General features: G+C 41.6%; 5 protein-coding genes, 1 long non-coding RNA gene, 1 other non-coding gene and 2 pseudogenes across 14 annotated transcripts in view; 3 read left to right on the top strand and 6 right to left on the bottom strand.

The window, feature by feature from the left end:
• Nucleotides 1–87,986: 87,986 nt before the first annotated feature.
• Nucleotides 87,987–88,104, bottom strand: LOC124724547 (annotated as a pseudogene).
• Nucleotides 88,105–99,597: 11,493 nt separating this feature from the next.
• On the top strand, nt 99,598–155,631 carry LOC124796226. 2 transcript variants are annotated; one of them, XR_007016731.1, is made up of 6 exons: nt 99,598–99,997; nt 102,085–102,276; nt 103,763–103,830; nt 126,125–126,262; nt 134,724–134,934; nt 152,589–155,631. It is a non-coding gene; the product is annotated as an uncharacterized LOC124796226 (long non-coding RNA). The 2 variants fall into 2 exon arrangements; XR_007016730.1 differs by lacking the exons at nt 134,724–134,934; nt 152,589–155,631 and having other exon boundaries at nt 126,125–126,729.
• Nucleotides 155,632–195,502: 39,871 nt separating this feature from the next.
• LOC124741945 (THAP domain-containing protein 1-like) lies at nt 195,503–196,511 on the top strand. Its single transcript, XM_047248743.1, has 3 exons — nt 195,503–195,573; nt 195,696–195,979; nt 196,096–196,511. The coding sequence occupies exons 1-3, from the start codon at nt 195,503–195,505 to the stop codon at nt 196,509–196,511; spliced, it is 771 nt and encodes a 256-aa protein (XP_047104699.1).
• A 53,442-nt stretch (nt 196,512–249,953) lies between these two features.
• Nucleotides 249,954–265,350, top strand: LOC124796186. The gene is made up of 3 exons (XM_047260279.1): nt 249,954–250,093; nt 250,179–253,338; nt 264,895–265,350. The coding sequence occupies exon 2, from the start codon at nt 250,203–250,205 to the stop codon at nt 251,706–251,708; it is 1,506 nt and encodes a 501-aa protein (XP_047116235.1). The 5' UTR covers nt 249,954–250,093; nt 250,179–250,202; the 3' UTR covers nt 251,709–253,338; nt 264,895–265,350.
• Nucleotides 265,351–314,050: 48,700 nt separating this feature from the next.
• Nucleotides 314,051–796,645, bottom strand: LOC124796088 (AF4/FMR2 family member lilli-like). Of its 7 annotated transcripts, none has more exons than XM_047260200.1 (12): nt 688,276–688,403; nt 672,271–672,300; nt 390,075–390,194; nt 333,741–333,843; nt 332,640–332,767; nt 331,116–331,355; nt 327,274–327,586; nt 324,399–324,767; nt 321,812–322,062; nt 320,339–320,384; nt 320,103–320,233; nt 314,051–317,164 (listed from the first exon to the last, which is right to left on the bottom strand). In XM_047260200.1, exons 1-12 carry the CDS (start codon nt 688,390–688,392, stop codon nt 316,718–316,720), a joined length of 2,295 nt encoding a protein of 764 aa, XP_047116156.1. In that variant the 5' UTR covers nt 688,393–688,403; the 3' UTR covers nt 314,051–316,717. The 7 variants fall into 7 exon arrangements, with proteins under 7 accessions (XP_047116156.1, XP_047116163.1, XP_047116149.1 ...); XM_047260207.1 differs by having other exon boundaries at nt 320,339–320,381; XM_047260193.1 differs by lacking the exon at nt 688,276–688,403 and adding an exon at nt 796,380–796,645 and having other exon boundaries at nt 320,103–320,384.
• On the bottom strand, nt 345,598–345,671 carry Trnat-ugu. Its single transcript has one exon. It is a non-coding gene; the product is annotated as a tRNA-Thr (tRNA).
• Nucleotides 682,830–682,947, bottom strand: LOC124729129 (annotated as a pseudogene).
• A 25,632-nt stretch (nt 796,646–822,277) lies between the features above and the next one.
• On the bottom strand, nt 822,278–850,593 carry LOC124789088 (eukaryotic translation initiation factor 3 subunit I). The gene is made up of 6 exons (XM_047256380.1): nt 850,433–850,593; nt 850,066–850,312; nt 829,730–829,882; nt 829,361–829,488; nt 823,066–823,266; nt 822,278–822,577 (listed from the first exon to the last, which is right to left on the bottom strand). The coding sequence occupies exons 1-6, from the start codon at nt 850,433–850,435 to the stop codon at nt 822,329–822,331; spliced, it is 981 nt and encodes a 326-aa protein (XP_047112336.1). The 5' UTR covers nt 850,436–850,593; the 3' UTR covers nt 822,278–822,328.
• Nucleotides 850,594–941,786: 91,193 nt separating this feature from the next.
• The window catches only part of LOC124796008 (protein BANP-like), a 186,362-nt gene continuing 118,878 nt past the window's right edge, over nt 941,787–1,009,270 (bottom strand). Inside the window, exons 7-8 of the mRNA XM_047260094.1 lie at nt 978,205–978,318; nt 941,787–942,527 (exon numbers count right to left, since the gene is read on the bottom strand). Coding sequence (XP_047116050.1) covers nt 942,270–942,527; nt 978,205–978,318 — 372 coding nt within the window. The 3' untranslated portion in view covers nt 941,787–942,269. The remainder of the gene's footprint in view (nt 942,528–978,204; nt 978,319–1,009,270) is intronic.

Here is a 1,009,270-nt window from a genome sequence, read left to right as displayed (position 1 = left end):
GTGTCAATGTTACCGCCAGCCGTTCATGAGGAGAAATTGCCCTTCTTATACAAGTATTTTTTCTCATAATATGAAGGGTTACAAGCTTTAAGAGATAATTATAAGTTTCGACATCCATCCGCAAATAATTTCGACAGTCGTTAGGTTCGTCCTGCAACTCTCTCAGTAAATTTACGTGAGAAAACTGCTTTCGCTTTAGCAGCCACTGTCTACACCATTTTGCCCGCTTTCTCTGTTTCCTGCGGTTGGTCTGAATGTTTTTTGCAACACAAGTTGCGAACACAGACCACAACAGAACTTCCTCCATTTCTATATTTCAAAATAACTGAATTAAATGTTTGACGTTTACGGGGAGCGTAGTCGCTTGCCACTGATATTTCTTTTCTACACCGACAGATGGCGGGCGAGTAGTAGATTGGGGTTTGTGTCGTGTGAACACACCACATTTGCAGCGATCTTTTGCATGTACAGACATCTGCACCGATGTCTGCGCAGACAGATCGTTGCGTGTGGTCCGGGCTTTAGATCAGAAATTGAATTCTTGTTTAGAACACCGTTGTATTGTGTAGCACTAAGCTTGGATCCACCAAAGGAGGTACAGTGTTGATGTAAGATATCAAGAAATACGTTTGGAAATCAGCTGTCGAAACGATTACCACACTCCGAATGCAGAGATTAATCGTATATCGAAGAAACAGAGCATTTATTATTGAAAATGTCCTGTTATGAAGAAGGAGGAAAGTAAGCAGAAAAAGAAACAATTTCCGAATTTCTTCCCACACAAAATAGATTTTTGCTGGAAATCATATGGAGCCAGTATGATGACAAAACGGAATAAAAAAACTGATAAAGTTACTGCCGCCAACAAGAAAAGGCGTATGGATAACTGCTTTGTAGAAAATACACTTTTCACAAATCCTGCACTCATTGCATTGTAAGTCTTGTTAGCTTCATTTTCTGTTGGTTCTGAGCTTTCTTTGTAGAAAGATCTCATCCCGAAGTAACGTACGATGCCTTTACACATTTTAATATGCTCTGATTGAGCTTAGCGCCTGAAATTGGTTGTACGTTTAAAGAAACCCATCAGTGACGATTCCTAAACATCTCTGCATTTTTGCCACCAGGAGATATGATGAGGATGTGGGTACAGTCCACAGCACCTAAAATACGAGGAAAACGTGACATTTGATAATAACCACACTGCGTTTGCGTCATGTTATTTTCTTCCACATATATTCTGATGAACTCTTTCGTTGGTCAGGCATTGCAGGCCAATACCTTGAGAACAGCTCTGCAGACTGATGCTACATCTGTTTGAACAAATCGCCAACCATCATCTGAAAGCTTCCTGTAGCGCACAATAGTAATCTTAAAAGTAGTGTGCACATTGTAGTTAGGGGCTGGTCTTTTTTTGTAGATTCAGCAGATTTGTATTCCCTCAGCCTTAATTTCTAACAGCTGCTCAGTATTTTTTTCTTTTTTGTAAGCTTAAATGATTGATCAATTAACTTAGAGAATGAGTTTGCCCCTTATCGTCCTCAGCAGACACATCGGAATACTAAGACATCTCCAAAGTAAACAGAAGGAGACAATATAACGTAATTCACATCGTGTAAGTTTCTTGAATGCAGAATGATGCCTACCACAGTTGCTCAGAACGCGCAGAAAATGGAAAGAGTGATATCGTTTCAGAACGTAGCGTTGTTATAATTATCTTTATGATCAATACAGCAGAAAAAGTAACATCAAATCGAAACATTCCTAGAACTGTCCTGGAAATAAACTTGAGATTCTTCATACGAGAGCCCAAAATGTAAGCTTTGAACTACCGAATCCCTTGTGCAAATTATGCTTGATAAATAAGTACTTGCTAAATAACTTATATGTACATGCTTATTTCTCCTTTGTTCATCAGTGCTCATGCAGTTTGTCACACCAGTTTAGTCACGTGTGCGATAGTTCGAAAATTAATACGTGTTGTATAGTTACTGCCAACAGCCGAGAGAGCACATTTATAAGAGACGTTCAAGCATTATTGTCTGTTGTCAATATCAACATATGTAATTGTTCATGACAAATATTTCGAATTTTCCTTTCTTGCTATGTTGTTGAGTGTCCATAAAATGCCTCAAAATTAATCACAGAAATTGTGGGACGTCTCCTTGAGTTGTTATGAGATAAATTATTATCTGCACAGATTATGTACATAGCTGGTAACTCCCTTAACCTAATCTTATAGATAAAAAAATATTTCGAACTTTAGCAGTCTGGGAGAGGCACAGTTACATATTTACGTCTTAATAATAACTTCGTTGTAATTTCAATTTTTATTTCTGCTAAACAGAAGTGTTATTTGGTAAGGTCGCTTCATGATACACTAACGATTACATTTGAACCTGTCTTTCATCCGCGAATATCCGCCAGTCAAAGTTGATCCTACTTCAACACGATATAATCTGGAATTAACGTTTATACAATGCAGAATTTCGAAATAAGATTGGTCCATGATCATTTCCTGTGTTACTCTAAGGTCGAATGCTTTCTACTATCGGCACTACGTGAGTCTTGCCAGAGACTGGCTGTATATAGCTGATCCATGGGAGCGCCTCGCTGCTTGGCATAATTGTGGCTTAATCATGATGTACTTGTGGTGTATGTAGCATAATAGTGGCGTATGTGACATATGTGGCGTATGTACACCATCATCCCACCAATTTACCAACTGTACAGCCAGTTTACCAGTTTCCAGATTTGACATCCTACTAAACTGTCAAGTTTACCTTTTTCCAGAATTCACATCCTACCAATTTACCAACTGTACAGTCATTTCTGGATTTGGCATCCTACCCAACTGCCTTTTATCACCAATTTTATAAATGTCCGATTTGGTGTCCTACCAATCTGCCAGTTGTACAAACAATATTACTGACTTCCTTCCAATTTAAAAAATGTGATAAGGCTCACAATTACAAGACTGTTTGTGCAAGGCCTGCTGCTAGCTCTTTATAAAGTGTGAGTGTGATTATTAGTTAATGTGCACTGCACTGAATATATGAATATGAAAAGTTTATTTAAAAAAGATTTTTACAAGTTAATGAATAATTAAATTATCTGGAAAATCATGAAAATGTTGTAAACCATTGCATTATTTATTTAGTCAATTGTGGGGTGGACGTTGTAGCAAAAAAAAATTAATCAACAGGTCGAATTTTAAATGGACCACAAGCTACGTCAAAGGATTTGCAGCTATTGAAATGATGAAGGTTTCTGTACAGTATACGAAACCTGTTTATGTAGAAGACCCAAAGTTACTGAATATGAACACAAAAAGCTTTATCTTTTGACTAAAGGCTGATGATCAACATGAAGTCACATGGTGCCACCATGTATCAATTGACACATCTGAATATGCACCTAATAACTCTTAGGCTATAAAGCCGGTAAATAAGATGTTTATTGGTTGGATGAAACATGAGGTGAATGGATCGCTGATTGTGGGGTTTGTTGGTCTCCCCTAAAAAAATGTACTCATATTGTGCACAGGCAGGTGCCACCCTGAGATAGGCTAAGGGTGTGCAGTATAGCCTCAATGAATCTCAAGGTTGAAGATTACTTGAAGGGCCTTGGTGTTGTTTATGGGGCAGATGATGCTCTTTCTCTTTCTCCACGTACGTTGCATCAAGTTACATGTGGTACATGTGGTACACAGAGTGTCACAGCTGATAATCAGCCTATTGCAACATGATGAATCATCTGTGAGGATGATATTGGAACTCTGTCATCGCATATATGTGGGATAAAATTATCCATTTACTGTCCATTTACTGCACACACACACACACACACACACACACACACACACACACACACACACACACACACACACACACACACACACACACACATGACAGAAGAAATGACAGCACCAAAAAATAAATAATGTAGAGTTATGAAATTTCAGGAATATATTTGTGTAGGTAACATATCTAAGAGATGAATGTTGCAAGATCACAGGTTAGTGTAAGGGCAAGATGAACCACCAGAATATTGTATGCAAGCATGCAAACGTGCATGTATTCTGTTCCACAGGTGCTGGATATCAGTGTGTGGGATAGAGGTCCATGACTGTTGCATTTGGTCAATCAGTAGAGAGAGAGCTAAAGCTGTTTGTGGATGACACTAGAGATGTCATCCGATGATGGCCCATATGTGCTCGACTGGATACAGATCTGGTGATTGAGCAGGCCAGAGTAACATTTTGACACTTTAAAGCAACAATACATGGGTGAGAGTTATCCTGTTGGAAAATGCCACTGGAATGCTGTTCGTGAATGGCAGCACAACAGATTAAATCACCAGACTAACAAACAAATTTGCAGTCAGGGTGTCTGAGATAACCAAGGGAGTGCTCCTGCTGTCATATGAAATCTCACCCCAGATCATAACTCCAGGTTAGTTACAATGTGTCTAGTACACAGACAGATTAGCTGCAAGCCTTCAACTGGCCTTCTTCTAACCAATACATGGTCATCACTAGCACTGAAGCAGAAACAGCTTTCATCATAAAACACAACAGACCACCACCCTACCCTCCAATGACACCACCGAAGTTACAAATCGAATGCACACTATAGGGTGTCTGGCTTGGAGCTGTCCACGAAGTAACCGATCTTTAACAGTTTATTGTGTCACTGTGGTCCTAATGGCTGCTTAAATTGCTGCCACAGATGCAGTACAGTGGACCAAAGCTGTAGGCCAAACATAATAGTGTTCTCTCTTGGTAGTGCCACATGGCCATCTCGAGCACAGTCTTGTTGCGACTGTGCATTCTCGTGACCACTGTTGCCATCAGTCATGAACAGCGGCTACAATCCTGTCAAGTCTTCCTGCAGTATCACAGAAGAAACATCTAGCTTCTTGTAGCCCTATCACACGACTTGATTCAAACTTGGAGAGGTGATGGTAATGCCATTTCTGTTGCCATAAAGACATTCTTGACTAACATCAACTTACCATGTCCCATCTCTAAGATAACTAACACCCACGATCGTTGCAACGTGCATTTAAACCAAACCTGATCTTCATGTTCACAGTGGCGCAACTAGTGCCACTCTTACGCGACTGGCGCAAAATTGGAGTAGTCATCATCTTTCAGAAGTAGAAACATATCTGTCAACTTTCGTTTACGTCACACAACTCCCTTTTGGTGCTGCGATTTCCTTCAGTCAGTGTGTGTGTGTGTGTGTGTGTGTGCATGTTCGATGCTAGTTAAACCGATTTCAGATCCATTGGTTACTGTGTATGCAAGTCTGACTGAATACATACGAAATATGTGTGTTAGTGAAATTTTTCCAGCTTCTGGCCATACAAAGTGGAGTCTTTGTTTCAGAATTTTATCTCTAGCAGACGAACTGTTAAACTGCGGTACAACAGGGCAGAAAAATATCATATGACGTGTTACAACTTCAATTGTTGGACCTATTTTGAAAACATATTACACTTTAATACTGTGCTACAGCATTGTAAACTGTGGCTAAAGAGTACTACAGCTATTCCATATGCATATGGCTTAACTATGCCACAATTTATTATACCATGTCTGCACCATACATATGCCATGTATACACCATTCACATATGGCATATCCACCATACTACATTGTACATACACCATAGTAAGATTCTATGACAGCATAAAATAATAACATCGTACCATAGTTTGTATGAGTGGCGCCAAATCTGGAAATTAGAAAACTGATAATTTGGTAGGACTCAAAATCTTGGAATTGGTAAACCTGACTGTGAAACTGTGAAATTGGTAGGACATCAAATACAGCATTTGGTAAAATTGGTAGGATACGCCAAAACAAAATCAACACTTTGTGTGGGTGTGTATCCACCCTCTGTGCAAATCCATCTATTCTAGTAGAAAAAAGGGTGCAATGTAAATAAATAGTTGCCTGACATAAAGTGTAGGTCTCCGCACAACAGTCCTCAAGCAAGAGCCAATCACAATGCTTGGTTCAAATGGCTCTGAGCACTATGGGACTTAACATCTGAGGTCATCAGTCCCCTAACTTCCAGACTCCTCGGCCACTCCGGCTGGCAATCACAATGCAGCCTTTACTCAAAAGTATCTGAACAATGTCAATTATTTATCGAACAATCACTGTTGATCTCAGCGAATAGCTGTAGTGGTACTCTGCTCTTAGACAATTTATTTTGCTCTCCATCCCAGATCTGTGCTTTGTAGTGAGAGGGATAGGATGTATTTGTTATAAGTAATTAATTTGGTTTTGTTATCCCAGCTGCATGAACTTTTTTCAGTTGCTGTGGCGAGAAGCAGAGACTTTCAGACTGTGGTGTTTGTGACATCATAGCATATTCTACAAAATTCTGGCAAATATTAATATGAGATATTTCAGCGTTGTAGAGTGTCTGAGTTCTAGAAAAATGTTAATCCTCTAAATAAATGATGTGCATGTGACCTAAGATGGTAGCACATTTTACCATAATTAATGGCTTTCACATCTAGCAGCTAAGTATTGGGCTTTTTTGTAAGCAGGCCACAAATACTGAGAGTGTGTAACACATTTAGATTAAATATTTCGAGGCTGTGAATAAGTGTTAACAATTGCACATGTTAGAGTATTTGTTCTATATATGTCGTTTATGCATTTCGCTATTTTGCTGTCCCTACACATATGAATTTTTACCGAGTTGGAGATTTCTGAAAGTACTGACTAGGTAGTTTTGCAAGCCACAGCATGTCAGATAAACATTCTCTCTACTGCCATGTGTAAACCAAGAGCCATGCGATGAAACAAGTGCTATATTAACATAGCATGAGAAAAATATTCATTTTAGCACAATACAGTCAAGCAATTTTGTTTTGCAGGTCTTAAGAAAAAAGAACCAATGTATCAAACATAAATTATTACCTTTTTCTCTACAGTTTTAATTATTTAACGAGGAAATCGAAACACTATTGTAACACTTCTTCTACCACATGCAAGATCTACTGTTTTGTGTTAAGCTCCGATTTAAAACTACAGTATATACCATTTACATGTGAGGAAGAAGATATTTTAATACTGCAATATAGCTGCACTGAAAGTGATGTTAGCATGTTCACACATTGCTCTTATCAAATGTGATCATCTGCTAAAATTGGTGGAATAAGTCAAAATACAAGACAGCTCCATCTGCGTAATTTTATGGCTGCCCTTAGCACGATTAGAGGCACTGCCTTCATTATAAAGAAAGACAAACTGTTGCTACCCACAAAAGAGTCGTTGTATTCTGTGAAAGCATTTCATAACATGACCATTTCCATTTTTTTACGTCGTTGCACAGTAAAGTGATACCTAAAGCAAAAATAAGTTCCATGTAATCGCGATGTCGTTCACTGTGCAAAGTGAACCCCGCGCCAAACGCATAGGGCCCAGCTGCCAAAATTGCCTCCTGAGCTACCCACTATAGACGACCCTCCAGATGGGTAAGAAAAACGTCGTTTTGCTGCCCTCCTCCCTGAATTCTGGAACAACGAACGTCCTACATCCATGTACGTATAAGAACCACATCTTTATGCAACTGACGTAGAGAGAGACTGTACACTACCAGGATATCACGCAGCCGGCGAGCTCTATACTGACTGCATATTGCTAGACACTGCATCCCCTCACCATTCCAGCCTGCCTCTCAACTCGCTAGCCACGCTAGAGGCACACAGAGATGCCACTGACCTTGACGAGACGTGTCACATACCATGCATGGGCGGCATGCATGTTGACGCAGTGTGCCCTCATTTCAGTTTAGTGATACGCAAATCATGTAAGTTTACAGTATACGAGAAATAAATCCATCGCTCTAATAGGAAAGCCTTGGATACGCTTGCAGAGTACATGATATTAGTTTTTAGAATGCTGTTTATGGTGTCACTGCACCACAGTCGAAATAAAACAAAATGAATCTCCAATACTTTTTCAGAATTAGTTATCGTTTCAATCTGATAGTAATTTGGACATATGTATGTCTGAACACTGAACTGGTTACTCTCCCCCACAGTAAAACAAACTCCCATGATATTTTATTGTGATAATTATACTCCACATCCAAACTGGCAGGTGTCCCAGGCTGATGAACAAATCCCATATTTTGCACATAACACACGACAAAAATCCAAAACGTGTTATGCAGGAGTTAAATAGTTATAGACTGGCTCGAACAAGATGGGTAATCAGAAGTAATTTTGCGAATGCATGTTGATATTAGTGTTGCATTATGGAACTGTTGAACATTTTCATATATAATATTATCTGTTGTAGCATTAGAGCACTAATGTACCAGATGGAAAAGCGATGCCATGGTCATGTGATCAGCTTATAAGCTCTTCACAGGTGACTGTAAAATCTGCTCAGCACATTGATTCCTTTAGGTATCTATATCTTTACCAGCAAGACAGTTGGGGCTCAAGAGATGTACAGCTATTCTTTGCATTCTCAAGGTTATGTCATGGAGACAACGACTCTTACCAGAGTTTGTCCGTATTCTCAACATTAACAAAGAAAACTGCTGGCTTTTTCCGGCCATAGAGAGCGAAAACAACAACACACTGGAACTGTGGTCGAAAATGCCAGAATCTAGACTGTTTACTACTTCAAAAGACAAACTAAACATGTGTTTATAAAACTGCTTTCACATCTGGGTATGCTTTAAAAAAAGAGATGCTTGCACTGCATCTAAATGTGGAGGACTGAGTGTTGTACATCTAGTCTTGTGCATAGAAGTGGCAGTTTACCAAGGAAATGAATATCACTTAAGGCCAAAATAAAGTCTTATAGCGGGATATGGACCCCCATGAACCATGGAGCTTGCTATGATGGAGAGGCTTGCGTGTCCTAGCGACACAGATAGCTGTACCATAGATGCAACCACAAAAGTGGGGTATCTGTTGAGAGGCCAGACAAACGTGTGGTTCCTAAAGAGGGGCAGCAACCTTTTCAGTAGTTGCAGGGGCAGCAGTCTGGATGATTGACTTTGTAACATCAACCAAACCAGCATTGCTGTGCTGGTACTGTGAATGGCTGAAAGCAAGGGGAAACTACAGCTGTAATTTTTCCCAAGGGCATGCAGCTTTAATGTGTGGTTAAATGATGATGGCGTTCTTTTGGGTAATATATTCTGGAAGTAAAATAGCCCCCTGTTTGGATCTTCAGATGGGACTACTCATGAGCATGTCGTTATCAGGAGAAACAAAACTGGCATTCTACAGATCGGAGCATGGAATGTCAGATCCCTTAATTTGGCAGGTAGGTCAGAAAATTATAAAGGGAAATGGATGGGTTAAAATTAGATATAGTGGGAATTAGTGAAGTTCTGTGGCAGGAGGAACAAGAATTCTGGTCAGGTGAATACAGGGTTATAAATACAAAATCAAATAGGGTTAACGCAGGAGTAGGTTTAATAACGAATTAAAAAATAGAACCACAGATAAGCTACTATGAACAGCATAGTGAATGCATTACTGTAGCCAAGATAGACATGAAGCCCATGCCTGCCACAGTACTACAAGTTTATATGCCAACTAGCTCCGCAGATGATGAGCAGATTGAAGAGATGTATGATGCAATAAAATAATAGGAAGTCGCCTGGTAGAATTTTGCGCAGAGCATAACTTAACCATAGCTAACACTTGGTTTAAGAATCATGAAAGTAAGTTGTATATGTGGAAGAGGCCTGGAGACACTGGAAGATTTCAGATAGATTATATAATAGTAAGACAGAGATCTAGGAACCAAGTTTTAAACTGTAAGAAATTTCCAGGGGACGATTCATTGGCTATGAACTGTAGATTAAAACTGAAGAAACTGCAAAAAGGTAAGAGTTTAAGAGATGGGACCTGGACGAACTGAAGAAACCAGAGGCTGTAGAGCGACTCAGAGAGAGCATTAGGGAGCGATTGACAATTACAGGGGAAAGAAATACAGTAGAAGAAGAATGGGTAGCTAGACAGATGGAATAGTGAAGGTAGCAGAGGATCAAGTAGGTGAAAAGATGAGGGATAGTAGAAGTCCTTGGATAACAGAAGAGATAGTGAATTTAACTGATGAAAGGAGAAAATATGAAAGTGCAGTAAATGAAGCAGGTGAAGAGGAATACAAACATCTCAAAAAAGAGATCGACAGGAAGTGCAAAATGCCTAAGCAGAGCTGGCTCGGGGACAAAATTAAGGATGTAGAGGCTTATCTCACTAGGGGTAAGATAGATACTGCCTACAGGAAAATTAAAGAGATGTTTGGATAAGAAAGAGCCACCTGTATGAATATCAAGAGCTTAGATGGAAAATCAGATCTAAGCCAAGAAGGAAAAGCAGAAAGTTGGAAGGAGTATATAAGGGGTCTATAAAAGGGCGATGTGCTTGAGGGCAGTATTGTGGCAATGGAGATGGGAGATATGATACTGCGAGATATGAGACGGAAGATATGAAACTGCGTGAAGAATTTGACAGAGCACTGAAAGACCTAAGTTGAAACCAGTCCCTGGGAGTAGACAACATTCCATTAGAACTACTGACAGCATTGGAAGAGCCAGCCATAACAAAACTCTTCCATCTGGTGAACAAGTGTATGAGACAGGAAAAATACCCTCAGACTTCAAGAAGAATGTAATAATTCCAATCCCAAAGAAAGCAGGTGCTGACAGGTGTGAAAACTACCGAACTATCAGTTTAACAAGACACAACTGCAAAATACTAAGTCGAATTCTTACAGACAAATGGAAAAACTGGTAGAAGCCGTCGTTGGGGAATTTCAGTTTGGATTCCATAGAAATGTTGCAACATGTAAGGTAATACTGACCCTATGGCTTATCTTAGAAGGCAGGGAAAGCTTTTGACAATGTTGACTGGAATACTCTCTTTCAAATTCTGAAGGTGGCAGGAGTAAAATACAGTGAGCGAAAGGCTATATACAATTTATACAGAAACCAGATGGCAGTTATAAGAGTCGAGGAGCATGAAAGGGAAGCAGTGTCTGAGAAGGGAGTAAAAAGGGGTTGTAGCCTATCCCTGATGTTATTCAATCTGTATATTGGCCAAGCAGTAAAGGAAAGAAAAGAAAAATTTGGAGTAGGAATTAAAATCCACAGAGAAGAAATAAAAACTTTGGAATTTTCCGACTATATTGCAATTATTTCAGAGACAGCAAAGGAGTTGTAAGAGCAGTTGAACGGAATGGACAGTATCTTGAAAGGAGGATATAAGATGAAAATCAACAAAAGTAAAACAAGGGTAATGGAATGCAGTCTAATGCAGTCAGGTGGTGCTGAGGGAATTACTTTAGGAAATGTCACTTCAAGTAGTAGGTGAGTTTTGCTATTTGAAGTTCAAGATAATTGATGATGGTCGCAGTAGAGAGGATATAAAATGTAGACTGGCAATGGCAAGGAAAGTATTTCTGAAGAAGAAAAATTTGTTAAAATCAAGTATAGATTTTTTAGGAAGTCTTTACTGAAAGTATTTGTATGGAGTATAGTTATGTATGGAAGTGAAACATGGACAATAAGAAGTTTAGACAAGAAGAGAATAGACGCTTTCGAAATATGCAGCATCAGAAGAATGCTGAAGATTAGATGGGTAGATCACACAACTAATGAGGAGGTACTGAATAGAATTAGGAAGAAGAGGAATTTGTGGCACAACGTGACTAAAAGAAGGGATCAGTTGGTAGGACACATTCTGAGGCATCAAGGGATCACCAATTTAGTATTGGAGGGCAGCGGGGAGGGTAAAAATCGTAGAGGGAGACCAAGAGATGACTAAACTAAGCAGATTCAGAAGGATGTAGGTTGCCTTAGTTACTTGGGGATGAAGAAGCTTGCACAGGATAGAGTAGCATGGAGAGCTGCATCAAACCAGACTCTGGACTGAAGACGACAACAACAACAACAGCTGGGTACGGAATGGATCGTCTTTTTGCCTCTGTGCAATGACCAGAAAACAGTATTTCCAAATGCTCCGCAGTACTCTGTGACAATCGCTTCCATGTATTACCTTTTAATGAATAACTTACAGAACAGTTGCTGCATGGTGTTTAACTGTGCTCTGCAGTTTGTCTACTGGGGTATAAGTCCTTAAGTATCGTTATGTGTTATGTGTAACCATTCATTGGAGTACTGATGGAAAATGTCGAAATCGAAACCATTTACTGCACTGAGGGACACACAAAGAAATCTACTTATAAAGCTCCATTCACATCTGGAGCTACTTAAAAAGCATGCCTACTTTGCGTCTAAATGTGGTACACTAGATATAGTACAGTTAGCAACATAAAAACTGTTTGCCGGCCGGAGTGGCCGAGCGGTTAAAGGCGCTACGGTCTGGAACCGCACGACCGCTACGGTCGCAGGTTCGAATCCTGCCTCGGGCATGGATGTGTGTGATGTCCTTAGGTTAGTTCGGTTTAAGTAGTTCTAAGTTCTAGGGGACTTATGACAACAGCAGTTGAGTCCCATAGTGCTCAGAACCATAAAAACCGTTTGCAAAATTTAAAACCTATGAAATAACGGCTTTAATTCGTCAGCAGAAAATTTGTTAATTTAAGGTTCTACATGGCCATATAGTGTTGGAAATGGGAGCAGTCCACAACAGCCGGTTTTAGTATGTGGTTTGATGTACACACCTGAATTCGAAAGTGTACTTTTTTTCCTAGTCTCCATGCTCTGTGCTAGCAGATGCGAGCACATGCCACGTGTTTAACATGTGAGGTAATGGGCGAATTGTGGCGCCCTAAAAGTATTCTAAGTTCAGAGTTTGCATGGTCGCACGGCTGCCCGGCGGCCGCGGGCCGCTCGGCAGGCGGACCACTTGCTGCCGGACGTTGGCCGAGGCAAGAGGGGCCCAGCTCGATCGCGTGGCTGGGAATTCTACGTTGACGCTGTGACGAGGACGGTGCTTTGTGTCGATGAAGGAGATGTCTATGCCGGGAGTGCCAAAGATGGCGGACTTGTGAAACCATAATAGCAAACATTTCACAGTTTGTATAGAAATTAATGGTAGCCAGATGAATGATGATACCTCAAAAAGAAACATGAACATTACCTTTATTTGCACGACGATTCTGTAGGTGTAATAAGATTTTCAGTATCTTTATTAATTTAAAGTTTAATATCCGACTGTAAATTATACAAGTAACACGGAGCAACGAATTTCCAAAATCTAAACGCTTGATCCGATTTCGTCGATCGATGTGTCTTTAGAAAGCTATTAGTGTACACCAAATTAGGTATGAATTACAGGCATGTAACTTCAATAGTACATGAGTTATCGGATGTCAAATTGGATGATTACTATCGATCGCGTCAGGCCATAAGTACTCCACAGCTACACGAAAAAGCGGTAGCAGCATGCTTATAAGTATATATACAGGATGTTACAAAAAGGTACGGCCAGACTTTCAGGAAACATTCCTCACACACAAATAAAGAAAAGATGTTATGTGGACATGTGTCCAGAAACGCTCAATTTCCATGTTAGAGCTCATTTTAGTTTCGTCAGTATGTACTGTACTTCCTTGATTCACCGCCAGTTGGCCCAATTGAAGGAAGGCAATGTTGACTTCGGTGCTTGTGTTGACATGCGACTCATTGCTCTACAGTACTAGCATCAAGCACATTAGTACGTAGCATCACGAACGTGGTTTTGCAGTCAGTGCAATGTTTACAAATGCGGAGTTGGCAGATGCCCATTTGAAGTATGGATTAGCACGGGGCAATAGCCGTAGCGCGTTACGTTTGTATCGAGACAGATTTCCAGAACGAAGGTGTCCCGACAGGAAGACGTTCGAAGCAATTGATCGGCGTCTTAGGGAGCACGGAACATTCCAGCCTATGACCCGCGACTGGGGAAGACCTAGAACGACGAGGACACCTGCAATGGACGAGGCAATTCTTCGTGCAGTTGACGATAACCCTAATGTCAGCGTCAGAGAAGTTGCTGCTGTACAAGGTAACGTTGACCACGTCACTGTATGGAGAGTGCTACGGGAGAACCAGTTGTTTCTGTACCATGTACAGCGTGTGCAAGCACTATCAGCAGCTGATTGGCCTCCACAGGTACACTTCTGCGAATGGTTCATCCAACAATGTGTCAATCCTCATTTCAATGCAAATGTTCTCTTTACGGATGAGGCTTCATTCCAACGTGATCAAACTGTAAATTTTCACAATCAACATGTGTGGGCTGACGAGAATCCGCACGCAATTGTGCAATCACGTCATCAACACAGATTTTCTGTGAACGTTTGGGCAGGCATTGTTGGTAATGTCTTGATTGGGCCCCATGTTCTTCCACCTACGCTCAATGGAGCACGTTATCATGATTTCATACGGAATACTCTACCTGTGCTGCTAGAACATGTGCCTTTACAAGTACGACACAACATGTGGTTGATGGTCGATGGAGCTCCTGCACATTTCAGTTGAAGTGTTCGTACGCCTCTCAACAACAGATTCGGTGACCGATGGATTGGTAGAGGCGGACCAATTCCATGGCTTCCACACTCTCCTGACCTCAACCCTCTTGACTTTCATTTATGGGGGCGTTAAGATAGTACCTGCAGATTTTATTCATTTATAAATTTATATGTTACTTTCATAACTCGCAATTGCCGAGTGATAGAAACTTTCGACCATTCGATTCATGTGTGTATTCTTATCGTATACTGTAGACTCAGCAGTATTTGGCCTGTAATGCAGCAACTACACATCCCAGCCCCTAGACAACAAAACCTGCCAAAACTTTTAATATTTGCAACTCTGAGTCGGAGGGTAGGTAGTTGGGGCCACCATCATTTCATTCTATTATTGAAAGCCCGCAAGCATGAATGCTGATGACCGACTATGCCCAGGCCAACTTTTGCACAATAATGTATATATTGTGAGAAGGCACATGCTAATGTTGTGGTGTGATTGAGTTCTGAAATTATATGTATGCACGCTAGTGGCTGACTAGGTCCTGCAAAAAATACAACTGCATGATGGTGTTTCACAGAGTGGAAGCAGCCAGCCTGCCAGTAGAGCATATACACGTAATTTTGGGAACATGATCACGCCACAGTGTTCACACAAGCACTCTCACAATATATGAACAATGTATATTGTGCAAAAGTGGGCCAGGGGATAGTCAACGATCGCCATTTGTGCTTAACACATTGCTTGTGCTTGCATTGCCAGTGCAGAACATGGAGGCTAGAAAAAAGGAGCATTCATTTCAGATGAGGTGTGCACATCAAATCACATCTCAAAATTTACAGCTGTGGACAGCTCCTTCTTCCAATGTTGTATGGTTGCATAGAATTTCAACTTAACAATTTTTCGTTAAACGAATTATCGATGAGAGCTGTTACTCTATACAGGCAGCGTGGTTCAGTTTTAAACTCTGAAAAGGGCCCTTACGTTGCCAAGAGTACAACATCTAGTCCGCCACATTTAAATGCAATGTAGGTGCGCTTTTTAAGCAGATTCAGATGTGAATGGAGCTTTATAAAAACGTTTTCATCAGCTTCTTCGTAACACATTAATTGTGCTTAGGGATTATTACCCCAGCAGGCAAACTGCAGAACACTGTTACACAGCTCTCAGCAGCTGTTCCAAATACCAGTTATTAACTGATACTGGATGGACTGATTGTCCTAATGTACATTGTTTGTCTTTGCACAAGAACAAACACACGATCCAGTTTGTTCCCAGCTACAAGATTTTATTTTGGGATAAACTGGTAGACCTCTATTCCCTTTCAAAACTGCTGCTACCATCCATAGGACTAGATATCCAGCACCTAGTCCGCCACATTTAGATGGAATCTAGCCATCCTTTTGAAGCTGATCCAGTTGCGAATGCACTTCATAAACGGACTTTTCGTGTGCCGCTTAACGCAGTAAACTGTCTCCTTTCTGACATTTTCGACCACTATTCCAATAAATTGGTATTTGCACCTACACGTGAGGTGACTAAACTCATGGTACAGCGATATGCAGATGTACAGATGGAAATAGTATCACGTGCACATGGTACAAAAGGGCAATGCATTTGCGGAGCTGTCATTTGTACTCAGGTGATTCATGTGAGAAGGTTTTCGACTTGATTTTGGCCACATGACAAGATTTAACAGACTATGAACATGGAACGGTAGTTAGCTCTAGATGCATGGGAATTCCATTTCGGAAATAACTGGGGAATTCAGCATTCCGAGATCCACAGTGCCAAGAGTGTGCGGAGAATACCAGGTTTTGGGCATTACCTCTCACTGTGAACAACACACTGACTTCACTTAATGACCGAGAACATCAGCGTTTGCATAGAGTTGTCAGTGCTAACAGACAAGCAGAACTACTTGAAATAATTGCAGAAATCTATATGGAATGTGCGACGAACGTATCCCTTAGGACAAAGCGGCGACATTTGGTTTTAATAAGCTATGGCAGCAGACTACTGACGCCAGTGCCTCCGCTAACAGCGCAACATGGCCCGCAGCGTCTCACCTGGGCTTGTGAGCATATCAGTGATCCCCTAGACGAGTGGAAAACCATGGCCCGGTCGGACGAGTCCAGATTTCAGTTGTTAAGAGCCGATGGTAGGCTTTCAGTGTGGCGCAGACCCCAAGAAGCGACAATCCCAAGTAGTCGACAAGGCACTGTACAGGCTGGCGGTGGTCTACAATGGTATGGCCTGTATTTCCATGAATGGACTGGGTCTTCTGGTCCAAGTGAACCGATCGTTGACTGGAAATGGCTATGTTCGGCTACTTGATCATTTGCACCCATTTCGTGGACTTCATGTTTGCACGATGATGGGCCATGTCTCTGGACCACAATTGTTCACAATTAGTTTGAAGAACACTGTATAGTTTGAGCGAATGGTTTTGGCACCCAAATAGCCAGACATGAATCCCATCGAACATTCGTGGTACATAACCGAGAGGCCAGTTCGTGTACAAAATCGCGCACTGGCAACACTTTCGCAATTATGTATCGCTATACAAGCAACGTGTACAATGTTTCTACAGGGGACTTACAACGACGTGTTGAGTCCATTTCATGTCTAGTTGGGGCACTACTCCGGGAAAAAGAAGGTCTGGTGTGATATTAGGAGGTGACCTGTGACTTTTGTCACCTCAGTTTATTATGGTTGGCAAAAACACCGGCTTCGCAGTGCTTTCCTTAGCTCGTATTAAGAAGGACAAACTATAGAAAAAATCATTATCTCCATGACAGTAACTATGGGAATGAAAAGAAGAGCTTTACATCTCTAGAAATCTGACTGTCTTGCTAGCGAAGGTATATATACCTAAAGACTCAATGCGTTGCACAGAGTTTACACATTACCTATTAAGAGCTTATGAACTGATCACATCAGCATGACATAGCTTTTCCGTGTGTTACGTTGGTGCCCCTAACACTGCAACAGATAACACACTGAAGAGCCAAAGAAAGTGGTACACGTGCCTAATATCGTGTAGGGCCCCCGCAAGCATGTAGAAGTGCCGCAGCACGAAGTAGCACGGACTCGACTAATGCCTGAAGTAGTGCTGGAGGGAACTGACACCATGAATTCTGCTGGGCTGCCCGTAAATCCGTAAGAGTACGACGGGGTGTAGATCTCTTCTGAGCAGCGCGTTGCAAGGTATCCCAGATATGCTCAATAATGTTCATGTCTGGGGAGTTTGGTGCGCAGCAGCAGTGTTTTACTCAGAAGATTGTTTTTGAAGCCACTCTGTGGCAATTCTGGATGTTTCGGGTGTCGCATTGTCCCACTGTAATTGCCAAAGTTTGTCGGAATTGGACATGAATGGATGCAGGTGATCAGACAGGATTCTTAAGTACGTGTCACTTGTCAGAGCCATACCTAAGAGTATCAGGGGTCCCATATCACTCCAACTGCACCATCATAGGGCCTCACCAGATTGAACAGTCTCCTGCTGACATTCAAGGTCCACGGATTCATGAGGTTGTCTCCATGCCCGTACTCGTCAATCCACTCGATACAATTTGAAACGAGACTCGTCCGACTAGGCAACATGTTTCCAGTCATCAACAGTCCAATGTCGGTGTTGACGGGCCCAGGCGAGATGTAAAGCTTTGTGTCGTGCAGTTATCAAGGGTTCGCCTCCAAAAGCCCATATTGATGTTTTTTCGCTGAATTGTTCACACGCTGACACTTGTTAGTGGCCAAGCATTGAAATCTGCTGCAATTTGCGGAAGGGTTAGACTTCTGCCACGTTGAATGATTCTCTTCAGTCTTCATTGGTCTTGTTCTTGCAGGATCTTTTTCTGGCCGCAGCGGTGTCAGAGATTTGATGTTTTACTAGATTTCTGATATTTACAGTACACACGTGAAATGGTCGTACGCGAAATTCCCCTCTTCATCGCTTGCTCGGAGACGCTGTGCCCCATCGCTCGTGCGCCGACTATAACACCACTTTCACACTCACTTAAACCTTGATAAACTGCCATTGCAGGAGCAGTAACCGATCTAACAATGGCGCCCGACACTTGTTGTCTTATATAGGTGCTGCCGACCGCAACACCGAATTCTGCCTGTTTCCATATCTCCTTATTTGAATACGCTGATGATGATGTTTGGTTTGTGGGGCGCTCAATTGCGCGGTCATCAATGTCCGTATGAAGACCCAACTTTTACACAATCCAAGCTTGAAACAGTCCAATCTAGCCACTGTCATGAATGATGATGATGATGATGACAACACAAATACCCAGCCTCAAGCAGAGAAAATCCCCAACCCGGCCAGTAATCGAACCTGGCACCCCGTGATCCAGAGGCAGCAACACTAGTATTTGAATATGCTTGCCTATACCAGTTTCTTTGGCGCTTCAGTGTATTATATGTGTAAATCTCCTACAGGTCAAAGATGCTACATTACTATCAATACTCTCTCGTAAAAGTACCCATAATTACCCATCAAGTTCGATCTGATCTATAGTTAATAATCATCGGCAGTATAGATTTCACATGTTGTGGAGTGTTAGTTGCAAAATACAGGATTTCATCTTCAGCCTGGGACAATTATCAGGTTGTACTAATTGATGTGAAGAGTAATTACCACAACAAAATATCATGAAAGCTCATTTTATGGTGGAGATGGTTACCAGTCAAGTCGTTTACAATGCATCTGTCCAAGTAGCTATCAGACTGAAACGCTAGCTAATTCTCCACACATACTGCAGATTCTTTGTGTTTTATTTGGATTGTGATGCAGCACCATCAGAATAGAAAACTGTGAACTACTATTCTGCACTTTGTGTGTATTTCAAACGCTTTCTGAGTCGAGCAATAGATTTAGTTCTGATATACTGCAGATGTCTTGATACTTATAATTTATGTGATTTACTTATATCTAAACTGGAATGAGAGTGCACTGCATCAAGGCACAAGCCAGCCATGCACGTTACCTGATGCACTTCATCAAAGGTAGTGACGTTTCTGTGTGCATGTGGTGCAGATGGTGAGCTGAGAAACAGGCTGGAGGGGTGGGGGGGGGAGGGGATGTAACAACTCACGAAATGCATTCAGTGTAGAGCTGGCCTGCTGTGTGACACCCTGAGTATTGGAACAAAGCAAGCACGAGCCCAAACTACCGTTATCCAAGATGGCGGCGATGACGTCATCCAAAATGGAGCCGATAACGTCAATCAAGATGGCGGATTTTGGTGGGAAGTGCCACGCCCACTCGCCCAGAAAAATGTGGCGAAGTTCAAATTCCAACAAGATAATGCATCACACCACGCTTATCTCTACTAAGCAAAGAAAATGCCGGAAAAAAGTACTTGTCTTTATTATTTAACCAATTTCAAGCACATGTATTCTCCACTGGATCTGGACTCTAACTGGCTTAGTTCATATCGTCACCACCAGAGGACGCCGCCATGATGTCAGGTGATGATGCAAGTAGCATTATTCAAGATTGCCATACCCAGTGTGTTCACCATGAGCTCCAGAGCCCAACTGGCTTAGTTCATATCAATGCCACCAGAGGGTGCTCTCCTGACGTCAGATCATGACGCAAGAACTGGTATTCATGATGATGGCACCCAGTGTGTTCACCGCAAGCTCCAGATCCCAACTGACTTAGTTCACATTGTGGCCACCAGAGGGCGCTACCGTGAAGCCGGGTGATGACAAGATCGTCTGCTCTTTCTCTTGCGCGAATTATAACTGGACACGAGGCCCGTCAGTGGTCTGTGAGCGACCACTTCCATCACAGCCTGAAGCCCACACCTTTATACTCACACCTGACGTAGTCTTCTGTAAATATGATAACGAATTTAACTGAAGACAAGTGACACCAACATCGCTCATCTAACCTAACAATTACCAAAGTACTTAATTTCATTTCAATTTTAATCATATTCAATAAGCCAATTTACAATTTCAATATTCAATGATCAAATGATAACTTCCACATTTTCCCACTATCAGCACGGTGTTCATTCATGACCTAGCACCCCCCCACCCCACCCCCAGGTTGCTGCACTCCTATTGGCTACTGCATTAGTCATGTGATTCGACTTCACAGAACCTAGGATTTGGAACCAATTTTCACCAATGCCGCACCCACTTCGACTTGGAATCGAATAGTTAAAGTCTCCACCACGATCCTCAACCCTGCAACACGACCTCTTATCGACCCATGTTGGCTAACATGTACTAACGTGCACTAACGTGCACTAATCTGTACTAACATGTACCAATGTGCACAGCACATGATGTCATCCAAGATGGTGGGGTGAAATGGGAAAACAGATCTGAACACAAGTCTTTATTTTGCAGGCAGTGTCTTCACCACAAGATTTAGTGTCCAACTGACCTAGTACACATTACTGCCATCAGGTTGTACTGTCAGCCCTCCTATGACCTAATCCCAAATGGTGGTCTGTAGGGGCGAGAGTGGTGCCAAAAGGACAGGTTGCGCTGGGCTGCTGGGGAGAGTAAAGAAGGAGTGCACTCTATTTATTTTGGAACATCTTATTTAGGGATCGAATATATTTATCACACTGAGGCATAACACTCACCGACCGGTGTGGCCGAGCGGTTATAGGCGCTGCAGTCTGGAACCACGTGACCGCAACGGTCGCAGGTTCGAGTCCTGCCTCGGGCTTGGATGTATGTGACGTCCTTAGGTTAGTTAGGTTTACGTAGTTCTAAGTTCTAGGGGACTGATGACCTCAGATGTTAAGTCCCATAGTGCTCAGAGCCATTTGAACCATTTGAAACAAAACACTCGCCATCTTATGTTTGCGCTCACAATACACAGTCATCAGACACCCAAACAACATCTAATTTACGTAAATAATTTAATTACAGACATTTAGACTCCTCCTAAAAAATGCTGCACAGTCAGGTGTAGATACGCTCAGTACTCATAAACTGTCCAAATAACGCATAGCACAGCCTACAGACCTCCTCGCACAATAATTCAATCAACTCACGCAAGCACAGTCCGCTGCCCCCTGTCCAGTAGAGTATTCAGTAGAGTATACAGGAGGTAGTGATGAGTGACGCATCCGTCGGATGTCAAACCGCGCACAGGCCCGCGCTCGTGTCCCGCAAGCGACCACATTCCTTTCACACTTCACACGTGAGAAATTGCTATCGCCTAGTCGCAGATGATGACGCGATCAAACGGGAGCGCAGCCGCGAGCTGCAGCCGAACACAGGCGAAAGTTGTATGTAGGCACCGTTGATGACGCGATCGGACAGGGGGCTTATTTACAGAGCGCGCCCTCCAAGCAGAGCCGCCCGCATGGGGTGTTCCTCGCTACCCTCACTCTAACTGCGGTCTGACGAAGACGCTGCAGAATTCCATTCCACAATAGCATAACCTGCTTTCTCCCTAGCGATTCTAACGGACCATACGTCACGTTTGACTGAAGCTGCACCATGCATAGCTACATACCATCGCAAACGCATCTAGCAATGTTATCAATCTTATACTTAATTCACATTGCTATCAAAAACATGAACCAAGTCTAACTTTAGTAAATTCCATACCCCCAGAAATACTTAACGTGCGATTTTGTACTAGTTTTCGTCTTCTCTCAGCTTTTATGCACCGAAATTCATGCCCTAACAGAACCTCGGTACGAAAATAACGGACAATAACGTTCAATGCAGTCTTCCTTGCGGGCCTAACACGGTACCCACCCCATCCTGTGATACACATCCCGCTCTCAACATAAGCAAATGTTCGCACAGCTATGTAGAGGCACCGATATCCCAGCACAAAGCATGTTAATGAATCCAACATTGTCATTTGCTCTAATCCAATTTACTCGCCGAATTACTGATCCCACTGGTATCAAAGCACCATCCACCTATTCTTTCTCGGACTTCCAGTGGTTATTTTACACAGATCGCAAAATTGCATTGACAACTATACCCACAAAATTCTCTCCACATTATCAAATACATACCAGACTCACAAGAATATTGGAAGCCAGGAATATATTTCCCAGTGTAACTACAATTAAATATTACGATTGCTGCTACACTCTGACACCAATCAATGTACAGGTAAACTCTCCTCTTGACGACTGTGCTTCAGTATCTATAGGGCATATAATTTTCCACTTAAAAACTCTATCTCATACCCTCGTCATTATCAATCTGCTCAATCTATACGTCCCTCACGATAGGACACACAGTCATTCTCTATAGTCATGCCATAAGATAAACCATACTATCTTTACAATGCAATACATACAGAGTTTACTCAGTGTAAGCCACAGTAACTTTACAATACAATATATACACATTTTAGACAAACAGTGCAGTTATCTTTGAAAGGGTACAGTACCGCCCGACATTGAAAATAGGTACAACATTCTTCGTTATTCCTGTCATAACAACACATTTTTTTCTAATAATAACACAATTTCAATTAATACAGCGAAGCCGAATACCAGTGTAGGAAAGAATGACAATTTATTTATTTAACTGATTACATGTGCACTCACACAAAATAAATCCCTACATCCAATTTGGTGAGCTCTGCGAAATGAATGAATGTATGGTCGTCTGCTAACCACAGATAGTGAATGTGCAATATATGATCATCTTTGAGGCGGTCCTTTGGTCACCTTTGGTGGAACCAAAGAGATGAAATCTACCTGAGCTTTGAGCGCCTGAAATGTGGCTGATCAATACAGTAGCATGGTGCTCCCCCACCTTGACAGAGGTGCGAGATGACCTGAAGAACGGCCATGTTTCCGCACTCTGCCGCTGGATCTAGTGTTGGTAAGACCTGTCTTAGGTGTGCTCCATAAAGACAAAAGAGTGGAGACATGGTATGCATGTGAAATACTTAAGAGTAGTTTGAAATCATAATTTCTCTATTTCAGGAACTTTTGTGTGGAGAATTAAATGTCAGGCAGGTAATATTAAGGGAATCGTAGTAATCTTTGGAAGTGACCAACGGTCACAACGAAACCACGTGTAGCAATAAGTTGAAAAGCGCTTAAGTTAAGTTGAATTACTAGAGTGTGTACTATAAGCTGAAATATTTACGAAATGGCGTGTGCAGGACTTGAAATTAGAGACGAGTACTTCCACGTGGTGAGTACTGTGTGAGTCTCAATCTGTGTATGAGACAAAGGATAAAGAGAAGTACTCGTCCATGGGATCAGTTGAGGACTCGTGTGTGTGATGAATATGTTCTTAATATTACTTTGCGTGTTATGTTTCCGTGTGACGCTTGATTCAAACTATAATACTCTGATACAGAAGCAAGGTGAGTCAGCCGTCTATCCAACAACGCCACTTGGCTTGCATTGCACAGGAAGACGTGCATATATCCTCCAGAGTTCATAGTAGGAAAGAAAGGTTACGAAGTGGGGCAGTGTCGTGTGAAACTGGGATAAATACTAATTGAAGTGGGAAGGTTGAAAGTGATGTGATTATAACGTTGTGACTATTCTTTGTATTGTATGTTGCCAGTGTGATGTATTTCATGAAATTTAAGTATGTGTGGTTGGCATGGTAGAGTAACAAGATAGTTTCAGAGTTCAGAGGTTATGCATGTTCCTTTTTGTACCACTCGGTCTGGAGGAAATTTTCGTGATGATGGGTGTGAGAGTCGAAGTGTGAGATATAGCAAAAGATCCACCATCCTATCCAGAAAGTGTACTGTAGCGTTAAATAATTACGAGACCATAAGATAGAGAATCACCAATGTAAAGCCATGCCCACTGGGCGGAATATCTCATGTGTTATTGCTGTAGATTATAGAATTTGTGTGTTTAGGTTATAGAATTTATCGGAATAAATAAGATAGTGAAAAGTAAAAGACTGGTGGCCTTTTCCTTCGAATAGAACGTTGTCATGATACCCAGAATTTATGTGTGCGCCATTCATATTCAGTGCGACGGCCACGTGTTGATCAAAGCCGTTACACAGTCAGAGTTGTGTAAATTACTAATAGTCAGATATGCGTTTCCGTTTCCTTTGCGTAATATTCAAACAGGAGAATAACTTGTAACTTAATTGTGAGTACTAGAGCTCATGTTACTCGATAATTAAAAATGAATCCACTCGCTTGGCAGACCAGTAATCTTGCAGGCCTGACTGCTTGTTGCCACAGTATGAGCAAGGCATGTGGGTGCCTCTCACAATTTCGACCCGCCAGGATTGTGCTGTTAGGGTTTTCTGTTAAGATTTTTTTTTTGATGGGATTTGTCAAGATTTTTACGTATATTGTGATAGCGCTAAGAAGTAAAATTTTTTGTTTGCAATTTCTTTCTGGATTGGTGAGGATCTTTTATTTTTTTTTTGTAATTGATTGCTACGTCGTCCAAGGCTGGAAGATCGTTGTATAAATTTTTTTTGCGTAATGTCTGTAGTAACTAGGTCGCAGTCGAAAAGTGTAGTCACCATGGAGATTAGTGATTCTGGGGTGAACATAGCAGTGCAGCAGGAAGTAGGTGTCGACCTTGGGTTAATGAGCGAGAACGGCAAACACTCGGAAGGGGCTCAATTGGTCAGCAGACCGTGGCTAGGTGATCGTTTAGGCGGCGGGCTTTGTCCACAATCAGGGGCTTTTTCCGACGACGCAGGCGAGACCGGACTAGGTCAAGTATGCGGTGAAAGTCTAACTACCCTTAGCGAAGCTACGGTTTCTCAGGCAAACGAGGTGAGCACACTGAAAGTCGCAGATGACAATGTGCTATTGCATTTTTTACAGAGGATGGATAGAGATAATAAGGAGAGAGATAGGGAGAATAAGGAAAGATTGGAAACGATGGATAGGGATAATAAGGAAAGATTGGAAGCGATGGATAAAGATAATCAGGAAAGATGGGAAGCGTATGAGGAAAGATTGGAAGCGATGGATAAAGATAATAAGGAAAGATTGGAAGCGATGGATAAAGATAATAAGGAAATATTGGAAGCGATGGATAAAGATAGTAAGGAAAGATTGGAGGCAATGGATAAGGGAAATAAAGAGGCAATGAGGAAGCTACTCTCAGTTATCGATGAGCGTCTGTCCGCAGTTAATAATCGGTTAGACGAGGGGGAGAAGAATATGGGTGCGTTGAAGCAAGTATGTGACACCGTGAAACAAAAAGCCAATAATTTGGAGGTACGAATAATTGCAATAGAGAGGGATATAACAGAACGTAGGGACGTGTTGCCGATGAGCAAATGAGTGAGGTAGTGGAGGACTTACTTGCAGATAAACAAGGGGCATTAGACAGCGTGGAGGCTCAAGTCACCCGGCAGGAAGTGGCGCTAAATATACACAGGGATGAAATTGCGGAGGTAATGGTCAGAATGAATACGATTAGCGCAGATGTAGAAAAGATCGGTATAAGAGGCGAAACAGGCTCTGACAGTACGCAGCGAGAGGTTTATGCCGACCAGGAGGAGATACAATCACTATTACACTTTAAAGAGGCACAATTAGAAATAAATAGGAAACGCAGGGAAGAACTAGCACAGTTGCAATTAGCGTGCAGTAGCGAAGGTGAAACAGCATCAATTAGGTTGCAGAGGGAGAGTGAGATAAATTCAAAAAAAAGAAAATAGGCAGAAAGAGGAAGACGAACTCAGAGAGTTGGAAGAACGGTTGTCTCGGATAAAACAGGTGGCAAACCCAACTAGGTATAGTCCAATGTCAGAAAACATAAATGGGGAAGAAGAATATAGGAGGCACTTCGTGTCGGTACAAACGTACACTTGTTTTCCGGATCCTGATAACTACCAACATCCATGGCTGTGGCTGTCTCAGTTTCAAGATTCATTACCTTCATCGTGTGTAACCATTTGAGGGACAAGGCTAGAGCGACAATGCAGGAAATTATTAAACACTGTAGTAGCTACAAGAAATTTTGTGACAAGTTTTTAAATGAATTCTGGTCGAAAAGTAAGCAGGACCAGGTTAAGCAAAGCATATTGATGATGCCAAATTGTAACGAAGGTGGTGTAAGAGATCCAGTGGCGGGCTATCAGGAAATGCTGAGCCAAAATAGGTATTTGGATGTGACATACGAACCCTGGGAGCTCATTAGGATCTGTATAACGAAGTTGCCAGTGAAATTGGGCAGAGATATAGCGATAGCAGGCAGACGCTTACACGATTCTTCGTCATTTCAGCACTTGTTACAGGAACTTAATAATGAGAGCAACATCGTAAACGGAGACTCGACTCAAAGGCCAGACAGAGTCGAGGATAGGAACGGCAGAAACTATCAGAATGACAGGAGAGCATGGAATCCTGGTATTTCATTCTTGTCATAATGTATTGATGGATAGGAGAAACTAATCCAACATATCAGCCCTTAGCATGTTGCCTTAAAACACATACCGTGGCACTGAAAATTGTCTATGTAGCAGACATACTCTACTGATATGTAGGAATGCAAATACCATACTTCTGGTCACAGAATAAAACACCAGTAATGGAATCTGTTAGGCTGGTCTCTCAGAACAAAAATTTGCAAATTTTGATTTGGAACACTAAAGTACAAGGACTGTTTCCTCAAAAAAAAAAAACCAGTTGCTAAAAATGTTATGTAATAATGCCAACGAGTCCAGTTTAATTAGGGCGATTTGACTATTGCAGGTACTTAACACGTAATGTAAAAAGTCAACATTGTGATCTGTATGGCATGGGGTACATTTACACTGCTGTTACAGGTAACACCAGCAATGTGATCGAAGTTTTTAGATTAGCTGCCATCTGATCTATAGTATGACGTTGTCGTGCTGACAGTTATAATGAAGTGCTGGGTGTGGTTGTTCGGAATCTGGTGTTAGGGAAAGAGGCCACTAGCACCAAAGTTTCTAACACTTGTGCTGTACCTTTCTCCCCGCTTGTATATTCTCTGCACACATTTAATTTTCGTGTAAGCACAGATTCCTAACTAGCAAATTCTTCACTGTGTCCAGTGGACTGTTCAGAGTGAGGCGGATTGTCCATGAAAATGCTGTACTGATTGAGACGATCAAGGGAAAACAATCACCTAGGCTTCATCACATTTATAACGTCAAATTATGGAAAAGTTAAGGGTAGATCGAAAGTAGGCAAGCTATGGTAGATAGTCAGTGTATTTGTTTGTGGAGTGTAACGTTGTGCAGGGTCAAATCGAACATAAGAATTTTCAGGTGGGATGTCAGGAAGTATGACGGAATAGACTGGTCGAATGAGTCATGAACAGGAGTCGACAGAGTGGTGTATGTACGTATTTTTTGTCATGTGAATAAGGATCAATCAGAAACGATGTGATGGTTAATAAGTGGATAAATATGGTAGATAGAGAGAGAAGCGACGTGATAAATAGTAGTGGATAAAGGTGATATTTAAGCAGAGAAGCGACGTGAAGCAGTGTGATTAATAAAGAGAGATTCGACGTGATGAAACAGTGGTAAATGGAGGTGAGTAGAATTAATAATGTGGAGATGTCTTAGATGTATGTTACAGAGAGGCCTGGGTATGCTGCAGTCGAGATTGATGCGAATGGCGAAGGAAGACGAGGAAATGATGGAGTAATGGACGAAAGGAGAGCCGAAATACGAATGAAAAGATGAGGACAACTGCACAACGTGAAGGGACATAAAGGGAGTATGAGATCCAGATGGTGAACGTTGTGGAATACTGACGTAAGATGTAATATAAGTGTAACTCTAATTCTTACCATAACATTTGCAATATGACAAAATAATTTTTGTTGTTGTTGTTGAAGCCTGGTACCAGTACAACTAATCAAAACGGTACCAAGAACGTGTACAGTTATTTTGCAGGATGAATAATTTGTGTATTTTTTGTTCTTAGATGAAATGTCGCGATTCTAAGTTAATATTTAGCAGGATGAATAATCGGTAAAGTGAATGCATAGGTAAGCCGATGGAGAGAGGTACCAGAGTGAAAGGACGAATTCGGAGACTGGAATGCTATCTCCGAAACAACTTCATGTGTTATGTGGTTGAGTATAAGGGAGCAAAGGTATGGTATGTTGTGGTGAGTGTGGTGGTGTTAAGGTTAGCTGACTTCTAGACCTATTCTGTTGGTGTATTAATGGATTGAATGAGAAGGAAAATGTGATGTCTGGTGAGTGAGAGTTGTAGAGTAGTGTGATCAATGCGCACACTCCTGTAAAGGGGATGCTACCGATTCATAACTAAAACATTATTGTGTTTTATCGTTTGATTTGGATGAACCTCGATGGCAGGTCAGGATATGACGTCATTTGGATGGTACATACATGTCCTAGAAATGTTGTAATACATAATAAAAGGTAAAATATATAAAGAGATACTAATTTCTGTCTGTCACAAGCACAAAGGTGCATTGTATGTTGTAGATTTAGAGTCATCAGTTTCTAAAATGTTTATTGTGTTAGGATGTTAAAGTAGTTTACTATTTAACATTATGTGGTAGGTAATCGTGAGCTGTATAGATTGTTTCTTATTTTTTGTTAGAACACTTTCAAGGGGTATTAATTTCAGTCTGTCACAAGCACAAAGGTGCGTAGTATATTGTAGTTTTAGAATCAACAGTTTATAATATGTTCACTGTGATAGGGTATTAAAGTAGTTTACTATTTGATATTGTAATTATAAGCTGTATAGATTGTTTCTTATTCCTTTTTTTTAACACTTTCATGTTTTGTGTGAGGGACGGCAGGTACAATCAATAGTACAAGTGTGGGCTGTATATAGAAAAGGGATAAATGTTGATGTTTATGTGTAGAAAACTAGGGTGTATGATTTTATGTTTTTTAGAGCAAAGATTCTTTTATTACCAATGTATCTAATAGATCATACATGTAATCAATGAGTATTTAAATACTGTAAGAATATCCTTTTGTCTGTAATGTTGCAAGATGCACGGAAGGGTCTGACTGATTGGATGTTGTAGCACTGAGGTGCCTACGCAGAACGCACCCGTACCTACATAAAAATGGGGGAGGCCAAGCTGACATCGCCATGGGAGAGGCGACAGAGCCGCTGCGCTCCCCACTCCACTGCCGGTCAGGGTACACTCCACGTACCCACTACAACAGGTCAACGGTCTGGGGCGACACGCACTTACCACCGGCCATTCATAAGTTGCACCATGCTTATGACTGGAGACAGTATCCCACAGAGGCAACAGCGGGTGGTTTTCTGCTCAAAGGCTCACGTGGCGGCGGCAGAATGAACGACGCACGGTAGAGTCCGGTGGGCATTTTTTAACAGCAACTATTAACTAGTACTGGGCTGTGGAACCGTGAAACAAGATGACTGCTCGTACGTCTCAATAAGCTGAAGGACTGGTGTTTCCACATTGTGGAAAAGATTTTGTCTTTAGCAGACAGGACGATTGTTTTGTTTTGTCTTGACCACTGAACGGTGGGATCCATAAACTTTTGGCAGTGACTTGTTAAGTGTGCTTTGTAAATTGCATGTGGGATGCTTGTTATACTTAAAGAGGACAGTTGTCGTATGGTGACTAATTATTGTATGAATGCAAGAAACTAAAATGGGACATTGACATTTGCATTTGTAGTAGGAGACATTTCTTTAATTGGTGGCCATGAACTGAACGGGCAGGACCGTGGATAATAGTAGTTGCAGGGCCATTTCTGGATGACCAGATTCGTGTGGATGGTACTCTGAAAGTGACTATGACATTTGTGTTTAATGTGAGATACACTTTACTGTTCAGTGCATGTTCAAAATGCCGATTTGAGTGACTTAAAGACTTTCGTCTGGGTAACTATGGGAGAGCTTTGACACCGAGACAGTGTTTCTAGGAAAACTATCAGCAACTTTTTGACCCCAAGAAAATCACAGAATGAAATGATTCCGTGTGACTCACAAGACAGGGAATAATGTATTTGTATTTGTAACCGTGTACATTTTTTTATATGTTTTATTCCCAAAGGGACAGCAAGTGTAATTGTGTTTCATTAACGTATGTGTTTAGAATAGTTAGTGTGTTTTTTTTTGTTCTGGGTTATCAAGTTCACGTAGAATGTCTATTAGAATATTTGGTACAAGGATGCTTTAATTATTAGCCAGTGGCATAATACTACCGTAGCGGCTCTTGTTGCATTGGTCAGTAAGGTTGTCACAGGGGACAAGAGTTTGCAATACACAACAAATATCGGAATTAACCGAGGCATTTTGATGTCGTGGACAGTAATAATCTTGTTGGTGTGTTGACTGAAGCCACTTATTTTCATTATCACAGTGGTGATATTTCACATTAAAGTGTAACGGAGGCTAGTTGAAATGCAAGTTCTTGTCGTCTAAATATGTAACAACAGAGAAATGAGCAGTAGAGTAAAATACGAGAGCTACTGGTGGATTCAAGCACTTATTGCTAACTACTTACTGTGTGTATTGATCAAAGTTGATGGACTGACTAGCTCAGCAGCAGGTATTTGTACTGGTGGACAAGGATAAGGTTAAACTCACAGTCGAGTAGTGGTGGTAATTGCTTAAGTGATGATAGTTAATAAGGTATGACATGATGTCTTAGACAGACTATATTACGTAACCAGTATGTAACTTGCGGTATATTTAATTGTTTTTTTCCTCAGTTTAATTTCTCAGTAGGTTTGACGTACATTTTAGAGTAATGATATGGAGCCTGACGTTCTACATGTAACTAGTGTACGCAATTTTTTTTCTTTTGTTGATTTTGTTTTGTATTCAGACATTGCCTTGTAAAGATTATTACAACGCAATTTATGAATGTCAGATTACTTGCTCTGTGTTTGGACGGTGAGCTATTTAAAATTTTATGAGTACAATTAGTATTTTTTTATTTTGTTATAGAATTATTGAACTTTGGATTACTCCTAAAAATAACGGAGATCCCGGTAACTAAGCAAATTTTTATCTCACCATTATTTTGTATTTGTATGATGTAATGTTTTATTTGTCATTTGGACTGTCGTAAATTTGTATGTGTACGTTACTCCGGATTGTGGAGAGTACAATAATACAACAACGGTGTGAATAGTTTGGTAAAGTAACAGCATTTGGTCGTCTATTTGAGGTCACCAGGGGATAAGGTCTCCTCCTGGTTATTATAATGACTTGCTATGTTTGCTCGAATACAGTTTTCTTAAAAAAATGTTCGGAACTACCCTCGCATTGCAAGGATAGTACCATGCCGTTTTTTCTGCATGGGTAGCTGGTGGTGAAAGGGTACAGTACCGCACGACGTTGAAAAGGGGTACAACATTCTTCGTTATTCCTCTCATAACAACATATTTTTTCTAATAGTAACTCAATTTCAATTAATACAGTGAAGCCGGATACCAGTGTAGGAAAGAATGACAATTTATTTATTTAACTGATTACATGTGCACTCACACAAAATAAATCCCTACATCCAATTTGGTGAGATCTGCGAAATGAATGAATGTATGGTCGTCTGCTAACCACAGATAGTGAATGTGCAATTTATGATCATCTTTGAGACGGTCCTTTGGTCAGTGTGCGATTTGCAGGGGGGAATGGGGGGGATTTCCCCCCCTCTGCATCAGACCATCCCCTCCTCTGGTTTTAGTTTATGCATCCCAACCTGCGATGTTTATTTCCCAAGCACTGGAGTAAAATTTTACATATAATTTAAATTTGTGGAGCCGAACACTGAAAGTTTTTAATAAGTTTTACTATTAATATTATTAATATGTTTCAGTTTTCTATCATCAGAATAAGTACAACTTTTCACAAATGTGCCTCTACATTTTTAATTCCCCTCGTATATCTGTACCTGTATGTAGATGATTTTGTAAATAAGCTTTACCTATAATGTACTTTTAAAGATATAACAAGGGATGGCTTTTCTGATAGTGCATACGCGCCAATAGTGAGTTTCGGCATTAACATCTATTTATAAATAGCTGTTTAACCATGTGTAACGCCACAGTCCAAACTAGTAACATATTTAATTCTACTAACCGCTTAAGACATCCCCCTCCCCCCCACTGGTAAATGCACAAATCGCACCCTGCCTTTGGTGGAACCAAAGAGATGAAATCTAGCTGAACTTAGAGCTCCTGAAATGTGGCTGACCAATACAGTAACATGGTGCTCCCCCACCTCGACAGAGGTGCGAGATGACCTGAAGAACGGCCATGTTTCGGCACTCTGCCACTGGATCTAGTGCTGGTAAGACCTGTCTTAGGTGTGCTCCATAAAGACAAAAGAGTGGAGACATGGTATGCATGTGAAATACTTAAGAGTAGTTTGAAATCATAATTTCTCTATTTCAGGAACTTTTGTGTGGAGAATTAAATGTCAGGCAGGTAATATTAAGGGGATCGTAGTAATCTTCGGAAGTGACCAACGGTCACAATGAAACCACGTGTAGCAATAAGTTGAAATACTTCCGAGTGCTTAAGTTAAGCTGAATTACTAGCGTGTGTACTATAAGTTGAAATATTTAAGAAATGGCGTGTGCAGGACTTGAAATTAGAGACGAGTACTTCCATGTGGTGAGTACTGTGTGAGTCTCAATCTGTGTATGAGACAAAGGATAAAGAGAAGTACTCGTCCATGGGATCAGTTGAGGACTCGTGTGTGTGATGAATATGTTCTTAATATTACTTTGCGTGTTATGTTTCCATGTGACGCTTGATTCAAACTATAATACTCTGAGAGAGAAGCAAGGTGAGTCAGCCGTCTATCCAACAACGCCACTTGGCTTGCATTGCACAGGAAGACGTGCGTATATCCTCCAGAGTTCATAGTAGGAAAGAAAGGTTACGAAGTGGGGCAGTGTCGTGTGAAACTGGGATAAATACTAATTGAAGTGGGAAGGTTGAAAGTGATGTGATTATAACGTTGTGACTATTCTTTGTATTGTATGTTGCCAGTGTGATGTATTTCATGAAATTTAAGTATGTGTGGTTGGCATGGGAGAGTAACAAGATAGTTTCAGAGTTCAGAGGTTATGCATGTTCCTTTTTGTACCACTCGGTCTGGAGGAAATTTTCGTGATGATGGGTGTGAGAGTCGAAGTGTGAGATATAGCAAAAGATCCACCATCCTATCCAGAAAGTGTACTGTAGCGTTAAATAATTACGAGACCATAAGATAGAGAATCACCAATGTAAAGCCATGCCCACTGGGCGGAATTTCTCATGTGTTATTGTTGTAGGTTATAGAATTTGTGTGTTTAGGTTATAGAATTTATCGGAATAAATAAGATAGTGAAAAGTAAAAGACTGGTGGCCTTTTCCTTCGAATAGAACGTTGTCATGATACCCAGAATTTATAATGTGTGCGCCATTCATATTCAGTGCGATGGCCACGTGTTGATCAAAGCCGTTACACAGTCAGAGTTGTGTAAATTACTAATAGTCAGATGTGCGTTTCCGTTTCCTTTGCGTAATATTCAAACAGGAGAATAACTTGTAACTTAATTGTGAGTACTAGAGCTCATATTACTCGATGAATACGAATGAATCCACTCGCTTGGCAGACCAGTAATCTTGCAGGCCTGACTGCTTGATGCCACAGTATGAGCAAGGCATGTGAGTGCCTCTCATCTTTTATAACTATACAGAACCCGAAAAAATTATCGTACGCCTACACTCACACCGTCTATATGTTACGACCCCCCCCCCCCCCCCCAGTCCTAGGGAAGCACCGTCAGCCTTTTCTTTCTTTCTACAGACGCGACATTCAGCGGTAATAAGCTACTTTACACTGATCACCTCACAAAAATTGTCTACAGATCATCAAATACATACCAGGCTCGCAAGAATATTGGAGCGTGAAACCGATCACCATCCCAGCAGTATATCACCGAGTAACGTGTCGATCTAGTAAACGTACAGTTCACATCCCCCACCATACAAAATCACCCCTTTTACATCAGCAATCCGAAGTCACTCTCAGAACTGCTCTACAAATTCGCGATCGTTTCCTCTCGACACAACGCGTTACTGTCTCTGCTTCCTTGCCTGCTCGCTTTTCTATGCACATCTCCAGACTTGGGGATTACAAGAACACACGTATTTTCGCCATAATATTATACCATTTTCGCTATACTTCTCGATATCAAATACACAGCAGTAGCCTCCCGATCGCTAACGCAACATAATTCGCGACATATAGACCCGAAATCATTTCTCTACAAACACGAAACTTTAGCTACGTGGAACGTCCTCTAGACCACTGAGTAACCAGAAACAAACACATGAAAAATCATATTTCCACCCGCGAATACCGATCTCGCTGATCTAACATACTCCAAATCATCCCTATAATTTACAAGCCAACTAAGATCTTTCCCATGTCTGGAGAAAAGCCAAACGTATCTTCCACACACAACATTCGATCTTCTCTCAACTAAATAAAGACCCGAAATGTGCACAAACAGTCAACTGAACAATGTACATGGGAGTGAATAAAACTCCACCGAAATCATACCATCTTCTCAAAGTTCCACTTGATCACGAAAGCGCTCAACACATACTAAGTATTAGTTCGCTATCTTGCCGTATAGACAAGGGCCAAGTTAACTCATATACACTACTGGCCATAAAAACTTCAACACCATGGAGATGATGTGCTACAGACGCGAAATTCAACCGACAGGAAGAAGATACTGTGATATGTAAATGATTAGATTTTCAGAGCATTCACACAATGTTTGGCGCCGGTGGCGACACCTACAACGTGCTGACATGAGGAAAGTTTCCAACCGATTTCTCATACACCAACAGCAGTTGACCGGCGTTGCCTAGTGAAACGTTGTTGTGATGCCTCGTGTAAGGATGGGAAATGCGTACCATCACGTTTCCGACCTTGATAAAGGTCGGATTGTAGCCTATCGCGATTGCGGTTTATCGTATCGCGACACTGCTGCTCGCGTTAGTCGGGATCCAATGACTGTTAGCACAATATGGAATTGGTGGGTTCAGGAGGCTAATACGGAACGCCGTGCTGGATCCCAACGGCCTCGTATCACTAGCAGTCGAGATGACAGGCATCTTATCTGCATGGCTGTAACGGGTCGTGCAGCCACGTATCGATCCCTGAGTCAACAGATGGGGACGTTTGCAAGACAACAACCATCTGCACGAACAGTTCGACGACGTTTGCAGCAGCATGGACTATCAGCTCGGAGACCAAGGGTGCGGTTACCCTTGACGCTGCATCAGAGACAGGAGCGCCTGCGATGGTGTACTCAACGACGAACCTGGGTTCACGAATGGCAAACGTCATTTTTTGCTGTGAATCCAGGTTCTGTTTACAGCATCACGATGGTCGCATCCGTGTTTGGCGACATTGCGGTAAACGCACATTGGAAGCGTGTATTCGTCATCGCCGTACTGGCGTATTGCCCAGCGTGATGGTATGGGGTGCCATTGGTTACACGTCTCGATCACCTTTTGTTCGTATTGACGGCTCTTTGAACAGTGGACGTTACATTTCAGATGTGTTACGACCCGTGGCTCTACCCTTCATTCGATCCCTGCGAAACCCTACATTTCAGCAGGATAATGCACTACCGCATGTTGCAGGTCCTGTACGGGCCTTTCTGGATACAGAAAATGTTCGACTGCTGCCCTGGCCAGCACATTTTCCAGGTCTCTCACCAATTGAAAATTCTGGTTAATGGTGGCCGAGCAACTGGCTCGTCACAATACGCCAGTCACTACTCTTGATGAACTGTGGTATCGTGCTGAAGCTGCATGGCCAGCTGTATCTGTACATGCCATCCAAGCTCTGTTTGACTCAATGCCCAGGCGTATCAAGGCCGTTATTACGGCCAGAGGTGGTTGTTCGGGGTACCGATTTCTCAGGATCTTTGCACACAAATTGCGTGAAAATGTAATCAAATGTCAGTTCTAGTATAATATATTTGTCCAATGAATACCCGTTCATCATCTGCATTTCTTCTTGGTGTAGCAATTTTAATGGCCAGTAGCGTACATTCATACAATCCAACAGGCCTCCGCATTCGCATGGATGCTGCTGTTAACAGGGGACGTGCATCATTACCACCATGGACTTTGCATACACGGTATCATTCCGGAAAACCGGTCGCATATATGTTTATCATTAGACTTACAATTAAATGTTACGATAGATCTCTCAATTGAACAGCATTCGAGAATGAGCGAAGTATCGGAAATACACGCTCTTGTGGGCTTTGGCTCTGGAAATAGCTGTACCTTCCTTACAACTGAACAAACTCCCCCCATTGCTATCACAGTACTCCAAGTCATACCCTTATGTTCCCTGCAACATGGCGTAGTCATCTCCTTTCCACAAACACACATACTGTATAAACCTGATGCTCAAATGCGAACATATCACGCACCCACCAATGCTACTAAGTATATTACTTCGTCAATAACTCATTGCCTACCATACCAAATGATACTGATCGAAAATCAGCGTTGGGCATGCATGTCTCTTAAGTTCTTCTTTCGAGTCCTACCACTGTGTCGTAGATAGAGACACGTAATCGGTGAGATGTTAAAGAAAAAAACCGATGCCAGCAACTACCGCATGTTATTGTCACTGTCAGTCTTGGTTCTACAGGTGCACACAAGTATCCATGTTAAAACCTATACCGGCATTACGAATCAAGGTACGACATTACTTCTGAATGAGGTAGTTTTTTCTGGACAAATACCGTGACAGTGATCGTAGGAATACGTATTATCAGCCAATGATGCAGCCTAGGGATAAAATCACTGAACTTTGAAAGTGATTCGGATACGGAACGTGGTATGTACGCGGTATTTGCGACTCCCTCACACTCCCCCCCCCCCCCCCCCCCGCCTGCCACCAACTAGATAATTCTTTAGTATTTGTGACGCACTCTGTCTCGACATCATAACAGAGGTTCCGCGATGTATCCACCAAGTTATAGGCGATGACTGATTGAGAAGGAACACAAACAGTAGTAGTAGATGATGTGCTGACTGAGGTCGTAAGAAGAAAAATGTACACTAGCTTCTCAGATCTCTAGCGTTACGCTATATGTTCGAAATGATGTCAATTATTTGGAATCACCTCTCTCCATTCAAACACATACCTCCATCGGATTACAACCACTACTCAATCATATTTGTGGCACTCTCATATCTCGAAACGAGCCACCTTTCCCGAACCTAGCTCCTACAGTTGTCTTGTGACAGCCAGAGCGAGAGCACCAGCAGCAGCGAGTACTGTTTGTATAAAGCGTTTTTGTACTTATTTGCTGCGCTTAGCTTTTAAATAGTTTTTCTGGGAAAACCTAGCGTAGTTTTCGCGTCTCGTATTTCAGTAAGTGTTTCTTGGTTATCAGAGTAGCTCATCAGAAGATTATCTTGGGAATTTGTCACCGTATAGAGTAGGGTAAACATAGTCATGTGTAGGGACTGTGGTTGTTGTGAGCGGACGCAAGGAGAATTGGCCACTCTTCGGGGGCGGGTGGAGGCTTTGTCTGTTAGGCTCATCGAGCTCGAGGCGCAGGCTTCGGCTCGTAGTGGCGTTGGGGCAACTGTGGTGAGACCTATGCCTACTTCGGTGACCTTGGAATCACATGGAACCCCTGATGTCGCTGCGTCTTCCGGCAGTGAGCATCTTACCGGTCAGCCATCACTCCAGGGTGAATGGCGGACAGTGGTGGGCTCGCGCGTGCCTGGCCGAAAGGCGAAGGTGGGATCTGGCCGCGTGGCAGCTGCCTTACCCCTTTCCAACAGGTACGGGGTGCTTCCTAGTGGTGATGACATCGTTTCCGAGCCACCACAGGATGCCTCGCCTGTTGGGCCCAGTGGCCGATTCTCCGGCAAGGTCCCGACAGTCACAGAGGGCGGGCCTATTAGTTATAGGGAGCTCCAACGTTAGGCGGGTTATGGAGCCCCTCAGGAAAATAGCGGGTAGGTCGGGGAAGAATGCCAGTGTGCACTCGGTGTGCTTGCCGGGGGGTCTCGTCCGTAATGTGGAGGAGGCCCTTCCGGCAGCTATTGAACGCACTGGGTGTGACCGGCTGCAGATAGTAGCACATGTCGGAACGAATGACGCCTGCCGCTTGGGTTCTGAGGCCATCCTTGGTTCCTTCCGGCGGCTGGCTGATTTGGCGAAGACAACCAGCATCGCACGCGGAGTGCAAGCTGAGCTTAATATCTGCAGCATAGTGCCCAGAGTCGATCGCGGTCCTCTGGTTTGGAGCCGTGTGGAGGGTCTAAACCAGAGGCTCAGACGACTCTGCGACTATAATGGTTGCAAATTCATCGACCTCCGTTATTGGGTGGAGAACTGTAGGGCCCCCCTAGACAGGTCAGGCGTGCACTACACACCGGAAGCAGCTACTAGGGTAGCAGAGTACGTGTGGCGTGCACACGGGGGTTTTTTAGGTTAGAGAGACCCCCCCTTGGGCGAAACGATAAAATACCTGACGGCTTACCAGAGAGGACATTATCATCGTTGATAAAGAACGTCCGTCTTCAGAGACCAAAAACAGGAAAAGTTAACGTAATATTGGTAAACTGCAGGAGTATCCAGGGCAAGGTTCCTGAATTAGTATCTCTTATTGAAGGAAATAGTGCGCATATAGTACTAGGAACGGAAAGTTGGTTAAAACCGGAAGTGAACAGTAACGAAATCCTAGACACAGAATGGAATATATACCGCAAGGATAGGATAAACGCCAATGGTGGAGGAGTATTTATAGCAGTAAAGAATTCAATAATATCCAGTGAAGTTATTAGCGAATGCGAATGTGAAATAATCTGGGTTAAGTTAAGTATCAAAGGTGGGTCAGATATGATAGTCGGATGCTTCTATAGACCACCTGCATCAGCAACCGTAGTAGTTGAGCGCCTCAGAGAGAACCTGCAGAACGTCGTGAAGAAGTTTCGTGATCATACTATTGTAATAGGGGGAGACTTCAATCTACCAGGTATAGAATGGGATAGTCACACAATCAGAACTGGAGCCAGGGACAGAGACTCTTGTGACATTATCCTGACTGCCTTGTCCGAGAATTACTTCGAGCAGATAGTTAGAGAACCAACTCGTGAAGCTAACGTTTTAGACCTCATAGCAACAAATAGACCGGAACTTTTCGACTCCGTGAATGTAGAAGAGGGTATCAGTGATCATAAGTCAGTGGTTGCATCAATGACTACAAGTGTAATAAGAAATGCCAAGAAAGGAAGGAAAATATACTTGCTTAACAAGAGTGATAGGGCACAAATCACAGAATATCTGAGTGACCACCATCAAACGTTCATTTCTGAGGAAGAGGATGTGGAACAAAAATGGAAAAAATTCAGAAACATCGTCCAGTACGCCTTAGATAAGTTCGTACCGACTAAGGTCCAAAGCGAGGGGAAAGATCCACCGTGGTATAACAATCATGTACGAAAGGTACTACGGAAACAAAGAAAGCTTCATCATAGGTTTAAGAGTAGTCGAATCATAGCTGATAAGGAAAAGCTGAACGAAGCGAAAAAGAGCGTAAAGAGAGCAATGAGAGAAGCATTCAACGAATTCGAACATAAAACATTGGCAAACAATCTAAACAAGAACCCTAAAAAGTTTTGGTCATATGTAAAATCGGTAAGCGGATCTAAATCCCCTATTCAGTCACTCGTTGACCACGATGGCACCGAAACAGAGGACGACCGAAGAAAGGCAGAAATACTGAATTCAGTGTTCCGAAACTGTTTCACTGCGGAAAATCGTAACACGGTCCCTGACTTCAGCCGTCGCACGGACGCCAAAATGGAAAATATTGAAATAAACGATATCGGAATTGAAAAACAACTGCTATCACTTAGTAGCGGAAAAGCATCCGGACCAGACGAGATACCCTTAAGATTCTACAGTGATTATGCTAAAGAACTTGCCCCCTTTCTATCAGCAATTTATCGTAGATCGCTGGAAGAACGTAAAGTACCTAGCGACTGGAAGAAAGCGCAGGTCGTTCCCATTTTCAGGAAGGGTCATAAATCAGATGCGAATAATTATAGGCCTATTTCGCTTACGTCAATCTGTTGTAGAATAATGGAACATGTTTTGTGTTCTCGTATTATGACGTTCTTAGATAATACAAATCTCCTTCATCATAACCAACATGGATTCCGCAAACAGAGATCATGTGAAACTCAGCTCGCCCTATTTGCCCAAGAAATTCACAGTGCCGTAGACACTGGCGAGCAGATTGATGCCGTATTCCTGGACTTCAGGAAGGCATTTGATACGGTTCCGCACTTACGTTTAGTGAAAAAAATACGAGCTTACGGAATATCGGACCAGGTTTGTGATTGGATTCAGGATTTCCTAGAAGAAAGAACACAACATGTCATTCTTAAAGGTTCAAAATCTGCAGATGTAGAGGTAATTTCGGGAGTACCGCAGGGAAGCGTGATAGGACCTTTATTGTTTACAATATACATAAATGACTTAGTTGACAACATCGGTAGCTCCGTGAGGCTATTTGCAGATGACACGGTTGTCTACAAGAAAGTAGCAACATCAGAAGACTCGTACGTACTCCAGGAGGACCTGCAGAGGATTAATGCATGGTGCGACAGCTGGCAGCTTTCCCTAAACGTAGATAAATGTAATATAATGCGCATACATAGAGGCAGAAATCCATTCCAGTACGATTATGCCATAGGTGGTAAACCATTGGAAGCGGTAACGACCGTAAAATACTTAGGAGTTACTATCCGGAGCGATCTGAAGTGGAATGATCACATAAAACAAATAGTGGGAAAAGCAGGCGCCAGGTTGAGATTCATAGGAAGAATTCTAAGAAAATGTGACTCATCGACGAAAGAAGTAGCTTACAAAACGCTTGTTCGTCCGATTCTTGAGTATTGCTCATCAGTATGGGACCCTTACCAGGTTGGATTAATAGAAGAGATAGACATGATCCAGCGAAAAGCAGCGCGATTCGTCATGGGGACATTTAGTCAGCGCGAGAGCGTTACGGAGATGCTGAACAAGCTCCAGTGGCGGACACTTCAAGAAAGGCGTTACGCAATACGGAGAGGTTTATTATCGAAATTACGAGAGAGCACATTCCGGGAAGAGATGGGCAACATATTACTACCGCCCACATATATCTCGCGTAATGATCACAACGAAAAGATCCGAGAAATTAGAGCAAATACGGAGACTTACAAGCAGTCGTTCTTCCCACGCACAATTCGTGAATGGAACAGGGAAGGGGGGATCAGATAGTGGTACAATAAGTACCCTCCGCCACACCCCGTAAGGTGGCTCGCGGAGTATAGATGTAGATGTAGATGTAGATGTACAGTAAAATTCCAACGTTGTTTTAGTCACCCCGTACACATCGTGCAACTGATCCCATTTCTACAGCTTCGCGCATGTGGTCGGTCTAATTTAAGTCTGAACTGAGCAGCAGTCGGAGAAAAACATATCTACAACCTTCAACAATCTCTATAGAAACAGAACGACCTGAACTACGGCAACAGGACCGTGTTTTGACCATTCGGTGGAAATGCGCGCAATGTGATACATCCCCAAACTAGATAAAGTACTAAAGATCCACGTACATTCAAATCAATCAGCCCAAAAGATAAAACTTAAGAACTATTAAAAGCTCATACGAATTAGAAGTCACCAAGGTACCGATGCAGGCGCAATGACGCATAGCTGCGGTCGGCCTCCAGCGCGGGAAAACAGATTTCACAATACTTCCCACAATAGTGTAGCGTGCAGCCATCCAAGCATTCCTAGCCATATAACCCCTTCCTCACCGTCTCTCATCTCCATCTCCAACTGCTACTGCTACTGCTACTGCAGCTATATGTATGACACGATTCTATTAAATATACAGACACCGCCAAGGCCACTTTAAAGTTTGGTCACCTATACTCTAGTCGAATTATCGTATGACACGCTCCCTCTGGTCCTGTCTAGTTGTCTCAAACACTGTTTTCTAACATGCTTTTGTACAACGCCAAACATTTCGTTTTTCTGCCACGAGTTCGATGCCTGCCTCATGTTCTAAACTAACATTAAGACGCCTGGATATATAGCCTCTCACAGAAAGCTATACATCGCACCGTGTAAATCATTTTGTTATTGCAACTACCATAACACGCCACACATCTGCTTATTTTAAATAAAAACCCACTTACAACATAACCAAAGTAGAAGACTTTTACGGCCTTGGTGTAGGTCTACAAACTGATGTTCGAAAGCGCATGACGACCTATACATTTAGACTCGTCTCTCACACTGACGGAATAGCTGACGACTATGGGTTCCTCATACTGCACTCATGTACGCGATCACTGTTTCGCTGCTAGCAACCCCCAGAAGTTGCAATCCATCCACGAAAACTTTTCACCCAACTCAAAAAAGCCATATCAGTCAATCATTATCTGCTAACCAATGCAGGGATGGGATGGAAAAGACACTATCCATGTACTCTAATAATAAACATGAAACTTGATAGCGCAAACAATTTTACACTAACTCCAACACTGGCCAATGATGTGACAACATGTTTCCCCAATTTCAGTATCACAGCTAAACCATGCCCTTTCCACATTGCGAGTATCATTGGGAACATGGATAGATGACTGAGGAGTACGTCCATTCAGTCTTAATTTCCGAACACATAAATCATCAAAGTATACCAGACAGCGCTACACATATTTCTACCACCTCGAGCATAGTGTTTAATTTACCATCTATCTCTCTGTGTATGGGAGTCACAGAGCATTCTCGCTGTCTTAGGGTAAAATTAGAGAGTGAAAGACCGTCATCAAAATGTCACTGACCAACCAGCCCTGCAGCACAGGTAGCGAATTAATCTGCAACCGTCCAGAAGAAGACTACTACACTCCACGTCTCGTGAATAAATTGAGCTTTCCGAGTCCTAACACGTCCAAGTGCACGAGATTTCTCGACATGTGGCCATGTCGAGGAGCTTAGGATCCTTCTTCACGGTTTCTCTACGCTGAACTATCTCATCGAATCGCAAAACGAAAAAACTACTTCCATAAAACATTTTCTTTGCATGATGCAAGCACAATGTAGCTTTGCGGCGTTGTATAGTGTACACTGTTCACATCCAATCATGATTCAGAAATTATACGATGCTCGCGTCAGGTCTATATAAAATGATAGTTAGTAGTGGGGGATACCTCCTACAAGGAAACAAATAAACGTATAGCAGCAATGTGCGACATGTGAAAATTACAAGTCATTCCGTCACTAACTTTGTAAACAACACATCTGTCGGGCAAATGTGTACAAGGGGTTGCAGCGCCTCACAAGCTCCTACCGCTAACTTAGTTATTACGCTGAAGTTTCGATTTTATACCCAAGATGCGACATGGGGCGGGGAATCACATAAATCAAAGTTCGTTATAGGAATGTGTCAAGCTTCATTACACATTAGATGGAAGTCCTCTGATGATAGACATGTTACACATGCCCCATGTTATTGGACTCTCATTCGGGAGGACGACGGTTCAATCCCGCGTCCGGCCATCCTGATTTAGGTTTTCCGTGATTTCCCTAAATCGCTCCAGGCAAATGCCGGGATGGTTCCTTTCAAAGGGCACGGCCGACTTCCTTCCCCGTCCTTCCCTAATCCGACGAGACCGATGACCTCGCTGTCTGGTCTCCTTCCCCAAACCAACCAACCAACCAACCATGCCTCATGTTTCATTGAGGTTTCCTGACAGGGATATATCAATGAAATATCAATAACACCTATGTGGTGTCGAGCAGTCGAAAAAAAGTTTATTAATTCAACCTGAGTAGGTCATAAAAATGTCACAAAATACATTAAAATACAATATACTTTATACACATAATCATCAAAACAAGACATAAGCATCAATATTCAATCCTTTTGTAACACATCGTCTAAGTTTTCTTGACTATATACTTCTCATTTAACAACTTTATTCAGACTTCGTGCCTCCATCACAACTCGTATGCCTCCATCCTTCTTATTCACAATAATTAGAGGGGTATTATATTCACTAGTACTCCTTTCTATAACCCCCCATTCGATCATTTTATCTATTTCGGCCTGCCCAGCTTCTCTCTTAGCTAGTGGTGCTGGGTAAAGTCTCACGAAAAATGATTCATGTTCTACTGCATCAATATATTTATCAGTGTAACTACAATCAAATATTAGGATTGCTGCCACAGTCTGACACTGATCAGTGTACTGGAAAGGCCTCCTTTTGATGGCTACGGTTCTGAAACGAATCTCAGTATCTATAGCACACTTAATTTTCCATGTAAAAAAAAAAAAAAAAATCTTTCATCCCCCTTACAGCTATCGATGTGCTGAATCTATACCTCCCTTACGATAGGACACACAGTAACGACTACCAGACACTCATACATATACCGCAAAGGCTGTTGTACAAAGGCTGCATCGGTTCCCCTCAGCACAAAGGTATTACCGTTTCTGGTCCCAACCTACTTGCTTGCTTTCTACACCAATAACCAGACTCTGGGATTGCAAGAACAGATGTATTTTCGTACGGTTTGCCAGAAAATTATACCATTTACGCGATACTTCTCGATATCAAGCGCATAACAATATCGCTTACATAGCAGTATTGCTCTCGCAACATAGTTCCAAAGATATAGACTGGAAATTATTTATCTAGAAATCCGAAACTTTAGCGCGGTGGAGCGTGCTGTAAACCCCTCAGTAACTAGAAACTTATCCCGTCTGTGAAGACCTTTAGATGAAAACTCGAAAAAATAGAGGATACTGACATTTCTACTCGCGAATACCGATGTCGGTGATGTAACCGATCCCAAATCTTATCTATAATTTACAAAGTCGACTAAGGTGTTTCTCATGTCTAGAGAACCATCAAAAATGTCTTCCACCTATTTTTCAACTGCTAGATGCACACACCCCATGTTCCCTCAACTAAATAAAGATGTGAAATGTGCAGAAGCAGTCAAACATGGTAAGGAATACTGGTCCAGCGCAAACACATGTCAATATTGAATCTTCTCAAATTTCCATGCGATCACGAAAGATGTCCAACACATACTAGGTATTAGTTCGCTATTCGGCCGTCTAGAGGACGATATGGTTAAGTCATATACATTCCTGCATCCCAACAGAACTCTCCATTTGGACAGCTGCTACCATTAGCCAGAAACATGAATCATTCTGGCCACAGGTCACTGCCGGCCCGCCATGCACGCATAGGCAGTGTCATCATTCTAGGAAACCGGCCACATATATATATTTTATCATTTTAGCTACAGTTAAATATTACGATCGCGGTCTCAATTGGACGACATTGGACAATGAGCAAACTATCGGAAATACACCCTACTGACGGCTCTGGCTCTGGAAGTAGAAACATCTGTACCGTTCTAATTACTTGACATACTTTCCCCTTTGCTATCACAGTATTCCACGTCAAATCCATACCTTCCTTACGAGTCGGCATAGTCATTTCTTTTGTACATGTCAGCCTGCTACTAAAAATAATACTCTGCCAATAACTGATTGCTGGCGTTACGAAATAATACTGAGCCAAAATCAGCGATGGGTGGACATGCCACATATGTTATCCAGCGAGTGTCTTAGAAAGAGAGGCCTAATCGTCTTACAAACCGCTATATGTTAAAAAAAAACATGACAATATTACTATCCCAATCGGTCTTGGTTCTACAGGTGCACACAAGTATACATGTTAAAATCTGTATCCGCTTTATAAATCGACTCATGGCATTACCTCCGAATTAATTGGTTTATGTAGACAAATACCACGACACTGAATATAGATGGTGATCACAGGAGTGTATATTATCAGACCAGGAGTGCCGTTACACGTAGCCCATGGTGCAACCTCGTGATAAAATCACTGAATTTTGAAAGGGATTCGGCTAAGGAACATGGTATGAAACTGGTATTTGCAACTCCCTCTTGCTGCCGCTAGATATTTCTCCAGTGTTTCTAATGAATTCTGTCTCGATGCCATGTCAGAGGTTCTGTAACATACAGGGTGGTCCATTGATAGTGACTGGGCCAAATATCTCACGAAATAAGCATCAAACAAAAAACTACAAAGAATGAAACTCGTCTAGCTTGAAGGGGGAAACCAGATGGCGCTATGGTTGGCCCGCTAGATGGCGCTGCCATAGGTCAAACGGATATCAACTGCGTTTTTTTTAAACAGGAACCCCCATTTTTATTACATAATCGTGTAGTACGGATAGAAATATGAATGTTTTAGTTGGACCACTTTTTTCGGTTTGTGATCTTTGTGATAGATGGCGCTGTAATAGTCACAAACGTATAAGAACGTGGTATCACGTAACATTCCGCCAGTGCGGACCGTATTTGCTTGGTGATACATTACCCGTGTTAAAATGGACCGTTTACCAATTGCGGGAAAGGTCGATATCGTGCTGATGTATGGCTACTGTGATCAAAATGCCCAACAGGTGTGTGCTGTGTATGCTGCTCGGTATCCTGGACGAAATCATCCAAGTGTCCGGACCGTTCGCCGGATAGTTACGTTATTTAGGGAAACAGGAAGTGTTCAGCCACATGTGAAACCTCAACCACGACCTGAAACAAATGAAGATGCCCAAGTAGGTGTTTTAGCTGCTAATCCGCACATCAGTAGCAGACAAATTACGCGAGAATCGGGAATCTCAAAAACGTCGGTGTTGAGAATAGTACATCAACATCTATTGCACCCGTACCATATTTCTATGCACCAGGAATTGCATGGCGACGACTTTGAACGTCGTGTACAGGTCTGCCACTGGGCACAAGAGAAATTACGGGACGATGACAGATTTTTTTGCACGCGTTCTACTTAGCGACGAAGCGTCATTCACCAACAGCGGTAACGTAAACCGGCATAATATGCACTATTGGGCAACGGAAAACCCACGATGGTTGCGACAAGTGGAACATCGGCGACCTTGGCGGGTTTATGGTTCAAATGGCTCTGAGCACTATGGGACTTAACTTCTGAGGTCATCCGTCTCCTAGAACTTAGAACTACTTAAACCTAACTAACCTAAGGACATCACACACATCAATGCCCGATGCAGGATTCAAACCTGCGACCGTAGCGGTCCCGCGGTTCCAGACTGTAGCGCCTAGAACCGCTCGGGCACCCCGCTGGCTTGGCGGGTTAATGTATGGTGCGGCATTAAGCCAGGAAGGATAATTGGTCCCTATTTTATCGATGGGAATCTGAATGGTGCAATGTATGCTGATTTCCTACGTAATGTTCTGCCGTTGTTACTACAAGATGTTTCACTGCATGACAGAATGGCGATGTACTTCCAACATGATGGATGTCCGGCACATAGCTCGCGTGCGGTGAAGCGCTACTGAATAGCATATTTCATGACAGGTGGATTGTTCGTCAAAGCACCATACCATGGCCCGCACGTTCACCGGATCTGACGTCCCCGGTTTCTTTCTGTGGGGAAAGTTGAAGGATATTTGCTATCGTGATCCACCAACAACGCCTGACAACATGCGTCAGCGCATTGTCAATGCATGTGCGAACATTACGGAAGGCGAACTACTCGCTGTTGAGAGGAATGTCGTTACACGTATCGCCAAATGCATTGAGGTTGACGGACATCATTTTGAGCATTTATTGCATTAATGTGGCATTTACAGATAATCACACTGTAACAGCATGCGTTCTCAGAAATGATAAGTTCAAAAAAGGGACACGTATCACATTGGAACAACCGAAATAAAACGTTCAAACATACCTATGTTCTGTATTTTAATTTAAAAAACCTACCTGTTACCAACTGTTCGTCTAAAATTGTGCCATATGTTTGTGACTATCACAAACCGAAAAAAGTGGTCCAACTAAAACATTCATATTTCTTTACGTACTACACGAATATGTAATAAAAATGGGGGTTCCTATTTAAAAAAAAACGCACTTAATATCCGTTTGACCTATGGCAGCGCCATCTAGCGGGCCAACCATAGCGCCATCTGGTTTCCCCCTTCAAGCTAGACAAGTTTCGTTCTTTGTAGTTTTTTCGTGAGATATTTGGCCCAGTCACGATCAATGGACCACCCTGTATACACTGGGTTATAGGTGAAGGTTGATTGAGAAGGATCACAACAGAAGATGGTGTGCTGATTGAGGTCTTAAGAAACTTACACTAGGTTTTCAGATCTCTAGTGTTACGCTCTCTGGTAGAAAGATGTCTGGGATCTGGAATCAAGTCTTTCCATTCAACTACATACCTGCGTTGGATCATATGGAGAAGATCCTTAATGGTTACAGCCCCTAGTGAATCATGTTTCTGGCACTAGCATATCTCGAAACGAGTCAACTTTTTCGGACCTACCAACTACAGAAAAAATTTAGATAGTCCCTTTGCCTTCTGAAACTGCTCCTATTTATGCAGCTTTGTGCATGTGATCGTTCAAATTTAAGTAGGAACTGAGCAGAAGTCGGGGAGAGCTGTATCTACCACCTTCTGCAACCAGTGTAGAAACAGAGTGACCTGAGTTAGTGCGACGGATCGTGTTTTGACCATTCGGTAGAAATGTGAACATGTCGTAGCTCCGCCAACTGTGCACATTGTGTGAGATCAGCGCCAAGCGAAGCCTGCTCCCGCACCACGACGTAGTATAAAAGACAGTATGGGAACTGGAGGAAGGACAAGGATTTTGCTACTGCACTGTGGTGCGCCCCCAAACTACATACAAGCATTGTTGTCCGAAGCAGATCCGCATCCCTCAGGGCCCATTCATGTCTATCAGCCCAACATGCTATCTTCGTTATTCTGTACCATCCATCAGAGAAAAATTACGAACTATAAAAGCTCCACTAACTTCATCCAATAGAGAACTCAGTAATATTTTTACCGCATCTCTCTCCTCTCATATATCGGAAACAAATACCGTCTGTGTGCTGGCATCGAGCACATGTGACGATTCTATTAAATTTAAAGCTATTGATCCAATCCGCGGACCAGTGTAAAGTCGCATCACTTGTACTGTAGGATATCCCACAAACTATACTATAAGTCGAAGAGTTGCTCCCTGTGACCCTGTGTCGTTGTTTGAAACATTGTTTTCTTTCTGCTGTAAAACACTTCGTACACTGCCATACATTTTGTTTTTTCCGCCATGACTTCGAGGTCTGTGTCAGGTTCTAAACTGACATTAACACGTTGTGATCCATTGCTTCGCACAGAAAACTAGACGTTGCACGGTATAAGTCACGTTGTTACTGCTACCATAACACACCACACACACACTGTATGATTTTAAATAAAAGATAGTTACAACATAAGGAAACTGGAAGGGTTTGGTGGCGTTGTGGAGAGTTTCCAAACTGCTGTCCAGAGGTGACTGACGACCTCTACATTTAAACTCATCTGTCACAGTGACGAATAGCTCTGCGTTCCATTTCGTCTGATTCCCGATATTGTCACCATGTACGCGATCACTGTTTCGGCGCTAGCCATCCCCAGGAGCTGTTGCCCCTCCACGAAAACTTTTTCTCCATCTCGAACATGCAATGTCAGTCAATCACTATGTGGTAACCAACAGCGTACCAGTGGATGTATGAGATAGAAAAGACACCATGGATGTACTGTAGTAATAAGCATCACAGTTGATAGTGCGAACAATTTTAGCAATTTTACAGTAATTTCAACACCGACCAATGATGCTATAGCATGCTTACCAATTACAGTATCATTACTAAACCACCCCTCTTCTACTTTGCTAGTGCCATTGCGGATGTGGATAGATGTCTGTGTAGTACGTCCATTCGTTGTTAATTCTCGAACACATACATCATCAAAGTATACCAGACAGTGCTCTACATATTTCTAGCACCTCGAGCATAGTGCTTAATTTACGATCCATCTCTATGTAGATGGGAGCCACAGATCATTCTCGCAGTCTTAGGATAAAATTAGAGACTGGAAGACGCCCTCGCGCTCTCTTTGACCGACCTGCCCTGCAGCACCGTTACCTATTTCATCTGCAGCCAACCAGAAGTAGATTGCTACATTCCACGTCTCGTGAATGAATGGAGCTTGCTGAGTCCTCGCCCATTCAAGTGAACAAGATTTCTCTAGATATGCCCATGTCGAGGAGGTTATCACCCCTTATCGATGTATAGTAACAGATTTGAAAGTGTTGTGATGTAATAGCAGACGGTTAAGAAGACCAAGAAACGGACGATTTTTACGCATGATGGAGCTCCACGCAGATGGAGTTCGAAGCATTTTACGTGAATCAACTTTGCTATCAATTTTAAAGTATTGTTCTAGTGTCTGTGATCAGTACCAGGAGGGCATTGGCAAGAGAGAACATAAACACACGCACTCCTAAGGCTACACGGTTCTGTATTAAAACAGTCTGTAATGTTAGATCCCTTGAGTTTCCAACCAATCAATCGTGTGGAATGCAGCGCTGTTAATATTCCAATGTAAGAAATATATTTCCAGCGCATGACATACATCCTTCTTGCAAGTTTCTCTACGATAAACTATGGTAACAGACTATAAAACGTAAAAGCTATTTCCTTAAAAAAAACTGCTCTGTGTGATACACGCGCAATATAGCTTTCCAGAGATGTACAAAGTCCACTGCTCACATCCGAACATGGTTCAGAAATTATAAAATGATAGTTAGTAACGGAGAATAGCTCTTACAAGGAAACAGATAAGCGTATAGCAGCAGTGTCTGACACGTGAAATTATAAATGGTGCAAATGGCTCTGAGCACTATGGGACTTAACTGCTGAGGTCATCAGTCCCCTAGAACTTAGAACTACTTAAACCTAAATAACCTAAGGACATCACACACATCCATGCCCGAGGCAGGATTCGAACCTGCGACCGTAGCGGCCGCGCGGTTCCAGACTGTAGCGCCTAGAACCACTCGGCCACCTTGGCCGGCTGAAATTACAAGTCATGCCATCACAGCACATCTGTCAAGCATATGTACACACAGGGATTGCAGTGTCTCACAAACACCTATCGCTGACTAGTTATGAAACTGAAGTATCGATTTTACACCCAAGATACGACAGGGAAATAGAGTACATCGCATAAATCTTCATTCATTTAGAGGAATGTGTCACGTTTGATCACACATGAGACGGAAGTCCTCTGATGACCGAGAGGATTACTGTTAACGATCGCAAATAGACAATGCTCTAAGAACCACACAGAACATGTGGTTTTATAAGAGTCGAACACAGGCTATGTCACACAACTGATGCATCCTGACAGAACATGAGGGAAAAATTGTCTAATTGCCTGCAGCAACTTCTTTCTCTCTCTCTCTCTCTCTCTAGAATGCATCATCAGTCTACCATTAAATCGTACCTCATTACAGCTCTATCACAACCAACCACTACATCCACTCTATGTCATCCTTTAACGCAGCTGCAAGTAAGTTTATACGAAGATGGTTCTTTGTCTTCCTGAAAAGCATCAAGTACAGTAATCAACTCGCATGTATCACTGTTACCTTAACAGACATACAGTAGAATGCTGCCATGATGGAATAAAATGCCTCTTTCCCTGGTTCCCTTCGCTTCCATGTCGACGTTTTCTCGGATTCCTCTTGCTGCCGCATACCTATTCCTATGTACAAATTGTTCTCTGCCGACCAAAAGACACGCAAGTACTTTCTCAATTTCCCCAAATTACGGTGTATATTCCCTCAATTTATACGTATTTTTCACAATTCTATCGCTTTTATGTCCATTTTAATCATGCGATCATGACATAAGCTCTTGTTCCGTGTTCTAAAATTGCTTGTAAATGTAGTACAGCTACCAACACCTAGCCCAAATGCACTGATCGGGAGGTATAGTATAGCACTGTACTTGATTGTATCAAGTAACATTCGAAGAACTCTAACTGTAGACATGACTTTCACCTACTGGTTGCCGTCAGGAGCGGTGCAGGAGCAATGGCTTGCTCCCAGTGTGTTTGTTTATTCGGCAGGGGCTCGCAGTGGCATCTATGCGTGCGCATGTTGGAACACTTCACTGTACGTCGCGGTTGACGATAGCTCGAAAGCGTTTTCACATGCAGTGAGAGTTTGTGCACTGCATTATTTTCGACTGTTTAAGCTTTGTGAGAGTGTTTGCGTAGCGTTACACATACATTATCTTGTGACAGTTTACGAGTTGTTTTCATGTCTGTTGCGTTATTTTGTGAACAGGTGTGTAGGATGTGCAATGCAGGAATTCGACAGTTGACGATTAGCAAAGCCTTTTACATGCATTGTTTTGACAATTTACGAGTTGTTTGCGTCTCTGCACATCAGTGTATTGTATTATTTCTGTGATTTACGAGTAGTTTGCAGGTCTGTAAACTATTTACTGCGGCCTCAAGCAAGCAAGGGTGAGTGTTTTGTATCAGTGTAATAAATAAACTACGTGAAATCCGTCCTTAAATAAATTGTGTGCATTATTTCGAAAGTTTATAACTGATGAGTGTGTCTGCACATCAGTGAACTGCATTATTTCACTGATTTACCAGTAGTTTCAGTGTCTGTATGCTGTGTACTGCATTATTTCGGTAATTTACGAGTTGTTTGCATGTCTGTACATCAGTGTACTGCATTATTTCGACAGTTTATGAGTAGTTTGCAGGTCTTCAGACTCTTTACTGCGACCCCAAGCACATCAGGGCGAGTGTTTTGTAACAGTGTTATAAATAAACTACATGAAGTTCCTCCTTAAATAAATTGTTCCAAAAATAAATAAAGTACACTCCTTCCTCTCTCTAGCAGCCTAGCACTGGCTGTGTCCTTTTCCCGCCATTACCCCCCCCTCCCAGACCGCCATCTTGGATTACATCATGGGAGGGACGATGGCGCCTGTGCTGACGGTACTGTGTATGAGGTTAGTTGGACTCCGGACATTGTGGTGAACACACTGGATGGAGGCACTGCCTCTAATCGTTTAAATAAAGAATGCCTGCAAAATAAAGACTTACATCCATCTTATCCAGCACAGGCTGAGTCCTTCTCCTGCAATTCGTATGAAGAGGTAGTGGTCAGATGACTTAGGTTAGTGGAGGCAGCCCAAGTGACCTATTTTCCCGCCAGTTCCTTAGGTTATTGGAGGTAGCCACAGTGTGTTGCATTGTCCTTTTGGTATTTGAACTTCCTATCATTTTCTGGGGGAGGGGAGGGGAATGGGGAGGAGGGTGGGGAGGGTGCTAGGTTAGTGGAGGTGGCCCATTTGACCTATTTTCCCGTTAAAATTTGGTCTTCCACCCATGACATCATTGCGACGTTGCCATATCTATCGCCGCCATCTTGGATCCTCCATCTTAAAGACGTTTATTTGGCAACAATGGAGAGTGGGATCGCGCTGCCCTTGTTCTACTACTGTCAGAGGCCTATCCGCACTCTGGTTTCTCAGTTATGAACAGTTTTCTCCGCCTCTCCATTTCTCATCAGTAATATAATGCCTTGGAGTGGCGGAACTCGAAAATTGCATATTATTAATCCGTATTTTAGAGTTTTCAGAATGACATTCTACATACTGTCATACTACACTGTTTGTGCTCCTAGTGATGTCTCTGCTCGCTCTGCTCACCCTAGAAACTTCATATACATGGCTTATATTTGGATATGTTTACATTTAGCAATTATTGTTTGACAACTCACGAGAGGGGGTTTTACTGCTCATTACCACTCTGCTCCTTAAAATGGAGCTTTAATCCCTAGTTGCCATAGCCCGATAAGAAGTATTACGATAACCAAGTCTAGTTCTTATTGTTTATAAATGGTGTCAAGCTGTTCTATGGAGGTCTGATGTGATGGTTAATCGATGGACTGGCAGCTTAACACATCATGGGTAGGTAAAGCATAGCATTTGCTATGAGAAACACAGCTTTGCTAGCAGTAGAAATGTGTGGTAGTAACATTCTGATGTTGTTCTCGAAAATTTTGAATATGGCTGAACATCAGTTCTGTTGTAATACGTCCATTTTCTTCTGTGATTAGCTCATCGATGGAATGTAGGTGTACTGGATTCAAGGTGTCATTAAGAAATGTTAGAGTCCGGGTACATAGGATACTCAAAGGTTTGTCAACTGTTGACAACTTAATGAAGGTCGTACTAGTAATGGTTGCAGCTAAACGATAGTTATGCCCTGCTATATAATTTATCGTATCATTGATCAAGACCGCATTGTTCTGTAGTTCCATCCTTTCCATGCCACTAGGTTTCCTATCCTCACAAAAGTTGATTATTACAATTTCAGGTGAATGGCGTGCTAGGCGGCTTCCTATTTTCTGAAAATGTAGTTTAGGTTACAACACTTCTCTGTGATACTGTTGTAAGTAGACTGTTTAGGTTTTTTTATTGGTAACGCCACCTCTGTGTGAAAATCACTGGCTGTGCTGTGTGCAGTCTGTGTCTGCTTTACATTGTTGTAATACTCGCCATTGTAGCGTTAGGCAGCTGGATGTTAACAGCGCGTAGCATTGCGCAGTTGGAGGTGAGCCGCCAGCAGTGGTGGATGTGGGGAGAGAGATGGTGGAGATTTGTAATTTGTCATGAACTGCTATATTTATATATGATGATATCAAGGTAAATACATTGTTTGTTCTCTATTAATATCTTTCATTTGCTAACTATCCCTATCAGTAGTTAGTGCCTTCAGTAGTTTGAATCTTTTATTTAGCTGGCAGTAGTGGCGCTCGCTGTATTGCAGTAGCTTGAGTAGCGAAGATTTTTATGAGGTAAGTGATTTCTGGAAGGTATAGTTTAATGTTAGTCAGGGCCATTCTTTTGTAGGGAATTTTGAAAGTCAGATTGCGTTGTGCTAACAAAATATTGTGTGTCAGTTTAAGCACAGTCATGTATAATTGTTTAAAAGGGGACGTTTCATATGTCGACCCTTAGCCGAGGATACCTCACTGGAATCTTCTGATTTTTTCTTGTAGTTTGTGTAATTAGTGTAGATTTTGTTTATTGCTAGCGCGTAATTATAGAGAGAATTTCCTTTGTAGTTGTAGTTTTTCATTGTTGTACAGTAAAACAGTTGTGGCATGCATGTAGATTTGCAGCAAGTTTTTCGCAGCTGCGCTTGCAATTAACGAAATATTATTTTCAGTGCTATGTTAATGTGTTCTCTTATTTTTGCTCTTCAAATTGTGCTTTTCTGTGTTGTCGTGTGAAATATTGTGAGAATAATGAAGTGTGAAAAACGTAATACTAGGCTCCAAAGTAAACTGAGAAATGGCAGTGAAAATGAAAGCAGTGTGTTAGCGCCACCGAGTAATGAATTAACTGATGTTCAAAGTAGTAATTTGGTAATTGTGCAGAGGGAAATGGAGCGGGTGGCAAACAATGGCGCGGACAGTGAAACAATTAGTGAAGAGGGACGCATTATCGATCGATCGGTCGGCAACAGCTTGCCTCAGGAATCGGGAATGACAGGACACAATTTTGCAAATACTGTAGACTCAGGTTTTGGGTTCTCACCGTTTTCTCAAATGAGTCAAGAAACATTTTCTGCTTGTCAAAATGTGAATGTTGCCGGTGCAACTTCACTGCCGAAAAGCACTGAGGAACATGTTTCAGACACCAGTGCATTGTTATTACAATTAATGCAACAAATGGGACAAAAGCTTGAAAAGTTAGACACAATGGAACAACACCAGAGACAAGCACAGCAACAGTTAGACACAGTGGAACAAAATCTCAAAAAGTTAGACACAGTGGAACAAAATCTCAAAAAGTTAGACACTACACTTGAACAAACACGTGAAGATTTAACCACTGAGTTACATAACATCGAATCGAAATGTCAAAAGGTCTGTAATGACGTAAAAACACAAATTTGTGAACATTTCCAACCTATTTTTTCACGTCATGAAAATGTATTACAGAATCACGAAGCAGCCATAAAAGAACTGCAAACTATTGTTCATGAAAATCATGAGACCTTGCAAGCTAAAATTGACTCAGTTGCATCTACCGATTCGGTTACGCAACTTGCAAGAACTCAGGAAAACTTAAAGGACACAGTAGATACCCTGAAAATTGGTTCAGAAAGACACATGGAGGAAATAAGTACACTATCGGAGAAAGTAGCCGAACTTTCGGATCAGGCCACTAACTTATCTACAAAGGTAGATGATGATCTGAATGACACAAGACCCATAGCCTTCACTGACACAGAAGAGTATGAACAAATAAGAAAATTCAAACAAAATCAAAACCAAATCAATACACAGTACAAAAGAGAAATCCGGGAAGTACAAGATCAGTTGACGCAGGTAATACAAGAATTACGTATTTCAGAGGACACTCGCGCTCCAATACGGGAAGAGGGACATAGAAATACGGAACAAACACAAAATAATAACACAGGACACTTCGGAAATTATGAAAGAAATTGGCAAGGCGCATTGGGTTTTGAGATGAAACCGCCGAAACGAAGTAACAATGACCGACATGCGACTCGCCGACATGACGATTTTGACTATAAGCTGTTCATTACTACACGTAAATTCAAAACATTTAAGAATTCTGGCAACGACATTCATCCACAAGCATGGCTCCATCAATTCTCTCATTGTTTTCCTCCCAACTGGTCGTTAGAACACAGATTAGAATTTATGTGTGGCTACTTAGAGAATGAACCAGCTGTAAGAATGCGATCGGTCATTCACGATTGCCACAGTGAAGGAGAATTTTACCATGCCTTCCTCTCAGCATATTGGTCTCAAGCCACACAAGACCGAGTAAAACATGGCATCATAATGATGAAACATTTCGAACAATCTGAATTCTCCAGTCTTGTGAAATATTTTGAAGACATGTTGCACAAGAATCAGTACCTGTCAAACCCATACAGCCCCTCAGAACTCATCCGCATTTGCTTACTCAAATTGCCTGAACATTTACGACATATTATTTTAGCAGGACGTTGCAAAGACGACATTGAAGCATTTCAGGGACTGTTACAAGAACTGGAAATTGACACAGACCGTCGCGGGATGCGAAAACAGGAAAACAATCACTACAGGTCACATCCGTCACAATTCCGTGACGACAGAAGCAATAACTGGACACGACAAGTCTACTCTCACAACACAAATCGTGATCAAAACAGACACCACCCTTATGACAACCGTTGGCAGAATAATAGTTACAGAGAAAGATCACATTTCCGTAGTAATGAATATGACAGAGATAACCATAGAAACAAACAATACGGGTACCAAAACAATTATTATCAAGTTAGGCAGAATAACTTCAGACGCAACAGTTCGACGCACAGTTACGATTCAGGGAGAAATTCTCCACCACGTGATGGACAAGGAAGAAACTACGGAAACTACCGACAAAACGACAGACGTGAATTTCATCAGAACTGGCGGGATTCTAACAGAGCTGGGCCCTCTCGGCAAGGCGAATTTGTAGAAGTTAGGTCTCCTAATCCCAATAACAACGCGCGCCAACAAAGAGACAGACAATGACTCGCGCCGCAGGCACCCACGTGCGCCGGCTGGCTCAGGAAAAAATAGCATACACGCTAACCTTGACAAAAATTTTAGCATTCCTCACCGACGTATACCACATGATAATTGCGTAGAAGTTGAAACTCTGCGTACTAGGAAGAGTAAAGGTTTACACCACATTTCACATGTAAAACCGTTTATTGAAAGATATCTGCTTTTTAACTTTGTCTTTGCCATAAAACTTTTCACTTTACATTGCTAGTATGCTTTGTCAGACTTAAGAAACTGCTAACATGCAACAATGTTTGAAGTTAAATATCCAGTCTAGAACCTAGGGAACATTTTTAAACAGAAATTACGAATGCATTGTTATAGTGAACAGACGACACAGTGTTGTATTTGTACATTCTTGCTTGTTAGTTGCACGATTACCTAACGACTATCAGGCTTACATACTTAGGACACATACTGGTACTGCTAATGAGATTTTAATGCAACATTTTGGTTTACTTGAAAATACATTCTGGGTTTAAAGTACTTTCTGTGAGATACCAGACGACACAGTGGTTAGTTTATGTGACAACTACACGGTTTTATCACGACGCTACTAATGAGTGACAATTTACAATGTTGCTTTTGCGGTGTATCTGTTTTATATCTGCACAGTTTTTCTGTTTTATTCTGGAAAGTTTTAGTAGTAACTTTTGTAGTATAGCTACAGTGAGACAGGGTTTTCCGTAGCACAACAATACGTTACAGCACAGTACGTTCTTCACCACAACAATAAGCGTAATAACTAAGATATCATGAGGTAAGTACATTGACTTCTGCAGAACTTAGCTTTCGGAGGACAATAACTACGACACTTCCACAGAGATTATGTTGCAACAAGACGCACATTTAGCGCTACAGGACACGTATTTGAGTGATTGATTTTGTACTTAAAATATTTATTTTTCAAGATATTTGGAGTACAATGATACAAAGGTTTTCCGTGATACATTTCATTCCATTGCTGTAATCTGTAACACCTGAGGGTATAATTACATTAATCCTCAGGGGGGTACACGCTTACTTTGTGTATCATGTGTTTGGCAAGCACAAGGAGCCCTAGCTAATATGGTATTTGCTTATACAACTTTACACATCGGTACCATATTTCTCTAACACACAAATTACACAGTTATCTGATCATGTAACTGAGAGATAAACTTTTTTTTATTACATCAGTGACAGATGTTTACGTAATTACACCGTTGTATAACTTCACACTTACGAAATTGTATTTTGTCTGTACTTTGTGAACTGTTCATATTTTTTTGGGCCCATTGTGATATTATGAGAGCTTTGAATGATGTATTTGGTATGAGATCATGATTTTTAAAGTACGTTTGAGGCAGATGACACTTTTGACATGAGCAGAGAATTTTTTTAGGTTTTGACATTAATGCAGAAAGCTACGACGTTTTTGAGATTTGACTGAGGTGTAATGATGTTATTTTTACGACGGCGATGTGTATTATGCTGTTGAGGTATGTTTATGATCAATAAGCTGATGTTATATGAGGAATCTGATTATGCTATGTAGTTATTATGTGTTGATGAATACGAATATGTATATGTGTAATAAGGTAAGGAATAATGAATAGTGGGTAGGGACTCTTGATTTGTGAAAAAGGATGTTGGAAACCAAGAATCGTACTTTAAGAGTTATGAAATGTGCGTAAATGCGTGACTGTATCACAATGCTGACGAATATTTTATTTTGACACTTATATTTATAGAATTTTCTTTCTACAGATTTGCAACGCTAATTCTTGACCTGTGAAATATTTTTATGTGAGACTGTCACTGTAGCGGAAACTGCTGTCGTAAATATTTCCGTAAGAAAGTTAAGTGACCACCTGCACGTAATGCGTCGTGGGCACCCGCCTGGGCGACAGCCGCCCGAAAAAAAGCCATTAGCCTTTCAGCGGCACAGGTAGAAAAAAAAGGGGAGGCCATTATACTCGCTATTGACATTTCCTTGTTGAAAGCATACTGTGGAGCTCGTAATTTATGATATTTACTGAAATGCCTAATGAAATGACGAGAAATATTTTTACATCTGCACACCTGATTGCGACAAGCGTCTTTCTACGAGAGTTGAGAGAATTTCTACTAACTTATGAAATGTTACATGACTATTGAATGATATTTTTATGCTTTGGTTTGCGTAATTGCTTATTTCATTTGATACCTGTTTTCCAGCTGTGTTACAGCATTAGTTTTATAAAATAAACTTAGATGCATTTGCTAATGTGAACACTTTCTGTCAACAGATCTATTAAATGATAATTTTGTAATCCACATTCTTTAAAAAAAAGAAGCACTTGGAAAGGAAAGAACAATAAGAAGGGACTAGTAACAGTAACTGGACACATAATTTTCTTTCAAAGTACATGGTAATATTTTTTTTACAATAAGTTGTTGTGGTGCACCACTTTAATTTACATAGACATTAAGATGTGAATATACACTTCCCTTATCTGCATTGTTGTTTTTACTGTAATATCTTTTCTGCTTGAGCTTTGTCATGTTTAGATATAAGTTTTATATTTTTTATATTTGCTGCTGCTGTTTGCCAGGCATAGTGCTACTGAATTTTAAATTGTGTTACTCTGTTAAGCTAGTTTTACTACTGACTTATTTTTCTTGTTACTGTACATTGGCTCATATTAGTTGTAATGTTGCATTGCTTGGTAATTTATATTTACTGTAGCTTGCTTTGCAATTTTCCATTTTTTTTGCATTGCTGTTTGTGTTAATTTGTTATGTGCTGCTGCATTGCCTCGTCACTTAGTTTAGTATCTGAGCTCAGTAGATTTAAGTTAGCTTAAGAGGAGACTATATAAGAAACTAACTATTATAAATTTATAAGAAATGCATTGAGAAGCTATCAGAAAATGGTCTGGCAAAATAAAAAGGATACTGTACAGTGGAGAAAAACTATTTTTGACAGAGGATGTGAACAGAATACAGAAAGCAGAGAGAAAAACTATTTTTGACAGAGGATGTGAACAAAATACAGAAGGCAGGCTTAGATAGGACTTTTGGGAATAATGATGAATGAAGGGAGATCTCCAAGAAGCAAAGAAAGTTTTGTTTGCAAAATACTGCAATGAAACAAACCCTGTCCTTTCCTTTTGTGTTATCCCACTATATGTTTGTGTACCCTTGTGTATTTGTTTTCTTCCTGTCTCTTTGTACTGTTTCATAGAACTTTTTTCTCTTCTAATACTAAGTTACATTCACTATGGTGAGGAATACTGTTATCCTCAAATACAATTGGCATTAATAATGTGTTATTTACTTTGTAAAGATGTTTAGACATTATTTATTCTGTTTTGTTTTAATGCTCATGTGTAAAGTTGATGTTTCAAACTTATTCTGATCTTTTATGTATTTACTTATGTCATAATTCCTGTAACACTGATGTATATGTTTATTTCTATTCTTTTGTAAAGCCCCTATTACTACAAATGTTATCTGTATTATTATGTTTTTAATGATGTGTTTTGTACCTTTGTTATTGTATTCTTATGTTATAAAATTGTATAGACACCAGTTCTTCAAATTAAGTTACATTTCACTGCACACGTTTCTGTTGGTCATAGTATATAGACAATATGTGAGAAGTAGGGACTGATAGTGTTTGCACGTGTGTTAATGATTCAGTAAGGGACTGGATAACAGCATTGCTGGTTCTAAGGACAATTTCAAAAACTTTGTGAGTGCACAAGTGGTGGTTTATGGACTTGCTATATTGTCCGCAAGACTCTTCAGTGGTGATTGTGCACCTGCACAGTCACAACAGATGGCTGCTGGCCATCTCTTCAAGGACTACAGTGGGTCTACATCTTTGATGATCCGTCAATACCATTATTTCTACAAGGACTGCAGTGGGTCTGCACCTCTGGTGGCCCACCAATACCATACTCTCTACCAGGACTACAGTGGGTCTGCTCTGTGATGACCTACCTACCAATATTCTTCAAAACTTCGAATGACTCTGGTGTGGGTTTGCACCATTGTGGCCCATTACCTGTCTGCATGTCAAGAGTCAGCACTGTCTTTTCGTTGGAAGAACAACACTACTTCTTCAAGACTGCATGGAAATCCACTACTTCCATGTGCATTGTGTTTTACTGCTCAGACTTTGAGAAAAACACTGCTATTCTACTGTTATGTACGATTAGGACTGTCTTTATGGACTGTGAGAAAATTTGAGCTTTTGACCAACATAATGTCAATAAGTGTGTGCATTTGATTTCTTTGTTATTGTAATTATGAAAAATTTTTTCAAATCTGTATTGGCCAGTGCCCAATCCCATTTGTAAAATTTTTTGTGGGGAGCATGGGGGCTATGTAAGTAGGCTGTTTAGGTTTTTTTATTGGTAACGCCACCTCTGTGTGAAAATCACTGGCTGTGCTGTGTGCAGTCTGTGTCTGCTTTGCATTGTTGTAATACTCGCCATTGTAGCGTTAGGCAGCTGGATGTTAACAGCGCGTAGCGTTGCGCAGTTGGAGGTGAGCCGCCAGCAGTGGTGGATGTGGGGAGAGAGATGGCGGAGATTTGTAATTTGTCATGAACTGCTATATTTATATATGATGATATCAAGGTAAATACATTGTTTGTTCTCTATTAATATCTTTCATTTGCTAACTATCCCTATCAGTAGTTAGTGCCTTCAGTAGTTTGAATCTTTTATTTAGCTGGCAGTAGTGGCGCTCGCTGTATTGCAGTAGCTTGAGTAGCGAAGATTTTTATGAGGTAAGTGATTTCTGGAAGGTATAGTTTAATGTTAGTCAGGGCCATTCTTTTGTAGGGAATTTTGAAAGTCAGATTGCGTTGTGCTAACAAAATATTGTGTGTCAGTTTAAGCACAGTCATGTATAATTGTTTAAAAGGGGACGTTTCACTGTGTGGCGTTATGTTCCCCTCTGAACAATTGTACCTCGCGAGAACGTGTGTCCATCCATACCACGCTATAAAGACACATAGTGACACACCTTGTTTTAGTCTCCTGCAAATCATATCTTGTCATGAGAGTATGTGCATCACCTCCTCATTCTGTTGTTATTAATACTTCTTTTGTCTATAGCTGCACCCATTTACTGATGGTTTCCCGCTTTAGCAGGTAAGGATGAATGGTGTGTCATTGAGAATGTGAATTTCGGTTTACTGTCGTAAATAGGATCGGTATGAGCAATCTCGCCTTATCTGTTGTAGCCTCGATGGTGGCTGTGCTAAAGAATAATCCTAAATTCCTTTGAATCAATTCGATTTCATGTTGAAGTTCTGCCGGATAAACTCTCTGCACTTGACGTAACCCTTCCAAAATTGTTGCAGTGGTATCAACGCCGATGTACTGCATGATGTATGGCTTCTTGCATTCCTTCAACTTGCGTCGTTATTCTATCTACTAGAACCTGTAACAGTCTATAAATTGTCATATTCTCGTATAAGGTACTTAATCGTTTCTGAATGACTGCCAGGTTATTATTACCTGTTGCTACTTATTGCGCACACATTCCGCGAGTCCTGCCGTATTGTTCAGTCCATTACGTTCCAATTCGCTGGTTGAGTGATACATCACTCTACCATGGTTTGCACACTTTTTGCTGCATCCTGCACCTGACTTATCGTCATAGAAAGTTATTGTACATCTTCTTCGTTTACTGCCTCAAATAAATTAAATAAGGTTATTAACAAGGTCCCAGTTGCGTTGATCCATCTCCTCTCTCTACCTATAGCTGCCTGCGGTACCGTATCTGTCACTTGCGTCATACTACAGATCAAAGAGGAAAAAAATGACATGGAAAAGAACACTGTAAACTAGTTCCTCGAACTAAGTTCATACGGTGTCCTATGTGTCGCACAAGTATCTGATGGCACATTCTTCTTAACCTTCCTCATTTTTTTGCTTCACTGTGGTACTGTTACCGAAATTTGCGGTAAACCTTTTTTAGCTAGTTACATGTTCCGTACCTCATTTGAACGAATCTTTTATCGAAATGATGGGGAAAGTGTCAATTAACAGGATATGTATACATCAGTAGTGTTGATATTAATGAACTATTATTATTTTTAGCCCAATTCATGCAACTATTCTTAATTTCAATTTTTCTTACTGGCTACCAGTTTTTAACTAGAAATTTGTCAGTGGAATAGAAGGAGTTGTCCAGGAGAAATGATTTTAAATTGGATTTAAAACTTCCTTCACTACCTGTCAGACGTTTAATGATCACAAATTTTTGTTGCTGCATATTGAACTCCTTTCTGAGCCACTGACAGCTTCAACAATCGGTAATGAAGGTCGTTTTACCCTCTTGTGTTGTAAGTATGGATATCACTGTTATTTTCAACCTGTGATTGATTATTTATGATGAATTTCATTAGTGAATATGTGTGTTGTGATGGTGCAGTTAAAATGCCTTGCCCCTTGAAGATGTATCTACACAATGACTGTGGCGAGCACCATTACATGCTTTTGTGCAATCAATACTTTCTTTCTAACAGTAATGAGGCTACCTCAGAAAATTATTCCATAACCCATTATTGAGTAGAAACATGAAAATTATGTCAGGATGTTGATACGTTAGTTTCCAAGATTAGCAATTATACCAAGAGTAGAAGTAGCTGAACTCAGTTGTTTGAGGAGCTAGGTAACATGCTTCTTCCAATTCAGGTTTTCATCAGCATGTACTTCCAAACATTTGGTGCATCCTAACCTAATCCCTGACACCTGTTCATGTGCTAGATCGGTTGCTGGCATGACTATTTGTTGACCAGAACTGCATGTAGTGTGTGTTCAAACTTTTGGAGGATCCCATGTTCAGAATTCTCAGGAAAATACCATTTGCCAACTCTTTTGTTGCTTTCTCGGCAATGGGGTTTATTATAACACTAGTATCACCTGCAAAAAGCACCAATATTGCTTGTTGAATGTTAAGTGGAGGGTTGTCCACATATATAAGGAATAAGATTGCTCTTAAAATTGAACCCTGTGGGACCCTATTTGTATTTTTAACCCAGTTACTAAAATGTTCTATATTTTTTGACTTTATCTGTATTTTTCAGCACAGACTTTTGCATCCTGTTTGTTAAGTATGATTCAAACCAGCTGTTGTAAAACCATTGTTTCCACAAAACTTGAGTTTTTCTAAGAGAGTGATATGATGTACACACTCAAACACCTTGGATAAATCACAAAAATACCAATAGTGATATATTATTATTTAAGGCTTTTACTATGTGATGAGTGAAAGTATAAATAGCATTCTCAGTCAAGCTACCCTTCTCAAATTCAAACTGTCATATGCTAAGTGAATTGTTTCTGCTTAAGTGTGCAACCACTCTTGAATGCATTACTTTTGCAAATATTCTGCAAAAAGACATCAGTAAGGAAACTGGATGATAGCTGGTTAAGTCTGTCTTGTCACCTTTCTTATGAAGTGATTTAGTAATAACAAATTTTAATCTGTCTGGAAAAATTCCTTGTGCCTATGATGCATTGTATATATCACTAATGACATTATTTAATACATTGGCACAACTCTTAAAAATCTGTTTCAAATTTCATCATCTCTGCAAGCGCTTTTATTTTTTGGAATTTTTATAGTTGTGTTAATTTCTTTCAAGGACGCTGATATTACTTTCAGTTGCTTAAAGTTTTGTGGAATGACGTTTTTAATATATTTTCTTGCTTCTTCCACTGAACCATTTAGTCCTACATTTGCTGCTATGTTTGGAAAATGATTGATGAAAGTACTTGCAGCTTGTGAATTATTAGCAACAACATTGTCCTTTAGTTTAATTGTTTTGAAATATCGTACACTGTCCTGTCTCTCTTTTCACAATGTTTAGTATAGTTTTAATCTTATTACCTGCTTTATTTCTGTCAGTACATGCATACTTCTGGACATTTTTAATAACTTTCCTTAAAATACTGCATAATTTTTTGTAGTATGCAAGCAATGTCAAACCTTGACTTACTCTGGCCTTCACATAAGTTTTCCTCTTCCTGTGACATCTTAATTATCCACAGTTTCTTTATTTTTTAAATAGATCTTCTGGATAATTTTTTCTAGGGATGCAGATTTCAAGTAATTACAGAAATTTACTATGGAATAATTTGAATCTGACATTAGCATCTCTTCCTACATGTACCTTATCCCATATCACCCCTTTAACTTAGTCTTAAAACGTGGTATCCTGTTTTCATTAACAAAACTCATGGCTTTGTATGAACCTGTCTCATGGTTGGCAACTGTTTATTTCCACTAACTGTGCACCATAACCAGGTAGTCCATTACCAATTGGGTACACATTAACTGTTTCAGCCTGACCAGTGTCTATATAAATTTGTGAATCAGCATCCTACTATTTTGCTGCACAAGAGTTGGAAAATTGAATACCAAAAGTAGATATAAACACCCAAATAATAGGTCTAGTTCATTTTCTCTGTGTGTACATTTTAAGAAATCTACATTGAAATCCCCACAAACTACTATTTCTTCTTGTGTGACAGGCAACTAAATAATACACCTAGATTTCGAATAAATAGCTGAAAATTTGGTAGAGGATATCTGTAGACTGTTAAAATTATCACAGAAGTATTCTGCAGTAACAGTTCACAAGCACATTCTTCTATGTTCTTATCAACAAAAAAACTATTCCATAAAATGTCGGGTGTGCAGCCGTATAAATTCAGCTTCTTCTTCTAATATTTCGGCTGAATATCGTCCAGCCATCTTCAGAGTGATCCGAGGTGACATGCTCCAACACTTTCTCCGTCCTTTTTAAATTCGAGCACCGAACCACTGCATATGTGGCCAAAGATATACAAGGCGCCAGAGACGTTGATAGGCGGCAAAGAGGTGTAAAATATGCATGGGAATTAATTCTGTGGCTGCACTGTCGATCCACAAGGTTATATTGTATCGATGTGTCATGGAGAGTTGCACCATCACGACGTCTTTGTGATTTAATTACAGATATTGCCAGATTCCATGTTGTGTCCAAGCTGAAGCCGCTGTCTCTATTGATTATATTCATCGCCAACCGAATATCAATTGCTTCTTTCACTACTGTCCCAGAAAGATGAATTTGAGGCTAAAATTTCGACATTATCAAACACGATAGAGTGCCCAGTGTCAACACAGTGCTCCGCCATCACAGGTTTATTAGGTTGTAAGACATGGGTGTACCTGTGGAGGTACATAAAAAGGATGGAGCAAGGGTTGGAGCGTTAGTCACCTAGGCTCACTCTGAAGATGGCTGGAACTATTAGAAGAAGAAGCTGAATTTATGCGGCTGCATGCCCGAAATCTTGTGGAACAGTCTTTACGCCTCGAAAATATGAAGAAACACAAAAACTATTTGTTTCGATATTTTTGACTTTTTGTACAACTTCTACATATGTGACAGCTCCTGCTTCTTCCATGTTAACTCTACACAAAAATTATGCATGTCTATAATCCCTGCGGTTATGTGCTGCTCAGAGAGGCACAGAACTTCTGTCACTTCACAATTTTCCAAATCTTCTAGGCATACAGTAAGCTCATCTGTCTTGTTTTTCAATCTTCTGATGAAACAAATTAATTTTATTTTCCTGAAAACTGTTACATGTATAATGAACTTGTACTGCTCTAATTTCTTTCAATACTCTGTGTTTGTAACGCAACTCTAACCTAAAAAATATACCCCTTTGATTCCAGTAATCGCAGGGATTTTATCATGTGTGCTTGTGGTCCCCTTACACATTTTATAAAATGCTCAGCTAAGCTTTCCTTCCCCCTCCTATGCAGGTTCAGACCATGATTAGTGTATCCCCATCTACCAATTGCAGCGACAGGCACAGCACAGATATGAGACTTTGTTTCAATCAAATGCTATGCCCTCAGCTCTTTCTTAATATGGGTGACAGCCATGTTAACCCAGGGATGCTCATGTTGCTAAACCTCAACAAACTCCACACAGGTTTGTGATGTTGATGCTTCCATTTCCTACAGGTTACTTTTAATGTTATATTATAAGTTGCTAGATAGACTGCTTCCTGCTCCTCCTACTGTGAGTACCTTATCCTCACCATCAAAATCACTGCACAAGACCCCTACATTCTCTATTGCCTGGCTTAGCTTGGCGCTATGATTCCTGATGCATGTGAGCTGGTATTCTACACCTATCGTTTCCTGTAGCAATTGGCTTACATATCGCCTGTCACTGCTCTCTAGCAGCAAAACTCTTTTCTTCCTAGCCTTAAAGTAATTTCTACGAGTCTGCTACACCCTTTAAGCTCAAAAATTGGTTGAGACAATTCTCCTACATCATATAAAAAGTCAGACTGATTGCTAACCGGAATTTGAAATGCGATCTCTAACGTTTCTCCTTTTGGCTATAACTTGTCACCTTCTCCCACCTCCCATTGTCCAGTTCCTCCTTCAACCCATAAGTTCAAAATGTGCCATTTCTAATATTCTGCCTAGAGGGCAAAAATCTTTCTTCCCTGTTCCACTATTTTCTTGTCTCGACTACATGAACTATAACTCCATGGAAGAGTCTCATATGACACTTGTTTTATCTTCCCCACTGCATTCTCCACTGTGAAACACCAATCCACAGTCCTGAAATATTACTTCTATACCAGTTAACCCATGGCAACATTCACATTTGTCACACGTAATGCTACTATACACTAAATCAAAAGCACTACAACGTTCTTAAACTGTAATAAAGTAACAATCACTAAAACTCATCTTCAGGTGAGATGTGCAGCTAATTTCCAGTATCGAGCAGCTGTAGAATAACATGACTGAAGTTGGTTGAATGTAAGTAGTACAAGATATGATGTGAATGAAAACTGTAAAGGCATGATATTTTCGATCAACAGTCTAAAAGTATCGCTATGAGGAAATTATGTAAGACGCTGTAATGGATCCAAAATAACATGTAACGATTAGACAGGGTAACACTAGCCTGTAAACATACCACCGATTTTCAGTTAATGTAGATTTTAAATCACAGAAGGCATGAAACGAATGTAAACCCTAAAGAGCGCAATATATATGACAACAGTACTAAAGAGACACAATCTAGAAATTGTGGAGACCACTGCACTATACTGAGAACAACTCGTAAAACTATGCCGCTGCTGTTGTTTATATACAAGCACTTCACTGCTTATGTCCACCACGGATGCCAACTGCCAACTCTGTCATACTATTGAACGGCTGTACTCTACTGATATATACAGTGGAAGTTTTGGTAGGTAATTGAATCTTGAAATTGAAGAGGGAGACCATCTCTACAACCTGATATGCACCTTCATACATCGTTAAAAATTCCTTGGTTTGCCCCTTTGGCCTGTACTGATTAGTAACCACCACTCGCTGGTCAACTCTGAAATGAGTAAGCTTATTTACGCACTGTCCCACACGTTCTTACCTTTCCAGTCACTCTGTATTGGCTCTTTGAACTTCTTGTAATACCTCATGTATTCTTTCAGTAAATTTTATTTGCTTCAATTTTAGCACATCACAGGAACATTGCATTCTTCATCTGTAGACTACCTCATAGGGCCAGAGACTAGTGTTAGTATGGACTTTAAAATTTTATGCACTGATGACATACCCAAGATATGTTTCCCAATCTGCATGTTGTCTATTCGATATCATTTGGTGAATGCACTCCATACACCTACTTGCTTGCAGCTGAAATGGACTCATTCATAGCTTATGTACATGCAGTACACACCATAATGTTTCATTAAATCAGATGAGAAGTTAGTACTGTGATTATTTAGTAATATTTCTGAACCTCTAATTTAAGAATCCGAGTATTCACTAATGCCCTGGTAAGTGTAGCAGCTTGCTGGTTAGGAATAGCTGTCATATATATAAACATTGAATAATGGTCAATTATTGTTAACATGTATTTATTTACCCGCCAGACTTCTGTTTAATGGAAAAAAATCAAGCCATATTATTTCAAAGGGTTTGGATGGCTCTGGCAACCTTTAAAGAGGAATTTTTATGCCTTAGATCTACCTGCTGTGCACTTGTACACATGTTGATCCATATAACATTTCCTTGTACACTGTCATAAGTTTTGGCTACACTCCTCTCAGTCACTTTTCGGCCCCCATTACCTAAAAAAACATTGTCATATGCCTGTTGTAACACTTTGTTCCTCTGTGAGAACAGAACCAATATGCACAGTCTGTATTTCACAGATCTGCAAAGTAAGCCTCCGTGGGTTCTGAATTGCAGCTGCGACCTGAAGTCTTGACAGTCCACATCAGCTGCCTATTCTCTTTGCCAGTAACTCACACTTTTCTCAAGCATTTGCAAACATTACACTCTTGTGGCTCAAAGCATCCCCTTCTTTAACAAACGAGTTATTTGTTGAGAAATTTGTGTAAAGTTGTTGTGTACATAGTTCCGCATAGTCAGCGTGTACACAACTTTCCCACTAGAGCGCGCCCCACTAAGCACAACAGTGCAGCCGCAGCGCTCGTCTGTCTCCGCACTACGAGATGGCGCGGTCTTAGAGACGGACCAAATTCTGCTTCCGCCTATCCGCGTATCAATATATCACGCAGCCAATGAGATTGCTGCTAATGTAGAACCTTTTCTCCTTGCGGATCACACTCATGCAGTGATACCTGAACGCTCGAGGTACTATAACGAGTGTACAGACCTCCGATCTGTTAGTCTGCATTAGTCTGTAGTCAAGTTTCAGTCTGCGCCTAATAAGATTATCATATTCCTGTACATAGCCATGAAGAGAAATGTATAGACACTTTTGTCAAGTATCAGAGATATGTGAGAATAAGATTAACATGCCAAGACCAAAGGAACTTCAGATTGTCAGTTGTAAACAGCATCCAGAATCAAGTTACATAATGTCTATCCTTTTTATTACTTTAATAAATGTGTGTGAAAATTAATCAAGTTCTGTTTAAAGTTGGTCACCGTCAATCTGCTACTCTAAGTGTGCAAGTGCCATTTCTATCGCCTGACCTAACGGCAGAAGATAAAGACGCCACGATAAGACCACGAGACATATTGCTGACACTCGCCTACTTCGCTAGAGCGACAAGTCAAATAATCTGATGGTGTGTGTACCAAAGGTCTTACAGTACGCACACCACAAAAGTCTTTAATAAATTTTCCGTAATACACACAGACACCCAAAAAATATTATCAATGTTTTGTTATTTGTGGTGCTGCAAATTCAGAAACTACTGATACTAAGTAGGAATCACTTTGTACATCCTCCTCACTAATGAAATGGCCTAAGTACTTGACTTGAGGCTGTGCAAAATTACATTTGCCAATAATTAGTTTAAGGAACACTTCTCTTGGTCTACCATATACCTTTTCCAACTGTTTCACATGTTCGTTCACATCGTCTAAAAAACTGTAATATCACTGAGATATACCATGCACTTCCTATGTTTCAGACCAGGCAGAACTCCATCTAGCAATCTCTGAAATATGGCTGGTGCAGAATGATGTCTGGCAATATTGAAAATGCCCCCATCAGACCATAAATGCCATTTTAGGTCTATCTTCTAAGGGTCCTCTGACTTCTGGTACTTTCATCTGATAGTACCTACTAAGCACATCCCACTGTAAAAAAGCACTTACATCTGGCTAAATTGTCGAGCGGCTCTGTGATATTTGGTGTAGGATAGGTGTCAATGATGGTTCGGACTTTCAGATATCTGTAGCCGTAAAAATTGCGATATTTCTTGGTGGCCATCCATCGACCTTGCCGGAACGAGGGCCACAGGTGCTCCCACAGACTATCTGTTGTTTCTTCAGCCCTTCTGCGAGTTATTGGTGGATAAATTCTTCCATGAATGGTTGTAAACAGTTGGGTATGCAATGTAGCTTCTGACAAACTGGACAATTACTCCTTGTGGGTGGACGATATTGGGTAATAGTAGCCACAATTAATGGACACTGTGTATTAAACAAATCCTTAAGCTGTAACAATAGTGCTTCCATAGATTGCTGGGCAATGCCTTGCAGACAACTCTGCTTTGTAACACAGGATCACTTATGGTATGCTTGTGTTTGTGGTTGTATATGACCTATCTATATCCTCTTCCTCCAAAATATCTAATGTGGCGATCATTAAGCCCTTTGGTAGCTCCAGTTGTCAGTAACGAACTTACACAGCATAATTGTGACAATATGTTCTGCATTAATGTTACTTGAGTGCACTACACTTCTACATACAAAACAGGGCACTGTATCTAAATGTTCATTATTCTCCAGTGGTTCAACGATTCATAACATTTGCTTTCATAAGTCCGTACCCATGGATACCCAAACTAATTTCCTAGTGCTTGATGGCACATTATCATGTAAAACCATGTTCAACATGTGTGTATGCAATGTTGTTGGCAACATTTCCATGAGTGGTGTGCCTTGCGACATTGCCTCGCTTATTGTGGTATTATGTGGTGGAAACACAATTCCTCTATGCTCAACTGTCTGCTATGAAAGACTGATTTTGGCATGATGTTTTAGTAAGGGAATTAAAAATCACAGAATACTCTTGCTGCACTTCATGCTCGCTCAGAAGCAGTATGCATGTTGTAATTGTCCCAGATTCTTGTCGGAAGCAGTGCTACTAAAGATGTGGACCAACAGAATTTTTGAAAATGCAAATGGCACATTGTAATCTGATAACTGATTCATGCCATGTGATTATTGAAAATTCTCGGACCTCTTCCTTGAATGACTGCAGTTTCAGGTTGTACAATCTTTCGTATTTCCTATGGCTTTTTGTATTTATGGTTTCTCTGTATGAATCATTTTATCTACTAATTTTTTTAATGAGTCACAAATTTTTACAGATTTCACTCTGCCTGTTATCAGTCTTTGAAATACGCTGCAGAATCTGGGTACAGCATTCGTATATTATGAAGTAAATATTGCATTTACTTATATACATATAAAAGTCAGACCAGAGAAAAATCACTACAACACACCACCATCTACAGTATGTGAGTGCAAAATAGAAAATTACCTATTGTCAGAAAAGATTCAAGTACAAAACAAACAGACACTCACCAAAAAAGAGCAGAGGAAAAACCTCCAGCTACAAGTTTCATGTCAGCAGTACACTACCATTGATGTTGCTTAGTAGTATTTTGTGTGAGTGCACCACTGATGTTTACTTTATGAACAGACAAGTGCATTATGTCTTTGGATGTGACTGTGATGTATTCAGATAGTACATAGCACATGGTACAGTGCATCTGTATGAAACTTTTCACTTATTCACAGGTCATCATGCTGTGGCACTTTACTACCGTTTTATAGGTTTATAACCATCTTTTACTCTCTTCACAAAATAAATGTCGTAGTGCTATAATGCATTAAGAATAGCGGATATTCAGAAATGTGTAAGATTGAGTGCACCTCTGCCCTCAGAAAAAACCTTATACCTATACAGGTGGAAATACTTAGCATTATAATAACTTGGAGAAAACATAGATAAAACTGAGTCAGTACTGTAGTACATCTTCCTCAAATTAATAGTTTTGTGTACATATACAAATAGATAAATATAATTTCAGTTAGTGTGGCTCCTGAATCACTGATATGAGTCCATAAAGATGTTGCAAATATAATGCTCACCCCAAAACGAAGTCAGGATACATGAAGTTTCATGTGTTTTAGTTCATTTGGGTCGATCAGTATGTGGAATATTCTCTTACATTTCATAATGTTCATTTACTGGTTTTCTGTACGTTCAAACTTCTTCAGATCTTCGTGTGGGTACAATCCTTGAATTTTATAGGTTCTAGTATTTGTGAGCAAATAATAACCTGGATGTGGAATGCGTGTGTTTATATATGACGCTTCACCAAGTAACGCCCACTTGCTGTTTCTTCATGAGCTCTTAGTAAAACATAGTTTCTTACTTAATAATTTTGCATGTTTTTGAGATTCTTTTCATGTTGCACTTGTGTGTTTATATATGACGCTTCACCAAGTAACGCCCACTTGCTGTTTCTTCATGAGCTCTTAGTAAAACATAGTTTCCTACTTAATAATTTTGCATGTTTTTGAGATTCTTTTCATGTCGCACTTGATGAGTGACTGCGGTTAACAAAGATCTTATCTTTTCTTCATGGGATTCTGCTTGTCTTGGAAATTTCAGAAGAGGATCACCTACTCGTTTCTTTCTTTGAAACTTAAAATCAAATCTGCAGGAATGTACTGTGTGTCATAAATACGAAAATGGTTAAATATTGGCTCAAACAAATCAAGATACTGCGCCCAGAATGTGTGTTGAATAGGAGTATAAGTGTGTATGAATCTGTTTAATTCGTGAAACACTCGTTTACACAGATTGACTTGCAGGTAGAAGTGTACTATTAGAATTATTTGTATACCATTTTGGCGCAAAAACTCTCTCCATTTGTACCCAGCGAAGTAAGACACATTGCCTGCTAGCAACGTAATGAGTTTTCCTACTGTGGGAATATAATCATTTGAATTTTGTTATAATTACTCCATCCATAGTGGATTTAGAGCCATATACCTTTACAGACTGGAAAACGTATAATATAACGCAATAAAATATTTGATATCGCCTTGGACTGTCAACAGCTACGATTCCAGATCGTTCGCTAGGAAAAATAGAATGCAATTCAGTCTTACTTGGTTTGTGATGGATTTTGCTTTCTGGCGTATGGCACTAGTGCTTAGTAATCGATGTACTTTTCGTTGCATATTGGGTAGTAACAGAATAAGTTAAGTTTTCTTACACACTCTGTGGTACCATAGTGCTCCTAGGCGTGATGTGTGTACCAAATAAATTTATCTGTGCTTTCAGACAGCATTCATACACACCAAGAGTTTGTGTTGGGACACCATCTATAAAACAATACGTTATTGTGTACAGTGTAACATAGTTCCAGACTGCTTGCATTATCCAGTTACAGCTGTGTTCTCACTTTGTGCCATTGTGGATCTGCTTCTCATAATGTCCTTCCTGCACATATCATCATAGTATTGTTGGTAGTGTTTGTTTTCCATGAGAAAAATGCAGTAGTCTGTTACTTGTTTTAGCGTTCCTGCATTTTCAGTTAAGCCTTGTGGCAGTCTAGACAATACATCAACTACAATGTTTTGTTTTCCTGTTGTATGAATTATTTCATTTGAATATTCCTGCAAGAACAATACCCATCACAATAGGCATGGGTGTAATAATCTACATAGCATCAGAATACTCAAAGTTTGGTGATTAGTGTATACCTTTATGTTTCTAGCAAAAATGTAGTAACTGAATTTTTTGAATGTCCATACAACTGCTAATGTTTCCACCTCTGTCATTGAATAAGAATGCTCGTTTTCAGTGAGCATTCTATATGTAAAGCTAATAACTTTTACTTCATACTTACCGTGTTCTTGATCAGTTTGGAACAGACACGAGCCCAAAAGTATGTATGAGGCGTCTGTAGCGACACAAAAATCTTTGCGCATCTCACGATTATATAAGATATCTGAATTAACTAATGCTTCTTTGATTGCGATAAAATGATTGGTGTGTTCCTATCCTCAAAGCTATAATGCGTCCTTCTGAAGTAAACCTAGTAATACTGTGCTATTTAGTAATTGGTTTCGTACACAACTGCCAAAAGTAAGAGCAGAGACCGAAAAATGCTTTTGACTGCTTCTTAGTTTTTGGATATGGGTTATTCTTGATTGCGCCAAGTTTATCAGGATCTGGTCATATTTTTTGTGAGGATATTATATGACCTAAAAATATTATCTCCTCTCTCGTAAACCTAGATTTTTGTGCATTTGCCGTTACTCCTGCTTGTAGAAACTTCTCTAGTTTTTTTTCTCGCATGTGTAGGTATTCTTCCCAAATATTTGTTGCCATCAAAATTTCCTCAGTGTGCAGTGTTATACTTTCTAGGAGTCCTAGGTAAAGTACAGTGTCTAAAACTGTTCTGAAAACTGCAGAACTAATATTACGCCACAAAGGTAGGATGCAAAACTGATAAATCCTACCACCAAAAAAAAAGACTGCATATTTTCTAGATTATGGAGTTAATTATACTTGCAATTGGAACTTTTTTATTCAGTTCTTGTAAGGTATTTGACGCCATGAATTTTCTGTAGTGGCTCATCGAGGTTTCCAGGTCTTGTGCATACAGCTATAATTATTTTATTTATGGCTTGTGCATCTAACACGAATTGAATACTTCCATTACTGTATACTGGGTAGCAACAGATTTTGGGTTTTTGTTCTTTCTTTCCTTATCAGGCAAATTCGGTCCATAGTTCTGAGGAGGCGGATTCGTGTTTGGCAGCTGATTTACCAATACTACTTAGTGCTACTTAACATAGCTGCGCGAGTTAGGTTGGCTATACACCTGCGACTGTGTGTTGTGGGCTGTCTGTCCATTGTTATTTCCTGGATTAAGTTCAGTGATTTGATTACAGACATAAAGAATTCTATATCTATCTCTGGAACATGTACAAGTTGTCACACGAGTCAAATGGTAATTTTGCTTTTAGAAGCTGCAACACATCACGTCTGGAGACATGATCATCCCAGTAGTACGTCATATTTAGATACTTTTCAAAATAGCGTCGCTACTTTGACGTGGATTAAAGAATTCTTGTTCGAAAATCTATTTTCTCAGCCTCTCTGAACCGAGCCAGACTAAAATTTGTTTAGAAATGCATGTTACAACTGTTTGCTGTCGGTACAGTTGAGCACAGTTTCTGTTGTCCATACAGTGACCTACCTCTGTATATAACTTACTATATAATTAATCTTTTGATAGTCAGTCGAGTCCTAGTCAAAGCCATTTTGAATGATTTAAGAAAAACGACAAAGTGTACACTCATTTTCTCTCGAATGTATACCTGGAATTGGCGATGTTTTAGTAAATTCTGCTCCAATAATACGGTTGACAAGTTAGATACTGCCCCAGATTATACAATAGATCTTTAGTGGGGAGCTGAGCACTGTACACATTTTCATTACCAAAACTTTGTGCAGTTTGTATGTGACTGAAATTTTCATGGATGGATGTAACTGTGGATGAGGACTGTGTTACAGTCTCCCATACTTGTTTTAGTTCCTTTTACAAATTAGGCAACTGTGTAAACACATTTTGTTTCTAAACCGGCACATCTTTGTGAAAAATTCAAATTCAGATGTGTGTGAATTCCTAAGGATCAAACTGCTGAGGTCATCAGTCTCTAGTGTCATGCACTACTTAAACTAGCTTATACTGTAACCTCCCCGCAGAAATAATAATGAAAATGAGTAAATGGAGCCAAATGTAAACTCCCCACAAAATATTGTTAAATAGAAATGTGCCAAGCGTAGCCTCGCCACAAAAATAATTATTAAATGAATTTTTCTTAATATTGTAACCTCTGAACAAAATTGGCTCCGATTTATAGTCTGTGTGCAGGAATGCATTCACATTTAATGTTACCACAAAATTCTTTTCTCATTTAATGTCAAGTTCGAAATAGAAAAATTCCTAAACACCAAAATAATAAAACAAAAGTTTTATAACCTGATAAATTTATAAGGACAGCGGCGCTGACCTTCGGCCCTGTATTCTGAATAAAAAAAAAACAAAAATTCTTACCTCAATAAAATTGCAATTATATCTGCCGTTAATTAGTCATTTTTCGACACAGCTTCGTGCAATGCTGGCATATATTTTTTTTTATTCTTGGAAGCAATGGTAATGCACTGGAAAAATTCTTTAAATTGAAATGAATGCTTTTCTTTAAAAGAGTTGCTTTATATTATAAAAATTATTATTGGGGCATTTTTGAACAAATTAAATTACAATTAACATACACTATTAAATATGCGCAAGGCTGCTTCTTTACCTTCTGCAACAATACTCATCCTCCAGAGTCCTGACCAGAGTCACGAACAGAGCACACAGCCGACGCATGCCGACTCCCGCCGACTCACGCAGACTACTACCAACTCGCTACTAAAGCCGACCGACTACAACTGTCGACTCGCACAGACAAGCGCAGACTAGCGACAGGCAACAACTAACGATAAACTACTCTCGGGTCAGAGATTCTGTCATGCCTCGCTCATCGCCGGCAAAGCAGACGTCTTACAATACTAAGAACAACACACACACCCATGCCTGAGGAAGGACTCGAACCTCTGGCGGGAGGGGCTGCCTTGTGAAAAGCTTAAGTTATTTAAACTTATGGATCTGGTTAAATTTTGAAATCTTATTGCTTGCAAAATATTCATTGAGTGACAGTTGCACCGCTTGTGGTAACTCTTCACTAATACATTTGTCAGTGTGCTTATTTTTGTTATCTATGTTACTGCTGAAGGTATGCCCGTTCATCGAACTGTACCTCTAAATTATTTTTTCTGTTCAATAGCGAAATGTTCTACTTTAGACTCAAATGTTTGTGTACTAACACTTATACTATGAACATATTTTCACCGCTGAGCATATCTGTATTAGCAGACCAAGTCTGACAAACCTTTGATAGTTTTGTTACGCAGCTAGATAACGTCTCTTGCTCTGTTCTCTTGGGACATCTAAAGAAATGTTACTAAACTGTGACTGCAAATAAGATACAGTCGATGAAAGTCCTGAAATTTTTATTGTAACATCAAACTTCAAGGTCGTTTTATCTAATATCATTGTAGCAAATTCTTTTTTAAATGTGGTCAGTCCAGCTTTAATGGTCATATTAGTTAACATCTTTTGCAACTTTTGTTGTATATAGTGTTCACTAGAAGCTTGTACACATGAGAACACAATATCAGCTGAAGGTCAAATCAGTACATTCACAAACTGTTGATCGAATATCTGACTGAAATGCGCCGCTTTCAGACTACATATTGGCTTCACCTGCAGCAGCATTAACATTGTCCTTGTCTGTATTAATTTCTATTTAATTATTTTCTTCTTCTGCAGATACAGTACCAGGATTTATTTGTCTCATTTTTTTGTTTCTTACCAATTTGGATCAAAATATATACGATTAATAAATCGCAATAAACCCTTTTTATAATAAATAACAACAACTGATAATGAAAATATTAACACAGTTGCTAAATGACCACAATACTGATTGTATTTACTTTTATAATGGAGTATGCCATTATGCACAACATCCCACAAGATCATCCATCTTGGACCAGCTAAACTAGATACTGCTAGAATTGTTACTATCAACTGTATTGTACTGTATGAAAATATGTGGTTAACTAAGATAGAAAAGTAATGTACTGCAGAGATATTTAAATAAATAGCAAAATGTCACAGTGTTGCTCTCACTACTTCAAATGATAAAGTGGAATAATGAATTCCATCTTACATTAAATATTTTCTTTCTGATCTTCAGCTTGATAATTTTAGCATTACAGATTTCTTTCCTTATCGTATTTCATATTAATTCTTTCACACAGTTTTGGTATCCATTTACTTTGTATGTCCATACAATAACGCTTTTAGAAATTGCTCTATCATGAAATAAAAACAGAAAATTAGAACAATCAACATAATTACAAATTTATACAGAGGACATTACTTAACAATCAACTGGTGCAGTCGCTAGTGTGAGTTTGCTTCCATCTCCACTCACTTTTTGAACTCTGAAGCAATTTAAGTATGCATGTTGTAATTGTCTCTGGTTGGTATTGGGAGCAGTGCAACTAAATATTGCAACTATGGAATTTTTGTAAACAAAAATTGCATATCATGATCTAATAACAGCTCTTTGCGATGTGATGAGTGAAAATTCTTGGACTTCTTCTTTGAGTGATTGCTGGTTGGTGTTGTATGGTAAGAGAAAAAGATATCGAAAATTAGTAACAAAGTTGTGCCAATGGCAGATCAGTGCATACTGAAGCATCACATCCTTTCCACAAAAAAAAGCTGAAATTCAAACTAGTAACACAATGCTTCTTAATATCTGAATCTGAATACATTTTGAATGAAAATACGCTTAATATATTAGAAATTATTCACAATTACAGACAATGATGCTTACATGACAAGATCAGGATTGTAAAAGACAAAATCGAACAGCAATTCATACCCAAAATGCCCTTGGAGAAAAAATTGAAAGCCACACTATCGCTTCTTTGTAGAGATAATATAGATATTACCATATTGATCCTTCGATCCCTAATCGATGTATGAATCATACCTTAGCTTGCACAAGCATAAACAAAATTTTACAAACAAAAAATGATTTACCGGAAAGGTCTCTTACAAATTACCAAAAGATGTGTCCCTGCAGCAGTTATTAATCTATGTTCCTCGTCATTAACAAAAACCCATAACCAGCATACCATCTTTGTATCTATCTGTGCAGTGTCGCGTTTTATTGGGAACCTCTTCCAACAGCAGATATATTAAACTGGAAATAGGTGGAAATTTAAAGAGATGGGACCTGGATAAACTGAATGAACTAGAGGTTGTAGAGAGTTTCAGAGAGAGCATTAAGACACAATTGACAAATATGAGGGAAAGAAATACAGTAGAAGAAGAATGGGTAGCTTTGAGAGATGAAATAGTGATGACAGCAGAGGATCAAGTAGGTAAAAAGGCGAGGTCTAATAGAAATCCTTGGGTAACAGAAGAGATATTGAATTTAATTGATGAAAGGAGAAAATATAAAAATACGGTAAATGAAACTAGGCTAGAGGACAAATGTAAGGATGTAGATGCATATATCACTAGGGGTAAGGTAGATACTGCCTACAGGAAAATGAAAGAGAGGTTTGGAGAAAAGAGAACCACCTGTATGGATAACGAGAGCTCATATGGAAAACCAGTCGAATCAAAGAAGGGGAAGTAGAAAGGTGGAAGAAATATATAGAGGGTCTGTACAAGGACGACATTCTTGAGGTCAGTATTATGGAAATGGAAGAGAATGTAAATGAAGATGAAATGGGATATTTGATATTGCTTAAAGAGTCTTACAGAGCACTGAAAGACATTAAGGCCCCAAGAGTAGACAAGATTCCGTTAGAGCTACTGATAGCATTGGGAGAGCCAGCCCTGACAAAACTCTTCCATCTGAAGAGCAAGATGTATGAGACAGGTGAAATACCCTCAGACTTCAAGAAGAATATAATAATTCCAATCCCAAAGAAAGCAGGTGCCGACAGATGTGAAAATTACCGAACAATCAGTTTCATAATTCACGGATGCAAAATACTACCACGAATTCTTAACAAACGATCGGAAAACTAGAAGAAGCCGACTTTGGGGAAGGTCAGTTTGGATTCCATATAAATGTTGGAACACGCGAGGCAATACTGACCATATGACTTATCTTAGAAGATAGATTAAGGAAAGGTAAGTCTATGTTTCTAGCTTTTGTAGACTTTTGACAATATTGGCAGGAATACTCTCTTTCATATTCTGAAAGTGGCAGGAGTGAAACACAGGGAGCGAAAAGCTATTTACGATTTGTACAGAAACTAGATGGCAGTTATACATGTCGAGGAGCACGAAAGAGAAGCAGTGGTTGGGAAGGGAGTGAGACTGGGTTGTACCCTATCTCTGATGTTATTCAGTCTGTATGTTGAGCAAGCAGTAAACGAAACAAAAGAAAAATTTGGAGTAGGAACTAAGGTCCAGGGAGAAGAAATAAAAACTTTGAGGTTTGCCGATGACATGGTATTTCTGTCAGAGACAGCAAGGGACCTGGAAGAGCAGTTGAACAGAATGGATGGTGTCTTGAAAGAAGGATATAAGACGAACATCTACAAAAGCAAAACAAGGATACTGGAACGTAGACGAATTAAATCAGGTGATGCTGTGGGAATTAGATTAGGAAATGAGACACTTATAGTACTAGATGAGTTTTACTATTTGGAGAGCAAAATAACTGAAGATGGTGGAAGTAGAGAGGATATAAAATGTAGACTGGCAAATGAAAGGAAAGCGCTTTTGAAGAAGAGAAGTTTGTTGACATTCGAGTGTAGATTTAACTGTCAGGAAGTCTTCTCTGAAAGTTACTTGTATGGAGTGTAGCTCTGTATGGAAATGAAACATGTACGATAAATAGTTTAGACAAGAAGAAAATAGAAGCTTTCGAAATGTGGTGCTACAGAAGAATGCTGAAGTTTAGATGGATAAATCACGTAACTAATGAGGGGGTACTGAGTAGAGTTGGGAAGAAGAGAAATTCGTGGCACAATTTGACTAGCAGAAGAGATCGGTTGATAGAACATGTTCTGAGGCATCAATGGATCACCAGTTTAGTACTGGCGAGGAGCGTGGAGGGTAAAAATCTCAGAGGGAGACCAGGAGATGAATCCACTATGCAGATTCAAAAGGATGTAAGTTGCAGTAGGTACTTGGAGATGAAGAAGCTTGCACAGGATTTAGTAGCATGAAGAGCTCCATCAAACCAGTCTCTGGACTGAAGACCACAGCAGCGACAAAGTTGCTATACAAACAATATAAATTGTTTTGCTCGCTGATAGCTTCAGAGTTGCAAAGAGTGGGTTCCATTAAAAACCCAGACCTTTTAAATCTACAAAAGCTGTAAATGTGACTTTCTCTTTCTTAAGTCTGTCTTCTTAGGTCAGCTATAGGACCAATATTGTCTCATGTCTTCCTTGATTTCTCTGGAACTTACATTGATCTTCCTGCAGGTGAGCCTCTATCAGCCATTTCATTCTTCTATTCATTATGTGTGTTAATATACCTTAACACTGACTTATTAAACCGATTGCTTGGTAATATTCACAGCTGTCAGCAATTACTTTCTTAGGAATTGTATTTATTTTGTTATTCTTCAGGTCGAAATTTCACTTCTCTCATATATTCTGCATACCAGATGGAACAGTTTTGTCATGTTTGGTTCTTCAAAGGACATTAATAATTCTGATAGGAATGTTGTCTACTCCAGATGCCTTGTTTCAACTTAATCATTTCAGTGGTTTATGAAATTTTTCTCACAATTTAACATGTCCTGTCTAAACCTCATCCAATTTTTCTTCCCTTCTCATACTGTGATCCTCAACTTACTTTATTTTATAGAGCTCTGCAATATCTTCCTTTCATCTATCACTTTCAGCCTTTCTTTCTTTGCTTAGTACTGGATTTCCACCTGATCTCACGGTTTTCTCGCAGCCAGTTACCTTTTTCTCCAAAAGCTTCTTTATGTTGACTATATGGAACATCCATTTTTTATAGTTGTTACAGTTCTTCAACTTTGAATTGTCCTCTGCTCATCCCTGATATGCAACTTTGCAACTTCTATGAATCTCAGTTTCTCTTATACCACTTCGTTAGCTACATTTTATATCTTCTCCTTTCAGTTAAATTTAGTGTCTTGTGTGCTATCCAAATATTCCTAATTGGCCTTGTCTCTGTAGCCTTTAACACAAATTATCTCTTCGTTTTCTTTCTTTTCATTGCTCATGGAGGTACTAAACACCTCCACTTATTGTCTATGATGGCTAAAAGAATGTATTTACTTTGTTGTTCATAGCAATTGCCCACATTCCTGTTTATTATTAGACCTACTTCTGTATTACACACACTTAATTTTGTGTTCATAACCATGTGTTGATCTGATCACAAATCTTGTTGACTCTACTGACACTACTTTCGATTTGTCTAATTTACCCACCAGGTTAAGGTATCTAAAATTCCACATTCCAGCTCACAGGATACCAAATTTGTTTTTCTGGCAATATTGTTCCCAGCTGTAAATACAAATGCAAGACTATTGTATCTCTGAGATATTTCATCCAGAAAGATACCGTCCTCGTTAAACCACACAGTAGAGCTTCATGTCCCCAGCAGATATATTGGGTGTAGTTTCACCTTGCTCCCAGTTGTCAGCAATACTACACTGACTAATGTTGTTCTTGATTTTCAGGAACCATATGTTGGTTTAGCTACACTTCATGAATTGCGTTGTCTCTGAAGTAATGTACAGGCAAGCGATCTGAGCAACCCTAGAAAATTATCTTTGGTCTATTTCTATAAAAATATACTCACAAATATAAGATTTGAAAAAAATAATAAATTCTTTTAGGTTCTCTGTTGCGAGTTGTATTGTGTAGGTGATACAATGGAAATACTATATGCTTTTCAAATATTGGATTGCTACATCGCATTACAAACTAATACTTTGTTAGTGCAAATTGTCAGTATATTTCGTTTAGTTATTATTCTGATAATCGCATCCTTACATCTCACCATTATTTTTTCAATCAGGTCATCACTTAAATAGTACCTTTTAAAAGAGAACATTGTCATCTTTAACAACGACAGTGTGTCACAGAGACACTGTGTCATAGAGAATCCATGAAACATAATTTCATTTTTTTTTATTTTGTTCTCAGCAAGTGAAGTTTGATCATGACATTGTTTTATAAAAAGAGTGTGTCGATTATCTGCAGAAAATTGAACAAGATGTCACTGAAGTGATATTAAATGCTTCTGTATGACAATGTTGAAATTTCTGGATACAGATGGAAATATGTGACATGCAAACATTAATGTTGGTATTTATTGCCTTGGTGATATTATGGTTAAAAGTAGTGGTGATGCATTCAAGTTGTAAGGTTTGTCTATCATGCTGTAATGTACCAGTAACAATATGCAGAATGGTAAAGGCAGAGAGTAGCAATGTTTAAGGTACAGACAGCACTGGCTAGCAAGCTCACTTTCAGATCTGTAAGGTGTATGTACACCTTCGCATTCGGCACATGTATCAGTTGTATTTTGAGCAGTGCATGGTCTTGTGGTAGCATTCTCGCTTCCCTCGCACGGGGTCCTGTGTTCAATTCCCGGTGGGGCCAGGGATTTTTCCTGGCTCAAGACGACTAGGTGTTGTTGTGTCATCATCATCATCATCATCATTATTCATCCCCGTTTCGTCGCAAACCACCTCCACTAGGACGTTGCCTAGTACAGCGGTGTGGGTCTCCCGCATCATCCCCCATGCTCCTCAGAGAATGGGACCTCATCATCATTATCATCATCAGTTATATTAAAATCAAAATGCCACAGTCTGTTACAATAATTGCACAAAGTGTATTTCACCTGCTCCACGAGATTCTGTGATTCTAAAAGTTGTTGTTGCGGTCTTCAGTCCGAATATTGGTTTGATGCAGTTCTCCTTGCTACTCTACCCTGTGCAAGCCTCTACATCTCCAAATAACTAGTATAACCTATATCCTTCTCAATCTGCATACTGTATTTATCTCTTGGCCTCCCTCTACGACTTTAACCCCCCACACTTCCTTCCAGTACTGAATTTGTGATTCCTTTGTGTCTAAGAATGTGTCCCATCAACTGATCACTTCTTCTACCCAAGTTGTGCCACAAGTTTCTTTTCTACCTTATTCTATTCATTACCTCCTCATTAGTTATTTGATCTCCCATCTAATCTCCAGTATTCTCCCATAGCACCCCATTTCAAAATCTTCTATTCTCTTCTTGGATCAACTTTTATCCTCCATTTTTCACTTCCATACATGGCTACACTTCATACAAATACTTTCTACATAAAAATGTTTTAATAGAGAACATGCTAACAGTGGTCACTGTATCTGATAGTGACAAATGCCCATCCTCTAACCTGATGACTAGGCTCCTTTTTGACTTGGAACATATTACATTAACTAAAGATAAATGAGTTTATGTATGTGACTGTAAGGATAGAACGATAAGATAGCAGTGGGAGATTACCAAGTTTTGTGTTGTATAGTTTGTGTACTCTGCATGGTTTCTAGGAAAGTGATTTGCTGAAGTCTCAGTGTGAGTAAACTGAACAGTTTATTGAAACTGATTCCAAGAGCAATACTTTTTCTCAAAGTGAAAGTAGATCTGAAGTTTATCAGCTACATAACGAATAGGAAGTGGTAAAAATGAAATAAATCACGATGGAAAAACAATTTTATTGTAATCCAGCAAATGAAGTAATGAGACATGAAAGTTACAAGTTTTAAGAGAAACATAACTTTAAAATGAAAACAAGATGCACTTAGTGCATGAAATTATGAAAAAGAACAACAAATCAAATGAACAGCTTATGCATAATGCAGAGCATTTACAATTGTGAAACAAATAAACTTATTTTACAAAAAGTTTATGTTAGCTGAGACCTCCAATGGCTGAGAGGGATAAAGATGGATTCATACTTGACTGGCTGTCAAAACATCCTACATTTCATTCCCACATAGACTCAAAGAGGACTTGGATAGTTTTCCTATGAATCTCCTTCCACAAAAAGGCCAATACCTGAAAGTTAAAAATTATTGAGGCTTCACAGTATGTGTATGAAGAAAAGGTCTCAATTGTGTATAAACAACAACAGACTGAGAAAGTTTCTCCTTGACAATTCCTTCCTTTCCAAAGAAGAATTTCTGTCACCATAATGTGTAAAAAATGGTGGGTAGGACTCATTAACTCACAATGTCAGTATAAGTTTTTTTCTTTTTGAAAAAAAAAACATTAGAAATGTTCAGAATGTAATCCCAATATACAAATTAATTTGCAATGTGAAAGTAAAATGAGTCATTACATTTCATTACGATCGATGATGCAAGATGATCCATTGAACATGAAACTAACTAACAGCTAACACATATTGATGAAACAATTTTCATTAAATAACATTTTTAACAGTCATGAAGTCGATGTTATTGAAGGAGTCAAAACGAGTAGTTAATGACGTTAAGTGGTGCATAGAAATAAAACGAAATGGCCTTGGATAAGGTAAAAAGTTTTATGTAGTGCCCTCTAAATTTTATTCCATGTTTTGAAATGCTGGACGACCCTTTCCCCATCATTTCATTTCACAGCAATTTATCACATAAATTTTATGAAGTACCGTTCTGAATTCTACTATGGCCATTAATGATTGTTATCTTTGGTAGTTTCTTAAATTATGATAGTATATTGCTACTTTGTATAACACTTTCGACATTGGGTATTGGGCTAAGCATAATGACACTGTGATAACGTTCAAGCTATTCCAAGTTAGCCCCATGGGGCATGGGAGCCCGCAGGTGCTCACGGTCTCACCAAGATAGCGGGCACTAAAGGGTAGGCCACCAGGAAGAGTTGGGTTGTTGGGGGTTGTTTGGGGGAGGAGACAAAACAGTGAGGTCATCGGTCACATAGGATTAGGGAAGGATGGGAAAGGAAGTCGACCGTGCCCTTTCAATGGAACCATCCCGGCATTTGCCTGGAGCTATTTAGGGAAATCATGGAAAACCTAAATCAGGATGGCCGGATGTGGGATTGAGCCGTCGGCCTCCCGAATGCAAGTCCAGTGTGCTAACCACTGCACCACCTCGCTCAGTCAGCAAGAGTCCATTGCAATGTACATCAACAGTGGTGAGTTACGTGCCTGTCGCTTAGTTATGTCTTGTGCATTGTAGTGGACGTAGTGACGACAATGAGTTCTAGAAAGAGTCTGTTGGCGTTTTCGCAAAGTTGAGAAGAACAGTTTTCGTTTGTTGAGAAAGATGGGTTGCCTCAGTTTATTGCGTGTCATAAAGTTCTGAATAAGACAAAGAAGGGTCATATGCAGCATCTCGATGTGTCTCTTCATGCGACGGAGTACGATGAGCTGAACGGCAATGCAATAAATCAACTCATTGTCGCACTGAAGGGCGAAGTTCAGCAACAGGTAAATCCAACTCAAAATAAATAAATAAATATGACAAACGAATATGTGCTTCTTCTACATGCTCTGTATACATATTAAACTAAAACTAAACTCCGTCCGAACAGGCCTTGGAAGGTCCAATTGTTCTGACAGGCCGCCATGTCATCCTCAGCCCACAGGCCTCACTGCATGTGGCTATGGAGGGGCATGTGGTCAGCACACTGCTCTCGCGACCATACGTTAGTTCATGAGACCGGAGTCACTACTTCTCAATCAAACAGGTCCTCAGTTTGCCTCACAAGGACTAAGTGCACCCCGCTTGCCAACAGTGCTTGGCAGACTGGATGGTCACCCATCCAAGTGCTAGCCCAGCCCGACAGTGCTTAACTTCAGTGATCTGATGGGAACCGGTGTTACCACTGTGGCAAGGCCGTTGGCTCTGTACATATATTGATTTCGTTTATTACTTACGTTTTATGCAACTATTGTAGATTGCTGACGTCAACAAAGATTCAACTGATGCGGCACTTCGAGCACGCTAAAGCGGTACACACACCACTACAACAACTGGAGCACAGTTCTCATGGGATCCCATGGTGAAATCATTCCAGCTCGCTGTTGTCGAAGGAGCTTGCCTCTCCAACCAAATGGTATCTCGTTGGATCTGCCATATGGGCACAGATTTCGAAAATCAACTGAAGCAAAAGTGCCAGACTTTTGTAGCTTTTTCGTTAGACCTTCATGAAATCACAGATGTCACAGACGTTTCTCAGCATGCTATGTTTATGAGGGGCGTTAATTTGGAACTACAGGTTTTTAATGAGCTGCTAGACGTGATACTGATGGAGTACACAACTACATGTCACGTCATATTTGAGGTTATCTGTGAATCTGTAGAAAACATGTGCTTGCCATGGGCGGCCTTTGTTCTGTGGCAACAAACGGTGCACTGCAAATGGTTGGGAGCCAGGAAGGTTTTGTGAGTCGTTTGAACGAAAAAATCAAGACGGAATTTCGGAAAGAAATATGAAGAATACACTGTTTGGATGACTGGGAAACACTTTGTGCTAAGAGTGTGCAATGCACCGCCATCATGAAGGTCGTGGTGAAGTGTGTAAATTTTGTAAGGCGCCATGCTGCCAATCACCACCAGTTCAAATGCGTTTTGCACTATTAGGAAGCAACCTAAAGTGATATTCCATATCACTGTATAGCGCGGTGGCTTAGCAGAGGCAAGGTTCTCGATGTATTTTTCGCTGTTCAGGAAGAAATTGCACTGTTGGCGGAAATGAAAGGAGAGAGGCAACTATCACTCAGTGACGAGACATGGGTAGCAGACCTGGCCTTCCTAACTGACATTGCAAGACATTTAAACATCTTAAATACGTCAGTTCCAGGAAAGGATCTATTAATTGTTGATGTTGTACGATAAAAATAATATATATATTGACAAACTTCATCTATTGGAAAGGCAACTTGGTAGCAGAAACTTAACTTTTTCGTGTTTTTTATCCCTTTGATTGCCTGAAGAAACAAGTTTTAGTGATAATCAGCAAATTATCATGCTTTATCAAAGTTTTGAGGCGAGCTTGCAGAGTATGTGATGCCAACAAAACGAGTCAAAACATTAGTTGCACCAGATACTGTTCCTTCAGAACTGGACCTAGAACTAACAGATTTGTTAAACAGCCCACTGCTCAAGGCCAGGTATTACAACACCACGAATTTGTCAAGATGGTGTTGCGATCTTCACGCAGAAGACTTTTTACACAGGAACACAGCTGACATCATATCTATGTTTGGCTCAGCATATGGTTGTGAACATTTGTTTTACGTAATGAAGAGAGTGAACTCGGCAGAAAGGTACCAGCTACATGACCCAACACTTAAGAGTATTCTCCATCCTGTGGCAGCTCGAGGACAGACACCCAATATTTCATTACTCGAGAATAAACGGAAATGTATTTCTCAGACTACATAAAATGTTCGTATGAGTGGCTTATGTTAATGTTTTTTGTTAATTGTGAACAGGCACCGTGTTCTGTGCACAGTGCTGCATGTAAGCTGCTTGCCCAGCACTGTCCACCTGTGACATTGCGCACAAGCTGTTCACTCACACCTGCCCGTCTTTGCGCACCTGGTTGTCCACAGCTGAGCTCTCGAGCTAGAATAGCCTGTATGTGAGTGCTGTTATGTGGTGTCAGGTACATAATACGAAAAGAACTGCCTGATTGTAGAGAAAAGACGTCTCATCCGCAACAGCAAACCAACAAACCAAAAACCTGACTCTGAATGCTTCTGTACAACGAAAAATGCTTTATAAAACTGAATTTCAGAAACCTGCAGAGAAAGAAAGACCAATATCCCAAGCAGCTGACATCGTATCAGTCATAAATTCAGGTGCCAGTGACAGAAAAAAAAGTGATAATCGGCACTAGTGATGATCAATGAATGTTATATGGATAGAAAAGGGCGTGGTTCCATTTAGGAAAAGTGAAAAATGCCACTACTGAAAATGTAATCAAAATCCTCAAGAAAATCTTTCCAAATTCAGAAACTAGAAAATAAGGGTGTAAAAAACAGCTTCAAGATTGTGTCAACTTTCTTCTAAAGGACAAGCTATTAGATACTGTGCCATATGGCCCAAGAATATAGTAATAAGGTGTTTTATGTTCTGGAGATAGAGCAATGGCCCAATAAAATAGAGTTTGAAAATATAAAATAGGACCACAAATTATCATACAGAAAGAACAATAGTGGTTACAGTGGTGTGCCTATTGTTATAGGAATTGTTAATATCCAGTTTTTAAGAACCAAGGTGGACCTTTTGCCATTTATTTCTAGAAGAAGTGAGACTGATGTTTATGTATCAGTGAGTCAGGTTGGCTGAAGCAGACGGTGACTATTACAGATCTATTGAGTATTTGGGTATGGTAAATGCATGATATCGAGCTACTACAATTCCTGGTCGTGTATCTGTGTATGCAAACAAAAATCTCACTGCAAGGGAACCACTGTTATCAGTGTGTGCAATTCACCAGATGGTAACTTTGAGAACTTTATTGTACAGATGGAAAACTGGTTCCTTACCTTACATGCCTTAAATCTAAAATTGCATTGTGTTATTGCATTGTGATAGTAGTAATAAAGAGAGAGTCTTCATGAGCTTAATAAACAGCTATTGACTGTCTGTAGCAAACAAATTCCCAATAAGGGGTAATGCCTGTCTAGACACAATTATCACCAACCTCAGTATATGGGATTGTAATATCAGTATAATTGAACCACTGATTGCAGACCACAGTGCATTAGTAATGGAACTCAGCGTGAAGAGTAAGAGTAATTGCAATGAAGCAAATGGCTTGCAAGCTGTACCTTCAGTAGAAGGGTTATTAAAAAAAGAGAGATTAACTGACCTTAAAGCAGCTCTAGCTGGTGTGAATTAGCTGCATAAAATTGCAAAATGTGGGCCAGTGCCTCATTTGAATGTCTGTTTCAAACCCTGAACAGAAAATTTGATGACATATTCCCAAAAGTCCTGAAGAAATATCCTGCATGCAAATCACAAGGAAGGGAAAACCTATTAAGGGGAATATGTTGTATACAACAGAACTAGATAAATTAAAATTCGTTGTATTAATGTTTAGGGACTGTATGATGGCAGCTTTTGATCTTCCAACTAAAACCCTGCTTCATTGTAACGACTTAAGAGCCAAGAGGATCTATAGAAAGGGAGTGGAAGATGCAAAGAAGAAATACAGTGACCAGTTAATTAAAGAGTCTCATAATCCATGTAAAACGGCTTGGAATCTGGTAAGTGAGCACAGGAGGAAGCCCATCTCTGCCTTAAATTCATGTAGTCCTGATGCCTTCAGCCAATATTTCGGAAGTATAGTGGGAAATACTGTAAATTAAATTCCAGGCTCAGACTTAGATCCCACAGCTAGCATAGTAAATGTAAGCTGCCTCACTTTTAAATACTGGAAGGAAGTTTACCCTAAGGATATTATAAAAATAGTGAATACATATTAACATTCAGAGAGTGCAAATATCTATGGCATATGTTGCCCAGCCTTGAAGAAGAGTATTTCAGGGCTTGCTCAACCAGTAGCCATCGTAATCAACAAATGTGTATCCTTTTGTGTCTTCCCAGAATCCCTAAACTCACACAGACAGTACCAGTCTACAAAACAGGTGATCCATTAGAATTGTCCAGTTTCAGACCAGTTTCTATAATCCCCATCCTAACTAAAATTATGGAGTTTGTAATGAAATACCAGTTACAAAATTACTTCAAAGACAATAAAATCTTTCAGGACACACAGCATGATTTTCACAAGGGAAAGTCAATTATTACAGCAGCAATGGACTTAATTAGGGAGATAAGGGTAGGTTTTGAAGACAGGAAGAGTGTGGCACAGCCACTCTGTGACCTCAGCAAGGCATTTGACAGCATCTTGCATAAAATATTGCTTTGTTAATTAAAGTGTTATGGTATTTGAGATATTATGATGGCTACTCTTCAAACCTGTCTTGAAAACCGAAAGCAGGTAGTATCAGTTCATGGTACAATCTGCCAAGGACAGAAACTGGAGTATGACTTATTCCAGGGTCTGTCATAGGACCTCTCCTGTTCCTTATTTACATCAACGATCTGGGTTGTAGAGACCACATGAAACAGTTTGCTAATGACACCACTCTTTTGCGAAAGGAAAAGCTGCTGCACAAGCTCTGCAAGCAGCAGATGTGCTCTTTGAAAACGTCAAAGAATGGTTTATCGACAATCAAATGGAAATGAATGAAGAAAGAACGCAACATCTGAGATGCAACCTTAGCAACGTTGGATACCACGATAAACTGCTAGGATTCATGACTGACAGCAATCTATCAATGAATGAACACACAGTATATGTGTGCTCCAAAGTCTCCCACGTTGAACACCTTCTGAGAAAATTAAAAAGGGTATTAACTGACCCATACCTTAAAATATTGTATTATGTACTATTTCTCAGCCACATAAATTATAGCCCATTGTTATGGGAAGACTTTGCAGGTTGCATTGGTTTATTAATTCTATAGAAGAAAGCAGTCAGAGTCATTGCATCAAGTGAAAGACTAGAGCAGTGCAAGCCTATATTCAACTGGTTAGAAATAATGACAATCTTCAGAAAGTATATCCTTTTATATTTTTATTTACTTATTCATTCATTCATCCACAGACAAATTTCTGTGTATTGATGTCGTCGTTACACACACACACACACACACACACACACACACACACACACACACACACACACACACCCACACCCACACACCCACACACACCCACACACCCACACACACACACACACACACACACACACACACACACACATATACTGTGTATATATATATATATATACTAGAGATACATAAATTAATGGAAAAACACAGTGTGCATAAGAAAATCATTATATATATATATATATATATATATATATATATATATATATATATATACAATTTATCACTGCATTATGTAAGGCAGAAAATCCGGCTTCAAACAAGAGTAATGAATCATAAGACTCATCCTATAATACACCTTGGGTTTGTACTGTGTGGAATAAATTACAAACTACTATGTATCGTGTTGCTTACAAGTATACTCCATTCTCTTTATCTAATTTGTTATTGGTCAACCTGCCTATTTATTTCTAATAATTTTGTCTTGCATGAACTATTTAATGAGTAAAATCTATTGTTTCACAAATATTCTTCAAGATATGCTTTAAATTTATAAATTTCCTTTATGTTTTTGTTCTATGTTGGCAGTTCATTACATATTTTACTCCTTTGGAAACCATAGTGGTTCGGGCCTTTGCTCTATTCATTCTATCCAGATTCAAGTAATCACTGTATCTGGTTTGATGATCACATTTGGAACCTGTTTGCTTTATATTGCTCAATGTTTTTTTTTTGTATGAAAACTGCAGTTTGGAATATGTTTTCCCTTGGAACTGTCAGAATATTCCTTTTTTAAATAGCTCAATACAATGGGCCCTTTTGTGACTTTTGGTCATTATTCTGATAGCTCGTTTTTGCAGTTCGAAAACATTTTCAACATTCTCACATTTGCAACCCAGAATACTATGCCATAACTTAAAACTTCAGAAAGCATTCTGTAATTAGAGCAATGCAGCGATCGGTATAAAATGCTAAAAATCAAATGAAAATACACTCCTGGAAATTGAAATAAGAACACCGTGAATTCATTGTCCCAGGAAGGGGAAACTTTATTGACACATTCCTGGGGTCAGATACATCACATGATCACACTGACAGAACCACAGGCACATAGACACAGGCAACAGAGCATGCACAATGTCGGCACTAGTACAGTGTATATCCACCTTTCGCAGCAATGCCGGCTGCTATTCTCCCATGGAGACGATCGTAGAGATGCTGGATGTAGTCCTGTGGAACGGCTTGCCATGCCATTTCCACCTGGCGCCTCAGTTGGACCAGCGTTCGTGCTGGACGTGCAGACCGCGTGAGACGACGCTTCATCCAGTCCCAAACATGCTCAATGGGGGACAGATCCGGAGATCTTGCTGGCCAGGGTAGTTGACTTACACCTTCTAGAGCACGTTGGGTGGCACGGGATACATGCGGACGTGCATTGTCCTGTTGGAACAGCAAGTTCCCTTGCCGGTCTAGGAATGGTAGAACGATGGGTTTGATGACGGTTTGGATGTACCGTGCACTATTCAGTGTCCCCTCGACGATCACCAGTGGTGTACGGCCAGTGTAGGAGATCGCTCCCCACACCATGATGCCGGGTGTTGGCCCTGTGTGCCTCGGTCATATGCAGTCCTGATTGTGGCGCTCACCTGCACGGCGCCAAACACGCATACGACCATCATTGGCACCAAGGCAGAAGCGACTCTCATCGCTGAAGACGACACGTCTCCATTCGTCTCTCCATTCACGCCTGTCGCGACACCACTGGAGGCGTGCTGCACGAAGTTGGGGCGTGAGCAGAAGACGGCCTAACGGTGTGCGGGACCGTAGCCCAGCTTCATGGAGACGGTTGCGAATGGTCCTCGCCGATACCCCAGGAGCAACAATGTCCCTCATTTGCTGGGAAGTGGCGGTGCGGTCCCCTACGGCACTGCGTAGGATCCTACGGTCTTGGCGTTCATCCGTGCGTCGCTGCGGTCCGGTCCCAGGTCGACGGGCACGTGCACCTTCCGCCGACCACTGGCGACAACATCGATGTACTGTGGAGACCTCACGCCCCACGTGTTGAGCAATTCGACGGTACGTCCACCCGGCCTCCCGCATGCCCACTATACGCCCTCGCTCAAAGTCCGTCAACTGCACATACGGTTCACGTCCACGCTGTCGCGGCATGCTACCAGTGTTAAAGACTGCGATGGAGCTCCGTATGCCACGGCAAACTGGCTGACACTGACGGCGGCGGTGCACAAATGCTGCGCAGCTAGCGCCATTCGACGGCCAACACCGCGGTTCCTGGTGTGTCCGCTGTGCCGTGCGTGTGATCATTGCTTGTACAGCCCTCTCGCAGTGTCCAGAGCAAGTATGGTGGGTCTGACACACCGGTGTCAATGTGTTCTTTTTTCCATTTCCAGGAGTGTAGTACCGATCCCATTTTCAGATTTTTATTCATTAGCAACCGGCTTCAGCCCTTTCATCAGACCACCTACAGGCTTTTCCTCGCCATTGTGGCTGCTGATGGCGGCTGACAGAGAGAGATCTGTAGAAGTAAGGACGTCACTTCTCATGTGATTGAGAATGTTTTTATTTGATTTATATGCCATAACTGCTGTTAGAATGTATGTGTGCATAGTATATTGATTTTAGGCATGAGCTATTACACGCTGTGCTTAATATTCATAAGGAATAGCATGCTGTTTTCGTTTTTCATGTACCCTGATATGTCATTCCCATTTTAATCGTTGTCAACAAATGTATGTAAAAATTTTGTGCTAGCCACATCGTCTATGGTTTCATTAAGTACTTTATATTTAGTTATATTAGGTTTTCTGTTTATTTAGAAGTTCATGTTATTAGGCTTTTCTACATTTACAGTTACTTTATTGTTATTTGACCAATAGTAGACTGCCATAAGTGCCTTTTCAACTCTTACTACTAACATTTCTGGTGTCCTGTGCATAATTATTATATTGCTGTCGTCAGCAAATAACACAATTTCTGTGACCCACAGTGGAAAGTCATTAATGTAAATGAGAAACAGGATTGGGCTTAACACACTCCCTTGAGGGATTCCAATGTTCAAATATTCTCGGTCTGTAACATGTTTCGTCATATAATTATAGCCACCTGAAATTTGGAACATCTGTACTCTCTGTGCTCTGTCTGTTAGGTAAGACCTAAACCACATATTTACCACCCCCTTATTCCTGATCTACAAGTTTACCTAAAAGTGCTCCTAAAATCAGCTGTCAGCTGCGTTACTGAGGTGTCGGAAAATTCCTGTTACTTGTTCTCCTTTACATATAGCTTGTGAAACTACTTTGTAAATTTTGCTGTAACAGCTTCTGTTCCCTTTCCAGACATGAAGGCAAATTGTTCTCTGTGCAGAAGCTGGTATCTATTTAAATAATCCATAAGCCCGTTTTTCATAATAGTTTCTATTATTTTTGAAAAGCAAGACAGTAATGACACTGGTCTATAATTCTCTATATTTTCTTTATCACCTTGTTATGTGTGGCAGAATTTTAGCCTGCTTTAGGTAATCAGAGAAGCAACCTGATGAGAATGACTTATTTATAATGTTTGTAGGGGCACTTTTATGTTTCTTGTGCACTGTTTTAGTAGCCACATTGGAACTTTATCTAGACCTATGTCCATTTTACTCTTAAATGTGTGGAAAATGGTTCTGATTTCCTCCCCTGTGATGGGTAGTAGCAACATTGTGAAAGGTACATAGTTAACTGCAGCTGTATCTTGTATTATTGGATGCTTTTTTTTGGAGTTTGGTAACTGCATTACTAAAGTTGCTGTTTACAAACTTTGCCAGGTCCTTAGAATTATTCATTAAACGACTTTCCTTTCTAATTTTCATAATCATCTGCTTTGGCCTTGCATTACCAGTTTCTTGTTTCAGTATGTTCCAAATGGCTTTGCTTTTACTGTCCCAGTGCTGCATGGTCACATCATTTTGGATTCTTTTTACTTCCTACAGCAGTTTTCTCTACGTTCTTTTGTATCTGAGAAAGAACTGTAAGAAGGCTGGATCACTCTTCTTTTCTTCAATGGAACTGAGATATTTGAGAGTTTCAGAAGATTTTCTGATCGATTTTATTACCCAGTTTTTGCTGCTAAATTCTCTAACAGAATTTACTATCTTACAAAATGCCTCCTCAAATTTTAATTTGAATATGTTTGTGAATTTGTTAAATTTTTTATTTGCATGTGTTCCTGAATATACTTCTGATCATGTCTGGCTATTCATCTGCATTGCAAATTCACACCCATTTGATTTCGGAAACACCCTTCTGTAGGTAACCACTTTTGCTTTTTTTTGCAGGTGTTTTCAGTTCTGCAATTTGCCTAAGATGGTATGATATCCCAAAGTTTTTGACAGCTATATTACAATATTTGTGGTTATATCTGTTAGAATATGGTCAATAACTGAGGGTGAATGATTTGTTATTGTTGTGACGTTTGTTCCCCATTGTGAGATGCAGTAGCTGTGCATGAGATTCAAGAATCTGTTGCTGACTTCATTCACTTTCTCATCACATTGATATTTAAATCTCTACAAATAACAATCTGTCCTTTAGGATTACATAATTTGTCCAAGACTTGTATTAATTTAGTGAAAAATTTCGACATCACCATCAGGAGACGTATAGAAGCACAGTAGAAAGAGTTTTTAAGTTTTTATGCTCTTTTAACTCTATCACTGCAAGATCAAAATGTTTTTCTTCACTTAAAGGAATCATATCACTTCTAACTGTGAATTAGAGTCCTCTTTTTACTTAAATACATGAGCCTCTGCCCCTCTTCAATGTTATGCTATAGTAAGAAGCTAATTCAAAAGAAGGTAAAACTATGTATTCAATTTCAGATCCTTTACGCCAGTGTTCAGTAATACAGACAACCAAGCTGTCTATGACTTCCAGTTCACTTTATAATTATTGCATTTTGTTTCTTATTGACTGCCCGTTGTAGTGAAATACTGTTAAATAATTAAATTTACTCATCTTGGGAGCTTCTCCTTCCTTCCTACTCTTAAAAAGTCTTTGAGATGAGAGGGAGTCATTGTCCTCCTTTTACTTGAACTGTTACATGTTGGTTCTACAGCTGCTGCTACTGCTACTGTTGATCCCTACCCTGCTTGTAGTAATGATGCTCCTCCCATTGTAATTGTTCTTCTCCTTTTGTCTGCTTCACTGTATCCTAGATTTTCTGTTACTAGATGTTTTATATTCCTTGTTGTTACTGTTGTTGTTGAAACTGTAGATGCTGACACTAATTCCTCCTCTGCCAATGTTATTACAGCCGCTTCAGTTGCAACTGTTGTTTCTGTGTCATCTGCGTGTACGAGGGAAGCCTGTTGCTGGCTCCATTCTTGAGTGGAGCCGCTTCTGTCTGAGTATTGCTTTGTCTCCAATGGAACTGGTCCACATATCTCACTATTTATGTAAATAGTTTTCAGTACCTCGCTAAGTTTTTTACCTAAATAGTATTTTCCTTTCATGTTTTGTGAATCCATGCCTTCAAAATCAATTGTATCAAGAAAGAAAACGTTATCCATCGATCTGCAGATTTTATGAAGGTCCTGTTGGTTTTCTGGATTTCCTCGTATACACAAGATCATTCCGTTAGATCATGCCTAGGAGTTATGCGTATTACAATATATTTTTGATCTTTTATTCTCCCTCATTAGTGTAAAAGAGAACCAATAGTTTTCAGCATGAGGCAAGACTACATAATCATGAACCCACAATAAGAGGAACATTGATCTACCAAACTGTCGACTGTCTGGAACACAAAATAGTTTCCCAATGGTCGCTTTAGAAACGCTCATCTTTGTCCCGAGAAAAGCAATCCCTACTACCGTGACCATTCAAAAGGAATATTGCACAGGACCTGAAATGAAATTTTGTAAAGAACTGGTATGTATGTACATAAACTTGGCGCAGTCTGTCCAGTCAAGACTGGTAAGTGCCTCAGATCTAGCAATAAAGTAATACAGTACTATTTGGTCATTGACGGCGCCTTCAATTCTTTTCCAGCCCTTTGATGTCCATTGGAATCGACTTTTAACAGTTATCTGTCTGCCATTTTGTTTTAATCCTATCTGGCTCTGCATATAGAAGGCCACGCGTTGTTCTCCGAATTTCTCTGCATGACGTGGTTGTGACGTCAGAGTGTCGTAAAGTTCGTGTGACTGTGTGGTGTTGCAGCAAGTGGTGTGGAAAACTTGGGTTTAAATTGCAGATATGGGGGTTTCACTGCAATTTAGGGACGTCGGATTAAAGAAGCTGCAGACAGAGGAACTTGTCGAGTGGATAAGTAAAGTCCGCTCTAAGAAATCTACAATGAAGAGAAAGCGTAGGAGGGATCTAAGAGTGGAGGCGATTTTGTCAAGCGCATTGCTTAGGGCGGAAAACGAACTTAAAAGCAAGCAGCAAGAACGCTACAGACGTTGGCAGCGAGTGAAAGTGGAGCTTTGCAAGAATTTGGAAACTTCTAGACAAAAGGTCACCAATTCAGATTGGGATTATCAGGCATGCGATGATATCAACAGCTTTAATAGTTTTATGTCTATGTTGAAAGAAGTGAAGATATCGCCACAGAGATGATCATAGGTAAGGTTTGCAATATTTGAATGTTTTAATAGGGGAGACATTTCATGGTCACGGGTTCATGAAGCCATTTCCGTGTTGCAGGAGATTTCATCATGGCGTCTCGTGTGACAGACGGTCCTGTGGTCTGTCGTGGCGGTAGATCGCAACTTTAAGCAAATGGCGTTGCGGTTTGTAATGACGGGACTACTGTAATTTCATTGGTTGAAATACTATTGTAATTCATATTGAATTGTACATGCATTCTACGAATGTCTGTAACATCGGTTGCATATTGAGTTTTTGTTAACTCTTAAATGAATGTTCCTTCAAAATAAAATTTGTAAAAATTTTAATTTTTGTGTATGTAAATTATTCTTATTTATTAAAAAATGGTTCTTTTGTCAGATTACACAGGCCAACATGGTAAATGAAATGCGGGCAGTTCAGCTACTTATTGGCGGAAATGGTCGTGGAGTGTTTTTGCCGACGAAGTTTCAGCATAAATGGTTGGTTAATACGTTTAAACTTTAGAGTGAGTTTTATATTATTAACCAAATGTTAATGAATTAGTATTTTGATGACGAGTGATACGTTGTCGGGGGGAAGTGGCAGCTAGTGGTACTCGCATTCGAATTTTTTATGCTCTTTCGTTGAGCAGAATTTGATATGCACAGTTCAGATGAGTTAAAGCTGCGTTTTGGGTGGTCTTCTGTGTAAAGTACTCTTCTACATAAATTGTATTAGTAGTGTACGTATCCATTTTCGTTTTGAAGAAATTTTCGTAATATATCATTAAATGTACTTTTTCATGGTGTTAACATAGAACCAGAAATTTTAGTTCAGTTACGTGTAACTGATTTATTTTTAGTGTACAATAACCTGTTAGTTTCCAGGGTTGCTGTAATGTTCTGTTGTCAGAACTCATGAACAGTGGAGCCATTAAAAAATCCCTTTGTCTGCCAGATATGGCTCTTAGATGAAAACACCATTTGAATTTAATTCCAGTGTTCAGCGATTAGGATTAATTTTTATAGATTTCTGTTATGGGTGGTTGATAATTTACTGACAACATTCTGGTTTCTATAAATTTTGTGGAAGTATTTTCTGTGTATTAACTAATAATTGAATTCACGGCACTCTCATCGCCTTAAAGTGCAATGAGATGTAGAATTTCAAGAAGATTGTCCCATGGAATGAGGTTATGTGTGTTTGACTGTGTGCAAATTGAAATTGTTTAGGTTGAATTCCTGATATCTACTAGGATTCTATATTTTATCCAGCAAACAGCCACTTTGTTTTTATGTATATCAATATGTGTTTTGTTACGCCAACTGAAGAAAAGCAAAAGCCCAAAACATGTATTGTTATAATAATTAAGAATACATTTCTCAAGGTAATACAGTCCACAGCCATGGAGCTAAACCATTAGTAAAATGGTGCAACGTAATATTCTGTGTTTATTTCTGAGGGCTGTTCTTGTAAATGATTTGGTGTTTGTTGTATAGTCTAGTCTTCAGCATTGCTGTCCATTGTAAACGTTAATAAATTGTGTGGCTTGATCACAATGCGACTGCAGTTCTGTGGGTGATCCTAATTGCAGTTTTAAGTGGTAGAAAGTTTCAGAATTGGCAGGGTTGTGTAGTTTGTCCATATGTAAAGTTTAATTTACAGGTTAATTGATAAATGAAAGTATAAACTTTCTAACTTTTCGGCCCGGCTATCATTGAAAATTTCTCTGACCATTCTACTCTACAGTGACATACTCTTTGCTCATTTGCAGATGTGTGACTAACCTGCATTTTAGTTTGCTCCACAAGTGGCATCAAACTATGTGGCTTACTCCACCATTTCAAGGTTTTGAGTTCCTTATCTGAAACTGTTTAGATGTGATGGTGTGTCATTAGGTGTGGAAAAATGTTGCTTGTAGGGAGCAGGAAGGTGTGCCTGGTTATTGAAAACCAATTAAAAGTGGTTTTCCACATGCTTAAGTTACTGTTGGAACGGTAGCAGCTAAAAAGGCTGTCACTTGCATGATGATGAAAACTGTTCTGCACTCCATAGAAATGAGTTAAAAGAATAACATTTTTGTACACACACACACACACACACACACACACACACAGTAATATATTTTGCTACCCTAAGGACAGGAACGTTGTATAGCCTGCTATTCAATTCTGACAAATAGTGCTATTGCAATTTGGTTGTGAAATATTGTTAAAGAAATTTAAGTACTTTGCCAATCTGTTGCAGCTGTTAATTTTTGGTGGGTTTTCACGGTACACATGTCATTACTGATTGCTTGAAGACAAGCAACTGGACATTATCTTCTAAAGTTATTAACTAGTTGGTTGTTGGTAATGTAATTTTATTTCATGTTGTGTTGTGAAAATGTTGACAAGATATTTCGAAAATGACAGATGTACTGTGGAATTTTGTTGCATCTTTTCTTTGTAACTTGATGCGTAAACTTTAAACTTGATAACAAAGTTACATAATACCTTTTTCAATTGGCAAATAGTTGTTTATCCTGTGGATTCATGTAAAATGGAATGTTTGAATGTGTAGTCTAATTCCTGTTTATGGTTGACAGTTAATCAGAGTTAAATGGCATCTTGACATCTTCTGTATGATGAAGACGTGCTCTATGGCCATTGTTCCTTAATGGGTATATATGACTTCTGGCAGTACTGGCTCACTGAAAGCAACGTTATTGGTGCCTTGTGGATGAAGTAAGGTGGAGTGTGAAACTGCACCAGCATCATGTACATCTACAAGCACAAATGTAAGATGATTTTTGAGTATTGTGCAAGTGTGTTGCTTGCAGAATCATTTAAAAATATAGGTTACTTAAGTTTTTATTTAAACATGCAGGAACAACCAATGTATGTTAACAAATGAGCTACTGATCATATTTGCCGCAATGGCTGCCATAATGTATTTAAATGTCAATATGGGATTTAAATTACTTCTGTCCCAACTCAAGTGCTGTTGGCAGTATTGGGTGAATCCGTGTGAGAGTAGTTGTAGCAACAATGATACTTAATTTATACTGGTGGGAATTTGTGCTTTATTTCCTCAGTTTAAAACTTTAAAAAGGTAGTCTTTAAGAAGAGTTAATTTATCAGGACAGCTATATTGGTGTAAGAGAATAATATTGCATATTGCAAGAAATGTCAAATCATTAACTATAGGAATTTTTCCCAGGCAAAGTATGTTTGAAGTACATCAAACAAGAATGAAGTACGTTAGTAGTGTCTTACGTGAAAAGTTGCATAACTTGTGTAACTGATGTCATTAGTGTGCCATATGCTTGATACATGTAACGGTGTAAAACCCCTTACACATCAGAATTAAAGCATAAAAATTGAGAATAACAGGAATTTGATAGTTTATAAAATTAGGGAAGTGGAAAAGACATTCCATATTTGTCTTACAGCTAAAATCTTTGCTAGTTTTAGTAAACATTGATTTGAAAGTATTAATTTCATAACTCATTACTGTTCAAAAGATATCAGAGGGTGTAAACTTTTTTTAGAGGTAACTCATAAGTTACTTTGTTTGATGTGCAATCATAGATACTCATGTCCATTACAGATTTAATATACAGTAGTTTCTTCTGCCCACCTGCTTTCCAGCATTTTTTTCCACATAGTTTGAGGGATTGTCCAAACATCTGAATAAATTATTTATTCCCATTTTCCTACATGGTGGTGTGGCTTTTAGTGATATTAAACATTATTGACAAAGGTTGTGTATAACATGATTATCAAAAGTTTCCATGCTAAAGCTGTGAGTGAAAACATTTGAGTTGTTATTTAATAGCCAGATACAATTCATCAGTCTGATAATTTATAGTTGACATAAAGGCAGTGGGCAATTGTTCAACTGCAGGTGAACTTTGTATTCCAGTCAGACAAAATTTAGTATTTGCTTTCTGTAAGCATATGTAACATACTTTTATGGCTTTGTGTGAGATTGATCAGAGTAATTCGTTTAAAAATTACTTGAGCAAATGATAATTAGTGTAATTGCTGTAACTTTGGTTTGTTTAGGGTATACATGCAGTATGTAACTGCTTAAATTCAGCAGTAGTTGAGATATAATTACCTCAATTCAGACTTACAGAAAACTGATTTTGTTGTTGGCAAATGGTCACTTGAAATAAATATTCAACATGGTTTTGGAAAGATGTAAAAAAGTTCTTGATTGTGTAATTATTGTGTTAATGGTTAGGCAATAGTTGTAACATTTGTGTTAATGCATTCCAGATTCTCCAGTTTGTGGATCGTTTATTGATGGCTATAGGATTTTTGTCACATTTTTTCCAGTGAATCGTGTAAGTATTATAGTTAACTTCAATGACTTATGATTAGTTTTCAGTTGGTTTTTGAGAAAGTTTTGCTTATTTCTTTTGTGGGCCACTGAAGAAAACCCAGGTATGAGTTGGTAGTTAAAATACTTCCTGGTACTGCTTATGTGAATTGCTGCAGATTAAGCCTTATATGGCAGTGAAAAGTGAAACTGACTGAAAGAGAATAGAAATTTTTGAAATATGTTTCACATGCTGATATAGTATTTAAGAGACATTGAACAGTTGTTGAGCAGAGCTTTGTGCCACAAAGATGCAATTATTTGGTAATGGAGAGAAGTGAGGTGAGGGTAGGGAATTGTAAGACACAAAAATAATAAGGTTCAGATAAGGGTTGCAGTAGTTAAACATGAAGACATTTTCACAAGAGGTTAGTGGGAAGAGTTGCAGCAAACAAATCTTCAGGCTGGTGATCACAACTACTTTGGTAGAAATATTTTTAAAAAGATTACATGCATACTGCTTAAAGTTAGCTGAATAGTTAACACTTGTTTCTTTTTTTCCCCTACATGTAGCAGCTGAAAAGGAAAGGAGGTCTTGAAATAGTTTTGCATAAATGCTGAACTTACAACTTGCTTTAATCAAAAATGTTAATAAAAAGATGTGTTTATAAAAATTGGTATATTTAACTGATATTTAAAAACAGCTGATCAGATCTGTAAGTTTGCTGAGAAATATTAATATTGGTGAATTGAACTGATAAGATTCAAATTGGGATTGTTGAGAGTTGATAAAAATCCCAGTTGGTGTACCTGTTCATTTTCTACTCAAGAGGGTGTGAAATGTCCAGAAAATTTAATGTATCATTTTCTGGTTTCTATGAATACATTGAGATGAAATTGCCTTAGATGTTTTGATTATGGAATTTGCTAAAAGTCACTGGAAGGTATTTCCAGCCATGTTTTAAAGTACAGTCCACACTTGATTTTCAAAAAGTCTGGCAAATCATGCATACAGTGTTGTCTGATATAGCCTCATTTAAAGGAAGTTTCATTTGCAAAGCCTCTGCATAAGGTGAAATTCCTCTTTTCCATGATAAATTTTTGCGGACTGATTCTTCGCATTCACTGATCCCAACTTGCAGTCATCATATTGTTAGCTACATCTGTTCATTGCTAGGACCATATGTTAGTGGAGTGCAGGAGCCATCAACTTATTAAATAACCATTGGCTGGTGCAGACAATTTTAAAGAGATATTTGGACCACAAAATTGAAAATCACCTTCGTTCATTTATGGGCTTAGCTGGCAATACAGGATGTACCATACTTGGGCATTCACAGAGAAAAAGGAGCTGGAAGTACTTTCAGTAGTCATTAGGTAGTGCCACCGAGGGCACTGCTTTCCTCAGTCTGCATGTATAAATGGCAGGAAGAAAGTTTCCAAATAGTATGTAAAGTGTGCACCTTTTCCTTATTATGAATCATTTATCTGATCTCCTGTGCCGAATTTAGAAAAATGTGGACAGCCTGCAGTCCATGGAGACAAAATTGCTCAAGTAAAAAAGTAATTTTAATGCTAAGTGTCACAGCTGTAAACCCCAAACAAATCAGCCAGCCAAGAGCTATCTGAACTCCAGACACAAAGTACATTTTGCTGAGAAATCAGTATACCCATCGTTTGTTGGACCTGCCGCACTTGTCGAGGAAAAGTTCACAAAGAGTTTTGCACGATTTGAAGCTTATGCCATACCATCCATAGTGTATTCACACGTTGAATGAGGAAGACTTCGACAGATGACTCAAGTTTGCAGAGGTGAAGCTGGAAGGTTCTGACCTCATACGGAATATTGTGTGGTGATGGTCAAATTCAACCCAAGTATTATGAACGCACAACTTTTTATTTGGGGTCCATAACATCCCCAGTGTCACCATTAAGATTAAGTCTCCAGGAGTGATGATTTGGGGTGTCGTGATGCACAGAGGACTGATTGGCACTTTCTTCCTGGAAGGTTGCAAGATGGGGACTCTGACCATGTTAGGTCAGAACTTCAAAATAGATTAACTTTGAACTGTAGTGTCAGTGAGACGATGCTTTGCTACACTTTGCAAATAACTGTTCGGGCGTTGTTACATGAAGTGCTTCCTGAGCATTGGACTGGCTGTTGAGGACTTGTGAAGTGGCCAGCCTGATCTCTAGACTTCTCCTCTCCACCCCAACTGCTGCCCCCCCCCCCCCCCCCCCATTTCCTAGAACTTGAGGATAAGGTGTTTTCTAATCCCGTTACCCAAGAGCAATGTCTGTGTGAGGTGATTATCCAGGAGTTCAACGACGTTCCAGGGGTCATGTGCAGAGAGGAGTGAAAATGTTAATTTATAGACCTGTGTTGACACAGAGGGTGGCTAGTTGACTGTCCTAACGATTACTAACATGTATGTTATCCACGTTTTTGTAATCCTGGCTAGCATGTAGCAATAAAAATATTAAAAATTTAGTCTCTCCAGCCCTGATTATTAATTTTCAACATATTTGTAAAGTTAGTGACCAGTGTTGTCATTTTTACAGTAAGTAATATTTAACATTACCAAACAAGTGTTTTGCTTAATTGCTAGCCTCCCACTAAGGGGTAACTGACAGTTTATTCGGGATTTTCACTAACTGAAAGAATGTTCATATGTACAAAAACTTCTAATACTACAATGTTACTGCAGTTGTTAGATGTCTACTTATCCAGGTTTAACTAGTTTTTGCATAGGTTTTGTAATCACCACTTTCTGCCTACGTATGAGTCATATAGCTAGACTTAAATGTTGTATTGTTCATATTTCATGTAGCACATACAGGTGTTGCAGTTATTTTTACAAAAGTCTTTCTTCTCACAGTAAAGTTGCAAATTTTAAGCAAGTTTTTAAAATTAGACCATATTTAAAAAATTGTCCAATTTTTGGAATATGGCCATTCTTTATGAACTTTGTAAGGCACTTGATTTACCTTCCATTTAACTATTGATAAATTTGGGTTAGATGCTGCTACAGTGCTTAAAATTGGGAGGAATGAGTTGGGACTCAGTGTCTAAAAAACAGCTTCTGTTAAGTGCAATATTGCCTTGGAGTGGGCCATGTTGGGTTTTTCTTTGTTCAACTGATCTTATGTGTAGATCATTCTGTTGGCAGGTCATTAAATTTGAAACTCCATTCCTTCTGGATCTGCATTTTATTTCTCAAGTGGCTTCATCTGATTTCTGATAATCCAATTCTTAAGCAGTATCACTCGTGGAAATAAACTTCATACAAATGTGCTTAACATTTACAATGTTGCTACAAAACTAAATTATGATCTATGTGTTTTGTCATCTTGAGATCTTAGTGCTGAAATGAGTGGAAGGTAGATTTGCTCATGCAGCTGATATCAGTCCAAATGTGCAGTGTAACTCATGGTACTGGATGGGCAGGTTATTTTAGTATCTCATAAACTAGTAACAATATGTATGTTACATTAGACACTCTTTGATATCAAGCCAATAGTGTGTTGATTAAAACACCAAACTTATATTGGGAACACTTTTGCCCTTGTAAATTACAGTGGAAAGTATTTTGAACATCATAAGAGGGAAAATGTACTACTGAATAATACCTGTTTTGCTAATGATTTGATGTTTTCATCAGCCAAAATGTGGAATTACAGGTACCATACATGGGGTAATGCTGCGTCTCATAATGTTATGCTTCCGGACATGTTGTGGCAATAAATTGGCGTTACGGAAGCACCTGATTCCACATGCTTGCTTTGACCCATGACATCAATATGGCAGAAACAGCCAGTTCTAGCAAATACCATAGGTGACAATGATGCCACTACATACATAAGCCAACAAACGCAAGCAAAAATAAGTGGCAGTAGCGTTTCATTCCAAAAATAAAAGAAAACTAATGGAGCAGCTACAGAAAATTGGATGTTTACAGTTGGGCAAGCAAAATATAAAACAATGAAGAAACACTACACCATCCTAAAACAAATAATATCTAAAACAATCTAAATTACAACAAAACAGCAGGTATCTGACATTTCTCTTGACCTATATAGCTCAACCACAACTATCGATACCAAAAAGCCAGTACCAATAAGCCCGTAAAGTGGTATTGGACATTTCCTTTTACTTGTGTAGCTCAACTGCAGCTATTGATGTACGAAAACAAACACCTACAACTCCAAAAAGGGAAACCAAAACAAAGATACCACGTATTCACTATGGCATACCATAAATATACAACAGACAAATATCACAATTACTGTAGAATAAAACCAAAACAAAAATTACTTGCCAATAAAAGCCTCCAGCAATACCAACTGGGTTTGGTTCATTCTTGTCTTCACTGCCCTCATGTTCCTCTCCCATTTGTTTCTGCAACACTTCATCAGTTGTCATGGACTGACAACAGGGCAACACCTTCATCACAGTCAACATGTTTATTGAAGCTGCAGTAATCAAGGGTTTCTTCTTGCTCTGTTTTTTTTCCTCCTGTCATTATTCAGCTGCAGTTACTTCATTTCCTGCCAGGTTGTCTTCTGTAGGTACCAGGTATCCGATGGAAACAAGCTGCCTTGGAGCAGTTTGAGATTTTGCTTTTGTGCACAGAATCCAGGCACTTCTTACAAAATGCGTAGCATCCAAGATGTAATCTTTCTCATTGTAGAATGAAGATGAGCCAGACTCCTCTATACAAGAATCGGGGGAATTATTTTTCTATTTCTAACGCCTAGTCTTGCATCCCAGGCATGCATGAATTTTATTCATAGTTGTTGCTACCCATGCACTTGCGTTACACATATAAAACATGCATGAATGATGCTGTATGGCACATTTTGCAGTTTTCTGGAAATCAGTAAAAACTGTTAATTCCATAGAACTATTGCAAAATAATAATTTAATCGGATATGTATTGTTTGCGCATATAGACATTTGAAAATATTTAGTTTTGCTTTTTAAAATTAAGCTAAGCATTCTTTTTAAAAAAGTATTAAAATGGAAAAAATGCAATGTAGCTATGGATATGCAGCATTATTCTAGATCACTCTGTACTCTGCTGTAATAATAAGGTTGTCTAGAATCCAAAAGTTGTAAGGAAATTAAAACAAGATACAAAAGTAATATTTATTGTAAACTGATTACTTTGTTCGTGAAATAATACAGCAAGAGTTTACAAAGTTGATTCATAAATTTGGTACATTGAACTCAGTTGTTACGCTGCAAGTTTTTGTAAAAATGCCTGTATTTTGGCTTAATATACTTAAATGTCCAATAGAACAGTTTTGTTCTCGTGAAGTGTGTGCTTTGTTGTAGAGCTGAAGGCAACAGAAAATGTTTTACTTGATGTTCATATCCATATTTTAAAATACATTCTTTACTGTGGGTGAAGCAAATCATGACCACGACACACGCTTATGCCCTGAGGATCATCACTGTGCAGTTTCAATCCGAGTACATCAGTAATTTTCAAAGCAGGTGGCTTTCTGAAAACCAACTCAATGGCTCTTTTGTCCTTGAAATCTTCCATCATCTCATGAATGGTCAGTTTTGAGGAATCTACAAAGTCCTTACCAATGACATGCTTTCATTTTGAAGGAACCATAAGTTACACTTCTTTCTCAATCAGTGCAGAGTCACTATCACAAGATAGATAACTTCAACCTGAACATAAAAAAAATTGATATAGTTCTGTAAGTACTTGGAGCTGACCAGATGTAAGTTAATGTGCTACAACTCTTAAAAGTTACTGTTCTACCTGACAATGTTAAGACCATACAATCAGTTTGCATTCCATGCCTTCAGGTGTATTGTAATTGTTTGTCACCTGTGTATTGTAATTGTTTGTCACAAATTTAAACAGACAGGAAACTACTTTGGCTGAACCTCTACTTGTGATTGTTTCATCACACAAATTTACTGTTATGTTCCCAGTACTAACATGAAGGCTGTCTGGTAGAAAACAATGGAATGCACCAAGGAAGGACAAAATAAAACCTGTTGTAGATCAACACACACGTCTTGTTTCTTTGAGCCATTTCTGTATTGCTATTTAGTGCTTTGTATGCTTGGTCTGCTTTCGCACGATGCAACTGACTCTAAAGTTCGATATTGTGCAGTTAATATTTCATCTGAAGCTGCATTCATTTTGTTAAACCAACAAATCCCACTGTTTGCAAGTATCTGACGTAGGTATTCGGAAACAAATTAAAATCTGTCTGAAGCATACTTTGATAGTATGACCTGCATATTAATTTAGTGGTTAACTTTTCAGTAAGCAATAGATACATTCTGCAGAGGTTGAGGCTGGTGAGCACACATTCTTGTGGGGGTTTGTCCCTGCTGTAATAGCTCATCTGCTTTGGGAAATTCATTTTCCTTGACTGTCTTTAGGAGTGGTCACTGCACCTTTTAGTTTACTTTGAAGGGTCTGTATTTGTCACTGGGTGATACAAAGTATGTCAATCAATGTCTTTTGGTGAACTTCTTTTGACAGGACGTTGTATTGTAAAGTAGCTTGTTTCTGTGAAGTGTCTCTTACCTTTCTTTTGTCTGTCCAGCACACCCGTTTCCATGGATTTTTCAAGTAAATGGACTGCTCATTGTACAGTAAGGCATGAAATTCTTTGTACAGCTTTAAATTAATTTCTGGGTTTATGTCCTTGCAGCATTCTTTTGAGCACGCTTCTCCATTGCATACATGATCCTGTATCAAACTGTGAGTGTTACTGTCTTACGTTCAGCTGGGTTATAATACTTCATTCTCTTTGAGTTGTATAAGTGTTCAGATTGTGTTTGTTGATACTGACAGAACTGTAGTTAGTTGTATTCATGTTACATTTTTACTGTAATGTTTTGAGGAAATGCACATAACATATGTTAGTGCCATGTACTATACGGGGCACATAGGCCTCTGTACAGGGCACATTTGATACTTTCTAGCTGTACTCCTTTTTACAAAACACATACAGCATTATTCTGCTCACTATGTGTTGGAGGTTGTATGGCAGAACTACCTTCCCTTCTCTTGATTTATGTTCTACATCTACATTTATACTCTGCAAGCCACCCAACGGTGTGTGGCAGAGGGCACTTTACGTGCCACTGTCATTACCTCCCTTTCCTGTTCCAGTCGCGTATGGTTCGCGGGAAGAACAACTGTCTGAAAGCCTCCGTGCGCGCTCTAATCTCTGTAATTTTACATTCATGATCTCCTCTGGAGGTATAAGTAGGGGGAAGCAATATTTTCGGTACCTCATCCAGAAACGCACCCTCTCGAAACCTGGCGAGCAAGCTACACCGCGATGCAGAGCGCCTCTCTTGCAGAGTCTGCCACTCGAGTTTATTAAACATCTCCGTAACGCTATCACGGTTACCAAATAACTCTGTGACGAAACGCGCCGCTCTTCTTTGGATCTTCTCTGTCTCCTCCGTCAAACCGATCTGGTACGGATCCCACACTGATGAGCAATACTCAGGTATAGGTCGAACGAGTGTTTTGTAAGCCACCTCCTTTGTTGATGGACTACATTTTCTAAGCACTCTCCCAATGAATCTCAACCTGGTACCCGCCTTACCAACAATTAATTTTATATGATCATTCCACTTCAAATCGTTCCGTTCGCATACTCCCAGATATTTTACAGAAGTAACTGCTACCGGTGTTTGTTCCGCTATCATATAATCATACAATAAAGGATCCTTCTTTCTATGTATTCGCAATATATTACATTTGTCTATGTTACGGGTCAGTTGCCACTCCCTGCACCAAGTGCCTATCCGCTGCAGATCTTCCTGCTTTTCGCTGCAATTTTCTAATGCTGCAACTTCTCTGTATACTACAGCATCATCCGCGAAAAGCCGCATGGAACTTCCGACACTATCTACACTATCTTCCAGTCCAGCTTCACAAAGCCTTTTCCTTGTAATATCTTCCCAGTTACAGATGTTAATTTTCCTTTTCTGTGCATTATTTGCCTGTTTCAAGCCACTTATGGTAAGCAGTACCTCACTACAATCTGCCATTCTTACAACATACAGCAGAGGTGCAATAACTGTGTAAGTCTCCTTGCTGTTTATTGCTGCCCTCGGAAGGTAAACAGGTTAACTATTACAGCAGGTGATACAGACTGCCATATACAACATTATTCCACTCAATTCTACAAAAAGTCAAAATATGCCATACAGTATTGCTTGTGCACTTGCTTCATATAGTGACACGGTAGGAAGTGCCCACATATATTTGAAGCATTGTGGGCTCTTCATGCTTTAAGTAATAGTGGCACCAACTTTCCTGTTCTGATTTCATTACAACATAATAAAAAAAGTTGCCCTCTACTAAATTTTCTACTGTAGTATTCTTCTCCACTGAACTAGTTTTGTCAGGCAGAAGGTGGAAAAAAAAGTGCATTTCGTCTGCCTTAAAAATATCATTGGGACTATACTTTCTGAAGATTGATTGGAAGAGTGTTTTTTCCAGACTGTACAGTGTCAATGTTCACGCCTGCAGCCTTGCCTCTAACATATTTATATACTCAATTCAGTTCTTGAATCTTTTGTTCTAACTATTGGATGCCTTGTAATCTGCAAGTCCCAACTTTGGTGCCAAATAGCTTGGTTTAGCACAAACAATACCATCAGTTGGTGTGTTCAAAGCATGAACTTGATTAATCCACTTTTGTAGCATGTTTTCCATTTCTGGACACTTACGCGTTCATTTATTTTGCCATTTCCTCCTTTCCAAACATGATGTTTCAATTATTTTTTTGTTTCTTTGCCAATGTTGACTGAGGAATGTTTAGTTTTTCTGCGCTATTAGCATGCATCGTGTGTGGAAAGTATCTTGTTGTTGTTTGTAGACTATCTCAATGTCTTATGTATTACAAACCAGTACACTGTTTAACCTACAAAACACCATGGGCTGCGTGTCAGTCGAATGTCAAATGCTAACAAAAACCAATGACTGAATAACATGCTACTCAGTTTGTTTGGCTGTTGCAGAAGTTATTGGAGGTGCTATCAGCCTAATTGACTTACTTCCGTGCATCTTTTCTGTCATAACAAATGATCTGTAGGATTTGGAAGAGTTGCTGACACTGAATAGCACTGTCTCCTTGAATATTTCCACAGCACTCTCACAACTTGAGGCAGCAAGAATTGCAGCTGATAAACAGTCTGAATACTTAAAAGTTTGAACACACAAATGAGTTGATTTAACATGTTTAATGCAGGAACATGTGCTTCAAAAAATGTACTGTGTGGGGAAAATGTGGTTAATGAGATTCCACTGTACAGCATGTCTGTTCACATTGAACATGAGTTATTTATGGAGTAATGTAACTCTTACATGGCAGCAAATTTTAATAGTGAAGCATGTTTTTGATACAATAATGCAAGTTTCATAATGGTCTGAAACTCTGTAAAGTTTGTGGAAATTGCTAAGTGCTATCATTCTTAAGGATGAATATATTGTGTGTGGAAAGTTTTGCTGCCTTAAGACATACCACAGTTTCTAACTTTAATACTTGGCTTACTGTGTGAAAGCTTTAACATATTGTGCCTCTTAATGAGTAGATTGACATCTCAAATATTTGTTGCCCCCCTCCCCACAGAAGTTAAAAGGCCTGCAATTGTACCTGGCACTGTGAACTATAAACTGAGATAGCTGTTCAGTAACATAGATTGCTATAGTCTTAAATGTAATTCACAGTATTTGAAACATAAGGCAAAAACATGTGCATGGTTAGTACAGTGGATGCAGTATTGAAAAAATAGCTACACTAGTAAGCGTATATTAAAATTTATTAGGAAACTCGTGGATCACACCTTGAAAACTTACCACCTTTACTAGTGCATTAAACTGGTTAATGCTGATAATGGGTTCAAATTTGACACTGGATTTGCTGTTGATGCACTCAGAAATGACAGTTTTGCATCTGCAGTAAAAGTAATAAAATGTTTTAGTTTTAAGAAAAGTCAGATATGAGGCACAATTTAATTGCTGCAGTTTTGACAAGTGCTTTGACAAACCTTAATGTGTTCAGTCCTGTTCAGTCTGATTCTGTGAAGTGATTTACTCTGCAACTTGGTTCAGTCGTTGGTGGAATACAGGGGTGGTAGCGAGTGGGGGGCGGGCTATAGACTCTCCCCCCCCCCCCCCGCCCCCCCTTTCATGGAGTATCATGTTGTTGTTGTTGTTGTGGTCTTCAGTCCTGAGACTGGTTTTATGCAGCTCTCCATGCTACCATATCCTGTGCAAGCTTCATCACCCAGTACTTACTGCAACCCACATCCTTCGGAATCTGCTTAGTGTATTCATCCCTTGGTCTCCCTCTATGATTTTTACCCTCCACGATGCCCTCCATAGCTAAATTAGTGATCCCTTGATGCCTCAGATTATGTCCTACTAACCGGTCCCTTCTTTTTGTCAAGTTGTGCCTCAAACTCCTCTTCTCCCCAATTCTATTCAATACTTCCACATTAGTTATGTGGTCTACCCATGTAATCTTCAGCATTCTTCTTTAGCACCACACTTCGAAAGCTTCTATTCTCTTCTTGTCCAAACTAGTTATCGTCCATGTTTCACTTCCATACATGGCTACACTCCATACAAATACTTTCAGAGAAGACTTCCTGACACTTAAATATATACTTGATGTTAACAAATTTCTCTTCTTCAGAAACGCGTTCCTTGCCATTGCCAGTCTACATTTTATATCCTCTCTACTTCAACCATCATCAGTTATTTTGCTCCCCAAATAGCAAAAGTCCTTTACTACTTTAAGTGTCTCATTTCCTAATCTAATACCCTCAGCATCACCTGACTTAATTAGACTACATTCCATTATCCTTGTTTTGCTTTTGTTGATCATCTTATACCCTCCTTTCAAGACACTGCCCATTCCGTTCAACTGCTCTTCCAAGTCCTTTGCTGTCTCTGACAGAATTGCAATGTCATCGGCGAACCTCAAAGTTTTTATTTCGTCTCCATGGATTTTAATTCCCATGCCGATTTTTTTTGTTTCCTTTACTGCTTGCTCAATATACAGATTAAATAACATCGGGGACAGGCTACAACCCTGTCTCACTCCCTTCCCAACCACTGCTTCCCTTTCATGCCCCTCGACTCTTGTAACTGCCATCTGGTTTCTGTACAAATTGTAAATAGCCTTTTGCTCCCTGTATTTTAACCCTGCCACCTTTAGAATTTGAAGAGAGTATTCCAGTCAACATTGTCAAAAGCTTTCTCTAAGTCCACAAATGCTAGAAACATAGGTTTGCCTTTCCTTAATCTTTCTTCTAAGATAAGTCGTAAGGTTGGTATTGCCTCACGTGTTCCAACATTTCTACAGAATCCAAACTGATCTTCCCCGAGGTCGGCTTCTACCAGTTTTTCAATTCGTCTGTAAAGAATTCGCGTTAGTATTTGGCAGCTATGACTTATTAAACTGATAGTTCGGTAATTTTCACATCTGTCAACACCAGCTTTCTTTGGGATTGGAATTATTATATTCTTCTTGAAGTCTGATGGTATTTCGCCTGTTTCATACATCTTGCTCACCAGATGGTAGTTTTGTCAGGACTGGCTCTCCCAAGGCCGTCAGTAGTTCCAATGGAATGTTGTCTACTGCGGGGGCCTTGTTTCGACTCAGGTCTTTCAGTGCTCTGTCAAACTCTTCACACAGTATCGTATCTCCCATTTCATCTTCATCTACATCCTCTTCTATTTCTATAACATTGCCCTCAAGTACATCACCCTTGTATAGACCCTCTATATACTTCCACTTTTCTGCTTTCCCTTCTTTGCTTACAAGGGAACCTCCCCATCGCACCCCCCTCAGATTTAGTTATAAGTTGGCACAGTGGATAGGCCTTGAAAAACTGAACACAGATCAATTGATAAAACAGGAAGAAGTTGGGTGGAACTGTGAAAAAATAAGCAAAATATACAAACTGATTAGTTCATGGGTAGATAGGAAACATGAAGGACACAAGGACAGCACTAGCGCCGTGGTCTCGTGGTAACGTGCGCAGCTGAGGAACCAAAGGTCCTTGGTTCAAATCTTCCAACGAGTAAAAACATTAATTTTTTATTTTCAGTTTATGTGGCACTCTTATGTTTTCATCACTTTTTTGGGACTGATTATCACATCCACAAGAAAACCTAAATCAGATCACATCCACAAGAAAACCTAAATCGGGCAAGGTAGAAGAATCTTGTTACCCATTCGCCAAGTGTACAAGTTAGGTAGGTCGACAACATATTCCTGTCATGTGACGCACATGCCGTCACCAGTGTCGTATAGAATATATCAGATGTGTTTTCCTGTGGAGGAATCGGTTGACCTATGACCTTGCGATCAAATGTTTTCGGTTCCGTTTGAAGAGGCACGTCCTTTCGTCTACTAATCGCACGGTTTTGCGATGCGGTCGCAAAACACAGACACTAAACTTATTACAGTGAACAGAGACTTTAATGAACGAGCAGACAGATAATAACTATGCAAAAATAAAGAAAGTAAAATTTTCACTCGTAGGAAGACTTGAACCAAGGACCTCTCCTTCTGCATCTGCTAACGCTACCACGCGACCACGGCACTTCTGACCTCACATTTTCCTTTATGTTGCCTATGTAGCCCATGGACTACTCAGTTTGCCAAGTTATAACTAAATCTGAGGGGGGTGCGATGGGGAGGTTCCCTTGTTAGAACTGGCTTTCTATCTGAGGTCTTGATATTCATACAAGTGGCTCTTTTCTCCAAAGGTCTCTTTAATTTTCCTGTAGGCAGGATCTATCTTACCCTTAGTGAGATAAGCCTCTACATCCTTACATTTGTCCTCTAGCCACCCCTGCTTAGCCATTTTGCATTTCCTGTCGATCTCATTTTTGAGATGTTTATATTCCTTTTTGCCTGCTTCATTTACTGCATTTTTATATTTTCTCCTTTCATCAATTCAATTCAATATTTCTTCTGTTACCCAAGGGTTTCTACTAGCCCTAATCTTTTTACCTACTTGATCCTCTGCTGCCTTCACTATTTCATTCCTCAAAGCTACACATTCTTCTACTGTATTTCTTTCCCCAATTCCTGTCAATTGTTCCCTTATGCTTTCCCTGAAACTCTGTACAACCTCTGGTTTAGTCAGTTTATCCAGGTCCCATCCCCTTAAATTCCCACCTTTCTACAGTTTCTTCCGTTTTAATCTACAGTTCATAACCAATAGATTGTGGTCAGTCCACATCTGCCCCTGGAAATGTCTTACAATTTAAAACCTGGTTCCTAAATCTGTCTTACCATTATATAATCTACTGTATTTACTCGAATCCAAGCTGCACTTTTTTTCCGGTTTTTGTAATCCAAAAAACTGCCTGCGGCTTAGAATCGAGTGCAAAGTAAGCGGAAGTTCTGAAAAATGTTGGTAGGTGCTGCCACAACTAACTTCTGCTGTCGAATATATGTAGCACTACACAGGCATGCTTTACAGGCACAAAGATAAATACTGGCGCCAAAACCTCCGCGTCAGTAAATAAATTTAAAAAAAAGTGGAAGACGAGCTTTTTTTCTCCGCCCCGAGTTTCGACCACTGCATTTTCATACATTATCCAACAAAGTAAATACATATTCCGTATTGTTCATCTTCGAATATAGCAGCATTTCAATGTACTACGAAAATCTGACTGGCAAGACTGTTTGGGATGTTTGTCAATATGGCCAACTCTACGTTCTGAATTTTTTCCTACCTGCGAGAAGAGATGGTTGCTAATAGGAACTTTTATGAATTGTTAATCACATGCAGTATTCTCTTCACCATAAGAATAATACGAATATAAACATTTTGCCATGTATTCTTTGCTGTTGCTATCTCATTTAAATCCTGTCTGCCTAATAAACTACGAAACTAGAGTGAGACAACAGCAAACGCGGAAGAATATACATATCGTGTCATGTTTATATTCGTCTTATTCTTATGCCTAATAGTAATACAGTCAGAAATGAAGCACGGCAATTGAGTAGATTTTTAAATCTAAGATGTCTCTAATTTCTGTGCAGAATGTAACGTACTAAAGAGGCGGCTGCAAAGATTTTCAAACGGAGAAATTTTTTCGCTAAACTCTCGTTCAGAACATCTTCTATCATACGCAGTCTATTATTTGGTGCTTGTTGATCATTATCAAAGAAAGCATCAGTGCAAGTAACAACAAATAGTAGTCTCTTGCCATTGTTTCGCTAATGAGACGATTCCTCTTTTTTTTTTTTATTGTAAGCAGCGGTAGCGCGCACAAAAACAAGCCATGCCGCGAGCGGCGACAGGTCATAAACACTCATTATCAGAATGCAACAAACAATGCATGACACAGTACAGTAATGCATTTTCAGCTTAGAATAACTCAAACACCTATAACAAAGAGAACGGCACTTACCAGATCAAAGAAAAATAAGCAATCAATTCAAACCAGACGAAGCTCGTGAAAAAGGAAGGGTACGCCTGACACATAGCAATGGCTACCTGGTAAAGCTTAACTGCTAAGCTTACGACTCGAACCAAACTACTGTAGCTGTATCGTCATTCATTCGACCTAAATTGTCTCATATTACAACGAACCAACTTTGTTTCGATTTGGAGGTGCGCCCGAAAACTTTTCTCTCCCTTTGAATTTCGAGCCTCAAATTTCAGGTGCGGCTTAGATTCGGGAAATTTTTTTTCCCTTGATTTCAAGTCTCATTTTTCAGGTGTGGCTTAGATTTGAGTGCGGCTTAGATTCGAGTAAATACGGTATCTGATAACTTCTAGTATCTCCAGGATTCTTTCATGTATACAACCTTCTGTCATGATTCTTAAACCAAGTGTTAGTTATGATTGTTATGCTCTATGCAAAATTCTACCAGGCGGCTTCCTCTTTCATTTCTTAGCCCCAATCCATATTCACCTACTATGTTTCCTTCTCTCCCTTTTCCTACACTCGAATTCCAGTCACCCATGACTATTAAATTTTCGTCTCCCTTCACAATCTGAATAATTTCTTTTATTTCATCATAAATTTCTTCGTCATCTGCAGAGCTAGTTGGCATATAAACTTGTACTACTGTAGTAGGCATGGGCTTCGTGTCTATCTTGGCCACAATAATGGGTTCACAATGCTGTTTGTAGTAGCTTACCGGCACTCCTATTTTTTTACTCATTATTAAATCTACTCCTGCATTACCCCTATTTGATTTTGTATTTATAACCCTGTATTCACCTGACCAGAAGTCTTGTTCCTCCTGCCACCGAACTTCACTAATTCCCACTATATCTAACTTTAACCTATCCATTTCCCTTTTTAAATTTTCTAACCTACCTGCCCGATTAAGGGATCTGACATTCCACACTCCGGTCCGTAGAACGCGTTTTCTTTTTCCTGATAAAGACGTCCTCTTGAGTAGTCCCCGCCCAGAGATCCGAATGGGGGACTATTTTACATCCGGAATATTTTACCCAAGAGGACACCATCATTTATCCATACAGTAAAGCTGCATGCCCTTGCTTTCAGCCATTCGCAGTACCAGCACAGCAAGGCCTTTTTGGTTAATGTTGCAAGGTCAGGTCAGTCAATCATCCCGACTGTTACGCCTGCAACTACCGAAAATGCTGCTGCCCCTCTTCAGGAACCAAACGTTTGTCTGGCCTGTCAACAGATGCCCCTCCGTTGTGGTTGCACCTACGGTACGGCCATCTGTACCGCTGAGGCACGCAAGCCTCCCCACCAACGGCAAAGTCCATAGTTCATGGGGAAGGTAAGGAGTATCATATTACAAGTAGGTAAAATGACTTCAGAAATCAGTGAATATATTACTCCAACAGATTCAATCTCTTTTTTTTATAATTATGTAGCAACATGGGTTGCAATGTATTCCAAACACATTTTAACAAAAGAATAAGAGGGGCAAATAAGCTTACTACCTAAACCAATAAATATCGTTTAACTTGATAAGTAGGTATCTTATTTATTAATACAAATTTTTTACCCCGAACTCCAAAACAATTACCAAAAACTACTTTAAGCGACACCAAATTTAACAATTTGTCGGTAGAGGACCCCAACTCTCCTTTCGTTAAGCCATATTCCATTGCCCTAATCCCCCTCCCCTTGACTGACTTCTAGAATTGCCCTGGGAGGAAATATAAACAGTGTAGGTTTGCTTTATAAAAGGTGTTTTATAAATGGAAGAGAAGTAGAAATAGCTCTGTGTTCTATAATTTGAAGCAAAATTAGGCAGAAGCTGGAAAGTCTCCTTTTTTCCCCCAGGACATTGCTTGCTGTTAATGGAAATATATTTAGAATGTTAGACTGTAAATAAATATTCATTATTTTTGGAAGGGATATTGCATTATAATTACAATATTGTCAATGCATTTAATGCTCTATAGGACAACATGTGTAAATATTTTTTGTCTTGTTGTATGTAATGTTTTAGCTTTTCTTTTAGTTCACTGCACAACTGGGACATTATCTGTAGAGAATTTAGTTTGTTAGGAACATCAGTTAATGTTTCATCTTGTCATGGGCAACAGAATGCTGATTGCTGTCAGACTTTTCACCAGATTAGTACTCCTGTGAAATTCGTACTGGTAAATGAAGTGAATGACAATAGCGTGCGTTTGTGCTAAGTTTGAGTCACTGTAGGCATTATTATTGAGACAGTTGTTACCTTTTGCATAGTAATTGCACCAAATTGTGCTGTCTGTAATTTGCCAGACAAACTTTACTACCTTCACAAACAGATACAATCATGCACACAGCCTACAGAGAATACTCCTTCACACAGGTGATTCTTTATACCGAATAACTTGTCATAAGCTTGTGACAGTGGCAACAGATAAATTGTGTACACTTGCAACATTGTTAGTGTTCTGATATTGTGTGCATTGTACTGATGGTAAGCGAGAAGTTCTGAGTGCTTTACTCGTGAAGCATAAAATAAACTTGCTTATGTCATGACATGGTGCACAAAATATTTTGCTATTCTCTAGCGGAGTTGGCATAAGAAGGTGTTAGATAGTAGCATTGGGCTGGGGCTGAAAGCTTCACGCACTTGCGTCAACCAGTCACGTAATGTGATTTTGTACACATCTTTGACAATGTCTGTGTTGTAATTCTACAGACAGCTATTGGTTTTTGCCTGCAGTTGAAGTGATGAATGGCAACAGTGATGCCAGTTGACAGGGACCCATGTAACCTTCACTCAGTGTAGCCATTGGATCACAGACTCCTGTGTTGTCGCATACTCTTTTATATTATGATCACATGGGTTGATGGCATGGATCCAAAATGTTTCACACAACCATCTCCACAGACTGCCAACAGCCAGTGGAATTCTCCTGGGCCTAGAGGAAGCTTGGCAGTATGACAGGTTTTTGTGCCACCCTTCTGTGCCCTTAGGTGTATCTACTTTCTTTTTCATTCTTACCATTTTGAGCTGAATGAACTGCCTTCCGCTCTCCTGTAATGTGTGTGCTTGCAGATCTGTAATACCGTACACTGCACAAAAAAGAAATCATGTCACGTGGTTCCTTCCTAGACTGAAATTAGGAAAATTCTATACTGAATAGATAGTGCTTTATAGGTTTGTCCATTGTCATTTGTTGCTAATGCTTCTGGGTGTTACGCTAAGTAGTTTTGGTGTTTAGTAGTTCTTTCCCTTTTGGGTATAAAATGGGGAAAAAACCCTGCTGAACACCTAAAAGAATACCATTAATCACACTGAAAAAACCTGAGATATCTAAGGTTAGATTCCCAGTGACTGTCTTAAATTTTCTGGCATGAGATAAATCTGGAGTGGGATATCTACATCTAATACATATTTGATGTCTACTAAGAGAAAATTGCAGGCCTGGAAGCATGTTTCATGAAAGGAACTACAGTGTTTCAGCTAACAATCATTTATTCAAGCTTTAAATATTAATCTTCACATTATTAATTGCATTTGTGTGTAAACTGTGCCCTGCTAGTTACTTTATCAAGTACAATAGAGACTTGATTAACTTGACTAATTGTTGTAACAAGTCATTTGGATAACTGAAAATCTAGATAATTGCCTGTATGAAGAAAAGAGATTTTTGTAGAATTACTTCTAGAAAGATAACGTATGCTGCGTGCATATGATTATTTTCAGGTACATTGCTCTGATTCTTTCTAGGATTAGAACATATTTGTTGTTTATTGAAAACAACAAAAACAAATTAAACTTGTTAAAATAAACCAAAAAGAGAATTTATTAGGAGATTTAGACTCACACTTCTGTACATACATACATACATACATATTTTCTTAAAATTACTAATTTACAGCAACCTTTCTTATGAAATGCCCAAAAAGTCACATAGGACAGTCGCCGTAGTTCAATTTAGTTTAATTTATTTGGAAATGTCATTTGACGTATACATTTTTTCTCTACATTGCTGCTGCATCATCAGTTCATTTTAATTGTAGTAAACTCACTTATCACACTGTTTGTCAAACAATCTGAAAGTGATTTCCAGGGTTTAAAATGCTTCAAAATGACTTGGCCCTGTATCGTTTTCTGCACCTACATTTTCTTCTGTTTCATTGTCTTGCATTTATTGCTGGTCCTTTGCTGCAATATGCCTTCAACAATGCCATCATTTCACATGTTTCAAAAACCTTGGTCTCAAGTTAGCCACTCTTTCATATCATTGGCATCACATTTCTGGCATATTTGTATGTTTGTCATTAATTCATCTATATCCTCAAAAACAAATCATCCATATTGGTTATTGAATTTATGTTTTGAGCATTGTTTGGTCTTATTTTTAATCAAATACCTGCATCTACAACCATGTAACAACACTCCTTTAAATCATTTGACTCAAAAATGATAAAACGACTTCTTAATTTTCTTAAACAGATACCATATTTACTCGAACCAAAGCTGCACATTTTTTCTGGTTTTTGTAATCCAAAAAACCGCTTGCGGCTTATAATCGAGTGCAAAGTAAACAGAAGTTCTGAAAAATGTTGGTAGGTGCTGCCAAAACTAACTTCTGCCGTCGAATGTATGTAGCGCTACACAGGCATCACAAAGATAAATACTGGCGCCAAAACCTCTGCGTCAGTAAATAAATTTAAAAAAAAAGTGGAAGAAGAGATTTTTTCTCCGCTCCGAATTTCGACCACTGCATTTTCATAAATTATCCAACGAAGTAAATATGAATTCCATATTGTTCATCTTCGAATGTAGCAGCATTTCAGTGTACTACGAAAATGTGACTGGCAAGACTGTTTGGCGTGTTTGTCAATATGGCCAACTCTACTTTCTGAATTTCTTCCTACCTATGAGAAGAGATGGTTGCTAATAGGAACTTTTATGAATTGTGAATCACATGCAGTATTCTCGTCACCATAAGAATAATACGAATATAAACATTCTGCCATGTATTCTTTCGTGTTTGCTGCTATCTCATTTAAATCCTGCCTGCCTAATAAACTACGGAACTAGTGAGACAACAGCAAATGTGGACGAATGTCATGTCATGTTTATATTTGTATTATTCTTATGCGTAATAGTGATAGTCAGAAATGAAGCACGGCAATTGACTAGATTTTTAAATCTAAGATGACTAATTTCTGTGCAGAATGTAATGTACTAAAGAGATGTCTGCAAAGATTTTCAAACGGAGAAAAATTTTCGCTAAACTCTTGTTCAGAACATCTTCTATCATACGCAGTCTATTATTTGGTTCTTGTTGATCATTATCAAAGAAAGCAGCAATGTAAGTAACAACAAATAGCAGTCTTTTGCCATTGTTTCGCTAATAAGACGATTCCCCTCTCACAAAAGCAAGCCATGCCGCGAGCGGCGACAGGCCGTAAACACTCATTGTCAGAATGTGACAATGCATGACACAGTACAGTAATGCATTTTCAGCTTAGAGTGACGTAAACACCTATAACAAAGAGAACGGCATTTATCAGATCAAGAAAAATAAGCAATCGATTCAAACCGGACGGAGTGCCTGACGCATAGCAATGGCTACCTGGTAAAGCTTAACTGCTAAGCTTAAGACTTGAACCAAACTACCGTAGCTGTATCGTCATTCATTCGACCTACATTGTCTCATATTACAACGGACCAACTTTATTTCGATTTGGAAGTGCGGCCTAAAACTTTTATCTCTCCTTGAAATTAGTCTCAAATTTCAGGTGCGGCTTAGATTCGGGAAAATTTTTTTCCCTTGATTTAGTCTCATTTTTCAGGTGTGGCTAAGATTTGAGTGCGGCTTAGATTCGAGTAAATACAGTAATAATCAACATAAAAACTGTTTTCTATAGTCATTTTAATGTTTAAAAATGTTTGATCCATTGGTTGTAGCAAGGATATGAGGTAATATTTTACTGTAAATAATCAATCTTATCTATAACAGTTAAGCTGAAGAATGGATTGATGCATTATCTAGTAAAATTAGGACCTTCTCTTGTTTCATTTTAAAAATTTTCGTGCTTCAGGGATAAGTTTTCATACCAATGAATGAATAAGCCAATGAATATTTTGGACTTCATCCATGTCTGTTTTTTTCTTTTTATAAATTAAGTGCATTGTTGTGATTTGTGTATCTCAGGTTTTTGGATTTGCTGATGAGGAGCAAAGGGATTTAATGGGTCCCTCTTGCATTTGTGCAAACTAATATTGTCACTTGCTCTCTGCTTTATATCCTTTCTTGCTAAGAAGCTAAGGATTTTCACAGTAATGATTTACAATGTACTCAAACCTTATTAGTACTTCTTTTCTAAAACCATCTTTAGAACAACTTACTGCCTCTACGTCAGCTGACATGTTCTTCACCAAGTAATTCCAGTTTGCGAATTCCATGACAAGGTTTAAATCTCTAAAACTATTTAAGTTGCAACAAAAGATTCATTGCCACCAATTTTTTTAACTGTAATGCCTTTTCACAGAGCAAAGGACCAGATATTGGTTGTTCTGGTGATCGTTTTTGTAAAAAACAATAGAAAACTTCTATCAAAAGTTGGTTTCTCAATTTCTTCACCACTTTTCAATGGTTATTCCCATGTTCACCATAAAGTTTGCAGGCACACTTCAAAATGAATTGGTATTCTTAATATTGTTGATTGTAGAAGTACTTACACCATACTTATTGGCTAACTTATGAGCAGATTCTCCATTTTTGGCAGCCGTCTAACTCTTAAAATAATTAAATGCACGCTATCTAACTCAATCAAAAATGTGGAGCACAGATTGTTGGTGGATAATGCCAGTGAGATGTCTGTGCATGAATGGACTAGACTACTTATTTACTCGTGGTTGACAATGTAAATAATTGTGGATCTGTATCACTGAGATATGGATAACAATCTCCACTCTAGTTATAATTGAAAACGCAGGGGTTAAAGGAAGATGAAAGTCAAAGAATTAAAAGGGAAAACTCATCACAACTACACTCAGTAAAAGTAATGCCTACTGCTTTTCCTGGTATTGAATATATTTTCTTGATTTTTTTTTAATACAGGCATTTCTATTTATATTGGTTTAAGTGAAAGCAATTGTTTTGTGTGGGTGATAGTAAAGAAATGGAAAAATAGACATTTGAAATGATCTGATTGCTACACTCACTAGGCAGTATTACTAACTACTGTCTACTGGTTGATTTGATTTGAATATTTTCTCAAAGAGAGCAGCATTATTTACTTGCTACAATGTTTCGAAAATTTTGGTTTTTTCTCAAGCAAGAAAAATTTCCACCTCGAAAAATTGTGAAAAGATGTTACCTCTAAGTAGTAAGTATTTTGCCTGATCCTTCATCTTTCGACTTTCTTGTTCTGAACTGTTAGAATTGGGAATATTTCAGATCAATGATTTTTATACGGAGCTGATAATTATAACCATTTTGGAACTTCATATAGCACTTCAGGAGCCATTAACATATAGATGTAGTGTATTACGGTCCATTTTTTTTAAATGAGTACTCACGCAATTGAGTACTACCTCCAACTCATTGTAACAGCAGGTTATACTTCGTCCCTGTGCATGTGGGTTTTCATCCTTATCCAGCTGAACTAGTGCTGTACCCCAAAAGACCTCATTATTATGTTATGCCCCTTTTTTATGTCTTGGACAGAGACTTCTGCGTGTTACTGCCGGTGAGATATAATTTGGTGTCATTAAGTCATTGAGTTGTACTAAAGAACTTACATACATCACCTGACATTTATTGATTCTGTTCCAGATATATTAAATAACTTTGTGGTGCACTTTTCTATTTGAACTCAAAATTCTAGGTGAGAGGCAGGGTTTTGTAATGATCCCATGGATTCTAATGCAGGAAGCCATAATTTCTGTGAAAACTGGTGGATGCTCATTGAATTCTATAAGGAAACACACATGGTCCTGTTGATTGGCTATTTCAGAAGAATGAGGTAATGAAAGCAGCAGCTTGTAGCTCAGATAAAATTTACTCTGTGATTGAATGTTCGTTGCAAGGGCAATGTTGCTGGCTGGTACACAGCATGCCATGTGTCAATGCATTTAATGTAAACCTGTTTGACTCCTTATTCTCTGCACTTTGTAATGTGTTTTGCCTGACAAGGTTCTAAGGTTCTTCATGTCTCTAAAATGGTAACACAGTGAGTGCACAAAGCACAAGAAAAAACTGAAATTGGCAGATGAGTGGTCCCTTCCATTCAACTTGCTGAAACATCAACCACAGTTATTTTAATCGGCGCATAGAAGTTATACTTCTTTAAAGCCGGAGTATTTGTTAATGTAACAACAATAAATATTTATTTCGATAATTTCCTCGACAAGTTTTTATTGTCTTTATTTCTAATTTTCCCGCTGTATTTGAAAAATTTTGAATGGACTTTCATACTTGTGAACTGACTTTTATTGCATAGTTTTTGTGAATCACTCATTCATTGTCGGGACACTGTTATTACAAAGTAATCCTTAAAATTTGTGATTTGTAACACTGTTTAGTTGCTAGTGTTAAATTATTGGTGAAATTCTTTGATAACTGAATGACATCAAAATATAATAGCAAATACTTTTTTGCTGTTACCAAATGAAATAAAGAAACTTCATTTAATGTAGTGTCTGTTGGAAAGTTACGTTTAAGGAAACAAGCCATGATTTTTGTACTCTACACTACCCTTAGTAAAACCTTAGATCTTGAACAAGACTTTATTTTGTAGTTTGATAAAAACATATGGTGACAGATATGTTGAAAGCATCAAGATGCTGCTTGTGTTGGTTGTAAAAATTGGAGATGTAATGCATTCGTGGATGCAGCATCTTGTTAGGTAAGTACTTAAAATTGTAATACTGACACTAGTTGGTGAGAGAATTTCAATTGAATAAAGCTTCTTGCAGCATCCAATTTTAAATGTAGCAGATCAGCAAAAAAATTCTCATTTGTGTTGAATAACTTGCACAAAATTTGCTGGGGAAAGTGAGAGATGGTACAACACAGGAGAGCATGCTATATATTAAAAACGTGAGTGGATGAAATGAGGTAATATCTCAAAGCAATTGATGCTGTTCACTATTATGTGCAAAGATACCATCAGTGTCACTAAGGGGGAATGATTTCCGTATATTGCTTATGTCTCCATATGCCTGCCTGAGTGCAACCTCATGCTTTTACCGGTAACGTACCATTTGATAAAACATTGGTCTGTTTCTCCATAAACCGATCACTGATGGCATTTGCACCATTAAGAAAGTTTAACACATTTTTGTAATAAGTGGCTTCTGGAGAGTTTGGCAGCTGTAAAAGTTTGATCACCTCTTGACAGTTACCAGGGCAGCTAGGGAAATACATTAGGTTTGGCTGAGTCATCAGTAGGTTCTGAGTTCAGCAGCCCCTATTATTTAATTTCTTAGGCATACTGCAGTAATCATTGTTTAGTACCGGTGGAGCATTGGACACGTGCATTTGACAGCATAATAAAAATTATAAAAAAAGTTTAGTGAAATGATTTGTCTAAAATCAATAAATAAAACACATGAAACATTTTATGTGAATTTGAATGATGCTTGAAATCATGTAGAGCAATTCAAACACTGAACCAAAGATGTGGTTGATATTGCTTTGGAAAATCGTGTATTTAAATATTTAAAATCATAAACAAAGAACTGTAGCAGCTGGAATGTTCATACATTAGATCTTGTCACATGTGTTCTTTTCTGATATTTGAAAAATTTTCTGTTGAAAAATCTGAGACACTGAAAAGTTGGTGAACTTCATTATTCCTTGGATAGTGATAGAAAAGTCAGGGCCAGTTGGTGAACTTCATTATTCCTTGGATAGTGATAGAAAAGTCAGGGCCACTGAAGACCAGACTGCATAGTCTACATAATCCACCTGAAAATTATCGTTTAGTTCTCTTCAGAATTCTTTGATTTTACGTTAAACTTGAAAGCTTAAGTTCTCAATCGGCACCTAATTCGCTGTTAAAGCTTCGTTTAAAGGTCTGATGTGTTTCTAATCTGTTTTATTTCTTACATTTTTGCAAATTATTTCACAGAACATACTTTTCAATTTTTTGCAATTTTTATGTTTTGTTCAGAAAGCATGAAAAATAAAAAAAATTCAATATCGATCAGTTTTGTATTATTAAAGAGTTTGTAGGTCAAGAGAAGGCAAATGAGGTATTAACCGAAATGTAAAGTTCAATTTTAAGCTTAGTTTTAAAGAGTACTGGAGGATTTTTGTCTGATGGATTTTTGTTAATTCCCCTGTTTACTGTCACCTAATTAAATCTTCTCCAGAATTAATTTTCTTTCTGCAGTGGAGTGTGCACTGATTGAAACTTTCTGGCAAATTAAAACTTTTTGCCATATTGGATATCAAGCCTTTTGTGGGCAAATTCTCATTTGCAGAGCTACTGATGCACAACTCCCACTCACAGCTTTACTTCCACGAATACCTTATCTGCTACCTTTCAAACTAACTCTTATGGAATTTAAGGTAGGATATGGAAGTTCTTGTGGAAGTAAAGCTCTGAGAGAGGATCATGAATTGTGCTTGGATAGCTCAGTCCGTATGCTACTTGTCGACAAAAGGCAAAGTTTTGAGTCCATCTGCCACGCACTATGACAGGCAGTTAGAATTTATTTGTTTGGCCAAACTGGATCTCGTGCTGGTCAATTTGATTAGCTATGAAAATTGTAGTGTACAATTTGTAGGGAGTCCACTCCTTTGCTCAAGGATTGAATTGCACAAAAAACTGCGCACTGCATCATGTAGCATTGGAAATCTGATAAAGGCAACTGATTTTGCTGTGTGAAGTTAAGAGTGGTAAAAGTATCTACATATTGGCACATCTGCGGCATAGTTGGTCTAATAGGCAACAGCCTGGGGACAAGCTTTGGTTTGTATCTAGTTAGCACAATTTTTTGTTATTCTATTAATTGGTTTAATCTGTAGAAATCACAAAGCTTATAGAACAGTTCAGTTATTAAGGTATTTTAGGCCCTCTAATAGGCACAGCATGTGACTTGTTTACCACTTGTGGGTCCAGAGGTGTTAAACATTGATGACAATCTGCAAGGAAGAGTATCTGGAGAGGTGGGGGTGCTAAATGTTGCTGCCACCTCCTCCCAGATAACTGGTGATATTCCTAGGCTCATCATGAGTTTTTGGCCCAGAATCAGGCCAGTTTCTCACATGGTCTACGTAGATTTGGTCCATGCATTTTCAGTATAGTTAAGGTGTGGTGCAGGAGAAGGCAAATCGAAGAGAAATCACATTTTGTTCTGCAAACCACTCCTGCACTGTAGCTGAGTAGTATTGGAGACTATACCTGCTGGAAACAGTTCACACACTCCTGGCACCATTCTATTACTCCCAAAATGGGAATACTGGGCTGTACAAAGTTGACCATCTATCCTGTGGAGCATTCAAAGCCCACACAACACATCTTGCCCGAAGCTACCAGACTCACGGACACTGCAAGATGTCCTATGGATTTATTAGGGGTCTGAATGGGAACCTTGGGCTCTTTTACTGGGCCATCATTCTCTTAGAGTGTAGATTCACAATACACTGTCCTCATTAAACACTAATTGATAGTAAATTTTCATCACAGAACCTCATCTTAATGGCCATGCATTTGCTAACAACTCTGGTCTCCCAAATTTGGAGCTGAACTGTGACCACAGACCCAGTAGTATGTTTCAACTGCCCTGTGTTTAAAAAAGGATTTTGCTGTGAGTTGTTGACAAGTTCATTATCCTTGACAGGGTTGTTACATCCAAGTCAAGTTCCCACACACCCACTGGATTCCCCATTGTCTTGATAAAGACACAGTGCACTTAGGAACACTATACCATGCCTGAGCCTCTGGCACCATTGAAGTCCTTTCTTTCACAAGAGCAATGACATGGTCACGAATAGCCTATGGATGAGGAGGCATGGTTCATTAATAATTTGACTTGACTGAAAGCAATGTGGTGTAGATATTTGACCTTTGTTGTATACTAAAATAGTATACTAAAATTGTCTACTATAGGACGAATGGTACTCTTGCTGACATAACTCTCAACACTGTCAGTCAGTTACCATATATCAGTGAAACCATTTGAATAGAGGTAGCAAATTTAAGTTTTTGTTTCTAGGGACGTCATTCTCCACCAGAAGATACTCTTATTTATAGCCAAAATTCTGTTGCACCTTGTGTGAAAATTAGGTGCACATCATCAAAGTGTTTCATATAATGCAGCAAATAGTTGAATCATAATAATTTGTCATATGGCAAAGAAAATAAATTCGCAAGGACTTGTACACAAGACTTCACACGTAAAACCTACCTTTCTTTCATAAAACTACAGTAACCGTTTATGAAGCTAATGGTAAGAGTTTTGTAAAGGATCATTATTCATTATCAACTTCATTTCCTTCAGAGTAATTTTCCTCAGATAACACACCCTTATGCCAGCACTTTTCTAATCTTGGAATTACTTCTGTAATTTGTTTTTCATTATGGTATTCAGCTCATGAGTGATTCTGTTTCTATCCCATCAATGGTGACAAAACAGATGTCCAACAATAGTTCTCCCCAGCCTCAGGAATAGAAAGAAATCGCAAGGGACCACACACGGCAAAAATGGTGGCTGAGGTGTGAGTGGGAGCATTATCTTGATGCAGTTTCCATGAATGGTTTTGCCACAATCCTGATCTTTTTTTATTGCTATCCAAGAAAACATTGAGAAGAACCTTCACATTTGACTGAACTACCTGATTTTTTTTTTCAGGCAGTTTCCATTGAGAAAGTTGGGTCTTGGTTTCAATGCCATACCCTTATACCCACAGTTACCTGTTGTAACCTTTAGAATTCCTGGATTGTTGTTCACTTCATTCAGCAATACCTGAGTGATGTCTGCAGGGGGGATGTTTCTGGTCGACATATAAAAATTTTGGAACAAACTTTTCCTGCTGCATGTCCAGAACATCTGAAAACATAGCTTTGCATGAGCTGAAGCATATGCTGACATTTTCAGCAGCCTCTCTGATGGTCATTTGATGATTTTCCAGAACCATTATCTTTACTTCTTGCCCATTGTAGTCAGTAATTGATTTGCTTCTCAATCACCTTTGAAACACTTGTACCACTGGAAAGCTTTTGTCTTGTAGTACATTCATTGAAAGCCAGTGAACATTTCAACTGTGATGCTTAACTTCATTCTATTTTTCAAGCAAAATTTAATACAAATTCTTTGCTCATTTTTCGAAAGTAAAAATTCAATGGGCACTCAAACACACACAACCTTTTTGGCTATCTACAATTAACTAAATATTCAAAGCAGCTGATAATGCAGATATACATCAAGAACAGGTGCACCAACAAAATATTTTTAAAAAATCAGATGTATAAAGCCCGCAGAATTAAATTCCTGTCTCTTTGATCACACCTTGTTTATCTTTTCAGTTAACATGGCAATATATCTATAGATGGCAGTATATCTATAGATAAATCATGATATTCTCATCTTGAGGTTGAAGCTCTTTTGTCTGTGTTCGCTTTAACAAAGGCGCTAAAGGTGGACCCCACACAAAAAGGTGTCACCATATTCTGTTTGCAGAAAAAAATTGTGCCTTCTTGGAACAGATCTGGTATACTGACAGTTTCCTGTAGTTTATGAAATTTTTGTGCTGTCAAGTGTACTACATGTCATTGTCGGGAATTGATACAAACCTTTTGTGTACCTTTTTGGATTGTCAGATTCTAAGATATTCCAATAATAGAACGTTAAAAGTAGGAGGCAGATAAATCAATGGCATGTGTTATCAAGTGCCAGAGCAATGATGAAAACTTTCATGCGTTCTTTCTGGCTGTATATAAATATGTGAAAGAACACATGACAGAAAATTAAGCACATGTGAGAGGAGCAGGCAACAAAGAAACTTCACAGGTTGACAGGTTATTTGATGTTGTTTCAGTGATTACAAAATCTTGGCAAAGAACTAAGTAGTATGAGCCCACTTATTAGTATGACATTGCACCTCTTCTGGTCTGGGCACATGTGTTGATTTGGTTAGGAAAGGTGTCAGAAACAATTGTAACCTCTCCTGAGGTGAACTGATCATTTAATCTCAGATGCTGGCACTGGAAAGATTGATGTATGAGCTAGTCCTAACATAATGCAGACCATTCATAGAATCATGCTGTTGAGCACTGGTACCTCTTTACTGTGGCGTGAGAGTCAGTAACACAGAAGACAGAAGATGGCAGTGATGTACTCTTGTACTGAGAGTTACCTCAGTCACTACCAAGGATGACCTGATGTCATACATAATGTGATGCCAGGAATAACACTGCTGTGCCTTTCCAAAACATTGGAAGAATAGGACTTCTCCACATGTCACCACCATGCTCCCAGATGGTCATCTGGGGTAGTGCAGAACCTTGAATCATCACAGAATACAGAACCCAGTGTACTGATGTTCATCAGCTGTCCAAACTTTCTGGTCATGACACCACTCCAAACACAGCCGTTTGTAATGTGGTGTTAATGGTGGTATGTGCACGGGGTGAAAAATCTGTCCGACTGCTGCTGGTTTCCAACCAATGACACAAGATGACACAGAATATTGCAAGGAGTCTATTACTTGTTCTTTGATGGCAGGTGCAAATGTGAAAAGTCAGGATTTGCTTGGTGCGCAATACGGCAATCCTCCCGTGTAATGGCCAGACATAATCAACTGGGTACTTGATAAGTACAGCTGATCACACTTTCCTATGTGGTCAGATATCAGGTCTCTATCACATCCAAATGCCCCAAAAATCTAGATATTGGAAGACTCAACCAGTCAGCCAAATGGAGATCCTTAATAATGACCACTTCACTGTCGAGTGCTGATAATGCTTGCCCACCAAAGTGTGCAGCATCTGTGTAGTTGTATTGATATCAGACCACATCGTGCAAATGCTTCAGTTTTTGTAATGCAGTGTATAATAAAGAGGGAATCTTAGAAGAAACAACAGGTAACTAATCGAAGTTATACTTAGAAAATGTGTTCAAAAATTTAAGTGTGCATATGTATCGCCTATCATTGTTGTAAAAGGGGATATTGTTGTAAAGAAGTGAAAAGTAATTTATTGAAGCAATGTCATCTAGCCTGCTTGTGGTGATGCTTAAGAGGCATAGTTATGGTGTAGTTATATACATTTTCTGAAATATCATTACAACTTTCTTGAAAGTTTAATGAAATGCTTTTGAGTTCTAACACTAGATTTCTTCTTTTTCCTGCACACACCACATTGGCGTTTGCGTTTTGATAGGAATGTATGCCTCTTTCATCTCTAATTGCAAACTTTGTATTAACAAGTGTTTATGTCTCAACATTTACACAAAGCTCAGTAGAACATTCATAGCAAAAGTAACAATTCCCTTTATGCTCTGCTGTCTTGATGCATGGTTGTGGCGAGACTTGTCAAGGCACCCAAGTAAAATACTGGTAAGTTACTGTGTCTTTTATAATCAAATTGCCAATAAAAACACCCTACTACTGATGCCTGGAAGCATTTCTGTATACCTCAATAGTGCACGATAGGAAGGGCTTAAGCATTAACAATCAAGACCAAAGGCAGTCTCAGGAATTGAATTTTAATTAGTGTCTTCATATTGCTGAACTTTAAGAAAGTATTGGATGGTACTTACATGAACCTAAAGTACTCTTAATACTTCCCCCATCCTTACATAATGTACGGTTTTGGAAATCATCTTTAAAGGTAAAGTGATTTGTTCATGGCCTGGGGACTGACGAGTTGCATAAAATCAAAGTAATTATTAGCTTTTCACTATAAATGTTTGTTTGTTAAAGGCTGCGGTAACTGATGTGATTTGTTACTTTCACAGTATCTTCTTTACAATAAAACGTCTTATAGTGAATAAATTATAAACCAAACTTTGTTCTGAGCATGTGTTGAATAGTGGGCAGAGATGTTTAAGAGGCAATAGTGGGATGAAAGGTGGTTAGGCTTCATAGAGCCATAAATTACTGTTTCCATTGAAATCTGGGCAAGACTCATTATAAGACTGTACTCTGTACTGTTCATTGCTGGAAATTTCCTGGCGGTTGATAGCACAGCTTGGTGATTAAACATTTAAAAAGCCTGATTTGCTTGGCATAATGACTTCAAGGATGGTCGTAAATGGACAGGAAATAAAATCTATGAAAGTCTTCCAAAGACAATTGCTAACACCATTCATTATCTCATTAATGGAAATACTTACATTTTTGAATTTTTTTCTCGTCGCTGATTTGAAGTTGTAGGAACTCAAATGGAGTGGCATTTTTGTATATAAATTTCTTTTCTTGAATGTCACTCTGTATAATTGTGATCTTTGGGTAAGGTTAAGAATTCCTTGTTGCAGTAATTGGTGCAGCCAACTAATACAAGAAATCACCATTGAGAGCAATACCACCTCAGTATTGCAGTTCTCATTTGTCTGAAACGGGAAGAATGAAATGGCTTCTATTTGGCCATCTTCCATCTTATCATACTTATTTCTCAGTGATTTTCATCTCTTTGGATGTGAAGAGTTACCAGCTGTGGAAGAATTTGCACAATTTGTTGCTTTAATGGTAAGGGTAAGAGCTTCAAAAAGCCATTAAAGTTTTAAGTGCATTTTGAAAGCTATTACATAAAAAAGTGATGCTCAATTGCTTATGTTGTAATATCAAATGTCATGTTCAAATTATTAACAATGAGATGATGTCCACTTTGCCTCTCACCAAGTCCTGAAGCAGGGAAGAGAATTTAAGAACTTTCAGAAAAAAATGTGGTCTGCGAACCAACAGTACCACAAACACAGTGTATCACAACACAGTAACTATCTACTGCATTGTAGTTAAGCAGTGTTGTAGTTTTGTCCTGAATTTAGAGTATTTTGGAAAATATAAGTCCCATGTTCATCATAGCCATCATACAATACATGGGGAGCTTGTCATGTAAAACAAGCACTAAAAGAACAAGTCAGCAATGCTTTGGCACAGGTTTCGTAAACTTTTAGTTAAATACTATTGAACTAATTAATGTTTCCAGTTATCTTCATAAAGCTTTTGTATGCTGTGATGTGCTTTGGGAGCCACAATTTGGAATAGTTGTTGAATGTTGTTTTAAAGAATAGGGATCTAAACTGCATATTTTGATGAGTGTAAGAAACTAATAAAAAATAAGCTTCACTCCCCAGGTCAGTTGTGTATTGAAGTAGTTGCTGACACGTCACTGTCAGACAACCCTGGAGCTCCTTACCTACTACTGTGTTAATTGTCCGTGGGTTCATAGAGTTGTGTGTGATAAAGGGTTTAAGCCTAGTGGCTTGAGATGGTGCTTCAGGGAACAGTAACAACTAAAAGGGCAAAATAAAGCTGCTGCTCCTGAATGTGTAAACAGTCAGAAGCATAATGAGACAATCTTGTATCAGGCAATACTTTATAGTACAGTAAAGATGTTATTATGTGTTAAGATGTGATTATACAACTGCTGGAAAAAGGCATGCATGTAGGCTTCAGTGTTAAAAACTATAGTGGAGGTAAAATGATAAAGTGCAAATAGCTGCCTTTAGTGGAACATTGAACTCTAAATGTATTAGGATACTGTAAGATAGGTTTGTCAAACAATGTCATTACTTGTTCTGAATACAATTGGTGCTATAAACACAGGAATAGTCGTTATGTAGCACTTCTTCTGTCTCCTTAACAAAAGTTAAAGTTGGTTGTGTAACAATACATTTTACATCTGGAATAATGTTCTATTATCTTTACCACCTCCCCCCCCCCCCCCCCTTTCGCTTTCACAAACGCAGTCCAACTCCCACTTTGCCACCACCTCCTACAGGCAGGTGACAGGAAGTAACTGGATGTGTGTGTTGCCCACACTAAAGTTAAACAAAACTTAATCAGAAAGCATATTTTGGATGCAGGTAAAACAAGACTTTGTTAGAGGTGCACAAAATAGTTTAAATGATGATCCTTAACAAAGGTTGGCACTATTTATTCTGGTCCCTCTAGAGACCTTAACTTACTACAATACAAAGTGAATTTTGCTACAAACTGGATCATTTTTTAAATATTTGTCGTGCACAGCACAATTATTCAAATATATACCATTAGCTTTAAAAGGACAAGTGGACACTATTGTATTCCTGAATGTGCCCTCTAGATCCAATTATCAAATAAAATCTCTGTTGATGACAAAGAACTATGAGAACACTGAAACAGATGTGATATTGTATCACAAAAGTTTCAAATATGATCAGTGTGTAAATGGCCTGACAGCTGTTTTTCACTTGCAGCCACCACAGAACTGGATCTGGGATTTCCATGTCAGTATGCCAAGGTTTCATCTCTATGATATGTACACATGGCATTTGTGGTGAACACCCTGCTGTCCCCATCGATGTTCTGTGGGAGGAAGAGTGTTACCTATGATCTGGTGAAGTGTAGAATAATTTTAATGCATCTCCAAATTTGACTAAGCTGTTTTAACACTGGTTATAGCCTCATTTACATCTCAATGTGATTTGCAGTTGTCTGATTGAATGGGTTGTGAAAATGCCAGCAAGCATACATGAGACTAAACTTGACAAAACGATGGGGGTATTGCTCATCCTTGTGTGCAAGTCTCATACTTTTGTATCTGGGCTTTGGACCTAACTAGCACTGGCCAAGTTAGAAATACATATTTGTGTTCATAAGTTTGAACTTTTTGCTACTACTACTACTATTACATTTCACAGGAAATATAAAATTTATATATAAAAACGAAGATGAGGTGACTTACCGAACGAAAGCGTTGGCAGGTCGATAGACACACAAACATACACACAAAATTCAAGCTTTCGCAACAAACTGTTGCCTCATCAGGAAAGAGGGAAGGAGAGGGGAAGATGAAAGGAAGTGGGTTTTAAGGGAGAGGGTAAGGAGTCATTCCAATCCCGGGAGCGGAAAGACTTACCTTAGGGGGAAAAAAGGACAGGTATACACTCGCACACACGCACATATCCATCCACACATACAGACACAAGCAGACGTATTTCAGAAAGAGGAAAATAAGACGACAGAAAAGATTTCGAAGTGAAACAGTGACAATAACAAACGTAATTGTTGGATTCAAATTAATGATATCATTATAATAGAAGGAAACATTCCACGTGGGAAAAATTATATATAAAAACAAAGATGAGGACAGGTATACACTCGCACACACGCACATATCCATCCACACATACAGACACAAGCAGACATATGTCTGCTTGTGTCTGTATGTGTGGATGGATATGTGCGTGTGTGCGAGTGTATACCTGTCCTTTTTTCCCCCTAAGGTAAGTCTTTCCGCTCCCGGGATTGGAATGACTCCTTACCCTCTCCCTTAAAACCCACTTCCTTTCGTCTTCCCCTCTCCTTCCCTCTTTCCTGATGAGGCAACAGTTTGTTGCGAAAGCTTGAATTTTGTGTGTATGTTTGTGTTTGTTTGTGTGTCTATCGACCTGCCAACGCTTTCGTTCGGTAAGTCACCTCATCTTTGTTTTTATATATAATTTTTCCCACGTGGAATGTTTCCTTCTATTATAATGATATAGAAATATAAAATTTTACTTACTAAAGGCAAATACATGTTACTAAATCTCCAATCTGAAAATGAATATCCAGTGATGCTCAACAGTGGGCGCCTGATTGGTATTCATTTTTATTTTATATCTGTCATTACTTTATTGAAAGATCTGTACTTTCGTCATAAAGTGCCAGTCTAGAAAGTCAACATTTGACTGCAATTGATCGTGGCAATAAATGTGTGTTTATGTATGACTTCACTCAAAACACGTTGTCGAAAATGAAAGAATGGAAATTGATTAGTTGAGTAAGATTTTGTAATCCAGCATTTATAAGACTGAAAAGCTTACAAATTGTGGTATATTTTGGAGGGGAGCTCAGTGCACAATCCTGCATCTTACTTTTTCCCATGGAAAGTAATATCTTTCCTAATTATTTAGTTTTGTACACACAGTGCATCTTCAATATCGTATTCACCCTGTTTCTGTATTGAAAAATTTGGGAATTTTACATACCAAATGTTTTAGATCTCTATCACTCCATCTCAGAATACACTAAACATCCTGATTAATTTTGTTGTGTATATTTGTCCCTGCTGATTCTATGGACAACTTCCTCATTTCATGTCTAATCAGTCTATATAATTTTCAGCATCATTTTATAGCACATCTCACACTTTCATATCTCTTCTAGTTGTTCCACAGTCCAAGATTCATACCCGTGCAATGCTGTGCTCTAGATGTGCATTCTCGTAAATTGCTTCCTCAAATTAATGCCAGCATTTGATTTCTTTTGGTCAGGAATTCTCTCTTCGCCTATGGTAACTGCTTATGTCTACCTCATTTCTGGAGTTTGGCTTGCTTCCGAGCTAGCAGAACAGCTTTGCTTTATGGTCCCTAGTTTTAATGTTGAGTTTATCACTGATCTCATTTCTCCTACTCCTTGTTACTTTCCGCTTTCTTCAGTTTACTCTCAATCCATAATGTGTGCTCATTAGACTGTTCCAACAGATCCTGCAATTTTTCCCCACTTTCACTGAGATTGCAGTGTCAGTGAATTTTATCATTGAATTCCTTTCACCCTGAATTTTAATGCCACTCTTGAGCTTCCCTTTTATTTTCGTATTTGCTTATTTGATGTACAGGTATGTTGATATATTGCAGTTATTGGGAGGAAACCATTGCAGATGGTAGTGTTGGAACTGAAAGGAGCCACACAGCTTAGAGGAGTGAAAATTAACAAACCAGAAACTAAATATATGAAATTACTTGGATAATTGGTCAGCAGCAGGTTTTAATTTAGGGCATGTAGCACATTTTGAATACCTAGGAGCTAATGTTAAAAAAGTGAATTCCATGTCAATTGAAATAAAAACTTGCATTTTGGTGTAAAAGGGCAGTGCAATGGCAAAGCTGCCATTTGTACTCAGGTGATTCATGTGAAAAGGTTTCTGACATGACTGTGACTGCACAATGGGAATTAAGACTGGACACAGTATGGTAGTGGGAGCTAGACTCTTGGGACATACATTTTGGAAATAGTTTTAGGGAATTCAGTATTCAATGATCCACAGTGTCAAGAGTGTGCTGAGAATACCAAATTTCAGGTATTACCTCTCATCACAACTGAACGCAGTGGCAAACAGCCTTCACTAAACAACCAATAGCAGTGGCATTTGCATAGAAATGTCAGTGCTATCAGACAAGCAACACTTCGTGAAATAACTGCAGAAATCAGTGTGGGATATATGACGAACGTATCTGTTAGGACAGTGGTGTGAAATTTGGTGTGTATGGGCTATGGCAGCAGATGAGTGATGTGAATGCCTTTGCTAAAGCATGAAACAATCTACAGTGCCTCTTCTGGGCTCAAGACCATGTTGGTTGACCCTAGACAACTGGAAAACCAGGCCTGGTCAGACGAATCCAGATTTCAGCTGGTAAGAGCTGATGATGGGGTTCAAGTGTAGCATGGATCCAAGTAATCAATAAGGCACTGTGCGAGCTGGCAGTGGTTCCATAATGGTGTGGTCTGTGTTTACATTTAATGAACTGACCATTGATTGGAAATAGTTATGTTTGCCAACTTGGTCATTTGCAGCTATTCGTGGACTTTGTGTTTGCAAACAATGAAGGAATTGTGGATGCCAGTGCACCACGTCACCACAGACTATAGTAGTTCACGATTGGTTTGGAGATCACTGGACAATTTGAGCAAATGATTTGGACACATTGCCTGACACGAATCTCATCAAACATTTATGAGACATAAGAGGTGTCAGTTCATGCACAAAGTACTTCACTGGTGACACTTTCGCAGTTATAGGCAACTGTAAAGGCAGCATGGCTCAGTATTTCTTCAAGGGACTTCAAACGATTTGTCCATGCCATGTTTAATTACTACACTACACTACACCAGGGATAAGGAGGACCGACACGATATTAGGAAGTATCCCATGGCTTCTGTCACCTCAGTGTATGAGGTTATGATTAGGCCACTTGTTACCCGTAGATGTGAAGCACAGATGCTAATTGGCACTGACGAACAACTACTCAAAACATTTGAATGGAGAATATTACAGAAATTTTTGGAGGGATCTGAAATAATGATGGTACCTGGAGAGCAGGGACCAGTTATGAGTTGGTTGTCTCGTACAGGGAGCTGGTTTTGTAAAACTACTTAAAAGTAAAAGAATAGCCTGGCTGGGGCATTTCCTAATGATTGAGGACACAAGAGCTACAAAGATTTCCCAGTGGAAACTAACAGGAAAAATATTAAAAGGAAGACCACAGAATGATGGCTGGATGACATGGGAGAAAACATCTGTCAAATAAGAAAAAACAAGAAAAAGGGTATAGATAACAGGAGCATTGATCTTGCATAAGGTTGAGGTGTCCAAAGTTCTTTAGGAAGCATGAAAAAGTTTTTTACACTGTTACCTTAGGATTATACCTTTAACTGCTCTGGACATGTTAACGCGTACCTGTACCTGTGTGCTCTGAACGTGTTTACGCGCGTCACCAGTCCTTCCACCTGGTACTCTGAACGTGTATACGTAGTGCCCGGTGGCGCATGTAAACACGTTCAGAGCACACAGGGGCAGGTACAAAGAGGTGCGTGTTAACATGTCCAGAGCAGTTTAAGGGTTATGTCAGATTTGTCCATTGCCCATGTTCATTCTATGTAGAATATTGGCAGGATCCAAATTTCTCTCTTCATCGCACCAGTAGGCTGATAGCAAATACAAGACAACCCAAATTGTATGTCTCCTTTCTTCAGCTGTGTTTCGTTGCTGGTTGTCACAGCTGTTGTTGCAGACAGTGCCACACACATTTATGGCTTCCATGCCGCCTCATAATGTTCTATTGAAGTACTAATTGACCACAGGTCAAAGAGAGTAAGTGATCAGGAGGCAGAAAAACTGCAGAATGATCACTGCCCTAAGTGATCATTTAATCAGTATTATTATGACATTTCTGAAATGGGATGCCTTTGGCATGAGCTAGAATGTCAACTTTGTTCCAGGCCCTGAGCATATAACATTATTACCTCCTCTGGTTTCTGATATTGATGAAGAAAGGACCGCCATTCCTCTAGACACCTCATTGAAAGTGTACCCAGCAGAGTTCAGCCATCATAAAGGCAAAAGAATGGAAATGCTGCGTATTGAAGTCCACTGATGTGTCCAGATAGTTCTGATCACATAGTGTACGTAAACCAAACCTGCTGGAGGCTTAAAGATTTATATATGAACCCATATTATTGCCTTGCCACAAACATTTGTCTGCTGTACGTGAATCAGCTGTTACCCATCTACATGCATTCCTTCAGATGGAATTTTCTAGAGTTGTAACAGTAGTGTTCAGTTTTATAACATCCAGTCAACAAGCGATCATATACTTGAAGCCCAGAGAAACCCACTTCAAAATTTGGTGGAAATGCAATGAAGCTAAAGCAAAATGGCTGCAGGAAAAATCAAAAGGGAATGGTATTTGCAAAATGGAGGCTCCAGAGCTTTGCTAGGCTTTTCAGACAAGTCAGGTAGCAGATAAATGGGAGGATCTGTTAGGTGACAATCAGTTTAGTACTAAGAAAGGCGAAGGCATGAGGAAGACAGTTCTGACACTGCAGTTTATAGTATAGGCAAAATGTAAGAAAAATAGACTTCTATAACATTTGCTGTCCGAATTTAAGCACTGACAATATAGTGTGGTGCAAGATATTTGAAATTTTCAAGAACGTAGTTACATGATATAGTATTAGCTTGTACTATTTTGGCCGCGTAATATCCCGTCTAAAGGCCTTCAAATTTAGTAATCGTGCATGGAAGGCAGCCTGTGAGGCGAGCAATAGACCATTGTGCTAAATCATCCTATTCTGCCCCCTAGAAGGCTTACAGTTCTTTCATGAGTTCACACAGGGCCCTGAGTTATTGCAGCCAATTCTTCCTTGGCTGGTTGCACGTCCTTCACCCTACCCTCCCTCCCTATCCTCGCTCCTTTCCCGTTGCCCCTCCATCCCCTCTCTCGGTGTTCTGATTTATGTTGACCTGGCTAGCCATCTGGTTCCCTGTATTGGTTGCAATTTTGTTCCTTTTGCCTGTTCTTTCATCCTTTTTGGCATTTAGGTCCCCATTTGAGGTTTGATCTCCACTTCAAAATTTCCTGTTTTTTGTGTGAGCCATTTGGGGAAGAACTTCCCTAACATCTACAGTGTGTATTGCTCTCTCCCTTTCCTTCTCCTCTCTCCCTGTCCTCTTCTGCCCCTTTCCTTCTCCTCTCTCCCTGTCCTCTTCTGCCCCTTTCCTTCTCCTCTCTCCCTGTCCTCTTCTGCCCCTTTCCTTCTCCTCTCTCCCTGTCCTCTTCTGCCCCTTTCCTTCTCCTCTCTCCCTGTCCTCTTCTGCCCCTTCCACCTTGCTAGGTCACCAGCACATGTAGCCAGTCTGTGTGGTGGTACCCATATGGCTGAGCCCTCTGACAACACAGGGGTCACACTACTGATATCTGAGCTGTTCCCTCCCCTTGTATGCCAAGGAGTGGTTGCTTGTCTTGGGGCATCTGAGCTCCTTGCAACGGCCGCAGTGCCAGATGGCCCTAGGTGTGGCTGGGTAGTGCCCATGGGGAGAGCCACTGGGTGGTATCAGAACGGATACTTGGTGCAAGAAGTGTAACAAGCTGCAAAAATCACTGTTCTCAAACGTTTCTCTTTTTTAATGGTGAAGGATCATTGAATGCTGCTTCACCTGACCTGGCAACTTTCCTTTCCCTGGCTACACCATGGGCCAGGGTTGCTAGGCTCACCATCTTGGGATTAAACTTTCCCTGTTACCTCATCTGTACTTGGACAGACAGGGACACATTCACCACCACAAACCCACTGTTCTTTGTGGAAAATATTGAGGACAAGTTTGGTGAAGTGGAGTCTCAGTAAGATGTGGTCGGGCTCCCTGTTGATGAAAGCTGCTGCTGCTACCCAATTCGCTGCTCTTCATGCCTGTGAATGTCTTGGCAGCGTCCCAGTTTCTATTACTCCTCATCAACCTCTGAATATGGTCCAGGGAGTGATTTTTTAGAGATATCTCATCGTGTAAACTGGTGAGTAATTCTAGGGTATTTTGGAGCAGTGTGGCGTTCATTTTGTTCGATGTGTGCAGAAGGGTTGCAAAGACAACCGCACCGATACTTGTCTTCATTCTGGCTTTCAAGGGGATACCCTCTCAAGATGAGGTCAAGGTTATGTGCTACAGATGTGTCATGAAGCCATATGTCCCTCCACCTATGCGGTGCTTTCAGTGCTTGCTTTTTGGGCCATATGTCTTTCCACTATACTGCGGAGCCTCAGTGTGGTGACTGTGGACACCCACTCCATGAGGGAAGCCCCTGTGTTGTCACCTATGTGTTTCAATTGTGCTGATCACCACTCCCCTTGCTCGTCCGGCTTCCAAGAGAGGAAAGGAGATCCAAGAATACAAGTCCCAAGATCACCTGTCTTATGCTGTGGCTTGCCAGAAGTGAGAGACTCCATCCAGTGTCACTATCTTCAACTTTTGCCTCCGTTATTTCATTTTCTCCTCCTTCCTCTTCCTTAGCCCAGCTCCATCCCCCTCTCCCCTCCCCCTCCTCCTCTGCAGTTTCCACGACCTTCATTTGGGAGCTGCTCCCTGGCTGAAGTAGTGCCCCCCATCTTCGGCAATTGTCAGTGATTGTGCTCTCACCGGGACCCCTCTCCCAAGCATCTCTGAGGCCGGAAGACTCCTACCACCACTCGGCCACGAGACACACCGTCTGTGCGCCCCAAGGTTGCCTGCTCTTCTGGTTCCCTTGTTGCCCTGCCCTCTTCCACCTCTGAAAGGGGAGGGGGAGGATGAGGAGAAGAAACATAAATCCCAAGACAAGGCGCCCCCCTGAGGTGCCATCTCTCCTTTCGCAACATGAACCTGACATTTTAGTTATAGATGTCACCCCGTCCTTGTCGGTGACGACTTCTGAGTGACATGAAATCGTCTTGGCTTCTGTATGTCTAACTTGGACTGTCGCCATACAGTCATCCAGTGGAATTGCAACAGATACTGTCTTCACCTACCGGAAATGCAATGTCTTGTCTCCTCCTATTCTGCGTTCTTTCTTGCTCTTTAAGAAATGCGTTTTTGTTATAAACACTCGACAACATTTCATCGTTATCGGACATTCTGTTGGAACTGTGCGAGACCCGGTAGCATCTGGTGGGGTGTGCACTTTGGTTCGCTCCAATGTCATTAGTGACTGGATCCCCCTACGTACCAACTTGGAAGTAATAGTGGTTCAAGAGCAAACGACTCCAGCAATCATCATTTGCAATGTCTACCTCCCTCCAGGTAGGCTACTTCCTTACATTGAATGTCAACCTTAATCCAGCAACTCTCGCCTCTGTTTCTCCTCCTTGGGGACTTCAGAGCCCACCATCCACTGTGCTTGAAATGTCACTTAAATGGGGAGGGGTCTCCTAACTGACCAACTTATCACGGACTCCGATTTGTGTCTCCTCAATGATTAAGTTCCCCCTGAACCATGGACCTTGCTGTTGGTGGGGAGGCTTGCGTGCCTCAACGATGCAGATAGCCGTACTGTAGGTGCAACCACAACGGAGGGGTATCTGTTGAGGCCAGACAAACGTGTGGTTCCTGAAGAGGGGCAGCAGTCTTTTCAGTAGTTGCAGGGGCAACAGTCTGGATGATTGACTGATCTGGCCTTGTAACACTAACTAAAACGGCCTTGCTGTTGTTGTACTGCGAACGGCTGAAATCAAGGGGAAACTACAGCCGTAATTTTTCCCAAGGGCATGCAGCTTTGCTGTATGGTTAAATGATGATGGCGTCCTCTTGGGTAAAATATTCCAGAGGTAAAATAGTCCCCCATTTGGATCTCCGGGCGGGGACTACTCAAGAGGACATCGTTACAGGAGAAAGAAAACTGACATTCTACGGATCGGAGTGTGGAATGTCAGAGCCCTTAATCGGGCAGGTAAGTTAGAAAATTTAAAAAGGGAAATGGATAGGTTAAGGTTGGATATAGTGGGAATTAGTGAAGTTCGGTGGCAGGAGGAACAAGACTTCTGGTCAGGTGAATACAGGGTTATAAATACAAAATCAAATAGGGGTAATGCAGGAGTAGGTTTAATAATGAATAAAAAAATAGGAGTGTAGGTAAGCTACTACAAACAGCATAGTGAACGCATTATTGTGGCCAAGATAGACACGAAGCCCACGCCTACTACAGTAGTACAAGTTTATATGCCAACTAGCTCTGCAGATGACGAAGAAATTGAAGAAATGTATGATGAGATAAAAGAAATTATTCAGGTAGTGAAGGGAGACGAAAATTTAATAGTCATGGGTGACTGGAATTCGAGAGTAGGAAAAGGGAGAGAAGGAAACATAGTAGGTGAATATGGATTGGGGCTAAGAAATGAAAGAGGAAACTGTCTGATAGAATTTTGCACAGAGCATAACTTAATCATAGCTAACACTTGGTTCAAGAATCATAAAAGAAGGTTGTATACATGGAAGAATCCTGGAGATACTAAAAGGTATCAGATAGATTATATAATGGTAAGACAGAGATTTAAGAACCAGGTTTTAAATTGTAGGACATTTCCAGGGGCAGATGTGGACTCTGACCACAATATATTGGTTATGAACTGTAGATTAAAACTGAAGAAATTGCAAAAAGGTGGGAATGTAAGGAGATGTGACTTGATTAAACTGACTAAACCAGAGGTTGTACAGTGTTTCAGCGGCAGCATAAGGGAACAATTGACAGGAATGGGGGAAAGAAATACTGTAGAAGACGAATGGGTAGCTCTGAGGGATGAAGTAGTGAAGGCTGCAGAGGACCAAGTAGGTAAAAAGACGAAGATGGATACAGCCTACAGGAAAATTAGAGACCTTTGGAGAAGAGAGAGCCACTTGTATGAATATCAAGAGCTCAGATGGAAACCCAGTTCTAAGCAAAGAGGGGAAAGCAGAAAGGTGGAAGGAGTATATAGTGTGTCTATACAGGGTGACGTTCTTGAGGACAATATTATCGAAATGGAAGAGGGGGTAGATGAAATGGGAGATATAATACTGCGTGAAGAGTTTGACAGAGCACCGAAAGACCTGAGTCGAAACAAGGCCCCCGCAGTAGGCAACATTCCATTGGAACTACTGACGGCCTTGGGAGAGCCAGTCCTGACAAAACTACCATCTGGTGAGCAAGATGTATGAAACAGGCGAAATACCCTCAGACTTCAAGAAGAATATAATAATTCCAATCCCAAAGAAAGCTGGTGTTGACAGATGTGAAAATTACCGAACTATCAGTTTAATAAACCACAGGTGCAAAATACTAACGCGAATTATTTACAGACGAATGGAAAAACTGGTTGAAGCCGACCTCGGGGAAGATCAGTTTGGATTCTGTAGAAATGTTGGAACACGTGAGGCAATACTGACCCTTCGACTTATCTTAGAAGCTAGATTAAGGAAAGGCAAACCTATGTTTCTAGCATAGACTTAGAGAAAGCTTTTGACAATTTTGACTGGAATACTCTCTTTCAAATTCTAAAGGTGGCAGGGGTAAAATACAGGAAGCGAAAGGCTATTTACAATTTGTACAGAAACCAGATGGCAGTTACAAGAGTCGAGGGGCATGAAAGGGAAGCAGTGGTTGGGAAGGGCGTGAGACAGGGTTGTAGCCTATCCCCGATGTTATTCAATCTGTATATTGACCAAGCAGTAAAGGAAACAAAAGAAAAATTTGGAGTAGGTATTAAAATCCAGGGAGAAGAAATAAAAACTTTGAGGTTCGCCGATGACATTGTAATTCTGTCAGAGACAGCAAAGGACTTGGAAGAGCAGTTGAACGGAATGGACAGTGTCTTGAAAGGAGGATATAACATGAAAGTCAACAAAAGCAAAACGAGGATAATGGAATGTAGTCAATTTAAGTCGGGTGATGCTGAGGGAATTAGATTAAGAAATGAGACACTTAAAGTAGTAAAGGAGTTTTGCTATTTGGGGAGCAAAATAACTGATGATGGTCGAAGTAGAGAGGATATAAAATGTAGACTGGCAATGGCAAGGAAAGCGTTTCTGAAGAAGAGAAATTTGTTAACATCGAGTATAGATTTAAATGTCATGAAGTCGTTTCTGAAAGTATTTGTATGGAGTGTAGCCATGTATGGAAGTGAAACTTGGACAATAAATAGTTTGGACAAGAAGAAAATAGAAGCTTTCGAAATGTGGTGCTACAGAAGAATGTTGAAGATTAAGTGGGCAGATCACGTAACTAATGAGGAGGTATTGAATAGAATTGGGGAGAAGAGAAGTTTGTGGCACAGCTTGAGTAGAAGGAAGAATCGGTTGGGAGGACATGTCCTGAAGCCTCAAGGGATCACAAATTTAGCATTGGAGGGCAGCGTGGAGGGTAAAAATTGTAGAGGGAGACCAAGAGATGAATACACTAAGCAGATTCAGAAGGATGTAGGTTGCAGTAGGTACTGGGAGATGGAGCTTGCACAGGATAGATTAGCATGGAGAGCTGCATCAAACCAGTCTCAGGACTGAAGACAACAACAACAACGATGGTTCCCCTAGGCACTTCAGTACTGTTCTCGGCACCTTCTTCGCTATTGATCTCACAATCTTCTCGCCTGCCCTCTTGGTTTCCCTACATTTGTCAACCAATGATGACCTTTGTGACAGTGGCCACTTTCCGGTGATTCTGTCATTCCCCTGCTGCCACCAGGCAGACGGGTCCCTATGTTGGGCATTCTGCAGGGCCAATTGGCCTTTACATAGTCTACTGTCCACTTTTGCACCTCCCTCTCAAATTCCATTGATGTAGTCGCACAAGGCATCTCGGCCACTGTTCTTCATGCTGCTGGCACTGCTGTTCTATCCACAGGTCCCAGTCATCGACTGGTACCATGGTGGACCAAGAATGTCGCTGTCCAGGACCGCCAAAAGGCACTGCAGCGATTTAAGTGACACCCTTCACAGACCAACCGCCTCACTTTTAAGTGGAGGCTCATTAACCTATTAAGCAGAGTAAACAGAAATTCTGGGAGCACTGTGTGTCCTCCCTGGGGACATATGCCTCTTCATCACAGGTTTGGTCCAAGCTCCGTAGCCTTCTGGGGTGCCAGCAACAGTCAACTGCACAGGGTCTTAACCTCAAATGTGCTCGGTGCACTGATCCATTGGTCCTAATGGAACATCTCGCGACACACTTTGCGATGGCATTGGCATCCTCTTCCCATCCTACCACCTTTCTCCGACAGAAATGCAGGGTTGAATAGACATCCCTGTGTTTCACTCCGCACCGCACTGAGCCCTATAATGCACCCTTCACTGAATAGGAATTCTTGCAGGCTCTTAGCTCTTAAAGAGACGGTCCGGATTCCACCAAGAACCAAATGATCCAACACTTGGATGTTCCCCAGAGGCAACATCTCCTCTGGTGTTGGGGGACTGGTCCTTCCAAAAGCAAATTACTCACTCAGAATGTATGTCTGATTCTCTCAGGTTCATATAATTAGCCATTTTCTGTTAAGAGCTGAGCTCTGAAGCATTCAGAGTACACGAATTTTGTCATAACACACATGGCCACTATGAAGAGAATCTAGGAGAAATCTCTCTTAAGTTGGCTGATGATGAATATGAATATTGATTGGGATATACTATTTTTGACTTGGTGAAATTTACAGCCTTTGCAAATTCTTTGCAGAGCCATTCTGTGACGCCCATGTTTGCTTTGTAACTTGACCTGCCAAAGCTGGGACTGAATGATGTCCACCAATCTACTAATATAGAAGTGTGTTTCAGCTGCACTGTTTAAAAAGGCCTCCTTTCCATTTCTTATTTGTCTGCAGGATCATCACTTTATCAGTATTGTACTCGCCACCAATGTGCACTATATGCACATGAAGTGAAGAGAGACTTGGCTTTCCTTAAGAGCTCACAGCCAAAATCACAAACATAAACACATTTTGATGACAACTGCATTAAGGTATTCAAGCAGTTGTGCGTTTATGCTGTACAGTATTCTGTAAGGATGTAGCCATCTAGAGAAGCATAAGGAGCATTCCACAGTGTGTTATTAGTAGAGACCTGAAAAATATAGCTGCAAATTCTGCCTCAAAATTTGAAAAGTTAATGTATCTAACAAACTTTATTTAATAGGGAATTGTATCCAGGTGAACTATTTTATCAGAGATAGTTTGAAATAAGTTAATTTTCTACATGTAAATATCAGAAATGTAACCAATTCTCAGTTACTGGTATTGCACATCATCTAGTGAAGCCCAATTTGGATGATATGTCTAGTAACTAGTTCAAAAGTTGGTGTAATGTGGATACTGTAATCTGGCAGTTTTAGGTATCTGATGTTTTGAGATTTTGATTGTGTGAAATACTGGTAGATGTTGGGGCCTGAAGTACATCATTTATAATACTGCCAGTATACCCCTGTCAACAAAGGAAAACTAAGATGGAAAAACAGATGCATACACAAACTTTGTACAGTGGTAGGGGTATGCCGTGAACAGCTCCTAATAATCTTGACCAGTGGGATGTGATTATGGGGATGAGGCATTTAAAGGTCAAATTATATGATTTTCTTAAATAACGCGAAAGCTGCAGCTTCTAATGAAAATGTTTACCAGTAAGAGAAATAAACTATTACCAATTTAATTTTTGATCTAGGGCTAATAGTTCCAACATTGAAAGGGATTCAGAAATCAAAATTGTTATAAATTCTGTTTCAATGGGAAAAAGTTGTTGTTCAGTGAAGTGGTGTGAGAAGAAAATGTGTACCACAGGCTTGTGCACTAGAGCCATATTGAGAGAAGATGTGAAATGAAATGAAATGGATTGGGTGGTGGACACACATGTGACGGAGGGTAGGTCATGCAGTTTCTTCCTTAACAAGTACTCAATCTGAAGACTGAGCAGACCCCCGCCCCTCCTCCCAAACCCCCGCCCCCCCCCCCCCACCACGCCCCTGTCTCCTCTGCACTCCCCCCCACACGCCTCTGTGTCTCCTCTGCACCCTGGCCCCCCCTCCTCCAGTGTGACTACGTTCTCAATTTGTACTTCTGTTCATTTACAAACAAAATAAATTTAGATGCAAATTCTGCCATAAATACACAGGTGTCTCTAAAATTAAAGCAACAAACGAAAATTTTGTGGTAAAACATTATAGACTGCTCACAGGAAGGTAGAAATAATGTAAAGAAAACAAAATGTAAACAACTGCATTACAGAAAACTTTGTTTTTTCCACCTTAACAGATTTGCACACACATCCCGACAACTGGTTAATGTGGTCACTATAGGATGTGACCACCTCTGGCAGGAATAGAGGCTAAATAGTGTCTGAGCATGCTGTGAATAATGTCATCAGTGTCATGTTGAGACAATGACTCTCATCTATTGTGCGGAGCTGCTTGCAAGTCTTGGAGAGTGGCTGGAGGATGTTCATGTGATGCAACCTGTCTGTCTAGTGCATCCTAGACATGCTCAATGGGACTCAATTTGGGAGAGCTGGCAGGCCACACCATGAGTGCAGTATCTTCCATTTCCAAAAAAACCACTCGTGCTTTATGATGTTGAGCATTATTGTCCATCAATACGAAGTCTGGACACACAGCACCTCTTAACATCTGTACATGAGGTCCCAAAATCGTGTCACGGTACTGGACAGCGGTTAAACCTTTCTAATTCACCAGTACAACGGCATGAAGAGGTGTTACAATGGTCAACATAATTGCTGCCCACATTGTCAGCGGTTCTCCTCAATATTGCTCAGTTTCCACAGTGTTCGGGTCCTGAAATTGTGTTCCACATTCCATTCGGATGCGAATCTGTTGAGAATCACTCTCCAAACCAAATTGGGAAACATCTGTCAAAAGAACATTGGCCCATTCTTAGACTGTCCAGGTGGTATCTTGATGACTCCACACTTGACGTTTCCTTTGTGAAGATGCGTCAGAGGCACACATTCAGAAGTTCTCCGACAATAAGGGCCACAGTCGAAGCCTTCTCTACACTGTTTGCCTTCTACAACATATCCAGTGGATTCTGTGAGGTCCGATGCCAATTGTTATGCAGCACTAAGGCTGTACCATCATGCCTTTACAGCCAAATAATGGTCCATTCCATCTGATATCATGTGAGATTGGCCCAGCCCTGGTCTCTGTGATACAGTTTCTGGTCTCTCTAAACTGTCGCCATATCCAAGAAACATAACGGTTTATGTTAAGTCATCAGGCCACGTGAGTTTGCAGCTGTCCTGCTTCCATTGTTCCTATCGCCCTTCACCACAGAGTGTGTGGTAGGTGTCTTCTGTGTGCCATAACTGCACCATCTGTGACTGAGAACACAGCGATCGTGGGTGTAGGACTACCCAACAATACTCTGTTTGATAGTGCCCAGATGTCATGGTTTTCTGTTGACAGTTTGTATGATTATATCATGAATTAAACACAGGATAGGGAAAAACCAGTTTGTTGCTTCAGTTTTGGACACGTGTAGTTTCTGTATTTTCAGATCTCTAGTTACATTAGCAGTTCCGAAGACGGCGGGTACCCCTCTATTCCAGTACTTTTTAATTACTCTTCATTTTATTGTGAAGCCTAAATATTACTGCATCTGTCTTGGGTAATTAATTGTGCAATAAAATTGAGCAATGTGTGTAGTTTTGTAATAGGGGAACTTTGCGTAAGGAAATGGTGTTATCTTGGGATACTTTACTTGAATGGTTGGAACATTCTCCACTCATTAGGAGAGATCACCAGCAAAAGCTCCCCTCACTCCCTGTTCCTACTTGTTCAGTTACTATATAGTGTATAAGCAGAGACAAGGTCCATGTTCAAAAGTACTTGTATTTTTGGAATAGTTCTGGACTAATTCCAACATCCTCAATATAAACCTATATGTTGCATTTGATGTAAACGGATGTGTTGCATTTCTTTTGGATTGTTATTGTACGCTGCTTAAATGTTAGTTGTAACTTTTGCATTACTTCCAGTGCCGTGAAGTGTGTGAGACCGTTACAGATCTCCCGCTGAGGAAAATATTAATAGGGAATGTTATTGCTACATTAGCTTAAAAAATGAACCAAATTTTCAGTTGTAAACATGTAATGAATTAATGTTTGTTAATAGTTTGCAGTTACAATTTTGGGAGACATCATTACAAGTTACTGACATAAGCCCTGGTGGCTGAATGGACATGACAGTCTAAGGAACCTCTGTGGAAATTACTGTTGTCCAAAAGGTATGTTTACTGAGTCTTTCACAAATTTGTTGCTGTTGTGTCACAGTGTAGCAAAGACAAGCCTCATTTTGAGACAAAAATCAGTACTTTTATCAGATTAATTTGTTTTTACTTTTGAATACATTGTGGGAGTGAACAATGATCAATGTTGTTACAGATATTTACTATCAAAAACAGTCTTGATCACAAATTATTTATTCTGATGACTGGTTTTGACTAAAACTGTGGTCATCTTCAGACCAATGAGTAAGAATCTCCTTCTGATGGTAAATCACTACGCTCTGATATACCATCAGAAGGAGGTTCTTACTCATTGGTCTCAAGATGACCACAGTTGTGGTCGAAACCGGTCACCAGAATAAATAATTTGTGATTAAGACTGTTTTTGATAGTAAATAATTTTTTTTGCCTGCTGCTTTGACAGTTTATTTCATAATTTTTCCGACGAACACATTATTTCATTGTACTAAAGTGTGCCAATTAATAGGGAAAAGCTCATATTTTACAAGGAATTGAAGTTGGTTACCTGTAACAAAGTTTCAGCCCAATTGTTGGACTCCTTGTGGACTACTGCTGCCTTGACTGTGAACGATAGTTGTAGGTCCTCCCTCCAGTTCAGTTGAGTACTTGTATGTGTAGCAACGTGTGCTATTTCTGTATTCTCGTGAGGAAAACTAAAATGGATATTTCACCCAATAAGTGGCAAAAATACTTGCCCTTCATGAACAAGCATTTGTGATTGTAGGAGTCATTGCTTCTGTTGTTGGTGTGGAGAAAGTCTAGTGTTTAAGGGGTTACTAGGTCATACAGTGGTACTACCTAATTGTCTCCAAAGAGAAAAGGCAGATGTGGATGAAAACAAAAAACCATTTCTAGAACTGGTTGAAACTGAGTCTTTAATGGTACAGCGTTGGCTTCTTGATTGTGTGTCAAAGGTGCAAAAGCCAGTAAAGTAGCAGTTGTTAAAACCTTGAAGAAGAAAATTTTGGCATGGGCCAAATTATAAAACTCATGGACCTCCAGTAATTTGAAAGTGTAATTTCATTGTTGAACCCCACTTTGTTGAAGGATACAGAGCAAGGGTTGTCAGGTGAAGCACATGTGGGACAATGAGCTGAGCATCTGGAACAGACTGTAAAATACCCTCCCAAAAGAAATGTTTAGAGGTTTCTTCATGGCATGTGGCCCTGGGGCACTAGTTCCAGTTGATAGCATGGAAATCCTTAGCACAGGATTGTACCATTCCTACTGACCTTCGCAGGTGGTTAAGGAAAATTTCAACATGAGCTAGTGCTGTGCCATACTTATAAAGCACTCAGGACTTTCATGGAAGAAAACATTAATGGTGTTTCATTGACCTGGTAATTCACCACACATCAGTCCCATCAAGAGTCTGTGGAGTATTGTCAAAGGGCATCTTGGTAAAATAGACTGTACAGCAAAAGTATGCATATTAGTAAATGTAGTGAAAGCGTAGTTTCTAGACAGTGTGTACAAAAAATGTACTCTAACCTAGTCAAATCCTTGCTTCAGCAGATTCAGAAGCTCATTAAAACAAAAGGAGCACAAATTAGTTATTAACATTCAGTAAGCTACTACTGCATTACACATATAGTATAAATGGGCACAATTAAAAGTTTTTCTTGTCCCAATTAATTTGCACACTGTTGTACACTGCCTGACAAGAGTGAACCACATAGAAGGAGAGGAGGAAACAAAATGATGCTTCATGGATTGAGAGGGAATGTGATGCTATTTCAGTGATTACTAAATTAAGTCAAATTTAGAAAGAACTGGGCAATATGAGCCCACTTCTTAGTATTGTATTGCCTCTGGACTAGATGCATACACTATTTTGGTTGGGAAGAGTGTCATGAAGCTGTTGTATGCTCTCCTGAGGCAAGCTGGCCCACAACTGTTGTAGCTGATCCCTGATATACTGGAAACCGACACTGAGATGGAGGTGATGTCTGAGCTGGTCCAACACTTTTTCTATCGGGAGCAGGGTTGAAGATCTTGGTGGCCATGGGAGTATGTCAGCATCATGCACACAGTTCATGAATATGTGTTGTGTGTGGATAAACATAGTCCATTCAAAAATGACACCACAATACTATCCTGAGAGGTAATATGACAAACAAGGCAGGGCATCTCCAGATCACTGGATGAATGGCGCCTCTTTCTGGGATGCCGAGAAATGTCATCCAGTTAGGGCACAACCACAATTAATCGCTGAACAGTGCAACACCATTTATCAGCAGTCTGTGCTGGCCAGTCATAACCCCGAGCCCAAATTTTGCCATTTGTGTTGTTTCCAACAGGCTATACATGGAGTAATAATTCCCTAGTCCACCTGCTACTAGCCTCCGACCAATGGTGCAGGAAAATGTAGAATGTTGCAGGCAGACCACTACTTGTTTTCGTAAACAGGTGGCAAAGGGTTTATGATGTGCCTGGTTCACAATACAGCAGTCCTCCCTTGTGACAGATGTGGTAGATGGTAACTTTGATGACAAATATAGTTGGTCTTTTGTTCTTGTTTGGACATTATTGGACCACTGTCACATCTTGACGCCCCACAAATCTGGCCCAACAGAGACCTACAATGAACCCCTTTCAAACTCTGTCAGGTGTTGATAATGCTGTCTGACATTAGTGTGGGGCATCTGTGCCCTTCATAATGACTGCTCAGCATCTGATGGTGTTCAGCTTATATAACCTACCAGGCATGGTAACAGCAGTAAAAATGAACAAAACTAATGCACTCTGAATGTTCTACGTCCCACAGAGAGATCAACTCAAGTCACTTAAATACACTACTGGCCATTAAAATTGGTACACCACGAAGATGACATGCTACAGACGCGAAATTTAACCGATAGGAAGAAGATGCTGTGATATGCAAATGACTAGCTTTTCAGGGCATTCACACAAGGCTGACATGAAAGTTTCCAACTGATTTCTCGTACAAAACCAGCAGTTGACCGGCGTTGCCTGGTGAAACATTGTTGTGATACCTCATGTAAAGAGGAGAAATTCGTACCATCACGTTTCCGACATTGATAAAGGTCGGATTGTAGCCTATCGCGATTGCGGTTTATCGTATCAAGACATTGCTGCTTGCATTCGTTGAGATCCAATGACTGTTAGCGGAATATGGAATCGGTGGGTTCAGGAGGGTAATACGGGATGCCATGCTGGATCCCAACGGCCTCGTATCACTAGCAGTCAAGATGACGGGCATCTTATCTGCATGGCTGTAACGGATCGTGCAGCCACGTCTCGATCCCCGAATAAACAGATGGGGATGTTTGCAAGACAACAACCATCTGCACAACAGTTTGATGACGTTTGCAGCAGCATGGACTATCAGCTCGGAGACCGAGGCTGCGGTTGCCCTTGACGCTGCATCGCAGACAGGAGCACCTGTGATGGTGTACAAGACGACGAACCTGGGTGCACGAATGGCAAAACGTCAATTTTTCCCCGGATGAATCCATGTTCTGTTTACAGCATCATGATGGTCGCATCAGTGTTTGGCGATATCGCGAAGAACATACATTGGAAGCGTTTATTCGTCATCGCCATACTGGCGTATCACCCGGACTAATGGTATGGGGTGCCATTGCTTATGCGTCTCGGTCACCACTTGTTCGCATTGATGGCACTTTGAACAGTGGATGTTACATTTCAGATGGGTTAAGACCCATGGCTCTACCCTTCATTCGATCCCTGCGAAACCCTATATTTCAGCAGGATAATGCACGACCGCATGTTGCAGGTCCTGTACGGGCCTTTCTGGATACAGAAAATGTTCGACTGCTGCCCTGGCCAGCACATTTTCCAGATCTCTCACCAATTGAGAACGTCTGGTCAATGGTGGCCGAGCAACTGGCTCATCACAATACGCCAGTCATTACTCTTGATGAACTGTGGTATGTTGTTGAAGCTGCATGGGCAGCTGTACCTGTACGTGCCATCCAAGCTCTGTTTGACTCAATGCCCAGGCGTATCCAGGCCGATATTACGGCCAGAGGTGGTTGTTCTGGGTACTGATTTCTCAGGATCTATGCACCCAAATTGCGTGAAAATGTAATCACACGTCAGTTCTAGTATAATATATTTGTCCAATGAATACCCGTTTATCATCTGTATTTCTTCTTGGTGTAGCAATTTTAATGGCCAGTCGTGTACTTGCTGATGATGTCTACATGCAGGAAGTTAGTGCCACTGACCAAGTCTTCCAAATGCTTTTGTTTCTGCTGGCATTGTACATACAAGACCCCATTTAGTCATATAATTATTTTTTATTTATGAGCAACAGCACTTTTGTTACATTTGCAATATGAATATTTGTACTGGTCAATGTTTTGTGATAAATAAAATCTCAATTGAAGAAACTGACTTTGTGTTGCTTTTTCCTCAGTCTCTCTTGTTGTCTAGTAATAATTAGTATTGTAAGTTTAGATAGACTGAAAAAATGTCTTATTGAAGAAGAAATGTAAAATACTGAACGAGAAACAATAGTTTCTAGTAAACTGTAAAGCTTCTTTGCTGAGCATAACTTGGTAATGTCTTTACAGTTTGAATTGCATAAATGCTTATTTAGAAAGAACCATTTTTGTTCATGCTGAAATAAGAATAATTGCCTCATTGGCGTTACATGTAAGATGAATTTTGCTGTGGTCACTATTAATATGAAGACACATTGCATGCTTGGGAGTCATATTCTGTAACAGAGGATTCTAGTACATGACAAATTATGCGAAAATAAAACTAAGAATGGAAGACATAATGCATTTTAGCAAGGATTTTTAAAACTAACTTTTTTGTTAAATGTGTAGTGCAGATGGGAATCAAAGACATTTTGAAAAAGCAGAGAGCTGATGTATTGTGGACAATATCTTCGAACTACCAAAAAGTCAATTTTAGAATTCTTAGCAACTAAACAGAAATTACTTTCTTGAAATCTACTTCAGTGACTACACATAAAATGTGATGTTACGTTTAATACCTTGTTAATTAAATGGATAGCAAATAAAACTTCAATCAAATACTAAATGAACTGTTTAATAAATGTAGTTTGGTTTTCTGGAGGATTTTTGATGTAAAACACTTGGTCATATTGTTTTACAATCACAAAGTAATCCTCCAGGGAACACAGAAAAAATGGTTGAGCAATAAGAGTAAGATTTGACTACACATCATACAGACTTCAAAAACCTTAGCATTCCTGATACTCTTGAGCTAATGCATGTACCACACTGTTCTTTTAAAATACAGGTTAACTGGTAGCTGGAAACTGAATGACCATTAATACAGATTAAAAGTATACCTTGTGAAAAAGTCCTATGAATTGACGTGGGAGAGAAATGTGCAGGAAGTTTTTTTAACTGCTTTGATAAGTGTCAAACACATCCCTCACATGAAAACGGATTGCATATAGGTTATAGAAGGTGGTTAAATTTTAACATGCTGGTACAGTGAACTACAGAAAGTAATTGTTTCAAATACTCTGCTGAATATTTTGTGTTTAAAACAGTTTTTAGTGCATTTGTTGCTTTACAAGTAATCATCCACTACAGGCAATGTCGCTAATGCACACTAGTCTGATGTCGGTGGTTTGAATCCTTTTGATGGCATCAAGTTCCTGGTCCTAAGTCTTTGCGCTGATGTTTTGGATTAATTCCGAAACTTTGCAGTTCATTTCAGAATGAGTGCATGTAATATGACCCTTGAAAGGGGTGTTGACAATGGCAGCTGTTATGGCACTATTTGAAAGCAAGCACTGCTTTATATATTCATAATCAACAACAACAATGTAAGCAAAATGCTGTTACGTACCTGCAGCACTGCCACCACCAGTCTTGGACACTATATAATTACACATTATACAATCACACTTCACTGGTTAAAAAATGTTCATGTTAGATGAAGCAACTATCTTCAATTGTTGAAGCATTAGTGTGAATCTTAAGAAGTAAGTTTTCATTGGTGACAATACAGTTCACAATGCTGCTCAGTGTCAACAAAGACTACACACTTGTAATTTGGGGTAGGTGTTAATTTTGCATCAGCTTAGTGATTGAAATAAATGTTCAACAGTTCTCGTTATAAATAAAATATTCTTAAACATGTTTAGACAAAATAACTTCACCCAAGAACTGTATAAAAGAAATTTTAAATTAATGAATTAATATTAACTAATTGTTTTAGTGATATTAAAAATTACGAAGATGACTTATCACATTAATTGAAGGAGTGTAGTGAAAAATATGCAATTTCCTCCATTATACATCCTGAGTGCATACAACGCCATCTGTTTGGGTGAAAAAGTATGTGCAGACTTTCATATTGTAGCATGTCAGTTCTGGTGTAAAACACCCATGGAAAAGGGACAGTTTATTGCAAACCTAATAGCTGATTGCTAGTAAACCAGACACAATTAGGGCAGTTAGAAACTGCATTTTTCATCAGATTAAGGAGTTAAATAATGGTTTTAGATCAAAAAGCTAAATTGAGCCAAAGATTAAGAATCAATCTATGAGGCAACATGTAGACTGTAAAATGGCCATTGCCAGCTGCAGCAGAGCTTTGTGCCTGTTGTTGTGGCCTGGCAGTGAAACATGTCACTTTGTGTGCGGCAGTCGAGTTGATGTATACATCTGGAGCACATTCGGAGCTTTGGTCGTTGTGGATAACATACAGATAACTGATTGGGACTCGGATCATGGTGGCCAACACAAGCAAAGGAGTGAGCCAAAATATAAAACACTGGGTTTTAAAAAGAAATGAATGTTACGTATAGTTGGGCTTCAATGGAATCAGAATATTATGCAAAGCCAGGAGAATATTACCTGGCAGGAAGGCGCACAAATGACCGGATTAAATAACATTACAAACTGTACTGTAAAATTCTAAGCAAAGTCAATACAGCATCAAAATATACAAACATTTCAAGAAAAAAATAAGTCTCTAGCAATAAGAGAAATATAACGAACATAATAAAAGATGAAACAGGAAACTAGAAACAACAGATGGTAAATTCATTTAAAAATACACAACATACTAATGAAGATATTACCAAAATGGCAGAAACTTTTAATACCTGCTTTTTTTATAATAGCGGATGATGTTCAAACTCTTAGTAGATAGCTTACAGTTTCTAAGAAAAGCTTCTCCAAGTGTATTGCATGAAGTGTAACTGAGGTGGAAAGTGGGTATCAGCCTCACATTAAGTATGATGTGAAAAAGTAGGGTGGTCACTCACCAGTCCTCGTCATTAATTCTAGCTGTGGTTTTGGTCTGAGACTGATATGTGCCTCACTACATCCTGGAAGTGGTGCACTAGCACACTCAGCTACCTGGCTGAGTTACCTATGTAATGCATATTATCACGTTGATAGTTTCCCAGACATGCTTAACACTCATAATAACAAGGGGTTCCTTTATGCCTATCTTTTGAATACATTGTAATGTAATCAGTCAATTTATATTGTAAAGTTTTGAAGAAGTACTTAAAATGTATTTTCAAGTTTCCAAGTGTTATAAAATTTTGAGTAAAACTCATCCAAAAAATGTAAGTCTCACTACTAGCAAGGATTCCAAATGAAAAAGACAAGAACAAAAAATGAATTAGTGAAAAAAGTAGCTACATTCTTTTAAACAACCTTTGTTCCAAGTGCTGAATGCCTAGCCCATATGCACAAAATTCTGCTGACCCCCGTGGAGCTTTTGTTGGTGCCCGTAACAGCTCTCATTGTGTGCCACGTCTGATATATCCTAAAAACGACGACAAATTTCACTGTTACTTTCTGGTTGAAGTTGAATAATGACATTCTCAATAGCTTCTTCCGTCAGTGTGTGTCTGTTCCAGTATTCGTCCTCAATAGATTTCAGTTTTATCACACGCCTTCCTCCAGTCGCCTTTTGTAATGTCCTTTATTGCAGCCATAGTCACTTGTTGGAACGCTGTTGACGTTGTTCGACGAAACTTTGTTAAATTTCACATAAGTCCGATTGGATTCAGAACACAGTTGTAGGGTGAAAATTGTAACACTGTTAAGTCCTTTCTCGGATTCTTTTAGTACTCTATCTACTGTACAGTGTGGCTCAGGTTTGTAAGCCCCACAGCTTCCAAGAGCTCGTTGCGTGTTGTAAGGATGAGCCAGATAGCAGGGGATTTTATTTTTATTTGCTTTCAAAAGTTACTTTATTCGCTTATGGTCAAGCCTTAGCCGGCAACGTCGGCTGCCTGTAATTTTCTCGTCCTACGGTCTGGCAACAGCAAGTCAGCAAGCATGTTGATCGCGCACTTCCTCCGTGTGCTGACGAGGTAACGCCGCCCAGGCGACGACGCTGACCAGGCTCTGGAAATTTTCATGCCGCCCCCGCTGGTTCCTCGGCTTCTGACCAATCAGGGCGTTGGAAGGTGCGTGGTCGTGTTGGATGTAGCCGACCGCCCGCCACTGGGCCGCTCTCGCTCGCTCTCTCTCTCTCTCTCTCTCTCTCGCTCTCTCTCTCTGCCGCTCGCCCTGTAGCTGTGGACACCACCCACCTCTGCCTGTGCTGCGGCACCGTGGACTTCGTTTTCAGTAGCCGCCACGCCGTTGGGACTCGTCCAAATGGTAGACAAAAAATTTCATGAACTATGTTTCGCCCGCCACTACGCTCTGGCTCACCTTCGCCTCCCTAGGCCTGACTATGTGACCCATTTCAGTGCATTTACTGCCGATAAATGGCTTTTTACCTAAAACTGTCCTAATGGTTTATTCCCATCCACCGCCTTCCACTCCTAAGTTAGCTCATCCTGTGCAGTGTTAAATCCGTACCGAACGGAATTTTATGCCTAGTCATCCATGATTGTGAGAAGATGTGTTAGGCACTTTATTTTCGTGAACACAATGGTAGGGTGCGTTGTCTAAGACCACAACATTTCCACCTGAAATATTGAGCATTAGGCGCTCTTGCATCCATTTTATACAATTTTCACAGTTCATTTCGTTGTGATGATCTTCCGATGTTGATCTCGAATCAAAGATGAGCTTGGCATCCTCAGTGAACCCCATTTCTCCTCCTGCATGAACCACTATTGCTCTTTGCCCAGATCTTTCATTTTTCCGCTCATTTGGTACGTCACTATGCTGCCAACATTTGCTGACAGTGTAGTGTTCATGTACCCATGTTTCATCAGTATTCATGACGGGTATCTCGTTTTCTTTCTAACAAGGGAACCTCCCCATCGCACCCCCCTCAGATTTAGTTATAAGGTGGCACAGGGATAGGCCATGAAGAACTGAACACAGATCAATCGAGAAAACAGGAAGAAGTTGTGTGGAACTATGAAAATATAAGCAAAATATGCAAACTGAGTAGTCCATGCGCAACGTAGGCAACATCAAGGAGAGTGCCAGCCTACGAGCGCCGTGGTCCAGTGGTTAGCGTGAGCAGCCGCGGAACGAGAGGTCCTCGGTTCAAATCTTCTCTCGAGAGAAAAGTTTAATTTTTTATTTTCAGACAATTATCAAAGTTCAGGCTCTCACACATAATCAACTTCGCTCTCCAAAATTCCAGGGCATGTTCAGATTTGCTTGGACATATGCACAATTTTACGGTCCACACACGGAAACATTTGAAAACGTAAAAAACATATGTTTTGACAGAGCACAGGGAAAACTGTGCGACTGTTGCATTCATTTGTTGCAGTTTATGTGACAAACTTTTGTGTTTTCATCACTTTTTTGGGAGTGATTATCACATCCACAAGAAAACCTAAATCGGGCAAGGTAGAAGAATCTTTTTACCCATTCGCCTAGTGTGCAAGTTAGGTGGGTCGACAACATATTCCTGTCATGTGACGCACATGCCGTCACCAGTGTCGTATAGAATATATCAGACGTGTTTTGCTGTGGAGGAATCGGTTGACCTATGAACTTGCCATCAAATGTTTTCGGTTCCCATTGGAGAGGCACGTCTTTTCGTCTACTAATCGCACGGTTTTGCGGTGCGGTCGCAAAACACAGACACTAAACTTATTACAGTGAACAGAGACGTCAATGAATGAACGGTCAGATCGTAACTTTGCGAAAATAAAGAAAGTAAAATTTTCGCTTGAGGGAGGACTCGAACCAAAGACCTCTCGTTCCACAGTTGGTCACTCTAACCACGGGACCACGGCGCTCCTCAGCTTACATTGTCCCCAATGTTGCATATCTTACACATGGACTACTCAGTTTGTATATTTTGCTTATTTTTTCATAGTTCTACACAACTTCTTCCTGTCTTCTCGATTGATCTGTGTTCAGTTTTTCAAGGCCTATCCACTGTGTCAGTTTATAACTAAATCTGCGGGGGGTGCGATGGGGAGGTTCCCTTGTAAGAAAGCGCGCACGTCATGCAATGTGCCCTCCCTCTCAACCAGAAATGTTCGTCTGTTTCTACATTTTTTAAAACGAAACCTCATATCCTTCAAAATTGTTTCACCCAACTGTAAAGCTTTCGAAGAGTGGCTATTTCTCTTTTAACGTCGTAATATTCCAAGAACATTACTTTCAGTAAACGCTTCTCCAAGACGTCGAGACACTTCGTTTCTTCCTTCGTCTCTTCTTCCTTGGTGGCACAATATTATGACCACACCGTCTGGCTTTCTTAACATCATTTACATTACGCAATGCCCTTAACACTCTTTCCTACGGCGACTGCTGCTCTATTCAGAGCTGTTGCTAACGATATTAGCAAAACTTTTACGTTTTTCTTCTCGACGGAGCTCAACTATCTTATTAATCAATACTTTTCCGCCAGAGCGTATTCTTCGATAACGTATATTTGCGCGATCACTGACCATCTCGGCAGATGCTAAGAATGCACAGCAGTCGTAACGCACTATGACAATAATGTGACTGTGCAACGCCGAGCCACAAGCGTCATTCATTTACTGTCGAGTACTGTCTGACACCTTCGGCCCCGTCGGTTCCGTGTTCTGGCGTCGGCAATTAGGAAATGAACAGATAATACCACTTTAAAAATTTTGTTGCCAAAGTAATTCAACATGCAACGAATTTTGTTTTCTAAATTTTTAGGGTGAGCATAAAGCACCCTCCTCCCCTTTGGTAAATGCCATGGTACTGCTAGGATTTCACAGGCTGCTGTTACGCCAGTTAGCAAAATAGGAAGCAAAGCATTAGTGAGTGAATTACTGTCATTTTTGTTAGTATTTTCAAAATTTTGTGGGTGGCCATGTGCATTAGAGTTTATAAATACTTTGTCCTCCCCCCATAACCATGGACCTTGCAGTTGGTGGGGAGGCTTGCGTGCCTCAACGATACAGATAGTCGTACGGCAGGTAGAACCACAACGGAGGGGTATCTGTTGAGAGACCAGACAAACGTGTGGTTCCTGAAGAGGGGCAGCAGCCTTTTCAGTAGTTGCAGGGGCAACAGTCTGGATGATTGACTGATCTGGCCTTGTAACACTAACTAAAACGGCCTTGCTGTTGTTGTACTGCGAACGGCTGAAATCAAGGGGAAACTACAGCCGTAATTTTTCCCAAGGGCATGCAGCTTTACTGTATGGTTAAATGATGATGGCGTCCTCTTGGGTAAAATATTCCAGAGGTAAAATAGTCCCCCATTTGGATCTCCGGGCGGGGACTGCTCAAGAGGACATCGTTACAGGAGAAAGAAAACTGACATTCTACGGATCGGAGTGTGGAATGTCAGAGCCCTTAATCGGGCAGGTAGGTTAGAAAATTTAAAAAGGGAAATGGATAGGTTAAGGTTGGATATAGTGGGAATTAGTGAAGTTCGGTGGCAGGAGGAACAAGACTTCTGGTCAGGTGAATACAGGGTTATAAATACAAAATCAAATAGGGGTAATGCAGGAGTAGGTTTAATAATGAATAAAAAAATAGGAGTGTAGGTAAGCTACTACAAACAGCATAGTGAACGCATTATTGTGGCCAAGATAGACACGAAGCCCACGCCTACTACAGTAGTACAAGTTTATATGCCAACTAGCTCTGCAGATGACGAAGAAATTGAAGAAATGTATGATGAGATAAAAGAAATTATTCAGGTAGTGAAGGGAGACGAAAATTTAATAGTCATGGGTGACTGGAATTCGAGAGTAGGAAAAGGGAGAGAAGGAAACATAGTAGGTGAATATGGATTGGGGCTAAGAAATGAAAGAGGAAACTGTCTGATAGAATTTTGCACAGAGCATAACTTAATCATAGCTAACACTTGGTTCAAGAATCATAAAAGAAGGTTGTATACATGGAAGAATCCTGGAGATACTAAAAGGTATCAGATAGATTATATAATGGTAAGACAGAGATTTAAGAACCAGGTTTTAAATTGTAGGACATTTCCAGGGGCAGATGTGGACTCTGACCACAATATATTGGTTATGAACTGTAGATTAAAACTGAAGAAATTGCAAAAAGGTGGGAATGTAAGGAGATGTGACTTGATTAAACTGACTAAACCAGAGGTTGTACAGTGTTTCAGCGGCAGCATAAGGGAACAATTGACAGGAATGGGGGAAAGAAATACTGTAGAAGACGAATGGGTAGCTCTGAGGGATGAAGTAGTGAAGGCTGCAGAGGACCAAGTAGGTAAAAAGACGAAGATGGATACAGCCTACAGGAAAATTAGAGACCTTTGGAGAAGAGAGAGCCACTTGTATGAATATCAAGAGCTCAGATGGAAACCCAGTTCTAAGCAAAGAGGGGAAAGCAGAAAGGTGGAAGGAGTATATAGTGTGTCTATACAGGGTGACGTTCTTGAGGACAATATTATCGAAATGGAAGAGGGGGTAGATGAAATGGGAGATATAATACTGCGTGAAGAGTTTGACAGAGCACCGAAAGACCTGAGTCGAAACAAGGCCCCAGGAGTAGACAACATGCCATTGGAACTACTGACGGCCTTGGGAGAGCCAGTCCTGACAAAACTCTACCATCTGGTGAGCAAGATGTACGAGACAGGCGAAATACCCTCAGACTTCAAGAAGAATATAATAATTCCAATCCCAAAGAAAGCAGGTGTTGACAGATGTGAAAATTACCGAACTATCAGTTTAATAAGTAACAGCTGCAAAATACTAACGCTAATTATTTACAGACGAATGGAAAAACTGGTTGAAGCCGACCTCGGGGAAGATCAGTTTGGATTCCGTAGAAATGTTGGAACACGTGAGGCAATACTGACCTTACGACTTACCTTAGAAGAAAGATTAAGGAAAGGCAAACCTATGTTTCTAGCATTTGTAGACTTAGAGAAAACTTTTGACAATGTTGACTGGAATACTCTCTTTCAAATTCTAAAGGTGGCAGGGGTAAAATACAGGGAGCGAAAGGCTATTTACAATTTGTACAGATTCCAGACTGCAGTTATAAGAGTTGAGGGGCATAAAAGGGAAGCAGTGGTTGGGAAGGGAGTGAGACAGGGTTGTAGCCCCTCCCCGATGTTATTCAATCTGTATATTGAGCAAGCAATAAAGGAAACAAAAGAAAAATTTGGAGTAGGTATTAAAATCCATGGAGAAGAAATAAAAACTTTGAGGTTCGCCGATGACATTGTAATTCTGTCAGGGACAGCAAAGGACTTGGAAGAGCAGTTGAACGGAATGGACAGTGTCTTGAAAGGAGGATATAAGATGAACATCAACAAGAGCAAAACGAGGATAATGGAATGTAGTCGAATTAAGTCGGGTGATGCTGAGGGAATTAGATTAGGAAATGAGGCACTTAAAGTAGTAAAGGAGTTTTGCTATTTGGGGAGCAAAATAACTGATGATGGTCGAAGTAGAGAGGATATAAAATGTAGACTGGCAATGGCAAGGAAAGCGTTTCTGAAGAAGAGAAATTTGTTAACATCGAGTATAGATTTAAATGTCAGGAAGTCGTTTCTGAAAGTATTTGTATGGAGTGTAGCCATGTATGGAAGTGAAACTTGGACAATAAATAGTTTGGACAAGAAGAGAATAGAAGCTTTCGAAATGTGGTGCTACAGAAGAATGTTGAAGATTAAGTGTTAGATCACGTAACTAATGAGGAGGTATTGAATAGGATTGGGGAGAAGAGAAGTTTGTGGCAGAACTTGACTAGAAGAAGGGACCGGTTGGTAGGACATGTCCTGAGGCATCAAGGGGTCACAAATTTGGTATTGGAGGGCAGCGTGGAGGGTAAAAATCGTAGAGGGAGACCAAGAGATGAATACACTAAGCAGATTCAGAAGGATGTAGGTTGCAGTAGGTACTGGGAGATGAAGGAGCTTGCACAGGATAGATTAGCATGGAGAGCTGCATCAAACCAGTCTCAGGACTGAAGACCACAACAACAACATCAACAAATACTTTGTACAGGAAAACATACTATGTGGCAAACAGGATTTGAAAAAGGGCTGTCATTTGAGCAGGCTATACTTATCTTGAGATGTGATTTACTGCAATTAATTGCGACAATTTTTCACTTGGTTGGCGCATTTACTGTGGACTAGGATATCCACACACTAATAATATTGAATAGTAGGTGCAGCAGGTTCATGGTTCTTATCTTATCTGAATGCCAGAAAACAGTATCATTTCCATATCAATTTTATAACAAGAGACAAATTTCAACGATCAGACATTGTGATTTCTTAGATTATGTTTCTGGCCGTTCTTGGCTTCTGACATACATAAATGATCTTCCACTTGCAATATCTCAAGATGCACTTTTTGCAGATACGAGTATAGGAACAAAAATTAGTCGGCTTAACAGTCCCGTGATTGAAGAAGTATCTCTTGAAACATTTGAAAATATCAACAAATGGTTCAGTGCAGTCGAATTACCATTTTTTTTTTTTTTTTTTTTTCTCCAAGGTCCAATATAAACGGTTCAATATGTGCCATAGAACTTTGCAAGCTATAATAAATTTCTCAAACCATGAAGTACAAGAAGTAGAAGGTATTTAATTTTTAGGAACATTGGTAGATCACAGGCTTAATTGGACGACTGCCTACAGCTAGCTCAGCTATGCCATCTTGGAAAATCGGGCTTTCTGCCAGCCATAGTTGTTGCGACTGCTGTGCACGTACTTTTTGCTGTTGTCAGTTAATACTTTTGTCGTCTGACGAGTTTTACTGGGCCTTCAATCTTCCGACTGCCGTCATGTAAGCTTTCCTGTGGACAATGCTGTTCTATTACCATATCCCGCCACGTCAGGCGCTCCGTCTGATATCCGCGTCCACTAGTGACGGCTATCGGATTACTTTCTGGCTGCTGGTGTTCAAATTGCCATTTGTTCTCGAAATGACCGTCCTTGATTTGCTTTCTGAAGTACCACCGTTTGTGCGCCCTGTGTTGATTGCGCTGGGTTACTTGCTCAGACACCATTTCCAAATCTATATCGCTCGGAGTTTCGATGTTGCCTCCATTGCTTCTTTAGATCCTAAACTGATATCCCATACCACGGTTGATGAAAGATTCTGTGTGACCTATATTATGGTGGATTCTTTAATAATACTCTCCCAGTATCTGGGTGCCTGTGTAAGTATCTTGAAATCGTAATTCATCGAATGATGTAGTTCCACCCAACATTCCATTATAGCTGATTTGGAAGCCTGTTTGAGTGTGGTGTGCTGTTGGTGTTCCATGTGATGTCAACGATAGTAGTGGTCTGGCTGATACGACATACCGCATTGACACGGTTTGTGGTAAATGCTCGGCTTCTTTAGGCAGATCATCCTTTAACATCCTCTAACAGATCCTTAATCTTGGTTGGTGGACAGAAAACGCTCCTGATGTTTTGTTTGAGAAGTCTGCTGATTATGGCCGCACATGGCAAAAAAGCAACCTTCTTCGATTCATCTTGTGCCTTCTGAATATCTCTGGAAGAACATCTGCTTCTGTGGAACACATACTGCAGGTGTTTTCTGTCGTCAAGCTGTCTGGATCCAGAAGAGTTTGTGCCCGGTGAACCAGAGTTTCGAGTCCACCATCCTTTTGTACTGGATGGTGGCAGTTACTGACTTGATACTGATGGGTGAGAGTTGGTTTTCGGTAAATACTATGACCAAAAGTGCCATCTGCTTTTCTATGGAGAACATCTAAGAATGGGAGTTGTCCATTCTTCTCCATTTCTACTGTGAATTTTATGTTAAGAGTGGCAGGAGCTCAGGTGTTACAGCAAAATAAGGAACTTTTCCCTGCTGTGGGGCCAAATACCAGAAGTGTCACCCACATATCTCAAGAAACATTTTGGTTGATGTGGAGCCGAAGGAAGTGCCTCTTAGTTCACCTCAGTTTACATTATGCATGATTACTGTTATAGATAATTTAAAAAAGCAGAAACAACTTTATTCTGCAATTTATATTAACTGATAGCTATGGAGTCATGATATGAGTAAGGAACCAAAGTGTTACGTCATCAGTCCATTGTGGGCCTGTCAAATCGGAAAAATTCTTCTAAAAAGAATGAGATGGACAGGCAGAATGACCATTAGTATGCTCATTTGGGATGGAAAAATAGAAGGGAAGGATGAAACCAGCTAAAAAGGAAAGGTAAAACACTGGTAGGTGGGGAAGTGTGCCAACTGCAAGCAAAGGCACTCTGGGGCATGTAAAGAAGTGGGAAACAAAACTTCTGTATCTGAATAGAAGACCCCGATTATTATAAAATTCTGGTGAGATAATCAGGGCAATAAAATGATAGGAATAAATAATGTAGCACGCATAGATCAAAAGATGAAGGATAACCAAATTAAAAAATGGGATCAGGCAAGTCACCATCCTGGGGAGGTAGATGAAGTGTTACAGGCAGTTTAGGAAAACATTTCACACTCATTGTGCAATACAAGGAAGGATGATCGTGACAGAGTAATGCTAAGTAGGGATTAAGTCGGAACATTTACTGGGCACAGGTGATTGGTTTCGTATGTGCAGACACTATACGGTTTCACTTGCTGTGGGTGGACCTTTTACGTTTTGGCGGTGAGGCTTGGCGGTGGCTTGACCGTCAAGACGCAACCACTCTCTCCAAGAATGAAAACAAAAGACAAGATGATTTTGAACAAACAAAATATATTGGTCAGATAAAAATTTTACTCACCAAGTGGCGGCAGAACACACACATAAAGGAGATTATAATTAGGCAAGCCTTCGAAACCATTGGCTTCTTCGGGCAGAAGGATTGAAAGGGAAGGAAGAGGGGCGAAGGAAAAGGACTGGAGTGGTCTAGGAAAAGGGGTAGATTTCGGAAAACTTCGCAGGTCAGGGAGGACTTAACAGAAGGTATGAGAAGAAAACACTGAATGTTGGGGACTGCAAGAACGAGATTTAAAAATCTGAGATCTTAAAAGTGGCAGACAGGATAACATCCACGGTAGAGATTACTGCTAAAACGTCGTATACAAGTCAATATGAATGGAAACCTAAGTGCATTGTATGTAGCAGAGGAGGGAGGTGAAAAATAAGTAGATAAGAAAATGAAAGATGTTGAAAACTAAAACGGAGTAAAGAAAGGAGTAGTTTTGTGCAGAAATACTGAGACGGAAGAAACTAACGTGAATTAAGACCAGGTGGATGGCGAGAACCAAAGACATATTGTAGTGAATGGTCTCTGTTGGTTTCCTTTCATGTTAATTTCTTAAATATGTTGTCAGTTACAGCATAAATTCCTCTTCTAAATTTACTGTCTTGTTTCTGACTATCTGGGAGGAGACTGAGCAGTGAAACGTGTTACTTTTACACACAAACAAGAACGATCTGTCACACTACTACACTTTAAAACACAGTTTATATGTAATTCGTGTCACACAGTCTCATACGGAACCTACATCCGCTTTCTTTTATATACTGTATATGATAAGATACTGTCATCCCCCTTCCCTTCTGTGTGAGAGGATGAATGAGCAAATGTATTTCTAGTTGCATGCTGGATGGTAGCAGACAAGCCTGTCTGCTAGAGAACAGTAGGACCAACGTCGGAACAGGAAGCTACGCTTTCTAAAAGCAAAGAGGTTTCTATCCTTAGTATGGTCCTGTCCGTCCCTTGTCATGTTGGTATAGGAAGCTGCCTTTCTGGTCACTTCCGATTTGTATACGGAAGCACCCTTGGTAGGAGCCCAGGTCAGTCTGTCCGTGGTGAGCGTCTGAAGTGGTAAGATCTCCGGCTAAGCGCGTGTCTGCTAATTCCGTAGGACAATGGATTTCCTAAGTTCAGCCTAACTGAAAATTTAATCACCTTTATTTCAGGTGTAGCTCTAAAATATCTAATGTTATCTTAAATTGCAACGCAGTGTATTTCGAGTGTGAAGTTCAGAAAATCTTCCAGTAGTTGCTTTGTCACTAATTTGTGAGTAAAGTGGAACCACGTGTTGATCAGTAACTCTAACTAAGATCATCAATCTTAAATGCGAATGTGCGTGAGATTATAACGTCTCGTCTTGACAATATTTTTCAATATAGCAACTTTTCTTTATGTTCAACCCACGTGGGGTGTACTTTGCGAGACCAGTACCACGTGCTTGTACAATTGTTTGACCCATCAGGTGAATAGTAAGACGATAGTAACCAGTTCGAGGTTTTTCTTTTGTAAATTGCGTTTCGATGTAATTTATTTTAATTATCAAAATTATTGTGGAGTTACACTCTTTGTGTAAACCAAGTTGACCACGTGAAGCATGTGGTGTAAGCATCAAAGTAGCCCTCAGTTATTCTTTTCGGGAAGATTTCACAGAGAGTTAGTATGAATTTAGTATACCAGTGTGTGGTAATTTCATGACGGACAGGATTGCGCTACGAACGTAACTTCTTTGGGTGAAAATTGAATCTGTTGGTTGTGGTTAATTTCCTCTTGGATATGTTTCAACGTTCTTTGTGTGTTATTTTATGAATGCAGCGTTGTATGCAGTCTCCCAATCTTGGCTCCATATTTGATGTGTTCCGTAAGATTACAAACTCACATTTTCACAATCCTAATAAGGCACCAGTTTAGTTATGAATCAAGTTTAATATGCTGAAATTTCAATGATCAATGTTAAAATAAATTTCCAAATATAAACTGATTTATTTCTTTTTATTTAAATTCTCTTTATATATATATATAGGGTGAGTCACCTAACATTACCGCTGGATATATTTCGTAAACCACATCAAATACTGACGAATCGATTCCACAGACCGAACGTGAGGAGAGGGGCTAGTGTAATTGGTTAATACAAACCATACAAAACTGCACGGAAGTATGTTTTTTTAACACAAACCTACGTTTTTTTTATGGAACCCCGTTAGTTTTGTTAGCACATCTGAACATATAAGCAAATACGTAATCAGTGCCGTTTGTTGCATTGTAAAATGTTAACTACATCCGGAGATATTGTAACCTAAAGTTGACGCTTGAGTACCACTTCTCCGCTGTTCGATCGTGTGTATCGGAGAGCACCGAATTACGTAGGGATCCAAAGGGAACGGTGATGGACCTTAGGTACAGAAGAGACTGGAACAGCACATTACGTCCACATGCTAACACCTTTTTATTCACTGACGCACATGTACATTACCATGAGGGGTGAGGTACACGTACACACGTGGTTTTCGTTTTCAATTATGGAGTGGAATAGAGTGTGTCCCGACATGTCAGGCCAATAGATGTTCAATGTGGTGGCCATCATTTGCTGCACACAATTGCAATCTCTGGCGTAATGACTGTCGTACACGCCGCTGTACATCTGGTGTAATGTCGCCGCAGGATGCCACAATACGTTGTTTCATATCCTCTGGGGTTGTAGGCACATCACGGTACACATTCTCCTTTAACGTACCCCATAGAAAGAAGTCCAGAGGTGTAAGATCAGGAGAACGGGCTGGCCAATTTATGCGTACTCCACGTCCTATGAAACGCCCGTCGAACATCCTGTCAAGGGTCAGCCTAGTGTTAATTGCGGAATGTGCAGGTGCACCATCATGCTGATACCACATACGTCGACGCGTTTCCAGTGGGACATTTTCGAGCAACGTTGGCAGATCATTCTGTAGAAACGCGATGTATGTTGCAGCTGTTTGGGCCCCTGCAATGAAGTGAGGACCAATGAGGTGGTCGCCAATGATTCCGCACCATACATTTACAGTCCACGGTTGCTGTCGCTCTACCTGTCTGAGCCAGCGAGGATTGTCCACGGACCAGTAATGCATGTTCCGTAGATTCACTGCCCCGTGGTTTGTGAAGCCCGCTTCATTGAAGCCCGCCAGTGTGGCCGTACGGTTCTAGGCGCTTCAGTCTGAAACCGCGTGACCGCTACGGTCGCAGGTTCGAATCCTGCCTCGGGCATGGATGTATGTGATGTCCTTAGATTAGTTAGGTTTAAGTAGTTCTAAGTTCTAGGGGACTGATGACCTCAGATGTTGAGTCCCACAGTGCTCAGAGCCATTTGAACCGCTTCATCGGTAAACAGGTAGAACTGCAACGCATTCTCTGTTAATGCCCATTGACAGAATTGCACTCGATGATTAAAGTCATCACCATGTAATTGCTGATGTAGCGACACATGAAACGGGTGAAAGCGGTGACGATGCAGTATGCGCATGACACTACTTTGACTCAGTCCACCGGCTCTCGCAATGTCCCGTGTACTCATGTGTGGGTTCATGGCAACAGCAGCTAACACACCAACTGCACTCGCTTCTCCTGTGACGGGCCTGTTACGGACCCGTTTGCGTGCTACGACCATACCTGTTGCATACAGTTGGCGGTAGATGCTTTGCAATGTGCGGCACGTTGGATGCTCTCTGTAAGGGCACCGTTCTGCATACACCCTGCAGGCTTCAGCTGCATTTCGTCGACACTCGCCATAGATGAGTATCATCTCCGGCTTTTCAGAGTTCGAATACACCATGGTCACAGTTCCTACAACACTACACCATCACAGACCTCTGGTAACACGGAGTACTACAGTTGGTCTGCGTGCGGAATCGAATGCAGAATAACAATAGTAGCAAGCGCTACATACGGACACTGCGACAGCTAGACCAAACCACAACAGTGCACTACAGCGACACTCGTAAACACGGTCGTCATCGTAAACATGTCCCTGCAGATGCTGCTCGCCGACCGTGGCCCGTGTTTGTTACAACACGCAACTGAACGCCGGAGGTTTCAAGCGTCAACTTTAGGTTACAATATCTCCGGACGTAATTAACATTTTACAATGTAACAAACGCCACTGATTACGTATTTGTTTATATGTTCAGATGTGCTAACAAAACTAACGTGGTTCCATTTAAAAAACGTAGGTTTGTGTTAAAAAAACATACTTCCGTGCATTTTTGTATGGTTTGTATTAAACAATTAGACTAGCCCCTCTCCTCACGTCCGGTCTGTGGGATCGGTTCGTCAGTATTTGATGTGGTTTACGAAATACATCCAGCGGTAACGTTAGGTGACTCACCCTGTAATATATATATATAATCACCGGTTGTCGTATGACTATCAAAAGATTATAATTAATGTTAGTCTTGGGAATTTGGTAAGCTAGACTGGATACCTGGTGAAACAATTGCGCAGTAATGCAAGGTTAACTTCCCCAGACAGCTCACAGCTTTTAACCCACTTTTATGGTCTTGAATGTTAGCACCGATATCAGACCAAATTAATACAACAACATTACAGTAGCAGTAATTCCCACCTGCGGAATTGTGAGAAACTGGTGTCTGGGAGAAGAATCCAGATGGAGTGTGTGGTGAAACAGGCACTGAGGTCACGTTTGTCTTGTTTTAGAGAATGTTCTGCCCAGGATATTGTGTGTTGCCAGTATACAATCTCTACCTATGCCCACTGATCATAACTGATATTTTAGTGGTAATCGTGGCGATGAAAAAGGCCGAATAGTGTTAACATAACAGCTGGTATATCTCGTGTCATTTCACAGCTGCCTCTACCTCTGATAGTATAGATGGTGGTAGGAGGGTGCATGGGCAAGTCTTGAGATACCGACGGTCACTGGGGTAGTAGCCGTAGGATAGGGAGATAGGTGCACGAGCAGCATAGGGTCTGACAAGAATATTTGCGGAGATTGGGAGGGCAACGAAGTGCTATTGTAGGAATCTAAGACAGAATGGAGCTCATTTCAGGGTATGATTTTAAGTTGTGGCCTTGTTGAAGTAGCTGATTAATACATTTCAGACCACGATAATACTGAGAGACTAGTGGTGTGCTCCGAAGATGTGTTTTAGAGGGATCAGCAGTACCAGAATTGGATGTGATGGTCTGGGAAATCTGAATTTGAACTAGGCTGGTGGTGTAATTATATCCAGTGAAGGCTGAGGTGAGAATGGAAGTGTATTGCTGTAAAGAGCGTGCATCCAAAAAAATAAGTTTGCTTCAACTGCCAAGGCTGTATGGGATGCAATGTTTGACGTGGGTAGCATGGCAACTGTTAAACATAAATAGTGTAGTGTGTTAGTAGGTCTGATGTGGACACAAGTGTGTAGCTGGTGTGGCCTATCTGCTGCTGAACGTTTCTTCAGCCCCTGGTTTAGTTACATTGATGACATCTTTACCAAATGGACACATGGTGAGGATGACCTTTAAAAATTCCTGGAATCTCTGAATACCTTTTCCCAATTAAATTCCATGTGGTCCTATTCCGAATCGTGTGCTACTTTTCTTGATGTTGAGCTCAACCTCACTGAAGGCCAGCTACACACTTCCGCCCACATCAAACTTACTAACATACAACACTACTTATATTTTAACAGTTGCCATCCTTTCTACGTCAAACATTCCCTCCCATACAGCCGTGACAGTTTTAGCAAACTTACTTTTTCGGATGCAACCCATAGTACAAAGACCTCCCTCCTATATATCAAAGATACCAACCATTTTCTAGATTGTCTGAAACGTGTACCCCTCCAATGCCCACCACAGATCTTGCTTTTCACCATTGATCCCAGCTCCCTCTATGCCAACATCCCCCATGTAGATAGACTGTCTGCTGCTGAACATTTCGTCAGTCAATGCCCACGTGATTCCAAGCCTATGACATCCTTTCTGCTCACATTAATCAACTTTATACTTGCAAACACCTACGTCACCTTAGAGGGACAGATATATAAACGGATCAGGAGTACTGCCATGGGAACCAGGATAGCTCCTTCCTATGCCAACCTTTTCGTGGGTGACTTGGAGGGGGCTATCCTGGGAGCCCTTAGCCTTCAGCCCCTGGTTTGGTTTAGGTACATTGATGACATCTTTACCATATGGACACACGGTGAGGCTGACCTGTTACAATTCCTGGGATCTTCTCCCAATTAAATTTCATGTGATCCTGTTCCAAATCCCGAGCCACTTTCCTTGATGTTAATCACGTCCTTGCCAAGGGCCAACCACCACTTCTGTCCACATTAAACCTTCTAACACACAACAGTACTTACATTTTGACAGTTGCCTTCATATCCATGCCAAATATTCCGTCCCATACAGCCTTGGCATTTGAGGCAGTTCAGATGCAGACTCAGATGCAGACTCTTTACACCAGTACACCACCATTCTCACCTCAGCCTTCATTGGACGTAATTACCCCACTAGCCTAGTTCAAAAGCAGATGTCACAGGCCATCACATGCAGTCCTGGTACAGCTGATCCCTCCAAAAAAACAACTTTGGAGCACACCACTGGCCTGTCAGTATTATCACGGTCTGGAATGTATCAATCAGCTACTTCGACAAGGCCACAACTTCCTAAAATCATACCCTGAAATGAGATCCATTTTATCTGAGATTTTGCCCACCATACCTAGAATAGCTTTTCGTTGCCCTCCCAATCTGCGCAAATATTCTTGTCAGACCCTAAGATGCTCCTGCACCCAACTACCTACCCTATGGCTCCTACCTCTGTGACCGTCGCCATTGCAAGACTTGCCCTACGCACCCTCCTAGCACACCACCTATACCAGCTCTGTAACTGGCAAAACATATACTATCAAAGGGACCTGTGAAACAACACATCATATACCAGCTGTTATGTAAACACTATTCGGACTTTTACAACACCATGAATACCACCATTTATCAGTTAGGATGAATGGGCATAGGCAGGGGGTGTAGACTGGCAATACACAATATCCTGTTGCAGAGCATGCTCTACAACATGACAATCGTGACCTGGATGCTTGTTTCACCACACACTCATCGCCAGGGTTCTTCCCCCAGACAGTAGTTTCTCAGAATTCCACAGGTGGGAAGTTGTGCTACAACATGTCTTTGGTTCTCACCACATACCCGGCCTTAATTTACGTTAATTCCTTCCACCTCAGCATTTCTTCGCGAAACTACTCCTTTCTTTACTCCATTTTAATTTTAAACATCATTCATTTTTTTACCTATGTATCCTCCACCCTTCCCCTCCCACCTCTGTTATGTACAAAGCGCTTAGCTTTTCAATCATATTAACTCGTACACAATGTTTTAGCAGTAATCTCCGTCTTGGATGTTACCCTGTCTTCCACCGTGAGGCTCTCAAGTTTCTGTGCGACACAGTGTAGTCCACCTATCATTAGACAGTGACACAGTGTTTCAGTGTTATCACTTTTAAGAAAACTGTGCAGAAATTTCGTCCAATGCAGTCTTCAACAATCAGGCTTTCCTTCTCATCCCGGCAAGTAAGTCTCCCCTGACCTACGGTTCCGGGTGACTTTTTTTAAAAATCTGTTCCTACACCTTTCCAGTTCTTTTCCTTCACTCTTCTTCCTTTCCCTTAACTTCAACCTTTCTGCCCGACGAAGGAGCCAATGGCCCCGAAAACTTTCTTAATTATAACCTTCTTTTGTGTGTGTTCTGCCGCCATTTGGTGACTAGATTTTTTATCCATCCAATTACATTATGTTGTCAAAAACTGATTGTGTTCGTTGTTAAATATATTGTAATCTTGAACACCATCTTGAGCCTTCAAGGTGTGTGTCATAGGAAAAATTGTGTTCTCTAATTCATGAGTCAGTATAATGATGTCTACACCCATTTGAGGAAACATATGTGTGTAAAAGGAAAGTATGGGATGTGCTTTTTCGTTGTACCAGTAGAAGTTATCTTCTTTTGCTCCAATAGCAGCTGCAGAACGCGAAGAAGTCAAGCCTTTCCTCGGCTACACGCAGGATTTCAGAGGTACTGAGTAGGAAAACCTCTACTTCCAGAGAATCAACTACAGCGACCGAACTAAAAAGGAAAGTACATCAGGTATTATACCCGGTGACAAATATCATGAAGTGTTCTGGCTGAGCTTCAGTTACAAGAAGCAAGACAGCAGCTATATAAAATCCTAAACCAACAAGAAAAACATTTCGTTTGGCGACGCGACAGCGAGGGGGCGTGGAGCATTGAAGTAAAAGAAAGGAGAAAAGTAGCAAAATCTTGAAATTAAATGAGTGATAAATTATGGTGTTCCTAAGGGCAACAAGGACTAAACAAAAGGAGAAGCTATAAGTGAATGTACGTAGTTATGTTTTCTAAACTCAAGTAACGATCTGTTGGGAAGAAAGCAAAAGTAAATATTGGAACACTTCATGAAATCTGAAGACACTGTCACAATTGTGGTACAAATATTACGACAACTTCAATTAAATGTACGTGTCGAGTAAATAACATTGCCACGCGCATAAAAGACTGTTTTAACTACGATGGAGTAATTTCTCGACAGATTCGGAGAAGAGGATTTTGCATCCTGACATCGGCTGGGACACAGTAATAGCTGAGCAACGCTGCAGGATGTTTCTGTGCGACATAGTGCAGTCCACCTATCATTAAGACAGTGACACAGTGTTTCAGTGTTATCACTTTTAAGAAAACTGTGCAGAAACCCTTTATTAGCATAATAGAGGATACATAACAGAGAATATGTACGTTGTATTCCTGTCATTATTACGAAAATGGCCGCAGAGACTCCAGAATGGTTTAAATGTCAGTTGCAATAAATGTCTGACGAAATGAACTCTAATGTTAAGGAACTATTTGAGAAAGTATAGTCTAAAAGTCTGTCAAAGTAGAAAATGCGAAAGAAGAACTAAAATTAGAGATAAAAGAACAAATCAGATAGGAAATAAAAACTAAATTAACTAACACTGCAAATACTTGGACCAAGTTGCCTCAGAAGTAGAAGGATGAGATAAATAACCAGTGCGGTTTAGTTTGTGAGGAATTAAAAGAGGAGTTCAGAGAATCAGTTGGTAAAATTAACAAAGTAGATCGATTCGCTGTTAGTGTTCAACCAGGTTAAAGAGCAAATCTCAGAGGCGATGGGCATGTAACTGTTTTAGAAAATGCAAAGAATTTAGAAAATAGTTTATACACGTGAAATGATGTCTAATTTGGAGAAACGATTACACCAATTTGTAAATTCTACTGGACAAGAGAAAGCAGAATCGGTTAATACTAACATTCTTTCTAAGGAAGGTGCTGAAGAACACAAAAAATAATTAATGGTACTATGGGCGGCTATTGATAGTACTAAGCAGGAAGTCTGCAATAAGGCAGGCATAAATAACAGTGCAGTATCAAGTAGTTAGTTAGAGGAGTTACAATTGGGAAGTAATGCGAATTTATCAACGCAGTGTCCGAAATCCAGACCTGATGGAGAAGTTAACGTCATCTATTGTCTGAGAGTATATTCTAGATTTTTCCAAAAAGCTGAGAGGATAGTAGAAAGATTGATTTTGCCTCGAGTTATGTGATAGGTGATGTGGCAAAATGAGGTACTGCTCATTCTGAGGATTTGTCGTTGCATGATTTTCATCATAGCGCGAATTTAAAAAATAAAACGATCATTTTTTTTCAGTATGACAGTAGAACTTTTCAAGTTAAGAATATACCATATCCAAAAGCAGTATATCTAATAAATCCCGGTACAGGGCAAGATAAAGAATTATACAATGTAGGTACAATTAGAAGATTTAAGGCCCTGGGAGAGTTCATACCCTTTGAAAATTCGGTGAATTGATGACCACTGGCCATCAGAGTTAAACTGTTTCCAAATTTCTATCTTTGTTTTCTCAGGGACAGTTTGTATCTTCTTTGACTATGCTGTTATATTTTATTAATATTATACCGTCTACTACCGCTTCGCCCAGAAATAGAACTATATAAAAAAAAGCTGGGCCCCAAGAACTGTACATCTAGTGTCTAGAGTTTATTTAAAAGTAATTGCATCAATAATTTTTACGAAGACAGCCATGTGGTTAGTTCATAAACTCAACTATAAATTAACATTTCAAAGAAAATTTTGTAGATGTACAATACAACGTACATGTAGTACACGAAAAGCCAAGAATAAGAACAAATTTTGCTCTGTTATCGTATGATGGTAACAGAAAGTGGAAGAGGTTACAGCACTATGACACTTGCAGAGAAATGCTTTCACTCAGAAGGTTTTTGCATAAGTTATGAATATAGCAAGCTAAATATTCTGGAATTAAGAATAAGGAGTTACTGGTTTAGTATATTTTTTTAACATAAAGCAAAAAGTTGGGCTTGTATTTGAATTTTTTTAGCGGAGTTTAATCATGGGCAGTGATATCACCTCTATTGTTTATTGGCTGACGAATTATACAGACCATTGACGATGATTTATGTGAATATATTTGTATATTCCATTGCACTTCTTAGCAGTTTGTTAAGATCAAATTTTGGGGTGTATGTGATAGTGTAGCCGTGGCAAGCCTGCTCCGTAGGGAATGCCGAACAACTTCTCCCTTCGGCGCCACGCTGAAGTACTGTTTGTCCACAAGTTGACGACTGGCGCAGTGGCTGTTAGTAACGGGCATACCCCCGCAGTACGACTGCCGAGAGTGAGGAGCGGTGAGGGGAAGGCGGCGTCGGTTGCTTGCAGCAGTGCTGGCACAACTACCCACGTTTTGTGCTTAACACGAAATTGGAGGCGGCTCTCGCGGAAATATTGTCCTCTTAAGTGACAGCTCCATCGGATCGGATATCACCTATAGTCTGTCGGTAAACTGAAGAGCGAGCGAGTCCCCACTCTGCCTACCCAGCTACTTCACAGGGCGTTTCTACAGGTTCTTTCACAACGTAGCACCGGCCCTGCCGCTGCGCGCGCTTTAAATCTTTGGCGGTGCCGTGTGCAGTTACGTGCTGGCAGCGTTTATTTTTAGAGAAATGGGTTAAGACCACAAAGAATACAAAATACGATAGCTTCTTTCGAATCACGTTGTAGCTGAAACCTTCCCGTCTCCTCTATATCTCTTTTGTTACGCAATCTTCCCTTCTACAATAACCTATGAAACCTTCCCTTAGGATTTCTATCTCTTGCTTAATAATAACAAATGAAATCTTCCCTTTGAATTTAACTCTCTTTCTCAATAATAATAAGTGCAATCTTCGCATACATATTTAAATGCTGCTTATTAAAAGTGATTTGCTGATCATTTCGACGAAACATACAGTCGTTACCTGCAATAACCCAAAACTGTTCCTTACCTTTTTTGCTGTAACTAGATTGCCATCTGTCTGCTACATCGAACTGCGACATGAATACACCGGGTGATCAAAAAGTCAGTATAAATTTGAAAACTTAATAAACCATGGAATAATGTAGATAGAAAGGTAAAAACTGACGCACATGCTTGGAATGACATGGTCTTTTATTAGAACAAAAAAGAAGCAAAGTTCACAAAATTCCGACGGATAGCGCTGGACAGCAAAACTGCTACCGTGACGGGTGAGAGGTACGTCGATATGTTACAGAATCGCATCATCCCCAGCCTGGCTGATAAACACCTGCTGGAATGTACGATGTTTATGCAGGATGGCGCTCCACCCCCATATTGCTAGACGCGTGAAAGATCTCTTGCGCGCGTCGTTTGGTGATGATCGTGTGCTCAGCCGCCACTTTCGTCATGCTTGGCCTCCTGGTCCCCAGACCTCAGTCTGTGCGATTATTGGCTTTGGGGTTACCTGAAGTCGCAAGTGTATCGTGATCGACTGACATCTCTAGGGATGCTGAAAGACAACATCCGACGCCAATGCCTCACCATAACTCCGGACATGCTTTACAGTGCTGTTCACAACATTATTCCTCGACTACAGCTATTGTTGAGGAATGGTGGTAGACATACTGAGCATTTCCTGGAAAGAACATCATCTTTGCTTTGTCTTACTTTGTTATGCTAATTATTGCTATTCTGATCAGATGACGCACCGTCTGTCGGACATTTTTTGAACTTTTTTATTTTTTTGGTTCTAATAAAACCGCATGTCATTCCAAGCATGTGTGTCAATTTGTACCTCTCTATATACATTATTCTGTGATTTATTCAGTTTTGAAATTTATACTGACTTTTTGATCACCCGATACTTCCTCTGGCTTACTATACTCTATTAGCTGCTGGTGGGCTGTCATAATAAGTGGCTGTATTTATTACCAAAGCTGACGTTATTCTTTAATTAATTTGACTGAAGTTACGTAATTCATAGTTAAACTTTTTATTGACAACAATAAAATTTTGCAAAGTTTTACGTTGATGGTTTTTGGGATGGATTATAATCAGTAATGCAACATTACTGGCAAAAATTAATTATATTCTGAAAACGTTTCTTCAAATATTTACTGCTGGTAATGAAATGATTTTACAAACGTTCAAATGGGACTAATTTTTACAATAATCTTACAACTAGCATTGCACAAACATACCTGGTGGCTGGCAAGCACACTGCTCCTCTCAACCTCTCACTTCAGACCTGCTACCAACTCGCTTCACATTTCCCTTACTGTCATCAGAATTTGTTTTCCCAAGTCTAACAAAGAGAATATGCAAAAGAGTATACATCAAAATATAGAAATAATATGAGTCAGTAAGTTGGAAGTATACATCAGGTAGTAAAAGTTACTTATATCTCTAATAGTAATGAATGGCAAAAAATTAAAACATAGTTCATGTTTCATTATAAATTTGTTTCATTTGTAAAATTGGCATCTATTAGTACCAGATTCCAAGAAGAAGAAGAAAAAAGGAATTGGATATGATGGTCAAAGCACTGGCAACAAACAGTCTGTGAATGCACTCAAAAGTCCGTTTCTTTCCCTCACATAGCACAACACCAGGTTTCACCATGTGATTCCGTCATCTCTTTGATCCATAGTTTTAGTGTAACCAAACACTAAGTCGAATTGCCTGAGTTGCCACAGCTACATCAGGTACGAGTTCCAACTCCAATTGTCCATTAGTAGTGATGGTGTGCATCTTGGTATGCAAGCACCTATTGACGTACATCATGACTGTGGTGTGCATCTTGGTATGCAGACACCTCATAGAAAACACAGTAGGTTGAAGTAACATGGTTCACTATTCACTTTGTTTGTGCACCATAACCATGGGGATCCACAGGAATTAAGGTATGGGTATAAGCATTGTGTCAAAAGGTTCACAGATATGGTTGATACAGTTATTACCAAATTTTACATCATCTCTTTCCTCTGTGCTCATAAAAATTATCTTTACCGTATTCTTATTTTACGTTTAAAAGGACAAAATACACTCCTGGAAATTGAAATAAGAACACCGTGAATTCATTGTCCCAGGAAGGGGAAACTTTATTGACACATTCCTGGGGTCAGATACATCACGTGATCACACTGACAGAACCACAGGCACATAGACACAGGCAACAGAGCATGCACAATGTCGGCACTAGTACAGTGTATATCCACCTTTCGCAGCAATGCAGGCTGCTATTCTCCCGTGGAGACGATCGTAGAGATGCTGGATGTAGTCCTGTGGAACGGCTTGCCATGCCATTTCCACCTGGCGCCTCAGTTGGACCAGCGTTCGTGCTGGACGTGCAGACCGCGTGAGACGACGCTTCATCCAGTCCCAAACATGCTCAATGGGGGACAGATCCGGAGATCTTGCTGGCCAGGGTAGTTGACTTACACCTTCTAGAGCACGTTGGGTGGCACGGGATACATGCTGACGTGCATTGTCCTGTTGGAACAGCAAGTTCCCTTGCCGGTCTGGGAATGGTAGAACGATGGGTTCGATGACGGTTTGGATGTACCATGCACTATTCAGTGTCCCCTCGACGATCACCAGTGGTGTACGGCCAGTGTAGGAGATCGCTCCCCACACCATGATGCCGGGTGTTGGCCCTGTGTGCCTCAGTCGTATGCAGTCCTGATTGTGGCGCTCACCTGCACGGCGCCAAACACGCACACGACCATCATTGGCACCAAGGCAGAAGCGACTCTCATCGCTGAAGACGACACGTCTCCATTCGTCCCTCCATTCACGCCTGTCGCGACACCACTGGAGGCGGGCTGCACGATGTTGGGGCGTGAGCGGAAGACGGCCTAACGGTGTGCGGGACCGTAGCCCAGCTTCATGGAGACGGTTGCGAATGGTCCTCGCCGATACCCCAGGAGCAACAGTGTCCCTAATTTGCTGGGAGGTGGCGGTGCGGTCCCCTACGGCACTGCGTAGGATCCTACGGTCTTGGCGTGCATCCGTGCGTCGCTGCGGTCCGGTCCCAGGTCGACGGGCACGTGCACCTTCTGCCGACCACTGGCAACAACATCGATGTACTGTGGAGACCTCACGCCCCACGTGTTGAGCAATTCGGCGGTACGTCCACCCGGCCTCCCGCATGCCCACTATACGCCCTCGCTCAAAGTCCGTCAACTGCACATACGGTTCACGTCCACGCTGTCACGGCATGCTACCAGTGTTAAAGACTGCGATGGAGCTCCATATGCCACGGCAAACTGGCTGACACTGATGGCGGCGGTGCACAAATGCTGCGCAGCTAGCGCCATTCGACGGCCAACACCGCGGTTCCTGGTGTGTCCGCTGTGCCGTGCGTGTGATCATTGCTTGTACAGCCCTCTCGCAGTGTCCGGAGCAAGTATGGTGGGTCTGACACACCGGTGTCAATGTGTTCTTTTTTCCATTTCCAGGAGTGTGTGTCACCATGTATAACTGCAGAAAAAGTTTATAATTTTGAACAATTACATACAAAACACTTTTTTCATCCATAGTGAATTCAGCCTACAGTATATATGACATTACGTGACAGTCAGTAACATAAGCAAATATTCCTGTAAGTGGAATTTAGTAGTACATTTAAACATCAACATTTTAAACAAAATAGACAAGTACCTTTATACAAACTATGTCACTTTCTGTGACTTTAGCAGACACATTTCCTTTAAATAAATCATAATCTGGTGCTCATATAAATAATTACATAAAGACACTATTATATTACTTCCCAGGTTGTGAATTATACAAATACATTTGGACAGCTGTGTCACTTTCTGTGACTTTAGTAGTTAAATTTCCTTTAGCTAAATCATAGTTTGGTGTTTGTATAAACAATTACATCAAGAGTCTCTTATCTAACTTCACAGTTTTTGAAATATGCAAGTTCATTTTCACAAATTATGTCACTTTCTGTGACTTCAGTAGATAAATTTCCTTTTGTGTGTTCTGTTCGGTAATGTGGTTGTCAGTTACGAGTCATATTGTTAGTCGACTAAAAATTATCTTTGAGTTGTGTAGCACACATCTTCATTGTTATTTAAGAGAAAACATTTGTATTTTACGCAGAGTGCGAAACGGTATGCTGACATTTGATGTGATCTGTTTTTCCTATGTATGTATCTGATGTAAAAGATATCATGTTCAATGCAGAAAATTTTTTTCGAATAGCAAAGTACATATAGTAAGCAATTTAATGCGGTTTCTCCATCCATAGTGCTGCACTGCGCTGTGTCACCTGTTATCGAAATAAACCATTGCTAAATTATATTCCTTACACACTAACATCTTCATTCTCCTCTCTCCTTTGTACCTCGCGTTATCTCTCTGCATAGCCTGTAATAAAATATTCATTGTTAATAATTGTCAGTGCACGGCATGACTTCAATATCTCTCTGCATTAACTATAATAAAATATTCATGGTTAATAATCGTAAGCGCACGGCATGACTTCAACATCTATCTGCATCTGGAAAATCGCGTCAGCTTTCGGCATGACCTGTAAAGCATTTATCCATATTTCTCCATATTCAACTACGTTTATTTTGGTGAACTATGACAACAATGCTGCATGCATGGGTTAAAGAATACATCTAATTGCTACTACTGTATGAAAATCATTTGTATGTGTTATACATTTACATTGAAAGTAGTTCTGTTAATTGCTTCACTTATCTTACATAATGTAAAATAAATGTCCTGCGAGAACGCTTCTAAGACTGCTATTAATGTTAAGTGTAATTATCTGTAGTCGAGTCGAGGTGACTTGTTGTGCACGTAAATAACCAATTAGTAGCTCACTGTGTTCGGGCTTGCTGTAATGTGCCAAAAAGCTCATTGTTATACTCTGTCTATATGTATCCCTGTAAGAAGGTTTTTCTGTTTTAAGAATTTCTTTATGTTTGACATATGATGGTTTCCTCTCGATTTTTTTGTTCTGAGTGTCTCAATGTGTACTGCATTAGCGTGCAGAATATTTCGAATTCTGTACGGTCCTGCATATAGAAGTTCAATTTTTTTATCAGTTCTTCCCTTTATGTGACAGATAATGGGTTTGGACTAGTACCTTATCGCCAATCTCGTACTTGCGTAATCTACTTACCTGCTTCTGCTGTCTCTTCCGACGATCTGCTGCTCGCTTAATGTTCACTAGTGCCATGTCTATTATCTCACAATGACGAAGTCTACGCTTCTTTGGAAAAGTAATCATTTCAGTAAGTTTATTCGGTGGGTCTTTATTCGTCAGTATTACAGTTGGTGAGAGCATCGTGTTGACTTATTAGGTATTGCATTTATTACTTCCTGAAACTGTGAAATGTATTCGTCCCATGTTGTATGCTTTCTGTGGAAATAAATTCTACATAGTTTCCTGATCTCTTTCATTATTCTTTCTGATGGGTTAGAAGAACTGGTGTGTGTGTGTGTGTGTGTGTGTGTGTGTGTGTGTGTGTGTGTGTGTGTGTGTGTGTGTGTGTCCTACTACTGATAGAAAATCTCTTACAAATGCTCTTGATACTGATCTAGCTGTTACTTTCCTGTTACAAATTTGGATGTCAGTTGTACAGCTACTAGAATATAACTATAAAATTTGCTTGTTCTGGGGATTTGACCAAAAAGATCTACTGCTGCCGTGTGTCTTAACTTAACTGGTATGATGGGATACAGTGGTGGAATATGTGATACTGTTGATGATTTAGTTTTCTGACATATCTTGCAGGATACTATAACTTTGCCAATGTGTTTTTCCATACTGTTGAAGTGACGATTTTGTCGAAGAATTAGAAAGCATTTCCTAGTTCCGTAATGTGCATAGCTTAGGTGTGTATACCATATAAATTTGTTTCTGATCCCCTCTGGAATGCATAAAATCCAATTGCTGCCATCTGGGTATCAGCAAATAAACTGAATATTTTGATGTATAGTGTAATTATGTCTGATTTTTGCTTTGCTCTTGTCTCGCCAAAGCGTTACAATCTATTTTAGTGTTTCATCTTTCTGCTATTCTCTCTCTATGTCCTGTAATGCTGATGATATAAAGTTTTTGAAAGCTGCTTGTTTGATATACTGTCATTTGAGGTTACTTTACTCCACTTTTTACTATTTTTTTAAGAAAATAGTTTAAAACACGGGTTCCTTAATGTTTTTGTTTCTCAAAATGATTTGATTAATTACAACTGTCTTTCGCAAAGTAATCTGTATTTATATCTCTTAAAATAACCTTTTAGTTCTATTTTTTATTGTTTTTTAAAAAAGTGGTGCAAAGTGTCCTTGTCCTGGGGATACCTTGTACCGGATGCCTAAATTTCATTAAAAATGAGGATTACAGAGATCTGGAGTTATGTTTGACCATAGGAATGAAATGGAATAAAGCAATTACTAAAGAAATAAGGACTACAGAGTACTGGAGCAATGGTTGACCATCAGAATTAAGAAAAAATAACTATCTCGTTAGCAGAAACAAATCTCATTACCAAAATAGTTAAACAAATTAAAGATTTAACACAAAACATAGCCTATATTGTGAGTTAATAGGTCCAATATCCTTCAAGCTGTGGTATGGAGAATAAGCCACGTTTGCTTATCTGTTTTGGAGGCTGAATGGTGCAAATTATTTCATCAAAGTCATACTTCATTTCATCTTTCGGCATTGGCCACTTCCATGATTTCTTAGACTTTTGCGTTGAACTTATTGTAGCTTCATCATCGCTTACATCAGTAATTAATCCAGGAAAATATTCCCCCTCATATTTGAAGATCACATACTGGCCCACAGTGTGCACAACTTCACCAAATTCTGGACTTTTGTTCTTCAGCCTGGTTAGTAACGATTTCATCCACTTCAAACTCTACAGGTAATGGTGACCTGACTTGAGATCTCAGATAATTTTCATCTTCAGAAGAATCTCTGAGAGAGATGGCATCAGAATCTTCTCCTGAACTACTATCTTGATTTTTAGGACTTCTTCTGTTATTTCTTCAAAACCTTTTTCTGCATTACTGTCACACGTTTACCATGTGTGACTGACAGCTTCTTTCTTCCTCTGTTACTGGCAACACCAGTAGTCGATTCAGTTCTCTTATTCTCAAGGGCTTCAATGAAAGAGCCTTGTACCGCATCTTTGTCACAAGTTCATGACGGAAGATGGCAAAGAATTTCATCAACATTGATTGGATGAATGCTGCACTTTTGGAAACCTGTCATTAGGTTCTTTGCTGAGTTCTTGCCAACTATATCCATTAATCTCTTTAACAGAAATGGGAAATGCTGTTTCTGCAAGACGGTGTCTTTGAAACCTTGCTTGCTACTTTTCCACTCTGTAAGGACCTGTCTGCAGGCCACTTACATGGGCCCAAAGAAAGAAGTGTCCAAAGGCTGTGTAATGTGAGTACTGTTTGCTGGTAGACAGATAAAGGAAATGTTATTCTCACCACAGAACTCTAGAAAATAAGTTGTCAAATGTGAGGACAAATTGTCACAGATTACTAATTTCTTTCCTTCGAGATTTTTCAGTCTTGGTAGCATCAACTTGGTGAGCCACTCGCTAAATGTATTACTGTCAAACCATCCACTAGGACTATTGAGTAAATGCAGCCAGTGGGCCCATTTCCTGTCCATGTAGACCATAGATGTGCTGATTTGTAAACAACAAATGGAGGCAAAACTTCTCCCTCAGCATTGCCAGCAAACATTACAGATATGCTGCTCTTGGAGAAATTACAGATGTTTTCTGAATGTTTTGAACCTCTTTTTGTGAGTACTTTCTTTTTCCCTGCATCGTCCGTTAGGTTGGTTTCATCAAAATTTCAATTATTACCAGCTGGCACATCCTTCAGTTCAACTTGCAAATGTTCAACATATTCTCTGAGAACACGCTCATCAACTGCAGCTCTACTCCTTTTAATGTTGGCAAAACGTACAGAAAGTTCATGGCGGCGTTTGGTGAAGCCCAAGAGCCATTCATAGCCTGGACAATTGTCTTTGAATCTAGGAATCTTACGTCCCTGTCTGGCAAGGTATGACTTCACAATCATTTGGAGTTCCATTGGAGTAACAGGTAACCAATATTTACTCAACTGCAAAACACATTTTACAAACTCTGCGTCTTCTTCATTAGTAAAAATCTGTGAGAATCCTGGATGTGAGCTACTTCTTTCCTTTGACTTCAGTTTATTAATTATGGTTCTTCTTGTGATATTAAAAAGTTTCTCAGCTTTCCTTTGTGATATCTTCTTCCTCCTAATGGCTTGTAGGCATTTCTCCAGAGTTTCTGGGGTGTAATCACAGTAATGCCTATTTCCGACCATTCTCTTATACTTCCGTAGAATTTTCATCAGTCTGAAAGAGATTACAAACATTGTTCACTGCCAGCAGCACACTACGGAGGTAAAATAAGTCAGAAATGTTCGTAGATATGGAAGAAATGCACCCTGGAGATACTTTGCACCACTTTTGTTGTGGCGCAATGTTTCCCCAAAGTAACAAATTTCGTAACCTACAACAGTAAATTGACAATGACACAAACAATAGTCCATCAAACGAAAAACTACGATACTTTTCAGCAGCTAGACGTTCTGAGTAATTAAAATAATGGTGACTGACCTTCACAGTGACCAGTTCACCCTGTGAAAAACACAGATTTTTCCAGCTTAATTTTATACACACTTATGAACGTCTTTATAAGATGCTTGTGAAAAATTCAAAATGGCCGACAACTGAACATGCAAGCAAGGGTGCCAACCTGTAAGTGCTACCTTTCATAGAAAACATTGTTCACAGATATACAGCAAGCAGTATAGCATCTATGAACCGAAGAAACTTTTTTTTTTTTTCAAATGGAGAAAAGTTTGACCCTATGGAGCAAAGTAACCTCAAATGATGGTACATAATACTATGGTTGTTGTGGCAGTAGGTCTTTCTCTAGTTACTACGGTATGTTGATGATTTTCAGCTTAATATTCTCTAGTTGTTTATGGTGTATATATCTCGATAGTGCATCAGCAACAATATTCTGTGTGCCTGGAATGTGTACAATAGTAAAGTTGAACTCTTGTAGATATAATTTCCAACGGCTTAATCTACCATGGGTAAGTTTTGCTGGTAATAAAAACTGGATTGCTCGATGATCGGTATATACTGCTGTGTGTCTTCCGTATAGATAATGACGGAATCTCTTAAGTGCCCATACTATGCATAGCGTCTCTACTTCTGTTACAGAATAGTTGCGCTCTGCTGGAGTATCCTGCTTGCAAACGCAATATGTTTGACGATTGTCTTACCTTCCTCCTCTACTTCGATGGAAAATATGTACTCCTAGTGCTGTAGTTGAACTATCTGTTGCAATGGAAACGTTTTGTGTTGGGTCAGGACGTGATAACAAAGGTGCCCTTAGTAATGCATCTTTCAAATTCTCGAATTCAGTTTCAACGTCTTCATTCCATGACCAAATTGTGTTTTTACTTGTGAGCTGGTATAGCAAGGGTGTGTCTAATGCTTTATAATGAATGAATTTTCTAAAGTAATTAATAAGGCCTAAAAAGCTCCGAAGTTCCTTCTTATTGGTTGGCATGACGATATCTTTCAATGCTTCCAATTTGTCGGAGTCTGGTCCAATACCTGTTTGTGAAATGATACGACCTAGAAATTTTATTGAGGCTTTTCCAAATTCAGATTTATGGAGGCTTATAGTTACACCGTTCTGCTCGAATGTATTCAGTAATTGTTGAAGAGTGTGGTTGTACTGTTCCCAGTTTTCTGCTGCATATGTAGTAATTTTGTTTTTAAGATGCTGTGGGAGAATTGTATTCATGCCTCGTATAAAGGCTGCAGACGAAATCGTTAGTCCAAACGGATGTTTACAAAATTGGTAACATTCACCAAAGCAAAGGATAACATATAATTTCGGCAATTTGCAACTGGATTTGCCAAAATCCTGATTTGAGATCGAGGGTGGTATATATAGAGGTGCTATGAAACTTTTGCAGTAACTCTTCTAACATCTGTGGTCTGTCAGTTTCTGTAATGATTATTTTATTAACCAGACGTGAATCTAAAACTAAACGGAGTGATCCATCCTTCTTTTCAACGATATGTAATGGATTTATATATTTGCTTGCTGCTGGTTCAATTATACCTTGATCATTCATTGCTCGTAACTCTTTCTTAACTGCTTCTGTGAGTATATGCGGGAGTGGATAGTCTTTTACTTTGAAAGTTTCGTGTGGTTTCATCTGAAATACGTACATAAATCCTGTCATCGTTCCCGGAACATTGTTAAAAACTGTTTTATGTTGCAGAAGAATATTTTCTAATTCTACGCTTTCTGTGTCGTCTTTTGCTATACTGTCTCCAACCTTGCGTGTAATTATCTCTAATACATTATAATCCTGTTCCTCTGCCATGTCATTATTATGTGTATTTGTGTATAGTATGAGATAACAATCGTTATCTTTAGAATCTGCAATAATCTAGATCCTGTGCATATTTTGTTCTTCTGAGGATACTGTGTTTTGAAATCTCACTGCCACTTCACTGTCTTCCTTCTGTAATATTAGGTATGACGATTTAAAGTCAATCTTTGAGTCGTACTGTACGAAAAATTCATTCCTAATATTATATCAGTTGTTAAATGTGGAACTATTCAACAATTGCTGTCGAAAGTTTGCCCTGCAAAAACAAACATTAATTGTGTCTGTCTTTTAACTTCAATGCTTTTTCCTGGAAATGCTCCCTTAACTTTAGCTTTGTTTAATGGGAATACTGGGTAATCATTATTGCTATTGCATCTGTTAAATGTGTCTACATTAATTACGCACATAGGAGAGCCTGAATCAATTATTGCTAAAATCAAGGAACATAGAATAAAAAAGGTATGCCAGATTGGCTTAGAGCGCTCTCATTGGTCAGCGACTTGTTACGTCACTCGGCAGCCGGACGGCAGAAGTCTCCGTTTGTAAAGTACGGGAGATTGCAAAATAATTGTTTTCACGCCTCTTCTCTTCTCATATAATTTAAAGTTTCGCGCTCACAGGGTTGAACATACTTCATGTTAATATTATATACAAGGTTTCCGAAAGAAATGCGTTAAATATTAGTAGCAATGATGATATATCGCCGCGCAAAACTAGTGGCCGCTGTTCGCATCCGCATTCATGCTCGTGTTTTAGGCATCTGACTACGGTAAATGTTTTACAATTGGGTACTGCCTATTTGACACATGTTGATGTAAATAAAAAGATAGTAATCTCCAAACTTACCTTACAAAGATGATGCAGAAGCTACGTCGAAAATGCTGAAGGTGACGCTGACCAGAGCCGATTCTTCCTTGTCGAATTCCGTTTCATTGCATCAATTTTGGCGCTTTTGTTTAAATGCCTAATCCCTATAAAAGTTCTTGTTCTGACATGTAATTGAACTATTTTGCTATTAAGTTCGGGAAATTTTGCTCGTATATGATCTGCTAAGGTTGCCATCACTCTACTACAATGAGAAATATTTGATCCATGAAAAGCAGCAACTATAATTTCTAACTCACGTATTTTAGCAAACCAGTCAGTAGAGGGAGAAATGAGGCCCCCTTTTGAAATAATAGTAATCCAGTCTTGCTTCAGACTTAATTCTGTATCAACAACACACTGCCCTGCTGGATTTCCCAAAGAACTGTCAACGATTTTGCACTTGAATGCTATGTATCCTGCTAGATATTTTAAAGCATTATCATTCACTTCTTCACTGGTACACACTGAATCACTGACCTCGAAATCTAAGAGCAAGTTTTCGTCATCTGTAGCGACGTCAAATGATTTATCAGTTACTCTGATACATAAATAACTCGAGAGAAAACGTGCAAACCATTCTTCAGTTTCATCAGCAGGTGTCGGGTAGTTTTCAGAAGCAGAATTCTCATTTCCGTCTTCTGAAGTCGAAGCAACAGAAGACAAAGGTATTTCACTTGCACTTCCCGTCAGTATCAATAAACGAATTCTGTTTTTCACCTCGAAAGGTGTGGGATTGTTGTAGAAGACACCAAGGCCACGGATTCTGGAAAAGAAATTTTCCAGAGAATCTTGATTAAGTCTGGCTGTCAATATATAAGTAGCTCCGGAATTTTTCATATCATTGTAAAGTCCAAAAAGTGAATTTATTGATATTCTGAAACGGGAGAAGACTGTTTCTTTTTCCTACTCGCATATCAGAACACATTTGAAGAAATCTTTTTAAGGAGTTTTCCTGACTTCTGATATTAAACTCGTAATCACTTCTAAGGGGAGCTTTCTCATCTTGAGTGTATCTCGAATTCAGCACATGGAAAACATCGTTCTCCAGCTCAATGAAGCTTCCTTCGCGATCTTTATGCAGAACATATCTCACAGCTTGGGCAGTGCGACGTGAAAATAGCTGTGCAGCCCTTCCGACATTCTGACGATCACGTCCACTAACGTTAAGATGAACCTCCGATATGTGGTGACTGATCGAAAGATCGCCTTTCTGATGTCGAAGAAGATCTTCTATAACCATTTTAGTAATCACAGTACCATCACGCAAAGTGATTCCGTCATCAAGAAAATGATTTCTTAATAATTTAAGCAAATGTGGAATATCAAAAATAACCCAAATTTTTCTGCTATGATCAACAGGGTTTGAAAAAAATGTCTTGGATGTACACACACCAAGTTGCTTCCACACATTCATATATTTTGGTCCCATGTCACTCGTAACAGCTACGATATGGATTCCTGCTGTTTCAACTTCTTTTATGATATTCTGCAACAAATCACTTGACATTGCAACATCAAAGTCATAGTACACTGGCTGCTTCCACTTTGAAAACAAGCTGCGAACCATGATGACTTGGACACTGTTGTGTGGTCCGAGTACTACATCGTCACACGGCCGTCAATGCTCATCTCGTCGAAGCTTAGAACACCAATCGCCTCTAATGATGTGAACATTTCTGACCTACCTTTAATTAACTCCAAAACTGGTTTCAAAATACCTAGTCGGCACTTGAACAGTTTCGTCCATATCTGGAGTGTTGACCTGCAGGGAAAGGATAATTCTTCCTCCTCAGATACGCATATGCGTTAAGAGACAAAGCTCTCAAAGTGAGAGCATTTGCGATGTCCTCTGAGCACCACTTTACTTCCTTCCCCTTCTTTAACAGACAACGAATTTGTTCTGGTGTGAAACACTGAGAAAGTGTACTTCTCATATCCGAGCATACACATTTGTGCTTCTTAGTGTGAGACACATTACGTTTTATAGATGTAGCTTGCTTTATAATTCCTTTCATGGACTTAATTCTTTGTTCCAGTCGAACATTTTTAATCTTCAAACTAACCAATTCTTTCTTCAGTTCTTGAATTTCTTGGTCTTTAAGCGAAATTAGTTTTTCAGTAAAATGTCTGTGTTGCTGGATTTGTCCAGCTTACTTTTCTTCGGAGATAAAGTTTTCAACGTTGAGAGAGCTCTTTTTTTTTTACTGTTCTAGTGTCACAGCGATGTTCTCTCTCTGTTAGAATGCTACCGGTAACATTCGCGGTGCTGGGACCAGGAACTTTGAATATATTTCCGTGCCAGTTTGGAATTTTTAGAGACGGAACAGCATTATCCTGTAGCAGTTTCCGTGTAGGTAGACCTAACAATTCATTCTGCAAGTCTCGTTTGTAATCGCTTTCACAAAAATGTTCAGCACAAACTCTTGCATTATTAACATTAATTTTGTCCTCTCGTTTACAACGAGCAATCCATTTACGCTGTAGTTCAACATTTTTTGGAAAACGATGATAAATTACGCCTTCAGTTTTACGTCCGCTATTACTACATTCAGCAACTGCACAATACGACGTATTTGTAGACATAATTCCAAAAACGAAGCTACAAGACTTTCCAACTGAACACTCGGCAGGACAAGAAATACACACAAACTAACATTTAACACGAACTCACATGCACGTCTTCGATAGAAACACTTAGGCCGGTATTACACTATCAAATTTCTTTGTCAAAGATTTGATCAAAGATGTGATCCAATATTCCGTCCAATATATTTGACAAAGATCTTTGACGTAGCGCTAGACGGGGTCAACGAGTTAAAATTTCATAGAGTGGCTGAGATACTAGTTACAGCGCTCCTAGCGGCAACCAACGCTACCTCGGCCGCCATGTTCTCCTTAGTCAAAACATTAGGAAAGCGTTACTGTTGTTTGTGTTGGAAGTGTGTCAGCTGTTGTGATGTTACTGCAATATTTAACTTTTCTAGTTGACTTTTTTGTTACAAAATATAAAGTCAACATGCCTGCAGTGTGTTCAGCGTTCAACTGCACAAATCGCAGCGATAAAACAACAAATATTTCATATTATAAGTAAGTATATTAGTACCGAAATACGACACACGTTTTTTAATGTTTATTAGAGTCATTTGCATTGGAACTGTAATTATGCTTAAGACAAATGCAGGAAGTAATTTATTTATCGTTGATAACAGATTTCCTTTAAAAGATAAGGAAATTACAAAAAGATGGGTTATAAATATGAAGCGAGAAAACTGGTTTCCTACTACAGCCAGTTACCTCTGTTCAGCTCATTTTGAAGAGAAATATATGTACCACACAAATGTCCAGAGGTGCCTTTTGTCAAAACCAGTACCTGCTATCTTTAACTTTCCACCACATTTACAAAAGCAAGATAAAGAATTACGACCACAACCCAGAAAGCGATCTTTCGACAGTTTGCAAGATAGTGCTATTACAGTGACATCATTAGCACAAAGTAAGTCAATAATTTAATTTTACTCCGTGTTCTTATTACTTTGAATTACATACTTTCTATTACAATCTTATGGTGTAGCTCAGTTATAAACTTACGATGTAACTACATTCTTTCAGTGCCTGTCAGACCCACATCTGTTTCTGCTGACCACAATTACTGTCTACCAAGCCCTAAGAAGTTGAAAACACAATATAACAGAGTACAAGCAGAGAATGTGCGACTAAAGAAGCGGATAAAGCAAATGAAGCAACGTAGTGTACGACACAAAAGAAGAATAGTGCAGTTACAGACTTTAGTTGCTGGTTTGAGAAGAAGGCTATGTAGTTCAGTTTCTGATATGTTAAACAGTGAACATGTAGTTAGTTTGTTGAAGGAGCTATTGGAACTTCAGTGCAGTGCTAAACTGTGCCATTATTCTCAGCAAATAAGGAAATTTGCCCTGACCCTACACTTTTATTCTGCCAAGGCATACAGCTACTTACGAAAATTTGTGAAATTACCCCACCCAAGAACGCTTCGACTTTGTTATTGAATTACTATGCTTGTGTTAACTACTTGTAACACATATTTCAAATAAATTCTCGTTCACAGTGTACTGGTTTTTGAGGCTTTGACTGTTTACTTTGAAATAGCGACAAAAATATCGCATTTCTGCGCCCGTTACTGTTTCTAATAGTTAACCACAGCATGTTTAGAAGTTTCACCGTAGTATTCTGGTGATACCCGCTCTAATTGCATTAATTTATGGGCAACAAGTGGATGGACAGACTTATTTGAGTTGTCTTGTAGTGTTATCTACATCGAAAAGTTTAGCCATATTTCGACAAAAACATCCCTTTTTGCTGTCAGTGTACACTGAAATCACTGCTGTCTATTGCTTGTTTTAGAAAAAATAAAGCTAGTATGAGCTATTTCAAGTAAGTCAAACGCAGTTACAAGGGGGCGGGACACAGCAGACGAATGCCTTGACTAAAGAAAACATGGCGGCCAGAATTTCAATTTGCTTCAAACATGGCGGACCTATAGCCACTCTATGAAATTTTAACTCGTTGGACGGGGTATTACACTGTCATCAAATTTTTCGTCAAAGTTCAAGATGGCTGACAACAACTTGTTATTAACCGCAGCAGTTCTACGTACTCCAATTGCATTGTGTGCACATGCGGAAAAGAAGTGGGGGAAAAAATGGAACCATACATACGAGGTTGACAGTCTTAAAAGTCCTGGGATTACAACTTGATAATAAATTCAGTTGGGAGGAGCACACCACAGAACTGCAGAAAGGCCTTAACAAATCTGTATTTGCAATTCGAGTGTTAGCAGACAGGCAACATAAAAATGAAAAAGCTTGCATACTTTCATTCCATAATGTCATATGGGATAATATTTTGGGGTAAATCTTGAAGTCAAACAAAAGTTTTCAAGGTCCAAAAGCGTGTAATACGTATTATTTGTGGAGTAAATTCACGGACCTCCTGCAGAAACCTCTTCAAAGAACAGGGTATACTAACTACTGCCTCTCAGTATATTTACTTCTTAATGAAATTTGTCGTAAATAATATATCTCTTTTTCCAACAAACAACTCAGTTCATACATACAATACCAGGAACAAAAATGATCTGCACAAGGACTGCACTTACTTTAGTTCAAAAAGGGGTCCACTACTCAGGAACACTCACCTTCAATAATTTGCCAGGAAACATAAAAAATTTAGTTAGAAATAAAGATCAGTTTAAAAGGAGCCTGAAAGACTTACTACTGGCCAACTCCTTCTACTCCATTGGCGAAATTTTTAATAGAAACAAATGATGTATTGTATTTATTCATACTATTAGTATTGTTATTTCAGCTTAAAAAAATCGACATGTTCCACATCCACGAGGATCTCCTCAGCACGGATCAATGGAACGAAAAACTAATCTAATCTGGGTGAAGCCATGGGTTTTACGACGGCACGATAAAAGCATTCAACAAAACTTGTTACGTGAGCTTACAGTGGAAGACGTCAAGTCGTACATCAATTACTTAAGAATGGATGAGCATACATTTCTGTATGTGCTCAATGAAGTGTATCCTCATATCATAAAGCACAATATTCACTTAAGAACTGCTACATCTTCAGAAGACAGGCTCACTATAACACTCCGATTCCTTGCTACAGGAGAGGGTTATGTTAGGTTAGGTCAGGTTAGGTCAGGTTAGGTCTCCAATCTTCTTAATCTATTTTTGTATTCAGGGTGCCTCACGTTGTAAAGCGCCTCATCAGCTTCAGACATATCTATTAATTTTGTAGTTGTCGGCACACACCAATTGTATTTACTGGCAATGGTTATAAAAACACTACAGACGACAGAACGCTGCAGCGATGCTAGAGCTCCATGTGGTAACACGTCACATTGCAGTGAACAGAAGACAAGCGGTTTCTTTGATCAAATATACAGCGAGGCCCTAGATTTGATCAAATATTGGACGACATTTGACAAAGTCCCTATTACACTATCAAATATCTTTGACAAAGATATTGGACAAAGATATTGGACAAAGAAATTTGATAGTGTAATACCGGCCTTAGCGACACCGTTGTATACAAACTGCAGTAGCTGCCAGGTGACGTCACAGCTCGAGATTCATCATGGCGGAGAAAAGAGTGGGAGGCCGAATTTGCACTCCCGTGGCTAAAATATTTTGTGACTTTAAATTTATCTGGATTATTGGGTGGCATATAGTTTTCTGTATGATCGGTTTTTTGTATAACAATGTGTCTCGCATGTCGTCGAATGTAATGGCATTCTCTATCGTTATCTTTTCTCTGTCCTTATCCACAGTGTCGTCATTTAGAGATTCATCACAGGCTATCTCTAGTCATAAATGTTCTGACATTTCATTTTGTATTGGGGAATGTTGTGTGTTTTCTATGAGCTGTACTGTTCTACCGTTTTGATTATTAGGGGTAGGTGGCGGATGAAATCTTGTGTCTGGTACATTCATACAATGACTTAGTTGCTGTGCACTGTTTGAATTTCTATGAAAATTATCATTGTAGAATGTCCTTTGCGGTCGGTGTTCGTTTTCTCTACTCCTATTATAGCTGTGTTTATACGGTGAGGTACGTGTGTTTCTCTGAAAAGGCTGTCTTTGTTCGTTTTGTGTATTTTGCGGCTGACCTGTGTAATGGCTTGCACCTTTCGCATTATCTAGGCAATGAGTCATGTGAAAGTTTGACCAGTTTGGCATTTCCTGTCATATATGTGTCGTGTTATTTGGATGGCTGTGTTGCTGTCTTGAATTGTAATGTGCATTGTTATTATACTGCTGTTCATTGAATCCCTGTGTGTATTCTCGATTAAAATTTTCATTTTCGCTGCAACAGCGTTTATTACGATTGTTATTGCCAAATCGTGTTTGCTCAAAATTAGCATTGTTTGGTTTGCGTTATGTCGTGAAAAGTTCTTATTAACAAATGCATAATCTGCCTGGTGTACCTCTAGCAATTGCAGGAGGTCTTTAAATGCATACACGCTGTCCTTTTGCTGGCCTGTTAATAATGACACTTTTAATGCTCTGGGGAGTTTTGAAATACACAGCTGTATTAATGTGGATTGACAGTATGGCTCATTGAGGTATTGGTTTTGTTCAACCATATACTCAAAAAATTGTGTGATTGTTGGGAAAGCAAAATTCTCGAAATTTGGCAGACTAATTAGCCGATCTTTAATGCTACTCTGTGTGGTATCTGACCAATATGCTGCTAGAAATGCTTCCTGGAACGCTTCTACTGAAAAACACTGTCTAGCAATCGGTCGCATTCTTCTCACTGGTTCCCCTTCAAGAAAACTAATAATAAATTCCAGCTTGTGTTGAACTGGCCATGACGGTGGGAGTGCCGCATTGAATTGTTGGATCCAGTCCAGCGGATGTATTTGCGTCCTGTCGTTTTTAAATGTTTTAAACTTTCTCACTGAAAGGAAATGCTTGTGGTCGAAACCTTCATGTCTTTGTGTGTAATTATTTTCGTAATGTTGTGCATATGAATTTATGTGTCTTTCTGCCTCATTAAGATCTCTTACTCTCTGTAGTCTACTGACATATGTATTGTGCATCTGAGACATGTCATAATGGTGTGTGTTCTGTTGAAATTGATTGTTTGCAGTTGTTTCTTGTGTGTCAGCTATCCCTTGCTGTAAAGAATTGATTTGCTGATGTAACAAATTATTACGTGATTCTAGGTCTGCGATTGTTTGTTGCACATTTGTAAGCATATCTTTACTATTAGGAATCTGTTGAACTGAGACTGGTGTAGTGTCATCTGATTTACTGTCATTGTTAGTATCTAACAGGTCTATACTTGTAGTGAGTTCGTTGATCTTTTTTGTCAGTTCGTTTCGTAATTTACGATTGCTTTTGGCTACTTTCTTAAAATCTGCTTTCAAATATTCTGGGTCTTGATCGATTTCTATGTGTTCTATTTTGTCAGTTAGTGTCTGGACTTCTTCTGTTAATTTATCTCTTATATTCTGGATTTAAGTGTCTGTAGAAATTTTCGCGTCAATTGTGTGCGATTGGATTTCCGTGAGCCTCTCTTGTATTTGAATATTTGTCTCCTGAACCGTTCCGATTGTTTCCGAAATCGAGTGTATGTGATTGTCTACATAAGTTTTTCCCTGAGAAAACCCTTTCTTTTTGTCGTCCTGTCACTGTTTAGTAATTGTTTGTAATAGTTCTTTTCGTTCTTTATCCTGCGATCGCACCAGTTTTGCGGCGACGTATCAAACCGTTTTCTGTGTGATTGTTAAAACGATCATCAATGTGAGCGTTTTGTTTAGGAAAGTTCTCTGTGTTGTTTCTCGTATGCTAACCGCGAATGCTTCTTGTTTTTCTGCTATTTCTTGAATCTTGGCGTGTAATTCTGGGTTTGATTGTGAACATTTTTCAGCGACTGCTTGAATTTCTACCTTGATTTCGTTTTTTAGGTGTGCTGATTCTTGTGCCCTTCTGTTAAAGTTTTGATTCATGTCTTGTGTCAGCAAAAATGCCAGTATTGGATCCGTTTCGGATTGACTTCTGTGTGTATTTGTATTCGTTGTTACAGGTTGTACATCTGTGTTCATTTGAACATCTTCAGATGACAGTAATCGTCTCACCATTTCCGTTGTTTCGGAATTTTCGTCAATAAAACTGTTGTATCTGCTACGCAGATTGTATCGCTGTGTACCGTTTGAATCTGTTTCGGCACAGAATGGAGTCAAACTGTTTGACTGCATTATAGTGGTTTCGTTAATGAAACTATTATGTCTGCTACGCGTAATTTGTGGCTGTGTAGCGTCTGTTGTATTTAAAAGCAAATTATTTTGCGCTAATGTCTCATTATCAGTTGGCATTTCTGAAGTTCATCGTTCGTCAAAAGATTCCATATTATTACTACTCTCGAATGTCTGTTCACCTAACGTTTCACTATCGGGTTTTTCAAACGTATTATTTCTGTCTATTCCCGAAAAGAATTTCTCGTCAGTATTTTCTACACCTTTATCACTTCGACAACGAGTCTATAATTAGCACACGCAACAAAATATATCTCGGTTCAAAGCAGATTCAACACTGAACAAACACTTTTCAATAGAGCAAACAGAATTGCCGATGGGCTGTGAATTAAAGGTATACAGTTTAGTATAAGCGTTGCGCCACGTAACACTAGCTTCTTCATACAATTGTCAGAGTCAGTATATTAATTTTCACAGTAGATTCACCAAAGAGTCTTACTGATTGGATGTCGACAAGTGAAACCTTCCCATATCCTCTGTATCTCTTTTGTTACGCAACCTTCCCTTCTACAATAATCTATGAAACCTTCCCTTAGGATTTCTATCTCTTGCCTAAAAATAACAAATGAAATTTTCCTTTTGAATTTAACTCTCTTTCTCAATAATAATAAGTGCAATCATCGCATAAATATTTAAATGCTGCTTATTAAAAGTGATTTGCTGATCATTTCGACGAAACATACAATGTGTCGTCGTCGTGGCCCTCAGTCGTTACCTGCAATAACCCAAAACTGTTCCTTACCTTTTTTGCTGTTACTGGATCGCCATCTGATTCCTACATCGAACTGCAACATGAATATACTTACTCCGGTTTACTATACTGCTGCTGCTGGGTGTCATAAAATTAATTTATTTAATAATAATGATAAATTTATTACCAGAGCTGACGTTATTCTTTAATTAATTTGACTGAAGTTACGTAATTCATAGTTAAACTTTTTATTGACAACAATAAAATTTTGCAAAGTTTTACATTGATGGTTTTGGGATGGATTATAAACAGTAATGCAACATTGCTGGCAGAAATTAATTATATTCTGAAAACGTTTCTTCAAATATTTACTGCTGGTAATGAAATGATTTTTCAAACGTTCAAATGGGATTTACTTTTTATAATAATCTTACAACTAGCATTGCACAAACATACCTTCAGTAGTCTTGAGTTTCTCAAAATAAATAATTCAATAATATTAGTACCTCTTATGATAATAGTCAGCTGATGTCTCTGTACATCCGTTTATAATCTCTTGTAAATCATAGCTGGTGGCTGGTAGGAACACCGCTCCTCTCAACCTCTCGCTTCAGACCTGCTACCAACTCACTTCACATCTCGCTTACTACTGACTTCCTACGAATGCTAAAGTGCGGTCTCTCCCGCCAACAATGCTTTCTGGTGCAGTACCATTACAAAATGTATCAATGCTCGGCCTTTCCCGCTCTTTTCTTAAAATGTATCCATAAGCGGTCTCTCCCGCCCTTTTTAAAATTATATCAATGTGCGGTCTCTCCCGCCAACAATGCTTTGATGCAGTCATTCCCTGCTACCACAATTATTTCCAAAATGACAGATATTAATTATTCCTACTTAATCCTATTAATAAAATATAAACATCTTTCATAAATTGTGGTTTGACAATAGACAATATAAATATACATGTCTTACATAGCATAAATAATATTAACATAAGAACGGAAGTCAGAATTCTACTACAAACATAGAACCGAATGGGTGTTCATGTGAATGTATGTTCGTCTACTGCTGTTCGCAAAACAAACCCCATATAGTGCAGCCAATCTGTAGAATTTAAGGCTTGTTCGTACTTTGCATTTCTACTAGAAAGCAGAAGTTTTCTTCGAAGGACTGCATTGAAACTTAACAAGACGAAGAGTGTTTAAACATTAACGAGAAATTTATAATTTCGTGTGTTGTGTTATTCCGATTTGCACTGCTCTTTTTTTCACTGTCTTCGAAAACATGTCTGAAAGCTATCTTTACAGTGTTATGCATACTGGGTACTTATTCTAATGTCAGTTGTCAAAAAGGTAACATGTGTTTTGGCAGCAGTGACGATTACTTGTTTTGTATAAAAATAGATTAGAGAGTTATATTACATTTTGTTACAAGAATGGAATAAAGTGTTTCAAATTTTAGTGATGTTAAATATTGCTTTTGGTGATTCTGTTATGAGTAAAACAAGGGTATACAAGTGGTATAAGCATTTTAAGGCAGGCCTTAAAGAACAGCGGTTTTACAAGCATGGATGAGATTAAAAATGCACAGTAAGAGACCTATAAACTATCCAAAAGAAACAGTTCTTAAAGTGTTTCGGGAATTGGAAGAAGCACTGGCAAAAGTGTATAGTATGTAATGGGAAATATTTTAGAAAGGATAATATTGCTGTAGACTACCAAAGTTCTTACCAAAAAATAAAAATTAATATGTGAACGTTCCTCGTATGTCAAGATTTTTACATAGATGTCCAGAATTGGTGTATGTGTTTCGAAGGAAATTTCAGCAGTTTTTGGAATAGGTATCGCACACATGTTTTAAGCAATATGTTTTATAATCAGGTGGATAGTAACCGAAATAGAGATTTAGTGACAGAATACGTTCAGATGCTGCTGTTCCATAAGCAGCAAAGGTTTTATGTGACTGAATCACATTCTACTAGCGAAAAATTAATTGAGTTTAACATGAAGTTCTTAAATTATGACTGATTTTGTACAATTAGTGATAAAGCTATTTATTGCTTTGGACCACATTTGTTTGTATTTATCTTGGAGAACTGTTTAACACTTTTACTACCAAGTAGTATATTACTACCTAAGGAAACTTCATATTATATGAGCAGAGTCAGGCTTGAAAGTACACACAAGGTTTTTTTAAGAAATTGTTCGTTGCCTGTTTACATACATCGTATTTTAGAGGTCATCATCAAAAATGTCACTGTCATTACCGTCGTCGTCGTCACTTTCTAAATTAATAACTATGGCGTTTAGTGTCTTCAATAATCCCATCCTTGACCCAGTACTCTCTTTCAAGTTCCTCCACATGGAGGCAGTATGCACTCCAGTTATCTTGAGTTATCGTTTCAAAACCTGTAACAATTGGGGCAAGTGTCTGTATATGCTTTTCTGGTTACTGCAAAATTTAGTTTGGAATAAGAAATAGAAGCTCTCAAAATTTCTACATACATTCTTTCATCAACTGCAGCACTTTGTCATGCAAATATCTCCAAGAATATTTCTTCCTCTGACGAAATTTTTGAGTTTTTCACATGCCATTTAAGTTGGATTTAAGTCACAGGTGGAACTCGCAGCACAATTTGTCCATGAGCTTCAATTATTTTATTAATTTCAAATACTTTGTCTTACGGCTTATGTTGTTTAATTAAATCAAATAATTTTGTTTTCTTGTTGACAAGTCAGCTTCTATCTTATTTTTTAATAACCATTCAGTCATTTCCCTTTTATTCGAGGACTTAGCTGGAGCTTTGTTATGCTCCTTGTTGTGATATGAAACATTGTCCATAATAATAACACAGTTCGGGAGTAGATTCGAAATTATTTTAGCTGGTATTCAATTTGAAAAATTTTCGTACTTCATTTCCCCATGATAGTCTCCTGTTGCACATCCTGCTTTATAAATCAACTGTGCGTTGGGTAGAAATCCATCTTTTGACCCAATATTGACCACTATAATCTTATTACTTTCGCTAACATTGTCCATAAGTCCATAATACCATCAACGCCAGGGCCTTGCGAACATTTTCTGTAAGTAACGTTGTTCTCCACACAAGTTTCATCAATATAAAAGAATTTTTTGTCTAACTCTCTTAATTTCCTCAGTTGGATCAGGTACTTACATCGCCAGTCAATTATATTCGTTCTCTCTACCAGAATCTTTCGTTTACTTATAGATCTTTTCCAGGTAAATCCCATTTCACGCAGTACCTTGTGTAAAACATGTTTCTGCCTAGGAAAATTAATTTTTTTGTCTCGCGGCAGTAAGTAATTTGCGTAGTGTCGGCACTAGCTAGTTTTTGGTTTATGTAAAAGTCCTCCATCGTTTGTCGAATGACCGATTTTGTAAAACTGTCTACAACGATGGGATTCCTCCCAAGATTTTTAGTTTCCCTTCGTGGCGATTCCAGTAGACCATGCGGTTTATTTTCGTGTTCCTTCCTTATGCACCCTATTGTGGCGAGGCCGACGGTTGCATAAATTGCAGCCCTTTGGGGCTGGTAATATTAGCCAATAGTTCTTTTTGTGTCGCTTCCATAACACACTCTGTAATAACTGTAGAAACGTTCGAACGCTCGTTACTACTTGTTGTGTTGTCCTAATCATCATCATTTCATCCCCATCGACGCGCAAGTCGCCGAAGTGGCGTCAAATCGAAAGACTTACACCCGGCGAACGGTCTACCCGACGGGAGGCCCTAGTCACACGACACTTATTTTTTTACTCCGCTAACACCCGTCTTCTTAGTATTCTGCACATTTTCCTGCATTGCAGGGCGATTATCCATCACTTTCGGATGCCGAACTGTATCATTGAGTATACAAAGTTAACTGACACTTACAGAAGTTGTGTGTGTTCATTACCGGTGCGAAAACCTACGAACAGAAATGGCATATTGTATATCACTACACGCTGATCTACACCGTTAGGCAGGTAAAGAACAACTGGTTTTGGGTGTCCCTGCAGGCCAGCGGCAGGGTTCTTCCGGAAAAGACCTCGCTCTTGGGTTTACAGACAGATTATAATTCACCCGCAGTTCGTGGTCTAGTGGCTGCCAGCACGGTAGCTCGATGAGTTCGGTCAGAGGGTTATCTGCCCTCTGTAATAAAAAAACTGACTCAACGGCTCAACGCTGAACTTGAACGGGTGTCACGGGACATCCGCACCGAACAAATGCAGCGAACAAAATCAGAACAAAACGCCACACGGTAGCTCAGCGTGTTCGGTCAGAGGGTTTAGCTACCCTCTGTAATAAAAAATCTGAGTGAACGGATCAACGAACAACCTGAACGGGTGTCACCGGACGTCCGCCACGAACAAATTCAACGAACTATATAGAACAATATAGGATCAACATAGGGTCCTAGGTTAGATTCCGGCTGGGTTGGGGATTTTCTCTGCCTGGGAACTGGGTGTTCGTGTTGCCCTCATCATTTCATCATCATTATTCGTGACAGTGACTAGATTGGACTGTAATGAACTGTATAAAAATTGGGACTTTTTATGGGCGCTGATGACCAAGCAGTTGAACGCCCTATTAAAAAAAAGCAATAGTTTGTTGGCATTGTCATGCTCGAGCGATTTACCTACAACTTATGTATTATTTTTTATCGGAAATAATGAAAAATTAAAGTAGATGAATGTACAACTTACGACATTATGAATCGAAAGTCCAAACCCGATTTTTGGAAACTGTTTGCATACTGCATTTATTAAATGCAGTGCAGCAGTAATGCTTACAAAGTGTAATTAACTGTGCTGGAAAGAATTGCCAAAATAATGTTCACTAAAGATCACTGTAATTTGTGTTTGATTGAAGATCATCATCATATTCATCATCATCATCATCATCATCATCGTTGTCGTCGTCATCATAGCTTGAGGTCGTGATATTGATGATAACTTAATCGATTTACGTTATTCAATCTCCTGTCCAATACCCTTGCCCCAGCTGCTGCACTTACCTGCAGTAACCTTGACAGTCCTCTGCAGAAACTGAAAGGAAAGCAGTATTAACAAGTTTCTGCACTCTTTCCTTCAATGTGTTAACAGTGACATTGTTCTCCCTGAACTGTGTTTTGTTTTGGCCCATGCCAATTCTATAGGATGTAGGTCGCAGTTGTAGGTCGGTAAATAGACTATTTTATGCGTTCTGCTCTCAGCGATTTGATCCACAATGTACACTTGTGAGGCTGGTTTGCTTTCCTTTTCAGGCGGCAGTTCAGTCTTCCTCATTGAGTCGTGTAGTTTACTTGTCTGTCTCGTAATTACTCCAACATCGTAATCCCGAAATAATGTTTATTAGGCATTCTGTCGAACTTCCTGCTGTGGTGTGGTACATTATTTATACAATCACAGAATTGGGTAGAATATAGGAACCACCATATCTGCAAACCTACCTCCCCCCTACCGTCGACACACATAGTAGTTTCGCAAACTTCAAGAAATTTGCAAGGTAGTGAAAACAGGTTCTTGTATGAGACCTCCTGACAATCTAAAACTGTGTGTCAGACCGCGTTCACAGGTTCGAGATCCAGTCAGGTACACAGTTTTAATTTGTCAGGAAGTTTCCAACCATCGCACTTCACTGCAGGATGAAAATTCGTTCTACTTTACAGCATCTTTATGTACGTATTTGCCGGATTTGTCATTTTGTGGAAGTTATTCTCAGACTTACAGAAGTTGTGTGTGTTCATTACCGGTGCGAAAATGTCAGTGTTGAAAATGAGAATGGCACGAAGTCAGATGGGCCTAAACAAACGCATCATTGAATCCCTTGGCACCACCAGTCGAAGAAGTGCGAAATGAGTTTCCTAATCAATTTGTTTCACTAGAAGGGAAAGCAGAAAGGCAGTAAATACGTCTTTAAATTTTAGCTGATTTTTTAAAATTACTGTAAATATAAACATTTATGATAAAATTAGTAAACACTGCTTGCAAAAATCGAAGAGTGATTTAAGGACAGTTTCTTGGTGAGATACCGTCCCGCATTTTTGTTTCCTGTTATCGAATATTGATAATACAATAGACAAGAGATGTTCGAAATTTGCATATGATATCCTCGAAGTTTTTAATCTAAGTGAATTGCTCTGATTTTAGTTAATAGTGTTTTTTGGTAACATCAATATGTACTCCTCTAACATTTTTTTTCTAGTTTTTAATTTTTATGTTTTGTCACGATTTTCATTCATTAATAATTATGCAACATCAGTGAAGACTGCTTCGGTTTTTTTTAGAATAGCTGCTCTTCTGCAACAAGTACTTGCAGAAAGTTCCTGAAATAAACTTGCCCCAGTGACTTAAACAGGAAAACTTGAGTGATTTAGTTCTAATGTTAAGACTTCAGCAAGTGCTTACAAAAGTTACTTGCTAGTAAACACAAACCATTCATAAAACTTCACATCTAGGGGCAGCTCGGCGTTGGCAGCGCTGGGAGACAAATAAATCTCTTTCAAGTGGTGCCGATTTTCTCCACTTCTGGCAGCACTAGCGCAATCGTAAAGTTATCGCGGCCAAACAGTACATTAGCGGATGGGGTCCCTTAGGTAGCGGTGTTAAGGCATTCCATCTACTGAGTACTGTCTCCCTTTCTTCTTCGATCCTAACATACCTGTCTTAGTCCCTTTTCTTACTTCTCCATTAGGAATACCAAATCTGTCTTCCATCTTGCCCAAATGCAAATTTCCTGTTGCAGGATTTCTTCCTTCTATGTCTAGGTAGTAGAATTTACAACCTACAACAGTAGGATTGTACTGGAGCGTATTTCATGTATGCCGACGACAGTAGATTAAAAGGATTTTTTTTTAGGGTTAAGTCAGTGGCACATGTTACTCACACCATACATTGTACGGGAGAGGAGTACGGGTAGGATATGGCAGGTAAGACAACTGATGGCGTGCTAACTTGCGTTGCCGAATAAGAAACACGATCTTAAGAGTTAACAGGAGAAAAAGAAGGTTGACAAGTAGTATTCAACAAGGAGTAGATCCATGAGGAATAAATTTTAATAACAGGAGTCGATGTGCTAATGTTATTCTAGTGTATTCACAAGAGATACATGGACAAAATCGTTTGTATTGTCTAAATCTAGTAATTAGAATAAAGTAAAAGATAAGCTACAGTAATTAAAGTAAGAGATATAAGTGTGAGAAGAATATGTAATGACATTATATGTGTTATAAACAAGAGCAAGGGAAAAAACGAAGTTAGAAGAGAGGAGGTAAGATATTTAGATAGAGAGCAGTAATGTTAGCAGAAAGTAATTATGGGAGAAACTTAATGTTTAGAGTGAGAAAAGATAATAAAAGAGGGCTATGAGCTGTGAATATTGATGAAGTTAAGATGCGTCATACCCAAACAGTAGCTGAAGTGTAGGAGATGAAAAGGATAGGCAGATCCATAGGAGGAATGGCTTATACCATGGTCAGATGAACCTGTCGAAAGAATGACCTGTACCATTTAAAATAGATGTGAGAGAGGTAAGGTTAGATGGACCCACAGAGGGGATGGTCTATATGTTGGTCAGGTGAATCCAGTGAGGGATTGACCTGTACCATCTCCTTTTTTTGTGCGGAAATAAGGGTACACCCACATCTATACTTGTATAAAGGTTTGACACAGTGACTGCCCCTAGAAGGAGTGTAAGTGCAGTGCAGACAGAAGTATGAGGCTGAATAATGATAGACTTACCTGATAGTAGAGACGAAAATAGTTGGAACAGGAATGTTCCACACTTGTTGACTAAAGCCTCTACTGAAATTTGACTCTAGAGAGCGAATAGTTGGCATATACCCAACAAGCAGCTCCTCGGGTAATAATAATGTGAGAAAGAGTAAAAGCCAATTAACTATGTTCATGTACAAGAAATAAACAAGAATTCTCAAGTACACTGACTTGAAGGCAATGCATTGTTAACCAAATAAATAGATCTAAAAACCATAAGTAAGTTGAACAAGATTATATAAGCTGGAACGTGTTACACATATATATTAAAGTGATATCCTGCTATATTGGAAGACTGGTCATTACAGGATAATTTCTTGCATCACAGAGGATGTGAAGTAAATCAGATGGACATACATATGTAGACTAACACTGTTACCAGCCGGAGTGGCCGTGCGGTTCTAGATGCTACAGTCTGGAACAACGCGACCGCTACGGTCGCAGGTTCGAATCCTGCCTCAGGCATGGATGTGTGTGATGTCTGTAGGTTAGTTAGGTTTAATTAGTTCTAATTTCTAGGTGACTGATGACCTCAGAAGTTAAGTCGCATAGTGCTCAGAGCCATTTGAACTAACACTGTTTAGCACAATTTACCTGAAATGAAACAACAAAATTGAAAAGACTTGTTATTAAAAATGAAGTTTTATCCCTTTTTAAAGAATGAAAACATATCGAGTGTTTTTAAGTAATTTGGTTGCTTATAGTTGTTTGTTAATGAGAAAGCAAACTTTCCTTTAAGTGGGGGAAAATGATGTGTTACATTCAGTTTATGCAAATGAAATTCCTCACTCCTTGTGTAGTACACGGAAGAATAGTTGTGACAGAATAATATTAAGTAGGAAGTAAGTCGTTGGACATATACAGTGCGCGGGTGTTTGTTTTTGTATGTTCAGACATTAGACGGGAGGTGTTATGACAAGTAAACGGCTTCATCTGCTATGGGCGACGCCTTTTACGTTTAGGCGTCGCGGCTTGACCGTCAAGGAGCAACCACACTCTCCAAGAATGAAAACAAAGAGAAGATGGTTTTTTGAAAAATGAAATATATTGTAATCAGGAAAGTCATTTGAGCCTCTGAGGCGAATGTCGTATGAAAAGTTGTGTTCAACTCTAATTCACGTGTCACTCTAATGGTCTGTACACCCACTCAAGGAACTACTCGTATATGTCTGTAAAAGGAAAGTAATGGACGTGCTTTTTCGTGATATGAGTAGAAGTTATCTTCTCTTGCTCCAGTGACAGCTGCAGAACGTGAAGAAGTCAACCCTTTCCTCGGCTACATGAGGGATTTCAGAGACAGTGATTATCAGGACCTCTGTTTCAAGAGAATCAACTACAGCGACCAGATAAACAAAAAAAAAAAAAACTGTAAATGCGTCAGCTGTTGCGTCGGGTGACAGATCTCATGAAGTGTTCTGACTCAGCTTGAACTACAAGGAGCGAGCCAGCTGCTACACAAAACCCTAAATCGTCAAGAGAAATACTTCACAGAGACCTACTGTGGTTGAGACTGCAGTGAGAGGTGACCAGACACCCCAGTCCAGGGACAAGCAAGATATTATGTTACCTTGAAGTTAGAGTATACAAGCCACATTGCTGATAAAGTGTAAAAGCAGTCTCAATTCTTGGACATCGTTAGCTCAAATTGAGAATAATCATTCAGATTGCTTCAGTATTTATTGTGTTAAACATGGGGCACTCTGTGAAATGCGCTCTACAAATGGTGGAGCGACTTGTTGAAAAATGTATTCATTGGGAAGTCTAGTGTGGCCAATGCAAAGCCAGCAGAGAATTTTAAGTTGCAGGGGTGGGGAGACACATTCTGCATGAATGGTATGTAGCTTATTATGGGTAAGCACAATGTACTATTCTCTTTTCCATGATATTAGATGTTCTTGGAGTAGAGAGTTCCATAGGTCGTGGGCCAGGCCAACATTTTTGATAGTCTCCTTCGCCAAATAATATCCAAGTTCGTTTCATGGTATCCCTATGTTGCTAGGGGTCCATAGAAATACGATTGACCATCTGCTGTTTTAGTGATAAATTGTCAGTTCTTGGGCCATATTGATTTTGCTTTGGGCTGCAGGTTGGACACCCCTCATGTAGGTTCTAGGATTTAGTTATGCATTGTAAACTGCTGAGTCACTGCAAAATAAGGAAGTCCCAGATGAGCACATGTGTATATATGTATCAGCTCACACAGTGGCTACTAGTTCTGCAGTAAAGACACTATGTAGGAACTGTTCTTCACTGACACTTGTATATGTGAAGGCTTAGCCATTTTAATTATTGATACATGATCCAGCTATGTAAATGGTTTCCTAACTCAAGAATTCGACCACCACTGGAGAATATGCAGTTGTGATAGAGTATGTGATAAGTCTTTTGGCTTACAGGATGAAGTCAATGCTGGACTCAATCATGTTGCAATTGATATGGGCTCCTTGGGGAAGGATCTTGGTAAACAAGGCCTTATAATAATAATAATAATAGGTGGTGCTGGGAATAATTTAGATTACAACCACAACCACAGAATTGAGAGAGACATCTCTAACATTGCTGAGAAAGCAACACACATCAATGTGAAGGTAGTTTCGATAGGCCATGGATGAAACATTCTATGAACCATGTCAATAAGGAGCTCAGCAGAGATTTGTGGAAACTAGGCTGGTTACACATTGAAATGGTTGATGCAATGTTGGTAAGCTGGTATCATCACACACGCCATGGCTTACATTTAAATAGAGGAGGGAAACAGCTTATTACAGATTTTATCACCAATAGCACTAGAAAGAACCAAGATGGCATACATCCAACCCCAATACATTCACCATAGATCTTTCTTAGGGTAAAAGAAAAAGAAAGACAGAGTGTAAAAGTAGTTCGAGTTGATAATAATATGACAGATACCAAAATTAGAATTAAGAGCTCTGACATACATCATTACCTAAAAATATTCCATCCGAATATAAGAAATCTGATAAATAAAAGGGAAGACCTGTTGCTTTCAATTCAAGATTCGACATAATTAGATAAAACTGTTATTGATATACTTTGCTTAACAGAATATCATCTAGGAGCTGTAGAAATTGAGCAGATGCACTTACAAAATTAGATTTCAGTACTGTAGAACCAATGTAAGAAAAGGAGTTGTAGCAATTTTTATTTACAGCACTCTTAGGTCTCAGGCCTATCTCTCTGCTGCAGTAAATACTGCACTGAACAATATTTTGAGTGCTGTGCAGTCAAAAAGCGAACTAGAAAAGCAGTCCATCATAATTATAACTTCCTACAAGACACCAGTATAAAATACCCCAAAATAATTATTTAGGCTTTCCCAGCGATATTTTGACATGTTGAATAATTGGGTTTTCTGCCAGCTGTTCATGTCATTCCCACATTCGCTGTCTTCTCTGAGTGCTTCTGAAGAAGGAGCACCTGAAGAAGATAGCGAGTCACACCATCAAAATATCATGCGAGAACGATGCGAACAACTGGAAGAAGACCCAATTATTCAACAGTCCTAAAGTTTCTTGCTCACTTAGAAACAGTACTTATAAAATTATACAAGAGCAACAGCAAAATTATTTTATATGGAGATTTTAACGCTGACTTTCTATCAACCAACAGTAACCACAGACAATTGAAACATCCAATAATCACATCCCCAACAAGGGTATATGACTGCAGCAAAGCCAAGATCATGAATGTTTTTCTGAATGTCACAGAATATTATAATGTAAAAATATTGGCTGTAGAAAATTGCCTATCTGGCCATGGAGGCCAAATAACAATCCTAAATCTCACTAACATAAAAACAATTAATGTACACACTCAGGTTAGGCATGTTATATTCATAAATGATGAATCAGTAGTGGGACAAAGTTCGTGTCACCCACTCTGCATTGTTGCCAAATTTATTCGAGATGGCAGATCCCAGATGGTGGCAGTAGATATGGCAACATCGCAATGGCGTCATGGCGGGAAGTTCAATTTTGGCAGGAAAAGAGGTCAATTGGGCTACCTCCACTAATCCAATCCTCCCCCCTTCCTCTCTCCCCTCCCCAAGAAAATGGCGGGAAGTTCAAATTTTGGTGGAAAAAGGTCACTTGGGCTACCTCCACTAACCTAAGAAAATGGCAGGAAAGTAGGTCACTTGGGCTACATCCACTAACCTGCCATCAGACGGCGACCTCTTCCTTGGAATTGGTGGGCAAAGGACTCAGCATGTGCTGAGCTGCTGGGTGGGATGGACATATGTCTTTATTTTGCATGCAGTCTTTATTTAAACAATTTGAGGCAGTAACTCCATCTAGTGTGTTCAGTATGAGGTCCGGAGTACAACTGACCTAGTACACAGTATTGCCACCAGAGGGCGCTGTCGTCCCATGGCGGTCTGGGGGAAAAATGGCAGGAAAAGGACTAAGGCTGTTCTGGGGTGCTGGAGAGGAAAAACTGCACTTTGTCTATTTTGGAACAATTTATTTAGGGATGGATTTCACGTAGTTTATTTATTACAATGATACAAAACACTCAACCCTGGCGTACCTGGAGTGACACTATATAGCCTACAGACCTGCAAACGACTCCTAATTCACCGAAGTAATGCAGTGCATTGATGTGCAGACATGAAAACAACTCGTAAATTGTTAAAATAACGTATGTAAAACGCCCTGCAGACATGCTCACTAATTCTCGACTGACCAAATAATGCTGTATACTGATCTACAGACACGCAAACACCTCGAAAATTACCGAAATGATGCAGTATACTGATGTACAGACACACAAACAACTCGTAATTTGTCTAAATAATGCATGTAAAAGGCTCTGCAAACACGCTCACAACGCTTCAAACAGCCGAAAATAATGCAGTGCACTAACACTCAGTGCACGTAAAAATCACTTTAGAACCATAGTCAAGTGCGACGTATCAGCGAACTCTTCCCTACAAAGGTCCCAACAGGTGCACGCACCGACGCCGCCGACCTCGGACGCGAGCCACCACCGAGGAGACGAACACAGAGACGCAAGCCATTGCTCTCAGGCCACTGCCGCCTTCAGCCAGCAGTTGAAAGTCGTGTCTATTTTCGGGTATACAGTTAGAAATCTTTTAGTGCTAAACTGATGTCACATCTCTATGTAAATAAGAGTCAAGTCACCCTCTGGATGCGCACGTGTTTTCCGTTGCTGGCACGATGCCTTTCTACCTATGGTCCAGCGAAGACGTAATTGCCGAGTGACTCATCATCGTAGGTGCATATAAGAGATTGTCAGTGTTATACTGTCGTCACAGGTCTATGTAAATAACAGCCAAGTGTCTCTCTCTGAATGTGCTATAGAAATCTGTTGCAATGCTTCCCAGAATAGCACAGGGTGCATTGTTCCTAGTGATCCTAATGGGACATGTGAGATGTGTTTAGCCGTGCATGTGTTTACCAGCCCAGCGTGACTGATGCATCGCCATGAAATGTTCACGTAGCAACTCACCATCGCAGGCACCGCTAAAAGGTGCTCAATGATATACTGTTGTCTCTTGTCTATGTAAATAGCAGCCAAGTTCCCCCTCTGGACGCGCTATAGAAATCTCCTGCAGTGCTTTCGAAAACTGTTAATGAAAATAGTCCAGAATAGCACGGAATGCATCCTTCCTGATGCTCCTAACGGCAGAGCCCGTCCATCACGTCAACCCCTCACAGAAATCGTAAAGTTTCTTAGAAACAGCTAACGGTCGCTTTTGTAGGAGCTGAATGCATTCCTCCTGATAGTCCTACCGTGGCACCCGACCATCATGTGTTACCCTTCCTAGAAACCGTTAAGTCCTGCTTTCAACAAACATCTCCGAAACGCAAACGTTCTCACCGCTACGTAGAGTCTCCTGTATCCCAGCACAAAGGATGTCTTTGAATGAATGGAGCATTCTGCTTGGCGCTCACTGAATTGCTGGTGTGGAAGCACTGCAGACGAGACATTCAGCAGCAAAACTATTCTGTACGGATCGCCATATTGCACTGACAGTTAAACCCTGCAAAAGTGGTCTGCAGATCATCAGATACGGAAAGACTCTTGCTCAATTACACTGCTGTGCTACCGAGGACGAAAGCTTGAATATTTCAGCGTGAAATCTATCTCCAGCTACCATATCGATGTAGCAAACATACAGTTCTATCCTGCACCATACAGAATCGCCCATTTTGCGTCATGCATATAGCTGTCGAAAGCCAGACACTCGTGCATATACTGTGAAGACAGACAGCATAAGCACATGCACTGAATATACTCCTCGCAGCACTAGATATTTCCCGTGAGGTCGGTTGGTCATCCACACAGCCAAAGGTCACAAGTCATCCACTCCCAAGGCGTGACCAGGATGGCCTCGGCGGACCGAAGTGACTCCCCGAAATGTTGTACAAAGTCGGCGTCGGTTCTCCTCGCCACAAAGGCGTTACTGTATCTGGCCCGGACCTGCGTGCTTGCTTGCTTTCTACACCCATCTCCAGACTCTGGGATTACAAGAACGTATGTAATTTCACATGGTTTGCCAGAATATCATACCATTCACGCGATACTTCCCGATATCGAGTACATAGCAATATCACTTGCATAGCAGTATCGCTTGTACAGTATAATTCCGAAGATGTAGACTGGAAATCATTTCTCTAGAAATCCGAAACTTCAGCGAAATCGAGAGTGCTGTAAACCACTGAGTAACTAGAAACTTATCCTGTCTACAAAGACCTTTGCGTCAAAACTCGAAAAAAATAGAGGAAACTGATATTTCCACTCGCAAATACCAATGTCGGTGATGTAACAGATTCCAAATCATCCCTGTAATTTACAAAGTCAACTAAGGCGTTTCTCATGTCTAGAGAACCAGCAAACGTGTTTTCCACCGTCTTTTACCTGCTACATGCACACACCACAATAGATGTTCTCTCAACTAAATAAAGGTGCGAAAAGGGCAGAAGCAGTCAACCAGACAATTTACATGGGAGGGAATAATGGCCAGCACAAACAAACGTCCATATTGAATCTTCTCAAATTTACACGCAATCATGAAAGCTGTGTAACACAAACTAAGTAATAGTTCACTATTCGGTCGTCTAGAAAATGACACGGTTAAGTCAGCTACATTCCTGCAGCCCAATACGCCTTTCCATTCGGATAACTCCTGTAGTTAGCAGGAAACGTCAATCATCCGCCCCACAGGCCAACGCCACTGCCACGCGCCATGCACTCCTAGACAGAATCGTCCTAGGAAACTTGCCACATACATATTGATCACTATGCTTACAATTAAATATTACGATCGTGATCTCAATTGGACAACATTCGATAATGAGCGAAGTATCGGAAATACGCTCTGCTGATGGCTGTGGCCCTGGAAACATAAATACACTCCTGGAAATTGAAATAAGAACACCGTGAATTCATTGTCCCAGGAAGGGGAAACTTTATTGACACATTCCTGGGGTCAGATACATCACATGATCACACTGACAGAACCACAGGCACATAGACACAGGCAACAGAGCATGCACAATGTCGGCACTAGTACAGTGTATATCCACCTTTCGCAGCAATGCAGGCTGCTATTCTCCCATGGAGACGATCGTAGAGATGCTGGATGTAGTCCTGTGGAACGGCTTGCCATGCCATTTCCACCTGGCGCCTCAGTTGGACCAGCGTTCGTGCTGGACGTGCAGACCGCGTGAGACGACGCTTCATCCAGTCCCAAACATGCTCAATGGGGGACAGATCCGGAGATCTTGCTGGCCAGGGTAGTTGACTTACACCTTCTAGAGCACGTTGGGTGGCACGGGATACATGCGGACGTGCATTGTCCTGTTGGAACAGCAAGTTCCCTTGCCGGTCTAGGAATGGTAGAACGATGGGTTCGATGACGGTTTGGATGTACCGTGCACTATTCAGTGTCCCTTCGACGATCACCAGTGGTGTACGGCCAGTGTAGGAGATCGCTCCCCACACCATGATGCCGGGTGTTGGCCCTGTGTGCCTCGGTCGTATACAGTCCTGATTGTGTCGCTCACCTGCACGGCGCCAAACACGCATACGACCATCATTGGCACAAAGGCAGAAGCGACTCTCATCGCTGAAGACGACACGTCTCCATTCGTCCCTCCATTCACGCCTGTCGCGACACCACTGGAGGCGGGCTGCACGATGTTGGGGCGTGAGCGGAAGACGGCCTAACGGTGTGCGGGACCGTAGCCCAGCTTCATGGAGACGGTTGCGAATGGTCCTCGCCGATACCCTAGGAGCAACAGTGTCCCTAATTTGCTGGGAAGTGGCGGTGCGGTCCCCTACGGCACTGCGTAGGATCCTACGGTCTTGGCGTGCATCCGTGCGTCGCTGCGGTCCGGTCCCAGGTCGACGGGCACGTGCACCTTCCGCCGACCACTGGCGACAACATCGATGTACTGTGGAGACCTCACGCCCCACGTGTTGAGCAATTCGGCGGTACCTCCACCCGGCCTCCCGCATGCCCACTATACGCCCTCGCTCAAAGTCCGTCAACTGCACATACGGTTCACGTCCACGCTGTCGCGGCATGCTACCAGTGTTAAAGACTGCGATGGAGCTCGGTATGCCACGGCAAACTGGCTGACACTGACGGCGGCGGTGCACAAATGCTGCGCAGCTAGCGCCATTCGACGGCCAACACCGCGGTTCCTGGTGTGTCCGCTGTGCCGTGCGTGTGATCATTGCTTGTACAGCCCTCTCGCAGTGTCCGGAGCAAGTATGGTGGGTCTGACACACCGGTGTCAATGTGTTCTTTTTTCCATTTCCAGGAGTGTATATATACCATTCTTATGACTTGACATACTTTTCTCTTTGCTATCACAGTACTCCATGTCAAATCCATACCTTACTTACGATTGGACATAGTCATTTCCTTTGCACATGTTGTAACACACACACATACTTTATAAGCCTGATGCTCAGGGTAAACCCATCACGCATCCCCCACTACTAAGTATAATACTTCACCAATAACTGATTACTGGCGATACGAAATAATACTGACCAAAAATCAGCGGTACGTGGACATGTTTTTCTTGCTGGTGGTACCACTGTGTCTGCGAAAAAGAGGCGTCATCGTTTTACAAACCGCCAGATGTTAAAAAAAAAGACGCTCGCAACGACCAAATTACTATCACATTCGGTCTTTGTTCTACAGTGCACACAAGTATCTATGTTAAAAGCTATACTAGCTTTATAAATCGAGGTATGCCATTACCTCCGAATGAAGCGGCTTTTCCAGACAAATGCCACGACACTGAATATAGACAGTGATCGCCGGAGTGTGTATTATCAGACCAATAGTGCAGTTACACCTCGCTGACTATGCAACCTCATGACAAAATCACCAAATTTGGAAAGTGATTCGGCTAACAAACGTGATGTGAAACTGGTATAATCAACTCCTTCACACCGCCGCTAGATATTTCTCCAGTATTTATTATGCATTCTGTCTCATTGCCGTGTCAGTGGTTCTGCATTATATCCACCGTGTTACAGGTGAAGGTTGATTGAGTAGGACCACAAACAGTACATGGTGTGCTGATTGAGGTCGTAAGAAATGTATACAGGCTTTTCTTGTATTAAGCTATCCGGTAGAAATGCTGTCTGGGATTAGAAATCAAGTCTTTCCATTCAACCACATACCTGCATTGGACCCCATGGAGAAGTCCTTTAATGATTACAGCCACTAGTGAATCATATTTCTGGCACCCCATATCTCGAAACAAGTCACCTTTCTCGAACCTATCTGCTGCAGTAAAATTCCAATGTGGTTTTAAGTAGTCTCTATGCATCTTTCAACTGCCCTCAGACTCTGTGCTACCATCCCTGCATGTGATCGTTCCAATTTAAGTCGGAACTGAGTAGAAGTCAGAGAAAGCTCTATCTACCACCTTCTGTAACTCGTGTAGAAACAGGCTAAACTGAGTTAGTGCAACAGGACTGTGTTTTGACCATTCGATGGAAACGGGAACATGTGGTAGCTCTGCCAACTGTGCATGATGCGTAAGGTAAGCGCCAAACAAAGGCTGCTCCTGCAGCATGACAGACAGTACGGGAACTGGGAGAGGGACGAGGATTTTGCTACTGCATTCTGGTGCTTCTTCAAACTACATACAGGTACTGCAGTGAGAAGCAGATTTGGGTCCCTCGGGGCCCATTAAAGTCTATCACCCCAACATTCTACCATCGTTATTCTGTACCATTCAACATAGACAAATTACAAGCTATGAAAGCTCCACTAACTTAATCCGATAGAGAACTCGATAAGATTTTTACCACATCTCTCTCCTCCCATATGTCGAAAACAAATACTGTATGCATGCCAGCACTGAGCACCTGTGGCGATCCTATTAAATATACAGGTATTGATCCACTGCACAGACCTGTTTAAAGTTTTATCACTTGTACTGTAGGAGGATGACCATATTCCACACCATAAGTCACAAGAGACGCTCCATGCAGCCCTATGTCATTGTTTGAAACATTGCTTTTCTTCTACTGTAACACACTTTGTACAATGCCATACATTTTGTTTTCTACCATGACTTTGCGGTCTGTGTCAGGTTATAAACTGACATTAACACATTCTGATCTACTGCCTCTTACAGAAGACTAGATATCACATGGTGTAAATCACACTCTTTGGTGTGACATCATCAGTGCGTGACTGCATGTGAGATCGCTCTGTAAGTTTTCATATATTTTTAGGTTTCAGATATATATTTTAACGGTTTTTGTGATAATATTTACTATATAAGTGACTTATTAGTGGTTTCTTCATTCACCTCTGCCTTTCTTGTGTTGTGACCTGATATTTGTGAGTGTTTTGTGTCGAGCAACTTAACCTCTTACCCGTGTTTACATTCCACGCTGACCAGTTGCAGGTGTAGCGGCGCATCGAAAGCTAAGTACTAATTAATTGTTTGTGTATAGTAGTTTATTTAGGAACTTCAGTAGTCTTCAACCGGTGTTCTTGGAGTTTTCCGGTGAAATAACTTCAGAAGAAATTTTTGCAAACTGCTTCCAGTTTCGTTACTGTGCCATTAGACGTTTGGTTTTCTTTCTGTGTTAGTATTTTGTTATATTCTCATTTGTTGTTGATTAATACTGTCAATAATACTAGTTACTTCCCTTGTAGAGCAAGTTTGTGATTATTGTAGTCAGTTTTTAACATCTTCTTTTTGTAGTAGCGAAACTTAGATAAAATTGTTTTCTTGTTTCAATAACTGTAAAATTTTACCATATGTGAGAAGTGCCATAGGTTCCTGAGTAGTGGATTGCGGTGTGAGACTTGTTCGAAGTATTTTCACTGGGGGGGGGGGGATGCAGTGGGGAAGCCAGTGGGCATTCTGATGAAATCCTCTCCTGGAACTGCAGGTTATGTAGTAAGAGTAAGTTGATAGAGGAGCAGGAGCGTAAGATCTGTGCCCTTCAGGTGCAGTTGAAAAACGCACAGGAGGAGCTAGATAGGATGAGGAGGGAGAAGGGAGTTGGGAAATGGGAGTTGGCTGTTGGCAAGAGATCTGCTAGGAGAAGGAGATTTTCAGATAGTTTTACTGTTGGTGTTTGTAATAGATATGACCAACTGTCAGAGTCTAGTGGAGAGGAATCTCTAGTAGCTGTAGAGGTAGGAAGTATGCAGCAGACCTCAGCAGTTACGGTGGCTAGGACAGTTGCAAAGTCTAAGAGAAAGAAGAAGGTTCTGCTGTTAGGTAGTTCTCATGGTAGAGGTGTAGGCCAGCAGTTGCAGGAAGTGTTGGGGAGTGAGTACCAGGTCACCAGCATTGTGAAGCCTAATGCAGGATTGGCACAGGTGACTGTTAACGTAGGGGGGTTATGTAGGGATTTTGCTAACGAGGATCAGGTAGTGATTGTGGGTGGGGCTGGTAATAGTATTGACAGGGATGGAGAGTATGACATAGATGATGACCTAGAAAAGATAGCCACACAGACTGGCAACACGAATGTGCATTTCGTGGAACTGTTTCAGCGTCACGATCAGCCTCATCTTAATACAGCCATCAGGTGTAATAACATGAGACTTGGGGGTGCACTGATGACAGAAGGCATGAGTCACATTTCAGTGGTGTCGATGGAGTCTATCAGCAGGAAGGGTTTCACTAGACATGGCCTGCACCTCAACAGGTATGGAAAGGGGAGGTTGGCAAAGCTTATAGGTGACAGCATAGGTGGGGGTGGTGGGACCACTCATGGGATAATTCCGGTAGTTGTGGGTGTTAGAGCTGTACCTTTTTTAGATTCAAGTCAGCTGATAGGTATTCCTGCTTAAGGGAAGTCTCTCTAACAAAGAAACCACTTTCGACAAAGCTTAGGTATCCGATTAATGAGGGAATTAGTATATTTCTTCAAAATATAAAGGTATTAGAAATAAAGTTAGTGAAGTGCACCCCCAAGTCTCATGTTATTACACCTGATGGCTGTATTAAGATGAGGCTGATCGTGACGCTGAAACAGTTCCACGAAATGCACATTCGTGTTGCCAGTCTGAGTGGCTATCTTTTCTAGGTCACCATCTATGTCATACTCCCCATCCCTGTCAATACTATTACCAGCCCCACCCACAATCACTACCTGATCCTCCTTTTCTAGAAGATCTTTGCGGTGTGGAGGAGTAGCCATGTATGTGAAAAATGGTATCCCATTTGAGTCAATTGATGTTTCAAAGTACTGCACTGAAAAGGTGTTTGAATGTTGTGCAGGTGTGGTTAAATTTAATGGAGCTAAACTTCTTACTGTTGTTATTTATAGATCCCCAGACTCCAATTTTACAACATTTTTGCTAAAGCTAGAGGAGGTTCTTGGTTCACTTTATAGGAAATACACAAAGTTAGTTATATGTGGTGACTTCAATATTAATTGTACAAGTGATTGTGCAAGGAAAAGGATGCTGGTAGACCTCCTTAATTCATATAATCTTATGCAAACCATATTCTTTCCAACGAGAGTGCAAGGGAACAGTAGAACAACCATAGACAATATTTTTGTTCGTTCCTCATTACTAGAAGGGCATTCTGTTAGCAAAAAGGTGAATGGCCTTTCAGATCATGATGCACAAATTTTACATCTAAAAGATTTTTGTTGACTCTGAAATTATTGGTATATCTGAACACTTCTTAAAAAAGGAGATAATTCAGAGACTTCCTTTACCAGGACACAGGTTGGCTGGCAGCTTTTCTAGGAGATCTTTGCGGTGTGGGGGAGTAGCCATGTATATGAAAAATTGTATCCCATTTGAGTCAATTGATGTTTCAAAGTACTGCACTGAAAAGGTGTTTGAATGTTGTGCAGGTGTGGTTAAATTTAATGGAGCTAAACTTCTTACTGTTGTTATTTATAGATCCCCAGACTCCAATTTCACAACATTTTTGCTAAAGCTAGAGGAGGTTCTTGGTTCACTTTATAGGAAATACAAAAAGTTAGTTATATGTGGTGACTTCAATATTAATTGTACAAGTGATTGTGCAAGGAAAAGGATGATGGTAGACCTTCTTAATTCATATAATCTTATGCAAACCGTATTCTTTCCAACAAGAGTGCAAGGGAACAGTAGAACAACCATAGACAATATTTTTGTTCGTTCCTCATTACTAGAAGGGCATTCTGTTAGCAAAAAGGTGAATGGCCTTTCAGATCATGATGCACAAATTTTACATCTAAAAGATTTTTGTGCTGCAACACATGTTAAATATAGTTACCAACTTTTTAGTAAAGCTGATCCAGTTGCTGTAGAGAACAAGAGTGGAAAGATGTTTATAGTGCTGATACAGTAGACGATAAATATAATGCTTTCCTCAAGACTTTTCTCATGCACGTTGAAAGTTGCTTACCGTTAGAACGTTCAAAACAGGGTACTAGCACAAACAGGCAGCCTGGGTGGCTGACTAAAGGAATAAGAATATCTTGTAGAACAAATTAGCAATTATATCAAAACGTTAGAAACAGTCACAATATAAATGCAGCAGCCCATTACAAACAGTATTGTAAGGTGCTTAAAAAAGTTGTTAGGAAGGCAAAAAGTATGTGGTATGCAGATAGAATAGCTAAGTCTCAGGATAAAATTAAAACCATATGGTCAGTCGTAAAGGAAGTGGCTGGTCTGCAGAGACAGGTTGAGGATATAGAATCAGTGCGTAGTGGGAATGTCCGTGTTACTGATAAGTCGCATATATGTACAGATTTAATAATCACTTTCTGAATATAGCAGGTGAACTAAATAGAAATCTAGTCCCAGCAGGGAATCATATAGCGCTCGTAGAAAAAAGTGTTCCAAGACTGTTACCTGAAATGCTCCTCCATGATACTGACAAGAGGGAGATTGAGTTAATAATTAAATCAATAAAGACCAAAAACTCTCATGGATATGACAGGGTATCTAGCAGAATACTGAAGTATTGTTCCATGTATGTTAGCCCAGTACTTAGCCATATCTGTAACTTTTCCTTTAGGAGTGGTCGGTTTCCTGACCGATTAAAGTACTCGGTAGTGAAGCCACTTTATAAAAAGGGAGACAGGGATAATGTTGACAATAATAGACCTATTTCTATGCCATCGGTGTTTGCTAAAGTTATCGAGAGGGTTGTGTATACAAGGTTACTGGAGCATTTAAATTCACATAATTTGCTGTCAAATATAAAGTTTTGACATTGTAATTCTGTCAGAGACAGCAAAGGACTTGGAAGAGCAGTTGAACGGAATGGATATTGTCTTGAAAGGAGGATATAAGATGAACATCAACAAAAGCAAAACAAGGGTCATGGAATGTAGTCGAATTAAGTCAGATGATGCTGAGGGAATTAGATTAGGAAATGAGACACTTAAAGTAGTAAAGGAGTTTTGCTATTTGGGGAGCAAAGAAACTGATGATGGTCGGAGTAGAGAGGCTATAAAATGTAGACTGGCAATGGGAAGGAAAGCGTTTCTGAAGAACAGAAATTTGTTAACATTGAGTATAGATTTAAGTGTCAGGAAGTCATTTCAGAAAGTATTTGTATGGAGTGTAGCCATGTATGGAAGTGAAACATGGATGATAACTAGTCTGGACAAGAAGAGAATAGAAGCTTTCGAAATGTGGTGCTACAGAAGAATGCTGAAGATTAGATGGGTAGATCACATAACTAATGAGGAGGTATTGAGTAGGATTGGGGAGAAGAGAAATTTGTGGCACAACCTGACTAGAAGAAGGGATCGGTTGGTAGGACATGTTCTGAGGCATCAAGGGATCACCAATTTAGTATTGGAGGGCAGTGTGGAGGGTAAAAATCGTAGAGGGAGACCAAGAGATGAATACACTAAGCAGATTCAGAAGGATGTAGGTTGCAGTAGTTACTGGGAGATGAAGAAGCTTGCACAGGATAGAGTAGCATGGAGAGCTGCATCAAACCAGTCTCAGGACTGAAGACCACAACAACAACATGTACAGTTTGGTTTTAGAAATGGCTTAACAACTGAAAATGCTATAGTCTCTTTTCTCTGTGAGGTGTTTTCTTTGATTTAACGAAGGCTTTTGACTGTGTTGACCACAAAATATTACTGCAGAAGTTGGACCATTATGGAGTAAGGGGAGTAGCTTACAATTGGTTCGCCTCTTACTTTAAGAACAGAAAGCAGAAGGTAATTCTCCGCAATATTGAGAGTGGTAGTGATGTTCAGTCCCAATGGGGCACTGTTAAATGGGGCGTTCCCCAAGGGTCGGTGCTGGGGCCACTGCTGTTTCTTATTTATATAAATGATATGCCTTCTAGTATTACAAGTGATTCAAAAATATTTCTGTTTGCTGATGACACCAGCTTGGTAGTGAAGGATCTTGTGTGTAATATTGAAACATTATCATATAATGTAGTTCATGAAATAAGTTCGTCGCTTGTGGAAAATAATTTGATGCTAAATCACAGTAAGACTCAGTTTTTACAGTTTCTATCTCACAATTCAACAAAAACTGATATTTTGATCAGACAGAATGGGCATATTATAAGCGAGACGGAACAGTTCAAGTTCCTAGGCGTTCGGATAGACAGTAGGCTGTTGTGGGAAGCCAATGTTCAGGATCTTGTTCAGAAACTAAATGCCTCTTTATTTACCATTAGAACAGTATCTGAAATAAGTGACATTTCAACATGAAAAGTAGTCTACTTCGCATATTTTCATACGTGTATGGCATATGGTATTATTTTTTGGGGTAATTCTTCTGATTCAAAAAGGGTATTTTTGGCTCAAAAACGAGCTGTTCGAGCTATGTGTGGTGTAAGTTCGAAAACCTCTTGTCAACCCCTATTCAATAGTCTGGGAATTTTGACATTGCCCTCACAGTATATATTTTCTTTAATGTCGTTTGTTGTTAGCAATATTAGCTTATTCCCAAGAGTTAGCAGCTTTCACTCAGTTAATACTAGGCAGAAATCAAATCTGCATGTGGAATGCACTTCCTTGACTCTTGTGCAGAAAGGAGTGCAGTATTCTGCTGCATCCACTTTCAATAAGCTACCACAAGAACTCAAAAATCTTAGCAGTAGCCCAAACACTTTTAAGTCTAAACTGAAGAGTTTCCTCATGGCTCACTCCTATTCTGTCGAGGAGCTCCTGGAAGAGCTAAAAAATTAAGCAAATTCCAGTGTTACATTGTTGATTTTCTTTATTTAAACTTACGACTTGTCGCCTGAATATGTTTCTCATATTTCATTTTATCTGTTTCTACAATCTACAACTGAATATGTTTCTTATATTTCATTTTATCTGTTTCTACAATCGTGTTATAATTTCATGTATTGACTCGTTCCATGACCATGGAGACTTCTCCTTAATGTGGTCCCACGGAACAATAAATAAATAAATGTTGTTGCTGCTCCTACAATAGCACACACACTGGATGATTTTAAATAAGAGACAGTTTACAACATAAGGAAACTGGAAGAGTTTTGCGGTGTTGTGGAGTGTTTCCAAACTGCTGTCCGAAGGTGACTGACAACCTATACATTTAAACTCATCTGTCACAGTATGGGATAGCTGATGACTCTGTGTTCCATTTCGATTGATTCCAAATATTGTGGTCATGAACATGATCACTGTTTCGGTGCTCGCTGCCCCCAGAAGGTGTTGCCCCACCACAAAGACTCTTTCTCCATCTCAAACAAGCGATGTCAGTCAGTCATTATGTGGCAATCAACAACGTACCAATGGACAGATGGGATGGAGAAGACACCGTCGATGTATTGTAATAATAAGCATCACAGTTGATAGTGCGAACAATTTTAGCAGTTTTACAGTAATTTCAACACTGACCAATGGTTTGACAGCATGCTTCCCAATTTCAGTATCATCACTAAACCTTCCCTCCTCTACTTTTCGACTACCATTGCGAATGTAGATATATAACAGTGCAGTACGTCCGTTCATTGTTAATTCTCGGACATATACATCATCAAAGTACATCAGACAGCGCTCTGCATATTTCTAGCACCTCGAGCATAGTGCACAATTAACAATCTGTCTCTACGCAGGTGGGTGTTACAGAGCTTTCTCGCAGTCTTAGGATAAAATTGAGACTGAAAGACCCCCTCGCTCTGTCTTTGACCAACCCAATCTGCAGCACTTTTGCTGATTTAATCTGCAGCTGACCAGAATTTACCACTACATTCCACATCTCGTGAATGAGTGGAGCTTGCTGAGTTCTCTCCCATGCATGAACGCAAGATTTCTCCAGATGCACCCATGTTAAGGAGGTTAGCACCCCATATCGGTCTAGTATTAAATTTCAAAGTATTGTGATATAATAGCAGACAGTTAAGAAGAACAAGAAACAGTTGGTTTTTGTGCATGATGGAGCTCCAGACAGATGGAGTTCGACGCATTTTTAAGTAAATCAACTATGCCATCAATTCTAAAGTATTGTACTAATGTCTAGGTTCAGTATCAGGAGGATACTGGTAAGAGAGAACATAAACACACACACTCCTAAGGCTATACAGTTCTGCACTTAAAACAGGCTATAATGTTAGACTGCTTCAATTTCCGACCCATCAGTCATGTGGAATGCAGCGCTGTTAATATGCCAATGTAAGAAATATATTTCCAGTTCGTGACGTACGTTCTTCTTGCAGGTTTCTCTACGATAAACTATGGTAACAAACTGTAAAATGTAAAAACTACTTCAAAAAAACGACATATGTGATACATGCACAATATAGCTTTCCAGAGATGTATAGAGTCCACTGTTCACATCTGAACATGGTTCAGAAATTATACTATGCCCACATCAATCCTATATAAAATGATCGTTAGTCATGGAAAATACTTATTAGAAGCAAACAGATAAACGCATAGCAGCGGCGTCCGACATGTGAAATTACATATCATGCCGCCACTAACTCTGTAAACAGCACATCTGTAAAACAGATGTATACACAGGGATTGCAGTGTCTCACAGACACCTATCGCTAACTTAGAATCATTTTAGTTATGAAACTGAGGTCTTGATTTTATACCCAAGATGCGACAGGGGAATGGAGTACATCGCATAAATCTTCGTACGTTTAGAGGAATGTGTCGAAACAGGATGGTCAAGTTTCATTACACATGAGATGGAAGCCCTCTGGTGACCGAGAGGTTTGCTGTTATCGATCACAAGTAGACAGTGCTGTAAGCCACATACAGAACATGTGGTTGTATATGAGTCGAACACAGGTTATGTCACACGACTGATGCATCCCACAGAACAGCGGAAAGAATGGTCAAATGACCTGCAACAACATCTCCCTCTCTAGTCTTCATCACCAGTCTGCCATTAAATCGTACCTTATTACAGCTCCATCTCAATCGATCACCCTGTCCACTCTCTGTTATCCTTTAACGCAAATGCATGCAGATGGTTCTTTGTTTTCCTGAAAAGCATCAAACACGGTAGTCAACTCGCGTGTATCACTGTTACCTCAATAGATATATAGTAGAATGGTGCCTTTATGGAAAAGAGAAAGTGACTGTTTCCCTGGTTCCCTTCGCTTCCATGTCGGCGTTTTCTCAGATACATCTTGCTGTCGTGTACTTGTTCCCATGTACAAGAATTGTTCTGCGCCAACTAGAAGACACACAAGTACTTCCTCAATTTCCCCATATTTCAGTATATTTTCCCTCGAGTTGTATGTATTTTCCGTCATTTTTCCCAATTCTATGGATTTTTTTATGTCACTCCTACCCATGCGATCATGACATAACCTCTCGTTCCATGTTCTAAAATTGCTTGTATATATAGTACAGCTGCCAACACCTACCGCAAATGCACTGTTTTTCTGAACAGGAGGCATACTATAAGCACTGTTCTCGATTGCATCCAGTCATCTCCAACCACATATTACACATTTGCAGTGCGTTTACTCTGTAGGAACACAAAAGACTCAGCCACCCTCAGAAGCCATAAAACTAATTGAATTCTACCCAACATATACCACTGATAATACTGCACTTCAGTCCACAACACCCAATCAAATTATAAAAAATCACCAGATCCATAAAAAACACAAGTTCTGGATTCAACCAGAGCACTGAAACATATTATGCTATTTACGTAACCACCCATTAAAAACTGGGATATTCCTATCAGAGTAAAACATACTTCAGTAATACAAATACACAAAGGCGATGAGAGAAATGTAATATATGACTATTGGCCTATCTCTTTGCTGCCAATTCTTTCAGAAGTATTTGGGAGGTTCTCGTACATCAGGTTATATGAACACTTAACACAAAATGGCTCACTGACAACCTCCCAGTTTAGATTTCACAGATGGTGTAATATTCAGTCTCACAAAAGAATTTCTAGATGAATTGAACCATAGAAGGTTCCCTGTAGGGATTTTCTGTGATTTTGCTAAAGTTTTCAACTATGTAAAAGAGAACATAATAGCACAAAAACTCCCACACTGTGGCATCAAAAACCAGCCATTAGCTAGGCTAGACTGCTGCTTACATGACATGAAACAAAGAGTTGCTCCAACAGGTACAGGTGAAACAATAAAATCAGAGTGGGGAATTATTAAGTAAGATGTTCCCCAAGGCTTGATTCTTGGACCACTGATCTCATTAATGAATATTAACGATCTACCATCATCAGTAAATAATAATGCAAATACAGTAATATTTGCTGATAGTACTAGTATCTTGATCAATGGCATGAAACCCTCATGGCCAGTTACAACTGAAACAATAACACAACAAATATACAAATGGTTCACCCTAAATAGTCTATCATCAAACCTCTAAGGAAATACTGTAAAAGTAGAAAAAGTTTTTAAAATACAAAAGCGAGCTGCAAGGTTTATCTGTGGTGCTACAAATTCGACATCCTATTGGCCCCTATTTAGGGCACTTGGAAGGTTAGTACTCACAAGTCAGTGCATATACTTATTAATGTTATTTTTAATAAACAATAAAAACTTTTATGAACTAACTGTGATATTCACAATCATGATGCAAGGCAGGAGCAAAGATTTTGCAGAGACCCAGTATTTTTCAATGTAGAACAAAAACGACTTATCCAGGTTGGAATAAGAATTTTCAACAAGAACCAAATGAATATAAAAAAAAGACACCGACAACTCTCGGCTATTCAAGAGGAAACTCAACACTTCCTTATAAATCGTACTCTACATAATTTAAATGACTCTTTGAAGCAAGAGGATTTCTATAATGTGTATTATATTATGAATAATGTAATTTGATCGCCAATGTGTGTACTATTGTGTATCCTGTATGTATATTGTCTGCAGTACCATTGTTTGCTTTTATACCTTGAATATAATATTGTATATCGTGTATTTAAATTATTTACAGTATTTTTGCAAATCTAATAATGTATTCATTGACATGTCCTACATTACAGTATAATCTTTGTACAGACATAATATTAAAGAACCACATAAAATCAAATCAAATCATCAAAAGCTTCTAATTGAATGCTTCCCACTCCAAGCTCCTCAGTAGCATCACCACTCAGCACTTTCGTACATTGGTTCAATTTACGCGATTTATTTGCGAAACTCTTCAGAATGTCATGTATTTTGTGGTGCCTCAATCTTGATACCAATTGTTTTCTCATTTGTGTTGCAAATTTATGTGATTTATATGCCAGTAGATAAGCTGACAGTGGCTAGTGCTTTATATTTAAAAAAATTTAAATCCTTACAGTTGGGATTAACATTTGTCTCATTTCTGCCTAATGTTGCATTTGGAATTCTCTTGGAGATTGACAATTATGTTTGCAGTTGTTACACATACAAGTCTCTTCGATATTAGGTACTTGGTATATGGTTTATTTCTGCCATGTTTCTTTACATGCCCATTTTTGCTACATTTGGGACACTGAACTGTAGACTTTTCCTGTTGACTTGCTTTGACAAAGTATTAATTTGGTTTGAAACGAAAACATTTTTCCACATTGTTGACTGTTCTGCCTCATTTAGTCTTCCAGATGCAAATGTTCAAATGATGAGTCGAAATTTTTGTTGGCAGCTGCCACATTATCCCATGCGGTATGGAAGTGGTGAGGTTTGATGGTAACATTACAAGGATTCACAATATAATCCAACTATCTTTCACACCTTCTGCATAGGCCAATATTCTTGAATCTGCATACAATTTTCAACAGCCAACGTATTAGTATTGCTTATACGTAAAGAAATTCCTTTGCAAACCTTCAATTGTTAAATATGATTTCTTTCCATAAAAGGTTTTAATGTTTTTAAGCATCTGACAAGTTAACTTGCAATTTACTATTTTCCTGGCTTTGTTCCTGTTGATATTCAAATCTATAAAAATTTGCCCCTCAGGATCTTTGTTGATCCAAGTTCCTCTTCTTGGTTTAATTTCCAGTCTGGTTACTACTGAATACAGTTACTTTGCCTTCAGTTTTAGGTCTACTTTAAATCATCAAGAGATATAACTGACATTTCTGTAGTGATGCTCTGACAAAAGTTCATGTCTTTCAATGTGAGTTCACTGATAACAGACAAAAATGTACTATTAGTGAAAGCATGTAACTGATCTTTCTGACTGCACTTTGACTGACGATCATGAAGGTATACCTCCTTATTATGGACAAAATGATTCTGTGACTCTGCTGATGTTAACTTGCTAATTGGGACTATTTGCTCATTAGCAATGGTTCAATGGCCAGTTTGTCCACATTCTTACAAAATGTGACAAGTACTTACATATCCAGCTTTCTATTTCCGTGTATGTAGGCCCATAAGCTCTTAAAAGATTCCATTTCATGATGTTTAATATAACATGTTCATGTATAACATACTCGACAAGAATGGCTGGCAGATCAAAGAGTAATTATTGCAACATTATTTTAAAAAATGAAACATACATATAAACACCAAAAAGAAAAAGATAGAACATTAACTCTGAACAAGATATCATCATATCTTCAGCGTATAACCAACAGTTGAGGAGCGATAACTAATTGAAATTTAAAATAAGGAGTCATAAGAATTTTGCAGCCTATCCAGAACGTAAATATCCATCCACAGAGTACAATCTGTCTGCACAGATATCTATACGAATGTCTGTGCATGCAATAGATCGTTACAAATGTGATCTTATACTGCCTGGATATTGAACTCCAGCTGCCAGCCATAGATGCTCATATTTCGTTTCTCGACAAACTACAACGTGGCTGTTACAAATGTCACTAGAACACGAAAAGAAAATACTTTTCGATTCCACTGTCACATCAGCCTATTGCATCCCATGTAGACATTAAAGTTCAAAACAAGAAATAAGTACGTAATTATTTGTCATGTGCAGACTGACGGGAATTTGTTTGTCAAACTACAACATGACTCACGATGCAAAGAACGTGAAACCGCTGGCATGCTGCAGTTCTGTACTCAAAGAGCAGTCTTCTACTTGTGTTCACAAAGCCATAGAGCAGAAATATCTCTGCTCCATGCACGCGACCGCAGACATACATTACTAGACTGGCAAAGACGTAGCTTTTACTGAAGCCTGCCGTTTATTATTCGAAGAACATCGTAAGTTCGTGAAAGCAGGTTAAAAGCACACCATTAAGCTACATCTGTCAATACTAGACTATTAAACTCCCTAAAAAGTACATAAATCATTTAAATACTGCCGGTACTTCGGATAAGACGAAGTGGAATGGAATTATTTAGGCTTACAAACAGTGCAAAAACAAAAATGCGTAAGATGTTTCTGATAATGTTTGCGTTGAGACATGTTCCTTTCTTTGTATCTTCCGTCTGCTGTACGAAAAATAACAACTAAACACGACGCATTTATAGACCATTACGTCAAAACACTAACGGTAACGTAGTTGTATCAGTTTATTCCCATTACTTGCGAGTGCTTTATCAGTAAATAAACGACTGTTCACACGTCCTTTGCGTTGGTCGCCAAATTGCTATTCTAAACTGTGCGAGAAAGGAAACGACGGGAAACACTAGATTCACCTCGGAATCACTTATCCATGACATCGCAATGACTGCTGGTACATCCATCTAGGTTCGTGGCCATATTGAGTACTGAGAAATGGGAGAAATATTATTTGTAGGGCTATGTTTGAATACGACTTGAACTGTTCGAACAGTTTACGTCACGGTTCGGAAAATCTCTGTTTCTGTTCAATCTTCTGATCGGTCTGCGATCTAGTGACTTTTGTTGGTACTATCACACCAACCTGTCTCGTGTTTTTAATGCGCTATGTATTTTAACAATACAAACAACTTAGAAACAGGCACTGAATTATCTTCTAGGGCGCAATTCAGGCATAACAAAGGAAAGTATCAAAGAAATAAAGGACGGCAGTCATTACTCCGTATAATTCTCTAACTTTCGATCGTCCTCTATCTGGTGAGGCCTGATGGTACTCTCTCCAAGACAGGTCATTCCATTGTAATTTATTCTCACGATAAAACTTACAGTCACTTCATTGCAATACAGTTTGTTTGTTCAGCATTTAATTCTTGATTAGTTCCCTTGATTGTTTCACCTGAATGTTGCGGTCGTATATTAAAACCAATTAAAATCTCATGAAGATTTTATCTGTCATTGAAATATCTGAACAGTGACTGAATTGCTCATTTGCAACCTACTTGTAAAGTCGTTACCATGTCTCATACTCAAATAACATACTGGGTCAGTCAAGCAATATTTTTTGCAGGCCAACATTTTCGTCTTTGTCAGTTACCTTTACTTAAAAATCGAAATAAAAGTTTCTTATACTGCCCCATAAATATTGTATGAGTATACAAATTGTAAATGTGTTCAAAGGCGCCGGCCGGAGTGGCCGAGATGTTCTAGGCGCTACAGTCTGGAACCGCGCGACCGCTATGGTCGCAGGTTCGAATCCTGCCTCGGGCTGGATGTGTGTGATGTCCTTAGGTCAGTTAGGTTTAAGTAGTTCTAAGTTCTAAATTCTAGGGGACTGATGACCTCTGCTGTTAAGACCCATAGTGCTCAGAGCCATTTTGTTCACACACAACAGCAGTTTGTGCAGCAGTAGGATTTAATGCTGCCTCCTTCACTGATTCACGAAAGTGAGAAATACAGGGTTAAACTTTCAAAATGTTGTAGAAATAACACTTCTGGTCAGAATGACTCAAATTGCAACGCAATATTATCGGAGAAGGGGGAACACGTATGGCAGAAGAAAAAAAATAGTGCGAAAATTGATCAATAGATGGCGCTGTCTGTGTCAGAATACGTAAATGAAAACACGCCGGGTACACCGATTTTCCTCCTCTCGCGTCTGCAATGTTCGCCATGACTGCCTCAATGCACGATCGCGCTCTGCTTATAAACCTGTTTTACGAGAATGATGACTGTGCACAAGTCACTCTGCAGAAGTTCCGGACACTGAAGGATTTCAAAAAAGTCATTGGTCTGATGACTCCCGTGAGTCTGGAGAAAATGATTCGGAAATTCGAAAAGCCAGGTTCTTTTGGTGTGCAACCTGGTAGAGGGAGGAAACAAATTGATTCGTCATCAGTGGAAGCAGTGGACACAGTACAGCAGGAGACGTGTGGTCATGTGCAAACGTGTAGTGCACGCAGATTTGCCCGAACATTGGACATTCCCGTGAACACGGTGCATAAAATCCTATGAAACACCCTTCTTCGCTATCCATTCAAAATTACCCTTGTGCATGAGTTGCTTCCTGTTGACCTGCCAGTAACAAAGACCTTCGCATTACAATTTCTTGCTCGCATGGAAGTGGACAATGATTGCCCATGGATGATTTTGTTTACAGACAAAGCCCACTTCCATCCGACAGGATATGTCAATACACAGAATTGTCGGATATGGGCACAAGAAAATCCACACGCAAATCAACCAGTACCACTTCATCTGAAAAGCTCATTGTGTGCTGGAGGTTTACAGCACCGTTTATTCTGGTCCTGTTACCTGTACTGTCACTGGTAAGCGCTATGAGTGTCTTTTGTGCAACCACGTCATTCTAGCTCTCCAACAGCGTATACATGTGGATGGGATCATTTTTATGCAAGATGGCGCACCTCCGTAGATTGAAAATCCAGTTAAACAGCTAGTGAAGCGTCATTTCGGAAATGCTAGAATTATCTGCCGCCATTTACCTACAGTCTGGCTGTCCCGATCATCTAATTTTAATCTGTGTGACTGCTGACTGGCTGTGGGGCTATCTGAAAGATGTGTTCAGAGTTCTGATTACAGACTTAGCTGCATTGAAGGCACGCATTGCGCAACACATTCTGAGTGTGACCCCGGAAACACTTTGATGAGTTGTGGAACATGCTGTTTCCTGATTTAACTTGTTGCAGAAAACGATGGATAGCATATTGAACATGTTTTGCACCAGTCACACGGAAATTAATAACCCGATTTGATTTTGATTGATGCTTTTTATGTTGTTTTTGGCCGCAGGACAATTAAAACCGATGTGAGTGATGCTTTGTATCCGGTTTTTGGCCTCAGGACAATTAAAAACCGATTTTTCCCATCCAATGTGAGATGATCTTCCGTGGTGAATGGGCTTACGTAACTAACAGTATCACATCTGTACACCCATGCACACTAAGTAGTACAGTTCGTTTAATGTCAAAAGTACACCTTAGGCATTGTTGTATGATCCATTTGTCATCTGTAGTTGACCAGTATTAAATTATGATGCTTGCAGCACCACCTATTGCTACATTTTGTAACTATTTATTTTTCTTCTGCCTTATGTTTTCCCCCTTCTCCGATAATATTCCATTGCAATTTGATGTCATTCTGACCAGTGGTGTTATTTCTACACCAGTTTGAAATTTTAAGTTTAATTATAATCACCCTGTATATGCAGATCCATAGCTTATTTTTGTGGTTAATTTGTAGTTTCTTGTGCATCCCTCGCACTCACGCTGTGCAAGTCAAATGTCACGTGATTGTCCGAACAAGCTTGATACTAGATGCTACATTTTTATTTTTTCTTTCTTTTTTTCTAAAAGATTCTGGGGTCTTATTAATTTAAGGAAAGCATGTTCCATAATATTTGATGTTATGTGCACACAAGAGTGCTATCTCCAAGCAGTCAGTTGCCATTGCCGAAAATTTACAGATTAAGCATGAAACACACAAATTCCATTAAATGCTCGAAATATGTTGATCATCTGGCAGAACAAAGTAAGTACCACTCAAAGTAAAAAGCATATAAAAGACTCATACTTTTCAAAAATAATTAAAACGTAATATAGTCTCAGCTGTCTATAAAGTATAAGAGAATATTTACAAGCTAGTTATTTTATAGGACTTCCACACAAGAATGTTTTATATGTAGGTAGACGGTACAGGAATGTTCCTGTAGCTGCTTTATCTCATTGTTTCATTTACTTTCAAAAGTAACTGAAGGATGAAGTTCATTTTTCTCGCAGTGAATACTAATTATTCACACACAGCCAACACACTTTTACCATTGGAGAAGATTATTATTATGGTAAGTACTTTTCACAACACATAACTGTGGTATGTAAATGGCTAGTATGATGTCAGTGGGTTCTCACTTTCAAAGACAGAAAAGGCAAGAATAGTTTCAAAAACTGCAGTTGCAACGATATTCTTTATTTACAATCTTTTTACGGTTTCAGAAGAGTGTTATGGTAGCAGTTCATTCGTTACACTGGTGAGCAAAGCTCATTTAATTTTGTGTTTGTAACTAGACAAAATTACGTTACACGTATGGTCCTCAAATGAATAACAAGATCATTTAAAACTAAGTCAATGAACAGGTCAAACCGGATAAGATGAAGGAAGGTGTGACTTATTCACTGGTACGCAGCCAATAAATCAGTTTCAGTTTTTAATACTAATGAGGCACACTCACTGATCGGATATTTGCAGACCATTTCTAAAAATAAAGTAGCTTTGTTATCCACACATTACTTTCATACCTGGAAATAATTAGGTTATAGTCCCATCTCCCAAATGAAATAGTGAGACTGTACTCACTGCTGTGATGCCTCTCCATAAACAGAAGATGGACGGCCATTCCACAGGAGGCTCACCGCACTCAGGCTCAATATGCCCTCGAAAGTCGATAGACGTCCCCGGCGATCGAAACTGTTCGAGAACCATGAAATTTAAATGCATGTAAGCTCTCGATAGCACATGAGGTACTTAAGACTTTTAGTGGGTACTTTTTCAGTTACGTAATAATTTTCCATAGGCCATACATGGAGCCAAGCTTTCGCGAACTGTGGCCGAAAGCTGGCTGGTGCTACATCACAAGTTCATTGCAGGGACCATGTATCTCGTTGGCCCATTTCAAGTTATAGTGACATCATGGAGAAGTGTTACCAAGGTGAATGTTGTGTCTCTCTCGAAAATGACAAAGAGTTTTGCATTATCCGTATCATGTCGTCCCAGCTCTAACCAAGCGACCAATAAAAAATCAGGACTGCAAGGCCAATTGGAAAGTGCATTGTTTCACCCACATGTATGTAAAAACAACTGATTTTTGTTCAGCATCTATAGGACTGCTGCTACTTTGAAAATTTATTTACTTATTTGTGAAAAACGGTTTCCTCTGAAAATTATACTTATTTCGATAATTATATTTGTTTGTGAAAACTGTGTTGTTTTCTTTGTATTCCTGTTTGAAATAGCGAAATTAGAAAAACGGTGTGTGTATCGAGTGAAATCTGAAGCTTCTAAAATTGTTTCTAGCAGGAATGTTGGGTATCCTTTATAGAAACAAGCCATATATCGTGAATGCTATCAAATAGGCGCCAAATAAACTATATGAAGTGCAGTTATTTACACAGAGTGTAAATGCATATACGGAAAATTGGTATTTTACATTGTCATGAGTGATACATTATTCACACATAGTATATCTATTGTACTTTGATGCATTTGTTGTATCAGACATTTTTACATTTTTATTGAGATGTTTAGTTAAAAAATTACTCCGTTATGGACTGTAGGCTTTAGTCACATAAACTGGACCTCATGAAGTTTCTAAAACTGGATCCCTTACTTTTTCATGTTTAAAGTCTTCCCATATTAGCCCACAATCCCATCGTAATTATCTTACTGATTCCAAGAGGATAATAGGGAGGGTTGATCAAAGAAAGTGAAATCTGTAAAAATGAGTACAGCAGGCCAGGTGTCCAATGCGAAGTTCAATACACCCAAGGAAGCAGAAAAGCAAAACGATGCAGACCTACACTTTTGGGTAAAGATCTTGAAGAAGAGCTGGTTTAGTGTTGTGTTGTTATGGAATCTTCTTTCTTCATGCTTACTTACACTGACTTGTCAAGAATGACTACATAACTAGGAGAGAGAACTAAACTGAACAATCTTCGAAAGACAAAACTGATGGGAAAATGGTAGGGGGGGGGAGGCAGTTCTTAAACGACACAAAAGCAAACTGCCAGAAATAAATCCTACAGGAACGATCTATAGCAGAGCCATTGGGTTCAGCAAAGAAAATGCACAGAAATTCTATAACTTTCCGGAATATGCTATATTATACCTACCTTGAAACTGGAATTTTTTCCAATTTAATACTTTCTTCTAATTTTGTTTAGCGTTATTTTGATTATTTGTGCGTAAGATCTGATTGAGACCGTTACTTTTTGGACTCGCCAAGTGTAAAGCCTTATAATTTTTTTCTCATAATAAATTTTCGTTTATTTCGTATCAATAAAATTTAAATGGTAAATAACATTATACAGTAAATATTACATGCTTTTACAACACTTTTTTAAAATAAAAAAGAAATAGGAGTCCGCTTTCAGGTACTTTCAAAATGTCATTGCTGCATATTCACACAGCAATTTTAGCTGTAAGTCTTCCTGGACAGATACAGAAGCAGCAGTATTATTGTAAGTCAAATTCTCAGTGGTCTTAAATCATGATGGTCAGCTGCTTACAGTAAATGATACCAAACTGTGTGATAAACCGAAACAGTCCTTTAAAACTGTCAGGCCAGTCAATAATGATAACTTATAAATCTGCACCCTACTCTTACAGCAGATCGACTGGACCCCTGTATTTCTGGAGAGGAATATTAATGAAAACTTTAATCTGTTATCTAATGAATTTGTGCGTTGTATGAAACTGTATTTCCAAAAATAATCTTGAGAAACAATCCTCAGGCCGCAAAACGGAAACCCTGGATTACTAAAGAGATCAGAATTTCCTGTAGAACAAAAAGAACCCTAAGGCTATCTAATGATCCCATCAGACAGGAGGACTATAGACTGTACTGTAATATTTTAAAAATAATAATAAAAACCAAAACTATGTACATAGCACCTGAAATTGATAACTCAAGCAACAAATGAAAAACCATCTGGAAAGTTATAAAAAGGGAGAGTGTTAAAAAAATTGAGTACATGACTGACATAGAGTTAATTCAAGATGGAAATATTGTAAAAAATTCTGAGGAAGTAGCTAGTATCTTCAATAAACATTTTTTAACAGCTGCAGGAAAAATTGGCTGTGAAAGCTCAGAGGATGATGAGACAGCTCTTCTGCATATAGCTAACAATGCCAGAGTTTGCCAGAGGCAGAAAACCCTCATAACAATTAGTGAGATCACGAAGACACCTGGGGAGAAGAAGACAAAAAACTCTTGTGGGGTTGATAATATTTCAACTAAGATACTCAAGCACTGTCATGGCTATATAAATGCAGTCTTTTTTCACCTTTTTAATGAAGCCCTAAAACAAGATTAGATTAAAATATGCCTGTGTGAAACCACTTTACAAGAATGGTGAAAACTGATGTAACAAACTACCACCCAATATTCCTGCTCACAAGTTTTTCAAATGTCCTCGAGAAACTGGTATACAAGAGAAATGTTAATCACCTGAAGAGCCATGACATTCTAAGTCAAAGTCAGTTTGGTTTCTGGCAAGGCCTATCAATTACTGATACTAATTTCTCTTTCACTGATCAAATTCTCGAATCTCTTAACGGAAAATTGCCACCAATTGGAAACCTATGTGACCTATCCAAAGCTTTTGACTGTTTCAACCACGAAATTCCGTTAAATAAAGCATACTACTATGGGTTAAGTGGATTAGTGGGGACATGGATTAAATCTGGCCTTACACATAGGAAGCAAAGGGTAATAATTACTGACAGTAGTGGAATCCCAGCTTTATCCAAGTGGGGCACAGTCAACACTGGAGTGCCTCAAGGCTTGGTACTGGAACTCTTACACTTTCTTATATTTATGAACGATCTCCCACACTGCACCATGTCAGTGAGCAGGTTTGCCCAATTTGCTGTTGATACTTCTCTTCTAGTTGACAAAGCAACAGGGACAACTGGGAAACATCTGTGAACAATGCATTTGATGACATTGTGAAATGGTTTAATTGTAATGGACTCTCTCTGAAAAAAAACTCATTATGTACCGTTTCACATGGCACATAAAGAACCAGGGGATATAAATATAGAATATAATGAACAACAAATGAACCAAGTCAACTCAGCTACATTCCTGGGTGTGTACAATGAGTGAAAACTAAATTGGTCCAACCATATCCTAGATCTAGAAAAAAGGCTACATTCTGCAGCATTTGCCTTACACTTAATTGCATCAAACACACATAAGGAAGCCACAAGAGCTGTTTATTTCAGATATTTAATGCACTTATGTCTTACAGAATCATCTTTTTGGGCAAACAGCCCTTGGCAAAAAAAGTTTTTATTGTTCAGAAGAGAGTTGTACGTATCATGAGTGGTGTGCAACCAAGGCACTCATGCAGGAATCTGTTTAGGAATCTACAGGTATTTATAATGATATCTCAGTACATATACTCCCTTGTATGTTTCATTAATAAAAACGACTCTCTCTTTAAAACCAATAGTGAATATCATGATCACAACAGAAGGTCGAAATAAGACTTTCATAGTAACCAGTCAAACTATACCCTTGTACAGAAAGGCATAAATTATATAGGCATCAAAATTTACAGTATTCTTCCCCGTCTCATCAAAAGTCTTGCTCCTGAAACACCAAAGTTCAAGAGCACACTGAAGGAATACCTAATATAAAAGACATTCTATTCAATTAGTGAATGTTTTAATGCATTTTTCATTAATAAAAACCACTCTCTCTTTAAAACCAATAGTGAATATGATGATCAAAACACAAGGTCGAAAGAAGACTTTCATAGTAACCAGTCAAACTATACCCTTGTACAGAAAGGCATAAATTATACAGGCATCAAAATTTACAGTACTCTTCCCAGTCTCATCAAAAGTCTTGCTGCTGAAACACCAAAGTTCAAGAGCACACTGAAGGAATACCTAATATAAAAGTCACTCTATTCAATTAGTGAATTTCTTAATGCATAGCAGCAAATTTCTATTATACAACCGAGTTAGCCATGGAGTGTAAGAATAATGTAAACTATTTGTTGCTGTAATGTTATATTGTTGCTCAAATACTTTGATATTGTTAATCTGAATGTCTGCACTTAAGTGTTAATTCTGATGTTTGTAATATGTTTTTAATTCTTCTAGTGTCCCACGTTGTTACTGTGAGTCTTATCATGAATTAACCATATTGTGTGCTGTTGTATTTTTAACATTTTAAAAATACTGACTCGTTCCACATCCTTGCAACTCCATTCCTATCAGGATCAACAGAACTCGCAATAAAATAAAATAGATTGGTGCATAACCATATGCATGAAAATCGCAACATAGTTTGAAAAACCGTAAAATATTTATAACAAGTAAGGACACAAATATTGTTGCTGGTCTCAGTCAGAATCTGTCAAAAGCATGAAGATGAAAAAACAAGCTGTAAACCTGAGACCTTAGACACAGTAATTTGATACTTCTCACCACATGACCAAACTAAACGTTGGTCTGTATGTGTAAAGTTAATTATCATGTTGTGATCTCCTGATGACTTTTTCCATTGAAGTGTCATTACTTGTTATATAATGATAAGAAATCCTACTAAGGTTGACATTTTTGTGATAAATCGTCAGTAGAGCAAAAAGAAATTTTGTAAGAAAACGAATATAAGTCTGCACAAGGGTGAAACGTAGTGCTTTCTAATTGGCCTTCCAGTTCTGACATTTCGTTGGTCACATGGTTAGAGCTGGCACGACGTGGTGGAGATAGTGCAAGCCCCTGTGCCATTTCCATTCTCGCCTAAACTGCTGGCTTCAGTGACACTAGTGATACTGTATATGTTATTGCCAGTCACAGACAGACATGCACGTCTGTGTTGCCAGTCTGGCAAGGATATGTCCATGCACATGACACAAGTTCCGGTCTACTGCTCGCCTGCCATCTGTTGGTACAAAAAAGAACTTTCAGTGGCAAGCAACTAAATTCTCGTACGGTAACCTCGAAGCTTATTTCACTTCTTTACAAAAAGAGGAAATTTCTTATGGTGTTTATTCATTGTCTTTGTTATATTTTCTTGCAGTAGGTTTTCTGATTTGCAGTAATGAGAAAGCTTGTGTTGTCAGCAAACTGGTGAGCATTTTGACACTGTATGTTTGTTTGTAGGTCATTTACATACAGGAGGAACAGCACTGGTCCTGGTACTGATCCTAGGGGAACACCATATTTCTTGTCTTGGTAATCTGATTGGTTGGTTGGTTTGGGGAAGGAGACCAGACAGCGTGGTCATCGGTCTCATCGGATTAGGGAAGGATGGGGAAGGAAGTCGGCCGTGCCCTTTCAGAGGAACCATCTCGGAATTTGCCTGGAGTGATTTAGGGAAATCACGGAAAACCTAAATCAGGATGGCCGGACGCAGGATTGAACCGTCGTCCTTCCGAATGCGAGTCCAGTGTCTAACCACTGTGCCACCTTGCTCGGTGGGTAATCTTAGTAATGGTTTGTGATAGTGTTGCAATCAGTGTGTTGCATTTGTACTGTATGGTTCCATCTGCAAAGGTATGACCTGGTCCAGTCATTAGGTGTGCCTCTGATGCCTAGTTGATATAATTTCTGTAGGAGTGCTTCATGATCTATAACACTGACTGCTTTTGACAAATCAAGGCATACACCAGCATATTTGCTGCTGTCCACTTTCTGGTAAATTTCGCTTAGGAATTCATAGATTGCACTGTTGGTTCAATGGTTCTTCCTAAACCTGTGTTGTGCTGTGGATAGGATTAAATATTTTTCCATAAAGGCTGTAAGTCTTTTGTGGAAGACTTTCTCTAGAAATTTTGAGCCCCCAGACAGTAATGCAATTGGCTTGTAATTGCCACCTTCTTCTGCATTTCCTTTTTTTGTAGATTGGCTTCAATTTTGAAATTTTTAGACAATAAGTGAAAGTTCCTGATGCCAGTGAACTATTGCATAAATACAGTATGTTAGTAGTTTCACTATGAGTTCACTAAATCTTTTTATTATTTTGTCGGGTATACCATCTACTCCTGAGGACTGTTTCGTTTTTAAGGTTTTTATGATGGTCAGAATTTCTTCATCATTCGTTGGGTACAGATAGAATGAGGTAGCAGAGCTGCTGAGGTTAACTGTGATACTGTTGTAGTTTGGTTACTTGGAGTAATCTTACTCATTAGTTGCCCACTTATGTTTGTAAAATAGCTGTTGAAGGTATTCACTACTTTCCTCTGCTCTGTTATTTTCGCCGGCCAGAGTGGCCGAGCGATTCTAGGCGCTTCAGTCTGGAACCGCGCGACTGCTACGGTCGCAGGTTCGAATCCTGCCTCGGGCATGGATGTGTGTGATGTCCTAAGGGTTAGTTAGGTTTAGGTAGTTCTAAGTTCTAGGGGACTGATGACCTCAGATGTTAGGTTCCATAGTGCTCAGAGCCATTTGAACCAAGCCATCTGTTATTTTCTCTCCATCTTTACATAGCATTTCTGGTACTATTATTATCTGTCTGTTGTTCCACAACTTTCCACATGGCTTTGATCTTGATTCTAGCAGACTGAATGTATAGATCATTTATTTTCATTTTTGCCTCCTTGAGAACTTATTTAAGTATTGTCTTGTATTTTATGTAACAACCATGAAATTCATCACCTAATTGCTGTGTCTTTATAAGATCATATAGTTTTCACTTTTTCTTGCTTAAAATGTTTATTCCAGTTGTTACCCAAGATTTGTTTCTATTATTAGACCTCAGCCTATGTTTCTTTATTGGGAATGCAGTTTCATAGTAACTGTTAAATATTTCCATAAATCTTTTGAACTTTTCATGTAAACTTCCTTATGCATATACTGCGTTTCTTTAGCCAGCAGTTCTTCGAAATAGTCTATATTCTGTTTACTTAGGATTTGACGAATTCTGATGCATTGTGGTTTTAGGTATCCATTATGGTCACTAATCCCTGTTTTTATGACTACAGCCTGGAAGTCATTTTTTCTGCATATATGGATATTGAGTCAATAGTGGTTAGATGTAATTTGGGAATTCTAGTGGGAGAGTTTATAGTAGCCTGTAAATTATATGTTGAAAGAAAGGCCATGAGATTTTGTTTTTTGTTTGAGTTTTTCTGGAAATTTATGTTGAAGCCACCACATAATATTAGTTTTTTCTTGTTAGCTTTAAGTTTGCTGAGTGCACTATCGAGTTTCTGTAGGAACATATGTAAGTTCCCATCTGGACTTCTGTACAGTCAAATTATTATTATTTTTAATGATATTATTTCTGTAGCTGAAATTTCAAAGTGTTTCTCTTTTTCCAGTATCTCTAAGGATTTTAAGCAGCGATGTTCAGTGTTACATCTAACAAAATGCATATCCCACCATGGGCAGAAGATGTCCTATAGAATCATGAGGATATTGTTAATCTTGGTATGTTTGTGACCGCTAACACGTCACTACTCAACTGATGTTGACTTAAGCATGTAACAGAAGCTTCCTGACAAGAGTATTTCGAATTCATTAATTTTATTCAGAAAAGATTGAGCATTCTGCGAAAGAGCACGAATTTCATTCTTCTTTCAAGTTCAGGTGTATGTAACTGATCACTGACCTTCTTTTTCACCTGTTCCTTTTCACCACTGGTGTCTGATTGGTCTTCTTTTTCTGGTGAGGCCATGAAAAATCCTCATTCCTTGTTGGTGGACATCTTTTTCAGTTAATTTGTTTTTTGATTGTGGATGTCTTTTCCTGTACGTTTAGATGTATTTTCCGACATTTTTGTTTCGTCGCCTATAGGTACCCTTTTCTGTGTTTTTTTGTAGTTGCACAAGTTTCATCACAAACAATTCCTAAATTTGATGTTTCAGGTTCGCTCAGACACTTACTCAGTACGGTTTTCGTAAAAACTGGTTCTATAACAGTTGGTTTTCTTGTAATGAAGTCAACATTCTGTGTTAATTTTGATAGAATTTTACCAATGAGCGACTTACCAGCATTGTTATAGTGTTGTCCATGTTTTGTAAACAGTTCTCTTGATATGGGAAGCTCGAAGAATGTCACATTATGATAGGACTTGAATATTTTTTGGAACTCTTTGTCTCCGAATTTATGACTGAGTTATCCTGCAGGTCGTAAATGTGTGGAATGGTAGTAACTGTGATGTTTGGCTCTTTGACGTCATGTAATGTAGTTTTTAAGCACTGTGGAGCATGTTTACTCTTATTATGGTAAACATTATTGCTTCCACTCATAATTATGATGGTATCATTCTTAGATAGCTCGTTTAATATATCGTATTACTGTTTTTTGTTATCTCAATGAAAGATGCAATCGATTTTGTTATTACTCTTGCTATAAGTGACACACTACAATCATTTATTCTTTTAGCAGCTCTTTTGGTGTGGCTGTCACCAAACACCACAACTCGTTTTTTTTTAACTTCACTTGTTTATTATTTGCCTACATTATCATCTTGGTCATGTGCACTGAGATAGCTGTTTTTGCATATTTTGTAGATGAGGTTAGGTTTTTTTTTTGAAAGTTTATTCTTTGGCTGACAGTTTCTTCTTCGACTAATACACTGCAAATTTTTCCTGTCACAACTGTTGACGATATATTGTCTGTGTTAAATTCTGTTCGTTTACCAGTAATTGTTTTTGTGGGCCCATCGGAAGTTTTATGTTTTTCTTCAATCGTGTTTACATTTTCTTTTTCTTGTCTGACGCACACACTCCATTTTTACTATGTGTATTTGCTCTTAATAATTTTAGCTCGTCTTCTGGTCGCAAGGTATCGTTTCCGAGACGAATTTTTCAGTATTACGCGCGCAAACAAAGCTGACACTCGGCGATATGGCTGATGGAGCGATCATAAGACATTTCCCGTTTACAGTAGCTCCCATCAGCCACCGCGCCGAGTGTAAACTTCGTTTGCGCGAGTAATATTTATAGCGTAAGTTTTTAACATCTCGGCTGTGTGCATTCGCTGTTCACTGTCACAGTAACATAACGAATTTTGTATTGAGTCACTGGATGCAGAGAGAATGAATCCATAGTTGAGTTTCAGCACAAATTCGGAAATTTTTTTATCACTGTTTCACAACATACAGTACATGGCAAGAAACACCCACATTTTTGTTCTTAGAATGGGAGACTATCCAACAAGCATCTTGATGTGATATCAAGTTTAAGCTATTATTTAAACTTTCAAGACAACGTTGTTCTCACTAACTATGAACCACTGGTACTTAGGTAGCTGTATGCACTAGGATTTAATTTAACACTGTCTTATTCACTATAAATCACCACTTAATTAGGAACCACGTTATGACATGCCTAACACGGCAGCCATCTTTGATCTATCTAAATTTACTTTACGGTTTGGGGAACGATTTCGACGACTGGCGTGATTATTTGAGGATGGCTTTAGAAACGTATAATATCTTTTCACACTCGTAACTCGTAATGTAAGACGGAAAAAACTAGTATTAGGAGACCAGTTTCTCCAAATGAGTGGTTGACGGTGACGTCAAGATTCCTGGCAACAGGAGCTACAAGGGTCTAGAATTTGCTGCTGAATTTTGAAACAAGCATTGAGTAAAATCGTACCCAAAACATATCAATCTCTAATGAACTCGATGTCGGCAGGACGTTAAACCCGATCATCCTTTCTTCCTTCCCAACACACGAGCTATTTACACTGTCCTGAAGGACAAAGTCACGGAGGTAAGTAAACTAGTGAACCTCACTTGAATGTGACAGGTTACATATTACGAGGGCAGTTCAATATGTAATGCAACACATTTTTTTTCTCGGCCAATTTTGGTTGAAAAAACCGGAAATTTCTTGTGGAATATTTTCAAACATTCCCGCTTCGTCTCGTATAGTTTCATTGACTTCCGACAGGTGGCCGCGCTGTACGGAGCTGTTAAAATGGCGTCTGTAACGGATGTGCGTTGCAAACAACGGGCAGTGATCGAGTTTCTTTTGGCGGTAAACCAGGGCATCTCAGATATTCATAGGCGCTTGCAGAATGTCTACGGTGATCTGGCAGTGGACAAAAGCACGGTGAGTCGTTGGGCAAAGCGTGTGTCATCATCGCCGCAAGGTCAAGCAAGGCTGTCTGATCTCCTGCGTGCGGGCCGGCCGTGCACAGCTGTGACTCCTGCAATGGCGCAGCGTGCGAACACACTCGTTCGAAAGGATCGACAGATCACCATCAAACAACTCAGTGCTCAACTTGACATGGTAGTGCTGTCACAATTGTTCACCAGTTGGGATATTCAAAGGTTTGTTCCCGCTGGGTCCCTCGTTGTCTAACCGAACACCATAAAGAGCAAAGGAGAACCATCTGTGCGGAATTGCTTGCTTGTCATGTGGCTGAGGGTGACAATTTCTTGTCAAAGATTGTTACAGGCGATGAAACATGGGTTCATCACTTCGAACCTGAAACAAAACGGCAATCAATGGAGTGGCGCCACACCCACTCCCCTAACAAGAAAAAGTTTAAAGCCATACCCTCAGCCAGTAAAGTCATGGTTACAGTCTTCTGGGACGCTGAAGGGGTTATTCTGTTCGATGTCCTTCCCCATGGTCTAACGATCAACTCTGAAGTGTATTGTGCTACTCTTCAGAAATTGAAGAAACGACTTCAGTGTGTTCGTAGGCACAAAAATCTGAACGAACTTCTCCTTCTTCATGACAACGCAAGACCTCACACAAGTCTTCGCACCCGAGAGGAGCTCACAAAACTTCAGTGGACTGTTCTTCCTCATGCACCTTACAGCCCCGAACTCGCACCGTCGGATTTCCATATGTTTGGCCCAATGAAGGACGCAATCCGTGGGAGGCACTACGCGGATGATGAAGAAGTTATTGATGCAGTACGACGTTGGCTCTGACATCGACCAGTGGAATGGTACCGTGCAGGCATACAGGCCCTCCTTTCAAGGTGGCGTAAGGCCGTAGCATTGAATGGAGATTACGTTGAAAAATAGTGTTGTGTAGCTAAAAGATTGGGGAATAACCTGGTGTATTTCAATGCTGAATAGAACAACCCCTGTTTCAGAAAAAAAATGTGTTGCATTACTTATTGAACTGCCCTCGTATATTTCAGTTTAAGACATGTTTGACACACAGCATATTCTTAAAAGTTACGTACGTGGCCAGTGAGCTATAGTTCAGTTTTCAATCCTCTGCCTGAAATCTGACAGCAGCTTTGTACCAGAATATAAAATATCATTCTGAACTCTAAACAGGCATTCATAGCATATCTGTAAATTTTTAGTAGTAGTATTGCGGTAGTGAATTCACTCTTATTATGAACCATATATTATATTAAGAAGTAAAAGACATGTAATAATAACTATGTCCCTTGAGGCACTGTTCTAAGGCCTTCTATTAGCTTAACACCTTATTCTGACTATAGTCTTATTTAGAACAAATAGGGCCTACATTTTTTTGCTATGTGTTACAACTCACATTAGTTTATGGCATGGGTCAGCACTGAGTGAAAGTGTCCAATCCCCTGGCAACAGATCGTATATATTTAGTACCTTTGCTTAGCTCTTTGCAGTAAACAGTACTCAACGAGCTTTTTAAAATAATTTACCGTTCCCTTGTTTGCGCAGGTCAATCGCTCATAATCTCGTTGATAAAGAATTACAAGCAGTCACCTCCTTATCACTATCACTGTGTTCTCTGCTTTTAATTTCCCACAACATGGATGACTCCTACAAATTTCGATAAATTTGGCAATGAACTATCTAGAACGCTGACGTTTACCTCCCATTTTAAATTCACTCTGCGCACACAGACGAGAAATACCTGACTGAACAAACAGCTGACTCAGACACGTTTTACCGTCAGATTTGCGGCGATCTCCTGTCCACACGCTGCAACTTGTATGCCCAGATATGATTTGAACCCACAGATTTGAGTAATTTCGCTTAAATCTCCAACTCCATCCTCTAGGTTTGAGCACATCATGTACCCGCACAAATCGCCTATTTACACGCAACGATCTGTCTGTACAGATGTGATGTGCGCGGACTTTTGCGCTGACAGATCGTTGCGTGTGGTCGGGCTTTAATGGACAGATAACAGGCAGCAATGAAATAGCCTTCTAACATAAAAATGAATATCAGACAGTGTGCAAATTAAACTTAAGCCTTGTTCAGTATATATGTAGGTCAGCCTCAATATTGGTCACTATCTATAAAATGTCTCAGTATTCTCTTAACTGGCGTTACGGAATTGGGCTATGATTGAATGTAGCGCGTTGAACTTGATTGGCGCATTCATCTTGGAGCACGCCCTCTGTTACGAAACGACTTTGAACGACGTTTAAATTGCGTGGGCGTTGACGTAAAAGGCGGTTTGAGTGAACCGGTTTGAAACCTGTGGAGAGCGGGTACGTAGCGACTTGTGCTTCTTTCATTGGTTGGCATTTACTATGTATGTGTACACGTCAAATAACAAATAATATTTCTGTTTAGGACATAAAGAGGAAACTTGGTGACATGACTGAGACGCACCATTCGGAGCAACTTCGCGGAGATGATGTGTTTGCCAACAGCAGCAACGAAACAGTTGTAGAAAATGTTGATTATTCGTTAGTATTGAAAGAAGCTGGAGAGTTCCTGAATACCCTATGTACTGGTGATGCATGCAGAAATTCGTTTCCTGTTGCTAGCCCAGTGAAAGATGAAACCGGCAAAGTGGAGTTAGAAACACACAACAGTTCAGTGAATAGATCGTTGTTTCCAGATTACGATGGCCAGGTGGATGTTAGCTTTACTGTTAATCAACTTATTGTACATTCATCAAATCTACCTCGTCGTTTGTTTTGTCCATTCTGTACACAGCATTACGGCTTTGAATTCCTATTGAAAGAACATATAAAAAAATTTCATACTTTGGAAATTGAAACTTTTGTTATTAATAGCAAGAACTTACAGTTCCATCCATGTCCGATCTGCCAGGCAAAGTTCTACCTTACAGATTTACTGATGAAACATGTTATGTATAGACATCAGGAATGTGTTTTAAACATACTTAGGGAAGCTAGTCCTAATCAGTATGTTAACTGCAGATTTTGCCCGTTTAGAGTGTGGAAAAAGCAGGAGAAAGAACTGCTTATTCACGTCGAAAACAAGCACCTTAAAAGCTTTGAAACAGTGTTTATAGAAAAATATTCAGACACTTTAGATCCTGAAAATGATTGTGACGAAAGTACTGCTAAAGAAATTTTTTACTATCCTAAGGCAAGATCTCCACCGACTACACTGCTAATGGATTCCGCATTTGAACACCAACAGGCAAAGAATGGTGTTCAGAAATCAATTTTGAAGAACAGGCTAACTTGTGAAGAAGGCGATCATTTGAAGAAAGGAACAGATGTTCAATATTTTACTGCAAGAAGTGAAGCAGTGAAACGTAGACTGCATTATGAAATAGATTCAGATGATAAGAGAGAAAGCAATGATACCTGTGCTATAAAATCAATATCAGTTGGTCATCCACAAAAAAGATCAAGGTGGAAAGCTTTATTTAAGAAGATGAGGAGACCTCGCAGTATTCCAAAACGGTGTTTTGTTACAAGCACACCGTATGCCAACAGTGCAAGAAACCAGAGGAATTTTTTTGTAGATGGAGAAAGTGAGGCACATTGTGTATGTTCCAGTGCCACTAGTCCTGCAAAAAGAGTTAAATTTAGTCTTATGGAAACAGATAAAAATTTGAATGAGGAACACGGAATTTTATTAAACACTTCCAAGAAACTTCAGCCTAGTAATGAAATAGAACCCATTCTAAAGCAGTTCAAGTGTGCACTTTGTTTGCAAGCATTTATCAGTAACAATGAGTTATTAAATCATACAAGACATAAACACAGTGGACCCTTTAATTTATTGCGGCCACGCTATAGATGTGGAGAATGTGAGGCAAAATTTTACAAAAACAGTTACTTATTGCGGCATTGCAAATTTCATCATACTCCCTTATGTCTGAGAAACAGAAAACATTAATGAACTTCAGTCACAAAAATAGATAGATCCTATGCATGTTACTAAACATAAAACTGCCTGTTTGAGAAAGGCTATCTATTAATTTTCTGTCATATTTGTTAGCAATACTTATAAATAATATTGTAATTGGACTGTGAAAATATTATGTGCTATTAGAGGCCTTTATGTGCCATATAAGCTGATTCTCCTGTAGTGTATCTCTCACTCTCTACTCACTCCCTTTGATACTTTGAAATAGTCTGTTTCTGGTAACATATTACCATATTCTCACCAACACATATACATTCTCTGCTGTCCACCTTTCCATCAGCCTTTCTTATTCTTTACCCACTTTTTTTTAATTTTGAGTTGTGTCGTATTTTCATCTGGTGATCATTACCACATTCAAACATCTGAGTATATTTTGCATAACATTGAAAATCTTCACCCGGTCAGCACTTCTCTTTTGTAGGTTTGCTATGGATCTTTTATTACCATTGTGGAATTGGTGTCCACCAATGAAAACAGTGGGAGGGCCACCTAAAGAGTAGATTGAGAGTGAACTGTATTATTTTTCCCTGTAATGTTGGCTGACTGGCTGCACATAATTATCATAACTATACAGTTGTAATCTGTTGAAAATATTCATGTTAGCCCACGTATTATTGAGGAAAGAACAAATTTATTGTCAGCAGCATGTCGATACAGTAATTTTTAAAATGTGTGTGTTCTTGTTTTCTAATCAGTAATCACTTTTTGGTTACATTTGATTTTAAAGTGTTGTCTGAGACTATTCTAGATCTGAATGAGTGAAATACACACAGATGTTCATCATTGTTGCAGATTTTTAGTTTGGTATGTGATTAAATTAGCATCACATTTTGAATCCATGTGGAAGAACAATAAGACATTCAGTGGAGATTTATGGTGTGCTAAGGAAAAGTTTGTGAAAACTTAAATTTATTTCTACTGTTGGAATTCCTATTACAGATTAGATTCTTTCTTTTAACTTTGGCACTGGAGAATCCAAAAAGGAATATAAATACCTGTGTTGTGACAGGTGCGTGATCCCTCATTAAATAGGGAAAGTTGTGAGCAACAAGCAAGAATGTAGATGAAGTTGTATGATCAATTTTTTTGTTTTCATTGTTAATTTTTTACCTCTATGTGGAATATGCCTATTTGTTCATCAATTATTTGTTTGTTATTCTGAGTATGCATATTCCATTAACAGTTATTTGTTTGCTATTTTGAAACAATGAGCATTTGTTATTGCAACTAAATGCACTGCAGTTAAATATTTTTATCAAAGACAAAAGTTTATTTCTGTTGTTATCCATAAATAATTGTTAATAGTTAAATAAATTGCATGCATGTTTTGCAGGCATCGTAGTTTGTGCTTTAGTTGAAATTGTAAATGTCAAATTCATTCTCATGAACGTGGGAGTAGCTGAAGAATATTTTCAGGTGTAAATGTTTATTTCTGAGATTTTAAGTTAGAATGTATTACAATTTTTGTAATGTTATATATATATTTTTTACATGTCTGTGAGTTGCAGTGAATGGAGAAAGTATAAATTATCTCTAAAATATTTGTATATAGGTATGACTGCTGGAGAGGATATTTTAACCATGGATGCTATTGAGACAGGTACAGTGGCAAAGCTCAAACTTTATGCATATACAAAACATTAGCTAGGCTTATACTAAAGGACTACAGTTCTCCTTAGTATGCTGGTGCTGTGTTAAAATATGTTGTTTGTCGTCAAAAGTTAACTTCCCCTCATTTTCTTTCTTTTGCACAGTGTTACTATAAAGGTACTACCTTAAAGATAACTACTGATTTGAGTACTTAAATGTTTTCAAAATATTGCCAAGTCTATTCATCTTTTCACTCACATCAGTCTTTAACGAAGTAACACTCATTCTGTTGCATGTGAAAGTTCACTTTTCTTGAAACATGCACTTTACCTCATTGTCCTCTGAGCAAATTATTGTATCAAAACAGGAAATATATTGGCTAGCATTTCTCCTTCAAAGGATCCCTTTATTATTGGTATTCATTGTTGCTTGATTTACTTTTCCTGATCTCCCTTTTCCGCATATTAGAACTTATTGTCTCCTATTTATAAGACATGCCAGTTTCGATTTTCATTATCTTTGTCTGCAAACATAGTTTTATATTTGCCCCATTGAGAAATAGTGAGAAACATTGATTCCAGATGTCAGTACTGGCTTTTAATATTATCATGATCCTCATAGCTATCCTACACACACTCACATCTGTACATTAATTCAATTGAGTGCTCCTTCTCCGTAGTTAACATTTGTCTGTTAGCTCTGTGCACACTATAAGTTACTCACTTATGGTTTATGAGTCAATAAAAATAAGCAGCCAGAACAGCTATACAAAAGAGGGAAACCTGAAATGCATAATAAGAGAAATTAGTGGGTTACAGTGAAATCTGAGCGAAAAAATGAAGTAGTCCCTAGTGAGAACTCCTGCCAGGTGCTGAATGCTTTATATTAAGACTTGTGCTAGAAAACAGTTCGTCTTTGCAAAAAAATTGTACTTATTGTGAATGTGGAAGATAAGGTGGCTGTTTTAGTATTACTGCTGTGTTATAACACTACCTTTTTTGTACAACACATCTGCTACTGAATTTCACATTCGGTCTCTACTGAATCTCTCACAAATGTGCCTTTTGCCTTTGAAGGGGAGAATTGAAGCTACAATTCTCCCAACAAAGCAGTGTCCCAACTGCCCCCCCCCCCCCCCCCCCCCACACACACACAAACCTGTACCTCATGTGTGTGACTGTGTGGTGTGTGGTGGACTGTGGGACTGTGGTAGGTTATCTTCATATGACAGTGGAACAAAATTTTCTTCATTGAAATGACAGATAATGAATTTTCACTCAATGAACTAGCATAGTCACATTATTGTGGAAAAGGTATGCCATAATGTGAAATTCTGTAAGTTACATAGTAGGAGAATTAGCTTTGAAATTTGTATTGACAGCAGTTTGTCATAACTGTGTCAAAGGAAGTCATCATTTTTGAACCTCTGATTCAAAAATTTTGAACTTATTGTTGTGTTTGTTCACCCTGTACACAACTTCTTTTCTATGTATTATAATTCAAATTAAAGTGCATGCTCTTCCATTCTTTCTTCAACATTTAAATGTTATATATGACCATTGCCTGCAGTCCATAAACCCTATTTTCATTGCTACCCAGCTGGCCTCATTTATCATTCCATTATTTCATATTTGACCTCACCTCTTCTGCAATTGTCCCTGAGCTCTTCTCTTTTTTGACTGATCTGCACAAGGGCAATTGCCGAAGAGGGGAGAATTGACAGATCACCTGTTACAGAACATGCTTTGCAGCCAGGAGACCACTATATTCATTTTGATAGGACCCAAGTACTGGCAGCCACCAGTAGGTACCCTGAAAGGCTGTACAGAGGGGCCATAGAAATTGTAAATCCTCCCAGGAATTTCAATAGAAAGGAGGAGAGTGTGAAACCGAATGACATCTGGATGCCAGAGTGATAGCAAAAGCAGATGATAGCAGTCGACAATGGCCAATTGTGCTCAGGTTTTCAAAATATGTGTCATCATGCCACTGCACAGAAGCATGGGTAAGCAGAGTTTTGGTGCAATCAGTAACGAGCCAGGGTGTGAATTGGACATTCAAAGAAGCTACAAGCCCCTCGAGAATGTACTTCACAGATGGGGCATAATAGTCCAGAACATTTTATCAATTGTGACATTTCTGGCTGTGAAAGTTTACATTTTACAACTTCCCCATTATACACAAGGGCAGCAAGTTCACTGATACTACATGCACTGTGCTTGTGGCTGACTATAGTCATTCCTCACCAGGTGATGCTGCTGTTGAGTGGATGGATTTATGTGGATAGTCAGTCGATGATCATAATGTTCTGGCTCATCAGTATATGCCTGCATTGACAATAATGTTTCAGCAGCATTTTTAAATCAAAGAAATTTTTGAATGCACTAGAGTTACGTGGAATGGGTTCATGGCTTGTGCTGAGTCAACAGTCTGTAAATCTTGTGGAACCCTATGTTCCCTTCTTCTACTATGTGTCATCTAGTAATGAACATTTGGCAACAGAGTTCTGAGGACACAACAACACTGAAACGTGTTTTGTTTAAAAAATTGTACTTAGAACATTTTGCATTTCCACACTTTAATTGTGTGTGTGGAGTGCCACATGAGAACTGTGTTTGCGTTGTGATTATTGAAATGTGTTCATTTCTGTGATATTACTTTAAAAAAGAAACATCAAATTTTGTTTACCTTCCTATTTTCCTTAATAGTAAATTTTTGATGTTGTGATTTTCTGTGATACTTGTTCTTGGGATTTTTAAGCAATTTATGATCAGCCTTGGGGCACTATGTCAGTTTATAGTATTTACTAGTTCTTATGTGGTGCTTACAATCTTTAGTTGTGGTACCTCATTCTGTCTGGTCTCAGCCGTTTTTCTTCATTTTCTGTACAAAGTTTCAATACGTTGCAGTTCATTCATTAGATTATTGTCAGAAAGGTTAATTTTGTTTTTAATTTCTGTCACTACACTTATCATCATCTTGTGCTGAATAATACAAATAATGTTGAGAGGGTGGTAAATTCTAGTGAATGGTGAGTTATCACAAAGGGAGTCCCACAGGGTTCAATTTTGGGTCCTCTGCTGTTCCTTATTCATGTGAATGACCTCTCACTTAACGCTCAGCAAGCAGAACTAGTACTTTTTGCAGATGACACAAGTGTTATAATAAATCCCATTCCAGAAAAAGAAGCTGAAGATATTGTTAAGGATGTCTTCCAAAGAATTATTAAGTGGTTCTCAGAAAATGGACTCTCCCTTAATTTTGAAAAAGCTCACTGTATCTAGTTCTGTATACCGAATAGAGTCATACCAACAGGGCTCAGTTAACAGTGTAGATTTCTCCAAATTTTTGTGTGTTCACATTGATGACAACTTGAACTGGAAGAAGCATATTACTGAGCTTCTCAAACAATTAAGTTCAGCTTCTTTCGCTCTTCGTATAATCGTTAGTCTAGGTAATAAACAGATCAGCCTAACATACTTTGCATATTTCCACTCATTAATGTCATATAGAATAGTTTTCTGGGGTAGCTCACCACTTAGACATAAAGTATTGATTGCACAAAAGAGAGCAGTGAGGATAATTAGTGATGTTCACCCAAGGACATCATGTAGGTACCTATTCAAGGAGTTAGGTATTTTAACTGCACCATCAGAGTACATATATTCGCCATTGAAATTCGTTATAAATAATCCATCTCAGTTCGTGAAAAACAGCGATGTTCATACGTGCAACACTAGAGGGAAAAATGACCTTTCCTATCCGTTATTGAAGCTGTCAGTTGCTGAAAAAGGAGTACATTATTCAGCAACAAAAATTTTTGATCATTTGCCCAACAACATAAAGTGCCTGGCAGGTAGCAGATCGAATTTTAATTCTAGCTTAAAATCATTTCTTTTGGACAACTCATTCTATTCCATGGACGAGTTTCTGTTTCAGAACTGGTAATAAAATAAAATAAATTTAAAAATTGTACCTCTAAATGTAGTTGCATGTGTAGAACTAAAAATTTCAGTAATATTAATATTAGCACTATTCGTGTGTGTGTGTGTGTGTGTGTGTGTGTGTGTGTGTGTGTGTGTGTACATCTTGTAATGTGACTTGTTCCACATCATATCGATAAAATAATCGTGAAAATGATCTACAGAACATAACTAAACTAAACCAACCAACCAACCATATGACATCCACTGATCTGTAAAGCCTCTTCTAATCTTTTCCATGCATCACATTCTGGCGGTTTTCTGATATCATTGACACACCTTCCATGAGTTTGTTGTATTGATCCTTTTATCTGTGAGAATCCACCAAAGAATTTCCTTGTCATATCTACCATCCATTCGCTTGGCTATATGTCTTGATCACATCTGTTTCATTTTCATTATGGTCAAATAACATGTTCCATTCCAATTTTGTCCCTGATCTATTTGTTTTCCTGTGTCTTGCAGTAAATCCCAACATGTATGGCTTCATTACTCTCTGAGTAACTGTCAGGTTTTGAACAGTTTTAGCCTTAAAATTATATGCCTCACTAACACAAGTAAAATTTGATGATAAACACTGGTTGTAAGTAAGCTTTCCCTTTCAGACTTGTCAAAAGTTTGTTTTTGAAGGTATAATTTAATTAATCACAAGCACTCCAACCATTTTTAATCTGTTGTTTATTTCTTTTGCCATGTGTGTGCTTTTTCATCCATGCTCTGCTAAACACGGTGAAGTAGGTATCCAATTGTATCAATTATTAGGGCTTCTCCCCATTCCATTCACATATGGAGCAATGGAAGAATGACTGTTCAAATGCCTCTATGCATGCTATAAACGTAATCTTCTCCTCACAACTCTATGTTAGTGATATGTTGGGATTGTGGTATATTCCTGGAGTCATTTAAAGCTGGTTCTTGAAACTTTGTAAATAGGCTTTCTTGGGATAGTTTGTATCTATCTTCAAGCATCTGCCAGTTCAGTTTCTTCAGCACATCTGTGACACTCACCCAGGAGTCAAGTAAACCAGTGATCATTCATACTGCTCTTCTGTGTATACATTCAGTATCCCCTGTTAGTCTTATTTGGAACAGGTCCCACACAATATTCTAGGATGAGTCACATGAGTACTTTGTAAGTAAGTTCCTTTGTAGACTGATTGTATTTCCCAAATATTCTACCAGTAAACTGAAGTCTGCCACCTGCTTTACCTATAACTGAGCCTTTGTGGTCATTTGACTTAATATTTCTATGATGTGTTACATCCAGGTATTTGTGCGAGTTGACCAATTCGAGCTGTGACTCAATTCTGTAATCATAGTTTGCTACATTTTTTCATTTTTGTGTTGCATAGCTTTACTTTTCTGAACATTTAAAGCAAGTTGCCAATCTTTGCACCATTTTGAAATCTTATCAAAATCTGACTAAATATTTGTGCAGTTATTTTCAGACAGTACTTCATTATAGATGACACTGTCTGATGTAACTGTTATTATTGTCTGTAAGGTCATCAATATACAAAATGAACAGCAAGGATCACTATGCACTTTACTGGTGCATACCTGAAGTTGTCCTGTAGCTGACTCTCCATCCAAGATAACATGCCGCATCCTCCCTACCAAAAAATCCTGTCAAAAATTCTGCTTGATACCCTATATGATTGTAATTTTTATAATAAGTGTAGATGGGTTACTGACTTCCTTGAAAAATTTTATAAAGTGAAATGAGCACAGGTAGCAGGCCTGTGCTCCTTTGAAGTGCTATAAGGACCAATTCAAGAAGAACCTAAAGAGTCCAAACATTGACCCAAGTAACTGGTGTGCCGCAGCAGAAGATCATTATCATTGGCACACAACTACTTAAATTGTTCTCTTACATTTTGAGTAGGACTGTGGGAGGCAGGAAATGTTTCATGCCAGGATTGGTCTGATAAACCTTCACAAGTATTTCAGCATGTCCATTCCTGAACTGCCATGCAATAATGGAAATGCAGGAGAAAAATGAAATCTCTGATACAAGTATCAGCTGCTGCTGCCGACAACAGTACTGAGTCAAATGCTTTTCGGAAATTGAGGAATGCTGCATTTACCTGACTGCTTTGATTATGGCGTTCAGGATGTCATTTGAAAAGAAGAAAAAAAAGAAAAAGAAAAAAAATGCTAGTTGAGTTTCACATGATCAATATCTTTGAGATCCATGCTGGTTGGCATCTAGGACGTTCAGTATGAGACAATTTATTACTTTTGAGCTGAGAATATGTTCTGGGATTCTGTAACAAATGGATGTCAGCAGCGTTGAGTGGTAGTTTAGTGCATCACACTTGCTTCTCTTCTTGTAGATGAGTACAAGTTGCATTCTAACTACTGTACACAGTTTTTTGTTCGAAGGACCTATGGTACAATATATTTAAAAGTGGGGCTAACTCATCCACAAATTTGATACAGAATTAGATAAGTATTCCATGAATGTCTGGAGATTTGTTCAATTTTGGCGATTTCAGCTGTTTCTCTACACTAATGATACTCATATCTTTGTCACTCATCTTTGCAGGTGTGCAAGAATTAAACTGGGGCATACCCCTGAATTTCCACTTCAAAGTGAACATTTGGAAACAGAGTTCAGCATTTCTGTTTTTGCTTTGGTGTGCACGATTTCATTCCTTGTTTGGTTTGCGAATGTCCGAACACTAACTTTAGTACCTTTGTGTGTGACCAAGATTTCTTTTGGTTTTGTTAGAGATCCTTTGATAGTATTTTGTTGCAGCAGTTGTTGAAGACTTTACCCATTGCCCTCTTGACAGTGAAATGTGTTACATTCAGCATCTCTCTGTCTCTAGGCCTATGTTTTGTGTTACATCTAATTTGCAGTAGTCTCCGTTTCTTTAGAAGTTTGTGTACAGTGACTGCATATCCCCCACCCATCATGAACAGCTGTCTTCATTTTCTCAAACTACAAATGCTCAACATCCCTGACTTTGTAATTAACTTGTACTGTTTTATTCTTGTCGAGTTGGTTGTGCTTTATTATATTCTTATTATAATTAATTTTATGCCTACTTTCAAACTTACTCTATCTATCTTTCATTAGCTTTTTTAAGTTTATCTGTACTAGAGGCATCAGCAGAATGATGGTGGTTGTTCACATGTGTTATTAAAATATACTCTTTCTTTGTTTTCCCAGTTTAGGGATGTCACAACTTCATCTAAAACTGCTGAAAATAAGTTTGATGTTATGAAATGTCCCTGCCTGACTCCTCTTTCAATTCTAAATTTCTCTCAGAGCTTTTGAAGTCTGATGAAAGTGATGAAAGTTGTACAATTTGGTTGTTCATATTTATTGGTCAGCTCTGTAACTTTGTCCACGACTTTCAAATGGCCCAGTGTGCTGTAAAAGTATAATGCCAGTTTGTTTCTTTGCTTGACTGCAATTCAGTATTTTTCTTGTGTGGTTGGTGACAATTTCATTGAACATATAGTACCTGGTGATCAAAAAGTCAGTATAAATTTGAAAACTGAATAAATCACGGAATAATGTATATAGAGAGGTACAAATTGACACACATGCTTGGAATGACATGGGGTTTTATTAGAACCAAAAAAATACAAAAGTTCAAAAAATGTCCGACAAATGGTGTTTCATCTGATCAGAATAGCAATAATTAGCGTAACAAAGTAAGACAAAGCAAAGATGATGTTCTTTACAGGAAATGCTCAATATGTTTACCATCATCCCTCAACAATACCTGTAGTCGAGGAATAATGTTGTGAACAGCACTGTAAATCATGTCCGGAGTTATGGTGAGACATTGGCGTCGGATGTTGCCTTTCAACATCCCTAGAGATGTTGGTGATAACGATACACTTGCAACTTCAGGTAACCCCAAAGCCAATAATCGCATGGACTGAGAGGTCTGGGGGCCTGGGAGGCCAAGCATGACGAAAGTGGCGGCTGAGCACATGATCATCACCAAACGACGCACGCAAGAGTTCTTTCACACGTCTAGCAATATGGGGTGGAGCACCATTCTGCATAAACGTCATACGTTCCAGCAGGTGTTTATCAGCCAGGCTGGGGATGATGCGATTCTGTAACATATTGGCGTACCTCTCACCCATCACGGTAGCAGTTACAAAACCAGAATCACACCTTTCCTCAAAGAAACAAGGCCCGATAACTCCCCCCCCCTCCAAGCATGTGTGTCAATTTTTACCTCTCTATCTACATTATTCCGTGGTTTATTAAGGTTTCAAATTTATACTGACATTTTGATCACCCGGTACATTGTGGATGTGAAGTTAATTGGACTGCAGCTTTTTCATTCCTTTCTGTTCTTGTGAAGTAGAATAATTCCAACACTGTTTCACTCTTAGGGAATTGTCATCTTCTGCAGACATTCTGCAAACAATTTTACAAATTAATTTTTTGTTACTTTGCCTCTGGCTTTTACCATTTCTGTTGAGATGCCATCGCTTCATGGCAACTTTTCTTTCTTTACACACCAAATGACTTGATGCAACTCATCTAGCATTAAGTCTGGGGTATTAATGTTTACTTCACCAGCTATCTGTGTTTCTGATTCATCTTCTGAGAAACACTTGCACAGTTTTCTTAGTTACTGTGCCATCTGCCATCTTAACTGTTAAAATGTGGTTTCTACCCAGCGTATACTTGTTTTGCTTTCTTCCTGTTAGTGTCTTCAATTGGTTCTCTTTCCATAATTGTCTTAGAGATCTGAGAAAGTGCTCATCCGAATAGTCAGTATAGTCCTATTTAAATTTTCTGTGAATCTTGTGGTTGCTCTTAAGATCACACATTGTTAAACTCCTATGTCAACACCTGTGAATCATCTGTGAGATGTCATTTATTTATTTTATTTATTCTTCCGGGGATCATCTGCCTGAAATGATTTAGGAAATTCTAAAATAGGATAAACAAACAGACTGTCACAAATGTAGCTTTCTGTCAGTAAGGCCTTCGTCAAAATCAGGTGACAAACACCCACATACACACTCGTGCAAATGCAACTCACACACATGTGACTGCAGTCTCGGGCAACTGAGGCCGCACTGCGAGCAGCAGCACCACCAGTGCAGGATGGGAGTGGCGACTGGGTGGGAGTAAGGAGGAGGCTGGGGCTGGGAGGGGGAGGTATAGTAGTGTAGGGGTGGCACAGGGATGAGGTGGAAAGAGGGTCGGGCAGCTATATGCAGTTGGGAGGTTAGACGGAGGGTAGCGGAAAGTTGGGGGCGGGGGGGGGGGGGGGGGGGGGGAGAAGTAAGAAGACTGGGTGCAATGGAGGAATGAGGGCTGTGTAGTGCTGGAATGGGAACAGAGAAGAGACTGGACAGGAGACGACAATGACTAATGAAGATTGAGGCCAGAAGAGTTCCGGGTATGTAGGATACATTGCAGGGAAAGTTCCCACCTGTGCAGTTCAGAAAAGCTGGTATTGGTGGGAAGGATCCATATGGCACAGGCTGTGAAACAGTCATTTAACTGAAGGCTGTCATGTTTGGCAGCATGCTCAGCAACAGGGTGGTCCATTTGTAGTCATTGTCCTCTCCCAGTCAGGCCTTTCTCTGTTCCCATCCCAGCACTACACAGCCCTGACACCTCCAACACACCCAGTCCTTCCTTTTCAGCTACCCCCTCCCCCTCCCCACCTCTCTGCTACCCTCCATCTAGCCTCCCGATTGCACATAGCTGTCCTACCCTCTTTCCACGTCATCCTTGCACGCCTCCCAACAGCACGTCACTGTCTGCCATCCATACCCCTACTATCCCTCCCCCTCCGTGTCACAGTTTCCTCCTTACCCCCACCCAGTCGCCACTCTCATCATGCACTGGTGCTGCTGCTTGCAGTGTGGCCTCAGTTGCCTGAGACTTCAGTCGTGTGTGTGAGTTGCGTTTGTGTGTGTGTGTATGTGTGTCTATTTGTAGTCTAATTTTGATGAAGGCCTTACTGGCCAAAAGCATATTTGTGACAGTCTTTTTGTTGTCCCTATCGCAACTCAGCATCTCCGCTATATGGTGAGTAGCAACTTTCCTTTTCACAATATTGTTACATTCCATCCTGGATTTTCCATAGTTTAAAATAGGATAAATGGACAGAGCAAACTCTGTCCTCCTGATTATGAGGTCATTGTCTTAACAACTGTTCTTCCTCATTTGGTTTTTCCCTATGTACAATGATATTTGATTTACACACAACTTGTTCGAGATGACTTGTAATATATAGTTTTGCATGTCATCACTGCACACACTAAGGACACCTGCTGGCGGCTCTGAATCAAGGACATGCTACTTATTCCCCTGTCTCTTCCGAAAAATGATTCCAGGCCTGTCAGTTTTTCAAAACTGAGTCAGCATCCTTTGATAATGTGTGAGAAGTTGAGCTCAGGAGAACAAGAAGACATTACTATGGCACACTATTGATCTTGACATATGATTTTCTTGCAGTAGCATTACACTGTGATCATGTATTGTAATGTGGTAGGATGCTGTATTCATCTCCTTTAATTATTAACAACCACTCTGAGTCCTATAAGTAATATTTAATTGTGTAGTTTGCATTACTTATATTGCAATTAACATGTGAGGATATTTGTAAAAAATTATTTCATTCTCAGTAAGGATCAGATGTCAGGTGGTGCACCCAGAAAGCTTGTAGTTGACTCTTATATGGGTGGCAACATCATTTATTTTGGACCTGTAGAAACAGATTTTTATACTTTCAGAGAATCATTTTCAACAAAATGATAACTATCTCAACATAATGATTCTCTGTAACCAGTTTCTCTTCGCCTAGCAATAATAGCTTAGTTCTGTATTGAAAAAATAAATTGATTCTAAGGTAGAAGCAATGAAAATATATTCATTAATTTCTATTATATTTTCTTATCACTGACATTTTGCTGTTCGGTACACCTTTTATATTAATACATGAGTTGTAATTGGTTTACTTGTGGCTAATTATTAGACTACTTTTGCCTTAAATAAATTTAATAGAATCCCTAAACATTTTTTAGATGATAAAAGTTTTCTTATAAATGATTTTTTATGATGATTTATTTTAACTGTTAAGTAATATTTCAGTATATTTGCTTTCAAATTTGATTTGGTAAATTATGAAATTGTGATACCGTTTTTATCCTGTTGTTCCTGTCTGTCCATTTTTATAATGGTCTTCAATTACGTATAAAATAGATACGTGGCAACACTATAAAATTTGTAGTGAGTACATATTGTATGCAGCCTTCTAATACAGTATTTCTGTGCAATAACTTCCAGAAATAAAATACAGCTGTCATTGTTTCTGGTTTCCTGATTTAATAATGTTAACAGTACATTGTTTATTCAGTATGTCAAACTGTCACAGCCTACCCCTTTTTTTATATAATACAGTATGTAATCATGATCATTTGTAGTGTTGTTTAAGGGACGTCAAATATGACATTGGTTTGTATATTGTAGTACATGTTACTTTAACAATAACTTAAGTTTCTCCTTTTTTGTAATTTAATTCCTTGCTGCATATCAACATTTCATTTTGTATGTGTATAAAATAATTTTTCTTTTTTTCCAGGCATTTACCAATGAAACAGATAAATGTGAAGAGAATTATAGAAGAAAGGAATTCTTCTAGTCATTCTAAAAAATAATTTCAGTAGCTTTAAGATTTGTTATACTTCATATAAAAGATATACTAGTGAAAGGTCATAAATGACACCACAGATTCATGTATAGTTACCAAACAAGATTAAAATCATTTTAACACACTTATATATTGGTTGTATTTCTTAACTGTGTGTAGTTTGATCAAAAACTGTGTTTCCATTTCATTTAGTTAACTATCAGTGAGACATTGAGTCTTACGTTTTTTGCATCTTTCTGGTCCATTGTAAGTAAAACTATTATCATCTCAGATGTTGTGCCGGAGACTGCTTATAACTGTCATTTGATTTCAATTACATGAGTTCAGAAGCATAATTCAGAAATACAAAACATGTTAATAACGAATAAAATTGTGATCTACACAGAATTTTTTTGCCATTTCACTTGTAAAACAAATACAAGAATGAATCCAAACGAGGTTGATTTTAGACTCATTCTGTTTTTCAAAGTAAGTTGTTTCGTAGGAGCAATGGACATTGTGATGTATAGTACTTGGATGGTATATTTAAGACTTATAACCCTAGGTTCGGTGTGGGGTGGTGGAGGGGTGAAGTGGACTACGGTAGTCGTCGTGGGGTTGTGGACCATTGTGGCTGCGGCAGGGACGAAGCCTCTGTCGTTTCTAGGTCCCCGGCTAACATACAATACAATATTTTGGAAGTAGAAAACAAACTGCTACCAGTTTTTAGTTAGCTGTGAATCCATAAAAGAATAATACTAAAACAGCCATTAAAATATCTCTCCCGAAACTAATACCGTTTATTGTTCAAAGCAGTTTCTTTTTGCATATGTACTGTAGCAGATGCATACGTGCAAATAGTGTCCTTGCAATCTTGAACTGCAATTGGAATTCTTTTTCATTCCGTAACTGTTTTGTAAACTGATTCCATTTTCAAACGCTAAAAAATTTTTACGCTGCTTGTGAGAACTAGTGTAATACATTAAAAACTTGTTGCTGTTTGACTGTATCATCACTGGAATCAAACGGTTTGATATGTGGTGTTTTCATCCAAAGCAGATTAAGGGAGAATGACCACATAAATATAGTTATGGCAAATGTGAATGTCAGACTGAGACCCACTGGAATAATATTAAGGAAGTATTATTCAATGTGAAAGAGATCACTCACAATCTTCTTACCCAACCAGTTCTTGAGTACTGCTTATTGTTCTAGAACTGTTACCAATTGGGACTAGAGGAACAGATAAAAGAGAGGGAGGAAAATCATGGGAAGAAGTACAGCAGACAGGAATTAGCAAGATATGAAATAGAGATCAAGAGGGTTCCAGGACTAAGTACTGTGTAAGAGGAACTGTTCCCAACTGTGCAGTTCCAAGAAGGAACAATTAAGGTTGACCTCATTGTGCTGAGCTGCATGCTCTGCAGCTCTATAATCAAACTTACACTACACCAGAGCATGGCATGATGATGCCCGCTTAAGATGACTGTGCAATGTTTGAAACATGTGGTATGGCTGCTTTCATAAGCAGCTCTATCTCTGTTGTGGTACATTATGCTGGTAACAGGAGATGGCAGGTGGATGCATGAGACAAACCTGTATATTGTCCCTTTTGTTCCAAAACAGTGAACGTGCATTATACTAGTTCTGAGATACAGGTGACTGAATGTTTTACACAGTCTTATATGTCAAATGTGGTAATTTAATAAATCAGTTTGCATCTGATGTATTGTTACCACATTTAAAAATATTAGAGTATGAGATTTATAATCATATTTCTCTCATGTTCTGTAAATACTAAGAAACTGAATTTTTGCAATGTACTAAAAGTAAATCAGATATATCTGACAACAATTCCACTTTTATTACTTTAAAATAAACAAGAGAAACTACAGACAAGAATGTAATCAAATAATCTAAGCCACAGAAACCTTTAATCTTCATCAGATTCCTTTTCAATATCTCGGGTTCAGACAACATGTCATTCAGACCCTCATCACCTAACAAACTGCAGTAATATTCACAATATTCCTGCATAATTATCTGTTTTTCACATATTTTGAGCGGATCCTTGAGTTTTGTTGTTGCTGTCTGAATCTGATTTATGTATGCCTTAGGAACAGACGTATTGGCAAAGGTCTTTCCTTTCTTTATAAGGTTTCGCTCCTGAAGGGCTTTACAAATTCTGTATGGTAAAACACTGAAAAAGTTTTATTTCTTTCCGAGTGGGGTATAAAAAATTGTGCACTAGGATTCTGGGAATATCTTTTGGGTTGTTTTTAAAGTTTAGAAAATTGCCATACAGCACGCTGTGGACAATGAAAGGATGAGGATTCTTCCTGCAACTTCAGATGATTTGTGTCCCTTCTTCAGGTTGGTTCTGTGGCACATACTTACTTTTCTTCTCTGTCTTGGAATGAATAGTCACACTCCATTTATATGAGACATGTTTCAAAAGATTTGTGATCAGCTGACTTTAACTTGGATGGTTCTTACACTGAGTGATACACACAGACACAAAGTAAAGTTCTCCTGACCCACACAACTATCTTTCACTCATACCATTCAGAGTTGTTACTCGCCTTGAAAGAGTAGCAAATTATGTTCACACTTATTCTTGGCTACAGTACATTTTTGACCAGCAGTAACACTCTGTACAACAAACTGAGCTTGTACACGAACAGGTGAAGAGTAATCTGTTACATTGCTACATGTGAGTGATTTAAGTAATGACAAACTGTGTGTTTGTAATCACATGTTAGAAAATTTGTAAGGATGTCTAATAAATATATGTAGCAGATTCATGTCTGCACAACACACTGAGGGCTTTTAACAGAGTGCCAAAATCATAAATGTGGTACATTTACTGTTGTGGCATTACAAAACATGCTCATTTTAACTTTCGTGATAATGGAATTTGCATTTTTGTCATACGTTAGCAAGGCAACTCATTTGAAGTTTTGCCATAGAGAAGTACATGAAAAATTAAATTTGCTAAAGCGTGTAAATCAGAATTGTCATTCTTCTACATTTTTAATTTTGGCATAAGAAGGATAGTATAGACTATGAGGAAAGTATTATGTCATTGCTCCGCGCGCGCACGTCCATTTTGACAAAGAATGCAATTGGAAGGATGGTGGTTCAGATCCCCATCGGGCCATCTGGATGTAGGTTTTGTGTCTCCCTAAACCTATTAAGGCAAATACTGGGATGGCTTCTTTGAAAAGAACATGAACAATTTCCTTTCTCATCATTCTCCAATCCAGGGTCATGCTCATTTGTGGGATGTTAAATTCTAATCTTCTTTCCTTCTATGTAGGTTGCAAGTTGGAAAACTGACTGCTAGCTGTAAAGATAGTGATGTTGTTACCCTGTGTTCAGTAATTTCTTTATACATTCAATTCTTGTGTTTCTAATGCTGTTGTATCTACTTTAGTTACAGTATTTGTTACAAGAATCATTTCAATATCTTGATTCACAGGATTACATTTGGACCTACCGTACACTTTTTTTTTTAGCACAGCAGTAGAGCATCTGCTGCATAACAATGTGATTATCTTTATTTTTCATTTCTGGCTTACCGTTTCCTTGCTTAGCACAGAGAAAGCACTCAGATCTATACTACACACAATTATTATGCATACCTCAGTATGCAGCTCTCACTGTAGCTGAGAACTAAGAAAATTAAGATAATTAATTGCGTTCTGTAGAGTGAGTGTTATTGCTTTTTCATTTATGCTAAATTAAGATAATTCATTGCATTCTGTAGGGTGAGTGTTATTGCTTTTTCATTTATGCTGTGTAGACACTGTCTACTATTACTTGCTTAAGATTTTCAAATTTGCAATGATAGTTGTTAAATGGCAATAATTACCCAAATACTTTGCTAAGGAAGCCTGTTTACAATGAGAATTACGTCTTATAGTCCTCTGAGGCATCAAGGGATCACCAATTTGTATTGGAGGGCAGCATGGAGGGTAAAAATCGTAGAGGGAGACCAAGAGATGAATACACTAAGCAGATTCAGAAGGATGTAGGTGGCAGTAGGCACTGGGAGATGAAGGAACTTGCACAGGATAGAGTAGCATGGAGAGCTGCATCAAACCAGTCTCAGGACTGAAGACCACAACAACATACTAAGTACACTTTACACACTTTATAATTTATATTCAGTCACTACAACAATTTGACTACTCAGACTTCACTGTTTGTTTTTATGCACTCACTATACTACTTTTCAGTTCCTCCCATCGTCGCTGATGAGAAACTGACAGGTCTTGCTTTATATGCCCCTGCCAATGGGTAGTCCCACCAGAGGCAAATTCCAGCAAAAAGCCTTCGAATGGTCCACAATGTTTCTGAACATTCTACATTTGAGTGTGTTCTGGAATGCTCCACAATTTCTCATTTATAAATTAAATATGGCAGTGGAAGGTCAGGTTCTGGGTGGAATGTGATGAAATTTATATCATCACGGACACTGCTTCCAGGCAACAGACGTGAGAAGACTGTAGGAGTGGTGTTGTAAGAAAGAAGTATAGTGGGTCATTCTAACAAACTTGACCAGAGTTTAGGCAAAAACCGTGATATGGAGGATGTAGCAATGAATAAGCATATTTATTACTATTTAAAAACAAAATGAGTGCCTCATGTGCTTATTGATCTAGAACAGATTTGCTGAGTAATCACAGATACAGTCTCACTCAAAACATTAAAATGTTGAAATATTGAAAAATTTTCAATAGTTTTCAAAACGAGTGATTAAAGTAGGTAAATGTATGTATTTTGCTGTGCTTGAATAGCTTCTTTTTGGAGGTTTGTGATTGAATAACTTACATATGCCTTCCATAATAAATTTTTGCATTGGGACTTGGCATCCCTTTTTGCATGTTTTTCTAACATAATTACATCTAAAATTCCTAGCTCTTCTCATTCCTTATTTTCTCTTGAAGCTTTAAATGTTTTGTGATGATGTACATCATAAAGCATGAAGAGGAGAAGAATCGCAAGGTAGTCTAATGAGTCATCAGCACCCACAATGACACTCTTCCAAATGTACACTACATATTTTGTTCGTACATTGTGTGGAAAACTCTATCATGTTTGCTGAGAATCAACTTACAGGCCTTCAAAAGCTGACATAGTGTGGTGCACTGAGCCTTGTTTTAACCATAACCAACCAAGGAATAAGTACTAAATTCCAGTTTTATTCTAACTGTAATGTTAATTACTCTCATTATGAGAGTTCATTTTCGTTCATACGCACGTGAAGCTACTTTTCTTCAAATACATTAATTTACTTCCCTAATCTTTAGTTTAGGAATACTCTTATAATATTTATCTAGTAAGACAGCAAACTATAAAAGGTCGACAGACAAATGTTTACATGATGATAGTTAAGAAATGAAGAGATCATTAAATGAAATGTAACTTTTAACAAAATTTTACCTGTAAGACAGGTCCCCCTTTCACTTACACTGACACAGGTTGACAGTTCATGCAAATAACTAGGGCTAAATGAAAGTTGAGGAGCATAGGAAGAGAAAATCAAGCAGTGATACTATAAATAATCATATCAATATATATTATATAAGTAAGTGTACAATGTGTGTGCTGCTAAAACTCAGAAACAAGTCCAGTACGATCCAGGGAGTTATATAGTGTGGTAACCCTCTATCTCCCATCCATGAAGAAGGTTCCCTGTTTTTATCTGAAGGGCATGCTTTCGAAGATATAAGGGCTGAAAAGTTTCATCCTCTAGAAATTTCTAGAACATTTGAGAGTACTCAAGAACGTACAAGACCATTCCAGGAAGTTCCACAATGATACGGGATGTTCTGGAATGTTTGGGAATAATCTGGAACATCCAGGAAGATTCCAGAATGTTTGGGAATATCCCAGACCATTGTGGAGCATTCCAGAACACAATCAAATGTGGAATGTTCAGAAACATTGTGGACCATTCGAAGGCTTTTTGCAGGAATTTGCCTCTGGTGGGACTACGCATTGGCACGGGCATATAAAGTAAGACCTGTCAGTTTCTCATCAGTGACAATGGGAGGAACTGAAAAGTAGTATAGTGAGTGCATAAAAACAAACAGTGAAGTCTGAGTAGTCAAGTTGTTGTAGTGACTGAATATAAATTATACAGTGTGTAAAGTGTACTTAGTATGTTGTTGTTGTGGTCTTCAGTCCTGAGACTGGTTTGATGCAGCTCTCCATGCTACTCTATCCTGTGCAAGCTCCTTCATCTCCCAGTACCAACTGCAACCTCCATCCTTCTGAATCTGCTTAGTGTATTCATCTCTTGGTCACCCTCTAAGATTTTTACCCTCCACGCTGCCCTCCATTACTAAATTGGTGATCCATTGATGCCTCAGAACATGTCCTACCAACTGAACCCTTCTTCTAGTGAAGTTGTGCCACAAACTCCTCTTCTCCCCAATTCTATTCAGTACCTCCTCATTAATTATGTGATCTACCCATCTGATCTTCAGCCTTCTTCTGTAGCACCACATTGCAAAAGCTTCTATTCTCTTCTTGTCTAAACTATTTATCGTCCATGTTTCACTTCCATACATGGCTACACTCCGTACAAATACTTTCAGAAACGGCTTCCTGACACTTAAATCTATACTCGATGTTAACAAATTTGTCTTCTTCAGAAACGCTTTCCTTGCCATTGCCAGTCTACATTTTATATCCTCTCTACTTCGACCATCATTAGTTATTTTGCTCCCCAAATAACAAAACTCCTTTACTACTTTAAGTGTCTCATTTCCTAATCTAATTCCCTCAGCATCACCCGACTTAATTTGACTACATTCCATTATCCTCGTTTTGCTTTTGTTGATGTTCATCTTATATCCTTCTTTCAAGACACTGTCCATTCCGTTCAACTGCTCTTCCAAGTCCTTTGCTGTCTCTGACAGAATTACAATGTCATCGGCGAACCTCAAAGTTTTTATTTCGTCTCCATGGATTTTAATTCCCATGCCGAATTTTTGTTTTGTTTCCTTTACTGCTCGCTCAATATACAGATTAAATAACATCGGGGACAGGCTACAACCCTGTCTCACTCCCTTCCCAACCACTGCTTCCCTTTCATGCCCCTCGACTCTTGTAACTGCCATCTGGTTTCTGTACAAATTGTAAATAGCCTTTCGCTCCCTGTATTTTACCCCTGCCACCTTTAGAATTTGAAAGAGAGTATTCCAGTAAACATTGTCAAAAGCTTTCTCTAAGTCTACAAATGCTAGAAACGTAGATTTGCCTTTCCTTAATCTTTCTCCTAAGATAAGTCGTACGGTCAGTATTGCCTCACGTGTTCCAACATTTCTACGAAATCCAAACTAATCTTCCCCGAGGTCGGCTTCTACTAGTTTTTCCATTTGTCTGTAAAGAATTCGCGTTAGTATTTTGCAGCTGTGACTTATTAAACTGATAGTTCGGTAATTTTCACATCTGTCAGCACCTGCTTTCTTTGGGATTGCAATTATTATATTCTTCTTGTAGTCTGAGGGAATTTCGCCTGTTTCATACATCTTGCTCACCAGATAGTAGAGTTTTGTCAGGACTGGTTCTCCCAAGACTGTCAGTAGTTCTAATGGAATGTTGTCTACTCCCGGGGCCTTGTTTCGACTCAGGTCTTTCAGTGCTCTGTCAAACTCTTCACGCAGTATTATATCTCCCATTTCATCTTCATCAATGTCCTCTTCCATTTCCATAATATTGTCCTCAAGTACATCGCCCTTGTATAGATCTTCTATATACTCCTCCCACCTTTCTGCTTTCCCTTCTTTGCTTAGAACTGGGTTTCCATCGGAGCTCTTGATATTCATGCAAGCGGTTCTCTTTTCTCCAAAGGTCTCTTTAATTTTCCTGTAGGCAGTATCTATCTTAGCCCTAGTGAGATGAGCCTCTACATCCTTAGATTTGTCCTCTAGCCATCCCTGCTTAGCCATTTTGCACTTCCTGTCGATCTCATTTTTGAGACGTTGGTATTCCTTTTTGCCTGCTTCATTTACTGCATTTTTATATTTTCTCCTTTCATCAATTAAATTCAATATTTCTTCTGTTACCCAAGGATTTCTACTAGCCCTCGTCTTTTTACCTACTTGATCCTCTGCTGCCTTCATTACTTCATCTCTCAAAGCTACCCATCCATCTTCGACTGTATTTCTTTCCCCCATTCCTGTCAATTGTTCTCTTATACTCTCCCTGAAACTCTGTACAACCTCTGGTTTATTCAGTTTATCCATCTCCCATCTCCTTAAATTACCACCTTTTTGCAGTTTCTTCAGTTTTAATCAACAGTTCATAACCAATAGATTGTGGTCAGAGTCCACATCTGCCCCTGGAAATGTCTTACAATTAAAAACCTGGTTCCTACATCTCTGTCTTACCATTATATAATCTATCTGAAACCTGTCAGTATCTCCAGGCTTCTTGCATGTATACAACCTTCTTTTATGATTCTTGAACCAAGTGTTAGCTATGATTAAGTTGTGCTCTGTGCAAAATCCTACCAGGCGGCTTCCTCTTTCATTTCTTAGCCCCAATCCATATTCACCTTCTATGTTTCCTTCTCTCCCTTTTCCTACTATCGATTTCCAGTCACCCATGACTATTAAATTTTCATCTCCCTTCACTATCTGAATAATTTCTTTTATTTCATCCCACATTTCTTCAATTTCTTCATCATCTGCAGAGCTAGTTGGCATATAAACTCGTACTACTGTAGTAGGCTTGGGCTTCGTGTCTATCTGGGCCACAATAATGCGTTTACTATACTGTTTTAGTAGCTTACCCGCATTCCTATTTTTTTTTATTCATTATTTAACCGACTCCTGCATTACCCCTTTTTGATTTTGTATTTATAACCCTGTATTCGCCTGACCAAAAGTCTTGTTCCTTCTGCCAGCGAACTTCAGTAATTCCTACTATATCTAACTTTAACCTATCCATTTCCCTTTTTAAATTTTGTAACCTACCTGCTTGATTAAGGGATCTGACATTCCTCGCTCTGATCCGTAGAACGCCAGTTTTCTTTCTCTTGATATCGACGTCCTCCTGAGTAGTCCCCGCTCGGAGATCCGAATGGGGGACTATTTTACCTCCGGAATATTTTACCCAAGAGGACATCATCATCATTAAACCATACAGTAAAGCTGCATGCCCTCAGGAAAAATTATGGCTGTAGTTTCCCCTTGCTTTCAGCCGTTCGCAGTACCAGCACAGCAAGGCCATTTTGTACTTAGTATATTTGTTAATAAAAAGTAAATTTCATTTATATTTTAGACAATGCCAAAACTTAAAAGAGGAGGGTTTTAGACAATGTCTAAATGTGAAAGTGGAGAAGATCTTGCCAGTTTTGAAGCAAAATGGCAAAAACAAAACAAACAGCAAAAAAACAAAACAGATGATCAATGTTGAAGAAAATATGAAATTCCCTATATCATTTCTAAATTCTTTGCAAGTACCAGGAATGCCATTACTGTTATAACTTCAAGTTCAACAAATATATTTCAAGGAAGAAGCAATACATGAAAGTCACAGATCAAGTTAACAGAGTAAGAAGTGTGTACACTTTAACTGTCAAATCATAACTGAGTCCGAGTCTAGCGGCCGCTGGCTGGCTGGCTGCTTAGGTGGCGCTGCTGCTGCATGGCTGGCAGACAGCGCCGCATGTAGAACACGCGCGTAACTGCATGGCGGCACTTTGAAAGATCGGGGAGGCACAACACTTTCCCCCCCTTTGAAGTTTTTGCACAGGTCTTGATGGAGGGGGCCTGTAGATTGCTAACATCCATAGGTGTTGTTTGACTGGCCGTAAAGTCTCGAGGAGGAGGCTTCCCGTATGGACGGAAGTGTCCCCAACAATAACGGGTCGAGATGACAGGAGACATGGGGGTCGAATCTGCTTGGGCCCCGTGCACCAATCTGCCTGTTGCGCCAAGTCCGGTTGTTATAACAGGAGACATGGGCGATGTGTCCGCGTCCGTAGGAGAAGGAGGCGAGTAGAGTTGCTCCAACAGGTGATGATCATCTGGTTCCTGCATGGGCACGTCTCCTGGTGGCGTCAGTTCTTGTGCTGGCACTGATATGATGGTGAGAGGCCTGCGTTGTGAGTAATGAGAGATTCCAGTATCCCGAGCGTCAGGCAGAGCCGAAGGTGGTGTAGTGGCATCCGGAACAGGCGTTGCCGGCACACGAGGATGAAACTGGTCCGAATGACGCACTGCAACACCCGTGTCCGTCTGGATTTCATACAGGCATTGGCCACGGTGTCGTAAGATGCGAGCAGGACTACATTTTGGCCGCCTGCCATATCCCCTTACCCCACGAGGTCGTCGGCAGTGAACCGGCCAAGCAAAGACACCCGTAGCCGTGAGGTGGAAGGCCGCAGAAGATGAAGTAGCGTGCGGGGCTGTCGGCCATGTAAGAGCTCAGCCGGGCTGTGGTCACCCATGTGGGGTGAAATGGTAAGGAGCTAGAAATTGGAGAAGTGCATCATCAGCAGCAGAAGAAGTCAGGAGTTTCCTCATCTGAGCCTTAAATATGCGGACCAGTCGTTCAGCCTCACCATTTGACTGGATGGAAAGGAGGGGCTGTGACATGCATGATGCTGTGATGGGCACAAAAATCTGCAAAATCAGAAGAGGCAAAAATTGCGGACCATTATCAGTAACAAGAGTAGAGGGAAGGCCTTCCAAAGAGAAAATGCGAGCTAGAGCATTGGTGGTTGCCGCGGTAGTAGGCGATGTGCGACGGACAATGAAAGGAAAGGTAGAGTAGGCATTAATAACGAGAAGCCAATAAGTACCTAAAAAAAGTCCTACGAAGTCAGCATGAGTACGCTCCCAGGTCTTCTCAGGCGAAGGCCACTGTGACAAAGATGACTTCGGGGCGGCGGCCTCTGACGCACAAGGGCCGCAGGCAGCGACCATATGTGTGATTTCAGAGTCGATGCTGGGCCAGTACACATGACAGCGCACCAGAGATTTCGTGCGAGAGACACCCCAGTGCCCTTGATGAAGGAGGCACAAGACCGAAGCATGAAAAGACGCAGGTACCACAACACGTGGCGGAGCATTTTCAGTGGAAAGGAGGAAAACACCTCCCTAGCCGTGAATTGGTAACACAAAGCGTAGTAGTTCCGCAACGGATCATAAGTCTTAGTGGACGGACGATCTGCCAAACCCTTCTGAATACAGTGTAAAACCCGGGAGAGGGTAGGGTCAGAACCAATAGCAGCTGCCAGCCGGTCACCGGTGATGGGGAACCTGTCCACAACCCGCTGCTTGGCAACATCCAGGTGGAAACACAAAAGTTCGTCCCTATCGAATGCCAGATCAGGACCCATGGTAAGGCGAGACAGTGCATCAGCATTCGCATGTTGAGCCATCGGCCGGAAATGAATCTCATAATTGAAACGAGACAAATAAAGAGCCCAACGCTGGAGGCGGTGTGCAGCCTTGTCGGGAAGTGACGTTGATGGATGAAACAAGGAAACAAGTGGTTTGTGATCCATAAGAAGATGATATTTGGATCCATAGAGAAAAACACCAAACTTATGAAGAGCATAAATAATGGCCAAAGCTTCTTTTTCAATTTGAGAATACTTTTGTTGGGCATCCGTGAGTGTTTTGGAGGCATAACCAATGGGTTGTTCAGAACCGTCAGAAAAATGGTGTGCAAGGACTGCACCGACCCAGTATTGAGAGGCGTCCGTGGCAAGAACAAGATGTTGGCCAGGTCGATAAGTAGACAGGCACAGGGCCTGTTTCAGCATAGTCTTCAATTTCTGGAAAGCCGTATCGCATGACGCGGACCAGTGAAAAGGCAAGTTTTTATGCAACAGGCGATGCAACGGCTGAGCCACCGAAGCAGCAGACGGTAAAAACTTATGATAGTATGCTATTTTCCCCAAGAAGGCCTGCAGTTCCTTAACAGATGTGGGGCGAGGAAGGACATTGATCGCAGCGACAGTTTGCTGAAGCGGACGAATACCATTCCGAGATAGTTGAAACCCCGAGTACGTGATAGATGCCTGAAAACATTTTGATTTCTGAAGATTACACTTAAGACCGGCAGTCTGTATGACATGAAAAAGTGTGCAGAGATTTTGAAGATGTTCGTCAGTGGTGGAGCCAGTGACAACAATGTCGTCCTGGTAATTTATACACCCAGGGACAGTGAGCAATAATTGTTCCAAGAATTGTTGAAAGAGAGCAGGGGCGCTGGCAACCCCGAATGGCAATCGTTGGTATTGATAGAGGCCGAAAGGCGTGTTAAGGACCAGAAACTGCCGGGAAGCAGCGTTGAGAGGAAGTTGATGATAAGCTTCTGACAGGTCAAGTTTAGAAAAATACTGGCCTCCAGCAAGTTTAGTGAACAATTCTTCAGGTCGAGGCATAGGGTAAGTGTTGATAAGGCATTGAGCCTTTACAGTGGCTTTGAAATCGCCACAGAGACGAATATCACCATTTGGCTTAGCGACGACAACGACAGGAGAGGACCACTCACTGGAAGTGACAGGAAGCAAGACCACCGGAGCAGTGAGACGATCCAGCTCCCATTTGACCTGATCACAAAGGGCCACAGGAATGGGCCGAGCCCGAAAAAACTTAGGCCGAGCAGTGGGTTTGAGCGTGATATGAGCTTCAAAGTTGTTTGCACGGCCTAACCCAGGAGAAAAAAGGGACAAAAATGTCGTTGACAAAGAATCCAATTGAGCATAAGGAATAGCGTCAGAGATGATATTGACAGAGTCATCTATGGAGAACCCAAAAACGCGAAAGGCATTGAAACCAAAAAGATTCTCCATGTTACTATGGTCAACCACAAATATGGGAACAGTGCGAACGACAGATTTGTAAGATACCTCAGCATCAAATTGTCCCAAGAGAGAAATCTTCTGTTTATTGTAAGTCCGTAATTGCCTAGTGACAGGTGACAGGTGACAGGATTGGAGAACCCAACTGAAGATACGTCTGAGAATTGATGATAGTGGCAGCAGAAGCAGTAACCACCTGCATGCGAACATCTCGACCAAGTATTTGGACAGTGAGGAATAACTTCCCTGAAAGGGAAGAAGTACAATTGACAGACAACACAGAATCAGCGTCATGTTCATGAACATCATGAATGCGGTCGGATTTGCAAACGGATGACGCATGATCCTTTTGTTTTTGCATTTGCGACACACGGCCCAACGTTGTGGACAATCTTCTCGTGAATGTTTCCTAAAACACCGCGGACATGAAGGAAGTTGCCATGGGTTTTGCTGCAGTTTCTTAGAGGTTTGTTTACGGTTAGGCTCAGGCTGCGCTTGGGAGCCTACTGCGGCCACGTCTGCCGGCGGGGACATGCCACACGCTTCGTCAACATCGCACAGAGGTTGTATTTCCCCGACGTCGTCCCATGCGTCTATTTGCACTCCAGCGGCGCTAGAAATTTCAAAAGACTGAGTGATGGATAGGACTTCATCTAGAGTCGGATTTGCCAACTGAAGGGCGCGTTTCCTAACTTCTTTGTTAGGTGCCGATCGGATAATAGCATCGGCGTAGGATTCTTTGTGAACTTCAGTAACAAATTGACACTTTCTACTGAGGCCATGAAGTTCAGCAGCCCAAGCGCGATAGGATTGATTTGGTTGTTTTTGACAATGATAAAAGGCAACACAAGAGGCTACCATATGCGTTTGCTTTTGAAAATAGACGGACAGAAGTGAGCAGATTTCAGCAAAGGACAAAGACGCAGGATCTTTCAAAGGAGCCAATTGCGACAACAACCAATACATTTGAGGTGAAATCCATGAAAGGAACAGATTTACACGTTTGGTCATCCGTGACATGAAATGCCAAGAAGTGCTGTCGAAGACGTTTTTTGTAATCATACCAGTCTTCCGCCATCTCATCGTAAGGAGGTAGGGACAATGACGAGAGACGCCCTGCATTTGATGCCGCGACAAAATCACGAATCGCATTTGTGAGAAGCGTTTGCTGTTCTATGAGACCTTGCAATAGTTGCTCTAAAGTAGCCAGGGAAACATGTGGTTCAACGATGGAAAAGAAAAATCCCATCCTCGTCGCCAAGTTGAACAAATATATTTCAAGGAAGACGCAATACATGAAAGTCACAGATCAAGTAAACAGAGTAAAACATGTGTACACTTTAACAGTCAAATCATAACTGAGTCCGAGTCTAGCGGCCGCTGGCTGGCTGGCCGCTTAGGTGGCACTGCTGCTGCATTGCTGGCAGACAGCGCTGCATGTAGAGGACGCACGTAAGTGCGCGGCAGCACTTTGAAAGATCGGTGAGTCACAACAATTACACTGCTTTCAGTTTAAAACTGGATCTTTGATCATACTACTAAGACCGAGCGAGGTGGCGCAGTGGTTAGCACACTGGACTCGCATTCGGGAGGACGACGGTTCAATCCCGCGTCCGGCCATCCTGATTTAGGTTTTCCGTGATTTCCCTAAATCGCTCCAGGCAAATGCCGGGATGGTTCCTTTCAAAGGGCACGGCCAACTTCCTTCCCCATCCTTCCCTTATCCAATGAGACCGATGACCTCGCTGTCTGGTTTCCTTCCCCAAAACAATCCCCCATACTACTAAGAAACCTCAACTCACCAGAGCTGTCTAGTGGAACAAGGATGATCATCAAACAGCTGTCAAATAACATCATTGAAGCTGAACTTATGACTGGAAAGTAGAAAGAACACATATTATATATCCCCAGAATACCACTGATTTCTACTGAACTGCCATTCGAATTTAAAAGAGTGCATTTTCCAATCAAATTAACCAACAGTTTTACAGATCGATTATGTGTAGCTGCTCTCAAGTAGGAAATTATATCTCCAGTTGCTTTCTACTTCACCTTTATCTCTCCCCATATATTTTTATTTTCATTTGAGCCTCATGTTACACTTTCCACATTCTAATATCATGTCATCCTCACAACATCCCCACAACAACCCCATTAAGTTTTATTTACATTCCCTCCGCAAACATGCCTTCGCCCTAGCCAGATTACGCTCCCATATTTTATTTACTCAGGCTTGTGTGACATTTGGCATTACTCGCAAAGGCCTCACACTTAAAGTTCCCATCTCTGGCTGTAACCCGTCTTTCCATCAGTCCCTATACCAGTTCCAAACTGAACAATCCATAGCCCTCACCCGCCTAATCCTTCACCTACACATCAACTCAGCCAATGAACACACCCGTCAATTCCTAACCTTAATAAAAGTCCTCAATCTATCCTCTCCCACATCCACACCAGCTGTTCAGAGCATCCTCCCATAGGCCAACCACAAATTAGAACAGCATGCCACCCTACACCTCAAAAAACTATCCAATCTCCTGGTTTCCCACCTCGGAAAGGCAACTCACTCACCCTCCACAACCTTTCCAGCAAACCTCAACCTCCTCTCATTGCACACAAACCCAGTCTCTCCCATCTACTCAATCTCCTACTTCCAGCTCCACTCCCCCCAAAACCTCAAAATTCTAATCAACACAATCTGGTTCCTTCCCTACAGCCTAGGTCTTCGTGGCAAACGAATCTGCTCCAGTCCCTGAAGCCCTGAACCATTACACCAACAACCCGAAAACAGCTTTCGCATCCCGCAACTACCCTCCCGACCAGGTACAGAGCAAATAACCAGAGCCACTTCCTCATCCCGCCAAACCCAGAACCTCCCACAGAAGAATCCCAAAAGTGCCCCACTTGTGACAGGATACTTTCCAGGACTGGATCTGACTCTGAATGTGGCTCTCCAGCAGGGATACGACTTCCTCAAATCCTGCCCTGAAATGAGATCCACCCTTCATGAAATCCTCCCCACTCCACCAAGAGTGTCTTTCCGCCGTCCACCTAACCTTCGTAACCTCTTGGTTCATCCCTATCAAATCCCCAAACCACCTTCCCTACCCTCTGGCTCCTACCGTTGTAACCGGCCCCAGTGTAAAATGTGTCCCATGCACCCTCCCACCACCACCTACTCCAGTCCTGTAACCCGGAAGGTGTACACGATCAAAGACAGAGCCATGTGTGACAGCACCCATGTGATTTACCAACTGACCTGCCTACACTGTGAAGCTTTCTATGTGGGAATGACCAGCAACAAACCGTCCATTCGCATGAATAGACACAGGCAGACAGTGTTCGTTGGTAATGAGGATCACCCTGTGGCTAAACATGCCTGGGTTATCTGGATACTTCCCACTGACACCAACCTATCAGAACTCTGGAGATGGGAACTTGCCCTTCAATATATCCTCTCTTCACGCTACCCACCATGCCTCAACCTCTGCTAATTTCAAGTTGGTGCCACTCATACCTCACCTGTCATTCAGTAACATCTTTGCCTCTGTACTTCTGCCTCGACTGACATCTCTGCCCAAACTCTTTGCCTTTACATAGGTCTGCTTGTGTCTGTTATGTGCGGATGGATATGTGTGTGTGTGTGAGTGTATACCTGTCCCTTTTTTCCCCCCAAGGTAAGTCTTTCCACTCCTGGGATTGGAATGACTCCTTACCCTCTCCCTTAAAACCCACATCCTTTCGTCTTTCCCTCTTTCCTGATGAAGCGACCTTGCGTTGTGAAAGCTTGAAATTTGTGTGTGTGTTTGTGTGTTAGAATATGTTTTCAATAAAAAATTTTACCTCAAAGGAGTATTCCATTGCCCACGCAACCTACACAATATCCTGCTCCATCTGTAAGGCGCTCCTCTCCCAACCCCTTGTCACAGGGGTCATATCTTGTGAAAGGCCCAAGAACAAGACCTGCCTGATTCACTTGCCCAGTACATCCCATTCCAGTTCTGTCAGGGCTTATCCTACGCCATCAGAGTCAGGGTAACCTGTGAAAGCAGCCATGTCATACATCAGCTCTGCAGCTATTTCTTAATAACATTTTATGTGGGTAATATCACCAACCAGCTGTTCACCAGAATGAATGTCCACTGCCAAACTGTGGCTAAGAACTGCCTTACAGTCCATGCCATCTGGATCGTTCCCTCCAGCACCAGGTTTTCTAAACTACATACATGGACTTTATCCTTGCAAGACATCCTTCCCTCCTGCAATCCTCCTGACCTCAGTCTGCCTAATGCACTGGCCCCACACTCTTTACCTGACAGTTTCCCCTTCCTCTGTCTGTCACCCCCTGCCAATCCATGTCTCCACGTATTCATTGTGCACTGCTACTCAGTGGCTAATGTGCCTACGTGTCATTTGCCTAGCCGTGCACCTGCCACCCCTCCCTCCCACATTCCTGTCCTACGCACATGCTGCCATCCTCCAAGCTGATAACTACCTGTCCCCAAAACCACCATCTGCTTCCAGCCTCTTTCTCCTTCCATCCATACCACCCAACACATCACCATCCCAGACCACCTGCTGAATTACAGTCCCAGTATTGTGTGTGCAACTGGCATGGTGCACAGGGCTGTATGTGTTTGGGGGGAGGAGGGAGGGAATATGCGCATTATGATGTAAAAAATTATATTCAAGAACAGTTACAATGAAGTATTCATATATATGACAGTTTTGTTGTTAGGCACCACCTTTCAGAAGTGTACACATGTAACCATTGCCAAAGTTTGTTGCTTGCAACTTGTGCATTCATTCACTCTGTTGTGCATTGTCCTCCATAAAGGGTGTTATGAAAGAAACTTCAGATGTGAGAAATGAGGCAAGTACACATTAACACCGAGAAGTAGCCCTAAGGAACTGCCCTGGTGGCTGTATACTGCAGGTCATTAAAACTGCAAGCAGTATGCAACAAATGTCGTATGGGCAGAAGTATACAGCATACTTGGATATGCCAAAGATTAGCATTTCAGCGCTACTGCGCACAGTAGGTCAGAGTAACACTGTCTACATTCTGTAAATAAGCAGATATTACGCAAAAGGTTTCTCATTCATAAACTGAATTTTACTGTGATTTGTATTCCACATGTCGCTGCTTGCATTGATGGGGCTCTTATGACTGTCACACGAATACAGAATCAATGTGTGAAAGAGGAAGGACCACACTCAAAACAATGCCATGCAGGATCTCAATGGTCACCTGCAACTAGTGCCTGAGAGGACAAAAATATTGTTTGCTCAGTTGTCTGGGATTGTTCCACCACATCATGTCCCTTGAGTCAGAAAATAGGTTTGTATACAGCAAGACAAGTATCTCTGCAGATAGTGTACTGATGTTGGGGCACTACGGACAGCCAGCACGGTGATCAGTGTTGCGGCTTCGCGTGCTGCAGAAGTAATGAGCCTGCCAGTGGTAGAGAACTGAACAATAATGTTGGACCCATGATGGCCGCCATAATGTATTTTCAAACAAGTCTCCATTCTGCATACACCACCATGATGTGAGTATGTATGTAGAGGCTCTTGGTCGAACGAACACTGCCAGATTACATTTGTCACCATCACAGATGCCCAGAACCTTACATGATAGTATGGGGTGCCACTGAATACAGAAAATGGTTGCCTCTGATCTGTATAGCTAGTAAGTTGGACAGTGGGCATTACAATTCTTACGTGTTAAGACCAGTAGCTTTTCCATATCATCGAGACTTCCGTAATGTTATTTTTCAGCAAAATAATTCAATACTATATGTTGCCTCTGCTGTCCTGACCCACCTCAGTCACAGGGTGTCCATCTATTGCCTTGGCCAGCATGCTGCATGTTCTCCAGACCTCTCACCCACTAAAAATAATTGATCATGGGTTGCTGAGAGACCAGCAAGCCATTACATGCCAGGAACCATGAGTGATGAAACGTGGCATGTAGCTGAAGTAGTGTGAAATAATATATCTGTATCTGCCAGCCAAGCTCAGTTCAAGTGATGCCCAGGCAGAGTAGCGCCATTGTTACTGCAAGAACTGTTCTCTGAAAACTGCCTGGAGCAGATAGTTTAGAATCCCACTCATGATGGAAATATATTGGATCCAGTGGCAACAAATAGATGTGACCTCTTTGAGGATGTCTGCATCAAAATTGGTATCAGTGACCATGATGTGATAGTGGCAAGAATAATTACCAAAATACGAAGGAAGCCCGCCCAGCTAGCCGTGCGTTCTAACACGCTGCTTCCTGAGCGCGAAGGCATGCCGGCCCCTGGCACGAGTCCGCTTGGCAGATTAGTGCCGGGGTCCGGTGTGCCAGTCAGCCTGTGGATGGTTTTTAAGGTGGTTTTCCATCTGCCTCAGTGAGTGTGGGCTGTTTCCCCTTATTCTGCCTAGACTATATTGGCGATTGCTGCACAAACACTGTCTCCACATACACGTACACCATAATTACTCTACCACGCAAACATATGGGGTTACACTCATCTGGTGTGAGACATTGCTGGAGGAGGGGGGGCGAACTGCATAATATTGCTGGGTTCAGTGTGGGGTGGCAGTGGGGTTGGTGGACTGCTGTGGCCTGTTGTGGGGTTATAAACCACTGAGGGCTACAGTGGGACAAAGCCTCTCTGTTGTTTCTAGGTCCCCGGTTTAATATACCATACACACAAAATACAGAGGACAACTAAAACTAGCAGAAAGGTACATATGCTCAGTAAACTAGATAAAATGTCAACAGTGTCATATCTCAGTGAGGAGCTTGAAACTTTCAGCACAGTTAAGGAGGCATTAGAGCAACTATGGCTCAAGTTTATAAGAATAATTGACTATGCTCTGGATAGATAGAACAGTTCCTAATGAGAAGAACCCTCCATGGCATAAAATCTCTGTAAAGAAACTTATAAAGAAACAGAGATCACTTCATAATAAGTGTAAAACAAAGCTTAGAACTACAGATAGATGTAAAGGCTGTTAGTGGCACCAAAGTTAAGTCCAGTCCCTAATAAATGAGACAGGAACTGAAACTGAGGGTAGCAAAGCAAAAGCTGAAATTCTTAACTGTTTTAAAATGTTCGTTTGCAAAGGAAAACTGAGGAGAATTGCCTCTATTTAATCCTCATACCACAGGAAAGATGAGTGAAATCAGTGTTAGTGTCAGTGGTGTTGAAAAACAGCTGAAATCTTTAAAATTGAACAAAGCTCCTGGGTGCAATGGGATCCCTATCAGAATCTACACTGAATTTGTAGCAGAGTTACCCTGTTTCTAACTATAATCTATCATAGTTTCCTTGAACAGAAAACAGTGCCCAGTAGCTGGAAGAAAGCACAGATCACACCCTTCTAAAACAAAGGTAGTGGAAGTGATCCACAAAACTACTCTCCAATATCCTTGACACTGGTTTGTTGTTGAATCTTAGAAGGTATTCTGAGCTCAAACATAGTGACGTATCTTGAATAGAACGACCTCCTCCATGCCAACCAACATGGATTCCAGAAACATCGATCATATGAAACTTCACTCGTACTTTTCTCACATGACATACTGAAAGCTTTGGATCAAGGCAGGCAGGTAGATCCAGTATTTCTTGATTTCTGAAAAGCATTTGCTTGGTACCACACCTACAATTATTGTCAAAAGTTTGATCATATAGGGTATCAAGTGAAATTTGTGGCTGCATTGTGGACTTTTTGGCAGGGAGGACACAGCATGTTATCTTGGATTGAGAATCATCATCAGATGTAGAAGTAAGTTTGGGTGTGCCCCAGAGAAGTGTGTTGGGTCCCTTGCTGTTCATGTTGTATATTAATGACCTTGCTGGCAATATTAATAGTAACAGACTGCAGATGGTGCAGTTATCTATAATGAAGTACTGTCTGAATGAGGCTGCATAAATATTCAGTCAGATCTTGATAAGATTTCAAAGTGGTGCAAAGATTGGCGACTTGATTTAAAGGTTCAGAAATGTAAAACTGTGTGCTTCACAAAACGAAAAAATGGTGTAGTCTGTGACTATATTAGTGTGTCACTGTTGGAATTGGCCAACTCATACAAATACCTGGTTGTAACACTTTGTAGAGATAGAAAATGGAATGATTACATAGGTTCAGTTGTGGGTAAAGCAGGTGGCAGACTTCAGTTTATAGGTAGACTACAGGGGAAGCGCAAGCAGTCTACAAAGAAGACTGCTTACAAATCACTTGTGTGACCCATTCTAGAATATTGTTCAAGTGTGTGGGACATATACAGAATAGGACTAACAGGGGATATGGAACATATACAGAGAAGGGCAGCATGAATGGTCACAGATTTTGTTACAGAGATGCTGAAATAATTGAACTGACAGACTCTTGCAGACAGACATAAACTATCTCGAGAAAGTCTACTGACAAAGTTTCGAGAATTGCATTTAAATGATGATTCTACAAATAGACTACAACCCCCTATGTACTGATCACACGGGGATCATGAGGACAAGATTAGAATACTTAACGCACGCACAGAGGCATTCAAACAATCATTCCTCCCACACTCCATACATGAATGGAATGGGATGAAACCCTAATAACTGGTACAATGGCTTGTACCCAGTGCCATGCACTTCATGGTGGTTTTCAGAGTATGGATGTAGATGTAGATGAAAAGCTAGCAGGTCTGAGTACAAAATATGACATCCTGTATACTGCCAAATCACCTACAAATTTAATCATGTATTCTTCATCCTATTAATAAAATTTTGTTATTTGCTGTCCTTCCTGTTGTAACAGCTTTAATGGTCCACAATGTATGTGTAATAATTAGTTAATGATTACAGCTGTTATCTGAAATTTAAAAAAATGGATATTTTATGCAGATGAAAATATTATATTATTGGCAAAAAATATGCCAAATTTACATTAAGCATTGTTGCTCTGGTTCTGGTAACAGGAATTTCCAGTTTCCAAAACAAAATAATATGATTAATCATAATAGCAGCAACTAATAAAAATTGGTCTCAACTTGATTTTTAATTTGGTAGATTTGCCAGCTTTTAGTCATGTCTAGAGGTAGTTATTACAGATCTCTGTATCCTAATTGCGTCTGTCCCTATGGCAGCATTAGCAATTCTTGTGCCCTATTGGTGATAATATTCCAACACGCCCTGAAGGAGAACCTCTGGATGTAGTGTTCATGATAGAAGGAACTGCCAATGACAATGAAAGGATTAAAAAGACCGATGGTTATGGCAGTTGCCTGCAGTGAGTAGAAATTCCGGGTTTGAATCCCAGTAGAAAACAAAGTTTCATTTGTAATGATTATGGCCTGTATTTGAAAGTTTTAACCTTACAGAACCTAAAAATGGCTAAATCAAACAGTGGGAAGGACAGGATTGAATAAAAGATATTATCTTATTTAAATTGTAGGTGGAGGGGGAGAAAGGAACTAATGACATCAGCTGCATTTGGACTTCATGCAAAATCAGCAGTGAGTTAAAATGTGAGTTGGACTGGGACTAAGACCTGGGATCTCCTACTAACTAGGCAGATACATTACCACTGCAACATCCAGACACAGTGTTTATTGTAAATATGAAGACTGTCTCAGTGTGCTCTCCACCTGACTCACACTCCCACCTAGTGCTACCTATCCGCAGTCTCCTTCCAGTCCTCCATGCTCACTAATTTTAGATTCCTTCTGGAGGTTGAATGTAAATGTGAATCTGCACTGAAAGTTGTGAATTCATTGCCCATCAAGCCAAATCAATTATATGAACATGTGGTGTCAGCTCTTTTGGACACGATACATTCATATAAACAATATTATGAAAAGTATAGATTGCTACTCATCATGTAGAGGAGACAGTGACTCGCAGACAGGTGCAGTCAAAAGACTTCTATACGTTTTAGCTTTTGGCGAAAAGGCCTTCTTCTGAACTATAAAACACACATACATTCACACAAGCGCTGTTCATACACTAGGATTCAATCATTCTTAAAGGACTAAAACAGACTAAATAGGACTTCCATAGAAATACCAAAGTCTAAAGAGGACTTTTGCAGAAAAACAGGTTAGCTAAATAATTTTCTGAATTAGTGGTGAGGAAAATCAATAACGTGAAATCACGCATTTTAAGAAAAGACATAATAAATACATTTATACACTGCACTGAAATAAAAAATATGTATGATGCAAATGCACTTGTCTTTATAACTCATTCTGTCAGCAAGTTGTTGCATTGGTGACACTTATGTCCACATATTTTTGTAGTTCAGAAAGTATAAGAAATATAATCTACTGTGAAATCAACACTTTACAATGAGAATAAATCCACACACCAATGCGTTGGAAAAAACCCAGCCAGCCTTTACTTAAATGCCATCTGAAAGTAAAGCTGCTACTCACCATATAGCAGAGATGCTGAGTCACAGATAGGCACAACAAAAAGACTGTCACAAATAAAGCTTTTGGCCAGTAAGGCCTTCATCAAAAATAGGTGACACTATGACACACACACACACACACATACACACACAAACGCAACTCACAACACACACGAGTGCAGTCTCAGGCAACTGAAACCACACTGTCAGTGTGGTTTCAGTTGCCTAAACTCCATTAAAAAGGACAATAGTGATCCAGTTTTTTTGCACTACTACAAAAACTACAAAAGGATCTACAGGAAGGTACTCAACACTGCAAAAAAAAAAAAAAAAAAAAAAAAAAAAAAAAAAAAAAAAAAAAAAAAAAAAAAAAAAAAACTAATGATAGGTTCATAAATTTAGCCAATAATACAAGTAAAGCTATACGGACTGTAGTGAAACAAGAAACAGGAACTGTGAAGCAGAGAGGTACAAACACACAAATCAAGAACAAGGAAAACTTAGAAAGTAACCCTCAAGAATTAGCAAATTATGTGAATACCTACTTTAGCAGCATTGCAATGAACTTACAGAAAAATTTTCCAAAATGTGCTAATCAACCAATACAGAAGCATGTAGCAAATTCAATGGTATTGCTTCCAACTACTAAGGAGGAAGTATGCAATGTTGTAAGGCAATTAAAGAACAAAAACTCGGCAGGTTTAGATGAAATCCCAATATGTGTGCTGAAAAAATGCATAAACGGTATCAAAGCTCCACTAACAGAAATCATAAATGAATCCTTCAAAACTGGTTGCTTCCCTGACTATCGGAAGAATGCCAAAATTTTACCAGTTTACAACAAAAGTGATGTAGAAAACGTTGAGAACTACAGACCAATAGCCCTTTTGTCATGCTTTTCCAAAGTGATAGAAACAATAATGAAAACAGGCTTTTGAGCTATCTAAGTAAATTCAACCTCCTCTGCAATGACCAGAATGGTTTCAGGCCTGGTAGAGGTACAGAATCTGCAATAGCACAATTTACAAAAACAGTTTTAGAAGCACTAAATGAGAACAGCTATGTAACTGGCCTTTTCCTAGACCTGTCAAAGGCATTTGATACAGTTGACCACCAGAAGCTGTCGCATAAATTAGAGGCACTGGGAGTAAGGGGAATGGTTCTCAAATGGTTTCGTTCATATCTAGAAAACAGAGTACAGTCAAAGTATATCGAGAAACATATATCTGATCCCCAATATATCAACATTGGGGTCCCTCAAGGAAGTGTACTTGGCCCTGTGTTATTTCTGGTGTATATAAATGATTTCCCGCAACATATCAGCCTTGGCGAGAAGATAATGTTTGTGGATGACAGCACCATAGTAATCACCAGGAAGACATCAGCACAAATGTTGGAAAGTTGTACTGAAGTGCTGAGGGATGTTCACAAATGGTCTTAAGAAAACAAATTAACTCTCAGCGTAAAGAAAACAAATACAATATGCTTTAGAATGGACAGAAAACAGAGTCCCTTAAATTTAAAACTAGATAACATCTCCATAGATGATGTACCTACAACAAAATTCTTAGGGTTGCACATTGACAGCCAAATGAAGTGGAATGAACATGCTATGAAAGTCTCGAAAAAGATATCCACAATGTGTTATGCACTTAGAGTCCTTGTATCTGCATGCAGTAGTGAATGTTTGAGAACTGTATACTTTAGTTATGTTCATTCAGTAATCAGTTATGGTATTATTTTCTGGGGAAACAGTGCTCAGAATTTACAAACAGTATTTAAAATGCAAAAGAGAGCAGTAAGAATTATAACAAAAAGCAGTAAGTGGGCCCACTGCAGAGAATTTTTCAAAATGTTAGAAATTGTAACTGTTCCTTGTGAATTTATATTCCAAACCATAGTGTACTTCAAGAAAAATATAGAAAATTATAGCACAAATAGCAGTTTTCATAACTATAGTACAAGAACAAGTCACTGTCTTCAGCTAGGCGGGAATCATGAACATAAGGCTCAAAATAGCTTCTTGTATGAAGGTGTAAAACTGTATAATAAACTGCTGCAGAAAATAAAAGAAGCAGGTAACATGTACTGCTTTAGGAAAAATCTTAAATTGTTTTTGCAGGAATGCTGCTTTTATAAAATGATTGTAAATAGCTTTTGTTTCACAATATATTGATAAGGAGCAAAAATTATTGTAAGTAACTTATATGTCACAATGTTTAACTACATATAACAACAAACAGTATAAATATATAATGTGTGCAACTGACAACATCCATACATTTTAAAATGTCCACAGATGGCTAAATATATAAATCTACCAGTCTTCTAGCTAGTCCTCTTCCCTCAGATTTTCAAATTGAAATTTGAGATTAGTTTACTGACATGCATGTGCTATCCAAGTGAAGTTGAAATTTTACATGATCACGTTCATATTTTTTAGTTATTGCTATCTTGTTTGTTTTAATTTTAGGTAAGACATGATAAAAAGTCACTTTTCCTTCAACACACGGATTCTGTAGCTTACATTACAAACATCACTAGTAAGAAAAACAAACAATAGATTTAACCAATAATTTGCTGTATGACAAGCAGTGCAGTGAACAGCTCTAACCTAGACTTGTGTGAAGCCTTAGTATCGACTAATATGCCAAGGAATGCATCAAAGGACCCTCCTTTCAAGGACCTTCTGGAGAGTATGAGTAGCCACAGTATACCAGATGAGTTGACCCTGTGCAAAAATTATTTGAAATAGCTGTATGAAAAGGCTATTGCTGATATTAAAACCGACATTGGTGACCACTACATCTGGCTTTTAGTCAACAAGGCCACTGACAGTTATGGCAGACTTATAGCTAATGTCATCATGTGGAATTAGATTCCAAAGCACCAGGAAAACCTTGCCCACTCCTGTGTAAAGAACTGGAGAAGATGATGATGATGTGTGGTTTGTAGGGCACTCAACTGTGTGGTTATCAGTGCCCGTACAAAGTCCTAATATTTACACAGTCCAATCTCACCACGTTCATGAATGATGATGAAATGATGAGGACAATACAAACACCCAGTCCCAAGGCAGAGAAAATCCCTGAACCGGCTGAGAATTGAACCTGGGACCCCATGATCCAGAGGCAGCAATGCTAGCCACTAGACCACGAGCTGCGGACAGTGGAGAAGGTGAATCACAATACTGTAGCCTACACTGTCAGGGTGCCCTGCATATCTTATGGCCAGGAGAAAAGGATGAGAAATTTTTGCTGTTAATGACAGACTGTGCTGCCTATATGTTAAAATCAGAAGCATCATGGGAAGAATTCTATCCCAGGGTGATCCATTGCACTGGCCTTGCCCATGGCCTACATCAACTTGCCAAGGAAGTCATAAATAATTTTCCTGGGATTAACAATATCATTTCTTGTAAAAAAAGTGTTTCCGAAAGCATCTACCCAGATTTACTCCTTTAACATGTTGACAACCAGTGACCGTGTTTTCGCTGGCAGCCAGAGCAGAGCCACATGTGTAATACCATGTGACTGATGTGGTCTGGCAGTGAAGCACCCATCACGAAGCATTTGACAGTCAATAGGTTAGAGAAATAGCTCCAAAAATTCCTTTCCCACTTGAACCCATGGTCACACGTTGGTGTGCCTGGATCTTGATAGCTTTATAGTATGCCAAACACTTAACTATAGTGAATCAATTTTTATTGAAAAGGCTGTGATACTCCTTAAGAATAACTAGAATATCGCATCCTCAGCATTTCAGGATCTCACTTCCAACACCTACCTGTTGCAATTCAACATCTAGAGTCCACATCTCTGCCACTGAAAGATGCTGTAGACATGATGTCTGAGGTGCAGATGTATCTGGAGGAAATGTCTGGTTCAATGCATACAGCACCTGTTACTAAATTAAGGTATCTTCTTCTGAGGATTTTTGGATATGAAGAAAGCATCCACCATTATTCAGGGGGAGAAGTTCAAAAGTGAATTGTATTGGGGCCATAAGTAATTGCATTGATAAAATATACACCATTAACCTCTTTTGCTGTAGAGATATCTTTCTCAGCCTACAAAATGTACTATGAGACAATAGAAAAAGTTTCACTTTACAAAACTTAGTAATAAGGTTACTTGTGGTTTGCAATACCAAAATGTAATATAACATATCTTATTAGTTGTAATGTTAGCACTGATTGTCATCATATGTAGGTAAACATCTCAAGTGTGTGTTTTTATGTGAGTGACACATGAAAAGAATTTTCAGTTTTCAGTAAGAGACTTCCATTACAATAATATAAAAAGAGAAGACTATTGGAGCACAGGTAAATATCTCAATTGTTTATGAATTTCTTTGAATGCCAATATAAGGAGTAGTTAATTATTTATTTTCTGCAAAAAACTTGAATAATTGTGTCAAAATTATAATAAAATTATATATATTAATATTGTATTCTTCATTAAAAGTATAGCACTCCTCATTATCTATGTAATTAATTTTGATAAATAACTGTTTCAGGAAAGCTATAACTATATTTGAAAAAGGTGAATCAATTTCATACAAGGAGCAATGTTTTTTAGAAAACAAAGAATAAACAGTGGTCTCTGTTTTCTTTCATGAAAAAAACAACATGCACTGTGCACTCAATCTGGTGATGGTGAGTCCCGCACAGCCCCCCCTCTCCTCCCCCCTCCTGCAGTAGAGCTTCAAGGACATAGGGGTACTTGTATGCTATGTGTCTGCCGGCTTTAGAATGTCTGAGAAGCATCTGCAGCTCCTCCACCAAGGATGCTGGATTTGTTGATGGTAGTGGGCCCTCTACTCACCTTGTCTCTTATTCCTGCCATTCCAGCAGTAGAGGGGCTGTCTCTGCCTGTCATTGCTGTCCTGCCTCTCCTTCAGGCAACAGCATATGGGCAGGTTTCACTCAGTCTGTGGAGATGGTTTGCTGCTTTCTGTGAAACTCTGTCTTCATCGTGTGGTTGTCTCTTGCTAATACCTTGTACGCCCCAGCGTAAGGTGGCTGCAGGTGTGATCGTATTGCATCTGTCCACAACCACACGTGAGAACAGTGCCCCAGGTCTCTGTGTGCAAACTGGGTGTCCTCTCCATGCCGAGAACCCAGTACCAGATGTAGTTTGAAATGTATACTTGCACTTGCTGCAGAACGTAGGGCATGTCTCTCACTGATGGTTCCAATGGCGCAGCAAAAATATCTGCTGTCAGGTGCAGGGCTTTCCCATAAACCAACTCTGCTGTGGAATCTCTTAAATCTGGTTTGCAAGTGGTCCATAATCCCAATAACATCACTGGTAAGGCTGAATTGCAGCTCTCGGCATGGCACATCAATGCGGCCTTCAGGGTCCTGTGTCAACACTTGACCATGCCATTACTTTCAGGGTGGTAGGCTGTTGCTGTTAGTCCCATTGTTATCTTTCTTTTGACCAGGTGAGCTTTCCCTGTACTGCACTAACACTTCCTGTTGTAACATGTCAATTTGGCTTATAGTTTCATGCAGCTGTCTGGCCATATCCCCATACTGGCCCCGCTGTACAGCTGTGGTATCTTGTTGCTCACGACCTTCTGCAACCATGTCATACATCCATATGTGTATTGTCCCTTGTTGCGTAAACTTTGTCTACTATCATTATCAAAGTCTGGGCATTGTCTTTTGTGCAGGTAAGTACTACCGCCCTGACTGCACCAGACATCTGTGTCAGCCAAATGTGCTGCAGTGTCCTGTCTGGTAGTCTTCTTCTCTGATGATGCCTTGTAGGTGTCTCCAATACTTGGAGGGGATCCTGTCACACATCTGTTCATTCTTCAACACTTGCATGTGTTGTTCAAGTGGTTTAGACATTCTGTTGATAACCAACTTCTTTAAAAATGTTTATTGCCATTCAGTTATGGGCTCAAGTATTATGCCCATGGCTATAGTAACAGCTTTGGCATCTAATGCTTTTACGGCAACCACAAACCTCATGTCTTCATTAGTTATTTCATTTGGCCAGTTCAAGCATCATGAACTAAAGTTCCAGTTTTTCTGGCAGGAATTGCAGCATTTGTATTTTCATCTGTGGCTTGCTTGTCATTGAACATTGCAACTAACTCTGTGAACTCATCGCTGGTCCATTTTGCTCTTCTATTGCTGATTGCAGCTCCCTGACTTGTCTTTGTAGCTTGTCTCCAATGCCTACTAACTGCTCTTACATATACATTCACATTGTCCTCAGACCCTACAATATCGATCAACTCTGTATTTTCACGTGCATATTTCCACTTGTTTGTGGGGTCACCACTTTATAGTGCTCTTCAGTATCTGTGTAATTAATTTCAATGAATACTGTTCCAGGGAAGCTATAATTTTATTTGCAAAAGGCTGAATCAATTCCATACAAGTAGCAAAGTTTAAAAAAATGAAGGAACACAAATACAACAAAGAAGACACTCTCTATTCTCTTTCCTGGAATAAACAATAACATGCACTCTGTTCTCGATCTGGTGACAATGATTCCCATAAAAGACTGAAAAAGACTAAAATAGTTTGTTTAAACCTAAAAGGGCTATCCTAAGAAAACAGAGGGCTATAATACATTTTATAAAAACCTAAAAATCTGAGCCCTTGCAATGTCATACATATATATTACATTTCTTTTTCTACAACGCAATGAAAAGGATAGTTGCTTCACTCCATATAGGGGTGATAGCGGAGATGCTTGTGTGCCTATCTGCAACTCAACATCACCACTATATAGTAAGTAGCAATCCTTTACATAATATTGAGAGCATCTACGGAAGCCAGGAGGAAAGGCTCTCTCTCTCTCTCTCTCTCTCTCTCTCTCTCTCTTTCATCCCCTCCCTCCCTCACCCCCTTCAGCAGGTATTCTGCATCAACACTAGTAGACACGCGGAAGCAAAGTGAGAAGGAACTGTATTAATGATCATGCATTTTTATTATGTTAGCGCTTGCAGAATAGACACAGATGATAACTGTAAAAGTTGTATTCTTGCAGTCTCTATGTGTGAAAGGAATGGAAGTTTTTCTGTGCTTTTGTCAGAAGAGTGGGCTTTTTGATATTGCAAGTGCAGCACTGTAAGACCTTGTGCTTATTCATCAGTTTTTCTACAATAGTTTGCAACAAATTTTCTTGGTCATCTTCTCTCTATTTCAGTGACTATCACTGAAATACTTTACTGATTTAAGATGTTTTAACCACAAGATTGTACCATGGTGGAAGCAAGACTGGTTCCTGTGAAATGAGCAACATTGCCACACAGATATGATCTAATGTATCACTCGTGTGTAAACAAAGAAATGTATCACTCGTGTGTATACAAAGAAATTCGTAAAACTAACATTAAAATAAAGCAGATGTATTCTTTGTTTGGAAAATGTAGCGTCCTGGATATAGGCAAATTGGACAGATGCCAGCATACCAAACTTGGAATGCATCTAAATTATGAAGGAAAAAACTTTGTATGTAAAATGATAAATGAAATCATTGCGAACAGAAAAATTCCATGTACCGGTATGGGCAAAAGAAAAAGAAGCATCCTCAAAAGCAGCAGAATCGTCAGTGGCGGAACCAACAGCTAAAACAACATATTCAGCGGTAACTATTGCCTATCCTACACGCAACAGAAAACAAATTCAGCATTTTTTGTGGTGAGTAACATGAGAGATGAGGATTCAAAGTTGCCTGAAGCATCTCTCTCGTGTGTTCAATATGAGTTTTCCACGCCTCAAGCAATACTGTCAACTAATGTACTGAAAAAAGCCACTACTAGCAAACATCATGCAAATGCAGAGGTGAGAAAAAATCAAACTTGGTCTTTATTCCACCAAAATATATGTAGCCTCAAGAATAAAATAGACCAGTTGCTAATAAATTTAAAAGATGAGTGTGAAAGTAAGCCTGATATTCTGTGTTTCTCAGAACATCACGTTATGAGTGGGACTCACATGCTACAGATTGAGAACTTTAGTTTAGCTACTCATTACTGTAGATCTGTTATGGAAAAAGGTGGTGTTGCAATATTTATAAAAAATAATATAGTGTATGAATTCCTAGATTTAAGCAAATACTGTGATGAACAACATTTTGAGGTGTTTGGCATTGAGTTAACAGCAGACAGTGCAATTGTTATTGTTCTGCCTGTTTACAGGGCACCTGCTGGAAATGTAAATGTATTTCTAAGACAAAATGAATCACTTCTGGCCCACCTATGTAGGAAAACTAAATCTATCACTGTTATGGGTGACTTCAATGTGGAGCTTTTAACAGAAAATAGAAACAAGACAGACTTTAAACATTTAATGTACTGTTACAATTTAGTACCAGTGGTGGACACTCCAACTAAAGTAACTGCCTGCTCTAGCACTTTAATAGATAATGTATTTGTAGATCAGGATATTTGCAATAATTTAACCATGAAAAATATTATAAATGGTCTCTCTGATCATGAAGGGCAATTCCTCACTCTAAACCAAATGAATGTTCAAAGAAAAGAAAATTTCATTCGGAAAACATTTAGGATTATAAACAGACACACCACTGAAACCTTTAATCAGCAGTTACGGCTTGTGGACTGGTCTCCTGTATATGCTACAGTTGATGTTAATTCAAAATTTAATATATTTATCAATGAAGTTACAAGCCTTTTTGAAGAAGCATTTCCTAAAAAATCAGTGAGAGAAAACCTGTTCAAATCTGGTAACAAGCCTTGGATTACTAAAGGCACAAAAACTCTTGTAAAACAAGAAGAGAACTATATGCTGCAGCCAGGAGTTCAAATAATAACAGTAGGATTACACTCTATAAAATCTACAATAAAGTTCTGAATAAGACCATTCAGGCGGCAAAGAACATGTGCTTGAAGACAGAAATCGACAACTCGAGCAATAAAGTAAGAACTATCTGGAAATTTGTAAAGAAGGAAACAGGGAAAAATGAAGTTTGTAGCGAAAATATCCAAATCAAAAGTGAGGGTAATCTTGTTAGTGATCCAAAAACAGTTGCAGAACATTCAACAACAATTTTTTAACAGTAACAGAAAAAATAGGTTTACAAGGGTCCATGAAGCAAGCCATCAATCTTTTGAAAGCTAGAGTACCTGGTTCAGTACAACACATGAAGGTAAAAACAGTCACTGTTCAAGAAATTGAAAGAGTTATTAAATCCCTGAAAAATAAAAACTCTGCTGGAATTGACAACATTTCTAACAAATTATTAAAATACTGCTCCAGCCATGTAAGTAAAATCCTTTGCCACATTTTTTATGCGTCACTTAAGCAAGGAATAGTTCCTGAGAGGCTTAAGTATGCAGGTGTAAAACCGCTGTATAAGAAGGGGGATAAGACGGATACTGCTGACTGTAGGCCAATATCACTACTGACAAGCTTTTCAAAGGTTTTAGAGAAACTAATGCATGCCAGGATAGTTAAGTATCTCAGTGAACACAATAGCTTTAGCAAAAGTCAGTTTGGATTTCAGAAAGGTTTGCCAACAGAAGATGCAATATTTGCATTTACTGGCAAACTCTTGGAATCTGTCAACAAAAAACTGCAAGTGATCGGCATATTTTGTGACCTAACAAAAGCATTTGACTGTGTAAATCACCAAATTCTTTTACAAAAAGCTACACATCTTGGTATAAGTGGTGTTGCAGGGAAATGGCTTGACTCATATCTGTCAAACAGAAAACAATAAGTTGTAGTAGATAGTCAAGATGGTGTCCCAGTATCTTCAGAATGGGGTACCATGACATGTGGAGTGCTGCAGGACTCAGTTCTGGGCCCCCTACTTTTTATTATATTTATAAATGATCTCCCTCTCTCTACGGAATATTGTAGATTCACCATTTTCGCAGATGACACTACACTACTTATTGATAATTCAGTAGATAAACTTGAGGTAACTGCAAATAAGGTTTTAAATGAAACGGTGAACTGGTTCAACATTAATGGTCTTTCTTTAAATTACTGTAAAACAAACTATGTTCAGTTCCACAAAACATCCAAAGATGAGCAAATAGTAGTAAAAATAGGTGAGCAGACAATAACCAGGGTAGATTCCTCAAAATACCTAGGCTTGCATATTGATAGCAAACTGAATTGGTCAAACCACATCGTGGATCTATGCAAAAGATTAAGTTCAGCAACATATATATTGCGCATTGTTTCTTCTTATAGAAATATGGAAACCATGAAGTCAGCATATTATGGTTACTTTCTTGCAATTATGGCCTTTGGAATTATATTTTGGGGAAATCAGCCACTGGCTAAAAAAGTACTGTGTGTACAAAAAAGAGCCATAAGGATCATGTGTGGAGTCCATCCTAGAGCCACATGCAGGAATCTTTAACATTTCTTGTATTGTAAATTGCAAATGTATGCCCAAATTTGTATTTGTAATACCGAATATTTTTATTGTAAATATATATTTTGCAATATTTATTTCTCTGTAACACTTATTATTTTGTAATCTGTATCTATCTCTAAAATGTATTTTTTGTAGTGGGACCTAAGTTATTGTTTACTGTTTTTTGTTTTGAAATCTCTATCTATCTCTAAAATGTATTTTTTGTAGTGGGATCTAAGTTACTGTTTACTGTTTTTGTTTTGTTTTATGTATTACCATAAATTCTGGCCAAAAGCTTGTAAAATTGACATGTTCCATATCCTGTGATAGTGTCACAACATGGATCACCGGAACAAGAGATAAATACATAAATAAATAAATGTAGCAAGAAACACTGTTTTACTTGCAGTTTCATAGAAAATAATATAATGTGTTATTTATTTTTGCAGTGATGGATTTCATTTGTTGTGTATAATATTTTTCTTCAATATAGCTTATTAATGGAAAAATTTTCAAGGACATGTTGAAATGAATCCAACTTGAACAGCTTATAATTTACTACAATACCACAATCTTAAATGAAGTGCCTGATGTAGGTGTATTTTTTCATACTCACATTATTTTGCTCATAAATGATGTTTCTCTCCTCTGAGATGAGTTTTATTTACATGTATTCTACAGGTTTTATATGTATTTTGCGTTAATTCCAGTTTTTGTAATGTATTATGTTTCATTAACAGTGGTCATAAATAGAAGATACACATTGTTTCAATAGCTTTTTAATTAAACTTCCAGGAACAGTAAGACACATATGAGAAAAATCACGTAAGCAGAAATGTAAAGAATGTGTGTCGTCTCTGGTGCAGAGCTCCCTATATTTGGGAACCTTCTTCTTTGGACTAGCTGGTCTGGCGTGAACTTTCTGCTTGTGATATGTGTAACAGCCATAATTTCACATGTATAAGAGTTCAATAAATGTATATTTCATATCAAAGTAAGTTATCTCTCGACCCATCTCCTACGATAACCACGGTGGTGACCCTGACACCATCGATGTCTCATGCAGCATAATTTGTACTTGTTTTTGTCATTCACTCACACTGCATGCCAGACTGCATTGTTTATGCCACAATGCATATACCTGTGACTTTCAGTGCAAGTGTAATGGGCCCCATTAATTCTGCTGATTGCAACATGAGTGGACAAGTCTGCCTCCTTCAAACTTGGTTAAAAGTGAACAGTTATTTATGCCCAGCCATGCCGGCAGCCACCTAACCTTATCCAGTTCAACATGGGCACTGCCTAGTGTGGCAGCACAACAACAACAAAAACATGGACAGTGCCTGCCACCTAAAGACATTGCGGTCTATCCTTCATGTAAATTGTTATCTTTGGAATGGCTTGGCACACCGGCAAATTTCCAGGACTGTGAATCAAACATTATAATGTACAGGGTAGCACATTCTCATTTATGTAGTGTTGCACCCCCCCCCCTTCCTCCCCCCACCCTGCATGCTGTTTTGGTGACGCCGGTCACAACTAGACTGTGCCAGTTTCCTCATTCCTCGACTGTCACACCGTGGTTGCACCATGACTGCCTTCTGCTCGCTTTTGTAACAGTGCCAGCAATTCCACCTGCTACAGTTCCTGGGGCCACCACCCGCAGGCCCTCAGTGGCACTCTCTCCAGCAAGAACACCACTGGAAAATGGAAGTTGGAGTGGACCCAACCAATGCTCGACACAGTTGGTAACCTTAAAACTGCCATAGCCAAAGCCATCACATTTGTCCACCCTGACCCTGAGGCCCGTGTCTTGATCATGATTGGTGCCAGTGATTCAGCTGTGGGTGCCGTTTTGCAGCAGCTCTGTGGTGTCTCTGGCGCAAAGCACCCTATATTTGGGAACCTTCTTCTTGAGACTAGCTAGACTAGCTGAATTTAGGTCACACAAAAACACTACAAAAAGTCTGGAACACTTCCAATGATGTGTGGTTCTCAATTATTAAAAAAATTATACATAGATCCCATACATTTAACTGGTAGCTCAGTTGTTCCAATTTTGTTTCAGATTCAGTGTTATGATGAACTGTATGTAGCAAGACATAATAAAATTTTTGAGTAATCTGAAATGGAATCGTGTCATACATCTTTAGCCGCACACCATGTTCCTAGGATCCTAATCATCTCCTGTCTGCGCTTGTTTAGTACACAATTATTGATGTTTATAAATATGGGACAATGCAAATAATTTAAATCACTACATTATCATTTCTGTTAATATAGAAAAAAACCAAACATTCTAAAAATTTTGTTTAGGACAATAGTCACCATATTTCAACTTCATATTAATCAGAGCTGCTTATGAAATTATAAATTTTCTAAAAGTGTATACAAACAAAATTTCAGGAAGATCATGTTAGGGGAGAAGAGAGACACATAGAGACAATAAAAGATACAGAAACGTTCTGCACATAATGGGGAAAGTGGGGTGGGAGTAGGGACAGCTTTGACTCTTCTGTCTCAGGGACACAGCATCACCTCAGATCAGTCCCCATTACTTATTTAATCTTGACTCACACACACATATTGGAATAGAGTTTTATGCAACCCAGCAGAAATGACAGAGAGTTTAAATGAATTCTTCATAAATGTAATGAATGCAGATGTTGATGTAGCAGATTGTCAAAGTAAAGTAAATCTCTTTGGACCTCATTGAGAAGCTGATCATCTCACAGATAATAAAAAAATGTTTTAGTAAAGGATGTGGAAAATGTTTTATCATCATTAAAAAACAAAAATTCTGCTGGATGGAATGGGATACCTTCCAAAGTGATTGAAGTAGTATATCACATAATAGTACCTCCACTAATTCAAATAATCAACCAACTTTTGAATGAAGATGTTTTCCTGATAGATTGAAGTGTGCAGAATCAGACTTCTGGTCAAGAAAGAGTCACGTGAAGACACAGGAAACTATCAACCTAATTTTATTCATCTAGTCCTTTTGAACATTTATTGCATATTTCAAAACCAAAAAATCAAAATGTATGGCATAATAATCAACTTGTGGAAGAAGATGACATGGTCAAATTTCTTGGACTAAATATGGATAACAACTTAAACCAGAATATGTATGCTGATTTCTAATCCCAAAACATTAAACACTTTTGAATTTGCAATGCAAATACTAGCAAATGCTGCTGATGTAAGTACATGAATATCATAGTTATTTTGAATCTTTCATCAGATATGGTATATGCAGTTTTCTGGGAGATAGCATATCTTGAATATTGAAGTTGCAGAAGAAAATTAACAGACAGATATGATATTGCACTCAAAATGAATCTTGTTGCCCATTATTTTGGAAACGATAGTTGTAAATGTTCCCTTTCTATACATTTACGAAATTATAATGTTATTACAGAGTGCACGAAAACTGTTAGAGTAGAATCATTTTAGTAATACATACAACAAAAAAAATGAAGAATTTTATGCATCTCATATACTAGCTGAAATTACAGCAGTCTCCACAGTATGTGAGAATGAAAATATACAGGGTGAAGAAAATTCGTGCACTCGGGCTTCGCAGCGCAACTCCTTACATGCCAGCGATAAATAAATGTCTCTCACAAAATTTTGTTCAGCGAGTACATCCTGGTAGAAAATAGATGTTAAAGAGCGGCAGTCTGGCAACACTGTAACAACATGTATGCTAACTATCTCTGTCAGCACACAGTCTTTGTGCTGTACAGTTGGAGCAGGGGATAGAGTTTTGGGTTAGTATGCAGCAGGTCAATGGTTTGATCCTGGGTTGAGGCCTATGTTTTTTATTTGGTAAATGTAGTGCAGGTGGTACAGTATCTGGCATCTTAATCATCAAGAGCAATTGCATTGGGTCCTCTAGAAAATACTTGCACTTACATAATACAATCATAGAAATGGAAGATTGGTCAGCTTTGAAAGAAACCCTTTTCATTTCACGGAATTTCACAATTACCTCATCCACTAGACGCGAAACCTGTTTTCTTTGTATCCTCCTCCAATGGTCCCAGAGATTAGTAGCAACTATTATTCTTGCTTCGTTCAGATCCATACATTTTGTTAGGGCCTTATGTTACCAAAAAGACTACCAATGTGCTTTGTGAATAATGTCCAAACTCAATTACTATTTGTATGTGTTATCACCATGGTCCCATGTCTTTCAACACTGAATCTGGTAACTATATGCTGTTTAGTACATATTTCAATGCATTATTATTATTATTCCATCAATGGGGCACAGAGAAATTCAAAACAGAACATTTCACAATTAGCGATGCTGGTATGAATCATGCAGACAGATAACTGTCAGAGGGGTAATTCATGTTACATGGAACAGCCACATCGTTAGCATCTTGAAACTGATATTGTTTTTGTAGTTATTCTGTCCTATGAGAGGTCATTTGTTTCAACTGTCTATTTCTTATTTGTCTAACCATGTATTTGTTATGTTCAGAGTTACAAAATGTTGTAAATTTAGGATACATGTGACCTAAGAAATGGTGTATATTACAGTATGAAGTGTCAGAATGAAATTAGCAAATAATAATAATAATAAAAATTAAAAAAATGCATTCCAACCCAGGATCGAATCCATGACTTCCTGCATGCTAATCCAAAACTCTATCCACTGCACCAACTGTACAGCACAAACAACATTTACTGATATAGGTAGTTACCATACATGTGGTTACAGTGTTGCCAGATTGCCACTCTTTAACATCCATTTTCTGCCAGATGCACGTGCCGGCCAGAATTTTGCAACAAACATTTTTTTATTGTTGACACGTGAGGAGTTGCACTGCAAAGCCCGAGTGCATGAATTTTGCTTCACCCTGTATGACAAATTATAGTAAATGTGAAGCCAGAGCCTCTAAAAATAAGGTTGCAGAAGATTCTGTTTAAGAAATTCTACTCTTTAGCAGAACAGCTCATACACAATGAACTAATAATTTGTCTGTTTAAGAAATTCTACTCTTTAGTAGAGCAGCTCATACAGAATGAACTAATAATATGAGTGGGGTGAAACTTAATATTGGATTTTTATCTATAAAAAGAACTGTACCTGTACATTACTGTATCTTCACTGCCACTACTGAAGCATGCATCACAAAGTTTGATTAGTGTGCCATACAGCTACTTCAGGGCCCCACCAGAGGTTGCTGATCATGGTGCAGTGTCTCAGCTTCCTGTAGCCAATAGCCAGAGGCCCCTGGTGGGCAAATGCGCTTTACATTGCTGTGAACTGGGTCCAGCTGGCAGTCTGTACCCATCACCAACCAGTCTGTACCAGTCCTGTACATGTCATTAAACTATATTGTATTAATTATATTTGTGATGTCATGCCAAGACCTAATAAATAGTTGTTGATACCTCACAACTGTGCCTTTTATTGTGTTCAGAGTCAGAATACAGCTACGATGAGTCAAACTTCTATGTCTTCAACTTCAGGACTTTCATGTGATCTACTTCAGGGACTCTTTTTTCATCTACTTCTCCATGGATGTGGTACTTCCATCACTTCTATGGCAATGACAACTTTTTATGGCTATCTTAGACCTAATCACTGCTATGTTGACAGTATAGGCTCCACTCTCTCTTGGTATACCACTACAGCTTTCTGCCAACTGAAAACCCTATCACAGCTTATCAAGCTTCTGGCTAATGGCTCCACAAACACTTTGTCACATTTCAGGTAGCAGAAACAGAAACTTGTCTGGCTTTGTTTTTGTCTTGGACTCCTCCTCACACCTACATTTTGTTGTGCTGAATAGACCCCTTTTCAGGCTCAGCTTCCATCTTTTTTTGATGTCATGCATAATTTGTTGTCTTCTTATCATCGCTTGCACACTCATGCCATTGCTGCTTGTGTCAAATTTTTCCCATGCCATGGGTAGCCGCATCAGTCTCAGTGTTGCTTTCTTTTTTAACCCCATAATGAATCCTAGGCAAATTTGTGGTCATAGATGCAATCCTGCCCCTTAGCACCTGACAGGGTAGCCTTTGCTGTGAGGATCCATCCTTGAATGTTGTTTATCAAATCAAAGTGGAAGATGGGTGGGGGGATGGGGGGTGTTGATGTATAGCAACAGGCTTGCTAAGCAAAGAGACAGTTGCTGCTGTTCACACCAGGAAACCTTGCCACATTGGACAACTCTGCTGGCTACAACATGAAGGACCACTGAATGGCACTTCCATCTTGCCACTCTTGTTGTGTGGAATGTGAAACATATGCTTGGCTAGTTTTCCACCTTTGGCTCCCATCAAACATGATCTGGTAAGCTACAAAAAACAGCATGTTCCTGTTATTGATCAATTTGCCACTGCCGTGCCTTACAAATCTGTAGTCCATCCTATCACATATTTGGTTGTTAACAATCCTCATATGGAGTATGGGTTAGACACTTTAGTTGCCTTTGGATTTTCTGCTGTTGCAACATTCTTTTGGTCTTTCTGTCCTACATCATAATATGCAAATACTGATGCATTGTCTCTGCTGCTCCTGGGGCCCAATCTGTTTTTTGCTCAGAGTGAACCATTTTGTTTTCCACTTATCATAGAAGCATGGCAGACTACTGATGGTTTCCCTATTGCTAGCATCAGGATTACATCCCCAACAGCTAAAGACTCAGGCCTTAAATGCACTGATAGCAATGTGGAATGTTTGGCAGTTACCTGACGTAAGTGTTCAAATCAACAGGTGGCACCATGTACTGTTTTCCCCCTTGACCAGTGCTCATGCTCCTTGGGAGAGACCTTCCTTAGGCAATTTTTGGTTGTTGGTTGTTGACACCTTTCTCAAATTTGCTGTATTGTTTATTGTCCATGTACCACAGCATATGTGACTAATATGGCACTATCTTCTGGCCTACCTTGTACAGTGTTTTTGGATGAAGTGTTACTACACCTTCACTGCCACAACTGCAGTGTGTGTCACAATTTGAGTAGCACACCATTTGGCTGCTCCAGATCCCACATGACAGTTCCAGTCGAGGTCTGTTGGCTCAGCTGCCTGCAGCTCTGGCTGGCGGTATGCACCTGCCACCAAGCAGTCTGTACCTGTCCTGTACATGCCACTAAACGTTTTTGTATTACTTATGTTTATGCTGTCACACCATGACATAATAAATAATTGTATGTTTTTCACTACTGTGTCTTTTATGTGTTTGGACTTGGAACAAGGATATTATTATTAAGATCAGCTGGTATTTGGTTGTGGTGAAGTTTTACTACGAATTTTTAACAAATCTTCTTTACTGAAACCAAGTAAGTTTCATAATGTATGTTATGAGACTAACAAATCACAATTCATAATTCTCACCTAATTATTTGGATCCAGTAATAGAAGATAATTGTTAGTTGTATGACAAACCAAAGTAGTCACTGTAAACAGGCTGCTGTGTTACGAACATTGGTAACTGTTTCCAAGATGAATCTTTCACTCTGCAGCAGAGTATGCACAGTTTTGAAACTTCCTACCAGATTAAAACTGTTTGTCAGGGCAGGACTCAAACCTAAAACCTTGCTCGTAACCTGCCCTCATAGCTTCATTTATGCCTACTTTCTTAAGTGTTGTTCATCTTCGTAGCTGAGTGATCAGTGCGGCTGACTGCATGCAGGGGGCCTGGGTTTGATTCTCAGCCAGGTTGGAGGTTTTCTCCACTTGGGGACTGGGTGTCATGTTCTCCTCATCATCATCTTATCATCATTGATGCACAAGTTACTAAAGTGGCATCAACTCAAAAGACTTGTGCTATGTGGCCAAACAACCCTGGATGGGGTGTCCTGGTCAAAAATGCCATATGATCATTCATTCATTCTAAACTGTTATTACACAATAAGTATCAATCCAGTTTTGTTGGTCTTAAGGTAGTAATGGAAAAGAGACAGCATCTATTTATTGTGACAGGTTTTTTTCTTCCAGAGAAGTGATTTTATAATGTACCTTGGCTTGTTCCACCTCCCTAAAGGTTGTCCTTCATGATGGAATGTACAGAATACAATAAATAGCTGGCTGAATGAACACTGATATTTGTCATGCAGCTAGCAGAGATCTTCAACCCTTATGAGATGATTTGCAGACAGTGTGTCTGATAAGCAATATTTTTAATTTTCCTTTGATTCTGTATGCTGAATCCTAGACAAGGAATCAAAGTTTACATGGAAATTAATTTTCTCTGCAATGCTGTGGCTATGAAAAACACGGTTAAACTGCAACTTATTTTTATTGTTATTAACAAATACCATTAATGGATTAACACATTAGAAAGTGATTGTCAGGATTCCAAGATATTTGAAGGTGTCTCTGCATTATGTACAGTTATTTATTTGATATTATATTCTTACTGCTCACTGTCTCTGAATTGTGAATTTATTTACCTAAATTGTTTTGTCCCCGATAATAATTCCACATGATGAAGAGAGTGAAAATATGCAGTCAGCACCTTGGTTTTTAAGGCAACATATTGAAAGACAGTTCTATATGCAAAGCTATGTGAGTGTGATGGTGGGTGGGTGGGTGGGGGGGGGGGGGAGGAGAAGTAGGGGGGCTGGGCCATGGGTGCATGCACGTACATGTGCTTGTTATAATAGAACAATATATAAGAAGCATATACGGCCTGACAGATTCTCAAATGATGCTATAAATCTTTGAAAAATGTGTAAACTCTATAATGAGAAGGGTGCACGCATGTGCATGTGCATGCTATAATAGAATAAAATAGAGGCAAACATTCCATGTGGGAAAAATATATATAAAAAACAAAGATGCTGTAACTTACCAGACACCATATGTGCAGATGGATATGTGTGTGTGTGTGTGTGTGTGTGTGTGTGTGTGTGTGTGTGTGTGTGTGTGTGTGTGTGCGAGTGTATACCTGTCCTTTTTTCCCCCTGAGGTAAGTCTTTCTGCTCCCGGGATTGGAATGACTCCTTACCCTCTCCCTTAAAACCCACATCCTTTCGTCTTTCCCTCTCCTTCCCTCTTTCCTGATGAAGCAACCTTGGGTTGCGAAAGCTTGAAATTTGTGTGTGTGTTTGTGTGTTTTTTATCGTGTCTATCTACCAGCGCTTTCTCATCTGGTAAACTATAATAGAATAATACATATATGAAGCATATATAGCCTGACAGATTTTCAAATGATGTTATAAACATTTGTCAAATGTGTAAGCTCTGTAATGATATTTTCATTCTGATTTTGTTTATAAAACAGTTGCGTAGTCTTCATCAGATTCTTGTAAAACCCTTTCCTGTAGGTGCTCTTTTTGTTTGAACTGCTAGCAGAAGGCAATCATGTTTTTATCTCTGTATCATGTAGACCAACAACATTTGCTTGAAAGTTACAATGTTTTTACTTAATATTGTCATTATTCCTTGGGCTAACTTTGATTCTTAAATGTTTTTGCAACCTCTTTGAATGATGAGCATCAAGTTAACTTAGACTTTACTAGTGTGGTGATGTTACTGATCAACCACTATTGCTGCAGCTGTAAATGTGCATTGCATGGTCAGTAAAAGAACCTGCATTTATTCTTAATTCATGTTATGTAGTCCAATACTTTTTAAAGAATCATTGAAATGCAAAGCAAACACTGACTTTGAAATATTGATATTTCATATCAAAGCCATACATCACCCTGTTAGCAGCAGGCCAACCATTACTGATTACGCCGATTTCTGTATCAGCTCCTGTGCCATTAAAATAGTTCCACTTTCTCTACTTGAGGTTAATCCTATACAGTAAAATGTAATATTCAGTTCAAGAGAAAGAGGAATTATATTGTGTGTTGACTACATTTTAGCTTTTTATCAGGTTGGGCGTCATGAAATTTTATGCATAGTATTACATTTAGTGGATGACCATTAATGTCTGTTCCTTGTCCAGTAGGTCATTTTTACTTGTTTGAAATTACAAAATATGACTCTTTTAATTAAGATTCAAAGAGTTTGCTGTAAACTAATTGTAAGCATCTTTTGTTATTTTCTGAACTGTGTCAGGCATATAAGACTGAGAATCTTTTATTAGTGTGCTTGTGTCATAAAAAGTCCTTTAAAGTCACCCATGTAGTTTAAGAACAGAAGTTGACCTAATATGGCACTATTTAAAATCTCATATTTTACTCTTCTGTTCCTGTTTGTTAATATGACCCTCTTGCTTTCTGTCTTACAGTTAATGTCTATAAACTGAACCTCATTTGTGCATCATTTTTTTGTGTAATAATCTTCCATGCCCTTCTTGAATTATTTTTAATGCATGTGTTGTTTATTTGGTTGTTTGCTGTCCATATAATATTCAGTTTTCAGACATAGTCATAGATTTTGGTTCACATATACAAAGATTTAATTAATGTATGTAAGTGCACACATTGATATAAATAGTGATGATCAGAAGTTATTATATATATCATTGTGCATAGGGTGCACTTTTTATGAGTCAGTGAAGAAATTCACAATATAATTTATAAAGCAGTTTCAGCTCTCAGTTATAACTAATCCTCTTCACCACAAGGATGTCTCACATTTTGCGACACAATACTTTGGTTTCATGTATTAACCATCCACTCTCCTCACATTTGAACTATGAAGGGAAAAGGTTTGTTTGTGATCGTGTTAGTGAAATAATTAAAGACAGACTTGTAAGGGATAGAACAATCTATCAGCTTCCTGAACATCCTTCCAACAACAGCGAAGAAAACAAAATAAACACGAAAGAAGAACGAAAATACAACACTGCTGACGTTCCTAATTTAAACCAGCAGTATGTGATGCTGTAAATATGATTCCCAATTACCAAATCATGAATACGCTAGAACTAAAAATTTATCATCATAATGTGCAATCCCTGCATAATAAGATCAATGAAATTAATGTGCTATTAACACATGAACTTAATGATATCTCAATGTTATGCATTTCTGAGCACTGGCTTAACCCAGAATTAATCCAGAATACGAAAAATAAACAAATTTGTCTTGGCTGCTTACTACTGCAGGAAAAACAGCAATCAGGGTGGGGTAGCAATTTACACAAAGGATAATGTAGATTTTATTACACTACCTGACTTAACTAGGGCAAATGTCGAAAAGGATTATGAAATTGCAGCTATAAAAATTACTCAGTTCAACCTGGTTATTGCTACAGTTTACCGATCACCATCCGGGAATTTTGAACTTTTCTTAAACAAAATGGAGTCATTGCTAAATAAAGTAAGTAAAATGGATTGTGAATTGATAATCTGTGGTGACTTCAATATCGACTTCCTCACGAATAGTAGAAATAGGGAGACCATTTTGAACCTTGCAACGTCTTACAATTTAAAAGCTGAAGTAAAAACGGCTACCTGAGTATCAGAAACTTGCCACACAGCTCTTGATCAGTTTCTAGTCAAGAAGAGTTTACACTACACCTCACTAAAAATTTTCAATGCAGGTTTTAGTGATCGTCTTGCTCAAATATTAAGCATAAAAGTACAAGGCAGTGTTATTAACAACATGTCTTTCAGAACAGCATATTGAAGTTATAATCAGCATAATGTAAACTACTTCAACAACTTATTACAGAAAGAAAAATGACTAGGAGTGTACAAAATGAACGATATAAATGAAAAATTCAACACTTTCATTGGTACATTAACCCATTTCTTTGAACTTGCATTCCCACTGAAAACATTAACCATACGGGGGAACTCTAGAACAAACAGCTGGATCACAAAGGGAATAAGGGTTTCATGCCAGAAGAAAAGACTACTTCATGAAATATGTAACTCAAAAAATTCCTCACCTGCAGTACACACATACGATAAAAAAATACTCCAAAATATTAAGAAAAGTAAGAACAGCAGCAAAAATAATGCATAATGATGAAATCATTTATAATTCAGCTAATAAATCAAAGGCTATGTGGAGTGTTGTAAAAAAAGAATGTGGAGAATACAGACAACCTTACAAAAATATAACACTATCACATAAAAATAAAAAAGTAACAAATCCCTTAGAAGTAGCCAACACATTTAACAACTTTTTCACAGGTGTTGCTGATAATATGTTACAATCAAACTTTAAGAGCACCCAGGCAAATGAATATAAAATAAGTGCATGTAGAGGATCAGTTCTGTTTCACAAGATGAAGTAGCTAAGGCAATAAAAGGACTAAAAAATTCCAAATTGGCAGGTATTGATGGTATACCTGCAACAATGTTAAAGAAGAGCACATCAAACCTAACGGAAGTACTCACACACTTATGCAACTGCTCTCTTCAGGCAGGCACTTTCCCTGATGTGTTGAAAACATCAAAAGTTATTCCTGTATATAAAAAAGGGGATAAAGACAATGTAAATAACTACAGACCCATCACAATTTCCTCCTGCATCTCTAAAGTGCTGGAAAAAGTTATGTATGAGAAACTTATGAAATTTATAAATAAAAACAGCATCCTATGTAGTAAACAACATGGATTCAGAAACAAGAGGTCAACGACAACTGCTGTCTATGAGTGCATCAATTCCATCCTAAACCTGATGGACAAAAAACAGGAAACAATAGGAGTCTTTATTGACTTGTCAAAAGCTTTTGACATGGTGGACCATAAAATTCTGCTATCAAAGCTAGAAAGATATGGTATTCGAGGTCTGTCCAACAAGTTGATCAGTTTCTTCCTGACTAATTGTATGCAGGCAGTGTGCATCAAGCACACAAATATTGAACTAAAAACTGTATCTAATCACTTATCTGACTATAAACAAATTAAATGTGGGGTACCCCAAGGATCAGCATTGGGACCCCTTCTGTTTCTTCTGTACATAAATATTTGCAGATGACACCACAATTCTACTAAAAGGAGATGACAATGAACAGTTACAGCAGACAGTAAACACGGTCATGAAACAACTTAGCAGCTGGGCACAGAGTAACCAGCTTGTAATAAACAGTAAGAAAACCATTGCTCTAAAATTCCACAATGTTCCTAACAAGGACCTGTTTATCCCATCAGTCTCTATCAATGTCGAACCAGTTGGTAACAATACTGAAACCAAATTCTTAGGACTTTGGCTGCAGAGTAACATCAGATGGAATAAGCATATTGAATATCTCAATGCAGAACTGAGCAAAACATGTTACCTTCTTTGTTCATTAAAATCATGCTGTAGTGAGAAAACAGTATTGAATGCATATCATGCGTACTTTCATTCTTGTCTTAGATATGGGGTCACCTTCTGGGGAAACTCTAAAACAGCTAATAGCACTTTTAAACTACAAAAAAGGGCCATTAGAATCTTGTTTGGGTGCAAGCCTAGAGACTCTTGTAAACCCCTGTTTAAGAAATCTGGTATTCCTCCATTACCATGTATATACATTATGGAAACCCTTTTGTCCTTTAAATTAAATGTAATAGGCAAGGACCGGAGACTGCAAAAAAACTGTGATATACATGAGCACTTTACCAGACAAAACAGAAACTTACATATGACTCAAATCAGCACAGCACTGTGCCAAAAAGGTACTTTTCATAAGGGAGTTAAGCTTTATGCCAAACTTCCTGAAAACATAAAAGCTATCACTGAGGTCAATACATTTGGAAAATCTCTTAAGTCATATTTACAGCATCACTGCTTTTACTCCATTGAAGAATATTTAAATTTTGAAATGCGTTATATAAATACTTACGTGTAAAGTGTATTATGGTAACCTTAAGTATGTATGCCTTGTAATGACTTTCAGCCTGTATATTTATAACTTGACTTGTCCAATGTCTTATGCATAAGCTGCTATGTAGCCAACAGGACCAATAAAAATACAAATACAATACAATACAATACAATACTCACATTTGTTTCACATTACTGTTACTAAATCGGCACTGCAGTAACAATTTCTTAAAGACTGAATTATGGGTGCCATATAATGGTAGAGATTTTCCCACTGTTCTTCCTGTATAATTCTATAAATATTTCTAGTGTATTCATTATTATCCAGTTTCTTCAACAATACTTTCTTTTCCTTCCAAAAACAAAATCAAACAGAATGTGTTAGTGTTTTATCTGGATAACAATGTGTTTGTTAATATGTTGGTATCCAGTTCATTAACAATAGTTGGATCTATCTTGAGTTCTCAATGGCTGTTGCAATGTGTTGTAGAAATGACTAGTGAAAACAGTAGATTTGAGAAAATAAATCTTGGAAGAAGGCTGTTACTGAAAACATTATGATCCAAGCTGTACTGCTTAGTTCAATCAAATTAAGATTGACAAATCAGTCTTATCCATGTCAGACATCCCACCTTGTCAAATCTACAATATATTTATGCTTTTTCAGGTATGCTTTGTCCAGGGCTTCTCGTATCAATTAAAAAGTTAAAGCATTTTGAGACTATTGTGAATTGTGTTCTTAATAATGTTCACAATATCATTCTAGCATTAACTGCAGTTTCATTTCAGATTGTTGCTTTCACTTGTAAATATTACGTGATCACTTACCAAAATTTCTTTGTAAAGATGGGAGACATTACAGAACCTTACGCTAGGCTTCAAGCTATCAGTATTTACTATAAGGATACCTTAGTGTTTTCAGTTTATTCATTTCTTTACCAAGATTATTACATTGCAGTAGAACCAGTTTTTTCTTCTTAATCTCCTGATTACTAACCTTGACTTTTACAGTTCCATCTGTAATGATGAACTGTCTATGAGCTTGATGAGTTGTACTCAAAAATTCAGATGACATCATTTGCTAAAATCCTTATCCTAATTTAGCTGGTGTGACCATAATCATCAGGTCTATTCATAATTATATTGATGGTATGAATATAATAGAGGGAAACATTCCACATGGGAAAAATATATCTACACTAAAATATATCTACACTAATAAACACAAACACACACATTTTGTGTGTGTGTTTGTGTTTGTTAGTGTCTCTATCAACATACAAACGCTTTCGTTTGGTAAGTTACATCATCTTTGTATTTAGATATAATTATATTGATGGATACTCCTGATGTGAACTGCTCTAGTTCTTCAAATTAGCTTCAAGGTTTAAGGTTAGCTGTTCCTTCTGTAACCATGCAATAAAGTGAATAACTCCACAGTCATATTACAAATACATTCCATCATAACATCCTGCATGGAAAAGCACCTACAAACTTCACATTGGAAACCATTTCATACTACTTTGTGACAATTTCAACACTCAACCAACCTAACAGTTCAGCTGATATTAGTTATTTAATGAACAAATTGTGTATATGATTTCCAAAAGGTTCTTACCATTTCTAACATATTTAGTTGAGGATATTTATAGCAAAATGCTCAGTCAATTTATGAATGTTTCACCATTCAGCTGCGTAATTTGGCTAACGAAAGATATTCAACAACAAATGTTTTATGCAGCAGTTGGAATACCAAAGAAATAAAATCTTAATTTAGTGAATGTGAATTAGGATCATATGAGATGCTTTCTCAGCATCATTGACATTAGAAAAATTTTACAGTTGTATGTGATGAAATTTTATTATTTTCAGAAAAAGTTTACACATAATAATTTCATACTCAGATTATTGGTTTCCTTTATCATTTGTTCTTAATATTAAACATTATATACAAGATTATTTACAGCATTTAAATAACTCCCACAATTAAATACTGTACTGTAAATGTAGGATTAAAGATTACTTATTTGCTAGAATATTTTGATGAGAATGCAGTTATTCCCATACATTATATGACTTCCTGAATCACTTGTTCACTTTTCTTTGGATCAGCATATGATGATGTAAAATATACATCAACATTAAAAAAGAAAGTGTACAAGTTTCTTTTAGACACACACACACACACACACACACACACACACACACACACACACACACATACATACACACTTTCAGGCATTTGAAAAACAATGCAAAAATGTTCATTGTTAATTTGACTAAGTAATATTGTACTGAGGAATAGCATTTAATAAATGAATGTGATCACAGATATGACCATTAGCACTGAAGAATGCTGCCTATTCAATCAGTCTAAATCTTTGGTAGAGACACACCTCAAACTTTGGATTTTTTTATCACATCTTACAGAAAAGGAACATTCATTCATCCATTCAGACTATATAGTTTAGTATTCTCCTTCTGTTGAGTGCTACAAGCAATTTTCATGTAGTTACACAATAATTTTAATTACTATAATGAAGTCTTGCTCTAATTACATCAAAAACAACATAATTTTCTACTACTGGTCCACCACTTGTCTTTATTACACTGACAACTTTTTATTGTTTATGTACAATTTGAAAGATTACTACTTTTTTCGATGCTTGAGTATCACTTGCCTAATGGCTCTGTATGTCTGTCACAGCTTTTGTTTGTATGGAAAACAATAAGCATCCTAATGCTTAAAAAATAGTCTAAATTAACTTTGTAATGAGTCAACAAGTCAACATTATTATGAATTTTGAATCATTCTTCATAAGTATCACTTGCTGCAAAGAAAAAAGTATGCACACTGGGAAAACGCACAAGCAAATTGCCTTCCCCATTAAAGAACACACCGGCAGGGATCTTGTTAATGGTAAATCTTAAGTACTGTTTGCTATAGCATTTTAACTGACTTAAAAGTACAATTGAACATGACATTTTAACAGTCTAACATTTATAGGAAACGTTTATAGAAGACTCATCAATAAAGATGGAAATGTAAAGTGAGTACAAGAGTGAGTCCTATTTTCTTCTGAATTATGGCCAGATTAACTATAGGCATTTTGCTGTACTGATGAAGTTTCAGTTTGCGAGTATCAACTGGAGCAGAATTAAATACCAGGAAGTGGAGTTTTGGAAATTTTTAATATGAAAAACATGAAATTGTTTGCTATGCACATTAATGAAAATCTGTTTTAGGTGTAGCTGAATGCTCATGATGACATTTTCTGTTTACTGCGAAAAACAAAATTTGGGTTTTATTCGCAAACTGAACTTTCTTTTCTATCTGTCTGAATGAGATACAGTATTCTCAATATCTCACTGAGATAGTGAAGCACATTCTCATCCATAAACATGCACAGCATCTTTCTGTGCCTTTATTATTTTCCTTTCATTTAGGGCATTTATTTGCACTCACTTATCGAACATGTTCTGTTATTTAGCTGTCTTATAGGAAAATGATGATATAAAAGCTTTTGCACATAAATTTGTGAAGTATGTTGTAAACTTCAGAAAACTGTAGCTTTAATTTATTCCTATAATTGGGCTGCTCTGTATTATTCTGGCTGAGGACACACAGAAGACAAGGAAATAAGCCAATACATTTTAGACATCCTGAAAATATCTAATGATCAGATTAGTTTCATGCTAGTTGCCAGACGTAAAGGTGCAGATCACAGTGTCCAATGTGCTTAAAATATGTTTTGATGATGCCGTAGAGAACTAGTTGGAGAAAGAACTCAACTTTGTTTCCTCAGCTTTTTACAGCTGATGCAAATAAGCTGACCTTTGCTTAAGTACAGTACAGATCATCTTTGAAGGCACCAAACAGTCTTTGTATTTCCAAATGAACTGGGTTAACACCAGATTTGAAGTTAGTCTACCTATGTTCCAAGTACAGTGCTTTACAAACATTATTTCAGTTAACAGTACATCATAAAATCTGACAAGAATGTACCTCTTCCTTTGTTCTTTGTTTAATAAATTCACATAAAAATGAATTAGCTCAACACAAATAAAAATGAATATAGAGTGCTCCATGACTGGAGAGCCTCATGTCTATTTTTACATCCCATTACCTATACACAAATCCTGCTTTGTGAACTGTTTCATATATGACTAGCATTGTTACAAAAAGAGATAAGCTGGTATGTGAGAGAAACATTTGTTTCAAACACATGGCTCATGTAGATATTGCCCCTTTTCTACATGAATATACAAACAATGGAGGGACATAATAAATAGTAATGTATTGTAAGCAGAACTATGAGATAGCACATTGTCCTTTTGGCTGCGTATAATAGATTACACACTCAGACAGTTAACTTGTTTTGAATCTCATTCAAAAAGTTTCTCAAGTCCACTGAAATGTTTCTTTTCATTTAAAATAAGGGTCAATCCCAGTTTTTTTTCAAAACAGCCTTTAGACCTCAGTCTGGCTGTTAACTTTTTGTCATAGGTGTGTGATTTCTGCCATGTTCTCCTGTGGAGCTCGCTGATTGTCAGTCTGGCTGGCTTTGTTTTGTTGTTGTTGATAGACACTGTTCTGTAGCTGTTGTTGTTGTTGCTGCTGCTGCTGATGTTGATATGCTGCTCCTTGTTCCACTGCTGCAGTAGGTGTTGTACTAGGTGACGAACTAGGGAAAAAGCATGCACCGCTTCCATCATTCACTGGTGATGTCACATCTAGACAATCACAGCTCAAGCTCGAGTCGGACAATGTGGGGTCTCCTGCATATTTGGGAAGCAAGAGAAGACTCTCCGTAGACTTAGTGGGCTGCACATATCTATGATGGTGGCTGTGATGGTTGTGGTGTTGGCTGTCGTGGCCGTAAGAAGTCTGTGTCATCCCTTGTGCTCGCCGGTCTCCACTGCGGCCCTGCTGTGATGAGCCACCTGCCTGGAACAGGGCAATGACTTGTAATAAGCTAATAACAGCTCCCTATGCTCTTCATTCTATCTGAACTATACATAATGCAGACAAGCAGGAACCTTGCCAAATACAGAAAATTGAAGTACTTTTGAATCTGCTGTAACAAACAATATTGCAAATTAAGTTTTTGTTTTTAAGATAGGAATGTACATCAAGCACAGACTGAGTCTGCATGACAGATTAACAGTTAACTGCTGTGCATGTTGTTATGTTTGGGTGTGCTCTGCATTGAGGTCATCAGTATGACAAATTCACAGTCTTGCACACTATGCAGTGTACAAATAAAGTTTTATGTCAATATTTAAATGAACATATAGATTTTGCCCTAGATACAGATTTTACATTTCTTTCATAATACATTTGTACCCTCTGCCAACCTACATTGCCCATTGTGATAGAATTCTGCCAAAAAATCAAAGATCAGCAGTTGGCTTTCAAGAGCTCTTTTATATTACGAGGGTAGTTTGAAAAGTTCTCAGAACAGAATAGAAAAAAAGTACTTACATAATTGAAACCTTTTTTATTTTTCAATGTAGTCTTCTTGTAGATTAATGCACTTGGTCCAGTGATGTTCCAGTGCCTTGATCTCATCTCGAAAATGAGTTTCCTCCAAGCCTGCAAAATAGTTGTCAACTCCGGCTATCAATTCTTCTTTTGAAGTGAATCTTCATCCAACAAGAAAAATTTTCAGTTTTGGGAAGAGATGGAAGTCTGACGGAGTCATATCAGGTGCATAAGGTGGGTGTGGCAAAACTTCATTCCTTAGTTTGTGTAATATTGTCATGGCGGAGGCACATGTTTTTGATCCAGCATCAAGAGTCGCAGAACCCATCTTGGAGATAATTTTTTCATTTATAATTCTTCTGTTAAAATGTGATATACCCTTTCAGAAGACATCTGGCAAGCATGAGCAATTTTATGCACTTTCAATCGGTGATCCTCCACGACCATTTTGTACACTTTTGCAATGATTTCTGGAGTAGTGAAACATCTTGGCTGACCACTGCACGGGTCATCATCTACACTCTCCTGACCAAATTTAAATTCATTTATCCACTTGGCAACAGTTGAATATGTGGGAGCAGAGTCCCCCTAGGAGCAGAGTCCCCCAGTGTATTGTGGAAATTGGCATGAATGTCCTTTGCTTTCATACCTTTCTTCATGAAATACTTAATCCCTGCTTGAATCTTGATTTTTTCCATCTTCACAAATCACTATGTGATAACAGCAACAGAGCCACATCACCACCACAGCTCTCTTCCAAGAGCACTGACGTGGCACGTGTTTACTGGCAACAGTCCAATGAATATCACGTGAACAACTTGTTGCACTAGCACTGACCTCTCATGGTGATTCTGAGAACTTTTCAAACCACTGTCTTGCTTTAAATATTCTTCATAGGAATGAGTAATCATCCAGTGTAGGCAGGTTACTTGATTACAAATGTTATACGAGGGGCATTTGAAAAGTCCAAGAAAAAATAAAAACTACTTACGTGTTTGAGGTAAACCTTTTTTATTTTTCGACATAGTCTCCTTTCCCTTCTGAATAATAGGAATTGCCCAAGTCTGCGAAATAGCTATTAGTTGCTGCAATCACCTCCTCGTGTGAATAAAATCTTTGTCCCGCCAGACATTTCTTCAAATTGGGGAACAAACAGTAGTCCGAGGGAGCCAAGTCTGGAGAATATGGGGGATTTGAAACGAGTTGGAATCCTATTTCCATTAATTTTGCAACCACAACTGCTGAGGAATGTGCTGGTGCATTGTCATGATGGAAAATGACTTTTTAGCAGTCCAATCGGAGGGGTTTTTCTTGCAGCTCGGTTTTCAGATGGTCCAATAATGATGAATAATATTCACCTGTAATAGTTTTACTCTTTTCTGGATAGTCGGTGAAGATTATCCCTTTCGAATCCCAAAAGACAGTTGCCATAACCTTTCCGGCTGAAGGAATGGTCTTTGCCTTTTTTGGTGCAGATTCTCCCTTGGTAACCCATTGTTTAGATTGTTGTTTGGTCTCAGGAGTATAGTAATGTATCCATGTTTCACCCACAGTGATGAAACAATGCTTAAAGTCCTGCAGATTCTTCCTGAACAGCTGCAAATCATTCTTGCAACACTTCACACGATTCCATCTTTGTTCAAGCGTGAGCAATTGCGGAGCCCATCTTGCAGATAGTTTTCTCATGTCCAACTGTTTATGCAAAATATTATGTACCTGTTCATTCGAGATGCCCACAGCACTAGCAATCTTACGCACCTTAACTTCTCTGTCATCCATCACCGTATCATTGAATTTTATCGATGATTTCTGGAGTCGTAACCTCTACAGGGTGTCCAGAATGTTCAGTATCACTTGTGCCCATATGGCCATTATGAAATTTTTGAAACCACTTATAAACTGTTCTAATCAAAGGTGCAGAGTCACCACAATGTTTATCAAGCTTCTCTTTAGTCTCCTGAGGCGTTTTGCCTTTCGTAAAGTAATGTTTAATCACCACACGAAATTCTTTTTCGTCCATTTTTTGACAATCACTCAACTTCTTTGATTCACACGAATGCCAAACACAAAGAAATAGACCAATATGGCTGAAACTTGGTGCGCGTTCTTTCCAAAGATGCTACTAACTAAACATGACCTTGACACGCGCCGGTGGTGTCATTTCTCAGACTCTGCATGGACTTTTCAAATGCCCCTTGTATAATAGTTCACATTGTTCTAAAGTATTTGCATTTTACATGCATATCAGGACTGAATAATATCTAAGAAAACAATATAACGATATTGAATGTTTGAAGTACTTTATATTCTGGCAACTGCTTAGATGTCAGATCAATGTGATTAAATATTTACAAATAAGTACACAACATTTAACGATACTGTTTAAGTACATGCTTCATACCTTGGTGCTCTGGGTCCTGCTGTGGCCTTTCCCACTACTCTTCACAGATGTAGTGTCTAGGTAACCATAACCAAAGCCATATCCACCAAAGGCTTTTGTTGTTAGGTTGTCCCAAGATTTGGCAGGTTTTGCTGGATTATAAGACGAAAAGTTAGAGTCTTGTTGCTGTGAACTTGATGGATGATGATGATGATGGTGATGGTGATGGTGATAAGAGTTAGATGTTCCTTGCTTACCAGATGCTGTTTTGGTTGAGTGATTTCGGCTTGATGTTCCCTGCTGCTGGAAAAGAAAAAAAATGAGATGGAAATAAATTATTATATATTTTCTAAAACTGTCAGACTGCACAGTTTATAGTGATATTAAATATTGTATTAGATCCATCCTTCATGAAATCCTCCCCACTCCACCAAGAGTGTCTTTCCACCGTCCACCTAACCTTCGTAACTTCTTGGTTCATCCCTATGAAATCCCCAAACCACCTTCCCTACCCTCTGGCTCCTACCCTTGTAACTGCCCCTGGTGTAAAACCTGTCCCACACACCCTCCCACCACCACCTACACCAGTCCTGTAACCCAGAAGGTGTACACGATCAAAGGCAGAACCACGTGTGAAAGCACCCACGTGATTTACTAACTGACCTGCCTACACTGTGAAGCTTTCTATGTGGGAATGACCAGCAACAATCTGTCCATTCGCATGAATGGACACAGGCAGACAGTGTTTGTTGGTAATGAGGATCGCCCTGTGGCTAAACATGCCTTGGTGCACGGCCAGCACATCTTGGCACAGTGTTACACTCTCCGAGTTATCTGGATACTTCCCACTAACACCAACCTGTCAGAACTCCGGAGATGGGAACTTGCCCTTCAGTATATCCTCTCTCCCCGTTATCCACCAGGCCTCAACCTCCGCTAATTTCAAGTTGCCGCCACTCATACCTCACCTGTCATTCAACAACATCTTTGCCTCTGTACTTCCGCCTAGACTGACATCTCTTCCCAAACTCTTTGCCTTTACAAATGTCTGCTTGTGTCTGTGTATGTGTGGATGGATATGTGTGTGTGTGTGTGTGTGTGTGTGTGTGTGTGTGTGTGTGTGAGTGTATACCTGTCCTTTTTTCCCCCTAAGGTAAGTCTTTCCGCTCCCGGGATTGGAATGACTCCTTACCCTGTCCCTTAAAACTCACATCCTTTCGTCTTTCTCTCTCCTTCCCTCTTTCCTGATGAAGCAACTGTTGGTTGCAAAAGCTTGAATTTTGTGTGTATGTTTGTATTTGTTTGTGTGTCTATCAACATGCCAGCGCTTTCGTTTGGTAAGTTACATCATCTTTGTTTTTAGATAAATATTGTATTAATATGATAAGCAAAGTTCTGACAGAATTCAGAACAGGGTTAGATGGGTTATTAAAGATAATTATTATAAAAAAGACATGCAAACATGGAAAAACACACACACAATTAACATGTAATTATGAATAAAAATACCATATTAAATGATTTTCAGAGTTAAAGAAACATCACTATTAACTGGAAGGAAGGAGTATGTACTATAAGCAACTTTAGCAACAATTCAGATATGAGTAAATGTGTCATGAGATTTTTAATTTACTTGTGATCTGAACATGACAGGTTGTAAAAAATGCATGTTCATAATCCATTTGTTTTGTGTGTCATATAAAAACAATTGTTGACTTCTGTTAACAAACCTCTTGTGTTGGGGGATCCCAGTAGAGCGTATCTGTACTTAGAGATGTGGTATATGACGCTGCACTGCTCTCACCACCAGTAGCACCAGGCACTGTACAACTGATTTCACTTGATGTACATGAGTGTAGGCTGCACTGGCTGACCAGACCAGCACCAAAGTTGAAATAGCGATGTGAACGTTGTGGTTGGGTAACTGTAGTTGTCACAGGAGCTGGCTGTGAGCCGGAACGCCCAGTTTTTTCTTTCCACCCTGGTGACAGAAATTAAATTAACTTCTGATTTTTTCCTACATTTGGAAAAACTTCTCACAGATGTCTGAAAGCTAACTTGAAATTGATTTCAGATTATCTTTTAAACAGTGAAATTATAAGTAAACTTAATAAAAATGTTGTAACTAGGAAATCAACCTTGAAAGTATTTCACAATTATATACTTCATAAGCAATTGATAAAAATTGAACACAGAGAGAGAGCATCCTATTTAAGAAGCCTAATACAAAGTACACTATATTTCAAATTAAGTCAACACAATAGGAAAACTGTGCTGATATGATGTAACAAACAGAGATACTGAAAGACAAAGAAATGTCTTGCTTTCAGAGCAATGCAACTACTTCTGGAGCTAAGGGAAACAATGAATGGATTTGAAATTTATGAAAGGTGATATCGGTGAGGGTCAGAATGGAAGTTAATTTGTGAAGTTCAGTAGTTTACAAAATGATTTCCAGGAAAGGTAATGGAATGTTACAAAGAGAACAGGTGAAGGGAACATAAAAATAGTAACAGTATGGAATTCGAGCTGTGTCACAGACATCTACTGCCTCCACATTTATCACAGGTATAAAACACATATATACTATAGTGTCTGAATAACCAGTGAATGAATAACAGCTTGATTCATAAGCAACAGAACAAATAACCACTTTGAGTACCCCTCTTCTACCAGGGTGAGATATCTTGTGCACTGATGTTACTGAATGCTCCTAGCTCCCATTATTTTTCTGTGTTACCCTTGACTAGACCATCCCCATTTTTATATGAATGTAATATTTGCTAACATTTAACCCATAGACAATAATTACAACCACTTCTGAATTTCATTGTAGCCAGCTGCACTATACAGCAGAATATTTATTCGTGATCAGCTGCATCACTGAAAGACAGGAATGAGGCTGATCTTGCATGATGGTAGCTGCATTTTTTATGAATCTGGTCAGCAACAAATTGTTCATAAACTCCGTAGTTCAGAAGTATCACTTATGTGATTTCTGGTTGCCAGCTGTGTATGCCTTTATTGAACAACAAAGATTTATTCTTTATATAGACTTCTCAGCATAAATAACATGCTGAGAGCATATGTTTTCAATTTTGAGACATGTTCATTCACAGTATTTGTCACATGAAAAGATAAGAAGAGACTTACAAATACACACAAAGAAAGAAAAATAACAAATTCAAAATGAGAATTTCTGAAAGGGAACTGACACGTCACAGAAACTGCATATGAAGTTATTACAAATGTCATAAATATATACGCATGGGACAGTTCAGTGAGAAACATACAGATACACTCTACCTTGTGGTCAATTCCAAAATCAAACAATTTAAGGTATTTATTTTCACTGTCATTTACATGTGTTTATTTGCTGAATAATCATCCACTGAAGCTCAGTTCTGGAGATGCAGTTCTGGAATGGCATTCAGCCAAATGACAGTCAATCTAAATCCAAACACTCAAAACATTTTTATTTTCAGTATTTCAGGAGGTAGCATAAACTTTTTAGCCATGAGAAATTCATGTTTGACTGTGAAACTTGTATATGGTTAGGGCTCTTCCACAGAACTCAACTTCACACTATTAGTTGATCTGCCCCCCCCCCCCCCCCCTCCTCTGTCCCAAACCAACTCCTTACTTCATCTGCTGTCTGCTGTCCTGAATCAGAGATGCAAGGAGATACTTAGCATGTATATGTCACTGTCATGCAATAAAGTTATGCTTGAAATGTGTCGCACAGAGTTCAGAGGCCACTGAAAAATGTCATCAGAAGGATCTCATGCAATGTAACAGGGAACAAGACCCACATTGTGCCTCTATAATCATAGAGGCTCTGAGAAGTTTCATTACACATACTTTACCAGTAATCACCGAGTTATTACAATCTGATAAAGATTGTAATTCTGTGTTATATAGAGCATATTATGGAAGCTTACAAGTAATTCTTTGCATTATAGTTTTATAGGTTTTTAACCTGACTACATTGTTAGAAAAGTCTTGTACATACTGTGAAACAAAAGATACATCAACAATATCATTGCCAATTTCATATCAGTTGTAAACATATTAGGACTCAGTGGCAGTATAAAGATATTATGTGGACATGAAAATAATCCATCTAAAATCAACATCTGTGGTATGCAAAATTTGTTGTGGATGGTACTTCTAAGTAACATACCAGTATTTGGTTGTTTCCCCAATCTATTGTCATATTATGTAACAAGGAGAAAATGATTACTTATGTTTATTATGTGTATAATCTAGTAATTGTAGTTCTTACATTATGATATCATCTAACATATAACAATGTACCTTTAGACTCAGGAACAGACTTTGAACTGCTCTTACTGCTATGCCCATTGTTTCTATGCTCTTTGTGATGCCGAGATCTTCTTCTTGATGATGGCACACAGTGAGGATCACAGCAAGGGCTGGCAAGATCATAAGCTTCAAGACTTGAGCTATCCTGGTTGCTTGCTTGCATGCATGGATTACACAGATGATGGGATGAATGATGAGTCTGTTGTTGAGCCTGTTGCTGCTGCTGCTGTTGATGTTGTTGTTGCTGCTGCTGTTGCTGTTGTTGTTGCTGTTGCTGTTGTTGTTGTTGTTGTTGTTGCTGCTGCTGCTGCTGCTGTTCCTGACCTTTGCTTGATGACTTCGATGCTTTGGTGCTGCCACCTGAACATTTAATACATATTTACATTACAATAAAGCATGAATGAATTACTGAAAGATTACTGGTGTGGAGAAAATAATTTCAATGTAAACAATGAAATTTTTGTAAAAACTTCCTAGTATGTACTAAGTAATTTCATAATCTTCTTCTAGAAAAACTATCTGGTCTCAATACTACAAGTACAGCTAAGCTCCATAGGAATGTAATATATGTGATATAAAATTTGAGCTATGACTCAGTTGCACCAAAACTATGAAAAAAATCTTGCATCAGCAAAAATGAGAGCATAACTGTTTTAATAAATTGTAAAAGAGACAATGAACCACAGACATTATTGAAATATCAGAGTTTTCTCAATGTTTTCTTGCTGTATTTATTATTTTAACAACGCCTGTGACAGAAGAACAATGCCTGTACACCCAGCTTTTGTTGCAAACACTTATATTGTCTTAATGGTCCATAGGATTTCAATAAGCAATCCATAGGATCCCAGTTGTGCAGTTGTAGAAACTCCATTTCTGTCAATCATTCCAGCCATGAGTGAGCCAAGTGGGAGTTGGGCAGAAGATCTATGCAAAGACATCAATGAAAGAAATGGCGTTGCTGCAGTTGCACACCTGATTTTTTTCCAATCTCCAGACTGATTTTCTGTATTTCCACATGATTTTTTTGTGCTAGATCTGAAGATGGGCAGCTTGCCCAAAATCAGTCATGTGAAAATAAAGAAAAGTGATCTGGAGACTGATTTTGGACAGTTCTCTATACCCAATCCTTTGAAAAATGCACCACCAAATTCCTGCCCCATTGTTACCTAATCTGAACCTGTGCTCCATCTCTTCCTCATTTTCTTATAATGTATTACAGGGTAGATTAAATCTCATAGGAAATGTGCTATTGAAATTCCATTTCCAGCTAACCTATCCTTTTATCCAACTGATGTGTGGTGCAGAGACACATGCAACAGACAACAGTATTTATTCTAGTTTCACCACAGCCACAGGCATGTGTGTTTAGGTGCCTGTGTGGTTGTGTGCACGAATGTGCACTTCTCCTGGAGAAAGAGCAAGAGCTCAAAAGCTAGTTAACTGCTATTCTGTTACATGTGTCTATGTGCTTCAAATCAGTCAGCTACAGGTGAGTGGTTGCCTTTCCTTTATCTTACGTATTATTTCATCCAGGTATTTTCATTATTGTTAACCTCAGTGGCATAGTGAGGGTGGGAAGCGGCAAGAGGGGCTGTTATGTCCTGGACCCACTTGCAGAGGGGCACCAAATGGCCAAATGGGCATCAGGACAAACAAGATTTTCCGGAAAATATACTACTTTTTGAGTAAATTCTATACATTATATTACCGTATGTGTTCCTGGGTGGGGGAGAGGGGGTGCCACTAAAGTGTAGTGTCATATCCTGGACGCCGACGTGGAGGGGGGGGGCACGTTAATAAAGTGTCGTACCCCAGGTGTTAAGTATTTCTCTGCCACCAATTCCAGTATTTAGCCACCTATTAATATGCAATACTTTACTTTCCAGAAGTGATTGCTCATTGGGGCTTAGTGTACTGTTGACACTATGACATCTACATCTCTCAGGGGCTAGTATGAGTAGGTTGGGAGCCTTACAAGCTACTTTCATCTGAAATACATAGACCTAATTCAAAAGAAAGCCTTGAGCACATTCCACACAAGATTAATATACAATTGGTTTAAAAATAATGCAGTACATGATCAACGCTACAGAAACTGAACAAAATTCTACAAATACAAACAGATTTATCCAACCTCTGTCAGTCATAGAAGGGAAGAAAGTCCCTTTGTGTTTTTCTGCCAACTCATCAGAAAGGAAGCTGGAATGATTTGACATTCAAAGCAGTGCTGAGCTCTTCCCCTAAAGGTTTTCAGTTCATTACAATCTTCATCATCATCTTTCTTTCAAGGACTGGGCTGTTTCCTGTTACAAACTCACAAACAAAATCACTCCCTTTGAGGTCTTCCAATATCTCTTTTTCCCATTCAGCATATAGTTCATGATCTTTGGAGAATCCTGTTACCTAGCATTCTCAGAAGGTATTGTCTCCAATCTTCATGATATTTTTTAATTTTTTTTCGGTCATGTTGAAAATTTGTACTTCTGTTCTAATATCTTCATTTGCAATTGTGTTTTTTCTTGTGAAGCTCTTCGTCCAGAATAACACGGGAACAACCATCACTAAATAAGACTTGTCCTATAACTGAGTCATCCAAAACAATTTTTGATCTGACTGGATATTTTCCTTTGAGTGCCATTATTTTTATTTCATTAGTAGAAATTTTAAAGTTGTGTTTACTGCATATTTCATTTGGCTAGCATACTGATCTTTGGAGGGGTTTTTGCAAGGAGGCATCCCCGGGAGGGATCGTCAAATCTGAGCGAATATTTGGGTTTCATTGAACCTAAGATTCCACATGTTAAACATGACTAAGAAACAACTCAGAAAATCTTTTGAACAGTGATGATGAATGTCATCTTACCTGGTCCAGCTGCAGCCACACCATTTGTCTGATGGTAACCTTTTGATGAACCATGCCTGACTGGCAATTGGTCTGATGTCTTATGGTGATGATGTGACTGATGATGATGGTGGTGATGGTGATGATGATGACTGTGGTTGTGGTGGTGTCCAGAAATGGAACGTTGATGTGGACTAGGCACAGGACCAGGCCAGCTCACAAGGTATTCCCCGCTACTACTTGTTGATGGCTGCTGTAGCATGTAAGCTCGGTAACGGGGATCCAAGTACTGATATGCCATCATGAGTTGTTGTGTCTGTGGCTGCTGCTGCACCTGATTTGGTTGTAGAAGTACATACTTAGTAATATCACAGTGAATTTTGTTTAGAAGCTAAATAATCTCCAATTGCGTATTTTATTAGTCAAGTATCACTCTTATTTGTGTTACATAGAAATACTTTATTAACTCTATGAATGACTTTCACTTGTAGTCAGGTAGAAACATCCAATGTGATATTAATTGAAGTAAGAAAATCAATTTAAATGTGTGTAAGAGAAACAATAGAATGAGTCTCCAGAATTGCATCAAGCTGTAACTTTTCAAATTTTACAATATAAGAATAACACTATCAGTAACAATGAAACTAGGAAGTAATGAGAACTACTTATACTTCATGTGTATTCCACATAGTCACAAAAAAGTAAAGGTCTGTAATTAGTAGCACTACAATAAATCTGTATGAAGCATTTAACATGGACTTGGGAAGATACTTGTACATATCATGGTTTTCATTGTGGTGGTGGTGGTCTTCAGTCCAGAGACTGGTTCACTGCTGCTCTCCATGCTAGTCCATCTTGTATAAGCCTCTTCAACCCTGAACAACAACTGCAATCTACACCCAATTGAACCAGCCTACTGTATTCAGACCTTGGTCTGCCTCTAAATTCTTCCCCCCTCTCCTCCCCTCTCCACAACCACTTCCCACCATTAATGAACAGACTATTCATTGATGCCCAATCTCTTATTTTAGTGGAGTTATGCCATAACTTTCTTTTTTCCTGAATTCAGTTCAGCACCTCATCATTAGTTATTTGATAGACCCCCCCCCCCCCTAGTCTTTGGCATTTTTCTATAGCACCACATTTCAAAAGCTTTTATTCTCTTCTTTTCTGAACCATGTACCATTCACACTTCACTTCTGTACAAGGGTACACACTGTACAAACACCTTCATAAAAGACTTCCTAACACTTAAATTTATATTAAATGTTAACAAATTCAGAAATGTTTTTTCTCACCATTGCCAGTCTGTATTTTATATCTTCCGTACTTTGGCCATCATCAGTTATTCTGCTGCTCAAATATCAAAACTCATGTACTACTTTTGGCATCTCATTTCTTAATCTGATTCCCTCAGCATCACCCAACTTAATTCATTTCATTAACCTTGTTTTACTTTTGTTGATATTCACCTTTCAACCCCTTTTCAAGAATCTATGCATTCCATTCCAGTCTTCTTCCAAGTTCTTTGCTGTGTCTAACAGAGCTACAGTGTTATTAGCAAACCTCAAAATTATTATTTCTTCTCCCTGAATTTTAATTCCCTTTCCCAATTTCTCCTTTGTTTCCTTTACTGCTTGCTCAGTGTACAGAATGAGATAACACTGGGGATAAGCCACAATCTTGACTCACTTCCTTCTCAACTTCTGATGTCTTATGTATCCAAAGTGAACAAGTGACAATAATTATATTATATCATATTTTCATATGAATATATTGTTTAGTGAGGTAAGTAAAGACCTTAATTGGGTTTGAAATTTAGAGTTTATCATCAAGCACTTTGCATATTTTATTTCACTTCTCTTTACAGAATAAACTCCTTCATATTTTTCTTGTATAAGCATAAAGAAAGAAAATACTCCAGAGCATGTAAAACTGTTTATGATGCACTGAATTTCCATAAAATTTGTTGGTATTTATTTCATGACTCTACCCTCTTACTACCAATAATACAATAATAAAATAAAAATACATTTTTGGGTTATCTCTGCTCAATTCCTTTTATGCATAAGTACATCTGTGTCTTCATCTATGCTCTGCAAGCATCCTTTACTTTTCACTTTATGAATGGTGTTTGGGAATAATGATTGCTGGTAAAGGTCCATATGACAACTAATGTCTCTAGTTTTGCCATAAAAACCATTTTGTGAAACATATGTGGGAGGAAGTTATATATATATGTCGCCTGACTCTTCTTGGAACATAAGCTCTCAGAATTTCAACAGTAAACCTCTCCATGATGCACAACACTCTCTTGTAGCATCTGTCCATGACAAAACACATTGCTCTGTCGCTTCTTTTAATCCTACTTGTTAAGGGTCCCAAATGATGAACAGTGCTGAATAATCAGTCAAATGAATGTTTTGTAAGCTACTCTTTTTTTCATTAATTACATTTCTGTAAGATATTCCAAATGAATCTCAATACACCATCTGCTTTTCCTGCCGTTTATTGTACATGATCAATCCACTTTAGGTTGTTCTAGGTGGTTGCTCCTAGGTATTTTGTGGCAGTTACTGTTTGATTTTTCACCTATAGTGTGATCGAACAGTAGTGGAACCTCTTTACCTGTTTAGGTGTAATACTTTATATTTATTTACATTTAGGGTCGACTACCAGACCCTGTGCATCGTTAATCATCTGTAGGTCTTCATGTATTTCACTACATTCTTTTGGTATTGCAGTCTTTCTGTAATACAACAGCAATGTATGCAAACACCTTATGGAGCTTTCAAAATTATCCACTAGGTTATTAACATAAAGTCTGGTCTTATTCTTTGTTAGGTCATATTTTGTTGACTAAATGACAGTGTGGAACAGTTTCGAATGTCTTGTGGAAATCAAGGAACATGGCATCAACTGAGCACCTTCGTCTATGGCACTCTTGATCCTGTGGACAATCAGTGTGAGCTGAATTTTGCAAGGTCTCAGTATATGAAATTCATGTTAATTTTGCTCTTGATCTCGTGGACAAACAGTGTGAGCTGACTTTAAAAGGTCTCTGTTTATGGGATCCATGTTGATTTTTGTAGAGGAGATTTTGATTTTCCAAGAATGTCATAATGTGTGAGCACAAAAAATGTTTCACAATTCTACAACAAATTGGTGTCAGACAATATAGACTGTATTGCAGAATTATATCCACTGTGTAACATGAATGAGATACATTCAGTATGCAAACATATTGTGACTTTGTGTGTAAGTGGCAGAGCACAAATACATTTGTATGGAGTTTAATTCCTGGTTATTTCTATGGTGTTTTTTTTTCTTTTTTTCACTCATGCAATGCTCTGTATGTACAAAGTAATGAAAAAGTTGTATTGTGGTTTTGATTTGCTGTTGACCTGTATGTTCCTCTATAGCTGTCTGAGTGACCCAGTAAACATGTTGCAAAGTTTGAAGAAGTGAAGGGTATGTCACTTACAGTCAAATGTAACTTCATGTTATTCAAACTAACTTTCACATTAATAACTGCTTTACTTGTAGATCTATTGCATGCCATTTTAGTATATAGAAGCAGAAGTGAAGCGACTTCTCCTTGATACACACTGCATTACGAAATAGTTGCATCGGTCAGGAAATAACTATGCTACCTATACAACTGTTATTGCATTTCAGTCAAATCATATACTTATTAACTGAACCCATTAAAGACAAAAATAAGAGAACAAATATTGAACAAACAGAAAAATATGGAAGTAATTGTGAAGAAGAGGGAGTGAGGAAGAAGCTGAGGAGAGGCAAGAGGGAGGGAATTAGTGGAGTATGCAGAAACAAGATGGAAAAACACAGATGTAACTCACCCTTGCCACATCTTCAGTTGACACTGTTGGTCGACAGTATCCAAATTCTGAACCTTCAGTTTGTGTCGGTGTGGTAGCATCACCAGATCCAGATGCACTAGCTTTCTTTCTTGCAGGGAGGCTGTGTGTCTTCCATTTGCCCTGTAAGAGTTCTCGCTCTCGCAAGCACAGTCTCTCAAGTTCTGCCATTTTTCCCTGTAGGACACGCTGCAGCTGGATGTATCGCATATGAAGTTCCACCTGTCAACACATTATGGCCTGATCACAACAGTATATTCTCCTTAAGATTACCATTATATGAACAAAAGTAAACCATCAATGCCAATACAAAATAGCTATACATAATAATCTTTTAAAGCAATCAGAAAATAGCTAATATTCTGAACAATTATAGTACATTTATCTGAAAATCACGCTGTTGGTCTTTTAAATATGCAGAATAACAATATAGCTATACATAATAATCTTTTAAAGCAATCAGGAAATAGCTAATATTCTGAACAATTATAGTACATTTATCTGAAAATCACGCTGTTGGTCTTTTAAATATGCAATGAATAGCATTTAAAAATATATGTGAATATCATTAAACATTTCAGATGATATTTATGTTGGATCATAATTTATATTACATTTTTATTGGCTGTTTTCTGCCTTTTATTGGTAAACCAAGAGATGTGAGTTCAAAAACAGTAAAAAATGGATGTCAAACAGATCAAAAACAATACTCAAGTAGGGGAAGCAAATCAAGCCTGGAAGTAAGAACATTAATACTGAATTAGTTGAAAGGTTCCCTTAAAAATCTCTTCATAAGATAGTGAATGAAACTATTTACATAGAGAAGAGAAGGGAGAAGAGTCCAAGTGAAAATCTACAGTGACAATGTCCACCCTCAAAAAAAAAGCTTAAACAAAGGTGACATAAGCTGCAAAATATGTACAGTAAATAATTAGAAAAGTGAAATTAGATGAGAAAATTTTTTTAATACAAGTTCAAAGACAGTTGCTTGATTCCAAACAAAAATTAGAATATGACAAAATACCTATTTGTCACACCCTCCTGATTTTCATTCATCTGTCTTCTTTTGCCTATTTTTTGTATTTATATCTCTGCATTCACTTTTCTCTATATTAGGTTTTATACTTTTACACACTTACATCACCATTCATAGTGACTAGTTTTCATTTTAAGTGTTCCTGTTTCATGAAGGTCAATTAAATTTAGCACGCAAGTAACAAGGAAGGAAGTTTACTTAACAAACTGAAATATGGGAGTAAACTGAGCATTACTTGTATAAAGATAAATAATTTTTGTCTGTCAGAACAAGATGATGAACAGGATATTTCCTCTCACTCTGATAAGCAGGTATTTCATGTAATTTTACTTGACTTTTTAAGTTTCATTGTGGTACAGTCTTTCTTGTATGTAGGAGACATACTAGACTGATTATCAAGTAATCAAATGATTAATAAGTAAGTCTGTAATAGACAGTTAATGTCTTATTATATTTTATGTATTACTTACTTTTCGGACACAGTCTTCAAATAGCACCACCATCCGCATCCTTGAATCACAGTTTTTAATGAAATTAACAAGTGTCTTATGGTCTGCTTTTTCCATATCATGCCCATTGATTGAGAGAATGACATCTCCTACAAAAATTACATTGGTAATTACACTTACAACACTGATCATTTATTTATTAGTATTGTTTAATGTGTTCGTAAAGTGTTATTCTGTTAATGAGATTTGTTAGCTCAACTGTAATTGTATTAAAGTGCCATCAAATGCATGTTATGTTATGTAACAAAACTGAAATCAGTAGTGATTTAAGTGTTACTATTGGTAAGCCTGCTCGAAAGGATAAGAAGCTAGAGTAAACATGTCTGAGATAGTGGGTAGAAATTGCCTAACCATAAAGGAACCAGTGGCAAAAGGGGATGAAAATACCAAACTAAATTACATCTGCCTGTTGAAAAATCTAAGAAAGGCCTCAAACTGCACTAAAAAGGAATTCATCTGAGAGAAAAAATTATGAAATTAATGAGGCTTACTCTACAAAAACTGATATCCAGTCTTACTGACCGAGTTGCCCACTCTGTGTAAGAATTGCAGTTACACAACATGGCCAAAATAAAGCTGCCTCAAAAAGTCAGACATCAAAATAATTTACCCTACTTGATAAACAGGAGAACTGCTCTTTACAGAAGATGGTGGGAATTGTCTTTTTCTTAATTTCTGGTAATGTCTTTGCTGTTTCGATTCCACTGTAAAGAAATGCTGGAAACACTTTTTGAGCCAGTTTTATTTTGACTACCTTTTCATTGGAGGGAAATAAAGAAAGGTGACTAACAAACTTATTAATGAAATAGCTGTTTACAGTTCAGTTGGGCAACAAATTAAAAAATGTTTTCTTACATTTTTATGAGATTAAGCTGATGGATATGATCTCAGAGGAAAAAAAAAACTAATGTAATAGTGTCAAACTTTGACAGAGATATTGTAGATTATAAATGAGTTAAATATATAAATACAAACATGTGGGCTGAGGGCCACTTTGTTTATGAATGATAGAAACAATACATATGTGAATTATAAATAGTTGCATTCAATTCACAGACTCACCTTCTCGCATACCAGCTCGAAAGGCAGCGCCATCAAAATCAACATAATCAACATATGTGATCATTTCAATTTCTTGTTCCTTCTTGTAGTGTATTCCATAGCTCTGCAGACAACCACAAAAAAGGAGTACGTCAGTTGCAACATATTATTATTTCAGATATTAGTGGGAAACTAATTTTACAGTGACAGTTCTTTTCTGAATGAATGACAAACTATAATAAATTTATTAGGGGGCAGTAATACTAAATGAGCAAATGCCGACAACATTACATGTCGCCACAAACATAAGCTTGCTGTCAGATGATGCTACTTCTCACTCTTTCATATCACTTATTTTATTCCACTTCCCTATCAGTTTTATTTTGATGGGCTGATAGTTCAAAAGTTCAATGACTAAATTCATTTACAATTAAGAAATTTATTGCTATGAAGATCACAAACAATTTTTATGATAATAAGTTCTGGTTGTTCTTCTTTCTCTGCAAATGCATTAGAGTCCTAAGGCATATATCGTATAAGCACATTCAATGACATAATATGTCAAAACTAGTGTATAATTGAATATGGTTACAATACATGACTTCCAGGACTTTAAAAGAAAGATATGAAGATGATGTGTTGAATTAATCACAAATGGTTATTGCCAATATTTGTTTGCATAAAAAAATTCCTAACTGAAACTGCAGTGACAAAAATTCTCCCTATGAGGTGATGTCATATAATGTAAAATTCATTTACCCATTTCTACTTTCCAGTTTGTAAATGTGAGCTGGCAAAAACTAAATGACACTGTATGTAGAAATCAAACAAACAAGTTTCACATAGTAACTGTTACATGGGTTGGAGTGCACAACAGATTCAGCAGATGGGAGTTTATAAGAGGAACTGGACTGATCTCACCTTTATTTTGCCTATTGACTAATTAAAAAAAATTGCAAGAAAGTTCAATGAGTATAGCTGCAAATTTTTATTCATATTGGCCATGTTTTATTAGTTTCACTGCAGATTATATCAGTACTAATCTCAGATAATATTTTGCCTACTTTATTCATAAATTGGGGCAGGGGAATAAGTGCAGAAAAAACCAAGTGCTCCTAATAATCACGTTATAAATTGTAGAGTGAACATATTCGTGTATTCCTCTGATAGCCATTTGCTTAACTGCAAAATTTCAGCTTCATCACTAAACATTTTGTGACAGGATTTAATTGATGAGGTACACTTCACTATTAAGTATATATTTATGCTATAAATATTGTATTTACCTAGTTGTAATTTGTTCTATTACTATTATCAATTATATGTCATGCTGTTTAAGAAAACTATGAAGCAACATTGAACTGGGGGAAAATTGTTTGTTTTTTACACCATATGTTATTGGGTGTAACATTATGGATTTTAAAATTTGGCCAAATCTTCCAAAGTAACATTTTATCAGAGGACAAACAGTTTGTTCAGTATAGGGCCAATGAGACAAATGGGACGTGCAATGAACTTGTGACGTAACACTAGTTGGCTTGTCCACCACACTTTGTGAATGTTTGGCTCTGGAATAAGTATTTAATTGAAAAGGTACCCACTAAAGCTCTTAATTTTTTCATGTGCTATCGAGAACTTGGATGACTTTAAACATACAGTCAAGAATTATGAAAACTCATCTGAAATAGTTACTCACACCTTGCCAGAGATGGCTGCTGGTACTCATAAGACCTGCAGTGTCATGTGCTGTGACATACACAACATGGCCTGTCTTTCTCATGGGCCTTGGTTCAGAATGATGTTAAAAATGATATGAAAAGGAATTTCTTAAAGATTTTGTAAGTGGTGTGTTGCTGTTACAGTGCAACAAGACAAGGTTTAGAGACAATTACTGAAGAATATTTTTATCTTTTGCTTAAAACACCACAGTTGAATAAATGTTGCTGAGACACTGCAGACGTATGTCAGAACAATGGAATATTGTTGTTGTTGTTGGGGTCTTCAGTCCTGAGACTGTTTTGATGCAGCTCTCCATGCTAATCTATCCTGTGCAAGCTGCTTCATCTCCCAGTACCTACTGCAACCTACATCGTTCTGAATCTGTTTAGTGTAGTCATCTCTTGGTCTCCCTCTACGATTTTTACCCTCCATGCTGCCCTCCAATGATAAATTTGTGATTCCTTGATGCCTCAGAACATGTCCTACCAACCGATTGCTTCTTCTAGTCAAGTTGTGCCACAAGCTCCTCTTCTCCCCAATTCTATTCAATACCTCCTCATTAGTTATGTGATCAACCTATATAATCTTCAGCATTCTCCTGTAGCACCACATTTTGAAAGCTTCTATTCTCTTCATGCCCAAACTATTTATTGTCCATGTTTCACTTCCATACATGGCTACACTCCACACAAATACTTTCAGAAACGACTTCCTGACACTTAAATCTATACTCGATGTTAACAAATTTCTCTTCTTCAGAAACACTTTCCTTGCCATTGCTAGTCTACATTTTATATCCTCTCTAATTCAACCATCATCAGTTATTTTGCTCCCCAAATAGCAAAAGTCCTTTACTACTTTAAGTGTCTCATTTCCTAATCTAATTCCCTCAGCATCACCCGACTTAATTCGACTACATTCCATTATCCTTGTTTCGCTTTTGTTGATGTTCATCTTATATCCTCCTTTCAAGACACTGTCCATTCCATTCAACTGCTCTTCCAAGTCCTTTGCTGTCTCTGACAGAATTACAATGTCATCGGCGAACCTCAAAGTTTTTATTTCTTCTCCATGAATTTTAATACCTACCCCGAATTTTTCTTTTGTTTCCTTTACTGCTTGCTCACTATACAGATTGAATAACATCGGGGAGAGGCTACAACCCTGTCTCACTCCCTTCCCAACCGCTGCTTCCCTTTCATGCCCCTCAACTCTTATAACTGCCATCTGGTTTCTGTACAAATTGTAAATAGCCTTTCGCTCCCTGTATTTTACCCCTGCCACCTTTAGAATTTGAAAGAGAGTATTCCAATAAACATTGTCAAAAGCTTTCTCTAAGTCTACAAATGCTAGAAACGTAGGTTTGCCTTTCCTTAATCTATTTTCTAAGATAAGTCGTAGGGTCAGTATTGCCTCACATGTTCCAACATTGCTACGGAATCCAAACTGATCTTCCCCGAGGTCAGCTTCTACCAGTTTTTCCATTCGTCTGTAAAAAATTCACATTTTGCAGCTGTGACTTATTAAACTGATAGTTTGGTAATTTTCACATCTGTCAACACCTGCTTTCTTTGGGATTGGAATTATTATATTCTTCTTGAAGTCTGAGGGTATTTCGCCTGTCTCACATCTTGCTCACCAGATGATAGAGTTTTGTCAGGGCTGGCTCTCCCAAGGCCGTCAGTAGTTCCAATGGAATGTTGTCTACTCACGGAGCCTTGTTTCGACTCAGGTCTTTCAGTGCTCTGTCAAACTCTTCACGCAGTATCGTGTCTCCCATTTCATCTTCATCTACATCCTCTTCCATTTCCATAATATTGTCCTCAAGTACATCACCCTTGTATAGACCCTCTATATACTCTCCTTCCATCTTTCTGCTTTCCCTTCTTTGCTAAGAACTGGGTTTCCATCTGAGCTCTTGATATTCATGCAAGTGGCTCTCTTTTCTCCAAAGGTCTCTTTAATTTTCCTGTAGGCAGTGTCTATCTTGCCCCTAGTGAGATAAGCCTCTACATCCTTACATTTGTCCTCTAGCCATCCCTGCTTAGCCATTTTGCACTTCCTGTCGATCTCATTTTTGAGACGTCTGCTTCATTTACTGTGTTTTTATATTTTCTCCTTTCATCAATTAAATTTAATATTTCTTCTGTTATCCAAGGATTTCTACTAGTCCTCGTCTTTTTACCTACTTGATCCTCTGCTGCCTTCACTACTTCATCCCTCAGAGCTACCCATTCTTCTTCTACTGTATTTCTTTCCCCCATTCCTGTCAAGTGTTCCCTTATGCTCTCCTTGAAACTCTGTAGAACCTCTGGTTTAGTCAGTTTATCCAGGTCCCATCTCCTTAAATTCCCACCTTTTTGCAGTTTCTTCAGTTTTAATTTACAGTTCATAACCAATAGATTGTGGTCAGAGTCCACATCTGCGCCTGGAAATGTCTTAAAATTTAAAACCTGGTTCCTAAATCTCTGCCTTACCATTATATAACCTATCTGATACCTTCTAGTATCTCCAGGATTCTTCCATGTATACAACCTTCTTTTATGATTCTTGAACCTAGTGTTAGCTATGATTAAAGTTATGCTCTGTGCAAAATTTTACCAGACGGCTTCCTCTTTCATTTCTCTCCCCCAATCCATATTCACCCACTATGTTTCCTTCTCTCCCTCTTCCTACTCTCGAATTCCAGTCACCCATGACTATTAAATTTTCATCTCCCTTCACTACCTGAATAATTTATTTTATCTCATCATACATTTCATCAATTTCTTCATCATCTGCAGAGCTAGCTGGCATATAAACTTGTACTACTGTAGTAGGCATGGGCTTCATATCTATCTTGGCCACAACAATGCGTTCACTATGCTGTTTGTAGTAGCTTACCCGCACTCCTATTTTTTATTCATTATTAAACCTACTCCTGCATTACCCCTATTTGATTTTGTATTTATAACCCTGTATTCACCTGACCAAAAGTCTTGTTCCTCCTGTCACCAAACTTCACTAATTCCCACTATATCTAACTTTAACCTATCCATTTCCCTTTTTAAATTTTCTAACCTACCTGCCCGATTAAGGGATCTGACATTCCACGCTCCAATCCGTAGAACGCCAGTTTTCTTTCTCCTGATAACGACGTCCTCTTGAGTAGTCCCCACACAGGGACCTGAATGGGGGACTATTTTACCTCTGGAATTTTTTACCCAAGAGGACGCCATCATCATTTAACCATACAGTAAAGCTGCATGCCCTCAGGAAAAATTACGTCTGTAGTTTCCCCTTTCTTTCAGCTGTTGGCAGTACCAGCACAGCAAGGCCATTTTGGTTAGTGTTACAAGGCCACATCAGTCAATCATCCAGACTGTTGACCCTGCAACTACTGAAAATGCTGCTGCCCCTCTTCAAGAACCACACGTTTGTGTGCCCTCTCAACAGATACCCCTCCGTTGTGGTTGCACCTACGGTACAGCCATCTGTATCGCTGAGGCACGCAAGCGTCCCCACCAACGGCAACGTCCATGCTTCATGGGTGGGGGGGGGGGGGGGGGGGGGGACAATGGAATAAGCCACAGTGACATTGTTTATGTTGGACTAGGAACAATAAAGTGTTGGAAGTCCAGTAACCACAGACTGGATCCACATACCTGATTACCAACTGTCAATCTGTTTTACTGGCCAACAGCAGATTTAGGTGGGTATAAATAGTTGATGGCATACCATTTTGTACTTCAGTACACACCACAAAAAAGTTAAAACATGAAAACATATGGAACAAAATTTACAAATTTCACTGACAGATCATCAACATACTGGACTTGTGTGCCAGAAAAGCATAGTTTCAATTCCTATCTAGAATCCTGATTTTCCTACATCACTGTATTAAAATGTCAGGAAGATCCTTTGGAGAGGCCATGGCTGATATCTTTCCTCACCTTCCCCCTGCTTGCTCACCACTGTAGAAATGAGCACAAAAGGCTAAGCTAAGTGAGCAGACAGTGGTTTGTAATGCAGAAGAGGTTCAAACTGTGCACTCTCTTTCAAGAAATAACCATTAGTTCTGTTGTAACATTTAACACAAACAAATAAACTCACTCCACTTTGATTAAGGTGTAGATTTTCTTATTTTTATGTTTGGACTATTTGCTTATTTACTGGGATGGGAACTTAATTGTGAAGGTCAGGCATTTCAGTGTCACTTTACAATATATGTGCAAGATTTGGCTATGTAAATGGAATGTCATGATGTTTAACATAATATATTTTGAGATTTTAAATGCCACGAACAAATTCTGATTTCACTGCCATTACAACACCTTCCAAATAGAAGATTCTGATCTCATAGGATGCAAAGAGTGAAAAGCAGAGTTACAAATATGAAAGAGAACTTTATTGAAAGAGGTCATTAATTTACAAGAAGTAGTCAAAGTCTTTAGAATGATATTCTCACTCGGCACCAGAGTGTGCATTGATACGAAACTTCCTGACAAATTGAAACTGTTTGCCAGACTGAGATTCGAACTCGGGACCTTTGCCTTTCTTGGGCAAGTACTCTACCAACTGAGTTACTCAAGCACAACTCACAATCCATCCTCACAGTCTTACCTCTGTTAGTACTTTATCCTCTATCTTCCAAACTTCATAGAAGCTCTCCTGTGAAACTTGCAAAACTAGCACTCCTAGAAGTTATGCAGGATAACTTCTGTGAAGTTTTGAAGATGAGAGGTGAGATATTGGTGGAAGTAAAGCTGTGAGAATGGGTTGTGAGTCATGGTGTGTAGCTCAGCTGGTAGAGCATTTGCCAATGAAATGCAAAGATCCCAAATCCCAGTCTGGCACACAGTTTTAATCTGCCTGATGTCAGTCTTTCTTTACACATTCATCCTTCAATATGACATATTTTTCCCAAGAATGAATAATTTGGTGGTGACCTTGGTTGCTGACGTCTGCATTTCGGCTGTTCAAAAAATGTTCCATCTCAGAAATCACATCATAGTCATTTGGGAAATACCTGCCATTCACTGTTTTTTCATCTGAGGGAAGAGAAAGAAGCCACTGGGTTGCATACCAGCAGAGATGATGCAAAATTTGATGGCCCAAAGAAGCAACATGTATGAACCATTTCTGTGTAGAATGTGTTGGGGCATTGTTGTGGAGTGAAAACAACCCCTTGAGCAACTTCCCACAACTCTTCTTGTTGACACCTTCCTGCAAGCTTGTCACAAGATTTTTGTACTTATCTATTAGCACCACACCATGGCATTCCCAAAAATGTATCACCTTTTCTGATGATGGCTGGGTCCCTTATCTTCTTGGGGAGTGGTGAGCCCACATGTTTCCACCACTTGCTTTGCTCCTTTGTCTACGAGGTCATAAAGATACAGCTATCACTCTTCCATGGTGGTTAGGCAGCTAAAGAAGTCATCTATAGTGGCCTGACACAGTTACAATATTTTCTCTGTTGCCTCATTTTGGCAGGCTTTTGGAATGGGTGTGAGCAGTAGAGATTAGAAACGGAGTGAGTAGGAGTCTTATGTTGCAGGCTGCATACTTCACAAATCAAGGCATGCTGTTAAATCAGTGCTAATGGGCTTCCTTCAGTTGTGTTGTACTTCTGTGATCACGACGAGTCTGAGAGCTGACGCACTGTGGTCACTCCGTACTCGTTGACTCGTTCTCTCTTAGTGAAGCTGGGAAGCAAGCATTAGGGTGTAAGAATAGTGATGACTTATTGTTAGTATGGAAGATGAGTACACGATCTTGCTGCTGTAATGTAGCAATGGCAAAGCGAAATGACTGATCGTGGGGATCAGATGGCCTTCAAAATAACTGTGTTTTGCAAGACTATGGTGGGTGTAAGACAAAACTTAACTGATGCAAAGTAGGCTATACTATTGCAAATGTGTTCCATTAGAGAAAGGGTGATAAGTTTGATACTATAGGCCACACTTCAAATGAAAAACATGCAAATTTAGCCCAATGCAAACAAAATGGTTGTGTTCTTGTTTATTCCACCTCCACCATGAGAAAATATATCTGTTGCGTCAAACAAAACCTGGACAAGCGTAACGACACTTTTACATCCCTGCAGCAACAAATTGCACTATTTCTATATTCATCTAGTCGTGGCAACTTACATTTATGAGATGATAGCGAGTTGTGTAGATTATCATTAATTTCTGTAATTTATTTTAACAATTAATCGTCATTTACAGATTGCACCTCATCTTCACATCATGTTTATTGGACTGGGTAATGTCTCGAATGTGTGTATGTGCCACTCTAATTGTTAGACGTTCTCTGAATAGATATTAAATATTAAAATAAATTTACAGCAGTCTTCGAAACAGTTTATCTACATAAATGTGCGTATAAACAGAGCAATATTCACTGCTAACCGACTAGGCGTTATGTTGGCGTGTAACCTGCTTCAGTCATTTAGGCAAGTTGAACATTTTGTGACATTTCCGCTTGCTTCTCTGCAATGTATGATCTACATGATAAATAAAATTACACTTGAGAATGGCTGCAAAGCCAAAATCATGACTGTATAGAATAAATGAATATTCATTTATAGTTCAATGGCGGAAATCTCTTTTAAAACGGTTTCGTATGCAGCGAGAATGACGCGAGCCCCTGGGTATACTTGCGAATTCGTGTTCTCGCTCTCCTTTCTAAGCGAATCGGGACCACTCGTGCTCAATAGACTCAGGTGACGAGTGGACTGCAGCAGAGACAGGCAGGTCAAGTCTACGGGCACACGGAGACGGTGAGTTCGGAAATTATGTCACAGGATTCGCTGACGATTTTAAAGCGAGTATGGGAAGCTCATTTCTGATCTCTATTGAGCGGCCAGACAGCGAGTGAACTTTTTCACGTTCGAAATTTTATGTAAAGTGTTGAAAATTGATCCACGACTGATTTTCAGTTTCCATCTGTAGTCTCATTTGTGATATGCCAGTCTTTGAGCACCAGGACCTCCAGTTCTCTTGTGATCCCAGTCCTTTGGACCTACCATATCATTCTTCACCATTCAGACATGTCTGACAACACTGGAAGCATCTGCGACAACTAACCACCGTGTGGTACACTGAGATGACAAAAGTCATGGGATAACGATATGCACATGTACAGATGGAGGCAGTATCGCATACAGAGGGTATAAAAGAGAAGTGCATTGGCGGAGCTGTCGTTTGCACGCAGGTGATTCGTGTGAGAAGGTTCCCGACGTGATTGTGGCCGCACGACGGGGAGTAACAGACACTGAACGCGGAATGGTAGTTCGAGATTGGCGCAAGAGACATTCCATTTCAAAATGACTAGGGAATTCAATATTCCGAGATCAATAGCGTTAGCGTGTGCCAAGCATACCACATTTCAGGCTGTGCGTTTCATTCATCTCTTCGTCACGAGTCCCGTGCTTTGTTTTACATTTATTGTGCAGTAATAGCTGTTTCTTCCCAACTTGACCATGTCATGTCATACACAAAGGCTACACACAGGATGTCCATAGTTAAAGCACCAGTTTCAAAACGCTATAGCGTGAGGACCACTGTTCAGAATGACGTCAAATTTAAACAGCATATTAATGGTGGAGTGGGAAACGTCGTGGAACAAAAAAATTTAACGAAAATTTGACCAACATTTGAGAATACGCACACTAACAGATGCGTGGCACACGGCTGGCCCTCAAGTTTGCTTCCGAGACGCCCAAAATGACTCTCCATGAAGGATCGCTAGCTGTTAATAAAGCTCTTTTTCAAGAATGGTGATCGTGCACAGGTAGCCTAGCACAAGTTCCGGACACTCAAGAGTATGAAAAAAGGCACTGATGCAATGTCTGCTATGGGTCTGGAGAAAAGATTACTAAATTCGAAAAGACAGAGGGAGGAAAGCAGTCGAACCGACGTCTGTTGAAAATGTGTCCACAGCATTGCAGGAGGGGCCGAGCGGTGGTGTGCAAACATGCAGTACACGGGGAGTTGCCCGAACGTTAAACACGCCTGCGAGCACAGTGCGTAAATTCCTACGAAACATCTTGCATTGCTACCATTCAAGACCACTCATGTTCAAGGAGCTGCTTCCTGCTGACCTGCCAGCAAGACAACGTTCACTCTGGAATACCTGCTCACACGGAAGTGGACAAATGAATGGCCATGGAACATCCTGTGGGCAGATGAAGTCTATTTCCATCTCCAAGAACATGCCAATGCGCAGAATTGCTGAAAATCCGCACGCACATCAACCGGCATTATTCAATCCTGGAAAAGTGATTCTGTGTGGTGCGGGTTAACGGCATCGTTTATCGTAGGGCTATGTATTTTCGAAGATATGTGTCCTGCGGGTTTCCGGACCAAAGTCATTCGGACCCTTCAGCAGCGTGGATGTGTGGGTAGGACCATTTTTATGCGGGATGGAGCTCCTCGCCATATTGCACAGCCAGTGAAGCGGCTGCCGCAGAGGAACTTCGGAAGTGCTAGGATTATCAGCCGTCATTTCCCTACAGCCTAGCCATCCAGATCACCTGAGCTCAGTCCGTGAGACTTCTGGGTAAGGGGTTGTTATGAGAAAGATATTGTGTTCAGTGCTCCAATTACGAACGTACCTGAATTGAAGGCATGCATTGCGCAACACATTCTGAACGTGACCGCTGAGACACTATTGATTTAAACTTGTGGCAGAAGGCGGACCGCATAATGATCATGTCTTGCGCCAGTCTCACGACAATTAAAACCCGATTTCATTGTTGCTTTTTATGCGGTTTTTGGCCCCAGGACAATTAAAAACCGAGTTTTCCAATCCGATGAGTACGACATTGCTCTGGTGGGTGGGCTTACCTAACTAACAGTGCCACAACTGTTGACTACCAAAGTTGTGCAGTCATGCACAGTGAACAGTACGGATGTTGTAATGTGCAACTCAAACCATAGCCGTCGTTTTGTGATTCATCTGTCATTTGTAGCCGACCCTGTTTACGCTAAGACTCTTACACTGCCAGCTATTGCTAAGAATTTCGTGAATATTTTTTTTTTGTTCCATGACGTCTCCCCCTGTGTTAATAATATGCCGTTCAAATTCGACGTGATTCTGAGCAGTTCTGAAACTGGAACTTTAATTATGGACACCTTTGCGTATGGCATGTTATAGTCAAGTTGGGAAGAAATAGCTTCTGCATCATAATAAATGTAAAATAAAGCATGGGGCTAAAGACGAAGAGATGCTGATGAAACGCATTTGGCTGTCACGAGCACAGTGCGTGAACCCTCAACTGACTACCGTACATTAATGTAAAATTGTGAACTTCACAAAATGCAGAACTGTTTTATTCTGTGTCTACAACATCAAATGCGTCACAATTGGATTCAGTCAACTCACAGAAATAGCTGGGTGCACAAATTTGTAGGGATATGAAATAGAATGATCGCATAGTTAAAACAGGTGGTTGACTTTGGTTCATGGGCAGGATACCGGGAAAATGCAATCTCCTACGTAAGAGACGCTTACAAACACTCGTGCGACCCATTCAAGAATACTGCTCAAGTGTATGGGAGCTGTAGAATGTAGGACTAACAAGGGATGTTGAACATATACAGAGAAGGGCAGCACGAAAGCCACAGATTTGTCTGAGTCGCTGGAGAGCCTCACGGAAATGTTGAAAAAGCTGAACTGGCAAACCTTTGAAGACAGACGCCAATTATCCCCGTAAAGCTTGCTTACAACGTCTCAAGAATCAATATTAAACGCAGAATCTCGAGACATTCCTCAGTCGCCCACGTATCGCTTCCGTTTGGAGCACGGAGACAAGAGTGTCTTAATTACAGCATGCATCAAGGCACTTCTGCAGACATTCCTCCGGCATTTTACACGCATTTGGTACGGGAAGAAACTCTAACATGTGGTACAGTCTCCAATGTGCCTCTGCCACGAACTTCACGGTGGTTTGCAATGTATGCAGGAGCAGACGGAGATCAGATATGATTTTCATGTTCAGACAAGCAAATAATTACAATATAAGAATATTTATGAAGACAGTAACTGTTCTCGAAAGAACAGATACCATTGATGACCGTGCAGCTTCTCTAGAATAAATGATAATTAATTGAAACCCTCAGCTGCCGACAGGTGTTGTTGATATACCTCGATGGGGACAGCTGAAAATGTGTACCCCGACCGGGACTCGAACCCGGGATCTCCTGCTTACATGGCAGACGCTCTATCCATCTGAGCCACCGAGGACAAAGATGAATAGCGCGACTGCAGTCCCGGTCGGGGCACACATTTTCAGCTGTCCCCATCGAGGTAAATCAACAACACCTGTCGGCAGCTGAGGGTTTCAATTAATTATCATTTAATATAAGAATAATTGGGAATTTCATTAAAGAGACACATCTGCACAAATTGAGCAAGTCAATAATGCCTTTGTCCGCCTGTGGCCCTTATACAAGCAGTTATTCGGCTTGACATTGATTGATAGAGTTGTTGGATGTCTTCCTGAGGGATGTCGTCGCAAATTCTGTCCAATTGGCGCGTTAGACATCAAAATCCCGAGCTGGCTAGAGGGCCCCGTCAGTAATGCTCCAAACATTCTCTATTGGGGGAGAGATCAGGCGATTTTGCTGGTCAAGGTAGAGTTTGGCAAGAAGGGAAACAAGCAGTAGAAACTCTCACCCTGTGTGTGCTGGCATTATCTTACTGAAATGTAAGTCCAGGTTGACTTATCACGGAGGGTAACAAAGCGGGTCGTAGAATATCGTCGACGTACCGCTGTGCTGGCAAGTCAGGTTGGTATCCCACCACTGACACATCTTCGTTAGTCATCGGGGCTCAGTACTCCAGTCAACGACATTCCAGCCCGAAGACGTGTCTGGACACTCCCCGAACAGCTGTGAGATACCAATACGACTGTCGCCGGCCATAAGGCCCGACAGCCAGGAGCGATATAGTCTTGAGTGAGGGTCGTTCCTTTTCATAGCAGGACCCCTTTAGTTGTCGTCCGCGGCACCCTTACAGCACAGCGGTACATCGACGATATTCTACGCCCAATTTCGTCGCCCTTGATGGCAAGCCAACCTGGGCTTACATTTCAGCAAGATAACGTCCGCCCGCGCACGGCGAGAGTTTCTACTGCTTGTCTTCGTGCTTACCAGACCCTACCTTGGCGAGTAAGACGGCCAGTCTTTCTCCAATTGAGAACATTTGCAGCATTAACTGCAGGACCCTCCAACCATCCCGAGATTTTGACGACCTAACGCCAAAACTGGACAGAATTTGACACGATGTGCCTCAGGAGGACACCCGACAACTCTGTCAATCAATGACAAACCGAATAACTGCTTGCATAAGAGGCAGAGGTGGAGCAGCGGAGCCTGCCGGTGTGGCCGTGCGGTTCTAGGCGCTTCAGTCTGCAACCGCGTGACCGCTACGGTCGCAGGTTCGAATCCTGCCTCGGACATGGATGTGTGTGACGCCCTAGTTCTAAGTTCTAGGGGACTGATGACCTCAGACGTTAAGTCCCATAGTGCTCAGAGCCATTTGAACCATTTTTTTGGACCAGCGGTTATTGACTTGCTCAATTTGTGAAGCTCTCTCTCTTGAATAAATCATTCAATTTTCCTGAAATTGCAATCATATGTTTGTCTGTACATGTACATCAGACCTCCCGGCTTACGGCCCATTCGGATAGCTATTCTGTGGAGCGTCCTATTTTTTCAAGTGTTCAAATGTGTGTGAAATCTTATGGGACTTAACTGCTAAGGTCATCAGTCCCTAAGCTTACGCACTACTTAACCTAAATTATTCTAAGGACAAACACACACACCCATGCCCGAGGCAGGACTCGAACCTCCGCCAGGACCAGCCCTAGACCGCTCGGCTAACCCAGCGCGGCATTATTTTTTCGTTAGAGATATCTGCATGGTGCGAAAAGTTGTGATAAACGGGCTGTGATGTCATGCGCATTACACTTAAAAGGAATCTGCTACATTTCGGTTACAGTATAAAACACACGAATCTAAAAATGAAAATTCAACTAAATACAGTTACGAATAACTTAAACTGGAACGATCAGAGATAATGTTGTGGGAAAAGCAAACGAAAGAATGCGATTAACTGGAGAACGTTTAGAAAATGCAGCAAGTCTGCTAAAGAGACTGCTTACACTACGCTTGTTCGCCCTCTTCTGGAATATTGCTGTGCGTTGTGGGATTCCCATCAGGTAGGTTTGGCGGAGGTTCAAAAGGCTCTGAGCACTATGGGACTTAACATCTGTGGTCATCAGTCCCCCAGAACTTAGAACTACTTAAACCTAACTAACCTAAGGACATCACACACATCCATGCCCGAGACAGGATTCGAACCTGCGACCGTAGCGGTCACGCGGTTCCAGACTGAAGCGCCTAGAACCGCACGACCACACCGGCCGGCGATTGGCGGAGGGCATCGAAAAAGTTCAAACAAGGCTCTGAGCACTTTGGGACTTAACATCTGAGGCCATCAGTCCCCTAGAACTTAGAACTACTTAAACCTAACTAACCTAAGGACATTACACACATCCATGCCCGAGACTGGATTAGAACCTGCGACCGTAGGAGCCGCGCGGTTGCGGACTGAAGCGCCTAGAACCGCTCGGCCACCGCGGCCGGCCGTCCAAACAAGAGCAGCTCCTTTTATACTATCGCGAAATACGGCAGAGAGTTCTCCGGATATGATATGCGAATTGGGGTGACAATCATTAAAATCGAAGGCATTTTTCGTTGCGCCCGGATCTTCTCATGAAATTTGAACCTCCTGCTTTTTCCTCAGAGTGTGAAAATATTTTGTTCTATGAACCCTTTGCCAGGCACTTAATTGTGAATTTCATAGTAATGATGTAAATGTAGAGTGTATATTAAAGCCCAGTCTGAACTGAAATCGGGACCGAGTAGGCTACTGTTCGGTTTTTGGGGGACTTAGATTCACGTTCAGTTTCAGAACTGTCAGGTTGGGATGGCTGAATTCTTCTTGTTTTTGGAGCGGTAAAAAAGTTTTACGGTGTCTGGTTGTTAACTCAGCGCCCAACTCTCCTCTTTTCTCGTCCGGGCTCGGAAAGAGCAATAGAGGAAGATCTCGTAGTACGGACTTTCGTGAAGGATCTTCAATGCATGGGGAAGAACTGGCAGCCAATCGAGGTCTCTAGAGGAACTAAGCGAGTTTGAGGAACTGGCGAGAGGGCGTCTGTGCGCAGGCAGCTGGCAGCGGGCGGTGCGGCGGCGCGTTGCAGTCGCGATAGCGGCGGGCGGGCGGAAACAGCTGACGGCGACAGGCGGATAGCGGCCTTGGCGCGCGGCTCGTGTTCCGAATCCAGGCTAAGCACGAGCGTCCAGCTTACGGATCGACAGCTGCCGTGCACGATCGGGTGTGGACAGACAACCTGATTAAAGAGATCCGTCAGATATCACGTTTTAGATCGCAGATCGACACCTTTTGCTGTGGGTCGGGTTCTTCATGCCTCAATAGTCGGCATATAAAACCGTAACGTAAATAAGAAACATCGGGATCTTTTGCACCTGTACTTGTACAACACAGACATACATTACTAGTCTGGCAAAGACGCAGCTGTTGCTGAAGTGTGACGGTCGGTGAGGTAACATGGCGGCGTCACGAAGTTCGTGAATTGTACTACTACGATTTTCTGAAACGAAATGACGTTGTAAACTTTACGAGGTGGTCTAAACAAGTTCTGCAGTTGAGCAGGTATATACGTACTAGTTGAGTTTAACACATACATGTATAAACGTGTTACGAGAAGTACATCATGTTAAATACACACACGTTCAAAGCAGACTGACTGTAGTTTTCGTAACACCATTCAAATGAATAAAGACACTTGTCATCAACCACAAATAGCACGTTCTACTTGTAGGAGCATTTTCACAGCGAATATACTATTCGAAGAAAAGCTGAAGTTGATCAAAACTGGTTAAAGGCACATCAATGAGCTACGTCTGTTAATACTATATTGATTAAACACCTTAAAATATACGCGAAGTATTTCAGTACTACCGGTTTTCAAATAAGACCAACTGCAATGTAAGTATTTAGGCCTACATGCAATACAAAATAAAAAACGCGTAAGATGCTTCTAGTTATGCTTGCATTGAGACATGTTTCTTTCCTTGAATCTTCCGTCTGCTGTGCGAAAAATTACAGCCCACACATGACGGGTGTATTTACCATTAACTGTAAAGGTAAAGTAGCCATATCAGTACATCCCCATTTATTGCGACTTATCGGTAAACAAATAGCTGTTTACACGTCCTTCGCGCTCGCCGCCTTATTACGATTTTAATGTCCTGGCTTCATTGATGTCAGGATACCGTATACTTTACACGGTATTGCCAGTCTAGTAATCTATGTCTGTGTTGTACAACACTGTAATGTTCAGCTTATATTCTTACAATTAACGAACAAAATAATGATTTTTAAAGAACCGCAACTATAACGATGTTTTCAACAGGCAAATATTAATAGATGCGAAGCAATTTACGTAAGAATATTACTCGAGCTACTCTGATAATGACCACAGTATTTTTAAGAGACCGAAAAGCCATCGAAACTCTTACAGAATACAAGGTGTTGCGCAATTTAAGGAAATAGTTAATTTCCAGATTTGCATATTTACAAAAAGTAATTGCCTTTTGACAGTCTATAGTTCACCAGAAAGCTGAGAAGACGTCGCATCCGCAATATACACTCCTGGAAATGGAAAAAAGAACACATTGACACCGGTGTGTCAGACCCACCATACTTGCTCCGGACACTGCGAGAGGGCTGTACAAGCAATGATCACACGCACGGCACAGCGGACACACCAGGAACCGCGGTGTTGGCCGTCGAATGGCGCTAGCTGCGCAGCATTTGTGCACCGCCGCCGTCAGTGTCAGCCAGTTTGCCGTGGCATACGGAGCTCCATCGCAGTCTTTTAACACTGGTAGCATGCCGCGACAGCGTGGACGTGAACCGTATGTGCAGTTGACGGACTTTGAGCGAGGGCGTATAGTGGGCATGCGGGAGGCCGGGTGGACGTACCACCGAATTGCTCAACACGTGGGGCGTGAGGTCTCCACAGTACATCGATGTTGTCGCCAGTGGTCGGCGGAAGGTGCACGTGCCCGTCGACCTGGGACCGGACCGCAGCGACGCACGGATGCACGCCAAGACCGTAGGATCCTACGCAGTGCCGTAGGGGACCGCACCGCCACTTCCCAGCAAATTAGGGACACTGTTGCTCCTGGGGTATCGGCGAGGACCATTCGCAACCGTCTCCATGAAGCTGGGCTACGGTCCCGCACACCGTTAGGCCGTCTTCCGCTCATGCCCCAACATCGTGCAGCCCGCCTCCAGTGGTGTCGCGACAGGCGTGAATGGAGGGACGAATGGAGACGTGTCGTCTTCAGCGATGAGAGTCGCTTCTGCCCTGGTGCCAATGATGGTCGTATGCGTGTTTGGCGCCGTGCAGGTGAGCGCCACAATCAGGACTGCATACGATCGGGGCACACAGGGCCAACACCCGGCATCATGGTGTGGGGAGCGATCTCCTACACTGGCCGTACACCACTGGTGATCGTCGAGGGGACACTGAATAGTGCACGGTACATCCAAACCGTCATCGAACCCATCGTTCTACCATTCCTAGACCGGCAAGGGAACTTGCTGTTCCAACAGGACAATGCACGTCCGCATGTATCCCGTGCCACCCAACGTGCTCTAGAAGGTGTAAGTCAACTACCCTGGCCAGCAAGATCTCCGGATCTGTCCCCCATTGAGCATGTTTGGGACTGGATGAAGCGTCGTCTCACGCGGTCTGCACGTCCAGCACGAACGCTGGTCCAACTGAGGCGCCAGGTGGAAATGGCATGGCAAGCCGTTCCACAGGACTACATCCAGCATCTCTACGATCGTCTCCATGGGAGAATAGCAGCCTGCATTGCTGCGAAAGGTGGATATACACTGTACTAGTGCCGACATTGTGCATGCTCTGTTGCCTGTGTCTATGTGCCTGTGGTTCTGTCAGTGTGATCATGTGATGTATCTGACCCCAGGAATGTGTCAATAAAGTTTCCCCTTCCTGGGACAATGAATTCACGGTGTTCTTATTTCAATTTCCAGGAGTGTATATCATACTTTGTCAGACTCGTTGTATTGGGCCATTATCGAAACATGTAATATTAAAATTGCGTCATAAATCGAAATTCTAAATTTTCACAAAAGTTGATACTAGAATTCCATTTGCATTTGTATAATATTGAAGTAATATACGAAACTGAGATAGTCACTTTCAGAGAAAAGTAAATATTAAAATGTAACTTTTTATTAAAAAGTTTCAGTACAACTACAAGGGTACATGTTCATTGTAGGTCTACCGTTAAACGAAGTAAGTGCAAATTGTATTCTTGTAATTAATTATCATTTCGTAGATTTAGCGTTATTAAATGAAAATCATCAACATCTGTTTAGGTTTCATGACAGCAATTTCTTTCGTTTATTACCTGCGTAAGGATGCTACAACATAAACAGTGTATTGATACTGGACACTAAGTCCGCCATGTTCAGCGCAGACAAGCCGGAGAGCACAATAAGTTGTTTGCACTTGCGGGAGAGCACATGTAATTTTCGTCATGCGTGTTTATGTCATTGTATAGTGTAAATAAATAGTATATGACCTTGTGTTCATGCGAACCTGCTAATTAAATACACAACACATTTCATTTAGATTTACGGCCAGCGTTTCTATTTATGACAAGACAGAGTCATCTTATTTCGAACTTGGAGCAGGAAACTACGCGATTTCAACGCCGACCAGAACATCGAGAACTAGGATAAATTACCCTGAAATTGCTTGGATTGTCTCGCAAAATATGGAATTCATTGTGCATGTCTCACGTAATCCATGACAGTACATGTTAATTCCTGTCGAGATTTCAGAGTAAAGTTTCATAGAATAAGCCAATCCCTACCGCTACATGAAGTTACTAAAAAGATTCTTTCCTTAGAAAGGCTATACACATGTGCTCTTTCGGCTCATAATGACCCGATTTATGGGCGTAATATTCTAACATTATTAAAAGTTATAATTTTAAATTTAGGTTCAATTTGCTCATCTACAGCGACATTAGTGGGAGGATTTGCACCCACTTTCCCCAAAGAATTCTTATAGGTGCTAATTTGAAATTTGCTCTTCGTATTTTTTGATCAGACTTTATCGTTAAAGCGCAACACACGTCAGATGTAACAGAATAATTTCGGCGCTGTTATAGTGCGAAAGATGGTCCTACTTGTCTATGGATCCATTGCTCTTTGTTGATTAGCAGTACGATTTATACAAATCATTCAGTAATAATAAACCAACACAGGCTTCAAGTGCAATTTGGTCTAATTTTTCCCAAGTGTCACCATTTCGACACATTTTTCATTCCCATCACAGTACTCTGAATATTATAGTGCATTAGTATTTGGAAAGATGATTTTATTTCACCACTCAGGGCCTGCAGTCAGTTTAATAAAGCTTGCTATGGATGGTCTTCCAATTTGTGGAAAATGTGCTAAGTTCCACATGATATGTTTCTCCTTTGATCGAACCACTTGTACTGCTTCCGCATTAAGGAGTGAGGTATCAATATCTGAAGAGTCTTTTGATTCAATGCAGGATGAATGCTATCGTCACTGATGTGACTTTCATCTTCAGAAATATTCTCCTCACTTATCAGATGCGTTTACTTATGCTTCCAGCTGCTCACCAGAAAGAAATCGTTTTATCATGATAACCACACAGAAATTACTGCATTAGATACATGAACCATGTCTGCAACATACAGCCGATAAAACATTACTGGGAGCGATTACGCTTTGTTAATTTGAACGTGATAAGCGACCTGTATTATTGTGTAACTTGACACATTTCATGAATAAGCAAGGAAGACCTCCCGTGCTATAAAACCTATTATGCATGTATCTCAGACATGTAGAAATAAAATTTTAATACCGACATTTGTACCTTTTGTGAATTTCAAATGCTCAGCTCCCTAATCGCAGATCCAAATGACATATATGCAAACTAATTAATCTACAACAAAGGGAAGAAAACTTTTATTTTTTTTATTTTTTTAGCTTTAGCTTTGCAGAATGTATAGAAAAAACAAAGTCACTAAATGTCGACCGTTAGCGTTTAAATGTAAAAAAAAAAACTTGTAGAAGAGCAAAGTACTTTCCGGGTCACATTGAGCCCAAGATAACAGCATGGTTACTCTTCAATTGACTGCGTTCAGGTCACGATCTTGGATGATCAGCACCGGCACGCTGAGCGGCCTGTGTTGTCCCTCTCGCTGTATATCCTCTCTGATAGTGATATTCCGAAGATGGAAGACATCATGTTGGCACGTTGTACAGACGATAAGATGTACTTCACTAGCGCCGACACCACGACGCAGATATAAACAAACTGAAAGAAACAACTCGATCGCATAGCGGAATGGTACCGTTGCAGCAAGATAGAGGCAAGCCCGTAGAATGTATGGCCACATAATTTGGTAAGAAAAATACCCGACCTACGAATAAGTCGCTGCCTACAAGACAGAGGCATCCCCTGGATACCATCGGTTAAGTACCTAAGAGCAACTCGGGACAAAGGGATGTTCCCCAACCACCACATCCAGGATCTGAGACGTAAGGCGATAAGAATGACTAAAGACCTGTTCCCCTTTGTCTTAAGCATGGAGCTCTATGTGGGCACTAAACTCAGCAACAGTTCTGGCACAACTACTCTACGGCAGCACCTTGTGGGGAATGGCGAGTGAAGCACATGTCTCAAGTGGATTTTCAGAGCCTTTACGCACACAAGGCTACTGGACTTACATCGTGAAGCCAACTCAGAGAGAACAGCAGACGTGATCAAAAACAACAATCTTTATTTAGTGAGTGGCAGCATCTAAAACTTAAAAGACGGCACGACAGAAGTCGACTGGCCACCAATATAAGGTCTCTAGGGCGCTAGTAATTGATATGGACAGGATGTAATCTAAATCGGTAGGGGTAAGCTTGAAGACCCTTAGGTCCTTATCAAGCCTCCCCAATGAGATAAAAAGTGTCCCAACCTAAAGCTCTTACGAGAATCCAAGAAGTACGGATCACCACTGGTGATGATACTTCAGCAGCACACAGACCAAAAAAAGAAAAAAAAGGAACTCCACCTTATGTAGCGCTGACTTCAGTCTCCTTACGAGAACCTGCTGTCATGAGTTTCAGAGTGGAGGTTGGTCTACAATGCAACGTAGAGGACTAGACAGAGGTATCCTGAGTGCAGTTGTGCAACGGGGAAGAGCGATCAGATGAATTGGTTGGCATTGGACAGCTAGCGGGATGGTCTGCTTCCGCCATCAATACTCCTATGAGAGCCTGTCATTGTCGGCTCCCACCGTGCTGTGAAATGTACTGTGCCTGACTTTCGAGTAAGGAACTTTTCTGAACGCGAAAATTTCGCGTATTCCAAATGGTTCAAATGGCTCTGAACACTATGGGACTTAACTGCTGTGGTCATCAATCCCCTAGAACTTAGAACTACTTAAACCTAACTAACCTAAGGACATCACACACATCCACGCCCGAGGCAGGATTCGAACCTGCGACCGTGGCGGTCGCGCGGTTCCAGACTGTAGCGCCTAGAACCGCTCGGCCACCCCGGCCGGCTCGCGTATTCCAAGAACAGACATAGCTCAGGACCTAACTAAAATTAAGAACAGTGTTAAGACGCTTAGCGACATATTAATATCTATACTGTATGTGAATGTCATGTTATTTAATTTTTTGGGGGAGGTAGAAACTTTGAATTTCAGTATTTTATGGACAAACTAGAAAAAAATAAAAAGTTTTCCGAACCTCGTAGACACTAAATGCAATACGAAACGCAACTTCGGAAAGATATGTTTCCGAGAGAGGTAATTCCTTTTCAATAGACCAATTTTTATTTAAAAACAAGGATGCTGTTTTTTTCTTTTTTTTTTTTTAAAGCCAACCTAGCTTTAAGTGTAATCGCAAAATAATATATTCATTAATGTTAAATTTAGGCCTGTGTGCCATTTAAGAACCTATAACTGGCCAGCATGTAGCCATCGACTGATGTTATAAACAGCTTTATTACTGAGCGACTAATCCGCAACCCAGTATCATTTGGAAGGTTGGTCATCTGACGGCTTCCAGGGGCGACGGAAATTTAATTTTCAATACTTCGCGTAATTATTCACGGGATTTAAAAATTTTAAATGCTGACTTAATCTATTCATTAAGAGGTGTAATATGATGTTAAAAGTTTAACATAGTAAGACAAGTATTACAGTTAGAGACTATGTGTTTGTATTGAGGCAGCGTAATTGACGGCGCGCAAACATCCGGACTATATTAATTTAGTATTTGAGAATGAGAGCTCTTGCGACTTCCAACAAACTTCATACGTAAGTTCAAGTCTTTACGAACTTATTTCTCGCTGATAATCCTCGCAAAACAGTACATCGCTTGCTACATTTTCGCTGTTCGTGCAGAAAACTTCAGCATCAAGCGTGCCGTTTTAATTTATTAGCCTACTTCTTTACAACCAGATCTAGTCGCAACAGTTTGCAGACAGTGTCCACAGCCGGCCTCGGTGGCCAAGCGGTTCTAGGCGCTTCAGTCCGGAACCGCGCGGCTGCTGCAATCGCAGGTTCGAATCCTGCCTCGGGCATGGAAGTGTGTGATGTCCTTAGGTTAGTTAGGTTTAAGTAGTTCTAAGTTCTAGGGGACTGATGACCTCAGATGTTAAGTCCCATAATGCTCAGAGCCATTTGAACCATTTTGAACAGTGTCCAGATATACCAGTGAATGTATCTGCAAAATTATATCAATGTGCGAGACTTAGTTAAGGACATATGACGTCATGAACATTTAGATGCATTGAAAACTAGTTTTTGTTGAAAATGGAGCATAAAGTTCCGAGAGTATATTAATCTAGCGTTTCGTAATGAGAGCACTTAGCAACTTCCAACAAACTTTAAGCTTAATTTTAGACTTTTCTAAACTTTTTGTCTCTTATGTGTTTAACGCCAAATATTTAACGCATTTTTCATTTGTTAAGTAATCAGCGTTTGCAGCTAGAGTATAGATCTGAGCTCGATTCTTTAAAGAACCGAGTCTTGACTGGTCTATACATATCCTGTAGCGTGACTCATTCCTGATGAGAGTACGGTGACCTTCGTCTATAGGCTCTAATACCACTGTTCCCATTCACTGATATAACTGCCGCGGCGAGGAGCTGCCGCCAAGGAATTCGGCTCCGCATTGTGCGCGAACAACGTAGCAGAAGCGCGGGCAGCAAGCCGGGATGAAAAGAAAGCCAGTGTGGGGGAGCGCGAGTGTGTGGCGCGGTGAGCAGGGCTCGCGGCGCAGGGAGTTCCCCGCACAGGACAGCAGGGCGTTTCAATGACGCAGCGCGATCCCATTGTTACGACCTGCGGCATCCCTGTTACACAAAGGCTGCGTAACTAGCTGTTCTCGATAGAAAGAAAAAGCGCAGATGTTTTGTTCACAGCTCTTTATAAGGGCGACGTTACCGAACGGTAACTGCCGTCCTAAGCTTTCTACACCTTCGTCTATACTTACAAGCCACCTTACGGTGCGTGGCGGGGAGTACTTCGTGTATTACCGTCACTTCCCTCCTTTCCTGTTGCAATCGCGAATGTTACTTGGGACGGATGATTGTTGGTCTTCTCCGTATGATCTCAGATCTCTTTGATTATATTTTCCTAGTCTTTTCGTAACATATATTATGAGTGGCAGGAGGCAATATGGTGGTTGATTCTTCTAGGAATTTCGACTGTAAACCACACCATGATGCAGAATGCCTTTTATCGTAGCGGCTGTCACCGGAGTTGGATGCACATCTCCGTGACGCTTTCGCGTTTACTAAACGAACCCATGATGAAGCGAGCAATTTTTCCGCGGGTCTTCTCTACTTTCTCTATCATTCCTGCAGGGATGGAATTCTGTACAGACGAGAAGTACTCCAGCGTCGGTCGCACTAGTGTCTCGTAATCCAGCTCCGTCATCCGTAGACTGCACTTCCTGAGGATTCTTCTACAGAATCTCACTCTGGCACCTGCGTTTCCTACTATTAGTTTTACGTGGTCGTTCCATTTTAAATCGCTCCTGATGCATAGTCCGAGACGTTTCGTGGATAAGACTGTTCCCGGTGAGTTTTCTTAAATTCTGTAACCCAAATACAACGCCTCATTCCACCTGTTAATACGCAATACGTTACATTTGCTTACATTCATCCGTCACAGGACGTGTTGTACTTACAATTTATTTTATTTTATCGGGGCTCAGTGAGCATATGACATAGCCAGCACCATATTAGTAACTCATCTGATGATCAAAACAAATTTATGTAAGTACATACGGGAAGCATTGTGTGCCTACATGACTATGAGCCTCCCGACACAATATATGGGCTATTCGGAAAGCAAGCTACGGTGGGTCGCGAAATGGAAACCACTGTGAAAATGCAATAGTTTAGCTACACTTTACACACACTTCTCTACTCCGACTTGTACATTCATAGCAGCCTTGTATCAACTTCCCAATACCCTCGTCATAGAATGCTGCCGCCTATGCTTTCCGCCAGTTCTCTACGTTCATCTACAGCTCGTTGTCTGTGGCAAAATGTTGTCTTCATAGACAGCGGTTCATGTGAGCAGAGATGAAACTCAGGACGAGCCAACTACAGACTGTGTTGTGGGTGATCAAATACTTCCCATCGAAAACTCTGCAGGAGCATTCATTGTCCCTGCAGTTATGTTATGTGGGTTGCACGGCATCAGGCGAAATCTCTCACCAGGCTCCCGTACTTGGCGGGAGACACAATTTCCTAGGCATCTTTACGTGCCTACTTTGCGCTCGGAATTGAAAAGAGCGACGTGACGCGATCGACGGCCATGCTAGCGACACTACCCGACACATCTGTGAAAAACGTCATCGGATTTTCACTTCAAGACCGGTCGGAACTTACTTTCCGAATAGCCCTCCTATGTCTTAGCACAGGTCTGAGTAGAAAGTCGTCTGGAGTATGCGAACAATTTAACCTCTGTTCTGAGTGTATTAGCAATGTAGCTGTTTGCAGATTTTAAATCTGCAACTGAGAATTGGGAAAGCACATAAGCTGAAGCACAAAGCAAAATCACTGAGAAGCCACCAGCCGACTAACTCTTTATCGCCGCTAAATGTCAGGGAAGCGCACGGTCTACTTCGTGATGTCTGTGGCTCTTGAAAACAGTTGAGGTATTAGGAAGGTGCGGAACTGCAACTCACTAAGTTGCCTTCCTAGTGTGGTATGCGTCTGCAAGTGGGCATTAGTTGTAGTCATTACATATGCCATGCATCTCTCTCGAAGGGGCAGTCTGCAGAGTAACAAAAACGTTCCTTTAGTCAGCACAATAGCTGCGACTTCCAAATACAAATTATACGAAAACTGCACACGTGTAGAAGTTTTTTTCGTGTTTCTTCTTCAAGTACCTAAAAGTAGTGTAGCACATGGGGACAGCCCATTTTTCGGGTTCAAAATCTGCTCAGTAAAGCCACACAGCACTACCATAGATTCTACAGTTCTTTGATTTGTAACTTGCTACCTGTTTGGTTCAAGGTCTGTGCCCGCAATTAAATGGCTCAGCTTCCCGCATCAGAAATATTTTGCGGAATGAAATGAAATGGTCGTATGGCTTTCATGGCCGGGAGTCCCCACGTGGGGAAGTTCGGCCGCCGAATTGCAAGTCTTTTCAGTTGATGCCACAGTGGGCGACTCGCTCGTCGGTGGTGATGAGGACAACAGAACTCCCAGTTCCCGAGCGGAGAAAATCTCCGAGCCGGCTGGAGATCGAACCTGGGCTCGCTGCATGGCAGTCAGATGCGCTGACCACTCAACTAAGGAGGCGGACCATTTTGCGCAACTGAAAAAGGAAGACATGGCCGCCGGGAAGCTGTAAAATGACTTTCCTTTGTTCAACGACTATTTTCCAAAGAGGTATCATCAACTAGTCAAACGTGATTAAATGATACTGGTTAAGTATGGCGAACTAATGTCGCCATTTGCCACGAACCATTAAACATATGCAAACGCTTGTAGTGTTTAATGATTCATGGCACATGATAACATTGGCTCTCCATATTTAGCTAGTGTGACTTAGTTACGTTCGACCAGGTAATTATAACGCCAGCGAAACTACCCGATGGACAAGTTTTCCGTCGTCCATTTTGTCTTTTTTCAAATATCTGTGCCAGCTTTCCACTGTAAAACGGTTGCATGTGACAGCTCTTGATGGAAGAATCACCACCCACATCCCTGCCCCATTAAGTTAACCGCTCGCTAAAGGCACGCCCGGGATCATCACAGTTTCTCACTGAGCATGATTACTTTGCTTTCTACAGAAGAAAGTCAGTATTTGGACGCTGACAGTCTCGTTATGTTGCTTATTATGCACTTCTACTTGCAGGATCAAAATAAGGGCACTGTTACCACCATTACTCAGATTCGACTAATTGATAGTAAACGCTAAGAGTGCAGAATATGAAACGAGTTATCAATTACATGCTTGCTGATTGTAAAGAATTGGGTATCGTGACGCGGCAGCTTTTGGAGCTATACTCGTCAAGGGACGTCCATTCACTTCCGTCGGTCGGAGCTTTCGCTGTGTATGAAGCAGCAGGTGCATAGCTAAGAACCCCATTGCTTAGGTCTACGTTTCGCCTTACTATACTCATGCTCATAAATTAAGGATATTTGCAGAATGTGGTGCAACACAACGTGGCACCACACAAAACTGCGCTAATAGCATATGCACATAGGGAACACACACGACACAAATCTGTAAGTCCACGGTATTGGTGATAAGTTGGGAAAACCGTCCCGAAACACATGTACTACAAAACGCCACTGTTCCCTGCGCATGTACCCCGATATGAATATGGGATATGATCACCATGCACACGTTCACAGGCCGCACAACGGGTTGGCATACTCTGGATCAGGTGGTCGAGCAGCTGCTGGGGTATAGCCTCTAATTCTTGCACCAGTGCCTGTCGGAGCCCCTGAAGTGGCCTAGGGATTTGAAGACGTGCAGCGATACGTCGACCGAGAGCGTCCCAGACGTGCTCGATGGGGTTTAGGTCTGGAGAACAGGCAGGCCACCCCATTCGCCTGAAATCTGTTTCAAGTTACTCCTTCACGATGGCAGCTCGGTGTGGCCGTGCGTTATCCATCAGGAGGAAGGTTGGACCCACTGCGCCCCTGAAAAGACGGACATAATAGTGCAAAATGGCGTCCCGATACACCTGACCTGTTACAGTTCCTCTGTCAAAGACATGTAGGGGTGTACGTGTACCAATCATAATCCTACCCCACAGCATCAAACACGACCTCCATACAGGTCCCTTTCAAGGATATTAAGGGGTTGGTATCTCGTTCCTGGTTCACGCCAGATGAAAACCCGGTGAGAATCACTGTTCAGACTATACCTCGACTCGTCCGTGAACATAACCTGGGACCACTGGTCCAATGACCATGTACTGTGTTCTTGACACCAGGTTTTACTGGCTCTCCTGTGAGCAGGGGTCAGTGGAATGCACCTTGCAGGTCTCCGGGAGAATAAACCATGTCTGTTCAGTCGTCTGCAAACTGTGTGTCTCGAGACAACTGTTCCAGTGGCTGCGGTAAGGTCCCGAGCAAGGCTACCTCCAGTACTGCATGGCCGTTTGCGGGCACTGATGGGGAGATATCGGACTTCTTGTGGTGTTGTATACTGCGGACGTCCCGTACTGTAGCGCCTGGACACGTTTCCTGTCTGCTGGAATCGTTGCCATAATCTTGAGATCACACTTTGTGGCACACGGAGGGCCCGTGCTACGACCTGCTGTGTTTGACCAGCCTCCAGTCGCCCTAGTATTGTACCGGTCATAACGTCATCAATATGTGTTCTTCGAGCCATTTTCAACACACGGTCACCATTAGCACGTCAGAAAACGTCTGCACACTTACTCGCTGCACCGTACTCTGATATGCACCAACACATCTCCGCGTACGTGGACTGCTGCCAGCAGCACCGTTCGACGACCGCAGGTCAATTGCACCGCATGGTCATACCCCGAGGTGATTTAAACCGCAAACCCCCCACCAGAGCGTTGTTTCACCATATCTCAGCATTATCCTTAATTTATGAGCCTGAGTGCAGAAGAAGGAAGGAAGATCGGAGTTTAACGTTTTGTGGGGAAAGAGGCCGTTGCAAACGGAGCTCAGGTGGGGAATATGTAATGGCCCCGTTACATAAGTCTTTTTATTCCACTGTTAAGTAGTATGGTACGCAGAACTTAAGCACAAAAGCAACTGTCGCATGATGTGTGCCTGCCAAGTAATATAACTCGATGAAACTTGGACCGTACATAGAAAGAACTGCTACAGTATATTACAGAAGGTAGATGAAGAAAATGCGCGTTGAGACGAACAGAAATGATAACTTTTATTCAAATAATTGCAATGAAGTCACCGCGATTCATGATGGTCTGCTGGACATTACAAAAGGCGGGATATGGTCCCTAAGAGGATGTGTGATCATCACGGACTGGCAATGCGTGCTCTGGAACGTGCTGCCAGTCTGGCCACAATTTAGTGAGGAGTTTTTGTGGTCGGCTTCCATTCCTCCACCAGAGCGCCTGACAACTGCTGGATGGTCGGTGGTGCGTGTGGATGTGTTGCAATTGTCTTCCGACGCATCCCAATCTCCTCTATTGGAGCAGACCAATCCGTTCGCGAAATATCCTCTGCTCCTCGCGTTCCAAGAGCTTCTCCCCTCCGCTGTTGGATGCGGAGTACAATTTTACAACAATGTTGACCGTACCGTGTGTAACGATTTCGAGGTCAATAACGCCCACTAACATTGTGGCTTCGCACAACATAACACATGGACCACCGAAACGATCTTATTCGAAAATGGTCCTCGATGCATTACGTGTTCCCACCTCCAGCCATAAAAGTGTACGTGATGCATCCAAGAATATTGCTGGACATGGTCTTTTTGGTGGTCGAAGTGGTCCAGATCTAGATGTGGGGAGGCGCATTGTTGCACGGCCGTAGTGAGCTCCAAATCTTTAGCCCAGTATTCTCACCGGTCAACGTTTTTGTGACACTGTACTCCGTCACCATGTGCAGCTTTTCTGGGTTGTATTCGGCCATGACTTCACTTTTCTGGATGACAATGCGCGACTGCATCGAACAGCGCAGCCGGAGGAGAGCCTATGCGGCGAATGGACTGGCCTGCCCGCTCTCTCGACTTAAATCCCATCGAGCAGATGTAGAATTCGAGACACAGACCTACTGCATCTCGTCCACAGGCACCAACGACCGTCTAGGAGTTCTGAACCGCACTGATGTAGGAATGGAACGCCTTACCACAACAACACCTTACCAACATTGCTGCCAACACGGGAGCACGTTTCAGAGCATGTAATGCTGTCCCTGGTGATCGTACACCCCATTAGGAACCGTGTTCCGCCTTTTGTAATGTGCTGGGGACCGTTATAAACAGCAAGGACTTCAGTATAATGTCTGTAAGTGTCACTTCAGTATAATGTCTTTGAATAAGTGTCATTTCTGTTCGTCTCATTGCGTATGTATTCTGTACTATACTTTAGCAATTCTTTCTATGTACCGTTCTAGTTTCATAGAGGTACATTACTTTGTAGTGAAGGATCATGCGAAAGGTACTGTCAAAAAATGGTTCAAATGGCGCTGAGCACTATGGGACTTAACATCTGAGGTCATCAGTCCCCTAGAACTTAGAACTACTTAAACCTAACTAACCTAAGGACATGACACACAGCCATGCCCGAGGCAGGATTCGAACCTGCGACCGAAGCGGTCGCGCGGTTCCAGCCTGAAGCGCCTAGAACTGCTCGGCCACACCGGCCGGCAAAGGTACGTCGTCCATAAGTTTTGGACACCAGGGTAGTTATCCACTGTGTAGGGGTCGCTTTGCCCTTCATCTGGGACTGGCAGGACTGTGCCTCTGCTGCGACAGTGTGATCTGTGCTCTCGAGAGGAACCTATAGCCTGCATGTGCATCACCGTTTACCACGTAAGTCTGACGCCGGCGGTACTGAGAGAGTGTACAACGGTACCTGAAGAAGGCGGCTGTTGGGAATATTTAAAAGACGCGGGGCCCCGGACTGAATGAGGAGAGCCACAATGTGGAGCGCCTGCGACAAAGACGGAAGCACCTGGCAGCGGCCAGCTGTCGCGCCGACCTGTTGCTGGGGTTGCAGGCGCGGCAGCTGCGCCGCTTCCGCACCAATCACGCTCACACTCCACGTGCCCTCCCTTTACTCATCTCCTCTGCTTACTCCCCATTTTGAACTTCACAGTGAGAGGTACTTCTTGACTTCTGAAAAGCATTTGACTACGCGGTCCACAGCGCTGTAGATTTCGGTGCTCAGGTAGATGCCGTGATCCTGGACTGCAGCAAGGCATTTGATACAACCCCGCACGGTCGTTTAGTGGGAAAAATTACGAGGCTACCGATGATTGGACCAAATTTGGGACTGGATACAAAACTACACTGCAGATAGAGCTCTTAACGGAGCAAACTTTGCATATGTAAAGGTAATTTCAGGAGTACTCTATGGAAGTGTGACACAACCGTTACTGTTTGTAGTGTATACACTGGTGCGACAAAAGTCACGAAAGTCATGGAATACCTCCTAATGTCGTGTTGGACCTCGTTTTGCCTGGCGTAATGCAGCAGCTCGACATGGCCTGAACTACACAAATCGTTGGAAGTCCTCTGCAGAAATATTGACCCATTTTGCCTCTATAGTCCACCAACAGCGAAATTCGGAAGTGTTTCCGTTGCAGAATTTTGTGCACGTCCTGATCTTTCGATTATGCCCCGTACATGTTCGATGGTATTCATGTCGGGCGATATGGATGACCAAATCATTATCTCGAATTGTACAGTATGTCCTTCAAACCAATCGCGAACCATTGGGGCCCGGTGACATGTTTGGGAATATGACATCCATCAATGGCTGCAACTGGTCTCCAAGTGACCGGACATAGTCATTTCCAGTCACTGATTGATTCAGTTGGGCCAGAGAATCCAATCCATTCCACGAAAACACAGCCCACACCAGTATAGAGCCTATCACCAGCTTGCATAGGCTTTGTGGGGTCTGCACCACACTCGAGACCTACAATCAGCTCTTACCAACTGAAATCGGGACTCATCTGACCAGGCCGCGGTTTTCAAGCCAGCTAGGGTCCAACTGATAGGGTCACGAGCCAGGAGAGGCGCTGCAGGCGATGTCGTGCTGTTAGCAAAGGCACTGTCGTTGGCCCTTGGCTACCCTAGCCTATTAACACCAAATTTCGCCGCATTGTCCCACAATGATTTCTGCTGTTATTTCACTAAGTAACATGTTGTTTTGTAGGGCAGGCAACCACAGCCAAACTTCGACAGCAGGCCGCGGTGGCCGTGCGGTTCTAGACGCTTCAGTCTGAAACCGCGCGACCGCTACGGTCGCAGGTTCGAATCCTGCCTCGGGCATGGATGCGTGTGACGTCATTAGGTTAGTTAGGTTTAAGTAGTTCTAAGTTCTAGGGGACTGATGACCTCAGATGTTAAGTCCCTTAGTGCTCAGAGCCATTTGAACTAAACTTCGACATTTTTCCAAAGAAAATTCCGCACTGGCTGTATCAATGATTTTTGTTAAATATGCGTCCGGTTTCGCACCACTTATCGGTGCATCCTCAGGCAATCTGTACAAAAAATAATATAATAAGAGCTGATACAAACTATTCGTTCCCCCAATTATGAGGTATAAAATGAACTTTTAAGCAACCAGTTTTTTGAATGAGACAAGAAAGTACTCACATACGCTATTCATAACATGGTAACGTTGAACATTGCCCTGTAGCCACTCCCTACCATTCACCATACAAGAGTTCTGAAGAAATCCCCTCGCTCCTCACTTAATGCCCTGACCGATCTGAGGCACAAGGGTCTTTTAGAAAATTTTGATTACTTAAACAGGTAGCCTTACCCCTATAGCTTACTTGTTACTAGGTTCCATCCTATATATTTTTATGCGTACTCCGGGCCTTACGCATTCAGAACCACCACATTTATTATTCTTATGGTTTTAACTAACTGCCATGTTTTATATTGGCCACCTAGCATTGTATTAGATTTTTTTAAAAAAAAGTAGACGTAAGGAATTGTTTATCAAATGTTCAGCACCCTCACTCTTCACTCCTTGTACACGTCATCCGGCCCCTGGCGATCCTCGCGCCACTGCGTGAGCGCTTTACGGCTTTCGGCCAGTCAGTCAGGCCGTGTCCGCTGTCGCGCGGCTCCTCTCAGCTTGCACGGTATGTTCTGATATGTTTACATGGCCCTAATTCCGCTGTTTGTTCGTGCTAATGTTCTGCTCTCCGTCGTTCGTGCTTAGGGGAGTTTTATCAACATCGTACTTCATTTTTATTTTCAAGGTCATTGCCGCTCACATCATTTAAAAAATTTTAAAAAAGATTTTTAAATTTCAGCTACGGCTTTCACGAGATGACGGTATATTGGACGTGAAAGATGGGGAGTGGCTACAGAGCAACGTTCAACGTTATTATGTTCTAAACAGCGTATGTGAGTACTTTCTTGTCTCATTCAAAAAATTGGTTGTTTAAAAGTTCATTTTATACCTCAGAATTGGGGTAACGAATAGTTTGTATGAGCTCTTATTATATTATTCTTTGTACAGATTGTCTGAGGATGCACCGATAAGTAGTGCGAAACCGGCCGCAGATTTAATAAAAATCATTGATACACCCAGTGCGGAATTTTCTTTGGAAAAAAATTTCACTAAGTGTTGCGCGTCTGTTAGCACTGACAACGCCGCTGCTCTCGATCGTTATGATGGCCGTCGGCCACTGCGTTACCCTGGTGAGAGGTAATGCCTGAAATTTGGGATTCTCGACACACTCTTAACGCTGTGGATTTCGAAATACTGAATTCACTAATGATTTCCGAAACGGGAATGTCCCACGCGTCTAGCTCCGACTACCATTCCGCATTCAAAGTCTGTTAACTCCCTTCGTGCGGTCATATCCGCCAATTCACTGCTCTTTTATACCTTGTGTGCGCGTCACTGCCACCATCTGAATTTCTGTATATTGATATCCCATGACTTTTGTCACCTCAGTGTAAATGATCTAGTCGACAACATCGGAAGCTTTGTGAGGCTGTTTCCAGATGATGCCGTTGTTTCTAAGAGGGTAACAACGTCAAAGGACTGTAGCGAACTTCAGGAAGACGCGCAGAGAATGATGAATGGTGCATGGATCGGTAGCTAATCTTCAACGTAAATAATGTATCGTATTGTGCATACATGGAAGAAGTCCACTACTGTGCAATTAAACTAGTAGTCACAAATTGCTGAAAATAGCAAGCACCGTAAAATATGTCGGAGTAACCATCCAGAGCGACAATAACTGGAATGACTATGTACAACAAACGTTAGGAAATGCTGATGCAAGACTGAGATGCATAGAAAGAATCTCAGGGAAATATAATTCATCCACGAATGAAGTGACCTACAAAACACTTGTTCGATAGATTCTTGAGTATTGTCCGTCTGTCTGGGACTCTTACTAAGCTGTTATAACATCCAACGAAGAGTGGCACGTTTCGTCACGGGATCGTTTAGTCGGCGTGAGGGCATTACGGAGATGCTCAACGGATTCTACGAGTAGTGCCAGACGCTAAAAGAGAGACGGTGTCCATCGTGAAGAGACTCCTTCTCAAAGTACAAGTCAGTATGTTTCGGGAAGAGTCGGGCAACGTGCTACTTCCATGACAAAGTGATAATGGGAGAAATAACAGCTAATACGGAGATTCGCCGACAACCATTCTTCCCAAGCGCCTTTCATGGGTGGAACAGGAAAGGGGACTGCCAAATAATAGAACCAGAAGTACCTTCCGCTACACACCATTACGTGGCTTGCGAAGTACAGATGTAGATGTAGACTCGGTGTCCTCCCTACCTTGAGTTTATAGCGAATACGAGGAAGTTGATATCAGTGAATGTGCAGGCAATGGATCAGTGTTTGAACTGTCAAACGTAAGGGACAATTCGGCCACACTCATTAACTTTATTCAGATTAATGCGGGTTACCAAAAATATTTTTCCCTAAAACATAACACAATACGTGATAAAAGAGCAGTGGATAAGAGAGTGTCAACCACAATTATGTTCCTTCTTTAAGCTATTAACAACAGAAACTGTGTATAAAAATATTGCCATGACATCAACACAAGGCAATAGGGCCTCTTTGGTTGTTGTAAATACCATCACTGCGGATCCAGATGACAGTAGCAAATAATTGGTAAACTGTGTACAATTTTACAGTAACACATTAATTTCCAGTACAAGGCAGACATGAATTTTTGAAAACACACAGTAATGTGTACCTGTATTAGCGTGTATTTCAAGCGCCTTTAATTCAAACTTTGGATCTGTATCGCACCTTCAATTTCTTTAATCCTATTGTTCGTTACTGTGATGTCATCACATTACTTTTTTTTTAAAGCAAAAGTACTGTGCAGCAGTTCACGTAATACAGCACTTCACCTAGTATTTATTTAATCACTGCACATTATAGCTTCAAATAAATATTTTAGAAAACATTTCTATAATTTGTATTGTCAGTAATTCGGACCAGGATTCACCCCAATTAACTAGCATAAGGGAGATTTCACTGTATTCGCAACTACACTGAGTGACAAAAATAGTGAAGCACCCATAAGACATAGTCGGATGTCAATATAATTTTGTACGCCTCCACAGCATCGGTGTGTGTGTGTGGTCAGAGCTGCAATTCTCTGTGGCAGGTAGAACGGCCGCCAGAATGCATTAGTATTGTCCCTATGTAGAGTTGTTACCTGGCCTGGTAGGGTATAAAAGAAGCGTGAACAGCGTGATCACAATGCGGGACATGTATATGTCGCGAACTGGTATGAGACAGCGTTATCAGCACCTCATGGTTCGAAGGGGGGCTCCATTTGGCCATTTGGTCGAATCGTACAATATCCAGGTTTGTGAAGAATTGGGGTGTGACTGGAGCGATATTGAACTGTATGGAAGATAGAGCGCAGCATACTCGTCGTCAAGATTCCGGTCGGTCACGTCTGACCACCACAAGGCAACATCGCCGTATAGTGCACCAAGCACATTGTAAGCCTTTCACATCTGCGTCTGCCATCCCAGAACAAGTAATGGGCTCCCTGCAACATTCTTATCATCCAACATCACAGCAGCAGCCGGATCAGGACTTAACCATTCCAAGTGTAAGCTGCCGCAAATATCACAGCATGCGTTTGGAGTGGTGTCATGACTGGGAAGATGGACTGCGGATGAATGGGGTCACATTGTGTTCGGCAGCAATACTCCGTATGACAATCTTCGGCGAGTACGTCAGTGATCTGAGGAGAGGGGCAGCGTAGTTACTCCTGGCGTCTTGGTGTGGGGAACCAGTGGGTACGACTCCAGGTAACGGCCGCTAGTAATTGTAGGACCTCTGACTGCACAATAGTTCATCTCAGATACACTACTGCCCATTAAAATTGCTACACCACGAAGATGACGTGCTACAAACGCGAAATTTAACCGACAGGAAGAAGATGCTGTGATATGCAAATGATTAGCTTTTCAGAGCATTCACACAAGGCTGGTGCCGGTGGCGACACCTACAACGTGCTGACATGAGGAAAGTTTCCAACCGATTTCTCATACGCAAACAGCAGCTGACCGGCGTTGCCTGGTGAAACGTTATTGTGATGCCTCGTGTAAGGAGGAGAAATGCGTACCATCACGTTTCCGATTTTCATAAAGGTCGGATTGTAGCCTATCGCGATTGCGGTTTATCGTAACGCGACATTGCTGCTCGCGTTGATCGAGATCCAATGACTGTTACCAAAATATGGAATCGTTGTATTCAGGGGGGGGGGGGGGGGGGGTAATACGGAACGCCGTGCTGGATCCCAACGGTCTCGTATCACTAGCAGTCGAGATGACAGGCATCTTATCCGCATGGCTGTAACGGATCGTGCAGCCACGTCTCGATCCCTGAGTCAACAGATGGGGACGTTTGCAAGACAACAACCATCTGCACCAACAGTTCGACGACGTTTTCAGCAGCATGGGCTATCAGCTCGGAGACCATGGCTGCGGTTACCCTTGACGCTGCATCACAGACAGGAGCGCCTGCGATGGTGTACTCAAACGACGAACCTGGGTGCACGAATGGCAAAACGTCATTTTTTCGGATGAATCCAGGTTCTGTGTACAGCATCATGATGGTCGCATCCGTGTTTGGCGACATCGCGGTGAACGCACATTGGAATCGTGTATTCGTCATCGCCATACTGGCGTATCACCCTGAGTGATGGGATGGGGTGCCATTGGTTACACGTCTCGGTCACCCCTTGTTCGCATTGACGGCACTTTGAACAGTGGACGTTACATTTCAGATGTGTAACGACCCGTGGCTCTACCCTTCATTCGATCCCTGCTAAACCCTACATTTCAGCAGGATAATGCACGACCGCATGTTGCATGTCCTGTACGGGCCTTTCTGGATACAGAAAATGTTCGACTGCCGCCCTGGCCGGCACATTCTCCAGATCTCTCACCAATTGAAAACGTCTGTCAATGGTGGCCGAGCAACTGGCTCGTCACAATACGCCAGTCACTATTCTTGATGAACTGTGGTACCGTGTTGAAGCTGCATGGGCAGCTGTACCTGTACACGCCAACCAAACTCTGTTTGACTCAATGTCCAGGCGTATCAAGGCCGTTATTACGGCCAGAGGTGGTTGTTCTGGGTACTGATTTCTCAGGATCTATGCACGCAAATTGCGTGAAAATATAATCACATATCAGTTCTAGTATAATATATTTGTCCAATGGATACCCGTTTATCATCTGCATTTCTTCTTGATGTAGCAATTTTAATGGCCAGTAGTGTATCTTGCGTCCTCGAGAAATATCTCCCATCGTTATGCCTTTTTCACCATGCAGCGCTGCTCCACACATGGTACGTGTCCCTTTGAACTGTCTGTGTGATGCTGAGATACCTGCGCGACCAGCATATCCATCCCGCATAGAACATTTGTTGAAGCGGCTCGGACGTAAACTCCGTCGCAGTGGCAGTATGCAGCTGCCACTGGGACATCAAGGAGAGGTTACAACAGTTCGCCAGCTTGCACAACCTGACACCGTTCGTAACCGAATCAGAGCATGAACGCAGGTCCGAGTGCGTGCAACGTCATACTGATAAGTGGGGTGGTACTAGCATTTCCTTAAAAATTTGACTCGATTTTGTGATCACTGAAGTAATATTACGTACACTCTCAGCCCGTGAATTTTTCCTTTCTGGTTGCATCAGATTTTCTGCCAGGCGGTGTATTGTCCATTGTGCATTATCCGGCGTCGTACGAGACTAACTCGTGGCAGGATGGCGCCGCTGGATATCGCGGGCGGGGGCAGTTTCTCCGATCCGCCGGTGCTGTCCACAGTGGCTCACATTGTGTCGCCTGGAGAGCGACAATACTATCTGAGCAGGTGGTGGAACTGAGTACAGGCGGCGAGGGCGGCAGAGATAGGCTATCAGGCGCGTGGCCGCCCTGATTAGGCAGCAGCTGTCGCCCCGAGTCGGCAGGACAAGGTGCGGCCACCTGGCATGCTCCCCGCTGTTTGCTGGCGCCATTACCCCTACACGACACCACCCTTTCTGCAGGTGCTGTGGACTAGAAACGGAAGCCTGCCAAGCACGTTATGAAATTGAAAACTTCATCGAGCGCCCCCAGTACCATTTCGGTCCTTTTTAGAGCTATGTAGCTCAATTGGTAAAAACTGAACCCTAGTAGGATAGCTTTGTTGTCAGTTCGTCTGTCTCTCGGTCCAATTGTTAAGACCGCTTTTTCTCACGAGCGGGTAGCGGTATAAAGCTAAAATTTATATCCGCCCTTGGCCCTATTAAGTAAGATCGTGGTCGGGATAATTAGTAGAAAAATTTATTTGACAAAAGATAAAACATATACACAAAAGAAAAATGCAGTTGCAATTAATACTACGTCCAGGAACCCGCGGAATCGATATTTGCTTGGCATTTCTGAGGCTGGCTTGAAACCAAGTTTTCCAAGTATCCGCGTAAAAGACACCTCCAAATGCCACGAATTTGCATTGACAGCTGTTTCAAAGCGAAGATCTGTTTTCCTTGCAACTTATTTCTCACGTAAGACCATACATTTTCAGTAGGATTAGCGTCAGGCGACGGCGAGGGCCAATCCAGTACTTGCACACCTTTCTCCTCTTTCCAGTCGCTGCAAAGCCTGCTGCAGTACTTTGGATCTTTGTCCTCCTGCAGTGTCCAGTCTTCATTTTCTGTCTATGAAGCAACGTTTGACCGTCGGCATCGAGCATCTTTGATAAATTTGTAACATCTTCTGTGCACTTAAATTGTCGGTGTTTACGTGCAAATCTCAGTTAAGAATTCAAAGTAAACTAATGCTTTATGAAACTAGCAGGAAGGACAAGATTCCCTCTAGTGTGTAATGCCGTCCACGCTACTACTTAATAGTTTGCAATTTGACCTTATAAGTCAATACAATCAAATGATTGTCACACATTTTGAAAATCTCACGCATCAAAACCTGTTGATGAACTACCTATACCCTTTCCGGATTTTATTGTATAGCGGTCACCAATGAACATCGCTTCACGTGCGTGTAGTCGACTGACGTTTACCTTCGTGTCACACCTGACGTGACAGAACCTCGGGCTCTCCTGTGTCCAGGTGACCTCCCCTCGCAAAATATTATGCGCTTACATGGTTCGAGGGAATGACTATCGACTACGTCTTCGGAAAAGGGGTGAGAGTGGAGCTCGAGTACTGGTGGTACCTACAAAACGCTCATATCTCTCTTGAACGGACACTGAGGAACCGTACGCTCTTTGCTAATTATTTCCGCTGCGTTTTCGTTAACTCAGCCCCCCCCCCCCCCCCCAAGTTGCGAAGTGCCAGGCACAGTTTGCGGTTCCGCGCAGCATCACATAGAAGACAGAATTAACCGATTTGCAAGCAACGAGGAAGGAAAAAAATCGGTTGACTCATGGAAAGCTACATTCATGGAGGCATTACTAAAGCAGCAGCATGAGGCTCTTGTAGGTATTTTAGATGACGTTGTTGTAGTTATGAAACGCCAACTGCAGTGGACAAGAAAACTCCATGTGGACCTTTTCTTGAAGCAAGATTCTTTTAGCTGCAGTAGCACTATTGTACAAAGCTGTTTTAGTTTATCCTTTGAATACTTTTTAATATTATGTTTTATAGAATTTTCATTTGTACGCATTTACTAATTATAATCATGTAATAAAATAAATAAATAAATAAAAATAATAAAAAAGAAATAAAAATGTCATAGAACCGCGGATCCTATCGCAATGGGAGAACTTTTGGGAGTCATTAGGGGCAACACCTGAAGAGAGATAGTTCATTTTTTTTATGGCAGAGTAAAAGTGGCGGTGCCAAGCAGGGGTCGATTTGAATTTTCCATTTTTTGGGGAGGATTAAACTTACTTACTTAAGGATACAGGCACAAAAGAGAGGGAAAGCGCATGCCTGCAAACCGAGAGTTAGCCAGATCGGATCTCGGTCGGACCAAAAGTTTTCCAACCTTCGTTTTAAGCTAACCTTCATGTCTTATCGATGTGAGTCGTCGCCAGAAACAACACGTGGTTTGGATTCCACGTTAAACTGTAGGTCCCCTTTCCCCATCTGGGCAACTGGGGTAGGTTACGGTCTCACCAAGTCACCGAAGTGGCGTCCAATTGAAGGACTTGCACCAGGCCATTCAGCCATGCCAAGAAATAATAATAATAATAATAATAACCATATACATAATAAGTTTGTACGGAACCTTCAGGGACAAATCCTACTCGGACTTGCGCGGTATTTTCTCCAATAATGCCTAGTTTTCATACTACACCGACGAATGGCATTATCATCACCTAAAGAAAGTTAGCAACGATCTTCCTAAAGGATCCATCCTAGCATCATCTTCAGTCTGCATATCCCTGACAAGCCTGCAAAAACAGAACCTATAAAATTCTAGTACGTCGACAACTGAGCAATAGCTCTCCAACGTAAGTGCAGTGGAACATTGTTTACACGGCCCTAATCAATCCGAGTATTCGGTTACTCCGAACCAGTTCCTTTATTAAGTACACAAACTGTGCGGTATTTTATACTTCGGATTTTAATGGCGGCAACACTCTATGACAGGAATCATTAAATTTCAGTTTAGTCATCTGCCATACACAGATTCTGCCACTGAGCTGCACAGTATTGTATTCTCCTCGTTTGTTGCGAGCGTAAAACAATATCCAACAGAAATAAGCTGGTTGTGGCCATGGACAAAAAGTTAAGAGGTTCTGTCTAGGACAGATAGAGGAAGATTGTGGAAAAACATTTCTGCCGAATCTGGTGCTGTGTGCACGCTCAGACACGTGTTATAGACATAAAATGATTGGCTCTGAAATGATAATGACGCTGGTTTCGGTATGCTTACTGATAGCGAAATTATCGCCATTTGTTCCTCTGCAGATATTCACGGTAGCTATGAGGTACTAGCTGAGATAACTGACAGTCAGCTGAAGACATTATTCTGCTTTTAATGGTTTTCCGGATGTTTGATTATGCGGATTACCTATGCCCTCTAGTATAGATACACGAGATGCCACTGGACATGCAAACAGCAGTATTTACGGAATATTTAAGCAGACTGGCACAACACTTTCGTCAATGGAGGCTTCAGTTTAAGAGAACCGAAAATAATGCGACAGGTTTCATTTAAACAACAAAGTGGGCAACCATAAATTTACTGTGAGTTAACACCGTTCTTTCTTAGAATGACATTCCAACTCGAGGTGTCCGCAGTTCGTGGTCGTGCGGTAGCGTTCTCGCTTCCCACGCCCGGGTTCGATTCCCGGCGGGGTCAGGGATTTTCTCTGCCTCGTGATGACTGGGTGTTGTGTGATGTCCTTAGGTTAGTTAGGTTTAAGTAGTTCTAAGTTCTAGGGGACTGATGACCTCCGAAGTTAAGTCCCATAGTGCTCAGAGCCATTTGAAGCCCCATTCATTCCAACTCGCGTCGGTGTGAACATAACTTTAAGCTGTAGGCAAAGTCTAACGGAAAACACCGTGAAACTTAAAATCAGAAAAAAATAATTCAAATAAAAAAAATCTCTAGTGCCACGTGTAGAACCCCGGCCTCTTGTCTCTGAATTTCAGCTCTAGGTCGGATCTAATCTGGTGCAGAATATATTGCATCGGTGTGGAAGTATATAGTCTATGTCTGTGCGGATAATACCTGGGAACTTGCCTGGTCTTACCTATTGGCTCCTTCTGGTCTGCTACGTTTGCGGTGGGACCTCTCTTGTCAGAGAACACACACTTGGACGCGAGGTATTGCTTTGCTCCCTGTTCACCAATAGTCTGCAGGCGTGGTATTCGGCCGACTGGCCTCCAGAGCGTCTCCTTACCCAAAGCACAAATTTACTACCAGCGAAGCGTGACAAAAACAGACGGAAGAATCTTAGCAAATACGCTTCTAAGACCTTACCTGTATCACATAGAAAACCCGGGCTTCAACTTACACCGGAAAAAAAGGACCAGCTTCAACAGGTTGAAACAAACCACAGCAGACGTTAAAGGTTAATTGATGGGGCATGCAGCTTCTGTACTAGAATGTGCAGTGTGGTGCCAACAGACACACATGATTGCGCTTATCCCCCTATTCCGAACCGACTCCTTGGAGGGCCAGGGAAGTACACCGAAGCCTTTGTGTGTTTTTCTGGACTTTCCAATATAGCCAGTATATATTTAAAGAACTGCCTTATACTGTAGGGATCAATCATTCTTGTGTTTTAAATTACTCAGGTGTTGTATGAACATGATTTCATTGACAATTTTATGACAAAACTTTAACAAATCGGTTTATTAATATATCAAATTTTAACGAAAATCCAAAAAGTAATTTATTTAAATTTATCTTCACTATATTTGTTAGAGTATCAACATCATGGTGGGGAGTTTTCTTTACATTTGAGTAAGTTCCTTAAAGTAACAACGTTTAAAGCAATTGAGTATGTGGGAAAACTGGTGACAAATTGGAAGACTGATAGCGCAATTGGTCGTGAACTTCCTGCGAAGGGCAGTTATGCAATTTCAAGTCCCAATCTCTTCCAGCATTTTCACATACCACACACACACACACACACACACACACACACACACACACACACACACAAAAGGCGCGCGCGAGTGTGTGCGCGCGTTGCCCGACTCCGTGAGGGATAATTTGTGTAAATTATTCTTAAACCGAATGTACAGGTGCAGAACGGAAGGAAGGAGACAAAATTGCTGCAAGTGCGACAGTTGGCGTGGAGAGGGAGAGAGGAGGGACGGGTATAGTTAGCATAGAGGTGGACGAAAGACGGAAGATGTCACGGATTTGAGGAGTGTTGATATATAGTTCATATGTGAAACAGGAACGTGTTGGGAAAGGAAACTGTTAGAAAACCTAAAAGGAATTCATAAAAAAATGGTTCAAATGGCTCTGAGCACTATGGGACTTAATATCTGAGGTCATCAGTCTCCTAGAACTTAAGAGCTACTTAAACCTAATTAACCTAAGGACATCACACACATCCATGCCCGAGGCAGGATTCGAACCTGCGATCGTAGCGATCGCGTGGTTCCAGGCTGAAGCGCCTAGAACCGCTCGGCCACTCCGAACGGCAAGGGATTCATAGAATGCAGGAGGGACGGATACTAATGAAGGTTGGTGGCGTTAGACTCTTACAACCGTGAAAGTAAATCTGTTAAGACGGAAGTTGGAGAAACCACTGTGGCGCCTGGAGCTTAAGGTAAGTACGTTTGTATCATGGAGAATATGTCACACACAGGTGAGGTCTGTTATACATTTTAAGCGAGGCAACGATGGAAAATGGTAGTTTATTTAATCCTGAGAGCAGGAGGACAACTTCATGGAGAGTGGCTAATATGACGGCTGGCTTGATACTTTCCAAGTAATACGACGCAGAAAGATAAGCGAGGAAACCTTACCAGTAATCCAATATTTTGCAGTATTCAGTCATATATTACTGGTCAATGCTACGCCTTTAAAATTGTTACAAAGAAATAATGGTGTCAGTGTTGCAGTCTTCAGTCCGAAGACTGGTTTGATGTAGCAATGCACACTATTTTCAAACAATTTCCGGGAATCCAGCCGGCTGACGTCTTCGACAACCGCCGATGTTTCGACATGTGAATATTCCGTCATTTTCAAGGTACAAATGCAACAGAGGACGCTGTGCGAGGAAATTTAAACCATCAGTAGGTGAGGCTATGCCGACCAAGAACAATAATACTGTATATACCTCCCCCCTCCCTCCCTCCCTCCCTCCCTCTCTCTCTCTCTCTCTCTCTCTCTCTCTCTCTCTCTCTCTCTCTCTCTCTCTATCTGTCTCTATCTCTATCTCTATCTCTATCTCTCTCTCCCTCACACACAAACACAAACATACACGCTCGCCGTAAGTAACTAGCCCCGCCATACAACCAAGGATGACCAAAGTCAAAATTTATTGATAGTGAAAAGTTATTAGCAACAGATGAGGAAGTAGTATGAACACTGTCCCTTTGTTACGTCATCTGGCCGTGTTTCCGTAAGTTTTTTGAACATTTTACATGCCAAAAGAAACTGAAGTTTAACTCTGCATACTATCTATTCTGTTCAGACCACTTCATCTTTGCACCACCAACGTCCATTTGGACCCGTTTACTGTAGTCAAGCCTTGATCTCTCAGTGAAACTTCCCCCTCCCCCACCCTCTTGGCCCATTTCGACTCCTCGATGCTTCAGTATGTATCCTATCAATTAAGTGTGTCACTACTTGTTTATAACATAATTAAAATACGTTAATCGCGCGGATCTGTTATTGAGGACGGATTCCGGTACGAGTGTGGTCGCACGGCAGCCGTCGCAGCTTGAACTAAGTGAAGAATAATGGGAAGACGGCGTGGTGGGGAAACGCACAGTGGTCTCGAGGAACGGAAATCCGGTGGGCCGGCCCGGAGACGAGAGCCGTGCAAGGGCGGCTTGGCTTGTCTGGCCTGGTGTGGCGTGGCGTGCAGTGCGCTGCAAATAGAACCTGTTTGCCAACCACCGATTCCATTGTGGCGCCTGCCTTGCCGGTATGCCGTTTCCCCAGGTGGACCTCCGCGGCGTGCAGTGGACGAGGGGGCTGCCAGTAATTCCCCCTGCCTCCCATTAGCTGACCCGTGCCTGAGTTACGGCGATAGTGATATTCAGCTCCGTAGCCGCAAGTGTGTGCCAAGTGATGGAACTCTGCTTAAGAAAGAAACTGTGTTAGCAGGACACACAGGTCTCTAGAGATTGATTCTAAAACAGTGTGTTTCGCAGTTCGCAGAGCACCTTAGTGAGATGAGAAACCTCGAAAGATATAGACAATGACTATACCACAATGTAGTATTCAAAGAAATTCGGGCTTGCAGCACTGCACTACAACGTATTTACGGCTGGGCACACGGCAGTTATATTCAGTTGAGCCATCAAAGACTGAACAATTTTATTTTTTTGTTTACTGTTATTTCAGCTCCCTATGAAAGAGCGGGCAGGCAGCGAATGAAAACCATTCCTCAGCCAAAGGTTACACACATCTAAAAGATTAAAAAATACAGTGTGGTTTTAACCAAACTTTCGCTTCCGTTGACGGAAACATATTTAACTTCATACGAATGATGTCCAGACTGTGTGCTGCAGAATTTGCGATGTTTGTAGTTTTAGTGTCTTGACTTGCCATTAGGCGTTGGTTCTGATACGGCAATGGAGGGTTGAAACACAAGCACCAGTGTGCATTACAGTTGCAACAGTCAGAGTAGGTCTGGACAAGATGAGCAGCTGTTTCATCAAACCAACAGCAATAGTGCAGCTGCTCTTCGCGAATATCGACGCATTAAATGGATACGGAGGGGTCCTCTTTCCATAACGGGGCTGGAGAACATGATTCGGAAGTTCGAATTAACTAGCGATTTGGGAATTGTTCCTGGAAGTGGCCAACGGCCAATTGTTGAAGAACAAACTGTTGAAGAAGTTACTGTTGCGATGGCTTAGATTGCTCGATGAAATATGCGATCTTCAAGCAGTGCACGAGCTGCGTCACGATCCCACGTTGAACAACGTTTGTAACCTGAAACGTAAACATGGTCCGCAGTTAACAAATGTTACCCCCTCAAGCGGAAATTGAAACGTGTTTCTTTCAATTTGTTATTTCTCTTCCGCGTGTCCTTAAAAATGTTTCTTCAAAATTTCATTGTCCTATGATCACTCCTTTTCCAAGGGGGCCCTCTCAAGTAGAGAAAGTTTAGTTATAATCACCCTGTACATAAAAAACAGATGAAAATAAACGATGTTTTTAAACACAATGGTGGACAATTCATGATTTTGAAAACTTTTTAGATGTCTTTTATAATACACTTTAAAATATAATCGCTGATGGTAATTTTAATGATGCTATGGTGTAAGTCATGATGGAGGATTAATGATGAGTGTGTCTATGGGGCCCTGTGGAACCGTAGATAGCGACTATAATTCAGTTAGGTCGAGGAAAAGGGAGAAAAAAACTAAAGGTTGATGTGTGGTAGAGCGTTGCGACCTGGGTTATAAAGAGGGTTACATATCGGGACGCCAAGCACTTAAGTGGGAATTGCAGAGTATCCATGTAGATGTACATGTAGATGTTTTCATCGTTGGAGAGTGGAAGTTGGCTGAAATTCTGGCGGTGCGGATAGATAAGGCATGAAGGAGCATTGCTGTTGCTTTGCTGGTGCAGTTGCGCGGCAGGACACCTGCAGTGAACTGATGAAAAACGTGATGGCTTACAACCCGTCTGTCCGCTGTTACCATCCGCGACAGCAAGCTGCAGTCACGACACCATCAACAACCTACATTAAAGCGGTATGGTTTGAATTCAGAGCGTCTTTTGTCGGACAGTAGTGTCTTCATCTTATGGAACTCATTTTCGGCAAGGATACAAGGAATAGTGTTGATAGTGTCTGGATTGTATTCTCTTCTGTCTTTTGACAAGCACCAGTTTCACTTTAAGAAACAACACGTAAGAGAAACTCAGATGCGAACGCTGTAAACAGTCTCAGGGAGGCGGACAGCTTGCCGAAAAAAGAATTGCGGAAGAGGGCTGTTTGAAACCTGGCCCAGTATGCGTCGCCGACAACGGCGTGGGTGGGAGCCAGCAGTATCACGCTTCGTCCCTCGATTACAGTCTTAGCAGCATTTTGCCACCGTAAAGTAGCGATGAGTTCGATGTCACGTGTATGTCTGTTACACAGGGTGGTCCATTGATAGTGACCGGGCCAAATATCTCACGAAATAAGCGTCAAACGAAAACACTACAAAGAACGAACCTCGTCTAGCTTCAAGGGGGAAACCAGATGGCGCTATGGTTGGCCCGCTAGATGGCGCTGCCATAGGTCAAACGGATATCAACTGCGTTTTTAAAAATAGGAACCCCCATTTTTTATTACATATTCGTTAGTACGTAAAGAGATATGAATGTTTTAGTCGGACCACTTTTTTCGTTGTGTGATAGATGGCGCTGTAATAGTCATAAACATATGGCTCACAATTTTAGACGAACAGTTGGTAACAGGTAGGTTTTTTAAATTAAAATACAGAACGTAGGTACGTTTGAACATTTTATTTCGGTTGTTCGAATGTGATACATGTACCTTTGTGAACTTATCATTTCCGAGAACGCATGCTGTTAGAGCGTGATTACCTGTAAATACCATATTAATGTATTACATGCTCAAAATGATGTCCGTCAACCTCAATGCATTTGGCAATACGTCTAACGACATTCCTCTCAACAGCGAGTAGTTCGCCTTCCGTAATGTTCGCACATGCATTGACAATGCGCTGACGCATGTTGTCAGGCGTTGTCGGTGGATCACGATGGAAAATATCTTTCAACTTTCCCCACAGAAAGAAATCCGGGGACGTCAGATGCGGTGAACGTGCGGGCCTCGGTATGGTGCTTTGACGACCAATCCACCTGTCATGAAATATGCTATTCAGTACCGCTTCCACCGCACGCGAGCTATGTGCCGGGCATCCATCATGTTGGAAGTACATCGCCATTCTGTCATGCAGTGAAACATCTTGTAGTAACATCGGTAGAACATTACGTAGGAAATCAGTATACATTGCGCCGTTTAGATTACCATAGACAAAATGGGGGCGAAATATCCTTCTCCCATAATGCCGCATCATACATTAACCAGCCGAGGTCGCTGATGTTCCGCTTGTCGCAGCCATCGTGGATTTTCCGTTGCCCAATAGTGCATATTATGCTGGTTTACGTTACCGCTGTTGGTGAATGACGCTTCGTCGCTAAATAGAACGCGTGCAAAGAATCTGTCATCGCCCCGTAATTTCTCTTGTGCCCAGTGGCAGAACTGTACACGACGTTCAAAGTCGTCGCCATGCAATTCCTGGTGCATAGAAATATGGTATGGGTGCAATCGATGTTGATGTAGCATTCCCAACACAGACGTTTTTGAGATTCCCGGTTCTCGCGCAATTTGTCTGCTACTGATGTGCGGATTAGCCGCGACAGCAGCTTAAACACCTACTTGGGCATCGTCATTTGTTGCAGGTCGTGATTGATGTTTCACATGTGGCTGAACACCTGCTGTTTCCTTAAATAACGTAACTATCCGTCGAACGGTCCGAACACTTGGATGATGTCGTCCAGGATACCGAGCAGCATACATAGCACACGCCCGTTGGGCATTTTGATCACAATAGCCATACATCAACACGATATCGACCTTTTCCGCAATTGGTAAACGGTCCATTTTAACACGGGTAATGTATCACGAAGCAAATTTCGTCCGCACTGGTGGAATGTTACGTGGAAATGATAACAAACTTATTTTCAACATTTGATCCATCAACTAATATCTTCAATTTATCATTAAATTTAACTAGAACATTCTTAGGATTATTATTAATCCCATCAATGTTTTGACTATTGTGACTATTTGTGACTATTACAGCACCATCTATCAGAAAGCGAAAAAAGTGGTCGAACTAAAACATTCATATTTCTTTACGTACCAAAAAATGGGGGTTCCTATTTAAAAAAAAAACGCTGTTGATGTCCGTTTGACCTATGGCAGCGCCATCTAGCGGGCCAACCATAGCGTCATCTGATTTCCCTCTTCAAGCTAGACGAGGTTCGTTATTTGTAGTTTTTTCGTTTCATGCTTATTTCGTGAGATATTTGACCCGGTCACTATCAATGGACCACCCTGTATTTTGTTTGAAAAGCTTAAGGACGAGACAGATAAAATAACACAACATATTGACTAGTCGGCGGAAATGAACAAATTGTGTGAGAATGTTGTCGCAGGTCTCCCTGTCGTGCACAAGAAGTTGGACGTCACGTAGCGTGAGGCCAGCGTGACTGTAGCGCCAAATGTGGCTGGCTCCGAAACACGTGGTAGTTGAGAGAACTGGAAAAGACAGGGTGTGTCAATCAGCGACCTGTTGCGGAACACTGAGGTGGTGGTCTTCGTTACAAAATGGCCGGAGACAAAATCTGGGTAACTTCACCAGGGGAAGAGTCATTGGGAGACTGGAAGACGGACAATGTGTGACGAGTGTAGCACACGAGTTTGGTATTGCCCACAGTGCATGAAGGGCGTTCTGAACCACAGGCAGTGCTGCCCAAAGGAGAGGAGGTGGTCGCCCACGGTCTACTATAGCAGCAGCTGGCCGACACATTATGCGACTGGCAAGAAGGGATCCACGTCAGACAGCGGGTGCAACTCCAACCACATTTAACAGGACTACGAGGTGCACAATTTGACGCTCCACGGAGGCACAATGATTGCACGGGGGTTGGGTGGGTGAATGATGGTCTGTTTGTACGTTGTGTTCCACTGACAGCCGCACATCGGCGTTAGTACCGAGAACATAGAGACTGGGCCAGTGACGCGTGGGGTGGCGTCGCCTTCTCGGATGAGAGCAGATCCAGTCTGCTAGTGATTCTGGACGAACCTTCAAACAGCGAGAGATGGGAACACACAATGCACCCAGGACCGTTCTCGAACATGACCGCTTTGTAGGTCCAGATATTATGGTGTATGAGGCTTAATTGTTGCATGGGCGTACTGACCTCCAAATCTTTGAACACGATCCGCTCATCGATCGCTGTTATTTTCACATTGTACTGCTTCCTCATGTGTATTCGGCCCTGCCTTCATTTCTATGGATGACATGCGCAACTGCATCGAACAACGCAGGAGGAGAAGCTGACGGAAAGAGAGGATGTTCGGCGAATGGACTGCTCTGCCCCTGCGCCATCGAACATACGTGGGAGCGTTGAGCAGACGTACTGCTGCACGTCCACATACACCGACATCCATCCAGTAGCTGTGAACCACGCTGATGGTGTAATGGAACACCGCACCACAAGAACTCGTTGCCAGTGTTGTGGCCAATCGCAAAGCGTGCAGTGGTGTCCGTGGTAACAAGACACAGTATCAAGAACCACGTCCCGTATGTCGCAATGTCCAGGGCATCGCGATAAATCACGGATATTTCAACGTATTTATTGTCTTTGAATAAAGGCGTAATTTCTGTTTGTACTGTGGAGTCTCGTATACCCAACTACGGCCGCACCCTTTCAAAGGAACCATCCCGGCATTTGCCTGGAGCGACTTAGGGAAATCACAGAAAATCCAAATCTGGATGGCCGGACGCGGGTTTGAACCGTCATCCTCCCGAATGCGAGGCTAGTGTGCTAACAACTGCGCCACGTCGCGCGGTCGATCACCTTCAAGTCACTGGCATAATTACTATTCACGATAGATATAAATACATTACAGCATCTTTTGGTGGTTTCGTGGTTCCATTATTTAAATGAAATGGTTTAATTGCCATGTAAATACACATTATATTTATTTTAACGTAAACACACAAATCTACCATATTATTTTCACATAAACTTTGACTAAATATCGCAAAAATTCAATGAGTTTTGTGCTCTGAAGTAAATAGAAACTTCCTTGTGAGCCAGACTAGCACATCGTCTATGTGCAACACGATCTCGCCAGCCTTTCACCAGCAATATTTGGCAGAAGTTGTTTCCTCCTGGACTTCCAAATAAGCCGTTATTTCGTCCAGCTGCGTTGTGGCCTCTGTGTCATAATGTCCTCAAATTGAACGCCAGCTTGGCGTCTAATCCATCATCCCTATCGTCACAGTCTGTAAACGAAAAAATGTCGATAGTTTTGCAGTCAGTCATGCGACACTGTATGAGATCATCCTGCAGTGTTTCAGAAAACTCCAACAAAATTATTTCCAACAGTTCTCCTTTGCCCATCCGATGCAGTGTATTGAACTTTTCGACCATGGCCCTCTACCATCAACTTTCTTACTGATGACATTTAACACTCGCAACAAACAGGAGCAATAAACACTGGAAATGAATGGTAACTCGTTAACTGATACCGTGCTACGATCGGAGAATGGCAGTTGCTTGTGTTTAAATGTAATGACTGTCGTCATCCATTGTTGCAGCTGTTAGTTCCGGAATATCAACAACTGCAAAGTTACTATATTGTACAAGATGCTGGAGACATGCGAAATATCCTAGTACTTCAAGAAGTAATAATTCCAATTCCAAAGAACGCAGATGCTGACAGGTGTGAATGTTACCGGAATATCAGTTTATTAAGTCATGGTTGCAAGATACTACCACGAATTATTTACAGAAGAATGGAAAAACTGGTAGAAGCAGACATCGGAGGAGATCAGTTTACATTTCGGGTAAATGTAGAAACACGCGAGGGAATACTGGACGTACGACTTATCAAGGAAAGGTAAAGCCACTTTTATAGCAGTTGTAGACTTAGAGAAAGGTTTTGACAATGTTGACTGGAATACTCTCTTCGACATTCTGAAGGTAGCAGGGGTAAAATACAGACAGCAAAGACACAACTTGTACAGCACTCAGACGGTAGTTGTAAAAGCCGAGATGCATGAAGAGGAAGCAGTGGTTGAGAAGGGAATGAGACAATTGTAGCCTATCGCCGATGTTATTCAATCTGTACAATGAGCATGCAGAAAAGGAAACCAAAGAAAAATTTGGAATAGGAATGAAAGTTCAGGGAGAAGAAATAAAAACTTTGAGGTTTTCCGATGACACTGTTATCCTGTAAGCAAGGGACTTGGAAGAACAGCTGAACGAAATGGACAGTCTCTTGAAGGGAAGACATTAGATGAACGCCAAGAAAAGCAAAACAAGGATATTGGAATGTAGTCGAATTAAATCAGATGATGCTGGGGGAATTAGATCAGAAAAGGAGACACTTAAAGTAGTAGATGAGTTTTGTTATTTGGGGAGCAAAATGACTGATGATGGTCGAAGTAGAGAGGGTATAAAATGTAGACTGGCAATGGCAATAAAAGCCTTTCTGAAGAAGACAAAGTCGTTAACACTGAATAGAGGTTTAAGTATTAGTGTGGGTTGTAGCCATGTAGGAAAGTAAAAGGCGGACGATAAACAGTTTAGACAAGACAACAATAGAAGCTATCGAAATGTGGCGCTAGAGAAGAATGCTGAAGATGAGATGGATCGATCACGTATCTAACGAACAGAATAGGGGAGACAAGAAATTTGTGGCACAACTTGACCAAAAGAAGGGATCGGTCGATAGGTCACATTCTGAGACATCAAGGGATCCCCAATTTAGTATAAGAGTGAAGTATGGGAGGGAGGGGTAAAAATCGTAGAGGGAGACCAAGAAATGAATACAGTAAGCAGATTCGGAAGGGTGTAAGTTGCAGTAGTTATTCGGAGGTGAAGAGACTTGCACAGCTAGAGTAGCATGGAAAGCCGCATCGGACAAGTCTTCGGACTGAAGACCACAACAGCGGCAACAACTACTACTACTGCACGGAGGTCCGGATTAATAAGGACCGGGTAAACGAGCTCCTACTGTGTTAGTAATGAACGCAACTGTGTTTACAAACAAAATGAAGGGGGCTGCCTGAAGCGCACACGAAGCTGTCTCTGTGGACACAGACGGGGCAGTAGATATCAGCAAATATAGGGAAAGCAGTGCCGTGCTCGTCTTCACCTCATTCGCTTATTTTTGTGCGAAGTATTCTTACTATGCGGGGGAGGGGGGGGGGGTGGGGGGGAATGTGCTGACTAATTTTAGCATTGGAACAATGGTACTGTTTACACTTGTCCGCGTTTCCCTTCAATTCAAAGGCAGTGCTAATGAATACAAAATTAATGAGAACGCGATTGCGACAGAGGAAATGACTCAACAGCGAGACTCCGCTGCGCTCGCCGATACGACATCTGAGCCAAGTTTCGTTCCCAGAGAGAGGTTGGAAGCTTTCCCGAGCGGGAATAGTACCCAAGATTTCTCGCGCTCTAGCCGCGACCTAATTGAGCCGATGACTGTGACTAATAATGCATTGTAATCGAATGTAAACTGTAATCTAAACACGAAAATTGTTTGTATTTGTCACTATTCTGCATTTTGCACGAAAATTTGGGGGATCATCAGTGAACTTTGCTCTCCAGATTTGAGCATTATAATCTCTGGAAACTATGAGCACATCACAAGAATGCAGAGAGTAGAGGCCGCCCCATTGGTTGAATGGTCAACGAGTCCGACTGCCATGCCATGAGCCCGGGTTTGGTTTAAAAAAAGAAAAAAAGGTTCGATTCCCTGCCGGGTCGCAGAACTTCCCGCGGTGGGGGCTACCGGCCATCAATGCCATATGATCATTTCATTTTTCATTTCATAGAATAGAAGTTGTGTGGTGAAATCAGATCTACGGTTGCTTGGTGGCTTGATCAGTTAATTTAGGAATTTCTGGTGTAGTTGAGATGCAGTGCTTCCTGCAATTTTTTTTTTCACGCGATTTAACATTTAATTCTGTCCACCTCCGTGGCTGAGTGGTCAGCGCAGTGTAGACGGCTGCCAGTCAGAGGATCTGGGTCGGTTGACGCCCCTTGGCCCTTCGGGACCTGGGCGAGCAGCTCGTTAAAAAAAAAGGTCTGTGTAATCTCTCAAGTCACGAATAACAGCTGGCTCTAAAGCATACGCAGCATCGCAAAACGTCACTGCGCACTTGAGACTTGAAACTGAAGCTGCTAAGCTGAACGTATAAGCACTGAGGCTAATCGCGCAGTGGGGGATGAGAGGTTTTTGCATCCTTTAGGTAAGATGTATGGGTTATGTTCCTACGGAAACGAAAAGTGTGTAATGCTGACGCAATTACGGGTTAAACCGCTCCCGGACTATACCATAGGAGCTGGTACAAGAAGGAAGGAAAGAAGATTTCGGTTTAACGTCACGTTGAACACGAGATCATTAGGGATTAATCTGAGAGGCTTGGACTGAGGAAGGAAATCGACCGTGACTTTCAAAAATGCCAAAGCGACATTCGCCTTCTGAGGTTTACAGAAGTCACGGAAAACCTAAATCTGAATGGCCAGACGGGGATTTCAACCTATATCCTCTAGAACACGCGGCGAAAGTCTTAGCACTGCGACTGTTATCTCTATCTGGCACAAGAGAACGGAGCAGCAACTGCAGTTTCTCAACAGTTTGAGACTAAGTTTCTCCCGGCGTATACAATGTTCGAATAACTTACGGAAAATGTCGTCGACAACCGCCGATGTTTCGGCAGTACAGCCTGCCATTTTCAAAGCAAAACTGTGGCAATTAAGCGCTGTGCAACCTCGGTTTTCAGAGAAACTCTTTAAAGACAACACACACAAACACACACACACACACACACACACACACACACACACACACACCGTATACAATAGCGCCATCGCAAAACAAAGATGAACGATGTCAGAAGTTACCGATAGTGACATTAATAGTCAACGGATTAGGAAGCACTAACTCTGTCCCTCCGTGTTTTGGCAAGTAAGAGAGTAGGATTCCATGCAGAATTTAAACAATAACCACCATCTCTTTTATAAGGTTACTTGCTAATTTAATTCCAACAGCTCCCTAAACAGTACTGTCCCAATAGCTTGAAGTACATGCAAGAATCTCCGGGTTGTTATATTCCATAGGATGACCGGCGTCAAGACAACCGTTTGCTCCGCGCGGTGCGCGTGCGTCTGTCTGTCTGTCTGTCTGTCTGTCTGTGTGTGTGTGTGTGTGTGTGTGTGTGTGTGTGTGTGTGTGTTGAGAGAGAGAGAGAGAGAGAGAGAGAGATTATTTTGCTTCTTGGAAACTAGTTTATTGATGTACGAAGCAGATTTTTGGGCCATCGTACTTATTTAAATTAATGTGAAAAGGCACCTATGTAAGTTTTAGCTGGCTCTATTGGTGTGCCCAATCAATAAAATAAAAAGTTTAGTCTATGGCCGAAACTGAAAAATTAACACACTTGAGTTACCGATAGTACTGATGCCTTAGCTGCTGTTAACAGAACATCAAATCTTGATCGAAGATTTCACGAATAATAGTTCATAAACATGACGAGTGGGTACGTTGCTATTACGCCTCTAGTAGTTTAGAAGATTTCACTATGGAATAATAGAACTGGATAGCAGTGGAGTCTACGGAAGACTTTCGGGGACTTCCATTAATTACGCAACCTCAGAATAGGGGGGGGGGGGGGAGGCGTCCGGGAAAATCTCACCAAATCTCATTTAAAAACGAAAATTAAATAATAAAAATAAAAATTTAAAAACGAAAATCTCACGTCAACTTCTTCACTAATTGAATATGTATTATTGTAACGAATAGCATTTCGTTTTATGTAATTGATCTCCAGCACAGACAATATAAAAGTGCCCACCAGCGCGTATCTGACAGAACTGATTGCTCTACACGTGTGCATGCCCGGGATTCCCCGCTTTGAAACAAGTGCCGCACAAATGACAGATTTCATTCGGGGATATCTCTGCCGCGCTGATCGAAATCACTGCGTGACAGTCAGTGAGTCAGACGTGATTCTGCGAAGAACATAAAGCGGATGGTTTTGTGTTCAACACGAATTTCTATAAAAATTTACAATGCCTATGTTAAACACCATGCCGACAAGTCGAAACACACGAGCCAGCCAGAAGTTTATGGAAGGAAGCTAAGCCGAAGTTCACCGACAAAAATTCTCTTAGCGATGATGTAAACATTAACAGATTGAAAAGCTACGCAGTCATACGGTTCAAAGAAAGGTGCAGAAGATGCCGTCTCATCTGCAAAGAATGTAAAGATTCTGTGTCACTTTATGTACATAACATACCAATAAAAGGTAAATTTTTTAGGGATACGTCAAAACGATGAATACTGTTTCCGTGGAGCTTGTCTACGTCTCTCTGCCCGTCTGAATACTACTCGGGTTTGGCATATTTAAAATAAAAAGGTTTTTAATCAGGTGTGTGGAAACACTGTGTTTTAATCAGTTTTTAAAACTGATTAAAGGCGGGAGGTGACGGGGGTCCCACAACATCTCACCAAGAGGGGAGCGGGGATCAAATTTTAAGGGGGGTAGGACGCCAAACGGGCCGTCTTGGAGCAGGAGAGACACCACAGCACATTTTAATTTCTACTGTCTATACTTTTACGAATAAATTCATAAAACTTTGTCAGCATGACCAGGAAGGATTCAGAATTCACAATCGTAGCAGTGGAAGTTCAAAAAAAGTAACAAAATAATTTTTTTTACATATGAAAGTTCATCATTTCTTCACTTCTATTGGCTGCGTTTGTTGCTGTAGGTACACGTTTCTTCATAAGTAAGAGAGATTCTTGGATGAATTTTGCACAGCATACAAACCATACTTACAGGTGTATGAAACCGTAGAAATTATTTAATTTATGAAAAAATGAATGTGCTGTTACATTTTAAACTTTGTTTAGAAAAAAACTCAAGTATTATAATTAATTATCTCAATTTTTACCACAGTTTTTAATATATTTGGAAAATTCTAGAGTTTCATACACCTGCAAGTATGGTTGGTATGCTGTGCAAAATTAATCTCCCTTACTTAAGAAGAAAAGTGTACCTATAGCAACAAATGCAGCCAATGATAAGTGAAAAAAGGTGAAGTACAAATGTAAAAAAATAAATCATTTTCTTATATTTTTGAACTTCCACTACTATAAGTGTAAATCCTGAATCCTTTCTGGTTATTCTGACAGAGTTTTATGAATTTATTTTTAAAAGCATAGACAGTGGAAGTTAAAACTTCCTGTGGTGTCTCTCCCGCTCCAGGTCGTCCCGTTTGACGTCCTATCCTCCTTAAAGAAAACTCTGGACATAATTAATGGAAGTGCCGTTGTTACTTAATAGCAAGATGAACACGCGCTCTCGAAACGACGGCGGCCTACCTGCAGCGTGAAGCCGAAGGAGCCGTTCTTCTTCTCGACGATGATGGTGCGGCGCCTGCGGTCCTCCTCGGGCTTGCTGGCGGTGACGCGGTCGGGCTTGACGCGCTCCAGGATCTGCGACTGCACACAGAGCCCGCCGTCAGTCCACACGGCACACACGACACCCTCGCCGGCCGCGGGCATCGCAGCTTCTGCCTCTGCCTCTGCCACGGCCAGGTGTAGCAGACTAAGCCGGCCGGCACGCGCCCCACGCTGGCGCGCACGCGCAATGCACACCTGGCGCGCCGGCAGAGGCAGCGGCAGAGGCAGAGGCAGAGGCAGATGCGCCGCGGCCGGCAGACCCGCCTTACCGCAGGGGCACGACGGGTCGGCAAAAAACACACACATCACACCGGGACACCACATCAGGCGCACCCCCAAGAGAAGGTCACAATGACTCCCTCAAAGAGAGAAAAGATAACATGCAAAAATGTTCGAAAACTACTTGTTGGTAATTCTTTCCTGTGTTTAGTGGACTTGAAAGACCTGGAAAGTATAAAGCGCAGGTTGTCACTTGTAAGTGTTATTGAAATCACCAGCCAGTTTGGGAAATGAGCTCTGCAGCGAGCCAATAATTTTATCGGTATGTTTCAGGGCCGAATTTCTACAAAAGTACTTCACGGGAGATGCGGAATTGGAGACGGATCGAATATGTGGCACTATAGCAGCAGTAACGCGTGATGTGCTTTCAATTTTCAAAGAATGTTTCACGAACACAACGAGCTCATTTGTTTTTGGAGCATTTTTTGTAAGTTGAAATAAAGGACGCTTTTAAAACAATTCGACTTTTCATTTAAACCCAGATCCAAGCTTTTTTTTAAAGATCTGTCACTGAATGTGAACAAGTGAGATGTAATACTCACCCTATTAATGAAAAGAAGAGTTTGTTTCATTTTCTTACTTTGTTCAACCACAGTCCAACTCTTTCGCATACTTCCTAACCAGGCGTAATTACAAGTTTCCTCAGGATTGAGAATGAAACTCCAGGGTGAAATTCGCTACAGGTGCAGACGAAATATGTCTACAAATGTGGGTGACATACCCCCGAAGAAGAAGAAGAAGAAGAACCCACCACGAAAAAATTATCCGAAGGTCTTTAGAAAAAATTATCCAAAGCAAGCCGATGGTTTACTGTAGTATTTCTCGTTTTACCACCTGAGTGATGGGTACGGAAGATACAATCTCCCTTTCAGGCTTAACTTCGATTCCAAATACAACTCGCCTTCTGAAACGGCGACAAGGAGGTAGTACACTACAGGTATTTCCCTCCGTTCCCACTCCGGTATCGAACTATTTCTCTCGCTCACGGCACATCGCATCCTTCTGCCCCGAACACGCATCAGCTAGTCCGCATGCTTTCGTTTGGCTGTCTGTAAGTACACTGAAATCATTTTATTCAAGAATTTTGATTTCAGCTCACTACGGAGTGCTTCGTAGATGGAAATGCCTCGAAACTGCTGTCTTCCGTACACCAACAAGGACTCGCAAACTGAACTTTCCAGTTGGAGGTGGTTACGTGTTTATGGCTTTGCAGCCACAGCTGGATTGCTCTTATCTTTGGATTCCATACAGATAATTTCGGTACGGACCATGTGCTGCCTGAAAGTACGCGAGACCAACGGTTTGTCGAACGTGACTCATTCGGAGTCTGTCGCCAACTGGAGACGTTGCCTGACATTGGGAAGGATCGATAGATGTGATGTACCGGGTGATCAAAAAGTCAGTATAAATTTGAAAACTTAACAAACCACGGAATAATGTAGATAGAGAGGTAAAAATTGACACACATGCTTGCAATGACATGCGGTTTTATTAGAACCAAAAAAGTTGCGAGAAACGTTGCGCGTCGTTTGCTGATGATCGCGTGCTCAGCCGCCACTTTCGTCATGCTTGGCCTCCCAGGTCCCCAGACCTCAGTCCGTGCGATTATTGGCTTTGGGGTTACCTGAAGTCGCAAGTGTATCGTGATCGACCGACATCCCTAGGGATGCTGAAAGACAACATCTGACGCCAATGCCTCACCATAACTCCGGACATGCTTTACAGTGCTGTTTACAACATTATTCCTCGGCTACAGGTATTGTTGAGGAGTGATGGTGGAAATATTGAGCATTTCCTGTAAAGAACATCATCTTTGCTTTGTCTTACTTTGTTATGCTAATTATTGCTATTCTGATCAGATGAAGCACCATCTGTCGGACATTTTTTGAACTTAAAACCCCTTGTCATCCCAAGCATGTGTGTCAATTTGTACCTCTCTAACTTCATTATTCCGCGATTTATTCAGTTTTCAAATTTATACTGACTTTTTGATCACCCGGTACATGCACAGACAAACAAATGATTACAATTTCAGAAAAATTGAATGGTTTACTGTAGAGATAAAGCTTTACAAAATGAACAAGTCAACAGCGCATTGGTCCGCCTCTGGCCTTTGTGCAAGCAGTTATTCGGCTTGGCATTGATTGATAGAGTTGTCGAATGTCCACCTGAAGTATATCGTACCACATTCTGTTCAACTGGCTCGTTAGATCGCCAAAACCCCGAGGTCGTTGGAGGGCCTCTCCAATAATGGTCCAAACGTTCTCAAATGCGGAGAGACCCAACGACCTCGCCGGCCACGGTACGTTTTTGCAAGCCCGAAGACAAGCAGTAGACACTCTCGCCGTCTGAGGGCGGACATAATCTTGCTGGAATGTGATTCGAGGATGGCTTACCGTGAAGGGGAACGAAACGAGGCGTAGAACAGCGCCGACGTTTCGTTATGACGTGAGGGCGCCGCGGATGACAACCAAAGGGGCTGTGCTATGAAAAGAAATGGCACTCCTGACCATAACACGTGGTTGTCGGTCTGTATGGTGGGCGACAGTGAGGCTGGTATCCCACCGCTGTCCGGGGCGTTCCCAGACACGTCTTCGGCCAACAATCGGATTAGCTGGATTAGGATTGTCTTCAATGACAAGTCTCGCTTCGAACCGAGCCCCGATGACCAAGTTAGATTTTACATATAACAAACTCCCGTTTATTTGGGTTAATGCGGAACCAAAAAACGCAAATGCAAATTATCCATGTTTTTACTGAAATCTGTCGTCTCCTGCTTTACAAACAAGAAGGTCACATTTACCTGCACTGTGCATTACTTACTTATTTACAGAATCCACTTAAGACACACTGAATTTTATATAATTTGCTTTCAGTTCACTTTCATGAAACTAAGCCCAATTTTTCCACTTTCTATTTTTCGATCACCTTTTTTATAATGACGTTTCACATTTTCCTGAGAGTCAAAACATGTTGTTGTTCTGGTACTCAGTCCTGAGACTGGTTTGATGCAGCTCTCCATGCTACTCTATCCTGTGCAAGCTTCTTCATTCCCAGTACCTACTGCAACCTACATCTTTCTGAATTTGCTTGGTGTATTCATCTCTTGGTCTCCCTCTACGTGTTTTACCCTCCACGCCGCCCTCCAATACTAAATTAGTGATCCCTTGATGCCTCAGAACATGTCCTACCAACCGGTTCCTTCTTCTAGTCAAGTTGTGCCACAAACTCCTCTTCTCCCCAATGCTATTCAATACCTCCTCATTAGTTATGTGATCTACCCATCTAATCTTCAGTATTCTTCTCTAGCACCACATTTCGAAAGCTTCTATTCTCTTCTTGTCCAGACTATTTGTCGTCCATGTTTCACTTCCATACATGGCTACACTCCATACAAATGCTTTCAGAAACGACTTCCTGACAAATCTATACTCGATGTTAACAAATTTCTCTTCTTCAGATACGCTTTCCTTGCCATTGCCAGTCTACATTTTATATCCTCTCTACTTCGACCATCATCGGTTATTTTGCTCCCCAAACAGCAAAACTCCTTTACTACTTTAAGTGTCTCATTTCCTAATCTAATTCCCTCAGCATCACCCGACTTAATTCGACTACATTCTATGATCCTCGTTTTGCTTTTGTTGATGTTCATCTTATATCCTCCTTTCTAGACACGGTCCATTCCGTTCAACTGCTCTTCCAAGACCTTTGCTGTCTCTGACAGAATTACAATGTCATCGGCGAACCTCGAAGTTTTTATTTCTTCTCCATGGATTTTATTACCTACTCCGAATTTTTCTTTTGTTTCCTTTACTGCTTGCTCAATATACGCAAAAGAATTTTTTACCGGATGCGCTAATAACACATGAACGCACCTGAGTGCCTCGGTATGCATGATAACGGGCTACTAGATCACCTCGAATTCGCTCCCTTCCTCTATCGAACACAGCACACTACAGTCCATCACTTAGTTACTCAAATCCCGGTTCATAATCGCAGCTATTTCACCACTCGCAGATGGTTTCATCGTCTGCGTCTTCACAACCCCAAATTTTCATTCTAACCGAACACACTTCTTTTAATTATAACGGAATATTTCAGGACTTCTTTTTAAAGAAATGCACGGATAGTCGGCATCAGGATAGTCGGGAGATGGCTGTAGATAAATTTCCAGATTTTTCAGCTAACTTTCGGAGAACAGAGTCGCATGAAAATGACAAGAAAGTCTTGAAAATTAAAAGCTGTGTTAAAGACAGGATATTTTTCAGTTTCTTAACCACATGGACTTCCAACCAGGTGAAAGTGCTCATTCACGGGCTATCCGTACCTGTTGCCCAAATCAAATTCGAGCGATTCGAGAGCCCACTGGTATTGTGAAGGGATTGGACTCTTCTGCCGCATAAGTCGACCATATTGCTTCTTCCCAATGTCAGGCAACGTCTCCAGGCGGCGACAGACTCCGAATGAGTCACGTTCGACAAACCGTTGGTCTCGTGTACTTTCAGGCAGCACATGGACCGTACCGAAATTATCTATATGCAATCCAAAGATAAGAGCAATCCAGCTGTGGCTGCAAAGCCATAAACACGTAACCACCTCCAGCTGGAAAGTTCAGTTTGCGAGTCCTTGTTGGTGTACGGAAGACAGCAGTTTCGAGGCATTTTCATCTACGAAGCACTCCGTAATGAGCTGAAATCTGAATTCTTGAATAAAATGATTTCAGTGTACTTACAGACAGCCAAACGATAGCATGCGGTCTAGCTGATGCGTGTTCGGGGCAGAAGGATGCGACGTACTGTGAGCGAGGGTAATGATTCGATACCGGAGAGGGAACGGAGGAAATACCTGTAGCATACTACCTCCTTGTCGCCGTTTTCGAAGGCGAGTTGTATTTGGAATCGAAGTTAAGCCTGAAAGGGAGATTGTACCCTTCGTACCCATCACACAGGTGGTAAAACGGGAAATACTACAGTAAACCGTCGGCTTGCTTTGGAATCTATGAAACTTCTAAAGCTTGTTTCAAAAAGGAACTAGAGGTAGATAACCGTAGCCAGACGATTACCTAAGGCTACTCAGCATCACTCATAGTACTTGACACCTCCTCCACATACTATTGTAATAATAACGAACATCGTTCATTCTCTGTTTTTTTCTCTTTTATATTATTCTTTTCCTTTCCTCTCTCTAACAGCTTTCCAAACAATGTGTTTTTCTCTATAACCTGCAAAATAATAAGCGAAAGGAGTTTTTTGTAGGTCGATAAACGTAAGAAACATACGCTTTCTGCAGGGTTATAAACATGATTTACTTAGTTATTTTCGATAATTACAGCATCTTTCATACACAAAGTTATTTTTTCTGTCATGTAGCTGACGTTTTTAAATCAACTGTGTACAAATCAATTTAAATCAAGTTTCTATCAAGTTTCTATCAATTTTACTTAAAGAGCTTTGATCAGAGTTTTAGGGGTATGCTGCACATAACTGACTGTGTTCAGCTGTATGTTCAGGTGTCGGGCTTTCAGTTAATTTGAGTATTCAAATGAGTGCTCATTTTCGTGAATGCGCAACGAAAGGCGCCTTCTAAACGATTTGTGGACGAGTTGTGAAGTTGATGGATCACGGAGGGACAAACTTCCTCGATGCGCTGTTCGAAGTCTTATTTGGTCCGAGTGTTAAGACTGTAGAACGTGTCCTTACAAGGCATAAATGCGCAAAAAAAAAGAAAGTTTGGTCTGGCACGGAAGCTGATGTGAAATAAACATGGCAACGAATACGTAGACATATTGCTGACGCCAATGCAATGAAGCAGCCATGGCCTACGCTGTGAGATATCCCGGGCGAAGAGCTCCTTCAGCCACTAAAACGGCTTCGAGAGACAAATATTTTGAGAAAACACGGCAGTTATAGAAGAAGACCAACAAGAAGTGAGGCTAGGAAAGTTTTGTTTTAGCCGGAATAAACCACGATCCATATTTCAGCTTAAGATAAATTTCAGGTATCGGCCTTACATCTGTGTGGCGAATGGTACACTCTCACAAGTTTCATCGGTACCACCTGTCACTGACATGTGAGCTATCGGAGAGTTACTTTTTCTGACTGGGCGCTGAGTAATTCCACTCTGAACGCCTTATAACGTGTTATGTTCTCTGATAAATACGTGCTCACAAATTATGGTGCAGTGAATAGGCATAATGTACATTACTGGGCTACAGAAAGTCCTAGTTCGGCAGCTCACTTCGAACGTTAAAGTAGCTGGTTCATTAACGTGCGATATGAAATCCTTGGACATAGAAATCATCATTCCACTTTATTTCGCAGGTACTGACATGTGAGATGCGTCGGGCTTTTATTGTCAGCAATTTAGGTGCTCTCCTTGAAAATTTCTGTCTAAACATTAGAGGTAGTATGTGGAAAAATCACTGTGGTCACCCAGCCCATTCTGCGCATGATGTGTAAGAACTGAACAATGGATTTCCTTGAAGATGGTTAAGACACGATGATCCTAAGGAATGGTCAGCAGGGTTGCAACACCAGTAGATTTCGTTTTGTGGGGATATCTAAAGAATCGTGTTTATGTTACCGAACCGAAAACAAATTCAAATGGTTCAAATGGCTCTGAGCACTATGGACTTAACATCTGCGGTCAACAGTCCCCTAGAACTTAGAACTACTTAAACCTAACTAACCTAAGGACATCACACACATCCATGCCCGAGGTAGGATACGAACCTGCGACCGTAGCGGTCGTCCGGTTCCAGACTGAAGCGCCTGGAACCGCTCGACCACTCCGGCCGGCGAACCGAAAACCCCAAATGACTTTAAACAGTGCTCCGAGGAAGCTCGCCGCTCCGCGACACCAGCAACTTAGTCTCTCATCAGCAGGTCATTTAGATGGCACTCAGGAAAATGGACACTCTTTTGAGCATCTCTCTTGAATGGATATTCTGGCACTAGGACACCCATCTGAACACAGTCAGTAGTGTACAGTTTGCTGCATCCACATCAAAAACTTTTAATGTTCCTAGCTGTCTAGGTAAAATTGATAAAAAGTTAATTTAAATTGATTTGTACACGATTTGTCTGCTACACGATAGAAATAAATATTGTTCCTGTTAAAAAACTATAACTCATTGTTGTAATTTTCTGGAAAGTAATGTAATAAACTATGTCCGTAACTCAGCAGAAGGAGTAACGTTTCTTACGTTTACATATCTAAATAAATATTCCTCTCACATATTTTGTAAGTTACAAAAGGAAAAACACCAAGATCTCTCGTTTTTATGTATAAAGGGTCCTCGGTGGTTGAGGTGCGTTAAACAAAATGTGGAACCCGAGCTTTTGGTGACTACAGAAACCTGGCTACCATTTCCAAACTGACGCAACTAGGACAAGGAGAAGATTTTAGCCATTAAGTCCAGAGCGAAAAAACTGCGATGATCTTTAGTGTTGGGAGCAGATGACTATGAAATATTTCACCCTATAACATTGCAGAAGTTACACGAATCCCCTATTTCGTACCTCTTGAAATTACTGTAGCTCAACCTTTAGTCTCACTGAACCATCTTACACCACTAACCGCGTCCTGTGATTCATTGTTACTCGCCTTGCAACTTCTCTTTCTCTCTACCTCAGCTTGTATATATATATATATATACAGCAGTCCTCAGCCAGAGACTTGGTTTAAATACCACAGTGCTTTTCTAGGAATAATCCAGTTGGAGGTGGTTGCCTTCCTCCGACCTTTGGACTGACTTACCCAGTCAGTTATAGGGGAAACCACAGTTTAACGTGAATTGCTAACAACGATGCAACTCAGCGTTTCACACAATAACAAATCACTGTCAGAGATGAAAGAAGCGAAAAGTGCACAATTGATCCTTGTACATTGGGGACCGAGTCCAGAACATTTGGATTCACAGCATGCCAATTGCTGACCGTTGTAGCCCAGCGGTTCTAGACGCTTCAATCTGGACCTCTACGGTCGCAGGTTCGAATCCAGCCTCGGGCATGGATGTGTGTGATGTCCTTAGGTTAGTTAGGTTTAAGGAATTCTAAGGTCTAGGGGACTGATGACCTCAGATGTTAAGTCCCATAGTGCTCATCAGAGCCATTTGAACCAAGCACGCCAGTTACCCACTGAACAACCCTGTCACATATTCTTCCACATATACTCCCACGTACTGCCTTAATGGCTTTAATTATCTAAAACTATGTTTGTGTCTGGTGTACTATGTGAGACGTCTTTTCTGAAGTAAGATGGGGCTCGACGTCCTACCCTGGCCAGTATATAAATACCGATTGAAGTTCGTCGCAGAGTTCCATTCCACCACTTTTTCTATGAGAATATGTGAGTATATAACATAACTTAAGTCACTGACCTCCTTCTTTAGTGATCTTTTAATGTGAAACTTCTCGGCAGAGAAAATCGGGGGTTGTGAATCTGCCTATACAGCATTATAAATTAAGATTCCCCGCAGCGTTTCTCTGTATGTGAAAGCTCATCTGAGGAACTACTGTAGCGACATTGATTCTGTTTTCTCTAATAGGCAGATTGATTCGCGAAACACGTTTGTCTGTATAATTTATTACCGCTACGCCAGATAAGGCGTGCGGTCATTGATACTTAGTTCTACCTATGCAAAGTTGGGGCGGGTGGCTAATATTTCGTATTTTAAGTGTCTAGCGAAGGATCAGAGCGAATAAAAAATATAAATATTAACGAAATGTGGCATATTTATGGCACAATGAATGATTTGGTCGTTCTCCTAAGTAATTTTGGTTTCAAATTCGCGATCAACGCCGCCAGCAAATTACAGATAACACATTCACAAAATTGAATAAATTTACACGTACAAACACTGTGTTCGATTATCCGAATTAGTCTTGACGATTTTCTTTTTGTTTTGAAACGGTCCTCGTATTTGGACAAGGCTCTTTCGGTTAAGTTTTTGGATCAGTGTTCTAGCGCGCAGATCCTGCACTTATGTCAGTATGCGCGAAAATTATGTTTCAGATGGTGTAAATAACCCTTGACGTTACCATCTACATGTATTTTGCAGAGAATTTTTCGCATGTTATTCACACACACACACACACACACACACACACACACACACACACACACACACAGAGAGAGAGAGAGAGGGAGAGAGAGAGAGAGAGAGGTAGGTTCAAAAAATGACTCTGAGCACTGTGGGACTTTACATCTGAGGTCATCAGTCCCCTAGACTTAGAACTACTCAAACCTAACTAACCTAAGGACATCTCACACATCCGTGCCCGAGGTAGGATTCGAACCTGCGACCTTAACAGCAGCGCGGTTCCGGACTGAAGCTCCAAGAACCGCTCGGCCACAACGGCCGGTCAGAGAGAGAGGTTGTTATGTCGCCTGGAACCTTGAGGTGGTTTTCTCATACAGTAGCAGTATGGATTATTTCCTCATTTGCTGTGCAAACTTTCGCCTCTTAATGTCAACATACAACCCGCAACACAGCTGGGTGTGACGGGTTGCATGAAACTCAGGCGTACGCTGTAGCGCCCACCACACGGAGAAGCTAACTGCTCGTACATACTCATACGGACATACGCTTTTGACAGAATGACTAAAATACATCATGTCTGCCATGAGAAATGAAACCTAAGAGAACAAGTAGAAACTGCAACATTACACAAGTTACACAATTCCTCAGTGCTGCAGGTGTTGAAATAACTGTGGCTCAACCGTTACAACTCACTGTAAACCTCTAATTGCGACCTGTCACACACTATTATCCGTCTTACTTCTCTTTCCCTTGACCTATACATCATCTTTTGTAGCTGTAAACGAGTTGCTGCTGTAAAGACAACCGCTGAACGTCAAATATGTTAGTATACAAAGAAAACAGGAACACCTCACAGATGATGTAATTTTTACACTTCGGAAAAGAGTTTCGTGCGCTGCGTCCAGTCAGTCACAACACGACTGCCGGTGTTATCTCGCGCAGAAGACGAAACGAAGTGTGGCTCATTTACGACGGTGAAAGCCGATCCAAAGACTATTGGAGGTTCTACTGTAATACTCAACATTTCTGTCATCTTTATTTATTTGCATAAATAAAGATGACAGAAATGTTGAGTATCTAAGTTACTGAACTGCATTTCCGCAAAGTCTGTATAAAGTGAAGATGTAATGGAATGGGTTATTCGACCCTGGTGGCTGTATTTATATCCACTAAGCCGAGCATTCGGTATCTGCAGGCTCACAGGTCAGTGAGTATTTAAAATTCCTGTGCTTTGCCTAAATTATTTGTGTGAGTATCTTTCGGTGCCATGTACACGTGATGCTGACCAAACAACAAGGAGCCCCGGCTATGTGGTTAGATTTGCAAACTTCCTCTTAAGAAACTCTGTGACATTTATCTACATCAATTGTTCAGTGAGACGCGAATAAAACACACCTCCGTTACATACCCACAAAAGCAGAAGTTGGTAACACTTGTATACACGCACACACACACACACACACACACACACACACACACACACACACAGAGAGAGAGAGAGAGAGAGAGAGAGAAAGAGAGAGAGAGAGATGAAAACAGAAAAAAATCGAAAATGTGGGAACACAGATTAGTATGAAAAGGACGTACACGACAAAAAATTGAAAAATATAGAGTTTGAAACACATATAAAACGCGGCTAAAGATTATTTCCACATTAAAAGATGGAAGTGCTTGGGAGATAATAAGCAGGAAAGATAAACAAGATGTATATCAAGAATAAAAATGAACTTAAGTACCTATCTCTGGACAAACAAAAGCGATAGTAGCAAGGTCTTTTATCTGTCTAGTGTATTTCGCAATAACGAAACTTTTTCACAAGACGTAATTCGATTTATTGGTACAGCAACGTCAGTGGTAATTTTGCAATCATTTCGTGTACATAGTGCTTCTTTACATTTTGATTCATGTAGATAACTATGCTTACGAATGTTGCGTGCTGTAGACGTCACGTGCGGCGGTTATTGCTCCTTTCTATGTGTTATGAAGACTACTGGTTATTCATCTCGTTGTCAGCAGGGGTTGCAGTTGTAAAATGCTGGATCTTACTGTCACTGTCTGTCGAAATCAAAATATAAAAACATATACTCATAGAATACCTGTAGAGACAGAAATGTAATGATCACATAGATCCACTCGTAGGTAAAGGTAACTTCGGTCATTGGTCGGATACTGAGACAATTTAACCAAGTCTACAAAGAAGATTACTTTCAAAACATTTGTGTGAAACATTCTACACTGACGAAAAAAAAGACAACATCCTCAAGGACTGTGTTCAATGGCGCCAGCGTATAATATATGCATGCTGAGGGGTTGTAGTGATTCATTTGTCACGGACATCGGCGATCAGGTGGCGTGGTGCTCGCGAGGCCTGTCTGTGCGCCATCTGTTTTGACTCTGCTGGCAGTAACTGTGCTGTTTGGGGTAAACAGTGTTTGCAACCCTCCTTCTAGGGTCCAACAATGTGCCACCGACGGGTACGTACTCCCCCCCCCCCCCCAACCCATGGCAAACTGTACAGACGTATCGACGGACATGTTGGACACACGATGTATCGGTGGTGCGTCGCTGTCGCTGCTTTCAGCAGTGGTCTGTGGAACGTTTTCACACCTGCAGACCTGGTTCTGGACGTCCACGTAGTATAGACGCACGTCAAGATCGGCGCATTGTACGTGCACCGGTAGCTAAACGAACATCACCCAGGGACGGAATCAGGGCACATGTTGCACCTGCTGTGTTATTAGAGACAACTGGGAACCGTCTGCTTGCAGCAGGATTGAGATCCGTGTGCCTCTGGCCGGGCTACTACTGATGCCACGCCCCCGCCAAGCGTGGCTACCCTGGTGTCGTAAAGACTTGAGTGCAGAGTGAGATGGCACTCTGCTGCCTTTAGTGGCGAGAGTAGTGCCGTCTGATTGTGAGTGATACACATATATGTATATGGCGCAGACCTGGTGAGCTGCCTATTGCAGAGAGCATTCTCCCACGACACACAGATCCCATTCAGGGTTTCATGGTATGATGGGTCATGAACTACGACTCATGGTGCATTTGATGTTCTGCGCGGTAAGACAATCAGTGCACAAGGCAACCGGTGCTACATTTCACAATTTTTTATCCCCCTTCTACTGCCATTTCTTCGACAGGAAATGGTTCAAATGGCTCTGAGCACTATGGGACTCAACTGCTGTGGTCATCAGTCCCCTAGAACTTAGAACTACTTAAACCTAACTAACCTAAGGACATCACACACATCCATGCCCGAGGCAGGATTCGAACCTGCGACCGTAGCGGTCACGCGGTTCCAGACTGAAGCGCCTTTAACCGCACGGCCACACCGGCCGGCTATTCTTCGACAGGAAGAGGATGTGATTTTTCATCAGGACGACGCACGTCCACGTACGGCTGCTGTGATGCTGTGGTGTACAGCAACTGCTCTGGCCAGCAAGATCACATCACTCGCCAATTGAACACGTATGGTACATGATGAAGTGGGAACTTATCCTGCAGGGCCTGCGAGAACCGTTGCACGTTGCAACAAAAGGCGCAAGATGCCTGGGACACTGTATTACAGGATGTCATTAGGCACCTTTACGATTTACGATTGTTTGCATGCGAGAACACACGCCTGCGTTGCCGCTGGGGGAGGGGGGGGGGGAGGGAGGGGGGAGGTGTAAAACAGCGAACTGATGCGCCTATTTGAGAACACTTTAATATGACAGGTATGTTCTATTTCGTCTGAATTTATTATCACATACTCCTACATTGAGGAACTACGCCGACCGGAGTGGCCGTGCGGTTCTAGGCGCTACAGTCTGGAATCGCGCGACCGCTACGGTCGCAGGTTCGAATCCTGCCTCGGGCATGGATGTGTGTGATGTCCTTAGGTTAGTTAGGATTAAGTGGTTCTAAGTTCTAGGGGACTGATGACCTGAGAAGTTAAGTCTCATAGTGCTCAGAGCCATTTTTTTTTGAAGTACTTGTCATCTCATTTGTCAATAAAATGATCTTGTCCTTGAAAGCGTCGCATTTTTTTCTGGCAATGTAGAATATTGCCCAATTGTCCTTACCGAATAAGACTAACAGGGTATATTGAACGTATAGAAACAAACTGATCACGAATGATCCCACGTAAGAGTGCCATACAAAAGCTGAAAAACTAAACCTTGTAGAAGTCTGAAGGTAGGTGCTAACTATCCCGCTAAAGTCTAGTTTTAGAGTTACACGAACCGGTATTGAGAAAGCTAGGAATGTAACACGACATCCTACGCACCGCTATCGTAGTGATCCGGGAGGCAAGATTAGACTGATTACAGAGTGCACAGAGCCATTTATAAAAACAAGTAATTCTTTTCGCTCTCCATATGTGAATGGAAGAGAAGAGAGCCTAACTTTTGGTGCATTGGGAAGTACTCTCAGCCACGCACTTCACAACAGTTTCGGAAGTACGTATGTAGGTGTAGATGTAAATGTTGTGTACGTAAAATGTTTATTGAATCAACAATGATGTTTCGTTACCAATAATGACGTTTCCTTATCAATAAAAATGCATCTAGTGGAAAACTTTACCAATTTGTAGTAAGCAGTAAGTTTGGGAAAAACAGCAGCGGGAGGTGAATTTTGTATGTACCACAAGTAGTTGGTCATCTTGACCAGATATGTACTGAATTCTGCTCATGGGTACATCGTCGAATAGTAGGGAACCAGGCTACAAGTAGGTCATGGTGATCTGTACAGAACCGAAATGCGGTGGTCTAAGCCTTAACCCGAACTGGTGGTGTGCGGAAGCTCAGCAGGTATTGCAACATAATGGTAATGATCGCCATTTGTCTGTACAGAGAGGCACAATATTCTCCACTGGGTGAGAGTAGAAAATGAGTGGTTGTGTTTTGAACTGAGTCACCATTCCGCGAAAGAAAGTGATCGAACGTGAGAGAACCTGGAACGAGTGCGCATATCACTTGAATAAAGTCCAGACGTTCAGTACGTCGACATGTACAAACATTACAACTGGTCCGACGTTCATTGAGTCGCTTACTGAATGCTGTGAAGTTTCATCGGTATAAAATGCAGGTGGTTTAGGGCGATATCCTACTTTGGTCATGTGAAGTTGCCAACCCGTTTCCCAGATGTAACAGCTCCGGATACGCGCCACCCTTTCCTCGTGGAAGAGTGCCATCTCTTTCGGTATGACTAGCAGCTTACATCGAAAGAAAAGCACGATGAAGAAAATGAAACAGGAATGGGGCGCGACTTGGGCCAGAAACGTGAGACGGCAAGACGGTTGTTAGAAACGGGAGGGGGTGGTGTGAGAGGGGGGGGGGGGCAACAGGGGAGAGCGCTCGTCTTATCGGCCTGACAGGACGGGAGCTGAGGGAGAGGCAGGTCGATACCCGAGCACTGTGCGCGCGCTGCCACCGGCCGCGCGTGGCGTACCGCCACCCACCACGCTGCACGTGTTGACAACGCCGACAAGTGCTCAGCACACAGCGTCTCCGGGCCTGGGTGCCTCAGAGCCGGACTAAGAATCCAAACACACGGGGTGCCGCCCCCGATCTGCTTCACGCTTTTGTTTCGTAATATTTGCTTTCTGATAGAAAAATACAACCTCGTATTACAGCTTCTTCAGTTAAGCTACGCTGAGGTGACAAAAGTCATTGGACAGCGTTATGCAGATATACAGATGACAGTAGTATCGCGTGCACAAGGTGTAAAAGGGCAGTGCACTGACAGATCTGGCATTTGTAATCAGGTGAAAAGACTTCCGACGTATTTATGGCCGCACGACGGGAATTAACAGACTTCGAATGCGAAATCGTTGTTACAGCTAGACGCATTTTGGAAATTGTTATGCAATTCTGTATTCGGACATTCATAGTGCGCCGAGGATATCAACTTTCAGTCATTACCTCTCACCACGGAGAGAGCAGTGAGCGAAGGCCTTCATTTAACGATCGAGAACAGAAGCGTATGCGTAGAGTTGTCAGTGCTAGCAGACAAGCAACACTGCGTGAAATAACCAGGGAAATCAATGTGGGACGAACGACGAACGCATCCATTACGTTAGTGTGGCGAAATCTGGCGTTAATGGAATACGGCAGCAGACGATTGACACGAGTCCCTTTGCTGACAGCACGATATCACGTGAAGCGCCTCTCCTAGACTCGTGACCATGTCGGTTAGATCCTAGGCGACTGGAAAACCGTGTCCTTGTCAGACGAGCCCCGGTTTCAGTTTGCAAGAGCTGATGGAGTGTGGAGCAAACCCCACGAACCCATGGATCCAAGTTGTCGAAAAGGCGCTGTGCAAGCTGGTGGTGGCTCCATAATGGTATCGGCTGTATTTACATGGAACTGACTGGGCTCTCTGGTCCAACTGAACCGGTGATTGAAGGAAATGGTTATGTTCGGCTACTTGGAGGCCATTTGCAGCCATTCATGGACTTCACGTTAATCAAAAAAGCGATGGAATTTTAATGGATGACAATGTGTCACATGTCACCGGGCCACAATTGTTCGGGATTGGTTTGAAGAATATTCTGGACAGTTCGAGCGAGTGGTTTGACCACACAGATCACCCCACATGAATCCCATCGAGCATATGTGGGATATAATCGAGAGGTCAGTTCGTGCACAAAATCCTGTAACGGCAAAACTTTCGCAATTATGAACGGCCACAGAGGCATTCGGCTCAATATTTCCGCAGGGGACCTCCGAGGACTTGCCGGCGTTTAAATAGGCACTCTCTCGTGTTGTGTGATATGGAGGAGGCGTGTTTTCGTTGAATGCTGGTGTCGGTTGCTGAGTTGTGTTGGTGTTGTTTGGGGGAAGAGATCAAACAGCGAGGTCATCGGTGTCATCGGATTAGGGAAGGATAGGGAAGGAAATCCGCCGTGCCCTTTCAAAGGAACCATCCCGGCATTTGCCTGGAGCGATTTAGGGAAATCACCTAAATCAGGATGACCGGACACGGGATTGAACCGTCGTCCTCCCGAATGTGAGTCCAGTGTGCTAACCACTGAGCCACCTGGCTTGGTAGTTGCTGAGTGTTGCTGTATTTTGACACGGTATCCTGTAATTGGATTGCGTATGGAAGTGCACATCTGCAATACGATTTCACTAATCACTCACGACATGCATGTGTTATACGGTTAACGTTTCGTCGATTAGCGTTACGAAATTGCTAAGGCTTCGGCGTGCTGGATTTGTACCCCACATGTAGCTACTGGTTCTTTGTGTCTTTGTGAAGGTACTGAGTCACGGGTGCAATCAGAATAGTAGTATAGTCAATTTGATCACTCTTCCTATCAATGAAGTCCGCAGCTCGTGGTCGTACGGTAGCGTTCTCACTTCCCACGCCCGGGTTCCTGGGTTCGTTTCCCGGCGGGGTCAGGGATTTTCTCTGCCTCGTGATGACTGGGTGTTGTGTGATGTCCTTAGGTTAGTTAGGTTTAAGTAGTTCTAAGTTCTAGGGGACTGATGACCATAGATGTTAAGCCCCATGGTGCTCAGAGCCATTTGAACCTATCAATGAAGCTTTCTAAATGCATTGCGACTTTTACTGAACTCCGTTTATCTGTTATTATTACGTACTGGGACTTTACGTACTGCTTGCTACCTATCCACTAACGGTTTGACTAATCTTGTTCTTGCTATTCAGTTTGTCCGGTCGCTTATTTGCTATTTAAACACATTAAAGTGACTTCTACTCTGCAGCCAGTATACGATCGTACGATTTGAAACGTAATCTGTGGCTTCAGCAATTTATAACATTTTACAACTTTCTCACTGCACTGCATAGCATCCATTATTATGAATATTATACATCCCGTTCTTTGCATGGTTTTCAGCAGATACGGTAGTTCTTGACGCTGATGCAGATTTGAGAGACCCTGTGCTGTGTTCTAGAGGATTACTGCATTACACAGGACTACTGCAAATGATTCATTCGTTTTTGAAATTCTATACTTTCTAAAGTACTGCATGTACAGACATGACTGATGCATCAAAAGAACATAAACTCACCAAGTTTGCATTGTGCCCACCAGCAGTGATAGGAGTGCACTACCATGACAAAATGGCGACAGAGCAAGAAAGAGCTTTTGAGTGTTGGAATATACGAAATGTGCCTCTGTTATAACGGTGCAGCGTGCATTTAGAAGGAGTCATGGAAAAGAACTGCCATGTAAGCAGAGAATTGTGCATTGGTATCGACAATTTAGAGCACAGGTTGTCTTTGAAAACAGGAAAGTACCAAAAGCACCGGTCGACCGTGTGTGCCGGATACAACTGTGGAGAGGGTGGGGGAAAATTTCCTACGCAATTAAAAATAAATAAGTAAACCAATAAAATAAAAGTACAAATAAAAAATAAAAAATAAAGAAATTTAAACAGTCCGCGCGAGACACGAGCTTGCACAGCAAACTTTGTGGAAGATTTTGCGACGGCGGTTACATCTCAAACCATACCGTCTGCAGCTCGTGCAACAGTTAATACCTCAAGATTATGGCTGACGCCTTCAATTTTGCATCACACTTCAGGAAGAACTCGAGAATGAAAATTTCGCCTCCAAACTGATATTCAGCGACGAAGCAAGCTTCCACTTATCTGGTGAAGATAAACGCCACAATGTCAGAATATAGGTCGCTGAAAATCCTCATGAAATTTTAATGTTTTCTGTGTAATGTCACAACAAACCGATGGGTGTCTTTCTTCTGTGAGAAGGCTATGACAAGTGCCTGTCCCTCGTGTTGTAGTTGTGGTTGTTCCACAACTGATTGTTGATTTCGAGAATTTCATTTTCGAATAAGACGGAGGCACCGCCTATTGGACCATCGATGTTCGTCGCTACCTTAACGACGAACTTCCTCATCGCTGGACTGGGTGTAGTGGCTGTTCTTTTGCCCCCCCCCCCCCCCCCCCCGGTCGCCTGAGCTTACGCCACATGAGTTTTTCCTGTAGTGGTACATTAAGGAGTGTTTGCGTGCCCCCACTGCCAAGAACCTTGGAACAGCTCAGAGAAAGCACTAATGCTGCTGCCATGACCACTGGCAGGATACTGCTACGTAAGATATGACACGAGATGCACTATTGGACGTATGGCGTTTGACCAGCGGGGCATTCTAGGAACATTCGTAGAGCGTAAAATGCAAACTTGTTGAGTTTACTGTTCAGTTTAGTCGTAACTCATATTTGTACATGTAACACTTCGGAAAATACAGAGCTTTGAAGGTGAATGAATCATTTATGGTAGTTCTATATTTGAGTGTTGTTGTCACAGTTGGGCTTACATCTCCATTTACAAGGCAGTTGTCTACTACAAAGACACGTTGGTTAAACAGTTTCATACTTGCCGGGATACTACATACGCCATCTCATATTCATTTACATTTAATTATTTCTTGCTATGCCTACTATTAATCGATGTGCTCTTAAGGTAATTGGTAACTGCCCAGGCAAGTTTCTTTAACCCTCTTGAAGTCAGATAGCGTTCCTAAATTTGATGCATCGGTAAAAACTTTGCGTATGAAGCAGGGCAGTTTTTCCAAATCATGGCACATTGGGATTTACTTACACTGGTAATTCAAGATTAAAAAGAGCAGTAAACTTACAAAATTACTGTTCCAAATTTTAAAAAAAACTATAAACGTATGTCCGGAAGCTAAAACTTGTCGAGATGTTGGCCATTTCGTGCTATGATAGTCACCTGCCTGTCGACGTTACAGGAGCAGCTCGTTGCAACTAGACTTCATTCTTTGCACAACCCTCAGCCCTCCTTTTCAAAGAATCACGAACTCGTATCAACACACCTGACTGCTGTCGGAATTGTGGCTACGTGCTTAGGACAGACACTTCTGTGAAATGTGCACATTGTCAGTGCCTTAAAATATTGCCATATCGGTAAAATTTAAGGGATTAACGTCAGATGGATGGAGAGACCATGCTACTTGACCCCCTCGACCAACCCATCACTCATTTAAAGATACATAGCATGAAATGTCTTACGAGGGATAGACAATGTGGTGGTGCCCTTGTCTTTCTGCAAGTAGGATGTTATTTAGAGATGCTGGTAATTTGACGCGAAGAAATTGGCGGTAAATGTGTAGGGTACTTCGCTACCCAAAATATCTGCCCATGTATTGATGCCGTAGCGAAACTGATTTCTTGCTTCCATTATCACTCGAGAATTTACATGTGACCAAAAGTGGTTACTGTGTGTAACTTTTATCTCACTCTGTGTGTGAATCGCACCTGATCCGTAAATAAAATTTAAGCCTTGAACTATGGATCTTCAGCACTCCATCTTCGAATCCATTGTCAGAACTGGACTACATAATGATGGCCTTGCGGCCTGGGAGTTTGCACACGTCGTACGCGATAAACTAACTTCGTGCAGAACTGACCACGCATGAGCGTGATGTACTCATGCAGCAGCTCCCATTGCTCGCACACTTGTTTCATGATTACGGTATCTTCTACAAATCGCAACACCCGCACTTCCAGATCCAGCATGCGAGCTGTGAGATGTCTACTGCGGTCTCCTGTCGTCGTTAGGGTCGAAAAAAGAACTGTCATTTTCAATACCGCCAGAATTTTGGTTTTCGAAAGCGTTTAAGCCCTGACCGTAACTAACTGAAAATAGCAGTTTTTGCTACTACTAAAATTTCAAGGATATAGACAGTACACGTGTTATAATAATTAACAGAAAATGAAAATAAATCTAGAAATGTTAAACAATTGGCACGGATGTTGAAACAACGGCAGAGGTGCAGGAAGCGCCTTATACACACGTACGGATATAATCCATTTGAGTCACCCGTAGGTACCAGCGTGGGAGAAGTTAGAATGGAGCCCGACAACGGGAGAAGTCAACTGAGATACGCCATTTGGTCAAACGCCGTAGTTTCATCGCTCACCGGTAGAGCTGCGATGGTCCAAGAGAAAATGTTGGACCTACTGCTGTTCATACACTACAGTCTGTGAAAATTGCAACACCCAGAAGAAATGGTCTGAATCATTTCAACGTCAGTTTTTGACGGGGGTCAAGGAGGTTAGGTTAGTTTAGCTTAGGTTAGAATTTGATCTGTGTATGTAGTACGCTAGATTTTAACCTCCCAGGATGGGATAGATACCACAACGTCTCTGTGCTACGAGACGCGAGCTGCATTGCGGCTTTTGCTCTTAAAGAGACACCATATGCATGTGAATGAGCTATGTCTGTCTCTGAGGCGAGTACTGTACACTCTGTTCTCAACTGTCGGCGTAACCAGAGAACTTTTACTAATATATGACATAAAAGGAGACATGTTCTTTTGCTGTATTTATTCGAAGTTCTGCAGACATTACCCTTCAATGACTTTCATTCGGCATACGTGTGAAAGACAAGCAAAAGCGTAAAATAAGATACTCTGAACACTTAAAGCACTAAAAAGTGTAAACACATACACCACATTTGCAAACCACTTCATGTAAAAGAATCATCACCCTTATGACATAAAAATGTCAGTAAGCAGTAATAATAACCTGCAGACAGCTTATACCCACCTACTACACCGCGGTAATTATAAGCATAAGATACATCACCCTTCTCACATTAACTAATTACTTTTTGAGGTTATAATTTCCGCCTCAAATTTCCGATAAAGATTTTGCCTGCTTGTGGTTCCCAATTAACCTGTGATTTCAGTCTATAGATTCCGAACTCTCTTCTGATTATGGACTAAACTTATCGGTTTCTCACAGTCTATATTTCGTCCCTGAGAACGTCGGTCGATTTGACCGAAGAAAACGGACTGAATTCCTCCGATCGCCGTCCGAAGTCTGTACATTCGGTCAATGAGATCGGCTACAGCGTATTCGCGTTCGCAGTGGCGTTCTGATCTGAAAAGATCAGCCGTCTGCGGCATATGTCGGTCGCCGGCGGAATTCACCGACGTGGGTGCCATTATGTCTGCAGCGTGTGTGATTAAGGCTGCAGAGAGATGGCATGCACTCAGGCTCAGCAGCGCCCTCTTTCGTGTAACCTGACAGGTCAGCGGTACGCCGCGCTCGCTCATTGCAGGACAGTCAAACGAAGTGGAAACGTACAGGCAAGCGCAAGCATGCATCGAAGGTCGCCGTATCAGGATGTCAGTTCGAACAGGGTAGAACGACTGGTCTCTGGGAAACAGGTTTGCCGTAACGTGACATTGCGGCTCGTACAGGACACGCTGGTACTACAGTGATGCATACGAGGCGTGTTTTTTAAGTAAGTACCGTTTTGAAATTTAAGAAAGACGTGCTAAGATATCGCAATAATTTTATTTTTACATGGAAGTCTGTACCTTAATCTACTTTTCTACATAATTTCCGACAAAATTGAGGCACTTGTCATAACGTTGTACTAGTTTTGGAATATCCTCCTCATAGAAGTCTGCCGCCTGACTTGTTAACCACTGCGTCACCGCTGTTTTGACTTCGTAATCGTCGTGAAGACGCTGACCGCGCAGGTGTTTCTTCAAATGCAGGAACAGATGGCAGTCACTGGGCGCAAGATCGAGGCTGTACGGAGGTCAGATTCATCCAGAAAAGTGTAGTTCAAGCAAACAATTTCTGCCCGGAAAATCATGTGCACAGCTTTTTGGGACAGAAAAGGAGTATTGCTTGTGGAATTTCTGCCTCGTAATGAGACAATCAATGCAGCAGCTTACTGTAAGACATTGCACAATCTGCGCCTTTCAATTTAGAACAAAAGACTTGGCAAGTTGACCAAGGGCATCGTTTTGCTGCAAGACAATGTCCGTCCGCATGTGGCGAATAAGACCAAAGATCTCATCACATCTTTTCGGTGGGAAACTCTAGATCATCCTCCGTACAGCCCCGGTCTTGCACCCAGTGACTACCATCTGTTCCTGCACTTGAAGAAACACCTGGGCGGTCAGCGTCTTCAAGACTATGACGAAGTCAAAACAGCGGTGATGCAGTGCTTAACAAGTCAGGCGGCAGACTTCTATGAGGAGGGTATCCTAAAACTGGTACGACTTTATGACAAGTGCCTCAATATTGACGGGAATTATGTAGAAAAGTAGATTAAGGTACAGGCTTTCATGTAAAAATAAAATTATTGAGATATCTTAGCACGTCTTTTTTATTTCAAACCGGTACTTACTTAAAAAACACGCCTCGTATATGGAACCAGTGGACTACACGATGTGACCACACCACTGGATGACTGCCATTTTGTTCTCAAGGCCGGAACCGACAGGACAGCTTCGTTCACAGTGTTTGCTCGTCGGTCGTGGACTTGTTTGCGTCTTCTGAGCGCTGGAAAAAAATGTTCAAATGTGTGTGAAATCTTATGGGACTTAACTGCTAAGGTCATCAATCCCTAAGCTTACACACTACTTAACCTAAATTATCCTAAGGACAAACACACACACGCATGCCCGAGGGAGGACTCGAACCTCCGCCGTGACCAGCCGCACAGTCCATGACCGCAGCGCCCCAGACCGCACGGCTAATCCCGCGCGGCTGAGCGCTGGACGGGTGTCACGCATGACACTGTGTCGCCTTCCATTGACCAGAAACCACCAACGCCTTAGACTGCAGTGGGCACGTAAACGCATTCGCTGGTATGCCTAGTGGCAAAACGTAGTGCTTTCGGACGAGTCTCTTCTACTTGTCCGACGGTGATAGCTGTGTGCGTGATAGACGTTACCGTGGTGGACGCAATCAGGCAAAACTGCACTGTTGAGCGGAATAGCGTACAAACGCCATATTTGATGGTTTGAGGAGCCACTGGCTTCGACATGCCACGTCGCCTTCTGCATATTGAGGGCAATGTGAACAGCAACCGTTACATCAGGGAGGTTCGAGAGCTCGAGGCAGTGCCCCTCCTGCAGGCAGTTCCACATGCCACATTTCAGCAGGACTGGCCATCCACATGCAGCGATGAAAGTGCTAGCTTTCTTCGGAGAATGATACGGGTGCCACTGTTTCTGTGGCCTACACGATTGCCTGACATTTCGCTCACCGAACAGGTCTGGGGTACGGTTGGACAGTAACTTGTTCCTTTTGGTTCTCCTGCAATCATTGCCGTTGTGCCTGCAAACGGCGTGGCAGTGTGTTCCCACGCAGCATATCCAGGCCCTCCCTGTTTCCTTGCCGCGACGTCTAGAAGCCCTCACTACAGCACGTGGCCGCTTCACACCGCACTGAATTCTCGCATTCGAGCTGCATGTACAATTTCGTAGCTCTAATCATTTTTGTCTTCTCATGTCGCTAATCTGTTAAGTAAATTCAATGTCACGTCTCGTCTCCTAGGTGTTGCAATGTATCCACAAGCCGGGCATGCAGAAGGGCTGCCAATTAATGTCAAGAGCTAGGAAACGCGCTGATTACTGCTGACTAGTGTTACTCAGTCGAAGGAATTGAGTCCGCGACTCCATACCAACTAGCAAGTAAGCCCCAGGAAGGATGACATCAGCGAGTGTCGGCCGCACAAGGCTTTATGAAGGCGGTACGTATGCGAGGCCACGTGCGTACTGCTCACCGGTCATAGAGGAGGGACGGACTGCTTGCAGCGGGCAGGTCAACATCTATCATGCGGTGCGGATTTGTTAAATAGCAGCACGCTTTGGATTGTCGAGAAGACACTTTTTAATGAAGAAGTTCGTGTAGGCAGGTTTACTGCTTTAAATTGCCTCTCATGCGCTAACGATTTCGCACTAATGGCGGAATAAGGGGTCAAACTAGAGAAGCGAAATTCTGGAGAAATCTTTCAAAGGCTGTGAATCGAAAATATCAGAGAGAAAAAACAAAAACTATGTTCTTTATTGGGTAAGGCCCTACAATAACAAAAAATTGTTAAGAGCCATCAAATAATAAAGTAAGTTAATCGTTTTATTTACTTGGACTGTGACATTACGCAGCTACTATAAACTTTTAATTACAAACCTAACGAAATTTGGGATTATATGAGGAACAATAACCAGATGCTTGAAAGACAAAATCCAGAAGGAATCAAGGCTGGATATTTACAAGACAATGGCAATACCTTGGTGTTATATGGTAACAAATCATAGATGTACGTCCAGACATTGGAAGTTATATTTCTGCGGACGCTCAAAGGATGTGAAAGGTCAGGCAAATGAATATACAGGGAGATTAGAGAGAGATTGATATCGATAACCTTAGAAATTAAACTCAAGATAAGGGACGAAAATAAACTGCCAGTATAATAAGAATGAAGAATTAAAGATTGCTCCTGGAAGTCACGAATCAGAAACAAAGAAGACGAAGAAATCTAGGCAGACGGAGAAAAAATGAGTATTGCACCAAGTATACGGCTGTAGTCTGATGCGAAGAGGAAGAAGAAGAAGAAGCGGGAATGTTTACGCACGGAGTTGTTTTGTATGCGCGGGAGCGTTACGGAGATGCTCCATAAATTTCAGTCGCACACGGCACAAGAGCAGTTGTGAATCACAGAGAGGTCTACTGTTGATAACTCCAAGAGCGTACATTCCAAGAAGAATAGAGCAGCACATTGCTTGCTCCCATATGCTTCTCGTAAACTGATCACAAAAAGAAAATCGGACAAATAAGAATCGCGCAAAACTTGGTTCTGTGTAGAGTATGGTAATTACAAGAAAAATGTTTGTTCTGTGTTTTCTTTTATTTTAACTAAGATTTCGTCATATTTTCTGAAGACAAGATCGACGGCCAGCACAGCATTTGACTTAACGAACGTGGAAAACTTTCTATAGCCCTCACTCGGTCTGGCCACTGTAGCAGAGTAGCGATCGATAATATGCCGCGCGGATTCGATTCCGGTCTGTCCTTGTCTCGCAGACTTCGTACTGTGTGTTAAGCTATACTGGCAAGTAGGTTTTTAGCTCTAACCATACGGAATCTTCCAGTAAAATCTTCAGCCCTAGTAAGATTCCACCCCATGAGGTAACGAACGTACAGAAGATGCGCTGTCGTTCTGTGACTTGACACGTGCATTTAATTAATTCTGCTTTACGGAACACCGTAACTTGTCTGTGAATGGATGGACTGACTACGAGAGTTAACAACCAGTTTATCATAAACAGACGAGTGCGTCAATTACAAATACAACAGGGCTTCCATTTAGGCTCCTCGCAATTTGACGGAATGTTCAACTGTTAACTGTTCGTATGTACCGTGTTTCTAGTTGTTACATTTAACGACACTAGTCTTATAGTTATTGGCTCTCTCCTATGCTTCACCACTGGAACAGATCTTTAGGCTGGATGCTTTACAGATTCAGGCGTAAAATGTCTTATATTACGCTTCGTAAGCAGTGGAATACTGTTTCCTTTTCTTCTGCGTGTACTTCCTGTTACTCCGTGTATTCTGGTTTCACTTCTGCACTAGAAGTGCAATGACGCATATTTGGGCGGAGCGGAATGGGAATACCTGCTTCGCCTTCCAACTTAATTTTTCTTTATTACGGCGAATTCCGTAATGACTTCTTTGAAAAAGAAGTCCGTTACTGACAGCATCTTCGTCGATGAGACAAGTCCAAATCTCTCTCCTTTCTTCCGCGTTTTAATGCTGTTCATTGGGCAGAAAAACCACCTGATTCGAAGTCCGCTCTGCCGACTTCACTGACTGAAAACTTTTTTGTCCGTCTAACAAACAGGAAGCCATTATCTTGCAAGTGCCGAAGGACGCATATTGCGTAATGGCTTCTGTGGGAGTTTCCCATTCATAACAACTCCGTTTTCTTCTCTTTGCCTCCGAAGGGACATTTAAAAAAAAGAAGTATTGCATCCAGGAGTCTTCGCGAGTGTGCCGAAGACTCAAAGCGCTCTTGATTGGGCGTCAAATTCACTGGCCGCAGAGTTGACGCTTTCGATACAAGTACTACGCCATTAAACGTGCTCTGTATCGCACGGGTTTATACGTCGCCAATCTGAGCTATATAGAGTGAGAAATGTAAACACTGCTCCACAGAACTATACTGATCCAGTCGTAATGGGATTTATCAGACAATACGATTTTTCACATCTACCAAAACGTCGCTATCGAAAATAAACAATAAGCAAAGGCAATGCAAGACAATTATAGCAGACTTTTTAAACAGCTGTTTCCCGTTGGCAGCTCAGATTTATTATGTCTATTACAGGTCTGTATATGTATTCGGCAAATGCGTGCTAATTACCATTATTCACGACAGGAAAATAAAGCATGTTGATTCTAGAATTGATTGGTTCCGACAGATTTATAGAGTGAGCGATTCGATCCACAGTACCACTTGGGATTTTTCCTTGGCGTCAGGATTAGAATGGGGTCCGTTGCGCATTATTAGGGTTTCTGAAAAGCTACATGAGTGAGAAAGAGCAACTATAGTTTCTTTTTAAACCAGAAATATGGATATAAATTGTTTTTATATAACTAACTCACTATGATTCGACTGAAAGTCGAAAAGAAAACTTTATTTGGATCTAGTTTAATTAATTTGATTCCTAGCAGTAACTTCTCAGTAATTATTATATATGGGCTATTGCGTCGGTACTTGGATGAACATAGATATATTCAAAACTTAAGTACATAGTAATGATGTTCCACAATAATATTACTTTAATAGTTCGATATGAACCAGCCATCAGCTCTCTAGGTCACGATCAGATAACTTAATTCTATACAGATAGTCCACACATCAGCGAGAGTTCATAACCGTACAAAGATTTTTTTCCAAAGAAATGTGACGTTTTACGACTACACATCGATACAAAAACAAAAGCCTGATGAAACTGACAAAGAAGCTGTAAACAAATCAATCTTATATTACTTGTACTCAAAGTGATACAAGATATGAGTATAAAGTAATGTAAAACTTATTTGTTCAGGGCTTCTTTGTGAATTTCATCATCCCTTTGTTTTAGTATCGATATATAGCCGTAAAATGTCACATATCTTTGAAAAACAATCTTTGTACGTCTATGAACTCTCGTTGATGCCGTGTGGCCTATCGGTTTAGCATTAAGGATGACCTAGAGGATATATAAGGATGACCTAAAAGTCGAAAGCCGTTTCATAACTAACTATTAAATAAATGTCATTTTAGAACATCAAAACTGCGTATTTACGTTTTTAGTTGTTAATACTGTCGTATTTCTCGTTAAGCAATTTCGAAAGGTAAATATTATCGAAAGAGACTTTTTAAAGCGAAATGACGGGTAGTTTTGAAATGATTAAACAAAAATGTGGTGTTTAGGACTGAACAAATTTAAAATACAGTTTTGCTTCAATACGATAAAATTCATACTTATGGATGTTTTTAGTCGTGCTGCTGAATATGGGCGTACTTCTAGACAGTAGACAACACTATAAATAAGTATTCACATTACGCAGCTTCAGTCAATGTAATACCAGGGAGAATTTCTTTAAGTGATGCAACACGTTTTCTCTGTAAGCTGGTTGGTTTTCTTCAGGATTCCGATACATCATGTTATCTCCACTCCTCTGGTTATAAAACCATTTTTTAAACATAAACTCAATACGAAGCTACGGTCTTACGCCTCGTTATTGAGAGGGCCTGTACGCCGTCATGGTACCACTCCACAGGCCGACGTCTGAGCCAACGCCTTGCTGCATCAGTAACGTCCCCATCATCCGAGTACTGCTTTCCGCGGAGTGCATCCGTCGTTGAGCCAAACAGCTGGAATACGGACGATGCGAGATCTGGGCCATGGGGTGGATGAGGAATAACAGTTTTGTGAGTTCCTCTAAGGTGCGCAGACTGGTGTGACGTGAAAAATTGGAACGATCAGACTCGTAGCGCGTGAGCAGTACCGCACAGATTCGTTGGTCTTCATGTTGTCCTGTTAGGTGGCGAGCAACGCGGCGGGCGTTCACCTTCGAGTTCCCCAACTGGTGCACGAGTGTATCAGCACTGCCCACAGAGACGTCCAGTTGACGAGCGAGGTGTTTATGATCCATCGATCACGTCGATTGAGAGTGTCCGCACGTTCCAACATTGCAAGAGTCACTCACTGCTGTGTGCGGCTGGCAGGATAGGTTAGAGCGATGATGACAGACGCTTCGGCCGACAACTCAGCGTGCTTTTGCTCACTGTTAGGCCACCGTAGACATTCCGCAAGCTCCCACTTCGTATGTAGATCTGCTATGCTCTGGTTTACTGCCAGAAGAAAGTCAATGACAGTTCTCCGCTTGAAACGCTCCTCCATTACAGGCGTCATTTTGAAGGTTACGTAAAGCGCCGCCACCTATTGGAACTTCATGAAACTACAGAGGCTCAGGTGGGAATATTCCACGATGTCTCATAACAAATTCCGCTTTTTTTTTTTTTAAAAAAAGTATTGCATTACTTATTGGACGCCCCTCGTAGAATTAAAAATGTCTGAATGACTCTAAAAAAAATGGCTCTGAGCACTATGTGACTTACCATCTGAGGTCATCAGTCCCCTAGAACTTAGAACTACTTAAACCCAACTAACCTAAAGACATCACACACATCCATGCCCCAGGCAGGATTCGAACCTGCGACCGTAGCAGTTGCGGGGTTCCGGACTGCAGCGTCTAGAACCGCACGGCCACACCGGCCGGCGAATGACTCTCGATAAAATGCAGTGATGTCGGATATGACAGATGCTATGCTTGATACTGTGATTAGACATCACCATCGTCGTATACATTTACAGATTGTTACTGCTCTCATGCCGAGTGTAAGTGTTTTCTTGGTTGTCTGCTCGGGCTTTCTGCAGGTACTAAAATCAAACTCGAGGAGGCTACCAACAATTATTGCGCCGGGAAAAGCTATGAAATTGTGTAGTCTAAGAGTTTTCATTATTTAATTCAAATGAACAAATAAGTGTGCTATTTGTTTCCTTAAATCAAAAGACTGTGAATATTCTTTTAGTAGCAATAGCAGCGAACCCTATACCCACACTAATTTTCACTGTGTAAAACAGCAGTGTTAGAAGCCGCATCCTACGTAGAGGAATTTCAGTGGGAAAACCATACATCCTTAGAAGAAGTTAGGTGGGCAGACCTCTCCTCCAACAATCTGCACACCACCGAGTGCACATTGCTAGGATTTACTCTACAGTTTATCCAAAATGGCGAACAGCTTACGGAGTTAGCATATTTCGACGCAGAAATGGGCCGCGGCAGGGAACTTTGTTTTCGTCAGCAAGATAGGAATTGCTACAAGTTGAACAACAGTAACAGACATTTTAGGATTAACGTGACGTTAGTGAAGGTGGAGTTCGCTATAAGGACGGGGAAACTGTCAGTGACACGCGAAGTTGGTTAGGGAAAGAGGTCGCCGCTGCGTGTATCTGTATAGCGCATCTGTGTTTGGAAAGTAGTGGCCCGCGTTATCAGGGGGATCGGTAGCCGAGGCGGGCAGCTGAAAGCCCTTATTGTACACAGCTTCCGGGAGCAGCCGTGCCCGTGACGTGTGCTGCGCTCGCTGCTGCAGAGGACGGAACTCCCGGTGCTCTTCGGCGCGACGCTTTTTGCAGCCAACAGCAGGTGGCGGAAAATGGACACGCGCTCTCCACGGAAGAAACGTGCCTGTACGGCCTATACTTTACAAAGGGCGCACGTGCACAGCGTTCGTTCACGTTACAAAGCAGTCCAGAGGTAAATGTTCGCAATGCGTCTCCGTGTCAAGCCCGAGGCAGGGAGGATACCATTTGGTAGTCAGTGGTTCAAATGGCTCTGAGCACTATGGGACTTAACGTCTGAGGTCATCAGTCCGCTAGAAATTAGAACTACTTAAACCTAACTAACCTAAGGACATTACACACATCCATGCCCGAGGCAGGATTCGAACCGGCGACCGTAGCGGTCGCGCGGTTCCAGACTGAAGCGCCTAGAACCGCTCGGCCACACTGGTCGGCGGTAGTAAATGAACAGATGTTAACTATTTACATCTTCATGCCACCAACATATGAATCCACTGCATTTTGTGAACGGTCTTTCCCTCAAATTCTACTTTTGCCGCATATAGACGTTTCCACATACTGGGTGTCTGTCCTAGGAGTCGTTCAGATGGATTTTCTCTGGTGTTTCGGTAGATATTTGCAAATTCGTTTTTGCAACGTATAACTGGAGTCAGCCCAAAAAAATCATGCTCATCACGTCTTTCTTGCGTCGGTTTGTTTCCCTTTACAAACGCAATGATTTTTAAAGTGGAATTTTACGTGCTCATTCGACAAAGCGGTCCTAAATTAGTCTAGTGCGATACTCGTTTCATCAATGATAATTAATTGAAACCCTCAGCTGCCGACAGATGTTGTTGATATACCTCGATGGGGACAGTTGAAAATGTGTGCCCCGACCGGGACATGAACCCGGGATCTTCTGCTTAGATGGCAGACGGGTTCGAGTCCCGGTCGGGGCACACATTTTCAGCTGTCCCCATGAAGGTATATCAACAACACCTGTCGGCAGCCGAGGGTTTCAATTAACTATCATTTATTCCAGAAAGATGCACGGTCATCAATGGTATCTGTTCTTCCGAGAATAGTTACTATCTTCATATACTCGTTTCGTCGATGTGTATTAAAAAGGACAGTAAAACACGAAGAATAATCAGTGCTCCAGCTGCCACAGCGCCGTCCTGGCCCCCGCTGACTGCTACCGTCACGCAGAAGTGCTGCTGGAGTACTCATTATTCTTCGTGTTTTAGTAGTAGTAGTAGTATATATATATATATAATCTGGGACCACTATCGAATCGACACATAAAAGTCTGATTTAAAAATCGTCAAAAGTGGTTCGGCTGTAACCGGGAAAAACAGTACACTTGTTTTGAAAAAATACGTTTTCTAGAAACTGCGGTGCAAAATCTACTACAGACATGGGCGAGAAACACATCGCGAATGAAGATGAAAAGTTACTGTCGTCTGAAAGTAGTTCATCAAAAAGAGTACACTCAGCTGACGAAAGCCATGGGATACACCCTGATATCGTGCCGGACATCCTTTTGTCCGGGATAGTGTAGCAGCTCGGCGTGGCATGGACTCAGCAAATCACTGGAAGTCCCCAGCGGAAATACTGAGCCATTCTGCCTCAATAACAGCCCATAATTGCGGAAGTGTTGCCGGTGTAGGGTTTTGTGTACGAACTACCCTCTCGATTAAGTCCTATAAATATCCGATGGGATTCATGTCGGGCGATCTGTTTGACAAAACTACTCACTCGATTGTCCAGAATGTCCTTCAGACCGATCGCGAACAATTGTGGCCCGATGACACGGCGCATTGTCGTCACAAAAATTCCACCGTTGTTTGGGAACATGAAGTATATGGATGGCTGCAAATGGTCTCCAAGTAGCGAAACATTCCTATTTGCAGTCACTGGTCGGTTTAGTTGAACCAGAGGACTCAGGTAATTCCATGTAAACACAGTCCACACCATTGTGGGGCCACCACTGGCATGCATACTGCCTTGTTGACAGCTTGGGTCCACGGCTTCGTGGGGAGTGTGCCACACCCGAACGCTACCAAGAGCTCTTGCCGACTGAAATCGGGACTCATCTGACCAGGTCACGGTTTTCCAGTCATCTGGGAGTCTACCGACATGATAACAAACCCAGACAGGCGCTGCAGGCGATGCCATGCTGTTAATCAAGGCACTCGAAATTTCGCCGCACTGTCCTAACGGATGCTTTCATTGTACGTCCCACATTGATTTCTGTGGTTTTTTCACGCAGTGCTGCTTGTCCGTTAGCACTGACAACTCTACGCAAACGTCGCTGCTGTCGGTCGTTAAGTGAAGGCCGTCCGAGGTGAGAGGTAATGCCTGAACGCTCTTGACAAAGTCGACCTCGCAATATTGAATTCCGTAACGGTTTCCGAAACTGAATGTTCCATGCGTCCAGGTTGAACTACCACTCAGCGTTCAGAGTCTGTTAATTTGACTCGTGCGGTCATAATGGCGTCGGAAACATTTTAACGTGAATCACGCGAGTACAAATGACAGCCCCGCCAATGCACTGCTATTTTATATGTTTTGCACGAGATAGCACCGGCATCTGTATATATATGCATAAAGCTTTTCCATGCCTCGCCAGTGTATAGCACAACCCTTTATATTCTCGTAACGATAGCATGGATGTACATGCATCTTTCTCTCCCTTAGCCTTGTCCTTTTAATGGAAAGCACAAGGTGGAGCATAAATGTTCTCCTACTGCCCGACATGTTCTGAGTGTGGTGGCTGGACTGGCTGCGCTGCATGGCGGCCCGGTGTAACAGGGTCCGTATGATACAGGTGGCTGTCAACACTGTAGCCTGTCAGAAGCCAGCCTGTGGCGGCGTCACCGGCTACCCTAATCAAATAAACACTCTCCTTAACAATCAGTTCCTAACGACAAGGAGCGCCACAGTGGGGGACTACTGCAATAAAGGGCTTAGGTAATGCATAAAATTCCGGATTTCAGTGTTTCCGGGTAAAATATAGATTGATGAGCCAAAATACGAGTATTATGATCACTGCAGATCGATGGACTGAGTTCCGCTTGGTGGCGTTGCGGGGACGTGACGCTGTGAGTGCAGAACGTAAACGAGCAGAGAAGAGTAGGGAATCATTCTAGCGATGTCACGGTCCGCAATTGCGAAAAAACTTTCACATAAGGGCACATTGTTATGGCCAGTCTCCTGGGAACGAGTAACTCAGAAGAGGCGAAGCTGGTCGGTTGTTCGAGTACTATCGTTGTGAGTGTCCAAGAAAGTGGTTGAAGACCAGTGAAACCACCAACAGGAGACAAGATGATATAGTCGTACGCCTCATCATAGAACGTGGAGGCCGGACGCTTGTCCATTCTGTAAAGTAGGTTAGGCGGCGACCTGTGGTACATCTGACGACAAAGTACAATGCTGGTATAGGAACAAATGTTGCGGATCGCACCGTCCAGTGCACATTGTTGTGTGTAGAGCTGCACAGCGGACGACACACTTGTGTCCACTTTTCAGTCCGGCGAAAACAACAGGTTCAAATAGCTCACAGCACTATGCTACTTAACTTCAGAGGTCATCAGTCCCCTAGAACTTAGAACTACTTAAACCTAACCAAACTAAGGACATCACAAACATCAATGCCCGAGGCAGGATTCGAACCTGCGACGGTAGCGGTCGCGCGGTTCCAGACTGTAGCGCCTATAACCGCTCGGTCACTTCGGCCGGCCCGGCGATATCGTCTGTTGTGATTTCTGTGGGAACGGGATCATCGTGATAGGATCGTGCATCAGTGGAAACGTGTCACTTGGTCAGATGAATCAAAGTTTCTCTTTACGATAGGTCGATGGTCGCATCCACATCCTGCTGTCGAACGGCTACACGAAACATGCCTCGCTCCACGCACGCCGGCCTCTGGGGGCAGTGTAAATCTATGCTGAACATTTAACAGGGCTACCATGGAAACTTTAGTAGTGAGCGAAGACACCACAACCGCAGCGGCCTACGTGAACATTCTGTGCACCACCTGCATCCCTACACACTTGATGTCTTCCCCCGGAGGCGATGGCGTCTTCCGGCAAGATAACTCTTCATATCACAAAGCCTGACTCCTACTACAATGGTTTCAGAAGCGTGATAGTGAACTCACGTTAATGCCTTGCCCACGAAATTCGTCTAATCAGAACGCAATGAAACACAGCTGGGGTGCTATCTGGAGCCATCTCCGCATCCTCAAACCAGCCGCCCGTAACATACGGGAACGGCATGACCTGTGTGAAGACATCTGTTGCCGCATACCTCCAGAAACCTACCAAGCAATTACAGAATCCATTCCAAGCGTAATCGCTTGCATTGCTTTCCAAAGGTGGACCAACACGCTATTATACAGGTATTCCAGAATGTGAATCTAAAACAATTGTTAACATGAGTAATTTAGAAGTACATATCCTCGGTGTAGCGAGGCAGCTTATAACACTTAATAAAGGCAAGGTCTCCTGCCCAGACTGTATATCAGTCACCTTCGTTTCAGAGTATACTGATACAACAGCTGCTTACTTAGCAATCATATACAGCCGCTCGCTCGTTGAAAGATCCGAACCTGAAAATTGGAAAGTTGCACTAGTCACAGCAATACACAAGAAAGGAAATGGGAGTAATCCGCTGAATTACAGACCCACATGGCTAACTTCGATTTGCAGTAGGATTTTGGAACATATACTGTGCTCGCACGTTATGAATTACGTCGTGGAAAACGATTTATTGACAAACAGTCAGCTTGGATTCAGCAAACAACATTCTTGTGAAACACAACTATCTCTTCATTCTCACGAAGTAATGACTACTACCGTTGATTCCACATTTTCAGATTTCCAAAAGGCTTTTGACACTGATCGTCACAAGCGACTTCTAATCAAATTGCGCGCCTATGGAGTATTGTCTCGGTTGTGCCTCTGGATTCGTGAGCTCCTGTCAGAAATGTCACAGTTCGTAGTAATTGACAAGCCATCGAGCAAACCAGAAGTAACAGCTGGCGTCTCCCAAGGAAGTGATATAGTCCTCTACTGCTTCTGATCTACATTCACGAAAGAGGAAACAATCTGAACAGTCTTCTTAGATTGCCTGCAAATGATGCTGTCATTTACCGTCTTGTAAAATCATCAGATGATTAAAACTAATTTCAAAATTATTCAGACAAGATATCTGTATGGTGCGGAAAAGTGGCAGTTGACTCTTAAATAACCCAAAGCGTGAAGTCATCCAAGTGAGTACTAAAACCACGGACATGATGCGTGAATTGAGTTGCTAATCATTAAAATGTAGGCTTTTTCGGTACGGCAGGATCTTCTCATGAAATTTCTATAACCAATTTCCTTCTCCGATTGCGAAAACATTCTGTTGGTACCCAAAAGCAAAGGGAAAAAGATGATATTAATAAAATAAGAGGAATCAGAGCTCGCACAGAAAGATTTAAGTGCTTGTTTTTCCTGCGCGCCTTTCGAGAGTGGAACGATACAGACAAGAGCTTGAAGGTGGTTCGTTGAACCCTCTGCCAGACAATTGTGAATTGGAGTGTAATCACGTAAGTGTAGATGTAATAGTAATTTTTGGCTTATCAGTGCTGATTTATGTTTTATATTACATGAAATAAGCAAAATTCGCAGGCATAGTAAATGTTTTAACAAAAGGCAGGCGATAGTACGCAGTAGCCAATCAGAATCGCTGACTCTAATGACTTGTTTCGCCATAATATACTAATTTACTACTTTTGTTTTCGACGTGGATAGTGCGAGCTTGACGGTTATTGATCTGATTATAATGGATTGTAAAACTGCTCACTGGTATTCTTCCGTTTTTCTTGCATTGTATGTTTCTAGTAATATGACAGGATTTCTTTGGAATACTGTTTCGAATTCTACTGTTATAATTTGGTTGTGAACTTGAGAAGCCAACGAATGTGACCGAAAGAAAAGTGGCTGCAGTAACGGATTGATCTGGAGCGTTAGGTTCAAAAAATGGTTCAAATGGCTCTGAGCACTATGGGACTCAACTGCTGAGGTCATAAGTCCCCTAGAACTTAGAATTACGTAAACCTAACTAACCTAAGGACAACACACACATTCATGCCCGAGGCAGGATGCGAACCTGCGACCGTAGCGGTCGCGCGGTTCCAGACTGTAGCGCCAGAACCGCTCGGCCACCAGCGGCCGGCGGAGCGTTAGGTTGTAGTGCTACAGTTTGATTGTGAGTTGGTGAAACCAACGAATGTGAGTGCAAGAAAACCGATTGTGGTGACGAGCTGTTCTGTATAATAGCCCAAGGCATAGGTTAGCTTGAAATAATGCAGTTTGGTTGTGAGTTGACGAAGTCAACGAATGTGACTACAGGGAAACTGGTTGTGGTGACGAACTCATTTGTACCGTAGTCCAGTTATCTTTCTGAAAAATTTTGTGGGGAATTCCCGACATGTCCCGATTTTCGACGTAGTTACGCCAGAACCTAAAAGTACGGTTTAAATGTTACGAAATATTCTGTTTTATAAGACATCATTCTGCACAATGTATTCCATTATGTCGTCACGTGATTTCATACACTCCGCGTCGTGACGACGTTTTTAGAACATTGTCTTCTCATTGGTCCACCATCTTGTCTAATTATTTTCGCGTTCACTTCCCACCATTCGCCATGCACGCAGATATCAACTGCAGCACGCAAGGAAAAGCAACTGACACTGCAAGAGCACTTTAATCCCGAAGCCCTGATGTCATAGAATCATAACCCTCTCTGGAGTAAGCATTCAGATGCGCAGAATTGATTTTGAGTAGTCGTCATACAATACTGTCCACCGTGATCATGTGACCTTGGGACGGCGTATGTTTGTCCGTCATGTGTCCTATAACTTTTGAATGTTATTATGTCTCTAGTACAGACAGATTCCCTTCATTGATGCTGTAAATTTGGTGTAGGCATTTTGTACACACCACAACAATTTGCACTTGGTATCTGAAGTAAGGTGGTCTCTTAGCTTTGAAGAGCAAAATAAAAGGGCCTCAAGTAACGGCACGTCACATTAGTGTCCCCTGACACTGTACGTCACGTCACGTCACGTCACGTCATGTCATATCATGTCAGTTCGCTTAGCCGAGTACCGATCGGTGAAATGAGGTGTATTAATGGCCGAGGCAAACTTCAGAACGTGTTTTCTTGATCAATTTTGTTTGTAGCACTTCTGAGATTTGGAACAACATTTGAAAAGATCGACATTTATTAGCTAGGAAAACAAAATACACACGAACACCTCAAACAATAGCTATAAAAATGAAATGAGCCTATTTACATTATTCATTACGTTTTTTTGTACGTAAGTAATACCGGCATACACATCTGTATAACGTCATAAACATCTGTATTTTTCTCCTTCATTTAAGCTGACCTTTTCACTTAAAATTTTGTGTAATGGAAATTGCTTCATCAACTTACATTCTTATTTCTATACATGTTGGGCGTCAGCTCTGTTCTGTTATTGTAAAACCTAAATAATTTTTCGCTTTTGGGTATCACAGCTCGCTTGTGTAAGAACACTGAATGAAAAAAATGTCCAAGTCTTCATGGAACATTTACAATTTGCAACGAAAACAAAGCATAATAATTAAATAAAGATAACGAAAAAATAAATGAACAAAATCCACAACTATAACACGAGTGAGCGTGGCGAAAACAGCGTAACTCAACGATTTTAGCAGATGAGGATACCTTCAAAACTTTCTTCCCGACAAACCTTGACGTCCCGTGACAAGATGTGAAGCGACGGATCGTTGACGACGTGTGTGGCTGCCGCAATTTGAAATGCAGTGTGGAATGTTGTGACGTGACGATGATGATTTTTGGTTTATGGAGCGCTCAACTGCGCGGTCATCAGCACCCGTACAAATTCCTAATTTTTACACAGTCCAAATTTTTTTTTACACAGTCCAATCGAGCCACTGTCACGAATGATGATGATGCAAATATGAGGACAACACAAACACCCAGTCCACGGGAAGAGAAATATCCCCAAACCGGCTAGGAATCGAACCTGGAACCCCGTGATCCAAAGGCTCGGGGCAGCGCCTTGTCACGGTCCGTGCGGCTCCCCCCATAGGAGGTTCGAGTCCTCCCTCGGGCATGGGTGTGTGTGTCGTCCTTAGTGTAAGTTAGTTTAAGTTAGATTAAGTAGTGTGTAAGCTTAGGGACCGATGACCTCAGCAGTTTGTTCCCACAAGACCTTACCACAAATTTTCAATAGCCACTAGACCACGAGTTGCGGACACGTGACGTGACGGCCAATGTGAATTGGTCTCAAACAGCGTCGTCCCAAGACCACGGACTGTTCCAGATTAATGTTGACAACATGCGCGAAACACAATGCTCATTCCAGAGACATTTCTACTCTATGCCTGATGCCGAGTTGTGCTTTGAAATGTACATTGACGAAGTATAAACGATCTTTAAAAACAGTGGACGGGTTCCACTATTACGTTTTCGATGGAGAATATTGGTCTCGATCTAGTATTTTTATAACATCGTTTATACGTCAAGCCGGCCGCGGTGGTCTCGCGGTTCTAGGCGCGCAGTCCGGAACCGTGCGACTGCTACGGTCGCAGGTTCGAATCCTGCCTCGGGCATGGATGTGTGTGATGTCCTTAGGTTAGTTAGGTTTAAGTAGTTCTAAGTTCTAGGGGACTGATGGCCACAGCAGTTGAGTCCCATAGTGCTCAGAGCCATTTTTTTATACGTCAAATGCAGTGTTTGCTAATCACTTTCATGGCGTGATGCAAGGCACCAACGCTATTTCGTACAGCCGGCCGGAGTGGCCGAGCGGTTCTAGGCGCTACAGTCTGGAGCCGTGCGACCGCTACGGTCGCAGGTTCGAATCCTGCCTCGGGCATGGATGTGTATGATGTCCTTAGGTTAGTTAGGTTTAAGTAGTTCTGAGTTCTAGGGGACTGATGACCTCAGAAGTTAAGTCCCATAGTGCTCAGAGCCATTTAGCTATTTCGTACAGAGAAAACAATAATATCTGCCCAATCGTTAATTATCTATGCACGAACAGCGGAGAAGCGATAACAAAGTCTTACGGTGTTATTAGACTGTGCGTCAACAGCTTCTCCTTAAAAGCAGGACAGATTTTACGCTCATCCGGGATGTCAAGACACTGGAGTTACCACCGGAGCTACAGTTGCAGCACGGGGTGGCCTTTGCTGAATGACAATGGACGACGACGAAGGTTGTTACTGAGGTCAGTGGGAGTAGTCTCTGATAGTAAATTAGGTCCAATTCTGCATCTTCTTTCCGTTTATAAGCACAATGCAGAGGAGAAGCGCGCTAAAAGCAGAATGGAAACTGTAACTATGTCCATTTTCACCTCAAATTTTGTTTTATTGTATATTTTGCAATTTTACGACAGTCCTAGGGAAGTAATTCTTTTGGAGACATTAAAATTGTTGCTTCTAAGACGACGCAGGGGGGGGCGCCTCTAACCCCCACCCCCACCCTCCACCCCTCAATGTAAATTGTTCTCATCCCCACTTTTAGCACGAAATGTATGATTTTAATAATACAACAATAAAATGTTTAATTATTACAATAGTAATTTGTTTAGATCAGTTTTTAATACATCGCTTTAACACAGCTTCCACGGTATTAACATACAGAGAAAAACATAATTTGTAAAGCATTCCTGAGAAATATGGAACTTCACATGTGTCACACAGCTTTTTTAAGAAGTATAATAGCAAACAAGTTTCACAACTTTAACATCTTCATAATTTACGCGATGTAAAATCGAAGTGTGCACTCAGCATTTCACTTAGCACTCGATTGTGAACGCATGTCGTTTCTTTCTTTGGTTTCCGCCTGCGTTTGGGAAAGTCAAACTTCGACACTTTTTCCCTTTTTGTCATATTACTCATAATCCTACTTGTCGCCTTCTAGACTTCCTCGTTGAGGCCCACAGTTTCCATGTTACATTATTATTCTTCGAAAGTTGGCTGAAAAATGTGGGAATTAGTATAGGTAAAAATACAAATCCATTGACTACTGTTGTTCAGGGGAGGGGGTCAGGATCCTATAACCCAAGAAACTCCCTCCTTTCCGTGGATGCACCGCCGTATCGATGTTAGGAGCAACCTGTATACATCATAAAAATAACTACGAAGAAAAAACACAATAATACTGTGCGCTCGCTGAGAATCGCATTTTTTTTATTTTGCGGCTATATCTTCATAAAAACTGGCTCGTGGGACTCGCAGCAAAACCTCATTGAGAACCCGTCAGCAAGCGAGGGAAATTTCCGTGACAGGGGACAATGGAGGACGCGCTGGACGCCCCTTGCGAAGTGCTGTATGTTCTGGTGGAGGCGTTTCGCAACGCAGCTGATAACAGCCGCTCAAGGCGAACGGCTTTCAGGCCTTCGGCGGTCTCATGCGCAAAAAGCGATTGCTCCAATTTTTTTTCATTTGTTTCGTCCAGTACTTGCTTGTTAGAACTTCTCGTTAGTAACACACAGGTGTAACGAAAGCTCTGCAGACGCCATTTGAGATCCTAATTGGTAGCTTACACAATTTTCACAGAGAGGATAGTCAACTCTGAAGAATCTGCCTTGAATTCACACCTTTTCAAGTACAGTGTGTACGAATACTTTGTTTAATTAGAACAGGACATAAGATAGAGCTGATTTGCTTTACGAAAAACAATTGTTAGTTAACAATCACTAAAATTTAATGCTATCCTTTACGCATTTTATGGAGTGTCTCACCTTTTCTATTTCGACTCTTGTACATTTATTGCAGCTTGCAGTCGACCAATGTTCCTCAGGCGGGCGTAAAATATCGTTCGAACGAAACATGTGTTTCCTGAATTTAATGATCTGTGATGAAAGTATAAGAGTAAAGAGCATAAGAAACACCAAATACAACTTGTGGAGTACTGTATAATTCCTCACATATTGCCTCTATCAACAATCCTCGACGGTGCCTTGATATTGCTGTAATTTCAAAAAATGTTCAAATGTGTGTGAAATCTTATGGGACTTAACTGCTTTAACCTAAATTATCCTAAGGACAAACATACACACCCATGCCCGAGGGAGGACTCGAACCTCCGACGGGACCAGCCGCACAGTCCATGACTGCAGCGCCTCAGTGCTGTAATTTGCACGAACAGCAGTGTAGATATTCTTTTCCAAATCCATGTAAACTGAAATATCACATCTTTATCGGACTGGAAATAACTACAGGATAAAGAGTGGTTTACGACCAAATAATTTTACACACACCAAAAACAGTTTTGCATCACCCCGGTTCCCAGTATACCTGAAAGTATACGTTGATTGTGGATACTGTATCACAGACACAGTCCCTTTGACTGTTGAGAGATGTCGCTAAACCCGCCCAAAGATGTAAACAAACATGCGTGAGCAGCGCCTATTAGACGGAGGGGTCCGACAGCCGATCAGTTCCGCCCCGATAGCTGAGTAGTTGCCGGCACGGTTGCTCAGCGTGTTCGGTCAGAGGGCTAGCTGCCCTCTGTAATAAAAAAAACTGAGTCAATGCCTCAACACTGAACTTGAACGGGTGTCCTGGGACATCCGCACCAAACAAATGCAACGAACAATATCAAACAAAATGAGAACAATTAAAAAAAAAAAAGGTGGTCAGCGTGACGGATTGCCGTCCTACGGGCCCGGATTCGATTCCGAGCTGGGTTGGGGATTTTCCACGCTCAGGGACTAGGTGTTGTGTTGTCTTCTTCATCATTTCATCCCCATCCGGCGTGTAGATCGCCCAATGTGACGTCGAATGTAATAACACCTGCACCAAGGCTGCCGGACCTGCCCCGTAAGGGGCCTCCCGGCCAATGACGCCAAACGATCATTTCCATTCCACCAGGAAAGAGGTACACGGCTCGTGTTGTCTGTAGTTCAACCATGCCTAGACGGTCAATACCGCGGTTCGATCGCGTCCGCATTGTTACTTTATGACAGGAACGGCTCTCAACAAGGGCAGTGTCTCGGAGTGAACCAAAGCGATGTTCTTCGGACATTGAGGAGAGACAGGAACTGTCGATGACATGCCTCCTCGATCAGGCTGCCCATGGGATACTACTGCAGTGGATGAACGCTACCTACGGATTATGGCTCGGAGGAACCCTGACAGCAACGCCACCATGTTGAATAGTGCTTTTCGTGCAGCCACAGGACGCCACGTTACGACTCAAACTGTGTGCAATAGGTTGCATGATGGGCAACTTCACTCCAGACGTGCATGGCGAGATCCACTTTTTCAACCACGACACCATGCAGCGCGGTGCAGATGGGCCCAAAAACATGCTGAATGGACCGCTCAGTATTGACATCACGTTCTCTTCAAATGGTTCAAATGGCTCTGAGCACTATGGGACTTAACATCTCAGGTCATCAGTCCCCTAGAACTTAGAACTACTTAATCCTAACTAACCTAAGGACATCACACACCTCCATGCCCGAGACAGGATTCGAACCTGCGACCGTAATGGTCGCGCGGTTCCAAACTGTAGCGCCTAGAACCGCTCGGCCACTCCGGCCGGCTACGTTCTCTTCACAGATTGGTGTAAGTTATGCCTTCAACCAGACAATCGTCGGAGACGTGTTTTGAGGCAACTCGGTCAGACTGAACGCCTTATACACACTGTCCAAAGAGTGCAGCAAGGTGGAGGTTCGCTGCTGTTTTGTGGTGGCATTATGTGGGGCTGACGTACGCCGCTGGTGGTCATGGAAGGCGCCGTAACGGTTGTGCGATACGTGAATGCTCTCCTCCGATCGATAGTGCAACCATATCGGCAGCATACTGGCAAGGCATTCGTCTTGACGGACAACAATTCGCGCCCCCATCGTGCGCAACTTGTGAATGACTTCCTTCAGGATAACGACATCGCTCGACTACAGTGGCCAGCATGTTCTCCAGACATGAACCCTATCGAACATGCCCGTGATAGATTGAAAAGTGCCGTTTATGGACGGCGTGACGCACCAACCACTCTGAGGGATCTACGCCGAATCGCCGTTCAGGAGTGGGAGAATCTGGACTGTTATGTCCTAGCCAGTAATGCCAACCGAGCCCGCTGCCAAAAAGGTTGGCAGCATCAAAGTCCGGACGCCGTCCGCATAAGCAGCGCCAGCGAGACAGCAAATCGCCGCAAGTCTGCGCGCGCCACCGCGGTCTTCTGGCTTCTTAAGCGCTGGAGTCGCGAGCGCTAGGACAGTTCTGTATTCGCCGCTCAGTTGTATACTCGCCACCGATTTGTGTACTTGCTAGTCAGTTGTGTGTTCATCGCAGCAGAGTTGTTGTTTGTCGTCAGCCGACGCTGACCTAGCCGCTCCGACTCGAACTAGACAGATTTCTGTAGACACCGAGTTCACTACTGTGTTTCTGTATCTTCATGAATAAAGATAAGTACCGACTTATTTAATCAGAGTGTTTGGGGTTTCATATTTCTGGTTACTATTCCAGCGGACCGGTCGGCCCGCTATTAAAAGTGTGGCGGTGACTTCGTAAGCCATTTCTACAGCCAAGTGTTTGTCGCTACGAACACCGTCACAAAACTGGCGACGAGGTCTTCCGAACTCGTGTGCAGGGCTGGTTCACCTTGTTTCTGGTTATACTAATTATAGCGATAAAATTTTGGGGGCTGGTTTAATTTGTGTTCACTATATCTGCCGAATTACAACAGTTGATCTTGTTACAGAGTCAGCAAATACAAAGTCTGGTGGAAGCAATCGCCAAACAAGCGGCTAATCCTCCAACACCAAAGGAACAAGCACAGGCAGCACCACAGTTCCGGGCTTTTGATGAATCCAGAGAAGAATGGCAAGAATATTTCGCGCAGTTGCAGGCGCACATGACAGTCTACACAATCACAGGTACTGAGCGGCAGCTTTATTTAATTTCCACTGCAGGCGTGGAAATCTATCGACTCCTTTGTAAGTTGTTCCCGGAATCCCAGCCAGAAGCTTTAGACTATGACGTTGTTGTTAACAAGCTTGCTGAGTATTTCGAGTCGCGAGTTCATGTGGCAGCAGCCAGATTCAAGTTCTTCAGATTAAAGAAACTGCCACATCAATCTAATAAACAGTGGTTAACAGATTTACGGGGCCTCACCCGTCAGTGCCGATTTAATTGTGTGTTTGGAGCTTCCTACAGTGATGTCATGTTACGAGACGCTATTACGCAAAACATTGCAGATTCTCGTATTCGTGCTGCTATCTTAAAGTTGCTTGACCCGTCTTTAGAGACTGTGATGAACATCATTGAAGCCCAAGATACTTTTGACTATGCTGAGTGTGAATTAGATCAGCCATGTATTTCTCAAATTGCCTGTGCTAAGCAAGTTATGTCACGCACGCGGCCCCACCGGCAGAGTCAGACTGTAAACACTAGCCGGCCGCGGCGTGTTACACACATTCGTCAGCCGCGTGTGCAAAATGATAGAGTTAAGTCTTGCTCTAAGTGTGTTCTTGCACATCCTCGTGAACGTTGCCCGTTAAGAAACGCGGTTTGTCACTTTTGTCAAAGGAAAGGACACATCCAGACTGTTTGTTTGCGTAAACGCAAGAACAATTCTAGTGCTGCCCAGCCCATGGATATTCATGTTCTTCAAAGCCAGCCCGCCCAGAAGGTCGCGTTTAAAGACTCTTCCACGGTTCGTGTGGGTAATAAACTTGTTCGCAATAAGCCACCCACCCAGCCCTCTGCTATGCGACCCAAGCGTAATTCAAACGCTGTAACAAGTAATGTACAGGCTGCAAGTGAAGCGGGAGTTGTTGTTCCACCCGCCCAACCCACGAGTTGTCGTAAACAGCGAACACGCGCTAAACGCGCTGATTTTGTGTCTTCCGCCTCCACTGCACCGATCCAGAGACAGGGTAATAAACTATTTGTTAAGCTACGCATCCAGGATAAGACCTTCAATTTTCAATTAGACACTGGTGCGTCTGTGACTCTCATAAATAGTGCTACGTATGCGGCTATCGGCCGCCCTAAACTTTCAGCGGCAAAACATTCTTTGGCTACTTATAGTGGAGAACGAATTCCTGTGTTAGGTGTATGTAGCGTGCCAGCCACATTCCGTGGCAATACCAAAACAGTTTCATTCACAGTGCTCCGCGCTACAGACAGTGTAAACATTTTCGGATTAGACTGTTTTGACTTGTTTGGCCTGTCTATCCAAGACAATGTGTTGCAAATTAATTCTGTTGTTGTTCCTCAAGACAGCATAACCGATTTGTGTAAACGATACAGTGACATATTTAAAGACGAACTAGGTTGTGCTGAGAACTTTGCCGCTCATATTACGTTAAAAGATAATGCTCAGCCTCGATTTTGTCGTGCTCGTCCAGTGCCTCACGCCCTCCGGGCACCTGTAGAAGATGAACTTCGTCGTTGGCAAAACAACGGTGTTATTCAACCCGTTTCAGCGAGCCAGTGGGCTTCTCCCTTAGTTATTATCAAGAAACCGTCTGGCAAGTTACGTTTGTGTGCTGATTTTAAGTCGACAGTTAATCCTCAGACTGTCATTGATTCTTTTCCTTTGCCTAGACCGGACGAGCTGATGGATAAGTTAGGGGAAGCTCGTTTCTTTTCCAAAATTGATCTCCGTGAAGCATATTTGCAATTGCCCCTCGACGAGCAAACACAACAGTATTTTGTCATAAACACGTCGTTGGGGTTGTTCCGTTTTCTGCGTTTGCCTTTTGGTTGTGCGTCAGCTCCAGCTGTTTTTCAGCGTTTTTTGTCCCAACTTCTGGCTAATGTGCCATCGTGTTGCAACTATTTAGACGATATTGTTGTGTCCGGTCGGACGCCTGCTGAACATTTCCGTAATTTGGAGTGTTTGTTTAAAGTGTTGTCTCAGGCAGGCCTACGTTGCAACATCGATAAATGTTCATTTTTCCTTACGGAGCTGGAGTATCTGGGACATGTTATTAATGCTCAAGGCATTCATCCCTCCCAGTCACATTTAGCAGCTATTCGTGATTTGCCCGCCCCTCGCAATCTGCATGAATTGCAAGCAGTTCTTGGCAAATTGACATATTATATTAGGTTTATACCTAATGCATCACAGATTGCTGCACCGTTGCATCGTCTCCGCCGTAAGAATGTTCCGTTTGTGTGGTCAGCTGATTGCCAATCAGCCTTTCAGCAGCTTAAAGAGGCTTTATTGAATGATCGTTGTCTGGTCCATTACGACCCTAACAAGCCTCTGGTGTTAGCTTGTGATGCCTCTTCTTTCGGCCTCGGTGCTGTGTTGTCTCACCGAGTCGGTAACACCGAACGTCCTATTGCGTTCGCATCTAAATTGCTAAACAAAGCTCAGTGTAATTATAGCCAATTGGACAAGGAAGCGTTGGCTATTGAGTTCGGTGTCACAAAATTCCATCACTACCTCTATGGTAGACCATTCTATTTAGTAACAGATCACAAGCCCCTGACGTCACTGTTTCATCCGTCTAAACCAGTTCCTCAGCGGACAGCTCAGAGACTACAACGTTGGGCTCTTTTGTTATCACAATACCAGTATGAGATACTGTATCGCCCTACAGCTCAGCATGCAAACGCTGACGCGCTTTCTAGATTGCCGATTGCTGCGGATGATGTCTTCGATTCCTCTGACGAATCTTGCCATCAGATTGACGCAGATGAGCATCAATCCCTCCGGGATTTTCCGATTGATTATCGTCAGGTGGCACGTGAGACAGCTACGGATCCTCATCTGAGTTTACTATTACGTTTTGTTCAACGTGGTTGGCCGTCCAAGGCAAAGGACATATCGGATCCTGTGGTTCGTCGCTATTATCCGCAACGTCATCTGTTGTCTGTTTCGCACGGAGTTTTGCTGTTACGCACCGAGAATGACCAGCTTCGTGTAGTGGTTCCCCAAGTGCTCCAATCCAAGGTCCTCGACTTGTTGCATCAAGGTCATTGGGGAGTGGTCCGCACCAAGCAGCTTGCCCGCCGTCATTGTACATGGATCGGCATTGATAAGCAGATTACGCAGATGTCTACAGATTGTTCGACGTGTGCCGAACACCAAGCTGCTCCACCTCAACGCTATTTTGAGTGGGCACGCCCTGCCGGTCCCTGGCAGCGAGTACATATTGATTTCGCTGGTCCATATTGGAATTCTCGTTGGCTCATCGTGATAGATGCATTTAGTAATTTTCCGTTTGTTGTGCCCATGCAGTCTACAACGTCTGCACAAACTATACAGGCGTTGACTTCAATTTTTTGTATTGAGGGTCTTCCAGAAGTTTTAGTGTCTGACAATGGTCCACAATTTACCTCTGCTGAATTTGAAAGTTTTTGTTCTGCCAATGGCATTCGCCATGTTCTTACTCCGCCGTTCCACCCTCAATCGAATGGTGCAGCGGAACGTTTTGTACGCACATTCAAGGATCATATGGACCGCCTTCGTGCTACGCACTCTCGTCAGCAGGCCCTCATCACGTTCCTGTCGTCGTACCGGACCACGCCACGCGACGGCCCTTCGCCTGCGGAGCTTCTCCACGGCCGTCGTCATCGCACCCTACTACGGTTGTTGCACCCCCCGGATCGACCCGCCGCTTCTGAGCATCGCACGCGTTTTCAGCGCAACGACGCCGTTTTTTTCAGAGTTTATCACGGTCGCCGTCGTTGGGAACGTGGTACCGTGATAAGTGTCCAGGGTCGCGGTTTTTATACTGTTCAAGGTGCTACTGGGGTGCACAGGAGGCATCAGAACCAGTTGCGCCGCGCTGGCCGCCCGGATTCTGCCGCTCGTTCTTTGTCCACAGATTTGGTCCGCGGCGGGTTCCAGCCGCGCCTTCCGACTTCGCTGCCGCCCCCGGGGCAGCAGCAGCAGCAGCCGTCGCCGCTACCACGCCGACAGCCCGTCCCGTTGATGCCTCCCGCGCAGCTTCCTCCGGGAGCGCCCCAGGTGGTCGCTCCGGCGCCTGCGGTCCCTCTTCAGTCGCCACCGCCTTCGGAGCTGATGGACGTCGACCCCTCAGCCGGGCCGCCGTCCCAAGCGGTGGCTGTGCAGCCTGTCCTGCAGCCGCTTTCCTTGGGCACCCCCAAGGAGTCTGACACCGCAGCGCCTTGTCCGGCGCCCACTCAGCAGCCGTCGACGCAGCGTCAGGAGACGCTGCCTCTCTTCGTGGGTCCCGACGCCCCGTCGCGTCCAGTACCAGAAGCTGCGCCCGTGGTCACAGGCGTGCACCCTGACCTCGGTTTTCAGTCGGTGTTTCCCGGGGCCCCGCGCAGCCAATGCTGGGGTGCGGACCGGGGACTGCCACCGACAACAGTCTCCGCCCCGGTCTCTTCTGCTACGCCTGCGGCCAGACCCCTCCCCCGCCGTCGACGCGTCGCCACGTCATTATTCAACGACGGTGCGGCGATTTGGGGGGGAGGAGTGTTATGTCCTAGCCAGTAATGCCAACCGAGCCCGCTGCCAAAAAGGTTGGCAGCATCAAAGTCCGGACGCCGTCCGCATAAGCAGCGCCAGCGAGACAGCAAATCGCCGCAAGTCTGCGCGCGCCACCGCGGTCTTCTGGCTTCTTAAGCGCTGGAGTCGCGAGCGCTAGGACAGTTCTGTATTCGCCGCTCAGTTGTATACTCGCCACCGATTTGTGTACTTGCTAGTCAGTTGTGTGTTCATCGCAGCAGAGTTGTTGTTTGTCGTCAGCCGACGCTGACCTAGCCGCTCCGACTCGAACTAGACAGATTTCTGTAGACACCGAGTTCACTACCGTGTTTCTGTATCTTCATGAATAAAGATAAGTACCGACTTATTTAATCAGAGTGTTTGGGGTTTCATCTTTCTGTTTACTGTTCCAGCGGACCGGTCGGCCCGCTATTAAAAGTGTGGCGGTGACTTCGTAAGCCATTTCTACAGCCAAGTGTTTGTCGCTACGAACACCGCCACAAAATGGACCAACAGTGCCTTGATAAACATGTGGATAGTATGCCACTACGAGTAGTGGCATACATAAATGTAAGAGGACGTGCTACTGGGTATTAGAGGTAGCGGTGTGTACAGCAATCTGGACCACCACCTCTGAAGGTCTCGCTGTATGGTGGTACAACATGTAATGTGTGGTTTTCATGAGCAATAGAAAGGGCAGAAATGATGTTTATGTTGATCTCTATTCCAGTTTTCTGTACAGGTCCCGGAACTCTTGGAACCGAGGTCATGCAAAACTTTTTTAGATGTGTATATTTTTATCACTGGTGGAGCACTAAATTAGTGAGAAGAGGAAGGAATTTCGAGTAGTTTGGTTACAATATTTTGTTTATAATTACACTTACAATTTGATCTAAACTTAATCGTTGTTGTTGTTGTTGTGGTCTTCAGTCCTGAGACTGGTTTGATGCAGCTCTCCATGCTACTCTATCCTGTGCAAGCTTTTTCATCTCCCAGTACCTACTGCAACCTACATCCTTCTGAATCTGCTTAGTGTATTCATCTCTTGGTCTCCCTCTACGATTTTTACCCTCCACGCTGCCCTCCAACACTAAATTGGTGATCCCTTGATGCCTCAGAACATGTCCTACCAACCGATCCCTTCTTCTGGTCAAGTTGTGCCACAAACTTCTCTTCTCCCCAATCCTATTCAATACTTCCTCATTAGTTATGTGATCTACCCATCTAATCTTCAGCATTCTTCTGTAGCACCACATTTCGAAAGCTTCTATTCTCTTCTTGTCCAAACTATTTATCGTCCATGTTTCACTTCCATACATGGCTACACTCCATACGAATACTTTCAGAAATGACTTCCTGACACTTAAATCAATACTGGATGTTAACAAATTTCTCTTCTTCAGAAACGCTTTCCTTGCCATTGCCAGCCTACATTTTATATCCTCTCTACTTCGACCATCATCAGTTATTTTGCTCCCCAAATAGCAAAACTCCTTTACTACTTTAAGTGCCTCATTTCCTAATCTAATTCCCTCAGCATCACCCGACTTAATTAGACTACATTCCATTATCCTTGTTTTGCTTTTGTTGATGTTCATCTTATATCCTCCTTTCAAGACACTGTCCATTCCATTCAACTGCTCTTCCAAGTCCTTTGCTGTCTCTGACAGAATTACAATGTCATCGGCGAACCTCAAAGTTTTTATTGCTTCTCCATGAATTTTAATACCTACTCCGAATTTTTGTTTTGTTTCCTTTACTGCTTGCTCAATATACAGATTGAACAACATCGGGGAGAGGCTACAACCCTGTCTTACTCCCTTCCCAACCACTGCTTCCCTTTCATGTCCCTCGACTCTTATAACTGCCATTTGGTTTCTGTACAAATTGTAAATAGCCTTTCGCTCCCTGTATTTTACCCCTGCCACCTTTAGAATTTGAAAGAGAGTATTCCAGTCAACATTGTCAAAAGCTTTCTCACAAGTCTACAAATGCTAGAAACGTAGGTTTGCCTTTCCTTAATCTTTCTTCTAAGATAAGTCGTAAGGTCAGTATTGCCTCACGTGTTCCAGTGTTTCTACGGAATCCAAACTGATCTTCCCCGAGGTTGGCTTCTACTAGTTTTTCCATTCGTCTGTAAAGAATTCGTGTTAGTATTTTGCAGCTGTGACTTATTAAGCTGATAGTTCGGTAATTTTCACATCTGTCAACACCTGCTTTCTTTGGGATTGGAATTATTATATTCTTCTTGAAGTCTGAGGGTATTCACTACACGTCTTGTACGCTTTGGTCGATAGTCACTACCTAGCCGCTGTTGCTATTCGTGCAGTTAATAACACTTAATCGCTGGCGGAAATTTTTTATCGCTTTTTAAATATATATGTAGAGTATTTTCCATCGGTCACGATCTCGTCGTCAGAAAAACGACGTCGTAAGAAGGCATTTAATTCCCGGCGCCCGGCAATCGGAGTTACGTAAGCGCCTGCCGAGGGTCGCGCCGGAACAGGTTGGCGCTCTGGCGGTCTCTCCACCCTGCCTGTTAGCACTGCCCAACAGCCGCTCCGAGAACCTCGTCACCATTGCAGCGAGCATTCGCGATTCGTCTATACGGGCGACCTGTCTGAGGGGTACAATGTCATGTACACAGGGTGAATCGCTTAAAAACGTGCACCCGTTTTATTGCGTCAGCGTTTCGAGATGCCACACGAAACTGATTACGTCACTGTTGCAGAACCACAGAAAAGAGCACGCCATATATAAAAGAACGCAAGATCTCCTAGACCCGCTGGGATGTACAGATACTCGAAACTTTTCGCGGACTTCATTGACACGTGGTTTTGATATGTTCCGAAACGAAACACTGTCTCGAAATCTGGCAGAAAATCCAAAGAGAGTCTAGTCTATGTAAAGTATACCAGCGGCAAGACGCAATCAGTACCTTAACCGCGTGGTGGCAACACCTCTGGAGCGGAGTTACGAAACACAATATTCCGAAAGTCCTTCACCAAAGAAGGTACAGTAGGTTTTCCAGAATTCGAATCAAGTAACGACCCAACTTAAAACATTTGCTAAAGGCAAGACTTCCGATCCAGGCTGCATAACAAGTAGTTTCCTTTCAGAGTAAGATGAAGAAATATCCCCATTTTTACAAACACACAAAACCAATTGCTCGGCGAACAATCCGTACCACATAGGTCACACCAATACACAAGAAAGGAAATAGAAGTATTCCGCTAAGTTATTGACTTATATCATTAAGATCGATCTGTAGTAGCATGCTGTTATCATATACTGTGTTACAACAACATTAAATACCTCAAAGAAAACCACCGATTGAGACACGACAAGCACAGATTCAGAAAATATCGTTCTTGTGAAACATCACTAGCTAATTATTCGAATGAAGTAATGAGTGCTATCTACAAGGGTCTCTAGTTGATTCCATGTTTCTAGATATCCAAAAGATTTTTGATAGCATTCCTCACAGACGGCTCCTAATCAGATTGCGTATGGAGAATCGTCTGAGTTGTGCGACCGTATTCGTGGTTTCCTGCCACAAAAGTCACAGTTCTTAGTAACTGAAGGGAAGCCATCTTGTCGAACCGAAGTGATACCTGGAGTTCGCAAGTATTATAGGCCATCTGGTGTTCTTAATGCATATACTCGTAAATGATTTAAGACAATATCTGAGCCGCCCTCTTAGCTTGGTAGCAGATGATGCTGTCGTCAATCACCTTGTTAAGTCATATATGAAGCTCAAAACGAAATACAAAATGATTTAGAAAATATATCTGCGTGGTGTGGAAAGAGGAAACTGACTCTGCCGCGATGGTTTAGCCGAGCGGTCTTAGGCGCTGCAGTCATGGACTGTGCGGCTGGTCCCGGTGGAGGTTCGAGTCCTCCCTCGGGCATGGGTGTGTGTGTTTGTCCTTAGGATAATTAAGGTTAAGTAGTGTGTAAGCTTAGGGACTGATGACCTTAGCAGTTAAGTCCCATACGATTTCACACACATTTGAACATTTTGAAATTGACTCTGAAAACAAAAAGCATGAGGTCAATCACATGAGTACTAAAACATTCAGTTAAATTTCGGTTACATTATAAATAACAAAAATTTAAAGACTGTCGAATAAACTAAGTACTTGGTGTTTCCAATTACAAACACCTTAAATTCGAGTCATCGTATAGAAAGGGTTGTGCGGAAGACAAAACAAAGACTGCGTTGTACTAGCGAAACACTTACGAGATTCAATGAATCTACTAAAGAGGCTGCGTACACTGTACGTATATGTCTTTCTGGGGCACTGCTGTGCAGTAGGGATTCTGTACTAGATAGAGTTGACGGAGGACATCGAAAAAGCTCAAATATGGGTAGCTAGTTTCATATTATTGCGAATTAGGTGAGTGTATGTAACGGATATCATCATGGAGTTGCGGTGATAATCATTTTAAAAAATGTATTTTTCGTTGCGGCGAGATCTGTTCATGAAATTTCGATCACCAACTTTCTCCTCTGAATGCCAAAATATTTTGTTGACTCCCATCTACATACGAAGAAACGAACATTGTAGTAAAATGAGAAGGATCACAGTTTACACGAAGAAATGAAGGAATGTTATTCGAGAAGGGAGCGGTCGAGAAATAATCTGCCCAAACACTGAAGTGTGAATTGCGGAATAATTATGTAGACGTAGTATAGATATCGAAACAATTGATAGAACGCAGACGGCGTACATAATTTTGTTGCGTGGATAATACCTTCTTAACTGCTGTAGTAATCGAAATATTGAAGGAAGCACGGTATTTTTAAATGCAGAGATGTCCTTTGCAACGTCATTCGAAAGCTCTTGAAAAGACAAGTACAGTGATGTAACTTTTGTTAATGTAGGCGTTGACAATGTTTGCAAAAATATCCGAGAAATGAGCTAAAAGAGAAAGAAAACGCGAAACACTAGAGGCAAAAAGGTATAAAATCGTGGATCGCTAATTCCTGACGTGTTTGTGTCTAACAAGAACTCAGTAAAGGGTTTCTACCGCTCTTCAAGGGTACTGACTGGCTTTACTAGAAGGACAGGGAGAGATACCGCACAACAAACTTACAGGGTGGCGCACGAAATGATCCAACATTTGTTTCTATAAAAAGATATTCTGCAAATGACGTGTAATATATGACAACATCATGTTTACCAACTTCTTCAACACGAACTTCTATGTTTTGAATTACTCGCCGACATGTACACTCGATTATCTCGTTCACCCCTCAGTTATTAGAACTTGCATTTCCATCACTGTACGAACTGGGTTATTTTGGGAATCAGCCTTACGCAAACACAATTAGTTTATTTTTATATTTCCCGAGCCATGTTTCGACACCAATGCCTCATCTGCTGTGGGTTAAATTTTTTATTTTCTGTTAAGTATAATATCACATTTGTAATAATTTAACTACTGCAGGCCTAAAAAATACAATATTTGCAATTTATACATATAGCCAACAAACGGCCAGTCGGTGCACTTAACCACTGACATCCAGACCTCCAGATGTCAGACGCCCAGGTCGGTACCAAACGTTGCATATCAACCAAAACTCCGATTTAATTCGTACTGTGTGCTATCGTCCCGCAGAACGTGCGTATACGTTAATTAAAAGTAACATTAGAACTACGGAGCACTATATTTAAACAGTTTATTTTACACACGTAAAATTAATGTATTCAATTTAGTTACGATTTCGACTCTTGTAAGTCAAAAGGTGCTGGTAAAAAAAGACAGTATACGAGGAAATTTAATATGAAAGTGTACCAAAAGAGTTGGATCCGCAGATATGATGTTCAAATGGCACTTTTTCGCTTTCCATGTTTGTTATTCAGGAACGATGATGCATGGGGTACAGGGGGGAGTGAGAGATCTAGGACATATTTTGTGCATAAACAAAGTAACATATAAACAACATAATTGACCTTAGAGTACTAAGAAAAAATAATATTGGAACAATATTAAATCACGCCTATCTTGACCACATGGTGAAATACAGTCTGTTTACTTTGTAATATTGTAGCACATTGGTAAAATTTTGCACGAGCTGCCACTGGCACAGGCCACCACTTTTCTGGTATTTCTATTCAAAAATTAGGCTACATTCAGGGGAGACAGTACTGTCAACTTTCACAACGTTCACTTGTGGGCTACGGAGAACCCCGAGACGTGGTGGCAGCTTCAGTGTGTCGCGGGGAATCATTGGCAGCCGCCTCGTGGGACCAGTCATCCTTCCACAACGCTTCACATGCAAGGCATATCTGCCTCCCCTGCTGGAAGAAGTGCCCATTGTGGTACGAAGGATAATGTGGCTACTACATTATGGTGCTCAATCTCATTGTAACTCACCACTTCCCTGGAATCTTATTGACTGAATTAGAATTGTCTTCAGTGATGAGTCCCGTTTCGAACTGGGCTCCGCTGACTAGCAAAGACTTGTCTTGAGACGCACCGGACAGCGATCGGATACCAATGTCACCCGCCATACGACCCGAAACCAGGAATAATGGTCTCGGATGCCATTTTATTTCATTTCAAAGCAAGACCCCTTTGATTGGCATTCGCGGCACCTTTATAGCACAGCTGTACGTCGTCGATATTCTACGCTCTGTTATATTCCCCCTCATGGCAAGCCATCCTGGGCCTACATTTCAGCAAGATAACGCCCTCCGCAAACGGCGAGAGTTTCTACTACATGTCCTCTTGCTTGCGAAACCCTATCTTGGCCAACGAGGTCGCCATATCTCTCGCTAACTGAGAATGTTTGGAGCATTATTTGCAGGTCCCTCCAGCCAGCTCGCGATTCTGACAATCTAACGCGTCTGTTTGATATTATTCAGCACGATATCCCACAAGAGGACAGCCAACAACTCAGTGGCAAGCCGAATAACTTTCTGCATAAGAGCCACAGGTGGAACAAAACGTTTTTGACTGGCTCAATTTGTGAAGCTCTTTGTTCTCAATAAATCTTCCAGTTTTTCTGAAGTTGTAATCATTTGTTTGTATATGTACGTCACATCTACATATTTCCGTACGATTCGGATATTTCATTCGTGGTGCTTCTTTTTTTAAATCTTGGAATGTATTTTTGTTAATACGGCTCCGTCAAGTCTACTTACTTCTGATGTCAAATGCTTGGTGGGAAGCCACGCGGTTAAAGGCGCTTCAGTCTGGAACCACGCGACCGCTACGGTCGCAGGTTCGAATCCTGCCTCGGGCGTGGATGTGTGTGATGTCCTTAGGTTAGTTAGGTTTAAGTAGTTCTAAGTTATAGGGGACTGATGACCTCAGATGTTAAGTCCCATAGTGCTCAGAGCCATTTGAACCTTGGTGGGAAATTTTGACAGCAATGAATACCAGAATGAATCTGTCACTTTCCAGCGGAGTATTCGCTGTTTTGAAATTTCCTGACAGATTATAACTGAGTGCCGGACTGGGATTCGAACCTGATATTTTAGTTTTTTGTCGCCAGTTGCTCTACCGGCTGAGCTATCCAAGCACGTTTCACGACCCGACCTCACAGCTCTACTTTTGCGGTTGTGTACAAGGTCTAATTGTTCCACTGAGAGGGACATAACTCTGGTATGAATTCAACCACATGGCGCTAGCGTCGTTTAGTAGTTGGAACGTTAGTTCCGGCGTAGTTTGGCAGGCACCCCGGTTAGGCGCGCCGTGCCGTTGGTGTGTCGCAATTACGGAGGCCGCACGGCCGCTAGCGGGCCGCGCAGGTTTCACCGGAAGAGCGACAGATACGGCCTGCGAAACGCGACGCGTGTCCGCCGGCGGCGCATGTCGGCGCGGGCCGCTATCGCCGCGAGGTCGCCAGATAGCCCCGGCTCGACGCCGCCCCGTCGAACAACTGCGCCATCCAGTCCTGCAGGACAACTGCGCATTTCAGAACTACACTACTGGCCATTAAAATTGCTACACCAAGAAGAAATGCAGATGATAAACGGGTATTCATTGGACAAATATATTATACTAGAACTGACATGTGATTACATTTTCACGCAATTTTGGTGCATAGATCCTGAGAAATCAGTACCCAGAGCAACCACCTCTGGCCGTAATAACGGCCTTGATACGCCTGGGCATTGAGTCAAACAGAGCTTGGATGTCGTGTACATGTACAGATGCCCATGCAGCTTTAACACGATACCAAGAGTAGTGACTGGCGTATTGTGACGATCCAGTTGCTCGGCCACCATTGACCAGACGTTTTCATTTGGTGAGAGATCTGGAGAATGAGCTGGCCAGGGCAGCAGTCGAACATTTTCTGTATCCAGAAAGGCCCGTACAGGACCTGCAACATGCGGCCGTGCATTATCCTGCTGAAATGTAGGGTTTCGCAGGGATCGAATGAAGGGTAGAGCCACGGGTCGTAACACATCTGAAATGTAACGCCCACTGTTTAAAGTGCCGTCAGTGCGAACAAGAGGTGACCGAGACGTGTAACCAACGGCACCCCATACCATCACGCCAGGTGATACGCCAGTATGGCGATGACGAATACACGCTTCCAATGTGCGTTCACCGCGATGTAGCCAAACACTGATGCGACCATCATGATGCTGTAAACAGAACCTGGATTCATCCGAAAAAATGACGTTTTGCCATTCGTGCACCCAGGTTCGTCGTTGAGTACACCATCGTAGGCGCTTCTGTCTGTGAAGCAGCGTCAAGGGTAACTGCAGCCACGGTCTCCGAACTGTTCGTGCAGATGGTTGTTGTCTTGCAAACGTCCCCATCTGTTGACTCAGGGATCGAGACGTGGCTGCACGATCCGTTACAGCCATGCGGATAAGATGCCTGTCATCTCGACTGCTAGTGATACGAGGCCGTTGGGATCCGGCACGGCGTTTCGTATTACCCTCCTGAACCCACCGATTTCATATTCTGCTAACAGTCATTGGATCTCGACCAACGCGAGCAGCAATGTCGCGATACGATAAACCGCAATCGCGATAGGCTACAATCCGACCTTTATGATAGTCGGAAACGTGATGGTACGCATTTCTCCTCCTTACGTAGGCATCACAACAACGTTTCACCAGGCAACGCTGGTCAACTTCTGTTTGCGTATGAGAAATCGGTTGGAAACTTTCCTCATGTCATCACGTTGTAGGTGTCACCACCGGCGCCAATCTTGTGGTAATGCTCTGAAATGCTAATCATTTGCATATCACAGCATGTTCTTCCTGTCGGTTAAATTTCGCGTCTGTAGCACGTTATCTTCGTGGTCTAGCAATTTTAATGGCCGGTAGTGTACTTCAGCACCAGTACAGCTATCGACTCGCTGTTTCTTTCTCCTTAGCAAGCCTTGTCAAGAGAGGAGAGTGAGACCGTACAATATTTTACAAAACTAATATTTGTATCAGTCTTTGCTTGCAACGGTTTTCATATTTTCTTTGATTACTGGTTCGATCAGTTTTGATCAGATTGGTCTGTGTTATTATAACGGTACATAAGACATAAAATTTTTTAGCCAGGGCTGGAGCATCGGGAAATATAAAACATTTTGAAACTGAGAGACAGACGACTGTACGAATCCCGTACGATGAGGCCAACGCCACGGAGAGGTTTATTAATACAGCTGATCTGAAGGTGGCCGTAATCGAGCAGAACTAATAATCAAATCTTATATATATTATAAATCGAAAGTTTATGTGTGTGTTTGTGTATGAGTATGTTTGTTATTCGTTCACGCTCAAAGGGCTGTACGGATTTGGATGAAATTTGAAACGCAGATAGCTTATAACCTGAATTATCACATAGGTACCTTACTTTTACCTATCTATTAAAGGGGTGGATGTGGGAAAGAAGTGTAGCTTACCGCGTGCGAGTACTCAAACTTCAGTCATCCCGTATTTGTGAATGAGAGCAGTTAGTGACTTACAACAAACTTTACACATAACATCAAACGTTTACAAAGCTTATTCTCGCTGACAACCCACACAAAATGATGAAAGGAAAGAAAATTTATCGCATACTACATTTTCACTGTTCATGCAGTAAAACCGTCACATGAAGCATGAAGTTTTAATTTATTACTTCTAAATTATTAACTGTATTCGCGACACATTTTGTAGACAGTATTCACATCTACCATTAGGTGCACCAGCAAAATTATATCACGTGGTTCAGAAGATGTTGTTGTTGTTGTTGTTGTTGTTGTTGTGGTCTTCAGTCCTGAGACTGGTTTGATGCAGCTCTCCATGCTACTCTATCCTGTGCAAGCTTCTTCATCTCCCAGTACCTACTGCAACCTATATCCTTCTGAATCTGCTTAGTGTATTCATCTCTTGGCCTCCCTCTACGATTTTTACCCTCCACGCTGCCCTCCAATGCTAAATTTGTGATCCCTTGATGCCTCAAAACATGTCCTACCAACCGATCCCTTCTTCTAGTCAAGTTGTGCCACAAACTTCTCTTCTCCCCAATCCTATTCAATACCTCCTCATTAGTTATGTGATCTACCCACCTTATCTTCAGCATTCTTCTGTAGCACCACATTTCGAAAGCTTCTATTCTCTTCTTGTCCATACTAGTTATCGTCCATGTTTCACTTCCATACATGGCTACACTCCATACAAATACTTTCAGAAACGACTTCCTGACACTTAAATCTATACTCGATGTTAACAAATTCCTCTTCTTCAGAAACGATTTCCTTGCCATTGCCAGTCTACATTTTATATCCTCTCTACTTCGACCATCATCAGTTATTTTACTCCCTAAATAGCAAAAGTAAGAACGATTGGTCCCGAAATGGAAACCACAGGAAAAATCAGAATTGTTTTATTTGCAACAGTTAGTTATGCCTTCCAGCTAGTCTACATAGTCGACGCTTCGACTTGGACATCTGTCGCAGCGCTGCACCAATTTTGCAATACCCTCGTGCCCCCCCATGAACCATGGACCTTGCCGTTGGTGGGGAGGCTTGCGTGCCTCAGCGATACAGATGGCCGTACCGTAGGCGCAACCACAATGGAGGGGTATCTGTTGAGAGGCCAGACAAACATGTGGTTCCTGAAGAGGGGCAGCAGCCTTTTCAGTAGTTGCAGGGGCAACAGTCTGGATGATTGACTGATCTGGCCTTGTAACATTAACCAAAACGGCCTTGCTGTGCTGGTACTGCAAACGGCTGAAAGCAAGGGGAAACTACAGCCGTTCAGAAGATATGACATCATAAACACTGAGATGTGTCAAAAACTGCCGCGCCATGTATGTCGTATAAATTTATTACTTTTGCTGCTAATTATATTCGCAGCACAATCCGCAGACAGTATCCGCATTTGTTGCTGAATGTGCCCACAAAAACGTATCATTGTAAGACTCATAGTTCAGGAGATATGTCGTCAAATACACGATGCATGAAAAACTATCGCATCATGCATGATTTTTTTGTTTTAGTACTTCCTGCTACTAACTCTATTCACAACATATTTCACAGACAATAGCCACGTGTACCACTGGACGTACCTGCAAAATTACATCACTGTACGACACATAGTTCAGCTCCGCGAAAATGAAACTCCAGGGCCACATTCGCTAGAGGTACACGTGAAATACGTGTACAAAAACGTGTGAAATATATTAAACACGAGGGCTATTTGGAAAGTAAGAACGATTGGTCCCGAAATGGAAACCACAGGAAAAATCAGAATTGTTTTATTTGCAACAGTTAGCTATGCCTTCCAGCTAGTATACATAGTCGACGCTTCGACTTGGATATCTGTCGCAGCGCTGCACCAATTTTGCAATACCCTCGTGCCTCCTGTGCTTTCGACAATTTTCTACTCCGGACTGCAGTTCGTTGTCTGTGCGAAAATGTTGTCTTCTGAGCAGAGATGAAATTGGGAGGGAGCCAAGTCCGTACTGTAGGATGGGTGATCAAACAGTTCCCGTCGAAACCGCTGCAGGAGCGTCCCCGTTGCTTCTGCAGTGTGCAGCCAAGAACTATCATGAAGAAGGAATTGCATGACACTTACGTTATGTGGGGTTGCACGAAATCAGGCGAAATCTCTTGTCAGGCACCCATACTTGGCGGGAGACGCTATTGTTCTAGGCATCTTTTATGCAGTCACCCTGTGCTCAGAACTGAGCAACGGGATGCTAATTATAGGCTTACTACAGACACTGCCCAACACATCTGTGCAAAGCGTCATCGGATTTTCACTGTGGTTTCCATTTCGCGACCGATAGTTCCTTACTTTCCGAATAACCGTCGTATAGGTGAAATATATTGACATGTGGTTTCGTGAGCAAAGCTATGGGTAAGAAGCTCATACTAAACCCCTGGAACGATTTCAACCAGATTAGGTACACATGTTACTTACTATCTGGAAAGAAACAATATGGGTGTAAGATCCACCATCCTCTTATTATAGAAGGGGCGGTAAGGTGGAGAGAGAAGCGGAGAGGAGGAGATAGAGAGGTTGAAGGAGGAGATGGACACAGCTACAGGGGAGGAAAAATAGGCAGGGAGAGGGGCGAGGAGAAGGTCGACAGAGATTGGGGATGGAGGAGCTCGACAGATGGGGAAGGAAGATGAGCAGAAAGAGGGGAAAGAGGAGGTGGACAGAGAAACGTGAAGGTGGAGATGGACTAATGGAAGATTGGAATAAATACATACCGGGGCATTAAAAAAAAAAATAACAGTTTAACCGCGGTTAACACCGCGGGGAGGAAATACTAAAAAATAAACATTCTTGAGAGCAAAGACTGGTACACATCGTGGAATTTAAAATACTAGAGCGGTGTATTTTCATTGCGACCACGTGATATTTCATCACTGAAGAAGCTCTGTGTGTTGATTTTCTGTTACCATTAAATACTTCGTTCTCTAGTTTAGTGTTCCGATCATGGGACCTTTTATTAACTGTTAGCACACAGTAGACATATAGTTGGCCTAAGTGGTGAAGTAACCGGCGGAGTAACCAGCGTACACAATATGTAATACACACGATTGTCGACGTAAGTACGGTTGTGAAACCCGAGCTCACAGTATGTCCAGCTATGTAAGGAATAGTATGTCTAACATTCATTTCCTGAATCTAATCAGAATTCAGAGAAATTTCTAGTTCAAAATAAAGAACGTTGAATGAAAGCGCAACTGTTCGTGTGTGTGCACGAGAGCGCGCTCCTGTGTGTGTGTGTGTGTGTGTGTGTGTGTGTGTGTGTGTGTGTGTTCGTATGAGGAGGGTACTTCAAATTTCAAGATACATACGCTGTACCACAACTTTACCCCGTCAGTTCCTCCTTTACAATCTCCTACTTACGTTCTGACTCCAGTACAAGTGTCATTGTAAACCTGATAACCGCACAATTGCGTAAACGCAGAAGTAAGCAAGTGGGCAGTTTTAAATTTTATTATCAACCACAGTACCTTCCCCCAGTCGATTACACTGTTGTCTACTATGACGTAACTTAGCATCTATGAATTATCCAAAAAGTGTACTTAGACGGCACTAGACAGGATTTTCGCCACATGTAAGTAACACGGGTTGGCAGAGTACGGCAGTACAGTCGCTTCAATTATGAAAAAGGACTTTGGCATTGCGTTTGATCTTAGAAGACCACAAAAGATGTAAGAAGATGTTTTATGGTAGTTGTTATTTGTTGTAACCAGTGTTCTATTTATTTGCCGTGAACATACGGGTAGCTTCATCAGTTTCTTCCCAAGATGAAGCACAGCAAAGGGCGCGGTAGTAAGACACTGTATTCCCCGTCTGGGCATCCATGTTTAGGTTTTCCGTGGTTTCCTTAAATCGCTTAATATAAATGTCGGGATGTTTCTTTTGAAAAGGACACGGCCGATTTCCTTCACCGTCCCAAGCTTGTGCCCTGTCTGTAACGAGCCTCATCTTCCGTTCTTCCCGCTATTCACACGGCTTCGCCGCTTAAGCTTTGTTTAACAATAGATGACAGCGAGACACACCGAAACAAGGCCTGCTTGTGGAGGTAGCACACACCAATTAAATAGCTACTGTGAAGCTACGCATTTACCACTTCTTGTGTAGAGACTATGACGACAGAAGTCAGGCTCAAAATAATCTAGCAGTGACTTTACCGGAAAGTGAGGTTTCACATGATTTTCGTCGGAGTCTTCGGCTTTTTCTCGCAGGAAAGGACGTAACTTCAAATCGTCGGAGACAGAATATATTCAGTGTCGCTCTGTAAGAAGTCTCTAGGTACATTTGCGTATAAGTGTTTTGATATAATTTCATGAATACACAGTCACGAAGAAGAGTGAAAGTGCTTAACTTTCGAATTCATGGGGATCGGGCCACGAAATTCCTGAAGGGGCCTTATGTAAAGAACTATCGTAATTTTTTCTGTGATTAAAGTGACTTTTATTATGTAAGAGACTGGAAAGGCCTGTTACCTCCGATCGAGACGGAAATAAGCTAACATTCATTTTAAGTGTGAAAACGACATATGAATTGGGAAATGACAGACAGGAAAGAATTGGAGCTATTGTGTACTACTGTAGCACCAAGATGATTACCCTAATGCAGGGTTTCCCAAACTGTTTTCTGCAGTAGTCTGTAGGAAGAGAATAAGTGCTCCGTGAAAACTATTAATAACACGGCGTTTTTTCGACATTTTTTCCTATTTTTTTGAATTTTTTTATGATTTCTGTGTTAATAGTTACAATTTAAAATTGTAGTAATCACTCAATAAAACAAGATTTCCCATTTGTTTAAAAATTGTCTTGGTTTTATTAACCTTTAAAATAAAGTGTTCGATCGAAGTTACCTGGACTCTCAAACTGTTCCCTCAGACGAAAAGTTTGGTAACCCCTGCGTTAATGTTTCAGAAACTATTAAAAAGTAACTGGAAGCAAGGTTTTCTACAAGTTATAGTACACAGAGGTGCTAGTAATTTGGTAATGGTTAATGATTATAAAGTGTCTCGACCGAAATGCTTCCAGAATTCGGGCCGATATTTCGCATATTTACTATTTTTACAAAACGTTTGACTCGAAAATTTAAGCTATTACACATTTCACGATATATCGAATACCATTCCAAGTCTAGATAACTCGTTGACAGTTCGTTTCGGTGTACTGAACTGTTCGTTTTAAGGATGTCTTCGGGTTGTATACTTTTTGACGAACACAGAAAAAATAATTTTATTGCTTTTGTGAACGATATTAAACGATGAGTGTATCTTATCAACTGATTTTATTTTATTTAACGGAACTATTACTGTCGATATCAATGAAATCAATGACCTGAAACTGTATCAATAAAATACATATAGGAACGCTGATCGTGCAACGTGTTGCGACAACTGAGGTTTTGTTCCGTACCAGGATTTTAGGACGGATGACCTGCATCCAATCTGATATATGCAGTATTTTTAATTGTAAAAACACATAAACTGTTACCGAGAGAAGGGAAACAATTGATAAGTAATCATCGTAAACAAAAAAAGAAATCTTCCTTGCTGGGTCAGGATGCAATGCGATCAACCTGCGTGGTGGGGTTTGTAGTTCGTAGCGCTCATGTCCTCCAATCTCTCAAGACAGGAAAAAATATCTCTTCCAGCATTTTGACATATTAAAAAGTAAATTTGCTCATTAGAAGCATCGTAGTGTTCTCATCAAGAATTTTTCACACGAATAGGAACGAAGCTCTGCAAAATTGTACACAATTTCCCCGCTACGTGACGCCTCTCTGGTCCCCAGGAGTGAGGAAGATGTCCAGTGTTTCTGTATCAAATGGAACGCCGGTGAACTGTGGCCGCAGATGCTTCCGGTCAGCGATAATAATGGACTTCTCAGAAAACCACAGAATAGGCACTAGCCGGAAACTTCGACGGTTAGCCGCATCCGCATATCAGCGGTAACAACTTTGTAGCTTGGCAGAAGCTAGTATTCGGACGAGACGTTCCATCTTCGAACTTGTGTGGACGCATAAACGCTAAAAGATATATGCTGGCATGCTACTACGCCCGCGGGCATACCTTCGCAAAGTACCAGGAGAGCTGCCTTGATAAACGCCAGTAACAAGCAACGAGGACCGATTGATGCAATCGATAAGACAAAGTCTCAAACATGACACCAGAATCTAATACATTAACAACCAGGTGGGAGAGAAATCGGTTTCTAACTGATGTGGAAGGAAGAAGTCAGGGCAATAACGTGCAATCCGGAGCTCGCTTCCAACAGGCCAAGCCGCACACTGGTTTTCAGAGGTTTGCTGAGTCACGGCAGCAAGAGCATCGTGATCAGGGTCCCAAATGCAATTTCACACGAGGCCGTACGTTTTATACCAGGGAACAAAACAGTAAAATTATTGCTCGAGATTATTGTGACAAACATATCTTACACGACATACAGGTGTCATTTGCATATATAAACTACATTTGTATATTTAAATACAAGTATTCTTCTCTTCCCCTCGGTTGTAATATGTGAAGTTTTACCTGAAGACTTCTGTATTAAAAACTAAACTCTGGCCGAACAGGCCATGAAAACCCAACGGTATCAACTGGCCGCCGTGCAGTCCTCAGCCCACAGGCGTCTCTGGATTCGGGAATGGAGGAACATGTGGTCAGCACACCGCTCTCCCGGCCATATGTCAGTTTTCGTGACAGGAGTCACTATTTCTCAATCAACGAGCTCTTCCGTTTGCCTCCTAAGGGCTGAGTGCACCACACTTGCCTACGTTAAACTTCGGTGATCTGACGGGAACCGGTGTTGCCACTGCGGCAAGGCAGTTGTAAAACTGCTGTATTGCGTTACAATATGAATGTTATATCTGTAGAAATAATAACTCGTAAAGTAGGACCGTTGAGCAATTGTTGTCACCAAAATGAATATTTTACATTCTGACGTGGTGGTGACAACAGACAGACACCTGTTTAATAGGATTCTTATTTAAAGGTTAAATTACGGTAAGAACAAACTTCCAGTTTTATTCCATGACCCAACAAATTATGTTTCCATATTATACGATTATAAAGTAACTGTACTGATGATGTCGTAGAGAAATTACGCATGTCCCAAAGATGAACGACCAATAGTTGTGAAGAGTGAAGCCTTCTGAGTCGAAGGCGGCATCTCTGGTATTTGTAGACAAATCGGTGTGGCCGTGGCCCTCGTTTGTGTAAGAGCTGTTATTTTGTTATGATAGGTGTAATAAGAGAACAACGAAACGTCGTGAAGATTCATATGAAACTTGGAAAAACTGCAACCGAAACCTAACTTCTACTTAAAGAAGTGTGTAGCGAACACTACCTATCATGTATGCGAGTTTTTGAGTGGATCAAACGTTTCCATGGTGGCCGAGAAGACGTTGAAGATGACTCACGCCCTGGACGCCGTTAAACATAAAAAACTGTTGAAAATATCGAAAAAGTAAGTAATTTGATCCTATATTACCGACGGTTGGGTATTCGATAGATTGCTGAAACTGTAGGAATTGACGAAGAACGCGTTAGTCAAATTTCACATATCCAACTTATCACGAGAGAAGTGTGTGCGAAACTGGTGCCAAAAATTCTCACGATCGAACAAAAAGCAGCTCGTGAAAATGTTTGTACTGAAACTGTGAATACCATTGCAAATGATCTTAATTTCTTGGAGAGCGTGATAACTTGTGACGAATCTTGGCTTTTCACTTATAATCCAGAAACAAAGCGCCAATCCATGCATTCGAGGGGCCCAACATTACCGAGAGCGAAAAAAGCCTGAAATAGCAAATCAAGATTCGAAGCGATGATGATTGTTTTTTTTTTCGAAATTCGTGGAATTGTGTATCTCCACTGGGTTCCTGAAGATAAAAGTTTTAATCAGCATTACTGCTTCGAGATTCTTGCGCAACTCCTTGAGAAAGTGAGAAACAACGAATCTAACTGCGGACGAACAAATCATGGGTTCTGCATTGCGTCAACGCGCCTGGTCACACCGCATCGTGTGTTAAGAGCCTCCTACCGAATTACAGTATCCCAGTGTTAGACCACACACCTTATTCGCCTGACCTATCGCCATGCGACTTTTCTGTATTCCGCAAGATCAAATCTGTTTTAAAAGAAACCAGATTTCAGTCCGTTGAAGCAGTGAAACAAAAAGCGGCACGCTTCATAAAGGAGCTCCCAGAAAAGACTTACATCACTGTTTTCATTAATGGAAAATTTGCGTGGAGCTTATTAGGGCTACAGGGAGGGAGTATATTGAGGGTGATAATAATTAAATATGTATGTTTTTGAAATAAAATGTTTTACAGCATTAATCCCGTTATTTTATATCGACAACTTTTGTTTATGTATCTTGGTACTTTGTGTACATACGCTACCCAGATTTCTTTAACAACGCCTCGAATATCTTGATGTGTGTATAATGGACGGCTATTTTTGACTTAACGCTAGGGCACTGCTTTGTAATTACTTGCATGTTGGTTCGAGCATCATGTGTAATGTTTCAAATATTACATGTTATGAAATAATTAACAATTATTGTTATTTTGCAGAAGCACTTTACGCGGCCTAAGTACTGAATTTACAATCGTCTTTTTTGGGGAGGGGGGGGGGGGGGTATCGGTCCTCTTGACTGGCTTTATGCGGATGGCTAGTACTTTCTCTCCTGTGTCAACCTCGTCTTCTCAGAGTAGCACTTAGAAACAACGTTCTCAATTATTTGTTGTATATATTCCAATTTCTGCCTTCCACTACAGTTTCTATCCTCTACAACTCGCTCTAGCAACATGGAAATTATTCCTTGGTGTCATAACATGTGTCCTATCATACTGTCTTCTTATTTTCAGTCCTTCCCACATATTTTCTTTCCTCGCCGATTGTCTCTCACATTTTATCAGTCCACGCAATTTTCATCTTTCCGTTGCACCACATCCCAAACGTTTCGATTCCCTTCTCTTCCAGCTTTCCTATAGTCCATGCTTCACCTCGATACAACACTGTGCTGCAGACGTTCACTCTCGGATATTTATTCCTCAAATTATGGATAATATTTCATACCAGTAGTCTTGTTCTGACCCAGAATCCCAGTTATGCCTTTGCAAGTCTGCCTTTCTTGCTTTGTCCGTCATATGTTTTTGCTTATAAGGTAGCAGAATTCCTTCACCTCGTCTACTTCATAGTCCCCAGTTTTGACTACCACACACAGAACAGTTACACTTGAGCTTTGTTGTTTCGTAGCTTTTATAGTTGCAGGGGACTTAATTAATCAATTGTGTTAATGGAAATTCCTTGTCATTCTTTATTTTTATTTTAAGCAGTCAGATTGCGTTCTAATACTAGACAGGGCCAACCGGTTACGAGACTTCGTAACCGGTCACACAGCTACTAAAATTATTGCATTTAATTAAGCCCCCATGCAACGTCTATATTAGGAATGCAGGAGCGTGAATAAATTTTGTGGTGAGGGCGAGCAGGAGACGTGTATGCGTTACAAATGGAATATGCAGGTGTAGCAGTAGCTTCCTCGGGATCGATATCGCACATCGTACGGACATTTCCACCTCGAGAAAAGAGAGACGTGCCGCGCTTTTTGGCGGCGGCCGTTTGCAAAGCAGGCACCGCATACAGTACACAGCGGGCGCCGCGGTGGGACGCGCTTTGTCGCGAGAGATAAAATTCACGCCCACCCCCTGGAACAACCGCGCCGTACAATGTGCACAAAACCGTGCTGGCGCTTTTGTGGCGGTCGCAGACACAAACACGGGAGGGCTGGCTGGAATGGGACGCGACGGAAATAGCGCGCCAGCGGGCCGGCTGTCGCGACGCGCAGAGCCGAGCCGTGCGCCGCCTGCGATAGGAGCTCCAGCCGCGCCGGCGCCCGCCGCACCTCCGTCCAAGCCGGGCAATCCACTCTCCAAACACAGACGTTTAATTCGTATACTGACGACTCAACACATTGTGACCACTGCTCACCGCCAGAATGAATGCCGCTTGTAGCATTGCGGGCACGTACACGGCAAAGATATACCGAGATGACGAAAGTCATGGGATAGCGCTGTACACGTATACAGTTGGTGATAGTATAGCGAACACAAGGAATAAAAGGGCAGTGCATTGGTGGAGCCGTCATTTGTACTCAGATGATTCGTGTGGAAAGGTTTCCGACGTGACTATGGCCGGACGACGGGAATTAATAGACTTCGAACGTGGAATGGTAGTCGGGGCTAGTTCGGGAGTTCAATATCCCGAGATCCACAGTGTCACGAGTGCTCCGAGAATACCGAATTTCAGGCATTCCTTCTCACCGCAGACAACGCAGTGGCCGACGGCCTTCACTTAACGACCGAGAGCAGCGAAGCTTCCGTAGAGTTGTCAGTACTAACAGATAGGCTACACTGCTTCCAATAACCACAGAAATCAATGTGGGACGTAAGACGAACGTATTCGTTAGGACAAATAAATGGGCCTGAGCAATATGCGACTTAACTTCTCAGGTCATCAGTCGCCTAGAACTTAGAACTACTTAAACCTAACTAACCTAAGGACATCACACACATCCATGCCCGAGGCAGGATTCGAAACTGCGACCGTAGCGGTCGCGCTGTTCCAGACTGCAGCGCATTCGTTAGGACAGTGCGGCAAAATATGGCGTTAATGGACTTGCTTCACACCGCCTGCAGCGCCTCTCCTGTGCTCGTGACCGTATCGGTTGGACCCCAGACGACTGGAAAACCGCGGACCGCTCCTCTGTTCCAACCGAACCGATCATTCCCTGGAAATGGTTATAATCGGCTGCTTGGGGACCATTTGCAGACATTCGTGGACTTTGTGTCTCCTAACAACAATGGAACTTTTATGGATGACAATGCGCCATGTCACCGGGCCATAAGTGTTCGCAATTGGTTTGAAGAACATTCTGAAAAATTAGAGCAAATGTTTCAGCCACCCAGAAAGTTTGACACGAATCCCACTGAACATTTATGGGACACAATCGAGAGGTCAGTTCGTGCACAGAAAACTGCACCGGCAACATTTTCGCAATCATGGACGGCTGTAGAGGCAACATGGCTCAATATTTCCGCAGGGTTACCCAGCTCACTTAATCGGGCAGGTAGGTTAGAAAATTTAAAAAGGGAAATGGATAGGTTGAAGTTAGATATAGTGGGAATTAGTGAAGTTCGGTGGCAGGAGGAACAAGACTTCTGGTCAGGTGACTACAGGGTTATAAACACACAATCAAATAGAGGTAATGCAGGAGTAGGTTTAATAATGAATCGGAAAATAGGAATGCGGGTAAGCTACCACAAACAGCATAGTGAACGGATTATTGCGGCCAAGATAGATACGAAGCCCACACCTACTACAGTAGTACAAGTTTATATGCCAAATAGCTCTGCAGATGACGAAGAAATTGAAGTAATGTATGATGAAATAAAAGAAATTATTCAGATAGTGAAGGGTGACGAAAATTTAATAGTCATGGGTGACTGGAATTCGGTAGTAGGGAAAGGGAGAGAAGGAAACGTAGTAGGTGAATATGGATTGGGGCTAAGAAATGAAAGAGGAAGCCGCCTGGTAGAATTTTGCATAGAGCATAACTTAATCACAGCTAACACTTGGTTCAAGAATCATAAAAGAAGGCTGTATACATGGAAGAATCCTGGAGATACTGACAGGTTTCAGATATATTATATAATGGTAAGACAGAGATTTAGGAACCAGGTTTTAAACTGTAAGACATTTCCAGGGGCAGATGTGGACTCTGACCACAATCTATTGGTTATGAACTGTAGATTAAAACTGAAGAAACTGCAAAAAGGTGGGAATTTAAGGAGATGGGACCTAGATAAACTGAAAGAACCTGAGGTTGTACAGAGTTTCAGGGAGAGCATAAGGGAACAATTGACAGGAATGGGGGAAAGAAATACGGTAGAAGAATGGGTAGCTTTGAGGGATGAAGTAGTGAAGGCAGCAGAGGACCAAGTAGGTAAAAAGACGAGGGCTAGTAGAAATCCTTGGGTAACAGAAGAAATATTGAATTTAATTTATGAAAGGAGAAAATATAAAAATGCAGTAAATGAAGCAGGCAAAAAGGAATACAAACGTCTCAAAAATGAGATCGACAGGAAGTGCAAAATGGCTAAGCAGGCATGGCTAGAGGACAAATGTAAGGATGTAGAGGCTTATCTTACTAGGGGTAAGATAGATACTGCCTACAAGAAAATTAAAGAGACCTTTGGAGATAAGAGAACCACTCGTATGAACATCAAGAGCTCAGATGGAAACCCAGTTCTAAGCAAAGATGGGAAAGCAGAAAGGTGGAAGGAGTATATAGAGGGTCTATACAAGGGCGACGTACTTGAGGACAATATTATGGAAATGGTAGAGGATGTAGATGAAGATGAAATGGGAGATACGATACTGCGTGAAGAGTTTGACAGAGCACTGAAAGACCTAAGTCGAAACAAGGCCCCGGGAGTAGACAACATTCCATTGGAACTACTGACGGCCTTGGGAGAGCCAGTCCTGACAAAACTCTACCATCTGGTGAGCAAGATGTATGAAACAGGCGAAATACCCTCAGACTTCAAGAAGAATATAATAATTCCAATCCCAAAGAAAGCAGGTGTTGACAGATGTGAAAATTACCGAACTATCAGTTTAATAAGTCACAGCTGCAAAATACTAACGCGAATTCTTTACAGACGAATGGAAAAAATAGTAGAAGCCGACCTCGAGGAAGATCAGTTTGGATTCCGTAGAAATGTTGGAACACGTGAGGCAATACCGACCCTACGACTTATCTTAGAAGCTAGATTAAGGAAGGGCAAACCTACGTTTCTAGCATTTGTAGACTTAGAGAAAGCTTTCGACAATGTTGACTGGAATACTCTCTTTCAAATTCTGAAGGTGGCAGGGGTAAAATACAGGGATCGAAAAGCTATTTACAATTTGTACAGAAACCAGATGGCAGTTATAAGAGTCGAGGGACATGAAAGGGAAGCAGTGGTTGGGAAGGGAGTGAGACAGGGTTGTAGTCTCTCCCCGATGTTATTCAATCTGTATATTGAGCAGCAGTGAAGGAAAAAAAAAACAAAAATTCGGAGCAGTTATTAAAATCCATGGAGAAGAAATAAAAACTTTGAGGTTCGCCGATGACATCGTAATTCTGTCAGAGACAGCAAAGGACTTGGAAGAGCAGTTGAACGGAATGGATAGTGTCTTGAAAGGAGGATATAAGATGAACATCAACAAAAGCAAAACGAGGATAATGGAATGTAATCGAATTAAGTCAGGTGATGCTGAGGGAATTAGATTAGGAAATGAGACACTTAAGGTAGTAAAGGAGTTTTGCTGTTTGGGGAGCAAAATAACTGATGATGGTCGAAGTAGAGAGGATATAAAATGTAGACTGGCAATGGCAAGGAAAGCGTTTCTGAAGAAGAGAAATTTTGTTAACATCGAGTATAGATTTAAGTGTCAGGAAGTCATTTCTGAAAGTATTTGTATGGAGTGTAGCCATGTATGGAAGTGAAACATGGACGATAAATAGTTTGGACAAGAAGAGAATAGAAGCTTTCGAAATGTGGTGCTACAGAAGAATGCTGAAGATTAGATGGGTAGATCACATAACTAATGAGGAGGTATTGAATAGAATTGGGGAGAAGGGAAATTTGTGGCACAACTTAACTAGAAGGGATCAGTTGGTAGGACATGTTCGGAGGCATCAAGGGATCACCAATTTAGTATTGGAGGGCAGAGTGGAGGGTAAAAATCGTAGAGGGAGGCCAAGAGATGAATACACTAAGCAGATTCAGAAGGATATAGGTTGCAGTAGGTACTGGGAGATGAAGAAGCTTGCACAGGATAGAGTAGCATGAAGAGCTGCATCAAACCAGTCTCAGGACTGAAGACCACAACAACAACAACACCCAACCATTGACCTTCGTCTGTGCGAATGCGCACAGGTTGCCCGAACTCTTACGGGAATCGTCACCTTAGTGTGTGCGAGTAATGAGTGGATGGGCAAATATCTATTAGGTACATTACGTATGTAGATTGTGGATAGTTGGGAATGTGAGTCTCACGGGAAGCGTGTAAGGGATGTGTCCCTGCAGTCGCGCTATTCATCTGTATCCTAGGTGGCTCAGATGAATAGAGCGTCTGCCATGTAAGCAGGAGATCCAGGATTCGAGTCCCGATCGGGGCACACATTTTCAGCTGCCCCATCGAGGTATATCAACAACACCTGTCGGCAGCTGAGGGTTTCAATTAATTATAATTTCCGCAGGGGTCTTCCAACGGCATGTTGACTCCATGACACGTCGAGCTGCTGCAGTATGTCGGGTAAGAGGAGGTCCGACACAATGTTTGGAGGTAGGCCTATCCCATGACGACTCAGTGTATAAACGAAACAGAGACGAATCGAGATCATTCCAGTGACAGTTAGAGCCGCAAATTGGGGAATCTACTAACGTAAGCGACTTTGGAGGAAGGCAGATCGTTACGAGCCGGCGCCTGGAAAAGAGCATATTGGAAATAGCGAACTTGGTCGATTCTGATGTGCTACTGTGGTCAGCATCTACGGATGGTTGTTGAAGGACGGTGAAACTACCAGCGGGCTACAAGGCGTAAGACGTCCACACCTAATTTCAGAACGCAGGCGGAGGCTTGCGCGCTATGTAAAGCAGTGCACCCAGCGATCTGAGGCGGGTCTGACGATAGAGTACAGTGATGGTGCAGGCGCAAGTGTTTATGAGAACATTGTTCAGCGTATATTGCTTCACATCGGCTCTTTCCATGCTGATCCGACGACTTCGTTAGTTACGGTTTCAAGGCGCACGGGATCATCGCGTTACGACGGTGGAATAAAGGAAAGTGGGCACCTCTTCGAATAATAGGTTTCTTATTTCACCAGGCCGTCACTCTGGCGAACAGATCATAGAAATATTCACCGCGCCACGATCACATGCCAGTAACGGCAGCATTGTGCTACGAGAGACATTCACACAGCCTTCCTTGGGACTCGTGTCAATAATCGAAGGCATCGTGACACCTGAGGACTACGTGAACATTAGTGGGTCCACTGCATCCTTCTCTGACAGCGGTGGCATCTTCCAGCACGATAACTGTCCGTGTCACAAGACCAGAATCGTGCTACAGTGTTTTGAGTCTCACTTCCCACGCCCGGGCTCCCGGGTTCGATTCCCGGCGGGGTCAGGGATTTTCTCTGCCTCGTGATGACTGGGTGTTGTGTGATGTCCTTAGGTTAGTTAGGTTTAAGTAGTTCTATGTTCTAGGGGACTGATGACCATAGATGTTAAGACCCACAGTGCTCAGAGCCATTTGAACCAAGTGTTTTGAGATATATGAGAAAGAACTCACAATAATGTCTTTGCTGCCAAATTTGCTCTATCTTAAGCTGACCGAATACATCTTGTACGTCGGTCAGTGCTATGTCCTCTCTCAAAAATCACCGGTCCGAATTTCCAAGAATTGCGGACCTGTACGAAGACATCTGGTGCCACATACCTCGTAAAAATCGACTTGTTGAATCCTTTCCACGCAGGATCGCTGCTGAATTGCGTTTCAAACCTGAACTGACACGTTATTAAGCCGGTGACCATAATGTTTTGCCTTACAGCGCGGCGAGTGGCCGCGCGGTTTGAGGCGCCATGTCATGGATGGCGCGGGCCCTTCCTCCGGAGGTCCGAGTCCTCCCTTGGGCACGGGTGTGTGTATGTGTTGTTCTTAGCATAAGTTAGTTTAAGTAGTGTGTAAGTCTAAGGACCGAGGACCTCAGCAGTTCGGTCCCTTACGAATTCACACACATTTTTTTGTCTTACCAGAATGTTCTATATGAGATTTGTTATACCCAAGAAAGGGAAACAGAAAAGGGCCGCACACTGGCGCATAATAAATACTATTTTTAGGGTATTGCTGTCCCAATCACGAATATTGGTTTGATTACCACAGTTTTTTACTTGACATCCTCCTGTTGGAGCTGCTTTGTCTGAGACGGCCTTTGAAATTACTTACTCAACTAGTTACAATGGTACAGGTTAAAGTGGACTCCAAATCATCGTGCAAATCGCGTTTTTGAACGGTTAACAAAATATTGTGAGAGCTGAAAGGAGAGATGAATGGCAGAAAGTCCTTGGAGCGACTGTAGCTAGAATTGGGGAAGTTTGTATTTACGGTCCTTCACTTACCGACTGAGCCACCGAGTCACATACTCTTATAACACGGATCATAAAATACTCTCTTGCACCGCTGTTATCTAAAAGTAGGCTTGCGTCCATAGTAAAATATAAAGTCCCTGGTCCGACTTAAGTGAGGCCTCAAGATTCAGGATATAAAAACGAATAAATAAATAAGCTCTTACAGTTCGTCACGGAGTTCTATTCAACCCCGCGCACTCTGACAGCATGTGGGCTACTGAGGTATTACGAGAGTAATTTTGAAAGTTCTGCACACTGTAAAATAGAATTGAAAAATTTTTTTTTACAAAATACTTTTATAGGACTTCAATATAGTCTTCGTTCTTGCTTATGACAGCTTCCCAACGTTTTGGTAACTTCTGCATTCCGGATAGGGCACGTTCATTGTTGGACTGTCGGTTACTGGGGTCACCTCATTGGAGGCTTCACCAATTCTATCAAAACGTTTTTCATTGTGAAGACTGAGACTTCAGTTCTGGATCAAAATCTCGTATCCAGGTTTCATCAAGTGAAACAGTGCTTTTCAGAAACTGTTCTCCTTCTCTTCGATTACGTTGAAGCAATTGTTCTGCCATTATTTTGCAACATGCTGTTTGCTCTTCACTCAGATTATGCGGGATCCATCTGAGAGCAACTTTTCTCATCTTTAACTTTCCAGTCACGATTCTGTAAACTGAAGTGACAGACATTCTGGACTCATTTGCTATTTCCTCACATGTTTTTCGTCAAGCTCCTCTCAAAATGTCATTAACAATAACCTGAGAGGGGTAGTCTGTTGCAGTTGATGGCCTTCCACGTCCTGGGTTGCCCGCAGTGCTTACCCGACATTCACGGTAACGAGCAGACCACCGCGCTGTGCGGCTGGTCCCGGCGGAGGTTCGAGTCCTCCCTCGGGCATGGGTGTGTGTTTGTCCTTAGGATAATTTAGGTTAAGTAGTGTGTACGCTTCGGGACTGATGACCTTATCCGTTAAGTCACATAAGATTTCACACACATTTGAACATTTTTTTGAGACCACCGCGATACTGTCCTACAATCCACTACACTGTTCCCACACACCTCTCTCAAAGCGCTTTAAACTTCTGTTGAGCTCTTTCCGCGTAGGGATTCGATTTTGATGTAGGTACGCTGGTCTCTAAGCATAATCCGACTTGCTTCCATTTTAAAAAGTAATTACTCACGACACAGCCACGTGAACCAGCAAACACATATATGACCGTCACGCCTAAAGTCTCGCTCATAACTGGCGTGTATTTCGACTTGATCAAGCCACCGTACGCTCGCGCATGCGCAGCCTGCAGTACTTTTGAAATAAACCTCGTACATATTTGAGAGGACATAAAAAGGTGTCAATAATTGATGAAACACTAGGACAGGTTGTAGTGTGTCCCGCATGTTATTCAACCCGTACATAGACCAAGTAGTGAAAAAAACCAAGGGCAAATTTGAAAAAAGCAATTAGAGTTCAACGAGAATAAATGAAAACTGTAAAGTTAGTCTATTTCGTGTAGTCAGTTACAGGGTGACCTACAAACTAATGTGGACTCCGAATAACAGTACATCTCGGCAGTTTTCACAAGCTGGAGCTGAAATAAGCGATAAAACTCACAAAAAAGTCCTAGGATCTCACTAGGCATTTAACTGCTATTGAACTATAAAATATTTTTTACATAATGACCTATACTACACGAAACTGCTCAGCCAAACAACGTGTGCATGTTTCGGAAACATCGATGATATTTAGTTAGGGATATGATAATCTGAGGGAGTCTGCACTTACACATATTCGTGCAGCTTTCGATTCACATAAAAACTTATACATCACTAAATGTTTCCACGAATAATTTCATAATAGTTTTGTGAGAAATGATTTTTTGACATCGTTGATTCTTTTGTTAACTCCGGAACATTTCATGTACAAGGGCGAAAGTTACGTTCCACAGGAAGTCCCATAAAAGCTGTTGAATACCAACAAAGAGAAAGGAGTACTTTTCTTAGCGCGGATTGACAATTCTTTGATCTTTCACAACGCGAGAACAGACGAAGAAACTCCGGGTATAGCTTTTAAGAGAATGCAGAAAACCTCCCCCAGCACAATGATCAGGTAACACAGGTGTCGATAGCTGCCCCTCTCGTTCTCCCCTATATTCTGGTTACCCTATTGTTGCACTGTTTAGTAACCGGGGTGGCATAGAATAGGTGTATGGCAGAAGCAAACACTGAATGTGTCACTATTCAACATTTATAGCTACAGAACGCAGGGAAAGAGAGACAAAGAGCAACTCAGCTATTGAAAAGGCTATTGGTTGCAATGCTATAGAAGCCTAAATATATGAGCAATTTACCCATTTTGAGTACGTAATATAAATATGGAAGTCACGTAACAGCTTTCTCTTGTTTCATTAACCCTGCTGTTTGATGAATGTATTTTATAAGAACCGTGGTTGTTGTCCGTTCTTTGTTGGTGGTATTTGAAGAATAACCTTCTTGGCAAATAATTTACGCACATCTTTATATGTCTGCTTCATGGCAGTGGACGTCTGTGGATTACAAGAGAATAAAATTTAGACTCCATGCGAGGTAGTTTTTAATCCTGCGAGGTCTTTTTCAAAAGTAACAACTATTTGAATTTGCAGAAAGTATTAACCTTTAATACGGTATATTTTATTTAACCCGACGGACTCTGGGAGGTTGACGGAAGACCAAGCCACTGAAGCGCCAAGAATTCAAAAATAGAGATATGTAAGCAGGCAGAATACGGCGCTGCGGTCGCCAACGCCTATGTAAGACAAGTGTCTGGCGCAGTTGTTAGATCGGTTACTGCTGCTACAATGGCAAGTTATCAAGATTTAAGTGAGTTTGAGCGCGGTGTTATAGTCGGCGCACGAGCGATGGGACGCAGCATCTCCGAGATTGCGTAAAAGTGGGGATTTTCCCGTACGACCATTTCAGGAGTGTACCGTGAGTATCAGGAATCCGGTAAAACATCAAATCTCCCACATTGCTGCGGCCGCAAAAAGATCCTGCAAGAACAGGACCAACGACGACTGAAGAGAATCGTTCAACGTGACAGAAGTGCAACCCTTCCGCAAAATGCTGCAGATTCCAAAAAATGTCAGCATGTGAACGATTCAAATAAACAACATCGATATGGGGTTTCGGAAGCGAAGGCCCACTCGTGTACCCTTGATGACTGCACGACGCAAAGCTTTACGCCTCAGCTGGGTCCGTCAACACCGACACTGGACTGTTGATGACTGGAACCATGTTGCCTGGTCGGACGAGTCTCGTTTCAGATTGTATCGAGCGGATGGATGTGTACGCTTATGGAGACAACCTCATGAATCCAAGGACCCTGCGTGTCAGCAGGGGACTATTCAAGACGGTGGAGGCTCTGTAATTGTGTGGGGTGTGTGCATTTGGAATGATATGGGACTCCTGATACGTCTAGATACGTCTCTGACAGGTGACACGTAGGTAAGCATCCTGTCTGATCACCTGCATCCATTCATGTCCATTGTGCATTCCGACAGACTTGGACAATTCCAGAACGACAATGCGACTCCCCATACGTCCAGAATTGCCACAGAGCAGCTCCAGGAACACTCCTCTGAGTTTAAACACTTCCGCTGGCCACAAAACTCCCAAGACTTGGAAGTTATTGAGCATATCTGGGATGCGTTGCAAACGTGCTGTTCAAAGAGATCTACACCGCCTCCTACTCTTACATATTTATGGACAGCCGTGCAGGATTCATGGTGTCAATTTCCTCAAACACTACTTCAGATAGTTTTCGAGTCCATGCCACGTCGTGTTGCTGCACTTTTGCGTGCTCGCGGGGGCCCTACGCAATATTAAGCAAATGTATCAGTTTCTTTGGCTCTTCAGTGTATTTTCCAGTGAAGGAGTTTTTTCTAGATGAAAATTAATTAAACTATCAAACTTTTGGAGGTTACATGGGACAATGAAAACTTTTTCTAATGACCTTTTCTGTGAGGACAAAATGTAACATTAACAAACAAGCTTCTATTCTTTTTTATAAGGAGAAAACAGCATTAGCACAGCACAATTACTTCAGTTACAGTAGAGGTTGAAACATGCCTTCATTGACTTGTAAACAGAGGTCAACCCGGAGCGTCATATTCTGTTTAATAACATAATGATAGGCTGCAGGTGTATCCTTAAATCCTATTGCAGCTGCTGCTGCTATCCTGGTAACAGATAATCTTTTGTTTCAACAGGGGTTTCGTAAACAAGATTGCACACCTCTCGTCACACAAAACGTCCAGAGGGGTGAAATCAGGGAATCGAGTTGGCCATGACTCAGGACGACCACTGCCAATCCAGTTTTCTGGTAACAATCGGTTCAACAATCGACGCTCAGAACGACTGAAACGGGCCGGCGCCCCATCATGATACCTTGTGACACGTCATGCAATGTCTCTGGCAATGCTACGGCGAGGAAATTGTAATAACGGCTGCCATTTAAAGGTCTAGGTAGGAGATGAGGCCCAACTGAACAGTCTCCCCACACATTCACGTAGAACCCCACTTGATGAGCGTGAGTAAATATGGCATGTGGATTAACCTCACTTAAAACAAATTGTGGATGTCGAAGATATCATCAAGCCCGAACGTTGCTACATCTGTAAACAGTACAGAGGGTACTAAGGACGGAAATGTAGAATGCATTTGACACTGTTGCAGATACCACTGCGAAAACTGTTCTCCGCGTCTATAATCATCGGTTCGGGTTCCAGGTTGTGTACACGCTATAAGTGAAATCAAGTAACAGTTGCTTACATTCGTCTGATTCTTCACCATGTTGTGCACAAACGCGATTTCACCCTCTATCGCATAAAAATTCCCACAAATAATTATGATATTAGAGAGAAGTGTTTGGTTTGGTGTCCCATGCAACCACCCACAGTTTGTCGGTTTAAATAATTTTCACCGCGTATAGTTCAAAAGTGCAATTTAAATTTGATGTAAATATTGAATTACATCTAGGATGAACACCAAATACTTTAGTTAAAGTATGTCTTCCGGATAGTAGTACCAAGAAACGGACTACATTTCAATGTTCACCTATTGCTACCACGAGGGGCGGATAGATGGTAAACTAAATAAGAAATAATGATTCTTGATTCTGAAAACTGACTTTTGGAGAAGAATTTTATCGAATGGGAAATGTGCGAAACACTACAATGGGAGAAATAATTGTAGTTGAAGAGACAAGAGAAACAAGGCAATTACGGTGATCGCTCATGAAGGGAGGGTGGATCTCTACAGATGGCGGTAGTGTTACTAGAAATAGTTACTCCAAACGATAAGAAAAGCGCAACTACCAAGAACGTGGATGTTATGAAGATTGTGACTACCGCAGTTGGCTCTTCCAGAACTAATATACTATATCTGGAGTCTACGTTCAGCTACACTATATACCAGTCCTACACAGAGTCGACAAATTGGTGCAGGCAGGAAAGGAAATCGGTATGTAACAAAACTGGAAGTTCAGAACATCGAGCACCTGTCCCTACGAAGGCAATCAGTCGGGAATTCTTATGACGTTTACAACTATTCATCTTGCTACTCTCCTTTGTGTTATGCGGACCAGTACTTCAAGGTCGTGTATCCCAGAAGCCCTCGTTGCTTGCCACACATTGCCCACAGAAATCAGGGAGAAATGCCTCCTCTTTCTTCGCGCGCCATCCGGCAACTGTTGACATCTTTGCGATAGAGGGAGGTCGCTGAAAATGTGGTCGCACGGAAAAGCGGCCCGGATATCAGACGCCGTTGAGTGAAACGGACATTCGATACGCGAGTGGCGGCTCGACAGTGGCAGCGCGCTGCGGTTTGCAAACCGCGCTGACGATCTGACCCACTTCACTCCAGAGCCGGGAACGTCGCGGAATCCGGCGACACGGATAGCTTTCCCTGCGGTGCCCGACACATCTTAGCAGCAAACATGCGAATGTCACTTTCCGTCGCAGCGACGGACTCCAAAGCAACCGTTACGGCTGTACAAGTGGTGCTAAATGACGACGTGATAGCTTCGTTCATTGCCGCGCAGTTCTATGTGAAATGACATCGTAGTTTTCCAGATATGGATTACTTGCTTGGGTAGCATATTATGGGAAGGTCTTGGCTGCGTAATTATCTAGCCTGAAGTAAACGTCAAATCATGGTGGCTGACATCGCCTTCTGGGGATCGGACTGCGACTTTGGTAACACTCCAGTGTGCTACTCACGCTTCCACTCACTCGCTCTTTCAAAACAACTTTCATATTTTTTCAGAAGTTTCAGACCATGGGTCGAGATTGTAGCAAGCTTACATGGTGGTGTTTCGCGGCGTATTCGCTGTAATATCTCGTATTCTGTACGACTGACAGCCTCGGAGCATACTTATGGGTACAAGTACAAGGTAATCTTAGTAATCGTTACTTGTGGGACAAATAGGCCAAGGTATGTTCTGAAGATGTGCTATAATGCTGGTCCTCGGACGGTGTGTGTGTGTGCGTGTGTGTGTGTGTGTGTGTGTGTGTGTGTGTGTGTGTGTGTGTGTGTGTGTGTATTAGGTGATTTAGCTGCCCCGATCTATTGGTTTTAAGCAATCTGCAACGGCTTCAAATATCATGAGCGATGTTTTCATATTCTCTTCCTCAGTATGCGCAAACTATTCAAAAATGTTCAAATGTGTGTGGATTTCCTAATGGGCCAAACTGCTGAGGTCATCAGTTCCTATACTTACACACTACTTAAGCTAACTTATGCTTAGAACAACACACACGCACCCATGCTCCAGGGAGGACTCGAACCTCCGGCGGGAGGCGCCGTGCAGTCTGTGACATGGCGCCTCAAACCGCGCGGCCACTCTGCGCGGAAGCAAACTATTAGTCCTACAGAAAAAATGAACAGGATTTTTTGTAGAAAATTTAATGTAATTAAATTTTATACTAGGATATGTTCGCGCTAGAGAAGACCGTACAAAAGTGAACTTCAAATGCGTTGTTCTGTGGAACTAATAGTTTGTGCAGATGGTGTGCGAGAATATGAAAATCTTGAACGTGGTTTTTGAAGATGTTGCGTGTTGCATAAAACTCATAAGTAGGGGCGCCCGAATAACCTTATATTTATATATCGCACGGATTTATGGCCGGAAACAAGGGAGATGCACCCACTTTTAAGGTGGAGGTACAAGGACTTTGCCAGTGTAGGTTCCAATGGTTGAAAGCACACATGAGAACACACCCAGCAAATGAGACTATTCTGTTTCCACTAATGATTTAGGGGTATTGTGACAGTGACCCATCAGCACAGTTTAGCGTCAGCGTATGGGCTGGGATTATTGGTGGCCGCCTTGTGGAACCAGTCGCCGGCCGCGGTGGCCGAGCGGTTCTAGGCGCTTCAGTCCGGAACCGTGCGCCTGCAACGGTCGCAGGTTCGAATCCTGCCTCGGGCATGGATGTGTGTGATGTCCTTAGTTAGGTTTTTCTAGGTCTAGGGGACTAATGACCGCAGATGTTAAGTCCCATAGTGCTTAGAGCCATTTGAACCGTTTTTTTGGAACCAGTCATCCTTCCACAACGCCTCACAGGCGGGGAAATCTCTGCACTTCTTGCAGGTGACCCCACCTCCGCTCTGGAAGACGTGCCTTTGGTGATAAGAAGGTTAATGTCACTGCTACTTGTCTGTGTTTCAGTGCAGAAGCATCTTGACATCTAGTCCGACAAGTTTTCATTAATCTACTGTTCTGCCTCAATGATTCCACGTCCACAGCAGTTGTAATTGACGACTTGACTGGGTCAACATGGAATGCCTATGGGTTGTCCGCTGCAGAGCCCCGTATTCAAGAATGAGTCCTGGACAGTGTTCTGAAGGACATCAGTGCCTGCATCTGCCGCACATCGCTCCCTAGCCTGCCTCCGACCTCGACATTCTATGTTGATTGGTGGGCACCCAACACCTTTTCCTCTACATGTGTTTCAACCACAATATAGAAGTTCACGATAGTAGTGAGCCCACAGCCTACCAGCTTCGTCTCTTTTGGAGACGCCGTAACAATCTGCCATTTCTCAGAGTCGCTCATGTCAGTGGATTTCCCCACCTGCGGCCCGCGCCATCGCTAGAATGATCACCTCTATTCCGCTTATACAGGTGATTCAGCTGCCCCTACAGATAAGTTTTATACAACCGACAGTGCCTTCAAAAAACACGTGCAATCTGTTCATATTCCATTAGTCCTGCGGAAAAAATGAACAGGACTTTTTTGTAGAAAATGTAATGCAGTTTTTACTGGAGGCCTTGGTTTTCGAGTTTTTCAAGAAAAACACGTTTGAAGGTCACTTTTGAAGATTTTTCTTGAATGATTCGAAAACTATGGCCTCTAGCGAAAACATATCCCAGTACAAAATTTAATAACTACATTAAATTCCCTCTTTTCATTTTTTCTGTGGAACTAATACTTTGTGAGTAGCGAGCGAGAGAATACTAAAACCGTGTGCACGGTATTTGGAGGAGTTGTGGGTTGCATAAAACCCACAGGTAGGGGTAGCGGAATCACCGTGTGTGCTTTCCTTACCGCGTCATGTGGCTGCAATGCCATCAGGCGCCAGTCTCGCGGTGGGCGTTGGTCATAACGTTTTGGTTCCTCAGTGTATTTAACGGTGGAATTATTGAAGCGCGACTCCCTGCTGACAAGGGAACCTCCCCATCGCACCCCCCTCAGATTTAGTTGGCACAGTGGATAGGCCTTGAAAAACTGAACACAGGTCAATCGATTAAACAGGAAGAAGTTGTGTGGAACTATGAAAAAAATAAATAAAATATACAAACTGAGTAGTCCATACGAAGACAGGCAAAATCAAGGAATGTCTGAGTTCACGAGAGCCGTGATCCCGTGGTTAGCGTGAGCAGCTGCGGAACGAGAGGTCCTTGGTTCAAGTCTTCCTTTGAGTGAAAATTTTATTTTCGCAAAGTTATGATCTGTCCGTTCGTTCATTAACGTCTCTGTTCACTGTAATAAGTTTAGTGTCTGTGGTTTGCGACCGCACCGCAAAACCGTGCGATTAGTAGACGAAGGGGCGTGCCTCTCCAATGGGAACCGAAAACATTTGATCGCAAGGTCATGTCAACCGATTCCTCCACAGGAAAACACGTCTGATATATTCTATACGACACAGGTGACGGCATGTGCATCACATGACAGGAATATGTTGTCGACCCACTTAACTTGTACACTTGGCGAATGGGTAAAAAGATTCTTCTACCTTGCCAGATTTAGGTTTTCTTGTGGATGTGATAATCACTCCCAAAAAAGTGATGAAAACGTAAGACTTTGTCACATAAACTGAAAATAAAAAATTAAACTTTTCACTCGAGGGAAAACTTGAATCAAGGACCTCTTGTTCCGCAGCTGCTCACGCTAACCCCGAGACCACTGCGCTCCTTCATTCTCACTCTCCTTGATGTTGCCTATGTTACACGTGGACTATTCAGTTTGCATATTTTGCTTATTTTTTTCCATAGTTCCACACAACTTCTTCCTGTTTTCCAGATTGACCTGTGTTCAGTTTTTCAAGGCCTATCCACTGTGCCAACTTATAACTAAATCTGAGGGGGCTGCGATGGGGATGTTCCCTTGTGAGGAAGGTCCGCCTCTAGCTGAGGAGGCGACATAGAGTTTAGTGGGGCGCCTCGCATCGGGAGAGACAGCGGCACGCAGCTGCGTGCGATGTGGCGTGGCTGACCTTTGCGGCGTATAACCGCGGCCGCCTCCACAGCCTGCTGGCCGCGCTATCGAGCGCCGTCCCCGCCTCCACCACCCCCGCACTATCGCCTGCCAGACTCAGAATCCGCGGCGATTATACGCCGCCCACTTCACAAGAGCGAAGGTCCGCCATTTGCGTAATTACTTCCCCTCGCCAATGCTTTCTCCGTTATTAAGAAAACGTTTTGCACCTCCGTGTTGCGCTACGAGCGGCGGTGTTACTGTGCAGACGGCATTTTTCGCTCCTCACAGAACTCTTCCTGTCGCTCACATAATTCACATCTCCAGTGCATGCACAGAAATAAACTTTGACTCGTCAGCTGTGTAATTGTGTGTGAAAAGGTAATGGGACATATGGAGGTTAGCATAGGTAACTGGACATATGGAGGTGAGCATATATTCGACGCGATACTTGCTTGACATATGTTTCAACGACTGGATTAGCTATTTCCTGTCAGAAAGGTCACAGATTGTAGTAACTTATAGTAAGTCATCTAGTGAAACCGAAGTTATATCTGCTGTTCCCCAAAAAGTCTTATAGGTCCTCTGCCGTTAATAAGCCACACAAATAATTAGGAACAATTTCTTAGATTGTATGTAGATGACGTAATCGTTGACCATGTAACAACGTCTTCATCAGATCAAAACTAAATTCAAAATTATTTAGACAAGATATCTGCATGGTGCGAAAAGGGAAACTGACCCTGAGCAATAAGTGCAAGGTCCTCTACATGAATGCTAAGAAACGTTAAGTTCCGTTTACATTACAGTATATGCAAACTAAACGATTGTCGGTTCAGCTAAATACTTGGGGACCCAATTATGAACAACCTATATTGAAACCATCAAATAGGAAACGCTGTCGGGAAAGCGAACAAAGGACTGCGTTTTATCGGCAGAACGTTTATAAGATTCAAGAAATCTACTAAAGGGACTGTCTGCACTAAGCTTGTCGCTCTCTTGTAGTATATTCCTGCGCGGAAAGGGCTCCTTGACAGACGCGATTGACGGAGGACTTAGAAAAAGTTTAAAAGACACACAGCTCGTTTTGCACTATTGCGAAATGGAGGAGAGTGTGTCACGGTTATGATAAGCGAGTTAGGGTGACAATCATTAAAATATCGGCGTTCTTCACGAAATGACATTCTTCAACTTTCTGCCGATGCCAAACTATTTAGTAGACACCCTTCTACAAAGGTAAAAATAACTACAGTGATAAAATAAGAGAAATCAGAGCTCCAATGGAAATATTTAGGTTTTCAGTTTTCGTTCGTGGTATTCGAGAGTAGGACGGTCGAGAAATAGTCTAAAAGTTATCCTATGCACTTCCTATTACACACTTAATTACGAATAGCAGTCATGTAGATGCAGATGTAGAAGTAGATGTAGATACATAGCAAGCTGTGGATCCGAGACGGGTAACCGAAAAGCATGGTTTACCCAAAACAGCCGGCCGCGGTGGCCGTGCGGTTCTAGGCGCTCCAGTCCGGAGCCGCGCTGCTGCTACGGTCACAGGTTCAAATCCTGCCTCGGGCATGGGTGTGTGTGATGTCCTTAGGTTAGTTAGGTTTAAGTAGTTCTAAGTTGTAGGGGACTGATGACCACAGCAGTTGAGTTCCATAGTGCTCAGAGCCATTTGAACCATTTGCACCATTACCCAAAACACCAATATTTTTACCGAAAACTGCCGTTTACTGTGCTTACAAAAGATGCTACATTATGTAATCAGAGGTATATGTACACTTATTAGTGGCACATAATATGGAATGTGCCCACGATTCATCTTTATGACGACTTTAACAATACTGCGGGGACTGTCAATGAGCCGGCTGGAGTGACCGAGCGGTTCTAGGAGCTACAGTCTGGAACCGCGCGGCCGCTACGGTCGCAGGTTCGAATCCTGCCTCGGGCATGGATGTGTGTGATGTCCTTAGGTTAGTTAGGTTTAATTAGTTCTAAGTTCTAGGGGACTGATGACCTCAGAAGTTAAGTCCAATAGTTCTCAGAGCCATTTGAATCATTTTTTTTTTTTTTTTTTACTGTCAATGAGGTGTCTGAATGTCTGTGGCTCAATGGAGACCCATTCTTCTTCAAGAGCAGTATCCACAAAATATAGTGATATTGAAGATGGGATCTCCAGTGAAGTCGATGTCATGGGAAAGATGCTTCATTGGGTTCAGGTCGCGACTCTGGGCAGGCTAGTCCATTTCAAGAACGTTATTTTCCACAAACTATTGCATCACAGGTACCGCGCTATAACAGGGCGCATTGTCGTGCTGATGCAATATTCGTCTCCGAACTGTTCCTCTGCAATACGCTGTAAAATGTGTTCATATCCATATTTAGCGGAATAAGGGGACCACACTCTAACCTAGAAAAACACCTCCATCTCATAACGCTAGCTACTCCGTACTTCACTACTGGCACTTCATTTGATGGCTGTCAACGTGGGCAGCTTTAGAAAAACTGAAATGACCCTCATGAACCTATTACTCAGGTGACATTCAGTGCCTAGTCCACGTTTGAGGTGGTGGTAATATTGATGGTACGTTGCTATGGGACCAAACTGCTAGGCTTGCACACTACTTAATCTAACTTACGCTAAGGACAACACACACACACCCATTCCCGAGGGGAGACTCGAACCTCCGACAGGAGGAACCGCGCGAACCGTGGCAAGGCTCCCAAGACCGCGCGGCTACCCAGCGCGGCAACGTTTGAGGTCACTCAGCTCTCCTGAAAGACCCATTTTGGTGTTAGTGCTTCTCTATCGACAATACAGTTCTCACCGCCTTCTTTTACATTGCGGGGTACGCCTCTCAAGCCACCTAGTGGTCAATTCCGCATTACATAGGAGTTCATGGATGCCTTTGATCAGTTAGTGTACATGTCATATTGAAATCCAGTGCGTTACTTACGTGTTACTAGCCGGAAACTGAAAACTTATTAACAACATTACACTTAAAACACACTGTAATCAGTGTCACTTTCTTTCAGTTCACTTTCGCGAAATAATCGACCTTTACCTCCTACGGAGAGGACTCAGAACTATTCAACGAGCCTACCTGCTTTGCTCGCTTTAGTAGCACATATCTTCGGGATTTTTAAAGAATTAAGAATAAGTAATCTTATATAGGATGTTGTTTTATAGTACATACTGAAGCGAAATTTTTTAAATAGTTCCCCACTGTTAATGGTTGCCTACGGAACGAACTCTTATGAACTGGCGTTAGAACGGAATCTAGACAGAAAACTGGTGTTAGGACGGGATCTATACAGCCAGAGCAATTAGTGGTTGTAAGTAGCGAGAACAGACGGCTAGGCCATGGAGAGCGGCGCATATGAATTGCAGGCGGGCTAGTGGCAGGTTAGTTTGCGGGACCGGACAGCGGCCAAATGGACGCCATAAATGCCGCCAATTGACGCCACACGCTGACGTCACCCTCGGCGGAGGACCGTCGCTTCGTTAATCAGGCACTCCTTTTTCAGACTGACTCTTTCCGCGAACAAGACCTGCAGCGGATGTTGAAAGAATGGGGAGGGGGTAGGACATTGACCCCTGCGGCAGCTAATACACTCATACAATTTCTGATAAGATGTGCGTCTGCAAAAAGTGTTTCATCAATCAATATGGCCACCAAATGGTTGAAATGTCGTTATTACCCAAATCGTTTTAATTTTACCAAAAAAACTGATGCAATGTCTTCTCTTTGCATTTATGTTTTGCCGTCTAATCTGGCAGCTTATAAAATGGAACCCTGTGAATATCTTTACCTTAAAGTTTGTTTGGTAAACTTAAAGTTCGCCCTATGTGACCAAAACTTTGAAGTGTTCACAGAGTTCTTATTTTCTTCGCAGAAACAGCTTGATGTAATATTACACACATCAAACAAAGTCCTGCTTCATCTCGGTTCCGAGAGTTCCGGAACCTGTATAGAAAATTGGAACAGAGATCAACATAAACATCATTTCCGCCCTATTTATTGCTCATGAAAACCACACATTACATGTTGTACCACCACACAGCGAGACCTGCAGAGGTGGTGGTCCAGATTGCTGTATACACCGGTACCTCTAACACCCAGTAGAACGTCCTCTTGCATTGGTGCATGCCTCTATTCGTTGTGGCATACTATCCACAAGTTTATCAAAGCACTACTGGTCCAGATTTTCCCACTCCTCAACGGCGATTCGGCGCAGATCCCTGAGTGGTTGGTGGGTCACGTCCTCCATAAACAGTCCTTTTGAATTTATCCCAGGCGTGTTCGATAGGGTTCATGTCTGGAGAACATGCTGGCCACTCTAGTCGAGCGATGTCGTTATTCTGAAGGAAGTCATTCACAAGATGTTCACGGTGGGGCGCGAACTGTCGTTCATGAAGACAAATGCCCCGCCAATGTGCTGCTAATATGGTTGCACTACCGATCGGAAGATAGCATACACGTATCGCACAGCCGTTACGACTCCTTCCATGACCACCAGCGGCGTACGTCAGCCCACATAATGCCACCACAAAACAGCAGGGAACCTCCACCTTGCTGCACTCGCTGGACAGTGTGTCTAAGGCGTTCACCCTGAGCGTGTTGTCTCCAAACACGCCTCCGACGATTGTCTGGTTGAAGGCATATGCGACACTCATCGGTGAAGAGAACGTGATGCCAATCCTGAGCGGTCTATTCGGCATGTTGTTGGGCCCATCTGTACCGCGCTGCATGGTGTCGTGGTTGCAAAGATGGATCTCTCCATGGACGTCGGGAGTGAAGTTGTGCATTGTGCAGCCTATTGCGCACAGTTTGAGTCGTAACACGACGTCCTGTGGCTGCACGAAAAGCCTTATTCAACATGGTGGCGTTGTTGTCAGGGTCTCTCCGAGCCATAATACGTAGGTAGCCGTCATCCGCTGCAGTAGTAGCCCTTGGGCGGCCTGAGCGAGGCACGTCATCGACAGTTCCTGTCTCTCTGTATCTCCTCCATGTCCGAACAACGTCACTTTGGTACACTCCGAGACGCCTGGACACTTACCTTGTTGAGAGCCGTTCCTGGCACAAAGTAACAAAATGGACGCGTCGAACTGCGGTATTGACCGTCTAGGCATGGTTGAACTACAGACAACACGAACCGTGTTCCTTCTTCGAGTTGGAATGACGAACTGATCGGCTGTCAGACTCCCTCCGTCTAATAGGCGCTGCTCATTCTTGGTTGTTTACATCTTTGGGCGAGTTTAGTGACATCTCTGAACAGTCGAAGGGACTGTGTCTGTGATACAATATCCACAGTCAACGTCTATCTTCAGGAGTTCCGGGAACCGGGGTTAGGCAAAACTGTTTTTGATGTGTGTATTCATTCCTACTTCCCCTGGCATGATGTTCCTCCTTTCGCAATTTGCACACTTTACATTACTGAACAGTCACTTCTCCATCGGCACTTTCACTCTCTTCTTTAGTGGCTTTAATAAAATTTAGTTATCCCAGTCCACTAAAACATTTTTTTTTCGCGCTCACATTCCATGCTCACGCTACGAGATAATAATGTGCACTACGTGAACTGGAATGTGGTCGTACATAGCACGACCGAATTAGCTCCTGCTATTTTGTGTATTTCGTCGCAGAGCAAGATCGCTCAGCGTGTAAAGATTGTTCTTTTAGTCCATTTACTTCCTACTGTTGTGTAAGAGCGGAAGATACCGGAGTTCGTCTTCCAACGATTAGAACGTGTTGGACCGGTATACGTTACGCACGGATTCAGGGCATGGTAGTGTTCCACTTCCGACATTTAGTATCATAAGGTGTTTCAAAAGTAAAGCACTTAACAAAATCTGTAATTTAGATTGCATGTTTTCAAGGGAGTAAGGATTGTTTTCTTAGATCGGTTTTTGTGTTAATCATCTGAACGAATAACGAATTACATCTACATCTACATCATACTCCGCAAGCTACCTACTGGTGTGTGGCGGAGGGAACTTTCGGTACCACTATCTGATCCCTCCAACCCTGTTCCACTCGTGAATACTGCGTGGGAAGAATGATTGTCGGTAAGCCTCTCTATTGGCTCTAATTTCTCGAATTTTCTCCTCGTAGTCAATACGTTGTAATATGTTGTCTGACTCCTCTGAAAAGTGCTGTCCCGAAATTTCGTGATACACAACGTCTCTCTTGTAACGTCTGCCAGCGGAGTTTGTTTAGCATCTTCGGAACGCGCTCTCGCCAGCTATTAACGATCCGGTGACGAAACGCGCCGCTCTTCGTTGGATCTACTCTATCTCCTCTATCAGTGCTACCTGATAGGGATCCCAGATAGATGAACAATACTCAATACCGGCCGAAACAAATCATTATAAGCTACTTCTTTCGTGGATAAGTTACGTTTCCTTAAGATTCTTCCGATGAATCTGAATCTTGTATATGCTTTTCCCACTATTTGTTTTATAAGGTCATACCACTTATAGTCGCTCTGGATAGTTACGCCTAGATATTTTACGGCAGACGTTGTCTCTACCTGTTTGTCATCAATAGTGTAGCTGTACAGTAGTGGATTTATTTTCCTATGAATGCGCAATATGTTACATTTATTTACATTCAGGGTCAACTGCCAGAGTCTGCACCATTCATCAATTCTCTGCAGGTCGTTCTGCAAATTCTTGCTATCTTCTGGCGTTACTACTTTTATATAAACAAGTCCATCATCTGCGAATAGCCTTAAAGAGCATCCGACGCTTTCTACTGGAGCATTTATATATACTGTGAACAGCAACGGTCCTATCACACTTCCCTGTGGTACCCCGGATGTTACCTTTATATCTGTCGATTTAGTTCCGGTAAGAACGACGTGTTGAGTTCTATCTGCAAGAAAGTCTTGAATCCAATCGCAGGTCTGTTCTGATACGCCATACGCTCGTATATTTTTCATTAAACGGCAGTGCGGGACGGTGTCAAATGCCTTACTGAAATCAAGGTTCAAAAAACGGTTCAAATGGCTCTGAGCACTATGGGACTTAACATCTGAGGTCATCAGTCCCCTAGAACTTAGAACTACTTAAACCTAACTAACCGAAGGGCATCACACACATCCATGCCCGAGGCAGGATTCGAACCTGCTACCGTGGCGGTCTCGCGGTTCTAGACTGTAGCGCCTAGAACCGCACGGCCACTCGGGCCGGCACTGAAATCAAGGAACACGGCATCAGCCTGAGCTCCGTTTTCCACATTAACAATGTCGTATAGTTGTATGAAGTCAAAAGAACATGCCAATGGTTGTGCCAGGCCACGAAATGCATTGGCAGATTCCAAATGTGGTGAAAAAACGAAAGGTCCGACTGCCGCATTTAACTGAAGGACACCAGATGTGCAGTGCACGGGTTTACCATGCGGTGCACCGTGCATAACAGTCAGTAGGCAACAATCAGTAAGACTTAAATGGAGAGATTATTTCAGATCATAAGGGCACATTTAGCTGCATATGAATCATCCCCATCTCACTCGTACATGCTTTGGAGAGTTATATAAACCAATCGCTTTCCTATTCCATTAGCATATGGAGCGAGGTAAAAACGACTGTGTATCCGCATCCAAAAAAATCCCAGTATGTCACTGTAATGATTCCTACGTTTGACATATAATTAAGTGAATTCCGTCGACTTCCGCAGTCAGGCCTATTTGATAACGACACCACATGTTGGTATAGTGCCACGGATTATGTCGGACTAGCTTCTTGTCTGAGATCTTCTGAAACATGCACTGCACTGAATCCTCCCAGCACCAGTCTTAAGTTTTGCATTCCCTTTTTAAGTGTTGCGTTCCCGCTACCACGTAACGGGCTCCATGAGGTAATCACTACTACAAGTAAAGCCGGCCGTTGTGGCCGAGCGGTTCTAGGCGCTTCAGTCCGGAACCGCGCGACTGCTACGGTCGCAGGTTCGAATCCTGCCTCGGGCATGGATGTGTGTGATGTCCTTCGGTTAGTTAGATTTAAGTAGTTCTAAGTTCTAGGGGACTGATGACCTCAGAAATTGAGTCCCATAGTGCTTAGAGCCATTTGAACCATTATTGTACCAATACAAGTAAAGGGCTGTTCATTATGCAGGTAGTAAAATGTGTTTTAACAGTCGAAAGACTCTACTGATACAATCAAAAGATAAAGATGTCGTAGTTTCTTTCCGCTTTATTAAGGTGACCAAGTAACGAGTTACTACGAAATTCCTGTTTACATTTGGCGAATTGTTGTTGCTCTCACGAATGAAATATTTAGAGTTTGGCGGCAAGTGTTCTATATGATAATGTGGCTGCAGCAGCCTCACAATCAGCAGGTTGTCGCGAATGAGTCACAAGCCGCCAGCCCGGTGCAGGCACGCTCGCTTTGCCTGGTGCTTGAGCCCTGGCGCCTGCGCTAAGTCGGCCCTGACCTGAATGAGTTCCCTGCTAAACTGTTGCGCTCCACGGTCGACTTGCACATGCTCGAGGTCTCTAGATCGCGTATTATTAAGTCTTTTGTCCACCGCACATCCACAAAATCTAATTTGAGAGAATTTCTTGGCTAAAGACTGTACGAGACCTCTCACTGTGGATATATCTATAACTAACGTGATTAATATGCGCTAAAAAGGCAACTTAGACTCCTCATGGAGACTAAAATCGAGGACCACTTAGGCCCATTATCGATTCAGCAGAGCCATGACCTATGTTGTCAGTCATGTCGAACGTCTCCAAGTATCAAACTCCTACAGAACGACTTTGTCATAACATATTGTGAGGAAGACACACTGGTCACTTCAGCGCTGATACCCACCATGCTCGAGCCGTTACTGGAATCGGCGACGTGCCGAGAGCAGTGAGTATAATGGGTAAGGGACACTACATCAGTAGTGTGTGGACAAATGGTTCAAATGGCTCTGAGCACTATGGGACTTATCATCTGAGGTTATCAGTCCCCTAGAACTTAGAACTACTTAAACCTAACTAACCTAAGGACATCACACACATCCATGCCCGATGCAGGATTCGAACCTGCGACCGTATCGGTCGGGCGGTTCCAGACTGAAGCGCCTAAAACCGCTCGGCCACTCCGGCCGGCCAAATGGTTTGTCTTCGGGAGGCGGGTACGTCATTCTGTGACACTGCACATTGTACCGGAGATGCTGCTTCAACAGTGAACCCTGTGTGGAAACAGTGCAGAGAAGAGGGACATACACAGTGTCGACAGGGTACTGAATGACCAATGTCACTGCAGCCTGAAATGACCGCCGTCTTGTCCGTTTTGCCGTAACGTACAGAACAGCTTCGTCCACAGTGTCGGCGCGACGTTGGAGTATCGGAACGGGTGTGGACATGTCTGCGCGACGCTTCGACGCCGACTTCTGCTGGCTGGACTGGTGGCACGCATGCCATTGCGACCACTGACCAGAACCCATCGACGCCGCGGAGTGCAATGAGTGCGTGAACGCCGACACTAGTGTTCTGCGTGGCAAAAAATGTAGTGTTTTCGACCGAGTCCCGCTTCAACTTCTCCTTCAGTGATGGCCGCATACGCGTTAGATGCCGCCGGGGCGAAAGCAATCGGGTAGACTATTGTTTGCATGGGGGCTTAATGAAATAAAATGCAAATATTTTTAGTAGCTGTATGTCCGCTTACGCAGTATCTCGTAAACGGTTGGCCCTGACTACTTTTTGTCCGCAATCTGACTGCATGGAACAACAACAAAGAATGAAATGAAAATTTTCGTTAATACAATTAATTAATTAAGTCCCCAGCAACTATAAAACCAACGCAACAACAAGCACAAGAGTAACTGTTCTGTGTGTGGAAGTGTGATTCAACGTACACATCTGGCACGGTTCTTCTTCAATAAGACAAGAAATTTTAAATATCATTTATACAGACGCGATAAAAAAAAATTAGAAATACTATAATTGCGCAAGAAAACCAGAATTACACTCTAATACAAGAACACAAGCCAGATGCTTTGTTGACTGAACCTGTAATGACGCATTATTCAGGACATTGAAATAATGAAAAAAAAAGAAAAGTAGTTTGTTACCTTAATTTATATTGATGAAAAGCACTCTAATCATTACAATCTCTCCACACCGACTCGTTACTATCACATCTCAACCAGAACTCTCCAATATCACATCTCAGCAAGCACTGCCTACAAACACTCTCTGCTACGAGTTCTTAACAAGTACTGACTCCCACGAGTTCTCCCCAAGCACTCCGTGGAGGTGGCTGAATAATACTCTTTGGCGCAATCTCTGGCGCAGTGGCTCAGTGTAGCCACCTTTCATATGCCCCTCCTCCACGGGCCAGAATTTGATGGTATTTTTGCCAGCGTTGGTGGTGAAAATACCACCAAATTCGTCCACAAAAATACAGACAAAAATAAAAGATAATATTAATACCTAAATATCACATAATTAATTAAAATTTTGGCTTTGCACCGACCTTTCAATAACCTAATATATAAAATACAGTAGGCAATACAAATTCTTTCATACATGTGGCTTTACATAATAGTTTACACAATACACAAAAAATCAGTTTATACAAATGTTCACATAAAATACTTTTAATTATTAGTTCCAGTAGTAGCACCCAGCGATGGTCAACAGGTGCAAATACCAACAAGTGACATCATTTTAGTAGAAGCAGTTCCATTAGTGGCACCCAGCAATGTTAAACAGGTGCAGACACCAACAAGTGACATTATGTCAGTAGAAGCAGTTCCATCTGTGGCACCCAGCATTGTTGAACAGGTGCAGACAGCAACAAGTGACATTATTTCAGTAGAAGCAGTTCCATCTGTGGCACCCAGCAATGTTGAACAGGTGCAGACACCAACAAGTGACTTCATTTCAATAGAAGCAGTTCCATCTGTGGCACCCAGTAATGTTGAGCAGGTGCAGACACCAACAAGTGACTTCATTTCAATAGAAGCAGTTCATCAGTGGCACCCAGTAAAGTTGAGCAGGTACACACAGCAAGTGACATTATTTCAGTATAAGCAGTTCCATTAGTGGCACCCAGCAATGTTGAACAGGTGCAGACACCAACAAGTGACATCATTTCAGTAGAAGCAGTCCATCAGTTGCACCTAGAAATGTTGAGCAGGTGCAGACACCAACAAGTGACTTCATTTCAATAGAAGCAGTTCCATCTGTGGCACCCAGCAATGTTGAACAGGTACACACAGCAACAAGTGACATTATTTCAGTAGAAGCAGTTCATCAGTGGCACCCAGCAATGTTGAACAGGTGCACACAGCAACAAGTCACATTTCTCAGCAGAAGCAGTTCCATTAGTGGCACCCAGTAATGTCGAGCAGGTGCAGACAGCAGTCCATAATGTTCACTATCACTAATCACACTGTTCATCAGAGTTTATAAGCAGAAATTAAACATGTCGTAGTGGCACCAATCATGTAGAAAAAGTACAAGTAACAGTCCATAATATTTACTATCACTGATCATACAGTTCATCAGCAGAAATTAAACATTTCTAAGTGGCACCCATTATGTTGAAAAAGTGCAGGTAACAGTCCATAATATTCACCATCACTAATCACACAGTTCAAGCATGAACAATAGTTTGAATGCACATACAAATGCTTTTACACTAAACATACAAATCATAACAAACACTCAAATGATGTCAGATAATTGTCATATTAACTATTACAAATACTCAAATATCAGTAAACCTATAATATTTATGGGTGTCAGTGCAAGCCACTACAAACAAGTAAAATAATATTTAGGAGATAGGTGGGTAGGATTAGGAAAGGAAAACACACAAAACACACTCACTCATCTTTCATCCACATTAAGTACTACTGTGTAATTGAATAGTGTTAACTGTGTAAATGCAATTCTGTCAAAATTTGATGTTGATCATGTGTATCAAGTAGTAGTGGCAGCAATGTATAACAGTCAATAATAGTTAGTCAACGTCATAGTCATCATGTCAAGACCAATGTTTGCCAAGCCAGATCAAAATGTACGGTTGCTGAACAACTGTCAGTGAGCCAAGATATGCAAATACTTCCTCTCTCCAAAAAAAAGTTATATACTGCTTATTGATTTAACAAAGTGTGTGTAGACAATCTTCCTTCTACTTGAGTGTTCTAGTCTGCTATCCTCATCCTCCTTGTTCCATATAGACCAACACAAAAAAAAATGCACCTCACTTACTTCACCTCTTATCCACCAAAACTCCAATAATCATCAGCATCACATAATCTCAATACTTCAATAATACCTCTTACGGCAACTATAAAACCAACGCAACAACAAACACAAGAGTAACTGTTCTGTGTGTGGAAGTGTGATTCAACGTACACATCTGGCACGGTTCTTCTTCAATAAGACAAGAAATTTTAAATATCATTTATACTGACGCGATAAAAAAAAAATTAGAAATACTATAATTGCGCAAGAAAACCAGAATTACACTCTAATACAAGAACACAAGCCAGATGCTTTGTTGACTGAACCTGTAATGACGCATTATTCAGGACATTGAAATAATGAGAAAAAAAAGAAAAGTAGTTTGTTGCCTTAATTTATATTGATGAAAAGCACTCTAATCATTACAATCTCTCCACACCGACTCGTTACTATCACATCTCAACCAGAACTCTCCAATATCACATCTCAGCAAGCACTGCCTACAAACACTCTCTGCTACGAGTTCTTAACAAGTACTGACTCCCACGAGTTCTCCCCAAGCACTCCGTGGAGGTGGCTGAATAATACTCTTTGGCGCAATCTCTGGCGCAGTGGCTCAGTGTAGCCACCTTTCATATGCCCCTCCTCCACGGGCCAGAATTTGATGGTATTTTTGCCAGCGTTGGTGGTGAAAATACCACCAAATTCGTCCACAAAAATACAGACAAAAATAAAAGATAATATTAATACCTAAATATCACATAATTAATTAAAATTTTGGCTTTGCACCGACCTTTCAATAACCTAATATATAAAATACAGTAGGCAATACAAATTCTTTCATACATGTGGCTTTACATAATAGTTTACACAATACACAAAAAATCAGTTTATACAAATGTTCACATAAAATACTTTTAATTATTAGTTCCAGTAGTAGCACCCAGCGATGGTCAACAGGTGCAAATACCAACAAGTGACATCATTTTAGTAGAAGCAGTTCCATTAGTGGCACCCAGCAATGTTAAACAGGTGCAGACACCAACAAGTGACATTATGTCAGTAGAAGCAGTTCCATCTGTGGCACCCAGCATTGTTGAACAGGTGCAGACAGCAACAAGTGACATTATTTCAGTAGAAGCAGTTCCATCTGTGGCACCCAGCAATGTTGAACAGGTGCAGACACCAACAAGTGACTTCATTTCAATAGAAGCAGTTCCATCTGTGGCACCCAGTAATGTTGAGCAGGTGCAGACACCAACAAGTGACTTCATTTCAATAGAAGCAGTTCATCAGTGGCACCCAGTAAAGTTGAGCAGGTACACACAGCAAGTGACATTATTTCAGTATAAGCAGTTCCATTAGTGGCACCCAGCAATGTTGAACAGGTGCAGACACCAACAAGTGACATCATTTCAGTAGAAGCAGTCCATCAGTTGCACCTAGAAATGTTGAGCAGGTGCAGACACCAACAAGTGACTTCATTTCAATAGAAGCAGTTCCATCTGTGGCACCCAGCAATGTTGAACAGGTACACACAGCAACAAGTGACATTATTTCAGTAGAAGCAGTTCATCAGTGGCACCCAGCAATGTTGAACAGGTGCACACAGCAACAAGTCACATTTCTCAGCAGAAGCAGTTCCATTAGTGGCACCCAGTAATGTCGAGCAGGTGCAGACAGCAGTCCATAATATTCACTATCACTAATCACACTGTTCATCAGAGTTTATAAGCAGAAATTAAACATGTCGTAGTGGCACCAATCATGTAGAAAAAGTACAAGTAACAGTCCATAATATTTACTATCACTGATCATACAGTTCATCAGCAGAAATTAAACATTTCTAAGTGGCACCCATTATGTTGAAAAAGTGCAGGTAACAGTCCATAATATTCACCATCACTAATCACACAGTTCAAGCATGAACAATAGTTTGAATGCACATACAAATGCTTTTACACTAAACATACAAATCATAACAAACACTCAAATGATGTCAGATAATTGTCATATTAACTATTACAAATACTCAAATATCAGTAAACCTATAATATTTATGGGTGTCAGTGCAAGCCACTACAAACAAGTAAAATAATATTTAGGAGATAGGTGGGTAGGATTAGGAAAGGAAAACACACAAAACACACTCACTCATCTTTCATCCACATTAAGTACTACTGTGTAATTGAATAGTGTTAACTGTGTAAATGCAATTCTGTCAAAATTTGATGTTGATCATGTGTATCAAGTAGTAGTGGCAGCAATGTATAACAGTCAATAATAGTTAGTCAACGTCATAGTCATCATGTCAAGACCAATGTTTGCCAAGCCAGATCAAAATGTACGGTTGCTGAACAACTGTCAGTGAGCCAAGATATGCAAATACTTCCTCTCTCCAAAAAAAAGTTATATACTGCTTATTGATTTAACAAAGTGTGTGTAGACAATCTTCCTTCTACTTGAGTGTTCTAGTCTGCTATCCTCATCCTCCTTGTTCCATATAGACCAACACAAAAAAAAATGCACCTCACTTACTTCACCTCTTATCCACCAAAACTCCAATAATCATCAGCATCACATAATCTCAATACTTCAATAATACCTCTTACGGCAACTATAAAACCAACGCAACAACAAACACAAGAGTAACTGTTCTGTGTGTGGAAGTGTGATTCAACGTACACATCTGGCACGGTTCTTCTTCAATAAGACAAGAAATTTTAAATATCATTTATACTGACGCGATAAAAAAAAAATTAGAAATACTATAATTGCGCAAGAAAACCAGAATTACACTCTAATACAAGAACACAAGCCAGATGCTTTGTTGACTGAACCTGTAATGACGCATTATTCAGGACATTGAAATAATGAGAAAAAAAAGAAAAGTAGTTTGTTGCCTTAATTTATATTGATGAAAAGCACTCTAATCATTACAATCTCTCCACACCGACTCGTTACTATCACATCTCAACCAGAACTCTCCAATATCACATCTCAGCAAGCACTGCCTACAAACACTCTCTGCTACGAGTTCTTAACAAGTACTGACTCCCACGAGTTCTCCCCAAGCACTCCGTGGAGGTGGCTGAATAATACTCTTTGGCGCAATCTCTGGCGCAGTGGCTCAGTGTAGCCACCTTTCATGTTGAGTGGCACAGCGGACTAATACCAGGTGTGATGGCTTGGCGCGCCGTTGCCTCCATCTTCTTGCGGGCAATCTGAGCATCTACCGCTACATCAGGGAGGAGTAACAAACCGAGACATTGCTGCTCCTGCAGGCCATTCCACACACCATATTTCAGCAGGACACTGCCCGGCCGCATGTGGCGAGGAATGTGCAAGCTTTCTTCGAAGAACGACGGGTACCACTGCTTCCCTGCCGTGCCCGTACGCCTGCCGTGTCGCCCATCGAACATGTCTGGGACACGGTTGGTAGGCAACTTGTTCGTTAAGGTCCTCCTGCTGTCACAGCCGATGCTTAGTGATTTCGCCTACATAGCAGATGGCAGAGTACTCCCCACCAGCACATTCAGGCACTCTTTGACTCCACGCCACGACGTCTAGTGGCTCCGATTGCAACACGTGGTGGCGCTATTCGGTACTGGATTTCCGCAGTGACTGTGCATGTGCAGGTCTGTAATTCTAATCATTTCTGTAGTGTCATGCCCCTAATCGGTGGAATACATTTCATTGTAATTACATCTCTCGGTCTTGGTGTATCACTTTTCCCAAATAGTAGTGTACATTATAGTGAACGCGTGATTCCAGGAGATATCCTTTGGAATTTGCAAAAACAGGAAAAATGTTCTACAGGATGAAGCGCTGAATAGAAAAACGAGACGCGCTCGGATCGGTCGGTTGCCCGTCAGGGACCAGCATTCGGATTTGAGCCCCGGTTCGCAACGTCAGGAAGTTTCATTACAGCTTACACTGTGCCGCGAAGAGGAACATTATTATTCAGGAGATCCGCAATCTTCAGCGCTACACGGTGTTACACATAGGGGAGCCAGCGGTCCGTGTGCCTGGGTTAATCAGAGCTTTCGCTGACAGAGATAGAAAGTGGTTTGGTGCCGCTGGCCGAGCGGCGTCTTCCTGCCTCGTTCATCAGACTCTTTACGCTCTCTCGATATTTGTGTGAGTGAAAGTTGACATTTAGCCATAGCGAGTGAGCCATCTGCTTGTGGGGAAGTAATGCCGGGCTCATTTAATCTCGTCGCGGTGAAGACGCGGTTTTCAGCAGTTCGCCACTTTGTCTCTGTGAAGTTTTCGCTGCAACAGTCGCGTCTACCAGAAAGCTAACTTTTCTCTGTACACATATTTCTTGTCATTCTACTACAGACTGTTCTCCGCTAAGCACTAAGAGTATGTCAGGTTTAGCGAGACGACATATTCATCTCTCATTAGCTAATGACAGTACATGGTACTCCACAGCACAGAGGAATCTGTGCACACGTGCCACAGTATTAGCATAGGTGAATCTGAGAAAAATTCTATCTAAACTACGAACACTGATAATAGATTTCCCTCGATCCGCATAAGGTGAGCCAAGCGCTCATTCAGGTATCGGAAAATCAGGATTTAACACGAGCCTTACGTTATGAAATCTTCTGGATAGTTGCTCCTGTTCCGTTTCCTTTCTGTCGGTAGTACTATCCCACACAGCGAAGCTGTAATTGAGACGTAATGCCTTTACGCATCTGTAGACACTAAAGTCTAGTTACGAGTAAGTGGACGTTGTGAATAGCACTTTATATTTATTATTATTACTGTTATTATTATTGTTTGGGCCATATTGGACCACGCGATGTGTAATTACAGGGCAGTTAAAGAATTTTATTTTAGTTTTTACTTGAGCCCATATTACTTTCACTCTCTCAGAATGTGCTCTTTTTCGCTCGTCAGGACAAGTTGTTCCTGTCTTTTGGATTTATCTGCCAGGCCAACTGTCCAATCATGAATTTTTTGCTAATAGTTTTTCTGTCTGGAATAGCTCTTCAGGTTTTATTCTACAGCTCTGATCCCTTTTATTGTTTCAATTTTAGTTCTACTGCAGCTTTCGTGCAATTCCACCAACTGTTTCGTAGAATCCACAAACTGTCGAGTTAACCTGGTTGGTTCCATTTTTTAATATGACCATAAAATTTTAACCTGCGTTTTTATGCTTGAATAAATGTTGGTAGACTTTTCAATTTATTTATTTGCTCTGAATCTACGTGTTCCTTCTTAGATATAATTTTAACCTGGTTAATTTTCGCCCTCTACGTTAGATTTCTGCAATCAACACTGTCTCTCTTTTTGGATAAAATGTTGCAGTTCCGTTAAGACACACTCGTTTGATGACTTTACTGTAGTGTCTCAGTTTTGTGTTTTTGAGATAAATTTTTTGGTATAGATATCTTTTGTAAGTCTGAGGGTTCTTTCCGTTTCGTGCCAACGAATTTCGTAGCTAACCTTTTTCACGCCAGTCTCCTGAATGGTTTCGCCTAAATATTTGAACCGAGAAATTTTCTCGACTTGTCCGTATTTAGTTCTTGGAATTTTGTTTCTTGCTAGACACATAGTTTGTTTTTCCAAATGATGTTTGGACAGGTAATTCTTCTGCTATTTCTTTAAGAATTCCTATTTGTTTTTGTATTGTTTGAATGTCCTGACAGAATCGCCAGGTCGTCTGCAAAACCTAAGCGGTCTGTCCTAGTACTGGTTCTACCTTATTTGAGTGGTTCGTCAATTTCAGGTTCCGATTTCTGTTTTTGCCAATCTTGGTTAACTTTTTCTTTGTCCAGTTTAAAAGGAATGTGGAGAGTCCATCACCTTGTCTCACACATGTTTTAATTTCGAAATGTTTCGAAATTTCTCCTCTGAATTTTACCTTAGACTTTGTACCATTCAGTGTTTCGGTAATAACTGGAGTGGTTTTTAGGTTCAGCACTCGTTATTTCACAATTTGGGAAACAGACCTACAGTCTACTAAGAGTTTTTTGAAGAACTACAAAAGTACAAACTATTTTCTACTACAAATTTTGTAATATCTGAGAATTAGTTTAAGAACTAAAATTAGTTCTGGGCAAGATCCACTTGGTCATGAACTCGCTTAATATTCACCAATTTTGCATTCAGTTTGTTGCGCTCGGTCCAGGACATATTGGGATAGAATTTTACTGCAGGAAGAAGGGCAATGCTTCTGTACTTATTAACCTCGGTTCTGTCTCCCTTCACATAATGCACACTCAAGACGGCAATTACATTGGATAATGTTACCAACAATTAATTTTGTCAAAAAATAACGAGGATTGCCATTCGCAAAAAGTAGTTGCTTATAATGGTTGAACAATATAAAGGCGATACTGACTGAGCATTGTAACACAGTGTTATGAACACACATACGGCAGCTAACGAACCTCAAATTTGCCACAGGAAACAGAGCTGTAGTGTCAGCTTGTCGGCAAAGCACACACTCTAGGTAGACGATGTACAACAACCTATGATATGCTGGAATGAACTTCTCCTTCTGTATTGGAGTGACGCTCTTGCACAACTTCCTGATAACTTGATACAGTGTGTCGGACCCGATAGTTGCCTGTAGCAATGCTCTTATTAGCTGAGCTGTCCAGGCAAAGGGGTAGCTCATTCAGTAAGAGCATTGCCCGTAAAAGGCAAGAATCGCGATTCGAGTCTCGATCGAGAACACTGTCTCACATTGTCAGCAAGTTTCAGTCCACTATCCGATTCGCCATCACGGTAGGTGTACGTCTTCGTATTTGCGATTTTTGTAACATACGAGAATACCTTACCGAATGTGCGTCGCAAATGCTGGCGATATAACTGATGTTAAATCAGTTTAAGGATCACACTCGTATTTCTACAGACAACTGGTCCGATCAGCTACAGGTGAACATGGTTTCGCTGACTGGTTGTCGGCAGAGGTATTACAAGAAGAAGTGAACAGCATATGGCTGCAATACTGAAACCTTTCGGAACACTCATTAAGCCGAAAAACTTAAACATTCATGAGAAAGAACAGCACTGCAATATGGGTACGCACAAAGCTTTCCCAAACAATTGCGTATAGCTCCAGGTCTCAATTCTGTTGGAGTCACGAAACTGAAGACAAGTTTTGCAACTGGGACACCACGTTAAGTTATGTTTAAGAACACGTGAGCACTGACGTAAAGCCAGACATTGTTCCTCCATTTTACGGCTGCCAGGTCGGAGTACAAAAGGATCGAGGACAGCCAACAGGCTAGCTCGGCCTGCGTTAAAGTTCTTCAGTTGCGCAGTAGCTCAGAAGATACGCTGTGCACTCGAATAACAGAGCGAAGCATCAGTCTCAAGTCCAACACTGAAACAACAATAAACTTTCCCCACATGCTTGCCTTCATGTTGTATATATAAGGCACGTCATCCGATTCAAACGGCAGCAAGTGACGGAATCTGCAGCGGGCCGGTTACCATGACTGTTTTCCACATGTCATACCAAGACTGAGTGTCTAGCAGTTTTCGTATAATTGGCAAGCTTCCTTTAGGTCATTGAGACATTCGCAGATAGGTGGTACCTATATCTCCAAAGGGCTAACTGACAAAGACGGTTTGTTATGGCACCTAGCTGCCGTGATCTCGTTCAAATAAACACCCAGCTATTATTGTAAACCACCGAAATTTATCAGGATTAAGAGAGGTGGACTGATAAGAAATGAGTATATTTTCCGCAGAATTGGCGAGGAAAGGACATTTTCATCTACATCAAGGATTGGACCTTCTGGTCCGTTCAAAATCAGTCAAGCCATATCTTCATTGGTCTTGCTGAATATCTCTTCTCTCTTAGTTTATGTTCTATAGCTTTAGTGATTTTTGCGTCTGGTATACGGTCTATATGTTCTTTCCGTTTTAAGTGACATTGTTTTATTATGTCCATTATGCTTTGCGTTTCCAGTTCAGCTCGGATGTCATCATTTTTCTTTTTATGCATGTACCAGCCACTTAACTAAGAAAACACATTTCGTATGCTTCTATTCTCTTTTCATCTCTCTTCTTAAGAGTCCGGTTTCCGCATCCATAGAACAGTGCTGGTGTAGCTATAACCTTATAGAAGTTTGGTAGGGTATCTCTGTGGACTTTCGTTTCCTATGTTATGTGTAAAATTCCACAGAAATAGTTAAATAGGTCTATTTTAAGTTCTGTTTCATTGTTTGTCCTGTACGTAATACTGCACCCGAAATATTTAAATGTATTAACTTGCTCTATGATCTGCTTGTCAATTTCAATCTCAACTCGCATAGACTGGTGACCTAAAAATGCCATTCATTTTCTCTTTGTGATGGAGACGTTCGGTTTGTATTCTGTGGCTATTTTAGTTAAATTAAAGACAGCTTCTTGTAGGCCGTTTTCATTCTAACTAATAATTACTTGGTCATCAACAAAAAGTACTGTACTAACAATCACATCGTTAATTTTAAAATGTCTTATTGTCTGTAGCCAAGTCCTGATTACATCGTCGACGGACATACTAAAAAGAGTGGGTGAGATACCCTTGACTAACTACTTGGTTTATTTCAGCCACATTATGCCTACTGCCTGCTGTTGTTATTTGTATTTTATTATTCATACGCAAACTCTGTACAGCTCTTATAAGATGAGATGGAATCCTTCTGTTTCTTAAAATTTACCACAGACTGTATCGATTTATTTTATCAAACGCCTTTTCGTACTCAATGAAGGCAAGAAAAGTTGGTAAACTGAATTCTCAATGTTTCTGTATCAGTTGTATCATGGAGAGGATACTGTCCGAACATGATCCGCCTTTTGGAAAACCATGTTGGGCAGCAGATAGCACAGTTTCAGCGTTTGGCGATAGTCGTTTTGTTAAAATGCTAGCATATAATTTATAACATGGAATCAGGAGGTTAATACTTCTGTAGTTCTGACATTCATGTCTGTTTCCTTTCTTATAAATTGTGCTTATGGCTACATTCCACTCTTCAAGTATATAACCATTTCACCAGCACATATTGATAAAAACGAATATTCTCATTTTTGCAATATTTATTGCATATTTTATCAGTTCTATATTGATTTTGTCACACCCTGGAGACTTCCAGTTTTTGCTAGACGTTGCTACATCCTGTAACTACTCGAGCGTTACTGTCTGTTCTTATCTGGTTCAGACAAAACCATCTCTCCAGAGTATTTTATAGTACTGTAAGCAGTTATATTCGAATATTGTGTTTATTTGCAGGTTATCCTCATCTTCTTTGTTCAAATGTTTCATTATTTTGTATGCTTTGTCTTGTCTTCCTCCTACATCATATTCAATATCTATAATATACACTCCTGGAAATTGAAATAAGGACACCGTGAATTCATTGTCCCAGGAAGGGGAAACTTTATTGACACATTCCTGGGGTCAGATACATCACATGATCACACTGACAGAACCACAGGCACATAGACACAGGCAACAGAGCATGCACAATGTCGGCACTAGTACAGTGTATATCCACCTTTCGCAGCAATGCAGGCTGCTATTCTCCCATGGAGACGATCGTAGAGATGCTGGATGTAGTCCTGTGGAACGGCTTGCCATGCCATTTCCACCTGGCGCCTCAGTTGGACCAGCGTTCGTGCTGGACGTGCAGACCGCGTGAGACGACGCTTCATCCAGTCCCAAACATGCTCAATGGGGGACAGATCCGGAGATCTTGCTGGCCAGGGTAGTTGACTTACACCTTCTAGAGCACGTTGGGTGGCACGGGATACATGCGGACGTGCATTGTCCTGTTGGAACAGCAAGTTCCCTTGCCGGTCTAGGAATGGTAGAACGATGGGTTCGATGACGGTTTGGAAGTACCGTGCACTATTCAGTGTCCCCTCGACGATCACCAGTGGTGTACGGCCAGTGTAGGAGATCGCTCCCCACACCATGATGCCGGGTGTTGGCCCTGTGTGCCTCGGTCGTATGCAGTCCTGATTGTGGCGCTCACCTGCACGGTGCCAAACACGCATACGACCATCATTGGCACCAAGGCAGAAGCGACTCTCATCGCTGAAGACGACACGTCTCCATTCGTCCCTCCATTCACGCCTGTCGCGACACCACTGGAGGCGGGCTGCACGATGTTGGGGCGTGAGCGGAAGACGGCCTAACGGTGTGCGGGACCGTAGCCCAGCTTCATGGAGACGGTTGCGAATGGTCCTCGCCGATACCCCAGGAGCAACAGTGTCCCTAATTTGCTGAGAAGTGGCGGTGCGGTCCCCTACGGCACTGCGTAGCATCCTACGGTCTTGGCGTGCATCCGTGCGTCGCTGCGGTCCGGTCCCAGGTCGACGGGCACGTGCACCTTCCGCCGACCACTGGCGACAACATCGATGTACTGTGGAGACCTCACGCCCCACGTGTTGAGCAATTCGGCGGTACGTCCACCCGGCCTCCCGCATGCCCACTATACGCCCTCGCTCAAAGTCCGTCAACTGCACATACGGTTCACGTCCACGCTGTCGCGGCATGCTACCAGTGTTAAAGACTGCGATGGAGCTCCGTATGCCACGGCAAACTGGCTGACACTGACGGCGGCGGTGCACAAATGCTGCGCAGCTAGCGCCATTCGAGGGCCAACACCGCGGTTCCTGGTGTGTCCGCTGTGCCGTGCGTGTGATCATTGCTTGTACAGCCCTCTCGCAGTGTCCGGAGCAAGTATGGTGGGTCTGACACACCGGTGTCAATGTGTTCTTTTTTCCATTTCCAGGAGTGTATTTTTCCCAACTAAGATTTTTAACTTCTCTGACTTTCCTTTTGTCCAGAGCTGATTTATAATCTAATCTCAGAACTTGATCGTTTGAGGAATTCGACATTTTGGAGTAGGCATGTTTCTTACCTTCAATTAGACTCCGTATTTCATCTTTCCAGTACTGTAGGCCTCTTTTGGAAAAACTTTTCTTTCTTATGCCAAGTGCTCCTGTTGTTGCTATAAGTAGTGCTTCCTTTGTATTATTTCATTCGTGGTTGATGTTATCCACTTTTTTATTTAAACTTATATATTATTCAAACCCTTAGTGATATAGTAACCGGATTCTCTCTTCTTGAAGTAAATGTGCTTTAAATGTTGCACCGGCATCAGTTTGTTTCCGTTTGGAAGATATTTCCTTTTTTTAAGTAGTATTATCTTTGAGACTGGCAAGAAATGATCCGAAGAGACATCTGAACTCTTGGAGATCTTTGTGTCTTGCATTAAAGAAAGACCAAGTTGTCTTATTTGCTACTACGTAGTCGATAATTGTGGCGGAGCCTCTAGCTGACTGAACACGTATACTCGTGAATCTTTTAATGACTGCAGAATGCTTTGTTATTCTTAGCTTATTATTTAGTGAGACGCCGTCAATCTATATGGAAAGGAATACATGGAAAACACCGACAAGAGGATGAGGCAGGATGGTAGGACACCTGTTAAAACGTCAGGGGATGACTTCCGTAGCAGGGCTTCTATAGGGAGCTGTTGAGGGTAAAGGCTGCAGAGGAAGACAGAGAGATTGGAATACGTCCAACAAATGACTGACGACGCAGGCTGGAAGTGCTGCTCTTGAGATGAAGTTGTTGGCACAAGAGAGGAATTGCTGGCGAACCAAATCAACCCTCCCCCTCCTCTCCATCCCAAACTCCTAACCCCCTGCCCTCCTAACCGGATCCACCTCGAATGAATAACAGTCGAATGTTAACCCCACGGCACAACCTGGAATAGTATTGCGGAGCTTAAATCTCTGTCCGTGAATGAACTTCTGTCAAGTAGCGTAAAGTGAATGCTGACAGTATTCCTCCAATATTGCAATGCCCGGTTCGTGTAGTCATTGCTGTCGAACTGAGGTGGTGATCCGTCTCTCATAACACAGAGGCCGAAGAAGAAAGGAATGGCGCATTTCTATGTCTCATAAACTCAGGTGAAAATTTAAACACTTTTCACAGCCATCACTCAACACTGATCAATAAACCCTAGTGCATATAATACGTGTTACGATTCTGAACTGCTTCTGTTAAGCAATAGATAAGCAGTGAGCTAAAAGAGACAGGCGAAATGAATGGATAGCTTTATGTATTTTTATTTATTTATCGCCTTCCGTTGAATTACATCAACGGGTGAAGACTAGTTTACAGAATGCCGTTGAGAAAGTTTATGAAGAATGGAAACTGAATAATTAAGAAAACGCGAACAAATTGAGGGTATAAGTGTAAGTAACGTAGCACAGAGAAAATTCTCTACTACCGCGAGAACTAACAGTGGTGTTCCATAAATAAACCTTTCGATATAGGAACTTCATCATGCAATACACAGCTGTACTTATTTTTATTTTGATAATCGATTCGGTCACTCTCTCGCCATACCCGGGACGTATTCCATAATTGCAATAACTAATGAAAATCTTAAAACGCTCTGTTATGGTATGACTTGTGATATCACACGCTACAGAGTGTTGACAGCTTGCACTGGAAGACAGATGTGCTTATTGCAATTGTGGAATGCACAACTAAATACGTCTTTTATGTCCTGATGATGGTCAGAATGTGACAGAAATCGATTCTCAAAATAAAAATAAGTGCAGCTCGGTATTTCATGATGCAATTCCTAACCTTTATAGAAGCTGTTCAACATAGCCTACACAAAACATTTATTTCAACTTAGATCTGAATATTTGAAGTTTCTCACTCATTATTTTTAGTTCTGTTGGGAGCCTAATAAATGAAAATGAAAACTTCTGACTAGTAAGCACATTTCTATATAGTGCTTAAGAAAGTGTTACCCAAATGCAGAACGTTTTTCTGTCTGATGTTCACTGCATTGAATTACATCGCACTTTCTTCTCAGCGGTTCAATATTGTGAATAATAAATCCCGTGTTGGAGTACACATTAAGGTGACAAAAATCATGCCATAGTGTTATGCACATACGCATTGGCGGTAGTACGGGGTTCATTACGCACTAAAGAGCAGTGCACTGGTGGAGCTGTCATTCGTACTCAGATGATTCATCTGAAGAGGTTTCCGTCGTCATTATGGTCACACAACGGGAATTAACAGACTTGGAACGCGGAATGGTAGTTGTAGTTACACGCATGGGGCATTCCATTTCGGAAATCATTAGACAATTCAATATTCGGAGATCCACAGTGTCAAGAATGTCCGAGAATACCACATTAAGGCATTACCTCTCACCACGGACAACACAGTGGGTAGCGACCATCACTTAACGTCCGAGAACAGTTGTGTTTACGTAGAGTTGTCAGTGCTAACAGGCAATTAACACTGCAAAATGGTTGAAATGGCTCTGAGAACTATGGGACTTAACTTCTGAGGTCATCAGTCCCCAAGAACTTAGAACTACTTAAACCTGATTAACCTAAGGACATCACACACATCCATGCCCGAGGCAGGATTCGAACCTGCGATCGTAGCGGTCGCGGGGTTCCAGACTGAAGCGCCTAGAATCGCTCGGCCACGCCGGCTGGCCAGTTTAACACAGCGTGAAATAACCACAGAAATGAAGGTGGGACGTACGATGTATGTATCCGTTAGGGCAGCGCGGCGGAATTTGGCGTCAATGGGTTATGGCAGCAGACGACCGACGTGAGTGAATCTGCAAACAGCACGACATTGCCGGCAGCGTCTCTCCTGGGCGTCACGAGACCATATCGGTTGGACTCTAGACGACTTGAGAACCGTGGCCTGGTCAGATGAGTCCCATTGTCACTTGGTAAGAGTTAATGGCAATGTTAGTGTGTGGCACAGACCCAACAAAGCCATGACCCAAGTTGTCAACACGGCACTGTGCAAGCTAGTGGTGGTTCCTTATTGATGTGGACTATATTTACACGGAATGAACAGCGTCCTCTGGTCCAATTGAAGCGATCATTGACTGGAAATGGTTACGTTCGGTTGCTCGGAGACTAATTTCAGCCATTTATGGGCTTCATGCTCCAAAGCAACGCTGGAATTTTTATGGACGACAATGCGCCGTGTCGCCGAACCACAAGTGTTCGCGATTGGACTGAAGAACGTTGTGGACAATTCGAGCGAATGATTTGGCCACACATCGAACATTTATGGGGCATAATCGAGAAATCAGTTCGTGCACAAAATTCTGCACCTGAAACACTTTCGCAATTATGGACGGCTATAGTTCCGACTTGCAGCAACTATAGCCGGCACTTGGATGGGTGATCATCCGGGCCGCCATCCACTGTTGCCATTTTTCGGGGTGCACTCAGCCTCGTGATGCCAATTGAGGAGCTACTCGACCGAATAGTAGCGGCTCCAGTCACAGAAAACCATCGTAACCACCGGGAGAGCGGTGTGCTGACCACATGCCCCTCCTATCTGCATCCTCATTGAGGATGACACGGCGGTCGAATGGACCCGATGGGCCACTTGCGGCCTGAAGACGGAGTGCTTGTTTTATAGATGCAGCATGGCTCAGTATATCTACATGGGGCTTCCAATGACTTGAGTCCATGCCACATCGAGTTGCTGAACTACGCCAGACAAAAGGAGGTCCGACACGATATTAGGAGATATCCCACTACTTTGGTCACCTCAGTGTATTTACGTGGATGGCATGGCCAACACATAGTTCGCAAATTGACACCGCATATCAACCTGACTGCCTTTTTCTAAACTAAGAATATTCTTAGCGACTGCACAGAGTTGCTGAATGTATGTTAGCGTGGGTGCGTGGCAGTCCATCACGTAGGCCGCCCCCAGGGCCGTGCTGGTAACCCAGGCAGAACCTGTTCGGACAGTAGCCTGTGGAAACCGTGCAGTGTTATCACTAGGGAGCTGGGAGCCTGTGTTCTGGAAACAGTAGTGGGCAGTGCAGTAGGCGCACTCCCGTTACAGGGGCGGAGACAATCAGCGCGGAGTGTTGCCGCTGCGGCCCGCTGACCGCCTTGCGCAGCCGACCGCCGCGCGTCGCCACCACGCGACGGAATGCGCAGGCGCGGGAGCAGGCTCGCTAAGTGTCGCCACTTCGCTTGCTCATCTCTTCCTTCCTACAAGGGAACCTCCCCATCGCACCCTCCTCAGATTTAGTTATAAGCTGCCAAGTGGATAGGCCTTGAAAAACTAAACACAGATCAATCGAGAAAACAGGAAGAAGTTGTGTGGAACTATGAAAAAAATAAGCAAAATATACAAACTGAGTAGTCCATGTGCAAGATTGGCAACATCAAGGATAGCATGAGCTCAGGAGCGCTATGGTCCCGTGGTTAGCGTGAGCAGCTGCGGAACGAGAGGTCCTCGGTTTAAGTCTTCCCTCAAGTGAAAAGTTTACTTTTTTTATTTTCGCAAAGTTATGATCTGTCCGTTCGTTCATTGACGTCTCTGTTCACTCTAATAAGTTTAGTGTCTGTGTTTTGCGACCGCACCGCAAAACCGTGCGATTAGTAGACGAAAGGACGTGCCTCTCCAATGGGAACCGAAAACATTTGATCGCAAGGTCATAGGTCAACCGATTCCTCCACAGGAAACCACGTCTGATGTATTCTATACGACACTGGTGACGGCATGTGCGTCACACGACAGGAATATATTGTCGACCCACCTAACCTGTGCACTTGGCGAAAGGGTAAAAAAATTCTTCTACCTTGCCCGATTTAGGTTTTCTTGTGGATGTAATAATCACTTCCAAAAAAGTGATGAAAACATAAGAGTTTGTCACATAAACTGCAACAAATGAATGCAACAGTTTCACAGTCGCACTGTTTTCCCTGTACTCTGTCAAAACATATGTTTTCAACGTTTTCAAATTTTTCCGTGTGTAGACCGTCAAATCCTGCATATGTTCAAGCAAATCTGAACACGTCCTGGAATTTTGGAGAGCGAAGTTGATTATGTGTGAGTGCCTTGACTTTGATAATTGTCTGAAAATAAAAAATTAAACTTTTCACTCGAGGGAAGACTTGAACGACGGACCCCTCGTTCCTCAGCTGCTCACAACTTCTTCCTGTTTTCTCGATTGATCTGTGATCAGTTTTTCAAGGCCTATCCACTGTGCCAACTTATAACTAAATCTGAGGGGGGTGCCATGGGGAGGTTCCCTTGTTAGTAGCCTCAGCAGCGACTCATTCCGGTTGAGACTTCTTCGAGAAGATGCCAACGAGAGAGGAGAAGTAGTTAGGATACTGAAGTGGTGAGGTTAGATAACAAGCGGCACGTCTCTTCGTAACTGGCCGTACGACGCGCTATTTGAGCAAAAGTAAAGGGAGCACTGGATGTCAAACGCCATCCACCAATAAAAAAGGAGGCGAGGAGTATCGTGTTATCAGCAGAGAAGCATGAATCGGACAAGTGAGCTCGGTGACTTCGAAAGTGGACTTGTCATTGGATGTCACCTGAGTAACAAATACGTCAGTGACATTTCAACCCTTCTAAATCTATCCAAGTAGACTGTTGGTAATGTGAAGTGGAAATGTGAAGAAACAACACAGCTAAACGAAGACCACACCGATTAGGACCGTCGAGCATTGCGGAGGTTTGAGTCTTCCTGGCAGACTAAAGCTGTGTGCTGGACCGAGACTCGAACTCGGGACCTTTGAATTTCGCGGCCAAGTACTCTACTGAGCTACCCAAACACAACTCACGACCCGTCCTCACGGCTTCAGTTCTGCCGGTACCTCGTCTCCTACCTTCCAAATTTCACAAAACTCTTCTGCGAACCTTGCAGAACTAGCACTCCTGGAAGAAAGGATATTGCGGAGACATGGCTTAGCTACAGCCTGGGGGATGTTTCCAGAATGAGATTTTCACTCTGAAGCGGAATGTGCGCTATTATGAAACTTCCTGGCAGATTAAAACTGTGTTCGCAGAAGAGCTTCTGTTAAGTTTGGAAAGTAGGAGACGAGGTACTGGCAAAATGGAAGCCGTGAGGATGGGTCGTGATTCGTGCCTGTGTACCTAATTGAGTATTTACTCGCGAAAGGCAAAGTCCCGAGTTCGAGTCTCGGTCAGGAACGAAGTTTTAATCTGCCAGGAAGTTTGGCATCAGCGCACACTCCGTTGTAGAATGAAAATCTCATTCTGTATTGCGGAGAGTGTTTTTAAAAAACCACGTGAAATCAGCGGAAGCAATCATTCCTGACTTCCCAAGCAATTCAGCTAGCACAATGACTGTGTGTAGGGCGTTAAAAAGAATGGGGTACGATGGCCTCGCAGCTCTCCATAAGCCACACATTTCTACAGGCAACAGTAAGCGACGCTTGAGGTGGTGTAAATACCGACGGGCCCCTGCACAGTTGAAGACTGGAAACGAGTGATTTGGAATGGTGAATCTCGCTATACCCCGTGGCAATTTGATGACAGCGTTTGGGATTGGCGAATGCCTCGAGAACATTACTCACCATCATGTGTAGTGCCAATGGTTAAGTAAGGAGTAGGCGGTGTTATTGTAAGAAGGTGTTTTTCGCGGTTCCCTTATTGCGCTTAAGAAATCGCTAAGGAACCTTAACACATTTTACAGCATTTTGTACAGCGTACAGTAGAGGAACGTGATTGTACCAGCATGACAATGCACGTTGTCATAAAGCAGCGTCTGTGAGACAATGGTCAGTGGACAGTAGCATTCCTGATATGGACTGACCTCCCCAGACCCCCAATCTCAACCCACTGGCATACTTTGGGATAAGTTTGGACGTCGACTTAGTTCCAGACCCCAGAGTCCAACATCACTACCTTCTTTCGTTTCAGCTCTTTGGGAGGAACGGGCTGCCTTTCTTCCACAGGCGTTCAGACACCGCACTGAAACTGTCCCCAGCAGATCTCAGGCCTTCATAAACGCAAGAGTGGGCACATACCATTTTAACGTCCATTAACAGGTGCCGGATACTTTTGGATAATGTGTGCAATGTGTGTTCAAAATCGGGAATTGTGTAATTTCGTATAGTGAATGAGTCCGATTTTCGCGAGTTTTTCGTTATTGCGTTAGTAATATGTTTGAAAAGTATCTGCACAGTTTTAGCCACACTTGATACAACTCTGTTTTCAGCTGTCAGACACTCGTGCTTTGGCAGCGTCGGCGACATTTTTTTATTTTGTATACAGATAGATCAGAGAAATTATAACAAATTTTGGTAGAGCAAGGTGATAAAATGCAACAAAGTTTCATCAATGTTAAATATTGCTTTTAGCAAGTCTGCTAAGTTAAAAACAAGGGTTTACGAGTGGTATAATCATTTCGAGGAAGGCCGTAAAGATGTTAAAAGTGACGAGCCACTGGACGCCAGAGCACATCATCACCTGAAGAAATCGTAAGAAAAGTGAAAGAAATTATTATGAACGATCGCCGAAACACAATAACAGAAACTATTGATGATGATTATAGCACATCAGGAGGGCAAAGCGGTGGTTTTTCCGGGTATATTGGGCATGAAATGTGTGACGGCAAAATTTGTTCCAATCTCGATGAATTTCAAACAAAAATAGTGGCGAATGCAAATTGCTCAGGTGTTGCTAGATGAAGTCAACAACAAGGCAGAACTATTGAAACGCGTCATAACACGTGATCAAACACGTGTTATGGGTATGAATTCGAAAGTAAGGCTAAATCGTTCAAGTGGAAGCATTACGGGTTGCCAAGCCCGGAGAAAGCTCCTCAGTTACGGTGAAATGTGAAGGTTATGCTCACTGTGTTCTTCGATTTTAACGGCGTAGAGCACCGAAATAGTACGGACACAAGCATTTGCTGGTTATGTTCAGATTTCTTTCTTCCCCTACAATTTTCACCCTCTACACTCTACAGCACCCGTAAGTACCGAGAAAGTTATTCCCTGATGTCTTAAGACATGTCCTCTCTTCCTGTCAATGTTTTCCACATTTTCTCCTCACCGACTCCGCGACTTCCTCATTTATTATGTCTACCTAGTTTTCAACAACACTCTATAGCAACACGTCTCAAACACTTCAGTTCTGATCTGTTCTGGTTTCCCAGTGTCCACGATTGCTGTGCTCCAAATGTACGTTCTCAGAAATTTCTTCCTCAAACTGAGGCCTTTGTTTGATATCAATAGACTTGTTTTCACCAGGAACACTCTCTACCTGTTCCATTCTATTTTTTATGTCCTCCTTGCTTCGTCCGCCGTGCGTTCTTTTGCTTCCAAGACAGCAGAATTCCTTCACTTCTTCTACTTCATGGTCACCAATTTTGACGTTACGTCTATCGCTAATCTTATTTCTGTTACCCCTCGTTACTTCCGTCTTTCTTCTGTTTACTCTCAATTCATATTCTGTGCTCGTTAGACTGTGCATTCCTTCAACAGACCTGTAATTCTTTTTCACTTTGAGGATAACGTTGCCATCTTATCACTGATATTCTTTCACCATGAATTTTAGTACCACTCCCGGGCCCTTCTTTTATTTCCGTAGTAATTACTTCGTACAGCCTGAACAGTGTGGGTTGAAGACTATCTCCCTATCTTGTATCCTTCCAAGTCCGAGAACTTCGTTCTTGGTCTTTCATTTTCTGTTGTTTCGTCTCGGTTCTTGTACATATTGTTTATTATTGTTTATTAACCTTCCTTCCCTAAAGCTTACAACTATTTCGCACAGAATGTCGAAAATTTTGTATCATTTTACACGGTCAAACACTTTTTCTAGTCCAATAAGTGCTACGAAGGTGTCTCCATTTTTCTTAAGTCTTGCTTCTATTATCAAGCGCAACGTCAGAAACGTATCTCTGGTGCCTTTACATTTGCTAAAGTAAAACTGATTGTCATCTAACAGATCTTCAGTTTTACTGTTCCACTCTTCTGATACCGATATCCAAATGAGATTTCTCTCTGATTTATAAGGGCAATAAATGTCAAGATGAATTTTATGGTCAAGGAGACGGGGTTGGTTAATGTTGAAACATATTTTTCTTTATTTATTATTTATTGTTATTAATTAATTCTTTCATATAGATTTTAAAGTGATAATCGTTATAATCACTTACAGTTATTAATAAACCTTAACAGCCTAAGCAAACAGTTTCCCCGGTATCCACTGTCTGAATTAACAGTGACTTCTTTGAAGACTGATGTAATCATTGTGAAATTCAGGCTACACATTCGGAGGGCAGATGACACAGTCTTCTGTCTGTCATTTCTAAATATATTTTCGATTGCCATGCACTTCTTTAATAACGTAACTATAAACATTGTAAACCAAATATTTGACTGAGACTGCCAAGAATCACCGAGATGGGTTGCTAAGCTGTCATTTTCTCGCGATATCGTTGTCGTGTGTTGGAGTGGTTCGTGTGCATGACGTGTAGCGGACGTTACGCAACGACTCTCGCTGCGAACTACCTGTCCACATGTGGGACACGCCGACTCCCACACACGACGTTTTTCTCTGGCACGATCGAATTTCCCTCTTGTTTCAGAAGCAAGGAACACACTAATAAAAAACCGTGCCGCACTGTGTCCACGCGTCTATCGATACAGGCCCACAGGATCGCTTCATACATGCCAGTAAACTCTCGATTCTTTAAAGATTCGAGCTCCCGCGAATAGAACAAATAAGCTACTGTGTCAAGTATTTGGCGTTAAGCATGTAAGCGAGGAAAAAATGTATAAGATTTAAAATTTTGTTTAGAGTTCGTTGGAAGGCGCTAAGTACGCCCATTCTCAAATATTGGATTAATGTAATCCCGCTATTTGCGAACCGTGTATTCCGCTGCCTTAAGACATATACACAGTTTCTCACTGTATGGCTTGTATGACTGTGTTAAACCTTTAGCATAAGATTATACGTCGTAATTAATGTATTATGACAGCATTTTAAATTCGTACATTCGGCCAATACTTATATGAAATATTGTAAATCACATTTTTGTTACCCCTCGAAGCCGTTAGATAGGCAACCTGTAACTGTGATCGTTCGCTACGAACCGGATTAGCTGTTTATTAATATACACTGAAGAAGAAGAAAAGAAACTGGTGTGGGCATGCATATTCAAATACATAGAATGAAAACAGGCAGAATGTGGCGCTGCGGTCGGCAAAGCCTATATAAGACAAGTGTCGGGCGCAGTTGTTAGATCGGTTACTGCTGCCACAATGGCAGGCTATCAAGATATAAGTGAATTTGAACGTGGTGTTATATCGGCGAACCATCGATGGGACACAGCATCTCCGAGGTAGTGGAGAAGTGGAGATTTTCCCGTACGACCGTTTCACGAGTGTATCGTGAATATCAGGAATCTGATAAAACATCAAATCTCCGACATCGCTGCGGCTGGGAAGAGATCCTGGATGAACGGGAACAACGACGACTGAAGAGAATCGTGCAACGTGACAGAACTGGAAAAAAATGTTCAAATGGCTCTAAGCACTATGGGACTTAACATCTGAGGTCATCAGTCCCCTAGACTTAGAAGTACTTAAACCTAACTAACCTAAGGACAGCACACACATCCATGCCCGAGGCAGGATTCGAACCTGCGACCGTAGCAACAGCGCGGTTCCGGACTGAAGCGCCTATAACCGCTCGGCCACAGCGGCCGGTGTGACAGAACTGTAACCCTCTCGCAGATTGCTGCAGAATTCAATGCTGGGCCATCAACAAGTGCCAGCGTGCGAACCGAACCATTCAACGAAACATCATCGATATGGGCTTTCGAAGCCGAGGGCCCACTCGTGTATCCTTGATGACTGCACGACACAAAGCTTTACACCTCGCCTGGGCCCGTCATTACCGACATTGGACTGTTGATAACTGGAAACGTGTTGCTTGGTCGGACGAGTCTCGTTTCAAGTTGTATCGAGCGGATGAACGTTTATGGGTATGGAGACAACCTCATGAATCCATGGACCTGCATGTCAGCAGGGGACTGTTCAAACTGTGGTGGAGGTTCTGTAATGGTGTGGGGTGAATGCAGCAGGAGTGATATGGGATCCCTGATACGTCTAGATACGACTGTGGCAGGTTACAGGTACGTAAGCATTCTGTCTGATCACCTGCATCCATTCATGTCCATTGTGCATTTCGACGGACTTAGGCAGTTGCAGCATGACAATTCGACACCCCACACATATCCATATTTTGCTACAGAGTGGCTCCAGGAACACTTTTCTGAGTTTAGCGACTTCCGCTGACCACCAAACTCTTCAGACATGAACATTATTGAGACAGTCTGGGATGCCTTGGAACGTGCTGTTCAGAAGAGATCTCCACCCCGTAGTACTCTTACATATTTATGGACAGCCCTGCAGGTTCCATGGTGTCAGTTGTCTCCAGCACTACTTTAGACAATAGTCCAGCCCATGCCACGTCGTGTTACGGTACTTCTGCGTGCTCGCGGAGCCCTACACGATATTAGGCAGGTGTACCAGTTACTTTGGTTCTTGAGTGTAGATAATACGTGAACATGTTCTGGGATTTTATTGAAAATCCCAAACTCAATACATTGTTATTATTGAAAATATTACTGGAGTAAGTCAGCGTTGAAAACAGAATATTTGAAATTAATTATAAAACAGTCTAGATCGCAAAGCCCGTTTATTACAAGGTGACCGGTTTCGATCATCTTAATACTTTCCAAACTGTAATATGGCGCAGGATATAAATTAAAGAGATGCTTGAAAAGAACTTAGCTGTAAAATTAGAGAAAATAGATATACCCATACTGATGGACAATGGAGGCGCCGCCTACAACTGACGGCTTGATATCAGTGTTAGCCGGTTAGGTTAAGTTGAAAGAATTATGTACAAAAAGTTGTACTTATTAGTAAATAAAACAACAAAATTACGTAGAATAATTTTTTAAGAAAGGAGAACAGCTTGTAAATGCATACTAAGAAATATAAAAAGGAAATAAATAAATACTGCATTCGTTGTATACAGGTTACCCTGTAGGGGCACGGAGAAAAAAAGAATTACAATGTCATTGGTTCCTATGGAGACGCTGGGGCCTTCCAAAGTTGTAGCAGGGAGGCGATTTCCAAAGAGATGGCGCTGAGTATCGATTGGTGGTATCCAGCAGACAACATTCCATAGGTGTATAAAGTAATTGTTTACCATGGAGACGGCAGACGCTGATTTTAGGCGATTTCCACTGAAGCAGCCACAATCATCGATAAATGAAGCATAGTATAGAACGCTTCATAGATGCAGTTCGAAGAAAATGATATGTAACAGATTTTTACAGTTATAAAATGAAAACATTGCAGTAAGAGTTCTGAAGCAGACCGTCAGAAAGCCCAAGGAAATGTTTGCCTTTGTGAAGTCTAGCTGTTCGTTTATAACCGATAAAGTTTTGTTTTTGTAATGTGAATGAATTTCGATTTTTTCTAATATATTAAGAAGTAGCCCTTTACGTGCATTATGTAAAGCTTTGATGTTGTCAGAAATACAACCCTCAGAGTTATTATGTTCATCAAGACGCTGATCAAACAACGATTTAGTACATGCAGAACCAGTTGTGTCCTCTCTGAAACATATCAAAAAGTGAGGCCAGTTTGTCCGCTATATTGTTCATCGCAGTCGTTGCACTGTATTTACAGATGCCAGAATTTTGGTATTTTCTTGGATTCACCCATTTTATACTTCAGTCTTCTTGCAGGAGGTTGTTAGTGGTAGGATAAGGTCGGGTAAGAGTAGAGTCCGCAGTGGCATTTTCTCTGCATTGGAAACTCTGACAACTAAAAAACTAAATTCAGCTGTTGGTTCTATATTGACACCATCACCTGTAATCTTGGAGAGCTGTGCCAGATTTATTGTTTGTAGCAGGTAAATATAAGTTTCTGTTTCAAATTATGTAATCTTTAAGTTGCATATCATAAGCAGCAAGGTATGCAATAGAAAATAAAATTATTTGTCAAACGAATCACCGTTCTGTGAGGGACAAACCACGTCCCGACAAATTGCGGAGCCAAGCAGAGACTGCCAGTCGTAATATTTGTTTTGAACTGTGGTGCGCATCGATTAAGAGTAGGCTGTAACACAGCGGGAGAGACTACACGTGTGGTCTCAACCCCCCTCCCTCTTCGTTTCTAGCGATTACTAATCCAGGAAGACCCATCAGGCGTACAGATGTGAGTGCTTTGTTTCGAGCTGCATATTCTAGAGTAGCCGCAATCAAAACAGCTGAGAAATCCTTCGAGTGAACGGAAATGTTCCCGTTCAATTCGGATGCCTTCATATCAAAAGACTTTGTTCCATCAGAAATCACTGAGAGAGCCGAATTTCCAACAACTCAAGAAGGCAAACGAGTTCAACAGGACACCACGGACAGATGATTTGTCTGTGCAGTCATCAAGAAAAAGCCAAGAACGTAACACAAATGAAGTTCAGAGAGCTGATGTACGGACAGGCGTAGGCCTATTCAGTGTTTATCCATTGCCAAAATATGATCGACCCACAACAAAGAAAAATATGTCAAAAAAAATCCGAGAAAAATGGATTCTTAGACAAACAAGCTAAACCAGTCAAAACTAAGAAGCGACAAAACGCCAGTACCAACAATACAGAATCTCTTGGGCTAATCTTGACTTGACCGCGCCATGACGTTCAGGAACAACCAGGTCCAAATCCAAGAAGGGATCTGCTGTTTTGAATTGCCCAGTGTGTGTAAAGTCTACATGGAACCTATTGCGGAAGACTAGGTGTGGTAACTGCTAGATTAGTTGTAAATGCTCTCAGGAATGACATGAAGAATACACAAGTTATGAATGGCATGGTGAATTTTCTTGTAATTTATGTTGATGTGTACTCTTTGACTACATGTCGCGTATTCTTGCCAGACGATGCGGCTACTAGTAGTAACGAGCAGTATCTTACATATGTTAACATTTAAGGTTTACGTTAAAAGTTAGGTAGCTATTGTTCCCAAATAGCCAGCAATAATCTGTTATAAGAAGAGTTTGTTTTAACCTTCTCATCTACTAGGTATTAGCGATTAAATACTTAGTGCGTACTCTTTCCCGACCCTTCCCTAATATCAAGAATTACAGTAAACAAATGACAGCATAATGTTTACTAAAATGTCTAATATGAGACTTACTTCAGACAAAATAAATTATTTAACAAAATAAATCCAACGATAGCCTTCACAACTAAGAAGCCATAAAAAAAAAAACGATCAACAGCTATTTACTACAGACCGATACGTACATTACGGGATAACGGGTATTTGTATTCTGGGACTTTATCTATGAAGTCTTCTCTACTAAGCTTCATTTATCGATGTTTGTGGCCACTTCAATGGAAATCGCCCGAGATCAGCGTCTACCATCTCCGAAGTAACCAACTACCTCGTAATCCTATGGAATGTCGTCTGCTGGACATCAGCTATCGATACTGACCGACATCTCTTTGGAACTCGCCCTGCTGCTTCATCTTTGGAACGACGTCCACCATCTCCATAGAAACCAACAACATCATAATTATTTCCCGGCCTGCCCCTATACGACAACAAAAATGGAATAAACTATAGATGTATGAACCACAACAGCAAGAATGATGGCAACATACCTCATGTTCTGTTGGTTCCACAGTTGCATCCACATTTCTGCATCCTGTCTACCACCTCGTCACCATTGCAATGTGGCTTTCTTTGTTCATTGTGCTGATGTGAGGGACCTTTGGGAGCATTTGCGTCCTGCTTTTTCAATTTGTGACGATACATATTACTACTCGCCTATATAGTGCAGCATGTTTTACATAATTAACTATATTACAAGGTAGCAACTCCATGTTTGTTACATGTATATTACAATAAGACACTTCACGATGTTTACATGTGGACTTCAATAGTGGGCGTCCATATCATATACTGTAAACACTTATGTGCTAAAGCATGCGAAGATGATGTATTTATTACGGAAAAGAAACATATCAGCTACATTGTTCTCTAACACACCACAGATTGTATTGTGCAGACTATGATGTCTCTCGGGCGATCTTTGGAAGATCGTTCCATCTATGTCCATTCCAGAATGTTGCTCAGACACAATGGTATGGCGCTTACCTGTTTACTCATTAACAGTTTTATATGACGGCTGTGTTATAGGGTCCTGAAATGAAAGTCTGCAACTTACTCAGGCGTTTTAGAGATGTCCTCACTTTTACTAATGCCAGATCTAGACTATATGACCTATATATGCTTTTCTGACAATGGATTGTATTTCATACCAGTCTGATGTCTTTTGGCATTTAAATAAGGAAAGGAATCATGGTATTTGTACACTATTTTTCATGGTTGCCTTGTTTCTCGCTGTTGTGACTTATACTTCAATGGTTTATTCCAGTTTTTGTACTTGACAATGGCCTACGGCCGAAATCTGGATTGTATAACAATAAAATAAAAATGATTACAGAAAAATGGCGGTAGCATCATTTAAAAATTTGACCATGACTGTGCCTCCAGCCAAAATAAAAATTATCAATGCTATTTTTATTTGTTTCCTTTTTATATTTCTTAGTATATTTATCTGACAATAGCTGCATTAACAGGCCGTATCTTGTTTATTATAAAATTATTGTACGTAATTTTGACATTCTCTTTGCTAATAAATTCATCTTTTTGTAAATAATTATTTTGACTTATATCCGATTGGCTAACACTGACATCAGTCCGTCAGCTGTAGGCAGAGCTTCCAATATTTAAGAAATAGCTGCGCTGCTTTCGCCAGCAGTTGACTATCATAATTCAGCGATTTCTGCTCCGTGTACAGCAATTGTCGATCAATACAGGTACATATGTTTTATAATATTACAGCTAATTTTAAGTTCTCATTATGCATCCGCCTGATTTATGTCCTCTACCATATTACAGTTTTGAAGGCCTGAATATGTTCGTGTGATGATAGATACTGGTCACCTTGTAATAAACGTGTGTTTGCGATTTCTATTGTTTCGTAATTACTTTCAGTAAGTCCTTCCTAGAGAGGAGATGTCACGAGGAAACATCACCAGGAGCGACAGTAGCGTCTGAAATACATCAAGGAAGTGTTACGCGAGCGTTATCTTCACTGGTTACTAATGGCCCCCAAAATTTATGACCACTGCCCACAGCGAGACTGAACACCGTTCGGTGGTACTGCGGCCACATAACGCGGAAAGAAACGTATACGCAGGGGCAGATCAAGAACGTGGAAACACCGAAAACACAATGTTTAATATGGTGTAGCAAAACCGTTGACGTTCAAAACAGCTTCCACTCGTCTCGGAATGAGTAGATACAGATTCTGTATGGTTTAAGGTTCAAATTGTTCAAATGGCTCTGAGCACTATGGGACTTAACTTCTGAGGTCATCAGTCCCCTAGAACTTAGAACTACTTAAACCTAATTAATCTAAGAACATCACACACATCCATGCCCGAGGCAGGATTCGAACCTGCGACCGAAGTGGTCGCGCGGTTCCAGACTGTAGCGCCTACAACCGCTCGGCCACACCGGCCGGCTATGGTTTAAGGGAACCTTATTCTATTCTTCCTGTGAAACAGTGATAAGTTGAGGTAACAGTCACAAAGGAGGATAGCGATCATACGCCATTCTCTCCAAACTAGACCGCAACGGCGCAATGATATTGAAATGTGACTGCTGTACCTAGAAGGATGAGTCAGTTCATCCTTGGTCTCACAAAACCATATCTGGGCGTGAGAGCTTTTAGAACAGGGGCCCTACCTTCTCTGAACGCCTCATAACCATTGGGTACCAAACATTGTACCATGCGATGGACCTGACTAGTACAAAGGCCACATAATTCTTGGGACTAATGCGACCTTGCAGAGTAACGGTAGGGTTGCCAAATCATCACCGAACATCCGCCGTGTTTCACTCTTCGAACTCGGCTAGAAGACGAAAAAAAAAAGTTCAAATGTGTGTGAAATCTTATGGGACTTAACTGCTGTCATCAGTCCCTAAGCTTACAGACTACTTAACTTAAATTATCCTAAGGGCAAACACACACACCCATGCCCGAGGGAGGACTCGAACCTCCGCCGGGACCAGCCGCACAGTCCATGACTGCAGCGCCTAAGACCGCTCGGCTAATCCCGCGCGGCGATGAAAACAATGTGAAGCAAGACCCATGTGGCCAGATGACATTCTTCCATTGTTCTATAGTATAGGTTTTACGGCCTCGTCACCACTTTTTCTTGTTATGGGCATCTGCGTCACTGATGTGTGGGGTTGGAATTGCAGCTCGCCCTGCATTGTCTTTGTTATGGAGCTCCCTTCGCCGTGTTGTTTTTTTGGTGTTGATATGATTCGTGAGTATGACGTTCAGTTCTGCAACGACTTTTGCAGCTGTCACAATCCTCTTCAATTACCGTCCGTCACGATCACTCAACACACAGGTTCGTCCGCGCTGTGACTTAGAGGATGATGCTTTTGCGCTTTTCCTGTATACGGTACAAATCTCCGATACCGTGCTTCCTGCAAAGCCAAACACTTCGGCTCCTCGCTTAATGGAGCACCAACCGCACGAACCCCAACAATTTTTCCACGTTCAGACTCACTTAGATCTGACATAAGACACTCACTGCTACACAGAACACTGTTCTGACCACGACTGATACTTCCGAGGTGTTGAGGACATTGCACTGGTGCCATTTCGTGGTCAACTACAACAGCGCAACCCGCAGGCTTGACTAGCATCTGCATTTATGTTCAAGCACGCATTTATCGCAGCTTTTCCATATTTTGTGTACAATCCCTGTAAGTGGAGCAGGCCGCAAATAGGTAAATACACTGATGTACGCATTTGACAAAGGTCACGTTGTTGTGAACCGACACCTGCGAAAGAGAATCTCGAAAAAGGTGAAGATGTTCGGCAGTTCATGTGCTACTGTCGTGAGCATCTATGGAAAGCGGTTGAAGGACTGTGAAATCACGAGCTGGCGACGATGTGTTGGGCGTCCACTTCTCATCACATAACGTGGATGTTGATGGCTTGTTCGCTCTGTAAAGCAAGACTGCAGCTACGTGTTCCCACGTTAAGTAAATTACGATTGCAGTGGGCACGCGATGACCGAGATCAATGGGAACGAGTCACTTCGTCGGATGATCACGTCTGTTGTTACACCATGTCGATGGCCATCTCTCGATTCGCCCTATCAAAGCGAACGACTGTTCGAAACATGCGCCGTGACACGGACACAGGCCAGTGAGGACAGTCTTATGCTATGGGGGACATTCACCTGCGCTTCCATGAGACCTGTTGCAGTAACTGAAGCCACCATAACACATGCTGACTCCGTGTGTATTATTGCAAACCATCTCCGTTCGTCGATGCTTGATGTTTTCACCGACGGCGATGGCATATTGAAACAAAATAACTGTCCGTCACTAGGCCAGAATCGTGCTACAGAGGTTAGGGAATCATGATAGGGAACTCACATTGATGTCCTGGCCACCAAATTGGCCTGATGCGAACCCGATGGTACACACTTGACTGGTGCAATCTCCTTGCCCACAAACCACCGGGCCGTAACTTACGGGAATTGCGTGACCTGTGCATAGAAGTATGGTGCCGCATACCACCACAAATATAATGAGGACTTGTCGAATCCACGCCATTCAGAATCGCCGCTGAATTGAGTTCCAGAGGTGAACGATCACGCTATTAAGCAGGGGTCGTAATGTTTTGCCTCATCAGGGCGTGTGTAATCGACGTAGCAGGTTGATTTTGCAGATTTCTCGGATTTCGCAGACGTAGTTGTATGCATCGGTATTACATTGTTACAAAATTCTAATGTATTTCAGAAAGTCTTGAAGATGTTTAGCAATTTTAACGAGCCGCAGCAGGACCTCAAAGTCAATACAAATTATGTACTGAACGCAAGTGGACGAAAATAAACGTTAACGTTTGACTGCATCGCCGCAAATCATTAACTGGAATCAGTCACGACCGTTACGTCCCACGAGCGTCAGTCATTAACCAAGGAGCGTCTATTCGTATTGTTAAGGATGCAATGACTTCACCATATTTGGTTACAGAAAATGAAGTTACCAGACTGAGAAAAACCGAAGGGATACTAAGGAAGTGTATTTCTTCCTCCAACAAGGCTCTGAAACATCTCTTCCTGGTAACCAACTACTCTTTGTGTATAATAAAACAATACATTGTCCGTTGTAGGCTGTATTGTGCTTTGTTAAAGTCGTGCTGTTAGCTCATTTCGGCCGAGAGCCATTATCAAGCATCTTTGTTATGTCATGTATTACATATCGCGCTCATCACATTCTTTAATGTCACATACATAAAACCAGAAGTCATAATCCATCGTAACATACTCTTGAGTGCACTCTGCAGCACTTAAGAGTATGTTATCATGCAGTACGACTTCTGGTTTTATGTATGTGACATAAAAGAATTACGATGGGAAATGCCCCTAAAAGGGGGAAGAATCAGATATGATCAACCGCATTAGGTTGCAGAAGGCAATGAAAACCAGTGTTTTTAACACGTAGTGTGTATCCACATAGTCATGTGGCCTGTAACTGAAAAAGTGTCATGATGTTCTTTCCATTGGCGAAAGATCCCGGGAGTGGACTGTCATGAGAAAAAGATGGAATAACCAACGAAGATGTTGATGGTTATAGACACAACATTGCTTTATCAGTAATGTACGGAAGCCTGTTCATAGGTGTTGGTTACTGATGGAATAATGTACAGGGCTACTACAAATGATTGAAGCGATTTCATAAATTCACTGTAGCTCCATTCTTTGACATATGGTCACGACACACTACAGATACGTAGAAATACTCATAAAGTTTTGTTCGGCTGAAGCCGCACATCAGGTTTCTGCCGCCAGAGCGCTCGAGAGCGCAGTGAGACAAAATGGCGACAGGAGCCGAGAAAGCGTATGCCGTGCTTGAAATGCACTCACATCAGTCAGTCATAACAGTGCAACGACACTTCAGGACGAAGTTCAACAAAGATCCACCAACTGCAACTCCATTCGGCGATGGTATGCGCAGTTTAAAGCTTCTGGATGCCTCTGTAAGGGGAAATCAACGGGTCGGCCTGCAGTGAGCGAAGAAACGGTTGAACGCGTGCGGGCAAATTTCACGCGTAGCCCGCGGAAGTCGACGAATAAAGCAAGCAGGGAGCTAAACGTACCACAGCCGACGGTTTGGAAAATCTTACGGAAAAGGCTAAAGCTGAAGCCTTACCTTTTACAATTGCTACAAGCCCTGACACCCGATGACAAAGTCAAACGCTTTGAATTTTCGGCGCGGTTGCAACAGCTCGTGGAAGAGGATGCGTTCAGTGCGAAACTTGTTTTCAGTGATGAAGCAACATTTTTTCTTAATGGTGAAGTGAACAGACACAATGTGCGAATCTGGGCGGTAGAGAATCCCCACGTGTTTTGTGCAATCTCACGGTTTAAAGTTTACGGCCCCTTTTTCTTCTGCGAAAAAAACGTTACAGGACACGTGTATCTGGACATGCTGGAAAATTGGCTCATGACACAACTGGAGACCGGCAGCGCCGACTTCATCTTTCAACAGGATGGTGCTCCACCGCACTTCCATCATGATGTTCGGCATTTCTTAAACAGGAGATTGGAAAACCAATGGATCGGTCGTGGTGGAGATCATGATCAGCAATTCATGTCACGGCCTCCACGCTCTCCCGACTTAACCCCATGCGATTTCTTTCTGTGGGGTTATGTGAAAGATTCAGTGTTTAAACCTCCTCCACCAAGAAACGTGCCAGAATTGCGAGCTCGCATCAACGATGCTTTCGAACTCATTGATGGGGACATGCTGCGCCGAGTGTGGGAGGAACTTGATCATCGGCTTGATGTCTGCCGAATCACTAAAGGGGCACATATCGAACATTTGTGAATGCCTAAAAAAACTTTTTGAGTTTTTGTATGTGTGTGCAAAGCATTGTGAAAATATCTGAAATAATAAAGTTATTGTAGAGCTGTGAAATCGCTTCAATCATTGTAATAACCCTGTATATGATTGGAGTTCACTCCCTCAGCGTCAGTTAAGATCTGAAGATAGTGTACTGAGTACTTAAACTGGTTGAAATATAATAACAAATCAAAATGACGGCTGTAGGGGTCTCATTTTATTACACAGGAGAAAATGGTACGATTCGTTATGAAGAGGAAAATGAGGTAGAAGGTGAGTTACTGTAAACAGTTCATTGATAGGGTTGTTATCATATTCGATAGTAAACCAACGCCGACAACTGTAGTTCAGTTGTACGAACGTCGCAAGCAGAAGGTGAAAAGATAGAGGAAATCTATGAGGATACTGAGCTGTTAAGACAGTATATGAAAACCTAATAATAACGGGGGATTAGAACGCGGTTGTAGTGGAAGGAATAGAGGAAAAGGTTACGGGAGAATATGGGCTTGGCAGTAGGAATGAGAGTGGAGAAAGACTAACTGAGTTTTGCAGCAAATTTCAGATGATATTAGTGAATACAATGTTCAAGAATCACAAGAGGAGGAGGTATACTTGGAAAAGAGCCGGGGACACGGGAAGATTCCAGTTGGCATCACGGTCAGAACATATTCCGAAATCAGATATTGAATCGTAATGCGTACCCACGTGTAGATATAGATTCAGATAACAATTTAGTAATGATTAAGAGTGGACTGAGGTTTAAGGGAATCATCCGGAAGAATCTGTGTGGAAGCGGGGTACTGAAGTACTGAGCAATCATGAGACGCGCTTGAAGTTCGTAACGATATAGTTACTGTGATATGGAATACCAGACGAGGAGTGGATATCTTTAAAAAAAGGCAATCACAGACGTTGGGCATACAAACATAGTTACAAGGAAGGTAACTGCGAAGAAACCATGGCTAACAATGGCTAACAAAAGAAATACTTCAACTGATCGACGAAAGAAGGAAGTACAAAAATGTTCAGGAAAATTCAGGAATACAGAAATACAAATCAATTAGGAATGAAATAAACAAGAAGTGAAGGGAAGCTAAGGCGCAATGGCTGCATGAAAAATATGAAGGCGTAGAAAAAGAAATAATTCTCGGAAGATCTGACTCAGCATACAGAAAAGTCAAAACAACCTTCGGTGAAATTAAATAAGAGGGTGGTAACATTAAGAGTGCAAGGGGAATTCCACTGTTAAACACAGAGGAAAGAGCAGATAGGTGGAAAGAGTATAGTGAAGGCTTCTATGAGGTGAGGACTTGTCTGACGACGTGATAGACAAAGAAATTGGAATCCATACGATAGACATAGGGGATCCAGTATTACAATAATAATTTGAAAGAGCTCTGGAAGACTTAATGTCATACAAGGCTTAAGAGATAGATAACAACGGAATTTCTGAAATCAGTCGGGGAAGATGAAACCAAACTACAATTCAAACAGGCTTGTAGAATCTATAAGACTGGCAACGTACCATCAGAGTTTCGGACAAAACGTCATCCCCGCAATACCGAAGAAATCAACGACAGATACGTCGGAAAACTTTCGCACAGTTAGCTTAATAGCTCACGCATTCGAGTTGCTGACAAGAATAATATACAGAAAAATTTAAAAGAATATTGAGGATCTATTATAAGACGATCAGTTTGGCTTTAGGAAAGGTAAAGGCACCAGAGAGGCAGTCCTGACGACGCGCTCAGTACTGGAAGCAAGAACTAAACTAAACTCCTTCCGAACGGGCCATGAAGGCAAAACGGTACCGACCGGCCGCCGTGTCATCCTCAGCCCACAAGCATCACTAGATGCCGATATGGAGGGGTATGTAGTCGGCACACCGCTCTCCCAACCGTATGTCAGTTTCCGAGACCGGACCGGCCACATCTCAATCACATAGCTCCTCAGTTTGCGTCACAAGGGCTGAGTGCACCCCGCTTGCCAACAGCGCTCGGCACACCGGATGGTCACTTGTCCAAGTGCTAGCCTAGCACGGCAGCGCTTAATTTCGGTGTTACCACTGCGGCATGGCCGTTGGCCACTGGAAACAACTCTGAAGGAGCATCAAGAAAAGTTTATGGATTTGTCGGCCTGGAAAAAGCATTCGACAACGTCAAAATGGTGCAATATGTTCGACATTCTGAGAAAAATAGGAGTAAGCTGTAGGGAAATACGGGTAATATACAACGTATATAAGAGCCAGGAGGGAACAACAGTAAGAGCTGAAGACCAAGAACGAAGTGCTCGGATTAAAAAGGGTGTAAGACAGGAGTGTAGGCTTTCGCCCCTTCTGTTTTATCTATACATCGAAGAAGCAATGACAGAAATACGAGGGTTGGAACTTTAATAGTGGCAACTATTTATTTACAGCTCGTACAAAATAGATACGTGTTTCAAAGTTTTACTGACCTTCAAAGTAGTCACCAGCATTGTGTATAACCCGTTAACAGCGATGCCAGCAGTGCCAGTTGTGTTGACAGTTCGAGCGGCGCCGTCTGTTGCCTGACGAATTTGTAGCAGTTCTGAAGCGAATGCCGATAAGTGTTTCCTTCAGTTTAGAAATCGGGTTGAACTTACGAGGGCTTAAGTCAGCGTAGTGCAGTAGGTGGTATAGCACTTAGCAGTCCCATCAGTCAAACAAATCAGTAACAGCTTGCACTGTACGTGCTTGAGCATTGTGCTGCAAAATGATGGCCAGGTTCTGCAGAAAGTGTCATCACTTCTGTCTCTATGCTGTCCATTTTTGGAACTCAACCTACGACCAGCTTAGAGACCCACATACAAGTTATGCGACGTCTTAGAATTATGTGGGCGAGGTTAGGAATCATGTGGGCGTGTACCGTGGAAGACTATTTGCTTGGGTCCTATATGTTGCCTCCGCGACTCAGGTGGCCAATGTACAGACAGTTCTTGGAAGAGAACCTGGTAACATTATCGGCTTTGCAGAAACAGAAAGTGCGGCGTTGACCCACACTTCCGGCAATCGACAGATCGGCCGGAGGAACGTTTACATCGGCCTTCAAGATCCGCACACATTATTCCACTAGACTTCTTTCTGTGGAGCTGTACGGAAACCTAAGTGTATTCTACCCCCGCGGACTCAGAAGAGGAGTCAGTTGCAGGACTACCCGAAGCGAACACACGCACACCGCGCCACACATTTCCCATCGAATACGGGACCCCTCGCTAAGGCGTCACTGGCTCGGCGCTAAAGTTAATAGTGTTCACTTTGAATAATTATTTTCACACTGATTAGAATCATAAAAGACTGAAACATTTTAAATATTGTTTTGTTCTCAGTCACAACGAATGACCTGGATTCTATGTATTCACTTCAACAGCTGGTTGCATACCTAAATACGTTATTTGTTGTCGTCATGATCGCATCAGACAGTTTACGCGTTAAATTTTTGAACACCCCTTATGTGAGAAACTTCGTCATTCTACGTAAATCAGAATACTTAATTTACCGTATTCCAGGTTCACTTGATGCACGAGTTGCACAATAAAATATTATTAATAGCAGCTTTTTGGTGCTGTACGAATATTTTCCTTGCATCGTCCCCAAGAGGCCGGGTGCGGCCGTTTCATTTGTTAAATCAAGGAAAAACCCTAGGCTGTTCCAGCGAGTCAACCTGAATACTTGGTGCGGTCGTCAGAAGCTATGGGGGCGGACGTATTAACGTCAGTACATTCCTCAGTTCTCCGTCGCACGCAACACGAGAGTCTTTATACACTGAACCTTCCCTGCGCAGGTAGGGTTAGCAGTGCACTACAGCCATGCAACAGATTTGATCACTTGGAGGAACTGCTCAAGGTCGACGTATGCATAAATTTGTTGCTTGTGTAACTAAAGGATTCTGTTGCCGTGAACTTGTATTCTGCAAATACATATAATGCTTCGTGGACTGTGTATTATTAGAAAACTAGCGATAATAGGGCTAAGCAGCAAATTTTAGAGAAGCAGCCGACGCCTTACTGTGACTGCTCGTAGTGGGAAAATAAACCAAGATTAATTGACAGAAAATATAACAGACATTCTTCTAAAACAGGCACGTCACATCGCTTCGTTACAACACATCTCTCACAAAAGTGATAAAATTACGTCTTTCCGAATGCCTGATCTAGGGCTTCCTTTGAAAGGAAAAGGACTTGTTCTTGAGTCTTAGGGAATTGTTTTTCGAAGAAACTCCACTGTATTTCCGAATGGATGTATTAGAAAAATGACAAATTGGCTGCTAAATTACGTGTGCGTACAAAGCGGAGCATTCAAGATTGCGCACCTTGAAATCAGTATCAATGAATGGTATGGGGTAAGCTAAATGAAATGCCTCGCTTTTGATCGATAGTTAAGTAAACAGCATAATAGTACACTACTGGCCATTTAAATTGCTACACCACGAAGATGACGTGCTACAGACGCGAAATTTAACCGAAAGGAAGAATATGCTGTGATATGCAAATGATTAGCTTTTCAGAGCATTCACACAAGGTTGGCGCCGGTGGCGACACCTGCAACGTGCTGACATGAGGAAAGTTTCCAACCGATTACTCATACACAAACAGCAGTTGACCGTCGTTGCCTGGTGAAACGTTGTTGTGATGCTTCGTGTATGGAGGAGATATGCTTACCATCACGTTTCAGACTTTGATAAAGGTCGGATTGCAGCCTATCGCAATTGCGGATTATTGTATCGCAACATTGCTGCTCGCGTTGATCGAGATCCAATGACTGTTAGCAGAATATGGAATCGGTGGGTTCAGGAGGGTAATACGGAACGCCGTGCTGGATCCCAATGGCCTCGTATCACTACTCACTAGCAGTCGAGATGACAGGCATCTTATCCGCATGGCTGTAACGGATCGTGCAGCCACGTCTCGATCCCTGAGTCAACAGATGGGGACGTTTGCAAGACAACAACCATCTGCACCAACAGTTCGACGACGTTTGCAGCAGTATGGACTATCAGCTCGGAGACCATGGCTGCGGTTACACTTGACGCTGCTTCACAGACAGGAGCGCCTGCGATGGTGTACTCAACGACGAACCTGGGTGCACGAATGGCAAAACGTCATTTTTTTCGGATGAATCCAGGTTCTGTTTACAGCATCAGGATGGTCGCATCCGTGTTTGGCGGCATCGCGGTGAACGCACATTGGGATCGTGTATTCGTCATCGCCATACTGGCGTATCACCCTGAGTGATGGGATGGGGTGCCATTGGTTACACGTCTCGGTCACCTCTTGTTCGTATTGACGGCACTGTGAACAGTGGACGTTACATATCAGTTGTGTTACTACATTTCAGATGTGTTACGACCCGTGGCTCTACCCTTCATTCGATCCCTGCGAAACCCTACATTTCAGCAGGATAATGCACGACCGCATGTTGCATGTCCTGTACGGGCCTTTCTGGATACAGAAAATGTTCGACTGCCGCCCTGGCCGGCACATTCTCCAGATCTCTCACCAATTGAAAACGTCTGTCAATGGTGGCCGAGCAACTGGCTCGTCACAATACGCCAGTCACTATTCTTGATGAACTGTGGTACCGTGTTGAAGCTGCATGGGCAGCTGTACCTGTACACGCCATCCAAACTCTGTTTGACTCAATGCCCTGGCGTATCAAGGCCGTTATTACGGCCAGAGGTGGTTGTTCTGGGTACTGATTTCTCAGGACCTATGCACCCAAATTGCGTGAAAATGTCAGTTCTAGTATAATGCATTTGTCCAATGAATACCCGTTTATCATCTGCATTTCTTCTTTGTGTAGCAATTTTAATGGCCAGTAGTGTATAATCATTAGGAACACACATAGAATTGTTTTCAAAAATTTTTGTGCTGTGCCTCTGCAGCAGTACTCTAAGCTGTCTGCGCTTCCTTAAAAGTAATATCCATCACCAACACTAGCAACCTAAAAGCTGTTATTTGTTATTAACCTGTGCGCTTAGTCTATTTCTCTAAGGTTAATTTGAACCCAGTGTTACGTTTGTGACTGCAACGATTTTCTAAACTACGTTAGTATTTCACACAGGAGCACCCTTTATCTATGTAGGCGGACTGACAAGAGCTAGCCGGGTCTACAAGGGTTACGGGGTTATTTACGCTACGACGCCCAAGGCAGGGCGCGCTAGCAGGACCCAGCCCACAGCCGTGGTTAATTGCGGCCCACACGACGGACCGGCAGACAACTCACCCACGAGTCGTGGTTCTCCATGGCGCGCGGCTGTGGCGGCTGCGGCCACGGTCTCAACACGAGCCGCCGGCGCCGCCGCGCTCCTGCCACAGACGGAAACAGCCAACAGGTTACACTCGTGCCCGCCTCAGCTCACAGCTCGGTTACCACACAATCGTAGTTATCTTCCTCACGTCCGTCGCATTTTCACACAGAGAATGTAACTCGTTCACGCTCGTACAAGTGAATAAACACGTACATGTAAATGTTATATACAGCGTGATCAAGCTGCCCCTAGCGCCGGGTTTTATGCAGCCCGTAACACCTTAACATCAGTCCTACAGAAATATGAACAGAATCTTTCTGTGGGAAATGTAATTTATATAAATTTTGTACGGGGATACATTTTCACTAGAGGCCGTGTTTTTCGAATTATTCAAGAAATACGTACAAAAGTGACCTTCAAACGTGTTTTTCTTGAATAACTTGAAAATTCCAGCGAAAACGTTCTCCAGTACAAAATTTAACGACAATAAACTTCCTACACAAAGATCCTGTTCTTTTCTTCTGTAGGATTAATAATTTGCACACTGCGAGCGAGCGAATACGAAAATCTTGCACGTGGTACTGGAAGACGTTACAGGCTACATAAAACCCTTTGTAGGAGCAGCTTTATCACCCTGTATGTAGCACAAGTTTACATAAGAGATACAGATGACGAAGTTGCTGGCTCGTATGGATAAAATGTATAATGATGCAGGGTGATCACCCTGTATGTAGCACAAGTTTATATAATAGATACAGTAGTAGCTATAATAGAGTGACGTAGTTGCTGGCTCGTATGGATGAAATATGACGATGCAAGGTGACGTAATCATAGGCAGTCACAGCGTACTAGTGACCACGAGAGTATAGGTTGACCTATTTTACGAAAATTACACTTTACAAAAACATTCCACAAATAGCTTAAAGTCGAGCTCCTCTATCTTAACGACGAGGGATAAACCTCTGGACTTCAGGACATGTAATAGCGAGCAATAAAAACCGAAGTAAATTATAAATTATAAAACACATGCATGAAAGAAAACTTTAAAATCTGTAAGAAGCAAAAATGTAGAAGTGTATTTACAGAACGATCACTAGTGGTTTTTTCGTAAATAAAAGCGAAGTGCTTTTGGTGCAAAACACTCTTAAACTTGGGTACGCTTCATACAGAAAACTCAAACAACTCTCGAACATAACAACTACTGCAGCAGGTGGCCATGCAAACAAATTTGCCGGCCGCGGTGGTCTCGCGGTTCAGGCGCTACAGTCCGGAACCGCGCGACTGCTACAGTCGCAGGTTCGAATCCTGCCTCGGGCATGGATGTGTGTGATGTCCTTAGGTTAGTTAGGTTTAAGTAGTTCTAAGTTCTAGGGGACTGATGACCACAGATGTTAAGTCCCATAGTGCTCAGAGCCATTTGAACCATTTTGCAAACAAATTTCTTGAAATTATTTTGATCTGACGAATTCAACAATCGCGACTTCAGCTGTTACATTTAATGCCAGTACAGCAATTTCGACTTCATCAGTGTGTTCGGAAAGGATATCCCACTTCAGCGGCGTATTCACGAGCACAGTTATGCCCAGAAGTTGAGAGACTCGCAAAAAAGTGTTTGTGAGTAATGGCTAAATCAGTAATGACGTTCAGTAAAGGAAGTAACCAGAAACGAATATATTGTAACTGGTGCTAGTCTGGACAAGACTGAACACACACGGTACGACACTGAGTCGTTACTTTTTTTTCAATTTATTGGCTTTCCGGGCTTGCCCACTCAGGCGTTTCAGTAATGGAAAGGCGATGCGATAGCGTATAGGAGACTATTTTCTAGTCAGTTACGGCAATACGAACGTAAGGAAAACACAACACACAGTCCTCTAGCGGAGAAAATCTCCGACCCGGCCGGGAATCTAACCCGGGCCACGCCAGTTTGCGATCTAGCGCGCTGACCTCCCAGCTACCAAGATGGACTAATCGTTCCTTCCATAACCCTACAGCCGGCACGACACAGCTCCCTGTTGTTGAGTAAACATGGTGTAACGGGGCGGAACCTGTCATGTCTAGCACTTCCACCGCTTGTTTTCGCGAAAAGGATGACTAATAACGATAACAGGAGTCATATCATTAAGGCCCTTTTTCCAGTGGTTCTCGAATTCCAGTAGAAAACTACACATCTACGTTTTAAAAAATCCATAAATTCCTCACTGCATCGGTACATAGTATTGCGAGCATTATTCATAAAACAAAATACGCTTACCTTACTATCACGTTTCGAAACACTCGATGTTTTCAGCTGTCGTGAAAAATATTACCGAGTAACGAAGAGGACGAGAACGGGCTATTTGGAAAGCAACGAGAGTAAAGTGAGCGAGGGTTTTGTAGACTGGCAATTAAAGCGCGCGGCAATTACAGTGGTAGCGAGCAGCGCAACAGCAAGATGGCCTGATGAGAGGAAAGTGGGAAGAGCACACGCCTGCCTGGTGCCACCTGTTACCACCACAGCGTTGTCGCTTGTCTGCATCTCAAGAGCGAGGAGACCGAAAGTCACCGATGAAGATGATCTCTCTTCAATTTTGTCATCTTCCAGTGCGAGCAACAGAACTCCAGAGCAGCCGTGGTTGCATCTGTCTTGAGTCCGCCCTCACAGATTTGTCAACGAGGTTTACTCCTATATACACACTATGTGATCAAAAGTATCCAGTCAAATGGCCGAAAATGACTTACAAGTTCGTAGCGCCCTCCATCGGTAATGCTGGAATTCAGTATGGCGTTGGCCCACCCTTAGCCCTTATGACAGTTTTCACTCTCGCAGGCATACGTTCAGTCAGGTGCTGGAAGGTTTCTTGAGGAATAGCAGCCCATTCTTCACGGAGTGCTGCACTGAGGAGAGGTATCGATATCGGTCGGTGAGGCCTGGCACGAAGTCGGCGTTCCAAAACATCCCGAAGATGTTCTGTAGGATTCAGGTCAGGACTCTGTGCAGGCCAGTCCGTTACAGTGATGTTACTGTCGTGTAACCTCTCCGCCATAAGCCGTGCATTATGAGCAGGTGCTCGATCGTGTTGAAAGATGCAGTCGCCATCCCCGAATTGCTCTTCAATAGTGGGAAGCAAGAAGGTGCTTAAAATATCATTGTAGGCCTGTGCTGTAATAGTGTCATGCAAAACAACAAAGGGTGGAAGCTCCCTTCATGAAAAACCCGATCACACCATAATACCACCGCCTCCAAATTGTACTGTTGGCACTACACACGCTGGCAGATGACGTTCACCGGGCATTCGCCATACCCACACCCTGCCATCGGTTCGCCAAATTGTGTACCGCGATTCGTCACTCCACACAACGTTTTTTCACTGTTCAATCGTCCAATGTTTACGCTCCGTACACCGAGCGAAGCGTCGTTTGGCATTTACTGGCGTGATGTGTGGCTTATGAGCAGCGGCTCGACCATGAAATCCAAGTTTTCTCACCTCCCGCCCAACTGTCATAGTATTTGCAGTGCATCCTGATACAGTTTGGAATTCCTGTGTGATGGTCTGGATCGATGTCTGCCACTTACACATTACGATCCATTCCAACAGTCGGCGGTCTCTGTCAATCAACAGACTAGGTCGGCCTGTACGCTTTTGTGCTGTGCGTGTCCCTTCACGTTTCCACTTCACTATCACATGGGAAACAGTGGACCTAGCGATGTTTAGGAGTGTGCAAATCTCGCCCACAGACGTATGACGCAAGTGACACCTGATCGCCTGACCACGTTCGAGGTCCGTGAGTTCTGCGGAGCGCCCCATTCTGGTCGCTCACGATATCTAATGACTACTGAGATCGCTGATGTGGAGTACCTGGCAGTTGGTGGCAGCACAATGCACCTAATATGAAAAACGTATGTTTTTTGGGGTGTCCGGATACTTTTGATCACATAGTGTAGGTTGGTTTCAGTTCGCCTGTAGAGAATCTCCTACGGCTCTAGGTAGATCTAAGAGTATGACACGCGTGGCCTATTTCTTCTCATTTTGAATAGTGAGTGAAGAACCAATAAGACTTGAACGGTCTAATACAGTATAAAGTAACCTCCCCTTTTTTAAATATTGATCTACGTGTATATCATAGCTACATGCTACTTCAAATTTGTTATCAGGAGCTAATAAGATGAAAAGTAAAAGTAAAACTGCGGCGATGGAGTGTAGTCGAATTATTTCAGTTGATAGCGTGGGGAATTGGATTAGAAAATGAGACGCTAAAAGTCATACACGAGCTTTTTCTATTTAGGCAGCAAGATAACTGACGACGGCGGAAGTACAGAGAATATGAAATGTAGACTTGCAAGAACAAGAAAAGTATTCATGAGTAAGACAAATGTAGTAACTGCTAACAGAAATTTACGTGTTAGAAAACCTTTTTAAAATTTTTTAAATGTAGTCTTATACAGAAATGAAATATGGTCAAAAAACGATACAGCTATTACAATAACAGAAAATATTTTTAAACTTCCCATAGCTGATGGAGCTACAATTGCCTGAAACTGAAATTAAATTCTCTTAATTTTATTATACAATAGTCGATTTCAAGAGTCTAGCCTCATAGTCAGATGTACCTGATAGATATAATGGAATTGACGCGCAGTATATTCATCTCAGGACCATCTCTTAGAGACATCAGTTGCCCAATAACGCGCATTATCGAATCAGTTACTCGCAGCTGCACTGGGAGCCGCTGGTTCGACACTGCACATTACTGAAGGACGTGATTCTATGTTCTGAGACATAGTCCTAAAATGAATAAGACGCATATCGGTTCATTACATATGGAAAGGTCGGTTGGTATCGGACGGCGGATTATATCGGACAAGAGCTGTTTCTGAACTTTTCTGTTGCTCCACGGCCGTGTGAACTATGGAGGGACAACACTTCTAACGTGATTTTGAATCGAAATAACTGTGCATTTTAGGGTGTACCTAGTGAGTTTTTAGATGTACAATTTAACTTTGGATTCTTGTGCTGTGTTTGCAAGTAAGTAATAATGCAGAGTGAAAATCTCGTTCTGGAAGTAAATAATATATTGCATTTTTTATTGTTAGCTGTGACAATATGTACCCGAACTAAGGACACTGGGGATTGTAAAGTGGCACAGCAGCACGTTAGGGTTGTGTCGGACAAGAAAATAGCATGAACGAAAGCGTAGAAAACCTCGGGCTTCTTGAAATGACAATCAGGGAAGCGAGGGAGAAATGTTGAGTTCCAAGAAGTACATTAAGTGGTAGACTTAAAGCTTTACGGAAAAACGACGATGCAGCCGTGAAACCTGTTTTAGGAGATAATACATTCTTCTCGAGAATATTCAGTAATGAACAGGAAACAGTGCAGAACGACCATGTTAAAAAGCCGAATTCTTAAATGTAGTGTACAAATATGCAAAGCAACTGAATATAAAGCATCTGTGCAATAAGACAAAAATGAGAGCGGGAAAAGATATTTATAATAACTTTATGAAGACTTGAGACCGATGGCAGCAAATTCAAGGCTTTGCAGCGAGCAGCAGGTTTCAGTAATTCTTTGACAGACAAGGTGAGTTTACGAAAAAGTTGAAGTTTATAAACATTTAAGATCTAATAAAACTTTTGTGTAAGAAAAATTACTTTTTAAGCATTAAAATTTCGTGCCCTATACGACTTCAAAATATTCAAACGATCTAAATGCAAAGAGTGGAAAAATATAAAAAAGTCAACGAACGTATACACTTAGCACACTGAGTTATTAATTCTATTAAGTAACATTTAATAATATAATTTAGTACGAAGAATTTTTCAATACAGCCTTCAGAAAAAAGTCTAATTTCGAAAAAGCTTACGTATCCGTTTCTATCTGATCTTTTCCTGTGTATCCGATACATCTGATGATGAGGCAAGAAGCTTCAAAATCGACCATCGTGAAATAAAATGAAGACTATTCAATTGCAATCTGAGGCAATCTCTTTTCTCACTCAAATGATGTAAGTTTTTTAACTGTCGTGTTGCACAATAATGCTCAAAATTAGGTGAGTGGACAGATTAATTAATGAAGAATCACGGAATCGAAATGGGGAGGAATGAGCTAGATGGCACAAATTGGCTAAAGGAGGGATACGTTCACAGGACAGATACTTAGACACAAAGCAATAATTCGGTAATGGAGGAAGGATGTGTGAGGAGCGGGCGTACGTAAGCGGAGAAAATAGTTTCAAATCGATGCAGTAATATGCAGATACGAAAAAAAAAGCTTACACAAGATTTGGCTCGCGTGGATACTGCATCAAACCAGTCTTGGGACTGATGCCGACGGCAAGTGGACTGGTATTGAGAAGCTTCTCTGGTTAATGAGAGGGGAGAGAAGGCGGTCCTCCGGCAGTGAGCCCGCCCTGGTGGCGCGCGGGTGAAACGGCCGAGTGGCGGCGCGGCGCGGCGTGTCGCTAGCGCCGGGCCTCCTCCGCCACTTTCGCCGCTAACCTGTTGCGTGGGCCGCGCCGCCCGACGGCTCCCAGTCTCCACCGGTCACACCAGGCACGTCAGATCCACGCTCTGTCTCCACTCATCTGCTTGTTACCTCATGTCGTGCCCCGTACTGCTGTAACCGGAATCGGTATTCGGCAACGTCATTTCCATTTTCTGCTGTAGATCGACGGTGGTAACTATCTTCCCAAGTACAAATGTCAGAAACGTCCGAGATAATTCTTCTTCCATCCCATGGAAAATACGGCATGTCGCTATAAAAATCATGAACATTATGTTAAGCTTATCCATTATGAATGTTCTTGAACCCGTGACTGCATATTAAACGTAAGTACAAAAACTGCAGACAGTAACTTTTTGAAATATTTGTTTGTTTCCACCTTCTCACTGACCAGCCTGAACTGTAAAACAATTTTTTTTCCTAAGGAAATGCAATCCAAAAACAAAGGAAGTAGGTTACAGTACACTTGTTCGTCCACTGCTTGAATATTGCTCACCAATGTGGGATCCGTACCAGATGGGCTTGATAGAGGAGATAGAGAAGATCCAACGGAGAGCAGCGCGCTTCGCTACAGGATCATTTAGTAATCGCGAAAGCGTTACGGAGATGATAGATAAACTCCAGTGAAGAGTCTGCAGGAGAGAGGCTCAGTAGCTCGGTACGGGCTTTTGTTGAAGTTTCGAGAACATACCCTCACCGAGGAGTCAAGCAGTATACTGCTCCCTCCTACGTATATCTCGCGAAGAGACCGTGAGGATAAAATCAGAGAGATTAGAGCCCACACAGAGGCATACCGACAATCTTTCTTTCCACGAACAATACGAGACTGGAATAGAAGGGAGAATCGATAGAGGTACTCAAAGTACCCTCCTCCACACACCGTCTGGTGGCTTGCGGAGTATGGATGTAGATGTAGGTCTACTGCACTGGGATGAACTAATCGACCAATCTCCTTCGCCCCCCCCCCCCCCTCCGATCACTCAATCTTCGTAATTCTTAATTACAGTTATGTCTCTGTTAGCAGTCAGTAAGCTGCCAGTGAATAATTCTTGTGTTGTGTAACTAAACAGCTAAGCTTTCTATTGTTAAGTGTATTTCTAAAGAAACGAGCAAGCTCCGTCCGAACAGGCCTTGAAGGTCGAACGGTACTGGCCGAACTCCATGTCATCCTCAGCCCACAGGCGCCACTACATGCCGATATGGAGGGTCATGTGGTCAGCACATCACTCTCCCGGTCGTTGTCAATTTTCGTGACCGGAGCCGCTACTGCTCAATCAAGTAGCGCCTCAATTGGCCTCAGAAGGGCTGAGTGCACACCGCTTGCCAACAGCGCCCTGCAACCCGGACGGTCACTCATTCAAGTTCAAAAATGTGTGTGATATCTTATGGGACTTAACTGCTAAGATCATCAGTCTCTAAGCTTACACACTACTTACCCTAAATTATCCTAAGGACACACACACCCATGCCCGAGGGAGGACTCGAACCTCCGCCAGGAGCAGCCGCACAGTCCATGACTGCAGCGCTTAAGACTTAAGACCGCTCGGCTAATCCCGCGCGGCCTCATTCAAGTGCCAGCAAATCCCGGCAGTGCATAACTTCGGTGATCTGACGGAAACCTGTGTTACCACAGCAGCAAGGCCGTCGACATTTCTTAAAAAAGTCATGACGTCATGATAAAAAAAAGTTCTGGCCATTAAATTTAAAACTCTTGTACATATTATCACGATAGCTGCAATAAACTGCATCAGCGTTTACGTTATATATTAAGGGCGTTTCACAATTCCTATTACAGGTTGTAGGGGGAGCTTAGTAGATAAAATTTTGATACGGAACTCGTGTCCCGAAATGTGCAATTGAAATGTGAAATAAGTTTGAAAATCGGGACACTCTCAAATCTCCCTCACAGAAACAGGACAAGTAATTAAAAACTGAATGACACAGTCTCTTTACAACATGAATAGACGGCCCCAGGATGAGGGACCGTCAATGCTGGCAGCACCTCATGTTAACATCAGCTTAAGTCAATGCATTTGCCAATGTAACGATAGTATTGTAAGCACAAAAAACAAAAAATTATTTCTGAGGGAAATATTTTTATATGTTTGACTAAAGGTCATAGTAATATGTACCAATTGTACAGAACATACTGGATACTAGAGAATTTATCGCGACAGTTATTGTTCATGTTTGTACTGAAAAGTAATTAATATGTAGCCAATAGGTAATTCACAAGGAAGTTGTCATGTGGGTGAGAACTACACTGCCACGCATACTGTCGCAATACCCATTCGATACAACTCGCCATATAATTATCACTCAAGGCGATACATTAAAGATTTTTTATCTACATTCATGTCGCAGAGCCAATACCCGGCATCACGTTACGGAAATGAAGATGTATATTGCTTTGAGGGAATAAACAAATATTTCAAGAAGTGACTGGCCTCGGTTTTCTGTATCTAAATACGGTCTTTATGACAACTCTTGCTTACACGGTAGGGTCAACTACAGTTTTCTTTTTATGCATATGGATCACTGGTACTAAAAAACACTTTTTCATTGTTTCGTCAACTCCGACACGCCGACCCCTCCCACATAGACACAGGATAAGCAAATAAAAACAGAAGGTGGCCGAGCGGTTCTAGGCGCTACGGTCTGGAGCCGCGCGACCGCTACAGTCGCAGGTTCGAATCCTGCCTCGGGCATGGATGTGTGTGATGTCGTTAGGTTAGTTAGGTTTAAGTAGTTCTAAGTCTAGGGGACTGATGACCTCAGATGTTAAGTCCCATAGTGTTCAGAGCCATTTGAGCCAAAAACAGAAGGGCACATTCTCCCTACAACACGGACTGAAGACTCCACGGCGCGGCACCGTCAATATTTCCGACCCATGTCGCAAAACAGAAGGAAGGTTGGGGTTTAACTCCCAGTCGAAGACGAGGTCATTAGTGGCGGGGCACGAGCTCCAACTCGGGGAGGAAATCGGCTCTACCCTTTCGAAGGAATCATCTCGGTGTTCACCTTAATCGATTTGGAGAAATCACGAAAAACATAAATCTGGATGACCAGACGGAACTTGAATCGCCGCCCTCGCTGGGTCAAATAGGAAACACGAGCTCAAATATGTGCTACCTACGGCTCACCAACTTCTCGAACAGCGAAACGTGCGTGGAAGAAAAGCCTGCTGGACCGTACCAGCAAACCATAAACTGTTCTATCACAGATACACACTGAAGTGACAAAAGTCATCGGACTGCGACATGTACATACACAGACGGCGACAGTATCGCGCACACAAGGCATAAAAGGGTAGTGCGTTGGAGGAGCTGCATTTGTACTCTGGTGGTTCATGTGGAAAGGTCTCCCATGTGTTTATCGACGCACGACGGCAATTAGTAGACTTTGAATACGGAAAAGTAGTTGGAGCTAGATCCATAGGTCATTCCACTTCGGAAAACATTTGGCAATTCGGTATTCCGAGTTCGACAGTATCAAGAGTTTGCCTAGAATACCAAATATGAAGCATTAGCTCTCACCATGGACAACGCAGTGGTCGAATGAGAAGAGCGGCTTTTGCGTAGAGTTGCCAGTGTTAACAGACAAGCAACACTGCGTGAAATAACCGCAGAAATCAATGTGGGACGAACGAAGAAAATTTCCGTTAGAACAGTGCGGCGAAATCTTGCGTCAGTGGGGTATGGAAGCAGACGACAGAAGCGAGAACCTTTGCGACATCCCCTACAGCGCCTTCCCTGGGCTTGTGACCGTATCGGGTGGACACTGGACGACTCGAAAACGGTGGTCTGCTCAGATGAGACCAGATTCCAGTTGGTGAGGGCTAATGGTAAGGTTCGAGTGTTGCGCAGACTCGACGATGCCATGGACCTACGTTGTCAACATGGAACTGTGCAAGCTGGTGATGGCCCCATAATGGTGTGAGCTGTGTTTACATGGAATGGTCTGGGTCCTCTGGTCCAACTGAACAGATCATTGACTGGAAATAGATATGTTCGGCTACTTGGAGACCATTTGCAGCCATTCATGGGCTTAATGTTCCCAACCAATGGCGGCATTTTCATAGATAACAATGTGCCATGTCACCGAGCCACAATTGTCCGCGATTGGCTTGAAGAATATTCTGGAGAGTTCTAGCGAATGATTTGGCCACCCATCGAACATTTATGGGACATAATCGAGAGATGAGCTCGTGCACAAAATCCTTCAGCGGCAACACTTTCGCAATTATGGAAGGCTAGAAAGGTAGCATGGTTCAATATTTCTGTTGAGGTCTTCCATCGACTTGTTGAGTCGGTCTCGCGTCGAGTTGCCGCACTACGCCGGGCAAAATGAGGTCCGACACGATATTAGGAGGTATTCCATGACTTTTGTCTCTCAGTGTGTGCAGTGTAGTCTTAAAAAAATAATCCTAAAAAGGATTTAGCGACGTCTTTGTCCGTGATTCCTGTAAAAAAATATTTGCAAGTAGCGGATAAACCTTCATTTATGAAGTGCATCCATTACAATTGCGTAGCAAGGCTTGTTACTTTCTTGGCAGTAATCATCTCTACTCAGCAGCCTTTACCGTTTTACAGATGTATCCCGTTTCTGATTTCAGTAAGCAGTAGGTAATTTATATCCAGTACGAGCAATACTTCATTTCGATATGCTCGACACTGTTCTTCTCATTCATTCAAATTTGCTAACAGCAAAGACGAGCATATTTAACAATTTAGTTAATATTGCATGAAAAGTGTATCAAGAGAGGATGGTAACTTTACAGCCGTTGCCAATACATACGGGGCAGTACAGTTCACAGACCGCCTATAGAGAGTGTCTCAAAATGTATGCCGTAACTTCCGTTTGCTATAGTATCCATACTACGTGAGATATTTACACAATATTTGGCTTTTGTTACAGACAAACTCACAAAGTGTTTGTGAAGTGAGTGATGTACACTGAAAATGGTTCAAGAAAAGGCTCAGTGTGTAAAATGGTTTTCTTGGACCAAATTAGACTCGCAGTTTCAAAGGAACTTTCAAACACGATATAGGAAGCACCCACCCTTACGGACGTCGATACGTCGGTGGTACACTAACTTTACGCAGGCAGGAAGCATTGTTGTGAAGCATCATGCTCGATGAACTGGAACAAGTGAAGCCGACACGGAACGGATACGTCTAGCTTTTCAATATTCACCACTGAACTCTGTTCGGAGGGGGCTACAAACCTCTTGGGCGACCTTGCAATGGGTCCTTCTGAAACGTTAACAGATTTGATGATACCGCTTACGACTGTTACACGCATTGAAACGAGACGACAAGCCACAACGCATGCAGTTCTCTGTGGACTTTCTCTGAACAACCTAGTATCTTCTGACGAAGCAACATTCCATGTGTGTGGTAAGATAAACAAACCTACTTCGCATCCGAGACAACCAATCCGCGTACTATGACGGAAGAAGTAGGTGGTAGCCCGAAAGCGAATGTGTGATGATATTTGTGAGACCATCTTTTTCTCAGATAAAACAGTTAATTCTAACTATTAACTTGATATGCTGGAACTGTTTGCGTCGCAACTGGCTGACCGCCCAGACGGAGTCGTTTTACAAACCAGAAGACGCGCTGCCACATTAGGCTCAGACTGTGGGAGATGTTCCAGACCAGGAGTTCCCAGATCGCTGGATTGCCAGGGCAGTCCCATCCCCTGGCCCCCTATGTCGTCCGTTATTACACCGATGAACTTCTTTCTAAGTGCGTATGTCAAGGACAGAGTATACCTCACGTCCGTCAACCTCATCAAAGATTTAAAGAACCGAATCGTTGCTACCGCTGCCACAGCTGATGCGGATATGTTGCGCTGAGTGTCGATAGGGCTTTAACAAAGCACGGATGTTATGCGTGCCGCAAAAAGGTGCACATGGAGAAATTGACTGAATGGCATAAAAACTTGGCGAGATAGTGTAATTAACGCATAACCCAAACATGGTGTGAATATCTTAATTAGTTTGGATGCTTTAGCACATTACAGTTGTACTATACCTTTGGAGACAACCTGTATTATGATCAGAGCATTCACCTCCAGATGCTTCGGTAGGAAAATTACTGGACTGGCGGACATCGGTAACTCAACAGTGGAATAGCGAATATTTTTGTAGATGTTTTCAATTTGAGAATGGAGATACGCTTATATAGTCGAAATAAAACTTTGTGACGCAGCAGCAGAAGCAGCGCTGAAAACAGCTCAAAATATCTGCACCCTAATATGGTGCCGCATGATAACTGACGAACTTTGAGCTCCAACAGATCTTGCGGAATGTAGCTGCATTTTTAAACTGAGAAACTTATTTGCGTCTCAGTGTCACAATGTTAATACAGTCTTACTACGAAGTGACGTTAAAAAACAGAAACATGCCGAAGATGAAAGTATGGCTGTAAATCTTCCAGCATCAAACAATGACAGAACCTAACATATATTTCATTGCATCCTCTGCTATTACAAGAGGCTATTGTGTAGAAATGCAGTAAACAGAGAAAAGTAAGAATGTCAGTATGTTGACCAAGACTAAATGTACGGATTAAACGTGCAAGATACCTGGAGGTCAATAACTGTTGTGTCAAACAAATGCTTCAGCCTAGGAAAGCCAGGCTCAACATTTGGGAATAATACTCTGTGACACGGAATAAATCTGTGTATGTTGGCATTGATGTGCCCGCGTTAATAAAAAAAAGTACTGAGGCGTTTTATCTTTCTATAGAAGTAAAGTACCAACAACAAATGATGAGTACCAATTAACATAACTTGCGATAAGGGACGGATCTAGGAAGTTTTTAAAGGGTGGGCAAGAAATCAACGAGAAAATTAACGAATAACATTCTTAAAATTAACATAAGAATATCACAAATTACGGCATTTACACAAGCAGATTGTCATGTCATGCCACGTGGTATCATTCGGAAGCAGTATGACATGGCGTTCCCCGGCCTTCGCTGGCTTTCCAGACCTTGGAACTTCTCAGCTGCCATCACGAGGCTTCGTGGAGCCAGTTCCAGGCCTTCCTTCAAGGAAAAATCTCAGACAGTACCGGGAATCGAGTATGGCCCTTCCACATGGCAGTCACACTCGCCGACCACTCTGCTAGTTGAGGGATCTACGGAATAAAAAGTACATCCAGTCTTATTTAACGTAAATCACTCTTGCAAATTTCAATATTCGACTGAAACTGGAATAAATCCTAATTTATGGTACAACTGAAAGTGACATTTATCACGCCCTTTATTTATAGATGTAGACTGTCAGTGCCTGCCCACTCTGCATTTCTTAAACACAAAGTCGTTCTCCTTTTCCTCGCTTGAAAAATTGTATATTTGAGAACTAAAGTGAAAAATGACGAATGTTTTACTACTTCAATAGATCTGGTAGTGGACACTAGCGAATCTTAGACATTTAAGGGAGGACGCTGATGAAATTGACCAAAAATGTCAATTTTCGATTTATTTTTTATTTGTTAGTACAGCTGATGGACAATAAGTTCCCAAAGTTTCAATGTTGAAATCGCATCCGAAGTGCCTGAAAATTAATTAAAAGTGTGACGCGGCCTCCCTGCCACGCCAAGCGCAGATGATTAACAATCCCTACATTCACAAGGAGAGGCTTCTAAATTGTATCCTGGATCTTGTCAAGCCCACTTACAGGTTTCTGGCCGATCCTGCACTTCTCAAAAAGTATGTTCATGGCAGAATCCAAAATCCAGATGAGTCTCTAAATTCACTCAAATGGAAACGATGCCCTAAAATCGCATTTGCATCTGTTACAGTTGTCATAATTGCAACTAATGATGCAGTTATTGTATTTAATGATGGGAACGTCGGGAGGATGAAGGTATTAGAAAGAATAGGCTTCAAGATAGGAAATTTTACTCAAGACATCCTGAGAAAAGTAGATTTATAGCGCGTCTCTGCAGCTGAAAGGTCAGCTGAAGACCTAGTAAAGGAAAGAAGACAGACAGCAAGAAACCAGAAGAGAAGCCCTGAAGGGAAAGACGACCCAGAGTACAAATATGGTGCCTTCTGAAGAAGTGACATACGGAAAAAAGTTAGGTTGAACTTTAAATTGCTTTTCCTGAAAAATTTCTTTTTTTGAAGTTTATGTACCTTTTCCTCAGATTCTATGACTGCTAGAATTATGAAATTCTGTACATATATTTCTGTAAACCTAATAAACGTTGTCTCAAGACCAAATTTTGAAATTCTTTGCAAGCTGAGATATCGGGCAAAGTGCTTGGAATTTTGCATGAATTTAAAATTGTACTTGTGGAATTATAATTTAAAAATTATAATATTTCTCCTATTTGACCTATTCCAAAAACCTCATGACAGAAGCTTACAACATATAAAGAGATGGAACGGAGAAATTTTTGTAGAAATCTCTTGAATACTTTCAGAGAAAAACGAACATATATTTTATTTAAATAAAACTTCAAATTTCATTCAAAAAAACGTTGAAAATATATAATCAAAGGATTTTATATGTAAATGTGTTACTTTCGTGCAAAGCGTGCTACAAAAATTAATTGTCATGTCTCCAAAACAGTGGATTTGGTGCATTTTTGAAATAGTGTGTTTTTCATCAACGTCCCCCCTTAAAGATCTGTCAGCCTACTGTTAGCGTTTGTGTTTACAGGATATGTTTTGTAAATTGTAATTTCAAGGTAGTGACTTGTGGCGAAAGCTAAGATTTTCATCATTAAATAAAAGAGGTGAATGTGATGCAGTAGAAGAGAACACAACAGGGCCAATGCGAGGGTAGAACTATGGCACAGGATGTGCTGTGTAAGAGAGCGCGAAGAGGAGGGGAGGTGGTAGGCCGGGTAGCTTGTAGCTAGCTGGTAGCCGGTAGACAGCCAACTAGTAGTCCTTAGCCAGATGGTAGCTAGTAGCCAAATGATAGCTTGCAGCCAGCTGGGAGCTCATAGTCAGCTGGTGGCTCGTAGCCACTCATAGCCTGCTGGTAGCCAACTTGGTAGCTAGTAGCCAGCTGGCAGCTGGTAACTGGTAGCCGGCTGGCAGCTTGTAGCCACCTGCCAGCTGGTAGCTGCAGTAGACGCTGGAGCCTGGAGCCAGTCCGGTTCGCGCCAGCCTTGGCGCCAAGGCGAGGCAGGCGAGGCGAGGCCCGCTGCCCTTCACCAGCTGCTGCCTGCTGCCTGTCCCACTTGCCATCTCGCGGCTCCCCGCTCATATCCTGCCGCAGTCACATCGCTTGACACCAACAGGTCTGCAACCTACTCTAACACCCACTTTTTAAAAAAAGGAAGACTGTGAACTTTGCTCGCCACGGACGAACTACTTTGACATTACGGTCTCGAAGGAAAGGATTGCATCTACATGTACATCCATACTGTGCAAACCGTTGCACTGGGTGTGGCAGAGCGTACATCCCATTGTACCACTTATTAGGGCTTTCCCCCGTCCCATTCACGCACTGAGCGCAGGGAGACTAATAGCTTAAACGCCACTGTGCGCGCTATAATTAACGTAATCTTCTCTTTGCAATCCCTACGGCAGCGATACGTAGCGGGTAGTACTATATTGCGACATTTGTGACTTAAAGTTGATTCTTGAGACTTTGGCGAGACAATAGGCGTCTATCTGTAAGCGCTTACCAGTTCATTTCTTTCTGCATTTCCGTGGCGCGCTTGCAAGCGTTGAACAAACTTGTAAGCATTAATTGTCCCTGATTGTGTACGTCCAGTATCCTCTGTTAGTACTATCTGTTTCGGATCCTCCACTCTAGGATGTGTGGCACCAGTGTTTTATAAGCATCCTCCTTTATAGGCTGATTGCATATCCGTAGTATTCTATCAGTGAGCCGAAGTCTGTCACCTGCTTTACCTACGACCGAACCTATCTGCTCGTTCCATTTCATATTCCTACAAATTGTTATACCCAGCTATTTGTATGAACTTCCTAATTCCAGCTTTTACTAGCTGATATTCTAGTCATAGGATACTATGTTTTCTCATCTTGTGAAGTGCAGTATTAAACATTTTTAAATAAGGCAAACTGTCAGTCTTGCACCACTCTGACTGAATATTTAAGCAGCTCTTTCAGATATTACTTCATTATAGACAACTCTAGCATCTCCAGTAAGTCGGCGGTGGCCACTGATACTAATGCGAGTATACAGCATAATCAGCAAGGGTCCCGACACACTTCCCTGGCGCACACTTCATGTTACTTCTACATGTATTAACTTTCCGTACTCCATAATATGCTGCGTCCTCCCTACCAAGAAATCACGAATTTCGCTTCATACCACATACGGTCATACTTTCTATAATAAACATAAGAAGGCTTGGGTGAGATTTGGCCACTCCGCCACACATAGATGATATTGATATCAATGAAATTTGGTTTTGGTTGTGTTGGTACATTCAAAGGTCGACCATATCTGTGGGTTAGCTCAGTTCGTGTGGTCTTTCAAGGCAGTCGTGTTGTAGGTGTTTGGTACAAATCTATGAATTGGAATTCCGAGCTGTACTGAATTCTTTTAATTTTGAAATAATGTCAGCTGGGACGAAGCGATGCTACAATATAAAGTCCCATTCCTTTCTTATTAATGCGTTACCGGTTTAGGTGCACTGACTGCCATCAGACTTCTAAGGAAGTAATAAAAGAAGAAATTCGATTTGGACCTCTGTTCCATTTAAATAAATTTGTTTCGAACAGATTTGTTTTGAACAGTTCATCGATAACGGAAATTCGTGGAAATTTGGTGAAGGTTTAAAAGTTACATGCTTCTTCAGTTTCAATATGCCTTGCTTTGCTTATCATATTGTGTAGCGAACTGTATTATACAGGGTGATTCAAAAAGAATACCACAACTTTAAAAATGTGTATTTAATGAAAGAAACATAATATAACCTTCTATTATACATCACTACAAAGAGTATTTAAAAAGGTTTTTTTTCACTCAAAAACAAGTTCAGAGATGTTCAATATGGCCCCCTCCAGACACTCGAGCAATATCAACCCGATACTCCAACTCGTTCCACACTCTCTGTAGCATATCAGGCGTAACAGTTTGGATAGCTGCTGTTATTTCTCGTTTCAAATCATCAATGGTGGCTGGGAGAGGTGGCCGAAACACCATATCCTTAACATACCCCCATAAGAAAAAATCGCAGGGGGTAAGATCAGGGCTTCTTGGAGGCCAGTGATGAAGTGCTCTGTCACGGGCTGCCTGGCGGCCGATCCATCGCCTCGGGTAGTTGACGTTCAGATAGTTACGGACAGATAAGTGCCAATGTGGTGGCGCTCCATCCTGCTGAAATATGAATTGTTGTGCTTCTTGTTCGAGCTGAGGGAACAGCCAATTATCTAACATCTCCAGATACTGTAGTCCAATTACAGTAGCACCTTCGAAGAAAAAGGGACCAAAAACTTTATTGGCTGAAATGGCGAACAAATGTGCAACTAAATGAAACTTTATAGCTCCCTTCATTCGCCGACAGATAGTGCTTAGCTCTGCCTTTTGTCGTTGCAGAGTTTTAAATTCCTAAAGTTGTGGTATTCTTTTTGAATCACCCTGTATATAGACATTATTATAAGTAAAACCAACCAGTAATTTAACTTTACGAAACTTGCGCTGCAAAAATTCGTGTAATACCTAAGAATGAGAGAATAATGAAAAACTGTATTCTGCTACTACATCAGGGAACATTATACAACATACTTGATATGTGCACCCAACAAATAGGTATTACAGGCGACTGAGAATGCTTCATAATTAAAAGAGAACGCAACATATAAGGTATGAAAAACAAACAGCCTTTTAAGTAGCGTAGTTGCATAGGCGGAACGCAACTACAAGGAAATAATAATGATAATAATAATAATTAATAAGTATTATTATTATTATTATTATTATTATTCACTGTATCAAATCAGCGACAATCATGGAAGACACACTAACAAACACGAAATGCAAAATTAAATGTTTATTTGAAATCTCCAAGGCTTCTGAGATCAAAATTGCTATGAACAAGGACATGGACTGTTCCCACTGCTGTTCAGTTATGTGTAAGAAAAGGTAATCAGGGGATGGAGGAAAATAACAGAAAAAGAAGGGATTCTAAATAATCATAACTGGGAGAAAATAGTATTGTCGTTTGGCTTTTGCAGACGATCTCGCCATATTAGCTGAATCTACAGAATATGCAGCAATGCAGATAAATCTCCTGCAAGAGACAGCTTCAAAAGAAAGCCTGTGTACGTCTTTTAATAAATACGGTGTATGGTAGATGCGAAGGAAGCACCGAAATACATGGAAACTGATTATAGATGAATAAAAAAAGACTAGAAAGTTGAAGTATGTAAGTGAAATAAATAATACAAGCAAATGCTTTGGACTACGTAGCTATCTTAGCAAGGGCAAGGAAAGTGCAAGGGGCTTTCCAGTTAACAAAAACTCTGTATAACAAGGAAAGGAAAATAATCAGAAAATGTTGGGACCAAAATATGAGAATAGGAAATCTAAATTAAGACGTAATAAAGAAGCTCATGAAAAACTAGAACGAGTACTAGATACAATGACGAAGAGAAGATTTGTATTCTGTGGACACCTGAAAAAGATCTGTGAGAAATGGAAATAACAGAGGAAGAAATGGGATACGCAGAAAAGGTCAAGGAAAAAAAAGTTTCAAGGGATTCTAGTAGGAAACAGATAAAGATAGGTGGACAAAAGAAAGAGGGGGGAAAACATAGAGACAGAATGAAAAACTACTGGAAAGAAAGGAGGAAAAAAACGTAAGTTATTACATTCGGTCAATGTAGCCCAAACCAATTTTTTTAATGTATTGTGTATCAAGTAGCGTGGTAAACTTGTGTTCATCATTGTCCCTTGTTGCTGAAGTATTTTCTTTAGCTTAGGACGATACTTTTTGTGAATTTCATACAACATCTATCGGTGAGCTGATATCCTGAACCCGCCAAGGTGAACATTTTTGTAATAATTACTGAAAATAATATCAAAAGATTTCAATACCATACAAAGTATTAAAATCTTACAACTTACATTAACAGTCTGCTGTCTAAATATTTTGAAACGCTATCTATCGTGGAATGCGAACTGGAAATCCGAGAGCGTGACTGTAACGGTGGCTAATTCCTGATACCTCGGGTTAATTTCGATGCAGCCTATTGGTTTACTCGCCTCCATTTCCCGCTGAAAATTATACTAATAGGCAGACACCTTGCGAAGCAGGGTAACGTTTCTGACCACCATTCCATTAAATCCAAATGTCTGCGTAAGGACTCATGAAGGGAGGGAGAGAGGGAGGGAGGGAGAGAGAGAGAGAGAGAGAGAGTATGATGCTTTACGTGGTGATCGTACATCGGATGGGATGTTTAGATAGTGATCTGTCTGTCGGATGCAGATGATAACCCCGGCAGCAGTCTTGGGCCTGTTAGGCCGAATATAAGCACCGGGCTTCACCATCACAACAAAACCCTACATTGTACATAGACATCCACGTGGTACTGGAACATTCCAACAAGTAGGAGGAATGCGTCGGAAGGCCAGCCACCTAGGATCTTGCCTACGGCGCCTGTGATAACGACACTATTACTAGAACGACTTTGGAAAGCCTCGGTGGTACAAACGAGTATGGCTTTACCACAGAGCACAGGCGGTCTCAAGCGCGTCTAGCTGCGCAAGCGGAATAAGAATCCGCAGCGCTGTTAGTCCTGGCTGCCACCCAGCGGGGTCAGCCGGCCTCTTCCTGTGCTGACTGCATAAGCAGGCCCACTCCACATCAGACTCGCTGTGCCCAAAAACTTCATAACCCAGTCGCTTAATTAACGTAACTGGACAGACCTAGATGATATACAGAGCGCTTATAATTAAACTTAAACTTTCAAAACGCTATATAAATAACACCACTGATCAGAATGATGTCAAATTTCAGCGGAATATTATCGGAGAAGGGGGAATATGTATGGCACAAGAAAAAAAATAGTGTGAAAATTGATTAACAGATGGCGCTTTATGTGTCAGAATACGTAAATGAAAACACATGAGCACGGCTCATTGAAGCTGGTATACACACGCCGGGTACAGGGCTTTTCCTCTTTCGCATCTGCGACATTCGCCATGACTGTTTCAAACCAGGATCGCGCTCTGCTTGTAAAGCTATATTACAAGAATGATGACTGTGCACACGTCGCTCTGCAGAAGTTACGGACACTGAAGGGTTTGAAAAAAGGCGTTGGTCCGCTGACTGCCGTGGGTCTGGAGAAAATAATTCGGATATTCGAAAAGACAGGTTCTTTTGGTGTGCAACATGGTAAAGGGGGGACACGAATTGATTCGACGTCATTTGAAGCAGTGGCCACAGCAGTGCAGGAGGAGACGAGAGGTGGTGTGCAAACGTGTAGTGCACGGGGAACTGCCCGAACATTGGACATACCTGTGAGCACCGTGCGTAAAACCCTACGAAACATCCTTCCTTTTTTTCCATTCAAAATTACCCATGTGCGCGAGTTGCTTCCTGTTGACCTGCCAGCAACAGAGACCTTCGCTTTAGAATTTCTTGTTCGCATGGAAGTGGACAATGACTGGCCGTGGAAGATTTTGTGGACAGACGAAGCCCGCTTCCATCTGACAGCATAAGTCGATACACAGGATTGCTGAAAATGGGCAACGGAAAATCCACAAGCAAATAAATCGTTACCACTTCATCCTGAAAAGGTCACTGTGTTGTGCGGGTTACGGCATGCTTCGAGTCCTGTTACCTGTACTGTCACTGGTAAGCGCTATGAGTGTCTTTTGTGCAGGCACGTCATTCCAGCTCTCCAACAGCGTGGATGTGTGGATGGAATCCTTTTTAATCAAGATGGCGCACCTCCGCACATTGCAAATCCAGTTAAGCGCCGCGCGGGGTAGCCGCGTGGTCTCGGCGCCTGGTCACGGTCCGTGCGGCTCTCCCCGTCGAAAGTTCGAGTCCTTCCTCGGGCAAGGGTGTATGTGTTGTCCACAGCGTAAATAAGTTTAAGTTAGGTTAAGTAGTGCGTAGGCTTAGGGACCGATGACCTTAGCAGTTTGGTCCCATTCGCCCTTACCACAAATTTCCAAAAATTTCCAGTTAAGCAGCTACTGAAGCGCCATTTCGGAAATGCTGGAATCATCAGCCGCCATTTCCCTACAGCCTGGCCATCCCGATCACCTGATCTTAATCCGTGTGACTTCTGGCTGGCTGTGGGGCTATCTGAAAGATGTTGTGTTCAGTGTTCCGACTGAAAATTTGCCTGCATTGAAGGCACGCAATGCGCAGCACATTCTGAAAGTGATCACGGAAACACTTCGATCAGTTGTGGAACATGCTGTTTCTCGATTTCAACTTATTGCAGAAAACGGTGGACGCCATACTGAACCTGTTTTGCGCCAGCCACACTGAAATTAATAATCTATTTGATTTTGACTGATGCTTTTTATGCCGTTTTTGGCTTCAGAACAATTAAAAACGGACGTGACATGTTTTTATGTGGTTTTTGGCCTCAAGACAGTTAAAAACCGATGTGACTGACACTTTTTATGAGGTTTTTAGCCTCAGGACGAATAAACACCGGTGTGAGTGATGCTTCTTATGCGATTTTTGGCCTCACGATAATTAAAAACCGATATTTCTCACCCGATGTGATATGACCTTGCTGTGGTGAATGGGCTTATGTAACTAACTTTTACACCCATGCAAGCTGAATAGTACAGTTTGTTTGACGTCAAACGTACATCTTAGGCATTGTTGTATGATTCATTTCTCATTTGTAGACGACCATAATTAAATTATGAAGCTTACAGCGCCATCTATTGCTACATTTTGTAACTATTTATTTTTCTTTTGCCATATGTTTTCCCCTTTCTCCGATAATATTCCGTTGCAATTTGACGTCATTCTGACCATTGGTCTTATTTCGACAGTGGTTTGAAAGTTTAACTTTAATTATTAGCACCCAGTACTTGCATAATCATCGCTATGAAGACTGCAGCCTCAAGTGCGCGATACACGAGTAACTCTATGGAATTACTGTCAGTCTACGACTGATTGCAAGCTCTCGATCCACACATAGCCGAATGCTTCAGGTGAGAACTCCTTTGTAAAGCTTTACATAAAATTTTACACCATAAAAGTTGGTTGTGATATAACGTAGCAGACACTTTCGAGCACTACATACAGTCGCTTGAAATAAATTATCAGTTCCTTTCCAGATCGACCTTTTTACTTGTATTTACTTTTCCAGTTTTCAAAATGGTTCAAATGGCTCTGAGCACCATGGGACTCAACTACTGTGGTCATCAGTCCCCTAGAACTTAGAACTACTCAAACCTAACTAACCTAAGGACATCACACACATCCATGCCCGAGGCAGGATTCCAACCTGCGACCGTAGCAGTCGCATGGTTCCGGACTGCGCGCCTAGAACCGCGAGACCACCGCGGCCGGCTTTTCCAGTTTTCTTCGTAAGTTTCAAGTTTTGGTATTTGGTTTATTATGCCTATCGTTACTAACATATATTGGAAGTCAGAATCCACGTACGCAGCTGTGTGGTAGCCGGCGCAGTAGCTCAGCGTGTTCGGTCAGGGGACGGGCCACTCTCTGTAATAAAAGAGGCTGAATGAAGTTCTCCTCGACTGTATTTCAGAGGTGTTACTGTGACATCCGCACAGAACTGCAGATGAAATAAGACGAAGAAACAAATAGACAGAGGAGATAGGCTGGAGGACTGGAATGGGTTGCAGTCAGTCTCGTGATGGCAATCGAGGAGCTACCAGCTTCTTCACCGAGTAGTAGAGGCTCCAGGTCACGAAAACCGACAACAGCCGAGACGATGGAGAGCTGATCTCGCGGCCTCTCTATACTACATTCAATGACGACATTGGCGGAGGATGACACGGCGGTCGGTCGGATGCAATGGGCTCGCCTGTGCCTGTGGATGGAGTTTACGTATTGGAAGTCGGAGCCAAATTTTATTCGTACTGACAATAGGTTTTTTTGGGAAATGGCTTTCACGAACTAAGCACTGCTCATCTTAATTTTGGCTTTTGGAAAAGTCTTCTTGTAGCAGTTCAGTTTTTTTGATCGAAGCACTATGTCAAAATATCTGGATACTGATTAGTTTTAGTTAAAATACAACGGATGTATTACCATAATTAATCAAGACATCGGCGACTAATCATTGATAACTCTGTTAATACTTTGCCTAGAAATAATCAGATTTCAGATTCGTAATTATAATCAAACTAAATCATTTTCAGTGATTTTTGTTTTTGCACGCTTATAGCTATTCCATTCCTTTTTCAGCCCGGTTCAATCAATAGTTATAAACACGACTGACATTCAAACAGAACCCGGCAACTTGTGATGAACTACGAATTTCATATAGAATCATCCATACGCTCGGCCATCGGCATAAATTAAAATTTTGTGAACATAATTTGCTACCTAAGACATGTCGTAATTGTGGCGTAGGGCTTGTTTGACGCCATGTAAATGACGTCACAAACCACAGACTAAAAGAAGCGGCCTCAGCTGAAGGTGGGCACTTGTAGTTGTGGGGAGTCTTGCGATATTGACAGGTGCAGCAAGCAGACGCTTCGACGGCTACAGACGTCCTTATTTTTCAAAATGGCGTTGTACTGTTTCTGCCAAACGAAAAGGTGTCAACACTGACACAGCGTGAAATCCAGTGCATCTCGTTTGTTCTGTTATTTAAACCTGGATGGCTAAGAGACAAATATTGTGTAAAGTTTTAATTGGTTAATTGTAAAGCGACGAATGAAAATTTATACCAAGATCGGCATTCGATTGGTACAAATTTTCATTCGTTGCTTCAGTCTGCATATATGCATCGTAGTGTTTGTGACTTGAAAAGGTCTCTGGGCGCATATAGTTTCATTTGATTAAGTTTTGAAAGCATTTCAAACTAAAAATGGATCCGTGGACCAGCAATCTTGGACAACTAACTACCATGAGATAAGTATATCCACAGAAATTGTGGGCCTGCAGTACTACATCGTTAGTGAGAGCTCGTATTACTGCCATTTCAAATGAACTGTAGAAAGATCTGAAGTGACAGGGTAGGGAAAATATTCTTGTATCTGACATGGAGACAACACAGTAACGAAATATTTGTTAATGTAGGTGATTGTTGAGCAATAACGTAAGTACCGTAACCTCATTTGTTTGGGATGGGTAACTTTCAGTGGAGGTACCCAAAGTTTTTCACATTTTATAGCGAGTCTGCAACTTCACGTACAGCAGTGTAGAAATCAGCTGTTCATACCCTACCTTATCAGTCCACCTAATTTTCAACGTTCTTCTGCAGCATCACGTCTAAAAGGCTGCGGCTCTCTGCTGAAGCAGTTTTCCCATACCCCGTGTCTCACTGCCATAGATGCTGTGCTACGAACGTACATTCTCAGAAATTTCTTCCTCAAATTAAACCTATGTTTGATACTAGCAGATTTCTGTTGGCCAGGAATGCGCTTTTTGCCAGTGCTAGTCTGTTTTTTATGTCCTCCTTGCCCCGTCAGTCATGGGTTATTTTGCCGCCTAGGTAGCAGAATTCCTTGACTTCGTCTACTTCGCGATCCCCTATTCTAATCTTAAGTTTCCCGCTGTTCTCATTTCTGTTATTTGTCATTACTTTCGCCTTTCTTTGATTACTCTCAATCGATATTCTACTCATTCGACTGTTCTTTCCATTCAACAAATCAAATGGTTCAAATGGCTCTGAGCACTATGGGACTCAACTGCTGTGGTCATCAGTCCCCTAGAACTTAGAACTACTTAAACCTAACTAACCTAAGGACAACACACACATCCATGCCCGAGGCAGGATTCGAACCTGCGACCGCAGCAGTCGCACGGTTCCGGACTGCGCGCCTAGAACCGCGAGACCACCGCGGCCGGTATTCAACAAATCCTTTAACTCTTCTTCACCTTTACTGAGGATAGAAATGCCGTCAACGAATATTACCAATGATAAACTTTCGCACTGAATTTTAACATACCTACAGACAAAGGTTGTTTTGGTAGCAGGATAACTGAGGAGTTTGAAGCATGAATTATCATAACATCGACAAAATTCAGCAGATTAGGCACCTCTGAGTTCTATTTATTCCCATACCTAAAGAAACTGTCACCTGTAAAACTTTTTGAGTATGATTAAAAGAAAGATTACAGACTTCACTGGGGTTGAACTACATTGATGTTAATTTTACACATAACATACATAGTCGATTTCGGAAGTACACATTCCATCATCAGATGTCTCTGGTAACTAATCAGATCTATCTCGATTCAATGAAATACGTCCATGTGTGAATACCCGTTAACCACCGGTCCCTGCCACATGACCTAACCATATAGGTAGAAAATGTGCACATCCAGCTCACACCACCTCGTGTTGGTGATGTCGAGCCAAGTTTTTAACCTTCAATGTGTTGCTTTCAGGAAAATGCATTTACGAAGATGCTCGCGCCTAGTAAGTGAAATCTGTGGCCGTTTATCTGTACATTAAATACTGACTTCCTGGCAGAAGTGATTTGCGGAAACTACCAGAAACCTGAATCAAGAGTCAGATGAAAATGTGAGCGTCACTCATTCGAAACTGCTTCAAATGGTTCAAATGGCTCTGAGCACTATGGGACTTAACATCTGAGGTCATCAGACTTCTAGAACTTAGAACTACTAAAACCTAACTAACCTAAGGACATCACACACATCCAAGCCCGAGGCAGGATTCGAACCTGCGACCGTAGCGTAGCGCGGTTCCAGACTGAAGCGTCTAGAACCGCTCTGCCACAGCGGCCGGCTTACTGCTTATCCAGGTCTGCAATGTAATGTAGTGTAATTTACTGGGCTAATATCAAATAGATACTTAGTTAAGCGTGAGCTGTGTTGTATTTACGGAGGTGTGAGACCTGTATATCAAATAAGCCCAGTTTTTATACTTATGGTAAGGTCTGCAGCGGAACGAAAACAGCATCGCTGGACACTGCGGTCCACCGCCATTACACGGCACATTTAAATCATACATAATTGTTTTACAAGCGAATTTTTCTTCTAGCAAATCTGGATCCAGTAACAGGCAGTTTCATGACGAATTTGTTAATCATTTTAAGGTATCGAGTGGAATTAGACCCTAGCCTGTACTACGTTTAAAGGGGGCGACTTTCATTATAAAGAGTGTACATTATATTTCACCTAGCACGTTGCAAAACAAAGTAACAACTAAAAGTTTGTTATTTTCATGAGTAATTATCAAGGTGCATTTGGCTGTGTCATAATGTGTTCGTAAGATATCGATCTATGTGGCTTAAAGTTGGCATAGCGTTGCTAAATTGTTTTTACTGTTTTGTCACTTGCAGCAATTATACGCCACAGTTGCCCCTGGGAGCCGTTAGATGGGCAGCCTGCAACAGGGGCTGGGCGACTGGGTAACCGTTTGATGCCTTCCTTCAATAATACAGCTCAGTCGGCCAGCTGAGAAGCAAGATCTACCATTTTCTTTTTAATCTTCGTTGATACATTATGGATCGTGGGGCGACGGCTGGTATGAACTTCTTGATGCAACAATTTACCAACAACCGTATGTATTGTAGAAATTTATTTTATTTTATGAACTTCTATGTGCTACCAGTTTCGGCATTACATTGATGCCGTCTTCATTACGACCGTGACGAGTGGGGCCTGAAGATGGCATCAATGTAATGCCGAATCTGGTAGCACATAGAAGTTCATAAAATAAAATAAATTGCTGCAATACATACGGCTGTTGGTAAATTATTGCATCAAGATTTTCTTTTTAGAAGAGTCTTCCTCTGGACAAGTCCTGGGGTCTATAGTGTTTCGGAACGGACTCTTCGAATCCCCCGAACCGTAGCGTCGATGTTTAGGCTGCGAGTTTCGAGCTTCAGTAAGCTGTCGAAGTCGTCGCCCGTGCAGCCAGCAGACGCTTAAGCCTTCTTCGCAGCCAAGCCATTTCCGCCCTCACAACAGCGCACCTCGGCTTGTGTACGCCACGCCGCCTGGCGGAGCCAAACAGTAAATAACAGGCTCGTTCCAGCGGGGGCCGGCCGAGCAAATAAACAGCCGTGTTGAGGCACTAAAGCTTTTAGCGGCAATCGTAACGCAGCGGCGCGCCACACCATTTCGGCCGTCCCACAACGAATCTCGTCGGCATCAGTCTTGGGCACTGTACGCGCTATCCATCTATGATGGTTTGGCAGTGCCACGTTAGCAGTTCACGTTGCTCTGCCCGCCTGCTTGGCACCGAGACAGCACTCCCTCGATTGGACGAAGCGTACACGAAATTGGAAATACTGTACAAGGCAACTGAGTGGCCAATGAGGCTCAGTGCCCTCCAAACAGACCAATTATCCTTAGAAAATGATCACCGGTCGCTAAGAAACACACCACTCTTCGAGGATCTTAGGCCTTGGAAAGATATCTCTGTGCTACTCCGTGTAGGTAGGACACAGTTTGACCACTCACACTGGTACTGACGCAGAGACCGGCGGAACAAACTGTTACAGTGGTCGACGACTGCACAGTTCACAAAGTCGACGGCTACAGAGAAGCAAAGTCCAAAGCATAGCGAATAAAAGTCGTCGTAAGAGTGCAGAAACATTCTAGCGCGCTATCCCCAACATGAACATGAGCAAAGGTCAATCAGTCTATTTCAATGGCGCTTATCGAAGGCTTCAGAGAATAGCGAGGAACTAAGGGAGAAGTTGTAACCGGTACTCTCGTGTCAGTGGCCAGACTCAGCTGACATGGCGGCAGCGGCGGAGCCGTCCTCCGCAGGAGCGAGCTGCGGCCGTGCTACCAGGTCTGAGTATTCTGACGTATTCTGTACATCTGTGCTCACGCTGGGCAGAGACTCTGAATCACTGTCCTATACTAAACAGAGTCATATTCTTGGAACAAAGTCTCATATAGGATGTACAATTTACAGCACAACCTGGCACGGGTGAGAGCACGCGAAAGTTAGTTAGTTACGTGCTCCATTGATCAATATCACGAAAAAACCGTTATGATGTGGAGCGTGTGAAATGCACAAGAAATGCGCACAGGAAACAAGTTTTTTTGTTTACATTATAGTGTTATACCTAAATATTTCTATTATCTATCCCATTCCCTTAAATGGCACAACATGCATATATTATATCTCCAGATTTACTTACTCATATTCAAGAATTCATCTATGGTATAGAAGGAGTTGTCAAGAAGGTATGATTTCAATTTGTTTTTGAAACTATTACTGCTGTCTGTCAGACATTTTATTTCATCTGGTAATTTATCAAAAAGTTTTATAGCAGCATATTTCACCCCTTTATGAGCCAAAGATAGGTCAAGTAAAGGATAGTGTAAGTCATCCTTTTTTCTGGTATTGTAATCATGAATGTCCCTGTTGATTTTAAACTGGTCCGTGTTGTTGAGAAAAAATTTCATTACTGAGTAAATGTACTGTGAAGCAGTTGTAAGAATGCCTAACCTTTTAAACAGATGCCTACAAGGTGTGCGACTATGAACCCTACACATTATTCTAACTACTTTCTTTTGAGCAGTGAATACCTTTTGCCTAAGTGTTGAGTTGCTCCAGAATATTATTCCGTATGACATCAGAGAGTGGAAATATGCAAAGTTTCTTAGCTTACTAATTTCTACATCCTCAAAATTGGCAACTATTCTGATTGCAAAAGTTGCTGAACCTAGTCGCTTTAGGAGATCCAAAATATGAATTTTCGAATTTAGGTTCTCATCTATACGTACAACCGAAAACTTAGTATGCTCTACCCTGGCTACTGACTTCTTTTGATGTGTTATGTTTATTGAAGGAATTATACTTTTTGCAGCAGGAAATTGGATGTACTGGTGTTTTTTCAAAGTTTAGAACAACCCCATTCGCAGAAAACCAATTAATAACTTTTTCAAAGACCTTATTTGTATCATTTTCTATCGGACTTTCTTTTATTGGATAGCATCAGCAAACGGTGTCAGTTCAGCATATTGTTTCACATAAGAAGGGAGGTCATTCACACATATCAAGAACAGGAGGGGACCCATGATCGAACCTTCTTGTGGAACACCTAATGTAATTTCACCCCAGTTAGATGAAGTGGCAAACTCCTTTGAATCACTTGAAGCATATAAAGAGACTTTTTGCTTCCTGTTCTGTAAACATGACTTAAACCACTCATATGCTGTTCGATTTATACCATAGAATTGTAATTTCTCTAACATAATGTCATAGTTCACACAATCAGATGCTTTGGGTAAGTCACGGAATATTCCTACTGGTGACATTTTACTATACAGAAGCAAAACCGTTCCTGTAAACAAGTGTCTGCAAACGAATCGTCGAGAGATTATTTCGAATATCTGGTTATGAGCTGTCACCAACTTCATAAGAGACAATAAGAAGGCCTGTACAGTCCAGAGTTGGTATGCAAAGCAGACCAAGTCGCCACGAACACTGAGGCAGCCGGCCGGAGTGGCCGTGCGGTTCTAGGCGCAGGTTCGAATCCTGCCTCGGGCATGGATGTGTGTGATGTCCTTAGGTTAGTTAGGTTTAAGTAGTTCTAAGTTCTAGGCGACTGATGACCTCAGAAGTTAAGCCGCGTAATGCTCAGAGCCATTTGAACCAACACTGAGGCAATCGTCCCACCGATGCACCAGGTTGGAGATACCTGTTTGGTAAAGCACCGAGTCCTGCTGCTTGAAGAAGCCCGTAACTGTCTGTCGCATATCCTCGTCCGACAGGAATCGTTCACCCTTAAAGACGTTGCTGAGGGACTGAAGGCGTGATAGTCGTCTGGCGAGAGATCAGAGCTATATGGCGAGTACTCTAGTGTCTTACACTTAAATGGCACAACTTCTACGTTACTACATATGCGATATGGCGACGTGAGTTACCATGAAGCACCAGCACCCGTTGTCTCAGTATTCATTCCACAACGGCGGCTTTCGACAGATATGCCGCCCCATACACACTCTTCATTCTCCGATGGGCATCTACCGGTGATCGTCGTCCAGCAGCCAAGGAACGAATAACAGCACATTGACCCTGTTTGGGCGCACGTCGCATTTGTTCACGTTTCCGCATCTGCCCGCACGCGTGTCGGAGACACACGAATGCCACATTAATTCCTTTCCTACATGTAGGTGCTTAAATACCCGCATCACAGTCGCGATACGTTGCATATACGCTGTAGCAACGCATTCAAGCGGAAGCTTTTTCATCGCTCCTTATAGAATAATATCCTAGATAAGAAAATGTATTTGAAATTAAGCTTTCCGATTAAGTCGCAATCTAACTGGACTCAAAATTTCACCCTAGACCTCGTTTGCCACGAAATACAATGCTACGGATGCATATGATATTGTACAGTTTACTGTACATTTCCACCTGTTAAAGGCGGATTTCCATGTGTTTTCATCGAGTTTAGATATAAAACTGCACTTCTTTCCACATTGAGTTATGAAGTCTGGGGATTGAGGTCTGGTGATCTTGAAGGCCAAAGTACAGGCTCTGTTCGACATATCTATCCTGGACCATAATGGCGCACTCGATGATAGCTTACACCAGCAGGAACATGTGCCTATGTGTACACCACATACCCGAAAGTTACCCACGGGCATCATCCTCAAGCAGTCCCCTAAGATCCCGCCGTAACAATCGAAGATCTGCTTCTCCACATCACACATTCAGTGAAGAACGTGGCAGATATGGTGACCTATGAAAAGCACGTGAAACTACGACAAATTTGAGCCCCATCACACGGGAAATTAATCGAAAATTTTTCAATTCAAATTAATTTGTAGCAGCTAGGGTGGTACTTCATAGTGAAGTCAATGACAGATCGTGACGACACATTCGCAATTATCTCATAAACGAGAAACCGGTTCCACGTTTTCTTATATGCTTTTACTTCTATTATCTTACAATTTCATCTACGTCAGGTTTCGGTATTAATTATCACACTTCGTATGTAATGATAGTGTGAAGACACGGTGAGAAGATAAGGTCGCTGTATGTTCTCCGCAATGGCAGGTCTACACGACATCATTCCTGTTAACGCGATTAGCTCGCAAACTTATTAGGATCAAAGTAGATTACACCCCAGTTGATAAGACACGCTTTTTTAATCATAAGTATCATATGAAGCCTTTGATAGAAGCCTACTACGTTTGTGCAGTGAATAGGATCACAGTTCCATTCGAAAGATACGAAGTGTAGACACAGAGATTCTGATACCACAATGTAATCAATAGGCTCATCAGGTCTGTGTCACCTTAGTGCTAACATGTCAAAACCGAAAGAGCTGCTTTCTATTCAGGGAACAGGATAATCACTAAGAACAACTCGAAAAAGGTAGCCTTAATTAAACATCTCAAAAAGAAAGTATAACTCGCAGCCTCGCAAACGGCTGCTACTTCATTATGTGTACAACACAACCACAATCACATTTTCTGCTATATCATTTTAGTCTAGAACTAGAGACAACGTTCCGGTATACGCACGATTTTACCACACCGTCTACAGTTTTAAACAAAATGATTTCGCTCGGAAGAACTGCTGGATCTCGGAACACCGATACTGGTCTACACCCCAACTAAGACATCTAATCCTAAAAGCGTGGGGAAATTGGGAATCACAAATCCACCCTAGATATTAAGACCGTTTAAGGAAACCACAGCTACATGAAAAACCTTGCGAAGAGTTTCTAGAAAAAGAATCATTCTTCCTATGCAGACGACGTATTAGCCACACCAGGTGCTCCCATGATTTTATCCTCACCTCGATGTGAATGCGGTGCTCCCCTGACAGCGGCGCATATGCTTCTGGAATCCACCGCTCTGGCCAATATCAGAAGAGTACTGAAGTTGGACACCTTCCTGTATCTTCCACTCGCAGACGATGACATAGCCGTCAAACGATCCCTGTATTTTATAAGAATATGCAGTTATTGCAATAAGCTGTATAAGATAGAGGGTAACGCTGGCCGCAGTTTCAGCTCGGAGCTCCCTTACTCCCACACCGTACCACTAATACTAAACATCCGACAACCAACCACCCTAGACACGAGATCTGCTTCAACATCGCCACAACAGCTGCTCTTCTGGACTGGAAAAACTACCTTTTTCCTTCAAATCTTTGACAACTTTTTGAACATTTACTCATGACCGATCACCATGGAGTCTGATCCCGAAAGGCAACATTCACCACTATGATCAATTTGTGAAAACGTTCTGCAAACACTTTCGGATATGATTGATGCATTCTGGAAAACAGAGATTCAAATTCGTGCCCAGTTATCCATATTTAGATTTCCCATGCTTTCCCTAATTCGCTTAAATGCTGGAACGGTTCCGTTAAAAATGATAGACCTGGTTTTCTTCGAGGTCCACGACCAGTCCTCCTCTGTTGATGTCGTCGTCGATAGGACGTTGATCCCTCAAATTCTTCCTCCCCTCCTCCCCATTCTCCTTAAATATGTGTTTCATTCATTTCATTCCTTTATTTCTGGATCTAGTTCTCTTGAGCCACTTACAAGCTGTACTACATTACGCGATGTATACCACACGTTAAAGTATCCTCACGAATGATAGAAAATCACACCACCTTTAAATGAATTAGCAGAAAAACAAAATTTCATACTTTATTTTCAGAACTCTTTTCTCTGATACACACAAATATTATTCTGTTAAGATTTCATTTCTGTAATTTAGATTTTTCTTCCCAAATTTTTACTTCCGTCTGAATGGTAATGGAGCACTCTAGAACTAATATTTCACTGGACGTCATGTTTACATTTTCCGTCAACCATTGCACCACTCTATACTGCAAACCACGATCTTTACTTTTAAACTCGATACATGTGTACACGTTTCTCGTTCCAGCTCTTCTTCTGACAGCTAGAGGTAACGTCATGTATCTCCATTTGTGAGGCTACTTAGTGTAATAAACAGATTATTGCGCTTGGCCACCGAAAACTGCCAAGGTAATTTGTTTGAAAAACAGTATGAATTCCGCTTCCTTGTTAGGAGAAGAATCCCTGTCAGACTGGGCATTTTTACTTTATGTATTGATTTCTCGATAGATCGATGTTCAGTCCCACAAAAAAACCTCGAGAAATCGAAGACATACTATGTGTACTGGTACCGTCGATTAATCGGAACGACTAGAAATCACCCACAAACACACTATAATTCGATGTCAAACGCTATCTAACAACCGGTGATTCAAATTAATGCGTCAATTGTTTCTTACTCAAATTTTAGTAGCTGTCCTTTGTTTACCCAAAAGATCGCTGAACTTTTTGCAAAATAATAATAACGTTCTCTTACTCATTTTGGAAAATTTTTATATGTTTTTGCTCTGGAAGCTAAATAATGAAAAATGTATGAATAATCAACTTTCTTTGAATTTGATTTCCAGTTAATAAATTGTGCTATCTTTTGTAAAGAAATACGAATGTTATTGAAACTACAGTACTATTTGTAATTTTATTTTTGTAGCCTTTACTCTTATTTCAATGTTTTCTTGATTCTACCGTGATACGTTAAACTGTCGTTAAATCGAACTCTCATTCAGCTTATATACCGCAAATAACCTTCTCGTCTGGAGTAGAATCTGGCGATTCAAATTTCTTTGTTTCTATTCGTCAGAAAGTTCTCCAACAAGTGTTGCGTCCGCTCAATCCATAAGACATTGAGGTGGTTTGGTACCGCCGGCCGAAGTGGCCGTGCGGTTAAAGGCGCTGCAGTCCGGAACCGCAAGACCGCTACGGTCGCAGGTTCGAATCCTGCCTCGGGCATGGATGTTTGTGATGTCCTTAGGTTAGTTAGGTTTAACTAGTTCTAAGTTCTAGGGGACTAATGACCTCAGCAGTTGAGTCCCATAGTGCTCAGAGCCATTTGAACCATTTGGTTTGGTACCAACCACAATGCATGGTAATATCTAAAATTAATCAGGAACTGTACCCTGTCACATCTCGTACCTTGTCGACCAAATGTTAGAAATAAAAGATTTTTTATTACAATGATTCGAACCAGCTATTTTCGGGTTAGGCACAGTTTCGTATCTCGAACACCGAGGATTTTAGTAGACTGTTCTTGAACTCAATTTTGCACCTAGAACGCGTGTTCGTCAGTCTGTCATTTTCGATACTCGAATTTGGAATATGAGGCATTATTATCGTAGTGTGGTAGGGCCGGGACAAACCTAACGGCAGGTGCTCCATGCTCTACATATGGTATCACTACTACACGACAGCAAGGAAAAAGCTGTGGTCAGCACAGTTTTCCTTCCACCGCTGCTTCTCCTACGGGCAAGCTGCTTGCAAGACAAGAGAATTTTGTGCCAGCCCTCCCATCAAGAAGATATTTTTCAGTAGTAGGGATATAATCTTGGTCAGCTAAATAACAGTCTAACAAGGAGGTCGCTCAACTATGTAGGCAGACTCGTTAATCACACGAAACAATTTAAGTCATATTCTAAAATCTCTCAAGTAGCGCACAGGCTTGCTTCTGTGTTTCTCTTCTCTCCTCGACGGTAATTTTGCACACTGTTGCAAATTTAGAGGAAAGTACCTAAAAGCATTTCTCTATTCGAATTACACTATTCCGAAACAGGAATTACATAAGACCCAGAAAAATTCTGCAACCGCCCAAATTTGGAGTAAAACGAAATACAGTTACTTATTGACAGCCAGGTCTTTAGCACTCGAACTAAAATCTCTCATAAGGAGAGTGTGGTTAAAAGTTTTAAAACAACGCAAAAACAAAAATTTTAAAATGCAAGAACTGCCTAAAACACACACTCACACACACTCACACACACACACACACACACACACACACACACACACACACACACACACACACAAATACAACCACTCAGGCATACAGTTATGTTAAAATATTTAACTTCAATTCTAAAACCTTCGGCAAAAAAGAGAAATTACACGGAATAGCTGATGACTATGGCTGATTGACTACTGGTTTAAAAAAGGATGATGCGGCAATTCCACAGCGCACTAAAACGTCCAGTCTCAAAACTTAGTTTGATTCCATACGCTACTCAAAATGATAAAATTTTCAACATACTAGTCTCGTCATCAGCCAAGGGAAGGCAGGTCACCACTTACAATCACATACAGATCGGCGATGTACGCTGTGTGCATATAAGCAATTGCTACGTTAATTGTGGTTATGCTATGAGAAAAATGTATATCAAAAAGAAGATCATGGTTTAACGTCCCGCCGATATGTTCGTTAGAGACGGAGAAAAAGCTTGGACCATTGAAGGAAATCGGCCGTGTGCTTTTCTGAGGAATCATCCCAGCGCTTTCCTTAACTGTTTTTGGGGAACCACGGAAACCCAAAATTGTATGGCGCGAAGCAGATTTGAACCGTTGTCCTCCCAAACGTAACTTCTGTACTTTACCACTACGCCTGTACCTTACCACTGCGCCTGTTCGGTCGGTATACGTTGCGTCTATCCCGCACGCTGACAATACTGAGGGATCGAAAGGCTCTCCAGCTCTGCTGACGTTTATCTGTGCGCGACTCCTGTACCGCCATCTACTCGCGCCGTGTTTACAGCTTCCCGGCTTGTTTACTGACGGTTCTCTGGCACTGAAAACGTTGTAACTCTGGGTTGTCATCACCCCCAGCCGCGCGCAAACGAACCGCAAGAACAACACAGCACCAACACTAGCGTGCTCCATAGCTCGGGAGTAACGTACGTGTCAGTGGCACCTGGGGTGAAGCTTGCAGAACAACTTTCCTTACCAACTATAGCTTCCTAGCAACAAACTGCATTAGCCAATGAACATTCTCAACTTATCCAACTAACGGGTGAAGCGTTCAAATCACTCGCGAAACTTGTTCCACTACATGAAAGAAGGAAGACGGATAATCAACGTCTTGTCGACGATGAGATCATTAGCGACCTAGTCAAGTTCGGACTGCGGAAATATAGTGAAGGCAATCGAACGTTCTTTTCAAATGAACCATCCTGGAATTTCCCTTAAGCAAAAACCTAATTTTGAATGGCGGACCATGGATTTGAAACCTCCTCTTCCTGAACGTGCAGTTATTATCGCTGTACCAGCAGTCTCGGTGTACGTCATGGCACGATGCAGTCACAAACCAGCATTAGCCTTTTACTGAAAAAAAAACCAAGGCAATTGTTACCAGCGTCAGTCTTTTTTTACTGAAACTGTTGCATGGCGACACCAGTGCAACAAATCATTTGCGGCTTCTCAGATGTGTCCTTGGGGAGGAGGGGGGAGTGCCTCGTTGACAACCTGGGTCCATGGTTGCGTAGGATCTGCGTCCCACTCGAACACTAGTATCAGCTCTTAAAAAAAGCTGGCCTCCTGCCGAACAGGCCATGAAGGCACAACGGTACCGACCGGCCGTCGTATCATCCTCAGCCCACAAGCGTCACTGGATGTGGTTATGGAGGGGCGTGCTCAGCACACCACTCTCCCGGCCGTATGTCAGTTTCCGAGACCGGAGCCGCTACTTCTCAATCAAGTTGCTCCTCAGTTTGCCTCACAAGGGCTGAATGCACCCCACTTGCCAACAGCGATCTGCAGACTGGATGGTCACCCATCCAAGTGCTAGCCCAACCCGACAGCGCTTCGGCGATCTGACGGGAACCGGTGTACCACTGCGGCAAGCCCGTTGGCACTATCAACTCTTACCATCTGAAATCGGAACTCATCTGACCAAGCCACGGTTTTCCAGTTGTGTTGGGTCCAACCGATATGGTCACGAGTCCCGGAGAGACACTGCAGCGATGTCGTGCTGTTAACCAAGGCACTCGCGTCAGTCGTCTGCTGCCATAGTCCATTAACGCCTAATTTCACTAGGCTGTCCTAACGGATACGTTCGTCGTTCGTCACAATATTGATTACTGCGGTCATTTCACGCAGTGTAGATATTCTGTTAGCACTGACAACTCCGCAAACGCCACTGCTCTCTGTCGTTAAGTGAAGGCCGACGGCTGCTGCGCTGTCCGTGGTGAGAGGTAAGTTAATGCCTGACATTTGGTATCGTCGGCATACTCTTGACATTGTGGGTTTCGAGATATTAACTTCCCTAACGATTTCCAAAATGGAATGTTATGCGCTTCTAGCTGCAACTACCATTCCGCCTTCAGAGTCTGTCAATTCCCGTCGTGCGGCCATAGTCACTTCGGAAACCGTTTCACATGAGTAACCTCAGTACAAATGGTAGCTCCGCCAATGCACTGCTCTTTTATCACTTGTGTACACGATACTACCGCTATAGGTTTATGTATGTATCGCTATTCCATGACTCGTCGCCTCAGTGTATGTTACTTACTGGCTGCACATGTGTGTACAGGATTGCAAATCCAGTGGTGCGCGTTCGATCCTCAGATCGTTCAATAAAATTTTTCCTCGAGTTCTGCCTCTGGCTTGTGTTTGCGAATGTAATAAAACGTTTCGACTGCGGTATGGTTCAGATTCCACGTTAATGTTACAGACCTTCGTGCAGGTGACTGCGTGGGCCATCTCTCGGGTCAGATGAGGGCGAGACCACAGCACTCCAGTAGGACCTGCTTAGCAAGGCAAATTGCTCTAGGGATTAAGGACAGCTTGATATACTTACGTAAACTGAAGGGGGAGGGGGAGAAGGGAAAGAAAAGAGAAGGGTAGGAACTGACGCTATCAGCTGCATCGGGACTTTGTGCTGAATCGGTGGCGACGACTGAAAATGTGTGCTAGACTGGGACTCGAACCCGGGATATCCTGCTTACAAGGCACCTACGTTAACCACTGCGCCCCCCGGACACAGTGTTTATCGCAAATGTGCGGACTGTAATTGCACAGTCCCCGGCCGACCCACATTCCCACCTAGTGCCGCCTATCCACATGTCCGAAAGAACAGACACGATGCATTCATATAAGTGATTCGCCTCGATGGACAATGAATCCACTAATCTCAGTGCCGATGCACACTTACGTTCGACCTCCATTGGGAATCTAAAATTACTGAGCATGGAGGATACGGACGGGAGATGTGGATAGGCGGCACTAGGTGGGAATGTGGGTCGGCCGGGAACAGTGCAGATACAGTCCGCGCATTTGCGATAAACACTGTGTCCGGGGGGCGCAGGGGTTAACGTAGGTGCCTTGTAAGCAGGATATCCCGGGTTCGAGTCCCAGTCTGGCACAGATTTTCACTCCTCGCCAGTGATTCCGCATAAAGTCCCGATGCAGCTGATATCATTAGTTCCTTCCTTTTCCTTTCCTTTCTCCGCGACGTGTGGTCAGGGGCACCTTGCCACAGTTCGCACGGCACCCCCGTCTGAGGTTCGAGTCCTCCCTCCGGCATGTGTGTGTGTGTGTGTGTGTTTTGTCCTTAGCGTAAGTTAGTTTATGTTAGATTAAGTAGTGTGTAATCCTAGGGACCGATGACCTCAGCAGTTTGGTCTCATAGGAACATACCACAGATTTCCATATTTCCTTTTTCCCCACTCCCCCTTCAATTAACATAATATGTATCACAGCTGGGGAACCCACGTGGTGTCTGTTCTCTGGGACATGTCCGAAAGAACTGACACCACACATTCACGTAGCTTTATATTACTAGTTTCAACTACCCACAGGTTTCTGTATCAGTTGCTCTGTTTTCCCTCTATTAAGTTTAATCTGTGGGAATGAAATATATGAGGTCACCTGCAAGACCTTCCATAACGACAGTGGAACATCATTAGACACAACCACGCATTTGTTCCGTTCCTGTTAAGTAGTAAATGTTATGTAATTCTTCAGTTTCTCCCGGCGTACTTCACGACTAAAGAGTTCACGGGTAAACAGCCGGGTTTTAGTGTCCAACGGGCACAGTATTTCGGCGAGCGACCACGTTGCCGTCATCATATTGTGCCCGTTGGACACTAACACCCGGCTGTTCACCCGCGAACTCCTTCGTCTCGTAGTAAATGTTAGTTCATCTACATCTACATCTACATCTTTGCAAATCACATTTAAGTGCTTAGCAGAGGGTTCATCGAACCACCTTCACAATTCTCTATTATTCCAGTCTCGTATAGCACGCAGAAAGAACGAACACCTACATCTTTCCGTACGAGCTATGATTCCCCTTATTTTATCGTGGTGATCGGTTCTCCCCATGTATGTCGGTGTCAACAAAATATTTTCGCATTCGGAGGAGAAAGTTAGTGATTAGAATTTCGTGAGAAGATTCCGTCTCTACAAAAAAAATGCCTTTCTTTTAATGATGTCCAGCCCAAATCCTTTATCATTTCAGTGACACTCTCTCCCATATTTCGCAATAATACAAAACGTGCTGCCTTTCTTTCAACCTTTTCGATGTACTCCGTCAGTCCTATCTGGTAAGGTCCCACACCGCAAAGCAGTATTCTAAAAGAGGACGGGCAAGCGTAGTGCAGGCAGTCTCCTCAATAGATCTGTTACATTTTCTAAGTGTCCTTCCAGTAAAACGCAGTCTTTGGTTAGCCTTCCTCACGTCATTTTATATGTGTAACTTCCATTTTAAATTGTTCGTTATTGAATTTACGGTTGATGTGCAGAGCGTTTGAACGATTAAGCTAATAGTTCGCACGTCATTTTTTCTGAAGTATGTTATTTTCTTTCTTCAAAGGAAACACAGTTGAATTTTTTTTCGCGTCTACCATTGTCCATAACAACACGATACTATATTGTAAGATGTGATAGACATTGTTGACGTGGCACACATCTTCTTCTTGTCTTCGACTTTTATGTCTGCGGTGAGCAATAAATGTCTCAGAAAAGTACGTCTTGAAATTTGACGATGGTTGCCTTGCCGCGTGCCGGAACGTCCCGAGTGTCTTGTAGCTGGCGTTGCTGCTCACAGAGCCAGCGGGTGAGTTAGCAGCGGCTGCCCGTCCTGCAGCCATTGTGCTGGGCAGACGAGTCACGATGCTGCAGCTTCTTTATTCAGACAGCTCCCCTGCGAGGCCGGCTGGATGTCTTGCAGATTCCACATCCCGGGAAAAACCCGGAGAGCTACCAGATTGCACCCACGGCTCACGCTGCCCCTTATACCCTGGTGTTAGTCGCTGAAGAAATGCGAGAACGAAACTATTACGCTCGAGTATTTACTGTGATTTTTCCCAAGCCTTTAATAACACGCTCAGAGAAAGTGCTGCATGACGCGTATCCAGTACGAGCCGCGGGACGATTTTAAAAGACTGGACCGAGCGGGGTGACGCAACGAAAACACGCTGCACTCGCATCCGGGACGACGGCATGAACCCTTCAGGCTATCTGTGGCTTCCTTGAATCGCTCAGGGGAGTGGCCAGGATAGATTCATTGGTAAGGGCTCCACCGATTTCCTTCTTCCCCAATCCGAGCATTCAGCTTCGACTCAATACCTCGTAGTGACAGCATTTTAAACCCGTTATCTTCTTTATTTTGATCGATGATTTCGAAAGGCATTTCAGTCGGTTATTTACACGTAATTTGGCGAATGAGAATTTGATTTACCGCTCTGGCGTGGATTTTACTCTCTGTGAAATAACGCGGTTGACAGACTGACAGGATCGACAAACAGATGATGCTACGCAGTTTTCCTGCCTCAGTGATAATGTCGAAGGATTAGTCAGCAGTGTGTGGAAATTTAGGTGCGATTCAAGTCCTGTTGAAAGGCACACAGTGTATCTGAGATGAGAAGTTCATATGGGACCCGCAACAGTTCGTTGACAGGAACATCGTTCCTCGCGCCGCAATATGTACAAGGGACTGGTGCGTAACACACGTATGAAAGGGGGAAATGGTTCAAATGACTCTGAGCACTATGGGACTTAACAGCTGTGGTCATCAGTCCCCTAGAACTTAGAACTACTTAAACCTAACTAACCTAAGGACATCACACACATCCATGCCCGAGGCAGGCATAATAGTAGCTTTTGGAAATTCAACTGCGTCCGCCAACTTACGTTTTTAATATGAATTTAACTTGAAAATGATGGACTAATTCAGTGGTGACAGAAGGAACGGGCATCTGAATTTAACTACGCGTCTGGCGGCACTGTTCCCCCTTTCAGCCGGCCGCGGTGTTCTGGCGGTTCTAGGCGCGCAGTCCGGAACCGCGCGACTGCTACGGTCGCAGGTTCGAATCCTGCCTCGGGCATGGATGTGTGTGATGTCCTTAGGTTAGTTAGGTTTAAGTAGTTCTAAGTTCTAGGGGACTGATGACCACAGCTGTTAGGTCCCATAGTGCTCAGAGTCATTTGAACCATTTCCCCCTTTCATACGTGTGTTACGCACCAGTCCCTTGTACATATTGCGGCGCGAGGAACGATGTTCCTGTCAAGTTCTGGAGTACCCCAGTGAAATTGAGCAGAATTTTTTCGCTGTCATAATGGTCATCATCTCAGTTAGAATAATAATTCATAAAAAATTGTTGACAGTAACTGCAGACGGCGTTCTACGGAAATGGCGCGGATCGCTGTTAACCGTTCGTAGCCCGTCACTAAACGAGCCAGAAAGTTTCCAGAACCAATCTTTTATTCTGCAGTGTAGCGCATGCGCTGAAATTTCCTGCCAGAAGACAACGATGGCGGATTCTTATCAGTCGCGTGTTTTAATCGAATGAGCCAACCAGGAAAGCTTCTCGTGTTGATTCAAACATTCAGTCCGACAATAGCCGTTCCTACATAACGAACACCACAGAGATTTGGCTGCATGCTGTGCTGCACTAACGGCCCGGCACTATGTATTAATTTGTGAGCAAGTTTCACAAGAACGCACTCTCCAGTGGAAAGTGAAAGGATCCTTTCGGAAGCGACACCTTCCCGGCTGTGGCAAAGCCATTCTCCAGGCGAATACTTTCTTCCTGGGAAGTATCCGGGACAGCCGCAGAAGAGTTTCGAAGGCAAGACAGCGGTAGGACAGAATCATGATGACTGTCTACGAGAGGCAAGATTCAGCTTTCTGCTTACAGCTTAGTACATAATTTTAGTACGTCAGAAAGTCCGGAAAGCTTTATAAGATTGCTATTTCCGAAGATTACTGCCATTACGTGTGTTTGTCGGATATTTTATGTGAAAATTGCTTTTTAAATAAAACAAACGTTATTAAGATTCTACACCTTTATTCTTCATGTGTACATATCTGCAGCCCTCTGTCGTTAGGGAGGGTCCGAACTGTAGCGTGCTACATGGCGGTGTGTGTGAAACAGCGTGCTTTAATCGAGTTTCGCATTCGAAGACTTCGTACACAGATAGAGTTCCCTCTCCTTCATCACGACAACGCCAGACCACACATGAGCTCTGCGGATTTAAGAGTTTTCACATAAATAATTCGCAGCCATTACTCATTACTTTATAGTATTCCCTCTAAGTATTCTATCCCCCCCCCGCCCCCCCCCCTCTCCCCCAGCTTCAAAACAGCAAACAGGTCGCTTTGGAGCGCTGTAGATGTTGTGGAACTGATATGAGGCTATCATGTGATCCCCCCCCCCCCCCCGCACTTCCCACCCACTCACCCACCCCTACCATCCATATATGACGTAAGTCATGGTGGTGAAGTGATGTTTCAAGTGCCGGTCGGTAGTATGGAGTCTGCCGCATTAGATGAGGGGGAAGAAAGGAAGATTAGAGTTTAACACCCCGTCGACATCGAGGTCATTAGAGATGGAGTAGAAGCACGGAAGATTTCAAGGATTGAGAAGGAAATCGACCGTGCCCCTTCAAAGGAACCATCCGAGTATTTGCCTGGAGTGATTTAGCAAACTCACGGAAAACCTAAATCCGGATTGTAAGACGCGGATTTGAACCGTCGTGCTCCCTACTGAGAGCCCAGTGAGCTGAAACACTGCGCCACCTCGTTCGGTAGATGGGTCGATGTGGAAACGTGGCAGAATGGCAGAAAAGAGCTGCTTATCTGCACGTGCCCATCGCCACACCGTTAAGTTGGCTGACTTATTGCTATATCGAGGAGGACTGTCTAATGTACGTACGATGAATGGTATACCACTCACAGCCATGTAACGTGCCATAAAAACAGTGCTCGCAGAAAGATCCTAACCAACAGGGACTAGAGACGAGTACCACGCGTTGGCAATGACAGTCGGTTTCAGAATCGACATGAATCGCTGCTGTCAGTGAATGCGGGTTTCCGAGCGAACACGGCGAAGGGAGCAGCATGTAGTGGACATTTGAAATGGGGTAGCTAGCAACAGGCCACTGCTCATAGCGGCAGAAATTAGTACGCTTCATTGCGCCAAAAAAGACAGAAACTGGATACCAGCTGACTGCAAGCGTGCAGTATCGTCCGACGAGTAGCTATTTTGTCTCTTTTTGAAATGCTGTAAGGCGTGCACTGTACAGACCGCACAATGTAGGGTTCAACCCACAATGAGTTGAGGGTGTAGTTCAGGAAAGTTTTGCGATGTTTTTTGTGCCATGACGTGGACCCATTCAGTCAGGTTGTTTATTTCAATATTCTCAGCGACAAAGTGTTGCTGTTTCTTCTTCACTTTCATGGTGCTGTGGACACCTCCGTCGTCCAACAACAACTATGTTCGGAGTGATGTACACATAGATTCCTGGTTTGACGAACACTCGAGCACAGCGTCGCGACTATCGCTCTTCGACTGAGCCGCAAAAACCGCCTGATCTTCATCTCACATAACATGTCTGGGACTATTTGAAACAAAGGGTGAAGCGTAGCAGTCAACACCCCCACAGTACGATACCTCTAATAGATCTAATCACCAGTGAGTGGCTTCAGCAGGATGTGGCGTAGCTCACGATACTTGTGGACTCTCTGCCTCGTCGAAATGAGAGCTTGCCTACACTAGAGGTACTGTTACGCAGCATCAGCGGGATGTCTCCTGGCAGTGAGCATTTTTTTTCTTTGTCCCGTGTATTGATAACTACCTTCTTCCTTACTTCAACTTGCGCGCCCTACCATAATTTCGTTTTCGTTTCCAACCCCATTTTCACACACGCTCTCAAATGATTTCGAGTGAAAGTGTTACGGTCTGGGTTAAACACTCTACAACTGTAAATAAGGGCAAACTATGTGAAACCGGTGGCAAAGACAACTTTTGGGAAATTCTGATATGTGTTTTAGCAACAATTAAATTGCTATTATACTTCTAGCAATGATGAATTTTGCTCTTGTCATTACCATTCTTCTTCTTAGAACTTAGGATTCATACAATCGGAAATTTGAAGCTGTAGGAAGACGGGCGGTGATAGAGGGGAGAGGGCGTACCGCATTAGTTATCACACATCCAGTGCTGAAGAGCTCGCTTCAAACGTTTTCGCTGTGTTGTCGGTAGCTTAGGGGTCCTTTGCTAGCAGTCTGCAACGAGCTGCAGTTGCGATCCGCGCGACAGCGGAAGTTTGAGACAAAAGGTAGGAGAAAGTAGTGGATTAAGTCCCGTTCCGTGTTGTGCTTTCTCGAGCGTTTAGCCTCGCCGTGGCAAGCAGAATAGCGGGCCAAGACCGACTTGGTTGCTTTCTTGCGCGAGCAGTATATTATAATGAGACGCGACGTCTACCATGTTTCTTATCACTAAACTCCGTTTGCGTCCAGAGCGGAACAGCGAGGGAAGCTTCCAGAACGAACGACGCTCACAGCTCACGTTGACTCAAATACTTTCGAGACGGAGAGGAAACTATCGATGCTGCGCCAGGCTAATGTTGACTGCCTTGCAGATACAGTCTTATAAACTAAGCAAATAAATCTCGTATGGCTACCAAATTGTTGTTCTCTTTTCAGTTTGACACACCTTCGCGAATTACATATCAGTTTCACTGCTTACTTTTTTCAGGACGATACACAAATTGCTGAAGTTTGAACACACACATATTCTAAACAAACCATTGTGGCACACAAATACTTTTCAATTTTCTCACGCCAGTTGCAGTCTCATACATTTGCTTTTTATGGAATATTTTTGTTCATAACGCAAAGACTATCCATTAAGTGAGGTTATTCCTCATTTCCTAAAAATATGGTACATCCATAAGATTACTTATTACAGCTTAAACATGTATGCCACACACACACACATATAAACATATTCGCTGATTATAGGAGTTTGCTTTTAAAAGCTAGTACCAAAGTCGCACTGCACTATTGCCTCTACGAACTTTCTGGGGACACTCATAGACATCTAACATCAGTGCTTCGGTTCTGAAAGAAAGTTTCGCTGAAGGTTACCAGAAACTTCAAACAGTTTGTGAAAAGAGTACTTTGGCTAACTGGGCTCACCTAGCAGACAAGTAACGGCATTTTAGTCGCGTCTCAATTTTTTGTTTTGTCAGTTTTAGAGGCACTTTTTGTGTAAATGAGGATGTTAACAACGTAGTATTATCAAGTTTTCAGTTCGGATGCGTTTAATTATGAGGTCTGCAGTTGTATGCAGTGAACTGCTATGCCATTATGAGCAATATAGTTTTGTATTATTGCCATTATGCTGTTTATGTATACGTAACTTCTTGCCGAGACTCACAGATGAAGCAAGCCCACTTTCTGGTAAGCTCAGCGTGGAATACCAGCGAAATATAAATCTGTACCTCACCAGCTGGCCGTCTCCGTTTAATAGTTTCGAAGCGAGTGCGGTTCGCCTCAACGGAAAATCGTAAGTTCAGTTTCGGAGTGTTTTAATGGAGTGCCATCTTTCGCAGCTTGTGCCGCGCCAACGCTATGACCAAGCCCCACTCTGGAACATGTGCGCCGGGGCCCCCTGCTGCCAATGACTCATCACCAGATGCGCTACGTGTGACCTGACCCTGGAGAGGGCAGCATAAACCAACCAATACGTTCTGCTGTCAACCGTTGCAGACGTTTAGCCCTCTCCCGTGTCTGCATTTGCCCTTAATGTCAAGTGCCGACAGAGAATTAGCGTGGAGAGACGATTATGCAGATACAAATACATAAAAAAAAATGAACGGCTGGTGGGAAACAGACAGACACCAAATACAACGAAGAGAAAAAGGTTGACGGATAATGACATTATTAACTGGGAGATGTTGGCAGCTGAGTAGCCCTGAATGTAAAGGTTACTTAACCAGCCCTCACTGGTGCCTCTACTGCGATTGCGTCTTAAATAAGTTACGCGTAAAGCGACGTGCTTCCTTTACGACTTCGTTGACGGCGTTGTGGGAATGAAACGCCTACTCATTCCGCAAACCACGATGGAATCCATGAAATTTAACAGGGGACGAACAGATCACTATCCCGCTAATTATAATCTAGTTTCATAAACAATGAGAGAAGTTCTCGGATTTACGTCAGGATATACCCACACGATATGCACATAATAACAATTCTGGCGAAAGCTTTCTTTAAACAAAAGTCTTAAAAGAACGATTTCAACTGGATAATTGTGATTTTGGGCACCATAAACAAGGCGCAATTAGTCAGCGCTTTTGCTGACGATGAAAATTTGCAGTACTGAGACGAAGAGAATAATTCTATGAAGAATTCTCCTTTATTTTTTTGTTTCGATGAACTTGTACTGTCCAAGAACTGGTTCAACTTTCTAGTTCATCTTTCCTAAGATAACGTTTTCCTTTTCATCGGTGAAGGGGCATGAGACATCGACGGCCATTGCAGGTCCTATTAGCTTCGTGAATCAGTTCTGAAGTACTGTTCCAGTGCTGTCCTTATCAAGTAGGCATGTTAACAGACACCCAACGAATTCAGAGATGAGCCGCTAGTGTCGTAATAGGTCGCAATAACAGGTTTTTAAAGTATAATTCTGTTTGTCTTATTTGAGGAGTATTAATTTCACATTTTAGTAGAGTGTTTCTTTTGTTATTTTCTCAGTTGTTGTAATTTTTATTTTTAGTCGGTACATGAAAACATTTTTGCTTATGAATAACTCTTTAAATATCCCGGATTTAATCGTAAGAAGAAGATGTAAGCCTAATTTCAGATCGTTGATTCAATTTGTGGTATTTATATTCATACCAAAAACACAAACACATGTACTTAGTTAGCCTATACTAATGAAATGTGCTAACCTTTTCTGTATCAGAGCAACATATCGGGAGATTATAATCAAAGTGCAACTATTCACAGAGGTGGGCTGTAATTATCGTATGGCAGTGAAAATTGGTAGATGTTCTTAATTCCGAACCGATTTAAGCTGAAAAAAAAAAATTGTTTCAATTTTGGCCACCAGGTGCAAATCTGGCGCAGTGAATGCAAGAAAGACGTATAGAAATGTTTCCATATGTAAAGTATTAGGAACGAGATATAGGCAGAAAAAATCAAAGTAGTGAGAAAGGTATCACGTTCATTTTTTTATCAACTCCCACTTACACAGTTTGTTCAATATGAGCATCGGAGACCTCGACGAGATGCTGAACAGCGCCAGATTTGCACCTGGTGGCCGAAATTTGAACTATTTTTTCCTCCAGAGTAAATCGATTCCGCATTAACATATTAGCATATCTACCAAATTTCGGTGCCGTAAGATAATTACAGTCCACATACGGCCTCCTTGAGCAGCTGCACTTTAATTATTTTAATTGATTTATACGTAAAAAACGTTGGGCGGAAACCTGTCAATTGTTTTAAGATACAAATAGATTTGTGTAATTGCTGACAAATTTAGATTTCGGGGCATTATGTGTAGTAAAACTCGCCGAATCAGCTATATCGAACATCGTAATTTTAGAATCTTCTTCCCTCTTATATAAATGTCTGCGGACGGCGGTGCTGTATAAACTCTCTGAATAGTTTTCTACATTATCTTAAAAATATAAAATGTCTACTGAAACAACCTGCATTTTATTTTCAAGCGTGAAACCGTCCTTTAACAGTCTACCACGTACAAATACAGTCAAATTTAAAGTCGTGTATCCACACGCATGTAACTTTCACGACTTACTAAATGTTGCTATACTCAGACATAATTCACGGAATTCAAAATCTTTTCTGCTTTAGCGGTCATTAATTATCTCATTTTAGTACTCATAAAATTAACTGAGGATTTTATAAGTACACAACATTTTACGCTACAGTTTTTAAGATAAAAGTCATTTAATACAGTACAGGTGAATGACATTTTGTAGGCCCTTTTCATTCTCGGATGTTTTTAGCGCTGCTTTTTTATATTCGTTTTTTAGATACACACATTGGTCGCTTTTCCCAGCTTCACTGAATGTCTCTCCTAATTCTCGGTCGGCGCACTCGAGATCCACTTAACTCTTTCTTTTTTGTTAATTAGCGACTGCGCCCTGTATTATGCCACCTCCCACAGGGTACGTGTAACGAGTGACCTGCGATTTCGACGCGAAGTTTCCGGCTACGTAGCAGTGTGTCGTAATGGGACATTAATGCGTGCGGCTGCGTCCTCCCCGGGGATGGTGTGGAGCAGCCGACCTTGCGCCTGGTGACGACACGGGACAATGACGGCGCGATCATTAAAAGCGAGAGCGCCAGCCTTAACGAAGCGCAGCTCGCGAGTCGGACAAAGCGGCGAGTGTCCCGGGCCGGCGCTGCGTGCTGCGTGCCGCGTGTCTGTGCGTGGAGTGCGTGCCGCGTATTGATCCCGTGGCGCGGCTTATCGCGCTGCGGGCGCCGGCATCTGGCCGGGATAACTGCTCCGCCACTCGCCCACAGGGACCGCGGAACAGCTTCGCGGGCACTCGCGCCAACAGACCCAACACTTCACGAGGATCTACGAGGCCGATCATTAAAACTGCACAACCGTAGGGATGGCATGCAACAAACATCGAAGTCGTATGAAGCCTACTACGTGCTTCGATGTGCTGATGTTAAATTTATATTCGAAGATAAAAATTTCTCTTTTTTAGAAACACTTTTCTTGATATTCCATGTCCTCAAATGCTGTTGTCACTTATTTTGCAGCCCAAATACTGGAGCTCATCTACTTCTAACAGCGTCTAATTTCCTAACCTAATATATATAGCATCACCTGATTCAATTCGACTACATTTCATTACCTTTGTTGTAACTTTGATGATGTTCATCTTATCTACACTACTGGCCATTAAAATTGCTACACCAAGAAGAAATGAAGATGATAAACGGGTATTCATTGGACAAATATATTATACTAGAACTGACATGTGATTACACTTTCACGCAATTTGGGTGCATTGATCCTGAGAAATCAGTACCCAGAACAAACCACTCTGGCTGCAATAACGACCTTGATACGCCTGGGCATTGAGTCAAACACAGCTTGGAATGCGTGTACAGGTACGGTTGCCCATGCAGCTTCAACACGATACCACAGTTCATCAAGAGTAGTGACTGGCGTATTGTAACGAGCCAGTTGCTCGGCCACCATTGACCAGACGTTTTCAGTTGGTGAGAGATCTGGAGAATGTACTGGCCAGGGCAGCAGTCGAACATTTTCTGTATCCAGAAAGGCCCGTACAGGACCTGCAACATGCGGTCGTGCATTATCCTGCTGAAATGTAGTGTTTCGCAGGGATCGAATGAAGGGTAGAGCCACGGGTCGTTACACATCTGAAACGTAACGTCCACTGTGCTGTCAATGCTAACAAGAGGTGACCGAGACGTGTAACCACTGGCACCCCATACCATCACGCCGGGTGATACGCCAGTATGACGATGACGAATACACGCTTCCAATGTGCGTTCACCGCGATGTCGCCAAACACGGATGCGATCCTCATAATGCTGTAAACAGAACCTGGATTCATTCGAAAAAATGACGTTTTGCCATTCGTGCACCCAGGTTCGTCGTTGAGTACACCATCGTAGGCGCTCCTGTCTGTGATGCAGCGTCAAGGGTAGCCGCAGCCATGGTCTCCGAGCTGATAGTCCATGCTGCTGCAAACGTCGTCGAACTGTTCGTGCAGATGGTGGTTGTTTCGCAAACGTCCCCATCTGTTGACTCAGGGATCGAGATGTGGCTGCACGATCCGTTACAGCCATGCGGATAAGATACCTGTCATCTCGACTGCTAGTGATACGAGGCCGTTGGGATGCAGCACGGCGTTCCGTATTACCCTCCTGAACCCACCAATTCCATATTCTGCTAACAGTCATTGGATCTCGACCAATGCGAGCAGCAATGTCGCTATACGATAAACCGCAATCGCCATTGGTTACAATCCGACCTTTATCAAAGTCGGAACGCATCTCTCCTCCTTACACGAGGAATCACGCCGTCGCCAACCTTGTGTGAATGCTCTGAAAAGCTAATCATTTGCATATCACAGCATCTTCTTCTTGTCGGTTAAATTTCGCGTCTGTAGCACGTCGTCTTCGGGGTGTAGCAATTTTAATGGCCAGTAGTGTATTTTCAAGACAGTATTCACTCCGTTCAACTGACAATATAAGTCCTTTGTTGTCTACGTCTGAACTACAGTTTGATCGAGAAAACTTAAAATTTTTACTTTTTCTCCCTAAACTATGATCCCCTTTCTAAATTTCTCTTTGGTTTCCTTTATTGATTGCTCTAGACACCATTTCAACAACATGGGGAATATACAGCATCACCATAATTAAATTTCCAGTTTCATAACTCTGTAGGAAAAGAACCAAAACCCAGAATGACATCAAATTTGAACAGAATATTGTTGACGCAGGGAGAAACGTCAAGGAACATAAAAAAATTGACCCATAGGTGGCGCTGTAAGCGTCAGAGTATACACATCGATAGATGCGCGGCACACGACTATTCCTCAGTTTGCGTCCAGACGCCCGAGATGATTGTTTCCATAAGTATCGTGCGCTGCTCGTAAAGTTCTTTTACAAGAGGGGTGGCTGTGCACCAATGGCTCTGAAAATTTCGGGCCATTCAAAAATAGGCGCTGGTCCGATGTCTGCTAAGAACCTGGCGAAAACGGTTACAAAATTCAGAAGGGCAGATTATTTTGAAGTGCAGTGTGGCAGAGAGAGGAAAAAAGTTGATCCGACGTCTCTCGAAGATATGGCCACGGCACTGCAGGAGGGGTCGAACGGTGGCGTGCAAACGTGTTAGTGCACGGGGGGTGGACACGCGTACGAGCACGCTGCGTAAAATTCTACGAAACACCCTGCATTGCTATCCATACTAAAACACCCGTGTTCAAGGGGTTGCTTCTTGCTGACTGCCAGCAAAACAGCCGTTCGCTCAGGAATTTCTTACTCGCGTGGAAGTAGACAATAACTGGCAACGGGTCATTCTGTGGACAGACGAAGCACATTTCCATCTTCAACGACGTGGTAATACGCGGAACCGCAGAATATGTGCAACGGAAAATTCGCGCACACATCAACGTCTACCACACCACTCTGCAACGGTAACTGTGTGGTGCGGGTTACGGCATCGTTTATCGTAGAGCCGTATTTTTTCGAGGAGATGAGTCCTGCAGGTCCTGTTACTTGAACCGTCATTGGTAAATGCTATCAGTCTTTTGCACGAAAACGTCATTCCAGCCCTTCGACGCCGTGGTCTTATGGGTGGGATCATTTTTATGCTAAATGTCTCTCCTCCGCGCGGTGCACAACAGTGAAGCGGCCGCTATAGAGGCACTTCGGAAATGCTAGAATTGTCAGCCATCATTTCCCTACCGTCTGACCGCTCGGATCACTGATCTTAAGCCATGTGACTTCTGGGTGTGGGGGCTGTCTGAGAGATGTGCTCGGTAGTCCAATTACGAACGCAGTTGAAGTCACGCATTCCGCAACGCATTCTTGAAGTGTCCCTGGCGACACTCCAATCTGGTGTGGAACATGCTGTTTCTTCGTTTGTGGTAGAAAACAGTGAACAATATGTTGACAATGTCTGCGCCAGTCTCATGAAAATTAGAAACCGACTTCATTGCTGCTTTTTATGAGGTTTCTGGCCTCAGGACAATTGAAAACCGATATTTGTCATCCGATGTGGTACGACGTTGCCGTGGTGGATTAGCTTACCTAACAGTACCGTGACTATTGACTGCCGAGCCGGCCGAGGTGGCCGAGCGGTTCTAGGCGTTACAATCTGGAACCGCGCGACTGCTATGGTCGCAGGTTCGAATCCTGCCTCGGGCATGGATGTGTGTGATGTCCTTAGGTTAGTTAGGTTTAAGTAGTACTAAGTTCTAGGGGACTGATGACCTCAGAAGTTAAGTCCCATAGTGCTCAGAGCCATTTGAACCATTTTTTTGACTGCCGAACTTGGATGTAGCCGTGCACGTTGAACAGTACGGATGGTGTAATGTGCAACTCAGACTATAGTCGTTGCATTGCGATTCATCTGTCATTTGTAGCTGACCCCATTTCATGCTATTCAAATTTGACGTCATTCTGACCAGTGGTTCGCTTTTCACCGCGTTTGAAACTAGAACTTTACTTATGGACACCCTTTTACATTCTTCGAGTCTCATAACTACCGTCTTGTTTCTGTACAAGTTGTAGATAACTGTTAGCTCGCTGTGTGTTTTACCCGTGATAACTTCAAAGAGGTACTACCAATAAAGAAAGTTGCATCATGTTCAAACGCTATGTGAATTTCGAATAGAGATTTCACGAATGCATAAATGGCAGTAGGAGCACGGTTAGAAAAGCACGTGTATTGTTTAGTGAGTGGTGCCGTGTGGACAGCAGCGGAAGTGAGTGCCGCTGGGGGGGGGGGGAACGGCCTGTCAGCTCTGCGGAAGCCCTAGAGCAGTGCGCCTGCGGCAGCCGGCAGCCCCCTCACTCACTCTTAGCAATAAGCGCTGCAGACAGGGCACGTGCCCAGCGTGGCTGTCCTCGTGCAGCTCAATTGCGGTGCCTCCGGCCGAACGAGTATGGAGAGTATAGTGTGAATCTTTATACAGGGTGTTTCAAAAGTGACTTTACAACTTTGAAAATTCACATAAATTAATTCATAGTACCTACAGAGGTGGTTGTAATGTCAATTTGTGGGGAAATACATCAAGTTTTGTCTCGGACAGTTCGCTAGTGCTGAATCGCACCGTAAGGAGCGCTAGTGGCAATTGCGATAGAGATAGCTGCTTTCACTGGACCCGAGGGTGCTTGCTGTGTGTTTTGGTTTGAAGAATCGACGTTGGTGACAACGGTTCAGCGTAATTTCCACACCAAGTACGCGAGAGATCCTCCCTGTAGACCTACAATTTACGAGTGGCATAAATGTTTTGTAGAAACAGGATGCAGACATGGGAAATCATCAGGTCGTCCAAGCACATCTGACGACGTCGTTGAGTGAGTGAGACAACGCTAAGAAATCGACCCGAGCACCAAATCCCACGTACGACTGTTTGGCGTGTGTTGAGAAACCGTTTTCATTTGAAACCGTAGATTGACGGTCGTACAAACAATAAAAGACACTGATAAAATTGCTCACAAGAACTTCTGCGCGGATATGTTAAATCGACTACATGAGGATGAACATTTCTTGGACAACATCATCTTTTCTGTGTGTTAACCTTGCCACTTAAGTGAAGGGACGACTCCCTTTCACTTAAGTGGCAAGGACAACATACATAAATCTAGGATTTGGGGCAGTGAAAATCCACATCAAACATTCCGATATGTTTGTGATAGTCCTAGACTGAACGTTTCTTGTGCATTGAGCGAGAACAAAATGTACGGCTCCTTATTTTCCCTGAGAGAACCATCAACGGGGTAGTGTACCTGGATACGTTACAAAATTTTTTGATGTTACAGATCGATGAGGATGACCAAGAACGAAATGTTTACTTCTTGCAAGACGGTGCACCACCCCACTATCTGGCTGACGTACAGGATTTTCTCAGTGACCGCTTTCCAGGTCAATGGATTGGCCGTGATGTGCCAATTGCGATTTTCTCAGTGACCGCTTTCCAGGTCAATGGATTGGCCGTGATGTGCCAATTGCATAGCCCCCACGTTCCCCAGACTTGACACCACTCGACTTTTTTTTTATGGGGATTCATCGACGATATCGTGTTTGTATCTTCAGTGCCGGCTTCCCTACGTGAACTTGGACCAAGAATTTACGCCACCACTGAGCAAGTTACACATGCAATGGTACAGCGAGTTTGGGAAGAAATTGACTTCCGATGGAACGTGTGCAGGATAAGCAACGGATGCCAGATACAACATCTTTAGTTTAATGTAAAAAAAAAAAAAAAAAAAAAAAAAAAACTTGATGTGTTTCCCTACAATATAACACTACACCCAGGTTTATATCTTCTTTCATTAAATTTACGTGAATTTTTAAAATTGTGAAGTCTTTATTGAAACGCCTTGTATTGTAGACTAGCTTTTTTCCCGCACTTTCATCCGTTGACATGTCGCAGTCTCTGCCCCTCCCTTGCCACCATTAGCAGTGAGATGTCATCTGGACTGTCGCCTATGAGCCTAGCGACCCCTAAAACTATGGGCTCCATACTAATAGCGATCGTTACCGAATACTCTTATATGTCACGGCGTCTCACCCGTAGGGGTAGTAAGGGTGTTTTACTCGCACACTACTTTTATACAGATAATACAAATAATGAGTCATACACACACACAATTTGGCTGAAGTTTCTCCAAAAATTTGTGAGTTATGCTACTATGCAACTTCTTTTCGCACCTATCCCTATTGGAAGTAGCTGGTTCTTACCCTCCATAGGGCTTCTTTCCAGATACTGATATGTGTTCCGAGTTTGGTTGTAATTTATGGAATGGTTTAGGACGAAATGTGGAATTTAACGTATGTACATACATACATACCCTACAATAACGTTTATAAATACATAAGTATACCACTGATGGACAGAATCGAGAACAAGGAATCGAGATGTATTGGTACGTAGCCTCGACTGAATACAATCTTTGGCTTCCAGCCGCGTTATGTGGTTATGCAGGGTGATGACCGTTACACTTTCGCTACTTGCTGGCTCTATGAGAAACGAGCGATCGTAGGAAAATGGAACTTTGGGGAAACTTTTGTATGGATATGCGGAAGAAGAATAGCGAATAAGCCACTCAAAGAAACACTTTTCATTTCCATATGAGAGGATAACATTTGTTAATTGTGTACCATGTTTACGTTCCGGGTTACAAACGTTGCTCAATGAAAGACCGTCTGCATCCACGACAGCTTGGAATCGCACTAGACATTCCTCTAGTGCTGCACGAAACATCTCAGGTGAGATGTTGGTTCCTCTCTCGCTATGCTCATTTTCAACCTCTAACGTGTGTTAGCTACCCGTTGATAATCCCTATTCCTCAGATAAACCCACAGCCAGAAATCGCACGGGTTCAAATCTGGTGACCTGGCTGGCTACGCAGTTTGGAACGATCGGCCAGTGATCCGGGTTTCTCCAAATGTGTTACGGAGTAACCGAGTGACCTCATGAACACCCTCGTGCATCTAAACAGTTAAGTGCAAAGCACCTCTCTCTCGTAGAGCAGACATCACATGTTGGCAAAGCAGATAACAGTAATGTGTGCCGTTCACTCTCCATATCCTCGGTCACTGAGGTCCGAGTTCCTCAAAAACAAAAACCACACCACAAAGTGACGCCTTTACTATGGAGGGGAACTTCATGAACGTTTGTTGACAATTCCTTAAAGTAACAACTCTGAGCGTAGTGTGCTTCATAACTCCGCAGAAGTTGCAAGGGCACGTGTCGTCAAGTCCAACCCTTGCAGAAACGTAAGAGTAAAATCTACTCAAATGTCCGCGTGCATGCCGAAAGTTGGTGAGTAATATGCTACCATTTCACATCAGTTAGCAGCGCTTCTCAAACGGTGGACTATGGAATGTTCAGCTGTTGTGACACACCTCGTGCACGTTTGAAGATCGCACATTGCGTCCAGCATTCTCAGCCAGTGCAACAGTAACGTCTTCGACAATTTGTTGTGCAATTGCCCGTTGGGCTATCCCAGGAGCAATTCCCAAATCGCCTGTCAATTCGAACTCCCGATTCATGTTCTTCAACCCTGTAGCTCCCCTTATTCCTTTAATGCGTCGATACTCGTCAAGAGCAGCAGCACCCTTGCTGTTGTTTGGATAAAAGAGCTTCACGAGTAAAGCCCTGCTCACGATGTTCACATCCAGGTTGACTGACTGCAATTGTAACGCACGCTGATGCTCGTGTTGCAACCCTACGGCCCCATACCAACACCGACGCCTAACAGCAGGTCATGACACTAACACTGCTAACGGCGCAAATCCAGCAGCGCGCAGCCTGAACATCATTCCTATAAAGTTAAATATTTTTCCGTCTACACTGGGTTAATTAGCGAAAGTTTAATTATAACCAGCCAGTACATCCACGAGCAGACGCGAGACGGAAACACTGACTGAATCCGCCGATAGACGAAACAGCGGTGACATGACAATTGTTACCACGACTGTGTAAGGACGAGGCCGGCAGTCACGTGACAGTCAGTTGCGACTTCACGATGGCCGAGGAGCTCGTAGGCATATGAACACTTAACTCGGCTGCAAGCGCGAGAGAATTTCAGTCAACGAATCGGGCTTTTCTGTAGAACAAAAAGGCAATTTAATACACGTCCGAGAAACGAGAACGTTTACGAAAATAGCCTAGCTGTTAGGGACACAGTTCGCTACACCCACGCAGCCGGCTCTACTTGTACAGTTTTCGGATGAGCATGTAGCGTGCCTGCGTCCATAATGTAGGATGTCATGTCATTTACTGCTCCCCTAAGGAATATATTTTTATTTAAAAGTTCTTGCTTTCTGTTTGCCTCCAGCTGCCTTTTCATTTGTTGTACAAAAAAGGAACGTATCACTGAAAGTTGTATTTCACGGGAACAACCAATAACTGTTGTCTTTCTGGTCTGGAGTGCTGCCGAAACGAGTCGAGCCGCAACGTCAGACGGTAGATATTGTCCTCGGGCGTGATATTCGAATGTTCGACGTCTGATCTCGAGAAATCTTTGGAATCGAGAACTTCTCAGTTCTCTGTTTTCGAAATGTCAACACTAGCGGGCACTGCGATGAATGCTTGTGCGTAAAAGAGTTGTGTTTATGTTGTTATGGAAAAGCGTCGAAAATAAAAGGAAAAGAAAAAGCAAGTGTTGCAAACCGACGACACTACAATTCTCGAGAGTTTAACGTGTCCTTTCAGACTGATTACCATCAACAGTGTCAGGTCACCTCAACGGTATAAGACAATGATTTTGCCCAAGATATCAGAGTCATCATCAGTCATTCGAACAAAATGGCTTAATGTTCATGTGTCCATTTTTTTTAGTCAGTGTCATGTTGAGATGCCACACTTAGGACAGTTGGAGTACGAGACTAAAATTATGTTAGCTGTCGCATGACAGATCAAGTGAGCGATTCTAAGGACTGGTTACTGTAGAACTTGAATTTTACACGACCGCCTTTCCTGTCCTCTGACGTAGTGTTGCGCCGTATTAACTAACTGGAGGTAAAGTGTGTGTCACGGACGCTGCGGAGTACGTTCTTCCTTGCTGTCAAGTTTTTACGCTTTTCATCTTCGCTACGGCCTCCTTCCGTAAGAACCAGACCGATTATTCAGCAGATTAAGGCTTGAGGCCAGATATTTAGCTGTACGAACGAAGCTACTTGATTGCGTCTTAGGATTTAAAGTGACGCTGACGTCGAGTTCTTTGGAGACGCAGTACAAGTTCGGATTGAGCAAAGATGAAGTCAGAAACCATAAGCATCTAAAATAAAAATCCAAGCAGCTCTCTGACGAATCACTGTACTCCTGTTGTACGGCGATGCGAAAATCGTAATTTACAACGGAAGTCCGTAAGCGACAGTCTCTACAGCATGTATGAACTGCGGGGGTGGCACAAGCTGGTTTTCCGTGTGTGGGCGCTGCACCGTGCAGCGGGATCAATACGAGCGGTCCAGCCCACCTGCAGGGGACTCGTCTGCTCAAGGGCAGGGCGGGGGGACTGGTGAACCAACTCCCGCTTCTTTCAAGGGGACATGTCGGAAGTTGCCCGAAATAAGAAGGCGAACTTAAAACATTATCTTTTCTTCAATGGGATCCACAGTCATACATGACTCATTAAGAGTCGTCATTGTTACTATTGTTAAAAATAATTTTGCTAAAATAATTTCATTTACAAAGCCGGCTTGCAATTTCAGCCTTTTAACCAATTTCAGGATCAACACTTTCGTCCTTACTTCTTCTTCTTCTTCTTCTTCTTCTTCTCTTCTTCTTAAGTCACTGTCTCCTTGTGGAGGTTGGCGATCCACCAGATCTTGACAGTACAGAATGGAAAGCTTTTTCTGGTGTACAGGATGATCCCCAGATGAGTCCGCGGTAGAACGTGTGCGACCAGCTCGAGCAAGAACCCCGCACCACTGCTAGTATTTGGGATGTAAAGGACCAGTTACAATAGTTGTGCGGCAGGTTGCCTCAGGAGAGATAAAACGGCGTTCTAACACCCTTCCCAACCGAATCAATGCACGCTTCCAGACCAGAGAGACCGCAAGCCATGCTGGTAAGTGGACTCGTACTGCCAAGTTCTTTGTAAGTTTGACCCGACATCGTAATGACTGATACAGCATCACGTACTCTGTCAAGTGAAGTTTCGTTTTGTTTCCTCCTCCACTTGTGTGTGCTTCGCTTTTTCTGTCAGTCAGTCTAATTGCGTCTTGCGTGCCTGCCTCAGACGCGCACCGAGCTGCAACTTGTCTTTGGCAGCTTTCCAGCACGTCCCATGTTCGGAAGTGCTGTTCCACGAAGCTGAGAATTTAACATTTCCGGGTCGATAGACACACAAGAAGTTTTATCGCGCCTGTACCTCGGGGCTGTGAATTGCAGTGGTTTTATCCTTGGGGGATTGCACGCTATCTCATTACATGTAGCTAGTTGTAAAGCCAACTCCCACAGTCGTTCATCCCTCAGCACCGCGGAAGAACTTCTGCAGTTATGGGAAGACGAGACCAGAAGTCAGTGTTAACTTTAAGCTTTGAGACGGTTAATGATTCCGATTCAGGTTGATCAGTTGTTGCAGCAGTGGCTGCGAAAGACGGTACTAGCAAAGCAGACAGTTTTAACTCTTCTCATCAATGATATTTTGAGTAACAAAAAGGTTAACTCGAAGTACCATGTAAGTGGTGTAGCTTCTCTGCATACACGTATACACTCCGCGAGCCACTTAGAGTGCATGGTGGAGGGTACAATGTACATGTATTATCGATGTTGTGTCCTGTATTGTTCGCAGACTGAACGAAGGAGAAGCTATAGTCTATACGCAACTGTACGAATCCTGTTCTCTGTTATGAACAAAGTAAGAGCATATGGACTGTCAGACCAATTGTGTGATTGGATTGAAGAGTTCCTAGATAACGGAACGCAGCATGTCATTCTCAATGGAGAGGAGTCTTCCGAAGTAAGAGTGATTTCAGGTGTGCCGTAGGGGAGTGTCGTAGGACCGTTGCTGTTCACAATATATATATAAATGACCGTGTGGATAACATCGGAAGTTCACTGAGGCTTTTGCGGATGATGCTGTAGTATATCGACAGGTTGTAACAATGGAAAATTGTACTGAAATGCAACGAATTGACGCATGGTGCAGGGAATGGCAATTGAATCTCAATGTAGACAAGTGTAATGTGCTGCGAATACATAGAAAGAAAGATCCTTTATCAATTAGCTACAATATAGCAGGTCAGCAACTGGAAGCAGTTAATTCCATAAATTATCTGGGAGTAGGCATTAGGAGTGATTTAAAATGGAATGACCATATAAAGTTGATCGTCGGTAAAGCAGATGCCAGACTGAGATTCATTGGAAGAATCCTTAGGAAATGCAATCCGAAAACGAAGGAAGTAGGTTACAGTACACTTGTTCGCCCACTGCTTGAATACTGCTCACCGGTGTGGGATCCGTACCAGATAGGGTTGATAGAAGAGATAGAGAAGATCCAACGGAGAGCAGCGCGTTTCGTTACAGAATCATTTAGTAATCGCGAAAGCGTTACGGAAATGATAGATAAACTCCAGTGGAAGACTCTGCAAGAGAGACGCTCAGTAGCTCGGTATGGGCTTTTGTTGAAGTTTCGAGAACATACCTTCACCGAGGAGTCAAGCAGTATATTGCTCCCGCCTATGTATATCTCGCGAAGAGACCACGAGGATAAAATCAGAGAGATTAGAGCCCACACAGAGGCATACCGACAATCTTTCTTTCCACGAACAATACGAGACTGGAATAGAAGGGAGAACCGATAGAGGTACTCAAGGTACCCTCCGCCACACACCGTCAGGTGGCTTGCGGAGTATGGATGTAGATTTGGATGTAGATGTTATTCCCACAATCCCGACGCGAGATACACTATAGTGATACTATAACGGCCGCGCAGTCTTTTTCTAAAACAAGTCCTCTAAATTTACTCAATACGGTTTCGCAGGAACTATGCCTTTTTTCTTCCAAGAATTCTCATTTAAGTTCGCCAAACATTTCTGTCTGGAACGGAACGGAAGACACATTCTCAGTAGGTGGCACGATGAAAGTACCGTGTGGACAGTGCATTGCAGTACAGGAGAGGCCGCAGCCAACCCTGTTCCCGGAGCGCAGGCGGCAGGCGGCTGTCCCCCTGCTATGCCTGCAAAGCGCCCACGCGCTCCGCTCTGCTCTGCTCTGGCAGTAACGATCCGGCGCGCGACAACGCGACGCGGCTGCAGCCCGCGAGCTCCAGCCGGCGAGAGCCTGTCGCCCTGCGCTCCCCTTACTCTGCTCCCGTGGCTGTCTGCCCATGTTACACACGTCGATAACATCTCCAAGCCGACTTCTCGTTATTTCCCAAAACTCGTTCTACGCTGAACTGTTCTTCCAATACTTGCGACGAACGTATCACAATTATACGAGGCAAGAGTTGTTGAAAATATTTGTGATCTCTCATCACCCCGACGAATAGTGACCGGGGGCTCACGAAACGAACACTAACATGTTTCTCCAACTTAGATGAAGTCTGATATCGCCAGACTGGATCACTGGATCTGCGTTGATAGCAAAAAAACTCTCAGCACCACAAGATATTAGGGTAATCCCAAAAGTAAGGTCTCCTATTTTTTATAAGTACAAAGACCTGTTTATTTCTACAATGGTTTACATCAGTTTACAGCTTGAACATTTAGCTATTTTTCGACATAATCACCATTTCTGTCGATGCATTTTTGTAGACGTTGTGGCAGTTTTTTGTATGCCCATGTCATACCAGCTCGCCGCCAGCTCCGCAGCTTTGGCGAAGAATGATGCCGCCACTGGCGTGATTGTTGCTTGGTCTCAGCTGTAAAGTGGAATGCCCAGGTTTCGTCACCCGTGACAGTCGAGTCCAGAAAGTTGTCCTGTTCGGCTGCAAGACGGTGAAGAAATGCGCATCTTGTGCACCCATCTTGTGCACACCTTCCGGTAGTTCAATGTTTCCGTTAAGATTCTGTGAGCGGTGCTTCGGGAAACCTCAGGAACCGACGTGCAGAGACCTTCAACACTGTGTCCTCAGAAATTGACGGTCTCCCGCTCCTTTGTTCGTCGTGAATTTCGGTCCGACCAGCTGCAAACTCTCTACACCACTTACGAAAATTTTTGAAAAAATGTTTCAAATGGCTCTGAGCACTATGGGACTTAACATCTGTGGTCATCAGTCCCCTAGAACTTAGAACTACTTAAACCTAACTAACCTAAGGACATGACACACATCCATGACCGAGGCAGGATTCGAACCTGCGACCGTAGCAGTTGCGCGGTTCCGGACTTAGCGCCGAGAACCGCTAGACCACCGCCGTCGGCAACATTTTTGACATCCATACACGACTCACCACACACTTCCGTCAATTGGCGATGGATTTCAATTGCGCAGTGCCCTTTGCGTTCAAAAACCGAATAACTGCGAGCAATTTGCACTTGGCGGTAACATCCAACGGGAGCTCTATTCTCAACGGCTGCCAAGCCAAGACTGAGCGCCTCAGTGCGGCGTGCGCATGTTTACACACAGCGCGTGAACCACTCTTCATAACACTGTGACCAACTGCCACACAAACAGAGTTCTGTACTTATAAAAAATAGGAGACCTTACTTTGGGGATTACCCTCGTATAATTAATGGAGAGTAACGAAATTTCGAGAATATATCTGCTTCAGTAATCTATTTAACTGATGAACGTTGCAGGATCGCAGGTTAATGTAAGCACGAGATGGAAAGAAAAAAGTTCGAACAGGCTTGAAGGTCCACCGTACCGACCGACCGCCGTATCTTCCTCACTCATTATGCGTCACCGGATGGGAATACGGAGGGGCATGTGGTCAGCACACCGCTCTTCCGGCCGTTGTCAATTTTCGTGACAGGTGCCACTACTTCTCAATGAAGTGAGTGCGCTGAGTGCACCCAAGCGCGAGGTAAGCCATTGCAGATATGAAATGCTGACCTGTGTAATCCCTAGAATGTTGACTGCTAGCAAGCAAACTAGCATGCATTGTGGTATACAGGTGCCGGATGTCAATTTGTGGGATGGAGATCCATGACTGTTGCACTTGGTCGGTCCATACGGGGACCTTAATGCTGCGTGGATGACGCTGAAGTTGTCGTGCATTGATATCCCGTAAGTACTTCATTGGAGACGTATCTGGTGATCGAGCAGGTCAAGGCAACATCTCGACACTCTGTAGAACAGTTGGGGCAAAACAGCAGATGTGAGAGAGCGTTAATCTGTTGGAAACCAAGACCCTGGAATGCTCCCTATGAATGGCAGCACAGTAGGTCGGATCACCAGACAGACGTACAAATTTTCAGTCAGGGTGTCTGGGATAACCCACGAGAGTGCTCCTGCTGTCATAGGAAATCGCCCCCCAGGCGATTACGCCAGGTGTAGATACAGAGCGCCGAGCACGCAGACAAGTTAGTTGCAGGCCCTCAACTGGCTTCATTCTAGCGAACACACGGCCATGACTGGCACCCAGGCAGAACCAGCTTTCACAAGAAAACACAACACATCTCCCCCCTGCCCTCCAATAACATCTCGCCTGACGCCACTGAAGTCGCAAACGGCGGTGATTTGGGGTCAGTGGAATGCATGCTGTCCTTGAAGTAACCAATTCGTAACAGTTCGTTGTCTCACTGTGATGCCAACTTCTGCTCAGATTGCTGCTGCAGATGCAGTACGATGCGCTGGAGCCATATGACGAACACGACGGCCTTCCCTCTGGATAGTGGCCGTCGGCAGCCCGATGTTCGTGCGACCGTGCCTTACCGTGACCGCCACTGCCCGCAATCGTGTACGGTGGCTACATTTCTGGGAAGTCTTTCTGCAGTGTCGCGGAAGGAACATCCAAATTTTCGTAGCGCCATTACACGATCTTGTTCAAACTTGAGAAGTCTTTGTCGTCTTAAAGGCATTCTTGACTAACGTCAGCTCACCAAGTCCGATCTCAAAGGTAACTAACGCTCTCGACGGTTACAGCATATATTTAAAGCAAACCTGATTCACATCATCATAGTGGCGCTACTACCGCCCCTCTTATGGGACTGGCGCAAAATTTGAATATACGTCATCTTTCAGACGTACAAACACGCCTACCAACTTTCGTTTCCCTTGCAAACTCCTCCTTGGTGTTGAGATTTTTCCTGGCAGTGTACTTTGAAAAAAACATTTCCCCTTTACAGTTTTCTTGATCGCTATGGTTGCGCTTTATACCACCTTACCGGTTTTTCCTCTTATGAGCCATCATCAGGACTTAAAACACAGAAGACAGAATATAAAATTTCTATTTAATATAACGCATTAAGAAGTGTAAGATAAGGTGTAATTTAATTTTCTCTCTTTTCCTTGCAGTCTGTGATCCTTTATATTGAATAGTAATTCTGCATTTTATCTTCTCTGACCAATGATGACTCATAAGAATTGAAACCACTATAAGTTGTAAAATCTATGCAAAGCGATCAAGACAGTCGCTAGTAAAAAGTATTGTTCGCATCGTAATCACCGAAATATAAGCAGCGACTAAAAAATAAGCAGATCTGTATGAGATACTGTTTCGTAAGTCTGAGAAGAAGTTACGGCGTAATATACATATATAATTTTTCCTGTCGTTGTTGCGGCAGTTTCAAAGACGCAACGCCTTACTCCAGACACTGTCTAGTTCGCAGTATGGCCTGCCTCGGCGGCTCTAGTTTCTGTGGGACCGACAAATTCCCCTCACGCAGAGCAAGAAATGTTCAACATAGATGTGATGTAATAACATTCTCCCCTGGTCTGTAGAATATTATGGATCCCACCTATGGCCTGTATTGAAAAAAAAAGCATATTTTATTATGGTCCACAGAGGCTTTTTTTCTACTAATTTTCCATAAAACTTTATGTGACGTTATTTTCAATCGATTTCTAAACCTTTTACTGCTTCATCTTCAGGTACTTACACACTGTTATCAAAGAGGTATACACAAGGAAGTAAATCTTGCTGCTGTACCACAGCATCTTTTAATGTGGTAAATACGTATTTAGCACATTAGAGGATGCTGTTGTAGTGCAAGAGACTTACTTGCAACTGTTATATCATGTCGATAACTGTTTCTAAGTGCCTGAAGATAAAGCCGTAAAAGGCTTCGAAATCGACTGCAAATAAACAACAGTAGAAAATTAGTACGAAAACAGCATTTGCGTCACGTAACAAAATAATTCACACCCGAAGTCTTCAATATACTCCGTCGCTGAAGCATCAAGAGAAAAAATTAAGGGCAATATAATTACGAAAATATGGTTCTGCTCTCAACAAACACATTTTTCTTCTTTCTTAACTATCATGTACTTTCTACATCTACATACATACTCCGCAGGGAACCGTACGGTGCGTGGCGGAGGACACCATGTAGCACTGCAAGTTATTTCCTTTCCTGTTCCACGAGTATAAGAGCGAGACAAAAATGGCTCTGAGCTCAATGGGACTTAACTTCTGACGTCATCAGTCCCCTAGAACTTAGAACTACTTAAACCTAACTAACCTAAGGATATCACACACATCCATGCCCACGGCAGGATTTGAACCTGCGACCGTAGCGGTCGCGCGGTTCCAGACTGTAGCGCCGGCCACCAAGGCCGGTGTCCGCCCTACAGACCTCACCTCCCGACTTCCATCTGTTTGGCCCAAGGAAGCAAGCAGTACTCGGGAAACAGTACGTAGATGATGGGGATGATCTTGTTGCATGCCGGCCGGTGTGGCTGTACAAAAAGTACGCTCGTTTGCAACAACACGGCTAGTGTCTGTAACCGAAAATGGAGACAGGGTATTTTATTACGCAACAGTGCAAACTTTTACCGGTGTTTTATTGGGGTTAACATGGTGTAGGACTACCAGTACATTTCTTTAGCTTATAATTCAGTTTTAGTTGCATACCGGTAAGAAAGCCTAATTTATGACGATATGAATGACCATTTAGAGCGAAAAGCATCCTCAAGCCAAGCAATTCGGCATAACTACGACGCAAGTTTCGAACTTGCGTTATGTCGAAACCACAATCAACAGAGGGGCCGGAAGAAAGTATGCACTGAACGAATCTAATGTGCGACGTTGTGTTTCTTCAAAAGAAAATTGGGAGGTGGCAGCTTCGACGAGAAAATCGTTCACGGTAATGTGGCAAGTATTCGGAGCTTGAAGCTAAGATCCTTTCCTATTAGCAAAATAAGAGGAAAGATGAGGTGACTGTCTCACGAGAAATTATTCAGCTAAGGCCTTGGAAACCACAGAAGTCTTAAACGTTGCTCAACGGGAATTTCGTGCAAGTATTGGTTGGTGACGTCGATTTATGCGGAGATATCACCCAACTCCTACGAAGTGCTACAGAGGTTGCCAGCAGATTTCGAGGAGAAGCTGGTCAACTTCCAGCATTACGGAATCTAGCTGCGAAAGTGTCATTCACACCGTTTTCAGCAGACTGGCAGTGCTGACGAAACGCCAGTAGTTTCTGACATGCCAAGCAGTACCACAGTAGACACGGAATGGGCAAAAGAGGAACCGGAAACGAAAAAAATAGAATAACTTTGATGTCAGCTGCTATAACGATGGAGAAAAATTACCCCCTCATATCATTCTGAAGAGAAAAACCACGCCCAAAGAAAACTTTCCTGATTCGCTCCCATGAAAAGGGCTGGATGACGACGTACTGATAGTTGACTTATTGTTTATTGTTTGAAATCGCACTGCTTGCTAAGAGAGCCTTACTAGTTTTGGATGCTTTTAGGAGACATCTGATTGCTCAAGTAAAAAATAAACTTGCCGTATTACCTAGAGGAATGACTTCAAAACTACAGGTACTAGATGTGACCATAAAGAAATTATGCTAAGACAATCTCCGACAAATACAGTGTGTTTCAGAAAAAGAATATACGTATTTCGAGTGCATCTATTTGTTTAACTTTAAGATATACGAATATGAAACTTTATACACATATTTACGAACCTCTCACGTTCAGAATGCAGATGTTCAATATGTCCTCCATCAGCGACACGAACAATATCACATCGATACTCAAATTCCTCCCGTACTCGGGTAAGCATGTCCTTCGTCACTGATGTTATGGCAGTGCGGATCCGGTTCTTCAGCTCTTCCAGGTTCTGTGGGAGCGGTGGTACATAAACGTTGTCTTTAAGGAAACCCCACAGGCAGAAATCAGAGGGTGTCAAATCCGGTCACTGTGGAGCCCAATTGAAACATGCTAACTCGCCAGCTCCCTGACGACCAATCCAACGGTTCGGTAGAGTTTCTTTCAGATATTCACGCACTTGGTGACTCCAGTGAGGGGGTGCCCTGTCTTGTTGAAAAATGAAGTTGTCTTCATGCAGCCTCGGAAACAACCAGTTTTGTAACATAACGAGATACTGCTGAGCGTTAACCGTGTTTCCATCAAAGGAGAACGGGCCGTAAACAGATGATTGGGATATCGCACAAAACACATTGACTTTGGGCGAATCTCGTACATGTTCAATGGCTGCATATCGTTTCCGTAGGCCCCAGATTCGAACATTGCGATTGTTTACCGGATCACTAACATGGAAAGTCGCTTCATCACTGAACACGTTGCGTCGTGCGAAAGTGTTATCATTGTCAATAGCATCAAGAATCTCGTTTTCAAAATGCTACACTTCGCGTTTGTCATCAGGACACAGAGCTTGTAGCAGCTGTAACTTGTACGGCTTCATAACCAACCGACGTCTCAAAACACGCCAAATTGTTATTGTAGGCAGTTGTAACTCCCGACTGGCACGACAAGTTGATTTTGAAGGACTACGTTGGAAAGCAGTTTGAATTCGTGAAACATCTTCTTCAGGAACACGATGGAGACCAGGACTATTTCCTTTACACGTGTTTCTAGAAACTGTCGACAGCATCTGCGAATGTTCCACCCATTCTGAGGATCAATTTGGTACCTCAACCTGAAACGTCTTTGTCCTGTAATCACGGAATTGCACTTCGCAAACTCGAGAACACAAAAGATTTCTACCGCGGAGTATCCATTTTAAATATATGACGGTTACCAAGCAAAACAGAAGACAACTGACATCTGGCTATTAATATAAACTACACTGTGTATTGGTTTCTCCAATAGATTTGCCGAGGCACAGCGATCGATAGTTTGGACACAATAATACTTCGTAATACGTATATTCTTTTTGAAACATCCCGTATATTCAGACTGGTTCCTGGAAGAAGTTTAAATCCTTTCACCGTTTGGAAAGGTTAAGAAACCTCCAGTCACCCCTTCGTGCGAGTGAATTCTTGCTTCATGGTCTTCAGTATCATCAAGGGGTTCAAGAAATGCTGTGTATCGAATGCAGTGGATGGCAGTGAGGATGACGTACCGTGAGAAGAAAATGGTACGAGACAGAGTGAGAGTGATTAAGTGAATGCCGGTACTGATAGTGATGAGAGTAAATAAGGCGAAATATGTTGCCAACGTGTTGTATCAAGTGTTAGAACAAATGTTTACGGTACATACCTACGTCTTATATGTAAGTACAAATAAATTTTTGGTAAATTTTCTTCTCCCAATCCAGTGTGCAGCATAATGTTTTGGTAATTTTTCTTCTTCCAACCAAGTGCGCAGCATATTTTCGCATAAAAGCTTTCTTTTTTAAAATTTCTTCTTCGAAATTCAGGTGTGCTGCTCATATGTGGCAGCTGCTTATTTTCGGACTAATACGACACAACTGTGCCAACAACTGCAGAATCGTTCTCCGAAGGCGAAGCAGAGGCGTCGACTGACTGGACACAACTGCGGTCGGCGCTGACCTGCCCGTCGGCCCGCTTTCCTCGGTCTGCCGCGGCGACGCGCGCGCCCCGCGCTGCCGCTAACGATTTAATCTCTCTGCCCCCCCTCCCCCCCTACCCCCACCCTCCTTCCCTCTCGCACGCGGCGCAAATTGATTTAGGCCGGGCGGGCGGCCAGCTTCAGCGGCAGCGGCGGACAGCTTCCTTCCGCTGCGGCGCGCTCCATTACCAGCTGTCTGTTCTGTCCTGTCCTGTCCCGTCCACCCACACTCTGCTCTTCTGCTCTCTCTCGTCGCCAGCCGAGCAACGAGACAGGGTGCGGCAGGTACAGTGGTGCCACTAGGCTACGCCAGTCAGGGAGCGTCTCACGGGTGCCGTTTCGTGACACGTGCAAAGAAAAGAGCAAGAGCAAAAGGAAAAGGAAATAGGGAGGACGAAGAAAAAAAATAGGGAAGAAGAAGATGAAGATGGAGAAATAACAGGAGATGAAGAATAAGAAGAGTAATGATTGAAGGGCACTAAGGTGGGAAGGGATGGTGAAGTATGAAAGTAAATCATGAGGAATAAAGATGTGACATAAAGCCACGTGGGAGACTACTGACTATTCTAGTAAAAATGTCCAGATCTGCAATTAAGCTGGCTAGGTCGCGTAAAAAGTCAAAGATCAGGCGAAGAATGCTTCCATTGATCAAAAAGTATGCATGACGCGTTTCGAAATTATTTATGTTGTGTACGACTCCGTACACAACAGTAAGGGGATGTGGGTTACAGAGTCGTGCGGCAACTGTCGTCGTAGGAAAGCTGATAGGAGCAGAAACGACTGGCGAACAAGTTAATAAAACAGAAGATTTACTTAACTTGCATTTCTCCAAGCGTACGAAGCAAGAAATAGAGTGCAGCTATCAATGTCAACAAGGATGGGTCTCCCTAAAGTAAGCACGAGCGATGGAGTTGTAGCGAAGAGGCTCCAAGCATACGTGGGGTGATTGGCTACCGTCGGCCATGCTGTGCCGCAGCACCAGAGGGCACTTGTGTGACGTAGCCAATCCATGTGTGGCTCAGCGGGCGCGCAGCGTTGGCTCCTCCACATCCCGCACCACCGCTGTCGACGTCGGACAGGACATTTTAGTTCCGTAACGAACTTAAAAGTCGACGGTAGGGCGGTATCGATATGTGACACCACAATTTCCATCTTCAGGAATCTATGTGCAAAGGAAGCACAAGCACAAGAGCATTACTAGTTGTGTATGTAATTTAAGATGACAGACTATCTCTTGGATTTCTGAAGATAGAAATAATTCTGGAATGCGGCTTGCATACTTTGTGATCAGTAAAGTCATTCTTCAGATGATGTTTGCCTTTTTATGCGACCTAGCCATCTTAACTTCAGATTTACACATGACTCATGAAATTCGGACTGGATGTAATAACCTATGGTTCTAAAAGACCTATCCCTCCCTGTTACCTACGAGCTTGTTTCTTGTTGTCAGCTCCTTAATGAAGCCAGTTCCGTTATGCCAAGCTGTGGTGGCTCACTCCGCCTGCCCATTACTTCCGTTACCAAGTGCAACCCAAAGATGGTGTTGCTGTACTTTGTGGTATTGGAAGCATACGACTGGATCCTATTAAAGATACTTTTACACGAGCGACTTTCTTGTTTCAGTAGACTACTTGTGCAAATGAGTCTGCTGTAGTGCCCCTGTGGTGCGATACATGCACTGAGTCTCGCCTGTCACAAGTATGTTGTCAGAGCCGTCTGCTGTGCAATTTGGCACCTGAACAGTGAAAGCTAAGTTTTTGACGGACCATCCTTTTTTTACGAGAAACTCGAAATATAGTGAAAGGGGGTATGAACAAAGAAGGATAACAGACTTTATTAATGACCAAATCAAAATCATAAAGAATGTTTTTGATAGAGATCGCAAGGTAAATTCCCCGCACTCCTGAAAACTTAAAGAATACGAAACTGGTTGTCCAAACATTATAAAACATCTACATTTGATTCTAAGGCCAAGATCACATAAAAATGTCTTTATTTACAAACACCGGTTTGGACAGACTTTGCGGATATGTTCGGTTTTCAAAAATTTTAGTTATAAAATTTGTTCATTTTGAGCTGGACCTCATGCCAAGTTATTCAAGTTCAAAATGAACACATTTCATTACAAAAAAATTTGAAGACCTGAAGATGATAGCAAAGTCTGTCGAAAGTGTCCGTAAATAAATAACTTTTTATGCGATCTTGGCTTTAGAAAGTTTCTGCGAAGTAAAACAGACCGCTCCTTCTGATTTCTTAAAATGAGAAAATGCAGTCATTTCCACATTTATGTGCACAAGGAAATATATACTTACCAAATGTAAAACAATAATTACAGGGCAGTAAATTGGGCCGTTTTACTATTTTCTTTTTTATCTTGTTTTGTTTGTAAGTGTGAAATAACATCGAAAATTACTTTTCTCGTTAAATGTGTCTTAGTTTTTCATTACTGGCACATTTTCATTTTTAAAGGTTTGCCGCGCGGGATTAGCCGAGCGGTCTTAGGCGCTGCAGTCATGGACAGTGCGGCTGGTCCAGGCGGAGGTTCGAGTCCTCCCTCGGACATGAGTTTGTGTGTTTATCCTTAGGATAATTTAGGTTAATTAGTGTGTAAGCTTGGGGACTGATGACCTTAGTAGTTAAGTCCCATAAGATTTTACACACATTTGAACATTTTTTAAAGGTTTGTCTATTCACATTCTTGTTTACGCATAGTCTAAGCTTTTTCTATGTCCAGTTATTGAAAACGAAAATAGATTTTTTTGAGATCTTTCGTCTTTATTATGAGAGAAAAATAGTAGGAAAATACCAGGTCCTCGATTTCAGTAATGGGAGTGATCTCTGCGAGAATAGGTTAGCTTCTGATATTATCAGAAGACGTCACAGTGCCCTGTTTCTTCGCATGCAAATTCTGTAACATATTCAAGGTTTTAGAACTCTACCCTCAGCACAGTTATTTGATTATTGACATCACTGTCTTATTCGCGACTTGGTTGACAGCTGATTTACACGCGAACACATGATGCGCACCCACAACGAGTGGTCGATTTAGGCCAGAAGGTCAGTCGTGTAAGACGTACATTATGGGCGTAAATTAAGCAAATCTGAACATGCATTTCAGAGATATAAGTTACCAGGAAGTCATAATAATGGGAGGAGTTCAAATTCACTCGCTTATTGAAACGTATTCCACATTTAAGATTTAAATACAAACAGGAAGAAGAATATTAAGCACTGAAATCGGGAGGAAAGAGCTGACTAGTATCAGCCGTCACATCGATCAAGCGTCAATTAAAAATAAAAGTTACAAAATGATGCCAAGGAATTCACTACAGGGTTGAGACGAAGAAATCTGTTAACGAATACCATCATTGGAGCATGATGGGATGTTACTTAGCGTGTAGGTCGTAGCATCTCATCGCGTTATGCAGATGGCGGCCGGACGTCTTCATATCAAGTAGATTCGCTACGTCTCGCGAACAGTAAACGTCGTACTCGCTTTTCAAAGACTCGCACTGCTCCTGTAAGTCTGAGGCCGTGGAGTCAGACTTTCACCAAGACTGCGCCTACCACGACGTCCTCTGTGATGGACAATGACGGTATGTGTTGATTGCTCCAAGACCCCGCCAACAGTGAAACTGAGTGATCCTGCTGGACCTTACTGAAAAACTCGGTTCCATCAAGAAGAAAATAGACTGTCAGGATAGGCACTATTTTCTGTTGCCAAGCCGGCCGGTGTGGCCGTGCGGTTCTATGCGCGTCAGTTTGGAACCGCGTGACCGCTACGGTCGCAGGTTCGAATCCTGCCTCGGGCATGGATGTGTGTGATGTCCTTAGGTTAGTTAGGTTTAAGTAGTTCTAAGTTCTAGGGGACTGATGACCTCAGTAGTTAAGTCCCATAGTGCTCAGAGCCATTTGAACCATTTCTGTTACCATGCTAAACGATTGTACCTACAAAAATTTATGTCTGTATTACAAATGAGTTCAGAGGGCATCTCCTCGTCTATCTGGATCCACACCTAAATCTACATACCTACGCAGCAGGCCACCGTACGGTGTGTGGCAGAGGGTACCACGTACCACAACTAGTAATTTCCTTTTCTGTTCCGCTCGCAAATAGAGCGAGGTAAAAACGACTATCTATATGCCTCCGTATGAGTCCCGATTTCTCGTACCTTATCTTCGTGATCCTTAGGCGAAATGCACGTTGGCGGCAGTAGAATCGTTCTGCAGTCGGCCTAAAATGCTCGTCCTCTAAATTTTTGCAGTAGTGCTTCGGGGAAAGAGCTTCATCGTCTTCACTCCAGGGATTCTCATTTGAGTTTACGAAGCAGCTCTGTAATACTTGCGTCTCTCTAACGGTCACTACCAATAATTACAGTTTGAAAGGCGATGCATTAAAATTAATCTCACCCAAAATTATTCTTGTACAGAGGAAATGATATGTCATTTCTGTCTCTCGACTCGAAGACTCAAAATAAATGTGATATCACATAGTGTAACAGTGCGACAGCAGTGTGAAGAGTATTTTTGTGTTTGTTTGTTAAAGCTTTGCCTGCCTCTATAATGAAACGATGAAAAACGATTTTCCTTATTGCTTTAAGCCATGTGGCTTTGGACTATGTTGTTCGTTGTTATTAATTGTGTAGTACAAAAAAATAATTTTTGAAACGTGTACCTTTTACTTAGTTACTTGTAGCCGGTTCATTGCATTTTCGTAACAGCTTGCAGGTTTTGACGGCTTGGGTGGAATTGGATGTTTAGTGACTTCTAGTAAGAGTCCAGAGTTCCAGACTAAAAATTACTCTCAGCCAAAATATTGAGGACGGTTGAGAAGAGCGGTGGGAGTGAGAATTAAACAAGAAATGGAAAGCGGTCGGCAGAAGAGGACGGAAGAGACGCAAAGTGCAGTTTCCCCCAGGCGCCAGTTAACCTAGTTACGCCACAAGACGGGAAGCTGAGCTCAGTGCAAAAACTATGGCTCCCTTACGTCAGAGACTTATTACTTGACAAAGCGAACCTTATATCCGGCCTTAAAGGGAACTAGCTTCCCCGCGTTACTAGGTACAACCACATCTCACTCCAAACCAATGTGTGATTTCTCCATCGCAGAGCAAGCTTGGAAAGTGATCGCAGAAACTCATTCGCGGATAGCTGCGACCGTTTGCTGTTAAAGTCATTAAATTTACTGACGATGAGACACCTGTGACAACACTGATGGAGAACCATGACTAAATGAGCTAGCAAAATGTTAAAGTGGAGTTTATAGATGGTGTGTCGTTCGTTATGATGTTTAGTCCGAAGATTGGTTTGATGCAGCTTTCCACACTATTCCAACTTGTACTTTCTCTTCATCTCTGCATAGTTGTGTGAGCCTACTTCTTGTAGTCAGCCCTTGGTCTACAATTTTGATCCCTCCCCTCCATTACCTAATTAACTATTCGTTCATGTCTCCTAATATGTCCATGCAGCCAACCCTTTTAGTCAGACTGCGACATAAAGCTCCCCACTTCGTTATCCAGCGTACCCGTCCTGTCTTCAGCATCCTTCTGAAGCATATTTCAAAAGCTTTTTTCCTCTTCTTCGCTTCACTTTTTATAGTCCCCACTACACTTACAGATGCTTTCAGAAATGAGTTACTAACATTTCCATCTATATTAGATGTGAACATACTTCAGAAAAGCTTTACTTGCTGTACGCAGTCTACATTTTATCTTATCATTAATTCTGCCGCCGTCAGTTATTTTGCCCCCCACATAGCAAAACTTGTCTACTACCTCTAGTGTTTCATTTACTAATACAATTCCTTCAACATCGCCTGATTCAATTATATTATACTCCATTACCCTAGCTTTACTTTTGTTGAGGCTGATATTATAACATCTTTTCAAGACGCCGTCCATTCCATTCAGCTGATCTAAGTCCTTTGCCATCTCTAACGAAATTATGTCATTAGCAAACCTCAGAGTTTTTATTTCTTCTTCTTCAACTTTATTTTCTTTTTCTCATTACTATCTATTGTCACAATCCGAGATAAGATAAATTGCAAAGTCGAGGGTAAATCTCTCCATCTAGCAGTGATAAATCGGTGACTTAGCACGGACACTTTTCGACGTGAAGTGCGTCCCGAAACTACTGCCACAATGCAGACATTGAGAAAGTACACTAAAGGTATGGGATTTTTGTGATCAATTGTGTATGAAATAGGTAGATGGTATCATAAGCATATCAGAGAAAAAGAGTTCTACACATTTTGTTGAAAAATAAACTGTGAGAAAGAGGTGTACAAGACGCGTGGATTCGTTACGATTTTGTTGAATACTGGCGACAAGTAAAAGAGAATAAAAATTCTAACGCAATACATAAAAGAATCCAGTTAACCTTGAGCGCAATTTGTAGTTTTTAGTGATACGTGGTTCCATCACAGCACAGCAGAAGTGAGATGCCAATCAAAGCAGTGTGTAAGAAACGCTGGCCTGCACAAGAACATGTGAAGTGGACTTCATTTGCTGTAAAGGTGCATTCTGCGATGCAGAACGCGACTTTTACTGATTTTCTTGCAACGGTGTAACTATATGGTGGAAGAAAGTGGATACTTCTGTAAGTAGGACAGTGTCACAGGTTTAACCAGGCAGACAGAAAAAGAATGGTCTTAGCCCCTCCGTTGCCCGTACCGAATCTAAGCTAATTGTGCGGTAAAGCAAGTATACATGTGATGCAACATTTATACGCTCTCCCACTAAAGACGCTTCTTAATAAAGTGATTCAAAATGAGGATTGTAAAACATAAATTGTATTTTTTCAGCTGAACACACACATATCTCAAAATCATTAATATGCAACTAGCAAAACAATAATTCGCTAATACAACACAAGTCGTCTGTACCAATATGTGAGAAGCGGTCTGGATTGCAAAATTATAAGCAAATCGTCTTGCAAAGGACAAGTATCTGCCCACAGAGGAGTTCTGGCGGTGGAATACATCGCAGATTTGGAGTACTTATAACTGGAATATCCACAGCCCGGCAGGTTTGGCACCCTCTGACTTCATCCATTCTGTACAGCAAACGGTATTTGTGGCTCAGAATGAAGAGGTTACAGCGGAAAATTTAACATGTAGAAAACTTAACAGTGCAATGATCTACAGGAAACTACGTTAAAAATAAGTGCACTTTTTATTTAAAACAAAACATGAAACACAAGTAATGTTATTTGTTGTTACGTCGAGAGTCGAAATGTACAATAAATAAAAATTGTTGCGCCATCAAGATTATTTATCCGTAATAAATTAGGCTACTCATGAGGTAGCGCCAAAAGTCACTGTCTTAGGCATAAGTATAAAAATAACCCTCAGAAAATGCTGACGGGCTTAAACAAGTCATGTGAACTTTTAGTTTCCGTGCTATTACTAATGCCTGTGAGGTAATTGCCGAATTGGTCTGTCAAACAAAAGCTAGAACCGATTTCCTTACCCATGCTTTTTCAGTGCGAGATCCTGCTCCGTCCCTAATATCTTCGATTTTGACCGGGCGTGAATTCTAACCTGCCTCTTTTCTGAACACGTATTTTTGAGACTGTTCAGTTATTGCCGGTGCGTACACAAAAACAAGCATAATACAATTCACTAATGTAGTAGTACTTTGACAGGTTGCAGTATATTCCTTTCCTTAGTTAATTTATAGTGTGGAATCTGATGAAACACAACCTCTAAGTTCACGATTACCAAACACTTCCAAAGCGCGGCCCGTACAGAACGGAAAAACGTGGCTGAAAGAGTTCTAGGGCGTACGGGAAGACTCGTCGCTGCACAATATTGTGACAAGGAGCCGCGTTATCCTCAACAAGCGCTCTCATGCACTGATACTTAAGAAACAGTTTCGGTACAGGCCATTGGGGGGCACATGCAATGTAGAAGTTGTGACACAGCCACATATAAATGCAGCTCTTGCTCCTAAATGATCACTTAATTCAGTTCGATGGAATGACAGCCTATTTGATTTAAACAGTGAATAGTTTTTCAACTATAATCTGTCCACTGCGGATAGATTGGAATCAGATGTGGTCGTACGACACTGGAACTTTATGGACATATAACTGTTTTATATAGACACTTTAGATTGACTCTCCAAAATTTTCAGGGCCTCCATATGCAGAAAGATAAAAAATATGTCAATCAAGGTATATAAAAAAATAATGACGATAATAGGACGAAATTAGTGTAGAAGGTTATTACTTTACTTTGCTTCTGACCACTAAGTCAGGAATAGAGGCGCCTGGGACTAATGTTCACGTAGAAAGCGCAACTAGGTGGACTTAGGGTAAGGCCCCGTATTCCTGCACGGGCTGGAGTGGCCTCGTCTTCCAGTTCCGGGAGAACAGACAACGTGACGGCCGGGTTGCATTGCGCTGGCTCGGCAGGCGTACAGCTCGCGATAGTGAAGCTCTGAGACAGGTAAGAACTTACACTTATCCATGGTGCACAGAATTTGTTGAGATCAGCGAGTGTACTACAAAATTTAAATAATAATTTTTCAGTTTAAGTCACTTTTATTTAACAATATTTATCGGCAAGAGACGTATCAGCAGCATGCTGCCATCATCAAGAACTAGACTGTTACATGTACATTAATTTTTACTCATAGATTTCTTTTGAGTGTGATGAAATCTATTTGCTGGATGTGCTAGTGCGACTGTGTACCGAAATTTGTCCCCTGTCGAGGGAGGTCCTATTTTCGAGTCCCGGTCCGGCGCACGGTTTTAATCTACTAGGAAGAATTATTCAGTGATCATGTAGCTACTTTATGCTTTGTAAAACCTTGGCACAATTTTTGGCCTTACTACCAAACTGGAAAGAGCGTACCTTGAAACACAAGTTTATTTGTGATATATTTCATTTGGGAGAAAAGCCTAACCACAGAACTGAATGTGTTAGCACTACAAAAGAAACAGCTAGTACATTCAAATACGCTGATACGACCACTGAAACGAGTATCGCAGAGAGCGTGTTCCGTCTGTAGTGTCGAATCCGTTTAGTAAGCAACAGCGTACGTTTTGTCGCTACTGAATACGGCCGCGGAAGCCTACTATAAACTTCCGAAATGCTTACAAGGTATTCTACACGCAGTCGATATATTTCAGATCTCGTAGCTACAAACAGACCTGACTTAGACATTGTCAGCAGAGAGAAAGGAATAACAGTCACGGTATCATAGCCACAATGGTTGTGAATGTTGGCAAAGCCATGGAAAAACTAGAAGAGTTTTTGTGATGGAAAGAAGATAAGTCGTTGTTAGCGTCCTACTAAGACAACAAATTGCCATCATTTAGTTTCGTTATGATGGACGTAGATGAATTATGGGCAAAGTTTAAACAGATTGTAAATTGCGCTCTGGAGAAATACGTGAAGAGAAAGTGGATTAAGGTCGGAAGAGACACACCGTGGTTTAATAAAAGAATTCGGAAATGCTGAGAAAACTTGCGGTTCGAAAAAGAACGCAGAAATGTTGACAGGTAGAAATTACTAGAAATTGATGTGTGTATAAAAGATAGATGAACGAAATGTAAAACTTCTAACGTCATACGTTAACAAAAGATCTTACCGAGAATCCTAGAATATTCTGGTTCTGTAAAAATGGCTAAGCTTGTCAAAAGCTTCGATTCCGTCTCTTGCTGACCAGTCTAATACGACAATGAAGACAGCAAGAGGAAAGACGAGGTTTTAAATTTCGCGTTTAAAAAGATCATCCCCGTAGGAGGATCGTACATACATACGAGTACATTTTTCTGATCGTCGCGCAGACTCCCATATGGAGGAAATAGAAACAGGCATTCCTAGTGTTGAAACGCAAGTGAAAGAGTTGCAAAGAAAAAAGCCACCGGGTCCAGATGGAATTCCATCTCGGATTTACAAGAGTATACGCCATTGGTCCCTTACTTAGGTTACATTTATCGAGAATCTCTCGCACAGCGGAAAGGTCCAAGAGACTGGGAAAAAGCGCAGGTGACTCCCGTAAATAAGAAGGGTAAAAGAACCCACCCGCAAAATTACGGATCATCGGTTTCCTGCAGAATTCGTGAACGTATTCTGAGATCGTATGTAATCAATTTTCTTGAAAGATAGCACCTCCTGTCCACAAATCAGCACAGATTTAGGAAGCATAGCTAATGTTGAACTCAGCTTGCCCTTTTCACAGTATCCTGCGAATCATGTACGAAGGGCCTCAACAGATTCCATATTCTTAGATTTCCTGAAAGCGTTCGACAGTGTCACATTGTAGGCTTTTTACAAAAGTCAGAGGGCATGGAGCAGTTTCTCAGATGTGTGTCTCAACGACGTTCTACGTAACAGAACCCAGTACGTTGTCCTGGACAGTTTGTCTTCATCGGTGACAAGGATATCGTCAGGGGTGCCAGAGAGAAGTGTGATCGCTGTTGCTGTCAATACACATTGTATTGCCACGAACGTACATCTCACGTAAGGACCGTGAAGACAAGATAAATCAGGTTTCGTACGGAAGCATCTAGACAATTGTTTTTCCCTCGCTTCTTTAGCGAGTGGAACAGGAAAGACAATAATTGGCCGTGCTGCCCTCCGTCATGCACCGTCCGATGGCTTACACTATATGCATGTAGATGTAGAAGCAAAATTTGATATTTTCATTGTTTTGACATTCGTAAATGACTTATCTGAGCTTTTGCCAGAGTTATTTACGCCTCATCTAACAAACATTGCGTGCCCCATTAGGGCGTTAATTAGCAGGAAGTCTCTATTGCACAAGGCTTAGACACATGCCTCCTAATGATGTAGTTGTGTGTGTGTGTGTGTGTGTGTGTGTGTGTGTGTGTGTGTGTGTGTGTTTGTTTAGGGGGGGGGCGGGAATGGAGGGGGGAGGAGCGGAGGAGTGCCGTGAGGCGCATGTGGCGCGTGGCTTGGCCCCACGGCTGACTCACTGACAGCTCGCGGCGCAACCGCACGGCACCTCGAGCGCACGGGCGCCCAGTGCTGCAGTATGACGCAGTCCAAGACTGCCGCTACTGACCTGTTCTGACCTGAAGTCTGGCCCGTGGGACCTGGGGTAGGCCGCATCGTGCCCTGCAACTAGTGTCAACTAGTTCTGGAGGCCCCTAAGAGGCTATTAAACAACACATTCGACAAAAGATCATTTGTTTTCAGAGTGAGATTTTCACTCTGCAGCGGAGTGTGCGCTGATATGAAACTTCCGGGCAGATTAAAACTGTGTGCCGGACCGAGACTCGAACTCGGGACCTTTGCGTTTCGCGGGCAAGTGCTCTACCAGCTGAGCTACTCCAGCACGACTCATGTACGTTCTCACAGCTTTACTTCCGCCAGTTTGGAAGGTAGGAGACGAGGTACTGGCGGAAGTAGAGCTGTGATGACGGACGTGAGTCGTGCTGGAGTAGCTCAGCTGGTAGAGCACTTGCCCGCGAAACGCAAAGGTCGCGAGTTCGAGTCTCGGTCCGGCACACAGTTTTAATCTGCCAGGATGTTTCATCATTTGTTTTGTTACACAGTACCTGGGGTAGGCCTCATCGTGTCCTACAACTAGTGTCAACTAATTCTGGAGGCCCCTAAGAGGCTATTAAACAACACATTCGACAAAAGATCATTTTTTTACTACACAGTACACAATAAACTCGTTTATCTGGAGTAGATGTTGAACCGGATGTAATCCAGATTACAGAAAATCCAGATCACCAGGAGATATTCTACCAAATGCAAGGAAATAACTTCTTCTAATTCTATTCCGAAGTTTTCGGCAGACACTGTATCCGCGGATAAACATCCACCCGTCACTGGGAGCTGTCGTTTGCCGTGATCAACTTTCCATCAACCTTGGCTGGCTGTGTAATTAGGATGACCATCCGGTAGTTTGCCGTTCAAGTTTAGCGCCTTTTACTGCGGGATTGGACCAAATATAGAAACACCGTGCTCTCTTTTCTCACTGAAACAAAATAATAATTTCTTACTTTCTTTATTGTATCGCCGTGGTAAAAACCGCGTTTAATCGCCATTTTGAAACGGAAGTCTTCAATCTCTCTTTGGTTCTTCTTCCGGTCTGGCACAGTTGATGTTCCTGCGCTATATTCTGCAGCTATGTTATCTGTTAAGAGCTTTCTACTTTTATACGTCAAAACAACCGCTTTCTCTCGCCTCGAAGCCATTTGCACATTAAAAACACGTGAGCAGACTAAAAATAACGGCACAGCTTCTTAACCCCGTAAAAAAACAGATCCACTCTGACCATAGGAACGGTAGCTGGAAACGTGGGACCGGCGATCTCTATGCTACCTGCGGTGCCAAGATAACAACTGTACATTCTTGTGTATCGTGCTGCACAGACATTTTCGCGTGAAAAAAAGGAAAATGAAACAAAAAATGAATCCGGACAAAACGGATATTCGGATTAATGACAGCCGGATAAACGATGTTCTTGCGTAGTCCTTTGAGTATAACAATACATGCAAAGCAAATAACTCACATTTGATTTTTACCATGATTCCATGTGGGCTCGCGGCTGTACGCAACTGGAGAATTAAAATGAAAGCTGAGCCACACATAACACAAAAGCGTAATCTTAGATCGTTTCGAAAGTCACGAATTCACCTTCTGCAACATTTACATCTACATCTACCTCTACACGATTACTTTGCAATTCTCAATTAAGTGCCTGGGAGAGAGTTTATCGAACCACCTTCAAGTTATTTCTCTACCGTTTCACTCTCGAACAGCACGCGGGAGAAATGAACACTTAAATCTTCCCGTGCGAGCTCTGATTTCTCTTATTTTGTGATGATGATCATTTCTCCCTATGTAAGTACGCGCCAACAAAATATTTTCACACTCTGAGGAGAAAGTTGCTGACTGAAATTTCATGAGAGGTCCTGCCGCAAGGAAAAACACCTCTATTGTAATGATTGCTACCCAATTCGCATGTCATATCCGTGGCACTCTCTTCCCTATTTCGTGATAATACCAAACGAGATCCCCTTCTTTGGACATTTTCGATGCCCTTCGTCAATCCTGTCTGATGCGAATTCCATGCCGCACAGCAGTGACCCAGAAGAGGGCGGACAAACGTAGCGTAAGCAGTATCTTTAGTACACCTGTTGCATTTTCTAAATTATCTGCCAATAAATCGCAGTCTTTGGTTTACTTTCCCCACAACATTAACTATGTGACTGCTGCCCGCCCGGCTAGCCGTGCGATCTAAGCCGCTGCTTCCCGAGCGGGAAGGCGTGCCGGTCGTCGGTACGAATCCGCCCGGCGGATTAATGTCGGGGTCCGGTATGCCGGCCAGCCTGTGAATGGTTTTTAAGGCGGTTTTCCATCTGCATCGGCGAATGCAGTCTGGTTCCCCTTATTCCGCCTCAGTTACACTATGTCGGCGATTGCTGTGCAAAAACTGTCTCCACGTACGCGTAATTACTCTACCACGCAAACATTGGGGTTAATCTCGTCTGGAACGAGACCTTCCCATGGGGATGCAGTGGGGGCCGAACCGCACAATTACCCTGGGTTCGGTGTGAGGCGGCGGTGGGGTGAGTGAATTCCTGTAGCCTGTTTTGGGATTTTGTACCACTGATGGCTACGGCGGGGACGAAGCCTCTCTGGCGTTTCTAGGTCCCCAGTTCAATACACATAGTCACGTGATTGCTCCAATTTAAGTTATTCGTAATTGTAGTCCCTAAGTATTTAGTTGAATTTACAACCTTTCGATTTGTGTGACTTACCGTGTAACTGAAATTTAGCAGATTCCTTTTAGTACTTACGTGGATGACTTCACACTTTTCATTATTTTGAGTCAATTCTACTTTTCGTACCATACAGATATTTTGTCTAAATCATTTTGCAACTGGTTTGGATCATCTGATGAATGTACAACAAGACAGCATCATCTGCAAACAATCTAGGAGGGCTGCTCAGATTGTCTCCTAAATCTTTTATGTAGATTACGAAGAGCAGAGGGCCTATAATACTTCCTTGTGGAACGCCAGATAATACTTCCGTTTTACTCGATGACTTTCCATCAGTTACTATGAACTGTGAGCTTTGTGACAACAAACCACGAATCCGGATGCACAACTGAGGCAATAATCCATAGGTACGCAATTTGATTAGAAATCGCTTGTCAGGAGCCGTGTCAAAAGTCTTTTGGAAATCTAAAAACAGGGAATCAATTTGACATCCCCTGGCGATAGGACTCACTACATCCAAGAATATTCGTTGAATAAAATACATTTACTGAAGTTTTTACCTGAAAAATCCTCACAGTATTGTACAATTATAAAAGGCAAACGTCTTTTTTTTCCCAATCTTGTTACTGCTCTAATGCGGCCCGCCACGAATTCGTCACATGTCCTAGCCTCTTCATCTCAGAGTACTACTTACATTTAAAGTCCCAATTACTTGTCGAATATATTTCACTCTCTGCCTTTCACAACAGTTTTACGTTCTACAGCTCCTTTTGGTTCCATGGAAGTTCTTCCCTCTTGTCACATCACCGAGCAAGGTAGCGCAATGGTTAGCAAACTGGGCTCGCATTCGCGAGGACAACGGCTCAATCCCACATCCGGCCATCCTAATGTAGGTTTTCCGTGATTTCCAATATTACTTCAGGCAAATGCCGGGATGGTTCCTTTGACAGGGCACGGTCGACTACCTTCTCCATCATTCCCTAATGCAACGAGACCGATGACCTCGCTGTTTGGTCTCTTCCCCCAAATCAATCCAATCCATGTCTCATCATATGTCCTATCATCCTTCCCCTTCTTCTTATCGATGTTTTCTTTATGTTAATGATTAATGAAAACCACCACAGTTATATTATTACAAATTTACTGTTTTCTTAAGAAACCGATCGAAACACAGTAAATGTATAATAATACAGCCGAGGTGTTAACTGTGAGCTCAACATGATCGAGTATGTTCCTCTCCACACCGAGTCTGCGCAAAGACAATTCTTTTCTTACCAGTTCACCTAATATTCAACGTCCTATGCGGCACCAGCCGTCACCACATCTCCAAGATTCGGTTCCAGTCTTTTCCAGTTTTCCTACTGTCCATGATTCATTACCGTAAAATGCTGTGCCCCAAACGTAGATCCTCAGAAATGTCCTCGTCACATAAAGGTCTATGTCTGAAACCAGTAGACTTCTTTTGGTTAGGAATGTAATCTTAGCTTGCGCTTGTCTACTTTAATGTCGTCCTTACTTCGTCCGTCATGGGTTATTTTGCTCCCAAGATAGCAGTTTGCTTAATTTCGTCTCCTTCGTGATCACCAGTTTTCATGTTAAGCTTCTCGCTGTTCTCATTTCTGCTACTTCTAATTACTTTCTTATTTCTTTGGTTTACTCTCAGTCCGTATTCTGTACTCATTAGACTGTTCATTCCCTTGAAGAGATGCTACAACACTTCTTCAACTTTACAGAAGATAGCAATGCCATCGGTGAATTTTATCACTGATATTGTTTTTCCCTCAGTTGTAATCTCACTGTTGAACCTTCCTTTTATTTTAGACACTACTTCTTCCACGCACAGATTGAGCAGTACTACATCCCTGTCGTACACCCTTTCTAATAGGAGCACTTCATTATTTATCTTCCATTCTTTTCTTCGCATATAAGTTCTAGTGCAGAATTTATATTGCCCCTTCTTGCCGTATAGCCTACACTATTTTCCTGATAAAACATGTACCGTTTTACATTCTCGAACACTCTTTTCTACGTCGATAAGTCCTATGAACCGGCCAAATTTTTCTTAAATCTTGCCTCCATTTTCAAGCGGAACATCAGAACTGCTCCTCTGGGGTCTTTACTTTTTCCTAAAGCCAAACTGATCGTCATCTAGCAGACCATCACTATGCTTTTCCATTGGTATGTATTGTAAGGTGTCAGGTAGATCCAACACCTTCCATGAAAACCCTGACATGACAAGCAAATCCAGTAGTATGTCACATAGCTCCGAATAAATCGTGACATTAAATTAACCAAAGTAATACGAGTAACGAGTGAGCAAATGGAATACCACAGACTAACACAAGAATGCCTAAATGCATGTCATACGTTCCCACCGTGAGACAGACGCAGTTCCGAGGGGAGAAACGAGAACAGAAGCCGAGAGCAGAACCGTGTTAAGCGAGAAGGCCCTACGATAAGGGACGGACACCCACGTCGCCAGCTAAGTTTTAGCGTGAGACTTTTTCGCGTCTCTGTTACGTCAGGACCACCCCTCAGCCCATGTTAAAAGATAGAGCCCTCCAGAAGAACAGTATAGATCTTACGATAACACTAAAAGGACCACACCAGCTGCAAGTTTTAGCGTGAGACTTTTTCGCGTCTCTGTTACGTTGCAAACTTTAAAAACATTGTCCCACCACGAAAAGTATAACGTTTCTCATTGGATAGACAGAATTTTTGTAGGCGGAGCTTAAGGTTAACATTGAGACCCTGATTGGTCAGATGAAAACACAGCCAGATAGTTTTTTTTTAACCAACTTCGGTAAATTGTAGTAAGGAGAAGTTAGAAGTGAGTTGCTTCCGAAACGGCAAGGTGAGCGGAGCTGTTCTGCCCGCCGCCCCCTGACGAACACCGACAAGGTAATGAACGCACGCGATGCCGCATCACAGCGCATAAAGCTTCCCTCAGAACTGCAGAAGTCTCATCTGTTACACCCCCTTTTTGCGTAATACTAGTGACGATCGTCAATTAAAGCTCATGGTGTTCACATTTGCCACTAGAAGTAAAAATCTGAAACGCAATGATTTTTCTGTTATATAGTTATTGAGAAGCCACATCAGCCACTGTAATTTACGACAAGTTATATAAGTAATTAAAGATAACTGAGGGCCACTGTAGACCATTTTGATAGTTTTTTCTTCTGTGAAACTTAATTTAAACCTAGATTATAGATGTGATATGGCATAGGTCATCCTTCGATCCATTGTAGAACTTGGAAACCCATTCAGGGAATATTCGTTCACATTTTTGTTGAACGCTGTTGGTTTTTACCATCCTGTATTAAAACATTTCCTTTTATCAATAGTGCAATTTATAAACAATGTTTTGTGAGTAGAATAAAATTTCCAATGGTAAACTTAACTGCTTTTTCGACGTTATTTTACCAGCTAACGAAAAATAGGAAAGCCTTGAACCCCTTCCACTAGATTTAGTTAGTATTAAGATTCTTTTACAGGGAGTGCAGTGGAGCTGACGCTGAAATAATTAAGTATTTGGTTATATCATCGCTAGTCTCACTGAACTCTTCTGAACTCTACATGTCATGTGTGGTCTGGCGTCTCCTTACCAGCAACAGGTCCCAGGTTCAAACTAGTCAATTCCCTAAAAAACACGCTCAGAGCGTCGTTGCGCGAAAATGGTAGCGAGACACGATATAGAACAGACAGACACAACGCAGAATGTTAGAGTATATAATTCTTGCCAGCAGCTTGGATACATGAGGTGTTCAGCTGATTATGCGATAATTCTCGCAGCTATCTGCCTTTGATATTTTCTGGATTGAGTGGAAGACTTTTTTCTGAAAGTCTGATAGTAAGTATCCAGTCTCGAGGGGTGTACAAAGCAGTTTGTACAATCGTTTGGTTGCCACATCCTGCAGTGACTTAAGAAATTGCGAAGGAATGGTATCTATGTCTTCCGTATTATTTGCTGAATAAGTGTTGCCTAACGGGTGTGTTTTCCTGCTGCAAGGACGTCAGTACACATGATCTTCTAAGACTGGATGACTACTAACGAATTCGCTCCATATATACTGATTTATTTTTGCTTAAAGATAGATGCTGATGGCTACATTTAAGAAGATGACAGGATTACAAGGGAAATCAAGGAATTTTTATTGAATGTTATGTGGTTTCATGTCTTTATCTCTTATACATTTGTAACACAGCTATGAGAATTTTGTGTAGATGTAAATGTACTCCATATAGTGAAGATTCTTGTCCACAGATACTTCTTCCGATCATGAAGGCATGTACCTTCGGAACGCGTTAAATAAATAATTTCTCATTGCGGTGGCTGAGCCTACATTTTAGCTTTCAAAGCAACTAACACACTAGAGAAACATGTAGAATGTAGTACCTAAGCTACACTCTGTGATATGACTTATCAATGTACTTTGTTATAAATGAATGTAACGAGTTATGTACACAAGAACATTATTCTGATAAAATAGCTGTTCTTCCCGTTTTTTTTTTGGCAAGTACTCATAAATCCGATAATCTGTTTTGCACCCTTGCCATCTTGAACTACATTCAGACAATCATTCCTTACACTATGTAGTATGACACGGCACATTTAGAACTGTCGTTGGCCCTCCATTGTGGCTCTCTGTGGACAGACTAGGATACAGCCACAAGAGATTGAACTTGTCATTCGATCTTGTACAGCTTTGAAGCGATCAGTGAGACTGAATATAATTTAGTCCAGAAGAAAGGGCGTACTCTTAATATACTGTTTAACCGTCTTCAGGAGGGCGCCTTTCTCACTATTTTCTAACACAAAAGATGACATTTTTCTACCTATCAATTGAAATATCTCCAAACTTACATTCACAAATGAATAAACGCCATTAAGGATCGTTGGCAGCGCTGCTGGCCCTGCGATTCCCCCCTCCAGCCCTTCCTCCAACCGCAGAACACGGGAGTTTTCCGTTGTCGGCCGCGGCGCCTGTCCTCGCATCTAGGCGCACGCGGGATCGCGCTTCACCTCCCGCGACCCGCATGCGGGTGCGACGTAGTTGTCTAAACGAGACGCTAGCAATGCGGGTTCTCAGGTATATTCCCGGAATAATAACGGTGACTCGATTAAAGATATGCTGTTTTCAAAATACCGTCTCACTCTTCCAGAGAACTTTTCGATACTGCCTGCTTGACCACCTTAGATCTGTTTCAATGCTTTGTTTCAGAAATTAATCAGCTGGAAGCGTAATACTTCTGTGTTTTTCTTACGCATTTCTATACGAAAACAACTTTGAAGATCCTATCACTCTTCTCCACTCACCGACGGGTGGCGCTGCACGCTCCATTCACTGTCTTTTCCGCCTCGGAGCGCCGGCTGTGGCACCGAGCCGAGTGAGGCAGCGCACTTGTTAAGAAACTGCAGGGCAGTCACAAAGTCCATGCAACGTTTCTGAATATCGGTGCAGGTAAATGGCCAAGAATAATGTAGCAAATTATTCGATACTTGAAAGACAAATCCCCAAAGTCCTTTTTCAATGTTTATAAATGTTCCATGTGTCCAACCTTCGTCACAACGCACTCATCTACTCGCTATCCCAATTCTGCCCGTACTTGACCCAGCATATTATACGAAGGACGTTCAGTAAGCAATGCAACTTTTTTTTCTGAAGTCAGGTTGCTTTTATTCATGATTTCAGTACACCATATTATTCCCCACTCTTCTGCATACAAACCCCTATTTTTCAACATAATCTCCGTCCAACGTGACGGCCTTGCGCCACTTCACTGTCTGCATGGTACCACTCCACTCGTCCACGTCAGTGCCAACGTCTTGCTCCGTCAATAACCTCCTCATCATCTACGTACTGTTTCCCGAGTACGGCATGCCTCCTTGGGCCAAACAGATGGAAGTCGGGAGGTACGGTCTGTAGGGCGGACGAGGAAGAACAGTCTAATGAAGTTTTGTGAGCGCCTCTCGGGAGCGTATACTTGCGTGAGTTCGGTGTCGGACACGCTAAAGTCATTTCTTCAGTTTCCTGGGGGAGCAAACCACACTTCAGAGTTGATCGTTGCACCATCGGAGAGGATATCAAATGGAATAACCCCATAACTTTACCGGCCGAGGATGCGGCTTTTAACTCACTAATTTAAAAAAAAAATTTTTTAGGGGGAGGGGTGGTACGGCGCCACTCCATGGATTATCGTTTTGTTTCCGGTTCGAACTGATGAACCCATGTGCTACCGCTTGGTACGATGTTCGACAAAAAACTGCCACGATCTTTACGGTATTCTGGTGGGCGGCGAGGAATACAGCGGGCACTCACCATTGAGCACTCCAACTGGTATGTCAGCAGTTGTGCAGCGAGATGTCTGATTCTGATACGTCGGTCACCTCGAACGACACGCGTTCCAACACTGCAGGAGCAGACATTCTGTGAGTACCTACGAATATCTGCGATGTTCTGGTTTTCTGCGAAGAAAAGCTCACAGACATCGCTCGTCCGTTACAAACGCCATTTTGAAGGCTACGTATAGCGCCCCACCTATCGAAACTTCACGAAGCTACAGGGGCTGAAGCGGGAATATTCCACAATGTCCCACTGCAAATTCCGCATTTTTTCAAACGAAACTGGGCAAAAAAGAGTGTTGCGTTACTTAACGATTTCCACTCGTGATAGACGTTCCGGTAAGAATAGCTATGCGATGTCGCCAGTCTTGGAGGTTCTGTGGTAGAGGTTGAACATAAAACGCTATCCTTGTTGTGACTCCATAAAAGAATCGCAAGGCGTCGAGTCTGTCGACCGTGGTGGCCAGGTTAGCGACCAAAACAAGGAGGAACTAGCGACGTGGCCACGTCTCATTCAGGTAATCTTGTACGCAACTGTGGAAATGTGGAGGGGCGACACCTAGTTGACATATGAAATCCCTGCTCTCAGTTTCAAGTTATGGCAGGAGCCACAGTTGCGGCAGTCGAGATAGTGATACGTGGACAGTTTCTCAGCGGAGAAGAGGTTCAGAGACTCTTGTTGACCGCGGCACAGAAAACGTTAACTTCCTCGGAATGCTGGATGGAGTTCGCAGTTTCATGCGCTTTCCCTGTCCCCCATATGCGTCTGTGGTGTCGGTTGACCTTTCCGTCAATGACGATTAATCTGCTTGCGAAGTCGACATTTTGAAGATTTTTCAGCATATGAATTCACAGTTGCAGACGGTGCAATTTGTCATCATGGCGTTTTGCTTGCAGGAGCTGCAATTTGTACGGCTCTTAATCGTTTACAAAGGATTTTCCACACTGCTGGCTAAGAAACGTTCAATTCTGCTCTAGCTCGATAGATAGACTTAGTAGGACTTGGCGGTATCATGGCCCTCACAAGATACGCTGTCTGTCTCGATACACCTGGTCAGTCCTAAAGTTTCACATCGCACAAACAACCATCCTCCTCGATTTTTTTTTTTTTTTTTACAGCTCTGTTGTGAACGGTGGTGTCTTGTGAAACTTGCCACGGAAAGATCTTTGCACACTCACTACCAATTGGCAATTGGTGAGCACTAGCAGAAAAACTGCTCTCTCTGCCTGGTTCGCCATCCGCTACCAACTGCTTACAGGTATAACACGTTCGTTTTTAAATTGGAATACAGATTTTGCATGGAAATGAATCTCAACTTTTCATTCTTTCTTTAAAAAGTATAGCTGCTGAAAGTGGTGAAAATAATTCTCGTTAAGTACTTTAATGATTTCTAAGCTTTTCATTTTTCAATCATTTTGTTCATCAATTCATTAAATCATACAATTGTATAGCCGGTTAAATAATGAACTTCAAATCTTTTTAATTCAAAACTTATTCTAAAACGCTATTTTTCCGGTTAATTGCAGCAAAATTCCCCTGGCATCAAAAGTTCAGCCTAGGGTCTATATATCGCAAAATGATACTGCTTGCGTACTTACGCAGTCTCTGTCAATAAGGGGTCCGGAGGTCGCAGGACACATCCAAAATGTTTTCTTCACGTCTCGTCCGGCTATTTCACTGCGGACAGTTTCTCTGTGGTATTCAATGATCTTCACTGACAGGCGCCAGCGTCTGTAACTTTGACGCTCTGTAGCGTCGTTGTACGACATTCCCGTGCATGGGTTCCTATTCAGAATATTATATACTCATTTCCAAGTCCTAGAAGTTTCTAACGGGTATTTACAAATAGAAGAAGTAAGTAGCGAATAAATGTTGTAGCATTTGTTTTCCAGTTACATCGTAGCTACGAATAAGATCGGCAATTTTCAATAACGAGATTATCAATGAGTCAGATTAGGTAGACGACAGATGATAATTAGAATTCTTCTGTGCCTTCCTTCCTTTGTCGTCCTCTTTCCGAAGAAGGATCCGATGCTCAGTAGAGGCGCGGTCAGCGTGGCAGAGTGCCCACAGAAGGGACCTGTGTTCGAATCCGGCCCGATCGGAGGTTTTTCTCCGCTCGGGGACTGATTATTGTGTTGTCCTTACGCTCGAATCGTCATAACTGACATTTCACTGTTGAGATAGCTATATGGACACGTACCGAAAATCAATAACTTAAAAAAGGATGCGATGGATAATGGTACGCCATTGACATACATCAAACTCTGTCGCTGTCTTGCCCGCCATTAGTCGTAATATAATGTATAGAAGCTTTAATCTCCCACAGCATGCAAGACACAGATATGGTGGCATGCATAATAAGAATAAAAATGTATTGGAGACTAGTTATTGGTCAAGGTCGCATACTAATGAACTAGCGCCGAACAAAAAAAGTGTAAGACTTAGAAGACAACTATCAAACTGTCTCCATCGTTTCGTAATTTTATTACTTAAAATATAAGTCTTTTGTTTGTAGACTTCTATCTTGGACGAAACAGATGGTTGATGACATCAATACCTGAAGCAGAGAGAGAGAGAGAGAGAGAGAGAGAGAGAGAGAGCCAGATGGTCAAAGATAATATTTACTGGGACTCAATTAAGCGAAATTTTCTAAGAAATATAAGAATGTTGTGACCGCTGGTAGGCATTAAGTGCAGCCAGGCGCCACACGTGACGTTGTACCCGACAAGCTAGACGTGGGGTGCTGCCTAACGGCCGACCTTGGCGTGAACGTTCCCGACCTCGCACGGCTGTCTCTTTCCGGCTCGCTGAAGTGGCCCTTGTCACGCGGGCATCCCACTTACAGCGTGAAAGCTTTTTTTCGCACGTGCTACGTATTAATACCCTTGAGTAAGAGCGTTGGGTTTTAATTTAAGACCTTGCAGTCTATACGAGCGCTGTTTATACCGTGTCAGCGAACTCGACGAGAAGGTCGTTGTCTCGTCGATCACTGGATGCATTTAGTGACAGAGGAAGCCAGCTGTGCTGCGTAAAGTTTACACACAAATAAAGTAAACGTTCAAAGTCATTTATCCTTCCTATATAGTGTTTCCGTGGACATCCGCCTAGTTCTCGCTTCCCGCGCCCGGGTCCCCGGGTTCGATTCCCGGCGGGGTCAGGGGTTTTCTCTGCCCCGTGATGACTGGGTGTTGTGTGCTGCCCTTAGGTTAGTTAGGTTTAAGTAGTTCTAAGTTCTAGGGGACTGATGACCATAGATGTTAAGCCCCATAGTGCTCAGAGCCATTTGAACCATTTTTGAACATCTGCCTATACATAGTGAACCAAAACGCCACAGACAAAATTTTGTACGTTCGCCAGGGATATTTTCCACTGAGGTGACAAAATTCGTGGGATAGCGATATGTAAGTATACAGATGGCGGTAGCATCGCATACACGAGGTATAAAAGGACGGTGCATTGGCGGAGCTGTCATTTGTACTCGCATGATTATGGCCGCACGACGAGAATTAACAGACTTTGAAAGCGGGATGATAATTGGAGCTAGACGCATGGGACATTCCATTTCGGAAATCGTTTGGCAATTCAATATTCCTAGATTCACAGTATGAAGAAGGTTCCGAGAATACCAAATTTCAGGCGTTGCCCCTCACCATGTACAACACAGTGGCCGACGACCTTCAGTTTTAAGACAGATTGAGGCGACATTCGCATACAGTTGTCAGTGCTAACAGACAAGCAGCACTACGTGAAATAACCGCAGAACGTATCCATTAGGGCAGTGCGGCGTAATCTGGCGTCGGTGGGCTGTGGTAGCAGGCGGCCGGTGCGAGTGCTTCTTCCAACGGCGCGACATCGCTGCAGCGCCTCTCCTGGGCTCGTGAACATATCGGTTGGGCCCTAGACAACTGGAAAACCGTGGTCTGGTCCAATGAGACCCGATTTCAGTTGGTAAGAGCTGATGGTACCGTTCGAGTGTGGCACGAACCCCCGAAGCCACAGACCTAAGTTATCAATAAGGCACTGTGCAAGCTGATGGTGCTTCCGTAATGGTAGGAGCTGTGTTTACAAGGAATGGACTGCGTCCTGGATATGTTCGGATACTTGACGACCATTTGCAGCTATTCATTGACTTCATGTTCTCAAACGCCGAAAATTTTTATGGATGACAATTCGCCGTAATTGGGAGATCAGTTCGAGAGAAAACTTGCACCGTCAACACTTCCGAAATTATAGACGGCTGTAGAGGCAGCGTGGCTCAATTTTTCTTCAGGGGACTTCCAATGACTTGTTGAGTCGAGTTACTGCACTACGCCGGGCAAAAGTAGGTCAGACACGATATTAGGCCGTATCCCATGACTTTCGTCACGTCAGTGTGTATGTATTTTCATGCAACTGACCTTCGGTCTCTGGTGGTTCATTACAGATTAATAATGTAAGTATGTTTCATTCGGTTTGTTCCACAGTTACCTTCGTATCTGTGAAAATATCTCCACAAGAACGAAAAAACCAGTAATATGAGGTATGCCCACAAAGTAAGTTCCGTTTGGTTATATAAAACAAACGTGTACAGATACAGAAAAAACATTTATTGTACCAAAATCTACAACTGTTAAACTACTTTTCTACATAGCTTCCGAAGTTTTGTAGGCACTTGTCATAGCGTGGCACAAGTTTTTGTATGTCTTCTTCATAGAAGGTTGCCGTCTGTCTCTCCAAGCATGTGGTAACATGTTCTTTCAGTCATCATCGTTGAAGTGTTGACCACCAAGGACAGATTTTTTAGGTGTAAGAAGAGATGAAAGTCGCTAGGAGCGAGGTCCGGGCTGAACGGAGGATGATCAAACGCGTCCCAGTGAAATTCCTATACGAGTTGTTTGGTCACATTCGCTGTGTGAGGTCGGGAATTATCGTGGAAAAAAACAACACCTTTTGACTAATCCTTGGCGCTTGTTCTGTATTGCGCGGCGTAATTTCTTAATGGTCTCGCAGCAACCATGTGCATTGATTGTTTGGCCTCGTGGTAAGAAATCAATCAGCAAATGCATTTTCTGTCCCAAAAAACGGTGCACATGACTTTTCGCGGTGTCAAGATTTGCTTAGGCTTAACCTTCGTTGGGGCTGAAGTGTGCCTCCATTCCACTCACTGCCGTTTTGTTTCAGGGGTGTTGTACGGCACCCAAGTTTCGTCCCCCATGACTATCTGAGAAAGAAAACCATCGCCTCCTTCACTGTAGCGTGTCAAAAACTGAAGTGCACTGCCCATCTGTTGTTTTTTTGTGTTGTTCAGTAAGAATTTTGGGTACCCAACGTGAGCAAAGTTTCTGAAATTTCAGGTTTTCAGTGACAATTTCATGAATTAGTGATGTGAGATTTGCGGAACTTCCATAGCAAGGGCCCTAAGTGTAAACTTCCGGTTATACTTAATCTTCTCTTCAGTTGTGTGAACCAGTTCATCAGTAACCACAGACGGGCGCCCACTTCCTTCTTCATCGTGCACTTGATCACGTCCTTCATTGAACAGTCTGACCCATCTTCTAACCATTGAATCACTCAAAGCATTTTTGTCCGTAAGCCTCGCAGATTTGCCAATGAATTTCCTTTGGTTTAACTTTCTTTGCATTTAGAAAACGAATCACAGATCCGATTTCACACGCGGCGGCATTTTCAATTACGGCTGACATTATACAGAAGCACTACAATGCACACGCTGGCCGCAGCGATATGAAAATAGCGTACATGTCTTCTCCTCGAGCTGGAGTAACTGCCGCGCATGCTCGGAACTGCGATCGTAGCGCTACCGAGGATAGAAATAGAAACGGAACTTACTTTGTGGACGACCCTCATATGTAATCATCAAAAAGTATAAAACAAAACAGAGGTACTGAAGTTCCGTTATGCGGCGCAGTCGCTGCAGGAACATCGCAACATAGCGTCGTTGTGCCGATCTTCAGGGAACCCATACACGAGGTGCACGTCGGCCAACTCTTCACCAGTAAACCAATGCATAGTCCTGGGTGTCAGAGTTGACGTACAACTAACACTGCTGGAAAAACAAGCTCGATACAGGAGCGAGCCGTATTGAATGGAAGCTTACGGGCGAAGAGTAAAGTGGGCACTACTGTTGTCAACAGCAACAAAGACTGGGAGTGAATGAAACAAGTTTGTTTCCAAACAGTACACACAGCGTATATGGCGCACATAGTTTTAGTGCGATACAGATACTAAGATAAATGGGGAACGAAAGCAGATAAAATGTAATCACTCTGTAACGAACCACTGGAGACCACGTGCCCTTTATACTAAAATACGCAGAAAATATCACTGAACAACCCCTCGAAATGGAACTGTGGATAAGCTCTGCGTCTACCGTGAGAATTTTAGGAACAAGTAGCGATGCCCGAATTGACCCAGGCAGCACTAAGTGCTTACCGCTGGACAATATGACTGGCGTAGCGGTAATTTTGTTTGCGGGCCGCTACCAAGAGTTATGATTAAAATTCAGAGAACAACTTTAAGTAATGAATATTAAGTCTTCGCATAGTTACAGATAAACGCAGCGGGTGACTAATTTGTAATATGTAGTGATATACCGCGTGGTTATAATTAAAGTGCAGCTACTCACGGATGTCCAGTGTGGGCTGTAATCACCGTAGAGCATCGAAACTTAGTAGATATGTTGATGCATTAATGCGGAACTGTTTTACGCTTAGTTTGAATGTTCCCCACTAGGTGGAAATCTGACCTTGTACAGCATCTCGTCGACGTCTCCGATGCTCATATTGAACAAACTGTGTAAGCGGCGATTAATAATAAAATCAACCCTATGACTTTCTCGCTTGTTTGACCTTTTCTGCAAACGTTCCGTTCCTAACTCATTACATATGGAAGCCTTTCTAGACTTTTTCTTGCATTCACAGCGCCAGAATCGCACCTGGTCGCCAAAATTGGGACTCATTTTTCCAGCGTAAATCGGTTACGCATTAACGCAGACGTTTCGCTGCCATATGCTGATTACAGCCTACACTGGACCTCTGGTAAGTAGCTGCACCGCAATTATAACCACTCGGTACTTTGCTACCTCAGTTATGGTGCAATGTTTCGTTTGACACGATGCATTTTAGCAGCATCGTTCATAAAATCCGAAGGTTGATTTGAATACCGTAGGACTATTTTGGAGGACTAAATATGCCGTTAGAGGATATTTGTCTCGTCGTGTTTACCAGAGAGGTTAGACGGTGAAATTTTATGGAAATTTAAGCGTTGTGCCCCAGAAATTGGAACCGATATTCTCTCTATGTGTAAGGAACTGGTTATTTAATTGAATACGTGGCATATAAAATTACGAAACATTTGGATCTTAGCTCACATTAAATTTCTTTACAGAACCGAAGAACCGCTGTCGTCGTCACCTTATCTCACTGGCACATACTAAAAACCAACGAAATCAACGCACAATGGCGTCATACAAAATAATGTCTAATTAGTAGACGTGCGTCTAATGATCGCAACATGTAGCCGAAACGCGTCATGCCAAACTCAACAGCATTGTAATCAGCAAAATGTATCGTTCATAAAATCCGAAGGTTGATCTGAATACCATAGGACTTTATTAAGTAGGCTCCTATTGGACGTTGTAAACTGTCACCTTTCACCAACCTGAAAAACAGTTGGAGGAGTAAGTTAATCCCAATCCCAAAAAAAAGGTATAATTCACTGCGAGTTTACTCATACGTGAAAAACACAAAGGCCAGGTGTAAAAACAACCTGGAATTAGCAGTGATTCGAGTCGCTAACCTTGGGATTTCTAACGTGATATGCAGCCCAGTGAACGCCGAACCAGCGCGGCGAGTAATTGCCGCGATCCGGGAGACCGGCAGGTCCGGCCGGGCGAAACTACAGTTAGTGACAGAAGGCAGGGGAAAGGAACAATGGTCGGCCGGGGCGAGGACAAAAGGAACGGGCGGCGAGCAGTGGCGAGAAAGGCGACACCCCGGCTACAGCTGCCGCCGTGTTTACAACGGTCGACACGCATCCGCGTCGCCGACCTCGAAAGTCGATGCTGGCCCTGGAGAGCTCATCATTTGTCACGCCCACGGGCTCCGTCACGTTCGGTTTATTCGCGAAATGTTTCAAAACTACACCGCTCGCCATTAATATGGAACACCAGGAAGGACAGCAAGTAAACTAATTTTACTTATTATGTATACACAAGTAAAAAGGTCAAGTTCCGTGTTCGGAGAGGGATGTGTTCAGCACACCGTTCTCCCCGGTCGTTATCGGGGTCGAATCGCTAAGTGCACTCAACCTCAAGAGGCTGAATCCATCCCTTACCTTTCTTCCCACCGAGGAAAAATCGCTAGTACTACCTGGAGTCAATCACTCCGCGCTGATCACTTCCTTTTTTGCCGGCCGCTGTGACCGAGCGGTTCTGGCTCTTCAGTCCGGAACCGCGCTGCTGCTACGGTCGCAGGTTCGAATCCTGCCTCAGGCATGGATGTGTGTGATGTCCTTAGGTTAGTGTGTGTGTGTGTGTGTGTGTGTGTGTCGTCCATTTTTGACAAAGACCTTTTTGTCAGAAAGCTTATTATTTTTATTGCGCCAATCTGCGACTCAGCATCTTCGCTATGTGGTGAATAGTAACTTTTCGTGATTTTCAGAAAACTGTATATAAATTAAAACTGAAACACCATTTCAATTAAGACAGTTATTTTAGCATTAATTTGGACTATTTCCTGCTCTCGAAGATTCTGGAAGCTGGAACTGTAATAAATATACAACATTTTGGCCACAATCGCGTCAGAATTATATTATAGTTGGACAGGTTTGTATCATATACACTCCTGGAAATTGAAATAAGAACACCGTGAATTCATTGTCCCAGGAAGGGGAACCTTTATTGACACATTCCTGGGGTCAGATACATCACATGATCACACTGACAGAACCACAGGCACATAGACGCAGGCAACAGAGAATGCACAATGTCGGCACTAGTACAGTGTATATCCACCTTTCGCAGCAATGCAGGCTGCTATTCTCCCATGGAGACGATCGTAGAGATGCTGGATGTAGTCCTGTGGAACGGCTTGCCATGTCATTTCCACCTGGCGCCTCAGTTGGACCAGCGTTCGTGCTGGACGTGCAGACCGCGTGAGACGACGCTTCATCCAGTCCCAAACATGCTCAATGGGGGATAGATGCGGAGATCTTGCTGGCCAGGGTAGTTGACTTACACCTTCTAGAGCACGTTGGGTGGCACGGGATACATGCGGACGTGCATTGTCCTGTTGGAACAGCAAGTTCCCTTGCCGGTCTAGGAATGGTAGAACGATGGGTTCGATGACGGTTTGGATGTACCGTGGACTATTCAGTATCCCCTCGACGATGACCAGTGGTGTAAGGCCAGTGTAGGAGATCGCTCCCCACACCATGATGCCGGGTGTTGGCCCTGTGTGCCTCGGTCGTATGCAGTCCTGATTGTGGCGCTCACCTGCACGGCGCCAAACACGCATACGACCATCATTGGCACCAAGCCAGAAGCGACTCTCATCGCTGAAGACGACACGTCTCCATTCGTCCCTCCATTCACGCCTGTCGCGATACCACTGGAGGCGGGCTGCACGATGTTGGGGCGTGAGCGGAAGACGGCCTAACGGTGTGCAGGACCGTAGCCCAGCTTCATGGAGATGGTTGCGAATGGTCCTCGCCGATACCCCAGGAGCAACGGTGTCCCTAATATGCTGGGAAGTGGCGGTGCGGTCCCCTACGGCACTGCGTAGGATCCTACGGTCTTGGCGTGCATCCGTGCGTCGCTGCGGTCAGGTCCCAGGTCGACGGGCACGTGCACCTTCCGCCGACCACTGGCGACAACATCGATGTACTGTGGAGACCTCACGCCCCACGTGTTGAGCAATTCGGCGGTACGTCCATCCGGCCTCCCGCATGCCCACTATACGCCCTCGTTCAAAGTCCGTCAACTGCACATACGGTACACGTCCACGCTGTTGCGGCATGCTACCAGTGTTAAAGACTGCGATGGAGCTCCGTATGCCACGGCAAACTGGCTGACACTGACGGCGGCGGTGCACAAATTCTGCGCAGCTAGCGCCATTCGACGGCCAACACCGCGGTTCCTGGTGTGTCCGCTGTGCCGTGCGTGTGATCATTGCTTGTACAGCCCTCTCGCAGTGTCCGGAGCAAGTATGGTGGGTCTGACACACCGATGTCAGTGTGTTCTTTTTTCCATTTCCAGGAGTGTAGTATTAGAGCAGGATCAGAAATTGTAGATTGGTTCAAATGGCTCTGAGCACTATGCGACTTAACTTCTGAGGTCATCAGTCGCCTAGAACTTAGAACTAATTAAACCTAACGAACCTAAGGACATCACACACATCCATGTCCGAGGCAGGATTCGAACCTGCGACCGTAGCGGTCGCCCGGTTCCAACCTGTAGCACCTAGAACCGCACGGCCACTTCGGCCGGCAGAAATTGTAGAGTTTGGTACATGTTGCTCTCAGGTGGTGATCTTTGCATGATGTGAGCAAGTTTTATACTGTGTGTATTTAAAGAAGCGTTTGTTTAAATATTAAAAAAGGTGATGTTTGAAACAACCATGACTAAACTACGACGGAACACAGCAGCCTAACGTTCCAGCAACTTGGCATTTAAATTAAGCGTGGACAAAATATTTTCAGTGGTTTACACAAGAATAAAGGAAGCAGCTCTGATACTGAGACCAACTTTACAAAATAAGTACTATTTATTTGCAAATATGGTGCACCTTCTCCTACAAAGTGACTTCAACGTTGTCTAAACTATTAGACAGCTCGTGCAACGTGACAATAAATATTCTGCGTAATATAGATGCATTAAGTAAGGCATTGTACTATAATGTGCATCACGCAACAAGTTTAAACGTGGTTCATGTTGACTGACATAAAAAAAAGAAGTTCCATTCCCTACCTCATCCTTTTACGGGTTGAGTTTCATCGAAATCGGTTCAACGATTTAGACGTGAAAACCCAACAGGTAGAGTTACTTTCGCGTTTATAACATTAGTGCTGTTTTGTGAACGTTCAGTGTGCGGAATTTACACACAAAGGTGACAGGAACAATGGCTCTACAGCAGTTGGATACCGAGATGAGCTGGGCTTGACTGAAAAATACGGGAACGTCCTTCCAAGCTGCTTCAATTCTGCGCCAAGTTCATCAGGCTGGTGAGTGGTGCCAGTCTCTGGGAAACCCACGGCCAGGTCTTTTCAGTGAGTGAGAGGTCGGTAGAAGGAGATGGCCAGGGAAACAGTCGAATATCCCCGTATAGAGGAAAGTCAAGATAAGGCCACAGGTGGTCTTGCGTTATATTGTTGAAAGATGATGTCACAGTGACCTCAAAAACACGGCGCAGCCAACGGACTTGACGCGTCAGAAATGCGCCTACTGTCAAAATTACGAGCTATGCGATGAGGATGATCTTGTTGCATGCCGGCCGGTGTGGCCAAACGGTTCTAGGCGCTTTAGTCTGGAACCGCGCGACCGCTACGTTAGCAGGTTCGAATCCTGCCTCGAGCGTGTATGTGTGTGATGTCCTTAGGTTGGTTAGGTTTAATTAGTTCTACGTTCTAGGGGACTGATGAGCTCAGATGTTAAGTTCCATAGTGCTCAGAGCCTTCTTGTTGCGTACCCGGTGGAAACCCATACCATGACGCTACGTGACGGACCCGTATGACGATGACGAGTTCAGTTTGCCAAATTTCGTTCTCCTCAAACTTCACAGACGTACAAGTCAATCCTCGTACAGTACGCAAATCAGAAAGTCAAGACGCCGTCGTACCACTCCTGTATGAAGTGACGTCGCTGGGCGCACCTCTCTCCTGCGTGTCAACCGTGCTGACAGTCCGTGTCGCTTCAGACGGTGTCACGCCGTCCGTGGAGATGTCTCGCAGCAAGCAAAGCCATTCCTTGACTCAAGATATGGGATGAGATAATCCTGCACGGCCGATCGAACAACACGTCTGTCCTCCCGGACGCCATCTAAAGTATCGCAAAAACAAGGCCTATCCCTAACTCCTGACGATTGCGACGGAGAAAGTCTGCGAAAGCTTGAATATACATACAAGTCTGACACAGCAGGGAAGCAATGAAACATATAACGAATAAAATGAATCGATATGGTTCGAGAGATCTTTTCAATTCTCAGATATTTATGATGCATATATGCAGACTGAAGTAGCAGATGAAAATTTGTACCAAGGCTGGGATTCGAACCCGGATCTTCTGCTCACCAGGCAGATGCACTAACTACTACAGTAACCTGGCACAGTCGGTTTGCAAAACTGCACGGACTATCCTAACACGCCTCCCTCCTCAATCATACTTCCCATTCACGCTTCAGACCACTTTGTATTCTCCCTAAATTCGAAGAGCATTGCAGAGGATCTCCAACTGTATTGGAATAGCACCTCAGCATCGAATGAAACGGGGGATCCTGCCCGAAACCCAGGTACTGGTGCTTTAAGCAAATGTCAAATGAAACTGTATGGCTCCGGAGAATGTATGCATACAGACTGAACAACGAATCAAAATTGGTGCCAAGGCCAGGATTCGAACATGGGTCTCCTGCTCATTAGGCAGATGCGCTATCCACTACGTCACCCTCGCACAGTGGCTTTGCATAATTGCATGGTCTAGTCTAGCATATTTTCCTCATCAATCCATATTCCCATTCACGCCTCAGCCCACTTGGTATTCAAATGGTTCAAATGGTTCTGAGCACTATGTTACTTAACATCTGAGGTCATCAGTCCCCTAGACTTAGAACTGCTTAAACCTAACTAACCTAAGAACATCACACGTACCCATGCCCGAGGCAGGACTCGTACCTCGACCGTAGCAGGCGCGCGGTTCCGGACTGACGCGCCTAGAACCTCTCGGCCACAGAGGCCGGCACTTGGTATTCACCTTGATACAAATTTTCATTCGTCGCTTCCCTCTGCATATTATGCCTCATATTTTTCACGCATTGGATTTCCATGTATGTTTTGCTTTTATCATTTTTATGACACTATTTTTTAGAGAGACAGGTTCTGTCGAAAGGGTCAGTGTTCCCCAGACTTTGTTTTTTTAGTCCTCAAGGATCATGTGAGGTATCTTATTCTGTTATTAAACTTATTCTTGGTAAATGACAGGCACCCGCGTGGAACCGTGTATCACTCACTGTGCTTTCTTGTCGAGCTCACTACCTCTCCTGGCAGCAAGCGCAAGCGCCACCGCTTCTGAGAAACCAGCAGAAGAGCAAAGCAAGCTGTCCACACGCTGCGACATATTCACGAATTCGAAAGAGCAGCTGCGCCGGCTGGCAAAGGCGACAAAATAAGCCTCGCGCGTCATCCTTATTTCTCGCAGCTCCGCCTTTGTGGCAGTTCGTCACCACGCGAACTCCTGCTCAAAGGAACGAGCGTTTTCGTGCCGGTGCATGGAGGTCGCGTGTAGAGCCTTGCAGTAACAGATAACCTCGCCACTGTCTGGGAGGCACCTGTAGTCTCATGTTCTGTTACTGGAAGATGGCGTACATCCTGTTTAAGGTCGGAGAACAGCCTCTTGTCTGTCTTATCACGCATAAGTAGGCACTGAGGGCAAGTGACAGGCTCCCAAATTCTTCGTCACTCAGCACAGCTAACAAATTTCCTTTCTTATTGGCGAATTTTCTAGAATCTGCTTTGAAGCGCAGTCCTACCTCCTACAGAATCCTCAAGAGTATACAAGGTGGGGCTGCTAAGAAAGATCACTTGAAATACACTGCTGGCCACCGTAAATGCAACACCAAGAAAGACAAGAGGTAGCACAACAAAATTTATTTTGTAGATAACATGTTGACCAAGTATCAAATGATTACGTTTACAGACGTCTGTGACATGTGGTTCCTGCCAGAATCAGTAGCCAGAGTAGCCGCCATTGTTGGAGATCACCGCTGCCACACGTCTCGGCATTGAGTCAAAGAGACGTTGGATGTGTTCCTGGGATACAGCAGCCCAAGCAGCTTCCACACGTTGCCAAAGATCATCTGGTGTGGCAGCTGGGGATGTAATCTGGGTCACTCGTTGAGCAACCATGGACCACATGTTTTCTATCGGCGAAAGATCAGGAGAGCGAGCCGGCCAGGGAAGCAATTCAATCTGGTTATTGACGAAGAACCTTTGGACAATGCGTGCCACGTGTGGTCGCGCATTATCCTGTTGAAATATGGCTGTGGCCGAGCCCTGAAGGTAAAGAAGGACGACTGGCTCCAGCACCTCGGATATGTAGCGCCGGCTATTTAAAGTACCGGCAATGCGTACTAGAGGCGTGCGAGAGTAATATCCAATACCACCCCATACCCTAATACCCGGTGCAAGACCATCGTGCTGTTGCAGACAGAAGCGTGCCTCGTCAGTAAAGACAACGTCATTCCATTCTGCCGTCCACATCCGTCTGTCATCACACCACTGGCGACGGAGACGTCTGTGGTTCTGCGTCAATGGTAGACGAAACAATGGACGTCTTGCGGACAGACCACTCTGCTGTAAACGGCGTCGAATGGTACGCGCAGACACTGGATGATGCGTTACAGACGCAATGTGCTGTGCTATGGTTCGGGATGTCACTGAGCGATCCGTCACTGCCATGCCCACAATTTGCCTATCAGCACGTGCAGTGGTGCACCGAGGTGAATGCGATCGACCACGTCGGTCCGTCGTACCCTTCTGCATCCAACGGCCACATATCCGCATTACAGTTGTTTGGTTTCGTCCAACACGTCTAGCGATTTCTCTGTATGATAATCCACAATCTCGGTAAGCCACTATCCTTCCTCTGTCGAACTCGGATACTTGATCAAAAGATGTTCGCTGTTGTCTACGAGGCATAACTGATCGTCTTGTGAAACAACCACAAGGTAAACACACGTGCCGAACGTACACTCGTCGAAATCGCCAAGCCTTAAATGGCGCTATGAGGTGACGCCACAGGCGCGCGTGATGTGCGTCTGCGCTGAAATTCTAATCAGTTGCATATCTCATCGCTGCAAACTCATGGTGTAAATTTCACTTGATTCGGATGCTTCCTCAGGGTGTTGCATTTACGGTGGCCAGCAGTGTATATCCGGAATGAATAAGTATACTGAGGTGCGTTTTCGCCAAGTCATAGCGGACAATGAGGCGAATTTCCTGACGTTGGTAAGTAATTTCTATCGCTTACAGTCGCCGATTTATGACATAAACTTCGTTTTTATTTCCAATGGAAATATATAGTTTTTTCTGTGGCATCTGAAAGAATCTTCTAAGAGAATGTCAGCGACGTAACGTGTACGGGACTTGATCAAATAGCATCACGATAACAGCGCCGCAAACCACAGTTCCGCCGTCAGGAGAAGAGGTTCCACAAACATCTGCCCTCTTATATCAAATACAAGCAAACACGTTGACTCAGGTATGGTTCTCGTGTTTACCCGTACGCTTGAAGCCCGTCGGCATGTATTCTGCTGTTGTCGCAATCAGATAACTTGCTACTGAGACATTCACAATGTACACGACAGTCGAAAACGTGAATGTCGCTTATGGCGAATGCCGCCAAACTCTTGGAGCAACAGTGCGGTTGTGTGCTGAAGAGACTCCAGATCGTGCCAAGCGCTCACGATCTGTCTTTGCAAGAATCGTAAAAAAAGTTCTAGAAACTAGAAATGTGGATAATTAAATGTTCCATGGAAAAACAAGCGCAACTGATGAAAGAAACGGAACTAACCCTTTTAGCAGCAGCCGCACTCTAAGCAAATGCCACTAAGAGGAATCTTGGAAGCACAAGAGCAATCAATATAACGAGCGGTCTACGAACACTACATTTCATCTTCCATTTAATCCTCTTCGCATTTCACTGCATCTACAGCTTCATGGTAATGACTTCCATAATCGATTACAGTTGTCCAAATGTTGTCTACGAAAAGTCCAAAGCGATGCAGCATACGTATGCAAAATTTTGTTTAACGAAGAGGCATCGTTTACAGACCACGGGCAACTCGAACTTCTCAATATACACTAATCGTCAGCTGAAAATCAACGCCGACTCAAAGAAGAGCTTAAAAGCAACGCACTTACTCTAGAAGCGTCTGGTGCGTGATTTTCAAACCCGCATCATTGGTCCTTGTTTTACTGATGGGAATCTAAATACGCTCAGATTCCTAAGATATGCTACTGCTGCAGTTATTAGAAAAAATCCCACTGGGCATAATAAGACATCAGTGTGGTACCAACATGACGGATGCGCCTCACATTCCGCATGTGTAATGATAGAACCTCTTAAGAGAACATTGAAAGAGCATTGGAACGGTCGTTCAGGAACGCAAAATGGTTTCCACACTCATCAAAATTAATACTTCTATACTCTTATCTGTGACGAAAATCAAAACGAGATGTCTGTTCGGAAACAAAGATACGTTCCGAAAGTATGAAATGCCTTATACCACGGGACTGTGCTGCTCCAGATGATATTCAACGTGCAGTATTGTTTCTCCAGCGTCACTTTATAGCGTGCATCAATGCTCGAGGTCAACTTTTTGAGCACTTGATATGACAGCCATGATGATAAACGCACGAACCGTACCTGAGTTACGTGCTTGCTGACAGGTGCATAAAAGGCAGACGTTTGTGGAACCTCTTCTCCTGACGGCGGAACTGTGGTTTGCGGCGCTGTTAACGTGATACTATTTGATCAAGTCCCACGCATGTTATGTCGCTGAAGTTCTCTTAGAAACTTCTTTCAAATGCCACAGAAAAAGTATGTGGTTCCATTAGAAATAGAAATTACTTGCTAACGTCAGTAAATCCGCCATATTGTCCGCTACAACTTGCGAAAACCGCACGTCAGTATATTTATTCATTCTGGATGGGGTGGTCCATCTTATCTGCCTCACGCCGCATACAGTGACCGAAGAGCTCACTTCATTCTGATTTGACATCGCGCATCCAGCAAAGGCTTCAAGGAAACAGTGATATCAGTTGACTTGAGATTATAGTAGCTGTTGAGCCGGCCGGTGTGGCCGAGCGGTTCTAGGCACTTCAGTCTGGAACCACGCGACCGCTACGGTCGCAGGTTCGAATCCTGCCTCGGGCATGGATGTGTGTGGTGTCCTTAGGTTAGTTAGGTTTAAGTAGTTCTAAGTTCTAGCCGACTGATGACCTCAGATGTTAAGTCCCAGAGTCATTTTTATAGTAAGTGTTGCACCATTTGCTTGAAGTTTACTTTTTTTATTTTGTCACACGATTTAATATGGATTATCGTCCATGAAAATAGAGGAACCAATGATGTGGGTCTTTAAAAAACATGCATCATATGATTTGGATAAACTATCTGAATGAAACAAAAAGTGACATCTTACATTGAACAATGAAATGTGAGTTATTCCACACATACACTAAGCGAATTCTGATGTTATGCTACATAATAAACGATACCAACATAAGGGTCGCTCACTAAACTAAATATCTAGGGATTACAGTTCTGAATAACTTGCATTAGAACGATTATACAGAAAATGTAATAGGGAAGGTGAACGAAAGAGTGACTTATTATGAGAACGCACAGAACGTGCATGAAATCCACAGCGCTTATCCGCCCCCTTCTAAACTGGTGCTGCCAAGTGTGATAGCATTACGATAGGACGGAAGACATCGATATAGTTCAAAGAATGGTGGCTCGTTTTGTGTTTTCACAAATAGGGGATTCAGATTAAGGATGTGACAATCGATCTAGGATTGCAACCATTAAACCGAAGATGTTCTCCAATGTGGCGAAATCTTTTTGCGGAATTCAATCTGTTTCTCCACCGAATACAAAAAAAAATTTACTGTCTCCCACTAACATTGGGAGAAATTATCTTCACTATAAAATAAGAGAAATTAGAGCTCTTACGGAGAGATTTAGGTGCTAATTTTTGCCACACGATATTCTAGAGTGGAATGGTAGAGATAACTATTGAAAGTGACCTGTCTCTCATATCCTTGGCGTCGACTGGACGTTAAACCCTCATCTTCTTTCCTTCCTTTCAAAAGTGGTGTCCTATCTCTTACGCCAATCATCCAAGTGTGAGCTATAGAGTAATCGTGTGGCTATAAATGTACAAAGATACACGTGTATATAAAATTTTCAGTAATTGGGTCCAGATTTTACTTCTAGAGCATTGTAGCGGAAGTAGTATCTGAGCCAAACTTATTCGTTTTAGCTGTCGAGCTAGGTATTGTAATGCCTACTCCTGTGTGTCAAAGTTACATTGTGAATCGACAAAGCCCCCTCTGTACAACAGAAGTTGGTTCCTGTATGGTTAACACAATTCTTTGTCGCCTGTTGACGCCTTAGATATGATTGCCGGGGCGTAGAAACACCTCGGAGACACCACGCCAGAATAATCGGCTCTGGACTGAAGGAGCATCCAGTGGATTACGTGTGGAGTGCTGTGCAGGGCGGCTAGCCTTATAACCGGTTATTAGCGAAGCGGACATCGCTCATGCTCTCACTTTCTCCTAGACACTCCCGCTGCACCTACTATTTACCACTCCACTTTCTGAACGGTAAATTAATGACGTCAAAGCTTTTTTTCCTGCAAAGAAAATACTGAAGAAGCTTGGATTCCCATTTGTAACGCTCAAAAGGCAGATTTTAGCCGTATCATTAAAACGCATTAGAACTCCAGTGTCCCGGGTTCGATTCCTGGCGGGGTAGGAATTTTCTCTGCCTTGTGATGACTGGGTGTTGTGTGATGTCCTTAGGTTCGTTAAGTTCTAGGGGACTGATGACCATAGATGTTAAGTCCCATAGTGCTCAGGGCCATTTGAACCATTTAGAACTCCAGTGACAACCATAGCACAGACTGTCCGGCGTAACATGCGCACGTCTGACTCCTCATAAATTATTCGAGATTTTGGATAGTGGCAGGCGAGAATATTTTCCTGCGTGGTTGATCTTTCTACCTATCGAGATACGGATTCTTTTCAAACTGGGCTACGCTGTTTTTTAGCTGCGTTAGACAGACTGTACCTCTCTGTGGAGTCTCACGATGTGACGGCGCAGGACACTGTTGGTGACACGTCCGCCGATTGGAGACGTTACGTTCGACTGCTCCGCTGGTGCTATTCGAGACGAATTGGCTATGTGCTGGCACCGGGTTTCACCTTCTCCCTTCCCTTCATGGATAACAACAGAAATGCAACACTACACTGTACGAGCACTCCCTGCCATGTACATGCCACAGATACACTCTTAACACTCCATGACAGATCGGAAGTAGGCAGTGGCAAATCACCTCCAATAACATCTTTGCATGAGCGGCAGTGCAGAATTCCTGCATCGATTCCCCTGCACTCATTCCCTGAATACGGGACGGCTCTAATTTCTTCTTGAGACAGACTGTGAAAAATAACTACTACGATAAACAGTTAATATCTTAAATGAAATATTTTAGCCAAAAATAATAGCCGTGGAATGAACGAAAAGTGAGAATGAAGTCGGCCTGCTAGCTAATGTGTCTGAAACTGCTACGAAGGCATACTTTGATATTGGATTTTTAAATTTCCTGGCTATTAATTTTTTGAGAAAATGTTTAATTGCAAACGTTAACTTACGTCAAATTCCTCGTCTCGCGAACTGTGATCTGTTCTTATCCATTACAGCAAAATACTGTTCCCTTTACAGACTATCTTTTTTCGAAAACTTGCTGGACAGATAAAAACCATTTGTGAAATACAAAGCTGTTCGTGAAAATTGCAACAGCCAGAATGAACGGTCTGGATCACCCCACCGGAGCACGTGTAGAACAGTGGAACCATAACCACTGATTAAGAGTGCGGAGAGATGGCCTGGACATAAGTCCAACAGAGCCCCCATTCATGTGACCGGACTGGTGAGTGTTACGCCTAGCTCAGTCGGTACAATGCCGTCAAAAGAAGTGGAAACGTGCAAGCAAGTGTCGATATCCTTCGTCAAATTCAACGGGCACAATAAAACCATCTGAGAGAGTCCTAATAGGGGAGAGGGCTGACCTCCGGAAAATATGTTTGTCGTACCGTGACAGTGCAGCTTGTACCTGACCCGTTACTACGACAGTGACAAGTGTGGGAAATTTGGGTATAAAGAGGGTCGTACACAGCGACAAGCAGGTACTGGACCATACAGTGTGACCACTGCATGAGATAACCGCCGTCTGCTCCGCACGACCGTAACCGACAGAACAGCTTCGCCCACAGTGTGGGCTCGACGTTGAATCCCTGCAACTGATGTGGAAGTCACCTGCTCGGCGCCGACAGCCGTGGACTAGACTGCCATTACTGCCATTACGTCCGTTTCTGTTGACCAGAAAACACCAATGCCTCAAGCTGTAGTAGACACGTGAACATCGTAGTGGCATGTTGAGTGGTAAAATATAGTGTTTCTGGACCAGGCACGCTCCAACTTGTCCTACAGTGATGGCCTTGTATGTGATGGACGTTACCGTGAGGAACACAATCGAGCAGACTGCATTGTTGAGAAGTGTAATGGACAAACGCCAAATGTGATAGTTTGGGGCACCATGGGTTAAAACGTGTGATCTCGCACCCTATGTATTGAGAGCTATCCTAACAATAATCCCTATACCAGGGAGATTTTTAGAGCCCAAAGCACTGTCGCCCCAGCAAGTAACTCCACGTGCCATATTTCAGTGACATAATTCTTGTAGATGAAGAGGCTTGCACAGGATGGAGTAGCATGGAGGGCTGCATCAACCAGCTTTGGTCTGAAGACCACAACAACAACAACAATTCTCGGTCACATGTCGAGAGAAATGTGCAAGCTTTCAAAAAAATGTGTGTGAAATCTTATGCGACTTAACTGCGAAGGTCATCAGTCCCTAAGCTTACACACTATTTAACCTAAATTATCCTAAGGACAAACACACACACCCATGCCCGAGGGAGGACTCGAACCTCCGCCGGGACCAGCCGCACAGCCCATAACTGCTGCGGCTGAGACCGCTCGGCTAGTCCCGCACGGCGTGCAAGCTTTCTTTGAAGAACTACGTATTTCACTGCTTCTCTGGCGGACATCTTCGCCTAACATGTCTCCCGTAGAATATGTGTGGGATATGGTCGGTCAACTATTTATTTGGGTTGGTGTGCTAACGCTGCTTCATACCAAGCGCCTAAGATTGTCTAAAATTTTCCCTGTCCATGTTTGGATTTTGTGACATCCTAATTTAGAAAGACTTTAAATACACGTCCGTAGAAGCTTGGTGCCTGGACGACTATGCCGGTCTTGTTACTACAGGCGGTGCTCAGCGACAGCCGTCATGAGTGGATTCCTTGGACCTCTCCTCGAGTTCAAAATGTTCAAATGTGTGTGAAATCTTATTGGGCTTAACTGCTAAGGTCATCAGTCCCTAAGCTTACACACTACTTAACCTAAATTATCCTAAGGACAAACACATTTTCAGGTTTCCAATAGAGTTGGCGATTCCGTTCTGTCACATAAAATTTCGACGTTCGACTGGTGATCTAGTACCCTTGTACCAGGGGAGGACTCGAACCTCCGCCAGGACCAACCGCTCTCCTCGACTCTTTAAAATTTCTGCTCCACACACAAAGCAGTCACAACTAGTATCCCGGACAATAGAAGGACAGTAGTTTGTTTACAAATATTTCAAATAATGTGGTGTGCTGCGAAAGTCAGTTACACATTAATAAGAGGCACATTGTAACGCAAAGGTAAGTGGAGAAAGCGTTTTGCTTCTGCGAGACTTGTGAAGTTCTGTCGCTCGTTGAGGTTGCATAGCGTGCCCGGCTGGTGTAACGACGTTCAAAGTTAAATAAATACCGAGAATGAAGCGAGATCGTGCTGTAAACCTAAGACGGCAGGCGTAGTGGCAGCAGTGGCGGGGAGGAGCAGATGGGAAAGCTGCCGAAAGCCACAGTTTTTGATATTGTGAGGAAATAATGAAACTGCTCATCGTACGTGGTGACGCATTGATTAAGGCATTTGACTCTAATTCATGGCATGCGGTGTTCATATCCACGCCCTGCCATACACATTTAGATTTCATGACGAGTTTTATTAATTACGTATCTGCCACAGTTGCTGTACATATATCTTGACGACTATTTTCGAACCGAATGGTTCATCCATGACAGGCCTATAGAGGCTACATTGAAAACGCCTAATCTTAATGACAACCATCTGGCATTGGCAATACATACATCACACAGTGATGGTAGATAAATATTACAATATACATATGATCGCTATGCAAACCAGAAGCATATATTATATTTATCTAGTGTCACTGTGTGATGCGTGAATTGCCAGTCTGAGATGGTTGTGATTAAGATTAGGCACTTTCAGTGCAGTCTCAGTAGGTCTGGCTTGAGAATGAACCAGTCGGTGAGAAAATAGTCGCCAAAATATATGTACTGCAACTGTGACAGATTTGTAACAAACTCTTCGTGAAATAACGGTGTTGCTGGCCCTCCCTCAACGAAAATGCTGAAATTGCATAAAATTTAGATTTTCTGCAGTTCTCCTGAATCGTGTAAGACTAAAGCAGACAGTACTAATAAAAGAATAATGTTAATAAGAACAGTAATAATAATAATAATAGTAATAACAATAATAATTTCTTGTGGCTCAGTGGCCCGGTGCAAGTCTTTCTATTGGACGCCACTTTGGCGACTAACGTGTTCCTAACATACCCCGGTTATCCGACCGAGGAAAGAGGACCTACAGTTTAACGTGGATTCGAACCACGTGTCGTTTCTGGCGAATCTTTGCATCGTTGGGGAGTGAAGACAGGGTTAAAGGCAGACTGAAAAACAACTCCGTGGTGTGAGCGCGATTCGAGCCCGCAGTCTTTCAGCTGCTAGGCACGCGCTTTTCCGCTCGGCCACGTGGCTCGACCGACTCAAGCACCCGAGGTGGCTTCCTTTTCAGAGGACCGAAAACATGTTAGTCCAGGAACTGAATCTGAGTAGACCAATGACATGTTTTCTTAGAAGTCCGTAGAGCAATTACGTCGCACAGCGGGACAGAAACAGTCGGACATCGTTTGTACGGCGGCCGAGGATATTTCGTGTGGAGGAATGGAATATCCCACTGCCTCGCCCAATGGCCCAACTGCTTTTATGTAAGGAAAGGCAAAGTCTTGTTTGTCTAAACCAACCTACGTTTAATGACTAACTTCCCTTCGAATATTGCTTACATTCGATGTGACACGCGCTGTGGGTATTTTGCACACTTATCGTTGCAAATCATCACTGTCGTTCTTGGCTTTTATTCATTTACTGACAGCAACACCGGCTTTTACTAGACAGACATTCCACTTCAGCGTGGAATTAGTGACAACTGGAGATTATCAGTTGATTCCCTCTGGGGCGCGATGCGTGGTCAACACGGCGCTGCTGGTCAATGGAGTTTCGTGTTTCCGCTTATTGACGCAGTTGTTTTTAGACCAGACCTCAGCTTTGTGGCCGTGCATTATTCGAGAACACACGCCACCGTGTCCGTGACCGAGGTCGCTGGCTTGCGGCGGTGGGCCACGGAGTCAGTCGTGGTCTACGCCGGCGATGGAAAAAATGGTCTTTTACCAGAATTTGACCAGTCTCACAAGAAAAAAATTTCCTCTTGAGGTGGCAGAACATCGTACTGTGCGTCGACGTGCTGAGCTGAGCAGTAAATCTCTCTGTAGCGCCTTCCGAAAGCAGAGCAGCGAACACCGATGACTTGTTAGCAAGAACTAGTCTGGCGTTAATGCTACTATATTACGCCACGACAGGGTGCAGGAGATTGCAGGCATGTCATCTGGCGCTGGCGCAACATCCTGAAGTGCCTACACCGGCCGCTGGCCATCAGTGTTGCCAAATCAGCTTTCTTAAAGCTAAGTATGGTTTCTTAGTACCATTTAGCTGGTAAATAAGTGATTTAGCTGAGGTCAGAAAATATGATTTTTTCGTAGGCATTGGGCTCTTTATCTAGCCTTCGTTTTTTCTTGGCAATAGGAAAGCATTAAAATCCATTTAATGAAAGGAAAATTATTTACATTGAACTAATCTTTCAAAACTTGCTTCAATATTCCATGAAAATGTATTATTAGGCTGAATTAAAAAGCACAACACAGCAAGCTAAAGTTGTGTTGGTTTGTGTCCTGGGCTCGTCAGCATACACATACACAAGACCAAAGGCAAAAGAACGAAAAATGAACAGCTGACAGCCTTACTGGAAACTGTTGCAGCATAGCATAGTATCGTAACTACACAATAAGGAAGGAAGCTCTTCTAAGCAAAGCAGACTCCGATTTGCAGGATGAATCAGAAGACATACGCTTCACTGCTGTAACAAAAAAATTGCCAGAGAATGAACTGAGGAGAGGAAGAGTGAACTTCCACTCGATGCAGCAGATTGCTGTGTGTAAGAAATCATGTAATACTGCAGTGCAGATCTTCTGAAGTCTGCCCTTGAAGTACCTACCAGAAACATTATTTATCCTTTTTGTGAGGAAAAGAAACTTATGCGAAAGATACGGGAAGATGTTTATTTAAATACATTTTTGCCTCAAAATATTGAGGTTTTGAAAATAGGCTGATATTTTATATGTACATCGTAGTAATAAAATCTTAAATTGTCTGCATTCGAAGTACTCGTGCATCCAGAATCATTTCTCTAATGAGATACACAAGGCACACCTCTAATTTTTTTATTGTGCTTTCTCTACGGCTATTAAAGGCATTAAAATAAAAAGTCGTACAAGCATTAAAGATAAGATGCCAAATCCTGTGCAACAGTTATTTCCTGAATTTGTTTTGAACTGAATTACATATCTGATATGAGGAAACATGAGGAAATTATTTTTTCAAGAACTTGATTCTAAAGAAAATAAATCCGTCAAAATCACATTTTGGTTTGTAATTGTATAAAATTTGATTAAATTGTTGTTCTTACAGTTGCAGCTATCTAACAATATCTACCTCGAAACTTCCTGGCAGATTAACAATGTGTGCCAGACCGAGACTCGAACTCGAGACCTGTGGCTTTCGCGGGCAAGTGCTCTAGCAACTGACCTACCCAAGCATGATTCACGAGCCGTCCTCACAGCTTTACTTCCGCCAGTACCTAGTCTCCTACCTTCCAAACCTCGCAGAAGCTCTTATGCGAAACTTGCAGAACTAACACTCCTGGAAGAAAGGATATTGCAGAGACATGGCTTTACCACAGCCTGGGGGTTGTTTCCACAATGAAATTTTCACTCTGCAATGGAGTATGCGCTGATATGAAACTTCCTGGCAGATTAAAACTGTAGAGCACTTGCTTGCGAAAGGCAAAGCTCCCGAGTTCTAGTCTCGGTCCAACAAACAGTTTTAATCCGCCAGGAAGTTTCATATCAGCGCACACTCCACTGCAGAGTGAAGTTATCATTCTGGAAATATCTACCTTATTGGATTTTCGTAAGCGTCCCTTCCACACTTAATACCTTACACAGTACAATTATTACAAAAGAAAACTGTATTATAGTACACTTTGTTTTAATTCAGCCTTTTCCTGAACATTTAGCTCATTTCGTTTTGCACAGTTGGCAACACTGCTTGCCGCATTGCGGCCAATGGTTGCCGCCAGGACTTGTCTGTTCATGTTGCGCATGATCACTGGCCACTTTCCCCATACCGTGCCCATCGCCCTAAGACAAATCGTGGCGAGATCATGGTACTCTCATTACGGTCGGCAACCGTCCCGTACAAAAAGGGACTTACCGTATTTGAGAGCTACAGAAATTATTCTGTCCCGTATTTAACACCTTTCCACTAAATTTTCTTGTTCGTGTAACTCATACGTCGAAATTATTTCACTGTTAGGCCTATATGTCGCCAATCAATATACTGAAATATGAATCTCACTTATTAACACGTTTGTCAGAATCACAATACGGTACATCACAACAATATATTACACAACTCATTTAGCCGCGTAGGGTAGCCGCGCCGTCTAAGGCGTCTTGTCACGGTCCGCGCGGCTCCCCCCGTCGGAGGTCCGAGTCCTCCCTCGGGCATGAGTGTGTGTGTGTTGTCCTTAGTGTAAGAAAGATTACGTAGTGCGTAAGTTTAGGGACAACAGCAGTTTGGTCCCATAATACCTTACTACAAGTTTCCAAAAACAACGAATTTATGTTTGAATTTGTCTTATATGGTAGCCTAAGCCAGTTCTCAAAGTAAATTTAACAATACAATCTACATATTACTAAATGGTACTTTGAAGTTTGACAAGTTGATACAGCAACGAACGATCTTTTATTTGTTGTTGTGGTCTACAGTCAGAAGACAGGTTTGATGCAGCTCACCATGCTACTCTGTCTTTATCTCCAAATAACTACTGCATCCTACATCCTTCTGAATCTGCTTATTGTATTCATCTCTTTGACTCCGTCTACGATTTTTACCCCACACACTTCCCTCCAAAGCTAAACTGATGATTCTCGATGTCTCAGAATGTGCCCGTTCACTCGATCCCTTCTTTTAGTCAAGCTGTGCCACAAATTTCTTTCTTCCCAGTTATACTCAGTACGTTCTCATTAGTTACGTGATCTACCCGTCTAATCTTCAGCGTTCTTCTGTTCTCTCTGGTCTAAACTGCTTATCGCCCATGTTTCACTTCCATTCATGGAAACTCCGCAGATAAATACTTTCAGAAAAGACTTCCTAACGCTTAAGTCAACATTCCATGTTAACAAATTTCACTTCTTCAGAATCTCTGTTCTTGTTATTACCAGTCTACATATTATATCTATTTACTTCGGCCATAATCAGTTATTTTGCTGCCCAAATAGCAAAAATCATCTACTACTTTAAGTGTCTCGCTTCCTAATCTAATTCCTTCAACTTCATCTGATTTAATTCGACTCCATTCCATTCTCGTTTGTTTTGTTTGAAAAATCCAATACCAACTGCAGCTCAGAACCAACGACAATCATGCGTAGGCAACAGACTCTACGGTCGAAATTAGTTGTTTGTTGCACGAATACGACAACGAAGTAACTATATCTAATTCACTTTCAAAACAATTTAAACGGCTATGAGTTTCTCTAGAGAGACAGCTGGCAGGCATCAATAACAATCCGTTCAAGTTAAAATGACAAGAAACTGTTAACTAAAGCAAAATAAATTGGTGAATACGGTTTCGTCAGACAGTAGCCTCACGATGGAACGATATTATGTTAATATTCAATGTTTAATATTTTGCTCTGCAGTATATACTTTGAAAGTTCTTAACACAGTGTCTTACGCTAAACTGATTAACAGAAGTTTTCTGGTTACTAAATTGCACACGTTCTTCCTCTTGGCAAAATAACAGCTGATCGGCGTATTATAGTAATCGGCAATCTAAACTTTCATAAACTACACAGTACACTGCGCTAATAGGAATGGAAGATACCGACTCGTAACTTATACCTCTAGTTGCCTGACGAATCCTATGCGTTAAACTACCTCCACTGAGGCCTTGCCAAGAAAGTAGTTTCGAAAGTAAGACTGGAGCTCTCGGTTAATAGTGAGAACAAGTGTTGTTTAGAATGTTATCTCCCGATGCAACCGAGAATACAGTTAACTCGGCAGCACACGCGCGGAGAGCAGCCGCCCACACAGCTGGTGTGCGAACGCGACACGCAACCAGCTCTGCACGACTCTCAGCTGCCGTGTGGCGTAACGAGGCGGCTCCGCCGAGTAGTTAACTTGGGTCAGGGGGCTTCTCAACAAGCTCCGTTCGAAAAGCAGAAATACTCATCTTCTCTACATTTTCGAAGTGTAAACTAACTGCCTCACGCTAGTAGGAAACTGCTTCTATAACTCTTCCGAGAAAAGCATCCTAAACTCCATGTGAGCACCATTTGCACAATTTCTTCATATACAGTTTCAGCACGTGGCTGTTCGTCTTTTCGTTTCAATTAAAGATATTTAAGTTCTAATGATAAATATTTCAGGAGGTGGTAGTAAGGACAATTTTGAATTAAAAAGTTAAACAATTTTCCTATTTTCAGTGGTTATAGAATTACGGTTGTTTGAATTTTATGTATGAAAAATGGCTCACAAAAATAATGTAAGACCACTGAAAATATTTTTCAATAGTTTAAATTTTCAAAAATTTCAACAGAGACTTAATCATATTTCTCAACTTTAACAGGTATTGTCATAATTGACTTTTGCTTTATTTTACTTTATTCATTTGATTTCAGTTATATTTGGTCACTGTGCAGTAACTTGCACTATGACCCTTTGCCCTTTAGATGCATCAGTAAGACGACCACGGATTATAATTTGTATGCAGTCTTTCTCCCCTACTGTTCAATCTGTCCATTAAAGCAGCTTCTATAGAAACAAAAGAAAGTGTCGGGAGTAGGATTAAAACCCAGAGTGAAAGGACATCAATGACGGGAATCGCTGATGACAGTGCTATCCTCAGTAAAAACAAGGAAGAATATCAACACCTATTTAATGGAATGAACAGCCTACTGTGCTCGGAATAGGGGATTAAGAGTAAAAAGCAAAGAAAGACAAATGTAATGAGGAGTAGATGAAATGAGATTAGCGCTAAGCTTAATGTCAAAACAGGGGATCACGTTATGGACGAAGTGAAGGATTACCGCAACCTTCGAAGCAAAGTAGCGCATGACGCATTTGCCGTAGAAAAGGAAGAAATTCTTCCCTAAAAGAAGTCCTCTAGTAACAAACATAGGTCTTAATTCGATGAAGAAATTTCTCAGAAGATACGTCTGGAGCACAGCGTTGTATACAAGTGAATCATGGACTACGGAAATATTGAAAAGAAGGGAGACGTGGTGCTAAAGAAGGATATTAATAATTAGGTGGACTGATAAGACGAGAAATGAGGTCGTCCGCGTAACAGGCGAGGAAACTAATATATGGAAAACACTGTCAAGAAGAAGGGACATGGAACAATAACTTCCATGGTACTCTAGGGAACTGTAGAGGGTAAAAGCTGCAGGTAAAGAGATTGGAATATGACCAACAAATAAGGGCTTTGGGTCTAAATGCTGCTCTGAGATGAAGAATTTGTTATAGGATAGGAATTGCGTGACGGGTCACATCAACCCTGCCGAAGGCTGATGATCCAGAAAGGAAAAGTGTTCAGACGCCATCTTCCGGCTGCTCCATCAAGTGGTGCGCCCACTGTATAGGACTGCTTAAATTTGGGCTAGACCCATGACTAAACAACTAAATCAATTAAGTGACTAACGTACTCAACGGTGCTATTATCGACAAAGCAAGTGGATTTTTAAACGGCGTCGCCTAGGTGTCTCAAGCTATGAAATCGATTATGAAGCCAAGAGGAAGGCTGGTAACTGAACTACGTAACAGTAAAACAACCTCCGACTTCGACGCCGGTCATCGTAACTCAGACTGATTGATGTGTTATTTGTCAAATTCAGTGTAATGACAGAGATCGTAAGGCTACTCCTGCAACGATAAATCGTTATTAACTTCGATAATACTTTTATTTTTCCAGGAATATCAACTACCATGGTCGAGATCCTGGCATGCATACAGACGTGTAGGCCGTCATTGTCGAATTTCTACAATCTTGTCTGCTAACGCCGTTGGCAGCTCTCAAAAAAAAAAAAAAAAAAGATCACTGACGTGATCGGACAACAGTACAACGCGGCGTCACAGTACCGCAGATTGCTCACAAACTGTCCAGGCGGCTCAAACTGTCCTTCGGCATCTCCTAGCCATTCATACCATACGGCTTCATTTTACTTTACAACAATACGTATAACTCTTCTACGTTTACGGCGTAAGTCCTATTATTCGTACAAACAACTAATTCATCCTTTGTACTTACTTTTTCTCTGTGGATGCAGCTTTCATACCATCTCCACTTACAAAAATTCACTGCTCCAAGGTCCAACGATTTCGGTGGCCGACGAACCTTACCGGTATGAATGATTCATCGATTTTCGAAAGTAGCTACAATGTTCATGGGGCTGCATCAGTCTGAAAGAACTTGTCCAGCCCTGTAACTAAAGGAACCTTTTCTAGAAATAGTGGCAATTCATTATTCCGTAAGTCTCGAAGTATGCGCTCTGTTTGACGATTCGGTAAGGCAACAAGTCATGACAATAAAGCGTCTCTTGAACTGTTAAACTAGATCCGAGCATACGGAATAGGTTCTCAGATACAAATGGATAGAAATAGGAAAACATTGAAAACACAACACATTACCATGCCTAATACGGTGTTAAGAAACCCGTAGGTATACAAAACATTTGCCAGTCGTCTAGGAATGGATAAATGCAGTTACTATACGGTTTTCAACTAATTTTATGTCATACTTCCTGCAAAACACAGGCAAGTTCAAGTAACAATGATGGAGGTGGACAGCAATCAGGCACCCTTCTCTCCAAAGTACCCTCTAAAGGCTCAATAATACGGAGATCTGGTGATTCTTGTGGTCAGAGGAGATACGACAATTCATCCTCGTGCTCACAAAATCAGTCCTGGACGATGCTAGCTGCGTGAATGTGGGCCCTGTCGTGTAGGAACACAGCATCACTACTGGGAAACAAACATGGACATTCTCAGTCGTAATGGTCACATAATCCTTGGCAGTAATTCGACCGTCAGAGTTATAAAGGGGCCTACGGAATACCACGATGTGGCTGCCAAAATCATCACCGAAACCCCGCCTTATTTCACTCTTGGGACGTAAATTTTCCCAGAAGTTGGAAATAGTATGCAACAATATTCATTCGATCAAATGATTATCTTCCATTGTTCCAAAGCCCAGGTTTTTTGGCTTCGGCACCCACGTTTTCCTGTTACGGGCGCTTGCTTCGTTGAAGTGTGGTTTCGAAAGTCCAGCCTGCCCTGAAATTCCCAGTTTATGAAGTTACCTTCGTGATGTTTTCGTGCTGACAGGATTCGTAAGGGCACATTCAGTTCTGCAGTCACTTTTGCAGCCGTCGTCCTCTTATTTTTCGTTACAATCCTCTTCAATGAACGTCACTCAGCATACACTTTCGGCCGCATTGTGACTTAGCGGATGATATTTTTTCCGCTTCCCGTGTCCGTGGTATAAATCTCCGATCGGTGCCTCTTGAACGCCAAATACTTCGTTTAATTTGGTAACAATACTGTCATACACGTTTACTGAGACGTAACACATTCTTGGGAAAATATCGTCGTACCTGATATCAGCGTGAATGTATCATAAGTCTCGATACAGTTTAAACATTCCAGTTCAGTGTTACATTACTGGTAAACAGCAGGATGAGTTTAGAGAATCGAGAGACTTTATGTGATTTCAGCGTAAAATATACAGCCATATTTCAGGGAGAATCGTCAGATAAGGTTCAAGTCAATCGAAATATGTACGAGAATGATCCAAATAAGCATGATGCGTGGTGAAAGTAGTGACCAAGATCAATTTTCACAACGTTGACAACAGCAAGACAAACATTATATACTAACATCTAATACAAATTTAAGTGTTAGGATGCCATTTATGAAGGTATTCGTATCGAGTGTAGTCTTGTACGGAAGTAAAAAATGGGCGATAGGTAGTTCAGACAATAACAGAACAGAGGCTTTTGAAATGAGCTACAGAAGAATGCTGAAGATTACCTACAGGAGAATGCTGAAGCGTAGATGGGTAAATGGCCGGCCGTTGTGGCCGAGCGGTTCTAGGCGCTTCAGTACGGAACCGCGCGACCGCTGCGGTCGCAGGTTCGAATCTTGCCTCGGGCATGGATGTGTGTTATGTCCTCAGGTTCGTTAGGTTTAAGTAGTTCTAAGTTCTAGGGGACTGATGACGTCAGCAGTTAAGTCCCATGGCGCTCAGAGCCATTTGAACCATTTTAGGTGGGTAAATTAAATAACTATAGGCGGTACTGGTTCGAATTCGGGAAAACGGAAATTTATGTTACAACTTGAGTAAAAGAAGTCATCGTTTGACAAGACACACCCTGAGGCGTCAAGGAATAGTCAACTTGGTAATGGAGGGAAAAACAGAGAATAAAAATTCTAGAGGGAGACCAAGGCACGAATACAGTAAGCAGATTCAAACAGGTGTAGATTTCTCAAAGGTGGAAACACTTGCAAAAGATAGACTATGGTGGTTAGCTGCATTAAGCCACAACAACACAATAACAAAAACAACAAAAGTTTAAGTCACTTCATAAAGATCTCTAGATAGGACATAGACTATATACAACAAAACTGCACTGAAAATGTAGATGGAAAATAAAACCAATTAGATAAATATTTCAAAAACTATTTTAAAGATATAATATAAAGCAAGAAAATTTCCAAAAAGTTTCTCTGTGTACTGTAAATGCTATAGTTCGATAATTAGTTGAAGGTTATTAAAACATTACCAAATAAGTGTTAGGTTGGTGCATTATTTATTAGTGTTTTGTTTTGCATGTTGCTTCTCCTGTTGCTATGGGTTTATTTAGCGATTGTCATTTTTTATTTGTAGTTCACTGTTGCAATTTCAGTTTATAGATTGTCATTTTGTCATTTGGAGATAGTGGGTGGAGCTGTAGACGCTAGAAAAGAGTACGAAGTGGAGAAATCGGAACATTTCCGACATATTCTTCTGTTCGGGTTCAGTAGTGGCGTGACAGCAGCAGAGGCAGCCACAAACATTTGCGGCGAATATGGAAATAATGCCATTGGACAGAGCACGGCAAGAAAATGGTTTCCTCGTGTTAAGGAGGATCATTTGACGATAGTTACTTTCCACGTTCAGGAAGACCTTCGGTATTTGATGAAGACCATTATACGCATTAATCCACATTGATCTACGTCAGTGTACCAGAGAACTGCCAAATGTGATAAACTATGATCATTCCACCGTCGTGTGACGTTTGCATGCAGTGGGGATGTGGTGTGCGTACTGTAAGACCTTCGGTACACACACCATCAGATTATTTGACTTGCCGCTCTAACGAAGTAGGCGAGTGTCAGCAATATGTCTCATGGTCTTATCGTGGCGTGTTTATCTTCTGCCGTTAGCTCAGACGATAGAAATGCCACTTGCACGCTTAGAGTAGCAGATTGACGGTGACCAACTTTAAACAGAAATTGATTAATTTTCACACACATTTATTAAAATAATAAAAAACATAGATCTTACGTAACTGGACTCTGGATGCTGTTTACAATTGACAATCTGATGTTCCTTTGATCTTGGTAAGTTAATCTTATTCTCACATTTCTCTGATACTTGACAAAGTGTCTATTCATTTATCTTCATGGCTATGTACAGGGATATGATAATCTTATTAGGCGCAGACTGAAACGTGACTATAGACTGGTACAGACTAATGCAGACTGACTAGTCGGAGGTCTGTACACTCGTTATAATACCTCGAGCGTTCAGGTATCACTGCGCGAGTGTGATCCGCGAGGAGAAAAGGTTCTACGTTAGCAGCAATCTCACTGGCTGCGAGACATATTAATACGCGGATCGGCGGAAGCAGAATTTGGTCCGTCTCTAAGACAGCGCCATCTCGTAGTGCGGAGACGGACGAGCGCTGCGCCTGCGCTGTTGTGCTTAGCGGGGCGCGCTCTAGTGGGAAAGTTGTGTACGCGCTGACTACGCGGAACTATGTACACAACAGGGGAAGATTCAAAATTCGGGTGTATGGGTACCGCATGCTCTAAGCCGAAATCACAAAAATCTTCTTGTGGCCGTACGTGCGTCTCTAGTTGCTCGTCTTCAGTTTGTTCGTGAACTACACCTACCATTCATATCTTGTATTGTTACTGGTGGCGAGAAAGGAATGGTTGAACGGAAACAAAGCAGCAACAAAGACCTGCGCGCATCCATAAAAGATGATGTGATGCATCTGGTGGAAAGCGGTGGTGTGGTGTGCTAAGAATTGCTCCCCTGAGACGTAACCGTCACTGGTGACATTTATTGCAGAAGCAATCCAGGAACAGCGACAAGGAAGACTACGCGAAGTGATGCTACACCACGATAACTCCTGGCCGCATGCTGTCTGTTAGCCTGACAAAAAGCACTATACAGAAGTCGCGATGGGAATTCATTTCGCACTCACCTTTTTCACCTGATCTTGCGCACTCAGTTTTCACCTTTCCAGCTCTCTTTCGAACGACCTTCACGGAATATCCTTTCCGGATGAAAATGCGCTCCGAAGATATCGCGAAATCGAAAAGTTACCTCATCGTCGGCAGGCCGTTGTAAACAGTGATGGCGAATGTACAGTATTATTGATGCCTAAAGTCTCTGTTATGTTTGTCTGTTGTGTTTATTAAACTTACGGAAAAACACTGCACACCAGTGTATTAACGCAATGTCTACAAAGAAAATATTCGGAAATAGGTTCTTTACGTGACCGCTTCGCCGTGTTTCCCCTGGGGGCAGGCCCACACACAAATAAAGTCCCGAAACATGAAGCCCGCAGTCTTCGCGTGACACAAGAGTGGAGCACGCACATCGGCTGCGCCCGCTTTCTGCGCAACTTAAGACCAAGTCTGCCTCCGTCTGGGACAGGTACCCACTCATACTGCGGGTGTTTCTAGTGCTAGGCGCCGAGTAAAGTACTTTGAGAGCTCCTTCTCCTTAAGCGGTATCTTTTTCACGCTCTCTGTGCCCTGAGATAAATGTCCAGTTGCGATGAATGTCTGTAAAGGTTGCTCTTGTTTTGGAGGTGTGAGGAAGAGAGTGCCGGAATAAGAGCTATATCCCTGGAAATGGATCGAAGCCCACTTGCCTGGATTAGATTCACCTTCCGATGACTGGATACCATCAAGACTATCATATGTCAGACGTTCACAAATCTCCAGATATGCATGATCACTGGGCTACAATATATTGATCAGAAATATTTCTCCTTATTGGTGATATCTCAGAGACGAAACACTTTCTACAGCTAGGATTCGAAACAGATACCAGCGTAATTGACTCGTAGGTGATTCCGTATTTCTCTCTCTTATGCGTAAGATTCAATCTGGAATAGGTAGTGCTGTATGTGCAAGTTGTATGATAACGGCAAAATACCGCAAGATTCAAGAAGAATATCATCATCATCATCATCATCATCATTTAAGACTGATTATGCCTTTCAGCATTCAGTCTGGAGCATAGTCCCCCTTATAAAATTCCTCCATGATCCCCTATTCAGTGCTAACATTGGTGCCTCTTCTGATGTTAAACCTATTACTTCAAAATCATTCTTAACCGAATCCAGGTACCTTCTCCTTGGTCTACCCCGACTCCTCCTATCCTCTACTGCTGAACCCCTGAGTCTCTTGGGTAACCGTGCTTCTCCCATGCGTGTAACATGACCCCACCATCTAAGCCTGTTCGCCCTGACTGCTACATCTATAGAGTTCATTCCCAGTTTTTCTTTAATTTCCTCATTGTGGACACCCTCCTGCCATTGTTCCCATCTACTAGTACCTGCAATCATCCTAGCTACTTTCATATCCGTAACTTCAACCTTATTGATAAGGTAACCTGAATCCACACAGCTTTCGCTCCCATACAACAGAGTTGGTCGAAAGATTGAACGGTGCACAGATAACTTACTCTTGGTACTGACTTCCTTCTTGCAGAATAGAGTAGATCGTAGCTGAGCGCTCACTGCATAAGCTTTGCTACACCTCGCTTCCAGTTCTTTCACTATGTTGCCATCCTGTGAGAATATGCATCCTAAGTACTTGAAACCGTCCACCTGTTCTAACTTTGTTCCTCCTATTTGGCACTCAATCCGTTTATATCTCTTTCCCACTGACATTACTTTCGTTTTGGAGATGCTAATCTTCATACCATAGTCCTTACATTTCTGATCTAGCTCTGAAATATTACTTTGCCAACTTTCAATCGAACCTGCCATCACAGCTACGTCATCCGCATATGCGAGATTGCTTATTTTGTGTTCACATATCTTGATCTGACCCAGTCAGTCTATTGTCTTCAACATATGATCCATAAATAATATGAACAACAGTGGAGACAGGTTGCAGCCTTGTCTTACCCCTGAAACTACTCTGAACCATGAACTCAATTTACCGTCAACTCTAGCTGCTGCCTGACTATCTATGTAAAGACTTTTAATTGCTTGCAAAAGTTTCCCTCCTATTCCATAATCTCGTAGAACAGACAATAACTTCCTCCTAGGAACCCGGTCATATGCCTTTTCCAGATCTATAAAGCATAGATACAATTCCCTGTTCCTCTCGTAACACTTCTCCATTATTTACTGTAAGCTAAAGATCTGGTCCTGACAACCTCTAAGAGGCCTAAACCCACACTGATTTTCATCCAATTGGTCCTCAACTAATACTCGCACTTTCCTTTCAACAATACCTGAGAAGATTTTACCCACAACGCTGCTTAAAGAGATACCTCTGTAGTTGTTACAATCTTTTCTGTTTCCAGAAGAATATAATAATTCAAATTCCAAAGAAAAAAGGTGCTGACAGGTGTGAATATTGCTGAACTATGAGGTTAATAAGTCATGGCTGCAAAATTCTAACACGGTTTGTTTACAGAAGAATGGAAAAACTTCTCGGGGGAGATCGGTTTGGATTTCGGACAAAAAACAGGAACGAAGCAATATTGAGACTACGACTTCTCTTATAATACAGGTTAAGGAAAGACATACCTGTGTCTATAGCAATAGTAGATTTAGAGAAAGCATTTGACAATCTTGACTGGAATACTCTCTTTGAAATTCTGAAGGTAACAGCAGTAAAATACAGGGACTGAAAGGCTATCTGCAACTTGTGCAGAAACCAGACGGCAGTTATACAAGAGTTGAGGGACATGAAAGGGAAGCGTTGGTTGAGAAGGGAATGAGATATGATTGTAGCCTATCTCCAATGTTGTGCAATCTGTATATTGAGCAAGCAGCAAAGCAATCCAAAGAAAAAACTGGAGTAGGAATTAAAGTTCAGGAAGAAGAGATAAAAACTTTGAGGTTTGCCGATGACATTGTAATTCTGTCGGAGACAGCAAAGAACTCGGAAGAGCAGTTGAACGGAATGGACTGTCTTGAGAGGGCCGGCCGCTGGTGGCCGAGCGGTTCTGGCACTACAGTCTGGAACCGCGCGACCGCTACGGTCGCAGGTTCGAATCCTGCCTCGGGCATGGATGTGTGTGTTGTCCTTAGGTTAGTTAGGTTTAAGTAGTTCTAAGTTCTAAGGGACTTATGACCTCAGCAGTTGAGTCCCATAGTGCTCAGAGCCATTTGAACCATTTTTTTGTCTTGAGAGGAGGTTATAAGACGAACATCAACAAAAGCAAAACAAGGATAATGGAATGCAGTCCAATTAAATCCGGTGATGCTGAGGGAATTAGATTAGGAAACAGGACATTTAAAGTAGTAGATAACTTTTGCTATTTGGACAGCAAAGTAACTAATGATGATCGAAGCAGATAGATAAAAAATGTAAACCGATAGTGACAAGAAAAGCGTTTCCGAAGAAGAGAAAATTGTGAATATCGAATACATATTGAAATGATAGAAAATCTTTTCGGAATGTATTTGTATGGAGTGTAGCCATGTACGGAAGTGAATCATAGACGGTTTAGAGAAGACGAGAATATAGGCTTTTGAAGTGCGGCGCTACGGAAGAATGCTGAAGATTGGATGGGTAGTTCACCTGACTAATCTGGAGGTACAGCCTGACTGGAAGAAGGGATCTGGTGTGTGTGTGTGTGTGTGTGTGTGTGTGTGTGTGTGTGTGTGTGTGTGTGTGTGTGTGTAGAAGGTGAAGTGTAAAAATCGTAGAGAGAGACCAAGATATGAATGCTGTAAGGAGATTCAGAAGTATATAGAGTGCAGTAGTTATTCAGAGATGAAGAGACTTGCACCTGAACAACTACTTACGGAAATAGAAAGAGGCCGTCAGGTATACGTGAGCACCCCATAAGGCACTTCAGTTCCAGGCGCAAAACTACGTTGTGATAGCAAGGAAATTCTCCTTTTTTGGGGGTTGCTATTTGTGTCATGCCCAGTATACGTCGTGAAACACCGTGGAGTGAAGGATATATACATACATATACCAGTAGGTGGGATGAATAACACATTGTGAAGATGAAAAGATTTTGAATATACTGAAGAGCAATGGTTTCATTGTTGTTTCATTTCTGGAGTGAAGTGATGAATTCTAACCTCATACACAATTACCAAGGGGCACAATAAATCAGATAGAGACTTTTTATGTAGCCCAGACATTTCTGAAAAAATACATTTTCGCATTTGCTTTTGGTCGGCATTCATCAAACGCGGTACACATATTTCAGGAAACATTCTCACAGTTCATTCTTCACGAACATCATAGTGCACACCCTCTACTATTATGCCACACACCTTTAATCGGCGATCGTCTACCGTCTTGTGTGCTTCATATTTTCAGCGTGTGGTTGCAGTGTTTGGATGTCTTCCATATGGAACATTTTTCAGTTTTTTGACAGCAGAATATGAAGAAGCATGCTCTTAGTAAATCTACACCAATTCACGATGAATTGCCGTTGGCGGCTAATTGTCCAAAAAGACAAAGATTATGACGGTGCAACACTTTCAGGGTGAACAGTGTACTGTTGAAGCAGCAGCCTTGATCACGGAGGCAGCTGACAAAAACCGAGGTGAGAGCAGCAACTCTCACCGACAGGAAAGCATCTTGGCGGTTTCTTCTCGCTTTGTACCGTGCAGGAAGTGACGCAGCAGCGCCAGCCAAGCCACGCCCACCTCTTCACCTGCCAGCTTCCGCTGATAGCAAAGATTACCATCTCATTTTGTGTCCACGGTACAAGACCGAAAGCTCCCTCATCAGCTACTCTCGTCAGTGTTATACTACAACGACTTAAAACGATATTTAACTTTACCAAATCGTAAATTACATTAAAGCATACGCTAACCCATTATGAGTTTAATGACGCTTGTAGCCGTGGAAATCGGATAAGCTGGGATAACCTCTACGGGGCCAGCAAAACCGTTGCCAGGAGCAGTTGTCTCTGAACATTCCAGGTGCAGTAATGTTAACCGACAAATGAAGACTCGAAATGGAAAAGCGTAGCCAAATCCAAGAGTCAATAATATAGCTGTTACAAATAGAGTTTTGCAAAGAAGAAAAAAGCGACCAGCCACTGGCAAGAATGGTATTTATTTACACAAATAGCGCCGTTACTGGTTTCTACCCGAAGGCTTCATTTTCAGAAGGCTCTTCAGGCTATATATCACATTTATGATTGTTTATATTAGTTGTTGGAAATTAACAAGTAACAACTAAAGTGAACAACAACAAATTAATAAAAATGCGAACAGCCGTCTGAAGATGAAACTGTCCTTTCGAGATATATATCGGCGCTATTTATGTAAATAAACAGCATTATTACCAGCGGCTGATCGCGGCTTCCTTCTATGCAGAAATCAACCTGTATTTTATATATTTGAATTTGAGAAGTGGCTAGTTTTAGCTGTAATATGCAGCCATCTTCAAATCAGCGTTGCGGCACAAGAAACTTCGTATCACAAAGGCTAATGAAAGAGAGAAAGAACAGAATTATTGTAGTCTTATTGAGTGTCCAACTGTGACAAATCTTTATGACTGATAAGCAAATTGCAGTCAGCTGTCACATGAAAATAGCAACATGAAACTAGGATTATCCTTGACTTGCCATCAACATTATTCATAAAGAAAGGAAAGAAGGTGTATGGCAATCTCGCTGTTGTAGAGATCAGTAGACTGGCTGAAGGTAACCGTTCGTACATTCGCCTCAAGTAAGACAAGTCATTTCTGTTACTATTTCGGGACTGCAGACAACAGAAAAAGAGAGACAGTAAAATAAACGCTTTAAAGTCTGTCAGTGATGGGTTTCGGGTAGTGCGGCTGCTAGAACAATTACCATTGGGAAGCACATGTCGTATTGTTTTGCCCGTCTGGGGCATTGATTAATCTGATTCGGACCACCTACAACTACGTGATTACTCTGCTATTCACAATTAAGTGCCTGGTAGAGGGTTCAATGAACCACCTTCAAGCTGTCTCTCTACCGTTCCACTCTCGAACGGCGCACGGGAAAAACGAGCACTTACTTTTTTCTGTGCGAGCCCTGATTTCTCTTATTTTATCGTGATGATCATTTCTCCCTATGTAGGTGGGTGCCAACAGAATGTTTTCGCAATCGGAGGAAAAAACTAGTGATTGAAATTTCATGAAAAGATCCAGCGAAAAACACCTTTGTTTTAATGATTGCCACTCCAATTCACGTATCAAGTCTGTGCCACTATCTCCCCTATTTCGCGATGATACAAAACGAGCTGCACTTCTTTGAACTTTTTCATTATCATCCGTTAGTCCCACCTGATACGAATCCCACACCGCACAGCTATACTCCAGAATAGTGTGGACAAGTGTAGCGTAAGCAGTCTCTTTAGCAGATCTGTTGCACCTTCTAAGTGTTCTGCCACTGAATCGCAGTCTTTGGTTTGCTCTACCCACAACATTATCCACGTGATATTTCTAATTTAGATTATTTGTAATTGTAATCCCTAAGTATTTAGTTGAATTTACAGCCTTCAGATGTGTGTGGCTTATCGCGTATTCGAAATTTAGCGGATTTCTTTTAGTACTCATGTGAATAACTTCACCCTTTTCTTTATTCAGGGTCAATTGCCACTTTTCACACCACACAGATATCTTACCTAAGTCATTTTGCAATTCGTTTTGGTCATCTGATGACTTTACAAGACGGTAAATGACAGCATCATCTGCTAATAATCTAAGAGGGCTACTTAGATTGTGTCTTACGTGGTTAATATAGGAACAATAGAGCGCCTGTAACACTTCCTTGGGGAACGCCGGATATTAATTCTGTTTTACTCGATGTCTTTCCGTCTATTATTACGAACTGTGACCTACCTGACAGTAACTCACGAATCCAGACGCACAACTGAGGCGATATTCCATAGGCACACAGTTTGGTTAGAAGACGCTTGTGAGGAACGGTGTCGAAAGCCTTCTGAACATCTAAAAATATGGAGTCAATTTGACATCCCCTGTCGATACTCATTACTTCATGAGTATAAAGAGCTAGTTGTGTTTCGCAAGAGCGATGTTTTCTGAATCCGTGCTGACTACGTGTCAGTAAATGGTTTTCGTCGTGGTACTTCAAAATGTTGGAATACAGTATATGTTCCTAAACCCTACTGCAAATCGACGTTAGTGATGTGGGCCTGTAATTCAGCGGATTACTCCTATTTCCATTTTTGGGTATTGTTGTGACTTAAGAAACGTTCCAGTCTTTTGGTACGGTATTTTCTGTGAGCGAGCGATTGTATATAATTGCTAAATATGGAGCTATTGCATCTGCATACTCTGAAAGGAACCTGACTGGTATACAATCTGGACCGGAGGCCTTGGCTTTGTTAAGTGATTTAAACTGCTTTGCTACACCGAGGATATCTACTTCTATGTTTTTAATCTTTGCATTTGTTCTTGATTGGAATTCGGGAATACACTACTAGCCATTAAAATTGCTACACCACGAAGATGACGTGCTACAGACGCGAAATTTAACCGACAGGAAGAATATGCTGTGATATGCAAATGATTAGCTTTTCAGAGCATTCACACAAGGTTGGCGCCGGTGGCGACACCTACAACGTGGTGACATGAGGAAAGTTTCCAACCGCAGTTGATTGGTGAAACGTTGTTGTGATGCCTCGTGTAAGGAGGAGAAATGCGTTCCATCACGTTTCCAACTTTGATAAAGGTCGGATTATAGCCTATCGCGATTGCGGTTTATCGTATCGCGACTTTGCTGCTCGCGTTGGTCGACATTCAATGACTGTTAGCAGAATATGGAATCGGTGGGTTGAAGAGGGTAATAAGAAACGCCGTGCTGGGTCCCAACGGCCTCGTATCACTAGCAGTCGAAATGACAGGCATCTCATCCGCATGGCTGTAACGGATCATGCAACCACGTCTCGAGCCCTGAGTCAATAGATGGGGACGTTTTGCAAGACAACAACCATCTGCACGAACAGTTCGACGACGTTTTCAGCAGCATGGGCTATCAGCTCGGAGACCATGGCTGCGGTTACCCTTGACGCTGCATCACAGACAGGAGCGCCTGCGATAGTGTACTCAACGACGAACCTGGGTGCACGAATGGCAAAACGTCAATTTTTCGGATGAATCCAGGTTCTGTTTACAGCATCACGATGGTCGCAACCGTGCTTGGCGACATAGCTGTGAACGCATTTTGGAAGCGTGTATTCGTTATCGCCATACTGGCGTATCACCCGGCGTGATGGTATGGGGTGCCATTGGTTACACGTCTCGGTCACCTCTTGTTCGTATTGACGGCACTGTGAACAGTGGACGTTACATATCAGTTGTGTTACTACATTTCAGATGTGTTACGACCCGTGGCTCTACCCTTCATTCGATCCCTGCGAAACCCTACATTTCAGCAGGATAATGCACGACCGCATGTTGCAGGTCCTGTACGGGCCTTTTTGAATACAGAAAATGTTCGACTGCTGCCCTGGCCAGCACATTCTCCAGATCTCTCACCAATTGAAAATGTCTGGTCAATGGTGGCCGAGCAACTGGCTCGTCACAATGCGCCAGTCACTTACTCTTGATGAATTGTGGTATCGTATGGAAGCTGCATGGGCAGTTGTACCTGTACACGCCATCCAAGCTCTGTTTGCTCAATGCTCAGGAGTATCAAGGCCGTTATTACGGCCAGAGGTGGTTGTTCTGGGTACTGATTTCTCAGGACCAATGCACCCAAATTGCGTGAAAATGTAATCACATGTCAGTTCTAGTATAATATATTTGTCCAATGAATACCCGTTTATCATCTGCATTTCTTCTTGGTGTAGCAATTTTAGTGTATTTACTTCGTCTGATTTGGTGAAGGAGTTTCGGAAAACCGAGTTTAATAACTCTGCTTTAGTGGCACTGTCGTCAATGACTTCACTGTTGTTATCGCACTTTGAAGGGCTTGCCACTGGGTACTTTATGTATGACCAGAACTGGAACTGAATTAAACGAAATTTAGAACGAAATATGAGTAGGAATGTCATGGTAATTATTTTTCAGGGCCGGCTGGTTATTCGTGCGAGCTAGGAACTTCTTAGACGGGATCTGTGCCGGCGACTGCAGAACGCGGTCGTCGACCCACGTGGGCGGCGAGGGCGGTGGCCGCCAAGTACGCCCCCGCACCATGAAGGCTACACTCCAGACACAACGCGAGCAGGTCACTTTTCCATGGAAGAGCAAATTTTGTGAGAGATTGAAATACCACGCTATAAAGAAGCAAATGAGAGTATGAATCTGCTGATAGGACGTATCAAGAACTGAGCAGCAAAAACCCTGCCTTGGAGGGTACAACACTAATGTTCTTATTATTTGTTTTACGGTGCGCTATCCCGTCGTGTCGAATTTAATATCAAACGAATTCGAGATAAAGAGAGCAAACTCCGCCGGCCGGAGTAGCCGAGCGGTTCTAGGCGCTACAGTCTGGAATTGCGCGACCGCTACGGTCGCAGGTTCGAATCCTGCCTCGGGCATGGATGTGTGTGATGTCCTTAGGTTAGTTAGGTTTAAGTAGTTCTAAGTTCTAGGGGACTGATGACCTCAGTTGTTAAGTCCCATAGTGCTCAGAGCCATTTGAACCATTTTTTCGTTAAACATAAGGCACTCGGCCTGGGGTTTGCATCGAGTATTTTAGAATCTATTACTGCGGCGAAAAATCTGGATTGTTAGTAAATCAATGGGAATACAAAGGAAATGAAACCATAGAAAATCGAGTAGAGCAATATTTTGGAAATTTATCCGAATCTTTAGAACATATGGTTCGGACTCAAGAGAAGATTTTTCCTGATTACTCCAAATCAAAGCAGATAACAGGATGACACGATTTCGAAAAACCACGGCCGATTTCCTGCCCCATCCTTGTTTAGTCCGAACGTCTGGTCTGTTAATAATGACTTTGAGCTAACGCCGACAGTATAATCTTATCTCCTTTTTTTGTTTCCTTCTGTCTTCTGACGTACAAAAACAAATTGCGACACGAGTGTCATGGAACTTTGGAACAATACTGTAGGAGCTCGATAACTTAAGCTGTTTTCCATTCTGCTACTGACAGCAACAGACTGACCTAACATATCACGATAAAATTTTTTTGGGTAGTATCAAAATACTTTTTTTCCGACGCATATTCCCCTCGGGTTAAATAGCTAATGACAATGAATTATCATTTTTGCTGACGAATTCCTAAATAAATAATTCCTAACAGATTTTATTGCCCGGCAGTGAAAAGACAATCAAAAGTCGGCCACTTTTTGTCATACACACCTGAAGTATTTTAAAGTATTTGCTCTTAGTCGAATAATGCCACACACTTTTAAGTTGCAAGGATATCAGGCGAAAACTGAAACCGATTTTACTATACATTGGCACATGTGTTTCTGTTCAGTAGAAATTCGAATCAACCTATCTGGAGGTTCTCGATGGACGCAGAATCTGAATTATCACAACGAAAAATCAAAACTTTTAGGACTCATGCAAAGGTATTGTGCAACAAAAATTCACAAACTGCTGAAATATACTAGAGTGGCAGGTCCTACATAGACCTTCCCTATGTCTCCGATATTATACATACTCAAGGAGTGTTAATTGCGACAAGGGCCCATGGTCAGCAAACCTCATCAATTTGGATAGTTCATGGTGCTACTTTAAAAGATATTCGAAGGTTAACGAAAGCTGGATGCCGTTTAGAAGCCACATTCGGTTTCCTCGATATTACGTTGAAATGACCAATTCTAATTTGTTCGAATATGTGCAGATTATGTTATCAGATATAGGAAAATTTTAAGAACATGCGCTGTGGTGTATTGGTCCCTATAGTTCCCTACTGTGTTTTGTCTTCCATTTTCCATTTGTATTGCGTGTGATGAACACCAAGTCACCGGGATATCGCTGCGTCTGGGTATCGAATTTTTCGATTTCCGGCGTCACCGAGTAAATTATTGGATACAGACATGCTTTTTGAAAGAATAAGCAAGTAAACGTAATGCCTGCAGACTTTTTATCGAGCTGAATATTACGAAAGTTGGAACTACCGTTGTCGCGCACTAGGTAAGATATTTCATTCCTTGGAAACAGCGTGGTTCAAATGCACGAACGGTTATCCTCAGCTGGATTTTCCGCGGTTTCCCTAAACTACTTTAGGAGGATGCCGAAACAATTCCTTTGAAAAGGCAGCGGCCTTGTTGTCTTTGTCCTCTGCCTGCTTGTGCTCTGTCTCTAGTGACTTCTACACTGAAGGATCGTTGAACCCTAATATTCAAAAATGGCTCTGAGCACTATGGGACTTAACATCTGAGGTCATCAGTCCCCTAGAACTTAGAACTATTTAAACCTAACCAACCTAAGGACATCACACACATCCATGCCCGAGGCAGGATTCGAAGCTGCGACAGTAGCGGTCGCGCGGTTCCAGACTGAAGCGCCTAGAACCCCTAGGCCACACCGCCGTAATATTTATTTTTAAGTATAACTTAGATAGCCACAATTCTCCATACGACAGAAAACCCATATAATGAAGATACCTTCCTTTCTCTTTTTTTGCGATCAGTCTTCTGGCTGATTTGTTGCGGCCCGCCACGAATACATCCCCTGCGCCAACCTATTCGTCACAGAGCTTCACATGCACTCAGTTACTTGTTGGCTGTATTCTATTCACTGTCTTCCCCTGCAGTTCCTTCGAGTACCGTGGAAGTTCTTCCTTGCTGTCTTACCACACGTCCTACAATCCTGTCCCTTCTTCTTGTCAGTATTATCCACACGCTCCTCTTCTCGCCGACTGTGCGGAGAACCTCGGCGTTTCTTTTCTTGTAACGAATGAAGATTTGACGAAGCCAGGAGTCGAACCCGGATCCTCTTTCTTATCAAGAAGAATATCAGGCTCGAATCCCGGTATAGCACAAATTTTCCTTTATTTTTAATTTTTATTTTCTGTTTTGTATGTCCACCCTTGGCACCGGAGGTTTGGGGGACTTCAGCCGTTCACTTCTGTAAGAAAATCAAACACTTACGGCATTTATTGAACGGCTGCGGTTCACGGTTGGAGAGACAACACTGCGGTTAAAGGTAATCTGGAAAAATCAGTTATAGATGTTGACCTTTGATACATCGTGTATACGGATGGTGCTAACCCTCTCGACATCAGCTAAGGCCTGAAGATGGTGCACTGAAGCACCGAAACTGGCAGCCGTACAACAAACTACATCTTAAAGTCGGCTGTAGGTGTTTCATTTCCTTACACAAATTTTCATTTCTCATAACACCTTCAACAGATGGAATAGTTAAAATGGTAATGGATGGAAGTCTTGAGGGGAAGATGTTACGCCGCGCGGGATTAGCTGAGCGGTCTAGGGCGGCGCAGTCACGCACTGTGCGGCTGGTCCCGGCGGAGGTTCGAGTTCTCCCTCGGGCATGTGTTTGTCCTTAGGATAATTTAGGTGAAGTAGTGTGTAAGCTTAGGGACTGATGACCTTAGCAGTTAAGTCCCATACGATTTCACACACATTTGAACATTTTTGAAGATGTTACAAGTAGAATAGATAGGCCAAAGTTTGTCTTCAGTAAACAGGTTTAAGGAGATGCAGATTGTAGTAGTTACGCAGAAACAAAGAAACTTGCATAGGACAGGCTAGCGCCGACAGTTGAATTACTTCAGTCTTACGACTGACGGCCACAACGTTCATTATATAACAGGATCAGCATTTTTGAACGGAGTTCACTTACGTTATTACATGCCGACGTAACTGCTTTTCATTGATGTCTTCCTATTGATTCTGTAATTTAATTTAAGTGAATGTACAGTCACATTAATGTGACGATGTGTCAAAAGCCTGAATAACCATCTTTTGCAGTACGGACGTGCTGGAAGAGGGTCAGGGAGGTTCTGGAAGGTACGGATGGGGATGTGGATCCACGCCGACTCCAGTGCCGCAGACAGCTGTGCTGTGTTTCAGGTTGAGGAGCCGTGGCGCGAATAGCCCGATCGAGGTGGTCCTACAGATTCTCAAGTGGGTTCAGATACGGGGACGTTGGTGAGCAGTGGAGAGCGGAAAATTCATCCTCGTGCTCTTGGTACCACATACGCACACTGTGAGCTGTGTGCATTGCCCTGCTAGTAGATTCTAAAGTGCAGTGGAAAACAAACTGCATATAGCGGTGGATACGGTCCCCTAGGATAGATGCATACTTGTGTTTATCCATGACGAGAAAACCCAGGGAATGCCAAGAAAAGCCGGCCGGAGTGGCCGAGCGGTTCTAGGCGCTACAGTCTGGAACCGCGCGACCGCTACGGTCGCAGGTTCGAATCCTGCCTCGGGCATGGATGTGTGTGATGTCCTTAGGTTAGTTAGGTTTAAGTAGTTCTAAGTTCTAGGCGACTGATGACCTCAGAAGTTAAGTCGTATAGTGCTCAGAGCCATTTGAGCCAGCCAATGCCAAGAAAATATACCCTAGACCATAACGCTCCCACCTCCGACCTGACCCTTCCGACGATTGTTGCACGGTGTTTGCTTCTTGTCCGATGGTGTGTAAAACCGATTCATCCGAAAAAGCCACCTGTCACCACTCTGTGGACGTCCGATTGCGGTATTCGTCGCCGATGAACAGCAGTCAACTTAGATAAAAAGAGCACTTGCCCGCGAAAGGCAAAGGTCCCGAGTTCGAGTCTTGGCCGGGCACACAGTTTTAATCTGCCAGGAAGCTTCATATCAGCGCACACTCCGCTGCAGAGTGAAAATCTCATTCAGTCAACATAGATGCATGAGAGAGACGACTGCTACGGAGGCCCATACGTAGAAACGTTCAGTGAACGGTCGTTGAGGACACGCTGTTGGTAGCGCCCTTGTTCGTCTCGGTGGACAGTTACTCAAAAGTTGCACGTCTGTTCTCCCGTACACATCTACACAGCTGTCGTTCAACCCTGTCATCTATGACCTGTGGTTCACCACAGCTGCCTTGGCGTCGGTTTTGTATAGCGCCAATGCCATGCATGGTGGTATACTTAAACCATGGGGGCACGCGAACATCACGAACTTAGCTAAAATTAAAATTTAAAACAGTCTTGATCGCTAGCTTGTTAAAATTTATTTTTTTATTGGAGTGAGTGACCGGTTTCGACTCTATGAAAGAGTCATCTTCAGACTCCAGAGCGGTAGATGGACACTGCTAGGTGAGTTCCGTCGACCCTCGACGCTCGTGTAACCTCGTGAGCAGTTACGCGAACGTCAAGGGTCGACGGAACTCATCTAGCAGTGTCCATCTACCGCTCTGGAGTCTGAAGATAACTCTTTCATAGAGTCGAAACCGATCACTCACTCCAGTAAAAAAAATATTTTAACAAGATTGCGATCAAGACTGTTTTAAATTTTAATTTTAGCTACTTTTAAGATCGCTATGTTTTCAAAAATCTTACAAACTTAGCTGCTTCGAAAATGCTTCCACACTTGCCGCGAAGGCCATGACCTTGTCCTTTGGGACGTCAGATAAATCCCTTCGTTTCCTTATTACGACAAAGACTGCAATGTTTTCCGTGACCCCTCGACACGCTTTATATACCCTCCATTGTTAGTGCTGCCTACGGCCATCTTTGAGTGGTTATTGCACGTGGACCTGTGACATAGATGGTCGCCACATTAATGTGACTGGATTGGGTCATTCCAAGGCCTGTCTCGTTTATTACGTATCGCTTGAAATGGCGAAACACGCTAAAGTCTCACGGGTCCGGAAACTTCCCAAACGTAGACCTGCCATCGCAGCGCGGTTCACGCTCTCATTAGCAGAGACGTATTCGTCCGCCGCCACTACACGACCGGTATCTCCGCTTCATTAGGCCGTGTCTACTTGCTTTACAGATACGACAGGTTCCACGCTCTGAAAACCGCCAAGCGCTTTGCATCCCTGCGTTACCTCCTAAGCACGTGTAAATATCTGCTAACGCGATTCTTCAACTTAGACGCTAGCTACCGAATCTCAGCTGGCTTCTGTCGTATTGAAAGAAGAGCTAAGTATCAAAGCAGCTCCTGTCGACGGCAACGTAGTACCACACAGTGCCCTCCACATAGTGTACTGTCGCGGGAAGGTAGGACGTTGCACTGACGTTCAAAAGACAGTCTGCAAGCTTTCTGGATACACAACCAGGCAGAAAAAAGGCTCTGAGCTAGACTCATTTACAGAATACATAAGCGAAGCCCGCCCGGCTTTCCGGATTGGGAAGGAGCGACTGGTTTTGGCACGAATCCGCCCGGCGGACTTGTGTCTAGGTCCGGTGAGCTGGCCAGTCTGTGGATGATTTTTAAGCGGTTTTCCATCTGCCTCGGCGAATGCTGCTGGTCCCCCTTATTCTGCCTCAGCTACACTATGTCGGAGATTGCTGCGCAAACAAGTTCTTCACGTACGCGTACACCACCATTACTCTACCACGCAAACATAGGGGTTACACTCGTCTGGTGTGAGACGTTGACACTTGACCTATGTTACAAATGCAACACTCGTCACCACTGAAAAAAAAATTAGTTTACTGATGTGAACGGCATCTCTATGACGGCGCAATTTTCTCTTTGCCGTACGCTATGAAATTAGTAGTTGATGTAGGGAGCTGGTATTTTGCAGGTAACCGTAAATGTGGAACCATCAAAAGTAACGTTTATAAGCAAATGTTACTAACGGGCACTGTTCGAGAATAACATTACTGCCAAACTGCCATTGATGCCGCCATAGCTTAAACGCTTCTGCATGTCCTATACAGTTATTTAATGCGAAACAACGACCGCCAAAACTTACCGGCTGCGGTTCATCCCAACAGTAGCAATAAAACCTCATGACACCCGAAAGGTGGTCCTTTGAGTAAAATCCTCGTGCTTGACATTCTTAGCAAACTCAGTATGTTTGATGAGTCTGAAAAATATCAAGGAATCCGCAACACGATTTTAGGTGGTTTCCTCAATCAACACGCGTACATTTCTGAGATTCCACCGTCATCTTACTTTCTATGTGCGAGATTAACTTTTCACAATTCAGGATTCTGTCTTCACGGAGGATTGTAAGAAAAAATATGTCTTATGGAAGTAGAAATCCACTAAGCTAAATACTGAGGCATGGAGATAATCTTCAATAAGGATAGAAACTGAAGTGACGAATTACAATTTGTGCCAAAGCCAGGACTTGGACCCAGGTCTCCTGCTTACTACACAGATGTGCTATCCAATACAACACCCTGGCACGGTGCCTAACACAGTTGCACAGAATACTGTAGTCTATTGCCCACCCTAAAACAAATTTCAATTCACACCTCATCCTATCTTGATTTTTCCCTTCTTATATCGTTATTATCGCCAGGACTCTCTAGTAACAGAATAGCAACCCAGTTTTGTACGTAATAGGGAACTTTACCTATACCTTTGGCGTAGCTGATCTGTTGATCTCATGTAATTACATTTTCCTGGAGACATATTCAGTCTCAACTTTGTCTTCGACAAGGATAGAAGGTGTTGAAATTTGTGCCAAGGCCAGGACTTGAACCTGAGTCTCCTACTTACTAGACCGTGTGCTGTCCAATACTGAACATTTAAGAAGGGCAAAATCAAGATGGGCAGATTGTGCATTGAAATTTGTGTTAGGGAGGGCATTGAAATACAGTATTCCGTGCAGCTATTTAGCCACGATGCCAGTGTGGTGTAGTGGATAGCACATGTGCCTAGTAAGCAGGGACCTCGGTTGAAGTCCCGGCATTGGCACGCATATTAATTCACTACTTCAGCTTCTATCCTCATCGAATATACAGTTGGGACTCAGTATGGCTCCAGGTAAATGTAGTTACATCAGATCAACAGAGATGATCGTACTCTTCGCTGTAGGGCGAACAGTGATTATTGTGCGTAAATTCCAAGTGTCAAGGAGAACAGTTGATACACATTTATGGCATAATTTGACTGTCTACAATGAACCATCGTCACTGTCATATTTGAGACTCATATTAAAACGTTATTCCTCTCTTGACAAATGTGATGTTCCTAAATGCGGTCTACAGAACTATTCATTCTAGTTGTAATGTCACTAAGAAATTGCTTTGCTCCATATCGATTATAGATTACACAGGGCTCATATTCGAAAGAAGCGCTACTCTAATCTCTCTTCGGCTATCCAGATTTCGATATTCTGTGGTTTCGCTTAATTGATTAAGGCGAATGCATTACCTTTTAAATGGGTCCCTTCTAATTTCCTTCCTCATCTATGTCCTGTCCCAGCTTGGCAATAATAACCTCGTCGTCGACGGAGCTTTGCAGCCCGATTTTCCTTTCTCGATTAAAGCTATACATTTGTTCATCTTTAATCGCTTCCGCCAGAATGGTGTCACTGTTACCACTAAAATACGAAAGTTTTCAAGAAGATCCCGGAAACTGGTTTCAGGAACTCCGCAACAGACATGAAAGGAAGAAAGCGGGCAGTGAGACAGGATGACTATCGCGGCTCCATTTCGTAAGAGTAATTGCAGAGGCAGGCCTCACCCGGCGTGGCGGGGAGCTGCGCAGGCCAGCGGCTGCTGCGCTACCGCAGTGCGTGTTGTGTGCAGAGCACTCTACTTAATCGCGGACGTCGCCGACACGGACGTCATCAGACTGGCGGTTGCGCATGCGCAGTACACTGACCTGCAGGCGCCACTCTCTCTGTTTTCCGCTTCGGATGCTTAACTCAACTCTTCCCACACAACTCTCGCGTCATCGGCTCGTGGGTACCGGCAACAACTACCATATTTCTTACTGCTGAAACCATTGTGCGAGTGTCACTAGCGTATTTAGGTGCGGAGGGCGGGAGTGCAGTCCTTTTCGTTTCATTTTCTCACGCTTGTCCGGAGCTGTGGGAAGCGCAGTATTATTCTAGAATTCCACCAGTGCTTCAGCTAGACGTGAAACTCAAGATTACCAAAAATGAAGGCAAAAAACTGGCCAGATGCGACTAGGACTCGCGCACTGAGGGCGCCGAACAAACTCAATTTTGTATTCACACATTGCGTCGATCCTGGAAATCGAGAAAGCCGACGATCTTTTCCTGTTATCAAAAAAAATGGTTCAATTGGCTCTGAGCACTATGGGACTTAACATCTGGGGGTCATCAGTCCCCTAGAACATAGAACTACTTAAACCTAACTAACATAAGGACATCACACACATCCATGCCCGAGGCAGGATTCGGACCTGCGAACGTAGCGGTCGCGCGGTTCCAGACTGAAGCGCCTAGAACCGCTAGGTCACAACGTCTGGCTTTCCTGTTATCGAAGTTGAAAATTGGCAGGTGTCGGTCCCGGGAATTCTAAGATTTTCAACAAGGGTTTAATTTTAATATTGAAGTCGAACGACACAAGAAATATTTTTTTTTTTCGTGTGATATAATTGCAAATTAACAATTTTCTGATTTTTCCTTTACGTGTACTGTGAAACCTCACTTCTTGCCAAATTTCATGATTGAACAGGAGATATGCTGTAGGTTTTAATGAGTGAGTTTACGAGCATCAAAATAAGTGACATAAATATCTTCTGATTGCACCGACTTAGAAGGCTAATGTTTTTACACCACCACAGGCCCATAGACATTAGTATGTTACATAAATTTCAACTTGATACGTCTGCTCGTTCGTGAGAGAAAGAGGTTCTTAACAGACAGACAGTCGGGCAACAAATGACAAATTAAATACTTTTTCGTGTGATTTAATTACAAATTAAAAATTTTCGGAATTTTTTCAATTAGTTGTACTGTAAAACCTTGATTCTAGCTAAATTTCATGAGTCTAGGTCAACGGGAAGTATCTCATAAGTTTTGATGAGTGATTTTGAGAGTATCAAAATATGTGACATAAAAGGCACCATAATTTGGTTGCATTGAGTTCGAAGCTCAACATTTATTACACTGCCAAGTGCCTAGAGACCTTACTACGATATATAGATTTTAACTTGGTACGTCTACCCAATCCTCATGAAAAGGGAACACACAGTGTCAGATAAGAAACGGCAAAAATATTTTTGTGTGATATAATTACAAATTAAAGCTTGTAGTCAAACTTCAGTATTAAAGGCCAGCAGGAAATACTCTTCAGATTTTGATAAGTGAGTTTGTGAGTATCAACATATGTAACATAAATTGGCCGTATCTTTTAACTGCATTGACTTAGAAGCTTCAGTTTTCTGCATCGTTAAGGGACCGTAGATCTCAGTATGTTCCATAAAGTTCAAGGTGATAAATCTACCCGTTCTTGAGAAAACTGGTTTTGAACAGCCAGACATACAGACAGGCAGGCAGCAAGTACAATGTCTTTCTTACTTCTGCTCTGCACCACTTACAAAATTCGGAGGAACTCTGTCGATGACTAGGCCATTAAAGGTAATCACGGCTTGGGGAAGGAAATCATCTATGTGCTTTTCATACCAACCATTTGCCACAAGCTATTTAGCGACATCTTTTTTTCACATCTTATCCATCTGTCACATCTGTTTTCGATTGTCCCAGACAAAAATTAAAATTTCGCGTATCCGTATGTATGTACGTATGTGTGTGAAACGTGTTTTGCGTGTCTGTAGTAGAGGAATCTTTGTGATTTAGGGACAACAATACAAGTGTATGGCCGCTAAAATTAGGTATGCGAGATCCCATTGTCTAATCACCGAGTTACCTCGCTCAGTGCAGTATCCAGTCTAGCTGTACAAGAGGACGTTGATGACTCCATTTTGTGGCAAACAGCCTAGGTGGAGCAATGCTTATGACACTCTTGTTCAGGATGAGTGCGTTCAAATCCCCGCAAGGTCATCCAGATGTCCTGCTTCAGTGACTTTCTTAAAGTACTACTTGTAAATGCTGGGCTGGTTCCTTAAATAGATCTCGAGCGCCATCTCGCACACATTTCATAATGGTGTGATTGTATGATGTTCTTTTTCTCAGAATGGCCGATATTCTGACCTCTAGATAGACGTACGTATTTTCCTGACACACTCTGCATATGATTGCGTGACTATTTCCCACAATTTTACTTTCCCTAAATTGTTGTTGTTGTTGTTGTTGTTGTTGTTGTTGTTGTGGTCTTCAGTCCTGAGACTGGTTTGATGCAGCTCTCCATGCTACTCTATCCTGTGCAAGCTTTTTCATCTCCCAGTACCTACTGCAACCTACATCCTTCTGATTCTGCTTAGTGTATTCATCTCTTGGTCTCCCTCTACGATTTTTACCCTCCACGCTGCCCTCCAATACTAAATTGGTGATCCCTTGTTGCCTCAGAACATGTCCTACCAACCGATCCCTTCTTCTGGTCAAGTTGTGCCACAAACTTCTCTTCTCCCCAATTCTATTCAATATCTTCTCATTAGTTATGTAATCTACCCATCCAATCTTCAGCATTCTTCTGTAGCACCACATTTCGAAAGCTTCTATTCTCTTCTTGTCCAAACTATTTATCGTCCATGTTTCACTTCCATACATGGCTACACTCCATACGAATACTTTCAGAAATGACTTCCTGACACTTAAATCTATACTGGATGTTAACAAATTTCTCTTCTTCAGAAACGCTTTCCTTGCCATTGCCAGCCTACATTTTATATCCTCTCTACTTCGACCATCATCAGTTATTTTGCTCCCCAGATAGCAAAACTCCTTTACTACTTTAAGTGCCTCATTTCCTAATCTAATTCCCTCAGCATCACCCGAATTAATTAGACTACATTCCATTATCCTTGTTTTGCTTTTGTTGATGTTCATCTTATATCCTCCTTTCAAGACACTGTCCATTCCATTCAACTGCTCTTCCAAGTCCTTTGCTGTTTCTGACAGAATTACAATGTCATCGGCGAACCTCAAAGTTTTTATTTCTTCTCCATGAATTTTAATACCTACTCCGAATTTTTCTTTTGTTTCCTTTACTGCTTGCTCAATATACAGATTGAACAACATCGGGGAGAGGCTACAACCCTGTCTTACTCCCTTCCCAACCACTGCTTCCCTTTCATGTCCCTCGACTCTTATAACTGCCATCTGGTTACTGTACAAATTATAAGTAGCCTTTCGCTCCCTGTATTTTACCCCTGCCACCTTTAGAATTTGAAAGAGAGTATTCCAGTCAACATTGTCAAAAGCTTTCTCTAAGTCTACAAATGCTAGAAACGTAGGTTTGCCTTTCCTTAATCTTTCTTCTAAGATAAGTCGTAAGGTCAGTATTGCCTCACGTGTTCCAGTGTTTCAACGGAATCCAAACTGATCTTCCCCGAGGTTGGCTTCTACTAGTTTTTCCATTCGTCTGTAAAGAATTCGTGTTAGTATTTTGCAGCTGTGACTTATTAAGCTGATAGTTCGGTAATTTTCACATCTGTCAACACCTGCTTTCTTTGGGATTGGAATTATTATATTCTTCTTGAAGTCTGAGGGTATTTCGCCTGTTTCATACATCTTGCTCACCAGATGGTAGAGTTTTGTCAGGACTGGCTCTCCCACGGCCGTCAGTAGTTCCAATGGAATATTGTCTACTCCGGGAGCCTTGTTTCGACTCAGGTCTTTCAGTGCTCTGTCAAACTCTTCACGCAGTATCATATCTCCCATTTCATCTTCATCTACATCCTCTTCCATTTCCATAATATTGTCCTCAAGTACATCGCCCTTGTATAGACCCTCTATATACTCCTTCCACCTTTCTGCTTTCCCTTCTTTGCTTAGAACTGGGTTTCCATCTGAGCTCTTGATATTCGTACAAGTCGTTCTCTTATCTCCAAAGGTCTCTTTAATTTTCCTGTAGGCGGTATCTATCTTACCCCTAGTGAGATAGGCCTCTACATCCTTACATTTGTCCTCTAGCCATCCCTGTTTAGCCATTTTGCACTTCCTGTCGATCTCATTTTTGAGACGTTTGTATTCCTTTTTGCCTGTTTCACTTACTGCATTTTTATATTTTCTCCTTTCATCAATTAAATTCAATATTTCTTCTGTTACCCAAGGATTTCTACTAGCCCTCGTCTTTTTACCTACTTGATCCTCTGCTGCCTTCACTACTTCATCCCTCAAAGCTACCCATTCTTCTTCTACTGTATTTATTTCCCCCATTCCTGTCAATTGCTCCCTTATGCTCTCCCTGAATCTCTGTACAACCTCTGGTTCTTTTAGTTAATCCAGGTCCCATCTCCTTAAATTCCCACCTTTTTGCAGTTTCTTCAGTTTTAATCTACAGGTCATAACCAATAGATTGTGGTCAGAGCCCACATCTGCCCCTGGAAATGTCTTACAATTTAAAACCTGGTTCCTAAATCTCTGTCTTACTATTATATAATCTATCTGATACCTTTTAGTATCTCCAGGGTTCTTCCATTCTTTCATGATTCTTAAACCAAGTGTTAGTTATGATTATGTTGTGCTCTGTGCAAAATTCGACCAGGCGGCTTCCTCTTTCTATTCTGTCCCCCAATCCATATTCACCTACTATGTTTCCTTCTCTCCCTTTTCCTACACTCGAATTCCAGTTCCTTCCCTAAATTAGATACTCTTTTTACCACAGATTTAATTCAACAGCTAAGTTAGTTGACTATGTGTCTCTCCTGGAACAAAGAACCACAGTGATTCTGTACGACTTCTTGATTAAAGAAAAACTTACTCATTTACTACTCACGAGAAATTTAATGTTAAGTTAAAGTTAGTCCTTTGTATCGTAAATCTATGCAAAATACTGAAAAACGACATTTCCGAGTAATATAACATTTCATCTTTTATCATTGGCGTACCTTTCGTCTCTGTGGTATTGTCACCCCCTTCTATTTCAGTTTTCTTTTTTCCATATCGCTTATTAATCTTGCCTCACTGTTTCTCGCTCTCTCTCTGCCTAGTCGACTTCCTGTCCATGCTGTTTCCTTAGCCACTGTTTTTAGACATTCCTATTACATTTTACTACTTCGGCAAGGACGTAATTACGAAATTGCTTAACATTAATAAGACAGACATATCTTAAATTCCATGTATGCATTGCTATACATACTATTATATTATTATTAAACTGGTCAGGCATCATTCAAACCGGAAGATTTACTGTCTGAGGAAAATATGGTTAGAAGCACGAGAAGGTCTGAAGATCCTAATATTGCCAGGTGAAATAAGTTCATAAAATAAATAAATAAATATTCTTGTAAATGGGAAATGACGACCAACAGCATCGCCAGGAGTTCACTTCTTTCGTCATCACTCCTCTGACTGGTTCGATGCGGCCCACGATGACTTGTTGTCTTGCGCCAACCTACTAACATCAGAGTAACACTTGAATCCGGAGTCCTCAATTATATGTCGGATGTATTCCAAACTCTCTCTTTCCCTACAATTTTTGACCTCTACGGCTCCCGCTAGTACCGTGGAAGTTATTCCCTGATGCCTCAACATTTGTCCTATCATCCTGTCCATTCTTCCTGTCCGTGTTTTCCGCGTATTCCTTTCCTCGTCGAATCTACACAGGACTTTCCTTATTTATTTTATCAATCGACTTAATTCAGCATCCATTTGTGTCACAGCGTCTCAAACGCTTCCATTGTCTTACTTTCCGATTCTCGTACCTTGCATAATTTACCCCCATAAACTGCTATGCTCCAGACGTTTGAGTACATTCTTATAAATCTCTTCCTCAGATTAAGGTTTATGTGCGATAAAATAGACTGCTGCCATCTTTGCCCGTGCTAGTCTGTCTTTTTGTCCTCTTAATCTGTCATGCGTTAGCCGGCCAGTGTGGCCGAGCGGTTTTAGCGCTTCAGTCTGGAACCGCGCGTCCGCTACGGTCGCAGGTTCGAATCCTGCCTCGGGCATGGATGTGTGTGATGTCTTTAGGTTAGTTAGGTTTAAGTAGTTCTAAGTTCTAGGGGACTCATGACCTCAGATGGTAAGTCCCATAGTGCTCAGAGCCATTTGAACTATTTGTCATGCGTTACTTTGTTTCCTTCACGTACATGCATCGTATTTGTCGTCAGAAGTTTTGATCTAAGAGGGCTAGATTATGAACCACGACAGCAGGTTCATCGTTTATTAACAAAGTGGCGCTGAGCACCCCGGAGACTGCCGCCAACCACAGCCGGTTAATCTGCGACACCGGCACCCGGCACAGTGTTGCTCGACATGTCAAGACACGACATCAAGCGTCGACAGATACCATTGTACAGTGAGTAAATGAAAGGCGTTGATCAGCTCACTGACTAGTGTGTTGTTCTTCCTCCTCTGACATTCACTTTCTTGAATGTAGATACTTCAAGAATCCCGTTATGCCGCAAGAGTGGAAAAATCAAAATTCTTTACAGCACTTTGACAGCGTTTGAGTCCATTGAATGAGTATGTCTATGTGTCCACAGACGAAACATCGTTAATAGTTTTCTCGGTCTAAATGTCATCGTCTGCTAGTGTTTGTTGTCAGTCTACAATGCAATAAACGTTGTCTTACAGAAACTACGCAGTTGTTTAATAGCTCCGACAGCAGAGAAATTCGATCATGTTAAGGCGACGCTTCTGTTAAATAAGTTTATCAGCTTCCTTATTTTTAAAAAATATAACGTTTTTTTCTTCTCCGTACCCAAGTACACTTGGCAGATACAAACCTACAACGCTAATTATTGTCTACATGATATTCAGCTCTAAGAACAAAAATCCCTCCCAACATCTGTTTATCGTTCTAATAAATACGATGTAGAAGGTAAAGCAATTTTATTTACTACTCGGTGTAAAGTATATTACCGTACTTGATAAGCGTTCACTTACATCTGGTAAAGCAGCCGCGTAGGATTCGTCCTGAAAGAGAGAACGAATCAGCATGAGAACGAATCAGCATGGGGTCTCCAAGAACGAACGTATACAATGCAACTTTAAATATACAAAATATAAAACTCATTCTTTACAATATTCTACTAGCGAAGGTGTTTTGTAATGCATGTTGTGAGAAATCACACGCATATTTCATATGTTATAAAGACGCAAATAATGAATTTATATTAAAGATGTGTCGTTTATATTTAATTTATAAAGCTACTAGAATATAGTTTATGTTTAAAAAAATATTTGTCTGTCTAGATAGAAGGGGACATTATTCCATATAGAAACTACGAGCACTTGGTATGTGGCGATAGTGCGAAATTTAGGACATCCAGTTTACTGTTAGGACATCTATACAGGAGCCCTGCAACGTGTGAAGCATAGAGATAAACGATAAATCATAATTGTACTATTTACGAGGCAAAACAAGGACTGGAGACTTTCCTCAACAAAAGTGCAAAAAAAAATCCAAGAGGCGACCTGTGGAACCCAAGGATTCTCTAAGATTGATGACTCTGCCGTAAAACTAACGAGAGAAAAGAACTTACATAAACTGCGTGGCATTCCTTCTTCATGGAGCCGATTGTTAAGGTTTCGTTTTATTGGTATTTACTTGCGGTTTCTCCACATAATACGTTTAATATTTTCACAACGCTCATACAGTCCCATAAGCGACATGTCTATAAATTTTGTGTTGAATTGCAACTCGGTCTATATTTAGTCCTGCACTCGCATGAGTTAGTCTCTCGCGTATTCATTGAAAATGTACGGTCTGTTGTAACATTCTAGCCAGATTTTTTTTTAAATCTAACATTCCTTACGGCAGTTCTGCAAGTCGTTTCTGATTAAACTCTTGCTGCTACTACAGGTAGCAAGTACTTCTTCGAGTTAAGGATAGGTATTTTTTCATTTGAATTAATCTAAATCTAAAACCGATAAGATAGAAATAAGAATCCTGCAGATCATTTCAGAGGTGGAAATGTGTTTTCCGCCGTCATTACGCAGCTGCCATTTTATCTTCTGTGGTACTACCTGCACACCTACCGCGCTAGATGTAGCGCTAATGCCGTCAGTAAATTCTGAAAGAGTGAAAAACAATCTTACAGGAAATTAAGGCATGTCATGACAAAGCGGTATCGATTGGTAATATGATATTACACTGACGATCACACTGCATAATTTGCATACAATATACTGGTGTTTAGAATGTCGCTCTCAAGATTTTTCTGCAGGACCAACACCACCTTTAAAAACTAAGCAGATCGATAAAGGCTTCAGTACGTAACTTTTGTCCACAATGTAGTGCACCTATTTCGTGGGCTATCGTTGGGCATGTGAAAAAATGAAGTAGACTGCTCTCATTACAGTGAAGTAATGCTACTGTTTATTGTAGTAGTTTGGTTATTATGAAGCAGGTTATCATAACTATCTGGCGCACACGGTGAAACTCTGTTATTCTGCAATGTTGTCTTCAAAAAGCGGCAAAAAGAACTGCCGTATAATGGAAAGAATTGAAATTGCTGATGTTTTGGGATACATTTTGCGGTACGGCGTGTAATCTGGCAAGAAGCTCCAGAAACTGTGCATACTAGGCTTCACATTAACCTGGCCTGCGAAATATCTTCAAACTTTTATAAAGGAGTAATAATGCCACTGGGAAAGAAAGCAGGTGTTGATAGGTGTGAATGTTATTATCAATTTAATTAGTCATGCTTGCAAAATACTGATAAGAATAATTTTTAGAGAGCTAGAAGAACTAGTAGAAGCCAATCAGGGGGAAGATCAGTTTGGAATCCGGAGAAATGTAGGAACACACGAGACAATACTGACCCTGAAAGGCACACCTGCGTTTACAGTATTTATAGATTTAGAGAAAAATTTATACACTGTTGACTGGAATACAATCCTTGAAATTCTGAAGGTAGCAGGAGTAAGCGGAAGGTTATTTACAACTTGAACAGAAACCAGTTGGCAGTTATAAGAGCCGAAGAACATGAAAGGGAAACAATGGTTGAGAAGGGAGTGAGACAGGGTTGTAGCCTATCCCCGATGTTATTCAGTCCGTGCATTCTGCAAACAGTGAAGCAAATCAAAGAAAATTTTAGAATGGAATTGAAGTTCTGCGAGAAGAAATAAAAAAAGTTGACCGATGACATATTAATTGTACAAGAGATGGCAAAGGACCTGGAAGAGTATTTAAACGTACTGGATAGTGTCTTTGAAAAAGTTTATAAAAGGAACATCCATAAAAGTAAAACAAAGTTAATGTATTCAAATTACATCGGGCAATAGTGATTGAATTGGTTTAGGTTATAGCAGTATATGAGTTTTCTTGCTTGGACAGCAAAATAAATGATGGCATATAAAATGTAGACTGGCAATGACAAGAAAACCGTTCCTGAGGAAGACCAATTTGTTAACATCGATATAAAAGTAAGTGTTAAGAAGTATTTTTTCTTATTGAGTATACCCTTGTACAGAAATTAAACGTGAACGCTAAATAGGTCAGGCAAAAAGAGAATGGAAGCTTTCAGAATGTGGTGCTATGGAATAATGCTAAAGACTGGCTTGGTAGATATTGTAACTAACGAGGAACTACTGAATAGACATGAGGAGAAACGAAATTTGTGTACCGAGTTGACTAAAAGAAAGGATCGGTTGATAGGACACATTCTGAGACATCAAGAAATCACAAATTTATTATTAAAGGGAAGTGTGAGAGGCTAATGGATGAGTAGAGTAGGCAGATCTAATAGATGTAGGTTTCAGTAATTTAGGGTTGATGAGCTTTCACAGGAGCGATGTGAATGAAGAGCTGCATCAGTATTTTGACTGAAAACCACAAAAACAATAACAGCCGGTAAGTTGCACACATAGAAGGAGAATCGTTCACTCGTGAGTGCAGCGTGCGCGTTTCAGAAATTTCCTGACAGGTTAAGTCCGTGCGACTGCATTTTGGAACTCCCTTTGGCAGACGACGCTCTGACCGACTGTCCTATTCATAGCCAGCAGCACTCGTGCACAGTCTTGATCTCGCAGTTAATTTCAAAGTGTCTATCAACATTGGAGGTGTATACAGGGACTTAAGAAAGTAAGTTACGCATGCTGCCCCACGCTAAGACCGTTGCATAACAAGTGTGGCCCGTTGTCCTGGTTTCCTTCAGACATTGTTCAGCCGCGGTAGGGATAACAGGTGCAAAACAGTCTGCGAAGTAAGTGCCCCGGCAACTGGATACGTGCTCCACAGATGAAATTCGCGATACAGTACAATTCATGTGGATAGAACCTCTAAACTGTACACGGATTCAGTGTGAAATTCTAGCGGTGTGTGGACCAAATGCAATGTCGCACATCATCGAGGAACTGAACGACAAGTAGAACGTTCTGACCGTGGTTTACAACGTCTTGGTGAATACGCTGAAGAACAGTATCCTGAAGTATACTGCAACATTCAATAAAAATTGCTTGGTCTGTCACATTAACGTGCAAACTACCATTTGAAGTTCCCTCGTAGGTTTCTGACTGCAAATGGAGGTGCTCGATAGAGCTGCCAACGTGCATATAAAGTATCCCTAAACATTGCCAACGGACGATTTCTGATTCAGCTTTTACCTGTATCGCAATAGCTACATACAGACTCAACATAATGCTTGCAGTATTTTTGAAAAGACATCTATTCAAAAATGGTTCAAATGGCTCTGAGCACTATGGGACTTAACATCTGTGGTCATCAGTCCCCTAGAACTTAGAACTACTTACACTTCACTAACCTAAGGACATCACACACATCCATGGCCGAGGTAGGATTCGAATCTGCGACCGTAGCAGTCGCGCGGTTCCGGACTGAGCGCCTAGAACCGCTAGACCACCGCAGCCGGCAAAAGACATCTATTCCTCGCTAAGAAACCCATATACAGGGATGCATATAGACTCGTACTTGAAAACGTTTTCTAGATACACGTCTTTAGTATGCTTTGCATTCCTCTACATAGTGCATAGCATAGCATAAGTCTGCCAACAGAAGCTACGCTCCGAGTGAGCCTCAGTCCCTGTAATATTATTCTTGTGGACCGTATTAGATACACGATGAAGGAACTAGATCTTTTACACAGTCTACCAGTAATACCAATTCCTTAAACTGTCTTAACTGTTTTATTTTCCTTGTGTGGGATCCACTGTTACATAAAACTTTTTAAAACACATCATTGGCGCCTTGATTTGGCGACTTTACTTTTATTGTCGCCTGGGATTGGCGACATTACTTATAAAATATGCGCCTGCAACTTCGGTCCTTAGCCAAGGTGGAAATACAATGTCAGACAGCAGACTCGTTTACGAGTGCAGATTACAGCTGTTTCTCCTCAACAATTCCTTTTGTACCATACACGAACTCGTTAATGTAACTAACTATCGAACAAGTATGTACCTCAGGAGAACAGAGCTCTAAAGAAAAGACAGATACAGCAATCTACATGTCTGCATCTGTACTCCGTAAACTACATTAGAATGTGTGGCGGAGTGTACGACTATCGTACACCCTCCTCCCCTCCCCCTCCCCCCAACGACTCCTTCCCCGTACCATTCGAGAATGGTGGGTGGGAAAAATCTCCGTACGAACTCCAATTTTTCTGATTTTTTCTGTTTTGGTCATTTCGTGAGACGTAAGCAGGAGAAAATTATATTTTGTCTCGTTCTTCTTGGAACTTATGCTCTCGGGATTTCAACAGTAAATCTCTCCATGAAGCACAATGTCTGTCTGTCACCGTCTACGTATGGAGTATGTGGAGCAACTCCGTAAAGCTCTGGGGCCGACTAAATGATGTCCTGACGAAAAGATCGGTAGGTTTTTGTTAGATCTTTTGTACCTGATCTCTTATTCCATCTTGATAAGTGTCACAGACTGAGGAGCTATATTCAATAATTAACTGAATAAGTGTTTTGTTAGCCATTTCTTTTGTGGATGAATTCCTTAGGATTCTTCCAATGAATCTCAGAGTGGCACATACTCTGTTTGATGTCCATACGACACTTTAGGTCGCTCCGGATGGTTATTCCTAGATTTTTATAGGTGTCTTGTTTAAAGCGCTTTATTATCAATAGTTTATTCGGACAGTAGTGCATACCTTCGCATATTTGTGCGTAATATGTTACATTTATATACGTTCGGAGTCTCCTTGCACGAATCGTCCCCCTCAGCAGGTCTCCCTGTATTTCGCTACAGTCATCCGTTATGCAAGCTCCCTATAGAAACGGCATCGTACGCGAACAGCCTCAAGTTACATATTAGATCACAAACACGTTTTGAACAGTTACAGCCCAATAACACTCGTCTGGAATACTCCTGAAATTACCTTTATATCACCCCATGAACCATGGACCTTGCCGTTGGTGGGGAGGCTTGCGTGCCTCAACGATACAGATAGCCGTACCGTAGGTGCAACCACAACGGAGGGGTATCTGTTGAGAGGCCAGACAAACGTGTGGTTCCTGAAGAGGGGCAGCAGCCTTTTCAGTAGTTGCAGGGGCAACAGTCTGGATGATTGACTGATCTGGCCTTGTAACACTAACCAAAACGGCCTTGCTGTTGTGGTACTGCGAACGGCTGAAAGCAAGGGGAAACTACGGCCGTAATTTTTCCCGAGGGCGTGCAGCTTTACTGTATGGATAAATGATGATGGCGTCCTCTTGGGTAAAATATTCCGGAGGTAAAATAGTCCCCCATTCGGATCTCCGGGCGGGGACTACTCAAGAGGACGTCGTTATCAGGACAAGGAAATCTGGCATTCTACGGATCGGAGTGTGGAATGACAGATCCCTTAATCGGGCAGGTAGGTTAGAAAAATTAAAAAAGGAAATGGATAGGTTAAAGTTAGATATAGTGGGAATTAGTGAAGTTCGGTGGCAGGAGGAACAAGACTTCTCGTCAGGTGAATACAGGGTTATAAATGCAAAATCAAATAGTGGTAATGCAGGAGTAGGTTTAATAATGAATAAAAAAATTGGAGTGCGGGTAAGCTACTACAAACAGCATAGTGAACGTATTATAGTGGCCAAGATAGACACGAAGCCCATGCCTACTACAGTAGTACAAGTTTATATGCCAACTAGATCTGCAGATGACGAAGAAATTGAAGAAATGTATGATGAGATAAAAGAAATTATTCAGGTAGTGAAGGGAGACGAAAATTTAATAGTCATGGGTGACTGGAATTCGACAGTAGGAAAAGGGAGAGAAGGAAACATAGTAGGTGAATATGGATTGGGGCTACGAAATCAAAGAGGAAGCCGCCTGTTAGAATTTTGAGCAGAGCATAACTTAATCGTAGCTAACACTTGGTTCAAGAATCATAAAAGAAGGTTGTATACATGGAAGAATACTAAAAGGTATCAGATAGATTATATAATGGTAAGACAGAGATTTGGGAACCAGGTTTTAAATTGTAGGACATTTCCAGGGGCAGATGTGGACTCTGACCACAATCTATTGGTTATGAACTGTAGATTAAAACTGAAGAAATTGCAAAAAGGTGGGAATTTAAGGAGATGGGACCTGGATAAACTGACTAAACCAGAGGTTGTACAGAGTTTCAGGGACAGCACAAGGGAACAACTGACAGGAATGGGGGAAAGAAATACAGTAGAAGAAGAATGGGTAGCTCTGAGGGATGAAGTAGTGAAGGCAGCTGAGGATCAAGTAGGTAAAAAGGCGAGGGCTAGTAGAAATCCTTGGGTAACAGAAGAAATATTGAATTTAATTGATGAAAGGAGAAAATATAAAAACGCAGTAAATGAAGCAGGCAAAAAGGAATACAAACGTCTCAAAAATGAGATCGACAGGAAGTGCAAAATGGCTAAGCAGGCATGGCTAGAGGACAAATGTAAGGATGTAGAGGCTTATCTCACAAGGTGTAAGATAGATACTGCCTACAGGAATATTAAAAGAGACCTTTGGAGAAAGGAGAACCACTTGCATGAATATCAAGAGCTCAGATGGAAACCCAGTTCTAAGCAAAGAGGGGAAAGCAGAAAGGTGGAAGGAGTATACAGAGGGTCTATACAAGGGCGATGTACTTGAGGACAATATTATGGAAATGGAAGAGGCTGTAGATGAAGATGAAATGGGAGATACGTTACTGCGTGAAGAGTTTGATAGAGCACTGAAAGACCTGAGTCGAAACAAGGCCCCGGGAGTAGACAACATTCCATTAGAACTACTGGCGGCCTTGGGAGAGCCAGTCCTGACAAAACTCTACCATCTGGTGATCAAGATGTACGAGACAGGCGAAATACCCTCAGACTTCAAGAAGAATATAATAATTCCAGTCCCAAAGAAAGCAGGTGTTGACAGATGTGAAAATTACCGAACTATCAGTTTAATAAGTCACAGCTGCAAAATACTAACGCGAATTATTTACAGACGAATGGAAAAACTGGTAGGAGCCGACCTCGGGGAAGATCAGTTTGGATTCCGTAGAAATGTTGGAACACGTGAGGCAATACTGACCTTACGACTTATCTTAGAAGAAAGATTAAGGAAAGGCAAACCTACGTTTCTAGCATTTGTAGACTTAGAGAAAGCTTTTGACAATGTTGACTGGAATACTCTCTTTCAAATTCTAAAGGTGGCACGGGTAAAATACAGGGAGCGAAAGGCTATTTATAATTTGTACAGAAACCAGATGGCAGTTATAAGAGTCGAGCAGTGGTTGGGAAGGGAGTGAGACAGGGTTGTAGCCTCTCCCCGATGTTATTCAATCTGTATATTGAGCAAGCAGTAAAGGAAACAAAAGAAAAATTTGGAGTAGGTATTAAAATCCAGGGAGAAGAAATAAAAACTTTGAGGTTCGCCGATGACATTGTAATTCTGTCAGAGACAGCAAAGGACTTGGAAGAGCAGTTGAACGGAATGGACAGTGTCTTCAAAGGAGGGTATAAGATGAACATCAATAAAAGCAAAACGAGGATAATGGAATGTAGTCGAATTAAGTCGGGTGATGTTGTGGGAATTGGATTAGGAAATGAGGCACTTAAAGTAGTAAAGGAGTTTTGCTATTTGGGGAGCAAAATAACTGATGATGGTCGAAGTAGAGAGGATATAAAATGTAGACTGGCAATGGCAAGGAAAGCGTTTCTGAAGAAGAGAAATTTGTTAATATCGAGTATAGATTTAAGTGTCAGGAAGTCGTTTCTGAAAGTATTTGTATGGAGTGTAGCCATGTGTGGAAGTGAAACATGGACAATAAATAGTTTGGACAAGAAGAGAATAGAAGCTTTCGAAATGTGGCGCTACAGAAGAATGTTGAAGATTAGGTGGGTAGATCACGTAACTAATGAGGAGGTATTGAATAGAACTGGGGAGAAGAGAAGTTTGTGGCACAACTTGACTAGAAGAAGGGATCGGTTGGTAGGACATGTCCTGAGGCATCAAGGGATCACAAATTTACCATTGGAGGGCAGCGTGGAAGGTAAAAATCGTAGAGGGAGACCAAGATATGAATACACTAAGCAGAATCAGAAGGATGTAGGTTGCAGTAGGTACTGGGAGATGAAGGAGCTTGCACAGGATAAATTAGCATTGAGAGCTGCATCAAACCAGTCCCAGGACTGAAGACCACAACAACAACAACAACAACAACAACAACAACAACATCTGTAGATTTTGTTCCGTTAAGAACTTGCTGAGTTTTGTCCGCTAGGAAGTCCTGGATCCAGTCACAAATCTGGTTCGATACACAGTGGGCTCGTATTTCGTTCAGCAAACGAGACTGAGGAACGGGGCACGAACGAGGGCGCCTTTGTCAACAGCGTGCTGGACCCCATACGAGAACAGAGCGAGACGAATTTCTCAAGATCTCTGTTTGTGGAGTAGGAGGAAGAGATTAGTGTTTACTGTCCCGTCGACAACGAGATCCTCTTCAAAGGACCCAACCCGGCATTTGCTTGAAACGATTTAGGTAAATCACGGAAAACCTAAATCAGGTTTGCCGGAGACAGGTTTGAACAGTCGTCCACACGAATGCGAGTGTAGTGCGCTAAATTTCTGTAATCCATGCTGATTTTTATAGAGTATACTTTTTTTTCGGTTTGTGGGGCCCTCAACTGCTCGGTAATCAGCGCCCGTACAAATTCCCAACCGTTGCTCAGTCCAATCTCGCCACTTTCGTGAATGATGATGAAATGATGAGGACAACACAAACACCCAGTCATCTCGAGGCAGGTGAAAATCCCTGACCCCGCCGGGAATCGAACCCAGGACCCCGTGCTCGGGATTCGAGAACGCGACCGCGAGACGACGAGCTGCGGACGAGTTGATTTTCTTTCCCCAAAAAAGTCAGCGCGTCAGCGTAAAATAATGTACCATAACTTTACAAAAGACTGACGTCAACGGTATAGACCTATAAGTATGTGTACCTGTCAGGCCATCCTTCTTAAAAACGAAAATGACCTGAACTGTCTTCTAATAGCAAGCTACTCTTCATTGCTCCAGTGACGTCCAGTAAACTACTGCTAAAAGGGGAGCACACGACCGGCCACCGAACTGCATTTCAATAATATATGACCAACGTACGTTTTGCGTGCAACCCTGATACGTTAATCACATTAATAGGATATCCTAATCGAAGCTACAACATCCAATGCAGCAGACTGTCATATAATAAATTACATACACACGTGTATGTGTTTTTCACATATCATCGAAAACTACTGCATAGATTTGAACTAAACTTGGTGCATATGCTGCTTACGGTCTGGGAAGAAGTATTGTAGTGGTACGTACCACCTAGCCCACATAGGGATGCGGCACGGCTGAGCATAGGGGGGAAGGGGAGGTGGCTTGTGTTGGGTTGATTTGGGGGACGAGACCAAACAGCGAGGTCATCGGTCTAATGGGGTTAGGGAAGGAAGTCGGCCGTGCCTTTTCAAAGGAACCATCCCGGCATTTGCCTGGAGTGATTTAGGGAAATCATGGAAAATCTAAATCAGGATGGCCGGGCGCGGGATGGAACCGTCGCTCTCCCGAAGGCGAGTCCAATGTGGGGAGGTGGACAGAGAGAGGGGAAGGAGGGTACGGACAGAGAGAGTAGCAGAGAAAAGGGACAAAGAATAGGAGGAGGAGAGAGACAGAGAATGGGAGGGAGAGGGGAGACAGGCAGAGTGAGGGGGAGGAAGAGATGGATAGAGATGGGGAGGAGAAGGAGATGGAAAGAGAGAGAGGGTGAAAGAGGGAGGTGGAGATGGATAGAAAGAGAGGGGTTGAGAAGATGTGAGTAGTGTATGTTCCGTGTGCACTGTGAGTAATAGCATAGCACTCAGTCTTCAGGCCACAAGTGGCCCACCGGGACCATCCGACCGCCGTGTCATCCTCAGATGAGGATGTGGATAGGAGGAGCGTGTGGTCAGCACACCACTCTCCCGGTAGTTATGATGGTTCTCTTTGACCGGAGCCGCTACTATTCGGTCGAGAAGCTCATCAATTGGCATCACGAGGCTGAGTGCACCCCGAAAAATGGCAACAGCGAATGGCGGCCCGGATGGTCACCCTTCCAAGTGCCGGCCACGCCCGACAGCGCTTAACTTCGGTGATCTGACGGGAACCGGTGTATCCACTGCGGCAAGGCCGTTGCCTACTGTGAGTAATAGGACAGTAAATAAATAAACGTGGTGGTTTTTATTTCGTAATGGCGGTATAACCAGTGGGATGTAGCAGTATTAGTGACATAGTTTTTTTGTCTCAGTCACGAAGTATTTTTATTAACGTGGGAGTAGTTTCAATGAGATACCCCGTCAAGCCATGAAGTTTCGAGACTTGATTAGTAAAAAAGTCGTCCCCCCAACTTGAGTATAACGCACAGAACGTTCATACAATCATGTGTAACTGTCCTCCTTTGGGATGTTGTTCGTCTCACACGTCACATTATCTCGAACGTCGATTACGTCGTCCAAACGTTGACTTTTCATGTGAATTTCTGCACTCTGTCGTAGGTTTGTATTGATAGTACCATATCTTATCACCCGTGATGATTTTTTCCCATAAAAGAATTGTTCGGGTTTGGAATTTCAATCAAGTCGCAGCAGGTGTCCACGTGAATTTATTTTTAATCAGATGTCAAGGTTTGCGGGACAAACTTCGCACGCACTTTCCTCTTTTTCAAAACATTTTGGAGCATGTCTTCAGCACATGATTTAGAGGTGTTGCTTCATTGCAGTTCGTCACACAACAAAGTTGACACACTACATCCTGTTCACAAACGGTTAGTGAAGTGCCCATCTGTTGTTTACAGAGTGCAAGCTGCTAGTTACTGGCCTAATGCTGGCTGATGTCGCTTATGCGTCAGGAATAAATCAGTCTCGGAACTTTTTGGACGGATCGTGTACGCACCATTGTAAGATTGGGCTACTAATAGCACGCCACTGTGAATGCAAGAGGCTCAGGTGTTGTTGCAGTGCATGTCGCAGGGCGGCGTTTTTGGTCTCGCCCGGGCGGACGAGCTTGAGGTGCGGCGGGCGAGAAGTGCGGCCAGGCGAGACGGAGGCGCGACAGCAGCGCCACACCCATACCTAGCGGCGCAGCCGAGCGACACGGCTCCGGCCAGCGAGCGAAAGCCACAACACAGCCGAGCACAGCACACTTTCCCCCGCGACTGCCGTGCCTTACCGGCCCTCTTCTGCTCTGACCGCAGGACTCTCGTACTGCACTGTAATCTACAGTAACAATTTACCCATTTTACTGGTTGTTAAGCTCCGTGGCTGCAGATCGTATTACTTTAAGAAATACATCAACCAGCCACTTTATTATGTATTTTTTATTTATTTTGTTTTCACTCATCTTCAGCTGGAGTAAAACAAAATAAAATATCGTCTGCATTTTGGATGCTACATCTGACCTGTACAAAATAACAGTTTTGTTCATCTATTACGCTTTGCGAGTAGTGTATCCATACATAGTATAAAAATGGATGTAAGTATCTGTGAGTGAGTGTGTCTGTGTGTGTGTGTATGTGTATGTTTCCTTAACCACTGGAACGATTTCAACCAAACTTGGTGCGCATATACCTTAGTGTCAGGCAGAACCACCTACCTATCAAAGATGTGGAGTGGAGATGAAAAAGAAGCGTAGCCCGCGATGCGTCAACTGCCAGTCTTTATTCATCCGGTATTTGAGAAAGAGAGCACTTAGAGACTTGCAACAAACTTCAGACACAATTTCAAACCTGTAAGAAATTTCTTTCTGCCGACAACCCATAAAAATGATGAAAGGAAAGATGTTTATCGCTTACTACTTTTCCGCTGTTCATGCAATAAAGGCACCACATTAGGCATGACGTTATAATGTGTCACTTCTTTACTACAAACCGTATTCGCGACTCATTTTAGAGACAGTATGTACATACACCACTGAATGTAGCTGCAAAATTACATCATTGTTTAACATGTGGCTCAGAAGATGTGATGTCATAAACTATGAGAAGCATAAAAATTGCCGCATCAGGCATGACTTTTAAATTTATTACGTCTTTGCTACTAACTCTGTTCTCAATCAGTTTCGCAGATAACATCTACATACTCCGCTGGATGTATGAACAATATTATATCTTTGTACGACACACTGTTCAGGGGATATGGCGTCTTGAATATTAAGAACAAGGCCAGACGCTGTATGGTACGGGCATTGAAGCACAGCTATAAATAAATAACAGGGCAGCGCGGGTTTTTTCCGCTAGTTTACAATAAATTATTCTTTAGATGCACTTAATTTCTATTTTCCTTGTTGTTCCTCCTATTTTCCGTATTTGTAAGCCTGGCGTAAACCATTTTTCTTTGTGTGATGCATAACAATAGCACACATTCATCATATCGCCGACTGACGTGTTGTTCTGAAAGTACTGTTGAAGTCAGTTGCGTAAATTCATTAAATATTTTGTTTTAAGCTTGTGAATGATTAAAAAGTAAAACTTTAACTTGCAAGCAGACTGTAACTTTGTCTGTAGAAATAATTTTATGATGTAAACAAGTATGTCAGTCGGCAAAATGGTGAATAACGCGCTCTTGTTGTGCATCACACAAAGATAGAGTGCTATTCCATGCTTTTAAATGCGGAAAATAGCTGCAACAACAAACAAAATAGAAAGTAAGTGCATCTAACGATTAATGCATTGTAAATATACAACTCGCAAAGTGCAGCAGTTAAACAAAACTGTTATTTTGTACCAGGCAGCTGTAGCATCCGAAGTGCAGTGGATGTTTCTAACTATGTGGTAACTGAGGAGGTGAATATGGTTCTGCGCCAATTGACGATGGGCGAAAGTCCGAAACGTGTAGTGGTACAAATACAAGTAAATAAAAGGTGGATGGTTGCTGCATATAATCAAATAATTTAATCTAGAAGCCCCACTGACGAATTGCTGCATTAAGCCTCCCACCAACACGTCATGAAGTGAAGAAAGTAGTAATCAAAAATACGATGTTATGACTATCGTGCTAGGCGCAACGATGCAATAAGCCCACTGTATGGAACCGTGAAGTTATGTAAAAAATGGTTCAATTGGCTCTAAGCACTATGGGACTCAACATCTGAGGTCATCAGTCCCCTAGACTTAGAACTACTTAAACCTAATTAACCGAAGGACATAACACACATCCATGCCCGAGGCAGGATTCGAACCTGCGACCGCAGCAGCAGCGCGGTTCCGGACTGAAGCGCCTAGAACCGCTCGGCCACAGCGGCCGCCGAAGTTATGTAACTGCCAAACTATTTTACAGGACACAGCGCTTGCGGAAAAGCAGATATGAAAAGGGCGCATATTTGACATTAGTGGACGTGTGATGTTGCAACGGGACCATCTTGATAAAGCACATTGGTCGCCTTGGAGCCCCGCAAATTGTGTAGAACTGGTATCAGGCGCTCATGTGACCACTGCTGACGTAACTATGGGAGTGAATGTATGTACGGAACTAGCTTAGTAAGATGAGTAAATGCGGAAGTGTGACAAAATGTCAGGAAGGAGGTATCTTGCCCATGACCACACTGTGAATGAAGTTGCCCGATTTGCTGGTATACCAGTGCGGAGTGCCCAACTTGTCCACAAGGAATGGTGTCCCAACTGACATACACCCGTGACGAATGTCATTCCTTGTCAGTGACAAAAGGAAATGCTGCTATCCGTGAATGCATGTCTGTCTCAACCAGTTTCCGAGCGCACGTTGTGGAAGGAACTGCATGACATTGACGCTTGGAGGAGGGTACTTCGTTAAAGGCCATTGCTCACAGTAACACATGAAAAACATGAAGCAGAAACTGAAGAGTAGCTAAGTGGAGGCTTGTAAAGTAGTCCGATTGCTGCTGTCAATATTACTCTCTATTCTCTCATAATTTCTTACCTACTTCCCACTTCACTTCACTGATACCCAACATATCTAGATTCAATCTTTCTATTTCCCTCTTCAAATTATCTAGCTTCCCTACCATGTTGAAACTTATCACTTTCTACGTTCCCCTCTTGAATGTTGCCCTGTCGTCCGTTGTTCAAAATTTCTCTCGTAGTCACCTTGGCAGTTCTCTCCCGTGGCGGGAATGAATCCGGAAACTTTTGTCAGTGGACTTTTTCACTTCACTTAAAGTCTACAGACCGCTACGGTCCCAGGTTCGACTCCTGCCTCGGGCATGGATGTGTGAGATGTCCTTGGGTTAGTTAGGTTTAAGTAGTTCTAAGTTATAGGGAACTGATGACCTCATAAGTTAAGTCCCATTGTGCTCAGAGCCATTTGAACTTAAAGTCTACATGTCTTGTCAAATGGTTCAAATGGCTCTAAGCACTATGGGACTTAACATCTGAGGTCATCAGTCCCCTAGACTTAGAACTATTTAAATCTGATTAACCTAAGGACATCACACAAATCCATGCGCTAGGCAGGATTCGAACCTGTGACCGCAGCAGCAGCGCGGTTCCGGACTGAAGCGCCTGGAACAGCTCGGCCATAGCGGCCGGCACATGTCTTGTCGATAAACGTTGTGTATAATAAATGCAGTCATTTCTATTGCCTTCTGTTTCCTCTTGTCGTTGACCTTCGCTATTTTTTCCACCTGTTACGGACCGTTTCCCGACGTCATGAACAATAAGTTATCCTTAAACTTCCTCTGCTCCTCCGCCCTCTTTGACAAGGCCGTTGGCAGAACAAAGGTCACTGCTTGTACCGGGAAATCTTCGATCGCCACTGGTGATGATTTTTATTCAAAATTTAAGCAGTGGCTGAGTTCGAACCCGAGACCCAGGAAGTTCAGTTAATCATCAAAGAAGCTACCCCTAAACCAAGGATCTATGCTTTATTTCGTGCTTTCGGAAAGGTAAAGGCAACTGAGAGTCAGTTCTGATGTTTCATTTGATAATGAAAGATTGACTTAAGAAAAATCGAGACACGTTTCCCGCATTCGCCGACGTAGAAGCAGCATTCGACAATGTAAAATGGTGCAAGATGTTTGAAATTCTCAGAAAAAGTAGGTGTAAGCTATAGTGATGGAGACTGGTAAACTGCAATATGTGGCCTTCCCCCCATCCAAAAAAAAAAAAAAAAAAAAAAAAAAAAAAAAAAGAAGAATTGAGATTTGGTGAGAGTTTACCAAAGCCCTCCCTCCCAAACCGCTATTTTGAGCTCACGTAATTAATGGACGTACGCTAACCAGTATTTCTTCCAAATATGTCACGGAGCGGCTGACGGTACAGCATCAAAAGCGTACACATTTTCTAATGTCGACTGAATGGGCACACCAAACTTGAACTATAGATAAACAATTTTCCGAAGTAAACATACGTGAGAAAGAGGCGGTGTTAAATCAACCACGCACACGACGACATTTGCCGCTCACAGAATATCCCTTTTATCAATCGAATACAGCGCTTTTTCCCGCGCTGCCACAGAAGCAGCAGTCAGCGCCAAACAGAAGCACAGAGGACCAACCTGCCGGCCCTGACACGGCTGGCTGCGACGGCGCGTGGAGGCTCGCGGCAGCGTAAGCGACCCGGACGCCGCTACGAAGAACGGCCCGGACAGCTCCGGCTGGTAGCCGTCGCCCATGCTGCACACAACGGCGGCCGGTGCTCTGCTGTCGCCACGGCACGGCGGACGTCGCGGCAGCAGGAAGCGCGATAAGCTACCGCCCGCTGTGGTACTTTTTTTTTCTAACACAACGCGCTGCGCATGCGTGCCACGGATTCATTCCGAGACATTTCGGGAACACGTTCACGACACCTCTTAAGGTGTCGCAGCGGTAAGACTGGACAACGCGCAGATCCAACGAGGCAGAGAGGGGAGACAGGACATGGAGGTCTCGATCCCCAATAAGATTTTCAATAGAATTGTTTATATCTGATAGAAAGTGCCCGAACACATACTTCTGGATATTAAAAAGGTTGTGTCTCCCCTTCACCAGTATAACGGTTTGAACTTCGCTAGAGACACTTTCAATGAGATGTCTGAATGTCTGAAGAGGAATGGCAGCCCAGTCTTCCCCAAGAACCGAAACCAGAGACAGTAATGATGTTGGACGCTGAGGTCAGGAGTAAAGTTGACGTTCTAACTCATTCCAAAGGTGTTCCTTTGAGTTCAGGCCGTGGCTCTGGGCAGGCCTGTCCTTTCCAGGAACCTTACTGCCCAGAAAGCATTGTCTTCAAGATGCTGCTCTATGTCATACGACTCTGAACTGGTTCTCTATTGTACGCAATACCATAGAATGTGTTCATATCTCACTGCATTTAGCGCTTTCTTAAGCTTAATAAAGGGACCGCAACCTAACAACGACAATCACCATGCTGCAACAGTACCTCCTCCGTACTTCACTGCCGGCACAACACATGATGGCAGGTAACGGACTCCAGGCATTCGCCAAACCTAAACCGTTGCATCGGATTGTCACTATTAACAGTTATGCTATTTTTGAAAGAGTAAACAGTTCACTTACTTTTTTACATGTGACTCGTTTCCATTTCATTGGTCGTTATGTGACAGACAGTGAATCCCAGCCAAGGGGAATTTTTAAAAACGAATCAAGAAAGTTTAGGGAACCTTTATTACTGATATACTGAGCAACAGATCTCGTTCCTCCGTCTCGTATCTAGTATGGACCGTCAGAATAAGATCAGAGAGAGTGGACTGTTTCAGACAATCACTTTTCGTTTGCTCCATGCACGAATGGAACAAAAACAGAGAGTAGCTACTACTAGTAAGTGTTATCCTGTGCAATGCACTGTATGGAGGAATACGGAATATATCGGATAAACGAGCGTCCATTCTCAGAAAACTTCGGTTATTCACTTGTTCCACTTGCCCTCAAGTCTCTTCGTAAATTTTCACACGTCTGTCGTTCTCTCTTCCTATAACTCTCCTCTATCCGTCTACTCTTTTTCTTTGTGCGAGCGCAAGGTCAGCCATAGAGCCGGATTACAGCTGCCGTACATATCCGCCACTTTTGCACCTCGCCGATTTCAAACGAATTTGCGCAATATCACCTCGCTGTCTGCAACCAACCGTACATTTATTGAACACTATTATTGCCCGATATTATTGACAGTGTAGGAACTGCTTAAACGTATAGTCGACAGCTCAGAACAGCTGACGGTTGCGACGGCGTCGCACCGGCGCCAAGTGCGGCTCGCGTTACGGAGTATTTACCGCCTGCGCCTGCCGCTGCTCCGTGCCCCACATTCAGTTACCGCAGTAGCTACAGCAGCCACACTCACACGCGCACGGCAGGAAGTATTCGTCTGGAGCTCACTGCACCGTCGCCGCGAAGCTGGCTTACCCTACCCTACACGCACCACTCCGTCGTGTGCTGAGTGTGTCCGCACCCTAAGGCGTGCTCTTTGGATAGGCAGTCCCCCAGGCTAGCCCTCATTTCCCTCCCAACAATCCTGCTCCATCCCCAGGCACATTAAGCAAGCTGATATTATTCTGCTGACGTAGCCAATCTGTTCCAGATATTCTAAATAGTTCTTCTGAAGTACGGCTCTCCAGAAGGGTAAACAAACCTACTAATTCCCCTGGAACTCATAGCTGTATTCACCAAAGACACCACTCGGAAGGCGTGATCTAATCGTCTGGCATATACCAGAGCAAAGTCTCGGAACAAGCAAACAATTGGCTGGATTGTAGCCGAGAGCTGATCGACGTCGCCCCTCCATTCCGAACCCCACATACGATCCGCCACCGCCCAGCCCCTAAGAAACTGGCATATGCATGGGTATTCAAATACAGAGGTATGTGAACAGGCAGAATACGGCGCTTCGGTCGGCAACGCCTATATAAGACAACAAGCGTCTGGCGCTGTTGTTAGATCGGTTACTGCTGCTGCAATGGCAGGTGATCAAGATTTAAGTGAGTGTGAACATGCTGTTATAGTCGGCGCACGAGCGATGGGACACAGCATCTCCGAGGTAACGATGAAGTGGGGATTTTCCCGAACGACCATTTCACGAGTGTACTGTGAATATCAGGCATCCGGTAAAACATCAAATCACCGACATTGCTGCAGCCGGAAAAATATTCTGCGAGAACGGGGCCAACGACGACTTAAGAGAATCGTTCAAAGCGACAGAAGGGCAACCCTTCCGCAAATTGTTACAGATTTCAACGCTGGCCATCAACAAGTGTCAGAGTGCGAATCATTCAACGAAACATCATCGATATGGGCTTTCGGAGCCGAAGGCCCACTCGTGCACCCTTGATGACCGCACGACACAAAGCTTTACGCCTCTCCTGGGCCCGTCAACACCAACACTGGACTCTTGATGACTGGAAACATGTTGCCTGGTCGGACGAGTCTCGTGTCAAATTGTATCGAGCGGATGGACATGTACGAGTATGGAGACAACCTCATAAATCCATGGACGTTGCATGTCAGCAGGGGACTGTTCAAGCTGGTGGAGGCTCTGTAATGGCGTGTGGCGTTTGCAGTTAGAGTGGTATGGGACCCTTGATACGTCTAGACACGACTCTGGCAGGAAACACGTACGTAAGCATCCTGTCTGATCACCTGCATCCATTCATGTCCACTGTGAATACCGACAGACTTCGGCAATTCCAGCAGGACAATGCGACACCCCACACGTCCAAATTGCTACAGAATGGTTCCAGGAACACTGTTCTGAGTTTAAACACTTCCACTGACCACCGAACTTCCCAGACGTGAACATTATTGAGCATATCTGGGATGCCTTGCAACGTGTTGTTCAGAAGAGATCTCCACTCCTGGTACACTTACGGATTTATGGACAGCCCTTCAGAATTCATGGTGTCAATTCCCTCCAGCAATATTTCATACATTATTCGAGTCCATGCCATGTCGTGTTGCGGCACTTCGGCGTGCTCGCGGGGGCCCTACACGATATTAGACAGGTGTACCTGATTCTTTGGCGCTTCAGGGTAAATGAGGCTCTACTGCATATATATTTTTGCTTCTCCTTGGAGCACGGCGCTTGTAACAGTATATTGCCACCGAGAACTTCTGTTCCACACCATGAATAGTTTCTCTGACGATAGTGGCAAATCGACGTATTGCGATCGAGCGAGGTGGTGCAGTGTTTACGACACTTGACCCACATTCGGAATGACGACGATCCAAGCCCGAGTCCGGTGTCCTCATTTAGGGTTTTCATAATTTCCTTAAATTGCTTCAGAAAAATGCCAAGATGGTTCCTATGAGAGGGCATGGTCGATTTTCTTCCCCATCCTTCCCTAATCCGAGCTTGTGCTCCGTCTGTAACGACTTCGTTGTCGATGGGACGTTAAATACTAAAATATTCCTCCTCCTCCTCCACGTATTGCTTAATCTTTACCAACTGAAAATCATCGCATAACCAGAAGTATGGTGCATTGTTGTTGTCATCTTCAGTCCTGAGACTGGTTTGATGCAGCTCTCCATGCTACTCTATCCTGTGCAAGCTTCTTCATCTCCCAATACGTACTGCAGCCTACATCCTTCTGAATCTGTTTAGTGTATTCATCTCTTCGTCTCCCTCTACGATTTTTACCCTCCACGCTGCCCTCCAATACTAAATTGGTGATCCCTTGATGCCTCAGAACATGTCCTACCAACCGATCCCTTCTTCTAGTCAAGTTGGGCCACAAATTTCTCTTCTCCCCAATTCTATTCAATACCTCCTCATTAGCTACATGATCTGCCCATCTAATCTTCAGCATTATTCTGTAGCACCACATTTCGAAAGCTTCTATTTTGTTCTTGTCTAAACTATTTATCGTCCATGTTTCAGTTCCATACATGGCTACACTCCTTACAAATACTTTCAGAAACGACATCCTGACACTTAAATCTATACCCGATGTTAACAAATCTCTTGTCTTCAGAAACGCTTTCCTATGTTGCATTATGACTGCGAAAAAATTAGTGCATTTATACCCTCTGATAAACTCTCTGTTTCTTCAATAATAAAAATAATTAGAGGGTTGTAACTTCAGTAACTGCAACTCTTTATTTACGACGTACACAAAATAGATACATGTTTCAAAGTTTTATGCCCTTCAAAGTAGTCATCAGTATTGTGTATCATCCTTTGTCAGCGATGTGTAAGTTGTAGGGTATCCTTAGCAGCACCATTAGCATCGCCACATGCGTTAATGGTTCTAACATGTCTTCTGAAGCGAATGACATGAAGTACTTCCTTCAGCCGGGAATCAAGATGTAATCACGAGGGCTTACGTCCGCGGAGTGTTGTGTGTGGCACGACACTCCCAAGCCCCACCTTCCGAGAAATCGGTCATGACTTGCGTCGTATTGATCCGAGAATTGTCCTGCAAAATGATGGCTGGCCCCTGCAGAAGGTGTCACCGCTTCTAATCTGGTCGCAGGCTGTGTTCCAAAAACAAATAACTTAGAGAAAGAAGCAGCGACACTTTTTGCAGGACCCGCCTATTATTTCGTGGGACAATGCTCGGACGCACATGGCGCAACTTGTGACCGATTTATGAATACTAGATCTATCGCGATAGGAAGTGCTGTACCACCCACAACGCTCCCCAGACGTAAGCGCTTGTGTCTCATCTTTATTTTTAAATTGAAGGAAGCGCTTCAAGTTATCCACTTCAAAAACGTTATAGAGATTCGTCGGGCAATAGAAGCTTCATTCGAACTATCAGCACAATTGATTTCAACATCGCTGGCTACTGGTTATACAGAATGCTGGTTACTACTTCGATGGACAGTAAAACTTTCAAAGATGCACATCCATTTTGTATGTTGCAAATAAATAGTTGTCACCATTGAAGTTCTAACCCTCGTACATTTCTTACTCGTTACCATTGTGTGGTATTGCAATCACTACTATGTGCTTTGTGTGGAATACATGTTAATTTTTATAGACGAGATTTTCGTGCTTCGAAAACGTCACAATGCGTGAGCATAATACATATTTCGTAATTGTCAAACAGACTGATCTTAGCAATATTGGAGTATCTTTGTGTGTATCTTTCCTATGAACCATCTTAAAAACGAGAATGTTTTGCGCTTTTATTCAATCGATATTTACCCTTCGTTACTCCAGCGACTTGCGATAAACTACTGTTACAAGAGGAGCACGTTATTTCGCATAACATCTACGGAACCTTGCAGGTATTTTATCCTGTCCAGATGCCTTTCCACTGTTGAACACGGTATAGGAAAGTCAACAAAAACTGCTCACTTACCTCAGTATTTGTCATTTCGCAGTTCGTGCGATGATTGAAAGTAGAAACCGTGTTATAGCCTGCCATGGAGAAACAATTTCAGAAGACTGGATTCAGTATTTCGGCCTAACCTCGGACACATACCATTTCGATGCAATTATAATCACTGAGCAACTGAATGAATCATTTCGATCAGCTTTTAAGTTTTAAGTAAGACCAACGTGCCTTAGGATTTTTAAATTTCATTTAGAATTCTAATAAGATTTCTTAACGTCTCCACAATTTAGCTCAGCGGACACTGCACATGGTCGAAAAGGTTGATCTATGGTCCAAACACTGTCCAAGAGTTTCCCTGTGACAGCAGTCCACTGGAAGAGCGGCTGACGCTGCGCAGAAGAAGCGCTCGGCGCGTTTGTCTGCTTTCCGGGAAGAGCCTGTGTCGCAGACGAGTTCACGGAAAGGTATTTAAGACGCCACCCGGCACGCAGTAATTAGCCTCGGGGCCCACTGCCTCGGGGGGCAGCTGCTGACTAGCGGCGACATGTCCCGTCTCTCATCAAAGCGGTCATCTCCTTCTGTATAATTCCCGGTATAGAAACACTTGGAATTCTTCCCAAGTCAGCGAATACCGAATACATTTTTAAAAAATATTTCACTGCAGCATTTTTTGAAAAGCTGCTCTTGGCGTTTTATAGACTTGCACGAGTATTTATGCCCTGGTTGAACGACCTCTAAAGGCAGAATCATCCTTTTGTAAGTTTGTTACATAGTGCATCAAACGTTTCCTAAAAATTATTGAGATCCTTGGGAGAGCAGACACGACAAAACTGTTTCACCTACTGTGCAAAATATGGGCCTATGAGACAGGCGAAATGCTCTCAGATTTCAAGAACGATTGTAAGGGTAAAATATCGATCCTGTACTTGACACATCAAAACTACCCTTAACGCTTCTTTGCTACAGTGCTGCGGCATCGTTGATGGGGATGCCCCGTAGTTCTAGAAGGACAGGTTGACGCCTTATCGGGAGATCGTCATATAATGAAAAGGCAAAAGGCGATCGTAAGGTAAGAAATCAGCGATAATAAATTCATATAAGCTCGTGACAGATTAGTGACTGTAATTGCACTGCGAGTGCGATCAGAAGAAGCAGGAAGGCAGTATTTGAATTTAAAGTGAATTAATTGTGTCTTACAAAAGCGTTCACGTACTGCAACCTCTTCATTATTATTAGAATTTTTGGAAGGGAATGAGTTATAGAACAATGTGGGCTCACGGTCAGAACTTTAGTTTTCGCAGCATGTATCTTTGGAGTAAGTTCGCACTCCAAAACTGGCTACTTACTGAATCTCCGATGCCTAATTTTCCCAGTTCTAGGCGCTCCAGTCCGGAACCGCGCGACTGCTACGGTCGCAGGTTCGAATCCTGCCTCGGGCATGGATGTGTGTGATGTCCTTAGGTTAGTTAGGTTTAAGTAGTTCTAGGTTCTAGGGGACTGATGACCTCAGATGTTAAGTCCCATAATGCTCAGAGCCATTTGAACCTAATTTTCCAATCAGCCATAATACAGCAGGTAATAATCAAATATAAATCAATAAATAACACGGAATGGCGGCTTACTCAATGTATTACAGTAACTCCAAATCTAAAGAAGACAGGTGTGGATGTTACCGGCTGCGCGGGATTAGCCGAGCGGTCTTAGGCGCTGCAGTCATGGACTGTGCGGCTGGTTCCGGCGGAGGTTCGAGTCCTCCCTCGGGCATGGGTGTATGTGTTTGTCCTTAGGATAATTTAGGTTAAGTAGTGTGTAAGCTTAGGGACTGATGACCTTAGCAGTTAAGTCCCATAAGGTTTCACACACATTTGAACTTTTTTTTATGTTACTGAAGTGTATCAGTTTAATAAGAAAAATGGAAGAACGGCTAGAAGCCGACCTACGGACAGATAAGCTTGGATTTCAAAGAAATGTAGGAACAGGTAAGGTAATACTATCCCTACAACGTATCGTATAAAATAAATTAAAGAAAAGCGAATCGATGTTTGTAGCATTTGTAGATTTAGACAAAGCTTTTGACGTTGTGGACTGGAATACAGTCTTGTAATTTCTGAAGATATCAAGAATAAGATACAGAAACCAAAAGGCTATTTATAGCTTGTGCAGTAACGAGACTAATCTTATAAAAATCAAAAGACATACAAGCAGTGGTTGAGAAGGAAGTGAGATAGGGTTGTAGCCTGTCCATGATGGTTTCAGTCTGTACGTTGTGGAAGCAGTAAAGGAAACAAGAGGAAATTTGGAAAGGTAATTAAAGTTCAGGAAGAAGAAATAAAAATTTGAATAAAATTATTTTGTGTAGTAGATTGCGTCATTAAGAAACACAAGAACAACTAAAATGTCATGAAGAGAACGGCTGCAAAGTCAGTTGAAACGTCGGCATTTAAAAAATGGCACATTACCGCCTTGAGCCGCTGATTCCGCGTAAAGTCCCGATGCAGCTGACATAAGTAGTTCTTTTCCTTTCCTTTCTCCCCCTCCACCTTAAATTTACGTAACAATTCAGATCATGCGCGGTGCTTCGCATGTGGATTAAATAGGGCGCTTGTAATACGTAACAGTCTTTCGCACGAGCACAGGCAGCTGTGGAGTCTTCCTCAAGCTCGTATTGGCCTTTTCAAACGAACCGTCCCAACTTAAATCTGAAATAATTTAGAGAAATCAGGATAACCATAAAGTTAGATGTTAGAGTGCACCATAACCACTGGTGTACTCTGAAATTCACAAACATAATGGTATATCTGAGAACGGTATCCAAAAGAAGAGGAACAGAATGCTACAGAATCTCGAGAATACTGGGTTATAAGTATAAATCAAATAAATAACTTCCGGTGAAAACGGGGTCGTAGTGCTTAATTTACGAGTATATGATACCACCATACAGGATGTATCATTATTAATAGTGAAATTATACGAAAACAGAAGCAAAAACGATCGAGTAAAACGAGTCGTTTGTGTGGTTATGAGCAGCATTTACTTCCGAATGAAATACTGTTCTGGTTAGTACAAATATATTTGAAATTTCAATTTTTCTATTAAATTCGCTTCTACATGAGTTGAGTAAAAAGTAGTGGTACCACTGCTATTATTCATACCAGACTTCATTGACAGACGTTCACCGTATTACATGCCCTCAGCATAATCGGCCTCTATCTCGATCACCTTCACAGAGATGCAAGGCGTCGTACACCGTCAACCCGACGGGAGGCCCTCGTCACACGACATTTCATTTCATTTCAACGCGTCCATCTCTGTCGACGTCTCGCAGTGAGTGCCCTATGGTATGGAAAAAATCGTTTGTTCTGTTGTAGCGAACGCCACAAGGTGTTTCCTTCATTTTGCCGAATAGGTCGTAACCTCACGGAAACATTCCGGGTGAATACGATAGATGTTCCAGTATCTCCCACGCCTTCGTACACAGGAGGTCCAGCACGGGTTCACCGTGTGGCGTCGTGCATTGTCATGAAGGATGATGGGATACTGTCCATCGGCTATCCACATACAGCAAGCAGGCAAGGAGCCCAGTTGTCCACCTGTCCATAAGGGATCGTCCCCAACGGGGCCGATTTTTAATGACATCTTTACCCTCCCGAAACACTTTCACCCGTACTGCCATCGTACCATGCAGCAATCCATATCACGATACTCCTCACGCACTCCCTGAAAACATAGTGCGCTCCGGCCAAATCCCACTTCAATCTTGACCCACATACGTTGTTCATGTTTCCAAACATACTGTTAGGGCGTCTGAACTGGCCTCCTGCACTTTCAGATAGTACACACAGCAGCTGACTCAAACACAGTCGTTGCCTCTGACTGCACTACTTCAACTGACCTATCAGCTACAGAAAGCGCGCATACCATTAGATGCAGAGCCTTCATGTTATGACAGCGTTACCACTACTTTTTGTCCAACCCCAGTAACTAGTTTCAAATTTCACCGCAGCCCTTGTGCAGCATTGGGGAATGTGGTGCAGCCATGATGGGGCGCTGGCAAATTTTGATGCTGATGTAGAATAACATGTAACGCGATATTACAGCTCAAAGCGGATAAGTCGATCAGGGCCTCTACCTCAGCGTGGATCAGTCTTCTGGATTTTTCTGTCTGCGGGACATCTCAAAAGTGAAAAGTACAGAACTTCTGTTGATAGGTTGACTATCTGGAGCAGCGAATGGTACGTTCTTGTCAAGCTCTACGATATGAATCGGAGGTGCTTGATAGAATTCGTACCTCACTGTAAAGTGTAGTATCGCACCCAAACGCGAGGAGGACGCGTGGAACACCACGTTTAAAATGTAACGTACCGAAGTACTTTTGAATTTCTTGTTAAGATAGGCGATGGGTGAAATTTGAGCCCAGTGAGATCAGGACATATATTTCAAATATACCTGCATGCTTAACACGACATTTGATTCTGAAATCAGTGGTGACTCGTAACTGAACATTCGAAATCATCCCGCAGAAGACTCTCTCACGAACCCATGTTTTCTGGAGTGTTTTTGCTTCCGTTATCGTATACTCACACCCTTCACAGTTTCCGCTACTAATTATGACGCGTCATGTACAGAAAAATTAATCAGACAGCTAGACTGATCGAATAATGAGTTCAAAACTAGCGTAGTTTTTAATGAGCTTCGTGTTTCCGCTCACAGAACCAGAGAGTGGGCGACGCCAGGGCCTTCCGGAGTGTGTGGAGGGGAAGCTGCGAGAGGCGACAGGGCACGCAGCCAATTGCCGGTCTGCCAGCGATCAATGCAGCGGGCGCAGCCACGGCGCGCTGACGTCACCCGCGGCTGCGGCTGCACGCGGAACTTATCATCTCGCAACATCCCGCGCGCCCGCCGAACGCTTCCTGTCAATTAACACCGGTTGCTGGCCACAGCTAGCACACGCGCGACCACTCGTCCTGCGCAGCCTGTCCTACTGACGTCACACAGAAGGCATTACGTTGTCCAGATCGTTGCTGGGTTTGTTCCTATGCCACGTGTAGGTAACACGCAAATTTTAAGAAAAGCCTTTCTACTTTTTTATTTATTTCTGGCTTATCAAAATGGCTCTGAGCACTATGGGACTCAACTGCTGTGGTCATCAGTCCCCTAGAACTTAGAACTACTTAAACCTAACTAACCTAAGGACATCACACACACCCATGCCCGAAGCAGGATTCGAACCTGCGACCGTAGCAGCAGCGCGGCTCCGGACTGGAGCGCCTAGAACCGCACAGCCACCGCGGCCGGCGCACCCACCCTCCTCAGTTACGTCCCCAGCTCGTGGTCTAGTGGTTAGCATTGCTGCTTCTGGCGCACAGGGTTCCGGGTTCGATTTCTGGCCGGGTTGGGGGTTTTCTCTACCTGAGGACTGGGTGTTTGTGTTGTCCTCATCATTACATCATCATCATCATTCGTGACAGTGGTTATATTGGATTGTGTAAACAAGTCGGACTGTGAAAAAAAAGGGGACTTTGTACGGGCGCTGATGACCGCTCAGTTGAGCGCCCCACAAGCCAAACATCGCTCTCCTCAGTTACACGGTCTGAGCAAAACTATGCGCATACTTATAGTGGACATTCATATGGGGCGCGTCCGCCCTTCGTTTTTATAACTACTTCATCTCTACTGGCGACGCTTTTAATGATGTGGACGAATGTATGTAGAAAAATGGCAGTCCCTTCTTCTTCAGTAGTCGAAACCAGAGAAAGTAGCATACATTTATATCTACATGTGCATCTTCTTGTATACTCTCTATACACTGCAAACCGCCGTGAAGTGCACGACAGAGTGTACGTCCCACTGTACCAGTTATTAAGGTTTCTTCCCCTTCGATTCACATATAGAGCAGGGGAAGAATGATTGTTTGGATGCCTCTGTGTTTGCAGTAATTATTCTAATCTTATCCTCAAGATACCTATGTGAGCGATACGTAGGTAATTGTAGTATACTCCTAGAGTCATTATTTAAAGCCGGTTCTTGAAACTTTGTTAGTTGACTTTCTGCGGATAGTTTACGTCTATCTTCAAGAGTCAGCCAGTTCAGTTTATTCATTATCTCTGTGACACTGTCCCACAGATCAAAGAAACCTGTAACCATTCGTGCTGCTCTTCTCTGTATACGTTCAGTATCCGCTATTAGTCCTATCTGGTACGGGTCCCATACACTTGAGTAATATTCTAGAACCGGTCGCACGAGTGTTTTACAAGCAGTTTCCTTCGTAGAATGACTGCACTTAGTATTCTACGAATAAACATAAGTCTACCATCTGCTTTACCCACGACTGAGCCTAAGTGAACATTCCATTCATATCCATACGAAGAGTCACATCACGGTATTTGTATGACTTGGCCGATTTCAACAGTGAATCATTGATATTATAGTCACAGGATACTACGGTTTTTCCGTTTTGTGAAGTGCACAATTTTACATTTTCGAACGTTTAAAGCAAGTTGGCAATCTTTGCACCATTTTGAAGTCTTATCAAGATCTGACTGAATGTTTATGCAGCTTGTTGCAGACGTAACTGCGTTATCCGCAAAAGGTCCGAGTTTACCACTGACATTGTCTGCAAGGTCATCAATACACAACGTGAACAGCAAGGGTCCCAACACACTTCCCTGGGGCACACCCAAACTTACTTCTACATCTGACGATGACTCTCTACCCAAATGGCATCTTGTGTCGTCCGCACCAAAATATCCTCAGTCCAAATTTCACTTGATACCCCGTTTGGCAATAAGCGTAGGTGCGGTACTGAGTCAAACTCTTTTTGGAAATCAAGAAACACCGCAGCTACCTGCCTGCGTTGATCCAAAGCTTTCCGTATGTCATGTGAGAAAAGTGCGAGTTTACATAATCGATGTTTTCGAAATCCACGCTGGTTGGCTTGGAGGAGGTCATTCTCTTCGAGATGCCACATTATGTTAGTGCTCAGAATATTTTGTAAGAGTCTGACAAATCGATATAAAGGATATTGGACGGAAGTATTGTGGATCAATTCTGTACACGGGTGTGACATGTGCTTTTCTCCGAGAACTGGACACGTTTTTTTGTTCGAGGGATCTACAATAGATCATAGTTATAAGATGGAGTAATACAGCTGTAAATTCAGTATAGAATCTTACAGGGATTCCATCCGCCCTAAAACTTTGTCCAGTTTTAACGAATTCAGCTGTTTCTCGACACCACTTCTTTCACTCATCTTTTTGAGTGGTACGAGGATTAAATTGGGGCAGTTCTCCTCGAGTGGTCGCTGGAGTCTAGACAAAAGTCGAAGTTCTAATTCAACCTAGTTATATTCCATTGGGTTAAGGTCGGAACCCTGGTCAGGCCAATCAAAATGTTCAGATGTGTGTGAATTCCTAAGGGACCAAACTGCTGAGGTCATCGGTCCCTAGACTTACACAATACTTAAAACAACTTATGCTAAGAATAACAGACACACACACACACACACACACACACACACACACACACACACACATGCCCGAGGGAGGACTCGAACCTCCGGCTGGAGAGGTCGTTCAATCCGTGACATGGTGCCTCGAACCACGCGGCCTCTCCGCACGGCTGGCCAATCCTTTTCAAAGACGTTACCGTCCACAAACCATTGCCTCACAATGCTGCTTTATGACTGCGTGCATTTTCATGCTAACACAATCATTGTCTCCGAACTGTTCCTCTACTGTACGTAGTACAAAGCTGAAAAACGAATCCTTCAGTATGCAGCGTGTTTTGAGCAGCAATAAGGGGAGCAAATCAAAACCATTATAAAGACCCGCATACTGCAGCACAAACTTCATCAAACTTCATTGTTGGCACAAAACGTGATGGCACGTAACGTTCGCCAGGCTTTCGCCAAACGCAAACCGAAACCTCTTTCGTCGAGTTGCCACAGGATGCAGCGCAATTCATCACTCGAAACCACCGGTTTCCAGTTGTACACTGTGCACTGGCGTCGCCCTTGCACCACCTCAAGCGTCCCTCAACACTTGGTTCAGAAACCTGTGGCTTACGAGAAGCTGCTCGTCCACTGCACCCCGCTCTTTTTAACATCATAAGCGCCGTCATTGCTCTATCTGAACTGCTGGTAGCTCTTTGGAACAAGTGATTCATTCCATTGATTTCATGCGGTTTTTTACAGCCACCCTCCACAATGCTCCAAAGACCCTGTTCGTCAGTAGATGAGGTCTTCCTGAGCTTGATTTAGCTGAAGCTGTTTCTTCACAATTACTTATACATCATTAACAGTGGACATGGGCTGCATTAAGAGGACTGAGATGTCCCCGATGAACTTGTTACTCTGATGACATCCAATGACTAGTCGATGTGCTCAGTCGCTGTGCTCTCCTGTCCGAGTCATTTTACTGTTCTTCAATGCATGCGGCTACACCTCATGTGACGTCTAGTGGTCAATTCCGCAGTACACGGCAGTGTCCGGATAATTCTGATCAGTGTATTTGTTGAATTCATTCCGATCTTCGTCCTTGTACAGCTTCATCTAGTACCACGAAAGTTATTCCTTGACGTCTTAGCACATTTCTTATCATCCTGTCCCTTCTTCTTGTCAATGTTTTCTGCATGTTCCTCTCCTCCGATTATGCAGAAAACCTCCTCATCCCTCCTCATCTCTTATGTTAGGAGTCTACAGCCTTCTACAGCCCCACGATTCTCCTTTTTTCCAGTTTCCTCACAGTTCATGCTTCACTCCCATACAATTCTGCTCTCAGAATATTCTTCCTCAAATTAAGGCCGATGTTTTATACTAAATTACTTCTTTTGGGCAGGATTCCCCTCTTTGCATGTGCTAGGCTGATTTTTATGTCCTCCTCCTTTCATCCGCCATGCGTTAGTTTGCTTCGAAAGCAACAGAATTCCTTTACTGTCTCTACTTCGTGGTCACCAGTTCCGGTTTTAAGTTTATCTCCTGTCTGCAGCTCCTCATTGGTTTCGTCTTTATTCGGCTTACTCTCAGCCAATAGTGTGTGGTCATTAGACTGTTCAATCCCTTCAACACGACTTGCAGTTCTTCCTCACTTTCACTGACGATAGGAGTGTCCTCAGCGAATCTTATCCTTGATACCCTTCCACCCTAAACTTTAATCCCATCACTCGTGGAATTTATTTTATTAATGTCAAGGCTTCTTACATGTAGATGTTGAAAGTAGGAGCGAAATACTACCTCCCTGTCTTACACCCTTTGTAACCTGAGCACTTCCTTTCTAGTCTTTCTGCTACCTAATTCTTAAAAACGTAATCTGTTGCTCTATATTTCTAATGGCTGATACTTAAACCCGTGCTACTTTAAATGGTTGTGTATTGCAAATTGACAGAACGTACAAGATTATTACATATTGCGTATGTAAATTATAGAGCAGTTAGCCGACGTATACTTCCTGTTTTATGATGCTTATATTCTTAGTGGGTTACATGTGGCCCTAATTACTGTGCAGCGTGGGAGCTTAATGCTTTAAATCGAGATTCTAATCAGATACAAAAAGATTAAGAACAGGAAAGTTGTTGTCAGCGGCTAGCCCCTCATCATATCGTGACTGTTATTTAGCCGACTGCCACTACATCAAATGTTGATTGTATTCTTCGGCGACATCTAAACGAAGCACAAGTGAAATAGTTTATTCAGAAATATACTCCGATTTCAGTTTCTTCATATGTTGCTTTGTTCATTGTTCATTTAGTTCCGTATGGATGTTGTATATCAGAGAAATCTATGTAATTTTTATGTCACTTGTCTACAAATTCAAAGTTACTGCTTGTTTACAAATTTATTACTTGTTAGATTATGTTTTTACGGCAACTAGTCAGTGTCGATTTATGTGGATGTTGATCTATTACGCTGCAGGAAAATGTACTTACATAGTTTGTTGAGCATTGCATAATTCAAAGGTATTGCAAGTTCATAACTCCACTGTTTCCTCTGCCACTGAAAGTGGAACCCACGATCAAACTAAGCATACGTCTCAACGCAGCAACATGTAGAGATGCACATCTAATTCTCCTTTCGCACGATAATTAATTAGATAATTATGTATATCTCATGAAGTTTCAAAAATGGAACACTCATTATACGCCTTAAAGTGCGACAATCCCAAACGCAGTGCTACAGGATATACTATATACTCGTACTCGGTTACTGATCGACGTCCAGCATTTTCTGTCTGTCAATCGATGACACACGTCGAATTTTTCCCAACTCTGTCGACTTTATGTAAGCTTACATTTTCTCAAGCTTTTGTCTAGTTCTCAAGAACACCTCTGCAGACATACAACAAAAATAATTGCTGAGGAGAGGCTCTTAAGAAATAACTAGTCTGAGTCAGGCATCTTTCTTGAAATTCACTCTGAAATCTACAACAAATGGTGTGAACAAGTAGGAAGAAGGCTTTCAACAATTATATGTAAAACCCAAACTTGTAAAACCCAATAATAGACCTTAGCAGAGAATATATAATTGAGAATAAAAGGTAAGGAGCGTATATTTGTAGAAGTGCTTAGTCACGTGCCCAGTAATACCAAGCTTCACTGCCTTTACTGGCAACTACGCAAATTTTGTGGACTTGTAATTGCATCCTTGCGCAGAATCTTTACTAAAATGGAGAAAAAAGATCGGTAGTGTTGGACTGGACTGTTACTTGTTTCTCTTGTGCCTCACGTATGAATGGGTACTTTCTCCCTTGAATGTTTTCTCTTGGCTGCCTTCACGACTGACGAGCTTTGTTTTCACTTCCGTTCATGTGTTACTGTGTTACGGGCTTGCCAAATGCCAATGACTTCAGCGGGCTAAAGGTTACAGTTGGTGAATTAAACAACATGCAAAATATACGGTTCTTTCAGTTTAGATAAATAACGATAAAAATACATACAGCATGTTCCTTAAATCCCCGAGGACTAACACTATCTAGTGCCGGGTCACTGATCTTATAGTTGTCATACTTCTTGCATATGTAACATACCACACATCAAGTGATGTGGTACCAAAAGTCATCGATTATTGCAGTTATGCAGTGACCCATAAAATCCCTTTACACGCCTACTAAAGCGTAAAATGATTAGGTATTTAAGATGTGAACCCCGACGATGGTCACTGATGTGACGACAGTCCTCCTCACGTGAATTGCAACGAGATTGGCGCATAACTGCCACGTGGCTGCCAAGGGAGGAGAACATATTCTGTGCGCCTGACGGTTCATCGTTCGCCTTTCCGTGTTTGATGAAAAACTATAGCAGATTGCAGTGAATTTACGTTGAAAAAACGCTTAGTGACAGATGCGTGGGTCCATGAAGGGAAACACATCAAAAAATATGAAATGGGCGATGTGCAGGTTTCGTGAACGGTTCGGCAAGGAGCTACCAGGTCAGACTTTGACCACGTGACAGAACAAAAATTTTCGCCTGAGAAGTTTTTTGGATGCCCCCCGCTCTAATCGTCCATCAGCCCGAAGGTAAATGTGTGCTGAAGTTAGTGCATCAGTGATGCGTTCATCCAGTAAGTCGATCAGAAAATATGCTGCAGAAGTTGGAATTAGAAGGAGCACACTGTAGCTCCACATGAAAATAATCTTAGCTGCTAAAGCGGATGAGCAGGAAGAGATAGCGGCATATCAAGCTGCTCAGGGACAGTTATAGCGCATACACGGACGTTTTGGACAAATAACTGTGTTATTAAAAGTACAAAGAAATAACTGCACGTATAAAGGGACTTTCCGGCCACCCTGTAATACTAGAGCAGAACGCAGACGATCAATGGAAGGAAAGGTACTTAACGAAAAAGTGCATTGACCTACGAGGGTCCTATCTCACAAAGTATGTTCGTAAACGCAGGGGCAGACTGTACATTTCCTGTTTGCACTCGCAGAGATGTGGCACGAGCTCACGTGAGCAAGAACGGGGAAGGAACTGAACCCTGTGGCCACGCTGAAGGAACCATCCCGGTTCCGCCAAACTGGTTTACGAAAATCAAGGAAAGCCTTAACAAGCAGGACCGCATGCTGATCTGAATCCGTGCTAGGTCAGTACGTGTTCATCTCCGGAAGTCGATAGAGAGACGCCTTTGGTATCGAACGAAAAGAGCCATCGCTGTAGTCTCATGGCTCTACGCCAGTAGGTCTTTCATGTGTGTGAGAACTGAAGATGTGCAAATTTTAGAGGCAAGACATTATGTTTCTCTTTCCGCATGTAAACAAAGACTAACAGGATGCCGCTGCCTAATTGTAATCATGAATACAAACTACCCCTAAGTGTCTGCTACAAGACTCTCTGACGGAAACGCAGGGGAACTCGCTGATGGCCGTTGACAGAAGTGAAGAGCACAAGCGCACACTGCTACAACACGCACGTGCTTACAAATCCCATGCAGCGCACGTAGCACGGCCGTCTTCCGTCTTGAAAAGAAGGAAAAGTCACTATAGCTGTCTGCCGGAAACCCACGCCTACACACTACGCGATCAGAAGTATCCGGACACCCCCAAAAACACACATTTCTCATATTAGGTGCATTGTGCTGGTCCTCCATATCACCGACCTCAGTAGTCATTAGACATCGTGAGAGAGCAGAACGGGGCGCTCCGCGGAACTCACGGACTTCGAACGTGATCAGGTGATTGGGTGTCACTTGTTTCATACGTTTGTACGCGAGATTTCCACATTCCTAAACATCCCTAGGTCCACGGTTTTCGATGTATAGTGAAGTGGAAATGTGGAGGGACACGTACAGCAGAAAAGTTTACAGGCTGACCTCGTCTGTCGACTCACAGAGACCGCCGACAGTTGAATAGGTTCGTAATGTGTAATAGGCAGACATCTATCCAGACCATCACACAGAAATTCCAAACTGCACCAGGATGCACTGCAAGTACTATGGCAGTCAGGCGGCGAGAAAACTTGGATTTCATGGTCGAGCGGCTGCTCATAAGCTACACAACATGCCGATAAATGCCAAACGACGCCGATAAATGCCAAACGACGCTTCGCTTGGTGTACGGAGCGTAAACATTGGACGTTTGAACAGTGGAAAAATGTTTTGTGGAGTGACAAGTCACGGTACACAATGCGGGGATCCAATGGCAGGGTGTGGGTACGGCGAATGCCAGCGTGTGTAGTGCCAAAAGTAAAATTCGGAGGCGGTGGTATTATGGTGTGGTCGTGTTTTTCATGGAGGGGGCTTGCTCCCTTTGTTGTTTTCCGTGGCACTATCACAGCACAGGCCTACATTGATGTTTTAAGCATCTTCTTGCTTCCCACTGTTGGAGAGCAATTTGGGGATGGCGATTGCATCTTTCAACACGATCGAGCACCTGTTCACAATGCACGGCCTGTGGCGGAGTGGTTACACGACAATAATATCCCTGTAATGGACTGCACTGCACAGAGTCCTGACCTGAATCCTATAGAACACCTTTGGGATGTTTTGGAACGCCGACTTTGTGCCAGACCTCACCGACCGACATCGATACCTCTCCTCAGTGCAGCACTCCGTGAAGATTGGGCTGCCATTCCCCAAGAAACATCCAGCACCTTACTGAACGTATGCCTGCGAGAGTGGAAGCTGTCAAAGGCTAAGGGAGGGCCAACACCATATTGAATTCCAGCATTAGCGATGGAGAGCGCCACGAATTTGTAAGATATTTCAGCCAGGTGTCTGGATGCTTTTGATAACATGATGTATTTTCCGTGGATAACTTAGACTCGTTCTCGCTACACAAAACTACTGGTAAAGACCAGGCAGCTAATTTGCCGAGGACTAGTCCAAGTTGTCCACTGGGAATAAAGGCAGTGGTTTCTGGCCGATACTCATAGCGACAAGACGGAAGACGGTCGTGTGATAAGTCGGTGGTTCAAACCCATTCTGAACGAGCTTCCGTAGAACTCTCTACACTTCCTTCCTCGGCGCAGTGCGTCGAGTGTTAATAGGCGTGCTGTGTGTGGTTCTGATTGGCGCTTGTGCAGAGTAGCGCTGACTGTGCAACGGGGAAAAGGGCGAGTGTCAAACATACAGTCCACGTCTGTCGTGTAGTGCCAAAGGGGCGGCCGAGCGGCCCTATGAGACGGATGGATTCGCGTTAACTGTCTCACATGACTTCACTGTGGAGAGGTTCTGGTTTTAAGCCAGCGTATCGACTCGCAGTATAGTAATCAGGATTTTCGATGTTTGCCACTTTCAAACACTAGCAACGAAAACTTTTTCTACTATTATGCTACAGCATTATCGTGAGTTAGTGACCTGTATATTAATCATGCGCTGATGTTCGGCAGCTCATTATCGCAAATGCAGTAAAAAACCGTCAAATAGTTCCGTGGGAAGAAATTAGCGTCTAGCATATTCCTTGAACAAAACTGTGGCGCATAATGGGTTTGAGTATCTGAAATTGCTTATATCGTTTCATCTTTTGTCTGCTTTCGCCGTAAATTCCGCTTCGCAAGTAGTGCTTGTCAGTTTGGCGGTTCAAGTACCATGCGAAATCATTCCAACACCAGCACCATCAGTAAGACACCAAAAATAAAAATACATATACTCGGCCAGAACAGTAACACATGACACAGCTCACAGCACTACAACAACACACAGAGAAATCGAAACACACCACCACACTTACACACACGCGAGTAGCTCGGCTGGAAAGCGCCCAACCAACCACACATCAAAGAAAAACTAGTCACAAATATACCCTACAAAGATAACAAGTGCCATAAAAAACGTTGCATAAAAACACGCGCTCCAAGAAGTGCTCTTCCTTAATTTAACCCCAAACTCCCCGATTCCCACAGTCTCCTAACTACATGTTTAATAACCATTCCCCTACCTGTACATCAAATAATTTTGCCTTGAACATCTCTCTTTGTCTGTACCAGTAGATCCATCCATATTCTGTTTTTTGGCGTAAATTTGGCCCTGTTCATGCACGTGTGTTTGTTTAGACATGCCGAGAAAGTATCTCTCCTCCGTCACCCCAACATTCATTCACTCATTAGTCACACAATATTCTACAAAACCTTACACACACAAATATAGCTTACCTATGTACTATATGTTTTATGTATTCAAGTTACAAATTCACTTCTAAAAATACTAATGCAAATAAATTCAGATGTTTAAAGTAAGTAACTATTATCAATAACAAAATTTTAAAAATAATATTGTCAACTACACTCCTGGAAATTGAAATAAGAACACCGTGAATTCATTGTCCCAGGAAGGGGAAACTTTATTGACACATTCCTGGGGTCAGATACATCACATGATCACACTGACAGAACCACAGGCACATAGACACAGGCAACAGAGCATGCACAATGTCGGCACTAGTACAGTGTATATCCACCTTTCGCAGCAATGCAGGCCGCTATTCTCCCATGGAGACGATCGTAGAGATGCTGGATGTAGTCCTGTGGAACGGCTTGCCATGCCATTTCCACCTGGCGCCTCAGTTGGACCAGCGTTCGTGCTGGACGTGCAGACCGCGTGAGACGACGCTTCATCCAGTCCCAAACATGCTCAATGGGGGACAGATCCGGAGATCTTGCTGGCCAGGGTAGTTGACTTACACCTTCTAGAGCACGTTGGGTGGCACGGGATACATGCGGACGTGCATTGTCCTGTTGGAACAGCAAGTTCCCTTGCCGGTCTAGGAATGGTAGAACGATGGGTTCGATGACGGTTTGGATGTACCGTGCACTATTCAGTGTCCCCTCGACGATCACCAGTGGTGTACGGCCAGTGTAGGAGATCGCTCCCCACACCATGATGCCGGGTGTTGGCCCTGTGTGCCTCGGTCGTTTGCAGTGCTGATTGTGGCGCTCACCTGCACGGCGCCAAACACGCATACGACCATCATTGGCACCAAGGCAGAAGCGACTCTCATCGCTGAAGACGACACGTCTCCATTCGTCCCTTCATTCACGCCTGTCGTGACACCACTGGAGGCGGGCTGCACGATGTTGGGGCGTGAGCGGAAGACGACGTAACGGTGTGCGGGACCGTAGCCCAGCTTCATGGAGACGGTTGCGAATGGTCCTCGCCGATACCCCAGGAGCAACAGTGTCCCTAATTTGCTGGGAAGTGGCGGTGCGGTCCCCTACGGCACTGCGTAGGATCCTACGGTCTTGGCGTGCATCCGTGCGTCGCTGCGGTCCGGTCCCAGGTCGACGGGCACGTGCACCTTCCGCCGACCACTGGCGACAACATCGATGTACTGTGGAGACCTCACGCCCCACGTGTTGAGCAATTCGGCGGTACGTCCATCCGGCCTCCCGCATGCCCACTATACGCCCTCGCTCAAAGTCCGTCAACTGCACATACGGTTCACGTCCACACTGTCGCGGCATGCTACCAGTGTTAAAGACTGCGATGGAGCTCCGTATGCCACGGCAAACTGGCTGACACTGACGGCGGCGGTGCACAAATGCTGCGCAGCTAGCGCCATTCGACGGCCAACACCGCGGTTCCTGGTGTGTCCGCTGTGCCGTGCGTGTGATCATTGCTTGTACAGCCCTCTCGCAGTGTCCGGAGCAAGTATGGTGGGTCTGACACACCGGTGTCAATGTGTTCTTTTTTCCATTTCCAGGAGTGTAGATAAAGAACCAAAATTGAATTAACTTAGGAAAACCAACCTGCGCTTTAATCGAAACAAAAAAAGATACTAAAGAAAATTATAGGAACCTTTATGGTTGCAAGGGCACACTGAAAGCCCTCAGCATACACGCCTCTTTCACAAGGGAGACAACTGGACGTAAGAAACCTCCTTAACGCGTTTCATATTCATCTCAAGGAAAAACTCTTTTTCTCGAGTACATATATGACAGCTCTTGCAATAACCCGTTTTGAGACTCGCCATGGCTTGCTAGCTGCTTCAGACGATTTCCGTTAGATGTAGTTGGCCTGTACAAAAGTGATCCCTTCGGTTGATGAGATTTAAATACCTTGACAACTTTGGTACCAGTACCGTTCATCTGGCCCCATTGATGCCGTCAAGCTACATGCAGCCAAAATTTAGAGAACTTCTGCACACCTTCACGCAGACAGTTAAGGTGCATACATTCCGTCCCGGAAAAGGGGAGGGGGTGGAGGGGGGGACTGAGTAAGGACAAGGGGGGCACATTTATCCTCCCCTTAAATTAACAATAACAAATCCATCACAAACAATGCCAACCCTATGCAGGTGCGGGAGGAAGACACAAGAAAAAGAAGAGTATTACCGTTTCAAACTCACAGCTTTACACTTTTCGGCGTCCTTTCCCTGATGTTCTCTGCACAGCTTCAGACGTTCAAAGCTCTTGGTAAAGGCTTCGCGGTAGATTTCTCTTGATAAGTCCTTATGGTGCTCAATACCTGTGGAGACATCTGATTCTCCAGATTCAGACTGGCGACTGCGGATGGTTTCTATCGCTTGGTCGTTATTAGGTAATCGCACACAGCAAGATCTTGTCTTTTGGGTAGTTCTCAAGCAGTGACTTCGTTTCTGCCGCATAGTAAGCTGCTGCGATGAAATGATAGAGTCATTTATTCATTTATTTTATTTATTCATTTATTACCGGGAAGCCACTAGTAAATTAAAGATGGTCTACTCAGTGGTTGAATTGCGATAGTGGTCACAATACCTACGAAACGGTACTCGACAGATCTTTTACATAAAAGATGCACGAACACTCAGTTCAAAGTTTCCACGAGGAACAATCTCCTTAGAGAACTAGCTGTTTCACAGTTAGTCTAGTCGAAATAACAGGAATTTCTGAACGACAAAGCAGGCTGTTTCAAACAAACGCCAAACGTCCGGCTTCGCCGTCTAGTATGAACAGCTCCACCTTATTTTCGAAGAAAAATAACTACGAACAAGAAAAGAAAGAAACTGGAGCAGAAGGTAACTCATCCATTACACGGGCATGAAATGCCTGCTCAAAAGGCTGAAATCCAGGAAGAAGTTTCTCAGAACGTCAAACTTTGAATACTAAGGATCACTTTCTCGCCCGGGTGGATAAGAGTATCCGAAGCTCAACCAGAAGCAATGCTGACGCGGAATTCGTTGAATAAATTGAGGTCAGGAGTCGGCATATCCAGGGTTAACGCAGCAAAACGTGCCTACGACGAAGAAGACAACGTCAGGTCCGACTGTGGAGATCAGAAATTTAAACACGTGCTTCAATGTCGACTGAGTCAAAACTCCTGCACGAAAGATGACTTGACTTTTATCAGGCCTCGGAAAATGCACTAGAAGTGACCAAGTTTTGGTCAAATTTTATAAGACGTAATGCATGTTAACCGTGTTTCTTGGTCGCAATTTACTCTTTTACTAACAAAGCGTTTCGCTTTCGTGAGACATCTTCAGTTAGTCTTAAAATTTCACTTTTACAACATTTTAAAAACCTTAAAATGTTGTCAAAGGAAAATTTTGAGATAGTCTGAACATGCCGCAATAAGGCGAAACGCGTTGTTAGTAAAAGAGTGAAATGGAACCAAGATTGTTTTTATTCAAATATTCTAGATATGGTTGCTGTAACAGATTGGCTAAAGGAGTGGAAGACATTTTATAAATAGTTCATTTATTATATAATTAAATATTTGTTACCTAGTATTTTAAAACATGTCGTACATTTTGCAAGTTTCATCGTCGTCCCATATTACAAGTAAATATTGTTTCCAAAAAAGCAATAATGAGTTACAAAGAAAATTAACCAACATATGAGATGTGAATTAGTTAAATGAAACGAAAGATGTTAAGTCAAAACGTTAGTCCTTTAGAAGAACATAGAAGAAAGGACAGATAAGATGGCTGCCCGCGACCGTCAAAAATCGGAAGGGAAAGCCTGGGAATTGCATCTAACCGAATTCCGAGGCACTGGTGGTCCACTGGTTAAGACACTGTGCCCACATTCGGGAAGTCAGGATTTCGAATCCCCGTCGGGTCATCCAGATTGGCTTTTTCTAAATCGATCAAGGTAAATGACTGGCTGATTCCTTTGAAAATCCCACGGCCGACTTCCTTAACCAAATTCAGTTCTCAGTCCCTATTGACTGATGTTACACCCTAATCTTCGCTCATTTCTTCCCATGCAGACCTGATTTTGGAGGTTGTCCCTCGACGGATACGTAATACAAACATGAAGTTTCTGCCTCGTCTTCATTCAGAACAAAAGCAGCGCTGTGACCAGTCGCCGCAAAGATTTTGCGCCATGTTTCGCTTTTACTGGATAGATCTCTTTTGAAACAATTCTATCAAATGATTGAAACTTAGTTTTAAAGTGTTTCTCTCACGTCTGAATTCATTACACAAGTGACAAATTGTTGCTCTGGAAGGCAAGAAACTTGCTGCTCGCATTACAAACACAGAATTTCATTGTACTACCTTAAAACCGTTTAAAAACAACGTTACGTAGAAATACTCCCATTTCGGCTCCAATCAAAGTGGCGCGTGTAGGGTAAAGGCTGTAGCAAATTGATAACTGCGCTACTTACTAACGGCGTATGCCACCATCGACAGCCTTTCCTGGAAATGAATCAAGTGAACAGTAGGCCCGTAAACTTGCAAAGTTTCATGGCGACCCTCGTATATTCGGTGCAGCCGTTTTACTGCGGTCTGTCTCAGAACCCGACCTTGCAGATGTGAAACTTGTCACGTGCCCTACTTGACTCTGAGGCAACCAAAAGGCTAAAAAGTTCTTTCTTTCCTAGCGAGGACGCTCCTGTCGTAAAACTGTGTGAGTTAGTAGCACTGACGTAGTGAAGAGCATTCCAGGACGGCGACACGGTTCTCTCCTTTACTGCAGGCCGCGGGCACCTGCAGGATGAGCAGTGGCGTACCTAATCTACTTAACTCTACTTGTAGGTCGGAGGCGGGACTACACAAACACTCCTCCTCGAGTTCTCTTGAACGTTCCGCTTCTCAGTCGGTTCTAATGCGTTTCGTGAAACAGAGTGCATTAGTTGCTCGTGACCTTCAGTAGCAAACTGAACTCGCATGCTGAAAATATTTGCATGGTGCAAGATATAGTACCACATCAAGAGTGCCGCTGTATTTTGAACACAAAACAATATTTTCCTTTTCTTCTATTGAAAGTCACGCCACTAACGTTCTTTTTTTTCTGGCGGAATGATAGCTCAGTAATTGAGACACTGGACTAGTATACGCGAGGCTCGTGTGGTCATTCTTTGTTATGTTAACTGCCTCTTCAGCCTAAGCCAATTCAATCAAACAATACGCGAAAAATACGGCCATTTATGTCTTTTCTCGATACTCTCAAACTCACTCATTATAATCTACAGGGTACTTCCGGTTGACATAGGATCATAACGTTTGGCAAGAAGTACGGCTTCACAGCAAAAGTGTAAGTAGGCTGTTTAGGTTTTTATATTGGTAACGCCATTTAGCGCTCTGTATGAAAATCACTGGCTGTGCTGTGTGCAGTCTGTGGCTGGTTGGCATTGTTGAAATATTCGCTATTGTAGTGTTGGGCAGTTGGCTGTTAACAGCGCGTGGCGTTGCGCAGTTGGAGGTGAACCGCCAGCAGTGGTGGATGTGGGGAGAGAAATGGCAGAATTTTGACAGCGGACGATCTGGACGTAAAGAGTAAATTTGTAATATTGGATATCATGAACTGATATATCTGATGACTTTGGAACATTATTAAGGTAAATACATTGTTTGTTCTCTACCACAATCTTTCATTTGCTGACTATGCCTATCAGTAGTTAGTGCCTTCAGTAGTTAGAATCTTTTATTTAGCTGACAGTAGTGGCGCTCGCTGTATTGCAGTATTTCGAGTAACGAAGATTTTGTGAGGTAAGTGATTCATGAAAGGCCTAGGTTATTGTTAGTCAGGGCCATTCTTTTGTAGGGATTATTGAAAGTCAGACTGCGTTGCGCTAAAAATATTGTGTCAGTTTAGTGTTGATCAGAATAAGTAAAGAGAGAAATGTCTGAGTACGTTCAGTTCTGCTCAGCTGTTTGAAAATCAAATAACGTAAGAGGTTTACCAGTCCAGTAATTCATAAATTTTTCTAAGGGGACGTTTCAAAAGTAAAGGGAAAAAACACAAAAATTGTTCATTTGTTATCATGTCACTGTTTTTGTCATTTGTTGCCCGTCTTTCTGACTGTCCGTCTGATATGACCACTTCCTCTCTGGAACGGATGGAGGTATGAAGCTGAAATTTATATAAAATTCTTCAGTCCCTTGAAGGTGTAAAAAATTTAAGCTTCGAAGTCACAATCAAAAGATACGGCCGTCTGTACAGATCCTTTTTCTCAGGTAGAGGTATCAAATTGAAATTTATGTCAAGTACTAAGGTCTACGGTCCCTTGGCGATGCGAATAATTTAAGTTTTTAAGTCAACGCGTTCAAAACAGACGGCCATATACGTCACATATCTTAATACTCACTACCTGACTCATCAAAGCCTGTGTATGAAGTGCCTACATACATTTCGAGCCTGGTGGTTTAAGGTGAAGCGCATGCCTGGAAACCGAGGCGTCGCGGGAATGAATCTCGGATTTTTCAGTCTTCGTTTCAGCCTTGCATTCGAATCTCAACGACATGAAAAGTCGCCAGAAAAAACACGATTCCACGTTGATCTGTAAGTTCCCTTCCCTGGTTGGATAACGGGGGCAGGTTAGGGGCACGCAATTCGGCGAAGTGGCGTCCAATAGGAAGACTTGCACCAAACCATTGAGGCACGCGATATTATTATTATTATTATTATTATTATATAAATTTAATTTACAGAGAACCCACAGAGCGGACCCTACGCGCGTTTGACCATTTTTCTGATTAATCCGACGTATTTTACGGTAACAATCCATTCAGGAAAAGCAGATCTCGTAGCCCTCCCAGCATGTCTGTCCTACAGACAGCCTTATCGCTACTACTCTAGTGCCTTAAAACGATATAATTTTTAATAAAGATTACGCACTTTGTCAGCAGATGGAACCGTCCCCATGTTACTCTGCTGAGATCGCTATGAATATCTATTTGTGTTTGGATCTCCTTGGTGGCTGCATAACAAAGACAACGAAAATCTGTGGAGAAGAATGAAAAAGAACAATTACGACACCAAAACTCGATAACAGATGTTGAGGCATTTTAGTGAATCAGACCAGCGACGAGAAGATTTGAAACGCACCAAGACTAACCACCTTGAAGCGTTGGGTCATGTTCTTCAGTGTATTTTACCGTCATTTTTCTTCATGTTGAAAATAATAGGGCAGGAACAACAATTATGGGAATGTTACATAAATTTTAGTAACTTTATTCAAAACAGATCTCTCTGCTACAAATGTTAACTGTTAACTCTTCGTAAGGTAGTATCTGTTTACGTATTGTTAACCCACAGACATACTTTACTAGACTGAAAAACACGTAGCTTTCCGAAGCCTGACGTTTGGCAAGGTAAGATGGCGGCGTCAGAAAGTTCATGAATGGTACTACTATGATTTTCTTACATGAAATGACGTTGTAAACTTTACGAGGTTTTCTAAACAAATTCTGCAGCTGAATGAATATTTGTGTACTAGTTACGTTTAACACATACATTGTAGAATTGTAAGACGAACATCAGGTTACATTTACACACGTTTAAAGCAGACTGTAGTTTTCGTAATAACACTCAAAAGAATTAAGACACTTATCAGTCACAAACAGCAAGTTCTACTTATACGAATACTTTCATAAAGACTATACTATTCGAAGAAATGCCGAAGTTGATCAAAACTGGTTAAAAGCACATCACTGGGCTACGTCTGTTAATACTTCATTGATTAAACCCTTAAAATATACGAGAACTATTTAAACACTGCCGGTTTTTCAGGTAAGAGGAAGTGTAATGTAAGTATTTAGGCTTGCTTCTAAGACAAAAGCAAAAGCACGTAAGATGTTTCTAGACATGCTCGCATTGAGACGTGTTCCTTTCCTTGTGTCTTCCGTCTTCTGCACAAACAATTGCAGCAAGACACGACGCATGTATTTATCATTATGTCGAAACTCTAAAAGTAACGTAGCTAAATCAGTTTATTCCCATTTCTTACGACTGTGTTATTAGTAAACAAACAGCTGTTTATGCGTCCTTTGCGCTCGCCGCCGTATTACGATTCTAAAGTGCTGACTTTAGTAACACCAACGATACTGTATACGGTGTTGCCAGTATAGTAATGCAGGTCTATGTGTTACCCTCGGTCTTACTATGCTGCTGTTGTACCGTGAACCTCGTTTTCGTTTTTTGTTCTTATGCTCCATTAACCGTTAATGCTAAGCGCAACGTTATTGCAGTTCATTTATGTTTATTGCGTCTGAAACGAGAGTGTCATCAAGAAACGAGAAAATAAAGTTTCTCTGACTGCACTATTGGTTATGTGTAAGAGTTTGATTTACCTGGAAGCTGAAACCGTTGTTGCTAAAGCGCAATCACATTTGTTATCGACAAAACTGAAGAACTATCAGCAGACAAGCATTCTACAAATAGTTACCAATTGCCGACATTCGCGGTAAGTATTTTTCGCTTTTCTTTATTCCATTCGCGTGGCAAAAAGTTAGTTGTAGAATCGTTATTACTAAAGTCGTAATGTCTCTGGTTGAAAATGAAATAACGAGCAAGAAAGGGGGCATTTTCCTCCTAATTGAATTTAAGAAAATCCGATAGAGTCCATAGTTGGAGTAAATACACAGGAGAAAGTTTCTGGATGACATGTAAAGAAGGAACAAAATAATCGGAAAAAAATTACTCTCTTCAACTGTTCTTCTTGACAGTGGTGGCTGATGAAAACCGAAGGATTCAGCATATAAATAGCAGGTAACTTCAGTGCAAGGCCTTCACCGAATGCTCCTCTTCCATTTCGTTTACGTTTATGCGATCTGAAAGTCAGTGCTTCGAAAACCATTTCCTAAAGTAATAAGACTCAATTCCCAAAAATCTCTTAGACCACCTGTGGAGATCAGAAGACACTAGAGGGCGTTTAAGTATAAAAAGATTACACCGTATTAACATAGTCGCTGGCAACTGAATAAGTAGCGTAAAAGTCTCGTAACTATAAAGTCGCTGCTATTAACATTTTTTACTTTCATTTGGATGCCATTTTTATTAACGAATGGAAATACAGATCATATTTTTAATAAAAATAACATTTTTTAAATTTTTAATTGGTAAACGCTTGAAAATACGAGTATTCACATAAACCAAAATTTGGTAGAAAAATGCGAAAAATCAGATAGAAAATGAAATACATTTTCATCTTCTTAGATTGAACAAAGTTATTGAAGTACATAATTTCTTCATTTAGCAAAACGACGTTTCGTAAGTCTCTATCAAATTTGAATTTATTTATAGGCCATGAGTAATTAAAAATAAGGGGTTATTTTTATTAAAAAACAAACTGCACCCCACGGTGTTATCCGCGGTTAAACAGTTATCAATAAGGAAAACTTAGTGCCGAAACGCACTATCTAGGTGTATGCGCCATCATAAAAGTTCTCTCTTGGAATTATTGAGGCGGGAACCACTTGGGGCCCAGTAAACTGCGCGACATCGGAAGGAAACACCAACTTTCGAGACGTTGGGAGAAGATGGAATATATGTCGCTCACAACTCACGGTTACTTAGGGAAAGAACGTCCCTCTATGCTAAACGTGATTCATCCATTTGGCAGTTCACTTTCATGGACGACTTATTAGTGTCGTTTCACATCCCATGGGAACAGTAGTCACGTTGACGATCCATTGGGAACAGTGATTCTTTACGAAATAAAAGGTATATTAGGGGTACAGGCTACACCTATCCCAGATTTTATCCAAATCCGTACAGTTGCTTCAGCGTGAAGGAGTAACAAACGTACTAGCTCGACGAAGAAAGAAAATAAGCAATTTCTAGTTCGGTGGAGAGCAAATTTTATTATATTTATACGTCCGACAACGTCATTTGCCCTCATGTGCATGCCTCTTAGCAGCAGATACGCTCGCTTATCACAGTAGAATTCAGTCTCACTAAAGGCCTGCCACGTTCTATACGTAATGGCACGACGTCTCTCGTGTCGTTCGGTATTTAAATGACACCGTCATTGTGAGTCTTCAAGCTTCCCAGAAGCTCTAAGGCACTCCTGACGCTCAGAGGCTACAATGCAACGGGCTTCTGTGGAAGTATGGATCAAACACTCTGAGAAGCATCGTATTCATTGCATTGAATGGTATAAAAACATTTTCACAAGTACACACATCAAAAAAAGTTTTGCGTCACCTCGGCTCCGAGAGTTCCGGAACCTGTACAGAAATTGAAATAGAGATCAACATGAACATCATTTCTTCCCTTTTTATTGCTCATGAAAACCACACATTGCACGTTGTACCACCATACAGTCTTCAGAGGTGGTGGTCCAGATTGCTGTACACACCGGTACCTCTAATACCCATTGGCATGTCCTCTTGCATTGATGTGTACCTGTATTCGTCGTGACATATTAACCACGAGTTCATCAAGCCAGATTGTCCCACTCCTCAACGGCGATTCAGCGTAGATCCCTCAGAGTGGTTGGTGGGTCACGCCGTCCGTAAACAGCCTTTTTCAATCTATCCCAGGCATGTTCGATACGGTTCATGTCTGAAGAACATCCGGGCCACTAGTCGAACGATGTCGTTACCCTGAAGGAAGTCATTCACAAGATGCACACGATGGGGGCGCGAAATGTCGTCCATGAAGACGAATGCCTCGGCAATATGCTGCCGATATGGTTGCACTATCGGTCGGAGGATGACATTCACGTATCATACAGCCGTTACGGCACCTTCCATGACCACCAGCGGCGTACGTCGGCCCCACATAATGCCACTGCAAAACATCAGGGAACCTCCTCCTTGCTGCACTCGCTCGACAGTGCGTCTAAGGCGTTCAACGTGACCGAGTTGCCACCAAACACGTCTGCGACGATTGTCTGGTTGAAGGCAAATGCGACATTCATCAGTGAAGAGAACGTGATGCCAATCCTGAGTGGTCCATTCGGAATGTTGTTGGGCCCATCTGTACCGCACTGCTTGGTGTCGTGGTTACAAAGATGGACTTCGCCATAGACGACAGGAGTGAAGTTGCGCATCGTGCAGGCTGTTGTGCACAGTTTAAGCCGTAACACGACGTCCTATGGCTGCACGAAAAGTGTTATTCAACACGATGGTGTTATCAGGGTTCCTCCGAGACATAATCCGTAGCTAGCGGTCATCCACTACTGTAGTAGCCCTTGGACTGCCTGAGCGAGGCATGTCATCAACAGTTCCTGTCTCTCTGTATCTCCTCCATGTCCGAACAACATCGCTTTGATTCACTCCGAGACGCCTGGACACTTTCCTTGTTGTGAGCCCTTCCTGGCACAAAGTAACAATGCGGACGTGATCGAACGACGGTACTGACCGTCTAGGCATGGTTGAACTACAAACAACACGAACCGTGTTCATCCTTTCTGGTGGAATGACTGGAACTGATCAGCTGTCGGACCCCCTCCGTCTAGTAGGCACTGCTCATGCATGGTCGTTTACATCTTTGGGCGGGTTTAGTGACATTACTGAACAGTCAAAGGGACTGTGTCTGTGATACAATATCCACAGTCAACGTTTATCTTCAGGAGTTCTGGAAACCGGGGTGATGCAAAACTTTTTTGGTGTGTGTACGATATATTTCAAAAGTCAAGGAGTAAATAACTTTCTCAAGGACTAAATATTGTTATTTCACCTTATATCCTTCAAATAGATAAATATCATGTAGTACACTTTTTTAAAAGTAGCCTATGTGTAAATCCAGGGTATAAGCTATCTCTATGTCAAATTTCATCCAAATCCGTCCAGCCGTTTTAGCGTGATTCAGTAACAAACATATACACAAACTTCCTCATTTATAATATATCTCGAATTATTCTTCAATATTTGTTAGTATTTCAATTTTTATAATAAATATACAATTTTCATTAAAAGTTAAAAAAGAGTCGCTATTTACGACTCGAACAAAAGACTTCGTCATATGCGTAAAGACGTATATGCTATGCACTAACCTGCCGGCGACTATCTTGATGAAATACTAATATTTTGTGCTTAATAGCGCACTTCTAATCTTCAAAGACTGTTTTTGCAATGACAAAAGTAACACAGATTACGGGCGTTGGGAGGTGGGGGGGGGGGGGAGGGGTCGTTGCGATATGCCAATTACAGCAAGCTATTGCTATTCCTACATTACCGGAGTTGGCCAGCAGCAGGAGGAGTGAGGTGTGTGGACAGGCCTCCCAAGCACACAGTTATCTTACACGGCGCGCCGTGCTTCGGATCCCTACATCTGTGAACGCTCACAGATGCTGGCCGGTTTCTCCTGCGTATTCGGCTGCGAAGGCCTGGAATGCTGATCAGCTTCCCACCAGTAAGAAGGAAGCGCCTTCACACGGATTCAAAAGAGCGCAGGATAAGGTCTCTACAACGCAACTTGTGACAATATTAGTATATTATTCTTATCCGGATCACCACAAACTACATTGAAATCATTTTAGCGTAACTGCAAATCACGAGGATACTGTCTAAATTCTGTCAAAGAGGCACGGCTTGCCTTATTTGTAGACTGAAGACGGGACTCAGTACCTGACATCTATCTTAACAAATACATTTCTTTCTAAATATAGACACAGGAACATGATCAATCGCTTGGGGTTATTTCGCAATATTTTAGAAAGCTGAGAAAACTCCAACATACGTTTTATTATTCACTGTTTTACACTTTTCCGTGCTGTTACGGATACTTCCTGATTTAGGGGCAGCAATATATGAATATTTTTGTCTTTCCTTAACGAATATCATTTAATGCATCTTGCTTCAAATTATGTGTTCTGACTCACTATACGAAGTCTTCTTACGATTCGATTTCTCTGATTTGACCTTCCTTCTATGGTCACACGAAAATTTTGCTTTTATTGGGTGAAATTACTACTTTACACAGAAGGTGTCAAACTTGTTTGCGAATCTTCAAATAAAAGGACGATTTATTTTATTCACGTCATAAATTTCTGCCGATGACGGACGAGTACAGTTTTGGACTGGAGTGTCTCGGGGCCCACCTTCGGACGATGCTTCTATGGTATATCTTTGCCGCACAGAAAAAGTAACGCTGAGATGAAAGAGACTTATGCTGAAACTTATGCAATAACAGTTCCTTGGAAGTGAATGCCTTCCATTCTTCGCAGTGGATTTTCTTTCTGTTTGTTTGCTTCCTCGACATCCTGAGAAATCTTCAGTAGTCTGCAAAAGAAGTATACGCAATGTATGCTAGTTATTTTTGAGATTACTTGTCGTGATACGCCGCTAAAGTATACCGTTTCTTTCCAAGATGAGTATTCATTAATCAGCTGTTAATTACTCTTTGTTTCCAGTATGAAGCGATGAATGCTAAAAGAGTGCTAAATAGACATAAAACTTGATGTTATCGCTAATAGTTCCCGCTTGTATATTTTCATGCTACTTCAGAAACGTAAACATGCTTATTTACACCTCTTGAGGGATGGCGGAAAATGTTGACCATGTAAGAAAGTGGAGGGACCGATAGAAAAAGTTTATAGAAAACCTTGCTCTTATCTTGTTTCTGATTCTTTTCGTGATATGGGCAAATCTCATTTTTTTGCTGAGAGTGCATCTCAGTACGACAACAATTACTATGGTTGTATCGAATGAAACTGTTATGAAATCTTTGCGTAACCATATCTCCGAGTACATCTCGGTCCATTTTCTCGAAACGACAATCAGTTACTGGCAGAATTACAAGATCCCTCAGAATTTAGATAAAACTGCAGAGCTAAAGTCACTCGAAATGCGGATGAAATATGTGTACAAATATGTGTGAAATATATGTATATCTGTAAAATATAGCCGGCCGGAGTGGCCGAGCGGTTCTAGGCACTACAGTCTGGAACCGCGCGACCGCTACGGTCGCAGGTTCGAATCCTGCCTCGGGCATGGATGTGTGTGATGTCCTTAGCTTAGTTAGGTTTAAGTAGTTCTAAGTTCTAGGGGACTGATGACCTCAGAAGTGAAGTCCCATAGTTCTCAGAGCCATTTGAACCATTTGTAAAATATATGTAACCTATGTGTCTGCTTAGTATATATATATACCTACTTGTAAAGAAAAAGAGGAATCGCAACGCGTGCTGGGCATAGCTAGTTGAGCTTGTGTGGGACCCTTTACGTGATACAGATGATGGCAAGTTATTAACGTACACATATCAACAAAAGTTTTGCTTCACCCCAATATGTTGTGGAGGTGTGTTTTTTGTGGCTGTTCCTGACCGACCGATCGGGAGGACATCCCTGACGTTGTTTGTAAACGTATAAAACGTTATTAATCGACCACAACATTATTGCATCTTGCAGTGTGGGTGCTTCAGTCGGCTTGTCGTGAGCTTTTTATCGTGATATTTCACGAAGACACACTGAACCACTTGATAGTATATGCACAAGAGACTTTAAATGTTTGACGGTGCGATGTGCTTTCCTGAATCACCACTGTACTCGTTAAGCCTATTCATTGCGGATACTTGTTTACTGTAACGTCACCGCATGGTTCCAATAATCGCCACGGGAGGCCAAGTGCAATGATATCGTGGTCGGATAGTACCATGAGCGCTAGCTAAGGGTAGCTACTGGATTGCAGTATTTCGATTGAAAAGAAAGTAGCAGTATGGATGCATTACGAACGCCTATGGAACAGTAGAGTGAATGTCCATCTTAACCACGCTGCTGCTACGGCCGCAGGTTCGAATCCTGCCTGGGGCATGGATGTGTGTGATGTCCCAAGGTTAGTTAGGTTTAAGTAGTTGTAAGTTCTGGGGGCTTGATGACCTCAGAAGTTAAGTCCCATAGTGCTCAGAGCCATTTGAACCATTTTAATGATGTTCCAGGGTGGCATTATAAGGGGCCACCGTATATCTCTTGTGGCAATCTCACTTTTCTACGGCACAGGAACGTTTCGCCAACATTTTGGTGCTGTTCTCGAGAAAAGATTCCTTCAGTGTGCTAGGATCACCAGAATAGAGAGAACAGCCTCTTCCCCGGACAGGAACCCAGCTGAATTTGTGGGATCGATTGAAACGAGCTATTTTTGAACATCGAACTCGACCACATACTCTGCATCAGCTACACGAAATCGCCGTTTAGTGGGACAATCTGGACGATCTCATGGGTGGTATGCCACGATGGATTCAACCAAGCAACCGAGCAAGGGGCCGTCCTACCACGTATTGCGTTGGTTGGGAGCACTGGAAAAAAAGAGGAAAGGAAAGTAGAAGATTTTGTCGTTATACAAATTTACGTGTGCGTGGGAGCCAATTTTTATTTTCTGTTCCATGAATTTCGAAATAAAGGGGTGATGTAAAACATTTTCGAAGTGCGTATGTTAGAGAGCATAGCAACGTTCTGCTCACTAGGGCTCAGACAAGACAAGGCGAGCAAGCAGCAAAGGAACCAACTCGACAATTTATTTAACAATATAGTCTGATTAAAGATGACGGAGAGGTCAGGACTTGTTGGAGGGGAGGTGGGAGGCTGTGGCATTTCAGCTATGGCGACGGGTGTCTGACCCTCGAGCTGGTGTACCGAATGACCGAGAGCGGCGGCAGGCGTTGCGGGCCGTCCCCGGCGCCCGCATCCTGACAGCGGGTTTCCCTCGCAGGACGGGACGGGCGGGCGCCGTGTTTTTCCGCAGCAGCCGGCAGCGGACAGCGGGCAGCGAGCAGGCGCGCGCCGACTATTTCTGGCGCCGCGCCGCCTCCCGCAGAGCACAGAGCGGGGAGCGCGTGCCGGCCCGCCGACGCCTCGCCTCGCCTCCAGGCGGCGAGGCTCACGGACCCTCCTTCAATCTCACTGTCCACCTCAGAAACTGTTTTGCGCCGCCCGGAAGGGACTGTCGGCTTAAATTCGAGGGGAGCAGCTGTAACATACGACGCACAGTCAAATGAGAACCGAACACCCACAACAACGGGACCAAAAAATGGTTCCACTCGAAGTAATCAACACATGCGTTACGACATCTACCTCACTGGGAGACGAGACGATCAGTTCCTATTCTGTAAGAACGCGGTCACCCGCTGACAGCTCCACAACCACACCCACTCTTCCACGTCCTCGTCCGACTGAAACCGATGTCCACGCACGGCTTTGTTCAGGTCGCCAAAGATGTGAAAATCGTACGGTGAGACATCCGTGTTGTACGGAGCATGTTGCAGTGTTTTCCAACCAAATCGCTGAAGGGCAGTCTGCGTGCGATTCGTAGTGTTAGGGCGAGCATTATCGCGCAACGGGACAATTCCGTCCGACAGCATTCCGACAGGCCGACGGTAGAAACATCCCACATCTCCCCCACCAAAGAAATCCAAAAATGTTCTTCCGAGTTCCAGTAAGGTCACGATGACATCCTCCATCTGCGGGGACCCTCTGTTCATAGAGTTCAAAATGGTTCAAATGGCTCTGAGCACTATGGGACTTAACTTCTAAGGTCATCAGTCCCCTAGAACTTAGAACTACTTAAACCTAAGTAACCTAAGGACATCACACATATCCATGCCCGAAGCAGGATTCTAACCTGCGCCCGTAGCGGTCGCGCGGTTCCCGACTGTAGCGCCTTTAACCGCTTGGCCACCCCGGCCGGTCATAGAGTTCCTCGAGCGTGGAACCACAATTAAGGCGTAGCGGCACGAAGACACTTTGCTGAAACTGCGACACGCCATAAAGTCAAAACGCCCTGGAATACTATTGGATGGAATCATCCTGTTGCACCATAACGCCCGCCCCCACATAGCCAATCGGACGAAGGCTGCGCTTCAACGATTTCGTTGGGACACACTGCGACATGGTGTGCGCAGCCCGCATCTTTCACCGTGTGATTGTCACACGTTTGGCGATCCGAAGAAAGACGTGCCTGGACAAGAAAGTGTAAGGGTGGGCGCGGTTGCGGATCTGACAATGGCCGTCCGCGTCGTACGAAATAGAAACTAGTCCTCTCGTCTCCCAGTGGAATAAATGTCTTAATGCGTGTGGTGATTACTTTTTGAAGTGAGCATTTCGTAGTCCCGTTGTGTCTGGCGTTCGGTTTTCATTTGAATGCCCCTTATATTCCCGGAACGCGCCTTCTGCTCGCTTCTGTGGCTATTGTGTACACCAGAAGAGATTATCTCTCATCTGAACATACAGGGGGCCAATCTACCACCTCATATCCTTGGATGGATAATCCTCTGAGCATACTACGTCAGTCCAGGGCCAGTCAGTTCCCCTTGACGGCCAGTGTTCCCCAAAACCCTTCGCAGGAAAGATTCCAAACGTGCTACCACGAAACAGCCGGTGACTGAAGCATTTTCAGAGGGATCAGAAAATGGCCAATGATAAGGCCTACGTTGGGCTCTTTGTTCTGATTGGCTGGAAGGCCTAAATGTTAAGTACAGCCGTGGAGCAGTTTAGAGCTCGCGAAATTGATGAACTGGCCGGCAGCACACGCGGGTTCAGAGAAAGTACTGTGAAATATGTTTCTGAAGTATGCACCTATAGTGACCAACTAAGTTATTTTTGTAGTACGTGAAGTGTACAAGAATCAAGATTGCGTTGAGCTAGTAGCTAGCTGGACGGTGGTGCTTAGTGAGGTAGAAGGACATGGGAGAGTTTTCATTCAAGCCACGAAATTATATTCGTTTCCTTGGAAATCTGAGTACGGTATTTTTGTAGGCTCTTATCCCTATTGGCTTTACAATGTATTCCTGTTGCGTTGTCGTTGAAATTATCAGCTGGAGTTGTTAGGAGAAAGTTGGAGGTGGAATACGGACTGTTAGCGGTGAACGTGCAGCAGTGCAGTGACCGGATCTCGGAATTTTTCTGATTATAGCTGGAGCGCTACAGAGCATAAACCATCGCACAAGTTTAACTCCGTCTCGCGGGTAAAGACTCTTATTTAGAGTGTTTTTACAAATGTAGCAGTGAAGGGGAATAATGTGGATGCGCCGATCAATATTCCCGAGTGCGTCGCACAGTGTCTCGTGCGCCGCGCTACGTCAGCAGCGGGTGGATTCTGGCAGCGGCTGCCAGCGTGATTTCGCGCGACGCCACCGAAGCTCCGACGCACGGACGAAAAGAACATTTTACTGGTAAGTACAGAACTATAACAAATAAGTGTACAATTCTTCCCACTCCATGGCGTATCAGCTACAGCAACCGAAGGCACTATTTCGAAAGAAAAACAGTCTCGGTTGCAACTGATGGGTAAGATTCAATAGTATGTTGCTCCGTTTCGCCCATTGTACTATATTTGGTTCTTCCTTGCCAAGGTGTCTGTAAGATGGTGGAGAAGTTGCTGCTCTAGCTTGTCCATTCTCTAATTGCGTCATCCTCTTGTCGTGTCGTGCGTTTCCTGCAACGATGCACTACTAGCACGACTGGTCCCTAGTTCATGTACCGCAGGCTCTTCCATTCGAATCATTCGTCCCTCCCGAAAGAAAATCCTCACGGTGTACCCGTGAATCGGAGCGGACGTCACATGTCATTCGAACACGCTGAGCTACAGAGGCGGTCTGAGCCCCTCCAATGAGTAATAAAACATTACACTGATTTTCTGTTACAGGATAAGTTCCGCAAATTTAAAGGTATTACAATTACGAACAACTTAAATTGGCACCATCACATAGAAAATATTGTGGGAAAGACGAACCAAAGACTGTGCTTTATCAACAGAACTCTTAGAAGGGGCAACAAATCTACTAAACTCACTCACAGTACTCTTGTCTATCCTCTTTTGGAGTATTCCTCCGCAGTATGCGATCCTTACCACGTGTGACGTCCGCCCCAGTAGCTGAGTGGTCAGCGTGACGGATTGCCGTCCTCTGGGCCCGGGTTCGATTCCCGGCTGGGTCGGAGATTTTCTCCGCTCAGGGACTGGGTGTTGTGTCGTGTTCATCATCATTTCATCCCCATCCGGCGTGCAGGTCGCCCAATGTGGCGCCGAATGTAATAAGACCTGCGATATGGCGGCCGGACCTGCCCCGCGAGGGGCCTCCCGGCCAATGACGCCAAACGCTCATTTCCATTTACCACGTGTGACTGAAGAAAGAGTTCGAAAATAACGAGCTGCAGCTATTTTTGTATTATAACGAAATAGAGAAGAGAGTACCACGGATATAGCGCATTGGTTTGGCAGTCATTTAAAAAAATAAAAATAAAAAGTATATTTCGTTGCGGCGAGATCTCTCCACGACATTTCAATCACCAGATTTCCCCTCCGAATGGTGAAATATAATGTTGAGTTACACCTACAAAGAGCGAAATGACCGTCACGATAAAATACTAGAAATCACAGCTAGCAGGGAAAGATTTAGATGCTCATTTTTTCCACATACTAATCGAGAGTGGAGCAGCAGAGGAAGTCTGAAAGTGGTTGTACGTGTCCCTTGCCAAAGACTTAAGTGTGAGCTGTAGCGTACGGATGTAGATGTAGGTGAGGATGTTTCCCGATGTTGCACAGTCCTCAAACTACCGTTGGCAGCGATGAGTGGCGTCGTACATTAATCCACGATAACGACCCAAAACATGGGTGACCCACCTCCCAATCTAACGCCTGGGACTGCATGCCCAAGAGACTTGCATTGGTACCCAGCTGACTCCAAACTTTTCTACGACGAAGATCAGGCTTCAGGCAACTCCAGCAGTCGTCGCTGAAGAGAATTTGACGCCTATGGTCCGCGTTCCATTCCATGCCTTGCCTTGTTCACCTTCTTCGTACGCCGCAATGTCGGCTGTTTGTATTGCTGTTCGCAATGGACGCCTAGAGACCAAATTCATCGGTGAAGATGGTTACGTGTTCTCTACGTCGACACAGCCATACCTGTCGCCACCGCAGAAGGTGTCTCGAAGTACCTCCGATCCATAATTTGTAGATAGTGTTCACCAGCTGTTGTTGTTAACTGCGGGCGGCCACTACAAGGTAGATCTTGAATACTTTGTGTATCACGATAGCGATTGAATGCTTGCGTGAGGTCCCTTTGGCGTAGGCCAATTCGGTGGGCAACTTGGCTGTGCTGACACACTTCTTGGCCTAAAGCGACATTTCGGCCATGGCTTGAACTCGAAATGACTGTTCGAGACATGCTGACAGGCTAAACAGCATACATACGCCAAATGTCCCATTCTTGACTGGAGAAACAATAAGTAATGTAATCAAGCGCGAGACATATAGTAAACGCTAAGATGCCAGTGGGTATATCGATCTCTTGATTTACAACAATGAAAACTTAAATAAAAACGATTTTCATAAAAATTAATTATTTCACGCTTACATATTTGTATTATATGATGTATTAATTAATTTTTTAAACTCAATTTTATTAATTTTGCTAAATATGCATCAGTGACTGCCTCTGACGAAGACGTAAACTCCTTGTTTGTATAATATCTCTGTTCTTCATCGTGAACAGACCTGGCCGAAAGTTGTTTGGAAATATGGTAAGATCATTTTGTGAGCCTGCCGAATGCAAACGTATTATTTTAGTTGTTAGTTAAAATTTTGTCATCGTAATATGTGAGAAGTTGCAGCGTACAAACGTTTAGAAGTTCAAATACTGTACTGATTAAGTGAATTGAGATTTACCCGCTTTTCACAGTCTTTTCGTCAGTTAATTTTCTACGTACTAGAAAACACCGCGGACATTATCACGCCTCTAAGGAAGACCACGAAGCCAACATGTGGACAGTCATCTACGTAAAACTTTATATTTTCGTGCGTGGATAATGCCCTTCGATGCAACTCACTTTATAACAATGACTAACGTCCTGTCTGAGGACAAGTCATTGAATATGCAGTACTGATGGGATACGTATGCTGCATTGATGAGATACGTTATGCAGTACCGATGAGATATATTATGCAACTCTGATGAGCTACATTATGCAGCAATGGAGAGACAGATTACAATTTCAGTCTGCTAAACTGCACTGAGAACGCAGCTTTACTCTTGCATCCATTACACAGGATGTTGTACATAACGATTCTCTGTTGTCAAAAGGTTTTGAAAGAGATGTTTCAGTTTAGATGTAACGGTCGCCATCAGCGGACAGGTTAGGGTTACTCACTTTACGGATAGCTATGGTTGCGAAGACAGTGACGACGGCTTTGCTATTGCGTTGATGCGACAAAAACGTTCCCTAATGTGCTCTTTAGATTTGTATTCATTAGCCACCATGTGCTTCGGAGCCTCGGCTCCATCTTCAGGCGACGAAAGCACTGCACCTAAACCTATAATTTCTTAACTGTGTTTTTGTTGCTTTAATGGTAGGCTAGGCCCACTAGTTTGATAAAGTGTAGTGACCAGTAGACTTCCCCAGCGTTTCAACTGACGATATTCCTGTCGGATATGCAGCCCGATCATGCGACCATCTACACACAATATTTCAGCGATCCATCTGGCCGCCATCTTCATGAGAGAATGGTGTTTGCTAATCTCACCGGAATTGATTCATACCGTGAACGGCGGCCCTTCTATATGCCGCGGAAAGCCAACAGCATGTAGGCCTGAAATCGTCGCTGTTGCCCCTTAAACGCTACGCCCCAGTGGTGAAAGCTGTCAAAAACAACGAATCGCTATGGAGTAGCACTGTCAACATTCTTCTGGCGGCCTAGTCAACGACCGTCGTTTTTTAATGTCAGATAAAACCACATTCAAAATATTATTTGAAGGGTCACCCTTCCCTTTATTTGTAATGTTGCCTGCCAGTCTAATTTCGATTGATCCCTTTAAAACACAGTCCCAATGGCGAGAAACAGAGCGAACCGTTTATGTCTGACCGTAGAATATTCTGTGTCCCTCCGTAGCGCGGTGGTCCGCGACCGCAGATTTCACAAGTTGTAATGGAAATGGAAATGAGCGTTTGGCGTCATTGGCTCCTTACGGGGCAAGTCCGGCCGCCTTGGTGCAGATTACATTTGACACCACATTTGGCGACCTTCGCGCTGGATGGGGATGAAATGATGAAGACAACACAACACCCAGTCCCTGAGCGGAGAAAATCCCCGACCCAGCCGGGAATCGAACCCCGGGCCCCTTAGGACGGCAATCCGTCACGCTGACCATTCAGCTATCGGGGCGGACTACCGGAATAATAGCGTGTGGCTATCGCGCCCAACACGCTCGCTGCGGAGACTTTAGTTACTGGCCAGCACTGCCTTCCACGCCCACGCTCACACTGAATCACAGGCGGCAGAATCCGGACGTGAGGTAGCCCAGGCCGCGCCAGACAGCGCGTGGGCGGACTCTGTTATCGATCCCTGCTCGCACGCACTGCATGCGCCCTCCGACAGCTCGCGCCGAGTTCTCCACTCAAGGATCACGTGACTCTTCATCTGCGGGGGCAGTTCCGGTACGTAGAGAACGTGGCGGCGACCGCCTTTGTCAAGCTGTGCATATAAAGATCGTGTTGAGGCAGCACTGTCCCCCTAGGGGAGAACTACACTACTGGCCATTAAAATTGCTACACCAAGAAGAAATGCAGATGATAAACGGGTATTCATTGGACAAATATATTATACTAGAACTGACATGTGATTACAATTTCACGCAATTTGTGTGCTTAGATCCTGAGAAATCAGTACCCAGAACAACCACCTCTAGCCGTAATAATGGCCTTTATACGCCTGGGCATTGAGTCAAGCAGAGCTTGGATGGCGTGTACAGGTACAGTTGCCCATGCAGCTTCAACACGATACCACAGTTCATCAAGAGTAGTGGCTGGCGTATTGTGATGGGCCACTTGCTCGGCCACCATTGACCAGACGTTTTCAATTGGTGAGAGATCTGGAGAATGTGCTGGCCAGGGTAGCAGTCGAACATTTTCTGTATGCAGAAAGTCCCTTACAGGACCTGCAACATGCGGTCGTGCATTATCCTGCTGAAATGTGGAGTTTCGCAGGGATCGAATGAAGGGTAGAGCCACGGGTCGTAGCACATCTGAAATGTAACATCCACTGTTCAAAGTGCCGTCAATGAGAACAAGAGATGACCGAAACGTGTAACCAATGGCACCCCATGCCATCACGCCGGGTGATACGCCAGTATGGCGATGACGAATACACGCTTCCAATGTGCGTTCACCACGATGTCGCCAAACACGGATGCGACCCTCATGATGCTGTAAACAGAACCTGGATTCATCCGAAAAAATGACGTTTTGCCATTCGTGCACCCAGGTTCGTCGACGAGTACACCATCGCAAGCGCTCCTGTCTGTGGTGTAGCGTCAAGGATAACCGCAGCCATGGTCTCCGAGCTGATAGTCCATTCTGCTGCAAACGTCGTCGAACTGTTGGTGCAGATGGTTGTTGTCTTGCAAATGTCCCCATCTGTTGACTTAGGGATCGAGACGTGGCTGTACGATCCGTTACAGTCATGCGGATAAGATGCCTGTCATCTCGACTGTTAGTGATACGAGGCCGTTGGGATCCAGCATAGCGATCCGTATTATCCTCCTGAACCCACCGATTCCATGTTCTGCTAACAGTCATTGGATCTCGACCAACGCGAGCAGCAATGTCGTGATACGATAAACCGAAATCGCGATAGGCTACAATCCGACCTTTATCAAAGTCGGAAACGTGATGGTACGTATTTCTCCTCCTTACACGAGGCATCACAACAAAGTTTCACCAGGCAACGCCGGTCAACTGCTGTTTGTGTATGAGAAATCGGTTGGAAATTTTCCTAATGTCAGCACGTTGTAGGTGTCGCCACCGGCGCCAACCTTGTGTGAATGCTCTGAAAATCTAATCATTTGCATATCACAGCAGTTTCTTCCTGTCGGTTACATTTCGTGTGTGTAGCACGTCATCTTCGTTTTGTAGCAATTTTAATGGCCAGTAGTGTATGAAGGGCAGTCAAATGAAAATCAAACACGCGCCAAAAAGGTACCATGGAAAGGTTCCATTCGAAAGTAATCACCATACGCGTCAAGACCTTTATCCCTCTGGGAGACGATACGGTAAGTGATCGGCCGTTGACGGATCCGCGATTACATCCATTCTAGCACTTGATCATGCGACTGAAACCGACGTCCACGCGTGTCTTATAGGTCGCCGGAGCTTTGAAAATCACATTGTGAAAGACCCGGGTTGTACGGAGGATGCTGCCGTGTTTCCCAACCAAATCGATGCAGCATAACCTTCGTCCGATTGGCAGTGTGGGGGCGAGAGCGTTATCGTGCAATAGGACGATTCCGCTCGCCAGCATTCCAACAGCCCGAGGGCAAACGGCAACGCCAGCAGTGGAAATATTCCATATCTGCTCTACCAAAGAAATCCAAAGCTGTTCACACAAGTTCCAGTAAGATCACCACGACCTTCTTCTTCAACTGCAGGAGCCCTCTGCTCGTCGAGTTCCGCGAGCGTGGAACCACAATCAGAGTGCAGCGCTACGAAGACACTTTACAGAAACAGCAACAAATCAAAGTCAAAACGCCCAGGAATGCTGTCGGTCTGGATCATCCTGTTGTACGATAACTCCCGGGACCACAATGCGAATCGGACGAAGACTACTCTCACCTATTTGGTTTGAAAACATTGCAACATCCTCCGTGCAGCCCGGATCTTTCACCGTGTGAGTCTCACATATTTGGCGACCTGAAGAAAGCCTGTGTGGACGTCGGTTTCAATTGGACGAGGAACTGCAAGAGTGGGCGAGAATGTTGACCCGTAAGCGACCGTCCGCCTTGTACGGAACAGGAACTGATCGTCTCGTCTCCGAATGGGATAAATGTCTTAAAGCGTATGTAATTACTTCTGAGTGGAACCATTCCATGGACCCATTGTGGCGAGTGTCCCGTTTTCAATTGACTGTCCCTTACAGACCCAGGGTGTCACATTCCTCGCTTAAAACTGAATTTGATAGCGCCACGCTTCCTGTTATATGCATGCGCTAGATGAATTTACCGAACCGAAATAAACAGAAATTCCCGCCCTCAAAAGAGAAAACACATAAGCAAAATTCAGTAGAAGCATTTATTTTTACATATATCAGTTTTCCAATTTAAGAATTAACTTTCGGAGAGTGAAATACCATGAAAACTAAAAGTTATGAAATGGGCGAGGAATTCAATAAATTACAACCTACATTTATCATAGGAGTTGGGACCCTCCCGCACGGATGACAGGTAATATCCTAGCCGAAGTCTAAATACTTATAAAGAGTGACATTTCTACGGAGACTGTGCCTTTTGCTGGGGATAAGTGGCTTTTCGCAGGTGGCATACAGGCACACTTAGAAAACATGGTTCTGGGGACAGAGTGGTCGGTAGCTCAGCCCGAGACCCAGGTTGGGTTCAATTGTGACACTTTGGTTGGCACAGTTGAGAACCGTGTCATATCGCGATTTGTGTTGCTTACTCTACAAGAATACGCAGAAAATAATCACCATATAATTACTATCCATAAACAACAGCAGGGGAGAAGCTGGACTACGGCGTCCTAGGATAAGGTGTTCCTGTCGTCCGCAGGAAAGAAAGGAAAGATACGAACAAAAATTAAAATGAGTAGGAAAAGGGAGGAAATTGGTAAAATCGATCAGTCAAGACATCTATTTTGCTGTGTTAAAAGAATAATCAAAGACTCTCTTTGAAATTATTCTGAGATTAAAATACCGTCTTTACCCTCGTCAATCTCGATCATCAGTTAATGAAATCTACTTGTGAAAGGGACAAAGACTATTACGGTGCATTCATTATGACTAGCGTATATAATTATGTATAAACAAGAATCAAATCACAATTTGCATGTAGTCCTTAAAAGCGCTACAAAGGATGAGAGACTAATCAAAAAGCAGCCATGCATTTCGAAACTGTTGAGAACAACTAAACTTTCTTTTTCTCAGCTGCTCCAGAGGTGAGAAACGATATAGGAGGGTCGTTTCGTTAAGTTGAGAATGAGATGGGCCTTCAGGATGGAGAGGGAACTCACTTTAGATACTGGCCCCCGTGCGCTCAAGGCGGTAGTTACGCTCCTGCCGACCCGACCCGACCCGACCCGACCCGACCCGACCCGACCCGACCCGACCCTCGCCTCTTTCCCACGCAGAAGTTTCGCTGGGAACCCTTACACATCCTCTAAACAACCCCGATCCCTCCCCACGTGATGTCCATAGTTCTGAGGCCGTGAAGGAAGACACTCGTGACCTTCTGCAGGCAACTGTAAACAGTTTCCATGAAGACACTGACTGTATTGTCACACAGTGGGGTAAATGTATTAACAGATATGACGATTACTTTTGAAATAATACACAGTTTTCTTAGTTTTTTAACGTCTGTATCGCTCTCATTTGACTGACCCTTATATAACCAACAGCTTCAGACGAGGAACTCTTTATTCATCATAACCTGAATTTTCGCGTGACAAATGTTAGCTGTGCTGTTGTATAAAACACTTTTGACAAAATTTTAAATTCCTTGAAATGACCCGTCTCTTTTCATATCAAACTTTTTTTCTTTTATTTACTTCATCGCCTTTTTTCGTGTAGTTCTACATTTCGCATTTCGTTTTCCTTTTGCAAATCATCTCCAGCATTACTAACAAATACTGGCACTCAGAATGACTGTCAGTCAGAACGACCCCATATTTGCAGTGATATAACAGATTTAGTAGCGGATAGCTTCCGTAAAGCCTCATATGTGAACACTGCTCAATTTTCTTTTCGACATTTTCTTTAATAAAACAAAAAATTCTGGAGCAATGGCGGTATTCTAGTCAATGTTCAAGGTCAAGGACCTCGATACAGATAGCTTGTGTCATCTAATATATGTTGTATTTGATGTTGATTAATTAAAACATCGATAATTCTCGAAATGGTTCAAATGGTTCTGAGCACTATGCGACTTAACTGCTGAGGTCATCAATCCCCTAGAACTTAGAACTACTTAAACCTAACTAACCTAAGGACATCACACACATCCATGCCCGAGGCAGGATTCGAACCTGCGACCGTAGCGGTCGCGCGGTTCCAGACTGTAGCGCCTAGAACCGCTCGGCCACCTCGACCGGCAACTTTCGAAATGCTTTGTCTTTGTAAAACCCAGTGTAATCTATGACATAAATGCAAATTTTTGTATATGTATATCAACTACAGTCTGTTTCGTTTTTGTTTTAAACCTTTGATGCGGCTTCCCTTTTTGCATATTTGTGACCTGTCTATCCCCATGTCAGCATGGTTTCAGTCAATACCTTGTAAACATGATTTGCATGTGAACACAATCGGCAATCAGAATTATTTGTCCCACTGAATCACACTGAAAACTGCCCTTCAGTGTCGTGTGAAATTATACTTGTTATAACTTGATTCGTAAGACACTTTGTAATTCTGACGCAGGCCTTGGTTGACACCATAAGAACGACGCCACAAACCACTTCAGTAAAAGAAGCAGGCTCAGCTCACAGTGGACAAGTCTGGAGTTACTAGAAGAGTGACGGCAGCAACAGCTTCAGATGGCAATGAGCGTCGTCACTCTGGTAAACAGATAGCACTAACACTGACGACTGTCACATTTAAGTCGAGCAATATATTTTTACTTAGTGCTAAATAATAGTAAACAAACATTACCCAAACTTAATTTGTCACTAAAACAGTTCAAATCAACTCATACGAAGTCGTGGAACTGCAACATTGGGAAAAAGGACAACAAGAAACTGAACTGTAGATTTGAGAGACTATCGAATGGAGGTTCAACTTCATACCAACAACTAAAGACAGATAGATCTCAGCATTACTTTCTGCTTAGAATTAATTTCGTTATCTTTAAGTTTATTCGCATCACTGGGTAAGTGGTCAAATATTTTCAATGACGAATGCCACACTCCTTTCTGTACAACACTATCACTGAGTGATGGACTGTGTATGTTATATATTCTTTTGAAAGTTACTACTGTTTTCGAATTGTGATTCATTGCTGATAACAAATTTCACGCAGTATTAAATAGACTTCGAGGCTGTTACCAGTATTCCTAACTGTCTACAAAAGGTGCAACAGTAGATACCCCATATTATCCTTACTAAACGCTTCTCTGCAACAAGCACTTTTTCAAAAATGGTTCAAATGGCTCTGAGCACTATGGGATTTAACATCTGTGGTCACCAGTCCCCTAGAACTTAGAACTACTTAAACCTAACTAACCTAAGGACATCACACACATCCATGCCCGAGGCAGGATTCGAACCTGCGACCGTAGCGGTCGCGCGGTTCCAGACTGTAGCGCCTAGAACCGCTCGGCCACCCGGCCGGCAAAAAGTCAACTTTTGTCATTTTGATCTCCAAAGTGTGTTGTTATGTGAAATTCAAACTATGCAGAGCTTAGACTTTTACAGACATCCATAACATATGACGTCTTTTTAGAGTCTTATCAATATAAACTGGTAAAAATTTAGAATTTTCCTTTTCCCACAACTTATTTTCCACTCAAGCGCTATTTCTAACGGCATCGTCAGCCTCGTGAAGTAAGAAAACGCATGCATTTTGTTTTAATTAAGTTCAGCTACAATCCATTTATAGAGAATCAGATAATAATTGCCGAAAAATTTTATTTTCATTTTCAAATGCTGGAGTTTCTCCATTAGACCTTATTGACATTGTCAGCAAAGAGAAATTTCAGCTTCTTTGTTGATCACTTACATACAAGGGGGGCAATATTGAGCCCTGTGATACAGTGTGGAACAAAATTTTTACGTAGGCGATGAGATGGATTACTCTGTTTAATAGGTTTCGCTATGTTCTCAAACTTCTTGTGAAGATCGCTTTCAGGTGTGGATCAGAGGTGTAGGAGTTAGGTGGATGTTGGGAGACGCGGGTTCGGTGTCGTGGCGGCCTGTGCTCTGCGAGATCTGTCTCAGTAGGTCGCCTCGCCCCGCCGTCGCAGTTACTGCACGCCGCCACGAGCGAACGCAGACCAGCATTGGCCCTGTTCCCTGAAGGCTACCCGCCGCCAGTTGTTGCCTAAGGGGGCACTCCACGGGCAGTTGCAAGCAGCAGCATGTCAGCGAAAGACGGAGCAAGCACGAGTTTACGTGCTATGAACGCCGCTGCGAATTTTCTGTACATCAGAGGTCTCCCTGGGGCACGTACCAATGGTGAACCAGTAAGCAGAAGCGGTAACATTAAGAGTGCAATGGGAATCCCACTGTTAAATGCAGAGGAGAGGGAGGATAGATGGAACGAGGGGAAGGGCTTATCTGATGACGTGACAGGAGAAACAGAAGTCGATAGGTAAGAGATAGACGATCCAGTATTTGACTCAGAATTTAAAAGAGCTTTGGATGACTTAAAACCAAATAAGGAAGAAGAGATTGATAACATTCCATTGGAACTTCTAAAATCATTGGGGGAAGTGGCAACAAAACGATTATTCACGTTGATGTGTAGAATGTATGAGGCTTTTGGAAAAACGTCAGCGACACAATGCCCAAGACTGAAAGAGCCGACAAGTGCGTGGATTATAGCACAATCAGCTTAACAGCTCATGCATCCAAGTTTCTGACAAGAACAATACATAGAAATTGGGTTTTTTTGAGAATCAGCCTTACGCAAACACAATTAGTTTATTGTCCTGTTGGGATCTGAGAAGACACTTCTGGCAAATAGTTAGTGAGAGGAGTTATGAACATAATACCTCTCACTGAGTATGTTCTCAGAAGTGTCCACTCAGATTGCTTTTCGCCACATTTTGCGAAAGTGCATGTGAGGTGAAGTACTAAGCGAAAATTTGTGAAAAACTGAGTGAAAACAATGCACTAAACAGCAGTTGATCGAAACACCAACCAGAGACACGAAACAGGACGAATAATTTTGCAGATGACATGCTGTCAAAAACGATGAAAACTAGCACTAAATCCGATGCATAATAATGCAGTTCAATTACCGATGTAATTTTAAGAAATAAAAAAAAAATTGACCCACAGAAGATGACACATAGGTGTCGAAACATGGCTGGGTAAACATAAAAATAAAAACATTATGTTTGCATAAGGCTGATTTTCAAAACAACCCAATTTTTAAATCGCAGACACGGAAGAACATCAAGAGGAGCTTCAAATCTTAGTAAAATGAGAATAATATATAGAATAATGGAATAGAAAAGTGAGGATGTATTACAAGACGGTTTGGATTTAGGAAAGGTAAAGGCACCAGCGAAGCAGTTCCGACTTTGGGGGTTGATAACTGAAGCAAGACTGAGGAAAAATCAAGACACTTCCACAGTATTTGTCGACCTGCAATAAGCGCTAGACAATGTAAAACGGTGAAAGACGTTAGAAATTCTGAGAAAAATAGGTGTAAACTATTGGGGAAGACGGATAATATAGAATATGTACAAGAACCAAGAGGAAACAATAAGACTAGAAGACCAAGAATGAAGTCCACGGATTAAAAAGTGTGTAAGAAAGTGATGTAGGCTTTCGCCCCTGCTGTTCAAACTATATGTGGAAGAAGCAATGACGGAAATAAAAGAAACGTTCAAGAATGGGATTTCAATTCACGGTGAAAGGATATCAGTTGTAAGTACCGCTGATGACACTGCTTCCTCGGTGAAAGTGAAGAAGTACAGTATTTGTTGAATACAAAGTAAATCGAAGGAAGACAAAAGTAATGGTAAGCAGCAGAAATGAGAACAGCGACAATTTAACATGGGAATTGATGATACGAAGTAGATGAAGCTAAGGAATTCTGCTACATAGGAAGCAAACCAACCCATGATGGACGGAGCACGGATGACATCATCAAAAGCGGACTAACACTGGAGAAATGGGTATTCCTGGCCAGGAGAAGTCTACTAGAATCAAACATAGGCCTTAATTTCAGGAAGAAATTTCTGAGAATGTACGTTCGGAGCACAGTATGACAGTGAGACATGGACTGTGGAAAAACCACAACAGAAGAGAATCGAAGCATTTGAGATGTGCTGCTACAGATGAATGTCGAAAATTTGGTGGACTGATAAAGATGAAAAATGAAGTTCTCCGCAAAATTGACAAGAAAAGTAAAATGTGGAAAAGACCGGCGAGAAAAAGTGACAGGATGATCGGACATCTTATGAGATCAGGGGATGACTTCCGTGGTACTAGAGAGAGCTGCAGAGAGTAAAAGAGAGGTAGAGAATGACAGAAATTGGGATACGCGCAGCAGCTAATTGACCTACCACTCTGAGATGAAGAGGTGCCACAGGAGAGGAATTCGTGGCGGGCCACGCCAAACCAATCAGAAGACTATAACAAAACAAAAATAAGAAAAATTGTCAGTGCTACAGCTACAGCTGCTGCTCCGAAGATTAATGGGATACAGCTGATGGGAGTAGTTGAATCGTCTCAGAAAGAATGCAGTCGACAACACTATGTTTAGTGCATCTACATCTACGATAACAGAAGAGCCACAGTTAACGATTGCTGAAATGTTTATATTACATCTACATCTAAGTGCAAACTACCTTATGGAATGTGGCAGAGGGTAGTTCGTGTACCATCGTCACTTTCCACCTTTCCTGTCCCAGTCGCGAATAGTTCGTGGGAAGAACGACTGTTGGTAAGCTTTCGTGCGAGCTCCAGTCTCTTTAATTTCACGTTCCTACTAATTTCTCGAGATAAACGTAGGACGAAACAATGTGTTGGTTGACTACTCTAGGAAAGTACGATCTTGAACTTTCAACTGTAAACCGTATCGTGATGCAGAACGCCTCTCTTGCACTATCTGCCACTGTAGTTGGCTGAGCATCTCTGCGATGCTTTACCGCTCACTAAATGAATCTGTAACGAAACGCGCTGCTCTTCTTCCGATCTTCTCTGTTTTCTCTATCAATGTTATTGGTACGGTTCCCAGACTGACGAGCAATATTGACGTACTAGTCGAAAGCGGATGCGGCAAGCTACCTCCTCTGTGGCTGGAATACTTCCTTAGGGTTCTTCCAATGAATCAGAGTCTGGCGTCTGCCTTACCTGCTATTAGTTTTATGCGGTCGTTCTACTATAAAACGCTCCGTGTGCGTACTCCCGGATATTTCACGGATATGACTTTTTCCAGTGATTGTTCAGCAGTAGTGTAATCATAACATAATGAGTCTCTCTGCATATTTATGCACATTACGCTATATCTGTTTACATTGAGTATGAACTGCCAGTCCCACACCAAGCGTCCACCCCCTGCAGGTCTTCCTGCATTTCGGTACAATTTTTCAGCGTTGTGACTTCTCTGCTTACAACAGCATCACGCGCGAAAACCCCATGGTATTTTCGACGTTATCTAGTAGGTCATTTTTATATATTTTGAAAAGTAATAGTCGTCCAACAATCCCCTGGGTTACATTCGGAGCCAATTTTTCGTCCGAAGATTTATCGTTGAGAATGACATACTGCGTCCTGTTTGCTAGAAACTCTTCAATCCAATTACACGGCTGGTTTGATATTCCGCACGTTTACATGTTGGTCATTACACATCAGTGCGGAACTGTATTGAATGCCTTCTGCAAATCAAGGAATAAGGCATCAACCTGGGCTCTGGAATCAACTAGTTTCCGAGCATCGTGGACGAACAGAGCGGGTAGGGTTTTACACGATCGTTGCTTTCGAACCCGTGCTGATTCCTACAGAAGAGATTTTCGGTCTCCAGAAATGTCATGATACGTGAGCACAAAATATATTCCAAAATTCTACGACAGATCATCGTCATAGATATATAGGCCCAAATTTTGTGTGTCTGTTCGACGGTCCTTCTTGAAAACAAGAATGTCTTTTAAATTTTTCAATCACTAAGAACGCTTCGCCCCTCCAGAAGCCTACGGTAAACTGGCGATAGCAAAGGTGCAAGTTCTTTCGCATACTGCACATAAAATCGTATTGGTATCCCATCAGGTCGAGTGGTCTTTCCTCGTTTGAGCGGTTTCAGCTACTCTGCTATCCCGTGGTCACGTATTTCATTATTTGATTTTGAGATTATGTTAGACCCATTGTACACAGTGTTGTCTGCCACGTAAACTTGGTAGTGCGCAGAAAGGAATCAATACAGATCAACGGCATCCGATTCCTACCGATACAGTTACTCCCATTAGCATTCGGGAGGACGACGGACCTTTATGATTTAGGTTTTCCGTGATTTCCCTAAATCGCTCCAGGCAAATGTCGGGATGGTTCCTTTGAAAGGGCACGGCCGACTTCCCTCCCCGTCCTTCCCCAATCCGATGAGACCGATGACCTCGCTGCCTGGTCTCCTCCCCCAACCAAGCTACCCACTCCCATCAGCAATCTCCCTGGGAGTCCTAGAATGCGCCTACATTATAACTGTGAATGACAGCTCGGACCTTTTTTCCCCGAATACAGAGATAAGAAAATGAGAAATGCCTCCCTTACAGCACATAGCACCAACTTCGTGCCGATAACGATGGTAATCCACCAAGGCTTGTACTGCCCAAAACTCGAGAAACATAGGAGACTCAAACTCATTTTCCTTTGCTCAACAGATGACCATAACTCAAGGTAATTTAGTTGCTGGTGAATCTTCTGGATTGTATTGTCGTCAAAATCCACGGCTATACGTGAGGACAGTTTCAACAGAAAAGAAGAAGCTATGACGGTGATAAGTGGACAGCAGCTCTAGACAGTTTATGGATAGTTTTATCTTTGAGAGACGACAGTTATAATTCGTTTTTATCTTTGACAAGACTTGTCCCTGCCGATCACGTGTACACTTTCACCATGCACACGCCCCGTTTTCACGGTATTTATGTCGCTGTCCGACGTCCGACCTGTCAGTCGACAAGACTGACCGGAAGGAGGGGCACACAACGCAGCTCTGGAGGAAACTTCAGCACCAAAAATGTTACACGGACTACGACCATACAACTAGGAAGATTCATCAGCAGCTACTGTAACTTGTCGTGAAAGCTTTCATTGCAGGCTCACGGTAATTTTTCACGACAGAGTTCAGAGCACAGACACACAACCCATAAGACTGACCTCACGAAACAAACACCGTCGCCCTACTAGCAGCCATCGGCCTACTCTCACAATCAGGAACCAGACAGCCTTGCTTAACGTACAGATCTCCAGCGAGATAGTACAGGTGAGCAGGGAAATAATACGTCAGAAGATCCCAGTATTGTTCCGCTATCAGGGTCAGACACAATACAGAAAAAAAGAGGATAAAGAAGTGGCCGTATCGAATTAAGCTGAACCTCGAACACAGCTGTCCTGACTCAGAGACTTAACAGCTCGCGACACGAAGTGCGATGTTTCAGTTGGTCTTTAACGACAAAACATTCTTTTCAAAAGCGGTTAATTTTCTATAGGCTCCTTCTTGGTGTAGTGTTCGCAAAACTGAAATTCAAAGAAGAGAAACTGCTAGCGTTCCGAGTTTATTCGTCATACGTGGTCCCATAAAGATAACATTTTAATGGATATGTCGAGACAATTGGGAATTTGCACCAGATCAGGATCCGAAACCGAATTTCATGCTTTTCACGAGCAGATCATATGCCACATGGATCTTGCCATGTGCTTCACCACGTAAGCTACTATGCGCTCTACGTACTCCGATTTCATAGTTGGATTTAACATGCTGGTTTATGGCATGACGCTTGGTAATAGTTATGAGCTGTCATGCGTTTGGTTAACTGGTAGGTTAATATAGTGAAAACACAGCTGTTTGCAAATCACGATCCTCCAAAACTTTACGAGACTGTTGAACGTAACACGAGTCAGCCTTCGGGCAGTGGCGTCTGCGCAACCGGCTGCTTGTCATCCTACTTCTGCACTTAAAGTATTAGGTCTCTGCTCTTCCGATGCCAATTTCTTCCTTCGCCTTTCCACTATGCGGTTTATCGGATTACAGTTTCTGTCTTCGTTAAGTAGTCTGTCACTGTTAATTCTGTCGACATATTTACTCCATTTTCTCCTGATGCCTCCAATTTTGTCTCTGACGTTAAATATGTTTCATAACTTCCTAATGTCAGTATTTCTTAATCTGCCTCCTCTAGTACAGTCTTACACAGCCGCACGATACATTTCAGCTGCCTAGATCTTACTCACGTGTCGTTTGTAAATGAGGCACGACTCTATTCCGACGAATATCATGTGGAAGGCCATTAATTTACAAAACTTTTGTGCCGTGTTGCTAAAGTACCTGTTTGTTGTTCCACATATTTTTCGTCAAGATCTTCGTTACATACGTGTATTGTATTACAGCCCAGACAATTAAAATGGCTGACTTCGTCATTTGATATTATTATCGTTCGGTATGGTCACAGCGAAACGCGTACGAATGCGTCGATAAATAAATGCTCATTGGAGGAAAGAAAGCTATCGTCCACGGAACCCCTCGTTTTATTACACCAGATCTGGATTTCATTAGTACGTAGTCGTCTTCAGCGCATATACAGGGTATTTCAAAAATGACCGGTATATTTGAAACGGCACTAAAAACTAAACGAGCGGCGATAGAAATACACCGTTTGTTGCAATATGCTTGGGACAACAGTACATTTTCAGGCAGACAAACTTTCTAAATTACAGTAGTTACAATTTTCAACAACAGATGGCGCTGCGGTCTGGGAAACTCTATAGTACGATATTTTCCACATATCCACCATGCGTACCAATAATATGACGTAGTCTCTGAATGAAATTACCCGAAACCTTTGACAACGCGTCTGGCGGAATGGCTTCACATGCAGATGAGATGTACTGCTTCAGCTGTTCAATTGTTTCTGGATTCTGGCGGTACACCTGGTCTTTCAAGTGTCCCCACAGAAAGAAGTCACAGGGGTTCATGTCTGGCGAATAGGGAGGCCAATCCACGCCGCCTCCTGTATGTTTCGGATAGCCAAAAGCAATCACACGATCATCGAAATATTCATTCAGGAAATTAAAGACGTCGGCCGTGCGATGTGGCCGGGCACCATCTTGCATAAACCACGAGGTGTTCGCAGTGTCGTCTAAGGCAGTTTGTACCGCCACAAATTCACGAAGAATGTCCGGATAGCGTGATGCAGTAATCGTTTCGGATCTGAAAAATGGGCCAATGATTCCTTTGGAAGAAATGGCGGCCCAGACCAGTACTTTTTGAGGATGCAGGGACGATGGGACTGCAACATGGGGCTTTTCGGTTCCCCATATGCGCCAGTTCTATTTATTGACGAAGCCGTCCAGGTAAAAATAAGCTTCGTCAGTAAACCAAATGCTGCCCACATGCATATCGCCGTCATCAATCCTGTGCACTATATCGTTAACGAATGTCTCTCGTGCAGCAATGGTAGCGGCGCTGAGGGGTTGCCGCGTTTGAATTTTGTATGGATAGAGGTGTAAACTCTGGCGCATGAGACGATACGTGGACGTTGGCGTCATTTGGACCGCAGCTGCAACATGGCGAACGGAAACCCGAGGCCGCTGTTGGATCACCTGCTGCACTAGCTGCGCGTTGCCCTCTGTGGTTGCCATACGCGGTCGCCCTACCTTTCCAGCACGTTCATCCGTCACGTTCCCAGTCCGTTGAAATTTTTCAAACAGATCCTTTATTGTATCGCTTTTCGGTCCTTTGGTTACATTAAACCTCCGTTGAAAACTTCGTCTTGTTGCAACAACACTGTGTTCTAGGCGGTGGAATTCCAACACCAGAAAAATTCTCTGTTCTAAGGAATAAACCATGTTGTCTACAGCACACTTGCACGTTTGAACAGCACACGCTTACAGCAGAAAGACGACGTACAGAATGGCGCACCCACAGACTGCGTTGTCTTCTATATCTTTCACATCACTTGCAGCGCCATCTGTTGTTGAAAATTGTAACTACTGTAATTTCGAAAGTTTGTCCGCCTGAAAATATACTGTTGTTTCAAGCATATTAAAATAAACGGTGTATTTCTATCGCTGCTCGTTTAGTTTTTATTGCCGTTTCAAACATACCGGTCATTTTTGAAACACCTTGTAACACCAGCTGACACTAGTCCAGAGTGTCACGTAGTAAACAATATTGGTTAATGTGTGTAGAACATACAGGAGTCTAATATGAGCCATGTTAGGTTCTGTGTGTTTTATACGAACCAATATTGTCTACTAGGTGACACTTTGGACTAATGTCATCTGTTGTTATGTGCGGTGAAGACAACTATGTAACAGTTGAAATCTAGATCTGCTCTAATAAAACGAAGGATTTCGCGATCGATAGCTGTTCTTTTCTCCACTGTCTATATCCAATTATCGCTGCGTACAACGGAATCATACAGATTGCCATCTAATTTAAATAAAAGTTCATTACATCACGATTCTTTATTATACTTCGATTATATCTCACAACGAATATCCTATTACGATTTCTTGCATCGATTAAAGGGTTTTGTGGAACACTACAAAAAAAAAAGAAAAATTACCAATACGCAGTGTGGGCAGACTGTTAGTCCGACGTCTTATCCGGCTGCACTAATTTTTTTAACTAAATCTTTTATTGAACTGAAATACTGCTACGGTTGCAGGTTCGAATCCTGCCTTCGGCATGGATGTGTGTGATGTCCTTAGGTTAGTTAGGTTTAAGTAGTTCTATGTCTAGGGGACTGATGATCTCAGATGTTAAGTCCCATAGTGCTTAGAGCCATTTTTTTGAACTGAACTACTCGAATTACAAGGTTTTAGAAATGCCGATGCATAGCTTTACCATCACCAGTAAATCTTTGGATTTATTTACATTAAACAAAGAATTAATATTAACAGTAAGTAATATGATGATAAGAAGGTAGACTACACCAGTGAACATTTTTAGCCCCAGGAACATACTTTTTTAAACAACACAATTTTTTATTTCTTATTACAGAACGTTTTTTAATGCCATGTTATACGCCTACGGAAAAATATCTCAGCATTAAAAAATAATTAATGTAGAGTAAAGAAATTTCGGGAAGAGATTTGGCTAGGCAATACATTTAATTGATTAAAATTGTAAGATCACAGGTTAGTTTAAGAGCGAGATAAGCCATTGCAAATGTCAAATGCTGGTACATAAATAATCGGCGTAGCCGCGAGAATGTAGAATGCAAGCATGCAAACGCGCGTTCATTGTGAGCAGGTGCCAGGTGACAGTTTATGAGATGGAGTTCCAAGTCTGTTGCACTTGGTCGGTCAAACAGGGACGGTTAATACTGGTTGTGGATGACGGTGGAGTCCGATGATGTCCCATATGTGCTCGATTGGAGACAGATGTGGTGATAGAGAAGGCCAGGGCAATATGTCGACACTCTAGAGAGCATGTTGGGTTATAACAGCGTTATGTGGGCGAGCATTATCCCATAGGGTAGCGCCCTTGGAATTCTGTTCATGAGTAGCAGCACAGCAGGTCGAATCACGAGACTGACGTGCAAATTTGGAAACAGAGTGCGTGGAAAAACCACGAGAGTGCTCCTGCTGTCACACGAAGTCGCACCCCAGGCCGTAACACCAGCTGTAGGCCCACTGTGTGTACCACCCACACAGGTGGATTGGGGGTCCTCAACTGGCCTGCTCCCAACCAACACACAGCCATCGCTAGTATCGAGACTGAACCATCTTTCACCTGAAAACACAACAGACCTCCACCCTGACATCCAAAGAGCTCTCGCTTAACTTCACTGAAGTCGCAAACGGCCGGGCCGTCTGGAGCCCGGGCTTCTTGCGACCGAATATTCTCGTGACCACCGCTGCCAGCAGTCAAGTACAGTGGCTACATTCATGCCAAGCCTTTCTGCAGTATCGCTGAAGGAACGTCCAGCTACTCGTATCCCTATTACACGACCTCGTTCGAACTCAGTGAGGTGCTGATAGTGGCATCTTTGTCGCCTTAAAGGCATTCTTGACTAACATCAACTCACCACGTCAATCTCAAAGGCAACTGACGCTCACGACCGTTACAGCGTGTTTAAAGCAAATCTGATTTGCATCCTCATAGTGGCGCTACTGGCGCCACTCTTACGCGACTGGCGCGAAACTGGGATACACAGCATCTTTCAGATTTAGAAATACGTTTACCAACTTTCATTACTGTCGCGCAACTCCTTGTGGTGCTGAGAACTTTTTCTGTCACTTTGTGCTGTAATGGACTACTATTAAGTGAAATGTCGAGGTATTAAACAGCAGAATTGCAACAGTTACTACAGGATTTAAGTTTTTCCAAAAAAAAAAAATCACGTGTATTATGGGAATAAACAAGAGGTATCTACATCAATGACACGAATGATCTGTTCTAATTTTTTTTGTAATTGAAGCTGTATACATACGAAATTAGGCGTGAGATGCAAAAAGCATATCATTACCTCATCTTGATTCAATAAAAGCACTCCGTCTTCAGGCCACGAGTGGCCTACCGGGACCATCCGACCGCCGTGTCATCCTCGATGGAGGATGCGGATAGGAGGGGCGTGAGGTCAGCGCACCGCTCTCCCGGTCGTGAGATGGTATTCTGGACCGGAGCCGCTACTATTCGGTCGAGTAGCTCCTCAATTGGCATCACGAGGCTGAGTGCACCCCGATCTTAATTCGATAATGATAATAATAGTAATAATAATGAGTAACACAGAACACTGATTTGTCTCTGTTGCATTCTCGTACGTTGTCTCAAACCAGTCTGTATTTTAAGTCTATTTCTTTGCAACGTATTATAAATTTCTCCACTGTCTTATTCCACCAGGTAATTTTGTTACCGAGTAATGCGTACTCTTCATTGACATCATCTTTTCTTAATCTGTATCGAGCAACACACGCACATAATTATTGTGCACTGACGGTTCATATCTAGTTCCTAGGCGAGATTTAAGACTCCATTATTGCAATGACAAATAGACGATAAAATCCTGCTTGGTGAGATGCGCTGTCCAACAAACTGGTGAAAGCTGAGCCCCTGAGAAGTACATCACATTGCGCTGAGGTGACAAAAATCATGAGATACCTCCTAATATCGTGTCGGACCTCATTTTGCTCGACGTGGCAGGGGCTCAACAAGTCGTTGGAAGTCCCCTGCAGAAGTATTGAGCCATACTGTCTATATAGCCTTCCATAATTGCGAAACGGTTGCCAGTGCAGGATTTCGAGCACGAACTAACCTCTCGATAATGTCCCATAAAAGTTCGATAGGATTGATATCGGGCGATCTGAGTGGACAAATAATTGGAATGTTCTTCAAGCCAGTAGCGAACAATTGTGGCCCGGTGACGAGACATCGTTTTGTGGGAACTTGAAGTCCATGAATGGCTACAAACGGTCACCAAGTAGTTCAGTTTGACCAGATGACCCAGTCCATTCCATACACACACAGCCCATACCATCATGGAGACCATCAACTTGCCTGGGGCCTTGTTGACAACTTGGGCCCATTGGGTCCACACTGGACCTCTACCATCAGCTCTTACCAACTGAAATGGGGACTCATCGCACCAGGTCTCGGTTTTTTAGTCGTCTAGGGTCCAACCGATATGGTCACGAGCCAAGGACAGGCGCTGCCGGCGATGTCGTGCTGCCAGCAAATGCACTCGCTCTGGTCATCTGCTGTCATAGCGCTTTAACACCAGATTTCGCCGCTTTCCTGACGGATACGTTCGTCGTACGTCCCACATTGATTTCCACGATTATTTCACGCAATTCTGCTTGTCTGTTAGCACTAAAAACGCTACGCAACAGCCGCCTGCTCTGGGCCGTTAAGTGAAGGCCTTTGGCCACTGCGTTGCCCGTTGTGAGAGGTAATGCCTGAAATTTGGTACTCTTGGCACACTCTTGACACTGTGGATCCTGGGATATTGAATTACCTAATGCTTTCCGAAATTGAATGTCCCATTCGTCTAGCTTCACCTACCATTCCGCGTTCAGTGTCTATTAAATTCCCGTCGTGCGGCTGTAACCACGTCGGAAACCTTTTCTCACGATTTACCAGAGAAAACGTGACAGCTCTGTCAATGCCCTGCTCTTTTGTATCTTGTGTACGCGGTACTATCGCTATTTGTGTTGGTGCATATCGCTATTCCACGGCTTTTGTCACCTCATTTGTTTACATGTACCATGCAGTAATAGTATGAATTGCAATCGAGCAATACGATGGGATATATCGGTGACCCGTTGGCTGTAAGGTTTCCTTGTGAGAGACGTACCACTGAGACGCGGTCGGCAGACTGCGGCGGCGAGAGCAGGGTGTGAGCGGTGAGTGGTACAGAAATGACGGCGTCGGGCAGTGTGAGAGGAACGCTGCAGCCGCTGACGGCTGGCCGCTAGCCCTGCTGCAGGTGGATCAAGCGGCGAGTGCAAGCAGGTTTAGCGTTGCGAAACGGCAGCGGCCGGGGCACACCAGAAGAAACCTTGTTTGTCTTACCTGCGCCAAGGCACGGCGCGCGCCCGTCCCAACAGGATCTAAACATAACTCCAAGGACGCGGAACTGCGTGCACCGAGGCTCGTGCGAAAAGCCACCACGGGAGCTCTTACGTTCTGAGATGTTAAGGACTACCAAGTGAGTACACTTGCCCCAGTACCTCGGTGTCAGACCCGTGCCACCCGCTACATCCTCCACGCCCACAAGTACCTGGAGATACGCCGTATGCAGCAGCCAAAAAGTGAGGAAGATATGATTCTTGACATTTGTAAGATGTTTGAGCTATTTCATTGAATGTGCAACATTTGCATTTAGTTATTATTTATTATTCAGCAAGTGATTTCGCTCTAGACTGTAAAGTCTTCAAGGTGTATAAAACACAATCAGCAATGCACGGTACGAAGCTTATCTTTATGTAAAATGTCACATGTAATTACAAAAGGAAATATAAGATGAACATCATCAACAAAGATAAAAATAAATGTCGTGTGACTAGGGTAGACCGTTCGCCGGGTGCAAGTCTTTCGATTTGACGGCACCTCGGCGACTTGCGCGTCGATCGGGATGAAATGATGATTGATTAGGACAACACAGCACAACACACAGTCCCTGAGCGGAGAAAATCTCCGACCCAGGTGGGACTCGAACCCGGGCCCTTAGGTTTGATATTTTGTCGCGCTGACCACTTTTGTTTTCAAATGGTTCAAATGGCTCTAAGCACTATGGGACTTAACATCTCAGGTCATCAGTCCCCTAGACTTAGAACTACTTAAATTTAAATAACCTGCGACCGTAGCAGCAGCGCGGTTCCGGACTGAAGCGCCTAGAACCGCTCAGCGACAACGACCGGCTTTTGTTTTCATTTTGTTCCTTGTTGACCGTTGTGTTTGGTCGTTGCGGACGTCGCAATGACATCCGTTCAAGATCATTTGTTGATCCTTCCCCTCAGTTTTTTATTACAGAGGCCAACCGGCTCTCTGACCGAACACGCTGAGCTACCGTGCCGGCTACCACTCACCTACCGGGGGCGGACAACAACAAAGGTAAAAGTACAGGAGACATTCCTACATAATTTTGTTTTGTGGCAACGTTTTGATAACGTTGTGCATATGCTGTCCAATAACCGTAGTTATAAGCGACATTTGTCAAATTTTTCTGTACCATGGTTCAAATGGCTCTGAGCACTATGCGACTTAACTTCTGAGGTCATCAGTCGCCTAGAACTTAGAACTAATTAAACCTAACTAACCTAAGGACATCACACACATCCATGCCCGAGGCAGGATTCGAACCTGCGACCGTAGCGGTCGCTCGGCTCCAGACTGTAGCGCCTAGAACCGCACGGCCACTCCGGGCGGCTTTCTGTACCATGAAGTGGTCACATTGTAAGAACATGTTTTGTACGAATATCATCCTCAGTTCATCATGTTGAAGATGGTTATACGCTATCGTATAGTATTAAACTTGGGACCTAGAAACCCCACAACAGGCTACAGCTGTCCACTCACCCCACCGCTGCCCCTCACCGAACCCAGGGTTATTGTGCGGTTCGCCCCCCCCCCCCTCCCCCCCCCCCCCCCCCCCCACACACACACCGGACGAGTGTAACCCCAATGTTTGCGTCGTAGAGTAATGATGGTGTACGCGTACATGGAGAAAGTGTTTGCGCAGCAATCGCCGACATAGTGTAACTGAGGCGAAATAAGGGGAGCCAAGACAGATGGAAAACCGACTGAAAACCATCCATAGACTGGCCGGCACACCGGACCTCGACACTAATCCGCCGGGTGGGTTCGTGCCGGGGACCGGCTCGCCTTCCCGCCCGGAAAGCAGTGCTGTAGACCGCGGGGCTAACCGGGCGGGCTGGTTATCCCCTAAGGCAGGGGTTCCCAACAGAATTTTCTCGAAGACCGCCTCATCGAGCATGATTGGTACCTTGTCATATAACAGTATCAAGTACCTAAGAAAGCCAAATTAAGAGTCTTTTTATATGTTTTCTATTTTTGGTACTTAGAAAAAAACATTGACATATTCATTATTGAAAAAATATTGAGCTTAAAACTTTTCCAGTTTAGCCATCATTGTTATTGTTAAATTTTTGGTTATTGCTCAAAATCTGCTAGACGCAGAAGTTAGCTTCGCTAAAGCTCTGCTCATGCAGGAAGCGGCCAAAACAAAAAAAAATCAGTTATCATACGAAATATATTTAATATATTTTTTATTCTAATACCATCTTGCGGACCCCTCTGGCATAGCTTGCGGACCCCTGAGGGTCCGCGGACCACCTGTTGGGAACCACTGCTCTAAGGCGTACTGTATGTAGGAGCCAGCAGCCAGATTTCTTGTTGACTACCATCGACGCTTTCTGTTGCAGCTCAGGTACCTAGGTCAGTAAAGGAAAGACGCGTTGAAAGATGAAAGAACTACGTTTTCACGGTCGTGCTGCTGCCTAGAAGTCACTGATCGCAAGCACGAATGCGTGACGTCGATTGGAACCGTTACTCAAAATACAGATGTAGAGAGATATTAATTGTGTATGTTGCAAAATGCCACACATTTTAGTGTCCAACACAATTAACTAGGACGAGGAAATAAAAGAATTTTAACGTGAAATCCTGAAGCTACAAACATTAACCAAGAACGTTAGCGTTACTCTCAGAAATCATTTCATCGAGTCTTCTTTTCGACAAGTGACAGCCAAAGCAAAACCAGTCGATATGAAACAACTATGCAGCGACCAGCGACGTTAAGAGTCGCCCCGCTACGGAACTCAATAATGATGTATGGAAGGAGCAAAGGAAGAAAGATTAGAGTTTGACATCGTGTCGATATAGAGATCATTAGAGGCGGAACACAAACTCAGATTGAGGAAAGATGGGAGGAAAAGTGGTCGTGCCCTTTCAAAGGAACATATGCCTTAAGCGATGTAGGGAAATCACGGGAAACATAGGTCAGGACTGCCGGGCGAGAATCTGAAACTTCGTCCTCCCGAATGCGAGTTCAGTGTGCTAACGCCTGTACTATCCTGGTGGCGGTAACAAGAATGAACTGCAACTGTCTAGCCGTCCGAGAAAGCAGGTTTCCTAGACACCCCATATTCGACGACTAGGCAGGATTCATCATATACACATTATTTTGGGTTAGATAGAGCAGCAATCAGTCGTAGAATTAAGTTGCTTTAATATGACATATATAGTCACAACGCAGAGCAGATCTATAAATGTCATATTAAACAACTTAATTCTACGACTGATTGCTGCTCTATCTAACCAAACATAACCACAGTCGTTGCGTGCATCCACCCCATGGAGGGCAACCTGATATACACATTATTGTTACTACTTATTGACTTTTTATGCTAGTAGGGTGGTGATTCTGTTACATAAAGTGGTTTACAAATGTGGTGTATGTTTTTTCCACTTTTCAGTGCTTCAGGTGTTCCGAGTAGCTTGTTCTAAACTTTATGTCTGTCTTTCACACGTATGCTGAATGACAGTCATTGAAGGTTAACTCACGTACGTCTGCGCAACTTCAAATAAATTCAGCAACACAGTGTTTGTAGTCTCGCTTTTCATGGTCGCTACGCGTCATCATAGATCGCTCACATGCATTCTTCATATTTTTAATAGCAAAGTCCGCGTTGTAGCGCTCGTCTTCAAGCACTAAGGCGTTGTGGTATCCACCCCACTCTTGAAAGTTACTACTACTTCGTACATAGAATAACCCAACCTTACAAACCTTCTTGCCACCACCAAAAACTGACGGAGGAGATCGAATGCATTGTGACCAAGCTGCCGGCCGATTTTATTGGGCGACCTCTAGCCACTGTGTACGCAGCCTTACAGTAAGTGTTCATGTGCTCATTTCTACTGAGAAGAGAAGCGTCGATCGAGGTCTCTCGACGTTCCCCTTGTTGTCGGCACCTTAGGCCCAAGCCCATCTAGACCAGGGGCTCCCGACAAAATTTTATCGAGGACCCCCTCATCGAGCATGATAATGTCATATCACAGTATCAAGTATCTAAAACAGCCAAATTAAGAGTCTTTTTATACGTTTTCTATTTTTGGTACTTAGAAAAAACATTGACATATTCGTTATTGAAAAAATATTGAGCGGCCAAAACAAAACAACCTGTTATCGTACGAAATATATTTAATATATTTTTTATTCTAATAGCATCTTGCGGACCCCTCTGGTATAGCTCGCGGACCCCTGGGGGTCCGCGGACCACTTGTTGGGAACCACTGATCTACACCACACGTTCCGGTCCTGAGAGGAGGAAGAAGAAGGAGATGATGATGATGATGATGATAAGGAGGAGGGGGAGGAGGCTTGAGGACTTCTGTAAGGGTGCGGTGTGAAGCACACTTGGGTGAGGTGCGCCGTGCCGGCTCGGCGCGGCGCTTACGTGGCCGGGGCGAACAGCTGTTGGTGGGCTGGGCGCAGGGCCGCTGGCGCTCAAGGTCCCCGCCACAGCTGATGGCGCTGCTCACTTTCGCCTCGTCACGTGGCGGGCGGCCTCTGTTGCTCCACACCGTTTCACACCGCCCAGCCACGTAAATTCACACCAAACTACACCGGGGGCACAAAATAAACACATCACCCTGACACAAACACCACAATTACGAAGCTTGTATCCTCACCAAACTGTAATGAAATTACGTATTGTATTTCCGCATTACATTATATCATCTCTGGAAATGTCCCAAACATAAGACAGTCTTTTAATCTTTGTAGTGTCGTATTACCGTAATATTATACCCACGGGGTGAAACTCATACAGGGACTTCCGGTAACACGACTCTGTTTGGCTGCCGAACCATTCGGAGCGCTGCATGCTTATCGAGCCATCGTATCGTATTTTTGCTGGCTGATTTTTAGTCTTCCATGTTTGTTTTCGTTTCATAGTTAAGAGAAGTTGGTTTCATCACCTTGTGCTTCTGATTATGACTTCTCGTATGTACTGCACACTTTGAATTGCATTGTAAATGTGTTGTTCGCATTCTAAATGCGTCCTTCTCGCATCCGTAATATTCCCAGAATGAGATTTGCACTCTGCATCGCAGTGTGCGCTGATATGAAACTTCCTGGCAGATTAAAACTGAGTGCAGGACAGAGACTCGAGCTCGGTGACGGCGTGAGTCGTGTTTGGATAGCTCTGACGATAGAACACTTGCCCGCGAAAGGCAGAGATCCCGAGTTCGAATCTCGGTCCGGCACACACTTTTAATCTGTCAGGGAGTTTCATCCGTAATATTAGATGGGATAAATGTTCCTTATTTGTTTTTGCTTCATATGAAAGAAAGAAGTAATAGGTTTAACATCAGAGGAGGCACCAATGTTAGCACTGAATAGGGGATCATGGAAGAATTTTATAAGGGGGCTATGCTCCAGACTGAAAGCTGAAAGGCATAATCAGTCTTAAATGATGATGATGAAAGAAAAGGTGCTTTCGTTGCCTGGTGTTCTTACGAATCTGTGTGTGAACTACTCGATTTAAATATATTGTAAGTATATTGTTGGTATTCTACGATATTTATGTATGCATCTGTATAGAGCGAGGTGGCGCACTGGTTAGCACAGTGGACTCGCATTCGGGAGGACGACGGTTCAAACCCGCGCCCGGTCATCCTGATTTATGTTTACCGTGCTTTCCCTAAATCGCTTCAGGCAAATGACGAGATGGATTCTTTGAAAGTGCACGTACGACATCCTTCCCTGATCCGATGGCATCGATGACCTCGCTGTTTGGTCCCCTCCCCCAGATCAACCCACCAACCTCTGGGGCCGTTTTCCGTACTTTCTTGCATTTTAATGGAGAATTTTATCGTAGCGGGTTTTGTGGCATTTGTATTCAACTTTATTACGTCTTGTCGCGGAATGAGTATTTAATTCCGCTTTGACTGGTGTCGCTTCTTGCCACTGAGTGCCATGCATTTTACGCACATCCAGAATAATACACAGAAGATAGGAAATGAGAGTTGAGGAAGTATTAGATGACGATCAGTTTGGCATTAGAAAGGTAAAGGCGCCAGAGGGGCAATTCTGACGTTACGGTTGATAATGAAAGCAAGACTAAAGAAAAATCGAGACATGTTCATAGGATTTGTCGACCCGGAAAAAGCGTTCGACAATGTGAAATGGTTCAAGATGTTCGAAATTCTGAGAAAAGTAGGGTTAAGCTGTAGGGGGAGACGGGTCATATACAATATGTACAACAGCCGAGAGGGAATAATGAGAGTGGATGACCAAGAACGAAGTGCTCGTATTAAAAAGGGTGTAGGACAAGGATGTAGCCTTTCACCCCTACTGTTCAATCTGTACATCGACGAAGCAATGTTGGAAATAAAAGAAAGGTTCAGGAGTGGGATTAAAATTCAAAAAATGGTTCAAATGTCTCTGAGCACTATGGGACTTAACTTCTGAGGTCATCAGTCCCCTAGAACTTAGAACTACTTAAACCTAACTAACTTAAAGACATCACACACATCCATGCCGAGGCAGGATTCGAACCTGCGACCGTAGCGGTCGCGCGGTTCCAGACTGTAGCGCCTAGAACCGCTTGGCCACCTCGGCCGGCTTAAAATTCAAGGTGAAATGATATCAATGATACGATTCACTGATGACATTGTTATCCTGAGTGAAAGTGAAGAAGAATTACATGATCTGCTGAATGGGATGAACAATCTAATGAGTACAGAATGTAGTAAACTGAAGAAAGACGAAAGTAAATGAGAACAGCGAGAAACTTAACATCTGGATTAATGGTCACGAAGTAGATGAAGCTAAGGAATTCTACTACCTAGGCAGCAAAATAACCAAAGACGGACGGAACAAGGAGGACATCAAAAGCGACTAGCACTGGCAAAAAGAGCTCTCCTGACGAAGAGAAGTCTACTAGTCTCAAATATACGTCTTAATTTGAGGAAGAAATGTACGTCTGAAGCACAGCATTATACGGTAGAGAAACATGGAGTGCGGGAAAACCGGAACAGAAGAGAATCGAAGCATCTGAGATGTGATGCTACAGACGAATGTTGAAAATTAGATAGACTGATAAGGTAAGGATTGAGGAGGTTGTGCGCAGAACCGGAGAGGAAAGGAGCATGTGGAAAACACTGACAAGGATAAGGGACAGGATGACAGGACATCGGTTAAGACATTAGGGAGTGAGTCCCGTAATACTAGAGGGAGCTGTAGAGCTGCTGAAGATGATAAAGGGAACATGAGCAACTAATGAGGTGCTCTGAATCGAATTGGGGAGAAAAAGAGTTGTGGTACAGTTTGACTAAAGAAAGGTACAGTTTGACGGGACACATCCCGAAACACTTTACTAATGAAAGAACGTGTAAATTGAGTGGGAGGGGTTGGGAGGATGGAGGGGGGGGGGGGGGGGATAATAATTGTAGAGGTAGAGTAAACAAGTTAAAATGGATTTGCGGTGCAGTAGTTAGACAGATATGAAAATTGCACGAGATAGACTAGTGTGGGGAGCTTCAGCAAATCAGTATTCATACTGATAATCATGACAACAAAAATAACATAGTTCATCTCTTGTGTGTGTGTGTGTGACCAAACTGCTGAGGTCATCGGTACCTAAACTTACACACTACTTAAACTAACTTAAGCTAAGAACAACACACACACACACACACACACACACACACACACACACACACACGTGCCTGAGGTAGGACTCGGACCTGAGGTGGGAGTGGCCGCGCAATCTAAGCGTGCGGCCACTCCGCGCGGCGTTTGAGCTTGTTCTGCACTCCTACGTCACGCATTCTCCGAAAGCCAATAAGCATTCAGTAGTTTTCTATGCGCTCTGCTGTGAATATCGTAGCTAGTGGGAACATTAAACGTGGTCGCAGCGAGCTATTTAGTGGAGTTTTGTTCCATTTGTTGCGAGTTGTCATCGCTGCTGATGGTGGTAAGAGATAAATTCTCCATAAGCATGCGAGACATGATTTGCATGATACACGCTTTCTTCAAGCGCAAATCCCGTGCCGCAACTGTCCCACAATGCAATCCAGATCCATGCCTCGACATGCGCGAACAGCCATCGTCCGGGAATCGGACTAATAGCACGTATGTGTGTCAGCTATTTGTAAACATAACCAATATTAAATGCATTTTCCTTATGGAACTCTTACGGGTTTTTTACTTTATTGATAGAAATCCGTGTATATTCGGTTTCAGAGCTGTCATACTTGCACAGGACGTATAAGGGAAAGGTGCGGTTAAGGTGAGGAAGCGGTTAAGAAGACGAACACGGTATTTCTCCGACGCATTAATAGATATCAGCACCAGATTCTGATACTCAGGCGATGAGTTACGAAGTTCACTGAACCGGATTCTGGCCTTATTGTTCGGTGAGCAGTAGCAACAACTCGCAGCGTAAGGTGTTACTCGACTGTGGTAAGCTGTTTATGCTCTTTCACGAACTATTCTCAAGATACAACTCGTAATTAAAGAACAATACATGGTTTAGGTATTCGACGATAAACGAGGCTAATAATAAAGTTCAAAACCGAAATGGTGGCGTGGAGTAAGATGACGATTGGCAGGGTGGATAAGATGACGAGAAGTTAGCTAGTTTGTCATCTTACCCAGCATATTTTGGAGAAGCCATTTTTTTCCACTGATTCTGTCGTTATTTATTAACTGAATTTTAGGTGCAGCATTATTTTAAGTTTTTAAATCCTAATGTAGTATGACTGTTCATCTACTAATGTTTTAGATTTTTGAAAGGTGGCTACACTGTGCCACTGCGCCAGAGAGTGCGCCAAAGAGTACTATTAAGCCGCCTCCACAGTGCGTGTTAAGATCTCATGGCAGTCAGTGGTTGTCAAGAGATCGTAGAGACAGTGTGTGTTAAGAGTTCGTACTGAGATGTACTAGTGGGCACTGCTTGTCATGAAGTCGGAGTAAGATGTTGTAGTAAAGAGTGTTGTTCCTTGTCTTATGCAGTGATTTGATGGGAGAGATAGCAGATGTTATTGTAATGAGTGCATTTCGTCAATATATGAAGGTAAAATTTATAATGTTCCTTTATTAGTTGTGTATCTGAAATAATGTGTCACTACAGGTTCAGTCAACAAAGCATCTGGCTTGTGTTCTTGGATTAGAGTGTAATTGTGATTTTTTTGCGTAATTATAGTTTTTCTAAATTTCTTTTGTCACGTCAGTATAATTGGTATCAAAATTCTTGTCTTGTTGGAAAAGAACCGTGCCAGATGTGGACGTTGAGTCACACTCCCACATACAGAACAGTTACTCTTGTGCTCATTGGTTTCGTAGATTTTTATAGTTGCTGGGGTCTTAATTAATTAATTGAGTTTACGAAAATCTTCTTACATTGTTTGTTGCAGTCAGATTGCGTAATAATACTAGTCAGGGCCAACCGATTACGAGACTTGCGTAATCGGACAGCTACTAAAAAAAAAAAAAAAAAAAAAAAAAAAAAAATCATTTTCAATCTATTTTATTTAATTAAGCCCCCATGCACGTGGCGACCGCTGCTTCGGATCGTCCCTTGGATTCTTCTGATTGTGAAAATTGTAGACTGTAGTATTGTTGTAGTAATTTGTAGTTTAGTGATTGTAGTCTGTATTGAGTGTGTAGATTTGGTAATTAGCATTCTTCTAATGGTATTTTTCAAAATTTAATTTTTATTGCCTTGTATACGCGTTTGACAATTTTGTGCAATTATTTCAATTGTTCGATTGATCGTGTCTGAGGGAGACATTTCATGTGAATAGTATTGTTGGAGATAAGGAGGCATTGTGTGTAATTTTCGAACAGTGACGAATTTTTTATATTTTTTAAATGATTACGCGGTCAATGAAACAGGCAAAAATGATGAATAGTCAGAATAACGAAATCGTTAACATGGCGAACTCGCCAACAGAGGAAAACAGTATGATGGATAATGAAGTGGAAAACAATGTAATAAGTCGGGAAGACAGTCCGGAACCATTTCAAAATTTTTCTCAATCGGGAAATTCACAGAATCTGAGATTAACGACAGAAGATTCTGAAATAGTATCGAACACAGATAGCCTTACAGCTGTGACGAAGGAAGTTAGTTTTGCGGGAGATGTTAGGGGCGAAAAGAATTCTGAACAATTTAATATGGAGCAGTTGATGAGTGTAATATTAAATTTTCAATCTGAATTAAAAACTGAAATGGGAACAATGGTAACACGAATGGAAACAATGGAAACACGGATGGGAACAATGGAAACACGGTTTGGATCTGAATTAAAAACAGAGATGGGAACCTTGCGATCTGAAATTAAAACTGATATAGGAACAATTAAAACTGATATGGGAACAATGGAAACTCGGTTAGGATCTGAATTTAAAACAGAGATGGGAACTTTGGAAACGCGGATAGATTCACGAATAGGGACATGTTTCAAAAATATGAAAGATGAATTAAAGAAAGAAATCAGGGAAGAAGTACAACCGATTCTGAATTCTCACAATAATAGATTAATTGCAGTGGAAATCAGACAAAGGGAACAGGATAGAGAACAGGAAGAAAGAGATCGCGTGATAGTACAGAATTTTTCAGAGTTAAATTTACAACGTGCAAAGGATAAGGAAGAAATATTTGAAAGAATCGAGGAATCCGTACCAAATGACAGAATAAATAATCTAACACGACAATATGAACAGTTAACTACCAAATGTGTCAATACTGAAACCCGAGTCGCGACACTTACGGAAGATGTAAACAAACAGAAAGAAAAAATAGGTGACTTATCGGAAAGGGTTGAGGAAATTTCAGATAAATTGACAAATCTTAGTTTACATGGGGACAGAGATTCGGATGATACAGCCCCATTACCATTTGCAGAAACCGAAGAGTATCAGAACATAAATAAGCATGTTGAGAATCAGGGAAAATTTAATGAACGCGTGAAAAGGGAATTTGAGGCATTACGGAAGCAAGTCAAGCAGATCGAAGGCGAAATTGTAGGAAAAGATAGCAGAAGAAATTTAGAATCACAGGTAGCAGAGGGGTTTGAAGAAAATAATTTGTTTTATTTACGGGATGCAACAAGAGAGCGCCAGGCGCGCGAACTTTACAATAATCGACATTCGGACCGAGACAGACGCGGTAGGTCTTTGTCGCCACGAGGCGAAAACTTTGATTATAAACACTTTTTGACTGTCCGGAAATTTAAGATCTTCCGCAATTCTAAGAATGACATACATCCATGTGCATGGTTAGATCAATTTATGTACGCACTTCCACCAAATTGGCCACTAAGTCACAAACTAGAATTCATGTGTGGATATTTAGAAAACGAACCGGCGACGCGGATGCGCGCACTCATTAGAGATTGCAATAATTTAAATGATTTTTATCATGCATTTCTATCGGCATATTGGTCCGAAAACACGCAGGACAGAGTTAAACACAGTCTTATTATGCAGCGTAATTTCAAACAGTCTGAGTTCCGCACGCCGGCAGAGTACTTTGAAGACATGATTCGAAAGAATCAGTTCCTGTCCAACCCTTATAGCCCGACTGAATTAATTCGCATTTGTTTAACTAAGCTGCCACAATCCATAAGACAAATTGCTTTGGCCGGAAGATGTAAAGACGACATTGAGACTTTTAAGACTTTGTTGCAAGAACTTGAGTATGACAACGACGACGGGACCTCTTGTAACTTTTTCAGTAACAGTATTTACAATAGATTTCCAGAGAAAAGAGATAGTGATCGGAACGGGCGTTATATGGGTAATTTTGAGAATGACAGACGTAGCAGACACGACAATAGATACCAGCCCTATGACAATAACAGACGTTCTAACAGAAATTACACAGACAATAGCGGTAATTCGTATCGGAATGATCAATCATACGGAAACAGTAATCGGTATTATCAAGACAGAAATTATTCAAACAGTAATAGAAATTCTTACTACAGAAACAATCAGGGTAGTAGATACAACAATAATTTCAGAAGTGATAGTCGAAATTACACAAGGAGTAGTTATGCAGACAGACAGGAGAACAGAAATTTTAATAACAGACACAGCCAAGAATTTGCATCCAACAGACAGGAGGGACCTAATTGGCATCCTCCACGTGACAGAACTTCAGAGAGACAAGTGCAAATCGTAGAAATTGATCCGCGAAATGACGCGAATACTCAAAGACGTGACGCAAACAATCGACAATGACTTGCAGCTTCGGCTTCTGGCAGCAATATAGACGGCTCAGAAAGTAATGACACTACGACTTTACACTACGTACGCCTGGAAGACATGAGAGACATTTTATTAGACGAAAAGGAAGATAATGTAGACGCATTTTTACATCCTGTTATTGAAGTATGTGTGGGTAAGAATAAGTTCACTGCAGTATTAGATTCTGGGAGCCCATTGAATGTCATTAGTGAATCAGTTTTTCGTATATGTGAAAGAACTATTGCCTGTCCTGTGTTACCTATTTCTAAAACTACAATTCGAGGTGCGATTTCTGGAAAAAGTGTGGAGGTCAAACAACAGACCAATTTAAATTTCATTTGTCAAGGATACGAATTTTCTGCTAATTTTATTATTGTTCCATTACTCAGTACACAAATTATATTAGGTATGGAGTTTCTTAACGCACATAAGGCAATTTTGAACTTTAAAGAAGGAAGTGTAAATTTGACTGTTGCTGGAATGCCGAAATGTTTAAAATTTTTCGAGTGTTTAACAAGATCTGAACCAGATGCAAAATGTTTAAGGTTTCTTACTTCTGATGTTTTCGTTGAGCATTATGACGACAATGTGTTTATTCATGATAATGACAATAGATACAGAGACGCGATGGATGATATAATTAATAGCGAAGAATTAATTAATGAAAAGGTTAAGAAAGCTGAAGTGCCAGATGACGTTGCAAGAGAAGAGCTGCACCACATTTTGACTTCACATGCTACAGTGTTTAGTCATCACACAGGAACTATAAAAGGCTTACAATATTCATTTAAAGTAAAAGAACACACACCATTTCGCGGGAAAACGTACGCTATTCCTTTGGCTTACAGAGACAAGGTTAAGAATGAACTTCAGTACATGTTAGATCAGGGCATTATTGAGCCTGCAGTCAGTCCTTATACTAGCCCATTACTCGTTGTTCTTAAAAAGGATGGATCAATTCGTCTGGTTCTGGATTCCAGACAGATAAATAACATCATCATTCCTGAAACTGACCGCCCACAAAATTTAGATGAACTTCTTCAACATTTCCATGGAATTAAAGTTTTATCTACGATTGATATGCGCGCAAGTTTTTGGCAAATAGAACTCCACCCCGACTGTAGAAAATACACCGCCTTTTTAGCCTTTGGTAACTGTTACCAATTTCGGAAATTACCGTTTGGACTTACAGTATCTTCAGCAGCATTCATTCGTAGCTTAAATGAAATTTTACCTGTTTGTCTTCGTGACAATATTACTTCTTATGTTGACGACATTCTTATCGCTAAACGTTCTTGGAGTGAACACAACAAAATTTTGGACTCATTATTACGTATCTTTGCAAAAGTTGGCATGACAGTGAACTTGGAAAAATCTGAATTTGGTCGTTCTCAGGTGAAATTTCTCGGTCACATTATATCTACAGAAGGTATTCTTCCTGATCCAGAGAAACTAGATGCTATTCGTAATTATGCTGTTCCTACCACAAAACGTGATGTTCGTAGTTTCCTTGGTGTCTGTAATTTTCTTAGACGCTTTGTTAGATTGGACGATTTGGCCACACCTCGTTTATGTGAACTATCCGGAAAGAAATCTAATTGGTGTTGGGATGAGGAAGCTCAGTCAGAATTTGAACAGCTTCGTGATGCTTTAGTTGCTGCTCCACTTCTTTCACATCCGGATTTATCTAAAGAATTTTGTTTGGCGACGGACTCATCATACAAGGGCCTAGGTGCACATTTATTTCAAGAGACAGAAGAAAACGGCGTTGTAGTACAGAAGACTATTGCATTTGGAAGTCGTGTTCTTTCTAAATCAGAAAAGAATTATTCGATTACGGAACTTGAAGCTTTGGCTGTTGTTTGGGCTTTTACAAAATTTCGCACATTTTTGTTTGGCAGACATACTAAGGTTTACACCGATCATCGAGCTCTGGAATTTCTTATGTCAACAAAATTAACTCATGGCAGATTGTCACGATGGGCGTTGTATCTACAGGAATTTGACTTTAGTATTGTTTACATACAGGGTTCTTCTAATATTGTTGCCGATGCTTTATCACGTGCACCTATAGGTTTGAAACGAAGTGCTGAAGAGGACTGCAAGGAAAACAATTTTTGTTTGATGTATATTCAAGGTGTTGCTTTTGAGAACTTTATTTCGTCTTCGCTCCAGGACATCGCTAAGGAGCAAAATAAGGATCCAATCTGGAAGGACATTAAGGAGAAGTGGAGGAAAAAGGAAAGCGTGGCGATTAGACAGCATTATTTAGTTCGCAATGACATTCTTTTTAAACGAAAATCGGTCGACAACTACGTTTGGTTAGTTTGTATTCCTGATGAGTGGGTCAATAAATTGATTTGGTATACGCATCTCAGTTATGCACACTTTGGTTCCCGAAAATGCTTTCATAAATTACGAGAAAATTGTTACTTCAGTAATATGGAAAAACGTATTCGATCTGTTCTTGCCAAATGTAAATTATGTCAAATGGCTAAGCCTCCAACGATTTCTCACAGAGCACCGTTGTTTCCCATCATTCCAGCGAAATTAAAGGAGATGGCTGCAGTCGATTTGTTCGGTCCAGTGGTTCGTTCTACTAATGGTTTTGCGTACATTTTCGTAGCAGTGGAATTGACATCAAAATATGTGTGTTTTACACCTTTACGCAAAGCAACAGCTCGTTCAGTATCTAACGCTTTTATCAAACATTTTCTTAAAGAAGTTGGTCATGTTAACAAGGTTATATCAGATAATGGATCACAGTTTCGTTCTAAAATTTGGCTTCGTACTCTACACCGTCGTAAAATTAAACCAATTTTCATTTCACTTTTTCACCCTCAATCTAATGCTTCAGAGAGATGGATGAAGGAAATCAATAAATTGTGCCGCCTTTATTGTCATCAGAATCACAGAACTTGGGATCAGTATCTTCATATTTTTCAAAACATTCTGAATGAACTTCCTAATGACTCAACTTCTTTACCGCCTCTATTGATATTAAAAAATAAAGCACCGACAAATCGCATTTCTGAAATAGTTCCTTTTCCGCCTTCACGGAAACTGCGGCATTCTGAAGTTGTCAACCTGGCTCTACGAAATATTGCATCTGCGGCTGCTAGAAGAGAGAAATCAGCTAAGCGTCCTGGTCGTTCAAAATTCTTGTCAGTTGGTCAGAAGGTATTAATTAAGTCCCACCGTTTGTCTCACAAAGGAAAAGGCTTGTGTCGCAAATTTTTTCTGCTTTATAACGGTCCATATAGAATTCGCAAAATTATTCATGATAACACTGTCGAAGTAGAAACTCTTAAATCACGACGCTCTAAAGGAATACATCATATATCAAACGTAAAGATTTTTGTGGAATGACATACTTGTGAGAAACTAACAGCTAGATGTAAACATGCGGAGAGTACAAGGATACCGCGCTGTGTTTTGGCGGCGGCACATACTCAAAGCAACAGTGAAGTCTGCGCGCCGCACAAGGCAGTCGTTGACCGCGAACAATAGCTTCCTACGTCATGCGCCCACAGCTGATCGAGCGCTCAGTGCGAATGCACTGACAGACATAAACAAATACACAGTTTAATTTCTCCGACTAAATTCAGTATAAAGCTATAGTGACTTGATGAATTGTGTTATTAACATTCAGTACTTTTCAGGATACGGTTGTATAAAATATTTAAGAACTACAGGTAAATTCTGTGTGTCTCCGACGTTAAGACGACTTGCTATCGAGAAAATTTCAGAAAGAATGTAATTTCGAAGAAGAAACTAATAAACTAAAAAAGGTAACTGTTAATTGAGTTCATTTTTCAGGTAACATGTTTCCACTTAGGTACGTACTTTAGACGTAATTTGCTGCTCGCGATTACGTGATTCATGCCTTGTGCTAAATTTTATGTTCTATGAAATTACTTGTGAAGCGACGTGCTTGCGTACGTTAACTGATTTTGACAATGATTATTAATGAACTGGGTTGTGACTTGTATATATTATACATCGCTTGGCTACACTGCTTTTTCATTGATGTCATTTTTTTTTTAATTATGTGCCTGCTGTGCTTATTTATTTGAATTATAATTGTAACCTGATTTATTGTGCTGATGTGTTTAGGTATGTAAGTTATACTTTGTGATTTATCTGCTTGCGCCTTCATGTTTATTTATTAGGATGACATATGAACATTTATTTGCTTATGCTGATATGATGCTAATGACTTGTTTATTACGTAAGATATATGTTTGCTGCTTTTTGCATGGATTACATATTTACACATTTCTGTTTTGTTGCCATAACTGCTCTTTAATTTGGTATATAGAAATGCTGATATACTGTGTATGAACATAGAGTTTAGGTCACATTACTGTATTAATTATAGATTGTTCGCTTGGCAGAGCCTCGTTGTAGGAATTGTGCTGCATCCACTTGTTGACATTCTGTTCTTTACTGGTCTATTTACTCGCTATTGCTTGTTTTGCTTACGCTCAGTGCCTTATATTTTTAAGATAAGAAAATTCACTGCTATAATTCGACGAACGACATTAGTACAAGAAAGTCATTGAAGTCACATGAGCTGAGGTTTTATGGAAGCTGTATAAATTTATGCAAATAGGAAGGAGGCTAACGACATGACAGACCGAAACTAGGTTTAGACCATTAACAATTATTAGACTGCATTTTTCGTAAGCAATTGAAATAGGAAGTGACACTTGACACAAAAAATACTCCACATGTTTGCTTCTGTCTGCCATAATTCTTGAAGTGGTGTACACACTGTGAAATATTATGATCATTCACACTCCGTAATCGTACTTAATTACTGAGAGTTATTCGAACTAAGTCTGTTAGAGGTCATGTATGCATTTCTTTGTTTATAATTTATAATGAGTAGAAAATTTGGGTCAGATGGATTACACAGAGGTTGTGTGTTGACAATGTGTCTTCGGATTGTATGAGATGATGAGGTTTGCATTAGGATTTTATCTGTACTTGTTCAAGGAGACTGACTAGAGGAAAGAGTTGTTATGGAAGTGAAATGATATTGGTGCTGAGGTTTATATGTAGCGACGTATTATTGAGGTATTGAGAGTATATTAAGTTGTTGATTATTGGAGTTTTTGTGGACAAGAGGTAAGGTAAATGATATTGATGATAAGAGTTATATGTATCGACGTATTGTAGAAGTATTAGTGACGTATTGAGATTAAGTTGATGATTATTGGAGTTTTGGTGTATAAGAGGTAAAGTAAGTGAGGAGCATATTTTTTTTGTTGGTCTTATGGAACAAGGAGGATGAAGAGAGCAGACTAGAACACTAAAATAGAAGGAAGATAGTCTATGCATACACTTTGTTAAATCACTAAGCAGTATATACTTTGTTTTGGAGAGAGGAAGTAATTGCATATCTTGGCTCACTGACAGTTGTTCAACAACAGTACATCTGATCTGGCTTCGCAAACATTGGTCTTGACATGATGACTATGACGTTGACTTAACTATTATTGACTGTTACACATTGCTGCCACTACTACTTGATACACATGATGAACATCAGATTATGACAGAATTGCATTTACACAGTTAACACTATTCAATTACACAGTAGTACTTAATGTGGATGAAAGATGAGTGAGTGTGTTTTGTGTGTTGTGTGTTTTCCTTTCCTAATCCTAACCACCTATCTCCTAAATATTATTTTATTTGTTTGTAGTGGCTTGCACTGACACCCATGAATATTATAGGTTTACTGGTATTTGTGTATTGTAATAGTTAATAGGATAATTATCTGATATCATTTGTGTGTTTGTTGTGATTTGTATGTTACTGTAAAAGCATCTGTATGTGCATTCAAACTATTGTTCATGCCTGAACTGTCTGATTAGTGAAGATAAATATTCTGAACTGTTACCTGCACTTTTCAACATGATGTGTGACATTTGGTCGTGTTTAATTTCTGCTGATGAACTGTGTGATCAGTGCTAGTGAATTTTTTGGAACGGCTTCTGCTGAGAGATGTGACTTTTTGCTGTCTGCACCTACTCAATATTGCTGGGTGCAACGGATGGACTGCTTCTACTGAAAAGATGTCCCCTGTTGCTGTGTGCACCTGATCAACATTGCTGATGCCACTAATGGACTGCTTCTACTGAAATGGTGTCACTTGTTGGTGTCTGCACCTGCTCTCAATATTGCTGGGTGCCACTGATGGTCTGCTTCTACTGAAATGGTGTCACTTGTTGGTGTCTGCACCTGCTCTCAACATTGCTGGGTGCAACTGATGAACTGTTTTTACTGAAATGAAGTCACTTGTTGCTGTCTGCACCTACTCAACATTGCTGGGTGCCTCTGATGGACTGCTTCTACTGAACTAATGTGACTTGTTGCTGTGTGTACCTCTTGAACTTTACTGGGTGCCACACATGGAACTGCTTCTACTGAAATAATGTCACTTGTTGCTGTCTGCACCTGCTCAACATTGCTGGGTGCCACGGATGGACTGCTTCTACTGAAAAGATGTCCCCTGTTGCTGTGTGCACCTGATCAACATTGCTGATGCCACTAATGGACTGCTTCTACTGAAATGGTGTCACTTGTTGGTGTCTGCACCTGCTCTCAATATTGCTGGGTGCCACTGATGGTCTGCTTCTACTGAAATGGTGTCACTTGTTGGTGTCTGCACCTGCTCTCAACTTTACTGGGTGCAACTGATGAACTGTTTTTACTGAAATAAAGTCACTTGTTGCTGTCTGCACCTACTCAACATTGCTGGGTGCAACTGATGAACTGTTTTTACTGAAATGATGTCACTTGTTGGTGTCTGCACCTACTCAACATTGCTGGGTGCCATTGATGGACTGCTTCTACTGGAATAATGTCACTTGTTGCTGTCTGCACCTGCTCAACATTGCTGGGTGCCACAGATGGACTGTTTTTACTGAAATGGTATCACTTGTTGGTGTCTGCACCTGCTCTCAACATTGCTGGGTGCAACTGATGAACTGTTTCTACTGAAATGAAGTCACTTGTTGCTGTCTGCACCTAGTCAACATTGCTGGGTGCAACTGATGAACTGCTTCTACTGAACTAATGTGACTTGTTGCTGGGTGTACCTGCTAAACTTTACTGGGTGCAACTGATGGACTGCTTCTACTGAAAAGATGTTACCTGTTGGTGTTCTTTTTTGTATAAACTAATCATTGAAAGCATTTTAGGTGAACATTTGTATAAACTGATTTTTTGTATATTGTGTAAACTATTATGTAAAGTCACATGTATGAAAAGAAGTTGTATTGCTTACTGTATTTTATATATTAGGTTAGTGAAAGGTCAGTGCAAAGCCAAAATTTTTAACTAATTATGTGATGTTTAGGTATTAATATTATCTTTTGTTTTTGTCTGTATTTTTCTGGACGAATTTGGTGGTATTTTCACCACCAATGCTGGCAAAAATACCATCAAATTCTGGCCTGTGGAGGAGGGGCATATGAAAGGTGGCTACACTGTGCCACTGCGCCAGAGAGTGCGCCAAAGAGTACTATTAAGCCGCCTCCACAGTGCGTGTTAAGATCTCATGGCAGTCAGTGGTTGTCAAGAGATCGTAGAGACAGTGTGTGTTAAGAGTTCGTACTGAGATGTACTAGTGGGCACTGCTTGTCATGAAGTCGGAGTAAGATGTTGTAGTAAAGAGTGTTGTTCCTTGTCTTATGCAGTGATTTGATGGGAGAGATAGCAGATGTTATTGTAATGAGTGCATTTCGTCAATATATGAAGGTAAAATTTATAATGTTCCTTTATTAGTTGTGTATCTGAAATAATGTGTCACTACAGGTTCAGTCAACAAAGCATCTGGCTTGTGTTCTTGGATTAGAGTGTAATTGTGATTTTTTTGCGTAATTATAGTTTTTCTAAATTTCTTTTGTCACGTCAGTATAATTGGTATCAAAATTCTTGTCTTGTTGGAAAAGAACCGTGCCAGATGTGGACGTTGAGTCACACTCCCACATACAGAACAGTTACTCTTGTGCTCATTGGTTTCGTAGATTTTTATAGTTGCTGGGGTCTTAATTAATTAATTGAGTTTACGAAAATCTTCTTACATTGTTTGTTGCAGTCAGATTGCGTAATAATACTAGTCAGGGCCAACCGATTACGAGACTTGCGTAATCGGACAGCTACTAAAAAAAAAAAAAAATCATTTTCAATCTATTTTATTTAATTAAGCCCCCATGCATTTTATAAACGCAATGCCAAGAAATTACACCAGGAAAAGTGACAGGGGTAACTGGGATAAGAAAGCTGCTGTTGCCGAAGTAAGATATAAAACCTCTAATGTAAATGCAGCAGCAAAGAAACATAACATACCATAGCCAACACTACGGAGACATGTTGCCGGCCGCGGTGGTCTCGCGGTTCTAGGCGCGCAGTCCGGAACCGTGCGACTGCTACGGTCGCAGGTTCGAATCCTGCCTCGGGCATGGATGTGTGTGATGTCCTTAGGTTAGTTAGGTTTAAGTAGTTCTAAGTTCTAGGGGACTTATGACCACAGCAGTTGAGTCCCATAGTGCTCAGAGCCATTTGAACCATTTGAACTACGGAGACATTTGAAACAGAGATGTGACATCAACGGGAAAGTCGTCAGTGGGCTATTGCAGCAAATTTTTTTTAAAGAAATGCCTCAAAAAATAATTCCGTTTTTTAAGTTATGGATGAAACTTTTATTTGTTTTAGGGGTATCCTCGCAACTAAAGAAGATTTGAACACTCATTTAATGACCATCAGATAGAATTGAGACGATATGTAATTGATTTGGACAAAAGAGCATTCGGGATAACAGATAACAGTTTGGGAAACTGTTTTTCTCGTATGCAGAAAAACTAGTAGGAGTAAGCCATAGTTTCACTAAAGATAAGAAAGCTGGAAAATACTTTATTAAGTCTTTTCCAAACATCTGCAAACTAAATCTGAGAGAGCCAGAGGCAATGTGAGTGTCTCGTCTCATGACTGTCAGACGAGCTCATACAGCGAAATTATGTGAAACACTTAAAGAACTTAGACCGAAGTATGTGTTCGAAGCCCATCATATCTACAACATCGATGAAAGGGGTTTTCCACAGTGTCAACGAAAATTCCTGAAGTCATCTGACCCATTGGTTCCCGCCGTGTGTTTAAAGTTTCTTCTGCTGAAAGGGAAGTAACAGTCACAACTTCGTGCGGTATGTGTGCTACTGGAACTTACATTCCACCTTTTCTTGTCTTTCCCAGGGCAAGGATGAATCCTGACTTTTTTTTATATGGGACAACCCCCAGACACCACTGGAGTGTCTCCTTAACCAGGATAGATGGCTGATCAAAATTTTCTTTAGTTCTTGGAACATTTTTACCAGTCATGCTCAACCAAGATCACGCTCAACCAAGCAAACAAAATCCAGCCCTAATTATAATGGACAATCACGCATCACATGTCACTTTAGAGTCCACTGACTTTTGTAGGAATAATGGGATATACCTACTATCTCATACAAGCCACAGGTTGCAGCCACTCGATGTGTCTTTTTGTGGTCCACTGAAGACTGCCTGTTGTCAAGGCTGCGAAGATTATTTAGTGTCTAACGCAGGAGCCGTGATTACAGTCTGAGAGATAGTCGGAATATTTGGCAAAGCATACCTCAGAGTGAATACTATACAGACTGCTGTGAACGGGGTCAGAGCCAGTGACATTGAGCCTCTAGACAGATGAAGACTTTCAAGCCACATACACCACTGATCATAATAAAAACAATCAACAGGTTGCTCCTGTCGCTGTTCAGCGGCTCCACAGTCCTTCTTCTAGACCCACAACGCCAGCAACCTCACCTCCACAGCCTACCACTTCCTGAGCTGTTCCTCCGCAGCCATCAAATTCCTCGACACTTCCTCCGCAGCTCCCCAGTTGCTCAGCTGTTCCTCCACTTACGAGGCCCAGCAAAAAAATAGCCAGGAAACTACCTTCTTACCTTATTTCTGCAAGTCCTGTGAAACTAGTTCTTGAAGACAAGAAGGAATAAAAAGAGCTGCTAGAACTGAGAAGACAGGACAGGTTGAAAATAAAATCTGAAACATTAGTTTCAAAGCAATCCAAGTGTTCTAAAGGATTGAAAACACCTAAAAAAGTAAAGAAAACTGAAAAGTACCAACTGGACTATTCATCATCTGATGAGTCATCGCAAGAGATTCCTTATTGAGGACGACACCTCCGATATTGAATCAACACTTGAAGGAGATGGAAAAGACTACATTATTCTCGGAGAAATGGAAAGGGGTAGTTGTGGTATCAGTGTTCCATATGCATATCTTGGGCAAATAGTGCATGTTCTAGCTGGGATGGTGGCGAAACGAAAGACACAGCTGCAAATTTCTACCTGATTAATGTTATTCTAAATTTTTGTTGTGACTGATATTTCAAAATTGAGATTCATTATGAGCAATCTGTCATTGTATTTTTAGTGTTTCATCTTTGACTTTTATGCCTCATCCCACAAGCTAGTGAGTGAAACTGTTTCTCGTTCAGAGAAAATAAAATTTTTCTCTCTTAATGTGAACGTTTATACAGGATGGTCCATTGATAGTAACCGGGCCAAATATCTCACGAAATAAGCATCAAACGAAAAAACTACAAATAACGAAACACGTCTAGCTTGAAGGGGGAAACCAGATGACGCTATGGTCGGCCCGCTAGATGGCGCTGCCATAGGTCAAACGGATATCAACTGCGTTTTTTAAAATAGGAACCCCCATTTTTTATTACATATTCGTGTAGTACGTAAAGAAATATTAATGTTTTAGTTGGACCACTTTTTTCGCTTTGTGATAGATGGCGCTGTAATAGTCACAACGTATAAGTACGTGGTATCACATAACATTCCGCCAGTGCGGACGGTATTTGCTTCTTGATACATTACCCGTGTTAAAATGGACCGTTTACCAATTGCGGAGAAGGTCGATATCGTGTTGATGTATGGCTATTGTGATCAAAATGCCCAACGAACACCCTGGACGACATCATCCAAGTGTCCGGACCGTTCGCCGGATAGTTAGGTTATTTAAGGAAACAGGAAGTGTACAGCTACATGTGAAACGTAAACCACGACCTGCAACAAATGATGACGCCCAAGTAGGTGTTTTAGATGCTGTCGCGGCTAATCCGCACATCAGTAGCAGACAAATTGCGCGAGAATCGAGAATCTCAAAAACGTCGGTGTTGAGAATGCTACATCAACATCGACTGCACCCGTACCATATTTCTCTGCACCAGGAATTGCATGGCGACGACTTTCAAGTTCTGCCACTGGGCACAAGAGAAATTACGGGACGATGACAGATTTTTTGCGCGCGTTCTATTTAACGACGAAGCGTCATTCACCAACAGCGGTAACGTAAACCGTCATAATATGCACCACTGGGCAACGGAAAATCCACGATGGCTGCGACAAGTGGAACATCAGCGACCTTGGCGGGTTAATATACGGAGCGGCATTATGGGATGAAGGGTAATTGGTCCCATTTTATCGATGGCAATATAAATAGTGCAATGTATGCTGATTTCCTACGTAATGCTCTACCAATGTTACTACAAGGGTTTCACTGCGTGACAGAATGGCGATGTACTTCCAACATGATGTATGTCCGGCACATAGTTCGCGTGCGATTGAAGCGGTATTGAAGAGCATATTTCATGACAGGTAGATTGGTCGTCGAAGCATCATACCATGGCCCGCACGTTCACCGGATCTGACGTCCCCGGATTTCTTTCTCTGGGGAAAGTTGAAGGATATTTGCTATCGTGATTCACCGACAACGCCTGACAACATGCGTCAGTGCATTGTCAATGCATATGCGAACATTACGGAAGGCGAACTATTCGCTGTTGAGAGGAATGTCGTTACACTTATTGCCAAATGCATTGAGGTTGACGGACATAATTTTGAGCATTTATTGCACTAATGTGGTATTTACAGGTAATCACGCTGTGACAGCATGCGTTCTCAGAAATGATAAGTTCACAAATGTACATGTATCACATTGGAACAACCGAAATAAAATGTTCAAACGTACCTACGTTCTGTATTTTAATTAAAAAAAACCTAACTGTTACCTATTGTTCGTCTAAAATTGTGAGCCATATGTTTGTGACTATTACAGCGCCATCTTTGACAAAGCGAAAATAGTGGTCCAACTAAAACATTTATATTTCTTTACGTACTAGACGAATATGCAATAAAAATGGGGGTTCTTATTTTAAAAAACGCAGTTGATATCCGTTTCCCCTTCAAGCTAGACAAGTTTAGTTCTTTGTACTTTTTTCGTTTGACGCTTATTTGATGAGATATTTGGCCCGGTCACGATCAATGGATCTCCCTGTACATTCGTCATCTTACACTTTAGGTGAGGTAAGATGAAGAAAATTACACTTTTATTGGAAAAATATTGTTCATACCTCGAGAAGGGATAAAAAATTTAAATATTTTTTATTGAACATAAAACGTTAAAATAACTGTCCCTTTAAATTTTAGGTTGTTAAACCACTTACTAAACCGCGGGAAAAATTCTGAAGCTTAAGTTGGTTACCTGAGTCCACATTCCCCTACACGGATCCGCAAATGAGCCACTTGTGAGATAACGGCGAATACGTGCCTACGAGGCGCCGCTGACTACAATATGAAATACTGTCCTGATGAGCTCAGATGAACTGGAAATGACACTTAACTTACTGATCAAGTTCCCATCTAATTATGCGAAAATTTTAGTTCAGAGGGAACAGACGAAACCGAACTATTGGATTACGCTTTTGGCCACCAGCATAACACTGGTGGCACTCTTTGTAGCCAAGTATTCGCTGGAAGAGTGCAGTAGGTTGGCCGGAAGTGTCTCGGATCTCTCTAGCAGCCAGATAGTGCCGCGTCTTTTTTTTTTAATTTTTTTTCTTCACGAGTCCGATGTTGCTGCGCTAACGGCGGTAAGCAGTAACGCTTGGTCGGGAGCAGCTGTGACTCTATAGCAAGGCTGGTGGCCAGCGAACAGGTTCAGTTACCTCACAGCGGGCGCTACCAAAACAGGAGCCGTGCGGGCTCGCCTGTCACCGCTAACGAGCTCTCCTGCAGCCCTCGCCGCTTCTTGACCTTCTAGCGACACAAACATCTAGCCCGTCCCCTTGTCTCTACTTTCAGCCAGGACACATTTTGCGCGTATTTTGTGCTTCAACGGTGTACCAGTTGCTCGGTCGTGGAATAACTCACCTACATTTTACAGAAATAACTATCGATTACTGGTAACTGAAATTACTCTTTGCTAATCTATATCAGCCTACAGTACAGACGATAAGAAATGCGCCTTGCTCCGCAACTAATTAGTACCACACTGGAACCAGGCGAGACGAAGTAAAAAGTGAGTTCTCTGATCCTAGACGCTGCACGGCTGGGACTCTTTTTCCTGTTACTGAGCGAAGTGACCGAGTGGTCGAGACCCAAGAGTCGTACTCCGGAAGAGTGGATGCACGCGAACAAGGTGGCTGTTTCAGCCAGGCTACTGCAATTTCCTTCCCCCTCTTCCTGAAAATGAGCTGCTGCTCTATCCGTAAGGCCAGCAAGGCGATGAACTGCAACCTTGGCATGTGCGAAGCGTCACAGGCTCTCACGTATCATGTTGTTTTGTAGGGCGGGCAACCACAGCGAAACTTCGACAATTTTTCAAAGAAAATTCCGCACTGGCTGTATGAATGATTTTTACTAAATCTGCAACCGGTTTCGCACCACTTATCGGTGAATCCTCCGGCAATATACGCTATTTATAACATAGTAATGTTGAACACTGCCCTGTAGCCACTCCCCACCATTCACGTCCAATATACCATCATCTGGTGAAAGCGGTAGTTAAAATTTAAAAATCTTTTTTAAAAATTTTTCAAATGATGCGAGCGGCAATGACCGTGCAAGTCTGCGTGAGCGCTTTCCGGGTTTCGGCCAGTCAGTCAAGCCGTGTCCGCTGCCGTGCGGCTCCTCTCAACTTGCACGGCCATTGACACTCCCATCATTTAAAAATTTTTTTAAAAAGATTTTTAAATTTTAACTACCGCTTTCACCAGATGACGGTATATTGGACGTGAATGGTGGGGAGTGGCTACAAGGCAGTGTTCAACGTTACTATGTTATAAATAGCGTATATTGCCCGAGGATGCACCGATAAGGTGCGAAACCGGTCGCAGATCCAGACTTAGAGAAAGCTTTTGACAATGTTAACTGGAATACTCTCTTTCAAATTCTGAAGGTGGCAGGGGTAAAATACAGGGAGCGAAAGGCTATTTACAATTTGTACAGAAACCAGATGGCAGTTATAAGAGTCGAGGGGCATGAAAGGGAAGCAGTGGTTGGGAAAGGAGTGAGACAGGGTTGTAGCCTCTGCCCGATGTTATTCAATCTGTATATTGAGCAAGCAGTAAAGGAAACAAAAGAAAAATTCGGAGTAGGTATTAAAATTCATGGACAAGAAGTAAAAACTTTGAGGTTCGCCGATGACATTGTAATTCTGTCAGAGACAGCAAAGGACTTGGAAGAGCAGTTGAACGGAATGGACAGTGTCTTGAAAGGAGGATATAAGATGAACATCAACAAAAGCAAAACGAGAATAATGGAATGTAGTCAAATTAAATCGGGTGATGCTGAGGGAATTAGATTAGGGAATGAGACACTTAAAGTAGTGAAGGAGTTTTGCTATTTAGGGAGTAAAATAACTGATGATGGTCGAAGTAGAGAGGATATAAAATGTAGACTGGCAATGGCAAGGAAATCGTTTCTGAAGAAGAGAAATTTGTTAACGTCGAGTATAGATTTAAGTGTCGGGAAGTCGTTTCTGAAAATATTTGTATGGAGTGTAGCCATGTATGGAAGTGAAACATGGACGATAACTAGTTTGGACAAGAAGAGAATAGAAGCTTTCGAAATGTGGTGCTACAGAAGAATGCTGAAGATAAGGTGGGTAGATCACGTAACTAATGAGGAGGCATTGAATAGGATTGGGGAGAAGAGAAGTTTGTGGCACAACTTGACTAGAAAAAGGGATCGGTTGGTAGGACATGTTTTGAGGCATCAAGGGATCACAAATTTAGCATTGGAGGGCAGCGTGGAGGGTAAAAATCGTAGAGGAAGACCAAGAGATGAATACACTAAGCAGATTCAGAAGGATGTAGGTTGCAGTAGGTACTGGGAGATGAAGAAGCTTCCACAGGATAGAGTAGCATGGAGAGCTGCATCAAACCAGTCTCAGGACTGAAGACCACAACAACAACAACAACAACACAGCCAGTGCGGAATTTTCTTTGAAAAAATCTCACGTATCTCTTCGCTCCCCCCCCCCCCCTTCCCCGCCCCCTTCACAAGTACGGGGACAAACGTGTCCGGTTTGAGTGACTCTTCCTCTATTTAAAATATGTTTTTTCTTTGCGAATAGGAAATATTAAAGGTATGAAAAGAAATTCTACGGGGATTGTTCAATAACTAAGGCAATACATTTTTGTTTCTGCCAATTTCGATCGAAAAAATGTGGAATTTTTTGTGGGACATCGTGGAATACTCCAGCTTCAGCCCCTACGGTTTCATGAAGTTCCCATAGGTGGCTGCGCTGTAAGTAGCCTTCAAAACGGCGTCAGTAACGTAGGTGCATTCCAAGCAGAGGGTTGCCACTGAGTTTCTTTTGGCGGGAAACCATAGCATCGCTGACGTTCATAGGCACTTGCAGTGTGCCTACGGAGACCTGGTAGTGAACAGAAGCAGGGCGAGTCGTTGGGCGAGGCGTCTGTCATCATCCCAACAATGTCTGCAAACCTGTCCGATCTCCCGCGTGCTGGCCGGCCACACATAGCTGTGACTCCTGCAGTGTTGGAAGGTGTGGACATTCTCAATCGAGGCGATCGACAGATCACAATCAAACACCTCGCTACACAACTGGACGTCTCTGTCGGTAGTGCTGACAAACTCGTCCACCGGTTGAGGTACTCAGAGGTGTGTGCCCGCCGGGTTCCTCGCTACGGTAATCTGGGACCCTGAGGGGCTTATTCTGTTTGATGTTCTCCCCTGTGGTGCAATGATCAATTCGGAAGAGTAGTGGGCTACCCTCAGGTAATTGAAAAAATGACTTCAGCGTGTTCGTTGTCATAAAAATGCAAATGAACTCCTTGGGAATCCAAAGCTGCACACAAGTCTGCGCACCCTAGAGGATCTCACAAAACGTCACTGTCTGTTCTTCCTGATCCACCCAACAGCCTGGATTTCGCACCTTCCGACTTCCATCTGTTTGGTCCAATGAAGGATGCACTCCGCCGGAAGGAGTACGTGGGTGATGGGAGCGGGAGCGGGGTGGGGGGGGAGGGGTTACTCATGCAGCAAGACTTTGCCTCCGACGTCGAGCAATAGAGTGGTATCGTGTGGTCGTACAGATCCTCCTAAGGTGGCGTAAGGCCGTCGCATTGAACGGAGAGGTTTTTTACCCAAAAGGGTGAGTAATAATATGGTGATTGGAATCTTGAATAAAACCGGCCCCCTTTCAGAAAAAAATATGGTGCATTACTTATTGAACACCCCTCGTATTAATACAATGACAATTATCTATGGATGCCTGTGACACAGAAGTGAAATAGAAACGTAAAGAGAGACATAATTCTTTGACTTCAATATTTACTCTGCAGGACACTGTAATCCGCCTAACAAGTCATGGTGAACTTATGTTTGAATCAGTTATTAACTAGGAATGATTAAAATATTTCAAACACTCGAGAGGAAATTAAAGCGCAATTCGTCATCCCCTTGTAGCAAACGCTCATTTGATATACACTCCTGGAAATTGAAATAAGAACACCGTGAATTCATTGTCCCAGGAAGGGAAAACTTTATTGACACATTCCTGGGGTCAGATACATCACATGATCACACTGACAGAGCCACAGGCACATAGACACAGGCAACAGAGCATGCACAATGTCGGCACTAGTACAGTGTATATCCACCTTTCGCAGCAATGCAGGCTGCTATTCTCCCATGGAGACGATCGTAGAGATGCTGGATGTAGTCCTGTGGAACGGCTTGCCATGCCATTTCCACCTGGCGCCTCAGTTGGACCAGCGTTCGTGCTGGACGTGCAGACCGCGTGAGACGACGCTTCATCCAGTCCCAAACATGCTCAATGGGGGACAGATCCGGAGATCTTGCTGGCCAGGGTAGTTGACTTACACCGTCTAGAGCACGTTGGGTGGCACGGGATACATGCGGACGTGCATTGTCCTGTTGGAACAGCAAGTTCCCTTGCCGGTCTAGGAATGGTAGAACGATGGGTTCGATGACGGTTTGGATGTACCGTGCACTATTCAGTGTCCCCTCGACGATCACCAGTGGTGTACGGCCAGTGTAGGAGATCGCTCCCCACACCACAATGCCGGGTGTTGGCCCTGTGTGCCTCGGTCGTACGCAGTCCTGATTGTGGCGCTCACCTGCACGGCACCAAACACGCATACGACCATCATTGGCACCAAGGCAGAAGCGACTCTCATCGCTGAAGACGACACGTCTCCATTCGTCCCTCCATTAACGCCTGTCGCGACACCACTGGAGGCGGGCTGCACGATGTTGGGGCGTGAGCGGAAGACGGCCTAACGGTGTGCGGGACCGTAGCCCAGCTTCATGGAGACGGTTGCGAATGGTCCTCGCCGATACCCCAGGAGCAACAGTGTCCCTAATTTGCTGGGAAGTGGCGGTGCGGTCCCCTACGGCACTGCGTAGGATCCTACGGTCTTGGCGTGCATCCGTGCGTCGCTGCGGTCCGGTCCCAGGTCGACGGGCACGTGCACCTTCCGCCGACCACTGGCGACAACATCGATGTACTGTGGAGACCTCACGCCCCACGTGTTGAGCAATTCGGCGGTACGTCCACCCGGCCTCCCGCATGCCCACTATACGCCCTCGCTTAAAGTCCGTCAACTGCACATACGGTTCACGTCCACGCTGTCGCGGCATGCTACCAGTGTTAAAGACTGCGATGGAGCTCCGTATACCACGGCAAACTGGCTGACACTGACGGCGGCGGTGCACAAATGCTGCGCTGCTAGCGCCATTCGACGGCCAACACCGCGGTTCCTGGTGTGTCCGCTGTACCGTGCGTGTGATCATTGCTTGTACAGCCCTCTCGCAGTGTCCGGAGCAAGTATGGTGGGTCTGACACACCGGTGTCAATGTGTTCTTTTTTCCATTTCCAGGAGTGTAGATGCTAGTGCAGATCTAGGAATCATTGGATAGCAACAACTAATATAACAACAATACTAATAGTAAATTGCGAGATAATGTGCTATGTCACTAGACTGCACGACCCTTCTTGTAATACAAAATGATTTAATATTAATAACAAATTGTTACTATTATTATTCCTTTTATTATTATTAATGGGATTCGTATTACAAGAAGCGCTGTGCAATCTGGTGACACATCGCAACATCTCGTATGTGCTTCTCATATGAAACTCAGAATGTTGAATGAAGCTAATCTTCATGCATAAAGTACGGCACTAGCGTGTATAGTAATTGACTTCTGTATGGTGTCTGAATGCAGTTACCGTGAAAATGCAGATGTAGGAAAATATTAGTTATGTGTCTTCGGAACAGAAGGTAGTTTTGCGAATACCTGGATGTAGTCCAGATATTTTACTGCAGCGTTGAAAGTCTTACGAAAAGGATTGCTTGTCTGTCCGTCAGCTGCTCTGTCCAGTTCACGACTAGAGACACAGCTCGCTCTACTCTACAATACAGGTTTACTTTCACGTTTGTTGATCCATTGGCTGTATATAGCCCTTCCTGTGGAAAAACGTGTATTGGAAAAGGGGTTTTAAAAAATTAGAACTATGAAAATCATAAAGGTGGACCAAATTTTTTGAGCTATTTAATTACCACGATCTCACAGCATCCATATTACAAATAATATTGTTCACAAAACTTTATTCGGTGTCTAATCAGTTTCAGAATTTTTCCATGTCTCTTCAAATCCCCCTTGTTAAAAATTTATCTGAAAGACGTTAAGAAAATTTCTCGTACCCTTATGCTAAAAAAAAGTCGCTCCTTATGGCGACCAGTGTTCGGCTGCTGAAGGCCATAATATTTACTGAAGCCTACTGACGCCAGCCTGCCTCGGGATTTTCCTTAACAAAATTGTCACGGCACAAGATCCCCATCGCACACATTATTTTCGTAGGTTGTTTCGTTGACTCCATAGGTAAATGCCACACTACAAATCCACGTGTGTTATGTTATAAAGGCCCGCGCGGCTCCCCCCGTCGGAGGCTCGAGTCCTCCCTCAGGCATGGGTGTGTGTGTGTGTGTGTGTGTGTGTGTGTGTGTGTGTTTGTCCATAGCGTACGTTAGATTAAGTAGTGCATAAGCTTAGCGACCGATGACCTCAGCAGTTTGGTCTCGTAAGACCTTACCAAAAAAGTATATTATAAATCCAGAAGTCCGTGATTAAGATTTCAAGTAAAACTACGCTGTTATTTTTTGCCACTCTCCACGTTAGTCTATACTATGCATGCCTTTTCATCCCTGTATAGCTACTGCACCACACTCCACCTCTTTCCGTCTCTGCATAGCAGCTGCACCATACTCCAACTAGACCCATTTACAGTAGTCGAGTCTTAGTCTTTTTCTACAGCACCCCCTCTCCCACCTCCCCCTTCACCCATTACATACAACACTTGCTTCCGTCCAGTACCACATGAACTATTCACTGACGCTTCGCCGGCCGGAGTGGCCGAGCGGTTCTAGGCGCTACAGTCTGGAACCGCGCGACCGCTACGGTCGCAGGTTCGAACCCTGCATCGGACATGGATGTGTGTGATGTCCTTAGTTAGGTTTAAGTAGTTCTAAGTTCTAGGGGACTGAAGACCTCAGAAGTTAAGCCCCATAGTGCTCAGAGCCATTTGAACCATTTTGAACTGACGCCTCAGAATGTATGTCACATCAACTGATCTATTGTGTTATTCAAGTTGTGCCATAATTTTCTTTTCTCCCTGATTCGATTCAGTACCTCATCATTGGTTACGTGCTCTACCAATATTACGTATTGCATTCCTCTGTAGATCCATACTGAAAAACAGGGGTAGCTAAGATTTCGGCTCGCGGGCCGTGCCCAGGCCCTAGTGCCAAAGCAGTGTCTTGCTTCACATTTCCCCGACTGTCATGCCGTGCTGTCTGAGCACGAGGAGGGGGACGAGGGGAAAACGGCGAACGCGCCACATTTAAATGACAGACAGTACTACTGCATGTGACTTGGTTTTATACTTCACGTTTCTCGAACGCGTAGATCATAAACAAAGCAAGGTTTCAGTATTAATTAATTATTTTTGCCACGCTGGAGGCATAACATAATTTTTATCTGGTACAAACTGTCGGCATACGGACAGAGAAAGATAATTTCAAAGAGTTTCTCACTCTAGTTGTCACGAAGTAAATGATTTACTTAGTTTCGCAATCTGAAAAAGGTCTTTCGCACAAATATGTCGATCGAAGTATATAACACTTTTGCAACCTCATTATGAAGACTTGGAAAATCTATCCGAGAAAATCAATGTAGACTTCCTGGACAGTTTTAATGTAAAAAGATTTGTAATTAAAACTGGAATTACCTTGCATGTCACTCAGTTACATCTGCACATACACGGGAGCGCTTTCAATTGAAACAGCAAATGTTGTCGAAAACACTTTGCCACAAGTTGTCGCTTCTACAACGCGATTCTCTTTTTAAATGCATCCCATCACATCAGAACGAAGTTGCCTTGCAGTGTCTTATTGTGGGCACTTGCAGGCAATCCAGTTAAAATGTGAAGTCTGTATTCCATTCCGGATCTTATAATTTTCGTTCCTACCATTCTTTTTCCTTCATAAATTCGACAATACCGAGATTTAATTCTAAAAATCGTAGCAAGGAGGCGACTTGACTTAACCAGTGCACTTCGCAGTAATATATGAAAACACACTACTCGTTCGTTTCCACTGAAAACTGTTGCAACTGAAACTAGAATAATGGGTGCCACTTCACAAATTTTATTACTCGTAGCACCGATTTCTTCAAAAAAGTGCTTCATGCCTTCAGATTTAGCACAAAATGCTTCCTGGTGTACAGAAAAACGAATTCCGTCTGTCGATAGTTGTAATTTTTTGCTCTTTCGACGTCATCTAAAAGCTTAAATTCTTTGTGGGCGGTATTATAATGTCGTTTCGTAGCAAATGAGGAGCACCCGTCGCTTATGCTAATTGAGAATTGTCATCCCTCTCTTCCGTCGTTCCCATTCATTTTAAAGGTCTGTGACGATAGATCGCTAGACTGCTTCTTTTTGTGCAAACAGCCACTGGACCTGTGGACGTCCTTCGTGCCACCAACAAGCAGTGGACGGTAAACAGCGCTGACACCACGATCCTGCTGAAATCGCAGAGTCGTGCCGAGCACAAGACGCCGCACCGCAATGCTAAATGAACTGTCACGCTGTTCCCGTCCGCAGCTCGCGGTGTAGTGGCTAGCGTTGCTGTCTGTGGATCACGGGATCCTGGGTTCGATTCCCGGCCGAGTCGGGGATTTTCTCCGGCCGGGGACTGGGTGTTTGTGTTGTCATCATTATTCGAGCCGTGGCGAGACTGGAAATGGAAAAATTGGGAACTTGTACGTACACTGATGACCACGATGTTGAGCGCTCTACAAACCAACATCATCATCATCATCATCATCACCACGCTGTTCCGGGTCTTCCGAGATGGACCGAGTATAGCCGTGTGACAGGCTGGGCCTTTGGCCCGCGCACGCTGTACGCCTCAAGTCTGTCACGCCGTGGCCGGCCCTACTCTAAAAGCTTCAATTCGCCTTTCGTCTGTACTGTCTATCGTCCACATTTCACATCCAAATAAGGCTACACTTCACACAAATACCTTCAGAAAAGATTTCCGGATATTTAAATTTATTTTCCTCTTTTCATAAATGCCTTTAGTGCTACAGCCAGTCTGCATCTTATACTTTGGCCATCATCAAATGGTTCAAATGGCTCTGAGCACTATGGGACTTAACGTCTATGGTCATCAGTCCCCTAGAACTTAGAACTACTTAAACCTAACTGACCTAAGGACATCACACAACACCCAGTCATCACGAGGCAGAGACAATCCCTGACCCCGTCGGGAATCGAACCCGAGAACCCGGGCGTGGGAAGCGAGAATGCTACCGCACGACCACGAGCTGCGGACTTGGCCATCATCACTGAACTTGCTGTCCAAATAGCAAAACTCATCTACTAAATTTACTTTCTCATTTCCTTATCTAATTCCTTCTGCATCTCTTGATTTAATTCAACTAGATTCCACTATCGTTGTTTCACTTGTAGTTAATGATCATCTTATACCCTCTTTTCAAGACACTATCCATTTCATTCAACTGCTCTTCCAAGCCTTTTAGTACCTCTGACAATTACAATGTCATCAGCAAACCTTATACGAGGGCTCTTCAATAAGTAAAGCAACATATTTTTCTTTCTGGATGCAGGTTGGTTTTATTCAGGATTCGAACATACCATATTATTCTTTTGATTGCAAAACCGTATTTTTCAATATAATCTCCGTTCAATGCGACGGCCTTACGCCACCTTACTGGGAGGTCCTATATACCCACGTGGTACCGCTCTATTAGTCGATGTGGGAGCCATCGTATTGCTACGTCAGTAACCCTCTCCCCTCCAGCGAAGAGCGTGTTTTATTGGACAAAACAGATGGAAGTCGGAGGCTGCGAGATCTGGTTTGTAGGGTAGATGTGAAAGAATAGTGCAATGAAGTTTTGTTGGCTCCTTTCGGGTGCGTAGACTTGTGTGAGGCCTTTGGTTGTAACGGAGAAGGAGAAGTGTCGTTTGCGGCGACGAAAACGCTGAAGTCGTTTCTCCGGTGTCCTGAGGGTAGCACAACACACTTCCGAGATGATCACTGCATTACGAGGGAAGACTTCAAACAGAATAAACCCTTCAGAGTCACAGAAAACCGACGCCATGACTTCTCCCGGCTGAGGGTGCTGGTTTAAACTTTTTCTTCGGAGGAGAAGTGATGTGACGCCACTCCATGGATTGCATTTTTGCTTCTGGTTCGAAGTGATGACGATGTTCTAGAAAAAATTATCACGACCAGCCTCGTAACACGTACGCAATTCTGCACAGATGGTCGTTCTTTGCTCTTAATGGTCTTATCTTAGGCGGCGAGGAAGCCAATGAGCACGCAGCTTTGAGTACCCCAACTGGGGGACGAGTGTGTCAGCACTACCACCAGAGGTTTTTGTTTGTGATCCGTCTGTCACTTCGAATGAGATTGTCCGCACGTTGTAGTATCGCAGGAATCACAGCTGTGTGGCCGGCCGGCGCGGGAGACTGGACAGGTTTGCGCTACCTTGTTGTGATGATGACAGACGCCTTGCCGAATGACTCACCGTGCTTTTGTTCACTGCCAGGTCTCCGCATACATACTGCAACCGCCTATGAACGTCTGCGATGGTCTGGTTTTCTGTTAAAAGAAGCTTAATGAAAGCTCTCTGGTTGGAACTCACCTTCAATACAGGACCCATTTTGAAGGCAACGCATAGTACCGCCACATATCGTAACCTCATGAAACTATAGGCTCTGAAGCGGGAATATTCCACGATGTTCCACAATAAATTAATCGTTTTTTCTACCGAAACTGATCGAGAAAAAAGTGTGTTGCATTACTCATTGAACGCTCCTCTAGTTTTTATTTCTTCTTCCTCAGTTTTAATTCCCTTTTCAAATTTCTCCTTGTTTTTCTTTACATACTGATCAATGTACAGATTGAATAACAACCCGTCTCACTACCTTCTCAACCACTGCTTCACCTTCATGTCCTTCAACTCTTATAACTGCAATCTGGTTTCTGCACAAGTTGTAAATAACCCTTCGCTCTCTGTATTTCCACCCTGCTGCCTACAGAATTTCAAAGAGCGTACTCCTGTCGACACTGTGAAAAGCTTCCTCTAAATGTACAAGTGCCACGAGCGTAAGTTTGCCTTTCTTCAGTCTATCTGCTAAGACACATCATAGTGTTTGTATGGACCTGCGTGTTCCTACATTTATTCGGAATTCAAACTGATCTTCCCATGGGATGTTTTATTCGAATAAATCTTTACTACCAACTCCTAAATATATTTACTATTTCCCCCGAAATACCCTGCACTTGCCTGAGAGAAATTGATTACCATGGCAGCAACAATAGGACCGTACCTGAAACTTCCTGGCAGATTAAAACTGTGTGCTGGACCGAGACTCGAACTCGGGACCTTTGCTTTTCGGTGGTAAATGCTCTATCAACTTATTTTTACTCATTTTGTTCTATATTGTTCGTTGAGTTTGTTCGTGGCGGACATTCGATGACACCAGTTCAGGTTGTTCGTTCACTCAGTTTTTTTATTACAGAGGGTAGCTAAACCCTCTGACCGAAGACGCTGAGCTGCCGTGCCGACATCAACTGAGTGAGCTACCACGTATGACTCACGAGCCCCCTCGCAACTTTACTTCCGTCAGTACCTCGTCTCCTACCTTCCAAACATCGCAGAAGTTCTCCTGCAAAACTTGCAGGTCTAGCACTGGTGAAAGAAAGAATATAACCACAGCCTGGGGGGGGGGTTCCCAAAATGAAATTTTCACTCTGCAGCGAAGTGTGCACTCTTATCAAGTCCCGGTCCGGCACACAGTTTTAATCTGCCAGAAAGTTTCATAACGGTCCACACTCCGTTGCACAGTGATAATTTCATTTAGGACCGTACCTATTTAAACGTTTCGATGTTCATACCAATCTTCGGGTTGAGATCAGCATTCCTTACCCTTTTTATGCAAGAGAAACGGAATCTCTGGCGTGGATGAACGCAGTAAAAAGGACCAGTGTTTCTGACAGGGCAGCGCCTGTGTGAGACGTTGCGGAAGCAGAGCACAGTGTGTTGTCACTTTGTAAGGCAGCCAGCGCGTGCCGCAACCGTGACTGGTGAAATCGCGAAGCGGCACAGGAAGGTAACGCGCAGAGTGCCGTGGGGAACGGAAAGGAGACAGCCAGCAGCCTGGACTCTTCACACGGCAGTGGCTTTCGCTCTACCGCGGCCCGCTTTGTCGTAATGAGCGCCGAGTGATGTAACGCCACACGCCGAACACTATGTCGGGTGACATCCCAGCAGAGCGACTGCCATGTATCCGGGGCCCTGTTCTGAAGAGGGTTACATTTTGCAACTACCGCTCACACCCAATATGCAGTATCTGATCAAAAGTATCCAGACACCTACTGCTACTTTATGACGACTTGAACTCCGCTGGGGACACTTTCAATGAGGTGTCTTAGTGTCTGTGTAGAGATGGAAGCCCATTCATCCTCAGGAGCCGAAAACAGAGAAGGAACCGATCTCTGACACTGGGGTCTGAAGCGGTCAACGTTCTAACTCATCGCAAAGGTGTTCCATTTTGTTCATGTCGAGGCCAGTCCATTGCACGAACGTTATTGTCCACAAACCATTGCCTCACAGGCGCTGTTTTATAACAGTCATCGTCACCGAGTGTTTCTCTTCTGTAAGCAGTACACAAAGCTTTAAAATGTGTTCCTATCCTTCCACATTTAGCGTTTTCTTAAGCGTAACGAGGGGACCACACCGCAACACGATATCTTCCATACTTCACTTTTGTTACTACGCAAGACGCCAGGTAACGTTGTCTAGACATTAGCCACACCCAAACCCTTCCGTCGGATTGCCACATAGCATAGAGTGACACATCGTTTCAAATTGCTCGTTTCCAGGCTTCCACTGTCCAGTGGAGCCGCTCTTTACTCCACCTCAGGCATCGCCTTATACTGACTACAAAACTGCGCGGCTTTTTAGTAGCTGCTCGACAGTCGTACCCCCTTCTTTTTAACTCCCTATGCACAGTCACTGTAGTAGGTAGGTTGCTGGTAGCTCGAGTGATTTCTTCCGCTGATTTGATGCTATTTTTTACAACCACCCTCCGCAATATTCGATGCTCCCTGTCCGTCAGTAGTCCTGCATGAATTACGCCTGATCTTGGTTTACCAGTGGTTGTTTCTTCACGTTTCCATTCCCACAATCACTTCGCTGACAGTCGACCTGTACAACTTTAGAAGAATTTAAGTGTACCTGATGCATGAGTTACTCTGGTGACATCCAATGACGTGTCCATGTTCGAAGTCACCGTACTCTTCTGACGCAAAATTCTGGTGTAACAACACAATATTCCACGCCTCTAGGGACACCTAGTTGCATTACATACTGTTGTTCGGATACTTTTGAATAGATAGTGTAGTTTTGCCTGCGTCATCAGCTTCTAACAGCATAAAGTGGCAAATACCTTTAATGCAGGTCATAGTATTTACAGTGTACACTATGAAAAAGATAATGAACTCATTTCGTAATGCAGACTCCTAAGATACGATCCTGAGTGAACGGCGTCTGAAAATCCGTAACTAAGGACGCGCGGTCCGCGTCGGTAGCTGCGCGGTCACCACTGCGGATTGCTAACCATAGGGACGCGGGTTTGATTTGCGGTCGGGTTGGAGATTTTTGTCCGCTCTGGGAATGGGTGTTGTGTTGTCCTTACGTTCGTATCGTCATAACTGACATTCCACTGTCGAGATGGCTATATGGACACGACCTAAAAGCCAACGAATTAAACAAATAACTAAAAACTAAGGACGCATTGGTCAGGTTAGCAAATGTGTATGAATGACAGGGACTAATCGAAACGCACAGTTCTCTCTTCCAGCTGTAGGACAAATCTGAATATAGGTAGCGCCAACTGAATGCTGTCAAAGGCAGGCTGTTACTAGCGCTGGAAGCTCAGTAAAAACACGGGGCCAGCTGAATACAGGATATGATGTATTAGCAGTTCTACGCGCCGTCTATGTCTCAGACACGCGATGTGATCGTGAAAATCCCCGAAACTAAGTCAGTGGTAGGATTCAGGCATGACGGAGAGGTTCACGAAACCTCTGTCTCGAATCTGAGTCAATTTCGTTTTGAAATGACATGCTTATCATTAATACACAGTCAGCTATTAGTCAACAACCGCGCACATGCTGTAGGAGTGTCTTTGTGCGACAGTTGCCGTAACAACAAGATTAGACATCCAGAATGAATCTTTCATCTGCAGCATAGAGTTTGTTGTTTCGAATCTTCCTGTCCGATTAAAATATCCCTTGTTTCAGGATCGATAGTCGCATATAGTATGCGGGAGAACTCCTGTGGAGTTGAGAAATTAGGTGAGAGGCGCTGGCGGAAGTAAAGCAGTCAAGGAGGATCTTGGGTTGTGTCTTGATAACTAAATCGCTAAGAGCATAAACCGTGTGTGTGTGAAGGGACCAAACTGCTGGGGTCATCGGTCCCTAGTCTTACACACTAACTTAGGGGTAAGAACAACACACACACCCATGCCCGTGGGAGGGCTCGAACCTCTGGCGGGAGGGGCGGCGCCATCAGTGACATGGCGCCTCTAACCGCGCGGCCGCTAAAGGCAAAGTTCCGGGTTTGTGCCCCCCTCCGGCACATAGTGTTAATTTGCGAGGAAGTTTCAAGATTGCAGATGAACAGCTGCAAGCAAAGTGACGTTGAGGAAATTATCTCGTGAATAGAGTTTTTTTAGCAGATGTACGCAACTTGGACAGTTCATCACATAGTGCCACATTTCTGAGGGCTCGTGGGATGGCGTAGGTGGGGAGAAAGGTGACTGTTTCACATCTCATTACATCGAGGTCATTAGAGACGGGCAGCTTCTTCAGACGCGAAAGGCTGGAATACATAACGAACTATCTATGGCCCGTCTGAACAACCAACGTGGCATCCGCCAGAAGAAAATAAGGAGAACCGCGGAAAAATTAAGTTTGGCCCGACGGGAATTTAAACAGCACTCTTTCTACATACGAACTCAGAATATTAATCATTCTGCCATTCTACCCGGTAGTTTCAAAAGTACGGGAGAGTTGCGTAATGAATATTTTGAACTTTTTTCTCGGAGAAGCGCGTTTACGCGTGTCTGTTCTTTAATACACAGTACTTCTATTTTACCCTTACTACCTTCTGCTAGATATTCTGTAGTGACAAATACTATTTTGTGAATTATGGCATTTCATAGTGATGTGGAACACTAAGAAATACACAGATTTTCATTAAGTGTTTTGTAGCACGTACGTGGTAGGCAAAATTGTCTTGGAATACAAATGGAACGCTAAGGAAATCAATATTTCATTGTGACTCATCGCCGGCCGCTGTAGCCGAGCGGTTCGAGGCGCTTCAGTCTGGAACCGCGCTGCTTCTACGGTCGCAGGTTCGAATCCTGCCTCGGGCATGGATGTGTGTGATGTCCTTAGGTCAGTTAGGTTTAAGTAGTTCTAAGTCTAGGGGACTGATGACCTCAGATGTTAAGTCCCATAGTGCTCAGAGCCATTTGAGCCAGTTTTCTCCTCCGATTGCGAAAACATTCTGATGGCACCCACCTGCATAGGGAGAAATGATCATCACGATAAAACGAGAGCTGGCCGGTGTGGCCGTGCGGTTCTACGCGCTTCAGTCTGGAACCGCGTGATCGCTACGGTCGCAGGTTCGAATCCTGCTTCGGGCATGGATGTGTGTGATGTCCTTAGGTTAGTTAGGTTTAAGTAGTTCTAAGTTCTAGGGCACTGATGACCACATATGTTAAGTCCCATAGTGCTCAGAGCCATTTGAACCATTTTTTTTTTGATAAAACGAGAGAAATCAGGGCTCGCACAGAAAAATTTAAGTGCTCGTTTTTCCCGCGCGCCTTTTCGAGAGTGGAATGGTAAAGAGACAGACAGGTGGTTCATTGAACCCTCTGCCAGGCACTTTATTGTGAATAGCAGAGTAATCACGTAGATGTTGATGAATAAGAATGCCTTGTTACTTACATAACAGCGATTCGACGAAAGTAAATCCTGCTAATTCTGAAAAAACGTTACTGAAATATTTATGATTTATTCTTTTTTAACAATAAACGAAAATCCAGATACTTTCCTGTGTGATTAACAATTTTTTTGTAAAAGGTACAAAGACTAATACAATTTTGATCGACCAGCGAAACTGTGGGATAATACTGTAGAATGCATCGAAATTAGTAGTTACGAAAGGCGGGACATTTGAATTATATAGGGTCGTTTGGTTTAGCGACGAAGCCCACATAGGTTCGTTAATAAGCAAAATTGGCGCATTTGGGGAACTGAGAATCCATATTTCGCGATCGAGGAGTCTGTTCACTCTCTGCGGGTGACTTTGTGGTGTGTAGTCTCCAGTCACGGAATGATCTATGCGATATTCCTTGATGCCACGGGGACTACCAAACGCTACGTGAAGGTTTTGGAAGATGATTTCATCCCCATTATCCAAAGTCACTGATTTCGACAAGATGTGGTTCATGCAAGACGGAGCTCCACCCGTGGACCGCAATCTGGCTCTGGGGTACCCAGAGGCCACTGGCCGACATATTCTCCGGATCTGAACATATCCGACTCCTTTTTGTGGGGCTATATTAAAGACAAGGTATACAGCAATAACACCAAAACCATTGCTGAGCTGAAAACAGCCATTCGGGAGGTCATCGACAGCATCGATGTTCCGATACTTCAGGGGGTCATGCAGACTTTCGCTACTCGCCTACGCCACATCATCGCCAATGACGGCAGGCACATCGAACATATCATAACCTAAATCCGAATATGTGTAGTGACCGTTACATGTTGAACAAAGTGTGTGCACGCCGTAGTTTGTAACTAATTTACGTCTTTTTTCGTGTAGTTCAGTAACTGTCACCCTGTACCTGGTTTACCACCACCAATAAAATAAAAGAATCACTTGTGGATGGCGCACGTGTTTACGGAACCGACTTTTTCAGTAGCCACGGTATACGGGAGATCCCGACGCGAGCACTCATCTTGTGCTGTAGGATACAGCTGCCCTTAATAGGTCGGCTTGAACACCCCAGTGATTCACTGGGCATGGTCCTCATAGAGATAGAATGTCCTGGCATTCCTCTAACCGTTGCCCATCTTTCACAGAAAGTTATTCGACACCACCGATTTAACGTGGATTTGGAACGATGGGAAACTTGGCATTTTTCAGACGTACATATTATTGCTAGACGTGAAAGAAACTGTGAGTGACAGGAGAATCCCAGTATCGAATGTACACAGGACCAGGACGTTCGGGTTTATGCTCTGCGCAGCACTGAAAAGTTCTTTTGATAAAAGGATCGAAGTGAAACTGACGACACTGTAAACATCATTATTGGTGGTTAAAACGGGAATACACGCTCAATCTTCCTCTGTCTTCAGCATTGGCACAGTTCTTAGCAGTGCCTCGGCTCCTAAGAAGCTAATATTAACAGTCTTGAGTCATCAGTCTTTTGACTGGTTTGATGCGGTCCGCCACGAATTATTCTCTTGTGCAACCGCTTCATCTCAGAGTAGAACTTGGAGCCTATGTCCTCAATTATTTGTTGGATGTATTCAAATCTCTTTCTTCCCCTAAAGTTTTTACATTTTACAGCTTCCTCTAAAAGCATAGGAGTTATTCCCTGATATCTTACAATGTGTCCTATCAGCCCGTCCCTTCTTCTTGGCACCGTTTTCTATATGTTCATTTTTTCGCCGATTCTAGGGACACCCTCATTTCTTATATTTCTTATCTTATCACTCCAATTAATTTTCAACATCCTTATGTATCACCACTTCTCAAACGCTTTGGCTCTCTTCTTTTCCGGTTTTCCCAGAATCAATCATGAAGCTACGGAACTCAAAACAATGAACGTCTGATTTATATAGCAAAGGAACAGAAAACTGACAAACCTTTTTAAGTAGGCCTATCGATGTAAAATGAGCGACACAATGAAAACAGTAAAGAAAAGCTAAATGACACTTCATTTTACACTTATACAATTAAGAGAAGGCTTTCCACGTGCGGCCGTACTAAGAGCCACTCAAAATTTTTAGAGAGTAAAAGCTGTAAAAGCTTTCGGAGAAACTTTGGATAGAAGGAGGATACACCGGAGTTTAGCACTCCGTGAACACCGAGATCAACACAACGTTGACACAATCTGAAAAATTTCATGCAGATGCAAAGGGCAAATACAAAAGTTACAGGTAAACTTGTGGGTTGATACGTCGACCCCACGCTCTCCTACGGTTCGTTACACATATAACTTGATGCTGCTATGTTTAACGTATAAAACATCAGCGACGGTGATACGTGGATTTCTATATTACAACTTAAGAAACGACGTAGTAAGTTACGACGAGTGAAATACAGTATTTTTATGGAAACGACTAACCAAAATTTACAGAGGATCCACGCAATCACTTCTACGTGAAATCGCTTTGTGATTAGTCAAACTAAGTTCTGCATAAAACGCTAGAATATTGGTGAGTAAGCTGGCTGTGAAGCAGGACGACGACGACGACCACCACCACCACCACCAACAACAACAACAAGATTAATATGCAGAGTGCTTTCTCCAGACACTCTGTAGTACACCAACAAATACACCTTACAATGAAGGGGGAAAAAACGGGAACTACCAAGATGCCATTAAGGCCAAATTTTATCTCAGCAGCGTGTGAAAACTGCGTCATCTTCAAACTGGTTTCATATTACATTTCAGTGAGACATAATGATACTTCGATCAATGTACACAGTAGTAATGCCATCCAGAAAACGTGCACTAGCATTTCCGAATGTGTCGACGGGACAAAATTAGGAAGCTGCATGAAGTCCATAGCGCAGAGTGCTAATGCGTTATGTTGCAATACAGCGCAGCTCGAAATCGGCCTTAAATAGATTGAACGACGTACTTGGTGCGTCTCAAGCGTCTGTTTATAGCAACACTGGTCACCCAGTGCTCTGCGCAAATATGTACCAAGAGGGACGCGATGGTGTTGAACTTTTTGACCTGATGAAACACGAAAAAGAGCTTCATCTGTACACAGCTCACTGGACGCGCATGTGAGATGAGCGGGGCTTCACAACCCCGCCAGTCAACCCGATTCAGAAATTTCGCGATTTCTGAGAAATCACGAACACCGGAATCGTCCCTTTGAATACACCACGACCAACGTCCTCCGCCATCATTGTCCATCTGAGTTATTTTAAGCATGTTGAAGACAGTACTGTGTACTTGCCGTGATGGCTGTATCATAAAAGGTCAGAAATATTAGAGGTAAAGTAGTAGTTAGAGATTTAGTTCCAGTGGATGTTATCGTATCCGCTTGCTTCGAGTACATTAATATTGTTACGACTGGTAAACATATCTTTGGCCAAGAGTCTTCGCCGGCTTTTCGGTGAATATGCGGAATGATGAGATTTTCTGCAGTTTCCATATGCTGTTTTTATATTAGCGGTCCCTTCAAGACGTCGTTATATTTTTTACATTAAATAAAAGTTGACGCAAGAGGGTATAAAGGAAACAAGGAAAAACAAGTATCATCATATCACATACTACATTGAAACATATTGGTAGGAACTGGCAAACACAGTTTAGCACGTTATTAGGAGAAGAAACATCCGCAGTCACAGTCCTTGATGACTTGTGGAACATGACAATGTGTAGCGAGGGAGACAGCTAATTCACGAAAGAAAGACGGCCACACTGCGCGTGAGCTGCGCCCATGCTGTTGCTCCGCGGCATCGATTTTCCGTGTGGGTCGCGAAGTTAACGTAGGGGTGCAAACGCCACTGACGCACGCGCCTGTCACGTACCGGGAACGTATCAACATGGCGAATTGTTGCGAGGCGCAACCGTAAACCCGTCGCGCCCACAAAGACTACGGTAACCCGAAAAACATGTGCGTTCTTCCGCAGCATTAACGAGCCTTTCTTTGCCAAAACGATATGAAACCACGATCTCAATAAAGCTACGAGATCATTTGTTCAGCGTGAACTCAGCGGTGTAACTCGCTAAAGGTCTGGAACAATTCAATGAGTTGCTTACTTGCAGACAAAAACGTGACAGTAATGGTGCACCTTCTGATGGCAGTTATAAAGGATGTGAAATGCAATACATGGACATCGTAGGCAGACACTCGGCGTCCGCATCCGTGACCAAGGGGTGGGCACTCAGCTACTCAGTATTCCAGTGAGAGCCTCTACGCACTTCCAGGCTACCATAAAAGGCGGCGGCACAACCTGGACAGAGCTTCCGCTGACCGTACCTCTTCGTCGTGTGCTTTATCCGCAGGACAGCCCCACTGTGTATCTCATTAAAGATGTACGCACACACTGACGTTGATCGGTCGCCGATCCTTGCTTGCATGGAATTATTCTGTTGACTGGGAAACACCTGCGTTTCACTGCAGTCGCTGAAAATCTGGAGGAGCACTGACATTGCGTGGTACACAATCATAATACCTAAAATTTCGTTCTAATTTATACACCACAGAACACTTTTTGGATAGTAAGTGTAGTATCAACACAATCTTTAGCAACGAAGCAACGGACGACCGCCACTGACAAAGCATTACTCCTCAACCTCCTGATACCAAGAACTAGCAGCTATGGTTATTTCTGAAATTGTGTTTTTAACAAAACACACACTGAGAACAGCAAGAATCATATGTATAGTTTCTCTGCTTTAAAATGATGTAAGAAATAACTGCTATGCCAATTAAGCCAAACAGTTGATAGCAAATTAATTTGGCAGTCTTACCGGTGACAATTCTGCCTCCCCTTCACTATGCTCGATCTGCGATGACTGTTGCTTTGATCGCTTCGCCTGAGCTCTCGGAATTTTGTCGGCCAGCTTTGGCGAGTTCATAACGAATCTAACTTTTTAAAAAGGCATCAAGACAGACCACGTCGCATCTACACTGCAACCACACACACTATCAACAGATATTTCTGTAGCTGTCACGAGCACTTCACACCATACTGACGTTTGCAGCCAAACTACCCACACCACCTTATGCACGCCTCTGCTGCACCAGCACGACTGTCGTCTGCTACGCTTTCCTGCCAGCTGACATCGCCTTCTAGCGCCACTCACTTGCTACGGCGCTCCGCGTAACTACGATCGTTGTAGCTGCTGAACTGCAAACTTGTCACATCCCCGCAATGCAGCTGTAGTACGACATACATGAACGAAAGACAAGACAAACCAAACCAGGCCCAGCTTAGGTTATTGCTGCTTCTTCATGTTATTTTATCGGGCGTATTAAACTTATTGAAATTACTTTGAACGTTTCGCCATTAGTTGCAAATGATTGCTTTTCGAAACCGAAACCGAGGGCACTTCATTTGTTTTACTAATGCGCCAGTAGGCATAAGTTTTGTTCATATCATGAAGGTGTCAATTTTTATGTATAGTATATCATGTAACAACTGTTGCTCGAAAATGTTAAAAAAAAAGTTTTTCCTTTAAAAATTTACACTTTTACGCCCATCAAAACACAATTTATACCTTTCATGTTGTATTTCCCATGAACATAGTGTTCCAAACATCTTAGAGGAAGAATCTAGTGAATACTATTCCGCTACAGTACCATTTATTTACGTCACCATGGTATTATTTTATTGCACCTACCTCCAAGTAGGCATAAACAATACACACACACAATGTATCTGAATTCAATGTTTCTCCTTTTGTGGAAATAAACTTTATTTCACTAATTGACAGTGCAGATCGCTGATATAGTGGTTAATTATAATTCTAAGATATCTTCTGTGACATAAGATGCCTAAGTGATCTAATCTTGGTGCTTGACCAACACATCAGAATGTGAAAACAAAATATTCCTGACACTTTTATTGGACATGCTTCATATTGTTACAAAATGAGTAACAAGAAACCACATTATTTCTGCATGCACACAAATCTTACACCTTCCTTTAATAGTTAGCATCACGTTAATAAATTAAGCAGTTGTTCTCTTTCAAAACGGTGTACAAAATCCAAGTTATGTTAATATCAAACAGTGTAAACCACCACCACCACCACCTTACACACACCTACGCAGCAGCAGCACAACTGTTGTCTACTGCTTTTCCTACCAGCCAATATGGCAAACAAGAAATAGCATTTTTTGTTTTTGTTCAGTTAAGACACAATCAACATAACTTTCACTGAATATGACACAGCACACCAAGAGCACAAGTTTCTAAATCTGACATTCTGTGGCAACAAGCAACAGTTGTGTTCTACAGTCTGTGACTGTACTTATTAAACAATATTATCCTTTCATTGTTAAGTGCTGTAGATACATGCATTGAGAAGTGTTTCATGGAACAAGCAGATATGAACTGTACAACCAGTGTTCTGCCACACTAAAAAATATATGTTGATAACCATACTGTAAACAACCCTTCTGGATAAAATTTGCAATGAAAAGTGTAATGAACTTAGGTATGTCCAACAAATTGATTTTTTTTTAAATATATTTTAGAAACATAAATGCTGAAATAGTTACTAAGTTTTCTTAAATTGGTGGTATTGGGCTTAGGGGTCTGGGAGTACATTAAAAATTCAGTCTTTCGCAATTTATGAGGGTAAAGCTAGTGAACAATAAGTAAGAGGCGTATATTCACCTCACACCTTAATTTTTATCCAGTCATCTGTGTGAGAATTATTCAATCTTCACAAATATCAGCTCATCAAGTAGTAGTGTAGGTCTTTTCAAAACTTAAAAGATACCTACAAGTAATGGGTATTGCCTGTGTAAGGTCAGGTTATAAAGGAGGAGTCCTCTCGCAAACTTTCATTGAAAGCCATTAAGGATGTGATCAGACAATGGTTCGGCATGGTACTTGAGAATCTTCCCTGTGTAGATGGCAAGGTCTACACTATAATAACAACCAGGACAAATGTTCTTCCCTGGTTTCTAAAGTGGGGAGAGGGGATTAATTTTCTTTTGCCTCTACAATTCAGGGAAGTGCTCTTTACCAAAATTGGAAATGTAAAGTATGAATTTCATGATCAGGTCTTAAATTACAGGCCACAAAATGCATACTCTAGTTATTATCTGGAGATGTAAGCAGTTTTAAGCATAAAAGAAGGAACTTCAGAGCTGCCTATCCTTTTCAGTGATTTACCCTGTAGTATAGGATAGTCAGTGGTTAATGCTAGCAAACTGCAGGAATACCTATGTCTGTGTACTTTTGGAAATTATCTTACATATTTAGGTTCATCCATGTTGGAGGTGTATGAAACAAAACTCTAGTAGAAATTATAAAACTTAAAGCTGGTTCCTTAAACTTCATATGTAAGCTGTCTCATGACAGCATCTATCTTCAAGTTTTGCCAGTTCCGTTTCTCTTCAGCATCTCTATGACACTCCCACAGTCAAACTAAATTGCAACCACAGTTAGGCCTTTTTGGTACAGGTGCCACACACTTGAATATTGTAGGATGTAAATTCCTGGATGGAACAATATTGTAACTAAGGTAAATGCAACCACTCACTTATAGTAGATTGATGTGGAGCATAGAAACACATAACAGAAAAAAAAATTGAGTTCTTGCTCTTTTTCTAGTTCACCTCTCCCTCCCCCTCCCCCCCCCCCCTCCACTCCCATAAAAACATTTCAAACAAACCCTCCTGCTGTACTCACATTATTTGTAAGCAATCAGTTTTGTAGACTAGTTGCATTTCTCTAGCATTCTCCCAACGAACGAAAGTATGCTACCTGTTTACCTACTGCTGAACTTGAGTGAGCATTCAATTTCATATCACAGAAAACTGCCATACCCACGAATTGTGCAAGTTAACAGATTCAAATTGTGACTCACAAATATTGTGGTCATAATGCATTAAGTTTTTCATTTTATAAACTGAAAAATTTAACATTTCTGAATATTTAAAGCAAGTTGTCACCCTATGCACCACTTTGAAATGTCGTAAAGATCTGCAGCATTTTTTCAGACATTTTTTTTACTATAGATAAATGCATCATCTGCAAAAAGTTAATTCTACATCTGTCAGTGGCATCCCAGATACTATGTTGTGACCTCCCTACCAAGAAATCCTCAGTCCAGTCACAAATTTAACTCGATACTCCCATGCAATCCCACTTTCGACAATAAATGTAGGTGTGGTACGAGTCAAATGCTTGTCAGAAAACAAGAAATATTGCATCTACTGCACAGCCTTAATTCATGGCTTCCAGGATGTCATGTGAGAAAAGTGAAAGTTGGGATTCACATGACCAATGTTTTTGGAATCCATGACAGTCACATGGAGGAAGTCATTCTGTTTGAAGTATCTAATGTTTGAGGTCAAAATATGTTCTAGGACTCTACAAGTGGTTGTCAAGGATAATGAAAAATAGTTGCTTGAATCTCTTCTGCTATTCTTCTTGTAGACAGGTGTGACTGATGCTTTCATCCAATAACTGGGCACGACAGGATATGCGATAGATTACAGTTAAATTGGGCCTATTTCACTTGAAAATTCAGTATGCAATCTGATAGGGATTACACCAGGCCTTGGTGCTTTGTTCATTTTTAGCAATTTCAGTTGTTTCTGAACACCTGTGGCACAAATATTTATACAAGGGTTGGCACTTTAATAGTGACAACTATTTATTTAGAGCTCATACAAAATAAACGTGTTTCAAAGTTTTACTGACCTTCAAAGTAGTCACCAGCATTGTGTATAACCCACTGCCAGTGATGTGGAACTTGCAGGATACTCTTAGCAGTGCCAGTTGTCTCTATGCTGTTCATTTTTGGAACACAACCTATGACCAGCTTAGAGACAGAAGTGATGACACTTTCTGCAGGACTTGACCATCATTTTGCAGGACAATGCTCAAGCAGATACAGTGCAAGCTGTTACTGATTTGTTAGACTGATGGGGTTGCTAAGTGTTATACCACCTATTGCACTCCCCTGACTTAAGCCCTTGTGAGTTCAATTCGATTTCTAAACTGAAGGAAACACTTCACGGCATTCTCTTCAGAACTGCTACAAATACGTTGGGCAATAGACCGTGCCGCTCGAACTGTCAACACAACTGGCACTACTACGAGTATCCTATGACTTCCACATTGCTGGCAATGGGTTATACACAATGCTGATGACTACTTTGAAGGTCAGTAAAACTTTGAAACATGTATCTATTTTGTACAAGCTGTAAATAAATAGTTGCCACTATTAAAGTTCCAACCATCGTATCACTAACTTTTGCAGGGCTGTGAAAATTAAACTGAGGCTATCTCCTGAATTTGTAAAGGAACAGAGCTCAGCATTTCTGCTTTTACTTTGCTACCCTCAATTTCAGTATATGTCTCACCTATGACTGTCTGAACATGAACGTTGGTACCACATCCTTCACAAATGACCAGAATTTCTTTGGGTTTTGTGCAAGATCCTTCAATAATAATCTGCTACGATAGTTGCAGACAGTTCCATGCATTGCTCCCTTGACAGTCAAAACATATTACATTCTTCAATGGCAGTTAATTTTTATGCTTCAGCAACTGTAATGAAAGATGTACATGCAGGGCCAATAACTAAATTCCTACACACACACACACACACACACACACACACACACACACACAAATCTCGAAAATGTAATGTCAGGTTCATATAGTTGCTTACCTATGTTGCACCAGGCCAGTTTATATTAAGGAACAAAATCATGCATGATCAAATTTTTAATTTTGTTACAAATAACTGGGGCGACTTTCCATAATATCACACCAAGTGAGTACTAAGATCATATGCTTTAACATAGAGTGGACTGTGCGAGTTGATCACAGTAAGCAGAAATTCATTGCAAGGTCAACTTATATATTAAAGCACATACTGGAGGTTATTGGGTATGGTGTCTTCACTTTACACAGAATCCGTCAAATGATCATCTTGATATTTCCATGTCTGATGAATTTTCTGGACCAGAAAATATGAGGATAGTCTTGAAGGTTCAGGTATCAACATGAAGACAGCAGCACTTGTCAATTAAAGTCAGGGAATTTGTTTGCACTTGCCTAAACTTCAGCCATTCTGGATGTGCAGTAGTAGTTTGACAGTAATTTTGATGTGTTGACGGGTGTGTTTATGTGAAATGGACAAAAATCGGGTATCACATTGTCATTGCCTGTGCAATTTGAACACTACCTGCACACCATTTACAGGGACTCTGCACTATCATTTACCACAGTGTAATTTTGGGCAGCTGAATTAAAATGTGGCCATACTACATTGAAGCTCCAAAGACACTGGTATAGGCATGCGTATTCAAATGTAGAGATATGTAATCAGGCAGAGTACAGCACCGTGGTCTGCAATGTGTCTGGTGCAGTTGTTAGATCAGATACCGTTGCCACAATGGCAGATTATCAAGATTTAAATGAGTTTGAACTTGGCGTTATAGTTGGTGCACGAGTGATGGGACACAGCGTCTCCGATGTAGTCAGGATTTTCCCATTCGACCATTTCACAAGTGTGCAGTGAATATCAGGAATCCAGGAAAACATCAAATTGCCGACACTGCTTCAGCTGTAAAAAGATCCTGCAAGAACGGGACCAACGACAACTGAAGAGAATCGTTCAAATTGACAGAAGTGCAACCCTTCCGCAAATTGCTGCATATTTCAATGCTGGGCCATCAACAAGAGTCAGTGGGCAAACCATTCAACAAAACATCATTGATCTGGGCTTTCAGGGCCGAAGGCTCACTCGTATACCCTTGATGACTGCACAACACAAAGCTTTACGCCTCACCTGGGCCCGTCAACACCGACTTTGGACTGTTGATGACTGGAAACATGTTGCCTGGTCAGACAAATCTTGTTTCAGATTGTATCTAGCAGATGGATTTGCACAGGTATGGAGACAACCTCGTAAATCCATGGGCCCTGCATGTCAACAGGGGACTGTTCAAGCTGGTGGAGGCTCTGTAATGGTGTGAGGCGTGTGCAGTTGGAGTGATATGAGATCAATGATACATCTAGATACGACTGACAGGTGACACGTACGTAAGCATCCTGTCTGATCACCTGCATCCATTCACACCCATTGTGCATTCCGATGGACTAGGGCAATTCCAGCAGGACAATGTGACACCCCACACATCCAGAATTGCTACAAATACTTCCGCTGACCACCAGACTCCCCAGATGGGAACATTGTTGAGCATATCTGGGATGCCTTGCAACATTCTGTTCAGAAGGGATCCCCAACCCCTCGTACTCTTACAGATTTGTGGACAGCCCTGCAGGATTCATGGTGTCAATTCCCTCCAGCACTAGTTCAGACATTAATCAAGTACATGCCATGTCGTGTCGCGCCACTTCTGTGCGCTCATGGATGCCCTATAAAATATTAGGCAAGTGTACCAGTTTCTTTGGCTCTATGAGCATATCTACAGAATGTGTTTGTCATATATTGATTGGAAACCGAGGGTTTAGGAAGCCTACTGCACACTGGCTGCCATGACTGCTCACTCTGTACTGTCTCACATCTCAGCAGTTGCCATGCCAAAAATCTTACAAATTGTTGCTCCAACTGCTCCACCACCATTGTCACTCAGCAGATCTAGCCCCAAGCAACATTTTTTGTTCCTAGGCAAAGTTGAGCTCTGAGGGCAAATTTTCATCAAATGAAGAGGCCATCACCTTAATAAAAAAAAGTGTTTTCCAGAGAAAGACACTAAGTATTATGTGGACAGATTAAACAGATGGTAGTGTGTAGAAGTGCATAGACTTCCGAGAACAATAAAACTTTTCTATCACCATAACTGAACTCACAAAGTAAACTGTGTTGGTAAAAAGCAGGCCAGAACATACTGATGTACCTGATTCAGTCCTCTTTTTTTGTCCACATCACTTTCAACAGCCATAATCTAATCTTTTTAAATAGAAGACTGTCATGTAGAGAGATCAGTAGTAGTTCTGCAATACATTTCAGCTAGTAATAGCGAATACTATGCTCCAGAATCACAAGAGGAGGCCGTATACTTGGAAAAGAGGACAGTAGATACAAATTAATGTAAAACCACTTCAGATGCTCTGCAGAACTTTATTTAGTCTATTACTGGTTTCGGCAGAAAATGAGGAGAGAGAGAACAATATGAGGATACTGAAAGGGTAAATCGGTATACAAAGGATGATGACACAGGCCAACGATGGAAAAACTTTTTGCTGAAAATACCTTATTCTCATTTTTTTTAGGGTGGGAAATCCAAATATGATACTTAAAACACTGTATCACCCACCATTTCTTCAAATTTCACAGTTAAATTTATTAAATTAAGTGATTTTTTTAAAGAATTTAACAGCTTTTATATAGTTAAAATAATTTAAAAAGGAGGTGTAATGAATGTCGATGTCGTTGGTAGCACTGCTGAAAAAAATTTGCTGGCAAAAAAAAGGTCAATTCTGTTTTTGTGTTAACAAATGGTGTTTTGTTTACTGTCAACCTAACTTCACTTCCCAATTCCCTGTACATATGCTCAGTACAATGTCTAATAACGGTTGTAAAAACTCTGCTGACAGTTTTTGTTATATCTGTGGTGAAAACACATCAAAGAAACATTACAGACGTTGTGAGAAAAGTTTATCTATCATTCTTTGGTTCTAAACTTGGTGATCAAGATAAACCTTTGGCGCTGTGTAAGGTATGTTGTGAGTGTGTTGAACTGAGCAAATGGTCCAGAAAGGAGAAAAAAGCCTTTAGATATGCTCTTCCTACGATACGGAGGGAGCCAAGAAATCATTCCGATGATTGCTACTTTTGCAGTGTTGATATTACTGGTCATAATTCGAAAAACAAGAAGGTAATAAGCTACCCATCCGACCAGTTGGGCATGGTGTACATTTGCCGGTTCCTGAACCACCAGATGATTTAAATTCTATTCCAACAGAAGTATTTTCAGATGTACAATCTGATTTACATGAACCAGATGATGATGAATTCCATTGTAATATGCAAAGTCTAGAGCCCAAATTATTTACTCAGACCGAACTTAACTATTTGGTTAGGAATCTGGCCTTACACAATGGTAACATGTATGCATCTATACCTGTTGGACATTCTGTACATATGAAAGAAAGCTATGAAAACCTAGAAATACTGCTAAACAAAATAGGCTATTCTGCTCATGGTTGGATGATATGTCGCAATCTAAATGTAAAATGCATGCTCCTTGGTCAGCAAGGTGGCTTTACCAAATTTCCATGTTTCTTGTGTGAATGGGGCAGTAATGCTAGGGATCAACACTGGTGCAGAAAGAACTGGCCTGTGAGGTAGTCTTTAAAACCTTGTAGAGCCAAAAAACGTACTCCTACCACCTCTACATATAAAGTTAGGCCTAATGAAACAGTTTGTAAAGGCTTTGCCTAAAGATGGACCATGTTTTAAGTATCTCTGCCAAAAGTTTCTACACCTTTCAGAAGCTAAACTAAAAGAGGGCGTCTTTGTCGGACCTGACATTAGAAAATTGATATTAGATGTTAAATTTGAATCCACAATGACCGTAAATGAGAAAGAAGCATGGGTATCATTCAAGCCATTTGTTGCAAAGTTCTCAGGACATGAAAAAGACCCAGAATATGTTTCTATTATGGCTACAATGTTAAATAAGCTTAAAACTTTAGGATGTTTAATGAGCCTCGAAGGTCACTTTTTGAACAGTCACCTTGATTACTTCCCGGACAATATGGGAGATGTTTGTGAGGAGCGAGGAGAGCGTTTTCACCAGTACATTAAAGTGAAGGGAAAATGCTAACAAGGCCGCTGGAACACCAACATGATGGCGGACTATTGCTGGTCACTTCACCAAGAAGTTCAGCAAGCGACTCAATGTAGAAAAAGCTACACAAGAAGCTTCAAAGAAAAACGAGAAAGAAAATACAAACCAATTCCAGCTGACAAGTGAAACCACTACTATCACATGTCATTGTTTTAAGTAGCTTACTGTAAATACAAACCATGCTTATGTTGTAAGAAAGTGTTTCATTAATTTCCCCATTTACTGTATAGCATAGGATTTTTATACTATATAATAAAAATCATATTCCTCGAATACTATGCGTGACACAAAAAAACTAAGGCTAGATTTGGATTCAGCTCTTAAAAGTCTATAAAGATCAGCTATCAAAGTGAAAACAGTTTTTAATAAAAAAAATTTTTTGTTGGACTGTGTAATTTAATAATCATGAGGTATTTGGAATGCAGTTGTATGGGAGGGAGTAGAACAAAGAGTGACAGAAAAATATGGGGTTGGTAGAAATGGGAGTGAGTGAAATACTGAGTTCTGCAATACATTTCAGCTAGTAATAGTGAATACTATGCTCCAGAATCACAAGAGGAGGCAGAATACTTGGAAAAGACCTAGACAAGCTGGAAGATTCCAGCCACATTACATCATGGTTAGACAAATTCCGCAATCAGATGCTGGACAGTACAGTGTATCCAGGAGCAGACTCTTATCAAAATTTAGGAATACAGCAACGTAATTCCCTAAGCAATGAAATAAATAGAAATTGCATGACAGCCAAGGCAAAATGATGTCAGAAAAAGAGTGAAGAAATAAAAAAAGATATCGCCAGACAGACTGAATCAGCATATAAAAAAGTAAAAACTAATTTTGGGAAATAAAAATCAAGTGTGGCAACATTAAAAGTACAATGGAAATCCCATTGTTAAACACAGAGGAGAGAGCAGATGGGTGGGGAGAGTACACTGAAGGCTTATTTGAGTGGCCTGGAATTGTCTGATGACATGCCAGAAGAAGAAACTGGAGCTGATACGTAAGACACATCATTTAACATCAGAATCAAAATTTAAAAGCACTTTCTATGGTGTATGTTTCCCTGTTTCTCTTTTGCTAATGAAGGCTGTGGCCAAAAGCTTTGTGTAACTGTCTTAATTGTGTCTTCTGCAACTTCACACGTGTTCTTTACCGTAAGTAGCAATCCACATTTTCCTACATTGTTGGTATTCCTATGTGGTGTTTCCATTGTTTAAGATCAAATAACGCAGAAGATACAGAAAACATTCCACAAAAATTTTAAAAATCAGAATCAACTATTCATGTTGGTGCATGGGACATACAAGATCTGTGACATACAACCAGAGTTTTGTAAAAATATCATCTACACAATTAAAAAAACCAAGCAGTCAAGCATGAGAACTATTGCACAATCAGCTTAAGAGCTCATGCATCCAAGATACTAGCAAGAATAATGTACAGAAGAAAGGAAAAGAAAACTGAGGATGTTAAATGATTATCAGCTTCGCTTTTGGAAAAGTAAAGGCACCAGAGTGGCAGTCCTGACATTGCCCTTGATACGGGAATTACGAGAAAAGAAATAATAATAATAATAATAATAATAATAATAATAATAATAATAGCTCCACATTCAGTGGTAGTGCCCAACAGTGTCTGTTCCATATGTCATTGGTGGCTGAGTCATGTTTCAAGGCTCCACAACCTTGATCCTGTCAACTGCCACATGCCAGACAAAACTATGAGTTACAAGTAAATTCAGGGTTCGTGTACGTACTAAAAAATTACCCCAGGGGGTAATATCCACCCACCTAGTGAAAAGGTGGCAACCGGTTGTTTGGATTCTGGGGAGACCAGGCCTATGTGATTTGTGAGTTGGAACACTCTGGAAAACTTCCCAAAAACAAAAATTACATTGGAACAATAAACATACAGACACTGATACAACCAGGAAAATTACATATAGTGACAGAAGAACTAAAGGAGACTGAAAACCCAAATCCTGACAGTACAAGAGACAGGGTTCCTGGATGATCAAATCACTGATTACAATGGCTTCAGAATCTTCCAACTGGAACTGATAGGAAAATTAGCAGAGGGGTAAACATGTTTGGTATGGCCTTCATTATTGAAAAATCTGCTGTTAAATCTGTAAAGTCTGTAAGAATCATTAACAATAGACTAACGTTTCTTCAGTTTAAAAATAAGAATAAAAACTACACTCTAATTAATGTTCATGCACCTTGCAACATTGAAATTAGGAATAACTGAGAAGATGTAACTCAATTCTGGGAATGATTAGAACTTGAAATCTCTTAAGTATCAAGAAATGACAACAAAATACTTCTTGGAGATTTCAACATACCTATTGGCAAAGAAAAAAAAATTACGAAGATAGTTGGCCTGTACCCAGCAGAATGACCAACAAAAACAGTAAGACTAATCAAACTCTGCCAACATTTTAACATGAAAATCAGTTCAACTTCCTTCAACAAGAAACCTAGTAAACAGAAAACGTGGAGATCCCGTATAAGCCAACTTTGAGAATTTCAGATAGAGAATGTAGCCATCTCTTATGACTCCCAAAAAGAGATCAGAGATATCCAAGTTAAGAAACACACAAATCTCGTCTCTGATCACTACCTCATGAGGGTTCGAGTACAATTCACCCCAAGACGAAAAACACCATGAACACCACCAGTAGTTACAAAATTTAATCAACAAAAACTAACAGAATCAGAAACAATAGAAAAATGGGAAAATCCTCCTTCCAACAACTGGCAAAAATTCAAGGCAAAAATCACGGAAATAGCCAAGGAACAAATATCGTTACAGACAAAACCCAAACATCCGTGGTGGCATATAGAATGTGAAAAGGCAGTTGAAGAATGCAAAAAAAGCCTTCACAAAATACAGCTTGAATATGAAAGAGGTGAATAACCGAAACTTTCTAGAAACATGAAAGGTTTCGAATAAAATTATCAGACAAGAGAAGAGAAAATACGTAATCCAGAAACTAGAATCAATAGAAATAGATTTTTACAATTATAGTACACATGGATTCTACAAGACCTTCGCAAATCAAATTAATGGGTATAACCCTCAAAATGTCTGCTTCCGAAAACCAGATGGGAATTTAGCACTAAGCAATGAAGAAAATTGTGACATAAAAACTACTAAACTGTCCAGAACCAACAGAAACCCTCCCAATATCAAACACCAAAGTCCCGCAACAAAATGATTCTACACCACCAACAGAAAAAGAAATTATCAAACACATAAGGAAACTCAAAAATAACAAAGCCTCTGAGGAGGGTGGAATTGTAGCCAAATTTCTCAAAAGTCTATGGCCTAGTTCAAGAAAGGAGCTAGTAAGAATTATTCAAAATATATGGGTCACCGAAGAAATCCCAGAAAACTGGAAGTGTGCCTTAATACACCAATTACATAAAAAAGGGGACAAACAAGATGTGTATAATTACAGAGGAATTTCTCTACTCCCTGTCATATATAAGATATTATCAGCTTGTATTCCTGAAAGAGCACAACAACTGCTAGAATCCAACATCTCAGATTTCCAAGCTGGTTTCATGCCAAACAGATCATGATAAGAGCAAATTTTAAACATAAAATTAATCACAAGAATAAGGAAGATACGACGCAAGCCTACAGTATATGCCTTTGTCGACTTCAAAAAGGCCTATGCCTCAGTCCACAGACCCACACCATTTAGGATTCTTGAAGAAAAAGGATTGGATCGTAAAATACAGAAAATCATTCAGCAGACATTAACAAACACAACACCCAAAGTGAAATTTATGCGAAAACTTTCAAAATCATTTGAGCTTTAAATTGGAGTTAGACAAGGTGATGGTTTGTTGTTCAACGTTGTTTTAGATAGAGTAATGGTAGGATGGGAAAATAAATTTTAAGGAAATTGCTGGAAACCAATATCATTAGGGGAAAAAATAAATAAAAAAAAGTAAATAAAAAACCTACGAATCCCCTACTTAGTCTTTGCAGACGATCTCTCAATAATGGCAGATGGTTATAAAACAGATAGAAACTAAAGGAATGCACAGAGAAAGGCGGCCTGCAGATTTCATTTGAAAAGACAGTTTTTACAACAGCATATTTAGCAACACACACACACACACACACACACACACACACACACACGCACACACACACACACTGCAGTCTCCAGCAACTGAAACCACACTGCAAGCAGCAGTGGGAGTGGTGACTGGGTGGGGGGAAAGGAGGACGCTGGGGTGGGGAGGGAGATGGACAATATGGTGGGGATGACAGACAGTGAAGTGCTGCAGGTTGGGCAGCAGGCAGGGGAGAGGTTTGGGGAGGGGGGGGGGGGGAGTAGCGGAAAAAGAGACACATAGGGAGAAAAATTAACAAACAAATAAAAGACAACAAATAAAAAAGAAAAGATAGATTGGGTGTGGTGTTGGAGTGATAGCTGTGTCGTGTTGGAATGGGAGCAGGCAAAGGGCTGGATGGGTGAGGACAATGACTAACGAAGGTTGAGGCCTGGAGGGTTACAGGAACGTAGGATGTATTGCAGGAAAAGTTCCCACATGCACAGTTCAGAAAAACTGGTGTTGGTGGGAAGGATCCATATGGCACAGGCTGTGAAGCAGTCATTGAAATGAATGGCATCCTGTTTGGAAGTATATTCAGCAACAGGGTGGTCCACTTGTTTTTTGGCCACAGTTTGTCGGTGGCCATTCATGCGGACAGACAGCTTGTTGGTTTCTATGTATGTATCTATAGAATACAGTACAGTAGTTGCAGTGTAGCTTGTAGACCATATGACTGGTTTCACAGGTAGCCCTGCCTTTGATGGGATAGGTGATGCTGGTGACTGGACTGCAGTAGGTGGTGGTGGGAGGATGTATGGGACAGGTCTTGCATCTACGCCTATTACAGGGGTATGAGCCATGGGGTCAGGGATTGGGAGCAGGGGTTGTGTAAGGATGAATGAGTGTATTGTGTAGGTTTGGTGGACGGCAGAGGGGTGGGAAGGATAATGCGCAGGACATTTCTCATTTCAGAGCACGACACGAGGTAATCAAAATCCTGGTGGAGAATGTAATTCAGTTGTTCCAGTCATGGGTGGTATTAAGTTATGAAGAGAATGCTCCTCTGTGGCCGGACGCTGGGGCTTTTGGAGGTGGTGGAAGACTGGAAAGATAAGGCGTGGGAGATTTGTTTTTGTACAAGGTTGAGAGGATAATTTCAAAGGTTTCAGTGAGACCCTCGGTATATTTGAAGAGGGACTGCTCGTCACTGCAGACACGATGACCATGGGTGGCTAGGCCGTACGGAAGGGACTTCTTGGTATGGAATGGGTGGCACCTGTCAAATTGGAGGTATTGCTGGTGGCTAGTAGGTTTGATATGGACAGAGGTACTGATGTAGCCATCTTAGAGGTGGAGGTCAACATCTACGAAGGTGGCTTGTTGGGTTGAGTAGGACCAGGTGAAACAAAGAGGGGAGAAGTTTGTGAGGTTCCAGAGGAATGTGGATTTGGTGTCCTCACCTTCGATCCAGACAGCAAAGATGTCATCAATGAATCTTAACCAGGTGAGGGTTTAGGATTATGGGTGCTTACGAAGGATTCTTCAAGATGATGGCCCATGAGTAGGTTGGCATGGGATGGTCCCATGCGGGTGCCTATGGCCGTACCTTGGAATTGTTTGCAGGTAATGCCTTCAAAGGAGAAGTAATTTCGGTCTGGATATAGTTGGTTATGGCTACTAGAAAGGAGGTTGTTTGTTTGGAATCCATTAGGAATTGGGAAAGATAGTGTTCAATAGTGGTAAGGCCATGGGCATTAGGAATGTTGGTGTTCAGAGAGGTGGCATCAATAGCGACGAGCAGGGCACCGTGTGGTACAGGGACGAGAACTGTGGAGTTCGTGAAGGAAGTGATTGGTATCTTTTATATATGAGGGTACGTTCCAAGTAATAGGTTGAAAGTATTGGTCTACGAGAGCAGAGTGTCTCTCAATGAGGGCACAGTAACCAGCCGGCAGCAGGATCTCCAGTCACTACTCAAATCCGTAGGCCCGTCCCAGAAACTCTCCCCAGAGTCCATCTCTCTACTCACCCCTAACACTCCCCGCACTTCTATCTTCTACATGCTTCAAGCCCATAAACCTAACCACCCAGGACGCCCCATTGTGGCCTGTTACTGTGCCCCCACAGAGAATCTCTGCTCTGGTAGACCTACACCTTCAACCTATTACCCAGAACATACCCTCCTATATAAAAGGAACGAACCATTTCCTCCACTGAGTCTCCACATTTCCTGTCCCTTTCCCCACATGGTGCCTTGCTTGTCACTATTGGTGCCAACTCCCTGTTCACTAACATTCCTATTGCCCATGGCCTTACCACTACTGAACACTACTTTTCCCAAAGCCCAACAGATTCCAAACCAACAACCTCCTTCCTAGTAGCCACGGCCAACTATATCCCCACCCACAATTACTTCTCCTTTGAAGGCATTACCTACAAACAATTCTGGGGTATGGCTATGGGCACCTGCATGGCACCATCCTATGCCAACAGATTCATGGGCCATCTCGAGGAATCCTTCCTAAACACGCATAATCCTAAACCCCTCACATGGTTCAGATTCATGATGACATCTTTGCTATCTGGATCGAAGTTGAGGACACCATATCCACATTCCTCCAGAACCTCAAAAACTTCTCCCACGTTTGCTTCACCTGGTTCTACACAACCCAACAAGCCACCTTCCTAGATGTTGACCTCCACCTTGAAGATGGCTACATCTGTACCTCTGTCCATACTAAACCTACTAATCACCAGCAATACCTCCACTTCGACAGCTACCACCCATTTCATACCAAGAAGTCCCTTCCGTATATCCTAGCCACCCGAGGTCATCGCATCTGCAGTGACGAGCAGTCCCTCTCGAAATATACGGAAGGTCTCACTAAAACACTCACAGATCGTAATTATCCTCTCAACCTTGTACAAAAACAAATCCCCATGCCTTATCTTACCAGTCTCCCACAACCACCAAAAGCCCCACCATCCGACCACACATTCCCATCTGAACTCAGTACCACCCAGGACTGGAGCAGCTGAATTACATTCTCCACCAGGATTTTGATTACCTCTTGTCGTGCCCTGAAATGAGAAATGTCCTGCCCACTATCCTTCCCACCCCTCCCACTGTAGTATTCCGCCGTCCACCAAACCTACACAATACACTCAATTGCCCTTACACTTTCCCTACTCCCAGTCCCAGACCTCATGGCTCATACCCCTGCAATAGGCCTAGATGCAAGACCTGTCCCACAAATCCTCCCACCACCACCACCTACTCCAGTCTGGTAACTAGTATCACCTATCCAATCAATGGCAGGGCTACCTGTGAAACCAGTCATGTTGTCAACAAGCTAAGCTGCAACAACTGTGCTGCATTCTATGTAGGCATGACAACAAACAAGCTGTCTGTCCGCATGAATGGTCACCGACAAACTGTGGCCAAGAAACAAGTGGACCACCCTGTTGCTGAACATGCTACCAAACATGATATCCTTAACTTCAATGACTGCTTCATAACCTGTGCCACATGGATCCTTCCCATCAATGCCAGCTTTTCTGAATTGCGCACGTGGCATTTTTCCCTGCAATACATCCTACGTTCCCGTAACCCTCCCCGGCCTTCGTTAGTCGTCGTCCTCACCTATCCAGCCCCTTCCCTGCTCCCATTCCAGGACTACACAGCAGTCATTCCGCCACCACAACCAGTCTTTCTTCTCTTTTGTTGTTTTATTTTATTTGTTTATTTATTTTTCTCTCTCTCTCTGTCACTCCTTTTCTGCTACTCCCCCCCCCCCCCCCCCCAACCTGCAGCATTTCACTGTCCGCCATCCCCACCATACTCTCAATCCCCCTTCCTGCCCCAGCCACCTCTTTTCCCCCACCTAGTCACCACTCCCATCATGCACTGATGCTGCTGCTTGCAGTGTGGTTTCAGTTGCCCAAGACTGCATTTGTGTGTGTGAGTTGCCTTTTGCATGAGTGTGTGTGTATTGTTGACAAAGGCCATTGGTCGAAAGCTTTAAGTGTGAAAAACCTTTTTGTTGTGCCTATCTGCGACTCAGCATTTCTGCTATATGGTGAGTAGCAACTTTCTGATAATATTGTTACCTTCCATCCTGGATTTCCCAGCGATTGAAATATACACTTTAAATATCTAGGAGAAATTATCTCTGAAAAATATGCACAACAAGAAAGAATACAAAAAGCTTGTAAAGGTTTAGGGCTAGCGCAAAACCTCTATAATAAAAAATGCTTACCTTTAACTGCCAAAATTAGACATAACAAAACAGTGATTAAACCATCAATGTAACATGCCAGCAAAACCTTGGTACTAAACAGGAAAATTGATATAGAAAAACTAATGAAAGAAAAATAATTCAGAAAATTATGGAATCAATATGAACCGAGAATGGATATAGACTACAGAAAATGTCCAAAATTGAAGAATATTCAAACAGACAGACATGAGGAAAAGACACCTCGAATTCTATGGCCACATAATGAGGCTTCCCGAACACAGACTAACAAAAAGAATAGTAAAATACATAGATTCCCTCGCTGATGCAGGAGAATGGATCCAAAATGTTCAAAAAGACTTTGAATTAGCCAAAATCGCCAAAGATGTAATATGTTTTATTTCCCTTTCTCTCTCATACACACCTGTGCCTCATCACTATTTTTCAATCTGAACACCCATTCTTTAAGAGAGACACAGAAATCAGTTCATCAGTGACACACTTTCGAAAACATAAAACCCAAATTCGGCACCCTCTGTCTTCCAGCTACCCCACAATTTAAGGCTGGAACTTTTTCAAGTCCAATGAATAAGTTACGTTAAGTTGAATATTTTGCACACCTTCCAAAACCATTTCTCCATGATGGAATCTACATACTAAAAAATGTTATGCAGGGCACAGACCTAAAAGGATACTATCAAGAAATATTTTGACCTCATCTTTCACTCCCTAGACAAGGAATATTGACTTGACCCTGACAATGTTGTCCTCTGTTGTAATACACTCAAAATATGTAAACTCGCAGATCGATACCATTACAGATAGTCCTAAAAATGTTCCATTCACTGATGTGCAAAGCTATCATTTCAATTATCCAATTTTCAAGCAATTTATGGGAGGTACTGTTCCAAATCAAGTTTCTTTCATTCTGGCTTCTTTCCCCAGATAACTAAATCTGCAGAGGTGGGAATTTATTCAGATAATTATTCCACCAGTAAGAATGTTGAAGTTAAGTGGGGCCACATTCCTCCTCGTGCAATACCTCTGTCCTGAACCACTCTGATCCATAATTTCCCTTCTGAATACAGTTACAGGAACTGTTACTGCCTTTTGATTGATAAAAGTTGCGCTACGTTTATACTATCAACTTTTTCCAGATCATTTCCTTGTGACATAACCATGTCTTTCCTGCGCACGTGAATGTGAAGAACATGTATCTGGAGTCAGAAATGGATAACACTGAGCACTTCTGTACCACCACTTTACACCACAACCTGAGGCATCACGACAGTTACCAGCACAGCCACAGAAAGTTACGTGCATTGTCTTTCATTTTTTTTTATGTGCCTCTTTTTTCTTGTTTTGTCCTTGCAAGAACTATATTCTTATGCTTTCACAAGCAGTTATGACGAAGTATGATAGCTTTATTTAAAGAAAATGAATGGTGCAGTCATCAGCACCCTGATACTGTTAAGCAGCACTGTCTTGCAGGACCTTTATGGAAGGGTCAGTTGCTGTATAGTGTATATGAATGACTGGCAGATGAGTTGGCAACTATTCATTGGTTTCATAGGTCACTGAATCGCACTGGTGGAGTGTAGGGTGGTCTTGGTCACAAATTCATTATGGATCTTGCCAGTTTCCTACTGCCGATACGATTGGTAGAGAAAACCCATCTAGAACCAAGCTGTCACCTGACGATAGCTTTCAATTGTGGTCTGATCGCTGCAGAAGGCCAAACGGCTAACTCCACACTTCAAACAAGTGTGTTTGTGGCATTCCCTTTCACTAATAATGACGTGGAACAAGCAGCCTTAGCTTCACTACATGAACAGCAATCTCCTCCAAGTCTGGGCAGCCACGGAGGGAATAAGATCTGTTAGTTGTTGGCATACAGAGACCTTTATGGCAATAGTCATGGGATGCTACACTATTAGCCCGTTTTATAGCTCACATTCACTGATAATCTCTATCACAGCAGCTAGTTCCATACTACTTGAAATGTACAAACATAACTCTTATTTCAAAGAGGGGAAAAATAGATGCATGGAATTACAGACCATAAACATTTTACTGTTGCATGATCTTCAATCAAAGTATACTATGATATTCCAGAAAAGAGAAACTCAAAGAATCAGCACAAATTTACAAAAAACGCTAGTGAAATAGTCTGTTTTATTGTCTTAGTAATAGCTAGGAATCTGAAAATTTAAGATCTATTTTTCGTAAAATTAGCATCTACTTAAGGCGAGATTACCATCTATTTTTTGGCAAAATTCACATCTATTTTTTGGCAAAATTCACATATATTTTTTGGCAAAATTCACATATATTTTTCATAAATGATTAGAGACACAAATTTAAAAAGTTGCCATGCAGTGTGCCCGATAACAAAACTGACATTAAAAAAGTGATTGGAGATAATAAAAAAGAATAGTTTTCACTCTCTACAGCAAATGGAACAGTTATCTTTTTGTAAAAACTTCAATTTCTTTTCTGAAACGGTCTATCTTTTCTTCTTCTTTTGGCTTTAAGCTTTCAAGAATTTATTGTGCCTGTTGAGAAGCAGCATTTTCTCCTCAACTTGCCTAAAATATGAAACTTCTTGGCAGATTAAAACTGTGTGCCCGACCGAGACTCGAACTCGGGACCTTTGCCTTTCGCGGGCAAGTGCTCTACGAACTGAGCTACCGAAGCACGACTCACACCCGGTCCTCACAGCTCCACTTCTGCCAGTATCTCATCTCCTACCTTCCAAACTTTACAGAAGCTCTCCTGCGAACCTTGCAGAACTAGCACTCCTGAAAGAAAGGATATTGCAGAGACATGGCTTAGCCACAGCCTGGGGGATGTTTCCAGAATGAAATTTTCACTCTGCCAGGAAGTTTAATATCAGCGCACACTCCGCTGCAGAGTGAAAATTTCATTCTGCCTAAAATATGTTTATCAGTTTTGTTTTCTGGCTGTTATAAGTGTACACACCAATATAGCTGTCAGCCCTGATGATAAACAAACTAGAATTTCGACCAGTAATGGCGAAAGGAGCAGTTTAGGGGTTTGAACACTGTCTCCCCCTTGACGGGCAGCCAACCTACATCTGTTTTCCTGTGGGATGAACTGACAAGAGGGATTGCTGACCCTTTCTAGTGTTGTGAGTTGTACCCTAAATAAGAAAAAGAAATAATGAACAACCCAAAACCCAAACTAAAACAGAGTGCACAATGTATTTGGTAACAGCTACCACACAACTGTTTGTAGAGGTTAGCAGCATCATAAATGAGGTAGTTCAAGCCCAACCTCTACTGGTATCTTACACAACCATAGTTCAATACACCCTCCCCTCCCCCCCCCCCCCCCCCCAAAAAAAAACTAAAACTGCCAAATTTTTCTGTATACAGACAATAATACATACTTCTTTGTTCTAAAATGTTAGGTACGACAGCTGCATCCTACGCAGCCTTACATGACATGTGTCTTACAGACCATTCAACGCCTCAGAGTTGATGTGGCACCAGACCGTTAACTTTTGACTGCACAGATACATCATTACATTCGTGCACAGGTGCACACTACCTTGCAGTCATTTTCTTATGCACAATCTTTTTCCAAAGGGGGCTTCACCAAATGTGCAATACCAATAACCAAAAACTTGTCACAGTTTTGATATTTATACTCAGAGAATAAAGTTATTTCAAATCATCTCTGATGAAATAATTCATCTGGATACAATTCGCTATGATATAGCATTTATTCGGTAAATTCAAATTTCAAGGCATAATTCTTATCTATATTTGGATTTATCACAAATGCAAATTTTTTCAGGTCCCTACTAAAAGCAGAAGCAGGCAAACAGCTACATTCAGGTCTTCCTCAATTTCTCAGAACACTGTTCCACACCATCAACTAATACTCCCGGTACTATTATCAACAAAGTTCAATAAATTAAAATAACACACCTAGGATGAATAATAGGGCTTCTTGTTAATATGCATGAATGATTTATAAGATGTCAGTAGCAGCATTACACAGATGGTTATCTATCAGAAATGCTCTTCACAGGAAAATATAATCTGATGTGTGCTGAAATGCAGATTCCCACAAGGTGAAATAAGTTACAACCCTTTAAATGTCGATACATACAAGATAATGACCAGAAAGAAACCAATATTAACTTATAAGCTGATAAGAAGATTAGTGTTATCTTCTAGAGGCCATGGCAATGTTTAAGTATTTGAATATAATGCTAAAAGGAGATATAAAATGGAAGAAAACCATCTTTCTTGGGCTCTTATGTTTGCTACATTCACCACATTAGTTTTTCCCCACTTCTGTGTTATCATAATTTTCATGGAGGGGAGCACAAAGAAAGAAAAAAAGGAGGGAGGGAGAGGTGGAAAAAGGAAACAAAAAAAGGTGTAACTGACAAAATGACAATAGCAAGGCATTGGCTTTCAAGTACTGTTTACAAGTCAAGACAGATGGAAAGTTGGCAACACCACAGAAATGATACCTCTTGAAAAATATTTGTGAAATACATGGGAACTTTTAGCATATCATTTCATAATGCAAAATGGAATAACTGATTCACATGGAAACATTATGAAGTGGTTATGGCATATGTTTTTGAGTATCCAGTGATTTCCGAGGTGGTGGCTAGGTGGGACCGGGATAGCATGGCTAACATTTAACCGCACATTCCAGTCTGTATCATGTCCTATAGATGTATACTTCATTATGCCAACATATCACACAGTTAACATAGTGTCAATATGGAACTCTCATTGGGTCCTCCACAATATGTAATCAGTCATCATCATCTATTAACTGCTATCTGTATTCCGTATATTTTTCTTAAAAAAAACTCTATTTAGAACGCAGCACATTTTATAATTCAAAGTTAAAATACCTATTGTCTGGAGTTTGTGTCATATGCATGTAACATATGTACACAGCCAGTAATTGCTTTCAGACTTTTGCTAAATTTTTGATGTGTACATCAAAATTTTTGTATATACAGGGTTTCCCACATAAAACCGGCATGCTTCATGCTTGAGATTCAAGCAGCAGTGAAGTAACTAACAAACAACAGACTATGTCAAAAACTTGTAGTTGCGTGCTTATAAGAGAAGCTAGAAGTGGTGGCCATGGGCATCTAGACATCACTCATTTCTGCAGGTACGATATTGTTAATTTCTCTAGTAATATTCCAGCTAAGATCATGTATTGTGCAAGGATTGTCAGCTTCCAATTTGTTGTTTTTTTGTGCCTCATAAATAAAAATCACACAATTTTAAATCTTGGGGCCTTGGGGGCCAGAGAACTCTAGTGACACATCTGTCTTCAGGGAACACATTGGTGATGTGGGACACACTTTGGTTGGATGTGTGAGCAGTTGCTCCATCTTGCTGGAATACTACATACAACTCCTCTGCATCTGTTAACTGAGCATAGAAGAAGTCAAAGATCTCTAGATATCTGGTATTGTTTAAGATGTAATTAACAATTATGGGGCCGATAATGTGCATGCTGGACAACACACACCAAACACCTATTCCTGCGACCAAGATCTGCAATTATGGGAATTTACATAATCTGACCAATAAAACCACACCTCATCTGAAATGAAGTAAAGCAAGGGGTCCAAGTAACTGTTAACAATTGATGTTAACAGCCAGTTACAATAATGAACTCTTTCTTCCTGATCCTCAAATTTCAACTCCTGCACCACACTCACGTGATAGGCTTTTAATTTCATATCTTTTAGTACACAACAGCATGATGTATGAGATACATCACAATCTCCTTCAATAACTTCCTTAAGGACTTCTTGTAATGTTATGTAAATTCCACCTGTGGTTTCAGGGGTCCTCACTGTCTGTAGCCTGTTCCTCTGCACATTCTAAACAAATCCTACAGCCCTCCATTTCTTGTACAAATCTTTAATAGGGCTGGCTGTGGGGAGTTTTCTACCAAGATACTTCGCTCAAAACCTTTCTTTAAATTCCTTGATGGAGCCTGTTTTCATGTAACACCCAACAATATCAATTTGCTGTTCTAATGCAAACTGCCCCATTTCTGTAACAACTCAACAATACGAGTTTCTCACACTGGCTGAATCTTGTACACACAGATCCACTCAACTTTTCAATAAAATGCAGTGTAGCCAACTTCCGAGATAGTGTTGCCACTTCAGAAGCAATTCTATTAGAGGCGATTGACTGGTACATGAGCCGTACTGGTTTTATGGAGGACACACTGTATTTTGAATAAGAAAACCAGATAAAGTCCACCAGAATAAACTGAAACAAACTATAATGATAGATATTTTGGTGAAGAAATATGTACTATTGACATGTTCTTGAACAGTAAAACTTAAGACCCAAAGATTTAAAATTAAAGGAGGGTACAATTAATAAAGTTACTTATTCATGTTTTATAACATATGCTTAAAAAGCAATTTTCCACTATTCACAATTTCCCATAATTCACACCACTTTTTAAAGTTCCTTTTACAGTGTAAAATCAGGGTTTTGTTGGAGTAAGACAAGCCAATGAAAAATTTGTTGCAAGAGTTCTAGAAATGTGTAATGCACTTGTAAATGGAAACTATTGTTGTAAGTCCTTTTTGAAACACATGTATAAAGATGTGACAAGATGGTCAAGGGTAGTCTGAGCAGTGACAGACAACAGTTGCAAAATGTTAGGGAACCCCTCAGATGTCCAGTAACACACAGTTCTGTAACAACTAAGTCAAAATCTTTCTGTAACACACAGCTGATTTTGGCATTTCCTATTTGATTTATTATAACATTATAATTAACAGCCACATTTTTTGTCATGAAAAGGAGTCATACTTACAGAGAGAGAAATATCTGATAGATTCTTGCTCAAAAATAAGTGATAAAATGTAACAATGAACAAAGGGTGTATTTCTATGCAAAAAAATACAGTATTAAATCTGATGTTTCTACTGACTGCCCCAAGAGAGGGATGCAGCTGAAAAAGGACATTACCTAATCCCTGCTGAAAATGGTTCAAATGGCTCTGAACACTATGGGACTTAACATCTGAGGTCATCAGTTCCCTAGAACTACTTAAACCTAACTAACCTAAGGACATCACACACATCCATGCCCGAGGCCGGATTCGAACCTGCGACCATAGCAATTGAGCGGTTCGGGACTGAAGCGCCTAGAACCGCTCTTCCACAGCGGTCGGCTAATCCCTGCTGAATTGTTTTAAAAATAGAGAACAGTTAATCTTCAAGCACTGTATAGAGTGCAAGGCAGAGAAATACTAGAAAATATGGGCCAGAGGATGTAATTTTCCCAAAACAATTCAATCATTCATTGGCCACAGCTCCTAACAGTAAGAGTTAATTAACTCCATACATAACAGATATGGAAATATTCAAGGCTACTGCTTGCCCTGACATGTTCACATACGGCAGAACATAATTAAGTGCCACATTTATGTAAAACAAAACTACCTACCTTATGGTTACATCCTTCAAAAAACCATAGGGGTTAAGTTACACCCTAATACAAGGAATTTCTACCTCATGGCTTTCTTCAACCCAAAGGTTGATTTGAACACCACAATGCTTTTTTGGAAACAATCCTCATTTTTGGTTAATACAAAAAGCTAACTTATCACTTTACAGCATGTTAAGTTCATTCATCCCCAACAACAACACAGTATGAAAAACTACAAACATTTCAGGAAAAGACTTCAAACTTACTGTCTTGTGTAAGACTCACATATCTAACTTTCTAAATTCATGTTTTGCTGCACTTACTATCCTTCCAATCTATGAAATTAACTGTAGTTATAATCAGCAAATCCTCTCACTCTTATTACAGTAACAGCTAGTGGCCCTAATATATATATATCTTAACAAAGATGATGTGACTTACCAAATGAAAGTGCTGGCAGGTCGACAGACACACAAACAAACACAAACATACACACAAAATTCAAGCTTTCGCAACAAATTGTTGCCTCATCAGGAAAGAGGGAAGGAGAGGGGAAGACGAAAGGAAGTGGGTTTTAAAGGAGAGGGTAAGGAGTCATTCCAATCCCGGGAGCGGAAAGACTTCCCCCTAAGGTAAGTCTTTCCGCTCCCGGGATTGGAATGACTCCTTACCCTCTCCTTTAAAACCCACTTCCTTTTGTCTTCCCCTCTCCTTCCCTCTTTCCTGATGAGGCAACAATTTGTTGCGAAAGCTTGAATTTTGTGTGTATGTTTGTGTTTGTTTGTGTGTCTATCGACCTGCCAGCGTTTTTGTTCGGTAAGTCACCTCATCTTTGTATATATATATATATATATAGTAAACTGAAATACCTAAAAACCAATATTTTTCAGTAATAAGCTGCATAACTGATTCTATTACCTCTATCCTAAGCAGGAATTTTGGTGCCACATTTAAGAAACTAGAATTTACAATTTTGTATACAGTTAGAGAGGAAATTGTTACTATCAGTTGATCAGGAAAATAAAATGTAGACTTTATAAAATGTGGAAAATTTTAAATTAAAAAATTATTTACTTGACAAAATTTATTTAGTACATGATACAACTTAATATAAGATTCAACAATCAAAAGTAAAATCAAAATATGATTGATCAAAGCTTTGAATGCGGACATAACCATCCTCTCCGCCTGTACTGAAACTTCTCCCATCAGGGTGAAATGCAACGCTATTGATAGGACCGAAATGACCTTTCACGCGTGCAAATTCCTCTTCAAATATAAGATGGAAGAATCTAGATTCAAATTTTCCAGATCTTGTTGATGTGGTTGTTACATCCATTGCTTCCTGACCACCACCAAGCACAACCTGGAACATCGTTTCACAATTATAATGTAACAAAGACATATCAACAAATAAATGAAGAAATAATTTTAAAGGTTTCTTTACATATCAGACAAAAAATATATTGAACACTAAGCAGAACCTACCATATACTTTCAAAAGAAGAGCTTTTCGAAAAATGACTTTAAACTCATGACACATTTGAACACACCACCATATAGCTTTGTAGCTTCATCGGCAAGAGGCTAAAAATTTGAATATTTCAGGCTCCATATACAATCAAATGAAGTTGATCGAACATGAGTTACCCAGAAAGTTAAAGGAGCCAGCAGAGGGCAAAAATTATAGCAATAACACCTTTACTGACTGGTAACCTTCATGCCAGCTTGTATCTTACACACTAGACCGGTTCTTGCCCTCTATGTACCAATATCTTAGAATTTACTCTTAATATAGTGAGGTTATTAGCTGAGGAATCGACATTGAAGTGTTAAATATGGAAATTGACTTACATGGTGCTTTATAGGTGAAATTGCAGCACTATTGCAAGGTCGATCTGTTTTGTAGCACTTCAGACACATCAGTGTATCCGTATCAAATAATTTTGAAGTGTGGTCCTTTGATGCAGTTATAAACATTGTTCCATCCTTGCTCAACTGCATATCATTAATTGACCTAGTGTGGTCAGAGACAGAGGCCCTTTCTTTGCAGGACTGGGGGGAAAAAAACCAGTGCTATTATACTTACATTTTATAACAGAAAAAATAAACACTTCACTAATCATTTCACTTTGAACCAAGGAGAATTCTTGATATGCGCTCTAATGTGTGTACAAACATTGTTACACTGAATATAAATAGCTCACAAACCCACTTATTACACGACAGATCCCAACTGCATTACAACAACTGCCACCAAAACCATACCCTTTAATAAATTCATGCTTTCACCATATGCGTGCGGCTTTTAGTGAATAACGCTCTTTGAAAACTAGTTTCAGCAGGAAATATTTTCAAACCTACATAAAAATACATTATAATAAAAATGTCTTGGTGGGATATGTTAACATGTAATGTATTATATTCAAGTTAACAGTTGCCTTGGCCAAGAAAATTAACATCAGAACCTTCTGTACTGCTGTCACACATTCTCCACATTACATAACACACAGATCTGTCACAATAATTGGATAGATAAGAAACCTACTCACCAAATGGCAGCAGGAGACAACACTCACAAAAAAAGAATTTACATATGCAAGCTATCAGAGCCAGTGGCTCCTCCCTCTGGCGGAAGGGCTGAAGGGGAAGAAAGAGGTGTGAAAGAAAAGAACTGCAGAGGTTTAAGAAAAGGGATAGTGTTCGGAAAAGTCACCCTGGGTCATGTGAGACTTACCGGATGGCTGGTATACACCCTACACCCTCTGCCTATGCCCAGCAACAAACACTATTCTGTGGCAGAGCATGCTCTACAACATGATAGTTGTGGGCTCGGTGCCTGTTTCACCATATGCACTTTCCGGATTCTTGCCCCAGACACCAGTTTCTCCAAACTCCACAGGTAGAAACTAGCGCTACAACATGTCCTTGGTTCTCACCACCCTCCTGGCATCTGGCTTTAATTTATATTAATTTCTTCCTTATCAGCATTTGTTTCTTCACAGTAACTACTCCTTTCTTCACTCCATTTTAGTTTTTTTACATCTTTCACTTCCTGGACTATTCATTTTTGCCATCTCCCTCTCATTCCTCACGCATGATGTTTTTGCAGTAATCTGTCTTGCATATCACCCTGTCTTCCACCTTTAAGCTCTCAGGTTTTCAAATCTCATTCAGTGCAGTCCCCAACAACCAGTCTTTTCTTTTCATTCCGTCCAGTAAGTCTGCCCTGATCCAGGGTTTTTGGGTGACTTTTTCAAACTCTGCTCCTTTTCCTAAACCTCTCCAGTCCTTTTCATTCATCCCTCTTCCTTCCCCTTCAGCCCTTGTACCAGAAGGAGCCACTGGCTATGAAAGCTTGCACTCAAACCATTTTTTATGTGTGTGTTCTCCTGCCGCCACTTGGTGAGTAGATTTTTTTATCTAGCCAATTACATTATACTGTCAAAAATTTATTATTTTTGTTGTTAGACCTGTCACAATAGTATGACATGCACCAATAGATCTAATATCTGCAAATGGGGATTCTACTGTCCACATGACAGCAGAAGACCCATTTGCAAATGTTAGACTTATTAATGTATGTTGTATAACTGTGACAGGCCTGTGTTGCATGATATGGAGAACATCTGACATAAAAAAAAGAAGGTTTCGACATTAATTTTCTTGACGAAGACAACTGTAATCTGGCAATGGGTGTAGGTGTTTGTATTAGCATGATATTTTTATTATAATATACTTCTATGTAAACCTGAAAATGGTGCTCCCTACTGAAACTTGTTTTCAGTGAGGCATTATTCACTGAAAGCATATGTTTGAACTGTTGAGAACATCAAAAAAATACATAAAAAATTATATATATGATTGAGTAATCACTTTATTTACAACCCGCAGCAAAATAGGCATGCTAAAGGCGACAATGAGTGACCAGTTCTGTTATAAAACATATCACAATCTACACAATTTCAAATCAGTACTTTCACTACAATGAAACTCAGAAAACAAGAAGCATTAAAATACATTCACATTATAAAAATAAAAAAGTACTAAATCAGCCTAACATTTTTTTTTCGAACAGAAAAAACTTTAATGAAGACAAACAGAAAAGTAGTAAAGAATCTGGAGTTTTTCGAATTTGATGACCTCAAATGCAAGGTTAGAGATTTAAGTACTTTAGACGGTATTCAGGAAATACAGTAAAACAGCTTAGGGGGTACTAACAAAGTCTGATTACAGATCTTTTTTATACCTTAATCTAAAATAACTTTGGGCTACCTCACCAATTAAGCGACTGAGTTACTCCATCCTCCCTAAAGAACAGTGATATTACCTGCACTTGGTTGGTTCTTCTATTCAAGTATAGACCACTGGTATAGAATGAGTAGTTAAGGAGAAACATCTTTAATCTACTTTTGAAAAGACTTCTGCCTCCTCATTTTATTTCTATTGGTAGATTGTCTAAAAGTTTTACAGCTGTATATTTCACCCCTTTCTGTGCCAATGTTAGATTGATTCATTACAGGGTAATACAAAACTTTTCCCTCTAGTGTTGTATTGTTGAATATCTCTGTCACTGTCAAACTCAGGTTGTACATAAATTTCGCAAGCTAGGATGTGGTTAGTATTTCCAGCTGCTTAAAGAGATGCTTGCAAGATGTACGAGTATCAAGTACACACACTTCTCTAATTACTTTCTTCTGCGCTATACATACATTTTGCCTAATCTCATATGGCATCAGTGAATGAAAATGTGCAAAATACGTTAACTTACTTTTATATCACCAAATTCGGCAATTATTCTTACGGTAAAAGTCACTGAACCTAAACATTTTACAAGTCTACTGTACAGTTTCCAGTTTAAGTTTTAATCAATATGTGCACCTAAGCCATTAGAATTTTTCTGCCTTGTTTATTACTTCTTGTTGGTATATTACTTCAATAGGAGTTGGGAAATATCTGACAGTATGAAACTGAATGAGCTGCGACTTTTCAATGTTTAAAAGTAGCCCAATTGTGTGAAATCATTAACTTTTAAAAATTCATTTACTATTCTCTCTGTTGTATCTTTGCTCGGCTCCACAACAATATTTATCATCAGTAAACAGGCCTAATTCTGCCTCCTGATTAAAATACAATGGCCGATAAATAAGATAAAGTAAAATGGTAAAGAGCCCATGATTGGTCCTTGAGGGGCTTCCTCTATAATTTCTCCCCATTCATCCTACTTAGCCGGAATACCAAGTGACTTTATTCTTCACAACAACTCATCCAGAACAGCGGCAGCATATACGAGAGTTGGAACTTTAATAGTGGAAACTATTTATTTACCGCTTGTACAAAATAGATACATATTTCAAAGTTTTACTGACCTTCAAAGTAGTCACCAGCATTGTGTATAACCCATTGCCAGCGATGTGGAAGTCATAGGATAGTCTTAGCAGTGCTACTTGTGTTGACAGTTCGAGTGGTGCGGTCTATTGCCCGATGAATTTTTAACGTTTCTGAAATGAATGCCATGAAGTGTTTCCTTCAGTTTGGAAATCGAGCTGAACTTACAATGGCTTAAGTTAGGGGAGTGCAGTAGGTGGTGTAGCACTTAGCAGCCCCATCAGTCAAACAAATCAGTAACAGCTTCCACTGTATGTGCTTGAGCATTGTCCTGCAAAATGATGGTCAGGTCCTGCAGAAAGTGTCATCACTTCTGTCTCTATGCTGTTCATTTTCGGAACACAACCTACGACCAGCTTAGAGACAGAAGTGATGACACTTTCTGCAGAATCTGACCATCATTTTGCAGGACGATGCTCAAGCACGTACAGTGCAAGCTGTTACCGATTTGTTTGACTGACAGGACTGCTAAGTGCTATACCACCTACTGCACTCCCCTGACTTAAGCCCTCGTGAGTTCAGTTCGCTTTCTAAACTGAAGGAAATACTTCACAGCATTCACTTCAGAGCTGCTACAAATTTGTCGGACAATACAGTGCTGCTCGAACCGTCAACACAACTGGCACTGCTAAGAGTATCCTATAGCTTCTACATCACTGGCAATGGGTTATACACAATGCTGGTGACTACTTTGAAGGTCAGTAAAACTTTGAAATATGTATCTATTTTGTATTAACTGTAAATAAATAGTTTCCACTATTACAGTTCCAACCCTCGTATATGAAATGCATGTAACTAAGGACACAAAATATGTGCTTAGCAGGACACACTTTTGGCTTATATTTGAGCTTGTGACTTCTAATTCTATAAGTATAAAAAACTATAAAATTCCAACTGCTGTGAGGTCTTCTCCTTGGTTGAACTGGAGCAGATCCAATTCATTTACACTTTGAGCTGTGGTTGAGAAATTTCAGTACAGTGAATGTATAGCCCTACGGATCAGAAATATACCACAGTTTTTAAAACTGAGAGCAGAATCTCTGCTTTGGACTTAACTGAAGTTGAAAATACCATAGAATTTGGCAGTTTCTAATAATACTTTAAAACTCTGTCCATCTACACATTCAATCAATCTCTAACAGATGCAAATTTAGCACTCGCTCACAATGAGAAATGCATTACAAACTGAACCATTTATGTAATTGCTACAATCAATTTGTTAACACCTAAAACATATCCTTGAGGAACAACCTTATACCTGTCTTGACAACTAGAATTTTTTTAGGACAAAGTAACATACACACCACAGATCTGCAGAGCGAGGACTGTCATGAATAATTTAATGCAAATCCATTGTTTGACAGAATATAAAGTGTGTATCAAAAAATAATAACTATTGTTTTATTTGAGATATGTGTGTGAACAACGTACTGTTGCAAAGAGCGAACACTCAAGTTTTACATGGTTCCCACTAAGTGCTGGCATTTTAAACCAAAGGGTTACTGAACAATGGATTGGTCACACTGAAACAAATGATTCAGCCCTACATTACAGGTCAACGCACCCGACTAAGTGATTATTTCTTGTAGGGGTTTATAAAAGACTATATATGTACCTCCATTACCAACAACAATGAGTGAACTGAGACACATTAATACTTACAGCAAATAGCAATTCTTATGCATTACCGAAAGTCTTTTCAAATGGCCCTCTCCTTAGAACTAACAAGGGAACCTCCCCATCGCACCCCCCTCAGATTTAATTATAAATCGGCACAGTGGATAGGCCTTGAAAAACTGAACACAGATCAGTCGAGAAAACAGGAAGAAGTTGTGTGGAACTATGAAAAAAAAATAAGCAAAATATACAAACTGAGTAGTCCATGCATAACATAGGCAACATCAAGGAGAGTACAAGCTGAGGAGCGCCGTGGTCCCGTAGTTAGCGTGAGCACCTGTGGAACGAGAGGTCCTGGGTTCAAGTCTTCCCTCGAGTGAAAAGTTTACTGTCTTTATTTTCGCAAAGTTATGATATGTCCGTTCGTTCATTGACGTCTCTGTTCACTGAAATAAGTTTAGTGTCTGTGTTTTGCGACCGCACCGCAAAACCGTGCGATTAGTAGACGAAAGGACGTGCCTCTCCAATGGGAACCGAAAACATTTGATCGCATGGTCATAGGTCAACCGATTCTTCCACAGGAAAACACGTCTGATATATTCTATACGACACTAGTGACGGCATGTGCGTCACATGACAGGAAAATGTTGTCAACCCACCTAACTTGTACATTTGGCGAATGGGTAAAAAGATTCTTCTACCTTTCGATGTTTGTTTAGGTGTAGCGTCCCCATACTAGGGCGCAGTTACCTCGCATCGGACGGACAGATAATTATTGTCCGAAAATAAAAAATTAAACTTTTCACTCGAGGGAAGACTCGAACCAAGAACCTCTCGTTCTGCAGCTGCTCACGCTAACCACGGGACCACAGCGCACCTCAGCTCACATTATCCTTGATGTTGCCTATCTTATGCATGGACTACTCAGTTTGTATATTTTTCTTATTTTTTTCATAGTTCCACACAACTTCTTCCTTTTTCTCAACTGATCTGTGTTCAGTTTTTCAAGGCCTATCCACTGTGCCAACTCATAATTAAATCTGAGGGGGGTGCGATGGGGAGGTTCCCTTGTAAGTAATTTATCTGATCAATTCTGCATAGCAGCATTTCATATGCCATAGACAGAAATAAAAAATAAACTCACTCTCAAGTCCCACAAGCGAAGAACTCCATCTTCATGCCCTGTTATTACAGTCTCATCTAGTATTCCCCAAACTGCTGACGTCACTCTTGGTCCAGTAACAGGTAACTTCAATATGGGTTCCTGCTGTCCTGATTTGTAAATTAAGTCATTTTATGATTTTGATACATAAAGATTGATAAGCAAATAATTTAAAATCACAATCAGTTTGAATAATGTGTAAATTGTTTCAACATTTTTCGAAGTTTAGTAGAAAGATGTGAAACTAAATCCACATATTTCACATTAAGTTAAACTATGCAACTTACATTATTACACATTGTACATAAGAAACTTTCAAGTTGCCATATCTTTGAATAAATAATAGCTTACCAATTGAATTGTCAGCATTTCTCACATCTATAACATGTATTTCACAGTTAAATCCATAGTGTTTATCTGTTGAGTACACTGCCATTGTAGCACTATAACTAAAGGCACAGGTTCGAACAGAGGAATTGGCAGGGACTGTTCCAATATTAACACCTGAAAATAAAATTAAACATTTATTGGATGCTCGAACTGCTGCAAATAAGTCAGGGGGGACTTGTTCCTTGGCAGAAAATCATGGTAGTGGTGATGGTGGCGGTGAGGCGGCGGTGCGAACTGGAGCTTCTCTAAAAATCAGAGAATGATCAGCGATAAGAATGAGCAAGGAGAAATTCACAAAAGAAGAATCAGGCAAGTAATCTAATTGGTGATACCTGGCAAGAAGAGCTGCCTTGAGAGCAGGGTCACAAATCTCTACTCTTTTCAGGAAGATATGATTCATCATAAAATATATGCATATTACTGAAGGAAGAAGTGTGACACTTAAATAGCTACATGCCACTCTTGTAGCAGTGGATCTGTTTCAAAGTAGTAAGTCGTCCTTCCTAAAAGTAATGAAAAAGTTGCGATTTCATCATATTTGTGGCAACAAGTTATTAACGGAATGCCAAGATATTACAGGCTGGCAGTGCTGTTTTCTCAAGGAATTAGTAGGTACACATTTTGGTATCATTTGGCTTGACGAAACATGGGTGAATGCAGAACACAGCTTAGGAAAAGTTTACTTTTCCACATTCATACAGGATGAATAGCTATTGGCTGGAAAAAGGGTCCTGTATCTCAGGAGAAAGAAAATGCAAACCTGTTTAATACAAGAAATTAAAAAAGATTAAGAAATATACAACATACCAACTGAAGAAGCAACAGAACAATATATTTTTGGAAGGAAAGTGTTAACTTTAGGATTCCACGGCAGGAGCAGTAAGCGGAAAGGTGTGGAGTGGTCTCTGTTACATGTTCTACAGATAATTTGAATAATTCTGTTATTCAAATATTGTGGAATAAGGCAGCATACATGACATGTATATGTGCCTACTGCTAACATTAATACACATTTAATTTTTTAGTCATAATCATACAACTACATTTAAAAACTAAGTGCTTTTTTATCTCTCCCAGGAAAGCTGCTGTCTCATCATCAATATTATAAGCTGGAGTTTATTCCTATCGCTAACTTAATATTTGATCATATTACAAGCTAGTGTTTATTCCTATCGCTAACTTAATATTTGATCATAAATGCATTAGAGGCCACATACACTCTGCAGATATTCATCTTTGAATCTCTAAGAGAATTAAAAAAAAAAAAAAAAAAAAAAAAAAACTGGGTGGTACTTACCCTTACAGTGTGAAATATTTAGTACAACTGACAGGCAATGCACACGTGCTCTCCTAGCTTTTGAAAACATAGGTTTCTTTCTCAGAGCAGAGAGCAGCGTAAGTTGGGGAAATTTGAAAAGACAGTAGGTCTGTTGTGGGCACCTTGGAGTCTGAGTGACCCTGCTACTCACCTCAAGAGGTTTTGAGTGGCACTTAAGAGAAACAAAGACTGCTTGATATTATTTAGCAGCTGGTTGAAACCTTCTCAGACAGACAAAACACACAAACTTATATAACACACAGAATCGGTCCTGAGGAGTTCCAAAAATTAGAACTCTAGTATATATATATATATATATATATATATATATATATATATATATATATATAGTAGACGGAAACATTCCACGTAGGAAAAATATATCTAAAAACAAAGATGATGTGACTTACCAAATGAAAGTGCTGGCAGGTCGACAGACACACAAACAAACACAAACATACACACACAATTCAAGCTTTCCCAACAAACTGTTGCCTCATCAGGAAAGAGGGAAGGAGAGGGAAAGACGAAAGGATGTGGGTTTTAAGGGAGAGGGTAAGGAGTCATTCCAATCCCGGGAGCGGAAAGACTTACCTTAGGGGGAAAAAAAGGATGGGTATACACTCGAACACACACACACACACACACACACACACACACACACACACACACACACATATATCCATCCACACATACACAGACACAAGCAGACATATTTAAAGACAAAGAGTTTGGGCAGAGATGTCAGTCGAGGCAGAAGTGCAGAGGCAAAGATGTTGTTGAATGACAGGTGAGGTATGAGTGGCGGCAACTTGCAATTAGCGGAGATTGAGGCCTGTTGGATAACAGGAAGAGAGGATATATTGAAGAGCAAGTTCCCATCTCCGGAGTTCGGATAGGTTGGTGTTGGTGGGAAGTATCCAGATAACCCGGACGGTGTAACACTGTGCCAAGATGTGCTGGCCGTGCACCAAGGCATGTTTAGCCACAGGGTGATCCTCATTACCAACAAACACTGTCTGCCTGTGTCCATTCATGTGATTGGACAGTTTGTTGCTGGTCATTCCCACATAGAATGCTTCACAGTGTAGGCAGGTCAGTTGGTAGATCACGTGGGTGCTTTCACATGTGGCTCTGCCTTTGATCGTGTACACCTTCCGGGTTACAGGACTGGAGTAGGTGGTGGTGGGAGGGCGCATGGGACAGGTTTTACACCGGGGGCGGTTACAAGGGTAGGAGCCAGAGGGTAGGGAAGGTGGTTTGGGGATTTCATAGGGATGAACTAAGAGGTTACGAAGGTTAGGTGGACGGCGGAAATACACTCTTAGTGGAGTGGGGAGGATTTCATGAAGGACGGATCTCATTTCAGGGCAGGATTTGAGGAAGTCGTATCCCTGCTGGAGAGCCACATTCAGAATCTGATCCAGTCCCGGAAAGTATCCTGTCACAAGTGGGGCACTTTTGTGGTTCTTCTGTGGGAGGTTCTGGGTTTGAGAGGATGAGGAAGTGGCTCTGGTTATTTGCTTCTGTACCAGGTCGGGAGGGTAGTTGCGGGATGCGAAAGCTGTTGTCAGGTTGTTGGTGTAATGCTTCAGGGATTCCGGACTGGAGCAGATTCGTTTGCCACGAAGACCTAGGCTGTAGGGAAGGAACCGTTTGATGTGGAATGGGTGGCAGCTGTCGTAATGAAGGTACTGTTGCTTGTTGGTGGGTTTGATGTGGACGGACGTGTGAAGCTGGCCATTGGACAGGTGGAGGTCAACATCAAGGAAAGTGGCATGGGATTTGGAGTAGGACCAGGTGAATCTGATGGAACCAAAGGAGTTGAGGTTGGAGAGGAAATTCTGGAGTTCTTCTTCACTGTGAGTCCAGATCTTGAAGATGTCATAAATAAATCTGTACCAAACTTTGGGTTGGCAGGCCTGGGTAACCAAGAAGGCTTCCTCTAAGCGACCCATGAATAGGTTGGCGTACGAAGGGGCCATCCTGGTACCCATGTCTGTTCCCTTTAATTGTTGGTATGTCTGGCCTTCAAAAGTGAAGAAGTTGTGGGTCAGGATGAAGCTGGCTAAGGTAATGAGGATAGAGGTTTCAGGTAGGGTGGCAGGTGATCGGCGTGAAAGGAAGTGCTCCATCACAGCAAGGCCCTGGACGTGCGGGATATTTGTGTATAAGGAAGTGGCATCAATGGTTACAAGGATGGTTTCTGGGGGTAACGGATTGGGTAAGGATTCCAGGAGTTCGAGAAAGTGGTTGGTGTCTTTGATGAAGGATGGGAGACTGCACGTAATGGGTTGAAGGTGTTGATCTACGTAGGCAGAGATACGTTCTGTTGGGGCTTGGTAACCAGCTACAATGGGGCTGCCGGGATGATTGGGTTTGTGAATTTTAGGAAGAAGGTAGAAGGTAAGGGTGCGGGGTGTCGGTGGGGTCAGGAGGTTGATGGAGTCAGGTGAAAGGTTTCGTAGGGGGCCTAAGGTTCTGAGGATTCCTTGAAGCTCCGCCTGGACATCAGGAATGGGATTACCTTGGCAAACTTTGTATGTGGTGTTGTCTGAAAGCTGACGCAGTCCCTCGGCCACATACTCCCGACGATCAAGTACCACGATCGTGGAACCCTTGTCCGCCGGAAGAATGACGATGGACCGGTCAGTCTTCAGATCACGGATAGCCTGGGCTTCAGCAGTGGTGATGTTGGGAGTAGGATTAAGGTTTTTTTAAGAAGGATTGAGCGGCAAGGCTGGAAGTCAGAAATTCCTGGAAGGTTTGGAGAGGGTGATTTTGAGGAAGAGGAGGTGGGTCCCGCTGTGACGGAGGACGGAACTGTTCCAGGCAGGGTTCAATTTGAATAGTGTCTTGGGGAGTTGGATCATTAGGGGTAGGATTAGGATCATTTTTCTTCATGGCAAAGTGATACTTCCAGCAGAGCGTACGAGTGTAGGACAGTAAATCTTTGACGAGGGCTGTTTGATTGAATCTGGGAGTGGGGCTGAAGGTGAGGCCTTTGGATAGGACAGAGGTTTCGGATTGGGAGAGAGGTTTGGAGGAAAGGTTAACTACTGAATTAGGGTGTTGTGGTGCCAGACTGTGTTGATTGGAATTCTGAGGTTTTGGAGGGAGTGGAGCTGGAAGTGGGAGGTTGAGTAGATGGGAGAGACTGGGTTTGTGTGCAATGAGAGGTGGTTGAGGTTTGCTGGAAAGGTTGTGAAGGGTGAGTGAGTTGCCTTTCCGGAGGTGGGAAACCAGGAGATTGGATAGTTTTTTGAGGTGAAGGGTGACATGCTGTTCTAATTTGCGGTTGGCCTGTAGGAGGATGCTCTGAATAGCCGGTGTGGATGTGGGAGAGGAAAGATTGAGGACTTTTATTAAGGATAGGAGTTGACGGGTGTGTTCATTGGCTGAGTTGATGTGTAGGTGAAGGATTAGGTGGGTGAGGGCAATGGATTGTTCAGTTTGTAACTGGTATAGGGACTGATGGAAAGAAGGGTTGCAGCCAGAGATGGGAACTTTAAGTGTGAGGCCTTTGGGGGTTATGCCAAATGTCAGACAAGCCTCAGGCTATCCTCTTCCTCAAAATCACCCTCTCCAAACCTTCCAGGAATTTCTGACTTCCAGCCTTGCCTCTCAATCCTTCTTAAAAAACCTTAATCCTACTCCCAACATCACCACTGCTGAAGCCCAGGCTATCCGTGATCTGAAGGCTGACCGGTCCATCGTCATTCTTCCGGCGGACAAGGGTTCCACGACCGTGGTACTTGATCGTCAGGAGTATGTGGCCGAGGGACTGCGTCAGCTTTCAGACAACACCACATACAAAGTTTGCCAAGGTAATCCCATTCCTGATGTCCAGGCGGAGCTTCAAGGAATCCTCAGAACCTTAGGCCCCCTACGAAACCTTTCACCTGACTCCATCAATCTCCTGACCCCACCGACACCCTGCACCCTTACCTTCTACCTTCTTCCTAAAATTCACAAACCCAATCATCCCGGCAGCCCCATTGTAGCTGGTTACCAAGCCCCAACAGAACGTATCTCTGCCTACGTAGATCAACACCTTCAACCCATTACGTGCAGTCTCCCATCCTTCATCAAAGACACCAACCACTTTCTCGAACTCCTGGAATCCTTACCCAATCTGTTACCCCCAGAAACCATCCTTGTAACCATTGATGCCACTTCCTTATACACAAATATCCCGCACGTCCAGGGCCTTGCTGCGATGGAGCACTTCCTTTCACGCCGATCACCTGCCACCCTACCTGAAACCTCTTTCCTCATTACCTTTGCCAGCTTCATCCTGACCCACAACTTCTTCACTTTTGAAAGCCAGACATACCAACAATTAAAGGGAACAGACATGGGTACCAGGATGGCCCCTTCGTACGCCAACCCATTCATGGGTCGCTTAGAGGAAGCCTTCTTGGTTACCCAGGCCTGCCAACCCAAAGTTTGGTACAGATTTATTGATGACATCTTAATGATCTGGACTCACAGTGAAGAAGAACTCCAGAATTTCCTCTCCAACCTCAACTCCTTTGGTTCCATCAGATTCACCTAGTCCTACTCCAAATCCCATGCCACTTTCCTTGATGTTGACATCCACCTGTCCAATGGTCAGCTTCACACGTCCGTCCACATCAAACCCACCAACATGCAACAGTACCTCCATTACGACAGCTGCCACCCATTCCACATCAAACGGTCCCTTCCCTACAGCCTAGGTCTTCGTGGCAAACGAATCTGCTCCAGTCCGGAATCCCTGAAGCATTACACCAACAACCTGACAACAGCTTTCGCATCCCGCAGCTACCCTCCCGACCTGGTACAGAAGCAAACAACCAGAGCCACTTCCTCATCCTCTCAAACCCAGAACCTCCCACAGAAGAACCACAAAAGTGCCCCACTTGTGACAGGATACTTTCCGGGACTGGATCAGATTCTGAATGTGGCTCTCCAGTAGGGATACGACTTCCTCAAATCCTGCCCTGAAATGAGATCCATCCTTCATGAAATCCTCCCCACTCCACCAAGAGTGTCTTTCCACCGTCCACCTAACCTTCGTAAGCTCTTAGTTCATCCCTATGAAATCCCCAAACCACCTTCCCTACCCTCTGGCTCCTACCCTTGTAACCGTCCCCGGTGTAAAACCTGTCCCATGCACCCTCCCACCACCATCTACTCCAGTCCTGTAACCCGGAAGGTGTACACGATCAAAGGCAGAGCCACGTGTGAAAGCACCCACGTGATCTACCAACTGACCTGCCTACACTGTGACGCATTCTATGTGGGAATGACCAGCAACAAACTGTCCATTCGCATGAATGGACACAGGCAGACAGTGTTTGTTGGTAATGAGGATCACCCTGTGGCTAAACATGCCTTGGTGCATGGCCAGCACATCTTGGCACAGTGTTACACCGTCCGGGTTATCTGGATACTTCCCACTAACACCAACCTATCCGAACTCCGGAGATGGGAACTTGCTCTTCAATATATCCTCTCTTCCCGTTACCCACCAGGCCTCAATCTCCGCTAATTGCAAGTTGCCGCCACTCATACCTCACCTGTCATTCAACAACACCTTTGCCTCTGCACCTCTGCCTCGACTGACATCTCTGCCCAAACTCTTTGTCTTTAAATATGTCTGCTTGTGTCTGTATATGTGTGGATGGATATGTGTGTGCGTGCGAGTGTATACCCGTCCTTTTTTCCCCCTAAGGTAAGTCTTTCCGCTCCCGGGATTGGAATGACTCCTTACCCTCTCCCTTAAAACCCACATCCTTTCGTCTTTCCCTCTCCTTCCCTCTTTCCTGATGAGGCAACAGTTTGTTGCGAAAGCTTGAATTTTGTGTGTCTGTCGACCTGCCAGCACTTTCATTTGGTAAGTCACTACATCTTTGTTTTTATATATATATATATATATATATTCATTGTCTGCCTGTGTCTGTATATGTGCAGATGTGTGTGTGTGTGTGTGTGTGGGGGCGCGCGCGAGTGCGAGTGTTTACCTGTCCCTTTTTCCCCCCTAAGGTAAGTCTTTCCGCTCCCAGGATTGGAATGACTCCTTATCCTCTCCCTTAAAACCCACATCCTTTCATCTTTCCCTCTCCTTCCCTCTTTCCTGATGAAGCAACCATGGGTTGCAAAAGCTTTAAATTTGTGTGTGTATTGTGTTTGTTATTGTCTCTATCAACATACCAACACTTTCGTTTGGTAAGTTACAGCTTGTGTGTGTGTGTGTGTGTGTGTGTGTGTGTGTCTCTGCAGTACTGAAGGTAAGTAATGACCAGCAATTCTGTGTCATTTGTTAGTTTTCTCGAGTGAAATTTTCTTTCAGATATGGAGAATTAAACATATGAAGACAAAACTAATAATATGAAAAGGATAGATTGCTACTTATCACTTCACAGAACTGTGTGGCAGACAGGCCTAGCACCCATAGACAACAATGGCCACATGTGTAGGAGTTACGCATGCGTGTGTTTTGTCTACGCCTGACAAAATATTTCACGCAATAGGTAAATAATATATAGCTACAATTTTTTTCCATGTGCCTACCTGCAACTCAACATGTCTACGACTTTAGTAGCAATCAACCTTTTTCATATTGTTGTGCCATACCAGATTTTCCATTGTTTGTTTTATACGATGGGAACGGTAGCTAACATATGCCTAATTAACACGTAGCCATCACAAAGTGACCGAAATAATATATATGCCAAGTCAATCTAAAGGGCACTTTTATCAAGTAAGGCCACAACATAACAATAAAACAATTTAAAACATTATTTTATTGATAATTTGAGAGAATCCTTATCAAAACAAGGGGCCGTGTCACTTGCAGAATTCTCTCAATGCGTCCACCTCTACATAAATATTCCACAATTTGCCTTACAGGGCATGGCGGGGGGTACCCCATACTGCTACTAATCATTTCCTTTCCTGTTCCACTTGCAAATAGGATAAGAGGAAAAATATCTATATGCCTCCGTATGAGCCCTAATGTCTCATATCCTATCTTTGTGGTTCTTATGTGAAATGTATATTGGAGGTAACAGAATCATTCTGCAGTAAGTTCCAAATGCCAGCTCTCCAAATCCTCCCAAGAGTGCTCCCGGAAATTAATATTGCCCTCCCTCCAAGAGACTCCAGCTTGAGCACCCAAAGCATCTCCATAACCCCAGCTTGCTGCTCGAACCCACCAGCAACAAATCCAGAGGACCATCTCTGAATTTCCTTGATCTCCTATCTCAATCTGACTTGGCATGGATCCCAAACACTCAAGCAGCACTCAAGAATACGTCGCAACGGTCACTCCCAGAGATGAACCACACCTTCCCAGAACCCTCCCAAAAAACCAAAGCTGACCATTTGCTCCTCTCATCACAATCCTCACATCCATTTCACATCACTTTGCAACACTACGCCCACTTAGTCAAACAACATGACTGTGGCAAGCAGGACAATACGAATGCTGTATACAAATGTTATGGGCTTGTTCCTCCTCCTCATCTGCATCAATCCACATTCCTCCAAATCTACAGCCAGCTGGCATTCATCACACCAATCAGAAATCCTGTCCAAGTTATTCTGCATACTCCTACAGTCACTCAACATTTTTACCCCACTTTACACCACAGCATCATCAGCAAACAACCGTAGACTGTTGCCCATCAAGTTCGCCAAGTCATTCATGTATACAGAGAACAACAATAGTGGTCCTATCACTCTTTCCTGTGACACTCTAGGTGACACGCCTGTCTCTGATGAATATCTGCTGTCGAGGACAACACGCGGGTTTCACAATTTAAATAGTCTTTGAGTGACTCACACATTGTGAACCCATTCCATACGCTCATAACTTCTTTAACATCCTGCAATGGGGGACCATGTCAAATGCTTTCTGGAAATCTAGAAATATGGAATCTAGCCTGATGCACTGCATCCACAATTTTCAGTATATCATGTGAGAAAAGGGCAAGCTGAATTTTGCACGAACAATGCTCTCTAAAACCATGCTGATTTATGGACATAAGCTTCTCGACCCCAAGAAATTTTATTATATTCAAACAGACTATATTCAAGGATTCTGCAGCAAACCAATGTTAGGGATATTGGTCGGTAATTTTGCAGGTCTGTTCTTTTGCCCTTCTTATACACAGGGGTTACCTGCACTGTCTCTTGGGACTTAGTCCTGTGCAAGAGATTCATGATAAATGGAAGCTCAGTAAGTGGCCAATGACACAGACTACTGTTTGAAAAATCGAATTGGGGTTCCATCCGGACCTGGTGACTTATTTGTTTTTAATTCTTCAGTTGCTTCTCTATGCCAGGGACACTTATTACAAAATCTTCCATATGGGAGTCTGTTCGATGGTCAAATGTGAAATTTAAAACTTCAGCTTTCATTTTGTATCTTCAACTGCCACACCAGAACGGTCAACAAGGGACTGAATGGAAGCCTTAGATCCACTTTTTCAGTCCTCTGCATATCTTTTGCTAAGGTTTGACAGTAGTAGTACAATTTCTACTAACCTTTTCTTGTCATTTATATGTTCTCTTCTGAACCGAGAGCACGACAGTCTCTGCTTCTTCAACAGTTACCGAGTCTTGTTATTAAGCGAAGATGGAACGCCCTATCCAGACAATGTTAAATTTAGTGTAGCCATTGACATGAACCTTTACAGGACAAACTGTATTGTTGCGAGTCTACTGAACTACAATAATGGGATTTCAGCCACTGCTTTCAGAAATACGATTTTTTAACTACATGGTTAAAATTTTGTGTACTTTTTTTGCATGTTATCCTAAATAATTTTAATTATACACATTACGTTCTTCTTTTAGTTCAGTAGACTCAGTATATGTATGTTATTACTCCCTGGATATTTGAATACCCAACTCAAAGTGGTTTCTGAGATTTAGGGAAAAATGCAAAAAAAAAAATGTAAGTTTTCAGGAATGGCTTCTAAAGTTTCAAAAGACTGTAACTCAATATAAGCTCAACTTTTTATTTTTAGTCACTCAGAAGCACTCTGCATCATTCTGTATATCATCCTCTTAATCTTTTTCCAAGTTTTTTCTTCTTTCTGGACTCCTTGGTGACCAACTGTGCTGCATACTCTGCTCTATCAATGTGAACCTCGTCCACTCATTGAAGTTCTCTTACACAGTTTGCTTCAGGATTAATTCCCGTATGCTTCAGCACTTTCACCCTACAAATGTTTCCATAATTAAAAGCAGTAACAGCATCCACTGACCCCCCCTTTAGTGTCTTCATTCCAACAAAAACATTTTTTGGTAAGTAAGATTATTGAACAACTCATTGGTATTTTGAGTCTGAACACGGAGACACTTCTTCAGTAATTCAGGATTTGTCAGGTCTATGTAAATACGTTTTACGATAGCCATGACTGCTGCTGGGATGGAATGTTTATGGCTGTATGAACTTGAGTACTGGGTATTGTAGCAATTGCACCATGAATCAGGTCCAGGAGGGCAAAGCCGGTGTACTGGGTTTTCATCAGTTGACAGTCTGTGGAAGAGGGTAGCCCATACTGCCTGCTTCATTTTTAACAAATCCTCAGTATTATTTCTAATGGCCATTCTGTAATACTGCTGTAGTTCATCAATCATTTTGCCTGTCAGCCTGCCTCTTATGGTTTTACCATCAGAAAGTTTCTTGTCCCTCCAACTTTCTTTCAACTTTCTCAACCTGGTGCCATCCTCTTCTGGACATGACCAACACATTACAGTTCTGTGATAATCTACACACCATAAGGCTGAGCAGCTACTACACTGTTATATGCTTTTGAGTCTCCATCGCTTACAAGCACATTCCTCTTTTGTTCACAGATTGACTAAAAATTTCAATAGCTGCAGAGGCCTCCATACCACCACTTGTTCTGTCATAATTTCTGTCACAGATATGCCCTTGTTCATTCCCTGATTTACACTTATAACAATGTTTGGTTAAAATCTGTAAATATATTACCTTTTCAGTATCCACACTGTTCACCATAGCAACAGAATTCTTAGAACTGAGCCCCACTTCTGCCAAATGCCAGCAAAAGCTACAGGTATGTCAGTCATACCATCATTTTAGGAAATGACACCTATCGTCACACAAATCCTTGAAATTTTAGGCAGTGGAAGTTTACCTAGATATATTCACATTTCCAAAATGTAACTGTTGCAGGTCAATTACTTTTTCACTTATGATAAAAAGAAGTTGTATAGATTCAGGAATTCATAGACGAGCTCCTTTATAATTTAAAAATGCAGTAGTTCCTAGAGTTTTTGCAGTGGAAGCTTGATTCTTTTTTTTAGGTGAAGAGGAAAGTTTTTATTTTTATAGCCATGCTTCCTGTACTGAATATCCATCTAAGAAAAAGTTGTAAATAATTTCTTTTAAACAAAAACCATGCAAGGATATAATTTTTTAAAGTATTGCCCCCTCATAGATACTTTTGAAAAATTTACAATATTATTTGAAATATTCCACGTCACGAAAATGAATCAGTTTGTAGAAATAATCGGAAGTGTGGAAAACAATGTTATTGTAAAAGAAATATTGAAGTTGCTAATTAATGACTACCATGTCACCACTAAATTGCAGAAGTTGGCTACACTGGATTTCTTTAGGAACAAATCATATCTGAGACCACTGTTTTATTGCCACTACTATTGGTTAAAAGTTAAATTGTTGCAGTTTGTAACTATTAATTACAAAACAAAAAGAGGTCCCCTAATGTTACAATAATAATGTGAAATACTTTTGTAATGAAACACTGGGATAGAATGATTTTTCATTATTTAATTACTTTTTAGGTTAAACCAATCATCTTTTGAATTCTTTATGACAAATATTGGTTATATGACTTAAGCAGTATGGAAAGTACAAGTGGACAGTGTTTTCTTGGACAGTATCTGCAAGATATATATGGTAACGCCCTGACTTGTGTGAATGAACTGACCAGTGAAGAACAAGAACTTTTATTATGGCGAAGCAACAGTCATTCATACTGTGATTTAAGTGTTTCATATGTGTGTGTTAAACTCAAGTACCTGCGCAGAGTCTCTGCATACAAAAATTTGCTGTAATCCCTTCGAGTGTCACAAACGATGTTTTTCATCTGGACTGCATGAAATTAGTTTAGAAAAGGCAAATACATTCAAAATGAGAGGCTTTAGCATTATTCCTAGGGAGAAAATGTGCCCAACCTGTATCAAACTTACTAAAGAAAAACAAGCAAATGATGAATCATCACCAGACTATATAAATGACAGTAATGCGAAGGTGCAGACTCCTGAAAAATCTGGGCTCAATACTAGCTTAGGAGTATCTCCTGCAAAGCTGCATTCAGTTGCTTGGCATAGTTGGTATGCAGCAGCCAAACAAAAATTGTAATCAGCAGCTGGGGCTCTGAAAACTAAAATTTCACATACATATCAAGATGAGTTGGCTGATGATGCAAGCACTGTCCCTGACAGTGATTTAACACAACTGGAAGAAAAGGCAAAACAACATGAACAACTCACAAACAAAATCAAACAGAAAATTAAATATGCAAATAATAGTGAAAAAATTTAGGTACTTACTCTTGTGCTGCCAACTTGGTCTCGACAGAAAGTCAGTTCAAATTTCAGGTTTCTGAATATTTGGTGCGACAATCAAGAGCTCTTTTAATGGAGAAGGGTATTTCATTGATGGTTGAGCAGAAAAGAGGAAAGACATTGCCACATGATACAGTGCAAAAAGTAAAGAGTTTTTATTTGGATGATGAAAACACACGAATAATGCCTGGGAAAAATGGCAAAGTGAGCACCAGCAAAAATACCTAATAACAAAAGTGTCTTGCTTTAAGTAATTTAACTGAACTGTATTCTCTCTATAAAAAAAAGTACCCTGAAGAGAGAGGAGGATTCTCAAAATTTGCTTCTCTTTGACCAAAACCGTATACTTGCAGGATCATCAGGAACACATACCGTATGTGTGTGCATTTACACCAAAACGTTAAATTGCTTCTAAATTCTATTTCTATTAAAGAAACATACCAAGATCTAATTAAAATAATAACATGTGATACAAACAACCAAGCCTGTATGCTTCGTCTGTGTGAAAAATGCCCCACCGGTTCATTGCTTCAAACCCACTTAGAAAATGAAATAGAAAATTATGATCCTGATGAGGTGGTTCAGTACAGTCTATGGGTATCAACTGATAGAATGACTAACTGTTCAAATCACTTCTCCATCAGAATTCTGTGACACCCTTATTAAGAAAATTGAAAACTTACTCCTCACTCTTGTTTCTCAATCACATATTATCTGAAAATGAAGAAGGAAACACTTGACAAAGGATCAGTGTTAAAATTAATGGATTTCAGTGAAACTCTCAATTTTGTTGTTAAAGATGAAGTACAGGGGCACCATTGGAACAATGGCAGCTGCACTCTTCACACTGCCCATATATATTACAAAAAGGACAAACAGTTGCATGCAAAAAGTATTTGTATTGTTTCTGACTATCTACAACATGATGTTGCCTTGGTGTAAGAGACTCTATTGAATTTTTTTTCAAGTGTGAATTTCCAGAAATTCATCTTGCGTATGTTTAATATTTCACTGATGGTTGTGCTGCACAATATAAAAACTGTAATAATTTCAGAAATATCTGCTACCATGAACATGACTGCAACATAAAGTGCAGCTGGTCCTTTTTTACTACCAGCCATGGCAAATCTCCCTGTGATGGTATTGGTGGCCACTATTAACAGACTTGTCACAAAAGCAACTTTGCAAAGAGTTTATGAAGATCAAATACTTACAGCTTCACAGGTATTTGAATTCTGTCGCAAGAACCTGCAAGGCATTTCAGTTCTCTTTGTTTCAAAAGATGAAATGGTACAAGTCAGACATTATCTTTCCCAGCGCTTCATAGGGTGCAAAAACAATTCGTGGAACATGATCTATGCATCACGTTGTATCAGTATCACCAACCAAGATTGGAGCAAAAAGGCAAAGCTGTGATACAGATTTTACTATCGTACATGATTTCTCAGAACCACTTCCGCCACTAATTCCAGAATACAATGTGCAACCCAACTGCTATGCTGCATGTGCTATGACTCTTCTTGGTATTTGGGAATTGTTGAGAAGGTGAATCGGGAAGAAGGAGATGTTACAGTAAGGTTCATGCATCCTCATGGACCATCCCAGTCCTATTGGCCTGATAATGATGTTTCTTTCTCTCATATTCTGTCAAAAGTTGATATCATCACAGCAACAGGTCATATTTATTCTCTGAACAAAGAGTCCTCAAAGTTGGCGGAAGAAAAGTTGTTCTCACACAAAAAATATTATCTAAGCATCAAAGTATCTTGTCCTATGTGTAGTTCTGAATCAACTTGAATGAAGATTGAAGCACCAACATTTTGTGCAGTGTTGACAATACTGGCTTTTGACAAAATGCTTAAATATTATAAACAAAATGCTATATATTTTTTACACTGAGTTAATTTGGTTATGACAGAGGTAAGAAAGTGTTCATATGTCATGTAACATACAAGTTGCCCTATTTTATAATGTGTAATTTTATTTCATATATTGTCATTTTTGTGCAATTTGGATATTGTTATGTGTACTTATGTTGTTAATGTCTCTTGGGTAGTAATTATATTTCTCTCCGTGTGCGTGTGTGTGTGTGTGTGTGCATTTTTTGTGTGATGAAACTTTATTGTTTGCAGACAACTTTCTAATTTTTTCAGTTTTCCAGAGGGGAGGCAATTGTCCAAAATATTTTTCTAATTTAACAATAAAAGTAAATAAAATTAATTTACAAATATTTAATTGGACAATTCTAACATGTATTCAGTAACTACATGTTTGAAAGGATATTCAGAGAAAAAACTGTCAGCATACCATTTTTTGTTTAAAAACTGCAGCCAATTTTCAAATTTTTACAATCTGCTTTGAAGTAACACACTGCATCAAACTTTCTGCAATTGCTACCAACAGAATGTACATAAAGCAATAAAAAATGGCAAAAGTTCATGATATGAGATACAAAAGTAGTACACAAAATCTCAGTTCACAACTAGATAACGGGGGTCATAGCCTGAATGACTTGACATGGAATAACCCACAGAACATTTATTTTTCAAAGTTTTAATGATTTTCCTTATTTCACAAGAGGTTGTTAGATGAAAATTGATCTGACTAGGATTTCTCAAGACAGACTCTTTCATGTACCACATGGCTTTTTCTTTCAAACTATTCTAATCAATTTCTTCACTTACAGTTAAGAGATGGTTGTTAAATATGAGGGAGAGTCAAATGAAGACCTATGACACTTTGCTTGGTGATGTACAGTTACACCGTAAAAAGCACAGACAAATTAGAAGTTTTCAACAATGGAATTTGGTAATTTTAGACCATGCAATTCAATATGGGCACAGCATAGCCACTTGAGAATATATATGATATGAAAGTTAATGTAAGGAAAACAAAACAAGAGGAAATGGAATCTGAAAATAATGAAGAATGGGACAACATAACATTTTATGAACGAACAGAATATATAAGCCCAATTTGGAACTAAACTCTACATGTATCTGACTAAATTTAAGATTACCTTTTTTTCACGTCAAGTTCTGTACGACCAAATTGAGGAGCAAGCCTCCAAAGTCATGGAACATGTCAGTACATGAAATTACAACATAAAAGTAATAACAGATGAAAATAAAATGTTTGTGAACCCGAAAAAAGTAAGTTAATAAGTTTAAGGAAACACAATCAACAATACAACAAGAATCAGTTTAATTTTTCAAGGAACTTCTCAACAGAATAGGAGTTACCCGTGAGGAAATTCTTCAGTTTTGATTTAAAAGTGCACGGATTACTGCTAAAATTTTTGAATTCAAGTGGTATCTCATTGAAAATGGATGCAGCAGTATACTGCACAAAAATATCCTTTTAGAATGGGAAGAGTTACACCAAAATATAATACTAAAAATTACAGCGTTAAATCTTTGAACAAGATCCTGAACGGGGGCTTTCCGCAACAGTTTACTACATCTGAACACCTAGAAATTTGAACTGTTCAGTTTCACTAATCATATGTCCATTCTGTGAGATTAAAACGTCAGGTTTTGTTGAATTGTGTGTTAGAAACTGTAAAAACTGAGTCTTATTGTGATTTAGTGTTAGTTTATTTTCAACAAGCCATGAACTGCACCATTTGAAATCGAGCCAATGTTGCACACAACATCCCTTGCCACCATGCTAGTGTCATCAGCAAAAAGAAATATTTTAAGAGTTACTTGTAATACAAGAAGGTATATCATTTATATAAATAAGGAACATGAGTGGCCCCAACTGATCCCTGTGGCACCCCCCACTTGACCGTACCCCACTCAGACTCCACATCATAGCCACATCGTGAATAATGACCTTTTGCTGTCTGTTGCAACGGTAAGAGGTGAACCAATTGTGAGCTACTCCCTTTATTCCATTATGGTCCAACTTCTGGAGCAATATTTTGTAATCAATACAATCAAACTCCTTAAGTAAATCAAAAAATATGCCTATCGTTCGAAACCTTTTGTTTAACCCATTCAGTACCTCACAAAGAAAAGAGAATATTGCATTTTTAGTTCTTAAATGAGGTCTAAAGGCAAACTGTACATGCGATACAAAATGATCAATTATCCTTACATACACAGCCTTTTCAATAACTTTAGCAAACACTGATGGCATAGAAATAGGTCTAAAATTATCAACATTATCCCTTTCTTCCTTTTTATAAAGTGGCTTTATTACCGAGTACTTTAACCGTCCAGGAAACTGATCATTCCTAAAGGAAAAAATACAAATATGGCTAAATACAGGGCTAACATGTGCAGCACAGTACTTTAATAATCTGCTAGGCACTCCATCATAACCATGAGAGTCCTTAGTCTTCAGTCATTTAATTATTGGCTCAATTCTCCCCTTGTTTGTATCACAGAGGAGTATTTCAGACATCAATCAGAAGAGTATTTCAGACATCAATCTTGCAAAGGCATTTGCCAAGAAAGTTATATGATTCCCTGAAGAAACTAAATTTTTATTTAATTCACCAGCAATGCTCAGAAAATGATTGTTAAATACTGTACATATATCTGATTCATCAGTAACAGAAATATTTTTACTACGACCTTGTGCTGCTGACCAGACACTTCCTTCGCAACTGACCATATGGTTTTAATTTTATCATGTGAATTAGCTGTTCTATTTGCATACCACATACTCTTTGCCTTCATAACAACAATTTTCAGCACCTTACAGTACTGTTTTTAATGGGCTACTATAGCTTAATTGTGACTACTTCTAACATTTTGATATAATTCCCACTTTGTTCTACATAACGTACTTGTCCCACTTGTTGGCCACTTGTGCCACCTACTTACTGCTAGTACCCTGTTTAGGAAGTTGTAATCGAAAGCAACTCTCAAAGAGCATGAGAAATGTTTTAAGGAAAGCAGTATTTATAATCTATGTTGTCGGCAGTATAAACACCCTGCCACTCTTGTTCCTTGAAAAGGTTTAAAAACACTATTGCTGTTGGATTAACTTTCCTACATAGTTTGTAATTATATGTGACCTTTGTTTGACTACAGAAGCCTTTGAGTATTAAAATTTGTGCATCATGATCTGAAAGGCCATTCACCCTTTTACTAACAGAATGCCCATCTAGTAATGAAGAATGAATAAAAATACTGTCTATCGCTGTGTTACTCTTCCCCTGCAAACTAGATGGAAAAAACACAGTCTGCATCAGATCATATGAATTTAGGAGATCTACCAACATCCTTTATCTTGCACAACCATATACAAAATTAATGTTGAAGTCACCACATATAGCTAATTTCTAGTACTTCCTACAAAGTGAATCAAGAACCCTCTCAAGCTTGAGCAGAAATGCTCTGATCCCACCCATCGGCTTTGACCCCTGACGTAAGGCTGTTGTGGTGTGTGACGTCACGACGGCGGGGAATTTAGTTCGCGAGAGTGGCGTGTTTGTAGGTATCGCTTTGATGCGATCGGTGGTGCTCTCTGGTGGTGTGTTAGGTGATATTTTTGGTTTAGTTTGCGAGTGTGGCGTCGTGTGTGAATTTTGGTAAATTGCTTTTTTTATGTCTTTGGTAGTATGGATACGACTGACACGGTCAACAGTTTTCGGTTGTCGGCTATGATGGGGGACAGTGCATGGTCTCTAATAAAATTTCTTCAACTATTCGGACTTTTGGATGAAGTCGTGAAGTGTTCAGTATGTTGTGAAGAAATGAGGCTTACTTAAAGTTCCGGCGTCTCGGACCAGGTACGGCTGTATGTGGAGATGTCGTAAGGATAAGAGGTCAAGGGAAGTGTTCGATCCCAATGTGTGGCTGTGAATGTTGGTATTGGTATCGGGAGATGTTTTTGAGCTATATAGGTCAAGGGAAGGGTTAGGTCCTAATTTATGGGATCGGGAGCTGCTGTTGAGCTATATAGGTCAAGGGAAGCGTCCGATTCCAGATGATATTGTGTTTAGTGGTATTTGGGGAGATTTGTAATGTCAGTTTTTTTCGTCATTTTGCATGGTTTTGTATGGGGGTGGGTATCTAAATTTGTTTATATTTAGTTTGTCCCCACCCAAAAAACCCCTATTTCCCACGCTTGTCCCGTTAGTGTCATTAGGCTTTTTGTGGAAGGTGTGTGTGTTTGTTTTTCAATGTATTTTCGTCCTCATAATGTGTATGTAACAACTTTATATGCGCCGTATTGGAATCGTTGTTTATGGTCATTTCTGCAATAATTGTGATGTCATGGGTCAAAGCAGACGGGCAGGATCGGACGCTTCCGTATTTCCGGTGACCTAATATAAACAACAACGAATACAAGTTTAGTTTCATTAAATTTAACTGCCCCTGCAGAACATTCAAGTATCTGTTCAGTGCAGTGCCATGATACATCTATGGACTCACATGGAATACTGGTTTTTACATACACACCCACTCCCCTATTCCAAAAGGAACCCCTTGAAAAGCAGCCAGCTAATCTGTATCCTGGTAAAGGAAGCCTCTGAATTGTCAAATTATTTAAGTGGTGCGCCGACATAGGCATACCAATGCTATATGCTTGAACAAGGATGCACCCACTGGCATGATGTATTTGCATATTTCTGCATGCATTTTTTATCATATTTTATTTCTTTTTAAGAAACAAGGAAGCAGTTATAATTTGCCTTCTTCATTCCTTCCACATACCCGAATTCTCTTCTGTACAATAGGATTTAAAGAACACTGTGAATGAATGATAACCCCACTAGCGTTCAAACTTCTGCTGCCAGCTGCTGTACAGAACAGACTTGCACAGAAAATCAGAGCAGCAGGGATGATGGTGAAACATACTAACATAGATGATATGCCTAATGCACTGTAAATAAAATAATTTCCCCTGTGTTTGAGATACTAACATTCCAGTGGACCATAAGTAACATGTTTACACATTAGTGGGGAATGTCAACAGATCAAAATGAATGACACACAAAAATTACAACAAGAGAAATAACATAAAAGGGCAAAGGCAAGAGAAATGAAATGAAATAAAATAAAATGGTAAATAAAACAGTCTATGAATTCTAAAATACTAGGGATATGACAAAGAGAAGCGTATGTTGACAGCAATAGGCCAACATCTAATAGGCAGTATGTCAACAAGTGGACACAGAAGGCTTGACAATTTTGTAATGAGAACTGTAGTCTGCAATAAGCAGGGAATTGCAAAAACCCATATAGACTCCTCAGGCATTCAACCATCCCAAGAAGATTAGTATCATAAACTTGTCGGAAGTGAAATACAATGAATTGAGAGTGACGAGAGAACAAATCCAACAGCAAAGGCATTTAAAATGAGTACGTTATTTCATAGCTTCATCCTGACGATAACTACTTACCTGTTTCACAGTCCCATAGTTTAACTGTATTGTCAGCAGCCCCCGACATAAAACGTGTGGTATCCCAGTTGACATCTATCGTCCATACTGCTCCCGAGTGACCATTGAAAGTGCCGAGCCGTTCTCCATTCACAGAATACCAAACGTTCGGTTCTTGGCCCTTAGATGCTGAGAACAGTAGATCCCCTTCCCTGTTATACTTAATTTGTGTGATGGGACGATCATGTCCGTGGAGCAATAAGGGTTTCTGAAATAGGTTCATAATAAAACGTGTTAAATATCCAAACACAAATTCCACATTGCAACAATCAAAGGTAAATCAGCTCTTACAGGTGAATAACAATAATAATAATAATAAATACACTACCATATTTACAAGCCTTGCGAATACAAGTGTCTCGTACCCAATACCCACATGCAGCACAAACTGTCAAATACTCTAATTGTAAAGATATTTCATTACAAAGATCGTCTTTAGGAACGTGGAGCAGTTTTGTCTGTGGAGTGTCTCGCGCCAGTAAAACTCATGGAGGTAAGAATCACCTCCATGGTAAAACTCCTGGCTGCCCTGACGTTTCGGACCGGAAATTGAAGTCACACGACCATACCCACACGGCTTCAGAGAACACCTGGATGCGCCTGTTCAACCATTTTGAAAGTAGCTGTTAAGATGTGTGCTACAATTGTCTACTCCCATATCGCTTGCTTATCATCATTCCGTCTGCTTTCTTTCTTATTTTTTGGATTTGTTTCTGATGTTCTATATTTGCTCTTGGACTTTCCTTTTCTTAAATATTTAGTTGATGCTATCAAAGAGATGAATACAGGAAGGGGGTTCAAAGTCATGTGGTCTGTAATAGTTAAGTTACTCAGAGATGAAGAGGCTCGCTCGTGATAGAGCAAAGTGGAGAGCTGATTCAAACTAGTCTTCAGACTGAAGATAACAGCAACTACAACAACAACAATGTTATGGTGATGATTGTCCTTGTTTAAACAGTCTGCTATTTCTTGCCCCTAACGTTAGTTTTAATAAACGAGAGTCTCCTTAATGTAGATACACCGTAAATCTAGAGAACTTGAGCTCTTAAGCAGGGTCTTCACAGGGGTTTCTAGGCTAGGTAGGTTTCCTTTATGATTCTAATGGCCTTTTTTATGTTCTGAAATTCGCTTAACTGCTGCCAAATTATCTCAGAATATGACACCATATTTCAGGTGGGAAAGTCAGTAGGGATAGTAGGTACTCTGAATTGTTTTTTCACATGACATGCAAATTTTAAATCACATTGAAGGTGAAGCTATTTACGTATTTCATCACAAATGCAGTGATGGAGTTAATAAATACACTTAATCAGACAGCTAGTCACACAACTAAATCTCAAATTGGGATAGTAGACACACACACAGCACGTATATAGCAAGCTATTAAAAGTGATTTCATCGTTCACAAATTAGCAACCATTGTATGAAAAACATTTACTTACTTACTACACTTTCTTCTGTTAACATTTTTGTCTTTGTATTAGTCTTTGTGGAAACTATACTTTACACTAATCGTATTTCTGTGGCAAAGGAAAACAGCATAAGCTTTCAAAGGAATACTGAATATGTGATTGAATCATATACACCAACCTTCTAGTGATTTACAGCAATAATTGTATTACTATTGTATGCTAAAAATGTCTTATTCCGAAAGCAAACAAAATTTGGGTGAGTCATTATCACAAGGATGTTCTGTACACAGTCATGACACTACATATGATAGCAAGCTAGACTTCAATTTTCGAATGAATAAATCTTAATAGTTTTACCTTTGTTGAGATAAAGGTGACAATCAATTACCTTTACCAGTGACACAGATACCTAGAAAATGTAAGTGTTTCATATCAAACACCAAACGCTTACAGCGAAATGTTTATGAAATTAATGTAATTTATAGACACATTGTAAAAGGTACATTTAAGATAGTTGTATAAATATGTTTAAAGTGATCATCAATGTGCCAGTAGTATGTGATGTGGCCTTGATGTATTAATTTTGGGAGAAAAGCCTCAATAACGTAATATATTTCTCCATATGTAATGCACAATGATAACTTAACCACACACATTATAAGAAATGTTGACTAGTGTTTAATCTTGGATCTACTTCCGCTATGGGGCAACACATATGTGCTACGAAAATAATAACCAAACGCTTTTTTTTCTGCCTGGCAAAAGTTCTTAAGCACACTGAAATGTAATTCGTACCGTATTTTTACCCTTTAATAACAGTCAGCCATTTTAGTATACTTTGCAAATTTATTTAGTGAATATAAATAACTGGCAGATCAACATGAGCAAAAGCACACAACTTTTATAGCTATGAATATACAATCACATTCCACTCGACCACAAGGTTCTGCATCATCCGTTCATCTGCCTTTGCAGCTGGGCATGTACACTGAATGGCAGCTAGTCATATGAAGCTTGTTGCAGGTCTGAAACGTCAAAGTGACCAGGCGTTTTACTGGAGCAAGATACACCCATCTAGACTGTAGTCACAGTGGCACCAACATTGGTGGATTCCACTGCCAAACAACATCAGCTGGGGATGGCCGACATTTTCGGATCAGTATACCACCACAAGAATGGTTGTACTGTAACTGATAGTTTGAATCTATGGACTGAAATCGCAGGTCATGTTTACTCCAAAGCACAGTAAAATCTTTTTTTGGAAATTTTAGGTGTAAACTATAAACTTAAAAAAATCATTTCTTAAAGTGAGAAGGATCTCATATCTTATGCTTATGATTACTGTTGTGGTTCTTTTTTGGGTTGTGCTAGGTGGACATTAGCTGCCTTCTTTATTCCAGGAGGGTAATGATTCTGTTACATGAAGTTGTTTGCAACTGTGGTGTATTTGTTCCATTTTTTAGTGTTTCAGGTGTTCAGAGTGTCTTAGTCTAAACTTCATATTTATCTTTCACATATATTCTGAATGACTGTCATTGAAGGTTACCTGACATATATCTGCACAACTTGAAATAAATTGAGCAAAACACAGCGTTTGTAATCATGATTTTCAGGGTCACCACCAATCATCCCAACTATGTAAGACCGAACACTCACAGGTGAAACACTTTCCGATAATGAAAGCTAATTTCGAGTACCCATATTTCTAGAGGTTTGGTTCAAGCTCTATTGAAAATCCCATACTCACATTAAAGATGCAGTTCTCCCATAAGTAAAACTAGAAATGACAGTTCAGTGCGTGATATCTGACAATTACATCTTCCCAATAGTTAGACATATACAAAGTTCTGAAAAATACAGTTTCAAAATTTATGTGTGATATGTAGGACACTGTTTACGATGTCCTAAAGATTAATTTAAAATTCACTCTTGCACCCCAAATACAGCCAAATATGTTTATTTTATATCGAGTTCTGTAACTATGCTTTTTGCAAATACACTAAAAACACTGTAATATAGTTGATTTACTTTATTAAAATCTGCACTAAATCTGAAATAATTCTGTAATGAGAAAGCTTCCTTTCTTAAATCCACTGGACAAGTGTTTAAAGAGTATTGAAGTTCCCAGTACCAGAATCTGATTATCGGAATATGCTGCCAGTGCCAAATTAATTCTCACCATTTTTAGAATAAAGTGAGCTGCTGTGAAACCAGAAGCTACCTTCCATTCATTAAATTATACTTGCTCACTCACATGCGAGTTTTATCCATGCATCATATAATGGAAGCATCATCTGCTTTCAGCATGTAACTTAACCATTACGTGCTCACAACCTCATTCACAAAACCTTTATTTAACAAGGTTGCACTTCCTACCACTATAGCATAATAAACCAGACTTGGGACAATGTGTTTTGGAGAGACCCTAAATGTGGTGTATCATTCAAATTGCATTTTCATAATATGCACGTATAAATACGAAAAACATCGAGAATGGCATGCTAGATTCAAAGACGCTTATTGGTGGTAGGAGAAGGAAAGTGGCGTCACTAAGTTAAAGCATTTTTAGCTTTTTTGGCATGATATTTTACCATTCATCTCATACATTCCTAAAAATTGTGCGTAATTTCAATAATTGATGACAAAGTTTACAGTATTCATCAAATTCTTTTTAGACACTTTTAGATCATTTACAAGCATTCAGCATCTTCTTAGAGCTATGCCACATCACAGCACTCATCTCCAAGCACAGAGGCTTCATAGTATCCATCCTACACTTGGAGGTTAAAATCTGACCTATTTCCTACACAGAATAGATTCTAACCTCGCTTAATCTCCTCGACCCCGCCAAAAACTTACTATTGGGCTCACTGGTCGCAACATGCTGCCTCGTAGTTGTCACCCCTTGCAATAGCAGCACCTCTGAATATGTACCCAACAATGCGAAGCTTTGTTCATGACACTTCCTGGCAAAGCAGCGAATGAAGAACGTAGGAGGCTTGTATGGAAGTTAATACCTGCGTTATTTAATGTATCAAACAAGCCATGATACCTGTGGTGGAAGGTAAAACAACACAGATATGATAATGAAACGTTGAAAGAAGTAAAACTACTCATATTTCCGGACACAGAAGAAATATTCGCTTTCAAAGCAAATTTACAAAAATATTTGGGAATTTGAAATTTGAGTGAAGTGTAAGAATAGGCAAATCATTACTCTATACGAAATGTTTACATATAAAGGAAAATGCCTATGATATTAAAACAAACAAGAATATAAATATATGCTTCTTATGTGTGAAATACATATTTATATTCCCTTGCTTACAGCAGAGTAAGTTGCAGTTATGAACATATCGACGGTATTTCTTCATAAATAAGCTACAGCTAATGCATTGAATCTGTGAGATTCAGCTGTTTTTACATTTATCTGATGAAAATTCACATCTTTTGATAATTTACCAACACATGGAATATAAAAATGTAATAGCTATTTTCTCAATCAAGTAGAAAAGTAATTAAAAACGAATATTAACCTTATGATGCATATAACTGTTTGCTCTCTCAGCAATTGGAATGCTAGTGTTGCTTCAGTTGGAAAAGGGTAACAACTTTTGCAGCAGAGAGTATCACAATTGTACATGTTGATTGTGGAAGAAAGGAACATTTATCGCCAACATAAATCCACTCCACCAATTATATTGTGATAAGATTTTTTCAGTGTAGGGGTTGACCAATCACAAATGAAGGGGCCAAAGGAACAGTTCGCTATAGTGACAGAATGAGCAAGGAAGGACTTATAACTTCTAAGGAATGCACATTCACTGTTCACTTTCATCGCTGTCAGTCTCTTTTTCTGTACTGGAACTTTATGGTGATATTCAGACACAACCTGAAGTATATCCCAATATTTTTAAAATTATTTATAACAGTACTCCATGAGCTTGACATCTGTCTCAAGTGGAAGTTTCAAATTTTTATTAAGAGCATTGATGACACCTTTGTATTCATTCCACTGGGAAGAATCTGTCTTAATGAACTTGTCACTCAAATCAAATCTGTTTAGAGATACACCCATTCGTTAGTAACAAAGTGTTCAATTCCATTATTAATAATTTTTGGGATTTAACGATGCTTAATTGATCCTTATTTAGTTTCATCTGTTGATTCTGATTCATGATTGAGTGTAATTTTCATTTTTTATTCAGAGGATTAGGGCAACAGAACAGGGGAATAGGAACCATAAATGATTTTTCAATTACTGTAAAGCCAGATTTGGGATATCATCATCAACGACTTTATTTGAAGGCATTCTGATATCCAGATATGGTGCTTTGGCTTCTGAAGCAGCATAGGCTCATATGTCAACATACATGTTGTAAGGAAAAACAAATATAACAAATTACCAGCTGTCCTTGTGGTTGTAATTCAACTTCATCATGCAACTTGAAACTGTGACAAGATCTTCAACACGAAAACGCAGACCTCCAGCCTACAGCCAGTATTTTTTATGGGCAAGAACACCAGTAGCTCCCTGATAGCAGCAAACCAAAGGAAAACAGGTGCAGTGCAAAATCTTCATGAACCAAAACTACAAGAAAACCCGGTGAGTGGTGTCAAAAATCGTTCCATTGGGAAACAGTCACTATTATCCTTTAAAATATTACACCAAAATGTGCAGTCAATGTTTAATAAGTTACTAGAAATAGATCTCTTCCTAAAAACAAAGCCACACTTAGATGATCTCTGTATTACTGAACACTGGTTAACAGAAGACAAAATTAAAAAAAACGCCACTTGGCGAATTTACTCTAGCTGGTTATTCTTGTCAGAACAAAAGTAAGGGAGATGGTACAGCAATCTATGTCAAGAAATATTTAAGATACAAAAGCCTCACAAAAAAGTACAATAATATGCAAATAGAAACAGACTTTGAATTCTCCTTAAATATCTTATCAGACTATAACCTATTGATACTGAATGTATATAGAGCCCCTGATGGGAACATCCAAACCTTCAAACACTCCCTCGAAGCACTACTCACAAAAATTCACTCACTAAACAAAAATCTATTAATAAGTGGAGACTTTAATATTGACTTCCTCACACCTGGAAAAAAACAAAGATGAATTGTTGAATATTACAAATTCATTCAACCTATCCCCAACTGTAAACACACCAACCAGGATCACAAAAAATTCAAAAACAGCTCTAGATCAGAGTTTCATAAACGCAGACAAACTACACCACTCAATCGAAGTCATCAGCACAGGTTACAGTGACCATGAATCCCAAATACTAACAGCAAATTTAAATTACATAGGATAATATCCCACAAAAACCAAAATGCGAAGGCAATTTAATGATGATAATATAAGGCTTTTTAACTATCTGTTAACAGCTGAAAACTGGGCAGAGGTCTATAAAGAAAATGATGTAAACTACATATTTAATTCCTTCCATGAAACATTTCTCCACCACTTCAATACTGCATTTCCACTGAAATCCAGGAAAATCGGAAACAAACACACAAACTCATGGGTAACAAAAGGGATAAGGATTTCCAGCCAAAAAAAGCGTGACTTAAAAAATCAAGTGAAACACCATGACATCGATGATCAGTTTAGGTCATATTGTAAGACCTATTTTGCAATCTACAGAAAAGTTATCCAAGAAGCAAAAAAATTATACAATGATAAATTTATAAAGGAATCTAACAATGAAATGAAAGGCTTGTGGACAGTTGTAAAAAATGAAACAAACAGTAAGCAGCAGGTTATAAACAAAACATTAAAACTAAACCTAAATGATGAAGTCACATCAGATTCCCAAAAAATAGTAAATGGTTTTAATGACTATTTTAGCAAAATAGCAGAAAACCTGATAAAGAACAACTGCTACAGACCAAATATTCAACACCAAACACTAATGAAAAGCATACCAGTACAGGCATCAATGTTTCTTCACAAAGTCTCCAATACTGAAGTACTTACAGCTATAAAAGATCTAAAGAATAAGTACTCCAGTGGTAGTGACAACATTCCTGATTTAATTGTAAAGAAATGTGGAGAGTCCATTGTAGAACCCCTAACCCACATAATAAATGCATCCTTTACAAATGGAGTTTTCCCTGACCTACTAAAGACTTCTAAAATTACCCCACTTCACAAAAAGGGCTCTAAAAATGATGTAGCCAATTACAGGCCCATAGCACAACTCAGCTCATTCTCAAAAATGTTTGAAAAATTATTTTACATCACATTGGAAGACTTTACTAATAGACTATCCTTATTGACAAAACACCAGCATGGTTTTAGAAACCAAAAGACAACTACCACAGCTATTTATATCTCAACAAAACCTTAAAAGCACTGGATAATAAGGAAATCACTACTGGTATCTTTTTAGATTTATCCAAAGCCTTTGATGTAATTGACCATACCATACTCCTTAAGAAGTTAGCAAATAAAGGTATAAGAGGAATTGCAAAGAAATTATTAGAATCTTACCTGTCAAACAGATTTCAAAAAGTTGAAATTAATTTTGAAAAAAAGAATACAACCACCCATCGATCTACTGTCCACTCCTCTGACACAATGCCCATTAGATATGGTGTGCCACAAGGCTCAATTCTGGGACCCATACTGTTTCTGCTATACATTGATTATATAAGCACGAAGCTTGCTACAGGACATACCACACTGATACAGAGGACCACAACCAAAAAATTAAACCGCTTATGTCGTCACTCAGCAAATGGTTCAACGAGAACAAACTGATTATAAACGTACAGAAAACAACGTACGTCAACTTCAGACTCTCATCCCAAAAACAAGAAATTCCTGATGTGATTCTAAATAACCAAGAGCTTATGTGTGTGGACTCTGTCAAGTTTCTTGGCATATGGCTTGAAGGAGACACACACAAATTATATCTCAAAAAAGCTCTCAACTGTGTGTTACATTTTAAGGATACTCAAAAAATCAGTCACAAAATCTGTTTTCATACATGTATATTATGCTTACTTCCATTCTACATTACAGTATGGAATCATATTTTGGGGGAACTCACCTGGAGGTAGATATATTTTCAAAATGCAAAAACAGGCAATATGCATAATATGTAATCTAAGACATAACGAATCATGCAGACAAGATTTCAAAACAAATGGCATTATGACACTGCCCTCTGCTTACATTTATAATATCGTCTCATTTGTCAAGTCATACGTGTTAAACATTGACTGCACACTAAAATTCAATGGAGATATTCATAACTATGCAACAAGGCAGCAATCAGACCTACATATGATTCAGTCCAGAACTACCTACTACCAAAAAAGTGTTTTAAATGTTGGGATACAAATGTATAATAATTTACCCAATGAAATCAAAGCAACAAAGAACCCAAGAGCCTTCTCACATAAGTTAAAAAAATATCTCTTGGACCATTGTTTTTATGCAGTTGATCATTTTTTTGAAAGGGGTTAAAAATGTAAACAATATGATAAATGTTCAGTTAGGTCTGAAAATTATATACTGTGCATGTCTATGAAATATACTGGATTATTATATACTGTGTATGTCTATGAAATCGACTACTTTACTATTACATTTGTATTGGCTGTTTGTATTTTACCATACTACATTTGTATTTACTGTTTTGTTAAAGATAGCTAACTTCCTCATTGCAAAATAATGTAAAATCAATTTATTAAATATTAGTTGTAAATACGTTCCCTTGACCTGTCCAATATCGTATGTACAGCCTTACAATTCTATGATTTGTACTAACTGTTTTGTTTAAGATAGATAATTTCCTTGCTACAAAATAATGTAAAAATCAATTTGTAAAAATTACTTGTAGATAGCTCTCTTGACCTATCCAATATCATATGTACAGCTGTACAATACTATGAGCGCCTGGATCAATAAAAATACAATACAATACAATACAACATAAACTTTGTAAATAAACAAATAATTTCTGCCATCCACCTTGCATGATGGATCTCCTTATAGCATGGAAAGATATTCCATGAGATGGCTCTTTGAGAAAACACTTCACAGTTAGTTAAAAGTTCATATATCCTAAGCCTGAATAATAAATACGAGAGATCTTTTTCCCAAATATTTTCAGTCAAAATCCATTCACATCTACTATTCCATAGTAAGTTAAACGACAGAAACATGTGTGCACTTACCAGCACTGAACTACTACTGGTTTTTCTTTAATTGTCAAATACGTTTGTGTGCAAGTTTTGCAAATTTTATGTTCTTAATAACTAATATATAATTTACTGAATTGCTGAATTTCATATTCGTTCCACTCTCATCTTTTACACACACACACACACACACACACACACACACACACACACACACACACACACACAGATATAAACTGAAGATCCAAAGAAACTGGTACACCTGCCTAACATCATGTAGGCCCCAGCAAGCATACAGAAACACAGCAACATGACGTGGCATAGACATGACTAATGTCTGAGGTAATGCCGGAGGGAATTGACACCAGCACAGCTGTAGGACTGCCCATAAATGTGTAAGCATATGAGGGGGTGGAGATCTATTCTGAACAGCATGCTGCAAGGCATCCGAGATATGCTCAATAATGTTCATGTGTGAGGAGTTTGAAGGCCAGCCGAAGTCTTCAAACTCAGAATAGTGTTCCTGGAACCATCCTGTAGCAATTCTGGACGTTTTGGGATGTTTCAGTGTCCTGGTGGAATTGCCCAAATCTGTCAGAATGCACAATGGACATGAATGGATGCAGGTGATCAGACAGGGTGCTTATGTACGTGTCACCTGTCAGTTCTAGACACATCAGAAATCCCATATACTCCAACTGCACGTGCCTCACGTCATTACAGAGCCTCCACCAGCTTGAACAGTCCCCTGCTGACATGCAGGGCCCATGGATTCACGTGGTTGTATCCATACCCATATATGTCCTTGTGATTGATACAATTTGAAACGAGACTCGTCTGACCAGGCGACATTTTTCCAGCTAGCGACAGTCCAATGTCAGTGTTAACGGGCCCAGGCGAGATGTAAAGCCTTTTGTCGTGCAGTCACCAAGGGTACATGAGTGAACCTTCGGCTGTGAAAACCCATATCAATAATGTTTCGTTGAATGCTTAGCACACTGACACTTATTGACTTATCAAAAACTGGTTATCATTTTTGATTCTAATACTCTTCAACAGAATCACGTGAGGTGTATTGTCAAGCTTTTCATAAAAAGTCTTGTTTCTTTTCACATATTAAGTTTTGCCGATCTTTCAGTATATTATGTAGTTCCCACCGTTACTGATAGAAAACTTCTGATTTTAATATGCAGTTTCTCATCTTCTTTGTCAGAGCTCATGATCTTTCCAAATTAATCTTCACTTCACACACAGTTAGTATGGAACTCCGATAAATACTTAATTTACACACCTACAAATTGTAAAAGGAAACAATGTTGGTTTGACAGATGACAGTTTATTTCCAGTTATTTTATGCTAGTAATGCCTGTACAGATAGACATTATTTTCTGTAAACGAAGTGAAAATGAAGACATTGTACTTGCTTTGACTAGCAATTTCTGTGGTAAGTAAGTGACGACTCGAGTGGCCCACTCTGTCATACACAGGTTCTTTGATCAGTACTTCCATTCAGTATGAAATTTTCACTCTGCAACGGATTGTCCAGTGATATGAAACTTCGTGGCTGATTACAGCTGTGTGCCAGACCGAGACTCGAACTCGGGACCTTAGTTTTTTTCAGTCTAGAGCTCTACCCTCTGAGCTACCCAAGCACGACTCACACACCATCATAACAGCTTTACTTCTGCCACTAACTCGTCTCCTACCTTCCTGTTCAGTTAACGTATTTTCTCCACACTCACTCATCATACAGTAGGGGACTCTGTGCTTTTGTTTTTTCTTCATCTTTGTTTCAGTATTGTCTTTTTTTCATGGCCACCTGCAAATGTTCATGGCGACTTGTATATTTTTTCCATTGAATGTTCTCTCAAAAGAAGGTTAAGATAACTGGCAATTGAATCTCAATGTAGACATGTGCTGTGAATACATAGAAAGAAAGATCCTTTACCATTTAGCTACAATATAGCAGGTCAGCAACTGGAAGCAGTTAATTCCATAAATTATCTGGGAGTAGGCATTAGGAGTGATCTAAATTGGAATGACCATATAAAATTAATCTTTGGTAAAGCAGATGCCAGACTGAGATTCATTGGAAGAATCCTAAGGAAATGCAATCCGAAAACAAAGGAAGTAGGATACAGTACACTTGTTCACCCACTGCTTGAATACTGCTCACCGATGTGGGATCCATACCAGATAGGGTTGATAGAAGAGATTGAGAAGATCCAACAGAGAGCAGCACACTTCATTACAGGATCATTTAGTAATCGCAAAAGCGTTACGGAGATGATAGATAAACTCCAGTGAAAGACTCTGCAAGAGAGACTTTCAGTAGCTCGGTACGGGCTTTTGTTGAAGTTTCGAGAGCATACCTCTACCGAGGAGTCAAGCAGTATATTGTTCCCTCCTACATATACCTCGTGAAGAGCCCATCAGGATAAAATCAGAGAGATTAGCGTCTACAAAGAGGCATACCGACAATCTTTCTTTCCACGAACAATACGAGACTGGAATAGAAGGGAGAACCGATAGAGGTACTCAAGTTACCATCCGCCATGCACCGTCAGGTGGCTTGCGGAGTATTGATGTAGATGTAGATGTAGATGTAGATGTAGATGTAGAAAGCGAAAAATTATTTAGGTTTTACAAAAAGAGAACAGAGCTGATGCCCACACTGGATATAAATAAGAGCAAAAGTTGATGAAGCAACTTTCACTGAAGAACAAAGTGAAAAAGTAAGCTGTAATGAAGGAGAAACACGCAGTTGTTTATGATGTTATTAGTTACATAAGGGGAAAGAACGTAATGAGTAAGGTAAACAGGCTCTGTTTGTTCCCTTATGAATATTGTTTGATTTCTTTGTGTGTATATATTTTTGCTAGCAAATAAATGTCGATGTTTTGAAATGTTTTTCACTTCTCAGCATTTTACCGCATAAAATTATGACGGGCATAAATTATGACTTTTGCTTCGAGTATTAATATAGTTTATTGTTATTAGATCTTCAATTCCAGTACTATATCCAGTTTTTTTTTTCAATCACAGAAGGTAACTCACTTTCACCATTCAGTGCTGGGCTAAGCAAATTGACATGATGTGAGATGATGGACACTGTGAATACACCATGATGTGTCAGTGCTGTGAAGTGACATAATGTGATGGCCAGAGTGAACTGACCTTTAAGAGTCATTAGAATGAAAAGGTAATTTCTTTCATTGGATGTTCAAGATTTCTGGAGAAGAAGAAAGTGAACTGTTTCAAAACTAGTGCCAAAAACTCTAGTGTCAAACTTCCTGGCAGATTAAAACTGTATGCCGGCCCGAGACCCGAACTCGGGACCTTTGCCTTTCGCGGGCAAGTGCTCTACCAACTGAACTACCCAAGCACGACTCACGCCCCGTCCTCATAGCTGTACTTCTGCCAGTACCTCGTCTTCTACCTTCCAAACTTTACAGAAGCTCTCCTGTGAACCTTGCACAACTAGCACTCCTGAAAGAAAGGATATTACGGAGACATGGCTTAGCCACAGCCTGGGGGATGTTTCCAGAATGAGATTTTCACTCTGCAGCGGAGTGTGCGCTGTTATGAAACTTCCTCATTCTGGAAACAACCCCCAAGCTGTGGCTAAACCATGTCTCTGCAATGTCCTTTCTTTCAGGAGTGCTAATTCTGCAAGGTACGCAGGAGAGCTTCTGTAAGGTTTGGACGGTAGGAGACGAGGTACTGGCAGAAATAAAGATGTGAGGATGGGGCGTGAGTCGTGTTTGGGTAGCTCAGTTGGCTGAGCACTTGCCCACAAAAGGCAAAGGTCCCGAGTTCAAGTCTCGGTCCAGCAGACAGTTTTAATCTGCCAGGAAGTTTCATATCAGCGAACACTCCGCTGCAGAGTGAAAATCTCATGTTGGGAACTCAACTGTCGCTTGGATACTGATAGTCTGTTCAGAAGACATACTCTGTCGTATTTAACTGATGAATTGTGTATACATTCTGTTGTCATACAAAACAAAGGCATCAGGTGCTGTATAAATCGATAAATTACGTACTACATTAACCAAACTTTGAATTCATAAAATGAGGTGTCGTAAGTAATGTGGAATCCTCTTGAACAAAACTAACTCCACTTCCTCAGACTGTAATTACAAACAACGAAAGTTACGAGTGAACTAGGCCATTACACGTTAAGCACAAACTGATATTAAAAAGCTCTAAGGCACTTACTTCTTAATCTACAGCAAAATGTATTTCCACATACTTGATATTTGCAGTCATGCATTTCCTACCAACAATCGTGTTGCCACTCATTGTCTGAACATATAACACTAACACGAACTAGTGTTATCCCCTGGTGCCTCCATTCCTTGTACCAACCTCTCACTCTAAAATTCCTATGTGCGCACCTTGCACGGAGCTAACTACTTCCACCTCGTCCTCATTTTCGGCTAACGTCTTCTTTCCGACGTTTCCACTTTCGTTTCTCCCCTTTGTTAAATTTATGGCCGTGTAATCTTTTTCAGAATTTTCCCACTCATATTGCTTTATATTGTGAATCAAATCATCACGCGCTTTTGCGATCCCAGACGACTCCCCTTCGTACAAATTATCTGTCTTTTCACTTTTGCTTGATAACTTATCCGATTCTCTTTTCATTTTGGTCATATACCTCACCGAAACAGGTCCACTGGATTCCTTTGCGATATCCTCTCTTCTTACTACCACTACTGCAGCCTCACGGTGGCCAGCCAATCGCTCCGGCAAGTTTAATGCACTCGGTGGCTTAGTTTGCATGCTACTGCCTGACGCATTTTCTTCCGTACATGACTCATACATGCCAGCACCTGTCGTACTGTGAAACCCGCCTTGTGGCGCGGCGCTGCCATCTGCCTGTGTCTTAATTTACTTTGCTTTATCTTGTATGGTTTCTTTATTTTGGGCCTGTAATACTTGTCGGCGCGAATTTCAGCCATAAAACAAGTGGGCCTTAGTTTTCCGCGTCATTTCGGTTTTGAAAGTTTCGCAGTACAAACCCCCTACCGTGAAATGACATGTTACCGCAAATTCTGCCTCTACGTCTTTGTATCATATTAATGCAGTAATGTTCGTTCTCCATTTGTTCATTATGCTCGCGTTTTTCCCTACTCCGGATGTTATTGTCTTGACGATAATCACGATTACCTCTCCAGTGATCCTCGTCTTCTACTCGTTCCAAAAACGACGAGAAACTTTTGTGATTGCTTCCCACGTAACGTTTGGAATCCTCCGGGAGATTTTTCCATAGTTCTCACACTATTTCGGATTCCGTTCGTCTGTTTCTCAAATGTGTCAATTTTCGATACGACATTTTGCAAAATTCTTTCATTGAGTTCTTGCCTCTAATGTCATACAACCCTCCGATAAAAAATTCTCGCCATGGGTAGTCCTGCTTTTGTTCTGTATTCCTCTATAAAAAATTTTTAAAATCGTCAAATGACATTTGATCCGTATCTAAATTTAATCCTCATCTTTTTGCATTGCCTGCTAAGGCGCTAATGACCACATTGATTTTTTCCTGATCCATTACACAATCAGGAAAATTCCTTTCACAATTTTTCAAAAAATCTAAAGGGGGGGCATCCATGATGCTTTTTAGTTGGATCAAATCATTCTTCGCCTTCCAGCAATTTGCTACAAATTATTCTATCAGTGGCATAGTTTGGTTTTTCTCTCATTTTACTTTCAAGATCGCTCATTTTACCTTGAATCTGTGAAGTGTTCTGTTCACACTTCTTTTCGCAAGTTGCCACTTGTTTACTCAGTTCTTTTTCGGAATCATTTACCTTTTGTCTCAGAAATTTTAGTGTTAAATTTGTTTATTAATTCGGTTTTGAGGCCGAAAACTTTTTCGTCAACTTTTGTTACTACCAAAGGCTCTACAGTGTCTTGGATTTTCATTATTTCTGTATCAAATTTATCATTGATATTATTTATCTGCCTCTGGATATTGTCAACATTGTTATTGACAGTGTTTATTTCAATTTTTGTTCCTGGTTTCATTGCTCACAACGCCTACTTTCGCGTCTACTTTTTCGAGCTGTTTACTGATTTTAACACCTCGCATTTCAATTTGATGACTTTGTGCTTTAATTTGGTTATTAATATTTTACTGTGTGCTGCAACTTGTTTTAAAATTTGGTTGTTTATATAAATACCTTGTGCTTTAATTTGATGACCTTGTCCTCTAATTTATGCAGACAACATTTTTAACAATTCGGTGGTATCCAGTGGTTTTACGCTTTCTTGCTCTAAGGTGTTCTCATATTCAGATTCTGCTCCTCGCGTTTCGCTAGGTTCACCTTCGACTTTCTATGAACTGAATATATCCATCGAGTCGTTGACATAACCACTGTCTCCAGTCGTGTCATCTTTCCTGCCTTCTTTTGTTTGCGACTATTTCATCATATGAATGTAATCGTTTATGTCCGTATGGCACTCCATATAAGCCTGTTGCCGTCCCATGGCGTCATCTGTGTTCTTTTCTAATGAACTACTGCCACATAGTACACTAGCTACTCTTTCATCCCGCTCACCCTGACCTACTGTCATCTTTGTATCAATATTAATTTTGTTGCTACTTTATATTTTGTCTTTCATATATTTGGGAAGCTTTCTATTAATTATTTTGCCTGATGTATTGCAAGTTCGCGCTGCTGGACATTCAATACTCGTCTTAGAATTGTTTTGCGCCAATAATTTATGTTCTGAACTGTATTTTTGTGAGTAAAACTTATGAACGTCCCGTCATGCAGCGCCAAGTCTAACACTAACACAAACTAGTGTTACCCTCTGGGAGGATTTTTGACCATGTGTTTGTCTAATGGAGAAATGGGTATCATACAGTAATTTTGTACCTATTGCAATTCATAGAGAAACTAAACAGGCTTTACTTTAGGGATAATGAAAGTGGAAAAGTTCGTATGAATGAAACAATAAACGGGCACCAGCCTAATTAGGCATATTAATTTGAACATTATATTTAAGGAAATTGAATATTATTTGTCATAGTGACTTTCATTAAAACTCCCATTCAATAGCACAGCAGATACACACGAATACAGGGCGACCTAAGCTGTGGTTGCAGTAGTTACCATCAGTGCACAAACCAGTAATTATAGAAAGCCAAATAATATTCCACTATTAATATTAACAGTGACAATTACTATCATCACTTGATTCAGTACATACAAATACCACAAATAAAATTAAATAATACTAAAGTTACACTGTTTATATTCTCATTTATGGAAACATGCCTCTGTATGAGCCAAATTTCTCGTATCTTACCTTCATGGTTCTTACATTGAAATGTACGTTGGGGGCAGCAGAATTGTTCAACAATCAACCACAAATCACAGTTCTCTACATTTTCTCAACAATGTTCCTAGAAAAGAATGTTGCCCTCCCTCCAAGATTCCTATTTGAGTTCCTAAAATGTGTCTGTAATTCTTGCATGTTGTTCATACTTAAAGGTAATAAATTCAGCAATATATCTCTGAATTGCTCTGATGTCTTCTTTTAATCTGTCTAGGTATGGATCCCAAACATTCGAGCGCTAAAGAATAGGTCACACTAGCATCCTGTATGTGATCACCTTTACGGGAGAACCACATATTCCCAAAATTCTCCCAACAAATAGAAGTCCACTATTCCCTTCCCTACCACAGTCCTCACTCGCTCTTTCCATTTTGCAACGTTACACCCTGGTATTTAAATGACCGGCTATGTCAAGCACAACACTACTAATGCTGTATTCGAACATTACTTGTTTATTTTTACTACCAATCCATATGAACTTACATTTTTCTAAATTTAAAGCAAGCTGCCATTCATCACACCCACAAGAAATTTTGTTTAAGTTGTCTTCTATCCTCCTACAGTGACTCAACTTCGACACCTACTAGAATGTCATTATCTGACAATCTGACATTATTGCATCAGCTTTCAACATTTTTAAAATAATACAAGCTGCTGTGAAATAACAAATCACCTTTCTCTAATTAAATAACACTCGCTTACTTACACACTTAATCCATGCAGCATATAATAATCACATTGTCTTCTTTTATCATGCAAATTAATCACCAGTTTGCTCATAACAGCATTGGCAAAACCGTTGTACAGCAGTCACACATCCTATCACTGTAGCATAGTAAACCATATTTAAAACAATGCACCTGGTGTACAGTTCTGAATTATTTATTTCATCGCCACATGTAAATCACTGGACAAGGACAAAATCCCAAATTTGTAGTTCCTTTAAGCTGATTCCTTCATTTGTACCTTCATCTCTAACTATGACACCAGCTTTCTCTTCAGAATTTCGGTCTTTTAAACCAATATCATTACTGGAGTCTCTTGAATCCTGGGACACCGATGTATTGAGAGTTAGAATCTGTACTGAAACAAACAGCTTTACTTGGAGCCAGTACAACAAGTTCCAGTGATGGAGTTTTTTTCTCTGTTTCTCCAAACCACAGATTCTCAAGAATGGCTTTGAAAGATTTTGACCATGTGATGTTGCTATTGCAATCAATAAGTGTTTTCAGGTAATTTTAAAACCTTTTTCCGGACCTTCTCTCAATTAAGAAGAATTGTTCTTGTAGAAGAAAATCCAATGACATGTTTTGTTTTCGTTTTTCTACCAGTTATGTCCAGAGGTTCCTTCGGCAAGGAGGAGAAAACTCCTTTTCATACAAAAATCTAATTGCACATCTTCCATGGCTCTGAGACGCTCCTCTGTGTAATCTTTGAAGGCCAAAAGAAGGAAACATTTAAGCCCGACAAAGTTAGTAAGTAGCAGGGAAAAGCGAATGTCAAGATTATTGTATTCTTGAGTTATATTCAGAGAGATATGACCCAACAAGCTATACTCGAAAAGAATTTTCCATTCATGTAATTTCCTGAAATGTGCAACCGCTATTTTGAAGAACCAATACTAATAAATGTAGTTTTTTCTGTCCTATACTGTAAGATCTTATATTTACGTAGTCATCTTCAAGTCTTCAGCGATATGTGACATTATCACACTATATATCTATACAAATGGAGTTTTACTGGTTTGGTAGAGCTAATACGATTACTGGAAAGAACTTCCTTATCGACTTGTTCCTCAGAATGTCTAAATCAATAGTTTAGACAAGTTTGTTTGCAATATCATATTTATAAGAATAAAATGTTAGTGTTACGACAGTAGCAGCATACTTACTGTAGGAAATAGCACCTACATCTACACCTGTACTTTTCAAACCCCTTTGAATTGTGTGACAGACGGTGAACATGTGTTCCTGTGAAGTAATACGTTTCAGCAGCTTATAAACTATTAATCTGTTTAAGCTGACTTTGTATCACATCAATGTCCACAAAACCATAAATTCTACGTAATGTAATTGATAATTTTGATCGTGCAACAGTTTTGAAACACCCCCATGTCATCTATAGAGTGATGTGCATTAATTAACTCGTTACAGCTAATAAGCTGCCCTTACAAATCATGTGAACATTATGTATTGTAAATAAAGATATCTCTCATATACAATTTTCTTCTGCAAGTTAATTTCATTATTTAGCATATTTAAGTTTAAAAGTCTATTTAAATTAGGATATCACAGTGCATCACCCATGATTAATAACGACATTGCTACACCATACATATTGAATGATCAGGTGCTGACCACATTACAAGCAGCACCAGGGAACAGATCGTTTGTTTGTTCATAATATATGAGCTTCTGCATAGAAGTAAATTACTTATCTAGCTTTACCTGAGTGCTTTTGTAATTTAATCTTAAATTTCTTCCTTGTTTGTATATTTACAGTGCATATTCTTGCATTTTACTAACTACACTACTGGCCATTAAAATTGCTACACCACGAAGATGACGTGCTGCAGACGCAAAATTTAACCAACAGGAAGAAGTTGCTGTGATATGCAAATGATTAGCTTTTCAGAGCATTCACACAAGGTTGGCGCTGGTGGCGACACCTTCAATGTGCTGACATGAGGAAAGTTTCCAACCGATTTCTCATACACAAACAGCAGTTGACCGGCGTTGCCTGGTGAAACGTTGTTGTGATGCTTCCTGTAAGGAGGAGAAATGCGTACTACAAAATAGGTCGGATTGTGGCCTATCGCGATTGCGGTTTATCCTATCGCGACATTGCTGCTCGCATTGGTCGAGATCCAATGACTGCTAGCAGAATATGGAATCGCTGAGTTCAGGAGGGTAATATAGAACGCAGTGCTGGATCCTAACGGCCTCGTATCACTAGCAGTCGAGATGACAGGCATCTTATCTGCATAGCTGTAACGGATCGTGCAGCCACGTTTCGATCCCTCAGTCAATAGATGGGGACGTTTGCAAGATAACAACCATCTGCACGAACAGTTCGACGACGTTTGCAGCAGCATGGACTATCAGCTCGGAGACCATGGCTGCAGTTACCCCTGATGCTGCATCACAGTTAGGAGGGCCTGCGATGGTGTACTCAATGACGAACCTGGGTGCACGAATGGCAAAACGTCATTTTTCCGATGAATCCAGGTTCTATTTACAGCATCATGATGGTCGTATCTGTGTTTTGCGACATTGCGGTGAACGCACATTGGAAGCGTGTATTCGTCATCGCCATACTGGCGCATCACCCAGCATGATGGTATGGGGTGCCACTGGTTACACGTATCGGTCACCTCTTGTTCACACTGACGGCACTTTGAACAGTGGACGTTATATTTCAGATGTGTTATGACCCGTGGCTCTACCCTTCATTCGATCCCTGCGAAACCCTACATTTCAGCATGATAATGCACGACCGCATGTTGCAGGTCCTGTACGGGTCTTTGTGGATACAGAAAATGTTCGATTGCTGCCCTGGCCAGCACATCCTCCAGATCTCTCGAGAATCGGAAACGTCAGATCAATGGTGGCCCAGCAACTGGCTCGTCACAATACACCAGTCACTACTCTTGATGAACTGTGGTATCGTGTTGAAGCTGCATGGGCAGCTGTAGCTGTACACGCCATCCAAGCTCTGTTTGACTGAATGCCCAGGAGTATCAAGGCCGTTTTTACGGCCAGAGGTGGTTGTTCTGGGTACTGATTTCTCAGGATCTATGCACCCAAATTGCGTGAAAAGGTTATCACAAGTCAGTTCTAATATAACATATTTGTCCAATGAATACCCATTTATCATCTGCATTTCTTCTTGGGGTAGCAATTTTAATGGCCAGCTGTGTATATAGTTTAGATTTACACTTTCTATATCACCATTGGCTTTTGTTTTGGTTTTAAAAGGCAGTGATCATTGTAGACAGATCAGTTAGACACCAACTTCTGTACAAGCAGCACCAGTAGAGTACATCATTTGTTTGTCCATTATATTTGGAGCTCCTAAGTCAAAGTAAGTTATTTATTTAGCTTTATCTATGTGCTTTTGTACTTCCAACATAAATTTATCATGTGTTAGTGCAATATATATCCAAGAACCCAATGCCTTCACCATGACGTTACCTGCAGCTAACCACTGCAGCATTTCACCATAAAGCCTGTGTCCTCAATCCCAGCCCAGTTTTCAGGGCACTGACATTCCTCCAGGAAATTGAAACTGAACCTGCAAGTTCCACATGTGACCAATTAGTTTAAATTTTTAAGTGCATGAACTGCACATAAGTAAACTTTTTAATGTTTTTAATAGGGAAAGAATTTCTTTTTAACTACTAAACTAGCAGTCACAAACTAATAGCGTTAACTGTGTTTGCAAAGGTATTAAATTTGGTGCAGAATATGATCATTTAGTTACTGGAAAACCCATGTTCCAGCGACCAGACACTACAACACAGTGTGTGGTACTACCCTTTTACACATCAAAATCGTGCGTGACCCTGCTACTTCTTTGTGTAGCCAGAAAAAATCATTTGACATAACATCCAATCTCTTCACAGAAAAACTGACTGCTTTTGTAACCCACCTGAGCGTTGGCCTTTGTTTTGCACTTTAAAATTGTTACCATTCTGCTGACTCTAAACATGTTTAATAAACTTGTTGACCACATGTAACCTAATGGAATATAGTTCTAATTTTTAAGAAGTTAAGTTTTTCATTGACCTCGCTCAAAATATGTATCACGAGATTCCATTTGCAATAATTTTGGCATACAGTAAAAGATATTTCACTGAATGGTCACTTCCCCACCTGGTACTTTTATCCTCACCACAACTGTGAACAGATTGTAGACTGATATAATCTTATCATACGGCTGTCCCTGTATAGCCGATACTAATTCTATTAAGATTATTGGTCGCCATCTGTGAAGGAGCAATGTAACTTAAATACTTCAGAATCAGTTTTATTCTCGCTGAAATGTAGTTATTTTGTTATTAATTATTTTGAACATTCTTCTTGTAATCAAGATAGATACAAATTGTAAGACTGCATCATAGCTATACAGCTACCTTCTTAAAATCTGCAGTTAACAATTAATGAAAATTAAATAACTGGCAAAATTATGAAATTAATCTCAAGGCTAATATCAGTGATTAAATTAGCAATGTGACTGGTAAATTTCAGATAAATACAAATAGATTTAAAGCTGTCTTTTCCAGCAAAATTAACATTAGATGAATTTACAACAGTCTTCCATTGTCATGATATTTAACAGTTACATAAAATCATAAAGCACTGTACAATGAAATAAGATAACGCTCGTGATTTTAGAAGAATGGAATTAAGAAAGAATTTTAAATAACATAATCTATTGCATAGTGGAATTTGAAGTTTGGTGTGTAATATTCGATAGAGTTTCACCCACTTAGAATTAATAAAAGTTCTTGCCTTGTTTGTAGTAACTATTGTGGTGATGTAGTTGAAAGTTTCAGAATTACAAATGGCTAACCTCTTCACATCTCCTTTTACAGAAGAAGTAATTCAGTACAACCACACTGCTTGAAGAAGCCATTGGTATTGATGTAGCATTGGCTCAGATACTGTCAAAGATTAGTGATAGATAATCCCAATTTCAAACTCTACAATTTCTCGATATGACTTCGCAATATGAATGCCACTGTCACACAAACTATTACTCGAATCTACATAGCTTTATTATGTACAAAAATATTAGCATCGACAGACGTGATACAGCTATATCAGAACACAAGACTACCCTGCCTGTGATTGGCCATCTCTTCTTTCTTTCCACGCCATTTGGTGCAAAGATCATCCACAGAAAATTGATTGAAAACTCATATTCGATCCCTGCCTTTTATATCAGTTTACACAAAAGCTTAAAATATTTCCAAGTAACCTCTGAATATTACAGTCATTATACTTACTACAATCATTCATTATTACGTTCTTAGCTTCCTTAACAAATAATTACTCATTCATTTCCTTTTAATAGGTAGTCAAACACATTTAAATTTATTCAGAACATGGATACCTGAAGTATCGATTATTACGGTTACAGTATATGTGAAAAATTTTAATACATGTTTAGTCAAACTTAAACTGTTAAATTACATATGCACCATGTTTCATTGAATTATCTGGATAAAATCGCTTCAAGGAGATGTATCTTGACATAAAATAACTCTAATTACATCAAAAATTATTACATTTTTCACCAGGGTAATTTAGAGAGATCAATATTTTTCAAATCACATACGTATCATAGTTAAAAAATTACTAACTAACATATTTCATCAGCCTTCTGTGTTTTTATTATTACACAGTGTAACATTTTATAAATATAAATCATGTGTGTGTGTGTGTGTGTGTGTGTGTGTGTTTTAATGATAAAAGGACTATATCTAAATATGGTTTCTCAAGATTAAAATAATTGTATCATATAAAATGTGATATATACAAAATATTGCTCTCTTGAAATATTAATTAACAAGAGAAAAATATACAAATTAATAAAATTATTGCTGTTTCTCATTTTTCTCTTTTCTCTAATATAATGTAGTACATATTTATTCCAGACTAATTTTTACATCTGTAAATTATTATTTTGTACTCTTGGCTCATATTTCCTTAAATCTACTGTTTCTTCCTCCTAGACACTTACCACATGTTGAAAATTCCAAGAAGTAAACATTAGCATGAGATATATTTAAAGTCTTGTATGGTCCAGTATAAATGAATCTGAACTTGACAATCTTATGATTCATTTTGGACTTTGGAAGTTTCAGGTACTTCTCATGCTGACAAATCCTACCTTTGCTTGTTTTTGCATCTTGTTTTTAAGCAGTTGTTTTTTCTTGTCTATCGTAATTTCTTTACAAGGACAGAAATCCAGTAAATCTTCCACTACACTTTTTGATTTCTCCCTTTCTAATACTTCTTCTGGAGTAAAACTCATGTTTTTGTGGTTTAACATGTTCATTATTTGCTCAAAGTCTGTTACTTGCCCCAAGATCTGTGGCTTTGAAGGTACTAAGCTCAACATTGTCACATGTCTCACATATGTCCCACAGCCAGGTTACTTGACAAGTGGTAAGTGGATGCTTGCACAATCTGTACTTAGTTGTCTACTGTGCCGTATTTCCATTGCTTTGCGCAATCAGCTAACACTCTTTGGTTTACCTACATTCACAATACAACCAAGGATCATTTTATTAAATATTTCTCTGGCAGTCTCTTCATTCACCAACTGTGATTGCCAAAATACCTCAGTCTTTCCTGGTTAACTGCTTTCTGTAAATGCAATACCCCTTTGTATGTTTTATAAAATTATTGACAACATCACTATCATAAAATTTGACCTTCACTGATATAAAATCATCATCTTCATTCTGATAATGTCTCATATTTTTGCAAATAGCTTTTATTACATCTTTACCTTCTATGGCTTTAAAATAACTAAGCTGGTATATTCCATCATTTTCCTCAAATCTATTCAAGATCTCAGAATTTTTGAATAATCTCGACAGTGCATGAGGAACATACTTTTCCATAATCGTAATGTATCTAAAGTCCATTCCATACTGCTGAAGGAACAGCCCCTATCTTGTGAGCCTATTACATAACAGTCAACAATTCTTTAGAAAAATCAATGCCCAGTGGTCCATGTGTATTAAAGTTTTATTTCCCAAAAACAATTCTAGAAGTTCTTGAACTCCCAGACAATGGCTAACACCTACTTCTCTTACAGAGTATAGTTTTTCTCAAACTTACTCAGGGTACGGTTGACAAAAGCGATAGTTATTGTACTATTTTGCTGTCTATTTCTATCTCCTGAACAAAACAGACACCCCTAACACATAATTCAAACGATCTGTGGCTATGTGAAATGATACAGTTCAGTGGGTGACATAAGTCAATTTCTCAAGCCAAACTCTCTTTTAACTTATAGAGTGTTTGGCTTCTATTGACCACTGTAGATGTTTTAGGTATGCATATAAACATGTAAGTACTTCTTGTGATTCTCACCTAGTAATTCCTCTGATCTGCATATGTCTGCGTTACTCTCTTTAGAGTTATGGACAATTGTCTGAAATAAAATGTGACATTTTAATGTATGTGTGGAATTGGTAGACTTTGCTGCATATCAAATGCTATTGTGAAAAGTGTTTCTCTCCCAGTACAATTCTCAGAATGGTTTTTCAATTTCATTTGGGCTTCTTTACCTTCAAAAGGTGCAGTTCATTGTCTCTTAGGTCCCTCCTTTCCTCTGTTTCTGATTTAGTACTTCTTAGAGTCATTTCTGGCAAGTCACACTGTTTATATATGTCCAGTCTGGGTTTGCCAAAATGTTAGTTAAATTCTGTTCTGAAAATGTGTGTGAAGAAGGTAAATGTTGTTGGTTCTTGAGCATCACCAGTACAATTTTTTATGTATAAGTAAATTCCTAAAAGTTATAAGGTTTTTGCACTAGAGAATGCTTAGTTACTAATACATACAACCACTAGTGATATCTGTGGGGTGAGAATGAAACAGATATAAATTACATTATTTAGCAAATGATAACAGATGGCATTAACAATCATTCAGTCGCATTTATTTCTTTTTTAAAATCTGGTTTCTCAGGTTCATGCAACAAGTCACAGAATTAGTTAACCAAATTGAAATGGTACCTTTTAATTGTTTAAATATGTAAGGCAAATAATTCATATTGTCATATGCTGCAAACTAAAAGTTAACAATAAGTGACAAATACAAATAAAATAAGTAAATCTTATAAAAGAACTCTAAAATGAATAGAATTTAAAATAATGTTAACCACATACATGTGCTCTGCAAAGCCAATTATCAAACTGGAGAGAGGAAAAGAGATTTGCAGGAATTGTTATCTGAAAGGGAAGCTATGCTCTTGTTCCTCTTTTATGTTGTAATGAAAGTTTCCCTTTTTGCTTGAAGATTTATTAGGAAAAACAAGTGCTAAAATTTATTTGTTATGTTAAGTGGCATGAAAAGAATTAAAACGTATTACTAGTTATTTAAACTTCTACATCTTTCGTCTCAAAGGGGGCTGTAAGGTGTAACACATCATTCTAGGGAATCTGTTAGGTTACATTCTCAGTTCTTATAACCGATAAAAGACGATTGTGACATTTAATAAACGTGTTTATTACTAGTAAAGTTTTGACATCATGGAGCCAGAGAAATGGTTTGTTATTATGAGCAGGTATCATAAGTCACATGGGTGCAATATACCTGCGAGATGGGACAATGATTTTCGCATGTCCACCTGCTGTGGCCCACTTGTTCTTACACTTCCCCATGTATAAAGAAGCTTAAACAGAGTGTTATTGAAAGAGGAAATACTGTTGGTCAATATGTAAGAAAGAGCAGGATTTCAGGTTTCTTTCAGTCTCTAGCGCTGAAGAGCTGCACAAGAGATGAAGTCCTCTAGCAGGAGCAGAATCACAGTTATTCGGATTTTAGTAGCTCTTCTGGGTAGTAGTTATTTTTGTGAAATAGCCAACCATGGAGAGTGAGTAAACGCAAAATAAATAAATTAAACACATTATTTTGGCCAGTTCCACGACAGGACTGATTGACAACAAATAACCACTCCAGAGGACAGCTTAAATTTCTGTTGCAAATGAACATATCGTACTCAAAACATGTGGTGAGATGAACTGAGAGGAAAAGGTTGTTTTAAGGAATGCGTTCTAATTGGCGGAAAATATTTTTGTGACATTAAGGTCTAGTCAGTAGACAATTATTTGTTGTTTGCAGTAATTCTTCCAGTTCTAGTGTAACTGTAACGTACACATAGAAGCACTTTTTCAGTTTTTGTTTCAAAAGCACTTTATAATAAATTCAAATTCTGTACTAAAAATATTTGAACAAAACATAGGAGGCATGCCGCGTCTTCTTCCTTAAAATAGTTCTCATGCACCTGGTGTATCAGACCCATTAGCAACATTCACTGCAGCAGGAGACGTAGCTGCGCTATTTCGGTCTGGGAGTAGGTTTTAAGGAAGATTTCCGTATCCCACATAGCAACGTTCTTCATCTGTGTTGTGAAGTATGCTTATGTATGACTGCAATGGGAGACCAGGAAAACGTTGTGTGGAAATTGAAGAACGACAGTTTCCACGTTCTCCAACTGGCCATTGTCCTGAAAGTGCATTATTGTAAGCATGACGGGTGTTCAATAACTAAGGCATTATGTGGAGGTACTATATGCATCCTTCCAAATGACATCAGTAACAGAAGTGCATTCTGAGCAGAGAGATGTCACTGACTTCCTTTCGGCTTAAAGCCATAGCATTGTAAATATTCATAGGCGCTTGCAGAATGTCTATCGAGACTTGATGGTAAACAAAAGCATGGTGAGTCATTGGGAATGGCGTCTGCCATCATTGCATCAAAGTGATGCAAATCTGTCTGATCTACCACATGCTGGCTGATCACATATATTTGCAATGTTGGAACATGTGGACACTCCCATTCAAGGTGATTGATGAATTACAATCAAACAACTCGCTGCACAACTGGACACCTGTATTGGTAGTGCTGACCCACTCATGCATCAGTTGGGGTACTCGAAGATGTCTGCCCAATGGATTCCTCGACACCTAAAGGAAGACCATAAAGGGCAAAGAAGGACCACCTGTGCGGAATTGATTGTACATTACAAGGCTGATTGTGACAATTTTTTATCGAACGTCTTCACAGGGGATGAAGCATGGGTTTGTAACTCTGAACAAAACGGCAATCCATGGGGTCTAAAGCCTTAGCCTCAGCTGTTTTAAAGTCATGGGACTCTGAAGGTATTATTCTGTTTGAGTACTCCCTCACAGTGCAATGATCAACTCGGAAGCGTATTTTGCCATCCTCAGGAAATTGAAAAAACGACTTTAGTGTGTTCGTCACCACAAAAATGCAAATTAGCCTGTATTCCTCCATGACAACAGAAGGCCTCACGCAAGTCTGTGCAGCCAAGAGGAGCTCACAATACTGCATTGGACTGTTCTTCCTCATTCACCCTACAACTGGGATTTCGCACCTTTCAACTTTCGTTTGTTTGGCCTGATGAAGTACAAACTCCATGGGAAGCAGTATGTGGATGATGGGGACGTTATTAATGCAGCAAAACGTTGTCTTCAACGTCGACCAGTAGACAGGTAACAAGCTGGCATACAGGCCCTCCCAGTAAGATGGCGCAAGGCCATCACACTGAACAGAGGTTATGTTAGAAAATAAGTTTCTGTAGCCAAAAGAGTGGGATATAATATGGTGCATTGTAATCCTGAATAAAACCAAGCTGCATTACATATTAAACACCTCTCGTAGTTTGAATGTGACTCTAGTGGGGAAGGGGCGTATTTAAACTAAGCTTCATTGATGATGCTTAGGATTCTAATTTTAGAGGTCATTTTCTTTTTTTTTAGGAATAATTTCAAGGGGTCTCACTAGAGAAAATAAAAACGTTTTGTCTTCATCCTGTTCTGCTTGCTGCTGATAGTTTTCATTTGCTGTATACCTGCATTAAGCGCCTTAATTAATGGATCATCATCATTTTCTTTCTGGATTTTTTTATTTTTTCGTAATGCGTTGCGCAAGATATGGCTGTTTTTTAATCTAACAATAAGCGCACATTCTCGATGTGTAGTTGTTCTCTTATTTTGGCCATGGGCTAGGGAAGCAGCACCCATTTGAAACACATACGAGTATATGAACTCTTCCTCGTCCTGACTTTATGGATTTCCTGAGGTGCAGTACACTACCAAAACAACCCCTGAGATTCTTCCTCTTCTGTAATGAATAATGAATGCTATAGGTGCCATGTGGTTATAATTGTAGTGCAGCTACTCACAGAGGTCCAGTGTGCACTGTAATTACTGTGTGGCAGCAAAACTTGGTAGATATTCTAATGCAGTAATTTGGAACTGATTTGGGCAAGCGACACGTAATGTGCCCCATCTTGCATGAAAACAGTGATTTCTACACACTTTCACCCTTCTTCCAAAGAAAAATCACTTGGCTGTACAAGGAGGCTTTCATAATGTGCAGACGTCATTGTACACCTGACAGGCGCTCAAGAACGGACCGATAGTAAAGGTGCTTGTGGATCCACTCCACACAGTCACATACAGTGAGTGTAATGGCTTTTCGTGCACAGCATACGGTTTAAAATTACCACAAATGCAGCAGTTTCTTACTTGATGCACCCTCTAATGTAAACTGTGCCTCGCCATTCCATACAGTATTGTCTAGCCACGCGTCATCAGCTTCTATCCATGCCAAAAACTGAGAAGCAATGCTATTATGAATCACGAGGCTTCAGTCGCTCCACTGTCTGTGTCTTGTACAAGAACCAGTGTAAAATAGACCACAAAACTTTCCGTACTGTTGACCATGACATAGACAATTCTTGTGACATTGGACAAGCACAAGCACTTCCCAGGACACATGTTGCATGGTCAGTAACAGGAACAGCAGCCTCATCAATAACTTCCACCGGGATAGGACGCCTTCCTCTTTCAGGTGCCACACCAATCTCACTCATGTTTGTGACTTTCATTATCAACTTCTTTAGACTATTTAATGACACAGGGCGTCTCTTTGGAATGTGCAGTCGGCGATATTCTCTCATTGCGACACTGTAATAGTTGTCATTCACATAAAACAGTTTCACCAACTGCACAGTCTCTCTTCTCGATAGCCATACTGTTCACTCATGTTATGGCTTGTCAAATGATGGCATGGTTGCCATACCGTCATACAAACAGTGTACAGCACAGACTTCCATCTGGTGGCCAAACTTGGAACTAACTTTTTTCTAGTTAAATCGATTAGGCAGTAACACATTAAGACATACACGAAGTTTCGCTGCCATATGATAATTACAACACACACTGGATCTCTGTGGGTAGCTGCACTTTAATTATAAGCACATTGTGATCTTTTGTGAAATTTTTGATGCGGAGACAACTCTTTTCCACATAAGTGGCCCAGGGAATTTATTTCATCTCGTCGCTCTCACTTACTCAGTGGGGACACCAGCCGTACATCCGACATCCGTCGACGAAGAAAGTTTCTTGCCGCTTTTTACGACGTTGCCGAGCTAAGAAAATTCATGTTACACGAAGTATTGCCATCTTTAGTTTATAACGCGCACACCCTCGTATATCACACGCACAGTAACAGCCAGTTTTCGTATGTTTTTGCACTTTGTTTTTGAGCGTCTTTCATACAGTTGCATTACATTAAGTTTCTGTAGTGTCCCTTCCGCCTACTATACAAATAACATAAAAAATACAAATACAAGATACACTCATCCTATTTATTTGCTGACATGCCATTATCGTCGCTTATATACATTATAGACTGCGTGTCGTTTTGTTTTAGTACATTTTGTTAAATTACAATTTCGTTACATTGTTCGACTCCAATTGTATGAGTATACATTTTACTCTCATTTTGTTATACATTCTTCATGTAATGTTCATACAATAATAGATTCCGTTTTCCTTTATGGCATAAATTGACATACATTTCATTTCAATTTACAACGACCTCTTGTTGGAGCATATTTATTAATTCCAAAGAATTAAAGAAGTAAACAATAGTCGCTACAATAAATACTACGCGCCGCTCAGATAACTCTCTAGCATTCTCCAGGTAGGATCTACACATTAGAGGATTGAGGAAATTCCACAGAAAGACATTTATGTGCTCGGTTATGTCTCGTTACTAGACTAACTGTGATCCCAAGAAGAAAATAGTTTGGTTATAAACACAGATCAAATCTGACGATACCGATCATATCAAATGCTTATTCAGTACTTAAAGGTGCAGCTCATTATTTATGTTCATTTTATAAAGGATAACCATTTCATGTGCTGAGGTATACAGAGTTGTATCATCAATACGATATGTTATCTATAATGAGCATGAAACAGTGTTTACATAAGTAACAAACGTGCATAAAAGCTTCAATGCAAATGAAGTTTTTGACGCTTTCATGGCTAGTCGACACTCACAACAGCTTGGTTTCGACCCCTTGGTTATTTGGTAGTGCTCAACTTTAGTTCAGCAAGTTGATACATGACGTTCTGCAACTGTTTTCCTCTTCACATACTTTCACATTATCACATTCAAACGTATCCTCAACTTGTAACTATTTATATCTTACGGTGCAGTTCTTTCTTATTTTTATATGGTACACTATGTGATCAAAAGTATCCGGACACCCCCTAAAACATACGATTTTCATATTAGGTGCTACCTACTGCCAGGTACTCCATATCAGCGACCTCAGTAGTCATTAGACAACGTGAGAGAGTAGAATGGGGCGCGCTTCATACATCTGTTCACGAGATTTCCACGCTCCTACAGGGTGTTTCAAAAATGACCGGTATATTTGAAACGGCAATAAAAACTAAACGAGCAGCGATAGAAATACAGCGTTTGTTGCAATATGCTTGGGACAACAGTACATTTTCAGGCAGACAAACTTTCGAAATTACAGTAGTTACAATTTTCAACAACAGATGGCGCTGCGGTCTGGGAAACTCTATAGTACGATATTTTCCACATATCCACCATGCGTAGCAATAATATGGCGTAGTCTCTGAATGAAATTACCCGAAACCTTTGACAACGTGTCTGGCGGAATGGCTTCACATGCAGATGAGATGTACTGCTTCAGCTGTTCAATTGTTTCTGGATTCTGGCAGTACACCTGGTCTTTCAAGTGTCCCCACAGAAAGAAGTCACAGGGGTTCATGTCTGGCGAATAGGGAGGCCAATCCACGCCGCCTCCTGTATGTTTCGGATAGCCCAAAGCAATCACATGATCATCGAAATATTCATTCAGGAAATTAAAGATGTCGGCCATGCGATGTGGCCGGGCACCATCTTGCATAAACCACGAGGTGTTCGCAGTGTCGTCTAAGGCAGTTTGTACCACCACAAATTCACGAAGAATGTCCAGATAGCGTGATGCAGTAATCGTTTCGGATCTGAAAAATGGGCCAATGATTCCTTTGGAAGAAATGGCGGCCCAGACCAGTACTTTTTGAGGATGCAGGGACGATGGGACTGCAACATGGGGCTTTTCGGTTCCCCATATGCGCCAGTTCTGTTTATTGACGAAGCCGTCCAGGTAAAAATAAGCTTCGTCAGTAAACCAAATGCTGCCCACATGCATATCGCCGTCATCAATCCTGTGCACTATATCGTTAGCGAATGTCTCTCGTGCAGCAATGGTAGCGGCGCTGAGGGGTTGCCGCTTTTGATTTTTGTGTGGATAGAGGTGTAAACTCTGGCACATGAGACGATACGTGGACGTTGGCGTCATTTGGACCGCAGCTGCAACACGGCGAACGGAAACCCGAGGCCGCTGTTGGATCACCTGCTGCACTAGCTGCGCGTTGCCCTCTGTGGTTGCTGTACGTGGTCGCCCTACCTTTCCAGCACGTTCATCCGTCACGTTCCCAGTCCGTTGAAATTTTTCAAACAGATCCTTTATTGTATCGCTTTTCGGTCCTTTGGTTACATTAAACCTCCGTTGAAAACTTTGTCTTGTTGCAACAACACCGTGTTCTAGGCGGTGGAATTCCAACACCGGAAAAATCCTCTGTTCTAAGGAATAAACCATGTTGTCTACAGCACACTTGCACGTTGTGAACAGCACACGCTTACAGCAGAAAGACGACGTACAGAATGGCGCACCCACAGACTGCGTTGTCTTCTATATCTTTCACATCACTTGCAGCGCCATCTGTTGTTGAAAATTGTAACTACTGTAATTTCGAAAGTTTGTCCGCCTGAAAATGTACTGTTGTACCAAGCATATTGCAACAAACGGTGTATTTCTATCGCTGCTCGTTTAGTTTTTATTGCCGTTTCAAATATACTGGTCATTTTTGAAACACCCTGTAAATACCCTAGGTCCATTGTTTCTGATGTGATAGTGAAGTGGAATTGTGAAGGGACACGTACAGCACAAATGCGTACAGGTTGACCTCGTCTGTTGACTAACAGAGATCGCCGACAGTTGAAGAGGGTCGTAATGTGTAATAGGCAGACATCTATCCAGACCGTCATAAAGGAATTCCACACTACATCAGGATCCTCTGCAAGAACTAGGACAGTTAGGCGGGAGGTGACAAAACTTGGATTTGGAGCGGCTGCTCATAAGCCACACATCACGTCGGTAAATGACAAACGACGCCTCGCTTGGTGTAAGAAGCGTAAACATTGGAAACTTGAACCGTGGAAAAACGTTGTGGAGTGACGAATAACGGTACACAATGTGGCAATCCGATGGCAGGGTGTGGATATGGCGCATGCCCGGTGAACGTCATCTGACTGGGTGTGTAGCGTCAACTGTAAAATTTGGAGGCGGTGGTGTGGTCGTGTTTTTCATGGAGGGGGCTTGCACCCCTTGGTGGTTTGCATGGCACTATCACAGCACAGGCCTACATTGATGTTTTAAGCACTTTCTTGCTTCTCACTGTTGAAGTGCAATTGAGAGATGGCGATTGCATCTTTCAACACTATCGAACACTTGTTCACAGTGCACGGCCTGTGGCTGAGTGGTTACACGACAATAACATCCCTGTAATGGACTGGTCTGCACAGAGTCCTGATCTGAATCCTAATAGAAAATATTTGGGATGTTTTGGAACGCCGAGTGCGTGCCAGACCTCACCGACCGACGTCGATACCTCTCCTCAGTGCAGCACTCCGTGAAGAATGGGCTGCCATTCCCGAAGAAACCTTCGAGCACCTGACTGAACGTATGCCTGCGGGAGTGGAAGCTGTCATCAAGGCTAAGGGTGGGCCAACATCATATTGAATTCAAGCATTACCGATGGAGGGCGTTACGAACTAGTAAGTCATTTCCAGCCAGGTGTCCGGATACTTTTGACCGCATAGTGCACCTAACACTCTGTGTGGGGTAAGGTTGCCGTCCATGTTGCACTACGAATCAGTTGTTTACTTGTTGGTCAGCAAATCTTTGTGGCGCTATCTGCGTATTAACATGCTTGGGTCGTACTGGTCTCTCTTCGTATATCAAATCTATTGAGTACAGTACAGATAGAAAGTATTGTATGTCGTGTTCCGGAATGGTAATGAGTTTGTCTCTATAGTGGGCAGGAAGACGTCTCTTTAAAATTTTCAGCACGTCTACTTGAGATACCGAGTTCGTCCAGTGTCTGGTTTTATTAAAATATTTTTCAAAATAGCCTCTTAAGCTTCCATATTTGCTATTGAATGGAGTTGGGTTGAATAATTTACGTCTGAACCTCTCTTGTAAGGTCTCAGACCATTATTCATCCAGAAAGGCTCCCCATACTGTTCATAGTAGTGACAACGTTCCGCCATGTCCACAGCCCATAGGAGAACGTCACCTTGTGTGTATCCAACAATAAATATAATTTTCTGGGCTTTGATCAAGGTATGCAGAAAAAACATTTCGAAATGCTCCGATAAAGACCATGGGGTGTGTTCCGTTCCCTTCAGAGGTATATATAGGAAACTGACGATGCCTAAGTAATCCTTCATTTGCACGTGATGTTGACAAGCATGCCGTTCTGTCACTGTCAGACGTGTTCATGTTCGCTTGTGGCGTAGCGCATGGCAACTGCGCTTGAGTGACAGACGTGTTCATGTTCGCTTGTGGCGTAGCGTATGGCAACTGCGCTTGCTCAACAGTTACAGTTACCGGCAAGTGTTGCTGCATTCTGCCACCTTCGCTGTTTTCCTTCGACGGGCAACCCACATATTATACACTCCTGGAAATTGAAATAAGAACACCGTGAATTCATTGTCCCAGGAAGGGGAAACTTTATTGACACATTCCTGGGGTCAGATACATCACATGATCACACTGACAGAACCACAGGCACATAGACACAGACAACAGAGCATGCACAATGTCGGCACTAGTACAGTGTATATCCACCTTTCGCAGCAATGCAGGCTGCTATTCTCCCATGGAGACGATCGTAGAGATGCTGGATGTAGTCCTGTGGAACGGCTTGCCATGCCATTTCCACCTGGCGCCTCAGTTGGACCAGCGTTCGTGCTGGACGTGCAGACCGCGTGAGACGACGCTTCATCCAGTCCCAAACATGCTCAATGGGGGACAGATCCGGAGATCTTGCTGGCCAGGGTAGTTGACTTACACCTTCTAGAGCACGTTGGGTGGCACGGGATACATGCGGACGTGCATTGTCCTGTTGGAACAGCAAGTTCCCTTGCCGGTCTAGGGACGGTTCAATCCCGTCTCCGGCCATCCTGATTTAGGTTTTCCGTGATTTCCCTAAATCGTTTCAGGCAAATGCCAGGATGGTTCCTTTGAAAGGGCACGGCCGATTTCCTTCCCAATCCTTCCCTAACCCAAGCTTGCACTCCGTCTCTAATGACCTCGTTGTCGACGGGACGTTAAACACTAACAACCACCACGCCGGTCTAGGAATGGTAGAACGATGGGTTCGATGACGGTTTGGATGTACCGTGCACTATTCAGTGTCCCCTCGACGATCACCAGTGGTGTACGGCCAGTGTAGGAGATCGCTCCCCACACCATGATGCCGGGTGTTGGCCCTGTGTGCCTCGGTCGTATGCAGTCCTGATTGTGGCGCTCACCTGCACGGCGCCAAACACGCATACGACCATCATTGGCACCAAGGCAGAAGCGACTCTCATCGCTGAAGACGACACATCTCCATTCGTCCCTCCATTCACGCCTGTCGCGACACCACTGGAGGCGGGCTGCACGATGTTGGGGCGTGAGCGGAAGACGGCCTAACGGTGTGCGGGACCGTAGCCCAGCTTCATGGAGACGGTTGCGAATGGTCCTCGCCGATACCCCAGGAGCAACAGTGTCCCTAATTTGCTGGGAAGTGGCGGTGCGGTCCCCTACGGCACTGCGTAGGATCCTACGGTCTTGGCGTGCATCCGTGCGTCGCTGCGGTCCGGTCCCAGGTCGACGGGCACGTGCACCTTCCGCCGACCACTGGCGAGAACATCGATGTACTGTGGAGACCTCACGCCCCACGTGTTGAGCAATTCGGCGGTACGTCCACCCGGCCTCCCGCATGCCCACTATACGCCCTCGCTCAAAGTCCGTCAACTGCACATACGGTTCACGTCCACGCTGTCGCGGCATGCTACCAGTGTTAAAGACTGCGATGGAGCTCCGTATGCCACGGCAAACTGGCTGACACTGACGGCGGCGGTGCACAATGCTGCGCAGCTGGCGCCATTCGACGGCCAACACCGCGGTTCCTGGTGTGTCCGCTGTGCCGTGCGTGTGATCATTGCTTGTACAGCCCTCTCACAGTGTCCGGAGCAAGTATGGTGGGTCTGACACACCGGTGTCAATGTGTTCTTTTTTCCATTTCCAGGAGTGTAGATAACCAGTGAAGGTATCTAGCTGTTCTAAAAGCATGGGTTTGTTTTCTGTCAAAAAGGTGTTTTGAACTGTCAGTAGTTTCAGCAACACTCCCTCATAACCTTTCGTCTGCACCCTTTAAATCTGAATCTATTTCAGCTAGAAGTTGCCTTTTTTTCTTTTAGAGCTTCTTCTAGAGTATCTATACACGGTGTTACAAAAAGGTACGGCCAAACTTTCAGGAAACATTCCTCACACACAAATAAAGGGAAGATGTTGTGTGGACATGTGTCCGGAAACGCTTAATTTCCATGTTAGAGCTCGTTTTAGTTTCGTCAGTATGTACTGTACTTCCTCGATTCACCGCCAGTTGGCCCAATTGAAGGAAGGTAATGTTGACTTCGGTGCTTGTGTTGACATGCGACCCATTGCTCCACAGTACTAGCATCAAGCACATCAGTATGTAGCATCAACAGGTTAGCGTTCGTCACGAACGTGGTTTTGCAGTCAGTGCAATGTTTACAAATGCGGAGTTGGCAGATGCCCATTTGATGTATGGATTAGCACGGGGCAATAGCCGTGGCGCGGTACGTTTGTATTGAGACAGATTTCCAGAACGAAGGTGTCCCGACAGGAACACGTTCGAAGCAATTGACCGGCGTCTTAGGGAGCACGGAACATTCCAGCCTACGACTCGCGACTGGGGAAGACCTAGAACCACGAGGACACCTGCAATGGACGCGGCAATTCTTCGTGCAGTTGACGATAACCCAAATGTCAGCGTCAGAGTTGCTGCTGCACAAGGTAACGTTGACCACGTCACAGTATGGAGAGTGCTACGGGAGAACCAGTTGTTTCCGTACCGTGTACAGCGTGTGCAGGCACTATCAGCAGCTGATTGGCCTCCACGGGTACACTTCTGCGAATGGTTCGTCCAACAATGAGTCAATCCTCATTTCAGTGCAAATGTTCTCTTTACGGATGAGGTTTCATTCCAACGCGATCAAATTGTAAATTTTCACAATCAACATGTGTGAGCTGACGAGAATCCGCACGCAATTGTGCAATCACGTCATCAACACAGATTTTCTGTGAACGTTTGGGCAGGTATTGTTGGTGATGTCTTGATTGGGCCCCATGTTCTTCCACCTACGCTCAATGGAGCACGTTATCATGATTTCATACGGGATACTCTACCTGTGCTGCTAGAACATGTGCCTTTACAAGTACGACACAACATGTGGTTCATGTACGATGGAGCTCCTGCACATTTCAGTCGAAGTGTTTGTACGCTTCTCAACAACAGATCTGGTGACCGATGGATTGGTAGAGGCGGACCAATACCATTGCCTCCACGCTCTCCTGACCTCGACCCTCTTGACTTTCATTTATGGGGGCGTTTGAAAGCTCTTGTCTACGCAACCCCGGTACCAAATGCAGCGACTCTTCGTGCTCGAATTGTGGACGGCTGTGATACAATATGCCATTCTCCAGGGCTGCATCAGCGCATCAGGGATTCCATGCGACGGAGGGTGGATGCATGTATCCTCGCTAATGGAGGACATTTTGAACATTTCCTGTAACAAAGTGTTTGAAGTTGCGCTGGTACGTTCTGTTGCGGTGTGTTTTCATTCCATGATTAATGTGATTTGAAGAGAAGTAATAAAATGAGCTCTAACATGGAAAGTAAGCGTTTCCAGACACATGTCCACATAACATATTTTCTTTCTTTGAGTGTGAAGAATGTTTCCTGAAAGTTTGGCCATACCTTTTTGTAACACCCTGTATAAATTTTGTACTCTGACTCCACTTTTTCAGCAAGGGTGCTGCCCTTACCCAGCATCCCGGCTTCAGCTTTTTCAGTTATTTCCTTTACATCTTGCACATAACTTATATCTCTGTTCTTTGGCAAATTTTGACTCTAAACTTAACTGGTCTACTCTTAGACTTAACATTCGTACTTCTGTAGGTAAATTTTTGCATACGTCTTGCGGATCACTGACTGCATTTGTTACATCCGTTACCGACGCATTCACTTGGGATTGCGTCTCCTGAATGTGAGAACATGCTTCACTGAGGTTTCTTATCTCACCTGTAAGTTGTTTCTGTTTATAGTCTACGGATGATACTCTTTCCATTAACGTGTAATATATTGCGGGACATATCGGTGATTATTTCTTGTTTCAGTTGTTTACCTAGCTCTGTCAACTTCCCGGATAGTTCGTCCGATAATTAAGTGCATATAGTTTTGCTCACCTTACTGAACTTTTGACAATACTATTCTTGAAAACGTTAAATTCCTGATTTTAGTGTGTAAGCTGTTGTCCTATACTCTTAAGTTGTTGTGTTACACTTTTCTAAATTCCTGTTGTTTTGTGAACTGTTGTGTTACACTTTACTGAAATACATTTGTTTTATGTACTGTTTCCTGTTCTTGTGTTCGCGAATTCGTTTTGCTGTCGCGCCCTTCGGTTTCACTATTTGAGAAAATGTTTGCCGATGAGAACTGAGAAACTGTCTTATTGAGCATCATAAAAGTGACATCATGATTAGTTATTCTACCAGTGTTATCAGTTTTTGATAGTGGGACGCCAGCCTCGTTGTTTTGGTGGCCATTGGCCAGTTTCATGAGTTGCCGCATTACTTTCAACTGTTGCCAAGCTCGGATTTCAGACATCTTGGCATATCTCAATTTGTAATGAATTTCTTACAATGGCCACTTCCATTGACCGCATTGTGTATAGTGTTTAACAAAATTATATAAAAAAATTTCAAAAATGAAATTTTGTCTGTATCGGTACTTTTCAATTAAAGTAGATTTATCTGCATATACACTAATGATTCTGATTATTCTCTGACATAGTGTTATAGAATCTGATGACTTACCTTGCATGTTACTTTTGACTTTATACAAATTTTCGTTTTTTCTTTAGAAATGCACTTTCTGTAAAGGATATTAATTGGAGGGATAAGTAGAGGAATAAGAGATTATCTACTGCCAGTGAGATGGGGTGAAGCATGGCCACATAAGCATACAGCGTAGCAGCTTCCTACCTTTATCACTGAAATCAGCATTCCCGGTGCGTCTCGTTTGCAGGCAAAATTTAATTTTAATTTGCTCCTTCAATGTCTTTCTTATTTGCAATCTCACGGACATGTAACAAATTCAACAACGGTTTAATTAGTTTCTTGTGACAATAAAATGGATCATTTATCTCACAAAATTTTTATCTCTGCAGTTGAAAGGTCTGTTCATATTCTGCTCGGCGCCGCTTTGTAAACGATCGCCATTGAGTAGTGTCATATCAGTTGGGGGGTGGGACGAAATATAATGGAAACTGATTAATAATTGCTGCTTGAATAATTAAAAAATAATTGGAAAGAATAGTTGAAAGGAATTGGAAGGTACACATATCCTGGTTGAACTTTAATTGGTACTAATATTAACAGAACTTCAATTTCAATACATTTAAGATCAATATTCATCATTAAATTTACTTAATTCTTCACAGTAATTCCATTTTACGTAGCGCTGTGTGTGATATGCTGATATATGATCGCCCATCTGCTGCTCGTGCAGATTCCTCTTGTCTGCTTCGATCCTCTTGATGCAGGATTCTTGCTGCGGGCGAAATGATGAAAGGATGGGTGTGAATATACATGTAAATAAACTTGGTCTTCCTAATAACTTTTATAACGCTTTTCAATATACGGTTATAACACACATATTTAGAAAATACTGGGACGACGGAGCTAGTTATACGTCCGCCCGCTACCGGTTATATAAACAAATAGATGAAGATAAAGAAATTAATCAGTCGAAGAGCGTATCTCTTCTCTTTTTTGTATGAAAACATTATCTTTGGCACAAAGCAATTCTTTAATTAACGTTTGGTTTTACATTTATAAAAAGAAAAGAAGGAAGAAAAAATAATATGACCCATTATATAATTCTATCATTATCATGCGAGATAGAACAACTAAAAATTAAAATGTTGAACCTGCTCTAAAATTTTGTCATCCAAAACAATCTTTGATATTATTCGGTGTTTGCCCTGGAATGAGATGGTTACTGATTTTGAGGCGGAAATTTTAAAATTATATTTTTTACAAATGTTATGTAGTAAGGAGATAGCTATTTGAAGATTATCTTCAGTGTTTTGAATAATCACTAAATCATCAACATGTGTTAGGACATTTAAAGAGGTACTTCCTATCACAATTCCATGTGGTGCCTGATCCTTCTATATGTGTATGATATCGTCCATATAAATGATAAAAAGTGTGGTTGATAATATACACCCTTGTCTTATCCCCAATTAATAACTATGTTTCCCACACTGTAACTAGATAAATCGAGTCTGAAGCAGGTGCCTTTACATAAAGTTTTTATACACATTATTATGTGCTAGTGGTAGCCTCGTTTAGCCATTACATTCCATAACTCATGCCTGTCTACCTTACCGAAGGCCTCTCTAGATCTACAAATGTCTAATAGGTGGACAAACTGTATTTCTTTCTTTTCTCTATTGACTGTTTCATACTCAATACAGTGTCGATACCATTCTGTTCTTCTTCTTGCATGAATGACTCTACTGTTAGTTTTAATCAGTTATTTAATATACTAGTGTATAATTTATAGGATGAATTTAATATAATTACACCTCTGTAGTTTGTGAGTTGAATTTATCACCCTTTTTAAATGTAGAGGAGGAAGTGGCTGTTAATCATGTATCAGGGAACCTCATTTTAAACCATCAGATGTTTAATATATGAAAAATGAGGAGTTTGAGTAATAATCCTCCATTCTTTATGCACTCAATGTATACGGTCTCTGATCCCAGTTACTTTCTATTCTTTTGTATTTTATTGCTGCCTCTAACTGTCTTAAAGTAAGCGAGTCAATTCTTTTACTGATTCCCTGGTCCTATCTTCAGAATAGGGATAAACAATATATTGTACAGGGTGTCCCACACAAAAGTGATATTCCTCATGTTCCGGTTAATCATCTGTAGTCGAACTGCCTGTGAAGTGGCGACATTGTCTCGAAAGTTGACTACACTACATTTTATCGGAAAGTTGAGTGCAGCAGTCTATTAATGCGTCAGTTGTTGTGAGTAACTCATATGGTGGAGTTGTTATAGAAATGGGGCAGTTCGCATTAGAACAGTGAATTGATATCATGGAGTGTTACTTAAAGATAGGTGCAATCAAGGAATGCAAAGAAATATTTAAAGCGAAGTATTTTGGCAGGAAACTCCCTATAACCAGCACTATTCAAGATCTGTACAAGAAATGGAGGGCTGTAGGATCCATTCAGAATGTGAAGAGGAATAGGCAACTGACAGTGAGGACCCCTGAAACTAAAGAGAGAATTTGCGTGGATATTACCCAGAAGTCCCCACACTTGGGTAAGGGGGTTATCACAGCACATTGATGTACCTCGTACTTCGTGTCAATGTGTGCTAAAAGACATGAAATTAAAAGCCTCTCTCGTAAATGTGATGAAAGAGTTGAAATTTGAGGATCAGGGTAAAAGAGTTCATTATTGTAATGTACTATTAAAATTAATTGCTAACCGTTGTTTGGACTTTTTGCTTTACTTCATGTGAGATGCAACCAGGTTTCATTTGTCAGATTATGTAAACTCCCAGAACTTCAGATACTGATCGCAGGACAAGCCACATATTTTGCATGAAGATCCTCTCCACTCAGAGAGGCTAGGTGTTTGGTGTACATTGTCGAGCATATGCATTATTGGCCCCATATATTTCGATTACTCCTTAAACAGTGCTAGGTATCTAGAGATCTTTGAATCTTTCTGTACAGAATTAACAGATGCAGAGAATCTGTATGTAGTATTCCAACAAGACAGAGCGACTGCTCACATATCCAAACAGAGTACAGCACACATTACCAATGTGTTCGCTGAAGACAGACTTGCCAGTAGAAGGTTCCATCCCACAAGGTAATCAGACTTAACGTCATGTGATTTTTGTTTTCGGGCACACTAAAATACAAAGTGTATGCTAACAAACCTTGCACAATAGACGATCTTAAACGGAGCATTACTAGAGACATGAACAACATCACACCTGCAGAATTACAGCATAGTGCTGGTAACATCAGGACACGAAGTCAGCAATGCCTGGATGCCCATGGCCACCATTTTCAGTATCTCTTATAAACAGGTAGCTACATGTTTTTAACGTTACTGTTATCTATTCTTTTAAAGTTAGTTCATTGTTACTTGAGTCTCTGGCGTGAGTCATATTGGTTTAATGTTGAACATTCTGTATGATGTTCAACCATTCATCATGTGTTGTCACCTGAACCATAGACCTTGCCGTTGATGGGGAGGCTTGCGTGCCTCAGCGACACAGATAGCCTTACCGTAGGTGCAACCACAACGGAGGGTATCTGTTGAGAGGCCAGACAAACGTATGGTTCCTGAAGAGGGGCAGCAGCCTTTTCAGTAGTTGCAGTGCCAACAGTATGGATGATTGACTGATCTGGCCTTGTAACACTAACCAAAACGGGCTTGCTGTGCTGGTACTGCGAACGGCTGAAAGCAAGGGGAAACTACGGCCGTAATTTTTTCCCGAGGGCATGCAGCTTTACTGTATGGATAAATGATGATGGCGTCCTCTTGGGTAAAATATTCCAAAGGTAAAATAGTCCCCCATTCGGATCTCCGGGCGGGGACTACTCAAGAGGACGTCGTTATCAGGAGAAAGAAAACTGGCGTTCTACGGATTGGAGTGTGGAATGTCAGCTCCCTTAATCGGGCAGGTAGGTTAAAAGGGGAAATGGATAGGTTAAAGTTGGATATAGTGGGAATTAGTGAAGTTCGGTGGCAGGAGGAACAAGACTTTTGGTTAGGTGAAAACAGGGTTATAAATACAAAATCAAATAGGGGTAATGCAGGAGTAGGTTTAATAACGAATAAAGCAATAGGAATGCGGATAAGCTACTACAAACAGCACAGTGAACGCATTGCTGTGGCCAAGATAGACACGAAGCCCACGCCTATGACAGTAGTACAAGTCTATATGCCTACAAGCTCTGCAGATGACGAAGAAATTGAAGAAATGTATGATGACATAAAAGAAATTATTCAGATAGTGAAGGGAGACCAAAATTTAATAGTCATGGGTGACTGGAATTCGACAGTAGGAAAAGGAAGAGAAGGAAACGTAGTAGGTGAATATGGATTGGGGCTAAGAAATGAAAGAGGAAACCGCCTGATAGAATTTTGCACAGAGCACAACTTAATCATAGCTAACACTTGGTTCAAGAATCATGAAAGAAAGTTGTATACATGGAAGAACCCTGGAGATACTAAAAGGTTTCAGATAGATTATATAATGGTAAGACAGAGATTTAGGAACCAGGTTTTAAATTGTAAGACATTTCCAGGGACAGATGTGGACTCCGACCACAACCTATTGGTTATGAACTGCAGATTATAATGGAAGAAACTGCAAAAAGGTGGGAATTTAAGGAGATGGGACCTGGATAAACTGAAAGAACCAGAGGTTGTACAGAGTTTCAGGGAGAGCATAAGGGAACAATTGACAAGAATGGGGGAAAGAAATACAGTAGAAGAAGAATGGGTAGCAGTGAGGGATGGAGTAGTGAAGGCAACAGAGGATCAAGTAGGTAAAAAGACGAGGGCTAGTAGAAATCCTTGGGAGACAGAAGAAATATTGAATTTAATTGACGAAAGGAGAAAATATAAAAATGCAGTAAATGAAGCAGACAAAAAGGAATACAGACGTCTCAAAAATGAGATCGACAGGAAGTGCAAAATGGCTAAGCAGGGATGGCTAGAGGACAAATGTAAGGATGCAGAGGCTTATCTCACGAGGGGTAAGATAGATACTGCCTACAGGAAAATTAAAGAGACCTTTGGAGAAAGGAGAACCACTTGTATGAATATCAAGAGCTCAGATGGAAACCCAGTTCTAGGCAATGAAGGGAAAGCAGAACGGTGGAAGGAGTATATAGAGGGCCTATACAAGGGCGATGTACTTGATGGCAATGTTATAGAAATGGAAGAGGATGTAGATGAAGATGAAATGGGAGATATCATACTGCGTGAAGAGTTTGATAGAGCACTGAAAGACCTAAGTCGAAACAAGGCCCCAGGAGTAGACAACATTCCATTAGAACTACTGACAGCCTTAGGAGAGCCAGTCCTGACAAAACTCTACCACCTGGTGAGCAAAATGTATGAGACAGGCGAAATACCCTCAGACTTCAAGAAGAATATAATAATTCCAATTGCATAGAAAGCAGGTGTTGACAGATGTGAAAATTACCGAACTATCAGTTTAATAAGTCACAGCTGCAAAATACTAACGCGAATTCTTTACAGACAAATGGAAAATCCGGTAGAAGCCGACCTCGGGGAAGATCAGTTTGGATTCCGTAGAAATGTTGGAACACGTGAGGCAATACTGATCCTACGACTTATTTTAGAAGCTAGATTAAGAAAAGGCAAACCTACGTTTCTAGCATTTGTAGACTTGGAGAAAGCTTTTGACAATGTTGACTGGAATACTCTCTTTCAAATTCTGAAGGTGGCAGGTGTAAAATACAGGGAGCGAAAGGCTATTTACAATTTGCACAGAAACCAGATGGCAGTTATAAGAGTCGAGGGACATGAAAGGGAAGCAGTGGTTGGGAAGGGAGTGAGACAGGGTTGTAGCCTCTCCCCGATGTTGTTCAATCTGTGTATTGAGCAAGCAGTAAAAGAAACAAAAGAAAAATTCGGAGTAGGTATTAAAATCCACAGAGAAGAAATAAAAACTTTGAGGTTCGCCGATGACATTGTAATTCTGTCAGAGACAGCAAAGGACTTAGAAGAGCAATTGAACAGAATGGACAGTGTCTTGAAAGGAGGATATAAGATGAACATCAACAAAAGCAAAACCAGGATCATGGAATGTAGTCGAATTAAGTCGGGTGAAGCTGAGGGAATTAGATTAGGAAATGAGACACTTAAAGTAGTAAAGGAGTTTTGCTATTTGGTGAGCAAAATAACTGATGATGGTCGAAGTAGAGGGGATATAAAATGTAGACTGGCAGTGGCAAGGAAAGCGTTTCTGAAGAAGAGAAGTTTGTTAACATCAAGTATAGATTTAAGTGTCAGGAAGTCGTTTCTGAAAGTATTTGTATGGAGCGTAGCCTATGTACGGAAGTGAGACATTGACGATAAATAGTTTGGACAAGAAGAGAATAGAAGCTTTCGAAATGTGGTGCTACAGAAGAATGCTGAAGATTAGATGGATAGATCACATAACTAATGAGGAGGTATTGAATAGAATTGGGGAGAAGAGGAGTTTGTGGCACAACTTGATTAGAACAAGGGATCGGTTGGTAGGACATGTTCTGAGGCATCAAGGGATCACCAATTTGGTACTGGAGAGCAGAGTGGAGGGTAAAAATCGTAGAGGGAGACCAAGAGATGAATACACTAAGCAGATTCAGAAGAATGTAGGCTGCAGTACGTACTGGGAGATGAAGAAGCTTGCACAGGATAGAGTAGCATGGAGAGCTGCATCAAACCAGTCTCAGGACTGAAGACCACAACAACAACACACCACATCTATTTGTGCTTTGTCTCTCTCTGGTTTATTTAAATCCTTTAATAATTTATAGGCCAAGTCTTATCTCCCACACTATGACAAAACACACATTAATAATGAAGTGGCGGCTTATCAGTGATAAATACACATAATTTGAACTCAAGCTGCATTGTTATTGGCTGAGAACATCATGATGTCGACATGACGCGATGCAACATTTGTGTGACACTGTCACACATTGTGATGAGATGACACAACACTGGAACATAATATAGTGATGCAACATGATGCAGTATGATGTTGGTATGGTCTCGAGAACAGTGGGTTAGGACTTAGATTTCTGGGTGATATTTTGCAAAAATTTGGAAAAGGTGGAAATATTTGTAAAATTGTGGAAAATGTGGAAAAATTCGACGTGGATGAAAAATACGTAAAATTGGGGAAGAATGAGGGTACATACATATCTGCCTAGATATGGTCTCAAATGACGAAAATCATGTAATATTAAATTTTTATTAACAAACAGACCTTGAGTGATGTGACTGATCATAATTATAATAATTTGTTACTAAAAACAAACACATCCTGATCCTCTCCCTATTCTGAACAGCTCCAGAATGAACGCCACCACTGAAGTAACCCAATTCTAAAAGAGGAAAATTGTGAAAAATATCTAAAATTGTGGAATATATTGAAAAACTAGAGAACTTACATATCTGCCAGGGGTTGTTATCTCTGCTGGTGTCCCAAATTATGTAATATTAAACTGTTATTATCAAATAGAGCTCAACTGACATGGCTTAATATAATTTGTTACTAACAAATAGGTACATCCTGATCCTCTCCCTATGATGTACAGCTCCAGAATGAATTCAACCTACTCAAGTGCACAGGCTATAAAGCATAAAGATGGGGAGGGGTGCTTCAATCACATTAGTCCAGTGGGATGGTAGGGTCTAATTGGGGGGAGGGGGAGGGGAGGGTGAGGGGTCCCCCTGTGTGACCTAGATCAATTTCCAGTTGTTACCTGGGGGAGGGGGGGAGGCAAGAGGCGTGAGTCCATGAATGTAAATCGTCCAAATGTGTAACCTGAAACCAGAAACCCTTATAAGTGACCTTGAGATTAGATCAATATCTTGTTCTGAATGCTCACTTATAACCTACTGTACACAAGCTCATCGAACAGGATGCATCAAAATACGGAATCATAATTGAAAGTCTTCTACACCTGGCAATGGGTACCATGCCAAATTTAGCATACCCAGTGACTTATTTAAGCCAGGTCTGCAGCAATCCGCATGAGGAGCACTGGCATGCTGTCAAACGCTCAAAACTATTTTTGCGAGTACAATAGATGATGTGTTCACTTAGTGAAAAAATCGAAATATATACCACTGTACATTAGGGGGCTGATCCAATTCACTGCAAATCCTTTAGTGGATATTTGACAGCTTTTGGGTGCGCAGATATAAACTGGAGTAGCAGAAAACAATGAATTGTTGCATTACATACCATTGAAGCAGAGGTTGTTTCATTGAGTAAATCTGTAAGAGCAGCGAAATAGATGAACATGTGGGGACATTGAGTCAAATAACATCGCTGATCAATGCAGCCAAGTGGAGGAGTAGAGTGTCTGTGCTTTGGACTGGCAGTTCATGCTGAGTGATGGAAACTTTGATATTGTGCAGTCTCGAATAAATTTGTAATCCTGAAACGCCTGTCTTTGTGCATTGCTGGTACAACCACTTCTACGACATGAAGGAACCTACCTACATTGGTGACATTGACTTCCTTGAATACCACGATAAACGAAAAATATCGTCTCGAGTCACCTTATTGAGCATTAACAAGCAGACATTGAAAACAAAACTGTTTGCTTTTACTCATAGCTCTGTAGAGCTGAATTCATCACAACTGGCAACTACTCAGGGTTCTCATTGCCTTCAACAACCAACAATTTTGAAAACCAAACAAGATGCTAGTGCAAATGTTGCTTCCACAGACACAGTTAGAGTGGCACAACAATGGCCGTCGGTAGGGCCATTATTAGTGAACTTGCGCTCTGAACTTACAGTGTCAAGTTTAAGTAATACTGTACATTTGGTGTATGGAGTATGTACAAATATCATGCCAACTGTGTCTTCTGTGGCTACCACAACAAGATTCAACATAACTGCTTTGGACACTAAGTTTGATGCAACGACTGTGTCATGTATTCTGCAGCAGCCCTGACTCCCATGGTACACACTCTATTAAACTATGCAGCACAGTCTTTAGCTACAACTTGGACTAAACTTCCGCCTTTTTGTCATGATCAAGTTACATTGTAACAGCCAAGAGGTCTTTTCTGCGTGGGGCCTAGTGAACGACAACTGAACGTTTGTTATGTTAATCTGCCACCTGGCTGAACATGCTTAACTAATTAGTGACATCATACTCGCACCTCCCTCCTGCAGTAAATATATTGCATCGAAGGCAGCCTTGCTACAGTGACTCGCATGCAGCTTGGAACAACAGGCGCATCAATTGATCTATGATGGGGTGGGGAGTCTCCTTCCCAATGATCACACTAAAGTGGAACCGTTGGACAAGACACTCATCTTAATGGACTGCTTGTTTACAGTCATAATACACCATGCGCAACACATCAATGTGAGTGACCGTGGCCACACCACCCAATCTAACTCCACCTGAAGCCAACATCACGAATTCCCTCTCAAGTGTTGGAACGCACATGGCACCACACCACCAACAGAAACGTCACATCAGCTGACTCTAGTGCCTCATGACCACACCACTGTTGGTGTCATGTGCAGTTTAGTGACACTACTTGCAACTGTTGACAGCCCTACTCTTACCTAAACCACAAACGTGAGGCACAGTGGACACATTGGCTCACACCACAGCAAGTCGCCTCTCTTCTATGACGTCGATATCCACTGAAAGACGTTTGTGTATCTGGGTTCAATTAACGAACATGGAGTTCCTCATTGACACAGGTTCGTATGTATGCTCAGGGCATCGACAGTTGTTCAAACTGCATCCCAAAATTCCACATAGTTAATAACACTAGTATCCATGTGCACGGCATTACAGATCATGTTCTTCAGCTCACGGATGAGCTATGGTGCCCTTGGACTTTCTACATTGCTGAACCTGTTCTAGGGTTCGACTTTCTCTGCAAATTTCGTCACTTCCCCTATGTCGACCGAGATGCCCTACTTCACCAAATGACATGGCAGTTCGTGCTGGGGCTTTTCGCCCTGGCTCCACCACACAGTGTAAACTGATGCTCATCTCTGCCCACTATCTATGTCACTAGAGCTGTCAACAGCTTTTCTGTTCTTCACAAGTTATTGCGACGTTGAAAGCTATGAGCACAGTCCAGAAAATCTCCTTGTGAACTGTTATGACTCATGGCTGCTACAGTCTGCAAACGCCTACCTGCACAGATCGATACGTAAGACTCCTCTTGCACACATGTACACATGTGAGCAAATCCGACGTCAATCACACGCCATGGAAGCCTCGGGCGACGAGACTACATCCCTGACAGACAACCATGCCTCCACACCATGGCCTGAGGATACATGCAACCTGCTGTTCCAACAAACGAGACACGTCAGTACTGTGCTTTCCCCCTTGTTCCTCCCAATTCAGAAAATGCATCCCAATCTTTCACACAACACGCTTTCCTAGTAACATCCTATGGACTGTAAAAATGCGGCGCAAATACGGCAGCGATCTATTGACGGTGTGTTTTCCAAGCTCAATTGCTTTTACATGTTCCTTGATATTGGTAACATCCTAATTTTCGCCACTGACACCCGAAGTCTAGAACAACACAGAGAACTCGTTCTCACTGCCCTCCATGACGTAGAAATGATCATTAATGAGGAAAAAAGATCATTGTAAAAGCAAGAGTTTACATTTCTTGGAGACACCCTCCATGCTGAGCGGATCATATCAGCACCTGACCATGCCAGACTCGTTTGACTGTTGCCACCACCTTGAACTCACCAGTAACATCGCTAGTTCCTCAGTATCCTAAATTTCTACCAGTGGCATTTACGGGATTCTGTGGAGGTCATTTCTCTGACACACCCTATACCACATGCTTTGCTAAGCGTAACCACAGTCGTGAATGACTCGGAAATCTGGACAGTCCTCCAGCAAAAGATGGCAGGTGACATGCAGCCTCTCTGATTCTTCTCCCGGAAACTACTAGCGTCACAATGTGCGTGGTCTGCATTCGACCGCAAGTTGCTCGTCATATACAAGGCTCTATGGTTTTTTTGGGAAGATGTTGAGGGACGCCATGTCATCATCTACACTAACCCAAAACCGCAGGTAGACGCCACATGCCACCCATTAGCTACTGTCATCCCACGTCAATTCCGTCACCTCGACCTAATCGTCCACTACTCGTCTGCTGTTTGGCACCTTTACTGGGCAGATAACATCACCGTCGATTACCTTTCATGAATGCAGACGATTTTCCTCACATACGAATACAGCAGACTAGTGGATAAATAAGAACGCGATCCAACAGATCATGCCTTACTCGACACTATCTCTTCCAACCTCAAAATAGAAAGCCGATCGATTTCTGGCTGATTCACTGGCTTCGATCAATTTTCCCCATGTCAATACAATAGAGAATCTCCGTTCGTCTACACAGCCTTGCTCTCCTGAGAGTTCAATCGACAATCTGACTTATCACAGTGCTTCGTTTGGCTGGGTATCAGACACGAATGTCGTGAATAGAGATGGGTGTGGCTCTATTACCAACGAAGTAAGTTGGACGACACATGTGGACGCACCTCGGCAACTTCGACACACCACACAGACACTTCCGTTATCCACATTTTGACCTCCTAGGACTCCTGCTAGAGTTAGACGGGTAAAGAGTACCTTCTCTGCGTGATCGACCGCATTTCATGCTTGGTGGAAGCTGTGTTGTCGGCCGCGGTGGCCGAGCGGTTCTAGGCGCTTCAGTCCGGAACCGCGCGACTGCTACGGTCGCAGGTTTGAATCCTGCTTTGGGCATGGATGTGTGTGATGTCCTTAAGTTAGTTATGTTTAAGTAGTTCTAAGTTCTAGGGGACTGTTAACCTCAGATGTTAAGTCCCATAGTGCTCGGAGCGATTTGAACCAGTTGAAGCTGTGTTGGTCACAGACGTCATGGCCTGGTCTCTCATAAGAGCTTGGATATTATGGTTTGGTTGCTCAGATATCATTGACCCCGGATCAGGGGCGCCAATTTGAATGTTCGCTCTTCGCCACTCTTTACAGTTTTTGTGGCATCTCCCATTGTTGTACCATGGTATATAATCTCCAATCCAACGACGTGGTGGAACGATGGCACTAGACAAAGAAGACATCACTAATAGGCCATGGGGGTGCATGGACTGAGGCCCCATCAGTGGGTGCTTCTTTGCATCTGCACGGCATTCAAGGACGATTAAAACACCTCAGTCACAGAAATACTCTACAACAAGGCACTCACACTGCCACCAGAATTTGTTTTATCGACCACCACATCTGACTCATCAGAACTCCCCATGATGGTCAAAGGGTTGAGAACTACATTCGCTACTCACTGGGTCCTCCCCCATCTGCGTACTTGTCCCTGAAGCTATTTATACATAAGAAACTCGCAAACTGTACATATGAAATGCTTCATGACAGTGCCATACGGCTGGCTTTGCAATCTTCATACAATGTACAATTTTGAATATTGAAACTTGACAGCCATACATTCAATATTAACATAAACAGCGACCCTATGACAGTTTCCATCACCAGGTTGAAACCTCCATGGACCTGTGTCACTAAGGAGGGTTCAGATGACCTTCAAGACAACAACAATTCTGATGTCTCACAAATGTCCGTATCAAAACCTGACGAACAAGGAGTGATCACAATCGATGTCCCCGACTTTCGTCCACATAAATTCATGGACAAACTGGTTGACACTGACCTCTGGGTGGAAGCAACTCATGTGGCTCCGGACTTGACGACCATGGTGATCACTACTAGTCTCATATGAATTTTCCGCCAACCAAAAACAGTGGATTTGGTGTCGGTTTCCTCAAAAATTTCCATGGGAAGTGAGCTCACGATCCCACTGCCAGCTACCTCTCTGAGCAGCTCGCCACCACTTCAGCCACCGCCCACACATGATCCAACAACGTCAATGACGGATGCAGAATTATCTCCACCCCCCCCCCCCCCACCTCATGATACAGTGAACCACATCACATTCCCACCATGATCCACACTGCACCATCTGCAAGTGGTATCCAGGCAACACCCAATCACGCAAATAGCACCCTCGTTCCTCGAAAGCATCAACCTCACACCACGCCCTCCAGTGCTTCGTACTTTGGTGGGGAGGGGCCGGGGGGGGGGGGGAGAGGTCTCTGGGGACTTCGAGTCAGACCAATGCAGCAAAGCAGAGGAGTGGAGTGTCTGGCAGTTCATGCTGAATGATGCAGTGTAATGTACGATTTCATACTGTGCAGTCTCGAGTTAATATTTAATACCGAAACGTCCAAGTATATGAATAAACTATCAAAACGTTACTGCCCTACAGGCCGGCCGAAGTGACCAAGCTGTTCTAGGCGCTAAGTCTGGAACCGCGCGACCGCTACGGTCGCAGGTTCGAATCCTGCCTCAGACACGGATGTGTGTGGTGTCCTTAGATTACTTAGGTTTAAGTAGTTCCAAGTTCTAGGGGACTGATGAACTCAGAAGTTAAGTCCCATAGTGCTCAGAGCCACTTGAACCATTTTTTTACTGCCCTACAGAATTTCATATAAGCAGTACAGCCTGTTATTAGAGGTAAAAGAAGGGAGCCAGCTAAAAATGCATCTGTTGGAGCATCAACAGAAAAGTAGGGAACCAGCTGCCTCAATCCTCATTCCACTGCCCTCACCCAAACTTTTGGCCTACGGACATATTTGCGCTATTTTTTTCGCTGAAAGAGCTGAGGAGGAAACGTCAGAACAGAGAGGGACATTGTCAGTGAGAGAAAAAGAGAACAGAGACAGAGAAAATGGAAGAGAGGATATGGCAGTGAAAGAGAAAGAGATGTATGAAGATGACAGCCGTGGGTGCCAATGAGAGAAGAGATAGTGAGTGAGAGACTGTGGCACTAAAAAAGAAAGAGCGGTGGATGGAGACAGTAAGAGTGTGAGGAAAAAGAGAGGAGACAGTGGGAATGAAATAGAGAGATGAGTGGAGACCATAAGTAGGATAGCAAATCCAATTCTGAGACAGATAATGATATTGTCAAATCTGGTGTCAGGTTACACATCCGGTGTCAGGTTACACATTTGGGCTCCTTATATTCAAGGCCATCTCTCACTCTCACACGATATACAATTGGCGGAAAACCGCTCCCTGTCTCTCTCAACCAATTGGAGCACAATAAAATGGCGAGAAACACCTGGACCAATAGGAATCGAACTTTCCCCTCCCCATCTTCATCTTTTATAGCTACTACACTTGAGTGCAAGGGGTTTACTCTGGAGCAGCCTCGGGCATGGGTGTATATGTTGTCCTAGGCGGAAGTTAGTTTCAGTTAGATTAAGTAGTGTGTAAGATTAGGGACCAATGACATCAGCAGTTTCGTCCTATAAGATCTTACCACGAATTCTGTAGCAGCATAGGAGAGGATCTATTTGTTAATAACAAATTATTTTAAGTCATATCACATGAGCTATGTTTTAATACCAGATTAATATTACATTATTTGAAACATCAGCAGAAGTCTGGTGGATATGTAAGTACTCTCATTCTTCTACAATTGTCCGCAGCTCATGGTCTAGTTTTTAGCATTGCAGTAACTGGATCACAGGGTCCTGGGTTCGATTCTTGGGCCGGTCAGGGATTTTCTCTGCCCAGGGATTGGGGGTTTGTGTTGTCCTCATCATTTGATCATCATTCCAAAATTGGTGAGACTGGAAAGTACAACTGGGAATTTGTATAGGCCCTGATAACCATGCCATTGAGCACCCCACAAACCAAAATTAATACCACCACAATCACATCATAATAATTTTATGTCTTAATCTATATTTTCCATATTTTTCGTATTTTCTCCAATGTTCCCGACATCATCATAAATCATGATGTTCTCAGCCAATCACGGTGCAGCATGTGTCTGAATTATTTATTGTTGCTACTGAAGCACCCCTTCCCCAGCTTCATCTTTTATAGCTGGGACACTTGAGTGAGCACCACGTGGAGAGGTTGTATTACGAGGTGCATTCAAGTTCTAAGGCCTCCGATATTTTTCTAATTAACTACTCACCCGAAATCGATGAAACTGGCGTTACTTCTCGACGTAATCACCCTACAGACGTCCACATTTTTCACAACGCTGACGCCATGATTCCATGGCAGCGGCGAAGGCTTCTTTAGGAGTCTGTTTTGACCACTGGAAAATCGCTGAGGCAATAGCAGCACGGCTGGTGTATGTGCGGCCACGGAGAGTGTCTTTCATTGTTGGAAAAAGTCAAAAGTCACTAGGAGCCAGGTCAGATGAGTAGGGAGCATGAGGAATCACTTCAAAGTTGTTATCACGAAGAAACTGTAGCGTAACGTTAGCTCGATGTGCGGGTGCGTTGTCTTGGTGAAACAGCACACGTGCAGCCCTTCCCGGACGTTTTTGTTGCAGTGCAGGAAGGAATTTGTTCTTCAAAACATTTTCGTAGGATGCACCTGGTACCGTAGTGCCCTTTGGAACGCAATGGGTAAGGATTACGCCCTCGCTGTCCCAGAACATGGACACCATCATTTTTTCAGCAATGGCGGTTACCCGAAATTTTTTTGGTGGCGGTGAATCTGTGTGCTCCCATTGAGCTGACTGGCGCTTTGTTTCTGGATTGAAAAATGGCATCCACATCTCATCCATTGTCACAACCGACGAAAAGAAAGTCCCATTCATGCTGTCATTGCGCGTCAACATTGCTTGGCAACATGCCACACTGGCAGCCATCAGCATTCGTGGCACCCACCTGGATGACGCTTTTCGCATTTTCAGGTCGTCATGCAGGATTGTGTGCACAGAACCCATGGAAATGCCAACTCTGGAGGCGATCTGTTCAACAGTCATTCGGCGATCCCCCAAAACAATTCTCTCCACTTTCTCAATCGTGTCGTCAGACTGGCTTGTGTGAGTCCGAGGTTGTTTCGGTTTGTTGTCACACGATGTTCTGCCTTCATTAAACTGTCGCACCCACGAACGCACTTTCGACACATCCATAACTCCATCACCACATGTCTCCTTCAACTGTCGATGAATTTCAATTGGTTTCACACCATGCAAATTCAGAAAACGAATGATTGCACACTGTTCAAGTAAGGAAAACGTCACCATTTTAAATATTTAAAACAGTTCTCATTCTCGCTGCTGGCGGTAAAATTCCATCTGCCATATTTTCCACATTTTTTTTCGTATTTTATTCTATTACGCAAGATCCACCCCGCTGTTCCCGACGTCGCGCTGACGTCATGATGCTCTCACCCAATGACAATGCAACATTTTTCCGAATTATTTATCGGTGCTATTGAAGCATCCCTTCTGCACCTTCATCTTTTGTGTCTATGACATGAGAGTGGGCACCATAGGAGAACTTCTATTTGTTAATAGCAACTTAGTACTACGTGCCTCCAGCAGCATACACCTTGCCCGGGCCCCAGTACACCATGTGGGAAGCGAAGGTGGCCCATTCTGGACCCGCTGCAGACCACTATCACTGCCCTCCTTCAGGCAGACCATGCAATCTCCAAGTACCTGGCTGCCGTTCTGTTCCCACCCTGGTGTTGTGTCCCCAGAGGCGTAATACAGCCTGGACAAGTACATGGAAAATACGTACAGATTTACATAGAATACTTACAACATTGCTGCCAGACTGGCCCCTATAAGCGTAGACCAGCACAGGTCCGTCTTGACTCTCGACTCACCTGGCACACCCCTCAAGCTAAAAGTGCCTGACTATTTATACTGCTTTTCCCCTCGCTTCTGACATAGTATCATAGAGAGACAGAAATTATGGTAGAGGTAAATTCCCATACGTCAGCCATTTACACTTCTCCCTCCTGGCTCTGGCCTATTGCCCCCGCCACATACATCGCAATAACTTCAAGCAACGCTGCAGTTCCCTGCCTCGCTGTTGCTGCACACCAAACAAATCGTACGTTCAATACGTCGCTACTGCTCCACGCCATGTTTACCCTGTCTGGCCTACTGGCTGCCGACTATTACCACACACTGCCAGCGGCCCCAGACTTCATCGCCCAACTGCACCTTTACTGAATTTTAACAAAATTCCCCTTTTCTACGACTAAGACTAATACTAGGGCAGCAAAGTCATAAACATATATTAGGACGAAAAATAAATAAAACTGGACACAAATTGCTACAGCAATAACGAGAAAATATCATTTTTTCTCTCTGTGACTTCTTTTCAGTCAAAGCCACCATATTTGTCAAAACACTTTGCATGCAGGTAGTGAACACATGTAGTGCATGGACCACATACGAATTTATTGCACTACACACACCAATTTTAAGTTTTATTTGGACTTTTGCATCCTCCTATCTGGCAAGTCTTCTGTACTGGTACTTTACATATTTCAGTGCTCACAATGAATGTATGATCAGTTCCCTTCTCTGATTGTACATACACAGATGAGAGTTCATCTGCTAATTTGAAAAGAAACATATAGTAGCTAACTTTTTCTTCTGTTGTCTCTCTATAAACGATCCAGGCGTAGATTCCGGCAAGGTCTAGGACGTTGAAAAACACGTGCATAGGCGATCTGCAACAGCCAAACTTGACAGTGTACAGACGAGACATCTGGTCCAGAATATCAACTCCAAATTTAGTGGAATTGTAGAAGCTCACAGTTTCGGAGAGTTTCTTTTGTGTTTGTTCGTCCACTGCCACTGACTGTTGCTTGTGCTCAATACAATAAAATTATTCTTGATCTTCCCCTGATAGGAAATAATTGTTGTGTCACCAGCATAGTATAAAATTGTATTGTACGAAGACCTGTAGTAGACTTCAATGATGGAGGAACTTCTCTTTGGGTTTTCTTCAGTGTACCCACCATGGCTGTGTTCTCCCACTTCAACTGCTCTGCAAGAGGTTTGGCTGTGAAGAAATTTTCACATGTTACATTTCTTCCTTTCGAAGTGTGAGGTTGCATGAGACATGTAACAACATGCTCTGCAACAGGTATGTTAGTCGGTCTTTCGCTTTGTTCACCAAAGTCAGGAAATCCGTCCACCACATATTTCTTACTGCGATTTGCAGCAAGCCAGAACTTGAAGCTAAATTTGTCTGGTTTATTACTCATGCATTATATATAGCAGTACCGAGCTTTGCATGGATAGCCAAGCTGATCTATGGTTATAAATGCAGCTGGTTCATGGTTCTAGATGCAGTTAGCTACAAATGCATCCCAGGCTTGGGTAGCTGCTGTGAAACCATTGGTCTTAGGTCTTTCAGTACGAGTGTGCTTGTCATCAAATCTTAAAAATGTCATGACTTCTATGAGCTTATTTCTTTCTATAGTGCGAGAAAAAAATGCCGGCCCCCACACTTGAGACCACAGAAGTTTCAGGGGGAAATTTTTTCCTCCACACATTCCAAGTGCATACATTATAGCTATGACTGCTTCTAATTGAGCGATATCAAGTGCTTACAAAACTATTTCATCTGGCAAAGTACTTAAATTTTATTCTGAAACCTACCATTTCTGCGAATGTTATTTTTTTTTGGGTGTTAGAAATCTCTTTCCTGCAGCTATCCTGTATTCCAATTACCAGTAACCTCTAGTATTGCTGTATCTCTGAAAATACCAAGTTACCCCATCAGTTACTTCCATGGAAGTATGAATATAGTAAGGTCACTGTGATTAATCCATGGGCAGATAGATCGTGGCAGAATTACAAGTACATTCATTGTTAAACAGGTGGCGCGACAGTATTAGTTATTTGCCGATTATTTCTAAGGTAGTACGAACATCATGTGGACAACGTATTCATCATTTGTGAAAAGACAGAAAGAGACCATAGGGAAAGTAGTGAAGTAAGACATTCGCATATAGGCCAACAGAGAGCACAGTACTGGCAGTCATTTCAACAACTGCCTGATACTGATAATTAGTTACTTCTCTAATTGTGAATACCCAATAACCGGTTATTTATTTAATTTAAATCATTTTTGCCCCTCTACTTCCTTCCTTGTTAAAAAGGTGGCGCGACAGTATTAGCAGTTACTCGCCAGTTATTTCTAAGGTAGTACGAACGTCATATGGACATCATTTCTGAAAAGACAGACCCTCTACTTCCGAATTACCCGCTATTCAACAGCAAACACCTTATACGACCGCTGAGTTATTCATAATCCCAAGTGATGGCTGTTGCTTGACATCTTGTGACGTAAAAGTCATCGAACAACGCTGAAACAGGTATAAAGAGAATTTCCAGTCATGCGAAGAGATTGCCAGTGTACTAATTGGCTATAGATACAAGCACAAGATTGTTTTTCCACAAGAGATTTTCAAACATTATTTGTTTTCGAGATTAGTTAATGTCAGAAGACTGCTGCAGAGACAAAAGAGGCCATACCGCTATACAGAGACTGCAAGATCATATCACTCTGACTGGCATATCTAGTCTACAATTATGTGGTCTGTGGAATCTGTTAATGAAGAGCTTGGTTGTGAGAGAGGACAGTTCATACATGGTTGTGGCTGACACATTAAACTCTTTCAAATAAGAGGTTACTTGTTTGGATAGTATTAGAGGCATCTAGTAAGACCAAAGAAGTGCCCAACTAGTCCCAGCGATTTTCAACGAAATACACCTTGTATGGGGTAAATGCCCACCCCCAGTAGCTGAGTGGTCAGCGCGACAGACTGTCAATCCTAAGGGCCTGGGTTCGATTCCCGGCTGGGCCGGAGATTTTCTCCGCTCAGGGACTGGATGTTGTGTTGTTCTAATCACCATCATTTCATCCGCATCGACACGCAAGTCGCCGAAGTGGCGTCAAATCGAAATACTTGCAGCCGGCGAACAGTCTACCCGATGGGAGACCCCAGTCACACAACATTATTATTATTATTATCTGAGGTAAATTTCTACTATGACAAAAAGCTACAGAGAAAATATGGGTACACTTGCAAGAGATACTGTACCTTGGAAAAATATTGTGACTGTCTTGTAGTTTCTACAAGCCTCAAAAATAAAAAGAATGAACTATTAACGTAAGTGTAATATCAGCAAATTGGTTGCACTTAACGTCACTTGAAAAGTACCACAAACATATAAAGGGGTTGGAAAAAAATATGGAAACGCCAAAACGACAACAAATTGATTGTATATATTTAGATTTCCAGAATGCTTTCGCTACCATTTCTCACAAGCATCTTCTAATCAAACTGCGGGCCTATGGAATATCGCCCTAGTTGTGCGACTGGATTCGTGATTTCCTGTCAGAAAGGTCACTGTTCATAGTAATAGACGGAAAGTCGTCGAGTAAAACAGATGTAATATCTGGCGTTCCTCAAGGAAGTGTTGTAGGCCCTCTATAGTTCCTGAGCTGTATTAACGACATAGGACACAATCTGAGTAGCCGTCTTAAGAGTGTTTGCATATTACGCTATCATTTACCGTCTTGCAGAGTCATCAGATGACAAAAAATAATTGCAAAATGATGCTGATAAGATACCTGTATGGTGCGGAGAGCAGCAATTGACCCTGAATAAAGAAAAGTGGAAGTTATTCACATGAGAACTAAAAGGAATCCGCTAAATTGCGATTACGCGATAAGTCGCACAAATCTGAGAGCTGTAAATTCAACTAAATACTTAGGAAATACGATTACAAATAACCTACATTGTAACGATCACATTGAAAAGGTTGTGGGTACGGCAAACCAAAGGCTACAATTCATTCGCAGAACACTTAGAAGGTGCAATAGCTCTGCTAGAGAGACTGCTTACACTACACTTGTATGCCCTATTCTGGAGTATTGCTGCGCTGTGTGGGATCCGCATCAGGTGAGACTGATGGAAGACATCGAAAAAGTTCGGAAAAGGGCAGCTCGTTTTGTATTATCACGAAATAGGGGAGATAGTGCCACAGATATGATATGTGAATTGGAGTGACAATCATTAAAACAAAGGTGTTTTTCGTTGCGACGGGATATTCTGATGTAATTTCAATCAGCAGTTTTCTCCTCCGATTGAAAAACATTCTGTCAGCACCCACCTACATAGGGAGAAATGATCATCACAATAAAATAAGAGAAATCAGGGCTCACACAGAAAAATTTAAGTGCTCGTTTTTCCCGTGTCCCATTAGAGAATGGAACAGTAGAGAGACAGCTTGAAGGTGGTTCATTGAACCCTCTGCCAGGCACTTTATTGTGAATAGCAGAGTAATCACGTAGATGCAGATGTAAATCCACCACACGAGCACCAACAATATCCCCATGTTCAAATTCATTTAGCTCTGATATAATGCATTCACAACTACAAAGAACTCTCTTCTGACCACAACTGACTCTTACAATGTATTGAGGACATTGCACAGGTGCTGTTAGTGATCAAATATCGCAGAGAATTCTGCATGCTTAGCTAGCATCTGCATTTATGTTCAAGCATGTATTTCTTGTGATGTTTCCATATTTTTGTCCAACCCCTGCATATCTACATGTATAAATATAAATACCAGTGTCATACTGTTGTACAGGGAACACCATCACTATCACTTCTTAATATAATACCTGATTTGTCAGTCATAGTAAACAATATAATGGTAAAATAGCCTTCTCCTTTAGTGCAATAACGTTAAAATAATTTTTAAGTAGTCACTGGTCCTGTACAAATGCATGCTAGAGACAGATGCAGTAGAATGATGTTACTGGTGGATATATCAAGTCTCATTGCTACACTGCCTCTTGTTACTTTGTATCACATCCCCCCCCCCCCATTTAAAAAAAGTCAACCCCTGAAGACCATGCCATAGTTAGCTGACCACCGTGTCATCCTCAGTTGTTCATCATTGGATACAGAATGGAGGGGCATCGGGTCAGCACATCACACTTCTGGTTGTTGTCAATGTTCTGGTCTTGAAGCTGCTACCTATCAATCAGGTAGCTACTTTCAACTGGTATCATGAGGCTAGTGCACCATGGTCCTGTTATCTCTCCCCCTCCCCCCCCCCCAAGAAAAAATCCCTGGCAGTACTGGCAATCCAACCTGGGTCCCCCACATTAGGGTCTGTTGTGCTGACCACTTGGCTACAGAGGTGGATATCACACTTTAATCCACTTTATTATGTGCTTGGTACTGGAATTCTGACAATTCACAGACTACTAGCATGCTGTATCTTTAGTTTCATCTAGCTATTATAGTATTATTGACATTATGCAGAAATAACATTAGGTTCTTCATTTGTTTGTAGTTTATTATTGATTTTCTGTCTGATAGACATCTGCAGCTGTCAGTATCCAACTTTGTATTATTTCTCCACTGTAAAGCTGTTAAGGTTTGAACATCTCATGTTAGTGCAACAGTCATTGTCACACTGTTTTTAGCCCAAAGTAAATTCAGTTGCTTCGATGTATCATTTTTGGTCTCCATTATTAGGAATTGTGAGTAGTGTAGTTCAATACCTTGGCCAGCTAGTTTCATTCTCCATTTTCTGTTCACTATTTTCTATATGCACAACCTGCCACTGTTTTGTTAGAGCAAAACAAATGGCACTGAAGATTTTCTAGCTGATTTTGATACCCATGGTTGCTACAAGTTTCCCCATATGAAATCCCTGATTTCAAGACAAGTTTTAGCATTTTCCCCAAAAAAATTTTGAGATCTCAAGTGTAAGGTAAGATGGACAGCAAGTTGTCTCCTTTACAGGATTTATGGTCTCAAGCGTAAGTAAACAGGTAAGCTGTGTAAATGAAAGCCATTTTCAGATGAAGAATTTATATTTTTATTAATAACTTAACTCTAACTTTGAATTAACAGCAATACCATAATTGTTGACACTAAATCAGAAAAAATTGAGGAAAAAAACATTTTATTCAAGAACTTTTCTTCTGTTGCAGTTAGATCACTCTTTTAGCTGCTTTATTCAATTTTTAAATACACAGATGGTGAACATTACACCGTAAAACAGTCAGGTAGAGATCCTACAAACATATCAGTCCTCTTCAAAAGCAGAACACATATTGACACACATCTGTATGTTTATGATGTATCATTAAAACATAAATTTATCAAAGCAAAGAATTTAGGTGTGTACAGAAAATTTTATTTGGCTAATATTGTTTTTCATTCAATAGCTATGGCAGTGACACATTATGAAATCAAAATTTAAATGAAGCTTTTATGGCAGACCCTGATTTTTATTTACAATTTATCACTCCAAAATCTCATATGTCATGTTGAATACTTTGAATGTAAGTTATTTGTATTAAGATCATGTGATAGCTCCCATCAATGCTTTTAACAATAAAACATATTTTCCATGCAATCAAACCTGTTATGTGATGGCATCAAATCATTACACAACGTTTTTGAATTAAAGTGCAAGAATTTAACATACACAGAAAACTGTTCATCAGACTAAAACCAATAACAAATTTGAAGTTCATCAAATGTGCTTTTACATATAAAGCCTTAGCAATCTTATGATTAAATGAAAACTTAACAGAAGTTCTACCTTTTCATTAGGTGTTACAATATGGGAAATTCAGTAATTTTCAACAAATTGTGTGACTCTATCAGCCCTTTCATGTGAAATTCAAACAAATTTTAAACCATACTGATCTCAAGCATTGGGATAGTCAAGAACCATTCTCCTGTTAACATTAATCTTGAAGACACCACCAGCTGATTTCAGGCCATCATATACTTGATGTATGGTTACCAATGACCCAGTTTTTGGTTGACATTCATACAGTCTTTATTAACGGAAAACCTTTGCTCTGCAAAGGCTTGACCATGGCTGAGAATGAGAACCTTTTGAAGAAAGCTATAAAAATGCTGATGGGTGGTATCATCATACCAAAAGTCTGTCCAAGATTGATTCTCATCGCCATCCTTCTGCAGTTTGCACAGAGATCCAAAAATACCTCTTTACTGAGAAGTTACAAAAATTCTTTCTCAACTTCCTCACAGTCCTTAGCACTTATCCAATCCCACGAAGAGAATTTCTGCAAGGCATTCACCAAAATTCTAGCCTCACTAGTTCTTGGGTTGCCATTTATCACAACTGGATTATAAAAGCTGATCAATCTTCTAATACTGTACTTCAAAAGTGAGTTTAGTAGGAGTTTTGAGCACATTTCGATCAGAAAGTCCCTGCACTCTGTCCTGAAAGTTAAAATATCCTTGACAGGCGCTTTTATTTTTCTGAGCTCAGACAATGCAATATGACCTAAGTTCAAGTCCATTGCAGGAATAAGATCAGCTTTATTATCAAGTTTTATTCCACACACTGATTTTGCAGCAGATAATACTTCAGCCTTAACAACTAAGGACATCTCATCAGCAAGTAGAGATGTACAGGAAAGGTGCAATGGGTGCCACACATCGGAATTCCCTGATAAAGGGCGTGACTTGCCCTGAAACAAAGTTAAAAACTGATATTTTTGCCGGCAGCAGAGGATCTTCAAGGTATTTCAGCATTGTTCGCCAGCTGGTAGTATCTATTTTAATCTTGTGTTCCCTTACTTTGTCTGCATAAGTCTTTAGAAAGGTGATGATTTTTGCACCCCAGTTGGTGGCAACCTAGTTTTCCAGCCAGTGCATGGAGCAAAATTTATTTATCTTATTTTTTGAGAAGGGTGGATTTTCGAGTTTATTAAATCTTTTATAATCAGCTCTCCTTGCTGGTACATTCTTCAATACAATATAAATTGGTTTCAGAAAAGACACAATGTCCCTGTTAGTCTTTAAGGATGCGTTCTTGAAGCTTTGATGAATTATATGAGGACCATAAAACCCCATATCAATAAAGGTTGATTCATAGTCCCCACAAATTTTCTCCAGATCAAGATGTAACTCCTTCAGAAGCACTCAAATAGACCTTAGGCCCTTCCATTGATACCTGAAGTATATTGGATGGTTTTAAGATAGAAACTTCTGATCGAATCTTGCCAGCATGTCGGCAGCAGCGGTATGGCCTAAAAACGCAGATGCAAATAGTGCATTTCAACTTGTTTGTTAACTTTGTGTCAACATCTGAGAGGAAAAACCATTTGCTGCAACTCAACTACCTTGTTATGGCTCTCATCAAATACGATTACAAAAAAAAGTCCCCTTATAATCTTGGAGAATAAGTGCCGAGCTAACTCATTGAACAATACTGTATGATGTCTTCGTCTGCCCAAGCTGCATCTTACTAGCTACATTATTGTTACGGAACATGACTGGAAACAAAGCAGTCTCATTTCCCATAGTAGAAAAGGACACGATTTTCAACAGCCTGCAAAGTCCATAATATTTCCGCCCTTGTAATATCATCCTGAATCAGGTACTCTTAAATACGAATTGACTGTTAGCTGTTGCAGTGCTAGTGGCAGTGTTGGAGGTGACACACGGCTGTGATAGGTGTGAGGTTGACAAACTGACCCTCAGCTCCAAGCTTCCCTATTCACCAGTCACTGCGATCTCATCAGGCGTCAAGAGAGCATTTTCATTATCCCCAGTTATTTCGCCAGATGACAGGGAGCATGATTCGGAAGTACCAGCGCTCTGAAAACAATCAAATATCCAAATAAGACGATGACATGACCCTTGTGATACTACATACCTGCCAACCTTTAAAACCCAAAAATTGGAAGATGCAGTTTAAAAAAAATCAGGAGGTACGAAGGATAAAAAATCACAGCTCATTTCCAGTATCGTCCAGAAACAACTGATGTGAGTCATTTTCTGTGATGTCAAAAAGCTATACAATCGTTATAAAAATGCAAATAAAAACACTGAAACAAACTAAGGCATCAGTTCATATCTGTTATCTGTAACGTAGTTCAAATGTGGTAATGGAAATGCCGTGTGGCTAGGGCCTCCTGCCGGGTAGACTGTTCGCCTGGTGCAAGTCTTTCGTGTTGACGCCACTTCAGCGACTTGCATGTCGATGGGGATGAAATGATGATGATAAGGACAACACAACACCCAGTCCCTGAGCGGAGAAAATCTTTGACCCAGCCGGGAATCGAACCTGGGCTGTTAGGTATGACATTCTGTAGCGTTGACCACTCAGCTACCAGGGCGGACTCAAATATCGTGTGACTAGGGCTTCCTGTCGGGTAGACCATTCGCTGGGTGCAAGTCTTTTCGATTTGACGCCACTTCAGCGACTTGTGAGTCGATGGGGATGAAATGATGATGATTAGCACAACACAACACCCAGTCCCTGAGTGGAGAAAATCTCTGATCCAGCCGGGAATCGAACCTGGGCCCTTTGGATTGACATTCTGTCATGCTGACCACTCAGCTACCAGGAGCTGACTTAAACTGTGGTGTTAGGTTGGTATGTTTTTTGACCATTTCTCCTACGATAGCAACAGTTTTTGTTTTTGCACAGTTATGTTTTTTAGCTATGTTGTTGTCTGGTAACATTTTCCTGAATAGTTCACTTGCATAGTCAGAGCAATTCATTGGCAAATTGTGAATGATGTAAATAATTCTAATACGAATTCCAATTTTTTATTAGTCACAAACTTAACATTTCCTCGGTGGTTTGAAACATTGCTTTTTCCAGCATGTGATATACAGACGTCACGTCAGCAAAGACAACATGTCTGTGCGATGCAAAAAGTGGCAACTGACCCTAAATAAAGAAAAGTATAAGGTTATCTACACATGTACTAAACGAAATCCGTCACATTTCGGTTAGAAGATAAATCGCGCGAATCTCAAGGCCGTCAGTTCAACTAAATACCTAGGAATTGCAATTACAAATGACTTTAATTGGAAAGACCATATAGTTAACATGTGGGGAAGGTGAACCAAAGGCTGTGCTTTGTTGGCAGAACACTTAGAAGATGCAAAAAATCCACTAAAGAGCTTGCTATATTACACTTGTTCGCCCTCTATTAGAGTACCGCTGCATGTTATGGGATTCTTACCAGATAAGATTGACGGAGAACGTCGAAAAAGTCCAAAGAAGGGCAGCTCTTTTCGTATTATCATGATATGTGGGAGAGAGTGTTATGGAAATGATACACGAGTTGGGGTGGCAATCGTTAAAACAAAGGCGTTTTTTGTTACGATGTGAGCTATTTACAAAATTTCGATCACTAACTTTCTCCTCCAAATTCGGAACTATATTGTTGGCCCCCACCTATGTAGGGAGAAAGCGTCATTATAATAAAATAAATCAGAACGCGAACGGAAAGATTTAAGTGTTTGTTTTTCCTGTGCACTATTCGAGATGGAATGCTAAAGAAATAATCTGCCAGGCACTTAAGTGTGAATTGCAGTCTAGTCATGTGCAAGGGCAGTTCGAAAAGTTCTTGGAACAGAATAGAAAAAAGTATTTACATCACTGAAACTTTTTTATTTTTCAATGTAGTCTCCTTGTAGATTAATGCATTTGGTCCAACGATGTTCCAGTGCCTTCACTCCATCTCGAAAATGAGTTTCCTCTGGGCCTGCAAATCCTGGCTATCAATTCCTCGTTTGAAGTGAATATTCGTACACAAAGAAAAATTGTCAGTTTTCGTAAGAGGTGGAAGTCTGACAGAGCCATATCAGGTGAATAAGGCGGGTTTGGCAACAATTCATACTTAAGTCCATGTAATTTTGCCACAGCAATGGCACGCGTGCGGGCGCACATTGTCTTGATGGAAGATGACTTTCTTCCTTGCTAAACGTGTCCTTTTTTCACGTATCTTTTGTTGCAATTTGTCCAGGAGGTTAGTATAGTATTCTCCAGTAATTGTTTGCCCAGTGGGGAGATAATCTAGAAACAGAATCCCCTTCGCATCCTAGAACAATGATGCCATGACCTTTCCGCTAGAGGAATTGTCTTTGGTGGCACAGAATCAGCATGTTTCCACAGCTTTGACTGTTGTTTTGTCTCTGGGTTATAGTAGTGCACCCAAGTTTCATCTGTGGTCACAAACTGGTGCAAAAAGTCTTGTTCATTTCTCCTAAAATGGGCCAAACATTGTTCCGATATGTCCATACTCATGCATTTTTGATCCAGTTGTAACGAGAATTATATATATAATAATTTTTTTCTTTATGAATTTAGATAAATTAATAATAGCAATGTGTTGAATTTCTTTTTCGATTCTTTTCGTGTCATGTTAAAGAAACTGTGAGCAACTTTTGAAACGAATATTATTATTTATGTTAGATTTCAAATAATGTGGTAATCAAAGTGAAGTGTATTTAATGTTAAAACTATTGTAAGATGTGAAAATTGTAATTTATACACTTGGTCCATACGTAGGTAATGCATTAGGATATGTGTAGTAGAAAACCTGTGGTGAATACCCTACCTGTAGGGGAGCGGGAAAAGGTGGAGGCAGGCAAGGCGGGAAAACGCACACTGGCGCGGTTCGGCACAACGGGCTCAGTAAGTCAGTCGGAGGCGAGCAGCAGTCGGAAGTACACGTACTGTACTGAGGAGGCTACCCAGGAAAAGTGGATTCCATTGAGCCTCGGATGAACCGATTCCGACGACTACTTGGCATGGCTATATTCTGAGGCACAAAATTGGAAAAAATTACGACGCTAAGAAGATGGAAAGGGCCGATGTTGTGTGAGCCTTAGCCGTGTTTGTATGTGTGCCGTGCTGCCCGCTATCTCGCTGCCCGCCATCCGCCGCACCGACTTGCACAGGTCAAACATTTATTTCATCTTTAGAAGTGTATCTGTGTGGACCAGTGTCAAAACTGTTTCTAATGGTTTAATAATAACGTGACTTTTACCAGAATTGCTTTAGCCATGACTTAACCTGATCACTGACCTAGACAGGATCCTTACCTCGTATTGTGCAATCCGAGTATCCTAAACTGAAAGTTTAATGTTTGTGTTAATGAAAATTATCAGCAGATTAATCTATGCCATAAAGGGACCTAAAGTTCTGTGTGTTGTTGCAAATGTTGGTAAAGAACAAAAGAGTTTTTTTTAATTGAGTTAGCGATGTTATTTAATTAATTTGAGACAGAAATAATGACAGTTAAATAATTCAGAAGTGAGACAAAAGAGTAGTTATCCAGAGATTGATAAATTTTGTGTGTTAATTTGCCTTCAGTACTTAACAGTTTCAGTATAACCACTATAACAGTTTTAGGGCCCCCCCCCCCTTTTTTCTCTTATCCATTCGTTTAAACCTTGATGCGTACTGATCAGATTTGACTAGTAAAGCTAAATTCTATATTAATCCTAAATGTATTAGTGTTTTTCCATCATTCATAGTGATATTGTGTGTGTACTTTCAAGATTGTCGACGCTAGGGCAATCTATGCCCGATTTCAGCCTGCTCAACATACAAAATGTAGTTCGTAGTAATCATTGCTGTGTGGTGTTGTGTAAATTTAGTTCGTACAAATTAGTACAAAAAGAGAAAACTTTAGTTCAGTGGATTTTTCTGGTTCCAAACTTTGCCATATAACGCAACTTTACTACGTGTAGTTATGCTTGTACATGCATCCACTTGCACAAGGAAAAACTCACTCATTGCCTAAGTAGGCTGGCGACCGAATTGTTAATTATAGGTAGCATCTACTGTGTGTACTTCTTGTCCATGCGAAAGAGCAATTATACTTTACATTTGCTTGATGCATCACTGTAGTTATTGACTGAAGATAAGTCCGATCTTGCTTCTATTAGGTACACGCGGTCAACTAATGTACTAAAATCCTTGTTTATAAGGTGAAGCCCGTGAACTTATTACAGTACAGGCTTTATATAGCTAACCTACGTCCGAGCAGGGAGGTAGTGTTACAAGTGGCGACCGTGACAGGACATCCAGCTGTTGTCGGTTACAAATTAATGTAAATACCGAACAGTGGATGTTCAGTGGCACGAATTGCAATAAGAGTCAGTAAAATAAACTGCAGTGTGAGTCAAGTACGGTAGTGTGGTGTAGCGTACATTCAGTATGGACAGAAACGTAGACGGGGTAGGTGCGCCAAGCGAAATGGAGAATGCGGCTGGCAGTAGCCGGAGTTTACGCGGCCAGATAACAGATGGCGTTAGCGAAAGACAGTTGGTGTACATACAATACCACGAACATGTCAATGAACAGATTGAAAGGTTGAGATTGCCTCGAACACAACAAGGGACAAAACAGGAAGCAGAGGGTGACTTTGTAGATGATAGTGGGTATGTGAACGAATCCACTGACATATTTGATTCACCACAGATAAAGAAAGAACCGAAAGAAACTTCTGAAGTAGAATCGGAACACATCGATCCTGTAGAACAAAACAGTATAAAAATTTTAAGTATGAACGACTTATTTGAACAATTAACCAAACAAATTGCAGGACAGAATGAGCAACTTCAAAATCAAGTCGGCAATCAGGTTAATCAGCTTAAAACACATGTTGATCAGCAGCTCAAAACACAGGGACACCAGCTCAAAACGCAAAATGAGCAGCTTAAAACACACGTTGACGAGCAGCTCAAAACACAGAATGAACAGCTCAAAACACACGTTAACGAGCAACTCAAAACACAGGTGGATCAAATTAAAGCACAGGTCGAAGGACAGGGAATTAAAATTAGTAAACAGATAGAACAGGTAGAACAAAAAGTGGGTAATTTAAGTTCTGTGGTAAATACTCTGAAATTTGAAATTGATACCATTAACAAAAATATGGATACTATGCAGGAGGAAATTGGTAACATTAATAGTAGATTCGATGTTGAAATCCTCAACATCCAAGAGAAAGTAGAACCTCTGGTTGAAACTAAGATAGACGAAAAAGTTTTCGGTCTTAAAACTGAGATCGTAAACAAATGTCAACACGGGATATCGCAATTGAAAAAGGTAGTTTCAGACACTGAAAGTAATTTAAGTAAAAAAGTATCCGAATGTGTTCAAAATTGTGAACAAAATACTACGAAAATTCAAGGCAAAATTTTCGATCTGGAGAGCAAGATTAAAGATAGGCCTGGTGTTGTCTGTAATGGCACACCAATTACGAAGCTGTTAGAAGGCGAGGAACGCTTCGATCCAGCCAAGAAACATAACGGGTGGCATCCGTTAGATTTTATCAAAAATTGCGAGTATTTCCTGAGCACTTGTCTGATCAGGAAAAGATAAACGTAGTAATTAGCGCCTTAGCAGGTGACGCTAAGCGCTGGGGAAAAAATTTAAATACCGAACGAATGACGTTCGAAGAATTCAGGCAAAGATTTACGGAAGAATATTGGTCTGAACAAAAGCAGGACCATTTATGGCGCGAGTTTATCATGGCCAAACAGCATGATAACCGGGGCAGAAATTCTTTGAAAGATTTCTGTGAGTATTGGTACCGAAAATTGACACACTTAAGAGGTAGAAGATCAGATTCGGAAATTATCTGGGAGCTATATAAAAAGCTTCCGGAGGATTCAATAAGGTATGTAGGAAGCAATCATCGCAGCTTCCAAGCATTTCTCGAAAGAGTCGAAGACGAAGATCATTGGCGCGAAAGTCGTGCCAATTACCAAAAATTTTGTAACCGTAATAACCGACACAATGACGAACGAAATGACGGCGATGGATTTCGCGTCAATGTAATACAGAGAGGAAGAGGCAGAGGAAGAGGCAGAGGAAATAATCCAGGTCGCGGTAGAGGGTATACCGCGCAAAATAATAACGACGCGGGAAACTAATTTCCGCGAACGTTGCGGGCCAAACGGAAGCGGACAATATATACCGGCCCCGATTCAAGAAAAGATACCGGACCGACCGTAATGTAATAAGGCAGGCTAGGGACGAGCATGGAACGCCGCGACGTGTTGTGGCGAAACAAGCGTCAGGTGCGAGCCAGAATGAATCATCGCTGCCGCACAGAGCGCTACATGTTAACAGGCGAGTGGAGCATCAGAGGGCAACGGCCCAGCCTAGCCGAACATCTGTTCGGAAAGAAGCCGCCGGCAATACGGCAGCAGGAGGTACGAACGTAGCAGTCAGAGCTAATGAAAATTTTACGAGTGATAATTCCGTGGCAAAGGAAACAATAAATGAAACTGTGAATACACAGAGAGGTGCGGTTAGCAGTGTTTGCAATGAGATAAAAGGCGATAATGAACTAGCAGAAGTAACTGATTGGCGTGTGCAGATCGACGATCTGTACAAGGGCCTAAAGCAATGTGAGTGGGAGGATTTTAAAAGGGAGTATGAGGCGAAGAAATTAGTTGGTGGAAATAGAGATAGTAGGGACGTCCATAAAGTGACGTGGCCCGAATTGGAAGGGGAGAGAATAAATAGCGCCGCGCAAAGTACGCGTGCCGCCAATAGGATGCAGATTAATGGTAGGAAGGATTTGGAGAATGAAATCCTCAGCATTGACGAAGAAATAACTTCTGCTAACAGTCCGCCAATAGTACAAGCTGCTACCGAGAGGCACCGTGGGGAAGGGGTAGATGATTACCTGAAAGTAATTAAAGTCCACGAGGATTACACCGAATATGAAGTCACAGTGGATGTGAATAAAGCTGAGGATGAGGCCGTTTTGCCAAAAGAGGAGATTGAATTAAAATCTAAGCCTGACGACAATACAGAGGAAGAACTTAGTGCCTGTCTCAGAAAAGCTTTTATGTTAGAACCTGAAAGCGATCCGGAATGGTCGGATTCCGACGATAGTTCAGATGATGAAAGATACGTAAATACAGACGAAAATGAATGTACTAGCGCTCCCTATTGTGCAAAAGTAGCGTACTTAAGTGAATCCGATGTTGAGGAAGAGAGTAGTGATGACTCTAGTGAAGATGAATTTTCAGGTGTAAAGGAAAAGGAATATACTTTTACTGAAAGAGGGTATGAGAAAATCAGTGAAAATAATAGGGATGCAGTTAATTGCGGTATTGTACCTAATGAGGAAGAAACTTCAAAGCAAAATCCAGACGTTGAGACCGAACAAAGAAAGAAAGAACCACCAGATGACTCAGGGTTTATTTCGCAAAGAGTTCAGGTAATTAATGACTTTGAACTCCCGGAACCCAAGAAACGGCCAGATATATGTGAAGTGAATGTTAAAAGCATATCTTGGGACGATGTTATTGTCGACCCGGATTTGCTCAAGGAAGACCACGGTAATGAAAAACATTCGACAGTTAAACAAACTATAATACCAATTGAAATTTATAACGTGGAACTGCAAGTACTTCTTGATACTGGGTCTCAGATAAGTGCAATTTCTCAGTCATTTTTCGAACATATTTGTGATAAGCCTGGGCTAGTAATTATGTCAGTGACAGGTGTAAAAATTGTTGGTGCAACTGGTAAGGCTAGCAAGCCGGTAAAGAACCAGATTTTGGTTGAATTTAGTATAAAAGGACAAAACTTTGAACATGATTTCTTGGTTGTGCCAGACTTGAGTACTGAAATGATTTTGGGGATAGATTGGTTGGATAAAGAAAAAGTTATTATTGACTGTAGCCAGGGAGTGATCAAAATAAATAGTACGTTTAGGAATTTGGAATTAAATTTTGAGGAAAGTGGGAAAGTGTTTGATTCAGAAATCGATTCTTTGTTGTTGGAGATCGACCAAGGGAATGATGGGTTGACAAACAAGTACGAGGTGTACCATGTCCAAAGAATATTAAATGAGAGTGACAAGCAGGGGCAGGAATTTAAGGTAATGGTGGAAAATTTAGAGGGAATATCTCCCAAACAGAAAGCAGAATTACTTGAAATTTTAGATAGTAACCGCCCCGTATTTTCGGACAAACCTGGCCTAGTTAAAAATTTTGAATACCAGATTGAGACCATAGAGCATAAACCTTTCTTCGTAAGACCGTTTTCGATACCCATATCAAAGAGGCAGGTTTATGTCGGATTTTGAGAATGTCATGAACACATTACATCATGAAACTACAGGATTTCCACCGGAAGAAATTTTGTTGGGCAGAAGTAGTAAAAGTTTAATTGAAGAAAAACTAGAGTTTCCACCTTGTACAAGTTTGGAATTGGATCAAAAGAAAGAATTGGTGATAAAAAGGGCAAAGCAAAAAGCTGAATCTAGATCTAAAAGACACAATAAAAATTTAAAAGTTCCAAAATTTAAAATTGGAGATTATGTTCTTTTAAAAACCCACGAAAAGTCTAGTGAACTAAACCATGAAATTTCAAAATTTAAATATATTTATAATGGACCATATATAATACAGAATATTCCACACGACAATGCTTACTACCTGATCTACCCAAAATCCAAAAGACCTTTAGGCGTAAGAAATATTGTGGACCTGAAACTGTATGTACCTAGGAACGAGTAAATGTGCTGTATCTTATGCTGAACCCAAGTTATTCTAAATGTATCTAATCTTGGTAAATGTCTGTATACCCTTGAAAGTGTGCTAATGTAGTTATGTGAGTTTCAGATTACCAATTGTACTGTAACTGTAAAAATGTATGGAGAAAAGGACTGAAAAGAAAGGATAAATGCTATCAGCCAGATAAAAGATGGGACTGTCAAAATGAAAATGGGCAGTGTAAGAACCATAATATGAAGAACTGCCAAATACCAATGAGGGCAGATAAATAATCGATGGAAAATTGTAAATGTGATCCTGGAGATGTCACAATATGAAGTGAAAAGGACTGCCCAAATCCGCATAATAGGCAGCAAATATGTGTAATTAATTTTCGGAATATATGTGTGTGTGTTTTGTTTAGTAAGTAAGAAAATGGACTGCTATTCAAAGCAAGCAGCGACAAATTATCTTATAGTGTATACCAAATATGAAATTGTTTTTGGTAGTTAAATGTTTGTATTCCAGAATTTTAAATTATTTCTTTGAGAAATTTAGAAAACTAATGATTAAATTGCTAATTTTAGTGAGGTTATGAGGGGAAGTTGGACTGTGCAAAAGGCACTGGAGTAAATGACAAGTAGTTATTCTTGAAGTGTTTAAAAAGTGTAAAACTTTATACAGTAAGTAAAAGGAAATATGTAGTGTAAATCTATTTGGACAATTAAGTAAAGATTCGGAACCACTGTATAATTGTAAGATTTAGTGTTCCCATAAAATTTGGACTTAAGAAAATTTTCTGGAAACAGGGGCATGTGTAACGAGAATTATATATATCATAATTTTTTTCTTTATGAATTTAGATAAATTAATAATAGCAATGTGTTGAATTTCTTTTTCGATTCTTTTCGTGTCATGTTAAAGAAACTGTGAGCAACTTTTGAAACGAATATTATTATTTATGTTAGATTTCAAATAATGTGGTAATCAAAGTGAAGTGTATTTAATGTTAAAACTATTGTAAGATGTGAAAATTGTAATTTATACACTTGGTCCATACGTAGGTAATGCATTAGGATATGTGTAGTAGAAAACCTGTGGTGAATACCCTACCTGTAGGGGAGCGGGAAAAGGTGGAGGCAGGCGAGGCGGGAAAACGCACACTGGCGCGGTTCGGCACAACGGGCTCAGTAAGTCAGTCGGAGGCGAGCAACAGTCGGAAGTACACGTACTGTACCGAGGAGGCTACCCAGGAAAAGTGGATTCCATTGAGCCTCGGATGAACCGATTCCGACGACTACTTGGCATGGCTATATTCTGAGGCACAAAATTGGAAAAAATTACGACGCTAAGAAGATGGAAAGGGCCGATGTTGTGTGAGCCTTAGCCGTGTTTGTATGTGTGCCGTGCTGCCCACTATCTCGCTGCCCGCCATCCGCCGCACCGACTTGCACAGGTCAAACATTTATTTCATCTTTAGAAGTGTATCTGTGTGGACCAGTGTCAAAACTGTTTCTAATGGTTTAATAATAACGTGACTTTTACCAGAATTGCTTTAGCCATGACTTAACCTGATCACTGACCTAGACAGGATCCTTACCTCGTATTGTGCAATCCGAGTATCCTAAACTGAAAGTTTAATGTTTGTGTTAATGAAAATTATCAGCAGATTAATCTATGCCATAAAGGGACCTAAAGTTCTGTGTGTTGTTGCAAATGTTGGTAAAGAACAAAAGAGTTTTTTTTTTTAATTGAGTTAGCGATGTTATTTAATTAATTTGAGACAGAAATAATGACAGTTAAATAATTCAGAAGTGAGACAAAAGAGTAGTTATCCAGAGATTGATAAATTTTGTGTGTTAATTTGCCTTCAGTACTTAACAGTTTCAGTATAACCACTATAACAGTTTTAGGGCCCCCCCCCTTTTTTCTCTTATCCATTCGTTTAAACCTTGATGCGTACTGATCAGATTTGACTAGTAAAGCTAAATTCTATATTAATCCTAAATGTATTAGTGTTTTTCCATCATTCATAGTGATATTGTGTGTGTACTTTCAAGATTGTCGACGCTAGGGCAATCTATGCCCGATTTCAGCCTGCTCAACATACAAAATGTAGTTCGTAGTAATCATTGCTGTGTGGTGTTGTGTAAATTTAGTTCGTACAAATTAGTACAAAAAGAGAAAACTTTAGTTCAGTGGATTTTTCTGGTTCCAAACTTTGCCATATAACGCAACTTTACTACGTGTAGTTATGCTTGTACATGCATCCACTTGCGCAAGGAAAAACTCACTCATTGCCTAAGTAGGCTGGCGACCGAATTGTTAATTATAGGTAGCATCTACTGTGTGTACTTCTTGTCCATGCGAAAGAGCAATTATACTTTACATTTGCTTGATGCATCACTGTAGTTATTGACTGAAGATAAGTCCGATCTTGCTTCTATTAGGTACACGCGGTCAACTAATGTACTAAAATCCTTGTTTATAAGGTGAAGCCCGTGAACTTATTACAGTACAGGCTTTATATAGCTAACCTACGTCCGAGCAGGAAGGTAGTGTTACACAGTGTCAAGAGTCACAGCACCCATCTTGCAGGTAATTTTTTCATTTCTAATTCTTCAGTTAAAGTGTGATATATTCTTTCAATGGCATCTGGCAAGCATGGGCAATTTTACACACTTTCAATCAGTGATCCTCCATGACCGTTTTGTGCGCTTTTGCAAAGATTTCTGGGGTAATGACACATCTTGGCCGACCACTGCGCGGATCATCATCTAAACTCTCCGTGCCAAATTTAAACTCATTTTTCCACTTGGAATCAGTTGAATATGAAGGAGCAGAGTCCCCCAGTGTATTCTGGAAATCGGCATGAATGTCCTTTGCTTTCATATTTTCTTTACGAAGTACTTAATACTGCTCGAATCTCGATTTTTTTCCACTTTCGAAAATCACTACACGCGAACAACTACAGAGCTATGTGACCACCACACCTCTCTTCCAAGAGCACTGACGTGGCACATGTTTACATACAAAAGTCCAAAGAATATCACGTGAACAACTCATTGCGCTAGCGCTGACCTCTTGTGGTGATTCTGAGAAGTTTTCAAACCACCCTCATAGAAAAAATTATAAAATGCAAATAATGGATCTTTCCTTTAGATAATAATGCATAGAAATTGTTGCAATATTGCTTCAAGAAAACAGAATGACAATGTTTCAGGTTGACTGATTTCAAAAACGTTGAAATGATTGCATTGGTTGCAGCACTGTATACATTGTTGTTGTTCCTTAAGTCAATTTTATACATGTAGTCACCTATATCTGACCGCAAATTTTCCACAAATGGGCTTTAGTGCAACTTTTACAACTGCACTGCGCTTTGTTCTATGTGTTTGAAGTTTTCTGAAAACATCATTGTCTGAATCTATTCACATACAGATCAAGTGATACCATGATATGACTGCACAATCAGAAAAAATTCAGGAGCACCCTTAGCTTGATTCACTTCTAAAGATTCTTTTACGGTTTTGAAAGGCATTTTTATTTAGGGTGCTGCAACTCTCGTGGCTCTATTTTCCCACTATGGCTTGTATGTCAGCATAAGGTGCTAACAAAGTACTATGACAAAACTTGTGAGACGCTGTTCGTGTCACTGCCAAAAATTCTTTCTAACCAGTTAGCAAATTTAATATCGCATAGTGATTTTCGCACAACATTTCTGGGTGCACTGTGCATTTACTTTACCCATGTTAAGTTTTAAAACAATATCTAGTAAAGTCAAAAACACCACATTAACACCGTCAACGGTAGGTATGCACAATGCATGCTGGCTGCAGATTTATTAATACTAGAATGTATAACTATACATGAACGAAGACAGAATACCATGTATTATAAACGTTTAGTGATATAAATTTGGGAGCTATTAGATGTTACAAATTGATCTGATGAAACGGTTAGGTTCAGCTACTTATGGTATTACGGTTATTGCAAATTTTGTTGATAAATATATCAGTAAAGTGGCCTACTATGTCCATTTTCGTTCACTGCTTTCATGTGGCATCATATTCATTGCAAAAAAGCGTGTAATCAGAATAATAGCTCGAGTCCCCCCAACACCACCTGGCGTACATTTATTTAAGGAACTCAGGATATTCACCATGCCTTCACAATACATATAATCACCTAAGAAACTTGTTACGAATAACCCATAACAATTCAAATGTAACAGCAAAGTGCATAGCTACAACATTGAAAGAAAGGATGAATTTCACTATTCTCAGTTAAATTTGACTTTGGTACAGAAAGGGGTGAATTATGCTGCCACAAAAAATCTTTGATCATTTGCCATATAGCATTAAAAGTCCGACAGATAACCAACAAAAACAGTTAAAAATAAATTAAAAGAATTTTAGAATGTCAGCTTCTTCCGCTCAACAGATGAATTTCTAGATTTGAAGCAGTAACTGTAATAAAATCAATTTTTATATATATTTTGCACAGAAAACTTACGGTAAACTGACACATTCCACATCACTATGAAATGTCGTATTCATGATCTACCGGTATGGGATAAGTATTAATGTAATCTAATAAATGAAATAGTGCTATTTTCAGTACGCTGAATGGCTCAAGTGATTTTTTAGAAGTAATTTTACCATAAAACCACCCCAATACATTAAAAATCTACCAGAATTCCCACTAGCCAGGTCCTCGAAACCACCAGATTTAGTCGGAAGCCAACTAACTTGGCAGCACTGGCATAGTGACAACACTCAAATGTAAGGCCAGTATTACACTATCAAATTTCTTTGTCAAAGATTTGATCAAAGATGTGATCAAATATTCCGTCAAATATATTTGACAAAGATCTTCGACGTAGCGCTAGAACGAGTATTACACTGTCATCAAATTTTTGGTCAAAGTTCAAGATGGCTGACAACAACTTGTTATTAACCGCAGCAGTTGCACGTACCGCAATTGCATTGTGTGCACATGCGGAAAAGAAGTGGAGGAAAAAAAGGAACCATACATACGAGGTTGACAGTCTTAAATTCCTGGGATTACAATTTGATAATAAATTTAGTTGGGAGGAGCACACCACAGAACTGCAGAAACACCTTAACAAATCTGTATTTGCAATTCGAGTGTTAATAGCAGACACAGGCAACATAAAAATGAAAAAGCTTTCATACTTCCATTCCATAATGTCATATGGGATAATATTTTGGGGTAAATCTTCAAGTCAAAAAAACGTTTTCAGAATCCAAAAGTGTGTAATATGTATTATTTGTGGAGTAAATTCACGGACGTCCTGCAGAAACCTCTTCAAAGAACTGGGCATACTAACTACTGCCTCTCAGTATATTTACTCCTTAATGAAATTTGTCCTAAATAATATATCTCTTTTTCCAACAAACAACTCTGTTCAAACATACAATACCACGAACAAAAATGATCTGAACAAGGACTTAAAAGCACTTACTTTAGTTCAAAAATGGGTCCACTACTCAGGAACACTCATCTTCAATAATTTGCCAGCAAACAAAAAAATTTAGTTACAAATAAAGATCAATTTAAAAGGAGCCTGAAAGACTTACTAGTGGCCAACTCATTCTACTCCACTGACGAAATTTTTAATAGAAACAAATGATGTATTTATTCATACTAATTGACATGTTCCACATCCACGAGGATCTCCTCAGCACGGATCTATGGAACGAAAAACTAATCTAATCTGGGTGAAGCCGTGGGTTTTACGACGACATGATAAAAGCATTCAACAAAACTTGTTACATGAGCTTGCAGTGGATGACGTCAAGTCGTACATCAATTACTTAAGAATGGATGAGCATACATTTCTGTATGTGTTCAGTGATGTGTATCCTCATATCACAAAGCATAATATTCACTTAACAACTGCCCATCTTCAAAAGACAGGCTCACTGTAACACTCCGATTCCTTGCCACAGGAGAGGGTTATGTTAGGTTAGGTTAGGTCAGGTCAAGTCTCCAATCTTCTTAATCTATTTTTGTATTCAGGGTGCCTCACGTTCTAAAGCGCCTCATCAGCTTCATACAACTCTATTAATTTTGTAGCTGTCGGCACACACCAATTGTATTTACCGGCAATGTTTATAAAAACACTACAGACGACAGAACGCTACAGCGATGCTAGCGCTCCATAGTCCATGTGGTAACATGTCACATTGCAGTGAAGTGTGAACAGAAGACAGCGATTTCTTTGATCAAATCTACAGCGAGGCCCTACATTTGATCAAATATTGGACGACATTTGACAAAGTCCCTATTATACCATCAAATATCTTTGACAAAGATATTGGACAAAGAAATTTGATAGTGTTGTAGCGACGCTGCAGCGCGCTAATTCAAGCTCGCCCGTGTGTGTGTGTGCTGTGCGCGTGTGTCAGTGCAGTGGTGTGCGGTCGCAATTACTTTACGCGACGTTGGTGTAGTTCCGCGCCAGCCTCTAGAGGCGCTGTGTTTTCTATCTTTTATATACGTTCGGTTTATTGTTATTATTCCTTGTTTTTTTTGAGTGTGTAGTAGTTCCTTGCCTCCTGACTTGTGTGGACGAGTACTGTTTCCTCTGCTAATTACGGAAGTTTTCCGAGGATTAAGGATACTCTGTATAGGCCGGAAGCAAATTTTATAGCTCCGATCTGTCCATGCATGCCGGGCGTCGCAAGATACGCGCTCGCAATAAAGTCATTGTTACTCAACTGAAGGTCTTCATTTTTCCGAATCACGTTAAGCAAAGGTCGGACAGCCACCAGTTTAGCTGTACCCGACAAGTGGTGACCCCGACGTGATCCAAGCAGAGACCGACGTGATTAAGAAGAAGCAGCCGTGAGCTACGTAAGTAACGAGCACATAATGACCGAACAGCAGGCCGTCTCCAGGATTGCAGTCCGTTTGCCGCCGTTCTGGCCCGACAACCCGGTACTCTGGTTCGCGCAGGAAGAGGCAAGTTTTAGCTGCGCTGGAATAACGGTCGAAGCAACTAAATTTGCGCTGATTGTGAGCCAACTCGACCAACGTTATGCAGCCGAGGTGCAGGACATAATCACAGCACCGCCCGAGGCTGGAGCTTATGCCAGGCTAAAATCAGAGATGATTCGACGGGTGGCCGCGTCACAAGAGGACCGGATACGTCAGGTTCTGACACAGGAAGAAATTGGCGACAGGAAGCCTTCTCAATACCTGCGACATCTACGCAGCAAAGTTGACACCGTTACTGTGCCAGACAGTCTGCTCAGAACACTGTGGAGCAGTAGGTTGCCGCCGCAAATAAAAGCCATAATCGCCTCACAAACGGACATGCCGCTGGATGACGTGGCGCAGCTAGCAGACCGGATTCAGGACGCGATCACACCGGCTCCGGTCAGCGCAGTCGCGGCGTTGGACAACAGTGCAAACAGTACCGCGTCTGTAGCACGAGCCGACCATGATTCTCTCGCTGCCAAGGTTGAGCTTTTGTGCACCCAGGTCAGTGCGCTGCTGGCACGTGACGACGACAATAATAGAAGAAGCCGATACAGACGGCGGCGTTCGAGAAGCAGATCTTCCGGCGGTACTACCACTCCGCAAGGCGAGGTACCGTTGTGCTGGTACCACCGACGATTCGGCGATCAGGCAAGGAAGTGCACATCGCCATGCTCGCACCCAAACGCCACCGGCGGTCGACAATAGGCGCAACCGACTGCCAGTTATCCTCCAAGCGCCTGTTCGTTACCGATAGGAGTTCCGGCGTTAAGTTTTTAATAGACACGGGGTCGGACCTGAGTGTCATACCACGAACAGCCATACATCGTTGCCGGCCGCCAACTGCCTTCCGTCTGACGGCTGCCAACAATTCTTCCATCGCAACATATGGCACACAGAGGATGGAGCATAATCTCGGCCTACGTCGCGCGTACGGGTGGAATTTTACAGTGGCTGACGTCACGGAGGCGATCGTCGGGGCTGATCTTCTCGCACACTACCACCTGCTGCCGGACGTCGCGAACGCACGCTTGGTAGACAGCGTCACTGGCTTAGCAGTCACGGGTTTCCGTCGCGACACCGCAACGCACAGTGCCAAGTTGGTCCATGCTACGGAGGGTGAGTACACTGAATTACTGCTTAACTATCCGAACTTGACCAGGCCGCCCGGCGCTCCCAGGTTCATACCACATGACACGGTGCATCACATTCAAACGACGGATGGTCCCCCAGTAGCATGCCGACCTAGGCGTCTCGCTCCGGACCGATTGAAGATAGCGAAGGCAGAATTTGACGCCATGATTCGCGAGGGCATAATGCGGCCATCTAAGAGCCCGTGGTCCTCCGCATTACATCTTGTTCCGAAGAAGGGTGGAGCTTGGCGCCCATGCGGTGACTACCGTGCGCTTAACGCGCGAACAGTGCCGGACAGATATCCCGTTCCGTTACTGAGGGATTATAATCACGCTTTACATGGTGCCACGGTGTTCACAGTTCTGGACTGCGCTAAAGCGTATACACAGATTCCGGTGGCCAATGACGACATTCCAAAGACTGCAATAATAACGCCTTTCGGTTTGTTTGAAAGCAAATTTATGACTTTCGGTTTACGCAATGCCGCTCAGACCTGGCAAAGGTTTATAGACTCGGTTCTCCAGGGGCTGCCGTTCTGTTTCGCCTACCTGGACGATGTGTTAGTGTTCTCTGCTGACCACGATCGACACCGACAACATCTGCGAGAGATTTTCGAGCGGTTGGAGCGTTACGGTGTCGTCTTGAACGTGGACAAGTGTGTTTTTGGGCAGTCAGAGGTGACATTTCTTGGCCATAAGATTTCTGCTGAAGGCTCTCTTCCTCTGTCCGAGAAGGTGGACGCTATCTTGCAGCTACCCCGACCAACTACGATCAAAGAATTACGTCGTTTTTTGGGGATGCTCAATTTTTATCGACGACACCTTCCTCACGCTGCGGAGCTGCAGGAACCTTTGACGGCGGCATTATCGGGCCCTAAAGTAAATAGCAAGTCTCTGATACAGTGGACAGAGGACATGTGTTCTGCGTTCGAGGCAACAAAGAGGAGCATGGCCGACGCGGCGCTTCTCGCACACCCACGGCTCGACGCGCCATTAGCAATTGTGGTAGATGCGAGCCAGACGGCGATCGGTGCCGCGTTACAACAATGGTCCGACAACGCATGGCAGCCACTGGCGTATTATTCCCACAAGCTTTCGCCTGCACAGAGAAAATGGAGCACATATGACCGTGAGCTCCTGGCAGTATACCAGGCAGTGAAATATTTTCGCCCCCAAGTGGAAGCGCGAACTTTCACGATATATACAGACCACAAGCCACTCACGTTCGCCTTCCGTCGGAATAGTGTCAACTGCTCTCCCCGTCAATTTCATCACCTTGAGTTCGTGGCCCAGTTTACTACCGACATTAGACATATTTCTGGGATCGACAACATTGTTGCGGATTGCCTTTCACGGATCAGCAGTGTTTCCAGTACCATAGACTTTCCTGCACTGGCACAGGCACAGAGAGACGACGAAGAACTCCTTGCCTATGTCAAAGACACGGCTTCCGCATTGCAACTGAAACTCGTTGATGTTCCGGGGGAAGATACACAGCTATACTGCGACGTTTCTCGCGGCCGACCTCGTCCCTTTCTGACGCCGGCTTTTAGAAGACAAGCCTTTGATATAGTACATGGATTGTGCCATCCCGGGGTACGCCCGACATTCCGCCTAGTATCGCAACGTTTCGTGTGGCCAGGCATGCAAAAAGACTGCCGCGAATGGGTCCAATCTTGTCTTCAGTGCCAACGCTGCAAGATTAACCGCCATGTACACGCACCGATCGGCGATTTTCCGGATACCACCGCCCGCTTTGCCCACGTTCATTTAGATGTAGTCGGACCACTTCCACCTTCGAACGGGCAAAGATATCTGTTTACAATGATCGACCGTTTTACACGTTGGCCGGAGGCAGTGCCGGTGGATAATATCACAGCACACACATTAGCTTCCGCTTTTGCAATGACTTGGTTGGCAAGATTTGGATGCCCACTACATATTACCACTGACCGCGGACGGCAATTTGAATCAGACCTGTTCTCACAGCTGGCCAAGTTTTGTGGTTACACCCACCATAAGACCACACGTTATCACCCAGCAAGCAACGGAATGATCGAACGCTGGCACCGTTGTTTGAAGGCCGCGCTGATGTGCCACGAAGAAACCTGGACAACCGCACTACCAGTGGTCTTGTTAGGCTTACGGACGACTTTCAAACCAGACCTGGGGTCGTCAGCGGCAGAACTGGTTTATGGAGAAACACTGCGCCTTCCTGGTGACTTTGTAGACGCTGATGCCACAGAGACAGTGTCTACGGGCCAGCCGGATTTCTTGCGACGATTGAGGGACCATGTATCAAAGATTCGCCCTCCGAAAGCCACACGTCATGGCAAGCCGCCCACTTTCGTGCACCAGGACCTGGAACAATGTCGTCACGTCATGCTCCGCACTGAGGGCGTTAAACCGCCTCTACAAGCTCCTTATTCTGGTCCATATGAAGTGCTACGGCGCGGTGCCCACACCATGGATATCCTAGTGAACGGCAAAACTACGAATGTCGCGTTGAATCGGGTTAAACCTGCGTATGTTTTTCCTGACACCCCACTAGCGGCACCTCGTCGCAGGCATTCACCTACCGCTGTTCCAGACACTGACGCCACATCTCCGGCGCCGGCTCTTCAACATCCGCCGCCCAACGCAGCACAACATCCACCTCCTGACGTTGTTCCTCCTCCTCCTCCTCCGACGAGGACGACCCGTTCTGGACGTCGGGTGCACTTTCCGGCGCGGTATCTCGACGCCGACGCTCCGCTTCCGCCCGGGGGGCTGATGTAGCGACGCTGCAGCGCGCTAATTCAAGCTCGCCCGTGTGTGTGTGTGCTGTGCGCGTGTGTCAGTGCAGTGGTGTGCGGTCGCAATTACTTTACGCGACGTTGGTGTAGTTCCGCGCCAGCCTCTAGAGGCGCTGTGTTTTCTATCTTTTATATACGTTCGGTTTATTGTTATTATTCCTTGTTTTTTTTGAGTGTGTAGTAGTTCCTTGCCTCCTGACTTGTGTGGACGAGTACTGTTTCCTCTGCTAATTACGGAAGTTTTCCGAGGATTAAGGATACTCTGTATAGGCCGGAAGCAAATTTTATAGCTCCGATCTGTCCATGCATGCCGGGCGTCGCAAGATACGCGCTCGCAATAAAGTCATTGTTACTCAACTGAAGGTCTTCATTTTTCCGAATCACGTTAAGCAAAGGTCGGACAGCCACCAGTTTAGCTGTACCCGACAGTGTAATACCGGCCTAAGTCATAAGTCCAAACAGAGCACAAAACGGAGCAATACGAATATACGTTCTACAAAATGCACAGGAAGGAGGAAAATGTATACTCAATAACATGTCTTGCGCGATTTCCTGATTTCTACAAACTCCGAGAAATATGCTCATCAAAAAGGCTAATAATCAAAAGATTTACACAACTGACAAAAACTGGAATGATGAGTTTTCAAAACAACTATTTTAGGTTCGATGGCCATTAGCTAAAATCAGGAGAAATAATGGAATAATCGGGAGACTCCCACCTAAATCAGGAGAGTTGGCAGGTATGTACTATCAGTTGTCAAAAGATGGGTATTTCCGGATTCAGAACACACGCGCGATGGAGAAGGGTTTAATGAGATGAGCCCCCTCGTCTTAAAGAGTGAAGAAGAACAGAAACATGGGAAAAGCAGGGCAGCGAGGCGTAACTTGCGCGATCCTCCCTCTACACTGGGAAAAAAAAAAAACAGTGGAAAGTTTCCACAATGAACGCCAAAACCTGACATTAGAAAAGGATACGTAACATCAAGTTGCACAAGGGTATTTCGAAAATGCTAAAGCCACAAGGCTGATTATAGCCATCTTCCCCATGTTACTGAGAGCGAAAGATTTGCTGCATACAGTGCAATATGCGTTGAGTTCTGACATCTTGTCGGCCTTGATGCCCTCAAAGCTCCAGTCATTCTGCATTGAATTTCACCGTTCTTGTTTCACCGTGATATACTACTGTAACATTGTTAGAGTTGCCACATGACTGAGGATGGAAAGTTGTTTGTTGACAACATTCCTGCAACAATCCAAAGCTGGTGCATCTTCGAAGGCGAGATACCGCGCAAAAAATAATTTTCCCAATGAGCCATTGGTATTTCCGGCGGATTTTTTGATACCTGCTGTTCCTGCCTTTGCGCAGGCCCAACCTTGAGATTGCCCCCGCAGAATGCGAGAATAAAAAACAGCATCCCTCAAGCCTCAAAAACACTCCGAGTTATCGAAACAAGATTTTGATAAATGATAGCATAGAAATATCTATTTTTCTGCATGATAAGCATGTGGAATTTTCTTATCTAGCCTACAGTGTTATATGAGTAACTGTAGGCTTATGTAACTCAATGCGTAATTCTTTTAAGTCTTTGATAGCTGCTGAAATGAGAATTCGTGTGGCTTTGCAACAAGATAAGTTAAAAAATTGCACATTTGTTTTTACGCCGAAAATTAGATTTTTCATACACTTTTGACCTGAACTGATGACATTTCCTCATTTCAGGATTCTGTCAAAACTGCAAGAGCATTTGAATGTTAGCAAGGTGAAATTGTGGAAACTCCATGCTGTTTTGCCAAAGGAAGTAAATTTTAACAAGAAAACAAGAGAACTGCAGCTGTTACTCGAAATTCACCACTTCTGATGAGTGGTTTCCAAGAGACAGCAAGTTTCAGTTGCTACAAATATAATGAAGGGCCTAGACCAATGACCACATTGAAAAATATACAGTTGTACCGTGAAATACCTTGCTTGTGAAAATTGAGACATGAACATTACACAAACAAGAATGTAAAAACTAGTGCGCATAAAGAGACAGCTGAAAACTGTCTAGGCAGCTTTCCAACTGTGGCCCACAGTGTTGTTACAAAAACTAAGCTACAAAATTTGAAATGAAGTTCCAGAAAAAAAATTCTTCATTTACGTGACCAAATTGTCTGCAGCTGCTTTATAACTGAAGATATTTTAAATCTGTCTTTGCACCTACAGTACAAGGAACAATAGTGCCACATGAGGAAATATATAAGAAAAAACTTGCAATCAGACGGCATTTCCTGACGTGAACAAAAATCTTAAGTACTACATCAATATCTCTTGCAATGAACTGTTTTAGATGGAGAAGGCAAGCCAAATGGTGTACATGTTTTATTAAGTCCAGTGATGTTATTTTATTTCAAACACATTTGATGACAAAAATACACATTTTGGAGTTGCAAGACAAATTTAAAATACCTATCACTGATTTCAGAAATAACCTCAGAAAAAATAGGCCTCTTGAAAAAAACTTATAAGGCGAAGAAGAGTTATGTAAACCAACGCTATAAGTGACTGCCAATAAAATGTCGGTTCTACTATGTTCATTATTGTTGGTTATTACCCAATGTGTTATGTCTATTATTTTACAGTTACTGTGTGATTTTCCTTTCGAGAAATATACGAGTACAGAGTGTACAAACCGCCAACGACTGCCACAACTTTCTCTTTTTACTGTCCATACTTTCTAATACATAACTTACTTTTGAAGTGCCAAAATGTAATAAAATAAATAAATTATCTATAAAACACCATGCTATACAACACACTTGTGGTGAGACAGTCACAATTCCTGAAATCCATCACCCGTGGCTTCTGAACAGCTGAGGAGAACCGCAGTCCTGGGTCCGTGAATAAACCACTGAATTGTGACACACACACACACACAGACCAGGTCTGCGAGCAGATCAGTGAGACTAGATCTGACAGGCAGGGCCTGCACATTAGTGGGAAATGACAGGCTTCAGATTGTCGCCTGCTCCATTACATACACCCACAGAAATGGCCTGTGGTTTTCACCCATTGCGGAAATCTACTCATGTGGCCAGCTATTCACAAGTCACGGACTGCATGTTGATGAAATGAGAGTGTGCTGATCAATCTATGCAACAGATAACTTGTGTGAATACTCTGAGAATCAATAATAACGTGTGTAGGTAGCAACTAACTGTAAAGATGATCACTGAGCTGCAGACAGGCATTTAGAAAAGATAATCATACTCCCACAAATAAATTTTCGGCCATAGCCTTTGTCAGAAAATGAGAGCACACACACATTCACAAAATCCCTCACACACAACTGAAGCAAACATGAGCGCCATCTCTGGCCACTGTGTCTACGGTCTCTCAGAATCAGATCCAAACAAACTACTCCTCACGCCTCCCTGCCTATCGTCGGTAACTGCTACGCAGCGGGCATGAAGTGGTGGCAGCTCTGACTGCAAGCTGTGGGGAGTGGTAGGTAGGGGGGGAAAGCGACAGGAATGAGGGAGTAGGGAAGTGATGCATGTACTCAGCTGCACCCAGCCAGTGATGATGCACAACATCTCAATAAACAAATCATTTAATTTCATCTACTGATATTTTTCCAGTGTTTTTTTATCTTTTCTTTTTTCCAAATTTCCCTGATATGTTTGAAATTTCCTGATTTCCAGAACTTGTGGCAACCCTGATAGCTTAGGCTTATTTCACATCAACCCAGCAGCCGACAAGCAGTTATTATTGCCGGGCCGACACGGGACCTACCGCCTCTTCATACGTACCCAACAGCAGCACGGCATGTCAAGTTGTCATTCCTTGCCTTGTGCACATTCAGTTGACTTCGACTACAAATGGAGCACGACCAGCTATTGGTATCTCTAGTACAGACACTTGGAAACCACAAGAAGAAAGAGTGCATTGGTTCCATCCACTCAATATGAGAAGAGACGAAGTTGGTATTTTCTTCGTTCATTTTGAGGAATTAAGGGGAGATGAAGATAAGTTTTATAAATTATTTTCGGATGAGTTTACGAACTTTAGACGATCTACATGCACGAATGAAGAGTTCCATTCAGTGCCTTAATACATCCTTCTGAGAATGTATCCAGCCTATACAAATGTTGGCAATTACAATCATGTGCGTGGGAAAGAAAACAATAGCTAAAATTAAAAAAAAATATATTATCCTAAGCGATGTGCTTTTTTCTGATCACCTTAAAAAATTAAAACACTGGTTAAAGCATTTCCACAATCAGTAAAAGAGTCAGATGTGTGTGCCAACCTATTTGGTCTCTGCATTATGAATGTATGCCTCTTCGAATGGTTCAAATGACCCTGAGCACTATGGGACTTAACATCTGAGCTCATCAGTCCCCTAGAACTTAGAACTACTTAAACCTAACTAACATAAGAACATCACACACATCCATGCCCGAGGCAGGATTCGAACCTTTGACTGTAGTGGTCGTGCAGTTCCAGACTGAAACACCTAGAACCGCTTGACCACACTGGCCAGCGAATATATGCCTCTACCCACCAAAGATGACTTTGAAAAGATTGCTGGAAAATTTGAGCAAAGAGCAAATTTTCCTCACTGCATTGGAGCTGTAGATGGAAAGTACATTCAGATTGTCCATCCATGATCCATGTAACTCAATGTACTACAATTACAAAGGATATTCATCTATAGTGTTGATGGCTGTGGCTGACTCTGATTATAGCTTTATCTACGTAGATATCAGCAGTTATAGCAAAGAGAGAGGCTGTACTATATTTAAAGAATGTTCTTGTGGAAAATCACTGATTGAAAAAAAAACTAGTAATTCCCGAGGACAGGTGCCTTCGTGGTACAGTAAGTCCAAAGGTACCTATTTTTTTTATTCGTGATGAAGCGTTTGGACTGCATCAACACCTTCTACGACCATACTCTGGGAACCACTTAACAGTTGCTAAAAGTATGTTCAATTATCGCCTGTCAAGAGCCCGGAGTTACATAGAATGTTCATTCGGGATACCGACTAATAAATGGAGGATTTTCCACAGAGCTATAAATTTAAAACCTGATTATGCTCTTGACATTGTCAGGGTGTGTGTTGTTTTGCACAATACCATTGTTAAAAAAGAAGGCTACAGCCCCTAGGATACTCTGTCCATAACTGGACTTGAAAGTATAACAAAAAGTGAATTTGTACGTGGGGGAATTTCTCCCAATAATGTACGAAAATTGATGAAGCATTATTTTATGACACCTGAGGGATCTGTGAAATGACAATTATCTAAAATTTAATGTGCCACTGATGTAAAAAAAAAAAAAAAAAAGTATTTAAGGTAAAAAATAAACATTTGTACTTACCATAGTCATCTCTGTCTTTGTCACGCACCTGTTCAAAGCCTTCGTTCAGTTCTTTGCAACCCTTGATCCATGCATTCCTTGTTTGTATTCTGTCCTCATAAGTACCTAAGTCTTGTCCCACAAAACTGGTTGTTCCTGAACTAATGTTATAAGGATTTCGTGACACGGAAGACCAATGTCGAGAACAGACTGACCCACCAACAAAGCAAAACAGAACTGGCCAGCAAACGGTAGTTGTTAGGTATATGTTTAGCGCTCTACTGTTCTGCATGCCCCACCACCTGTGTCGGTATTTCTGCACGACACCACAATCGGGCTGACGCAGTGTGGGCCACCAGCATCCCACAGCCTCGGCCCGGCTGTTGTTTAGCCGTCCACGTCGTCTGTCGGCCATGTGTGAAATGTCCCATAGGCGCATCACCCTCACAACTGGCACCGTCTGCCTGGCGCCAGGTAGATGTGAAATAAGCCTTATACAAGACAATGCCAAAGGTCTTGCTGCAGTGGTAACACCAGTTCCCGTCAGATCACCGAAGTTCAACATTGTCGGGCTTGGCCAGCACTTGGATGGGCCACCGTCCGGCTCTGCTGAGTGCTGCTGGCAAGCAGGGTGTACTCATCCCTTGTGAGGCCAATTGAGGAGCTACTTGATCAAGAAGTAGAGGCACCAGTCACAAAAACTGATAACAGCTGGAAGTGTGGTGTGCTGATCACATGCCCCTACGTATGCGCATCAGGTTACAACTTAGAGCTGAGGATGACATGGTGGACAGTAAGTATCGTTGGCCCTTCATGGCCTGTTCGGACTGAGTTTGTTTTTATATAGCACAACAGATAAAAAAGGACAAAATTTACATGTTTGGTGTAATACTATAATTTGTCAAATGCAGAAAAGAAAAATTAAATGCTAAAGAGCAAAACTTTTACGAATTTTAAGAATTATCCTAACAGTATTTCATTGGTGCACGTACTGAACAGTACTGGAAATGTTTTTGTGGCACACCTGCACTTTTTTGCAAAGAAATTTGGAGGAATATGGATCTGATATGAACTACCCTGGAATCTCAATCAAATGACAGATACTGTGCAAACCAGACACTGAAATCTGAATCTCTCTGTCATAGTGATTATCAATATGTAATTTGGTCTAACATTTTGAGCTGTTCACTTCAACAGATGATTCTTCACTACTCCATTCATCCAAGCATGAGACTGGAGATATCTGTCTTACTTAATTTGATAATGCAGCACCACTCTTAGCAGTATTTGTCAATTCTCAGATGCTTATAAAACTAGTTAATTAACTAGATAAATGAAGCCTGTAAGTTGCTTTCTGTGTCACTTTGGTAAAAGAGCAAGCTCTTGTGCTACGAATGTGAATTACTAGATTATTATTAGATTAGCACCTTGCTGAACAACTGACATGAATAAAATTATAAAAAAATCAACCTTTTCGTCTGCAGAAAACAATAAATCAACAAAACTGATATTAAAATAATAACAAAGTTTTCTTGAGTGCAGAAAGTAACTTAATGAACATTGTGATGCGAAAGCTGGAAATAAAATTAATATTGCATATTATGTGTAGTACAATAGATCAGTAGAATAAATACTATACATGCACACAAAATCAAATCAGGAACAAAGAAACAATTTAAAAAATTGAAGCCTAAATGGCTTGTAACGCCAAAGCCTCTTTGTCTCAATATCAAATACACATTGAAACTAAAGGCAGAATTGAAGTTTACTTCCAAGGATGTGAATATCACTAACAATCTTTTCTTTTTGATGGCATAAATATTGTTGAATTTTAGCTTCACTGAGACAGCAAATAGAAAATCCACAAAAATTTCAAAGTGCAAGTAAATCGCTACAATTACACATATTTATTCAATCAATTTATAAAAACCGTCAAAGCAACAATAATCAATTCCTTAATGTAACAACAGGCATGGGTCATAAAGAGAATGAAACATTGCAAACATTTATTATAAATCAAAGTGTAAACATGGAATACCTACATACAATTCAAATGTACATTATAAAAATACAGTTTCACACTTGAGAGGTTTGATGAACTAGTATACGTTTTCTCCCTTTTGTGTTCATTTCATTATTGTAAATAATACTCCACACTGATGGTTGCCACTTGTATTTTTTACTTAAATATAGTTTTTGCACGGAACAGATCAATGCTTGTTAAACAGTGTGTCAATGGCTGTTAAGAAAAATGTAGTATCTGTCAGTCATAATTAGGAATTAAAAACTGAAAAAAAAAACAGCTGTTTTCTTTGCCTGCAATGAATGAAACAATAGAAACTCTTCCCATTAGATACACTGAATGTTTAAGGAGACTTCCCCTCTATTTTCATTTAATGTCCATAGGTGATGTTCCTTTCTGCTCTACTCAGGGACTATATAACACGAACCACTCTTTTTAATTATGTTTTCGGAGTTTTCTTCTTCACTTTCAGCTTGCAATAATTGTGCTGCTCCCATTGATATATCTTGTGCTTCAAGAAAATTTGGGTTATTTCTTGCAATTTCTGCAACATCAAGAGTGACGTTACCACTAGATGTTACTATAGTCAATGGTGGACTATCATCAGTGGGTACATCTGATTCTTCAGTTTCAAGAATATGAGAACTTTCATGAAGAACCTGGAAGGGAAAAGAGGCATCACAACAGAGAAACATTTGATGAATTACTAGAGACATTGTTGTTTCATTGAATTCTACACTCACATACATATTTTTAGAATAGTTGACAGTGCAATAAAATCGGTGGTTTGTGGACGAAGAGCCCACGAAATAAATTACTTGTATTTCTAGTATCATGCGTTGGTAACATCTCACGATGTCACTGCAAAATGTGGAGGTTTATGCTTGCAGTGCCCAAAATATTTGGTAATGCTACATGTGGCCCCTGGGTCATTCCAAATATCATTGAATTCTACACTCACATACATATTTTTAGAATAGTTGACAGTGCAATAAAATCGGTGGTTTGTGGACGAAGAGCCCACGAAATAAATTACTTGTATTTCTAGTATCATGCGTTGGTAACATCTCACGATGTCACTGCAAAATGTGGAGGTTTATGCTTGCAGTGCCCAAAGTATTTGGTAATGCTACATGTGGCCCCTGGGTCATTCCAAATATCAAACATATTAGGACACATGGCAGTCTTGGCTGGATATGGGTTTGGAACACCTTGTGTTACTGAGATTAGGCAGGTCAAGGCTGCCAAGCTTCACATACTTTCATTTTCTGTGGGAACCAATTCATCCTGAATGATACATAGAAACTAAATAATTCATGAATATAACAAAATATTTGTCTATTGGTGGTCAGTCTGTCGCTAGTCAGTCTATAGGTCTCCAGTACTAGCTCCACACACTGCCTCTGAAACTATTGTGGAAAAAAGCCTCACTTAAGAGGACTTAACCTCAAAAGAGGAACACGACAGCAATTGTAAAACTGCACACCAGTACCCACACAGAACTACGTGCAGGCAGTGTAGCAAAAGTATCCAGAAGGTGAGTGTGGAATGCCACAAAGTTAATGGGCCAACACTTCAAACCACTCTTCTTCTTCTTTTTCCTGGCCTTATCACGTGTCTTCACAGGGACAAGCATTTTAATCTGAACTTAGCAATGTTACTCATAGAGAGAGGCAGGATGCCCTTATTGTTGCAATCATCCACCACCACCCTTCTTCCAGGACGGAATTTGTGTATCCCAAGTATCTGTCTCTAGTGTTATTCCATTTGAAAGTGTGAGAATGTGTTCACAGCATTTGCAAATCAAGTAATTGAGGTGGGAAATGGGAAACATTCCAGTATTTACCTAGCTGGATGTGAAAAACCACACTCAGACTGGCCAGCACACCAGCCTTCATCATTAAACCACCAGGCGGATTTGATATGGGACCAGCATACCTCCCCAAATCCTAGAAGCACCATGCTAACACGAGAGTTGACATTTCAATCAACAACCCCAGGATTTTGCTAATATTCTATACTGTAAACTCTGGACATATTTTGGCAAGTACAAGTTGTCATGATGGTGAAACACTGTGTGTCATGGAAAGCAGGTATCTAGGTTTCACGGAGATTCTGATGATGGTACAAGTCTCTTATGCTGATGGGGTGTATTGTTGTTAAGGTAAACCTATCTCACACATTGTGTTATATTTGCCTCAGATATGTTACTTGTGCTACTGAGATGAATTCTTCAAATTCTTGCCCAACCAATTCTTTGAAGGAAGGCTGTACCATTAGTAGCTATCAACATCCTACTATCCTACTGATGAGTGCTCTGTAAGGTAGCCCTTAATAATGTTACAGAAAGAAATCTGAAAGCACCTTTTACACAATGGGAACAGCTGGTTAAGGCATGTTTCAGTTTGTGAAAAGGCAACATATAATTTAATAAATAAAACTGTACTCATAGAAATGTTCATCTCCCAACAACCCACCAGACTCCAAACAGCAAAGTTGTTTGGGGAATGTGTCAGGTCCACTAAAACACAAGAGGACATGATAAGAGATAAATGATATAAAAAATAATGAAATTGATATATAAGGAACTGATCTGGTTACCACACCAAATGGACTTAAAAACGAAGTTCCTTAAGGCATAACACATCTAAAAATATCATAGCCTCAGATTTGATGAGCAGATAGTGTGTGTGTACTCAAGTTATACAAGGCTTTTGGGTGGTCAGGGTTGGAGCATGGGTGCACAGTATATAGATCAGCAAGGCTTACTTGTCTGAAAATTAATAACACTTCCCACCATAAAGAGATTAGTGTACCTGTGGGATCTGTCACATACCCAACCTCTACTAAGAGGTGAGGGGGCTGCCTTGGTGACAACTCCACTTGGAACTTTGAGTGTATCGATTATTGACTGATCCACGATCACTAGTATTTAGTATGGTTGAGTGCCAACTGATGGAAATGGCATTCACAAAATGCTCAAATATGACAAAGCCACTTGGGAACCACAATACCTAGCGGCATTTGGAATGGATCATCAAGTCAACACCATTCTGCATGCTGAAGATGCTCAGAATGATTTTAAAACTAGTAAATTACAAAAGGTAAAGTACCCCCCCACCACCACCAAAAAAATATGTTTTCACAATATTACTCTACACCATCTGAAAGCAGAGCAATATATGCATTTTTTTAACTAAAGGATCTAAATATGCAGACAACATTCACAGTTCTGTAGTTTTTCTGAATGTAATCTCAGTACCTGATTGCCAAATGAATTCACTCCCTATGACACTCTGTGATGCCTGATCTTGAGGGCAACAGATCAAACGAAGAAACTTCTCTCTTTATTGACTCCCAAAGTGTACTTTAAGCTACCTGACAAGGGGAGGCCAGGACAGTGGGATCACGGATTTACCTCAGACTTTGTACACATTTAGCACACAATTAAAGCAACATAATGTGCAAGCAATAAAAGGTGCACTACTCTGGGAATTCCAAAAAATTGCAAGTTTTACGAATCTATTATGTAACTTATGTACCCGTGCATGGATGCGGGATGTTAGAGTTAATGGTGGTCTAGCAGTTAACACTTGAGCTTCATAAAACGAACATGTATGAGGCAATGGTTCGACTCTCGCTTAAACCATAATTTTTGTAGTACAAGAGTAAATTCTGTGATATTCAAAAACTTCGCACCTACACTATTTGTTCTTGCTATGTTAGTAACATCTCACCGCTACACAGTTAACTGCCAAATGGGACTAACCTCTCTGTCTGCAGCTCGAAGTGTCGAAGTGCAAAGTAGTTGGTTGGTAGGTTGGTTTGTGAGGGTTGAAGGGGCCAGACTTCAAAGGCCATTGGTCTCTGTAAAGTAGTTCTCCGGACCTTACCAGATTGCATTTGTATAAAGGGATATTACCCATCACGACAGGCATACATTTTCAAGAAAACTCTGTATGTTTCTACATTTACTTGTCAATAATTATAATATATTTATTCTAATAATTACATCTAATTAAAATAGCTGTTGTTGCTGTGGTCTTCAGTTCAAAGACTGGTTTGATGTAACTCTCCAAGTCAGTCTACCCTGTGCAACAAGCCTCTTCATCTCCAAGTAACTACTACGACCTTCATCCCTCTGCTCTTAATGTACTTACTATATTCATCTCTTGGTCTCCCTCTATCATTTTTACCCCCCCCCCCCCCCCACCTCCCTCCCCGTTTCCCTCCAGTATTAAATTGGTGACTCCTTGATGCCTCAGAATGTATCCTACCAACTGATCCCTTCCTTTAGTCAGGTTGTACCACAAATTTCTCTTATCCTCAATTCTATTCAGTACCACCTCATTAGTTACGTGATCTACCCATTTAATCTTCAGCATTCTTCTTTAGCACCACATTTTAAAAGCTTCTATTCTCTTCTTGTCTAAACTGTTTATCATCTATGTTTCACTTCCATACATGGCTACACTCCATACAAATACTTCCAGAAAGGACTTCCTGACACTTAAATCTATACTCGACGTTAACAGATTTCTCTTATTCAGAAATGCTTTTCTAGCCATTGACAGTCTACATTTTATAACCTCCCTATTTCAACCATCATAAGTAATTTTGCTACCCAAATAGCAAAAATCATTCACTACTTTAAGTGTCTCATTTCCTAATCAATTCCCTCAGCATCACCTAATTTAATTTGACGATATTCCATTATCCTTGTTTTACTTTTGTTGATTTTAATCTTATATCTTCCTTTCAAGATACTGTCCTTCCGTTCAATTGCTCTTCCAAGTCCATTGCTGTCTGTGACAGAATTACAATGCCATCAGCAAACCTCAAAGTTTTTATTTCTTCTCCCTGGATTTTAATTCCTACTCCAAATTTTCCTTTTGTTTCCTTTACTGCTTGCTCAATAAACAGATTGTATAACATTGGGGATAGGCTACAACCCTGTCTCATTCTCTTCTCAACCACTGCTTCCCTTTCGTGCCCCTCAACTCATATAACTGCCATCTGGTTTCTGCACAAATAGCCTTTCACTCCCTGAATTTTACCCGTCGCCTTTGGAATTTGAAAGAGAGTATTCCAGTCAACATTGTCAAAAGCTTTCTCCAAGTCTACAAATGCAATAAATGGAGGTTTGCCTATGAGAAGTTGTAGGGGCAGTATTGCCTTTGGGTGCGCCTATATTTCTCCAGAATCCAAACTGATCTTCCCTGAGGTCAGCTTCTACCAGTTTTTCCATTCATCCGTAAAGGCTTTGTGTTAGTCTTTTGCAGCTGTGACTTATTAAACTGATAGTTCGCTAATTTTCACACCTTTCAGCACTTACTTTCTTTGGAATTAGATTTCTTATATTCTTCTTGAAGTCTGAGGGTATTTTGCCTGTCTCATATATCTTGCTCCCAAGGGTATCAGTAGTTCTAATGCAGGGTTTCACAACATACGTGCTCACGGAGCAAGCTATGAGCAGCAAGGCGCGAGCATGGAGCAGAGCGGAGAGTGGGGAGAGTCACGTGGGGCACACAACAACTGCCACCAGTCAATGTAAATCTGCGGCCACCTGCAGGGATATGACTCACGAATTATTACTGCGACAAATGAAACAAATAAAGGAGAATGTACACGTGCCACATAATTTTATTAGCTTAGTGTATGCCTCTACATTCGTATTAATTTGTGAACTGTTACACAATAAAAGATGTCACTGAAGTGTGAGATTCTCAGTTATCTTGTACTTTTTGCTCTTTACAATTGCGTCTATGTTCGGAGTAATTGTTCTTGTGCATTGTAGGTGCGTAATGGGGCCCCTTAGGGAAATGGCAGCAAGAGAGGGGAAGAAAACCAATGTGCACTCCGTGTGCATACCGGGGGGAGTCATTCCAGATGTGGAAAGGGTCCTTCCGGATGCCATGAAGGGTACAGGGTGCACCCATCTGCAGGTGGTCGCTCATGTCGGCACCAATGATGTGTGTCGCTATGGATCGGAGGAAATCCTCTCTGGATTCCGGCGGCTATCTGATTTGGTGAAGACTGCCAGTCTCGCTAGTGGGATGAAAGCAGAGCTCACCATCTGCAGCATCGTCGACAGGACTGACTGCGAACCTTTGGTACAGAGCCGAGTGGAGGGTCTGAATCAGAAGCTGAGACGGTTCTGCGACCGTGTGGGCTCCAGATTCCTCGACTTGCGCCATAGGGTGGTGGGGTTTCGGGTTCCGCTGGATAGGTCAGGAGTCCACTACACGCAACAGGCGGCTACACGGGTAGCAGGGGTTGTGTGGCGTGGGCTGGGCGGTTTTTTTTAGGTTAGATGGCCTTGGGCAAGTACAGAAAGGGCAACAGCCTCAACGGGTGCGGGGCAAAGTCAGGACATGCGGGGACTAAGCAGCAATCGGTATTGTAATTGTCAACTGTCGAAGCTGCGTTGGTAAAGTACCAGAACTTCAAGCGCTGATAGAAAGCACCGAAGCTGAAATCGTTATAGGTACAGAAAGCTGGCTTAAGCCAGAGATAAATTCTGCTGAAATTTTTACAAAGGTACAGACGGTGTTTAGAAAGGATAGATTGCATGCAACCGGTGGTGGAGTGTTCGTCGCTGTTAGTAGTAGTTTATCCTGTAGTGAAGTAGAAGTGGATAGTTCCTGTGAAATATTATGGGTGGAGGTTACACTAAACAACCGAACTAGGTTAATAATTGGCTCCTTTTACCGACCTCCCGACTCAGCAGCATTAGTGGCAGAACAACTGAGAGAAAATTTGGAATACATTTCACATAAATTTTCTCAGCATGTTATAATCTTAGGTGGAGATTTCAATTTACCAGATATAGACTGGGACACTCAGATGTTTAGGACGGGTGGTAGGGACAGAGCATCGAGTGACATTATACTGAGTGCACTATCCGAAAATTACCTCGAGCAATTAAACAGAGAACCGACTCGTGGAGATAACATCTTGGACCTACTGATAACAAACAGACCCGAACTTTTCGACTCTGTATGTACAGAACAGGGAATCAGTGATCATAAGGCCGTTGCAGCATCCCTGAATATGGAAGTTAATAGGAATATAAAAAAAGGGAGGAAGGTTTATCTGTTTAGCAAGAGTAATAGAAGGCAGATTTCAGACTACCTAACAGATCAAAATGAACATTTCTGTTCCGACACTGACAATGTTGAGTGTTTATGGAAAAAGTTCAAGGCAATCGTAAAATGCGTTTTAGACAGGTACGTGCCGAGTAAAACTGTGAGGGACGGGAAAAACCCACCGTGGTACAACAACAAAGTTAGGAAACTACTGCAAAAGCAAAGAGAGCTTCACTCCAAGTTTAAACGCAGCCAAAACCTCTCAGACAAACAGAAGCTAAACGATGTCAAAGTTAGCGTAAGGAGGGCTATGCGTGAAGCGTTCATTGAATTCGAAAGTGAAATTCTATGTACCGACTTGACAGAAAATCCTAGGAAGTTCTGGTCTTACGTTAAATCAGTAAGTGGCTCGAAACAGCATATCCAGACACTACGGGATGATGATGGCATTGAAACCGAGGATGACACGCATAAAGCTGAAATACTAAACACCTTTTTCCAAAGCTGTTTCACAGAGGAAGACCGCACTGCAGTTCCTCCTCTAAATCCTCGCACAAACGAAAAAATGGCTGACATCGAAATAAGTGTCCAAGGAATAGAAAAGGAACTGGAATCACTCAATAGAGGAAAGTCCACGGGACCCGACGGGATACCAATTCGATTCTACACAGAGTACGCGAAAGAACTTGCCCCCCTTCTAACAGCCGTGTACCGCAAGTCTCTAGAGGAACGGAGGGTTCCAAATGATTGGAAAAGAGCACAGATAGTCCCAGTCTTCAAGAAGGGTCGTCGAGCAGATGCACAAAACTATAGACCTATATCTCTTACGTCGATCTCTTGTAGAATTTTAGAACATGTTTTTTGCTCGCGTATCATGTCATTTCTGGAAACCCAGAATCTAGTTTGTAGGAATCAACATGAATTCCGGAAACAGCGATCGTGTGAGACCCAACTCGCCTTATTTGTTCATGAGACCCAGAAAATATTAGATACAGACTCCCAGGTAGATGCTATTTTTCTTGACTTCCGGAAGGCGTTCGATACAGTTCCGCACTGTCGCCTGATAAACAAAGTAAGAGCCTACGGAATATCAGACCAGCTGTGTGGCTGGATTGAAGAGCTTTTAGCAAACAGAACACAGCATGTTGTCATCAATGGAGAGACGTCTACAGACGTTAAAGTAACCTCTGGCGTGCCACAGGGGAGTGTTATGGGACCATTGCTTTTCACAATATATACAAATGACTTAGTAGATAGTGTCGGAAGTTCCATGCGGCTTTTCGCGGATGATGCTGTAGTATACAGAGAAGTTGCAGCATTAGAAAATTGTAGCGAGATGCAGGAAGATCTGCAGCGGATAGGCACTTGGTGCAGGGAGTGGCAACTGACCCTTAACATAGACAAATGTAATGTATTGCGAATACATAGAAAGAAGGATCCTTTATTGTATGATTATATGATAGCGGAACATACACTGGTAGCAGTTACTTCTGTAAAATATCTGGGAGTATGCGTGCGGAACGATTTGAAGTGGAATGATCATATAAAATTAATTGTTGGTAAGGCAGGTACCAGGTTGAGATTCATTGGGAGAGTGCTTAGAAAATGTAGTCCATCAACAAAGGAGGTGGCTTACAAAACACTCGTTCGACCTATACTTGAGTATTGCTCATCAGTGTGGGATTCGTACCAGAACGGTCTGACTGAGGAGATAGAGAAGATCCAAAGAAGAGCGGCGCGTTTCGTCACAGGGTTATTTGGTAACCGTGATAGCGTTACGGAGATGTTTAATAAACTCAAGTGGCAGACTCTGCAAGAGAGGCGCTCTGCATCGCGGTGTAGCTTGCTCGCCAGGTTTCGAGAGGGTGCGTTTCTGGATGAGGTATCGAATATATTGCTTCCCCCTACTTATACCTCCCGAGGAGATCACGAATGTAAAATTAGAGAGATTAGAGCGCGCACGGAGGCTTTCAGACAGTCGTTCTTCCCGCGAACCATACGCGACTGGAACAGGAAAGGGAGGTAATGACAGTGGCACGTAAAGTGCCCTCCGCCACACACCGTTGGGTGGCTTGCGGAGTATCAATGTAGATGTAGATGTAGATGTAGATGTAGCGTGTAGTTTAAATTTCGATCAGACAATGCGTTTCTCAGGCACGTCTTGTTACATTTCATTGCAGAGAACAGTTGTTCACAAACAGACGTGGAACCGAACATCTACACTCCTGGAAATTGAAATAAGAACACCGTGAATTCATTGTCCCAGGAAGGGGAAACTTTATTGACACATTCCTGGGGTCAGATACATCACATGATCACACTGACAGAACCACAGGCACATAGACACAGGCAACAGAGCATGCACAATGTCGGCACTAGTACAGTGTATATCCACCTTTCGCAGCAATGCAGGCTGCTATTCTCCCATGGAGACGATCGTAGAGATGCTGGATGTAGTCCTGTGGAACGACTTGCCATGCCATTTCCACCTGGCGCCTCAGTTGGACCAGCGTTCGTGCTGGACGTGCAGACCGCGTGAGACGACGCTTCATCCAGTCCCAAACATGCTCAGTGGGGGACAGATCCGGAGATCTTGCTGGCCAGGGTAGTTGACTTACACCTTCTAGAGCACGTTGGGTGGCACGGGATACATGCGGACGTGCATTGTCCTGTTGGAACAGCAAGTTCCCTTGCCGGTCTAGGAATGGTAGAACGATGGGTTCGATGACGTTTTGGATGTACCGTGCACTATTCAGTGTCCCCTCGACGATCACCAGTGGTGTACGGCCAGTGTAGGAGATCGCTCCCCACACCATGATGCCGGGTGATGGCCCTGTGTGCCTCGGTTTTACGCAGTCCTGATTGTGGCGCTCACCTGCACGGCGCCAAACACGCATACGACCATCATTGGCACCAAGGCAGAAGCGACTCTCATCGCTGAAGACGACACGTCTCCATTCGTCCCTCCATTCACGCCTGTCGCGACACCACTGTAGGCGGGCTGCACGATGTTGGGGCGTGAGCGGAAGACTGCCTAACGGTGTGCGGGACCGTAGCCCAGCTTCATGGAGACGGTTGCGAATGGTCCTCGCCGATACCCCAGGAGCAACAGTGTCCCTAATTTGCTGGGAAGTGGTGGTGCGGTCCCCTACGGCACTGCGTAGGATCCTACGGTCTTGGCGTGCATCCGTGCGTCGCTGCGGTCCGGTCCCAGGTCGACGGGCACGTGCACCTTCCGCCGACCACTGGCGACAACATCGATGTACTGTGGAGACCTCACGCCCCACGTGTTGAGCAATTCGGCGGTACGTCCACCCGGCCTCCCGCATGCCCGCTATACGCCCTCGCTCAAAGTCCGTCAACTGCACATACGGTTCACGTCCACGCTGTCGCGGCATGCTACCAGTGTTAAAGACTGCGATGGAGCTCCGTATGCCACGGCAAACTGGCGGACACTGACGGCGGCGGTGCACAAATGCTGCGCAGCTGGCGCCATTCGACGGCCAACACCGCGGTTCCTGGTGTGTCCGCTGTGCCGTGCGTGTGATCATTGCTTGTACAGCCCTCTCGCAGTGTCCGGAGCAAGTATGGTGGGTCTGACACACCGGTGTCAATGTGTTCTTTTTTCCATTTCCAGGAGTGTATATTATTGTAGCCACCAATTTGTGCAAACGAGGAAATCTATCATGAGGGAAGTGTCTGTAGAATTCCAAAATGTTTTTCTTCTTCTGAAATTTGTCTCTGTATTCTCTGTCACACTGGAGGTCAATAATTTCTAGTTGCAGCTCAGGACGAATCTCTTCAATATTAGCTGAATATGGAGAACAGATCAAAATCACTGTCTAGTGCTGTCAGATCTTGAAACCGATGATCAAATTCTTCCTTAAGGGCAACTAAACTATGTGAATAACGTTCACAGTCTTTGTGAACATCTTGCATGGATGATACTTTAGGAAATGAGCTAGATTTCCTGTTTCCAGTTGACTCATCCAAAGCGTCAATTTCATTTTAAAAGCTCGTGTTCGATCTATGAAATGAGTAATTAGCAGATCTTTACCTTGTAGTGAAATGTTCAAAGCATTCAGATGACTAGTTAAATCTGCTAAGAACGCGAGATCACATTTCCATGAAGGCTCTTTCAATTCAGGAACACACATGTTATTTATTTCCATGAACATATTTATCCCATCTGATAGGCAAAAAAATCGATTTAATAATTCGCCACGACTAAGCCAGCGGACCTCGCTGTAATAAGGCAGGCTACCATACTGGCTTTCATCCTCAAGAAAGCTTTTAAATTGCCTGTGTTGTAGCCCATGCTTCCTTATATAATTGGTTGTACGAACAACACTCATCATATTTTTTAGAGTGATACTCTTTGCACATAAGTTTTCCTGGTGGATCACAAAGTGAACGCCCCTTATTTCATTCGGCATGGTCAGTTTTTGCATTTTCTCCTTCAACTGCGCAACGAAACCTGACTTTTTCCCTGTCATCGCTGGTGCACCGTCTGTAGACACTGAAACTAAAGAATTCCACGATAATCCTATATTTTCAACACTTTCTTCAACACCACTCAAAATATCACCTCCGGTTGTAGTGTTCTTCATGGCTACTACATCGAGGAGCTCCTCCCTCACCTGAAGGTCTCTATTAACACCTCTAATAAATATGGCAAGCTGCGCTGTTCTAGTGATATCAACACTTTCGTCCAGAGCTAGACAATACGCCATAAAATCTTTACAGATATTTGCAAGCTGGCTCTGGACGTCGTCTGCCATGTCCTGATGCGACGCATAATGGTCATGTTAGATAATGGCACAATCCGAAACTGTTCAACTTGAGATGGACTCAAATGTTCCGCTGCAACTACCAAACATACTTTTATTAAATCGCCATAGTGAAGGGGCGCAGGGATTTTGCTAAAAGCAAAGCAATTTTGTAACTCACTCTGAGAGGTGCCTCAGTTGATTTTTCTTCATCGTCCAGATCTTCTTCGGATAGCTTTCTTTTAAGTTTAATAACTTTCTGTGCACAATCTGGTCCATCACATTTTCCACTTCCGTAGTCTTTTGCGTGGTACGGCATATAATGTCGCTGCAAATTAAATTTCCTAAAAGAATTCTGCGTTTTGTGACATACTAAACATTTTGCAACACCATCTTTTACTGTAAACAGATACAATTCCTCCCAATGGGGGTTGAACTGCGAAAGCATGGTTGGGGTTACACAACGGCGACTTGACATGATTCTTAACCAGCGAAGTGACTGTTAGAGCTGATAGTAGTACTTTAAACGTTACACAGTCAGCGCGAATTCAATAGGCACGCTGCGGCCCCATTCAAACGTGCGCGCGTATTTCCCCTCCCTCCCTACTCCGCGACCTTGCACCTGCCTGAGCACGTGCCTGAGCAGATGCGAGTACTCGCGCTCAAAACCCTCAAAACCGGCCATTTGTTAAGCCCTGTTCTAATGGAATGATGTCTACTCCTGTGGCCTTGCTTCGATTTAAGTCTTTCAGTGCTTTATCAAAATATTTGCACAGTATCATATCTCCCTTCTCGTCCGTCTCTTCATCCCCATCCATTTCCATAATATTGCCCTCAAGTATTTCACCCTTATAGACACCCCCCTATGTATTCCTTCCACCTTTCTCCCTTCCTTGCTTAGGGCTGGTTTTCCATCTGAGCTCTTGATATTCATACAGGTGGTTTTCTTTTCCTGGATGCAGTATTTATCTTACCCCTAGTGATATATGCTTTACATCCCTACATTTGTCCTCTGGCCATTCTTACTTAGCCATTTTGCTTTTCCTGTCGATCTCATTTTTGAGATGTTTGCAGTCCCCCTCGCTGTTTCATTTGTTGCATTTTTATATTTTCTCCTCTCACCAATTAAAAATTCGACATCTCTGTGTTATCCAAGGATTTCTACTGGTCCTCGTCTTTTACATACTTGATCCTCTGCTGCCTTCACTATTTCATCTCTCAGAGCTATCCATTCTTCTTCTTCTTCTGTATTCCTTTCCCCTGTTCTTGTCAATTGTTCCCTAATGCTCCCTCTGAAACTCTCTACAACCTCTGGTTCTTTCAGTTTATCCAGGTCCCAGGTCAAGGTCAAATTCCCACCTTTTTGCGCTTTCTTCAGTTTTAGTCTGCAGTTCATAATCAATAAATTGTGGTCAGAGTCAACATCTTCCCCTGGAAATGTCTAACAACTTAAAATCTGGTTGCTAAATCTCTGTTTAACCGTTATATAACTAATATGAAACCTTCTGGTGTCTCTAGTTCTCTTCCACATGTACAAACTTATACTTAATAATAGTAAATAGTCACATAACATGAAATTCATTAAAACTTTATGCAACTACACGTGTATTTTTTTTTTAAAGTTATGTTACCTCCCAAATATCATGTAAATTAAATAATACAAGTGATGAAAAAAAATGTAGGTTAAAAATTAAATCTGAGCGTGAATCAAACCATAGTCTGATACATGTCCACTTTACGAAGCCTGAACCCTAACCACTTGACCATCATGAATTCTAATATCCAGCACCTGTGTGCATATAGATCTGCTACATAACAGATGCATAAAACTTCTCTTGCGATTTTATCGGAATTGCTAGAGTAGTGCACCTTACTACTTGCTCATTATGATGTTTTAATGGCCTACTAAATGTGTACACAGTTTGAAGTAAATCTGTGATCCCAATGTCGTGGCCTCCCCTTGTGAGATCATTTATCTAACAATGAAAATAATCAATTTCTGATAATATAATGTAATTGAAGAGAGAAAAAAATCTACTCACCAAGCGGAGGCAGGAGGTACACACACACACACACACACACACACACACACACACACACACACACACACACACACACATTTAAGTTATGCAAGCTTTTGAAGGCAGTGGCTCTTCCTTCCGGCAGAAAAGTTGAGGGGGAAGGAAGAGGGATGAAGGAAAAGGATTGGACAGTCTAGGAAAAGGGGTACAGTTGGGGAAAGTTACCTGGATGGTATGAGAATGAAAGATTGATTGTTGGGCACTACACCAGACAAGATTTGTAAACCTGAGGTCTGAAAGGTGGATGGCAGGGTAACTGCAAGATAGAGATTATTGCTGAAACACTGTGCACCAGTTGATAATGTGAAAAGCTAAGCGCATTGTATGTAACAGAGGTGGGAGGGGGGACAGTAAAAAATAGACAGGTCAGAAAATGAAAAATGTAGAAAACTAAAATGGAGTGAAGAAAGGAGTAGTTACTGTGAAACAATGATGAGATGGAAGGAATTAACATAAATTAAGGCCAGGTTTGTGGTGAGAACCAAGGACACGTTGTAGCTCTAATTCCCACCTGTGGAGTTCTGAGAAACTGGTGTCTGGGAGAAGAATCCAGATGGCGCATGTGGTGAAACAGGCCCTGAGGTCATGACTGTCATGTTGTAGAGTATGCTCTGCTACAGGATATTGTGTGTTGCCAGTATACACCATCTCCCTATGCCCATTCATCGTAACCAATAACTGGGTGGTAGTCATGCCGACGTAAAATGCCTAACAGTGTTTACGAGGGGGGGCTGAAAAATTTCCACCCCGAGATAGTTACCATAATGTCTCACATAAACACCACCATATACTTTTATGGTGACCCTATGTGGTAAATTTCGTGGTTCCAGTTTTGTTAGTTTTGCCTCTAGGATGCGTTATATACCTCAGTATAAGCAAAATGGCAAATATCGAAAGAATCAAGAAAAGTGCTGTGATTGAATATCTTCATTTGAAGCGAATGACACCCAACGAAATTGCAGAGGACATGTAGAATACAGTGCTCTGTCTTATGCAACAGTGAAAAAACTGGCTGTCCAACTACAAATGTGGAAGAATGAGTATGGAAGATGCGCCAACGAATGGAAGGCGTGTCACCATTGCCCCTGATCAGAAAGTAACTGCATTTCATGACACGATTTTGCAGGATTGTCGAACGACATTGCAGTACATTGAAACCACATTTGGAATTTCCCATGGGCATGCTCATGATATTCTTGTATACCTTTTGCAAATGCAGAAAGTTTCATCTCGGTGGGTCCTGAAAGACTTGAATGCAGATCAGTGACGGGAGCACGCGCAGTGTTGTGAAGAATCATCCGCCAATTTGAAGTGGATGAAGATGACTTTCCTGCAAGGTATGTGATAATGGACGAAACATGGGTTCACCACTTTGATCCTGAGACAAAATGACAGTCACAACAATGAGAACATCCTTCATCCCCTACCCAAAAAAAATTCTGGGTGCAAAAATCAGCCAGTAAGGTCACGGCATCGGTCTTCTGGGATGCAGAAGGGTAATTATGGTGGATTACCTGCAAATGTACCATACTATTGCACTCTCCTGCACTGTTTGCGAGAAGAGAGAAAGAAAATAAGCCACAGAAAATTGGTGCATGGAGTTCTTTTGCATCAGGACAATGCCCCGGCACACAAAGCCTTCACAACACTTGAAACTCTGCGTGACTTCGGGTTCGAACTGTTACGTCATCTGCCATATTCTCCGGGTTTGGCTCCATCAGACTATCTTCTTTTCCCAAACCTTAAAAAAGATCACAAAGGATGACGATTTGCAGTGACTGGTGCTGTGAACACTTGGTTGCACTCGAAATCAAAGACCTTTTATTTGAAAGGTTTGCAGAAGTTATCTGAGCGTGCCTGCAAGTGTATTAGTGTACACAGGTGTTATATTGAAAAATAAATTGGTATTATGAAATTTCTATCATTCTTTACTTGTTAGGCTAGACATTTTACGATCCCTCCCTCATACAAAGAGCTGGTTTATGACATGTTTCATTTCACAGGTGACTCTTCCTTTGATAGTATATGTTTTGCCAGTTACAGGGCTGATATAGTTGGTGGTAGGAGGGTGCTTAGGGTAAGTCTTGCAGCAGAGGTGGTCACAGGGGTAGGAGCAGTAGGGTATGGAGATGGGTGGAGAAGGAGCATAGGGTCTGACAAGGATATCACGGAGATTCGGATGGCACAGAAAGCTATTTTAGATGTGGTGGGCAAATCATCAGACAGAATGGATCTCATTTCAAGGCATCATTTTAGGAAGTCATGGCCTTGTCGAAGTACCTGATTAATACATTCAAGACCAGGATAATACTGAGTGGCAAGTGGTGTCCTCTGAAGTTGTTATTCGGAGGGATCACCGTACCAGGATTGGATGTGATGACCCAGGAAATCTGTTTTTGAACTAGGTTGGTGGGGTAATTACGACCAGTGATGGCTGAGGTGAGAATGTTGGTGTATTGCTGTAAAGACTCTTCACCTGAACAAACATGTTTGCCTCAAATTCCAAGGCTGCATGGGAGGGAACATTTGACATGGGCCGGCCGCGGTGGTCTAGCAGTTCAAGGCGCGCAGTCCAGAACCGCGCGACTGCTACGGTCGCAGGTTCGAATCCTGCCTCGGGCATGGATGTGTGTGATGTTCTTAGGTTAGTTAGGTTTAAGTAGTTCTAAGTTCTAGGGCCTCCCCCCATGAATCATGGACCTTGCCGTTGGTGGGGAGGCTTGCGTGCCTCAGCGATACAGATAGCCGTACCGTAGGTGCAACCACAACGGAGGGGTATCTGTTGAGAGGCCAGACAAACGTGTGGTTCCTGAAGAGGGGCAGCAGCCTTTTCAGTAGTTGCAAGGGCAACAGTCTGGATGATTGACTGATCTGGCCTTGTAACAATAACCAAAACGGCCTTGCTGTGCTGGTACTGCGAACGGCTGAAAGCAAGGGGAAACTACAGCCGTAATTTTTCCCGAGGGCATGCAGCTTTACTGTATGATTAAATGATGATGGCGTCCTCTTGGGTAAAATATTCCGGAGGTAAAATAGTCCCCCATTCGGATCTCCGGGCGGGGACTACTCAAGAGGATGTCGTTATCAGGAGAAAGAAAACTGGCGTTCTACGGATCGGAGTGTGGAATGTCAGATCCCTTAATCAGGCAGGTAGATTAGAAAATTTAAAAAGAGAAATGGATAGGTTGAAGTTAGATATAGTGGGAATTAGTGAAGTTCGGTGGCAGGAGGAACAAGACTTCTGGTCAGGTGACTACAGGGTTATAAACACAAAATCAAATAGGGGTAATGCAGGAGTAGGTTTAATAATGAATAGGAAAATAGGAATGCGGGTAAGCTACTACAAACAGCATAGTGAACGCATTATTGTGGCCAAGATAGATATGAAGCCCACACCTACTACAGTAGTACAAGTTTATATGCCAACTAGCTCTGCAGATGACGAAGAAATTGAAGAAATGTATGATGAAATAAAAGAAATTATTCAGATTGTGAAGGGAGACGAAAATTTAATAGTCATGGGTGACTGGAATTCGAGTGTAGGAAAAGGGAGAGAAGGAAACATAGTAGGTGAATATGGATTGGGGGACAGAAATGAAAGAGGAAGCCGCCTGGTAGAATTTTGCACAGAGCACAACATAATCATAACTAACACTTGGTTTAAGAATCATGAAAGAAGGTTGTATACATGGAAGAACCCTGGAGATACTAAAAGGTATCAGATAGATTATATAATGGTAAGACAGAGATTTAGGAACCAGGTTTTAAATTGTAAGACATTTCCAGGGGGCAGATGTGGACTCTGACCACAATCTATTGGTTATGACCTGTAGATTAAAACTGAAGGAACTGCAAAAAGGTGGGAATTTAAGGAGATGGGACCTGGATAAACTGAAAGAACCAGAGGTTGTACTGAGATTCAGGGAGAGCATAAGGGAGCAATTGACAGGAATGGGGGAAATAAATACAGTAGAAGAAGAATGGGTAGCTTTGAGGGATGAAGTAGTGAAGGCAGCAGAGGATCAAGTAGGTAAAAAGACGAGGGCTAGTAGAAATCCTTGGGTAACAGAAGAAATATTGAATTTAATTGATGAAAGGAGAAAATATAAAAATGCAGTAAGTGAAACAGGCAAAAAGGAATACAAACGTCTCAAAAATGAGATCGACAGGAAGTGCAAAATGGCTAAACAGGGATGGCTAGAGGACAAATGTAAGGATGTAGAGGCCTATCTCACTAGGGGTAAGATAGATACCGCCTACAGGAAAATTAAAGAGACCTTTGGAGATAAGAGAACCACTTGTATGAATATCAAGAGCTCAGATGGAAACCCAGTTCTAAGCAAAGAAGGGAAAGCAGAAAGGTGGAAGGAGTATATAGAGGGTCTATACAAGGGCGATGTACTTGAGGACAATATTATGGAAATGGAAGAGGATGTAGATGAAGATGAAATGGGAGATACGATACTGCGTGAAGAGTTTGACAGAGCGCTGAAAGACCTGAGTCGAAACAAGGCCCCCGGAGTAGACAATATTCCATTGGAACTACTGATGGCTGTGGGAGAGCCAGTCCTGACAAAACTCTACCATCTGGTGAGCAAGATGTATGAAACAGGCGAAATACCCTCAGACTTCAAGAAGAATATAATAATTCCAATCCCAAAGAAAGCAGGTGTTGACAGATGTGAAAATTACCGAACTATCAGCTTAATAAGTCACAGCTGCAAAATACTAACACGAATTCTTTACAGACGAATGGAAAAACTAGTAGAAGCCAACCTCGGGGAAGATCAGTTTGGATTCCGTAGAAACACTGGAACACGTGAGGCAATACTGACCTTACGACTTATCTTAGAAGAAAGATTAAGGAAAGGCAAACCTATGTTTCTAGCATTTGTAGACTTACAGAAAGCTTTTGACAATGTTGACTGGAATACTCTCTTTCAAATTCTGAAGGTGGCAGGGGTAAAATACAGGGAGCGAAAGGCTATTTACAATTTGTACAGAAACCAGATGGCAGTTATAAGAGTCGAGGGACATGAAAGGGAAGCAGTGGTTGGGAAGGGAGTAAGACAGGGTTGTAGCCTCTCCCCGATGTTATTCAATCTGTATATTGAGCAAGCAGTAAAGGAAACAAAAGAAAAATTCGGGGTAGGTATTAAAATTCATGGAGAAGAAATAAAAACTTTGAGGTTCGCCGATGACATTGTAATTCTGTCAGAGACAGCAAAGGACTTGGAAGAGCAGTTGAATGGAATGGACAGTGTCTTGAAAGGAGGATATAAGATGAACATCAACAAAAGCAAAACAAGGATAATGGAATGTAGTCTAATTAAGTCGGGTGATGCTGAGGGAATTAGATTAGGAAATGAGGCACTTAAAGTAGTAAAGGAGTTTTGCTATTTGGGGAGCAAAATAACTGATGATGGTCGAAGTAGAGAGGATATAAAATGTAGGCTGGCAATGGCAAGGAAAGCGTTTCTGAAGAAGAGAAATTTGTTAACATCCAGTATTGATTTAAGTGTCAGGAAGTAATTTCTGAAAGTATTTGTATGGAGTGTAGCCATGTATGGAAGTGAAACATGGACGATAAATAGTTTGGACAAGAAGAGAATAGAAGCTTTCGAAATGTGGTGCTACAGAAGAATGCTGAAGATTAGATGGGTAGATCACATAACTAATGAGGAAGTATTGAATAGGATTGGGGAGAAGAGAAGTTTGTGGCACAACTTGACCAGAAGAAGGGATCGGTTGGTAGGACATGTTCTGAGGCATCAAGGGATCACCAATTTAGTATTGGAGGGCAGCGTGGAGGGTAAAAATCGTAGAGGGAGACCAAGAGATGAATACACTAAGCAGATTCAGAAGGATGTAGGTTGCAGTAGGTACTGGGAGATGAAAAAGCTTGCACAGGATAGAGTAGCATGGAGAGCTGCATCAAACCAGTCTCAGGACTGAAGACCACAACAACAACAACATGTGAAGATACTCTTTAATGCAGTAAAAGGAGTTCCGCCACAGAAAGTTTTTTAATTCAATACCACATTATTTACATGATGTTTGATGTGCTCTGGTAGGTGTTGAATATATGTGATATGCATGTGTCCAACCCTTTTCTATACTGATGTTGGCCCCTTGAAGTATTTGTAGAGGTTGTTTTCTGTCCTAATGTTATATTCATGACTTTCGCTATTTTTTGAGAAAAGAGAAATACTGGTAATAACAAAAGACAACTAGAAGAAGGGATTGGTTGGTAGGACATATTCTGAGGCATCAAGGGATCACCAATTTAGTATTGGATGACAGCGTGAAGCGTAAAAATCGTAGAGGGAGACCAAGAGATGAATACACAAAACAGATTAAGAAGGATGTAGGTTGCAGTAGGTACTGGGAGATGAAGAGCCTTGCACAGGATAGAGTAGCATGGAGAGCTGCATCAAACCAGTCTCTGGACTGAAGACTACAACAACAACAACACCAACAACAACAAGTTCTAGGGGACTGATGACCACAGATGTTAAGTCCCATAGTGCTCAGAGCCATTTGACATGGAAAGGATGGCAACTGTGAAAATGTAAGTACTGTGTTTTGTTAGCAGGTTTAATGTGGACAGAAGTGAGGATGAGATCAACATCAAGGAAAGTGGCACGGGATTCAGAAGAGGACCATGTGACATTTAATTAGGAGAAGGTATTCAGAGATTCTAGAAATTTGAACAGACCAACCTAGCCATAAGTCCAAATGGCAAAGATCTCGTCATTGTATCTAAATCAAAACAGGGGCTGAAGGGTTATGGATCCCAGGAAAGCTGCTACAAACAACCCACGAAAACGTTGGCGTAGGAAGGAGCCAACCTGGTTCCCAAGGCCGTACCCTTGATCTCTTTGTATGTCTGCACCTCAAAGGTGAAGTAACTGTTGGTAAGTATAAAGTTTATTACGGTGAGCAGTAAGGATGTCATAGGTTTGGAATCAGGGAGGTGCTTACTGAGGAAACATTCAGCAGCAGACAGACAATGTACGTGCGGGATGTTGGTGTAGAGGGAGGTGGCATCAACGGTGACAAGCAATGTGTGTGGTGGGAGTGGGACGGGCACGTAGTTCAGATGACCTAGGAAATGTTTGGTATATTTAATATAGGAGGGAAGTCTTTGCACTATGGATTGCAGGTGAGTACTTTGAAGCCAGCAACTGTAGGATGGCCAGGATTATTGGGCTTGTGGATCTTCACTAACATACACCTGTTGAGCAAGAACCTACTCCTGTTAATCAGATACCACACCGATAGATCCTTTTCCCACTGGGAGGATCATAATGGAATCATCAGTTTGTAAGGATCTGAGGAAGGGTAGTGAAGCAATACTGGCTGTGAGGAATTCTTGCAGGACTTGTAAGGGATGATTTTGAGGTAGTGGCAGTGGATCAAGTTGGGATCGTGGTCAGAACTGTTCAAGGTAGGGTTCAATGTCAGGTTTGCTGTTGGAAAGGTTTTAAGAGTGGGTAGCAAAGTGATATTTCCAGTTGACATTATGTGTAAAGGAAAGTAGGTCCTTCATCAAAGCAGCATGATGTTTTACCTTCTTCCTAAGAGCCACAAACTCAATCATCCTGGCTGTCCTCTAATTGCTCGCTTCAAAGCACTCACCGAATGTATATCTGCCTCGTGTGATCAACGCGCAATGCCTGCAACCAATTATACAAACACTCTTCTCTTGTATTAAAGATACCAACCATTTCCTTGATCATTTGAAATCCGTGCCCATCCCACTCCCACCATATACCTTGCTTGTCACCGCTGATGCCATCTCCCTCTATATCAACATCCCACAAATACATGGTCGGTCTGCTGCTGAACATTTCCTCAGTCAGCAACCACCTGATTCCAAACCTATGACATCCTTCTTGCTCACCTTAATCAACTTTATACTTACCAAAAATTACTTCACCTTTGAGGGGTAGACACACAAACAGGTCAGGGGTATGGCCATGGGAACTAGGATGGCTCCTTCCTATGCTGACCTTTTCAGGGATTGCTTGTAGGGGCTTTCCCGGGATCCATAAGCCTTCATACCCTGGTTTGGTTTAGATACATTGATGACATCTTTGCCATATGGATTAATGGTGAGGCTGACCTGTTAAAATTTCTGGAATCTCTTAATACCTTCTCCCAATTAAATTTCACATTGTCCTGTTCTGAATCCCATGCCACTTTCTTTGATGTTGATCTCATCCTGACTGAAGATCAGCTACACACTTTTGACCACATTAAACCTACTAACAAACAACAGTACTTACATTTTAACAGTTGCCATCCTTTCCGTGTCACTGGTCATAATTACCCAACCTGCCTAGTTCAGAAGTAGATTTCCCAAGCCATCACATCCAATCCTGTTACTGCTGATTCCTCTACAAAAGAATTTTGGAGCACACCACTTGCCACTCAATATTATCCTGGTCTGGAATGTATTAATCAGCTACTATGACAAGGCCACAACTTCCTAAATTCATGCCTTGAAATGAAATCCATTCCGTGTTAGATTTTGCCCACCATATCTAGAACAGATTTTTGTTCCACTCCCAAACTCTGTAGTATCCTTGTCAGACTCTATGCTCTTTCCGCACCCATCTCCTGACCCTCTGGCTTTTGACCCTGTGAATGTCCCCACTGCAAGACTTGCCCTATATGCCCTCCTACCGCCACCTATACCAGCCCTGTTACTGGCAAAACATATACGTATACACTATTCAGCCTTTTACATTGGCATGGCTATCACCCAGTTATCAGTCAGGATGAATGGGTGTGTGCAGAGGGTGTAGACAGACAACACACAATATCCTGTTGCGAAGCATACTGTACAATATGACAGTCATGACCTCAGTGCCTATTTTACCACACGCACCATCTGGATTCTTCCCTCAGATGTCAGTTCCAAAGAACTCTGCAGGTGGGAACTAGTGCTACAACATGTCATTGGTTCTCGCCACCCACCCGGCCTTAATTTACATTAATTCCTTCCATCTCAGCATTGTTTCACAGTAATTGCTCCTTACTTCATTCCATTTTAGTTTGCAACATCTTTAATTTTCTGACCTGTTTATTTCTGCCGTCCCCCCTCCCACATCTGTTACTTACAATGCACTTGGCTTTTCACATTATTAACTAGTGCATGATGTTTCGGCAGTAATCTCTGTCTTACCGTTACCCTGTCTTCCACCTTTCAGCTCTCAGGTTTACAAATCTCATCCAGTGTAGTCCCCAACAATCAGTCTTTCCTTCTCATACCATCCATGTGACTTTTCCAAACAGTACCCCTTTTCCTAAACCTCTCCAGTCCTTTTCGTTCACCTCTCTTCCTTCCCCTTGCACTCTTCAGCCAGAAGGAGCCACTGGTTCCAAAAGCTTGCGTAAGTTAAACCTTGTATGTGTGTGTGTCCATTTAGTGAGTGGATTTTTTTTTATCTATCCAGTTACTTTATGAGAGCGTACATGTAACACACAAAAATTCTAACTCATTCATGATTCTCTTCTTTGGCTGCATCTGTCCAGGAGAGTATATTCTGCTGTGAGACCTCACTATTGAGGCGAAAGACCATGCATCACTGGGAGGAGGGGTGGCTGGGAATGGATGACAAGCTGTGGTTGGCATAGTCAACTGCGAAGCTATGGCATAACTCTTTTCAGCCACAGAGGCAAAATGAAGTCCTTAATCTGCCTTTGGATTGGACAGTCCTCCAGACAGACAAAATCCTACTTTACTGAGAGGACCAACCAGTGGGTGATGTTTGTGGCATATGATTATCAAGTATGGTGTATCTGCAAGAGTGCATCTTTTCTACAAATATGAGGTTGGTCCATAATTTGCTTAATATCAGGCAATGGCACAGATGTGAGACACCTAGTAAATTTTTGTTTCATCTTCCTAACTTTTTATAAAGAGCATTGTGAATGCTCACTTGCATGGTCATCCAGCTGGTTTTGCTGAACTAACTGGTGAAATATTTAATACTGCTGTAAAAGCACTCAACTCTATCTTAGCTTTTAGAACTATTAATTCTTTTCTTGGAAAGGAGACCAGGAAAGGTTGGGGAAGGTTAAAAATGCAGTGTCAGTCCTTAGAATGAAATATTTATTACTAGCTTAATTACAAACAAGATCAACTCCATTGTTTTGGTTGTTCAGGAGAGGGGAAAATCTGCCTTACATATATTCGACACAAATACTATGTTGAACTATTTTCTAAAGATCAGTAGCTAATTCAGAATCATATTTGTGTAACAATTCTAATGTCATTCTCTATGGTACAGTAGAAAATTGCTATTGAAATATGGATTTGGTCATGTTTGAACCTAATATGTGGAGTTGGCTGTATTTGTGATGGAAATTGTAGACTGTTTAATGCATTGTGGACACAGTATTTTCATTACAAGTGTAGGCAATAAAGAAAATTTTCAGCTTCAATCAAGAAGTAACTAACACTGTATTAATAAGCTGAAATTTGAGAAGGTGAACATTTTATACACTATAAAAACATTTATAATTTAATGAGCCACAAAACCACGTCAACAGTTTCAAAGTCATCAGCAGGGTTTACCTGCAGTCAATCACAATTTTCTGCACCTGCAAGTATATTTGGTTTGGTATAATTTTATCGTATGTTTTAGAAAGTTATCTTTATAATGTTTTTCAAATAACAATATTATGAAAAGAATAGATTGAACTTCCCATTGTTTGATGTTTTTCAAGTAGATACTTTTACATCCTGAATCTTTGAAGGATTTACTTTTATTTCACATAAAAGCACAGAACAATATACAAGGCAGACCAGAACTCCGACTAACTTTTAGAGATGGTGATATAGAACAAAACAAGGAAAAAATGCCTAGTAAACATGAGCTCTAAAATAAATACCTGAAGAGCTATGAGCACTTGTTCATCTTTGCTACTGTGAGGCAAATATCTTCTACTGAAAGCTCTCTGCTTTCCATACTTTTAGAGGTGGTAGTATGGACCAAAACAATAAAAAAAGTCCAGTAAACATGAACTCCAAAGAGCTTAAGATCTATGAGCAATTCTTCATCTTCACGAAGGCAAAGCAAGTCTCTTCTGCTGAACAAGTGCTCATAGCTCTTAAAGGTATGCCTTTTAGAGACCATGTTTATTACAAACTTTCTTCTTGCCTTGGTCCATACTAACAACTCTGGAAGTTTGTCGGTGACATTTTAGTTCATTCTTTACGTCTTTTGAACATTTGCTTTTCTTCACTATGAACAATGACTGTGCAGTCTCAAATTTGTGTGTATATAAATACAATAAAACTTGCTAAAAACGGAATCACCTGTGACTAAAATAATTTTCCAAATTGGACAAGTTTCCGGATTACACAAAACTCACTGGGCTATTTAAAACTTGTCAGGTATCATGCACAAACATACAGTAAAAATTTTTAATTACTCATATACTGTATTTATGTACCTTCACTCCCATGTTTATTTGCTTTACATTTCACTTCTTTTGACACATATCAAGGAGGGAAACTTGTTTTAATTCCCTGTTCAATTTTTTTAAGGCAATTTTTTTTGCACCATACAATAGTTCCAACAAGTTGGGAGAATTTGTGTGTGCTGCAAATTGTATAATATTGTTTATGCATGCAATGGTTTCTTCAGACTTATTAATTTTTCTAAGGACATCATTTTCCTCCTTTTCTTCTTCCCTTGTTTTTTCATCATCATCCTCTGTGTTGCAGATTTCTATTAAGTTGCTGAAGTGAAAGTGGAGTGGGTTGACATAAAATAATCACTTCGAATGAGATCATCTGCACTACATGAAATGTTTCACTTTTACATTACTTCAGCAATTGCTGTTGCATTTTCTTGAACTTCGATGGCCATAAAAGCGTCTTGTTCTCGACTCCCAAACCCTGCTTTGTTGAAGCACTTAGTGACAATTTTGGGTTTTATTTCCTTTACTGCCATGCCAGTCCAACCATGCCAACCCAATTTACTGCATCCAGGACAGCAACTGACCATGCAACAGCAAACACATCTTTGGCTTCTTGAACACTAAGAATAAGAAATTGCATCAGTAATCATCTATAATGACATTTGAATGTGTAAATAACCCCCTGGTCCATGGGTTGCGTAAGGCTGGTTGAACCTGGAGCGAACCAAGCCAATTTCACGTTTGATAATGTTACTTTTGGGCGGCAGGTTGCATTGTCTAGGAATAGGAGAACTTGGCAATTTCCTTTTGTTCATTTTGGCATTGAAAGAGCTCAGTCATTCTTCCATAAGACCACTCACCATCCACACCTTTTTATTGCTTCGCCATGTGACTGGAAGCTTACTGACGTCTATGTTTTTCCGCCTTTCCAATCACCAGTGGCTTTTTCATTCCACCTAACATGTTTTCGCATGCAGTACAATGAGTCTTTCCTTGGACATTTTTCCGCCAGTGCACTTTTCATCTCAAACTGCTCACGATTTTGAAGGCAGTGTGTGATAGAACAGTCCCATTTCATTGGCACTGAACATGTCTTTCGTAATTCACAATTAAGTTGGACAGTATAGTCTTCCATTCTGTTGATACACTTTCCTACACATCCTTAGCTTCCCGACACACTTCATTCCATACACTGTTGTGCCTAGCTTTGAAACTATCCAGTCATCCTGTGGATGCCTTAAACTCTGTAATTCCAAGCTCTTTAGCAACTTTCAGAGCCTCACTCTGCAACATGAGTCCAGATAAAGGTAAATTGTGCACTTACGAACCTTTCTCACACTATTTCGTTAATTTCTTCATTTCCGGTCTTCTTAGCCTTTCTTTATATCGGTCCATTCGCTTTCATCCATTCCATTCATCCCAAATCTTATCCTTCTTTCTTAAAGTCTCATAAATTTGTGTTGTACCGCATTTGAGACACAACATAATTTCGCGCACAGAGTTTATCTTTCTCACTTATCTCGATTGTATTAATCTTATCATTAAGTGTTAACGACACATACCATTTGTTCGACATCATGTTACTGCATCTCTTAAAGTGCCACTAGTCACCAGAAACTGGCAGAAAATAATGACCTTGACGGGTAAAACCATTGTTTAACAGAACAATAACCTCCTCTTTCACTGAGCACATTGCAGAAGAGTGTTGGTAGATGTGCAACAATGTTCCTGTATGTGCTGGCATGCATCAATAATGAGGAAAACGATAAAGCCAACCAGCAGAGGACTGACGAATGAACCGTTCCCTCTGATGGAGACATTAATGTGGATGACCTCACTGGTGCTGTTCAAGAGATGCAGGCTAAATTTTTATAATGTAATCTTTCTCTCATTATAATTATCACCTTCAACCACCTCAACACTAACATGCACAACACAATACATGCATTACCTACACAAAACAAGTAGTCAAGACACCTGATATGCACATGACTCAAGTAATCATGAGCTACATGTCAAGATACATAAGGACTGTAATGATTTTCATGCAGCTAAATGTTACCTTCAAGACAATGAATTATGTTAATAGGTAATGGACAATTTGTCTATAAACACTGATTGAGAAATCATGATTCCCTCTGCGAAGTTCCAAATTGTTTTTATGCACAATGAAACAATGAGATGTCAAGGTACATAACTTTTATCAAATAATAAAACATAACAGATACTGCTTAAAAGTTTAATATCTCTCTCTCTCTCTCTCTCTCTCTCTCTCTCTCTCTGTGTGTGTGTGTGTGTGTGTGTGTGTGTGTGTGTGTGTGTGTGTGTGTGTGTGAGAGAGAGAGAGAGAGAGAGAGAGAGAGAGAGAGAGAGAGAGAGAGAGATAGAGAGATGAAAGAAATTAAAGACATTTGTCATGACAACTCTCCATGGATCATGGAATCTGTTGGGACCAGTCAACAAATGCAATGTTATCTGGTACTAACAAATTAAAAGAAAAAAAACTCTTCCATCACACTTTCCAGTCAATGTTAATAAAATTGGTGAAAAGAGTCACTGGTAAAGGGCAATTAGATTGATCATAGGTGATGATTCAGTAGTGCCTGGTTGAGTCTTGTCTATAGCATTTTAAATTTCAAGGAGAAGGCATGAACACAGTTTTGCAGTCATCTTGCAATAGCATACAGCATGATGAACATGCTTGTCTTTCAAGGTTAATGGTGGGTAGACATTGATCTAATATCTTGTTAAATTGTAAACATTTTATTACTTGTTCTTTCCGAAATGAACAATATAGTGAAGGGATTATCATTGCCAAGGTGGACAAGATGCTAACGCCGACCACAACAGCTCAAATTTTTAAGACCACTAGTCCTGCAGATGATGAAGAGAATGAAAAAACATAGGCCTATGATGTGTGAAAAGAAATTATCCACACAGTTAAGGGAACTGAAAATTTAATTGTGACGAGAAACTAGGATTCAATAGTAGGTAGTAGGAAAAGGAAGAGAAGGAAAAATAATAGAACATGGACTGGTGAAAAAGAATGAAAGTGAAACCACCTGTATGAATTTTGTGCAGAATATAATCTTTTCATGAAAGAGAGTTGTGTGTGGAAATGACCTGGAGACACTGAAAAGTTTCAAATTGAAGATATAAGGATAAGACACAGATTTTGGAACAAAATTGTAAACTGCAGGACATTTCCGGGGACACAATTAATTGATTATGAACTGTAGATTAAAACTGAAGAAATTGAAAAAAGTTAGGAAATTAAGGAGATGGGACCAGGGCAAGTTCAAAGAACCAGAGGTGGCTGAGAACTTCAAAGTGAATGCAGGCAATGCCTGACAGAAACAAGAGAACGAAATACCACGGAAGACAAACAAGTATCTTTGAGAGATGAAATAATGACGGCAGCAGAGCATCAAATAGACATAATGTCAATGCCATGTAGAAATATTTAGATAATACCTGATATATTAAGCTGATGAAAGGGGAAATTAACAAATGCAAGAAATGAGGGAAGCAAAAGGGAATACAGATGTTTAGAAATTGAGATTGACAGACTGTGCAAAATGGCCAAGTAGAAATAGCTACAGGACGAATACTACAAGACTATAGATGCTTGCATAACTAGGTGAAAGACAAATTGTGAATATATAGATTAGATTAGATTTGCTTCATTCCAATTGATCCGTAGTGAGGAGGTCCTCCAGGATGTAGAACATGTCAGAAAAACAATAATACATTGCAAATATTTATAACTAAAACATAGAAGTTAAGGTACCTTCCAAAGGTCCCAAGTGGAATGCTTGTCTTTTTTTCCCCATAGAAATCTTTGAGAAAAAAGAAGCAGCTGAGGGAATATCAGGAGTTCAAAAGGCAAATCAGTATTGACCAAAGAATGTAAAGTTGAAAGGTAAGCCGAAAATATAGATAAGCTAGAAGAGGATTATGCCAAATGTTTTTAGCAGAAACCCAGAAAAATTATTTACAATAGATATCTGTTACAACTTTTTGAAGTACTCTCCATGAACTCCTGTAAATTTTTCCATCCTTTGAAGCCACTACAAAAATGTTTCAGTCCAAGCTTCTTTAGGAAAGACACTTGCTCTTGCTGTATGTCTTGAAAGGAGGATATAAGATGAACACCAACAAAAGTAAAACAAGGGTAATGAAAATACTCTAAGTAAACCATGCAAAGCAAAGGGAATTTAATTAGGAAATGAGACGCTAAAAGCAGTAGATGAGTTTCACTATTTGGGCAGCAACATAACTGATGATGACCAAAGCAGAGAATATAATACATATGCTTGAGGTGGAAAAGCTTCTGTCTCATTAAAAAGCATCATCCATGTGAAACTCAGCTTGCCCTATTCCCACATGATATCCTGTGAACCAGGGATGGAGGGCAACAGGAAGATTACACACTATGTGCTTCAGCAGATAAGATGAACTACAGATAAGACAAAGTATAAATTTTCATCAAAGATCTATGATTTTACTGTAAGCTTGCCCTATAAGACAATCCCCAACTATCAACAGCCTGTAAATATAGTTTAGAATGGTGATCATCTGCATAATAATATGTGTACTGATTCAAGTAATGACCCTGAGTATATATGAAAGCATTGTATTGGCTATTCAGTTTTGCAGACTTACTCACTCTGTACTACTAAACAATTGGTACAGTTGCACACATCATAAAGCAAATCCTCCTCCAGCATTGTTACAGTTTTGCCTGTAGAAGCATGTGCCGAGTAACAAACTCATATGTACAGCTAACGAGTGTTATTGTAGGTTCTGTTGTGTGTTCAAACAGTTAGTTCCGTAAGTATAATTGGTGTAAAATTTGTTAAGTGTGTGACTAATGATGGAACCAACAAACAGAAGGAAATACAAAGCAAGGTTGAATTTAAAGGTCATAAAATAGGCCAAAGAACTGTGCTACAGCAGGAGCTTTCAATATAACAAAGAATACGATAAGAATTGGCGAAAGAATGAAGACGCTATTAAAGAAATGCCAATGAGAAAGTGTTCTATGAGGATAGGAATAGCAGCTTGCTGGCCAGATTAAGAAAATTGCATTGCAGAATGGGTACAAGAACAGAGGCAGAATTGTTATGTTGTTACAAGAAATATGAGTGAGGCTTATGCACTGAAGTGGGCACAAGCCAGTCCAGAGCATGGCACAGTATTTAAAGCAACAGTAGGTTGGTGTAATCATTTGATGAACAGAAAAAAATGTGGTAATATGGCAGAAAACAAAAATTGCACAGAAATTACTGAAAGATCTTTACCATAAAATTACAAGTTTTCACTAGTTTGTTATTCATATGAGGCAAAGATACAACTTTCCACTATCCTACATTGGAAATACAGATAAAACAGTGATGAACTTTGAAATGATGAACAATGGAACTGTGGAAACGAAAGGCATAAAAACTCTTCAAGTCAAAAGTATAGGTCATGAAAATACCAGGTTTACAGTAGTTACATCATGCATGGCAGATAGAACAAAGTTACAACCTATGGTCATTTTCAAGTGGAACATCATTCCTCAACTAAAATTTCTACCACCTGCTATTGTACATTTTCACGAAGAGAGATGGATGGACAAGACTTGTGGATGGAAAATGTGTGGTGAGGCGACCAGGTTCTCTATGAAATCAATCAGTTCGTTGGTGTGGGATATGCTTTGCAGTCACATAACTGAAAAATACCGAAATCACATAGTATGAAGCAATACCTAGATTACTGTTATACCAGCTGGTTTGACCTCAGTGCTACAACCTTTAGATGTCTCTCTGAATAAACCATTCAAAGACCACATGTGTGACCAATGGAACACTTGGATGAGGAGTGGTAAAAATTTGTAGATGGAATGTAGAGCTATCAGACTGCATCACTTGATGTTTTTTGTGATTTCGTGATCAAATCACGGGAAAAGTGAAAGTGAAAACAGAGATAAAATCCTTTAAGAAGTATGGGATTTCCAATGCTATCGATGGCACATAGGATGATTTGTTATGGGATACTGACGACAAAGTGGAAATCTATTCACAAAGTGCAGAATGGGACCCATATGATGAGCTTCTCAACAACAAATGTAATGGTGTACTTGAGGAGCTGCTTTCCTTAGATGATTCTTGTAAGGATTTTGCAATGTTTTAAATGCATTGGTAAGTGATTTATTTCATAATGGTTCTAATTTATATAATTTTCAATCTATGTTTTATATCTGTCATATAAGATGACCCCAATTTTGGGTGCCTTGTTTTATGCTTCAACTATCATCTTATCAACCAAAATATACAGTATACTTAAATCCCTGGAAAGTGTTTGATGAAGAGCCCCACTGCAGAATGATAGTGAAGATCCAAATATAGATTAGATTCCCTGGTATGTGAATGTCTCTAAGAATTCTTAAGTAATAGAACACAAGATGTTATCCTCATCATAGGCAAGGGTATCATCAGGAGTGCTCCAGGGTAGTGTGACAAGACTGCTCTTATTCTCTCTATATACAAATGATGTGAAGGACAGAGTGAGCTGCAATTTGCAACTGTTTTCTGATGACATTGTAGTGTACAGGCAAGGGTCACCGTTACATGACTGTAGGAGGACACAAGATAGATGGCAGCTTGGTCTAAATATGTTGAAAAATGTATCTAGGTGTAACACTGCAAAGCAATATGAAATGGAACAAGCATGTAAAGTTGGTTGTAGGGAAAGCAAATGGTCAACTTTAGCTTATTGGGAGAATATTAGGGAAGTGTAGCTCATCTATAAATGACAGGATGCACAGAACATTAGAGGGACACATTCTTGATTACTGATTGCGTGTGTAGGATCCCCACCAGGTCAGATTATAAAAAAGATTGTCACACTGAAAATGCAGCAAATTTTGGCAGCCACTTGATGATAAACTTTTCCCTTATATAGTGTTCCAAGTGAAACACTATGGCCACAGCTAAGATAGTCTGCGAGATTTAACACATTCGCATGTATGTCTAACAATTCACACATTTCTTACAGAAAGACTGACTACTATTTACAAAACCAAAAGCACCTTCTATACTCTCAGCAGTCTGGACAAAACAGGATTACACACACACACAATGCCCATTATACACCATAAAGAAGTATATGAACCACAGCTCTACCTGTCTCAGTACAAATCAGTGTGTGTTGCCTCCAATGATGAACTACTGGTCATAAATCATCTTCAGAAAATTATATTTTTCATACTGCTGACACACACACACACACACACACACACATGGAAGTACATGAAACTAATCTAGTTTTCACAGCTATTAGTCCCTTCCTTGGATAGGTAAGAAGGATAGGTTGGGGAAGATTAAAAAGGAAAGGGACCCAGGATGACAGGGACCTACCAGTCCCGAGGATTTTTGTTTACAGACATAGGTAAATATTTTCTTTGAAAAATAATATTGTAATCAGCAAGTATAATCCTATAAGTAGCAGATAAGCAGTAGTTCATAAAATAAAGAATAATCGCCTTCGGTCACTATAGTGATTTTACTTCAACACATGATGCATTTCAAGCCCTGTGGACTCATCTTCAGGTGCTCTGACAGTCTACATAAGTTTTTTATTCGAGATTTAGGTTAATTCTGGTCTATTTCCAGTTGTGGATACATGGTTTTGAAGCACAGTATGACTAGACATATTTATGTACATATGTACACTTTTCATTCTACACCACATTTTGTAAACACAAGTCAAACCAAGTCCAGGAGTCAAAATGTATCGTACTTGGAAATAAAATCAATACTGTGAATGAAGAGAGTTGTTCTTCATTTTACGAAAGTCACACAGGCATTGCACTGGTACGTTAACACAAGTGAACGTTGCAAGCCAACACCCAGTGAGACACAAAAGCAAATCATCCGCATGCGTCAACAGCTGCAGAGCAAATGACGCAGCATGCTGTGGCGCGCAGCACTCCTGGCAGGCCAGAAGTGCAATGTTTATCAGTTCTCCCTCCTCCGAGCAACGGCCGCTCGGCCAGCTGCAGCCCAGTTATCAACTTCCGGTCAGGGAGCAATACCGGGCGTGGTCCCTAGTAAAACTAGAGGGACCACACTGCCTATGTCATGCCTGAGGCTAAGTCCGCTCTCTTAAGGTAGCCAAGTGCCTCATCACCAGACAAAACACATCAGCTGTCCGGGAAGAAACACTGACAGCAATGGCTTAAATTAAAATACAATTATCGAGTATCAGTGAGGAGGCAGCAGCCTTTTCCCAATTAGCAGCTCTGTTTCTAATTTACTTGATTGAATTTGGATAGTATAAGGAGGAATAGGATTAAATGGTACAGTGTAAGTTTATTCATAACACAGTATGCACGGTAACAAAAGACAAGAAATCGCAGAAACTTAATATATACTTTGATTTATTCCACATCGAAAAGTTCACTTTTTTGACGGACTCTACAGAATACGGTGAGTGAATGAATGGAATTACTGAGTAATACGCTGTGACAGTACATAGTTATTGCAGTAACCGAGTAATTCATAAAACCAAACCAAGTAACAAATATGGCTTCATTCCTAAACCTCTGCAAAATAAGGCAAATAAGCCTCTCGTGACCCACAAGTAACAAGACAAAAGAATCATACAGAAGGTGCAAAGTAAGTAATACACAGACCAAATGATGTGACTGCACAAACTAAAAGAACATAGTGACAGTGTGTCAGCACTGCTCCGCGTATACAAGGGTGCAAGGTGCCAGTAGAGGGTGCAGCAGAGACCGTGCCATGTGCACACTTCCTACAGGTGGCCACTAGTGGCTGGCCCACACTGACACAGTTGGCAGTTGATTTAAGTACACACGTGTGGTGACATTACACTCAGTACACTCTTACTCACACGCACTAGTGGCAGGATATAGCAAATTTCTTCCTCGTGAGAAGGGGGCGCAAGGACAATGGAGGGGATGCTGACGGTTCGACAAGAGATACATCCGTCGGATCCAGAGCGGCAGTAGCTGGGGCTGACACCAAGGCTGGAATGATGAGCCGGACTGACGCCTAGCATTGGACCGAATGTGCAGCGACGGGGGCACACCCGAGGGCAGTGGGACCGTGCAGTGTGTGACAACAGCACCGGGGAGGAGGGTGCCATCACCAACATGCATCCAGAATGATAAGCCTGATAAAACTGTACCTAAAGACTGCACACGCAGGAACTATTTGAAACTTGTCGCCAATCATCTAGTAACCAACAATCCGAGTAGCACAAATATGGCTTTATTCACAAACCTCTGAACAATAATGGAAATAAGCCTCTTGTGACTCCAGATGTACCAAGTCAAATGAATCACACAGAAGATGCAATATAAGCAATACACAGACTAAATGTTGTAAGCGGTACAAACTAAAAGAACATAATGTGAGTGAGTCACTGCTGCTCTGGACGTATACAGACCCGAGCTGCCAGCAGTTGGTGCAGTGGAGGCTGTGCCATGTACACACTTCCTACATACATTCTCTAGTGGCCGGTCAATGCTGATACAGTTAGTGGTCGATTTAAGTACATATACACAGCAACATTACACTCAGAGCACTCGCACGCCCTAGCAGCAGGATACAGCAATTACATTTTTCTATTATTGGTTTCAGATCAGAAGATGACCATTTAACACAGATGATATCAGTAATATAAAAAAATCAAATTATTGGATGTTGGAAGAGAAATCATCGCAAGAAATATGGCAATTGCACTCATCCCTATATGCTAAGAGGATCATAGCAGTGCTATAAATCAGTACATGATGATGTAAATTAACATTATTGATCAAATATACTGGATGCATATTTTGGAGTAACGGTGTCCAAATCACTATCTGGCCATTCAGATCTCAGTTCTCCAAGCTTTCTCTAAATAGATTAAGGTTAATTTCAAGACAATAATTTTCAGAAAGGACTTTTGTGACTTCCTCCCCCATTCTCTCCAATCCAAGTGAGATTTCCGTCTCAAAGGACTTCACAATTAACAGGAAACATTCATATTAAAGAAAAAAAATCACTTGCTGGTGAAGTACTGGTCTCCATACATGACAAAATGTATTAATTGAATGAACTGAGGTTGTGGCATGTATATTATTCTCTAATTACTCATAAAAAATTTCTGCATGCAGCTCAAAACAACAGCCATTAATCTTGCATTTTTTATTGAAAACACAAATGACAACTACTTCATTCACATTATGTAATAGCTTTTTGTAATTAAAGGAAAAAACTTTTCTTTTTTCCTAGGCAATTCTAGATTGCAGTGAATACATTGTTCATTTTGTTGTTCCACAGTGAAGAGATTCTCAAGAATGTGCAACATGTCAGAAAAAGAAAAATACATACATACATACATATATACATACAAAAGAGCTAAATCTCTTGGTTCTTTTCATATATACTAAGTGAAATGGTCCTGAAGGATATGGAGAAGTCACACGTTCTGAATGTATTTTCATTCACAATTTTACACAAAACTTATCAGATATATTGAAAACATATACTTACTGAAATTCATTAGATAATTCCTAGACTATTATAGGGAAAAAAGGGGGGTGGTGGTGGTGGTGGTGGTTATTACGTTACTGTGCCTGCTTGCACAACTGCATAAAAACACTGTAGCAATCCCATATTACATAAAACCTATATTATGTGCTGCTGTTAGTAACATATACACCAGTCGGTTGTCCTAAGTAATATGGAAGCACCTTTGATGATATTTACTATGAAAGCTTGCTGAGTATAGATGTAGATAGTAACCAACCAAAGCAGCAGCAAATATAAATGTTTTACAACACAGTTGTTATTCTAACGCAACAACATAGAACTTATGAAATTATATTATGTATTATTTTCTTCTGTTAATAGTGTGTGTATATACAACAAAGACTATGAAGCAATATGGAGATATACTTACAGGTACTACCAAACTTTCACTGAAAACTTGAACATGACGCATTTCTTGGAGTCTGGCGAGTTGCTCTGGAGTAGCGTGCAACACCTTAATATCTCCCTCTGGTGTATGGATTAACTGTAAATTTTATTACCAAGATTACAAAAAAAGCCATTGAAATGCTATTCTCTCATTGCCCTCACACAGCTTAAAACTATACAGAAAAAACAATTAACCATTTTCATCAAAGATCTGTTAACAAAGGCTATGTTAACAAAAGCTGCCTGTCTGTTTCTCATGGTTAACTGTTAATCTAAAAATGCCTTGTGCATCCACAGCAATTATGTTTATGATGAGACAGAGGAAAATTTTCAGACTTGTCTAAATAGATGCACATCCCGATTTTACTGAAATTCTGCCATAAATAAGAGAATTTCCCCCTTCCTATCACATTACAACACACTAAAGTAATTTTCATGTGGACTTTGCCTCCTGGTCTAGAGTTCAAAGTAGCGTACTCTGGTGCAAAGATATTAATCAAGCTCCCATGTAGACCAAAATATGAAAATGGGAATCCCTTCCAATTCAAAAGGAAATTAAAAACATGCATCATTAGCCACATCCACAAAATACCTGATTATCTATACTCAAATATTAAATATTTCCATTAGATAAAAGGCAATTAACGGTGTTCATTGCATAGCTGCATGACAATTAGTAGTTTACTGTAAACAGGACTCTGTTGTTACAGTTATAGGTAGCTATTTTCTTTACAAATTATCAATGTAATTAAGTGAAAATCAAGTTACCAGCAGAAGAAATGTGCTAAGGACTGACAAGCCATGGACAGCTTTGTCTTGTCTCCAGCAGCCTGCACAAGCTACATCACACTTCCTTGCCAGTTTTCTTAGTCAGCAGATTGTAGAGGCGCCACCAAATGTCACTAGCAAGAGAAAATACCTGACACAACATTACTGTCGACCACAGTAGCGCTACTACCCAGAGGGCACTGGTCATCAAGAGCATCCTCTGACAGGCCCACATCAAAATCTGGGTTATAAGGTGGCCCAGGGCCAGCCTGAGTACGAGTTGTGATGCAATCTGTGAAGTGCAAGCAAATGTGCAGACAGTTTGGCTCAAGTTCTAACATCATGCACTCTGTTTGTCATAGGCTTGGACTGGACTCGGCTTTGGACTTCTTCCAAAGAAGATTCTGAATAAATTTCTTTTTTTAATTAAACCGCAGTAGCCCCATTTAGTTTAGTGTGTAACTCACAATTATAAAATGAATGGTCCACTTTATGGACACCTAAGCAAAGTACAAAATCCACTAAGTTCAAGGCAGGAACAAGGGACACTTTCTAGTGAAAATAGCATAGGTCCAACTGAGAGAAAAAAGGCTCTCTCTAGTAGATATAAGCTCTACAATGACTGTGGCCAACAAGAAGGATCCTGCCTTGTATGAAGCAGATGTAAAGTTGCACTTCATGTCAACAAATGCTCTATGGAGTATGACACACAACTGAACTGTGTGTGATGATTTCTGCTTGTATAACATACTGGATTAACTTTATCTGTTTACTATGTGTACAAACTTATATATTCAGGAAAAGTAAAAAATATACAATGAAAAACAATTGTAATCATCTAATTATCTGAATTCAGAAAAACGATTGGTCAAGTGGCTAATAAACTGATGTTACTGTAGTATGCAAAACACATGTGATCTCTCAGGTTTTCTTCACATGACTAATTAATCACTTACAACATGATGCAACTATGCCCAACATAAAAAAGAGGGAAGCGATTAGTATGAATTTACTTTAAACAGTATAAATCAAATAACGTTATTTTACAAGTGTTGTAACGACTGAACCAAAAGTGTTATTAGAAGTGTCTGTCAGTTCATGATTAATTAGTTGGTTATGAAACAAGCTCGAGTAATTTGTCGTATACTGATCAATTTAAATATTATCTCTATGACAATGGTAATTTCTGTAAAGGGAAAAATTGGCTGTATTTTCAAAATTTTTGGCATACAATAGCTTACATGTAAAAGTAATTTGAGCACTAGGTTAAAGGTTTCCATCTAAAGAGAGAACGAGGTTGAACAATCATAAATTATTTTCTAGTATTACAACAGATAAGGAACTATATGTGGTACCTAGAATGTAAATCTATTTAATTTGACAACAAAAGAAAGCAAAAAATAAGTTCAAGTTTTAAATTTCACATTTTAAAAAATCATTCATGCAGAAGGATCATGCAGACATACAACTATTTGATTGCCGCATAAACTCCCACTGGAGGACATAAAAATAGACACCTATGGTACAGAAAATTAGCTGAAAGAGTCAAAAACTAGTCACCATGAATGGATGGAATCTCAACTGGGTCTTACTGAGAGTATGCCTTGACACTGGACCATACTTAGCTTGCATTTATCATGAACCTCTCACCCAGCAAAATGTCTCAAGTGAATGAAAAGCTGCAGGTGAATCCCGTCAATAAGATGGGTAAAAGAATAGACCTGCAACATTATAAACCAAAAGCCTTTTCCGAGAACTCCTGACAGTATTCTAAGAAGAACGTAGTAAGTTTTCTTGAAGGAGAAAAGCTTACTTCCATAAACCAACACAGATTTAAAAGGCATCACTCATGTGAAACTCAACTCATCCTTTCCTGATACGATATACTATGAGCATGGACGAAGAGTGACACTGGGATTCCATATTCTTAGATTTCCAGAAACTGTCACACACAGTTTCACACTACAGACAGTTACCAAAGGTTCAAGCTTACGGGACAAGTTCTCAGATATGTGAGTAGCTGAAACACTTTCACCTGGCATTGTCAGGAGTACCGCAGGAAAGTTTGATAGGATTACTCTTGTTCTCTGTATACATAAACAAACTCACGGCCAGAACAAGCAGCAACATGAAATAGTTTGCTGCAGATGATGTAATGTACATGAAAACATCCTCTTCGAGTGACGTGGAAGGATACAAGGTGACTTGGATAGAATTTCTGTTTGGTGTGATGAATGGCTGCTTGTTGTAAATGTGTGGAAATGTAAGCTCATTAAGATTGTTAGAAAAAATAATCCTGTAGTATTCAAATATAGTATTAGTGGAGGTGCTGCTCGACACAGACACACTGATTACTTATCAAGGCATAACATTGAAAAGTGACATGAAATGGAATAAGCACACAAGGTCAAGGTCAATGTCAATTGTGGAAAGCAAATGGTCAACTTCAGTTTATTGAGAGAATTCTAGGAAAGTGTAGCTCATCTACAAAGGAGACAGCATACAGAACACTTGTGCCAACCATTTTTGAGTACCGCTCGAATTTTTGGAATCCTGGCAGGTTGGATTAAATGAATACACCAAAGCAATAAGAGTCATATTGCTAGATTTGTTACTGGTAGGTTTGATCAAAATGCAGTGTTGCAGAAATGCTCCACAAGCTCAAATGGGAATACCGGAGGGGGGGGGGGGGGGGGTGAGAGGAAGATTATGTTCTGTTCACAAAACAGTGTTGAAAAAGTTTAAAGAACCAGCATTTGTGGCTGACTGCAGAACAATCCTACTGCCCACATCAGCGTTAGAATTGCAAAGACAAAATAAGAGAAATCAGGGGTTGTCTCACTGCATTTGTGAGCGTAAAGGGAAGGAAATGACTAACAGCACCTTATGGTGGCTTGTGGAGTATGTGTGAAAAAGCGAAATTCTGGAAATAAGAAGAGGTTGCTTGTATAAATGTAAATAGTTTCAGAGGGGAGAATTCATAGGAAAAGTGGATTACCTAAAACAGACAGCAAATATATTAAACTAATTGCATCTAGCAAGTCTTGGACTTACATGTGAAGAATAAGGAGTAGTATTTTAAGGTTTTGGTGTGATATGACTGTTTTACGTTGTTGATACACTATTTGAAACATGGCCTGCAACAATATGTGCCAGGATTGAATCTTATAAATGACTAGGTATTGTGATGAAACGAATTTGGTATTAGGCCATTAGGCAATGGAATAATATTAAAAACTTTTACAAGACAAGAGTGTTTGTGTGTCTGTCCTGGATCTCCTCCCAAAGCCCTGGATTGATTTCAACCAACTTTGGTACAGAAACAGGTAGGAAACATGGCTATCAGCACTGTGGGTTTTATAGTCAAATAGATCCAAAAACAGAGAAGACCACTTTCTTTTCCAGCCCCTTGCATGACAGGAATTTTGTGTGGAAACAGTATCGGCCTGCTTTACTTTTCAAGCCCCTGATGTGTAGCCAGCCCTGCATGACAGGTGTGTTGCAAGAATAGTATCGGTTTGTATTGCTGGCACCACATGTGCCAATGAGCATGACTGGGGACAGGTTGAAATGGTTAGAGGATGGGATGGGAGGGGAAAAGGGGGGGGGGGGAGGAAATGGAAAGAGAGAGGAGAGGAGAGAGAGATGCATGAGGTAGATGGAAGGTGTAGAGGGAGGGGAGGACGATATGTTCAGAGAGAGGGGGTGAAGGAAATCGACAAAGAGAGGGGGAGGAGTAGATAGATAGATAGATAGGTAGAGAGAGAGAGGAGATAAGACGGAAGTTGGAGGACGAAGTGGGAAGGAGAGGAGGGAGAGGAGGAGGAGGTGGTGTGTTCAGTATAGGTGTCGAACACATACGTGGGTGAAGCTCCGGGCAAAAGGCTGCTATTAAATAAGAGAGACTAATGTAAGTGCCGCATGGAAAAAAGAGTAGTAACAAACAGTTATGGTAGGCACAGGATACAGGTTAAATAATTATCTACTTTTTATGAAGGTCATCCCACATACCTGGATTTTGGGTAAAGGGGTAACACATTACTACAGTTGCCAACTCATTACGCAACTCAAGCTTGCCCCTTACACTTTACCCATTTTGCCTCTGTCCCTGTAATTTTGTTGTGTCAGGTACCGGCTGGTCAGTCATCACAATTTGCTACCAGGTGTACCGGTATGAAATGAGCGTTTTTTTGTGAAAATGAAACACTAACTTTGAATTGAAAAGTAAAAACATTTTATTCAAAGTACTGACCATTGCTTTCTATACATTTTGACCACCTTTCTGGCAATTTGTGGACACCACGCATTCGTCTTTTGAAGCAAACCAATCAGACACCCAATTTTCAACTTCTTCGTAGGAATCGAAGTGTTCCTCAGCCAATGCGTGTCCCATTGATGAAAACAAATGGTAGTCGGAAGGGGCCAAGTCTGGTGAATACGGCGGGTGTGGTAGCACCTCCCAGTCAAGTGTTTTGATTGTATCCTGAACCAGTTTTGCTTTGTGTGCAGGTGCATTGTCATTAAAAAAATTACTTTGCCATGTCTTCTGGCCCATTCTGGTCTTTTTTTTATCAATGCATAGTTCAAATTGATCATTTGTTGTCTGTAGCGATTAGTATTCACAGTTTCACCAGGGTTTAGAAGCTCATGATACACCACACCTTTCTGATCCCACCAAACACAGAGCATTGTCTTTTTGCCGAATCGATCTGGTTTTGCAGTCGATGTTGATGGTTGAGCCAGATTAACCCATGATTTTTCCCGTTTAGGATTCTTAAAATAAATCCATTTTTCATCGCCAGTAACAAGTCGATGCAAAATTGATTTTCTTTCATGTCTTTGAAGCAAAATTTGACAAATGGTTTTTCGGGTTTCCATCTGTCTTTCATTCAATTCATGTGGCACCCATTTTCCACACTTTTGGATCTTTCCCACAGCTTTCAGACGGTCAGAAATTGTTTGTTGTGCAACATTTAGCATTGCTGTCATTTGCTTCTGACTCAAAGTATCACCTTCATTCAATATTGCTTGCAATTCGACGTCTTTGAACTTTTTGGTGGTCTTCATTTCTTACATCAAAATCATTATTTCTGAACCGTTGAAACCATCTTTTGCATGTTGCTTCAGATAGAGCATGATCACCATATGCCTCGACAAGCATTCAATGTGACTCTACAGCACTTTCTTTCAAACGAAAACGAAAAATTAATGCTTTCCGCAAATCATCACTTTCTGGTACAAAATTCGACACTGTTAACACGATGAAAACATATGATGTTGTTTGTTCCATGACTTGATGTATACCAAATATCTTTGACAGATGTCATACCAACCAAACAAACAAAAAATTAAGGCTCGTTTACAACAAATGTTCCCTATCGACACATTTGTATCTTAACGCTCATTTCATAACGGTACACCTGGTATTTCCGCATATTTGGATTCACTCACTGTGATTTACAGATGGTTATGAGTGATAATGAAGAGCAATGTTCTGTGCATAGGATAGTTGTTAGACCACATCTTCTTCATGTATGCCAGTAGACATTAGAAAATGAACTAAATATATAATATATTATGTCTTAAAGTTTTTCAACAAACTTGCTTCTGACAGGAAGCTAGATAGAACATTACTCTGGCCAAGCATAAAAACTGGCTGCAGAAAAAGGTCACAAAAAGAACAGTGCAACATGTTAGTGACACTGAAACTTCTTCAGATGCTTTAGGTATGGATGTTTTCATCTGTCATGAAAGGGATATAAATGGAGAAGTAGATTTACTCATACAGATGATTTTAATAAAGAGGTGGTCTGTAAGGCTGTGGTAGACTACTACAATAGAGGATAGTGTCATATGACTACTAAATTCTGTGCAAAACTATAATATAAAATTGAGTATGAGGGCTCTGAAATAACTGTTCCCCCCCTTCTAAATGACACTGGTTTTAAAACCCAACAATGTGATAATGGATACAACTTTCTTATGGAATGAAGAGAAATTGCCACCCCAAGAGCTACATTTTTGCTGATTATGTATTTATTGCATAATGAGGACAATAGGCCTGTGGTTTATCTTTTGAGTTTCACAAAACCATATGTACAAATATATCTGACATGACTCCAACAGAAATAGTGGCCTGCAGCAAATGTCTACAGACACTTTTTTATAGTGAATATCAGTGTTTTGGTTGATGGTGGTAGTGATGAAGAATCTGTAACAGTTGCTAATATAATCCTTTAAGGTGTTAGGGAATGTTCTTGGTCATAGTAAGGGGCATCATACTTGTATATGTTCATTTCTTCCATTAACCTGTGGATGTAATTGGCTTGTTCACAGTTTGCAAATATGTAACAAATGGCATAAGTGCTTCACCAATTCTGACTTGTTGCCCTGAGCCATGATCATAGTTTCTGGAACACTGAGCATCATTACCCAATTATTTATCAGTACATGTGTTATTGTGTATGTCTGCTAGTTTGGGATAGTGATCATACCAGCATAGCAATGGTCAGAGGTCAGCGGTTTTCCACTTGGGTCTGGCTAAAATGTCCTAAAATATCCTTCCAATAATTTTCAAAGTTAGTAACTTACAGCAACCCCTGTAACAGCACATGATGTTAATTTAATCCAGATGTTGCACACATGGCACACAGTTTTTAACATGAATCTCTATGTCTTGTCTACACGTTCTCCAACAGTAATGTTCAGTTACTCTTGGATCCGTGGTTCTACACCCTGGATGAACAGACAACATGTTGTTTGCCCTTTGCACTTAGCAATGCTGTGACCTGCTATCCATACTACACCAATTTTTCAGTTACGTCCATTCGCATTACCATTACTATGTTTCTCACCAAGTTTGCAAACTACTTCAAAATCAAAATCCACCCAGTTTTAATGACCTGTGTAAGTCTGCCTGAAGGATCCTTTAATTCCAACAACCACTTTAACATTGCATGATCTGTTAACAGCTTAAATTTTTTTCTGATACAAGTAGCAGATAAAGTACGTCACACCATACATCAAGCTTAACATCCCCTTTTCACCGATAGGAGAGCTCCTTTCTGCTTTGATAAATTGTCGTGGCACATATGTGACTGGATGTTCCTTACCCTACACTTCTTGACTTAGAAAACAATCTGTCACATGACTGCTAGCACCACACAATAAAATCCACTCTTTCTCATAATTCAGAAAGATCAATATGGGACCAGTTGTTAATTATTCTTTTAATTTTTCAAATGTGCTTTCACAGTCTGGTGTCCAATTCTTTGATGATGTTTCTTTCTAATTCTTTGCTTCTTCTTACACCATGCTATTGTTGATTTATTCTTCCAGAAATACAAGAATATTTGTTTCTTTAGCCTGTTTGCATTCATTCCTGTAGCTGTTTCCAACAAAGGTTAAGGGGAGCCGGAGGTGGTCAAGTCCAAAAAATTAGATTCCCCCCCCTACCAAAAATGAATTGGAACATTCCTCTTTAATGTAAACTTTGAATTATTGTTCTACTCACCATAGAAGTGGAGTTATTACCATTTTCCCCTATGCCTGCAGAGGAAATGGGCGGCCGCTGATTGCATCTAACACCCTCTCGTGACTTCCTGGCGAACTGCTTGGGATTTTCTTGGCCTGTTACGCATACAGCGCCTTATGTTACACATACAGCGAGTGTGCAAGGGTTGGCTACATTGTTTTCTGTGACAAATATTACCCGTATTTCCTTACAGCTTACTCCTATTTTCCTCAGAATTTCGAACATCTTGCTCCATTTAATATTGTCATACACTTTTGTTCTGGTTATGATGCCACGTTTTAGTAACCGTGTATATAAGAAGAGGAAGAATGTAGGGAAAAGAAAATTAACACTAATACCAAGTTGCGATACTACAATGAATAAGAGCGCGGAACATCATCTCTTTGCTGTTTACTGTTTTGAATTAGTTCAGTGTTGCGCCTGTTGTTGGTAGTATTATACTTCTTGTGTAAAGCAGGTAATATGCAGGATGTACAAGAATCAGGAGGGAACAATAAAACCAATTTTTCATGACTTAGCACAGCCAGAATTGTTACACAAATGTCTACACGAAAAGACGCAGAATCCTAATGAGAGTGTAAACAATTTGATTTGGAAAGTGATTCCTAAAAGAGTGTTTGTAAGCATAAAAACACTGCACCTTGGCATTTACGATGCAATAGCAACCTACAACCAAGGGGTTAGTGTGAAAAGTGTGAAGCTCTGAAGGCATTAGGATTTACAGCTGGGGTGAACACTGTACGAGCACTAAGAAATATTGACAGAGAAAGGATAAGAGTAGCAGAAAGAAGAGAAAGGCATATGACGTATGATGGAACAACAGGCCAGAAAAGAAGACAGAAGAGGAAGCTTTTGGAGGATGAAGAAGAAGACCCTGATAATCCATCCTATAGTGCAGGAATGTGTTGAGAAACTTTGATAGCCATTTCCCGTAAATTAGAATTTTTCGAATATAAGGAACTTTTTCTCAAAATACACTCAAGCTAGAGAGATGAAATTTTTATACAGCACTCCTAGTGGTCAAACTTACATTGTAACACAGCCATTTGGCAATATGTTCAGTAGTTTCATTTCAGTTTAATTATAAAGCAATTATTTGTAAAAAAAATTTGGGTCATTAATAAAAAAATAATTGGAAGGAAACTAGAAAAGATACTCCAAAATCCCTCTGTCATAACTGCAATACTAAACCACTCTATATGTAAAATAAAATTCAAATTTTTCTATTTGGTAGTTTATTCATAAATGTTCCTCAAACTTAGTGATTTTAACATGGGCAGCATAGGCACCTCCGGCTCATTGCTGATTTTTTCTATAAATTTTTGTAGATCTCCTTATTACCACTCATCTTCCAACCATCTGCAATTTGTATTGCACCTTTTTTCTAATCCCTTTGTGATTATTATTATTATTATTATTATAATGTCAGCTGCAAATTTGATACACTGTATATCTGCGCCACTGAAACACATATTTAATGTTCATTCTAGTATCAGTATCACATAAATATAATTTACGAGGATTTTTACAATGCTGGCAATAGACATATTCCTCTACTTTCCTTGTGCAGTTGCTGCCTGTTACACCATCAATGGGATTTACTTGCACACATTGTTGCAAACACAGAAGTTCAACCTGCCCAGAGGTTTGTGTATCTCACAAGGAGACGATTAGACCGGTAAATCAGAAATTTTGATAAGTCTGACATATGTCTGAGCATGTGGCTAGTGGCTTTTCATCCAATGGCTCACAGTTTCCAAGGAAATCAATTCTGAAGTTTTCTGCTTACTTCCTATACCAGTAATGTGAGCTTTGTTCTAAGATAGTGAGAGTAGCACCAGTGGCTATAGTTCACAGTTATATTGCAGACAGCACAAGTTTAAACCCTGTCTGTGTACTATTCTTTTCAGTTTCATTGTACAGAATATCATTAGATAGTATGTGTCACAAAAAACTATTCCAAAATAGCGGTTTTTGTTGTATTAATTTTGTTAATAAAAAAAGGTTTACCAGAAGTATTCTTCGAACGTCTATTCTATTTGTGGCACATATTTATAATCTGAAATTGTTACGGCGTAAAGTCAACGCCAGCACGCCGTTCGAGCTGACAGAGAAGAGATGGCTGTGAGAAGAGGTCAACCAATCACACACTGACCAACCTCCCTCCAGGAAAAAAACACGACAGCAGCAGCCCCTAGGTGAAGAGGACATAAGCACCATGCCCGACTAGAGGCAGCCCACTTCAACAGCAGCTTCAGTGTTAACCACTTCACTAGCCGACACATCGTAGCTTCCTCATTGGAATCTCTAGGTAGCACAGACTTCTGTTTGTCTATTCTAAAGAAGACTGATTATTTTGGATGCCACCCTTTGCTTGCAATGCATCTATCAAAATTAAGTATTTTACTTATCTCGTTGTAATAAAACTCATTAATAAGATTTGTTTGATTGTTTGCCTAGCGAACCAAGTCTGCAGGATTCCTAGACACAACAACAAGGCGACGAGGATGTGATAAACGAGGCGACAACCTATTACCATTCGAATCCCGAGTCGCCAGCTGCCACTGATTGTCTTGGTCTTGTTTCGTCGCGGGCTTTTGTGTTTTGCTGGTGCCTTAATTCTACCTTTATCTTTTCTTTGCAGGGGTGTGTTTACATATTTTAAAAGTGTCTCTTATAGTTTGTTTTTTTTTCAGGTGGGCCTTGTAGAAATTTTCTCTGCTTGTGCGCTTATTTTTATTGCTAGCATTGTCTACTTATTTCATTTGCTTATTCCAAAATGAGCAACCCACCTCTCCCACACCCTGCTTAGGTGCCACAGCTGCAAGTGATAGATGCAACACAGCTAACACAGATGTTTCAGTTTCAGATGCAGCAGATTGCAACCCTTCTAAACACCATATAGCAGTTACTGGTGAACCAAGAGACCAACGCAGCGCACCCAACCAACATGCAACAACTTTAGCTCCAAGTGCCACACCGCCTTTTCGTCAATTTAACGAAAAAGAAAAGGAATGGCTGAAGTGGTTGCAACAGTATGAGGCCCATATCATTGCTCAAAAAGTACCAGGCACTGTGAAACTACATTACTTTTTGTCAACGGTAGGTAGTGCAGTCTTTCGCCTCATTCAGAAATTGTTCCCTAATGCCACTCTGAGTGAACTTTCCTATGAGCAGGTTGTAAGTTCTCTAACAGGGTGTATATGTGGGTGAGGAAAAAAAATCCCAGATTTTTCCAAGATCTCCTGGTTAAAAATACACTATCTCCCAGGTGAAAATACACTTTTTCCATGTTAAGTGACAGTATACTTTCCCTCAGAACTGTAAAATTAATCAGTCATTTGAATGGTTATGGTTTAATACAGTGTCTTAGAATTTCCAGGCACTTTCGAAAACACAACTCAGGGGAAATCAACATGTTTTGGAAAGCTCTTTGATATGCAGCAACATGTACGTTGCATATTTTCATATTGCGAAAGTACAAATTCTAATTCCACCAAACACAGCATGTTACTTTCCGAAGCACTGAAATCGAGATTTCAATGCGCTTTTGCAAGCCAGTCATAGCTCATGTCACATGGTCTCACCAGCTGATGACAGCAGACATTCGGAGCATAGGACATGTGATGCTCTCAGCCAATAGCAACATCACTGTTAAGTAGCACAAACACACAAACAGGAGAAGTTAATGGTTTAAATTAATATGCATAGTGTTGCTACAAGAAAAGCAAAGTTTTCATATAGAATATTTGTTGCAAAGATTAATAAGCTAGAAGAGAAGTTAAGTTTTCGCATATAACGTTGATCTTTTTTGTGCGTTTTACACTTTAAGATACATCACACAAATGTGCCAGTAAAATGTTTAATACTGCCATAAATCTCTGATCTTCTGGGCTCGAAATTCTTCTAAATGGCTTGTTATCAAAGAGTGATTTTTAAATGAAAGTCAAAAGCTCTGTGATTTAAGAAATTCATCGTACATAGTACATGTTGCATAAAAGGAAATTTACTTTGAAAATAATGTTTTTCAAACCACAATTCACAGGATTTTCCTGTGATCTGTTAGAAATAGATTTGTTCCAGCAGTTGCCAGAGAGCACCAGATAAGAGGTGTCACCGCGCTTGCGCAACTACGATGACGTAGGAAGCCCGAATGACTGTATATTAAAACATTAAAAGATATTAGATTATGTAACAAAAGAAACAAGACATCAGAGGATAATCGAAGAGCATCGGAATTTCTTGAACCATACTGAAATGAATAATTCACCTTAAAGGGTACATTCGTATGTCCAGATTCCCAACGAAGTAGGCCTTGACCTGATATTAAGCTTTTCAGTATGGTTTTTGGGATGTAAATTTTCTTGGAGTACCAGTAGTGTATTATCTCATGTTTGGTTCTTTATTATGGCATAATGCCATACATGCTAGAAGATGAAAACATGCACTTGAAAAGCAGTGAACAGTTGAAACTAGCAAAATAGTGTGGAATTAAACACTTTATTCAAATAAATTGGCCGCCTCAGCGGGAAAAACAAATAAAAGCCAAACTTCTTTAGCAAAGCGACGAAAATAACTTCATTGTTCTGCAAGGCGATTAATGCTTCACTGTCAGAAAGGTGGAAATAAAATAAAATCTGAAACTAATAACATATTTTAGCATTCTGTAATTATGTGAATGTATTTTAATTCACTTGATAGCTCCCAGCTGCAGAAATCACTTTTTTTTTCTCATTTGATGTGAGAGCAGTAAACGAAGACAAGATAGCAAAATAACTAAATTGTAAACACAGATCACGCACAGCCACTGCATCCCTCCCCCTACCCGCCTGGATGTCGTCTTACCTATTAAACAGGAAACAAAGAACAGTAATAGAAGAAACTGGTAAGAGATTCTTCTCAAGTTGGAAAAAGACAGAACAAGGTGTGCCACAAGACTCTATCCTTGGGCAAATATTGTTCTTGTATTATATAAATGACCAGCCGACTAACATAAATTCAGACACTATTCTTTATGCAAATGACTCTACAGCAATAATCTGTTGCAATAAAAGTGAAAATTTAATTAATCATCTTCAGCAGTCTCTGGCTAAAATTGATGCCTGGTTGTGAAATAATGGTCTGAAATTAAATCTAACAAAGACACAAATCATTCACTTTACCACAAAACAAACTGTACAGGATATACTAGAAATACCACATGAGGACAAGCACCTTGCCACCACAAACTGTACTAAATTTCTAGGTGTAATGCCAAACAAGAATTTATCATGTACAGACCATGTAGATGCCATTAGTCACCATATAAATAGTGTAATATTTGCAATGAATGTTATAAGCAGCATAATAGAAACACCAGTCAAAAAAGTTGAATATCATTCATATTTTGTGTCTGTGATTAGATATGGTATTATTTTTTGGGGATCAGAGAAAACAAACTTACAGAGAGTCTTTAGGCTACAGAAAAAAATCATTAGAGCCATGGCAGGTGCAGAAAAAAGACAATTGTGCAGACCTCTGTCCAACACCCCTGATCTTATGACTGTTCCTGGCCTCTATATCTATGAGAAAATTAAGTTTTCTAAGCAAAACCCACAACTTTTTGAGGATAACCTCTTTAAGCATGATTATGAAACAAGAAACAAATATCAGTATAAGTTACCAACTCATAGGCTAGAACTGCTGGAGAAGACACCTTACTATATGGGTATGAGGCTGGGAAATAAAGTCTGTGAAAAATTTAGAAATTTTGAACCAGAATAATTTGGACATCATTTAAAAAAATACCTAGCAAGTAAATGCAGGGTGTTTGTAAATGAATATCGGGGTTTTAACGCTTTATAACATTTATTACATTAAACTTACAGTTATAAATGATATGTCAAATGAAAGAGCTACTCAAACAGTTTTGTTTGGCATCTCATGGCACAGCGAAGTATGCGACTGGTTGAACTTCACTGTACCCAAGTGCGAGATAGGCTGTAAGAGGCCCAATGACAGGGCTTGCTTTGCATGGCCTCCACGTTCACCCGACCTAACGCCATGCGGTTTTTTTCTTTGGAGCTTCATCAAGGATTGTGTGCACATGCCTCCGCTACCATCAGACCTCCCTGAATTAAGAAACCGGATTGAAGCAGCTGTTGCTATGATCACTGAAGACACACTTATCAATGTTTGGGAAGAACTTGGCTATAGACTTGATGTGTGCCGTGTGACAAATGGTGCTCACATTGAACGTTTATAAGGTTCTTGGTAGAACTGTTTGAGTTGCTCTTTCATTTGACATATCATTTATAACTGTAAGTTTAATATAATAAATATTATAAAGTGTTAAAACCCTGATATTCATTTATAAACACTCTGTATTATTACAGTGTAGAAGAATTTATCACTGACTGTCACAAATAACTGTGCTTGATGTTACATTTTATTCTGTCATGCTAAAAAAGTACTTTAAGTAAATACTTATTCTTAATTTTACTTTATTTTCAACATGATTATTTTAAATCATTTTGTGGAACTTAAAATTAGAAAATAACAGTAATTATTCTGTATACTTACTGTTAGAAGTAGCTTTAAACTGACGAGTCACCTATGTCCCAATCATCTGGTTGTATATGACATGTTATGTGACAATAACGTTTCTATTCTATTCCCAATCAATCACATAAACAAACGGCACTCACCCGTTCAGCTTTATTCCACTCAGCTCTTACAACCTCGTTCCCTTTTGTCTGCAGGAAAGTTTATTCCTAGATGTGATGAGGAATCCCCTGCCAGAGACATCACGTACACCATGCACACATTCAAAAACCAACTCCGATGCACTTCAAAATCATTTGAATAATCGATAGACCAATGTGTGCTAGATGCTAGGCGCTTTGTGAAACAAGGTTTTTGCCCCCTCGACAATATAAATTTGCCCCCCCCCCCCACCAAAATTGCAGCCAAGTTCAGATACCCTGGTTTGTTGCTTAAAAAGCCAACAGCGACATTTCTGTAGACGGAAGTGGGAGAAGGTATTACCCATACGCTACTAAACTGTGCATGCGCAAGATCCCACTCATAACTGCTTAAATGAATCTAATGTAAAACAGTTGTGACATGCTCATCGGAGGTAATTTGTTGTTATGAAGCATTGCATAGTCTTCCTAAAGCCTTTGACACATTTTGCTGTTGGCAGGCACTCGTCTTTCTTTTCTTTTCCCTTTTTTTTTTTTTTTTTTTTTTTTTTTTTTTTTTTTTTTTTTTTTTTTAATATATGGCACATTTCCTTTGCAGTTTAAGTTTTATTCTCTTGTTCATGTTTTATTTTGCAGTAGCAGGATACAATAATATCCTTTGTTAGAGTACCAGTTCTTAGCAGTCAAAATCACAAAAAATTAACTGAAAACAATGAAAAATTCCCAGAATTCTAAATAATTCCCGGGTCTTTTACGGATCTCCTGGTCGTCCCAGGTCGTATACACCCTGTCTCACTATTATGATCAACAAGTGAATGTGGTGGTAGCTAGGTATCAATTCTTTCATTGCAAGAAAAGGTTAGAACTAACTTATCGCGAGTGGGTAACAAATCTGCATGGGGAAATGCAAATTCAAATATGCTTTTGGTACTTTATATTCTGATGTGATGTTGCATGATGCGATCATGTACAACGTAACTGATGTCAAACTTAGGAAGAGATTTTGAAACAGCCAGATCCATCATTTCATCACTTAGTGCAAATTCTAGATCAGTATGGTTCAGGTTCTGTAGCAGCTGATAAATATGAGCAGCCACTAACTTTTAAGGTTGAGTCATCCCTTGCTCATGACCAGCCCAGTAGGCAGCAACAGCAAGTGCGGCAAGCCACATAAACAGTTATCTAAACAGGCGGTTACATCAGTGAACAGAATTAAGTCATGCCCTTGGTGCCATTCATGGCACAAATGGCAAGACTGCCCGTCCAGACAAGCACAGTGTTACACTTGTGGCAAGACGGGTCACATATAATTCATGAGTTTGCAACGAAACGAACATAAGAATTCTGCCTGCTCACAAAAATCTAGTCACAAGGCCCATGTAATCAATGCAGTGTATTCATAGCCTGCTGCAGGCATTAGTGAAACTAGCAAGCGAGCATTTTCTTCAGTGCTACGCCAGTCCAACAAACTTTTAGTTCATTTGCATCTTTGTGGAAAATGTGAAATTTCAGTTGGACACAGGTGCGTCTTGCTGAATTTTAACACATATGAACTGTTAGGCTCCCCATGTCTGCCTAAACTAGTACGTACTTGATGGCTTATAATGGACAAGACATACCTGTTCTTGGAAAATGTATTTTGCCTGCCATGTATTGCTCACATACTCAAACTGTGCTTTCACTGTGCAACAATCATCTGATTGTGAGAACACATTTGTCCTTGATTCATTTGATTTGTTTGGCTTTCAAATTCAGGACAATGACTGCATTCAATGCCAAAAACAGTGTAGCTAGCTTGCTAAAAGAATTCCCTGAACTTTTTTCTGAAGGTTTAGGTAAGCCTAAAAATTTTGTTCCACACATAACTATGAAAGACAATGCTCAACCAAAATTTTGCCAGGCCAGAACTGTTCCCTTTGCATTACGGGACAAAGTGGCTACTGAACTTAAAGAACTGCAAGAGCGGAGCTATTGCACCCATATCAGGTAGTCAATGGGCAAGACCACTGGTTTCGCTTCCCAAACCTTCAGGTCACATTCACATCTGTGTTGACTAAGTCTACAGTCATCCCACAAACTCTGATTGATACTTATCCATTGCCACATCCAGAGGATCTCATGGACAGATTAGGCACTGATCGTTACTTTTCAAACACTGATTTGCATGAAGCATATCTGCAAATACCACTAGATGAAGAATCTCAGACTATGTGTGCTGTGAACACTCATTGGGATTTGTTTAAATATTTGCATTTGCCTTTTGGCAGTGCTTCCGCACCTGCCATTTTCCAAAGCAATTTGGGACAGATGACTGCTCAAATAGCAAACTGTTCAAACTATTTGGATGATACTGTCGTAGCAGGTTGTACACCTGAAGAACACACTGCAAATTTGCATGCTTTGTTTCATGTGTTATCTGATGCAGGACTAAAGTGTAGACTGGACAAGAGTGATTTTTTTAAACCTGAGTTGCAGTATCTTGGTCATGTCATAAACAGTCAAGGTGTACGTCCTCTTCAGTCACATTTGTTAGCCACACATGAGCTGCCAGTTCCTTGCAGTGTCACAGAATTGCAATCAATCCTAGGGAAAATGAGCTATTATATTCGGTTCATAACGAATGCTGCATAAATTGCAGCTCCACTGCATCACTTGCATCAAAAGAATGTTCCCTTTGTTTAGACAGATGAGTGCCACAAGGAGCTTTTCAAAAACTTAACGATGCATTGCCCAGCGATCAATGCTTGGTTCACTTTGATCCTGACAAACAAGTTGCGTTGCAAGCTGATTCTTCCTCTTACGGAATTGGTGCAGTGCTTTCACACAGATTTGGTGATAAAGACGGGCCTATTGCTTTTGCTTCAAAAGTGTTGTCTAAAGCACATTGTAACTATTCACAAACAGAGAAAGAGACTTTGACTATTGTGTATGGTGTCACCAAATTTCACCACTATTTGTATGGCAGAAAGTTCTACTTAGTAATGGCTCACAAGTCATTGCAGTCCTTGTTTCATCCGATGAAGCCGGTTCCTGTACAAATTGCCCAAAAATTGCGAAGATGGGCTTTGTTGCTGTCTCAATACCAGTACAAGATTGTGTATCAACCAACAGCTCACATGGTAATGCCAAAGTACTTTCACATCTTCTGATTGGACCTGATACAGACTTTGACACTTCTGGTGCATCTAGTTGTCACATCGATGCTCATGATTATGAATTGCTTCTATCCTTTCCTCTGAACTATAGGAAAATTGCACAGGCCATGGAAGCTGATTCAGATTTGAACATTTCGCTCAAATACATTCGCATATCTTGGCCTCACTCATTGCATAGCATGAAGAACTCTGTAGTGCGCCGATACTTTGCCCGTCGTCATAGCCTCACTATACAGCAAGATGTGATTCTTGCTCAGTATGACAGTGGACAGTCACATATGTTGATCCCCAAAGCTTTGCAAAAAGAAGTGTTGCAGTTACTTCATCAAGGACACCAGGGGTTGTTCGTACGGAATGGTTAGCGCACTGACACTGTGCTTGGCAGGGTTTGGACACCCAAATAGAACAGATGACATCACAGTATCACGCATGTTCAGAAAATCATTCCTATCCACTGCCAAAATTCTCTGCTTGGCATAAGTCACAATCACCATGGCAACGTGTGCATATAGACTTTGCAGAATCTTTTTGGAAAATTAGTTGGTTGATTGTGTTAGACTCTTAAAGCAAGTTTCCTTTTGTGGTGCCAATGAACTCGACAGCATCACATAGCACAGATCACGCATTGTCCTCTATTTTTTGCCTTGAAGGTTTGCCGGAAGTCATAGTGTCAGACAACGGCCCTCAGTTCTCGTCAAATGCAATGGCATACAGCGTCTATCTAGTGCACCATTCCATTCACAGAAGGTGTCATCATGGCACCGCAGGACGACCCCATGGAGAGGGAGCCTTCGCCTCCTCTCGTCCTACTGATGGCGCTGGATCCACCCGACTCGCAGTGACCGACACCTTCTACATCATGGTATGGACCTCAGGTGTTGGACGTGTACCCTTCTGGGCATTTTCTGGGGGGGACATTTCCACCACAGCAAACTCTGGATGGCAGGGTACGATCAGAAGTCTGATGTCCCCTGCAGCCACAGCTTCTGGTCCATCAGAGCGTCCATGCTCCTGCCCCCCCCCCCCCCTCCCCCCGAATTGGCGTGCTCCATATACAATGATGGTCCTTCGCTTCGGGTGGGGGGGGGGGGGATGTTACTGTGTAAATTCAGCACAAGCACGCCGGTTAGGAATGACAGAGAAGAGATGGCTGTAAGAATAGGTCAGCCAATCGCATGCTGACCGACCTCCCTCCCTCCAGGAAGACAATGCACAGCAGCGGCCCCTAGATCAAGAGGACATAAGCATTGCGCCTCACTGGTGGCAGCCCACTTCGATAGCAGCTTTAATGTTAGCCACTTCATTAGCTGATGAATCGTAGCTCCTTCATTAGAATCTCTACGTAACACAGACTTATGTTTGTCTCTTCTGAAGAAGATTGATTATTTTGTATATCCCCCTTTGCTTGCAATACATCTAACAAGGGTTAAGTATTGCAATTGTCTTGTAATAAAACACATTAATACGAGCTGATTGATTGTCTAGTGAACTGAGTATACAGGATTCCTGGCCACAACAGAAATATTTGGATAAATTGTGCTTAATTCATGGGGAGTGCAGACTTATCAGGCACTTCCCAATAAAATGTTTGTAGATGAAAGAAAAGCAGGTACTTGCACTTTTAAAATCATCCCTCAAACATGTATTGCATTTTGCAAAATTTTTGTGCAGGTAGATTAAAAGTTTCAGGAAAAAAATTCAAAATGCATCCAACTTGTTTAAGACTAACAGAGAAATTGTTTCAAGGGCAGATTCCATAAAAATTTATCGTTCAATTCTGCATCAGTTTAGTGCACCTGCTTTCACAGTAATGATCAAACACGTGTGGCTCACATCATAGTTGATCACAGTAATAACAATTTTTGGACTTTAAATGAACTATGTTTTCCGGTATCACTTCTGAAAAATCAATGTGCTTGAAAGGCAGTAGCTTTCATTAAATGTGCTTGGTTCTCTACAAATTTGTGTTTCAGTCTCCTCTATGACAAATACCATCAGCAATTATGTTCTAGTACAGCAAGTAATAGTGAGTAAGAAGATTCTGTAATTCATTCTGTAACAAACGAACAACACATTTGAAGAAACTTTGCTGTAATGATTGTTTTATTAATGAAATAACTATGTCTAAAATGACATTTTTGAATAATTTTGCATGACATATACTATTTAATGATATACTGCACAACTGGAAAAAAAGTACATGGGCAGGATTTGAACCTGTACCATACGCATGATAATCTTGAACTACAGCCACTGCACTTATCTCATTTGCTTAACACAGAGATCATGTTACTGTTATAGACAGTAAACATTGCTAGCCAAGTATTCAGGACAGGTTCCCTCCATAACAAACCTAAGGCTCGTCAAAATCCTTGATTAATAGGTCTGATGGTCTCCTTGTCAATTCGATACCAAATTGTTTGGTCTGTTCAGCCTCTGTCTCTTAATATGGGTTCCAGGTTATGATTCTGATCACATAATGCATATGGTAAAATAAGCTCGTAATTTGAGTGTTTAACTTACAGTAGTCCTCTCAGCTATGACTGGACCTTAATTCTTAGACACTACACAAAAAACATTTGATACAACATGTAAATTACAGATAAGTTCTTCAAACATAAATAGCATAACTAGATATCTATTTATTTACAGGACCACAGCCCCATCCATCAAAGCAGAGCCATAAAGAAATGGTATCATGGCCAAGAAAGAATAAAACTAATGGTGTTTGTTCCACATCCACTGGACCTCAAGCATACTGACAACACGAGGGCAGAGGCATTGAGGTCATTGGCAGTTGGGTACTGAAAAGCAAGCGATCTTTTGGAGAATATGGAAAATATGTGGTGGGAAAGAAACCCTCACAAAACACTGTCAAGGCAATTAGTTGCATCAGTTCCAAGAAACCTTGGAGAAATCCTATGCAATGATGGAGGATGGATTGTCTACTAGAAGTACACTCTTCCCTAAAAACTATGCAGTCACTGGTCTCATAATCAGTGAAGCATTGTTTTATAGCAGCTCTTTGTCATGAAAGTCTATTATCTTCCAACCTCCTTCACACAGTTCATGTGCTGGCAGGAAACAGAAATCTTTCCCAGTTGACGACAATGGAGGAATGAAATGCTGCATATGTTGTCAAGCAAACATCAGACGTCATTCTCACTGGACACAATGGCTCTCTCTCTCTCTCTCTCTCTCTCTCTTTCTCTCTCTCTCTGTGTGTGTGTGTGTGTGTGTGTGTGTGTGTGTGTGAGAGAGAGAGAGAGAGAGAGAGAGAGAGAGAGAGAGAGAGAGAGAGAGAGTAAAAGATGAGCAACAATAAAAATTAAATATCACTACGGACCATTTTAATGCGTCAGCAAGTTACAATATTAATATTTATCCAGACCGTGTCCTGCAGATTACGTTAATTAAATTCATGGAGAATGTATTGTCTGTAATATATTTAGCAAAGACAGTGCACTCTTGATACCATGACTCGTGACAAGTGCAGCAATAAACTGTGCCCAGAGTGTTTATGTTGACTGACCGACAAACACTCCAGCACAATTTAAGATACAAACAGGAAGACGTCTTGCCTCTGAATGCAGTATGCCAACATCACTAACTGCACATTCTTCACATAGCCAAAGTAAAACTCTATTTCCAGATCTGATGGAGCATGTGGAATGAGTATCATGTCACTAATCATCAGAATCTTAACCTGTGATCGACAATTCTCTTCTTATCTCAATAGGAGAAGAACCTACTTGTAAAGTAAGATGAAGTGACATTAAAATTTATGCAACACACACAACAGGAACTAAAGAGCTTTTCTGCACTCAACAGTAGTACACAAGTAAATAGCTTTTCTGAGAAGCATATAGTTCATTTCCTTCTCTTGCATTGAAGCACTTGTTTTAGTATGAACTGAGAAAATAAACATTTTAGGGCTGTAAAGCTCAACAAGTTGCCAGGTTCTAATTGCAGTCTCAATCCAAAACATTATAAAGCCCGAGAGCCTCTTTTCTTTTATTCATAACTACTGCTCACAAATTCTTATGGATTTGCAGACATCAAGTTTTTCTTGTAAATGAACCATGTGTTACTTTACTCACTATGGTATGGGACATGTGTACCATATCCCCCCCCCCCCCCCCTTTACTTGAACAACTCTGTGCATGTGTGCATTTAGCACTGACTCACAGTTGCCACAACACTTCACAGAATTCACTCATGCTGCACATTAGTTATTTGAATCAACAGACTTTCCAGTTCGAGTCACAAGTATTTGACATGTTTTAGCAACATCACAAGACAGTGACTAACAAAAGGATGCTGTCAAAGTCTCATTTCGTTTATTGTCTGGAAAACAGTTACATATAAAATGCTGTCTGGGAAGTGTTTAGTAACCCAGTGACAGTCAACAGGCTTTCAAGACTGGAGTTGAATTACTGCAGTTCACTATATATTTGTTTGGAATTTTGATGCCTGAATAATTTGTGCATAATAAGCAATAGAGGATTGGAAAATTTAAAGTTTTTACCTAGCCTACAAGGTGGTAATACATCTATGTCTCTTGCAATTTACTGTACGGAAAAACTTCTTTTTCCTTAATTCATTGTTGCCATGCTGGCTAAGACTGTGTGGAACAATTACATCAAAAGCAGTGTCAGGTTAGGCAGTGCAGTAGTGTGTCATAAAGCACTCATCCAGTGTGACATAAATGCTAATGAAGCATGGGATGTCAAAAATGTAAGTGAACAACTCACTTATAAAAAACATATCACAAAATATCGCCCCACAACAACTGAAGATACAGGATGAGAGACAGCTCCACACCAGCAGAAGGCGTCACTGGCAAAATATTTCTGGCCACTAACTGGCACCACTTCCCCTCAAATAATCCAGTAGCCACCCCAGTGGTGAACAGTGAACAAAAAAGTTCTAAGCTACGACATTTTATCTTTAAGTAGCAATCTTCAGTATGCATAAATGCCTGGCAATGAGCAAAACAAATTTGAAATTATACAACAAAAATTATCAATTATTGATAATACAGTATAATGTGAATGGGCAAATAAAAAGATCCTCACAAAGTGGCAGCAGGAGAACACACACACAAAAGGATTTAGCTTTCACGAGCTTTCGCATGCAATGGCTTCTTCTTCTGGCAGAAGTGTTGAAGGGGAAGGAAGAGGGGTGAAGGAAAAGGAATGGAGTGGTTTAGGGAAAGGGGTACAGTTTAGAAAAGTACACAGTGGAGACTTACTGGATGGGATGAGAAGCAAAGACTGATTGTTGGGGACTGCACCAGATAAAATTTGGAAACTTGAGAGCTTAAAGGCGGCAGACAGGGTAATATACAAGACAGAGATTACCACTTAAACACTAAGCACAAGTCAGTAAGAGTGAAAAGGTAAGTGCATTGTATGTAACAGAGGTGGGAGGGGGGACAGTGAAAAATAGACAAGTCGTAAAATGAAAGATGTAGAAAAGTGACATGGAGTGAAGAAAGGAGTAGCTACTATGAAACAATGCTGAGATGGAAAGAATTAACATAAATTAAGGCCAGGTGGGTGGCAAGAACCAAGGACATCACGTAGTGCTAGTTTGCACCTGCGGAGTTCTGAGAAACTGGTGTCAAGGGGAAAAAATCAAGATGGTGTGTGTGGTGAAACAGGCTAATGACTGTCATATTATACAGCATGCTCTACAATAGGATATTGTGTGTTGCCTGTATACACCCTCTGCTTACACCCATTCATACTGACTGATAACTGGGTGGTAGTCGTGCCCATGTAAAAGGCTGAACAGTGTTTACTTAACACTGGTATATGATGTGTGTAATTTCACAGGTGGCTCTCTCTTTGATTGTATATGTTTTGCCAGTTTTATTTCCAATCTTTTTTCATGTCATGTAGACTACTCTTATAGCGAGAAGTTCTCGTCAACTCATTGCCTCTTGTAAACCACTGTCTGTTCTCACGATTTGAGTGAATTTTTCTGAATTTTTTTACCTATTTTTCTTCAGTTTTTCTACCTTTTTCCAGCCTCTGCCTCTCGTTTTTGCCCCTCTCATCACACATTACATCTGCTCTTTTTGAAAACATGCTCTTGCACTATCAAAATTGAGGTCCCACATTCCATTTCTTGGAGTTTACTCCCAAAGGTCTAGCACTGAAAGTCCCTGTTTGTGGATGCAATCCTACTCTGCAGCAGGCTCTTTTAGAGTTTCAAATACAGCAATCTCTTGCACTTACTTGAACAATTTGTGACCTATATGCCTCATCTGCCAATTTTCACTCCACCAGACTTCTCTCCTTCTACAAGATCCTGCAGTTATCTGCCCCTCATGTTTCCCTGGATGGTATCATCTGCCAAGCCAAAAAGCTATTCCACCTTCTCCTGAACTACCTCAATATTGGTGTTTCTTTTCCTGCCCCTCTGCTGCTCCCCAAACAGCCACACCATCACCACCACTCCTCTCCAACAAAATGAGCTTGGTCAACCTCTTTAATATCCCACAGCCTTCACCACTGCCTCTCAGACCTGTAATAACTCATGATCACAAGAACCAGTCACTACAGTGTTCTCATCCTATTGTCCAAAGCACTCCCCCCCCCCCCCCCCCCCCCGAATTATCTGTATTATCCAAGGGTCTCACTTTCAGCCCTAATATCACTTTGCAACCCAACCCCAAAACCTTTCCAACAGCAAACCTGACACTGAACCCTGCCTTGAAAATTTCTGACCATGATCCCAACCTGATGCACTACCACTACCTCAGAATCTTCCTTTACAAACCTTCCAAGAAATCCTCACACTCAGCATTGTTTCACAACCTCTCCTCAGGCCCCTACAACATGACCCTAACCTGTCCTCTACATAACTTCAGGCTCTTATGTTCCCTAAAAGATAATGACCCCATTATTATCCTTCCAGCAGACAAGGGATCGCCAGCCGCTGGTGGCCGAGCGGTTCTAGGCGTTTCAGTCTGGAACCGCGCGACCGCTATGGTCGCAGGTTCGAATCCTGCCTCGGGTATGGATGTGTGTGATGTCCTTAGGTTAGTTAGGTTTAAGTAGTTCTAAGTTCTAGGGGACTGATGACCTGAGATGTTTAGTCCCATAGTGCTCAGAGACATTTGAACCATTTGAACAAAGGATCAACTCCTGTGGTATTTCATATATGGAAGTATGTTAGTGAAGGTCGATGCCAGCTGTCTGACACCTCTATATATAGCATCTGCCACAAAGGTCCCACCCTTGCAATTCAAACTGAGCTACAGTCCTCCTAAAAATCTAAGACCCCACACAAGGACTTACACCTCAATCCATAGAACTTCTTACCCTACGCATAACACGCACTCCGACTTTTTACCTCCACAAACCCAATCATCCTGGACATCCTATAGTTGCTGGCTTCAAAGCACACACTGAACGTGTATTTGCCTTAGTTGATCAACTTCTGCAACCCATAGTACAAAGATTTCCTTCCTATATTGAAGATACCAACCAATTCCTCGATCATCTGAAATCTGTGCCCATCCCACTCTCACCACACACCTTGCTTGTCACCACTGATGCATCTCCCTCTATACCAACATCTGCAACGTACATGGTCGGTCTGCCGCTGAACATTTCCTCAGTCAACGCCCACCTGATTCCAAGCCTACAACGTCTTTCTTGCTTACCTTAATCAACTTTATACTTAGCGACAATTACTTCACCTTTGAGGGGCAAACATACAAACATATCAGGCTTATGGCCATGAGAACCAGGATAGCTCCTTCCTATGCCAACCTTTTCATGGGTCACTTGGAGGAAGCTTTCCTGGGGCCATAAGTCTTCAGTCCCTGATTTGGTTTAGATACATTGATGATGTCTTTTCTGTATAGACTCATGGTAATTTCACATGGTCCTACTCCAAATCCCATGCCACTTTACTTGATGTTAATCTTACCCTCACCGAAGATCAGCAACACACTTCGATCCACAGCAAACCCACTGACAAATATCAGTAATTACATTTTGACAGTTGCCATCCTTTCCGTGTCGAACATTCCCTCTCCTATACCACCTGGGCATTCGAGGCAAATGTATTTGTTCAGATGCAGACTCTTTACAGCAATACACCACAACTCTCACTACAGCCTTCACTGGATGTAATTATCCCAGCAGCCTAGCCCAAAAGGAGATTTCCCGGGCCATCACATCCAATCCTGGTACTGCTGATCCCTTCAAAAAACAACTTTATCCAGCCATTCTGATTTACGTTTTCCATGATTTCTCTAAATCGCTTCAGGCAAATGCCGAGACGGTTCCTTTGAAAGGGCACGGCCGACTTCCTTCCCCATCCTTCCCTAATCCGATGAGACTGATGACCATGCTGTTTGGTCTCTTCCACCAGATCAACCCAACCCAGCACAACACTTGTCGCCACGTATTATCCTGGTCTTGAGTGTATCAAGCACCTACTTCGACAAGGCCATGACTTCCTAAAATCATGCCCTGAGATTTTGCCCACTACACCTACAATAGCTTTCTGTTGACCTCCCAATCCCTGCAATATCCTTGTCAGACCTTATGCTCCTTCTGCACTCATCTCCCTACCCTATGGCTCCTACCCCTGTGACTGCCACCAGTGCAAAACTTACCCTATGCATCCTCCTACCACAATCTCTGCCAGCCCAGTAACTGGTAAAACATATACTATCAAAGGGAGAACCATCTGTGAAATGACATATCATATGCCAGCTTTTATGTATACACTATTCAGCCTTTTACATCGGCATGATTACCACCCAGTTATCAGTCAGGATGAACAGGTGTATGCAGAGGGTGTAGATAGGCAACACACGATATCCTGTTGCCAAGCATGATGTACAATATGACAGTCATGACCTCCATGCCTATTTCACCACATACACCATCTGGATTCTTTCCTCAGATGTCTGTTTCTCAGAACTCTGCAGCTGGGCACTAGCAGTACAACATGGGCTTGGTTCTCGTCACCCACCTGGCCTTAATTTATGTTAATTCCTTCCATCTCAGCATTTATTCACAGTAACTACTCCTCTCTTCACTCCATTTTAGTTTTATACATCTTTCATTTTCTGACTTGTCTGTTTTTAACTGTGCCCCCTCCCACCTCTGTTACATACTATGCACTTAGCTTTCACTCTTATTAATGCATGCACAATGTTTTAGTAGTAACCTCTGTCTTTGCATATTACCCTGTCTTCCACCTTTAAGCTCTCAGGTTTCCAAATCTCACCTGGTGCAGTCACCAACAATCAGTTGGCTCTGAGCACTATGGGACTTAACATCTATGGTCATCAGTCCCCTAGAACTTAGAACTACTTAAACCTAACTAACCTAAGGACATCACACAACAATCAGTCTTTCCTTCTCATCCCCCAGTAAGTCTCCATTGACCCAAAGTTCTGGATGACTTTTCTAAACTGTACCCCTTTTGCTAAACCTCTCCTGTCCCCTTCAACTCTTCCACCAGAAGAAGGAGCCACTGGCTCCGAAAGCTTGTGAAAGTTAAATCCTTTTGGGTTCTGAAAGCTTGTGAAAGTTAAATCCTTTTGAGTGTGTGTTCCCCTGCTGCTGCTCAGTGATTACATTTTTTTATCTGTCCATTTACAATAAATAAGTAAATAATTATAATAGTTAATTTCTGCCTTAGCCTATACTATGCAATGACAGAATGTTCACATTTTTGATGATATCGCACTAGCTGTGTACTGCTGCAATTTTAGCCATACACTCAGATATATTTACAGCCAGATGTCTTTCTTGTCCTCTATTTTAATTGAAAACAACTGCAACAAAATCAACTAAAGGAATCCTATGAAAAACATAAGTTCGTAATCGTCAGATGACTGATGAAGTTCGCCACACTTTTGCCAGGCACTGCTATAATATTGTTTATCAGTCATAAGCGCATTTGTGTCACTCATTTTCATTGTAATTTGAATGGTGAAGTTGGAAGAATGGAGACACTGAGTGTTCACCACAACAAAATATTGGTATTTACCTTATGTATTCATTTTCAGAGTAACAGCAAAATAATCATTCAAAAAAGGGACAAAAGAAGCTGATAACGTGGGTATGAAACTGCATCCAGTGTTGTATTTTAAGAAACATCCACAGTTGTCATCATGGTTGAGCGGAGAGGGTTTGGTTGTGAATTATGGTGTGGTAGACTGTAACAATTGTTTGTCACTCCTCACTCCCAAAACGAGGTGACAGTCTACTGCCCCCCCCCCCCCCCCCCCCCCCCCCAAAAAAGAACTGCCATAATGATGCGAGCATATGGCATTTTACTGCAATTAAATGGAAGGAAGTGGAGGAAGAAAAGTGGTGGGAGGACTGAGCCAAATGGAGAGGACTCGTCAGCACCCAGACCCGGCAGTAGCTGGAGCGGGATCCGGATATAGATAGAACTGGCTACACACCCACTGCTCAGTAACTCTTTCATGAGCAGAAAATAAGTCTGAGCTACAATCCGACATAGAGATAGTTTAGCATCATGAATCAGCAGTATACAGATAGCCTCTGTCTGCCCATCTGTGCATCTTATCACATCCTGATAATTCTCATCTGAGTATTGTGGCAGGATAAAGGTTTAATTCATAAATAATACCACTACGCACTCAGTTAAGGGGGAAACTACTTTAGGAGGTTTAAAAAAATCCAATTTTTTTTTAATTGCATAAACTGTTAGCTTAACTATCCAAGAATACACTGTCAAAATTTCAAACCGAAATTTGAATTCGTTTGGATTTTATGAGCATAGAAGAGAAGGAAATTCTTCCACTATATGAAGATTTATCAATGGATGAATTACTGGAGAGATGTTTAGGTGGCCATACACAAAATGCGAATGAAAGTTTTAATTCCACTATTTGGTGAGTAGCTCCTAAACACTTGGACTCTGGACTAAAAGTCGTTGAATTGGCATCATATTTAGCAGCGGGCTTATTCAATGAAGGAAATTCATCTCTTCTGATGGTCATGAATGAGGCAGGAATTGTAGTAGGCAAGCAAAGCTTCAATTACGCCAAACAAATGGACAACCAGCATGTGAGCTGGCAGAATAGATGTAGTTCATTGGGATCAAAGGAAAGTTGGAAAGCTCAGAAAGCACTGCTGCAAGTGCTAAACGAAGCCTATGAGGAAGGAGGAGGATTACTATACGGTGCTGGAATCGCATATTAATCAGTAAGCATTTTACTACATTACTGTTAACTTCCTTGAATTTCTAGTTTCCCAGAATTTATTTTCTAAACGCATTTACCTTTAAATGATTTTTTTCACATTTGCATGCAGTGCAACTCAAAAAGTATAGAACTGATCATTATGAAAATTGATAGTATGTTTCTTTATAAAATTACGAATTATATGAACCAACTTGTGAGATGATATCATGATTTTAAAGGTATTTTTCTTTGCAGAATTAGAGAAAAAAATCGTGAAAATCGAAGTAAATTGTTCCAATGCCTGCAAAATTTTTAGTTTTCATTATTTTTACCCGCATTGAGGTCTTAGAAAATACGTTATTAATGTGAAATCTGAACCTTTTTGATTTGAGATGACAATCAGAATGGCTACACTACACGCAATTGGAGAACTATACTCATAACCTTCACCGGACTTCGCAGCGTAAATTTGTTATTTTTTGTTGTATTTATTCAAGAAAATTCATAAAAACTTTTCAAAATATCAAGGAAATAACAAAAATTTGATAAAATTCTAATTAATTCTTCCCATGCAAAAAATCAGTGTCAAACAGCCACCTAATGTTGTTTCCCCCTTTAATAACACCGTGCACTGACTGTGAAGCACTGCATAGAAAATTAGCACAACACCTAGTGTGGTAAATATATTGTTATCTTGGTATCTCTTTGTCTTAAGCATAATGCAAGTTCAAAAGCACTTCAACAAGGATATTCTTTGCTTTTACTGACAAAACATCAGCAATGGTTATACTTTAATCATAATGAGTACATACTTATCATTCTTTCAGTATTTATAGTCTTAATGACAGTTTTTCTTAAGCATGACTTATTCCAGAGATTACTGTCTGCATCATTTTTTTTTCCTTAGTCCTTGTCCTGAGACAACTGCTTCTCCTTCCACGTTAGAAGCAGCTCAAATTGAACTAACACTGTGTGTATTCACTAGCATTGATTTTTGCACAGTTTTTTGAGCCCGCTTTTCAGCTAATTCTTGGTCTGGAATGTCACTTTATTTGTAGCTTGTGAAGCCTCTCCTTGGATGTTCACGTTTTTCAATGAAAGCTGAGCTGTACTTTCATTTGTGTTCCTCTGTTTTGATGACAGTGTGAATGACAGCATTCTTTAGAGAAACATTTTCAAAGTCTGTATCGATAAAAAGAAGTTTTACTTTGTCATAATGTATGCAGTATAACCACTAGAGATGCTTCAGACATGAGGATCGCATTTGGTGAATTAGCTTTTCAGTTTTCAATGGGCTTTTGACATAAAAACAGAAATAATTGTTGTAGTTACTGATTTATGATGTTTAATCTGCAGTTGGGACATCTGAGTATTATTAGAACTACGCCGTGGTTAAAAAATGCAAATAAAATCAACTGACATATACACAGATCAGCCAGAACATTATGACCACCTGCCTAATAGTCGGTATGTCCACCTTTGGCACAGACAGCAGCAGCAACACATCATGGCGTGGAAGCAACGAGGCCTTGGTAGGGCACTGGAGGGAACTGGCACCACATCTGGACACACAAGTCACGTAATTCACGTAAATTCTGGGTACGGGCCAATGAGCTCTGATACGACATCTATGTCTACATGGATAATCTGCAAATCACATTTAAGTGTCTGGCAGACGGTTCACCGAACCACTTTCACAATAATTCTCTTTACTC

This window comes from Schistocerca piceifrons, chromosome 1, assembly GCF_021461385.2.
Source record: "Schistocerca piceifrons isolate TAMUIC-IGC-003096 chromosome 1, iqSchPice1.1, whole genome shotgun sequence".
In the NCBI taxonomy this organism is placed as follows: domain Eukaryota; kingdom Metazoa; phylum Arthropoda; class Insecta; order Orthoptera; family Acrididae; genus Schistocerca; species Schistocerca piceifrons.
Note: the sequence above shows the minus strand (reverse complement) of the source record. Positions and strands in the feature narration are given on the sequence as shown.

What these genes read in the sequence shown, in the direction of transcription:
- LOC124796186 (XM_047260279.1), top strand. Translation starts at nt 250,203, where the DNA reads ATGACTGAGACGCACCATTCGGAGCAACTTCGCGGAGATGATGTGTTT.
- LOC124796088 (XM_047260177.1), bottom strand. Translation starts at nt 688,392, where the DNA reads ATGGGCGACGGCTACCAGCCGGAGCTGTCCGGGCCGTTCTTCGTAGCG. An exon ending in CAACTGAAGATGTGGCAAGG is followed by an intron (nt 327,587 to 331,115) that starts GTGAGTTACATC and finishes CAACCAAATCAG; the next exon opens with GTGCAGCAGCAGCCACAGAC. An exon ending in GCAGGACCCAGAGCACCAAG is followed by an intron (nt 317,165 to 320,102) that starts GTATGAAGCATG and finishes GCCCTGTTCCAG; the next exon opens with GCAGGTGGCTCATCACAGCA.
- LOC124741945 (XM_047248743.1), top strand. Translation starts at nt 195,503, where the DNA reads ATGCCTGCAGTGTGTTCAGCGTTCAACTGCACAAATCGCAGCGATAAA. An exon ending in ACAAATATTTCATATTATAA is followed by an intron (nt 195,574 to 195,695) that starts GTAAGTATATTA and finishes CGTTGATAACAG; the next exon opens with ATTTCCTTTAAAAGATAAGG. An exon ending in AGTGACATCATTAGCACAAA is followed by an intron (nt 195,980 to 196,095) that starts GTAAGTCAATAA and finishes ACATTCTTTCAG; the next exon opens with TGCCTGTCAGACCCACATCT.
- LOC124789088 (XM_047256380.1), bottom strand. An exon ending in ACTATGGGACTGTGAAACAG is followed by an intron (nt 829,883 to 850,065) that starts GTAAGTAGTTAT and finishes TTTTATTTTCAG; the next exon opens with GTGTTAATATTGGAACAGTC. An exon ending in AAATGCTGACAATTCAATTG is followed by an intron (nt 829,489 to 829,729) that starts GTAAGCTATTAT and finishes TTTACAAATCAG; the next exon opens with GACAGCAGGAACCCATATTG.